This window comes from Gorilla gorilla, chromosome 12 (genome assembly GCF_029281585.2).
Source record: "Gorilla gorilla gorilla isolate KB3781 chromosome 12, NHGRI_mGorGor1-v2.1_pri, whole genome shotgun sequence".
NCBI classification, from domain to species: Eukaryota; Metazoa; Chordata; class Mammalia; order Primates; family Hominidae; genus Gorilla; species Gorilla gorilla.
The window spans coordinates 94,697,256-95,767,937 of NC_073236.2; the positions used below are offsets into that span (position 1 = coordinate 94,697,256).

General features: G+C 41.6%; 6 protein-coding genes, 2 long non-coding RNA genes, 1 other non-coding gene and 4 pseudogenes across 26 annotated transcripts; 5 read left to right on the top strand and 8 right to left on the bottom strand.

Moving 5' to 3' along the window:
- The first annotated feature begins 45,602 nt into the window (after positions 1–45,602).
- Positions 45,603–49,888, top strand: SIX2 (SIX homeobox 2). The gene is made up of 2 exons (XM_004029169.5): positions 45,603–46,504; positions 48,584–49,888. The coding sequence occupies exons 1-2, from the start codon at positions 45,945–45,947 to the stop codon at positions 48,897–48,899; spliced, it is 876 nt and encodes a 291-aa protein (XP_004029218.1). The 5' UTR covers positions 45,603–45,944; the 3' UTR covers positions 48,900–49,888.
- A 698-nt stretch (positions 49,889–50,586) lies between these two features.
- Positions 50,587–79,078, bottom strand: LOC129531573 (uncharacterized). Its single transcript, XR_008676840.2, has 3 exons — positions 78,981–79,078; positions 52,432–52,499; positions 50,587–50,662 (listed from the first exon to the last, which is right to left on the bottom strand). It is a non-coding gene; the product is annotated as an uncharacterized lncRNA (long non-coding RNA).
- Positions 58,137–58,597, bottom strand: LOC129531572 (keratinocyte-associated protein 2-like; annotated as a pseudogene).
- A 29,540-nt stretch (positions 79,079–108,618) lies between the features above and the next one.
- Positions 108,619–113,047, bottom strand: SIX3 (SIX homeobox 3). 3 transcript variants are annotated; one of them, XM_063695906.1, is made up of 4 exons: positions 112,915–113,047; positions 111,909–112,719; positions 110,067–110,253; positions 108,619–109,716 (listed from the first exon to the last, which is right to left on the bottom strand). In XM_063695906.1, exons 2-4 carry the CDS (start codon positions 112,709–112,711, stop codon positions 109,627–109,629), a joined length of 1,080 nt encoding a protein of 359 aa, XP_063551976.1. In that variant the 5' UTR covers positions 112,712–112,719; positions 112,915–113,047; the 3' UTR covers positions 108,619–109,626. The 3 variants fall into 3 exon arrangements, with proteins under 3 accessions (XP_063551976.1, XP_063551977.1, XP_055233792.2); XM_063695907.1 differs by having other exon boundaries at positions 108,620–109,716; positions 110,094–110,253; positions 111,909–113,047; XM_055377817.2 differs by having other exon boundaries at positions 108,624–110,253; positions 111,909–113,047.
- Positions 113,048–115,901: 2,854 nt separating this feature from the next.
- LOC115933551 (uncharacterized) lies at positions 115,902–133,568 on the top strand (annotated as a pseudogene).
- Positions 133,569–284,552: 150,984 nt separating this feature from the next.
- CAMKMT (calmodulin-lysine N-methyltransferase) lies at positions 284,553–696,661 on the bottom strand. Of its 4 annotated transcripts, XM_019021122.4 has the most exons (11): positions 696,428–696,661; positions 685,673–685,845; positions 668,225–668,289; positions 352,759–352,819; positions 350,763–350,817; positions 349,644–349,707; positions 341,763–341,829; positions 313,461–313,535; positions 303,041–303,104; positions 290,607–290,738; positions 284,553–285,091 (listed from the first exon to the last, which is right to left on the bottom strand). In XM_019021122.4, exons 1-11 carry the CDS (start codon positions 696,563–696,565, stop codon positions 285,014–285,016), a joined length of 972 nt encoding a protein of 323 aa, XP_018876667.2. In that variant the 5' UTR covers positions 696,566–696,661; the 3' UTR covers positions 284,553–285,013. The 4 variants fall into 4 exon arrangements, with proteins under 4 accessions (XP_018876667.2, XP_018876668.2, XP_055233790.1 ...); XM_019021123.4 differs by lacking the exon at positions 313,461–313,535; XM_055377815.2 differs by lacking the exon at positions 290,607–290,738.
- On the bottom strand, positions 615,054–657,516 carry LOC129531568 (uncharacterized). The gene is made up of 5 exons (XR_010129986.1): positions 657,443–657,516; positions 650,079–650,160; positions 649,524–649,616; positions 617,286–617,359; positions 615,054–617,054 (listed from the first exon to the last, which is right to left on the bottom strand). It is a non-coding gene; the product is annotated as an uncharacterized lncRNA (long non-coding RNA).
- A 98-nt stretch (positions 696,662–696,759) lies between the features above and the next one.
- On the top strand, positions 696,760–740,082 carry PREPL (prolyl endopeptidase like). Of its 9 annotated transcripts, none has more exons than XM_004029164.5 (15): positions 696,760–697,047; positions 698,825–699,078; positions 712,459–712,581; positions 714,273–714,339; positions 714,894–715,100; positions 716,290–716,425; positions 719,473–719,689; positions 720,297–720,482; positions 726,175–726,372; positions 729,722–729,897; positions 731,913–732,129; positions 735,440–735,589; positions 735,996–736,119; positions 736,947–737,020; positions 737,402–740,082. In XM_004029164.5, exons 2-15 carry the CDS (start codon positions 698,860–698,862, stop codon positions 737,489–737,491), a joined length of 2,184 nt encoding a protein of 727 aa, XP_004029213.1. In that variant the 5' UTR covers positions 696,760–697,047; positions 698,825–698,859; the 3' UTR covers positions 737,492–740,082. The 9 variants fall into 9 exon arrangements, with proteins under 9 accessions (XP_004029213.1, XP_055233789.1, XP_018876669.1 ...); XM_019021124.4 differs by having other exon boundaries at positions 696,995–697,191; XM_055377811.2 differs by having other exon boundaries at positions 697,000–697,154.
- Positions 738,023–783,157, bottom strand: SLC3A1 (solute carrier family 3 member 1). Its single transcript, XM_004029165.4, has 10 exons — positions 782,632–783,157; positions 777,710–777,889; positions 777,056–777,210; positions 772,432–772,557; positions 758,645–758,764; positions 757,602–757,726; positions 754,416–754,611; positions 746,089–746,256; positions 744,892–745,008; positions 738,023–738,648 (listed from the first exon to the last, which is right to left on the bottom strand). The coding sequence occupies exons 1-10, from the start codon at positions 783,059–783,061 to the stop codon at positions 738,208–738,210; spliced, it is 2,058 nt and encodes a 685-aa protein (XP_004029214.4). The 5' UTR covers positions 783,062–783,157; the 3' UTR covers positions 738,023–738,207.
- Positions 783,158–787,490: 4,333 nt separating this feature from the next.
- On the bottom strand, positions 787,491–788,018 carry LOC101129841 (large ribosomal subunit protein uL11-like; annotated as a pseudogene).
- Positions 788,019–822,303: 34,285 nt separating this feature from the next.
- On the bottom strand, positions 822,304–902,094 carry PPM1B (protein phosphatase, Mg2+/Mn2+ dependent 1B). Of its 5 annotated transcripts, XM_055377810.2 has the most exons (7): positions 901,524–901,979; positions 864,639–865,498; positions 857,360–857,477; positions 848,574–848,685; positions 848,117–848,174; positions 823,262–823,308; positions 822,342–822,501 (listed from the first exon to the last, which is right to left on the bottom strand). In XM_055377810.2, exons 2-7 carry the CDS (start codon positions 865,482–865,484, stop codon positions 822,366–822,368), a joined length of 1,317 nt encoding a protein of 438 aa, XP_055233785.1. In that variant the 5' UTR covers positions 865,485–865,498; positions 901,524–901,979; the 3' UTR covers positions 822,342–822,365. The 5 variants fall into 5 exon arrangements, with proteins under 5 accessions (XP_055233784.1, XP_055233785.1, XP_004029205.1 ...); XM_055377809.2 differs by lacking the exon at positions 823,262–823,308 and having other exon boundaries at positions 822,304–822,501; positions 901,524–901,955; XM_004029156.4 differs by lacking the exons at positions 822,342–822,501; positions 823,262–823,308 and adding an exon at positions 832,643–836,296 and having other exon boundaries at positions 901,524–902,094.
- On the top strand, positions 827,071–827,166 carry LOC115933660 (uncharacterized; annotated as a pseudogene).
- Positions 902,095–915,934: 13,840 nt separating the features above from the next.
- On the top strand, positions 915,935–916,041 carry LOC115933604 (U6 spliceosomal RNA). Its single transcript, XR_004069474.1, has one exon. It is a non-coding gene; the product is annotated as a U6 spliceosomal RNA (small nuclear RNA).
- Positions 916,042–1,070,682: the final 154,641 nt, after the last annotated feature.

The following is a 1,070,682-nucleotide window of genomic DNA, read 5'->3' on the forward strand; positions in this document are numbered from 1 at the left end:
CCCTAAAGACAAGGGCTTTCTGTGGCTTCTCACAGGACCAACTCTGTAGTGGGAAGGAACGCAGGGGAGTTACCTATTCCATGTGTCATTTTAAAATGAGGCCCAGGGAGGGGAACTGATTGGCCCAATAACACATCTTTAGTTAATGCCTTATTCAGGATCACAGAGGAAGTCTCCAGCTCAACAACTAGTTATACAGCTCAACAACTGTTGTACTGAACGAAAACAGGCAATAATCTCCGCCCTCATGTGGCTCACATCTAGTGGCATGATGCAGGCAATCAGCAAATTAAGTAAGCAAAAATATATAGCACATCACATGCTGAAAAGTGCTACAGAGAAAACTAAAGCAGGGAAGGGGGTGTTAGAAGGAAGGAAGTGGGTGTTAGAAGAAAAGGGGTTTTGGGGGAGACCTTTTGACAACAGTGGCTGGGAAGGTCTTCTAGGAAGGCGGCATATGAGCAAAGGCCTTGAGGAGGTGAAAGGATGAGTGATGTGGCTCAGGTGCAAAGGCCCTTAGGCAGGGGAGTGCCTGGCAAGTTGCAGAAACACTGAGAAGGCCAGAGTGGCCTGAGCAGAGTGAGGAGACACTGTGGGGAGGTCGGGGAGGCTATGCAGGACAGGAGTGATCACAGAGTGCAAAGCTTTGCAGGCGCCTAAGGACTCTGGCTTTTGCTCTGCATGAGATGATTGCAGGGGTGGGGGAATTTGGGAGTAGGGGGGTGCGGAATGGCTTGATCTGACTCAAGTTTTAAAGCAATCACTCTGGCTGTTCTTCCCCCTGTGTCACACGAGGGTGCCCACACGACATGCCTGCCTGATGGAACACAGCAGACATGCTCAATAAATCCCAAATAAATGAGCAAAGAGACAGGAATTCTATGCAGAGTGAACACAAAGCAACCTTCAGAGTGGCTAGACCTGCAGGCATGTCTACCTGGAGAGCGCTGGCCAGCAAGGAGGGCCTGGACACAGGAATAACGGGAAAGGCATGGGTGGGTGGGGTGGGAAAGAGAAATGGACCCGAGGTCTGCCACATCTCCAAGTCAAGAGGGACTTGGGGCTGAGGTCCTTCGAGAGGCCTGAAATCTACCTGGAAAAAAAAAAGTCCATGCTTGTGTTCTACTCAAGGGATGGGGGCGTGCAGCCCCTCAGAAACTCGAGCCAGGGTGGGGAGTCCTCAGGGAACAAGGCTTCTCACCCTCAGGATACCTCTCAAATCTCTTTCACTGGAACATAAGCCATTTATCCTCATCTTCCCCAGAGGAGGGTACCAGCCATCATCTCAGACAACCACTGGCCAGTCATCCACACTGGTCAGCCATTCATGAGCCATTTTCTGACTCTGCCCCTCATGCAGAAGACCCTAAAATGCTCTTAGCGACATGTTTGGAAGCAGCCTCCAATTTCTTTACCCTCTGCTCATGGGACCACTCACCCCTGCCCCCCCCACCCCTGTCCCCTCAGGCATTTGGAAGAGAACACTATGGGGTCGTCCTGCTCAGTCATTTCCCAGTGGAATTTCACACTCTCCTTTATCCCTCAGCCCCTGCCCACAATGTTCAGAGTTGCCTCAGGAAATTACTTTGCAGAACAGGCTCTACCTCCCACTAACTTGGCTCAGCCTGACCTGGTCACACCAACTCACCTCTTAGTAGCTGGACTTTATGGGGCCATTGAATGAGACACCCCTCTCAGCTTCTGACCTGGAGAGATCAGAGAATGACATTACTAAAGCTAGCACATCCCTGGTTCCATCAGGACACCACCAACCTCTCTGCATTCTATTCTCTACTCTGACCACAAAGAGGCAAGACCCTTCTTTGCATCCTGAAATGGTGGGCCTTTTTTCCATCCTGGAACCTGCCCATCTGGACATTGCTGGTCCTCAAACCCATCTAGCAGAGGCAACACACGAGTCCTGCATTGAGGCCTGCCCCCTTCTGTAGCAAGAATGCAGAAGTTGAGGCACTGGGCTTCCAGTCTACGGAAGTTTCCTTGTGGATTCCTTGCTTCTTCTTCATGGCCTAGGTGAGTACTCAATGACCTTAGGTGGCTCTCTCTGCTCTGGGATACACACGTCTACTTTCAAATGGGCCAGTTATCCTGTGTGCTCATCTCATTGTGCATGGACCAATGGCATATTAATTACAGTATGTTTTAAACAGTTACCTAGTTCTACCAAAAGACACATTCACTTGCAAAAGTATTCACAATAGCAAAGACATGGAATCAACCCAGATGCCCATCAGTGATGTACTGGATAAAGATAGTGTGTGTGTGTGTGTGTGATTTAAAAAAAAAAAAATCATGTCCCTTGCAGGAACATGAATATAGCTAGAGGCCATTATCCTAAGTGAATTAACACATGACCAGAAAACCAAATGCCGCATGTTCTCACTTACCAGTGGGAGCTAAACACTGAGCACACATGGACATAAGGATGGAAGCAATAGACGCTGGGAACTCCCAGAGAGGAGAGGATGGGAGGGGGCAAGGGTTGAAAAACTACCTATCGGGAGCTATGCTCACTCCCTGGGTGATAGGATCATTCATACATCAAGCCTCAGTGGCACACAATATAGCCATATAACAAACCTGCACATGTACCCGCTGAACCTAAAATAAAAATTGAAAGAGAAATAAATTAACAGTTAAATACTTTCCTTTTTTATGTCCTCTTCTGCTCTTCCCTCTACTTCTACGTTGAAAATCCACCATGGGCTTCAAAGATGGGTCCCAGCTCTGACGCTCACATGCTGTGTGACCCTGAGCAAGTGATTTTTTTTTTGAGATGGAGTCTCGCTTCTGTCACCCAGGCTGGAGTGCAGTGGCATGATCTCAGTTCACTGCAACCTCTGCCTTCCGGGTTCAAGCAGTTCTCCTAGCTCAGCCTCCCAAATAGCTGGGACTACAGGCACATACCACCACGCCTGGCTAATTTTTGTATTTTTAGTAGAGACGGAGTTTCACCATATTGGTCAGGCTGGTCTCGAACTCTTAATCTCTGGTGATCCTCTGCCTTGGCCTCCCAAAGTGCTGGGATTACAGGCATGAGCCACTGTGCCTGGCCTGTGCAAGTGATTTAACTCCTCCGAGTCTCAGCTTCTTTATCTGTAAGATAGAAAAAATTACAAGTACTGTACCTGAAAGTGTTGTTGTCAGCCTTGGTAAGTTCAAGGGCAGACTCAATACCTGGCATGGGGCAGGCCCTCTGCTACATGGAAGTGGTTATTAATATTGTTTAAATAATCATATTTCAAGAGCCACCTTTTCCATAATGCCATTCCTCATTCTTCATCCAAAAATATTTTTATCCACTGAACTTTGTATTTTTCTTATGGAACTTCCCTCAGGGTAATGGTCATGGGGAAACTAAGGAAATAGGGGAGACGGAAAAATGAATTGTTTAAAGAAGAAAAAATGAAGGTTATTAAACAAAAGCTTGATGACTGAATGAGTAAACCCGGGTGGCAAATGGGCTTCATCTCATATGGTAATATGATTTGGGAAGGGATTGTTTGAAGCAGAGGAGAACAGTACCGTGGTTAATTAGTGGAGTCCAGGGCCTGTCGGGAGGTGGGAGGCAAAGGGAGGGAGAGCATTAGGACAAATACCTAATGCACGTGGGGCTTAAAACCTAGATGACGGGTTGATAGGTGCAGCAAACCACCATGGCCCATGTATTCCTATGTAACAAACCTGCACGTTCTGCACATGTATCCCAGAATTAAAGTACAATAAAAAAACTTAATGGTGTCTGCTACAGATAGTGGACCCTATATAACATATTTGCCTATGATAGAATACACTACAGATCTATAGAATATTATCCTGTCAGAGTCATTTGGTCAAAACTTCTCATTTCATAGGTGAAGAAATTGCTGTGTATGCTAAGGTGGACAGTTGTGTAATCTTTATTTACTTGTTTATTTTTCATTTAACTATTTCTTTAAATAGCCACAGCCCATAGTAATTAGGATGTAGTAGGTTTTCTAACTGTCAGTGTACAGTTCTTACTGCACTTCATTATTTCTTCCTCCAGTGAGACCTCAGAATATTCTAGAAACTTGGAGCCTAAAAAGAAGTGTTTCTCCAAGACATAATGAGTGTTTTCAGTGCACTCAAGAAAGACAAATTAAGGTATGAAACCACGAAATAAATAAAACGTGCGCTACTTCTACATTTTATTGGAAGAGGGGTGGAAGGAGAGGTTACAAAGGAGGAGAGAACCCTGGCCCATAAAGAATCTAAGGTCCCCCTGCATTGTAGCTGGGAGAAGTCCAGTGTCAGGACTCAGTCAGTCCCCATGATGACCGTGGGTTCAGGGGCGAGGGATGCAGGGTAGCAGTAGGGGACTTCGTTGTCTTGAATTTGGGTTTCCTTGGGAGTTCAGGAGCTTCCAGAGGTGAGATTGTGTTACAAGGAGGTCATTCACACTTGCCTCCCTAGGCTGAAGCTACCGTCTGTCTATGCAGCACTCAGAGATGACCAACACTTTACTACATTGTTATCTGGACATCCCAACAACCTTCTGCAGTAGATAATTTTATTTTCATTTTACCCATAAGGACTGAGGTTTAGTGGAGTGAGTTGCACAGGACAAGACAGTGGCAAAATCAAGACTTGCACCCAGGACTCCTGACTCCAAATCCTTACACTATTCCACAGCGCTTCTTGCTCTAGGGTCCTCTTTTCAGGTGTGGAATAGTTTGAACAAAGACCTGCTTCAACTGTGAACCTGGAGTCATCCTCTTGAAGTTTGACCCTCTTTGATCCCGCCGGGGGTTGGTTTCCAAGAGTTGCCCTGGCCAGGTCTCTGTGAAGAACGCCGCCACTGCGACTGCTGCTCATTATCACACGGGAGAGCTCCCTGCTCCCTGAGGGAGATGAGAAGAAAACCCCTGCTTCTGGTGGGCCCGCCACAGCCCTGGGCAGCAGGCTGTCTACAAGGCGGGAGTGCTGTGGTGCCCCCAGCAAGCCAGCTCTCACTTGTTGAGTTTCTGTCGGTATGCATCCTCTGTGGGATCGAACCATATTAAATTGCTTCAAGCAGCCTATAAAATAAAGACAATTGCAATGCCATAAGGAATAGCGTATCCCCAACCATAAATAAATTAGGGCTCTAATTCCATCAAAGCATGTGGATGACATCACACACCGTGAGAGCCGGGCTTGGAAGGGCTGTTCACATCACCGCAAATCTGAGACGGAATTACCACCTTAATTTATTTACATCTTCTGGTGGCCGGGGTGCTGTGACAGATGATTTCTGAAACATCTGATTCCTCCAGATTATGACCTCGGGTTCTGTTCTTGTCCTCCCCTTCCCTACCCCCCTTCCTTTTTTCCCCCCCTTTCTCACACCCCTGGGCCCACATTTCCCTCATCATATTTTGTTTTCTTTGTGTTCCTGGTAAAGAACGCAAGGAGGGAAGGCCTGGTACTGAGAAGAAATGGCGAATTCCAGATGCCGAGGACAGAGCTAGGAGAAGTGGGGGAGGCACGGGGAAGGAGGAGCCCCTCCTGCACCATGATGTGTTGCCTTGCCCAGGGCCATTCATCCCGGGCCTCTCTGGAGACATATAGCTTTTCCTTGCTGGAAATTTCAACTTAATTAAATCTACTAGGTGTGTTCTTGAATGTCAACCATGTCCTAGGCAACGTGTAGCAGTCAGAACCATATGGAACCAAGGAATTTTAGAGGCAGACAGACCTTCAGAGGTCTCAAGTTAGTTTGACTCATTTTACAAATGAAGGACCCAAGAGAAGGGAAGTGATTTTTCTAAGATCATGTGGCAAATAAATGGCAGGGCCACATCTAGACTGCAGAAAAAGTGGGAAACATTAACACTGTCCACCAGGGCCTCACACCTTAGTCAGAGAAATAAGACAGATATCTTCAAAAAGGTTATCTAAAACCAGGACGGAGTATATAATCAGAGCCAAACTGAGGGTTACAAATACTGAATTCAGGGAAGGACGGGAGCAATACCGGCTGCAAGTTTGGGGCAAATTTCATAGAGGAAGCAGTAGAGTTGGATACTGAAGGGTAGATGGGATCTCACTTGGCAGAGATTAGAAGGGAGAGGCATTCATTACAGGCAGAGAAATGGCCGGAGCAAAGGCCTGGGAGCTGGAATAAGCATGCTGACACAGAAGGTCAGTGAGACCCCAGTGGAAAGAGGGGTCAGTATCTAAGTGCCATTATCTAATGGGGCCAGAGGACTCTGCTTAACCATCAGGTCAGCTGAAAGTACTGACATTCTTGAATAAAAGCAGTAAATGAAAGCATGTTTTTGAACTTGGCTAAACAAACTGTGGTCTGGACACTACCAGTATCAGCTTTACCTTACCTGATACTTACTGAATCCAAATCTGCATTTTAAGTTGACCCCCAGGTGGTGACTCATGGGCACGTATTAGTATTTGAGAAGCCCTGCTTTAAGAAACCTGGCATAGTTTGAATATCATTTCTTCATTATTCCAGAAGTTGTTCCCTGGTGCTGCTTTTCTTTTTTCCTGACCAAGAATGACCCCTTAGCCAACATTATTATACTCAGAAATTCTTGCAAAGTGAGATAAACCAGCTAATTGTTTTCAAATAGAATGATGTTTTCAAGAATATTAAGTTTAACAATTAATGAAGATGAAAGTATTAGATTTCGTAAACACAATTAAGCATGTGTTTATTTCCATTTTGCAGTTCTCTTTTTAAATTTTGAAGCCCATGGACTTTCTTCCAATGATCAGACATTTTCTAAGCTGTTGCAAAGCTCTTGGGCTTTAGTATCTAATGGATAAAACAGGCCATGGTGCGTCTTGCAGGAGCAGGGTCTCCCACATAGCTCAGGGCAGCTTCCTAGGGAGGTGGTAAGCCCTCAGCAGGGAAAACTGAGAGAGTCCCTGCCCCATCCAAGACCCCTGCCCCATGCCGTGAGATTTCAAGGGAACACTCATGCCTGGAGTTTGATTCACTAAGGGTTGGAGGCACTTCCTTTTCTCCAGACACCACATAAACTTCCTAGATCCTAGTGCTGCCCAAGGCCAGGTGGTAGGTGGAGCCCATAATGGATTTCCCACCAGCCCACAGGATGAGGGTTTAGAGTTGGAATTAAGCTGATTTAAAGAAAATATATAAAGTGATTTCCGTGTGTGTGTGTACCTGAGTTCGCAGATCAAGATGAATACTTGCTATATTTTCTTTAAAAAGAAATGCAAAAATTATCCTCCCAAGACCTCCACTAAAGGGAGGAGAGGGTGTGCATGTGCTGGAGGTAAAGCCACAAGCAAAGCTGCAAAGCATCCAGGCAGCCTTTCAAGACCTCCATGCTAGACTGGGGTTGACACGAGCACAGTGCCCTTCCTCCCACCAAACCACAAGCTATGTGCCCAGTCTGGGTCATGGTTTCCTCTTCCAATGACCATCTTAAAGTGCTTGGGGTGGACTTTCAGAGGCAGGAATTCCCCCCACCCTGTGCGCCCTCTGCCACGCTGACATCACTTTGGTCTTCTGGGGACTGTTGCTCAGGGAGGACCTGACCTCAGGCCTATCTGCCTCTCTTCCCACAGGCCATCTGTGCCAGGGACCTGTCTGTGAATCCCCCTCAGAGTTGCCCCCATCATACCCTGCAGAGGGTTACCTTCTTTGAAGCTCTGGGACCCTGCGGTGTCCCCTCCACTCAGAGGGACATCCACAATAAGGAAATCTCCCACAACAATAGGAACCTTGCTGGGGGCCTCCTCTCTTAACTTTTATAAAATTGTGATTTAATTTATATACCATAAAATTCATCTTTTTACAGACCCTATGTTCAATCCTTTTTAGTATATTCACAAGGTTGTGCAACCATCACCACAATCTCATTCCAGAATATTTTCATCACTCCACAAAGAAACCCCATACCCACAGCAATCACTCCCTCTCTCCCCCAGCTTCTGGTAACCACAAATTAGTTTTCTGTCTCTATGGATTTGCCTATTCTGTGTAAATGGAATTATAGAACATGTGGTCCTTTGTGACTGTCTTCCCTTCTCTTTTATCTTGCCACAAGCAGGCTTGCCTCACTAATTTCTTAAGAAGGCCTAGAAGTCACTAGTCTGGGAAAAATGGTAACGGTCCTGGAGCAAATTCTCCTGAGGAAGCCCATTGGCTTCTCTCTTCCTGAGTGTTCCTCCAGTGGCTGGTTCAGGCCCCATGACCTATGGGGACTCAGCTTTATCAAAGGGAACAGGTCGACACAAGTAGACACAGTTTGGTTGAGGACTGTGGTCCAGGCCTGTGCTTACAGTGCAGACCAAGAAGAGCCGGCCACTGCTACAGACATCAGTTTTGCTCAAATCATGTCTCACCTGGCTATGGCCATTTCAAATGAAATATCCAAATGGCTTTTCACAGTATACAAGATGCCTCCTCAAATGGTCTACACAACTGTGGAAAGACAGGATAAAAGACTTGCCCAAGGATATTCAGGTGGGAAGTAGTAAAGGCAGGACTCAAGTTCAGGGCTTGAACCTAACAGCCTCCACATTCCTTAATGGCCTGTGCTTGTGTAGACTATTCTCCCGGGTAGACTATTCTCCCATACCCTCCTCCTGAAACTTCTCCCTCCAGAAAGCCATTCTGGGTCAGCTGTGAGCAGACATGCAGGCTCTTCCTCCTCTTTCTCCTTCCCCCTGAGCTCCTCTCCTTCTACATCCCACAGTGGCCTGAGTGGTCCACTCACACTGCTTATGGTTCTACTAACATTGAAGCTGATTACTTTTTTTCCACTTTTCTGACTGTATGATTGTTAGAGACTTAATGTTGGTGTCCTCCCTCCCAAATTTATATGCTGAAGTCCTAACCTCCATTGTGACAGCATTGAAGATGAGGCCTTTGGGAGGTAACTAGGATTAAATTAAGTCATGAGGGTGGGGCGGTCAATATGGGATTAGTTGCCTTGTAAGTAGAGAGAGAGAGAGATCACTCGCTGAGGAAAGTTCATGTAAACATGGCGTTAGAAGGCAGCTGTCTGCAAACCAGGAAGGGAGCCCTTACCAGGAACCGAATCAGCTACACTTGATCTTGGACTCCTCAGCTTCCAGAACTGTCAGAAATAAATGCCTGTGGTTTAAGCCACATAGTCTATGGTATTTTGTTATGGTAGCTCTATCAGATTAAGACAATGATCTTGAGAAAGTCATTGATCCACTTACTCCTTTTTCTTTTCTTTTTCTTTTTTTTTTTTTTTTACAAGAGAGGATAATATTAGTACCCACATTTAAGGCCATTGAGAGGATTAACTGATATATGTAAGGAGCTTAGAATAGCACCTAGGACACAGAAAGCCTTTAATAAATGTTGGATTTGTTGTACTACCGTATATATTTGTATTTCTTATGCTGTTGAATAAAAATTCTATTTATGCATACTATGACTTACACAAAAAGCATGTTCACAAATATTGGAGGAAGGAAAGAAGTAATGAAGGAAAAAGAATAAGAGAGGAGAGGAAGAAGGAAGGAAGAATGGAAGGAAGGACTTTGCAGTCGCTTCTAAATACAGAATAAAGGTTGATCTATAACTGTTGGCTTTTTTCTTTTAAAGTATCTCCGTATACATATCCAGAGAAAATTCAGGCATTGCAAAAAGGAGAAATTCATTGGTAATTTATGAAATTCACTTGAAGCTGCAAATGGAAAGGCTAGGATGGTGTCCCTTCTGTTGGTCAACACTGTACTAGTGTTGGAAAATCAGTACTCAGCCTTTTAAAATTCATTCTCACATCTAAAGTTGCAGTTACTCTTGATTACATCAATTGCCATTTTATTAGATTCTCCTGTCAGCATCCTCAGGGCCTGGCTTCTCTCACCCTCTGAATTGGCTGGGTATTAAGTTCATTGCTCAGTCTGTCTTCTTTTTCTCTCCTTGCGATCTTCCTAGTAGAGACTGACGTTCTCACTTGTAAAATTCACAGCGCTTCCTCACATTAATATTAAGACTGCTTGGTTTGCTGATTTTCTTCCATCTTGCCCCTCTTTACACACCTCAAGTCAGGAAACACTCTGGTGAGGGCGTGTATTGGGGAAAGGAAGATGTGACATAGTGAGATGATGGAGATTCCGGACAACTAGAAGATTGTTTCTCTTGACCATTCCTGCATTTACTTGTGCTCTGGTTCCCAACGTAGCAGCAAAAGACAACCCTGGAGGATATCCCCAAACTGGACAGACTCAGCCTCAGAATACCTGCCACAACTTCAATGCTGTTCTGACAGAAGTTACTTGTGTTATGCATAATCTTTAAGGAGCTATGGTTTTGCAATGAATGACCTGCCCTTTCCACATCTTGAGCCCTGGAATTGCTGATTGGACCAGGGGCAGACACCTAGATCAAGGGCAGTCAATCCCAAAGATGAGCTGTGCCCATCCTAGTCTCTTTCCAAGGCATTTGAACCAAGGTATGCCAAGTGAAGGATGTAATCAGCAATGAGGCTAAAACAGAACATTTGTAATGGATGAAGAAACCAGAGAAGCCATGATAATCTAGTAAAAGCCAAAGTTACATGGGAACAGAAATTATAAGTAAACAGAAGCTAGACTCAAAGAGTTACCAGAAGGAGAATGGAAAAAACACACAAAAAGCAGCAGAAACATGGGGATACAAATAGACCAGGCCACCTATGGGAGAAAACTCTATGCCAGCTTCCTTGGTTCTACATCACATTCTGATCTGGGCCATCCTCCCTTCTTCCGTAGTTACTTGAGTGAGTCTCTGTTTCTTACAACCAACAGAACCTAAGGTTCATCTTCCTGTTCCTCAGGCCTCTCCAGAGATTGGGAGCCAGGTCTAATGGGGACCCCCAAACCAGAAGCAGTGGCAGGGACCAGTTCAGCTCATGTCAATGCATCGCAATTGGAGTCTGGTATCCAAGTTAATCCAACAAGTGTGCAATTTGAGCACTTATCACTGTGAGACCCTGTGCAAGATTTGCAGAGGTAAAAAGTAAAGAAAGAGTAAGAAAGCCCTTGACTTCAAGGAGCGTATTATCTAAATAGGATGTAAGAAACACAACTAAGTCAGTATGAAGCTGAACAGATGTGTGTGTCAAAGAGGAGCAAACACAATGCTTTGAAGTTTCAGGGAAGTTGTGGTCGTGTTGGGATATGAGGTTCAGAAAAGACTGGTCAGCTTTGCTGTGGATGCAAAGGAAAAATGTAGGAAATACCGAGGTTGAAGCTGGGTGTGGTGGTGCATGCCTATAGTCCCAGCTACTAGCAGGCTGAAGCAGGAGAAGCATGTGAGCCCAGCCTCAGCAAATGGAAAGGAAAGGAAAGAGAAAGGAAAGGAAGAAGAGAGAGTAAGGAAGGAAGAAAGAAGAGAGAGTTAGGAAGGAAGAAAGCAGAGAGGGAGGGACGGAGGGAGAGAGGGAGGGAGAGAGGGAGGGAGGAAGGAAGGAAGGAAGGGAGGGAGGAAGGAAGGAAGGAAGGAAGGAAGGAAGGAAGGAAGGAAGGAAGGAAGGAAGATGCACAATTGCTTCTTTTCCTCCTACAGGTTTTATGAGACCAGAGGTAATTCCCTGCTGCTGTTCAGCGTTGCTGTGGCTAACAGTTCCATCCTTCTGAAGTGCCGGCTGGTTGGGGCTGTCTCTCTGGCAACTGATTAGCCCATAAGCCCTGCCTTGCTGGTCCTGCAGCGTTCTCCAGTGCAAGTGACTGAAAGCATGCCTTTCCCAAAAAGGAAAATATGTAAGATTTAGTTCCCAAGTTATGTTTCATGTTTACAACGGTCTTCTCATCATCGTTAGTTGGATTAAATTTAGTGATTACAAAGATTTTTGTTTTTATCAATAATACCCTTGATCTTGAAAAACAAGAGCAATTTAAACAGACCCAGATGCTCTAAACTCCACCACATGTTTGCTGTATTTCTTTTAATCGCATTGTATTTGAGGCTGACATTTAAATCAATTAAATATGAATGTTATTCCTATGGCCATGATTCCCTGGCTTCTCATACTAAAGCTTTGCTGGTTTTTGTTACTCAATTGCAGAACCTTCAAAGAAAAATGTTTAATATTAATTATTATGTTATCCTCCACTCTTGTGAAATAGGTATGTCCCCTTACCAAAAGCACTGTGGAAGCCAGAATGTAACGCCATGAAAAATTACCCTGGGACCACAGAGTCATCAGATTTTAAATCACTGCTGTCTATTCCTTTTCAGAAAGACTTTTTCCCCTTTAAAATGGATCATTTAGTTGCATTATTATCTCTACGATTATTAACAACTCTTTCTGTCAATGTCATTCAACCGAGACTTATTGAGTGTCCACTGAGTTTCTGTAAATGTTTCCTTCATCTGTAAATCAAAATAGCTCCAAGGACTTTGGTCATGGGACAGTGAATTCTGGGGGAGGAGAGGAGAGAGAAGTGGGGAAGGCAGGCATGAAACAATACAATCTCAGGGTGTGTGTATAAGGTAAAGAGAAGAAGGCTTGCCATCAGGGGACATGAATTGAACCGTAATTTCAGCATCAATCAGTGACCTTGGGCATGTCATTTAACCACATTTGAATTTTAGTTTTCCAATGAAAGAAACATGTACCTAAAACCTCTGTGAGAAAACAGCCCTCTGGACTTGGTGGTAACACTTAGATAGTTGCTGCCTCAACAGCAGACCTGCATGAAGCCGGCATTGCTTCCAGTCTGTGGGAGACAAAGCCTCCTCTGAAGAGCTGAGGTTTTTCCTGGGGTCCTTCCAGCCTTGCCTATTAAGGGAGAACTAAGGAGGGCTAAGCTGTGTAGGAGAGGCTGCCTGGGTAGGGATGGTGATTTAGCGCCCACTCCCTGGAGAAAGCCCAGAGGAAGCTAAGAAGGAAAGCCAGCAAGTGCCTGCAGAGGTGGCCCAACCCTTTGGGACAAGAAGGGAGAAATAAATCGCTTCTTGGGACCCTCTGGGAATAAAACAGGTGGGCAGGAGGTCTCTGTTCTCTTGAAGCCAGCCTGGTTTTTACTCTTCTTCTACTCTTATTTTCTGGGTCCTCCCTTAAGATTTCCAGATTTTGAGAAATTCCAGCTGCCACATCTGAGCTAAAGGGAGTTAAGACAAAGGGTTTGTGCCCAGTTGGACTGGGGCATTGAAAGCGCAGCCACAGGCTGGGTGCGGTGGGGCATGCCTGTAATCCCAGCACATTGGGAGGCCAAGGCGGGAGGATTGCTTGAGCCCAGGAGTTTGAGATCAGCCTGAGCAGCATAGTAAGATCCTGTCTCTACTAAAAAAAAAAAAAAAAAAAAAAGCCAGGCACGGTAGCACACACCTGTAGTCCCAGCTACTCAGGAGGCTGCCATGGGAACATCATTTGAGGCCCAGAGTTCCAAGCTGCAATGAGCCATGATCGTGTCACTGCACTCCAGCCTGAGCAACAGAGCAAGACCCTGTCCCAGAAAAAGAGGAAAAAAAAGAATAAAATAGCAACCTCAGCTACTGGGCCTAAGAAGGTAGTGGGAGCCAAGGGGTGGCAGCGGGGTGGGTAGTGGCGAGCCCCAAGAATGACTAGCATTGACACACAAGGGCCATTTGGTCCCAATTGTTTTTCCCACATCAAGAAAGCCCTTCCAGAGCTAAATCTACTTGGAGTTTTATTTTATTACCAGCAGCAAAATTCTCTGACACTATCTCCAAGTCTCATACCCCAGACACCTCAGTACCTGAAACCCCAGTGGACTAACAACCCCTGCCAAACACTCAGCTAGGAGCAAACATTCTGGACTCTTTCCAGCAGTGGCAAGGGGTTCCATGGAGCCAACCACACTCTCCCCCAGGTGAGAAATACTTTTCCAGGCCATTGACTGCATCCTCACTGCACATACTGGATGGCTAAAAAGGGGATGCAGTCTATGGCCTGGAAAGTACTTCTTCAGCTTGTATGCTCAAACGTTGACCTCATCAGTTCAGACTCTGCTCCAATCCACAGAGCTGGCCAGCCCACATGACTCCCCTTTGTGATGTAAATAGCTGGATAATCCAGAATGGACACCAAGCCTGGGACTCTGTTCTAGAAATTAATCTGCTGTCAGAGGTCAAGTGCCTTCCACTGCATGTCAAAAGGCCACTTAAAAAATCAGTCTAGCCCCCTTTATCGTCTGTGTTTGTTATCAATGTGCCACACCAAGCATGGTAAATGGGAGCTCCCAGTTCCAGGGAGCCTGCTTGCAACCCTTTAAACTCAAATAATAATATAACAGCAGCGAATAGTTTTGTTTTGTTTTGTTTTTTTCAGAATGTAATGCATGCCAAGCATAGATTATCTCAGAAAATCCACACAATTAATCTATGCATTGGGGCTTATTTTCCTCATTTTGATAAGGAGACTGGGACTCAGAGAAAAAGTGATGTGCCCAAAGTCACACAGCTGGTGAGTGTGATGGCAAGATTCAAGTGCAGGCTTGGCCTCTTCAGCACTAAGCCATGCTTCAATTGTGGCTGGTATTGGTTAAGGTGATTGTAGTCACTAGTACTGGACACCAACAGCTGCTGGCTAAATAAATAAGAAACAATCCAGAAGGCAAGGAGAATGTTTTATATTTACTAGAAGATTTCTAGAAGAACTATCAGAATGCAATAAAAAGCTGCACCCCAGGTGAAAAGGAAGCAGGGCAGTGAGGCCTGAGCAGCAGGATTTGTGGACTTTCCAGGGCACCTGGCGCCAACTTATGGCTTCAGTGAATCAAAGTTACAAAACTCCTGGGGAAAAAAAGACTATTCCAGCTTGATTTGGTGTACTCCCAAGGTCAGTGAGCTTGGCCAGCAGGTCAGGGGCACAGGGGGAGACAAAGATTGTCAGGCCTCTGAGCCCAAGCCAAGCCATCGCATCCCCTGTGACTTGCACGTATACATCCAGATGGCCTGAAGTAACTGAAGATCCACAAAAGAAATAAAAACAGCCTTAACTGATGACACTCCACCATTGTGATTTGTTCCTGCCCCACCCTAACTGATTAATGAACTTTGTAATCTCCCCCACCCTTGAGAATGTACTGAGATCCACCCCTGCCCGCAAAACATTGCTCTTAACTTCACCACCTATCCCAAAACCTATAAGAACTAATGATAATCCACCACCCTTTGCTAACTCTCTTTTCGGACTCAGCCCACCTGCACCCAGGTGAAATAAACAGCTATGTTGCTCACACAAAGCCTGTTTGGTGGTCTCTTCACACGGACGTGCATGAAATTTGGTGCCGTGACTCGGATCGGGGGACCTCCCTTAGGAGATCAATCCCCTGTCCTCCTGCTCTTTGCTCCGTGAGAAAGATCCACCTACGACCTCAGGTCCTCAGACCGACCAGCCCAAGAAACATCTCACCAATTTCAAATCCGGTAAGCGGCCTCTTTTTAGTCTCTTCTCCAACTTCCCTCACTATCCCTCAACCTCTTCCTCCTTTCAATCTTGGCACCACCCTTCAATCTCTCCCTTCTCTTAATTTCAATTCCTTTCATTTTCTGGTAGAGACAAAGGAGACACGTTTTATCCTTGGACCCAAAACTCCGGCGCCGGTCACGGACTGGGAAGGTAGCCTTCCCTTGTGTTTAATCATTGCAAGGACACCTCTCTGATTATTCAACCACGTTTCAAAGGTGTCAGACCATGCAGGGACACCTGCCTTGGTCCTTCACCCTTAGCAGCAAGTCCTGCTTTTCTGGAGGAGGGGCAAGTACCCCAACCCCTTCTCTCCGTGTCTCTACCCCTTCTCTGCTTTTCTGGGGGAGGAGCAAATACCCCTCAACCCCTTCTCCTTCACCCTTAGCGACAAGTCCCACTTTTCTAGGGGGCAAGAACCCCCAATCCCTTGTTTCCACACCCCGACCTCTTATCTCTCTGCCCCAATCCCTTATTTCTGCACCCTAACCTCTTATCTCTGTGTCTCAATCCCTTATTTCTGTGCCCCAAACCCCCTTCCCGCTTTTCTGGAGGGTAAGAACCCTGAACCCCTTCCCTCCGTGTCTCTACGCTCTTTTTTCTCTGGGTTTGCCTCCTTCACTATAGGCAACCTTCTACCCTCCATTCCTCCTTCTTCTCCCTTAGCCTGTGTCCTCAAGAACTTAAAACCTCTTCAACTCACAGCTGACCTAAAACCTAAACACCTTATTTTCTTCTGCAACACCGCTTGGCCCCAATACAAACCTGACAATGGCTCTAAATGGCCAGAAAACAGCACTTTCGATTTCTCCATCCTACAAGACCTAAATAATTTTTGTCGAAAAATGGGCAAATGCTCTGAGGTGCCTTACGTCCAGGCATTTTTCACACTTCATTCCCTCCCTAGCCTTGTTCCCAATGCGATTCCTCCCAGATCCTCCTTCTTTCCCTCCCGCCTGTCCCCTCAGTCCCAACCCCAAGCGTTGCTGAGTCTTTCCAGTCTTCCTTTTCTACAGACCCATCTGACCTTTCCCCTCCTCCCCAGGCTGCTCGTCGCCAGGCCGAGCTAAGTCCCAATTCTTCCTCAGCCTCCACTCCTCCACCCTATAATCATTCTATCACCTCCCCTCCTCACACCCGGTCCAGCTTACAGTTTAGTTCCACGACTAGCTCTTCCCCACCTGCCCAGCAATTTACTCTTAAAAAGGTGGCTAGAGCTAAAGGCATAGTCAAGGTTAATGCTCCTTTTTCTTTATCCCAAGTCAGATAGCATTTAGGCTCTTTTTCATCAAATATAAAAATCCAGCCCAGTTCATGGCCCGTTTGGCAGCAACCCTGAGACGCTTTACAGCCCTAAACCCTAAAAGGTCAAAAGGCCATCTTATTCTCAATATACATTTTATTACCCAATCTGCTCCTGACATTAAATAAAACTCCAAAAATTAGAATCTGGCCCTCTAACCCCACAACAGGACTTAATTAACCTCACCTTCAAGGTGTACAATAATAGAAAAAAGTTGCAATTCCTTGCCTCCACTGTGAGACAAACCCCAGCCACATCTCCAGCACACAAGAACTTCCAAACGCCTGAACCGCAGCAGCCAGGCGTTCCTCTAGAACCTCCTCCCCCAGGAGCTTGCTACAAGTGCCAAAAATCTGGCCACCAAGCCAAGGAATGCCCGCAGCCCAGGATTCCTCCTAAGCCGTGTCCCATCTGTGCGGGACCCCACTGAAAATCGGATTGTTCAACTCACCTGGTAGCCACTTCCAGAGCCCCTGGAACTCTGGCCCAAGGCTCTCTGACTCCTTCCCAGATCTTCTCGGCTTAGTGGCTGAAGACTGACGCCGCCCAATTGCCTCGGAAGCCCCCTAGACCATCATGGATGCCGAGCTTCGGGTAACTCTCACAGTGGAAGGTAAGTCCGTCCTCTTCTTAATCAATATGGAGGCTACCCATCCACATTACCTTCTTTTCAAGGGCCTGTTTCCCTTGCCTCCATAACTGTTGTGGGTATTGACGGCCAGGCTTCTAAACCTCTCAAAACTCCCCAACTCTGGTGCCAACTCGGACAACACTATTTTATGCACTCTTTTTTAGTTATCCTCACCTGCCCAGTTCCCTTATTACGCCGAGATATTTTAACCAAATTATCTGCTTCCTTGACTATTCCTGGACTATAGCCACATCTCATTGCCGCCCTTCTCCCCAACCCAAAGCCTCCTTCGCGTCTTCCTCTCATATCCCCCCACCTTAACCCACAAGTATGGGACATCTCTACTCCTTCCCTGGCAACCGATCACATGCCCGTTACCATCCCATTAAAACCTAATCACCCTTACCCCTCTCAATGCCAATATCCCATCCCACAGCATGCTTTAAAAGGATTAAAGCCTGTTATCACTCGCCTGCTACAGCATAGGCTTCTAAAACCTATAAACTCTCCTTACCATTCCCCCTTTTCACCTGTCCTAAAACCAGACAAGGCTTACAAGTTAGTTCAGAATCTGCGCCTTATCAACCAAATTGTTTTGCCTATCCACCCCATGGTGCCAAACCCATATACTCTCCTATCCTCAATACCTCTCTCTACTACCCATTATTCTGTTCTGGATCTCAAACATGCTTTCTTTACTATTCCTTTGCACCCTTCATCCCAGTCTCTCTTTGCTTTCACTTAGACTGACCCTGACACCCATTAGGCTCAGCAAATCACCTGGGCTGTGCTGCCGCAAGGCTTCACAGACAGCCCCCATTACTTCAGTCAAGCCCAAATTTCAACCTCATCTGTTACCTATCTTGGCATAATTCTCATAAAAACACACGTGCTCTCCCTGCTGATTGTGTCCGATTAATCTCCCAAACCTCAATCCCTTACAAAACAACAACTCCTTTCCTTCCTAGGCATGGTTAGTTCGGTCAGAATTCTTACACAAGAGCCAGGACCGCACCCTGCAGGCTTTCTGTCCAAACAACTTGACCTTACTGTTTTAGCCTAGCCCTCAAGTGTGCGTGCAGTGGCTGCCGCTGCTTTAATACTTTTAGAGGCCCTCAAAATCACAAACTATGCTCAACTCACTCTCTACATTTCTCATAACTTCCAAAATCTATTTTCTTCCTCATACCTGACGCATATACTTTCTGCTCCCTGGCTCCTTCAGCTGTACTCACTCTTTGTTAAGTCCCACAATTACCATTGTTCCTGGCCCGGACTTCAATCCAGCCTCCCACATTATTCCTGATACCACACCTGACCCCCATGACTGTATCTCTCTGATCCACCTGATATTCACCCCATTTCCCCATATTTCCTTCTTTCCTGTTCCTCACCTGATCACGCTTGATTTATTGATGGCAGTTCCACCAGGCCTAATCGCCACACACCAGCAAAGGCAAGTTATGCTATAGTACAAGCCACTAGCCTGCCTTTCAGAACCTCTCATTTCCTTTCCATCGTGGAAATCTATCCTCAAGGAAATAACTACTCAGTGTTCCATCTGCTATTCTACTACTCCTCAGGGATTATTCAGGCCCCTCCCTTCCCTACACATCAAGCTCGAGGATTTGCCCCCACCCAGGACTGGCAAATTAGCTTTACTCAACATGCCCTGAGTCAGATAACTAAAATACCTCTTAGTCTAAATAGACACTTTCACTGAATAAGCAAAGGGCTTTCCTACAGGGTCTGAGAAGGCCACTGCAGTCATTTCTTCCCTTCTGTCAGACATAATTCCTCAGTTTAGCCTTCCCACCTCTATACAGTCTGATAACAGACCAGCCTTTATTAATCAAATCAGCCAAGCAGTTTTTCAGGCTCTTAGTATTCAGTGAAACCTTTATATCCCTTACTGTCCTCCATCTTCAAGAAAAGTAGAATGGACTAAAGGTCTTTTAAAAACACACCTCACCAAGCTCAGCCACCAACTTAAAAAGGACTGGACAATACTTTTACCACTTTCGCTTCTCAGAATTCAGGCCTGTCCTCAGACTGCTACAAGGTACAGCCCATTTGAGCTCCTTTTTATTAGGCCCCAGTCTCATTCCAGACACCGGACCAACTTAGACTGTGCCCCAAAAAAACTTGTCATCCCTACTATCTTCTGTCTAGTCCTACTCCTATTCACTGTTCTCAACTACTCATACATGCCCTGCTCTTGTTTACACTGCCAGTTTACACTGTTTCTCCAAGCCATCACAGCTGATATCTCCTCGTGCTATCCCCAAACTGCCACTCTTAACTCTTGAAGTAAATAATCTTTGCTGGCAGGACTATGCTGAATCTCCTTAGGCACTCTCTAATCAGACGTCCTAGGTCCTCCCAATTCTTAGACCTTTTATACCTGTTTTTCTCCTTATTCCATTTAGTTTTTCAATTCATACAAAACCGTATCCAGGCCATCACCAATAATTCTACACAACAAATGTTTCTTCTAACAACCCCACAATATCATCCCTTACCACAAAATCTTCCTTCGGCTTAGTCTCTCCCACTTTAGGTTCCCACGCCACCCCTAATCCTGCTTGAAGCAGCCCTGAGAAACATCGCCCATTCTCCCTCCATACCACCCCCCAAAAATTTTCACCGCCCCAAGACTTCAACACTATTTTGTTTTATTTTTCTTATTAATATAAGAAGGCAGGAATGTCAGGCCTCTGAGCTCAAGCCAAGCCATCGCATCCCCTGTGACTTGTACATATACATCCAGATGGCCTGAAGTAACTGAAGGTCCACAAAAGAAGTAAAAATAGCCTTAACTAATGACACCCCACCATTGTGATTTGTTCCTGCCCCACCCTAACTGATCAATGTACTTTGTAATCTCCCCCACCCTTGAGAAGGTTCTTTGTAATTCTCCCCACCCTTGAGAATGTACTTTGTGAGATCCACCCCTGCCCGCAAAACATTGCTCTTAACTTCACCACCTGTCCCAAAATCTATAAGAACTAATGATAATCCACCACCCTTTGCTGACTCTCTTTTCGGACTCGGCCCACCTGCACCCAGGTGAAATAAACAGCCATGTTGCTCACACAAAGCCTGTTTGGTGGTCTCTTCACACGGACGCGCATGAAAAAGATACCAAGAAGGGGCAAGGGAATAAGTTTCTAGAGAAGGGGATCATTGAGCCGGGAGGCTGCTTCCCTGCCTCTGAGAAAAGGTCCACAGTGATACCAGGAAGGGCCAGCCAGAGGAGCCGTGAAATCCTCCCCACGCGGATTCAGAAAACACATGGAAAGCTTCCCTGACTCCCGGCTGGCATTGGGGACCTCATCCAGGCTTAACAGGTAGATTCCCTCAGCCTGCCGCCTTCTCTTCACCTTGACAAGCCTGCCTTGTCTGTGCCTTTACTCAACTGGTTTCCCAAGACCTCTCCCTCTTCCCAACTTCCTCTCAAGCAACCTAAATCTTCCCCATCCTTCAAGGTGCACACATCCTCCAAGGAGCGTTTCTTGGTCCATCCCTTTTTTCCTCCTACTAACAACTAGAGCACTTAATCTGCACCTCACACCTGGTCCTTTTAGCCATATTCTGTACTATCTGCTGTAATTTTCTGTTTTTTGGTCTTCTCTTTTCCAACTAGAATAGATTCTTTGAGAGCAAAGACCTTATCTCCTCTGTTTTTTATATTCTTCTTATATAACCTAATGCAGGACTAAACCTGATTATAAAAATAGCCACAAAAATAATAATTATCTTTATATCACCTTTTCAAAGGCTTTTTTGTATATAGTTGCCTTGGTACCTCACAGCAACCCAGCACATTTGGAAATGAAGTTATTATACTCCTGAGTCTGCTGCATGACATCTAGGTCCTCAGCTAAAAGATGGAGTCCTCTACCGGTTGGTGCCCACTGTCAGCTGAGAACTTGGTTGGGCACATTGGCCAGAACACCTACACATGGCCTCTTCCTGTGGTTTGGGCTTCCCCACAGCATGCCGGCCTCAGGGTATTTGAACTTCTTCTCTGGTGAAGCTCCAAAGGTGAATGCCCCAGAAGAACCCCGGAAAAGCTCTGTGGCCTTTTCTAATTTTAGTCTCTGAGGTCATGCAGTGTCACTTTCAACTGCCCTCTCTTGGCTTCAAGTGAGTCGCTAAGGTTGGCCCACATTCAAGGATGAGGGACATTAACTTTCACCTCTCAATGACAAGAGTGCCCAAGAATTTACACAACATATTTTAAAATTGCCACGATTCCCCATTGGACAGATAGAAAAATTAAGGCTTAGAAAGGGTAAGCGGACTTGCCCAAGGTCACGCAGTTGCCAAGAAAACAGCAAGTCAGAAGTAATCCCAATTCCCTGTACAGGATTTACTCTCCTATGTGGCAACTGCAGGGTGATACCTTGATGATTGCCTACAGAAAGGTGGCAGCAGGGCCAAGAAGGAGGGAGGTGAGAAGGAGAAGGGACCCTTCCTGGTCCATGTCATCTCTGCTCTGGTGGGCTCCTTGGACCCCTCTGACCATTTTGGGCTCTAAAGATAGTTTGAGAGGTACCTACCTTCTCAGCACTGAGAAATAACTCTCTGTGATAGCTAGGAAGTGAATAAAATGAGGAGATCAGTGTCAGATATGTGTGTTGTGTATTAATCAAAACATAGAGAGCAGGTCTATCTGTGGCCTATTTCAAGGGGCCAGCCATCCAATCATACAAAGGGGCTAGGGGCTGGAGCTGATGCTGGGGCCTAGGACTGGGGGCTGGAGGCAGGGGCCCAGGAGTGGAAGTCTCTGCCCCACTTTCCACTATGATCTGTACTCAACCCAAAGCCTGCACGCCTATTCACACATCTGTTCAGCACTTGCCTGCAATCATTTAGGTTTTATTATTGGACTTGTCACCATATTAATGTAGCTGTACATTTAAATTGATTGTAATTGTACATTTCCTGAAAAACCTTGGGTTTTTTGCAAGTATTAATTAACTGATGCATTTAAATTCAAAACAATTATGTAGCCACAGTCGTGCCTTCTTTGCTCTGCATGCCAAAAATGAAGGTTTCATGTAATGCATAAAATAAGTGGATTAATATTTCACAATTAAGGTCAATTTCCATTTGGAAAGGAAAGATAATGAACCAACTCTCACCTGTAATCCCCTGACATGTTTCCATAAGAATTCTAGTCTTCATGAATTTTGTAATCTGGATGTTCAGAGAATATGTTAATAAAGCTGCTGATAAATGGAATCATTAACAGAATAAATCAGGACCCCTGGCTGCAAAGCTCAGGTGGCATCTGTTTTCATGTTAAGCTAATGAGGCTAGAATTTAGGAAAGCTCTTGCAAAGTCACAGCAGAGTCATTCAGTAGCAAAGAAAAAGAAAAGTGGAATTCTTGTCCTGCCCTGAGATGAGGCCCTCCCACAAGAGTAGAGTCAGGTGCAAGGGCTTTTCTGTGTGAGTCTGGGTAAGGGACTTGATCTCTCTAAGTCTCTGTTTCCTTGTTTATTAGGTGGGAATAGGAAGTAGTATCAGCCTCACAATACTGTTGGAATTATACATAAACTAATATGTGTAATGCACTTAGCACTATAGCTGGTGTCTGCCAGGACTCAGTAAAAGGGAGATGCTGATTTTTTTCATTTGTGTTGGTTTTGGGGTTTTGTTTGTTTGTTTTGTTTTGAGACAGGATGTTGTCCCAGCCTGCAGTGCAGTGGCACAATCATGGCTCACTGCAGCCTCGACCTCCTGGGCTCAAGCAATCCTCCCACCTCAGCCTCCTGAGTAGCTGGGACTACAGGCATGTGCCATCATACCTGGCTAATTTTTTTTTTAATTTTTTGCAGGGACAAGGTCTCATTATTTTGCCCAGGCTGGCCTCAAACTCCTGGCATCAAGCGATCCTCTAGCTCTGGCCTCCCAAAATGCCAGGATTACGGATGTGAGCCACCACACCAGGCCTTGTTGTTATTTTTATTGAGTCCAAGAGAGGAGGCTAAGAGAAGGGAATGGGAAACCTCCTCGGACTGAGAAGCAATAGGCCCCACACGCTGGTTCCCCACCCTGTGAGGTGTGCTCTCATAAAGGTTCACCTCGCAGTGAGTTCAATGGGGTAGGCGGCAAGGCAGTACCGGGAACTATGTCCGGTCCCACTGGAGGCTGGTGAGGATGGCAGAAGGGGTTCAGCCCTCCCCATGTGAGATTTCCAGGCCAGCAGTGACTCCCAAGCATGAGAAGTAAGAGAAAATTCCCCATCAACTCTTTCCAGCTCTAGTCCAGACCTTTTTCCAAGACACATTTGCCTCTCTACTCTCAGTAGACAGCAGCGCTGTGAGGAGAAGCAACTGCAGTTGGCTGAGTTCTCATTGCCACAGAGAGAGCTCCTCCTCCACACACTCCTCCCATCTTTCTGCCCTCCTGGGAGTCATCTACTCACTCTCCTGCCTGCCCCAGAGCAGCTGGGGCACCAAGAAGGACGGCAGGAGGGGTTGGGATTTAAGGGCAAACTCCAAGGGTGGCCCTTCCTCACTCCACCCCAAAACTCATCTTCACACAGTCCCCAAGGAAGCTGTTGCAAACAATTCCCTCTACGCAAGGCAGATTTGGGCAGTGAAGAGATGATGGGGAAAACCGAGGGCTGCAAGGAGAAGAGCTCCTGCGGTGAGCTGAGCCCCGGATTCTTTCATTCCTCCTTCAACAAATATGTACTTCGAGCCAACACAGGGCCAGGCCCTTTTCTTGGCATTATGGACACAGATGTGAACAAGTAAGATGACTCCCATCATAGAGATTATACTCTAGAGAGGGAGAGAGAGAGAGAGGAAGAAGGAGATGGAGAAGGAGAAGAGAGGAAAGAAACAAGAAAGAGAAAGAAAGAAGGAAAGAAAGAGAAGGAAGGAAGGAAAGAGAGAGAGAAAGAAGAAAAACAAAGAAAGAAAGAAAAAGAAAAAGAAAGAAAGAGAAGGAAGGAAAGAGAGAGAAAGAAAAAGAAAGAAAGAGAAAGAAAGAAAGAAAATATGGAGAAAATAAAACAGGGAAGGTCCTCAGGGATGGGAGATATGCAATTTTAAATTGAGGAGATCAGAGGTACCCTGATTGAGAAGGTGACATTGGAGCAAAGACTAGAAACAGAGCAGCTTCCAGCTCCAACTTACACTGGCTCCCTGGGTAAGCTTGGGAAAGTCACTTCCCTTCTCTGAGTTTTCCTGGAAAATAATAAAGTAACTGGGTTGACCTTGATTTAGGTTACTGATTTGTAACTTTCAACTGTCTTTTCACTCTGCACGATCCCTTTAGTCAAATGAAGAGTTATGCAGAACCCTATAGGTTAGACTTCCCAGATAAAATGAAGATACCCAATTCAATTTGAATTTCAAGTAAACCAATGAATAATTTTTTTGAACATAGTTATATCCCAAACATTGCATGGGACATACTTATACTAAAAATATTTGTTTATCTGAATTCAAGTTGAACTGGGTGACCTGTGTTTTTATTTGCCAAATCTGCCACCCTCCTATAGGTGACAAAGGAACGGGAGCAGGGGAAGCAGCCCTCAGAGCTCAGGAGCTCTACAACTAGCCTGTCTGAGCCTTGGTGTCCCCAGGGGCAGGGCTGGAAGGCATCTCCGAGAGACTGTGATGGATCCTGTTGGGAGAATGAGTGATCGCAGCATTCCAAAGTTCAGCCTGAGGTCAATCCAGGGCCAGGTGCCCCCTGATCTCAGGGAGCCTTCAATTAAATACCTAAGGAGAAGGCATTCAGTTCAGCACCTGGCAGTAATGGGTGCCCAGAAACTGTTTGTTGTCTCTCACTGTCCACGCTTTTCAGAGGTAAACTCCTGTTCCATTTAGCTCAGATGGTCCCTCCACCCTGTAGGGCCAGGAAGAGGTTGACAGAGCATGGTACTGTTCCATTTAGCTCAGATGGTCCCTCCACCCTGTAGGGCCAGGAAGAGGTTGACAGAGCATGGTACTGAGTCTGGGCAAAGGGCCCAGGAGGTTTGGTGGTTTTCTCTCCGCAGGTTCATTCATTCCTGGGTTGGAAGCTGAGCTTGGCTCAAAAGCTCTTTCACCCTCATTTGTCTCAGAAGTGCTGGCCCTAGGCTCTCCCACCCAGTAAGAGTTTAATTGGAGAAAACGGTGACTTTTTTAAATGAAAAGAAAAAACAACCTTCAAAACTACATAAAGAGCAGAAATGCAAATGGCAAAATATCTGAAAGCTCCTGGCAGGTGGTGGAAGAAGTCTCTTACTAGCATGAAGTAGAAGCAAAGCCGCCAGCCTCTCCGGAGCCCACAGTTTCAGAGCATGCTGTGAGCAGCTGGGACTTCTCAGCTGGCCACAAGCACTTGTATTCTCCCTGGGGTAAAATCAGTAGCCAAGGCAGTCTGCTCTCAATTTTCTGTCTTGTGGCCTATCTGAGCTGGGATAACTCCGGGATGAGGGAGAGGGGGACTGGGTACAGAAGGAAAGGGAAAAGGGCGTCCTGACTAGAGGCAGGACAGAGCAGAGAAACCATGGCATGCGTTCGTGCCAGTTCCAGTGTCTGTTGCTGTGTCACAATCACCCCCCAAACAGTAGCTTAAAGCAATTTATTTAAATTTCTTAGCCTGGTGCAGTGGCTCATGCGTCTAAACCCAACACTTTGGGAGGCTGAGGCGGGAGGATAGCTTGAGGCCAGGAGTTCAAGACCAGCCTGGGCAACATAGCAAGATCTTGTCTCTACAAAAAAAAAATTTTTTTTTAATTAGCTGGGTGTGGTGACACATGCCTTTGGTCCTAGCTACTCAGGAGGCTGAGGCAAGAGGATTGCTTGAGCCCAGGAGTTTGAGTGATGCAGTGAGCTATGATTGTGCCACTGCCCTCCAACCTGGGTAGCAGAATTTTAAGAGACCCTGTCTCTTAAAATTTTTTTTTAATTTTTTAATTTAAAAATAAAATTAAATAAATAAATTTCACATCGTTCTGGGGGTTGACTAGGATCAGCTGGGCAGTTCTCACTTTGGGTCTCTTCTGATGTCAGTAGGAGCTAAAGACATCTGAAGCCTCAACTAGTCTGTGTCCCAAAAGGCTTCTTTACACACATGTCTGGCACCTGGGCAGGGATAGTGGGAACACTGGATGATGGCCCTCACACATCCCACACATTCTTGCCACATGGCTAGTTTGAGCTCCTTCACAATATGGCAGTCTGGAGTATCAGACTTCTTACACAGTAGTGGCTTTTCCCTGAACTTGTGTTTCCAGAGTCCAAGGAAGAAGCTGCAAGGCTTTCTATGACTCAGCCTCAGAAGTCACAAAGTGTTACTTACCTCTGCTGCATTCTGGTGATTAAAAGGGCCAGCCCAGATTTAGTGTAGGAGGGACTGGTGTGAATTCTGGGAGGGTTGACCCATAGTGGGAGGCTTTTGGGGAGACTAGCTACTACAGTGCCTTTGCTGTGTGGCTGGGGCTGTGCCCATCAGCCCAGTTGCCAGGCAAAGCAAAAGCTGAAGTGACAAGGACAGTCACTTTGCTGACTGGTGCAAATGATGCCCTCTAAACCTTGGTGGGTAGGGAATGTGGTATAAAGAACCAAAAAACCTGGGGCCTGGCACTGGCTCTGGCTTTCTCGGGCTATGCACTAGTGGGCACTGGTGTCTTCATCTTAAAATTGAGGCAATTGGATTAAATCACTTAAGTTTCTTCTCCCCTCCGAGTTAAGAAATATATGGCTGGGTGCGGTGGCTCATGCCTGTAATCCCAGCACTTTGGGAGGCCAAGGAGGGTGGATCACTTGAGGTCAGGACTTCGAGACCAGCCTGGCCAACATGGTGAAACCCTGTCTCTACTAAAAATACAAAAATTAGCCAGGCGTGGTGGCGCATGCCTGTAATCCCAGCTACTCAGGAAGCTGAGGTAGGAGAGTTGCTTGAACCCAGGAAGCAGAGGTTGCAGTGAGCCAAGATCGCGCCACTGCCCTCCATCCTGGGCGACAGAGTGAGACTCAGTCTCAAAAAATCATAAAAATAAAAATAAGAAATATAACATGCTATATGAGTTCATCACAGAACCCAAGTCTCTCAAGAGGCAAGGGAACCAAGTCCCAGCGCCATTCTCAGAAGCAAGCATGAAAATTAGAAGTGCCAAGTTATCAGTCACCAATCTTTGCCTCTTCTGAGCAACAAAATCCATATGGCCAAATGGATATGTCCAATTCAGGGGATCCTGCACTTCCCTTCCTGACTGTGCGTGTGCACTTGTGCATGCGTATGCATGTGGGGAGGTGTAAACGTCAGGCAAGTGTCCCACTGCACACTGTGTTTCTGCTCCAGAAAAAACTGCCAAATGAGTAGCTTATACTGGAGGAAACAGCCCAAAATACCTCAATTTATGTAACTATGTGTCGTACGGCCTTTTAATTTAGCCCTCGTTCCAAATGCATGACACATCCTTTTGACACCTTGAAGAAATGCTTCTCAGATGGCAGGCTGGGCACTGCAGCTCGAGGCTGCAAAAGGAAAGCACACAGCCCTGAAAATTAAAAGGGATTTAGGTCCTCCTTGGAAATGTCCAGCCTCAGGCTACTTGATGTGGTCATTTATTAAGTGACTTAATCAGGAAAAGGAACTCAGTCTCAGAGCAATTAAGTTGCTTTCTGGGCACTGCTGGATTCTCCTAATTATGAGTGGGGTATTGCATTCATACTGGGACTACCAGAAGATAATTCTATTCCAGGGCTGAAAAACACTTAGCTACTCAGCTATGGAGACTCCATGTTGCTGAGAAACCTATTAAATTGCTGAATTTGGGGAAACTTTCCTTTGATTGAATCCAAGCAGGTTTGCTGCTTTTTGCTTTGTTTTGTTTCTTGTTTCTGAGACAGAGTCCTGCTCTGTCACCCAGGCTGGAGTGCAGTGGCATGACCATGGCTCACTGCAGCCTCAACCTCCCTGGCTCAAGTGATCCTCCTGCCTCTTCCTCCTGTCTAGCTGGGACCACGGGTGTGCGCCATCACACCCAGATAACTTTTTATTTTTGGTAGAGACAGGGTCTCACTTTGTTGCCGAGGCTGGTCTGGAACTTCTGACCTCAAACAATCCTCCTGCCTCAGCCTCCCAAAGTGCTGAGATTACAGGTGTGAGCCACCTTGCCTGATTTCCAACAGTTTTTTAACATAGTTTTATTTGCCCTATAATGAGAAGGATTAGGGTTATAGAATTATAACCTGTCAGAGTCTGATGACTCTCAAAGCTCTCTTATCCCAAGCTTATTCATTTCTCTGCCAAAGAAACAAAGGGAAAATATTAGTGTTCAAGGCCACATACTTTGTCTTTGCAAAACTGGGACTAGCCTTCAGGTCTCCTCTCAAAGCTCAAGGCTCTTGTCTAAACTAGTGGGGAAAGGATCTCTCTAGGACTTTGTTGGGATACTGAAGAACCATTCTAGGACCCCCTCAAATAACCAGCTATGGCTACCCCAAAGAGTAGAGCAGAATGGACTCAATATCCTGTGCAAAGTGTACGTGTGTGAGTGAATGCTCAGCGAGAGAATTTGCTCAAAAATATTTATTGAGGGCCTACTATGTACCAGGAACGATGCTAGAAACCAGGAGTATGGCAGAGAACACAGTGTCTCTGGCCTAGAGAAGGATCTTACACTAGAGGCCAGTGAGGAGGAAAATAAGGGAATGAGTGGATGAATAAATAGATAGATGGATAATTAATAGATGGATAGATAGATCGATAATAAATGAATGGATAGATGGATGGTTGCTACATTTAGAAAGCCAGGAGAGCAATAACTCAGGATTAAGTTAGGGCTTAGACTCAGAAACCTGGGGACCTGCACCATCCTGCATGCCTGCTATGCAGCCAAAATCAACTCTATTCAGATATTCTCCTGCTCAAAAGTCTTCGGTGGATAGCCAGTCCTCCATAATCCATACCCTACACTGCTCCAATGTTTGCCATTTACTTCAATTCTGGTTAATCTCATCACAGTGTCCTTAATACCACTACTAATCAAAACCATTCCTACTCATTTGCTCAGACTGACAGCTTTTCCTGGAATGCCCTCCGCTGTGCCCTCTGCCTCTTCTCCAAGTCCCTTTCCCTTCATCCAGCTCTCCCCACCTTCTCCGGGCCTGCCTGTAACACACACCAGGCACTGAGCACATACTCTTCGGGAGATGCGCTGTATCTGGTGAGCTACACTTGTCTCCCCCACCCTCAGCTAAATGGTCAGGTCATCTAGGTTAGGAACTGTATTCCCTTTCAGGGTCCCCAAAGACAAGCACATGGCTGGGCACACAATAGATGATCAATAAAGACTTTAAGAATAACATAGAATCTGAAGAAAGTAAGTATACGTCGTCCCCCAGGGCACATGCCTGGCTAGGGTTCACCCCTAGGAAACTCTGAAAGCCTGGTTTTCCTCCCAGAATCTACTTCATCCAGCCCCGCCCTCTCCATCTGCTGTCATGCTTTCCTGGAGGCATCCCCTCAGAATTAACATTGGGGCGAGGCCTAGAGTGCTGGGCAAGGATGCGGGGAGGGGCCTTTTGGATTGTTTTACAACAAAATCTCCTCTTCTGAGCTGGTGAATGACTCAGCATCTTGGATTCCAAATGAAAAAAAAAAAAAAGCCACTTTCATTCTGTCATGCAGGAAGCACAGAGGGTCCAGCTGACTTTGTGATGTCACTGTGCCAGGCTCGGAGCCCAGCCATGTCAAATCTGGGCACCTGAAGTGTGAGCTGCTCTGCCAACCTTCTAATCAGTCAGGGATGGAGAAAGAGCACCTCCTGTTGATGGACTTGGCAACCCCATTTTATAGATGAGAAAGTTGAGACCAGATAAATCAAAACCTCTTAGGGTTCCCCAAATTGTCACTCTTTCTCCCTGATGTCTGCCCAGGACCTCTCTGAGCTGGTGAAAGATGAAAATTAATCCTTCCTCAAAACAGCTGCAGCCCTGTATTAAAGGAAGAATCTGTAAATACACAGCGTCTCTCGAGCACCCACACCACGGGTGTGGCTGGTGGGGAGCCACTGTGCCTGCTCCCACTCTTGCATCCCACTGGTTCCTGACAGCCAGGGGCTCTTCAGAGAGGGGACTTCTTCTTCTCATTTGAATATGCTGGGAAGCAAAGGGAGGTGTAGATAACAGGCCCTGTGGCTGCTGGAGGGAGACCTGGGCCAGCAGCTGCAGGAAACATTCAAGAACAGTTCATCCTTACAAAAATATCCTCCCTCTGACACCAACCAGCTCCGGAGATGCAGGAGGGGACACTGGGAAATGAATCTCCATTCCAGAATGAGCCAGCTCTGCCAGTGAGGCGGTTTCCCTCCTGCCCTGGCTACCACTGATATAGAATACCAGCAAGCGTCAGAGCATCCACCTGTCACTGCATCCCAGATCAGGTGGCCCGGGCTCCAGGACCATGCCAGGAGGAGGGGAGAAGCATCCTGGCCTGGCAGCCTGGCTTGGTCATGTGGGCATCGACTAGCCCACCTGGCCACCAAGCAGCACCTGGATTCTCCCTTCCTCCCTTCTGCTCCTGCCGAATCCAAAGCATGGTCAGTGCATTCAACATGAATTCAACAGTCCTGCTGCTCAGGGTAGCAATACAGGACAGTGGCCACATGCCCAGACTCTGCAAGCAGACCTTGCTTCAACTCCCTTCTCTGTCCCTAGTTTAACCTCCCTGCACCCCAAGTACCCACTTTCCATTATGTAAAATGGGCCTAATGGCAGTCTCCACCTTAGAGAGTTGTCGGGGGAGTCAAAAATCCTTCTTCTCAAGCCCCTTGTTCAGTGTCATAGTGAGCACTCAATAAAAGACAGCTACTATTTATAAATTAACAAAAAGACTTTTTAAAAAGCTTCTGCGGGGTACAAGTTGCCATGCTAGATGCTGGACCATTTCTGTGTTCATTATGGCTGGGCAAGGGAAGGGAGGGAGAAATTATTTAATCCAGTAAATTATGAACAGTTATGAGAAAGGAAAAGTATTTGATGTCTGAGGAAACCGACAGTATTGACTAAAGGCTAAGAATGACCTCTGCCCTAGATGAGATGGGAGACCCCTAGTGCAGTAGGATGGGGTGAGGGAGTGTGAAGATTATTTCCCATTCTCATGCCTGTCATACTAGTGGCTATGAAGGGACACAAACGCCCTGTTCTAGACCCAAAGGGGTGCTAGGACTCCCGAGGAAGAAGCAGGAGGCCTTCTACTGGTGGATCTAGAAGCTCTGTCAGGCTGCCCCCACCATGGATCCAAGGATGAGCTCAGGGCTGGTGGAGGGATGCTGGGGTCTGTGAGTCCCTGCATTGAAGGCTGCCTTTCATGTCTATGTGCATGTGAGAATTTTCTTGGGAAGACACATTTTCTTCATGTTTTCAATGGGGTCCCCGACCTCAAAAGGTTTAGAACCACTGCTCTATGGATTAACTTCATCCTGTCCAGCATGATTCTCAGATGATATTGTTAGCACCAGTCCTCTCTCTTCAACCAGACTGTATTTGCCATCCATCACCATCATCTGATATGGCCAGAGTAAATGTGTATTGGTTGACTCTGTATATTTCTATGTATTTCAGCTTTTCCCAGAAATCTCTCACTTTGGACACCTGGAGGGAGATAGGTGACAAACACAAAGCCTAGCAGGCTTTCTCAGGTACGGCTAAGGTAGGTCAGGAAGGCAGCAGTCCCTCCTCACCTGACCCAGTTAGGGACTGGAACTGAAGCCTGCAGTCATTTACAAGTCGTTGTGCACCATAATACTGCTAGTCATTCCTTTCTTCAACAAACATTTATTGAGGACCTACTGTGTGCCATGCACTGTTCCAGATGTTGGAGATATAGCCATGAGTCCATCAGGCAAAGTCCCTTTTGCCATGCAGTTTATACTCTAAGAATGAAACAGTCAACGATAATCAGACAAGCATGATACTTTCAGATGGTGGTAAGTGTGAAGATAAAACATAATTATATAGTGGAGAGAGCAGGAGACACTCAAGGTAAAAGCCTAGAGGTGGGAACAAGTTTGGCACGTTTGAAGAACAGGAAGGAAGCTAGGGCGGCAGAAGCATAATGAGCAGAGCCAGAGAAAGAGCATCAGAAGCAGTGAGAGAGAGAAGCAGGGGCTGGATCACCTTCGCCCTTGGAGATCTCCGTAGGGAGTTTGTGCTGGGGGCAGTGGGGAACTATCAGATAATTTTAAACATCAAAGTAATGTGACACATTTTGAAAGTCACTAGGACTGCGGTGGAGAATTGTTGGGAAGAGAAGAAGCAAGGAAGCCACATACCAGGTGCCAAGCCAGACCCAGGGGACCCCATGACGAACAAGACAGCCACACACCCTGACCTCACGGAGCTTATAGTCTTAAATAGGAGACTCTGGGGTTCCCTGCTTCCTTTGATCCAAAGTCAGAAGCAAACACAAGGCCAAGATGTGGCTGGTCTCTGAGCCAAGAAAGGAAATAGCATGGTTTCCTCCTGTTCGCCCAGGCCCGTTCAGCCTCAGGGGCACACCTCCCCTATCCTAATTCTCCTTGTTCAAACCCCAGACCAAGACCACCTTCCCCATCCGAGAAGCCTTCCTTGCCCACCTAGGCACACCTGTGTCCCAATCATGGTGGTGAGGAGTGGTGGGTGGTCTTGCTGTCTTCTGCTTCACACAGGTGAGTTTTGTTGACCAGCTAGCCTTCCCCCCCGACAGCCTAACACAGAGCTGGGTATAGAGTAAAGGCAGCGTAAATACTCCTCAGATTTATACTGTGGGAAAAGAAGTATATATTTGTCCATTGACTGGAATGGAATGAGATTAGATTGGATTGAATTGCTGGTGGGCATTGTAAGTACTGATGTAGGTGACATATGACCTCCTAGAAACTTCTCAGATTAAATATAGGCTAGAAAAAAGGTAGTAGAAATTACAGATTCCTTGTGAATGACCACAGCCCCAGCCATGTGCTACATGACCACAGTCCCAGCTACAAAGATTATAACAGATTGAGCTTACAAATTTTCCCAGTGAAGAACACTAGCTATTGAGAAGGGGGAAAGTTCAGTAACTGAGTTTGTTTACTTTTTTTTTTTTTTTTTTTTTTGAGATGGAGTCTCGCTCTGTCACTAGGCTGGAGTGCAATGGCGTGATCTCGGCTCACTGCAGCCTCCACTTCCTGGGTTCAAGCGATTCTCGTCCCTCAGCCTCTTGAGTAGCTGGGATTACAGGCACGTGCCACCACACCCAGCTAATTTTTGTATTTTTAGTAGAGACGGGATTTCACCATGTTGGCCAGGATGGTCTCGATCTCCTGACCTCGCGATCCACCCGCCTCAACCTCCCAAAGTGCTGGGATTACAGGTGTGAGCCACAGTGCCTGGCCGTTTGTTTACATTTTCTAGTTTCAGGTTCTACTGTTCTTACCAACCAAGTCTCCCTCCCCCAAAACCATCACTAGAAACTGTGACTAAAGTCCCTTATAAAGAACTGGTTTGGGAGTGACCCAGAAACATGTGGCACATTGAAGGCAAACCAGTCCCCATGGCTTCAGAAATTATATCTGCATGTGACTATGAATATGCATATCCATCATTCCTACTAATTATAAGTATAATGTATTTTTATATGTATGTGTTGAGACAGATACTTGCCTATATGTATGTTTACTTACATGTGTGCATGTACATTCGTATTTGATTCTGTGTGCGTTTATGTGTGTGAGTCCCTTTTTATATCCTTTCAGCAAGAACTCTAAATTAGCCCCAGCTGTTTAGGAGGCTGAAGCAGGAGGATTGCTTGAACCCAGGAGTTTGAGGCTGCAATGAGCTATGATCGCATTACTGCACTCCAGCCTGGGCAACAGGGTGAGACCCTGTCTCAAAAAAAAGGAAGAAAAGTTTAAAAAGAATTCTAAATAGTCTTGCTAGGGCTGCAAAAGACATCACTTAATAACCTTGTAGGCTTAATGTAAGCCTTTCCCGTGAGGAAATCTCACCCTACGAAGGGCTCATGGCCTTCCCAGTCTGAATCTGTTCTCTGCCTATGCTCGTTTCCCTGTGATACCTTTGCACTGGGCCTGCCCCTAGTGTAGGGAACAGACACTGGGGAACGTGTTACCTGAAGCCAGATAGGGGGCAGCCACAGAGTTCCAGAGGCTAAGATCCATCCGAGAGTTATCCCAGCTAGTGGCTAGGGATGTGAGCATAATATGTGATCCCCAAGGGAAACAGTTCTTAAGGCCCAAGGCAGGGGTCTGGAGTTCAGGACAGGTATTCAGATCCACGAGAAAATTGGATTACTAAGAGGAAAGCCAAAAGTTCTGATTATGTATTGCTGTGTAGCAATCACGCCAAAACCTAGTGGCTTAAAACAAGGCAATTGTTTATTTTATTTATGAATAAAATGTGGCCAGGGCTTGACAGGAATGGCTTCTCTATGTTCCTTGTGGCATCAGCTGGGACACCGTGACTGGAGGTGGAGGATCCTCTTTCAAGGTGGCTCACTGACATGCCTGGCAAATTGGTGCTGGTGCTTGCTTGAGAGTTCAAGCCTAAGGGGCCTTAATTCTTTTGCACATGGGCCCCTTCACATGCTATTTGGGCTTCCTTACAGCATGGTGGCTGGTTCCAAGAACAAGTGTCCCAAGAGAACTAGGCGGACACGGTACTGCCTTTCATGACCTAGCCTCAGAAGTCACATTGTGTTACTTCTGCCATATTTACAAGCCCACCCAGATTTAAGAGAAACACACACACACACACCCCTCAACTAGAGCAATGTCAAAGTCACATTAAAAGAAAAGCATGTGGAGCCAGGTGCGGTGGCTCACACCTGTAATCCCAGCACTTTGGGAGGCCGAGGCAGGCCAATCACTTGAGGCTAGGAGTTTGAGATCTGCCTGGCCAACATGGTAAAACACCATCTCTACTAAAAAGATATAAAAATTAGACTGGTGTAGTGGTGTGTGCCTATAATCCCAGCTACTCGGGAAGCTGAGGCATGAGAATTGCTTGAACCCAGGAAGTGAAGGTTGTAGTAAGCCAAGATTGCACCACTGCACTCCAACTTGGGTGACAGAGCTAGACTGTGTCTCAAAAAAAAAAAAAGAACGAAAGAAAAGAAAAGAAAAGCACATGGGATGGGAGATGTTGTAGTCATCTTTAGAAAATAAAATCTACCACACAGGTAGAGGATTACTCATACAACTAAATTCATTCCTTTTTCAAGAAATCTTTTTTGAGGACTTAAAAGGCGAGGAGTGGGGAACCAGAAGGATATAGTCCCTGCCTTCAAGGAGCTCCCAGTCATGGTGCCATCAGGTGTGAAATCAAGGGGTGAGAGCACTGTGACATAAGTGCAATGCTGGGGGTGAGGACAGGAAGGTCATATGGGAACTGGAGTAGGGCCATGGCCTGACCTGGGGAAGAAGAACGTCAGGAAAGTTTTCCAGGGAAAGTAACGTCTAATCTGAGTCCTGAAAGATTAAGAGATTGGGAAAGGAGGGAGACATTTCTAGGGAGATTTGAGGTAAGAGAGGGAAATACATTACTCAGCTTTGCCATAGTAACCAACAACCACCAAACCTCAGAGGTTTACAATCACACACATTATTCCTCGCTCATATTGAATGTAGGCTGCAGGGCATCTGTGACTTTGCTAAAGGATGGAGCTCTGTGCCACCTTCCTTTTCATTCTGTGACACAGGCTGGAGCAGCACCTATCTGGGGTATGCAGGACAAAGAAGGAAGCATCATGGTGGCAACTTGCAATGTCTCTAAAAGCTTCTGCTCATCCACTCACATTTCATTGATCAAAGCCTGTCACACAACTGAACCCAGAGTCAATGAGGCTGGGGCTTCTGCTTCTCTACAGGAGCATAGGTCGTGGTGATGCACAGCTGCAGAAGGGGTGGAAGAGTCCAAGAGCTGCAAATTATTCAGGCTGGCTGAAGCCTTGAGGAAGAAGTGGGCAGTGGGGAGAGGTAGGCTGCTCATATGTGCAAAGTCCAATAGCAAAGGGCCCCATTAGCCATGGTAAGGAGGCTAAATACCATCCTGAGGTTAATAGGTGCCATTAGAGGAATGTAAAGACAGAGTGGCACAATCTTATCTCTGTTCTAAATTGGTTGTTCTGGCTGATTTGTGATGGGCAACTTGGAAAAGGACTGACATTGGGGAGCGAGGAGGAAGGGGAAAGAAAGGAAATCAATATTTATTTAATACGTCTTATGTACCAAGCACTAGACTCTCACATTGATAGCAGACATGAATCGCAGTGGTACAGTCACTTCATTCTTCCAAGTCTGGGCTCACAGTCCCTGTTGATTGGGCAGTGGGCCATAGAATCCCTCCCACCCACCAACCTGAATATCACTGATCAGAGTGGGAATCACTGACCCAAGAGGAGCCTATAAGATTCTCTCTCTCTCCACCCCCATCCCCTCCCTCAGGAATTTGGAACAGGGGCAGAGATTTCTGAGTGCCTCTGGAGTGCCTGAACTAGGAGGACACACAAAGACTAGGGAAGCACCCAGGGCAAGTTGCTCTTCAGAGAGAGAAGAACAAAGATGCTTGGAAGGGAACACAGAAAAGAGACCATTCTCCCATCCAGAGTGGGGGAAAGTGTGCCTGCCTTGATTTCCAACTATTTCCCAGGTTCTGTTCTACTTCTCTTAAGGACAATGGTGTTCCTTACCCTTGAATATATGTGCTACCCCTGAATCCTTAAAATAAATTTATTTTTGTGTCTTCTGTTTGTCTCAGTGGATTTCTATGACTTGTGCTTCAAAGTACCTTGACTAAGACATTCAAATTCTCTGAGTCCCCCAGGCTCACCCCAGGCATAATGGATACCAACTCAATGGGGCCATGAGCATGTCCAGACTTTCCCAGCTGTGGGGCTGAGGATGCTGCGGGATTGTTTGCCCTGGTCACAGTGGGCTCCTTCTCACCAGGCGAAAACAGGGACTGAAGGTCACCAATCTCAGAAAATCTCAGGGCCTGGGGGGCTGAGACTTGAGGAGGACAAGGGATGGCTTTTCCTAGAACCTAGACCTATCTTCCTGATACCTGGAAGGAACTCTCAACCATTGGAAGCTGTAAGTGTCTGGGAACCCAAGCTCAGAGAGAGGAATGGCTTTGTGGGTGAAGGAGGAGAGCTTGTAGAAAACCAGGCCCCAGTGTGGTGGGTCAGAGCATGCACTCTGCAGCCAAATGGCCTGGGTTCGAGAACCCAGCTCTAGCATAGCTGCCAGACTTACACCTTACCTCTACGAGCCCCAGCGTCATCACCTGTAAGATGGAGATGCTAATCACATCCAGTTCATACCGGTATTTGAGATTATGTGAAATAGCACAATGCCTAGCACATACTAAGAATTCAGTAACTTCTTCCTATCATTACTTTTGCTATTACAGAGGAACTAAGGGCAGCAAGGCTTATGGTTTATACTACGGGTTCTGGCATCAAAGACTGAAATTCCAGAGGCTCCTTACGAGCTGTATGACTTTGGGCAAGTTGCTTAACCTCTCTGAACCTGTCTCCTCACCTGTAAATGCTGATAATACCCACATTACAGGATTATTGTACCCACTCTACCTTAGTATACCATTTTGTGCATAGAAGATACTCTATTAGTGGAAGCTATTTTTTATTTCAACAGATACACCTGGCTCTCTCTCAAGGCTCAGAGGGCTCAGGGGCTGATGAGGATGGAGTTAGGGAAGGGAAGAGGAGTCACTTTATTTTATCTTGGTCACAATCACAGTCCACACACACCTACAGAGCCTTCAGTATGAGTTCTGCTTTGTATTCAGTCCTGAGAACAAACACAATAGAAACAGAAAACTTCATCTCAACCCCATCGAAATACGCAATGTTACATTTGTATGCAGCTGCCTTTTGCTTTCTGAGAATTATTCTAATGTGACCAAAATCCTGGAAATACTATCAGATAATGTAAAACATGATGGCAGCTGAAGTTCTCCAGTTTGTCTCCACACAGGGAATCCAGCCTTGTCATATACATTAGCTTATTTCCTCTTCTCAAACCCCTGGAAGCAAGGTGTTGGTTACACCTTAATTTTTTTTTTTTTTTTTTGAGACAGAATCTCGCTTTGTCACCCAGGCTGGAGTGTAGTGGCGTGATCTCAGCTCACTGCAACCTCCAACTCCTGGGTTTGAGCAGTTCTCAGCCCCCTGAGTAGCTGGGATTACAGGCTTGTGCCACCACACCCAGCTAATTTTTGTATTTTTACCAGAGATGGGGTTTCTCCATATTAGCCAGGCTGGTCTTGAACTCCTGGCCTCAAGTGATCCGCCTGCTTCTGCCTCCGAAAGTGCTGGGATTACAGGGGTGAGCCACTGCACCCAGCCAGTTACACCTACTTTTATTCCCTCTGCCATCTACCAAGACCAGGAAACTGACTCCATAAGATAAAGTTGCTTACCTTTGGTCACACTGTTATTAAGTGGCAGGGGCAGTATTTAACCCAGATAGCCTGACTCCAAAGCCCACACTCTTTCCACGGTTGCTGTGGATAGTGAACCGCAGATGCCAAGGTGGTCTCCTGTTGTACCCATTCCTGTCTTTCCAACTGCCCCCGAGGACCTCCAGTCACGTATCTCAGCATTTCCCAGGGTGCTTAGTCCAGGTCTGGGCATATAATAGAGTCTTGATAATAATTGTCACCTGGAAAGTCAATCCATTTTTTGATATTGAAGTCAGGTGCTTTCTGAAATAACATTAATTGTATGCAACTCTAAACACTATCATGATCACAGCCCTAGTGACAATAGTGTCAATTACTAAGCATCTACTATGTACCAGATGTTTCATAAACTTTCTCTCTAATCCCCAAAGTGGTTGTATTCAATTCAACAATTTATTTGTTGAATGCTTACTGCGTGCCAAACACTGGGCTCTAAAATCCCCATTTTACGAATGCACAAAATAAGGCTCCAAGATTGAGTAACTTACTAAAGGGGTGGGTCTGGGTCAAGAACCCAGGCCTGTCTGACACCAAAGCCCACATTCTCCACTCTACTCACCGTACCTTTCTCTGTGTGTGTGAGCATTTATAATAGTGTGACTACATTACAAGAGTTGGAACAAAGAGCTGACCCTACCTGTCACCACAAACCAGAATACCACAGCGCTACCGGAAAGACACCTCTCTGCAGCTAACTCTGACCAGGTCCCACTGCTGCAGGCTCATGCACAGGTTTCCCTGAGCGATCTGCCCTACCCAGCAGGGCTGTATCTTGTTTCTACCTGCTTCATTAGAGTGTTCTCACAGCACTGTGCATAAATTAATTAGCACATATTCTTCTACAAGAAACAGCCCCTGGGTTTTAGCCTTAATTCAGAGACAACAAAGTAAAGTATTGGATTTCCAAGTTAAGAACAATGCTGGCTTTTTCTAGGTTCCCTTTAAAAATGTAGAACTCGGTAGAAACCCTCATGTGGCTGCCTCCAATGGCCGGGTGGGAGTTGCCTCTTGCCCAGGCGCTACCCAAATGGGTAAAGCCAACAGTAGTCACCAGCCAGGCAGGAGGGGGTATCACTGATGAGTCGGGCTGATGCATTGTAATTAATGGTAATAAAAATAGATACCACATGAGAGAGAAGTGCCAAGCCAGGAATCTCTACGACAGGATAGAGTTTCTTTCAGGTAATGGAAAGAAGAAGAAAAAAAGTCACTTCTAACAGGAAACCTGATCTACTCGTTGCCTACAGAGGATTTTTGTAAAGTAAGGAAATGCAACTGAAGACGGCAGCCCCAGAAAAATTGGAGTAACTCTACTTAGAAAACTTTCTTTCCTGCAGAAAGTGGTTGGTCTGGGCCAAGAACCATGGGAACCTGGTGATGCTATAGGCAGTTAGACCCGGAATTTCTAAGGGCAGTGAGTTCAGTCTGTAGCTCCTCGGGCCCTGGGGAGACTCCAGCACCCAGGGCTCCTGGTTGAAGGAAAGCGTCCACTCTCTGAGACTTCCCCTCCAAGGAACAGGAGAGTAAGAGGGGGGCTGGGAGAGAAGAGCGCGAGGAAAGAGGAGGAAGAGGGCCATTCTTCTATTGGCCTGGTCACTTCCCAGCTGTTGCTGTCAGTCAAACCCGATTGGTCATTCAGGCATCCATTCAAACATTTCCTGGGCACCCAGACGTTGCAGGGGAAACGTGTGATGGAGAAAAGCCAGCGTCTATCCCCCCAAGAATCCTGTGATCAGACCGTCTGGCAACCTAGTGCACCTCTGGGTTGTGTGTCTGTCTCCGAGGTCTCGCTCTTCGCCGACGCGCCCCGATTTTCGAGCCCTCCGTGCCAGCGCACAGGCGGGTCAGTGCTGGGGTGAGGAGGGAAGAACCAGCGGGCCCTCTCCGCGTCCTCTCCCTCCTCTCTCTCCTGGGCTACAGGCCTGCGGGGAGCCGAGCGCGCAGCCCCGCCGGCCTGAACTCTGGGCCCGCCGCGTGGGGGCGCTGGCGTGCAGACCCGGCGGAGCCATGGGGCCAGGGACGCGCAGCCCCTCCAAAGCCCCACTGCAAAACAACCCGGCGGTGGAGCTCCGCGGCTCCCTGAACCCAAAGCCGCGAGCCCGTCCCCTCGCCCCCTGGCCCTGCCCGCCGCACCCGCGCCCCTCCGCACCCAGGCGAAGGGGCCCAGGAAGGGACTCCAGGACTAAGGCGGGACCGCGGGCGGGGACGCAGGGCCAGGGGTCGCAGGGAGGCTGCCAGCGCCCAGGCCCGGATACCCGCCCCAAATCCCGCCTGGTCCCGGCGCCACCCGGGCCGACTCGCCTCTTTGCCGGCCTCCAGGCTGGCCCCGGGCCCCTGTGCTCGTTCTTTTCGTTTGAACAAGATCCCCCGTGAGCCCGCGGCCTCTAAACCGTTTGCTCTTGTGGGCCCTGCAGGCTGCCGCGTGGGTCTCAAGGTAAAGGCCCGGAGGGCAGAGGGGTGGCACTGACCCCGGGGACCCCGTTGCTCCAGCTCTCGGGGCCTGTGACTGCCCCAGCCACGTGCGGCGCGGGCGACGCCGCGGTTCGCGCGGTTCCAGGAGTGCGGCCGCCCGGAGCCCAGCGCCTCTCAACCTTGCCCGGGCTCGGAACGTCGCGGGGCGCGTTCTCCGACACGGAGAATTCGTGTGAGCCGACTGGACTCGCCCTGACCTGCCCCTCTTAGGACAACACGGAAAACCGCTGGTGCAGGGTTTGCGAGTAGCTGGTTGCGTCCGCCGGGACCCGACAGACCCGGCAGGTACGAGGGGCAGGTGGGGAGGCAGCGGAGCCTCAGGGCAGCCCCGCCCGGCACCACCTGCCCGCTTTCAACGAAACACGTCGCCCAGGCCCAGAGAACTCCGGGACTATCTGGGGAACGCGCCCGGCCCATCTCGGCTGGGGCGCTCGGAGCTGGGAGAAGGCGGAGAGCCTCCACCCAGGCCGGAGCATCCCAGAGCCCGAGGTGCGGAGCAGCATGGAGCGCCCGAGGCGGGCGGCGCCAGGGCCAGAGTCTACCCAGGGGATTTCTGCCGCCTTTATAGGTTGGAAAAATAAAGATCAAAAACAAACCGAAAAAAAAAAAAGCTCTGGTCCCCTGACTTGGCACCGGGCACCCGCCCCCTTCTCGTTTTCCCTCTGTCACAAACAAGGTTTCTGATTTGCCTAGAACAAAGGCCTACCCATCCGCTGGCCTTGGAAATAGCCGGAGAGCAGCTCCTTCTTCCTAGATTACCCTATTCTTTCTGAAACGGCCCCATCCCAAAACCAGGGAAGCCCTCAGGAGGCCAGTGGGCTGACTTCTTCCTTTTCCCAGAAGTGCACCCGGTGGGCGCGGTGTGCCAGCCCTGGGCTGCCCAATGGGCGCCGGACAGTAGGTGCCTTCTGGCTCTGTCCTGGGCGCTTCCTGCCCAACTCCAGGCACAAAGACCCCAAACTGTCCCTGACAATTCGTCTGGGACAAAGCTATTCCATCAGCCTGAGATCACTGGGGAGCACCCACCCACCCCTGCTGCTGCTTTCCAGAAAGTCTCATCCTCCCAGGGACTTCAGGGAAGCTTGGAAGTGAAAGGAGGTGTTTCAGTAAAGCTCAAATTTCCATGGTTCCGAAAAGGTTTCTTCCCCTAGCCATGGAGTTTCTCCCGTTTTTGCTGGATAAAAAGCAAGCCCAAGCCTCTTGGGAATGGGTCTTTGGACAGGAAGGAGGACAGGGATTCCGGAGATTGGAGTGAGGTAGACCCAAAAGTTTCGGCACCCCGTAGGCCTCTCAGCAATTGCTCTGGGCACTGCAACTAGGGGGCTGAGATTGTCATTGGCTCAGGCTGGCTATTAAATCCTCATCCAGACACCTCGCAAGTATTCTGTTCTGTGGCAAAGACTATCGGGGAATGGGCCAGGCAGGGAAGGGGCTGAGGAGTGTGAGGAGACCCTCATTCAGCATGTAACCCAGCTACTGCTGCTACCAAGAGGTTCTGGCCCAGACCTGCTGGAACCAGTTTTCTACATACATGGGGGAGGAGGAGAATGAGGGGCATATTGACACACACCCATACATCGGGTAATGGTGCTCCAGGTTTTCAGTGCTTCCTCTGTAATGACTTTTCATATGGCACACACTATGTTATCCACGGTGGCAGGCCCCATGTCTGTTCTGTTCTCTCTGTGCCGCTTAGTGTTGCCTGGAGGCTCCTGGCAGGTCTGACTCATGGGCTTAGGGCCCAGGGGCTGCAAAGAGGGCAGCACTTGGAGGAACAGTGAGTCTGAAGCTCCAGAAAAATCTGCTTTCACTGAACATAGGTGGGACCCAGTCCTGGGGGAAGTTTAATCTTAAAGCTTCATGGGTCAGAGGAGTGGCACATTCATGGTGAAGGCTGTGGCTGAGGCTGCAGAGATTGTATGCTTTTTCAAGGTTAGTGTTCTTAGACCCACCCCATCCCAGAACCAGCAGGAACTTGAGAGATTACCCAGGCTTCAATCTAATAGTGGAAGAGAATGAAGAGCAGACTGGGTACTGGCCCAGGGTCTCATACCAGGAAGTGACTGCCTGGTCTCACTCACCCACACCAGGCCAGGGTGCTCCTCTACAGCCCCAGCCTAAGCACGCTAAGATGTAAGATGGCCATTGCCAGGGCTGGGACCAGCCAGCCCGCTGAATCCTTTTAACCACGTAGCTGAAGGAGACGTGCTGAAAAGAGTACGTTGCACTTTTGCTGGAGGTCAGCAAATTGGGCTTTGAACCTCATCACAGTCTGTGGTAAATTCTTCTCCATGTCTCCCAGGGTCCTTAGATCCAACTCTGGGGCAGCCCCTGTGCAGCAGTGCATAGGACTCTGGATAGGGTGGCCTGGACACAGCAGGCCTCCCCCCAGCCCACAGATACAGACTCTAAAGATGCCACCTGGATTTCTGCAGAAAGCTTCCCCTTTCTGCACCCGCACTGGCTTGGAACCTACTTTGTCAGCCCTGTGGCCTCATTCAACATGCCAGGGTAGGCCCCTGGAAGCTAAAGTCTTAAGAGGAGTCCCAGGGTTCCACTCTCTCATGCCTACAACACTCCCAAAGGACTTCCGGAATGCTGCAGCAGAGGGAAAATTTTTGAAATCTTGCAGAGAAGGAAATAAACACAAAGGAATAAATATATGCCTTACCATAGACACCAAGCAAAGCCAAAAGCTGAACCCAGGGCTCTAGACTCCCATTCCGTGCTCCTAGCACAAACTCCATAGAAAGCATAAAAGCGTGGGAAAGAAGAAACTGGCCTAGACTCGGGTTCCATAGCCCTAGACTGGGTGAGGGCAGAGCCCAGGATTTGTGCTGGCTTGGGTCAGGCACTGAGAATGGCCCTAGGAGCTCCTGGCCTGCAGCAGCTGAGGGGGGAAGAGGAGGAAACTGAAGGAAGTGGAAAGGACATGTCCGGGAAGGAGCTAAGCCCGGGGCTTTTCAAAACGTAGAGCAAGAACACACCCATCCTCAGTTCTCCCACCTTTGTGCGAGCCCTTCTCCCACAGGACCAGCACCACATGTTTCCACTGGCACCCTGACAAAGAAGCAAAAAACAGGACCCCCTTTTAAAGCACCTCATCCCGGAGCTCGGCGAGCCGGTTCCCAGGCTGGAGTGGCCAGGAGCCGAGCCGATCCCCAGCGGAGAAGCGGGAGGACTGGGAATCTTGCCTCCGTTCTCCTCCCCGACCACCCACCGGGGAAGCCCCACCACCGTCCTAGAGTCCCTGCCGTCGCCCCTCTCCCCCGCCCCGGTGGGCAGACTGCGGGTCTGCGCCGTCCGGGGTTCTGCGTCGCAGCTGCCGGCCGGAGTCACCTTCCATAGAGGCCACACGGAACTGCCTGGCGCTCCTCGGGCTGTGGGACCCGTGGGGTTAAGTCTGAGTCCCCGCCCGGCGAGGAGCAGAGAGCGCAGAGTTGGGGCGGTACAGGCCGCCAGGCAGCCGGCGGGGCTAGGAGAGGGAGGAAAGGCGGGATCCTCCGGGAAGTCGATTCTCCGGCGTCCGCCTGCGGCCACTGCCAAATCTTCCCCATTACTTTCGTCTACTCCCTCCCCTTTTCCCTCGAGGACCGCTGGGTCCAGAGTTTCTAGGATGGGGGTGGGGCGCTGTCAGCAGAAAAAGCCAAGTCTTTGGGCGGCACCCGAGCACGTCCAAACTCTCCCATCCCACTGGCCTGCGCCGGGGTAGAATGTGACCGGTGAACAGAGAGCCTGGGAGGGACGCGGTGACCTGGGGAGAAGGGGAACCCGGTAGGGCCTGGGCGAGGCTGCAGAGCCCTCTCCTAGCCAAAGCTGCCCAAACTTTCTTCCCCTGGAGGCTCCTTCCACCCCTCTCCCTCCCCTTCCTCCTGGACACCCCCTTAAACGGTCTCCGCCTTCCCTTCTCTCCTCTTCCCTCCCCACCTCGATCCACCCCTCTTCGTCTTCGCCCGCTCCCCCCGCTCTCCTGTCCTCCTCCTCCCTCCCTCTTTGGGCATCCGCCCCGTCAATCTCCGCCGCCGCCGGCCCCAACCCGGCCCCTCTCCGCTTCCCAGGCTCTCAGAGCGCCCCAGGCTCCAGTCGAGCCGCCCTCCGTTCTGCGCGGAGCGGGGCGATCTGTCAGCGGAGCCGGCCGGGGGGAGCCGCCCGGCCCGCCGAGGCTCGGGTTACCAGTGACTGACAGCGTCTCCATGGCGAATAATTTGACTCCGACTATTGTCTGGCGCTGGCAGGCCCCGGGTCAGATAACCGGACCAATCAGGGCGCGGGCCGCCGCGCCTCATGCCCGCTTAGAATAATATTATTAAGAAAGCTGAGAGCTAGCTAGACGGGAGGGAGAACGAGTGAGAAGCGAGCGAGGGAACGGCGGGCGGGCGCGGAGCATGCGGAGCGGCGCCCCGGGCGGCCCCCGGGCTTGGGCGAGGGCTTGGGCCAGGCGCGTGGGCCGTTGGAGTTCGGAGCTTCGTGGGACCCGCGGCCGGCGCGGGGACGTACGGCAGTGACTCGGGGCTCACCGGGGGCCAGTGCCGGGCCAGGGGGCCAGCCCCGCCCGCGTCTCGGCCCGGACGGCCCGGCGGGGAAGCTCCCATGCGGGACCGCGCGGCCCGGTGAGGGCGCGCGCGGGCGGGCGGGGACGCAGCCGGCACCATGTCCATGCTGCCCACCTTCGGCTTCACGCAGGAGCAAGTGGCGTGCGTGTGCGAGGTGCTGCAGCAGGGCGGCAACATCGAGCGGCTGGGCCGCTTCCTGTGGTCGCTGCCCGCCTGCGAGCACCTTCACAAGAATGAAAGCGTGCTCAAGGCCAAGGCCGTGGTGGCCTTCCACCGCGGCAACTTCCGCGAGCTCTACAAGATCCTGGAGAGCCACCAGTTCTCGCCGCACAACCACGCCAAGCTGCAGCAGCTGTGGCTCAAGGCACACTACATCGAGGCGGAGAAGCTGCGCGGCCGACCCCTGGGCGCCGTGGGCAAATACCGCGTGCGCCGCAAATTCCCGCTGCCGCGGTCCATCTGGGACGGCGAGGAGACCAGCTACTGCTTCAAGGAAAAGAGTCGCAGCGTGCTGCGCGAGTGGTACGCGCACAACCCCTACCCTTCACCCCGCGAGAAGCGTGAGCTGGCGGAGGCCACGGGCCTCACCACCACACAGGTCAGCAACTGGTTCAAGAACCGGCGGCAGCGCGACCGGGCGGCCGAGGCCAAGGAAAGGTACGAGTAAGTAGACCTTCTTCGGCGCCAGCTCCCCGGGGCCCAAGGGAGGGGTTCGCAGGGCTTCTGCGGGTCCCCCGGAGAGGCCTAAACTGGGCCCCCAGGCCCGGCCACAGCCCAGCTGCAGCCCGGCCTGACTTGGACGATGCTTAGGCCGGAGACCCGGCGAGCAGGGATTTGTCTAAAGCGGGCAGAGCAATTCAGGAAGTTGTCAACTAACTACTCGGTCGCTAGAGGAAAAGGGTGGAGAAGCAGAGAGCTTCGGGGCAGCGCAGGACTGTGGGCCTGTATCCCCTGTGAGGCAGGCACAGTAGGTCTTGTCATCCTCAGGACAGAGGGGTTTGGGCCCAGATGAAAGGGGATTTGCAGATTTCTTGCTGGTGGTGCTTGCAGATTTCTTGCTGGTGGTGCTTCCCGGCATTTCCCCCCAGCCTTAGCTCCAGGCCAAAGTGTGATGGGGTCGGGACTGGGGCTGGAACTTCCCTAGAATGACCTGGATGGGGAAAAGCCAGGCCATGAATTTTCGTTGTCACATGGAGTTGAGAGAGGGTCCTTTATCTCCTTAGAAAAGATCCAGAGGTGAAAGGGAGGAAGTGTCAGTTCTGGGAGAGAAGAGACACATGCCTTGTTTTCTGCCTTGCTAGAGATAGCCGCCCTTCCCTGGCACTCCAGGCCCTTGATGCCTCTCTCCTTGGGCCCTACCTCTGATGGGTAGGTCGGAATGTCTGCAATGAGCTGAGAGGCACAGAGGGGCTGGGAGTTGGATGTCCTCAGGTAAACCAGGACTTCCTGAACCAGCCTAAAGGTTGATCATTAGACCCTTGCCACTGCCTGCCCTATAACCCCTCAGGACCTCAAACCTGGAGAGAAACTTATTATGGGAACAGAATCCAGCCCGGGGTAAGAGCAAAACAGGACACCTGGGGTTGGTGATATGGGGCGTGTTCCACCCTGAGTTTGAATGATCAGGGTCAGAGGTGGGGGTGCTGAACCAGAAACATCTTAGGGGGAGTGCTGCAGGCTCAGATACTTCCAGGTATCTGAGACCCTGAGGTTGGAGTTTCCACAGTGGTGAGGTCTCAGCTGCCAGCCCTGTGGGAAGCTCCCTCCCAGGAAAGCAGAAAGAAAAACCCTCCCGAAGCTGGTGACAAGAGATCCTACCCAGGATTTTAAATATCCAAATCTGGGGAGGAGCTGTCAGTCAAAGGCATAGAAGGAGGTGGGTTCTCTCTGCTGGGTCCCCCTCCACCCAAACCGGCATGTGATCAGACTCCTGAAAACCTGGGTTCTCAGACCAGGCCCCAGATGAGAGCTGCAGATTCCCGGAGTGGCTGGTTACAATGGAAAAGCCTCGGCCTTCTCCCAGGGGCTGCCCTTTATCCCCCAAGCTTCTGGTCTCCCAGCTGACGTTTTCACTGTACCACCACGGAAAGGGAGTCCTCCATCCTTGGACCCTTGTCTCTAGGCCCAGCAAGGAGAGCCCTCACAGGGCTGCCCAGTTTGGAGCTACAGGGAAAGGACGCTTAGCCCCAGGAGCCTGTCTCCCAGCCAGGGGTCTCCCTCGGGCAGAAAAAGCAAAGGGAAATGAAGGCTTGTGAGAGGCCCTAAATCCCTTGACCTGGGATCCAGGGTTCCTTAACCTCCTAGCCTCACATCTACCCAGCAAACCTGGCTTGTGGAGCCTAGAGTGATCTGAAAATCCAGGCATCGTCTCTTCCTCCCTGCTCACCCCACAACTTCAGGGAACCCTGTTCTCCTGCCCCTCTGTTCCTGAAAAGAAATATTGGGGAAGGGGGGAAAGAGGAAATATAGAAAAGATATTGATGAGATTGACAGCATGAGAGGTGGGGACGATAAGGGCAGAGGGGCAAGAGAAATTGGGTGTTGAGAGATGGAGAGAACGGGCAGAAAGGAGAACCCAGACCAGGTCGAGGAAATGGTAGAAACCGAAAACACCCGCAGGCCACAAGCCCGGGATCTGTCTCCCGAGGCTGGTGGCTGGCTCTGACTGTGACTGAGATGGCGCTGGGTGGTCTCGATGTCCCTGCTGACCCCGCTGCTTTGCTCCCGCACTTGCAGGGAGAACAACGAGAACTCCAATTCTAACAACCACAACCCGCTGAATGGCAGCGGCAAGTCGGTGTTAGGCAGCTCGGAGGATGAGAAGACTCCATCGGGGACGCCAGACCACTCATCATCCAGCCCCGCACTGCTCCTCAGCCCGCCGCCCCCTGGGCTGCCGTCCCTGCACAGCCTGGGCCACCCCCCGGGCCCCAGCGCAGTGCCAGTGCCGGTGCCAGGCGGAGGTGGAGCGGACCCACTGCAACACCACCATGGCCTGCAGGACTCCATCCTCAACCCCATGTCAGCCAACCTCGTGGACCTGGGCTCCTAGAACCCGTTTGCCTTGACGAGCTTGCCTTTTGTGACTTGACACTGGGGACCTGAGAGTGGCGGTGTCCAGGGGCGCCCCGCCCCTGCGGCCCCACCAGGTACTGAAAGACCCGCAGGCTGAGCGGGTAGAACAGCCGGGTAGGGCAGATCGCTGTCTATGTTGGATCTTGTTTGCGACTTATTTTCAACAAGTTACTTTTAGGATCCTTTTGGGGCTGGAGACTGAGTCTTGAACCACAGAAGGGAATAAATTATACACCACTGTCATTCTCTCTCTCCCTCTCTCTCTTCCTTTTACCCTCTCTTGCCTTGCCTTTTCCCCCTTTCCTCTTCCTTTCCCTTCCTTCTCTTTTCTTTTTTCTGCTTTCTGTCTTTCTCCCTCTCCTCGTATTGCTTTCCTTCTAGATTTCTAGCTTGCCAGCGTTCACTCTCTCCTTCTGTCTTTCCCTTTCTCTCTCCTTCTCTGTTTCTCCTCTCTTCTCTCCTGCCAGTCTCTTGTACTCTGTGTCCTGGTCCCTCCGTATGTACCCCTGTCTTTCTCCTCCTGTCTGGTGGTCTATCTGCCCCTACCTCTGGCCCTCGTTTTACCGGAGTAGGGGGTGGGAGAGGGAAGAGGAGAGAAAAGACAGGGACTTTGAACCTAGGCCATCTCCTGAGGCCCTTTCCCTCGCCCCTGTGGGTCAGTGGGAGCTGCAGGTGTCAGCTTTTCGTCTAGTAACTTAAGTGAGACAGAAAGGGCAGCGCCACAGAAGCCCCTAAACGCCGCCTCGTCATACGCCCCTCCTCCTTCTCTCTTGGCGAGGCCCCACCACACCGCGCTCTTCCTCCCGGGACTGTGACTACAGCGCTCCCGGCTGAGCGCGCCCCCCGAGCCGCCGACTTGCCGTCTCCCCGTAATGCCCTCATGTGAATGTTCTTCGGGAAATATTTCTCCTTTTATTTTATAATAAAATTAGAAATCATAAATATATAAATGGTTATATGCCACAAGGCCCGCGGGCCGGGAGTGCAGCCGTGTCTGATTTCCCTACCAAGACACCCCGGGTGGGCCGTTCTGGTTGGCGATGCTCTCTGGTGAGTCCCGAAACAGCGAGACGCCTTCCTATACACACGACGTGTGTCAGTCGCTAGGTGAAGGCACTGAAATTCCTGAAACACCCCCCTCCCTTTTCCTGGCTGGGAAAACTCGCTGCAGAAGCGGGGAGGGGCAGCCTGCTGCCCTCCCCACACCAGCGACGCGCACAGCCCTTGCCAGCCTCTTTCTTCACCTCGAGGTCGAAGTGGAAGACGAGAGAGCTTGTGCCAAGGGCGGGTACGTGCCTTCGGAGATGCCAAAGCTGGGGAAGAAATTGGGCCGCAGAAGTTTCCTGCCGCGCGTACTCTTTGGCGGTGGTTGCAGTCTCCGAGACTGGGCGCGATGCGCTGAGCGGATTTGCCGGTCCCAGGCTCAGACCCCCAGACTTAAGCTCCAGACGCGCAGTCCCGGTGCTGCGTGTGGCAGTGGAGCAAAGGTATTCGAGCTCGCAAACCTGCTTCTGTGGATTTGCAGTGAAACTGAAGGGTCAGGGAAGGAGGGAAATCGGACTCAGGGCGGCCGGGCCGGCGGCCGCCTCTGCTCTCCTGTTTCTCCCTTTCTCTCTCCCTCTCTGTTTCTCCCTGCTTCTCACCTGCCAGTCTTTTGCATTCTGTGTCCTGGTCCCTCCATCTGTACTCCTGTCCTTCTCCTCCTGTCTGGTGGTCTATCTGCCCCTACCTCGGCCCTCGCTTTCCCGGAGTGAGGGGTGGGAGAGGGAAGAGGAGAGAAAACACAGGGGTCAGACTGAGCTGGCGGCTCCGGCTCCGCGCATGGGGAGCCTAGGTGCTTCCGTGGCTATCAACCTGCAGCGCCCCCTCCTCTCTGGAGTGCCAGCCCCCTCTTTAAACGACGCATCTGAACCAGTCCAGGCAGATCCGTAGCGGGCAGGACTCCGAGAGGAAGAAGTTGAGGCTTTCCCTTCTCGGGTCGCAGTGGCGGTAGGTACTGACCGCGTCCCTCAGCGACCAGGGCACCGCGGCTGGGCGGAAGGGAGGGGATGAGGCGCTCGTGGCGCCCCGAGTTCCTAGAGCACTGTGTCCTCTCGGGGCTTTTCCTTTCAGCGTTTTCTGGTAAAACCGGGATAAAATCAGAATACCCTTTCGCTTGGACTTTCTAAGCAGCAAGGATTCCTTCCTAGTTGAGATTAGAGCGGCTGCAGGCTGCTAGGCCAGCTAATTTGGCGCTGGAGCCTGGACCTCGGCCTTGGATCTGTGCAGGCCTGGAGGTCAAGGGGCTACCCCAGAGGCTGGGATTGCACGGAGTGGCTGCAGTCCTCTGCCTGGGGTCGCACCATGCGTCCCTCCACCTTTGCACCCCAAGAGGAATTCCGGTCAAGGCAGTTCCTGCGGCCTCTCCTGGAATCTCTGCTCTCAGGGACAGCTCAGGTCCTCCCGGGAACTGGTCTGTGTTTCTATGGCCTGTGTGGGCCCAACTTCTGCTGACTGACAGGGTGAATGGCAGGCTACTGCCTGAAGGTCTCAAAAGACTCAAGTGATGCCTGAAGCCACCTTGGGACAGCCTAGCCAGCCACACAGGACTTGGTGATGTCCCGTCAGGTGCCAGAGCCCACTCTTCTATGTACTTACTTCTAGGGAGGAAGAAAACAGTAGCCTCTGTATCCTGTCTCGCCCCTGCCCGTCCCCCATTTTCCAGTCTCACAATCACAGGAAAACAGGCTCTATACCAACTTCCACAAGGATGGGAACATACACATTTAACATTAATTAAATTCAAGATTATTAAGAGCCTGCTATGTGCCAGGCATGGTAGACAACACCAAATCCCCTCACCCTCTCACGCAGCCACCACTCAGGGAAACACACAGACTCACACACATGTTCACCCCTGCACACATTAGCACAACAGACCCTCCGCCCATTTTCAGACACACAAACACATCCTCAGGCACTCTCCCACACTGATATACATGGGAGATACCTGCACAAATGAACCCTTCCTCATGCCTGTGCCCACACACACACATACACATCATGCTTCTCCACAGAAGCACACAAACCCACAGCCACACACTGGTGCCCTGGCTAAGCAACCAGTCCCTGCCCATCGACCTGCTAGAACAAGACCCAGCCATGCAGCATGGATTGCTGGGAAGGCCTTGACACCTGGCTGCTTGATGCCAGAGAAAGAGATGGCCCCAGGGCCCAGGTGGCAGCTGCTGAGGGATGCACCCCAGGCACTCTCTCAGCCAGCCCAGGTGGGATCTCAGGAGTTTGCCTGGAGTTTTCACCTGCCGGTAGGGGTCAGGGTGCCAGTCCCAGGCTTTACTCTGGAAAATGAATCCCAGCATAGGGGCACTACTTGTTGCAACTCCCCTCTTTTCCTCCCTCTTGGAAAGCCAACCAAGAAAATATTTAAATAAATAAAATTTTAAAAAATATTTAAACGGAGAGGCGGGTACTACGTGGAAGTTCTGAAAATAAATTTGGAAGCTACTCACCTACTGCACAAATCTGTACAGGCCAGTCCTCAGTTCCTCACCTGGGAAGACCAAGCTGCTGTCCTGACCTGCGAGTAACATTCACACAGATGTTGCTCAGTTGATTACAGCCACTCCCTGTCGGCGTCCCCACTGAATAGGATTCCCAGTGGCTTGTCACCTCTCTGCCACCCTCCACCCCCTCACCCTGTAGCAGTCGTGAAAGTCACCAGTTTTGCTCCAGCCACCTAAAGTGACCAAGTGACTGGAAGTGCCCAATCTTCTTTTCTGCTCCCCTGAAAGCATTTGCTACAAGACACCCTTCATTTGTTCCCAACCAGGTCCCATGACCAGGGGGCCCTTTAGGGTGAAACCCCCATGAAGAAATAAAATCCAGCCCTCGGGGCAGCTGGCTAGACCAGAGACAGGAAATCTGCTTGGGGTCATTAAAGCCCCGGGCTACAGGGGGCAGAGGAGAGTATGCGGAGCTCGCGGTGTGTCCCTGTCAGTCTCCTTCCCACCCCCACCCCGGCGCCCCGCTGACCCTCTCCAGGACTCAAATCCCTACCCCAAATGGTATCTTGAGGGAGTGGTGCCTGCCTGGGGAGCTGGTGGTGCCATCGCATTGCACCAGGAAAAGTTAAACAGAGCCAGGGAGATCTGGTGAGAGAACAGGGTCTACTCAGTTCTTGGTTATCTTTAGTCGTTGTAGGAAATACAGTTTTGGCCAATGAAAAAGGCAAGACCAGCATCCTGGGAATTTGGCCTCCACAACCCCCTAGGGCCCATCTACCGAAATCCGCCAGGGCGCTGGGACAGAAGTAAATGTTTTTGTGAGGGAGAGTTGAAGAAAAACCGAAGAGGAGAGGACTTTTGACTGGGCCCCTTCCTTTTTCATCGTGTTCCCATCCTAGCAGTAAGACTTCAGTCGTCTGGGCCCTCAAAGCTGCCTAGGAAAGGCTGGAGGGGCAGGGAGACCCAGTGGCTGTGTACTGAAAGATGTGAGCTGACGTGAGAGAAAAAGCGTGCACCGCGAGAGGGTGAAAAAACACCCCGATGAGCGCCGAGGGGGCGGACGTACGCCTCGGGAGAGTAGCAGCCCTTTAGTACACAGGTGTAAGGGTGAGCCCAGAAGCCCAGGAGCCCACCAAGCGCCCGGCGGAGTCGGGAAAGTCAGGCTGAACCTCAGGGCTCCCGCACCTAAGTGAATGCGCCGGGGCTAGAGGAGGATCAGCCTCTCCATTCCTGCCACCTGAACCCCCCCCCAGCGCGGGTTGGTGCTCCTTCCTGGAGCCGCTGCCGGCGGCCGGCTGGTGAGCAGGAAGGGAAGAAAGAACTCCTGGTCGCGGCGGTCAGGGACCAGGCTACCGAGCCGAGACTGGTCCTGAAAGACCTCGCGTCCAGGTGTCAGGGTCAAGGTTCCGAGCGACCTCGCGGGAGTCTCTTTTGGAAACTCCGCGGGTGCCTCTGCGGCTGGAACTCGGAAATGGTTTCTCCTGGGTTGCAGGATGGAATCGGAGTGCAGAGGCAGATTGGATGCCCTCCGATGGGGTGTCTTCCACGCCGTTTCCCCACAATCTCGGCGGCAGGGCAGCTCCTTCGCTTGGCAGATGCCCGCCCCAGGCCGCCCTGCAGTGGAGAAAATCTCCGTTACAGCTCTGGGGATAGGTCCGAAGAAGGCCTGCCGCCTCGCCAGACCCAAGAGACGACCCTAGCTGCCCTAGAGGACTCTTTCTTGGAAGGACCCACAAATCGGAGAGGCCGGCACAAAGGCGGACATGAGACTAAATCAAGAGCTAGCAGCGGCCCAGCCTACCCTGAGCACCAAGCGCGTCCTCCCTCCCTAAGTACCGGGTACCGACCTCACCGCAGGCCGGCTCCAGGAGGGATACAGGGCTCCGCCTACTCTGGGCGACCTAGGCCTCCAAAGACCGCAGTGCAGCAACTCCCACTTGCCCCGGCGGGGGCGGCTTTCCAGGGAGAGTAACCAACGCACTGCTCGGGGTAATGCGAGGCTCTGGGCCCTGAGGTCAGGGGAGCGTGGGACCTTAGGACTGGTCAGCCCGATTCCCTTCGGCCCTTTGAGCCGGCGGCCTGGCCGTAGGACAGAGGCCTGGGACCCAGGACGCTTGAGCCGCCCCGCGGGCGACAAAGCCATCTGCAGCTCTGTCATTCCTAGTAGCTGTTAGGCTCAGAAGACTCCACCACTGCCAATCCAGGGCCCCCAGGCCGACACCCAGGATTCTGTAGTCCCGCGGGGGAGCGCTGTCTCGGCTGCTCCAGCCCGAGAGTCAGACTTAAGCTACCTGAGATCGTCTAAAGAGTAACCGGTCTGTGGGGCAGGAGGGTAAGAGCAGCCGCAGGGTGCAGGCGCAGTGGTGCGATCATAGCTCACTCGAACTTCTAGGCTCAAATGATCCTCCCTGCCTCAGTCTCCCCAGTAGCTAGGACTACTGGCGCGTGACCATGCTTGGCTAATTTTTTTAGTTTTTTGTAGAGATGGGGTCTCCTTACATTGCCTACCCTGGTCTTGAACTCCTGGGCTCAAATAATCCTCCCACCTCAGCCTCCCAAAGTGCTGGGATTATGAGGGTGAGCCACTGCACCTGGCGTATAACTACCATTTATTGAACATATACTATGTGCATAGAGCACTTTAGACACTTGGTATCTGTTTAATTCTCACAGAGCCCATACCAAGAAATTATTATTACCAGTATAAGAAACGAAGGTGCCAGGATCAGGAACTTGCTGGAGTTACACATTAATTACAGCAGCAGGACGAGCATTTGAACTCAGTCTCAGAGTTTGCAGCCACTTTCTTCCCAGGATGCCGACTGCCTGTGAGTGAGCTCAGTGCTTGAGATTGGAGCCCCACATGGTCCAGGAGCTCTGGATAGCAGGGGCGGGTGTGGTGACTCCCACGGTGCGGGGTCGGTGGGGGATCTGGACAGCTCTTAGATGTGGGGAGAGAACACCGTGCTACTCAATCCTCAGTTAGCCCTTGTAGGAAATACAATTTTGGCCATGAAAAAGGCAGGGATCAGCAGATCTGGGGCTATGTGAAACGTAGACCGAGGGGTGGTAACAGAACTCACAGCCTCAGTGATCACCTTAAATAGCTTAAATCCTGTGAAAGAGTTTATATCCTCAACAGTTCACAAAATTACTCTTTCCTCACTTGCTCTCTACTGTGTAGACATGACTCACAGTCCAGCAGCCCAGAAGGGGTTTCTACCAGTGCTGGCTCTTCCAGAGTAAAGATGGAACCGTGGAACCCCAAGGTCAGCCTGCTGCTATCTCCCTCTTTCCCCTCCTTCTGCAACCTCCACCTGGTCTCAGCCACTCAGCTCAGGAAGATGAGACTGAGGATGATAGAAGGACCCTGAGGGCTGAGACATTAGTCCTTGTGGGATGTCCTCCTCTCCCCACCCCACCCTACCCCATTAATCCCACACTGGTGGGTTGGGGGCAAAGTTCTCTGTCTGGGAGCCAGTATATTAAAGCATCATTCCAGTCACTCTGGTTTACCACTGCAGAGCAAGGAGGCCAGGGAGGGAGGGGGAACACAGACCCTGCTCTCTAAAGACCAGAACAGAGCTGGCCATCTCTGCTCCCCCAGCCTCACACAGGCCCCACTGGAAGCCCTCATCCCCTTCTCCACCTGCGGAGATATTGGTGGTACAAGCTCTCTGATTTCACCAGAGCTAGATGATTCTATCAGTTTTAAGATAAAGTGCATGAAATAGGCTATTGTCCTGAGGCAAAGCTTTTGGTGACACTGGAAAGCTACGATGAACTGATGAAGGAGGTCACCCATCCAAGCCTAGCGAAGTGAGCTATACTTAAGGGTGATGCTAAACTTAAGGAGATAAACCCAGAAGTGTGAGTACTCCTCCCATTTCCTTCCCAGGGAAGAGCCCTGGCACTCATGGGGTGGGGATGGTGGCCAGAGGGAATTAGAAAAGCAGAGAAGGTGAAGCTGAATCGTTTCAAAAAGCAAAGTAATATGAATAGTTCCTAGCATTCTTTATGTGGTACTTTGCAGAATTTCAATGGTTTCACAAAATTCTTATTGCTTAATATTCACAATTATATAGGTAGGCAGGAAAGTAATTCTGGTCCATGTTTGGCAGATGAGAAACTGAGGCTCAAGATGTTATGTGTGGCTCTCCTGAGGTCCCAGAGCTAATGGAGGCTCTTTCTTCTACACTCTACTTTTGAGGTGACTTGTTAAGTTTTGGGGAAAGAGCAGATACCAAACCAGCCCAAAGAATAAAGATTGCTCTCCTGGGATTGGGGGAAGGATGTGGAGAGATGGCAGCCATCATGGAGGTCTAGATGATGCCACAGAGACTTAAAGTAAAAGTATCTCAAAATCAGAACAATCTGCCTCTGAAATAACTAAAAGGAATGCCTGAGGCCACTTCCATACAAGAGAAGCCTGGGGAAGTGGATAGAACTGAGAACCAGAGCTTTCAGCCAATGAGCTTGGAGCCAGAGATTTTCTTAGAAGGTCAAAGTTTTGTAGGTGATGCCCAAAGAGCTGCAGATTTTGTAACTGGAGAAAATGAGAAGGGACTCAAGGCTTTTGTTTAATCTGAAAGCCTAGACCCTGGTTAGACCCTGATGTTGGTCTGGAGCCTTAAGTGTAGACGTCAAGAATCACTTTTTTTTTTTTTTTTAAGACGGAGTCTCACTCTGTCGCCCAGGCTGGAGTGCAGTGGTGTGATCTCGGCTCACTGCAACCTCCACCACCTCCCGGGTTCAAACGATTCTCCTGCCTCAGCCCTCTGAGTAGCTGGGATTACAGGCATGCACCACGATGCTCAACTAATTTTTATGTTTTTAGTAGAGACGGGATTTCACCATGTTGGCCAGGCTGGTCTCGAACTCGTGACCTCAGGTGATCTGCCCATCTCCACCTCCCAAAGTGCTGGGATTACAGGCGTGAGCCACAGTGCCCGGCTGAGAATCACTTTATAATTTATTTATTATACCTTAAAGGAGTAGGTAAATCAAGTGCCCTGAAGGCGAATAATATTCAATGGCAAGAAATGGGAAGGGAATTAGGGGCAAGGAATGAGTGAAGACAAGAGTGATGACAAAGGGTGATGGAGGTGAGAGTCCAGGATATCTGGAGCCAAGACACAAACTTGGAGTCAGGCAGGCGTCAGCCAGCAGCACCTTCCTCCCTAGAGACCAGGAAGGAGCCAAGGAAGGCAGAAACGTGTAGCACCACATCACCTAGAGACAACTAAGATGTGTTGGGCACCAAACCAGAGACCAGGAAAGACTAAAATCCCACCATACCTGGTAGCATGTCAACAAAAACCTACCTCAAACTCAAAATCTGCCCAACACAGGTCAGCTTCCAACCCAGATGGAGTTGAGGTAAAGAACAGGAAAAAAGACTACATAAGGTGTCACTGTAACAAATAAATTCCAAAACATAAGCTTATTTTTCACCCACCCAAAAGTTCAATAGGAGTGCTTCCGGTCAGCAGGTGGTTTCCCACAGGGAGATTCAAGGACCCAGGCTCTTTTATCAAATGGTTCCATCCTCACCTAGGACCTTAGAATCCTTTGCACTTACTTGCTGGATAAGTAACGAGTGTGGAGGACAGGCATGGGAGATGTGAGGTGGGGGCCGGTTTAGAAGTGGTACACTTTTACTCTTTTTTTTTTTTTTTAAACAAAGAATCAACTTTATTGAACATTCAAGGTCAATTTCTCTTCTTGCTCTTGCCTGTGACCTTGGCAAGAGCCAAGGTCCTGTGAGGACTGCAGCTGCTGCCTGATACAGAGTGGAGATCTTGTTGATGTAGCACAGACCAACCACGGAGAAGATGAAGCAGGTGGTGACACAGACTCGGTGGATGAGGCCAGATGCAAAGAGAGCCAACAGGAGGCACAGGAGAATCTCAGGGAAGGTCTTTGCTTGGGATCCTTTGCCAAACACAAGATTCTCCAGAATCCTGAAGGCAGTGAGGGAGAGCACGAAGAGACCTGAGCCACGCAGGCCACCCTAGATGGTAAGCCACTCGGTGGAGGCCAGCTGATGGATCTACATCTGCATCCCAGTGAAGAGCAGCAGGGACAGGAGGGAGGAGATCGCCAGTGAGGTGTCTGTAATCACCACCATCATGCCCTGCCTGTGAGTCAAATTGGCGCCTCTGACCAAGAAAACGGCACTTTTACTCTTATTCAATTGGCTGGAGCTTTGTCACATGACCAACCAACTGCAAGGGAAGCTGGAAAATGCAGCTACCTGTGTGGCCAGGGGGAAAAAATCCCAAGAAAAGGATTTACTGAGTGTGTATGAAATGTTAGTCAGTTCTCAGTGATTTTAGAACAGAAGCAACAGTGCTCTGTAAATTTCCTTTTTCTATGCATGTGTAGTTATTAGTGTTGCTGTTTTTACTATCATGGTGTTTGCATAGTGTTTTGGGGATTGTATTTTGTTTGTTTTGTTTTGGGGTGGGTTTTTTTTTTCTTATCTTGTTTTTTCTGTAGTGAAGAATGCACGTAGAGGTACTGCATGAGATCCAATTCCTACAAGTGACCACAAGTCATTTCATTTCCTCATTGTTGCATAGAGTAATAATTTGGGCAAGTTGCAGCTGGAAGTAATTTTTTTAAAAAGCCAAATGAGAAGTATTAAGCAAAATAGAAGATTATTTCTCCCACACATTAAAGTCTAAGTAGGCAGTCTAGGTTTGGTGCAAAGTCAAGCTCCTCCTACTTAGTTGCTCCACTGTATATAATCTCAATCTCATGTCCCAAGATGACACCAGGAAGACTGAAGAAAAAGGTAAAGTCACATGCATTCTGTCTCTTAAGTAAGATTCCTAGAAGCTGCTACACAACATCCCATTGTCCAGAACCTAGCCTCAGGATCACACTGCACTTATAGGAAGACTGTGAAATATGGGCTTTATTTGGGACAACCATGTATTAATACAACTAAAATCCTATTGCTGAAGAAGGAAAGAACATTGTATCTGAACTCATTGGGAATTGAACTTGTTTATCTCCAAGGACCTTTATTGTTGTTCTGAGTTTCTATAAAACCAATAACACAAACACAAAAACAATAGCAAATTGTATATTTTTAAAAGTTGCTTAAAAAACAGCACTACATCAATTTGTTAACAATAACCCGTGGCTAATTTATTTGTAAAGTTTAAAATCACATCAATAAGAGTATCTCCAAATATATATAATGTAGTTTCAGAATTCTATCCACTGAATTTCCTTAGAGTGGGACAATTGTTATTTTCCCATGCGTTCATGTGACAATGTTTTCTGCAAATGCGGAGAAATATTGGGGGATCTGTAACCTCTTTCATTGCTAATAAAAATAGTAAAGTCTGCAGAAAAATTTCTGTAACTAGCTGTACAACCAAGGAAGAATCACCCCACTCCTTCATTCATTTATTCAACATTTCCCTTGTTCATCTATCCCATAACTTAATATTTTCCAAGTACCTGTCTGCTCAGTACCAGATATGAGGATATAAACATCATTTTTCCATCTTCATTGGAAACAACTATAGCCTGGCATATGGCTGACCAACTACATGACCTTTCCCAGCCTATTTTGCTGTTAAGTGTGGCCCTAAGACCATGTTTTTTCTAAAGAAATGTGAGTGGACACATTGTGAGCCACTTCAAGACCCAGCCCATAAGATCTCCCACCTGTGCTTCCCCATACTGTTTTTCCCTTTCCATTTCCTTGTTGAATGGCAAAAACCAGAGTCACCTTGGAAGTCATGCTTTGAAAATGGCAGCGCTATCGTGAGCCTGAGTCCCTAAATTACTACATGGAGTGGAGCACTGAGTAACCTCCCTCCTGCAACCTGGGATAGCTGTCCCAGAAAAAGGAAGAGATAAACTGCTTTTGTGTTTGAGCCAACATGTTTTGGGATCTATTTCCTACAGTAATTTAGTCTAATTCAATTCCAGAGTATCACCAACCCCAATAGGCACCATTCACACTGTGCTTCATCTGCCCCTGGAGCACAACAGCCAAATTAATAAACTAGATAAATGTGATGTGCATTCTAGGCAGAGAATCTCCAATGTAGATAGATGACTGGATCTGTGTCCTCATTTATAAAGTGGAAAGGCATCCTTTCCAACTCTAACATGTGTGATTCTCTGGGATAGACCACAGCAGGCAGCAGAGAACTCTAAAAGAGTAAACTCTTCTGGAATCAATGCTTTCAATAAGAATGTTCTTTCCCTGAAAGCCAGAGAGGGTAGCAGCCTGTCAAAGAGTCCAAGGAATTCTTTTCTTCATGATCGATGGAAATGCGGGGGTGGGGTAAAGAGGAAGTGGGTATAGGGAGAGATCAACTGAGGCCAACACTTAAGGCTAATGGAAAAGATGAAATTCTGATTTACTCACACAGAGCAACCTGCACACATCTCCCATCTTTATCTCACGGAGAGAGCACTAGATGGGGAATCAGGAGGTCTGGAATTTTACCTCCATCTTCACCTTCCTGTGCAACCTTGAGCAAGTCAGCAAACTCTGTGAACTTCAGTTCCGTGATAATAATGGGAAAGAGGACGGTCCATAGCCTCTTATTTCATAGATGTGACAGAGGAAATATGATCAGCATGGAAAGCAACCTAAAATCTTTGGAAGAAAGACCTTCAGAATGATCACATGGATAAAAGCATTGGTCCTTTAGAAGTCACATAAAGTAGAGCAGTATTCACACTAACACACTAAGTACTGGGTTGGAAGATAATTAGTTAAACCTACTGTCTTTGAACTGCTGTGCTGGGATTTTAAAATGAGTTTCTTGGGGAAAACCCTCCAGTTTAATGGCAGTGAAAATGGCAGAATAAGGAATTCCAAAAGCCCACACTTCCATAAAGGCAATTTTTTTAATTAGCAAAAACTGTCAGAATCAACCTTTCTAAAACTCTGGAAACTAGATAAAAGCTTGCAGCAACCCACGGAGCACTTATTAAAGAAGCCAGCTGAATCTCAGTAAGAACAAAGAGCTTTGTGACATTTTGACTTACCCCTAGTTCCATGCCACGCTCACCATCTCAGCAGTAGTCTTCAAAATAATAGCCCACATCAGAACTAATACAGGAGGGAGCAGATGGACCTCATTTACAAATTGTCCTTAGTTGATGGTGGTGGCTCCCAGAAGTCCTGTTGAAAAGATTTGACTTTATCTTGCCAGCCTGACTAAAAGTTGTCTTATGCCAAAGTCACTACCAAAAGGCATTTATCAATAACAGTTATAGGCAAATGTTTTAGCTTCTGCTGCCTAAGGCAATGGATAATGGTTGGGCACACAATAGGCTAACCCAAAAGCTTGGGAGGAAAGGCTGGGGAGTGAGATGCTTTGGGAAATAAGAGCTTTGTAAAGATTCAATATGTTCTTGGGAATCTAGAAGGCCATGTGCATACCCAAGGTTGTGTGTGTGCCCAGGTAAGACCTGAGGAGGCTCTAATAGGGTTCTTATCTCTGGTTGACCTTGAGGCTGTGCACAAGCAGAATGTAAAGCAGTGTTGTAAAATTCCTAACTGAGTGTTGAAGACATGCCCAACATACACACTTAGTCCTTCTGCAAAGACCGGGTGTTTTTGTTGTTGCCATTGTTCCAAGTGTTTAAGGAAATCTCTGTCTAATTAGCTGACTACTAAGCTAATGGAACAGAGATTTCAGTGGCCACATATGAAAAAGAATACAGAATTTACTAAATTAGTTTAGAAAAGTCACTAAGCAAACAGCAACAGTAGCAAATGCTACAGACAGGGTAATATCTGATTTCCAGAGTTGCCACATAATATTGAAAATATACAGCTTTAATAAAAGATTACGAGGCATGCAAAGAAATAAGAAAAATTTCCCACATGCAGAAAAAAATGGAATCAATAGAAACTGACCCTGAAGAAGCCCATACATTGGACTTACTAGATAAGGACTTTGAGATCAGTTCAAAGAACTATAGGAAACTCTGTTTAAAGAACTAAAGGAGGCCACGGACAGTGGCTCATGCCTGTAATCCCAGCACTTTGGAAGCATTGCTTGAACCCAGGAGTTTGAGACCAGTCTGGGCAACATAGTGAGGCCTCATCTCTATAAAAATAAACAAATGAATAAATAAAAAATGTTTAAAAGAAGAACTAAAGGAAAGCATGAGAATGATGTATCACCAAAATAGAAAATAGCAATAAAGAAATAGAAACTACAAAAAGGAACCAAATCGAAATTCTGGAGTTGAAAAGTACAGTAACTGAAAAATTTTACTAGAGGAATACAGCAGAAGATTTTATCTGGCAGACAAAGGAATGAGCAAACTTGAAGATAGGTCAGTTGAGATTATTTAGTCTAAGCAACAGAAAGAAAAAAGAATGAAGAAAAATGAACAGAACTTATGAGACCTGTGGGACATCATCAAGCATACCAACATAAGCATAATGATAGTCCCAGAAGGAGAGAAGAGAAAGAAAGGGACAGACAGAAAAGAACATTTGATAAAATAATGAACAAAAACTTCCCAAATTTGATGAAAAGCATAAATGTACATATCCAAGAAACTCAATGAATTCCAAGCAGGAAAACCTCAAAGAGATCCATGATGATACACATTATAATCAAAGTGTTGCAAGATAAAGAGAGAATCTTGAAAACATCAACAAAGAAGCAACTCATCATGTACAAGTGACCCTCAATAAGATTAACAGCTGATTTCTGATCAGAAACCGTGGAAGCCAAAAGACAGTAGGATGACATATTCAAAGTGCTGAAAAAAAGAAAAATAAACACTTCTCAACTGAGATTCTACATCTGACAAAACCATCCTTCAGAAATGAAGGAGAAATTAGACATTCCCAGATAAAGTGAGTTTTGTTGTCTGACAACATTCTCAAGTGCTACGAAATGAGCCTCCAGTTTACACTGAATACTATTTGACAAAACCATGACTCTCCTACCAGGATGGGAAAAGGCCATGGTCCTCAGTTTGGTCATTGTCCTGAACTGCCAATTAGCAGTCACTACTCTTCACCCCCACCATTAGAGATGCCACTTTTGCCCCCACTCACCCCAAATAAAAACAAACCCAGGGCTAGATTCAGAGGGACTGGCCCCTAGCCTCCTTTTCCAGATGTCCTAAAGGGCAGTACAAGGGCCCTGGGGAAAAAAAAAACCATATAATCCACCTCTCAATTTTTCAGTTGAGAAAGCTAAGGTTCAGAGAGATGAAGTGACTTTCCTGAACCTACCCAGGTGGCTGGTTGTCCTGGCTCCACAGGCATTGTTGACTCCTCCTTCCTCCACCCTCTATAATCATTTTTTAAATCAAGCTCAAATCTATATAGAAGAGATAATTTAGTCAGACATCTGTGAAATATCAGAAGAAAGAAAAAAGGAGATGGAGAGAAGAGAACATGAAGACAGAGAAGGAAAAAACAGAATGAAGAGAAATGAAGAGACTGGACAAAAAAAGGAAAAGAGAAAAGAAAAAGCTTACAGGAAAAAGAAGACAGAAGAGGAATCAAGAGGAATATAAGGTAAGAAGGAAAGGAAGATATAGGAGGAGCCAAAGTGAGGAGTCAGGAAGCTCAGGGATACCTGGATTTATCCATAATCAACTAAGAGTTTTCCTAGAATGGGAGGTGCCACATTCCCATACCTCAGAGAAGTTGCAAAGCAATGTCATCTTCTTTTGCACCATGAAATATAGAAGTCAACATGAGAGGTAGAATCTCTTGGTGGCGTAGGGTCTTGGCCCACAGAACCCTGGCCACATCCCTCTATACTTTCTTTTGCTGATTAACACTATCATGGTAGCTCCAAGGGCCAGTTCAGGGCGTGACACTGGCCCAGCAATAAACGCTATCTTTGTTTTGTTTTTTGTTTTTGTTTCTGTTTTATTGAGACAGAGTCTTGCCTGGGCTGGAGTGCAGTGGCACCAGCACAGATCACTGCAGCTTCCACCTCCAGGGCTTGAACGGTCCTGCCATCTCAGCCTTCTAAGTAGCCACGACTACAGGCACACATCACCATGCCCAGCTAATTTTTTGGTATGTTTTTGTAGAGATGAAGTTTTGCCATGTTGCCCAGGCTGGTTTCAAACTCAAGGCAATCCACCTGCCTTGGCCTCCCAAAGTGCTGGGATTACAGACATTGAGTCACCATGCCCAGCCTTACCCTTGTTCTTATAACACAGCTAAAATTTTGCCAGAACTTCAAAAAGGATTTTACTAAAAGTGGTTCCTTCCAATATTTCCTGCTACCTTCTTGGTTCTGTGCCCACCTGGCTTCATCCTCCAATCTAGAGCCCTACAGCTGCCTCAGGCCACTAACCTGGTTTAGTTGCTCATCTGGACTTCTTCCCTTCCCTCTTGACAGTCCTTTGATTTCGGTAGAACCCAGAAATAAGATACCCTGGTAGGGTCACTTATACCAGATACCATTCCTTGACTCCTATCTCTTCCTAACAGCCCATAGATTTTCCTTTGGCTACTCATCTCTCCCCCTTGCATAGCAGCCATGTAGGTTTCGCTCATACTGACCCCAGCCCCAGCTTCAGGGGAGGATCCTGACTGTCTTAATACCAACAATATAACTCCACCCCTCTTGCCACAGTAATTGCTTAAAAGAATGGTCATGTAACCCAGGCCTAGATCAACATGGCAGTCTGCATGCAGTCATCATTGGTTTAGATTTGTTAAATCACAGAGAAGTGCAGAACTTAAGGACCTAAGTCCATTAAAGGAAGAGAAGATTGCTTTCTCTCTCTGTTTTGACTGAGTGATATGAGGTTTGTGATCTGGAACTGCTGCAGTCATTTTGCTACCAAGAGGGAAGATAGCCTGAGGGCAAGGCCACCACACTGAGGATGGCTGACTTTTGAGAATTCTGGAGAAAGTAAGCCAGAGCCTTGATCCAATTATACTCGAAGGTTGCCCTACCTCTAGATATTTCATTTATGTGAACCAAAAACATTTTCCAATCATTGGATATTCTGTTTTGTGGGACCAAAAGCATCTTACTGACACCACATTCCACTGGCTTCAATCCTGTCAGAAATCACAGGCCCTTATCCCATATTTCCTTTCATCAAGGAAACCCAGGCTGACCTTCTGCAGAGTGCTAGGGGTGACGCTTCAAACAAATACCAATGGCAAACAGGGAATTTTATCCTAGAACAAGATCACTTGAATTCTTAGCTCTAATGCCTCCCAGCCAGTTTCCTAAGACTGGAATCCTCCTAGGCAATGCTTCTGCCCCCATACCCATTATTTATAAATATCCTACCCACTTCTGGAATGTGCTATAGTCAGATAACATATGATGTGTAATGAGGGCACTGCTTACCAATGAGAACTTGGAAAATTCACAGGTGGGATATTTAGTTTCTCAATAATTGAGCAGGGAGAATTACTTTATCTCCAAATCAGGAAAACAGGAGATCTTTGATGAGATAGAAGAAAAGTGACAGAAGCTGGGCACGGTGGTTCATGCCTGTAATCCCAGCACTTTGGGAGGCCGAGGAGAGTAGATCACTGGAGGTCAGGAGTTTGAGCCCAGCCTAGCCAACATGGTGAAACCCCATCTCTACTAAAAATACAAAAATCAGCTTGTGTGGTGGTGGGCACATGTAATCCCAGCTACTCGTGAGGCTGAGACAGGAGAATTGCTTGAACCCAGGAGGTGGAGGTTGCAGTGAGCCAAGATCATGCCAATGGACTCCAGCCTGGGTGACAAGAGCGAAAGTCCATTTCAAAAAAACAAAAAAGAAAAGAAAAAATAAAAAAATGATAGAGGCTCAGTTATCATAGTGTGCTCTAAGAAGCAATCAGTATTAGCAACATAGGGGTCTGTTTTGCTGCTGTATTCTGTGAAGCTGACCTGGGAAGGGCTATCTTCCTGCATTTTCTATGCCAGAGTGATGACTGACAGCTGGAGCTAGAGGCTAAGAGGAGGAAGAATTAAGACTTTGAGGGAAAATCAGAGTGTGAAAAGATGGGGGGGAGTGGCAATGAGGAGGGAAGAAAATAAAAGATCAGAGAGAAGAAACTTCCTGATGCTCCTCTAAGGTGAATCCAGTATAGACCCATTAGGTGACCAAAGGTGATAGGGTTTGGATCTGTGGCTCTGCCCAAATCTCATGTTGAATTGTAATCCCCAGTGTTGGAGGTGGGGTCTGGTGGGAGGTGACTGGATCATGGGGGTGGATTTCTCATGAATGCTTTAGCACCATCTCCTTGGTGGTGTTCTCATGATACTGAATGAATGAGTTCTTATGAAATCTTGTTGTTTAAAAGTGTGTAGAACCCCCACCCCTCACTCCTGATCCGGCCATGTGAGACACCTTACTCCCACTTTGCCTTCTGCCGTGATTAGAAGCTTCCTGGGGCCTCTTCAGAAGTAGAAGCCACTATACTTCCTGTGTAGCCTGCAGAACCGTGAGCCAATGAAACCTCTTGTCTCTATACATTACCCAGTCTCAGGTATTTCCTTATAGCACTGCAAAAGTGGATTAATACACAAGGAGGGGGGAAGCAATAATTTTTATATTTCTTAGTACTTTGTGTATGTGCTTGATAGGCTATTAGTATAATTTTCTTTCTGGCAATGATCTGCACCTTCCTACTTCATACACTGCTATTAGTCTCCTTTATTTAGTCTCCACTTCTTTCCTGATAATAAAACTTGCAATTTGTAGCTGAGTACATGCTGCTCAAAATAAAACTACATTGTCCAGCCTCCCTTGCAGCTAGATGTACTATGTAACTAAGTTTCAGCTAATAAATATAATTGGAAGTGTTGTATGCAAATTTCTAGAAGTGTTCTTCAAGGAAGAAGATTTCTTTCTTCTCCATTCCTCCTTCCTGATGACAGGAATACGGATATGATGACTGGAGCTTGTACAAGCACCTTGGACCAAGAGGCAGTATGCTAAAGTTGGTGGAGCAGCCAGACAGGAGCCTGAAACTTACATGATTTTGAGTAGCTATCTAGCCCTAGACTTCTGACTCCAGACTTCATTTAAGTAAAAGAGAGATAAACTCTGATCTTATTTTAGTTATCAATTTATTGGGTTTTCTGGCACATGTGCTTGCATCTAATTCTAACTTCAAAACTACCTTTCCATATTCAAAAAGCATAATCTTTCTCCTGGAACCCTACAGTCCTTTTATTTGTGTAATTTGCATTTATTCTCTTAATATTTCCTTGGGGTATAGTATTAAGTCTGACCATTCTTACTTCAAAAACGGACAGAAAAATTATATGACTCAGTTGAAAGTACAGCCTTAAGGCAATGAATGGGCTTAGCCAAGAAGGTGCAGCACCTCATTTCCCATTGCATGCTGTTCCCACCAGAGGGTATTATGGACAGGTAAGTTGCAATACAGCTAGGCACTGGATGCAGGAAGTGTTCAGCCACATAGATCCCTAGATGAATTTGTGTGGACTCAGGAGACTTCCAGAGATGTTCTCACTTTTAGTTCAGATTTTTGTCAGGCTGCCTCTCTCAGGAAAAGCCCAGAAGTAGAAGAGGTCTGTTTAAAACCCACAGCTGTTTTTTTTTTTCATAGCTAAGGAGGAGATAAGCTATTGAAAAACAGAGAGAGTTTAATTTTTCCACTTTCCAGCCTATTGAATCAGTACCAGAAATATTTTTACCTAATTTTTATGAATAATCTGGAAGAATATGATAAAATCTCCAGATTTTCAGAAGACACTATGCTTTTGAGGGAGTGAAGGACCAAGAGGATGTGAACAAATTCAGGAAGATCTCATGAAGTCTCCTGAGAAAAAGACCAGTAAACTGAGGTAAGTGATGGCCAGACTGGAGATGGATAATAACCCACCTAAATGTGTGAGTTGGGAGCTGAAGGTGAAGGCACACAGATTATTCTTAGCTACTCTCCAAAGACATTAACTAATGAACTGGTGTAGTCAAGAAGTCCAATGCAATTCAATTGCACAACATTAATCAAGAGTCTATGATGTGCCAGGCATCATACCCAGTGCCAGTTTGCAAATATGTGCATAACGTGGACCCTGACATCATGGAGTACGTAGCCTATTTCCAAATGTCGACAGGAAGAGGTTTGGAAATACTCTTCGCTGTTCTTTGGAATACTGTGTGCAAAATGGATCACTATGCTCAAAGGAAGCCATAGCAGAGCTGGAGAAGATCCAAAGAAGAGGAAGAACAAGAAGGCAAGTGTCTGCCACCATGCACTTGTTACATATGTCACCTCCTCTGTGAAGTCCTCCATGGTTGATTCCCCTAGGTAGAATTGACTTACTTTTTTTTTTTTTTTTTTTGAGATGGAGTCTTGCTCTGTTGCCCAGGCTGGAGTGCAGTGGTGTGGTCTCGGCTCATTGCAAGCTCCACCTCCTGGGTTCATGCCATTCTCCTGCCTCAGCCTCTTGAGTAGCTGGGACTACAGGCGCCCGCCACCGTGCCTGGCTAATTTTTTGTATTGTTAGTAGAGACGGGGTTCAATCGTGTTCGCCAGGATGGTCTCAATCTCCTGACCTTGTGATCCACCCGCCTCAGCCTCCCAAAGTGCTGGGATTACAGGCGTGAGCCACCGCGCCCATCCTGAATTGACTTACTTTTACTTGAGTGTTTCACAGTACTTTGTGAACAATTCTATCATGACACTTTATTTCAAATAATTTTATTATTTTATTTTATTTTATTATTTTTGAGACAGAGTCTCACTCTATTGCCCAAGCTGGAGTGCAGTGGCGCGGTCTCAGCTCACTGAAGCCTCTGACTCCTGGGTTCCAGCGATTCTCCTGCCTCAGTCTCCAGGGTAGCTGGGATTACAGGTGCGTGCCACCATGTCCGGCTAATTTTTGTATTTTTAGTAGAAACGGGTTTCACCATGTTGGCCAGGCTGGTCTCGAACTCCTGACCTCAGGTGATCCACCCGCCTTGGCCTCCCAAAGTGCTGGGATTACAGGTGTGAACCACCACATCCAGCTGTAATTTTGAAAAAAACATATCTTCCAAAATACCTGAAGGCAAAGACCTTACTTATTTTTGTATATTTAATATTTAGTGCATTATGTACATTTGTATAGTACATGCTTAATAAATATTTGCTAAATTAATGGAAAGATGGAAATAGATTCCATTGGTCTCCAAAGTTTTTGTTCATATGCTGAATCAGAAAAAAATATTTGAGCATGACCCATATGTGTATTTTAAATATATAGTATACGATATTATGTACATCATAAACCACATAAAAATTATTAAAATTGAATAAGGTATAAAATTAGCTCTAACATTTTAATATCTTATTTTTAACAGCAATACCAATAGTAGATGCAAATTTAACAGCAATACCAATAGTAGATGCAAATTCATATTTCAAATAACCTCCATAATTTTTATTTTTTTTTGGTCTGGCCTTATCTGATCTGATCAGGGTATTATTGTTTTCACCTCATAACGTGACAGATGAAGTGTCCAAGCCAGAAGCTGAAATGCCTACTCTGTCATTTTTTTTTCCCATTGTTTGCTTGTATTAATTGTCTAGTTTTTCAATCTAAAGATTGTTTACAAAAATCTTTGAAAGTTTCTTAACCATTTGGGGATGGGTAATTTTACTAAAGCTAGATCCCATTGTCTTGGCACCCATAAACTCAAGCATTTCTGTAACACAAGGCACACAAATGGCTCAAGTCCCCACTTGCAATCCTGTTGGGGAACACCCCCTCTTCCCTTGGCATAGCTTGTATATAGCAGGTAAAAAATACCCACCTGAAACACAGCCTGAAGGTGGGTGCCAGTGTCAAATCTTATATAAAATATTAGTAAAGGCTTACTTTACATTCTATAGGTAAAATTAAAATATGAATGAGAGTTCTGTTATTTTGGTGTCTCACCCCAAGGCATCATTTTGTGGACCGAGTCATCGACCTTAGGTATCTAGAGAGGCTGCCTTGAACCTTGACAAAAAGGTTTTAAATAGAGAAGAAAGACTAGATTTAGAAAGTGTACAGCTAGAGGCAGATACAGAAAAGCTAACTTCAATTAAATAACGTGGTTTCAAAGCATAGTGGCAAAAGTTTTTATACTTGTCCTATCAAGAGGCAGAATTTATCTCCCTTCTCTTCCAACCTGGGCAGGCCTCTGACAATAAGGATGTGGTGGAAGTGGTGTTATGTAACTTCCAAGTCTAGGTCATAAAAGGGTCTGCAGGTTCCACCTCATTTACTGGAACTCTCACTCGCTCACATGGGGAGCTCTGAGCCTCCCTGAGAGAAGCCCAACTGCCCTGAGGCCCATGATGCGCTCTAGTTGATAGGTCCAGACCAGCCCAGCCTTCCAGCCCTCCCTGCCAAGGCACCAGATGTGCAAGAGAAGCTGTCTTGGACCCTCCAGACCAGCTCACTGGCAACTAAATGCCCCACGGAATGGAAGAGTCATCCATGCGAGTGCTCTCTGAATTCCTCGTGCACAAAATCATGAGATATAAGAACATGGTTGTTGTTTTGGTTTGGTTTTGGTTTTTTGGGGTTTTTGGTTGTGGTTGGTTTTGTTTTGAGACAGGGTCTCACTCTGTTGCCCAAGCTGGAGTGCAGTGGCACAAACACGGCTCACCGAACCTTCAGCCTCCTGGACTCAAGCCATTCTCCTACCTTGGCTTTCCAAGTAACTACAGGTGTGTGCCACCACACCTGGCTATTTTTTTTACTTTTTGTGGAGATAGAGTCTCGCCATGTTGGCCAGGCTGGTCTCAAACTCCTGGACTCAAGTGATCCTCCCACGTCAGCCTTCCAAAGCACTGGGATTACAGGTGTAAGACACTATGCCCAGCCTGTTGTTTTAAATCACTAAGTTTTGGGGTAAAGTGGTTATGCAGCAGAGGATTACCAGACAATAAGGAAAGTGTTTTTCAAAACCCGAGGTCTCAAACAGCGGGACTCACCACCTTAGGAGGGAGTAATTGTGGCCATTGTATCAGTATTCACTAAGAATTGGATGGGCCGGGCGCGGTGGCTCATGCCTGTAATCCCAGCACTTTGGGAGGCTGAGGCAGGCAGATCACCTGAGGTCAGGAGTTCATGACCAGCCTGGCCAACATGGCGAAACTTCATCTCTACTAAAAATACAAAAATTAGCCGGGGTTGATGGCGCATGCCTGTAATCCCAGCTACTCAAGAGGCTGAGGCAGGAAAATCGCTTGAACCCAGGAGGTGGAGGTTGCAGTGAGCCAAGATGGCACCACTGCACTCCAGCCTGAGCGACAGAGTGAGACTCTGTCTCAAAAAAAAAAAAAAAAAAGAAAAGAAAAGAAGTGGAGAAACATTTACCAAGCATGATGGGGAGGTAGCTGTGTTGCACAGAGTGCTGACCTTGAAGTCAGATGACACTAGTAAATCCTGCCACTTAGTAGCTAGGAGTCCTTGGGTGAGTCACTTCACCAGTGTTCCTCACAGGGTTGCAGTGAGCATTAAAGAGCTATGAACATCATCTGCAAACTGGAAGGGACCCTGCTGCTATCAAGTTGTCAAATTGCAGGAAGGATGCCTGCATTGGGTGAGCAATTGAATTAGGTAAGTGAACTCTGAGATTCTGTAAAACCAGGATCAGTCCTAACTCATGTAGTAAGGTGTAAACATGTGTAAAAATATATGCTCTCGGTCCGGCGCAGTGGCCCATGCCTGTAATCCTGGCACTTCGGGAGGCCGAGGCAGGCAGATCACTTGAGGTCAGGAGTTCGAGACCAGCCTGGCCAACATGGTCAAACCCCATCTCTACTAAAAATACAAAAATCAGGCAGTTATGGTGGCCTGTACCTGTAATCCCAGGTACTCGGGAGGCTGAGGCAGGAGAATTGCTTGAACCTGGGAGGTGGAGGTTGCAGTGAGCTGAGATGGTACCACTGCACTCCAGCCTGGGTGACTGAGAGAGACTCTTTCTCAAAAAAAAAAAAAAAAAAAAAAAAATATATATATATATATACACACACACACACACACACACACACACACACACATATGTATGTATGCTCCAACCTTATCGGTCCAGAGTCCATCTTTCCAAACACTGTTCAGAGTGAAATCCAGATGATCATCTGCCTTGTGGCTTTACCTAACCCCTGAGAGATGTTTAAAAACCCTATTAATCTCTTGGTGAAGGGAAGGGGGTGTCTGTGGACTCCAAGTTAAAAGGATTTATTTTAGAACAGTATTTCTCGCAGTGTGGTTCCAGCACCAGCAATATTAGCATTATCTGGGAAACTATCAGAAATGTAAATTCTTGCCCCCCATCCCAGCAGATTTACTGAATCAGAAACTCTGGGGTGGGGCCCAGCAATCTGTGCTTGAATAAGCCTCCAGGTGAGTCTGCTATGAGCTCAAGTTACCTTATGATTAGGCTGACAAAGTAAGCAAATCATAGACGCTGCAGATCCTGATGGCAGACCTCTGAGAAGAGGCGGAGGGTCTGGGGACAGTCGCAGAATGTGGTGATGGAGAGCATCATTTATGACTTGCCCAAACTCTTCCACAGTGTTCCAGGTCTGGAAGGACCGTCAGTATTTCTGACATGTTTATGAAGGGTTGTTCACGATGCTCAGATAAAGAATCAGAAATATCGAGGGTTTGGGGATGAGAGTGGCTTGGAGAAGGTCAGTTGGAGAGAAGATGATGTGGGTTTCTGTGAGATATTAAAGCCCTAAATACAGAGGAGAGGATTCCCAGACAGCTGCCTCACATCACTGCCTGCAAATTCAGCTTCCATCGCAGGCCACGGAGACGCGGAAGGTAAAGTTATGGCGCCACCTGCTGGAGAAACGTAGGCTCGGATTCCCTCCACTTGGAGATTCCGTTCCTCCCTAACACTCAGCCCTAAAGCTCAATCCTCCAGAGACCCCAAACCTGCAAGGGTGTCATGTACCAACCAGGTGGAAAACCACTGTCCTGCTTACCAATACGACTTCAGTTTTTCAAAGCTTGTGCTTTGGGGTCTGAGAATTTCAATGTTACAAGCCTAGCAATCTTTCCCAGAGGAGACTGGGATAGAATAAACATGCTCCAAGTTCCTTAAAAAGATAGGACCAGAGGAGGTTCACCTATCCATAAATAATCAGCCCCCCTTGTCAGCCCACCATAGTGAGGGTCCTCTTCCCAGACCAGGGACAGATGCTGCCAAGGCTCCGGAAAGAGTCATGGGCCCATGAGAGATGAACGCCTTTCCTGGCACGTGAGCCATCAGAGATCCAAAGCCAGTACCGGGCACTGATGAATGTGCAAGCACTCCACTCTGTGTAGACCAGGTCTGAAGGGCTCCATAACGACCCAATCATGGCAGCAGATGCCCTGAAAATGGCTCCCTCCTCTAGGGATCATTAGAAAGCTATTAAGGATGTCTAATTATTTCCTAGTGCTAATAAAGATGCCAATAAGCCAGGCAAGTTTTCTCACTTTTATGGAGATAATTAGAAGGCCAATTATTTTTTATGTCCATAAAAGAGTGAAACTTTAACCGCTGTCCCTGCAGCTGTATTTTATACCACCCTTGTGACAGAAGCTGCTTTGTAGCACTTCATTACGCATTAACAAGGATCTCGGGTTTTTAAACTCCAAACCACAGTCTACCCTAGATTCAGAGTTAGTCTGAAGGAAGTGGAGCAGGAAAATAGGCAATAGATCATTCTCTAAGACTTTGGGGGGAAGGAGTCATCTTGGCCATGCATTCTGCTTCGGAGATTGTATCCTACCCAACTCTAAGGCAGTGGTTCTCAAACTTGAGCTCATAGCAGACTCACCTGGAGGCTTATTCAAGCACAGATTGCTGGGCCCCACCCCAGAGGTTCTGATTCAGTAAATCTGCTGGGGTGGGGGGAAAGAATTTACATTTCTGATAGTTTCCCAGATAATGCTAATATTGCTGGTGCTGGAACCACACTGCAAGAAACACTGTTCTAAAACAAATCCTTTTAACTTGGAGTCCACAGACACCCCCTTCCCTTCACCAAGAGATTAATAGGTAGAATTCAAAGGGGTCCATGACTTTGGTTGGGAAAAGGCTTACATCTTTATCTTCACTAACTTCCAACTGAAATTTAGCTTTTTAAAAAATGATGAATGTGGGTAACAGACCACAGTAGTATTAGCAGTGATAAGAGATATTTTCCAATCCCATTACAGTAGTGGCAGGTTTCTGCAAATATCATCTATGCTTATCCGTGTTTTAAAACTCCAGTGGTTACTAGTCCTGCCAGTAGATTTTATTCTTTAATCCATTAATGGAGAAGCACATATTACTATATCACTGCTTTAAAAATATTGTGATAACTGTATTTCAAAATGATTGGTTTCCTTTGATGTCCTATGTATTATCTTTTGTGCGTTTGAAAGTGTTATTCAGACTGCCCAGGGAGGAGGGGGGAAGGGAGGAGGGGCTCTAGCACACAAAAAAGTGTAAAAATCTTGCTCTAAAGCTATGAAATTAATCCTCAAGAATAACTCAGAACTTCCTTCAAGAAAAAGTTTAAAAGAAGTGATAATGCTTGGATACATGAGGAGAGGAGGGACAGGGAGGTAGCTGAGAGGCAGGGGGATGGATGAGATGGCCAGGTTGTTTTACCTCAGTGATGAATGGAAAGCAAGAAAAGTCCACTTGGTCTTCCCTGTGCTCTTCACAAGAGGTTAGGTCAGGCCTCTTAAAACACTATCCCTCGGCCAGGCGTGGCGGCTCATGCCTGTAATCCCAGCACTTTGAGAGGCTGAGCGGGGTGGATCACCTGAGGTCAAGAGTTCGAGACCAGTCTGACTAACATGGTGAAGCCCGTCTCTACTAAAAATACAAAAATTAGGGCAGGGCATGGTGGCTCACGACTATAAACCCAGCACTTTGGGAGGCTGAGGCGAGTGGATCACCTGAGGTCAGGAGTTCGAGACCAGCCTGGCCAACACAGTGAAACCCCGTCTGTACTAAAAATACAAAAAATTAGCTGGGTGTGGTGGTGAGCACCTGTAATCCCAGCTACTCCGTAGGGAGGCTGAGGCAGGAGAAACACTTGAACCCAGGAGGCAGAGGTTGCAGTGAGCCAAGATCACACCATTGCACTCCAGCCTGGGCAACGAGAACAAAACTCCGTCTAAAAAAAAAAAAAAAAGCCAGGTGTGGTGGCAAATGCCTGTAATCCCAGCTACTCAGGAGGCTGAGGCAGGAGAATCACTTGAACCCAGGAGGCAGAGGTTGCCGTGAGCTAAGATCGCACCATTGCGCTCCAGCCTGGGCCAGAGTGAGACTCTGTCTCAAGAAAAAAAAAAAAAAAACACCCCTCAATTCTCAACGTGGCGTGAGCAGTGGCAATAGCAACTATATAGCATTAATATTTTAAATATTATGAACTTCTATCAGGAACCATATGGTTATTAAGGACTTAGGTGTATCATATATTCTCTGGGAGAGCCGATGTTTTTTTGTTGTTTGTTTGTTTGTTTGTTTTGTGAAACAAGGCATCACTCTGTCACCCGGGCTGGAGTGAAGTGGTGCTATCACAGCTCACTGCAGCCTTGACCTCCTGTGCTCAAGCGATCCTCCCACCGCAGCCCCCAGAGTAGCTAGGACTACAGGCGCATGCCACCATACCAGGCCAATTTCTGTATTTTTTGTAAAGTTAGGATTTCGCTATGTTGCCCATGCTGGTACCAAACTCCTGGGCTGAAGCGATCCACTTGCCTCAGCCTCCCACGGTGCTGAGATTACAGGCATAAGCCACTGCACCTGGCCTACAGTGGTCATGATTTTATGAAGTGCAGAGATAGAAAGGCTATCCACTCAATAATTCAGAGATGAACCTGATCTCTAACTCCAAATCCTGCACTTTCCAGCCAGTTGAAGGAATGGGCGTGTGTGTGTGTGTGTGTGTGTGTGTGTGTGTGTGTGTGTGTGTGTGTCTGGAGGAGAGAGTTGGGAGAGATGGCCCCTGTCATGAAGTCCTTCTTTACCCCTTCAGGCAAACAAGCCCTGGCCCTGTGGTCCCTAGACCCAACCCCAAAGTTCTCCTTCATGTGAACAAAGGAAAGAGCCTGGGATCTGGAGTCAGAGATTTGAGTTCCAATGCTGATTCTGCCATTGTAATTCCAGGTGATTTACTCAACCTCCCCTAACCTTAGTCTCTACCTCCGTAAAATGAGTTTACCATCCCCCTGGCATGGCTGTGGTGCCCAGTGGATGCTTAGTAAATGCCAGTGGCCATCACTCTTACACCTTCCCCTGCTCCAGTGGCCCCATACCAGCACTGTCTCTCTACTTCCCTGTCAATCTCTGTCATTTTGGCCTGGCCACACTTCTCCTCCCTCCTTTTCCAACTCACCCCAATCTTGCTTACACCTAAATCTCCTAACTCTCCCAGTTCTGGGCATCTGAAAATAGCTCACTCAGTATCTCCAGCTATGCAAAAGAGGGCCTGATTATGTCTTCCTTAAAGATTGCTACTGGCTGTTGCCTGAACAGAGGAGTGGGTGCCTAGTCAGAGGAGAGAGATGGTTTCTTCCAGCAAGCCTTCCCTAGAACAGTTCAAATCTTTCTGGCATATTTCTTTGCCACAAAAAGTCTGGAACTTGTTTTGACTTTGTCCTTCCCCTCTCCTGTGTGTGTTGAGACAAGTCCCCCAAACCTGTGGCTTTGAGTGCAACCCCCATACTTCTACATCTTCCCGCTTCTCAACCCATCCACCCTTTGTGGATGGTGCCAGGGAAGCACACTAATGCTTTGTTTAAGAAGTGGGAGGAACTGGCAGTGTCAACTCCTCAATGTCTTGCATTCAGATGTGTTAATCCTTTTATTTGCTCTGTGTCCTTAGGCAAGTCGCCTAACCTTTCTGGGCTTAGGATCAACATATCCTGGTGGAGGGAGGAAATGGTTGCTTCATTTTCCTGAGTGTCTAGAAGGAGCGAGAGCAGATTCAGTTTAATCACCGCAAAGAGGGGTCATTAAAGTTTAGAGAGAATGATAGCGATGTCACTAGACCCAAGGTTCACAATGCTTCCCTGCACCCTCTTTCCTATCCAGCCATCCTTGATACCTGCCTCATAAAAGAAACAGAAGACGTAACCCTTAGGCATTCTGTACAGGGAAGATAGGCTTAAAAACAAAAATGACAGCATATGTGACAAGCACTACTCTGGCCTTATGGAAAAGCACTCCAGGTGCACGTGAGTGAGTGACCAACTCCTCCTGGAGTGGGGTAGCTGGGCCCAGATGTGATTTGCACACTGGCTGAGCACAGCGGGCTGAGGGAAGGGAAGGATACGGAAGGGACGCCAGGCATTAAGGGATAGTGTGCCATTCACCAAACTGGGGCATTCAGGAGGAGAAGCAGGTTTCCCACAAAGGATGAGGAAAAAAATAGTGTGAATGTAGACATGCTAGGTCATAGAAATGGGAGGCTACAGCTGGAAGACCACAGCCCAAGAGCATCTGAACCCAATGAACCCAGTGCATTCTTTTTTTTTTTTTTTTTTTTTTTTTGAGACGGAGTCTCACTCTGTCACCCAGGCTGGAGTTCAGCAGCGCTATCTCAGCTCACTGCGACCTCCACCTCCTGGGTTCAAGCAATTCTCCTGCCTCAGCCTCCCATGTGGCTGGGACTACAGGTATGTGCCACCACACCTGGCTAATTAGTTTTGTATTTTTAGCAGAGATGGAGTTTTGCCATGTTGGCCAGGCTGGTCTCAAACTCCTGACCTCAGGAGATCTGCCTGCCTCAGCCTCCCAAAGTGCTAGGATTACAGGCGTGAGCCACCGCACCCAGCTTCCAATGCATTCTTGAGAGAAGTATGCGCCCAAAGGACAAGCAAGAATAATAACCATAATCTTTGTAATAATGATGATGATAACCACAATAGTAACCTGCATTGACTGAGCACTTACTAAGTGCCAGGCAGTTGCTTCGTGTCTTGATTTGTTGTTTAATCTTCATAACAAACTCATAAGGTGGATATTGTTGCCTTCATTTTACAGATAGGAAAACTGAAGTACCAAGGGAATGTGTAACAAAGCTCATTATCACATACCACTATGTGCCCAAACCCTGACATGGTGCCCTCGTGGGCCAGGTGGGACAGACTCCGTTTACTCCCGGCTAATGACCACAGCACCACGAGCCACCATGGGCCAAACAGTCACTAGGTCTGTCCCCTCCCAAATTGGTTGTGAGCTTCAGTAGCTCCAGTGGTGAGAAACACGTCATCTAGTAAGAAACAATCAAGGTCCACAGCTGAGCAGGCCCAGGCTGCAGGCCCACGCCCGCCTCACCTGGCCAAGGGTGTGTGAGCCGCCAACAAGCAGGGAGGCTGAGGAGGCAGCCGAGGGAGCAGGAGACGGCCTCTCCCCCACCAGAACTGGCCCGGCTCCTCCCACCCCAATTCCGCTTATTCAGACCCCTCTTCCTACTTGATTAGGGAATTCCATGTCTAGGCCAGGAGCCTGACCCACTACTGAAGGGGATTGGAGAAGGGGTAGAGAGGCGGGAACAGAGAGGAGCCTCAACATCCTCCCGCCCCCGGCTTCTGCTCTTTCTCCTGTTAACTCACCGGGTTGAATAGACAAGTCCAGGAGCCTGACATCACCGCTACTTCCACCTCCAGGGAGGAGTCTTGCTGCGCATGTGTGTGCGTGTGTGTGCGTAGGGGTTGGGGAGGTCCCCACCACACCTTACCTCTGATTTTCCCTGAGCTCTGGCCCTAGATCAGTTCACAGATATGCTGGACACACGGCTGAAAGTTAGGCAGCAACCAGGACAGCTGGATCCAGAATCCCGGAGGGGCCAGGCTGAGGAGCTTTCTGCCTCCAGGGCCTGAGAGGCGGGGCTTAGCCAGGGCTGGGGGCTGCATAGTTCCACACCAGCCAGGGTCTTGCCCGCAGCCCAGCAGCTCCTCTCTGAAGCACTGGAATCCCGCTCACCCCCTCCCAGCTCAGGAAGTCCCTTAGGTAACTCTAAATATAAAGACCATCTTCTCCCTCTGCTTTTACCTCCCAGTTTGAGCAAATAGGAAGCTGCTGCTGCTGCTGCTATTAGAAAAGTGATTTTGTAGCGACTCTTGTTTACACAAAACTTTTGTCAAGAGTCCTAGAATCTTAACTTCTTTCAGCCTCAGTTTCCTCACCTGTAAAGTGGGACTAATCGCTTAAATGGGACAATACATGCAAAAAGTTATCTTAGTCCCCTCAGGCTGCTATAACAAAATGCCAACCTTACGAACAACAGAAATTTATTTCTCAGGGAGCTGAAACTGGCAAGTCCAAGATCAAGGCACTGGCAGATTCGACGTCTTGTGAAGGATCCCTTTCTGGTTCATCACATGGTGGAAAGGGCAGGAGATCTCTCTGGGGTCTCTTTTATAAAAGCACTAATCCCATTTATGAGGATTCTGTCCTTGTGACCTAATCACCTCCCAGAGGCCCCACTTCTTAGTACAATCACACTGGTGATTAGGTTTCAACAGATGAAATTGGGAAGGTCAGCCGGGCACCGAGGCTCAAGCCTGTAATCCCAGCAATTTGGGAGGCCAAGGTGGGTGGATCACCTGACGTCAGGAGTTCAAGTACAGCCTGGCCAACATGGTGAAACCCTATCTCTACTAAAAATACAAAAAAATAGCTAGGTGTGGTGGCACGCGCCTGTAGTCCCAGCTACTCAGGAGGCTGAGGGAGGAGAATCTTTTGAACTGGGAGGCAGAGGTTACAGTGAGCCAAGATCGCACTACTGCACTCCAGCCTGGGTGACAGAGCAAGTCTCCATCTCAAAAAAAAAAAAAAAAAAAAGAAAGAAAGAAAGAAAAAGAAAAAGAAACTGGGGAGGTCACAAACATTGAGACCATAGCAAAAGCCTAGCACAGAACATAACTCCACAACTGCCGGCACTCAACAGAGGCTGGTGTTTCTCCCTTCCTCCTCCACACCCTTCTCAGCACTGGGTCTCAGCACTGGGACTAGGAGAGGAGAAGGACCAAGCCACCTCCGGCAAAACAGGCCCCTGTGGCTGTGGCTGGACTGAGATTCTGTGGTCAGCTCTAGGCAAGGGACACCTTAGACCAAAACGGGGTTCTAGAACGAAGAGTTTCCAAAGCTCAGGATGTTACACGAAAACAGAATGCCTCAGAGTGACTGAATGCTGGTCTTCAATTCAAGGGGTACCTCACTACTTCTAGGAATGGGATGGGATTCATCCTGAGGAAGCCCCAGGGGTAGATAAGGGACCCATAGAGGGCGCTATAGGAACAGACTTTGAGTCAGGAAGAAAGAACTCTTCAGAGGTGAGTCCAGAGATGGCTGGGCTGGTTTGGAAGTGACGAGTTCTCAGTCACTGGAGGTGATCAGGCAGAGGCTGGGTGAGCTCAAGAGGATTTGGGACTGGAAGAGGTACTAGAGTAAATTACTTTCACCTTCCCTAATCTGGGGCTTCTGAGTCTATCAAAATAGGTAACTGCCAAGAGGTATGATTTGAGGACCCTTCACCCCAAATCTCTCTTTTGTCCATTACCGACGCCTGACATTCCCCGATTATAGATGCATTGCTTTGGGTTAAGACACTGTCTCTTGCAAAATACCAGTCTTCCTGGTTGGTGTCACCCTGGTTTATCAGAGACCTGATCTTGGACTTTCCAGCTACCAGAACTGTGAGTGAGCCAAATATACTACTTTTCTTTATTTATCACCCAGGCTCAAGTATTCTGATATGGCAGCAGAAAATGGACTAAGATAGATGTCAAATTTTTTGTTATATATATTTCACAATAAAAAATTACACCCTCCAGCGTTGGGGATTCAGAGAGGATCAGTGAGGGAGGCTACAGATTCTGTTTCCACAGATGCAGCCCGCTGGCCCTTTGCCGTGGATACCTGTGCACTGCCCACCCCCTTCCCCCATGCCTGCAGTGGTGGCTGGGCCCCGGGACCTATATGCATGGGGGAAGGGTGCTAGTAGGGCTTAAGGGAAGGAGCTCCAAGGCTTGCTGAGTGAGAGGCTCAAATATCCAGTAGCTCCACTTAGGACTGAACACAGGGGCATGGAGATATAGAAAGCTAGTTGGAGTGATGGCTGAGTGAAGCAGTGGAGTTGCCAGGAGCCTGAGGGCACACCAGGGGCAACTGCAAGGGGAGTAGTAGGAAGCCCACTAGGGGCAACAATCCTGAAAGTATCCTCCCATTAGAAAGGGGCTTCATTGTCCAAACGAGCATCCTGTGGTCAGTGGCAGCTGCAGAGTTCTTGAGGAGAAGGAGCTTAGAGCAAGCACTCTTTGGGTATGTAAACAATAGGACATTTCGTGCCCCCACTGCTCCTGGAAAAAGCAGCAGGCTTTGCTCCGTGATGCAAGGAGGAAACAGCAGGGAGACTGCTTCTGAGTCGGTAGAAGGAAGAACTTTCTAGCACAGATGCAGATGGACTGGGCTTCCTTGAAAGGTGATCAGTTTCCTATCCCAAAGGTGTTCCAAGATAAGCTGTCCTCTGCAGATTCAGAGCTCCCTGTATGGGATAGTGGGAGGAGATCCCCTGAAGAGGAGGTATTGTGTAAAGGAGTGGCCGCTGCTTTTCAAAGATGCCACTAATCCTCACAGGAGACTATCTGGCCCAGGGCACTAGATAATCCCAAACTGTCATTCTGGAGTTTCCTTTCATCCTGAAGCCTGGTGTGAGGGGCCAGGCAGCAGAGCCCACTCCCTGACACTTCCTGGAGAGAGTGTCAGGTGGGGGCACAGACTGGCTTTCTGTTCCTTTGCCTGAAATGCTAGGGTGGAGAGAAGACTGGCAGGAGGATGGGCACAGAGAGACATGGCATGTCACCCTCACCCTCTCAAAGGGCTACTTCGGAACCTAAGAGCTGGTGGCCCTGGACTGGGCTGGGCTGGGCTGGAGTGGGAGGACTCTGGGCTCCCAGTATGTGGCAGGTATGAGGTCAGCCCACCCCACAGGCAGGATGCGTCCTGGGCCAGATGACGTGGGCAGTTTTTGCAGCCTCTATCCTTGGGGCAGAAGAATGGACTCTCACGAGAGAGCTGCATTTTTTTTTTTTTTTTTTTTTGAGACAGAGTCTAGCTCGGTCCCCAGACCAGGCTGGAGTGCAGTGCAGTGGCACCATCTTGGCTCACTGCAACCTCTGCCTTCCGGGTTCAAGTGATTCTCCTGCCTCAGCCTCCCAAGTAGCTGGGACTACAGGTGTGTACCACCACACCCAGATAATTTCTGTATTTTTAGTAGAGACGGGGTTTCACCATGTTGACCAGGATGGTCTTGATCTCTTTTCTATTTTTTTTGACACGGAGTCTGGCTCTGTCAACCCAGGCTGGAGTGCAGTGGCACGATCTCAGCTTACTGAAAGCTCCGCCTCCTGGGTTCATGCCATTCTCCTGCCTCAGCCTCCCAAGTAGCTGGGACTATGAGCAGCTGGGACCACAGGCGCCTGCCAACACGCCTGGCTAATTTTTTTTTTTTTGTATTTTTAGTAGAGACGGGGTTTCACTGTGTTAGCCAGGATGGTCTCGATCTCCTGACCTCGTGATCCGCCTGCCTTGGCCTCCCAAAGTGCTGGGATTACAGGCATGAGCCACTGTGCCCAGCCGGTCTTGATCTCTTGACTTCGTGATCTCCCCACCTCAGCCTCCCAAAGTGCTGGGATTACAGATGTGAGCCACCACGCCCGGCCGAGAGCTGCATTTCTAAGAGGTTCTAGAGAGGACAGCACTCAGCCCCACAGGCTTGAGTGATCCCCCATGGTGGGATTGAAGGTGGGATTGGCAGGTTAGATGAGGGCATCTTTGGGGACAGAGGGGTTTTCTGGCACTTTTTCACCCCATCTCGCTCCCTGTCCCACCTGGGGACTCATTTAGCCTGCAGAACAATCACTGGTACTGCCAGTCAGCACTTCCCCAGGCAGGAAGGTCTGGGTATACTTGAAGGTCCCAAATCGGCTGCACATGAGAATCACCTCCAACGCATGTTAAAAACACAGACTCTTAACTGTGAAGCTCCCTTGCTTCAAGGAGCATCTCAGTAAAAGCACAGACTCCTATAGCAAGTGAATACATCCAGGAACAAGAGCTGAGGTGGGAGAGTGCCATCCCTGCTGGAGATCTTGCCTGGGAGGGTTAAGGATCGGGTGGCAGTGAGAGGGTCGTGCATTCCAGGCTTCTTGGGCATCCCACATTGAGCACTTACGGGCATGTGCAAGCTGCCGAGGACACACGGACGGATGGCAGAGCTACACGTGCAGCCTCATGAGACAGCCAGCAAACCATCTGATGATCTCTCCAGTTGTCTGGGCTCCAAAAATGGCCCATGAGTCACCACTGCAGGGCCCCCAGAGCCTGGCAGACAACCACACTCAAGCCAAGCTCCAGAGATGGCCTTGGGGAGAATCTGACTTTCTGGGGGCCCTTCCCCAGGCTCTGCTGGAACCTTCGCCTCACCTTGCTTCAGCCGCTCCTCAGTGTCTATGCCCATCTGGGTATCTGTGGCTGGGTCACCGCCCAAGCTGATGCATGTTTAGAAAACCCAACAAGGGGTGTTTTCTCCTGGTGACAGGCAGAGACAAGGGGGAGCTCAAGTGAGCTGTCACCTCAGAGGATGTGCAGACCTGCCTCCAGTCACACGTCACCAGATCCCCAGGTCAAAGGCAGAGGTCAAAAGGGGTCCAGGGAATCATCTGACAGCTCAAGCCGGGGGACAATACCGAGCACCAGCAGAACTGTGTCCTGCCTGCAGATTCCCCACCGTGGGGAATGCAGGGGCCGGAAGGAGCAGAAAGGCCCTGTCTCTAAACCTGGGACCTTTTCCTCAGGGCAGAATTGCTTTAATCTGCGAGTAGCTAAGCAAGGATGCCCCTCCATCAGACTCTGGTTGACTGTAGATTCTTAGCCATGATAATCTGATTAGCAAAGAGCTCGTTTCTCTGCCAGGCCTTCCACCTTCCTCCACTCACGCAGTGCTCACGTAACACTACTCATACAGTAATTCAAATAACAATGATGGCTGGGCACAGTGGCTCACACCTGTAATCCCAGCACGCTGGGAGGCCGAAGTGGGAGGATTGAGACCAGCCTGGGCAGCAAAAAAAATTTAAAAATTTAATTTTTTTGTACAACTGCAAAAAAACTAAAAAATTAGCTGGGTGTGTTGGCACATGCCTGTGGTCTCAGCTACTTGGGAGGCTGAAGCAGGAGGATTGCTTGAGCCCAGGAGGTAAAGACTGCAGTGAATCGTGATTGCACCACTGCACTCCAGCTTGGGTGACAGAGCAAGACACTGTCTCAAAAAAAAAAAAAAAATAGCTATCACTTGCTGAGTTGTTCATATGTCCAAGCCCTGTTCAGACCTGCACTTGCATTCCTGTATGTTCATCATGGCAGCCCTCTGCCTTCCTGTGCTGTTTTGACTTCCTGGACAACACTCTTTTGGTTTTCCTCCTGTGTCCCCGGTCACGCATCAGCTTGTTTTGCTGGTTCTTCCTCGTCTCTCTTCTCCCCAGCCCATAACAGTCGGAGTGCCCAGGGTTCTGGCCTTTTTCCTTTTCTTTTCTCCTTCTCCACTCTCCCTTAGTGAGGTCATCCCACTCTGTGGCCTTAAACATCATCTCTATAAAATCTGCCGAAAACTCAAACCTGTACACCTCTACTGAGCTCCTACTCATAGGCCCAACTGCCCACTTAACCTCTCTATCTGAATGTTTCACAGATGCTCAGACTCAACATGTCCAACCTGAAATCCTGATTGCTCCTGTTCCTACCCCAAACATGCCTCACTCTCACCCTCAACTCTCCCAGTTCCTGCCAATGGCAGCTCCCACCTTCCACTTGCTCAGAACTTCCTAGGGTCCCCAATTTCCTTGAGTGTGAAGCAATTCCCTGTGATGACCTGTAGGGCCTGGCGGACCTGCACCCTGACCCAACATTGTTTCTGTGCCTCCCACTTCAACTTACACTGGCCCCCTTGCTGTTCCTCAAGCACAGCAGGCATATCTTAGGCCTTTACTGTAGCTGTTCACCCTTCTTGGAACACATTCCTTCCAGATATTTCCTTGGCTCACCTTCTTCAAGTCTTTCTCACATCTCACTTTTTAACAGAGGCCTAAACTGACAACTCCATTTCTTGCCACTGCTTTCTCCCACTCCACCCCACCCCACCCCACCCCACCCCACCCCACCCCTCCTGGTCCCCTTACCTGGCCTCACTTTTTATTATTCCTTGTTACCTTCAAACACACTACATGTTTTACTTATTGATTTTGCTTCCTTTTCACTGTTTCTCTTTAGAGATGAGGACACATCTTTTTTGGGTCCATCGATGTCACTCAAGTTTCTGGAACAATGCCTAGTACATAGTAGGTGCTTAATAAACAATGTTGAATTGACTCACATAAGGTGCTGAATCTCCTCCAGGCCAATTTGAAAAGCTTCAGAGGCTGCACATCAAACACACTAAAATGTTACCTTGCTCATATTAAGTTTCCTGCTTACAATTCCCTGTCTATAGAATCTTGACACATTTCATTTAGGATTGGCTTTGATGTCTCAATCATTGGGCATATTTGGGAAATATGAGATCCTAACTTACAATTTGATTTCAAATATTTTACAAATATTAAATATTTATTTATTTATTAGTGACAGTGTTTTGCTCTGTTGCCCAGGCTGTAGGGCAGTGAAGGGATCATGGCTCATTGCACTTGAAACTCCTGGGCTCAAGCGATCCTCCCACTTCCGCCTCCCGAGTAGGTGGGACAACAGGCAAACACAACTGCGCCCAGCTAATTTTTATCTTTATTTTTTGTAGAGATGTGGGGTCTCCCTGTGTCGCCCAGGCAGGTCTCAAACTCCTGGCTTCAAGCAGTCCTCCAACCTTGGCCTCCCAAAGCACTGAGATTAAAGGTGTAAAGCCACCACACCCAGCACAAATATTAAATTAATGAACTATGGGTATACTAATAAAATGTGTATCAATGGGATTTTTATAGTTCTTGTTTCATATTTTGGACTCATAATGTATTTTCAAGATCTGAAACATTGTCATAGGCCCCGTGACTCTGGTGCCTACAGGAAAAAGTCTGATAATGTCAGCGGTGGAGCTGAAGAGTGGACAAAACCCACCTGCTAAGAGGACAGCCTTAAAACCTGGTTCCGGAGATGTCCTCAGTCTTGAATGACCTTCTGATTTTTAAACATTCACTCTCCATGAGGCATGGCTGGGCAGCTTTCCTCAGGTTCCTGGAGGCCCAGCCTTATGATCCAGACTCTTCTTGTGTTCATGTCCATATGCATGTGTCCTGTGAACCTTGCTTTCTGGGAAACCATGTGACTCTGTACTCTGAGAAGTCAGAAGAACCCCACCTACCCTCTCTCCAAACTCTAGGTCCTGTTTTCTTTGTCATTTCTGCACATATGGTTGCTAGATGGAGCCTAGTCTCCCTCATTACCTTCCTACCTGGGATCCCTACAGTCGTGAGTGTCTACAGTGGGCAAAGCATACAAGAAAAAGGGGTCCTGTATATAGCTGGTATAAGCCTCTGCAGAGTCACAGTTCAGTCTCCTGATTGTAAATAGCTGGGGCATGCAAACAACATTAGCCTGTCTTATGAAGCCAGGACATGGCCTGCCCCCACCCTCACTGTATGTTGTCACCCCCTGTCCATGCTGCCTGCACTCACACTGAGCCCCAGGAATGCTGGTGGCCCACCAGTCCCCCATCTGTATGGTGGCCTTTGGGTTTGGGCTCTGAGCTAGCACCTTCACACCTTCAGTTTCAGGGTAACCTGGACTTGCTCTGCAGCTGTCTTGGTCCTCTTAGGGATCCCTCTGGTTTCTGGCACCTGTTTAAAAAAACAAAACAAAACAAAAAAAAGCCATTTCTTCAACACTTCCAGATTCACCAGGCTGTGTACAGACATATCTCAGCAACCTTGCAGGCACAATATTCCTACACCAGGATGTTCCTTCCCTCAGACCTCCAGGAAGTCTCATCCTGCCTTCTGTCTGCTCTTTTTCCCCACCCCTAGCCCTTGACATTGGGGCTACACATGGCATGTGGCATAAAAGGAACATGAGCCTGGGAGGTGTTACAGATTTAGTTTCCGATTCTGAATATGCCACTCTCTATCTCGGTGACCTCGAGTATGTCATTTAGTGCATTATTTAACCTCTCTGACCCTCAGGTTTCCATTAGTCAAATGGGTTTTATAATAATATTTATATCTCGGAAGCTCTTTAAGAATTCATGTAAAGTACCTTGGATAGCGCCCGGTGCAGGGTACGTACTCACTTAACCTTAGGCTTCCTCTGACTTTGCCTTTCTGCCCCCTAACATCTATAAGTGCTATTTTTGAGGGAGGGGGTCTTGGCTTCAGTCTTAATTCATGCCATCTTCCAACTCAGGCTCACATATGTCAGCACAGCCAATGTGCTGAGTCCCCATGTCTTCTCTCTTTCACCAGCCCTTCTTAGAGTTCTGCCTAGTTCCTTAGTGCGATAATGTGTATGAGGACACCAGGGTGGGGGTGGACCTCTGCTATACCAGGGCTCTCCGTGACCCTGTCTGTGCTTGCTTCACAATTCTTCTAAAGTGCCCCCTTTGCTCTCCGCCTACTAGACCCGCATTCTATGGTCAAGAGAAAGAAAGGTGAAAGGCTGGGTCTTTTCATACAGTTTGACATGAATCCTGAGTCTTTCAGAAATGGTGAATTTAAAAAGCACTCCGCCTTGATAGTAATGAACACATTACATTTTTCTATTGATGTAATAGGTCTGCATTCGTACATCACCCAGGCAGCCCCCTAGATTTCTGCAGAGCCCAGCACTTTGCTGGCTCCCCACCACCCTCACTGAGGCACAAATGCTTGCAAAGAATGTTCATCCCCGTGAGCGTCAGCAATGGCTCTGGCCTCTAAGTCGTCGGATGTCAGATTTCTTTTCGGAGATGATTATTTGCGTTGTCGTTTATCCCGTGTATGTGGCTCAAATTTTACAATATATGTTACAATATATCCCTCTGTCCTCTGTCCTGACTACCAAGGCCAACCTGAAGAAGAGGGGCCCATCTCTGAAGACTGGAAGCTGCTCCTCCAGCTGGCTTGGGATGTAGGTGGCCTTGTCTGCAAAAAGAGAGAGGGATGAAATCAGTGGGTTCTCGGGCTTTTGCAGCCCTCGATCTCCTGTGACAGACGAGAGCCTCTCTGCTGCTGCTACAGTTGTCACAGTGGAAACCCCTTCCCCAAAAGGCAAGTTGTCACCAGCCTAGCTGCCTGCATGGGGGCCTGGGTGACGAATGTCTTGCAATTATTCTTCAGTTGATACCAGAAACAAAAAGTATACACCCCACACCAGTCCCCAGGACCCCTCTTAGCAGGGTGAGACTTGGGGAATGCAGGCTCTGGGCCCATCTCTTACCACATGCCCTTCACCCACCCCACCCCTATTTCCCTGCAGATGAACCAAATCAAACTGAACAGCCTCAAAGGGAGAGGTTGCCAAAAGACAGTCTGAGGGGAAATGGGAAGAACCAATCCCCCATTCTGCTTTAGCGCTGGGGACAAAAGGGTTCCTTCTTCCTTGAATACTGTTAATCACAGGCCTTTTGGGGGCCCTGATGGAGGAGAGATCCCATGGGCTCTCCCCTAAATCACTTGAGATGACTCATCTCCACCCACATCAGCCACCCTGCTTTCCACACTATAGAAACTTCTCTGTTCTTCTCAGACAACTGAATGCCAATATTTCTTAAGTTTCTTTCCTGCCAATAAATTCTGTTTTGTTCCAGGGGAAACAGGGGTCTACCATAAATGCTTTATTTGTATGTGGTATTTACAGTGCTCGTCCACCTGTATGTGGTCAGTGCTTTCCTTTTCACATCCAGCCAGCCATCCTGGGTCTTCCTGCAGGACGGACGGTCCAGAGACACTGAAACAGGCCCGTGCAGGGGATGGAGAGGATGTCCCCTGGCACTAAGACAGACCGCATTTGACCCCACTGTTCTCTGTCAGTCAATGGGGAAGGCACGTTTTAACAAGAGCGGGGGTCCCTCTCAGGTTCTTTGAGGTACCACCACTCCTGCTCTACCCACAAACCTAACACCTGCTCAATATCATGCCCATAAGCTATGATCACTGGGGACTAATCGAGAAGAGAAGTGAAGGGGAAACTGAGGCAAGGGCCAAGGCCAGGCCAGTGGGTATTGCTGCTTCCAAGGCAGCTGGGGAGGAGAGATTCCATTTCCTGAGCTAAGCTTGTTCCATTTCAGTTTGAACAGATGGAAATATAGTTCAATGTTTCAACATCATTTGCCTTTCTCGTGCTAAAATATTGATAAGTGCTGCCCGGGCTGATGCCCCCGCAGTTCCGAGCAGTAACTGGAGCATGATGTGTACTGAAGTGAGACATGGCAAAGCCTTTAACGAGTGTTTAAAATTCCTGGAATAATGCTCAACACTGGCTCAGCTCATTCGGCTCCTGAAAACTGCCCCCCCACCGCCCCCCTGTCGCCCCCTAATCGGCAGGAGGAGTGCGAGCACAGCCCGGCCCCCCTGCTGGTGGCAATTAGTGCGGCAGCTGCTCGTCTTCAGGACAGGAAACAATGCAGGGGGTGCCTGCATCTGCCGAGGCGGCTGAGCCAGGCAGGGAGGCTGGCGCACCAGGGAGGCAAGGACACGGGGAGCTGGCTCCTCCACCTGCAGGGGGCTGTCACACGGAACACAGACCCCAGGGAGAGGGAACACTGGGTGGGGCTGTCCAGAAAGGCAGATGAGGGAAGGGCAAGAAAAGAGGGAAGAACACCAGGTTTGGTGGTTCATGCCTGTAATCCCAACACTTTGGGAGGCCGACGTGGGTGGATCACCTGAGGTCAGGAGTTTGATACCAGCCTGGCCAACATGGTGAAATCCCATCTCTACTAAAAAAAAAAAAAAAAAAAAAAAAAAAATTAACTGGGCATGGTGGTGTGTGCCCGTAATCCCAGCTACTCAGGAGACTGAGGCAGGAAAATCATTCAAACCCAGGAGGTGGAGGTTGCAGTGAGCCGAGATCATGCCACTGCACTCCAGCCTGGGCGACAGAGCGAGACTCCATCTCAAAAAAAGAAAGACAGAAAAGAAAAGGGAGAAGAAGGGAAAAGAGGAAGATGAAGAGGGTGGGGACTTAAGAAGGAAGGGGAGAGGAGGAAGAGAGGAAGTAGCCAGGAACAGCAAATCCCCTGGGAAGAGCTTGCCAAGCTCCGATAAGAGAATCCAATATGTGGCTGTAGAAAGGGAAAAAGGACCTCAAGAGGGCCTCAGCCAGCGGCATCCCAGTCCTAAGACACCTCTCTGCAAGTTGCAGCCATGACAAAGGCCCCCAGACCCAGAGCTGAGAGGAAACCTACAGTGTGGACCTGGGATGTCACTTCCAAGCTTTAGAACAATCCAGGCTTCCCGGGCAAGGCTCTCCCGGGATCACAGTATCCCCCGTGTGGAGATCAGGTGGTCTAATTGTGGAATTTTAAACTTCTCACATACTTTAAGGTGCTGGGTGTTTGGTTCACAATTTTTGAAAACTCTTGGCTGGGTGCGGTGGCTCATGCCTGTAATTCCAGCACTTTGAGAGGCTGAAGCGGGTGAATTACTTGAGGCCAGGAGTTCAAGACTAGTCTGGCCAACATGATGAAACCCCATCTCTACTAAAAATACAGAAATTAGCCAGGCATGGTGGTGGGCACACTAGTCCCAGCTACTTGGGAGGCTGAGGCAGGAGGATCACTTTAACCCAGGAAGTGGAGGTTGCAGTAAGCCAAGATCGTGCCACTGCACTCCAGCCTGAGTGACAGAAAGATAATCCAACTCAGAAAAAGAAAGAAAGAAAGAAAGAGAGAGAGAGAGAGAGAAAGAAAGAAGGAAAGAAAAAGAAAGAAAGACAACTCTTTATAGATCTTTGTGAGATTGTTCAGAATAATGTTTTCCAGAAGGCCTATTTGAATCAAGAAGACAATGTCGGCTTTTTTCAACAGTGATAAGACTGTGAGAGAAAGCAAGGCTGTGCCCCAGAAAGCTGTGGGGTAGCCCCACTGGAAGGAATTCCAGGCTGGTGGGTGTATGGGACTTAAGTCAGTAGAACTCAGAGCCACTAACCGAAAGTATAAGTGTTATTATTATACATGATTGTAGATTGATTGATTAACATTTACAACAGGAAAGAAAAAAATAGGAAATCTACAATGGGTTGGAAAGCAAGACACAACAAACTCATTACTTACGCTCTCCCTCTGCCTTCCACAAAATAAAACTCAATGAAGTAATGTAAATATAACAATCTTATTTTCTGAGACAAAAAAAGGGGGACATGTGATCTGACACACAGGACGACATTTATGGAAGCAAACAAGATGCAGTATAAAATTGAGGGTGTCAGGCCAGGAAGGTCCAGGATGTGAATACAGAGAGGCTGGGGCAGCCTGTGGCTGCTCTGATTGGACAAATTTTCATAGAGGAGGAACTGTCTGAGGCCAGGAAGTGCTGCGTGGTCTGGGGGTCTGGGTAAGCTGGCAGCAGCCGCATCTTGTCCTCCATCCATAAGTCAGGTCAGCTGGGTGGGGAATGCCTGGCCCGGTGGCACAATGATACTCCTATCTATACACATTAGCTCCAGGCACCTTTCCTCACCACCGCAATGTTTTACCAGCTGGCCCCCGTCCAGCCACGCTTACAAGGCCAGCCAATCGTCCAAACCATTTCTATGTGGGCTGTTTCTGGGACCAGCACAGTCCCTCTGGGCTGAGGCCTTGGCAATGGGTCTGTCCCTCTGGGAAGGGGGCTCTGTCTGTGATTATTCTCCAAGTTCTTCAGCATCTGTCCATTGAGTGACTGGGGCGTCTGGTTTCCATGACTAGAGGTGGGGGTAGGAAGGAGGGGCTGTGGTTGTGGCCAAGGTGGAGACCCCCCCAGAGGCTGGCCACCTTCTCAAGAGTTTATCTGCAAGAGTCGAAGAGCCCCACTGAGGCCGGGGCTGGCAGGGAGGGCAGCACCTGTGAGAAGACAGACGGGATAGGGAGTCCTGGGGTGGCCACAGTGAAATGAGCAGCTGCCAAGGACAAGGGCCAGACACCAGGGGCAGACCACATTTCTAAATTTGGTGAAATGTTTCCAGCCCCACATCCAATCTGGTCATCACAACCAGTGCCCAGCTGTTATTACCACCAGTTCACAGAGGAGCAAGACCAGAGCTCAGATTGCTGAAATGACAGGACCAAGGTTACAAGGCCTGCATTTCTCCCTGACACAAAGTGTCACCTTGAAGAATTTCCAACCCAGAGACACCCCTGTGCCTACAAATCTCCTGGGATCTTGTTAAAATGCATTTTTCTTTTTCTTTTTCTTTTTTCTTTTTCTTTTTCTTTTTTTTGAGATGGAGTCATCACCCAGGCTGCAGTGCAGTGGCACAATCTTGGCTCACTGCAGCCTCTGCTTCCCAGGTTCAAGCAATTCTCCTGCCTCAATCTCCCAAGTAGCTGGGACTACAGGCCAGCACCACCATGCTGGTAATTTTTGTATTTTTAGTAGAGACAGAGTTTCACCACGTTGGCCAGGCTGGTCTCAAACTCTAAAACGCGTTTCTAACGAGTCCCCAAGAGATACTAGCGCTGCCAGGACCCCTCCCTCAGCCTTGCACTGAGGAACAAGGCCATCAGGCAGTATTTTCCCATCATGCCTATTCATAAGAATCACTTCCAGCATCTGGGGATTCCAATGCAATAAGGACTCAGAACTGTGACCATTTGACAAGAGCCTCAGGTGCCCCTCATGGTCAGGTAAGTTTGGATAACACTGCCCTAGAAGTGTGGGAGACATGTGGCCCCCACTGGGAAGCTTTAGCAGGGCCCCAGGGATGGGAACCTTCTTCATGGGCATCCTGGGTCACCCAGGGGCCCTTCGCTCCAGCAGAAGAATGCCTGCCTTGGCCCTGAGGGTGCTTCAGTGTTCAGCCTTGGCTGGCTTCTTCCCCTCTCTCTGCCTCCACCTTCTCATCTGCATTATGGGAACCAACATCCAAAGGCCAGGACATGACGGAAAGGGCCACCTAGAGAAGGGGGCATTTGGAGAAGGGGGCTGCTGGAGCTGCTAGGGACAAGGCAGTGTCCATCCTGTGAGCAGGAGGGAGATGGGTAAAAAGGCAAGGCAGCGGGAAGGAGGAAGGAGGGGAAGCCAGGGTCGTGCTGAGATGTAAAAAAGCGAAGATATCATACGTTGCCCCTACCCCTTGGCATTAGGAAAAATGCAACCAAACAACCAAGGAGGAGACTAATGAGCAGGGATGAAAGGGGGACTCCAAGGTGAAGTCTGCAAAGCCCATCACTGTAGTCTTCTATGCCACAGAGCAGCAGAGAATCAATGTCTGGGAGGCTTGGTGCTGGGCTGGCAACCAGAGAGAGTGGCCAGGAATCCTGAAATGAAATGGAGGCAAGGAGGGCAGAACTGGCCAGAAGCAGGGGCTCATCTACCATGTGGCCAGATAGGAAAGCCCATGGGCAGGAGATAGACCCCCGGCTTCCCACTCCCTAGCTCCACCCCCATCCCAGCCACCGTCACCCCACTCCACAGCTGCCACCACCAGGCCTGCTTCCTCTCTAGAGGTAGTTGTTGAGCACGTGTCTATGTGGAGAGAATTGGAAGGTCAACGTGATCCCATCAGTTATTCCTATTTTTTTTTTTTTTGAGATGGAGTCTCACTCTGTTGCCCAGGCTATAGTGCAGTGGCCCCATCTTGGCTCACTACAACCTCCGCCTCCCAGGTTCAAGCAATTCTCCTGCCTCAGCCTCCTAAGTAGCTGGGATTACAGGTGCCGGCCACTAAACCTGGCTAATTTTTTGTATTTTTATTGGAGATGGGGTTTCACCATACTGGCCAGGCTGGTCTCGAATTCCTGACCTCAAGTGATCCACCCACCTCGGCCTCCCAAAGTGCTGGGATTACAGGTGTAAGGCACTGCGCCCAGCCTGTTTTTTAATTAAATGCTAGTTCCCTCCACAAAGTTTCCACTCAGAAAAACACCAGCTGCTTCCACAGAGAAATCTTCCTGGCAACTGTCACAACTCCCTTTTCTTTCTACCCAGGGTAGGCCTGGGTTTGCAGTCAGGCAACTGACTATACCAAGTACCAAGAGAGGGCATGAGCCACCACGCCCAGCCCAGTTGTTCCTCTTTACACTGAGATAAATGGACACGAAGACTTCAAATGCTTGATGTTTAAATTCAAAAAGAAGCAGGGAGAGATGGAAGGGTTACTCTAAAGTTTGTCAAAATATGATGAGTACAGACAGCACCAGGGAATAACTTTCAGTACGAGGGTACAAACTGACCCCAAGTGAGGATGTTCTGTCTCAATTCCAAGTGCTTCATGGTGACATCATCGCCAAGGCCGCCCTCCTTCCTCAGCAGCATGCAGTGTTCCTCCAGAGCACTGCCTGTTATTCTCCTGCCCTTGCCCGAGTGGTACTCCCCCCTTGCAAGTTCCCTGACTGCTTCCCTTTCAGCTGACCCCAGAGAGTCCTCCTGTTGCTCGAGGCAACAGACAGTCTGCTCAGATGCTCTCCTGTCCCCTCCTTTTAGGTGGTCCCCTCCTTTTAGGTGATTTCCACAGCTCTGGGTTCTGCATGCCCCATCAGGGTCACCTGTAGATTTCTCTAGGCATATTCTGTGGCAGGCTGGTAATGCCTGTTTTTTTGTTTTGTTTTGTTTCGTTTTTGAGATGGAGTCTCACTCTGTCGCCCAGGCTGGAGTGCAGTGGCACGATCTTGGCTCACTGCAACCTCCAACTCCTGAGTTCAAGCGATTCTCCTGCCTCAACTTCCCAAGTAGCTGGGACTATAGGCACATGCCACCACGCCCGGCTAATTTTTTTGTATTTTTAGGAGAGACAGGGTTTCACCATTTTAGCCAGGATGGTCTCCATCTCCTGACCTCGTGATCCGCCCACCTCGGCCTCCCAAAGTGCTGGGATTACAGACGTGAGCCACCGCACCCGGCACTGCCTGGTTTTTAAGCCTATGGTACTTATTCATTCACTCACCCATCCAATCAACAGAGTCTGGCTTTGTGTTAGGTGCTGTGGGCAATACAAAAGGTGCATTTAACACAGCCCCACCCCCAGTCTAGCAGGAGAAATAAGCCATGCACTGCAACCACAGTAAAGCCAGGCAGAATGTGGTCTGGAGCTCTCTGCTGGCCAGGATAGCTCCATGAGGGCACCATTTTCTGCACTGTCACTTCCCCCACCACCTGAGGTGCATCCTTTCTCCTGCTACTTGAAAAATCCCAGCTCCTTCTGGCCCATCTGCAGGGTTGCTGTTTCCTCTGCTTCTGGACAGGTCATGATGACTCTGGTATCTCTGAGTCACTCTTCCCAGCTTAGCTTACTGTCCCCACCCTGTCTCTAAGCTGTTCTCCAGTGACTCAGGAGCCCAGATGTTCCTGGGGCATGCAGTTCCAAACTCGCATCATTGCAAGTTTTTAGTTTTAAATAAACATAGAAAACAATACAGCCGGCCGGGCACGGTGGCTCATGCCTGTAATCCCAGCACTTTGGGAGGCCAAGGCAGGCAGATCACTTGAGGTCAGGAGTTCAAGACCAGCCTGGCCAATATGCTGAAACCCTGTTTCTACTAAAAATAAAAATAAAAAATAAGCTGGGAGTGGTGGTGTGCACCTGTAGTCCCAGCTATTGAAGAGGCTGAGGAAGGAGAATCACTTGAACCCAGGAGGCAGAGGTTGCAGTGAGCTGAGATGGAGCCACTGCACTCCAGCCTGGGTGATGGAGGGAGACTCCATCTCAAAAACAACAACAAGAACAACAACAATACAACCGAAGTTCTCACAAAGAGACAAGGGGGGAGTGTTGACACAGAAGGAAGAGCTAAGCAGCTGCAGACGGAGGTGACACCCACTGAGGAGGGAGCAGCCTTCCCTGGAGGGACAAGGGGATATGTCACAATTCTATTTGTCTCTGATGGAGCTTTGGGAAAGGAGCACCACAGGGTTGGCCTGGATTATCCCCCAGAGCTCAGGGCCCCCAGCCACTCCCTTCCAAGGGACCCACATTCTCCCCTCCAACACACACTACCAGGGCTCCAGTCTCTCCGCTTTCCTGGAAGATGGAAGAGAGGAAAGCTTGGACTAGAACTTCTTACCCTATTGCAGGGAGACTTCAGGGGGAGAAGGAGGACTAGCAAGAATCCTACAACCTCAGGCCCTCAATTCCCTCAACTATAAAAATGAGGATGAAAATACTGATCTCCCAGGATGCTGCAAGGATGAAAAAAAAAATAAGCTGGTGTAAGAACCTAGGACATGGCTGGATGCCTAGAAAGCATTCAATCATAAATTTTCACTTTCTTCCTCCTTCGCAGCTGTCTCTCTCATGTAAAGTTTTCACATTTTAGGCACTTACCTATGGCTTTATGATAGAGACGGATTTTCCCCCCAGGACATCCAGGGGATAGGGTGAGCATCTGGCTGCCCCTACCTGACTGACCCAGAGATGTGGAGTTAGGTGTTCCCTGGGTCTGGAGAAAGGGAGAATTCTGGCATCAAGGGGAGAGTCTGACTCTGGGAGAGAATGGCCATGAAAAAAATGCCTGGAGCCAGGATCTTATCTACCTTCTCCAGCTTGTGTAGAAATCTAAGGGCTGGGTGCGGTGGCTTACGTCTGTAATCCCAGCACTTTGGAAGGCCGAGGTGGGAGGACTACTTGAGCCCAGGAGTTTGAGACCAGCTTGGGCAACATAGTGAAACCCTGTCTCTTAAAAAAATACAAAAATTAGCTGGGCATGGTGGTGTGCACCTTTTGTCCCAGCTACTCAGGAGGCTGAGGTGGGAGGACTGCTTGAGCCCTGAAGGGTGAGGCTGCAGTGAGCCATGATAATGCAACTGCACTGCAGCCTGGGTGACAGAGCGAGGCCCTGTCTCAAAGGAAAAAAGGAAATTTAAGACCCTAGCCCCTGAGGCCCTCCAGGATGCCAGCAGCTTTGCTGGGCTGGCCCTGTGACCCTGTCCCACAGCCAACTTGACCTACTCTTCCTGCAAACTACCAATCATGGTTTATCTCATTACGTTGTTTAAATTCCCAGTCTCTCCTGACTTCCTCTCCCACCATGAACCTCCTTATCATAAGACAATCCAGGCTCAATCCCAAAGGACCACAAACCCTTTCCAAAAACCTTGGGAAATTCATAGTTTTGGAGATTTCAGAAAGGTACATATAATGGTCCGTATATTCTGTATTACATAATGCCACCCAAGTGGGTCCAGAGCAGTACCTGTAATCCAACACATCAGCATTTCTGCAGTGAAACATCTGATATCTATGCCAAGCAGGATAAATAAAGACTATAAATAGCTTCATACTGTTTAGGTCAGGTTTGGCTGCCAAATAGTTTTGGCAGCGAACATACCAAACAAACAAAAAAACCCAAAGCTTTTAGAATGATTGCATCTGTAGAGAAGAGAGTAAGGGTTAGTATTTATGCTGCCTAAGAGAGAAGCAGGCAAGCAAAACTGTAGCTGAGAAAAGGAAAAGAGCCTGTGATGGCTCCTCTTAACCACTCCCCACCACCACCACCACCCTCCTCTTTCCAGACCACCTGGCATTGGAACGCAGCCTCCCTTAGGCACCATGGTGGACTCTATAGAGCAATCGGCCACCTAACTAGCTTTGTACTTAAGGACAGAGACTTAGCCAGAATCTCGGTTTCCTTGTCTATTTAAATGGAAAAAGAAGCAATTCCAAATATTCCTTTCACTGCTGACACTTGATACTCTTATCAATACATTTGCCCAAGCTCGCTGGCTATGCTGTCCAGAGCAAAGCAATGTCTTCACCATCAGACTGTGGAGCACCCCAGGAAACAGCTGTCCCTCTCAGCACCCAATGCTCTTTTGTACCCAGATGTCTTTGGACACACACTTCCCAGTCCCTTGACTGTCCTTCCCTCCTCACTGGCCTGGAAAACTCATGCTTATCCATCAAGATCTGTTTCAAAGGCCCTCCTCGGGCTCCCACTTTGTCCATGCCTCCATATGGCAGCTTCAATGATAATTTGTGTATTGTGTTTCTCTGCTTGCACTAAACTATAATCGCAGGGCCAGGGTCTAGGCTGCCATTGGCTGTCTCCAAGGTGTGGCAGCGTCAGGCATATGGAAGGCCTTCAGCAAGCCCTTGTGGAGAGGAGGAGAGGGTACTAGCTCGGCATGGCTTCCCACCAGACAGCCTATCACCGTGGAAGACAGCCCCACACTCCCGCTGTAGGAGACCTAGAGGCATCTATCTGCAAGACAAGAAGTTAATAGTGCCGAAGAAGGGAAATATTAGCATGAGACCTATTGCAAGTCCAGCTGGGCAGCCACGGGATCAAGTAGTAAAGCAAGAGAAAGGAGCTAGAAAGGTGACTCCAAATCCCACAGGCCAGGATGGAGGGTCCTACCCACGCAAAATGGTGGACTTTGGTATAAGACAGCGCGCAGTCCCTCAAGAGGAGAAGCAGGCTATCCAGGTGGAAGAGGTGTTGCGAAAACTCGAGCAGAAAAGGACAGCGCGGCAGGGCAAGGCCCCCCACACCACCAACGTGCACTACCAAGGCCCGCGGTGCGGAGGGTTCGCATGCTACGCACCATCGCCGCGAGGTGGCAGCAAAAACCCGCCAGTGGCCCCAGAGCGCGCTGCTTTCCGCCTCCAACCTGTAGTGTTTTGCGCCAGGGTGCGCACAGCCAGCGCCGAGGGGCGTCCGGCCGCGGAACCGCGGGGTCCAAGGCTGAGCACTGCTGCCAGGCTTCGGGGTCCTCAGAGGCCAAATAGGGGACTTCCCTGGGTCTCTGGCTCTTGAGAGCTCCCAGACTGGAGTCTGGCAACTTCCTGAGGGCATCATGGAATCTAGCTATCCGACCTGCAGCCTTCCTCAGTTCTCCCATCCCCGGGGGAACGGGTCCATACTCCTGCCTCCCCGCTGGCCCGGCGTGAGGGGTTGCGTCCTGGACTCTTCTGCGGGCACAGAGCCCTAGTCCGCCTGCATCCTTCACCACATACCTCCTGCTCCTGCCCACCGCTCCCGCCAGCACGCGAGAGCGGGTCTGGAAGCTGAGGCTTCCCTCCCTGTCCTGCTCCTGGGTACCTGCCACACACGCGCCCACACACTCGGAGACAGTTGCGGGCGTGGAGTCACCCAAAGGCCACGCACGCAGACACGCACTGGCACAGATGCGCCCTGGTCGCACCTACACTCCAAGCTCGCTAGGAGCAGATGTGAAAGGCCCAGGGGTGCAATGTGCAATGGAAGAATCGCAGGACTAGGGGCCGAGAAACTTGAGTTTGACTTTGACTCACTCCATTTCTCTGGGTCTCTAAACTCTCGCGTGTCCAATAACAAGATCGCCAAGCTGCCTGGAAGCCGACGCCTCCTCTGCGTGGAAGCGCCGCGGCAGCCCGGAAAAGCCTCCCTGAATGTCCCAAAAGGGCAAATGGAACATTCCCGCGCTGGGTTGGCTTGACCCCTGGAGACCGAGGCAAGGAGTTCGCGCGAAAACGGTGTGCAGGAGGCTGCGCGCACTGAAGTTTCGCAGAGCCTGCGAAGACTCAGGGGTTCGGAGGCGCGCGCGTCCTGGGTCCCTTGCGACACTTCTGACCCTCGGTACCCTTCTCACGGGCCACGCTTCCACTCACCCAGTGCGCTGCTCTCCTCGGGTCACCCCAGTTACTCCTGGAGGATTTGGAGCCTGGGACTCGAGCTTTCACCGTCCTCCCGCACCCCAGTGCCAGCTGTTATTGTGCAGTAGAACAAAGGCCGAAATGGGTAGGTATGGGAGGAGACCTGGCCCTACAGGACTCCCATTCTGGTAGGGAATGGGTTTTGGAACAAAGTGCAAGGGTATGATTGGTTCGCGGCGTCCACCGACAGACCCCTCTAAGGAGCACGTGTGAGCACGTGAATTGTGAGCGCACATGAAGCTGAAGGTCGGAGGGCAGCCTATAAGGTCTGCAGCTGGTCATCAAGTCCTCACCATTCCTCCTTGGAAATGCCTTTAACCCATTCTGGCGTCTTAGCTCAGTCCTGCCTATTGGAATAGTTTCCTAGGGGCCTTCCTGTCTACAGCCTCACTTCCCCCCGACTACAGTCCTTAAGCAGGACACTGGATATTACCACTTAAGCTTTCATACAGTTTTTTTGTTTGTCTGTTTGTTTGTTTGACTGTTTTGAGACGGAGTCTCCCTCTGTCTCCAGGCTGGAGTGCAGTGGGGCAATCTCAGCTCACTGCAACCTCCGCCTCCTGGGTTCAAGTGCTTCTTGTGCCTCAGCCTCCCGAGTGGCTGGGATTACAGGCATGTGCCACCACACCCAGCTAATTTTTGTATTTTCAGTAGAGACGGGGTTTCACCATGTTGGCCAGGATGGGCTCGATCTCCTGGCCACGTAATCCGCCCGCCTCGGCCTCCCAAAGTCCTGGGATTACAGGCGTGAGCCACCGCGCCCAGCCACTTTCATACAGTTTTATTTGGCTCCCCAGTACCCATGGGATCAAGGCCACACAACTTGCCTGATCTTGTAATTAATCCCTACTCCCTCTTCCCTCAGAATCAATTACCAACCTCTCAAAAACCCATGGGCCCCACACTACAGTACTCCCGGCGGGCCAGCCACACTGCACTGCTCCCCACTGGACCTGACACCTCCTCCATGCCTTCCCGCCTGCCATTCCTGCCTAGAATCTCCTCCACTCAATCCGATTCATCCTTCTGGGTCAGTGCCATCTGCTCAGAGAACTCAGAGAAGCCCTCTCTATCCCCACCGCCAAAGTTGTAGTAATTAATTGCGAAGTTGACACTCCGGGAAACACTGTGTGCAACTCCACGGGGTTGGTTTGTTTTTAAGTGGTGACCTCAACTGTCCCTCCGACTGGATCGTGAGAAACTTGAGGACAGGGTTCAATTGTGCTTGTCCCTCTCCCCTCCATTCTTCGAGAACTTAGTTGATATTTCTGCATCATGCTCACAAGCACTGGACTAGCCCCCGGGCTCATCTGCAGGTAGACTTGTCACCCGCACAAGGTAAATATTTCTCTTGCAATTCATGAGAATCTGCACAACAGTCTCACTGCACACTCAACAACGTTCACATATATCCACACACTTCACATCCTCGATTCCCAGCCCACTGGGAAGTGCTGGTGGTTTAAGCAGAGGCCGGTCCGCTGTGGGAGCGGAGGCCCCTGAAATCCCCGCTCTTTCTCCGGGCTTGGTAGGGCTGCCTGCACGTAGCTGCTTGCTGAGCGCTTGTCTCGGGTCTGGTCCTCCTAGGCAGCGCGTAGGAGGCGCGTTCCTGCAAAGTCCTAGTGCAGGTGGCGGGAGCGATGGCACGCCCAGAAGGGCAGAGCCTAGGGCCGCCCGCTCCCGGTCCTATCCCACTCCCTTCTCCCGCTTTTGCCTCATCTTGCGTGCCCAGAGAGGCGTCTCAGAAAAGTATTTCCCCCGCTATCGGGAGCGCACAGCGAGGAAGACAGAGAGGGTCATCGAGTGTGTTGGTGTAGCCGGGTGAAGGTGGAGGTTGGCTGTGTGACAGTGGCCAAATTATGGCCCTCTCTGAGCTTCCGTTTCACCTCCCGGTATAAGCGTAGCCGCTTCAGCTCAGACACACAGGGGAAAGGCAGCGGTGGCCGGGGCCTGGGTTCCGTGCGCCCGCACATGTACACGTGTCCGTCGGTCCTCTGTCCTTCCTCCCAGTCCGGCCTGGCCAGGCGGCGCCAGTGTGTCCCGGGCGAGGTAGGGGCAGGCATAAGGCGGCTGCGCCTGTCCCGGGCTGCAGAGGGAGAGGCGCACACGCAGGGAATTAGCAGCGCTTCCAGTCGTTAAGGGGCCTTGCTAAGATATTCTGTTGAAAGGCGGCAAATTAATTATTATGGTAAATATCGCAAAATCCAACAAACCAAAGCCAGTGCGGGCCTGGAAGGGCTCCAGGCCGCCCCCAGCCACAGTCCGGGCCATCGCCTGAGGCAGCCCAGCCCCGCGGGAACCGGGTTCGGAGAAAGAGGGCGCGGCTGGAGGACCAGGGCATCAGGCTGGGAGAGGCCGGGGCTTCGGCCACAGCGCCTCCCAGCGGCCTGAAAGAAGAAAGACGGAGTCCGCGCCTGAGAGGTGGGGACAAAGGCCCAGCGAGAGAGCGCCGCGAAGGCCGGAGGGCGGAGCGGGGACCAAGGGGCGCGCGCCCCACCGGGCCACGTCCGCAGATCCGGGACCCCTGCCCCGGGGGCCGCGTCCCCCACACCCCGCCGCGCTCCCCCTCACGTCTGGACCCTGCCTCGGTCCCTCGGACCTCCTGTTTCGGTTCCTGGGCCCCGCACACTCTTCCTGCCTTCAGGGATCCGAGAAGTCCCCAAGGAACTCGCCCCTCCTGCCAAGCCTCATCTTTTCAGAAAAAAATAAAAATAAAAAATAAAAGATAGAGAACAGCCAGTGCCTGGCTGGTCTGTAGCCCTCCAGCCACACAGCCATTTCCATCCTCAGGCAGAGAGGGGCTCCACCCTGACTGAGCCTGCCGTCAGCAGCCTGGCGGGGCTGGCGTGCAGGCAGAGCCTGGCACATGCATGTGTGTGTGACTTGCCTGTGCTCTCCTTTCTTGCCAGCACATTCTGTAAAGTCCTCGACGTCTTGACGGGTTAGACTCCTGCAGGTTAAAGCCCTTTTCTTTTCCAAAAAGAGTGTGTGTAGAAACCAGTTACAGTCGTGGTTTTATTTGTAAAAAGTGGGGAGTCGTTGCTAGGAGTGGAGATATGCTTCTGTCCCTTGCTGCATCCCTGAGCAGAAGTGGGTGGTTGCCTATGCCCACTGTAGAAGGCAGAGGGGTGTGTGTGTGTGTGTGTGTGTGTGCATGCAGAGCAGTGACTATGTGTGTCTTACGAATGGAATCATATTGGGGGCATCTCTAAGAGTGTGTAGTGTGAGGGGAGAAGCTGCCCCTGCGTCCAGGGAAGGGAGGCATGGGAAGGTGGGTGCTTTCTTGGGTGGGCCTCTTCTGGGCAGAGGAAGCTGCATGACCTCCCCAGCCCACAAGGGGAATGGGTGCTGTTGGGCCCCAAGCTGCTGTGCACCCCCAGTATTCATCTCACTTCCCAAGTCCAGCCGGCCACAAGTCAACATGCTCCCCTAGGCGCTTTCTTGGAGAAGGAATTGCTCTCCTGCTGCAGTGGCACCCTCTCCCCAACCAGCCTTGGCCCTCCCCCTGCTTAAGCCTGGGAAGCTGCTCCCCATCTTCCCTCAGACCCTTCCAGCTCCCGCCCCTTCCCTGTTCTCTCCTCTCCTCACTTTTTGTTTGAACTCCCTCTCCTTTCTCTCCCTTTTCCTTTTGCCTTTATCCTCACTCTATAATTTATCTCCCTCTTCTTCACTCTCCCTTGTTGCTCTGCAGAACAGCATACCATGGGCGTTTAGGGGTGGATTGTAACACAGAGGCCTCTGTTTACCTGCTCACTCCCAACAGCAGGCATGCTTCTCTCAAGGTGCTTATCTAGTTCCCTACCTATCTTCTTTGGGCCCTAGCCTAGTGTGTGTGTGTGTGTGTGTGTGCGCGCGTGTGTGCAATGAATGGGTGGTCTGTGAGTCCCTAGAGTCAAGCTCTGTGGTTTGGAGGTTGGCATGCCTCTGGGTGGCATGTCTTATGTCTTTGGGTTGGCTCACAGGTATGTGTGTGTGCCCGAAGGTTTCCTCTGTGTGTTTGTCATGGTGACTGTGTAGTGGCTGTGTTCTCTGACTGGATTTATTGGTCATTTTCTCCCTTTCTTGTGTTTAAACTTTTGGTTAGCCCCAGCACACTGTGTACTTACAACAGGCTGTGCACTAAATGTCTATTGGTGCTAATGCCATTTTATGCAGATGTGTATTTCTATTGTGTGAATCTGGGTAGCTCTGTAGGAGGGTGCGATTGTGAGCCTGGGCATTTTGTGCGTGCGTCTGTACAGATTTGGAGTGCATGCATCCTGGAGAGTGTGCCTGCAGGAAAGGCAGATGAAGGATTCTTGTGTTTGTATCTGAGGACCGGTGTAGAATCCATAAGGGGAAAATCAGAAAGGCAGGCCTTATGTTGTGTAGAGAAGCAGGTCTATGGGTGCTGGGAAACTGCTCTGAGGGCAGGTAGGTGCCTGAGGGAAGGGGCTCGGCTGTGTTTATGATGGCACGGCTGGAGGAGAGGTGTGATATAACATAGAGGGCATGTTTATGTAGATGAGATGAATTGCACATACGTGTGTGTGTGTGTGTGTGTGTGTGTAGCCTCTGTCAGCCTGGCTGTGCCTGCCCGCTCCCGCCGAGCCCCGCCCGGCACAGTGGAGCTCAATCAGCCGCTGCATGAATACACTCGAATGGAAAGTTGTGCTCAGCTGACCGGAGAAATTGGAGCCGGGCTAGTACTGCTCCCCTCCTCCATGGCTCCCTCTCGCCTGCCCCCGCCCGCCCTCGGGCCAGACGGCCACCGGGGCCCGCACACTGGGGCCAGGGAGCTTCAGCTCAGCTGGGGCCGGAAAGGACCGGAGCGGTGGGAAGCCGTGGGGGCCTCAGCGCGCGTACCAGGGGGTCGAGCGTCCCGCGGGCCGGGCATCTCAGCTCCAGCGCTGGGGGACAGAGAGGACAAGGGGAAGGCCCGGGAAAGTCCCTGAGGCACAGCCGGTGCTCCAGGTGACGGCCACACAAAGGCTTAGGCGGGACTGACAGGGCCACAGAGGCAGAGGAAGAAGAGAGGGAGAAGAGACTGCTCCAAGACGCCGAGTGCATCCAGTGCGCCACAGGCCTGGGAATGGACTTCGAGCTCCGGGGTCCCGGGTGATGCGCTGGGTCAAGAATGTACCAGGCTGTCCTATTCTCCTTGCAGAAGAACCTGGGGGCCACTCCACCATCACAGCCCCCTCGGCAAGCCCAGGCACGGGCCTTCCCGCTGCCTCACTGAACCGTCTCCCCGCCCAAAGTCTCAGGCACCCCCAGGCTGGGCCCTTCGTCTTCAACCCCATTCCCAGCCGGGACTGGCCAGACTCATGTGCCTCCAGCCCCACTATTGATCGGCATCTCCGCCCCGCGCCGTGGCAGCTTCCGGGTCATTTCATTTTAATCAGTTGTGTGTCTCGCCGGGGATAATCAACTCCACTGGCACTGGGCAGTCGATTCCGCAGGATTCAAGGAGGGCAAGAAGAGAGGCCAGGTGGGGGGCTCAGGGCCAGGGCTAGGAGCAGGGACGGAAGAGGGCTGGGTGCAGACAGAGTGAGCAGGCCAGAAGGGGTAGACGGGCCTCTTCCCTCAGGCAGGCACATCTAGGGGTCAAAGACTTTGATACAGATTTGCCCAGTTTCACACCCCATTCTGCCTGTTCAGGTTTCCAATGCAAATCTTGGATTGTCATTATTTTCATTTGAGAAAATAGCCAAGTTGGCTATTATTCCTCAAGCCTCTGGAAACTTACGGTAAGTGACTGAGGTACACAGGTGGTCTAAGCACACAGGGAAGGCTCCGAGCCAGAACCCTCCGCTGGGATGCCAGGCGGAAGTGTGCTGCGAGCAGGGTAGTGGGTGCGGACTCACTGGAACGCCAGAAGCAGAGGAGCCAGCCTACTGGCTGCTGCGTGGCCCAGACATAGGGGACAGATGGTTAGCACTTAGGCCTGCATATTGGGCCTGACCCAGGCTCACAAGACCCACGAGAGAGCACACACCAATGCACACATTCTCCTGGCCGAGGCACAACCTGCAGCATTCCCAGGAGGTGGGGGCTGTGCAGTGACTGAGATGGCTTTCTGCAGGTGGAACTTCAGCCTGGCCTTGCCCTCAAGCTCTGTCTGAGTGGCCCGTAGGGTGTTGACCGCTTCGGCCAGGGCTTTGAGGGGCCCAGAAAGAGACTAGGCCAGCAGCTGGTAAAAGGCAAGATCTGGCCAGAAAGGGGCCTCTATTCTCTCACTCCGATGTTTAAAGGGGCAAAGGCCAAATCAACCATAATATCCCCAGTAAATCAAACAGAATAAAGGATAGACTGGGATAGCCAAAGAGCCCAATCCCCCTCTGCCCTCCAGCCAATGAATACCCATTGAGATCCCTTAAGTCTTAAAGGGACAGGAAGACCTGTTAGAGGTGGGCAGCCTGGCAGTCATATCTAGGGAGTGCCTAGAACAAGGGAACTCACACATGTCTACACTAGACCCAAGACCCACAAGACACATGCCCAAGTACCTTGTAGGTGTATTGGAGCCCCCCAATATGCGCTCCTTGCAGAACTAAGGACAGAGAAACTGCCTAAGCCATACACAAATACCTGTGCTATGCAGTATACATGAAAACATACTGGACACACACCAATGCACTGTACACACATTTATACCAAACATCACACACACACATCCTTTTGTATGCCCTCAGACCTTGACTGAGGGTTGAAAGCCCAGCATCCAGAATTGCACACATCTACACACCCACAACAAACACACATGTCCTTCCTGCAGGGAACCTATATGTAAGGTCAGAAAGTACAAAGCATAGAGTATTGGTATTCGTGCAGACCTGGATGGAAACACAGGAGATGAGAGAGTGATACATGATAGATAGCAGACAACAGGCTGCTGACACCCAGTAAGGCCCAGGCCCTCCAAAGCTAAAGGCTGCTGTGGAGTCTGATGGACAGTTTTCTGCAATACAGAAGGAGTGGGCACTGGATGCCCCAAATCTGCTTTCTCTGAACCGTGTGTTGAGATAGGAAATCATTTTAACTTCCAGGTTTGTCTCCTGTCCCCTAGACAAAAAGACACCTGCTCCTTGATGTCCTCTATCTGGGCAGGCCCTTCCAGGAGTCACCCTCCAGCAGAGCAACTTCTTGCCTTTCATCCGTCAATTCTGGTCAGTTGGCTGAGCAGTGTCCATCCAGACTCTCCACACTGAGGCAGGCACTTCTTTGGGTTTCCAGGCCCAAGCTCTGTGTCAAGTATGTGACTGATTATCTAAAAGCAAAGGTGGGTGACAGAGCTCCTCACCCCAGAACAGAGGCTCAAGTTGGGTAGAATCCAGGCAGTCCTTTTCCCAAATTCCTACCACCTGGTCAATATTGCCTGAAATGTGGCAGGACAAGGAATATTTTCCCGAGCAGTGAACACACACAGAGATTCTGACACCATGTGCCAGGCCACAGAACTTGGGAGCTCTGGAGGTCAGCTGGATGCTCTGGTTCTAAGTAGAGGCGCACTCAGGAACCTTCCCTGCCTGGCAAATGCACGCCCTGGACATGCAAGGTCCCACTGGAACACTCAGGGCACCTCTGGGCCAGACAGCCTCTCTGCCCAGCCTGGCCCTCCTAAACCCCCTGGTGCTGCTGGGGATGGGGACAAAAGGAAATCGGAAGTCAAAATTAGTTTGGAAACGGATGCAAAATTCCAGGCACGTTTCCCCCAATCCTTCTTGGTTTGGAAATTGGACTTTCAAGTAAAAGCAAGTTTTCTGAAATTACCCCTTTTGCTCCTCCTTGGGTGCAGGCCACCCTGGCCCAGAGCGGCAGATGCACGGCCAGCCAAGCCATCCCAGGGAATTGTGGGGGCCCCGGCCAGGGCATGGAGGCCTTGGGGCCAGTGGGAACATGGTTAGTAAGAGGTGGTGACTTTTTTGTTTTCATTTTAAAGTGTAAACCAACTCTGAAATGTCTTAGGGGCTCGAGAGACTCCAGCTGAACCCCAAAGATGGGAAGAAATTTCAGGGAGAGAGATCGAGAGCCATAAGGCAAATCACACTGTCACATAGACACACACTCAGGAGGTGAGGAGGGGAGTCCACCCTGATTCTAGACCCTAAACTCTGCAAGCGACCTCCTCCCTCACTCCTCCTGCCTTCCCCACTCAGGCCACTGTCCCCCCCACCACCCCACCCCCCAAAAAGAAGACAAAACCTGTCAGTTCTACTCGGGATGGATGCTGGGGTTTGGCGGCCTTGTATGTTTTTCCTTTTAAAAAACAAAGCAACAACAACTGAAAGACGCCCAGCACACCCCCAAGGACCCACAGGGTCTTGGCAGGCTACAATTCCGGCTGAATGCATACTGTGGTGAAGTGGGCCTACCTTCTGACTCTGAAGAAACTGGCTGTAGCCTCCCGCTCCCAACCCTTGAACCCTCTTTGCCTTTTTGCTCAGGATCCAGCTTTGGCTCTTTTCCGGAGGACCTGTTCTGGTCTTCCCAATGCCCTCAGGGGGGGAAAAAAGTGCTGAGTTCCAGCCTTGAAATTCTGCCCCGGCTCAGGTAAGCAGGAGTGGAAGTGAAGGCCGAGCACCCCGCGGCTGCGGGCCAGGGGCAGACAAAAACACCAGTCTCTGGGAGTGATAAGAAAATGGAGAATACTGTATTTGCTTTAGAAAGTTTTTACATATAGATAAACACGCAGTTTAAGATAACAGTAAAAGCGCCCTACAGGGAGTGAGAGATACCTCTGAAGCTGCTAAGAAATACTGGAAATAGCTTTTGCATAAGAATACTACAATCTCACTCTCCGCTTTTGCTAGCGACGGGGTCCCTCTTCCTAACCCAGGCCACCATGCCTCTCCTTGACTGCCAAGTCGACACCAGGAGCACCGAGTGGGAGGAGAACCCCAAAAAGAAAAGAGACAGGTGAGTGGGGAGGAAGACAGAGAGAGGGAGAGGAGAGAAAGAGAAAGGGATAGGAGAAAAAGCAATATCATATACAGGCAATTTCTACACATATATTACAAACTGGGAAAATGACCGATCATTAAGATATACATAATTCATATAAAATTTTGAAATAAAAATAAAAATCTGTTACAGTCATAACTATTCTTTTTCCACATTTATAACCAGTACCCACACAGGCAGTGACAGAGTGGAGAGAAAAAGGTGCTTACGAAGAAAATGATTGTCTGCTGAACAAAAAACAGAAGATTGCATTTTTTTGACCAATACTTGACTTAAAAACAGAGAGAAGAGAAAGAAAGAGAGCGAGAGAAAAAAAAGTGAGAGAGAGCAACAAAAGGCAAGACACATTTGCTATTTCCCTCCCCAGGAGTTCTTTTTTTTTTTTCCCCCTGTCTTTTTTTTTTTTTTTTTTTTTTTAACAAATTCGGAACGGAGACGGCGATTTTTTTTTCTTTTTGTCTGTTTTGCTTTTGTCCTCTTGTCCTCGTGGTGGTGATTGGTTTTTGTATAGTCGACTCTTTAAATCATTTCTAACTAGAGAGAATATTTTCCCAGATACAAATAAATCGTCATGCAGGTGGGGTGCCGGGTCCATGGGAACCGAAAGGAGAAGCCGTGCTTGTCCTAGAAAGTATACAATTGTCACCTCTTTTATGTTTTCTGCCCGCAACATCAGCATTTGACTGTCTGTTGGCGTCGGGGTCCTTTGGGGTGGCCGTAGTGGTAGATGGTGGTTGGGGGTTGTTGATAGTTTGCGGTTAATTTGTTATTTTCTTGTTTTTTATATATTTTTGGCTGGGGTGGGAGTGTGTGTGGACTTGTATGTGTGTATGGTCGGGTATCCTGATTTCGGTTTGTTCTGGGGATGGAGGAGGAGAAGGAAGAGGAGGAAGAGGAGGAGGGCTAGGAGGCGGAGGGGAAGGAGTGGGGGAGGAGGGGAAGGAGGGGGAGGAGGGCGGCCTTGGCTATCATACATCACATTCCGAGTCGCTGGAGGTTACCGAGAGGATGGAGGTGCCGGTGTCCGCGCGCTCCGTCAGGCTGGACACGCTGGTGGTCGGGCTGGCCGCCGTGGACGGCGACTCTGCCGAGCCGTGCGTGGGGCAGCCGGGCTCGGCCAGCGAGCGCATGCCGCTCGGTCCAATGGCCTGGTGCTGGAGCCTGCGGGAGAAAGAGAGCCGCGCCCGCCCTGACACAGAGGCCCGCCACCCGGCTCCCCCGCACCGCCGCTCCCCACTCCGCTTTCGGGAGCGTCCCAAGTCTTCTCAGATAGAGGCTGGCCTCGGAGGAGAGGCAGAACCCGAGCCCGGCCGCTTGGGGAGGCCTGGGTGCAAGCGACAAAGTACGCCAAGCCCTGGAGAAGCAGAAGTCGGAGAGGAGCCGGGCGCTTCTTCCCTCCGCAGTCCCTGGGGCTTTTCAAACTGAGCCGGCTGCCCCGCGACCGGTCGAGTTCCCCTAGTAACCCCGTCCCTGCTCCCTCAAACACACACCGGGAGCTGCGGGTTCCTCACCGCCCGGCCAGTCTCCGGGTAGAACCGCATACTTTGCTCTCTGGATGCCAGCGCAGAGCGCAGGACCGAGGGTAGAGAAAATAGGAAAGCTGGCGGTGGAAAAGTGGGGAAAGAGCAGGGAGACAGAAAAGGGGCAAAGGAGAAGGCAAGAGAGGCGCACAGAGCAGTCTCCAGCTGCCCTTTCCCCCACCGGGAACCTTCTGCCTGGACCTGGTGTCTGGAATTCTCTCCACAAGGAGGCCTTGGCTTGACCCTGGGCGCTCCCCTCATCAGACGAAAAGTGGGCTCCACGGCAGGGGTGAGAGGGCCATGGGCTCAGGTCCCGGCCGCCTAAATTCGAACACACCTCAAGAAACTCACACCCAGCCCCCACCCACGGGCAGCTGTCAGCAGCTGGGGGTCCTGCTCCCTGAGGTACACCAGGCCCTGGGCCTTTCTGGCTGGATAGAGAGAGACACAGGCTCCACATCAGGGCTTTCACCCAACTTCCTCTCTTCTTTCTCCCTTCTCTCCCCACTCCTTTCGCCTATCCACTTCTTTCCCTCTGGTTCTTTTTCTCCTTCCTCCAGGCCCAGCTCCTGTGATGTTGGTCAAGCCCTATACAATTTTGTGACTTTGTGGCCAACTTGCCGGCAACGAGGCTGCTCGTGCCCGCTTCCCAGCTTAGAGGACCAAAGGGATTCTCCTCGGCTGAAACAGGAGGGCGAGTACATGCACACGCGCGTGCACACACACACACACACGCACACGCTAGGCCTCTCCACTCCCAGCCCGGCTCTCCTGCTCCCGGTTAGGCAACGTGCAGCGTTGCGGGAAACAGGCCCGCTGCGCAGTGGCCTCCGGCCTTTTCCCCTTGTGATAGGGACCCAGGTTCACTTTCCTCTCTCTGACGCTAGTGGATTTCTCTCGGGGTTTTGCAATGCACAGAAATAAGAACCAGATGGCTAACAGTGCTTTCCTTCCCTCCCTGTCTCTAGGCTCCAGAGGATCGCCGAGCAGGCGGCAGGGCTGAGGAGGCAGGCACGGGTGCAGCGCAGGGCTAAGTCTCCCAGGGGCTGCGGGTACTCGGGTCGCAAGCACACACTCTCTGCCCTGACGAAAGCCCCTCTTGGTCAAAGCAATCAATACACCCACAGCCAGCCCGCCCCCTCTTCCGCGCGCCCCGGACAAGCGGAAACTTTCTCCGACTGGCCAGGAGTCACGGCTTCCCTGGCTCTCAGCGGCCGCTCCGCTAGCCCCATCTCAACCCCTCTCCCCTTCCCAGGCCTCTGAGGCTGTAGCCAGGCCGCGGGCCCCGCCACTAACCTGTTCTTGGCCGCCGCGGCGCGGTCGCGCTGCCGCCGGTTCTTAAACCAGTTGCCTACTTGTGTGGGAGTGAGGCCGGTGGCCTGCGCCAGTTCGCGTTTCTTGCTGGGGTTGGGGTAGGGGTCCTGCAGGTACCACTCCCGCAACAGGCTCCGAGTCCGCTCCTTGAAGCAATGCGTCTTCTGCTCGCCGTCCCAGATGGTGCGTGGCAGCGGGAACTTCTTGCGCACGCGGTACTTGTCCACCGGGCCGAGTGGGCGGCCGCGCAGCTTCTCGGCCTCCTGGTAGTGCGCCTCGAGCCACATGGCCTGCAGCTTGCCGTGAGACTCCTTGGTGAACTTGTGGTTCTCAAGGATGTGGTAGAGGTCGCGGAAGTTGCCCGTGTGGAAGGCGACCACGGCGCGCGCGCGCAGGATCGACTCGTGTTTGTTGATGGCCTCGCACGCCCCGGGGGCCACGGGCAGCGACCAGAGGAAGCGGCCCAGCCGCTCGATGTCGCCCGTCTCCTCCAGCGTCTCACAGACGCTGGCCACCTGCTCCGGCGAGAAGTTGAGGGTGGGCAGCTGGAACATGGACAACTCTTCCGGGGGGGCCCTGGAGCCGCCGCCGCCGCCGCCTGCTCCGCCAGCACCGCCGCCTCCCGCACCGTTCCCACCGCCGCTGCCGCCTCCCGCGCCGCCGCCGCCTCCCGCACCGTTCCCGCCGCCGCTACTCGCCAGAAGTATGGAGCGGTGGTGAGAATCGGCGAAGTTTGGCAACAAGAAGTGGGAGGAATAGAGGTCTAGGGGGGAGCGGAATACCATGGACTGACCTGAGAGGAGAGGAGAAAATTCAGGGAGAGGAAGAGAGAGGGGAGGAAGAGGAGGAGAGGGGCGATGAGGACCAGGAGGAGGGAGAGGAGAGGGGGGAGGAGGAGAAGGAAAGGAGGGGGGAGCAGGAGGAGGAGGGGGAGGAGGAAGGGCGTAAGGGACACCCACACCCCACACACATCCACACACACACACACCCGCGCAGCCACATAGAGAGGGAGGTAGGAGAGCGGCCCGGTGCGCGCGCGCAGAGAGAGAACCCGAGACAGAGAGGGAGAGGGAGAGAGGAGAGGGAGAGCCAACCACCGCCGAGTCAAGATTCAGCGATTCCACCGCAATCGCCCTAATGACAACAGCCTCATAATATCTCCCCTAAATCCACAGTGAGTGCAGCATTGAAACATTTTGTTTCGCTTTTCTATTGGTCTGTGGCGTGTCGTTGTGGCGTTGCCACGGCAACCACTGCCAATCACTGTCAGCCCTGCCAATCAATACCGAGAACGTAAGGACGGTTTTACCACTTAGCCAGAGGGCGGGGGGAGGGGGAGAGCAGGGAAGGAGGGAGAAGTGGGGGGATAAAGAGAATTTTTTTTATCTTTGCAACTCTTAATCTCGCTACTTCCCCCTCCTCTCTTCTCTCGTCTCCCTCTCTCTCCTCTTTTCTCTACCGCTGTCTCTGAGCCTTCTTCTTCCCTTTTTCCTAAAGAAGTTGATCCAGAATTTCGAAAAGCCCTGGGCAGAGTTGTTGAATGGGATGTGCAATTAGAGCGGGGATTTTGTTGGGAGGCAAGAGGGTCCCCCAGGCTCCACATAGTCCAGGTCGGCAGGCAAGGAAAGACGGCTGACCAGCCCAGCGGGCGCGGTTTGCACATGGTTTGCACGTCGGGCCGCCTCTTTCTGCCTATGTGAGCACTAATAGTGGCAAGGAAGAAAGGAGAGATGAGATCATGGGGCCCACCAAGCACCGACCTTGGCCCAGCGGGCCGTGGCGCCAGCCAGGGATCCCGGATTCCGAGGGTATCTGGCGCCAGGGAGCCTGAGCCCAATTCCCAGGGTGCTGGAGGCCGCTCTTGCCTCCCCCATCGGTGCCCACGGACCACATTCACCTCAACTCCCTCTTCATCAATTAGGCTTCTCTTTACTCCCTCCCCGGCCAAGGAGCCTCGATTTCCCCCACCACCCTGTATTTTAAAATAACAGTCCAAACAGTACACTTCTTTCTATCTTAAGAAGCAACTCAACTCTTTGTTTCTTCCCAGAATTCAGCTGCCTCTCTGAGGAGTGGTGGAGGAGCTGCGGGAGCCGAGAAGCCCAAGAGCCCTCTGGACCCAGAAAAGTCCCACAGATGCCCACTCCTCACCACACAACAGAAGGAGCTCTGGTCCTGCCTGCCAGCCCCAGAGGGCACTCAAACTTTGGAGGCCAGCCACCCGGATGAAGTGAATAAGACTGAAAATTGCTTGTTTGCTCGTATTGTAAAATAATAATAATTACCATTATTATTTTTAAACTGTCTAATTTCTCTAGGGAAAGTAACATCGAAAGCCTAAAACAGACGCCAAAAGGCCCATAGAACACAGAGGGCCCTCTCTGCCTCTGGCCACCACAGCCCCTAGGCCAGGCATGGGTATTTATTCTTAGGTATGTTGCTTTTAAGAAGATGTAATCAGCATCTTGAGCCGGGCCTCCCTTTGTGAGGCTTCTGTAACTATGGAAGTGTGATTTACGCAGATTTGTCGGGGTCAGAGACGTCTTTCCCTGAGCACTGTGTATATTTAGACAGGACTCGGTTTGGTGTTAAAAAGTGTATATGTTGAATGGATTCACACACAGTAGCCAACAATGACCACATTGTCGGCCCGTGTACAACGCGTATTGAAACGCAGCGCCCAGACTTCAACTAATCTGCCCTCAATAAAGCTGAAATAATTATCCTAAGCTGCCTTTCCAGAAGAAAAATCATTGAGGAATTCAAAACTTTTTTTTTTTTTTAAAGATCTTTTCTGCATTCCGATGCAGATCTGGGGGCAAGGCGCCGTGTCCACACCACTTTGGTGATCTCAATGAGGGAAGAGAGAAAGAGAGGTTGAGAGAGAATTTAAATGGGAAACCTAACGTGACTGGGGCTGTGAGTGTCCCAGCCCCTAAACCCCGAGCTGGATCCCTGCTTAGGCCTTGACTCCCGCAGTGCCAGGCCTCTGAGGGCCGGGGAGAAGAGCAAGCAGACAAGTGCAAGCCTCCTTGGAGGATTCCGGGCGGCAGGGAGGCCCTGGGTCCGGCGAGGGGCCAATACTGGCTCACTTAGCCAGAGGCAGCCGTAGGGTAGCAGGTCTTAAACACGACGACTGGGGCAGAAAAATATTCCTCCAAAGGGAAGACCTGCCAAGCCCCATTTCAGTGCTCTCTCCACTCCATATATATTTCCTCTCCTCCTGGCCATGAGTCCTTCTCCACGCAGCTGAGAAGCTCTGGGCGGTCATTCACTGAGGGCCCAGAAAGAGCCCAAAGGTTGGGACACAAAAACAGACACTTCATGTTTTCTTCCCGATCCCTTTCTCTCGTAGGGGAAGGATTATAGGCTGAAGGGTGGGAGGGGGAAGGGGCAGGAGGAGGAAGCGGGGGAGGAAGGAATGAAAAAGGGGAGGGGAGTGGGTATTGTGCCGCGTGTGGGGGGAGAATTCCTACGGGTGGGTTTCCGAATATTGTGTTCAACTTTTTGAAAGCAGCTCGTGACCCCGAAACTGCATCCCCCGGAGCCGGGGACCCAGGCGCCGGGCGGGCGGGTGAACCCGGTCAGTCCCCTCCCCGTCCCCGAAACCCCCGCCTCCCGGTGGGGGCGACCTGGCCTCTCCCTGCCACTGCCGGGCCAGCCCCGGAGGGAGGCTGGGCAGGTGCTGCGGGCTCTGCCGAAAGCGCTGAAATAAAAAACCATCGCCACTCAGGGAGAACTGAGGCAAGTGGGGCTGAGACTCTGGCGACACCCCCGCCCCCCAGCCTCTGCCCCAGCGCCTGCCGCCCTGCCGCCCTGCCGCACCCCGCCTGCTTGGGTGGCGACCGCGGCTCCGGAACGCGAAGCAGGGCAGAGGGCTGCAGAGAGGCGTGTAGCTTTGTGCGCCGGGACCCGGTGGGGCAGGTGGCAGCCCCGGGCTGTCCGCGCCTCCTAGCAGAGCCGAGCTCGGCGCCGCCCACCGAGCCCACCTCGCGGTCCAGCCGCCGCCAGCGCCTCTCGGCTCTGGCCTGAAGCCGTACTCCCGCCGCCTGGAGCGGGTAAGTTGAGAGTCCGGAGAGCAGGGCAGGGAGGCGGGGCAGCTGGTCCCAGAGCGGAGGGCCGGACTGGCTCCCCGCCGGGCTGGGGGCGCAGGCTCCATAGGATCTCAGTCGAGGGGTTCTGAGTGTGTGTTTGGGTGGGAAGCAGGGCTGTGGAGCGCCAGAGCTTCCCCTCCCAAATTCCCAGGCGCTGGGCACTGGGGAGTGGAGCAGAAGCAGAGGGACCTTGGGTTCCGGGGCCCAGCGGCCTTCCACGCTGGTCTGGGAACCAAGCAAGCCCTAGGGCAGTGCGAGGACTGGGAAGGGACCCTGGGGGACCGCTAGAGGAGGTGGCGCGTGGAGGGCGCCTGCACTCTGGGGTCGCTCAGAGCGGAGAGTCTCGGGTGGATAGGTCAGCTTGCAGATCCTCTAGGTCTCTTCTCTGCTCTCTGGCCGCTCTGATTGCGGGATCTGGGACTTGGCGCCCGTACAGGCCGGGTCACCTGTGCAGAACAAATTTGCTGCCATCATCCCCGCTTCAATCCTGGCCCCCGCGATCGAAAATATCGCCTTCAGGTGGGGCAGGGAGAAAAGATGTCTTTGGGGTTTAAATAGTGTTCTCCTTGTACCCGGACCAACTGGCATTTATTTACAAATGTCACCCGCAACCCCAGCACTGGGAAAGTCTCAACCACATCTGGAGAACGCCCGAGAGACCTCCCACTCTCTCCTTGTTTTGGGTTACAGGGAAAGCCAACGGGTCTGCAGGCCTACGGGAGACGAGGACCCGGAGGGTTGGGGCAGCTGCACCCACTTGGCCTTGCTCAGCTCTAAACAGCCGACCAGGAGGCCGGGGGAAGGTTTGCCCTGTGGGGGCAACGCCCCTTCCGGCTCCCAGGATGTCGGGAGGCGGAGGCTGGCCGGGTGGCCCGTAGTCTGGGCCTCCCCGCAAGCTGCAAACTGAGGCGCTTGGCGCGGGCGGCCAGGGAGGGCGCAGGGGAGCGCAGCACGCAGGCGGGGAGGCCGCGAAGCCCTTCAAGGACCCCGATTACTTTCCTTTGAAAAACAACAACAACAACTGCTCCCTGCCCGCACCCCCGCCCCCCGCCTTAGCCTCCGGGGACTGGCGCTCCAAGCAATTGTCGCCCAGGACAGTAAACACAGCTCAGTTGCCTCAACTTTCTCCATGCATAAAAGTTCCTGGCGTGCGGGGAAATTTGAATATTTGATCAGCCCCTTTGAGTGACCCTCATTAGTCCGGCGCCCTGCTAAGGCCGGGCATTGCAAGAAAGCTGCTGGGCTCGGCATTTGTACGCCTTGTTAGCGCAGTTTAATGAAGCCGCCCCGACGGCTCAAAGGCGGCCTCAGGGGCCGGCGACGCGCACCTCTCGGCACCCTGCTCTGCCTAATGAGCCCCGCCGCCCTCTAAAGGACCCTCCACCCCCCACATTCTGAAACAGGGGAAGTTTGGCTCTGTCTTGAACCACGGCACCTCCCACTGCCAGGCCCAGGAGGGTGGGCACAAACCCAGCCTAGCTGCCTGCAGTTACCCATTCCCAAGAGAGAGGGGCTGGAGAGTTGGGAGGTGTGAGCCGTACTGGTTGGGGGCAGTGCAGGGAAGGGGGCGGGTGGCGGGAGAGGCTTTTGCTGTCTCAGGATCCAGCCCAGGGAGTGCACTGCCAGCCTCTCCCAAGTGGACCAATTGCAAATCAATTAGTCACTCCAGTTCCTTAAAGGTGCATCTGGACTAATGCTGGGGTGGCTGAGGGTCAGCCTTCCATCCTCCTATCACCTTAGGTTCCCTTGGCTTCCACTGCCCAGAGGCCACACACTTCTTCCCAAGGTTCCCCTTCTGAACAGCCAGACCCAGTGTGCCAGGACTTGGATTTGAGAAAGGGTGGGCAGCTCCCCTCCCTAACCCATCATTGCCTCCACCATTCACAGAGCCCAGTCACATGTTATGACAAGTGGCAGTAGGGAAGGCAGGGGACCACAGCCCGTCCTGCACTCCCCCTCAACAGAGGTATCCCTTCTTTGGCTTCTAGTCCCAGGGAGGCCTGGCAAAAAAAGTGCTATAGGCAAGACCACCCTGCAAGACTGGCCTGGCAGCCTGGCAGAGAGGCAGAGAGCCAGAGCTCTGGAAGGAAGGGAAACCAAAGCAGTCATCTACTTCACCTTTTTCTTAGTGGGGCAGCTGACATGGCTGGCCAGTAAATATAAGACACCCTCTTAGAAATTGTGCTTCAGTCCTCAGGAAGAGTAGCCTTCCTTCCCTTTCTGTCTCCCCTCTCCTCTGATGCCCTTTTCCCTGGACAGTTGGAGCTCAAGGTCCTTCACTCCCTCCTTGCATACACAGCTCTTGGGCCCTTAAGGGTTACTTTTGGGGGGAATTAATGCTCTGGGCTTGGGGAGCAGGCTGCTCCAAATCCACACTCAGGACTTTCTGGACCCCACCCCCAACACACAAACACAAACATGCCCAGGATCCCTCAGACACACAGTGGACCTGGTCAGGTTGGTAACCTCAGGACCCCGTGCCCGCGTGAGCGTCTCTGGGAGGTCGTGGGAAGGAACCAAAAGGCCAGGTAGGCCCTGGGATACAGACAGCCCTCCAAGTCCATCTGGCTTGCTTCTCTTCCTTTCTGTCTCCCTAGCTCCACTAGCATGCCCTGCCCCATTTCCCATCACATAACCCCCTAACTTAACCCTAAACTGGCAATCTTTAGGCATCACCTCTGAGCTGGGCAAAGGCGGTGCCCGGGCCTTGATCGACCCAGAGGGCTAAAGTAGGGGCGGGGAAGGGAGGGGTGGGCGCTGCTGGTGAGAAAGGGGACCTGAGGCGAGGGTAGAACTCAGCCCTGTGGCCTCGAGGCCAGGCCCACCGGCTGCTCAGGGGAGGAGGCGAGGGGAGGGGGCTGGGAGTCCGCAGGCATCGGTCGGGGCAGCAGGGACCTCAGGCGTCGGCGTGGGGGGCTAGATCCGGAGGAGAGGGGAGGGGAGGCGGGGGTCGGGGGATCGCGCAGGGCGGAGGAGGGGTGCAGCTCTTTAAGAGCCACACGGCTGGCAGGAGAGGCGCGCGGCCCGGTGCTGGTAGAGCACTGACCCCGAAGGGGATTTAGCGGGAAGAGAGTGGCCGGGCTCCGGGGGTTTTGTCCGAGGGGGCCGGGAGAGGCCGAGACACAAGAATAAGGAGCGGCCGCGGCATGAAAGGCGGCGAGGAGAGGCAGCACTGCTGCTCTTGACTTCTGAGCAGGGCTTAGAGAGCCTGCCCCGGCTTAAGCCGAGCTGCTGGTGCTGACCCTGAGCGCCGAGTCCGCGAGCTCTGAGTCCGGAGCCTCCCAGCCGTGGAGCCGTGGGATGAGGGGGGCGCTGGGGGACAGGGCAAAGTCGATCTTGGTTGTACAGCCGCCCGATCCTAGCGCGGAGCTGCGAGCCTGACCGGCCGCGTCTGGCATGGTCAGAGAAAGAATTTTCTTTTCCCAACTCCGGCTTTTGGTTTTGTGTGTCCACCTTGCGCAACTCCGGAGCCAGCCGACCCCACATGGATTCTCAACAGGTGGCCGGGTAAGTCCGTTTAAAGAATTCTGGTTATATGGTCAGCCCCTCCCCGACCTTCTTCCTTTTCCCCTCCCTCTTTCCCCTTTGGCTGGGCCGGGTTCCCCGTGCTCCTCCCGCAGGCGACCGCTGGGGTGGTGGTGGGGGAAGAGGCGCCCTTCCCCTGGGGGTCTCTGGGCTCCGAGTTGCAGCCCAGGAAGCCTGGCGGGCGGCCCCCAAGGAGTTCCACCCGGTACCCCCAAGTCCCGATCACTCTTAGCTCCTTGGTCTGGGCCCTGGCGCCCTGAGAGGGGGAGGGAGAAAGAACGCGCCGCAGCACCTCAAAAGCCGAAGTCCCCGGGAAGGGGGACAGGGGACCCGGTGGCCGGGCAGCCTTTGTGTGGGGGTTTACGGCGGAAACAGAACTATTCTTCTTGTATGAGAGGCCCGGGATGTGGCCAGGGGGAGCCCGCGCCAGCCGTACAATAGCCGGCAGAAGAGCGCCTCAGCAGCCTGGGTAGGAGTGGGGTAGGGTGGGGTAGACCGGGGTGGGGGAGGGGAGGGCGAGAGAAGAGGGAGGGGAAGCAGAGAAAGGCAAAGGCGAGAAATCCAGGGCGTCCGAGTGAAAAGTCGGAAAATGTTTCCAGAGCGCGCCACAAACAGGCGCGCGCGCGCGCTTGCGGGCGCATAGTCTCTCTGTCTCTCTCTCGCACACACACAAACACACTCTTACATGCTCACACTCATTCCACACATGGAGCCCACGCACGCGGTTCCTAGTCGTGCAGGGTCGCATGCCCGGGCACCCAAAGTGAACGCAGAGTACAGCCGCCCTCCCACCCCCACCAACGGAGAGCCCTCCCGCCCAGCCACAGGCTCCCCGACTGGGGAGCTAGGAGGGCCCCCGGGGCTGGGGCACAGGGAGGATCTTACCTGCCGAAAGGTAAGGGAAGCCGGGAGCACGGAGCAGCGGCGGATAAATATTCATTAGTAAGTCTCTCCTTTTAAGCCGCGCGGTGCGCTCTCTGGCTCCTATCTCTCTTTCCCTCCCTCCCTCTGTCCTCTTGTGAGGCTCTCTCCCCCTCTCGCTCTGTCTTCCCCCCACCCCTTCCTGCGAAATGCCGGGTGGATCCCAGTATAGCTAACCTGTTGGGAAGCCTGAGCCGCGGGCAGCGCCTCCACAGCTGTTTGCTTTTGCTCTTGGGGCGCGCGTTTCCCCATCCTCTCCCCTCTCTCCTTTTGCCCAGCCCCTCTCCCCCTCCTAAATTACTACATCATTAGCTTTATTTGGTGGGGGGACAGCTCAGCCAAACGCACCTCCCCGTAGCAGGGTGAAAAGCCGCTGCTCCCCGAGGCAGCCCCAACTCCACCCCTACCCCAGCCTCACCCATCTCCATGTCCCTACCCAGTTTTGTTTATTTTTCTTCTCTCTTTCCATCTTCACTTCCGTCCTGTACCGACCCAACTCCCTTACCATTCCTCCCTTCCTCGCCGCTGCCAATACGGATCCCAGACGGGGTCGGGGCAGGGAGATGCCAACTGAGTAGGTCCAATATGCCAAGGTCGGGACTCCACCCTGCCATGGGCGTGGGGGTAGTTCTCCAGGTCCCCCTTTCCCACGTAGGCTTTCCACCCTGACCCTAAGTGGGTACCGGGGCAGCTTGGGCCTTGGGATCAGAGCACCAGGGCGCACAGCAAGGGCCTCAGCCCTCCAGGCCTCAGCGACCTGGAGCCTGGGTGCTTTGACCCGGTCTGGGAGACTGCATGGGGGAGGGGAGGTGGCTTCACTTTGTACGAATGCTCAGGAGAGACACAACCACCGACCATCGGACTGACGTTCTCCCTTTTCAAACAAACTGACCTTAAGTCAGCAGTAAGTCTGCATCATTCTCACGAGAAAACACATCTACAAGATTCTAGAAATGCACAAGGAACCGCTTCTAGTCGCGCGTGAACACGTGCACACACACCACACCCCTCACCCCCACACACCCGAGGCCACCGTTCCCGCTGGCCTCTGAAACCTGTAGGCGCGCAGGCCCGAAAGGCTAATTCTAGCGGAGGAATACATCGCAAAACCGCCCCAGGAGAGCCCTGGCCACTCTTGTTGGCCCCCATTCTTCCAGATCCAGGCCTCTAGGATGCCCCAGGGACCCTGAAGGATGGTGAGGCCCCAGGGTGCTTGGGGGTGGTCCGGGAAGCTCACTCTGGCAGCCCGCTGAGCGCTGCGTGTTGAGGTAGGAGCTGGAGGAGGGGCCAAGGGAGGCGGGCCCAGGCCAATTCCAAGTTACAAATACAGCTGCTCCTGCGAGGCCTAGGAGAGTTTTGCCCCAAAACGTGCATATCATTCGCCCCGAGACGCCATGACCTCCCCAGACATAGCCCCAGGGCGCACTCGACCTCGAGGTGGCTTGGGTGATGGGAGCAATCGAGAGCCAGGAGACGACCTCGAGACCTCCGCCCGCCCATTCAGCCCGGCCCAGCCACAGTCCACCGAGAGACGTCCTAGATGATGGTCCTATCCTTCCCAAAGGGTGGCAAGGCGCAGGATCGCGGAGGGTCTCCCTCCTTGTCCTGAAAGGTTAAGAAATTGGGCAGATGAAGGTATTTAAAAGAGGCCTAGAGGGCCCCGGGGCCGAAAGCCGTATCAACCTCACACTCCACCCAAAGTCCCGCGTTTGCACGTGCACACCTCCTTCTCCCCATGCAGACCCAGGGGGTCGCGCACGTTTGAGCTCAGACTCAAGCTGAGTCACCTGACTATGCCTGGAACGTACAGGCAATCGTACCGAATACACATGGGAGAATTAAAGGAACACTACGGGAGAATTAAAGGAACACTAACAGGAATTTGAGGAATAAAGAAGTGCCCACAGGCATAATTATTTGAATAAACGGGTGCACACCCTGTTGTCCAGATGCAGACAAAAGCCACAGTGCCTGCGAGGAGTGACCCCAACCACAAGGGCAGATGTACAGGAAGCCGTGAACGGGAGAGTTCGCCGAAAGAGGACGCAGGCCGCAAGGCCAAGGGGGCTTCCTGCTAGAGGGACGTTGGTTCGCAGGGAGAAACTTTGTTGAGCCGACTGGGTGAAAGGTTTCAGGTCAAGTCCTGGCCACTAGAAAGAACCAAGGCCTCATCCACTCAGAGCCAACCTTTTAGCCTTCCTCTCAGCTCTGTTGGAGATACCCAGAAAAGGACAATCCAGGAAAGATTCATTTTGACCGAGATTGTTTTTATTGTTTATTTCTTATTATTTTTGACCTAGGGGTTTGCATTCTGAAAAAGGATTTGGGTGGAGCGTATGCAAGTTCTCACTCACTGCTGGGAGATTCATAATTCTTAATATGAACATTTAGCTCTAACCATGGCCTGAGAAGCTGGAGGGCCCTTACTTTGCCCCTTTCACCCTTCTTATCCTAAACTTGATCATTCAAAAGGATCCACACCCTCCTGCCCCCATCTCCACCCCAATACCCTGTATGTCAAATAGGTTTGCAGAAGAACACACTTCAAAGTAAACCAAATTACATAGTTTATTTAAAAAAAATTTTTGTGATATATTGGGAAGTCCTCACCCCCTGCTCCCCTGTCTCTGGCTGAGCACGGTGTCCGGGCGGAGTTGGGGGGTTGCAGAGAGGAGTTTCCAGAGTGGCTCTTGGGCAAGGCCTGAGAAACTACTCTACATAGGCTCGTTTTTAGTGTGAGCTCCCTTTGCCTAACCAGTTCTAGTGGCTACCTCCGGGTTTCCTGCAGAAGAGGCAGGCTCCCTGGGAGCAGGGGCACCCTCGCTTCCACTTCACCTCCCTTCCCAACTTTCTCTCTTTTGAGCACATCTTCTGAGCCTCGCTCTCTCATCTGAAAGTGGAGTGTAAGTCCAAGAAGATTCATTTAGACAAAGAAGGTGGAAAAAAAGGACTTTCTGGGCCAGCAAGTCGGATGACCACCCTCCAAGGGGCAGCGGAGGGCCCATTTTGTGAAGAAGAAATCAACTACCCGGAAAACGCCACAGGAGGACATGTTTCTGCAGATGTAGTTGCCCTAGAAACAGAAGAGTATGGGGGTGTGAATGTCTTCTCTTTTGGGGGCAAACACTATGTCCTTTTCTTTTCCTAGATACAGTTAATTCCTGGAAATTTTAGCGAGTTTGTTCTTGTGGATGTTTTGAACAATAAAGAGTGAAAATCACTTTGGAGTCACTTAATCTTCGTTGGAAGGGCAGTTTCTTCCAGGGCCATTTTCTTTCATCAGATTTGTTTTTCCTCGTTCCCAAATGAGATAGTTTTAAAAATCAAAGTCCACTTGCTAACTCACCTGGGAAAGAGACTGCGACAGAAGGAAGAGAAATAAATAGACATCACTCTCAAACTAAAAGTGTAACTTTCATTCCTGGCAGCTGAGATTCAGAACACAAAGAAACAAACTCGTTTACCTTTGAGTATTTCCCCCGTTTGGGTAATTTATCTAGAGCTTTCCCAACAATTAATCACAGCATCTTGAAGTTGGAAATGTATGCTATTATTTTCAGCCTTACAAGGTTCGTCAAACTCTGCTTCTCTGGTTTTAAAAACTGTTTGCTTCTACATAGCCATGCCCGTTGCAACATTTATCACTCAAGCAGGAAAGCAACTCGTTTTCCCATAGCCCCAAATGCCCCGTGTACAGTCACTGGAGCGAATTTATTTTTCTCTGTCTTTCCCAAATGCCCTTCTCACCTCTGCCAGGGCCACAAGACTCGGGGCAAAACTTCGGAGGTTTGAGACCTCTTGAGTGTGTGGATCGCTATTATTGTTAGTTTTTTTGCTGGGAGAAATCGTGCTCGGTGATTGCGTGCGGTTCTCTCTCTCTAAGCCGACTAGGGTTGCCTGCGCCTTCCTCAGCAGAAACTCCTAGATGAAGCTAACCATTTCCGCTGCCCGGAGCAAAGGGGTGAACGGTGTTGTCGGGTCTAGGGTTGGGGTGGGAAAGTGAGGACGGTATGCGGGTGGGGGAGGGGGCAGTCATCATCTTCAACAATAAATTAAAATAATCTGATACCCCTTTAATCCCTTCCATCAACAGTGTCAACGCGCTAGAGAGGCCGTCTCACCTCCAAAGGTATCTTCATTCCCGGAGGGCCCGGGCTCCCAGCCGCAGTCCCACACTGGGCCCGCGCGCCGGATAGGAGGTGCTCCGACGGCAAAAATCCCATACATTTTTAACTACAGTGATTACTAAATTAATAGCAGGCACTAAGACAGATGTCAAAACGTCTTGAAAATGTTTATCTGTGAATAATTGAGAAGGTGGTGGGACGCATTATCTGATTGTGTAATGAAATATGTATGAGGAACAGCTGTTTGCAACAGTCCCCTCCCGCCGCCTCCTCAGCCAAGGCCCTTCTCTAGGAAGCAGGAGTCGCGGCGAAGTTAGTCGCCTACTTCCGTCCACTTGGGAGCCCTCGCGGCCCCTCCCCGGCTGCTGGCAGAATGGTGGCTCCAGCGCGCCCCAGAGTAGTCCGGTTTCCCGACGGACAACAGCATGGAGTCCTCCTCAGCCTCGCTCTGTGGGCTCCGTGGCTGAGTGAGGCTCCACCGCCGGCCGCGCTGTCCCTCGCGCCTTCGGGGCCGGCCGCGGGCTCGGCCTGCGGGGACCGAGGGGAGCACTGGCCCGGGCGGCCGCGGAGGCCTAACGTGCGCCCACCGAGCGGTGCGGCCTGCTCGGAGGCGAGGCCCGGGAGCCCCGCGGCTCAGCGGGGCGGGCCTGGGGTCACCGAGGGGTGACGGGGCTCCCGAGAGGGCTTTGTTCGCGCTCTCGCCACACTGCGCACTTCCTTCCAGCCCCCTGCGGCCCCCACCCCAAGCCTCCGCGCCCCCGCCCTGTTTGTTTTTCCAGCCCCGCGCCCTCCACCCCAGCACGCAAACAGCCCTCGGGGCTGCGTCAGCGGCCTGAGGCCGTGGCCCAGGTCAGGCCTGAGTCCAAATGGGGCCAGCACGGCGAGCCCTGGCCCCGCAGGAAGCGGTGTGAGGGGGAGCTCCAGGGCCTTCCTGGCGCGAGAGGGGCAGGCGAAGGCCGGCGGGAAGGTGGTCCAATAGGGCGCACGGCCTGGGCGGGCGGCGAAGGCCCGAGGCCTGGGCTCGGAAGGGTGCGGGCGGCCTGCGCGGCTGCCCAGCCCCTGCCGCTGTCCCCAGCCCCAGTTGGACAGGGGAGGCGCGGCGGAGTGGCGGTGAGGAGGACGCCAGGAAGGGCCCCATCGGGCCTGGGCCTTGAAGGCAGTGTCAGCCACATGGACAAACCCGGTGCCCCGTGCGGGTGTGGGGACCCCCTCGCCGCCTTCCCTGCGCTTCGCCCCGCCCGGAGACCGCGTCCCGGGCGCGGCGCGTCCCGGGCGCGGCGCTTCCCGAAGCTCCCAGCCGGGCCGTGGCTTGCCCGCGTCCTCCGCCTCCACGGCCTCTCGGCCCCTCATCTTCCCCAGCTCCGGGGACCCGTCCCTAGCCCCTGACGCCCGGGAAGCCTGGCTCCGAAACCTTCGGCCGCGTTGGCCCTTCCGGCGCCGCCGTCCCGACCGCTCTGGGGCCAGGGCCAGGGCAGGGAGCGGAGGAACCGAGTCCGGCTTTGCGGCCCCGTGGCGCCCCGACACCCTGCGCCTTCGCAGTCTCCCTAGGCTGACTCAGTCGAGATGCGCTCGGGCGTTGTGTCTGGAGCGTCGCCCTTTTACCTAATCCCTTATGCTTTTATTCTAATCCTACACATTACAGTTAATCTGTAATGATACCGCTTTGGAGGAACCTGTTGCATACGAGGCTCGGCAATTTGTAACCTTGGAAACAGTTTTAAATAAAGATTATAAGAGTGATGTCAACTGTGTTTATTCTCCACGCGGGGGGTGGGTTGGGGGCAAGGCAGCCCCTCGGCGGAGAGGACGGAGTTTCGGGAGAAGGGGTCGAGGCGCGAGGGGCAGGGCCGAGCGGCGGCCGGGGGTCGGGGAGGCGGAGGAGCAGCCAGAGCTGGCTCTAAGTGACTCCAGCCCGGCGCCTGGCATCTTTTTGAGTTTTTCTTTTTGGGAAATCGCGTGGTCTTAAACCGCGAGGCATGGGGAGAGGGAAAAGGATTTGCAAACCTGCGGAAAACTCGGTGAACTTGCGCTCCTGTGTATCCCAAATTAGCATTCAGCCGGGCCCTGCGCGCCTGGATCGCTGAAGCTGCGGAGAGAGAAAGGGCGGCTTGCAGGACCCTTGGGCTGCAAGAAGGCAGAGCTGCCTCGGTCCGGTTGCTTTGCGCTTCGAGCTTCCTACTCTGCTAAGCGCACTGGCAACAGCAGCAACAACCAAAAATTGCCGGCACACCAAAAGCAAAATTAAACATAATTGCTTTTATTTATCTATTGCTTTTATATCATTAAAATATTTTTAGTTACATTGTGTAAAATGGCATCCACTCTGATTATTACCTGCCATATCTGTTGATCTGCTCCTTGTGTATGCAGCATAGCAATATTAACAATTAAGAAAAAAGCACATCTTATATATTGTATCTGTCAAGATATGTTACAATTTCCATTAACAAAAAAACATTATTCTTGTTGAAGAAGCTATGAAGCATATCTTTCACAAGCACTTTATTAATAATCATAGTTGTCAAAAAGAATTAGATATGCATAGATTGTAGATGCAAAGGAAATATTAGATGCACAGAATAAAATATACAGTGGGATTGAGGCATAACTATTTTTCTTTTTTAAAGTAAATTTTACCGAGGTGAAAAAAACCTGTGCTATTAAGCTTACTTAAAAGATGGCTTTGTTGGTTTAATTATACTGTAGTTATTTTATAAATATGTTTCAAAGGAAGCTTGCCATATTGCATGTCAATGAGGACTGTAAAGAAAAGCTCACAAAAGCTAATGCATACCAAATACCAAATTTTAGTCATTAGCATTCCTATTTATTACAAACTAAAGGAACCTATTAACAGACAAGAATTTCTATTTAGCTAGCATTACAATGTTTGGCTATTAAAATAAAAAGGGCAAAGTATATATGTATCTTTCCCCCCTTGGAACTATATGTTCTTTTTTTCCCCCCTAAAAGCTTACGGAAAGATTGGGAGATGTTTCTGATTGGGGAAACTCGATTCTATTGTGGGAATGGGCCAGAGGGCCCAGAACACCTCGCTTTAGTGGTGCAGCTTAACGCTATTCATTCGGAAGCTAGAACCGTTCGGCGCTGGGACTCTGCAGCCTGCGGAGGGCTATGTAGTGCCCACAGCCTGTGAGTGGCCCTTTGTCTTTAATTTGTGTCATGAGCATATGCAAATTATTAATTGTTTTTCCTCGAAGGGAGGGAGTGGGTAGTGATGGTAATACTGCTTTTGTTTGGATATTAAAATTTCCTTAAATGCTCCCAAGGCGGGGATACTTCTCCCAATGCGGATTCCCCTAGTAGAAAATCCCACCGCTACAGTGGGATTAATTCTAGAAACATGCACATGTAGATTTGTGTCATTTCAAAAACTTTCTTTGAACAAAGGTGGCATTTCTGCTCTCACAACAGAAGTAAATGAATATAGAAATTTATTTTTTCTGAATGTCAATTTAAGAGGGGAAAAAACTTTTCAGCTATCCTTACTTTTAGAAACTTTATATTTTTCTTCTTAAAATTGAAGCAGATTTTCCCCCCTAATTGGGCAGGGAAACAAATACATTTTAAGGAACTGAAATGAAATATTTGAAATAAGAAAGTGTTACTATGAATTATGTTAAGTGAGTTTTGTGTATTTTTAAGGGAAAAAATAGAGCTTGTTAAACTGCGCATTTGCCAAGTGACTCGAAGCACAGGTTCTTCTGGCCTGACATTTGGCTCTGACAGGATGTATTCTGCCTGCTTGGGGGACTCTGCTTTAAAAGATTGAAAATTTTAAAGATTCTTCCCTGAAAGGCCCACATGAAAATAATAGGCATCACGAGGAAGGAAGGGAATTTCTGAATCCCTGATTTAAAAAAGAAAATCTCTTCACTAAAAGTCATTAACATGTGCGGATCTCATGCAAAATCTTAGATTTCAATAGGAAAATTGGCTGTGTGGGGTTGGTGGGGCTAGGTATTCTCTCCCCTGTGACCACCTGGGAAAAACAAGAGAGGGAAGATAGAATGATTCCTACACCAAACTCTTCCCACTGGGAAATAGTATAAGTTATTGTAGTAGGAAAGAAGCTTGGATGCCTCAAGTCTGGCAACTGTAGAGCAAAATGTGAATGTTCTCCATTTCTCTCCCACTATGTCTGGATGCGGTGTCAACTCCCAAATCTCTAAAGCATATTTGATACAGAGGTGGGGAAAATGGCTCTACCAGCAGAGGCTGCATCTACACAATTGTTTGGATAATTCAGCTCCTATTCCTCCAAATTAACCAGTCTGATGTTGCCTGCATGGCACCCAGATTATCCGGATGGACTCATCCACTTCCTCCCCAACCTACATCGTTGGTACAACCTTCATTGAATGCTGAATCCAGACACTATCAGTAGCCAAGGAGGAGAAGGCTGCTTCCCATGTATTCACACCAAAGTGGTTTAGATCTCGATGTGAGTGAGAGATAACCCAGTTTTCAGTGCCTTAAATCTCATTTTAAAGAGCAGACTAGGAAAGACTATCTCAGTGATGCAGAGATAAGATAGAGACCCTTTTTTCAAGGAACTAACACTTGTTGGGGAGAAAGATGTACCCAGTTCAGGACAGCACAGAACAATGCTGCTTTATGGGTGTCTTGGTTGGAAGCACACAGGGAAGCATGGCAGAAACCTCAGAAGGAAGAGATGGGGTTTGAGCTGAGCCATAAAGAGTGTGATTCTAGATGGCAAAGAGTGTGACTTCTAAGCAAACTTGCTATCCAGGTAAGATATTATGTCAGGTCTGACATAAGGTAGGCATTTAAAAGTGCCCACTTGAATGAATGAATACGTGAGTGAAGTTATGTGGAAGTCTGATAATAAATTCCTCTAAACATTTCTCCTTAGGATGGCCTGCCTGCAGTGGTAACCTGAAATTTGCTTATTTATCTCCCACTTTAATGTATCTTTCCACTCCTTCAAGGACAGGGGAGCTCAGTTTGAAATTGGGAATGTCTAGAGCCGATTAAATGATGCCCATTGCTCCCATGCAGTGGGTGAAGTTTCTTGCTCAGAGGAGACTTTTCCATGGGCAAATGTTCCCTAAACTGATGTCCTGTTTACATTCTTGCAAGAATGAGGGGATTACTGCAATTCTAAGCAGTTTTGTATTTTAAACAAATCTTCTTCTTGTGGTAGCAATTTAACATTTTGTTTGAAACATCCCAGAATGCAAAATGGTTAAAGGGGCCTTGTTAGGTTTTTAAATAGAGCAGAGAAGAATCCACTGTAAACAGCTTCTGGATTAAAAACAAGGAAACCTGCTACTGCCACTAATTAGTGGGTAAAGTAGCTCACCCAAATCAGCTTTGCTTTTTCTCACTGAAAGAGACAATATTGGCTACCCTTGTCTATACGACACAGTTTTTGTTTTTGTTCTTTAAAGACAAAACAATGGGAAGGTAGGTTTTTACATGGCTCTAGCCTCAAGCAATTACAGGATTCGTGTGATATTAATCAATTATGAACAGTTTCTTTTCACACCAGGGAACAGATGCTTATTAGCTTGAGCTTTAAGATACAAATTTTAAAATTACAGCAACTAAGAAAATAAAGAATACTGGCACAATGAGAAATCTGCACCCATATCGTCTTTTCTTTAGAACGTGTTTTTATGCTTTAGTAGCTTTTTGGGTCTGGGACATACATTCCACACTGGGACACAGCAGAGATTTGCTCTTCAGAAAGTGCCTTAACTGAGTAAAGTGCTGCCAGGCTGTATTATGGGTCCTGCCTCAAGCGGAACATTTCACATCTCATTCTCTCTGGAGGATCTCTTCCACTTTTCCCTCACCTCCACCTCTGATCCAGAGATCTGGCTTTCATCTTCTCCTTTTCTCTCTCCTAAACATGCCACTGTTTCTTCCTAAACTAAACTTGTTGACATGAAAGTCAACAAGTTGAGGGCAATTCAATTTCAATAATAAGCAGATGGCTTGTGAGTTCCCGAGACCCAAGTAAAGGCCCTTCCATGGGAAGCACCTAATTCAAAAGGAGGAAACACCAAGAATTAAGAACTCTGCAAGGAGTGTGGCTGAAGAGGAGCTAGCTTCCAACCCCTCCTTGCTGCACCATCCCTCCGAGTTCATCTGAGGGAAGCTCACTTTCCCAAGAGCCCATCTTTTCCTGGTTGTAAAATGTGTTCATTTCCAATGTACACAGGCTAAACATACGGCAGAACAGTGTGAAGAGGGAAGTGTGTCCATTAGCACATTCAGGGACAGAGTCTGAGATGTACATTCAACAAAGGGCTTCTTGTATCTGAGCCCTATACCACAGCATTGCACCAATGAAAGCCTAACTGACCTCAGTTTGTATGGGCAATGTGCGTGCGTGCGTGCGTGCGTGCGTGTGTGTGTGGTATATTTCACAAGGCCAGACAAATTCAGGCTACTCTGTTAAAGTCTCTTGGTATAAAGGAGGAAAAAAGTATTGGATGACCTCGTATGTGTGAAAGAGGAGGAGGAGCCCCCAGAGATTAGAAAATGAAGAGGGGCTGGAATTTTATTTTAATTAATCTCACATTCCATGGAGAGCTTTTCTGAGAATATGATCTGCTTTCCCATTTACTTCTCTGCAGGAAAGTCTGGAGACTCACCAAGCTGAGGAGGAAGAAGGGAACATCTCAACCCAAGCTGAATTCTGAAGAACACTTGGCCCCACCTTCCAGAAATCCTAAATCACATAGAGGGAAAGTTTTGGCCAGGGCACCAAGAATGAACCAGAAGCTGAGTCCATTACTCCAATTTTCACATTAACCAGGAGACACATTGAAAATTCTTTTCTTGAGTGAAAGACTAAAATTTTGGCTCAAGGGTGTTTCTGTTGGGTCTTCTCTTTATCTGGCATGTGAGGACTGCATCCCACGTCACATCTGCAGCCACTCCCAGATTACACTGCAAGGGAGGGTAGATTAGGAGTGGGTAGGGAGTAGAGGGGTCTGTAGACACAGCAAAAGCAGCAAGCTGGTGTAGGAAAACCCAGAAAATATGTCTCAGAGACAGCCAGTGGCTGCACATACAAAAGGAAGGCACCTACCTGGAAGAGAAGGGGTTGTGAAGTTCTGCCCAGAGTCACAGCGTTGACATCCTCAGAAGGTCTCCAGCCCTCTGTAGCAATCTATAGTATGCATCAGTATGGTTGGAAAAGCTTCTTCTATCAAGTTTAACAACTTTCTGGTGTAACTTCTGAGAGTGCTGATTGCTTATTCATGTGGAAGCAAGACGCCCAGTTCATTTTGCCCGTTTTTGCTACCCTTTGTTGGGTTTGGGAGGCTGTTATGGTAGCTGCAAATGGCTTCTCAAGTGACATTTGCTGACATTCAGTGAAGTACGTTTATCAGTATTCGCCAGCTCACCTCTACACATGCAATCCATTTTGTTTTGTTCTTCATAGCAAACTCCTTTCCGACACCCGTGCCCTGAAAATGATAAATGGCAAGGTGGCATATTTCTGAAGCTGCACTCAAATGTCACTGTGAAAAATCTTTAATGGACTAAGTGTAGCTTTTCACGTTACAACTTGTCAGGTACTGCGAAATTCTAGAGTTTGTCTTTAATCCACAAGTCTTTGGAACCACAATTCTGCAAGCAGAGACTAATTATCAGCTGCACCACTCAGACCTGGGCAAGCAGAAACCAAGGAGAAAACATTTGATATCAGCAAATTCTTTATTATTATTATTATTATTATTATTCTCATTCCATTTTTGCTCCTTCCTTTCCTACTCAGGATATTTGAGGTATGAGCAATCTGTGACTCTAATTAAGGGGGTGACAGCCCCAACCAGGCCACCATGGAGGCTTATAATCCACTCATACACCCAGCTTTCTCCATAATGGCTTTATTCTTTTCCTCCAAGGTTCAAAATCACCATGACTTCTCCCCCGCAAAAAAAAAAAAAAAAGAAAAGAAAAAGAAAACTGACTCTGAATCATAAATCCTGGCTCTCAAATATTGGCCATAATTGGGTAGGTGAGATGTATCTTGTATGTCTGGGTGGAAGAGGCTCCTTTCTCCCTGGTGATTTGTTTTCAGAACACATGGCCATCCTTCCAATGGCTTTGAGTTTCACGTCACCACCGGAAAGACCTGCCAGTTTCTTCCTGTTTGTGTGCCTGTCCACTGCCATCATGCTACTCCCAGGATTGTGGCTTCTGGGCACTCACTCACCCTTCAGCATGGCTTGTTCACTCCAGTTCTCCCTTTCCAAATGTTCTCAATCCCCTGGGCTGTGCGCCAAGGGGGATTCAGCCCTTGCCCACCGGCTATGGTCTGAATGTTTGTGTCTTCCCCAAATTAATATGTTGAAATTTAATCACAAATGTGATGGTGTAATAAGGTGGGGACTTTGGGACTTTATTAGGTCATGGAGGGGGAGCCTCATAAAAAAGGCTGCCCTGCCCCCTCCATCATGTAAATCACCATCTGTGAACCAGAAAATGGGCCCTCACCAGAACCAAATCTGCCGGTTCCTTGATCTCGGACTTCCCGGTCTCCAGAACTGTGGGAAACACATTTCTGTTGTTTATGAGCCACCCAGTTTAAGGTATTTTGTTATAGCAGCCCAGATGGACTAGGCCACCACCATAGTCAGGGAAGAGCTGGCTGATTTGTGCGTGTCTGCGCTGTGTCCCAATGAAAGCACAATAATCAATGAACATTGATTCTGCAATCGATGTTTGAAGGTCAAAGGAGTTGGGAAAGGGGGTCTCCTGAAGCCAAGGAAAAGCATTGTACTCCCCAAAACTGTGCCAGCCAGGTTAACCTTTTGCGAGATGCTACAGATTGAGATGCTTTAGTTTTACTTCTGGCTCTTTAAGCCCCACTCAAGCTCTAATTTTGATATCTCGTTCTAGACGCCTTAGTTTGGGCCCCTCCCAGGCTCCCTTCTGTTTTTGTTCTTTTTTTCTAACATCATCCTTGGCTTTTCTTCTCCTTTAGGTTTGACCTCCTGTCTCTTGGGTTGAGAAACCATCCCCTCTGACTTCTGGCCCCCTGTGACCCCTCCAAAGCCCCCTGTACAGGTCTTTGGCCACACAGAGATTCAACAGTCTAATAATCTAAAATTGTAAATGCCACAATTTGTTTGTGTGTTTATTGTGTCTCAGTTTTGAGTTCTTTTTGAAATCTTTTAGTTATTCCAGAAGGGATAGGATAAAGAAAAGAAATCAGTTATACTCCCAGTGGCCAGGCATGGTAGGGCAGAAAGAGTGTTGACACTCACTACCCCTGCAGGGGGAGAGGGCAGAGGACCCAGGTTAACTACCCAGAGATGAGATGGATCCTGGTCTAACTCAGGCCCTGGGATACCTGCACCAATTGCTCTCAGCAGGTCGAGACATCACAGAAGAAGAGAAGACATGTCAACTCTCTACAATAGTGTCTTAGCCCTGGAGATACTATTGGAGAGTGACAACAGGCAGCAAACAGGGTTCTATTCATAGTGGCCATGGTTTCCCCAAGCAGAGAACATATCCAACCAAAGGGACTTCAGCAAAGCTTTTCCTAATCTGTGCTCTGAAATGGCTAAGTAGAAGAGAGCTATCTAGAGTGTATGAGGATGTCTTTAAAGGCAACCTTGCAATAACCATTGCATGCAGACTGTAATTGCGGGCTAAAAGTGAAGGCTGTTTTGTTAGGTGAGACCCTTCCAGAGCACCTCCTGCATAGGTACACACATTCTCTCTCTGTCTCACACACACACACACACACCTCCCCCCACGACACACACACACACACCTCCCCCCACAACACACACACACACACACACACACCTCCCCCCACAACCCACACACACAAAACCAACCCCATCCCAGGGAACCCAACAGTCATAGATCTCATCTGGAGTCCAACTACTAATCCAGGTGTCGTGATCATCACGTGAGAGATAGCAGAATCTCCACCAATTTTGGAAAGAACTACTCAAGTGTTTTCTAAAAGAAATAATGGAAAAAATTAAACAGCCAATTGAATTGCCAATAATAAAAATAGGATGTGGCTATCTCCTATATTTTGCCGTTTATATCCAAAATAACTTATGGACATGCACAAAACATCCATGAAAATAAAAACATAACCATTACCTTCAAAAATCACCCTGGACCCTGTACATTCTCACCTCTCTCCCTGCCAGCTATCTGGCTCACTGAAGTCTTGACCTCCGGGGCTCAAGTGATCCTCCCACCTCAGTCTCCTGACTAGCTGGGACCACAGGCACATGCCATCATGACTGGCTAATTTTTTTTATTGTCTGTGGAGGCATGGTCTCACTATGTTGCCCAGGTTGGTCTCAAAGTCCTGGGCTCAAGCAATCTGCCACCTTGGCCTCCCAAAGTGCTGGGATTACAGGCGTGAGCCACCGCACCTAGCCTCTATCATAATTTTATTGACAGAGCACATGGTTGTTTAACCCAGTAAGAGTCTATATACTATTCTTGATTAGGCACACTTTGGCTCATGGAACAAATTCATTCTCATGCTACCTGTTTTGTGAATAAAATCTTATTGGATCAGAGCCATGGCCATTCATTTATACACATTATACGTAGCTGCTTTCCTGCTACAACCACAAGGCCAATCGACAGAGACCATGTGGTCCATCAAGCCTGAAATGTTTACTATCTGGCCTTTCACAGAGTTTGCTAATCCCTATTTTAGATTATAGAGGATGTTTGAATGGTCAAGTAGAGATGACAAACTGATGATTCTAGCACTAGAGGGGCGAGGCGAGGACTGCAGAAACAAAAGCCACAGGGAGGAAGCAGGCAACAGGTTCCAGAACACAAGTGAAGGAATGGGTCTTCATGAGTGAGGACACTTCATCCACTGTAACAAGCAGCAAAGCAGAAAATAAGAACAAATGCAGACAGGAAAAGGATGGCATTTCTACCTCCTACCCGTTTTTGTTTTTGTTTTTGTTTTTTAAGACTAAGTCTCACTCTGTCACCCAGGCTGGAGTGCAATGACACCATCTCAGCTCACTGCAACCTCTGCTTCCCAGGTTCAAGCGATTCTTCTGCCTCAGCCCCCCGAGTAGCTGGGATTCAGGCATATGCCACCACACCCAGCTAATTTTTGTATTTTTAGTAGAGATGGGGCTTCACCATGTTGGCCAGGCTGGTCTCGAACTCCTGACCTCAGGTGATACACCCGCCTCGGCCTCCCAAAGTGCTGGGATTACAGACGTGAGCCACTGCGCCTGGCCTCCTACCCATTGTTTCTATTAGCTCTGTCTTAATGAAGTGTGAAACAAGCTAAAAGTTTGGGCAGGGATTAACGGAGGTTTAAGGACCAAGGGGAAATTGTAGAGAGTGGGGAAATGAGCAAATGAGGACATTTTGTTAGGGTGCTTAGGCAGTGCTGTGGTCATGAATTTAACCTGCGCGCAGTGAGCAGCACCATGGTGTGATATTCTTCATCAATGTTTGTGGGCTCTGGTGCAAGCATAGAGTGAGTCAGAGGTTGGGTTTAATCATTGTTGGGGTTTTGCCAGGCAAGTACAATAAAGGGAGAGAGGGGCAGTGGACTTAAGAGGGCAAGGGGTGACTCATTGTAAAGGTGAGTCAGGGAATCTAAGCTGGTGAAAAGGGTAATAACGAAAGAGGAAGGTGAAGGACAGTGGAGAATGTGGTGGGGTCAATGAATGGATTGGAGGTCTCCCTGAGAACAAAGCATTTTTGGAGAATAAGAGAGCTCGAAAGATAGGAGCTCAGAGAGTGAGGTGCCTGCCATCCAGATTCCAGAGGTGGGGCAGTTTCTGGTAATGGCAGGGTCTGGGGGTAAGACTGTGGGAGAGGAAGGCTGAGATAAGTGAGGGAGTCAAGGGAGCTAAGACACTGGGAGGCCACCCAGATTGTGACAGTCTATATTGTGGAGAGGAAGTGAGTCAGGTCTAGGTCCTCAGTAGCTAAGGACTCTGAAGGAGAGAGGAGATTGGTCTGGAAGTAGTAATGGGAACAAGACAGCCCCATTTCACCTCCAGACCCACTGGTTTAGGAGATGTGGGAGATAAAATAACCTCCACATGACAGGGTGGCAAGTCCTCAGAGAGAATGGGCTTCAGTTATGTGAGAAGAGGAGAAAAGCATGCAGGAAAGTTACTGAAGCAATAGGAGCTGTGCTGATTTCCAGTGTGCCTAGTGGAAGGGTTTGGAGGATTGGAAGACATGGGTAGAACCTAAGCCAGCTTAGGATGTACATAGCTGTGTTGGGTGAGATCTGGCAAAGGGACTGGGTGGCTTGAGCTCCTGGGATTGACCAGGTTGATAAGGACATGTAGACATAATAAGATTCAGCTGGGAAAGTCTCTGCAAGGACTGGGGCTCCAAGGTGACCCCAATATCTACTGCAGCTCAAGATGGTGTGCAGTCAGCACAAATAGGGGGTTGAGAGTCTTCTCTGAGTGTCTGCCGGTGTAGGCAGCATGCAGGGATGAAGGAGCAGTAGGTGGGGGTCTTTGTCGGTTGCCTGGCCGTTCTGCAGAGGGTAGGAGGGTCAGAGTTGGGAGTTCTCACATAGGAACGTGTGTTGATCATCCCTATCAACATCCAACCCTCTTCCATAAAAACACACAAACCTGGCCAGCTGCGGTGGCTCATGCCTGTAATCCCAGCACTTTGGGAGGCTGAGGCGGGTGGATCACCTGAGGTCGGGAGTTCGAGACCAGCCTGACCAACATGGTGAAACCCATCTCAACTAAAAATACAAAATTAGCTGGGTGTGGTGATGCATACCTGTAATCCCAGCTACTCGGGAGGCTGAGGCAGAAGAATCACTTGAACCTGGGAGGCGGTAATTGTGGTGAGCTGAGATCGTGCCTTTGCACTCCAGCCTGGGCAATAAGAGCAAAACTCTGTCTCAAAAACAAAAAACGAAAAACAAAGCACACACACAGACACACAAACCAGATCACCATAACAGATTCCTCCCTTGAACTTGATTACCTCCTCCAGTTTCCAGCCCATTTACCTGCTTCTCTTCATCATAAAACAATTCCAAAGAACTAAGGATGTTGTCACAGTCTGCCACCTGCCCCCAACCCTCCCCTAAGATTGTTCTTCTCAAGGACATGCACATCTAGCCACACAGGCCTCTGTTTCTGAACACACTAAGTTCACCCCCGACTCCAGACCTTTATCCAGGCCCTTCTCTCGGATGGAATGCTCTTCCCTCACATTCCAGAGCTGGCTCCTTCCTGTTCAGTTAGCTCAAATGGCACCTCCTTAGAGAGGCTTTCCCCGAGGAACACATCTAACTTGGCTCCTAAAGTCACTCTACTTCATCCCGCTTTATTGTTTTCACAGCACTTCTTGCCTTTGGAAGTTATGTTCCTCACTTATTTGTTAACTTGTTTATTTTCCATTTCCTTGACCTAGAATGTAAACCCATGGATGCAGGAACCTCATCTGTCTTTTTTCACCATCAGCATCTAGAACATCGCCTTGCCCCAGTAGGTGCCCAATAATTATCTGTTAGTAAAGTTACCCTTTACAATAGAGCTCTTTAACTCAAGAACACATAAAGTTAAGAATCTGTCTGCAACTAGGAATCTCTTTATCCCTCTACTGGGAGCCCCAAAGAGCATGAAAAAATACAAATTATGCAGGGCCCAGAGAAGAAGTTGTGGGTTAGTCAACCACAAGTTAGGAATTAATAGCTAGCACTAAGGTATGAAATCATCAGCTTAAATCTGCCATGGGGATGGAAATGGCAGCTCTTACTGGTTGCTACCACCTGTAAGTGAATGAGTTTATCAAGTTCTTTCCTAAGGATAGGTCTCAGGGAAGTGTGGCAATAACTATGAAGGCATTGAGTATCCAAAGAGTTTTCTATCAGCATTGGAAAGATCACTCTGCTCTTCTGTGGGGACTATAGGCATGTAGACAATCAAAGATAAGGGACTTGGGTAGCTGTATGGCATGAGAGCCATTTGAACTTGAGGTTCGAAGAACATAAGCTCCTTGAGTGGTTGCATCCATGTGGATTGATACTTTCAGTTGCTTAGTTAGTTCATAGAATGTAACAGGATCAGGGACCCAGGAACCTTCTCAGAAGCCTGTCACTCATGCCCTGGGAGATCTCCATTTTTGTTTAAAAACTCCTGAATCCTGTTTGCCTTCCCCTTCTTCTCATTTCAGAGAGGGTCAGCAGGCCAGGGCTGGGGGACCAAGGCAGCCAGGGGTACATCACCCAGACCCAGGCAACATGGCTCTACATGTCTGCAACTAAAAACTTTGAGGACCGACTCTCTCTCTTTCTCTCTCTCTCTCTCTCTGTCTCTCTCTCCTCTCTTCCTCTCCCTCTCTCCCTCCCTCTCCCCACCCCCTCCTCCTTGGCTTCACAGGACCCAGTAACTGAACCTGAAGACCCACCTTCCTAGGACCCTTGCCTTAGAAATCCCTTTTTTCATGAACTGGATCTCACTTTAATTCTCCCCATTCACTCTCTGAGCTGAGCTTATTGGTCAGGGAATCTAAGACCTAGGCAGGGGGCCTGATTATGCCTCAGACAGTGACAGGATCTATGAAAGCAACAGACACAATTCCTAGTGGGGCATGGGCTTGGTCAAACTACTGGTGCAGGGACAGTGAACAAGACTGGCCCATGGCTGGGGAGCAAGACCTTGGGGGTAGAGCTGCCATCCTCCTACAGGACAGGCCACAGATACAATGCTTCAAGCCTCTCACAAAGCAAGAACCAAGATGCAGTTCTTCCCCCATGCCTCCATCCTTCCCTGGGGCAAGAGAAAGCTCTGGTGGAGTGAGTTAGGACTCAGAGATGTTGTTTCTAGTTCTGGCTTATTCATTCCCTTATTCATTTATTCAGCAAAGATTTACTGAGTGCTTACCACAAGCCAGGCCCTGTGTGTTGGGGGATGCACAATGAGTGAAACAGGCACAGTCCCTGCTGTGACCAGAAGCATAGACTCTTTCCAGGCCCCAGTTTCCTCATTTGTAAAATGAAATGCTTGAACTAGATCAGTGGTTCTCAAGTTCAGCCTCTATCAGAACCACCTGGAGGGTTTGTTAAAACACAGCTTGCTGGGCCCTACCCCCAGAGCTTCTGATTCAGTAGGCCTGAGAATATGCATTTCTAACAAGTTCCCAGGTGTGGCCAGTGCTTCCGGCCCAGGAATACACTTGGAGAACTACTGAACTAGATGATCTCTCAGGCCTGTTTCGGCTGTGACAATTTGTGATGCAGACTGATGCGCAGTTGCTGGAGTAGCCCACGCAGAAAGGGATTGTGGGGAGCCAGGCTGGACGCGTAAAAGTCCCGTGAGTTTCCCAAGCTTAGGGGCAAATGGATCAGAGATAAAACCCAACAGAGTCACTAAAGCATTTGTCTCATTATTTTTTTAAAAAATGATTAAAAAGTAATTCCCCAACATGAAAGTTCAATCAGATACTGGAGAAATTACTTCAACTTTCCATAGGGGAAAAAAAGGCTCCACTAAAAAGCTACAAGGGTATTGATGTCTATTAAATATTTGCTTTTCTCCCTAGCCCACACTAGACTGAGTAATTTGTATTTGGCAGAAACCAGCTGCAATTACATTAGTCAATCCAAAAGCCCAACTTGCTCATACAAAATGCAAACAAATTAGTTAAAATGGCCTAATTAGTGGACTGTAAAAATACAAACTGAGGCTGGCAGCCTGATGTGTATTAGACAAGGGGACTGTCTCCCCACACAGGGAGGCCTGGAGCTGAGCAGGCCATGGGACCCAGCTCACACCTGACTGTGGGGCTTCGGACTTTTAATAGCCAGCGACGCAGTTGAACCCAATGGTTTTGCCTTAGGTAACGCTGTCTTCTCCTGGCCCAAGTCATGGCCCTAGCTTTGGCCAAGTGGGTATAATGGAAAGAACGTGGGGTTTGGATCCAGAACCTGAGATTGAATCTCAGCCTTAGTTCACCAGCTACTGCTTTATTAAAGTTGCTCAACCCTCCTGAGCCCCTTGTTTCCTTTGTAGAATGAAAATAATATAACCTGTCTTGGAAGGTGGTTGTAAGGATTAGCAATTATAGAAGTATGTGCCTGGTACATAGCAGTTGTTCAGTTATTAGTTTAGGTTTGGTTTTCCTGTGCCTTAAAACACCAGAGTGGCCTTATAAGTCAGGATTCTGACTCTGACTAGGGGCACCAGAGGGCAATTTTGTAGAGATTGAGGGTGTCTGGGATAATGACTCTCAGAATGTTGACCAAGGTGAGTGCATTGTGTTCAGGGCATATGCGGTATGACTCACACAACTCATCTGTGCTGCATCCCAAAGGGCTACAGGCTGCAGCCTTCTAGATAGGTGGGTCACAGAATCAGAGAACTGGAAAGGACTGCAGACATCCCCCAGGCTGGGGCTTTGAGCCCTCGCCATGCATCAGAATCCACTGGGGAGCTTATAAAAAATACCAGAGCCAGGGCCCCTCACCCAGAGATTCTGATTCCACCAGCCTGGAATGGGCCCAGGCGACAGCGCATTTGAATGTCTCTCAGGTGATTGTAAATGAAGTGGAATTTAAGAATTATTCCTCTGATCCAAACGCTTTATTTTTATGGAGAAAGGGGACAAAAATAAACAACAACAAAACAAATAAGCAAAACAACTGCAACTGAGAGATTCAGAGGGATGTGAATTCTTTCAGGGCACAAAGAATTACATTTTCCTAACTTCACTCCTTATTCAAATTGTTGGATCAGACCATTGGGTCTGACAGGAAGGAATGTTTGCAGGATGCCAGGAGAGAGCTGGGGCTTTCTGCCAGGCTCCCAAAGGAGGCTAGGCTTTGGTGACAAACAGCATCTTGGTTTTTGTTTGTTTTTTGTTTTCTGTCTTTTGGTTTTCTTTTGAGATAGAGTCTCTCTTTGTTGCCCAGGCTGGAGTGCAGTGGTGTGATCTCGGCTCACTGCAACCTCTGCCACCTCCCGGGTTCAATTGATTCTCATGTCTCAGCCTCCCAAGTAGCAGGGACTACAGGTGCACACCACCACGTCCAGCTACTTTTTTTGAATTTTTAGTACGGACAGGGTTTTGCATGTTGCTCAGGCTGGTCTCGAACTCCTGAACTCAGGCAATGTGCCTGCCTTGGCCTACCAAAGTGCTAAGATTACAGGCATGAGCCACGGAGCCTGGCCAGCATCCTGTATTTCATAAACCTTCCCAGCAAAGCACATTTCCAGCTCAATTACAGTTACAACATCAGCCAGATTGAGACTGGGAGTCCCAGGGAAGTGTTGCAATTTGTTTCAAGATCACATAGCCAATCAGTGTCAGACACAAGACTTAGGTGCCCAGGGAATGGGTGTTAAACAAATAGCCTCCATCAACTCTGGCCACCAGACGCTGTGAATCACGTCAAGATGATTCCCACCCACTTGTGGATTCCCTCCAAAGGCAGGCAGTAAAGTCACATCCTTCTTTAGAAAGGACCAGAGACAGATGTTTTCGTGAGTGTAGTGAAGAGATGTTTAGTTTCCTTACGTGCAATCCTTACCTCAAAAAGGGAATCTCACCCTTTAAGGACTGTGCCTCATTTATATTTGTACTCTGCATTTAGTGAGTGTTCTGAATCATTCTGCCTCCACTCTCATGGGCCTCTGCTGGCTCCTGCAGAGCAGGATACCTGGGCTCAGAGAGGCCAGGACACAAGAAGAATATAAGAGCCCCTCACCCTGAGGGAAGAGCAAGAGGGTTCTACTTCTGCCCCCATTTTTCAAGTTCAGGTTCTCCTTATGTCCATCCTTGCCACTCCAATTCCCAGAACCAAAATCTTTGGGAACATGAAAATACAGTGTCATCTCTTACTGTGTGGGCTTCCATCAGTTCATCGCTACTTATGCTCCAACCCCTCTAAGTGCTCTTAGATGCAATTCACTCTCAGACATAATTATCTCAGAGTGTGGCAAAGACTCAGGCTGAGGTCAGATCCCTGGCTTTGCCCACCTCCTTGAGTCAGATGCTTAGCTCATTTCTAATATGATCATTTCAGGTTAGAATTTTCCTCCTAAGAACTGCCTTGGCTGTGTCCCACAATTTTTGAGATGTAGAAGTTTATCTTTCAGGATTTTCTAATTTTCCTTAGTGAGAGTCTGTTGAAATAAAAATTTGTTCGTCTGGAAATGCATTGAAATGTACTTTTTCTAAGTATAGACTTTCAGGTTGCCAAGCGTTTTCTTTCAGCACATTGAAGATACTATTTTTTCCATTATCTTCTGGCTTCCATTGTTGCTGCTGGGAAGGCAGTCACTACTCTAATTATCATTCCTTTGAAAATAATATTTTTTTCTCTCTGGCTGCTTTTTTTTTTTGAGACAGAGTCTTGCTTTGTTGCCCATGCTGGAGTACAGTGATGCAATCTCGGCTCACTGCAACCTCCGCCTCCTGGGTTCAAGCAATTCTCCTGTCTCAGCCTACCAAGTAGCTGGGATTACAGGTGTGCACCACCACGGCCAGCTAATTTTTGTATTTTTAGTAGAGATAGGGTTTCACCATTTTGGCCAGGCTGCTCTCAAACTCTTGACCGGAGGTGATCTGCCCTCCTTGGCCTCCCAAAGTGCCGGGATTACAGGCATTAGCCACTGCACCAAGCCTTCTCTGGCTGTCTTTGAGATTTTCTCTTTGTCTTTTGTGTTCTGCAATTGCACTGTGATGTGTATGGGCATGTGCATGGCCCCTATATTGAAAACATCAGCAGTAGGTTCAAATTGGTAGAAAAACCAGACACGTACATCACACAGATAATTCAGATGAGGTTTGCTTATCTATATGATACAGATAGGAGTCAGCATAGTGAGTACACAGCAGAGAAAGACAGAGGTGTAAGCTTCTGTGATGTGGTTGGGCTCTGTGTCCCCACCCAAATCTCAGGTTGAATTGTAATTCCCTGTGTTGGGGGAGGGACCTGGTAGGAGGTGATTGGATCATGTGGGCAGATTTCCCCCATGCTGTTCTTATGATAGGGAGTGAGTTCTCACAAGATCTGATGATTTAAAAGTGTGTGGCACTTCCCCTGCCCCTCCTGCCACCATGTGAAGACACTGCTTGCTTCCCCTTTGCCCTTCCACCATGATTGTAAGTTTCCTGAGGCCTCCCAGTCATGCTTCCTGTTAAACCTGTGGAACTGTGCGTCAATTAAACCTCTTTTCTTCATAAATTAGGCAGTCTCAGGTAGTTCTTTATAGCAGTGTGAGAATGGACTAATACATTCTGGAACCAAATTTTCACAAAGGAGTACACTGTTGTAGATGACAATTTCTAAGTGAGCAAAGGTCATATCAGACTTTCTAGAAAAACACCTTCCCCTTCTAAGACCAATTTTGTGTACAATCTTGGTGCTATACAATATGTAATATGACCACAAAGTTCAGTACAGTATAATATAGTCTTCTTGTGCATGAACACAATTCTTATTCATCACTCTCGGTTTGGTCTTAAACTTGTGATGTAAGACTAGAACAAGGTCAGAACCCAAATATCTCTGTAAGTCATACTAACTTGTAGGGCCTACTCTGCCATCTAATTTTATCTTTCATTTATCCCTCTTGGCATTCTGGAGGCTTTCAGGATCTGTGAAAAATTCTTATTTTTAAAACATTACCTCTGCCCTATTCTTCCTCTCCTCTCCTCTGTAATCTTCTTGAGATGCATGTAAGATATGTTCACTCTATCCTACATGCTTCTTAACATTTCTTTCACATTTTCCCTCTCTTTGTCTTTCTGAGAGCTGCATTCTGGATTTTCTTTTTCAGATCTATATTCTAGTTCATTCTCCTTTCAGTTATGTCCAATCTCCTGTTGAAGCCATGTATTGAATTTTTAATTTCAATGATTATATATTTTTTAATAATGAAAGCTCCGTTTGAATCATTTTCCAATCTCCTTGGGCATTTCTATAGACTCTTCTTACACTTATCACTATTTTTTTTGTCTTTTTTTCCCCCCTTTTTGTGGAGAACAGGGTCTCGCTATATTGCCCAGGCAGGTCTCGAACTCCTGGGCTCAAGCTATCCTCCCACCTCTGCCTCCCTAACAGCCGGGATTACAGGCATGAGCCACCGTGCCCAGCTCAATAGACTTTTCTTAGTCATAGTTTTAATCCTTTTATTTCTTTAAATTTATTTTAAACATATTATTTTATATTTATACCTGATACTTTCAATATCTAACATTATTGTGGATCCAACTCTGCTGTCTGCTGGCTCTTGCTCATGGTGCTTTGCTTCCTTGAGTCCTTTAGGATATTTGACTATGAGTTTATATCTTTGAAATTTTATCTGTGGGAACTCTTTGAGGTTTGGATTAAAGTTCCTTCAGAGAGATAGCACCTTATCCCCTAGATGCCTGGGGCTACTATTAACTTAGAGATTCTTTCTCAAATTCTTAATTTGAGGCCTCTTAGACCCAGGGAGTATGAATTGGGTGCAAACCCAAGGAAGGCCTGGTTTATGGTTATAAATTCTCAGAATAATTATCTTCCTCTATTTAGGGTCAAAGTCAGAGAGGCATGATTTTTTTTATAGTCCCTGTTGTGAGAGTACAGTCTGGTTTATTTCTCCTCCATCTTTACACTGATGGTGCAATAACTTTGGATATCAGCTTTATTTTTATTATTTATTTTTATTTTATTTATTTATTTTTTTGAGACAGGGATTTGTTTTGTTTTTTTTTTTGTTTTTTTTTTTTTTATTTTTTATTGATCATTCTTAGGTGTTTCTTGCAGAGGGGGATTTGGCAGGGTCACAGGACAACAGTGGAGGGAAGGTCAGCAGATAAACAAGTGAACAAAGTTCTCTGGTTTTCCTAGGCAGAGGACCCTGCGGCCTTCCGCAGTGTTTGTGTCCCTGGGTACCTGAGATTAGGGAGTGGTGATGACTCTTAACGAGCATGCTGCCTTCAAGCATCTGTTTAACAAAGCACATCTTGCACCGGCCCTTAATCCATTCAACCCTGAGTGGATACAGCACATGTTTCAGAGAGCACAGGGTTGGGGGTAGGGTCACAGATCAACAGGATCCCAAGGCAGAAGAATTTTTCTTAGTACAGAACAAAATGAAGTCTCCCATGTCTACCTCTTTCTACACAGACACGGCAACCATCCGATTTCCCAATCCTTTCCCCACCTTTCTCCCCTTTCCATTCCACAAAACTGCCATTGTCTTCATGGCCCGTTCTCAATGAGCTGTTGGGTACACCTCCCAGACGGGGTGGTGGCCGGGCAGAGGGGCTCCTCCCTTCCCAGTAGGGGCGGCCGGGCAGAGGCGCCCCTCACCTCCCGGACGGGGCGGCTGGCCGGGCGGGGGGCTGACCCCCCACCTCCCTCCCGGACGGGGCGGCTGGCCGGGCAGAGGGGCTCCTCACTTCCCAGTAGGGGTGGCCGGGCAGAGGCGCCCCTCACCTCCCGAACGGGGGCGGCTGGCCAGGCGGGGGGCTGACCCCCCCACCTCCCTCCCAGACGGGGCAGCTGGCCGGGCAGAGGGGCTCCTCACTTCCCAGTAGGGGCGGCCGGGCAGAGGCGCCCCTCACCTCCCGGACGGGGTGGCTGGCCGGGCGGGGGGCTGACCCCCCCCACCTCCCTCCCGGACAGGGCGGCTGGCCAGGCGGGGGGCTGACCCCCCACCTCCCTCCCGGACGGGGCGGCTGGCCGGGCGGGGGGCTGACACCCCCACCTCCCTCCCGGACGGGGCGGCTGGCCGGGTGGGGGGCTGACCCCCCCACCTCCCTCCCGGACGGGGCGGCTGGCCGGGCAGAGTGGCTCCTCACTTCCCATTAGGGGCGGCCAGGCAGAGGCGCCCCTCACCTCCCGAACGGGGGCGGCTGGCCAGGCGGGGGGGTAACCCCCCCACCTCCCTCCCGGACGGGGCGGCTGGCCGGGCAGGGGGCTGACCCCCCCACCTCCCTCCCGGACGGGGCGGCTGGCCGGGCGGGGGGCTGACCCCCCCACCTCCCTCCCGGACGGAGCGGCTGGCCGGGCAGAGGGGCTCCTCACTTCCCAGTAGGGGTGGCCGGGCAGAGGCGCCCCTCACCTCCCGGACAGGGCGGCTGGCCGGGCGGGGGGCTGATCCCCCCACCTCCCTCCCGGACGGGGTGGCTGCCGGGCGGAGACGCTCCTCACTTCCCAGACGGGGTGGCTGCTGGGCGGAGGGGCTCCTCTCTTCTCAGACGGGGCGGCTGCGGGGCGGAGGGGCTGCTCACTTCTCAGACGGGGCGGTTGCCAGGCAGAGGGTCTCCTCACATCTCAGACGATGGGCGGCCGGGCAGAGACGTTCCTCACTTCCTAGATGGGATGGCGGCCGGGAAGAGGCACTCCTCACTTCCTAGATGGGATGGCGGCCGGGCAGAGACGCTCCTCACTTTCCAGACTGGGCAGCCAGGCAGAGGGGCTCCTCACATCCCAGACAATGGGCGGCCAGGCGGAGACGCTCCACGCTTCCCAGACGGGGGGTCGGCCGGGCAGAGGCTGCAATCTCGGCTCTTTGGGAGGCCAAGGCAGGCGGCTGGGAGGTGGTTGTAGCGAGCCGAGATCACGCCACTGCACTCCAGCATGGGCGCCATTGAGCACCGAGTTAATGAGACTCCGTCTGCAATCCCGGCACCTCGGGAGGCCGAGGCTGGCAGATCACTCGTGGTTAGGAGCTGGAGACCAGCCCGGCCGACACAGCGAAGCCCCGTCTCCACCAAAAAAATACGAAAACCAGTCAGGCGTGGCGGCGCGCGCCTGCAATCGCAGGCACTCGGCAGGCTGAGGCAGGAGAATCAGGCAGGGAGGTTGCAGTGAGCTGAGATGGCAGCAGTACCGTCCAGCTTCGGCTCGGCATCAGAGGGAGACCGTGGAAAGAGAGGGAGAGGGAGACCGTGGGGAGAGGGAGAGGGAGAGGGAGAGGGAGAGGGAGAGGGAGAGGGAGAGGGAGAGGGAGAGGGAGAGGGAGAGGGAGAGGGAGAGGGAGAGGGAGAGGGAGAGGGAGAGGGAGAGGGAGAGGGAGAGGGAGAGGGAGAGGGAGAGGGAGAGGGAGAGGGAGAGGGAGAGGGAGAGGGAGAGGGAGAGCGAGAGCGAGAGCTTGTTTTGTTTTTTGAGACAGAGTTTTGCTCTTGTTGTCCAGGCTGGCATGCAATGGCGCAATCTCGGCTCACTGCAACCTCCGCCTCCTGGGTTCAAGCAATTCTCCTGCCTCAGCCTCCCTAGTAGCTGGGATTATAGGTGACTGCCACCACACCCAGGTAATTGTTTGCATTTTAAGTAGAGATGGGGTTTCACTATGTTGGCCAGGCTGGTCTTGAACTCCTGACCTCAGGTGATCCACCTGCCTCAGCCTCCCAAAGTGCTAGGATTACAGGCATGAGCCACTGCGCCTGGCCAACAGGGTCTTGCCTTATCCCTCACGCTGGAGTGCAGTGACACTAACATGGCTCACTGCAGCCTCAACCTCCCAGGCTCAAGTGATCCTCCCACTTCAGCCTCCCAAGTAGCTGGAACTACAGGTGCATGCCACCAAGTCTGTCTACTTTTTGTATTTTTTGTAGAGAGAGTAGTCTCCCTATATTTCCCAGGCTGGTCTCAAACTCCTGAGCTCAAGCTATCCTCCCACCTCTGCCTCCCAAAGTGCTGGGATTATAGGTATGAGCCACCATGCCCGGCCAGCATCAGCTTTATGCATAGGGAATATCAGCTATACTCCCCACCTTGGGTACATAGTAGGCTTTTTCTTCTTTCCCTCTGGCCTTGTGAACTTGTGAAAACTAAAAACTAAAGTTTACCTGATTTGGCAAATATCCTCAAGACCAAAGCAAACTTTAGTGCTCCACTTATTTCTGTGGATTTTCACTTTCATCTGGTTTCTGGATTCTGAGTATTTCTTAGTTTCTTTCCAATTTATTAGTACATTTAAAAATGTTCATTTGCCTACTATGTTTCTGACCCTGGGCAAACAATTGAACTCTCCAAACCTCAGTCTTCTCACCTATAAAATTGACTATTTTGGAGGGTCATTTGAGGATCAACTGAGATGCTCCACATGAAAGATTTTTTTTTTTTTTTTTTTTGAGACGGAGTGTTTCTCGTCTCCCAGGCTGGAGTGCAGTGGCGTGATCTTGGCTCACTACAACCTCCGACTCCCAGGTTCGAGTGATTCTTCTGCCTCAGCCTCCTGAGTAGCTGGGATTACAAGTGCCCGCCACCACGTCTGGCTAATTTTTGTATTTTTAGTAGAGATGGGGTTTCACCATGTTGGTCAGTCTGGTCTTGAACTCCTGACCTCATGATCTGCCCACCTCAGCCTCCCAAAGGAAAGATCTCTTAAACTAAAAAGTATAGCAGTATACCAATATTAGAGCATTTTGTGAAACTGTATCACATTAAAATATATTTTCTTCTTCATTAAGATGAGTGAAAAAACCGGCAAAGGCGATTTATAATTCAGGTCAATATTCAGTCATTCTCTCAACAAGGATTTGCCAAGCACGTTCTGCGTGGCACTTCCCTAGCCTGGGGTTACTTGGTTCAATTGTTTCCAGAGGTGTTGAATTCAATACAAAATTATGGTTTATTTAAACTTATAAAAATAAATCTTGTGCTGTTTGCTTATACAGCCTTTTTCTTTCTTCTAAAGGACTGACATAAAACTAACATATATTTTCTAGCACATCCTCATTTCCCTCGCTGGTTAAAAAAGTCTTAGTTCCTTTAGCATTTTTAAACAGTGTAGACTGAGAGGAAACCTGCATTCTAATTCCCCTCTCCACTTGGATATTTGAACTTGGGAAAGTCACACCCTTCAGCTCCAAAGACCACACATCCCATTCCTACAAAGCGGGAATATTAATCACAGGAGTATTGTGAGGGTCAGGTGAGGTAATGCAGATGAGAATACCGTGGAAATTTGGAAACTTTCTACAATTTGAGGGCAGGGAATTATTATTGCCCAGTATTAGAAATGATTTATTCTCGGCCGGACATGGTGGCTCACACCTGTAATCCAGGCACTTTGAGAGGCCAAAGCAGGCAGCTCACCTGAGGTCAGGAGTTCAAGACCAGCCTGGCCAACATAATGAAACCCCATCTCTACTAAAAATACAAAAAAAAAAAAAAAAAAAATTATCCAGGCGTGGTGGTGCACACCTGTAATCCCAGCTACTTGGGAGGTTGAGGCAGGAGAATCAATTGAATCCAGGAGGCGGAGGCTGCAGTGAGCCGAGATCACGCCCCTGCACTCCAGCCTAGGCAAAAGAGCGAAACTCCGTCTCAAAAAGAAAGGAAAAAGAAATGACTTATTCTCAACCTCTCCCCCATTCATGATATCCCAGGCCAGAAAAAAATGTGCAGGGGTTATTATCTTGGAAGCCACGGTCTGAGAATGCTCAAAACCGTGTGTCATCACAGGACACATCCCTGTCTGGCCGCAGGCTCTGGCCCCAGGGAAGAATCGCATTCCTGCCGTCTCTGGCTGCAGCAGCACCTGTGTCCTTGCATCTCCTTAGCTGGGCTGTCCGCCTTTCTGGGGCTTCAGCTCCCTGGAGAGGAGAGCAGCCCTCCCACGGCGCCGAGGAGATCTGCCCCTTTGTGCTGGGTGCAAAGTGCCAGGGCTGGCTGCTCTGCAAAGGGCTGAGGCATCAGGGGTCAGTGTCAGGACGTGCTGACTGCAGAGGACACAGTGACAGGCTGAGCTGGGGCAGTAATTAGACAGTGAGAGCTTCCTTCAGCAAGCTACAGTCAATAGGTCCGCTTACAGAGGAAAAAAGATTAAAGTGAAGCAGATAGCGGAAGATAATAACATCTCCCACTTAACTTGCATTTTCACTTGTCAAAGTACTTTCACCACCATTTTCTCATTTGGTCCTCAGAACCTCTTTTCTCAGATCCTCTGCTGGGTCCGATTTTACAGGCAAGAAAGCTGAGGCACAGACTGGCTGCAGGCTTCCTCGCTGTAGCAGCTGGGACACACACTTCCCTTCTCTTTTCGCTGACCTTCCTGTCATTGGCATCTCAGAGAGTATGAACATACTAAATAATTTAACAAATTTTTAATGGGCATCTACTATGTACCAGCCATTTGTGGATACAGCAGTAAATGAGACAAAGTCCTAATCTTGTAGTGGTTCCCTTTTCTTTTTTTCCTTTTCTTTTCTCTTCTTTCCTTCTTTCTTTCATTGTTGTTGTTTGTTTGTTTGTTTGTTTGTTTTTGAGACAGGGTCTCACTCTGTCGCCCAGGTTGGAGTGCAGTGGTGTAGTCTCAGCTCAGTGCAGCCTTTACCTCCTGGGCTCAAGCAATCCTCTCACCTCAGCCTCCTGAGTAGCTGGAACTACAGGCATGCACCACCACATCCGATTAATCTTTGCATTTTTTTTAAAGATGGGATTTCACTATGTTGCACAGGCTGGTCTCAAACTCCTGAGCTCAAGTGATCCACCAGCCTCTGCCTCCCAAAATGCTGGGATTATGGATGTGAGCCACCATGCCCAGCCATGAGGTTCCATTTTCTTAGGAGAAGAAGACAATACACAAGTAAATGGACAAGATAACTTCAGACAATAGTGTGTGCTCTGGAAACAATAAAACAGAATGATTTGATAGAGAGAAACCAGGAAGGCTACTTGAGCCTGGAAACAGGTGAGCAGGTGATATCTGAGCTAAGCTAAGACCTGAATATCAAGAAATTGCTTGAATGTCAAGAAGAGGCAGAAAAATGAAGGAAGAGTGAGGTGCAAATGTAAAACGACAGCAAGTTAATAGTGCTATGGGTCTTTCTGGTCTCTGGGGATTGAAAAAGAGGAGCTAAGGAAGAAGATGTTTTCTTGTGAAGCACGGAGATATTGGCCTGAAAAGCTAGAACTTATTTCTGGAGCTCTTTTCCCAGGCTACCACCTTTTCTTTACTCCTGGTTCAGTGTGCCCATCTATGAAATTGACACAATGGTTGTCAGTCACTGTTACAGCCACTTTTTTTTTTTTTTTGAGATGGAGTCTTGCTCTGTTGCCCAGGCTGTAGTGCAGCAGTGCAATCTCGGCTCACTGTGACCTCCGCCTCCTGGGTTCAAGCGATTCTCCTGCCTCAGCCTCCCAAGTAGCTGGGACTACAGGCACCCACCACCATGCCTGGGTAATTTTTGTATTTTTAGTAGAGATGGGGTTTCACCCATGTTGGTTAGGCTGGTATCGAACTCTTGACCTCAGGTGATCCACCCGCCTCGGCCTCCCAAAGTGCTTGGATTACAGGTGTGAACCACCTCACCCGGCCTATAGACACTTTTGACTGTGGGCCCCCTGAAGAGTTGCAAAGTGCTAGAGATATGCTATCCAACCATATCAGCAAGGGGTTACAGGTTCTTTAGGCACTTAGTGAATATTAAATATTTCCTATTTTAAACGATACTACCAAGATAGCAAAAGGGTAAGCCAATCTAATCTATTCACCTGGATTAAACTCAGTTGTTCTAGTTGCTACATCAGCTTCCTAAGGTCTCCTTTCAAGGACACCACTATCTCAACTTAATATGGCACATTCCACTGTGCCGAGTACTTTTATAGCTCTTACTAGACATTTACTAGATTGTAAGACTCTTGAAGACAGGGACAATTTCTCACTCATGTTTATTTACATACTAAAGGTGCAATGCATGTTTGTGGAATTAACATGTGAAAGACAGCTTTATCTCCATCACAACCCTTCTCCTCAAACTCTACTTCCAAGTGGGCACATTCATTACTAGCATCCTAACATATATCAGGTGAGAAAACTGAGGCACAGAGAATTTAACAGACTTACAGTCTCTACCCAGACTCATTTGATTTAATTGGGAACGTCTCTTGGTACCTATATCCACAGCAGGAGCAGAAGCATCAATCAAATTTTCAGAAACAGACACAAAAGTAGACATTTCTCTCTGCTTAAAAAGTCTTAGTCAGGGATTTCCAGTCTTAGGATCTAAGTAGGATTTCCTAAAGAGAATTTACAGACCCCAGACCTCAGAAGTTCTGCACAGGAAGAGACTGACAAGACTTTGGCCTTGGTTTGAGAGCTACCTGGGCTTGTCAAGGTCATCCAGGTAGCTAGGTAATTATTTTTAGGGCGGCCATCACCTATCTCCCCTTACAAAAGGTCCCCTGTGGCAGGGCCTCAGGGTTTCATGTCATTTGCATTTGGGTTGCCTAAGATGTCAATCAGTTCTAGCCACCTGCCAAGAAAGTTAGAAGCCGAAGACTTTTTTTTTTTCTTTAAGGAGGTGGAAAGGGAGCAATAAAACGAGTCTAGTTATCTTAATGAGGCTTAAAAATGCAGTCAGTAGATTCAGTTAGAAACACAGCACATTTTTGGCCGGGCACGGTGGCTCACGCTTGTAATCCCAGCACTTTGGGAGGCCGAGGTGGGCGGATCACGAGGTCGAGAGTGAGATCATCCTGGCTAACATGGTGAAACCCCGTGTCTACTAAAAATACAATAAAAAATTAGCCAGGCGTGGTGGCAAGTGCCTGTAGTCCCAGCTACTGGGGAGGCTGAAGCAGAAGAATGGCGTGAACCCGGGAGGTGGAGCTTGCGGTGAGCTGAGATCATGCCACTGCACTCCAGCCTGGGCGACAGAGAGACTCCATCTCAAAAAGAAAAAAGAAAAAAGAAACAGCACATTTTTACATCATTCATTTTACCAAAACGCAGACTTCTTTTGAAGCATCCAAGATAGCTCAGGCTGCTGAACAGACACACCCAAAAGGAGCCCAACCTTAAGAGCTCCTTGAAATCCCTTCTCCAATGTATTGGTCCTCAACCCCGGGAACACATTGGAATCACCCTGAGAAATTTATAAAGCACTGCTGCTTAGTTCCTGCCTCCACAGAGCCTGATTCAATTGTTCCAGGATGAGTACTGGACATTGAGATGATTTAAATCTTCACAGATGATTCTAAGGTGCAGCTAAGGTTGAGAGCAATGATTTCTAAAGGACTCTCCCAGGTGAGCAAGGGAGGAAGACACTGATATTACATGGGGGAAACAACATCATCTCTTTGATAACTTGCACTATCTGTGCTGGGATAGTCACCTCTCAGGTGACCCCGATCCAGTTTGTTGTCCCAGTTTTAGCATGGAAAATCCTATGCCGCAGGAAACTTCTCAGTCCCAGCCAAATAAGGAAGGTTGGTCACCCTATTATTGCCCACCCACATTGGTTCAGTTCTTCTGCATAATGGAAGAAGGGATGAGCTTCCAGGCATTTCAGGAAAGAGAACAGGAAGGAGCTAAGGGAGTGAAGAGACAAAACAGTAGAGGATGGGGCCTGTGGTCCCGCCATAGAAGTGTACAATTTAATGACCCTCCTAATTTCACGGAAGTTCATTAATTCAAAAATACTTGATACGAATAACTTTTTTCCTTTGGAAAACTGGACAGGTGAGTTTCATTCCAGGGTTGAAATAGTGTGGGATACTAGCAAATCTCTTGAGGCTGAAGGCTCCTTGAGATGATAAGCTCCCCACGAATTTGCAGATATCTTGTAAGAGGGCTTTGGAGTTGGTGGAACTGGTGTGGTTTGATGCCATGATTATCTTAGACCTTGGAGCAAGGCAGCTCCAGGTGACAGCTGAGCCCTACTGAGGAAGGAGAAAAAGGTCTGGAGGAAGGGAACCTAAGGCTGATTCATGCTGACTAGATATCAGAGGCTCCCCACTTTTCAGCACCTTCTTTTTCTGCAGGGCTGTTGATGCTGGCCGTTTCAACCCCTCCTTTTTCTGTGTGGTAGTTGAAAAATGAAAGTACCTCTGATTGGTCCCCTCCCACAACCAATAAAACTGGTCGTGGGCCAATGGGAAACCTCTAGAAGGTATTTAAATCCCAGAAAATTCTGTAACCAAGGCTCTTGAGTGGCTTGCTCCAGCCTGCTCCCACCCTGTGAAGTGCACTTTCCTTTAAAATAAATGTCTGCTTTCACTGTCTTGTTTTGTTTTGTGTGTTTTGTCCAATTCTTTGTTTAAAACGCCAAGAATCTGCACAACTACCCTCAATCGGTAACACTACTGACATCCATCACACACTCAGCCTTTTATTGGACACCCGCTATTTGTCAGACTTTGTGCCCATCCTCATTTCCTATGGGGATGAAGATTGTGGGGTGGTGGAGAGTACAAAGTTACTGCAGAGAAGGTACTCTTAAGTGCTTCACTGGGGTAGGGGCAGGAGTGGTGGTGGCTAGGCTTGCACAGATGGGGCCTCCGGAGAAGGGAAACAGGCTTAGCTAGCTTCACAGAGGGCAGGACCCCATTTTATAATCACACTATAAATCATAAATCACGCCAGCTTGAAAAGTGGCTATTGGCCAGGAATCTGACATAATTAAATGTGCAGAAATCACTTACAAAATGAACTCAAAGGCCCCCAAGCATCCCCAAAGTTGACAAGATTTGTGGTTGGAAGCAGTTTCATTTTCTTTTATTTTTTACATAAGCCTCCATTTCCACATTGCCCTTGCCTTCCCCAAGGAACCAAATTTGAAAAGTTCCTGATTGGCCTTTGGTGCTCTGATTTTTGAGAGGGAAGGAAAACACCTATTAAAAATGTTTGTTCCGGGCAGATGGTTGCTTCCAGCAGCCTCTGGTGCCAGAGTAATGAATCTAGAATCCCCATTCCTTGCCCAAATCTCAATGGCTAGTAATTAAATTTCCACTAACAGTTTGTTTTATCACCTCAGTTAGCTTGTTGACATATAATAGGTGCTGCTGAGAGGTACATCCAGTTAATGATTTTCTTTTACATATTGATATTAGTACCTGGAGTGGGAACATCTCCTCTTCAGAATATGATTACTATTTTGAAATCTTAAGCACAGGAGGAAAATCCGTTTCTATAAATTAAACAAGAAGTTCTGAGAACTTCTATCTTCAGCTCCCATCCAGACACTAATGCATCTCATTTACTTTGTGCTGTTCCCCTGAGTTATCTATGTCACGCAGACGACTCTTCCATGTCACGTTAACTATCTATTGAAAAAAGCTCGAAGTGTGCTTGTAACAGTGCCCTGAGCCAGGATGCAAGGTAGGGAGCAGAACATGAAAAATTCATCACTGTTACATTTCAAGTTGCTTGGATATTTTAATTTGAAGAGGAAAGAACCCATGTCAGCTAAAGATGGAGCTATAATTAAACTGATATGGCATTCACAATTGCCTCCAAACCCGTTCCAGTTGTCATTTGTTTCTTTTCCCCATCTTTAAACTACATGAAATCAATTATCTCCACAAACCAGTGGCAAGGATTGTATGCCAACCACTTACCCCTGACGTGAATAAATTATTCAAAATTCATTATTGATGTGAATAACTCTTCAGAGAGAAAGCCCGTCCTACTATCTGGGTGTGTGGACTCAGGAAGGTACAACCCCTGGTCTCTGTCTTGGATGCCCAGGGCAAGGTCTTTCTGTCACAAATGCCTGGGCAGTGGGGAGGGCAGTACAAAGCAGGCTTCACCTACAGAGTGGCCACCCGTTAATGTGTGTGGCTTTACACATAGTGACAAACAGGTTCCCAGCATACCGGTGAGTGACAGCTATAGGGTAATGGGGGACAGACATCCTGGTCTGAAAATACCTCTTGTGCATCAAAGATGCCAGCCACCTGGAGCGGTGATAGGCACTGGTGTGTACAGGATCTGAAATGGAGTTGATGCGATGTCATTTTGGCTCTCTTATAATCTGGTTATCTCTTGCCAAGACTTCACGTCTGATTAGTCTACTTGGTTGGGACAGCAGACTTTATCAGCCTCACTTCCCGACACTCCCGTCAACTTCAGAAATGTGGTGAAGAAATTTAAGATGAGGTGTCACATCTTCCTATCAAATTCCTCTGTGAGCCACCCCTGAGTCAGGAGCCTTCTTTGGAAAACGTTAATAAAGGGGGAAATGAAGTTTTAGCTGGCTTCACTCAGGCAGTGTTGTCTGCAGTTACATCTTCCTGAGGCAGCATCTACCGGTTGGCAGTGGGCTGGCCCCCGTGAGTTCTCTTTGTCAGCCAGGATAATAGGAGGTGACCACAGGCACTGCTGCTTTGCAGGTTGCCAGAAAGGAGAGGCCTGCTGGAGATGGACGAGGCTGCTCCCAAGGACACCTGGTCTGAGGAAGGGGAAATCTTCCAACAAACTGCTGACAAGTCGATCTTCCCCAGCCGTTGCCTCTTTACCTAGTCTGGTAATTTTGCTGTTTCTAGCTCCAGGGTCCCTGGCAAGTCCTTGACCACACAGGGTTTTCTAGGGGCCTAATTCTGCCAAGCTTCCTGGCAAAGGAAGGTGCCAGGCTCCTGTGCCAGTTCACACTCTCACATCCACCCCTGAGTCCTCTACCCCAGCTGCCATAACTGTCCCTCCAGCAGATCCATGACATGCTTCATCCTGAAGAAGGGAGATGAATGACAGCAGGATTTGCCCTTAGAAAAGTTATGAAGAGTGTCCAAGAAATATGGCATAGAAATTTCTCAGAAAGAGTCTTCTCAAACTCACCCCACCCCTACTCTGTAGACATTGAGTGCTTCTGTGATGCCACATCCCTTTTATCAAGGACAAGATCATAAACTCATTTATAGTGGCCTATTAGGAACTCAATGTATGGCCCTTGAACCTAGAAAATTGGTTTTAGAAGAACCTGTAGAGATCCGTGCTTAAGCCAGAGGAATGAGCCTCTAATGGTGGAATTGATAGACACTGAAAGAGCTGACGTTTTGGACTCTGGTGAGATATTTGTCAGGTTCCCTTGGATCATACTGTCTGAAGACTGGTGTCTTAATTGGTAAAATGGGGATTGTAACAACAGGCTTGTGTCTTAACTTCTGTCAGAGTTACAGAATATGATTGACTGAGGACATGCAGATGAAATGCCACACAAATGGTAAAGTGCATAAAATCATGTCACTATTGTCTGTAAGGGGATGCTGATTTTAGTAAACAAAGTCCAGACCTTCCATGGATGTGGTCTAGGAAGGAAAATCTGCCAGCTGATCTCACAACACTAATTCTCTCCCGCTGAATTCGTTGTAGGCTCTGAGGAATGCTTTTGTCCTTTGATGCTGTCTTCAGCAGAAACATTATGTTCACCTTTACTTCCTCTATCATGCAGAGCTGAGTTACCCAAGAAATAAGACATTTTATATATTTTAAGCAGAGTACTTGACACAAAGCATTTGTGAAACCATAAGAAGGGCTACAGGAGCTGGCACTGCCCTGGACTCCAGGATCAATTCCCAGAACACCATCACAGAACTGATCCACCAAGGAGCTGCTGCTTCTGCATGTCAGGAAGGGGGAGGATCTGGCAGCCAGCACCAGAATCAGCACAGAACATGTCACCAAGGTGTGATCCAGGAATCAGGGAGCACCCTCCGACCCAGCTGCCTCTCACTCTCCTGCTAGTGCCAGGAGGAGGGAAGATGCCCCTCTGCCACTTCATCTTCTGTGTCTCACGACAGTGCACATAACTGGCAGAAACAAATTGACACCCAGAACCCCAAGTGCAAAGAAATCTGTTGTTTTTGGTTTTCCAGCCTCTCCAGTTTGTGAAGAAAGAAATAGGAATGGATGCTGTGCAATTCACGATATATCTTCATGTTCTATGCCTCAGCATATCTGAGTCAGGGAAGCACCCTAAAGACTTTAGTAAATTTGAAGAGGACAAAATGAAAATTAACATAGAAAGTGTAAGGAACTAAAACAGCCAACATAGCTTTCTTTTTTTCTTTCTTTTATTTATTTATTTATTTATTTTGAGATGGAGTCTCTCTCTGTCGCCAGGCTGGAGTGCAGTGGCGCAATCTTGGCTCACTGCAACCTCCACCTCCCAGGTTCAAGGGACTCTCCTGCCTCAGCCTCCCGAGTAGCTGGGACTATAGGTGCATGTCACCATGCCCAGATAATTTTTATATTTTTAGTAGAGATGGGGTTTCGCCATGTTGGCCGGGCTGGCCTCAAACTCCTGACCTCAGGTGATCCACCCGCCTCAGCCTCCCAAAGTGCTAAACGTCTAACATAGCTTTCTCATTCACATTTCCAAGTAGGGCCCATCTCTTCATTTTTTCCATAGGATAGCTATGTTTCTTCCTCAGGTGTTGTCCACCAGAAATGACCCATCCTTCAGATGAAACCCAGAAGTAAGTGCATAGGAAGCTGGGGTATATCAGCTAGGATGCTTTTGGTTGCAAGTGGAAAAAATAAGCCAATAGAACTAGCTTAAAAATGACTTGGATTTATTGTCTAATGTAAAGCTTAGAGCGGGTGAGCTTTAGATGTTCTTTGATTTCTATGTTTGTTTGTTTTTTGGGTTTTTTTGGTTTGTTTGTTTGTTTTGAGACGGAGTCTATCTCTGTCACCTAGGCTGGAGTGCAGTGGTGTGATCTCGGCTCACTGCAACGTCTGCCTCCCAGGTTCAAGTGATTCTCCTGCCTCAGCCTCCCAAGAAGCTGGGATTACAGGCACCTGCCACCAAGTCTGGCTAATTCTTTTTGTATTTTTAGTAGAGATGGGGTTCCTCCATGTTGGCCAGGCTGGTCTCAAACTCCTAACCTCAGGTGATCCGCCACCTTGGTCTCCCAAAGTGCTGGGATTACAGGTGTGAGGCACTGCACCCGGCCTAGATATTCTTTGATTAGGGCTTCAATCCCATTTCTCTGCATTTCTCCGGGCTTTATCCTTCTCTGTGTGTGGGTGTGGTATACAGGCTGGCTACCCTGATAGCCACAAGATGTCTGCAGAAACAAAGAAGGCAATATACTCTTCATTCACTCCAGGGAAAGGAAAGGGTAGCTTTTACCACTCAAAGGTTCTGAATTTCTCTCTGATTGAATCACTTCCTAACCAACTGTTGAGGTCTGACCTAGGCCTGCTGTCCTCTGAACTCCTTGTGCTGCGGATGCAGTCAACTTCACCCAATCTGTTTGTTTGCTACCCATTGGGGAGGGGTGGAATTTGGATGTGAATGCAACTCAGTGCATTGCACTTGCAGGGACAATGGCTGGGTTTAACCTTGCAGGCCTGGGAACCAAGCTGCACATTAACCGCACATTGAGCCTAACATGAACAACTACAGACGTGTGCACGGGCATCAGGGGCAGGACTGCCATCTACTGTTCATGGATAAAGCTGGTTTTGGGAGGCAGAGTCAAAAGTTAAGTTCATGGGGTTCCTAGACAGTTTGTCTCCTGGCCACCATCTGCCAGAAACACATACGACATCAGGGCACAGGAGCCCAGGCTTCGATTTATGTGCAGCACCCCAATGTTAAACTTGAGATTCCTTCCCTTTTCACCCAGGATCACCTGCAAGAAACAGCATAGAGAAGGTATGTGGTTGTAGCAAGGTAGACTGAGGTTAAATCTTCAATCTCTTAAGTGACACAGCCACTTAAGGCTTGAATCCTTGTTGATGTATCTACCCTCATAGCTTAATTACAAAATAACAAGTTTCCTAAGCCTCAGTTTCCTTATCTACAAAGGGGGATCATGGTACCTAGCTCATAAGATTGCTGTGAGAAATAAACAAATAATGATCACAGATGACCTGGAACAGTGTTTGGCATATCGGTTGTTTCTTAACCATCTCTCCTCCTCAACTCTCCAAGGGATCAAGATGGGTGCCAACCTAGCTGACATTATTTGGCTGCCTTTAATGCACCAGTTACCCTCCCTTAGAAATACAGGACACCTGCTCTTATTTGGAGGAATATGGTAAATATTGGACACTATTATATCTATTTAAGGTGCTGTAGGGATAGCAGAAGAATGAGAAATCAACGGTCTTTGCTTTGAAGGAACTCAGCTTGGTTGGCATAATAAGATTTATGTCAGCGAGGCTCCAGGGAATCCTGTCTTTGGGTCTCCCTGGCCTCTATAATCTTCTGGGTCAATGTCAAGGTTAGAATTGTACTGTCCTTGTAACTCTGCAGAGGATAGTGATATGTGAAGTTGATAACAGTATATCCTTTGAATACTTCCTTCACACTGGACAGAACTGTAAAGCTGGCCAAGTTTGACCGCATAGCTTTTGTTTGAGATCCCCTGCCCTCAGATCTCTGCCTCCTGGGGGCTTCTCTTTCATCTGTTTTCCTCCAGCCTAGTTCCCAGTGAGCTGCTACCTAGGAAAATTATTTGAGCATCAAATTCTTGGACTGAAGTATCAGAAGTTGCCGGGCACAGTGGCTCACGCCTGTAATCCCAGCACTTTGGGAGGCCGAGGCGGGTGGATCACGAGGTCAGGAGATCGAGACCATCCCGGCTAACACGGCGCAACCCGGTCTCTACTAAAAATATAAAAGTTAGTCGGGCATGGTTGTGGGCGCCTGTAGTCCCAGCTACTCAGGAGGCTGAGGTAGGAGAATGGCGTGAACCCAGGAGGCAGAGCTTGCAGTGAGCTGAGATCGCACCACTGCACTCCAGCCTGGGTGACAGAGTGAGACTCCATCTCAGAAAAAAATAAAATAAAGTATCAGAAGTCAAATACTTAAGGTGTTCTTTGCCTGTGATTTTTGGTTGAAAGATTTGAATCCTTGTTGATATATCTACCCTCATAGCCTCTGAATTGAGAGACACTCTTGTACCTACAACCCAGATCTAGCCAATAAAATGAGAATGGTGACAATGTTACTAAAAATAATAGCTGACATGTATTGTATATGTGCTATATACCAGGCACTGTTCTAAGACCCTTATGTATATTGACCCTTTAATTCTCATGGCAACCTTAGAAATAGGCACTATTATTATGACATTTTTTTGGGTGCAGAGAACTTGCTCAGGTTCACACAGGTGATAAGTGTAAGAACCTGGATATGAGTCTGACCTCAGAACTTCTGTCCTCTCCCCTGTCTCTAGATGTGGAGGAAAATCTACGGGGGCTTCTGGGAAAATATTTCCTCCCTGGCAAAAGAACAGCACAAGGAAGAAACCTTTTTGCCCCCTTCTTTCCTTTCCTTGCGCGTCTTAAGAAGCAGTGGCAGCCATCTTGTAACGATGAGGCAATAACTTGAGGACAAAAACCAAGATATTCAAGACAATGAAATAAAGGATGCCAAAAGCCTGGTCCCTGATGACAGTACTGGGTTGTTAAACCAACCCCTAGACCACCAACCTCTGGACTTATTTTAAATAAACAATAAACATTGTTATCATTAAACTACTGCTAGATCTTCTGTTACTTGAAGTTGAAAGCTTACTAATGGATATGAAGGTCTCCCATGTTACACCTTAAAAACTCTCCGTATGGGCCTCCACATACCCTGTACGTTGCCAATAAAACCTGCCAACCGTGTTTGGTCATTAGGTTACTAATGCCAGTAAAGGTCCATTACTTTAGCAAGCTTGGCAACAATAATATTATCTTCAGGAGTAAGATAACTTTCTTGCTAATGTTTTCTCTAAGCTTCTGAGTCATTACCCAAGAGAGCAAGGCCAGAAAGAATTCTAAAGAACCCTGGCAAACTGGCTCTTCTTCAAATTTCAAGATTCTTATCTAAAGATTCACACTCTTTGGTTGAAAATGAGAATATTCACCTGCTTTACACCCACATAGAGTACAATCTCAAATTCAGCACAGTTCAATGAAATCCAACCAAACCCACACAATTCAATGCAACACAGTGTAACACAATACAACGGACCCAACAATAAAAACTAGAGCAGGTGAGCGTGTATGTGTGTGTGTGTGCACAAATAAACCTTGTCATGGCTGCATGCTCCTTATTACCTGGGTGATTTTTTTTTCTTTTTGATGAAGTTTAGCTCTTGTCACCCAGGCTGGAGTGCAATAGCGTGATCTCAGCTCACTGCAACCTCCACCTCCCAGGTTCAAGCAATTCTCCTGCTTCAGCCTCCTGAGTATCTGGGATTACAGGTGCCTGCCACCATGCCCGGCTAATTCTTTTTTTTTTTTTTTTTTTTAAGTAGTGATGGGGTTTCACCGTGTTGGCCAGGCTGGCCTCAAACTCCTGACCTCAGGTGATCCACCCACCTTGGCCTCCCAAAGTGCAAGGATTACACATGTGAGCCACTGAGCCCGGGCCCTAGGTGATTTTTATTATCAGAAGATGACCACCTTCCCCATGGTTTTCTTCCCCCAAGGTACTAGAAAGAAGTTGCAGCTAACAGAAGAAGGGCAAGTTCTCTCCCAGTGGGCCCTTCCCAGGCTGGATTCCAGGACCTTCTCAGCCTGGATGTCACTCTGTTATAAGCTGATCACTCATCTTTCTATATAGACATTTTTAAAACATTTGACTTTTTACAATATAACACATCATTCAACCCCCTTTTTTTCCCATTAAGACTTTATTCTGGGAACGTCTCTTTGCTATTTTTAGGACCATTGATTTCTTTTTGATTCATTCTGCCTGCGTTATTCGTGATGTCCTCAGACAATACTTTCAGTCTGACTCTTCTATCGACACCTAGCAGAGGCATCCTGCCGATCAGTCAGCAGACGCGGCAGGAGGGAGGGCTCTGGGGAAAGAACCTCAGCTCCCCTGGCTCCTCCTCTTCTTCCCCTGCAGAAATAATCACGATAACAATAAAGACACCACTGCCCTGCATTTATGTGGAACATTGTACTTTTCAAAGAGCAAGCACCTTTCAATGAGCAACACATAATATCTTTCAAAGAATGAGAACAGAACAGTGTGTCAGAGGAATAATTTTTGATTGGGGTAAGGAGACTGGGTAGCAATACGTGCATCCTGGGCTTTCTTTCTTACCAGTTCAACATCTCTCTTGAGGAAGGGAAATCTATTCTGTTGATCACCTCATTTACTTCCAGGCCTGGTCCTTTTGATTATGCCAGTACTCTGTTTTCCTTGACCTCAGTGAAGATATTTACCCACCAACCCTCAACACAGCTGCGAGCCTAAAATTTTCTTAAGGCGCCATACTCTTAAAGCAAGAAATTTCTGTCCTTACTTTCTAGGTAACTTGGATTGTCATCAAATGCAGTGTGTTGAAACGATACTTGTTTTAGGAACTTTGGAAGAAGGTTTTTTTGGGAAGGTAGTTGTGGTATAGTAGAAAAGGAGTGGGATTTGGTGCCAGGCAACCTGGGTTCAAATCTTGACTCTGCCACCTACCAGCTGTGTGACACTATTAAGTGTTTGTAATGAAAATTAAATGACACAATATCTTTTATAATGAAAATTAAATGACACAAATGTCTAAAAAAGTGCTTGGCAAATTGGAAAGTAACACATAAATGCAGCTTGAGGTAGAGAGAGCTTGGGTTTTCTAGGAGGCACTTTGGGCCTGAATCCCGGGGTGACAGATTACTAACTGATATGGTTTGGTTGTGTCCCCACCCAAATTTCATCTTGAATTGTAGTTCCCATACTCTCCACATGTTGTGGCAGGGACCCAGTGGGAGGTAATTGAATCATGGGAGTGGTTACCCCCATGCTTTTCTCATGATAGTGAGTGAGTCCTCATGAGAGCTGATGGTTTTATAAGGGGCTTTCCCCCTTTGCTTGGCACTTCTCTCTCCTGCTGCCATGTGAAGAAGGACATGTTTGCTTCCCCTTCTCTCATGATTGTAAGTTTCCTGAGGCCTCCCCAGCCATGCAGAACTGTGAGTCAATTAAACCTCTTTCCTTCATAAATTACCCAGTCTCGGTTATGTCCTTATGGCAGCATAAGAATGGACTAATACAGTAAATTAGTACCACAGAGAGTGGGGTGTAGCTATAAAAATACCCAAAAATGTGGAAGCAACTTTGTAACTAGGTAGCAGGCAGAGGTTGGAATAGTTTGGAGTGCTCAGAAGAAGAGAAGATGTGGGACAGTTTGGAACTTCCTAGAGACTCGTTGAATGGCTTTGACCAAAATGCTGATGGTAATATGGACAATGAAGTCCAGACTGAAGTGGTCTCAGGTAGAGATGAGGAACTTCTTGGGAACTGGAATAAAGGTGATGCTTGCTATGCTTTAGCAAAAAGATGCAACATTTTGCCCCTGCCCTAGAGATCTGTGGAACTTTGAACTTGAGAAAGATGATATAGGGTATCTGGCAGAAGAAAGTTCTAAGCAGCAAAGCATTCTGCCCTTAGAAAACTGCTTAGGACAGTGATCATAATGACTTGAGTGCTATTAAAGGCTTTCAGCTTTATGCATTCACAAAATATAGTTTGGAATTGGAACTTAGTTTAAAAGGAAAGCAGAGCATAAAAGCTGGAAAAATTTGCAGCCTGACAATGTGACAGAAAATAAAAACCCATTTTCTGAGGAGAAATTCAAGCCAGCTACAGAAATTTGCATAAGTAATGAGGAGTCAAATGTTAATCACAAAGACTATGTGAAAAATGTCTCCAGGGCATGTCATAGACCTTCACGGCAGCCCCTCCCATCATAGGCATGGAGGCCTAGAAGGAAAAAATGGTTTTGTGGGCCAGGCCCAGGGCCTTGCTGCTTTGTGCAGTCTTGGGACTTGGTGCCCTGTGTCCCAGCCACGACTAAAAGGAGCAACATACAGCTCAGGGTCAATGTACGGCTCAGGCCATGGCTTCAGAGGGTGCAAGCCCCAAGCCTTGGTGGTTTACACATGGTATTGGGCCTGAGGATGCATAGAAGTCAAGAATTGAGGTTGGGGAACCTCAACCTAGATTTTCAGAGGATGTACGGAAATGCCTGGATGTCCAGGCAGAAGTTTACTGCAGGGCAGAGCCCTCATGGAGAACCTCTGCTAGGGCAGTACAGAAGGGAAATGTGGTGTTGGAGCCTCAACACAGTGGAGCTGTGAGAAGAGGGCCACTATCCTCCAGACCCCAGAATGGTAGATCCATTGACAGCTTGCACTGTGTTCCTGGAAAAGCCACAGACACTCAACGCCACCTCATGAAAGCAGCTGGGGCAGGGAGGGGGCTGTACCCTGCAAAGCCACAGGGGTGGAGGCTGCTCAAGGCCATGGGAGCCCACCTCTTGCATCAGTGTGACCTGGATGTGAGACATGGAGTCAAAGGAGATCATTTTGTAACTTTAAGGTTTAATGGCTGCCGTATTGGATTTTGGACTTGCATGGGCCCTGTACACCCCTTTGTTGTGGCCAATTTCTCCCATTTGGAATGGATGTATTTACCCAATGCCTGTACCTCCATTATATCTAGGAAGTAATTAACTTGCTTTTGATTTTACAGGCTCATAGGTGGAAGGGACTTGCCTTATCTCAGATGAGACTTTGGACTTGGACTTTTGGGTTAATGCTGGAATTAGTTAAGACTTTTGGGGACTGTTGGGAAGACATGATTGTGTTTTGAAACGTGAGGACATGAGATTTGGGAGAGGCCAGGGACAGAATTATATGGTTTGGCTGTGTCCCCACCCAAATCTCATCTCAAACTGTAGTTCCCATAACCCTCATGTGTCATGGGAGGGACCTGGTGGAAGGTAATTGAATCATGGGGGCAGTTATCCCATGCTCTTCTCATGATAGTGAGTGAGCTCTCATGAGATCTGATCTCTCCTCAGCCATGTGGAACTGTGAGTCAGTTAAACCCTCTTTCCTTTATAAATTACCCAGTCTCAAGTAAGTGCTTATAGCAGTGTCAGAACAGACTAACACACTAACAGTTTGGCCCTTGGCAAGTTACTTAGCCTTTCTGAGCCTGAGTTTCCACATTTGTGAGAATGGAGCTACAAGACTGCAGGTAAGCAATGTGAGATGCTTTACATAGTGACCATGCTTAGTAAAAGACGGTGCTTTCATACTACTGTTACTCATCTCTCAAACTCTGGTCCAAATTCCCTCTTCTCACTAGCAGAGAAGAAAAATGACAATGACATGTCTATAATTAATAATTAAAGATTTTTCATATCAACTAATGTTAGGTACTACAGACCAGATAATACAGGAGCATTAGGCTGTTCATGAGGCATCTGCCCTTGGATACTACAGACCAGAAAAATACAGGGGCATTAGGCTGTTCATGAGGCCTCTGCTTAGGAAAATTGCTTAGGACAGTGACCACAATGAGTTCACTAATAATGATAAAACATAAAAGAGGGCCTTGCTCCAGGGGGTAGAAGGTCGACCAACACTTTCACCTCGCTCTCCACCTACATCAGCTTAGTGAGGGTTTGTTCAGCTTTGACCTCCTTTTATCCACTCAGGATTTTGTGGGTCACATTCAAAAGTTGGTTTTAGCAGGCCAGTTAAATCTCAGCGTGAAAAATGACTTTCTGCCCTGATTTTTAAATGGCTCTGAGTCTGATACAGCACAGAGACTCAGAATTCTGAATGTGACTGTGTGAGGCAGACTATACATTTCCTGAGTATATGCTGGGCACTATTATGCCTAAGAAAAATTGGTTGTGGTTTCAGATATATGGAATAGAATAGAAGAAACATGGGAAGTCTTTGAGCAGAACGGCTGCTCAGGTACTAGATTGTAAAACTTGTGGAATCCAAAGGTATTTGCCTTCACCTGGGAATATAGGCATTGCTTGAATTAAGTGGCCATAAAGGCCCATCTCAGATTGATAAAGTTAACGTTGAGTGAGTATACACTTGACATAAATGAGTTATTATGCGAACAAGAAGACATGCATGAGAATATTTATAGCAACTGTATTCATAGTGGTCTCAAACTGGAGACAACCCACATGTCCATCAACAGTAGAAAGGGTAAATAAAAGGTGATGTATTCACACAATGGAGTATTACACAGCAATAAAAAGAACTACTGATATATCCAATGACAAACTGTTAAGTGAAAGTAAGCAGACACAAAAAGAGTACCTACTGTGCAATTCTATTTATGTGAATCTCAAGAACAGAAAAAATGAATTCTTGGTGATAGAGGTCACCTTTTTGTGGTGAGGGGCAGTATCGATTGGAAGGGTACATGAGGGAAGCTTTCGTGGGACTGAATTATAAATATGATTGCCTTTCTGAAAAGTAATTTGGAAATGGAATAAATTTAAAGTAGCCAAACAGTCCCTCTAGTTCTGTGATTCCATATTTAAAGAAAGATTTCACTGTAGCCACATGAGCATAGGCTGTGAGAGAAGTCCAGTATTCTTATTAATATCCATTCAATCATTAGCCTCTAAAATTCTATGACCTTTATTGGCAGATAGTTGTTGAAAGAACAAATGAATGAATGCTTTTTAATTATTCATATAACTTTATAGTGAGACAAGTCATTTGCTGACCAGCCACTACTTTGATTGACACTTGAGTCAATCAAAATATTAGTGGTTCAGATTAAACAGTGAGATCCAGTCAGTCTTCTCAGAAGCTAAGGTGTCTGGGAAGACCCAGAGGCCTAGGGCTAGACTATTCAAGCATTCCAGGCCTTGGCTCCTGACTCCAGCTGAACTTACTCTGCTCTTTGGACTTGAGGCCTTTGAACTAAAGCGTGCCCTTGCAAGATTTCCCAGCTTCCTTGTTTGGACTGGAGAGGAATGAGAAACACCATTCTTATGGTATTTCAGGATCTTGTCTTCCTGTCCAGTCCCTAAAGGAGGAAGTTCAGAGAGGGGCAAAGGTTCAATCCAGTCTCAACATTTACAGACCATCCGGCCACCCCCTTGTGCCCCAAGCACGTCTCCCCTGAGAGTTCATTCCCTCCACCCACCTGAGCCCCCTTTGTAGTGTTTTTCCATGACAGTCAAGGCCTCTATCCCCCATCTACCCACCCCCAAAAAAAGCTCTTCAAAAAGATTGTTCTATCCTGGCTCGAAATTTTAGCATCTTTTTGAGAACAGATCATTATTACAATAATAAAAATCTTGGGCATTGAGTGAATCCTGCTATTTTCAAAATCTTTGTGATCCTATGAAGTAGGCTACAGCAGGCATTATTTCCTCCATTTACAAAAGTGCAAACCAAGTGAGGCTCAGAGAGGTTAACAGATTCTCTCAAGGTCTCATGGTAGTATCAGGGAGGTTCTGGGGCTGGAATCGGGGCGTTCTGATTGTGAGCCTCTTTCCCTCCTTCTCCTGGGCTCTCCTCTGTCTGACGGTCAGTTCACAGCTTCTGACCCTCACCTTCCACTTTGGAGGTGAAGGCTTATCCTGAGAATGAGAAGGCCCAATGTCACCAGGGAGATGGAAGCTAAGAATGGGCTTCAGGACCTGCCAAGGGTCCAAAGTGGTCCCTGGTGCCTTTCCTGTATCCCCAGGGCCCATGATGGAACTTGACACCAAAGGGTCCTCAATGAAAGGTGCTGATATGAGCTAGCCTCTGGTGCTGCAAGCTTAGTGCTCCAGGGATCCTAGCCAAAGCATGGCTAGGAGGTCAAACCATAAAGCAGGGAGGATTGACTAGAGGCACTCCTGCCCACCTGGCATTTTCCAATAATAGCAATTATTATTATTCATTGTGAGCTTACTGTGTGCCAATAACTTTAGAATTTTGACATGGATTATCTCAATAATACAATGATTTTATAAAATAGGCAATTTTCATCAGAGTTTGATCGGAGGGAAAACCAAGGCTCAGATAAGTGGCTTGACCAACATTACTCAGGCAGTATGTGGGGGTGTCAGGATTCAAACTCAGGTATCTAAGTACAGACCCTCTAAGCAGGTCCCTCCAGAGAGAACTGGTTCCAAGGCCAAGGAGATTCTCAGTCTGCTGGAAGCTTCTGGTTGCCTGTTCCCTGGGCTGGTATGTCACCTTCATCAACAGATTTGCCTGCCTTAGGCATTTGGTAATTTTCCTTCTATTCCTTTCCCCTCTTCTCATTTATTTAATTTTCTCATCCTTCTTGTTTCCCGTATTTTAAAAGGTGGTCCCCTCTTTTTCCTCCTTTCCTTCCTCTCTGTCTCTAGCTTTCTTTTCTCACTTCTACAGATTGTTCCCCCTCTTCCTCCTCCTACTCCCCACTACCTCATTTCTTTCCCTACCATCTTGTGGGGAAAGATCTTGAGATCTTTCTCTTGCAGCAATGTTGGCACAATCTTAAGTTAGAATAGAGAATCATCTTGAGGAAGGCTTAGGGTACCCCCAGAAGCCATCAGTTCTTTCTCCCTTGCTGGATGAGTCAACCAGCCCAGGAGACCATCCATTCATTCAACACATATTTACTGGACACTGCTTGGTGCCAGGCACTGGTCATACACTGATGACTAGAAGCAGACATTAACCAACTCACACTACAAATGTAAAAATACCATTGGGTTAGTACAATCAAGGAGAGAGAACTCTGCCAACAGGACAACAGTGGCCCCTGGGCTAGCCTGGAAGTAATACTAGCTAGGTACATCTTAAGGAGGGCTTACCTCTGTGTCTGACTATTGTAGGTGACATTAATCAATGTCTCGACGTGTTTAATATTCACAATAGTCCCATGAAGTGGTGCTATTTTTGGTCCCATTTTGCAGATAAGGAAACTGCTGCACAAAGAAGTGAAATGTTTTCCTCAAGGTCAGAAAGCCAGTGAGTAGCAGGGTCAAAATTCAAGCCTTGATGGTGGACCCCGATCCTGTGCTCTCAAAACCCAGGCTATGGTGCTGAGAAGTCAGGGAAGGCCTTCCCGAGCAGGTGACCATTGAGGTGAGATTTAAGGATAAGCAGAGCTGCATTCTCAATATATTGCTGTTCCCTCATGCCCATTTCCATAGCAGAAATCCCTAACTGATTATGGCACCCCTTTTCTCCAATCGGGACTCAACTTCAGATTCCTCAAGAAGAGTACTCCAAGAAGTCCCTCCTGATGGATCCAAACTGGTCCAAGATTTAAAACCTACTTGCCACCCTGCGATTTGCTCATCTGAAATCAGCAGGCAACCTAAAACCACTTTGATGTAGCTTTGAAGTCCCTTCCCTGTGACAATGAGGCAGCAACCACTGATCAGGCACTTACTATATGGAGCAGTGTGGCTTTCCCAACATGGTAGTGACTTATCCAGACTGGGGCTTCATTTTCTGGGAACAGAGTGACAGAGAAGGGCAGGAGAACTGGACATTGTGTGACCTTCGATGGGGATTGTTTGGGGAATGAAAATCAGCTGTGGACCATGCATCAAGCGGACGACTCACAGCCAAATAGAAATGATGCCAAGAACGGCACTCATGGCCAGTCCTAAACATCAGCTTCCAGGCAGAGAATTCAAAACATCTGCTCAAGTGCTGACCTCCACACTGCATTCCTCATATTCCCGCCCTACCCAGCTGTCTGTCGGCAGGCAGAGACCAGCTCCCTGCGAAAACCTAGAACAGAGGGCAAAGTGAGATGGGGCGAGGGTTGGGGAAAAGGAGGGCACTGTCGCTGAAACAAGGCTCCTAAAATCACTTACACCTTAGACTAGTTCCTCCATTTTACTTAGGTCCCACCATTGTTTCAAGCACTCACATTACATATTGTCTTTTCAAAAAATATACATTTAATGTGGTTATACTTGTATGAATAGATCAGTGTGATATAAGTGATATTTAGTAACCGATAATTACTACATGTTAGCCATCTGCTATTCCTGAGGGCTTCACCAGACCCTTTCATAAAAGCAAAATGATACTCCACAGCCAAATTATATAACATTAACAGAATATTTTATATGTGAAATGCTGTATTTCTTTACTTTTCATTCAACCAAAAATGTACACGGTTAGTAACAAGCCATTTCAGCTGCATATTTATCCAAAACATTTCATAGGCAAAAAAAGTCAAGTGAGAAAAATAACCGTTCAGCCACATGAGGGCTAGGAAAACACATTAGAAAAGGGATCCTCATTACAATAATAAACGAGGGTCCAATTAAGGCTGCCACATGCAGGGCGGGTCCGTACTTGGCAGGGAAAGCCACGCTGAGAAGGTTTTGCCCTTGACTTGGAGAGTGTCCCCAGCACCCTCACCAGCATTCCCAGGCTGGGGCTGCTACAGCTGCTTTTGCCACCGAGACAACAGCCACAACTCCAGCCATTTTTCAGTCTCACATTTTGGAAACTGCTTCTTCCGTGTGAGCAGACATCACTTTCCAGGCATGTTTGGGCTGCCACTTTATCGTACAATAAGCCTAACTACCCCAGAACTTGCAGCAGGCAAGTAAGCAAGGAGTAGGGGGGAGGGATGCCCAGGTGCCGAGTTCCCCAACACGGCCATGAAAGACACATCTCAATATTCATGAAATTGGGCTTGGAGGCCCCAGGACTGGAAGCCGGGGATGGGGACCCTGACTCCCAGTTGGTGGCACTTGCAAAATGAGTGTGATGTGCACAGTCCAGGGTCAAAGGCAAGTGAAGAAAGCTGGGACAAAGGTGTAGTGTCAGGCTCAGACATTTATTTACCTTCTCTAAACTTCCGTTTCCTCATCTGTAAAATGAGAGCATCATCTTTACCTTCTGAATTGTCTGAGAATTAAATAATATTATATTTGCCAAGTGCTAAGCACAGTGGATGGTTCGTAAGAGTCATTTAATAAATGTTTGTTCTTCTTATTCTTAAGCTCATAGTCTAGTTGGGTAAGTAAATGACATATAACCACATGAAAGAGGAGGGAATAATCACAGAACAACATGGCAGCAAATGCAAAACAGTCAGGTGCGGATTAAATGCAAGGCATGAAAACATTCGTATGCGAGGAGGTTCACAGAGAGAAGGTGGGGCTGAGCAACAAACGCTGCCTGGAAGAGGCAGGTTTCACATAAGAATTTCTGTTTCAGATCCTAAAGGGTGCTGGTCATTTCCAGGCACTGGCAAAGGTTGGGGGTCCTCTGGGGCAGATTTATTCCCTGTGGCTCCAACAATCAGGTCAACAGTGGGGACTACTTATGGTAACTTCGGCCCAATAGAATAGGCTTTCTCCCCAGGTGGATGATTGAGAAGGGTAGGAAATTCACAGAGGCACTGAATATCCCTGTGTCAGCAGTTTACTTCTAATTAATCTTCTCAGAATTGCCCTATCTGTGCTTGCAAGAGCTTCCATTATTTACCTACTGACTTCTTAAAGGAGCCAGGGCCTTTAAAATACATATATGAACATTTAAAAACCGCCCAACTAATAGAAAATCTATGTTAAACACTGTTGCATGGTTATTTCCCATCTCCCATACATAGTCACAGAGAAAGGGTGATGGAGAGGAGGGTACAAGGGAGAGGGAAAAGAAAAGAGAACAGAGCCTGGGAATAGAGAGAGGAGGACACCAGGAAAGACCAGGATAGGCAAGAGACAGGCAAGGAAAGAAGAGGGGAGCGTGTTCAGCCGGAGCCTCCCTTGAGGAGGCAATCATGTTGCTGCAATGCTTGAGCAAGTGTGTGAGCAGTACCCCAGCTGAGTAGGGCCCCATTCTGACCCAGCTGCCTCCCACCTTTTTATCTGGAGACCCAGCTCCCCAGCGTTCGGGTCCACATCCCTGCCTCTAGCTGCCCATGGTTTTGGCCAGCCTGGGTTTGATGATGACTCTTCAAGTACAGTTCAGATTCAGAGACAAATCTGTTGGCCTCTGAGCTCCTAAAAGGATCCATTTTGTTTGCAAGGCAAGTGAGGTACAAGAGCACCCTATTCTCTACAGTTTCATAATGTGGCCGAAAAGTTCAATTTACATTCAAAGTGTTCAAATCCAATCTTATCATAACTATAGGAGCTATTTAAAGGAGCTCAGCTTTTAAAATGAATAATTCATGTTAGTTCATCTGGTTTAGGAAGCTAGCATATTAGAGTTTCTTAAAGTGGAATTTCTCTTATGTTGTGTTTATTGTTAATACGGTCAATTAAAATGAGTTCTTGACAAAAGCTTGTATCACAGATTTCATAGTAAATTATGGAGCAGGGCTGGATCCAAACAGATGGGCTCGGTATTTATTGAGCATTTACTAAGTACCCATCCTATGCAGGAAGTCACAGGGGCTACAAAAGAAAACATATTCCACCTGGACTGCCTTTGGTGTCCTCATCTACAAAATGAGGTGTTGGATGAATCATGCCTGACAAGACTGCTAGCCCTAGTGGTCTATGATTCCACAGTTGATCTGTGCTCAACGGGGCCTCAAAATCTTGCAGGAACAAAAGCACAACACACACCTCTCAATGAAATAACAATGTCACAGTGACCTGAGGTCAGGGAGGGAGACACCATGGTGATTGAAGAAGGTCTAAAATGCTTTTCTCCAGTCCATGGGACATGGTGGGGTCTTCAAAGATGGAGAAAAATCTCCGGAGAGGACCAGTGGAAGGCTGAGTTAAGATGGACATGCTCGATGAGGGTTGGGGGCATGGTGAGCACAGCGGGGCAGTGAGGCCAGCAGGTATTGGGGGAGGAGTGAGATGTCACATAGAGAGGCACCAAGCCAGGCTGAGGAGTGAGACTTTTAAAGGACAGCGAAGGAACCATGTAGGTTCCCATCGAAGGGGGAGACAAGATGATTCCCAGCCTGGCAGCAGCATGGAGACAGGGCTGCCATGAGGAGGGCGGCTTCCCCCTTGACAGAGGGCACCCCTAAGAGGTTCCCACAATGCTGCTAAGGTCTTCCTTGTGGGACTTTCTCATGGCCTGGGTGACCTGAGGACATTTTCCTTGAAAATTAATTCGTTAAGCAAGCTTTTGCATCTTTGAGTGCACTGTTCTGGTAAGATGTCACCTTGAAAGTATATAATGTTATCTCTTTAAGTTTTCCTGTTTGTTTGCTTTAATCTTTTTCCTTTTTTACCCCTCACATAGAGGCTCCGTCTTTGCTGCAGTAAACTGGTTTTGAACTTGCTTGTCAATACTAGCCCCGTAACCTTGGGCAAATTACTTAATCTTCCTAAGTCTCAGTTTTCTTATCAGTAAAATGGGATAATATAACGGTACCTGCCTAACAGGGTTGTTGGATGATTGAATGAGGTGAACAGTCTAGCATATGTGAAGAGTCTAGCATAGTGCCTGGGATAGAGAGAGCACTTATTACACATCCCAACAGGACTGCTAGTGAGTGACTGACACATTGGATTATCTCCCGCTTAAGCCTTGTTGGTGCAAGGAGAGGAGGAAGGAATCTCAGAGGAGCAGCTAGAAAGGGCTTTGGAAGTGGAAACACAAGAGCAACTGGTTTGAAGCATGAGTGTCCCAGGAAGATGAGGAAGGGGGCAGGTCTGGCACTATGATTCATCTCTATTTAGTTGTTTTTGCACAACAACTGCTTGAGAGGTGCGTGTAAGCAGCAGCTTCAAGACTCTGGAGAGTTTTGTAGATAAGCTTTGGGTTAAACTGACTTCCTGGAACGCTTAGGAAGAACTTCATTTCAAAAAACAAATTTTGCACCTTTTTTGTCTTTATTATTATCAGCTGAGGCACAAAGTTGTTTATTGAACTGTCTGTGTTCTTCATGCTGTTCCCGAGAGGTGAGTGGGTCCAGAAAACACCAAGCTTCTGAAGATGTTTCCAAACCAAAATGCCAAGAGGCCTCTTTAAAGAACTAGCCTAGTCTTCTATGATCAGCTGTCACAGATGCTCTTTCACTACGGATAGATTCCCAACCAAGGATATTCACACTGATATCTCTCTTCTCTGAGTTTCAATTAACAGCTTTGTTAACATACCTATCATTTATTGAGCCTTTACTATGATCAGGTATATAGACAGATTATTAAATCATCTCATAAAATACATTGGTCCAATGAAATAGATCCCATTATTATGTCCATTTTTGCAGATAAGGAAACAGACTCAGAGAGGTTAAGTAACTTGATCAAAGTCACACAGCAGTCAAGTGGCAGAGTTAGGACTAAAATTCAGGTTTGTCTGATTCTGATTCTTAATAACTACACCCTCCTGCCCCCTAGATAATGAGGCAATTGGGTACTGGGAATAAAAAAGGCATATAAGTCAGATGGATAAGGAAAGAATGGAAGGGTTTTTACTGGTACCTTGGGAAAGATAAAGGAAGATAAGGGGAATAAACACAGCTGCAGAAACACACATCCTTAGCTTGTAAGGCAAGGGCAGGGGGCACACGCGTCAAAGGAGCTGGTGCCATGTGCTTTGGCAAGATGATACCACGAAGAGTCCACATTTGATAGTTCTGAGTATTTAGGAGCCAAGTGGAGTTAAGAAATGCTTAAACACAGGGTACACCCCCCCCCCCCCCCCCACTCCCTGCCTTTCCTGTTTCAAGCATCTGGATCCACTGGGGTCTTGGGGGAGGGAGAAGAACTCCTGCCTCAGGGGAGTCAAGGCCCCGGAGATAGGAGGCAGCTGCCAAGGACTGGAGAGTCCTCAAATAGGAAAGCGCTGGACATTTGGAAGGAGGACAGATGCAGAAAATAAAACCCCTCCTAGGTGTGCATTATCTGCAACAAAGTCAAGTAAATTTACAAGCATATTATGGAAACTGCAGGAGAGGGAAATCATAGAAAGTTTCTAGTGAACAAGAAAATTGGAAATGGAAATTGGAATCTCCCGGTACAGTGCTGATGATTATTAATTTGAACTGTGTAAAATGTTATTGATAGTGTCTTTGTTACTGTCTTCTTTCTGCTTTGTCTTAGTGATTACACAAATATTCAAAAGGCTTCCAAGGGTTCATTGTCAATCTCCTTGTCCCGATCCTATTCTTCCTATAGCATCTTAAATTCCTTAAACCTCAGTCCTCCTCCATTGGAAGTTCTCTTCACGCCTGGAGCGAACCTATATGTGATGTGGTCCTGGCCAGCCACAACTGTGCTTTCCATCTCTGGAATCCCTACCAGGCTAAGGCTGGTCAAATAAATACGTGCTGTGTGCTGAACACTTCTCAGCTTTCCCTGCCCTGGTTGTGTGACAATTCTGCAATTCACATTGAAAGGCGGCAGGAGAAGGCAGTTGCTCCTGGTTTCTGCCAAGATGGGGCGCCGAGCAAAAGCCTGTCTCTGTGTGTGTGGGGGTCTACAGTGAGCAAAAGCCTGTCCCAGTGTGTGTGTGGGGGTCTACAGGGTGGGGGAAGAGCCTGCCAGGATTTGCCTTAAATCTCTGCATTTTCCCTGCGCGGCAAGAGTTGGAGGTGGATGTAGGTGGGGGTTATAGGAAGCCCACCATGTCCAGGACAATGAAAATAAAGAGAAGCATGCACATCCTGGACCAAGATGACCCCCTGCAAGATACAAAGATGGCTCAGGGCCTGCCTGGGAACAATTCCCCTGGTGTGGACCCCAAACTTGGGAGGAAAATTGAAGAGCAGAACAATTTCCATTCATGAAGAAAATGAGGAGGCTGAGTATCTTTTCAATGAGTCAGCTGTAGGCAAAGGGATTTATTTATAATATTATTATTTGGTAGAAAAGAACTTACTATGGCCAAATGTAAAAAGTATTTTTTTTGATAAGTTAAAGAGATTAAGAAAAATCGGGCCGATTTTGACAGAGAATGGTGTGTAAACGAGAGGTGTTATCAGTGAGAATCTGGCACCAGCTCCATTTTGTTATGGTGAAAAATATCAGTATTATTTACTAAGAAGATTAGGGTTGAATTGGAAGAGAGGCTGGTTGTTGTGTGCAGATGGAGATAAGATAAGGATTTTACCTTCTCTGCAAAGCCAAATGCAGCACACACAGCGCTGTTATCTCGGGGCTGGCAAGCAGGGGGATATTAAGATGTACGTTGTAATTACCAATGGCAGGAGCAAATTTCATAGTGACTATTTTAAACCCTAATAAAATGCCGGCCTTTAATTATACAGCTTTGAAATATTTTTTTCAGTTAATTGCAACCGGGGAAAATAAAATCAACCTCATATTTGAAACTGATTCTCACAGGGAAAGCCCTCGGCCTGGCGCTCCAGCTGCCTCTGAGCGCGGCGCTGCTGAGCGAGGGCCTGCCTTGGCTCTGAGTATGCAGGTTGTTTCATCGATCCTCTCCCTCCCTGCCCACCCCTAGTCTCGAGTGGGGAGAAGGAGTTAGAAAGGGTGAAGCCTTTCCGGGTAGAATTCGATTTCCCCAGGAAGACACATGCTCATCCCACAGGGAATGAAGCCTGATTTCTAAAAGCAGGAGGCAGGCGGGATGTGGGAGGGAGGAAAGGAGGGCTTGAGACCAGGGAGGGGCTTCTGCTCTGCAGAGGAGCCCCCAAGGGCTCTGGTCTGGGGAATATTCAACCCCACCACACCTCCCAACAGGGCACACTGAAGCTGTCCATCTCTGCCCCAGCCACCATCCTGTCTATGAATCTCCTATTTCTCAGGCTCACAGATCCTTAGTCTCATGTCATTAACCTCTGTCTGTCCTCACATTAACAAAAATAATAACAATAGCAGTGGTACTGGCAATAGTCATAATAGCTGCAACAGGCCAGGCACTGTCCTAAGCATTCAGTATGCTTTATCCCACGTAAGTGTCACAGCAGCCCTCTGAGGCAGGTGTGTACCTGGTTCAGGGTGTAACTTGCCTGGGATCACGCCTGGGGTAAAGTAACTTGCCCAGGATCACACCTGGGGTTGCCACTCGGGTCTATCTCTTGATTAACAAGCATAAACTCACCTCTCCTTTACTTCCACTGTACCACGGCTCCTGCTTGGCCAGGGCCTCGTCAACTCCTTCCTCTGACATCATTTCACACCTGGCCTCTGTGCTGCCATCACCTTCTGAGTCCTCCTCCTACTCCACTCTCATGTTGGCAAACATTAAGACCCTCTCTATTACTTCCATAGTCTGGCCCCAACTACCTTTCCTCACTCATCATCCACTTCTTCCTCACAGGACCCTTCTGGTCCCAGAAGGTGGACCCGTGGCTCACCACACCCGCTTATCTTCTTCCCGTCTGGAACCCCAGAAGGCCTCTTTCCACTCAGCTGTTAGTCCAAGCCCAGTACAAACTGTGCTGTCTCCTGACTCCCCCAGCCCCTGCAAGCCCTGTCTGTGCCCTGTCCTGTCCACCATCTAACCCTTTTTTCACACTTGCCTGCGGTGCCTTCTTTGGATAATTTAGAACATAAGCTCCCGAGGGCAGAGGAGTGGCACCTTGTTGTATCCCCAGCGACACATCATTCATGTGAGACTCCAATAATTTACTGAGTAATAATTGGTCAGCTACCTTTTAACATTTGTGTGCTTTATTTCACCTGGGGACTGCAAACTGCCTGATAGCAGGAACTACATGTGAATTCATTTTACAATCCCAGCCCAGACTGCCTGTGATGGGAAAGGGTCTGGATGCATATCTTGGTCCAAGTGGTGGGAAAACCCCTAGCCAAGAAGCTGAGAGATTGCATAACCTTAACTAGTTTGTGTCACCGTATATCCCGTAACCCTAACCTCCTATGTAAAATGAGGCCAATAACCCCTACCTGCAAAGTGTGGGATGTAGAGATTCAGTGGTAACAAAGGATGAGAAAGACTTCCGGCTTGATGGTAAATCACTACCTCCTCCCAGGGGCTGCTGGATTCTAAAGTCTGTTTCGTTGGCTGGCACAATAAAGAAAATCTCTCACCCTACACCACTGGCCCCTGAGCTCTGGTCACACAGTGAGCTGCAGGCAGGCAAGAGAGCACTACCTCAGGGAACCATGGTTGGGCTCTGAATGAATTGGGAGGGTTCTTCCAGAATCTTCCCTGGGGCTAGAAGGAGGCAGGGAGAGTGGAACACTGAAGATTTCCGCCATGGAAATGAAACAACTCAATCAGATATTCCTCTACTTGAATCACTTTTATTCAGGGCATCAGGTCTTCATTTAATCTTTACAAGACCCTCAGAGGTGAGCAGTATTATTATCCCTATTTTACTGATGAGAAAACGGGCTTCGAGAAGTTAAGGAACTGTCAGCTGACTGTTGAAACCACTCTCACCCTAAAGCTGCGCTCTTAACCACTATGCCTTACAGCTTCACGTGAGGCCAGCCTGCACAAAGTGTGTATCCACAAAAGAGATATTCGATTATGCAGATTTAGTGCACACTGGTATGGTATATGGGTATCTTTGCAGCAATCCCACGTGTCTGTCCCACTCCATTTCCAGCCTTCCTGACAGTTAGCAATGACCAGGGCTTTGTGAGTCTCCAGCTTTGAGGAGTTGGGTCCCACTCAGCCGCAGTGCCTGGCAGTAGCCTTTTAGTCAAATATCAGGAGTCAGTCAGCACGTGCTCATGGTCACAGAGCTCTGAGATTGTCATGGATGGCTGCAGCTGGCCCTGGGGTTGCAGTCTTTGTGGGTGCTGGCTGGTGTTGGGGCTCTCACTGTCCCAGAAATGATGAATACCCTGATACTATCTTGATGGCTTTAGGAGACACCCCTCCGTGGACGGGGATGCTACTGGTTGATAAAAAATGATATATTTTTTTCAATCTATTTCACGGTGGCAGTAATTCAGACAAGGAAACATCTTTGCCTTCTACTGGAGCTTTATGCTGCATTTTAAAAATCGCAGAAAATGATGAAGGGAATTTTTCAGAGAATTTAATACATTAGTAACGAGGAGCTCAGAAAATGAAACACTTTCTAAATCTCTGATATTGAACAAATAGCTTTCCCTCCCTCCTGAACAACAATGATTATCTCCCCCTCTTCCCAAAGCCACCCCATCCAAGGGAACTACAGAAAGATAGAACACAGCTAGAGGAAGGTTTGACAATATGACACAGTTTTCCTGATTTTTCACCCAGGAGCAGCTATTTATTGGTTTCCTTGAGCAATTACCCATTATTTTTGCAGCCTGTTTTGAAGGGATAGGATGCATAATTTTATGCCACGGACTAAAATTAATTTATAGAATGTGTTATATCTTTGTTCCTCCCACATTTACAATGTTTTTAAGATGCTTTGTCCCCAGCTAAGGTATATAATGACCCAAGCGGCTCTTTAAAAGAAAAACATCTGTTACTACTGTGGGCTTGCTTTCTTCATGCCATTTTTTGTCGTCCCTTGGCTGCACACAACAAGCTAAGGTCACTGGTAATAGTCATGTTTTAAGAGATTCCTGAAGCTTCTGATTTTGCAGCAAATACAGAATTCAACAAAGTTTGAGCTACCCATTTGCCAGTGGGAGGCTGTGATTTGATAGAAATGGCCAGCAAGTAGCTGGTAGCTAGTAGACAGACAGGTCTAGGGACTCGCAGGGATTGGTGACAGGAAAACTGTGATTGGAGAATTAAGCTTGAGCATTTACTGTAAACCTTTGCAAAACATTATTTTTTATCAAAGTTAAACAGTACATAGTTTAAAAAGTTTTTTAAAAATGTGATTCTAGAAGGATTTACCCAACTCCCTTTTCACATTTTCCAGAGGCCACCATTTCACATTTTTAGCAGCTTCTTCTATTATTTACTTCCATATTGCTAAATGACATGCTTGTGCTGTTATTTCTAGAATTTCCTATTTTAGACACTGTCTACTAGCTTCCTACACAGGAAGATGAGGAGCTGGCTTTCTTACATCCCCTTACCACCCCATTCACCTCTGCTCCCTCTCTACCAACACCCTCTCTGGCCTGGTGCTTACAACATAGTTGTATCCTAATTTCCCATAGAGTCAATATTTATCATTTATATTGCTATGATTATGAAAATATCATTTCCTGTGGAGCTGTGTGTAGTCTATGATTATATTTCCTTTCTCGTATTTCCTTTCTTTGTTTCCAGTAGAGTTAATAATTCTCTCCCTTTTGCTCAGTTTTCTGACATACTTAACACTAATTCAACCCTAAATGTTGTAAATCTTCTCTCAGTATGTTCAAAATATTTTATCCATTTTATTTTTTTTTTCCTAGAGACTTGCATCTCATAGCTCTCTCTGCTCCTGCTTCAATCTGGGCAGGTTATTTCCTAACCTATTGTAGAGTTATTGTCCTGGAATTGTTCCTGGGATTATTCTGGTGATTCTATCAGCTTTTCTCTTGTATTAGATTCCCTGTTTTTGGCAACCAATGTCTTCTTTTTTCTTGGTTTATTTTTTCAGAAGCATCATGGTAAAAATATATGTAAGATAAGGGGGAGGTGAATTTTTTTTTGAGCTCTCATATGAATGAAAATGTCATTATTCTGCCTATATACTTGATTGATAGTTTGGCTAGGTATAGAATTCTAGGGTAGAAATCATTATCCTCTAGCTTTTTCAAGCATTTCTCTATTTCTCAGGATTGCATACTAATTCTAAATATATTACACCAGTAAACTCAATATATTCACCCAGGAAACTCATATCAGTGATTATCATAGTAGTAACTTACTGATAGATTTAAAGAACTAGAGAAAAGTTGAACGGTAGAGATCACCACTTAATAGGTATAGACTGATTAAGATAATAGGAATGGTAGCATTAATTTACAGTCTTCAAACACCCATGCTTAATGAACTTCAATGTCTCCTCCACTCCCCTGCCTAGAAGATCAAGTTCAGTCTCCCCTAAAGAGTCCTCTCGGTTCCCAACCACCTCATGCCTTCCCAGCACGCCCACTCCAGTCCAGTTCAGCTAAGCTATTCTTATCTCTATCTAATTTTCCTCTCTACCCACCAGGAATTCTCTTCCCTAAAAGAGTCCCTCTTAAAACAAATCGTACACATTTTGGAGGCCTATTTCAAAGCCCATCTTCTTCATATGACTGGGGTACACTAATGTGCCATAAACTCTGGAATGGCTCACTCAGCCTTCCCTCCAGCCTCCTTGTAGCTTGAGAGACTCAAAACCTAAAAATTGATTTCTGAATTTTCTTGCTAGTAGAGTTCTGGATTTGTTATTGTTTTTGTTTTGAGACAGGGTCTTACTCTGTTGCCCAAGCTGGAATGCAGTGGTACCATCATGGCTCACTGCAGCCTTCGAATTCCTGGGTTCAGGTAATCCTCCCACCTCAGCCTCCCCAGTAGCTGGGACTATAGGTGTGTGCCTTCACGCCTAATGTTTTGTATTTTTTTTTTTGTAGGGATGGGGTTTCACTATGTTGCCCAGGCTAGTCTCAAATTCCTGGGCTCAAGTAATCTGCCCACCTTGGCCTCCCAAAATGTTGGGATTACAGGATGAGCCACTGTGCCTGGCCCAGTTCTGGATGTGAATTAGGTTCTGCCTAACTAGATACACTCACACAAGATTTGGAATTGAATTGGACCGACTTGGAATTTGGAACTGATGTATTCACCATAGTACCTGAAGAAAAAAAAAGTCGATAAGGTTAAAAGTAGAAGAAAAGAGTTTCCCTGCAACCCATCAGGGAATCAGTTTGTCACCCTCAAGGCTGACTACTTGGGTGAACCAGGATCTCTCTATTTCATACAGTTACTCAATACATGTTTGCTGAATGAAGAATTATTGATCCCTAGAAAGCTATTAGAGATCTCAAGGACTGAGGTACTTATGACTCCCACCCCTAAATTAAACCAAAAAAGAGAGAAAAAAAGAAGTAAAAAAGACAAGGAAAAGAAAATAAGTTCCCAGTAAACTAACCTTGCCCTCAGGAGTTCAGAGTAATCATCTACAGTGGTGGCCAAGGTGGCAGTGGCAGAAGTTGGGGGTGGATGGTTAATTAACTTGCACACCCCATCTATAGAATTCTCTGCCCAGTTCTGCCTAGCTGCAGGCCTTTTCATTTTATTCACTTTGGAGGAAAGTTTCTCTCCCCCCAAATTCCCTCACTTCATCTGGTATCCAGTTCATTTTCTACTTGCAAGTGTGATGAGACTATCACTCTATGACAACACTTGTGTATTCTCCCAAATTGAGCTCTGTGAAGTCCCTCTTTGTTCTCCAGAGAACTCATGCATATCTGCCATTATGTTACTTCTGACACAGAGAAGAAAGGGAGGACTCCGTTGAGAGCAATTGACAAGGCAAACACAACATGTTCCCAAGTCAGACAAGTTAATTTTACAGCTTGTTCATAAGGAGTTCTTTGGAAGATGGCATAAATCTAAATACCACCTCTAATTCTATCACTAAAGAGGCAACAAATATATAAATAAATATTTCAAAACTATGTGCAGCAGTTAATGAAATGACCAGGGACTACCAGCGTGTTCAGCAAGAATCATGCGGAACCAGAAGGGACCGACGAAAGCAGAAGAACAAGAAACAGAAGCAATAACTAAGTTGCATTAAGAGATACAACCATGGGCCGGGCGCGGTGGCTCACACCTGTAATCCCAGCACTTTGGGAGGCCGAGGCGGGTGGGTCATCTGAGGTCGGGAGTTCGAGACCAGCCTGACCAACATGGAGAAACCCTGTCTCTACTAAACACACAAAATTAGCCGGGCATGGTGGCGCATGCCCGTAATCCCAGCTATTCAGGAAGGCTGAGGCAGGAGAATCACTTGAACCCAGGAGGCAGAGGTTGCGGTGAGCTGAGATCACACCATTGCACTCCAGCCTGGGCAACAAGAGTGAAACTCCATCTCAAAAAAAAAAGAAATACAACCATGATTGAGCATCTACTGTGTGCCAAGTGATTTCAAGTACATTATCTCACTTAATCCATAAGTTGTGAGTTATATTACCAATCCCAGGTGGCAAAGGAGGAAACTGAAGGTCAGAGAAGTTAAGTAACTTGTCCAAGGTCACACAGCTAGTGCCTGAGCTAGAATTTTGACTCTAGGTACTTGATGCTGAGTCATGAGTTCAGTTCAGTCTTTGTCTGTGCATTTATGCAGGTCCCAGAATGTAAACAGATGGTGAGAACCAGGGAAGGAGTTAGGAGAGGGACAATGTCTATTAATGGTTTTAAGATGAACATCAAGGGGAAAGGTAAATGAATGGGAATTACTTGTCCTAGGAAAGGGAGTGTCTTATGATTTGTGGTCATCTCTTTACTATAGGGACATAGATGGAAGTTAGACATGCAGAAGTTCCCGGTAGCCAGGGAGAGTCCTGTGAATTTCTTAGGTGGGTTTGGACCCTAGAAGACATGCTCCAGTCTGGAATGATTTAGGGAGGCTTCCAGAAACTTAGAGACACAGGTGGTATCAGTTTCTCCATCCTGGATCAACCTGGTTCAGAGCTTCTCCATTGTAATCAGTTAGATACATTGGCTTTTCCCTTACGAAACAGAGTTTGAAAACCAGTGGGGCACCGCACACCCTTGAATCAAGTGTGTCATCAAATTTCTGTCATTTATTCACATATTCATTCACTCAGTTGGTATTTTTTGAATTCCATTTAAGTACTCAGTTCTGTTCTTAACCCTATAACTCATGAAAGAAAGAAGCCACTTACTCTATCTTGAAAAGCTTACCATCTTAGAGGAAAGACTAGAAACACCCGTTACAGAACAACCTAGAACAGGAATGATCAAATGCCCAAAAGAATGATACAGGCAACATAAATACTATTTTTTATTTATTTAAAAAGTAAATGAAATGGCTAAAATTACACATTTTATCTTACATATGTTTTACACACACACACACACACACACACACACACACACACAAAGTAAATGGAAACATTAAGTCTTTCATTGGAACCAAGACAGCAATTTTTCATAGAGACCAAGCTGGCACCATCAGTCACCCTAAAACCATCATAGACAAAAGACAATTTTAATTTGGAGTCCCACCACACATCATATCCAGCATATTAAAATTCAGTTTTACTCACATTACACATGTGTTTTGTGTATGAAACATTTTTCAAAAATCTTTTTTTATACTTTTAAACTTTTGCCTTTAAAATTATCTGGCTAAGAATAACTCAATTAAGTCATAAATGACAATTAATATGTCAATTATGTCTGGCAATATGGTGTCTACTCAGGAATTCTGGAAAGGGGCAAATCTATTTTATGAATTATTTTCAAATATAATATTTTATGAATAGCAAATTTAACAATGACAAATAAGAAATATGAAATAGATATTTAATCTAGCAAATATTTATTTTGATTTTGTGGGTTTTTTTTCTTTCTCTCTCTTTTTTTTTTTTTTTTTTTTTTGAGACACGGTCTTATTCTGTCACCCAGGCTGGAGTGCAGTGGCACAATCACAGCTCACTGCAGACTCAACTTCCTGGGCTCAAGGGATCCTCAGCCTCAGCCTCCCAAGTAGCTGGGACAAAAGGTGGGTGCCCCCATGCCCAGCTAATTTTTAAAAATATTTTGTAGAGATGGGGTTTCACTGTATTGCCAAGGCTGGTCTTGAACTCCTGGGCTCAAATAATCCTCCCACCTCAGCTTCCGAAAGTGCTGGGATTACAGGCATGAGCCCACCACACGTGGCTTTGGCGTTCTTTTAGAATCAAGAGCTAATAAGTATGTTTTGCATTTGATTGTTGAAAAGAAAACATGTAGACCTATCCAGATGCGCACGGATAAAAATGAACTGGATTTAGTATAGAGAACAAAAATAAGAGGAATTCTCTCATATACTCATACACACACACACACACACACAGAGAGAGAGAGAGAGAGACAGAGAGAGACACACACATATAATACATATGCAATATGAAATGAAAGCTTCCTCTACTCGTTTTTTATTCCTCCACTGAGAATCACACAAAAGTTAGAAGCACAGAAAGTGAGATGGGTACTGATTTGCTCCACCTCATGTTCTTGGAACTAAATTTAGGTGTAGCATCAGGGGGATGGATTTTGTGGCCACTGAGGAGATTGGGTGGTGCCCATACGAGTAAGGATACTAATAAAAATGGACACGCTGTGCATTGCTTGGTCATTACCAAAGAGCCTCTAGTTTCCAACAAGAAGATTGGGCTCTCTTCTCCTCACACTTGTCCATCGACTCTCCAACAGTTTTGATCCCCACTGTAATCAAACTAGTATCTTCTAAACACAAAATCTTCACTGTACCTCAGTAGCGCTTGGCAGCTGAAATCTTTTCTATTTAGAATATCCCACCTTTCTATCTTGGAATTTTGTCCAAGCTAAATGCCTCCTACTAATCTCTGCGTACCTGCGGGAAGACAATGTGGCTACCACATTGGCTACCAGGGCTGTAGGGAGGATTGTCTCAAAATCCTCTCCATTTATCACAGAAAGGGAGGCGGGAAGAGGAAGAAAGTAGGTTATGCCCTGAGGCTCAAGGCTACTGGATGGCCAATCTGTGCTAGGTTTGCTGGTCGGAAAGTAGGATGATATGAGCTGATATAGGAGAGAAATATAGGGTACAGTTTCTACCCTGAGGGGCTGTATTTTAGTTGGGGAGATACATGCAATGACTGGACACCACCACCAAGGATAAGGAAATCCTGGATTGTGTGAAAGCCACAGCAGTTCAGAGAGGAGAAGGAAAAAGACTCCGTGGAAATGATGGGAATTGAACCAGGCCAGGGTTTTCCCCCTCTCAGGCACACTGGAGGCTGTTTGCCCACCCTGTTGCATCTCTTGGCTTTTCCAAGTTTCTGTCTTGTTACAGACTCTTTCCTCTCTTCCTCCTCCTAGAAATATTGGCAAGCTTCTTTAGTCATTTGTGTTTCTTTACATTATAGGCCAGAGGTATATCTTCTCTGATAGATAATGGCCCTCAGTTAAGACTAGCGAAAGCTATTTTGCTTGCTGTATTAGCGCCCTATTTTAGAATAATCCTATTCCCTTGATTCTTTAGTATTTACAATTTTTCTAAGTACCGATTATATTTTCTAAGTCAAAGTGGGGTAAAATTGGTGCATTGTATCCTGTTGTTGCCGCTTTCTGGAGTAGTCAGTCTTACATATTTGAACAATACCACCCTGGTGTAATTTTAAAAAGTAAGAGCTTGATTCTTTAAAAAACACTTAGCCGGGCAGTGTGAGCTCTGTCTGAGGATCCTCACATTAGGAGTGTTTTACATACATCACACAAAAGGAAAATGCGTTCTGAGGGGATCGGGGCTCCTCCGAGCTGAGAGCTGGACCTGATGAATTGTGACAAATGGGCCTGTTTCTGCCAGCTGCACGTTCTCAGCCAGGTGACGTCTGAGGCTGCCTGCCAGTAATGGTTTGTGGTTTGGGGAGCAAGAGGGAGGCCCTGGACATACTCACCGGTGGGGAACAGGAAAAAGTCAGGCCCAATCAGAAATAGTAACTCTCCTCAGTGTTCCCCAGCTAAGTAAGACTATGCATTTACCATGCAGTCCCCATCCTAAAACTCATGAAATGAAGAATTAGTGACACACTAGGGGAGTGGTGGCTCGAGGGGTTCTGATAGTTCAGTAGAGGGAGAGGTGACTGTGAGCTGGAATAGTCCGGGTAGGCTTCCTTGAGGAGTGGGACTTCAGCAGGGCCTGAAAAGATAACAAGGATTTAGATAGGCAGAGCAGAGGGCACAACTTCTTGGCTGCCAGCTGCTTGCTTGTTGTGCCAGACTAATCACTTTGCTGAATTTTTTCCCATGGGTCATAGACTCTGTCCAACTTGCCCATAAAATACACAGCAAAGCATAGAGGATAATATAACAAATGCTCTGTCATTCATTGCAATGATGGTACATGTCACCCCAAACAGTAAAATATTTTGTATTTTTTCCATATTAGATCTTTTTTAATAAGATGAATTTTTTACAGATAGCACTGATTCTCCTATGTCCTTCTCCAGTTTCGTCCTCCCCATAGGCAACTACTATAATGAATTTGGTTTGTATCCAGTTAATGTTTTTATAATTTGTGTGTGTGTATGTGTGTGTGTTTTATTGGCCTATGCCAAAATAATTTCCCTTTTTTTTTTAATTAGGAAGTGGGTGCTGCAAGTATCAGACTCTAAAACATGGAATTGGCTGAGTGGAGGTGGTAGGAAAGAGGAGGCTGGGAAGTTGGGGACCCTTGATTCGTAACAAGTGTCCCTCCCTGTTCCTTGGGATTTAGGCCACATACGTATAGGGGCTGTAGTATTAGGAAAAAATTCAGAATCGTGGTATGTGTGTTGCTACTGCTTACTGCTTTTGGTAAAGTCCTCCAGGATATAGATGGCCACAGGCATCCCTATAGCAGAGAAAAGAGGAAGACTCAGCAAGTGTCAGAGAGCTCCCAGTCCTCTCCTGACACACTGGCTCTTGGCACTCAGGACTGTTTAGAATTGCCTTAAGACAGTTAAGACAGAGGCGAATAGATCGAAGGGCAGGGGTTGGACATGGCTAGGAGAAGGTATTATCAGGACCAAAGATTGTATCCAGACAAGATTTTGGCTTAAGATTATTAGCCCATATAACTCCCTGAAGCAAAAACATGAGAAACCTGCTAAAAGAACTGTATTGCCAAAGAAATGCCAAGACTACTCACAGCAACCCATGACAGTTCAGCCTCTAAGGCAATCTCTCAGCTCCTGATCTGGCACCGAAAGTAACGTGTTCTTAAAACTGTGCGGCCCCAATAAAGAGATACTCTCCCTAACGCCCATCTCAGATGTGGCCATAAGGATGAAGAACAAGAGACATTCTCGAAGGGAGCAGAACTGAGGTCTGCCAGACTAGCTGACAAAGGATCTTACAACATTTACAGGACGTAGAGCCCAGCAGACCATGATGATATATGCTGTGGACCATGGATCAGGGACTACTGTGTGTGTGCACCTGTGTCTACCTTTCCCCCTCCTTTTCTGATTGGGAGTTTTTATTCTATTTTGGGTATTTTGAACATGGCTATCACTGGACCATAGTCACAACTGTTTGGAAGGTAGATACAATTCAGATGCAACCTATTTTGCAAATGTTTTCCAATCTCCTCTCCCCCAGTACCATCTGGTCCCACCATACTGGGACTTGATGGACAAGAATTTACCCCACTCAGAGATCCTGGACCTGGATCTGGATGCCGTAACTGAAGGAGATTTTGAGTCATCTCTTTCTTGTGAGGGGGATGAATGTATTTTATGTAGGTATGAGCATTTTTTATGCTGAATGTGAGGGTAGGCAAAGGGATGGACTGTAGTAGACATTATTTCTTGCCGTGAAGGACTAATCAATTGACACACAGCATCCATCCTCACCTCTTCCCACATGCCATCCTCTACTGCAAAGGCTGGAAAGTTAAAACTAAATCTCCAGGACTGTTTTGCAGTTAGGGTTCTGCATGAAAATTAAGTTCTACCAATTACATGCACTTAACGTGATATTTAGAAAATAATCCTGCAACAGCACCCATTTTCCAAGCTGTTTTGGCTCTTTTCTCATGGCAAGCAAGGTTGTAGAGATCCCAAGGTCCAATATCCAATGTGTGTGTGTGTGTGTGTGTGTGTGTGCGTGTGTGTGTGTGTGTGTGGTGGTGGGGGGCAGTACTGAAAGATATTTGCAAAGTTGGTGACAGCTGGCAGTTGTGACTATGGCAGTGTTTCTGGATACAAGCTTCCCAAATCCTGGATCATAGCTATGGCTGTGTATTCTTGAATCAAGAGCTCCCCGGTGGCTGCCTGATGCCCTGCTTTTCTTTTTATGCCAGAGGTAGTAGCAACTGGACTATGATGTTCTAGAAGTCATTAGAGGCTCAACCCATAGCCTGCTGCCTCAACCCTCCAGAGATTTCATAAGCACCTATTTCTCTACAATAGATTTTGTTTCCTAATCTTTGGCCGATATCATTGCCTATGCATCCAAATTTCCCCCTTCTTCTATGAGGAGCCCCAATTTTGTTCTGCTGACCTTTCCCCAGTGTAACCCAATGATCTAAGCCAGTCCTGGTGATCCTATTTCCCTTGTAATTGGTTTGGGAGACACAGTTCTGGTCAATGGAGATGTCTGGAGGGGAAATCTACTGGGTGGTCTTGTTAAGAGATCTTTGCTTTATGATAGAGATGTACAGCAAAGACGTGCTCTTTTCTCTTTCATTGGATGTTGTTGTTTCCACATGTGGTGCCTGGGATTATGGTAGCCATATGGTGTCCAAAAGAAGGGTTAGGCTGAGGAGAACACATTTTAAATTGCTGAATGAAAATATGGACAATCCTAAGTCCTTGGTAAGATGTTTAAACTGCTGGATTAAATACCTTGGAACTGTCCTACTTCTGGATCTCTTGTTATGTCAAGATAATAAATCTCTTGATTATTGAAGCCATCTTGAGCTGGGGATTCTTTTACTCGTATTTAAAAGATCCTAACTGACAGGATATCCACAATAATTGTATGTTTTATTACACACATGTAGAGTCATAACCAGTATCATATTGATTTATATTTTTAAAAATTTACTTAAATGAAAGCATATGGTTTGTAGTGTTCTGCAAGATTCTTTTCTCCTCTATATTTTTTTCTATCCATGTTGATACCTTTAAATACAGTCAATGAATTTTGGCCCCATCATACATAGTAGTTTAAACATAGTACAATTTATTTATTCCTTTTTCTATTAATGGACATTTGGATTGTTTCTGGTTTTTTGCTATTACAAACAATGCTGAAATGAACATTCTTATAACATCTTGAACACCTGTGCTTCTGACATCTTCTTGAATGCATGTGCGAGTGTTTTTCTAGGGTTTTTGACTAGAGATAGATCTGCTGGGGCATAGGATATGCATATTATGCATTTTGCTAGATATTGCCTAGTTGATCTCCAAAGTGGTTATGCCAATTTGCATTCCCACCAGCATTGTGCAAGACTTCTGTTTCCCAATATCCTTTTCAACAATCAGAATTTATTTTCTGCTAATCTTATGTGTGTGAAATGATCTCTCATTGTGAATTTAATTAGTGCTGCCTTGAGTCTAGGGAAACCAAGCTTTTTAAAATGTGTTTTTAGGCTATCCAAGTTTCTTCTTACATGAATCACACATTTTCCTGTTTGGTTGTTAGTAATGCTTCATTCTGAACAGTAATCTTTTGATTGTTACATATGATGTAAATACCTTCTCCCAGTCTACCGCTTGGCTATTAATTTTGTTTATGGTGTCTTTAATTCCACAGAGCTTTCAATTTTGATGGGTCTTTTTTGCAATCTCTCTTTTATGATTTCTTTTATGATTTCTCCATTCATGGTGTGTGTGTGTGTGTGTCTTTGAAAATAATCACTCCTGCCTACCTTCATACCACCCTGAACGCACCAGATCTTGTCTGAAAATAATCAATCCTTATTTGGGAATAATAAATATATTTTTCTATATTTTCTTTAAATAATTAAAAATGTGTTTTATGTTATTTTTTATTAATAAACTATTTTTTAGATCAGCTTTAGGTCTATGGCAAAATTGAACAAAATGTACGAAGTTCTCATAACTCCCTTGTCCCCACACACCCACGACCTCATTTAGGATTAACATCCTGCACCAGAATGGTACATATATCGCAATCAAACTATATTGACACATTATTATCACCCAGTGTCCATAGACTACATTAGGGTTCACTGTTGTTGTTGTGCATTCTATGCATTATGACAAATGTGTGGCACGTACCCACCACTGTAGTTTCATATAGAATAATTTCACTGCTTTAAAAATCCTCTATGCTATGTCTATTCATCCCTCCCTCCTCCTAACTCTTGGAAACCACTGATCTTTTTTACAGTCTCCATAGTTCTGCCTTTTATGGAATGTCATGTTATCGGAATCATACAGTGTGTAGCCTTTTCAAGCTGGCTTATTTCACTTAGGAATATGCATTTAGTTTCTTCGATGTCTTTTCATGGCTTGATAGCTCATTTCTTTTTAGTGCTGAGTAATATTTCATAGCCTGGACATACTACAATTTATCCATTCACCTGCTGAAGGACATCTTGATTGCTTCCGAGTTTTGACAATTATGAATAAAGCTGCTATAAACATCTACATGCAGGTTTTTGTGTGGACATAAGTTTTCAGTTCATTTGGGTAAACACCAAAAAGTATGATTGCTGGATTATATGCTAAGAGTATGTTAGTTATGTAAGACAGCCAAGCTGTCTTCCAAAATGGCTATACCATCTGGCATTCCCATCAGCAATGAATGAGAGTTCCCATTGCTCCACATCCTCACCTGCATTTGGTATTGTCAGTGTTTTGGATTTTGGCCATTCTAATAGCTGTGTAGTGGTATCTTTTTGCTGTTTGAATTTTTAATTCCCTAATGACAAATAATGCTGAATATCTTTTAATATACTTAACATCTGTATATCTTCTTTGCGGAGGTATCTGTTTAGGTGTCTGTTCATTTTTTAATTGGGTTATTTATTTTCCTATTTTTGAGTTTTAATAGTTCTTGGTACATTTTGAATAACAGTTCTATATCAGATATTTTTTACAAAATATTTTCTCCCATTCTGTGGCTTGTCTTATTCTCTTGACATTGCCATTCACAGAGCAGAAGGTTTTAATTTTAATGAAGTTCAGCTTATTTAATGAAGTTCAGGATTATTTCTTTCATGGATTGTGCTTTTGGTGTTATATCCAAAAAGTCACCACCATACCCAAGGTCACCTAGATTTTCTCTTATATTATCTTCTAAAAGTTTTATAGTTTTGTATTTTACATTTAGGTCTGTGATTCATTTTGAGATCAATTTTGTAAGGTCTGTGTCTACATTCCTTATTATTATTATTATTATTATTATTAATTTTGCCTGTGGATGTTCAGTTATTCCAGTATCATTGGTTGAAAAAGACAGTCTTTTTTCCATTGTATTTCCTTTGCTCTTTTGTCAAAGATCAGTAGACTATGTTCACATGGGTCTATTTCTGGGCTATTAGGCCCCATTAATCTATTAGTCTATTTTTTTTCACCACACTGTCTTGATTACTGTAGCTTTATAGTAAGTCCTGAAGTCAAGTAGTGTCAGTCCTCCAACTTCGTTCTTTTCCTTCAATATTGTGTTGGCTGTTCTGGGTCTTTTCCCTCTCTATATAAACTTCAGAATCAGTTCATCAATATCTACAAAATAACTTGCTGGGATTTTGATTGGGGTTGTGCTGAATCTACAGATCAAATTGGGAAAAACTGAAATTTTAACAATATTGGGTCTTCCGATCCATGATCATGGAATATCTCTCCCATGTATTCTGTTGTTCTTTGATATCTTTAATTAGAGTTTTGTAGTTTTCCTCATATAGATCTTGTTCATATTTTATTAGATTTATATGTAAGTATGTCATTTTGAGGGATGCTAATATAAATCGTAATGCATTTTTAATTTCAAATTCCACTTGTTTATTGCTGGTATATAGGAAAGTGATTGACTTTCATATATTAATTTTGCACCCTGAAGCCTTGCTATCATCTCTTGTTAGTTGTAGGAGTTTTAAAAATTGATTCTTTCAGATTTTCTACAATCAATCACACCATCTGTTCCCAATCTGTATACCTTCTATTTCCTTCTTTTTTGTCTTGTCGCATTAGCTAGAACTTCTAGTATAATGTTGAAAAGTAGTGGTGAGAGGGAACATCCTTTTCTTGTTCCTGATCTTAGCAGGAAAGCTTCAAGTTTCTCACTATTAAGTATGATTTTAACTGTAGGGTTTTTGTACATGTTCTTCATAAAATTGAGAAAGTTCTCCTCTATTCTTAGTTTTCTGAGAGTTTTAAAAATCACCTATGGGTGTTGGATTTTTGTCAAATGCTTTTTATGTATCTATTGATGAGACCATGAGACTTTTCTTCTTTTATCTGCTAATGTACATTAATTGATTTTTGAATGTTGAACCAGCCCTGCACACCTGGGATAAATCCCAATTGGTTTTGGTATATAATTCTTTTTATATGTCACTGGATTCAGTTTGCTAATATTTTATTCAGGATTTTTACATTTATGTTCATGAGAGATATTGATCTGTAGTTTTCCCTTCTTATAATGTCTTGGCTCACAGAATGAGTTAGGGAGTACTCCCTCTGATTCTATCTTCTGGAAGTGATTGTAGAGAACTGGTATAATTTCTCCTTTAAATTTTTGGTAGAATACACCACTGAACACATGTAGGCATGATGCTTTCTGTTTTACAAAGTTATTAGTTATTGATTCAATTTATTTAATAGAAATAGGCCTATTCAGATTGTCTATGTCCTCTTGTGTGCATTTTTGGCAGACTGTGTGTTTTAAGGAATTGTTCCGTTTTATTAAGTTATGAAATTTGTGAGTATAGAGTTGTTCATAATATTCCTTTATTATCCTTTTAATGTCCATGGGATCTATAGTGATGTCTCCTCTTTCATTTCTGATAGGAATAATTCATGTCTTTTTTTTCTATATTTTTGGAGACAGGATCTCACTCTGTTATCCAGGCTGGTGTGCAATGGCATCCTTCAATTTTTTTTCTTATGCTGGTATAGTCTTACCAGTTTCATTGATGTTTTTGAAGAAACACCTTTTGGATTTGTTGATTTTCTCTACTGATTTCCTGTTTCCAATTGTATAAATTTCTAATCTAATTATTATTTTTCTTCTGCTCACTTTGCATTTAATTCTTTTTCTAGTTTCCTATGGTAGAAGTTTAGATCATTGATTTTAGATATTTCTTCTTTTCTAATACATGTTTTCAATGCCATAAATTTCCCTCTATGCACTGCTTTCACTGCATCTCACAAACTTTGATAAGTTTTATTTTCATTTCTATTTAGTTCAAATATTTTAAAATTTCTCTTGGGATTTCTTCTTTGACCCATATGTTGATTAGCAGTGTGCTATTTTATCTCCAAGTATATGGTGATTTTCCAGCTTTCTTTCTGTTATTGATTTCTAGTTGAATTCCATTGTGTTCTAAGAGCAGACATTGTATGATTTCTATTATTTCAAATGTGTTAAGATGTTTTATCACGCAAAATGTGGTTTATCTGGGTAAATGTTCCAGGTGAACTTAAGAAGAATGTGTGTTCTGCTATTATTGGATAAAGTAATCAATAGATGTCAATTATATCCAGTTGATTGGCGGTGGTGTTGAGTTCAATTATGTCCTTACTGACGATCTGTCGGCTAGATCTGTCTATTTCTGATAGAGGAATGTTTTAAGTCTCCAGTTATAATAGTGAATTCATTTACTTCTTGCAATTCTGTCAAGTTTTTGCCTCATGTATTTTGATGCTCTGTTGTTAGATGTATACACATTAAGGATTATTATGTCTTCATGGAGTACTGACTCCTTTATTATTACATATTGTTCCTCTTTATCCCTGATAAATTTCCTTGCTCTGAAATCCTCTCTGTCTGAAATTAATATACCTACACCTACTTTCTTTTCATTGATGTTAGCGTGGTATATCTTTCTCCATTCATTTATTTTTAATGTATATGTGTCTTTATATTTAAAGTGGATTTCTTGTAGACAACATACAGTTGGGTCTTGATTTTGATCCACTGACAGTCTCTGCCTTTCAATTGGTATATTTAGACCCTCGACATTTAAGGGGATTATTAATATAGTTGAATTAATATCTACCAGATTTGTTACTGTTTTGTATTGGTTCTCCTTGTTCTTATTTTTGTCTTTTACACTTTTTCTGCCTTTTGTGGTTTTAATTGAGCATTTTATATGATTCTTTTTTATCTCCTTTCTTAGCATATCAGTTGTATTTCCTATTTCACTTTCTAATTCATTGTCCTAGAATTTGCAACATACATTTACAACTAAGTTCACTTTCAAATAACACTACACTGTTTTCAGGTAGTGCAAGTACCTTATAATAACAAAATAACTCTAATTCTTTCCTCCCCTCTTTTGTTATCATTGCCATCAATCATTTCACTTATACATAAGCATAAATAAGTATATATATATACATGAGTATAATCAAAGACACTGTTATCATCATTTTGAACAAACTGTTATTTGTTAGATTAAGAATGACAAAATATTTGTATTATACCTTCACTTATTCATTCTCTGATGCTCTTCCTTTCTTTATGTAGATCTGAGTTTCTGACCTCTATCATGTTCCTTCTCTCTGAAGAACTTACTTTAACATTTCTTGCAAGGCAGGTCTACTGGCAATAAATTTCCTCAACTTTTGCTTGTATGAGAGTCTTTTATTTTTCCTTCACTTTTAAAGGATGATTTTGCTGGGTACAGAATTCTAGGTGGTGGTTTTTTAATCTCAATACTTTATTTCACCCTGCTCTATTCTTGTTTACCTGGTTTCTGAGGAGAAGTTGGATTTAATTATTTTCTCTTCTATAAGTAAGGTGCTTTTTTACTTCTTTCAAGATTGTTTATCTTTGATTTTCTTAAGTTTGAATATTGTCTTGCATTGCTATAAAGAAATACCTGAGACTGGGTAATTTATAAAGAAAAGAGGTTTAATTGGCTTATGGTTCTGCAGGCTTTACAGGAAGTATGGTACTGGCATCTGCTTGTCTTCTGGGGAGGCTTCAGGAAGCTTATAATCATGGTAGAAGGCAAAGGGAGAGCAGGCATCTCACATGGTAAGAATGGGAGCAAGAAAGAGAGTGGGAAAGGAGGTGCCACACTTCACAACAACCAGATCTCACAAGAACTCACTCACTATCATGAGGACAGCACCAAGGGGATCGTGGTAAATCATTCATGAGAAATCCACCCCTTGATCTAATTACCTCCCACCAGGCCCCACCTCCAACATTGGGGATTACAATTCAACCTGAGATTTAGAGGGAACACATATCCAAACCATATGAAATATGATATGCCTATGTGTAGTTTTTGGTTTTGTTTGTTGGTTTCTTTGCATTTACTCTACTTGGTGTTCTCTGAGCTTCCTGAATTTGTGGTTTGATGTCTGACAGTAGTTGGAGAAACTCTCAATCATTATTGCTTGGAATATTACTTTTGTTCCTTTCTCTCTTTCTCCTTCTTCTGAGATTCTCATCATGCATACATTACACCTTTTGTAGTTTTCCCGCAGTTCTTGGATAGCCTTTACTGTTTTCATTCAGTCATCGTTCTCTTAGCTTTTCAGTTTTGGGAGTTTCTATTGTCATATCATCAACTCTATCCAATCGACTAATAAGCCCATCAAAGGCTTTCTTCATTTCTGTTACAGTGTTTGGGATTTCTAGCATTTCTCTTTAATCTTTCTTAGAGTTTCCATTTCTCTGCTTACATTATCCATCTCTTTGCATGTTGCCTATTTTTTCCAGTAGAGCCCTTGACATAGTAATCATAAATTGCTATAATTCCTGGTCTGAAAAATCCAACATTGCTGCCATATCTGACTCTGATGCTTGTTAAGTCTCTTCAAGCTGTGTTTTTTGCCTTTTAATATGCCTCGTAATCTTTTCTTGAAAGGCAGACAGGATGTACTAGGAAAAAAAATTAGTAAGCAGGCTTTTAGTAATGAAATGGTAAGGTGTTAGGGAAGAAAAAGTGTTTTATATGCATATAATTGGGTCCCAGTCTTTTGGTGAGCCTATGCCCCCGGACTGCCAACTTCACTAGTGCTCCTCAGTACTCCCTACATAGCTGAGACAGATAGCAGAAGGGGACTAGAGTTGTGTACTCTCCTCCCCTACATGGAAGCCTAGAGGGAGCTGGAGTTGGGGCTTTCTCTTGCACCATGTGGAAGGTTAGAGTCACCTGGATTTGAATATCTTCCTTTCCCAGCAGGTTAGGCTCTGTTAAAATAATTTCTCCTGAGGGCAGGTCTTGTTACAAAGAACAGAATGTGCTGGCATATTTCAAAATGATTCCTTTTCCTCTCCCCGCTGCCAGAAGCACAAAGAGATTTTTCTCTATTTACTGTAAGGAGCTGGGAGAGTTCTTGCAAGCAAAACTCAATAGTGCGCAGCTCCCCCCGTGACTGGGTCCACCTGGAGTTTTTCTCTCTTAAGCTTGTCCACACTGAGCCTCCAGCAATTTGTCAATTACAATTAATGTGTTTCTATCCCAGTACTGGTTCCCACAGAAGTTCCCACTCATAAATTTTGGCTCAAGTAAGTTGTGATTTTCTGTGTCCACCTGTCTGTCTTTCCAATTTTGGGAGCAGTGGTTGCCCTGTGACCTCACTTCTCTGACAGATCTAAAAAGAGCTGTTGATATTTCATTAAGTTTTTACTTTATGTTAGGATAAAGTAAAGACTTCTAGCCTCTTTATATACTAGGCTATAAACTGGAAGTCTAGTTTTATTTTTAACATTTAGCTTTTTAATAAATCTAGAGCTTAATTTTGTCTCTAATGAAATAAAGACATAAAATTTTATTTTATTTTTATATGGTTAGCCAAGTGGTACAATACCAATTATTGAATAGTCTATTCTTTCCCCACTTATTGTTTAATGCTATCTCGTTAATAGATCAAGATCCTACACACACTTGAGTCTGTTTCTGAGCTTTCTATTCTACCCTATTGTTCTTTTCATCTACTCCTGTACAAACATCACACTGTCTTAATTACTATATTTTTGTAATAATAGTCCTGGGTTAATATGCTGGCAATCAATTTACTGAAAGCCAATTTTTCCCTTCTTAACAGCTTTATTGAGTTATAATTTACACACCATAAAATTCATCCATGGCACATGTGCAATTCAATGATTTTAGTAAATTTATAGAGTTTTGCAATTGCTACAATTCAGTTTTAGAGCATTTCCATCACCCCGTAAAGTTCCTCCATGCCCTTTTGCAGTTAATCTCCACTCCTCTCACCCCTCCCCCAGCCCTAAGCAACAACTGATCTGCTTTTCCTCTCTATAAACTGGCCTTTTTTAGACAAATCGTATAAATGGAATCGCACACTATGTGGTCTTTTGCGTCTGTAAAAGCCAGTTTTAAGTCACTCTATCTAATGTTCAATTTGCTAAAGTTATTAAATTTATTAACATATCAAAAATTTTAAGACACAGCCTTCTCAAATATGTTAGAAGTATGACAATATTCTTAAGCCTATATTCACAAATAGGTTATATATATTCTAACTTGCATTTTTCTTAGCAGCACTGAACAAATAATTTATCAAAGGTTGAGTTATGAAGAGTATGTTTCAAAATATATTTAATGTAGTCTCAAATATATTCATGTATATATTTGATCTTTTCTCACGTATATTGCTTATAAGAATATGTTAATAAAGACTGTCTTATTATGAAGTCATTGGTTATACAGTCATGTGTTGCTTAATGATGAGGATAAGTTCTGAGAAATGAATCATTAGTCAATTTCATCCTTGTGCAAACCCATAGAGTGCACGTACCCAAACCTAGGTGGTATAGCCTACTACATACCTGGGCTATGGGCAATAGCAAACTGTTCCTAGGCTACAAACCAGTACAGCATGCTACTGCTCTGCATACTGTAAGCAATTATAACACAATGCTAAGTATTTCTGTATCTAACATATATAAACAATAAAAGGTACAGTAAAAATATGGTATTGTGATTTTATGTGGTCCATCATTGACTGAAACTCATTATATGGCACATTACTATATTCATGAAGAATATATTTTGAAGTATATAGTCTTGAATAGATCCTTGACTATCTATTATGTTGAATATATTCTTTCTTAGAATTTTGACTAAAGAATAACTAGAAGTCAATATTTCTTAAAACACATTTGTAGCTATTCAGTACATCTTGTAAATTCTGTGAATCAGTCATTTGTGAAGTTAATTCATCAGCAAACTGACTTTTGGGAAATTGGCCTTTGTCAAACTGGCCATTCATTGAATTGGCCATTTGACAAATTGGTGTTTGGTGAATTGGTCAACTTCATGATATGTCTTGATAGTTTATAGAGTAAATTGTTTATCTTTCCTCTTTTTCAGATTTATCTTGGTTACTTATGCCCTTATACTTTTATGTTTCAATCAGATTAAGTTCTGTAAAAAAATCCTCTTGAACTTTGTCTGAAATTACATTGAATATCAAGTATTGGCTAATAGGTTATTATTTGTGTCTAGAATTTTTGTATATTGGTGCTGTACCCAGCAGCCTTGCCAAATGCTCTGATTAGTTTTAAGAGTTTGGTTTTTGGATTTTCTTTCTTTCTTTTTTTTTTTTTTTGTGGGGAAAGGGGTCTTTATTCACACGGAAGGCTGTATGTGATGCCTGGGAAAAGCTCTCAGTGTGGTGTGTGCTTCTGGGCGTCTTGGGCTCCAAACTCTGCTTTCCAGTTTGTCATGGGTTCTCAGCTGTATACACCCTGTGCCCTGCTGGATGCCACCTTCTTTTTTTTTTTGAGATGGAGTCTCACTCTATCACCCAGGTTGGAGTACAGTGGCACCATCTTGGCTCACTGCAACCTCTGCCGCCGAGGTTCAAGCGATTCTCCTGCCTCAGCCTCCTGAGTAGCTGGTATTACAGGCACATGCCACCATGCCCGGCTATGTTTTTGGATTTTCTATGTAGATAATTATGTTTTCTGCAAATAATATTTTTTTCTTTCCTTCCTTCTATCTACTTTTTCCTTGTGTTATTGCATACTCTAGGACCTCCAGTATAATCTTGTGTAAAAGGAGTAATAATGGGCATTCATATCTTGTTCTTGACTTCAAAGGAAATCTTGTTAAAATTTAAACATTAACGGCCAGGCACGGTGGCTCACGCTTGTAATCTCAGCACTTTGGGAGGCCGAGGTGGGCAGATCACTTGAGGCCAGGAGGCCAACATGGTGAAACCCCGTTTCTACTAAAAATACAAAAAATCAGCTGGGTATGCGTGGTGGTGGGCGCCTGTAATCCAAGCTGCTCGGGAGGCTGAAACAGGAGAATTGCTTGAACTTGGGAGGCGGAGGGTGCAATGAGCGGAGATCGCACCACTATACTCCAGCCTGGGTGACAGAGTAAGACTCTGTTTCAAAAAAAAAAAAAAATTAAGAAAGACATTATTGTAGATTTTTAGATCCTACTCTTTATCAAATCAAAAAGTCCCTTCTACTTCTAGTTAAATAAGCATTTTTCTTTCTTTTCTTTTAGTTATGAAAGAGTAGTGTATTTTATCAAATATTTTCTGCATCTACTGAGATGAGCATATGTTTTTTCTCCTTTAATCTGATAAGTGGTCAATTACATTGATTTATTTTCTGCTAATGAGTGATACTTAGATTCCTGGGAAGAATTCTACTTGGTCAGGACATATTATTAGCTTTAAACAACTCTGAGCTTAATTTAATTTAGTGTTTTACATCTATGTTCATAAGTAACATTATCATATAATTTTTCTATTAACCTACTATCCTTGTCCAGGTTTAGCACCAAGGTGAAACTAACTTTCTTCAATGAGTTAGCTTTTCCTAATTTTCTGTTTTCTCGTACAGTTTGTTTTGATAATGGACTTAGGTACTGCTTTAATTTATTTAACAATGGTTATGATTACAGGGCCCTGAAAATGATCAATTTTTCCTAAGTCAGTTTTGATTTTTTTTTTTTTTTTAAGACGGAGTCTTTCTCTGTCACCCAGGCCGCAGTGCAAGTGGCGCATTCTCGGCTCACTGCAACCTCCACCTCCTGGGTTCAAGCAATTCTCCTACCTCAGCTCCTGAGTAGCTGGGACTACAGGCAACTGCCACCATGCCCGGCTAATTTTTTTGTGTTTTTAGTAGAGACGGGGTTTTACCATGCTGGCCAGGCTGGTCTCGAACTCCTGACCTCAGATGACCCACCCACCTCAGCCTCCCAAAGTGCTGGGATTACAGGCGTGAGCCACCATGCTTAGTCCAGTTTCGATAATTTTTTATTTATCTAAGTTTTCTAATTTAATGGCATAAATTGCCAATAGATTATGATTTTAACATTTCCACTGCATCTGTAGTTACGTCCTCTTTTACCACCCTATATTATTATTTAAATACTCTATTTTCTGCTTAATCTATTCATCTGATAGAGGCGTACTAAAATTTCCCACTGCAATTTTGGATTTATTTTTCGTTGTAATTATGTCTGACTTTTTTTACTTTATATATTTTGAGGCTTTTTTCTCTTTTATTGATATATAATAATTTACATATTTATATGAGGCTATCTTATTATGCACATACAATTCTATGATAATCGTTATCTTATTTGTGAATTGTTCTTTCCATTATGCAATGTCCCACTTCATCATATTTATGCTTCTTGCCTTAAATTAATATTTTGTCTGATATGGTTATTTTGATTAGTATTTGTCTTGTATACCTTTTGCCGTCCATTTGGTTTCAATATTTCTATCATTTTGGTTTGGGTTGTACTTGTAGGGGGCACATATTTGGATTTTTAAAATGTAACAGTCTCATGTTTTTTATAATTCGAGTTTAGACTGCTTATATTTATGATTATTACTGATGTGGAATTATTTCTATGTTCTTTTTATTTTCCTTTTTTCCATGTTTTCCCTTGGGTTATTTTTCTATTCCTTTTCTGTCCAGTCTTTGATTGATGACATTTCCTTCATCCCAACTATTTTTGTTTTCTCTGCTAATTTGGAAATGACATGTTTTCAGTATTGTAATGATTACTCATAAATTTAAATTTTTTATTATGAAATATTTAAAATATTTAAAATGCATGGACAGTTGTACATATACTCAATAATACACTCATCCATGTAATTATTTAGCTTTATTGAATGTAACATTTGGCCATGTTTGCCTCAGATATTTTATAATGAAATAAAGTATTACTGAGTGGCTAAAAACTCTATGTACCCAACTCTGGTCCCACATCTCTCTTTCTCTCCAGAGGCAACCACTAATCTGAATCTGGCATTTATCATTTCTATCCATGTGACATATGTATGTCGCCATGACTCATACATATATAATGTTGCTTTGTGGTTTTAGAACTTTTATATAAATGATATATGTGTAATTCTACAACATTGTTTTCAATATCATTATGTTGAGATTTATTTATTTTAGCCTGTATGGCTCTAGATCCTATCTTTAATTGCTGTATAGTATCCATTGAGTAAATGTGCCACAATCCATTCTCTTGTTGATGGATATTTGGTTGTTTCCAATGTTTTACTGTCACAAATACCATTGGAATACATTTTCTTATATGTAGATCCTTGGGCAAATGTGTGTGAGTTTCTTTAGAATATTTACTTTGGCTGGGCACAGTGGCTCACACCAGTGATCCTAGCACTTTGGGAGGTCAAGGCGGGCAGATTGCTTGAGCTCAGGAGTTTGAGACCAGCCTGGCCAACGTGGTGAAACCTCATCTCTACAAGAAATACAAAAAGTTAGTCAGGTGTGGTGGCATGCACCTGTAGTCCCAGCTACTCAGGAGGCTAAGGAAGGAGAATCGCTTGAGACTGGGAGGTGGAGGTTGCAGTGAACCAAGATTGTGCCATTGTTCCCCAACCTGGCTGATGGGAGTGAAACCCTATCTCAAAAAAAGAAAAAAAAAAAATATTTATTTTGAAGTAGTATTTCTTTGTCTTAAGGTAGGCACAATTTCAACTTTATTAGATATTACAAAATTGGTATACCTAGTGGTGGTACAACTTACATATATTTGGTGTATTTTTCAGCTTTTCTTGCATCTAGGGTTCCAGATATGATCTGATTCTGCCAATAAGATGCACTTATGTGAAATCTGGAAGGGGAAGTAAGGCAGAGGCCATGGGTCTGTTGCACCTGTTAGCTAGCACAGTTTTGGATGCATTTGTTTTCTGCAGCAGCATTATCAGGGGTCCCAGGGTCTGGTCCCTTGTCTTCAGGGTACAGGGCATCCATTTGGCTGGTGTAAACCAAAGGGGCAGCTTCCTGATCACGGTGGCTTCAGATCATGTAAGAGGCAGCAGCTATCTTCGTGGCCCAATTTAGGGTGACTTTGGGGACTGTTTCTGAAAGCTCAACCTCGAGTCTGTTTCTTTAGTGCAATGATTCTGTGAGCTATTTAATACCCTCCAAGAAACTCCTTTCTATTGAACTTGCTACAGTGAATTCCGTTCCCTACAATGCCCTAACCAATAGACAAAATTGTTTTTATGGCTGTTTCCCTAGAATCAGGGTACATTATGTTTTTAGTTTCCTTTCTGTAAAAGCCCACTTAAAAATGTTTACCTATCTTTAGTATGGATCATCTTAAAGTTGATTCAGTGCTTTTAAAACTGTTTTTGAAAAGGTAATAGATGCACCTGTCAAGCATTCAAAAGGCACTAACAGGTACACAATGGAAAGTAGATTTCCCTGCTTTCTATAGAAAGATCTCTGTCCTCAAGTAGCTCAGTTCCCCAGAAGCAAATTCTGCTATCAGTTGTGTGTCTGTCTTTCGGGGTTATTTTATGCATAGGCAAGCAAATATGTATATCTTATTTTAGAAAATGAATGATATAATACAATATATATAGTTCTGCACCTACTTTTTGTGACAAAAGTTATTGGGAAAAATAATGCACATATAAAATGCAAAAAAAACAAGTATGTAGAGTTTAGTTAATAACTAAAAAGTGTACACCTATGTAGCTAGCACCCAGATCAAGAAGCAGAACATTGTCAGCACTCCACAAGCTTCCTGTTTGCTCTTCCTTCATCATTGGTTCCTTCCTTGCAGAGACAGACTTATCTTGACTTTTGTGATATTAATTTCCTTGCTTTTCCCTACAGCTTTGCCTCCTCTAAATGTATCTCTAAACAATAAAGTTTAGCCGTATCTGGTTTAGAAGCTTATATTAATGGAATCATATTTGTGTATTCTTTTTGGTCTTACTTTTTAAATTTTTGCAGAATATTATAGTTTTAGGATTCATTTACGTTGAATAGAATGCACTTCACTCTTTTTCACTTACAAATATAGTTTGGAGATTGTTTCATAGCACTGCATGAAAGAACAATAATTTATTCAATCAATATCAGGGATGAGCATTTAGGTTATTTCCCATTTTGGCTATTACAAATATGCTTCAATAAATATTCTTATATGTACTTGTGCAAAGAAATCAATAGAATAAATTCCTAGATACTAAATTCCTCAGTCAAAGAGAATGTTCAATTTTTACTCTTTATAGACATTTCCAACTTGCTCTTCATAAGGATTATATTAATTTTTACTCCCATCAGCAGAGTTTCTATTTCCTTAAACTTTTTCCAATACATTTTCAACTTTTTCCCTATTTGATAAGTGAAAAATGGTAATTTGTGGTCGTTTTATTTCATATCTCTTCTATTATGAGAGCCATTAGGCCTCTTTTCACTTTAAAAAATTATTTATGTTTTATTTTTTGTTAGTTGGTCTTCTGCTCTCTGACTTATGGAAACTTTTCATATTAAGGTAATTAGTTGGTGGAACCTGGTGGCACATGCCTGTTATCCCAGCACTTTGAAAGGCCAAGGTGGGAGGATCACTTGAAGCCAGGAGTTCAAGACCAGACTGGGCAACATAGCAAGACCCCATCTCTAAAAGCAAATAACAGTAAGAACAAAAAAGGTAATTTGTCCTTTGTTTAGAAGATACGAATTGCAAATCTTTTTTTCCAGCTTTCTGTTTGTTTTTGACATTGTTTTTGGTGTTTCTTCCCATGCATAAACTTCAATTTTTATACAATTACATTTATCAATTTTTTTCTTTTTATAGTGTCTGGGTCTTATGGCATACCTAGAGATGCTTTTCTCACTCCAGGGTCATTAAAAAACTTTTCTTGTTTCCTTCTTGCTCCTTTAAATTTCATTTGTAAGATCTTTGACCTATCTGGGTATCTGGATCTTTAAGCATAAGATACAAGACAGGAGTACAAATTAATTTTTATACATAGTTTCATTGGTCTATGTGCCAGTACTTGACTGCTTTAATTTTGCAGCTTTATATTTTAATATCTGGCTGGGCCAGTTCCCCTCATCACTTTTATAATTTTTTCTGGCTATTTTTACTTGATTATTTTTCCATGTGAAATTTAGTGTCTGCTTCTCTGATACTCTCCTCGCCCTAGCCAAAAAAAAAAAAAAAAGTCATTGGGATTTACAGATTAATTTAGGGAATATTAACATCTTTATGATGTTGAATCTTTCCTTACAAGAATATGGGGTTTGTCTGTTCACATCTTTTTTGATTTATGTTGCCATTCATTAGCATTTTAAATGACCCATCTCTTGAACCTTCCTTCATTTGTTCATAGTATCATTTCTTGCATTATCTCTAACTTTTATTTAGAAATGCCATAAATTTATTTACATGAACTTTATACCTGGCCATGTTACTGAATTGTAGCAGTTTTTTAGTTGATTCTCTTATTCCCTCTTGTAAAAAAAAATAACATCATAAGTAAAACAAATCATAATTTCATTTATTTCTTGTCTCATTGTGCTGGACAGTTCTTCCAGGACAGTATTAACTAATAGCAATCAAAAAGACCATCCCTGACTAGTGTTTGTTTGTTTGTTTGTGACAGAGTTCTCATACTGTTGCCCAGGCTGGAGTGCAGCGGCACCAGCTTGGCTCACTGCAACCTCCACCTCCCAGGTTCAAGCGATTCTCCTGCCTCAGCCTTGCAAGTAGCTAGGACTACAGGTGCGCACCACCATGCCCAGTTAATTTTTGTATTTTTAGTAGAGACGGGATTTCACCACGTTGACCAGGCTGGTCTCAAACTCCTGACCTCAAGTGATCCACCCTCCTTGGCCTCCCAAAGTGCTGGGATTATAGGCATGAGATGTCACACCCGGCCCCTGATTCGTTTTTGACTTTAATGAGGTTGCTCCTACTGCTTCATCCAACCACTTGAGGTTTTGCTCCAATAAGTTGGAAGAAACTGAGGCTAAGAGGAAAAGATGGTGGCAAAGTCTATGACCCTCATTAACACTCCATAACTTTGTCCCATTGGCCAGGCTGGGTTGCAGGCATGCCTCTGCTTTGCTCTGTTGCCCATCTTAGCCCTTCCTCCAGACAGAAGAAGAGAGAATCCTGGGACAGATGGAGACCAGGTGAGAGGAGCAGTGGATGGAGGACTTCAGAGAATCTGATGACTTCCTCTTAATGGCCAAAGCTGCCCATGGACAGTTCCAGCTTCAGAGGCACTGGCTATTACTCTTTCTTTAGTATCTCATTGGCTGTGTGTCTCCTTTCCACTCGAAGGGTTGGCTGGGAAGCTGCTTAGCTAATGGAGACAGGGAAGAATAAGAGGGGAAGGAACATTCACTTGCCTTTCCTCATAGTGCACTGTAAGTTGAATATTTTTGTTTCTTTGCTGTTAATAACATAACAACCTATTTATATTTATCATCACTTCTCCCACATTACAGAATCTCCAGCCCCTCCCCCAGGTCATCAGGAGAACATTAGAGTAATACTCTTTCCTCTGTTAACCTTTCCTTCCAGGATAGTTTATTTTCGAGAGGAAACATTTGATAAAGCTCAGAGTAATTTTAAATACATGATTTGCCATGTTAACACTTGTCACTTATCATATGCACTTCAGTCTGACCTCCCTGCCATTCTGTTAACCTTCCGAGGCACCGTTAAAGCAAGCCATTTGCAGCTGCCCTGTGAAAACTCGGCATTTAAATTGCTTTTCCTCCCTTCCCCAAAGTTTCCATAACTATAAATAAATTTAATTACCATTCCAACAAGTGTAAGCAAATCTTCTATTACATTTTTTAATCTTTTATCTCCTTCTTGTCCCTCCACCAAATATACAGTTTATCAAGCAGCCACCCTGCATCTAGCGGCACTTGCCCCTCTTGGCTTCCCTCCTACTAATAAAATCTGAGTTTGTTTTCCCTTCTGTACAACTGAGTTTCCCAAGAGTTACAGCCCAACCCGGTACTCCAGAGCCTACCCTGCAGACAAGAGTGTTTCTGTAGAGGAGATAGTGAAAAATCAGCATGTAGGTCTCCTAAGATGCCTTTTTGTGCCTCTCTCCACTGGCAGCTAAATGTGGCACAAACAAGGTGGTGTCCTCACCACATCAAAGTGCAGATTTCCTTCTATCACCGTGAGGTTAGGTCCAAATGATGTCTTTTAAATGTTGTTCTTTGCAAAGCACCTTTTTTCTTTCTGATACAGGGCCTTGCTCTGTCACCCAGGCTGGAGTGCAGTGGTGCAATCTTGGCTCACTGCAGCCTCGACCTCCTGGGCTCAAGCAATCCTCCTGCCTCAGCCTCCCGAGTAGCTGGGACCACAGTCATGCATCACCATACCGGAATAATTTTTTTTATTTTTAGTAGAGATGAGATCTCATTATATTGCCCAGGCTGGTCTCAAATTTCTAGATTCAAGTGATCCTCCCACCTCAGCCTCCCAAAGTGCTGGAATTATAGGTGTGAGCCACTGCACCTGGCCTGCAACGCACTTTCTAATGCATTAATTTGTTCTTGGAAAAATCTTCCTAATATAAGAAAGGCAGCCATTTTTTTAATCCCCTTGATGCAGATGGGGAAATTGAGACACATTTCTCTCTCTCTCTCTCTCCGCCCCCCCCACACACACACCCCTATCTCTACCTCTAGAGTTGCTTCTTTGACTCCTACCCTCTACTCTTTAAGGCAATTTCCTTATTCTCTCCTCCTTCCTTAGTCACATCTCTAGCGCCACTGTGACAACAGTGGGCTGTTTAGACCCTTTACCAGAGCTGCTGGAGGCAAAGCAAGTGTGTCTGGGTCTACACCCCAGTCTGTGGAGCTTTCTGTGCCACTGATCCTCCCTCAGTTCACCCACCAGATTCTTGCTGCATCTCATCTCCTCAGATTCCCAGACAGAGGGGCAAGGAGCCAGGCTCACTCTGCTCTTTCCCATCCATGCGCCCAGGTCCAACACCATGACTCCAGTACCTCCCTCCTTGAGCCCACCCAGCTTTCTGTCTCCAGCACCAGCCACCTCTAGGCTTCTGGGACCTGAGACCTTTGGGTTGGTCCTTCCAGAATTGAATGGGGAACAGGAGGAAGCTGGACATGTTGCTCAGATGGGAGCAGAAAGACTCAAGTAAGAGAAAGACTGAGAAGGCCCAGAATCTTCATTCCAGGCAGAGGAACAATGGATGGCAGGGGAGGTGAGCCATTCCAGACTCTCCGTCTGCTAAAGGTAGGCTGGGTGTAGGACAAACTCATGCAGGACATTCAGGGAAAGCTGCTAAAGTGGCTGCCTGCTCATAGCAAAGAAGAAAAGAGAAGACAAAGGAGAAGAAGGGGGAAAAGGAGAAGGGGAAGAAGAAGGAGAACAGGAAGGAGAAGGAAGAAGAAGACGGAGGAGGAGGGGAAGAAGAAGCCAAAGAAGAAGGGGAAGGGGAAGAAGAAGAAAGAGGAGGAAGAAGGAAGAGGGCGAGGAAAAAGAGGAGGAGAAAAAAAAGGAGAGGAGGAACTGTGTGCCAGCAACCACCCCCTTGGTTCTTTATATGTAATAACTCAGTTCTCCAGCAACCCTATGCCAGAATAAATCTTATTTTTCACATTTTGCAGTTAGGAAAGCTGAAGCACAGATAGGTAAGCAAATCATCTGAGTTCACACCGCTAGTAAGTGGTAGAGTGAGGATGTAAGCCTAGGGTCTTGGGCTCCAGCGTCCATGCTCTTAACCATTACACTTGAGAGTCAGTGATGGCAAGACCAAATTTAAACCTTGATTTGATGGGTTTATGACTTGTGATGCCTTCAACTGCAAGTATCAGAAAATCCATCTCAAAGTGACTTACACATCCTACAATATAGATGAAGCTGGAAGACATGATGCTAAATGAAATAAGCCAGTCAGAGGAACAAATACTGTAAGATTCCTTTTATCTGGGGGACCTAGAGTAGTCAAATTCACTGTGTGAGAAAGTAGAATGGTGGTTGCCAGGAGCTGGGGCGAGGGGGAATAGGAAGTTAGTGTTTAATGGGTACAGAATTACAGTTTTCGAAGGTGGAGGTTCTGAAGATGGATGGTGGTAATGGTTGTACAGCAATGTGAATGTACTTACTAAAGTACTGAACTATACACTTAAAATGGTTTAAATAGTAAAATTTATGTTATGTATATTTTACCACAATTTTTTAAAAACATGACTTACCAAGGAAATTTAAAATAATCACACTTCACACAAGGTCCACAGGTAGGCCAACTGCATAGTTTATGCTTGGTGGCTACATCATCGACAGCTCAGGTCATTTCATCTTTCTGCTCTGCCTTTGCTGAGTGTGTATCTTGCTCTTCTTGTGATCATAGGATGGACACTGCATTTGTAGACACCACACCCAAACGTGACACATTATAGAGGTAAAAGAGACCCTTTTTTCCTGGGGAAAGAGGATGCTATGGTCTGAATTTTATTCCCCCACTCCCCACATTCTTATGATGAAACCTAACCCCCTAGGCCATGGCTCACACCTGTAATCCCAACACTTTGAGAGGATCACTTAAGCCCATGAGTTCGAGACCAGCCTAGGCAACAGAGTGAGACCCTATCTCTAAAAAAAAATTTTTTTTTTAGATGGAGTCTCGCTCTATTGCCCATGTTGGAGTGCAGTTGGCCTGACCTCGGCTCATTGCAACCTCTGCCTCCCAGGTTCAAGTGACTCTCCTGCCTCAGCCGCCTGAGTAGCTGGGACTACAGGTACACACCACCACGCCCGGCTAATTTTTTTGTATTTTTAGTAGAGACGTGGCATCGGCATGTTGGCCAGGCTACTCTCGAACTCCTGACCTCAGATGATCTGCCGGCCTTGGCCTCCGAAAGTGCTGAGATTACAGGCGTGGGCCACTGCACCCGGCTAAAAATTTTTTTTTAATTTAGCCAGGCATGGTGGCATGCATCTGTATTTCCAGCTCTCAGAAAGCTGAGGCAGGAGGATTGCTTGAGCCTAGGCGTTTGAGGCTTCAGCGAGCTGTGATTGCACCACTGCACTCCAGACTCCATCTCCAAATAAAGAAGGAAAGAAAGAAAGAAACCTAACCCCCAATGTGATGTATTAGGGGAGGCCTTGGGGAGGTGATTAGGTCATGGGGCCTCCTCATGAATAGAATTAGTGCCCTTTTGCCCTTCTACGTGAGGACACATAGAAGGCACCATCTATGAGGAATGGGCTGAATCTGCTGGTAACTTGGTCTTCAACTTCCCAGCCTCCAGAACTGTGAGGCATACATTTCTATTGTTTATAAGTTACCCAGTCTAAGGTACTTTTTAATAGCTGCTCAAACTGACTGAGACAGAGGGATTTCCTCAGGAGACAGGGAACATTTCCCAGAAGGCTTCCAGCATATCTATCCATATTTCGTTGACCATTTCATTACATCACCCACCCAGGCCCAGGGGACTATATGACTAGCTTGAACCAATCAAGATTTGCCCTTTGAGGCTAAGACCAGAGCCAGCTTCCCCAGAAGCAGAAGGCCACACTGAGTCAGGTGGACATCTGAACCAAATCATCTCTGTTAGGAAGATGGAAGGTAGTAGAGAGGATGCTGAAATGACCTCCTAGCATGTCTGCTATGACTTTGTAAAAACAAATTCAATAGGGTCATTTACAAGTCAAGCTCACCGTGGCAGGGGCACATTCAGCTATCTTAAGTTTCTTTTCTAATATGTTACAACACAATCTCTTCGGTAGCCCATTGGGCAATATCACCCTCTCATAACAGCTTTTAAATATAAAAGTAGCTGGGGTTGCCACTGCAGTTTTGATAACATGCCACCAAACTTCTTTTTCAGTGGTGAAAGTTTAGGGAAAGGGAAGAAAGAAGGAGGCACATGAAAGGGCAGGAGGTCACGGATTAAAGGAGTAATTTGCTGCCCCCCACCCAGCCCCCAAACACACACACACACACACACACACACACACACACACGGACAGAAGAGCATAGTGGGCAAGAACTAGCCTTAGCTGCAAAGCCAGAGGCTTCGTTACAAACCTGACTTGGAGAAAAGACAAGTTACTTGACTTTGAGCAATTGACTCAACATTTTTGAACCTTGATTTCTTTATCACAAAAAAAGAGGTAAAAGTAGCATCCACTGAATGACACATAAGGGGTTGAGTCATCCTGGACTCCTCCCTTTCCCTCCCCACCACATCCCGTCAGCTGCCAAGCCCTCCTGGCCCCTCTCTAACACATGGGGCCTCCATCGCTGCCTCTCCATCATCATCCTGCTCACAACCTGCAGTGGGACTAGCTGCAATTGCTCCCCAACTGGCTTCTGGTCTCCAATCTTCAGCCCCTTCAATTCGTTTGCCCTGCAACTCTCAACCCTTTTAGAAACATGCTTCTGACCATGCTGTCCTTCTGTTGCTGACAGAATGAAGCCAATGGCCCCACGACTGGCTCTGACTACCTCGCTGGATTGCTGGTCACACAACTGCCTATTCAAACCCTCAGCGGTTCCTGCACTTCCTAGGACATGCCTCCAACTCTTACCTACACTCCTCCCTTCACCTCAAATGCTGTCCCTCTTGCACAACAGGCAAACACATTGTCCTTTTTAGTGGAGTTTGGATCCAACTGGATCCAATTCTAATCTTAGCTCCACTGCTCACTAGCTTTGACACCTGGAGCAAGTAGCTTTACCCGCCCTGGAGCCTCAGCTTCCTGATTGGTCCAATGCTGCTTGCAGGGTTGTTGTGAGAACCAGGGCCGGGCACGGTGGCTCATGCCTGTAATCCCAGCACTTTGGGAGGCTGAGGCGGGCGAATCACAAGGTCAGGAGATCGAGACCATCCCGGCTAACACGGTGAAACCCCGTCTCTACTAAAAATACAAAAAAAAATTAGCCGGGTGTGGGGGCAGGTGGCTGTAGTCCCAGCTACACGGGAGGCTGAGGGAGGAGAATGGCGTGAACCTGGGAGGCAGAGCTTGCAGTGAGCCGAGATCGCGCCGTGCCTAGGACAGTCCCCTGCTCCTAGCAAGTTCTCCAGAAAGATGGTTATTATTATCAACTCAGGCATCCCAGCTCAAGTATCATCTCCTCTAGGTAAATTTTCCAAGCCCCTTGGCTGGAACAATCCTTTCTTCTTTTCTACATGGACCCTTTGGGCAGGCCTCTTCAACCATCTGAAACACGTCTTTTACACTAATTTATGTTCAAGGCTTTCCTCCATCCTCCCCCCTGTAGAATCTAAGCTCCTGGGGCACTGGAAGCAGGTTTATTTATTTTTGAGTCCTCAGTACCTGCTCCAGGGTGTTTAAGAGGGCAAACATTTACCTAAATGTGTGCATCTGGGGCCAGTCGCCAAACCAGCAACAGCGTTCAAGGAACATCCCCTTGTGCCCAGCCCCGTGCCAGGCTCTAGCATGAACTTCTTTGGAAAGACCACAGACTCAGGGTTAGATATGGGGTAAAAGCCCATTAGGCACAACAACGCTGACTTCCAAGAGTCCGTGTCCCCTGGGCGGCCTTGCTGGGTCCCCCCAACATGCCTGGGTGACCCCATTGTCCTCCCTCACCACCCACATCCACAACTGGAGGGGAACTTATTTAAACACACACACAAACACCCAAATTGCTTTCCTCTCTCCCCTTTTCTCTGGTGAACAGAAAGTGGCATTCCAGGGCCATTGTGTGTCCAAGATATCTCCCAAGTCAATTTGTCAGTCTCATTTTCAGATGAGGCAAGTCCTTAAGCACATGACTAGGCCTACAGAAAGGTCTCCAGCAAGGTGGGGTGAGAGGATCCGGCCACAGTGAGCCAGGGTCAGTTTGTTGGATGGGTTTCTGAAAATAGTCTTCGTGTCCAGAACTTGTTTTTCTGAGCCTGTGAACCAGGCTAGCCTGAAACTCTGGCCTACCTCCACACCTCCCCCCAAGCCCACTCCATTTTTATATTGCTCCGAGGTTAATAGCCATGTCGTGTGGGGTCATAGAAGACATCTGTGTCTCAGATAATATGCTTACGGTGATTACCACACATAATTGACTGACCTCCCCTCATTCTTTCCCTGCTGCAGGCCGCGGCTGATAGGATGAAGCAAGCCACAAGAGTTTATTTTCCATCACACACCATTGTGCTGCTGAGCAAATATTTTAGCAAGCTTTGAATGAACCACCTTTTCAAGCTCTAGGTTTTCAGAGTTAAAGTAGGAAGCCATGACCAACCTGAGAGTATTAGATTTTAAATCAGCTTTGGGCCACCCTACTTAGAGCACTATTGTGGGCATCCCAGGGAACCAGGCTTGGGACATGAACATCGTGGGATGTTCCCTTCAACTTCATCTTTCACTTTATCTTGCAGGGGGTTGGGGGGGATTCTTGATACTACTCATTGCAGCATCTGGGTGTTTATAGGGAGGGAATAATTAGCCCTTGGTGTCCAGGCAATACCCCAAAGGGTAACTGGAGTCCAGGCTTTTGCAATCAGCTCATCCCGTCACATCGCTGGCCACAGGAGATCCAGCTCCTAGCTCCTATATCCACCTGCCCTCACAGGGCCACCTGACCTTCACAAAGGACATACTAAGCTCCCAACAAATGGACCCCTCCTTCTGCAAAGACAACTAAGACTCCTGATCCCAGAGAGAATGGAAAGTAGGAGACTGAGTTGAAAAATAATCCCCAAAGCAAACTTCAAAATGTTACATTAAGATTTTAAAACTTTTTAATAATGTTTTACCTTAGCTCTATTCCATCTATCTAGCAATTAATCCATCAGTCTTCACATAATACACACCTACAGGAAACGCAATTACACATCTCTGGGCTGGATTCCACTGTGAATTACTAATGTGTTAACACTAGGGAATTCCAAGCTCCCTTGACTTTCAGCATCCCCTCTCCCCATCCCATTCCTCCCAAATAAGCTCTTGAGTGTCACAGAGGACAAGCTGGGGTTCAGTGACTCCACCGGGGTTTTGGCCTAGCTGCAGAGAACCAACTAGATTCCAACTCAGTGAGATCACCTCACCCAGGTCTAAAATCTCAATGTTTGCACTCTAAAACTCACATCAACTCCCCAAGCTTCTATAGTGCTACATCTCAGGAAGATTAATGACAAGGCAAGTGTCAAGGAGAAAGTTTTCTGCTACAGTTTATCACATGAGTGCTCCTTCAGAATCATTTTAGTTTGTGCAATAACCTAAATTGGGTTCTATTTGTCACTTAGAGAGATCCACCTAGAATTGTCAATTCACCAACATTTCACTTAAGTCATCCATGTCTTCCATTGCCGGGGGAGGGACCAAGGAAAAAGGGGTGGAGGGGAGGTTGCCACTGCTTAACAGAAAAATTATACATATTCTAAACATATGGGTGATCTTTAGAAAATCTCAGCATCACTTCATAATTATATACTACAAGTTTTAATTAACTAAAGCTCTGCAAATCATAATGCCTTATTAAAATGCAATTAATCCTTTGATTAAAAAACAAAAAGCACAAGTATTTACAACAAAAACACAAGTAGAATAATTACAAATATCATGTACCCATTTCTTTTATTTAGGTGTCACTTATGATGTTGCCTGCTCCCTTCATTAATTCAAACACACACATTATCTCGCATCCACAGCAGCGTGAGTGACAGTGGCCACCAAACACACAGCACTATATCCTATTGATTTCGGCAAATCCTGAACAATGCCATTTGCATGCTTGTTTCTGTAATAATAAAGATATGCCATTCAGAATTAAAGCCCGGCCAGGCTAGTGGCAACTAATTGTGTTGTATGTAATGAGTGCAATTTCAATTTGATATCACCCTCAGCTTTTCTTGCCGCACTCGCTAAGTACTTTCAAGTCTTTGTGGGGAAATAATTGATTTTTTTGTGCTGTGGGCACAAGAAAATTATTATGATCTTTTGAATAATGCCAAAGAAAAGACCATGAATGATTTAAATTGGTATATGAAGAAGGCTTTGCCGTGGACTACAGCTTGACTGACATCCTGCTAATGCAGTATCTAGATTAGCAGTTCTTAAGGAGGTAGCTAATATGAAACTGGTAAAACAGAAAAGGTCGCTACCAGCATTGGGTGGTGGTGGGGTACTGGTGGTGAGGATTGCTGCTCCATTTTATTTGTTATCCAGGGAGGACCAACAATCTGGGGGTTTAAGGCATGACACCATTACATAATTGCCTGGCCCTCACCACTGAGGGTATGTTTCAACTGATAAATTACACATTTGAAATGGGCAGATAGGAGAGGGCTGAACCGGGATTGTTAGCATGGCTGCAGCTCAACTGGGTAGACCCACCTGCAGTGGGCATATCCCTATGTCTGGAACATGAAAGTTAGTTAGCGCCTCTTTTCCTGACATTCAACTCCAGGAAGAAATTGGGAGTAAGGGAGCTACTTTATTTATTCCTTAATCTCCCCATTAGCAACAACTGCTCAGTCCCACTGTGAGCATGGTTTGGGTCTTGCAGAAGAGCTAACGTCCCCTTTTCACCTGGGATGATAACAAGGAAGGAAATCTGAACCCAACGTGGGTTTCTTTTGTGCCCATAAAACCTTGTGTCTACAAATCCAGCCAGGACAACTGGTCTCCCTCTCGTTCTACTTACCTCCCCACTCCCCAGCTGAGCCTTCCATGCCTAGTGTGGCAGCCTGAACTTTAAGGACGAGGAAATAAACACCTTAGAAGGATGGACCACCAATTCAAAACACAATTCCACCTTAAAATGCATCCACCTTCCAAATCTCATTCTTCAGAGAAGGGAGTGTTGTTAATTTAGTTGGTCATAACTAAATAGTTTCTAATCTGGAGCAGGAGGCTGCTGGGAATATTGGACAGTTTAAAGGTTAATCACCATCGCCTGGTTACACAAGTGAGGCAGAACTAATTCCTCCAAAGGCAAATGGCTTGCAGTTTTATCAGCAGTGCAGATTAGAAGTGTTAATATACAGAACAGAATGGACGCTTAAGGGCCGGTTTTCCCCTTATCGGCAAACTTTGCAACAGAACTCAGCTCCTGCACAACCTCTGCACTTCTATAATAAGGCCCCTTATTTTGCCTCTCGAGCAGAACTATCAAACAATCCTGTCCAAACCACTGCCACCAAAATCAGGGTATTACAGACCACGGCTAATTGGAAGATCACTATAATGAAGGAAAAGATAAAATACTCTGGCTGTTGGCCTAAAATGTGGATCAACACAACATAGGAAGCTATCTTGCTATGTCACATTCTGAGAGATTTACATAAACAATAAACTCAATCCAACTGCCCCCCCCAAATACATCTTTGTTTACAGTAAATGCAACCTAAAGCCAGACTCGTGGAGGCGGGAGAGGTTCTTTACATAGGCAATATGATTAGGCCAGCAGTTTTGCAACTGTGCAGGAGAGCAGGACTGTGTGTATTTCCTCTCTTGCAATCAGCAGGGAGAAAATGGTTTTTAATGTTCTCCACGCTTCCTATATCATAGATATTTAAATATTTGGACCACTCAATATGCTAAAACGCTTGCACCAGCCGCACAAATTGACTTCCACATTTCTGCTAGGGCTGCAGGTGCCTTTCCAGGGGAGGAGAAAATGGAAGGCATGGAAGAGAAGAGCTAAAAGGCTTCCAGAGGCTGGTACCCAAGCGCCTCAGTGGGTATTCCTTTGGAGACTGGGGGGAGGAGGGCAGTCGCAGGTGGAGAGGGTAGCGTTTTAAGAGAGGAAATTAGAGACAACCAACCTCATCCGGCAAGGACTGAAATGTTTCTTTGGTGGGAAATCTGCTGTTATAACCACAACCAAACATTCCAATCACAAGAGGAAAAGACATTTTAGGGGAATGTGCTAAAAGCAGGCCCATCCAGGTTATGTATTCTGGGGTCAGATTTATTATATTTCCAAGATATACCAGGAAGCCTGATGAGCCCATCTCCCAAGCATTGTTCAGTGATTTTTCTCTGCAGGCTGCTGGCTCTCCCCAGAGCCCCAAATATCTGTTTTTCCTGAGCCCTGGGATAGGTCAAAAGGTGGGCTCCTCACCATCCTCAGCAAACTACCACAGGAACAGAAAACCAAATACTGCATGTTCTCGCTCATAAGTGGGAGCTGAACAATAAGAACACATGGACACAGGGAGGGGAACATCACACACCGGGACCTGTCAGGTCAGGGGAAGGAGAGGGAGAGCATCAGGACAAATAGCTAATGCATGTGAGGCTTAAAACCTAGAAGACGAGTTGATAGGTGCAGCAAACCACCATGGCACACGTATACCTATGTAACAAACCTGCACGTTCTGCATGTGTATCCCAGAACTTCAAGTAAAATTAAAAAAAAAAAAAGGTGGGCTCCTATGTGGCAACAATAGGCCTCTGTCATTCTTTATCCAACCTCTCATTCTTTTATTGTGCAAACTCCTACAAGAAATAGCCATGTCTTTTGTTGGAATGGCCCATAGTACCTGGAAGAGTGTACCAATTAGAATATTTCACAATTTATATCAGTGGACGGATGCATTCCGCCATTCCACATATATTTATTGACTGCTGTCGATGCCGTGGAAGGCACAGGCTGCCTACAAGGCACTAGTGAGCTTTATGCAGGAAGGCTAAGCCTGGCGCCTGCGAGTTAGTACACCATTGGAGATAAACAGCCACATAGGAATAGGAAAAATGTGACACGGAAGTGTGGCTAAGTGTCACCTACCTAGCCAGGGCAAGAAGTGCTCCAGAAGTTCAGAGGAGGGCAAGGCCTATGTGGCCGAAGTGGTCAGACACTTTGAACTGGGCCTGAAATTCATCTATGTGTTTGGTCATTACTCAGCAGATACTGATTGTGCTCCTACTATGTCTCTGGCAATGTCCTAGATAATGGGCATGCAGAGATGAGCAGAGCAAGGCCCCAGGCAAGGAGTTCATAGCCGGAGGTGAAAAGGACTGACACATAACCAAATGACCCCAATTCATCAGGCCCCTGGCACCCCTAGCTGTAATATGGGAAGCACTGGCTCACATTATGAGTCAGTGTTAAGGCCCATGACACCCAGCTCGCAGTGCTAACCCTGAAGGCCCAGAAGCCAGTATGTGGAGAAAGTAGGACCTGGCTAACTGCTAGTTTAGCTCTAAAGGCAAGCAGAGAGATGGAGCAGGAGCTGAGGGGAAAGTGGGGCCTAGGAAGGATTTTTATTTTTGTTTTTGAGAGTGGCACCTCACTCTGTTGCCCAGGCTGGAGTCCAGTGGCCTCATCATGGCTCACTGCAACCTCGACCTCCCAGGCTCAGGCAATCCTCCCACCTCATCCTCCTGAGTAGCTGGGACTACAGGTGCACACCACCATGCCCAACTAACTTTTGTACTTTTTGTAGAGTCAGGGTCTCCCTTTGTTGCCCAGGCTGGTCTCGAACTCCTGGACTCAAGTGATTCTCCCAAGATTTCCAAAGATGGGCAAATTCACGGCATGTCTATGTGCTAATGAGACTCATTCAGACAAGAAAGAAAAAATGGTAGTGCAGGAAAGAGAAGACACAATTACAGGAGCAGAGCCCCTGATTACATGATGAGGTAGAATCTAGTGTACAGGGGAAGGTAGGGTGACCAACTCATCCCCATTTGTCCAGGACTTGCCCATTCTTTGTACTGAAAGTCCCACCTCCCAGACAGCCTCTCAGACCCAAGGAAACTGAGATGATTGGTCACCCTAGTGGAGGCTCAGCCTTAGAGACCTGGGCTGCAGGGACAGGGGAGGCCGAGCAGATGACGCAGATGTGGGTGGGTTGGCCGATCAGTGACAGGATGAAAGGTGGTTCCCTTTTGATGCTTCTACTTTTTTCAGTGAAATAAACCATATCATATTAGCTGAGACTAATGAGCAAGGGGAAACGATCCAAGGTTTGAGAAGAGCAGAGAAGGTAGGGGGCACTTGTTTGGAAGAAGGGAGAGGAACTCCTGTGGAGAAATGTGTGAGGACTTCTAGACAGTGCTGAGCGCCCACCTGAGACTCATGGTGAGGAGTTGAAAGTGAGGCCAGTCAGCATGGCTATGTGCTTTGCTCCAACCAGATTCACAGGACCATGGAAGAGAGGACTGCATTTCTCCAGAGCAGACAACCCTTGGTGGAGAAACTGAGGCCCCACAGATAAGTAAATTTCAGAGCTAAAGCAGAGCCTGGGGCCTTGCCTCCCAATTCAGTGCTTTCTGTCTGTCTAGAATCAGCACCCAGGCCTCACTGGCACCTCAGCCAAAGGTGTTTCCATGATCTTCAGAGGCCCAGCCTGGGTGAGCTGACAGGCTACTCTGGGCAGCAGTGAGGAGGTGACAGAGAAGGAGTTCAGGGAACAGGAATGTCCAACTAGCAAGTGTCAACCACAAAGCAGAAGGACCTCAGGAACTTCTCCCTGTGGATAGGAACAGTGGTCTGCCAAGGAATTTCATCTTATGTGCCTATGAAAGCTTCCAAACACATAATTATGTAATTTACTTCTTCAAACTGGTGCAGTGACGATGAGATGGCAGCCTGCTCCATCTCCGCTGTGCCCCACAGCTTTCCTGGAATTCTTTTTCTGAACTCTCTAGCACAGGGTTGGCCATTTCTTGTACATCTTCTCGGCAAAAAGGGCCCAAAGACCCTAGGAACATCACAAGAGGGACCTTAGACAAGAGAATTTTACACTTTACCACAGGGAGCTGTGGGCCACCATTGAAGATGTGATCATTCAATCAACATTGATTGCCACTGTGCAGGGGGCTGTGGAAAATACAGGAAAAACCAAAGTTCACAGCCCACCATGCCAAGGGTAGGGACAGCTGAGGAGGATCGTCTGGATCTATTGAGAACAAAGCACTGGAGAGAGGCTGAAAGTCACCTTACCCGGGCTGGGTGAGTCATGGGCAAAAACCTAAGTCGCATCTTCACTTATCTACACTGCTGTCATGAGCCACTGGCGAATTCAGACGTTGATTTCAGTTTTCCTCAACCTGGGCTGGGTGAGTCATGGGCAAAAACCCAAGTAGCGTCTTCACATATCTCCGCCACCATCATGAACCACTGGTGAATTCAGACATCGATTTCAGTTTTTCTCAACCCAAGGTTTCTGAAGAGGTCCATGACACTCTTAGTAATGAGTAACAGGGAAGTTATTTCAATTTTTTTTTTTGAGACAGGGTCTCACTCTGTTGCCCAGGCTGGAGTGCAGTGGTGCCATCTCAGCTCACTGCAGCCTCTATCACCTGGGCTCAAGCAATCCTCCCACCTCAGCCTCCCGAGTAGCTGAAACTACAGGTGCATGCTGCCACTCCAGAGTAAATTTTTTTTTTTTTTTTTTTGTAGAGATGAGGTTTCACCACATTACTCAGGCTGGTCTCAAACTCCTGGGCTCAAGCGATCTGCCAGCCTCGACCTCCCAAACTGTATTTCAATATTTTAAAAGCCAGGTAGAAATAATATATTTAACCACCTTAAGGAGAGTAAATAGCAAGCTTCTTTACTTTTGGCTGGAATAGAGCAAATCCAAGTGGTATTTCTTGGTGGTCAGAAGCTTGATTGGCAGTTCTGTATCTCTAATAATAATGGAAAAACAGTTACTAAAAATGCCACTTCTCTGGTGGATGACAGTGTCTTTTAAAATATAGAGGTCAGGGGGTAAACTAATAAAAGGAGGGAGACAAAAAGTTAGGAAAGCAATGATCTGTACATATGGCTTTTTGTATAACTTATTTATTTGACCCAACATTACAACTAGCAGTTTTAGTAGCACGGTAATGAAGCAAATTATTTCTCAGTAGTTTTATGTAAGTAAGTGCAATTGCATAATACATGTATCTCTTTTTATTTCCAGCTGCAACATCTCCTTGATCCCTCCACCAATTCAGCCTGATCCTCCGAGGCCTAGAACTTGGCTGCCCATATTGTGAGTGCACATGAGCGCTCCTCCAACTGAAAGTTAATGGTGACCTGTACTCACCTGTCTGCAATGATGAATGCTCCCAGGCCCTACCTGGTGTTGACCCCTCTCTTCTCAGCTGGATCCCTTCCTGCAAGCTCAGCATCTGATAGGACCAAGTCTGATCAGCAGGTAAGCTCGCTGAGAATTAGATACAGTCCCCATTGCTATTAGCCCAGCACAGACTCTGGGCTTCCTTCCTGACTGGATGATTCTTTCATCAGATATTTATTGCGTGACTCTTAGGAGCCAGGTACTGTGCTACGCACTATGGCTACAAGAATTAATAATTCATAATGCTCTCTTCCCCAAAAGAATCAGAGTTCTTTACACATTTGTAAAGAATTATACCACTAGCATGGTAAGGGTTCTAGTGCTAATACAGAAACAGATCGTGAGGGAGAACCTCTGACACTCTAGATTTTCAGCAAAAGTTTCACTGAGGAGGTAGTGCTGGACCCAAGGCTGAAAAATGAGTAGATGTTCACCAGCTGTCAGGGTATTAGGGGGCAGGGCAAGTTGTAGAAAGAGTCTGTTGGGAGGGAGGATTGGAAAAGATACTTAGAGAAGCAGCAATAACATGTAGCAAGGCCCAGAAGCATAGAAAAGTACAAGAAATTGGCAGGGGTCCTCAATGTTCAGTTGGGCTGTCTAGTGGGGTCTTCTAAAGAAAATACATTTATTAGATGAACTGTTCAGGTATGAGTTATTGCACTGTTGGCTGTGAATTCACTGTTAATGAGGCAACAGTATATACTAAATATGACATCTTGAAGCAAAACACACACAAAATAAGGTTATGTATTGATCTGTTGGTGAAAATGTGACCAGAGGCTTGCAGGAACCTAACCTTATATTTCCCCTGGGAGCAATGGCTTAGTGTTTGCTAATTCAGCATTGGAGGCAACTTTATAGAACATAACTACTGCAAATAACAACAATAAACTAGAAGAGGATAAAGTACTTGTGGAGTGAGATAGAGGCCCCAGGCACTTTGGAGTTAGAGTTCAAGTCCTCGAAAGCTTGCAGGAAATGACTTGGCATTAGCTACCACTTTAAATAAAGACACCAACTCTGTGGTGCCTTTGGAGACACTTACAAAAATGGTATTTATTGTTTTTTTAAGAGTTTTTTTTCCTATAAAGGTCTTTAAAAGATAACGCCCAAGCTCTTGGTCCCTGGTTCTGGTTATGGGATCCATTTGGGTGAATCCCTACCCAGTATGTCCAGAACTAGAACCCAGCTTTCACTTGACCAGTTCCCTTCTCCCTTCCTGCCCTTTCTTGTCTCTCAGCCCAGGACCCAGTTCTCTGCCAATCTCTTTGCAGATGCCAATTGCTCATCTGCCCAGAATTCCATGTGGAAACTGCCCCTGATTTTGTTTAGTCCCCGCAACTGGCTGTGTCGCTCCAGTGCCTGTTCCACTTGGTGGAGCATGTCCAGTGGCAGATTGCAACTCTCTCAAGTTGCCCCATCCTGCTACAATGGCCAAGATCACAGTTTGAGTCAGAGCTCAATGGTTGTGAGAAACAGAAACTTAAAGAAACAGATGATGACTAAAAGGACATGGAATCAGGTTACAGAAATAGAAATAAAGATGTGCCTTTCAGAAACTAAAGCTGGTAATGGAGAAGCCACAAGAAGCCAAGAGATTTCTTTCCCTCCTCCACCACCTCCCATATCTCTGTCTCTTTGCATTTCTCTTTCCTTCTTTCCATCCTCTTTCCCGCTTCTCCCCGCTTCCCATTTTTCCTCAACCTTGGCTTTTCTCGCCTGGTCTGCTTTATTCTCTTTGCAAACCATCTTGTTCCACTTCCTCTGGCCACCCTCTCCCCTCCAATTTTGTCTTGCATGTGGCTTGGGTTTTCCCTGGCATTAACTCTAACTCCCATTCTGTGAGGCCTTTCTCAAATGCCCACTACCAAATACTCTCATTTTGCATATGCAAGGGAGAATCTGATTGGCTGAACTCACCAACTTATATAAGCTTCTCTGAAATCAGGTGACCACCCCTGGTCCAATCAACTGCAGCTGGAGGGGAGGGGAAAATAACCTAAGACAAGTCATGGCCATCTAAACCTGCCCCTGCAGAGGGACTGTGGGCAGAATTTAGTTCCCAGAAAAGGGGCCGGCCCTCCAAATATGTTATCTATGGCTATTTCATAACTAAGGCCATTTTCTGAAATAGGAGGGAGTCCTCTGGTTGGTTATTAGGGATCCTTATTAAATCATCTATATTGCTTATTGTCTAAAGGAGAGAGTGGGCAGGTCATTTATGAAACTTGATTTTGGGATTAGTTCTGTGTCCTGGGAACAAAATTTCATCCCTCTGGTCCAACCCCTCCTCTCCTCTCCTGTCTGATCTTCTCTTTCTCTCTCTCTCCTTTTTTTTTTTTTTTTTTTGAGATGGAGTTTGGCTCTGTTGCCCAGGCTAGAGTGCAGTGATGTGATCTTGGCTCACTGCAACCTCTGCCTCCTAGGTTCAAGCAATTCTTGTGCCTCAGCCTCCTGAGTAGCTGGGATTACAGACACGTGCCAGCAAGCCTGACTAATTTTATTATTATTATTATTATTGTTATTATTGACAAGGTTTTGCCACGTTGGCCAGGCTGGTCGTGAGCTCCTGGTCTCAAGTTGCCCGCCTGCCTTGGCCTCCCAAAGTGCTGGGATTACAAGCATGAGCCACCACGCCTAGGCCCTCACTGTCTTTCATCAGCACTTCAGGAAGTGTGACAAGATTGGCAACCAAGGACGATTGTCTCCTTGAGCAAGTTGAGGGTTTCCCAGGGAGTGGCTACAGAGTCCCTGCTGCACAGACAGGTCAACTAGGGAGATGGAGAGACAAGGCTGAGCAGATCTACAGGCAGGAAGAAGATGTTGGGAAGTTCTCTCCAAGTCAAGGCAGGTCAATCAGAAAAGCAGAGATTAGGGCTGGTCTGGACACAAGGTGGGATGAATGAGGGTGTCTCAAGGCTGACCTTCAGTCCTTTTCTTTCCATCAGCTGTGGCATTGCTGTTGAGAGAGGAAACTTGTCCCTCTCCTCCCATTGTTTCTGCCTCTGTCTGTATGGGGGACAGAACTTCCCTCAGCCCTCTTCCCCCCTGGGGTGAGTGTCGGGAAACCATTCATGCTCCCATGCCCGGGCTCTCTCCCTACAGGGGGAGGAAAGACTGCCAGAGATGAACTGTCACTCTACATGAGAGATTCATGACCACTTTGCTCCTTCCTGTTTCACTCCCTGCCTTGCCTCTGCCTGACCATGGGGTTTGGGTAGCCCAGCTGGCTTATCTGCTCCACTTTGGAGGCATAGACAGGTTTACTGTCTTGGCTTGCACTTTTTTTCTCTAGCAAATGTGCTTCAAATTGGCCTTTCCTAGAACCATATCCTTGGGTTCTGCGGAAAGAATAGGCAGAGATTTGGGGAAAAGGAGTAGCAGCTGCCACTTTGATGGGAAGTCTAAGGCCATGTTCTCCAGCCCTGCTTTTATCAGAGCCCTGTTTTGGGGGAAGCCAGTATTGGCCCAGAGTCTCTTCTTCTCTTATTTTTTATTTTTTTGAGATGGAGTCTCACTCTGTTGCCCAGGCTGACAATCTTGGCTCACTGCAACCTCCACCTCCTGGGTTCAAGCGATCCTTCTGCACAGGCCACCATGCCTGGCTAACTTTTGTATTTTTTGTAGAGATGGGGTTTCACCATGTTGGCCAGGCTTGTCTCGAACTCCTGATGTCGTGATCTTCCCGCCTCGGCCTCCCAAAGTTCTGAGACTACAGGCATGAGCCATCGCACCCGGCCCAGGCCAGTGACTCTTAAAGCCACACTTTGTTTCACAATTGGTCACTGGTCCTTGGGCTGCTCTTTAGTCCATCAGAACCTCAGAAAGGAGGCATTTATTCTAATATGCTTGGGAGGCTTAGAATCTAAAGATGCAATATATGTGGAAAGGAACTATATATTTGTTCACCAATGATTTTATCCTGCACGTCCCCTAAATTATCACAAGTGAAAAGGTGAGATGCCTTAAAGACTTCTGTCTTGGTTATTCCTTGGTGGATGAAAGAAAAGGTTAACAGGCACTGGGATCGAAATGTTTTGTTGTTGTATGCAAAAAATTTTTTTAATGCTTGTCGGCTTCATCACAAGATTTTCTCTGCTGGAACATCAGACAAAGTTAGTTTATGCCATTTATTCTCTATTTCCCTCCTGCTGTTCCCACATTTCCCCTACCCATGACCTGGGCAGCATGGTGAGAGCCTGGGAGGGCTTCCGGGCTTCCTCTGAAGGCAGGGGGACAAGTGATTCAGGGTCCCTGCCCTGGTGGACTTTTTCCATCTCTAGAGGAAAGGGGAGGATGGTTCTGAGTCCCTGAGGATTTTCTGGAATTGGGTTGGTCCCTCTACCAGAGCTGCCTGCACTGTGTAATGAGACTGTGTCCCCTGGTGGTCTTTCGGGAAGGTGGATTAAGCCTTGCCTTCCTGTGCTCAACAATGAGGAACAGCAGAGCTAGGAGCTGACCAGCAATAGACCCAGGTTTTCCCCACCTTACCCTTTAAACACTGCACAAGTAAATATATCCTTATTATATAGAATGGGCATGCAAAAAGAAAAACAACCATCTGAAACCCTAGCATGTTGAATGGCCACTGTCAACATGTCATATGTATCCTTCAGACTGTTTTCATGCATATGTGTGATATTTACTTGTTTAAAACAAGAGGAATTACATCATGCAATGCTGTTTTGTAATTGGCCTTTTAAAATCCAACATGTGGTAAATATGCGTCTGTGTTGACACATATGGCACCACAGCATCATTCTGAATGGTTATCTACTACTCCAAGGCATGCTTATACCCTCAGTTACTAGCCAACACTATTCGTGGATGTCGAGAGCTTTCCCAGTGTTCTGATGCTGTTCTAATCAACAATACAAAAGCACCCTTGTACATTCACTTTCAAATGCTGTTTGATTATTTCCTGTGAATATATTTTTGGAAATGCAGTTGTTGGGGGAAAGCATTGCCTGTTTAAGGCTTTTGTCATGTATTGCCAAATTAACCCCCACCAGAGTTTACCAATTCATACTTTTGCAGCAGTGTAAGAAGGCCTGTATTCTCATACCAGAGGCAATGTTTCATCTCTGCTTCCATGTAACAGTGGCTGAAGAATCACACACATATAAGAGGAGGTGGGTGTGGACGGGGAATTGACTCCAGCCCTAGCAAGTTATGGCTCTCCTCTGGACACGAATCTCCCTTGCAGAAGAATCAGATGTGTCCTATAACAAGTGAGTCCTCGTGCAACTTGGGCCCATGACCGTGGGCCTACCCCAGAGGCCTGGCCCCACTCTGAGGGCTCGGGATCCTGCATTGAACAAGGTTGGTCTCACCCAGTTTGCACCCCTGTCTCCTTCCCTGACTCTTCTGGCCAAAGTCCCTGTTGCCCTCTGGGGTAAGCCAAGGCTGGCCAGCCTGCAGCAAGAAGCAGTCGGAGAGAGAATTACTAACACCTACATCTCAGCAGCTTCCCCAGAGAGCCAGGCGCTTTTAAAACACCCTTGTGGCTCTCTCCTTGGGTCCCAGCTGGCTTCCATGGCAGGTTTATTGGAAGTTTGGAGCTTCCTTGTCAGTAAGTCAGAAAAAAAAATCTGTTAAATCACCCAGCAAGACACAGAGCTAATCAGAGACCCCAGAACCTAGAGCAGACGGAACGATGTGGAAAAGCAAATGGCCCCTACTGTTCCGTTGATCTGTTTCTCTCTTCATGCCGCTCTTTCTTATCTAGTGCCACAAAAAAACACTGTCTCTCTCCAGCTTGCAAGGAGGATAGCTTTCCCGCCAATCTACATATTATTGTCCACACAGCCTTGAGCCTCTGCAGAGAAGGCAGTTGATTTATGGGAAATGGATTTTCAATCAGCCTCATTCCAGCCTTCTGAGGCTCTCCATCCACTCTCATTTGGTTCCTAATTCATTAATCTCCCCCCTCCACTTGCTTGATCCGATTATTCTTGGATATAATGTATTATTTTGCTCCTTTATGTACCACTGACTACTCATTTGATCATAGGTGCTCCCGTACCTTGTACCAGGAGATGTGAAGGGGCCGTTATGGAGCCTTCTCCTCTCCTGGGGTCTTGCCTGACTCTTGCGGATGCAGGTATGAAGCAGCAGAAAGAGAAACAACAATGGTGGAGAGGCATACGGTCTCACCGGGGTAAGGAAGTATCTCGTTTTCTAGCTCTTTTTTCATTACAGAGAAGTTTTCAAGCTTCCCCCAGCCATATCTTCGGAAAGTGCTGTAACTGTTAGCAGTATCTGTGGGGTCTCTGTTCTTCTGTTAGGATCATGCAGTGAAAAATCCGCAGAGGGAAGCTGCTTTGTCTACAGAACATGCAGCACACACTTCACTTAGGACACGATGACCAAGAACTTTTCCAGAAAACTGGGCCAGCATTCAGCACAAGTTAAATGAGATTTGCTAAACTCCAGAGCTGGAAAGGACTTGAAGATTATTCTTGTCCAACTGTCTCATTTTATATTCCCTCCCTCCCTCCGTTCCTCCTTTTCTTTCTTCCCTTTTTTTTTTTTTTTCTTTGAGACAGAGTCTCACTCGGTCACCCAGGCTGAAGTGCAGTGATGTGATCTCCGCTCACTGCAACCTCTGCCTCCCAGACTCAAGCGATCCTTCCACCTCAGCCTTCTGACCACAGACATGTGCCACCATGCCCAGCTAATTTTTGTATATTTTGTAGACATAGGGTTTCACTATGTTGCCCAGGCTTGTCTCCAACTGCTGAGCTCAAGCGACCTGCCCACCTCAGCCACCCAAAGTGCTGGGATTACAGGCATGAGCCAGGCAGTGAAAAAAATACTGGCCTTAAGGTCAGGCACATTGGTTCACGCCTGTAATCCTAGCACTTTGGGAGGCTGGGGCCGACGGATCCTTTGAGGTCGGGAGTCCAAGACCAGCCTGGCCAACATGGTGAAACCCTGTCTCTACTAAAAATACAAAAACCTAGCTGGGTGTGGTGGCACACATCTGTAATCCCAGCTACTCAGGAGGCTGAGGCAGGAGAATCGCTTAAACCCAGGAGGCGGAGGTTGCGGTGAGCCAAGCTTGTGCCACTACTGCACTCCAGCCTGGGCGAAAAAGCAAGACTCCATCTCAAAAAAAAAAAAAAAAAAAAAAAAAAAAATTGGCCTTAGTGCAGAAACCAGGAGCTTGAGTACTGGCCATGTGAGTTTAGATGGGTCACTTGATCTCTGGTCTCAATTTCAGTATCTATAAAATAATGGTATTGAAACAGATGATCAATGACCCAGGCAAAAAAAGGGCAAAATCAAATTCTAGGAATGGACAGCACAATCATCTCCATTTTATACGTGGGGAAACTGAGTAATGCGGGTTGGCGAATAAGGTGCTAGGACCAGCCAATGTCAGTTTTCATATTGGTCCTGCTACCGATTGGCCCAGGAACTCAGGCAAAACACACATCTTCCATTCTGGTGCTGTCCTGAGTCTTCTCCCATCATAGTATACGGGGAGGGTCCCAACAAGGCCATCTCTGTGCTTCACTGGAGGTGCTACAGAATCCCAGCCACCACTGGTACTTCTCGGGCTACACGGAGCTGGCACCTGGACAGTGGTTCAAATCTCCTGTTTCTCAGCCTTCAGCCTCCCCGTCTGAGATTCTCCAGTGGCCCAGTGGTCTAGGATGCAGACCAGGGTTAGAGAAAGAATAAAACGGAAGGAAGCTACAAAATTAGAAGAAACTTTTGGAATCTTAGAAGGGTGGAAGAGTTATTTCCAGAGTTCACTAGAACAGCAGTTCCCAAAGTGTGGTTTGGAGACCCCTGGGTGGGGGTGGGGGCCTGAGATCAAAATTATTTTCATAGTAATACTAAGATATTATTTGTTTTTTTCACTTTCATTCTCTCAGGAGTATACACTGGTGTTTTCCAGAAGCTACGCAATGTGCAATATGACAAAAGACCGACTACAGAAGCAGGTAGAAGAATCCAGCTGTCTTCTATTAAGCCAGAAACTGAAGAGATTTACAAAAGTGCAAAACAATGCCACTCTTCTCACTGATTTTTTCTTTTTTTTTTTTTTTTTTGCTGTGGAAAATATAGTCATTTTTCATAAATACATGCTATTTGTACTAACACGTAATGGGCTTATTTGGCTATTCTTAGTGTAAGTAAATACATATTTTAAATATTCTTAGTTTTACTTTCTAATGCAGTAAATATCAACAGATACAGCCCATAAAAACAAAGTTCTTTATTTTATTTTATTGAGTTCTCAATAATTTTTAAGAGTGAAAACGTGTTCTGAAACCTAAAAGTTTGAGGAACTTTTCACGGGAACATAATATTATTTGCTTGCCAGGAGTCAGTGCCCCTTCACCCTACCCACTCAATTTTCATCTCTCTGTTATTCCTGGGGCCTGTGTTTGTGAATTTTGGGATTACTCTTAGCTCCAGATAATCCATAAAGTGTGGCTCCCAGCGGCCCTCAGCACTGGCATGCTAATGCGGACAGACCAGCTGTGTGCAGAAGGGAGCTTAGCGAGGGTCCCTGGGCATCCTCCCCACAACATCCAGCAGGCCTTTCCTATTTCTTCTTTGTAGAGGCCCGTGAGTCTCTCTTATCACCTCAGAAATTACTTGTTTCATTCCACACAACTTGGCCAATCCAGCAACCAGGACTTCTCAACTCACAGACCCTTTTTCCAAAGAAAGAGTTGAGGGAAGTTTTCTTCAGGATTAATTGAATCCCAATTTTCACTCTCCCTTGGAGGTGGTGGGGAGAGTGGGAGAGAAGGAGTGAGGGAAAAGGGGATGCCCTTCTCAGAAAGCCGCCACTAGGGTGAGGGGCCTGGCGCTGCCAACCCTCACTCCACCTCCGCTCAATGACACAAACCCCAGAACACCAGAAACCATCTGACCCAGGAAACTGTCTTAAGGCCCAGACTGAAGCATGGTTTGTCTGAGCTGGTGTTGCCATGAAGAGGTGGAATGACTTGCTGCCAGTATCAAATCAAGGAAAGCATTTCAAGGCCTGGAGGGTCGAGTCACAGAGGAATTGAGATCTGTCTGGAGGGCAGAAGGTAGAAGGAAGAACTCGATGGTAGAAATGCTACCACCCACATAAATAATAATAACAGTAAATGTTTATGATTAGCACAAGCCCACTCACGCACTTCCCACAAGAACCTAGGGAAGCAAGTACATGATTATCTCCCCTTTACAGATAAGGATGCTGAAACTCAGCAAGCTGAAGTAATTTGCCACCTAGGAAGTGGTGGGGCTGGATTCTGGCTCCAGAACCCTCGCTCTGCAGAGCAGCTGTTTAGAGAATAAGTGTTCTGGGCGAGGCCTCAATAGGCAGTTGGTTCTCTTTGTTAATTATTGCCACAGGGAAAGGAAATAGAGCAACTCTTCTGAAAGCCACATAAACCGATTGTCAAACGTCAGCTTCACACCTCATGCTGTCACAGTGGAGTTCATTTCCCAAGCAGTGCACCCAGGGGACACACCAGGAAGAGTGGGGCGTCTGGGCAAACATTCTCAAATTCTTTTTTGGCAGAATTGGTGGGGGTGGGGGTGGATATCTGGTTACGTCTGCGTTAAACATTTTTCAGGCTAGACTGCCTTGGAGTAGACCCCAGATGCCTCCATCACCGTATATTTGTGGGATAGAGCCAACTCCACACGCTTCCCAAAGACAAACCTGGTGGAGCCGTGAGACCCCCTGGGCTCCTCTTGAGAGGGGGTGGGATGGCAGTCTAGAGAAGCAAGTCCCCAATCTCCTGAGCTTCCACAAGGGTGCAGCCATGCCTGTTCCCAACTTGACTGTCTTATCTTACAAGGGGAAGAAGATATTGGTGACCTCCCAGGTGCCTGCCAGGCAGCACACCCTTCAGCTTACCACTCCTCTGCCTTTGTGGCAAGCTCAGCCAAAAGGAGGGATATATTGTTTGTACTTGCTTTAAGGATGCATGTCCTCTTTACTCTTTCAGGGGTTCAAAAGTCCACCCCTGGGCCAGGCTAGCTCAGCAGAGAGCTGGGGGTCTGCCCTACAGGAGTCGGGCTTTAGGGATTAAACCTTGCTGGATACCATTCAAATAAACTGGTCACTGGTCGGTGGCAAGGCTGTCAAGGAGAGGCTGTTCATGACATCACACAGCAGCAGAACCAAAGGTGGTCCCCACCTGAGCCTTTCTTACAAACAAGTTTAGGTGAAGAGATATACAAATGCAGATTCCTAACAAACAGCCCCGTCCTCCATGCACACATACTCCTGAACACCCAGTGGTTGGCTTATACACCCTCCTGTGTGGACATTCTAGAGCTGCCACTGCTTCTAGGGTTCTTAGTACTAGGGTAGCTGGGTTCCCAAAGCCTGGATCTGTTTCCACACCGAAGACACTCATGACCAGACCTTGGGAATTACACAACTGACCTGGTTCCTTCCTTTATATTGGCTGTTAGAAAGCTTAGAGACACGGCCAGGCACAGTGGCTCATGCCTGTAATCCTAGCACTTTGGGAGGCTGAAGCAGGCAGATCACTTGAGCCCAGGAGTTCAAGACTAGCCTGGGCAGCATGGCAAAACCCTGTCTCTACCAAAAATACAAAAAATTAGCCAGGCATGGTGGCGTGTGACTGTAGTTCCAGGTACTCAGGAGGCCGAGGCAGGAGGATAGCTTGAGCCCAGAAGATGGAGATTGAAGTGAGGTGACATTGCACCATGGCACTCCAGCCTGGGCGACAGAGTGAGACTCTGTCTCAAAAAAGCAAAACAAACAAACAAAAAAACAGCTTAGAGACAAATGAGTGGCTCCCTAGAGCAAAGAAACACAGCTTTGAGATACTTGTTCAAATCTTTTTCTATTTCTTTCCCCTTTTTTTTTCAAACTGGAGAAACTTTTCAAATTCCAATATACAAAATAATACTATACTTGATCCCTGCCATACAAAATGGACAACTGTTACTATTTTATTTGCTTCAAACCCATAAAACATTACATGAAGTTGAACGCCATCTGTCTCCCTCTAAAACTGTTCCACCACACCCCTACCACCCCAGCAGCAACCACTATTGAGTTTGCTTCTAATATTTCTTTTTAAAATAACAAATATTTATATGTGCTTATAGAAATCTGTGGTTAGATTTTTTCTATGAGTTGTATACATAATCACAGTATGCATTATTTTGCAATGTGCCTTTTATTAATAATGTAACAATATGTTTTGTTTTGTTTCTTTCCCACTCTTTATATGTATTCTCTGTTGTACTTTGTGGTTTCTTTTTTTTTTTTTTTTTTTTTTTCGAGACAGAGTGACACTCTTGTTGCCCAGGCTGGAGTGCAATGGCACAATCTTGGCTCACTGCAACCTCCACCTCTCCACCTCCCAAGTTCAAGCAATTCTCCTGCCTCAGCCTTCCAAGTAGCTGGGATTACAGGCAAGTGCCCCCACACCTGGCTAATTTTTGCATTTTTAGTAGAGATGGGGGTTTTACCATGTTGGCCAGGCTGGTCTCAAACCCCTGACCTCAGGTGATCCACCCGCCTCAGCCTCCCAAACTGCTGGGATTACAGGCACGAGCCACCATGCCCGGCCTATGGTTTCTTATTAGCCACCCTATATCCTTTTTGGAACAAGGCAGAGTTCAAAAGGAATTAATAAAATAATAGTTTTTGGGTGTGATAGTTGTCATAGGAAAGATCTATTAATCTGCTATCCATCTTCATGAAAGCCTAAAACAAACAAACAAAAACAAGTCAATGTTGCAGCAGTAGAGACTTGAGCTAGATTTCAGGAAGCTTCCCCTATAATGGATGGCTTTGCCTCTATTTTACCTGGAGTCAAGGGAATGCATGAAGTCAACTGATTCATTAGATTTTAAATCAAAGAACAAATACTGGCCTGGTGCTGATAGACCAGCTATGAGACTAAATGCTGGGGAAGATACAAGTGGTCTAGAAGGGGCCTTCTGGGGTTCTACCATCTTGTTGGGGAGATAAGGCTGATCATGGGTAAGACAGTGCAGAAGCAGGTGGGCAATATGCTCGAGAGGTTAAGGGCACAGAGTCCAACTGCCCAGGTTTGAATCTTTAGTCTGCACCTCCCAGCTTTATGAGTTTACTTTGGGCCTCTATTTCTTCATCCATAAAATGGGAATACAAGGTTATGTGAAAATTAAAAGTACTAAAATATATAAAGCTCTGAATAGAATGTCTCTCACTTGGTAAGCACTACATGATGTGTCTTTTAAGTAAAAATAAGTGTTATTTGAATGGCAGATATCATAAGCTGGAATGATCTAGAAATAGCTTTGAGATGGAGATGATTAGAAATGGTTTTACAGAGCAGGTGTCAGAGAGAGCATGATCAAAGGCCTGCACAATTTGGATCTCTTGGCAGAGGAGAACTTCACCAACACTTGCCCAAAAAGTTATGTGTGGGGCACAGTGAGGAAACAAGTCAATCAAGACACAAAGAGAACTGCAGAATCTAAGATGAATGGGTGCAGGGAGTAGGGCTTGATATCAAGACCAAGAGTTCAGGATTTATCCTGTAAGAAATAGGGAGCCAATGAAGGTTCTGTGTGGCAGTGACATGTCACAAGGAAATGTATTAATCAGGATAGGTTGTGGAACAAACACTCCTCCCCCATTTCTCAGTACTAAGCCAACAAAATTTATTTCTTGCTCAAGTTACAGGTCCTCTGCCTGTCGGCTGAGCCTTTGCCCCATTTAGTTTCAGTCTGGGGAATCTATCTCGAACAGCATTGTCCAATCTTTTGGCTTCCCTGGGTCACATTGGAAGAAGAAGAATTGTCTTGGGCCACACAAAATATGCTAACACTAACGAGAGCTGATGAGCGAAAAGAAAAAAAAAAATCGCAAACAAAAAAAAAATCTCATAATGTGTTAAGAAAGTTTATGAATTTGTGTTGGGCTGCATTCAAAGCTGGTCACAGGTGGCCAGCCAGCCGCAGGTTGGACAAGTTGGATCTAGAATATTGCTGTGCTATTATTGCAAAGGGACAAAAAGCATATGGCAAACCATGTGCCCCTGGCTCTTAAAGCTTCCACCTGGAAGGGACACGTACTGCATTGGCCAAAGCAAGTCAGAGAGCCAAGCGGGCTGTCAGTGGGGCTGGGATGTATGTCTTCCCCAGGCAGGGGCAGCAAATATGTGTGAACAATAATGTAACCTACCCTAGGGCATTTTAGGACCCTGCCTAAGATTATCGCACAGCTTTCTGCTATGATATCCCCTCAGCCCACTAACATTGTTTATCACTCATTATTACAAATTTTTCTTTAGACCTTGACGCTTTAGAATTTGCCTTGAAATCAACATGGATCTCACCCCCACCTCAGGAAGTCTCCATTAGCTGATTAAAAGGAAAGGGTTCTTCTAAGACCTGTTTTTTTTCCCCCAAGCTTGAGAAATGCATATAATGTTTCTGTTTTTGAGTTACTCAGGCATCTTGGTTGAGGTGAGCCTCTGTGGTTCTCCAGTTTGCCTAGTTTTATAATTTTGTAGCCTGCTGCGATTTCTGGCCTATTGATTAATGGGTCTCTCTCTCTCTCCACCACCAGCGACCTTAATCTTTTCTTAATTGCTTTAATGGCTGTTCGGCTTCCCTCTTGTGCCTTCCCCCACAATGTTGTTGTTGCTAAGCTTTTGTGTCTTAACTTCATTCTCCAACCGAGGACTTTGCAGGCGAGTGAAAGGTGAATTCTCTCTTTGTTTACCCTCTTTCCCTTGTTTTTCTCTTTTGCTTTATTTCTTCTTCAGCTGTTTTCACATTTCTTAGCCAGTATGGGGGCATTGTCTGAGGTAATTGGGCAAAAACAGAAAAATAAACAAAAATATAATGAGGGGAGGTCAAGGCCAAGGTCTCCCCTCAACCCCCCCAAGTGACCCCTGCACCTACTACATCCGCATCCAGTCTGGTCACTGCGCCTCCCTCTCTCTCTCTCCTGCCCCTCCAAGGCCAGCAGCTCCTCCCCCAGGCAGAGGGTGTCCAAGGTCTTCCTGGAAGCCAGACTGGGATGGGCTGACTTTCACCTGACCTGGTTTGGGGCTGTCTCCTTCATTAGGAATAACTTCTCAGAGCTTCTTCAAATATGCTTTATTCGTTTCTTCCTTCATCGGTTTATTTGCAAAGACTTATTGAATGCTTACAGTGTGCCCGGCATGCCAAGTACCATGGGAAAGAACAAATGAAGCTCAGGCCTTGAGCTGCAGTCACGCACAGGTCAAACTAGCAGAGGGGAAAGAGTACGGAACCCAGCAATGCATCAGGAGCTTTCGAGAGCTCCGAATAACAAATACTGTGGGAGTTCTGAGGTGAGAGGCCACTGTGGGCTAAGAATCGGGGCAGGCTTCCTAGAGGAGGTGGGCTTTTAAATAGGCCTTAAAAGATGGATAGAACAAAGGAGACAAAAGAGAAGGCATTTCTGGAAGTGAGAGGCACATGGGTGCCGGGGAGAGTAAGGGCTTAGGGGCAGGAGCACTGACTCCCATCTGCCCTGGGCCTGGCCATCATGGCCTTCGAGGTGGGGTGTGGTGGGAGGAGGGCTTTGTATGCACACCATGCCCAGAGTCTGTGTGCACTGGCAGGAGCCCCCTTTCCCATTTGGTTCCCCACTCTTCTGAGAGGACAAGGATGATAGGAACGGTTGGTGGGTGCTATTTTGAGGGGAAGACAAGGAGGAGGAAATACTCTTTCAATGAGGACTCAGAAAACAATATTTCTGGAAGCTTCCTGGGTGGCTCCACAAAGTCTAAAAGGACCCATATGGAGCCCATGCCTCTGCATGACCCTAGGCCATTGTCTTCACACCAGGCCTGTTGAGATGTCAAGGTTACGTTTAGGCATCTTGTCATATTCTGTTTGCCAGCATCTTATGTTGCCTTTTTTTTTTTTTTTTTTCAAGACAGAGTTTCACTCTTGTCACCCAGACTGTAATACAGTGGCACAATCTCAGCTCACTGCAACCTCCACCTCCTGGATTCAAGCAATTCTCCTGCTTCAGCCTCCCAAGTAGCTGGGATTACAGGGGCCCACCACCATGCCCAGCTAATTTTTGTATTTTCAGTAGAGATGGGTTTTCACCATGTTGGCCAGGCTGGTCTCGAACTCCTGACCTCAGGTGATCCACTTGCCTCGGCCTCTGAAAGTGCTGGAATTACAGGCATGAGCCACCGCACCTGGCTGTTGCATTGTCTTCTGATGGACCCTATGGTGTCAGTGAACCCTGGGGGCAGGCCTGAGTCTTCTTCTGTACATGAATGGACAGAACCCAGGAAACTGCTGAGGACTGGCTGAGCAAAACTGCTTGACACCAGCAGGGCCTGTGGGGAACACTGGGTCCCAGGGACTCACTTCTACTCTTGTTTATAAACTCTCAGATGAGACACAAAGAGAAAGACCATTAATTGAATACTTATGTCAATAAATTAAGGGAGACATAAGGTGTGTGGTTATGAGTTTATCTCTGGGGTCTGATGGACTTGAGTTCAAATCTAACCCTTGAAATCTGCCTCTTCCCAGCTGGGTGATCTTAAGAGGTTATTTAATCTCTTTTTTCTTAAAATGTCTCAGTTTATTAACAAAATATTTCAGAGAACTATGTAACAAGTATTTATATATAATCTTCACATTTATATATGAGGTACTCATGTATTTTCCACTAGCATTAAAGACATAAATATTGCATTATAGTTACTTCCTATCACCCTTTTTTGAAAGAAGAAATGAAAGGTTAACAATTAGCTAAAACAATCCTCTTCTCTTCCCCTTCCTTCCTCTCCAAAGGTAACCAGTTTCTTGAAGTTGGTGTTTATTATTCCAGTGCATTTTGAAAAACATTTACTGCATATGTGAGTATCTATAATAAAACCAGGGGTCCCCAACTCCCAGGCCACAGACCAGTACCAGTCCATGGCCTATTAGGAACTGGAGTGCACAGTTCATACATGAGTATCATACATGCAAGAGGTAAGTGGCGGGTGAGTAAGTGAGGCTTCATCTGTATTTATAGCCACTCCCTATTGCCCACATTACCACCTGAGCTCTGCCTCCTGTCAAATCAGTGTCGGCGTTAAATTCTCATAGGAGCTCAAACTCTATTGTGAACTGTGCATTCAAGGGATCTAGGTTGCACACTCCTTATGAGAATCTAATCCCTGATAATCTGTCACTGTCTCCCACCACCCCCAGATGGGACCATCTAGTTGCAGGAAAACAAGCTCAGGGCTCCCACTGATTCTACATCATGGTGAGTTGTATAGTTATTTCATTATATTTTACAATGTCATAATAATAGAAATAAAGTGCAAAATAAATGTAATGTGCTTGAATCATCCCCCCACCCCCTAGTCCATGGAAAAATTGTCTTCCATAAAACCAGTCCCTGGTACCAAAAAGGTTGGGGGAACCTCTGTATAAAAATACATGCTGCTTTCACAGGCTTAAAGTTTTATATGATGGGTACCATATTTTATAGATCCTTTTAAAAATTCCTTTTCTATTGGATTGTAGATCATTTCCTTGTGGATTTGTAGGGGTTCTTTTAAGCCCCAGTTTCCTCATCTATGAATGGGAGTACTAACAATCCCTGCATCACAGAGTTGCTGTAAGGATTAATGTAAATGAGTATCCTACATGCAAGTGTTTTGGGCCCTATCACACAGAGTAAGGATAAGCAGAAAATCAAGTTCCACAGAATTCCTCTTGGTGAGAGCCTTGTGCCTGCTTGGAGGAAATCTGCTAGATGACATCAAAAGGCTAGATGACATCAAAAGGCTAGATGACATCAAAAGGCTAGATGACATCAAGAGGAGGGTGAGGCAGGAAAGGAAAACTCAAGAGCAAAAGCTGGCTGCTAACTGGCTGCAGAGTGTGAAGTGCCAGATTTGCATCACCACTGCGAGGGAGCAGGAGAGAGAGGCTGCCCACCGCATGCAGAAGGGGGAAGAGTTAATAAAGAGAGAAAAAGCAATAAAGAAACCTCAGAGTGACAATGGAGGAGACATAGGTCTCCTAGAGTTTTGAGGTTGGTTGCAAAGTAAGTGGTATCACTGTTTCTCGTAATGCAGTCTCCACTACTCACAAATGGTGCTAGGAAAAGCCTCTTTGGGGACCGTGAGAGGTGCCAGGGTGTGCACTTGGGTTGGGATGAAAACAGACAACACCTGTGCACATAAATCCCTGAGTTGGGGAGGAGAGCTGTCAGCTCAAAAGCTGTTTGCTAGTTTAATGACATCAACCCCATAATTGGCCTTTTCTTTTTCTATTACTTCACTTAATCCTAGCAGTGGCCTCATGAGGCCTTACTATCATTTCCATATTACTTAAGGGACATGAAGCTCAAATAAGTAAAGTTATTTTCTAGGATCATGCAGGCAGTAAATAGGGAGGCAAAGATTGTGTCTGGGTGTGTCAGACTCTAAAACTTCTGTTCTTGGAGAGAGAGATTGGGGGAAGGGAAAGAAAGGAAGAAAAAGACAGGAGGCAGGGAAAGGAGCAGGAGATGATGGGGGTGAAGGGCAAGGATAGAAACTATTGCTTATCTTCACGGAAGCCTCATGTTGAAGGAAAGGAAGGCCAAGCAGGGCCCTGGAATTCCAAGTTACTCACAGCTAGAGTTGCCAAATTCAGCAAATGACAATACAGGATACCCACTTAAATGCAAATTTTTGATAAACAGTAATAATTATGTTCTATGCAATATGTGGGACATACTTATACTAGAAATTCACTTGCTGATCTGAGATTCAAGTTTAATGGCGCCTCCTGCATTTAATCTGGCAAATCTACTCACAGGGCATCCCAGGCCAATCGCAGGAAGAGACGAGCAGCAGCATCTGGAATAAGGCACCAGAGCAGATCCTTCCTAATGCTTGGATGTCACAGCTCACAGCTCACACATCCTGGGTAGCGACTGCCTCCTTTCAGAGCAGCCTCCCCTCAACCTCCTGAGCGAACTAGCCAAGCATGGCAGAAAAGAGAAGTGTCCGGAAACTGTAGGCAATGCCGTGCACACAGCATCTCTGCTACCCACCAGGGCCTTGAGGGACAGATGGACAAATTGGGAGAATGGAAAAGTTTACCTCTGGAAAGTTTCACTTCCTATTTCTTCATCCTTCTCCCTTCTTCCAGCACGCACTCTCCAAGCCAGGTTCCCTGAGAGTCCAGGCTGCTCTGGTCCTGCCAAAGTATTTGATAAAATAGTCCACAAGAGGTTGCAGTGATTCAATGTGGGGCTCCTCCTGGAGAGCCTGCAATGGAGAGGAAGAGCCCCAGGAGGGAAATGTTTCAGCCAAAGGCATAAAACTCAGATGGTAACATTGATGAGTGCTGGAGGGAAATTGGGAACAGAAGGGCTCTTTTGGTACCCCCCTCCCCTCAAATATCAACTATGAACCACCTACAGTCCATCTGCCCTATAATGCCAGCCCTGCCTGAATGAATCAATAAACCAACACAATGATGTAGCATCAACTCAACACGCTATTCCAGGCTGATTCAAACCTTCTGGGGTTGTCCTGCTTCAGGCTGCTTCCTCCTGCCCTGGGGGGCTCTTGAAGGGCTGAAAAGCTCTCTTTGTACAGACATCACCAGCACTCAACACCTGAGAGGGTCCCTAGCCCCTCTGGTTCTCACTTCTGTTCTCCTCCTGTCCTTAAGTGGTTTCCCACACTAAGAGCAGACTCAGAGGCCAGCTCCCAGAGAAGGGGGCTCCAGACCAGCGTCTCCACATTTACCCCGTCCTTGGCTTGCTGTGGCTACCCCAGAGTGTCAGGCCGGCCATCCAACTGTCCCACATCTCAACAACCTCCGTGTGCTGTTTCCATGACAACCGAAGGCATCGCTGTCCTTCTACATCTATAACACAAATCCCCACACACAATGTTTTATCCCCACGCCCAGGATTCTCACTAAGACCCTCTTATGGTCCCGTAGAGCATATGCACGCTCTGTCTAACAGACCCCCTTCCTGTCAGCTTCTAACAATTTTATTGCCAGGAGTGGTGGCTCACACCCGTGATCCCATCACTTAGGGAGGCTGAGGTGGGTGGATCACCTGAGGTCAGGAGTTTGAGACCAGCCTGGCCAACATGGTGAAACCCCATCTCTAGTAATAATAAAAAATTAGCTGGGCATGGTGGCGCACACCTGTAATCCCAGCTACTCAGGAGGCTGAAGCAGGAGAATCACTGGAACCCGGGAGGCAGAGGTTGCAGTGAGCCAAGATCATGCCACTGCACTCCAGCCTGGGTGACAGAACGCGACTCCATCTCAAAAAAAAAAAAAAAAAAGAATTTTATTAATACTCCCATATTTACTCAAAGACATCCATGGAAGGCCTTCTCTTTAAAGATTATTTCTTTAAAAATGTGTGGTAAAAGTTAAAAATGAACAAGGTGTGGGCAATTACAAAAATCCTGGGTAGCACTGAAGCTGTGATAGGAGCTTCAGAGATGTGAGGGAGAACTTGGCCCAAAGGCCTGTATGTGGAGATGTGATTATTCTTCAAGCAGGAGTTAATGGGGAGGCAAATCTCCAAATATTTCGTACACAGATTATGGCCAATTATCAGATTATACAAGAGGGCAGCACACTGGCTCCCCTCTGGCCATCCTCACATCATCAACGCACAAGTGGCAAGGAATAAGGGGACCCGGGAGAGAGGCCCGGGCTGAGGGGAATGAGGAGTGGAGACCTCAGAGAGTGATCTGCTCCCTTCCTCAGCCCCCTGCCTCCTCTCCAGTTCCACTCACAGCAGCATCCTGAGGGGCCACACTCCACCTCACCCAGGTGTCCCCCCAGTCACAGACGTGGCTTGCTCACAGCCCCCCTCCATACCAGCCAGACCTTCTGTCCCATAGGCCACCAGCAAAGCCACTCCTGATACTAATTTGGAATGAACATAACATTCCACAAAGGGAAGAGGATGGAGAAGTTGGGATTATAAAACCTCATCATCTGATTTCTTAGACCTTTGCAAAATAATCACATTTTGTTGATCTGGTCAGAGAGGGTCCTGGCTGGGAAGGGACCCTGAAGTCCAGGAAGAGGACAGGGGTTGTCTTTGGATTCAGGCTTCTGGAAGACTGAGACCTGGTCCATTATTTGGCCCTTCCTGAGGGTTCAGAAGTTTCTCGATGATTCCTGTGTGTCTACCAGGAGGCCCCTCCTAATGCGGCAAGGGCTGTGGGGCTTAACAGTCCCCACAGAATCTACCCTGCCTTCTCCCCTCTTAGTGATCTTCCCTCTTCCTCTCTGCCCCTTCCTTGTTGACTGGGTAACCAGGGGGCAGCTCACATGTCAGGTCTTCTATATAATCCGATAAGTGGTTGTAATCAGGGGGTGAAATCTCCATGGATGTCCTTTTTGGGTCTCTCGTGATAGCAAAATTAGTTTTTTCGGTCACAGATTCTAAAACCCAACCTAGGGCTACTTTACCCCAGATGACTCTCCCCTCCAGAGATGGGATGGAATGGGATATCGGGTGATGAGTTCCCCATTGAGTGCTCTGTTTCAGCCTCAGCCCTGGTGTTTGGGACATTTAGGGATTTTGTGACAAGTCCCACAGGGCAGGCTGATTTCTCTGGACTGCCTTGCCCCACATCAGTCAGGTCCCACCAGGTCCCCTCAAATGAGTGACAGCCCAAGTATAGCTGGGATTTTAAGTTATAAGGCAAATTCCATTTCCTGGTTCCAGAGGGGAGCAGAGCTCTCACAGAATAACTCAACCTTCACGGCACCACTGTACATCCTGGCCTTCCCCCACCCCATGCATGGCTCTGGAAGGGCATTCTCCACCTTGTTCACTTTGGACCTATTCCAACTCTACTTTGGATGATACCTGTCTTCCTAAATATGCAAAATGCCAGACCCTCTTGCAGTTCCTGCCGTGCCCCCTCACCCTGGCCAGATGACAGTGGGAGATTGTCCTCTACACTTGGAGCGCAAGGGAAACTGAGGCCCTGGAAGAATGCAGACTTCTCAATCCCTTAGCCCAGGAACTTCCTAAGATCAAGATACCAAGTTTGGATGTTAAATAACAGGGACATCCCCAGGTTGTGTGATCTCTCTGCCCTTTCCCCACCCCACCACTCTCTGGGTGGAACCCCAAACTTCTGAAAGTGCTCTGAGTTGCAGAGCAGCTGCAGTATCTGCTGGATCCATGCTCTTGGCCACTCCATTCGCCTGGCTGCTGTTCACAAGGCCCTGGGTGAGCCACCGCCACCTTCTTTCCACCACTCCCTGACCCCAAATGTGTGACTTTTCACTAGCCCAGCTGCTTCTAAGTCTGAAAAGCTAATGTTTAAAAAATAAAGTCCCCAAATCAGCAGACGCATAAGTAATTGCATCCTGGCAATATTAAATTAGACGAGTTAGAAAAGCAGCAGGGAAGGGTGATCATTCACTACTTAGGAGGATACTCCCTGAGTAAACACCAATGCAAGAGTCTTATTTCCTCCCTTGGGTCATCCTGACAACCCTTTCTGCCACCACGCTGAGTCTCAAACCCCCTAGATCCCCAGCCCCCAAAGACACCAACCTGGTCAAAGCAACAGTGACTGTACACCTCACCTAGATTCCTTCACCTCCTTCCTTCCCAGATGTCTGAGACATATCCGGTGAGAAGAACTGATCCCAGGGGTCTCGGGTGAACTTGAGAGGACCCTCAGGGAGATTAGGCAGCGTCTCTAGCCAGTGCCACAATTTAAAACAGGCTTATGGGGGAACCGAGTCAGGATTCTAATTAAGTCTTGGTCAGGAAGTTCTGGGTTATAGAACAGACAAGCCCAAAAGATCTTGCAGAAATTGGAGTGTAATAAATTCCACATGTCAGAATAGTAGTGAGTGGAGGGGGATCCCTGTGTGTCAGCCTTCAGGGAATGTCCCAAATAGCCACAAGCAGGCACCTTCCCAGCGTGAATGGCTTGGGTGCCAGAATTAGCCAAAGGCATGGCAGACACTATTTTGACACCAGAGCAGAGCTATCTGGGAGGCAGCAGAAACTGCAATTTCAAATGGGAATTAAATCACTGCAGGTGAAGGATTATTTCCCACTTAGGAGAAAATGCCCCCCCATTTGCATTTTGTAAGTTAAAAAGTAGTTAGCAATTCAGCTTTGGAAAGCCAGTTTCCTATTCCTCCTCAGCAGTTCTGAGGATTTTGGTGACGTGACAGTAAGTAATACGTACCTAGTGATTAGGGCTGCCAGTTTAGCAAATAAAAATACAGGATGCCCAGTTAAATTTGAATTTCAGATAAACAATGAATAAGTTTTTCATATAAGCTATTATACTAAAGAAAATTATTCATCAGTTATCTGAAATTCAAGTTTAACTGGGAGTCCTGTATTCTCTCTGATAACCTTCCCACTGATGGTGGAGGTCACTGCCAATGCAAAGACATCAGCTCCACCTCTGTGTCTGGGGCAGAACAGAAAGGTGCCATGAAGCCCTCTGGGGCATTCCTCCCTCTTTTCACCTCCCTCTCCATCAAGAACCCACTCATTCACTTATTCATTCAACTGACATTTATTGCGAGCCTATTATGTATCAGCCCTTGCACAGTATGGGAGAGACAATCATGACACAGCCCCTGTCCTTGAGGTTGGCAGCCTGGCGAGGGAGTCAAGACCCATTCATAATTATGGTGACTTTAGGGTTACTCTAGCATTGGGATAAAGCAATGAGGGAACACTATACGGTAGCATGCAGCCTTGGAAAACTTATGGTAGCACAGTCACACAATTTTACTTTGAGGTAAAGTCCCCATCAATGTGTTCTGTGACTCATAAAGTCACTGAACCTCTCTGAGCCTCACTTGCTTCACCTGAGTAAAGGTGATGTTAATGACAGTACTTGTCAAACAGGCTTGTTCTGAGAAGCCATTGGACCAGCCAGCACTTGGTAAACCATAAGGTGCCATGTGAATGTGAACTATCGTTCACTCTCAAAATGATTATTGTTTGGAAGCTCCTCAAAAAGTTAAATATAGAATTACCATATGATGGAGCAATTCCACTCCTAGGTATATACACAAAAGAACAGAAAACAGGGATTCAAATTTGTATACCAATGTTAATAGTAGCATTACTCACAACAGCCAAAAGGTGGAAACAACCCAAATGTCCAGCACATATGAATGAATATACAATATGTAGTACATACACACAAAGGAATATTATTCAGCCTTAAAAAAGAATGAAACTCTGACATATGCTACATGATAAACCTTGAAGACATTATGCTAAGTGAAATACATGGCCAGATGTTGTGGCTTACATCTGTAATTCCAGCACTTAGGGATGCCAAGGTGGAAGGACTGCTTGAGCCCAGGAGTTTGAGACAAGCCCAGGCAACACAGTGAGGCCCCATCTCTACAAAATATTTAAAAATTAGCTGGGCATGATGGTGCGAGCCTGCAGTCTCAGCCACTCAGGAGGCTGAGGTGGGAGGATCACTTGAGCCTGGAAGGTCGAGGCTGCAGTGAGCCATTAGCACACCACTATACTCCAGCCTGTGCAACAGAGTGAGACCCTATCTCAATTTTTTAAAAAAGAATATGCTAGACACAAAAGGACAAATATTGTGATTCCACTTATATAAGATCCCTAGAATAGGCAAATTTATAGAGACAGAGAGCAGATTAGAGGGGACTAGGGGCTTGGGGGAGTGGACGTAAGTGTTTAATGGGAACAAGGTTTCTGAAAGGTAAATTTTGTGTTATGTATTTTTACCGCAATGTCGGAAAAATGATTGTTATCCAGAGAAGGCTGGAAAGGTCAAGTAAGGCATCACGGTGGAGGTATGACTTGAGTAGGATTTGGCTGGGGGAGATGGAGGAAGAACTTTAAGCAGAACAGGCTAACAGCGGGAAGGGCAGGGCTCCAGGAGCCTCACAGTCACAGTAGCTCCGCAGGGGACGCAGGGGACGTGTCGGCCTGAGGCTGACCGTCTGCACCGCCACCTGCTGTGGAGCTGTCCTGCAGGCCAGGAAGAAAGTGCCCACGCTGCACAGAGTAGCATGGGACAAAGGCTTGAGTGGGAAGTGGGTGGCGGGTGTCCTATCACGGAGCCACCACCCCGAGAAGCAATGGGCTGGGAGGGGAACTGCAAATCACAGGAGGAAGTGAGTCCAGTGAAGTCAGAGGAGCAGCCCACCTGGGGGCGGGAGGGGGCGCTGCAGCAACCAAGGTGTGGAGGGAGTGTGGCCAACTGGAGAGGGAGGGAAGGCGCAGTGTAGTGGAGACATCCTCCAAGTTCTGGAAGAGTCACACGGGAAGGGTACTTGTACAGAGTAACCCAGGCAGAACGGACTACATCCAATCTAAGATGGCGGCCACACCAAGCAGGGACCCTTGTAATTATTCCAAATCTCTTCCCACATCTCTTTCCGGATCTCTTCTTGTACCTCAAGGGAGACTGCTCTTGTACACAGCCATCCCCTGGGCCAGAACGTAGACATAATATCAGTTCCCTAAGGGCAAAATTTCGGCTGGGTGCGGTGGCTCACGCCTATAATCCCAGCACTTTGGGAGGCCGAGGCGGGTGGATAACCTGAGGTCGGGAGTTCAAGACCAGCCTGACCAACATGGAGAAACCACGTCTCTACTAAAAATACAAAATTAGCTGGGCGTGGTGGTGCATGCCTGTAATCCCAGCTACTCGGGTGGCTGAGGCAGGAGAATCGCTTGAACCTGGAAGGCGAAGGTTGCAGTGAGGCAAGATCTCACCATTGCATTCCAGCCTGAGCAACAAGAGCGAAACTCCGTCTCAAAAAAAAAAAAAAAAAAGGGCACAAAGTTTCAGTGCCCCTTGCTCCTCACTCACCCACCTTCCCACCAACACACACAGAGGAAATCTAGTTTTCCTCGGATTCAGGTCAATTTCAGCCAATTATAAATTCTGCAGATAGACTTCTTCCCATTTTGTAACCCTCAAACCTCTCAACCTCATTCCCAGAAAAGGGGTTGGCATTGGGCATCTTACATCCTTTTGCAAATTTAAACTTTGGTGTTCCTTTTTCCAAAAATATTTGCATTTCAGTCAACTCTACTATTAAAAGATCTTGAACATAAGGGAGCAGAGGCTGTGGAGGATTTGAGAGCCAGGGTGGTCTTTCTGGCTCCCACGCAGCAGTCACTCCTCCTCCAACCTATAAGAGACACTCTCCTGATGAAGGGGTCACCTCTCCCCACTCCTGGAAGATTGTCACCTCTTCCACTGCTGGAAGATTGTCACCTCTTCCTTAAGTTAGTGTCAGGCATTGGCTAAACAGCAAGGTTTACGTTTAATAATAAAACATCTTAACAGCAAACAGAAAATTCTCTGTAAATAGAGATCATTTAAGATGACAGTGGATTAACATTTTAATTAAACATGGCAATTCCAATCATTTTTATCATCATAGAAATACCCAACATTTTGACACATTTCAGGTATAAATTGATGGTTCCAGTCTGATGGCAAATTGATGTAATTTTTCAGGTAGTATTTGTAAGCTTTCAGTGGCAGCAAGAGATGGTATTCAACAGATGTATAGATTCTAACATTCCCATTCAAAATACTAATTCTGAAGCCTCCATGCCTCCATTCATAGTCATACACACTATGAGAAATTAATTTGATGTTTTATGATTTGCAAAACTCACACCAAAAGGTGCTTTGCTTGTCCCGGTGGAATGTCCTACTTTGTTCTGTCATTGAAAGGCATGGCAAGCAGACCTGGTATGTGTGTTTGTCTCAGCAATTACTGATTTATTGAGAATGGAGGATGTACTTAGCATCATACTAGTGCTGATCCTTACAGGGGACCATGCAAGGCAGCTATTACTGTCCCTCCAGATGAAGAAATTGAGGTTCAGAGCAGACAAGTAATTTGCCAAAAAGTACCCAACTAGAAAGTGGCAGAACTAGGACTGGAACTCCCAACCATCGAGCTCTTTTCACTACTGCGCTTATTCCCCCAAATGAAGCTACGCAAAGCCTTTCCTGAAAGGCGACTCAATTAATATTTGTCCATTTGTTATTTTCTTCCTATATTGGAGGCCAAAGAAGACCCTTCACTAACTGATCACACAAAGTTGTATCAAGTAGCCTTAATGAGACAAGGTCTTTGTCATGTTTCCTTTGTGCCAACTCCCTTACCTCAGGACCAGCACCACCACCATCATCAACATCATCATCATCATCAAAATTCAGATTCTACTTGAAGGACAGATACCTTCAAGGAAAAGACAAATGCTTTAACAGAGCATTCTTTTTAACATTAAACAATTTCAATCTTTAAAAACTAGTTGCGGCTAAAAATATTCTTGGGTTCATTACCTATATTGCTACTCTTCTAGTGTGCTGAACCATTTGCCTTAGAGTCCCTTGAGAAACATGCATGGCTTTTCCAGCAAAGTTAAGTGACTTCTATCCTCTTGGAGCCTCCTGCTACCCTCTTTCAGCCATATAAGCTGGAGTTTGACAAAAAAACTACACAGAAATTTTCACTTTGAAATAATAGACCTACCCAAACAAAGTCAATGCCCATCAAAGCAAACATACTGAACCAAGTCCAACTTACGTATTATAAGTTTTGAAAACTCTGGAATGTGTCAGAGAAAATAAAATCACTCTGAGAAATATAGTACAGTAAATATTCTCAACTCTTTGTAGGTAGTTTAATTATATTGGCTATTGTTGCTGAGAAATGTTTAGCAATATTGTGATGTTTTAGAATGATAAGACTCTGTGGGGCCAAATAATGTTTATTAATAAATTCAATAAATATTTCCAGACTAAAGTTGTTGATGCCTTTAGCACAACCTCTCGTAGATTAAAAAAAAATTGAGGATATGATAGTCCTTTTTCATTTTTATAAACCCCGTAGGGCTTAGCCTAGTGCCATTCTTGTAACAATTTGCTCAATAAATGTTTGTTGAATATTAATATTTAATAACAATTCTACAAATACTTGTTGGTGATTCTGTAACTAAAATTATAACTAGAAAGTAAACTACAGATAAACATTGTGAATGTACTAAATAACACTGAATTGTACATTTTAAAATGTTTAATTTGATGTTATGTAAATTTCACCTCCATTTTTAAAAGAACTGCACAGACTAGGAAATAGCAACCTTTCATTAAATTCAACAAGGTATATTCTCATTTTTTCATATCCACTGTAAAGTACAAAAGAGCCCATAAACATTTTTATGTTTTTTATTTTAAAATTTTTAAAAACATAAAGTAGGAAGTTTTTTATTTAAAAACAAAAATCAGTATTTAATAGACAAAATTTAAAAGTTACAACGGAATTTCCAGAAATTGTGATGCAAATAATAGCCTGAAATATGTAAAGCACTGATGGCTTAGTGAGAGGTGTTTACAGGGCTTTGCAGACTGCTGCTCCCTGGCTGCTCCAGTTTGCGCCCCCCACCATGCCCCCATCACACTGTAAAGGGAAGGAAGAGAAAGAAGTCTCCGGGTTTCTTGCCCATCCGAGAAATGTTCCAAGCGCCAGAAGACAGACGTGCAGTCTCTCCACTCCCATCCTTTCACCAACTTTAATCACAGTTCCAGATTCAAGGTGGTATTTCTAAGGACATCAAACTTGTAAATAATTTCCAAAACGAGACTTCCCTCCTTTTATGACAATGTGATGACAGGCTATTTTTTTTAATGCAGTAAAGAAAAAGCCTCTTAACAATCTCAATTCAATAGTTCAGTAGGGTTGAAAATATAAATGTCGTTTCTTCCAGTTTAGAGAGCAATCTTTTCGTTTCTGATTATTGGCAAAACAGTTTTTCTTTTCCGTTAAAGGGCTGTTTATGGAGATAAATGTTTCCTTGCACACAAACATTCTGAGGACATTGTACAAGGTTTTCAAACTTCATTTTTAGTCGTTAAAGGCCAGTGATTACAAACTTGTTCTCAAAAAGTTAATACATTCCGAGTAACCTGCAGCCTGGAATCTGGTGTGTATGAAATTTTCCTTTCTGCTTTCTGATAAATCACAATGTGACAGCCGAGGAGCCTGCCTCCCTCCTTAGGTCTTTAAAAGAAAATGCAAATCCTCATCTCTCCATTAACCCATCTTAGAAAATAACTCAGATGTTCCTAATTTCTCGTCTGATTTATCAGACTGGCCTCTGATAACTTTTGTAAGAAGTCTATTCAACATTCTCAAGGACAAAGGATGCTTTATAGAAATAAATAAAAAGAACTCCTGACATCAACACAAGACGAGAAAAACATTGGTAAATGTTGCTTGCTTGCTTGAGAATTACTTCAAGTTCTCAAACCCACAGATACATAATACTGAAACTGCTTCATTCAAAAAATTCTCTGATATAATCTATGAAAATAACCAAAGGACTCTCCGCATCACTCTACAATATGGATGCTTGGTGAGCTACAGAAATCAACAATCTTTCTGTTCAGAGAAAATAACAGCAGCAACAAGTAGGGAGAGATCATAGAATCTGAATGAATCAAAATACGTTTATTCTTAACTCCTGAAACTCTTCTCACCATGTGATTGTATCTACATATATTTTTACAAAAACTCTCTGAAATTAAGTTTTTTTTTACACATCAGCACTGACTAAATCCTAGGGTCTTCTCAGAATGTCTCCCCGTGATCAGATGGCTTTAAAAAGAATTCTATTTACCAAAATCATTATGCCACTGTTCATTTTCCTCACTGGGGGACTGGAGGGAGGGCAGGAGGGGAAAGAGAGGACGGCAGGTGAGTTTTTGTGTAAGAGGTGACCCTATCACGCAAATAAACAAGTGAATTTCTTTCGGGATATCTATTATCAAAGACATCTCCAACCCTTAACTGTGTTTCTCAGTTCCTCACCAGAAATAGAAAAAATAAGTGCAGGCACCAGAGATGATGAACTAGTGACCCCAACAAAAGTAAATGCGGATCTTTCTCCTCCTGCCCAAGACACAGCAAAAATAAGGGTGCTTGTGAAGAAATAATTTTCTTGAACACTGCACCGGGCACATTCTCAGACACTTGGGCACAGTCTGGGCACCTCTCTCTCCACCTTCTCCCTCCCTTCGGACAGATCGCAAGGACGGACCCCCATGCTCCCCAAAATTCCACCATCCATCCCATACTTTTTTTTGTTTGTTTTTCTAAAGTTCTCAGTATTTATAGGTCTCCAAGTTGGGAAGGGGGCAGGGTGGAGCTCTTCCCAACAAAGCCAAACTCCAGTTTTCAATAACAAAGCAGGGTGGATCTGTGCGTGTGGGACAGATAGGGCAGGGACAGGGAATGATGTTTGGTTTGTTTTTCTTAGAAGAAAGAAATGGAAGGTAGGCAGCCCAGATTCCCGAAGTCAGATTCTGAGGAGGTCAGTAACACTGGGGAAGGAAGTGTTTGAGAAGCTCCCTGATGGAAAATCAGGGTATCTCCCTCCTGTCAGAGGGAGAAAAGAGAGCGTGAGGTCTTCTTTAAGAAGGGCATCCAAAGGGCGCTTCTGCACAAATGTTTCCTGTCAGCATCCAGAAAGATTTAAAGACATCCCTCAGGTGGGAGAGCACTGTCTCCTCTCCTTAGCTGGAGGGGCGTTGGTCCTCTCGGGTAGCAGGGTAACAGGACATTGGAGGGAGGAGAAAGGCCAGTCTTCCCCAAGGGCCCACAGGACTGTATCTTTGCTCGCTGGAGACTGTTTTGCCTTCACTTCCACCTGGTTCCCGGCAGGGAGTCCTGGCCCTCCTTTGGGGGGGGCCGTTGACTAATGCAACAGTGAAAGCATAGGTCAGCCATGAGGCAAATAATAAACATATTTGCCTCGCACGTCTGTTAAGCCTGTTTAATGGGTCGTCCCTACATGTAAATGGGCTTCCTACCCCAGCCCCCATCACTCCACCTGTATCAACAACAATGCCTCCGCACAATTATCTTACCTTAATGAACTTAATCTTTAATTTCCCAGCTTGGCCCTGGTACTCAGCCTCCTAACAAAGGAAGTGGAACTGTTTGAGTCCCAGTGAGCCGCCTTCCTCCAACAGCTAGGGAAACTTTAGCCACGACAAGGATTTTTGCCCCTTGTGGAACTGTCAAAAGCAATAAATATTTTTCTTTTTATTCCATCATTAGACCCTCCTAAGAATGCCTCCCCATTGTCCACTGTAATTCCCAGAGCTCTCTGGGCAGGGGCGTTATTGTGGAAAATGAATCCTGAAGTGTTAACAATCCTGCCAAAGCAGCTACACTTTTTTTTCTCCCCCCCGAGGGCGTAACCGTTAGGAATGTGTCGCCTCACCATAGCCTGCTCGGCGAAAAGAGCACTTGTGTTTTTTAACACTGGTCTTTGAGAAGGATGCTCAAGTTAAAGCATTGTGGCCACTGTAAATAGATGCACTCAGCAGAATAGAGCTTCTTCATTCCTAATTAGGGAAGTAACTCTAGAAAGACAGAATGTCACTTGCTGGGCTGTGCATATTGTTGAGTTTGTGCTCGCCTCCACAATGTGAGGTAATTGGAGTTGTACCTTTTAGAAAGCTGCTAATTTCACATAGGAAGTGCTAACAAGACCTTTCTGGGCCATGTTTTCCTTCTTCCTTTTTAAGGAAGTTACAGACCTTCAGTAGTGGGAATGGCTGAGCCCTGGCCTGGCGGAGGAAACAGCAGTAATGAACCACTTCAGCCCACAGTTAGAAAAAGGAGGCCTCATTTTGGAGTCCTGAGAATACTAGGCACAACAAAAGGTTCTGTTTAAGCTTGTTATCCAGGACATTCTTACAGGCTACACAGCTCTCCCTGCAATGACCCTCTTCAAACAAGTGCATCAAGTTTGAGCAAATAGAAACACGCAACTTTCAAGGTTTGGAGTTATAGTTTTCTTTACAAAGCCATTTATATAATGTAAGCTGCAATTAGCATGGGACAGAGCGAGGAGATTTAGGCTGGAAAGTTCTTTTAACAAAAGATAGAAATTAGTGGAATAAGTAACAGTTAAATATCAGCTTCAGATAACTAGCTGAAAAGACCTTTTAAATCATTTACTAATAAAAAAATGATTTTGCCTCAGACCTTGTTCCAACCAAAGTGTGGTCTTTTAAATCACTGAACTGATTAATCTTTCTAATTTTAAATTATCCAGCAAGAATGGACCGGAGCAAAAAAAAAAAAAGTCTACATATCCCCAAATGAAAAGCACTACAGCTTTTAAGCCTGACAATTTCATCAGAATGTCCATAGGAATTACATAAAAAATTCAGACCATAATGAAATAAATTGCTACTTACATTATGAAAAGTCTGCAAAAGCTTTTTATAGACTTGAAATGCAGAAGTTATATAAACTGCACAGTAAAAAGAATTAGAAATTGACCTTTACAGATCAAGGGCTAAAATTAACAGTCTTCAGGGGAAAAAAATTCCCAGTTCACAATGGCTTTTAATGCCATTTTTTCCCCTACACTCATTTATCTAATAACCATGGCAAGGTTAGGATAAACAATGAACAGTATGTTTTCACATTTTCCACCTTTTGTGTCCTCCCTATGAATTTCTAAAACACTTAAGAGAATAGATACATAAACCTGTGACCTTCAAATGAGCTTTCTGATACTCTCAACATTTTGAATAAAAAGATCAGAAAATGGAGCCACTTTTACACAGTAATGAATTCCATTCTGTTGGGTAAACAAAGCTAAATTTTAAAACAGAGACCTGACATTTGTATAGCTCAAGAAGCTATTCTGTTCTTTTGGGGGTGGGCAGACGGAGGGAGGGGACATTGTCAGTACTTTATGTAGGCTAGATAATGACCAAATCTACAATCCACGTCAGGAAGAGACAATCCATTTGGCTGCGTTCAACAGAGAGCCACCGTTTCCACGACAAGGACAACAAAAATGCCCAATTTTTACAACAATTTCCCCCCACCCCATGAACAATTGGTCCATCTCACAAAAAAAAAAAAAAAAAGCGTTGGGGGGGAATTGGTGGCTGAGGCGCAGCCGCCATTATGGGGTTGACGCTTATTGACGGCAGCTACAAGGGCCTCCAAAAGTTACTCCAATTTCCGTCGAGCTTTTGTGCATCCGTTGTCCTGTCTGAAAGGCTCAGTTAGGTATTGTTGCAAAAAAAGTCTGCATCCACATTTGTTCCCCTCTAATTCATACTCGGCATTGTGAAGTTTTCCTATTCAGGGGCTGATTGGACAACAGCCCTGACAATGGCCCAGCGATTAGTCTCTCAGCATGGGCTGAGGTTGCGGGTATAAACCTAGGGATGGGGCTGGAATGCACTGGGGCATTCAGCTTCCTCTCGGGGCCTTCCTGAGAGGCCGCGCCTCCTTTGCTGCAGGTAATGCATTCCTTCAGAGCGGGGAAACCGAATCCCTGTAATTAGCGGGTCCCGGACGGGGCAGCCGCCCCCTCCCCGCAAGGCGGCCCTCGGGGGCCCCCGAAGCTTTCTAAGGAGCTCAGCCCCTGAGACGCTGCAGCCCCATCGAATTGAAAACTTTCTCGGGCGGCTCGGTGGGCCTGAAAATCAGCACGCAGGGGAGGGGAGCCGGGAGGGCCGCGAGCCGCGCCGCTTAACCCTTGGTACGCCGCGGCGCCGCAGCGCCGCAGCAGGGCCTCCCCCGGCCCCGGCCCGCGAGTCTGCGGAGGGACCGCGCGGGCCCCGCCACCGCGGCTGAGCGAGTAGCTAAGTGTACAGATGTCAGTCTGGCGTTTTACATGTCAGTAACTTGAATTCATTTACATTTATTTTCCTATTGTTTTATATCACTTTATGACAATGTGCTGCATAATATAATTTAAATCTTTAATGTACAACTAATTCTCTACCATTAATTTGTCAACATGATTACTGGATACGCCACCCGGAAAAGCAGGCTGACTTGAAGTCTATGTAAGACGTTCCTGTGTTGTTTCCTGAAGGTTTACAGAGGAAATGACAAAGACGTACCGAGCTGTTTTTCTTGGACTGTCTGTAATCTTAGGAAAACTACAATTTCAGTGGGAGTCCCACTTACACTGTGAAATTCCAGACATCAATTGGGAAGGAGACGCACGCACAGCCCCCTTAGAGGAGAAATCAGTTAGGCAGCGCCTGTCCTCGCAGCAGTGGCCGGAGACCGGCGGTGGCCCAGCCCTTGGGCCCCGAGGGATCTATCCCCCAGGACTGGGCCCGGGCGGCGCGGGCCCTCGCAGGGAGAAGAGGAGGAGAGTCGGCGCCGGGTCGCACCGACGGCTTTGGGGAAACTCACAAAGGAAAGGGCGGTGGCTGTGGGCAAAGCGTTTCTGGGCCGTCCCGACTTCGGGGTCCCCCTAAACTGCCCCCAGACCTTGGCCTCGCTCTCGCGCCGGCGGCCAGAGCCCGGCTTGGAAACGCTGGTCCTTCCCTCCGCGCCCCTGGAGGACGTGCCCCCTGCAGCCCCAGCCAAGGGATCACGCCCAAGCGGCCGCACCGTCACAATTAAAAGGAAGCTGCTGCACCCCAAACCTTATTAAACATTCAAATAGAAAAATTAAGATATTCTGGGCAAAAGAAGTGTTTAGACAAAGGCTGTCTGCTTCAATTTCCCCGTTAAGCGGGGAGCTGGCTGCTCGGAGAGAGTGTGACGGTGGATTCCATAAATTAACTGAAAATCCCTCTTCTCCGGAGCCTAAGTTATCTCTCCTTTGCCTGCAGCTCTGATTTAGAATGGGAGCCGGCTTGTTTACCGGTTTAATTAATGCTCCTTTTCAAGCAAGGAGGAGGGGAAGAGAAATGAAGCGACTTGGTGATAAACAGGTGTAATCGGGCCTAGAGCGGGCTCACGAGGGCCGCGGCCGCCTCCTCAGGCTTGACTGGGCCTGACCCGGCGGAAAAGGTAGATGGCCCAGTTGGAAGCGCAGTAGGTGAGCATTATTTTAACTGCGAGACTGTGATTGAAATGGCTTAAAGGGACAATCAGCGCTTGTTTTTTGTTTTTTTTTTTTTTTCCTTCTTCCTCCAGAATGCATTCTCATTCTTTCACGTTGCTGAGCGGAGAAGAAACAGATCTTGGCGATATAGGGCACAGGCCTTTTTCCTTCTCTGTCGCCTCTTCTTCCTCAGCCTTCACCTCCAAATGTAAGGGAAGAGTCACTTGAGGAGGGAACCTGGCTTCCGCGTCACGCTGGGGACCGGCTTTCTGCTCTGAAAAAATCCCTGGGCGTTCTCTCTTTATTTACTTATTTCAGCTTTTAATTCCGGGAGCCTAATATCTGGGATTGGACTGTCCGCGGCCTATGTGTTTCTGTGACCTTACAGATAACAGGGAAGCTTGGATGGAAAATGAAATTCAAGCGCCAGCTAATTTTAAAAACATAACGAAAAACTCATTCCCGAGGGGGGAAATGGCAGTTTCTGTAAGCACAGGCTGAAGATGTTTTTAAATTAATAACTAGCCCTGGTATTTGCTAAATGATGGCTGTATCAGGGGGAAAAAATTAGTCATTAAAAACAGCAGGTACCCAAGGTGAGAATATATGTTTCAGGACTGAAAGTCACCTGTCTGCGTTGCCTGCTGCCTTTCTGGGCGCCAGCATCTCCAAGGGCAGAAGTGAGGCCAGAGGCTGGTCTGTCAGCCATACTGGCCTTCTGGAGAAAGGAGTCTTGTTGTTCTTTTGTTTTGTTTTTAAACTACCATTTATTGAACGCCTCCTTGATGCCTACGACTTGTCATTGCTAATGCTTTCAGCTTCCCGACAAAGTGGTTGTGCCCGTCCACATTTCTCAGAGAGTTTAGACAGCTCTCATGATTTGCACAAAGCTTATCAAGGGCCAGCGCAAGGATGAGAACAGGGGTGTCTCTGAGCCCAGGGCCTTTTCCCCTCTTTTTTCCACCCTTTGTGAGGTAACAGTGACCCTAGGTACCTACAATCTCTAGAAAAGGGGATTCCATTCTAGATAAAGACTGGTTAAGTCCGTGGTTACAAGAGAGGAGCTCTTTTTGCCACGGGTGAATTCTACCCACATTCTGGTTCAGGTCTGTGGGGACCCAACACACATATAAGCACAAAGTACCTTGCAGAACAGAGAGAGATTTCTTTCTGGAGAGATTTCTAGACTGGAAATTAGGATCTTTCGGCATCAAGGCTGGTTCAGTTGCCCATTAATGTGTGACCTCAAGCAAGTCACCTACTACATCTGACTGAAGGCTTCCTTGTCCCTGAGTGGGCACATTGCCTATCCTGCCTGCCTCATAGTGTGGGGTGGGGCCAAAGTGAATGGAAGTGGGTTCAAATGCATCAGTCACTGTGAAGAGCTGCACAAATGTACAGTTTTATTGCTGACTTACCAGAATTATGAGGTCCTAATGTAAGATTATATGTGCATGTGTTTTGAAGGGAGTGACTTACTGTATAAGTGTGAGGATTTTTCTTATTAAAGACGAGGCTTTAACTCCTGATTTCTAAACATGAAAACTCTGGCTACATTAAGAATGGTGCTAAAAGTTTGAATGCAGGCCGGGTGTGGTGGCTCATGCTTGTAATCCCAGCACTTTGGGAGGTCGAGGCGGGCGGATCACCGAGGTCAGGAGTTCGAGACCAGCCTGGCCAACACAGTGAAACCCCATCTCTATTAAAAATACAAAAATTAGCTGGGCATGGTGGCAGGCATCTGTAATCCCAGCTACTTGGGAGGCTGAGGCAGGAGAATTGCTTGAACCCAGGAGGAGGAGTTTGCAGTGAGCTGAGATCACACCACTGCACTCCAGCCTGGGTGACACAGCAGGACTCCGTCTCAAAAAAAAAAATTTGAATGCATCCTAAAATAATAGAATTTTGATGGAAGAGACCATTCGTTATAATAATAATAATGATATTAATGGTGGCTATATGCCAGGCACTGCTCTACCAGATATGCACCAATTAGTTCTCACCATAATGCTATGCCATAGGTACTGTTATCATCATACCCATTTCACAGATGAGGAAACTGAGACACAAGGCAATTTGGTCACATAATTCATGAATAGAACTACCATTTGAACCCAGATAACCTAGCACTGGAATCCACATGCTTAATCATTGTGTTACACTGCATCCCACGAGAGAGTGTCTGTTAGCCCTGCTTCTCCAATGCACATTTTGAAGATGAAAAAAGTGACGCTCAGAATGATTAAATGATTTGCCTACATCTGTTTCATGGCAGAGGTGAGAGTAGAGTTTGGATCTCCTTGTGTCCATGGGTGGTTCTATTTATCATGTAATTGCTACTCACTTTATTCAGCCTTCAAGCCCTCTCTGGAGATGAACCGCCTGGGTTTAAACCTTGGTTCTGCAAGCTCCTTACCCTCTCTAAGCCTAAGATAATAGTATCTTCAGATGTCTTAGAGGAAATTTAATTTAAAAACCTCATTGTTTGGCAGATTACACGAAATAATGTACAAGAGTATTTAGCACATTTCCTAGCATATAGTAAATGCCCAATAAATCCACCTCAAATTTAAAATCCTGGCTCCAGGAAAAGAAACATGAACAGTGGGAAGGTCTTGAATTGGATGTGACTGTCCCTACTCAGTGAGCTGGCTCAAGCTAAGTTGAAGGAAGAGACAAAGGACAGGCCAACAAGCTGGTACATGGCGTGAAGAAGGCCAGAGCCCATCACTTGTGGAGAACTCAGAGGCCAGCCCCCTCAGCTATGAGAGGGTCTTCCAGAGTGAGCCCTGAGGAGATGGGACAGTGAAGTCATTGGCCAGCCTGTGGGACAGAAGGTAGGTACTGACTGAGGAAGACAGAGGGAAGGGAAGGGGAACAGTATGCGGGGCTGGAGGAAAGCAGGCTAGGGAAGCCAGAGGAGGAACAATGGCTGTCTAAGCACCACCCATCATGGGGTCTCTTCATGAGATGCTCCCTGGAGACGTCAGCCATGGCTGTTTCAGCCCCATGGGGAGGAGGAGGACGGTGGCACAGTGCTGAGTGCTGAGGAGGAACCACAAAATGCCTGGCTGACAGGAGGCTGTCCAAGGAAGAGAGACAGCTGGAGTCTCTCTTTTACGGGGTGTTTACGGGGTGGAGGAGGGGCAACCTAGCTGAGGTAAGAAACCCTCCAGCAACCCAGGGAAGTGGGAACTGGGGCCATTGCAGTGGCGAGGTGGCTGCCTGTCAGGTGCCTAGGGGCCAGGTCCTAGAGTGCTTGTTGCCCTTGGGCAATTGGTTATCGCCACATGGAAGACAGCGGCAGACCAAGGGGGTGCTCAAGTTCTGCTTTGGGGGCCTCCAGTGAAGGTCATGGGGAAGATGTTCTTGTCCCAAGCATAGGTTCCCTGCCCTGCTGAGTCTTTCCCCAGAGGGAAGGACAGGAACTGTAGGAGTCAGAATCAATGGGGCCTGCCCTGTGATTTGGTATCTAGGAATGAGCTAAGGCTCTTGGGTATGGGCAGGGGCTAGGGCTGTGGTTTCTTCCTCTCTAGGGAGTTTCTAGTTAAAGGGTCTTCAGATCTGGGGCAAAATATCCCATCTGATTTTGGAAAAATATCTGAAGAACTGGAAGTAGGAAAAATGTCTGGTATCTCTATCTCTGCCACCCTGGAAAGTATGACAAACAGCAGATGCTCAACAGCTATATGTTGAATAAAGAAACAAAGTGGTGCCAGGAGTACTTATTATTGAGCACTCAGAAAGGTAAAATATTTTGTAAGCCATGAAGGTATTTCCTGCCACCTTTAGGTGTCCTGAGAGAGGAGGGAGAACCTCTCTCCAAGTCAGCCCTTCGTGTGCCTTTGTCTTTCTGTTTCCTCATCAGTAAAAATTTCCTAACTGCCCAACTGGGATATTCCAGGGATCACGAGGGTAATTTGATATAAATGTAAACCATACATGCTAAGCAAGTCTAAGGGACTGTTATCTATAGAGAGAGCAAGGAATATTAAGTGAGGAATTTTATTATTGACAATTTTAAACACATACTAAAGTATAAGAATTTATAGCCAATAGTTTTAACACACAACCCCCTGCAGCAAGACCACATTGGATTATACTAAATTAATTCTCAAATATGTAGATATAAGTATTTCTGAATATTTAAAGTCTCCTTTAAAAGCACAACCATAGTTCATTACTTTAAAAAACTGACGGTAGTTTCTCAATCCCACCAATATTGAGGCAATGTTCAAATTTCCTCATTTGGCTTAGAAATGAACTTTGGTAGATGGTGTTTCAAATCAGGATTCAAACAAGGTTAACACCTCGCATTGAGTTGATCAGGGAAGGGACTTTTCCCTAGGGGTTAGGCTCATCCTCTTGGCCCGCCAGGCCCGGGAGACCTCTAGCCAGGGTTTGCTTAGACCCAGCCAAAGCAGTGGCTCCCCATCACCTCTTGACCATTGATTCATCACTTTGGAAGGGCTCTTGGACATTTATCCACTGGTTGAGTAGCCTTTTGAAGGTTTGGAGACCCACAAAAAATGGGTGCTCGTTGGGGTGCATTTGAGAGAGGTTGGGGGCAGGCAGACAGCTAATCCTTTGCTAAGGTGTGGTTTTTTTTTTATTTTTTGAGATGGAGTCTCACTCTGTCACCCAGTCTGGAGTGCAGTGACATGATCTTGACTCACTGCAACCTCCGCCTCCTGGCCTCAAGCGATTCTCCTACCTTAGCCTCCCAGGTAGCTGGGATTACAGGCGAGCGTCACCATGTCTGGCTAATTTTTTATATTTTAGTAGAGACAGGGTTTCACCATGTTGCCCAAGGTGGTCTTGAACTCCTGAGCTCAGGCAATCCACCTGCCTCGACCTCCCAGAGTGCTGGGATTACCGTCGTGAGCCACCACGCCCAGCCCTAAGGTATGGTTTAAATCAGGGTCTTTAAAAGCAGGCGCTAGAATCGCTGCCTCTTCCTTTTCCAAACCCTCCTCCTCTTCCTCTAAGCCTCATCTTCATCACCAACCCTGTTCTGCTTTTCACCTGCTCCCTCAGCTCAGCCCCTGTAGCACTTAGCAGTCACCACCTTTACCACCATTTTCCCGCAGTCATCTGACTTCAATAGAAGCCAACCTCCCTTAAAGAGTTAGCTGTTCTATACACAATATATATCTTGTCTCTTCGTCAGTTCCTAGACTCAGCAACCTCCCACAGCATCTGGCACATACTTGACCAAAGCACCTAAGTCCTGGTGGTGCCTGACAGGCTTACAAATGGAATCCTTGCAAACTAATATTCTTTAAATACTTGCTTAAAATGTATTAAGTGGGACAGGGCAAGGCTAATTTAATAAATATGCCTCTTCCTATATACTCAAAATAAGGGATTGATTTCCTAAATGCACTGAACACATCTGAAATTTTTTCTTCTTATCAAAATAATGCAAACCTACAGTTACAGATCAAGTAGTATATACTTTTTTTTTTTTTTTGAGACGGAGTTTCTCTCTTGTTGCCCAGGCTGGAGTACAATGGTACGATCTTGGCTCACCACAGCCTCCACCTCCCAGGTTCAAGTGATTCTTCTGCCTCAGCCTCCCTAGTAGCTGGGATTACAGGCATGTGCCACCATGCCCAGCTAATTTTGTATTTTTAGTAGAGACGGGGTTTCTCCATGTTGGTCAGTCTGGTCTCGAACTCCCGACCTCAGGTGATCCACCCTCCTTGGCCTGCCAAAGTGCTGGGATTACAGGCATGAGCCACCGTGCCCAGCCTGCATACTTTTGATTTTTAGTTCCTCTAGTGGATCTAGGGTTGCCAGACTTAGGAGAAAAAAAAAATACAGGATGCTCTGTCAAATTCAAATGTCAGATAAACAATGAATAGATACGTCCCAAATACTGCATAATATTATATTTTATCTGGCCCTAGGTGGATTTCCCCATATAACATGTAGTTATATGCATTATACTTGTAATATACTTTTATCTCTACTTCTTCATTTACCAATTTTTTAGGTATCTGTGGAATTCTGAGTGTGAATTTCAATGTTCAATATTTAGATATTCCTGTCTTCTATGGTTTGCCTTTGTAACTTTAATAAAATGTTTAAACCTATATTTATGGATCCGTCAACTTTCCCCAGTGCCTCTTGACTATCTGCTTTGCAAGTTGAGGATATTATTACAAATATCCTCTCCTCTAACCTTTCTTTTCCTTTCTACATCCCACCTTCTGCCACTATAGTTGTACTTTTACATTATTAAGGTTAAAGTTTCTATTCTGTCCTGCCACACACCCTAGTTTTAAATTTTTTTGTTATACTTTAAGTTCTATGGTACATGTGCACAACATGCAGGTTTGTTACATATGTATACATGGGCCATGTTGGTGTGCTGCACCTGTTAACTCATCATTTACATTAGCTATATCTCCTAATGCTATCCCTCCCCCATGCCCCCACCCCACGACAGGCCCCGGTGTGTGATGTTCCCCTTCCTGTGTCCAAGTGTTCTCATTGTTCAATTCCAACCTATGAGTGAGAACATGTGGTGTTTGGTTTTCTGTCCTTGTGATAGTTTGCTCAGAATGATGGATTCCGGCTTCATCCATGTCCCTACAAAGGACATGAACTCATCCTTTTTTATGGCTGCATAGTATTCCATGGTGTATATGTGCCACAATTTCTTAATCCAGTCTATCATTGATGGACATTTGGGTTGGTTCCAAGTCTCTGCTATTGTGAATAGTGCTGCAGTAAATATACGTGTGCATGTGTCTTTATAGCAGCATGATTTATAATCCTTTGGGTATATACCCAATAATGGGATGGCTGGGTCAAACGGTATTTCTAGTTCTAGATCCTTGAGGAGTTGCCACACTGTCTTCCACAATGGTTGAACTAGTTTATAGTCCCACCAACAGTGTAAAAGCGTTCCTATTTCTCCACATCCTCTCCAGCACCTGTTGTTTCCTGACTTTTTAATGATCGTCATTCTAACTGGTGTGAGATAGTATCTCATTGTGGTTTTGATTTGCATTTCTCTGATGGCCAGTGATGATGAGCATTTTTTCATGTGTCTATTGGCTGCATAAGTGTCTTCTTTTGAGAAGTGTCTGTTCATATCCTTTGCCCACTTTTTGATGGGGTTAATTTTTTCTTGTAAATTTGTTTAAGTTCTTTGTAGATTCTAGATATTAGCCCTTTGTCAGATGCACACACCCTAGTTTTCTAAGCTTTGTTTAAAGGTTGAGTCTTAAAATGGGAAACTGATCACATTGGCTTCATTGTATTATTATGTAATTCTTATTTACTAATAGTAATGTTAGGATTATACTTCCTGCTCTTCAAGTTCAGTGTCATGATCACTGGACCTCTAAAAAGAGTGTATTTCCAGCACCAAGTCAAAAGGATTCTCATTCCTTATACTTCGTCAGTTGCTTCATATCATGTCTCCTAGTTTGCTTCATATTCAAAGCTTGACTTTTTTTTTACCCAATTTTTCTCCATAGGGTTTCCAGATGCCTTTATTCTTGCTTGCATTATTTGCTATTATGTTAATTTTCTTTTCATTTTTGTTTTTTTTTGTGTGTGTGTTTTTTTTAGAGACAGGGTCTTGCTATGTTGCCCAGGCTGAGCTTGAACTCCTGGGCTCAAACTATCATCCCACCTTAGCCTCCTGAGTAGCTGAGACTACAGGCACATGCCACCATGCTCGGCTCTGTGTTATTTTAAATCTGAATTTTAAATGAATTATGTTCTCTAATCTACTGATAATTGCCTTTCCCCTGTTCCTCTTAAGTCTTCTGTGATCCCACAGCAGTATGGCTGCCTGCTCTCCAAGGTGCTGCACAGCTGTCCCCTTGAGACTTTTTATGGCTTTCCTAAATTCAATCTCAGATTTTCTTCTCTCTCCCATCTTATGTCCTGCTTTTGCAGGAGTAACTTGCTCCAGCAACTTCCTAAGAAAGGGCCTGTTGGAGGTAAACTTTCTGTACCTGTTTGTTTGAAAACTCCCCTGTTGTCCTCTACTTGGTGGATAGTTTGTGTATAGGATTCTAGACTGAAAACCGTTTTCCCTCAGCACCCATTATTTTCCAGCATCTAGTGTTGCTGAGAAGTCTGATGCCATTCTGACTGCTGCTTATTTGTAGGTGTCCTGCTCTTTTGCTTTGGAGACTTTTACAATCTATTCTTTTTACTTCATGTTTTGAAATTTTACCTGGATTATGTCTAGTTGTGGATCTTTTTCATAGGACTATTCTTATTCAGCCCTAGAAAATGTTCTTCTGTGCTTTGAGAATTCTCTCCCCTTTACTTCTTTTTTTTTTTCTAGGATGCCTTTTAGATCTTGGATTATTCCATATGTCTTTTATTATTTTCCCCCTCATATTTTCTCATTTTTTCTTTCTGCTCTATGCTTTGTGATATTTCAACTTTTTAGTCCTTCTACTATTTTATTTCACCAATTGCATTTTTAATTTCCAAGAGCTCATTTTGTTCTCAAGATCCCATTTTTAGAATGTATTATCTTCCCAATTCTGTTTGAGAATTCTAAAAAAATTTGAGTAATCTGTTCTTTAAGTTCTGTTTCCCCAGAAGTGATATTTTTCTGTTTTTTTTTTTTAAGAGATAGGGTCTTGCTACATTGTCCAAACTGTCCTCACACTTCCAGGCTCAAGTGATTCTCCTGCCTCAGCCTCCAGAATAGCTAGGACTACAGGTACATGCCACTGCACTGGGTAACTGCTTGTTTATTTTCATATATTTCATTCATGCAAATGGTTCTCCTCATTTCTCCATTTATGCCTCCTCAATCATCACAGTAAACCCAAATTTTGGAATATAAAAGCACTATAGATGGTGTGGATTTACTGTGCAATTGTGTACATACCTTTCCTGAATCTTTCTGAGGTTTCCTGGGTGAACTGGCTTCCATCTTCTCTGTTGCCCCTCCACAGAGCATTTTATGTGGCCGTCATCAGCTGTTTCCTCTAATAATGTCTCCCATACACTTCACATATTCCAGAAATCTGCTTACATCTCTTATCTGTGGGTGACCTCCTCCTCCTCTCCTTAGTATTATGGGTTTATGTCTTTTTGGAATTCTAAAACTATTTCAGCAAGATTTCTGGAAAGATGGGAGGCAAATGTGTGTACTGGGTTTCCATCTTGAACAATAAGGAGATTCAGAAAACTATCTTTTTGAACATTGTTTTTTCGTTTTTAATTGCTTCATCTTTCAGCAGCTTGGTGCCCAGGTCCAGGAGGTTCACCTGAGGTTTAGGGTTTCCCCAGGAATTGTTTACAGATTCTCGGCATCCCGTGGCCCTCTTACAAATGATACACATAAACTAGGAACACTTCCCGGGTTCAAGCGATTCTCCTGCCTCAGCCTCCTGAATAGATGGGATTACAGGCACAAGCCACCATGCCCACCTAATTTTTGTATTTTTAGTTTTTCCCAGATTCCCTGCTTTTCCCACATTTCTTCTTGTGCAGGCTTGTGATCCCCAGGAGTCAGAATGAAGGAGGCCAGCTTCCTTGTATACCACTTGTACACATCTTGTTGAGACACTCTACCACACTGGTGGGCTTCCCTTCACCCTGCATTCCCTTCTGCTCCCATCATCAGCCTGGCTTAGCCCTTTGGTACCCTTCAGATCTCTGCTGTGGCTCATTTCCTTAGAAAAGTCCTCCCTGTTCCCCTTGACTCAGTGAAGTCCCTGTATTGTATGGGCTCATGGGACAATTATTCTCTTCTTTGCAGCACTTAGCTCAGTTTGTGGTCCTTGTGAAGCAAGATCATGTCTATTTTCTGTTTCACCTTAATGTCCTGAGCATTTGAACACAGTGCCTGGCACATAGCAGGTAGTTGATAAATAGCTGCTCAATGAAGAATGATCATTGATATGGTTTGGCTGTGTCCCCACCCAAATCTCATCTTGAATTGTAGCTCCCATAATTCCCATGTGTTGTGGAAGGGACCCAGTGGGAGACAATTGAATCATGGTGGCGGTTTCCCCCATGCTGTTCTCGTGGTAGTTAATAAGTCTCATGAGATCTGATGGTTTTATAAGGGGTTTCACCTTTGCTTGGCTCCCATTCTCTCTTGCCACCGCCATGTAAGAAGTGCCTTTTGCCTTCCACCGTGATTGTGAGGCCTCCTCAGCCACATGGGATTGTGAGTCCATTAAACCTCTTTTTCTTTATAAATTACCCAGTCTTGGGTATGTTTTCATCAGCAGTGTGAAAATGGACTAATACAATCAGGAAGATGGCCACAGAGAAACATTCCTTCAGCTCATTGTAATTTCAGAAATAACTCACACCTACCCCACATGCCCCCCACCTTAGAGGCCTGAAATTCAATAGGGCACAAACATCTGGGCCCTCAGCAGCTTTGACCAAGACTGGATCACAGACTTCCCAGGACTCTTTCGTGAAGCCTCAGCTCCATCCATGACGAGCCCACAGGTCAGGGAGGCGGATTCTGGTGCAGCCCACAGGGCTGGAAGCTCATATGGCCTTCTGACCACCCAAGCCTTCTGCAGGGACTTTGTTCAGGCAAAGTTGTGACTTGACTCTGGACAAGGCCGGTGAAGCCTGGCAGGAAGGAAAACAACAGACTCCCCCCAAAGGGCCAGGAGGAATTTTCTTAGCTGAGGCCACAGACCCCCAGGGGGGTGGGCCCAGAGGCTGCTCAGACAACCAATGGCGACATCCCTGGCTGGGAACAATAGAGCCCCACACCTCAGCTACCTTTTGGGCTCTGGCTTCCCAGTGGTGAAGCCTTATTAAATTTGGGATTACCATGTGTAAAGCACAGTCTGAATTTTGTTTGCTCTGCCATGTAACTTGCCTTTCTAAACACTCAGTCAGAGCTGCAGTTAATCTACTGACCATGGGCTTAACCGGCAGGTGGCCAGGAGGCCCCCACCAAATTCCTCCTGACCCTTTGTTACCTGGCCTGGAAGGGAGAGACTTCTTGTTTGGGAAGTGTTTCTCCTCCCCCCGAACATTTTCAGTATTAAGAGTCTTTTGTCACCATAAATCTGGAGCGGGGATTATGACGGGCAGGCTGTCACCCAGATTGTTTCCTCCAGAGGATAATGGGAAAAGTTTGCGGGCTGGCCTAATGAAACCTTTCTTCCAGGGACAATGCCATTTCCATTAAATTAAAGCTCAAGCCTTAACAATGCCCCAGAACAAACCCAATTTGAATATTTAATTTGGGATGGAAGGAGCTGGGTAAACACCTCACTCCCATCAGCCCCTCTCTGGAGACCCCTTGCAGCAAACTCAAGGGAAGAGTCCTGGGTTGTTGATGTCAGGTTAGCACCTGTCGCTGCCAGTATCAAAGGTGGAAAATTCCAAATCATTAATATTCAATTGACAATAAAGAATGTTAGTCCTAACTGAAAAAAAAAAATCTAGGAAGTGAATACTGATCAGATAAGCAATGACCTAAAATCTGTTTGTTCTGAGCCTTGCAAGCTACAAAGCCTTTAGGATGGGAGTTCTCTCCCCCAGCCCACTGCTCACGACGCACGGGCAGCCCAGAGGTCCTCTGAGAATTGTATGCTGCCTCACACCGCACCCAAATTCCTCCCTCTTTGATTCTTCAAAGAGAATGTCTAAAAGGAAGAAATGTCTAAATGTGCTTGATTTAAAAAAAAATTACTGTAGTGACGTCAAGTGCACTGTAAGGGAACAGAATTTTTTGTATCTTCCTTCTCTACTTGGCAACCAGGCAGCCAGGCAACCAGCACCTGTGAGACAGAGTTCTGTGTGGGCTCCTCTGCATCAAGAGTCAGAATTACCCAGGAATAATTTATCCGCAGATTCTCTATGCAGTTTTCTCGTCCCTACTCACAGCACATCAGCTGATTGTTGGGCTTCTTTTTGTCCCTTGCTTCCTGGTGAAGACCCATCTTTTGTTCTGTCCTCCCGAAGATGGAAATCAGTCCTAACATGTTGATGTGCTGGCTCTATTTCCTTAACACTTCTATTTTCCTGAATTTTCGTAGTCTTTACATCTAGTGCAGATGATCAAAAGCAGCTTAATCACACTGTAAGGGGGTGAATCACTGACACATCTAATTTCTCTGTCAAAAATTTGGTTTCTACCTTGCCAATGAAGAATGGAAGGGAATATGGGAAAGAAATATCTTTTGGCATTGCTGTCCTGGAGATTCTAGAGCCTCACTTTGGTCCTACTGTGCAGGCCGCAAGTGACCCCACGACGTGGGTGGGTGCAGCTGCTGGAGCAGTGCTGATGACACAGGAGAAATTCTAATCACGCTCCCAACACCTGTTTCAGGGGTTGGCAATCAAGTCCCAAGGCAAAGGTGACATCTAAGGTGATTTTAGAGATGGCCACCAGGATCACCCAACCATTGGCTACTGCTTGAGGTCTTGGGAGGCCAGAGCCTAAAGCCCAGGGAAAGCTCCTTTTCAGGCAGGGTGTGGGTGTGGGTGTGGGTGTGGATGTGTGCATGAGCACCATGTGTGAGGCAGGGAATGAAGGCTTGGCACGCCACTTTAGATGGTGGCTGAGAATCAGATGTGCCTGCATCTGGTGGGATAGACTGTCTCACATCTGCCCAACTCATACACATCACAGCCCCAGCTCTAAGGGCTCATTGCTCAGAAACAGTTTTCAACTCTTTGTTTGCTTTAACAGCGCTACCAGGCTGAGAACCAAGCATGGGTGATGCCACCCTTCTTTTCCTTTGCATTTGAATTCACCTGGAAGCCTTCTTTTTAGGTGGGCCTTTCCTCTGGGCAAGAAGGTCACAGGCAGAGTGGCCAGGATTCATCTGGGCAGAGGTGGCCAGGCAGCCAACTGGCCTCTCCTTGGGTAGGTTGCCTCACCTCTCTGAGCCTCATTTTCCTGATTTAATACAGTTAGGTGCCCAATGAATCTGAGCTCCTATTTCCCTTGGGGTCCTTCCAGTCCTCAGCCAGTGTTTTCTGTCCTTTAAATAGTTCCATGATTATAAAAAATGTGACCTCCGAAGACAATTTTTAGAGTTGCTCTTAGGAGGCTTGTGACATTTCACCAACTCCAGAATGCAGCTCAGAAAAGAGAGTAGAGATGGAGCCAGAGATATGTCTTGAGTGGGCACTTGTCCAGCCTCCTCCCTCTGGCCTTCCCATCAATCAGCCATGCTGTACCGACTGCTCACCAGGCGCCAGTTGCTGCCACACCTCAGCGAGTGAGGCATTGACCCCACCTCTGGGCAGCACATCGGCCCTGGGCTCCAAGGTCCAACAGAGAGCCCTAGGAAAGTCCTGCACTCCTGCACTCGGCACACACACCAAAGACAGACCTAGGACTGTGCTTCCACATCTGCACCCACCAGTGCAGGAGCATCATCACTCCAGGTCCTTGGATGGGTGACATCAGGTTAGCAGCCCCCAGGGCCCCCACTGCTCCCAAATAAATTCCAGCGTTCTCACTCTCCTTTCTCACTCCCCGGCCCTCAGCTGGCTCTGTGTGTCCTCCTGTCCCCGCCACTACCTGCCAGAATGGCTGGAACAGCCTCTCACTGGGCCTTCTTCCTCACCCATTCTCCTCACAGGAGCCAGAGTGAGGTTCTAAGAATCAGGCCGGGCGTGGTGGCTCAGGCCTATAATCCCAGCACTTTGGGAGGTCGAGGTGGGTGGATTGCCTGAGCTCAGGAGTTAGAGACCAGCCTGGGCAATATGGTGAAATCCCATCTCTTCTAAAAATACAAAATTAGCCGGGCGTGGTGGCATGTGCCTGTAATCTCAGCTGCTCAGGAGGCTGAGGCAGGAGAACCACTTGAACCAAGAGGTGGGGGGTGCAATGAGCCAAGATTGCACCACTGCACTCTAGCCTGGGCAACAGAGTGAGACTCTGTCTCAAAAAAATAAAAAATAGTCCAGGCACGGTGGCTCATGCCTGTAATCCTAGCACTTTGGGAGGCCAAGGTGGGTGGATCACGAGGTCAGGAGTTCGAGACCAGCCTGGCCAAGATGGCGAAACCCTCTACTAAAAATACAAAATTAGCCAGGTACAGTGGCGGGCGCCTGTAATCCCAGCTACTCAGAAGGCTGACGCAGGAGAATCACTTGAACCCAGGAGGCGGAGGTTGCAGTGTGCCGAGATCATGCCACTGCACTCTAGCCTGGGTGACAGAGCAAGACTCCATCTCAAAATATAAAATAAAATAAAACATAAACATAAGAATCAGACCATGCCACTCCCCTTCTTAGGATCCTCCAGTGGCTTCCCATTGAAATGAAGTCCAGCTTCCCCTCCATGGCCTACAAGGTCCTGCACTGCACAACTGGGCCTGCACACTCCCTGGCGGATGCCACTCCCTGGCGTATGCCTTGCTCTGCTCCCTGCGCGTCTGCAGGTTTGCTCCTGCCTCAGGGCCTTTGCACTTGCCACTGCCTCTGCCTGGAATGGCCTTCCCCTCAATCTTGAAAGGTTGACTTCATTGTCATTTAGGTTTCAACTAAAATGCTGCTGCCTTAGAGACAGCTTCCTTGACCTCGGATCCAAAGGAAGCCCAGTCACTTTCTAAAACATCACCTCGTTTTATTGTCCTCACTGCCTCTATCCCAATTTGAACCAGTCTTATTTGTCTACATTTCTGTTGCCTTTCTCCCCCTACTGAAGTGTTGGCTCCTTGAGATCAGGGACTTTGTCCATCTTGTTCGCTGCTCTCCCCTGACTGTCTGACACCTCTTAGGCATTCAGGGAGTATCTATGAGATGAGTGAATGGATAATCTTTACCCCATTGAACTCCACATTCCTGCCAAGTCAAACATTTCCTGAAATCTTCCTGTGGGCCTCAGCTCATGAGCTTCATGCCCCTGGTACGCCCTTTCTTTCCACTTCCACAACTTTCGAAGGCTAATACCAATTCTGCCTCCTCTCCCATAAGGTAGTTGCTCCTTCTTCTGATCTCTAACAACCCTCAGCCAGTCCCCTCCTCTTCCATTGATCTGGCATATTTGAGGACATGCTCTGTCTCCCCTACTAGATTATAAGCACCACATGGGCAGGGCCTTCCACCTGCTTTGTTCTCACATTCCTGTGTGCAGGAAGGACTTGCAGAAGGTGTGTGCCAGGTTGAATGAGGACAGCCCTCCTGGCCCCAGATCACTCTGTGAAGCTGATGAATGTTTGTTTTGTTTTGTTTTGCTTTTGAGATAGAGTTTCACTTTTGTTGCCCAGGCTGGAGTGCAGTGGCACAATCTCGGGTCACCGCAACCTCAGCCTTCTGGGTTCAAGCACTTCTCCTGCCTCAGCCCTCCCGAGTAGCTGAGATTACAGGCATGCACCAGCATGCCCGGCTAATTTTGTATTTTTAGTAGAGACAGGGTTTCTCCATGTTGGTCAGGCTGGTCTTGAACTCCTAACCTTAGGTGATCCACCTGCCTCAGCCTCCCAAAGTGCTGGGATTACAGGTATGAGTCACATGCTCGGCCAGGAGTGGTTTCTTCACACTAAAATTCTCCCATTTCTGTTCCTTTGCCAGTTCTTGGGGTCCCTTTACTTCATCTGGGTTCCCAGTGTCCTCTGCTCCCCTCCCCCACAGTGAGGCCTATTCTCAGCTCGTGTACACCAAGGACCATGAGAGTATTACCTCTCCTGAGGACAGCCTAGCTCACAGCAACCCCTCACTAGAGCTAAGGGGCAGATGTTCTCTTGGTGGAATTTTCACATCAATGACACATTTTTCCCACCCAAGAGCTTTCCTGTGCTCCTGAAATCTTGCCACATCAGCAAGTACTTGCTTTGCATCTCTCCAGCAATGTGGGGTGCCACGACCTGGACAGAGGCCAGCTCTGACCTCCGTGGGTCTTTCCTTGAGAAACCCCAAGAGCAGACATTTCCACTGCAGTGTTGGATGCCCAGAAAAACAATGTGAATCAAAGCCTAGGGTTTCTATCTATGGAAAGAGCAGAAATGGACTTCTTATCCTGTGGCCCCAACCTATTTAGCCACTGCCACCTCCCTCTCCGAGAGTATAAGAGGATGTTAGACAGGGCCCATCTCGGGGGCCAAGAAGGCAATGGGATACAAAGACCCCCCACCCTCCATGTTCCCAAGTGCTATGAACTTGTAGCCTGTGCAGCAGAAAGTGGAAGCATGTGGAGGGTCCATCCCCTCTCCAGGGCCCGTCCTCTCACGTCTCTGCCTATCCCAGGCCTTAAGGTGGGGTGGGGTCCGCTGAGGCAGATCACAGGCAAAGGGACTTGAATTCCTACAGCATTAGGTGCAGATAAGGCTGACCAACCTTATCTTCACCTGAAACTTTGAGGAACCGCCAGCAACTCCTCTTTCTTTGGGGTCAAGCACACTTAGAAGTGGTTTGCTCCCCTTTCCCCATTGTCACTCACGTCGCCAGTCCAAGCTGCTATTTTCTCTCACCAAGACTACGTTATAGAAGCCTCCTAACTGGACTCTCCACTTCTAGCTCACTTTCCATCCAGCATTCAGAGTGACCTCTAAAAAATGTGCACCTCGTTATGTCATTCTCATGACTATGAACCCTTCAATGGCTGCTCGGCCTCCAAATAAAATCCAAACTCACTAAATCCTGCACATTCTGGCCCTTGCCCAGCTCAAGTCCCTCTGCATGGGGCCCCCACCACCCTGGCCAGCTTCCCATGCCTCAGAGGCAGTAGACTCAGCTCCCCCAGGGCCTCCACCACCCACTCCCTCTGTCTGGGCTCCTTGACCCACCACCATCTCTTCACGGGACTGGCTCCTTCTCACCAGTTGAGACCCTCCTCAGGGAGGCTTTCTCTGACCATCCTGTCTGAAGTAGGGCCCCACTATTATTCTCTACCAATAGGACCTTATCTGTTTTTCATAGAATTTATCATATAATTTACTAATAATTATTATTTTTTGAGATAGAGTCTCACTCTGTCACTCAGGCTGGAGTACAGTGGCTCAATCTCGGCTCACTGCAATCTCTGCCTCCTGGGTTCAAGTGATTCTCCCAGTTCAGTCTCTGGAGTAGCTAGGACTACAGGCACACACCACCACAACCAGAAAATTTTTTTACTTTTCATAAATACAGGGTTTTGCCATGTTGCGCAGGCTGGTCTCAAACGCCTGGGCTCAAGTGATCCACCTGTCTTGGCCTCCTAAAGTGCTGGGATTATAGGCGTGAGCCACCACACCTGGCTGGTAATTTATAATTATTTTATAAATGCACTGGCACATTTCAAATGCAAGCTATGTGTGGGCGGTCATTTTGTCTTTCTCACTTGGCTCCAACATGTAATAGGGTTTTTCGTGTTCAGTATTAGATTCCCCAGGGTGCCTGGCACACAACAGATAGAGGCATACCTCAGAGATATTGTGAGCTTGATACAGTAAAGCCAATGTCACAATAAAGTGAGTCACATGAATGTTTTGGTTTCGCAGCACACAGAAAACTTATGTTTACACTATACTGTAGTCTATTAAGTTTACACTAGTATTGTCTTCAAAATGTACATCTGTAATTAAAAATAGTTTATTGCTCAAAAATGCTAACATTCATCTGAGCCTTCAGTGAGTCACAGTCTTTGCTGGTGGAGGGTCTTGCCTCGATGTCAATGGCTGCTGACAGATCAGGGTGGTGGTTGCTGAAGGTTGGGGAGGTTGTGGCAACTTCTTAAAATAAGACAATAAAGTTTGCTGTATCAGTTGGCTCTTACTTTCAGGAAAGATTTCTCTGTAGCATGCAATGCTGACTGATAGCATTTTACCCATGGTAAAATTTCTTTCAAAATTGGAGACAATCCTTTGAAACCCTGCCCCTGCTTTATCAACTCAGTTTATGTAATATTCTTCATTCTTTGTCATTATTTTAACAGCATCTTCACCCCGAAGTAGATTCCATCTCAAGAAATGACTTTTGTTCATCTCTAAGAAGCAACTCCTCATCCACTCAAGTTTCATCATGTGATTGTAGCAATTCAGTCACATCTTCAGGCTCCACTTTTTATTTATTTATTTATTTATTTATTTATTTATTTTTTGAGACAGAGTCTCGCTCTGTCGCCCACGCTGGAGTGCAGTGGCACAATCTCGGCTCACTGCAAGCTCCGCCTCCCGGGTTCATGCCATTCTCCTGCCTTAGCCTCTGGAGTAGCTGGGACTACAGGCGCCCACCACAACACCAGGCTAATTTTTATATTTTTTAGTAGAGATGGGGTTTCACCATGTTAGCCAGGATGGTTTCAATCTCCTGACCTCATGATCTGCCCGCCTCGGCCTCCCAAAGTGCTGGGATTACAGGCGTGAGCCACCGCACCTGGCCCAGGCTCCACTTCTAATTCTAGTTTTCTTGCTATTTCCACTACATCTGCAGTGACTTCCTCCATTGAAGTCTTGCACCCCTCAAAATCATCCATAAATGCTAAGATCAATTTGTTCCAAATTCCTGTTAACATTTATATTTTTACCTCCTCTCATGACTCAAAAACGTTCTTAATGGCATCTAGAATAATGAATCCTTTCCAAAAAGTTATCAATTGACTTTGCCCAGATCCATAAGAGGAATCACTATCTATGGCAGCTATAGTCTTGCTTAAGGTATTTCTGAAATAAGACTTGAAAGTCAGAATTACTCCTTGATCCATGGGCTACCAAATGGATGTTGTGTTAGCAGGCATGAAAACAACATCAATCTCCCTCAGAGCCCTCAGGTGACCAGGTGCATTGTCAATGAATATTTTGTCAATGAGTATTTTGAAAGGGATGTTTATTTTGAGCAGTAGGTCTCAACAGTGGGCTTAAAATATTTAGTAAACCATGCTGTAAACAGATGTGCTGTCATCCAGGCTTTATTGTTCCATTGACAGAACACAGGTGGAGTAGATATAGCATAATTCCTAAGGGCCATAGGGTTTGCAGAATGGTAAATGAGCACTAGCTTTGGCTTAAAGTCACCAAAAGCTGCATTAGCCCCTAAAAAAAGAGTCAGCTTGTCCTCTGAAGCCAGGCATTGGCTTCTTCTCTCTAGCTATGAAAATCCTAGATGGTATTTTCTTTCAATAGAAGGCTGTTTCATCTACATGGAAAGTCTGTTGTTTAGTGTAGCCACCTTCATCAGTGATCTTAGCTAGATCTTCTGGATAACTTGCTGCTTTGCCTTGCACTTTTATGTTCTGGAAATGACTTCTTTCCTTAAACCTCATGAATCAACCTCCACTAGCTTCAAACATTTCTTCTGAAGATTCCACACCTCTCAGCCTTCATAGAACTGAAAAGAGTTGGGGCCTTGCTCTGGATTAGGCTTTGGCTTAAGGGAATGTTGTGGCTGGTTTGATATTCTATCCAGACCACTCAAACTTTCTCCCTATCAGCAATAAGGCTGTTTTGTTTTTTTATCATTCCTGTGTTCACTGGAGTATCACTTTTAATTTCCTTCAAGAACTTTTCCTTTGCATTCACACCTTGGCTAACTGGTACAAGAGGCCTAGCTTTCAGCCTGTCTCAACATTTGACACGTCTTCCTCATGAAGCTTAACCATTTCCAGCTTTTGATTTAAAGTGAGAGACATGCAACTCTTCCTTTCACTTGAACAGTTAAATGCCATTGCAGGGTTATTAACTGGGCTAATTTCAATATTGTTGTGTCTCAGAGAATAGGGAGGCCCAGAAGAGGGAGGAAGTCAGGGAACAGCCTTTCACTGGAGCAGTTAGAGCACCCAGAACATTTATTAAGTTCGCCATCTTATCTGGCTACAGTTTGTGGTGCCCCAAAACAATTACAATAGTATCATCAAAGATTACTGATCACAGATCACCATAACAATTTAATAGTGAAAAAGTAAATATTGTGAGAATTACAAAAATGTGACAGAGACATGAAGTGAGCACATGCTGTTGGAAAAATGGAGCCAATAGACTTGCTCAAAGAATTGTCAAAGACCTTCAATTTGGAAAAAAAAAAAATGCAATTATCTCCTAAGTGTGATAAAAGTATGTCTGTATTGATTAGATCAGTGAATAAAAATGGAGGAGTTTGGGCCCCCACTGCTCCTCCCTTCCCCCCGCAGTGGTACCTGAGGTAGCCCCGCAATGTTCAGCCTGGGGCAGAGGAAGGTGAAACATTGGGATCCACCCCAGAACCTCATGGGAGAAAGTCCCCTGCAATGTATTACATATTCTCTAGGGCCAAGCTAATGTCTGACAACTCTCTGACAGTACCAGAGAATTCTAACTCCCTGAGGTGGCCAATATCTCTGGTCCTCATAATAGAATGTTTTTTATCTCAAATACTTCAGAAGTTAGCATAAACTGGGAAATCAAATTATGTCGTTCAGCTCTCCTATGTTACAGAAGACGAAACTGATGTCCACAGAGATTAAGCAGCTTGCCTACAATCACCAGCTTGGTACTGGTAGAGTCCAGGCTGGACTAGGCATTCTGATTCAAGGTTCATTGTTCTTTCTCCTGTAGCCCACTTTCTCTGGTGTCCTCTCTTAGTAGCCTGAGAGTGATGTGCCTCTGTAATAGGTTGAATTTCTGAAGGGTAAATGAGGCCTGTGGTACTTGCATCCTATTTTTGTGTTTTTGAAATGTTAGTCACTATGTAACTCACCACATTTTAGGCAAAACATTGTATCAAAAGTTACACGTAAGGACGCAGAAAAGTACCCCCAGAGAATAGATCTAGAACTGCATGAGTTATCGGTTGCTCATCACTTAGTTAACAGACTGCCCCAAATGTAGTTGCTTTAAAACACCACCATTTTTAGCTCATGTTCTGTGAGCAGGCAATTTGGGTTGAGCTCAGCTGGGCAGTTCTTCTGCTGGCTCACCTGGCCCACTCACACAGCTGCAGCCAGAGCTGCATCTCCCAGGGGCTGTTTGGTCCTGGTTTTCTGTTCACTCCCAGGAAAAAAGAGTTGAGCCTGCAATACTTTATCTGGTAAGACAAGTCTGTGACTGAGACTACCAAGCAGGCCAACCCTCGCTGTTCCTGGGAGAGCCACTGACATTCAGTGGCTCATGGCTGAATAATGGGGGTGACTAGGCCACATGTCTCCACTGTCTAGCAGCACAGCCTGGGTTTTTTTCACATGGTAGCTGGGTTCCAAAAACATCAAGATTGGACAAACCTCAATGCACAAGTGATTTCCAAACCTCCGCTTGTACTCATGTTCACTAATGTCTCCTTGGCCAAAGCAAGCCAAGCCAAGTTCAGAATCAAGCAGTGAAGAAAGATTCCATTTCTTGATGGAAGGAGCTGGAAAGCACTGTTGCTATTCCCCCACCCCACCAATCTACCACAAGGGTAGAGCTGGATAAATACCTACAGTATCATATTCATATTGAGATTATTGTAACCATTGATGGTTTATCTAGCCTCTTGGGGGTGAGGGTGTGTGTGAGAGGACCCAGAAGCAGCACCTGGCTGTGAGGTGAGGGAAAACCACTAACAGCTGGCAGAAATGCAAGCTGGAGACTCAAAACCTCTGTCACCCAGCCCAGAGCCGAGGTTCTCATCTTATGGGGCAGAAGGTGGGCCAACCAGGAGTATCCCTGGAGAGAGGAAAGATCTCTGGACACTCAGAAGCTGTGAGCGGCTTCATTCTCCTCCAAGCTGCTTCATACTTGCTCTCCCTTGGCATCATGAGATGCTGCTTGAGAGAGAGACAGAGGGAAAGTGAGAGATCCACTCAAAATGTAGGCTGGATCAGGGATGTGGCCTCTGCTCCTAAAAATAAAGACTGTGGAGGAAAATGAAGGCTAATGTACCTGGAGGTGGAACCATAGGTCAGGTGGGCAAAGCTTTTAAATGTACTGCCTTCTGGGTTGGGAATAGCATGGCGACATTCCCTCAAGCTCAAGGAGAGCTCGGCCATCAGAAGGCAGACTGCAGATCAAGACAGTGATGGCCTGAGCTCACTTTCCGACCTAGTCTGACAGTCACATCGTGTTCAGCTTCCACCTTTCTCACATTGGTAGGCTGCAAACCATCAAAAAGTAGAATTTCATATACAAAGCCGAGTCCTTATTCTAGATTGCACAGGTGATGCCCAGACAACAAGCCAACATTTTCAGATCCCACCGCCCAGCTTTCACCATGGACCTGGCCTGGGATGGTGCGGCCTCGGTGCCCACTGGGAAGGCAGAGTGGCCCAGCGTGGGCGGCAGAGGTGAGGGAGGGAACGCTGCTCTGAGGCCTTTTTCTTGTAGCTCCAGACAAATTAAAAACCTCCTTACCAGCCATTCATTCTGAGGAGGCCTCTTCCTTCCTCCACAGGGGGGCTGCTGTGTTGGAAGCCGATCGGATTCAGGGAGGCTGGGCCTCCCGGAGCTCTCAAGGAGGGGGAGCGGCAAGAATGGAAAGAGAGAGGCCCTAACCCTGAAGAGATTGGCAGGCAGGGAGTGGGGGCAAAGTGCAGCCCAGGTCACTGGGAAAAAAGAAATCTCAAAGTAAGGGAGTGGGGGAAAGTTCCACTTTCAGCCTAATTATGAAAGAGGCCTCGGTAGAGAGGGGCGGGGGAGCCCAAAGAAGAGAGAAAAGGGAAGTGAGATGTTGCAGAGAGCAGAAAGAGATTCTCAGGGGGCACAGGCTATTGAAGGAACGCAGAAAGGTGCCGCCTCTTCAAACGTGGGGCTGTTATAACTGATTTTGAGAGACCTGGAAGCACGTTCGCCTGGGACTCCCAAAGAGGGAGGGCAAAATGCCCTATTAAGGGTGGGACGAATTGATTTCCCAAAGAAGCACAGCACCATTTCCTCCAAATGCCCTCTGCAGTCCTCCTTAATCTGCCCTGGAGGCAGCAGGTGACCTCTGCACAGGCCCCTGGAGGCGCCTTTGTTCGGGGGCATTCTGCGGCCCGCCCCGCCCCCTCCCCTTGCACCTGGGCAGCAGCCTCAAAATGCACTTGTCCACCCTTGGCCGGCTCCCGTGGTGGGATGGCGGATGCCTTTGTATGTGAAAAGCCACGAGCCCTCCAACTCCTGTTTTCCCTTCGGCTTGACACATTCACTAATGTATTTCCTGTTCACTCCCAGGAAAAAAAAAAAGAGTGCCTGCAATACTTTATCTGGTAAGACAAGTCTGTGACTGAGACTACCAAGCGGGCCAACCCTTGCTGTTCCTGGGAGAGCCACTGCCAGTCAGAAAGCTTGGCTCTGCCCTCGAATCCCCAAGTGTTCCCTGCCGGGTTCTAATCCAAGCCCTCTGAGGTTTGCTAATTTAATTGTGTAATGGTCCACACCTGAGACATTCCCTGAACTATCTTTAGGACACTACTTAGCCTAAAAGAAAGACAAATAAGAGTATTAAGACAGGGACTTAGACATTGAAAGCTTTTACCATCTCCAAAACATCTGAGTCAAGCAGAAGAAAACGGGGTGGGAGGATGAGGGGTGGCCTCAAAGTCAGAACAAGCAACCAGAAGTAATTAAAGTTCTTGCTAAGTGAGTCTGAAATATGTATTTAGCCCTTGTAAATTAAATAACCCTGGGTTTTTAAAGAGTGATTCTCCGAACATCTATTATTCACATCAGTAGGACAGACGGTAAGCCACTGTAAGATTTATAGAAACTAAAAGACTTCCCATGCTAAAGGTTAATGAAAGTGTAATTTGAATCATGAAATCTTTATGTGTCGGCTCAATTTACACCGAGGGCTCATTAAGGATGCGTTTGGTACAGCGGGCGGCAGGTGACGTCACATTAGTATTTAAATGGGCGGGGCCAGGCTGCTCTGCATGTAATCCTTTAAAAATATAACAGCCTCTCTCTTTCCTTCTCTGTCTCTCCAGCTGTAACAACTTCACCAACTGTCTGGGTTCCACCCCGAGGATTTCACTGAGAGAACACGTTAGAGGGAATCAGGAAGCAGAAAAAAGGTCACAAATAAGCACCTCAGGAACAATGAAAGCTTTTCTCTACGCAGCAGTGGGAGAGTTGCTAGAAAAACTGGAAAGGTATTAATCAGAAGTGGCTATAAATCCTCTGGAGTTTTGCTCTTATAAAACTCCTCAGAGAAAGTCTTGAAGGAAATGCAGGTCAAAGCCCAAAAAAGCTCTTGATCAGAGATTGCTGGAGGAAAATCTTCCCAGACGCCGTTTAATAGGCAGCAATCACCCCAGGAGTGGGGAAGCCAAGTACGCTTGAAACATGGTTGCAATTCCTAATAGGTCTTGTCACACTTAAGGCACTGCAAGCTCCATCCAACGAACAGCTGAAGCTAGCTGGCGATTCATAAAGCCAACAGTTTAAAGTTTATTATGATGAAAGCACTTAATGACAGCCATCGCTAGGGGCCCATCATTTATAAAGCTGTGCTGAGTATTAGACATGTAGCATGACCACCAATTTTATGTCACAATTGCTACCATAAAATGACCTTTGGTGATTTTTGCTGCATGTGGTGGACAGCTCTTCCTTCACATTAGTGCTCTGTGGCTTTCTTTGCAGACTATTATGCTGTCTAAAGCTTATTTGGCACTGTCGTGAGCCTCAACCCTTGTTATTACCCCGAAGGCCTGTCTAAAAAAAAAAATCTCATGCTCTATTACGCCACTCCAATAATTTACAGTTCTTACCAGCCTTGGTTAGCATAATATTTTAATGCAAATATGCTTTACCATTGGATTTTATTTTAAGCACACACACACACACAATTTCCCATGCTTCTGGCTAGTAGAATATCCATTTTATGGGAGTTCACTGAAATCAGCCTCTTATTCTCTGGTCAGGACTCACTGATTGAGCACTGTTTCCTCTGGGTCAGTTAAAACATCACCAGAAAAAAAAAAAAAAGGGTTACTTAAACTTCTGTTGAGATTTTTTTTTAAAGATCCTATACATGATAAACCCACTTAAGGCAGAAACACCAATTAATTCTTATTTCCCTGCATCCAGTCGCAATGCAAATTTACATTTGAGTAACATTATTTAATTAGGCTTACATTTTTCCACCTTCTTTGTGTAGTTAGGAAATGTCTGAATACATGCCACTTTACTGCTCCAATGTAAACTGCTGCTAAGAAAGTGGTCTGTCCACACTACACCACCTTTAAATTGTGTATGTAATTTTATAAATGATATAAAATCTGCTTCTAGCCCTAAGGAAAAAAAAAACCATAAGCATGGCACACTGCAATTTTGGAAGGATTTAAAATATGTGATTTCTGCTGGTACCTACTGTATTGGGTTTTATATAAAGCTTTTTTCAATAAGGTAAATTGTTACATGACAAACTCATCTTCCACCATTATCATCTGCTGTTTGTGTTTAACAACAGGAGTCCCGCTCTAACAAAACTGTTGTAATGGCTGTACAAATTACTCAGCTGAAAGCTTTTCACCAAACAAAACAGTATTAATCAGCAGTTCTTATGAAGGTGCTAATTAAAAACAATTTTCTTCCTCAGTTTGCAATACTAAAGCCATCTTCACTTGCACAGTTTCCAATATACAGCTACTGTATTTGCTCACACTTCAGGCCCTCTATTAACTATTGAATCTCCTATTAGCCATTTTATTACATTTCTGTTTACAAGCTTGTTGACATTTTAAAAGTCACGGTATGATCTGTTTTATCTGTTAAAAAATGTATTAATTGAAAAGTCAGGGGGACAAAAAAGGCAAAATACAGACTCCAAATGCACAGACTTCCAGGGCAGACAACATTGTGAGCATTTAGCCACAGCCTGGAAGGTAAGCTCTCTGGGTAAAATGAAATGTGAGAATTAAAAGTGGCATTTCAGGCTTAATGGTTTGATAAACACTAACAGGATACTTCCTAATTTGGAAATAGTCCACTCAGGAAAACATATTTACCCTGCCTAAAATCAGCCTGACTTTCAAATCCATTTTTTCTTTATGGTATACAATCAACATAATTATGTTTCATACAGCCTGAACTCAGGGGATTTTGATCTAGGGTGGGGATGTACCTGGAATCTGGGGGCTGGAGCCCAGATCTCGGGTCTAAATAGCTTAATCTTTCCTGTGAGTGTGTGTGTGTATATGCTTGTACATATACTTTGACTCTCTCCCCTATGTGGGCATTCTGCCCCACCCCCAGAGTCCAGTGAGAGGTTCTTGCCAGACAATGCTAATGAATTGTCTGGCATAGATTGGAAACAAGTCAAATGCTGACTAAGCACAAAGAAAATCCATGGAAGCTGGGTTCCTATTAAAAAACAAAAACCTCCTAACCCTCATGAGAAGGTTGCCCCACTTTGGTAGCAGAGAGATGGAAAAAAACACCACTACCTCCTGCCTCTGGTATTAAAACCAGGTTCTTCAGCTGTCAAAAGCAGTTAACTAGTTTAGGACAGACACCTGGCTGTTGAAATAGGGCTCCGGAGGGCAACTAATCCTTCCATTCACTCAGTTAACTGCTGGATCCCCCAAATTGATTCAACAGGTATGCAGTGGTAAATTCAGCCCATACTGAAGCCAAAGGGAAAATCAGCAAGGGGCGGGCAGCTCTTCTCTGAAAACACCCGAGGAACTAGCCAGAAAAGCTTTTATGGCCCTGACAAGTTTTCTGCTGAATACTGAGCACCTAAATTACCCTTCCCTAATGGAAGTTACATTTTCATGCTCAGTCAAAAAGCCAACAAAATACACAATTTATACAAAATAGCATCAACCTCTTAGGTAGTCTTTTCTAGCACTTTTATCCCAATTCACGGCATATGTCTTGCTATAAAGTAAAATATATTTCTTATAACCAACTTGTATGTAGCTATTCATCTCACAGCATTAGAACTGACCACGGGCAATATTAGAAACATTCTTTCATCCAACCAAATCTACTTAGTATGACAAAGGAAAATCATGAGTTTTATCAGAAGATAAAGGTACACAAAGAAAAGAAATATTATTCTTAGGATTTCCTAAGCAGAGAGGCTTCCTTTCTGAAACAAACACATGCATAATTACATAGGCAATTATGGAATGGGCCATTTCAATTGCAATTGACGCATAGAAATAATCATAAAGTTCAAAAGAAATGTAAATGGACAAACTTTCAAAGCTGCTCTATTTCACTTTTCAGTATCAGCACTCCATTAAACTTTGGGAAAATAAAAACTGTAAAATTATTCAATAATATAGAACATTTCTTACAAACTTTCAAAGAACCTGGACTAGAGAGATTTCCAGGTGAGGATCCCATGAAGAGCAGATCTAGGAAACCCTTAACGTTGTATAGGAGATTCTCTAGGTTTTAATTACATAATAAGCGAATTTCCTTACTACATATCTCTTGGTAGCAACAGTTCAATTCTGAAACACTGTTCTCAGATATTTAAAAAAATACATTCCTAGTTTACTTTTTAAAATATAGTATCTCCCAGAGACATAAACACTGGATTTCTCCACCAACAACACACAAATGCAAATTGAATTCTTGCCAATTCACGTATTTTCTTGAGAGAAAAAAGAAAATATTCTCATAGTCCTGCTGTTCCATATTTAAAAAGAAAAAAGAATAGACCATCTTAGGTGCTACTACAGGGATGCGTTTTCTTTGTCTGGCAGAGTTAGTTGCAGGTTTTACAGAGGAAATAATTTTGCTGTATTTTCACCCGTATAAATGGAATGGCTTGTGTTGCCTTTTAAAACATGCCAAATTCTAATTTTTAAACAAGAAAATATCAAGCCAGTGTGCAACCTATACAGTCACCAAAGGAGAGCTGCCACTAGCTGAACTACTCAGCTAAATGGCTGGTTTGCATTGCCCTGGTCTTTATCTAGCACTGAGAATAGACTGCTGTTTTATCCAAAGAGGAATAAATTGCTGTTATTGTGATGTTAGCCCATCACTTGGCATTGCAATTCAAGTTTTTGTGAGAAAGAAATGTATGATCTAACTGCGACTTGACCTATGCCTTCTGAGATCCATCTAGGTGCTCTAATGGAGCAGAAAAAGTGGTGAATACAAGGACATGCAAACTGATGGTGAAAAATTTGTTTGATGATAGAAGTGAGCAGAGAAGACATTTGAGAGTCGCTGCTTTTATGACAGCTAAGTTTGTTTAACATGCAAAAGGATGGACCCCCAGTCTCTCACCTATCACTTTAATTGTATCACACTGAATATATGTTTTTGCCTCTACTAAAGACATGAGGATATATAGCTAACCTACTAATGACATTACTGCTAAAGTGGGCACAGATGATTCCTTACAGATAAACATCTGAATTTCCACAAAAGGCATTAGAGCATCTCATGGATGCACTAGGCAAGGATAAGCTTGGGTTCCCTGCAGAAAAGTCATTCTCTCTTAATCCTAGGTAGCACCTATTAAATGTTTACCATACACTTGAATCACAGCATATAACAATATATACTTATTTTAAATAAGATAATTGTGTGCTTGAGTTTTTAAAAAACTCCCCCTGGTTGCAATCTGGTTTATCAGCCATTTACTCAAAATTTCTCTGGGAAGGACCTATTTTGAAAGAGGCCTGGAGAACAGCAGCAGTTAGATTTAAGCCCTGATACAGGCTCACTTTTCATTCATAGTCAGAGCCTAAATGTGCTCTTCTTGTACCTAAACAGATAATAAGCACTCAGCACACTCCCCCTCCTTGACACAGCACACTGAGACTAATCACACATAATTGGGGAGGAGGAGCAGAGGGCTGGCCACGCTATTGTGTCCAGAGGACAAACGGTCAGTTTATGAGGCTTTGGGCTGATGTAGTCATTTCTTATACATCTATAGGGAAAAAAACATACTGTTTAAAAGGAAAAAAAGAAGGAGAGAGAGGGACAGAGAAAGGGATGGCGGATTTAATACAATTAATTGGAGAGAGATAAAAAGATACGCTTTATTTATTTTTTTAACCAGGAAAGAATCATGATATTTGCTGGGTTTACTGATTAAAAACTACCACCACCAAAACAGAACAAAGACCAAAAAAAAAAAAAGGAGGGATGGGTATCATCAAAAGAAATTCTGTCTCAATTACAGGGAAAAATATTTCGTTTGTTCACCAGTCAAATTCAAGTCACAGACAGGCAGCTTATACATATTTAAAGACAAACAAAGGTTTAGGGCAGGAAGAGCAACAAGCAGAGTGTAAAAAGAGGTGGGGAGGGAGCTGGAGAGGGCAGCTGGGGAATAACGTGGGTGAGGACAGGTGGAGACCATAGCCCACACGTGAAATGCTGCAAAGGGCACAGGCAGGCGATTATACCCCTTACAGATTTCTGTTTTTGTAAAAATATTCCCTGTGCACTTGATATTTTTCTTCGTCTTTGAGAAGCTTAATCTTCTATCCATGTTTGGTTAAAATAAGCAGAAGCGGGTAATGAAGGTTTTCTTCATATATGTCCGGGTTTTCCTTTTTCAACTGAAAACAATAGAAAGAAAAAGGTAAGGGGACTCCAATTAGGGATCTTTACCAGTCAATATTAATGTTGAGTATCATGATGACTTTTACACCAAAATATATAGTTCTGGAAAAATAAATCACAGAAAAGCAACTCAAAGTAGTTCTCAGTGGCACTAATGTGACAATTCTATACATTAACATGGGGATTGTTTTTGGTGGGGGTGGGTAGGGTTTTTTTCATAAATACCCAAACTGCACTTTGACCTCTATAAACTGTGAGGCACTTGACAGAAGGCAGAGCTGGGGCTCATTCATCATCACCTGACTGGGCATTTGACATAGAAGTTTCTGCTCTCTGTACCCTCTGCCTCTGACCAATGCCACACTATTCAGGCAGGCGGGCATTTCAGATCACTGCTTGGAGTCCGTGGCAACATCTGGGCACAGGGAAAGGCTTGTGGAGCCCAAGACACTGCAAAGGCTCTCCAGGTGCTTCTTAGGGGTTTTAACATTAATAATAAGTCACTCAAAACTTCTTTTCTCTGAGGAGGGGAACATACTCCAACAATTAGACTAGCAACATTCCTGTTCATACTGTGCAGGGAAGTTCTGAGGATCTTTCTGTGATAAGATTTTAAAATCCAGTTAGGTTTCTCACATATGAAGTACACTTTTTCTTCATTCGGCTGGAATAGTTTTAAAGTTATATTTATATTTATTCTAGCAAATAAAAATTTGCTATTTATAAAGACAAAATTAATATTTTTGAAGTTGGAATTTATGAGCCAATTGTTAATTTCTTTTTAGATTATAAGAATAAAAAAATAAATATTTCTTTAAATTATACATGGAGTCAATTCCTTTATTGTTTAAATTAGTCAAACACCACCCACCCCACCCACCCTAAAGCAAAGTGAATGGCCTCAACATCACACTCTCCCAGGTTGGTCCCTCTGGGGCATGTTAACTTGAATCTTTTCGAAGTGCATGTTCCTTCTAAATCATATTCCCAAACCATGACATGGACATGCTGTCACTAGTAAGGACAGGAGTCATGAGCCCACTTCCCCTTTTCCGCTGGGGAACATAAAGCTAATTCAGCCTTTAATTTCTAATCCACTTTCCAATCCACTTTCCCAAGAACTGATGGTGGTACAGTCACTGAGGTGACTTCATTCTGTTTTCTTAGACAGAGTTTGTTCTGTGTACAGATGATTTGTTGTCTATTTAGGAAGATCCTTGTGGATTTTTGCTGCTACCAAAGTAGCGAGAGTGTTAAGCCTAAACACAGGTCCTCCAACCTTACTATTTAGTCTAATTTTAGAAAATGCTGAGAAAATGGCTTCACCAACTTCCCAGTCCATACCCACTGACCGGGACTTACCACTGTAAATACTTTTGTTGCCAGTTGCCCTAGTGATAGAGGGAGCTCACTGAAGTATTTTATAGAGGGAAGAGAGGACCAAGCTAGCTCAATTCTTTCCTTGGGGATTGGGGATAAGGGAAAGTTGATTACTCAGTGGCAGTCAGCTGACCTACTCACTCACAATGCACTAATATACAGAGACTCAAATGAGCTCTTTATAAAGTCCCTGAGGTAATATGTGGGATAAATAATTCTTCTGTAAATATGGGTTAGAAATCACTTTTAACTTGGATTCTATGCTGACCTCTGGAGGCCAAAGTGGAGGCTTCGTTGCTGAAAGGGGCCAGAGGCCAGCCCCGTCTTGCCTGTGAGACCTTTCCACAATGGGGAAGAGCTGACAACCCTCAAAGGCAACACTATAACCCAGCCCTGGATCATTTCTGAATCAAGCAAGTCTGTTATGTGAGGGTACTTGAACACACACAAAGCTCTTAGCCAATACTTGCTTCGATGGGGGAATGTTATGAGTTTTAAGAATAATTCCATTTACCCAGGCTGTACTTCCTTGCCCAATTAATAATTACAATTTTAACAAATATCAAAAGGTACCTTGAAAGAAAATGAAGAAAAAGCAAATCATGAATAAAACAATTTTCCAATTTCATAGGTGAAAACAGGGTCTTTGAGGACTAAACTAAATTATATAGCTGCTATTAGTAGCATTATGCTTTACTTCATAATCGGATGTAACACGCTCAGCCTTACTACGGCGTGAACAGCAGCAGCAGGAGTGGAGTTCAGACTGTTTACCCTTTACAGTATCCACAATTATCAACAGCACACCACACAGATTATAAGCACCAGCCACTTGTAATGTGGCATTTTGAATAGATAAGCAGAAGTGCAATATGGCCGTGTTTTTAACACAATGTACTGACTTCACAGTCCAGCCCAAGCCTATTTTCAGAGCTATGTACAAAAATACAGAAAAATAAACACTTCAGGGTGGTTTTGCGAAAGTTTATAAAAAAAAAACCCACGGCATGTAAAATTATATTTCAAAGAACATTTGCATGAATGAGAGTATTTTTACCAACTAGCATCAAGCCAGCTGTAATCTCGAAGTCACATCTCTCTACCTTACAAAACGATTTGCTATCTTACTATCCGAAAGGTTTTGAACCACACTACGAGGGCAATGAATTTGATTCTCAGCCTTGAGGAGACCAAAAGGCTGGGGAGGAGAGGGAAGTGTTTTATTTTTCTCCCCTTGCAAGGATGGACTGAAAAGCAATATTTTTAAAACATACTACACCTTTGGCTGCCTGGTTCCTGAGCACATTGGCTGCATGGTGTGGGCACAGTTTAACAAAAGCACTGGCAGAAAAGTGCGGAATGGCACCGTTTTGATTACAGGCTTGCTTTTTAACGGAAATAAAATTTCACAGTTAACAATGAGAGGTGAAAAGTTTAAGAGGCAAAGCTGTTCCTCCTGATCACTGACTGTTAATCAGCTTCATGGGTGGTTGCCTAAATCTGTAGATTTTTTTTTTTTTTACCTTGCACTACTGCCAAGTAACTAATTTTTTCGCCTGTTGTAAGAGGAGGGGTGAAAAACTCGGCTTCGAAGGCAGCTGTGTATGAGTGACGCGAGGCACTAATGCAGAGGGCAAAATTAAAATTCATGAATCTCTTCACGACCATTTGTGTAACAAGATTAAGACGGGACAGCGGAAAAGAGCGGCATTATCAGGCGTCTTACAGTCCTCCAGCTGGTTACGCTCTATTCCAACACAGTAGGGCTAAGAGGATAACACGCAGCCTGAAGGAAAACGCCGCTCCTCCATTGGGGAGCAGCGCGTCCCAGGGACGAGGGGGCTTTGGCCAGAGATGGAGAGGAAGAAAGCTGATTGCCGCTCAAGATGGAAAACTTTTAAGCCCTGGCTATTAGCACGCGGCCAACAAAAGCCGCCAGGGTGGAGGCTCCCGGCGGCCGCGTCCCAGAGCCCCGGGCGGGCGGGCTAGGGCTGGAGGGGGCAGGGGTGCTGCCTTGGGCCTCCGCCTTCGCGCCCTGCTGCAGGGCATGGGGATGGGCGAGGAGCAGCGGCGCTGCCCGCTCCCTCCAGCGTGGCCCCCGGCTCACTGCTCCGGCCTCTGGGCGAGCTCCTTCTCCTGCAAAGGAGCACAACTGCACGTGCCAGCCCGGTCAGCACACAGTACCCCGCTGCTGGGGCAGGTACAGGAGGGACCAGAGGCATTCTTTTGCTAGAAGCAGAACCCCACACCAGCTGAAATAGCTCTCATTATTAAAAAAAAAAAAAAAAAAAAAAAAAAAAAAATATATATATATATATATATATATATATATATATATATATATATATATCATGGGCGCCCGTTTATACCTTTTATCCAGGTTGTGCCAACTCTGCAGAATATTCTCCTAGGGTTCTACACTCTCCCCACCCCCAACAATGAAGAGAACTATTTCTTAGTCCAATGTACCAATGTCAGAAAACTGTGAATTTGACTTTTCAGCAATTATGACCAGAGAAAAAATAAGGCCACTTATTTATGTGCTTCACTTAGCAGGGTAGTGTACAACGTTGGAAATAAAAAGAGGAGGTGTGCTGGCCACCAGGCGCTAACACTCTAAAGTTCCAGATAAAGGAGAGGTGGGCGTGCCTGGCATGTCCCAACACTCCTCAGATCTTTCAGGGAGGAGACAGAGGGTATCAGGCACAATGCTGAACATCTTTGCTGGTGGAGAAACCCAAGCCTTTGCTCTCCTGAGCTGTCACTGGGAAACTAAAAGCATTTGTTGTTCTAGGGGGAAAGTGAATGGCACGACATTGAAGCAGCTGTCAGCTGATCCTTGTAGTTCCAGCCCGACCCTGGAGAGAAAGCCACATTATTCCTTTGGGTGGAGGAGTCCAGGGAGCCAGGAGGGACCCTTTTCCTACCAGGTAAAGACCCGCTTTTTTTTAGGGGGAGGGATTGAAAAGGGGAAAACATCATTCTAGAGAGGCTGGTAAGATCTGAATCACATACCATCCTGTTTTTATTTTCTGATTGTGAGCAATGGGCCTGACTCCACCAGTGAGAGGATGTAATTTAACTCTTTCAGTTCACAGAGCACCATTTTCCCCCCAGAGGCTAAATGGAACCTTAAAGATTCAAATAAATAAATTCATTTTCAGAAAGTGAGAATTTCTTTCTCTTGCTTGGAAGATCAGATTAATTTTGCATATATTTTTCCAAAAGCCAACACACTTCTACAGTATATTATAGTCCTGGGTAATAAAGGATGCTGTTCACATTGTCCCAGGAGAAAATTAAGCTCGGGCCTTTATTTTTCTGCAGTTACAACTTGTGAAATCATGACAAGTTAAAGTCTCTTGCCAAGGTCAGACTAGCTCAGTGAAGGGAGATTTCTGTAAGGCACAAAATTACTGAAATAATACATGTTATACTAGTCACTGTGACATGTACTACTAGCAAACGTGAGAATCCTAAAAAGTTTTCAGTGAAACACTCGCCTCTCAGTGTCCTATATTGGTCTATACCTATAAATAATAAAAAGGCTGATAACATTGCTTTATGTAAGCAGGCTTAGAAATCACTCTCAGATAAGTGCTTTTGACCTAAATCTTGTAGTGCCTCCATCTGACATATAACCCCACAACTGTGAAATTCTGTATGAGATTTAACAGTCTCAAACTGCCAACTGACCCAGCTATAAACCAAGCAGAGATAAAGATTTACAGTCCAACATGATACAATTAGACATTCACCTTTTATTTATTTCAGTGTGGCTAAGCATTTAACCTACTTAAAAGCTGAAGGTTTTTCATTAAAATATAAATGCATGTTATTCATTCTATGCCACCTCCCCTTACATCCTACAAATTAGTCTATTATGAATGAAAAGATTAGTTTGTTTCAGAGAAAAGAGTAAACAGGAATGGTTTCTGTAAAATCCTTCTAGACATGCAAAGATAAAAGATGGCTTTACCACACAAAATAATCAGATACAAATAGCTGTTCAGAAGCAACACACCTAAGGAGTACTTTAATCAAATATTTAGGTTACCTGCCAAAAAGACCATGATCTCTTCAAAATGCAATGCGGATTAAAGTGTTATCTAACACAAGCAGAAAACTAACCTTGGAGTGGAAGTATGAAATGTGTTCATCATAATTTTCATGTCTTTGGATACAGAAACCAGCTTTTTCAGCTAGATTGCAAAATTGGTTTAAAGTATTCCCTCGGCGTGGGGCAAATACCATTGCTTTCCCCTAGAACAGTAAAAAGGAAATTCACACATTTTAAAACTGGAAGGTAACCAAACATAACAGACATTGGTCAAAGCATGTAATGTATTGCTCTCAAGCAGAAAAACTCAATTGTTCTTGAGATGTCTATGCAGGATGGACATTCACAGTGAGAATAATTTCCAGGAGAGATGTATACCATATAAGAATCGATTTCACATCCAAATGGCCAGTTGCTGTGTTTTATCTTTTTCAAATAATACTTATAAAAAACAAAATGTGGTTGAAAGCTGGTGTTCTGAACAATATGCATTGTCTCAGGTCCAGTGGGTTAAGCCATTGACTAGATTTTAGAGTAACTGGTCCAGGGAAGTGCCATTCACCTTGTGACTCCTTAGCACCTGCCAACACTTCCCCAACACAGTCCTGGGGCATGTGACAACAGATGCTTACATCTGTTAGTTTTTTGCGCCCTGAAAATTCAGTACCAAGAAATCCTTCATAGAGACAAGTAACCACAATTCCTCTTGGAGAGTTTTCATATTTCAGTCCTGCCCTAGCCTTTTCTGTGACCACGCTGTCAGATACAGGCTCCAGGATCTTGGTTTCCAACTTTATTGAATCCCTCATGATGGTCATCACTATAGCAAAGCAGTTCCTCATAGTATTCACATGATTGCTTTTCAAAGAAAGTGGTATAATGAGGGTAAACAGGCTTTTCTAAATAATCCACACAATCTTATGTGATCGTTGCAGTGGGGAGAATGGGAGGAACTGAATAAAGTATGTACTGGATTTCAGAAGACCATCTGACATGAAACTTCACAATGACCATTTGCTAACTATTGGATGCATGCGGATTTTTCCTCCCTCTCAGATGTGTACAGAATGGCCAAAGTTCAGAATCTTCTTTTTTTTTTTTTTTTTTTTAAATAAAGACGGTTATATGCTTCTGTTACTCTCAAGGTTACACTTCACCTCTGTGAAATGCCTCTTTAGGTTTTGAGGGAATCATGAAAATATATCTGAGTTTCTTATGAAGGGTGGTTTATCATTCACACCAGCCAGCCAGTTCTTGAGCACCTGGTAGTCAGACACTGTGCTAGGCATTCATATGAATATCCTCTCCTTTAGTCTTTAAGCCACTCTATGTTGTAGGTATAGTGTAGTCAGACACTGGGCTAGGCATTCATATAAACATCATCTCCTTTAGACATTTTTTTTTGAGACAGAGTCCCACTCTGTCACCCAGGCTGGAGTGCAGTGGTGCGATCTCGGTTCACTGGAACCTCTGCCTCCTGGGTTCAAGCGATTCTCTTGCCTCAGCCTCCTGAGTAGGTGGCACAGTCCACCACGCCTGGCTAATTTTTTTTTTGTATTTTTAGTCGAGATGGGGTTTCGCCATGTTGACCAGGTTGGTCTCAAACTCCTGACCTCAGGTGGTCCTCCCACCTTGGCCTCCCAAAGTGCTGGGATTACAGGCATGAGCCACCGTGCCCAACCCTCCTTTAGTCTTTAAACCACCCTATGTTGTAGGTATTATCAACCCTGTCAGTGAATGATCAGAAGCCCCAGCACTGATGCTCTCTCCACTACTCTACATGTCTCCTTATTAGTAACAGTGATGACAATGATAATGATAGCTACCACTGTGCTAGGTGCTTCACGAATCCTCCTTTAATCTCCTCAGCGATCTTCTCAACAACCTGTACAGTAGACATTGCATTTTACAGATGGTTAAACATACAGTGAAGGATTTGAAGAACATAAGGAGGAACTGTGGCAGAAAGGACTCTGGACTTAAGGGGAGTCTCCACCATTAAACAGCTGTGTCACCTCAGGACAATCAGAAAATAATCATAGAACTTTTGAGTTAGAGGGAAGCTTGGAAATAATGTAGTCCAATATCTCCATTTTGTCGATAAGAACCTTAACCCATCCTCACTGATCCACTGAGTTTTCTCATCCATTAAATGGGAAGAACAAAGCCTGCCCTGCCTTTCCCCCCCCCCACAAATTGTGAGGATCAAATGCAGAATGTGAAAATAATTAGAAAGATTATACTGATGTAAGATTAGAAAGATCTACACCACCTAACAGTGCTCTAAAAATGCTATCAATTCTCTCTCTCTCCCTCTCCCCTTCGCCCTCACTTACCTGTAAGAAAATACGTGGCTACACTGTCCTGAGCATCAAGTGTGTTTTCATACTGTGTTTACATCAGCCTGTACACACTCAGGCACATAATTATAGCAGCACCAATCATGCCACTACACTTAAGGTTCTGTCAGCTTTTTCAATATTAATTGCTATTTTCAGGCAGTTTTCAAACTTAGCAGCAAAAATTCATTTTTATGTGAAACTAGATACAATACATGGTCTCAGCAGGACAGCAAAAGTCTCCATTAGAAAAAAAAAAAACAACAGGGAATGCTGGTAGGTCATTTTAGTCATTTCTAAGAGCTGGTTGCCATTCTGGATTTTTGAATAATGGAAGCTGTTTTATTTAAAAGTCACCTGCAAAAAATTGTCTCACAGTAACACTTGAAGAGTTGGTTTTTAACAGCTATTATCTAAGCTGCATATCATCATGTTCACAAGGCTACAGGTTTCTAGGTTGGGCTGATCCTTGCATTGACAAAGCAATGCATCTCCACATGCCCTGGTTGGGGTAAGCTGTAAGGGACAGCAGCTAAGCATGTGACAGCACTCTCTGCCTAAACATCCCTTTCCTCCTTCAGCTCTCAGTTTACCTGTCCTTCCTTAGCCACCCTGTTCAGAACGCAGCCCCTGCCCCATCACTCTCCAGTCCCTCGCCGGGCTTATTTTTGTTCTTAGCACTTACCACCAGGGACACACATTGTATCCTTGTTTGTTATTGCCCTGTCTTCTCTGGCTGGAATGCATACTCCATGACAACAGGATCTTGTAATGTTTTATTCACTACGTTTTCTCAGTGCCTAGCACATAGTAAGCACTCAGTCAATATTTGATGAGACAATAAACTAAATCCAGAAGTTGAGTAATCTAAAGAATTTGAGTCTTTGGGGATTCAAAAGCCATGTTCTATTGCTTATTCCTTTGAAAAGATTTTCCCAAGAAGCTTTTACAGAGTCAGCTGCTATGATGGGGTTTTAGAGAGCAGCATTCTGTGCACAACACTGTACCCACGAGAAAGAGAAAGACTGGGCAGTAGTTTTAATCTCTAACTACTTAGGAGTTTTGTTTTCTTTTTCAGTTCATTGAATACAGACACCTTTGAGATGTGGATTAATAGTTAGGATGGAAAACAGCCCACCAACCATTCATTCACTGAGCCCTACTGAGTGCCAGCATCTCCCCCTCCCCATAATGAATGGGTTTAGAAGACCCCAGTATCCCCAGGGGAGAGAACACGTCACAGGTGGAACAGTACAATCAGAGGAATATGCTTTACAGTTTCAGCTGCACAAATCAAAACAAGAAAAGGAATATGGATTTCAAATTAGCGCATCACTTTAGAAAAATTATTTTCAATTTGCCAAAGCACAACTTTCTAAGCATTCCGTTGCAGAATTATTTTAAACTCAGAATGAATACTCAATTGAATGTAACACTTTGACTGATGAGCAGAAATTTAAGAGAATTCATTTACTCCCGGAGAGGAGAGGGAGAAGTTCCACTAAACCACAGAGATACTGTTTACCTTGTGAGCTCAGTTGTTGTTATTTTGCTAGACTAATCTATACTCACACACTAAAGGGAGTGTACTTCTGGAAAAAATTGGTATGCTTCAGATTTATTTTATTATTTTATTTTTTATTATACTTTTAAGTTTTAGAGTACATGTGCACAACGTGCAGGTTTGTTACATATGTATACATGTGCCATGTTGGTGTGCTGCACCCATTAACTTGTCATTTAACATTAGGTATATCTCCTAATGCTATCCCTTCCCCCTCCCCCCAGCTTCAGATTTATTTTAAAAGGAATATGCTATGCCAATAAAATGCATTAGGGGAGGAAGACCAAGACAGAGGAAGCACTATTCTCACATTTAGTTTGTTCCTTTTTCACTTCCTAGCAACCAAACTATTAAATACCAATTCTATGTTTAAGCTTATGCTGATTTTCTATTTCTTTGTTGTCATTTATAAAGATGAGGTCTTGTTATGCTGCCCAGGCTGCTCTTGAACTCTTGGCCTCAAGCGATCCTCCCACCTTGGTCTCCCAAAGTGTTGGGATTACAGATGTGAGCCACTGTGTCCAGCCTATTTTCTTTACCTGGTTTCTGAAATGCAGCTTTCACTTGCTTCCTCTCCTGGCATCTCTCTCAGTCTCTCTGTCTCCTTTTGTAGCTTCTCTTCTCTGACCTGTCTTTTAATTGTCAGTGGTCCTCAGGGCTCTGCCTACTTTTTCATCACGTTCCATCTAATTCTTGGCAATTGTACTGATGTCCATGGCTTCAGCTATCACTTATAGACCAATAACTCCCAAGTCTATAACTATAGCTTTCACCATTGCCCAGGGCTCACACCTACATTTTCAAGTGCCTACTACATCTCTGCATGTGGGTATTCTCAAAATACCTTTAATCCATTTTGTCCAAAATAAAACTCAATATTCTTGACTGCTAACCCCTACCCTTCCCAGGGAAGGATCCATCAAATGCAGCACACACACACGCATACACTCAGATATGCAAGCTGAGTACCTCTTAGGTACCAAGCACTTCCGTATCTGTCACTTTCAAAATAAAGCTGGAAACTTGGGAACCATGGCATTGCCCTTCAAGACCTCTCAGTGCCACACCCCCCTACCTGCATCACTGTCACTTACTGCAGGTGGTTCTCAAACTGTGTTCTGAATTGCTTCAGGGGTGGCCTGGAGGGATAAGAGGAAGACCAAGACAGAGGAAGTACCAGTCTCACATTTAGTTTAACTAAAGCTGCATCACTTTTATCTGTTTTGTAATTGGGGTGCTGGCTAAAAAATTTTGACCAAAGCATTCTGCCATTTAAACAGGGTTTGAAAACCTTGACTTAGGTCCCACCTTCTTGGGATGGCAGGCAAAGCCCCGCGTGACCGGCCCCATGCCTTTATCGCAGCCTGGTCTCCTGCCACTCCCTCATACACATCTTGGGCTCTAGTCAGGCCAACCTCATCACATCCCATCCCCCATCTGTTCTTTTATGTATCCTGTGTGTTCAAACATGCACATGCTCCCCTTGAGTGGAATGCCTCTCTCACCTCCAGTTCTCTGTCTGCCTGGTTACTCTTACTCATCCCTCAGCACCCAGGTTAGACTCCCTGCCCTTGTGATGCCTTTGCTGACTTCTCTGGCCTCCCTACTGTGCCTCCTCCCCAGTTGGCCACCTCCACTCCCTGCCCCCAAGGGTTGCCCACACCTCTGTTGTGCCAATCACACACCACCAGGTGATTGTCCCTTGCTTGTCTCTAGACTGTAAGCCCCTCCAGGGTAGGGTTAGGTCATATCTAACTGTATCCCTGGGGCCTGGCACAGTGACTGGCATCTGAGAGGCACTCAATAAATGTTTGCTGAGTGGAACGCTCAGTGAATATCCATTCATTGTCCTCTTCTCCATTTTCAGGTCTTCACTAGCTCCTAAATGGATGATTCCAGGTGGATATCGGTCCACATTGGACCTCTGAGGAGCTTCATTGCTTTCAAGCTCTCCCTTACTCCAATCTACCCTTTATGCTATGGGCAGAGTGATCTTTCTAGAAGGTACACCTGACCACACCACTGCTCAAAAACTTTCAGTGGCTCTCCGTTACCCACACAGTAGAGCCTGGTCTCTTCATCACAATGTTCTTGGCCATTCATAACTCTTTTTTTTGAGATGGAATCTCGCTCTGTTGCCCAGTCTGGAGTGCAGTGGTGCAATCTCCTCCGCTCACTGCAAGCTCCACCTCCCGGGTTCACACCATTCTCCTGCCTCAGCCTCCTGAGTAGCTGAGACTACAGGCACCCGCCATAACGCCCGGCTAATGTTTTGTATTTTTTAGTAGAGACGGGGTTTCACTGTGTTAGCCAGGATGGTCTCGATGGCCATTCATAACTCTTTAACTTCATCTTCCTGCCCTTCCCCAACCCTAACCTCAAAACCACAGACACTCTCACACTCCAGCCAGAGCAAACTTCTTGTTGATCCCAAAACACATCATGATTTTTCTTACTCCACACACTCAAAGTGCCCTTCTTACTATTTAAGACCAAAGTCAGACACCACTGCCTCTAGGGAAAACTTCCTCAGGCAGCCACTCTTGGTGCTTTCTCCTGGTACCTCTTTCCTGGCACCCACCATATTGCACTGTAATTCCTGGGAGTTCATGTGTTCATCTGTCCTGCTAAACTATGAGATTCCCACAGTGCTCCTAGTGCATATTCATTCTCCTAGCCCACATTCCTCAGCGCATAGGAATGGCGTCAGTGCCAAGCAGATAGCAGTTGCTCAACAAATGTTTGTTGAATCAGGACAGAGTCCAATACTAAGGCGTAAATTCAAAAGATTCACAAAACAAATAAAAATAGCACTGGGCTGTATTTTACAGTCTGCTATAGTTCTACCTGTGTGTATGTTATATCTCCACAACCAGACTGCAACGTCTTTGGGGGCAGAGATTCTACCTCATGTCTTGGTATTCTCTGCTAAGCACACATTACTGTATGTGCTGAACAGCATCTGGGTAGATATTAGAAAAGGACTTCTCAGGGCTGGGCCCCTGCACTGAGGGTCTTAAAACCATCTGAGGACTCTCTATAAGCTACAACCCTTGTGTCAAGGGCAATCCTACAACTGTAGGAGCTAACTTCTCACCAAGCACTGGTGAGGAGTCGCTGGGTCTCTGACTCAGTAAGCAGATAAGAACCCAAGTGTCTCAGCACCATTTCAGTTCACGGTACTGATCCCACATACACAAGGCAATTTCTCTGAAACAAGCAAACAAAAAGGTTTGTACGGAAGTGGGCAGAGATGTTAGACTTTTTAAAAAAAAAAGATGAGAAAGTATCTGAGCAAAAAGAACTTGGCTGGGCATAGTGGCTCATGCCTGTCATCCCAGCACTTTGGGAGGCCAAGGAGGAGGATCGCTTGAGCCCAGGAGTTCAAGACCAGCCTGGGCAACATGGTAAAAGCCCATCTCTAAAAATACAAAAATTAGCCAGGCATGGTGGTGCATGCCTGTAGTCCTAGCTATTTGAGAGGCTGAGGCAGGAGGATCACCTGAGTCCAGGAGTTTGTGGCTTCAGTGAGCAGTGATGGTGCCACTGTACTTCAGCCTGGTGACCAAGTGAGACCCTGTCCTCCCCCCACAAAAAATTGCTTTTATAATATGAGAGTTTATGACTTACATTTATAGCACACCTTGGAGATAGGCAAGACTCTGGGAATCTGGTGATTGGGTAGGGCCAATTTCTGAAGAAGGTAAAGTGAATTCCACAGTGATATTTCTGAATTCTTGACAGTTGGTTAGCAGTGGTAACAAGCTGGATTACTGTCAATATTCTATCCTCTGGTCCTGAGTAAACTCATGCTGTCTGGTTGGCTTGGCTCCCCTCCCTGTACCCAAAGTCATTTCAGAGGAATATTAGTAGATACCATTTGTTGGTTGTCATTTCTGGATGAAAGTTCAACTTGCAGGCTGCTGCGCCTGTATTTTAAATTACATTTGGGTCCTCTGATACTGGACACTGCTGTTGTCATGGACTTTTAAGGAATACAATGACAGTGAGTCACCCTATCAATCATCAGCAACAAGAAGCCACTCACCAGAGGGAAAAGTGAGTGGGGGGTTGAGGGGGACATTGCTTCTTGGAATGGGTAAAATGTGCTGATTTCATTCCTTTTTCATGCCTATTCTATTGTTTTCATCTATTAAGTTTGCTGGAGAGTCCCTTGTAGTGTTATGACAGGAGTTAACTATCTTTACAGTTTCTTTAGACCAGCAGGTTGAGGAAAGCCTGCATTTCAGGTGGTAACAAATATTCCCTGCTAAAATTTGGGGCCTCCTGTAAAGACTTTTCAGGCACAGGTGCCTGTTTGGTTGAGAATCTAAACTCAGCCTGGGATCTGACATCACCCCTGGGCCAAGCAAGGAGCCCACCCTGGTGGCTGAGGTCTCTCTGGGGACCTCTCTTCATTCATAGCTCCAGTATAGAAAATGAAAGGCAGGGAAACTCCCCCTCTCCATCTACTTTCTTTGCTTCTGGACCCTCTGACTCCAGACAACTGATTTGCTCAAGGTAGAAATCAACCATACTCCCCTAAATGGCAGAATTCATTTGTTCCCACAGCTTGACACTTGAACCTTCATTTTGCAGTTACTTCTGTCTTGCCAATGTAGAGTACTCTCCCCCACTCCGTGGGGACCGTCTATAGTAAAGTGTCATCTTCGTCCAGGTAGGCAATCCTCCCAGAACCAGTACAGGGCCTGCTACAGGTGTTCAGGATACATGTGCGGGGGAGATGCAGTGTGCCAATTATGTGCAGAAATTCTCAAAGTCCAGGTCAAGAAAATCATATCTTCCCCTCCCACCAGCATTTCTCCAGGAAAATGCTTGGAAAAAGGCCCCCATAAGGCCAGGCATGGTGGCTCATGCCTGTAATCCCAGCACTTTGGGAGGCCAAGGGCGGGGGGGTGGATCACGAGGTCAGGAGTTTAAGACCAGCCTGATCAACATAGGTGAAACCCCATCTCTACCAAAAATAGAAAAATTAGCTAGCATGGTGGTGCGTGTCTGTAATCCCAGCTACTCAGGAGGCCCAGGCAGGAGAATTGCTTGAACCTGGGAGGCAGAAGTTGCAATAAGCTGAGATTGCACCACTGCACTCCAGCCTGGGTGACAGAGCGAGACTCCATCTCAAAAAAAAAAAAAAGCCCCCATAGTCTGTATTTACCAAAGTAACCAGAGCTAGCCTCGAATAGATACTCAGGGCCAATCATGTGCATTACAGTGCATCAGCTTTTTCACTCCCCATTTTACAGATGAGAAACTGAGGCTTCCAGACATTAATTCAGTCAATGGCAGAGACCAGATTTGGGCCTAAGCTTTCTGCCTCCACAGCCCATGTATACCTTCTCTCTGCAAGGAGAATGCAGGATTTCAGAGCTGATAGAACTCTATGAGAGCACAGGTGAACTCCCTCATTTTCCCTCTTTGGGGAGAACGGAGCAAGAGGCGGTTCCAGAGCCTGTTAGGGCCACACTGGGCCTGGAACTCAGGCATCCCATCAGCCAAGCCAGCATCCCCCTGGATAAACATCTCATGTGGATTAACCTTGATAAGTTCTACAGCAATAAAAGAGAAGCAGCTCCCCTTAAGGAGCACCTCCTGTAAGCCAGGCACAGATCAAGGATTTATACATATGTAAATATTTCACACCAATCCACAAGGTGGGCACTAGCCTTGCCTTTTGACACGTGAGGAAATGCAGGCTCAGAGAGACAAGGTAGTTAATGTAGACTTGGGGTTTGTATGCAGATTTTTCTGACTCTTTCCACCCACTACACTAGACCTTCAGAAACCGGGGCCACACTATGAACTTGAAGCATTTGCTGGAAGTGCAGTGTTTGCATTTGCTGGAAGTGCACGGAGAACTTGCTATATCTTGCACTGAATCATCAAGAACTCAGGATCCTCCATGTAGCCCCTGTGTTGTTTCTTTGTGGGTTTCTTTTTTTTTTTTTTTTTTTTTTTTTGAGACAGAGTCTTGCTCTGTCGCCCAGGCCAGAATGCAGTGATGCGATCTCGGCTCACTGCAAGCTCCGCCTCCCGGGTTCACGCCATTCTCCTGCCTCAGCCTCCCGAGTAGCTGGGACTACAGGCGCCTGCCACCACGCCCGCCTAATTTTTTTGTATTTTTAGTAGAGACGGGGTTTCACCATATTAGCCAGGATGGTCTCGATCTCCTGACCTTGTGATCCACCCGCCTCGGCCTCCCAAAGTGCTGGGATTACAAGTGTGAGCCACCATGCCCAGCCATCTTTGTGGGCTTCTTGTGACACCTTCAGCCTCTGGGCCACAAAACCATGGAGTTGTTGTCTGGGCTCAAGAGAACACTAAAACCAGCTCTAATTGTAATGAAATAAAACCTTGACCATTTTCTTAGTCTTGGACTGTATACTCAGAGAGGGAGGTCCTCCAGAAGCCAAACAGCTAGCCCTGAGAGCTAAGAAGAAAAGTCCAGTTTTCTACTGGTTGCTCCCATGCTCTGGACAGCCTCCTAGCCCATCAATACAGGATGTGCGACTGGGCTCTTCACTGGCAAGCCCCCATGGTCCTTCGGTGGTCCATTTGGGTGGAGGCTCAGGGAGGACAAGTGCCCACTTCCCCAGACCTGTTGATGGGGATGAGGTTCCTGGGTGGTAATTTCAGTAAGTCCATGTGCCATCCACAACTGGGATTTCCCCTCTGATGGTGGGCTCCTTACACTTTAGGCTAGAATACCTGGCAGGCTTCAGTATCAGCCATTCCAAGAGGGGCCTAGGTGAGGCCCCCCCACTGCCATTCTAATGCTACAGGTTAGTGTGAGCCCCTCTGACTTGGCCTCCCTGTTCCTCTCATAGCAGGAGTAAGTGCCACCTCCCCTAGGGCCCTGCCTCACCCTTCTCTAGGCTAAGGGTGAGTATCAGCTGTTAGCAGGAGGACTACTGTCCTTGCTCAGAGGGGGCTGCTCCGTGTGGCCACGATTCAGATGGAGGGAGTGTGTTCAGGGTTTATTAGAGGGTACAGAAGAGCTGCTGGATTCCAGTCTAATCTGCGTTTAGGTCTATTCATAGCTTGGGCACTTTTCTATTGTAAATCATGCGAATGATTTACAATAGATCCTAGGTAAATCATGCAAATCTGCTGCAAAATGGAGTATTTGCCACAAATGGGCTTTGAAGGGGTATTGGTGATGAGTGAAATACTATTTGTGCAGTGTGAGATTCAGGAGTCCTTGAAAGCATTATATTTATGTATGATACATTTTCATAGAGGCCTTCATATTCAAGAATCTTGAGCCGCCCCTGAAAATCCTAGTCTTGCAAATGCCCACAAGAATCACCCAAGGCCGACAGGGGTGGGGGGATGCCGACACCCAAAATTCCTTCTTCTGTCCTCAACTTGGGTGGCCTATTCAACCATGCAGTGGCCGTCAATAGCTTGGAACATGCCCCTTCCTTGCCTCAAGATCTGGTGCCCATTTCACAGGGGAACTGAGGAGGCCAATTGAATTGGACTGACTACCACTTACGAAGCTATGGCTACTCCTCCAAGACACCTGTTTTAAGTTTCTGAGCTACATAGAGATAGCAAAATAAAAAGCAACAGTGTATAGCAAAGGATGATTATCAGATTGCTCTGGGAACCACTGAAGGTTATGAAAAAGATATAAAAGAAAGGTTGAAAGGTATTGGTCTGTAAGTCTCACTGAGTCAGAAGACTAGAGTGGACCTTTTTAAAAAAATACTTTAGAAACACACACACACTTCAGTGTTCTCAGATAAATATGCGTTCCTATCTTCGACTGTATTAATACTGTTAACCTATTTTAAACTCCTATGGCACAGCAAGAGTCTTACATAGTTATAAGGTTTTTTTTTTTTTTAATGCATGAGCTTTAAACTCATTTTCTTACTTTAAATAGATGTATATTAACTCTCCGTTTAGGCTGCAGGACCTCCTAGCTTAGTTTAACAGTCCAACAAAATAAGAGTGGATACAAACTCTGTAATTTACTCACAGGCATAAATGGATATATAAATGTAAAAATGTGCACAATATTTTATGCCATGCTTGGCTTCATTGTGACCTAATGTTTATAATATGTAAATAATGGCTTCCTTTTAAAGCAAAGAACTATTAATATACAGATTCATCTGAAGTCCTTTTTCTTTAATATAAACAGAAATAAAAAGAAAAAAGTATTCTTTTGCAATAAATAAATAACCAATGAGAAAGGTTGCCATTGAAGGAATTAAAAATGACAGAAGTCAACAGAAAACTTTCAATATCATACTTCAACTTTAATATGAAGATATTGTTATCAAAGGAAAAGACTCAAGAAATTCTTTGATAAAAATAATCTCACACTATCTTTGAAGCGGCTGCATTTATTTTACTACCCACTGTGTTTCTTATCAGAAGGCCAACGGTAAGAAGTTTCCTAGTTATGATTAGGAAAGAATCTAATAGATCAGAAGACCCAATTGAAGTTGGACATAATAAGTATTAAAGTATTACATGACATTAATCCTGCCATTCCATTACTCTCTCCATCTTTGTGCACAGACTAATTATTCTGTAGCCAGTGTTCAGGAGAAAATAGAAACATACTTACCCTGGGCTGGAGTAATCTCTTTATTGCATCAACAAGGCTGGCTCTGTACTGGTCCAGAAACAGGCTGACATTGAGAAGAGAGCAGAATCCAGATTAAACTGGGTTTTCAAGTCTAATGATACTAATGGAGATAAGTACAAGGCTAATTACACATGTTTACCCAACGCTAAAAAAGAGAAATTGTTTCCTACCATTCAAGTGTCTCACTGGAGGGGGTGGGAGGGGAGAAGATATTGTGGTCAGTGTTATCCAACTAAAGCCAAGTTGTCAACATGCAATGGGCCAGGATTCACACGTGACTGGGCCACGTGTTAATGTTACAGGGACAATTTCCAAACTGCTGTTTGGGGTAGCCATCTGGTTGAGATGAAGCACTCTGGCAACTTCCTGTCATTAGAGCCTAGTCTCCTTTAGACCTGGGCCCTCTGCCCACCAAGGGTGCTGTGTGGCTGCCCTCAGACAACAAACCACCAGCCCTATGACACCCAAACCATGAAATATATCTCAGGAGATAATAGAGTTTAGTGACTAGAAACAGCACTGAGGTTAGATTCAACGTTTGACTTAGGAGTGAACAGTTACAAAAACAAAGAACAAGCTCAGACAATATATCACAGAGACCACGGCAACTTTGGATTTTCCTCTCTGGGCCTCTACATTGATTTTTTGTTTTTTTTCTTTTCTTTCTTTTCTTTTCTTTTTTTTTTTTTTCTTTCTGAGACAGGATTTTGCACTGTCATCCAGTTACTGCAGCCTCGAATGCCAGGGCTCAAGCAATCCTCCCACCCCGGCCTCCCAAGTAGCTGGGACTAAGGTTGTGCACCACCATGCCCAGCTAGTTCTTTTTTTTTTTTTTTGTAGAGACAGGGTCTTACTCTGTTGCCAGGGCTGGTCTTGAACTACTGGGCTCAAGCAGTCTTCCTGCCTCAACCTCCCAAAGTGTGGGATTACAGGCACATGCCACTGTACCCAACCCAGGTTCATGTTTTTATAGTTCATTTTGATTTTTCATTTTCCATCCCTGATCTTTAGAGAATTTCTGTTCATGCAGCTCTGTCACCCCTTTGCTTGGGTCAGTCTGACTCTGTCTTCACCAGTTATTATCTTGGAAGCTTGAGACAGTTTCCTTATCTGAACTTGCAGGTCCCAGACCTTTGAGTTTGGGTTGCTTGGCAGTAGGTGGCAAGTTACTTAACTTGGCCATGCCTGATGCTATGGTCTGAATGTTTCCCCCAAATTCATGTGTTGGAGACTTAATCCCCAATGCAACAGTATTGAGAGGTGGGGAGTTTGGCTCCTTTTTGCCCTCCTGCCTTCTGCCATGTGAGGACACGTGTTCTTCTTCTCCAGAGGATGCAGCATTCTAGGTGTCATCTTGGCAGAAGAGACCAGATGCTCACCAGACACCAAACCTGCCAGTGCCTTGATCTTGGATTTGCCAGCCTCCGGAACTGTGAGAAGTACATTTCTGTTCTTTATCAATGACCCAATCTGTGGTATTCTGTTATAGCAGCAGAAAATGGACGAAGACAGCTGGATGTTTATTAAAACCAAGGAAAGGATTCTATGGGTGGGGTTAGGGTGGGGACAGGTGAAAGCATATTGTGCCGAAGGCACGCAGAACAGAGCTAGCTGCCAAACACCAGGGGAGTTGTCCAGCCTCTGCAGAAGGGCTCCTGGGCATTGCTAGAGCACTCTGCCAAGAGAAAGCAAAGCTGCTAGAGGCTGCCAACGATACCTATTGATAGGGACTTTTTTTCTGAACCCCATATTGGGATATGTGATGTGATATTATGTTGGTGCAAAAGTAATTGCGGTTTTTGCCATACCTTTAATGGCAAAAACCGCAATTACTTTTGCACCAACATAGTAACTATGAACTGAGGTCATAATAACCGAGCTTAGAAAGTACAGCTGAATCTTTGAAATCTGAACAGTACTGGAATATCCAGGGTGCCAAAACCATGGGGCCCAAAGTGTATATACAGCACCAAAAAGCAGTGATACTGTTTGGATGTTTCTCCCCTCCAAATCTTGTGTTGAAATGTGATCCCCAATGTTGGAGGTGGGGCCTAGTGGGAGGTATTGGGTCATAGGGGCGGATCCTTCATCCTTGTCTTGGTGAACTCCCCGTGGTAATGAGCTCACGTGAGATCTGGTTGGTTGAAAGAACCTCCTGTTTCTCTCTATTGCTCCTTCTCTCTCACCATGTGACTGCCTGCTTCCCCTGTGCCTTCTGCCATAAGGCAACTTCCTGAGGTCTTCACCAGAAGCAGATGCCAGCAATCTGCTTCCTGCACAGCCTGCAGAACCATAAGCCAATTAAATCTCATGTCTTTATAAATTACCTAGCTTCAGATGTACCTTTGTAGCAGCGCAAGATGGACTAACACAAGCAGTAAAGAGATAAGGAAGAAGGGGGCACTATGCCTGTCCTTACGGAGGTTACAGTATAATAGGGAGGTAAGCCAGGCACAAGGACACATGTTAAATACAAATGGCAGAGACACACACGTTTTAATAACAAAACAGTTAATACTCACTGAGCTGAGTACTAGGTAACAGGTACCTTCTAAGAGCTTTTCATAGCTCATTTAATCCTCACATCAATCCTATGAGGTAGTTTTTACTGTTAGCATTATTATTATTGTCCACATTTTACAGCTAAGGAAACGGAGGCATAGAGAGGTTTGGAGTCACACAGCTACTAATTGGCAGGGCTGGGATTCACCTCTGTACCATATTGGCTTCAGAGTCTGTGCTCTGAGCCACTGCTCGGTACTGCCTCTCACATCTAATTGTAATTACTCCTGAGCATGAAATAATGTACGGAGAGAGCACTGACTGTTTTAGGCAAAAGAGGGAGGTCATCAGATGACTAGAGTTAGGCGGGGTTGGTCGAGAAAGCCATCCCTGTTTACTTGCATCCATAGTGATCTCTCCCTTTTCCAAGCTCAGTACAAGAAGTAGAGAATTTGGAGGTTCTCCCAGGTCCCTGCATTTCATTGTTGTCCTCTCATTCAGCTGTCCTCTCATTCAGCTGTCCTCTCATTCAGCTGCTATGCTTCTTGAAGGCAGAGAGCATCAGCATTTCCTTTTTTTTTTTTTGAGACCGAGTCTCACTCTGTTGCCCAGGCTGGAGTGCAGTGGCACAATCTTGACTCACTGCAACCTCCACCTCCTGGGTTCAAGCGATTCTCCTGCCTCAGCCTCCCAAGTAGCTGGGATTACAGACATGCGCCATCATGCCCAGCTAATTTTTGTATTTTAGTAGAGGCAGGGTTTCACCATGTTGGCCAGGTTGGTCTCAAACTCCTGACCTCAGGTGATCTGCCCACCTCAGTCTCCCAAATTGTTGGGATTATAGGCGTGAGCCACTGTGCCCGGCCTCATCTTTGCATTTCTTTGCCTCTCTCATAACATTTGGAAAAGAGCTGAAGACATAGTAGACGAAAACGTTGATTCCTGGGGAAGAACAGCCATGCTGTAGAGGTAGTCACTATAGTGATAGTGTATGGCTTGAGGAGTGTATGAGACATACATCTTCAGCTTTAGAGCCATCAGTTCTAGGCTGTGTCTTTTGCAAAGCAATAAATAAATAACAGGACTGTCTTCTACTTAATAAAAATTGACAACGATGTCTTTTTAAAAAGCAGGGACAGCAGACCGGGCACAGTGGCTCAAACCTGTAATCCCAGCACTTTGGGAGACCAAGGTGGGTGGATCATCTGAGGTCAGGAGTTCAAGGCCAGCCTGACCAACATAGTGAAATCTCAACTCTACTAAAAATACAAAAATTAGCCAGGCGTGGTGGTGTGTGCCTGTAATCCCAGCTACTTGGGAGGCTGAGGCAGGAGGGTCGCTTGAACCTTGGAGGCGGAGGCGGAGGCTGCAGTGGGCCGAGATCGTGACATTGCATTCTGGCCTGGGTGACAGAGTGACACTTTGTCTCGAGAGAGAGAGAAAAAAAAAGCAGTGACAGCAAAACTACTTTTGAAACCTCTTAACCCATAATAGCATTTCAAATGCATTTGTTTGGAAAGTAATATGGAAAACTGTTCCATTCACAACTTGAATTTCTTCTCTGACGGTGAGTCCCTTACCTTAAGCTAGAACACTCAGCAACCTTGTGCATCAGCCATCTCCATGAGGGGCCTAAGTAAGGCCCCCTACTCCCATTTCTAATGCTGCAGGTCAGACCCCTCTGATTTGGCCTCCTGTCTCTTCACACAGCAAGAGTAAGCACCACCTACTCTAGGGCCCTGCATCATTCTTTTTAGCTAAGGGTGAGTATCAACTGTCAGTGGGAGGGCTGCTGTCCTCGCTCAGAGGGGGCTGTTGCGTGGAGCTATACTTCAGACAAGGGAGGAACTTGGTTCAGGGTTTTAAAGAGCTCTGGCTTTGATGTTGCTGCTGTGTGACTTTGGGCAGGTCACTTCATGTGAAGCCTCAGTTTCCTTGTCAATAAACACCCACCTATATGACTATGTGGACATCAAATTAATAAGATATGTTAGTTGATAAATGTTTGTTGAGCATCTACTATATACTAAGGGCAAATTTAGGCACTGGGGATGAGCTACGAATAAGACAAGTTCCCATTCTCAAGGAGCTTCCATTCTGTCTTCATTTTGCTTTACTATTAATAGTTCCAGCACAGCATACACAGACTGGCAGTTACTTGTGGACAGACTGGCAGATCATCACAGTCCTTGGAATCGAGGAGCTTATGTAGGGTGTTAGTTTCAATGTCCCTAAAGTGGGTAGTACACACTCCTTTACTGATACTGTCAAGGATGAATCAACTTTCAGGTAGGATGTTTCAACAGACTAGGTTCTCTTCCAATCTGATGATTTTCTCCTCTGAGGAGAGCAGCTTATAAGAAGTTTCCAAAAAGTCATTGCTTGAGTGTCTTTGGTCACCACAGGTTCCATGGAAGGTTCTTCTATGGAGGGTCACTTTGAGCAATGGAAAAAGAATCCTCAGATGAGCTAGAAACCACGTCCAGAATGGAACCTCATCCCATTCCATCCATCACTCATGATGACCTGATTATTACCCCTGGAAAGATTTTATCTTTCCTAAAACTATATTCTCAAATCTTGGAGCACAGAATGTATGTAAATTAAGTGCTACACAAATTTGCCATTAAGTCATATTAAACAGTAATTAATAACCATTAAGAATTAATGAGAAAGGAATCAAACTATAAGTATGTCTTTAAAATATTCGCTCTTCAGGACTCTCTATTTTATTCCTTAGTGAGGTAATAATATCTTCAGCGATCTCGGCTCACTGCAAGCTCCACCTCCTGGGTTCATGCCATTCTCCTGCCTCAGTCTCCCAAGTAGCTGGGACTACAGGTGCCCGCCACCATGCCCATCTAATTTTTTTAAAATTATTTTTAGTAGAGACGGGGTTTCACCGTGTTAGCCAGGATGGTCTCGATCTCCTGACCTCATGATCTGCCCGCCTCGGCCTCCCAAAGTGCTGGGACTACAGGCATGAGCCACCGCGTCTGACCCAATATCTTGAGTTTTAATAATTCAGCATTCTGGATTTTTAAAAGAAGATTATGATTGTAGGAAAATATCTCTGTCAGTTACCCAGGCCTACGGGAAACCTGGCTGGTTGGGACATGCGGCATTTAAGCAAAGGACCACACTCGGTTTATATCTGTGCATCCTAAAACTGGTAAGATTGTTAGAAAAAAAAAATGAACAGCACCTTAAGAACTGAGCTTCAAACATGCCCTTATAAAGTGCTATTTCTCCTTAAAGTTGGTCAGGGTGACAAAGATGTTAACATCACAGCTTAACACATGGCACACATTCCAAACACACTTATTTGAAAGGTAATGCTGTCTACTCCATCTCTCCAAATCAAATTTCCCAAAATTAATTCTTTGTAGTTCTCTAATAGATTTTTATTCCAAGTAAGCTCACTTGCTACTTAGCTCTGATGCAGAATTTATAACACTTTGTAGAGTATGTCATCTGAGCAATTTCAATGTGTTTTAGAGGGAATGATATATAATCTCCTGAAAATTCACCCCTTAAATAAGTCTTAATGGGCTGAGAGAACAGCAGTAGCTTAAGTGGATCTATTAAAAAAGGCTGAGTGGGTCAGTGATGGGGACAGAGATACCACTTTAACTCTCCCTTCAGTTACTGATCAAAATACATTGGCAGTCTAGTTTGACCATTAAAGGGCACCCACGCACACACACACACAGACACACAGACCTCTATATAATTCACTTGTGGATCAACACTTGCTTTCTTCCATTGATCTGAATCACAGATTTTCCAACAAAGGAAAGGTGCCAGACCATTTTCATCACCTCCCTTAGAATCAGAGTTTCATGCAGACTGCAGAGCATCTGTAATTCCTCTCATAGGGAAGTTAATTAGTGCAGAGAACAAGGAGACATTTTTCTCTGTCAATAGCCACAGAAAGGAAGACCCCTATGTAATTTTCAATGTGAAATGTGCTGAGTTAAAGACACTGTTTTAGATTTAACTTCAGCAAAGGAATGACCTCTTTCAGTATTTACCAACTGATTTTTATGAGAGCTCAGAATAATGCCGTATTCTAATTTTACTCGGCTCTACCCCTTTAGTTGAGCAATCTTGGGTGATTCATGTATTTTCTCTGGGACTGAGTCTTCTCAGGTGTCAGGTGAAAGGGCTGACTATATTTGGGCGAAAGATATTTTCAGGTGTAAACTTCCGTGAGTTGTGATTTGGAGCTGTCCATGATCACAGCATCTGAAAGAAAACAAATTCTAGAGCCTACAGCATTTCCATTTTGAGGGAAAAAAATTTTCACAAAATCAGCTTAAAAATCAAACATTTTTCATCATTTAGAGTAAGTAAAAAGGACTAAAAAAAAAAAAGAAACAATTTAGAGTATATAGCAAATGCAAAAACACTGAGAGAGCAATCGGGGTGGGTTGCTACAGGCCAATGTACTTTCCCCTATTTCTTTCCAAAGTCTCGGGCTGCAGGCGCACAGATGTGCTGATTGTCCTGCATACCCAGCTCAATGGGCCGGTCAGGGTATGGGTGGCATTTCAGATATGCTTTCTAAGCCTTTTAAGAATTCAAATGCACAGAGTCATTTCTATTTTTGCAGAGCTACAATAAACTGGGGGGCCATCAAACACTGAATGAAAGCGTTCATTGGATAAAAAACATCTTACTTCCAGACCCTTAGATTATATTGTGATTGAACAGGAGTCTGGAAAGGCAGGCTTAAAATTAACAATCACTCACTATTCTAACTCAGCAAGGACCAGGCTGGACTGCATTCCAGCAGAAAGGAATCCTTATATTAAACTCAACATTAAACAAGTCAACTGAGGAACTTAATAGGCAGGTTTTTTTCTACACCTGTGGTTAAATATTCTAATATTTTGATGTTTGTCAATAGCATCCTTTTGCAGGTATGGCTGCACCTCAATTTTTCCTTCTGTTTATTTCAAAGTTGACATTTTACAAGTTACTTAGGAACTGTTGAACCATGAAACTATTTTTCATTGTCAAAAATGCTGAATGGTGAAATAATGACTAGCTTTCACAGTTTGCCTCTTTATTTTATAATCTAGTTGAGCTACTAAATTTAGTTGTGAACTAACAGACTGTCTCTTCTGGGAAATAAGTTATTTCCCCCACTGCCTACAGGTTTTTGAATGTTTGAATGTAAATATCTGAATATATGAATGATTTAAGAACATAAACATATCACCGTTTGTTGTAATCATGTGCATTTTACTTGAACCACAATGTGGGTTTGGAATAGGTTTGTGAATAGAGCTTGTTTTCATGTAAATGGGATCAAGCAGTACCACTGGTTAGCTATTCAGGGAATCAGACAATGCCATCCTTGCTGGAAATGCTTCAATAAGATTTTAATCCATGTACCTAATATTTGAACTCCGACTTTTGCTTCATATTCCTGTGGCCTAATCCAGATCTCATTGCTGACAATGACTAAAGGATGGTGTGAGACTTAATGTGATCTATTTATGTGTGGCACCTCTTCCTGACACTGAGGATTTCAGGTTTCGTCTTGGAGGTAGTGTCTAAAGAGAGCTTTCTTTTCCTTCCCAGGGACATTCTTAAAAATATGTAGCACAGTTTGCCTGCCTGCCTGCCTGCCCCTAGAAGCAGCATCCATGCAATAACTCTTACAGAGAAACACCACACCAACAGGACATAAAGAACTCGTGGAATCCTGTGCTTCACTGCTACATGTACAATGTGCATATTAGAAATATTACTGTACTTTCTAAGTTTCTAAGCAGCTTACCCATCCCCGCGAATATGAACAGAGACCATTACCAAAGCATTTCTTTTGGAAATACTATCAGCATCGCAGTGAGAGTAGCTTAATGTTTCACATTTACAAATGGGAAAGTATAAACAGGCTGACAGTCTGGCATTTACAACACCCAGGGGAAAAAAAAAAACAATTCATGCATGGAAAAGCCATTTATAAAATGAAGCTTGGTGTATTTAGTTCATTTGAAGCCATAAATTCTCACACAGCTACCAGATGTGTATCTATGTGTGTGTGTATACATATAATATTATGTTATGTGTGTGTAATGTAAGTCTTAAATTGAATATGCATTATGTATATCAGTGTATGTGACCCTGTTGTCGGCTAGGGAAAAAAGAATGTTTTCCAAACATGTTGTGTGGCTATTTTTAACCTGAGAACATTAATCAGAAAAGAGCTTAAATCTTACTTCCTCTGCTTTTCCCTCTGGTACAAATAGGATGACATGGTGAGAGTGTCCATAACACAAGGTATGACAAAGCCAGGCTGTTTTGATATTTGTGTAAGGGACAAATTTAACTCTAAATCTCTTGGCCAGACCTGCCTTCCCCATATAATCAGAGCCCATCCACGTGTGACCCTTGTCTAAAGCTTCAGGAAGATGCTGCCCCTTCCCTCTTGCCGCTGCTCTCTGATCTGACTTTCATGCTTAATCTGATCTAATCCTGCCAGCATTATCTTCATCTGTGCGATGAAACCTGGAGGATTCTTTCTCATATTTGGTGAGGAAAGGCATTTACTAAATTACTTGCTCGAATCACACAGTGAGGTTTTAGCTCCTTATTTTTGATTAGATGAGGGCTGCAGCATTGAGGCACATTATCATTGATTAGTCAGAAATCCAGGTTTCTCCCATTTTTGGAACAAGATTTTCTGAAATTGGGTGCAAAAAGACTAAAAGGGCTATGAAAAACTAGAAACTCTCAGCTAAGAATAGACAAAATATTTATTTTTCATGGAGAAGTATTTTTTTTTCCGAAGAAAAAAAGCAAACCTAATTCCAATGACTTTTGTAGAAAAGTTATCCATTGAAAATCTTATTAAAATAATAATAATAACAAAACCCACTTCCTGAAAATTTCATTCAACTCTCCTCTAGGGAAAGTCTTCCCTGAGTTCTGGATCTTATGATTGGCCTTATCAATATAACAGAACTTCTTCAGAATCTGAACTTAATGTGTTTTCAAATCTAAAGTGTCCTAATAAACATCATGATAAAACCCCAAACAAGATCTTACTCTTAACAGGGAAAATACTTGTGAATTGTCAATGTTTCCCATAAGCTGAAATAATTATTATTCAAATTGCATGAAGAAATACATAAGATTAGTTGAAATAATTATTAAGGTCTGATGCATATTTATCCTGTAACTTACGATCAGACTTTCATTAACAAATAAGTAGATTGGGCTAAAATAGAGGGCAAAATACCGAATGTAAATTATTTTTAAAAGGCAGGCACCTGACAGAGATTGTCATGTTATTATTTGCATAAGAATAAAATGTAATTTTATAATTTTTGTTTTAGGTATAATTAAATATTATAATTGAATACACTGAAAACATTAGATAGCAAACATATATTTTAAGAAAAGCTATTTCCCCAAAGATATTCCACAGATATGTTTATTTGCTAGAGAGTATGTGTGTGTACACACACACATATATTTTCCCTTATATCAATAGTCAGATCTCTCCTAAGAAGTAAGCTAATTGAGCTGTTTGTGTTGATAAACTCCTTTTTCTCCAGACTATTCCTCTCCGAGCCATAATTATTTGCAATTTGCCTAAGTCGTCCATTTACTGATACGTCAAGCATGAAACAGAGGCAATTCCAGAAAATGGAAATGCTTCTCAAAATCAATCTTTGGGAAATAATGTGGTAGAAGTTACTGTGTGATAGAAGACTACCTTATAACTGTCACATGGAGATGAATATTAATTTGTTGAGGTTAAGGTGGCTTTGTGCTTCATTTGTTGACTTTGCTTAGCCGTCAGCGAAGCAACACAGCCCAATTACTCCAGCAAAGCTATTTTTTTCTAACAGGAGTTTTGTGATTTTTATGTACTTACCAGTCAGCACACATAACAATGTCAAAATGTCCTTCCAGTTGAGAGACATCTGTCTCATTATCCCATCGTAAAACGCTTGAGGAGAAAAAGATTTTAAAAATTATACATAGGGGTTTTTTTTAATTTTGATTTTGAGCTATTAACATTATTTTTTGTGGCACTTGAAATTATTTAAAAGGTATATACAAATTATTTCAAAAGGTATAATAAAAAATAGGATGTAACTGTCTTCTGTGTTTTATTTAGTATTCAAATCTAGAAGAAGAATTCTCTACTTAAATAAAATAGTTAACCTTTTTTGCTAGTTTTTATAGGTTTTTGTAGACAAACTAGAGAAAAATATCTTATCTTTACCGCAGTCATTATAATGATTCTAGACCCTTAACATCAATAAGGTACATACTGAAACCAAAGTATTCCACATTTGACTGGAATACAAATTTATAAAAATAAATGATGTGAGACAGCTTATATCTATACTGCCTGGCATATCAGTTGCTTTTCATATTGATGAAATGAGCAATTTGGTAAGATGGAAGAAAAGAAGAGTCAAATTTCATTTGGTAGTTCTTGGTTTTTAGGCATAGTGAAAAATTCACCCACACTGACACTTAGTCTCCCAAAGGGGATCAGGTTTAAAACTTCACATTAATAACAATAATTAGTAACATGCATTTGAAAACTTTAGTAATGCTTATGAGGCCAACCAGAGGTTTTTAGTTACTCTCAATTAATAACTGTGATGATTAGCATTTTACCATATTCAAGTATTTTAATGATTCGTCTTACCACAGCACCAAAACTGTGATTTACAGTACTATTTTTCAAAGTAAAATTCTGTTCCTATTTTCTATTTTGATTCTTTAGACCTAACCGGATTGAACATGTCCTACCCTGCCCAGTTATATTTGCTTATTTTGGTGGATTCATTTCTTCTATATCTTCCCTAGGTGAAAAGTCATGTGTCTGAATATAATAATAAGTCTTATACTAGTCAGCCCAAAAGTTCTTTTCATATACAATACATTAATATATATTAATGCCAGTAAATTTCTCAAGGTAGAAAAGATTAAAGACATCACCACAAAAATACCTACACAGGCTGGGCAGCAGTTGTTCATTGACTTGCCCAACTCGTTCCTACTGAGCCACTCCTCACTGTGTGTCAGGTCCTGTGCTGTGCCATAGACCATGCCTTCACAGGGGCAGCTTGATGGGCCATATGGACACAGAAACCCCCAATTCCTATGCTGTATCCTACGCATTGGGTGAATATACAGACTTGGAGCATGGGAGGGCTTTCCAGAAGCAGTGGGTTACCTCAGGGTTCACAAGTCCAGTAACACCCAGATAAGCTTTACAAATTAACTTTAGTGTTGCTGTACTTGCTGAGGCCTACTGGATAGGCAAGAAATGAAGGAAATTAGGAAATCCTAAGAAATCAATGCTTACTTTGTTTATGGATTTCTCAGAAACTCCATGCACCTGGGGAGAGCAGGAAGCAACAAACACCAACTTTTCTGGAAATGCTGAGGCTCCCAGTGTATCTGGGACTCAGGCTCAGTGAGAGATGGGGCCTGCCCAGCCCTCATCACAGCCCTGAGTTTTAGAGTCTAAGACTTGAACAATGAGCAAGATGGTTTAAAGTATATATCTATACTAGATATTCTCTGATCAGAAAAGTAATGTATCTATCCATCATATGAATTTTGAAAAAAAAGATTAAAGTATTAAAATTACTCATAATCTTACCATTCCATAAATGTCTCTTTAGAATTTGCTTTTAATACATATGCAATTACTAAAGCACAAGAACAGACTGCAGGAAATCCTGTGGTGATAGTGGATGCTGTATTCCTGAGGTGCTTCAGCCCCTTGGCTCAACAAAGACAAACTGGAGAGATAGGGGTCTAAGCAGCGACTGGGTATGGATTCCCACAGCAGCTGTAATGAGTCGTGACTCTAAAATAAATTGAAATGCCTGGCTTGGTCACATGGACCATAACACATTCCCAAAAGGTATTTTTCCCCAGTTCTCATGAGGCTTATGGCTGTGCTACATGCATGTGACAGAGAGAGAGAGTGGTATTGTGGACAGAGTTCAGCTTTAGCACAGCAGACAGACCTAGGTTCAAATCTTGGCTCCTCCCCTTAGTAGCTGTATGAGTTTGGGCAATTACTTAACCTTACTGAGCTTGTTTTCTGATCTGTAAGATGGGGATAACACTAGCTATCTCCTTAAACATTCTAAGAGCACCATTCATACAGTACCTGGAGTTGTACTGTTCATGTAACATACAATGAGAATGGTGCTTCCTGGAGCTGTGCAGTCAGGCAGCCTGCTATCTTGGAAGACTAGAGATGATGGTGAATTCACTGTTCACTCCTCTCTTCCAGTGACCTTGTCCTCCACCTTTGGAGATACACTCCCATGCATGCTCGTGAGAGCATGTGCTTCCACTGTGGGGGAGGACCAGACTTTGTGTGTATCTAATCTGTTGCAGACCAATACTTTTGTAAAATATAGTCAGAAAAATGAGATTAAAAACACAAAGGCATTCCAAATACAAGTCCACTGATCATATGCTTGGATGTCGCAGCAGTGTTTCTAAACATTTATTTTCAATTTCTGAACTTATCTCCTTGCAGATCAGTAACACACAGTTCACAGACTGGCACCAGTCCATGGCCTACTCATTGAGTGGCACTCCTCCAAACCTATCTTTACCAGTTACTGCAACTCTAGCCAATCTCTGACCAACCCCTCCTATCTTTCACAGCTCATTCTTTCTAGAAGGTACTCTTCAGTCCCACTGGCCCACACTGATCTTATCACCATGTCACTATCCCACTTCCCTAATATTTATCTTTCTTTCTTGCTTAGCTTAAATTTCATGACTTTTCATTGTAATTACTCCCTTGCATACACCCTCAACTTCCTTGTCCCTCTCTTACTTCCTCGTATTTGTTAAATCCAGCTCTCTGCCTGGTCCATGACTGCACCTGTGCACCTGAATGTGGCTAGAGACAGCACACAAGCATCCTCACTGGCTTTGCTTTAAATTCGTGACTATGAACCTCCGGTGGACTCTTAATGACATCTGGCAGTTATACTTACATTTCCTTTGTCCATTTAGTTTCCCACTATCCTAGGTCATTATTTTGCACTTTCTACTCTCTCTTCAAAATTCTGACACTATTCCCCTCCTCCTCACTTTCAGCTGATGACCCTGCTTCTTGCTTTACTGTCAAAATTGCAGCAATCAAGCCGGGCACGGTGGCTCATGCCTGTAATCCTAGCACTTTGGGAGACCGAAGCGGGTGGATTGCTTAAGCCCAGGAGCTCGAGACTAGCCTGGGCAACATGGCGATACCCCCTCGCTGCTAAAAATACAAAAAATTAGCTGGGTGTGGTGGCACACACCTGTGGTCTCAGCCACTCCGGAGGCTAAGGTGGGAGGATCATCTGAGCCCAGGAAGTCAAGGCTGCAGTGAGCCATGATCTAGCCACTGCACTCCAGCCTGGGTGACAAAAATGAGACCCTTTCTCAAAAAAAAAAAAAATGCAGCAATCAGTTAAGAACTTCCATAAACTCCTACCACCACACTTATGCTCCTAATAGCATCTGCATCTACACATTCTGCCTTCCTGCCCATTACCATAGATGAACTATCTATACTCCTATCTACAGCCAGTACCTTCTCTTATGGCACCTAGATCCATCCCCTTTGATCTATTCTAGGACGTGCTCTAGCAATTTCCCTTCTCTTTCCTATATCAGCTCTTTTCTCTCTCTGGATTATTTCCATCAGTATTCAAACATGGAGTTATTTCCCCCTTTGTAAAATATCCTCTCCTGACAGTTATTGCACCATTTCTCTATTCCTCCTTTGCAGCAAAACTCTTTGAGAAAATTGTTTGACACTCTGTTGCCAATTCCTCTCCTCTCATTCTCTTAAAATTCACTCCAGCCAGGCTTTTGTCCCCACCGTTCCACCAAAAATGCTGCTGTCAAACTCACCAAAGATCTCCACATTGCTAAATTTAGGTCAGTTCTTAGTCTTTATCTTACTTGACCTATCAGCCTGAACCTCTCCCATGAACTCTAGATTCATATATCCAACTTCCTATTTTAATATTTCCACTTGGGTATCTACTAGACATCTCAAACCTAACATGTCCAAATTTGAATTCCCAATCATTTTCCCTAAAACTCACTTCATTCAGTCTTTTTAAAATCTCGTTATTGGTAATTCCATCTTTCCAGTTGCTCAGGCCAAAGACCTTGAATATATCTTTGACTCTTTCTTTTACAGTCCACATTGAATATGCCACAAGTGCAGGTCATTCTACCTTTGAAATATATCAAAATCTAACCACTTCTCTCTATCTCTACTGCTCTCCCCAGTCTAAACTACTATCATCTCTCATCTGAATTATTTCATAGCCCCCTAATTGGTCTCCCTGCTTCCATCTGTCATCCAACAATCTCTGCTCAAGAGAGCAGCCAGAGTGATTCTTTTAAAACATGTGTCAGATCATGAGCCTTTTCTCTCTTCACTCAGAGCAAAAGCCAAAGTCTTTACAATGACCTGAAAACCCTTACACAATTGGGCCTGGTTACCACTCTGTCCTCATCTACTATTACTCTCCTCCTTGGCCTCTTTGCTCTAGTAACACTGGCCTCCTTATGCTTTCCTGAATACACTAGCATGGTTCTGTTCTAGGGTCTTAATGTCTTAATACTGGCTGCTGGAGCAGCCAAAATGCTCTTCCTCCAGATATCTCTATAGCTACAGCTCACTCTGTCACCTCCTTCAGGTCTTTGTGTATATGTCTTACCTTCTCAGGGAGGCCTCCCCTGACCATCCTCTTTAAAACTGCAATCATTTATTTTCAGTCCAGCACTTCTAAAACCCCCTTATCTTGCTCTTTATTTTTCTGTAGCAGCTATTACCCTTTAATGTGCTATATAACTAAATTATTTATTTTGTTTCTTCTCTCTTTCCCCACTAGAATATAAGCACCACAGGGATATAGATTTTTAAAATCTGTTTTGTACAGTGATGTATTTCCAATGTCTAGAATAGTCCCTAGCACCTAATAGCTGTTCAATAAATATGCCATATGGATGAATTGTGTGTGAATGTACCTAGCACAGTGCCGGCACGCAGAAGGCCCTCAAGAAATAGAGGTTTCTATTGTTAAATTGCTCTTTGAATAGAATGTGTGGATTAGCTAGATGTGAAGTCCACTTAAAATGCTTTCTAAAGATTTCTGCTTCCAGCAAAGATGGCGTAACAAGGCCCTCATTTAGCTTTTTGTCTAAAACAACAACAAAAAACCTACACAAAACATATAAAACAATAGTTTTCAAGACACTGAACATCAGCAACACAGGATAGTAATCCTTAAGAAGACAGAAATAAATGAAATGAGCCCTACCTTTACCCCAGCTTACTGCCTTGAGAGTTTCCAGGCCATAGCATAGACGGAGGAAATGAGAAAGAAGCAGGTGGACTGCCTGAGTTAAGAAGATGGGGCCAGGCATGGTGGCTCATGCCTGTAATCCCAGCACTTTGGGAGGCTGAGGCGGGTGGATCATGAGGTCAGGAGTTTGAGACTGGGATAGCCAAGATGGTGAAACCCCGTCTCTACTAAAAATACAAAAATTAGCTGGGCACGATGGTGGGCACCTGTAATCCCAGCTACTTGGGAGGCTGAGGCAGGAGAATCGCTGGAACCTGGGAGGCAGAGGTTGTAGCGAGCTTAGATCACACCACTGCACTCCAGCCTGGGTAACAGAGCGAGACTCCACCTCAAGAAAAAAAAAAAAAGAAAAAAAAAAGAAGATGGAACTGAGAGTCTAAGAAACTTCAGAGTTCCCAGGATAAAATACTGAATAGGAGAGCACTGGAGAGAGAGAGAGAGAGAGAAAGAGAGAGAGAGAGAACTCTGGAGATCTGTGGATGGTCCCCCTAGAATATTCTGTGGATGACTGATCACGCATGTATGTGAGAAAACTATTTGAAGTTGGGGAAAGATCATGTCAAAAAATTGAAGGGGAGTAGGTCAGTGCTCACACAGGGCCAGGAATAGTGCATGTTCCACCAGCCAGATTAGAAAACCTCATAATTTACAAGCATTGTATAGAGTCCTCAGAAGGCTCTTGTCTCAATAGTAGGGAATAATTAGCCCTAGACTAAATGCTGCTCTGGTTCTGCCTAACAAATCTTAAAAGCAAGACCCAAACATATCAAACTATTTCGAAGTAATTTAACTGTATCCCAGAACAAAACTCAAAAACACACTTTGGGCGGTCAAGGTGGGAGGACTGCTTGAGGTCAGGCGTTCAAAAACAGCATGGGCAACATGGCAAGATCCCATCTCTACAAAAAATACAAAAATTAGATGAGCATGGTGGTGCATGCTTGTGGTCCCAGCTACCTGGGGGGCTGAGAAGGGAGGACCACTTGAGCTCGGGAAGTTGAAGCTGTAGTAAGCTGTGATTGTGCCACTCCACTCCAGCCTGCATGACTGAGTGAGACTCTGTCTCTAAAACAAACAAACACAAAATCTCAAAAACATTTACAGAAATATAAAAACATTCAGATCCCAACAAAGTAAAATTCAAAATACCTGGTATACAATCCAAGATGGCCAGACATATAAAAAATTGAAAAAATAGAAACCATAATGACAAGACAAATCAAACAACTGAACTCAATCGAAAACTGACAGAGATGTCAGAATTAGCAGACACGGGCATTACAATAGTTATCATAATGGTCTTTAATATATTCTAAGAATCAAGTAGAGACATGGGAGATACCTTTTAAAGCCCCAAATCAAACTTCTAGAGATGAAAACTACAATGCCTGAGAAGAACAATACATTGGATAAGATTAACAGCAGATTAGACACCGCAAAAGAGAAGACTAGTGAACTTGAAAACATAGTGATAGAAACTATCCAAAATGAAATATATGGAGAAAAAAAGGAATAAAATAAAGAGTGAGCTGTGGGACAATTTTAAGTGGTCAATACATGTGAAACTGGACTTCTCAAAAAATAGGAGAAAGGAGATAACAGAAAAAATATTTGAAGAAATAATGGCTGAAAAATGTCCTAATTTAATGAAAACTGTTAACTCAGCAAGAAATTTCAACAAGCCCAAACACAAGAAACATGAAGAAAACTAGCAGGCACATAATAATAATCGAATTGCCTAAAAGTAGTGATAAAGAGAAAATCTGAAAGGCACCCAGAGGAAAAAGATGTTTTATATAAAAACAAAGATAAGGATGACAGCATATTTTTTTTGTGAAGAATATGCAAGTTAGAAGACAGTGGAGCAGCATCTTTAAAGTACTGAAAGGAATAAAAAACAACTGTCAACCTAGAATTGTATAGCCAGTGAAAATATATTTCAAAACAAGGTGAAACAGATGTTTTCAGACATACAAAAAACTGAAGGAATTAATCACCAGCAGACCTATGCTGCAAGAAATGTTAAAGGAAATCCTTAAGGCAGAAGAAAAATGATATCAGATGGAAATGTACATGAAGGAATCAGAAATACTAACTATATAGGTAAATATATATATGACTGTTTCTTATTACTTAAACCTCTTTAAATATAATTGGTTAAACAAGCAAGTATTGTGGGGTGATAATATATGTATAGATAAAAAGTAGGACAATAGTAGCATAAAGACTGGCAGGGGACAAATGGCAGTATACTACTGTAAGGTTTTGTTTTGTTTTGTTTTGTTTGAGACAGAGCAGGCTCGAGTACAGTAGCATGATCTCAGCTCACTGCAGCCTCCGCCTCCCAGGTTGAAGCTATTCTCCTGTCTCAGCCTCCCCAGTAGCTGGAATTACAGGCACCAACCACCACGCCTAGCTAATTTTTGTTTTTGTTTTTTTTTTTCAGTAGAGATGGGGTTTCATCATGATGGCCAGGCTGGTTTCAAACTCTTGGCCTTAAGTGATCCGCCCACTTTGGCCTCCCAAAATGCTGGGATTATAGGCATGAGCCACCATGCCCAGCCATAGATTTTAATAATATACATGAAATGGTATATCATTTGAGGATAGTCTGTGATAAGTTAAAGATACATACTATAAAATCTAAAGCAACCACTAAAATAAAAAACAAAGAGTAACAGCTAATAAGCCAACAAAGGAGATGAAATAGAATAAGAAAATAAACTCATTTAATCCAAAAGCAAGCAGAACAAGATGAAAGGGGGAAGAAAGAATAGATGAAACACAAAACAAATAGTAAAATGACAGATTTAAATCTAACCCCATCAGTAATTGTACTAAACAAAAATGGTCTGAACACTCCAATTAAAAGGCAGAGTGTGTCAGACTGGACAAAACAGCTAGACCGAAGTACATGTGGCTTACAATAAATGCATTTTAAATATACAGACACAACTAGGTTAAAAGTAAAAAGATGGACAAAGATATACCAAGCAACACTAGTCAAAAGAAAGCTGGAGTGTCTATATTCATATCAGACATAGTAGATTTCAGAGCAAAGAATGTACTAGGAATAAGGAAGATCACTTTACAATGTTAAAGGGTCAAGAAGCAGACATAACAATTCTAAATATTCACGCACTGAATAACAGAGCTTCAAATTTATGAAGCTGAAATGGATAGAAGTAAAACTACAAAAAAACACAGACGAAACCAAATTATTGTCAGAGATTTCAATACTCCCCTCTCAGTAATTGATGGAACAAGTAGACAGAAAATAAGCAAAGCTACAGATGACTTAAACAACACTATCAATAACTTGACTTAATTGATATTTATAGAATACACTCAACAATAGCAGAACAGATGTTCTTTTCAAATAGACCATTTACCAATATATACCTATTCTGGGTCATAGTGTAAGTCTCAATAAATTTAAAATGATTCTAGTCATACAAAAAATACGTTCCCTGGCTGGGCATGGTGGCTCATGCCTGTAATCCAGCACTTTGGGAGGCTGAGGGGGGTGGATCACTTGAGGTCAGAAGTTGAGACCAGCCTGGCCAATATGGTGAAACACCATCTATACTAAAAATACAAAAATTAGCCTGGCATGGTGGTGCATGCCTGTACTCCCAGCCACTCAGGAGGCTGGAGCAGGAGAATAGCTTGAACCCAGGAGGCGGAGGTTGCAGTGAGCTGAGATTGCACCATTGCACTCCAGCCTGGGCGTCACAGTGAGACCCTGTCTCAAAAAAAAAATAAAAAAAAAGAATGTTTCCTGACCACTATTGAATTAAATTAGAAATCAATAATCTCTGTAAAATTCTCAAATATTTGGAAAATAAATAATATACTTCTAAATAACCTGGGGTCCAAAGAATAAATAAAAACATAAACTGACAATTATGTTGCACTGAATGAAAATACAACACATCAAAATTTATGGGATGCCACAAATGAAGTACTTAGAGGAAATTAATAGCACTAAATGCCTATATTAGGAAAGAAAGGTCTCAATTAGTGAACTCAGTTTCTAGCTAAATATTCAAGAAAAAGAAGAGTAAGTTAAACTTAACCAGAAAAAAAAGAAGTAATAAAGATTAGAGCAGAAGTGAATAAAAAGGAAAACAGAAAAATAATAGAGAAAAATCAATGAAACCAAACACTGATTCTTTGAGATCAATAAAATTGATAAACCTCTAGCCTGACTTATCAGGAAAAAAGGGAGAAGATATAAATCACCAATATCATGAATATGAGAGGTGCCATCAATACAGAGTCCATAAATATTAAGAGGATAATATTTATGCAATATTAATACAACATATCCAAAGTTGTCCATAATATACATATGAACATACATACGGCAATGCATCATGATCAAGTGGGGCTTATCTTAAGAATATAAGAAGGTTGGTTTAACATTTGAAAATTGATCAATATAATCTACTATATTAGCAAGCCAAAAAAGAAAAAACATATGATCATCTCAATAAAGGCAGAAAATGTTCTGACAAAGATTAATGTCTGTTCCTGCTAAAAACTTTCAGCAACCTAAAAATAGAAAGGAAATTCTTTGGCCTGAAAAAGGTCAACTATGAAAAACCTACAGTTAACATCATACTTAATGGTGAAAGACCTGATGCTTTCTTCCTAACATCAGGCATAAGAAAAGTATGTTTTCTTTCATTCTTCAACACTGCACTGGAGATTACAGTCCCTTTCTGTATAAAGAGATATACAAAAATAAGCTTCTAGAACTAATAAGTGACTTTAGTAGGATTGTGGGATACAAGATCAATGTACAAGAATCAGTTGTATTTCTTCATAAAATCGACAAATAATTGGAAGTTGGAATTTCCAATTTTATACTGTTTACAACAGCATTAAAAAACCATTCTGTTTATAATAGCATAAAAATATGAAACACTTAAAGATAATTCTGACAATGGATGAGAGAAATTAAATAAGACCTAAGTAAATGGAGGCAATCTGGTGAGCAAAGGATGAAATGATGTTTTAACAATTGAGTCTCCATTTTTTAAAAACAGAACTTCAATCTATATCTCACACCATACGCAAATATTGATGCAAAATGAATCATAAATCTAAATGTAAAACCCAAAACTATAAAACTTGTAGATGAAAATGCAGGAGAAAATCTTTGTAACCTTGAGTTAGGTAAAGATTTCTTAGACACACACAAGAGTCTTGATCCTTAAAAGAACAAATTGGTAAATCAGACTTTATTAAAATTAAAAACATTTGCACTTTGAAAGATCCTGTGAGGAGAATGAAGACGAGCTACAGGCTGGAAGAAAATGGCAAATCATATATAGTATCTGATATGCAGCTTATATCCAGAATATATAAAGAACTCCCAGAGTATGTCAATGATAAGAAAAACAAGCAACCCAATTTTTTAAAAAACGGGCAAAGCATTTGAACAGACACTTGACCAGAGAAGATACGTGAATGGCAAGTAAGTACATGAAAATATATTCAACATCATTAGTCCCTAGGGAAATTCAAATTAGAACTCCAAGCTGGGCATGGTGACATGTGCCTATAGTCCCAGCTACAAAACTGTTTTTTAAACAAACTGAACAGAAAATGCTTTCTGAAAAAGAGCAAGACACATATAAGTAAGACCCTTACCTAGATAAGTTTTACCATCTAAAGCATAACATTCATGTGTGAAGACATGTAAAGGATGGTTCTACCAGACATCAAATCATGTCAACATGTTGCTTATAATTACACTGACACCAAAGTAAAATCTATATTCTCTCCATTTTATTTCATCACAATATTAAAATCTTATTTCCATTCAAAATTCATTACAAAGTGAAATACAATTTTGTAAGCAGAAATATTACAAAATCAATAATCATTATAGAATTCTCCATGTTTTAGAAAAATCTTGGCTGGGCACTATGGCTCATGCCTGTAATCCCAGCACTTTGAAAGGCCAAGGTGGGAGGATTGCTTGAGGCCAAGAGTTTGAGACCAGCCTAAGCAACATAGTGAGACCCCTGTCTCTACAAAAAAAATAAAAAATTAGCCAGTTGTGGTGGTATGTACCTGTTGTCCTAGCTACTCAGGAGTCTGAGACAGGAGGATCACTTGAGTCCAGGAATTTGAGGTTACAGTGAGCTATGATCTTGCCACTGTACTCCAGCCTGGATGACAAGGTAAGATCCTGTCTCTAATTTTAAAAATAAAGAAAAATCATAACAGCTATGGACATGCCAAACCTATGAAGTTTAACAGGTATAGTATAGCAGAAAGAATGCATGGGCTTTGTAGCTAGATAGCTCTGAGTTCAAACGCAAGCCAGTGAAGATGAGAGATGCTGAGTATCATTGCCCTCATCTGTAAAAAAGAGACAGTAAGAGTTGCATCACAGGACTCATTAAGAATTGAAAGAGATGGAGTAAATGAAACCACATTATAGGTGCTCAAGAAATATTAGTTTCCCTTCCCTTATTCTTGTACTAACTTATGTCCTTTCATTCTGGCTTTGAGTTTGGGGTTTCAATCTGAAAAACAAAACCAAGTCAATTTCTGATAGGATTTTTACCTTGTGATGCAAAACTCACACTGAAAGAATTTTTCAAACAGAGAGTCTCTGTTTCAAGTTTGTAATAAAACCTAATGTCAAATGGGTTCACCCTAATTTGTATTTCATTGCAGTGATCACAGATAACTCTCCCTATAGAGATTTAAAGAATTTATTTTCTCATATTCTCATGTTTAGTATTTCTTTGTTTACCTTTATATTTTCAGACTCCTGGCTGTAGGGGAGTGAGTCCTATTTTTTGTTTGTTTGTTTGTTTGTTTGTTTTCTGAGACAGAGTCTTGATCTGTCACCCAGGGTGGAGTGCAGTGGCGCAATCTCAGCTCACTGCAACCTCTGCCCCTGGGTTCAAGCAATTCTCCTGCCTCAGCCTCCCTAGTAGCTGGAATTACAGGCATGTGCTACCATGCCCAGCTAATTTTTGTACTTTTAGTAGAGACGGGGTTTCGCCATGTTGGCCAGGCTGGTCTCAAACTTCTGGCCTCAAGTGATCCACCCGCTTCAGCCTCCCAAAGTGCTGGGATTACAGGCGTGGGCCACTGTGCCCGGCTGCGTCTTGGTTTTAAACTCTGCTGTTAAAAAGGTAGTTTCTTGTGTATTTGTGAAAGTAGTGCACTGATAGAATTCTTGATCATGCTTGCTAAATGTAACGAACTTCGAAAACAAGCTATCTTACCAGCAGTAGGGAAGGCAGCCATGTTCTTTGTATGGCGATTATAGGCATTCTTTACAGAGGATTCCAGTATCCTTTCCCACAGTTTCTTTTACGTCACTTCTCAAAGTCTATGTTGGCACAGCTCACTCTTGTAGAGGGCCATTTACAGTGTTTACAGTGTTCAAGTCATTTACAGTGTTTACCCAAACCAGTGAATCACTTCTGTTCTTTCAAATGATTTCCTATTTGCCACTTTCTCCTCCACTTTTCCTTATCTTTTATAGAGTTTTAAACTTCCATATCATAGAAGCCTCTCTAAGAAAGTGTTTTAAACACTTAGAGAAAAGGACACCATCTAAATCTGGAATTGAAAACTCAGAATGAAAGGGGATATTGATCTGTTGACTTCCTAATTTGGGAGTCGTCTGTCTATAAATGTTATTGAGACCTCAGTGGATGCTGTGAGCAGCAGTGCAATGAGGACATGTTCCTCAAGTAGCAAAATCATAATCGTCAAAAGGAACATACAGTCATAGTCGGAAGACAAGACATTCAAATGAAACAAAAGAATTACAGATGGCCCTATGTAAGTAAGGTACTACCAAGGGAGTAATCACTGTGGACTGGACAAGTTGGGGAAGGTATCCTGAAGAAGGTGGAACTGCATGTGATCTTACACACAGGATCTGGATGGGGAATGAAGAAGCAAGAGGACATATCAGACAAAGCCTAAAGAAGAGGCCAGGGTTTGGAGGCTGGAATGAACACACTCACGCTTTAAGCTCCCCAAATATCCCAAGTCTTTGTTCTCAGCAGGTGACCTTACAGAAAGCCTGAGGCTATCTATCTGATACCGTCTTTCTCCTCTTCTTCTTTTTCTCCTTTCCTCTTGTCTAAAAGGAAGTAGGGTCACTCTTCTCATTAAGGAGAACTTCTCCATCTGTGTGCTGGATAAAGCCACCCCTTCCTCTTCCCTAGTGGTTTTCAAACTTCGGCATACATCATAATTCTTAAACAGTCTGTTGAAATACAGATTCCTGAGCTTCAACTCCAGAGTTTCCGATTCAGTAGGTCTGAGGTGGGGCCTTGGAATATGTATTTCCAACAAGTATACAACTGATGCTGATGGTGCTGGCCAGGGGGCCACACTTTGAGAAGCCCTGATCTAGATCTTTGCCTCATCAAATATCTGCCTTTCTTGTCTCCACTTCTTTCTTCTTTCTTCTTTCTTGGCTGTAGTGGCTTGCCTGATCACATGCTCAACTCTTCCACCTCAGCTTCCCCTTAGCACACACACAATTTCTCTCCCTTTGCCACCAACATTCTTATGGGAGTGGACACTCCCATTGCTTCACCTGCCCTGATGATATGACTTTTCTTCCAACAGTCACTGAACTACTTTGCAATCTGCCTGACCTACCTTCAGTAATCTGCAGCAGCCAACCACACTCTCCTTGAAATGCTTTCTTGGACTTCTTCCATTAAGAAGTGGTATTATACCGTACCACCCTGAGCCATCAGCCTTGCTCTCCAGTCCCTTCTTAGTATCTCTTTCTGGCTCTTTTTACTACTCCTGACACGCAGACATTTTCTAAGATTCTGTCCTTGGCCATCTTCTCTTCTGACTTTCCAATTCCCGTAGTTATGTTCTGATCACTTGATTTTGATCTCCAAATCTTTTAGCACAATATTTTTCTGAGATCTGAACTTTTATTTCTAACCTCTTGTAGTTACTGTCACATATCTGTTCTACTGCCACCTCAAATGTAAATTTCCAAATGGCTCTTACTCTGCCTCTATTTTACATTCTGCATACAGTCACTTCTCTGGAATGACCCCGTATTTGCTCACCATTTTCCACTCTCATTCAGGCTGGGGCTCCCTCTTTTTCTCTCTCTGGTACTACTGAAATGGCTTTTAAAAAAAAAAAAAAAAAAAAGACATATTGTATTGTGAAATAAGACACAGTAAACCACACGGAATAAATACATGCCTTAACTATGATCAGGCAAACACCCTTCTAACCACCACCCAGATTAAGAAATAGAAAATCCATACAAAAGATCAATGAAACCAAGAGTTTGTTCTCAAAAAAAAAAAAAAAGGATAGACCCCCTAGCTATCTTAACAAAGAAAAAGAAATAAAAGATACAAATAAGCACAATCAGAAACAACAAAGGTGACATTACAACTGATGCCACAGAAATATAAAAGATCCTCAGAGACTACTATGAACAACTCTATGCATACAAATTAGAAAATCTAAGGAAATGGATACATTCCTGGAAGCACACAGTCTCCCAAGATCGAATCAGGAAGAGATGGAAACCTTCCATAGACCAACATCAACTTCTGAAATTAAGTCAGTAATAACCTACAACAAAAAAAAGCCCTGGACCAGATGGATTCACAGCTGAATTCTGCCAGACATATGAAGAAGAACTGACACCAATCCTACTGAAACTATTCCAAAAAATTGAGGAGGAGGGGCTCCTCCCTAACTCATTCTATGAAGCCAGCATCAGCCTGATACCAATCTCTGGCAAAGACACAATGATAAAAGGAAACTTCAGACCAATATCCCTCATGACCACAGATACAGAAATCCTCAACAAAATACTAGCAAATTGAATCTAGCAGCAGATCAAAAAGTTAATACCCCATGATCAAGTAGGCTTTATTCCTGGGATGCAAGGCTGGCGCAACATACACAAAACTGCCAGGTGCACTGGATCACGCCTGTAATCCCAGCACTTTGGGAGGCCGAGGCAGGAGGATTTCTTGAGTCCATGAGTTCAAGACCAGGCTGGGCAGCAAAATTAGACCCTGTCTCTACAAAAAATAAAAATAAAAATACCCTGGTGTGGTGGCACACACCTATAGTCCCATCTACTTGGGAGGCTGAGGAAGGAGGATTGCTTGACCCCGGGAGGTTGAGGCTGCTGTGAGCCATGGTCACACCACTGCACTCCAGCTTGGGTGAAAGAGTAAAACCCTGTCTCTAAAAACAAACAAGCATATGTAAATCAATAAATGTGGTTCACCACATAAACAGAATCAAAAGCAAAAACCATATGACCATCTCAATAGATGCAGAAAAAGTTTCTGATAAACTCCAACATCCCTTCATGATAAAAAACCTCAACAGACTAAGCATAGAAGGAACATACCTCAAAATAATAAGAGCCATCTATGACAAACCCACAGCCAACATCATCCTGAATGGGCAAAGGCTCAAACCATTTCCCTTGAGAACTGGAACAAGACGAGGATTCCCAGTCTCACCACTCCTATTCAATATAGTACTAGAAGTCCTAGGCAGAACAATTAGCAAAGAGAAAGAAATAAAAGGTATCCAAATAAAAAGTCAAACTATCTCTCTTTGCTGTTGATATGATTCTATACTTAGAAAATCCTAAAGACTCTGCCAAAAGGCTCCTAGAATTGATAAATGACTTTAGTAAAGTTTCAGGATACAAAATCAATGTGCAACAATCAGTAGCATTTCTTTACACAATGTCCAGGCTGAGAGTGAAATCAGGAACACAATCCCACTTATATTAGCCACAAAGAAAATGAAATACCTAGGAATACAGCTAACCAAGGAGGTAAAAGATCTCTGCAAGGAGAACTATAAAACACTGCTGAAAGAAATCAAAGACAACACAAATAAATGGAAAAACATTCCAGGCTCATGGATTAGAAGAATCAATGTTGTAAAAATGGCCATACTGCCCAAAGCAATTTACAGGTTCAAGGCCATTCCTATCAAACTACCAATGTCATTCTTCGCAGAATTAGAAAAAGGTTATTTTAAAATTCATATGGAACCAAAAAAGAGTCCAAATAGCCAAAACAATCCTGAGCAAAAAAGAACAAAGCCAGAGGCACCACACTATTGACTTCAAGCTATACTATAAAGCCACAGTCACCAAAACAGCTTGGTACTGGTATAAAAATAGACACATAGACCAATGGAACAGAATAGAAAGCTCAGAAATAAAGCCGCACACTTACAACCATCTGATCTTCAACAAAGCTGACAAAAACAAGCAAGGGGGAAAGGACACCCTGTTCAATAAATGGTGCTGAGATAACTGGCTAACCATATGCAGAGGAATAAAATTGGACCCCTACCTATCGCCATATACAAAAATTAAATCAAAATGGATTACGGTTTTAAAAGTAAGACCTCAAACTACAAAAATCCTGGAAGACAACCTAGGAAATACTCTCTTGACATTGGCCTTGGCAAATAATTTTTGGCTAAGTCTCCAACAGCAACTGCAACAAAAACAAAAATAGACACGTGTGACCTGATTACACGAAAGAGCTTCTGTATATCAAAAGAAACTACCAACAGGGTAAATGGACAATACACAGAATGGGAGAACATATTTGTAAACTATGCATCCAACAAAGGCATAATATCTAGAATCTCTAGGGAACTTAATAAGCAAAAAACAATAACCTCATTTAAAAAGGGCAAAGGACGTGAACAGACACTTCTCAAAAGAAGATACACCAAGTGGCCAACAAACATATAAAAAATGCCAGCATCACTAATTACCAGAGAATGCAAATCAAAACCACAATGAGATACCACCTCACACCAGTCAGAATGGCTATAAAAGGTCAAGATACAATAGATGCCGGCGAGGCTGTGGAGAAAAGGGAACGCTTACACACTGTTGATAGGAATGTAAATTAGTCCAACCACCATGGAAAGCTGTCTGAAAATTTCTCAAAGAACTTAAAACAGAGCAACCATTTGACCCAGCAATCCCATTACTGGGTGTATACCCCAAAGAAAACAAATCATTCTACCAAAAAGGCACAGGAAACCAAATACCACGTATTCTCACTTATAAGCGGGAGCTAAACATTGAGCACACATGGATATAAATATGTGTGAACAATAGACACAGCGGACTACTAGAAGGTGGGGGGCAGGTTTAAAAAACTACCTATCAGATACTATGCTCACTACCTGGGTGATGGGATCTGTACTCCAAATCTCAGCATCATGCAATATTCCCATCTAACAAATCTGCACATGTACTCCTTGTATCTTAAATAAAAGTTGAAAAAAAAAAAAAGAAATAGAACTTCTCTTGGAACCTTAGAAGTCCCTTCATGTGCTCTGTCTCATTCATCTCCCCTTTCACCCCAGTGTGATGATTTCTTAACTGGTCTTTCTGCCTCTAGCCTCTCTCTATTTATCACAAATAGCTACATCTGCCTGGACACATCTTTTCTACTTCTACGTCTTATTTCCTCCCTGCCTTTTATACCAGGAATGCCCACTTCAACTTCTTTCCTTTCGTTATCTTTAATTTGCTAGATCACAGCTCAAGGTCCACCTCCTTCATGAAGCTTTCTCAGATCCTTCCACCTTGAATTGGCAGATCTCTTTATACTCACATAGCATGGTTAACTCAATTAGAGCAGACTCTGTCTTGTAACTTGGTAGCTGGGGAAATGTCCATCTCTTGTCTGGACATCTTGAGCTTACTAAAGGCAGAAACCTCACCTTAATCTTTATAACCCATAAAAAGCCCATCATAGTACCTTACACATAGCAGACACTAAATTATATTTCATTGCACTGAACTGAATAATACAAGTTGGACTAGAATAGCAACTTAGTAAAATATTTTAGGCAAAAAACTTTTATTCATTAGAAAAATCAATTCCATGCCCTTATTTAAAGAAGAATGTATGTAAGACCGATATAGCACTCACATGCATACAGGTACACACACACACACACACACACACACACACACACACACACGTCCAGAAAGCAAGACAATGCTATAAAAGAGATCCAGGCAATATTTTTGGATCTCCATTTCTCATCTAGTCTGGAACTAATATTTCTCAGCTGGGACAGTCTTGAGGAACAGGACAATTCTTCATTGTGGTGAACTGTCCCTTGCATTGCAGAATATTTACAGTTGCTGCTCTTCCCAGTACTATAATAGCACTTAGCTGTTGTGACAATAAAACAAAAATGTCCCATATGATTACAAACAGTGCAGAGGTGGACACACAGTCCACTTCTGGTTGAGAACTGTGGTTGGACTATCCCCTCAGGCCTGTCCACCTCCGATATGTGCTTCTTGTTGAATCCCAACAACTAAAAGCTGTGATGTAGACAAGAAACGAATCAGAATTACTTTCTTATCTATACAACTTTCCCCTTTCCACTGAGGTCACATCTTCACTAAGATGATACCATAGAAATTCAGAGTCCAACGTGGGGAGTAAAGCTCTCACATGAGAGTAAAAAAATGCCTCTTCTAATGACAAACAGAGGCTATCCATGGATTCACTCTCACGCTTTCAGTTTACTCATCTGAGCAACAATCCAGGGATATAAAATGGGCTTCTCGAAGCACGCTCTGTGCTTCAGATATATTAGAATCACCTGAGAAGGTGATTCAACTGTCAGATTGTTCAAATGTCGGGTTGTTCAAATGAACCTCAACTCTATGGAGTTTGCTTCAGCAAGGTTTATGTGATGTCTGGAAACCTGTTTTTAAAATTAGCACTACAGGTGATGATGGGTCATGAACCACTTTGAAAAGCTTGTTTCAGAAGATCTCTACCTGTATGAATTTACATTTAGAATATTCTTTTCAAAAAATTTTTAAGAGAGGGGATCTTGCCGTGTTGCCCAGGCTGGAGTACTGTGGCTATTCACAGGCAGGATGATGACACACTACAGCTTTGAATTCCTGGCCTCAAGCAATCCTCCTGCCTCAGTGTCCCTAGTAGCTGGGACTACAGGCACACGCCACTGCACCTGGCTAGAACATTCTTTAGCCACAGGCCTAGGCTTTTTAGTCCCAAGCATTTAAAGAAAGTGCCATTCCAGAGAAGTGACAGTTCCCCTAAAGACAGACTTGATTAAGAACACTTCCCTTATCTCAGAGAAGGAAGCAACATCACAGATTAACCAAAACAGGATTTCACATATGTAAATTCCTTGAAACAGATTATCTGATCAACTTGATTGATTTTATCATGAAACAAAATTATTTTACATTTCTGGACTAGGAATAAGGCTGGGAGAAAGGCGAGGGGGAAGTAAAATTAGGTCTCAATGAAATGTTTACCTCAGAAGACCTACAAGATTAATTAATTCCAGACAAATGAGAGCTGACTGTAAGTCAGGTCCTTTCCTTTCTTGTAAGTGCATAACATCTACAAAATAAGCAAGAAAATACAGTGGATGGAAGTGGCTTCAATGAATGGAAATCTGAACAACTTTATTTTATTTATTTATTTATTTATTTATTTATTTATTTATTTATTTATTTATTTTGAGACGGAGTCTTGCTCTGTCTCCTGGGCTAGAGTGCAGTGGTGTGATCTCCGCTCACTGCAACCTCTGCCTCCCAGGTTCAAGCAATTCTCCTGCCTCAGCCTCCCAAGTAGCTGGGATTACAGGTGCCTGCCGACACGCCTGGCTAATTTTTCTGTTTTTAGTAGAGGTGGGGTTTCACCATGTTGGCCACGCAGGTCTCGAACTCCCAACTTCGTGATCCACCCACCCTGGCCTCCCAAAGTGCTGGGACTACAGGCATGAGCTACAACTCCCGGCAAGAAAATTTGAACAATTTTAAAGCAATGGAACACTGCAGAATTGAATGAGAAGCTCTCAGCGAGAACTCTAGTTTGGTGGTCCCCACATGAGGGCTCCAGACCAGGCGTCAGAGTTACCTGTTAGAATGCAAAACCCCAGGCCCGCCTCAGTCTCTCAGGGTGTGGGGATCAAGAATGTGTCATAACAAGCTCTACAAATGATTCTGAGAACAAAGGTTGAGAACTGTTGTTCCAGCTTATCACTTACATTTTTCTGGACTGACTTTAAAACTGATCCCAGCTCTGTGTTTTTGTTTGGAATTTAGCAGAAATGAACTTCTTTCAGAGTCCAAAAGAGGAATATTTTCCTAACATTCAGACCCCCCTCATGCTGGGGACCAGTATATTCTGCACTGGTTAAAGAGGACTACAAAGGGTTTCAAGACCTTGAAATGAAAGGTACTAATTATTTTACTAATTATATTTTCCGTTTCAAGTATCTCTGATCCTATGACAGCTGATTAACTTACATAGTAACAAAACAAAGTGACAACAAAATATTAGAATGAACGGACTAGAAAGTACAATTATATACCATCTCAGATGAAATCACAAAATTATTTATTGCTTTTTGGTGTTTTCATTTATTTTTCTTCCTTTTTTTAATGTTTCAAACTTACATACTTTCAAGTGCAGTGCATTTTTTAATGTAATTTTGTTCTTTCTTGCCACTGTATCTCCAAATATCACATACAAAATAATGGGGTAAAAATTGTTCTGATCTAGAATTATGGTAGCAGTGTAGGGCAACCCACTAAGAGGTGGTTCAAAAGATAAGAAAAACTTCCAAATTCTTTTAAATAGCTATTATATCAGTGCTATTTAAAATCAGACAAAGATTGCACAATAAAGAAAATTCTGGACCAATTTTACTGATGAATATCTATGCAAGCAGCTCAGAAAACATCATATACTTTTTGGTAGAAAATTTAAAGTGGTTCAGCCACTTTGAAAAACAGTCTGGCAGGTCCTCAAAAGGTTAAATATAGTTACCATGTGACCATATAAACCCAAGAGAAATGAAACTTGTCACAAAAATGTGTACACAGATGTTCATAGCAGCATTATCCAGAACAGAAAAAAAAAAAGAAAAAAGAAAAAGGAAACATCTCAAATGTCCATCAGCTGATGAGTGGATAAAGTGTGGTCTATCCATACAATGGAATAGTACCAAAAATGACAAATGCCCTGATATATGCTACACATGAATAACCTTAAAAACGCTATTTTAAGCAATAGATTCCAGATGTGAAAGACCACATATTATACACTTCCATTTATGTGAAATGTCCAGAATAAGCAAAGGCATAGCAACAGAACATAGATTAGTGGTTGCCTAGCCCTGGAAGGGAGGAGGGAGGAGTGAGGAAAGGGCATGAGTATGAGGGCCTCCCCTTCCCTCCCCTCCCCTCCCCTCTCCTCTCCTCTTCTTTTCTTTTCAATAGATGGGGTTTCACTATGTTGCCCAGGCTGATTTCAAACTCCCAGGCTGATTTCAAACTCCCAGGCTGATTTCAAACTCCTGGGCTCAAGCAACTCTCCCACCTCGGCACCCCAAAGTGCTGGGATTATAGGTGTGAACCAGCACATCTGGCCAAGTATGAGCTTTCTTTTGGGGGTGATGAAAATACTCTAAAATGATTGTGATGCTCGCACAACTCTGTGAATACACTAAAAGCCATTTAATTATATATGCTTTCAGTGGGTGACTTGTATAGTAAGTGAATTATATCTCAATAAAGTTGTAATTTTCAAAAATCTCAGATAATTTGTTATTAGAACACAGAAGCATATTAAAAGAAAAATTAAGACACTGTGAACAAGTAACTACTAGAAATGCAGGGATGTTTCAATATTAGGAAACCTTTTGATATGATTTGTCATAGTTACAAATAAAATAGGGAAAGCAATTTGAACATCTCCATAGATGCTGAAAAGATATCTGCTAAAGTTCCATATTTACTTGTGATAACATCTCTTAAGAAATTTTAAGAAGATAAAAAATATCATATATATCTCAACTCAAAAGCTAATGCATACTTAATGGTGAAAAATTAGTAGATTCCCAACAAAGTCAGACTCAAAGATGCCTATTATTTAATAATCATGGTGGAAATTTTTATCCAATAAAATTATACAAGAGAGAAAAAGGAGGTATGAGAATTAGAAAGAAGTTACAATTGTCATCATCTGTAGATGATGTGATTGTTTGTTTGGAAAACTCAAGAGGATAAACCTGCAAAATATTCAAAACAATAACCCACTGAGGTGACTAAACGTTTACTATATCAAACCCCATAGTAAAACATAGTGGAAGTAGAAAATATAATCGAAGAAAAAACCCTATTTGTAAGACCAACAAAAAATTTCTAAAAATAAACTTAAGAGAAATAAAAATGCTAGTGAAACACCTTTAAAAACTTAAAAAGAGAACACCTGTTTTTGCATAGAAAGACTCCCAGTTTTTAAAACGTCAAGTCTTAGTAAATATGAAATATGAAAATATATTACAAAGTTATAGTGACAAAAATTATGCAGTTTGGTAGGGTTGTACAAATAGACACAATCCACTTCTGAAAATTTGTTGTGTAGACACACTTGCAAATGTATAATTTATGTAAAGATGTGTCTCACTGCAGCAGTTTATAATAACAAAATATTGAAAACAAACTAATGTCCATTATTAAGGTAAAAAATAAATGATTGTTTAACAATGATTTATCATGTGGCCATTCTCTAAAAAAATTTTTTAAGATGGCTCTATTTTTAAGTGAAGAACTCCTTTGAAAATAAAAATATTTTTATTGATATGTAACTTCTGCGATATAAAATTCTGTGAAGGGAGAAGGATTTCTCTCTTAAAACCCGAAGACATTTTCACAGAGAATACAGTAGTCTGACTTGCATACCTAGCTATCAATACAGCACCTGGCCTATTTTTGGTAGTGAGATTTTGACCTTGGTAAAAAGTAGAAGTGGGCAAATCCAAAGAATCAATACAATGTTATTCTAAAATAAAAGGCCTTAATTTTTAATTGACTGTAGTTTAAGAGGGTCCCTAAAAATACAGCATCCTCCTATTTTAAAGTCTGGCTCATTTTAATACAAAAAGGATAACTCTATCAAAAATAGCTGAACCGGCTAACGTTCTTATGGGAGTTGGTGTCTTCAGTGCAAAACACTAAATAGTAGGGATATGAGCCCATCTATAAACCTGTTAAGCAAATCAACAGTGTTATGTTAGTAACAGAAAGTACACATGATAATTTCATTTTGTCATAGCCAAGATAGCAACAGAAGGAAACAGGAGTGTGGCATCTCTAGAATTCTCAGCGGTCTTCAGGATTCTGTTACTATAATTCTAGCAAAACTCACTAACAGGTATATTTTATCAGAAAATTTCTTAAAGAGAGCCTTCAGCTTCCTTATCTCAGTTACCTTCTACTAACCTTCCTCTTCAACCTGACAAAGAACAGATAAATGCCTACTCACACTGTCAGTTTGTCTACAGACACTACATGCGCATGCCTGAGAAGAGGCCAACACTGAAATGAAAGTCAGCTATCTGATGTAGAAACGGATGTCTGATTCTCTAGAGCTTGACTTTCCTCTACTAAAAATGGTTTGGTTCCATAAGTCTTATGGATTCATGTCTTTCAAAATGTTCTCTAAATACCAATTTTAAAAGCTTTCATATACCAAGGATAAAGTGTACTAATTGCTTCAGGGAGTACAAAAACATATTAAGCAGAATTCTTGCCTTCAAGAAAATGATTTGTTTCCCTCCCTAGGACATAAACTCCAGGAAGGCACGGCCTTTTCCATCTTGTTTACCACTCCATCTCTAGCATCTAGAATAGGACTTGGCAAACAAAAGGTGGTCAAAATATTTGTCAACAAGTAGATAAACCAGTGAACATGCAAACAAAGCCAATATGCTTTGAACAAAAAGAGACTATGCCATGTTGAACTGTGGTACTATTCTAAGGGCAGCAGAAATTAAAAAGATTAGGGTAGGCTGAGAAGGCAAGGGGAAAATGGCAGTGGAGCCATCCTAGAAGGAAGGATTTAGATGGAGAAGAGGAGAGAAACAAGAATGGCAAAGACTAGAGATGGAGAGATCATATCTGTCGGAGGCAAGTGAGGGGGCCTGGGTAACCAAAAGAGGAGGCAGCAGCTAGATGAGATGTGGATATAAGGGCAGACTGCAGAAGGCCCAGGAAAATCAGCCACTGGATTCCACTTGGTTGGAACGTACCTTTCAAAAATCATTTTCCACATCCCCATTTTAACCTCTAAAGGAAACTGAGTCTCAGAGGAGGCATAAATCTTTAAAAAGCAATAGGGCAATGGGACCAATAACCAATCTTGGGGGCCCACATAAAGGTAAAGTTTGGGTTATAAAAAAAGTCTTAACACAAGTTCCATAGTTTACTAAAATTCATGGTTTATCAAAGAATAATAAAGGTCATAAGCCTGAATTCACTAGCAACTTTCACACAAAGATACATACACTGTTAAGTGAAACTTACTTACATCATCACAGCAGGGTAAATTTAATAGATTTTTTAGTAACTCTCAACTAATATTAACCAGAGAATGACGCTATTCACTAATTCTGGAAGACCTAGAAATACGTAGACGTCAAAAGCTCCAAATGGTTCTTTGTTAAACAGTCACAATTTTGAAGACAGCTTTAGATAAACCCAACAATTGAGATACTGTAAATATCCTTGCTCTTTCATCAATCTCTAGCTATATTTAGTAGCATGGTTTCCTTTGTTCAAGAATTATTTTTGATAACTGCATATTTATATTCTCAAAAGCAGAGTACTTTGGACATACTTGTTAAGCGAATGGATGGCTGCATGGATGGACAACAAATAAACCAAATGACTGCATTAAGCTGAGATGTAATGAATATAATGCTTCATATATGTGGATCTTAGATTCAGCCAGGGCTAAGGCTTCCAGACTTTCACCAGCATGTCTTTCACATTTAGCTACAATCAGACTATGATTAAAATGGATAGAGGGAGCAGGAAAGTTTGGTAGCTAAGAGAAGAGTTACTCTAGGCAAGGATGGTGGTGCTTATGACAGCAGAGGTGGATTTACTGTGAAGCTAATGAAGGTTCAGCGTCAGAGCCTCTTGCAAGGCCCCTTCCAAGGCCCTTGGACAAGCCCTAGTAATGTGTTCACATGGTCATATATTTCTGTAAAATTTATCAAAGTAAGGTATAATAGAATTCATTCTTCCTAAGTGGGCCCTCAAAATAAGTTTCAGGCCCCACACAACCTGGGTCTGCCCCTGTGTAAGAGGTAGGAAGAGGTTGGTAGCAGGAGAAATGCTGATAGTTACTGAGAATATCATCGGAGTAGTGGGAATAGGAGCTTGGGTGCCAGTCAAATTTCTGGGCAGCTTGTTTTTTTTTTTTTTTTAAATACCATTTCTTAGGCTTATAGTTCTCATACCACGACTTTCCTTTCAGCTTATACATCTTCTTTGCAAATGAAGTCACAAGAGACATTCAGCTGTTACAAACTTCATGTCAAGCTTTGAAGTGCTATTTAATAGCAGAAATATTTGGCTCACGTGTGGGCTTTATAGCTATGGTAAACACCTCTTAGTTATCTGTCGCTACTCTTATTCCACACCTCCAATTTGGAGGAGAAATTCTGCATATGCATTGAGCCACTAAAAAAGAATACTGAACTCTATCTTAGCTCTTTTGTGAATGGCTTCCTTTTATTTCTTCTCTCATGGAACTAATACTTTCATCACATTGTACTGGTTATGGGTGGGAAAGCAGTGGATGGAGGCAGAATACTGATTATTACATCAGTGGTTGGCCATTTCTCTTAGCTTCTTGACAGTTAAGTGATCAAGTCACTCCTTAATATAAGATCAAGGCATTTCAAGGACTAACTCATCTACCTGTTCACTAGAAAGTGCTTTAGTAGACTTTGAACAAAATGCTTGCAGGGGTCAAAAGAAAAGAAACTGACCACAATTAGTATGAGATAAAGATGACAAAAAAAGCCCACCCTTATCTTGGAGGTTTCTATATGACTATTATTGACATATAGTCTATATGTCCAGGTACATATCAGAGCAATATATTTAGAAATAGCATTTTTGAGAACAGAAAAATAGAAACAAAGGCCATGTATTAAGCATTTGGTATATGTCCTTTGTTGAATAATGCCATTTTGCTTGTTTATGTAACTTATTTTATGAAGAGATGACAGAAAATACCATTGCACTCCATAAGTTAAACACTTGACATTTTCATTCCTCAAAATGCAACATTTTAGAAGTCTAGATATGTTTATTAATTAGTGATTATTAACACCCAGTAAACAACATTATGTCTTGTAAAAACACAATCTCTCTTCACAGCATGAAGCTGAAATCTATTATTCCCTGATTCCATATGCTGAAATACACTCAAATGGTCACAAATGACCTTAAACATTAAATAAATGTAAATGAGGACAACATAGAAAATGCACTTTTGATTGATAACTAAAAGACCAGGTTGAAAATCACGTCCAAAAATGAAGTCCTCTCCAGAAGGGTAAGGCCGTCTGCACTGTGAAGGAAAGGCTGTCCTAACAATGAGGACCCCACAGGTAACGGCAGACCCTTTCTCTTTCTCTCAACCTACCCCAGGTTTTCTGGGAAACAGAAGTGGTTTGTTCATTTATATGAGAAACACAGAATATGCTGTCCCCTGTGCCACCAGCCTACTCCCAACATTTTAAGCAGGATTTAAAAATACACATATGGACACTTCATTACATTCACCAATTAATATAAGAGAAAAAAATTATTGCTATTCCATAGCCTCACACCAATATGTGTCATCACTTTGGTTTTTAAGCATTGTAGCTATTTTCATGTCCGAAGCCAGCACACCAAGATCACTGGCCGCTGGGGCTGTATCGTGGGTGTGTCCAAGAGAAATCAGTCTGTAGGCTTTGTCTGTTAATGAGTAGTTTATATAACTAATAAAAAAAATCAAACTGGGAAGTTGGGGTGGGAAAGTGTCTTCACCATAGGGAAAATTCAAAATACCAAATGATGACAGCTTCACAGTAATAAAGAAAACAATTAATTTAACAGAGAGTTATTCTAATAAAGTCTGTGGTTAAATGAATGACAAAAAATGCACAAATACAGCTATTTCATGTGAAAACTATGAAATGATTACTCACTTCTCTAGATCCATTACCAACAGGGCAAAAATAAAATGTAGCATCACAGAACACACCATTGTTGTGGCTAAGAGCAAGCATTCCTCCTAGTTTGTATAAGAATTAACAGAATCTAAAAGCGAATGGACACCTAGACTATTTTAAAATCATGAAATAGAGCAGGGTTTCTCAGTGTTGGCACTATTGACATTCTGGGCCAGATGTTTCTCTGTTGTATGGGGGTGTCCTAAGCAACATAGGATGTTCAGTGGAATCCCTGGTCTCTACCACTAGATGCCAGTAGCAACATTCCCCGCTCTCCTACCAAGTCATGACAACAAAAAAAATGTCTCCAGGGAATGCCAAAAGTCCCCTTGGGGGCAAAACTGCTCCTAGGCTGAGACTCACTGGAAGAGAGCCATTTAAGGAGTTCCCAGGCCTGGCTTCTCCCAACCTCATACTGTATAATCATAAATCATCCCCAACCCAGTGTTTAATATACTTGTTTTCTCATCTATTAATTGGAGCTAATGAGAGTGTCTGTCTGCCTCATAGTATTCCAATGAGCATTAAATGAGATAATACTTGTAAAGTGCTTAAAACAGTGCCTGACACACAGCAGGTGCTCAATAAATGTTAGCTATTATTATTTTTAATAACCATCCATAGTATCAAGAAAAGCAATTTCAATGGGAATTTTTTAACGCAGAAAGGTATCTTACCAGCTTGATATTTTCTGGGTCTTAAACACACCAGCCTTCTGATTCCTTGTGATGATGTCTTGCACATCTACAGGACACAGTTAAGAAAATATCTGCAGTGATTGTGAACTGACCAAAAAAAAAAGGTCCAGAAACAGTTATCTTTTTTTTTTTTTTTTTTTTTGAGACAGGGTCTCGCTCTGTTGCCCAGGCTGGAGTGCAGTGGCGTGATCTCAGCTCACTGCACCCTCTACCTCCTGGGTTCAAGTGATCCTCCCACCTCAGCCTCCCTAGTAGCTGGGACTAAAGGCATGAACCACCACACCCAGCTAATTTTTGTATCTTTAGTAGAGATGGGCTTCACCATGTTGGCCAGGCTGGTCTCGAACTCCTGACCTCAGGTAATCCACCTGTCTCAGTTTCCCAAAATACTGGGATTACAGGCGTGAGCCACCGCGCCTGGCCGATCTTTTTATCATACATGGGATGAGCACAGTGAAAGGAGAAGAGCTGTATGTGAGGTGTGAAGCAGGATGCTGACTTGCCACAGGCAAGCTCTTTTACTTCCCTGGGCTGCATTTTATCACCTGAGATGGATCATCATGGCAAGCCCCAGAGTTATGAGTGCTGGTGGGAAATGACTGTCCCATAGGTGCCATGTCCTACTTGCTTAAAAGGGCAAGGAGTCCAAAGGCAAGCCTCTCTGTCAGCAGGGAGAGCAATGTCAGTCTCCTGAGACTTTCCAGTGTGAAGTATTTCCAATCTCCTAAATGCTGCTAGGGAGGGGTGGAGAGGAGCAGCAGGATGAGACTTGGGAGGAAGTGAGAAGAAAAAGATGAAGAAAATCTTGGAGAATCTTTGAGAGAAAATGAATTACTGAAGAAAGTCAGCTGAGTGAAAAGTCCCCTGAAGAACTGTCTTTACAGACTTATGCTATAGCCTTTGGCATGGAAGGACTTGTGCAAAAGAGCCACATTTATGGAAGACATGTTTTCAGGAGCTGGTTCATTACATCACCCAGTGCCATATTTACAAGGGCCCGTTGGAAAAAATTGTCGGGTTTCGGCACCAGGAAAGGCTGGTCTGCAGATCAAGGGATGTTGCTTCCTCTTCCCGGCACTATAACTCTTAGAGTTGATCCTCTTTTTCTTTGCTCCAGCACCTGTGCAACTCAGAGCCAAATGTGTGGCCTAACTCTAACAACCACAAAAGACCCTGTTGCATATGTTTTCTCTACTGACCTCTATTCCTGGCTTCATCATATTTTCCTGGCTTTCCAATTTCCAACTGCCCTCACTTTCCCATTCATTTTATATGGTATATTCTATGTGTCACGGTAACAAGCCTCAAAATCCCTCTTTTGGAATAAGGCAGGTTTAAATAAACAAGAAATAAAATAATTCCAGTGAAGGCTGCAAGTTGAACTAAATTGGGCCCATGGGGAGGACACCAAGCAGACAAGCGATGTTCTCCTATTGCTCAGAAAAACAAATTTCCTGAATGCTCAAAGCAATCATTGACCAAGATCTCCCTGCAAAAACAGAGCCACAGGACTTTTTAACCCAAATCTCTGCTTGAACCACCAGGCACACCCATTTCTTCTCTGAGTGAATAAGCAGGTACTGTGATAGCTTTCTTCCCCCAGGGGTGGGTAGGAAAAATCAATTAGGTCTGCTAATGAAGGGCTTTGTTGAGGTTTACAAAAGTGCTATAATGCAGACTTTTTTTTTCCTGGGTGAACTTTCCTGTATGCAAATTAAATACCATTAAATTACATTCATTAAAAAAATAAAAGAGACTAATTTGCCTACTTGTTTTGATTAACTAAAATGACACATCGGCCCACAGTTCTGTCTATTTCAGGAAGAAATTATTTCAGGAAAGTCTTCTAAATGAAATGTCTTGCAGAAAAGGACAGCTGACATCTTTATTCTGAGAAGAACAAAATTAGTAAAGAGTCAACTGACAACTGTTTTTGATTAAGTTCCCCCACACTCTGGCCACACCCTCCTTAGAGTTTCCATGGCATCCAACCGCATGCCATAATGTGCCCAGTACACCTGTAGAGTCGTATGAGTACATGACTAATCTATCAAGCAAAACATATTATTTTGTTAGTGGAGGTAATACTTCTTATAAAATAGTCTCAGGGAAGTTAAATTATATAACTCAGAAAACCTATTAATAATTTTTAGTAAACATCTTAACACTATATACTTTTTTACAATTTATAAACCTGTGACTCCAGGTGGTCAGGCTGAAGCAAACATATGTATTTATATTCTAGAAGCAATTTTTTAAATAAAAAAATTCGACAGCAGTATTTAGGCTGCTTTATTTTTAGAACTGGACAGGAAATAAGTTTTGTGGTTTAAGAGGTTTTTTAAATATTAAAATGAGCATGAGAAGAAAAAATGTCAACAGTATATTAAAATATTACCTTAAGAGATAAATTCAGATATCCTGCTCCCCACCCTTTACTTTAGGTCAGATTTTGATGGTTCTTCTGGATGGCACTGTGTTGTCCAATAATAGATTTTATCATTCTTCTGTGTCACCTCAGGGTAATAAAGGAAATCCAATCACATTGAGTCAATATGTCCAGGATAGTGTTCAACACAACGGGCCAAATTGTGTTCTCTGAACCGCACCCACCTTCTGGAGGACTTCAGTGGGAGGGACTGGGTGCAAAGAAAGCCTTAATGTGATTTCTGATTAAATGAATACAGAGTAATTGCCTCCAATCCCCTTGTCTAGGCAACTGGACTTCCAGAGCTACAGGATATATGTTTGTGGCTAAAAAGAAACCGGAATTCTATCTCTAGGTTTTCTTCTCAAATAAAGCCCTGTTCAGAGGTAGGGCTCCATTTCAATTTTGTTTCAGTTGATTTTTATTCTTAAAAAATATTTTTATATAATAGTAATTTAAACAAATTATATACATGTTATATGTATGCATCATATTGTTAAAAATATCAGCCTCCTCCTGCAATTAGCAATTACTTATCAGTAGTTATATATACATTTTGAGAGTTGGCATGTTGTTTAAGCAAGAAAATATTTCAAAAATAATAACACTGTGATTCACAAAGCACCACTTTCTTGGTTTATGTTATCTTTATTTTCGCTGGAATACCAAAAATGAGGGTAGGAAACTATGAGATTATAATATAAACCCTATTCATTTTGATCTCTCAAGGTGTTTTTTTTAATGCTTAATGTGGCAATATTTGCTAATTTAAGGCTGCAAAATATTCTTAAATGTGCTTATTACTCATATGAATTGAGAAGATACCATAGAGGTACTATAAACTCTGTTAGCAATGCCAATTGTTATGTTCATGGATGAGAGGCCTTTATTTCCAGAGCATGTAAGGAAATGCAAGATGACGTTCACCAAATCATTTTAGTTTTTGGTGACCCAGAATGGTTTAAGTCGAAAAAACATAAGCTTTGAAGTCAAATGAACCTGGCTTCTAGTGCTGGTTCTAATATTTGGGGGCTGTGTGTCCTGGGGTAAATTAATCTCTCTGAGCTCCATCTCTGAAACAGAAATAATGATACCTATTTGTTAGGCTTAATGGAGTATCACGTGTGATGGGCCTGGCACACAGTAGGTGCCCAATTCATGTCAATTCATTATCTTAGTGCATAATTCAGGCAAAAGCTTTGGTAGGGTGAAGAGGTGGGTAAAGTAACTAACATGAGGTTTGGCAGTTACACTTTATTTTCTTTTCCTGCTGCTTAGAATTAATTACCTGAACTGGGCACAGTGGCTCACGCCTGTAATCCCAACACTTAGGGAGGTGGAGGCAGGAGGATTGCTTGAGCCCAGAAGTTCAAGCCTGCCTGGGCAACATAGCAAGACCTCATTCTCCACAAAAAGGAGAAGAAAAAAAGTTAGAATTAATTATGTGAACATTTATACTGTAGAATTTAAATAACCAAAGTTATCAAAGAACTTCTGCCCTTCATGTGTATAAATGTATTCTAGCCAAGGCAAAATCTGTGTCCCACAAGGATAGGTACTAGACCTATCTTGTTCACTATTGTATCTTTAGCACCTGTAATGACATGCCATTAATATTGGTTGAATTAATTTTAATTTAATTCCAAAAAATACATATTTGTTGTGCTGCTACCCAATGTGAGGCACATATAGTTTACTTATGACTCATCAGTAGATGGAAGTACAGCCGGCATTGGAAGAAGAAGCCTGGACACAGGAAGATGGCCCGGGATTTCCGTGTTGTTAACCATCTATGGTACAGGCTGCACAGCCCACACGAAGCTTCACTTAGTAGTTACTCAAGTCAGGGATTGTATTAAATAAAAATAATGTTAAACCAGGGGTGTCTCCTTTAAAAAGCACAGGGGATTTACCCGTTTTTGGAGAATCCTAAGTTCAAGATCATGACCCACACTGTGCATACTATGGGGATAAGATGCTTACAGAGAAATGGGTCACCAAACATTGGAATTTTCTGCATAGAACTGCTAGATGTTTACTAAGGCAGGGTGCTTGTGCTGGGCACATTAGTGATTGTAGGCAGAGAGGGTTGCTCACCTTCAGGAGTTCTACTTTTATTCATTATAATTTAGAAGAGGCTTAGCATCAATAGTAACTCAGTATACCATGTCTCTCTCCTATTCCTAGGTCATTGTTATCACAAGTTACAAACCTTATGGAGTAATTATTATATGTGGGCAGCTGAAGATTTCTTTCTTGACACTAAAGGGGCATTGCCAAAAAAAAAAAAGAAAAGGAACATGTTTCACACTATTTTAGAATAAATTTGAGAACTGGACAAACCAAATGATCCCATTTCTAATTTATCCTTTGTTCTCTTGGGGTACAGATAAAATGGCATCTGTAGGGAAGAGCAGCTCTCAGGTGTGGGGGCTTTGAGTTCGTACACCCAGCAATGCAGTTTAAGGATCAAGGAGACCTTAGGGAAAACTACCCATGAATCTAAGAAAATATTTGTGACTTAAAAATTTTTACCTCAGGTCTTAATATCTTTCCAGACATCTCTGTTTAATAAATCTCAGATCAACATCTAGCTTTTCAGAGTCAAGTTGGAAAACTCAAGAAGACATAGGCAATCCATCTGATACATTTTAGGGAGATAATAAATAAACTCAAAACTGGTTGACATGCTTCTGTGATATAAAGATTCAGAACCAATCCATTCATTGCCTCACATACTAAAACAAATAGAAATAATATAAAATTAAAAGGAAATATCAGGAAATGCTGGTTTTTTTTTAAAAAAAAAGGTAAAAATCAGAATCTTAGCTTAAGAGACTAAGAAGATTCAGTTGGATTCATTAAATTCAGAAGCCAAGAACAACAAAAATAATTTTTAAAATGATAAGAATAATACACAGGCCAATACTCAGATGCGATATGCCATTGCCAGGCCAATTTTCAATTACATTTCACTGATGTATTCATTTGTTTCTTAATGTGCTCATCTTGCCCATTAAGAATAATTAGCAGCTTTACTAACAGATTTTCTGGCTTTTGGCAATGTTTCTCCCCCTTTTTTTGTTGACATCCACTTTTACTTTTTAGAAAGTAATTTTTGAATAATATCCTACAACTGCTATATAATTTAGACTTCCTAAAATTTTAAAGGAAAGATGTAAACAGTAATTTTTAAATAAGTTTGTTTCAATCTATATGCATCAATAGTATGTGATTCAGTGAATTAGTTATTCTTACAGAAAGTGGGCATGCAAATAGAAAAAAAATCATTCATATTAACCTCAGTCAGTAAAACAGATGACAACGAATGCCAATTGTAAGCTCTGTTAGCAAATCAAGAATAACATTAGTATTAAAAGCAGGAAAAACACATTGCCAATGTTAAGGCTTTATGCATGCTTTTTCTCTTAATTAAAAAAAATTAGATCTGGTTACAACAGAAAAAGGCATACAAACATAGAACAACTGCATGGTAAAAACTGAACTCCATCAGGGAAGTCCTAAGAGATGAAATAAAACACACTACCAGTTTTGGTCTGCATCCTGAAAAGACCTACTTTATCTACTTTGTAAAGTTCTTCCCCTCCTGCCCTTTGGCACCCCGCTATATTAAACCCATTGTAAAACCCAGCACAATAAAGCACTCTCAGGGCTGAGCTGCTGAGGACCAAATGTTAAAAATCCATTTTCTTGGGAGGGGGCTGTACCAATCATTTCTTTGAAAGGCCGGCAGAATGAATACAGAATCTGAGATTTCCTCTCTGATTTCAAAAGCTGGCATGGCATCTTTGTTGTTTAAAGCAAAGGTGTGTTAATTAATGACATTAGCATTGCTTCCCTTCTTTGGAAGCTCTGTAGTTTAGCTCAATAATAATTTTAGAACAATTAGATTTACATACTGACTACAGATGTTTCCCATAGTTTGATAAAAGTTCTAATTGGTTTCTGATGCTATTAAATAAGACACCTGCTGACTTGAAAAAAACCTTAGGTTACCGGGCCCAAGCTGAAAGTTTCTGTGGCTAAAATAATCTTCTCTTGTCCAATAATCCTGCTCCCCCCACCCTCTAAAAATCCTCTGGGGTTGAGCTGGCATACCTGAGCTTCCTCTTGCTCTGTATTCCCTGACATAAGGAGGAGGAGCACAGTGAAATGATACATGGATACATGCACGAAATAACTCAGAATAAAGCAGAGTGAATGAAACAACATCCGCTCATCTTCAGGAATATTTTGAAAAACTTGAGACAGTCTCAAGAACGTGATTAAAATCCTGCATTTTAAAAAAGGAAGCACCTTTTGTGATCTCCTTCCCTTGTGTGAAAGGCCAAGATTGTGATTGGCTGTTTTTCCTTCCCGAATTTTTTTTAAGTCTGTCAGGCAATTAGCTGGGTGGGGCTCTGTAGAGCATACAAGTGTTACTGAACAATATTCGCTACTGTGCTTCTCATTCCTCCTTTCTCCTGTTTGAGCAGCTTGATGAAGCTGCTGCATATTTTGAAAAAATCATATGGCAGAAGTCGAAAAAGAAAATCAGAAATAGATTGTATGTAAGATGCCACAGAAATCAAAACTGCTTTGGCAGTTTAGGAGCTTAAAATTCAAATAAGTAGATTGTCTCCCTCATAATGTAAATGTAAGGCACACCAAAAAAAAAAAAAAAAAATCCAAAGCAAACATATCTTCCACTTTTCCTCTCAGTTTCTAACAGCTGTTAACTGCCCCTGAACAAATCAGCTCGACTGCTAAAGTAGCTACATTTATGCTTGCTTTCTTAAAGTACAGTTCAATTTTCATGAACTCTGTGTACATATTAGTAAAGCATAATCTAATGGAGTTTGAACTGTAATAGCATAGCAGAAAAATAGAGATAGCTTGTATAATCCTAAATAAAATCCTAAATAAAAGGAAATAATGAAGAACTGACAGCTGTTCCAGTGGGGGATATAGGTACCCTCAGCAATTAGAGCAGGCACAATATTACACAGTACATACAATATCAAGTGCATAAATGTAATAACAAACATGAAGCTGGAAGTTAATATTTGCCAGCAATATCCAAATACAATAAATACCAAATAATTTATTTTACACTGGCAAATTCCAATGGAAATAAAAGAACAAGAATGCTTGAAAATTATTATGAAACAAATTTTCTTATTGCCTCGGGAGGTCCACAAAAATAGGCTCCTTTCATGAGAGATGTCTATAAAAATCTATGGAAAGAAAAAAACCCACGGAGTTGTATGCAAGGAATTCATATATTTCTACTTTTTCTTAATTACTTATCATGTATGTAGGGGGGAAACTCTCTTTTAATACCCCATGCTGTCTTTCTTTATATCAATTGTTACTCAGCCGGGAAAAAGGAATGAGCACAACAAACCCGTTTTCTATCTGAATAAGGATACTTCTGATGGCCTTTTCATTCCCATCAGTTAACAGAACTTCTTTGACATCTGCAGAAATAGCAACCTGAAAAAAAAAGGGAGCACAGCAAACAATGAGCAAATATGCTTGTCTGTGTGGAAGTGAAGACAGGAGTGACAAGCCTTCAGTATCATGCTTCCTCACCTATTTCTCTGTAACAATCTTCAATCTTTTTTCATTTTATGTCTGCATTATTTTAATCATTCAATCAAATCAGTCAATACTTTTATCATTCCATTTGCGGGAGCCTCTATCTTGCTATCATTCTGTTCGGTAATTGCATTGTGACAGCGGATGATGGTATTCTGAGAGGCTTTCATTTGTGGGCTTCTGTTTATCTAGTAGAGCCATCATACAAGGCTGTCACTCTGCCTTTCAGCTTGCTTCTGTCTGACTGCCTGATGCCCTTCATATAACTTTGCATTGCAGGCAGATGGCTTTGTGAGGGTAATTTTTTTGTGAGCTTTGACATGCTCGCACATTGGGCTGTAACCTCGACACATTGTATAAGAGCGACAGGTTTGTCAAATGCCAATCAGTGTAACAATATGCTTTTATTTGTAGAGACATAAAAACTTGTCTAATGCACTGTGCTGCTACATAATATCTCCTGAATACATGACTCAGAACCCAGAGAATGGGGAACGACGTTCCTGAATGGCCAATCTAATTCAAAAGAATCTAATTACTGAGCGCTCTGGATCATGTTTGTTGGTGTAATAATGCAGGCAAAACATTAGCAGCTATATCATGGTGCTCCAACTGTGATTCGCCGGGCTATTCCTGTATCTTAGCAAATGGGACTATAATCTGAAAAAAAAAAAAAAAATGCTTTCGCATGGCAAAGAAAGACTGTGCGAGGCCTGGAATGTCACAACAAGCAATATTGACTACACTGAGGTAAAATGTTTCTGCTCATCGAGGCAACCATAAAATCAATATGATCCGAAAGTAAGTCAATCTAGAAGGTCTCTCAAGACCCGGCAGCTTGACCGCAGCTGATGCTGTTGACGGTTCTCTGACCCAGCAGTTGGAGGCCCTGGAACATTTTTCCTTTTGTTCCTCCCTCTGAATGGGATTGGAATGGAGAAAAGACCTACCATGAGCCCAGCCAAGCATGTCATGCCACCCCCTAGCTCACACACAGCAAGGGCCCTGAAAGAGAGAAAAGAAATGGTAGAACCCATACAAATTAGATGAAAATGGTCAGAGAGAGATATATGTTACAAGAACAAATTGCCATCTGCAGTAAGAACGGCGCTACCAGGAAGTTGTAGAGACATGACTAGGCTACCTCATGTCGTTTTGCGTTTTAAAAATAATTATGAAATAGAAAAGTCACAAAGCAGGCAAATCAGTGGGGGTTCCCTCATTAGTGTTCACTGCAACATTACCACCGCTGAGCTGAAAAATCTGAGAAGGTTCCCTTTTTTTCCCTTGTCAATGGCGCCGTCTTTTAGAACTAAACTAGCTAGAGTAGCGAAAGAGAATTGTTAGGAAAGGATAACACTGTTAATCCACATTCATTCCTTCAAAAACAGTTAGACAAGTAAATGAAGAATATATATGAGTGTGTATATACCTATATTATAGTTACATACAAACAACACACACAAAATTAATAGATGCAATCCTGAATTTAATAAAAAAATTCTTAAACAAACTGAAACATTTTGGAAAGCTGAACAGTCCCCATAAAGAACAATTACACAAAGAGCATTTAGCAATTAACACTTAAATCACAATTGACCCCAACACAACACAGTGAATAAACAATGCAGGGACATAATATGGTTAAGCCAGCAAACCCAGGCTAAAGTAATGACTGGGCTCTGACTTCACAGCTCAAAAGTAAAGCGGCTCAGAGTTAAAGCTGACAGTCTAGGGTGGCACTCTGCACTTACCTTCCCCTTTGTGCCTAAATATCAGCCCTTAACGTGTGACATTCTCGCCCTGGCCCACTGCTCGCTGATTGGAGCTCCAGTCAAGCTTAAGCACAGCGAGATGAGCAAATGCCAGACTTCCAGGGCAGCTCTGCAGCCCACATTCAAAATTGCCCTGCTCTTATTTATATGCTTAGACTCTTAGGATTGTTTCCTCTTCCCAGTTTGGGAAGTTTATTACTTCAAGAGGAGAAAAAAAGCAAAATTAAAAGGGAGGGAGAGGTGGGAAGAGGGGGAAAGGGAGGAGAAGAAGCCAAGCAAGGACATTAATATTTCAAAACACACTTAATGAGTGTTTGGTTGTTCAAAGCAATTATAGACTGGTTGGTAAATATGGACCCATAGAGCTTAAAAAAATACATATTATTGACCCAATCTTGTAAGTACATACGGTTAAAACACACGCTATGATCACTAGTGGCTTATCTGCTATCATAATGAGCTATTCAGGAAGTATATATTGAATGACTTTTATAAAAAGAGAATTAAAATGAAAAACCTATATTTTCTGGGTCTACCAAACATCTTTAGAATTTTCAAATAAAGTTTTTTTTTTTTTCCCTAAATTCCGTCCATGGGTTCGATCTGTAATGCACACTAACAGTTGAAAACACTTATTTCCGTAGCATGAATCCGTAATGGTAATTTATAGTTCACAAATACATATTGTTAGATATATAAAAATACCTTTAAAACCAGGGGTGGGATGGCATCTTTAAATAATAGCTGTGAGGTATTTATTTATCAGACATTCTGTAGTGACTTCCCCAGCAGAAGTTTAAAGAATGTCTTTATTGGTTTTTTTTTTTTTTTTTTGACCTTCACAATCAGTAAGGATTGATTGGAGCTTCACTTTTGTTTCCCCCAAATCAAAGTGAAATAAAATGCCTTGAGTGGAAATCAAAAGCCTTTGACATATAGCAAAAATCTTGCTGTGCAATATTAGTACCCAAGGCAATTCAGATTTCACTTGAGAAGCAACATGTGTTCACCGTGAACTCTTTCCCCTCTTTCTGTTTTCCTTTTCTTCCTGTTTTTCTTTTTTTATATTTTTTCTAACAATTTAATTTGAAGAATATAATCATGGCAATTTTTAATATGTTGATTCAATATCCATGATGGGCTAAAAAATATCTTAAGTGCAGCTCTGTACCTGAATATATTATTGTGCTTGAGGCAGTAGTAAGCCAAAACCTCTTCAGATGGCCAGATGCCTAGAAAACACAAGAGGATAAACCTTTTGATTATAGAAGTCATCCTTTTAAGAAATGGCTTTTAAAAATAATGTTCAGTACAAGCTATTTCAACTTCAATCAAACAACATTGTTATTACTTATAATATGTCATGTCATGAGTGTCTTTTATTGTTGTTATTTTTATAGTGGTGAGATTTATAACTCTTTCCCAAGGATAATAGAAAAATATCCTAAATAAATTACACTAAATTTTGATCACAAGATAGCCAAAACAGTAACAACCAAAATCACAAATATCAAGTTAAATTTTGATGGTACTTCACATAGATATTCATCTTGTGCACATAAAATTAATTAGTATCAGTTGAAGACTTACTTATATATGCAGCCCATATTAGGCAAAAATAAATGGGACGATCACACACAGGAGCAAACAAAACCACTGACATCACTACACTTTTTTGTTTGATTCCATGCTAATATTTTTAAACCTGCACAATTCTGTCTTTTTTTTTTTTTTTTTAGAGTCTTGCTCTGTCGCCAGGCTGGAGTGCAGTGGCGAGATCTCAGCTCACTGTAAAGTCTGCCTCCTGGATTCAAGTGATTCTCCTGCCTCAGCCTCCTGAGTAGCTGAGATTACAGGTGCACACCACCACGCCCAGCTAATTTCTGTATTTTCAGTGGAGACTGGGTTTCGCCATGTTGGTCAAGCTGGTCTCGAACTCCTGACCTCGTGATCTGCCTGCCTCGGCCTCCCAAAGTGCTGGGATTACAGGTGTGAGCTACTGTGCCTGGCCACAATTATGTCTTTCTTCAGTTAAATAAAATCAAACTGCTGTGTAAGATTAAGAAATTTTAATTTCACCAACTTTGGTACATCTTTAAATTTAACAATAATTCTACCTGCTAAATTGCATGGATGGACATTTTCTAAAATTGTCATCCATAAATCACTGATTTCAAATACTTAGTCTTCATGAATGGATATGAATTGCTTAAAGAGAAGACAAACATGCTTGGAAATTGTAGTTTCTAGTTGTTATCACAGAATGGTAGGATTATAAGTGTTTTTAATTTTTTTCTTTATGCTTTTTTGTATTTTCCAAAATTTTTACAATAAGCATATATTACCCTTATAATTAGAATAAACTATAACCTTATAAAAATTATGTTTTCCCCCAATTAATCAAACTCAAAGATCAGGCAGAGCACCAGGCATCTTGCACTTCCTAAGGCTGAGAGCACCATGCAGTCCTGGGAACGGGTGGCAAATGTTCTCTGACTCAACACCAAGCACTCTGCTGATGGTCTTAATGCAAGGTTGAAACATCTACAAAAGGCTTATTTTTTTCCCCTAGATGAACCTCCAACTTTGAGGAGTAAGAAATCCAAACATTTCAGAGAAGAGGGTGTCAAAGAAATGTTAAGTAAACTCCTAAGAAATTCGGGGGTAAATATATAAACAGCAAAGAGGTGTCTCCATAGAGCATTTGTTGCAGGGAAGCCCAGTCAGGTGTACACACTACCTCAGCCTCTCTGGCATTTCTGGTAGGAATGACAGCTTGAGGGAGAAACAAGGAAAACCAGCAAGAAGTGTTTGGAGTCATATTTAGGAGGAAAGTAAGAGAGGCAGTGGAATGTGGCAGTTAAGATCACAGATATTTTGGAACCAGACTTATTGGGCTCCAGTGCCAGCTCTGCCATTCCCTTGTGGAGTGACCTTGGACAGGTTACTTAACCTGCCTATCCCTCATGCTCCTCATTTGTAAAATATCATTGCAGTATTGTCAACCTCACAGGACTGGCCTGAGAGATGAGTAAAATACATGCCTATGTTTAGAATGGTTCCTAACACATAATAAGATCAAAGAAAAAGAAAGCATTGTTAATGTTATTCTCCAGCAAACAGGGATGGAAGAGTGGAAGAGAGACTATGTGAATCCAAAATTAGTATCCCAATAACCAGAAAAGTGGAAAACCATTTTGACCTGTTACCGCAAATCCTAATACCTGTCATATCTCCACATAAAAATAACTCTATTAAGACCAAAGTATAAATAAAAGTCTCTGAGGGAAGAGCATAAGACAATGCTCTACACCAAGTGAATATAATCACCACTATAATGAATTTCTTTATGCCTTTAGCTTGAGGTTTCAAAAAAATGATAGACAAAGAGTATCTAACTAAAATTTAAGCCTTGATTAAGTACAAAAATGCGACTTCTAAAATGCAGTATTTTGTAATAGTTTTATAATTGTCTCAAAAAATTATAGAGGCTGATTTTTAACAAAATTACATACAAAGAACAAAGTAAAAAAAAAATTACGTAAAATGTGACCACTAGGATATAATCACTGTTAACATTTTGGACATCATCTCAAAAGATCTTTCTAGGCAAACAGATATTTTATACCAATGGGATCTTTTCATGAAGATATTCAATAACCTGATTTTCCCTCATTCAATATGTGGTAGATAGCTTTACTAGAAAATAAAAATGTACTTTACCTGCATCATTATTTATAATGATTGCTTAGACATTCTATGTGTGCATCAGAATTCATTTAACCAGTTTCCTCTTGATAGACATTTAAGTTAGTTTCAAAGTTGTTGATATGATGAGATTATTGTGTTGATGCAAAAGTAATTGCGGTTTTTGCCATTAACATCAACAGTAGTACAATATGACAACCCATCTTTTCCCAACCTATGGTTTTCTCCTTAGGTCAAATACTAGGAAATGGGATATCTGGTCAGAGGTTACATATATTTTGCATTTAAATATATCAAACTGACCTCCATAAAATGTGTACCAAGTTACACTCCTAATCAGAGTGTTTGTTTCCTCAAAGCCTTGCCCAGATAGGATTTTTTCAACATAACTAATTTTTGCTAATCTAAGTTTTTAAAAGTTATCTCAGTGAAAATCAAAACCTAAATGAGATACCACTTCACACCCACTAGGATGGCTACAATCAAATAGTCAGGTTATAACGAATGTTGGGCTGGTGAGGATGTGGAGAAACTGGAACCCTGATGCACTGCTGGTGGGAATGTAAAATCATGTAGCCACTTTGGAAAATTGTGTAGCAGTTCCTTAAAAGGTTAAATGTAGATTATAATATGACCCAGCAATTCCACTGCTACCCAAGATAAATCAAAATATGTCCAACAAAAACTTGTACACGAATGCTCATAGGAGCATTGTTCTTAGTAGCCCAAAAGTGGAAACAACCCCAATGTCCATCAACTGACTAACGGATAAATAAAATGTGGTACGTCCATACAATGGATTATTATTTGACAATAAAAGAAGAACTGATACATGCTACAACATAGATGGGACTTGAAAACGTTATACAGGCAATACTACATTTTATTGCAGCTTTCTTTATTGTGCTTCGTAGATGCTGCATATCTACAGTTTTACAAATTGAAGGTTTGTGGCAACCCTGCACTGAGCAAGTCCATTGGTGCCATTTTTCCAATGGCATGTGCTCAACTTGTGTCTCTGTGACAGATTTTGGTCATTCTCACAATATTTCAAAATTTTTCATTATTATTATATCTGATATGGTGATCTGTGATCAATGACCTTTGATGTTACTATGGTAATTGTTTTGGGGCGGCATGAATTGCGTCCATATAAGATAGCTAGCAAACTTAATCAATAAATCTTGTGTGTGTTCTGACTTCTCCACCAGTCGGCATTCCCCCATCTCTCTCCCTCTCCCCAGGCCTCCCTATTATTAGGCTAATTAATAAACTTACAGTGGTCTCTAAGTGTTCAAGTGAAAGGAATAGTTGCATGTCTCTCACTTTAAATCAAAAGCTAGAAATGATTCCACTTATGGAGAAGGCATGTTGAAAGCTGAGATAGGCTGAAAGCTAGGCCTCTTGCACTAAACAGACAAGTTGTGAATGTAAAAGAAAAGTTCTTGAAGGAACTTAAAAGTGTTACTCCAGTGAACACACGAATGATAAGAAGACGAATGATATTTCAGGCGAATGATAAGAAGACTACAGTATAGTGCAAACTTTTATATGCACCAGGAAAGCAAAGAATTTGTGTGACTTACTTTATTGTGATATTCACTTAATTGCAGTGGTCTGGAACCAAACCCTCAATATCTCCAAGGTATGCCTGTACTGAGTGAAAGAAACCAGTTACAAAGGACCACATGTTGTATGTTTTTATTTATATGAAATATCCAGAATAGGTATATTCATAAAGATGGAGTGTGGCATGGTAACTGCCCAGGGCAACAATGGTTAGGTGTAAATGGAGCATGACTGCCAATGAGTATAAGGTTTCTTTTGGAGGTGACAAAATATTCTAAAATTGTGGTGACAGTTGCACAAGTGTGTGAATACACTAAATACCACTGGATGAATTGTATGGTATGTGAATTATGTCTCATTAAAGCTGCTACTTTTTAAAGTTTTCTCATTCTTATTTGTGGGAATAAAATGGCCTTTCAAAAAGATTTTCTTTTCAAATTAGTTATAGAGACACATAGTTTAAAGAGCCATTGGGATCTATTAGAATGGCTAAGACAAACAGTAGCACCAAGCCCCTTTCCCCAGTATTTCTGCTTCCCCAGAAACTATTACTTTCAACTCTTTTAGCTAACTCTTCTGGTAATTGTGTCTATATTTCTACATAATAAGTTTGTATTGTTGCTTCTTGATTGTTCAGTTTCAAGCAAAATCTACTGACCCCTCACTGTGCAAAATTAGCTTTTTTTGCTTTTATCTCTATTCCTCTTCCCACATCACATATGTGTGCCCCTTATCCACCCCACGCCATCTGCTTAATATTATATTTTAATATTACAATAATAGTTATAATGTTAAAATTTTGGTAAGATCACTCCCCAGTTGATTTTATTATGACTAGGAAATAAAACAGCTATGTAGTAAACTATGATTGTTTTTTCTTTCATGCATACATTTTTGTTTTCTCTGGAGTTTATAAAGGTCTTTTCCCCCCTCATTTGCTAAGATTTTTAGGCAACCTCAAACTTCAGTTGTCAATTTCTCCTCTCAATACATTCATTCACAATGGGTGTTCTATCAACCTTATGAGGAAATCTCTCCTGGTATCTTCTAACCTGCCTTAGTCTGGACTGAATGCCCTCTATGCTTGGTACACAGCTGACAGCCTAATCTTCACTATCATCCCAGGCTCCTTTTGCCTTTCTCCTGGGTTCCATCTCTTGTTTCCTCTACACATTGTCTTCCTCTTTCTTGGTTTATTCCCTCATTTTAGTGTAACACATCCTCCAGTAGTTTCTTGAAAAAGGGGGTATGAGAGGTAAATGTTTAAGAACTTGCATGATTCAGTGGGTAATTTCAATCCAGAAACTCCGTGTTCTTCAGTTCTTGGAAAGTTTCTTACAAAGTATCATCGATTATTTCCTTATCTCCATATTTCTCTGTTCTCTTCTTCTGCAACTGTTATTATTTGGATGTTGAATCTCCTGAACTCATCCTTTTATTTTAAAAAATCTTTTCTTTCTTGCTTTGCATCTCTTATTGTTCTCTACTTTCTTGGAAATGTCCTCAACTTTATCTTCTAAACTTTTTATTGTTCTTTTAACATATGCTACTGTTATTGATGGTCATTCTCTGAATGTTTCTTTTATAAGCATCCTATTCCTGTTTCATGAATGCAATGTCTTAATTATTTGAAAGTATTAATTACAGTTTCTTTTAAGTTTTCTCATCTTTATAAAGTCTGTTTTCTTCAAGTTGTTTTTTTCTGTTTCTTGGTTTTGTTATCTGTCACATTAAAAGCTTCCCTCAGGTATCTGGTAATTCTGGAAGTAAAGAAGGCTGAATGTAGGTGAGTGGGGTGAGGGTGTGGGGCTCAGCATTCAGTCTGCATATGTTCACTTAGTCACTCCACCTGGCTTTTTGTATTCTTTGCTTTCAACTGTACCTGGTGTCTCCCAAGCCCCAAATCCCCAGTTTAACCCTCTCCAAAGAATAAACCTCCAGTTTTTTTGTTGGAATAGAGGGAGAATAGTTGCCCAGTCACCTGAAATGGGGATATAACTACTTCTTAAACAACTTTCAATCAATTCTCCTTAGTTTCATCCCCTTCAACTCCTTCTTTTAGAAGTACAACTGCCCCTCAATATTTGTGGGGGATTAGTTCTAGGACTCCTCCACTCCATACCAAAATTTGCAGATATTAAAGTCCCTTATATAACATGATGTAGTATTTGCATGCATATCCAATATAAGTGCTATGTAAATATTTGCTATAATGTTTTAAAACATTTTTGGCCGGGCACAGTGGCTCACGCCTGTAATCCCAGCACTTTGGGAGGCTGAGGCGGGCAGATTACTTAAGGTCAGGAGTTCAAGACCACCCTGGCCAACATAGTGAAACCCCGTTTCTACTAAAAATACAAAAATTAGCCAGGCATGGTGGTGTACGCCTATAATTCCAGTTACTCGGGAGGCTGAGGCAGGAAAATCGCCTGAAACTGGGAGTTGGAGGTTGCAGTGAGCCGAGATCATGCCACTCCATTCCAGCCTGGGTGACAGAGTGAGACCCTGTCTCAAAAAATAAAATAAAATAAAAATGTTTGTGTTATTTTTAGTCTTTTTTTTTTTTTGAATATTTTGGAACAGAGGTTGGCTGAATCCTCAGATGCAGAATCCATGGATACGGAGAACCAGCTACATCTGATGCCACCAATTTTCGAGCCTTTCAAGGCTCCAGAAGTTTAAATTGGGTTGATTCTCAGCTTTGCCAACTGCTGGCTTTCTCATATCTGCTAAGTCAATGCATTTGCCTTCCAGCTTCCGAAATTTTATTGCTATTGCATGCTGCCCCTTAAAATGGCCATTGTGTCATTCACGTGGGTTTATGCCTTAAAAAACATCCCTATGTAGAGGTTTAGTGAGGTTTCTTAAAGGAGTGCATTGTTCAGTCTCCAAGTTTACCTGAAACCTAGAAATGCATGGTCTTTTGAATATACCTTTGTAGGACAGTTCTGGAATCCAAGACATATTCTTATCTCTTCCAGAGTACATTTTAGCATCAATGATTTAAGCTCAGAATGGTGGGGTTTCATTAACTCATTCTGGAAGAATAGTGAGTAGGGGGACTTCATAGACTGGAGAGAAATTCATTGGAAAGGTGGTGAGAATAATTTTTAGGAGAAGGACGTACAAGACAAGAACACTAATGATGAGATCCCAAGGTTCTTATGTTCCCTTAATAATATTATAGTACTATGGTTATTAACTGGGTGATGAAATAATCTGTACACCAGACCCCCGTGACATGCAATTTATCTGTATAACAAACCTGCACATGTACCCCTGAACTTAAAAGTTTAAAAAAATAGATTATAATGCTTATCTGAAAATTATAGCACTTCTGCTACATTATTGACGTCACTCAATGAAGTGTTGCAGAATGCCCAAAGTGGCATTTATAGCAGCTAAAGTGTTAATCTAAAAAAGCATCCCCAAACTTTAAATTAATAGTTTGTTCTAGATAAAGTATTCTCTAAACACGTTATAAACGTTATTAAGAAGCATATCATTTCCTATTCTTTAGTGCTTTCTGTATAAATCAAATGAGTTTATTTCATAGGAGGAAAGGCCTCCTTCATCCTTTGGGCCTCCATAAAAGCAGTGGCTAAACAAGAGTTCTGTCTGGAAAAGGAAGAGTACTACACTATACTTGCATATCTATGGTCATTTTGTTTTATCACATTTCTTTTGAACAAAGGCTTGGTTCCCTGCAGTTGCTTCTGTCAGAACTGGGCCTGTTGAATTTGTCAGACTTTAGAAAGCCTATAGCCAGCCAACACTAAAACAGCTGTCTGTGTAGCAAGAGTGAGGTGGAAAACTGGCAATGTGATCCACTTAATATAAGCAACCACTTTGTTATTGTTATTGTTAGTGAAGTAGCTAGTTTCGAATTATTTTATTTTATTTTTGGAGACAGGATCTCACTCTGTCAGCCAGGCTGGAGGGCAGTGGCACCGTCATGGTTCACTGCAGCCTTGACTTCCTAGGCTTAGGTGATTCTCTCCCAAGTAGCTGGGACTACAGGTGTGCACCACCACACCCAGCTAATTTTTCTATTTTTGGTAGAGATAGGGTTTCACCATGTTACTCAGGCTGGTCTCGAACTCCTGAGCTCAAGTGATCCTCCTGCCTCAGCCTCCCAAAGTGCTGGGATTACAGGCATGAGCCACCGCACCTGGCCTAGAATTATTTTAAATGTCAAGTTTCATAGTTAATCTGGAAACAAACAGCACAACTATGATTAACCTGAAGACTGAGCAAATCCTAAAATTCAGTAACCTGAGGATCCAGCTAAGCTTGGGGCCTTCTAGATCAGTTCCATTTGTGAGCTTTTCACTTCTCATAGTTCGTCTTGGAGGACAGTCCTAAGGCTTTGATCGACAGCATCCAACAAGCAGCACTGCTGGCTCCCTCCTCCCCACCAACTGCTTGTACTTGCTCCATGATGACAACACATCTAGCTCTCACAGCAGACATACAGCTTTTCTGTGATCAGCTGATGTCCATCAAAGCAGCACCTTTCTCTAGCTCCCTCAAGGGAAGTGATCAAGCCTATCACACAGGAGTCAGTAAAAAAAGGCCTCTCTCAAATCTGAGACTCAAGTGGAGAGGCCAACACACACTTAGCTAAGCCATCAAACCTTCTGGAAGAATAAATGCACTGGTAGATGTTACTAAAAAGAAAAGCTCATGTTGGAATGAGTATGGAAGCTTCCTGGGCTCATTTCAGTGTTTGTACTCTGTCTCCTTTTCTTTTAATCCAACTCACATTTCTGCTTTGTCACTGATGTGTCAACCCAGTGCAGAAATCCACAAGAGGACTACAGAATGCTTCTCAAATATTTATTGGGCATCTACAATGTTTCGGGCCCTGTGGATCAACAGGGATGGAGATAGCATGGTCACTGGGGCTTCAGTCTAGTTTGAGACCCAGAGGGGGAAGAACCCAATAAAGAAGGAAGAGGAGGACAAAGTGGAAGAAGTGGTCCACAGAAGGGGAGCTCCATGAAACAGAGTCTTAAGAAGAGGGCTTAATGTTGTAGGAATGGAAATAAGGTCAGTGGAGCTCTAGAATAAATGAGAAAGGAAGAGAGTAATACAAGATAAGACTGGAGGAGGGGTGGTTAGGGGCCAGACCCCTCAGGCCCAGAGGCCATGTTAAGAATTTTAAGTCACACCTTAGAATAAATGATATGTTTTAGGCAGCATCGTGGTATGACCAGATTTATAATATTGTTTTAGAAGATAATTCTGGCTACTCTAAGAAATCAGATGAAAGCGGGCAAGAGGAGGCAGGGAGAAACTAGGCAGGAGGCTACTACTAATATCCAGATGAGAGCTGGTGGTGGCTTGGGTGATGGTTAGCAGAGATGAAGAAAAGTGGAAAGATTTGAGATATATTTAGAAGGTACACTGACAAGACTTACTAGTTAATTAGATGAAGGGGGTGGTAACGGAGAGGGAAGTGTCAAGTATGACTTAGGTTTATGGCATGAATAAGTGGGCGGATGATGTACAGCAGACGCATATAGGATTTTCCTTCAATTTTATATGAAATGAGGAGGCTGAATTCATGGTGCAAAAAAACACTACCTAGGGATCTGGGGTCTGATTCTGGCTCTGCCACTAACAAACTGTGAGATATTAGAAAGTAATTTATCCTTTCTGAGCTTCAGTAACCTCATCTGCAAAATGATAGCCTTGGGTTCGATTATGTCTGGGGGGTCTTCAACTATAAAAAGCTACAGTAGAAAGCCAGCTCTCATCTTCCTGAGTTACAGTGCAGCTTGAATACTGGCTCTTATGGTTCTGTGATCTTGGGCAAGGTATTTAAACTTTTTAAGCCTCATTTATTCATGCAACATACAATTATCAAGGCAGCCAGGCCTGTTCTAGAAGCTGAGGATACAGCAGTGATTAAAACAAGGCCTTTGCCTAAATAACTTTCATAGGGAAAACAGACACAAGTAAGATCATTTCAGACAGTGAATAGTGCTGTGAAGGAAATAAAACATGTTAACGAAATAGAGAATAATTATGGGAGCGGGACAGGTGGCTACTTTGGCCAGATTGTTGGGTAATGCCTCACTTCTCTCATTTGTTAAGTACAAGCAATAAAAGTACCTTCTCATGGGGTGCTGAGGGGATTACATGAGATAATGCATGTAAGACATTTAGAAGTGTGCCTAACATAGAGTAATTTTTTTTTTTTACTATTAAAAACAGAAATGATGCTGCTGCTATTACTGTTGTGACAAGTTTCTGTTCAGGGAATTTTATCAACCTGAATTACATTTTTATGGTACTTTCAGGGATATTATTATTCCTCATTGATAACCCACAAAATCAAAACAAAATGAACTTTGGATAAATGTGCCCTTGTTATGGGAGCTTTGAAAATGGATCCAAAACAATCATTACATGTATATGGACAATATATGTTCTATACTTGTCCTCCCGCTTTGACCCACTAGCAGACTCACTCTGTACAATATATGATTAAGTGCAGGCCTCCCTATACTTGTGGAGCCAGGTCACAAAGAACATCTGAATAGGAGAGAATGTCTGAATATTCCAGAATGGTGGGTAGGTGGGCAGGTGGAGGCCTGCCCTGTGACACTCTACAATTTATGGAACGTTGATGCTGCCCAGGGACTATGAGGCAGAGGAGGAAATCAAGGCACAGGGAGGTTTGGAAACCTTCTCCCCAGTCATACAGATACTGGGTCACAGAGCTGGAATTTGAGCCCAGGCAATCTGATTATAGACCTCCGGGATCTGCTGCCTCTCACTAGATTACAAAAACAAGGGTCCAATCTGATTGCCAACTGACCTGAGCTGAGAGAAGGGCAGATAAGGAGCATGTGGAAGCAGGAGAAATGAAGGGGCATAAAAATTACTCAAGTATTTCAACAATAAATTCTTCTAGGACTATAGGATGGCCTGTTTATTATGGGTGTGATTTGATTAAAAATGCGTTAAAATTTAAAATGTCCATTTTAACTCAGACTATTAATGTGACGATTAGGAGGTAAAGAAAAGATGGACAAGGTCCCAGCCATGTCCTGACACTGAAGCAGGGAGGGGAAGTCAGCCTTCAGGCAACATTCCCCAAGGCCCTGGTCGTAGGGCTGATAGTCAGTTTTCCAGCAGATGCTGAGAAAGCAGCTGAGTGACAGATGAGAAATGGAGACAGGACCAGAGGATACGGAAGCACTGCTGAGAAAAAGAAATGCACGGCAGCCACAGCCATGGCCGCAGTGGCTTAGAGCGTGAAGACATGAACTTGAAAGGCACCTCTCACACTTAATATCTTTGTGACCTCAGCAAGTCATTTAACTTCTCCTTCCCCGATTCCTTATCTGAAAGTAATAATACTACCTACTCCATACTATAGACTGGGGATTAATCAGAATAGGAGCTAGTAAGTGCTCAGTTAGTGTTTGCTAGTATTATTATTATTATTGTTGTTGTTTTTTTTGAGATGGAGTCTCACTTTGTTGCCCAGGCTGGAGTGCAGTGGGGCGATCTCGGCTCGCTGCAACCTCTGCCTTCTGGGTTCAAGTGATTCTCGTGCCCCAGCCTCCTGAACAGCTGGGATTACAGGCACACACCACTACACCCAGCTGATTTTTATATTTTTAGTAAAGACAGGTTTCGCCATGTTAGTCAGTCTGGTCTCGAACTCCTGACCTCAGGCGATCCACCCACCTCAGCCTCCCAAAGTGCTGGTATTACAGGCGTGAGCCACCACACCCAGCTATTATTATTGGCAGTGGCAGCATCACTTGTTGAACACTTACTACTTGGCAAACACTGGGCTGTGTACTTTACATCGATGATCACATTTAATCCTTAAAACAACCCCTATAAGATATGCATTATCCTTATGACCAGCTAAAGGGCACAGTGAAATACAGCATAAACAGAACAGCAAGCTGAAGCGGCACAGCCAGGGTTTAGGCCCACATACTCTAACTCTAGAGCCCAGTCTCTCGTCACTGCATTCTGTGCCCCAACCCTGATGGCTGGTCCTAGAATCAAGAGAACTAGTTGCTAGTTCTTATAGCTCTGTCAATAACTAATTTGGGGACTTTGGACAAATCATATTTGGGCTCTCACTTCAAGAATAAAAATGGAAGAGCTGAATTGATTTCTGAGGCCTTCTCCAACTCTAAATCCAATGACTAGAGATCATTATACGTGTACACTTCCAAATGAAAACTATAAAATTACCAGTGGGCTCTAGCCTGTGACATTTTAAAGAAATTAGATTGGTTAAAATATTTTATTTTCACTATAATCTCAAATTTAAACCTCTACCAAGAAATATTTTAGATGGGTTTCGAAATGGTCCTAGAAGTTAAATCTTCATTACATGTCTATTTCAATGGAATTAGAACTATCTTTGTTAATTAAATCTCAGAGCTTCAGAAAATAACTGCCCTACACCTATATACACTAGATGTGAATGCTTATTTAATCAAGCATATTAATAACAGAAAACATCTTCAAGTATGATTTTCCCTCTCCAATACTGAGCACAGCTCTCTGCTGTATTTCTTTCCTCAGAAGAATTTCCTTCTCCTCAGTGTAACAAAACTACCTAAGGGCGGAAGAGATTTTCCTGAGGTCTCAAAGCACAGGTAGAAGAACGTCTCCTGATGTGAGCTATCTCGGCCTATGTGAGTAAATGCTCCATCTCCATTGGTCAGAGAGGATGTCAGAAAGTGAGAAGAAGCATGTCTAGGACAGGTGGACCCAGAAAATCAGACCACAGAGTTCCTAGCAGGAGGGAAAACATGACATGGATTTCCCCAGAAACACCACATGTCCTTCCCACAGTGGAAAAACAAAAAAGAGAAGAAGAAAAAGGAAGACTTTCATTGTCAGTTTTATTCCTTTACGTGGGGGAAGTAATGCCTTCCCCCAAGGCCCTGCTGTGCTTGAGTGTCCTCAGGGTGGGATGAACAGGCCATCATTCTGATGAGATCACCCTTTTCCCTTTTAAAACTGTGCCGTGTTACAGGGAGGCTGAGGCAGGAGAATCGCTTGAACTGGGGAGGCGGAGGTTCCAGTGAGCCAAGATCATGCCACTGCACTCCAGCCTGGGCAACAGAGCGAGACTCTCCCTGTCTCAAAATAAATAAATAAATAAATAAATAAATAAATAAATAAATAAATAGTGCTGGGTCATGTCTTGAAAACTCATGTAAGAGCAGCAATGTGCCAATGGAGTGGAGGAAATAAGGTATTAGGAATAATTGTTATTGTTCCCTGTCTTAGGTGTTCAGCCACGTCCCGAACACAGACACATACTTGTTACAGGGCATACCAAAATAGCAAAAGTGAGCTTCTTCCCTGGAGTTACCTGTGATTCATGAATTTGATTTCTAAAGCATTTTCCTGCCTCGGAGTCCAGATTTATCTCATTTGCAGGTAAACACTATGGCTAAATTCCAAACAAATTGAAAGCCATGTGTTCCATGTGGAATGCATGCTCTACACATTTATGCAAGCTTTCCTGGAGAGTAAATAGTATTTAGGAGGTGCATGTTCCAGATGCAAGAACAGAACACATTCATTAAACAGTCCTGGTATCAGGCTGTTAGGCAGCATAACTTATTTTAGCAATGTTGTTTGGAAGGTGCACGTCCCAGCATATCACACTGCATTTATTCCAAGTTTCCTCTCTTAGGTCTTGAGGAAAGAATCATTTCTGTGTGGGGAAGGGGGAAGGAGGAGAACTGCCTCCCCTTCTAACAGCAGGAATTGCCATTAGCAAGTTCCAAAAGGTAAAACACTACTCAGCATATTAACATGGTAAGTAGGGCAACATCTCATTGAGGTTCAGTCTAAACCTACTTTAAACAAACCTCACTTTGCCATGCCATTTGAAATTAAATATATGACATTCAGATTGCTAAAATATATATATATATATGTATATATATGTATGTGTATATATACACATATATATGTATGAGAGCTGGCTGAAAATCTCAGCTGTGCAAAATGGCCAGGACTCTGTCCTTCCTGTATCTCCACTCATCATTATTCATTGATATGAAGGAGATGTGACAGTCTGCTCTCCAAAAATTTCTGCTGCTGCACTAACTTGGGCAGCTCACTGCAACTAATGTGGAAATGTAGTGCTAAGCACGTCCTGGCTGTAAACACAGCGGTCTTGCTCTGTTGGGGCCATCTACAAATGTCTCCAACCAACTTGTATGATTGTCTTTAACACCTTTTTTTTTTGTTAAAGAAATGAATTTGATTTCATTTTCCTTCCCCAGTTTTCAAATAGTCATTAAAAATTAAACAACACTGGGAAAAGCCTTTTGTGATTATAGCCTTCATTCTCCTGCAACAAACTGGATCTATAAATTTACGTACCATTGTAGATGTAAATTACAAAATTTATATTCAACTATATTAAAACATCTATTCCAAAAATGATTACCAGTTGTGAAAAGCAGACAGGCTTATCACTTGCTGTCAGTTGTTCATGTCTAGTTAAGCAATAATGTGCTAAAACTGCTCTTTTGTTTTGTGTAAGAATTTTGGCAATAGAAGAAATGAACACTCGGTTAATAAAAACTCAGGCTGCTTTTTGCTTTGATGGAGGAAGCAGCTGCCTGTTTCCATTTGCTGCAGAGCAGCAAAACCCATCAATATAATAAGCAGCTTAGATGCATCCATCCACAGCATCTGTAAGGATATAGGGCTATTCGCTCAAAACCAATCCCTGGTTTAATTTTAACAAAGATGTGTCTGACATATTTGAAGATGCATTATAATAGGTTTTGAAACATGAACAGTTTCTCTTTCTTTTAAATACTTTTTGCAGATTTGAAAGGTTAGTATATGTAGCTGAATGATAGCAATGATAAAAACCAGTCCAAACTGTGAGGCCACCCTAAAACAAGGGCAGTGAAGGGAGCAAATTGACTGGCAGCTATTTGGTTCCCTTCAAAGGAGAAATAATGCATTTGAATGTGATTTCATTCATTTATTCATCCAAACAAATATTTACTGAATCCTTACTATATGTTGTACTGGGCGAGATACTAAGACCACAGCCCCTTCTCTCAAGGAGTTCACTCTTTAAGGGAAAAGATGAACATAAAAACATCAGTAAAACAATATGGTAAGCACAGTGATACAGATACACATTTTTATATTTGTCTTTTATTGTAAAAACTCAAATGGGCATACAACAGTGGAAACCATTTAACATAAAAATTAAAAATCAAATACTGTCTCCTCTATTATACAGTCACACACTTCATTAGACATACCTTTAAGAAAAGACGATCTGATAAAAAAATTGAATTATGTTTAAACACATGTCAAACTGTTTACTAGTGTAGCCAAGAATTATCATACATTGGAGAGAAAGTTTCAGGATTTTAAGTTTTGTTTGGACAGCCTCTAATTTTACAGTAACCATTAGACACTTTTACATGATCACCATGCAGCAAGCTTAATAGAAAATACAAACTTTAAAGCAACTTACAATGTGATACAGTACGTTTTGGCTAGTAAACATGCTAAGGGATTATTTTATTTTAGTGCTAGGTGCCAGTCCAAGAAGTCAGCTAATTTTAAATTCTCCTCTCTTTCTGACTCAACATTGGATAAGTCAGCATTTCAGCCTGATCAGCTAGGGACCTGTCTGGTGGTATACACGAGCATAGGGTTAGTCATCAGCTTCTCAGGATATCAAACTCCAATGAGCGTTCATTTCCAGAAAGATTAAGAAAATGCTCCCATAAATGTAGCACTGAGGGCTTTCTTATTCAAACGTGTTCATGGCAAAGCCCATATACATGGTTGCATTTTTTTTCTTTAAATAAGGTTTTTATTCTGGAATAATTTTAGATTTACAGAAAAGTTGCAAAGATAGTAGAGAGTTCCTAGCATTCGCTCAGTTTCTCCCATTGTTAACATCTTATACTTCTCGAAATTAAGAAACTGACATTGGTTCATTACTATGAACTAAACGAGGGTTTTTTTGTTTGTTTGTTTGTTTTTTGTTTGTTTGTTTGTTTGTTTGTTTTTGAGGCAGAGTCTCGCTCTGTTGCCCAGGCTGGAGTGCAGTGGCATGATCTCAGCTCACTGCAAGCTTTGCCTCCCAGGGTCACGCCATTCTCCTGACTCAGCCTCCTGAGTAGCTGGGACTACAGGCGCCCGCCACGATGCCTGGCTAATTTTTTGTATTTTTAGTAGATACGGTGTTTCATCGTGTTAGCCAGGATGGTCTCGATCTCCTGACCTCATGATCCGCCCACCTCAGCCTCCCAAAGTGCTGGGATTACAGGCGTGAGCCACTGGGCCTGGCCAAGGGTTTGCTTTTAATAGAAGAGTCACTATTCAGATGAGAGCTGATGAAGGTGTCTGTCAGAAAGTCATAATTTGAACTTAAAGGACAATACTATCATCTATCATATATTGCCTTCCCTTAATTTTATTCCATCTTCTTAAGTTACTCTAAAGAAATGCGTATCAGATTGAAGTGTTAAAACAGGACACAAAATATATATACCTCAGAGTTAAAAAAAAAATCTGACCTCATCAAAAAGAACTGTGTAGCCAGGTGAAGCCTTGGTTTCCTGTTCCATTGTTGAACTGGGCAGAATATTATTTCTAAGTCATTATTCACATAGAAATGCTGATTGCTCCTATTCAATTAATACTTTCATATCACAGTGTGATATGGACCTTATAACCAATCTTGTGGCAGCATGAGTTGAGAACCACAAAGAAGTCAGAGGTCATTATTTCCCCCCATTTAGAGTGTTTATAAAGCATTCACTAAGTTCCCTCTCCTCTCTGTGCCTGCTTTCTTCCCTTGTCTGCTGCACTGTTTTAATGGCTGAGCATAATGCTTCTAGAATGCTGCAGAGATTCATAGGCTTTGTACTGGTTAATGGTGGTCTCTCCAAGAGCAAGTTGGAAAGGACACCTTTGGGGAGATTCTCTCTAGCTATAACTGGTGGTCAAACCTTGGTGCCTGATGTTTGGGTGCATACTCCCTCTCCAGCCCCAGTGTATTCTAAGCTGAAAGAACTCCCTCCCTTCACTTCGCCCATTGCTTTCTCCCTCCCTTGATTCCCTCAGTTTTCCCTCTGTCCATCTCATTCTCTCTCCTTCTTTTCACTTTCATCCTCACGTCTGTTTTAGTGCCCACTTTTTCTATTTGAGAGAATTCATAACATAAGAGCAAACCTTTCTTTTAAGAAGCAAAAATCAATCATACTTTGATAAAGAAAATTTGCTGATCCCATCTTCAAGGTTTCATTAAAATACTTTGATCTCTTTCTTTATGTTGTCTTTGAACATAAACTGTTTGAGGACAGGGACCTCATTGTTTTCTTCTCGGGGGCATGTTTACACGATGCACATGAAGTTATGCTGTATTCATGGAGAATAGCAACAAATTGTTCTAAACCTAGAACTCAGCAATAAAAAATGAATCCCTCTTCTTTTGCAAGATCTATTTGCTGAGCTTTAAATGCTGTCTCTCTACTCCAGACCTGATTCTACCTATAAATGCAATCACAGGTCAATTCTTGTGTGGGTAAGTTTCTAATTGCACTCAATCCACTTTCACTGACTTTCTTATCTATATCCACAATCTGTAGACCTGGCAGGACAATTATCACCAGTAGACAGGATAGATCCTCTGGGGAGGAGGACTGCCCTGGGCCTGAAAGGTGCATGCTTACCAGTTTCCAGGCCAGCAACATGGAAGAATCCACATTCAATAGGCCATCTTTCTCTAAATCAATCCTTTTGCTTCGTACAGCAGAGCCCATGTCATGGGTGCTCATATCTGGGGCTTATCTGGGGATATCTACAAACATGCAGGTCTCTAATCATAGGAGCCTGGAATTAGTCCTAGAATGGGCCCTTTAAGTGACTTGAGAGAGAGAAAATGATTCTGTCTGGGTTTTTTTTTTTTTTTTGTCCCCTTCTCTTTGCTATGATAAAATTCGTAACCTTAACCCATATAGAAAATTGTTTTCTCTTAGAATCACAACTCCTCGAGAAAGGTTTTCAAAATACACTATTTAAACCGAACTCTTGCTCTGAACTTGACACCACAATTATCTTTCTGTTGGGAAAAATACAAAAATTCTAGAGCTGTTATATTGTTATCAGCCCTTTCACACCAGGACACACGAGTGTTCTTAAGTTGAGATCAAAGTGCACAGGCTGAGTTCTTGAGAACGGAGAAGTCATCACGGTCTCTATGGACTCATGCTGGACTTCTCAGGACAGAAAACAGATTTCCTTCTCTCTCCAGCAGTAAAGAGTTCATGTTATTGTGAACTCCATCATTTCTCCTCCTTGGCCCCACCCTCAACAAATGATTGAAACAATGGCTTCAAACCCAGAACATTGTATTTAGGCTAGAATATGTTTCTCATTTGTTTATGCTGCCCAACAGCATTGAAGAGATTTTGGCTGAGCAAATACTATGGTGGAAGTCTACATTCATACCATTAGTGACATGAAAAACAATAACCTTTTGGAAGAATATGAAATCGTGTTTACTTATCAGGAGAGTAATTCATTACTATTTTTCTTTTCTTTTTCTTTTTTCTTTTTCTTTCTTTTTTTTTTTTTTTTGAGACAGAGTCTCGCTCTGTCGCCCAGGCTGGTGTGCAGTGGCGCGATCTCGGCTCACTGCAAGCTCTGCCTCCCGGGTTCACGCCCTTCTCCTGCCTCAGCCTCCCGAGTAGCAGGGACTACAGGCGCCCGCCACCACGCCTGCCTAATTTTTTTGTATTTTTTTAGTAGAGAGAGGGTTTCACTGTGTTAGCCAGGATGGTCTCGATCTCTTGACCTTGTGATCCGCCCACCTAGGCCTCCCAAAGTGCTGGGATTATAGGCGTGAGCCACCGCGCCCTGCCTTGTTACTGTTTTTCATAGGTGCTTTAGAGACATTGCAATTTATGAAGTAAGGTCTAAAGGATCCAGGGGCTTGCTTAGCACACAGAGGCTAGCTAGTTAATGACCGAGTTTGGGCTAGAACCTCAGTCCCCTAATACCTCACTATGGTTCTCTTTTCAGAGTATGAGACTTTAACTATAGTGTGGGAAAGACATGATTTGAGTTTGCATCTTGTGGAGAGATTTTACCTTCCAGGTGGATATCAGTGTTTGAAGAAATGAATCGTACTCATCCCAATTTCAACATATTCACAGATGCTTAGCAATTAAATTTAAATCATTTTTTTTTTTGGTTTCTATTTCTCAATAAACAGTTTTATAGAAACCCTGCCTCCTTTCCATGCTCCAATACACTGGCTGGTGGAAGAGGCTACAGATACATTCAGCTGCAGCTTACCTAATATCAGAATCTCTGAATAGAAGCCAGGAAGCAACATAAAATCTTTAGAAATAGTGACCCCCTTCTCCAGAATTATAATGATTGTGTGCCTTGCTTTATATAATTGGGCTTCTGTTTGTTTTCAGGAAATTTATCATCTACACGGTCATTAGTCTTACTTATTCAGATGTCTACATGTAATTTGTCTTGCAATTAAGAGTTTGTAGCAGATTCCAACAATTCTTTTGATTACCAGCATTCCAATCATAATAAAAGAGTAATTTTATTTTACATTGTTGTGTCTAGGGAGGGAGAATCATGTAATATATACAATTTTCACATACAACAGTGTTGAGAAATGTAATTTTCTGTGTATTCTCTTCTAAGAATATTTTCAACGTTTCTCGATTGTCTCTGCACTCAGGAACAGGATTGAAATCTCCACTTTGGTATTTATCTGAGGCTGTGATAGCTCGGTCGTCTGCCGCCAAATGCCAAGATAGGGGGAATCTCATCATCCAGAGACCAGCTGCATGATGGGCAGTTAATAGATATATCAAACCTTAGGATATATGCTAAGCTGAAGAGATGATTGGTTGGTTGATACACTGATTGATTAGCATAGGGAGAATGGGTTTCTTCTTGACAACCTAAGATTATGCTTCAGCTAAGCTCAAATTGCTTACACCTCTTCTATTGGGTTTAAAATTACAGTCCTGTCATCTAAAATCTCTCTTCAATGAAATTTTTACCATATATAAAAATTAAAGGGAAAAAGAAAGTAGGAGCACTGGATAAGAGTAAATGGAGTAGATACATTTCATGCTACTGTTGTTGATTCCACTAGGAAAAGCTGATATGTAAATCCCCTTGAAAAATGTTACACATTTCATAAACGATTACTGAATATTATACAATAATTCAGGGGAAAAAGTTCAGTGTATTTGTCAGTGAACACATATTTTCAAACACATTACAGTTAGATCTCCTCTATGTAAAAAAGGGAATTAAAGGAAAGCCCTCTATTAATCAGGTTTACACTCTAAGGCACATCGACCCCATCTTTGGACTTTTAATATTTTTAACTGCTGGCATGCCTTTCAGGGGCAGAGAAAAAAAGGGCAGACTTATCGAGACCGAGGATTAGCTTTGTATTTGAAGCTGCTTAACACAAGTAGTAACTTCTTTAATTAGCAGTAACGATTCTAAAGACAGTCACATGTATATCTTGAAATATTTTAACATTGTGTCCATTTCCCACGCATGCAGAATCAGATATGCTTTAAAATGAAACAAAAACCAGACGAATGAAGGAAACATAACCCTGTTCTATCAAACTCTAAACTGATATTTAAGTGGTATTAAATAAAATCATCAAGACTTTGCACAAAGGGCCAACATTTAGGGCTCTGCAAACATCTGATCATCTTAGTTTACAACAAATTCATTAAACATAAGCTTGGTTTATGATGTCCTGTTTAAAGATTCAATCTCATTGTACTCCAAATTATCAGAGACTGGCTAAAGAAAGGACCTTGCTCTTGCTTCTTCTTCCCCATTCCCCTCCCCCTCCAAAAAAAAAAAAGCTGGTAAGAGCTTTAATTCAGCACTTTAAGAACACCCCCTCCTCTGCCTGAGCAAATAAGGATTTGGTTGCCGAATCACACTGGATAAGTGGTTCATTGAGAATGTTAAAATCTGCATTAATAAATAGGACTGGGCTTCTCGGATTTTCCCCCTTCCTATCAGCTATGAGCGGTAGGGGATCAGCTGCGACTAAAATCCCCAGCTGAACAACCCACATACAACTCAGTGAGCAGACTTAAAACAAGGCCATTTATTGGTGACTGTTATGCAAACAAAGCGTCCAAGTCTTAGAAACAGATGTCAACTGAAGCATATGCTTACTGTAAACTGGAATTTGATTCTCTTTATAAAAATAGACATAAATGGGCCTTCAGAAAGTAGACTGCCTCTTGTTGTCTACCACTGCCTAACTTGATTCAGCCTAAAGCTTTTAAAGAGATGAATAGACTGATATGTGAGGGCAAAAGAATAAGAGTTTAAAAAAAATTAAATTGGAAATAAATGATAACATGTTGGAGCAGTTCCCAGAAGCAATTTTACAGATTTTTCTCTAAAAACACAAGACAGGAAGTTAAAAGCTTAGCACAGGTCACCCATGGCATGTCGAGTTATCATTTCCTACCACTTAGGGTGGAAAAGAAACTGCACATTCGGGTGGCAAGTTTAGTCGCGCATACTTTTTACCCTCCTCTCTCTTTCTTTCTCTCTCCCTTACCTCTTCTCACATCTTGATGTCTTTTAAATGTCACTTATTTTACATGAGGCAGTTGGTGGAGACATGAGTCAACAGCAATCAGAACCATTATCCCCTGCAGCGAGTCCTGGTCTTAATGCATTGTGACACCTTTGCTGGCCAGCCACCGATTTACCTTTCTGCTTCTTAGGGAATTAAGTGGCATCATGTGAAAATGGTTGTGATATGAACAGCATGGGCATAACTGGTATTAAATTTACCTCTCAGCCTAAGTGAATTTTCCTCACATGTGACTAATCAAAATGAAAGCCTGTGGACCCAGGCTGCGCTGGCCGGCACTTCCCCACCCCTGGGACCAGGGCTATTTTGTTTTATCTCTTTGTACAAGCTGGCAGAAGTTTAAAGTGAAGGGGATAATCCAGTGCTGGTGTCCTTATGAAATAACATCCTTACATGAAGAGGCTTTTAACTGTCTGTCGCTGTCCTCTCAAAAAAAGAGTGTGACAATCTCATTTTGCTGAGCACACTCCCATGAAAAGGGAAAATAATAGCCATGGCCGCCATGGCTAGCATTGACCTTACATGATCTATTATCCACTAAACACTTTAAAAGTCAGTTTTGCATACACTGCAGGGGGAAATGAGGGAACTATCACAATCATTTTCACTTTAGTGAATTTGCCATCTATTTGAAGTCCGTCACTTGATATCCCAACACATCCAGCCAGTGTCACAGTATCATGAAAAAGAAAACACCGCTGATTAAAAGATGCCAAGCACAGACACACTGGCACCCTGCTATTTCAGACGTTTGCTAGGAGTAATGGCAGCCGTGGAATGGCTTGGTGTGAACTTTCTTCAAACTTAAACATAAGAAAAAGAACAATCAAAGATGAAGTCCTTCAAATTTTTAGAAGTGCTTGACATTCCTTCAAAAATATGTTTTACTAACCACTTAGCGGAGATCAGTAGGTGCCAAAGGAAGTGCAGGCAGAGCAATTATCATCCTGCACAGTCAGCCTGATGCTTATTCACAGACAAGAGTGGTTTGCATTCTGCCATGAACCAACTGTGCATGTTGCTGATAATAGAGCAGAGGTATTGCTAAATTGGTACTGAAATAGCACACCTCGTTTACTTCCAGCAACTTATTTGTGGAAGGCAATGAAGGCTGGAATATTTTCTCATAACTATAAGAATACTCAACTCATTGTTAACATTAAAATTAGTTTTCTGACATGGTGCAGGCTATGCATTTACTTTTCCTTAAATAGGAACTTCCGTGCCAAGGGTATAACATTAATGGCATTTCTTTCCCCTCGTGGAGAATGCACTGCTTCATTAATAAACCATCTAGAAGCCTGACTAGTAATCACATTCTTGGTCACTTTACAGTTCTCCACTCAGAAGTTCAAAGACTGTTTCCCTTCATTTTGGTAATGCATTTATTCTTGAACCCTTCACTCGGAGGCAAGTACTCAGAGTGGAAAAAAATGAGGGCAGAGATCCCTGAGAGGATGGCTGCAGTCCAATATCAAATATAATAGTTGTCAAGTTTTGAGCCACATTTATAAAATTTAATATCACTATGTTGAGGTGCTGGTCAGGGACAAAAGAGAATAGGCAAATAAATGGTCACACTATTCTTCAAGCATTGATTCACCCACAGGCCCCAAAACACTGGAGTTTGACTTTCTGAGTTAATACTTCCACCCTGAACTCCACGACCCAACTCTAACCGTCAGCTTAGAGGAAACCAGGATGGTTTATTCAAAAGAGTTTGGGGAATTCGATTCATAAGAGTAGAAAGAGGATTTTGTTAAGGTTCTTTTGGGACCAAATCAACTTAACAACCAGTCTGCTATTGGGTTCCTGGGGATTTTCAACTCAATGTAGAGAGAAGAGAACCAAATTTCTCAATTAGAATGGGAGAAAAATAGGATTTGGGCCAAGATAGTTAATTATGAATAAAGGAAAGTGAGTACCAGAGTCTGCCATTTTCATGAAACATGTACATGGAATACCAGGGGCTCCTATTTTCAGGACTCATAAGAGACAGACTGAGAAAAGATGAGAAGGAAGGCTATCAGGAGAAAAGAACACTCAGAAGACAATATACAAACATTCACAATTACAGTCTTACTCATGAGATAAAAATACAAGCACAAAACATAACATGGCTTCTGAACTGCTAAGTTATCCATTGAGTAGTATTGTCCATTTTTTGCTGAGTAAAACCTGCTGTAGGAAAAAAAATATGAGTATCAAGCAATCGGTCTTTAGAATTTGATTATGCACTTCAGGAATGAGGCAGGAGTAATGAATTCAGCCCAAGTGTTTGGAGAGATTGGCCATTTTAGATATGCCTGAACCATTAGCTTGAAGCTGGAGTGTGTACCAAGGGTGGTCATGCTGTTCACTGATGAGTAAGCAGCCTCATGATCTCAGGTAGGCTCAGCAGCAATCTCAGTGAATACACAGTCACGTTTAGAGAAGTACAGACATGGCTAGACCTGGATGTCTAACACAAGATGAAGAACTAGCACCATCCCCATTTCACTACCTATTTACTTAACATTTCAAAATGTTAACGGAAAGAATTAATCTGAAGTGCACCATCACAAGTCTACTTTTTTCACGCATTTAAAAAATTTTTTTCCAAGCTACTCATAAAGATTGTTTGGGGTTTTGTTGGTGTTTTTGTTGCTAATGGGATTTTCGGAAACGCAGCAACCCAGCTAGGTAAGGAACACAGTTAGTTTAGGATCCATACATGGAATTCCTTTTTTTTTTTTCTTATTGAAAAAACTGTATTGTAAAGAGTTATTTCCCATTGTAAAATTTTCATAGTACAGAAAAGTTTGTCAGTTCTCTCTTCTTTATACATCCTCTAATTGTACTCCTTAGTGACACCATTAACTGGGAGTTATGCATGAGTCCAGCTGTGAAATACACATACACATTGACTCTCACACACACTTGTGTTTTATGCCAGACGTTTTACACACACACACACACACACACACATACACACACACCCCAAGAGCAAGGAGATTGGAATGGAGTACGCCAGGTGCAGGCAATAAGGAGGTGCATTGTTATAAGAGAATTGTAAAAAATAACACAACCTTCTAAAAGTAAATATGCTTTTTTTTTTTTTAGACGGAGTCTCAATTCTGTTGCCCAGTCTGGAGTGCAGTGGTGTGATCTCGGCTCACTGCAACATCCACCTCCCTAGTTCAAGTGATTCTCCTGCCTCAGCCTCCTGAGTAGCTGGGATTACAGGTGCCCGCCACCATGCCCAGCTAATTTTTGTATTTTTAGTAGAGATAGGGTTTCGCCATATACATGGAATTCCTATCTCCAGTGTGGCTGGATGTGGCCTGGCTACTCTGGACAGCCCTCCTGAGTACAGATTGCTGATGAGGAAGTTGGGATTTAATTGCTTGCATGCCCTTACTCCACAAACTGAATGCAATCTTCTACCCAGATATCCCTTCTGCTGAAAAATGCACAAGTTTGCCTATGTTCTTGCAAAATAATACAAGGGACAGGGAAGAGATGTTTGGTGACTCCTCTTATCCCTGTTAAAACTCCTGGCACACTCAAAGTTAGGAATAAGCTCATGCTGCCTCTCCATTAATCCCTCCGACTGCTCTTAATCATGAAAATGCTATTCCACTGACTTTATAGCAGTCCTTTAAAAAATGAGGTGGGGCTCAATAAATTTTGTAGGTCACAATTGTTTATAAAACAATATTGATAAAGCAGTTCAGGAGATGAAAATTCCCTTCAGGATTGTTGAAACACAAATGTAAAGGGTCAACATAGTCACTGTCCTCTGATTGGTATAAAGAATCAAGGGCATTGTAATATAAAACATAATGCTAAAATACAGCGGTTTGTTTCCTGCAGAGAATTCTGAGAGACAGAAAAAAAATCCTTATGAGGGAAGAAGGCTAGTGAATTAGAAGCAGGAAGACAGAATTTTTTAAAAAGAAGAAAAAATAACCATTTACTTAGCATCTACTAAATGCTGGGCATTGTGCTGAACTATTCATAAATACTATTTCATTTAATGATCAACATACCTTGCTCATTAGGTTATCTCTCTGATGAGGAAGCTGAGGCTCAGTGAGGTCAGGTGACTAGCCAAACACCTTCCGTCCTCTCCATGCCAGTGAGTGGCTGGGCTGGGACTTAAGCCCAACCCAAGCTCTTAGACCCACCAGACTGTAGGACCCCTTCTGCAGGCACAGCAAGGCTGGAATGGGCATGAAGATCATTAGGGAGACCCAACTGACAAGACTGACTTTAGGATTTACGGAATTTGGGAGATGTGGAGAAAGAGGCTTAAGGATGACTCAGAGGTTTAGGGTCCAGATGACTGAGAAATTTGTGGTGCCATTAACAACAATAGGAGTGTGAGAAAGTCAAGCCTGTTTTGAGGATCAGATGATAACGCACTTGGGTTTTATATATAGTGAATTGAAAGCAATATGGGAATATTCTGGTTGGATCTACTGGAAATACGGAACTAGATTCAGTACCAAGGATAAATTTGGGATATACATTTAAGAAACACCCACATGGATGGAGATTAAAATTAAAAATATGGGAGTAGATCAGCAAAGAGAGGGAAGAGAGAGAGAGCGAGAGAGGGAAAGAGGAAATAAGACTAAGGATAGAATTTAGAAGAATGCTTCCCCAGAGGGAAAAGCTGTGCAACCTCAATGAGTTTACTGCAGTAGTCTGAGCCACAGTTTCACCATTTATATGCGGATGATTGAAAGTTGGGTGGATAAACAAAATATGGTATGTATATGCAATGGAATATTATTTGGCCTTAAAAAGGAAAGAAATTCTGGCACATGTTACAACATGGATGAACCTTGGGGGACATCATGCTAAGTAAAACAAGCTAGCCACAAAAAGACAAATACTGTACAATTTTACTTATCTGCGGTACTCAGAGTGGTCAAATTCACAAAGAAAGAAAGTAGAATGATGGTTGCCAAGAGCTGGGGGAGGGGAGAATGGAGAGCTATTGTTTAATGGTGACAGAGTTTCAGTTTGGGAAAATGAAAAGAGCTCTGGAAATTGATGGTGGTAATGTTTGCACAATGATGTGAATATAATTAATACCATTGAACTGTACACTTAAAATGATGCAAATGGTAAATTTTACATTATGTGTATTTTACCACAATTAAAAATAAATAATTTTTAAAATGGAGATAAGAATATCTATATCCTAGGGTTGATGTGACAATAAAAGACGTTTGAAAACTTGGCACAACATCTGACATATACTTTGTCTTGTATGTCAATAAATATTAGTTTCTTTTCCTCTCTTACCAGAAAGGAAGAAGGAAAAGAAAGAAGGAGAACAGGGAGGGTGAGGAGAGTAATAAGAGAAGGAAGAAGAAAACCAGAAAGGTAAAAATGTCATGGAAGTCATAAAAGCCCCTTTAATAGTTCTACCAAAGGGGCAGGTCAACCACGTGAAAGATTGCAGAGATGAAGAAAATAAAGATTCCGGAATCTGACAATTAAGAATTATTTATAGCTTTTGAAAGAGCCTCATTAGAGTGCTGAAACCAGGAGAAGTGTTTAAGGGAATAAAAAGCAATCAGCCGTCAAGTTGAGGAGGCAAGGAACACAGATTCCTTTTCCAAGAGGTTAGGGGATACAGAGGAGAAAGATGGGAGAGAATTAAGGGAATGTAGAGTAAGGGAAGATTCTCCTACTATCATTTGCTGGCTTGCCTTTTTTTTTTTTTTTCCCCTTAAGATTGGTAAATCCCGAGCATGTTTGCAAACAGAAAAGAAGGAATTCGTGGAGAGTGAGAGGTAAAAGATGCAATAGAGAGAAGGATCAAGACCACAAGGAGAGGATTTAGCTTAAGAAAGGAGGGAGTCACACCTTTTTCAGGATGGGAGACAGGAGGAGAAGATTGATAGTTTTGTGTGTTTTTTTTTCCTTGTGGGGAAGAAATCATTACATGCCAAGAATGAGAGGCTATTAGCAGGGTAGAGAAACAACAAAGCTGTATAATCAACTCTTAATTATCAGCATTTTGGTTTATCAGCTTCAAATCTTGCTTGCAAGCAAGTTAGCACTTACTCAGCTTAATTACTTGCTTTGTTAGCATTTCAAACTCAATGTAATATAACTTTGTATGTGGCCTGCAGCCCAGCAGGGTAGCATTTTGACACCTGAACACTTAACCACTTCCGTTATTCTGGGAAAAGATTTACAGTAGGGCACTTTGGTTGAGGTTGGGGGCTTCGCAGCAGTCTGAGAGACAAGCAGTTAAGCTTTCCAGGTGTTACTAAGTGTTTTCATTGTGTGGAGGCATTACTTTGTTTGCAGTGATTTCTCAGATCAGATACGTCTTTTTCTTCATTTATTTAACATTTTTCGAACCCCAGCTATGTGCCAGAGACTGTGCTCTAGGTTTTGGATACTAAGATGGCCCCTGCAGTCAAGATGCTGATAGTCTAGTGGAGGAGACAGATGGGTTAACAGATTGTTACAATACAAAGGGGCAAGTTTATAATATCAAAATACAAATGCAAATAACCAAGTATAAATCACATGGGGTTGCATACCCTTTTGGATTATCAACCTTTCCTTCTTACATCATTCAAACAATAACGAGTTGACTATATTCTAGTTGACTCTTACATATAGCATGATGAAGTAATGAGGTATCCTGATAAATCCAGGACAGGAACGTCAAATTTAGTGAGCCCTGTCAGACAATAGGTGATTCCACACAGACTTTCATTACAGGGGAAATTAAGCAAACTTCTTTTTTTCTTTAGGTAATTTTGAAGGTTTTGGTGCATGAAAATAGCAAACATGATTCAAACTTTTCTTCAGCAAGAAGGAGATTTGCTATGAAGAGCAGTTACTGGGCTAAACTGGTATGAAGTGAGGTGTCTGGAGCTCTGAGGGCTGGGTGTCCTAAAAGACTGTTCCATTATGCTCGGCTGTTTGTTCCCACTCTGAAGAAGTATTTAATCTTTCCCAAATTCTTTGTAACTTATGCTGTCACTTTCTCACATCAGTGTTGAAATCTTCACTTCTCTTTCCAATCATCTCCCTTCTTTGTCCTGCAGTCTTCATATTTTCTTCTTCCCCCTTTCCTTAATGCTTATTTTGCTTGGCTCCTTTATTTGTCATTTTCCCATGTTTCTAGGTTTTGCAGCAAGTGCCTTGGTTTAGATAGCTACCGCCACCAAATGAGAACCCCTCTTTGCCTTTTGATAAGCAAGCTGGTCACACTCGTCAGGGATGATGTTTAGGTTTTTGGGTGTATAGATTTCTTCCTTCCTCCCTTCCTTCATTCCTCTCTCTCTTTCTTTCTCTTTCTCTCTCTCTTTCTTTTTTTTTTTTTTTTTTAAACAGGGTCTCATTCTGTCCCCCAGGCTGGAGTGCAGTGGCGTGCAATCATGGCTTACTGCAGCCTTGACCTCTGAAGCTCAAATGATCCTCCCACCTCAGCCTCCCAAGTAGCTGGACCCACAGGTACATGCCACCATACCCTGCTGACTTTTTGAAATTTTTGTAGAGATGGGGTCTCCTTGTATTGACCAGGGTGATTGCAAACTCCTGGCCTCCAGCAATCCTCCCATCTCAGCTTCCCAAAATGCTGGGATTACAGGCATGAGCCACGTCGCCCAGCCTATGTTTTTAAAACCATTCATTGCCCCAAAGTTTCTTCCTTTGCCCGTAGTGCCAATTAAAAAAATCAAACAAAATCATATATATGGAGGAATTCTGTCATTTACCAAGAAATACACAATTAAGATCATTACTCCCTATTTCAGTGCTATTCCAGTGTCTAAAGTTGTTGTAAGAGAAAATTACAGATAACCAAGGCATTGACTTATTTTGATTAGTGGTTATGAAATGTCTGTTTATTAGAACTGCTACCTAGAAAAATATAGCTAAAAATAGAATTCATCTAACCCTCAAACTAATATACAACATTGTTATTGCTTAGGCTTTTTTTTTTTTTTGGCTGATTAATAAGGTACTTGTACATCTTACAGTACTTCAGGGTAGTTGGTATTTATCTCAGCTAAGACAAAACTAGAAATGTACAAAAGTGCCTGGTACCCAGAGCTTGGTTGATATCTGGTAAATAAGCAACTCTGAGTTTCTGAAACTGGGAAGCAGACACAAAGCTCTTTACACTCCCGAGGCATAGTCTCTGGCTGTGTCATGGTGTTCCCTTTGAATGACTAGGTGCTCTGCTCATGTAGAAAGAGACTGAATTGGAGAAGGTCCCTAAATGCAACTAAAAAGGAGCAGTGGCCTAATGGTACAAATAGTTGGGGTACAAATGGTCTTGTTCTGCAAAAGTAAATTCAAGAGGGGCTCAGCAAATGTCAAATGAAGAGCAGCTGAAAAAAAAACCCACAAAATTATTTACTATTTTAGCCATGAAAACTAGAAAAGTGGCATTTCAAATTGAAATTGTAAAAAGCTCTGCCCACTCCACTTGTGAGCCGCATTCAGTTTGGGCAGGTTGTTCTGAGAGTGGAATGCACTCTTCCCGAGTAAGTATGTATTGCTGCCATTCACCAGACCTCCTTGCTAGTCTGCAAGCAGCTATCTCCCCATTATACATCCAAAGAGTAATCAGGGTGAAAAGGACAGTCAGTGTAAGAGGAAATAATTGCAGCTTAAACTACTCTTACTCATTAAGAAGCAAGACTATTTGGGGAGTGAGGCGGGTGGGGAGGGTCAGGGAGAATGGTATTGAGTTTTCATCATCCTGTCAGGGCAGGTCAAGTTTTAGCTCTAGCAATTTTGGCATGATTTTCTATAATCGCATTACAGTTAAAAGTATATTAATCACAGTAACTACCACCATCCTATGGTGAGAGTAATACTTGCAGGAAGGGCAGGAAAAGAATCTGAAGTGTGTCCTAGGGTCTGCTTCTGTGTGTTTGGTGGGAACTGCCCTTTGTCTTGGAGAAATGTGGTTGAGAATCGGTTTTTAAAAAATCATGAAAATACAATGCCCTCTTTTAGCCAGAAACAAAGAGAAATATATGATAAAAAAGAAATGGAGAAGATTAAAAGGGCCTGGGGAGTTGAAATTTTAAAAGGCCCAAACCAGCTGACAATATTTCACACCAAAAAAATCCCTGAAAATTCAAATAAGGCATGAGATGTCTCTAAATCAGTGGTTCTCAACCAGAGGAGGTTTTTGCCCTCAAAGGACATTTGGGGTGGCCACACGGGGTGAGGGTGGAGTGCCACTGGCATGGTGAGTGGAGGCCACTGCTGCTGCTGAACACCCTCAGTGCACCGGGCAGGCCCAGACGACAAAGAGTCATCCGCCCAGAAGGCGAACAGTGTCACTGCTGGGAAACCTGGCTCTAAATAAAATACAAGGAAGGCTTAAATATTGTAATTTAATTTTTACAGTGTATTCCTGTTACCCGTCTGAGGCTTTATTATTAAGATGTTTGAGGTTGTTATTCATGTCCCAGAAAAATACACGGCTATCACAAATAGGACCGGGGATTTAGGGGACTAACTGATGACAGGAAAGGATGCAGATCTGAAATGCAATTTTGAAGGAAAAAAGAGGGTAGGATTTTGGGGAAGGAGACTAGGTACTGGAGCATGGAAGGACAATGAGTTTGATTCATGACTTAACGTTGTATCAGAATAACTTCAGCACACTTATACTCCTAAAGGAGACTACAAAGTCAGCTAATCAATAATACTAGGCCATTCTAAAAGCTACCTGTTAACTTTGAACAAAAAGGCAGCATTTATTAATATTGCAAGCATTCCTTAGGCAACTAGCTATCTGTACCCAGGATTGAGAAGGCCTGGTAAAAAGTCAATTAAGGTGACCCAGGGCCCAAAAACTGATAGGTCAAGAGCAGAACAGGTGGATTATATTTTAGGCAATAGAGTGTAATCTCTAAGGAACCATGGAGAGAGGATTGGAGAAAGATGTTCAGAAGACAGACCTGGCTGAGGCAGGGTTTCTTAAAGTGTGGTTCCTGGATCAGCAGCATAACCTAGGGACTTTCTAGAAATGCAAATTTTAAGGCTCCATCCCAGACCTACCGAATCAGAAACTCTGGAGGTGGGGTCCAGCAATCTGTGTTTTTAAATTTTTATTATTTATTTATTTATTTTTTAGAGACAGGGTCTCACTGACACCCAGGCTGCAGTGCAGTGGCATTATCGTAGCATGATCATAGCTCTCCGCAGCCTTGAACACTGGGGCTCAACTGATCCTCCCACCTCAGCCTCCTGAGTGGCTAGGACCATAGGTATGCACCAGCATGCCCAACTAATTTTTATCATTATTTTAGAGAGAAGGTCTCGCTCTGCTGCCCAGTCTGGAGTGCAGTGGTGCAATCACTGCACTCCAGTGATTTTTGTAGAGATGGGGTCTCCCTATGTTGACCAGGCTGGTCTTGAACTCCTGGTGTCAAGTGATCCTCCTGCCTCAGCCTCCAAAAGTATTGAGATTATAGGTGGAGCCACCACACCCAGCCCAGTCTGTGTTTTAATGAGCTCTCCAGGAACCACATGGAATAGTTTGTGTAAGTGAAAATCATCACATATAAGCAATTTCTTATAGTTCAAGAAATTTCTGTTCATTAAGGCACCATAACAACAGTAAACAGACAAGCTAAAAACTGGGAGAAGATAATTGTAACACATAACTGATCAAGGATTAGTATTCAGAATATATAAGACATTCTTACAAATCAATAAGGGAAAGACAATTAACCCAGTAGAAAAATGGGCCAAAAATACAATTAGGCATTTCACAAGAGAGAAAACATGAAAGCCTATAATCACTGAAAAGTAGCTGATTAGTAAATAGGGAAATACAGATTAAAACCATAATGAGCCAGGCACAGGGACTGACACCTGTAATCCTGGCACTTTGGGAGGCTGAGGTGAGCAGATCACTTGAGCCCAGGAGTTCGAGACCAGCCTGGGCAACATGGTGAAACTTCGTCTCTACAAAAAATACAAAAATTAGCCAGATGTGGTGGCACACACCTGTAGTACCAGCTACTTGGAAGGCTGAGGTGGGAGGATCACCTAAGCCCAGGAGGCTGAGGCTGCAATGAGCTGGGATTGTGCCACTGCACTCCAGCCTGGGTGACAGAGCGAGACCCTGTCTGAAGAAAAAGAAAGAAAAAAAAAACCATAATGAGATGCCATTACTTAACGAATAGACTAGCAAAATTTTTAAAAGTCAGATAGCACCAAGTTTTGACAAACATATGGTGGAATGGGAACTTTCATCCAGTGCTTACATTAGTATAAATTGATACAACACTTCAGAGGATAATTAGGTAACGTCAAGTAAAGGCAACCCACTAATTCCACTCCTCAGTATACGCCCTACAGAAATTTTTGCACACATGTGCTAGGAGCCAAGTACGAGGATGTCCATAGTAGCTTCGTCTGTAATGGCAAAAAATCCAGAAGTGACCCAAGTGTCCATCAACAATACACTGGAAAAATAAACTAATATCATAGAGTAGAATATTATATTGCAATGAAAATGAACTATACACCATATGAATTTTTTAAAAATCTAAAGGTGAGCAACATAAGCAATTCATAGAAGAATATATAATAAGATTCCATATACATAAGTCCAAAACATGCAAAACAAAAATGTATTATTTAGGGATACATACGTATATTGTAAAATTATTAAAAACAAAAACAAACAAACAAAAAACAAGTGGGGGTCAGGTGCAGTGGCTCACGCCTGTAATTCTAGCACTGTGGGAGGCCGAAGTGGGTGGATTGCCTGAGCTCTGGAGTTCAAGACCAGCCTGGCCAACATGGTGAAACCCTAAACTAAACTAAAATACTAAAAAATTAGCCAGGCGTTGTGGCAGGCACCTGTAGTTCCAGCTACTTGGGAGGCTGAGGCATAAGAATTGCTTCAACCTGGGAGGCAGAGGTTGTAGTGAGCGAAGATTGCACCACTGTACTCCAGCCTGGGCATCAGAGTGAGACTCTGTCTCAAAAAAAAAAAAAAAAAAAAAAGAAAAAAGAAAAAAGAAAAGAAAAGCAAGTAAATCATGGCAAAAATTCGAGATAGTGGTTACTTAAGCAGTGGAGGTAAGGGCACACTATTGGGAAAGGATGCACAAAGTGTTAAAAACATTGGTAATATTCTACGAATTACATATGCTGTCTTGTATGTGTATTTCAAAAAAAGTAAAGAAAAATAAGAGTGAACTGGAGGTGAGGCAATAGAACACTATAGACAACTCAAGGTACTTTGCTGTGAAAAAGAGCAGAGAAACAAGATAGCTAGAGGGCACTGTGGAGTCAAGAGGGGTCTTGTCTTTCCTTTTCTGAAGATGAGTGATACTGCCACATGATTTTATGGTGATAGGAGTCAATCAGCAGAGAGAGGAATGTGGTAATGAAGGAAACAGAATAATTTTAGGAGCAAAATACTTACGCTGGCGAGGAGAGCTGGGGTCTGAAGCATAAGAAGAATGCCTAGCCTTAGAGAGGAGCAAGGGTGGTCCATTCATTCACTGTTACCAAAGGAAAAGGAGGAGACACGACACAGACACAGGTGGACAGGTGGCTCTAGTGATGGGAAATGAAGTAGTTCTGGTGTAGTTCCTTCTGTTTCCTCAATGCAATATCAGCCAGGTCATCAGCTGAGAATAATAGAAGAGGAGATATCGGAGGGGTTTGAAGAACAAATTTACCAGGGAAATGTAGCAGGATTTCTCAAATGCTGATTTGAGATCTGTGGTCATTATTCAAACCAAAGCCACTCAGCATGGTTGATTGCCACAGTCAGCTGCTCAGGGACAGGCTCAGAGTTTAATTAGAGCTGGACTGTTGAAGTGAGAGAGGAAGGGGCATAGAGGCTGAGTGTCCAGGATGAAATACCTAGTCATGGGCATGGAACCTAAATAGGGAAGAAGAGAAATGAGAACCTGAGGCAGGCAGGGAGGAGGGAGTGATGGGCAATGAAAAACGTAAAGGGTGTTGGAGTGGAGGTCCAAAATTAAACACTGTTGGAGTGGAGCTATCACAGTACCTGAGCTGTAGAAAAAGAAGTTGGGGATCAGAGAATGGGATGCTTGACCTGGAGATTTCAGAGGTGGTGTGGTTATTGGTGATGACAAGGTCTGGGGTATGACTGTGGGGGTAGGTAGCTAAGAGGGTGTGCAGGGAAAGAACTATGGAGATAAAGGGGAGGAATAACAAACTACAGATAGATGATCTATCTATGTGGATGTTGAAGACTTTGAGAATAATGACAAAGAGGAAGATAGTGAGCCAAGTTCTAAAATCTTCAGCAAATAAGCAGGAGTGTCTTAAACATTAGCGGATAATAGCAACTTGTGCTTTAAAGGGTCTACAGTTCTTGAGACAGGAGAAACGTGTGAAGGTGGCAATGTGGAGCCACAGTAGGAAGGATGAAAGAAACCTCTTCAGCTGCTGAGAGGGCTGCAAGGGAAGCAGGGTCCTCAGGAGAGAGCTGGATGGGGATATCATCTGCTGGTGATAGAGGTAAATAGGGGGTGGATGTAATGAGTCAACATAGTCCCTTATGGGAAGATAGGAAATCAATCCATTTAGTCAGGAGACTTTAGCTAGAAGCTAAGGCCCTTAGGGAACTGTCGGATCCTAAAGCTCCCAGCGATGGGTGGTCTGAATTGGAGGCTCTCTTTCCAAGAACACAAGCTGATACAAAGGTCTCTCAGGTTTTGCCTCCCTGCAGCTAAAATGTCCATTTCAGAACATTTTATCAAATCCCTAGATGAGTATGGCTATATCTTTAGATTCAATATATGACCAGACTGCTGTACAAAGATTTAGGGTTTGTAAGTGCAGAAGGTTTAGGGGTAGGCAAATTGGTTACTTCTTCTGTATGGATTCTTAACAAATTAAGAACATGGCTGGGCGTGGTAGCTCACACCTGTAATCCCAGCACTTTGGGAGGCCAAGGCGGGCAGATCACGAGGTCAGGAGATCAAGACCATCCTGGCCAACATGGAGAAATCCCATCTTTACTAAAACTACAAAAATTAGCCGGGCATGGCGGCTCGTGCCTGTACTCCCAGCTACTCAGAGGCTGAGGCAGGAGAATCCGTTGAACCCAGGAGGCGGAGGCTCAGTGAGCCAAGACTGTGCCACTGCATTCCAGCTTGGGTGACAGAGCCAGACTCTGTCTCCCAAAAAAAAAAAAAAAAAAGATTCCAGGAGCCAAAAGGAGATCAAAATACAAGTTCAGTTTTATTACTAATAAAGTTGGACTGGAGAACGTGGTGGCTTCTCCTTCCTGAACTTAGATCTTGGTGTCTATCTGTTCACCCTGTTTGCAGGAGGGGAAGTTAAGGACACCAGGCCGGGCTTAGGCTGCTTATCGCATTCTGGGGGCCAAAGGGCTCGGGGGGGTCCTGGACTTTTTCATCAAGCTGTGAATAGATAGTGCAGTGGGAAAATGTTGGTAAAGAAAAAGCAGAATTTAGTTATGTTTCAGGTAAAGAACAGAAAGCTCCAAATTATAACAGTATTTATTTTTTAGAAAATCAATGACTTGATGAAACTGTCTGAAATTTTGCTCAGAACCACTACTTTCCATCTGCCTATTCAGGTCGAACAATTTTTTCCCTCACATTTCATTTTTTCCTTATCTATGCTTAAGTTATAAATGTAAATCTCTTAACCTCTTTCCAAAGATCAAACCTACATTTCCATCTGCCTGAGAAACAGCTCAATCTGGATGTATCTCTGAAGTTTCAATGCAAACGATTTAAAATCTATCTTCTCCTAAATTCACATGGCTTGCCTATTTCTTTCATTATCTCCATGTTTTTCCTAGTCCGCCTTAACTCTGAGTCAGTTTGACAGGTGAGTGATTTGGCCACCTTTAAAGGACAAAATAGAACCACTTCTTCTGCAGCAGGTATTATGGGTGTCTTCTCTCCATCCCTGCTGCCAGTGTTCTTACCCAGGTGCTCATATTGCAGCAGTCTACTGATTTGATGTATGGACCCCAAATCGAATTGCAGCTCTGATCCTTGACTAATTCATTCACTCATTCAACAAACACTTACAGGGAATATAAATGTAAGACAATATTAGGTACTGAAGAAGATGGAAAGATGAGTACAACCCCCTTTTCACCTTTGGTATGCTTATAGGGCATATAAGAAATGTACCCAAATCACAGTAATACAATGAAGACAGGAGCATTGAGGGACAAATGCCTTAAAAATCTGATCAACCAGCCAGGAAGTTCAGAAGTGGTCCAGCTATCATTGCCTGGTTCAAGGGCAATGATTTCCTAAATTAAAATCAAACTCCTTAATCTGAAACAAGGCCTCTACAATATGGCCTCAATATATGGTTCTTGGTTGATCTTAAACCTTTCCCCTATAGTATACTCTGGGCTGAGGTCTCAGCCCATGGCTGCACGTTAAAACCTCTCTGAGGCCGGGCATGGTGGCTCACGCCTGTAATCCCAGCACTTTGGGAGGCAGAGGCGGGAGGATCACCTGAGGTCAGGAGTTCAAGACCAACATGGCCAACATGGTGAAACCCCGTCTCTACCAAAAATACAAAAATTAGCCGGGCATGATGGCGGGTGCCTGTAATCCCAGCTACTCAGGGGGCTGAGGCAGGAGAATTGCTTGAACCCGGGAGGCAGAGGTTGCAGTGAGCCAAGATCGCACCACTGCACTCCAGCCTGGGCAACAAAGCAAGACTCAGTCTCAAAAACAAAAAACAAGCAAACAAAAACACCTCTTTGAGAACTTCTTCTTTTTTTAAAATTGACAGTGTTTAAGTCCCATCCTAGACCAACTATATCAGAATTCCTGGGGGGGTAGTAATGAATAGCAGTATCTTTTATAGGGCCCTTCCAGTATCTACTCTACAGCCAGAGCTGAGAATCACTGTGACCCACACTGAACCACCTGCCAATTTCTTGCATTCTGAAGGCTATTTTCCATCCACTAGTTTCTGCTCATTTTCTGTCTGCTCTTTTTTTTTGAAATCTCCTTTAAAACCCTTTCAGAAATTTAGGACACAGTTCCAATGTCACCTCTTCTTAAAACTTTCTCTCCACTGAGGAGGCAATCTCATGTGAATACCAGTATCAATTTGTGCCTGCCTGTCTTATGGTATTTGTCTTTATTTTTATCTTTACATTCTAGCTTAATTTATGTATTTGTTTTATTTCCTCTATTAAATTATAAACACCTTAGGATTGTATTAATATTCATAGCACCTTATATACAGAAAGTTCTAGTAAATGTCATGTGACTACATTAATGAAATAAAAGCTGAGCCAATAATAGGACACTGATTACCGAACATGTCTATTACACATCTATTCTATACCCAGCACTGAGCTTAGCTCCTGTGGGTGACACCAAGAGGAGACATACGATTCCACATAGAGGAGACAATAGGATTTCTAACATTTGTTAAATTTAACATTTATTAAATTTCTAACATTTGTTCCAAGCAATGTTAGATGCTACATCTTTGCTATTTAATTTAATCCTCTTAACAAACCTATAAGGCATCATTAGCCTCATTTTATAGATCATAAAAGTATAGTCTTAGAGAGGTTACATATTTTATCCAAGTTTACATGGCAGCTAAATGTATATTCAAACTTATGTCTAATTTCAGAACCCAAGTGCTTTCCACTCTGCTGCTTTTAATAAACAGATTATCATGAAACAATTATAACCCAGTTGTTTAATTGAGATTAACTACTTACAGACTGAAGAATTCAGAGAAAGCAGAGTTCAGAGGCTTTGCTGCTGTAATGACTTAGCAACCTTCCCTGGCCACCCTACTTAAACTGTACCTCCCCCATCACTCCTTATCTCCTTTGATTATTTTTTTTCTCCTTAGACTTATTACCATCTCACTTACCATAAATTTTATTTATCTTATTTATCTTCCCCCACAAGAATGTAAGTGTTAAAAGACAAGACTATTTGTGGTTTGCTCACTGCTGTACTCCCAGCACCTAAGAACAATGTTACCACATAGAAGGTGACCATTTGTTACATGAATGAATGGAAAGATTCATGAACAAGATGGTACCTTGAGAAATAAATAGAGTTTAGGAGGCTGAAGAGGGTGAACAATAAAATGTTATAGGCAATTGAAACCCCTTGAGAATAGGCATCAGGGCATAACTGACATGGGAGCCTCAGGGCAAAAGGACAATCTAACAGCCATGCCACATCTGCAGGAAGGAGAAGAAAGGCTCACTGAATGCAAAGCTTCTGAAAATGAACTTGAGTGGAGAATAATGAACCTTTTAAAAGTTATTGCTCTCTGATGTCCACATTGAAATGTCCATAGTCAAGATACTAAACAAGATTTCACAGAAGGGGAAGCTCAAAGATGAACAGACTGATTTATTTGTTTTGGTTTTGCTTGAAGATGGTAGTGGAATGTTTGCGAATCAATGATGTAGAAGCTATGGACAAAGGAGTGGGTAATCCACACAGCTACTATCCAATTTTTGAAGGATAAGAACATCTCTTCTCAGGTGGAGAAATTAGCAGGTATATGAATGAAATGCATGATCCTAGATTGGATTCTGGACCTGGAAACCCTCCCACTTCCAAAATCACTATAAAGGACCTTAGTGGGATAATTGGTGAGACTTGAGTGTGGATCATGGATTAGATAATGGTATTATACCAATGTTAAATTTCCTGATTTTATAATTATACCATGGCTGTTTAAGAAAATATTCTTATTCTTGGTAAAAATAAACTGAAATATTTAAAGAGGCATGATAATCTGCAATTTACTCTCAAATTGTCCAGAAAAACCTTATATGTAATTATTTATATGTGTATCTAATCTATATTTATTCATTTAGAGAATGATAAAGCAAATGACATATAGGAATCTTTTGAACTATTCTTGAAACCTTCCTGTAAATTTAAAATTACAGCAAAATAAAAAGTTAGGCCAGGAACAATAGATCACACCTGTAATCCCAGCACTTTGGGAGGCTGAGGTAGGAAAGTCGCTTGAGCCCAGGAGTTCAAGACCAGCCTGGGCAATATGGCAAAATCCCATCTCTACAAAAAAATTAAAATTTAACCTGGCATGGTGATGCATACCTGTAGTCCCAGCTACTCAGGATGCTGAGGTGAGACGATTACCTGAGCAGTGAGCTATGATGGCACCACTGCACTCCATCTTGGGTGACAAAGTGAGACCCCCATATCTAAAAAAATTAAATAAAATGTTATTTCCACTGACAAAAACAGAAAACAAAAAAGAACACTTTCTGGTGAAACTTCAATGGATTCAGTTCTGAATGTGCACGTACAATTGCACAAATGCAGGATGAGGAAAATATAGCTTAATAGTTTGATGTGACTAAGACACAATTTCCATTGACAGTAAACACAGTACAAGTTCCTGTGATACAAATGCCAAAGAAGCCAGATCTTCAGCTTCATTAGCAGACAATGGCAGTAAGAAAGCAGTTGGCCCCACTCTCCTCTATTATAGTCGTTCAATATCAGAAGCACTGATTGTCATTTTAGGCATCATACTTTTAAGACGGACACTGAAAACTGGAACAGGACAACAGGAGAGAGAACAAGGGTAGGAAAGGGACTGGCAACATTTTCATATGAAGAACAGAGCTGAGGCTGGAGATGAGAAGGCTCATGCAGATCCAAGAGTAAAACATGGGAACTGTCTTCAAACACTTGAGGTACTATAGTGTGGACAACAGTATCTGTCAGTCTCTGATTAAGTTGGGAAAAAAGCTTTCCCAATAATTACAGCTGTCCCAAATCATGAGGGTTGCATACAGTGATAGATATAGACTCACATGGGCAAGCTATTTTTTAGGTGAAGGCATAATCTAATCTTCCATGAAAAGTCTGATGTGATATAAAGGAGATTCACAGGGCCCAGCAAGGACTCATGTAGTCACTAGAGATAGTAGTTGACACTTCTTGACCTTGTCTATTTTACCACCACCTGTCTGAAACCCAAAGAAATTTAGTTGGGTTGTGTCTACTAAGACTACTTAATACCTCTGCCACTTCAAAATATCCTAAACCTAACTCTAATGCCACTGTTAGGCAAGTGATCCATTTTCTCCTGGGGAAGTGCTTGATAGTTTAAGATTGTTCTTTCATGGAAAGAGAAACAAAACACAAGTAATTAATGAAACTAGCAAAATCACACTGTAATGGAGATTCTATCACACTGAAAGTGCAGCTGCCATCCTTAGTCTTATAGCAATACCAAGGCTTAAAGTCTGCTCACCTGAGGTCAGGAGTTCAAGACCAGCCTGGCCAACATGGTGAAACCCTTTCTCTACTAAAAATACAGAAATTAGCTGGGCATAATGACGAGTGCCTGTAATCCCAGCTGCTAAGGAGGCTGAGATGGGAGAATCGCTTGAACCCAGGAAACAGTGGTAGCAGTGAGCTGAGATCATGCCACTGCACTCCAGCCTGGACAGCTGAGCGAGACTCCGTCTCAAAAAAAAAAAAAAAAAAAAAAAAAGGCTGCTCACAACCATTATTGTTATTACCTAAATAAAGAAAAATAAAATAGAGCAAAATAAAATGTGTTATTCTTCTGTACTAACTCATTCTGAACCTAATGCCACTCTGTAAATTAGGCAAGCCATCTACCTTTCATTATGAACCATCTCACAGCAGGAATAAGAGAAATCAATTTGTTCTACTCTCATTATTGAATGGTATAAAGATGATATAACAAGCAACACACACAAATAAAAATAATGTTTTAATAAAGCTAGCTTTACCACTATAGATTGGAAGGGTAAAAAAGCTAAGTTTTCTTATATACCACAAGTAAAAGGATCATCCCTGTTCAATACATACATTTAAAAAAAAACTATTCCCAAAAACATAACATTGATGCCATATATTGCTAGTACCTTTCAAAATACACTGGCCTGGCCAGGTGTGGTGGCCAGGTGTGGGAGGCCAAGATGGGAGGATCGCTTGAACCCAGGAGTTCAAGACCAGCCTGGGCAACATAGTGAGACCCTGTCTCTACAAAATACACAAAACATTTGCCAGGCATGGTAGTGTGTGCCCATAGTCCCAGCTACTCAGGAAGCTGAGGTGAGAGGATCACCTGAGCTGAGGCTGCAGTGAGCCATGATTGTGCCACTGTACTCCAGCCTAGGCATCAGCGTGAGACCCTGTCTCAAAACAAACAAAAAAACAAAATATATTGGCCAGATCTTCAAGGAAAAAATCTAAACTTTCCTGTCAACCATAGTTTGACCTTAATGTTTCTGTAGACTTTGGAAGAAGGATTAAGAGGCATATTTTTTAAAACTTAGTAGCTCTTTGAAACCACTAAAAATTCAAATGTGAGCAAAATATTATTTCCATTTCTTATGTTGCAATATGCATTGGCTATCTTCTATACAGCAGCAGTTTTCAAAGTGTAATCCAGACCCTGGAGCATCCCCTTGACACTTCCAGGAGATCTATAAGGTCCAAGCTATTTTAACGATAATAATAGTAATGATACATATTTGCCCTTTTCACTCTCATTCTCACATGAGGCCACATAACATACGTTATGGCAACAGACTAAATGCCGAAGCAGATAAGACAGTCCAGCTGTCTTCCACTAAGACAGACATTAAAGAGGTTTGTAAAAATAATGACACTCTTCTATAAGAATGTTTTGCCCATTATTGTTGTTTTGGAAAATATAATTACTTTTCATAAAAATATGTTATTTATGTTAAGATATAATGAGTTTAATGTTATTTTGAATGAGTTTGTAAATATTTTTAAAATTTCTCAGTTTTAATTTCTAATACAATAAATATTGATAGATATAACTCATATAAACAAAAGTTCTTTGGGTCTTCAATAATTTTTAAAAGTGCAAAGAGGTGTCCAGGGATCAAAAATCTTAAGAATTACTGTTCTATAATAATATGATGAGAGACAGCAATGTGTGCTATTCTTCAGATTTTTGCTAAGAAAATAGAAATAAATAGTTTATGTTGAAATAACTCTATAGATGAGTATTTTAGGTAAAATATCATCTTAGTGTTATTGTCATATTTCCCCAAGTAAGTGATACAGTAAAGATCTAATACTACCATGAATAGACAGTATAAATTAAGGAAAAAAAGTAACTTTGCCACCTACAGAAATAAATACTATAAAGTACCATAAAGAGAATGGAGCTTTATTATTTCGTTCTTATTTTACTTATTTAATTTCCATCTAATTTTTCTTTTTTTTTTTTTTTTTTTTTGTAGAGATGAGGTTTCCCTATGTTGCCCAGGCTGGTCTAGAACTCCTGAGCTCAGAGGATCCTCCCACCTCAGCCTCCCAAAGGGCTGGGATTATAGGCATGACCCACTGAACTCCGCCCTCTGCCACTTTTTCTTTCTTGAAACTGGGTCTTGTTCTGTTGCCCAGGCTGGAGTGCAGTGTTATAATCACAGCTCACTGCAGCCTCAACCTCCTGGGCTCAAGCTGTCCTTCCACTTCAGCCTCCCAAGTAGCTGGGCCTACAGGCATGTAGCCACCAAACCTGGCTAATTTTTTTATTTTTTATTTTGTAGAGATAAGGTCTCACTATGTTGCCTAAGCTGATCTTGAACTCCTGGGCTCAAGCAATCCTCCTGCCTTGGCCTTGAAAATGTTGGGGTTACAGGTGTGAGCCACTGTGCCCAGCCTCACCTACTTTTTCTAAATGATTTAAGATAATCATTTTACCAAAAAAAAAAAAAAAAACCACACACACACACAAAAGTGGTTTTATAATAAAAACCACAGGATCACTAGGACCAACAGCTAACAACATGGGATGAAAGACCAAAATTTAGCAGTAAGGGGGAATTGGAGGAGGGAATGGAGTGAGGGCAAACTACAGTATTGAAACCCTATTTGAGGAAAGCCACAGCAATTAAGCATGAGTACTTAGCTCCATGTTTGCTAGCAGTCCAAGTAAAGAGTAGAGCGGCATGAATGAAATGGCTCCCACTGGAAGGAAACAGACTAGTTTTAGAAGGCATAATCTTTCTTGGGGACCTGAACTCTGAAGACAATTAGAGTTATCTGTTACAAGACTCTCTTCATTAAGAGTGGTGAGGAGAATAAATGCAATAGTAACCTTGAGGAAAGCATTTCACAAGTTATCCTATCTTATAATTGAGGAAATGGAGTCGGCCAGAGGGTAAATAGATTGTCTACGGTCATACAGCTGTAAGTATAAAAGCCAAGATGTGAACTGGAGTCTGTCTGACTCCAAAGTATGCATCTCAACCGCTTTGCTAATTCTGTCAAGGTCTTCACGTGACGTCACGTTTTTGTAAAAAAATTCTTCAGAGGGTCAGCATGCAACTGTGCAGAGTCAGCTCTACTCTCCAGCCAATTAGCCCACTGTGTAGGGTGGTGGTGAGCCACTCTAGCACACCCGGTGCCCCCTTTTCATAACAACTATCTTGTATTTTCCTTTGCTCTCCTGAAATAAAATTCATAAGTAATATCAACTACCTACAAAGATATTTTTAGTGCTCTAAATGGACATTGAAACAGGAAAGTAATTGATAATAAATAATGTGTATCTTAATATGTAAATTCTCAGCCGCACTAGAAGACATGGAAGCAGTCAAATGCTCACTCCTACGTGTAGAATCACCCTGAATACAGTGATGACAACTACAGAATGACGTCAGTGCTTTACACAGGAGGCTCAATGACCACAAGTGGCTTTGCTGTCAATTGACATGATTTTCTGGAATAGAAAAGTTCTGAACAAAACAAAATACAACCTTCCTTTGATTTAAAAGTATCTACATTTCTGGAAAATTCAGGAGAGTAAATCTGTGTGAACAATAATTTGAGGAGATACCATTATTTTACATAAAAACAGAGTATGGAGGAAAATGAGACATTTATATGAATTTTGAAACGAACACCTAAGATGTTAGATAAACGTTAAGTATGCCATACTATTTTGGACTCCAGCTCTAAAGGGGTACAATCTCATTTTCCTTCTTTGGTTAGCAGAAATGTTTGAGAATCCATCATTGTCAGTTATTCGGTTACCAAAATAAGCTTTTTTTGGTCCTAAAAATCGTAAGCATGTACCTGGCAAAGATGTATTTTGAACAACAGAATGCCTTGCTTTTGCTCTATTAGTGAAGTGATAAGCTGCTTTCAGAAGTGGCCCCAGGAACACTTGTAGTCAGGGACATGAATTGTTCAGAAAAAAGTTCTATGTCCATCTATTCATGAAATTAAAGACTTAGTTTAATTCCAAACTTACATACCATAAAGCATGGAAGGCATGACCTTGGCCAGAAACATCTTGATGGCACATGTAACCAAATTTCTGATCTGCCAGTCTTTTCATAGGGAGGGTGGAAGAGTCATTCTGAACTTCAGGTTCACAATATTCATGGGGATCCTCAATGCTAAGACTTTTAAAGCCCTCTCCAAATGAGTCAGGTTAGACATTGATATGTTATATGTAACCACTGAAAATCAATTAACTTGTGCAACACTCTTCTGGCATTTCTTTAGTTCTTTAATGTACCAGGAACCTCAAATTGAAGAAGTTATCTGAATCTTCTAAAATTCAACTCTGAGAGGTCCTGACCTCTCCACGGGATGGCCTTCATATAGCTCTCATACAAATTGGATTTCAGGCGGGGCTGCACTCTGACCAGCACATTAGAACAAATTAGCAACTGCCTGTATCCTCAGATATCTGAAACAACCTGTTAAACACATTATTGTGACCCAGTCTGGATTCAGAATGTCCCTGTCAAAAATCAATCATTTTAGTTTTGTGGTTCTTTCTGATAGTAGGTGCTTCTTGAGAGCACTTGTGGCCCTGGTGTATAAGGAGATGCTTATCTTCCTGCTTGCAGTGTCAGAAAAATATTTATCCAGTGTATTTGAGAGGGATCACATTGTTCGAATATAAGTTTAAGTGTGCTACCTCATTTAAAATAGGAACTTTTTTTCTGTCAGAAGGTCATCTCTGCCCACTTTGACTCTTGCCATAAGTTTTTTTTCTTAATTTGGGAGTAATAATGAGGGATTTGTTAGTGACCAATAAAAAAAAGGTGAGATGGGGGGGACCTTTTCCAGAGGCCTTTAGCATCATAATTAGAGGGCACAATGGGTTTCAGCGTGCTCAGTGAAACAGAGCGACTGTCATAGTGGAATGGAGAAGGGAGAAATAACTCACCTAGAATGTCAACAGCTATTTGTATTTCTATAATGTGTTTCATTACAGTCATGTAGCCATGGCCCAGAATTTACATTTATTATCCACACTCTTATAATTAAATTCTTTTTGAGAAAAGCTGTAATGTACCTGAGTTTACATTCCTTATCCACTCTTATTGAGAAGCCAGGGCCTTCTAAACATACTTTCAGAAGCAGCATTATTTTTGTTCTTTTTTTTAAAAAAAAAGAAAAAAAAATTCCTTTTGAGAAAAGTTTCTCATAGGATTTAAATGTACTGTCTTATGAATGAAGAAATGATTTGGTAAAACACACATTCACCTCTTCCATCACAGCCTTACATAAAGACAATTAAAATATTTCCAATAAATAACATTCCCTTACTTTCTTCAAGCCAAAACTACGTGTAGATAACTTGAAATCATTTTGGGAATTATGCTTCTCTGATGCTTCAGAAAGAGCTCTTTTCACAAAACATAATCTTTACTTTTCTCATAGTGCTATAATCTCTTTTCACTCATTAATAGATTATTTTCTCCATAATATCACTTAAAAGAAACTAATGTTTTGCCTACCCTCCCCACTGCCCCACTTAAATCAACAAAACTGGAACGGAAAGCCTTCTGACCTATTTTTAATTTCATGTCTCTTTTAGTTAGCACAAAATATTGTACCAGAAGAGGCTGATGTTTGCCACATGGTAAATGAGGTCCTACTGGCTTCTCCAGATTCCAAGGCCATTAAATTGAATGCAAAAAGATAAAGGTTATTGCAGACTTTATCATGAAAACCATAATGTCATCAAGTTGAACAAGCTCAGTAAGCATGGCCTCATTCCCCGCCTCCCCTGTCTCCTCTTCTAATTGGATAGCTCTGCTCTTACATCCCATCGCGTGCAAAACTGGAGAAGACTCTCTGCTCCTTGCTTTAAATGCTTTTCTAGAGTGGCCTTGCCTGGATAATCATATTCTCATTTCCGTATAGATAATGCAAGGCCTATTTAGGAGATAAGTTCAGATGGCTGAAAAGCACCTGTAATGAGTCACTTTCACTTAATTAAAAAGACAACACATTATTGTTTATATAATCAGCCTAGAAGTGGGTAAAATGGGGAGGGGGAAGGGAGATTAGTTCATGGTCCAATGACATTTTGCCTCCAGCAAGAAACTGCCTCATGTCAACTAGCCAAACAAAGCATCCAGGCTTTGAAAATAATGAGGAAACTGATAGGCATAATGTATCATTATTATTACTAGAAGAATACCAGCATTTAAAGCATTTAAATGTTTGAAAACCATCTAAAACAATGCATTTGGGAGCTTATCATTTATCAAATACAATTGTATTAATACATAATAAAAATGTGTTTATTATTGCCATGAAGAGCCAAAATTAAGTACTAAGTTCCTAAAAGCCAGCATTTCAAAGTCTACTTGAAAGTGATCTCTGACACCTAAAAATTCCTATTTTCCACTCTTAAAACTGGATATATTTTAAATTCAGCAGTTGTACTCTTCAGAATGCATTCTAAGAATATCACTGAACACGTGAGTCAAGATATATAAATAAGAAAGTTCATCACAGCATCATTTATAATGGCAAAAAAATGGAAAATAACCTAAATATCCAAACGCAAGGGGTTAGTTAGACAAATTATGGTACATGTACATAACAGGATACTCTGCAACCATTAAGAATGGTTCCTAGAAATATTTATTGACACTGAGAAATATTCCTAAGACATGAAAAAAGTTGTTTTAAAATGGCGTGTAGGCCGGGCGCAGTGGCTCACGCCTGTAATCCCAGCACTTTGGGAGGCCGAAGCAGGTGGATCACTCGAGGCCAGGAGTTTGAGACCAATCTGGCCAACATGGCGAAACCCTGTCTCTACCAAAAAATACAAAAAATTCGCCAGGCATGGTGGCACACATCTGTAGTCCCAGCTACTCGGGAGGCCAAGACACAAGAACTGCTTGAACCCAGGAGGTGGAGGTTGCAGTGAGCCAAGATCATGCCATTGTACTCCAGCCTGGGTGACAGAGTGAGACTCTGTTTCACAAAAAAACAAAAACGAAAAATGGTTTGTAGCATATGACCCCATGAATATGTGTAAAAAGGTCTAAAGGGTATACAACTAATTGTTAACAGTTAATCTTTGGCTTCTAGGATTAAGAGTAGTTTTTTCCTTCTACATGATTACCTATATTTTCTAATTTTTCTCTACCATGAATATGTATTATTTGAGCAATGTAAAAAACTTAAAGAAAACAATAGAATTCAATTTTGCCTTCACGTAAAGGTTCATGAATTATATAAGTCTAAACCTAAATTCTATGTAAATTACATAGAATTACATTCCCCCACAACTGGATTTGGAAATGTTATCTGATGTTTGAGATTCACCTTGGAAATTTACAGGAATCCTATTTGAAATGTTTAGGCTAAGATCATAAAATGTTCAATGGACATTTCATTGGTAAGTGACAGGGCACTAGCTTTCTCTGGTAATTTACAGCATCCAAAAACAGGTATTTATAAGTTCATTGTAATTCATGGCTGAATTATTTGTCCAGAGTCAATTAAAATACACGGCAAACTAAGAAAATTTTAATTCAAAGAAAGACTCTAACAATTTTCATAAATGGGTTTGATTATACTGGAACTGAAAAATACTCCTAGTCCTTAGGCTAAAATGTGACAGTTTTGGTTTCATTCTTTCACTCAACAAATATTAATTGATGTCTACTCTGTGTCAGTTTTGCTCTAGGCACTCGATGAGATCTTTTCAATTCTTGTTTTAGATCAGTCATTAAAATGAATAAAAATAACTCCAAATTATTGCTATTATATCTATGATCCCAAAAGATTAATTTACTTAAAAGGGGGATAAAATTTTTCATTAATCTTGGTTAGTCACCTGTCACTAATATAGACTCCTCCTCCTGGGAACCTAACCTAAGCCACTCTTTTTCTGCATACCTTCTGCATAACTCCATTCCTTTATAATCCTTGGATGACTGGAATATAAGAGAAATGGGCCCTAAAGAGGTGAAGTCTAGTCCTAGCTCTGCTACAAATGCTCTGGGTGACCAAGGACAAGTTACTTCACTCCTAAGGGCCCATGTTTCTCTATCAATGAGATAAAACTATATCTAATGTTCCTTCCAATTCTAAAAGTCTGCAATTCTCTTTTGGTTGATTTTTACAGCAAATGGCACTTCAGCTTACTTCTCCTCTCTGTTGTGACTTTCTTATTACTTATCTGGTTGAAATGACAATGAATAGTACTTAGCCAACAACACTTGTCCCACACCTGCCTTGTGAAGAGGAGGAGCTCTCTGGGCCAGTTGAAGAGGATATTAAAAGCAGAGGAGATGTCCCTTGCTTTAAAGGAGCTCACGAGCTAGTGAAGTGAGAAATAATAAAAAAAAAGACTCTTATGAAGCCAGGATCAACAAGCACAAGACTGTACGTTAGAAACTAGCCAATGTGTCCTGGGAGGAATCAGAATATGCCAAGTGACAAGATTTGACCAGGATGTGCACAGAATAAGCTTAAAGGGAGGGTTGATAGAGGTAATAGAAAAGGTTTGGCAGAAATGGACTGAGGTATTTTGACTATTTTCCATGTGAATAAGAAGGGAAGCAGGCAACTGGCCAGATGGCAAAGGAGGAGAAGCATATGGCCTGGATAATCCACACTTTAGATGCTCGGTCTCTGAATAACTGAGGGCAGGCTGCATTTCACTAGGGAGTCAGTGGATGTCAATTGTCCAGCACTGCTTTGCAGGGCTCCTCATTGTCTAGTCTTTATTTCGGAGACACGGATTAACTCCTTTCCATCATCACTCCCACTCCCACACTCCTCCCACTAGACCCCGCCTTTTCTCTTAAAGGATATGTTGATTGTTTCACATTAAACCAGTGTGCAAGAGTGCGTGTCTGTACGCACGTGTGCGCATGCGCTTGTTACTTTGGAGAGGGGGAGGCAGTGGTGGTGAGATGCACTACCACCCAACCTTAATATTCAGGTAGTAAATTCAGACCAGTGAATTCAAAGCCTAGTCAACCACAGAGGCATAATCAAGCTTTACCTGTGGAGACCCCAGAGGGGTTGTCATCCCTGGTTACTTCTCACACCCCCAAAGAGAGTCAGCACCTGTGTTCCCTTGGGGACGCTGAGCAGTTCAGCAAGCCTAGGAAACATGCTAGGGGTGCCCCACCAGGAACAAGGAACAGGGCTAATGATCATGTTTTTACAGTTCTCATAAACTCTGACTCTGAGAAGCGAGGGGCAAGTCCTCTTTATAAGAACACAAGTAAAAGGGATTGCTAAAATAGTATCAACTACATTGATCACCTGCCATTAAATCCACACTATTAAGTCATAACTAGAAAGTCAGAAGAGATCATTTGTCATGGTGAAAGTAAAACTATTTCTCTCCAGCCTGTGGGTAGATTTATTTTATTTATAAACATAGCTTTAAAATCTCAGCCACAAAACAAAACTACAGTGAATGATGAGACAGGATTAAAACAATTACTTCACCAGTCAAAAACATCACCATTAATCATATAATGCACATATACTGTATTAAAAAGCTTTCTTCAAATGTCACTTTTTCACATTAGTATAATCCCACTACTTAGTACAGACTTTTTTATGACAGAAAAACATCTGGTGTGATTTACAATACTACTGTGAGCAAAATTATTTTTTTTTCCCAGAAAGCTCATTAAATTCTTCTTTCCTTCTAATGGTTTCATTAACATGCAAAAAGTACAGGAGGATTTTAAACTCATTGTAAGTTGAATACATTTAAATATTTTTTAAATTATACGAAAGTTGGGAAAAGGATTCGTAATCATTCACCTTAACACAACTCCAGGCTCCCTAATACCTTCTACACACTTCACTATCTCACTGTTGCTGACTTTTTCCACATGCATACTTTTAAATTTACCATAACTGCAATCGTAGATGCCACTTTCTAAAAACATGCAACTTTACTTATTTATTTAAGACAAAGTTTTACTCTGTCACCCAGGCTAGAGTGCCTTTTTTTGTATCTTTAGTAAGAGACAGGGTTTCACCACGTTGGCCAGGCTGGTCTTAAACTCCTGACCTCAGGTGATCCACCCGCCTCGGCCTAGCAAAGTGCTGGGATTACAGGCATATGCCACGGCGTCTGGCTAAAAAACATGCAACTTTAAAACACAGGTATTTCTTCATGTTGCCACAGGTCATTACAAGACCTTTTGATGTCTGCATATTCCAAAAAAAGGATGAGTAAGTCAGTTGACTATTCTACTTTCAGATAACTAGATTGCTCCCAAGTTTTCACTTTATTACAAATGGTTCTGCAATTAACAGCTTCATAAACACAGCTTTTTTCTTCTTTAGCCTATTTAGTTAGGGTAAGTTCCCAGAAACATCAATTGGCTCTGGATGTATTTGCCAAATGCTTTTCAGAAGGATTATATCAATTTATATCACCATCAGCAATAGGGTAATTTATCAGTCACACTTCACTTTAAACTGCACTTTTAAACTATTACTGAACATTTTCCCATATGCTTGCTTAACAAACATGGTGTTTTTAGATCGGCCACATCCTTTGACCAGCTAGCTATTGGGGTCTTAATAGTTGTATGAATTGTTCATGTCTATTGTCTGAATTATTCGTTGTAATGTTTCCAGTCTGTCATTTCCCACTGGTTTTTTTTTCTTGTGCAATAAGTTTTACAACTTTATACAGTTAGGACTTATGAATCTTTTATAATCTTTACTGATTCTTATAACCACACAAATATTCAAAAGACCAGTTCCTGCAATTCTATAAAATATTTAACTCTTTAACACATGTGTACATTTTTTTCGCATACAGTATAGTCTGGATTTTTAAACTTTCTTCTAAATTTGTAACCAGTTATTTGAAAATGGTTTATCAAGTAATCTTTCATATTGCCACAGTTTTGTAGTTAAAGTAATTGTTTCTCAAAGTAGGAATAAAAATAAGGCTGTTAAAAGTTCATTACTAATCCTGGGTATAAAGAAACGTCACTTGGAAATAGAGCATTTCTTATTTATATACTAAGCACAAAGCAATGATATTATGGATTGATCTCCTTCCCTCCACCTAACCCACAATACCTCAAAATATGACCTTATTTGGAAACAGGGTCACTGCAGATATTGTTAGTTAGGTTAAGATGAGGTGACACTGGAGTACAGTGGGCCCCTCGTCCAATATGACTGGCCATGTGAAGACAGAGAGACACCCAGGGAGAGCACCAGGTGACGACAAAGGTGGAGACTGGAGTGATGCAGCTGCAAGCCCAGGGACGCCAAAGATTGACAGCAGAAGCTACAAGGAGGCAGTGACGGACTCCCCTAGGGGTTTCAGATGGAGCATGGCTCTGCACCTTGATTTTGGACTTCTAGCCTCCAGAACTGTGAAAGAATAGTTTTGTTGTTTTAGGTAACTTAGTGTGTGGTACTTTGTTACAGAAACCCCAGAGAACTAAAACAAATGGCTACAACCATAAAAATAAGACCAAACCAGCTAGGAATGATGGAGAAGTTGTATTTCTTGCTCTGGCAGGCACTGTAGTTTGCTAGATTAATTTTCAGCCTCCCTCACAACTTATGGTGGCTGTGTGACACCATTCTGTCTAATGAGACATAAGTGGAAGATTTAGGGGAAAGACTTTCTTTCCTGATAAAATTACAAAGCTTCACAGGGAGAAGGCCTTGGCTAAAGGTACAGTGACCCGCTTGATACTAAGAATGAAAGCCACAGGGTAAGGACAGGAGAGCAGGAATGGGTGAGTTTGTTCTATCACATCTCTAACATATTTGAATAATTACTTGTTCGGTTTTCCATCACTACAGCCAAATGTTGGGAGAAAGAGAAGCCAAAATTTACTGTCATTTCAGCTTTATGAACAGTCACGGAAATTTCACAACCCACATCAAGCAGCGTCTGCATACATCCTATGAAGAGGATTTCTACCCAGCAGATGCCTGTCTTCCCTTCAAGCTCCAGTTCAGACGTTTCTCCCTTTAGGATGCTTTCTCTGGCTCCCTCAGACTGACCTCAGTATGTTTTTCTGCTTGCTCCATTAATGTCATTTACAGACCTTTATTTTTAATCCAGATCACATCATATTGCAATTATCCAACTTCCTTCTCTTTCTGACTAGAGCCGTCTGAGCACAGAGTCCCTGTTTTTTCATCTTAGTATGGCCAGCACCTAGGACTGAACCTGGAACTCAGTAGGTACTCAATAAATGGTGGCCGAATTAACAAAAGAATGAGAAAAGTCACTGAGCCTCAAGGGCAGGAAAACTGAAAGGAAACAGGATCCAAGAGCAACAGGAGTGTGCTAGGCTTTTAATTATCAAACCATTTTCCCCCCCTCACTGAAGGGAAAACCTGTTCAATGTACCCCCAGTTAAAATGTCATCTCACTTATAACATGATTTAGTGGGATATGTGTATGTGTGATTTTTGTTTCATTAGTATTTACTATGTGCTAGGCATCACGCTAGAAGTCTTATATTAAATATCTCATTTAATCCCTTCAACACCTTCTGAGGCAGTGGCAGCTCTAGATGACTTTTTATAAAGGAAGGGTTTATAGTAGTAATTTGGTTAGAAGTGGATGACTATAGTACTTGTCTGGAAGCTGTGTTCACCTAGCTGGCTCATGTTTTTGTTTTTACTTAGATTGTATATTTATTTGGGGTAGTCTAGGGGAGAAAGCTGATGGAGATTATAGAAGGGTTATGAAGCAACGCTAACTTCACCTTGAAGATATCACTGCTCTCAAAGGTAGCATTAGCCTGATTACTCATTTCACAGATATAAAAGCTGAGACCTAGAAAGGTTAAGAAATACACCCAAAGTTAGTAAGTGATGGTGAAGGAGTTAAGACTCAGGCATTCTGACTGAAAGCCCTGTGTATGGTCTTTATAAGGATTTTACATTTCTTATAGTTTAAGAAATGATTTTATTGCATCCATTGGTCCCATATCAGCTGTTCAATATCTTTCAGAACAAATGTAATCTTTCTTCCAATGACGGCCCTTCAAATGTTTGAAGAATGCCATCATGTTCTCCATGACAGGCAAAATATCTTAAATGGTTCCTCATATGAGATTTTAAATTTTTGTACTTTTTTTGAAAATTTCACAAATAATCATGCATTTATTGGGGAAAAAATTATTAAAAAGTGTGAGAATACAATTTGAAAGTCTGCCCACCACCAAACTCCAGTCCTCAATTTCTACTCTGCAGGAATAATTGTTGCTGACAATTAGGTGGGCCTTCCAGAGCTTTTTCTATCAAACCTAAATATAAAAATTAACAAATATACATAAATATTTCTTTTTTATATACATGGCATTATACTATACATAATGTTCTACAACAAGCTTTCTTTCATGACATGTCATTGGACACCCTTCCCTGTCAATACATATAAGATTGACCTCATTCTTTTTAACAATTGCATAGTGTAGATGTGCTAACTTTTACTTAACTGTTTCTTCATTCAGGTTTTTAATCGCCACTTTTTCCTAATACAGATAATGGTGTAGTGAACATCCTTATACAGGCAATCGTTGCTGTTCGTAGTTTCTTTTTCTTTTTTTTTTTTTTTGAGACGGAGTCTCACTCTGTTGCCCAGGCTGGAGTGTAGTGGTGGGATCTCGGCTCACTGCAAGCTCCACCTCCTGGGTTCACACCATTCTGCCTCAGCCTCCCGAGTAGCTGGGACTACAGGTGCCCACTACCACGCCTGGCTAATTTTTTTGTATTTTTTTAGTAGAGACGGGGTTTCACCGTGTTAGCCAGGATAGTCTTGATCTCCTGACCTCGCGATCCACCCGCCTCGGCCTCTCGAAGTGCTAGGATTACAGGTGTGAGCCACTGCGCCCGGCCCATAGTTTCAATATTCACAAATTTCAGTTATCACAGTTGTCCCCCGAGCAACACAGTTTAAGTTTCAGTTAACACAGTATGTTAACTATGAGTAACTGCATGAAGTACAAACTTCACTGCTTGGTCTCCACAAATTGCTATGTAAATAACACATGCGCATCATGATCAGTGACCAATCACATCACTTCTTTTAAAGTCTGTTGGTGATTGTTCACTGCACTTCATTATTCAGTCCATGCACAGACAGCAAAGAATGTAGTTGTGCTTTTCCGTGTCTTCCAGTGATAAACCAACGTGACACTTTACAAAAAGGGGTAACTGAAATAGGAAAACTGACCAACAAAAAGGAAGGTACAACAAAGAAACTAAAAGTGATAACAGTAGAATTAAAATTTGAATTGAATGTCAATGGAGTTATTGTAGTTGACCACAGGAATGTTGACAATTGCTGCCACTGGGGAGACTCTAGCTAGCTACGTAGCTAGAGGAACTTAGTAAAGGCAAACTTATTAATATAAATGAGGAAAGTGGTGGTGATAGAGAGGATGAAGAGGTCCCAGAGGAATTAACACCAGCAAAAAACTTCACATTAAAAGAATTCTTGAAGATTCAACATCAAAAGTGCAAAGGGTAAAATGTTAGAAACTGATAGAAATTTAGACAGGAGTATGACAATTCATTAAGGCACAGAAAAGATGCTTCCTTTATATGGTAAGCTATATGATGAGACTATAAAGGCAAGCATTGCTCAAACTACTCTTTTCTAATTTTTAGATTTTTTTGTATTCTTTATTGATCTATCATAGTTTTAAATATTTTGGGGGTACATGTGATATTTTGATATATGTATACAATATATAATGATCAAAACGGGGTAATTGGGATATTATCACCTCAAACATTCATCTTTGTGTTAGGATCATTACCATTCTTCTCTTCTGGCTATTTTGAAACATATAATAAATTATTGTCAACTGTAATTTCCCTACTGTACTCTCAAATACTAGAATTTATTCCATCTAATTATTTTTGTACCCATTAGCCAACTTGTCTTCACCCTTCTGCTTTCCCTTTCCCTTGCTGTTCAAACTGCTCTTGATAACTTTTTTGCAAAGAGATAAAATACTTTAATTTTCAATGTTTCTAACATTTTAAATTTCAGTGAACTAAATATTAGTTTTACTATTTTCCCCACTTTCCTATACATTTATAACCAACAGTAAGAAAGTTTTTAAGTGTTTTTGACAAAAATTTTTAAAGATCATAAAACAATCATAATTTTTTCCACTGATTATTAAGATTGCTTTGCACAGTTTCAATTGGCAGTGTCGTTTTTACAGTCCCATACTACTGTGGAAAATGAGGATGGCCTGTACTTACATTCATGGACATCTAATGTGAACATTTCTGTTGGATAGATTCTTAGAAGTGGAATGTTAAGTGAAAGGGTGTGTGCATTTTTAATTTTGATAGGTACTGTCAGATTGTCCTCTAAGTGGTATTCTCATCCAGGGGTGTATTAGTCCATTCTCACACTGCTATAGAGTAATACCTGAGACTGGGTAATTTATAAAGAAAAGAGGCTTGGCTGGGTGTGGTGGCTCACACCTGTAATCCTAGCACTTTGGGAGGCTGAGGTGGGTGGATCACTTGAGGTCAGGAGTTCAAGCCTGGACAACATGGTGAAACCCTGTCTCTACTAAAAATACAAAAATTAGCCAAGAGTGGTGGCATGTGCCTGTAGTCCCAGCTACTCAGGGGGCTGAGGCAGGAGAATCACTTGAACTCAGGAGGCAGAGGCTATAGTGAGCCAAGATAACGCCACTGCACTCCAGCCTGGGTGACAGAGTGAGACTCCATCTCAAAACCAAAAAAAAAAAAAAAAAAAAGAAAAAAGAAAAGAGGCTTAATTGGCTCACAGTTCTGCAGGCTGTACAGGAAGTATAGTGGCTTCTGCTTCTAGGGAGGCCTCAGGAAGCTTCCAATCATAGTGGAAGGCAGAGGGGAAGCAAGGGACTTCACATGGCTGGAACAGGAGGAAGAGCGAGAGTCAGGAGGTGCCACAGACTTTTAAACAACCAGATCTCATGAGAACTCACTGTTGCAATGACAACACCAAAGAAGACGGTGTTAAACCATGAGAAACCACTTCCATGATCCAATCATCTCCTATCAGGCCCCACCTCCAACACTAGGGATTACAATTCTCCATGAGATTTGGGAAGGCACACAGATCCAAACTATATAAAGGGGGTATCATAGTCTCCTTTTGTCCATATCATTAAAAACTGTAGCTCAAGGAATTTAATATTGCTTGCCAAATGACATGGAATTGGGTCCTTTTACTGCCCTAGTCAAGAAACTTTGAAAGTGGTTATCTATATCTCTTGTAAGGTGTGGCCCTCGGAACTGAAGACGATACCCTTAAGTATGAGCTAACCAGGACAAAATAGCAAAGAAATATTCTGAGGTTAATACTTTGATTAATATAGCTACAATGGTGTTATCTTTTGACATGTTACCTCAAACCCTTCAATATTTTACCCATGCTGTTATAAAACACATATTTGTCATGTACTAAGTCAGCTCTAGGGGCCCTAGTTTCAGGCCTCACATTTATGGCTTTTAAAATTTAATCTTATTATGTTTAGTCCTTTGCTCCACTGTCTAATCTAGGATTCAGGTTCTGCCCACCACTGCGTTTTCTCATTACCTGTATATTAGATGAGAAGACCTATATATTTTCAAATCATCATTAATAAAATTTTAAATTAGAACAGGATGGAAGATATAGTAAAACATAATGCAAGAATCCTCTCTTCAGCACCCCCAGGTACAGTAATTACTTGATAATACAAAAATAACTAATAATGTAATATTCATGTGGGTACCATTTCCCAACACTTAAAATGTATGCCAAGTATTGTGCTAATGGTTTTCAGGTTATGTATGATTTAATCTTTACAACAATTCTATGAAACAGATACTTTTACTATTTCTGTTTTACAAATGAGAAAACTAAAGCTCACAGAGATTAAGTGACTTTCATTAAAATCCTACAACAGCCAGGCCCAGTGGCTCACACCTGTAATATCAGCACTTTGGGAAGCTGAAGTGGGGGAATTGCTTGAGGCCAGGAGTTCAAGACCAACTGGGCAACACAGCGAGACCCGGTCTCTTAAAAAAAAAAAAAATTTAGCCGAACATGATGGTAAGTGCCTATAGCCCTAGTTACCAGGGAGGTTGAGGCAGAAAGATTGTTTGAGCCCAGGAGTTAGAAGTTACATTGAGCCACTGCACTCCAGCCTGGATGATAGAATGAGACCCCGTCTCAATCAATCAATCAAATAAAAATCCTAGAGCAAGAAAGAGGTTGAATTTAGATTTGAACCGAGGTCTACTTTTGGGACTGCATCTTTGAGCCACAGTACTAAGCAGTTATGGATCTAATTCTCTCAGATAGAGACTAGACTCTTCGTGAAGCTCTTGAAGCTTAAGCTTCATGGACCTTCACATGCATGGGCCCCTTCTAAGAGCCTGGGAGAGGCGATGAAGCTTAAGCTTTCCATTAGCTGTCAAAAACTGAGAAGACATTTGCTCATTTTTAGTGTTGGGGCACCTCTTCCATTCTCAGTGATTTCGTAAAGATTTTGTAAAAGACGAGTCACGTGGGCTCAGTTATCACATTGCTGCCTGCACTTCCTAGTTCACTCAAAGGAATGCTTTCTACCTTCACCTCTGCATTAAACACTAAGATCATCAATGATGTCCCAAAGAGCAAATCTAATGGCCATTTTTCAGTCTTCTTTCTACTTTGAATTATTTGCAGCACCTGATGTTGTTCTATACACTTTGTAGCTTAAAATTCTCTCCCTATTTCTGAGAGAATTTTCCTGCTTCTCCTCTTCACATGGTTGTTACCATGTTCAGTCTTCTTATTCTCTCTTCTCTCTATCTCTCTTTTCTGTCTTGGCCAGGTAGTCTTTTTGTGCTCTACTGGCTTCCAGCTGGGAAGTGTGCTTCCCAGGACCCCATCTTTCTCACTCTGTAGGTGTTCTCTGAATAAAGACATCCTTTCCAAATATTTCACTATGATTTCTTTTTTTTTTAATTTTTATGGGCATATAGGTGTACATATTTATGGAGTACATGAAATATTTTGATATAGCCATGTAGTGTGTAATAAGCACATCTGACTATGATTTATTTACCAGTGAGGGCCAAAGCTTTATCTCTAGTCCAGAACAAAAGCTTCCAAGTGCTTACAAGACATCTCCACCAAAGTATCCTAAACTCCTCAAATTTAACTAGTCCAGAACGAATGCATCTTACCTTCATAGTCTCCCATATCCTCTTTATAAACAAATGGCATCACTATCCAGCAAGCTGCTGTCATCTGTTACTGCCATCCCCTTCTAACCAGCCACCAAACTCTAGAAGCTCTGCCTCTGAGACCCTCTCATCTCATTCCCTTTGCCCTGCCTCAGGTCAGGCCTCAGCCTCTGCTCTCGGCTGGGGAGAGAGCCTCCTCACCAGACTCCTTCCTGCTAGGCTTCCTTGTCATTTGTCCTCCATATGTCCAATGGAAGGAGATTTCCAAGTCCGAATTTGATGAAGTCCTTTCACTGTTTGAAAATCCATGGCATCCCAGGACCAAACATCACTTCTCAGACTTCTCTTCTGCTACTCCTCTACCCAAACTGTATGCTTTAACTCCCACTGAACTGGCCCTTTCTAAGTCTATGTCTTTGCCTGGAATGCCTTTCTAACTTTTCCCACCTACCCACCCCTTTAAACCCACAGCTTGAGTGTCACCTCTTTATAGTATCTCCCAGTTTTCCCAGGCCAAGGAAACTGCGTCCTCCTTTGTGCTCACATGGCCTTTTGGATACCACTCACTTGTAGCACTTTTCACACTTTGAGTTCCTAAGGGGCTGGATTATGTGCTCCTTCCCATGTGTGGTATCCAGTACAGTGTCCAGTGCTAAGTAGATGCTTAATAATATCCGTGAAATTAATGAAAAAAAAAAAGAAAAAATAATACTATCGAGTCAGGCACTGTGTTAGGTGTATACATATGTATCATTTAGTTTTAAACTCTAAACATTTTAAGTTAGTATTACTTTCTCCTTTTGATGGATAAGGAATGTAAGGCTCTAAGGGATTAGGTGCTCAAGGTCAGATTTTGCTTACAAAATGCACTCTAAGACTCAAACTCAGGTCTATCTGACCCTAATGCTCAGGTTCGTTCTATCAAGGCAAAAGCTCTGATAATCCTTCTGAACCAAAATCCAATGGTGGATATCATTTACTTTCACAGTAAGAGGCATGAAGCAGTAATATGATATGTATAGATGAACTATTCATTGCAATTAAGTATAAGATAACTTGAGGAATACTTTTTTTGTTTTGTTTTTTTGTTTTTTTGTTTTGAGACGGAGTCTCGCTGTCTCCCAGGATGGAGTTCAGTGGTGCAATCTCGGCTCACTGCAAGCTCTGCCTCCCGGGTTCACACCATTCCCCTGCCTCAGCCTCCCAAGTAGCTGGGACTACAGGTGCCCGCCACCTCGCCCAGCTAGTTTTTTGTATTTTTAGTAGAGACGGGGTTTCACCATGTTAGTCACGATGGTCTCGATCTCCTGACCTCGTGTTCTGCCCGCCTCGGCCTCCCAAAGTGCTGGAATTACAGGCGTGAGCCACTGCGCCCGGCCAAGGAATACTTTTAAAATATACCATTCATAAGAAAAGTAAGCAGAAAAATATACTTTCCCTAATAGCCTTTTCATATCACTTTCACCTTCCAACTGGAGAAGAGCACAGACCCAATGGCTCTCATCCTTCTTTCATCTAAGACATGAACCATCGTTTACTAACCAGAGACAACATGCAGCTCTTTAAAAAGCACTAATATACCTTCCTGGAGAATCTAGTGTCTCTAAAGTCTTTGGCTTCTCACTAAGGAAACTTGGGGGCCTGGTGGTGGTTTTCTTTGAAGCAATTTGAATAAAGTGTTTCCAAATTATAATCAATGTAAGATTATTGAGATTCATGGTTTTGGGGAAAAAGGGTAGAAAGTTTCTTGTGGGAAGATTTTCTAGGCTAGCTTAAAGAACAGGCTGGGCAAATGTTCACCTTAGTATAAAGTGCACAGATTTGGTGAAGAGATTCTGACAGGACTTCGCACATCTAGGCAGTGAAGATTTGAAATAATCTACTAGGTTTTATTGCAGTCAGTACTAATTCAGCTTCAGAATCACTGGATGGAATTGTAAGAAGTTTGTTGAACTTTCTCTTTCCCTCAGGCTCATATTTTTCTGTAATGTTATGAGACAGGTAAACTAGCCCTCCTATTAAGGTGACCTTCAGAACCAGTATAGAATTCAATATTGTTTTTGAAAAACAAACAAACAAACAAAAAAACAAAAACAAAACAAGATTTCTAGCAATGCCTAACAGCCAATCTGAGTTGAAGTATTCTTCTGGTAGCTGGAATCCATATTCTCACACAAACTAGAAATGCTAAACTGTTAATAGCTTCCCCTTGATTTGTTTTTTTGCCTTGATGCATCCAGTGATTTCATCATAATTTTGGCAGACTATTATAGCTCTATTAATGTTCACCAGCACGAAGCTCTCTGACTGTTCTACAATCAGTTTTCTTCTCGATCTAGTTCTCAATTTTTTTAAAGTAGAGAAATTATTAAACATGCAATGGGAACACATGTAGGGTTATAATGGTCATAAGTGTTGCTATAATGTTTACAATGCTTTATGACAGAATAGTTCAACACTGAGCAAAGATAATTTCTTTTTCTGGCCCTTCAGTAGGACACTGTCAGTCTTCCTACCCTTTGGAAGAGAGTATTTGGGAATGATTATCTTAGACTTAGATTTTGACTCCTCTTAGATTCCTTTTGAGATGGAGTCTTGCTCTGTTGCCCAGGCTGGAGTGCAGTGGCATGATCTCAGCTCACTGCAGCCTCCACCTCCTGGGTTTAAGTGACTCTCCTGCCTCAGCCTCCCGAGTAGCTTGGATTACAGGCACCTGCCACCATGACTGGCTAATATTTGTATTTTTAGTAGAGATGGGGTTTCACCATGTTGGCCAGGCTGGTCTTGAACTCCTGATCTCAAGTGATCTGCCTGCCTCGGCCTCCCAAAGTGCTGGGATTATAGGTGTGAGCCATTGTGCCCGGTCTAGATTCTTTTTGCTAATTGATTTTAATAAGGACCTTTTGGTTTTGTTTGACACTACCTTTCATCCTGCCATTCTAAAACCTCTCCAAAACTTCCTAGAGCCCAGGGCTGTGCTACTTTCCCCTTCTCCTCGGGCTCACCCTCACACTAATCCTTGCCCTAGCCTCTCCGCTGTGGTTTGTATGTGGCCTGAATGTGCTGCTGGGTGGCATTCTGAGAAAAGATGAAGCTAGAACAAATATGCCATCTTAAAACTCTCCATGTTATGTGATGCCACGAAGGCAGGAGCAGGGGTAAAACTTCATGTTTAGCTAATGGTTACATTATTCTTGTTTCCTTCTGCTTTTACCCCTGGCCTCCTACTCATCACAACCTTCCATCTACTTTTCCCAGCCTTCTAGTTTCTCCCAAATCAAATCTGGACTAAGCTTGGGTTATCTGTTTGTACTCCTACTAGAACAATGTGATGCTGGGATTGTACAAGATGTAAAAATAACATAGACATGAACCACTTTTATCGATGGGGAAATAATGTTAGAATAAAGCAAGCTTTTTTATATCTTTCAATACAAGTCTGTTTGAGAGAACGACAGAACTCTTGCTTCTCCAACTCAGGGTGAGTTGGTAATTATATATTTCAGAAGAATACCACATACAATTAAAAAAATCATAAGAAACCACTAGCATAAAAATGTGACATGACATGAAGCTCAATATAAAGTTGTTCAGTGCACATACAGTAATTGCACCAATTACATTTAAAATATTTATTTGCTTACCAAAAACCCCAAGCTATAAAAGGCTAATTATAAAAAATGACACCAGTGAACAGTTTTTACCCAAGCTAACCAAAAACAGAATAATATTAACAGTGCAAAGAAATGAAAAGAAACTTCAGTTTACATTTTGAATTAAGATGTCAACGAAATAAAACAGCAAATTCATCAGCCTTGTTGTTCACATACATGGCTTTAACATTTGAAGAAAATACAAAAAGCCTTTCAAGCTTTGATAATCACTTTTGACTCTTTGGAGTTGATTGAGAAAGGAAACTACATCAAAACTTCCACATGTCAATACAGGTTAAATGCATAACTTGAAAACGTGATAATCTTTTAAAGAACACACAAGCCAAGTTGTTACCATTCCATCTGAGTGCTTTGATAAAACGACTTACAGACTTACTTGTTGTAGGGTCCATTTTCATTTCCAAGCATGGCATAAAATGTTTTAAATGGGACAGTTCTTTTGGTACATTTTACACAAAATTCCTTTCATAGTTTTTTGGGCCTAAAATTAAAGAATTATACAGGATGACCCTAAGGGGGCAATTTACTGAAATGACTGACATTCTCCACTGACAGCTCAAGACTGGATTCAGATTCCTCGGCACTTGTACAATTTGATTTCTGTGAGCAATTAGATAATGGCACATAGATGATCATAGTCATGTTAGTTAAAAACATCTCTGCCTACATTTATGCTTTGACTTAAAATGAAGAAATATGAAGATATTGTCTTTTGTCACAAGGTGTAATCACTATATGAGTGGATTGCTGCAACTCTCCTGCAATGGACAGAGATATTTCATCAATACCACCATCTCAACAGTTTGTCGCTAACTCTAATTAGTCTGTTTTATTATAATGTATTAATATCAATCATATCGACACACTATAAAAATGTTAATTGATCTCAGGTATGATACCAGCATCTTGTCTTTCCAGGCTCACAGGGAAAAGATATAACTAAAGTTGCAATGATATTTATATACAGAAACATTTCTGAGTCACATCAGAAAGGCTAATGGTCACTTTTAAATACAATATTTAATTTTTTTCTGAGAAAAATACAGAATATCTCTACAATTTTTTCAAACACCCAAATTCTTTTGGAAATATTTTATTCTTTCCCAACAAGTAATAAGTAAGAATGAGTATGGCTTTTACTATTAAAATTTTAAAAACAATTTTATAGGTTAGTTATTTCCTTTAGCTAGAAAACTCATCTCATCTTTACCGATCTAGCTCCTACCTGTCTTTTAAGAACTGTTCAAGCTCTTTTTCCTCCATCTAGACCTCTCTCACTTTTCCAACCTATCACAATATTCCATTCATTTGGATAACTTCAATATAGTCCATTCATTATACTTGCAAAGAATTATGTATCTTTTCATGTTATTTGTTAGTAGTTCCATACAGTTTCTTTAATGTTTCAATAAATTAATTTGAGTTCCCTCATCTCTCACCCTCTCCATGCCTTACACAGTGTTCCTGAATTTACTTGACTAATTGGAAAATCTTATTTTCATTAATGTTTCTGAAGGAATATTAAATAGCCAAACTTTTACAAATAAAATAGAAGAGCTTTCAATATACTCATAGACAATAATTTAATTGGGAGTTTTTTAAAAAGTATAATGAATGCTAAAGAGACATGTCACTGACTGATAAAATAATACTGATTTATAGGGTTCTATGTATGTGTTTCCTGTCAGTCTGCCTACCCCCTCCCCTATTTTACTGTCTTTGCCTTTAGAGTGAGGATTAGGTGTTCTTAATTTTCCATTAGGCTTACAACCATGCCATAAACACAGCGGACACTCAATATAAGCCTTTACCTGAGAATCATCCATGGGTAATTGTATGTTCTATCTTTATTCAGACAAAGAAAAATTAACCATTTCATACCTTGGATGAAGTCATTTACCAAGCCCTCCCTGAGCCTCAGAGTGGCTGGGTCCCAGGGTGTCACTTCTTTTTATACTCTGGGAAGGCTGGACCCAAGGGCACCCCCTCCCCACCCTCACAATTCTCTCCCCCAGAGTAGTTTAGACATGTTCACCGGGCTTGCCAACACCCCAGCCAGGGCCCACCTTATCTCGCAAGCAGGAGGATTTGTGTAGAGAGAAGGTCAGATACTTCTCATGAAGTCACACACATAATCACAGACACACAATGCAGAGAAGCAGAAGGAACGCTTCCTGACAACCAGTCTGCTTTTCAAATACCTGGACCATGTTCACTCCCTAAATTACAATAAATGTGTATGAAAGACCTGTGCCCCGTTCAGCCGCAGGAAGCAGTGGAGATCAGGAAGATACTCAGCTTAGACTCAACACAGCTGCCTTATGGCACCAGTGCCACTAGGAAGCACTTGAGACACTTTCAGAGGGCACTTTATTTCTTTCTACCAGATGAGCCTCTGTTTTCTCTGCACCCTTATCTTCTCTCCACCCATTCTTTGCTTATCTTTTAGGTTTGTTCCCATCTATGCCCCAGGCCTGCCTATACCATCCATGGCACTATTCAGACTGGCAATCAAGATAACTTTTAGCCAACAAAGGTAAATGTATCTTCCTTTACAAATAGTTTCCACTAATTATTTTTATATAGGAGGCAGAAAAAATATAAAATAGCATATTCATTACCATTTTACTATGTCTGTATGATAAAATACAAACAAATAAGGTAAGAGGTCTGGAAACAACACAAGCCTTTCAGAATAGTAAGCCAGAGAAGACTTTCACCCAAATTTCAGGACGTCAGGTGGCAAGATGGGTGAAGACAGCTCAGTAGATGCTGGGAAATGTGATAGTTAATATTGGCGCAAGGATGGCATTTCTCTTCTAAAGTCCTGGTTCATGTTAAGGATCAGATAAAAATACATCAGAGCTGGGTGCGGTGGCTCACGCCTATAATCCCAGCACTTTGGGAGGCTAAGCCGGGCAGATCACTTGAGCCTTGGAGTTCAAGACCAGCCTGGGCAACAAGGCAAAACCCCATCTCTACAAAAAATACAAAAGTTATTTTGGTTTGGTGACATGCACCTGTAGTCCCAGCTACTCAGAAGGCTGAGGTGGGAGGATTGCTTGAGGCCAAGAGATGGAGGTTACAGTGAGCCAAGTTTATACCACTGCACTCCAGCCTGGGTGACAGAGTGAGACCCTATCTCAAAATTATATATATATAAAATATCATAAAAATTCTGAACAATGGAACTTGGCTCTATAACAGCAACAACAAATGATTGTCACATGCATGTGTTTGAATCTACTGCCTTAGGTCTGGGGTTGGGTTTTTGCAAGACTAGGACTGTTATCATCTCAGCTGGGAAAACTGCTGTTCCTAATACATAGAAGGGATGTTTGCCCAAGTCAGGGGCAGACTGAATGGGTGCATAAGACCGTCTTTCTCTATAATTCTTTGAAAGGAGCTTAAAAAGATGTACATTAGAAAAAGAATAGGCAACCGTAGGTCATCTACGCTAGAATCTAGAAAAATTAGAAATGATGATAGAGAAACAACCACTGCCTTACTCTTGAATGTCATTTTACTGGGGGAAAAGCTGCCATTTAAGAAGATATTTATATATCTATACCATTACTTGAAAGATTCTTTAGGCTTAGAAGATAATGTGTGAGATAAAAGGGGGGGGCAACAGGGATTTATAAAAAATCACTCTCAGTGTGTTTGAAAGAGATCAAAAGTGATATGTTCACCAAGTCTGTAACATAAAAAGGAGGGAGGCACCACTTCATGACGCTGGAACCAAGTGGCCTTGGTCACTCTATGTCAGTTTCTATATAGCCCAGGAAGATCATGGAACTCATGATTTCAAGAGGCAGCACTAGCTGGACATGTTTAGATGTTCGAAAAGGCCCAGGAAGATCATGGAACTCATGATTTCAAGAGGCAGCACTAGCTGGACATGTTTAGATGTTCGAAAATTCATGGCTGGTGGATTAACATTGAGATATTAAAGAAGCTTGAGAATATCTCTAATCTTTTCGATAGCAAAATTACAGAGGGCATGCTCTCCACACAGTACTTTTTGGTGATTATGTTTGTTAGGGAAAGAAACTTGGTTGAATAATGACATTATTATTAGTAGTACTAATAATAGCAAAGCACCAATAATAGTAATAGTAAGTAGCAGTAGCAGCAACTAACTTTTACTAACAATTGGGCAGTGTGTGGTGTGCTTCATTTATATTGTTAATTCATTTCATTCTCACAACACTGTTATGTATGAGGAAACTGAGGACTACAGAGGTTAGGTAACTTAGACAAACCATACAGCCAGAGAGTGGCAAAGCCAGGATATGAGGACAGGCAGCATAATTCCAAAGCCCATGTGGTTAAATTATGTGCAACCCAGTGTGTATTCACAGACATTCCAATGTTTTGCACCTGGAGATTAACCAGGCAGAGGAGCTCAGTCTCTCAAATACTCAAAATGAGACCTTTCAAAATAAAACTCTACGTAAAAGGGGAACAAAATCATAGGTGATATTTCTTTGTATTGTATTGTTAAAACCAGTGTTTTTTAAGTATTAAGAACCAGTGTTCATTCTTCTAATGATGCCTCTATTTAAAGTACTCCTTCTATTCCATTTTACCAAAAGTCATATTATTGATAGTCATCTTTCTGTTTGATGACACATCAATAGTAAAATAACTCGGTGCTGGGAAAACTGGCTAGCCATATGTAGAAAGCTGAAACTGGATCCCTTCTTTACACCTTATACAAAAATCAATTCAAGATGGGTTGAAGATTTAAACGTTAGACCTAAAACCATAAAAACCCTAGAAGAAAACCTAGGCATTACCATTCAGGACATAGGCACGGGGAAGGACTTCATGTCCAAAACACCAAAAGCAATGGCAACAGAAGACAAAATTGACAAATGGGATCTAATTAAACTAAAGAGCTTCTGCACAGCAAAAGAAACTACCATCAGAGTGAACAGGCAACCTACAAAATGGGAGAAAATTTTCGCAACCTACTCATCTGACAAAAGGCTAATATCCAGAATCTACAATGAACTCAAACAAATTTACAAGAAAAAAACAAACAACCCCATCAAAAAGTGGACAAAGGACATGAACAGACACTTCTCAAAAGAAGACATTTATTCAGCCAAAAAACACATGAAAAAATGCTCATCATCACTAGCCATCAGAGAAATGCAAATCAAAACCACTATGAGATACCATCTCACACCAGTTAGAATGGCAATCATTAAAAAGTCAGGAAACAACAGGTGATGGAGAGGATGTGGAGAAATAGGAACACTTTTACACTGTTGGTGGGACTGTAAACTAGTTCAACCATTGTGGAAGTCAGTGTGGCGATTCCTCAGGGATCTAGAACTAGAAATACCATTTGACCCAGCCATCCCATTACTGGGTATATACCCAAAGGACTATAAATCATGCTGCTATAAAGACACATGCACATGTATGTTTATTGCGGCATTATTCACAATAGCAAAGACTTGGAACCAACCCAAATGTCCAACAACGATAGACTGGATTAAGAAAATGTGGCACATATACACCATGGAATACTATGCAGCCATAAAAAATGATGAGTTCATGTCCTTTGTAGGAACATGGATGAAATTGGAAATCATCATTCTCAGTAAACTATCACAAGAACAAAAAACCAAACACCGCATATTCTCACTCATAGGTGGGAATTGAACAATGAGATCACATGGACACAGGAAGGGGAATATCACACTCTGGGGACTGTGGTGGGGTGGGGGGAGGGGGGAGGGATAGCATTGGGAGATATACCTAATGCTAGATGACGAGTTAGTGGGTGCAGCGCACCAGCATGTCACATGTATACATATGTAACTAACCTGCACAATGTGCACATGTACCCTAAAACTTAAAGTATAATAAAAAAAACAAAAAACAACAACAACAAAAAAATAGTAAAATAACTCAAATTGTCTGTTGTTTAATGTGAATATTCAGAAACCAGGTATTAAGTGCAAGGATATGTGTTCCACAAGAAAAGCTCAGTTTTCAAGCAGGAGGGAAATGGGTATTTGCTGGGTACTTGATAGATGCTTCCTGCCGGGCAAAAACCCAAGACTGCTATAAATTCACATGCATTCACTGGGTCAACCAAGTTGGGGTCAAGGGTAGCTGTTCTGACAATCCAAAACATAAACCAATCCCAAATATTTACAAATGCATTATGTGCTTTTAAGTTACCCTGATGTCCTTATATAATTCATAAAATTAGCTTGTATTTCCAAAGCAACAAATCAACTTTTATTAAATAAGGCACCCTGAAAAATAGGTTGAATAGAATAAAAGAAACCAGGCTTGACATACTCCCCAAATGTCCTCAAAATATCCAGTATCCAACCACAAAAGATGGGAGCTGGTGCTGAAAGTTGTTCCAATGACATGTATGTCATATATAAACCACCCACTGCTACTGCTACACTTGTATAGTGCTTTCCCAATATCAGGCACTAAGCTAAAGTGCTTTCATACCTAGCAAGTCACTGATTATAACTCATTACAACCTTATGAAGTAGGTACCATAATTATCCCCATTTTAAAGATAAGGAAACTGAAGCGCATAGATTAATTTGCCCAAATTTACTAGAAAGTGGCAGAGTTGCGACTGAATCCCATGCAGTCTGACTCCAGCATCTGTGCTCTTAACTGCTATGCTAAGCTGTCCATAAGAACTGAATATAACCCCCCAGGAAATCTGAAAGATGGCATTTGCTGTTTGTGCAACAGGCAAACCATAATCTGGTCATATTCATTACCTTGATATAAGCTCATTGGAAGTTCAGATGAACACAATAAATTAATTCCTTGCCCACTGACTAGTCATTTCTGTCAGATATCCTGACCTGAATTAACTTTGTTAATATTCCAAGCTAGCTTTGTCAATATACCCAGACTATTTCGTTTTGACTGGAATAGTTCTTAAATACTAAAGAACTGGTCTTGGTTCATTTTCTTATGTCTTGTTTTCTCCATGTCAAAAAGCCAAAGGAAATCGATGTAACTCAGGATGCAATGAAAAGATCAAACCTGCTGTGGCACAAACCATTTGGGGAGCTAACTTGGCAGTTCAGACAACCCAGAAATAATCTTTTTCCCCACTTGAAGGCTTAGTCTTGCCAGTGGCTACAAAAGTGTCGGTTCTGCCCCTCTGCCAGCAAAGATAGCAAAACTGGCAGTCCAAGGCCTCTGTCACTGACCACACGTGCTGGAGCAGACAAAGGTCAGGGAATGTCAGAGGCAATTAATCAGATGGTATCTGAAAGAATGGTGCATGCCTCCTACTTGTCTATTTTTCTTCTGGACCCAACAATATTCCTCATGGGAGGACCTACACAGTTATAAACAGGTGGCCAAAATACCATGTAATTTTACTCATAAAAGAAAACAAATCACAAATTATGTTGCACCCTACAATTTTATTTTAGAGTATTTCCTTTCCCTTGAGAGGCCTTGGCCCCATTTGAAAGACAATAGATACTCTGAGGAAGTATTATAGAAGAAACACACAGTTTTTGCCTTGGGTTCTCACTAGGAGAGTTTTCACGTAAAGCAGATGGCAGGATTTTAGACTTCTTCGTAATTTTTTATGACACTCTAAGGTAACTTCAGTTTCTCTCCTTTTGTTTTTAACCTGCAATAATGCCTGCAATAAAGGGAAGGTTGCTTTTAGATTTTACGAGGGGGAATCTCTGTGTATTCTCTTCAGATCTTGGGAAAAAAACACCCTATTTCAAATAGAAACTGAGAAATATTAACTGATAGTCTAACTTTCTTAACACTCCCCTGAATGTTGAAAGAAACAAGAGAAATAGTTGCCAAAGATACAGTTTCTCCCTTCCAGAAGATGAAACCATAGTTGAAAAGAAAGTATATATAGTTTCATAGGCAAAACATAAATATTCATGTAAATTTAAGAACACTTTAATTTGGTGGCTTTTCTTTTTTCTTTTTCTTTTTTTTTTTGAGATGGAGTCTCGCTCGGTCGCCCAGGCTGGCATGATCTCGGCTCACTGCAACCTCTGCCTCCCGGGTTCAAGCGATTCTCCTGCCTCAGCCTCCCAAGTAGCTGGGACTACAGGCACGTGCCACCATGCCCAGCTAATTTTTGTATTTGTAGTGGAGATGGGGTTTCACCATGTTGGCCAGGATGGTCTCAATCATTTGACCTCGTGATCTGCCCGCCTCAACCTCCCAAAGTGTTGGGATTACAGGCGTGAGCCACCGTGCCTGGCTGGTGGCTTTTCAAATACCTAGGAAACTCTGCAAACACATGGGAAACTTACTATTATTTTAAACGACCACTGTCATACTGGGTTTAGGATTACTAATAGGCTTCTTAACAATGCAATCACACCTGATATAGGAAGAGGTTCACCTTTTCTAATACAGCTTGTAGTAGAGAAGCCATTGGGTAGCCCAGAAAAAAAAAATTAAAATTATACATATTTTTAAAATTTTGAAGGGAAATTTGCTATTTTAGGCTGAAGTTAATGGTGGCAGGGACGTGAAGTAAAGATTAGTTTCCTAGTAAAAATGTAGACTGATTAATTTATTTAAAACTAAACTAACATTGGGGAAAAGTCTGACTTTAAAAAATGGATAATAAAAAAACTAAAAAGCATTCAGTGCAAAAAATTCTTCTGACAGACTAATAAGAACTTTAATATGATAATCTGGTGTTTATCTGCACTTTGCTTGTGCAATTGCAGTTTTCTCAGCTATTATTCAAGAGCTGTAAAATGAAGAATACCTAATTGCCTCCTGTAGAAAAGCATTACTACTGAAATGACTTAAGCAAACATGTTCTGAACTAACAAAGTATTCTAAAATAATTTGAACTGAAAAATGAATGAAAGCTAAATGACTGTCATTAACTATTCTACAGGTGCCTCTAGCCATGGCCCATTTTGGTTTTAGCAAACACCCACTAGCCTTAGGACAGCTTTCAACAGCAGTATGTCAAATCAGTAAACCATTTTTTTTTCCCCTCTTACCTGCTATAATGCTTGTCAAGTTGGAGTACTGTTCTATCTACTGCCAAGGGAACTCAGAATGAGAATGTTCTTGGCTTGTGATGTGATGTTACCTCAGTTGTTTGAGAGAGGTGAGGTAAAGTGGGGCAAGAGAAAGGTGCATTTGCTACAAAGCAATTACAGTATTTAGACAGGGAACAAAATCAAAGTTGGGGGGAAACCGACAAAAACAAACCGAACCGTCTCCTACCTAAGTTTTCTTGTCATAGTTTTCCAATTGGTAAAATGAGTTTATGTATTGTTGCTCTTAAACTGCATAGGAAATGTATACATAAAGACACAGTTAATACATTCTCATATAATTTAGGAAGAACACTTCTCTTTATTCTATGAGAGAATATTTTTAAAACCATAAAAGAACCGTTGGAAGTTCAGAAATAAGTAATATAAATGTTTCATTAGGAAGATGAATTTGGGGCACACTGACTTCTTGCAAACCATCTTTCTTTCAGCCTTTTTGTGTCCCATTCCAGTCAGGTTCTCAGCTGCACCTAAGTTACCCTGGTAACCGCCTTAGTGTTTGCACAGAGACCTGCTGAGCTGAAGCAAGCCGCCTCTTCAGTCATTGAGGTTTTCCTCGGGACTGGTTCTTTACATGCATTCTCCAAATTCTTGCACATCTGGGTCCTAACTCTGGTAATTGTGTCTTCCTGATTTGGAATAACTGGTCCTAATTCTGTCTTCCCAGTTACTAGCCTTCTAAACAACCTGGCATCTCATCCGCCTTATGTCTCTGCTACCCTGTACCACTGATTTCTGGGACCTCTAAAACTGCCGAGTTCTGCTCCCTTAGTCCAGCTTTTTGGATAGTGTGCCCCACCTTTATTTCTCCACTTCCAGGTATAATATGGATGAATCAAAAAGTAATTTGCCAAAGTTTATTTAGGAAAAAAATATTCCTGTCAGATTTATTACTCCCATTTAAGAAGCACTGCCTTATACAAATCAACTTCTTTGGTTTTGTGTTTTTCTAATATAAAAAAGCATGGCCTATCTATGAAAACTGACACCTAGCCCACTGAAATATCTATATAGGAAACCAGTTGGATTGTTTGCTGTGACTCATTTATTTATAAAGTGGTGACTTGCAAGTAACAAAGTCAGTTTCACTGCAGGGAATACCAACTCCATATTGGATAGTCTATTTTAAGTCACTTGGTTAGTCTTGTGTATTGTATCTTAATAACACAACTAATCAACAACACTAGGTTAGATTGCTAACCTCTTCTAAGGAGCACCCCCAGCTATAAAACCCTGGAACTGGAAGGAATCATATGAGCCCAGCTTCTCCTATGCTTTTAAAAACATTATTCAGCACAACTAAAATAAAAGTCATATTCAGAATCTTTATGAATCAGAATTCTGATCAAATCTTTTTGCTGCAAAAGAAGCTTGAATGCTTCCCATTTCCTGCTAGTTTACAAAGTAAGGTGCGTGAACCCAAGATACGCAAGATGGAGCATGGAATGCAGGAAGAGAATACTAGCTTGTCTATTTATATTTAAATTATCCCATTTATATTTTTTGGTGTATTTTACAGTGTATATATCAGTGCAGTAATATACATTATAGAGTTTATTAATAAATGTATACATATGTTGGGGTAAATATGTGAAATTTTTATAGGCTGGATATATAGTCAGAAAACTTTGGAGGCCAGTAGCTTTCATAACAATGACTAGCCCCTTAGGGTACCATTTAAGGTAGCTTACCATCTGCCTTCTACTGGCCATTCCTGCTACCTTGTCCATAAATACTATCCTTATCTAGACACCTTATGCTCCATTCACACTAAACAGTAGACTGTATGCTCTATGAAGGCAGAAGTCATGAACATCTTACTCACCCTTTGGATGCTCAACACTTAACACATTGCACAGCATGTAATATTTCTTCTTTTATTTATTGTTTTTGAAACAGTGTCCCACTCTGTCATCCAAACTGGAATGCAATGGTGCAAGTATAGTTCATTGTAACCTCAAACTCCCAGGCTCAAGCGATCCTCCACCTTGGCCTCCCAAAGCACTGCGATTACAGGCATGAGCCACTGCACCCAGCCCTATAGACACATTTATTAAATGAATGATTAGTTAATGAAACTAGCTTTATAAACACACTGTGCTATTTTATAACTCTGTACCTTTCCATTTATTGCTCTGTCTGACTAGAATGCTTTTTTTTTTTTTTTTTTTTTTTTTTTTGGCTAGCCCTCAACCTGGAGAATACCTATAAAACCAGACTAGTTGCTTCATAAATACTTCTACCCCACACCATATAGTTACTTATGACCTCATTTGAGCTCCCAAACACCTTTCTAACTATTTATATTACATGTTTGTCCTCTCTAATAGACTGTGAGCTTCCTTGAAGATAGAAAGAGTTATTCCTTTGTATCCCCAAATCCTGGCATGGTACCTAGCACATCGTAGGTACTCAATAAATCACTGTGGTATGATGTATAAGTAAATTTCTAAACAATAAACTATTATATTTAAAAGGCATTAAAATGCTTCTGCTTCTCGTGATGACTGAAAGCTGGTTCTAGAGTTGACCTCCAATTATAAACAATTGGAAAACTGGACAAAATATATGGAACCATTGTTTTCAGCTAGCTATTGGACAACAGGCAGCAAAGGACTGTGATCTCTGAGAAAAGGGAAACAAGTGAAGTGAGCCTTAAGATCACTACAAGCAGAAAGTGGATGACTCATTAAGTTGAGGAGGTAGAGATGAAATTAGGGGAGGCTGAGGTGGCTGGAATTTTCAGGGCACAATACCAGAGAAGAGGGAGCTATGCATAAGTAGAGTTTCAGAAACCAATGCAGAGTCCTCCTTGAATCTTTGCCTGAGCACTAAGCTGTGTGTTGCAGTGTGAGACTCCACGAGGCTAGGCAAAAAAACAATAGTCTGTAAGATGTTCCAGTTACTTCTAGCCATAGTAGAGAGATATTATTAAATAACAGAGGCATTCAGTGAAAACACCAAAAGGTAAGGCTTTAATAGTAGGGTTAAACTAGCATAAAGTAAAGGTCACACTAGACATGTCCTCCAAAAGCTTAAAAAAACCCCAAAAACCAAAACCAAAAATAAGTGTTGAAAGAATCAAACTGATCCACAAGTAGCTTACCTGACTACCAAAACAAAAAATAAATTCAGACCCTCAACAATGTAATGTTCACAGTATCCTGCATCCTCAAAAACTTACTAGATGTTTAAAGAAGAAAAAAAGTATGATAAAAGAAACTCAAGAAAATTTAACCATAGAGGTGGACTCAGAAGTGACAAAGATGATGGATTTAGCAAAACAACAAGTATATAAAAGGATAATACAAACATATTCAAAGATTAAAGGAAAATAGAAACATAATGAAAAGAGAAATAGAAACCAAAAAGAAAGAAAACAAACGAACTCTTAGAGTAAAAAATATATAATATCTGAAATTAAAATTTTGTCGGATAGGCTTAACATCAGATTAGTCAGTGCAGATGTAAACATTGGTAAGAGTGATAGAAACTAACCAAACTGAAAGAGAAAGAGAAAGGGGTAAAAAATGAAAAACAACAGAGCCTCAGTGACATATTGAATAACATCTGCCTAACATATACATAATTGATGCCCCACAGGAATGGGGAAAGAAATGGCACAGAAATATATTCAAAGGAATAAGCCCAAAACTTGATGAAAATAATAAAACCAAAGATACATAAGGCCAGCAAACCCAAAGCAGAGTAAATACAAAGAAAATAACATTAAGGCACATCATAATCAAATTACTGAAAACCAGTGATAAAGAGAAAATTTTATAATCACCACTCCCCAAAGACAGTACATACAAAATAACAAAAATGAGTGTACTTTTGACTTCTTGTCAGAAATAATAGAAGCCAGGGGACAATGGAACGAAAATTTTCAAGTATTAAAGAAAACAATCAAAGTAAATTCTTTACGCAGTTAATAAAATTGTACTTGTGTTGGTCAGGGTTCTCTAGAGGGAAAGAGCTAATAGGATAGATATATATATAGAAAGGGGAGTTTATTAAGTATTAACTCACATGATCACAAGGTTCCACAATAGGCCATCTGCAAGATGAGGAGCAAGGAGAGCCAGCCTGAGACCCAAAACTAAAGAACTTGGAGTCTGATGTTCGAGGGCAGGAAGCATTCAGCATAGGAGAAAGATGTAGGCTGGGAGGCTAGGACAGTCTAGTCTTTCTATGTTTTTCTGCCTGCCTTATATTCTAGCCACACTGGGAGCTGATTAGATGGTGCCGACCCAGATTAAAGGGAGTCTGCCCTTCCCAGCCCACTGACTCAAATGTTAATCTCCTTTGGCAACACCCTTACAGATGCACCCAGGATCAATACTTTGCATCTTTCAATCCAACCAAGTTGATACTCAGTATTAACCATCACTGTACTGTATTAGGGATTTTTGTTAGATATGTAGGATTTTAGTTGCTCTTGTCACACAAAAAAAGTGACTATGTGAAATTATAGACATGTTAATCTGTTTCACTGTTGTCACAACTTTACTATCTATGTGTATCTATAACATCATGTTGTAAACCTCAAATACATACGATGAAATTTATTTTGAAAAATAAACTAATGCCTCAAAAAATAAAAAATAATTTATCCAGAGAAAAGTGTTTAAAAAATGACATCAACTCAGTATTCTATGTTCATTGAAAAGTTACTACAATGATAAAGGAAAAAATAAAAATTTTCCTGACAAACAAAAGATGATATTACTAGCAGACTTGCACAGTGAGAAATAACTAAAGAAGGTCTTCAAGTGAAAGGAAAATGATATTAATACTACATAGATACTCAGGTATATATAAAAATCAGTGAAGAGTGCTAAAAATGGTAAGTATATGGGTAAATACGAACATTTTTCTTTTTTTAAGTTGCTTTCAAGGAAAACTAACCATTTAAAGAAAAAATAATGCCAGTGTATTGTGAGGTTTATGACATCTGTAGAAGTAAAATGTATGATAACAGCATAAAGGAGAGGGTGGGGAAGTGGAAGTATATTCTTAAAGCTTCTAACATTATATGTGAAATAGTATAATATTATGTGAAGGTGAATATAAATTAAAGTTATATAGTTTAAACCTTAGGGAACACCTAAATTCTAAACAAAGAGGTATAGCCACTAAACCAAGAGTAGAAAAAACTGAAATAATAAAAAATAATACAAAAGAAGACAGGAAAGAGGTAAAAAGAATAATGAACAAATAAGACAAACAGAAAACAAATAGCAAGATAGTAAACTTAAACATAACCATATCAATAATTAAATTCAGTTCAATTAAACAGTACAATTAAAAAGAAAAACTTGTCAGATGGGCTCAAAATCCAAGACCCAACTATACAACTGTCCGCAAGAAATGCATACACAGCTGGGAGCAGTGGCTCATGCTACTAGTCACACTTTGGGAGGCTGAGGCAGGAGGATTGCTTGAGTCCAGGAGGTCAAGACCAACCTGGGCAATAAAGTGAGACATCATCTGTACAAAAAAAATAAAAAATTGTTTTTTTTTTCTTATTTAAACTCTTTGATTTGTATTTCCTTTCTTTTTTATTATTATTATACTTTAAGTTTTAGGGTACATGTGCACAATGTGCAGGTTAGTTACATATGTATACATGTGACATGCTGGTGCGCTGCACCCACTAACTCGTCATCTAGCATTAGGTATATCTCCCAATGCTATCCCTCCCCCCTACCCCCACCCCACAACAGTCCCCAGAGTGTGATGTTCCCCTTCCTGTGGCCATGTGGTCTCACTGTTCAGTTCCCACCTATGAGTGAGAATATACAGTGTTTGGTTTTTTGTTCTTGCGATAGTTTACTGAGAATGATGATTTCCAACTTCATCCATGTTCCTACAAAGGACATGAACTCATCATTTTTTATGGCTGCATGGTATTCCATGGTGTATATGTGCCACATTTTCTTAATCCAGTCTATCATTGTTGGACATTTGTGTTGGTTCTCAGTCTTTGCTATTGTGAATAGTGCCGCAATAAACATACATGTGCATGTGTCTTTATAGCAGCATGATTTATAGTCCTTTGGGTATATACCCAGTAATGGGATGGCTGGGTCAAATAGTATTTCTAGTTCTAGATCCCTGAGGAATCGCCACACTGACTTCCACAATGGTTGAACTAGTTTACAGTCCCACCAACAGTGTAAAAGTGTTCCTATTTCTCCACATCCTCTCCAGCACCTGTTGTTTCCTGACTTTTTAATGATTGCCATTCTAACTGGTGTGAGATATCTCATTGTGGTTTTGATTTGCATTTCTCTGATAGCCAGTGATGGTGAGCATTTTTTCATGTGTTTTTTGGCTGCATAAATGTCTTCTTTTGAGAAGTGTCTGTTCATGTCCTTCGCCCACTTTTTGATGGGGTTGTTTGTTTTTTCCTTGTAAATTTGTTTGAGTTCATTGTAGATTCTGGATATTAGCCCTTTGTCAGATGAGTAGGTTGCGAAAATTTTCTCCCATTTTGTGGGTTGCCTGTTCACTCTGATGGTAGTTTCTTTTGCTGTGCAGAAGCTCTTTAGTTTAATTAGATCCCATTTGTCAATTTTGGCTTTTGTTGCCATTGCTTTTGGTGTTTTAGACATGAAGTCCTTCCCCGTGCCTATGTCCTGAATGGTAATGCCTAGGTTTTCTTCTAGGGTTTTTATGGTTTTAGGTCTAACATGTAAGTCTTTAATCCATCTTGAATTAATTTTTGTATAAGGTGTAAGGAAGGGATCCAGTTTCAGCTTTCTACATATGGCTAGCCAGTTTTCCCAGCACCATTTATTAAATAGGGAATCCTTTCCCCATTGCTTGTTTTTCTCAGGTTTGTGAAAGATCAGATAGTTGTAGATATGCGGCATTATTTCTGAGGGCTCTGTTCTATTCCATTGATCTATATCTCTGTTTTGGTACCAGTACCATGCTGTTTTGGTTACTGTAGCCTTGTAGTATGGTTTGAAGTCAGGTAGCGTGATGCCTCTGGCTTTGTTCTTTTGGCTTAGGATTGACTTGGCGATGCGGGCTCTTTTTTGGTTCCATATGAACTTTAAAGTAGTTTTTTCCAATTCTGTGAAGAAAGTCATTGGTAGCTTGACGGGGATGGCATTGAATCTATAAATTACCTTGGGCAGTATGGCCATTTTCACGATATTGATTCTTCCTACCCATGAGCATAGAATGTTCTTCCATTTGTTTGTATCCTCTTTTATTTCATTGAGAAGTGTTTTGTAGTTCTCCTTGAAGAGGTCCTTCATGTCCTTTGTAAGGTGGATTCCTAGGCATTTTATTCTCTTTGAAGCAATTGTGAATGGGAGTTCACTCATGATTTGGCTCTCTGTTAATTAGCCAGGCATGGTGGTGTGCACCTGTAGTCCCCACTACCTGGGAGGTCAAGGTGGGAGGATTGCTTGAGCCATTGTGTAGGTGGAGGTTGCAGTGAGCCAAGATTAGGCCACTGCACTACAATCTGGGTGACAGAGTGAGAACCTGTCTCAAAAAAAAAAAAAAAGAAAGAAAGAAAGAAAGAAAGAAATGCATACACAATGAGATAGGTAGGTAAAACATAAATGAACGGTAAGAGATATGCCATGTGCACACTAATCATGAGGTTAGTGTAGCTGTATTGATATCAGACACAGTGGACTTCAAAGAACGAATATTACCGAGGATAAAGAAAGACATTTCATAAAGACGTAGGAGTCAAATCATCAAAAAGACAACATAACAACCATAAATATGTATGCAACAAATATGAGCTTCAGAATACATGAAGCAGAAGCTGACAGAAATAAACAGAAATATAGACACATACATATATATTATATAGGAGATTTCACTACTCTTCTCTCAGTAACTGGCAGAGCAAGTAGACATAAAATGAGTAAGGATGTAGAATATGACAATAACACTATTAACCAACTTGTTTTAACTGATATTTACAAAACAGGACCTCAAACAAGGGCAGAATATATGTTTTTTCAAGTGTACATGAAACATTTACCCAGATAAACCATATGATAGGCTATATAACAATTCTCCAATAACTTAAAGATTGAAATTATCCAGACTCTATTCTCTGACCAAACTAAAATTAAGTTGAAAATCAATAACAAAAAAGATGTCTTGAAAACTCTCAAATATTTGGCAATTAAACAATATACTGTTTAAAAAATGTATAGGTCAAAGAATAAATCATAAGAAACATTAAAAATATGTTGAACCAAATTAAAATATAGCATATCAAAATTTGTTGGAAGAGTAGGGCTTACAGGGTCAATTTGCAGCTTTGAATGCTTACATAAGAAAAAAGATTGGACTGAGGCAGGTGGATCACTTGAACCTAGGAGCTCAAGACCAGCCTGGACAACATAGTGAGACCTCGTATCTAAAAAAATAAAAACTTAGAAAAAAAGGTTTGAAATCAATGACCTAAGCTTTCATTTTCAGAAGCTAGAAAAATTTACGTTAAGCCCCAAATAATTAGCTTTTGGAAGCTAGAAAAGTCTACATTAAACCCCAAGTGATTAGAAATAAGGAATTGAAAAGATAAAAGGAGAAAGAAAAGATATAGAAAACAGACAAACAATAGAGAAAAACAACGAAACAAAAAGCCAGTTCTCTGAAGAAATTAATAAAATTGATAAACCTTAAGCTAGAAGCTAGACTGCTCAAGAAGAAAAAGAGAGATGAAATACAAATTAATGATGGGCACGGTGGCTCATGCCTGTAATCTCAGCACTTTGGGACCCCAAGGTGGGAGGATTGCTCGAGCTCAAGAGTTTGAGACTAGCCTGGGTGACATAGTGAGATGCCATCTCTACAAAAAAATTTAAAAATTAGCCATGCACGGTGGAATGTGTCTGTAGTCCCAGCTACTTGCACTGTTGGGACTGAAATAGGGAACACTGATTGCTACAGTTCCTACAGACATTAAAAGAATAAAAAGGGGCTAGGCATGGTGGCTCATGCCTATAATCCCAGCACTCTGGGAGGCCGAGAAGGTGGGTGGATCACGTGAGGTCAGGAGTTAGAGACCAGCCTGGCCAACATGGTGAAATTCTGTCTCTACTAAAAATACAAAAATTAGCCAGGTGTGGTGGCATGCATCTGTAGTCCCAGCTACTCGGGAGGCTGAGGAATGAGAATTGCTTGAATCCGGGAGGCAGAGTCTGAGATTGCACTACTGCACTCCAGCCTAGGTGACAAGAGTGAGACTCCATCTCAAAAAAAAAAAAAAAAAAGGATAAAACGGGACCATTATAAATAAGTTTATGCTAATAAGTTTGGAAAATTACAAGAAATAGACAAATTCGTTGAAAGATATAAATTGTCAAAACTGACACAAGAAGAAGTAAAAAATCTGAAGAGGCCTATGTCTATTTAATTGAATCTGTCAATGAAACTTTTTTCCCAAACACACTCGAGGTTCAGATGGATTCACTGATTAATTCTATCAAGCATTAAGGGAAGAATTACTAGCAATCTTCTGTAAATTTTTTCAGAAAACATAAGAAGGAAGAACATTTGCCAGTGTATTTTACGAGTCCAGCAATACCCTGATACCAAAACCAGACAAAAAGAAACTATAATAAAACTTATTTAAAAAGACTGTAACTAGTATGAACATAGATGACATCATCCTTAATAAAATCATATAATCCTAAACAAAATAGCAAATCAAATCCAGTAATATCTATAAAGGATAATACCTTATGATAAAACAGTATTTAATCCCTATTCTGTAAGGTTGAATTAACATTAGAAAATCATGTAATTTACCACATTAACAAAGTAAAGGAGAAAAGCTATACAATCATCTCAAAAGAGGCAGGAAAATAATTTCACAAAATTTAACATACATTTATGAAAAAATTTCTCAACAAACTAGAAATAGAAGGACTTTCTCTCATAAAGGACATTTACCAAAAAAATCTATACTTAACATCTTAATTAATGGTGAAACACTAAATCCCTATCCTAAGATCAGAAACGAGGCAAGGATATCCACTGTAAACACTTCTATTCAGTGCTGCACTGGATCTCCCAGCCAGTGCACTAGAGCAAGAAAAGGAAATCAAGACATACAGACTAGAAAGGGTGAAGTAAAATTGTCTTTATTCATACAAGACATGGTCTCGTGCAATGTTCTGAATGTTGTGTCCCCCCAAAATTCATATGTTGAAATCCTAACCCCCAAAATGATGAGTTTAGGAGGTATGGCCTTTAGGAGGTGATTAAGTCATGAGGGTGAAGCTCTCATGAATGGAATTAGTGCACTTATAAAGAAGACCCCAAAGAGCTAGCTAGCCCCTTCTACCGTGTGAGGATACAGTCGAGAAGGAATGGGCCCTCATCAGACACCTAATCTGCTGGTGCCTTGAGGACTTCCCAGCTTCCAAAACTAAGAAATAAATTTCTGTTGTTTATAAGCTACCCAGTTTATGGTATTTTGCATTATAGCCCAAATGGACTAAATCACTGTTATACATAAAATATTCTATAAAATCCTTTAAAAAGCTATCAGAATTAATAAGTGAATTTAGCAATGTCACAGCATTAAAGGTCAGTATAAAAATCAACTGTATTTCTATATGCTAGCACTAAACAATTGGAAAATGAAATAAAAATACAATACCATTAACAATAGCATTTAAAAAGAAAACAAAATAATAGGAATAATTATGCACATCGGAGTGGGTGTACAAGATCTGTTCACTGAAAACTACAAAACACTACTAATAGAAATTAAAGAAGACCTAAATAAATGGAGTGAGATATCATTATTATGGATCAAAAGACTCAATATTATTAAGATGTGAATTATCTTATCTTTAAATTCATCTATGAATTCAATGCAATCCCAATTAAAATCACAACAGCCTTCTTCTTTTGATTTTTTAGAGATTGCCAACCTGATTCTAACATTTATATGAAATACAAAGCACCTAAAATATCCAAAACCAATGTAGAAAAAGTAGAACAAAATTAGATGACTTACAGTACCTGATTTAAAGACTTGTAAATCTACAGTAATCAAAACAGTATGGTATTGGCATAATGGTAGACATACAGATTAAGGGAATAGAAAAGACAGTCCAGTAAGAGATCTGGACATTTACATCAATTAATTTTCAACAATATGTAAAAGTAATTCAATGGGGGGAAAGATGATCTTTTCACCAAGTAATGCTAGAACAACTGGATATCGGTATGGAAAAAAATGAACCTCGACCCTTACCTCACACTGTATTAAAAATAATATTCATATATATCACATTCCTAAACATAAATGCTAAAGCTTTAAAATATCCAAATTAAAACATAGGAGAAAAATCTTCATGATGTTTGTGTGAGCAAAAATTTTTAGAACACAAAATGCACTAGCAATAAAAGAAAAAAAGATAACTTAGATTTTATAAAAACTAAAATCTTCTGCTCTTAAAAAGACAGTATTAATAAAATAAAAAGGCAAGCCAAAGACTGGGAAAAAATCTGCAATACATACATTTAACAACTGATTTGTTAAATATATGTATTTATTAAATGTATTTGTATAGGTTATATACAGAATTATTGCAATTTAATAAAAAGAAGGCATCCAATTCAACTAAAAACTGTACAAAAGATTTGAACATGTCCCAAAAAATATATACAAATGGTCAATAAACACATGAAGAAAATTCAACATCAGCAATCATTAGGGAAATGCAAATTAAAATCACAATAAGATACTATTACATAGCCATTGGAATGGCTAAATTTAAAAAGACTACCCATACCAAGCGTTAGTAAGGATGTGAAGCAACTGAAACTCTCATACACTGCTGGGGGATGTAAAATGGTACAATCACTTTAGAGAACAGTCTGGCAGTTTCTTACAAAGTTAAACATATACCATACATACCATAAAACCCAGCCATTCCGGCGATCATTAAAAAGTCAGGAAACAACAGGTGATGGAGAGGATGTGGAGAAATAGGAATGCTTTTACACTGTTGGTGGGACTGTAAACTAGTTCAGCCATTGTGGAAGTCAGTGTGGTGATTCCTCAGGGATCTAGAACTAGAAATACTATTTGACCCAGCCATCCCATTATTGGGTATATACCCAAAGGATTATAAATCATGCTGCTATAAAGACACAAGCACACGTATGTTTATTGCGGCACTATTCACAATAGCAAAGACTTGGAACCAACACAAATGTCCAACAATGATAGACTGGATTAAGAAAATGTGGCACATATACACCATGGAATACCATGCAGCCATAAAAAATGATGAGTTCATGTCCTTTGTAGGGACATGGATGAAATTGGAAACCATCATTCTCAGCAAACTACTGCAAGGACAAAAAACCAAACACCGCATGTTCTCACTCATAGGTGGGAACTGAACAATGAGAACACATGGACACAGGAAGGGGAACATCACACTCTGCAGACTGTTGTGGGGTGGGGGCACAGGGGAGGGACAGCATTAGGAGATATACCTAATGCTAAATGATGAGTTAATAGGTGCAGCACACCAACATGGCACATGTATACATATGTAACAAACCTGCACGTTGTGCACATGTACCCTAAAACTTAAAGTATAATAATAATAAAAAAGACAAATAAAATTTTAAATAGAAAACAGAAAAAAAACCCAGCCATTCCATTCCTAGATATTTACCCAAGAATAATGAAAATTTATATTCACAAAAAACCTTGTGCACAAATGTCCCTAACAGCTTGATTCACAATAGCTTCCAGCTGGAAACAACCCAACTCTTTGTCAACAGTATTCATTTTTCTCCCATTCTGTAGGCTGCTTACTCTGCTGATGGTGTTTACTTAGCTCTTCAGTTTACTTAGGTCCCACTTGCCAATTTTTGTTTTATCAACAGTTGGGTGGAATGGATGAACAAATCTGTGGTAGTAAATTCATACAGTGGAATACTACTCCAAAATTCAAAAAGACTAAACTACTAATAGAAAACAAACAACATGAATGAATCTCAAAAAATAATGATTTGAGGGAAAAAAGGCATCCATAAAATATTACATACTGTATAATTCCATTTTTATATAATTCTACAACAGTCTAAACTATAGTGACAATACATGGATCTGTAGCTTCCTGGGGGTGGAGTAGGGGATTGCCTGAAAAGGGACATGAGGTAATTTTCAGAGTAATACAGCAGAAACAATAACTTGATTGGAGTAGTGTTTACACTGGTATATACATTCATTAAAACTCATTAAAATGCACACTTAAGACTAATGGAACAGAATAAAGAACACAGAGATAAAGCCACACATCTACAACCATCTGATTTTCAACAAAGTTGACAAAAACAAGCAAGGAGGAAAAGACTCCCTATTCAATAAATGGTGCTGGGGTAACAGGCTAATCATATGCTGAAGAACGAAACTGGCCCCCTAGCTATCACCATATAAAAAAATTAACTCAAGATGGATTAAAGACTTAAACAGAAGACCTCAACCTATAAAAATCTCAGAAGAAAAGCTAGGAAATACCCTCCTCTGTATCAGCCTTGGCAAATAATTTATGGCTAAGTCCTCAAAAGTAATTGCACCAAAACCAAAAATTGGCAAATGGGACCTAAGTAAACTAAAGAGCTTCTGCACAGCAAGAGAAACACCATCAACAGAGTAAACAGACAGCCTACAGAATGGAGAAAAATATCTGTAAACTATACCAACAAAGGCCTAATATCTAGAATCTATAAGGAGCTTAATTCAACAAGCAAAAAACAAATAACCCCATTAAGAAGTAGGCAAAGGACATGAACAGACACTTCTCAAAAGAAGACATACAAATGGCCAATAAACACATGAAAAAATGCTCATCACCACAAATCATCAGAGAAATGCAAATCACCGACATACCATCTCATACTGGTCAGAACAGCTTTTGTTAAAAAGTCAAGAAATAACAGATGTTGGTGAGGGCTGCAGAGAAAAGGCAATGCTTATACACTGTTGGTGGGAATGCATATTAGTTCAACCATCATGGACAGCAGTTTGGAGATTTCTGAAAAGAACTGAAAGTTGAACTACCATTTGACCCAGCAATCCCATTACTGGATATATACTCAAAGGAATATAATCATTCTACCAAAAAGACACATGTACTTCTACGTTCATCGCAGCACTATTCACAGTGGCAAAGACATAGAATCAAACCAGCCCATCAACTGTGGACTGGATAAAGAAAATATGTTACATATATACCACGGAATACTATGCAACCATAAAAAATAAATAATATCCTTTGCAGCAATTAGGATGCGGCTGGAGGCCATTATACTAAGCAAATTAATGCAGGAACAGACAACCAAATACTGCATGTTCTCACTTATAAGTGGGAGCCAAACATTAAGTACACACAGATTCAAAGATGGGAACAGACATTGGGGAATATAAGAGGAAGGAGGGAAGGAGGATGACAGGGGTTGAAAAACTGCCTATTAGGTACTATGCTCACTTTCTGGGTGATGGGTTCAAGTGTACTTCAAACCTCAGCATCATGCAATATATCTTTGTAACAAACCTGCACATACACTCCCCAGAATCTAAAATAAATGTTTTTAAAAAGAAAAAGTAAATAAAAAATAAAATGGGTGCATTGATTATATGCAAATTTTACCTCTATGGAGTTGATTTTTTAAAAGCTAAAAAGACACCAGACATAAATAAGTGGAAGTTTTCCTCAAGATTTACCAATCTATGAGGAATGAGAAGCCAAGGCCATTTTTGAAACCAAAATGAGTAACTTTGTAGTTGACCTTGTATTATTCCTTACCACTACCTTTGGGTGCCTGGAGATTGTTGACTCTCCTAGAGAATGATTTATGTAAATTAAACCACTATCTGCCTTATTGTTCAAGCCAATAATTTAGAAGTTATACTTGATTCTTATCTTTCCTTCAACATCCCTCACTTCTAATCCATCACCTTTTACCTCCAAATTACATCTTGAATTCATGTATTTCAATCCATTACTATTGCCACCACCACAATCCAAATCACTATCATCTCTAACTTAGAATAATGCAATAGTCTTTTATCAACTTTACCCCATTTTACTCTTGTCCTAAAAATCTATTCTCCATGGAGCAAAAGGAATAATCTTCACAAGATACCAATTAGATCATGCTATTCCTTTGGTTAAAACCCCCAATAGCTTTCCACCGAACTAAGAATATAATCCACACACTTTACCTCTGCCCTACAAGGCCATATATGATCTGGACCCAGCTTATTTCCCCAACTTCATCTTGAACCATTCTTACCCTTCCTGCTACACTTCAGCCATAATTAGTTTTCTTTCATTTCCTCAAACATACTAAACACATTCCTTCTTTCAGGTCCTTTGTATTTGTTTCCTCTGCCTAGAATATGTTCTCCCAGCTTTCCCCTTGACTGGTCTATTCTCATCCTTTAGATCTCAGTTCAAATGTCGCTTCCTCAGAGAAGCCTGCCAGGCCATCCAATGTAAAGCAGCCTCCCCCATCCCTTTCTTGTATCCTACTTTTCACAATCAGGAACACAGGTAGAGCCTTGGAAAGACCCTGAGTCAGGAACATGAGTAGAGTTTTGGAAATATAACTGTAACAACAACTGTTACATGGGTTGTGCTTTCTTATGCTTTTTTTTTTTTTTTGAGACGGAGTCTTGCTCTGTCGCCCAGGCTGGAGTGCAGTGGTGCGATCTCGTCTCGCTGCAAGCTCCGCCTCCCGGGTTCGCGCCATTCTCCTGCCTCAGCTTCCCGAATAGCTGGGACTACAGGCGCCCATCACCACGCCCAGCTAATTTTTTGTATTTTTAGTAGAGACGGGGTTTCACCGTTTTAGCCAGGATGGTCTCGATCTCCTGACCTCGTGATCCGCCCGCCTCTGCCTCCCAAAGTGCTGGGATTATAGGCGTGAGCCACCGCGCCCGGCCTGCTCCAGGCTCTGTTCTAAGAATTTAACATATATTGTCACTTAATTTTCTTAGCAATCCTAAAGACAAGAACTGTAATAACTATAATTTTACAGATGAGAAAACTGAAGCACAAAGGAGTTGAATAACTTGCCCAATGACACATAGCTAAGAAGGGGTGGAGCCTGAATTCTAAACAGGCAATCTGACACCAGAATCCATGGTATTAAACATTAACTTTTTTGGAAGAAAGAATCTGTTTGTTTTGAAACAGAGGGTAGGAATTAAAGATAAATAAATATAGAGTAAGGAAGAAGTTTGAAATAACTCACAACTATTGTCCTTTCTCACCGAATAGATGTTCAAGTCATCTATGATGCCTGATGAAATTGGCTAGAGGCCAGGTTGAGGAATTAAAGAAAGAGGTATGGATTTGAAATAGTTTCTGTGGGGAATGGGTAAAACGACCACCAGGTGGTACAAAGGGGCCACCTGAGGCTGAAAATCATAAATGTGTAATGGTGCCATCAACAGTTATGCATTTTTCTTCAATAGCTTTTGACAGCCCAGGCACAGAGAAAACCAATTTTAGCTTTATGTAGGGTTAATGATAGGATGAGTAAGCATAAAAGAGGGTCAAGGGGTGAAAGAATTAAAGGTAGTGATAAGAGTGTGGTTGAAATGTCCAACAGTAGGGTCCTGGCTGGGCAAGACGAAAAGGAGTTTTAAAAAAAAAAAGTATCAAAGGAGAATAGGATAACAGATTTGGGAAGAAAAATAGGTGTGTTTTGAAAAAATCTATCACAATCTTAATCACTGGTAATTCTGAATAACAATAAATGACATCTGAATACTAATTCTATCTTAATTATATTAAGAAATTATTGCTAAGTCTTTTTAGATGTGTTAATGGTATTGTGGTTATGTTATCTTTTAGAGATAGACACTGAAATATTTATGGAAAAAATTATATGATTATCTTGGGTTTGCTTCAAAATAATATAAAAGAAGTACTGAATGGGATTTTCAGCGGGCAAGATTGGGCATGGGTTGTCACTTATTGGGACTGGGTGATGATTACATGGGGTTCTGGCCAAATGTGGCTATCTTAAAAAGCATCTAGAAGAATCCACTTTGAAAACATGAGTCTAATGTTGAAATATTTATTTCCTACATATCATAATTGCTATCCACAGCATTGTATAGGTATGAAACCATAGGGTCAGAATTCTAAATCCAATGTTAAGTGCATACACCAAGAATGCCCTGTTTATAAATCAAGCTCTTCAAAAAGGACGTAACCACTGTAGGTTGCCAAGGAGCTAGCTATAAAATTTCAAGTCTAGTTTAGCAAAAAGTACTCTCTAGTAGCCTGAAAGAATTTATACTGTAAAATATTTTCATTTTCATGCCTTTTGGAGGGTCAGCAATTGCCAAGTGATAGCACCAGCATGTAACTGTAGAAAATGTAGAACTTTGTTACAAAACATGAGTTATTTATATATACCCACACATATGTGTTTGCAGATGCATATATATATATATACACACATAATCAGCTAAAATTATTCTCACTTACAAAAATGTACAAGAGTAGGTACAATGAATTACAAATTATTATATTTAAGTTATTTGCCAGGTAACCCTACTAAATACCAAAAACTTTAAATTTGAGAATTTAAAATCTCAATTATCTATATAACACAGAAGTACACTCACAACAATTTTCTGATATTAGTAGATGTTAAGACTATTTAGTAATCTTTAAGTTCAAATGCAGACTTGAGTAATGGTGTTTTCAATACCTCAAATAAGTATCCTGTAGAACTTTTTCAAGGTCAAAAATGAAGCTTCTCAAAGATATCCTGTTTCCATCATTTAAGACAATCTTACGTGTATTAGTACTACATCTATGTTTCCATCCTTCTGTTTATATCCCTTCCATGAAAATCTGCCTCAGTCTTCTTGGACCAAAGGTCACAGAATAAAAACAATAGTGCCCTTCCTAATCCCCAGTGATTTCCAAACTATTTATGAGTAGATCTGAATTTACAGTAGTCTGGGAGAAATGCATGATGTCAGAAAGGCTTTTTAAGTTTATCATGAATGAAGTTATCAATAATTACATGAAACATTGTCATCAATTATACATGAAATAGAATAAAAGGTAGTTGTACGAAATAACTGCTTAGAGAAGCAAAAAATAAAAAATAAAAAGTAGGTAGAAGCACTGAGAGCCTTACGGCTGAACTCTGCAGAAGGCGCCTTCAAATAAATATTTCAAACCTTCATATGAATATTTTAAGCATGACAACTACACATAAACACACAGCCAAAGTGCTCAAATCCACTCAAGAAAGACTATTAAGTCATCAACTTGCTCCTGACAGGATCCACTGAATATGGCAACAGTGAGAAGTCAGGAGACAGTTGGAATCATTTCAAGACTGCTAATTTAACTTGTCTTAAAACCAACCAATGCTCAACGTGTCATCATCAATGTCATCTCATCGCAGTCTGAAAAGCCTTCGACCTAAAGCAAAAAGGTCCCCAAGTGCCACCCTTCTTGTCTACTGGTTGAAAATCTAATTGGTTCTGCTGACAGGCTTGGGAATTGGTAGGAAGGCTGTTCAGTTAATCTCCAAGGGCCAGCAAAGAGCTCAGTATCCATCTCTGAGCTTTGCTCCCTGGCTGTCGTAAAATGACTCTGATGGCAGTGCAAGCTCTTATGCTTCAGCTGTCTTCTGACTTCTGTTAAGTCAAATTCAATAAAGTTTGTCACTCAATAATCTGAGAGCTACCCAACAAAACCTCTTTGATCAATAACAGCTTGCCTGCTTGCACTTGGGAAGGTGACCTATTAAAGATTAAAAACACACCTGCTGCTTGAAGCAGAGAACATCATTTTTTACTTTTAAATGAAAATTCATCCATTAAAATCAGTTTAACTACTAGAAGTGTATACAAAGAAACAGGAAGGAGATGAAAAGAATAGCTCAGATATGATGCTTTCTTGATGTCTGAATAAAGTTTGATAGTTGTATGCTTCTGCTGTATTTGGCTCTTACATAAGCCATCTATATCCTATTTTTTTCATTTCAGTATCACACACTCATTTATTTGTTGCCTGTGAACAGACAAAGCATTGGTATTGTAATATTAATTCAATCTTCAATCAAAACAAAGTAATCTGTTGTCCAATATCATCTACCTTCCTGCAGAAGTCATGAATGCTCATTCAGAGAAAATGCACTATATTCTTTAAAGCCACACTCTTCATTTAAGTGTTTTCCTTCCTCAGTCACATACATCAGGCAAGCCTGTGACCAGGTAGAACTCCAGGTAACTTCAAAGTGAGGAAATATGGCTCAGTGAGCCCATCGTGCAGTATAAACTATTGGATAAAATTAGATAAACATCTGTGCTTACATTCCCACATTCAAGCCTCCCATCTTGAAGATTAGAGCTTTTATAGTTTGAATTATTCCAAAATAATTTACAATTGAATCAGTATCATCAAGATGTTGTGACTGTTTTTAAGAAAAAGATTACTGGATAACTCTTTTTTAACTTGTTTCCAATAGCAGAGGACAGCATACATGGGGTCTCTTCCCTTACCTAAGGAGTGTGTGTTTAGGATGCATTTTGTTGGCAATTCAACAACAATAATTTTGAAATGTGTTATCATATTACAAAAGACACTACATAAATACAATGAGATTAAAAACTCCTGCAGAGCCACAGTTATGGGTCAATATTAATAAAAGTTTCTGCTAGAATGCGACTTTGAGTTTCCTGATTATCAGCTGCTCTCACCACATAGCAGATGAATTTCCCTGTAGAGACAAATGTGTCCACCTCTGAATGTATGTATATCAGTCTCTTGTGTGGGTATTTTTCACAAAGTTTAAACATGTTTATTTTGTAAGGCACTAATTTTCTCCCATGACATTCACGGCACTATCACATAGGACACATGTGACAAGGAGATATGGATTACATCTCCAACAGCCCCTAATAATTTCATCATAGTCTCTTTGAACTCTGCAGCTTTTTTTCCTGATCTGAATTAATCACTTCTCCCCTTCATTGGCTATTATCTCCTCAGTTTTGTGCTTTTGGTTTTCTGGTTTCTATTTGAAATGTCTTCACCAAAGCAGCTGCATATAGAAACATGAGTTCATTTCTGCTTTCGTTTTCTCCTGATTTGTGTGATATGTGTAGATCAAGGTTTTTAACTCCTGTATGTAGCAACACATAAAGTTCAGAAAGGCCAACCTAATCTAATTAAGGCTTTCTGACTAAAATAAGGTAATTCCCCATGTCAGTTGAACCCTGGGATGAGGTGACTCAGTTCAGAGGATATCTTACTTTGTTCAAATATATAGTTATAATGAGGTTGAGCTGAGGACAAGAAACCTTACTGCTTGTGATCAAGAAATGATCACCTTTTCTGGTGAATCAAAAAAAATATATTGTTAAACGTTGTTCTATTAGTATATATATGGCTTGTAATAAAAAGCTTTTAAGTCGTCTAAATCAAATGACAATTATAAAAAAAATGTGGGTTTTGGAATATTAAAATTAGAGACAACAAAGGAACAAAGTAGTCACTAGAGCTCTTCTTCCATGGGGAACAATTGCTTGGCAGATAAATGCAATTTTTAAAGGTCTAAAAGTTGGTACGTGACTAACTATCTTAGGATGTGTTTGTAAAAATACATTGCAACAGGGAATGACAGGAGCAAACTTGTGTTTTTCAAAGATCACTCAGCTGAATATGGAGATTGGGTTGGAAGAGCACAAGAATGAAAGCAGGGCACCAGCAGGGGGCTGCTGCACAATTCAAGAGACAGAAGATGGCAGCTAGGACAGAAGGGAGGCAGAGTGACAGTCAGATTTCAAGGACAATCCACCGGACTTATGACTAGAGGTCGGGGGAGAAGAGGTGTCCAGGCTGACCTCTGGGTTTTTGAAGTGCACGGTTGGCTGGATGGAGAGTTTCCACCCTGATCTAGGGAAACTAGAGGGAGAGCAAGGGACAGAGAATAGGCTGTAATTCAGTTTTCAGCATTTGCTGAAAACATACTGGATGTTTTGGTGACATGGGATGAATGCCTGCATGTCTGCTGTGCCTCTGCCTGGAGTCTTCCCTAACTGCACAGTTGGCATCTCTCATCTTTCAGATCCCACTAAAAGGCTACTGCCTTTGAGAGGCCATCTCTCTATGGGTCCCCCCTATTATTCTCATTCTGGAGATCCTATTGTTACTTAAATTATAGGGTGTGGTTAAAAAAACACATTACAATACTTTAAAAATATTGACAAGAAATTAATCTGTATGGTATACCAACTCAAATCATGCCCAATGCCCCTCAAATGTAATATTCCCCAAACCACATCCATCATCTCACCTAAATGCCTCCAAAACTGTACCCTTCTCAGTGAACTGCATCATCATCCTGCCAGCTACCGAAGGCAGAAACCTGGGAATTACCTTGCATCTCCATTCTCCTTTGGTTACCATATCCAAGCAGTCACCAAGTTCTAGTAATTTTTTTCCTTCTAAATCTCTCTCAGTCTGTCTACTTTTCTTGATTCCCTTGGCCATAGCCGTAATTCAGTTGCTAATCATCTTTAACCTTGATTATTGCTCTTCCCCGACCCCAAATGGTTTCTCTGACTTTGGACTTACATCTTTCTAATTCATTCTCTATATACCAGCCAAATGCAAACCCCCTGATGTGAAAGTCATCTGGCATGTTAATGGAATAGCAAGGAAACCAGGCAGGGCATAGTAATTCAACCTGTAATCCCAATGCTTTGGGAGGCTGAGGTCAGGGGATCACTTGAGGCCAGAAGTTTGCCACCAGCCTGGGCAACATAGCAAGACCCTATCTCTAAAATAATTTTTAAAAATTAGCCGGGTGTGGTGGTGCACCTGTAGTCCCAACTACTCAGGTGGCTGAGATGGCAGGATTGCTTGAGCCCAGGTGAGCTATGATCTCACCACTGCATTCTAGCCTGGGCAACAGAGCAAGATCCTGTCTCAAAAAAAAAAAAAAAAAAAAAAAAAGGCAAGGAGACCAAAGAGCTGGTTAGAGTGAATAAGGGTCAGTAGTAGCAGACTGGGTGGTGCACGGGACAGTAGTAGCAGACTGATGATGCAAAAGAAAAAGAAGCAAATTGCTGGTGTGTGTGAAGCATACTGAGACAAGACTCTGGAGGGGACACAGCTTTCTGCTTGGAACATCTTTCACCCTAGAGTCACAGGACTTGCTACCTCTTTGTGGCTTTCAGCATTTTATTCAAATGTCTCCTCAATGAGGCTTTTCTTGACCTCTGTATTTAAAATTGCAACTCATTTCTCTCAACTCCAGCAGATTTCATCCCCTTCCTTGCCTTGTTTTTCTCCAATGCACTTATCACCATCTGTTATACTCTATATTTTATTTATTTATGTTCTGCTTATCTTGCTCATAAGAGTATAGCCTTCATGAAGGCAGAGATTTTGGTCTGTTTTGCTCTCTGGTGTATCTCCAGCATCTTCCATGGGCCTGGAAAACAGGCACATTCAATAAATATGTGCCTTCGACAAATATGAAGAATGCAATGCAACTGTTCCCCAGTCACAGTATCATTACTGTTGGTTTACTTCTCCGTCATTCTCACCAGACAGGAACTGTATTTCAGTCAGTTTTGTGTTCCTTGCACTTAACACAGTCCCTGGCACAGGGAAGACACTCAAGTTTCCATAAACCCATCTCTCTCTTCCCCTGTGAAACACTTACTGGTTCATGCTATCCTCTGCCCAAAATGCCCTCTCTTCTGTTTTTCACTTTCAATATCTAGTCCAAATACAACCTTTTAAAAGAAACTATATGTGATTTTTTTTCTAAGAATTATTTTAATTGAAAAGGAGAAATGGGAGAAAGAAAAGCATTATAGGTTTTCTGGAAACAAATTATGTATAGCCCCTTCTACATTTGTATTTATCTATTTTATAGGGCTTTTCATATTCTGCCTTGAGTTATGCTTATGATTTCTGCCTTTAATTAATATTTGTCTTATCACTGTTATGGAATAACAGGTTTTTAAGACTGTTAGACATCATGTAATTGAACCTCTTCATTCCATAGAGACGGACGTGAAAACCAAGGGGATCACATGACTAGTGACAAATTAGAACTCCACGTGCTTCCTCCAATACTCTTTAAGGAGTCAGACTGGCTGATATGGACTTAATCTCCCTATACCTAAGATTTCTCCTCTGTAAAAGAGAAAATAAACTCCTAAGGATATCATGAGGGTTAATGAGATGATATATGAGAAGTGCTTAGAACAATGCTGCTAGTAAGTGCTCAGTAAATGTCAGCCGTTGGTATAATTATTACTACTGATTCATCTGTGAGCTCCTTGAGAGCAGGGGATGTGACTTATTCACCTTTTTACTTCCTGATGAGTTAAACACAGTGCTTTGCATATAGCCAAAGGTAATATTAAATGTTAAATATTTTAACAACTGGCACAGCATACAGTCCTGACCAATCAGAATGATGTTGCCCTGGCACTAGATGAGGGTCCTGAAGTCCTGCTGCTGTGCTATTCATTTTCCTTTTATTTTCTGGGTCACAGGGAGATCTGGAGGTTTCTGGAGGAGGATCTAGGACTTCCAGAGCCTGAGAGGTGGGGTATGGCTTTCAAGAAAGTGCCATTTCTCTACCAGTATAGAAATATTTCAGTATTTTAACAACTGGTATCCTTGTTCTGCTGTATACCAGCTGACTGCTGCATATAGTAGACACGCAAATGCTAATTACATAAATAAAAAACAAACATAAGAGTTAAAATTTTCTGTCAGTGACATTTCCATGTTACCAAAATAATGTCAAATACAGAAATCTTTTACTGCTCCCCAAAAGACTCATTGAAATCTCATGTAAATTTAAGAGAATACCATAGATTCTTATGTTCTTATACCCATTCATCTTTTCCTTTCACCATTACCCATATTGCCAGACAATGTATCTGGAAGAAATATGTATGCAGACAACAGAAATTGTAGACTGGCAAAGACCTATTCAAGTCTAGAGAAAATCTTGACTTAGGCTTTAAAAGTCAATGACGTTAATGAGTGAGAGAGAAAAAGAGGAAGGGAAGGAGGCGCATTGAAAAGTAAGCTTAACAATAATTAAAATAGTCTTACTAGTTATCAGTTCAATGAGTTTTTATATCACTTTTGAGTCCCTGTTATAATTTAATAAACATGTTACTTAATAAACTCTGCATTTAAACTCCAGAATCAACCTTTCATCTGCATTTGGCCAATGTTGATTTTTTGGGGGGCTGGTCCAAATGCAAGTAAGCCATTTTCTATTCATGGACCTTTTAATGATAGGAACTAATAAAGTACTGTGCTGTATTTCCAAAGTTATATAACTACTAAATAAGTATTTAGTCCTAAGAATAGGGAAATATCCATAACTGTAATATTATTCAGAGTGAGAGGAAATTACTACTACTGAAATTCCGTAATCACTACTTCCTCAAAGTTAACTCTCCTTTTTGCCTTTTCAAAGTGCTGCATTTAGTCAATAAATACACCATTTCTGACAACTAAAGCTATGGTGATGAGTGTGATGCTATCTTTATTGATTGGCAGGGAGATACTGAAAATTTTCTGGAAACCTTTAACTATTGGTAACACATGTTGACAGCTACTCCCCTTTAAGACAGCAATATATGCTGGTTATTCTATTGCCTGAGTGATTATTCCCATAAATTAACTTTCTCTTTTGTTTAATATTATCAGGTTTTGATCATTCTAATGATAACCGCTTCCTGTTAGGTTTAAAACACAATTCCAGTGCATAAAAGTTAAGTAAAAGGCTTTTAAAATTTAAAATTACATATGGTAATTACATTTGACATCACATACATAGTTTATTATAAAGTTACCCAGATGATATAGTTTGGATGTTTCCCCACTGAAATCTCATGTTGAGATCCACAATACTGGAGGTGGGGCCTGGTGGGAGGTGTTTGAGTCATGGGGGCAGATCCCTCACAAATGGCGTGGACCATCTCTTTGGTGATAAGTGAGCTCTTGCTCTGAGTTCACACAAGAGCTGGTCATTTAAAAGTGTGTGGCACCTCCCCCAACCTCATTTGCTCCTGCTTTCACCATGTGATGTGCCTGCTCCCCTTCACCTTCCACCATGATTGGAAGCTTCCTGAGGCCTCTCTAGAAGCCAAGCAGATGCCGGCACCATGCTTCCTGTAAAGCCTGCACAACCATGAGCCAATTAAACCTCTTTTCTTTATAAATTACCCACTCTTAGGTATTTCTTTATAGAAGTGCAAAAATGGCCTAATACACCATGCTTAAAGGGCTGAAGAAAATATTATTTAAACTCCCTTTTGTGGGTGTTCCAGAACACGAGTTCTTAAATTAAAACTGCTAGGAATCGTGTGCCTTACTTTGTAATTTCTTCATTTTTTCACTATTAATTGTAGTCAAAATTGTTCTGTATTCTCCTAAAAGTATCTGGGTAGATACTTTTTTTTTTTTTTTTTTTTTTTTTTGAGACAAAGTCTTGCTCTTGTCCCCCAGTCTGGAGTGCAATGGCACGATCTCAGCTCACTGCCACCTCCGCCTCCCAGGTTCAAGTGATTCTCCTGCCTCACCCTCCAGAGTAGCTGGGATTACAGGTGTGTACCACCACACCCAGCTAATTTTTTGTATTTTAAGTAGAGATGGGGTTTCACCATGTTGGCCAGGCTGGTCTCGAACTCCTGACCTCGGGTGATCCACCCACCTCGGCCTCCCAAAGTGCTGGGATTACAGGCATGAGCCACCATGCCCAGCCCTGAGTAGATACTCTTTAAATGGACTCAGCCTAACCATAGAATATGCCTTCAGGAACATATTGGGAATAAGAAAACACAATCTCAGATACTATCTTGAGACTATTATCCTCCCTGGACCACTCCTGCTTTTGCTCTGATAAGCCCTTCTCTATCTACTTCTCTTTATTCTGCCCACTAACACTGTTTCTTGGGCCCAATTTGTTAAATGTCTATAGCTTTAAGCCCTTCCATTCTCATGACTTGAGGGAGATTAGAAAGTTTGATTCTGTTTTATTCTTATATGTCAAAATTCTCAAAAATTGAGTCAATGGATCCGTTTTAAAGGGTCCATGAATCCCTGAAATATGTACAATATTCTGTATGTAAATATAAGTATTTTTCAGGAGAAGAGTTCTATATCTTTCATCAATTCTCTACAGACTCAACACAAAAAGTTTAAGAACTCTTATATATTTTTAACTTCATTTAAACAATGACACAATTGGGGCTTACTGCTGATACTTATTTTTACTTTGAGATATTTCATTTATTTTTGGCAAATATGTTGCAAATGTAGCTTGTCAGTTTAATTGAAAGGGTTACATTATTTTGGTCATACTGACAGTTTTTGTCCGTTGAAACTTTAGATTTTGATAATATTCTAGTATGAATCACAAATATGGAGGAAACTTAGAGGTTTTGGAGAGGGTCATCCATTCCACTTCACATGATAAAAGTGCCACCTCCCAAATAGGAGAGACCCCAGACTTCTTCAGAAATCCTATTTTGTCCTTATTCTTCCCTTTATTCTGCTTCCTTAAGACTTTATCATCCCAAATTCTAATGCTTAATCTAATAGTATCTTTCATTTTTATTTAACTCTTTTAACCCTATATGCCTTTCTCTTCAACTATTAATAGACCATAAGCTCTCATGGAACCAAGAGACACTTTACACTTTTATTTCCTTTTTTCCTCAGAGACTTACACAATGCAATTAAATAGATACTCAATAAATCTCTTCTCAATGAACACATTTCTATATTCAGAAATGTAGCCTCTTCACTAATAATCAAGGTATATAATATAAACCTGCTTCCTTAGTGGGGAAAAAGAGGTCATTATGTTCTGTTACCTTTTTATTTTCTTGACAGTCAATGCCTTAGGCTAAGATGCCTTTGAAAGTCAACTAGGTATATTACAACTTTATACAGCAACTTTCTCATGAAAGTCTTACATAGACTCTTGACAACGGTTTTCAACTGTTTTTCCACCCCAGCACATCTGAAAGATGTTTTGTAATTCCATCAGTAGCAGTGGGTCACTGCAACAGTAATCATCAATTCAGCAGAAGGCGTTAAGAGCCCTATGAGTGATTCCAATCCACCCTTCTGGAAATGAGCCATTTCTCCTCCATCCCTCCATAGCAAGCAGAAAAACACTAAATTAGAACAGTTATGAAGAGGAGAGAATGAGTTCATCAGAACAAAGTTTGTAATTTCAGAAATCAAATCCTATAAAATTGCAATGGTCAAGAAGCACTTAGTAATGAAGAATTTATGACCACATTAGGAGTCACTTTTGAAGACTTTTACCCACAGGGATTAAAATGGCCTTTATATTCCTTGTAGCAGTCTATGCCACTCACATGTGGCATAACTTAATAAACTAAATTTTTTATTGATTAAGCTCCTATTTTTTCTGTTAAAAAGTGTTTTTTTAAAAAATTGACAGAAAATTGTGTATATACACCTATGGAATAGTTAGCTAATTAACAAATGGATTACCTCACATGGTTATCATTTTTGTGATAACAGCACTTAACATCCACTCTGCATTTTTCAAGAATACAATATATCACCATTAACTATGGTAACCACACTGTACAGTATGTCTCTTGAACTTATTCCTCCTATTTAACTGTAATTATGTGTTCTTTGACCAACATCTTCCCATTCTCCCTCCACATTAACCACCCCAGTCTCTGGCAATCCCCATTCTACCCTCTACTTCGGTGAGATCAACTTTCTTAGGATACGAGGTATAGTATATGTCTTTCAATTAATCTCTCTTTGAGGTCTAGGAACAAGTGGAAAAGCAATCTTTTCATGTGCAATCTTCTTTTAAAATACTGCAAATGTGATTGACTGGTATGGCAAGAAAAAGGTAGATTTTGGATTGGACTTGAATAGAGATTTATATTACTTGAATAGAAAAATGAAGACATGTTGAGATTTACATTCAAAGTAAAAACTGGAAAATAATCTTAAAATACTGAAACTAACAGCTTAGAGGCACCTATTAGCAATACCCACAAGGGAATATAATCAGCAAAATCCAGAATATCGGAATTTTACAGGACAAATGACCCTGTTTTCTTCAAAAATGACTGGTAAGAAAATAAAAGAGGGGGGAGGAGGAAACCCAAGTTTAAGGATTCAGGAGAAATATCAGCCAAATACAGTGGATTCTGATTGGATCCAGATTCAAACAAATTGTCAAAAAGAGAAAGAGAGAGAGATAATCAAGAGGGAGGAAAACTTAACTCTTTGAATATTTGATGTATGAAGAAAATATATTTTATAATACATTATATAGTTTCAAATAGCTAGAAAGGGATACTGAATGTTCCCAACACAAGAAAACGATAAATGTTTGAGATGATGGATATGCTAATACCTGATCTGATTACTATACATTACATGTATTGAAATGTCAATAGGTACCCCATAAATAAGTACAATTATTATTTGTCAATTTTTAAAAAATAAAACTTGAAAGTACAAAAAAGGAAAATAGGCCGGGTGCGGTGGCTCATGCCTGTAATCCCAGCACTTTGGGAGGCCGAGGTGGGCGGATCACGAGGTCAGGAGATCGAGACCATCTTGGCTAACATGGTGAAACCCCGTCTCTACTAAAAATACAAAAAATTAGCCAGGCGCGGTGGTGGGCGCCTGTAGTCCCAGCTACTTGGGAGGCTGAGGCAGGAGAATGGCGTGAACCCGGGAGGCGGAGCTTGCAGCCGAGATGCTGCCACTGCACTCCAGCCTGGGCGACGGAGCGAGACTCCGTCTCAAAAAAAAAAAAAAAAAAAAAAAGGAAAATATATTTTAAATATCTATTGGTATACAGTTTACATATGAAAGTATTTAAGGATAAAATGATACCTGGTATGTGATTTTACATAATCTAGTGGTGGGAGAAGGGTGGTGAATGGAGATATAAGTGGAATAAGATCAGTCATGCTAATGGGTATATTGGGTAACGGGTATATTGCTCTCACTATACTATTTTCTTTACTTTTTTGAATCGTTTACATTTCATAATAAAAAGTTTTTTAAAAAATAAAGTACTGAGCATATATAACACTATAACTTGGAAAAAAGTAGAGGACAAAAAATCAGAATATATTCAAATTATAATTACATATGCAGAAATACAGACTTCATTTAAAACGCCAATGAAGCACCTAATTGCATCAATTACACATTTCTGCACTTAAATCACTGTAACCAAGTGTTTACCTATTTTGGTTTTCATTATGGTACATAAAACATCATATTTCACTAAAAAACATATCAATAATTCATGGTATTTCCTAGTCTTTCAATATAGTATAGGTAGAATTGAAAATAAACAGAAAATATCTTCTTTTGAGTAAATCACTGGTGCTTTTATGTTCACTACTAGAAACCATAGTATATGCAAATGCGATACATGCAAGAGCAATTTAGTGTTCAGTTAAATAATAAACACTGGTACTGATAATTTAAAAAATACTTTTTAGACATTCATATACCAACCTTCCTTCCCCAAATTAGCTTCCTAAAGAGAAAAACCGAGATTTCTCTACCATTTCCACTGTGATAAACATTTTAATGTTATTGGAGATGATAGAAAACATGAGGAAAATGTTCTTAAGAGTTAGAATGATCTCATCAGCATTACTGGGGCATTCTGAATGTAATCAAAGAGGTAAATGGGAATAAAAAATATTCTTTGACAGATGAGCCTGCCCTGTCATGGGAATTTGCAGCCTGTCTGCACAGAATGCATTTCCTACTGTAGCAAAATGTTCCTTCTGATCATAAAGGAACTGCTACCAAAATAACTTCTTGAAACCACAGAATAGTGCAGTTAGAGGTGCTATGTGACAAATTACAATGTTAATTATGAGCTACTAATACTGACAAAACAATTCAGACTCTACCTAAGCAGCCTGAGTTTCAATGAAAGGTTCAAGACGGTTATGAAAATGGAAGGGGGGGTAGGGAATCACTGCTTAGAACCAGCTGCAGTAAACTTTTAATGATAAACTATAGATAAACTGAACTCTCACAGTAATCTTGGTGGGGGGGGTCACATTAAGAAATTTCTAAGTCATTTATTCTACTTTTATAAAATAACTCAAATTCTATAGCAGGCACTTTGTTTATATTCTGAAAGGGTAGAACATTGAATTGGATGACTTTTTAAGTTTGGGGATTCACCTTTGCTAAGGTAAGAACATGATAAAAACAAACAACAAAAAATATCTATTATCACTACCATTTCAAAAATGATATTTAAATAATAAAAAGCTGGATATATTTAGTTTTCTAATAAGCTCACCATATCATCTTCTTTTTCCTCATTTCACTACTGATAGGCTAAAATGCTGTCACAGACTCCTTGTCATAGGCTAGTACCAGTCTGTGGATCTGGTGTTTGAATGCCATCACTCCAGCCTCTTCCAACATTGAGTGGGAATCATAAGGTCTAAAAGACCTTTGACTCTCTAAATGTTAGATTGACTAGGTTATTTAAATGGAAAAAGATATTTGTCATTTTGAGAGGTAATCGTTTCAGCCAATCCATTTCTCTGAATGATCATATATTATCACTGAATTTCCTCACGAGCTGTTTTCTTTTCCAAACAAAATAGGTATTTCAGATACATAATTTATGACAGCAATGGGGATCACTTTTGGCTAATACTTTAGTGGCTATTTTAGAAGTCCAGATTGGGGAAAGTAGTAGACAGCTGATTTTGTAAAAGAAGCATGCTTGAAAACATAGCCACAAACACTCACAAAACACAAAAACATTTAACTGACGTTCCTGGAGTAGTTCATTTTGAACAATACTCGGGAATTATTAGGTGCAGGCTCAAATTATTCACATGGTTCATGAACTATATAGAATTCTTACTTTCTTTAGTATTTTTCTGATTGAAAGGAAATTTTACCTATAGATTATTATAATTCTATCAATAGAATTTGGAGCTTTTAAAATATTTTAAAGAAGCTCTATGTATGAGTGGTTTTTTTCCTTCTATGCCAACATAATAATTTCTTAGGAATCTCTACATGCAAGACTCTAATCTGTATTCCCTCAGCACTCACTCTCAAAGGAATTAGGACAAGCAAGATATGTGATCATCAACAAAGAAACTGAAATCTAAGGAGTTCTCAATCACTGCCCATGAGACTTTGACAAGTCATTTTCCTGTTCTGTGTCTTAGTTTCCTTGAGGTATTGAAATAAATGACCTCCAAGGCTCTTTCAGTTCTTTTTGATTCTTAAAAATAAAAAATGTTGTCCCCAAACACTTAGGAAACTACACTTTTTCAATGATATACAAACTCTGAGTTATTCTCATTACTTTATGTATGTGTGATGATATACCTGTGTGTATATGAACGTGTATATGTGTAGACATATTATGCAGCGTGATTCCATCTGCCAAAATCACCAATTTTGATTGTAGATAACTTGTTTACAAAACAAAACTCACCCTCAAGAAAGACATGCCACCACCAAGTATGTTCCAAAAAATGTGCTACAGTTTGTAAAGGCCATAACAAAAACATACTTTGAGCAACAGCAGCACAGTTGAGCTAAGATAAAAAATGTGAAGAGGGCAACACTCATCTGTATGGATAAGCGCCACTATATAATAATAATTTCTCAACCTTGATTTCCCCTTAAGTGAAATTCACTTTTATTTACGGCTTCTTCATCCTCAAGAGTTTTTGTCTCCCTATTACACAAATAATTAAGAAAAAGAGCAGGGAAATAAAGGAGACGAGAACAGAATTATTTCCATGAATTTTTGGAAGACAGACAGAAGGTGAGAAAAAGTATATGAGGGCCTTGTAATTGCATGTCCTCAACTTTTTAGCTCAGTTCATCAGGGACTGATGGCACTCCATTTGGAACTAAGGGAAAATAACACATTGAAATAGGGAGAAAGAAATACTTGTTCAGGTTGGTTAAAGAAAGTGAGCCACAAACAGCTTATTTGTTCGGTTTTCTTTGACTCTGAGACCATAGTGGGAATCAGATAATGGAAGTCAACAACTCTGTGTCATAAAATTTCCTGGAGGACTGACAATTACATTCAGGAAAAAAGCAAAAACCTTTAGTATAAGCACCCCCAGCAACAAAGCAATCTGAACTTCCAAGCATAGAGTGGAAATCAAGGAAGACGGAGATCCTGAAAGTTTACAGTGAAAAAATAGTAAATGTATATTAATGGTTCAGAATCTCATTGTAACTATTTTACTATGTGTATTTAGGGTGCCCAAATTGATATATTACTTTAAAAATGTAAAAAAAAAAAAAAACAAAAAAAAAAAACACCAGATTGGCTTTCATAGGTTTGCTTATACCCACAACCCTCCCTTAACTATTTCCTCCAATATGTTGAAAATCTTCCTACTCTGAATTACCCTACTACATGGGGTTTTCAGATAAGGGTTTCTGAATTTGTTTGAGAAAATTGGTTGTTTCCCTTCTAGTCACACCTTGTATGATAAAGGATGGTCAGAAATTAAAATATGGTGTGAAACAAGCACTTTGGCAATCTTAGTTATGAACTCAGTAGGGAAATATTTAGCAGATAGTCTTGTGTTTATAGTAAACAAACAAGAAAAGTAATTTCTAGCCATACATACAAAATAAAACGGATTTTAAGAAAATGATTACTAAATCTGTATTCCTTTCCTTGTTCTAATTCTAAATTGTACCTCTAATTCAAGGGCCGTATCAAGGCCCACCTCTTTAACAAAACCCCTCATCTAGAGGACTTTAACTCAGAGCTTCTCTTAAATTCAGTGATAAACACTAAACAATTATTTACTGAATACTTATTAGATGTCAAGTAATTAACATAGCCTGTCCTGTGAGAAGAGGAGAAAGAGGTAAGCAATTTGACAACTGTACCAGGTCTTATAATTCAGTTTGACCATCTTATTAGTGTTGGTGTTATCTACACAACTAGATTATAAATTCCTGAAGAACAGACAATATCTTGTACTTCTTTCTCTTGTATCCTTCTCAATACCTAGCCAAGAGATACTCAATATATTCATTAAAATGAATCCAGCCAGCATCTCAAAAAATTACTGACTTTGAATTGAAAGAATGCAAATAGAATCTGGGGCAGGGGAATACATTTTAAATAATTAAAGAGGGCAATTTGACTATGTGTATGTATACCTTTTTATTAAGTAACTCCAGTTCCAGGAATTTATCAAGTGAGACCATCTTTCTCCATCCAGCCTTGGTGGAATGGCCAGATGACTATTATTGCATGAAAAACTCTAGTGAAGTAAGCAGAAAAATCACTCAGCTGACCTTAGCCTATGTTGCTGACCCACAGAATCAAAAGCAAATAAAGTATTTGTTTGTTTTCAGCCACTAAATTTTGGGGTATTTTGTTGTGTGGCCATATATATAGAGCTGATCTAGTTATATTAATAAATACATATAATTAATAAATGTAAAAGAATCCTTGAAAATATAGGTTGGGTGTCCAGTTGGTGGCTCATGCCTGTAATCTCAGCACTTTGGGAGGCCAAGGTGGGTGGATCACTTGAGGCCAGGAGTTCAAGACCAGCCTGGCCAACATGGTGAAACCCTGTCTCTACTAAAAAAATACAAAATATTAGCCAGATGTGGTGGCACATGTCGTAATCCCAGCTACTCAGGAGGCTGAGGCACGAGAATTGCTTGAAGCCAGGATGCAGAGGCTGCAGTGAGCCAAGATCATGCTGCTGCACTCCAGCCTGGGTGACAAAGCAAGTCTCTGTCTCAAAAAACAAAGATATATATAAACACATATATATGTGTGTGTGTGTGTATATATATATATGTGTGTGTGTGTGTATATATAGGTTGGGTACATAAGCACATACTGAACTCTGGTTAATGATGCTTAAATACTTGGGTGAGGGGAATATACTAATGACTACAACTTACTTGGCAATACACAAAAAATAATGGAGAGATAGCTAGTTTGACTGGTATGTGATAAAACAGGTGATATGATTTGTCTATGTGTCCCCACCCAAATCTCATGTCGAATTGTAATCCCCAGGTGTCAGGGGAGGGACCTGGCGGGAGGTCACTGGATCGTGGAGGCGAATTTCCCTCATGCTATTCTCATGTTAGTGAGGGGGTTCTCACGAGATCTGATAGTTTAAAGTGTGGCACTTCCTCCCTTGTTCTCTCTCTCTCCAGCTCTGCCGTAGTCAGACGTGCTTGCTTCCCCTTCACTTTCCGCCATGATTGTAAGTTTCCTGAAGCCTCCCAGTCATACTTCCTGTTAAGCCTGTGGAACTGCGAGTCAATTAAACCTCTTTGCTTCATAAATTACCCAGTCTCAGGTAGTTCTTTAGAGCAGTGTGAGAATAGACTAATAGCAAGTATAATAAGGTGTTAGTTGTAAAATCTAAATGGTGGATATATGTGTGTTTACTATAAAATTATTTTAACATTTTTGTTGTTCTCTTAATAAAAATGTTGGAAAACAGGTTGAGTAAATTATGGTGCATTCACACTATAGAATACTAGGTAGTCATTAAAAATAATAGGTGGAGGAATGTTTATTATCAAAATTGGCTAATAAATTTTCTAAACGCAGGGCCAGGCATGGTGGCTCATGCTTGTAATACCAGCACTTTGGGAGGCTGAGGCAGGCAGATCACTAGAGCTCAGGAGTTCTAGACTGGGCAACATGGTGAAACCCCATCTCTACAAAAAACACAAAAATCAGCCAGGTGTGGGGGTGTGCACCTGTAGTCCCAGCTACTGGAGAGGCTGAGGTGGGAGGATCGCTTGAGCCTGAAAGGTGGAGGTTGCAGTGAACTGAGATGGCACCCTACACTCCAGCCTGGGTGACAGAGTGAGACCCTGTCTCAAATAAATAAATAAATAAATAAATTTTTAAAAAGCAAACTACAATATAGTATATGCAATATGGTATCATTTTTGTAAAACAACTTAAAAAGTACAGATATAGAGAAAAAAGAATCAAAGGACATATGCTAAGCTATTACCTCTAGACATGGAATCATGATTACTTTTCCTTTTAGCTTTGTGTTTTCCAAACTGTCCTTCTTAATAGGAAAAATTAAAAAGTAATGAAAAGAATTGAGAGGAAATGTTTAATATTAAGTTTAAATCTTCTGGTTTTAAAAATAACTTAAAAAAACAAAGGTATTCAATGTCTTAGAGCAAGAAAAAAATAAAATAATGAGTGGAATTTAGAGAATAGTAAGAAAGAGTTTATTTACCTATATAGAATTATTTGATAACAAAAGTCACTACATGTTAGAACAGAGGCTATAGCTTTCCTCTTTCCAGAAGCATAGTATCTCCAAGAAAATAAATTATACTAGCGACCTCTTTAGGTTTCTTCCAATTTTATGATTTTTTAAAATTTTGTTATTTATTATTTATTTATTAATTATTTTTTTTTTTTTAGACAGAGTTTCACTCTTGTTGCCCAGGCTGGAGTGCAATGGCGTGATCTTGGCTCACCGCAACCTCCGCCTCCAGGGTTCAAGCGATTCTCCTGCCTCAGCCTCCCGAGTAGCTGGAGTTAGAGGCATGTACCACCATGCCTGGCTAATTTTGTATTTTTAGTAGAGATGGGGTTTTTCCATGTTGGTCAGGCTGGTCTCAAACTCCTCACCTCAGGTGATCTGCCCATCTTGGCCTCCCAAAGTGCTGGGATTACAGGCGTGAGCCACCATATGACTTTTTCTAAAAGAGTAATGGCATACCTTTATATATATTAAGTAAAACATCTGGCTATATTTTGGTACTTTTTAACTGATATTGGTTATATTATATGTATCAACTAAAAAGTATCAAAATATAGCTAGATGTTATACTTAATTTGGAGATGAATATTATTCCCTCCCTAAATTTAGGATATGACAGAAACCTGGTAATTAGAAGAAGAAAAGACAATATCAAAGAAGCCTCATTGTCTTGACACATTCTAATGTACAGTTATCAAAATTGTTAGCCACATCTTACATAAATTCCCGAGTCTACTCAACATTGTACTATAATTGTAGTAGTTTTAATCTCCATCTGATAGAAAAGAAAGGGAAAACATTTTCTAAAAGTCACCATAAAACTCTCTAAAGAAATTTGAAACATTAATTTTGATACCAGAAAAACTATGGGAATAACAAACCAATTTCACCTAACAACCTAGGAACAGTTTGTGTGCACAGACACATATGTGTGTGTGTCTGTATCTGTATATGTTAACTGAACAACCTTGCCCAAGTTGAGGTACCTAAATATGAAAGTGCAAAACATTTACAGAGAAAAGGTTTCTGTCAAAAACTTGATCTTGGCCAGGCACCATGGCTTACATCTGTAATCCCAGTGCTTGGGAGGCTGAGGTCGAAGGATGGCTTGAGCCCAGGAGTTTGAGACCAGCCTTAGCAACATGGCAAAACCCTGTCTCTCTACCAAAAATACAAAAATTAGCTGGGTGTGCTGGTGTGCACCTGTAGTCCCAGCTACTCGGAAGGCTGAGGTGGGAGGATCACCTGAGCCTAGGAGTCTGAGGGCGTAGTGAGCTATGATGGTGCCACTGGACTCCAGACTGGGCAACAGAGCGACACTCTGTCTCAAAAATCAAAAATAAAAAAAATCTTGGTCTCATGATAGTGGTGGTGTGTAATGGAATGGTGAAGCTGAGGAGAATCTCTTTTATCATCTGTTATTATGAGCAGAGTTTTAAACTCCGAATCTGAAAAAAAGATCAATATCTTTTCCCATTTCAATTCAATGATAAATGTAAATTTCAGAATACAGAAATAACTAACAGCCTTTCTAAGAAAATTATTCAACCAACATGGGTTTTTATGAAGTAAAGATAGGTTAGAATGAGAACATTGGAAAGTTTCCACAACTTTTATTCATAAACTGCAAAATAAAGTACTTTAAAATCATTAGTTATTCAAAGTCCATAGAGTACCAAATAGTTTTGAAGAAAAATTCATAAAAATTCCCACATTGGAATGAATTGCTTCCTAGTTTCTTAAAGCAAACAACAAGAGAAACATACACTTTTTTTTTTTTTTTTTAAACCTTGCCAAGGTGTCAACTCCACTGTTAACATAAAATCCTCTCAGAAATAGCCCAATCCAGGCTTGGTTATTAGACTAAACATGTTAGAACCCAGATTAGAAAATAATACCTAAAAATGTTTGTAGAATCTAAGCCCTAAGTTCCCATTTCTGAGACTCTTAATGATTATGTTTGAGGTTCTTTTTTTAAAAAGCTGTGGTTTCTTTTATGTAAGAAAAATTTACATAGATTGATCTTTAAATTTAAAAAAATGCTTCTGACAAATTACTTTTCATTCTCACAGAAGATAATGGCCCTATTAAACAAAATAATAACAGGGCATGTATTAAATGGGCTCTAAAGGAATACGATATTGATGTATCTACATTTTTTCCAGCTCATTCATTGAAAGGATTAGCTGTAACCAGTGCAGTAGCTATAAAATGTTGACAGAGGTTGGTTCCTAAGAACTGCCAGATGGTCAGAAGAAAATATTGTACAATAGTGTTACTGGAGCCCTTCAGGCAAAGACAGATATAATCTAGTTTTGAAAGCTGCCAGGTATTATGAAGTGTCACTTTCCATTTATAAATAAACTATGAGTTATGGTCACAGTATTTGAGAAATGGAAAACAGAAATTTCTAACAAAGTTCTAAGGCTTCTCATACCTAGGCAATTCACATTAGGTTTAAATGTTTTTCCCATTCCATCTTACATGTTAAAGCTAATTGTTTAGTAAATAATGATCAGGAACTTACATGTGTCAAGATCCACAGAAAATATAGGATTTTACTCTCTACCTTACTAACAGATTTATAATTGGTCAAAGTTTTAAAGACATACGAAATGGGTGAGCCCTGCACAGACAAAAATGCTACGCTTTTCTTAGGTAATTACAGCTTTTTACCAACACGTGTGATTACTCAATCTAATCATGCAATTCCAGTTAGCAACTTGTAAATATGAGGTTTGGTATATGTACTGAACACCTGTGATGGTATATAGCCTTTTTGAACTTCACATTGTGAAACCATGACTTTATTTATTCCTTCTTTTCATTTTCTTATATCTCCTCACAACCACCTCTCCACCCAGAGCCTTTAACAAGTAAGTTGCTAAGACAAGACCTAAAGGACTTCTGATTTTAAAGGTCCTAAGCTTGCTGCAAATTAGGTTCTTCTGAGCTAAGATTTCATTATAGTATATAAGTTTCTCCTTTAGTCATTGTATTTCTACTTTGTGCTAACATTCTAAGTAGGTTTCATAGATTAAAAGTGCTGTATGATTAAGTCATACTTGTCAGGCTGTTCATTAGGGACTCATTGAAGAGGACAATGCTAATTCCAGCAGGAAGTAATGGAAAGTAAAAAAAATGCACAGTGTATATATCTTAATGTTGAACAAAGCCTTTCAACCAATTCCACGAGAAAACTGGAACTTCATTTCTTTTCTCCCATATTCCTTCATAATCTATTTTTGCATAACTTGGTTTTTGTGACTAAAATCTAAATTTTCATTAAAAATTAACAGAAGGAAGGCAGAGGTTCTTAGGATTCATAGAAAGAATTCAGGGGGTCCATGAACTTGCAAGGAAAAAATATTCTTATTTTTACTAAACTAACCAAATTTAGCATTTCCTTATATTACAAGTGTAGGCTATGAACAGTAATATTTTCATCTAACATTATAATTTTTGTCATTGTTTGTTTGGAAATGATATTTAGTAGCTCATTCTTAATGAAAAATTATAATCATTATTAGAGCTACAACTAGATCTTATTATTTTATGGCATTAATAAGGAAGCATAGGCTGGGTGCGGTGGCTCACACCTGTAATCCCAGCAATTTGGGAGGCTGAGGCAGGCGGATCAAAAGGTCAGGAGTTCGAGACAGCCTGACCAACATGGTGAAACCCCGTCTCTACTAAAAACACAAAAATTAGCCCAGCGTGGTGGTGCATGCCTGTAATCCCAGCTACTCAGGAGGCTGAGGCAGGAGAATCGCTTGAATCAGGGAGGTGAAGGTTGCAGTGAGCTGAGATCGCACCACTGCACTCCAGCCCAGGTGAAGAGCAAGACTCCATCTCAAAACAAACAAACAAACAAACAAAAAATAATAAGGAAGCATATATGTTACTATACCACAATTGTATTTTAAACATATTTTGATAACTGTATTTCAATGTAATTGCTTTTTGGATTTTATTTAATACACTTGTAACATTATTTTGAGAAGGGATCCATAAGCAGAATCACAAGATACCAAAGGGGCTCATGACACAGCAAGGGTTAAGAACCTCTAAGCTAAAGGGATTATAATATGCATACTTACACACCATCTACCACATTTTTACTGGAATGTAAATTAGGATTAACAAAGAGTTCAGAATGTGACATGCTCCCTATGTAAGTTGGTATATCACTGGCTGATGTTATTATTAATTGTGGATTCACCGCAAATAATTATGGACAGATTTCTTAAATGATTCTATATTTAGTAAACCAAAATGGAGGTATGGAGGTAGCTAAGGGAAATTCATTATTCACAAATTAATCCATCTGCCAAGGACGGAACTTAGTTATATAGAGAGTTAACTAGTCTATGTGGAAGTTGGACCTGTATAAAAGCAGTCATATCACAGTTTATCAAATCTTTTGTGGCTACATCAACCCAACAACCAACATGCACTTAGAGGATTGCCACTACTGACACCCCCAGACAGAAAGCTGTCCCCAAGAAGACAACATGACGAACTTGAAACTACGCTGCATAATCAACTTCTAGGGTGACTTTATCAAAGCAAATTTTGCAATTACTGAAAAGGATTTTAATCATTCCAAAATTTAACAGCAAAGATCTAATTAGTAACATGGAATAACTCATTTTCCTTATAAAAAGATCGTTTTTCTCTAAGTTTTGATTTCATGAAGGTTGAAGCAAATGTTAAATTTTCTGTTGGCAATGAAAATAGAAAGGAATCTATTATATATGCATAATTTTAATGACTGAGTAAACCTTAGAATTTTTACAACCAGTAGTCTCCTGACAGAGTTTTTTGCCTGGGATTTTCTCGGGGTGAGATTTCCACGGTTCACTGGTGTAGGTCTGTGATGATGCAAGCACAATTCAAAGTTGAAACTGAGAAACTGATCATGACCTCATTGTCTCTTGAGAGATGCCACTGCCTTGGCTGCTTGATGAATTGGACTGGACTTTAAGAGATTACATTTGATCAAATCAGTGGTTCTAAAATGCGTGTACTACAGAATCAGATGGGGGGCTTGTTAGAGATTTCTGGATTCATCCACAGACTGGGTTTCAGTAGGTCTGTGATGGATGTAAGAATTTGTCTTTTTCTTTCTTTTCTTTATTTTCTTTTTTCTTTTTTTGAGACAGAGTCTCGCTCTGTTACCCAGCCTGGAGTGCAGTGGCACATGTTTAGTTCATTGCAACCTCCGCCTCCAGGGTTTAAGCAATTCTCCCATCTCAGCCTCCCAAGTAGCTGGGACTATAGGCACATACCACCATGCCAGCTAATTTTTGTATTTTTTGGTAGAGACAGGGTTTCACCATGTTGGCCAGGCTGGTCTCGAACTCCTGACCTGAAGTGATCCATCTACCTCGTCCTCCCAAAGTGCTGGGATTACAGGTGTGAGCCACTGTGTCCAGCCAAGAATTCGTCTTTTTCTTTCTTTTTTTTTTTTTAAATTATAAGTTCTGGGGTACATGTGCAGAACATGCAGGTTTGTTACACAGGTATATATGTGCCATGGTGGTTTGCTGCACCCATCAACCCATCATCTACATTAGGTATTTCTCCTAATGCTACCCCTCCCCCAGTCCCCCACCTCCCATCAGGCCCCAGTGTGTGATGCCACCCAAGCCCCATGTCCATGTGTTCTCATTGTTCAGCTCCCACTTATGAGTGAGAACATGCAGTGTTTGGTTTTCTCTTCTTGTGTTAGTTTGCTGAGAATGATGGTTTCCAGCTTCATCCATGTCCCTGCAAAGGACATGAATTCATCCTTTTTTACAGCTGCATAGTATTCCATGGTGTATATGTGCCACATTTTCTTTATCCAGTCTATCACTCATGGGCATTTAGGTTGGTTCCAAGTCTTTGCTATTGTGAACAGTGCCGCAATAAACATACATGTGCATGTGTCTTTATAGTAGTTTTTTAAACTTTAAAGTAGCTTTTTCCAATTCTGTGAAGAAAGTAAATCGTAGCTTCATGGGGATAGCACTGAATCTATAAATTACTTTGGGCAGTATGGTCATTTTCACAATATTGATTCTTCCTATCCATGAGCATGCAATGTTTTTCCATTTGTTTGTGTCCTCTTTTATTTCCTTGAGCAGTGGTTTGTAGCTCTCCTTGAAGAGGTCCTTATAAGTTGTATTCCTAGGTATTTTATTCTCTTTGTAGCAATTACCAGGCATGGTGGCTCACGCCTGTAATCCCAGCACTTTGGACGCTGAGGCGGGCAGATCACCTGCGGTCGGGAGTTCATTTATAATCCTTTGGGTATATACCCAGTAACGGGATTGCTGGGTCAAATGGTATTTCTAGTTCCAGATCCTTGGTGAATTGCCACACTGTCTTCCGCAATGGTTGAACTAATTTACCCTCCCACCAACAGTGTAAAAGTGTTCCTATTTCTCCACATCTTCTCCAGCATCTGTTGTTTCCTGAATTTTTAATGATCACCATTCTAACTGGCATGAGATGGTATCTCATTGTGGTTTTGATTTGCATTTCTCTAATGAACCGTGATGATGAGCTTTTTTCATGTTTGCCGGCTGCATAAATGTCTTCTTTTGACAAGCGTCCATTCATATCCTTTACTCACTTTTTGATGGGGTTGTTTTTTTCTTGTAAATTTAAGTTCTTTGTAGATTCTGGATATCACCCCTTTGTCAGATGGATAGATTGTAAAAGTTTTCTCCCATTTTGTAGGATGCCTGTTCACTCTGATGATAGTTTCTTTTGCTGTGCAGAAGCTCTTTCATTTAATTAGATCCCACTTGTCAATTTTGGATTTTGTTGCCATTGCTTTTGGTGTTTTAGTCATAAAGTCTTTGCCCATGCCTATGTACTGAATGGTATTGCCTAGGTTTTCTTCTAGGGTTTTTAAGGTTTTAGGTCTTACGTTTAAGTCTTTAATCCATCTTGAGTTAATTTTTGTATAAGGTGTAAGTAAGGGATCCAGTTTCAGCTTCCTGCATATGGCTAGCCAGTTTTCCCAGCACCATTTATTAAATAGGGAATCCTTTCCCCATTGCTTGTTTCTGTCAGGTTTGTCAAAGATCAGATGGTTTTAGATGTGTGGTGTTATTTCTGAGGCCTCTGTTTTGTTCCATTGGTCTATATATCTGTTTTGGTACCAGTACCATGCTGTTTTGGTTACTGCAGCCTTGTAGCGTAGTTTGAAGTCAGGTAGCGTGATGCTGCCAGCTTTGTTCTTTTTGCTTAGGATTGTCTTGGCTATACGGGCTCTTTTTTGGTTCCATATGAAATTTAAAGTAGTTTTTTCCAATTCTGTGAAGAAAGTCAATGGTAGCTTGATGGGGATAGCATTGAATTTATAAATTACTTTGGGCAGTATGGCCATTTTCACAATATTGACTCTTCCTATCCATGAGCATGGAATGTTTTTCCATTTGTTTGTGTCCTCTCATTTCCTTGAGCAGTGATTTGTAGTTCCCCTTGCAGAGGTCCTTCACAACCCTTGTAAGTTGTATTCCTAGGTATTTTATTCTCTTTGTAGCAATTGCCAGGCATGGTGGCTCACGCCTGTAATCCCAGCACTTTCGGAGGCTGAGGCGGGCAGATCACCTGAGGTCGGGAGTTCGAGACCAGCCTGACCAACACAGAGAAACCTCATCTCTACTAAAAATACCAAATTAGCCAGGCGTGGTGGTACATGCCTGTAATCCCAGCTACTTGGGAGGCTGAGGCAGGAGAATCGCTTGAACCCGGGAGGCAGAGGTTGTGGTGAGCTGAGATCACGCCATTGCACTCCAGCCTGGGCAACAAGATCAAAATTCCGCCTCAAAAAAAAAAAAAAAAAAAAAAGGAAGTTGTCTTTTTCAAAAGTTCCCCAGGGAGACTTCTGCTTTTATTCAAGTTGGAGCAACAGTGACCAGATTTACTCCCTCACCTAAAACAACTACAAATCAAATATAATAAATGAAACTATGGTATTCAAGACAGTGGGCAGCAGGCATGAAGGGCAGTTATCCCTGGGAGACAGAATACAAATGAGGTGAGTGAGTCCAACAATTATCTCAAGTTTAAGAGAGATTCCGGGCTGTGGCATTGGGACAGGGAACCCAAGTGGAGCCCTGCAGAGTACCAGAGTTGAAAGTCTGGAAAAAACAATGTGGCTAGAGTTCAAAGGACAGAGTATCAGAGAGTAGAGAGCTGCAAAGAGATAGAACCCAGCATATCTGAAAAATGCCTCCCTTTGAGTATTCATCAGAGTATTGATAAGGACATGTATCTGAGAAAACTACAGGAGGCCAGGGAAAGACCTATCAGAAAGGATTAAAGGAAATAGTATCCAGTGTTCACAAAGAACTGGAAATTGTGCTGTTTCTGCCAGTCTGACAAGAAAAACTTCTTAATGCATTGAACATTGAGTTGAGTACACAAAAGAGTTTTGCCTCAGTGGTGTGGAAAAATTTGCCCTACATAAATATTGCTGGTCCCACCTAACAAATCTTAAAAGCAAGATCTGAAAGGATCAAGCTGTTTCCCAGTAACACATCTGCTTCACAAAACAAAACTCAAGAATATTTATTATAAATACTTATCATTATAGTCAGAGATTTTAACATGTTATAATTGATATAACAAGTATACAGAAACCAGTAAGGACATAGAAGGCTTGAATAACATTACCAACCAACTTAACTGACATTTATAGAACACACCACCCAATAGAGCTGAATACAGTATTCTGAAATGCCAGTGGAAGCTTTACCAAGCTAGACCATATTCTAGGCCACAAAACAATACACTTAAAAAGATTTAAGCCATGCAAAATATGTTCTCTGATCACAAAGTACAGTAGTCCTCCCTTATCCTTGGGGGATACATGCCAAGGTCCTAGTGGATGCCTGAAATCGCAGATAGGACCGAACCCTATATATACTATGTTTTTTCCTATACTTACATACCTATGATAAAGTTTATTTTAAAAATTAGGTATAGTAAGAGATTAACAATAATAACATAATAAAACAGAACAATTATAACAATATGCCTGCATCGTTGGTCTTGCACTTTGGGGCCATTATTAAGTAAAATAAGGGTTACTTGAACCCAAGAACTGAGGACCATTAATCTGATAACCAAGACAGCTATAGAAAAGACAAAAATGACCAATATAAGGAATAAGAAAGATGGCATCACTATAGATTCTATAGATGGTAAAAAGATAATAAAGGAAAATTATAAATAACATTATGCCAGTAAGTTTGACAACTTAGATGAAATGGAAGGCACAAGTTCTTTGAAAGACACCAACTATCAAAGATTATTCAAGAAGAAATAACCTGAATATTGCAGTACCCATAAAAAAATGAATTTGTAGTTTATTTATTTATTTATTATTATTATACTTTAAGTTTTAGGGTACATGTGCACAATGTGCAGGTTAGTTACATATGTATACATGTGCCATGCTGGTGTGCTGCACCCATTAACTCGTCATTTAGCATTAGGTGTATCTCCTAATGCTATCCCTCCCCCTTCCCCCGACCCCACAACAGTCCCCAGAGTGTGATGTTCCCCTTCCTGTGTCCATGTGTTCTCATTGCTCAATTCCCACCTATGAGTGAGAATATTCGGTGTTTGGTTTTTTGTTCTTGCGATAGTTTACTGAGAATGATGATTTCCAATTTCATCCATGTTCCTACAAAGGACATGAACTCATCATTTTTTATGGCTGCGTAGTATTCCATGGTGTATATGTGCCACATTTTCTTAATCTAGTCTATCATTGTTGGACATTTGGGTTGGTTCCAAGTCTTTACTATTGTGAATAGTGCCGCAATAAACATACGTGTGCATGTGTCTTTATAGCAGCATGATTTATAGTCCTTTGGGTATATACCCAGTAATGGGATGGCTGGGTCAAATGGTATTTCTAGTTCTAGATCCCTAGGAATCGCCACACTGACTTCCACAATGGTTGAACTAGTTTACAGTCCCACCAACAGTGTAAAAGTGTTCCTATTTCTCCACATCCTCTCCAGCACCAATAACAGACAAACAGAGAGCCAAATCATGAGTGAACTCCCATTCACAATTGCTTCAAAGAGAATAAAATACCTAGGAATCCAACTTACAAGGGATGTGAAGGACCTCTTCAAGAAGAACTACAAACCACTGCTCAATGAAATAAAAGAGGATACAAACAAATGGAAGAACATTCCATGCTCATGGGTAGGAAGAATCAATATCGTGAAAATGGTCATACTGCCCAAGGTAATTTATAGATTCAATGCCATTCCCATCAAGCTACCAATGACTTTCTTCACAGAATTGGAAAAAACTACTTTAAAGTTCATATGGAACCAAAAAAGAGCCCACATTGCCAAGTCAATCCTAAGCCAAAAGAACAAAGCTGGAGGCATCACACTACCTGACTTCAAACTATACTACAAGGTTACAGTAACCAAAACAGCATGGTACTGGTACCAAAACAGAGATATAGATCAATGGAACAGAACAGAGCCCTCAGAAATAACGCCACATATCTACAACTATCTGATCTTTGACAAACCTGAGAAAAATAAGCAATGCGGAAAGGATTCCCTATTTAATAAATGGTGCTGGGAAAACTGGCTAGCCATACGTAGAAAGCTGAAACTGGATCCCTTACTTACACCTTATACAAAAATTAATTCAAGATGGATTAAAGACTTAAACGTAAGACCCAAAACCATAAAAACCCTAGAAGAAAACCTAGGCATTACCATTCAGGACATAGGCATGGGCAAGGACTTCATGTCTAAAACACCAAAAGCAATGGCAACAAAAGCCAAAATTGACAAATGGGATCTCATTAAACTAAAGAGCTTCTGCACAGCAAAAGAAACTACCATCAGAGTGAACAGGCAACCTACAAAATGGGAGAAAATTTTCGCAACCTACTCATCTGACAAAGGGCTAATATCCAGAATCTACAATGAACTCAAATTTACAAGAAAAAAACAAACAACCCCATCAAAAAGTGGGTGAAGGACATGAACAGACACTTCTCAAAAGAAGACATTTATGCAGCCAAAAAACACATGAAAACATGCTCACCATCACTGGCCATCAGAGAAATGCAAATCAAAACCACAACGAGATACCATCTCACGCCAGTTAGAATGGCAATCATTAAAAAGTCAGAAATTTGTAGTTTAAAAACTTTCCCACAAAGAAAATTCTAGGCCTAGCTGGCTTCACTGGTGAATTCTACCAAATATTGAAGGAGAAATAACACCAATTCTTTCTCAAACTCTTTGAGAAAATTGAAAAGGAAGAATATTTTCTGACTTACTTAATGAAGAAAGCATTACTCCAATACAAAAGCCAGACAAAGACAAAGAGAAAACTACAGACCAATATCCCCCATAGACATAGATATTCTCTGTTACTGCTTCTATTAAACACTATACTAGAGGTTCTAGCCAATGCAGTATGGGAAGAAAAGAAATAAAAGGCATCTAGATGGGAAAGGAATGTCAATATTAGCAGACAACATGACCGTCCATGTGGAAAATTTGATGGAATGTACAGAAAACCGACTAGAACTAACAAGTATGTTGAGTGAGGTTGCAGGACACAAGGTCAATACACAAATAACAGTTGTATTTCTATATACCAGCAACAAACTATTGGAAATTAAAAATTTTTTAAATAAAATTTACAGTAGCATTAAAAAATATACAATTCTTAGGAGTAAATCTGACAAAAGATATGTAAAACCTGTACTTTGAAAATTGCAAAATATTGCTGAAAGAAGTTTAAAATTTAAAATAACAGCAAAATCTGCCATGTACATTGATTAGAAGACTCAGTATTGTTAAGAAGTCACTTCTTCCCAAATTAAGCTATTGATTCAATGCAGTTCTCATCAGAATCTGCTAAAGGACTTGTATTCAGAATAAAGAATTCTCAAAATTCAATAACAAGAAAACAAATTATCAAATTTAACAGTGGGCAAAAAAAATCCTGAATACACACTCAACCAAAGAAGATACATAGATGACAAATAAGCAATGAAAAGATGATCATTTGAGAAGTTTAAATTAAAACCACAATGAGATTCTAATACATCTACTAGAATGACTAAAATGGAAAGGACTCACCAACCAAGTGTTGACAGACCTTTCCCATGCTGCTGCTGGCAATGTAAAATAGAACCACCCCTCTGGAAAACAGTTTGGCAGTTTCTTTAAAAGTTAAACATATACCTACCACATGATCTAAGCATTTCTACTCCTATGTATTTACTCTAGAAAAATAAGAGCATATGTCTAAATAAAAGATTCTACATAAATGTCACACAGCTTTATATATAATAACCCAAAGCTGGAAACAACCCAAATGTCCATCAATGGATAAATGGATAAATATACTGCATATAACTGCACACAACAGAATACTACTCAGCAATAAAAAAGGAATGGAAGACTCAAACACACTACAATATGCATGAATTAAATATAAATAATTATGCTGAGTGAAAGCATGCTCAAAATAGTTATGCTGAGTGAAAGAAGCCTGATGAAAAAGAATACAATTTGTTTGCTTCTATTTACATAAATGCTAGAAAATGAAAATGAATCTCTAGTGAGAGAAAGCAGATAATATTTGCCTAGGGAAGGGTAGGAAGGACTACAAAAAAGCAGGGGAAAACTTTTGGGGGTGATAAATATGTTCATTATTTTGATTGTGGTAATAGTTTCATTAAATAGGGAATCCTTTTAACATATATATATACATATGTTAAAACTTATCAAATTGTACACTTGAGATATGTGCAATGTATAGTAAATCAATTATACTTCAATAAAGCTGTGTTTCAAAAAATTATATCCAAGTGATCCTGAAACCCTATCAGATTTTGGAACCCTTAAACTAAACCAAGACTTTAACACCTATGCCACCTTGGGCAGAAGGCTGCCTATTCTGTTTCCAAACAGCTTTCAAGAAAAAGCATTTCAGGGCTGGGTACAGTGTCTCACACCTGTAATCTCAGCACTTTGGGAGGCTGAGGCTGGTGAATCACCTAAGGTCAGGAGTTCAACACCAGCCTGGCCAACATGGTGAAACCCTGTCTCTACTAAAACAAAAAAGAAAAGAAAAGAAAAAGCATTTCAGAAACTCTTTGATGACATGTTTTGGTGCTTAATGACTTCAAAAGTAAGAGTTCCTCCTTTACCTAACTAAAGTCTTGCTACATTTAAGCTTGTTTGCTCTACATTCTTTGCTATGAAAATTAAAACAACAAAAAACAATTGCTCCATAAACTTATCATGACAAGCTGAGATACAGCTGGCTGCACAATAAATGACTATGAAATGAAATGATACCTCTGTACGATTTGAAGAGTGGTCTCTCTTCTCTAGTCTGAACTTTAAAGAAACATTTATTTATCTTCTTGTATATTTAGAATGTTTTTCTCTGGACCCTCTAGCTTCCCTGTAGTGTAAAATTAGAACAGTCTGAGAGTTGTGATTAAAATTGACTGTTGCAGAGTAACGACCTTTGGGCTCCATATGCTTGCAAATCATATTCCTCTTTACACACTCTAAAATTATGCATTGTTTATAAATAATAACACAGAATTGATCAGCAATATATGGATTGAATTCCACTATGACTCCTAAGTCTCTTGTCTTATTTATGGCCTAGCTGTTCCCATCTTGCATCTATCTTTGGTAAAGCGCAGGATCACCACAGCATGTTACTTGAACTTGATCTTACAGCCCTTCATAAAGTATACAATTGTCACTTTTATGGTTTAAGATCATTTCATTTAATCTATAACAATCTTCCAGAGTACTCATATCAAGGTTTTCCTTTGCCAACATATGAGTTTATTTTCAATTATTTATGCATGACACAGAAATTCAGAATAACTCCAGCATTTGCATATGTATTTATAAAACAAGATTCATGGTTGACACTAAGCCCTTCATAACACTTTTCAAATATAACCCCTCAGAGAAGCAGGCCACTTCCTACAGGAATGTGATCTGGCCTACACCACATCCTTTGAGTTAGTGCTAAAATGTCATGTGTGGCTGAATCAAAATCCTTTCTGAAGTTCAGCTGAATTACATATCCTGCTTCCTAAATGTATGTATAAACTGTCAATCTCTTCATGAAGGAAATTAAATCGATCTGGTACAATTTGCTCTTTGCAAAGCCAAGACAGTGACTACCCAGTGCTTCATGCTCTATGTGGTGACTAATTGATTGTGCAATGATTTCATCTAGTGCAGAATCTTTAAAGGTATCAAAATTAACTTGACTGGCTTATAGGAGGTATAATTTACTCCCCTTTTAAAAAGTTGGGCACTAAAACTACGTTGGTTTAATCAACAAGCCTTTTTACATTTTTTTTTTTTTTCAGACAGAGTCTCACTCTGTCACCCAGGCTGGAGTGCAGTGGTGCGATCTCAGCTCACTGCAACCTCCGCCTCGTGGGTTCATGTCATTCTCCTGCCTCGGCCTCCCAAGTAGCTGGGACTACAGGCGCCCACCACCACGCCCGGCTAATTTTTTTGTATTTTTAGTAGAGACAGGGTTTCACCATGTTAGCCAGGATGGTCTTGATCTCCTGACCTCGTGATCCACCCGCTTCAGCCTCCCAAAGTGCTGGGATTACAGGTGTGAGCCACCGCACCCGGCCTACTATTTTTTTTAATTATTTCATGCAGACACCCAATTTCCCACTTTAGGCCACTAGACCTCCAAGGAAGGAACTCCATCTTGCTTATCTTCTATTGCCTTATAGAACTGAATACCATGCTTTATGTATAGCAGACATTCATAAATATTTTTTGACTTGAATTTGAATTCCAAAAATAATTGTTGCATTCTGTAAGTAGCCCACAATACACAGAATCAGATTAATTTTAGTGTTTTACCTGTTAGTTCAGCATTCTACTCAACAACTTAGGAAGCATTAATATTACCCATAAATTATCAATGAAACTGTTCTTTCAGGTGGGACATGTCTTTATAACGGGCTCATTTGGGGATAAAAATTACTTCAATGTGGGCCAACACTATTCATATGTGGTGAATATAAGGTAATATCCCAGGTCCTCTAGTACATTTTCACAGCTCATAAATAAAAATGTACCACTTCTTTCATCTTACCTTATAAGCAATAAATTAAGGTTTATTTTTGTCAATCAGTGGATAAATGAATAAACAAATTGTGGTGTACCTATAAAATAAAATGCTAATCAGTAATAATAAGGAAAACACCAGTGATACACATAAGAACATGGATGGATCTCAGAAACATCAGGCTGAGCGAAAGAAGTCAGACACAGAGTACATACTATGTGATTTCATTTATCTGAAACTCGAAAAAGAATCTAGGAGCCTGGGGAAAATGATGAGTTGTACTCAAGGAAAGAGCACAAAGGAAGCTTTTTGGGGTCATGTAAATATCCTGTATGTTGAATGAGGGGATGTGTGGGTATGTATACAGTTATATATGTATATGCTTATACATACATATATACTCATCTCTACCTATATAATATATTCACTCACATATGGATATTTGTATACACTTGTCTAAATTCATTGAAATGTACCCTTGCAATGTGTGCATTTTATTTTTTGTCTCCTTCCTTCCTTCTTTTTTCTTTCTTTCTTCTTTTCAGAGACAGGGTCTTAATCTGTTGCCCAGGATGCGGTGCTGTGGCTCAGACATAGCTCACTGCAGCCTTGAACTTCTGGGCTCAAGCCATCCTTCCCCCTCACCCTCCCAAGTAGCTAGGACTACAGGCGTGTGCCACCATGCCCAGCTAACTTTTTATTTTTTGTAGATACAGAATCTCCCTATGTTGCCTAAGCTGGTCTCAAACTCCTGGTCTTAAGAAACCTTCTTGTCTCAGCCTCCCAAAGTGCTGGGATTATAGGGTGAGCCATGGTCCTCAGCCCCATTTTATTTTTAAGTGCAAAAAATTGAGTTTTAAGTGTTGATTTTTAAAGGTCCCTGTCCTGGAGAAGCATAAACTTGATCTGATTTCTTATTGAAGAATCCTCTAACATCCTGAATTTTATTTAAGCATATAATATTAAGGTAAAACTTGCATTAAAAATTATGTAATTGGTCACTTAATGCCTGTCTTACATCTTTCTCATCATGAGCTCTTTGAGAGCAGGGACTGTGTGTGTGTCTTGCTCATTGATTACTGTATCTGATGGCTCCCACTGTGCCTCATATCTAGTAGGCATCCAATAGATACTTGTTGAATGAATATCCAGTCCATTTTAATCAATAAAGCTCCTTCTATACACAAAGCATAGTAGTGAGCAATGCAGGAAATACTAAAATAGGTCAGATGTGAAGAGCTAACAGTATAATAGGATCAGTACCCAAATAATGAGTATTATGTATTATATGTATTTTAAGGGTTTTTTGTGGGGAGTATCAGAACAATTCGAATTTCCAAAAAAGATCATCATTTTTGTTGAAATACTATGCTGATAGTATGTATTTCAGCAGCCAAAAGATAAAGGGAAGGAATATACACACAAATTTAGGCTTCTCTCGAAAAGCTTACAATGCTAGAAACTGGGAGTCACTTTCTTAGTTATTTGCCCTGCTTAGGTAAGCAATGTTAAGGGAGTACTCAAACAGCTGTGTTTTTTGGTATTCACAGAGAGGGAAACTACTAAATATCTCAACTCTAAGCCACCTCTGCATGTAACTTTCATGTACTCCACCCATTATCTCCTCCAACATTTTGGGTAAGAGATCAGTCACTTAGTCTTTTAAAAGTAAGAACATAAAGTAGTTAATTAGGAGGAAAAAAAATCATTGCTCAGTCACGATTCAACAGCTGCAGAATTTAAGACCAAAGAGGAATGCGGTATTGCTGGACTTGCTTATTGGACTATGTGCTGTGAGTGTGCCTTTAAAATACAATGAGCAGGTAACCACTGACCTTTATAAAACAATGGCTCAGAAGGTGGCAGAAAGAATGAGACAGCTTACCAGGCACAAATGAGTGCATTTAGAAATGGAGAATTATGTTTAAGTATCGCTTCATCTATTTTACTATTTGGGAATTTGAATGATCAGCACCAAAACATTAATATTTTTATGGCATTGCACTGTTATGAGGTACATCCTTTTTATGCTCTTTTCTTTTCAGAGAGAAAGAGCAAAAATGCCACTGTGAACACTGTCAAGTTCACATATATGTATTTGTGAAGCAATCTAAATGTCAAAACAGACTAAACACATTCTTTCTGTTCTTCCATGTAGTTTCAGAAAGGCCCGGTTTAGGTATTAGGATGTGATGCCATCCTGTACTTACCTACGATGGATAGAATGATCCTAAAGTACAAGGAAAATAGGACATGGTAACATAAATAACGTTTGAGAATTTTTTCATATAAACAAAACATTCTGTTAAAACCATCTAGTTTTTGTTTTTGTTTTTGAGATGGAGTCTCGCTTTGTTGCCCAGCCTGGAGTGCAGTGGCACAATCTTGGCTCACTGCAACCTCTGCCTCCATGGTTCAAGCGATTCATCTGCCTCAGCCTCCCGAATAGCTGGGACTACAGGCGCGCAGCACCACACCTGGCTAATTTGTGTACTTTTAGTAGAGATGGGGTTTCACCATATTGGCCAGGCTGGTCTCGAACTCCTGACCTTGTGATCCACCCGCCTCGGCCTCCCAAAGTGCTGGGATTACAGGCGTGAGCCACCACGCCCGGCCAAAACCATCTAGATTTTTTAAAAACAGCCACCAGCTATAAAATTTACAGTGCTCTTTATATAAAATGATTTTGTCTATAAAAGTAATCCCACGTTAGACCTTGGGCTTTGGAATGTTATAATTATTTAATAGCTCAAATAGTCTCAAAAATTACCCAATGCAATAATTTATTTAAGTAACATTGAGGTCTTTATTTTTTAATCCAGTTGGATGAAACCTTAGATCTGTCAGTACACACATATTTAATGGTCAGCCTGGATAACCTAATAAGACAGAGCAGTAGAATATAACAAACTTGACTTGTATTCAGAAGAAACAGATTTAATTCCAAGCTCTACTGCTCATTGACATGTGATCTTAGCCCATTTGCTTAGCTTAATGTAGGCTTCAGTGTTCTTACCGGTAAAACAAAATATTAAGTGATTTGTCATAATCCTTAGCACATGATAAAGAGCTATATACATAAAGGTTTCATTATTATCATCAGCTAGATACACACAGGCTTTTTGTTATTACATTCTTACAAAGAGACAAATTCAGAAAAGGTAGTCTTTGAAAATTTCTCCTTTTGATCTCATCGGAAACATACTTGCACTGCCTAGTTTGCAGACTAGCTATATTCTGACATTTGTGTAGTCAACCACAACCACAGCAAGCAGGATGGCATTTATCTTTTATAATAATACAGAGTGCTCTGTCATAAAGTAGGGTCACTGAAATGAGTAATAATCCCACCAGCATCTAAGGTACAACCAGCAGGGTCCAGGTCAACAGGCAAGCAGCCGATAATTTGCCCAACAACACTGAATTTCATCTGCCCACAGCCTCTATCTACTGATTATACAATCAATACACCTCAGATGAGAAGAGCTAACAACTGACCGGGGCAGATCAATGCTAGCAAATAAGCGCTTCATGACAAAAAGTTTGATAATTACCATTCTGAAGCCGTGTAAATGTTGTTTCTATTGTAACAACATTCATGATGATACTGCTATGATTGCACTGTTATTATAGGTTTAATGTTAGGCAATCAAGCTACAGTGGTCTAGATATCAACAAACAGCATCAAAAGAAAACATCAAATTGTCCCTATTCTTTTGACACTGTAGCTGAGAAATTTTTCTATGTTAGTGGCCCTAAATGAACAATAATAAGTGACAATTTAGTGAAAAACACTATTTTCACATCTTACAAAAGTCATGCAATATAGATTGATACAAGTATGATTATTTCTAGGACCACTTGAACCAGGGGATTAAAATAAATTCAGTCCTGTGACCATGGTTTTTCCTTCTTTCTTTTTTTTCACATACATCATTTAAAGAGGATTTATGTAAATTTTCTCTGTACTCATAATTTTTCAAGCATTAGGGCAGTCATAAGTATAGGGCACCTTGGCTTGATTTAATTATTATCGTTTCTAATTCAGCACACTTTATTTTATTTTATTTTATTTTTGAGCCCTGATTGCTAGTTCATTCTCAATCATTAGCATTTAGAAGAACTAGTCATTACTGGTTTTCAATAGCTGCTTGGGTTCCTATAAGCACTTACAGTCTTAAAACACAGAAATGGAAAACAGACATTTCAAAGGTAGAACAAATCATGACTCCTAGAGGTAGGGTACAAGAATCCCTGGGTGCGTGGGCACTGAAGCACACAAATTCTTAACTTTCCCATTTGCTTTTTAAAAACCACAGGAATTGGGTCTAAAAAAAACTAGGACACCTCATTTCTGTAAGATGCTTGCTCATATAGAAAACTGGGAACTGATTCCAAATGAAAGGCTTTCCAAAAGAATGGCAGTCACTTTGGACCACAATAATCACTTCTACAAGGGTATGTCTGACTTTCGATTTGTGCAACACACACTTTTAATTGTCACGTCCATAAATACATCCCCCAGCTGCACCCAGACAGCAATAAAGTTACCTGTCTAAAACTTGGTCTCCACATCCCTGAGTGGCCAAATCTCTCACTGTCTGGAGTAAATCAGCTGCCTTTCCATGTAGATAAGAGACACAGAGCCGGGGAGGGCAGCAATGCTCAAGAGTTTGTCAATAGCTCAGGAGAGAAAGGGCAAACCAAAAACCTTTTGTGGGCAGTAGTGCGAGTGAGATTTTCAGCATGCTCAGAGGTTGCTGTTAAATGTCTTTTTCAACAGCATTCTCTTTCTTTCCATGCAGCTTCTACCTCGCAATAGAGTCAAAGAATGTGATGTATATTAAAATGCTTTGCCTCTCAGATGGGGTTCATTTTTATTCAGGGACAATTTTGCTGACTGACAGGTAAGCGTTTGGTGCTGAAATTGGACCTGTACAAGAGCTTTGCATTTCATTTGCTCCATTACACCAGCGCATGAATTACTGGGCTTCCACGTTGGCATCTTTCCATTACTTTTAAATACCTGACATGAGCAAAATGACTCATCTGACATTTCATGTAACAAATTTGTTCCAAAAAAAAAAATAGAACATTATTATACTATTTTATATATGTGGGTACCACAACCTTCTGCCCTAATCTGACCAGAAATTGTTAAGTGTATAAATGGTAGCTGATATCAGTTTAAGAAAACACACTGCCAATGGCAGCTATAAAATCTCATGGCAAAGAAATATGTCTGCTTTTCCTATTACCCACTGTCACTTCAACCTACTTCTTGAAATGTTAGCAAACTTCAGTCACAAATGGAGCTTTGTATTTTGGTTTCACTTCCACCACTGCGTAAACTTTGAGACATTATTTATTCCAATACACAATGAATCAACTTTTTCACTTTTAATCAGTGCTAACAGAGCTGAGGAGTTAAGATGCCTGTACCAAATAGTCATTTGTAGTCATAATACTACTATTTACTGACTAGTACAAAATTATTTAGTCTTCAACTTCTTCTAACTCTCACTTTCCCTTTGATTGCTTTTTGTTGCTTTTTTATTTTTAAGCAACAACTTAAAAATTATACGGACCATGACTCACAACCCTAAGATATCTCCTCATTCCAAACTTAACACCACATCCCATTACCCAATACCACATCCCATTACCCAATTTGCCTTGTAGAACTAGGAAAGTGTTTCAGTTCTTTGCTAAAGGCCAGTGTTAGCCTAGACAGCTTTGCTCCAGGCAGATTAGGAAAGAAAGAATCCTCAGCTTTATGACTCAGCCAGGAGTTTTTCCCACCTCTTCACTTAAAAATACCTCAGTAACACATTACAACCTGCCATCTGAGGCTGAAGATCGCAGATCTACACTCAAATAAGGGTTTTTCTAGGTGACAGTATAACATTTCATAAAGCAGCAGCATAATTATGTGACAGCAAAATTTAAAATATCATGTTCACTGTTAGTATGAATACATCGAATTAATACAGTATTATTTCCATATGAAATTATTAGCCTCATTATTATATAATGGTATTTTCTTTAATAAATGGTCTCATATTATAAATGTTAAAGTACTTTATGTTACGGTGTATTCTTTTTAACAATGTTAATTTACCCTCAAGCATTATTCCTATGCTGAATTTATATAACGTGTAGGTAATGAGAGATCACCTCCAAGCCGCCTGAGCTCTTATGTGGGCCCTTCAGCTGGATCTAGAAACCAAATTGACACAAGGCAGATTTACAAAAGAAAAGCATACACATTTTATTAGTTTTACATGTACATGGGGATCTTCAGAAGAGAGTGAAGTCTGAAGAGGTGGCCAAAGCAAGATGCTTTTATACTTTTTGGATGAAGAATAATAAACTTAAGAAGAAATGATAGGACAAAGGCGATCTGTCTACGGGCAATAAATTCCTAGGGGAGTCACTAGGAGATAAAAGCGGGGTGTAAAACTAGTAGAAGATAAGGGTTACTTTGGAAAATATATTTAATTGGGTCCACTGCAGCCGCCAGTTCCCAGCCTCTGGTTGATAAGAGCTATTTCCTGGCTCTAGTAAAGGGAGGAACTCGTCCAAAGGAATATTCTCCCTCTCCGTCTCCCTCTCCCTCTCCCTGTCTCCCTCTCCCTCTCCCTCTCTCTCCCCCTCCCCCTCCTTTCTTTCTTTCATTTTTTTTTTGAGACAGGGTCTCACTCTGTCTCTCAGGCTGGAGTGCAGTGGTGTGATCATAGATCACTGCAGCCTGGACCTCTCAGACTCAGATGATCCTCCCATCTCAGCCTCCCAGGTAGCTGCCACTATAGGCATGTACTACCACACCTGGCTAATTTCCATATTTTTTGTGGAATTATTTTGTGATGAGAGATGGGGTCTCATCATGTTGCCTAGGCTGGTCTCTAATGCCTAAACTTAAACGATCTTCCTGCCTTGGCCTCCTGAAGTGCTGAGATTACAGGCGTGAGCCACAGAAGAAGCTTTATGGCTTGCTGCATGCAGGTCAGCTACCCCTTTCTGAAACTACAATTTCTCCAATGTTTTCAAAATAATTAATATGCCAGTTTGACATATTTTGGGATGGCAAGTCCTTCACTCCTTTGAAAGTTATAATTTAAAAATGAGACATTCAAAAAGTTGCATCACCTTTGTCTTTATAACCCACCTGTATTTTAAAAGCATCTGGGAATTCATGGCATTTCCCTTGTACAACCAGCATCAAAGTGACTTTCCTATCCTGGGGAATTATTTAACCAGAATACTTACAGAAGATAGTGCAGATTTGAAAAACACACATCTTTGAAGAAACGGCATTTCTTCTTTGGATAAATGGTCCAAGAAAGTAAATTTTTTAGAAATGAGCTCCTTGAAAACAGTTCCAGCATCTAACACAGGTATTCTTTCCATAAAAATGGAATGAATGAACGTTCCTTGCAGTATTTTTGTTTTGTTATGATTAGTGTTGAAGCCATGGGGCTATTTAATTGTCAATAATTATCTTTTGAGTTGCATTTTTAAAACCGTGCAAGTGAGGCTATTTCTGAGCAAATGGTAGCACTCTAGCCTCCACAGTGCACTTACTTTTATTTTTGACCTTTCTCTCACTAATCCTAACATGCCACTCCTCAGACCTGAATAATCTCACCAACCACACTGTCCTCACCTACTCCTGTGGTTGCTGAATGCTATCAGTGTAAGTCACAAAATCACATTGACTTTGACCACTGATCACATTCACGCTGGACCCTCATGTAATCTAACAAGCTGCTTTTATTACAACAAGTTATTCTCCACCAGGAAGACTTGTCCCTGCCCTCTCATTTTTAGCAGATGACTGCTTCCCAAGTTATTGAAATATATTGAGGCTACTGAAAACTATGTCTCACAACTTCTATACTCTACTTCAGATTCCCTGTGTCTTCCTTTGCTTCTGTTTCTCCTTTCTCCCACCTGTGTTCTTTCTTTTTCTTTTCTTTAAGACAGAGTTTCGCTCTTGTTGCCCAAGCTGGAGTGCAATGACGCAATCTCGGCTCACTGCAACCTCTGCTTCCTGGGTTCAAGCAATTCTCCTGCCTCAGCCTCCTGAGTAGCTGGGATTACAGGCACGTGCCACCACGCCTGGCTAATTTATTGTATTTTTAATAGAAATGGGGTTTCACCATGTTAGCCAGGCTAGTCTCGAACTCCTGACCTCAGGTGATCTGCCCACCTCGGCCTCCCAAAGTGCTGGGATTGCAGGCGTGAGCCACCGCACCCAGCCTCCCACCTGCGTTCTTGAACCCATGTTTTCTCAACTTCTCTGAGACCAGTTTCACCACCTGTGCCCTCTCTATGTTCAACATTTCCCAGATCAGGATATAATAAGTCACTAGGAAGGGGACTGCCTAGTGGCTACCTTAGAGTCTCACTCATACTTTACAAGCACTTAACAATTTTTTTATTTTTTTGAGACAGGGTCTCACCGTCACCAAGACTGGAGTGTAGTGGTGCAGTTACATGGCTGACTGCAGTCTTGACCTCCGAAGCTCAAGCAATCCTCCCACCTCAGCCTCCTGAATAGCTGGTACTAATGCCAAGCTAATTTTTGCATTATTAGTAGAGAGATGGGGTTTCGCCATGTTGCCAAGGCTGGTATCGAACTCCTGAGCTCAAGAGATCCACCTACCTCAGTCTCCCATAGTGCTGAGATTACAGGCGTGAGCCAATGCACCTGGCAACAAATATTTTCTGGGAAAATAAATGAATGATTGAATATTGAACAAGATCTGTAAGGGTGTCATGTTTGGTAAAGCCATACAGAAAAAAAGAATAGCAATAAAAATCTTAGGAATATTTATAAGAATAACAACAATGGGCAAGACCTATGTGAAGAAAAATATGCAATGTTACTGAAAATATAAAAGAATATCTAAATAAATGGAGAAGGGCTGGGCGTGGTGGCTCATGCCTGTAATCTCAGCATTTTGGGGATACCGAGGGTGGTGGTATGTGCCTGTAATTCCAGCTACTCAGGAGACCGAGGCAGGAGAATCACTTGAAACCTGGAGATGGAGGTTGCAGTGAGCCGAGATTGCGCCACTGCACCCCAGCCTGGGTGACAGAGTGAGACTCTGTCTCAAAAAATAAAATAAAATAAAAAATAAATAAAAGGAGAAACATGGCCAGGCGTGGTGGCTCACAATGTAATCCCAGCACTTTGGGAGGCTAAGGTGGGTGGATCATTTCAGGTCAGGAGTTCGAGACCAGTGTGGCCAACAGGGTAAAACCTGGTCTCTACTAAAAATACAAAAACGAAAAAATAGCCAGTTAGCTGGGCGTGGTGGCTCATGCCTGTAGTCCCAGCTACTTGGAAGGCTGAGGCAGGAGAATTGCTTGAACCTGGGAGATGGAGGTTGCTGTGAGCCGAGACCGCGCCACTGCACTCTAGCCTGGCAGACAGAGCTAGACTCCATCTAAATTAATTAATTAATTAATAAGACATATCATTTTCCTAGATGGGAGCACTCTGTAGTAATGATGTCATTTCATTATCAAATTACTCTATAAGTCAATGCAACCTCGGTCAAAAAAAAAAAAATCATAGCTTGTTTTGACTTTTTTTTCCCCTGTATTCTTGATACTCTGGCATTTTGGAGTCTTCATCTTAGATTGCCCCTCTCAGGGCTAGCTAATTCCTAGAGAAGACAAAGGATTTCTCTGCAAGTGCACCTTTGATATTTAAGTCAACCAATCCAGAGCACACATCCCCAACCATCTCCTGTATCTAACTCTCACACACCAAGCCAATATTCCTGCCAGCCTAAATCTGCCTAGGGCTAGATATCAGATAATTAGGGGCCGCAGCTATAACCCAGAGCCCACCAAAATTACTCAAACTCTCCAATCCTAAACTTATTCAACATACCTACCCTACCTCACCCATTCGATCCTGTGAAAACCCCAATAAAGGCACTGGGCCATGCTCCCTGGTTCTGCCTCTTGCCCAATCTTGGTCTTCCCCATGTGGCTCTGAGTGGCATTGTATAATAGCCGTTTCTAGGGATATATAAGTCTAAACGTTTCCTTCATGATAATTATGTCCACGTCTGCATGTCTTACCAAACCTGATTGAAACAAATCCTGGGTAAACTGTAATATACTACTGTATTTCTAAAAATCCAATATGTAGATTCAAATGTTCATCTGGAAGAATAAATAAAAACACTCAAGAAAAAATTTACGGAGAATAATCAGAAGGGACCTGCCCTATCAGAAATCAAAACATAACTATAAAATAATTAAAGCAGAAACTGACAAATTAGTGAGATATAATAGAGTATTCAGAAATAGACATACTTACATATGTGGATACAGTATATGGTAAAGGTTGTATTTCAGAACAGTGAAGAAAAAATAAACTAATACATTTGGTTTAAACAAATGAATATCCATATAGAAAAAATAAATTTGGAATTTTACCTCACATCATACACAAAACTAAATTCCAGATGAGATTATAGAACCAAATGTTTAAAAAAATTACAATAGTATTGAAGAAAATTTCAGAGAATATTTTTATAATCTTATGATGTAGATGGCCTCCCTAACAAAACACAAAAGCCAGAAGACTTAAAGGAAAGTACAAAATGAAAAATATATATGACACCAAAAGCACAGGCAGTAAGAAAATTAAAAAATCAAACTTCATCAAAATTAAAAACTTTTGTCCATCAGAAGACATTATCAACAGAATGAATGGAATCCACACAAAGAAATAATGAGCACTGATTAAAGTCATTACATAGGTAAATAAAAGATAATATACACTAAAAAAAAACAGAGTGAAAAAGCAACCTATAGGAAGGGAGAAAATATTTGCAAATCATATATCTAACAAGACATTACTACTCATAATATTATAAAGAACTCCTACAACTCAACAACAAAAAACCTGATTGAAAACTGGACAAAGAACTTGGATAGACATTTCTCCGAAGAAAATATACAGATGGCCAAACAGCACATGAAAAGATTACTATTACTAATAGCAGCATATGAAAAGATTACTATTACTAACAGTAATAGCAGCACATGAAAAGATTACTATTACTAAGATATAGACGGCCAAACAGCACATGAAAAGATTACTTTTACTAATAGCAGCACATGAAAAGATTACTAACAGTAATAGCAGCACACAAAAAGATTACTATTACTAAGATATAGATGGCCAAACAGCACATGAAAAGATTAACATTCCTAATCATTAGGGAAATGCAAATCAAAAACCACAAGAGATACAATTGGAACCCTTGTGCTCTGCTGGTGGGAATGTAAAACGATGTAGCCACTGTGGAAAACACTATGGCGGTTCCTAAAAATAATGAAACATAAAATTACCATATGATCCAGCAATTCCACTTCCAGAGATAGACCCCAAAAAATTAAAGCAGGGACTCCAGTAGACATGTGTACACCTGTGTCCATAGCAGCGTTACTCATAACAGCCAACGTAGCAGCATTACTCATAAGAGCCAACATAGCAGCGTTACTCATAACAGCCAACATAGCAGCATTACTCATAAGAGCCAACATAGCAGCATTACTCATAACAGCCAATTCCACTTCCAGAGATAGACCCCAAAAAATTAAAGCAGGGACTCCAACAGACATGTGTACACCTGTGTCCACAGCAGCATTACCTGTAACAGCCAACAGATGGAAATAACCTAAATGTCCATCAATGAATAAATGGACTGACAAAATATAGTATTAATATATACATGCAATAGAATAATATTCGGCCTCAAAAAGGAATGAAATTCTGACACGTTACAACACAGATGAATCTTGATGCCATTATCTTAAGTGAATTAAGTCATTCACTAAAGGACAAACCCTGTATGATTCGTCTTATATGAAATTCATAGAGCCTAGGCATGGCAGCTCACGCCTGTAATCCCAGCACTTTGGGAGGCCATGATGGGAAGATTGCTTGAGCCCAGGTGTTTAAGACCAGCCTGGGCAACACAGGGAGAACCTGTCTCTACAAAAGAATTAAATTTTTAAAAAAAGAAATTCACAGAGACAAAAGTAGAATGGTGGTTGCCAGGGACTGGGAGAAGGGGAGATTGTAGAATTACTGCTTAATGGGTACAGTCTCAGTCTGGGGAGATGAAAATGTTCTAGAGATGGATGGTGGTGATGGTTGCACAACAATATAAATATACTTAGTGCCACTGAATTGTATACTTAAGATACGTAAAAGATTATACATGTTTTACCATGATAAAAAATATTTTAAAATAGTCAGGATTTTTGGTAATAATTCATGAAGGTAGTTCACAAACGAGTGATGTGTCAGTGTTCGAATTTGTTATTTCATATGTTAATATCATCTGAAGTATAAGCTCTGCAAGTAATAACTGTTATTTGTTTTGTCTCTTTTTTAGTTTTTAATTTTTATTTTTTAGAGACAGGGTCTCACTATGTTGCCACCAGGCTGGTCTCGAACTCCCTAGTTCATGCAATCCTCCTGCCTCAGTCTCCAGGGCACCCGGGACTACAAACATAGGCCACCTCACCCGGCTTGTTTTTGTTTCTTTATACCCAAGATCAGATCAAAGAAGGCCTTAGAACAATGCTATGTACATAATATTGGTCACGAATAACGTGCAAACAACTGAAACCCACTACATATGTGGATTTATAAAGTCTTTGTTATTAAGTCTGAGAAATAAGAGAATATACAGGATTGCTATTTATCAATATTACATTAATTTAAAAAAGTATGATGTCCAGCTACTAACACTGTAAATAGCAGACTAGATTTAAACTAAGAAGTTTCTAGTTCAATTTGCATAATTATTTACTTCAACACATATTAAAACCTTAATAAAACTTGTTTTCAAATATTGCTACAGTGGGACAAATTCTTTCCTTCTCTCAAGTTTTAAGGAGACCCCTTCTGTTTTACCTCACCCTCACAAATTCTTCATTCTTTTATGTGGAAAACAAACACAACAAAACCCTCTGTTAAAGGTCACATCTTTGTAATCACTATACAAATCTTACCTTTTTATTCAAATTTTATCTCTTAAATTCCCTTACATTGGTAAAAACGACTAGATTTAAAATATCAGCTCTAGTTCCCCCAAAACAAAAAGACTGCATTAAACATGGTTTGTGTCTTGATCCTAATAAAATTTCTTTTAACCTTGCCATGCTCTGAATCTAAGTTCTCATGAATTCAGACTATCTAACCTTTAAATCAAAATGTTTCTTGTGGTTTGGGTTTTCCTTTTTACTTTTTGTGGTGTTTTTTGGTATCAATAAGTGCCTGTCTAAAAGAACGACAGCACTAAAATACAGTCGACTGTCTTTTGAAGCTAAAATATGTAACAATACCCTGAAATACTACCAATCCCCAATGATCTTCTTAAAACATGGTCCCCAAATTTGTGCCTTCATAACCTACATGTAACCACATTATGAAGTAACACAGATTGCTTTCAAAATAGCCTATAACCTGTTTTTTATTCCTTTGCTTTTCATCTTTTAAAAAGTAAAATTATTCAAACAAAAAAACTGTCTAAAAATTAGGCAATTTTGATCAAGTTTGAAGAAACAGAAGCAGATAAGAATAGCTAACCACATTAGTAGTTTCTGTCCTATATTGTTTCTGTTTTGGTTAGCATCAAAAATAATAAACACTAATTTAGCTCTGATGGCACAGAAGGAATTCTTCCCCATGTAAATGAACAGATATCTCTGTTATGATAAGATTCAGATAATAGTATTTTTGTAAAATTCCTGGAATGTAATTGTTTGAAAGAAGATGATAAATCTATTCCTCTAACAGATTTAGTATTGTCACTGGGATTTCATCATAGTTCAGTCATAAATTAATTGCACAGTAGATTTATTCATCTATCATTCTCCCATAACAAGTCTGATCATGATTGCTTTGTATGTCTCCATTTGGCACACTGGGGTTTTATTCATTTAACAGGATTATTTATTAATCAGGCATTTATTGAATAGAGTTTAAAGAAACTCAATGGGTCTGATACAAAGTGCATTAGATCTATCATTAGGATTATTTTTATTTCAGACATTCATTTAAATGGACCTCATTGTATTTGGGGGAAACATTACTTATAAGATGGATATTTTCTGTTAAATACATTTATCCTGGCTTTATGAAATACCTGATATGGGGATAATCTAGTTAAAAAGAAAAAAATTAACTATGTAGCATCTCTATGAATTTGGTATTTAGAGAAAAAAGGCTAAGTTAATATCCGATAAAGGAATAATCCTAGTTAAGAAATAAAATCCTCCTTGATCCAAATGGCAACTTAAAAAAAAGGTAACCAACAACTATAAAAACTCCTTACACAAATAAAATCTGCCGGTTGCTATAAAATCCACATCATCAGACTGATATGCCATTTTGCCTTATACTAGAAAAAAATTGTCATTGCAACAAAGAGCATTTTATTTGAGGACTAAATGAGTAATGACTGCACTTGAAGCTAATGCACAGAGGAAATTGAGGAAAGAGGATTGGCGATGACTAGGGCCCAAGCTTCCCTTGATAACTACCCTTCCTCAGCATTCTAACTTCCATCTATCATGCCAGCTACTACCTCCACAAAGAGAGAAAGACAGGACACTGAGAGAAGAGATGCAATGAAAGATAATAAGAGAGGCAGGGACAAAGGAAAATCATGGAATCTGAGAGTTGGAAGAGATTTCACAGCATTACTGAAGGAGAATGACAATAGTAACAGTACACAGATTGGGAATGTAAGGTTATTAAACAAAAACTCATTTTTAAAATAAAAAAAGAAAACGATTTTCAGAATCATTTGCAATGAATATATTCCATTGGATTACATATGCAAATTTAGTGAAATAACTCCTAGAAAATCGCCATTCGTATAATACCCTGTAAGAAGCTGATGATATTTGCATCTTGATTTATAGACCTTTACCGTGTAAGCAGAAATATTGCAAGTAACTGAACTTAGAACTTTTGAAAATGAAAAACATTTATTTTGAAGAAGTGAGATGATATTATCACCAGTTATTAATAGTTTTCCTATTGAGTTGTCTCTAGGTACAATTGTTCCATGAATAAAAATCACAGGACAGCATGATTTTTATTCATGAGGCAGAGTCTCTCAGAGCACACATACTTAGTTTGGGGCTCTACCTGTCTAGCATTAACCCAAACAATCCAGAAACTGAGATGTGATGGCCAGAGCCATCAGGTGGAATTCTGACACTGCCCTAGAGACTGACATTTCAACCACCACCATTGCTTCTAAGCCAAGACTTGACCCTTGTAACTTGGAAATGTAGCTTGCATGCTTCCACTTCTCTTCCACTGCCATCTCCCTCGTTCCTGTTCTGTGGTCTGGGCTTCTGCACTAGCCTCCACAAGGCCTCTCAGAACCCACACCCTATTCTAACCTTAGTCTTTTGTGCCCTCTGTAAGCAGGGGCTGCACATGTCACTTCCCCAGCTTTGTACTTTCAATGTCTTTCTATTGGTTTTAGGATAAAGGCAAAAACCCCTGCCATGTCCATGAGGTGCTGCACAGTCTGGCCCCTTCTCCTTCCTCGCCTGTTATGCTGACCTGCTTCAGCCAGGGTGGCCTTTTTAGACCTTCAGTTCCTCTAAAACCAATCTCCTTGCTACCTGTCAGGCTTATGTGACATATCCAATCCAGCCATCAGTCAGTGGCATATTAAAATGCTTTCCACAGGACCACAGAGCTGTGGGTGACCTCTGCATGGACATGATGTTTGCTGAGCAGGAATACTCATATTTCTGCCCTAAGCTCAGAGCAACAGCTACCAACTGTGATTGAAAAATTATGTTCATTCAGGAGGGTCTGGAAACATCTTGCTTCTCTCCTATGTAAGTTCTTGTAATAGACTAAGGGAAAAGACACAACACACATATACTTTTGAGTAACAGTTTCCAAGCAAATGCACTGATGAAAGTAGGGTCCCATTTGGAGGAAGCTCAATTCAGGCTCAGCTTGTTTTGCTCGTTTTGCTCATTTCAGGACTTTGCCTATGCTCTTCCCATTGTTTAGAACACTTTGCCCTACTCCTTCATCTCGCTCTCCAGTGCATCCTTCAGATTTATGCTCAACTGTTACTTCCTCAAGGTTGCATGCTTTGATCACCCACCCCCACCCTGGCCCCTGGCAAAGTTAGAGCTCCTTATTATAAGCTCTAAGAGCGACCCTTATCATAACTGCAAGTAAACAATTAACCTTGGTCCCCAGTACTTACTTGTAAATAAGAACAGGAATAGCATTTTACCTCATTCACCAGTTTCCCCAGTGCTAAGTAAGCACTCGATAAATACCTGCTGAATGAATGAATGACTCTCGATCCAAAGAGAGCAGTTACTGTTAACTTTGAAATCAGCTTCTATGGCTGAGCTGTTGAAGAAACATTGTTAATGCCTAGTTTGGCTCCCAAATTTTGGATTCTGCCAAAAGTTGTGCTAGCAGGACGTGACAGGACAAGACATAATTGCAGAAGAAACCTGACAAGGAAAATCCTCTCTTTTTATCTTATTTCAATTCTCATCCTTCCCATGTCTGTCTCTGTCTAATAGCAGTCTTTTGCTTCCAGAAAACAAGCTGAGCCCTGAACTGAGCTTCCTCCAAACGGGACCCTACTTTCATCAGTGCATTTGTATGGAAACTGTTACTCAAAAGTGTATGTGCTTTTCCCTTACTCTATTACAAAGGATTGACATGGGAGAGAAGCAAGATGTTTCAGGAGTCTCCTGACTGAACATAATTTTTCTATCCCAGTCGATAGCTGGTTGCTCTGTGCTCAGGGCAGAAATATGAGTATTCCTGCTCAGCAAAGATCATGTCCATGCAGAGGTCACCCACTGCTCCGTGGTCCTGTGGAGAGCATTTTAATACGCCACTGACTGATGGTCGGGTTGCATATGTCACATAAGCCCGACAGAGGGGATGAATTAATGTTAATTAGGACAATCTGAGCATTATTTGGATAACCCAACGCCGAACCAATACTACTGAAAGAGCTGCAGAAAAATTCCTGTTCCTCCATTGCATCATGCCAGTAATTCCATACTGAGAATGCTAGATCTGACACTCTTTACAAACCTACACAGGAATCCCTCGGTCAACTGATAACTCTCATAAGCAGAACTTGCTTCTGAAATACTGGTTCCTATGGTAGCTATTCTTTTCCCCCAAGCTTCTGAATTTGGCTATACAATGACACCCGAATTCTGCTACTACTACTACGACTGTTTAACCATAGACTCTTATCTCCCTGAGAAATATTTACAGATCAGAGCCCAACTCCTCAAAAACACATTAACAGTAATCCTTGTTATAAGCATAAGAGACTGTGTCAACTGAAATGTTTTTACAGGTATGTTTTCAGGTTATCTTAGTTTTTTAAATTAAAAGCATCCTTCAACTTACTATTCTTACATAATTCCTCAAACGCATCCACTCATAAATGTCAAGCAGGGTTCTCAGCTTGTCAGTTGAGAGGCCTAGATTTGTTTCAATTCTGCCACAACTTCTTAACCTCCTTCCTATGGCTAATTTTTTTTTTTAAATGATGTCAACATCATGTTTTGCTGCTGTGGCAAAGAGGGCTGCTTGATCCTTCCACCATCAACTAGAAGCCTCCACGGTGGCCTTATGGCTCATAGGCCTTTAGGACAGCCCCTGTGTGAGTCAAACAATAGTTCACATATGATCCAGCAGCCTGACTGAAAAGAAATTCCAAATTCTGCCCCAAAGGACTAATTGAACTTAGCAATTTATTCTTTTTCATAAAAAAATACTTGTAGTACCTTTTTGTAATACAACAATAAGCTACCATGTGGATTTCTGCAGAATTCTGGAACAAAGCCAAAGCAACAATAGCTCTTTTTCTTTAGGAATAAGACTCATATGTCAAAATTTATCTAGAAACTCAATTTGGCTTGCTGCTTCATCATGCTAGGAGAATAACTACAAAATTATATTACTGTTCATTATGTCCAGGGGGATCCCAATTTATTATGATTCATGCCAGAGTAGTACAGTAGCCTTAGCAATGGCTCTTGCTGTATGGAGATGTGCCAGTCTTGTAATAATTATGAGTAGATCATAATACTATACTTGGTTTTTACAAATGTTTAATTGACATAAAATATTCAACAGCCGGTAGAGATAATTTGTAATCCTCAATTACTTTTTAGCGCCATCTAATTTACCCCACAGATTTACAAGCCACATACACATGCATGTGCAGTTACACAAACACATGTTGTGGCATGACAGAACAATATTGTAGGGCAAGTGACATCTGTGTGAAAAGATCTGAAATAGCATCATCAACTTTAGAGCAGTCAGCCTTCCTATTTATTTTTAGGGTCAAAATAGTAATACCTGTGCCAAGACCAGTAATTGATCACTTGTGAATAAGACAATGGGGAAAACTTTTAAAACAGTGGTTTTGGCTCCACATAAAATCACCTGGGGAGTTTTGTTTTTTTTTTGTTTTTTTAATTCCAGACTCAGACCACTCTCCAGGTTACTTAGATCCGATTCTCTGAGTAGGATCCAGGCATCGTTTTTTTGTTTTGTTTTGTTTTGTAGCTCACTATGTGCTTCCAATGTGTAGCCAAATTTTAGAAGAACTGCTTTAGAATCTGTATTCCTGAAGTTTTTTCTTGCTTTTTGTAAAGTAAGCACAAACTCTGGCAATATTAAATTACGTAATCCTCACACATCACTAATGGGAAGGATCTAAAAAAGTATCTCATCTCTCCTTCATTTTTCAAAAGGAGAGATGGAGAACCAGAGAAGTCAAGTGACTTTACCAAGTTCTCTCCAGAAGTTAGTGCCAAAGCTTTACAGCTACATCTTCTTGCTGCAATTCAGTGTTCTTTCTAGGACACCACATTGCCTACTTTATTATTTTTTTAATGTTTATTTCTTTTTCTGAGCATTCTTGATCCAATTTATAGATCAAATGTATATGGATAAAAATGTTTGAAGGTGTTGCCATCAAGCCACCCTTGCCATAGTTAAGTGAATATAAAGTTAAACCACTTGGGGGGTCCCCTTGGCCAGCACTATGCTAGGAAATGTGAGAGACAAAGATGAGAAAGATGCCTTCTCCGAAGAACCCTCAACCCAGTAGAAAAAAATTAAGACACGAATACACATGACAGCAACGCCAGGCAGACCAAGTGAGGAAACAGTGGATAGCCCTGGAAATCTCTTTGGACTATGGTTTCATCTTGCACAACCCTAACAGGGTGGCTTAGTTCATGAAATTCACTTACAGACAAGAGTGGATACCTGCATATATGTAATGACACTACCAAGTCCAACCAAGATTTAAAGTGTTATCAGCTTGGGACGGGTATGGTAGCTCATGCCTGTAATCCCAGTTCTTTGGGGGGCCAAAGCAGGTGGATCACCTGAGGTCAGAAGTTCAAGACCAGCCTGGCCAACATGGTAAAACCCCATCTCTATTAAAAATATAAAATTAGCTGGGCATGGTGGCACATGCCTGTAATCTCAGCTACTCGGGAAGCTGAGGCAGGAGAGAATCGCTTGAACCTGGGAGACTGAGCTGAGATCGTGCCACACCGCACTCCAGCTTCCTGGGTGACAAGAGTGAAACTCTGCCTAAAAACAAACAAACAAACAAACAAAATGTGTTATCAGCTTGGTAAATAATAGCAATGCAGGCCTTTATTCACTCTGAGAAAAGTTCTAGGCCATGTGTGGTGGCTCACGCCTGTAATAACAGCACTTTGGGAGGCCAAGGCAGGTGGATCAGTTGAGGTCAGGAGTTTGAGACTAACCTGGCCAAGGGGGTGAAACCCCGTTTCTATTAAAAATACAAAAATTAGCCGGGCATAGTGGCACGCTTCTGTAATCCAGCTACTTGGGAGGCTGAGGCAGGAGAATCGCTTGAACCTGGGAGGTGGAGGTTGCAGTGAACTGAAATTGAGCCACTGCACTCCAGCCTGGGCAAGAGAGTGAGATTCCATCTCAAAAAAAAAAAAAAAAAAAGTTCTGATCAACTAGTATGCTTTGAACCCCAACTGCATAAATAATATGAAACTAATGACTCTAAATAGGAACACTTTTACACTATTGGTGGGACTGTAAACTAGTTCAATCATTGTGGAAGACAGTGTGGCGATTCCTCAAGGATCTAGAACTAGAAATACCATTTGACCCAGCCATCCCATTACTGGGTATATACCCAAAGGATTATAAATCATGCGGCTATAAGACATATGCACATGTATGTTTATTGCGGCACTATTGACAATAGCAAAGACTTGGAACCAACCCAAATGTCCATCAATGACAGACTGGATTAAGAAAATGTGGCACATATACACCATGGAATACTATGCAGCCATAAAAAATGATGAGTTCATGTCCTTTGTAGGGACATGGATGAAGCTGGAAACCATCATTCTGAGCAAACTATCGCCAAAGACAGAAAACCAAACACCGCATGGTCTCACTCATAGGTGGGAACTGAACAATGAGAACACTTGGACACAGGGTGGGGAACATCACACACCGGGGCCTGTCATGGGGTGGGGGGAAGGGGGAGGGATAGCATTAGGAGATATACCTAACGTAAATGATGAGTTAATGGGTGCAGCAAACCAACATGGCACATGTATACATATGTAACAAACCTGCACGTTGTGCACATGTACCCTAGAACTTAAAGTATAGGGGATAATAATAAAAAAAAAGAAACTAATGACTATACTCTCCCTTGATATTATCATCTTTACTGTTTTACTGTGTCAGGAGCACAAATGGTAATATCTACATAATGCAAAACAATAATACTATTAAAATAATATTGTAGAAGAAAATTTAATCACACTGAAAATATTCATAGTACATTTTGAAGTAAAAAAAGTCAGGTTATAAAACAGTACAGGTAGTATAATCCTTTTTTTAAGAAAGAAACAAAAATTTGTTTATACACCTATGGGAAATACATCCCGAAGAGATAAGAGTAGATACCTTTAAGTTGTGGGATTGTAGGATTATTTTTATAACAATAATTTAAAAATTAATTCAATAAAAGTAAACCTTGTAAGTTTTCATTTAATCTCTCGGCTTTATTTTTCTCTTCCATAAAATAGGAATAACCCTAGTTATGGCATAGGAGTTGGTTAGATCAAATAATGTAATGTCTGTTAAAAAAGAAAAAACCTTTACATATTGTGAAATACATACTTAGTTATCATTTTCTCCATATCTTACCACAAATACCACCAGTACTGAGAGAGTAAGGTCCTCTTGAGCAGGGGAGGCAGATGGGAATATGATATTAAGAGCACTGCTTTGGGCCGGGCACTGTGGCTCATGCCTGTAATCCCAGCACCTTGGAAGACCCAGGCGGGCAGATTACTTGAGGTCAGGAGTTTGAGACCAGCCTGGCCAACATGTTGAAACCCCGTCTCTACTAAAAATACAAGAATTAGCTGGGTGTGGTGGCGGGCATCTGTAATCCTAGCTACTCGGGAGGCTGAGGCAGAAGAATTGCTTGAACCCAGGAGATGGATGTCGCAGTGAACTGAGATTGTGTCACTGCACTCCAGCCTAGGTGACAGAGTGAGATTCCGTCTCAAAAAAAAGAGAGCATGGCTTTGAAGACACGGCTTACTAGCTGTGTGACCTTAGGCAAGTTACCCAACCTCTCTAAGCCTTGGTTTCATCATTTGTGAAATAGAAATAATAATACTCACCTCCCAGGGATGTTGTGTGAATTAAATGAGTTAATACTTATATTCGGCATATAATGAAAGCTCATAAAGTGCTAGCTATTATTGTTGTTAATGGTTATGCTTCTGTTGTAATAAAAATTATAATAAGCAAATGGATTAGAAAAGAAAGAAGGGTAAACAGAGACTGTGGATAGTGCCAAGAAAAATAGAATTCGTTTGTTGTAAAAACTGCTCTGGACCTGAAATTCTGATGTAGAACACAGAGTGGAATGGGAAGGGGGGCATGGCTCTTAGCCCCTCTCACTGGCTCACCACTAGAGGACTTTCTACTCAAAGACAGCAGCTGGGTGGCAAGTTACAAAGCCCTTGGCAGAATACCCCAATAAACCTCCTACCCAGTTTCCAAGCATCAGCTTGATCTTCTATTTTCATTTTATACAAGTTCACCACCTGTCACAAGCAAGTCCACCACCACAACTGCTTCACACCATCACCATCACTTGGAATGGAGGCTCACTTTTTTCTCCCTCTTATATTCTCCAGCCCTGTCCATGGCTCACTTCCCTACCTGGCCATTGCCTAGTGATTTCCTTGACTTTTTCTGACCCATCCATGTCCTCAAAGACTCTTACAGATAATTCCACTTCCTTGTCCATTTAGCAGTATCAGATCTACTTTATTTTCTTTATCAGAAATGAGTGAGGGGATCCAATGTGACCAGATCTTAAGGTCCCTCATCAATGTCTTAAGTGCCACTTGCTCTAAACCCCATAATATTGTTGTCTATCTATAGCTTAAGCTGGCAGATTGAAAAACTCCTAATAAGAGATATCATTCACCTCCTGAAAAGGGAGCAGAACATGTTTGACGAAAAACTAGCTAAATTGATTGAGAGTAAATGGGAATATTAATAAAAAGGCCTACAGGTATGACTTAGAAGAATTATATTGGGAAATGTCACCAGGTTATCCCAAGTGAAAGCAACGAGGAAAAGAAAGTCACATGCTTATATATCAATTCATAGTGATGAATAATAAGTAAACTGTATGTTAAGAATATATTTATCTATGTAAAAATCAAACACAAAGAAGGAAAGAAAAAGTGGAGATTAATAAAGGAAAACAGTAATGGTAGTCATGTGGAAGTATGCATACTATAAACCACCAGCTAGATGGAGAATTCAGATAATCTATTTCTAAGTCTAGATACAAAACCATGATTTTGGTAAGATGTAGTAATGTTGAGGAGCTTCACCTCACCAGGCGTATGCTGCCAAGTTGGTAGGAACTTACAAAACACAGTATCAGAAAGGCTAAATTCCAGAATGCTGAGGCACGCAAGAAGAAAGAAAAAAAATGATAAAGATTATAAGAAGGTTGTTTGGAATAAGAAGACAAACAAGAATGTTACAAAACCAGTGGTCAGGCCATATGACATAATAATAAAGGGTGACAGGAAGGCAACTGTACTTATCAATTCCTGTTTTGCTTAGATTTAATTTTCTCTCTGAAAATGGTAGAACAAGAATCAAAAAGACTCAAAGCCCCCATCTAAGGTGTAAGATAGTAGGAAAACAGCATGAAGTCACTTCAAGTGAATTCAAGTTTTCAAGCTTAGACAAATTACACTCCAGGGTACTGAAAGAACCTGAGGGCAAGTGTGCAAAATCAATATTAGTAACTTTGAGACATCCCAAAGAATGGGGGAGCTGCCAGGGAAATGGAGATGGGCATAGGTAGGCTTTGTTCAGATGATTTTGAAGGATAAAATTAGATTAGGTTAACTATTGTCCAAAGAGCTTCAATATACCACCTCAAACTATATAATATTAGATATTAATAAATGAGAGCATGCTTTTTTCTTTTTAGACTGGTCAATCAGTCTATCATTAGAAGGATGCCACCTGCTGGGCACCATGGCTCATGCCTATAATCCCAGCACTTTGGAAGGCCAAGGCAGGAAGATTGTTTGAGGCCAGAAGTTCGAGACCTGCCTGGGCAATATAGCAAGACACTGTCTCCAGAAAAAAAAAATTAAAAAATTAGCTGGGCATAGTGGTATGCTCCTGTAGTCCTAGCTACTTAGGTGGCTGAGTGGGAGGATCGCTTGAGCCCAGGAGTGAGCTATGATCATGCCACTGCACTCCAGCCTGAGCAACAGAGTGAGACCTTATCTCTAAAAGAAAATAAATTTTAAAAAACAAGTATGTTAGAGTATCTCTTAGTTCCAAGAAGACGTTTAACTAAGCCTCAGATAGATTCTTATGGACAGGACTAAGAAAAACTGGCCAAGTCAGTTGATGGATGTCAATTTTTCCTAACAGAAACTCCCAGTGTGTTGTGTTTAGCTCTAGCCTATTCAAATATTTTATTGACAACTTGAAAAGCGACTTCAAAGGCAAACTTACACATTTCCCAATAGCCAAAGCAAGAGGGCTAGTTAATAATACAGATGATGAATAAAAATTTGAATTGACTTTGATTGGCATAAAATGAGTTTAAAAACCATTATTATTCAAAGTCAATATAAAAATGAGTTTAAAAACCAATATTATTCAAAGTCAAATGAAATTTTGCAGGTAAAAACATAGAGAAGCTTTTTTATCTTCAACAAAAAATTAGGTCCCATGTACAAATTGGACAAGACCTAGTTTGCTAGCAGTTCAAATAAAAAACTTGATTTTGAATAGTCATAAAATGCTTTATCATGAACCATTTATGTAAATTTAAATCAATAACTGTTTCAGGCATTGAGCTAGACTCTTTCCCCTCCTCCATAATTATCCTCCAGTAAGTAGATAGAGGGTTCAGCTCTACAGACATACTAGTCTGCTCAACTAGACCCTGTGTAAGACACATCTTTCAAAGGGATAACAGATTTGGTAGAGAAGAGGGTGAAAAATCTGAAGACCACATTAAAAAAAAAGTGGTTATGTAAAATAGAAATTCTTAGTTTGAAGAAATAAAGGTTTACAAAAGCCATGAGAGTTGTCATGAAATACTTGAAGGACTGTCATGAAAATAAGGTGGTGCTCTAGAGAGCAGAGCAAAGAATGTACATTATCACAGAGAGGAACACATAGGCTCTTGATGAAGAACATTTCTTCACACCTGCAACAGTTTAACTGTGTACCACCTCAAAAGGAATGCACTTCCTATTAGTGAAGATGCTCACAAGTCTGTGACAGATGCTCTCGGAGGAGTTCCTCAACTGAAGGGGAAGCTGCAATAGAGGACTATACAGTCCCTTCCAACACCATCATTTCATGATTCTGCAAATAGTGTGTCCTAATTAAAACAGCACCACCACTAAGTTGCATCCCTAATCCAATAGTGTTCAAGTTGGATAGCTTTAGTGGATCTAAGCCTTTGAAGAACCATCTGTTGTAGAAACTGAGAATTAATTTTATTTTGGATTCTAGATAGATGATAGATAGTTAGATAGACAGATAATGTCTGTCTGTTTATCTATCTATCTATCTATCTATCTATCTATCTATCTATCTATCTATCCATACATACACACACACACACACACACACAGACACATTTTCCAGACTTTTATTTTAGGTTCAGGGGGTATGTATTCAAGTTTGTTACATGAGTAATTCAAGTGTCACTAAGGTTTGGTGTATGAATAATCCCATCACCAAGGTAGTGAACATAATACCCAATAGTTAGTTTTTGAACCCTCACCTCTCTTCCACATCCCACCCCAGGAGTCCCAAGTGTCTATTGTTCTCATCTTTGAGTCTGTGTGTACTCAACGTTTAGCTCCCAGTTATACGTGAGAACATGTGACATTTGATTTTCTGTTCTGGCATTAATTTGCTTAGGATAATGGCCTCCCACTGCATCCACGTTGCTGTAAAGGACACGATTTCCTTCTTTTTTATACTTGTGTAGTAGTCCATGGGGCATATGTACCACAATTTCCTTATCCAATCCACCTCTGAGAATTAATTAATTTGTCTCTCTGAACTCTAACTATTGAAGATAGACTTCTGCCTTAGGAACTATCTTTTGAGGCTACAACAGATGATAAAAGCATTTCCTGCATATTCCCATATATGTAAATTGGTCCACCCGAGGTCTAAACTTAGCAAGTACCAAGGAAACTGGGGCAATGCAATAGAGCTCTTAGAAAACCGACAATTATCCAGGCACAATGGCTCACTCTCGTACTCTTAGAACTTTGGGAGGCCAAGGCGGGAGGCTCACTTGAGCTCAGGAGTTCAAGATCAGCCTGGGCAACATAGCAAGATGCCATCTCTACAAAAAATTTAAAAAATTAGCTGAGTGTGGTGGTGGGTACTCAGGAGGCTGAGGCAGAAGGATCGCTTGAGCCCAGGAGTTCGAGGCTGCAGTGAGCTATATTGACATCACTGCACTCCAGCCTGGATGACAGAGCAAGATCTCATCAAATGAACGAATGAATGAATGAATGAATGAATGAATGAATGAATGAATAAATAAAACTCACAATAGTACTGCAGTTGATCATCCCTGGGTGAAACTCATTATGTAAGTTTTCCTTTAATGCCAATCAGGGTCCTGATAACAGATATTTTAAACTGACTGACATGTGCAGTGGGGAGTGGAGACCAACCTAAATTGATACAGAGCAGAGAGCAATGGTTAATCTTAAACTTCCTTCTTTGTCTATTCCTTATATTTTAAAAACAGCAACATGAAATTAGAAAAATGTAGAAAATAATAAAAAGTGCCTTAAAAATACTTTCTCCACAAAAAGTGATCACCTCCCGGTAACAAGAAAATGCACAAGGACTCAGAAATATGGTGCTAACCATTCTTCTATTTATTTAGAAACCTTTTTTTCTCAAGCTTCTCTAAAGAGATTATTACTGCTGTTACTGTTTCTATTTTACACATAGAAGAAGGGAGGAAGGAAAGAAGGGAAGGAGGGAGGAAAGAAGGAAGAAATAAGTTAATTGACTTGTTCAAGACATTCCCTCAGGTCAAGATGAGGAGCAACATCACCAGACCATTCCACTAATATTCCCCTTCCTCAAAAAAGGACTGCCCTCTAAACAAAGAAACCAACCAATGGCCTGCCCTTATTGTACCATAAAATTAACTACCTTCTTAAGCACTGTTTATTTTTGCTTCCTATTTGTTTCATGTGTTAGTTTTATTTCCTCAAATAAGAGAATGTACTAACATTTTTAAATGGGGAAAAAAAAAGCCAGAAACAAAACTAGAAAATGTACCAAAGGTTTATCTTTCAGCTCCATCCTCCCACAGAGATATGAGTAAGATTAAAGTGATGGCAGAAAGAGGACACAGTTAGTACCATTATCATTTCTAGTGGACATTTCTCTGACAAATAATACTTGGAAACCACATTATCATTAATTATGAATGAATCCTATGTCTAGAAAAGTTAATAAACAAGGCATTTCCTCAGTGAAAAGAGTTAAAGCAAACCACATAGGTGAAAGTAAAAAAGATAAAACTTTTGCATGCTGTTGCATTCCAGCAGGGAGTGGGTAGTTCCTGTGCATTTTCTCCCTGAAATAAACTTACATCATCCTCACTTGTATCATTTTGTAAATTTTTTTTGTAGAGATGGGGTCTCATTATCTTGCCAGGCTGGTCTCAAATTTCTGGGTTCAAGGGATCCTCCTGCTTCGGCCTCCCAAAGTGCTAGGATTACAGGCGTGAGCCACTGTGCCTAGCGGATTAGTCCTTTAAAAAAAAGAAAAAGAAAAATTGGCTGGGCACAGTGGCTCATGCCTGTAATCCCAGCACTTTGAGAGGCCGAGGCAGGTGGATCACCAGAGGTCAGGAGTTCAAGAACAGCCTGGACAACATGGTAAAACCCTGTCTCTACTAAAAATACAAAAATTAGCCAGGCATGGTGGCAGCCACCTGTAATCCCAGCTACTTGGGAGGCTGAGGCAGGAGAATCACTTGAACCTGGGAGGCGGAGGTTGCAGTGAGCTGAAATGGCGCCACTGCACTCCAGCCTGGGTGACAGGGCAAGACTCCATCTCAAAATAAGTAAATAAATAAAAATAAAAAATAAAAAAAAATTGTAGGTATTTTTAAATAGCCTTTCACTTTGCAATGAAGATGCTACCTATAACACAGACAGGTATAACCCTGCATTTCCCTTTCTGCTGCCCCATGTCTTGATTTTCCTTTAGACAAGCTATACTTCCGCTCCTCCCATTCACTTACCCCTTAGCCCACTGCAATCTGGCTGCCACTCCTTCTTCCCTGCTGGAAGCCTCTCTGGCCAAAATCAATAATGACCTCTTTGTTGCTAAATTCAATGGACACTTTTCTGTCCCCATCCTAACCAAAAGCTCTGCAGGATTTGACATGGTTGGCCACTCTCTTGCCCTTGAAAGTTTCTCCTCCCTTGGTTTCTATGACAACTTCTGGTTTTCCTCCTCTCTGGGCATTACCTTTCAGTCTGTTTCAGTCTATATACCCAGTCCTCAAATTAGTGATCACCAGGAATCTATCCTAAATTCTATTATATTCTTTCTTTATTCCTTGTCTTAATCTCACCCACTCTCATGGCTTCAACCCACATTCATTTGAAGACGACTCCCAAATCAATTTCTACAGATGAGACCACTCTCCTGATGCCTAGACCTTCTCAACAGCCAAAGGCCTATTGGGAAAGCTCTTCTAACTGTCCCACAGGCTCCACTCACTCAAAAATATCTAACATGGAACCCATCCTCCCTCCCCATCCTCACCCTAATCTGTTCTTCCTGTAGTCCCTGCTTCAGCAATATGTCAAACAAGCCAGAAACCGTGAGTCACATCTGACTCCCACCTGTCCCTTGTCCCTTATCCCACACTTTCAACAGCTTTCTAATCAATTCACTTCTTCTCCATCCCTACCACCAATACCCCTAGTTTAAGGTCTCAATCGGTTTTTACCTGAACCATGTCAACAGCCTCTGACTGGTTTCCCTGCTCCAATCTATCCTCCATGAAAATATGGTAAAAATATGAACCTGAATGAATAATGTAAATTATTGCCATGTTTTCAGACAAGACTGTGTAATATGGTTTCTGCTTACTTCTCCAGTTTATTCTTTTGCTGCTGCCCCCTTTCCACCTTTTTCAACAGTTCCGAGATCCCTCTTGCCACACCCTTCCATACATGCAGTTTCCTGAAAAACATCCTATCTTCCCTACTCCCACCTCAACCAAAACGCCCTTCATTTGGTTAATTCCTATTCATCCATTCTGCTTTAAATATCTTATTTAACAGATCCTAATGCAGTATTTATTGTGTTTTCATTTCATTTTATTTTGAGACAGTCTCACTCTGTCACTCGGGCCGGAGTGCAGGGTATGATCATGGTTCACTGCAGCCTTGACCTCCTGGGCTCAAGCGATTCTCCCACCTCAGCCTCCCAAATAGCTGGGCCTACAGGCATATGCCACCATGCCTGGGTACTTTTTTTATTTTTTATTTTATAGAGACAAGGTCTAACTATGTTGCCAAGGCTGATCTTGACTTCTTGGGCTCAAGTGATCCTCCCACCTCAGACTCCCAAGTAACTGGGACTATAGGCATGTACCACTATGCTCAACTAATTTTTTAAATTTTTGTACAACAGGGTCTCACTATGCTGCCCAGGCTGGTCTTGAACTCCTGGTTTCACACAATCCTTCTGTCTTGGCCTCCTGAACTGTCAGGATTACAGGCATGAGCCACTGTGCTCGGCGAATATTTAATGTGTATCAAGTACTGTTCTAAGGGCTGTATGAAAAATGAGGCACAGAAAGGTCAAGTAACTTGTCCAAGACCCATAGTCAACAAGTGGCAAAGCCAGGATTTGAACCTAGGCAATCTGGGTTACTAGGAAGATTTTTGTGCTCACACACCATCCAGTGCATACCTCTATCATAATGTTTAACTAACTACTGGATTTTCCTCCTCCCTTGTCTATCTCCCTCACAAAACAGTCAGCTTCTCAAAGGTATAAACTCTATCTTAGTTGTCTTTGAATGTCTAATTCTTACCCCAGGAACTCCAACTGAACATACAGACACTAAACGTCTACTGAATGAATGAATGAGTTAGCAAAAGGTCATAATGGATAAAGCAAACATTTCTAAAACTGTGTTCTTTAAAGAGATAAACAGGCACCCACCTCCTAAGATTCTCCATACTTCTTTATTTGCAAGTCACTTAATATTAATGCCTACAACCTCTTTTTTAAATGTTGTGTTTTATAGAACCAGAATACTCAACAAAACAATAAAAGTAACCAAGCAAAGCTACCTTATGAGAGGGATGTCATACATTTTAAATTCACTAAAATAGCTTCATTTGATAAATTATTCTTTTTATTTTAGTGTAAAATTATAGTTAGAAATTCTACCAGAGCCATGACAATAATTAGAATAGAAAAAGAATGCAACAGTTGACTATCTTCCCATCTAATGTTGATTAGCCACAGAGAGGAAATGCCAGTCTCAGAGCACATTTCTAACAACAACAACAAAAACGTGGCCAAGTACGGTGTCTCACAACTGCAATTCTAGCACTTTGGGAGGCTGAGTTGGGTAGATGGCTTGAGGCCAGGAATTCGAGATCAGCCTGGCCAATATGGCAAAACCCCATCTCTATTAAAAGCACAAAAATTAGTGGGGCGTGGTGGCCCATGCCTATAGTCGCAGCTACTCAGGAGTCTTAGACACAAGAATCACCTGAACCCAGGAGGTGGAGGTTACAGTAAGCCAAGATTGCGCTACTGCACTCCAGCCTGGGTGACAGAGCGAGACTGTCCCCCCAAAAAAAAAAAAAGTGTCTCACTCTGAATGAAAAGATGTCATATCCTCTTAATGGATCAAACTATATATAACAGAGATTAAAAGTCAATTTAGAGCACTTGTATGAGAGAACAGAGTATAAAATGAAGACGGTTCATATGCTATCTACACATGTGGCCTTCTGGGTCAACAGTGAACAGAACACCAGTAGTATAGTATCGTATTGGTCAATTACAGGTACTTAAATAGTGTCTACTACTTGCTGAAGATGTTACAGGTTTTTCAACAAAAGACTTTAATGTGCCATGAAAATTTAAATCATAGCACACATCTAGTACTTAATTTCTGTGACAAGGGAGCATTCTGACTTTGAACTCTTTGGCTAAGCCTCCTTTCGCCTTATGTATACTTTCACAGCACCCTCTTACTTTCTTTCCAATTATCCTATTCCCTTCCTCTAAAATATTTGTCTCTTTCTGTTAAAATTACTGCTGATTTGTCCAATGATTATCAGGGGAAAGGGTCCTGACTAAATGACATAAACTTATCCTGTCCCTAAGGCTGAATAAATAAATAAAGTAAATAGCCCAATGGTAAGAGGCTAGCTTGATGGTCAAACAGGCTGGTTTTCACATCTCAGCTCTACCATCACATACCATATGACTTTGGACAAACTACTTAAGCCTCTCTGTATCTCAGTTTCCTCATATGTAAAATGGAAATAATATTAGCAGAACAGCTGTAAGAATTAAATGAGATGATGTATGTAAATCGCTTAGCATGGTTTCTGAAACGTAAGTGCTCAATAAATGGAAAATATGGAGGTGAGTGGTTGCCTCAGACCTCACACCAGATTCTGAGCACTGCCACAGTATTTTGTATGAAAGGACTCTATCTGCATAAGATTCCAGGATTTTGGAGTTGTTATTGACTGTAAAGATCACCAAGTAAAATCTTCCATTTTAGAAATCTTTTCTAGGATTTCTTAAATCCTCCATGTCAAGCACTAGATAGGTAAGTGAATTGGTTCAGTTTGCCTGTCTTGTTAATGAGAAAGCCACAGTCTTTTAAATAAAATTCTCTTCTGAATTTTATTTAAAAGATTCAAAAGTAATAATGAGTACAATCGAAATATCATTGTGTATCACTGTGAACATACATTCAAACTGTAGGTTAGTGTTCTCACTCACAAACGGGAGCTAAATAATGCATACCTATGGGCATACAGTGGAATAATAGACACTGGAGACTCGGAGGGGAGGATGAGAGATGAGAAATCACCTAATGGGTAAAACAATGTACACTATTCAAGTGATGCTTACATTCAACGCCCAGACTTCACTACTACACAATATGTCCATGTAACAAAACTGCACTTGTCCCCCTCTAAATCTATTAAAAAATGAAAAGTAAAAAAAAATCCATATGTTAGAAACCCATATTACACTTCGCCCTGAGTAAGCTAAACTGTTTCTGGTATAATATTGCCAACAAAGGAAAGCTCTCCATAGGTACACAAGGTACGTCATATATAGGCCTCAGTTTTCTCTTGTGTAAAATGAGAATAATAATTATGTGATTCTCAGGACTATTATGAAGATGAAGTGAAGTGACATGTACAAAAGCACTTAGTACAGTGCTTCACTCTGATGTCTCAAAATTTACTGGGCTGATAATGATCTCTATTCTTCAGAGCAAATTCATCTATAGTGACATGAGTTTTCGACAAATCTTTTCCACTGCTGCCATTTAAAAAGCATACTTTGGTTTAGAGCCCAGGATGTTTTGAAGAAAGCATGGCCTCAATGCTAATGGACTGGCTGTGTTCCAGCATCTTTTTGTTGGGAACACTCCCTTGCAACCAAATGTTAAATACAGATCATAGGTGACCTTGATAAAACTACTCAAGAAGGCAAATTTGACATCTTTCTTTCTTATGCATAAAACTCCAGGGAGTTTCAAGGCCCGGTGGTAATGGCCTATGGAACACAAAGGGCAACACGCACAATTCCCTTTAGAACTTCCAATCCTTCCAATCTTATGCATAAGCCATCTGCTTAGAGTCACCTGAACAATGAGAATTTAGAGTCTTCATGCTCAGGTTTCTGGAGTAAATTTATAAATACAATTAATGTGACATATAAGGCATGCCCACCCACTGCATGACACTGTGTAAAGCCCCGTATCCAGTTCTTTGTCTCAGCAATCTGAGAGAATAAAGATCTTGCAGATGTGGGTTTCTGCCCCATTAAACAGGACTACATAATCTTGTGACTACATTACTGCCACGTACTCTACCCTGAACCCTAGAACACCACCTGGAATTATGTGGCTAGGTAGAATAGATGTGACTTTTTACAATAAAACACTGAAGAAAACGATTTTAAAAACATCTGGTTTTCAGGTCTTGCAAGTTGTCATATATTGTGTACAGAAGTTTAGGTAGATGGACATTCATGAATGAGTTGTTTAAAACTTTAGTCTCAAGCCCCATTCTTGGCAGTCTCTATGAAGATATACAGAGAATATACAGAACACCCACAGTTCCTTTGATAACTTGCAACAGTTCTCACTTTAAGTATTAAATGCCTCCTCAGTCAATGTATGATACAATGTATCACTGGTTTAATCATTACAAAACAACTTGTAAAGAGGAAGTGACAGAATTTGACTCATCCAGTCACTGCAAGCTTTTAGAATATGCCTTTGGTTCAGAAAAGAGTGGATAGATGGTCAATAGATCTTGGTAACTGACTTCTCTCATACCACATGGAATAGAAAAAAGATAGAAGGAGCCTATAAATTCCCTGCGTTCAGTGTCTCCCTAAGAGCTCAGCTTAGTGATAACTTTATAGTAGACATTTAATTCTATACTAGTAGAAATTAAATTGATTTAATTCCTTTACTATTCATCTTCATATAAGAAATATTGCATATATGCATTTTATATGTAAATGTGATCTTACATGACTGTCAGTCTTTTTTCTTTCTTTTTTTTTTCTTTTTTTGAGACAGAGTCTCACTCTGTCACCCAGGCTGGAGTGCAGTGGCACTACCATAGGTCACTGAATCCTCAACCTCTCAGGCTTAAGCCTCAGCCTCTAGAGTAGCTGGGACTACAATCATGTGTCACCAGACCTGCCTAATTTTTTTAATGATTTGTAGAAACGGGGTCTCCCTATGTTGCCCTGGTTGGTCTCAAACTCCTGGGCTCAAGCAATCCACCCACCTCAGCCTCCCAGAGTGATGGGATTATAAATGTGAATCACCACGCCCAGCGGCTGTCAGTCTTAAAAACATATATGCTGATGTTCTTTGTGCTGGTATTGGCTCTTTATCAAGGTATTTTTGTGAATATGACTACACACACATTCCCTTTCTCCACATTTCCCTTCCCCATTCCCTGCCCACATTTTAATATGACTTTCAATTCAGGCAGGTCAGAATGAATCTATCCTATTTCAAAAATCCTAGAACTCTACACTGAATGACGGAAGGATGGATAAAGACACTCTTCACATAACACCATGACTTTTAACACAATGAAGCTGGGTCTGGGACAAAAATGTATGGCCACAGTTGAAGAAGCCCCCTATGTCCTTGTTCTAGGATGTAAGTCTAAGAGGGAGTGGAGTTTACAGACATCATGTAGGACGTAGGCTTACTTACTGAAGTCTGAGGCTTTGGGGATCCTTAAGCCAATAAATAAGCAAGAGTATCATAATCTTCTGCCAAGAAGTGTTTCTAAAATATATGAGCAGTTCGGGAGTTTGAGGCTGCACTGAGTTACGATCACCACTGCACTCCAGCCTGGGCAACAGAGTGAGACCCTGTGTCTAAGAAAAAAAGAAAAAAAACTATATATACATTTTAGGTTGGTGCAAAAGTAATTGTGGTTTTTAGTTCAAGAGATTGTGGCAAGTGACTGGACAGGAAAAACTGAGTCTTCCTGCTGTGTGAGAGAGGTTCTTCTCTTCCCTTGGGGTGAATTATGTTTGTCACTCTGTACATTTTCAGGTCTTTTTTTTTAGGATTATAAAACTATAATCATAGTAATCTGGCAGAGAATTCCCATACGGGTTGGGAAGGAGGATGCTTGAGTGATTAGTCACCAAAGAGAGCCCAAAGAAGTGGACAGAGCTGGTAAACTGGTGAGAGAGCCTCAGGCATTCACCAGATTCAGAAGATTGCAATCATCTCTTTTGGCAAATGAATATAGAACATTTTTCTCCAACAGAAAGAAGAGCTTAGCCGATGTACCAGAAAGAGACATAAGATTTGAAAACAGAAAAAGGGGATCATGTTTCCATCTGATCTCGGAGGAAACAAATGTGGAACAGGCAAGATGTAAACAAGATGTATTAGTTTTCTATCGGTGCATAACAAATCACCAGAAATTTAGCAGCTTAAACCATCACTCATTTATCAGTTCACAGCTCTTTAGGTCAGAAGTCTGGTATGGCATGGTTGAGTTTTCTGCTCAGGGAATCACAAGGCTGAAATAACAGTGGCAACCAGATTGAGTTCTCACCTGGAGGCTCTAAAAAAATTCTGCTTCCAACCTCATTCTTCCTGGCAAAATTCAGCTCCTTGTAGCTGTAGAATTGAGGTCCCCATTTCCTCTCTGGCTGGCAACCAAGGGCCACTCTCAGCTAAAAAAATTCCTTGCTACGTAGCTGCCTCCATCTTCAAGCCAGCAAATCCTTCTCCTGCTTTGTCTCTGACTTCCTGTCTCTGACCTCTAGACCCAGATTTAAAGGGGTTATGTCATTAGGTCAGATCCACTCAGATAATGTCACTGCTTTATGGTCAACTGATTTGGGACCTTAACTACATCTGCAAAATCTTTCCACAGCAGTATCTAGATAACGTATGGCTAAATACCTGGGAGAGGGTGTGTGTACAGCAGGGCCGGGAATCTTGGGGGCCATTTTAGAATTCTGCCTACCACAGGAGACACCTGTTATCAGGGCTTGTGGTTTCATGTGAGACCATGGCTTTCTAGCTTAGAAAGATAAAGAACCAGTACAAACCAAAGCACTTAGAGATAAGTGGGTCTTGGACAATGCCAGAGCTTTTAAGGCTCTGGATTCACAGAGAAATATAGAAGGGGTATGTCTTTGTCTAATGTTCATCCTATGATACCCAACAGAGTCAGGAATGAGGCAGGAGGGGACTTCAAGCTGGTTGTTCCCATAAATTTTGCCAGCACATAGAAAGCACATAGTAGGATGCTAAGTAAATACTTGTTGAATAAAAGAACTAAGCCCATTTGAAGGCAAGCATTAATTAACATTAGAATCACAAATCTGAACTCAGCATATTCTGTGCTTTTTTCTTTCTTCTGTCTCCCTAAATCTGCAGGAAGATGTCCAGGGCCAAGTTTTTCCCCACTCTCTACCAGGATATTTAGAGTGATTAGTGTGCCTCTGATGGGCAAGCAGCCAATGAGAGACAGTACTGCAGGAGGGACAGTCAAGGACAGCTGTCTTGATGATCCCTTTCCACTGCAGCTTCAGCTCAAAACTTGCCCTCCCTTTTGCATTATAATTAACCAAATTTAGGCCGCTAGAGATAAGGAAAGAGAGAAGTAATATTATTTGGACTTCTCCTATGTGTCAGATACATTACATAAGCTTGTATTTAATTCTCATAGTAGCCCTATGAAATGGGTATTATTTCAAATGAGGAAATGATAGTACAGAGATGGCATTTGAACCTGGGTATTCCAGACCCCAAGACCTAAACATTGTCTTAATCTTGTTCCATGCATTGCTAACTTTTACACCTGTGATGATTTTTTTCACTGCCTTTTAAGTTCAGGGTCATCTTTCACCTATCATATCTTTCTTGTTTTTTAGAGATGAGGTCTTGCTATGTTGCCCAGGCTGGAGTGCAGTGACTATTCACAGGCATGATCATGGTGCACTACAGCCTGAAGTTCCCGGTCTCAGGTGATCCTCCTGCTTCGGCCTTCGGAGTAGCCCCACAGGCATGCACCACCACGTCAGCATCATCTAACATTTTTTAGAGCCACTCCTCTTACTTGAACCCTGAATTCCCAGCTTGACCAATCCCTGCTGAGGTACTGTCTTTCCAACTATCAGCATAGAACAGTTTTTACTCTTACTTCTGCTGAGCTTATTTCCAAGTGACTGCTAGAGGACCCAATAAGACTACTGATATTGTTCTACTAGGTTTGTGTACCTGGAAAATGTCCTCTGAATCCTAGCCCATTAACATTTTCTTTGAGGATACAGAAAACAACAATAACAAAAAACCTAAGCTTGACATTTTTCTGCTCAATCAAGTTCTTCCCCACCCTCAAGACCCCTCAACACATTTTGGACACATTTTGCAGAGCCAAGCAAGCCAACCCAAGGGATTTATACTCACTTACCCTTAGGATTTGTGGTCTATGTTATGAAGTAAAAACCCCCACTAAAAAGGCAACTTTACTGAGGGAGAAATGAAACCAACACCAACTCATATGTCATTTTGTTGTATGGTCAGTCTCTCAGTGTGCACTACACTGTATCAGCATTAGGGAAAATTAAGTGAGAAAAACATTACAACAGCCCAGGGACACTTCTACCTAAATTTTGTGATTACATTTTAAGTGCTCTCTGTCACAGATATCATAAACTGATTAAATCATTTCATGCCTGACCCCTACTGACTATGCTAAGTGAAAAGAGAGGGCTATTAATAACTACCCATTTCTGACAGCTGCCCAGGGGCAATGCAGCCTTTTGCAGCAGTGAAACGACTCCCCAGCTCACTTACTGAATGCTGAATATTGATTCATATTATGAGTGTTGTCAAACACAGAGTGCAGTGCTGCAGATCCGTAGTGGCAGGTCATCACGAATAGCATTAGCAAATGTCAGGTCAGGAATCAAAGGCCTGCTGGACTCTTTAGGGATGAGATTTATCGATTCCATAAAACGTGAAACAGATCAAGTACTTGTGATGATGGAAATGGTCGTGGCAGAATGAGGCTGAGCCTGCTCTGATGTAGACCTCAGGAGAGATGCATCACACAAGTGACCACTGAAGAAAATGCTAAAAGTTGGAATTTCCAGGACAAGGCCAACAGCGGCTTTGGGCTAAGAAGGAGATTTTAGGGCTAAATGTCACAACTTAGATGTGAAATTGGTCTTAGGTATAGGGTGTGTGTGTGGGTGTGTGTGTGTGTGTGTGTGTGTGTGTGTGTGTGTGTGTGTGTGTGTGTCCTAGCAGTCTAAGATAGCCAGATCCAAAAGAATATGATCAGATACTGATGAATGTTATAGACAAAAGATAACTCTCTATATAAAAGATGCAATTTGCTAATCTTACCTCTTACATAAAATTTTTAAGAGAAATTTACTTATAGTTTATTTTTTCTATTCTTTAGTCTTACTTAAAGTCTAAATTTTCCTCTGATAAGAGAAGGCAAAAAATATTAGAATCTTATAGCCTGTTCATCAAAGGATCACTCTAGACTTGTTTTAAATGAGTTGAGGATCCCTCCTTTTGAAGATACTTAAATTATATCTGGCTTCTAGATTTTCACCATTAGAATTAATTTTTTAATCAAAGGCTCCCACACTGTCACTCCACTCTTGTATTATTCTACAAGGTGTCCATTAAAACTGTGCCTTCATAATCCCCTTCTCCCCTCCGGTATCTTCATCTTGATACAGTTAAAAAAAAAACAAAAAAACCGAGTCTAGAAGTTAGAACACTGGATTCTTCTAATCCTTACTCTGCCACTTATCTTGTGACCATAGACAAGTCACAACCTCCCTGTATCTCAACTTCCTCACCAGCAAAAAAAAAATGAAAACAAAAACAAAACAAAACAAAACAAAAACTGCATGTGTACTAGCTCTGAGAAAGGTTTTATACAGAGGATCAATAATAGACCCGAAGTTCCAGAGGAAGAGCAGGGTACATGTATTATGACTCATTTTGATGTTCTCAATGCCTAGTAAAGAGACAGGCTCAGAGTAGTAACTGACTTTTTAATTTAAATAAAAGATGGACATACTTGGGGACTGTAAAGGTTTACTAAGTTTTATGTTTCTCTTATTATATGTTTATTTGCTAAGTGTAGTACTTGGTCTAGCATCACTGGGAATGTTTTGGAACTCGCATTGCTAATGGTGGTTTGCAGAAGCAATCCTTACACCTCTCCTAAGAGCAGGACACAATGTTTTCTTTAATTTTGCCCCATACCGTGACAGAGCCTTGAGGTCTATGTAAGGGAAAGCTAGCAGCTGCTAAGTTCTAATTCTGTTTATTATATCTGAATAGGTAAATGTAAGTTGGTTGTCATCTAAAGCTTGAAAGAGTTTCTGCTCTCTACGGAAAATCTGCTTTTTGGACCAGTGTAGTATGTCTTCATTTATTAGCTTTTATCTAAAAAGTAAATTTCAGAAAATTCAACAAAATTATTCTTTAAAAAATTATTTATAATAACCTAGTCATCATTGGATTACATCAGATAATTCTACCTCTTAAATAAAATTTTTAAAATAAATGTACTTACAGTTTATTTTTTCTATTCTTTAAAGTCTAAGTTTTCCTCTGATAAGAAAAGGCAAAAAATATTAGAATCTTATAGCCTGCCCATCAAAGAATCACTCTAGTCTTGTTTTAAATGGGTTGATGAGAGAAAATGAACAGGTGCTACAGATTACTTAGCTGATCTAAAATTAAAGATTGATATTTTTCCTCTTGTTCTATTAGCAGACCTTTAGTGACATGTTAGCACTGGATAATGGTTGCAGCAGTTTAAGCCTCATGCTGTGATTTTTAACAGAAAGCCTAGCTACAGCAGCAAACAATGACATCTCCCCAAAGCTAGTAACCTAATAAGGAAGCAGTTGCAGCCTTAGGCAGTTTGACTAAACAGCAAGAGAAATCTGACTTCCAATGTACTGACTCCACTTTAAAGACAATGGCCTGGCTTAATTAACACTGTATTCATTTGTAACTCAATCAATTGTAGAATTTTTGTCCTTTAACCATTGACTCTACCAGCTCAAAAAGAAAAAGAAGGCTCAAGCTGCTGGAAGTCTTGATTTGTATAAACAGGCATTTCTGAACCAGTGACAAAATAAATAACCCTTGGCATTAATTGCTAACTTTCCCAAATGTCCAGGTAATCGCTGAAATAATCATTGACACAGGAAAAGAATTTCATTGACTATTTTAGGTATAAACATGGGATGTATTTAACATAATACCAAAATTTAAATGTTTTTCTCATACTCCTCTTTTGGGGAGCACTAAATTAAGAACATTAAGCCTACCCAAAAACGTCTTTTTCAAATTATTTTTCCAAGAGTAGTATAGTAGATTTTTGTCCAGAAAGTGTATGGAATCTCATAAACTTCATTTGACCTATCTTAGCCCCTAAGCTTTGGTTAAACCAATATTTGCTACCTTCTGAACAGAAACTAAAATAAATGCTAACTCGACCAGGTTATCCTACGTTAACTTTGATTTTCTAAATACATCTGTCAACAGACAATGAAAGTTAAATAGATAAATGCTACTAAAATAGTATTCTGGCTTTCATAAGTGAGGATACAATTTTCAGAGAAATAAAATACATGATTACTACATTACATCAACTATGTTGTGTAAAAATTTGGTATTTTCTAATTTTATATCTTGTAAAACCAATCACCTAGCTTTCCTGAAAATCCTTGCATTCTCAAAAATTATGCACCAAAAAATAATAATATGGCTTATAAGAAAAATAGGGTTGGACCACTCAAAACTCTTTACCCAGAATATAAAGAAAAATAATAACTATACTAATAAAAATACTAGCATAGTTAATCTCAGCTGTTGTTTACATTGAGCACCACAGTCAGTTCTTTGTAGCCTTAATCCTGGGGGCTCATTCTTCCTCCTTCTAGATATAGGTCCCACAGGGCATTTGATTCTAAAGAGACTATTTTATATTAAAATTAAAAGCATAACTAATCCAGAACAGAGCTCTCTTTATTAATTCATTGTTTTAATACAGGGAAATGTCTTTGCATCCTTTTCATTTGTGCTGGTGGCTACACTTACACGGCAGAAATCATACTGGAAGAAATAGAGGCTCTGAAAGGCACTAAATGAGCCACTATTTACACTAAAAGAAGGCACTTCTGTAGATTCTCAGCTTTTCTCTTAAGGTCTTCATTAAGTAATGAGATTTCTCTTTAATTGGGAGAAAGTCTGCCACAGTCGCTTCAAAGCATTAATTTAAAAAGCAGGAAAATCACATATAAATGAACATAATTTCCAGGTTATTCCTACTTTATTCCCCTAGTTAAAGATACTAGTGAAAGATAATTTGCATCTAAGAAGCTATATGATACTTAAACTCGGTTCTCTATTTTAATAAGTAAGTATAACTGTTAAAAGCTTAATAATAGTGAGGAATGGAGGATGAAGGGAAGTAAACTCTAAGCTCTCTAACCTGACACCCAGGATCTCCCGCCATCTGACCTAAATTAGTCTAGGTTTCCAGTTTTATCTCCCACACACAGCTCACCAGATGAAGCCATGCTGGGATGATCTTTTATCTGGTCCCTGTCTTAAGTACCCCATAACTGCTATCCTGAGACCCCAGTTTCTCGGAATACTGTCCCTGCTTCTAGGCCTGACAGTGGTTCTGCCTCTTCCAGGAAACCTCCCCTCTCCCTCTTCCTTCTTCCTCTGACCTCTTCTTATCTTGCAACTAACTCATTTAGATCTTTCTATATAATGCCTTGAGTTGCCAGCCAAGTTTCTTTACACATGTATAGAAATATATACATATATGGAGAGAGAGAGAGAGAGAGAGAGAGAGAGAGAGAGAGAGAGTGTGTGTGTGTGTGTGTGTGTGTGTGTGTGTGTATGTGTATGTGTCTTACCTCCTGAGTTAGACTCTAAGCAACTTGAGTGGAGGTCTCTGCTGTCAGCATCTTCTATTTTTTTTGTTGCAACACCCAAATGCCTAGCAGTGTTTATGCATGGAAATATCTCAGTAAGTATTGGTTGGAGAATTTTCCAGTTGATTTTTGGGGGCCCTATATGGAAAACATATATTTGTACAATGACAACTCTATGCTTGCTGAATAAACTCCAAATGACTTGAAAGAAATTATGTGCCTCCTTAAGCACCAAACAGTATCTGAAAATTATTTATGTTCACAGGGGAAGACTTAGATTTGAGCTGACTGTACTGTTAGAGACAAAGATATGGCTTTTTGTTTTTGTTTTTGTTTTTGTTTTTGAGACAGAGTTTCACTCTTGTTGCCCAGGCTGGAGTGCAATGGCACGATCTCGGCTCACCGCAACCTCCGCCTCCCGGGTTCAAGCGATTCTCCTGCCTCAGCCTCCCAAGTAGCTGGGATTTACAGGCGCGCGCCACCATGCCCGGTTTATTTTGTATTTTTAGTAGAGACAGGGTTTCTCCATATTGGTCAGGTTGGTCTCAAACTCCTGACCGCAGGTGATCTGCCCACCTCAGCCTCCCAAATGCTGAGATTATAGGCGTGAGCCATCGTGCCCGGCCGACATGGCTGTTTTTATAGCTTTTCTGAAGTAACAGTCTTAGTAAAAATATATATGTATCCTTTTTTTTTTTTTTTTTTTGAGACAGAGTTTCACTCTGCCACCCAAGCTGGTGTTCAGTGGCACACTCATGGCTCACTGCAGCCTCAACCTCCTGGGATCCAGTGATCCTCTTACCTCAGCCTCCCAAGCAGCTGGGACTACAAGGATGCACCACTATGCCCAGCTAATTTTTGTATTTTTTGTCAAGATGGGATTTCACCATGTTACCCAGGCATATATATATATATGTATCCTTCAACAGTAAAAATTCAGTGAGGTAGCAGGATATAAAATTATATTCAGAAACTGATAGCCTTCAAATACTGTACACACATAATAACCAGAAAACTTCCTTTTAATAGCAACAAAGATAATAAAATATAGATAAACATAAAAAGAAATGGCAAAACCTAAGTGAGGAAAATTTTTAAAGACTTCTGAAAGCCCCAAGAGTAGACTTGAACAAATGGAAAGACATCTCCTACTATAAGACAGAATGACTCAACAGCATAAAGATGTCTATTCTCTCTAAGCTAACTTATAAATTCAATGCAATCTCAATAAAAATATCACTTTTTTTAAAATGGAACTAAGTTGGTACTAAAGTTCATATGAAACAACAACATGCAAGGTTAGTCAGGAAAATACTGATAATGAAAACCTATGAGATGGGACTAGCCATACTGTCATTAAAACATTAAGCTTCTATAACTAAAACATTGTGATACTGGCACACAAATAGACGACTGACCAGTAGAATAGAACAAAAGGTACAGAAATATACCCATGTACATATAGAAATTAGTATATAATAAAATGACATGTCAAATCATTGAGACAAAGATGAACTTTTTAGTAAATGATGCTAGGATAATTGCTGAGCCATTTGGAAAAAATGTAATTAGACACATATCTTACATCATGCATAAGAATAAACTTCAAATGGATCACAGATCCACATATATAAATATAAATTTTTTTAGCTTTGTCCCCTGTGGGGGCCTAAAAGCAATTACATCTCAGTAACAATGAGTATATCTAGAACCCATATCTGAGTTTCTTTTTTGAGATAGGGTCTTGCTGTGTTGCCCAGGCTGGAGTGCAGTGGCACAATGATAGCTCACTGCAGGCTTGCCCTTCCAGGGTCCAGCGTTCCTCCCACCTCAGCCTCCCAAGTAGCTGGGACTACAGGCATGTACCACCATGTCCGGCTGATTTTTGTGTTTTGTTTAGAGATGAGGTTTTGCCATGTTGCCCAGGCTGGTCTTGAATGCCTGAACTCAAGGGATCCGCACACCTCGGCTTCCCAAAGTGCTGGGATTACAGGCATGAGCCACTGGCCTGGCCTTGTATCTGAGTTTTTAAATAACACTTTCCACTAAAAAGAATCAATGTTCCCTGGAGGACTCACTGGTTCCATGGCTATGTCAGAGAAAGTACAAGATGATCCTGGAACACACTGTTGTATTAGAAAGTTAAAAAGTATACAAAGAATGGTAAGATAAAAGGACAAAGGGACCAGCTTGAAGGGGTTCTCACAGAGAAAATCTGGGACAATTTGAACATCAGAATAAATAATGAAAGCAAAGATTTTAATCCACTGAATAACACAGGAATCAATTAATCCATACTAAAACATATGTACATATATGTATATATGTATATACATATATAAGAGAGGGAAAATGGGAAGCTTCTCCTTATAACAGAATGCCAATTAATGAATGCAGAAGGGACAATTTGGCAACAATTATATTAATAATTGATTCGGGCATGATTATTTGTCAATGTATGCTAAAACTGAAAGTTTAATGAGGAACAATATGTTTCAATAGTTTCAAAGTATCGCCTCATGATTGCTTACTAGTTATAAAAAGAAAAACAGTAACTTTACACTGGAAAACCTGGAAGTCATCACCTTTGTCATCACCAACTGATCACAGTCAAGATCACCAATAATGAGACACATCAATGTCATTCCCTGATATGACATGCCAATAAAGTGCATCATCATTTCTGGTAATATGCTTGCCAAAAGTGCCTAACCCGTATATGGTCATGAGAAAACAGAAGACCAACCCAGAATTAAGGACATTCAACAAAATAACTGGCCTCCTCAAAACTGTCAATGGCAAAAGAAACCAAAGAAAGGCTGAGGAACTGTTCAAGGTTAAAAGAGAGTAAATAGACACAACAAGCAAAGGAAAGGCATGATTGTGAACTGGACACTAGCGTAAGAAAAATAACTATAAAGACTATCATTGAGGCAATTGATGAAATCTGAATATGGTTTAAGGATTAGATCACAGTTTTGCACCAACATCAAATTTCCTGATTTTGATAATTGTACTGTGGTTACATAAGAGGATATTCTTGTTCTTAGAAAATTCACACTGAAATACTTTTAAGTAAAGGGATATCATGTCTGCAACTTACTTGCAAATGGTTCAGAAAAACAATATAGACAGATTAAAATAGATTTAAAAGATATAAAGAGATATAGAGAAGTTTTTTGGGTTTTTTTTTTTTTTTTGAGACTTCTGGAGTACAGTGGCACAATCTTGGCTCACTGCAAACTCCACCTCCTGGGTTCAAGTGATTCTCCGGCCTCAGCCTCCTGAGTAGCTGGGATTACAGGCATCCGCCACCATGCCAGGCTAAGTTTTTGTATTTTTAGTAGAGATGGGGTTTCACTATGTTGCCCAGGCTGGTTTCGAACTCCTGAGCTCAGGCAATCCACCCACCTTGGCCTCCCAAAGTGCTAGGATTACAGGCGTGAGAAGTATTATACACACACACACACACACACACACACACACAGAGAGAGAGAGAGAGAGAGAGAGAGAAAAGGGTAGATGCAAATAATTGGTATACCAATTATTTGGTATATAATAAATGGGACAGATGTAATAATTGGTATTATTATAAAGGGCATACAAGTATAAGTAAATGGTATGCAACTTTTCGTTAGGTTTGAAGCTAAAAAAACTTTTTTTAAAATGATTATTTGAATAGCTTTGGGGGTACAAGTGGTTTTTGGTTACATGGTTGAATTCTACAGTGGTGAACTCTGAGATTTTAGCACACCCATCACCCAAGCAGAATATATTGTGGCCAATACGCAGTCTTTTATCTATCAACCCCACCCCAACCTCTCCTCCTGAGTCCCTGAAGTCCATTATATCACTCTGTATCTTTGCATTCTCATAGTTTAGTTCCCACTTATAAGTGAGAATAAACCATATTTGGTTTTCCATTCCTGAGTTAGTTCACTTAAAAAATGGCCTCCAACTCGATCCAAGTTGCTGCAAAAAACATTATTTCATTCCTTTTTATGGCTGAGTAGTATGCCATGGTGTATATATACTACATTTTCTTTTTTCTTTTCTTTTCTTTTTTTTTTTGTTTTTGAGATGGAGTCTCGCTCTGTTGCCCAGGCTGGAGTGCAGTGGCACAATCTCGGCTCACTGCAACCTCCACCTCCCGGGTTCAAGCAATTCTCTGCCTCAGCTTCCCGAGTAGCTGGGATTACAGGTGCCCACAACCACAGCTGGCTAAATTTTTGTATTTTTAGTAGAGACGGGGTTTCACCATCTTGGCCCGGGTGGTCTTGAACACCTGACCTTGTGGTCCACCCACCTCGGTCTCCCAAAGTGCTGGGACTACAGGTGTGAGCGACCACGCCCGGCCACATTTTCTTTATCTGCTCATTGATTGGTGGGCACTTAGATTGGTTCCATATCTTTGCAATTTGGAACTGTGCTGCTATAAACACATGTGTGCATGTGCCTTTTTCATATGATTTCTTTTCCCTTGGGTAGATACCCAGTAGTGGGACTGCTGGATTGAATGGTAGATCTACTTTTAGTTCTTTAAGGAACCTCCATACTGTTTTCTATAGAGGTTGTACTAATTTACACAGCACAGTGGTTCACGCCTGTGATCCCAACACTTTGGGAGGCCAAGGCAGGAGAATCGCTGGAGTCCAGTAGTTCAAGAACAGCCAGGACAACATTGCAAGACTCTGTTTCTACAAAATATAAAAAATTAGCTGACCGTGTTGGCACATGCCTGTAGTACCAGCTACTTGGGAGGCTGAGGTGGGAGGATCACTTGAGCCCTGGGGTCGAGGCTGCAGTGAGCCATAATTGCACCATTGCACTCAGCCTGAGTGACAGAATGAGATCCTGTCTCAGAAAGAAAGAAAGAAAAAAAAAGAGTTCCCTTTTCTCTCCATCCTCACCAGCATCTGTTATTTTTTGTCTTTTTAATAACAGCCATTCTAACTGACGTAAGATACAACAATACCTCATTGTGGTTTTCATTTGCATTTCCCTGATGATTAGTGATGCTAAACATTTGTTCATATACCTACTGGCCATTTGTATGTCTTCTATTGATAAATGCATATTCATGTCCCTTCTCACTTTTTAATGGAACTGTTTGTTTGTTTGTCTTACTGTTGAGTTGTTTGAGTTCCTTGTATATTCTGGATATTAGTCCCTTGTCAAATAAATAGTTTGCAAATATTTTCTCCTATTCAGAAGGTTATGCCTTTATTCTGTTGATTGTTTCCTTTGCTGTGCAGAGGCTTTTTAGTTTAATATTGTCCCATTTGTACATTTTTGTTTTTGTTGTCTATGCTTTGGAGGTCTTAACTATAAAATATTTGCCTAGACCAGTGTCCTAAACTGTTTCCCCTATGTTTTCATCTAATAGTTCCATAGTTTGGGATCTGATATTTAAGTCCTTAATCCATCTGGTGTTGGCTTTTTGGTACGTGGAGAGAGATATGGGTCCAGTTTCATTCTTCTGCATATAAATATCCAGCTTTCCCAGTACCATTTATTGAGGAGACTGTCCTACTAATGTATATTCTTGTTGCCTTTGTCAAAAATCGGTTGGCTGTAAATATGTGTATTTACTTCTGGGTTCTCTATTCTGTTCCATTGGTCTATACATCAATTTTTATACTGATACCGTGCTGTTTGGGTTACTATATCCTTGTAATATACTTTAAAGTCAGGTAGTATGATGCCTCCAGCTTTGTTCTTTTTGCTCAGGATTGGTTTGCCTATTCAGGCTCTTTTTTGGTTCCATACAAATGTGGGGATTATTTTTTCTATTTCTATGAAAAATAATGTTGGAGGCCAGGTATGGTGGCTCACACCTGTAATCCTAGCACTTTGGGAGGCTGAGGCGGGTGGATCACTTGAGGTCAGGAGTATAAAACCAGCCTGGCCAACATGGTGAAACCCCATCTCTACTAAAAATACAAAAAAATTGGCTGGGCATGGTGGCGGCCACCTATAATCCCAGCTACTTGGGAGGCTGAGGTAGGAGAATCGCTGGAACCCAGGAGGCAGAAGTTGCAATGAGCCAAGATCACACCACTGCACTCCAGCCAGGGCAACAGAGTGAGACTCCACCTTAAAAAAAAAAAAAGTTGGTATTTTAATAGGGACTGCATTGAATCTACAGATTTCTTTGGGTAGTATGGTCATTTTAACAATATTAATTCTTCTGACCCACAAACATGGAATATCTTTCCATTTGTTTGTGTTCTGTTCAATTTCTTTCACCAGTATTTTATACTTTTTCTAATAGAGGTCTTTCACTTCCTTTGTTAAATTTATGTCTAGATATTTTCTTTGCAGCTATTGCAAATGAGATTACTTATTTGATTTCTCTTTCAGCTAGTTCATTATTGGTGTATAGAAATGCTACTGATTTTGTAAGTTGATTTTGTATCCTGCAACTTTACTGAATTTAACAGTTTAATGAGTTTTTTGGTGGAGTCTTTTGGTTTTTCTAAATATAAAATTATTTTTGTCTGCAAAGAACAATGTAACTTTCTCTTTTCCAATCCGGATGCTTTTAATTCTTCCTCTTGCCTGATTGTTCCTATGTTGAATAGGAGTGGTGAAAGTAGGCAACCTTGTCTTATTCTAGTTCTTACAGAAAAGGATTTCAGCTTTGCCCCCACTCAGTATGATGTTACATGGGCTTGTCATATATGGCCTTTATTATGTTGATGCATGTTGCTTCTAGAGCAAGTTTGCTGAGAGTTTTTATTATGAATGGGTGTTGAATTTTATCTAATGCTTTTTCTGTGCCTATTGAAATGGTCATATGATTTTTGTCCTTCATTCTGTCGGTGTGATGAATCACGTTTGTTGATTTGCATATATTGAGCAATCTTTGCATCCCTGTTTTAAATCCCACTTGATCATGGTGTATTATCATTCTGATGTGCTGTAGAATTCAGTTTGTTAGAATTTTGTTGAGAACCTTTGCACCTATGTTCATCAGGAATATTGGCCTGTAGTTTTTGTTGCTGTTGTTTTGTTCTTGACTGGTTTTGTTATCAGGGTAATGCTGGCCTCATAGAATAAGTCAGGGAGAATTCCCTCCTCTTGCATTTTTTGGAATGGTTTGAGGAGTGAGTCCTTCTTTATACATTTGGTAGAATTAGGCAGTGAAGCCATTAATCCTGGGCTTTTCTTTGTTGGGAGACTTTTTATTACTGATTCAATCTCATTACTTGTTATTGGTCTATTCAGGTTTTCTATTTCTTCCTGATTCAATCTTGGTAGGTTGTATGCCCCAGAATTTATGCATTTCCTTAAGGTTTTAAAGTTTGTTCGAATACAGTTGTTTATAATAGCCTCTGATATCTTTTGTATTTCTGTGGTATCAGTTGTAATATCTCCTTTCTCATTTCTGATTTTATTTGGGTCTCTCTCTCTCTCTCTCTCCCCCTCTCCCCTTTGGTTATAGTAATTTTTGGTTATAGCCATTTATCAACTTTATATGTTAAAAAAGCCAACTTTTCATTTCACTGATCCTTTTTATTGTTTTTTTTGATAATCTCTATATTATTTAGTTCTGATTTGATCTTTATTGTTTCTTTCCTTTTAGTAATTTTAGGTTTGGTTTGTTCTTGCTTTTCAAGTTCCTTGAGGTGCATTGCCAGATTATTTATTTGAAATCTTTCTACTTTTTTGATGTAGGCATTGAATGCTATAAACTTCTCTTAGCACTGCTTTTGCTGTATCCTGAGGATTTTGTTATGTTGTGTTTCCATTTTCATTTAAGATATTTCATGTTAATTTCTTCATTTAGTCAATGGTCATTCAGGAGCACTTTGTTTAATTTCCATATATTTGTATAGTTTTCAAATTATTATTGATTTCTAGTTTAATTGTGATCTGAGAAGATACTGATATGATTGCTATTCTTAAAAATTTATTGAGATTTGTTTTCTGGCCTAACATACGTTCTATCCTGCAGAATGTTCGATATAATGATGAGAAGAATGTGCACTCTGGATCTGCTGGGTAAAATGTTGTATAAACGTCTATAAAGCCCATTTGGTATAAAGTCCAGTTTAAACCCAATGTCTCGTTGTTGATTTTCTGTTGGGATGATCTGTCTAATGCTAGTTGCATTAGACTATGAGTGGAATACTGAATTCCCAACTATTATTGTATAGGAAGTCTATCTCTTTATTTAGGTCTAGTAATATCTGCTTAATAATCTGGGTGCTCCAGTGTTGGGTGCATATATATTTAGAATTGTTATATCCTCTTGTTGAAGTGATTCCTTTGTCATTATATAACTTTTCTTTGTGTCTTTTTACTGTTATGACTTAAAGTCTGTTTTATATAAGTATAGCTACTCTTGCTTGCTTTTGGTTTCTGTTTGCATGGAATATATTTTTCTATCCCTTTACTTACAGTCTATACATGTCTTTACAGGTAAAGTGAGTTTCTTGTAGGCAGCATATAGTTAGGTAATGTTTTGTAATTCATTCAGCCAGCCTCTATGTTTTAAGTGGAAAATTTAAGCCACTTTCATTTGAGGGTATTATTGATATGCTCCTGTTATATTGTTAATTGTGTTCTGAATGTTTTATATATTCTTTGTTCCTTTCTTCATCTCTTATTGTTTATCATTGTGGTTTGGTGTTTTTCTTTAGCAGTAACATTTGAGTCCTTCCTCTTCCTCATTTGTGTGTTTGCTTTACCAGTGGGCTTTATACTTCCACATGTTTTCACAATGGTAGATATCCTTTCACTTCCAGGTTTAGGACTCCCTTAAGTATTTCTTCTAGGGCCTAGTGGTAATGAATTCCGTCAGCTTTTGCATGCCTGGGAAAGAATTTATTTCTCCTTCATTTATGAAGAATAATTTTGCTAGATATAATATTCTTGGCTGGATGCAGTGGCTCATGCCTGTAATCCCAACACTTTGGGAGGCCAAGGCAGATGGATCATTTGAGGTCAGGAGTTCAAGACCAGCCTGGCCAACATGGTGAAACCGTGTCTCTACTAAAAATACAAAAATCAGCTGGGTGTGGTGGTGGGCACCTGTAATCCCAGCTACTTGGGAGGCTGAGGCAGGAGAATTGCTTGAACCAAGGAGGCAGAGGTTGCAGTGAGCCGAGATCACACCATTGCACTCCAGCCTGGGCGACAAAAGCGAAACTCTGTCTCAAAAAAAAAAAAAATCTGTCATTAATTATTTTTTAATGAGATTACTGAATTTGCCCCTCAGAAAAAAGATGCAGTTATCTGCCATCTTAAAGTTGTATTTCTAACACAAATATGTGATCTATTACTCCGTTTAAAAATCTTTAGGTCAGGAGAGGTGGCTCATGCCTGTAATCCCAGCACTTTGGGAGGTGGAAGCGGGTGAATCACCTGAAGTCAGGAGTTCGAGGCCAGCCTGGCCAACATGGTGAAACCCCGTCTCTACTAAAAAATACAAAAATTAGCCGGGTGTGGTGGTGCATGCCTGTAATCCCAGCTACTCAAGAGGCTGAGGCAGGAGAATCGCTTGAACCTGGGAGACGGAGGTTGCAGTGAGCTGTGATCACACCACTGTACTCCAGCCTGGGTGACAGCGAGACTCTGTCTCAAAAAAAAAAAAAAAAAAAATCTTTAATGGCATACAATTACCTTCATGATAAAAGGAAAATTGTTTAACATGACCTTATGAAGTCCTCATAAATTTTTTCAGCTTCATTATTTCCATTTTGTGCCTTCCTTACAAATGTGCCTTACTGGTGAAGTCTTTTCTGGCTTCCACATAAAAATAAATTTGCCCCCTTTTGCTTTCCCATTGGAAAGTATGCATCCTATTACAGCTATTATGCATTGTCATTGTTTATTTCCATGCCAGGTTTCCCCAGTATGGTTTAAGCTGTTTGAGGGGAGGCAAATTGTCATACTTATCTAATACACCAAATACAGAAGCTGACTATAGTAGGAACTCAATGTCTGTGACACAGGTCTAAATGTATTTCAAGTGCTATAGCATGCAAGCAGATATTCAAACTTTCCTTAACTTTTGAATTCACTCCAACTGCACAGTTCTTATAATAATTTTCTGTTTGCAAATTAACAGATCATCAGATTTATTCCCTTTTGAATTCACACGCCCATGTATTTTGTCAACATAATCCATATATGGTAATAGTGATTGTGATCTCCTAGACATTTGTACATTCTTTGATCAACAAAAACATGTGATTGTTCCAGCATTTTTGTTGACACTTTAAAAGCAAACAGCCAGCCTCTCTCTACATTGTAAGTAGCATTTTAATAACGACTAAAATGTTGATTAAAATGACACTTATACCAGCAAGTAGCCATATTCAGAAAATACATGTACATACCTACATATACACATTCTGTACAGAGGTCTATAGGAGAGCACTACAAGGAAGGGAATCAAGAGTCCTAATCCTCAATTACTAGGATATAATATTTGTTTTAACTTAGTTGTACAGTTCCTAAAATTGTCCTTTCCTGCCTTTTATTTTGTAATGCTTAACCTCCTCTAGAAGAAGCCTCAGAATTATAGCACTTTAAAACTGTGATAAGACAAAACATGCAAAAATTATGTTCTTTTTAAATGTATTTTAAAATATTTGCCTTAGTTTTCTTAAAAGGAATCTGTATATAACCAAGGAAATACAAGTGTAATATCATGAGATTCAAAGGTTTATCAAAATTGCAATAACATAGACAATCCTCAAGTAAAACAGATGCAGATTTGTACCACAGAGATTTGCAGTATCACTGTTTATTTACTTAAAAGATAAGATGTTAACAAAGAATAATCATAAAGTGGAAAGCCCTATGAAAAAAGGGATACATGACCAGAACAAAGTATTGGCTCCTATGACTAATAACCCTATGGCCTCTGATAAAACTATGAATATAATGTCAGCTGTCCTTCTCATTCAAATGAAATTTCTTGTATCCACATCAGCACAGCAGTGTCAGTTGTGGTTGTCAGCCAGGATATTTAAAGAACCTTAAAACAGCTGGATTTTAGGAAGAAGTCCTTAAAATGGGATTGTACAGACTCAAATTATTCCACAGTATATTAAAGAGGACAATTTTTAAAAGAAAAACCACATAAAACATTGTGTAAGTAGAGCCATATATTTCCAGGATTTGAACTCTATGTGACCCTGGTGTATTAGACCCATTATTTAAAAGGCAACCTCTTAAGAATTGGGCTTAATTTTTAATCTTAAAAACCGCGCGGAACAAAAACTATTAAAATTCCTTGAAATAATCTTTAAAAGAATAGGTTTATTAACTACATAACAGTATAATCCAGGAAGGGAAGAATTATCCTCAGTTTGTCTTGTGACTAGAAAATGAGATTTTCATAAGCCATATATTTAAAAAATCAGCCTGTGTTCCTCATATTAATACATATATATATATCAGGCTCCCAGCAAGTTCATATGCACAATGGGGAAGATCTTTGTCATCATATCTTGTTCCTTCTAAGGCTACCACACTATGAAATTATTAATAACAATTGTTTCTAAACCTCTAGATTTAAAAATATTATGAAATTTTCACAGGTTCATAAATAGTGGACATTTTTAATACCTTCTAAAATTAAAATTTCACAATGATATTTTTAAAAATCAGAACATTAATAATTTCTTAAAATGCATTAGATATCCTCTCTTTTCTTCCCCCTAATATATAAGATAGGGGCAGGGTGGAGGCACATCACCCAAAACCATCAAAAAATACTAAATAATTCATCAAATAAAATGTCTCTCATTTTAGTAATAGTGATATTGCACATGCTTTGGCCCTATAAGAACCTTAAAAGTACCCGATTGGGGAAAATGCATTGACTGAACATTGACAAAGTACAGTGCTGTTAGGATCATTCATATCAAACACATCAGTGATTTTCTAGATAAAATGCCAACAATGTAGCTAATCTTTTCAGTTAAACAATGCTTTTAGAAGTGCCTTAAGAGCTAAATGAATATCTAAAAATTGTTTCAAATGCTATAAGGCCATTAGTAGACTAACACATTTGTCAACAATTTAATCAAATATTTTTAAGTCATCTCAAAGTCACATAGTGGTAGAGTTTTTTGTTTTCAAAGCATCACACTTGTTATTGATATGCTATATAACAGATAATACATTCAGAATTTTTCTTTGTTTATTAACAAGCCCTTGTAATTAACTTGCTTTTAAATCATAAGTATGATACTATTTTAATTTCCCTCACATTCACTACCCTATCATTTGAAATCACATTAAGCTGACTCTTGGAAGGCCACCTGGTGTAATACTATGACATTGAAGTGAGCTGTTCTAGTATGCAGGAAATACTGACAGTCTTCCATGCTAAAATCCATTTCTCTAACTGATGACAGAACTAGGGGAAATTAATTTTTGCTATTCATAAATACCTGACAGGTTTAATGTAAATGTTTTGAAAAAGACCTCAGCATATGCTGCACATACATTATATATGCGGCACTGCACTGGAACATTGTATTTGAAACCCATTTAATTTCTAGATCACTAATGCTGAAAGTGTTGAAATTTCTCAAATTACTCACAGATTGCAATTTTCTCCATATACATGTAAATAACAACAGAAGTCCGCATGAAACCTTTTAGTTACTGGAAAAATCAGCAATTTGACACTTAGGACAAATTTCTCTGATAGAAATACTATGAAAATGCAGGTAATCTGACAAATCACTGAGCGTTAGCCCAGCTGGTCTCCCGTGGTCAGAGCTGAAGAATGTGTTCCAAGGAGATTGTGCTGGTTTTTAAGGTACAGAAGGACTGCTGCAGAATGACTGCCACCTCAGAAGCAGCCCTAGCCCAAAGTACATGACTCCAGATTTCTTGTATAAAGGTGAACATGTATTCATTCCTTAGAGTATCATAGACTGTCTTAGATAACCACACTAACACATTTATTTCAGTGTATATGCATAAATAAACACCTGTGAAAGTTCAACCCACTTTACATGGTAGGTATACTCTTGAACATTCATGTGTAACTACACAGGGAAGCTTTTCATTTTCATAAATTCTATGGGGAAATAATTTATAATAAAACCACCTTTAAGTGATACAATTTTTAAATTTTATGTTGATTTTCAAATTTGAGTATCAGTAGAATAATAACTGTATTTGATTGAAACACATGAAATACGTTTAAAAATCTATGAGTTCATAATGATATTAAAGAAACAAACCAAACAAAACCTGATTGGTCTCCTTTGGAGGATGCTAGTGAACCAATTCATTATTCTGAAAACTAGCAGTTAAAGGGAAAGAAATGAAGCATTTAATCTGCCTTTTCTATACAAACTATACCTCAGGTTATTGATAAGTTTCTCTTTATAGAAATAGTCCAACTAATAAATGAAGAAAGATAAACACATTAGAATATCACCACTTTGCAAACCCCTAACGAAATAATGGCCACTAACATCATAAAATAGACAAACAGAAACTTAGTAGAAATTAAAATGCAGTGTACCATCAATGAAGTATTCTTACCAAAACAAAACAGAACAAAAAAACACCCTCGAATCAGATCAAACTTCTTAAGTAAACTGCCAGTTCACAGGAGAAAAATGCATTAAATACCACAGAGATGCAATAAGCAAATCCTGTGTGCAAGAAACAAGATGAATAGTCCAGTTTCTTCAACAAAGAAGAAGCAAGGGAGAAGAAGCAAACAAGGGAGGGAAGCTATAGATTGAAAGAGACAAATGCAATGTGTGGATATTGTTTGGATGTGATTCAAACAAACTGACAATAAAGAAAAAGCTATGAAGTATTGCGGGAATTTAAATAATGATTACCTATCTGGTGGTATTAAGGAATTAGCAGTATTACAGTATGATAATGGTTGTGATAATTTTTTTCTCTTAAAGTGTATCTTTTAAAATACATACAAATAAAATGATATATCTATAAATCATTTTGAAATAATGCAGTTAAGGGGGTGGCAATGAGTGGAAGGACAAATGAAAAGAGATTGGCCAAGTGTTGGTAACTGGGGAATGGATAACTATTTTTGTGCTCTCTACTATTTGTATATTTTTAAATTTTTCTAATATAAATAACTTATTTTTCATAAAACAAGAACTAAGGAAATAACTGTTTTCTTGTTAAATTCTAAAATTTGTTGCCTGGCTCATTCTAAGTTAGGAAATGACCCTTTGTGATAAGAAAGGGGAAACTACAAAAAAAGAAAAAAAATGCTTATATTTATGACAATCAGCAAAAGAAAGAAAGGGACAAATTCAGCTGAAGAGACTGAGAATTTTGACTACATCCTTCCCAACTGGTTTGCTGCACCAAATAATCTCTCAATACCTTCCCACGACGAATTTCTGTAATTCTGTAGTTGTTAAAAGAACTACAAGGAACGAATAGGTGAAGCACAGAAGATTTTTAGGACACTGAAACTATTCTCTATGATACAGTCATGGCAAATACATGTCATTTATACATTTGTCAAAACTCAGAATGTCAAAAAAGGAAGAGTAATCCCTAATGTAAACTATAGACTTTGGGTGATAATGTGTCAAGGTAGGTTCATCAATTGTAACAAATGTAACAAACATTGACTATATTGATAATGGGGGGGGCTGTACACATGTGGGAGGAGGGGGTCATGAGGATGCTCTGTATTTTGTGTTTAATTTTCCTGTGAACCTAACACTGTTCTAAAAAATGAAGTATTTTAAAAAGAAAAAAAGGAACTGTAAAACACTCATGAACATGTCGCACAAAATCAGAACACTACTGCTTCTTAAAGCTCTATTATTGTCTCAGTGAGTAAATCTTTAAAATATTGTAGGATATTAAAGATTTGACATTAAACAAGAGTGGTAGCTTGTGTCTATAGTCCCACTGGGAAGCCAAAGCTGGATGGCTTGAGCCCGGGAGTTCAAGACCAGCCTGGGCAACAGAGAGAGACCTCATCTCTACCAAAAAAAATATATATATATATAAAATATACATATGTATATTATATATTATATATTATATATATGTATATACTATATATTATATATTATATGTATGTATATATATTATATATGTATATATGTATTATATATGTATATATGTATATAATATATGTATAATATATAATAATATATGTATATTATATATAATACATATATAATATATATATATTGCCAGATATGGTGGCGTTCACCTGTAGTCCCAGCTACTACTAGGGAGGCTGAGATGGGAGGATCACTGGAGCCTGGGAGGTCAAGGCTGCAGTCAGCTGTGATCATACCACTGCACTCCAGCTTGGGTGACAGAGCAAGACCCTGTCTTAGAAAGAAAAAAAAAAAAAAACTGGGGGTGGTTGTCAAGGAATAAGGGGGCTGGAGGAAATGGGCAGTGACTGCTAATGGGTATAGGGGTTTTTTTTGGGTGATGAAAATGCTCTATAATTGGTTGTAAAATTGTTTTAAAACTGGTTGCACAACCTTAGGAACATACTAAAAACCACTAAATTATACACCCTAAAGGGATTGATTGTATGGTATGTGTATGAACTATATCTTACTAAAGTCCTTATAAAAAAGAAAATATTGGGGGGCTTTTGTAATGGTTAATTTTATGCATCAACTAAGGGATTCCCAGATAGCTGATAAAATACTATTTTGGGGTGTGCCTGGGAACCCTCCAGAAAAGGTTAGCATTTGAATCTGTAGACTGTAAAAAAAATCGCCCTTGCCAGTGTAGGTGGGCATTGTCCAATCAGTTGAGGGCCCAAACAGAGGGAAAAGACAAAGGATGGGTGAATTTGCTCTCTCTCTACCTGAGCTGGGGCATCCGTCCTCTTGCCCTCAAACAGGACTCCTGGTTCTTGGACCTTCGGACTCAGACCAGGACTTACAGACTTGCACTGCTGGCCCCCTGGTTCTTGGTCCCTAGGGCCTGGACTGGAACTATATGACCAGCTTTTCTGGGCCTCCAGCTTGCAGACAACCGATTGTGCCTTCTCTGACTGCATAACTGCCTAAGCCAAGCCTTCATAATAAATCTCTTTCTGTATATCTATCTATATATACTCTACTGGTTCTATTTCTCTGGAGAACCCTAATAGAAATTTTATATCTACATGTATAAAAATAGGAAATTACTAGTGAATGCTCTTAGCATTATACATTTTCTAGGCAGACAATATTAATTTCATAAAATTATTCAGATTATATTCAATTTATTGGGAGAAAATTTCACTTTGAAATCTTGGGAAAGAGGCATATTGCTTAAGAAATCTTGGGAAAGAGGTTTTTTGTCCTTGTGATAGTTTACCGAGAATGATGATTTCCAGTTTCATCCATGTCCCTACAAAGGACATGAACTCATCATTTTTTATGGCTGCCTAGTATTCCATGGTGTATATGTGCCACATTTTCTTAATCCAGAGAGGGGAGGGATAGCATTAGGAGATATACCTAATGCTAAATGACGAGTTAATGGGTGCAGCACACCAGCATGGCACATGTATACATATGTAACTAACCTGCACATTGTGTACATGTACCCTAAAACTTAAAGTATAATAATAATAAAAGAAAAGAAAAGAAATCTTGGGAAAGAGGTATATTGCTTAAGAGGCTTTTGGGTCTGATAGATCCAGATTTGAATCTTAGCTCAGCTACTTATTAGCTGTTGACCTCAGACAAATGAATTACCCTCTTCCAGCCTCAGTTTCTCATCTATAAAATAAGTACACTAATTCCCACCTAATAAGATGATGATAAGAACTGCATGACATACGATGGTATAAACCAGCTTATATTCAAAAAACTAGAAACAATTAAAATTTATTCTGTGAAAATGTATAGTAATATTTTCAAAAGAAAAGAATATCTCAGCCCAGCACAGTGGCTCACGGCTGTAATCCCAGCACTTTGGGAGGCCAAGGAGGGTGGATCACGAGGTCAGGAGATCGAGACCAACCTGGCTAACATGGTGAAACTCTGTCTCTACTAAAAATACAAAAAATTATCTGGGTATGGTGGCATGCACCTGTAGTCCCAGCTACTCGGGAGGCTGAGGCAGGAGAATCGCTTGAATCTGGGAGGCAGAGGTTGCAGTGAGCTGAGATCACACCACTGCACTCCAGCCTGGGCAACAGAGCAAGACTCCATCTCAAAAAAAAATATCTCTTTAGTAATTTTAGGACAATTTTATAATAGTTACTGTTGGATTTCAGTCATCAACAAGCTAAACATGAACAGTTCTAAGATAATAATCTAATTTACTATATATTTTGTGTCATCTAACCTATAAAATTTACATAAATGCCTGAAAAATTTCCAGTATTGCTACTACTATAACTACTAACGTGTGCTATCTTAATCTCACTTATCCTCATATAAAATAAAAGGCTTTAAATGAATATTTAATGAAAATAATACAAAAGGGATGATTAACAAGCTAAATTGGTTTTTTTTTTTTATGAAATTTGCACTTATGGAGAGGCTCTTAAACTGCTCAAAGTAAAAACATAAGATCTTAGGAGGCATAATATCTATTGTATAGAAGGTAGGCAGAAAAAAATCATTCAATGATTTAACCATTCCAAAAACATTTGCTGGATTCCAAGTACTGTGCCAAGGCCTGGTGGATTAATGATGAACAGGACATGGCCTTTGCCCATCAGGAGTCCCAGTTATTGTGACATACAGGTAAATACACAAATAATTCCAACAGAATGAGATAAAGGCTAACAGAGGGATATAAAAAGTATTTCTGGAGCATGAAGTAAGGCATAGCTAACTGCAAAACTAAATGAAAACAGATGCTAAGGGATGTCCAGTGTATACTGCTTGATGATGAAGATGAGGGAAGAGGAAGGAAGAAGAATGGTAAAGGAAAGAAGAGGAGGAAGAAAAAAGAAAGGAGGAGGAGAAGGAAAAAAGAAGAAAGAGGAAGAGGAGAAGAAAAATAAAAAGGAGAAGACCATTAGCAAAATGGAAAACGATAATAATAATGCACCTTTGGGTAGAAATGTTCCCATTCTTAATAAAATAATTATCTCCAAGCATCCAAGGTTAGTCCTGGAAAAAAGCAACTCCTGGTTATGGGATGGGGGGATTGGGGAGTAATGTTACTGGCTACGAAGATGGACTGTATTATCCTTGAATTTTACCACCCTTGTGGTGGTTTTAAAACATAAGCCCCCAATTTTTTTATATTCTATGTCCCCATCCCTTACATCTAGGCAGACTTGTGACTGCTTTGACCAGTAGAGTTCAGTGGAAGTGATGCTCTGTGACTTCTGAGGCTAGGTCAGAAAAGGTTACACAACTTGTACTTGATCTTCTTAGAATACTTGCTCTCTGGGCTGGGCACGGTGGCTCACGCCTGTAATCCCAGCACTTTGGGAGGCCGAGGCGAGCAGATCACCTGAGGTCAGGAGTTTGAGACCAGCCTGGCCAACATGATGAAACCCCATCTCTACGAAAAATACAAAATTAGCTGGGCATGGTGGTGCATGCCTGTAATTCCAGCTACTCAACAGGCTGAGGCAGGAGAATCACTTGAACCTGGGAGGCAAAGGTTGCAGTGAGCCGAGATCACGCCACTGCACTCCAGCCTGGGTGACAGAGTGAGACTCCATCTCAAAAAAAAAAAAAAAAAAAAAAATGCTCGCTCTCTGGAGGCTCTTCTCTGAACCCAGCACAATCATGCAAGAAGTCCAAGCCACAAAGAGGTCATATACAGGTACTCTAGTCTATGGTCCCAATTAAGCCTTTAGGTCATCCTAGCTCAGTTACCAGACATGTGAGCAAAGAAATCATCTTATAAGTGGGTCCCCTTGGACAGGTGCAGTGACTCATGCCTGTAATCCCAACACTTTGGGAGGCCGAGGCGGGCCGATCACCTGAGGTCAGGAGTTCAAGACCAGCCTGGCCAACATGGTGAAACTCTTTCTCTACAAAAAAAATGCAAAAAATTAGCTGGGTGTGGTGGCAGGCACCTGTAATCCCAGCTACTCAGGAGGCTGAGTCAGGAGAATTGCTTGAACCCGGGAGGTGGAGATTGCAGTGAGCCAGGACCCCAGCAGAAGCCCAAGACATCGTGTAGCAGAGAAGAGACATGCCTGCTGTGACTATCCCAAATTCTTGACCTACAGAATCTATGAGCAAAGTTAAAAAGTTGTGACTTTACACAATTAATATTGGTAGGCTTTTTCTTTTATGCAGCAAAGCTAACCAGAACAAATTTCATTACTAAAAGTTCGGTGCTGTTGTAACAAAATCTAAAACACATGGCATTAGTTTTGGAACAGTACTCTAGAGGCTAACACTGAAGCATAAATAAAAAATGTAACAAAGATGTTACTGGAACTTAGGAGAAAGAAGATCCTTGTGTAACAGCTTGAAATTTGGTAGTATGAAAAAACGAAATGTACTTAATAAATTTGTGATCTAGCTAAGGAATTCTGCAGGTGGAACACTGGAAGTGCTACCTGGCTTATTCTTGCTCCCCATAATAAAATGTCAGAGGAGAAAGATGAACTGAAGAATGAACTATTCCATTCTCAAACAAAATTTAGAGGTAATGTAAAGGATCCAGGACTTGCTGCGTTAAAAAACTAAATTGTTTCTCATTCCCAGACTCTTCAGACAGGAAATACTTCTCAAATTAAGAAATGCCTTCAAGGTAAAAATGAAATCCCAGGTCCTATCAAGAAAGCATCTCAGAGTGTGGCTGTAAAACCCTCAAAGACCCCAGAATGATTTAAGGTAATGCATTATAAACCCTTTCAGACAGACAAAAGAACTTCTGAAGATCTTAAGGCTATGTGTAGACGACCTCCTGTGATAACAATAGGGGTTCTAAGTATCTTAAGGGGATTGCCCCACAGCAGCTTTACAAGGAGCCCAAGAGAGAGAAGTGCATATTAGTGAGTGTGGCTTTTGTCTAATGTGATAGATTGTAACATACACAGTAAACCTACAAAATTTTTAAAGGAATTGTATCAGTTTAGACAGAAAGGGACAGATAGAATATGAAATGAAAAGAGGGGCCGGGCTCGGTGGCTCAAGCCTGTAATCCCAGCAATTTGGGAGGCCGAGGCGGGCAGATCACGAGGTCAGGAGATTGAGGCCATCCCGGCTAATACAGTGAAACCCCATCTCTACTAAAAAAATACAGAAAATTAGCCAGGAGTGGTGGCATGTGCCTGTAGTTCCAGCTACTCGGGAGGCTGAGGCAGGAGAATTGCTTGAACCTGGGAGGCGCAGGCTGCAGTGAGCTGAGATTGTGCCACTGCACTCCAGCCTGGTGACAGAGTGAGAGTCTGTCAAAAAAAAAGAAAGAAAAGAAAAGAAAACAGAGGTTGCATAACTGTGAATGTACTTAATAATACTACCAAACTGTACACTTAAAAATGGTTACATTAGTAAATTTTATGTTACATGTATTTTACCACAATTCTATATTATTTTATTTTTATTTTTAGAGACAGAATCTTGCTCTATTGCCCAGGCTGGAGAGCAATGGTACAACCCTCAAATTCTGCAGCCTCAAATTCCTGAGCTCAAGGGATACTCCCATCTCAGTCAGCCCAGTAGCTGACATTATAACCTGTCTTTATGGAAGGCTGAGAGCATGGGATCTGGAGGGAGATTACTACATTCAAACTGAGTGGCTCTGCCACTTATTAGCTACATAATTCTAGGCAAGTTGCCTAACCTCGTTATGCCTCAGTGTTCTCAACTATAAAATTGGGATACTAGACGGGCGTGATGGCTCAGGCCTGTAATCCCAGCACTTTGGGAGGCCAAGGCAGGTGAATCACGAGGTCAGGGGATTGAGACCATCCTGGCCAACATGGTGAAACCCCATCTCTACTAAAAAATACAAAACATTGGCCAGGTGTGGTGGTGCACACCTGTAGTCCCAGCTACTCGGGAGGCTGAGGCACAGGAATCACTTGAACCCGGGAGGCGGAGGTTGCAGTGAGTGGAGATTGTGCCACTGCACTCCAGCCTGGCAACAGAGCAAGACTCTGTCTATTAAAAAAAAAATTGGGATAACAGTGCCTACAATATAAAGTCATTCAAAATAAAAGAGTTAAAGTGTAAAATGCTGTTGAAAACAGTATTACCATGAGCAGAGCATCTAATAAACGTAAATCCATACCATTTACCACAAGCCATATTCACCTACATTATGTCACTTTCAACTTCAGTATCAACTTTGTGGAGATAGGTTGTGCTGATATTATTCCCATGGTACATGCTGAAGATACCAAGTTTACAGAGTGTATTAGTCTGTTCTCACTCTGCTATGAAGAAATGCCCAAGACTGGGTAATTTATAAAGAAAAGAGGTTTAATTGGCTCACAGTTCCACATGGCTAGGGAAGCCTCAGGAAACTTACAGTCATGGCAGAAGCCACCTCTTCACAGAGCGGCAGGAGAAAGAATGAATGCAAGCAAGGGAAATGCCAGACATGTATAAACCCATCAGATCTCATGAGACTCACTCATTATCACGAGAATAGCATGGGGGAACTGCCCCCATGATCCAATTACCTCCACCTGTCCCTACCTTGACACTTGGGGATTATGGGGATTACAATTCAAGGTGAGATTTGAGTGGGGACACAAAGCCAAACCACATCAGAGAGATTAGGTGCATAATTCAGGATAATACAACTAATAACTAATAGAGTCAGTCTTTGAATTCATATTCTCTGACTCTAAGTCCATTGCCTTTTCCATTGTATCATGTTGCATTTGAAATAAGAGGAGCAGGTACCATGACCATCACTTAATAGGGAAAGAAATTACCTCTCTCAAAGCCTAAGTAATTCACTCATGATGATATAACCACTTAATGATAGAGGGTTGATGAGTAGAAGTATTGCATAGTAATTTAAAATGCTTTGAGGGCTGGATGCAGTGGCTCACTCCTGTAATCCTAGCAACTTGGGAGTCCACGGCAGGCGGATCGGGAGGCTGAGATAGATAAGAAGATCTCCCGCGAGGGTAGTAGTTCTAGACTAGTCTAGAACTGGGCAACATAGTCTGGGCAACATAGCAAGACCCCATCTCAACTAAAATAAATTTATTTATTTATTTATTTTTTGAGATGGAGTCTCGCTCTGTCGCCCAGGCTGGAGTGCAGTGGCGTGATCTTGGCTCACTGCAAGCTCCGCCTCCCAGGTTCACGCCATTCTCCTGCCTCAGCCTCCTGAATAGCTGGGACCACAGGTGCCCACCACCACGCCTGGCTAATTTTTTTTTTTTTTGTATTTTTAGTTGAGACAGGGTTTCACCGTGTTAGCCAGGATGGTTTCGATCTCCTGACCTCGTGATCCGCCCGCCTCAGCCTCCCAAAGTGCTGGGATTACAGGCATGAGCCACCGCGCCCGGCCATCTCAACTAAAATTTAAAAACTAGCTGGGAATGATGCTGTGCACCTGTAGTCCCAGCTACTCAGGAGGCTGAGGCAGAAGGATCACTTGAGCCCAGGAATTCTCAGCTATGATCATGCCACCATGTACAAAATTAAGATAATACAACTACCTCACTGGGTTGTTGGGACCAAATGAAATAGTGCATGTTGAGTTTGAAGCACAGTGCCTGGCACATAGTAAAACTTTTTAGTAACGTACATCTCCTGTGTCCTATGTCACACTTTTTTGTTTTGTTTCGTTTTTAAACATACCATGCTAATTCAACTCTTTCCTTTCTGAAGTCTTTCTGATAGAAAGAAGTCACTCAAGGCTTATGTTTAATTATCTTTATGAAATTATCCTTAATCCTTCCTTGCTATGCCTTGTACTAAGGCAGAGAGGGAGAGGTACTTAACAAAAATAAACACAAAATATTTTCACTTATTGCATGGCCTTCAGTTCAGACAGGAAAATCACAATGAAAATTATACAGGTTCAAAATTATGACCTGGAAACTTGTTTTGGAAAAAAAAATACATTTAAATGATACATATAATGCTCTCTACAAACACATATCTCTGCTTCAAAATATGTTCCAATGGAAAATTTTATGTCACTGTTTGTTTATAAACACATGTATAGAGGGAAAAAGTTCAATTTCCACCAGTAGAAGAAAGCAATCTATTTCACCATGAGTCTGGAACAGCTTTAACAAGTCTGAGATACACAATAGCAGCAATTTCAACTTTGCTAGCACTCTATTATGCTGAAGTATCTCATGGTGCTTTGTGATAGCATTAAGAGTTCATCTATCCTGGAGGTTCAGTAGTTAAAAATCAGTTCGTATCACTTTCATTATATTTGGTCCAAAAGCAGGTTAGTAAAGTAGTGGTACCTGTTTATTTTTTAGACACCATTATAAAATAAGAACAGACAACACGGAAAGAAGTATCATATGGTAGGTATATACTGGACTACCTTTCCTCCAAAAGCTGGAGCCTATCTTCCCCTTTTAATATTCAACCTTCAACACTTCAGCATTGTCTCTTCAGCATGACATGTTCTAAGACATTCTTCCCACTCACATGTGTCATGAATATGCACTCACTTGATTTCATCTGGGTACGTCTACCTAGCTAAGCCCCATCCATCAGAAATATACATCATCATCAGGTAGTTAAGGACACTTGCACTCTGGCGAATACAGAATATCATTTACCTTCATGACCTACAGTTTAGAGTGGGAGAGAAATAGCTTTTCCACATATCTTCAGTTTTTAAAAAACTCTGCAAAGGGAAGCAGCTTAAGGTAGGTATTTAGGGGTTTGTACAGAGGTAATTAGAGTAAATAATTTAATTGAGTTGACTAATTTTTCAAAAGTCTATTTTTATCTGTAAGAATACACAGTAGATTCATGCGTTCTATTGTTACATTGGATTATTCCTCCTACTTTCACAGCAGCTGTTTTAGAAGTGACCTTTAGCAAACATTATGTTTTTTATTTTCAAAAATAGCATTACAGAAATCACATTAATATACAACATATCTTGAAGGTGTACAGAAACCAATAAAGTCAGTAATATATAAAGAATAATGCAAATAGTTATGCCTCATGGCAGGCAATGACTACCCATAACAGCTCCTTCCTTGATGATTCTCGATGACTAGAATAACCAGAGAGACAAGACTTGTATTTTTGTCTAACAATAATGCCAAAAAGTACTAAATTTTCTTGAAAAAAAAAGTGTTTTTGTTTTCCTTTTCCATACTCCTACATTATCTCTCCTCCAAAATCGAATAGTAGAGGAAGATCTGCAGCACTTCCTCAATTTCCCCACACTATCCCCGCCCCCTAAGCCCCACAAAACACTGGCTGGCACCAGAGCCAAGATGGGTAGGTAGTGTGTTAAGTGAAAAGGAAAACTAACTGGTTTCCCCAAGAAAAGCAAAATTAAAAAATTCAAGTGTATGGAGATGGCGTATTGAAAAATCACAGTGTAAAACATCATTCACTTTAGGAAACAAATTAATTAAACTGCTAAATATCAAACAAGACCCCTTATTATTCATGTCAGTGAAATTTCAACTCAGTAATAGGTGTGATAGAGATGTCAACTAATTGTTGATGATCTTTCTAACTAAATTGTTCTCACACAGTAGCATCAGGGCCTTGAGAGATGAAATATTTATGTCTGTCAAAATCTTTCTCTTAGGGTTACCAATTTGGCCTGTAACTTGAGGATACTGCCGTTTTCCACTTTGTTCCTATTACACCTTTCAATACTTTCCGATTACTTGGAGATTGCAGAAAGGCTGGACAGTCCTCACTATACTCTTCAAGTTAAAATAAGAAGCACCATTCCCTGTTGAGATAGTGACAGAGGTATTAGAGAGTTCTGTGCAAAAAGGAAACCATCTTTTTGACTTTGGTTTTTGTTCCTTCAGAATAAAATCCCATACTCACAACAGCACACCCCTTGAAAATTACAAGAGTCTGCTGAACAATTTAGCAATGAAAAATTATTGCTGTATTTTACCTAACATATTGCATTAATTCTTAAGTTGCTCATAAAACATATTAATCAAAATTGAAGACTTCTTTCTAGACACAGATAGTTTCCAGACACAGTGTATCTTCTCTGATACATTTTTGCATTGTCTTCATTCAAAAAAAAAATTTTTGAAACAATTATTTTTGGTCACTTTAACAAATGCTTTTAGTTATTAAAAGAATGTGGTTATAGTTCCTGTTTTTTTAAAAGGAAATATTAATCAGAAATTTCATTAACAAACACTTATCCACATTGGTAATATAATAATCATTTAATTCTCAAAATGATGATTCAAGCTCTTCAAAACCACAAGGCCGGGCAGGGTGGCTCATGCCTGTAATCCCAGCACTTTGGGAGGCTGAGACAGGTGGATCATTTGAGATCAGGAGTTTGAATCCAGCCTGACCAACATGGTGAAACCCCATCTCCACTAAAAGTACAAAAATTAGCTGGGCGTGGTGGCACACGCCTGTAATCCCAGCTACTCGGGAGGCTGAGGCAGGAGAATCGCTTGAACCCAGGAGGCGGGTGTTGCAATGAGCTGAGATTGTGCCATTGTACTCCAACCTGGGTGACAGAGTGAGACTCCGTCTCAAAAAAAAAAAAAAAAAAAAAAAAATCTCAAGAAGCGTCCTTAATTAGAAAGATTAAACTATATTTAAAATAATCTTATGTTTTTAAGTATTTTAAAAATAGCATATATAATACTTTTATTGAAAGGCCATATAATTAAAATTAAACATATAGAGCTTTTCTAAATATTCAAGGGTAATGAGTTAATAGTATATCTCTTTGTAGCTATCCCAAATAGAATTATTTTGATATTTAGAGAGGCAATCCTAAATATATTTAGAGAGGGACAAAATTTTTTAACATTTGGGAAAAAAAAGAAGCTTCCCTTAGTTATATTCACTAGGCAGTAAAGACAAACCTCTCCTTCATCCATGTCCTCTGTCCCCTGAATCACACTATCTGGCTAAGACTCAAGCCCAGATCAAAAGAAAGCAACAAAAATTAAACTAGAAAATGCATGCTAAAAATAATTTAACTGCATGGCTTCCCCCTGGCCTAACACTGTGGCATTTACTTCATTAAGTGTTTCTAAAAAACTCGCAGTGGGAAAGGTACTTAATTTATTTACTGCATGAGTCTAACGAGAACTGTGAAAGAAATTTTAAGTAAACTGGCATGGTTTGGAGCAGGATTACTGGAACATTTGGTGTTTCATATGAGGCGCTCTTTTTCGCCCATCAGCACCCCTGGTACATTTCACCGTAAGCAATGAAATAATTTTGTTTGGCTTCCAGTATATATTTCCTGACAGAAGCTTGGTAATAATGAGAAGTTCTCAAAAAATAAAAATAAAAATAAAATGCAAAGAAAATTGCTTCTCCGTGACTCTCATTCTTTAGACTTGTTCTTTCTCATAAATAGATGCAACTGCTTGTGCTCTCCCCATTTCATGTATCCCAGCAATGTCTTAGACTAAAAATAGGTAAACGGCCTAAAAACTAAGTAGCCACAGACTAAAGCTGGCATCTTTACTTTCTGCTTTCTCAGAGGAGTTGGACAAAGAAGAAAACAGAGCTAACAACCCCTAACTTGTCTTCTCACCTAAGCTTCCATTAGTTCCTCCCAGCTGTCTACTACAAATTTCAACATGTGCTGTAGCTTTAAACTCAGAATTTCTAAAACCGAAATGATAATCCTTCTTCCCAAACCAGTTTCCCCTCCCAAATCACTGACTCACTCACTGGTGCCATGGTTACTCCCATTTTTCAAGGTCATATCTTTGATTCATGTAACAGAGTAAGTCCTCCAATTTCAGATTTTCCCTAGAAGTAAGATCTCTGTGACTGACAGGTGAATGAATTGCCTATTCCATTGATCATTTACCTCCCCTAATCCCATGTGTTCTAAGATATTCCATAGAGGTTATAGATATCCCTCACCAGAGCCTGAAGAGCTACCTTTGCCAGATTGTAAGCATTTTGACTGAGTTTTACAAGTCCCTTTATACCCAAATCCAAAGTTCTACCTAACTCCTCCCAGTCCCACCGAAAAGCCTCTACTAGTGACCAGAGCCACTCTCCCAAAAAGCTTTCAGACACCAAAGCCAGTACTGATCTGGCAGTATATCAGACCCTCCCTTATGGAAATTCAAAACACAAATGAGACTCCAGTTACTTCTAGGTAAAATCTCTGTAGCTAATATTGTGATGTTAATCCTAAAACCTCTGTCTTTCCCTAGCCACTGGCTTCTCCCACCCATTAGAGTTAAAACATAGAGATTAAGACACAAAAGTATATCAGGTCAGCTTTATTTGCCTCTTGGCCTGGTTCAAGTAAGTGAGTGGTCTACACAGGACTACCCAACTTCTCAGAGGCTATGCAGTTCCCCTCCTCGTAAATATACCAAGTTCTCATTTGTCCCATCCCATAAGTCATAGCAGCCATATCCTATGATTTATGAGTATCCATCATATTCCTTTTATATATACTTATCTTAAAATATTCAGGAAGGATATGGGGAAGAATCTAGGCACAAATATCATTGCTATAGCAACAACCGTTGCATATAATTGACCTTGCATTTTATCTTTCAAAAGTTTCTCCTATTAATGTAGTCATTCAAACTTACTTACTCTATCTGCCATGTGTCAGGCCCTAGTCTAGGAGCTGGAAACAGAGCAGTGAACAAGACAGAAAAGGTCCCTGCTCTCATGGCATTTACAATCTCAATAGTTCTTCCTTGGCCTTTCTTGTCATCTCAGCATCCTTTGTTTTAGAATTGGACATCCTTGATTAATCCATGTAGCATTCCCTCTTTTGCCTTTCTACCTAGTACAAACTAGCCACCATAAACCAATGTCCACCTGCTCTCAGAGCAAAGAAGCACTAGGCTTGGTTAGTTCTTAGAGAGGAAAAAGCTTGGGCAAACTCGAGACACTCTGGGCCACCTATATCATGCCATACTAAAATTGCTTCATTCAATAGGCTCACCTCTTTATCAGCCTCTCTATCTAGTCAGTCACCAAGGTCTGGCAGAAGGTATTTTTCCTACATTATCTGGCATAAACATTAAGTTTTATCTTACTCCTAAACACATTTGCCCTTCTTGGATATAGGTCCTAGCCCCGGACAATTAATTCAGATTCTTCACCTCCTCTAATGATGCTTTTCCTGCTAGCCTCTATATAACCATTCACCCTCTGACTTCTCTAAGCACTGAAGGATTTTCTTTTTCTTTTTTTTTTTTTTTTTTTTTTTTGAGACAGGGTCTCGCTCTGTCACCCAGGCTAGAGTGTAGTGGCGCAATCTCAACTCATTACAAACTCCACCTCCCGAACCCAGGTGATTGTCCCACCTCAGACTCCCAAATAGCTGAAACTACAGGCATGCACTACCATGCCTGGCTAAGTTTTACATTTTTTTGTAGAGATGGGGCTTCATCATGTTGCCCAGGCTGGTCTTGAACTCCTGGGCTCAAGCGATCTGCCCACCTCAGCCTTCCAAAGTGCTGTGATTACAGGTGTGAGCCACCATTCCTGGCCAGGATTTTCTTAGTAATTTTTTTCTCTTCTATATTGGAAGTTGGGGGAAATGTCTGCCCCAGATTTTACGGCACACTGCTCTACACTGTCAGAATAAGTCAACATCCATAGTGATTGAAGATGTCCTTTCCAGTGCTCCTACCCAAGAAGGGAAAGAGAAGTAAGCTCTGTGGGCTATGATTAGAAGAAGGCACATTTGGAACTGGCCTATGGTCCCGAGAGGAGCTCTCCTTTCTTGTGTACCAAGAACTTGAAACATCTTTCTTAAGTTTCATAGTCCAAACATGGGAAGGAGCTTATGATATTAAAGCATCCATAAGCAGGATAATAAAAATTTAAAAACAACTAGGAATAGAGATAAGGTATATCAGACACTATCCTAGTTGATGCAATGGAATAGCAAATGTAGCTCTGACCTTACTAGCAGTCATAGAGTACTAGAAACATAATTTGTTCATTTGTTAATTCATTAATTCAACAACAGTTATCGAGCTACTACTATGTACTAGTCACACTCCTATGTTCCAGTCCCCCTCTCCTTTGGCCCTTGTCGCATTCTGTGTGAAGAATAAGGTATTGGGTGGGTGGGGGTGGGTGCAGGAAGGGGCCTGTCAGTGGGGTAATTTGGCTGTCTGCAGTAGGCCACACAGAAGAGCGGCCTGAGGGCATTTCTCCCTCTCAATGGCTTGGAAATTGTGATCAATAGCTAGCATAGATGTGAAAATAAACACATACAGCAAATTACCAAAGCTCTCATCAGAATGTTTTATTACCGAAGCTCTCATCAGAATGTTTTTTAATTCCATGAAAATGCAGGACTGCTTGTGAAAAGATTAACACCAAATGTAATTAAATAGATATTTTGTTTTTGTTTTCCTGAACTGGCTTCATCCATACAGATGGGGGACAGCATACATCATATCATTCCAAGCTCTTCAGGAGATCCTAGGAATACTGACATTTATTTTATTTGCTTTGAGAATGGAAGTTGGTTTGCATTTATCTTAAGAAAAAAACATTGAAAATATAAATCAAATAAAAATTTAATTTTAAGCAAGTATAATGAAGCCCATTGTAAGTTGACTACACATCATGCCTTTCAAAATTTCATACAGATTTAGGTATAGATATGTTGATGTTGTCTTTAACCAGCTGGCCTTCCAATAGAGAAGAAATACTAGCTTTAATTTATTGTAGTTTAGAAACATCATACAGGAATTGAGAAAGCACAAAAAAAGTAGGAGACTCTTGAAAGGCTAGCAATAATGAAAGGGTAGGAAAAACTGTTCTTTAAATTTAGGTACATATAGGTCAGAAGAAGAGGTATACTGTCAAAATGAGATAAATGAAAGTACAATTTTGTGCCATGTGTAAAATACATCCATAAAAGCTAGATAATAATAATAATGGCTGCCACTCATTTAATGCTTACAACATGCCAGGTGCTATGCTAAGTGCTTTATGTGTTTTCTTATTTCATCCCTACAGCAAACCTATGATTTATTAGCCTCAGTTTATAAAGAAAATGAGAAACAAAAAGGTGAACTTATTTGTTCAAAGTCAAAATGTTGGCTAAGGGGAGGAGCTAGTAACTTTTTGCCCCTTTTTTGTCTTGTGTACAAAATTACATAGACATGGTCAAGCATCAGCTAATATTGTCCTGCAAGGTAGTGGCAGCCTGGAGTCTGAGTTTCTTGGGAAGTGGTAGCAGCAGTGACTACAAGTGTCATGGCTGACGTAAGGAAGACGCAATGGGAAGAACAATTTCACTGTGCACTCCTTCCTCCACCCACAAGCAGAGAAAGTTCTCAGAACGTTTTCATTCACACCTGTTCTAAAGTCTGAAATTACAAGGAGCTACAAGAGGGACAGCCTAGGTAAGCACAAAGTACAGTACTATTAGAAGATGGGGGTGGGCAGAGTAAGCAGGTTGGACAGATTGGTTTGCAGTATTATTAAATAGGGTGGTCAAGGAGGTCTCACTAACAAGGTCAAATTGGTGTAAACACTTGAAGTGAGGGACCCAACCAAAAGATAAAATCTGAGGGAAGAACAGTCCATGAGGAGGGAACAGCTGGAGGGAGCAATAGCCCCAGATGGTTTCAGGAGGCAGATCTCTCAGCCCTCAGTTGAAGTACCTTTTTACTTTCAGATAATTTACAAAAGTCCAATGTAACGATTAAGAATGTAGGACATGAAATACTAGTCAGCCATAAAAAGGAATGAAATAGGCCAGGCATGGTGGCTCATATCTGTAATCCCAACACTTCGGGAGGCTGAGGCAGGCGGATTGCCTGAGGTCAGGAGTTTGAGACCAGCCCGGCTAACATGGTGATACCCTGTCTCTACTAAAAATACAAAAATTAGCCAGGTGTGTTGGTGCACACCTGTAGTCCCAGCTACTCAGGTGGCTGAGGCATGAGAAGTGCTTGAACCTAGTAGGCAGAGGTTGCAGTGAGCCGAGATGGCGCCATTGTACCCCAGCCTGCATGACAGAGCGAGACTCCGTCTTAAAAAATAAAAGGAATGAAATAATGTCCTTTGCAGCAACTTGGATGGAGCTACAGGCCATTATTCTAAGTGAAGTAACTCAGGAATGGAAAACTAAATATCGTATGTTGTCACTTAAAAGTGGGAGCTAAGCTATGGGGATGAAAAGGCATAAGATTGATATAATGGGCCAGGCACAGTGGCTCACGCCTGTAATCCCAGCACTTTGGGAGGCTGAGGCGGGCAGATCACTTGAGGTCAGGAGCCCAAGACCAACCTGGCCAATATGGTGAAACCCCATCTCTACTAAAAATACAAAAATTAGCTGAGCACGGTGGCACATTCCTGTAATCCCAGCTACTTGGGAGGCTGAGGCAGGAGAATCACTTGAACCCAAGAGGTGGAGCATGCAGTGAGCCAAGATCGTGCCACTAAACTCCAGCCTGGGCAACACAGCAAGACTCCATCTCAAAAAAAAAAAGTGATATAATGGACTTTGGGGACTCGAGGAGGAAGGTTGACAGGGAGGTGAGGGATAAAAGACTACATACTGGGTACAGTGTATACCGTTCAGGTGATGGGTGCACTAAAATCTCAGAAATCACCACTGAAGAACTTATCCATGTGACCAAAAACCATCTGTACCCCAAAACCTATTGAAATGAAGTTTTTTAAAAAGAATGTAGGTGATAGAATCAGTGGAATGTAAAATCTGAGAGGGAACGTATAATGAGAAATGGGATATTTGTATAGTCTCAAAGTATGTCTCAACAAGATATTTATTAATATTAATTACAAAGGGGAAAATAGTAGTGTTGTAATGGAGGATCCTAGGATCCACCACTTCAGCCAAGTGATCAAGGTGAACATTACCAGTAATTGAGTCATGTTAGAATCATGTAGCCCCAGTATGATTCACTGAGAAGGAGCACATCACTTCTGTAATATTCTAGTTTAAACTTTAAAATCTCAATGTAATCATGAGAAGACATCAGATGAACTCAAATTAACAGACATTCTACAAAATAATTGACTAGTACTCTTTAAAGTATCAAGGCCGTGAAAGACAGAGAAAGACTAAGGAATTACCACAGATTTAAAGAGACTAAAATAAAATGACAGCTAAATGCAGTATGTGCTCTTGGATTGGATCATGGACCAGAAAAAGGATATTAATAGAAAAACTAAAATTCTGGTGAAATTTGAATAAGCTCTGTAGAGCAGTTAACAGTATCAATGTCAATTTTGAGATTTCAATAATTATTCTATGGTAATGTAAGATGTTAACATTCAGGGAAGCCAGGGGAAAAGTATTTGAGAACTGTTGTAGTCCATTTTTTATTGCTATAACAGAATACCTGAGCCTGGGTAATTTACAAAGAAAAAAGGTTTATTCTGATTCACAGTTCTGGAGACCGGGAAGCCCAAGATTGGGCAGCCACAACTGGTTGGTTTCTGGTGAAAGTCTTGTCCCACGTTGTAACATAGCACAGAAGTCAAAAAGGAAGTGGGCAAAACACAAAGGGTAGCCTCACTTTATAACAACTTGCTCTCACGGTACCAATTCAATTCTACAATAGTGACAACTCACTCCCATGAGAATTAACCGAGTCCTGCAAGAGCAGCATTAATCCCTCTTAACCACCTTAAGGCCCCACCTCCCAACACTGCCATACCAGGGACCATATTTCCAACACATGAATTCTGGTGACATACTCAAACCACAGCAGGAATTACACTTATTTTAAAACTTTTATTCAGGAGGCCGAGGTGGGAAGATTGCTTGAGCTCAAGAGATCAAGACCAGCCTGGGCAACATGGTGAAACCCCATCTCTACAAAAAACACAAAAAATTGACCAGGCATGGTGGCATGTGCTTGTAGTCCCAGCTACTTAGAAGGCTGAGGTGGGAAGATCACTTGAGTCCAGGAGGTGGAGGTTGCAATGAGCCAAGATGACTGCACTCCAGCCTGGGTGACAAAGAGAGACCCTGACTCAAAACAAAACAAAACAAAAAACAAAAACAAAAAACTTTTTTTTGTAATAGTCTAAAATAACTAAAAGTTAAAAACAAAGAAAAATAATTAGGCTATTGGAGACAGTTCCCTGAGCTCAAACCCTGGCTGAGCTGAAACCCTGGCTCAGTCCCTCATTAGCTCTTGTCACCTTTCTGTGCTTCAGTGTTCTCACATTAAAGCTACAGGAATTTAAGACATATAATTTTTTTTTTTTTTTGAGATGGGGTCTGGGTCTGTCATCCAGCCTGGAGTGTAGTGGCATGATCTCGGCTCACTGCAACCTCCACCTCCCAGGTTCAAGCAATTCTCCTGTCTCAGCCTCCCGAGTAGCTGGGACTACAGGCGCATGCCACCACACCCGGCTAATTTTTGTATTTTTAGTAGAGACAGGGTTTCACCACATTGGTCAGGCTTGTCTCGAACTCATGACCTCAGGTGATCCACCTGCCTTGGCCTCCCAGAGTGCTGGGATTACAGGCGTGAGCCACCACACCCAGCCAAGACATACAATTTAAGACATACAAGTTACATCATATTTTTTCCACTGCCTTTAACATAATAATATAGAAACTGATAAGGATATCCTACCCAGATTACTTATATTTATCATAGGATTATTTACCTAAAGGAAAAAAAATCCCATAGAAAGTTATTCAATCTATCCAGGCCAAACTTTCCTTTTACTACACATCCTACATGTACACATACATATTCCTTTGGCATAAGGTAAACAGCCACAGTACTGGAACCTCTATGTGGATGTCTACAATGGTCTCTTGTAGGATGTTCACAACCTTTGAGTGTGAGGGAAGGAAAGAAACATGCCTTCATTGTGCATGAAAGCTCAGAATTTTTAAACACTGTAGTGGGGAACTCCCTTCCTGTAACTGGTTCTATACCTATAGGTATACTGCCTACTGACTCCCTTGCTGTGACTGGCTATATGCAAACCAGATAAACCTAAGGTGCTGATGCCACAGGATTAATACCTAGATATTTGCTCTGCTATTCCCCACCAATGTGGCTATAGGTTTACATTTATGCAAATTAGGCAACTCTCATGTGTTGATGCTGAATAAGACACTGTGATTCTCCCTAGGATCTAGAATCAATCACAATTGATACACTAATTCAGTCTATACCAGTGCTACTCAAAACAGGGTCTACCTATGCCCGTCCTTAAAGTCACTGTTACTTGTTCAAGACAAGGTCATTACATTAAAGTACTTAGAAACTTTTCACATTACCACAACGTTTTTACTTTATGAAAGTCTCAGCCCATAAGTGCTAAACATTTAAACACATGCATAAAAGTCCTTCACCACAGATAGTTTGAAAAACACTATTCTGGAACAGTGCTACCCGAAGTTTGATGTCCAGGCTGATAATGAAGTGTCTGTTGCCAGTTTGTGCCGAGGTAAGTTTCTTGCATCAGAATGCAGATCATTAAGCACATTGTTTAGTTCGGCTGACACTTTTTTCACAGCATGACTTTCTTGATGAAGGAAGCAGTAAGTTGATTTAATTCTGGTACAAGCTGCTAAACTCCTCTCAGTCTAGTGCTTTGAGTAGCACTACTCTACTTCATCAGTAAAATGGGGATAATGAGAGTAACTATCACAAAGGGATGTTAAACATTAAACTTAATGTAACATGTAGAGTGCTTATAAACAGAACTAAATAAATATGAATAATTATTACTTTTACTATTATCACAACAGGACTTCTAAAATGATGAGGAGATCACTGCAAACAGAAAATAGACAAGAAAAAAATGAGATGAAATCAGGGTCATTACAAAAAAAGGCCTACTACATGGTACAGTACACCAATTAGAAGTAGGCCACCATGAATTTGGTTCAGTGATTTTCTGCAGTCAATAAAAAGGAGAAAATGTGATGTGTTCCATGATGCATACTATCCATAAGGTTTTTTTTATAAGTGCTCCAAAGAAGTACAACCAATCCTGGTTCTGAGTGAAGGTCACTAAAGATTTAAGGTCTGAGTTTCAAAATTGAAATTAAACCTACTTTGCCTTTTGCCTCCAATTTGTAATGACAAAAAGAATTTACTGAAGCAAGGTAGAAGTTCTAACAGACTTGCTATAGAAGAAAATTTAGCCATTAATCTGTCATTTCAGTCAAAGTTAAGCTCATTAATAACTTCTATTCAGCTCCAAACTGCCTTCAATTTTTCTATTCCTTTCTGATAAGGACACACATATTCAAAAAAAAAAAAGATTGCACAAATTTTATGAATTCCAAAATGAACAGGTAAATAATATTGAAGATAAGAATTTTCTTGTAGGCACTACCTTTCTAAATGCCTTGTGAGCTTTTCGAATTAAAACGTTTTAAAGAGTATGTTTGCCATTCTGTCACACAGTCATTTTTATAAACATTTCAGATTTGAAGATTTTATCATCAGCATAAATTTGCAAGATAAAAATGATACCTTGATTATTTAAAGTAATATTAGCTAACACATTTTGAAATATGACAAAAAGCAAGAACGGTTTAAACAGAGTTAATTTTGAAAGAAAATTAGTCAGTAAAGCACAGTTATTACAGAAATCCAATTTGGTATAAGGAGATGGATTTCTTGAACTATATTTATACCATGTGAAATGTCTCATGTTATTATTCATTATTAGCACTAAAAATCTGGGTTTACCAGTATCTGTATTTATAGAGTCCCCCTACATTGAGAAATGGCATTTATTTCTGTCCGACCAGAACATAACTAGGATTTTAGCATAATATCTATCCCAAAATATAAACAAAGAATAAATTATACAGATATTGACTAAAACCAACCACTATTATCCCGAGATGTTTAAAACAGTATAATCAGAAAGAAACATGAAAAGTAACTCACATATTTAAATGAAAATCGCTGAAAACTGTCTCACATGCAAGGAAGAGAATCATCCCTTTATTTACAAAATCCTTAAGGCATGAGAAAAATTCTCGAATAGAAATAAATATATTGTGTAGAAGAGATGACGTATACAAGTAGTCTTCAACTCATTCTCCTTGAATTTCAACTTTCCTTATTTCATTTTCTCACTTTTATACCCCTACCACTTAGCTTAGGAACATTTACCATTTGCTCCTTCTTTCCTTGAAACAAGCACAGATTTAAACTTTTAGTTTCACAGGATGCGGTGGCTCATGCCTGTAATGCTAGCACTTTGGGAGGCCAAGGTGGAATGAACTGCTTGAGCCCAGGAGTTCGAGACCAGCCTGAGCAACATGGTGAAATCCTGTCTCTATAAAAAAATACAAAAATTAGCCAGGCATGGTGATGCACAGCTACTTGGGAGGCTGAGCTGGGAGGATGCTTGAACCCGAGAGGAGGAGGTTGCAGAAAGCCAAGATCGCGCCACTGCACTTCAGCCTGGGCAACAGAGCCAGACTCTGTCTCAAATAAATAAATAAATAAGTAAAGTAAATAAACTCCTTGTTTCTCCTTAATGTAACAGGAACAAGCTGACATTTTATAAAGGAAGTACAGTTGACTCTTGGACAACACGGATTTGAACTGCACCGGTCCACTTACACATAGATTTTCTTCCGCCTCTGACACCCCTGAGACAGCAAGACAAACTCCTCCTTTTCCGCCTCCTTCACCTCAGCCTATTCAATGGTAAGATGATGAGGATGAAGACCTTTATGATAAAGAATAGAGCAACTGGACATCAGCAAAAAAGTGAATCTTCACCAAAAACTCGCACCTTATACAAAAAATTAACTCAAACTGGACCACAGACTTAATGTAAAACATAAGACTATAAAACTTTCAGATAAAAACAGAAGAAAAGTTTTCAGGACCTAGAGCTACAAAACTAGTTCTTAGAATTGATGCCAAAAGCACAACCCACAAAGAAAAATAAACTGGACTTCATCAAAACTAAAAGCCTTTGCTCAGCAAAAGACCCTATTAAGCAGATGAAAAGAGTAGCTGCAGACTGAGAGAAAACATTTGCAAACTACTGCATATCCAACAAAGAGTAGCATGTAGAATATATTTACAAATTCTCAAAACTCAATTATTAAAAAAAAATAATTAGAAAGTGGGTGCTCTAGTTTCAATATGGTTTGTTTGACCCCTCCAAATCTCATGTTGAAATCTGATCCCCAATGTTGGAGGTGGGGCCTAATGTGAGGTGTTTGGTTCACAGGGATGGGATCATTCACAAATGGCTTGGTGTCATCCTTGCAGTAATAAGTGAGTTATTGGTCTATTAGATCCAGTGAGAGCTAGTTGTGAAAAAGAGCCTGGCATCTCTCCTCCCACCCCTTACCACATGACCTCTGTGCACACTGGCTCCCCTTTGCCTTCTGTCATGAGTGGAAGCAGCTGGAGGCCATCGCCAGAAGCAGATGCTGGTGCCACACTTCTTGTACAAGCTGTAGAACCATGAGCCAAATAAACCTCTTTTCTTTATAAATTACCCAGCTTCAGATATTCCTTCATAGCAACAAAAAACCAGACTAACACAATGGGCAAAACACTGAACAGGTATTTCACAAAAAAGGATATACAGATGGAAAATAAGCACATTAAGAGATCTTTGACACCATCAGCCATTAAGGAAATGCAAATTAAAGCCATAATGAGATATTACCATACATCTATTAAAATGGCTAAAATAAAAATAACAGCAACACCAAAGGCTGGCAAGGACGCAGAGAAACTAAAAGGCCCCACCTCAATTCTGCCCTTGTAAGAGGTATAGGAAATTGAACAAACCCCTGGGCCAAAAATCAGAAAGAAGCACATCATAGGCATCCATTAAATGGTTGTTAAATAAACAAACTACATTTGTCTAAAGCCAAATATTCACTTTTATGGAATCATAAGGTAAGCCCATTATGAGCTCTCAAAAAGCTCATTTTGAATAAAGAATTAAACATAAATTCAAAAATATCTATAAATACTTGAAATCTGAACTAATACAACATATGACCCTAAAGGGAGTGCCCTAAACTAAGTCCTAAGTCATTTGAGCAGTGTGTCTTATCTTCTAGGATTCTGGGGGAAGATAGGGAATTAAGGCAAGGGTGGGACTCACCATAACACAGATGAGTTCTGGGTTGTGTTATGGTCTGAATGTTTGTGTCCCTCAAAACTGATATGTTGAAACCCTAATCCCTAATGTGATGGTATTTGAAGATAGGGCCTTTGGGAAGTAATAAGGCTTAGATGAGGTCATGAAGATGGGGCCTTCATAACAGCATCTGGGCCCTTACAAAAAGAGGAGACAACTCTCTCTCCCCCTTCCCCTTTCATTCTCTCTCTCTCTCTCTCTCTCTCCACCCACCCCCTCTTCCCCTCTCTCCTTTCCTCTTTCTCTCTCTCTCTCCACAAGTAAATTCATCAAGGAAAAGCCATGTAAGAACATAAGGATAAGACAGCCCTTCTAAGACAAGCCAGGAGACGAACTCAGCAAGAACAGAATCTGGAGGCACCTTGATCTTAGATTTCCTAGCCTCCAGAAGTGTGAGAAACAGATTTCTGTTGTTTAAGCCAACCAGTCTAGGGTATTTTGTCATAGCAGTCTAAGATCTAAGAACAGGGTGCTTGAAACTACAAGTCTGTCACACTAGGTTTGGACAGACTTCGTGTGGACAAATGAAGAAGCCTAGAAGCGAATCTTTTTTCCTCTTTTTCTCAGTTTGCTGCATGTATCATCTTTGCGTTGAGAATTCTGATAGGAATATTTGAAAATTTTCATCTCAAAGGTCCTCTTCCCTTTTATCACCAAAGTTTAGTCTAAAACTTCTATGACATCTCAAGCCTGCTATAATTTCTCTTTTCTGAAGAGAAAAGACTGATACTATTAACTTTTTCACATATCTTAGAACTTAAAATTAATCTGGCTTGCTGATAGAGTGTGTCATATGTGGTTATCTGATTTCCCAATAGACCATCAATATCTTAGGACAAAGCAATCTCTTATATTCTATCCTCTTTACTCTTACTTTCCCTCACACTCTTGCAAGCAATGATTTAGATATGCAAAGTTTCTAACAAAGGTAGGTCAGAAGTACTTCCATTGTTTGCTTTTGGGCCAAACCTGAATGACACAAGCGGGGGAGAGGTTAAATTTCTGGAAAAAAAAAATTGGTTATTACACTAACAAAAGAAATATGGAATATGGGAAAGAATTTTTTTAAATAATGAAATAAGCTTTTTTTGAATAGATTTTAGTTTTTTGTTGCATTTTTTGGTAAGAAAAATAACATGGAACAGAATAAAAATGCCCTCTTCATAGCCAAGCAAGCACTTGGCTACAATATATGCTAATAAAACTGTGACAAAGAATTATATGTAGCACAGGACAAATCAGTAGTCATCATCACAAAAACTAAAAATAATTAGATGAGTTAAAAAAATGTTTTCTATATCCCCAAATTACATATCCTATTAATACATAGTATTTTCCTTTAATTGGCTAAGAAAAAGGAACTATAATATATTTTATTATGGATCATAATTATTGAATAGTTTTACCTTCTCTCTTCTAAAATCAGCTTTCCTTAAGGGACAGTTGAAATCTCAAATTATTAAATCTTGAAGGTGGATATGCATGCTGGGCTCTCAGTGTTCTTTTTCCTTTAAAATAAATACCTTTATGAACCACCTTGAAATATTATCTAAACCCAGGTTCAACAATCAAGGTGGTATGTCTTGAAATGTTCTTCTCTAAAAAGCTAAGTTAAAATTCTAATTAAGATGGCAAACCAGATCAAGGCAAGACATTATCAAGCATTATCAATTTAATGGTGATTAGTGCATCAGATTAATTTCTAGAGAATGGACACAGTGAAACTGAAATAAAGCACTGGCCATTTTTAAAGAAAGTTAAAAGGGTACAAGGGCATGGGAGGTAAGGAAGGCTTGAAGTGCAGAAAGGGAAAAGGAAAAAGAGAGCAGACCTGGAGTGACAGAGACAAGGATACTAATCAGTCACAGGGCACACAAGAGCACAGGGCAGGGTTTAGGGGAGAGATACAACAATTCAAATCTAAGTTGGGAAACACCAAAGATAAATGTATATTTATTCGGTAATTTTTTTTTTTTAAAGACAGAGTTTCAACTCTGTTGTCCAGGCTGGAGTATAGTGGTGCGATCTCGGCTCACTGCAACCTCTGCCTCCTGGGTTCAAGCAATTCTCCTGCCTCAGCCTCCTGAGTAGTTGGCATTACAGGTACCTGCCACCATACCCAGCTAATATTTTGTATTTTTTGTAGAGACAAGTTTCACCATGTTGGCCAGGCTGACATTACATGTGTGAGGCACTGCGCCTGGCCTATTTGATAATTTTTGCCTGAGGCAAGCCTTACATAGCCTTTACATTTTCTCTTTTTGTTGTTTTGCTTTTTTGTTTTTGTTGTATCATTTTATTCTTGTTTCGCCTCCAACCCACCCCCCTACTCTATTGCCCAAGTTGGAATGCAGTGATGTAATTATAGCTCACTGCGACCTTCAATTCCAACTCCAACTCCTGGGCTCAAGCGAAACTCCTGCCTCAGCCTCCTGCTGGGACTACAAGCACGAGCCACCATGCCCAGCTCCTTTACATTTTCTAATGTTACATCCTAATTCAAACATTCGAACTGCACCTATAAAAATATTTCCTGAGTAGACCCAGTGTTTCAATTTGTCCGAGCCCTTTATTAATTAATTTTTTAATAGGACAAAAGGCATACAAATTCATTTAACAGGTATACATGAGAGACTTCACAATGAAGACCCAGCCTCCCAATGAGTTAGGAGATAGGAGATAGGCAACTTAAATTCTACAAGTCTCTTTCTTCACTCCTGTTCCAAATTACAGCTCTATATTCTAGTAGAAACATGTAGCATTTAAAATAGATCCTTTCAAAATTGTGATGGGACATTTCTCCATTGTTCCTTTATATTCTCTGGCACACACATAATGTACAGTCAACAACAGTTCTATCTCACCCAGTGAAAGTGTTTAATAGCAATAGAGTGTCAATGCTTTCTCAAAAGAAAGATACCACACATGGTTATAAATAAAGGTAAATAAAATACTGAATTAGTCTTGAATTGAAGAAAAAACCTACCATTGCAGAAAGAAAAAGAACACTGCCATATATTTGTATATAAAAATTAAGATTTGTCATAGGTATGTATATAAAATATTCACATTGAATATATAAATATATATTATGCAAACTGAAGTTAGTACTAAGTACAAGTCTCCAGGAAAAAAAAAAAAACAAAATATATAAGGTTAAAAAAAAAGCTAAGAAACTGCTAACAAAATATTCTCTCTACATCTTTGATCTTCAATTAATCTGAGGCTGGGCATGATGACTCATGCCTGTAATCACAGCACTTTGGGAGGCCAAAGTGGGAGGATCATTTGAGGTCAGGAGTTCAAGACCAGTCTGGTCAACATGGTGAAACCCCATCTCTACTAAAAATACAAAAATTAGCTGGGTGTGATGGTGCGTGCCTATAATCCCAGCTACTCGGGAGGCTGAGGCAGGAGAATCGTTTGAATCCAGGAGGCAAAGGTTACAGTGAGCTGAGATTGTGCCACTGCACTCCAGCCTGGGCAACAGAGCAAGACTCCAGAAAAAAAAAAAAAAAAGTATCTGCGAAAAGGGCAAAATGCTGGAAATGTTGGAAAATTGAGTCAACTAATATGTGACAAAACAAAGTAATAAATTCATAGAATTTAACATATATAATAACTTGGGTCAAATTTTTATGATCTAATCAACATAAATGTATAAATTCTCTTTACATTATCTTATTTAAAAACTTGTTTTTTTCCTACAATAATCCAGGAAAAAATTAATCTTATAAACTAGATGACTACAACAAAAATCTTTTAAATAATTATAAATATCAAGGAATTTAAAAATACAGCACAAAAATGTTTTTCAAAGAACAATGTTTTTGAAGTCTGATAGTTCATACTTCAACATATTTTAAATAAGACAAGCTCAAAAGAGTCCTAAAAAGGGAGGCTAATTCAAAATGTATCACAGATTTAACTGTATGCTTATATTTATAGTCTGATATGGAAGAACTTCAGTAGATAGTGTAAAACCTACTTAGATACTGTAAAACCCTAGTGAGAACTAGATTAATGATACTCTAGAGACATGTAGGGACAGCTTTGAACTTATATTCTGTGGTTCTGTGCTTATATTTTAGTCAACAGTTTTGCAGGATATTGTCCTTTTCATGTATTTTGATATTTTCATCAAGTGAATCTTGTATTTACTTCTTGAAGCTATTTAAAATGAAGAGTGAAATTTCATAAATCTAGGATAGATAATAAATATGTACATGAAATCCAACTCAAGTATTCTTCCAATACATAGTACAAAGCTTTTTATATTCAATTCAACCCAAGGTATAAACCCAATGTCATCTCTATGAATGAAACATGGAAAGACTACTCCTAAGTAAGAACTATAACCATTCAGAAGTATCACAAAACAGATTTTACTCAGTGCTATTGTGCCAAAAGCCTTTCATGTGAGACTCCTACAAAATTTTCATGGTTCTACAACACAGAAATCATAAACAGTCACACTTCAGAACCTCATGTTCACTCAACTTGAAGATCTGGGATACCCCAAGTAATATTAGAAGAATTTCATCAATGCTCACCAGGCTTGTCACAGGACAAGTACCAAAGAACAGTGAATTCCTGTTTTGTTGTAAGGATATGAGATAATAATGTGTGATCTCTATGATTCACTATAAGAATTTAAAAGACATACAATAAAATTATAAAGACAAATTCCCATTTTGTAAGAACTGTACTGATGTTTTAGTATGTCCTTCACACTAGAGAGCAATTACAAAGTATGATATGAATACACTAGAACTTGAGCCTGACTATATTCAAAGCTTCAATTAATTTTAAATGATCAAACAACTGTACTGCCAAGAGACAAGAAACCATAGGTCTTTTACATGATCCTACAAAGTAATAGACAGAAAAGAGGTCACTCTCCAAGGTCAGCATATGCAGTGCTAGAAACATTCAAGTAAAGAACCTCACATAAATGGCTGCAGACACTTCTGAAGACAGTCCTTGTTAGCATCATTCAAATAATACTTACAAGTTTCTCCGTATATCTGCCTATTCTTGAGGATAAATGATTAGACGTATTATATTTTCTTACAGAAATCAAATAATTCATTTTTTTAAAAAAGATTAAACATAGGTCACTCATCTCAGAACTGCAACTCGTCTTAAGTAATAAGATCTCTTACAATAAAAGAGGTTTTGCAAATATCATCTATATTTTTACTGTCATAAACACAGTGCCCACACTATGCCAACCCAAATGGGAGATATCTGTTTATATACTTGAGAGAAATCCCTCCCCCAACCCCCGCCATTACCACAAAATTCAAGACTTGAAAGTGCTCAGGATAATTTGGTTATTTCCAACAAAAGAGACCAATCTCATTTGGGAATATTGGCCAATAATTAAGGAGATATCAGTTGCCTTAGCAACAGATTCCTTCCCAAACAGGCACTGTTTTCATTCAGCAGCCTTTAGCCAAAAGGGGAATTAAATCACTGAAATCAACAATTCCTTTGTTTAGCAAACAGAACAGCTTTCCAGGTCTCAAGAAAACAGTCCCCTCGCAGTTGGTCCAGTATTGCCCAAGGTAGCAGTTGTTTAGTTGAATAAGCCAACCTCTTGAATTACAGGATTTTATCATCAAAACCACTGCTAACAGAACTGCTAGCTTTTGCCAAAGAAACATGACAAAAGAAAGAGCATCTCCTAAGTGATACTAATGAATATATTTAGCTACATACATCTTAACCTTACGTAGAGAATGTATATGTGTGTTGATGTAGCTCCTCATATTTACTCTAGCAAAGGATTAGTCCACCTACTCTGTTAATAAATAGCTTGTTTTACTTTAATTTCTAAGTGTAAGAGCCTAATCTCATATTAGACAATTTAAAAAATATTTGACATGGGTCATCACCAAAACTGAGAAACTGAATAGCTACATTTCTGCATGTTCATATAACCTGTCCAACTCTACAACATGAAGTCATGTCACTGTATTAAAGCTATCTAGAGAGGTTAAGCATTGCTCATTTTCTAATAAATAGTAATAATAAATAAATAAAGGTGCTATGATGGATCTCTCTCAATAGACACATACTTGAACTCCCAAGGGCTCCACAGGGTAAAAATATAAATGAAACAAGCATCAAACTTTTGTACAAAATGCTTATATCCTAACTACACTCCATGATCCCTGATGTCTTTATTTCAGACTATCTCCATAATGAATGACCTTACCTTTCCAGTCTTACTCTACCACAACATTCCAATTTACAAACCTACTCCCTACCCCACACAGGTCCCCCCACTTCCCCGCTCCAGATTTCTCTTCTGGTAAGAAGACTTCACCCTGCCCCGATGCCCGGCAGGTGTCTGAATTGCTAGCTATGTCAGGATCCAGCTCTGATGCCTGCTTGGTCTTTGCCTTTCTTGCTCTTCTGGGGCTGCCTATAGCCCTTCATATACTATCCCTCTCTCTCTCCCTCTCTCTCTCTCTCTCTCTCTCTCTCTCTCTCTCTCTCTTTGCCTGCTTAATTTTTTTAAATTACAGGTATAATACATGCTCCTCAAAATAAAATCAAATAATATGGAGGTATAAAAATTCTTAAAAAGAAAAGGTCCCTGGTTAGAGGTTTATTCCCCCAAAAGAACAGTTAATAATTTGGTATGTAACTTTCAGGTATATCTTTACTACATCTATACAAATATGTTTTTTTTTTACTAAATGGGATTTTTTTTACTCTCTCTTATCTGTCATCCCTACATAAAAAATGTTTAGAAAAATTAAATATGAAAGAATGAATTTCCTGAATCCATTCCACTACACATACTGAAATGTACACATTCATTTTTATTTCTTATCCCAAGTACTTTCTTCCAACTCTGGCTAGTAAAAGAACAGTGTTCTTTTCCATTTATGAAAAGTGAACACTGTCCAATCTACACTATTTATTTTTCTGATCATAAAGAATAAACATACACAAAATATTTCTTGTGAAACAGCGATGTGTAGTTATCTGTCAACATTCCCAATATTAATTGAGGTAAAATAATCAGCTAATAAAATTTTTGGAGATGTATGAAATCAGTTTTCTAATTTACTCTGGAGCCTTTAAAACTACATTTGCCTTTAATTTTGTCACATTTTTAACAAAAGAATAATAACTAACATACTGTAGCTATGAATAATAAATGAGGATAACCTCCCACTTCCAATTTAAAAACCCCTAAATGTCCAAGGTCTTTGACTAGCAGATTATTTCGGACAAAGGTTGACATTTAACTTCTAAGTCCACTGTTTCACTAAAAATGCAACAAATGATCCCAACAAAAAACACTGCCAGCAGCTCTAAAGGTTTTTACCTACAAGTAAATCAGTGTATCAGAGTCCCCAGATGCCTACACATTAGACTTAAACACCCAGTAGAACTAAGCATTTCTATTACCATGGATTACCATTATTCATTTAAACTTCATTTCCCAAGACCAAAACTGGAACACCACATTTGTGACTACACATTTATCTATGATGAAGAGAGAGAATTCAAAGTCATATTCCCTTAGGAACGTAGAAGACCACCAGATATTAATTAACTCTACCTAAAAGGCTTGGTTATCTCATGTTCAGAACTGAAAAGCAAGGATATTCATCTCTCATCATCAGCTAATATTTATTGTGTGCCTGTAAGGCATACGTACAAGTCACCTACAAGGATGAGCTCTAAAAACTGTATTAGTCAAAAGTGGAAAATGCTTTTGTTACTCTATGAAATATACATTAAATGTGGCAATACTCTGCTGAGCTCTACTTACAAATACATAATAAATAGGGTGCCCGTGTTTCTTTGAATCAGTAGGGAGTGTTTACCTTTAACCTTCACTCCCTAGACAACAGCTGTTCTTCTATTCAAGTATTGACAATATTGTGCAATAGTATCGGAAAAATATGACTGCTGAATATGCTTTATTGTTATAAGACAGTAAGGGATCAATTCATTTAAAAAGCCCTGATTTATTCCAGAGGAAAACTACAATAATGCTGGTTAAATTAATAGTCAAATCTTTAGATTGGTCAATATAAAGGATAGTGTAAAATTGTACTGAGGACTTTTACAATAGAAATCTGAAAAGCTTCAAATGCTTTGGCATTTTACAAATTATTAACTTGGGTATGGCCTAGTGCAACCATGGCCTTACTCTGAATGCAGGAGGGAAAAAAACTAAATACTCTGTATTTAAGGATTATTCACTGTTCTTTACTTTGAGTTACTAGGTATTAGATTTCATAAGAAAGTAAGAGATTCTGCCAAAGACGTGTGATTATACATGGAAGAAACTGAATCACTAATAAAAATGAAATTGGATCTACTCAAAAGCAACCCAATAGAAGGAGAATAAAACTTTTAGCTGGTCCTGTTCACTGGTGGCTTTCTTTGTGGGCTCATAATGTGGAACGAGAAAGGTACACACCACTGCTGGAACTACACTGTGACAGCTGCTAAAGAATGGAGCTGACTAGAGATTTCAGGCTGGGTCCAAATCTGCCTTGCTCATGCAACTTGCCAACAATCAGTAGTAAGAATTGCTTCCAATTGACATCCTTGGCCTACAATAAAGGGCAGTATTAACATTAACACTACAAAAGCTTTTAGAAACCCAAAGTTAGATTACCAGAATTGTGATGACATTTTTAACAATGTACTTTCATGATTTTTTTCACATATCACAAAACTGCAATGAATTTTATTTTTAATTTTAAAACTTCTAGTCAGTCCTCAAAATAAATATCAATTCTTGGCTGTGCACGGTGGCTCACATCTTTAATCCCAGCACTTTGGTAGACCAAGGCAGGAGGATTGCTCGAGGCCAGGAGTTCAAGACCAGCCTGGGCAACATAGCAAGATCCTGACCGCTACCAAAAAAATTTAAAAAATTAGCTGGGCAGGTGGTATGCACCTGTAGTCCAGGCTACTCAGGAGGCTGAGGCAGCAGGATTGCTTAAGCTCAGGAGTTCAAGGCTGCAGTGACCTATGATCACACTATTACCATTCTAGCCTGGGTGACAGACCAAGAACCTGGCTAAAAATAAAAATCAATTATTTTTAGAAAGATTGCAGAGGCATTTATTTCTTTAAACAAGTAGTGAGATTATTCTCAAACCTAAATATACTGCTTAATTTATTACATGGATGTGGACATAATTAGGGTCTATCCATGCTCACTCTACATCTCACGTTCATTCAACAGATACTTCCTGAGCAACTACTGTGTGAGATGGATGAGAAAACTAAGCCAAATAAGATACACTACCTGCCTTGAAAGAGCTCACAGACTAGTGAGGATGTGCTAAGCACAGTGCTCTGATTACTTGAGCTTCACAGAGCGGCAGGCACCTAACCCAACAAGGGCAGGAGGTGAGAGGTCAGAGAAAGCTTCCTGGGGATGTTTTTAAATTTTCTAATTTACTAATAATAATTCTATCTAAACCTTATCTGTCATAATGGAGTCTCTCTTTCCTATACTAATTGGTAGGTTTTAACTAACTCTAACCTGTGTTCTTTAAAAGAATCCATGTTCTCTTGGTACAATTTAAGATCCTAAAGAAAACGGGCTTTAAAAATACTTTCTCATTAATTTAAAAACAATCCAATACTTTGAATTGCATGTTAGCACAGAAAATGTTTCCATTTTATGTCCTAGTGTTTTATGTTATTAACATTTCACATTCTGTATGACCATTATCCCTTAGCAACAGTTTTAAAATTTGGATGAAATTCTAGAGAATGAGAGTATCTCATTTTTGTACGTAAACAGAGGAAGAGGGGGGAAAAAAAGTGAGGTGGTCTCTCTCTTTTGCCCACCTCAAACATAAAAGAAATATATTAAAATACTACTCACAAAATCTCAACAGGACACAATTCAGAGGATAATAATAAATGCAAGTCAACAAGAGTTGACATTTCCATGACCTAAGCTTGTTGTATACAGTACCTCCCGTTCATGTCTACTGACATCCAAGAGTAAACCCTAAGGGAGTTGTTTTGAGTGAGGGTTTCTGTATGTCTCTTTGAATAGGAATACAAAGTGACAGAAAAATAACTCAAAATTGCTATAAAATGAATGGTATTTCCAAATGCGCAGGCAAACAACATGCACTTTAATGTAACACATTTCTTCTTATTTGGCAGTAAGTTAAAACATATGTTGTTTGAAGTTTATATAAAATGGATGAAAAGGTGTTATTTGTGTTAAAAATGAAACCAAATTACTAAGTGGTTTAAAATCCATGGCTTTTATTATCCAAATGTAGCCAGTTAAAAGTAATGTCACTTGAAGAGTAAAAATAAATTAGGGTTAACAGTTACTGGTTTGCTTATTTTTTTGATGAAGGAAATAAACAAAGTAAAACCCTTCAAAAATATGCACTTAGTCATTACAATTTCATAATTTTCTTTAACACAATTCCAAAAAACAAACAACAAAGAAATTTTGTTACCCCTTAAAATCAAGTACAAATATTTTTTCCAAGGCTTTTTCTTCTATAAATTACCAAAGAAGGAGCTCTCAAAGCTTAGTCACACTTCAAAAAGGAAAAGTCAATGGCAACAGGCAAAAATCAGGTGGCCAAAAATGTCTTTATCAACTTGCCCCGGGAAAAACACATCTCATGAAGAAGAATAAAAACAAAAAGCAAAATCATTATTATCAAATAATTTTTTAAACCATCAATAGTTTGATTAGCACTTTATAAAACAAATAAAAACAACAGTACATCCTCTGGGGTTATTTAGACTTGAGAGAGACAGAGAAAGACAGAATGATTTCTAACGGGCTGCAGGAGTAGAAGTCCAGAACTAAAACTTAAAAACAAAAAGTTTTGCTACTTTGTTTTCAAATATACAGTATATAGGCAGATATTTGTTTCTGAGGCTTCAGGTACCTGGCACAGGTGACTTTAGTTCTAAAGTCATAACTTATTTAGGATTCAAAGTAAATTCATGTTCTTTTCCTGTTGACCAGTGCTTAATAGAGCAAAATATTAAGGCCAGGTGCAGTGGCTCATGCCTGTAATCACAGCACTTTGAAAGCCTGAGGTGGGCGGATCATGAGGTCAGGAGCTCGAGACCGGCCTGGCCAGCATGGTGAAACCCCGTCTCTACTAAAAAAATTACAAAAATTAGCTGGGCATGGTGGTACATGCCTGTAATCCCAGCTACTCAGGAGGCTGAGGCAGGAGAATCGCTTGAACCCAGGAGATGGAGGTTGCAGTGAGCTAAGATCATGCCATTGCACTCTAGCCTGGGCGACAGGGCAAGATTTTGTCTCAAAAAAAGAAAAAAAAATAAGATACAATATGTCCCCAAAAGATCAGATAACTTAGCTCTAATAAATAAAATCCAAGAAGCATATTCTGCTACAGTAAATCCTTAAAGTAGGAACAAATGCCTTAGGAGAAAGCCTTTATCTTTAGAAAGAACTGTATCCCATTTTGAGTGATGATAAATATTCAACAAAAAATATTTTGTCATGGATTGTATCATTACCACTGATTGACACCAAAGATAAACCAAGCAGTGAAGAAGGCCCAACCCACAAACCAACATCATCGGTGACATTGGGTCCAAGAAAGATTCGTCAAAGATGTCATCACAATAGTGCTTTTGCTCTATTAGTTAAGTTGGGCAAACGCACTATCAGATGCAAAACACCTTACCTACATTGCTTACTTACAATATTATTTTTTTAACTTTTAAAATATTTTTTACATTTTTTATTCTTACCTGGAAATAAGAGTATTTGAGAAACCTGGAGTACTTCAGAAACTTTACAGTTTAATATTGTCCATGTTGGAAACAAGTATTGACTATCAAAAAATATGAAAATAAAAATATATCATTTACATTTATGGAAGTTGATAACAATTTTAAGAGGAAATAAACTATTAACCATAGACTAAATTTCATTTTCAAATATGATCTGCTTCTCCTAACATTTTAAATGTTAGAAGACACTGGTGAATATCCTCCTTTATTCTCACATACTGGCATTCTACCAAAAAAAAACTCAAATGTTTTATAAGGGACATAATTTCATTAATCCTCATACAGTCTCTGAGATTTATGTTTAACCCCTGCCTTTTTTTCTCTGTCCTTCAAATGAAGTGAACAATAAAATCATAACTAAGATCTAGATGAGTCTCACATCTGCAGTTCTCAAATTCCTAACCAGTGCTTCACATTTCAAAAAGTTCATCAGCTGGATTCAGGATTTAAGGTAAATCAGTAATATTAGTAGAACTAAATCTAATTACTTAATTGATTAAAAAAGAAAGAAAGAAAACATTTCCTGAATTTCATGCTCTACAAACTTTTCTTATAAATTTGTTGATACCTTCAAAGAATGCTATATTCTCAACATACCTTTAAGGCAATTAGTTACCGATTAAAAAGGGCCCATTCTGGTTAAGGGGGTACAATAGGTAAAAGAACAGCAACAAGAAAAGTGTATGGTCTGCCCTCATAGCCATAAAGAAAATCAAAAAAAGGTCAGATGTATAGTCACAAGAGATAACCTGACAGGGCTGAAAGTCAGGCATTCATCATAGTGCAGTGTAAGTTACATATTTCTATATTATACAACTATCCTATGAATAGCTCAATTAAATTGCCTTTGTACAAAGAGTTACTTTATTAAATTAAAACATTTAAAATATTCCAAAATTTTTGTAACCCTGTTTTTGGTATTTTCTTCAGTTTTTAAATATCCTGGAAGCCAATGGCGTACCAAAAGGTACGGCATGGTAGGAGTGGTCTACATGAATAAGGATAGGGAGAGGTATTTTACCACTGGCATTTAAAAAAATTTTAGGCACATGGTGATAATTAAAAGCAGAACAACTTTCAATTTTATTATTTTTTTTTTTAAATTATCTAACTCACTTCATTGCCCTAGAATGGACCACCTCTTCTATCCCCTCCAGCCATTGGCACAACCTTGCTGGAAATCTCAAAAACATAGAAATAGCTAAGAGTTTGTCACAATCTCTGGAATACTCTGCATTTACCTTTTTTTTTTTTTTTTTTTTTTTCCTGAGACAAGGTCTGGCTCTACTGCTCAGGCTGGAGTGCAGTGGCGTGATCTCAGCTCACTGCAACCTCTGTCTCCTGGGCTCGAGCCATCCTCCCACCTCCGCCTCCCAAGTAGCTGAGACTACAGGCATGCCACCATGCCCAGCTAATTTTTTTTGTATTTTTTGTAGAGACAAGGTTTCACCATTTTGCCCAAGCTGGTCTCAAATTCTTGAGCTCAACTGATTCACCCACCTCGGACTCCCAAAGTGTTGTAATTACAGGTGTGAGCCACCTCACCTGGCCACATTTGCTTATCATTCCTAAATGACTTCATTGCTGTTTTCTTCTCTTCCTTTTTCTCCTCCTGTTTGTTCAATTTTAAGCACTTTATAAAGAAAATAGTAAAGCTGAATTTAGATCTTATTGAATTATTAGGCTGGAATGGAGAGAAATACATACTGTTCATCTAGTAAAATACTGCTCTCAGAACATAAGTTATAATACATATAACTTTCAAGTACATGAGTACTTGAAATCCAGAATACTTCAAAATGAAGACAAATATGTGGAGATTTTAGTTTCTAGAAAAATGATAAGGCTGAGTGCAGTGGCTCATGCCTGTAATCCCAGCACTTTGGGAGGCCGAGGCAGGTGGATCACCTGAGGTCGGGAGTTCGAGACCAGCCTGACCAACATGATGAAACCCCATCTCTACTAAAAATACAAAATTAGCCGAGTGTGGTGGCGCATGCCTGTAATCCCAGCTACTCAGGAGGCTGAGGCAGGAGAATCACTTGAACCCAGGAGGCGGAGGTTGTGGTGAGCCAAGATCGCGCCATTGCACTCCAGTCTGGGCAATGAGAGCAAAACTCCATTTCAAAAAAAAAGAAAGAAAGAAAGAAAAAGAAAAGAAAAAGAAAAATGACAAATGAGCTATTATTGAAAATTATATAATTAAACACTTTGGAATGGTGTGATTCAAGAGTACCTAACTATTGTAAAAGTCTATATATTTTTCCTTTTATTTCTAACATATCTGTGTGGAAAAGGATTTTTGCATTTGTCTGCATTAAAAATATATATAATACTATAACTGGATGTTGCATCTGGTATGCAGATCCAACAGTGAAACATTGTCCATATATTTGTGTGTGTGTGTGTGTGAGTGTGTGTGTGTGTGTATTAATCTAATATATATATTAGATTCAGGAAGTATATGTGCAGGTTTATTACATGGGTATATTGCATAATACTGAGGTTTGGGCTTCAAGTGAACCCTTCACCCAAATAGTGAACATGGAACCCAATAAGTAGTTCTCCTTATATTAGATGGGTATGGATAAGACATAAAAACACTGTTCTCATTGAAAATGTTTTTTAATTTCATTTTAAATTAGGTTTTTCTTGTTCTTTTTACAATAATCCAATTTTTCTAATATGTTACCATTATTTTTTCCATTCTGTTAAAGTTTTCAAAGCATAAGAATCACAATTGCTACTTCTCACGGCAATTAGTTTGCAAGGTTTTATTTTCCTGTCAATTGTAATCCAAGTATTGCAATATACTATTATTCCTCATTACTTCATTTTGGAGTTCTTCCACAACATCAGAATATAAAAAGTATTCCGGCCAGGCGCGGTGGCTCACACATGTAATCCCAGCACTTTGGGAGGCCAAGGCAGGTGGATCATCTGAGTTCAGGAGTTCGAGACCAGCCTGACCAACATGGTGAAACCCCGTCTTTAGTAAAAATACAAAAATTAGCTGGGCATGGTGGCGAGTGCCTGTAATCCCAAATACTCGAGAGGCTGAGGCAGGAGAATTGCTTGAACCTGGGAGGCAGAGACTGCAGTGAGCCAAGATTACGCCATTGCACTCCAGCCTGGGCGACAGAGCAAGACTCCATCTCAAAAAAAAAAAAAAAGTATTCCATGAACAAATAAATATGAAAACCATTAGAATAGAGGAAGAATTTTAAAAATGTCAAAAATTAAAAGTCCAGCGTTGGTGGGTCATGCCTGTAATCCCAGAACTTTGGGAGGTTGAGGCAGGAGAAGGATTGCTTGAGACCAGAAGTTTGAAACCAGCCTGGACAACACAGCTAGACTCCAATCCTAAAACAATGTTTAAAACTTAGCCGGGCATGGTGATATATACCTGCAGTCCCAGCTCCTCAGGACGGGGGGACAGGAGGATCCCTTGAGCTCACGAGTTCAAGGCTGCAGTGAGCTATGACTGTGCCACTGTACTCCAGTCTGGGCAATGGAAAGGGACTCCATTTCTTAAAACACACACACACAAATGCCCTAAGGCTTTTCTAATTTTTAATAAGTATCCTTGTGCTTAGAAAAATTATGACTCCATATTTCATAACAATGCAACTGAACATCACTTTACAAATAAGTTTGGGTTTTTTGGGGTGAGGTTTTTTTTGTTTGATTTGAGAGAGGATCTCGCTTGTCACCCAGGCTGGAGTGCAGTGGAGCAATCATGGCTCACTGCAACCTTCACTTCCTGGGCTCAAGTGATCCTCCCACCTCAGCCTCCTGTGTAGCTGGGATCACAGGTGCACACCACCATGCCCGGCTAATTTCTGTATACAAATAAGTTATTAATAACATACTCAAATTTTTTTTAAAAGACAGAGTTTTGCTCTTGTTACTCAGGCTGGAGTGCAATGGCACAATCTTGGCTTACTACAACCTCTGCCTCCTGGGTTCAAGCGATTCTCCTGCCTCAGCCTCCCAAGTAGCTGGGATTACAGGCATGCGCCACCACACTCAGCTAATTTTTTTTGTATTTTTAGTAGAGATGGGGTTTCACCATGTTGGTCAGGCTGGTGTCTCGAACTCCTGACCTCAGGTGATCCACCCGCCTTGGCCTCCCAAAAGGCTGGGATTACAGGTGTGAGCCACCGCACCCGGCCAACACACTCAAATATTACTGAATTATATACTGGCAAACTTAACATATTTCATATCCCTAAAGATAGATAACTGATACATATGGAGACTTTAATGTCATTGATATTGGTATGAGACACATACTTCATGCTGTTCTTTCATAAGTCTAAAATATATCTCATTTAATTACATAAGCCTCAATTTTAGAGTTGTCTTACATACTACAGAAATCTTTAGAAAGCTAGTATGAAAATGAGGCAGAAACTACCCAAAAGCCAAGTGTGCTATGACATAAAGAAAATACTACAGAGCATTTGAAATCTGGCCTGTAGGCCATGAATATGAAAATCTACCTGCTTGAAGCAGAATTACTTCATTGAGGAAGATGTGGTGTCAAGTCTTTGGAAAAGGTGACAACTCAAACTAGTGGAAAGCCACTTTATTGAGAACTGTGGGAATTTCTAAATTAGGGGCCTTATGGGTCTTCTGACTAACCATTTGAATGCATAAAATGATAACATTTGAGGACTTGCATCCATTTCACATATCTCATCCCAGGACACAGGTTGTGTCTATGATTGCCTTCACACAATGACCAGTACAAAAGGAAGAATTTCATTTGTCTTCACTCCGGTTACCTGGTTTAGGCATTGTCATTAAATTAAACAGTTTATATTTATAGTATGATACAGACATCAGTCCTTATGAATCCAATGTCAAAACTTTATTTAAAAAAAACCTGTTAATTTGACAGAAAGCATGTCAGTGGTAGAAATATAAAATTCAAGTCTGACCTCTCTATTTGATTATAATTATCATGATAGTACATATTTCAACTTTATATAATAAACAAATACTAAAAACTCAAACAAAACATTTGAGAAATCATTACCTATAATGACTTTGCTAGAAAGTTCTTTTTAAGCTGTAGATGATTTAAGAGCAACTTCAAAATATCACTAAGCTCTATGTTATCAGAAAAAAATAAAAGCTGATTTCACATTTTTATAAAGTAACTTAAAGATGAGCACACTGTTACTCTGAGAAAAGTAGTTTGTTCTAAAAGCGAATACCAGGCCGTTTTAAGTTTCTACTTTATCATAAACTTTTTTTTATTTTGACCACTTATCCTCAAGTTTTAGTTTATCGTAAAATTTAACTACAATAACAAAAGGCTAGTGCCTACAAAAGTGTCCCAAATTCCTCATCCTAATATTCAGTGCTGATAAGAATTACATGTTACAAAATGATCAAATCTATCTATAAAATAGTTAAACACATAGTTAAGCATATTTCATGTTATGAACGACTGACAAACATTCATTCATGTACTTATTTTATTCAGTACTGGGCACAATGTTAGGCACTGGAATCTAAATTATAAACAACACAGACAATGTCTCTCAGGACAGACAACACAGACAACTTCACTCAGGAAGCTTACAGTTTCTTGGGGGGTACACCAAGGATTTGTGGGAACATACAAGGAAAGCATTTGGCCCAAACTGATGGGCCTGGGAAGGCTTTCCGGAAGAAGCGGTATCTGTGCTGAGCAACATATATGCTCAATGGCTTTCAGCTCTCTGACTAAAGTTCCTTTAACAACATTCAGGTTCATAAACACTATCCTGTGTAGGTAAAGAACCACAGCCCAAGAACCTTGCAACATTGAGGCATTCTATGACCAACATCAGTACACACTATGAGTTTGTGGCTAAGTTAAAAATATTTGTCTCGTGAACCACCTCTTTCAAAGCAGAAAAAGCTTCCAGAGCTTCTTATCCACATTCTAGACTGCTTTTCCTCTGCTCTGTATTGTAAAAGCTAAAAAACAAACAAACAAACAACAAACAAAACACAACTTCTGTTACCTCTCTTTTTTATTAAACTTGTTTACTGAAGTACAATGTACATACAGAAAAGTAAAAAAATAAGATCATGGCTGAAAGAATTATCACAAAGTGAACACACCCAGGCCAGACATGGTGGCTCACACCTGTAATCCCAGCACTTTGGGAGGCCAAGGTGGGTGGATCACTTGAGGCCAGGAGTTCAAGACCAGCCTGGCCAACATGGTGAAACTCCGTCTCTACTAAAAAATTACAAAGATTAGCCAGGCATGGTGGCACGGGCCTGTAATCCCAGCTACTCAGGAGGCTGAGGCATGAGAATTGCTTGAACCCAGGGGACAGAGGTTGCAGTGGGCTGAGACCGCACCACTGCACTCAAGCCTGGGTGACAGAGTGAGGCTCCATCTCAAAAAATAAAAATAAAAAAAGTGAACACACCCACATAATCATCACCCAGTTTAAGAAATGGAATATTACTAGCACTCCTGAAGCTTCCCTTGTTCCCTTTCTCTCTTCCCCAGAGGTAAGCATTATCCTGATTTCTAACACCACAGATTGGTTTTGCCATCCTTTGGACTTTATACAAATGGAATCATATAGTATAGTCATCTGCTGCATAAGGATGTTTTGGTAAGAGAAGGACCACATATATGGTGGTCCCTTCAGATTATAATATCAGTTTTTTATTGTACCCTTCCTATGTTTAGATACATAAATACTTACCATTGTGTTACAGTTGCCCACAGTATCCAGTACAGTAACATGCTGGAGAGGTTTGTAGCCTCAGAGCGGTAGGCTATACCACATAGCCTATGTGTGCAGCAGGTTATACCATCTAGGTTTGTGTAAGTACACTCTATGACGTTCGCACAACAAAATTGCCTAAGGACACATTTCTCAGAACGTATCGCCATTGTTAAGTGATGCATGACTGTATGTATGGCAATTTCATTTAAAAATATTCCATTATATGAATAAACCACAATTTATTTGTCTTTTCTAATGTTGATGGGCATTTGAGTTATTTCCAGTGTTTAGCTATTATGAAAAATACTATGAACATTCTTGCATACGTCTTTTGGTGCACACATTTCTGTAGGGTCTACTATACCTGAGAACGAAATTGCCAGGAAACGGGATGCATATACTTTCAGCTTTAACAGACACTGTCAAACAGTTTTCCAAAATGGTTTTTCCATTAGTAGTGTATATGAGTTTCAATTGCTCAACGTTATTATCAATACTCGGTTTTGCCAGTCTTAGTTTTCACCATTCTGTTGGAAATATGTTGGTATCTTATTTTGGTTTCAATTTGTATTTACCTGGTGACTATTTCGGTTTAGTATCTTTTTCTGTTTATCGGCCATTTGGATATACTGTTTGTGAAGTGCCTGTTCATGTTTTTCACATTTGTGAAATTAGGTTCTTTTTTTCCCTGTTGATTTGTAAGAATTTGTTATATATTCTGAAAATAAGTCCTTAGTTATATGCATTTCAAATACTGCCTCCTACTCTGTAACTTACATTTCTACTTTCTAAATAGTGTCCTTCAATAACAGAAATTCCTAATTATAACATAGACCAATTTATCAATCTTTTCTGTATGGTTTTTTTTTTTTGTCCTATTTAAGATATCCTTACCTAACTCAGGGTCATGAAGATATTCTTATGCATTAATGTTAGAAGCTTTACTGCTTTACCCTCTATATTTAGACTTATAGTCTAAATAGAAATCTGAAATTGATATTTGTATATGGTATGAGGTAGAGGACCATGATTTTTTTCCATGAGGTTATCCAGTTGGATCAGAATATTTTATTAAAAATGCCATCCATCTTCATTGTTTTGCAGTGCTACTTATGTTATAAAATCAAGTTTCCACATATATGTGGGTATATTTTTGGACTCCTTATCATTTTATTTGACTTTTATCAATCCTTATACCAATACCACGCTATCTTAATTACTGTAGCTTTATAACAAGCCTTGATATCTTGTAGTGTAAATCTTCCAACTTTCTTCCTTTTCTTCCAGATGATTTTGACTATTATTGGTTCTTTACATTTTCATATAAACATTAAAATCGATTGTCAGTTTCTACCAAAAAAAAAAACCCATTGGCTCTATCCACCTATTTTTGTTTCTGCTCTGCTAATAGTATCTCTTCTGTCTCCCTGCCAATGGCTTCAGATCATTTTGGCGTACATTTCTCCCCATTAGGACTTAGACACTCATTTCTGCAAAGAAGGTATGAGGTACCAATATGAGGTATTTCAGAGTAAAGGCTCATGGTAATGCTTTAAGAGCATGCCTGTGATTCTTAGAAACTTCTTGAGTTCCTTAGAGATTTTGCAAGAAAACATAATCTTTAAAGAGTCAATTATTCAGACTTCTCTAGAAATATATTTTTGTGATAATTGCCAGTATCATATACTTCTAAAATCTCAGGGGATATTCAGAAGCTCCATTCTTATCACTCTTTAAAATCAACGGGAATCACAACTTTGCTAGAATTTTACAATGCAAAAGGTCTTCAGGGCTTACTCCTTTTTTGATTAAGCCCAGTTTTACTTGAAGATCAGTTTTCAAAATGAATAATTACTCATATAATTATTTTTGTTTTATATTGAGAACTGAAACAGCATTATTTTCCCTTAGACTTTGAGCTACATGATGGCCTTCATATGTTCTTGTCCTTTAATTTCTTAATACTCAAATTACAAGCAAACTTTAGAAGTACAATGGTCTAAAATTAGAAGTCAAGGATTTAGGATACCAGTTTGGGTTATGCCATCAAGAATTTATGACTACTCATATACACTCTCTAAACAGAGGAGAGCAATTACACTGCCTATGTGTAATATATTGCATTAACTAGATAACATCTTTAAGGCTAATAAAGTCCATTAGACTAAAATGAACTTCAGAACAGGTACTGTTGGATCCCTATACCTCAAAAATAGTAAAGTTTAATAACTGTGGTTGAATTCATGAGTAACTAATTTTTATCTCATCATTGTTTTTCTGAAAGCACAGAAGAAAAAAATGAGTTAAATGAAAAGTTGACTTTAAATGTTAAGGAAGCTAAATTTCACATTCAGCTTTATTCTCCCCACACTGACTGAGGGTGACATATCTATTCAGGTAAGAGAGTAGAGAGGGCTGAAGAGTCAGGCCTGAATGGGAAAATGTCAGTTGTAGGAGCCTTTACTGTATTTTTATATAGTGCTAAGCACATGTCTTGCCCACAACATGCATGCTATATGTACTTGTTGATTCGATTGGAGAGCACTCAAAGCTACAGCATTGGCATCATGATTCTTTGTAATACAGATGGTGCCTTTATAAGAAATGTTGACTTTAAGCAGAACCTGATTGTACATGCCCATGGCTCAGAAGTCCTCTTTTGTAGGTCACGAAACCAGATGCACATGAAGACAATGGATTCCATGAAGAGAGAGAATAATTTCCCCCATATGCTGAAATGTCTGGAGTGTTTATGATACTAATTTACCTTTCTAATCATCATTCTCACCTCTACAAAAAGAAACATGTTCATTAATAATATCCAACATGGATTCTACAGAGTTTCAGGCCTGTGAAAAAAAGGGCCCTCCTAGGGTGAAGTATAAGGCCATTTCTAGGGTCCAGAAGTCTGAAGAAGACCACTCAGAGAAAATGGTCCCAGCATTTTAAATTATTTACTCAAAATAGAACTATGTTTAATAATAATATTTTTGTTAAATGTTTATAAGTAAATATATTTACCTAAATGTACAGAAATTAGTGTTAACAAACTCTTATTTATGTAGTACCCAGGTAATCAGAAAGCTCAATCATTACCAAATTATTTTTTCCCATAAGCAAGACTCTAAAACAGCAATAGATGCTCACAATGATAATCACTCACACTAAAGATTCCAATAGACCTCCTGAAGAATTTTTGGAAGTAATTGTTTTGGGTGTATGTTTAAGATTAAGTTTATTATATTCTAATGCTTACAAAACTAGTCATATGTACAATACATACATATGGACACTAGGTTAAACAGAAAAATTCAATTAGGGAAAAATTCCATTTACTTCTTGTTACATAGAATCAGACATTTATTGTATCTGCTGCTTTCTCAAATTCAGGCATATCAGTCACTGTGCTCCCTCTCCTGAAAGTCTTTCCCTATCAGTCTATTATGCAATTCTCTAAGCCCTAAAATTCCCCTCAAAATGCATGAGTTAATTATATTCTATCCTTTCAAACATGTCAACAGTTTCTGTGAACATCTTTTAGGTAATATTTTACTAATATTAAAGTTTACTATTGTTAAATATGGGAAAGTTAAATATATATTCATTTTTAAATAGATCAACAGAATTTTTAATTACAAGGAATTGAAATTTCTAAAACCCGGGTTTAAATGAGTCTAAGCTGTTCAAACTTAACTATATATCTCATTTTTCCCCATATGTATGACACCTAAAAATGTTTTAGCTTATTTTTTAAACCAGCATACATTCAATTTCTGAAAACAACTCCAAGCTTTGATAGTATCTGATTCATCAAAAGCTTTGTCATTCATCGAAATGATTTTACTTACAAAACATAAATATCAACTTTATCATTAGGGAATATTTTGATGAATAGCAATATGAATTCACTGAAGGACATATATCATTTTACTAAAACACTTTGTAAAAATTTACAAATTAGAACAAAGTGATCATCCTTACGTGTTCATAATTTACATAAGAAAATAATATAAACCGAAATTAATTTTAACATAAGCTTCTGAAAGAGAATTGCAAAAATAAAAATGGAATTTATCTTGTCATATCTTGGTGTTCAAAATATTTTTAAAGAAAGGATAGACAGAATGTTCACAGATGACCTGAAGAGCCTTGCCTTAAGTGATGATTTTTTCCTATTCAGCTAGCTATTATATGCTAAAAACAACAGCAAGGACAAAAAAATGCACATAATTAAACTGTCATTATGCCATCAAAAATAGATTTTATACGAACATATAATATTAGAAGTGTTCAATAATAAGTTGATTTATACTTTGCTCCTAGTAGTTTCTTTAAAAACAAATAATTTGTTCAGTAGCTGACAATGCACGAAATAATTACTAAGAGCATGTAAGGTTCCTAGCAAACTTTTTTGCTTATATAATTCTGTTTCCTTTCATATCCACCAAATGGGAAATGGAATCATATGTGACACTAATAATTCTTCATGAAAAACATCATTCTGAACATACTATTGAATAAATGTACTCATATATACATACACACACACACACAAAATATGGATGATAGAAGGTATAGGCATGTATCTCCTATTTATATGATCCGAATGTTCTACAACCCTAAAACCTACATTTTCTTTATCTTCAATAAATATATATATGCATCTCTATGTATGATATGTATAATACATATAAATATGTATGTTTTAATTTGAAATAATGTATTCATTTCACAGCTTTAGATTAGTTCCAAAAATATGGTTCAAAAATAGAGTTTACAAATGTACCTAATTGATACAAAGAGATCAGCTCCAAAAGAGTAACAGTTTAACCTATTCCCTTCAAAATACGTTAAGATACTCATACATTGCCATTAGTTTACTTTGTTATCTCAAATGATAAATAAAAAGAATCTAGTCTTTCCTGAATTTAAAACAAAGATAGAATTCTCAGATTTTCATATTAATTTGAGTAAACGATCATAATACAGTTTCTGGATAATTAATTTGAGCAATAAGACAAGGGTTGCTGAATTTCTGAATAAACATTTCTAGAGACAGGCTTAGCTCTATTTTGACTTGAACCAAAAAACTGGTTTTATTTAGCATTTTGCAACTCTCTGAACTAAACACAATAATTAGCAGGGAAAATTTTTTTAATGGTCACTTGACCGTTAAAACTGAATGAATTACAATTGTTATACCTAATATGGAGTTTATTCTGGATGGGTGGAGGGTGTGTATATGTGTGTGCAAGTGACCCACTGAAGTAACAAGGACTCTGCTGCTTGTGAGAGGCAAAAGGTGAGTTGCTCTAAGAGTACAGTACTTATATCCTCAGTTCTGTGTCACCTAACAGAAACTACAGTATGATTCAAATCTTTTTTCTTAAAGAGAGTTATAAAATCACTCTTTGATAGGTGCTACAATTTGGTTCAAAGCCTCCTAAAAGTTGAATGGCAATGTTAAAACCATTAACCACTCAGTTCCTGAACATGGAGAAAATTATGCTTGTATAGCAACTAGGACAACTAGGATTTCCTTCTCAAGATTGCAGCAGCAGTCAACATTAACAATGGATTATTCTTGTAATTGAGGTGGAAAGCTAGGGTGGGAGAGGAAAAGAAAAAAAGTTTACATCATATCTTTCCCTGAGATTACCTAAAAATTTATACTTCATAATTTAACACCATAAAATTATGGCTGTCAATACTTGTTTGGGGACACAATTTCAAATACAAAATGGAACTTAAAAGAAAGATAAGCTACTTAAATCTTAAAAGGGAAACTAAACATTAATGGTAATTTTCTCGTGTATCACATTTCAAAGAAGAGCCCTTACAGTATAAAGATACCATGAGTTCGTGACAGCTTTATTCTTAGACCCACAAAATCGAGCCATTGTTATGCTCTGAAACTGTAGGAACTGCTGCCACCTATAGGATCTGAACAATAATGGCAGTGTTTTACTCAGCAGTACCCTCTACTGGGGACAGAAATGTGATGAATGTGTAGGCACTTTTCTTAACAGCAGGTGGCCTCACTTTTGCTACAGATTTACCTCAAAAATGTTGGTTTAAAAGCTTTTTCATGTTTTGTAAAATAAACTCCAACTTCCGCCTGAATCTAAAGTTGCTAGGTGATCTGAGATAGGAAAAAAAACCCACAACCTTGAACTCTGAAAATTCACTTCCATAAACACAGTTTCACAAAGTTGTTCCCCAGTTGCTAATTTAATGTCACTTAGTGCCATGCCATACCAACCAAGACACAAAAGAGAGGTACTCTGCTGAGACTCCCTGCATAAGGGTGAAATTAAGGAAAGTTTTTACTGAGTATAAAATGTCTGTTACCATAATTAGTCCCATCTTTCTAGAATTTATTACACTCTGTAATATAAAGTAACTATAAAGATGCCAGTTTCTTGTGGCATTCTTAGGTAATTAATATTAAGCAAGGTTATACATTTTTAAAGATATTTACTGTTGAGGATTAGTAAACTCAAACCTTTAAGAATAGCAATATGTACCAAAGATGTCAGCAAAATTTTCTTAGAAAAGAAAAGCAATTGCCGGGCGCGGTGGCTCACGCCTGTAATCCCAGCACCTTGGGAGGCCGAGGCGGGCCGATCACGAGGTCAGGAGATCGAGACCATCCTGGCTAACATGATGAAACCCCATCTCTAGTAAAAATACAAAAAATTAGCCGGCGTGGTGGCGGGCGCCTGTAGTCCCGGCTACTCGGGAGGCTGAGGCAGGAGAATGGGGTGGACCCAGGAGGCGGAGCTTGCAGTGAGCCGAGATCGTGCCACTGCACTCCAGCCTGGGTGACAGAGCGAGACTCCTCTCAAAAAAAAAAAAAGAAAGAAAGAAAAGAAAAGCAATTAACTTTTATATCTTTTTATTGTAACCAGAAAATGACACCTTCCCTTTGGTTTTATTCCATCCATACAAATTAATTAAAATAACTAATGCCTTTATTATTGTTAAAGATTTGAAAGCATTTTAAATGTTAACAAATAAAAGGTGTTATAACCAAGGGCAGAAAGATTTCAGCATATTCAGAAGCCAAGGTAAAGTAGGTCTATAAACCAAAGAAAATCTTGTAACAGAAAATCATTCAGTCAGAGTCAAGTAGCACTCATACTATGAAAATAAAAAATATTATCCACCATACTGCTGTAGACATGCCATCAACTGATGATATTGCAAAGGCTAAACTCTAAACCTATATCTGTAATCACAGCAAATGGTGGCAAGAAAAAAATATATAGACTTAGGACAAAACAAAGAAACAAAATAATACCCAATTCAAAGCCATGAAAAAGCAAATAAAATTATTATTGAAATGCTGACTATTGCAGAAATATTGGGTGAATATTTCAAAATGTAGCCAGCTATCCAGATATTTATCATGTTTCTTTATAAAAAAATTAGGATTTGTTTTTAAGTATATTCAGATCTTTGGTCACAAAATCACAGATTCCTAGAAAACATTTAATATACATTGCTTTTAATTTTACACATTAAATCTATGGTACATATAGGTATTTCTTAGGGCCACTGAAACAAATTGTCACTGCAGCCTTACATAGGCTGTTTGCCACTGAAATCTTAGAAAGGAATGTACATGGAGGAAGTACCATCCGTCCCTTTGTGTGAAGTAGCTTTGTTAATTCCATGAGTTCTCACACTACTGCCTTTCACCTGAGACCAAGCTTAGCCTATACCTGTACCATTGTGAATATGCTAATAGTCCTGAATTTAGGCCTATCACCTTCCTTCTTTTCTTTAAATATCTTTACATGTCTGGCCTGGCCCCATTTTCTTCAAATGACTATTCTTTAGTGCGAACAAAAGCTCTGATGGACTTTTCAATTCCTTTCATAGTTAAGAAATGGCAGCTAGGCAAAATGGAGGAATAGAAAAAGCTAAATGTGCTCAACCAAAAATGTACTATAACCTTATAATTCTAGATAACTGGGCTTTATCTTAAATCTATACTTTTGAGATTTATAATTTTTTCCAGCTACCTACACAACTTATTTTTAAATTGTTTATTGAGTCATCGTAGTTTATGTTTTTCAGCTTTAAACTGTTTTATCAATTTCCAAACCAGGGTGGGGAAATATGGTTTAAAAATAGTTTTAACTTATAATAGGGCTTAGCAAACTTATTTGATACAAAGTTGTATATAAATATCATTGTACTGAAACCAATACACCAGACTTATATAGATCCACTGGTTCTCAGGGTGGGTACACCTGTACACCCCAATCCTGGACTTCTCCAAAATTTCTGATAACATCATGGGTTTGCTCTACTATGAAGTGCATTTTATTAGATCAAATCTCCAAGCTCCTATTAACTCTATAATGAACTATAGCAAACTGAACTTTTGTTGTGTGTTTTCTAAAAGATAGTGATTAAATACATAGGTAGGCAGATATAATTGTATGTGGTAATACATTCCTATGTTTTTCAAATTTTTTTAAATAATTTTTAAAATTTTCCTAAATTCTCTATATCCTCATAGTAATGATGTCTCTGAGACTATAACCCAGAACTACCATTGATATGACTGTATAAAAGCTTTCTTTCATTACTTCAGTAATAAGCCATTTGGATAATAATAATAGCTGGGATATAGCACCCACCATGTGTCATGTACTAGGTGCTTTTTATTCATAAGCATTGATCCTTAGACCAATCCTTTGAGTTATTATCCCCATTTTACAGATGACGAAATTGAAAGACAAGGAAATTACATGGCTTGCCTAAGACCACGAGGTCTGTGGATTACAAATTAAGTGCTCTTTCTGTTAAGCAACTGTAGATATAATTTAATTCAATTCCAGAAAACAATATTGAGCTACATGGAACATATGATTCTAAGCTTTTTTTTTTCACAAAGTAATTTAGTTTATAAAATTAGGTAACTCAAAATCTCACAAACATATAAAGTTTTTTTTACACAGTGTAAAAAAACCTTTACACATTTTTAAGAACCCTAAAACCCTGAACGTGACAAGATTTAATATTTCACTTATATTCTTGATATATGTTAATATCATCACACAATAAAATGAACACATTTCACAGCAAGAAAAGGACTCAGGAGCTAGAAAATTTAAATAGTTGATGCTACAAAGTCACTATGTATCCCATTTTAAGAATATGTTATACTATGCAAAACTGTAGAAGGACCCCATATTGATAATGAGTGGGATCTTTTGAATTTGCAATAATCTTTACCTTTAAGAAATTAATAATCTCCTACTACTTTTTTTTTCCAACTACACGCTTTCACCACTTTAGTAGTGTCTTCATTTTGAAAGCACTTGGAATAAACAGTTTAAAAACTGTAATTTTCTTTGTAGGTACAGTATTAAATTGCAGTATCAACTCAAGCACCGAAGAACTACAGTGCTACCCTGAGGACAAAAGGCATTTTAGATGTCGTAAATATATTATGAAGAAGTCTTTTCTTTAAATTGTCAGCAAGATAACCTCATTCTTTCCTTTTTAGTAGTGATTTAGTGTTGTTTCACACAAAAATCAAATGCAATGGTATTTATGGTACCATACATTATATGATAAGAAACAAAAAGATTTCAAAGGATATCCTAAAGCTTCAGTTTTAAGGGACATAAGTAGGTGAGCAGATGGTTCTCAGAGAATGCAGTCACAGACTTTCCCCTTCAGAATATTCCTAAACGATGCATTTTGATTTGAAGGGTCCTGTTCGTAGGTCCATCATATGCTTCTAGTAAATCAAAACTGAAATGAGATCATGCATAAGATTTCTTTTTTAAATAAAATTTCTCTTTAAAATAGTGAGGTATCCAACAGTCCTCTGCCTTTTGAAGGCCATCCTGGTAATATACACAATGTTGCCAGCTCTACTTGCCACACCAGTTATTCCTTTCAAAAATTTCTACCTATAGGCCAGGTGCGGTGGCTCATGCCTGTAATCCCAGCACTTTGGGAGCCAAGATGGGCGGATCACAAGGTGAAGAGATCAAGACCATCCTGGCCAACATGGTGAAACCCCATCTCTACTAAAACTACAAAAATTAGCTGGGTGTGGTGGCACGCACCTGTAATCCTAGCTACTCAGGAAGCTGAGGCAGGAGAATCACTTGAACCCAGGAGGCGGAGGTTGCAATGAGCCAAGATGACGCCACTGCACTCCAGCCTGGGTGACAGAGCAAGACTCCATCTCAAAAAAAAAAAAAATTTCAACCTATATTCTTACTATTTAAAAACTTCAACTTTTCAAATAAGGTCCATTCTATATTCCTTTATTCAGAACAAGTCCAACCACTTACTAAAAGTTTCCATTTGTTTTTATTAAAGCCTAATTTATCTACTTTAAAATTTAAATCAGATATTAATAAAATTTATTAAATACTCAAGAGGATACAAAAGAAATAATGGAACATGGATATTAAACTAAGCCACATGCTATAGAAGGATTACATTTTGACTCTTTTCAACTGTATCATTTTGGTAAATATTAGAATCAAGTTTGTTCAAATAATAATACATTCTCGAGTTTCATCTATCACTATGTCTCAGGTCTTTTCTTGTCATTCTTATGTCTGGCCAGTCTTTCATGCTGAATGTCATAAATATTACTCAGTTCTACATACCAGGCACTGAATAAAGAAAAGTTATTAGTATGAGGAGCTTACATTTTAGCAGAATAGAGAGCAAAAACGGAAATAGAGAATTTCAGCATAGAGGGTTTCAATGTATTTACAGTGCTGTTAGTGCAATTAATAGAGATATCACGCAATGTTATTTGGAGTACAGGGAGGAGCATTTGGTCTGGCATAGTGAGGAAGGTCAGGAATAACATTTAACACAGTTGTTTGCTGAATTTGAATCTGAAAGGAAGCAGTCACTGCCTTAGAGATTATAGGTCTAGTTGGGTTGATAGACATATAGGAATTAAATAGTAACAGAATAATTTTCATGTTGACTTGGTTATATTTCCTTTGAAAAAAATTAGCATTTCGCTCTCCCTCTTTATCTCTCTCTTACTCACTACTTACCTCTCAATACTTACTACATTTCTTTTTTCTTTTCTTTTTTTTTTTTTTTTTGAGACGGAGTCTCGCTCTGTCACCCAGGCTGGAGTGCAATGGCACAATCTCAGCCCACTGCAACCTCCGTCTCCTGGGTTCAAGCAATTCTCCTGCCTCAGCCTCCCGAGTAGCTGGGATTATAGGCACCTGCCACCACACCCGGCTAATTTTTTGTATTTTTAGTAGAGATGGGGTTTCACTATGTTTGCCAGGCTAGTCATGAACTCCTAACCTCAGGTGATCCGCCTGCCTCGGCCTCCCAAAGTGCTGGGATTACAGGTGTGAGCCACGACGCCCGGCCCAATGCTTACTAAATTTCTATTAAGTTCGGAGGATATTTCACAATTCCAAAGAAGAACTGTGATGTTTATTATGATGCACATATACCATGTATATGCATACAGGTATATGTGAATGGAGATTATATTCCTTCTTCTTTGCCTTGTGCTGCAAATAGCCAAATAATCTCTGCTATAAATCATGTAATTGCTGCTTAGTAGTATTCAATTTGGATGGTGCCTCATGGGTAATCTCTAAATAGAACAACTGGTCCCAGTTTACTGATTGAAAGGTTTGTAAAAGAAGGGCAGAGATAAATGACGGGTATCCCAGTAATAACCAAAGATCAGGCACAGAAGACAATGATTCTAGAAAGTCCACAAGTCTCTAGGTAGTTGAATTCTCACTGCATAAACTATTTTAACTTTTGTCAATTGGGTTTCTACCATACTTATTCTACATTAAATGTGGAGTTTACTTATTACACATTAAACTGTAAATTCCCCAAGGAGAGAGGATTGTTCTTATATTTTGTAACTTCAGGTATCTACTAAAAAATTCCACACAGAGTAAAGTCATGGATGGAAAGGTTTCATTGTCCAGAGTTGGTTATTACATATTAAACAGAATTTGTCTTCGTTAACTTACCTTCCCAAGATAATTTATCTCTAAATCCACGCTTATAAAACATACCATTTTATGGAATTATTTCTAAAATGTACTAAACATAGCACAGTTTTTAAAAAAAATTCTGGCACTCAATCTACCACAATGATCCTTCTTCAATAATGGGATTATTTCTTTAGCTCTGATTTGTTAGTGGTTCGAGGTTTAATTTTTAAAACATAGATTGTTAAAATTTTGGTACATAAAATGTAAAATCTACTAATGAGGTTCCAATTATTATAAACTATTTGATTTTTTAATGTGATACCTATCATTTTTCATAAAATGAAACACAAAGGAAATGCCCACAAAAAAACATATGTTGGCCAATAATAATCCATGTCTCTGATTTTCTTTTTAGTAGTGTTGATAGCAGGTCATACCATTTGGCAGTTCAGCTACCATTCCACCAATGGAAACATTCCTTCCACCCCTCTCACCCAAACCCAGAAGGAATTGAAAGAAACATCATGGTAGAACTATCCATTTAGACATGTTGTAATGGAAGACAGCTGCTTCACTATCTTTCCTCTCTCCCGGTTTATTCCTCATGCTGGTAACTGAAATGGGCTGGCTGCATATCAATCTCAGGAGAAGTAGGAAGGAAATGCACATAGATTTAAATGCAGCTAGAAAAAATGCAACTTGATAACTTATATAAGAAGACATTAAATGTATCTAAATAAATATATTTCATTATTTGATTTGAACATTTAATCTCATCAACATGTAACTTATGTTTTGCTATCTGCAGAATAGAATTCTATTCAAAACCACACTCCAGAATGCTATTTTCTGGGATGCATAATTTAGGAAAAGCAATTTCTTCTTTCCTATATCTGCCCGTCCTCTCTACCAACTGTGGGCTCCTAGGTGACAGGCACCAAGTCTTACTTTTTTGTATCCTCAGGTTCTTGCTTACATTGTATCATCCATAAATATTTGTTAAAATGAAAGAGGATATATGGAATATTTGTATTATGAATGTTTTTAGATAGTATATTTTAGTACAAACAGGATTTTGGGGGCTGATGCAAAAGTTCGAACCTTAGACAAGTTATTAGATTGAGCCTCACAGCAACAGTAGTAATAGATACCATTTATTAGCTGACTACTATGGTATGTACTTTATATACATTATCTCATTTATTCTTCACAATAAAAAATAATCATTTAAATGAAATTCCAAAGCAAATTTCATACACTGATTAAAAAAGAATTGCCCATTTAATATCCTGGCTAACAGAGTGAAACCCCATCTCTACTAAAAACACACAAAAAAAATTAGCCAGGTGTGGTGGCGGGCACCTGTAGTCCCAGCTACTTGGGATGCTGAGGCAGAAGAATGGCGTGAACCCAGGGAGCAGAGCTTGCAGTTAGCCGAGATTGTGCCATTGCACTCCAGCCGGGGTAACAGAGCGAGACTCCATCTCAAAGAAAAAAAGAATTGCCCATTTAATTCTTTTAGGAAGAATCATAAATAGTTCTTTTGAAAATCTTTATACCAACCCCTTAAAGTACTATTTGAAAATAGTACTTTAGGCCAGGCATGGTGGCTCACATCTGTAATCCCAGCACTTTGGGAGCCCCAGGCAGGTGGATCACTTGAGGTCAGTAGTTTGAGACCAGCCTTCTCAACATGGAGAAACCCCATTTCTACTAAAAATACAAAAATTACCCAGGCGTGGTGATGCACACCTATAATCTCAGCTACACAGGAGGCTGAGGCACAAGAATACTTGAACCGGGAGGTGGAGGCTGCAGACAGTCTGGGCAACAGAGTGAGACTCCATACTTTACATCAAGAATCAGAGAAGAGTGATTTGACTCAACTCACATAGCTAGTAAATGCTTAAGCTATACCATCTAACTACTTGACTCCAAGGTCATGTTCTTTCTTTTGTTAGTTTATTTTTTTTCTGAGACAGGGTCTTGCTCTGTTACTCAGGCTAGAGTGCATTGGCACAATCATGGCTCTCTGCAGCCTCCACCTCCTTGACTCAAGCGATCCACCTACCTCAACCTCCCTAGTAACTGGGATGACAGGCACCCACCACCACCACCAGCTAAATTTTGTATATATTTTTCAGAGACGGGGTTTTGCTATGTTGCCTTGGCTGGTCTCAAACTCCTAGACTCAAGTGATCCACTGTGCCTGGCTATTCCATAAAATTTTATAAAAAAAGTTTTTAAAGCATTAAAAGCAAACAGCTAGAGAAGAAACATTAGAGCCGGGTGCGGTGGCTCACCCCTGTAATGCCAGCACTTTGGGAGGCCAAGGCAGGCAGACCACCTGAGGTCAGGAGTTTGAGACCAGCCTGGCCAACATGGTGAAACCCCGTCTCTACTAAAAATACAAAACTTAGTTAGGTGTGATGGTGGGCACCTGTAATCCCAGCTACTTGGGAGGCTGAGGCAGGAGAATCGCTTGAAATCGGAAGGCGGAGGTTGCAGTGAGCCAAGATCGCACCACTGCACTCCAGCCTGGGTAAGAGAGCGAAACTGTCTCAAAAAAAAAAAGAGAGAGAGAAGAAACATGAACAATACGTGAAAAACAAAACATTAATATTCCTAATATTCAAAGAGCTCTCAAAATCCAATAAGAAAAAGATAAACATAGCAGATAAACTGAGAAAAGAACAATTAATTTACAATAGAAAAAAATGCAAGTGGACCACAAATACATGAAAAGTGGTTAATCTCATAAGTAATCAATAAATGTAAATAAGAACTCAATAAGGTATTACTTTTTGCCAACTGACAATTTCAAAAGAGAGATAATACTCAAGGTTGTTGGAGAAGGAAAAAACAGACATGCATATACATTAGCAATGACTTTGTCTGGATATCATTTTATTAATGTATAGCAAAATTCAATAATCAGCTTCTTAAATAAAGACAGTAAACATACTTTTTAAGTAGAAAAACCAAAACCCCCTTGACAATCTACAACAAAGCTATAACAAGGTATCTCCATGAATGACAAAATACAAACAGGTGGGAAGAAACCACTGACACCTCCAAATTGCAAACTCCTTCCAAGGTATTCCTTGAGAAGCATGGAGGGCCAATTTGAGAACAGCAACTGAAAATGAGAGACACTACTGCCCATTCCAACTCACAGGTGAGAGTACAAAGGGTCTGAAGCTGCCCTCACAAAGGACAAGTGGCTGGTAGTGGAATGCAAATTGGGCAGGATGGGGCAATAGAATTAAAGCAAAGAAGTGACCCAGGTAAAAATGGGAGAGGAGAAAACCCAGGAAACTTCACAGTATGAGGCCATAGTTTTAAAAACAGAATTGAGAATTTTAGAACTGGAAAGCTACAAAAGCTATATTGACACAACCCTCCTACCTAAATATTTAGAATAACTACTTTTACATTAAAATGAGCCACAGGAAATATTACAGTTGAATCTCATGGAAAGTTCTTATTAGAGAGAAAAAACAGATAAAGAGAAAAATAATATCTACGGATAGATACAGAAAATATCTACATAGAAAATCTAACTTATTATGTCCAAACAAGCTAGAAGAAATTAAGAAAGCAATAGAAGATATTTAAATATATAAATCAGAATTAGAAAACCCAGAAATAAGGTGATAAAATGCAAAAAAAAATTAGAAATGAAAGAAATTTTTTTTCAAAAATGAAAACAAAACCAGAAGGAACATGAGAGCAAACAAACGTAACTGATAATACCTTAAAAGTAATAGAAGATGAAAAGGATACAATTAAAGACAAAATTAAAACTGAAAATGTGAGGAGACAGATGCATGGTGATGATAAGCGTACAACATTATGTATGTATTTAATACCACTGAATACTAAAAATGGTTACGATGGTAAATTTTGTGATAGATGCATTTTAACACAATAAAAAATTTGGAAAGAAAACAAATTAAGAAAGCAATTATAAACATGAGATAAAGTAACATATACAGAAACACAAAGAAGAAGATTTAACATACATGTAAGAGGAGCTCCTGAAAAAGAAAAGTAATCGATTACAACAAATGTGGAATTATCATCCAAGAAAATGTTTCTAAAATTTATAAACAAAGAAATATACTTAAAGCTACGCATTGAAAGGGCACACACCAAATACACAATCTTTGCATTTTCAGACAACATGACCAAATTATTTATAACAACAAAAAAATCAGGTTTAATAAGATTCAACAGCCAAATAGATTAAGACACTCAATGAAAAAATAAGCTAATTTTTAAAAAATTATTATTATATTTAACTAACACATAGTAATTGAACACATTTATGGATACAGTATGATACGTTGATATATATGTACAATGTGTAATGATCAAATCAGGGTAATTAGCATATCTTACCTCAAACATATATCATTTCTTTGTTAACGATAGTCACTCTACAGTGCTATAGAACACTAGAACTGATTCCTCTCATCTAGCTTTAATATTGTATACATTAACCAATCTCTCCCAATACCTTCCTTCACCCTACTCTTCCTAGCCTTCCATTCCCTACTTCCATGAGATCAACATGTTCAGCTTCCACACGAGTGAGAACACACATTTTTCTTTCTTTTCCTTTGTTTTTTTGTTGTTGTTTTTGAGACAGGGTCTCACTCTGTCATCCAGGCTGTAGTGCAATGGAGCAATCATGGCTCACCACAGCCTCAACCTCCCAGCTCAAGCAATCCTCCCACCTCAGCCTCCTGAGTACCTAGGATTATAGGCATGTACCACCATACCCAAATAATTTTTGTAATTTTTGTAGAGACTGGGTCTTGCTTTGTTGCTCAGGCTGGTCTCAAACTTCTAGGTTCAAACAATCCTCTCTCCTCAGCCTCCCAAAGTGCTGGGATTACAGGCAGAAGCCACCACACCTGGCCTTATATTTTCTTTATCTATCCATCTCTAGATGAACACAGATTGATTCCATATCTTGGCTATTATGAACAGTGCTGCAATAAACATGGGAGTGCAGATAGCTCTTCAACATACTGATTTCAATTACTTTGGATATATACCCAGCAGTGATACTGGTGAATCATATGATAGTTCCATTTTTAGTTTTCTGAGGAAACTCCATACTGTTTTCCATAATGGCTGTATTAATCTACATTCCCACCAGCAGTGTATGAGCTCCCCCTTCTCTGTATCCTCACCAGCATTTGTTATTTTTTGTCTTTTTGTTGACAGCCATTGTACCTGGAGTGAGAGATGATATATCATCATGGTTTTGATTTATACTTTCCTGATGACCAGTGATGTGGAACATTGTTTCATATACTTGTTGGCCTTTAATATGACTTCGCTGAAAAATATCTATTCAGATTATAGCCTCATTTTTAAGTTAGATTATTTGCTTTTTTGCTGTTGAATTGTTGAGTTCCTTGTATATTCTGGATATTAAACTCTTGTTGGATAGTTTGCAAATATTTTCTCCCATTCTTCCAGTTGTCTTTTCACTCTGTTGATTGTTTATTCTGTTGTACAAAAGCTTTTTAGTTTTATATAATACTATTTGTCTATTTTTGCTTTTGTTGCCTATGTTTTTGAGGTCTTAGCCATAAAATCTTTGCCCAGACCAATGCCCTGAAGCATTTCTCCCATGCTTTCTTCTGGTAGTTTCATAGTTTTGGGTCTTATATTTGAGTCCGTAATCCATCTTGAGATGATTTTTGTGCATGGTGAGAACTAGGAGTCTAGTTTCATTCTTCTACATATGGATATCCAGTTTTCCCACCACTATTTACTGAAGAGACTGTCCTGCCCCTCAACATATTTTTGGAATACCTTTCTCAAAAATCAGTTGGCTATAGATACACAAACTTATTTCTTGGTTCTGTATTCTATTGGTCTACATGTTAGTTTTCATGCCAGTACCATATTGTTTTGCTGACTGTCGCTTTGTAGCATATTTTGGTGGTGGTGGTGGTGAGTTTTTGTTTGTTGGTTTGGCTTTTTTTTTTTTTTTTTTTTTTTCTGAGACAGAGTTTTGCTCTTGTCACCCAGGCTGGAGTGCAGTGGTGCAATCACAGCTCACAGCTCACTACCACCTCTGCCTCCCATGTTCAAGGGATTCTCCTGTCTCATCCTCCCTAGTAGCTGGGATTACAGGCACCCACCACCATGCCTGGCTAATTTTTGTATTTTTAGTAGAGACAGGGTTTCACCATGTTGGCCAGGCTGGTCTCGAACTCCTGATCTCAGGTGGTCTGCCTGCCTTGGCCTCCCAAAGTGCTGGGATTACAGGCATGAGCCACCTGTTTGTTTTTGTTTTTGGAGACAGGGTCTTGCTGAGTACAGTGTCATGATCACAGCTCACTGCTGCAGCCTTGACCTCCCAGGCTCAAGCAATCCTCCCACCTCAGCCTCCTGAGTAGCTGAGACTGCAGGTATGTGCCACCATGCCTGGCTAATTTTGCTTTTATTTTTTGTACAGACAGGGTCTCACTATGTTGCCCAGGCTGATCTCAAACTCCTGGACTCAAGCAATCCTCCTGTATTGGCCTCCCAAGGTGCTGGGATTACAGGTGTGAGCCACCGTGACTGGCCTATTTTTATTTCTTAGTGATTCAGTCTTGGTAGGTTGTATGTTTCTGGAAATTTATCCATTTCTAGGTTATCAAATGTGTTGCTGGGTAATTGTTCATAGTAGTCTCTCATAGTCCTTTTCACTTCTGTGGCATCCGTTGTTTTGTCTGCTCTTTCGTTTCTGATTTTTGTTATTGGAGTCTTGTCTTTTTTTATTTAAGTCTAGCTAATGGCTAGTCAATTTTGTTGATATTTTCTAAAAGCCATCTTAGTTTTGTTAATTTTTTAAAATCATTTTTATTCTCTTTTTATTTATTTCTGTTCAAATCTTTATTATATCCTTCCTTCTACTAGCTTTGGGATTAGTTTGTTCTTTTTCTGGTTCCTTGAGTGTAAAGTTATTTTGTTGATATGAGAGCCTTCTTTTTTAATGTCTACCACTATAAACTTTCCTCTGAGTACTGCTTTTGCTGCATTCCATAAGTTTTAATATGTTGTGTATTAGTTTTCATTTGCCTTCAGATGTTTTCTAATTTCTCTGGTGATTTTTTTGACACAGTGGTTGTTCAAGAGTGTGTTGATTAATCACCACATATTTATGAATTTTCCAGTTTCCCTTTTGATGTTGATTTCTAGTTTCATTTCAGTGTGGTCAGAAAAAATACATAAAGTGATTTCAATCTACTTAAATTTGTTAAGACCGCTTTTGATGGCCTAACGTGATTTATACTGGAAAATGTTCTATATGTGCTTGAGAAAAATGTGTGTTATGCTGTTGTTGAGTGGAGTGTTCTGTATATCTGTTAGGTCCAATTGGACTATAATGTTATTGAAGTCCTTTGTTTCCTTATGATCTTCTGTCTAGTTGATCTATCCCTTATGAAAAGTGAAATATTTAAATATCCTACTGTTATTGTGTTACTATTTCTTCCTTCAATTCTGCTAGTGTTTGCTTTACATATTTGGGTGCTCTACTGTTAGATGCATATATATTTAGACTTGTTTTGAGTTCCTGGAGAACTGATCCTTTTATCATTATATAATGTCCTTCTTTGTCTCTTGTGACAGTTTTTGACTTAAAGTTTATTTTGTCTAAGTAGGGCTAACCTCCTTTTTCCTTTGGTTGCTATTTGCATGGAGTATCTTTTTCCATCCTTTCACTTTCAGCCTAAGTCTTCATATCTACAGTGAGTGCCTTATAAATAGGATTTATTGTTTGAAGTTTTTATAATTAAATCAGCTACTCTCTGTTCTTTGATTAAGGAGTTTAAACATTTACATTTGAAGTAACTTCTGATAGAGAAGCTCTCACTGTTCCCATAGAACTTACTATTTCCATGTTTTCCAGTTATTTTGTCTCTCCTTTTCTCTCTTGCTGTCTCCCTTTATGTTTCATTGATTTTTTTTTTTTTTTGACAGAGTACAGTGGCACAAACTTGGCTCACTGCAGCCTCTGCCTCCCAGATTCCAGCAATTCTCGTGCCTCAGCCTCCCGAGTAGCTGGGAGTACAGGCATGCGCCACCACCCAGCTAATTTTTGTATTTTTAGTAGAGACGGGGTTTCACCATATTGGTCAGGCTGGTCTTGAACTCCTAATCTCAAGCGATCTACCTGCCTTGGCCTACCAAAGTGCTGGGATTACAGGAGTGATCTACTGCGTCCAGCCTGTTTCATTGATTTTTTTAGTGATGTGTTTTTATTCTGTTCTCATTTTTTTTGTGCAGCTTCTGTAGGTATTTTCTTTGTGGTTACTATGAGGATTACATAAAACATAGTTATAATGATCTCTTTTAAACTGATAACTTAAATCACATATAAATATTTCATTCCTTTACATCTCTTCCCTCCATGTTACCAGTGTCACAAATTACGTATCTTTTTATATTTTATATTCATTAACATAGTTTTATAGTTAGCTATTTTCAGTGCTTTTATCTTTTAAATTGGAATTTAAAAGATAATCCAATTTAAAAGATAAACAACCAATTTTAAATTGGAATCACTTTGGAATTAAGTGATTTATGCACTTCATAACAGATTATAGGATTCTGTATTTATCTATATATTTTCCTTCACTAGAGAGCTTTATATTTTCATATGTTTTTGTGTTGCTGTCTAGCATCCTTTTGTTTCAACTTGAAGGATTCCTTTTAGCATTTCTTGTAAAGAAGGTCTAGTGATGACAAATGATGAATTCCCTCAGCTTTTGTTTATCCAAGAAGGTCTTTATTTCTCCTTCATCTTTAAATGATAATTTTGCCAGATACAGTATTATTGGCAGTTTTTTTTCTTTCAGCACTTTTAGTATATCTTCCAACTCTTTCTGACCTGTAACATTTCTGATAGAAATCCACTGATAACTTATGGGAGCTCCCTTGTATGTGTCAAGTTGCTTTTCTCTTGCTGCTTTGCAGATTCTGTCTTTGACATTCGACAGTTTATAATGTGTCTCAGTGTGGACCTCTTCTGATTCATCATATCTACAGTCTGTTGAGTTTTGTGAATTTGAATGTCCATTTTCTTCCTCAGATTTTGGAAGTTTTTGACCATTATTTCTTCAAATAAGCTCTCTGTCCTATTCTCTCTTCTCCTTCTAGAACTCCCATAATGTATATATTGGTCAGCCAGATGGTACACCGTAAGTCCTTCAGGCTTTCTTTACTTTTCTTCATTCTTGTGTTGTTGTTGTTACTCTGACTCAATAATTTCAAATGACTTGTCTTTGAGTTAGCTGATTCTTTCCTGTTTGATCAAGTCTCTTGTTGGTCTTCCACAGCGAATTTTCCTAACCAGTTGTTTTCTTCAGCTCCAGAATTTCTAGTTTGTTCTTTTTTAAAGTTTCTATATCTTTGTTCATATCCTCATTCTGTTCATGCTTTGTTTGCCTGATTTCATTTAGCTGTCTATCTGTATTCTCTTGTAACACATTGAGCTTCTTTAAGATTATCATAAATTCTTTTTCAGGTAACTAATAGATCTCTATTTCTTCGGAGTCAGTTAATGGAGATTTATTTTGTTTCTTTGACTGATTTCCCTGTTTCTTTGTGTGCCTTGTTATTTTTTGTTGTGATATTTGAATTTGAAAAACAGCCACCTCTCCCAATCTTTACATACTGGCTTTGTATAGGGGAAGACCTTCACCAAACAGCACAGCCAGAGAATCTGACAGCCTCTCAATCCTTTTATGGGGAGATGTATCTTCTCTCACTCTCTGCATGTAAATTCCCAATTAGAGAAGTTTGTCAGTTTCTTTTTCAGTTTATAGTTTCTTCCTCCCTCTTGCGCCTGTCTGTGGTACTGGCAGGGTTCTTGGTGCTGCAAAAAGCTACTAAGCTCTCTTTTGTTCACTGTAGACCCCAGGTATCCAAGGTATGCTGGTTCAGCTAGCACTCTGAGTCAGGCAAGACTGAAATCAACATTCTGGGCAGCCCAACTCCCACCCAACCCCTTACTTTTTCACCCCCTAAAAAGCCAGTATATTGCATGTACATTTCACTTTTCTATTTTCCTCTCAAGGCACAAGCCATGAGTTGGGGTTTTCCTCCCTATTATGAGCTATGCTGGCTTAAAAGAGGGGCTGACATCATTCAAATGGAACTACTTTTCTTATCTCTTTCAATAGAACTATTCATGGCTTTGATCCTGCCTAGGGTGCTGTGAATTCACAACTGGCTTCTGGAGCTATCCTAAATGTTTCTGGGTCTTATATTGTTAAGTCAGTGTCTTTGTGGGAAAACAAGGTCTAGGGCTTCCTATTCTTGCTGACATTACTGTAAGCCATTAAGTTTTGAAGTGGTTTGTTATGCAAATCCAAACTGGAACAACTTAAAGGACTGCAAAGACATTAACATAGGTATCCATCGCATTGATCAAGAATGGCTGTAAGTACTACAATACTACAATAAGATTGATACTGTGGCCTTCTGGCAGAGAAGAAAAGCTCTCCCTATGAAGTAGCTTTGAATAAATAAGTAAATAAAATCAAACTTGAATTGGCTCAAGCCTCTAGATTTAACTATCAATGTATAGGAAATACAGAAGGTAGCAGTTCATGTTAAATGACAATATGGGGATGCAATCAGCAAAACTCAGACTCTACAGGAAAACCTACAGAACAATAGTTTCTTTAACAAAGTGCAAGGAGAAAAAGCAAAAGGAGATAAAGAAGAAATCTTTAGATTAAGAGACTTAAGAAGCATTTTTTTTCTAAATAGCTGAGACCTAAGTTATATTTCTATTCATTCATATAATGTTCCTCTTGCACACAGATACTCCCTAAGCAATGAACACAAGGACTTCAGCACATTTTTGTATAATTTTAAACTGTCAGATTACACATGACCCAAAAAATAAAACCTTTGACCCAGCAACAATTCATATAGATATATGAATACATATTCACTACAGTTTTGTTTGGAACATCAAAAATAAAAGCAAAAAAAGGAATTTAGGTCTATTATTATAAGGCCAATTAAATAATCATAAATCCAAACAACAGAGTAGGTCATTAAAAACTATAATAATGTTCATTGACATGAAAAAAAATTTCCAAGTTTCATTATTGAGTGAAAAAATGCAGGTTATCCAATCATATGCACATTATAAACTCATTTATTTAAAATCATGTGTAAGTGTCTATGTATACATAGAGTTATCTGAAAGGATGATTACCAAAATGTTAACTGAGAATTAATACATTTAAGTGATAACATAAATTATTTTGAGTAATGAGAATATGCTTTATTTTTACTTTATTGCCCTTTTCTTTATTATTTGAATTTTCTACATGAGTTTTCCTGTGTATCATATTTAGAAAAATTATTTTTCATTTTTATATTCTAAAAACAAACCATGTACAGGAGAAACCCCCATTCATTCAATCATTTAATATCAGTTTGATACTTACAGAATAATGTTATTGTCTTCTCCAAAGATATAAGGAGAAAGGAAACATAATTGGAAGTAGAAATATGTAAGCATTTGCTACTTGACATCACACAAAACATTCTGTGAGTCAAGGGTAGCAGGTATTATACAAGAACACAGTATGAGCTCGATGTGATGTGATCCAGAGAAATCCCATATACCTAGGGTAGATAGGCTATAGAACTGATGTAGATCAAGGAATTCTGGCCCTACCCTTACCCCATCCATAGGAATTGATCATATTATCATTCTAATTAGCACTGGAGTGTACATATAAGGCATATACTAATTTAGGGCACCAGAAAAACATATGTAGCAAAATAAATTTTGAAAAGAATTTGTATGAAATGTTACTTTCAATTTAAAATATAATAGTAATCATTTACACTCACTTATTCAAGAAATACTTATTGGCCACCCTCTATAGCCCAGGTTCACTGCTAAGTGCAGAGTTAGAGGTGAACAAGACAGATGCATTCCCTGTCCTCTCAAACCTTGCATTCTAAAGTAGCAATACATTTTCAGCTAAACAAATTTCTTCAGGTTGCCATAGAGTAACAGTGATTAAGAACACTTACTCTGGAGCCAAACTGCCTAGGTTTTAATCCCACCTCACCCACTTACTAGCTATATAACTTTGAACAAGTTATTTAACATTTATTGTCTCAATTTCCTCATCTGGGAATAATAGTACCTTCTTTAGAGGTTTTTTTAATGAGATATTTAATGAGTAAACTGCTTAGAAGAGAGCCAGCACATATTAAACACTCAGAAAGTCATGCATATAGACTTTTATTAGGGTTTTCACAGAGACGTCAGTCTGGATTACAACGAGGTATACACAAAAGCCCTTAATTTTTCTTCAACACAAATTTATTTACTATTTTCCTTACATTTAGAAATTTTTTAGACCATCTGGAAACCTGTGATCGAAAACAGCATATTTAATGTTTGAGTCTATTTGGCAAAAACTTGGTCAGAGTAGAATCTCTCAGATGGAGAAGGCTCTACTTAAGAATCTATCACTCAGGGCAGGCATGGTGGCTCATGCCTATAATCCCAGCACTTTGGGAGGCTGAGGCAGGTGGATCACTTGAGGCCAGGAGTTCGAGACCAGCCTGGCCAACATGGCAAAAAGCCATCTTTACCAAAAGTACAAAAATTAGCCAGGTGTGGTGGTATGCGCCTGTAATCTCAGCTACTCGGGAGGCTGAGGCTGGAGAATCGTGTGAACCTGGGAAGTGGAGGTTGCAGTAAGTGGAGATCATGCCACTGCACACTCCAGCCTGGGTGACAGAGCAAGACTCTGTCTCAAAAAAAAAAAAAAAAAAGAATCTATCACTCACTGAAACTGTATTATGTCTTTGTTTACTAGTTTATTACCTCCCCTGTAAAGAAAAAAAAGTAAGCTCCAAGAGGACAACCACATCACCAGTGTCCAATGCAGTGCCTGAAATAAATGGGTGCTCAACAAATGTTTTTAAATGAACAGAAAGTCCTCACAACACAAAATGAATTCAACAGAATTTGAACTGTTTTTGATAAGTTTGCAAAGCCAATATCCTCAAGTAAAAGTATAGAACTTTATAAATTATATATGAAAATACTCAATCACTAAAAAGACTCACAATTTTTTAAAACTTTGTTACTTTTCATATCCCCAAGACACTTACTACCCAACCCGTGTAACTGTGCCTACAGTTTAATTCCAAAGAAATAACACAGAGAATCTTTCAAATATACTCTTTTATTTTGAAACAAGTTATTTACATTTTTATGAAAATTATTTGCTATGATTCAAGATTAACAACAAAATGAAGGTAGTGGCTTTCTTTCCCTCTTCTGTTAACTATAGGTGGGAAAATGAGAAGCTTTGATTATGCAAATTAAAGCAGAATCTATTATCTCCTTTCTGATCTATGTCCTGAACATGGAGGGTTTTTAAGCCATGTTAGTTTCGCATATTAGGAATCACAGTCAGTTAACTATTGCTGCTAACTGATGGGCTGTATTTGCCAACTCTATCAGTTTGACTCAGCTTCCAGAGCTTAATGGTCCTCCAGGCTAAAAGAGAAAGCTGATCCATCAGGCTTGCATTAGCATAGAATCACACTCCAAGCTTATTGATGTGTGCTCAGGATAACTACCATCTCCAGCACCCAGCTCAGTCCATTATTTTCATTTTATCTCAAGTCATTTGTATGGCTGTCTGCCCCAGTTAAAGCTCCAGCAAGACTTAAATGAATTTTTGAGAAAGGAGACAAATGCCCCCTGAACTTTTGGCACTTTGCTATCAAGGCTTGCTAACATAAAATATACTAGTACTATTCTTAGGGCCACTTAGTGAGCATATCGAGAATAGCCTATTGCGGGGGATATGGGGGAGTCACTTACTACTCTATTAGCCATCAAGGAGTGTGATGATTAAATGATTTTTTAACTGTAATTTTAAAGCACTGTTCTGATTTCTGCTGAAAGCTATTTATAAAAATAAATTTCATAACAGTTACATCTTTGCTGCTTAAATACCTTTCTCTTTTAAAATACAGAACACACACTAAAATAAATGTTCTAAATAATAATACATTTCATCACCTAGGGAAATGTTACATTTAATGGTAACAAGAAAAACAACAATCTATAACAACCAGGCATTTAATGTGCACAAAACCCCATAATAAGAAGGGATTTAATGTGTGTATAAACCCTGTAATGGGTTTGTATATAATCAGGCATTTGAGGTATACATAAAATGACTTTAATTGTAAATCTTTAAAATGAAAATAAAATGCTTGTGTAGCTGTTTTGAATATACAATAACTATTGAAATTCTAAAGCTGGTCTTCAAAACTATGTTCTATGAATTTACATAGTGCTTACAACTATAATTCTGAGAGAACCTGAAAAGGGTACTATTCCTAAATCTTTTTTTTTTTTTCCCACTTAGAAATGTCTACAGAGGAAGAGCAGCTGGCCCAGATCCCACAATAAGTAAGTACACCTAAAACTCAAAAAGTTGGTGGTGCATGTTGAATTTGTTTATCTGTCACTTAAAACTTCAGAATGTGATATTTTTGCCTACTTGTCTTATTTTTATACTTGAGAAGTTAAAACCCAATCTGAGAGTCCTTCCATCCCAAGTAACTTTCCTCTTTATGTACACAGTTACGTACAGCCTTTAGAAACCTCGTATTACTGCAACTGGAAGAGGAAGAAGAAAAAAAACACTTTTAAACAATTTAATCTATCAAGTATTGCTATAGGAGTATTCATTTGTAATCGCCTTTCATCGATTTCTCTCATCTCCCTAGAGAGAATGGAAAGTTAACATTTGTAAACTGTTAAAACACTACAGAAAAGCTGGTTGTTAGATTAAAAATAGATTCTGACACTTGCATCCTTACAAGATGAATAATTATATAAAAACGTCTTTCTAAATGCTGTTTTCAATTCTGAGAAGCACAGTAAGACTGAACAGCACAAACCCCTAAAAGTAGACCTTTTCATCTTAAATGTACTGGCAGAATGGTGAATAAAGAAGCTGACATTTATTGAGCACCTACTTTGTGTCCAGACAGTATTCACTTACATGATCTCATTTAACCATGTGAAATATACCACAGGTTTGGTTTGATTACTCTCTATTTACAGAGTTTTCACGAGGTGACCCAGTCATTTGCTAAAAGTCAAAGCTGGCAGGGCGCAGTGGCTCACACCTGTTATCCCAGCACTCTGGGAGGCCGAGGCGGGCGGATCACTTGAGATCAGGAGTTTGAGACTAGCCTAGCCAACATGGTGAAACCCTGTCTCTACTAAAAATACAAAAATTAGCCGGGCATGATGGCACATGCCTGTAATTCCAGCTATGTGGGAGGCTGAGGTGGGAAGATCGTTTGAACTGGGGAGGCAGAGGTTGCAGTGAGCCGAGAATGCACCACTGCACTCAAGCCTGAGCAACAGAGCGAGACTCTGGCAAAAAAAAAAAAAAAAAAAAAAAAGTCACAAAGCTACAAAGTCCTAATGCTAGATCTGTGTGTCCAAACCCAGATTAATCTGACTCCAAAATGGGGGATGTTCTTTACACTAATGTGCAGGCTGTTCCATGCTTCCAAGAGAATCTGAGGGTTCACTATTCATTTGCAGGGGAATGGCTTATCCATCAGCAAGCAGCCATGGAGGAACTAGCTAATTCAACTTTGTAACATCTGGAATTTCTGTTGAGAATTTCCAAAAGAAGAAAACAAATATTGAGGGTTTCTAATCTATCTTTGCTTTCTCTTCTTACTTATTTCTAGTTTCAAAGACTCTTGTACACTAGGCACTTTTAAGAAATATGACTTAAGGGCCGGGCACAGTGGCTCATGCCTGTAATCCCAGCACTTTTGGGAGGCCGAGGCGGGTGGATCACGAGGTCAGGAGTTTGAGACCAGCCTGGCCAACATGGTGAAACCCCATCTCTACTAAAAATACAAAAATTAGCCGGGCGTGGTGACACGCACCTGTAGTCCCAGCTACTTGGGAGGCTGAGGTGGGAGAATCGCTTGAACCCGGGGGGTGGAGGTTGCAGTGAGCCAAGATCATGCCACTGCACTCCAGCCTGGGTGACAGAGCGAGATTCTGTCTCAAAAAAAAAAAAAAAAAAAGAGAAAGAAAATAAAAAGAAAGAAATATGACTTAAGGCAAGTTGGCAAGTTGGTACTCTCAGAAGGAATTTATGATCATCTTTTGCCTTCCAGAAAGTGATGTTAACCAAAAAACAAAAGAGTCATCTCCATTTTTTAAGTATACAGAAATATATGCAACCATACATGTTTTTATTTGTATGCAGAAAATAACTCTGGAAGAATACAAAAGAAATTAGTCATTGTGGTTATTTCCAGAGAGGGAAACTGGGTTGATGAAGGACAGATGGAAAGGAGACTTTTCACAGTTTGTACTCTTGAGGCCATTTTGAACTTTGAATCATATGAGCATAGTACATATTCAAAATATATATACTTACATACAAATATAAATAAATCATATTCAACTATCTTTACGATGAATGCTAATCAGTGTCACTGCAGCTACACCTAATGCAATAACTGGCTTATGAATACTGTACTTCACTAAGTATTTTAAATAGAATTTATTGTAATGATATAGCTGAGAAGCTTGCTTGAATGAGTTAAGAGTTAGTATCCCAGACACTAGCTTTGTAGAAAACATAATTGGGCTGGAGAAGGAGAAATCGTAAAATAGGAAAATAGGATAGCTGATTAATGATCTCCCAGAGAAGAAGGAAAAGAAAAACATTTAGCATGAGGATTTCTGCTATGATTGTAATGAAGATCACGAAGACAAGCAGAGGTAGGCTGCCTTGGCCAAAACATCTTTTCTTATAAGTCCCATCTCCCCAGGCATATTTACCATTTAAACAAAAAAGGAAGAGTTACTACTGATGGTGATATCTTCATTTTCCCCTGGTTGCTTCCCCTAAAAGAGAAAGAATGACATGTATAGAAAAGGTAAACTTGGCTGTAGTCAAAGCTTTTCATTCCAAGGTCTTTTTGTTTCTTCTTTCACAAGAATGTACATATTTATATAATAATTCTGAGAAATAGAGGGTAAGAGGGCTAAAAGACCTAAATATTCTTCTACAACAAATAAAGACAGTTAAATGTCACCTGATAACCTATTCTTTACAATATATAGATTCTGTTATTTCTCTTAGGAAAGAACTAGGATGTTTACCAACCCTATAGTCAGATTACTTCTATTTATAACCTATAACTCTTTTGTTGTAATTCAAGTCCTTCATCACTAGTGAAAATGAACACTTGTTTTCATACGCACATAAATAAATCCTTTCACTTAAGTTACACATATTAAGTATCTAATATGTACTAGCAATATATTTGGATTCATGTTGACCTGACTTTTACTGAACAAATATTTGAGTTACACAAGGCACCATTTAGGTTACAAGACTGGTAGCATACAGCACGTTCCCTATCCTCAAAGAGTTTACTAGTAGGGTAGAAGCTATGATTTCAATATTTTATAAATCCCATCCCATGCTACTTAATATTTATGAATGATAAATATTAACCAAATGGAACTGAATTCTCATTTAGACTTTCCTTTTTCAAAGTTAGGATTCCTGATAACTTTAATCTTCAATTAAGGACCAACGTTTTTGACACACAGCATTCCAACTACAATGAATTCTGAAACAACAATAGACTACACAAATTAAGCTCTTTTTGCATTAAAAAAATAGCTTTTTAAGAATTTTAAATGTTTAACCCATGTGATCCTTATACTAACCCTGGGAGTTGTGATTTTTGTTGCAAATAAAGAAACAATGACACAAAGTGGTTAAATAACTTGGTCAAAGTTACACAGCTAGTGATAGGGCTTAAGCCCAGGCAGTCAAGCTCCAGACAGAATGTGTCTTAACCAGCAAACAATTTTGACTCTCAAGACACTAGTTTAAGAACTTTTCAATGGGTATGCTTCATTAGACCATATCCCATTAAATTCTTACAGCTGCAATGAATGACAATTGGGTTGGAAACCTTCTCAATATCTTTCAAACCACTGCCATATCCCATTTTCCTGAAGCCCTTACAGTGTATCATGGCAACGCAATTTCTTCTCTTCTTCCTGCACTGCTCAGACCTCAAAGTTCAAAGGGCAAGCAGAAAGAAAAATGAAGTCACATAACACAGAAAGCATCCACTGGAATCGCTGGTGACTTCTTTCATCTTGCCCATCTTCAGAGATAAGCCTCCTTCTAAAAAAAATCTATCTCTAGGCTTCGTTCTGGAATCCCCAGTCCTACTTTCACGTTTCACAGTTTCCTCCTCACAAATAACGAAATGCGACTAATTATTTTGTTAACCCAGTATGTGGGTACCATGAATTTCTTCTCAAGTTATTCTGAGATCAAGAAAGTTAAAATACCTTTCAAGTGCTTATCTTAGCATCTCATGATGCCATAGAGAAGCAGGGCTAATGTGATGATGCCCTTCTGCCTCATACAACGTCCTCTATCCATGGGTAAATTAAGATTTCAAGAGGGTCACTTCACAACAAAATCAAGAGTTCAAAGACCAGGCTACAAACTGATGGTACTGTTGCTAGAAATAAGCTGGATTCTGTTAGATAAATAATATCCTCTCTAGGTTTAAATAAAATGTTTATAGATGTGTACCAATTCTTTCACGTCAAGAAATTCTTTTGATTCACTGATACAATACAATTCTAAAGAGTACAGTAGTGACCTAACATGAAAGCCTCTCCAAAAATGCTTGACTTCTACACAGATTCATTGCTATATTAGGTTTGGGGCCATTATGCCTTCCAAGAGATAAGTAAAATAGAGAAACAGATCAGAAATGGAAAAAAATCTACTGGCTATTAAAAATGATTTGTTTTATTATCCTACTTCAAGGCATAGTTACTAAGCAAAGCTAACTCTTAAGTTCCCAGTGCCTTGGGAACCCAGAGGAGGTGCCCTGGAAGCATGAAGGGGTAATGAAGACCCATGAACAAAGCTTTCTGGCAATGCATTTAGAGGGGGATTTCTGACAATTTTAAAATTTTCACCACTGCTATATATTTAGTTTATTTTACTGGTAGGGTCAGAAACATTATTGGATATTGGGTAAAGTACTCAGTTTACTTACTTTGTTCACCCAGATTTCGTTGAGTAATGTATTTTTCAAGCCACATTTAACACAATGCATAACGTTGAACCTGGAGTCTCTATTTTAAAAGCTCTGGCAATTAGCTCAACTTAGAAAAAATAGCAATTAGAATTCTCAAACAATTTCTGCTGTAAACAGAAGAGAATGAAATAACTCACTCTGACTTACCCTATTATTTTTCATAGTATGAGTTAAAAATATATGTTTTATTTAAGAATTGCAGACGAAGCTTCTCCAACTTATTTTTTAAGAGTTGTCAAAATCAGATGTTACCGTCTCCTTATTCTTAGTAAAAGAATTTCTCTAAAATATAGTCAGGCAGACATTTTCCTTCTCTCTCTCAATGGTATTTTGTCTAATTCTTACTTTCATTAAGACAACACTGCCTCAAGCTTTATATCCATTTCCAAAGGCTATCTTATTTCTTAAAACTACTTGTTTTAAACTCTGAAAGACTAAAAAGCAGCATTGAAAAACACCTCTTAATCTTATAGTTGTTTTATTAGACTATTTCACCCATGGCAGGAAAGAAAAATGAGAAATTTCATTTTAAACCTAGGTTCTAGAAATGATGTTTCAGTAATTCATTAAAGTATTCATTAAAAGCTGATTACATATTCTTAACAGTAACATCTGCCCCTCTCCACAAAATGGACAATAAAATTATCTTTTAATAAAAATGTTTGCGCTATAAACTACATGATACAAATTTGCTTAAACCAAACTGAATCCATTCTCTATACTAAAGATGACAAAAATTATCCCACTAGCTGAATTTCATCGCCAAGCTGTCAACTTGAATTTCTTCTGTTTAAAAATAGCTGTTCATTACATTCAGTAATGGGCTGTCAAAGCACTACAGCACTGAACCTGTATCATACACAGAAGCAATTGGGCAATGTGCATTATTATGTTTGGATTACTTGCATTCTTTACAAGACCCCTGGGCTAATTTTAAATGAGATGGTTCACTTGAACTAAATCAAAACGTATTTTATTTTACCTTAGAGCTAATAGATATTTTCCATTTATGACTCACTAGTACAAACATTAATAGCAGGTAAAACAAAAACCTTATTGAACATATATGTGAGTATAAGTAAATATGCACATATGTATGTTTATGGATTTGTATGTGGTTTTGCTCCCTACAGCCACATCTACTTTTAATAATAGATGATTGAATTACAACACAAGACACACCAAATTAGACAATAGTGCCAATATGTGAGCAAGCATTGTCGTCTCCATGAATACATGATAAGTTGTTAACTGGAAGCATCACTCCTGCAGCATATAGTCTTTGATATTTTAGCATAGTAAATCAATTAGACATCTTTTAAACTAGCTAATGTATAATAATTCACCATATAATTTAGCATGGGATATTGTGAACTAGTATAAAAAGACACATAAAACCTGCAGCCGAACCATTCTTGCCCAGCATGATATCATAACCCCAAAGGCATCCAATAATGGCTGCAGGATATCAAAGGGATGGTAACTAAACTGATCACAGATGACTTGTAAATATATCTAATGAATGCAAGAACTAGGTTAATCATTTGTAAAATTTTTTCACTAGTCTTTATTTTCATTAATAAAGAGAGGCTACTTGCAAAGTCATGTAAAAACAGATTATAATACAAAGGTTAAAGATAAATTTTAGTTAAAAATTATCTCTAGGTTTCCAACTTTGGAATATCAAAGGTAAAATGACTTATAAACTCTTATTTCAGCAAAATTAAACTCTGTAAGCCAAGTGTGCCATGAAAGATTTCAGGGAAGAAACAATAGTAATATTTTTTGTGTGTTTAATATCAATTTCTTTAAAAAGGAGGTAGGTGGGGAGCCCACATATATTTAAACATTATTTCTATGATTCAATAATATATCAGGCACACATGTGGCAAACAGTTGAATGAAAACAGTAAGAAAAGCACCCCCAAAATGCAATGGTTGCATTTATTTAAGGAAAAAATTCTCTCTCAATATGAGATAACTGGCACTATGCCTAGTTAGAAGCTTAATAAGCAATATTTATTGATACTTTTCCCATTCCAAAGTCCACTGGAAAGCATATTCATTCTATGTTAAAGAATACACACCCACATTTTATTCCTAAAACTCTCCAAACACTTCATTTCATCATGGCTCCTTTAACAAAATGGAAAATTATTCTGGCTAAGAATCTACTTTTGATGTAATTACCCTAATTTAGTTTAAATAACGCCTAAGTTAGCTTTTTAAACCACCAGCTAAAATATGAATGGTATATAGTATATATATTTAACAATTAAAAGCCAGTTTTATATTTTCTAACTCACTAAATGTGTGATATTATCAATATATATTATATGGTATTTGCATTGTTATGCTTAGATAAGTAAAAGAAACTTAAAATATCTAGGTTTTTTTTCAAAAATGGAATAAGGTTTTTGGCTATTGACTATTACAATCAAAATAGAAAGCTTTTTTTCTCTAAAATTGTCTCATGAAAATTTCAAACATACAGCAAATGTGAAAGAGAAGCAAATTTTACAGAGAAGACCATATACCTACCACCTAGATTCTATCCTTAACATTTAACCATGCTTGTTTTATCACATATCTAGCCATGTAAAATAGAAAGTTTTGATAAAAAGGTAAACATATTTCACAAGAATAAATGAAATAAAGAATAGCAAAAAGAGGATAATTCTTTACTGAATAAAGAACTTCTAAGGATAGTAGTTACTGCTTTTGATTACAGCCAGATTCTCATAAATGATCATCTGCATTTTTTAAAACTATATCACTTTCTGTTAATAGAGACAACTGAATCTAAATTAATTCTATAGTAGATTCTAACTATTATATCTTAATTTGAAAGGCAAGGTTAGGACAGTAAAGGTAGAAGAACACCAGCCTCTTGGAAAGAACAGATCCTCCAAAAAACAAAAACCTTTTTAGTTTGTTTTTGAGTTATAAAAAAAGGATTAGGGTAATGATTTTTCTAATCATTAATGTATCAGAAATGAAAACTATTCAACACTTTGTCTACTGTAATACATGTACATGAGAAACAACTATTCTACTTCAAACCTCTAATACAACAAAAGAATACCACCCATGGTATTTTCTTTAGGAACTAAATGTGTTTCTTTTGCTATGATAAAATTATTTTTTAATTAACACACAAGATTCTGGCAGATTTAGGAAGTTTACATCCTTTGTGCTTTTCACTTATTTTATTTACATGGGAAACTAGATTTAAAATTTGAGTTGCAAACAAGAAAACTAGTTTAGCCTCTAACTTTCATTTTCTCAGATGAACACTTCCAAAGAATGTTGAGTACTGCTTCCTCAAATCCTTTGATTGGGCACTTCCTGCAAAACTTCAACAAGTCAGAGAGCACAGACAGTTGGAAAACAAGAGGCAAAGCACATTTTTAATGCTCAAATAATCTTTGATAAATTAAAGATTTAAGTGGGAGAAAATTTCTAAATCTCAAAGCCCACTATTAAATCAATTTTTAAATAGCATTACTAGAGCTATGACATTGTGATTTTTGTTTTATTGAAATATTTTTCACACCCAAAATTACTCTGGACTCCACAGAGAAATAGTGAATTGTACTTTTTTATTCCTCTTTTTTCAAATACGAAAGAAATGCTAATTAAAGTGAATAAGCATTTCAAAATTTATTAACCAAAATTGAAATTAGCTTTAATTTGAATATTTGGTTTTGAAACTGTATATGAAAATATATGGGTGAAAGTGTATCTAAAAATATATTAGTGTATACAAGATTCTCTTAATCACCATAAACTATGTTTAAGCAAGTTTAGAATGCTTCATAACCCCTTTTAAGGTTTGTATTTGTTGATGAACCAACAATGTTTGGCATAATTAACGCTAAGATCTTCAAAACTCAATGACTGAAAATAATTGCTTCTCTCTTTTCTTTCCTGAGTACTCTGAAGCTGAACCTAAAGATTTAGAGCTGACTGGACAAATATAAAGGATGTCAAAAACAGTGACCACTGACATGCCATTCAAGGCACATGGAAGAGAGCTCAGGCTTGAATGCCTCTAAACTGCTCATTGGTAAGATCAGCTATCAGTGAGACGCAGTGTAAATCAGCATTATTCACTGAGCCTGCTATGACCTTAAAATCATTGCTCCTGGGGTATGTTCACCCACCAATTAGTTTATATGCTCACTGGAAATCCACTGCTCAGTAAAAGCATCGGTCCCTCATTCCACAGTGTTGATGAAGTGTGTGTGATGGCTTTCTCTTCACAACTTCACCCCTAAAGCTGACCCATCTCAAGTTGAAGCATTCAAGTCACTTGAGCATCTCTGGATTATCATGGATTTCGCTACTTAACTTAAAAACTACTATACTTTAACTTATTTGATAAACACAAATGTTATAGTGATCATAAAAGGACATATGTAACACAATGTAAAAATTAGAACTGAATTTACCAGTCCTCCAAAGGAAAAAAATTTCTAGTACTAACCCCCTCCAAAGATTTACTAAGGAACGTAAAATATCAGAATCCCTTTTACTTGTGAAAGTGTTATTTCATGTCAGATACTTGTTAATAGTGTTGAAAGAAGAAATTTCCTTGCTGTTTTTAAGCAAGTATTAATTAGCATACATCTGCCAATGCTATTGTTTCTAAAACATTGAAGAAAGATATTATTTTCTCCTTTTGGGCAGTGTAAAGTCTAAAGAATAAAAAGAAGCATATGTGAAAAATAATTTTAAGATAATATGATATGACATGATAAAAGGTTGATCTAGAAATGAGAAAAAAGAAAGAGATCACCAAGATTTATTGAGATATAAACTACTGAGATATAAAAACCGAAAGGACAGCAGAAATTGGATAACTGGGAAGAAAATTAGTGGTGGGTTATACAAGTAAAAATATCCTGAAGATAACTAAACAGTTAAACAAATTATCAGGGCTGAGGGTATATCAGCACAGAGATGGTCAGTTGAAATCACATGCATGGGTTTATTTTCAAATAACTTGAGGATAGAGTTTGGGAATAAAACTGTCCCAATTTTTCCCCTTCAGGTTCTCACAAGGGGAGAAAATCTTCCCCCTACATGAAGGGGTCAACATTTAACTCATTTCTAACCTGCTTCTTGGAAAATGATCTGATTGAAGTTTTGTTTTGTCTTTAACAGGTTTATTAAGACATAATTTACATGCCACAAAGTTCACCCAGTTAAATGGTACAACTCAATAGTTTTTTGTGTATTTACACAGGTGTGCAAACATTGTCGCAATCAATTTTTCAACATTTTCATCACCCCCAAAAGAAACCCCATTCCGTCCATACTCCCTAGTTTCCTGCACGAGGCAACTACTAATCTACTGTCTCTACAGATTTGCCTGTTCTAGACCGTTCATATAAATGCTATCTTAAAATAGTCTTTTGTGACTGGATTCTTATACTTAGCACAATGTTTCTGAGGTTCATCCAGGTTGTATCATTAATTCATTCATTTTTATTGCTGAAAAATATTCCATTGAATAAATATACCACATTTTGTTTATCCACTCACTGATTTACAGCGATACAAAATAATGCCTCAGAATAACAGTTTATAACATATGCATATACATAATCATTAGTGAAAAATCTGTTTACAGAGGTGAATTACATGTCACATTAGTTACACGTGTGTTCTTAGTTGGGTGGACTTTATATACAGAATTAGTAAGGTTAACTTACAAGATAGAATACATAATTACTAAACTCTCATAATACCAAGCCTTAATAGCTGTGAAGACTTAGTAAAAATAATAAGAAAGCAATACTTAAATAGTTAAATATATGTATGTCCAAAGACCCAGCAATCTTATACCTGGGTGTACAGCCCAAAGAAATTCTCACGCAGCACCATTTATTGTAGTACAGAATTGAAGACCCTCTAGGGAAGTGGACAGGTAAAGTGTAGTGGATATTTATCATGCAATACTATAGATAGCTGACCCTTGAACAACACAGGTTTGAAATGTGCAGATACACTTACATGTGGATTTTTTTTCAACTAAAGGCAGATGGAAAATACAACATTCCCCAGATGCAAACCCGTGCGTAAGGAGCAGTGGGTGGTGGGGTGCTTTTCATATATGCAGTTTCTGCAGGGTCAACTTTCAGATGTGACTGTGTGTGGATTTTGGTATAGAACTGGTTAGTTCCCCACATGTACCAAGGGACAATTATATTCACCAGATGCAACAAACTGGATGAATGTGCAGCAATGTGAATAAATCTTGTAATAAATGTTAAGTGAAAAAAAATTAAGAAACAGAATACAATCTCTAGCATTATACCACTTATAAATTTAAAATACATATCCCAAACAATAGAACGCATTTTATAAGAATACATTAAAACAGACAGACAAATGAATTAAAAAATAAAGTGGCCAGACAGGGACCAATGATGATAGTGTGCCATAAACTGAAAAATACAAGTTGCTCAATGCTCTGTATGTAAGGTCACAGATTTTTTGGGGGGAGTATTATTTTTCAAAAATATTTGCTGCCCCTACCTACAGAAGGATTATACTTTTATGCCCTACTGACAACAGGCTTCGCCATGTAAATTGCTCTGGCCAATAAGATGTGAAAACATTACTGTTTGAGAAGTAGTACATGGGTTATTGTGCCCTTTTTCTATCCACTACAAGTGTTCAAGAAGTTGCTTATTGATCCCAGGTTGCAGATTGCAGACAACATGAAACATGGCCACAATAAACCCAAGATAAACATGCAACATGAAAGAAATGTTAGTGTTGTAAGCCACTGAGGTTGGGGGGGATGGGCTGTTTATTATTGCAACATAACCTATCCCACTATGACTGATACATTCACATATATCAACACGGCAATTAAATCTCTTTATCCAAAACTACTGTAGGCACTAACGTTATGAATATTTGGAGGAGGGATGTGATACAAAATACAGCTCTTACCTTTAGGAATATTATAACAGAATTACATAAAATGAGGAGAATAAAAGGAATCAACTATTCCAGTGAAAAGCATACTCGACAATGAGTTATAAAATGTGAGTTTTAATCCTACTCTCTCTATTTACTAGCCAAATGTCCTATGCCAATCTCTTAACCACCAGGAATCTCAGTTTCCTTATCTGAACATTAACAAAGCACAAAGCAATATACAGATGCATCATATCTCCACTCAATAAAACTCCAACTTTAAACAAAGATAAATTAAAATTGATTATTTACTCTTGTCTTAAATGGTCCAATGTACCAAAGTTTTGTGCACATAAGCTTGTCAGGAATACGAGTTACATTAAATAAAGAACACCTGGATAATCAAGTATAGACTACCTTCATAAATGCTAACGTGGAAAAGGAATAAGGAAAAGCCCAAATGTAAATCATAACATGTGTATGTATAACAACAACAAAGGTAATGACACAGGTATGGCCAAATCTTGTGGGTATGATGAGGAATGACAGAAGATAAACTTTAGATAGAAAGACTGTGATGATGAAAGGCCTCAATGCTGGACTGAGATGCCTGCTTTGACACCACAAACCCTGTGGCAGCACAACAAGGTATACAGTGTGGTGGAAGACTGAGATGGAGGCCTCTGGGTCGGAACTTAAGTTGTTGAAGTGAATGAGAATATAAGGGAAAAGGCTGGGCATAGTGGCGCATGCCTGTAATCCCAGCACTTTGGGAGGCAGAGGTGGGTGGATCACTTGAGGCCAGGAGTTCAAGACCAGCCTGGCCAACATGGCAAAACCCCGTCTCTACTAAAAATACAAAAATTAGCTGGACATGGTGGCACACACCTGTAATCCAAGCTACTCGGTGGCTGAGGCATGAGAATTGCTTGAACCCAGGAGGCAGAGGTTGCAGTGAGCTGAGATCACAACACTACATTCCAGCCTGGGCGACACAGCGAGACTCTGTTTCAAATAAATAAATAAATAAATAAATAAATAAATAAAGAATATAAGGGAAAGACCAAATCTGGGAGGCTCTGAGAGTGAATAATCAACGCAACTGAACCTGACACATAAGTGGCATTCAGTAAATATCTGTTGCCAGGCGCAGTGGCTCACACCTGTAATCCCAGCACTTTGGGAGGCCAAGGTGAGCCGATCACCTGAGGTCAAGAATTTGAGACCAGCCTGGCGAACATGGTGAAACTCCATCTCTACTAAAAATACAAAAAATTAGCCGGGTGTGGTAGCACACACCTGTAGTCCCAGAGGTTCTCCAGCGACCCCTTTATACTTGGCTGTCACATTCCCCCCTCTAAAGAAGTATGTCTAACTGACATTAGAATAAGGATAAAGATAAGGATGAAGACAGATCTTAACTGCTTCCTGCTGACAGAGGGTCTTGTTTTGGGGAAAATGGCAGTCAGAGGCCTATCTAAGAGTTCCTGGCAGAAGGGGTCATTGTCCCAGACTTCAAGACTTTGGTTGCATGACCATTTGGAGTTTGATGGTCTGAAAGTAAGAAGAGACAAACTGGGTTATTAGAAAACATGTATTAAAATGAAACAAGAGGAGGGGGCTGAGGACAACTCAAAAATCCTGAGGCCTTTTACCAGTTTGCATGGGGAGAGGAAGACCAAAAGCCCAACCGGTAAAAAAAAAAAAAAAAAAAAAAAAAAAAACTACCCTTTTGCCGACATGTTGGACTTCCCCTGAGCCCAATCCTAAGCCAACCAGTTTAAGGTTTGGGAAATTAACTTTTCCCAGTTTGGAGGGTGCATCTTAGGGGAATGTCCCGTAGTATGGAGACACAATTACCTATCTGTGAAGAGAGAACCAAGGAGGAGAAAAGAAAAAAGAGGGCATTTTTCAAGGGAATCCCAGGGGTTCAGGATGCATTTGAAAGGGATACAAACTGAAGATGAATGGCTACTCATCTAGAAAGAGGGGAGCAGGCATCCCTGGTTCCCTTCTCTTCCTAGCAAATACCTGGGGTATGTGAGGGAAAGAAGGAAGTGAGTCCTCTTTCCCTCTTCCATCCTTGCATCACTGAGTCCTAGAAACCATAACAGGTGCCACTCATGCATGCCAAAGCAGTTTGTACCCATGAAGCAGGGAGGGCCTAGAGAATAGGAATTATCTGCTCTCACCTATGTCTCTATCCCTGCTACTGTCAGTAGCCTTGGAGTTCCCAGGACCTCATTTATGCCATGAATATTAGCTTGACCTTTATCCATGAAATGGGAGGCTTGGCTTAATTGGCAGAAACTAGCCATGCTCACCTGCACTGTGCCTTTTAACCTCTATTATCATCTGCCTCTAGATCCCTTAGATCCAGTTTTCTTTCCTAGGGCTTTGACCCGAAGCTTGGAATTGAATTTGGGACAAAAATGTGTCTTGGGGGGTTGCATGGACTCCTTTTCATAAGCCGAATGCTAAGGTCAAACTGTGGAATTGAGTCCTCCTTGGATGTCTTGTGACATGCCCAGATAACTGGTAGCTATAGTTATGCTTGCTAAGATTTGGGTACATGGTGCTTGGCGTTGGTTAGCTCCCATGCTCTTACTTTCCCAAAAAGGAAACCTCTGGGTGATGGGCACCCTATTTATTCCCATCACCTGGCAGGATTTGCAGGATAATTGCTCTGAAAGAACTAGAATATTAATCCAGATTTTTACACACACATGTATGTGTGTATAACTTGAACAGTAGCTTAACATCCACAATAAAATTTTGTAACAGATTACTAATTTGTGGCTTATACACATTTAGAAAATAACGCAGGTTCAAAAGTAGACAAAAAGCATGTGTGAAGAACAAGTATGGGAAGTGTCAGAAGGCTCTTTCTTGCCCCTAACCTAACCATGGCCTTGACTTTTTAACATTTTTATCAGAGACTTAAAAACATAAAAGGTATGCCTATCAAAAGCTCATGTGACACATCTGGGAATGATACATATAATAACAGAATCAAAATTTTACATGATCTTGACAGCTTATAATACTGTCATTCACATATCCGACAATTCTAAGAAATTATTTCATGGATTTCATTTCTGTCGCCTCAAAAAATACTAAATTCCTCAAGGCAGGACTGAATTTAATGCTCTTTCAAAATCTCCTATGGTATCCAACACGGTGCTGGGAACATAGTAGGTATTTTATCAATATTTAAAGAATTGAGTTGTATGTATCAAGTACACGTGTAGAAAAGTTTAGAATAAATCACTCACCTATGCAACATATCTTCTTACTTTTCCTTCAGGCCGTAACACTTATCTCCTTCAAAGACCTCTTCCAAATGGAATTTTTCCAGCATACCCTTCTTGTGTTCTGCCTTAGACCCTTAAAAGACTACTATAAATAAAATTTTACAAGACATTTAAAAGCCTTTGCACTTTTTCTTTATTTTTGTTTCATTATTATGCCCAATTCTGTGCCATTAGACTTTAAGCCCACTAGGCAGCTTCAGTAGTATTTTAAAGCTTTTGCCATACATATTAGGTGAGAACAGATGCACTCCCTTCGCAGAGCTGCACAACATAACATTTTCATGTTACAATTCAGTATCATTGCAGCAAGATAAGCACACCCCATAGTCTAATTTAACAGACATGAAGAAGTCAAGCTCTATTGTTCAATGTCACAGCCAGCCAGCCCTGCATGATCAACCTTTATTCTTCTCTGGCTTCATTATGAGGATGATGCCTTTCAACTGTGGTGACTAAACCTGTTAAACTACAAAGCAAGAAATTTATAGAACCTTTAGAAGAGTAATACTGAACAGCTTAAATGTAAAACCTACAATTAAATTCCAAAACTAAGCACTTCACCCCCAAGAAAATGCTAAGTAGTTCTTCAGCAACATTCCTGATTTACATACCCCAAAGATGACAGGACTTATATACATACATGCTGCAGTGATATTAATAGTAATTTTTTTAAGTAATATTCAATATAAAAAATGGTAATATTAACCCATGCATTACAAAACTAATAAATTTCCCCATAGCATACCAGGGACAGGAGCTGTGATTTTTCATTTTCAAAAAGCCTCCTTTGTCAGAAGAAAAGCCCTGAGAGTAAAATATTTCAGTATAGTTCAGCGTTAACAATGGATATGCCATTAGATTACCATACAAGTGAATAAAGCACCAAATGATACGAACATTTTTTCACACTTTAGATTTTGATGTGAAATGAGTCTAATTATTTATTCATAGACTTTTCCTCTAAGGAGTTCAAAGAACTATATTTTAAATCTTCAAACACATATTTCCTAAGCTCTAAAATCTACCAGGTAGGACAGAAGAACGTGCTGCCGGGAAGAAGATAAAGAAAAGCGGCACAAAAGAAAAGGCTGGTTGGAAGAATTCAAGTACATTTCAAACATGAGGTGGTATATTTTATTCATTCATTTATTCTTGCAGTCACTCATTTATTGAGCACCTATTATGAAGTCTAGGTCTGTGCTAGATGTTAAGGATATGAAAACAATCCCTGCTCCAGCAGCTCATCAGAGAGAGGGATGACAGACAAATAAAGTGATAATTACGGTAGGTGCCTAGTGCTGCAACAGCAGGATGAACTAAGTACTTTGGGAGCACAAGGGATAGAACCAGTGGCCTGAAGGAATTTGGAAAGGCTTTAACAAGAAGGTACCATTTCAATTGTATTTAGAAACATCAGTAGAAGTCGGTCACAGAATTAAGAGGAGACCTTGAAGACAGAGGTAACATTATATTGAAATGCAAGGAGTCATCAAAAGGTTTGGCCTGAGAATGTGAGGAATACAATATGGCTTAGTAGCAAGAGATAACGTTTAGTGCCTAGAAACCATAGGTTTCAAGTCTGTTCTGTGAAGGACTACAAGGGTGCCATACTCATAGAAACCTTGGCATTAGACTAACAAAGCAAAATGAGCAGATGTAAAATATGTATACGTACATGTATGTATAGAGAGATATATATCATTTTTATGTATATAATTTTGCTTTATATATGTGTGTATATATATACACACAACTCTATGGGAAATGATAACCATTGCTCTTGGGCTTCTGACCTGCTCTCCACTAGAGCCACAGATGGGTTTGCAAGGCAAATGAAAGAACTGAGTCATACATACTTCTCTTTCATTCACCTTATCTAAGCAGTTCTTTTTCTCTCAGACTGGAGTCTTGCTTGGGTAAAAATGAGTATTTGGGCCAGACTCTGCTGCTGCTCTTTATTCCCAAGCTGCTACCAGCACATCTGTTTAGCAGCAAGGGAGCTACCTGCTTCTCAAGGGCCAATTTGAAGACCAGCCTAATAACTTTTCTTTAAAGTGCTATAGGGCAGCCTCTTTTGCTCTCCATCAGCCTTGTATATAGCTGCATACCGCAGGTGCTGAAAGAAAATGAAAAAACAAAAAACAAAGCTTAAGCCTTAGAGTTCTAGATGAAAGAGGGTATTTTCCTTGCCATTATATTATTTCAAGTATAAAAGCTACCATGTCAAAATGCACAGAAAACTGTGGTTCCTTATAAAATAAATATTAAAAAGGCAAGAATGATTTAAAGCTGTAAGGCTCCAAATCACCTTCTACAGTACAACTAGTTATATAAGAAGAATACATACCTACAGAGTGATATGGCAGAAGACGAAGCACTTTCTAAATTTCAAATTATATCTACAAATCTCAATGCACCAATCTGAAAGATATTCGAAGGCACTATATTAGTCAGTCTGTGTTGGGTTAAAAAAAAAAAAAAAAGAAGTATCAAGAGATAGTTAACCCTACCCTAAGATAGTGCAGTCTTTTTATACAGTTAATCATCTACATCTATTGAGTGCACAAGATGAAATGCTTGGTACTATGCCGTGTGCCATGAGAGAAAGCAGATAGAGTCTTAGTTCTAAAGACTCCTCAATTTGCAAGCTTGATGACACAGGCTAAGGATTAATTCCAACTCATCACTGTGAACCTGTAACTCACTTGTTATCCTAGATGTTATCACCCAGCAACACTGATTTAGGCAAATTATTAGTTACAATTTAAAGGTCAAAAAATCTTTTAATCCTGAAAACTCATGATGTAGGGAAGGAATAACTATTTTCCAGCAAGTCAAATGAAAAGGCACGAACTTCAAGTATCCAGACACCTCAAACTGAAAAAAAGACTTGGCATATAAACATATATTGAGTCACAGGAAAAGTGTTTTGATATTTAACAGACACCAAACAAGTGAGAAAAAAAATTGTTAAGGAAGAGGAACCAAAGGAATATATTAAGGGGAAGAATATGATTTAATAGGTGAATTCCCCCAGGTACTGGCCAGGTAAGCACAAGGTATGAACTTTCATTTCATGATGTGGAATTCAAATTAGTAGGGGTGGCAAGGCTAATTCCAAACAGGCCATTTTAAGAAAAGAGAAAATGTAAGTTAAGAGGATGAATGGAGAATTCTGACTACATCAAGTAAAACAGGGATTCTGTGAAAAATAATGCCATGATATTAAAAATGGATAATAAAAAAAATAAGGGATAAAAGGTTCTACAATTACGATCAATACCAATAGCACAGAATTCTAAGAGCATGTGATACTACTGTGGAAAATTAATGTCTTGGAAAGGAAGCAGCACTGTCTTAATACATCTTTCTGATAGAAATACTCTATAACATTCCTGTCCAATATAGTAGCCACATGTGGCTACTGAGCCCTTGAAATGTGCATTGAAATGTGAAATGGGGAGCTGAAATTTTGATTTAATTTATTAAATTAAATTTTATCATAATTCATTAAATTTAGAATTTAAAAAGCCACAGAGTTAGTGGCTACCATATTGGATAGTGCAGCTTAAGACTTAAAGTGTTTGTGTATCTTTTATAGGTGAAAGAGTGGGAAGAGCACATGCTATGAAGTAGGATCTGGTTTTCAAATGCCAGCATTGACATTTACTAGTATTTACTAGCATGGTGCCCTGGGGACAATCTGAATGTTGGGTTCTTCATCCAAAAAATAAAATAATACCGTATTTTCTATTACTGCTATCAAGACCCACTCTTTGTGTGATTTCCCTGAGGTCCCGAGGTTACATCAAGAGCCCAAGTTGGCTTTTAGAACCTCAGGAAACTCAAGGAAATCATGGGCTGCACTAGAATCATGGGATTAGAGGATGCAGCATCCCAAGTCCAGCTCAAATGAGTACATTTTTATAAGACCTGTGTAAGTAAAAACAAACAACAACAAACAAAACCCTTTCTAATTCAACACTCTTTACCTCTAAGCACTCTCCTTTCTCATTCTGACCTGCGCCATAAGAAGCCATATCCCATGACATGGAGGCACTGTCAGAAAAGATGAGAGGCTTGAGCCTGCCAATGAGACCTTTGTCTCCAAGTAGAAAATATTTATCTTCAGGGGTTTCATTCAGTAACTCTGTTGTTGGCTCCTGACATTTCCTGACTTATAGCATTCATAAGCCCTGGAAACGTTTTCAGATGGATGTAAGTCCTCCCAGCATATTGGCATTTCTTATTTATTTATTTATTTATTTTATGAGATGGAGTCTTGCTCTCCCGGGTTCACGCCATTCTCCTACCTCAGCCTCCTGAGTAGCTGGGACTACAGGCGCCCGCCACGATGCCTGGCTGATTTTTTGTATTTTTAGTAGAGACGGGGTTTCACCGTGTTAGCCAGGATGGTCTCGATCTCCTGACCTCGTAATCCACCTGCCTCGGCCTCCCAAAGTGCTGGGATTACAGGTGTGAGCCACTGCGCCTGGCCCATATTGGCAATTCTTGAATCCAGTATCAGCAGAAAGAATGTGAGGGGAAGCAACTAGAACCAACTCTACCAAAAAAGTTTTTCTATAAAAAGGAATCAAAAGAGGAGGTGGGTGGCAGGGAAGTGGAACAACAACTAGATTGGAAATGGGGTCAAGAGATAATTAGTTTTAAGAAGCGAAGTACTACATGTTTGTTTGCTGATGGAAATGACTCTACAAAGAAGGAGGAATTAAGGATGTAAGAGAGAGAGAGGATTAATTGTAGGATAAAGTCATTGGGGTGGTAAGAGAAGGATCTAGTTATACGAGAAAGAATGTAGTATAATAAACTATGTCCCAATGAGAGTTCTTAATGTTTTAATAACAAGTGATGGTGGTTTCAATTTGGGTTCCAAAAGACAGTGAGAAAAAAAAGCTGGTGGCTTCAAGAAAATGAAACTAACTGGCCAGGAAAGTATGGTTACTTTTCACTATAGCTGTTTCTTCTGTACCTGTCCCTTTGCTCAAGTCATCAGTTTAATTAAAACAGGTACAAAAATTATGAAACAATGTGGTGAGTAAAATGAGAGAAGGGTGCACAGGACACTATGCGGTTACCAAAAAAGGGCACCAACCAAGCTCAGGCAAGGGGTTAAGGGGATGCCGTGTCCATTTTCCCAGTAGGAGGGGCAGATAAGAGGAGATAGTCCTATGCAAGGGTGAGTTGAAACAAACAAAAAGCACACCTGGTACTCAAGAGGCTGAGGCAGGAGAATCACTTGAACCTGGGAGGCAAAGGCTGCAGCCAGCCGTGATTGTGCCACTGCACTCCAACCTGCACGACAGAGTGAGACTCCATCTCAAAAAAAACAAAACAAACAAAAAAAACCACACACCTGAGTAGTTCAGTGTCAAAAAGTATAAAGGTGGAAATGGTGAGAAATCAAACTGAAGACAGGTAGGGATCATATCTTTAAGGAACTCTATACTGCATTAAGAGCCTAACTTTCTGTCACAGACTAGTGTTTCCTAAACTTAAGCAATGTTATGTAAATGAATAGGAAAAAATTTATAGTTGTTGAGGACTACTCTGTTAACTCTTATTATTTTTGCAATTATAATTATTATGCACAAACACAAGTAAAACTTCCTCAAAGTTATAGCTTTTATATAACCATGAAACCAAAACAAGTTTATAAACTAAACACAAATGAAATTTCAAAACCAATTAAATTCAAACTTAACTCATCAATTTAATGTAATGAATAATGTTGTTTTACTGAAACAAATTCACTCATATTGAATTTAATAGTAGGAAGATGCAAGTCTAGTATTATATTTGAGAGAGAGTTTAGAGGAATGGTTAAGAGCATGAACACTGGAGCTAGACTGCCTGAGTTCAAATCCCAGCTCCCCATTTTACTAGCTGAGTGACCTTGATCTAGTTAAGAAATTACTTAACCTCTTGGTGCCTTAGTTTTCTCATGTGGCTATAAGTACCTTTCTCAAAGAGTTACTGCCAAGATAATGTAAATTAATACATATAAAGAGCTTAGAACATGGAATAAGAAGCTGTCTGTATTTTTTACTTTATTAAAAAATCAGTAGAGGTGGCAGGAAAAGAAAACACACATTACTTGGTGGATCTCTGGAGGAGCTAACATAGAAAAGAAGACTCAGAGAAGGTAGTAGTTCTCTGAATCTGAATCCTGTTTGATCATACTTTTCTTTTTTTTTTTGTAGCAGGGTCTTGCTCTGTTGCCTGAGCCAGAGTACAGTGGCTGAATCACTGCAGCTTCAAACTCCTGGGCTCAAGCAATCCTCCTACCTCAACCTCCCGAGTAGCTGGGTCTACAAGTATGCACCACGCCCAAATGATTTTTGTAATTTTTGTAGAGATGGGGGTTTCACCATGTTGCCCAGGCTGGACTTGAACTCCTGAGTGCAAAGGATCCAACCGCTTCGGCCTCCCAAAGTGCTGGGATTACAGGCGTGAGCCACTGTCATCAGCCAATACTGACTTTTTCAAAAGAACACTACTAACAGCTTATGGCTTGAAGAAAAACAAAGAAATCAGAAAAACATGGACATAAAGGAATTAAATAAAAAACATTTTCAACTACTGGTTTGACGGCCCCAGGTCCCTTGCCATCCCCTATTCCGCAACAGAACAACTATCCCCCCAGTAACCCTGCTTGGGGCCTCTTTAAGCAAAGGGATTGAAGCAGAAGTCTGATTCACTTTAGCCTGTCAAAAATAGATGGTTAATGAATTAAGGAGTTGGAGAAAGAAACATTCATATGTATATAAACATTAATCTATCAGCAAAAATCTCAGATAACTGATACCTATTGTTATAAAATGCTTTTTTCTTAAGAAGGATAAAGAACCATTTTCTCAGCTACTCCTTTGTATTCTTCAATAAAATGTATACTGTTGGGGGGTGGGTAAGGAAGTAACAGTCTGCAATATGAAAAATCTGGACAGAATAGTAAGCACTCAAATATCAAGGAGGTAAGATTTTTAAAAATAAAATTAAACGCTCAGGTATGAAACTAAAATGGTATGTTATAAATTCTGTAACTGTCAAAATCCACTTGTAATAATACCTTTCATTTTATCTGTTATGAAATGAAGTGTTTCAAAAAGTTGAATCTTTCAGGTACCTAAAATATCATTATAAACACCAAAACCTTATTTTTATTTTTTTGATGAAAATCTGAGATGTAATACTTGCAAGCCTTCTTAAATAGGGCATAGAGAACCATAATTTACCCATTTTCTTAGTGTTTAAAAGTCACTATTATGGATATAAGTTATTTTATTGTTGACTGTAATCACACAGTCCTGAGAGAATAGATACCTATAGGGCTTACTGACACTGTCCTAAATCTGAGGTTGGCAAACTAAGGACTTTTGGTCAAATCTGGCCCTCAGAATGTTTTTGTATGGCCCTGGAGTTAAGAGTGGTTTTATATTTTTTAAAGTTTGTAAAAAAAAAAAAAAATTAAAAATAAGAATATTTGACAAAGACCCTGTGTGGCCCTCAAAACCTAAAATATTTACTATCTGACCTTTTACAGAAAAAGTTTCCCAATCCCTGTCTGAAATGATCCCAGCCTAGCACGCCTTGGAAATTGGTGTCCCCTTTCTTTATCTGCCCTATCTGAGGAGGCAGAGGCTCTGAAGTGAGAATTGAGTTTGGCCGGACCAGGGGCTCATACCTATAATCCCAGCACTTTGGGAGGCTGAGGCGGGCAGATCATTTGAGGTCAGGAGTTCGAGACCAGCCTGGCCAACATGGTGAAACCCTGTCTCTACTAAAAATACAAAAAAATTTGCCGGGCATGGTGGCGCACATCTGTAGTCCCAGTTACTCAGGAGGCTGAGGCACGAGAATCGCTTGAACCTGGGAGGTGGAGGTTGCAGTGAGCTGAGATTGCGCCACTGCACTCCAGCCTGGGTGACAGAGGGAGACTCTGTCTCAAAAAACAAGAAAAAAGAAAAAAAGAATTGAGTTTGATTCCTAGATTAAGCACATGCTATCTATAATGACCTTGGGTATCTGCTTAACCTCATAGAGCCTTTGTTTAATCATTTGTAAAATGGGTATAAACATAACCAACTTCACAGGATTTCTAGGCAAAATGAATGAAGTACTATGGGAGACATTCAGTAAATGAAAACCATTATTATGTCGTGCTCCATTAGACAAAGACTACCTCCAAAAGGAAGATATACAACTTGGTAAACTATGAACTAAAAAGGCAGAATTCAAATAATTTTAAGTTTTCTTTAAAAGATCCTTCTGCTATGTGAATGAGAACATCATGAACTTTCCTTAACCTTAAAATTAAACATTCTCACTTCTTAAGTAGTAAATTTGACTAAAAGCTAAAGACATACCAAATAATAGCCATGACAGTCAAGCAAGTTGTGAATTCAGAAACATAGTGATTAAGTCACTACTGGAAAGCCAGAATCTATTTTTGATTCACTCGGATCACCTTTATTTCATTATACATTTTATAACATCAAAGCAAAACATGGCATAATTTCAGGCACTGAATCATCATCAAACTGAGTTGTAATTAAGGATAAGAACATCATTAAGTTTTAGGTAATGCTTGCAATTGTAAGTAAGCAGTGCCTTTCTATTCTTCTGGAAAATGTCATTTAGGGGGTTTCAACAATTCTCCTAAATCTAGACTGTAAGTGCCATGCTTGAATTTTTTTTTGGATGCGTGCCCAACAATAAATAATCCACAATGATCTGAGGACAGCACTCCCACCCAAGAACTTAATCAGATTAATGATGTATTTGTTTTATAAAAATGAAGTACATTAAGCCTGAGAATACCTAATTTACATACTAAATGGTTGCTAGGGACCAAAAATACTAGTGGTTTTTATAAAATCGAGGTTTCAAAATTGTCCATTGTCTTGAAATCTGTTAGTAAATAGCAGTGAAATGCAAAATAATAAACCAATGTTAATTAGTAGTATTTACGTATGTAAATTCATTAGATGGTGTACCGTTGTTCAAAAGAACCTAACGATGCTCATATTTGAAAACATATGTGCCCCAGAGACAATGATGCCATTATATGAAGTTGGAAATAACAGCAAACTTACTTATAATGTTTTCTAATTGACTTGACCTCAAATTGTGATTAACATGCTACTCTGATATTTTCATTTAGGGTCCTAGTTTAATATATGCAAACATAAACAGTAAATTAGCAGTCTAGGTTTCTGCCATTTTTTGTTGGAAACCTATTAGCAACCTTTATCTAAAAATGGGAGGAGACCTTTCACAAAATAGCTGAATTTCACCAATCCCTAAATCAGAGGAATTTACAGCATCTCTGGATGTTTCTTCTGGATTGTCACAGACACATACACACACACACAAAGCTGCTTCATTCATTCAACATACTTGTGTTAATTGATCTTGGGGAGACAATATTGAATAAGACAAAGTCACTACCTTCTTTGCTAAGGACATTGCCAAGTAAGCAGATAATTACCATACAATAGGACAATATTACAATTAGGGCATAAATGGAGAGCTTAGGTCAGATTGTCAATGAAAGCTTTATTTTAGAATGAAATCAAACATCAGTCCAAATGTCCTAAATGAGTTAATATTGAAAGACAAAAATTTGTTACTTTTAGAAGCAACAAATTCCTACAGAAGAGCAAACCTAATACTAAACCATCTGTTATTTGCAATACACTTAATGAAGTCAAAAGACGGATGCACTTCCTGTGCTTCCAATAAACAGATGGTTTTTTAAAAGTCTAAAATATTCTATCAATGGAAACCTCAACCAACACCAAAAAAAAAAAAAAAAATCCCTCACAACCGTACAGCAGCCCACAGTTGAATACTTGGTTTCTTTTCATTCGGCATACACATAATGAAGATGGCACTGCAAACCCTAGACTACCATCCTTCTGTTACCATGAAAGCAGCATCTTTTCTTTGTGAAATACGTGTGGAGACAAAGGAGGACTATTCAGTTGAACTGGTTAAACATCTTTTGTACCTGGAATGTTGATGATACATCTAGTTGGCAGGCAGAAGCAGCACAGCTTACAAACAACTCACCTACAGTTTTGTTTACAAAACACACATTTATTTACAAACCACGGCACACAGACACACCACCAGACAGATGAATGTATTTGGTATGTAAAAGGGCATGGTGAGATCCCACTATAGCAAGATCTTTGATTCTAAAAGATTTCTCTTAAATTGAGGAAAAATAATACTTTGAATAAATATTGATAACTGAATTTTTAAAAAATTCTACTCAAAAGCACTTACTTGCATAAGCTATATGTAAGCATGTTTTCAAAAGTTAATCAAATATTAGTGGTTCATGCTATAACAAGTCATTCATATGACATTATAATGCTCAGTATAATTATTTTTTAATGAACAGTTTAGGGTCAGCATATAGAACTTATTTTGCATGAAACAAAGGCAAAAATAAAACTTAAGACTTTTTTTAATTTAGACTAAGCACAAAGAGTTACAAATTCTCATAATGTCAGACACTTCCATTTTTCTTATAAGAAACATTCTGGCTACAAAACATCTTTTCGTATACAAACTTATGAAAACCCTAAGATCACAAAACGCTTATATCATTGACAACTTGGATTTGAAAAAAAAATACACTTAAAGCTTACAAACTCAGTAAAAGTTCCACGATATGTATTACTTACTATGTTAATTAATCTTTCTTCACTTCTATTCCATCAGTCATGAATGTCCAGATCTTGGCTTACCTGAATCAATTACTTGCTTGGAATCAAATAATATTAGACATTCATATATAAAATACACCCTGGAAAAGGATATATATATGTATTTCAAGTCCACTGTATTTAAATACTCCCAACTATTTTAACTTGAACTAAAATTTGTAAAAAGATATAAACCAATAGATAGACCAACTCTAATGTAACATAACTACACAAGAAAATGAGCTGGGTGTTCAAATTCCTCTCTGCCAAAAGGACCACATTTGAGAGAGAATATAAGGAAATACCTTTCTGAGTTTAATGATTACTATGTCACGTTTTATTATAGCTGATATTTACTGAGCATTTACCATGTGCCAACTATTAAGCTCTTTTCATTATTTAACTCATTTAATTCTCACAATAGCCACAGAAAATTAACAGTAACGTCTTAGTAAAAGAATGAAACACTACTTGGAAAGCATATGTTTTTTTTTTTAATTTACATGAAAAGTTAGCTCAAACACAGTCTCTATTAGCAACCAGAAGACCAGTTAGTTTAGGAAATCATCTATTACAAAGAAAGAGTTAACATCTTAAAATTTAAGGCAACTTTGTTATGTTAGTCTAAGTGAAGACTTAGCTCTGCCTCTATCTAAAGTATCAAACAAAGTTTCAGAGAGCCATAAAATAATACGCATCAATTAATCATCATCTGCTGAGTCAAACATTGGAAAATAATGTCAAGAAGTTACCCTGTAATTACTTCGTGGCTCCTTGAAAACCCATTTGACATAATCACTCTTTGACAGCTGCAAGAGGGAAAATGTTCTATTTCTTCTCCCACCAGTATTCTCTTCTGAGACCCAGGGGCATTGCTTTTCAGCACTTCCTGATCTGCCAAATGTTTATGAAGGAAGTGTGTGGGGTGCCTTCGTAATCAGTGCTCCCAAGGCTGGTCAGGAGTTGAGAGTTTCCAATCAAAGCTGTGGATTCAGGAGAGTCACAGGAGAGTCAGGGGATGGGCAATGGGCTTATTATTACCCGTGTGCAGGGAGGAAAATTACTCAAGTACAGGAGTATCTGGTTTTATCTAAAAGACCACTGGAACATTTCTCTCCCTTTTGTCTATGACATTACATTCATTTACAAAGGAAACCCTCAGTAACCACTACATTATAATATTTTAAACATTCTTATTTCTCTGTATGTGGGGCAAGAGTTATTTTAAGATGCGACTAAACCAGCCAAGAAGTTAAATCATCCTGGCCTTGCTGTCAAGAAAGCCTGTAATTTCCATCCAAGATTTTTGGACCCAGGACCACAGTTGGGTTTTCTGCCTATACCTGAGCTGGTAAGAGCTAAACAAAGCTTGCTCTGAAAGTGAAGCACAGCCTTTTTAACAGCTCATTTCCAGGAAGTAAATTGGGTACTTGATTTCTTCTCTGAACACTTACAATTGAGCTAACATCTTAGACTAGTTCCCCATTTCTCAATGGGAGTGTTTTCTAGTTGTCTATTACCACTTGGTTTTCATCAGGGGCATCCACCAGAAGAAAGGCCTAACCCGACAGCACAAGATGATAAGCCTAAAACCCCAGTATCTCAACCATAGAATGTGAGAGGAGCCTAGAAAAAAATTTCTGCAAAACAATCCTATTGTGGGAAACTGAAGCTTTATATTGCACTGGGAATACCTAGGTTCTTATCATGGATTTTTCATTTTCTCCATCAGAAGAGATATGAGTTAGGCCTGTGACACAGCAAGATTTAGAAAGTCTATTGCACTAATGAAAATGTCACTGATGTTACCTCTACAGTAAAAAAGGGAAAAATAAAGACCAGGGAAAGAAGAAAGCAACAAAGGAACTAACCAGGTAGCACTATAATAAATGGCAGCTTCTGGAGGCCATTTTATCCCATTGACAGTAACAAAAAGGGAAAAAAGTCATTTATACAATTTGGTACTTAAAATTGAATTGGGAAGTGCTAATAATATTTTCTCAATTTTCCTAAGTTTCTGAGTTATTCTTCAGAAGTTAATACAAAGTTAATTTACCCCACTTCTCAAATTAAGATTAAAACTTGAAAGGGAAAAAAAGTATCAGTTTACCAAAAAATGTTATTTATAATATCTTCAGGTAGAAAAAATATATATACTTAATTCAGAGGGAAAATATCTCTCATTAAAAAGAACAGGTTAATTGTGCTGACCTAATTTAAATCAATATTATTCTCACTTTTATCCTGAACCAATGCCACCTGCATATTTGTAAGAGAATTATGTATGATTACAAAATAGAGTATTTCATAACTGAAATTTTAAAGTAACTTTTTAATAACGTGCTACAAAAATGATAATCTCACTTATTAAAGCTTTGTTTACAGTGTTGATAGCTCTTATAGTACTTTTGCAAATCTTTACTAATTTAACATTACAACTTCCTATCTTTTCCTAATCTCATGTAATTTACCCTACTTAATTCCTTGCTTCTGGATATGCTACATTTGCCACCCAATGAGTTTATTTCACTGGTCATTTACTTTTAACAGTAAAGCCAAACTATTTGAAAGAAATAATCTCCCAACAAATCCAACACAGGAAAAAAAGACTCTTATTTATCTAGCATTTTGTGCCATGAATTGAAGCTTTATTGCAAAGAGTAAGCAATAAACAAAAACACCTCGGGGGCCTGGGAGGAGCAATGTAACCAATTACATTTAATTAAATCAAAGGATGGGAGCCCCAGGGTTGAATGAGCTGAAGAACAAATTTGCATTAACACCTAGCAGCCAAACAAGTAGCTCTGGGTCTAGTATGCAAGTACAATTGTTACCATCTATTCTCTGCACTGAAGGGGGGCCATTAGCTAAATTCTTAGGCATTGTTTGTCCACTGATGAGAGGCTGCCTTCTCAACATTTCACTTCATCACACATGAAAATTGCCTACTAAAATAAACAGCTTCCTCTGAAAGCTCAGAAACAAACATTATTACCTGACTCCAGTTTGCAATTTGGTGAAAACTCTTCAAGGCTGCTAAAGGAGACAAAAAGAAAATGAAAGGTGTGATTCCAGGCCCTAACTTTACATTTGATGGAGATCATATGTTTGGGCAGATTCTTCTGAAACATCAGAGACTACAAGGCAGGTTATTCTTTAGCTTCCACCAAGAGTACCACTGTTTTAGATGGAATACTTTGACTTAATCCAGCACCATGAGAATCTCAAACATTCATAGCCGAAAGCCCATTGAAAATATCAAGAAGTCATAATTTCCCCCCAAAATTCTCTCATCTTTATAGACAGCTTCTCTATAAACAGTCCTGGATGACTAATTATTTTTATCATTTAGAGATTTTTGTCTCAATACATATATATACACATATATATAATCACTATCACAAACTTTAACAAGATCATATAATGAGACCCTACATAATTATGGGTAAATTAGCACCTGACTCTGATAGGTTTTATTCTTTTGTCTTATACGTTCTTCTTTTGGTCCCATTAAAGTAACACTCTCAAACAACAACAACAAAAACCTTGGAAGAGTCATTAGTAGCTCCATTATGTTAAATGATGATGAAGTAAGTATGATAACATAGAGACCAGGAAAGAAGCAAAGAGATACAGGTCCAGCTAGGGCTATTTCAAATTGAACAAACCGAAACAGTAGTAGGAATATAATATGTATTATCCAGAAATATTAGTTTGAATTAACAGTATAATTCACCATAAGACACACACACACACATATATATATATATATAAATATATATATATATATATAACCTCCTGAGTCACCAAAGCAAACACATTCCACATTGCTTCAAAGTCAGCTTCATAGCTTGTAGGGTAGGGATGTCAGTTTGAGTCTAAGTGAGATTCTGGTATGTCTAGGCTGGTCAGATAAGAAACAATTTCACTGGTGGGGCTCAAGGAGCCCTGTAAGAAGAGTTGGGCTCTTTGACTTTAGCCTTAAGTTCAACATGACTGGAACAAAGATGATTACAACCTATATTTCAAATATATTTCTTAGACTCAAAGCACTCTTAAAGCCCCCAAATGGATGGAGAAATGGCAGGAAAAGGCAAAATAACTTCTTGCTCTGTTTAGCTGGGTCACTCCAACAAGCAGAGCACATTGCCCAGAAACAAATGCCTTCTGCCCGTGCTTTGAGATCCCTGAAAGTCTGTAACAGTTTTACAAACTCATGGAGTCATCATAAACTTGCATTTGGAGTTGTATCTGGTGGAATTTGAGTTATTATGGTTAATGTGACTGCATAACTCTAAGCTGTGGTATGAAGTCTGAGAAAATTGAAGATATATATACATACATACAGACATACATACATATAAAATATACATATACACAAACATACAAAAATTCAAGAAAAACCTTGGACTATGTTAACTAAAAGAACTGCCAACATCTATTGATATGGACAGGAGGCAGGGAAATACTGAGTAGAAAAGGGTGGAGTCCCTGGCGAGGGTTCCACCCTCGAGCCTGGACCTGAGGCCCTAAATGAGAACTTCACATCTCCGTTTTCCTACCCTAGTGCTGCCTTTTTGCCCCCCACACTTCCTATCATGTGCCCATAAAAGTCACAACCTCCATTGGCAGAGGAGCAGGGCAGCACAACAGAGAAGGAAAGAAGAGAAGATGTGTCTGAACGTCGAGAAGAGAAGAGGCAGCTGAACATCAGAGACTATGGTCAAAGAGGAGTTGGGCTGGGAAGGACCGAACTCTAGGTGGGGAAGATTATCTTCTCACTCCATCCCATTTCCAACTCTCCATCCTGCTGAGAGCCACTTCCACCACTCAATGAAATCTCCGCATTCACCATCCTTCAAGTCCGTGTGATCTGATTCTTCCTGGACACCGGACAAGAACCTAGGTACCAAGAGGGCAGGGTGTAAAAAGCTGTCACCCTGACCCTCCACTGAGCTGGTTAACGCTTAGCCAACTGTAGAAGGCAAATGCTAAAACAGCATTGGTTGTAACACACACCGTTAGGGGTTCCAGAGGTTGTGGGCAACCCCTAGAGGCTGCCGCAGGTTTGTTCCTGCCAGTGCCCAAAGGCATTCACCCCAGAGACTGAACCCCCTCACCTGTATGCTCCCTTTCCCACAAGGAGTTTGGGCACGGCAGCTGAGCAAACGAGCCACCCCTGTCGCAAGTCCCATGAGGGCGTCAAAGGAACTCTCCCATTTCACTATCACATTTTTACCAAGCAGGAAAATATATGGTCTGGTTTGGGCCACAAATTCAATATAATACAAATCTAGTATATTTTGTAGCATCTGTTTTTTGGCCTCTTGGGCTCCATGCTAATTTACATTTGAAGGCTAAAAAAAAATACATATACATATTTTAAGATTCAGAGGATACTTGTGCTGGTTTGTGACATGAGTATATTGCATGGTGCTAAGGTTTGGTATCTCATTGTGTTTTCGATGTGCATCCCTCTAGATTCATGAAGTTGAGAATTTTTTCATGTTTGTCGGCCACTTGGATGTCTTCTTTTGAGAAGTATCTGTTCGTGTCCTTTGCCCACTTTTCAATGGCATTTTTTTCTTGTTGATTTGTTTACATTCCTTATAGATTCTGGATACTAGTCTTTTGTCAAATGTGTAGCTTTCAAATATTTTCTCCCATTCTGTATGTTGTCTGTTTAATCTGTTGATAGTTTATTTTGCTGTGCAGAAGTTCTTTTGTCTAATTAGGACCAATTGTCAATTTTTTTATTGCATTTGTTTTTGAGGACTTGGTTGTACATTATTTGCCTAGGCCAATGTCCAGAAGAGTATTTCCTAGGTTTTCTACTAGAATTTTTATAGTTCGAGGTCTTATATTTAAATCTTTAATCCATCTTAAGTTAGTTTTTGTATATGGTCAGAGGTAGATGTCATTTCATTCTTCTGCATATGGTTAACCAGTTTTCCCAGCACCATTTATTGAATAGGGTATCCTTCCCCCATTGTTGACATTGTAGAACACCAGTTGGTTGTAGGTATGTGGCTTTATTTCAGGATTCTCTATTCTGTTCCATTGGTCTATGTGTCTATTTTTGTACCAGTTCCATGCTGTTTTGGTTACTGTAGCCCTGTAGTTTAAAGTTGTGTAATGTGATGCCTCTGGTTTTGTTCTTTTTGCTTAGCCTTGCTTTTGCTACTTGGGCTCTTTTTTGGTTCCATATGAATTTTAGATAGTTTTTCTAATACTGTGAAAAGTGACATTGGTAATTTCATAGAAATAGCATTGAATCTGTAAATTGCTTTGGGCAGTATGGGCATTTTAATGATATTGATTCTTCCAGTACATGAGCATGGAATGTTTTTCCATTTGTTTGTGTCATCTATAATTTCTTTCAGCAGTGTTTTAAGTTCTCCTCATAGAGATTTTTCACCTCCTTGGTTAGAAGTATTCCTAGGTATGTGTATTGTAAATGGGACTGCATTCTTGTTTTGGTTCTCAGCTTGAATGTTATTGGTACATAGAAATGCTACAGATTTTTGTACATTGCTTTTGTATCCTGAGACCTTACTGAAGTCATTTATCAGGTCGAGGAGTCTTTGAGCAGAATCTTCAGGGTTTTCTAGGTACAGAACCACATGGTCAATGAAGAGAGACAATTTAACTTCACTTTTTCCCATCTATATGCCTTTTATTTCTTTCTCTTGCCTGATTGCTCTGGTTAAGACTTCCAGTACTACATTGAATAGGAGTGGTAAGAATGGGCATCCTTGTCTTGCTCCAGTTCTTAGGCAGAATGCTTGAAACTTTTGCCAGTTACCAATTATGTTGATTTACCCGCCTTTTCCAATTCTATTTTATAACAACACTAAGTTATTTTCAAAAATATTTAAACTATGTTTTAGTGATAGCATAATTTCTAATTATTTGTATAAAGTAAATTACTTGGTAAAATTATTCTCATGGTATTTTTTTTAAGTCATGAACAAAGCTATTAAGTTTTCTGCTTAAAAGATACAATCCTGGCTGGGCACAGTGGCTGACGCCTGTAATCCCAGCACTTTGGGAGGCCAAGGCGGGTGGATCACCTGAGGTCAGGAGCTCGAGACCAGCCTGACCAACATGGTGAAATCACCTCTCTACTAAAAATACAAAAATTAGCCAGGTATGGTGGCACATGCATGTAATCCCAGCTACTTGGGAGGCTGAGGCAGGAGAATGGCTTAAACTCGGGAGGTGGAGGTTGCAGTGAGCCAAGATCATGCTATTGCACTCCAGCCTGGGCAACAAGAGTGAAACTCTGTCTCGGAAAAAAAAAAAAAAAGATAGAATCCTACATAGAACCAGAGAGATAATACACTGGTCTCCCTGAAATACTCTCTACCTTATACATATGGCTTTTGATTTAACAATTCTTTTGCCCTTTGAAAAATGTAACATCAATTACTCATTGTATGTTACAAAAAAGAAAAAAATAATTGAAGGATCAATCTTATAAACCTGGAATTTTCTTATAAATATATGAATGTAAAAATGAGTCACAGCCTTTTCTGTAATCAAAACAGTTCATATCAAATGTCATTTTTTTATTGCTCTATTAACTATCAGTCTATAATGACCTTGTCTTTATACTTCTATGATAACTTGCAATTGCTATTTCTCTTCTTTTAGTCATGATATTCTTCTAACAATGTAGTAAATCTCCACCAAAATGGTTGTTATAATAATGGTTAGTAGACACTAGATAGTCATATCATTAATGCCTTCATAAGTAGATTTGAAATATTGTTGTCTTTTGGTAAGATAATGATGATAATGTTTTATTCATTTAAAAACCCAGTCATTAACTATTGTTAGATAGCTTTATTTTTCATTATTCTTTATGTTTATTTTTAATTATTTTATTATTCTGATTCAGAATCTGTAAAGGAGTCCATGCAATTTGAAAATATGCAACATTTTATTCTTTAACTTTGAGTCACAATATTGAATGTGTTCTAATTGTGAATATTACAGGAGGATATGAAATCTACTTATCAAAACGGGTACTTTTCTGTTTCATGTTCTAGATCATGTATATCCCAAAAACTTTACAGTTTTGTCCCCATTCCACTCTGTGTTCTTTTTCTTTTTAATTTTTTTATTTCTATAAGTTATTGGGGAACAGGTGGTGTTTGGTTACATGAGTAAGTTCTTTAGTGGTGGTTTGTGAGATTTTGGCACACCCATCACCCGAGCAATATACACTGCACCCAATTTGTAGTCTTTTATCCCTTACTCCCTTCTCACCCTTTCCCCCTAAGTCCCCAAAGTGCACTGTGTCATTCTCTGCATCCTCATAGCTTAGCTCCCACTTATGAGTGAGAACATATGATGTTTGGTTTTCCATTCCTGAGTTGCTTCACTTAGAATAATAGTCTCCAGTCTCATCCAGGTTGCTGTGAATGCCATTAATTCGTTCCTTTTTATGGCTGAGTAGTATTCCATCAGGCCTGGTAGTTAAAGATCAACTCCTGACCTAACTGCTTGTGTTATCTATAGATTCCAGATATTGTATGAGGAAACATTGTGAAACCTTCTGTTCTGCTCTGCTAGCCCCCATCACTGATGCATGTAGCCCTCAGTCACATAGCCCCCACTTGCGCAATGTATCACAGCCCTTTCACATGGACCCCTTAGAGTTGTAAGCCCATAAAAGGGACAGGAATCTTTACTTTGGGGAGCTTGGACCTTGAGATGAGAGTCTACAGATACTCCCAGCTGACTAAAGCCCATTCCTTCCTAAAACCGGTGTCCAGGAGGTTTTGTCTGCGACCGCTCCCACTACAGGAGGGCTTGAAAAAAATTAAGAAATACATACGGTACAGAAACATTAGATAATATATAAGGTATAGAAGTGGTATAAGAAAGGAAATATAATAGCAAATAGTATAAGAGGACGAGAAAAGAAAGCTGTGTAAGACAGAAAATATAATTACAAAACACTACTTGGCTCTGTAATGAATGTAATTTGCATAGTTCAAATAATATACATGCTAATTATTCATAAAAACAAAAACAGCTATATATACACCCACATACATACATACATATCTCAGGAATGTTGGCGGGTGGTCAATAAATTTTCTAAAATTGCTGAATCAAGAAATACCATGATAAACATATTTTTAAAGAAATATGGAAATAACTGCCAGAAGACTACTTAGAAAAGTTAAAAATGTTGGCCTCTAAGAAGCAGGGCAGGTTAGAAAAGGAGACTGTTGATTTTCATTATAAAGCCTTCAATATATTTTATTTTAACTGTATGTATATGTTACTTTGATTTTAAAAACTGAGCCATTACTGTGTCCCAAATGTAATGTTAAGTGCAGAAAACACAAAGACAAATTAAAACTTCCTGCTCTCCAGCAGTTCATAGTCCATGGGGAAGATGATGTACAAAACAAAATTACAATTCATTGTGATAACTAGGCTCACAGAATTATTTATAAGATGGCATCTCTGCAGCACAGGGAAACAGAAAGGGAGGAGACAGAGAACTGATGCTTGAAGTGCTATTTGAGTTAAGGGTTTTGGCCCAGCGCGATGGCTCATGCCTGTAATCCCAGCATTTCGGGAGGCCAAGGCAGGCAGGTGGATCACTGGAGGTCAGGAGTTCGAGACCCATGTGGCCAACATGGTAAAACCCCGTCTCTACTACAAATACAAAAATTAGCCAGGAGTGGTGGTGCATGACTGTAATCCCAGCTACTCAGGAGGCTGAGGCAGGAGAATCACTTGAACCCAGGAGGTAGAGGTTGCAGTGAGCCGAGATCGCACCATTGCATTCCAGCCTGGGTGACAGAGGGAGACTCTGTCTCAAAATAAATAAATAAAATAAAATAAAATAGAGTCCTGATGTCTGAATCTGTGCATATGATTACTGCTCACTCCTAGGATAATTCTATTGAAACCAGGATGATTAGCAGAATAAATATTATTCCTCTTGAGGAATTCTAAAAAATAATTGTTTGTGATACCTTTATTGCTGCTGCAGGTGGAAGATATAGAGTAAAGATGAGAAAGAAAATCTGAGACTAAAGGTGTAATGGACATTTGGTATACCATACCACGTTGATTCTCAACAAGGAGCTCACCTTACAGCGATAAAAATAAAGCCATGGGCTGATAACCCAGGGAATTCACTGGTTCTATGTATCTCTTCATCAAAAAGCAGCTCACCTCTTAGAGAAGCTGAACTGGAAACTCCAATAGAGTGTCAACTGGGAGACAAAACTTTGTGAGAGTAAAACACTGATCTACAAGATAAAATTTATGCTCCACCTGGCTGTTGAGATGTTTGAAAATTTAAAAAAAAAGAAATTTATGTTCCAACTAATGACCAATATATTTGGATAGTCCAATTCTGGACTTTGAATCTTGAGGGAGTAAGGCAAAATACAGATGCAGGTGATAAAGTATTTGCAGCAGCAACAGCAGAAGTAGCATTAAGAATCCAGTAGTGCTAGCACTGATGTGTGTCTGAGAGGAGCATCCATACAACAAGATTGATCCTGCACGTTGATCTGTGTAGAGGTTCCTGGCTGGGTCCCTCTTTATTTCCCAAGCCCCATTTTCTAGCCTTCCCCAGGTTCTGAGAATTGCCCAATATTCAGCAAATTTATTTCTACATAAGTTAGTCAACATTAACATGCTAGTCCATTCTTGCATTGCTATAAAGAAATATGAGACTGGGTAATTTATAAAGAAAAGAGGTTTAATTGGCTCACAGTTCTACAGGCTGTATAAGTATTGCACCAGCATCTGCTCAGCTTCTGGTGAGGCCTCAGGGAGCTTTTACTCATGAGACAGTGCAAGCGAGGAGCTACACACTTTTAAACAACCAGATTCTGTAAGTACTCACTATTACAAGGACGGCACCAAGCCATGAGGACTCCACCTCCATGACCCAAACACCTCCCACCAGGCCCCACCTCCGACACTGGGGATTACATTTCAATGTGAGATTTGACAGGGACATATATCCAAACTATATCATGCAGGTTGATCTGTGTAAAGGTTCCTGGGCCTAGCCTGCCTTGGTTCCTCTTTATTTCCCAAGTCCCATTTTCCAGCCTTCAAAATAGACTCTGAGAATTGCTTGATATCCAATGAATTTATTTCTACTCAAGTTATTCAACATCAGTTTCTATTACTTTGAAACCGAAAACTCGACACAGAATGGAAATGATGAAACGTCAGAGAGATTAAAAGATTCCTAAATCTTTAAAACATTCTTATCCATTGTTGTTCTAAAAACCATAATTGATTCGTGTACTCTAAGTTTTCTCTGTTTTTGATTTAGTAAGAAAAAGAGAATGCTTTCAAAACAAAGAAAATTAGGTATTTTACCTGGAACAATTAAGAATTCTATAAGCCTGTTATGAATATTAAACAAACTTTAGTTATAAAAAGCAAGATAATTTTTTTCACCCATCTTTAACATCCTTGATCTATGTTTCAATTATTTTCTTCATCTTGTACTGTTATTGTGAGTAGCGATGTCATCTTTTAATGTGTTTCAGTGACACATTACTGAGAAAATTTGAAGATATGTTTATTTGTTAAAGGATAATTGTATTTATACATTTCTAAAAAGGAATTCTTAGCTGAGAGAGGATCTTTAGTTTATAACTTCAATTTTCATATTGAAGTTTTTTATCTTTAAAAGAGATGTCTGTGGATGTTCTTATCAAACATGTAAATAAAATTTCTTCACATTGCCAAAAAAATTCCAAAGTATTTAACAAAAGACAAAAGTCTTTCTTCAAAACTTTCAAGATCACTGCTCATGAAGAAAGTAAATGAATAGCAGAATATTGTAAACCATTCTGAGGAGACATTAGTCAAGTCTCTTAATGATTTTTTTCTATTTTCCATGGTTTTGAGATTCAATATTTTTCTGACATAAAATCTTTTCCCACAACATTAAAAATCACTTCTCAATAAATATTTAATTTTAACCATTGCTACCCTAACAAATATTCAAAGGAAATATATAGCAGATATAAGCAAAGCTGAGAATCAATTTTCTTTGTAAATAAGGATTTAGCACTTTCTTTGTGATCCTCTTGACTACTGTGATGAACAATAGCGAAAAGCTCTGGAAGTGATTAACAAAGATAATGAGGTGATAGTTAATCCCTTAGACAATTACAAAAATTACCCAAGGGGGAAAAAAAAAGTAAGCTTCTGCTAGTGGAATATAGGCTATGAAATAAATGATACTCTATCTTGAATGACAGCCCTGGTACAAACCTATCAACAAATATTTTTAAAAATATAATTAAATTATTTTAGCTCCAAATTATCCACACTATCTTCTAGGGTTTAGTAATAATGCAGATATTGTCTGGGAGGTGCCTCACTGCTCCCAGGTTTTATACACAGTTGACTCCTGGGCAGTTTTCACAAAAAGAAGAGAAAAATATATATATATATATAGTTGACTCTTGAACAACACATGTTTGAACTGCACAGGTCCACATATACATGGATTTTCATCAATAAAAGTCAACTGTAGGTTTATTAATAGTCAAAAGTTATATGCAAATTTTTGATTAGGGAGGAGTCAGCACTCCTAACCCCTGCATTGTTCAAGAGTCAACTTTATTATTTATCTCTACATATATATTCCCCCTCTAGCAATGTAGAGAAAAGTATTGGTTGGATTCTAAGATTAAAGAAAGATAAAAACAATATGAAAGCAACAGTAAATATTAATTAGAAAACAGTCTGAGACTTGACCATATAATTATGCAGAAATATACAAATTATACACAGATTAACATGTCACATTTTATTTCATATGCCTGGATGTGATCCTTAGAAATTTTTCAAATAGAAGCCAGAGATTTAAGCTATATCCTATTATTAAATTCACATTACATTTACACAATTAATAAATCTTTACATATAATTATCTAAAATAATTGTGTAATTTCCTCTCCTGAGTATTCACCTAAACTTGGGCGATCAGCAATCTTGTATGAGTATTTTTCAGATGGCAAAAAGCTCTAAATACTAAAAAAAGAAACAATGGCATTACATCAACTATTGTGTCTAATGACTGTGAGACGACTCTTTGCACTTTAAAAAAGATATTAGCAACCACAGAAGAAAAAAAAATTTTTTTTAAAGAGGGGAGGTCTCACCGTATTGCCCAGGCTAGAGTGCAGTGGCTATTCACAGGTGTGATCATAGTGCACAACAGCTTTGAATTCTTGGGCTCAAGTGATCCTCCTACCTCAGCCTCTGCCTCTTGGAAAAATAATATTTTTAGCATGCGCCTGTGTCCTAGCTACCTGGGAGGTTGAGGCAGAAAGGTTACTTGAACCCAGAAGTTCAGGGTTACGGTGATGACTGTGCCACTGCACTCCAGGCTGGGTGACAGAGCCAGACTGTCTTTTAACAACAACAGTGGGTTAAAATCAAGATGTATGCAAATTACTATCTGTTCTGGAGGCCTAGAGGAGAATCTATTTCCTTGCCATTACAAGCTTCTAGAAGCTGCGAACATCCTTTGGCTCACTGCTGCCTTCTTTCCTCTTCCAGATGGGGGAATAGGAGGCCACCACTAGAACTGCTGAGTTCAAGAATACATACCTGAGATTTAGGGATCAGGAAGCTGCCATCGTACCTTCCACTTTCACCCATGAAGCTAATGACCAAACACTGGAATGCTTTTGTAGAAACATTCAACATGTCCATCACTGTGCTTTCCAGCAGAAAGAGCTGGCCAAGGCATCATCTTAGGTCCACATTTCAAATCTCATCTAAGTGCATCTAAGTGGTACAACCTAATTCATATTTAGCACCTTAGCTGCGACGGAATCTGGAAAAGTAGTTTTAGTTTGCCTGCTTCTTCAGATCTCATAAATAACACATACTTTAAATCAAAAGGGCTTTTTCTAATAATTTAGCTTGAAATATATTTCCTTGTTTCAATAACTGATTTCTAGCAACAAAAACCAGGAAATTAAAATGTTTAAAAGATTATTTAAAATATTATTTTTAAAATGCAATATTTAGGAATAAATTTAACAAAATATATGCAAGACCTGTAAAATGAAAAATACAAAATTTTACTAAGAGAAATTAAGGAATACCTACATAAAGAGAGAACCATATCAGGTTTATAGATTGCATGACCAAATATTGTTAAAATGTCAATTCTCCCCAAATTCAGCTACAAATTTAGTGCTATCCAATCAAAATTGTAGTAGACTTCTTAGTAGACATTGATAAGTTTAGCCCAAAATTTGTATGGAAGTGCAAGAACCTAGAATGGACAAAACAATTTTGAAAAAAAAAAATTCAGAGGACTTACATTATCCCATTTCCAGACTCACTATGAAGCTATAATAATCATGACAATGTAGTGCCATTGGCATAAAAGATGGACCAATGAAACAGAATACAGACTCTAGAAAAGACTAATACATATTTGGGTAAATGATTTTCAAAAAGGATGTGCAACAGTAAGTTAATGGAGAAATGACAGTGTTTTCAATCAATGATACCAAAACAACCAAATACCCACGTGAAAAACAACAACAACAAAAACAACAACAAAAGAACCTTAATTTCTACCTCATGCTATATGTATATATTAACTCAAAATGGACCATAGACTAAAAATATAAAAGCCAGAACTATAAATCTTCTAGAAGAACACATAAAAAAAATTTCATAGATTTTTTTTAGACAGGATACACAAAGGAGGAAATACTCTTAGTACATGCCTGACAAAAGACTTGTCTTCAGAGTATATAATGAGCTCTTACAAGTCTTTTTTTTTTTTTTTTTTTTGAGACAGAGTTCCGCTCTTGTCGCCCAGGCTAGAGTGCAATGGCGCGATCTTGGCTCAATGCAACCTCTGCCTCCCAGGTTCAATCGATTCTCCTGCCTCAGCCTCCAGAGTATTTGGGATTATAGGCACGTGCCACCATGCCTGACTACTTTTTGTATTTTTAGTAGAGATGGGGTTTCACCATGTTGGTCAGGCTGGTCTCGAATTCCTGACCTCAGGTATCTACCCGCCTCGGCTTCCCAAAGTGCTGGGATTACAGGCATGAGCCACAGGGCCCGGCCTACAACTCATTAAGAAGACAATCTGATTTTTAAAATGGGCAAAACATTTGACGTACACTTCACAGATGAAGATATATGAATGGCCAATAAGCACATGAAAAGATGTTCAACGTCATCGTCATCAGGAATCTGCAAAGAACCGCAATGAGATACACTACACACCTAGCAGAATGGTTAAAGATAATTGACAGTACCAAGCATTAGCAAAAATGTGAAGCAACTGGAACTCTCATACATTATTAGTGGCAATGTAAAATAGTACAACCACTTGGGAAAACAGTTTGGTAATATCTTACAAAGTTAAATGTACACTTATACAATCTAGCAATTCTACTCCTAGGTATTTACCCAAGAGAAAGAAAAACACATGTCCACACACACAAAGACTTGTATATGAATGTTCACACTAGTTTTATGCAAAACAGCCAAAAACCGGAAACAACCCGAATGTCTATCAATAGATGAATACATAAATGAATTGTGGGCATATTTATTTTTTATTTTTATTTTTTATTTTTTGAGACAGAGTCTTCCTCTTTCACCCAGGCTGGAGTGCAGTGGCGCAATCTCAGCTCACTGCAACCTCTGCCTCCCGGATTCAAGCAATTCTCCTGCGTCAGCCTCCTGAGTAGCTGGGATTACAGGTGTGCACTACCATGCCCAGCTAATTTTTTTTGTATTTTTAGTAGTGACAGGGTTTCACCATGTTGGTCAGGCTGGTCTTGAACTCCTGACCTCGTAATCCGCGCCTCAGCCTCCCAAAGTGTGGCCATATTTATACAACACAATACTACTCGGGAATAAAAAGGAAACAAAGCCAGGCATGATGATACATGTCTGTAATCCCAGCAACCCAGGAGGCTAAGGTAGGAGGATCACTTAACCCCAGGATTTTCAGGTTTCAGTGAGCCATGATCAGGCCACTACACTCCAGCCTGGGCAACAGAGGGAGACCCTGTCTCTAAAAAAAGTGAAAAAAATAAAGAAACGAACAACAGATACACACCACAACATGGATGAATCTCAAAAACATCATGCTGGCTAGGCACGGTGGCTCACACCTGTAATACCAACACTTTGGGAGGCCGAGGCGGGTGGATCACCTGAGGTTAGGAGTTAGAGACCAGCCTGGCCAACATAGTGAAACCCTGTCCCTACTAAAAATACAAAAATTAGCCGGGTGTGGTGGTGGGCACCTGTAATCACAGCTACTTAGGAGGCTGAGGCAGGGAGAATCACTTGAACCCAGGAGGCAGAGGTTGCAGTGAGCCAAGATCACACCATTGCACTCCAGCCTAGGCGACAGAGCAAGACTCCATCTCAAAAAAAAAAAAAAAAAAACATGCTAAGTGAAACATGTTAGCAAAAAAAAGGAGAACATATAAGAATGCATTTATATGAAACACTAGAAGAGTTTAATCTAATCAATAGTGACAGAGAGTAGATGAGTTGTTACCCGAGAAGTAGTATTTGACTGGAAGAAAAACAGAAGAAAACATTCTGGGGTGATAGAAATGTTCCATAGGTTACATGAATGTATAAAACTTTCAAAACTCATCAAAATGTACATCAAAATTGGTGCATTTCTGTAAATTATATCTCATTAAAGCTGATATTTTAACAAATTAGAGTAAACTAAATCATACATTACTTTTAAATTTTTTCAATGATCTATACTTATTCTGTTAAGATATGAAAATCCCTCTTTCTTCAAACACATGGCACCCAAAAGATATCCATTAACATTGTTATGTAGGTATGTACCTATTGCTTTTTTCTTTAAATAATAAATGCCCTAAACCCAACCATACTTCATAAATTGATATTACTTGATGAAGCATTTAGTTAACTGAAACAATTATTCAGTATCTTAAAAGGATTTTGAATAATGTTAGTTCACATTTAGATTGACATGAGAAGAATCAAACCTACAACCATTTACTAAACTATTATGTGCAGCTTAGCCAACATTAGTAGCAATTTCCCTTTAAAAACAATATTTGAATTTAAAACATAACAGAGTATTATGAATCACAGCATGATTTAGTGTGTAGGGGTTAGAATTGAAGTACTGAATATATGTATAAGGGGATGCAAAATACTTTGAAAAGGAATACTATGATTTCTAGCACACTTCCCACCCAGGGATTTCAATTTCCATTCTATGGCAGCCACTTGAAGAAATGTGGAATCATTGTTTTCATAAAATTGAAGACTTTAAACGTATAATTCCTTCTCTAAACTGTGATTTCATTATAGATTTCACTCATGTGCATACACACACACACAATTTGCTCTCTGTTTACATTAGAAATTTATACAAGTAATGCAAAGTGACCAACTTAAAGGCCAAGAAAAAGACTCAAAGAAATTATTGCCACTAATTTATTCATGTGATTATCTTAATTTGTATCACTATCACCAGAGTCGGGAGACAGTGGAAATAACTAATTAACATAGCACTGGCAAGACTGATTTGTAACCACATACTGTCAAAAAAAACATTTAACCTCTGGTCTGGCTGTCTTGCAAAGCAAACAAAATTATCCTCTGTAGTGAATTAAACTTGGACCTATAAAGAAGGAAAATTAAAAACAAGTCATTTTCTTTAAGTACTCTTCCTAAATATCTGCTACCTACTTGATGAAATCTTTTAGTAACTCAGTTGTAGATACCAGGCCTAACACCAAGTGATCTGATAATCTGACACATATCTAATAAGAATAATACCCAGAATTTTTTTTCTTTTTTTTGAGACGGAGTCTCACTCTATCACCAGGCTGGAGTGCAGTGGCGCCATCTCAGCTCACTGCAATCTCTGCCTCCCGGGTTCAAGTGATTTCCTGCCTCAGCCTCCTGAGTAGCTAGGACTACAGGCGCACCACCATGCCCAGATAATGTTTGTATTTTTAGTAGAGACGGGGTTTTACCATGTTGGCCAGGATGGTCTCGATCTCTTGACCTAGTGATCCGCCCGCCTCGGCCTCCCAGAGTGCTGGGATTACAGGCATAAGCCACCACGCCTGGCCGATTTTTTAAAAATTCAAACTTAGCTCCTCTAGCTGTATTAATCTAAATGCTAGACAGTTCAAGTGTAGCTTTGGAGACTTACAGATAGCCAGCTAGAGAACTACCAATGATGATATCCATCACGAGGAGTTTGGTGGCCAGCCTCCAAGATGGTCCTCAATGATCTTTGCATCTTCATATTTCCACCCTGTGTAGTCCCCTCTCTCAGAGGATTAGGGTTGGTCTGTATGATCACCACATGGTTGCAGTAATGGTATGTCACTTCTGAAATTAGGTTATAAAAGACTATGACTCTCATCTTGGGTGTCCACTCTCTGTCTCTCTGATCTTACACTCTAGTGGAAGCTGCCATATTGTGAACCTCATGGAAGGCCCACAGGGTGAAAAACTGAAGCATCTAATCAACAGTTAGCAAGAAACTAAGGCCCGCCAACAACCATGTGAGTGACCCTGGAAAGATTTTCCAGTCCCAGTCAAGCACTGACATAACAGCAACCTCAGCTGACAGCTTAACTGCAACCTGGTAAAGACACCCTAGGCCAGAACCATAGGAACCATTCATACCCAAATTCCTGATCTTCAGGAACTTTGTTAGATAATAAATATTTGTTCTAAGCTGCTAAATTTGGGGCAATGTGCTATATAGCAATAAATAATACATGGAGATAATATTTTCTTTCCTTTGGAACAACCAGAAAATAACCATTATATTCCCCTACAAGCAATCACCTCTGGCTAACTACTCTACAATAGAGCTGCCAGAGATATGAGGATGTGGAACAGGTTTGGGAGAGGGTATCATTCAAGTTATCCTGCCAATGTATAGTCAAAAGGCCTACCAACTGGCATACCAATACAATGCCACCCTGAGCCTGGCTACTAAATATCCTGTCTAGAAAGCTAAAATATTACTATGAATCTTGTATTGAGTTCTCAATCAGGGATAAATCAGGCATGAAAATATATTTAATGAGGTCTAAAATTTATTAATTGTGCAACTCATGACCAAATATTAAATCAAGTCTTCTGGAACAGTATGGTAGTTCCAAATTTCTAACTATAACTCCTTTTAAAGCATCATCTTCATTTTGCCTGCTTTTTAAGTGAACAACACAGTAGATATAAGCCAAGTGTTGAAAAATAATTTTCAATTCAACAAATGTATATATTTCCCATGGATCCATTTCTTAAATTTCTTTTTCTTTTCTTTTTTTTTTTTTTTTTTGAGACAGAGTCTCACTCTGTCACCCTGACTGAAGTGCAGTGGCGCAATCTCGGCTCACTGCGACCTCTACCGCCCCAGTTCAACCGACTCTCCTGCCTCAGCCTCCCAAGAAGCTATAGGATTATAGGTGCACACCACCCTGCCCAGCTAATTTTTGTATTTTTAGTAGACACAGGGTTTCACTATGTTGTCCAGGCTGGTCTTGAACTCCTGACCTCATGATCCACCCGCCTTGGCCTCCCAAAGCGCTGGGATTACAGGCATGAGCCACCATGCCCGGCCACTTAATTTCTTTACTAATAGTACGTGATGGTTTTATTTAGATTAAAATGCTCTTCTCTAAATATCTACCTACCTCTTTCATTTGACCCTACATTTTGAGATGAGGAGAAATCAAGCAGAGAAACAATGTACACTGTGACTTTAATGTATAGGATCACTCAAGTGAAAAACAACAGAGATTAATATTGCCATTCAGCACTTGTAATCAGCCCCCAGAGAACTGTACAGAATGGATAACACCATTAGTTTATTATTTATTTATTTATTTAATTAATTTATTTTATTTTATTTTTTTTGAGATGGAGTCCTGCTCTGTTGCCCAGGCTGGAGTGTGGTGGCACAATCTCAGCTCCCTGCAACCTCTGCTTCCCGGGTTCAAGCCATTCTCCTGCCTCCGCCACCCTAATAGCTGGGATTACAGGCGCACGCCACCACACCTGGCTAATTTTTGTATTTTTAGTGGAGACGGGGTTTCACCATGTTGGTCAAGCTGGTCTCAAACTCCTGACCTCAGGTAATCTGCCCACCTCCGCCTCCCAAAGTGCTGGGATTACAGGCGTGAGCCACTGTGCCCAGCCTCTTTATTTTTAAACTACATTCCAAATTGAATTTTTAGGATATTTTGAGGATGTTTCCTATTGCTTAAGTTACTGCTTATTTACTTATTCAGTGTCAAAATAGTTTTAGAAGGCTTGTAAGTAATTCAATGAAATGTATTGATTCAAAAGACTCACCTGGCTGGGCCCAGTGGCTCACACCTGTAATCACAGCACTTTGGGAGGCCAAGATGGGTGGATCACCTGAGGTCAGGAATTTAAGACCAGCCTGGCCAATATGGCAAAACCCGTCTCTACTAAAAATACAAAAAATTAGCTGGGCGTGGTGGCAGGCACCTGTAATCCCAGCCACTCGGGAAGCCGAGGCAGGAGAATTGCTTGAACCTGGGAGGCAGAGGTTGCAGTGAGCCAAGATTGTGCCATTGTACGTCAGCCTAGACGACAGAGCCAGACTCTGTCTCAAAAACAAAAACAAACAAACAAAAAAAACTTAAACAAACATTATAATGGCCCAAAAACAATTTGTGTCAAAGATATGCTAGCCATTATTTTGGTTATTCACTCATTCATTTAACAAATATTTGAACCCCCATTGTATGTACGGGAGTAGAACAGGCATTGCAGGGGGTGTACAGAATAAATGGACAGACTCTTTGTGGGTTATCACTAGCTATTGGAGTCAATACATTGAAACATAATGTGCATGACAAGCAGTTCCATCTCCTTGTGGTTACTTTTATATGCTGTGTTTTCTCTGATAATGTCTTTATCCTCGAAGAGTCCTGGCAGAAGAATTACGGAGGATTCAGTGCAAATCTACACTGTCTGCTAAAAAAAAAAAAAAAAAATTGAAGAGAATGTTCATGTTAAATATTAATTGGTTATGTATCCAAAGCCAAAGTTTCTTAATAATGTTAATGATACTTTGGGCAATGAATCAACAATGAAAGACAGGTTAAAGATTTAGCTGAAATTGAAGCCCCTAGGATGCCAATTTAAAAAAAATTAAAAAGACTACCTTGAATGATGACTTTAAAAAAACTAAGGCAACTGGTGGAAACCATTTAAAAAATAGTTTGATGAATGGAATTTTACAAAAATACTTGAGACAAAACTTGGGGAAAGGATACAATATATAAGAGAAAGACAATAATGTTACATTGTCCAAGGCAGTATTTATTTGCATATTCAATATACTAATGAATAAAATATGAAAAACAGTCTGGTACTCAGGATTTTTTTCTAAATTTTAACCCTTATTCAGAATCATGAGACACCGACAGACTATTAAAATCTCTCTGAGAATCTGTAGGTTACCTAATCCAGATGCATTCACTTCACAAATGAGGGAGCTAAAATCTAGAGATACCATATGACCAAGGTCAAATTTTCTAATACATGCAATTGAGTATAAAGTATACATTTCCTTGGAGTCTAAATCTTCAGAAACTTTATAAACCAAATGTCACTTTTCTATAAGACAATGTCTTTTTTTTACCTTTGTATCCCCAGTGCTTAGCCTAGTACTTGCCACGCAATAGTCACTCAAATATGTAATGAGTAAACGAATGAATGCTCAGCTAGCCAGAATATTACTCACAAAAATACCTACCCTAACAAATCTGGATGCCCGGAATATAATGTACAAGGTTTTGTCTATAAAGACTGCAAAGTACATTTGTTCAAACAAGAGAAGTATTTTAAAAAACTAAATCAAATTTTCAACTTTTAGAAATTCTACAAGTAGGAACTAATGGGTATGACAGTAAAGGCCATTTCTGATAACAGTCAAGATGGGTATTCAAAAGATTACATTTCCTTTATTAAGGTATATAATCCCAATAGGAACATCTTAACCAAAAGTTATTTATTACTTTAGAACTATCAATTACTTTTAAAAATTAATTTTATACATAATGATACATTTCATTTTAAAAAGTAATTGCTTCATTTTTAGATGGGGGGTGGGGAGCTAAAATTCACCAATCCTTAAACAGGATTTGTTTGTTTTTAACCTCTTAAAACTCTTTAATCTCTGGGTATATTGCTATCCCATTAGTAACAGACAATAACTCTTTGCCTCAGCAATCCTTCACTTGTTAATGAAGTTATTTCTCCAAATTACTATATCTGTCTTTTAGCATATTAAAGAACAGGCAACTGACATATTGCTTTGAATTAATTAGAATATGTTCCCTTTAGGTGAAATGACAGTCATCAGAGTCTATGTTGGGCTTTCAATAGATTTGCAATTTCAGGGTTGATTGTAGCTCTCAATTTTAAGATCTCCCACATTTTACACTGGCATGAAAGTATGCTGATAAATCACAAAAAGAGTCTTGTAAAATATACTTCCTGGCTAACATGGTGAAACCCCATCTTTACCAAAAATACAAAAAAATTAGCTGGGCGAGGTGGCGGGCACCTGTAGTCCCAGCTACTTGGGAGGCTGAGGCAGGAGAAGGGGGTGAACCCCTGGGGGCAGAGCCTGCAGTGAGCCAAGATCGCGCCACTGCACTCCAGCCTGGGCGACAGAGCAAGACTCCGTCTCAAAAAAAAAAAGAAAAAAAAAAAAATATATATATATATAGTCTATAGACTATATATATATATATATACTGATACCTGACTCGTATTTACTAATCTACTGATGACATTTCAATTTATGGTTTATGCTAAGCTAATTACTTAAGTTTGTCAGGATACACATATTACTACTGGATTACTGGTCTCTTACATTCTGCTTCTTTGGTAGTACATGGTAAGAAACTGCTGAAAAATACCCCCTACCAGTTTCAGACTTTTCTACAGAAATATAAAAACCATGCTACATAAAGAAAACGTACTAAAAACTATACACAGCTCTCAGCTCTTCTCTATAATTCCACAGCAGTTATTTCCTACTTTTATTAAAACATATTATAGTTCATCAAATTATTTGTCTATTTCATTAAACTCTAAACCACTTGAGAACAAGGACCAGATATTATTTCTCTTTATACCCCAGGACCTAACAGATTGTCTAGCGTGGTAAATATTGGTTAACTGAATTACTGAATGAACAAACGACACAGTCCTTACATACATCTCCATCATATTGCTTCTCTGCATTTTGACAACAATTTAACAAACAGTGATTTTCCATATGAATTATTTTATTAAAATCTCTATAAATTACAGAGTATTCCACAATTAAAGATAAAATGTTTTCTATTACCATCTTAAGACATAATGTATGATCTCACATTTTTACAACAATGTCAAGTCTTCTATGTGTTTTAATATTTAGCCATCCAAATCTGCCACTGTAATAGTTGCTAGTCTTACTATAAAATGGCTTTAAGATATGCTTTGAGGCCAAAGAAGTATATAAAAACTTGACAAAATTCCAAATTTACTCATTTGTGATAACACAATAACATCTACTTTTAGAATCAAACCAAGATTCATGTGAAATTTCAAGAGGAGATAAAAAACCAGCCAATACCTAATTTGTAAATCATATAACCCCACGTGATATGAAAGTGTAAATGTTTCTGAGTCTGAAAAATATAACAAATGTCACAGTAGATATCACCAGTAAGTCATGATTGTCTCTAGGAGTCCAAATGTCAACTAACTATTAAGATAATACATACCTGCAAGAATGCTGGATTCATAACAAAGCACTGGCTGGATACTTCGTTGATTGGCTAGTTGTCTTTATGTAGCTATATATATATATATATCGGCTGAAATAAAAACTAAAAATTAAAAATATAGAAGCAGGCTGGGTGCAGTGGCTCATGCCTGTAATCTTGACTCTTTGGGAGGCCGAGGCAGGCAAATCGCTTGAGCTCAGGAGTTCAAGACCAGCCTGGGCAACGTGGCAAAACCCTGTCTCTATAAAAAATAAAAATATTAGCCAGGTGTGGTGGTGTGCACCTGTAGTCCCAGCTACCCAGGAGGCTGGGGTGGGAGAATTGCTTGGGCCCAGAAAGTTGAGGCTGCAGTGAGCCATGATCATGCCACTATACTCTGGCCTGGGTGACAGAGAAAGACCCTGTCTCAAAAAAATTAATTAATTAATTAAATTTAATATAGGAGCTTCTTGATTGGATGTTTCTGAATACTAGCTTTCCTTACTAGATATCTGAGTCTTGGGAGGCAGAGCAATAAAACAAAATGAGTTCAGACTTTGAAGTTATACTAACCTTATTCAAAGTCATGCTCTAATTTAAACTAGCTGAGTGGCCTTGAGCAACTCACTTAACTCTTCTGAGATAGTTTCTTCATCTGTAGATGTAAAGAAATAAATAGGAAATAATAATTTATGTATTGCAGGGCTTTAATAAAAGAGGTCAATGCCTAGACAAAAACAAACAATAAAAAACAAGAAACCTTTCTATAAACTAGAGCTACTATTATCATTTTACTGTTATTGTCATTATCTTTACTTTACTTACAAGTAACTCTTTATAGCAATCTATAAAGAGTAAAAGACGGCCAGGCGTGGTGGCTCACGCCTGTAATCCCAGAACTTTGGGAGGCCGAGGCGGGTGGATCACAAGGTTAGGAGATCGAGACCAGCCTAGCCAATATGGTGAAACCCCATCACTATTAAAAATACAAAAATTAGCTGGACGTGGTGGTGTACACCTGTAGTCCCAGCTACTCGGGAGGCTGAGGCAGGAAAATCGCTTGAACCTGGGAGGTGGAGGTTGCAGTAAGCCGAGATCACGTCACTGCACTCCAGCCTGGGGACAGATGAGACTCCACCTCAAAAAAAAAAAAAAAAAAAGACATGCTCTACTGCTGTCCTCTGCGTCTAAACCAATCCAGGCCTTAAGTAAGTTTCCCTGATCATTCCCAGTATACTGGGAAATCTATTAGTACAACTTACTATTACAGTTGAGCCATATGCTTCTGAAGCCCCAACTTTTAGTAAATTGCAGCAAGAGACAATGACTGACTAACTGAATGAATGAATGACATTTTGAGGTATAGAATAACTGATTTAAGAAAAAATACTTTCACATCAAATTGCAGCTGCCTATCATTATTTTATCTTAACCTACCCAAGATGCCCTCTTGCCTTCAGTCTGTCCATATAAGTCCTAATCCTTTTAGCCATGGCTCAACCTATATCTTCTGCATTAAATATTACCTAATTAACAAACATCTGTATAGTACCAAATAAAGTAAACTAAATGTTTCACTGCTACATCTGATAGTAGTATCCTTTCCATTTTACTGCAGAGGTTCATAAGGTTAACTTGGCCAAGGCAATCTCCACCTCATTCTTACCTTGCCCTGACACTAGGCAAAAGACACCTGCTGCTGTGAAAGGGGAGAAAACCCACTCATGCCAAGGATCCTGCACTAATGCAAAGCAAAAGTGTATTGCCATCTGGGGAGAAGCACAAACATTGAAAACATCTAACCCCTGAGACTCAGGTGCACAGGGTATAGCCAAGAATGAGCCCTCCAGGCTCTACTTCTAGAGAGGCTCAGGAGCACAGAGATCTGTCATACAGGGGTGCAAAGTCTGCTGAAAGCTGTGAAGGGAGCAAAATTATCGAGAAAAACTCTCTAAGACCCCAGGCTCTAAACTAAGTACAAGGTAATGATAGCACACCAGAACAACTGAAGATAACTACAGCAACAACAAAACCAAACTCAGTTTCACTACTGCCTAAATTGACTTAATCTCCTACACTAATGACCTAACAGAAGAGGCATGACCACTTTTGGGCATGAATCTTATTACCTTAGTCCCTGCTGTCCTTTTACACACAATGTCTGGAATCCAATTAAAAAGCACAAGAGACTGTTCCAGTTAAGTAGACAGAAATTATAAAGAATAGCATAGGTATAAAAAAATAATTTGGCTGGGCGCAGTGGCTCACGCCTGTAATCCCAGCACTTTGGGAAGATGTGGTGTGGTGGGCGGATTGCTTGAGCCCAGGAGTTCTAGACCAGCCTGGCTGGGCAACATGGAGAAACCTCGTTTCTACAAAACCATACAAAAAACAAGCAGGGCCTGGTAGTGCGCTTCCATAGTCCCAGCTACTTGGGAGGCTGAGGTGGGAAGATCACCTGGGTCCAGGAAGTTGCGGATGCAGTAGGCCATGATAGTGCCACTGCATTCCAGCCTGGGCAACAGAGTGAGACCTTGTCTCAAAAATAATAATAATTTAATGTTAATAAACATTTTACAATTAATCTCCCCAGAAAACTTACCAATAAAACAACAACAACAAAAAAGACAAACAAAACAAATGTGCTAAACACACACACACACAAAGACACTGGGGTGGTATTAAAGAGAAACTCAAGGGTGACAATTCTAAAATAAAATATGTAGGTTGAAACTATCTGTAAGTATCTGAATAGGAATATCTCTTATAATAAATCAAACTTATTCTAACTCCAAACTCAACATTTACTAGGGCACAATTTGAACAACAGATGTTACATAAATTCCCCTTTTAAAAAATGGTAATTAAAAAAAAAAAGACAAGGCAAAATGACAAAGGCGCTTGGTTAGGAACTTTTGGAGCAATGCTATAATTGAAAGCAGAGAATATAATTAGAGGCATATTAAAACACAAAATGAAATGCCCAACTGTCAGGTGAAACATGAATTCTATTACCTGCTTAGTATCTTTCCAATACATTTCTTTTTGTCTAAGTTGGCCAGACTCAGTTTCTGCTGCTCACAACCGAAGAACCCTAACTGATATAACTAGATACCCCTGGTTCCAAGTTAAATATGGTCTGTTGAAAATGGGACATCTTTAACTATGAAATTGATTGGTTCAGTTACCATAACAAAAAGGCTTAAAGTTTAGGCACAGATTTTAGGAGAATACTGAATTAATATATAAAAGGCCAAAGTCTCCTTTCTAATTATTACCCAGCAATTTCTGTTAGAAGTTTGGGAATAGAATCAGAGTTGAATATACATTTCATAGGCATGAGCTATCAATCCATTTATGTTTCTTTCCAAAGGCAAAGTATGATCTAATTCATCATTTAGTTTCTTATGCATATCACTTTCTGTGTCTCTTTACAGCTTTAAAAATGAGTTATTATTATCTTGGATGAGTTGACATTCATTTTTAAAATATTTAATTTTTAAATTTTTTTCAAATCTTCATTACATTTTCCCCAAAAGTAACACATACTTGAAACAAATTAAGTACAAAGATTAATAAAGTTAATTTTTCTTCTACCCCATTCCTTCAAGTTCCAATTTCCTAAAATAAGTAACTTTGATAAATTGGTATATATGCCTTCACAGCTTTTTGCAATATTCATAGTTTCTTTTTATTAAAATGAAATTACATTTTATGCATTACTCAACACCTAAAAATACATCTTGGACATCCCTCCAGAATATAGCATATAACTCAATCCATTCTTTTTGATTGCTATATAATAATCTATTATATGGACACACTATAATTTATCCAACAATTCCATTAGTAATGGAAGTACAGCTGTCAGACTGTTTTCAAGTTATGTTCCTTTCCAATCCAAATAGTGCTATATTTAACATCCTTGCTCATCTGTCTTTATGAGCTAGAGGACTGACAGCCAAAAGTGGGATTATTGGGTCAAAAGAAATGAAAAATGATACTTAACCTCTTTTAAACCTTGTATTTAGATAGATTTTAATATACACAAAAACATAGAGATAGAAAATAATGGACTCCCATTTATCTATCATTCATTTTTTACAATTGCCCAATTTCAATGCTCCCTTTTCCCCTTGTCTAAGAAATTTAAACACAATGCATTTTAGTATTTTTGCCTCCATGAAAGACTCTAAAAGTTTATCAAAATCCTTTTTGGAGCACTAGTTATATAGTAACCACCAGCATTTATATTCTCTTTAATATTATACATAACAACTTTTTTTAAAAAGACACTCTTAATATTTACTTCCTCCTTCCACTAAGCTCTTTGCAATGGAGAAACAGCAAAATCAAAGCATCTAAGACAGTAGAAAAAGAAACTAGGAAAGATGATCCTAAAAGCATAAAAAGACCTTGAGAAGGAACAATATCAGACAGGCACACAGGTATATTAAGTGACAGAGGCAACAAAGAGAAAGAAAAGAGAAACATTAAGTAGATTTTTAAAAGCTAGCATTAGCTGGTAGGAAAAGTACTTAAGGGATTGCTGGTGGTCTGAGTGGGAAATTTAAGCAAAGAAATAGCAATTCATGAGGAATAGGGCATGCTATTTGAATGTATTTTTGAACTAGTTGCTTAAAATATATTCCACTGATCAAAAAACTAGATGAATAGCAACTTAGTGCTCTCCTAGCAAAAGATATCTGGAGGGGAAAATATCGCCAATATCTAACAAAATAACACGTATGTATTTTAAAAGACGAGTAACACCCCTTCTAAAGAAGAACAATGCAAAATGCATACATATGTACACACATATGCAAAAATGACACTAATATGAACATGTTCCTGGAGGGGAAAACAAGCCATGTAATGAAATTTTAAATGCATTGTAAATTATTTTGTATAGTGAATATTTTCTAAAATAATCATATCCTAATTTATTTACTTAAAGTGTGGTTTCCTTTTTTAAATAATAAGTTCACTAATCCACAAAGCATATATTGAATATTCATTATATGCCAGGCACTGTACAAACAAAACATCACTCCTGCCTTCTGGAAGCTTACAGTCTAGTAAGTGATTTAGACATAGTTATAACACAATGTGATATGTTTTAATGGTATATTAAATTAAAAAGTCTATAGGTAAACATAGAAAGGACCAATAAACTATAGCTTAGGAGAGTCAGGAAAAGCTTTATAGGTGACATCTGAGTTGAATCTTGAAGGCTGAAGAATTCAGAAATTAGGGAAGAAAGAATTTCTAAAATTTATGCAAAGCCTTGGTGATTTATCTCAATACATGTAAACTGGAAATGCTGTTCTAGTGTAGATTTGACAAGAACCATATGTAGTCTAATTAAATGAAGCATTAAAAATTTTATTACCTTATTTTTAAGTGATTATAGCATTTATGTGAAATTAATGTATATGAGTGCATATATGTGTGTATGTGTTAAAGATGGCAGCTAAAGATGTTAGAGTGAATCTACCTATTAGCTTCCCTCTCTTCCTGACACCCCACCCAAAATAAAAGTAAGTACCTTTAAAAACAAAATGAAGGTTCATAAAGGCACAAAAAGCTGAATCTTAAATCAGCAGTAGTGAGAAGCTAAGAAGCAACCGGAGTTACATGTCTATGAGTAGAGACAAGGATGGACTAAACACAGAAGAATTTGTTGAAAATCTACCTACAAAACAATTAGATCTTGAAATCTCATCTCTTACTCCAAAGATTTGTGCAACTACCCCTGCTCCATCCTGTCAGATGTCTTCGGGTCTAGTCTCTCCAGACTGGAGGGCATTCGTGCAGCTCAAGGAGGGTAGTGGTAGGGAAGGTAAAATACTTTTTAATTGGGGGTGGAGTAACTGAATCAGGGAGTTGAGTAACTGAGGACTCTTCTTATCCATCTTCCAAAATGCTAGCTGCTAAGGTATACATACTGCCCAAAGCAGCAAACTCAAAAGTGTTTTCTCTGATAAACTGGCCAGCTCAAGGGAAACACCATATGGACATCCAGAGTTCCCTAAGAAACAACCCAACCAGATCATCCCACAGAGGAAACTGTAATATCAGTGTCTCTTCCAATCAGTTTTGTAGTACACAACTCTTACTGATCATCAGAAATGTAATGAAAGCCTCTACTGTAACAGACAGAGACCAAAGAAAAGAAACAGAAAAAGCGATTTAAAGGAAACAAAGACTATAAAGACAGAAAAAAAAAAAAACTTTCAGTAATATCTTCAAAAAAAGCAAGAAAGGCAATTAAGAAATATGAAAAGAATGCTATGGGGGAAAAATCTAAGAAAAGAGAAAAAGAACTTTTGGACATTAAAAAGCATAAAAATAGAAATAAACTCAACAGAAAGGTTAAAAGTAAAGAAAAAGTAAAAAAAAAAAAAAAAAAGAGCAAAACAAAAGATGAAAAGATAATTAGAGATCTGTCCAGGATGCACAACATTCAAAAAATGGAAGTTTCCGAAAGAAACAGAGAAAACAGATGGAAGAAAGTCATTAAAAGAGTAATTCAAAAAAATTTTCCAGACTGAAAAATATGACTTTCTAAACTGAAAAGTGCCCAAGAAATGTCCAACACAATGTTTGAAAATACAGCCAAAGATATTTTATCATAAAATATTGGAATAATGGGAATAATAGAAGATTCAATCAACAGAGAATTAACAAGTTTCATAAAAATGATAAGTTAGAATAGCATTGGACTACTCAAATGCAACTCTAGAAGCTATGACACATTACTGTAAAACTTTGAAGGGGAAATTGTTTTAAATTCTATCTTTTTTTTTTTTTTTAGAGAGTCTCGCTCTGTCACCCAAGCTGGGGTGCAATGGTGCGATCTTGGCTCACTGCAAGCTCTGCCTCCCGGGTTCAACCAATTCTTCTGCCTCAGCCTCCCAAGTAGCTATGATTACAGGCACCCGCCACCAGGCCTGGCTAATTTTTTTGTATTTTTAGTGGAGACGGGGTTTCACCATGTTGGCCAGGCTGGTCTCGAATGCCCAACCTCAGGTGATCCACCCGCCTTGGCCTCCCAAAGTGCTGGGACTATAGGCGTGAGCCACCACGCCCGGCCAATTCTATCATTTTATATCCAACCAAAGTATCACAAGTTCTCAAAAAATTACTTCGCCTTACTTTCTCAGCAAGCTATTGGAGTTTATAATCCTCCAAAACAACAGAGTAAACAAAAAGGAAGCCATGGAATTTAGAACGAGATACAAAACAAAAGAAATGAAATGAATCCTCAAGATGATAGTGAAGGAAGATGTCAAGATGCTTGTTGCCGGTGTAGAGGTCAAACTGGAAGATATCAGGAGGCTTCAGAAAAGACTCCAAAAGCAAGAAATTGATCTACATATAGATAATTTTAACTGAAAATATATTAAACCTTAAAAATGTACAAATAAAATCATGTCCTGAGACAATATGTTCAAGCCATTAAATTCATATTTAATGTAGTTATTCAAGCCATTTTTTTGCCAAAATTCTAAAAATTGTTAGCAGGGTAAATTCTTCATTGGTGAAGCAATGTAGCTATTTTAAATTTTATTTATTTTTTTTTTTGCGACAGAGTCTCTCTCTGTCACCCAGTCTGGAGTGCAGTGATGCAATCTCAGCTTACTGCAACCTCCGCCTCCCAGGTTCAATAGATTCTCCTGCCTCAGCCTCTTGAATAGCTAAGACTACAGGCGTCCGCCACCATGCCTGGCTAATTTTTCTATTTTTAGTAGAGATGGAGTTTCACCATGTTGGCCAGGCTGGTCTCAAACTCCTGACCTCAGGTGATCCACCCGCCTCGCCTCCCAAAGTGCTAAGATTACAGGCGTGAGCCACTGCGCCCGGTCTTTGTATTATTTTTAAAACATGTTTGCTGGTGAGAAGTCAGATATAGTTCACAGAAATCATCCAAGTACCTGGATGCATCAGATACTGAGATATTTATCCAAATTTAACTTGCAGTAGTTTCTTCAACATGTGTAGAAAGAATGTTTTACTACTTTGTACTTCAAAGTTGATAAATCACTTGAGAATTGAAAATGCAGGACAGCACATAATAGGGACTTAATAAACACTTGTGGAGATTGCTCTTTCTGTTCCAATCTATAAATAAACAAGAACCAAATGAAGATCAAGTTAACTATGTATTTTATGTACATACATATATATATATACACATAAGTATACATGCACATACACACATACATGTACTCACAAATATTTAAAACTTCTCCAGTAGTTCTACTTTCAATTTCAATTTTTAAATGCATTTCACAATTTTAACTCAAATAAGTATGTTTCAAAAATACGCTTTCTCGAAGACACTGGCTGTTGAAAAATATTTAAAATAGTGTTAGCTTATTTTTTATTAAATAAAATAATATAAATATTTGTTAATAGCTGTTGCCATTCATGGACGGTATGGGAAAAAAATATTTCCCAAAGATTAATGATTAACTTGTTGAATTTTTTTTAAAAGGCTTATCACCAAAAGAATTTTTAAGTATTTCATTTAAATAGCTTTGATAAACAACATGACTAATGAGAATTGGCTCATCTTAAGTAGATAACTAAATATACAAAGTTTAACATCTTAAATGCTTCCAAATATACAATATGCATCAGGGATTGCAAATCTGAATGTCCATGGGTAGAGTGGTGAGTGCCAAGGCAAAATAAAGACCCTGCTCATTCCATATAATAATTACCATGTGAGCTCAGACTCAGGCCATTAGATCATTTTTTTTTTCTCTAAAAGAAACTGAAAAATCGACGTTTTTATGTGAATATTTCTGATTTTTAAATCCTGGTTGTAATTTTTTAAAAATTATTGTATTACCTAAATAAAAAATGTATGTGTTCTGAACTCAGTTTCTATTAGTTTATAGGGCTTGTGGTATATGTCCTCTAAAATTGAAACTTAGATTTACCTCTCCATTATATAGAACATATTAACATATCAAATATAAATACACTTGTGTAGAATGAACAGATTTGTTTGGGTGTGACTTGGGATTCAAATGAATCAATGCATACTTACTGAATACCACTTGGGTCAGGCTTTGTGAAAGGTACTATGCTGGGATAAAGAGTTATAAATGACTATAAATAATTAAGCTTCCAATCTTTCTCTTTCCTTGTCTTCTAAACATACACATATAGTTTATCATCTACTGCGACCACCGGAGGCAAACGAGGCTGTACATTCACCCTAACTAAAAGAACCTGGTCTGTTTCTGTCTCTTCTTCTTCCAGTCTACCTACCCCAGGCTCACCTCCTGCAAGAAAAATCCTACATTGACAGCCGTCTTCCTCAGTTCTATCATGATGAAATCAGAAGGAAAGGGGGTAAAATGGAAGACAAGAGTTTTCTTATGATGGATACAAGAGTTAGAATTTTTTCTTAACTTTTTTTTTTCTTGATTATTTTGTATTTAAGAGGTGTAGAACCAGCGGCAATGTGAGATGGCGGTAGATGAGAGAGGGAAAAAACGAAAATGGTAACAAATCTGTGGGAAATAAGAGAAAGATCAAAGAGGGCAATAAGAATCAATGCCCCCTCCCCCAACAAATTTCTTGTTACATTAATTTCTCTTTTAAAGAAATTCAGAGGATAGGCACAAGCAGAGGAGAACTTATGGTTTTCATCCCACACATATCATTTCTTACTTGTATCTAATGGCAGTGCAGTCAATCCCCACTAAATTCTGATTAAGTCGCCAAGTATTAAAATAAAAACAAAGTCCAGGATTAACCAAAATATTATTTGTCTGTGTTTGACTATCACACAATTAAAAACAATACTTTTTTTGTAGAAAATCAATCAGAAATTAAGTGATACAGAAGTCTGATCTTCAAAACCCTGGAAGGGCAAAGGCTTAAGACCAACTATGAATTTACCATGTGCAGCAAAGACTACACCTGATCCAGCATACCAGGACAAGCAGATTGTGAGCATGTGGCGTATCTATAATTACACAAAACATGCACCTTTTCAATCTCATACACACAGAATGATTGGAAACTTTTCCTTATTCCTTCCTGCAAACTGTTCCCACCTCCCAGAAAATAATGAAAATATTCAGACTCAGGGCTGAGTGGAGAGTAAAAGTTCAGAGAAGAGAAAATTTTTTTTAACATGGAGTATGTACACACAAACACTAAATTCATTCAATCATCAAATATTTTGTTCTTATCAAGCATTAACAAGAGTAGTGCAATATATGCAGTTCACATAAATGTCAAATATAACAATTCTCTGTGGAAAGGCTAACCACAATCCAAACAACTTTGTTAAAATCAAGAACATCCTTTTAGTTGAGCTCTTTGCGTGATTTACGTTTATGTAAGCACTTTTAAAATATATAGCCGTAAGCTTGAGAAGTACCTTAGAGAAGGGGCTATGTTAAAACATAACTTGTTATTACTATTGTATTACCGTTACAAAAATCAGCACTTCTCAAAAAAAAAAAAAAAGAAAAGAAAAAAGAAAGAAACTGAAGTAAAACAAAGCCCGCATTTGGTTTAAGACTATTAAAAGAAAACGCATTCTTTGTCCCTTATCCACACTCCCCAAATCCCCATTCCATTAGATTGTCAACTACCTTGCAGAAACCCTGGAGAGCCCATTTTTCTTGACCTTTAATCAGTCTCCTCTGAGACACAATCTGCTGCACAGAATTCCATTTGCCAAAGTTATTTTCTAGCCCTTCAAGTTACCACTTTCAGTTTCAATTCCCATCACAAACTTTTAAAATTCATTTCTCGCCATTTTGGAGAAATGTAGCCTTTAAGAAATAAAGTAGAATAGTTAAATTCCTGTGCCACCACCTACTAAATCTTTAAGCAAATTACCTTGTTCTGGACATCAGTTTCCTCACCCCTTGTAAAGACGTTAAGATTATTAAACGGGACAGTACTTACAAAGCTCCTGACAAATACTGTAAAGGATGCAAAAGTAATGGTAGCTATTTAAAAGACAGACAAAGGAAAACTACTCAGTATTTGCTCAGGGGAAAAATAAAAAGACTTTCTTGGCATATCTTGTGCTAAAACTTGGAAGTACCTAAATTAGAAACATCCCTTTAGATATTTAAAAGAGGGAGAAACTAGCAGGTTTATGACAAAGACATGAGCTACCTCTCTATATTATTGCACTGATTAAGGCATATGAATCTACAAAGGATTATAGGGTTTATTTCAGTCAGTTCCCATGATAGCACCAAGTTCTACTGTCAAAGAATCATTCCAATTCTGTGGTTTCTTATTTCAAATAGAAATTTTTAAAATACATTAAAAAGAGACTTCTTTTTCCTTCTCTGGTAATTGATAACAAATGTGTCTTTTTCCTTCTCTGGTAATTGATAACAAATGTGTAGGGCTCTGTTTATGAATTAGGGGCACGCTTACCCAATTTTGAGCCAAAAGAAAAAACTGTCCTGACAACTGTGGAGCTAAGAAGTTGGAGACACATGGCTAGGGAAACTGCCATCTAGCAACCGAAGCCAACCTTCAAAAATTCTAACACAGACTAAGAATCAAAGACTACATGTACATTACGATGTTAAAGAGGGACTAAGAATCCAGTGCCATGCTGCATACCATCACTGCTCCACTGGCTTTCAGGTCCCCTATACTCTCAGGGCTGCTGATCATTACCCATGCGTTCTAACCACATAATGCATTGATGACCTTAAATATTTATTTTGTAACACAACTTATACATTTTCTATGCCCAAAGCTCAATATTCTGCCACTGACTGACTTTAACCTCTTTGTACTTTCCCAACCTAAGAAAGGGTTAAAATGATTTGATCTCTGATTCCTTATCTCATACGTGTAATGGGGGACTAATACATTAACATCTAACATGCTATGAGCTCCTTCAAGAAAAGTATTATTTTAAAACAAAATATTGTATACTTTTTCTTTTTTTTTTTTTTGAGATGGAGTCTCACTCTGTCGCCCGGGCTGAAGGGCAGTGGCGCAATCTCGGCTCACTGCAACCTTCGCCTCCTGGGTTCAAGCGATTCTACTGCCTCAGCCTCCTGAGTAGCTGAGACTACAGCCGCACGCCACTACACCCAGCTAATTTTTGTATTTTTAGTAGAGACAGGGTTTCACCATGTTGGCCAGCATGGTCTCGATCTCCTGACCTTGTGATCCGCCCACCTTGGCTTCCCAAAGTGCTGGGATTACAGGTGTGAGCCACAGTTCCCATCCTGGTTTCTTTCTTTCTTTCTTTCTTTTTTTTTTTTTTAGAAAGGTAATCATTAGTTGAAAGATATGGATATTTAAAATTATGAAAGATACAGACTGCCTCTGGAAAAGTAGAATTAATTTACCTCCCCGCCTCCACCAACAGTGTATGAGAATACCCAGTTCCCTACAATTTACTGATTACTGCTTAACTTCTTTCATCTTTGCCAACCTGATAAGCAAAAATTATCTCACTTTTAAAAATCATTCCCTCAATTCCTAATAAAATAACCATTTGATGTACATACAGAACATTGCTATTTCTCTTGTGAAATACCTCTTCTTAAATTTTTGGCTACGTTTTTCTCTATCTTACAGGTTTTCAGATTGTCTTTTTATTATGGATTTGTAAAAGCTCTTTATAAAGAAAATACATCTTCATCTGAATATATGTCATAAATAATAATTGCCAGTGTGTAATTTGTATTTCAATTTTTTTGATGCTGCTTTTTGAATAAAGGGTCTTTAAATCTTAAATTAGTCAATCTATTAACCTTTAAATTCATGGTGTTTGACTCACACTTAGAAGGACCTTCTTGATTTCAATATATTAAAATTATTCATCTGAAATATCTAAGAGTGTTATGTTTTTAATTAAATACTTAACCCATATTAAATTTATTTTGGCATATAGTATATAGGAGGGAGTCAGCTTTATTAGTTTCCTAAATTCCTAGGCAATGGTCCCAATACTATTTATTGAAGAATCCATCCTTTCCTCTCTTACTAAAATTGTATCTTCATCATATGTTAAGTCACATATATTTAGGTCTTTGTGAACCCTTTATTCTAAAAATATTGATTTATATGTGTATTTCTGCAATAATGCCACACTATTTTAATTGTGTAGCTTTACACTGTTTTCACATAACAAAATAATGTATGATATTAAAACAGAATGGCACATACCAAAAATATCTTCTATCTTGTATTATTTTGAATAACAAAGGTACTGAAAAAATTCAAGAATGAGGCAGATGATATTACTAACCATAAAAAATACAAATACTATTTACAGTTTACTTTGTACTTTCACATTATCTAATATTATGTTCACCTCACTATAAAGTACTTATTGTTTCCTATTCAATTTTACATAAGGAGTTAAGACTTGTACAAAGACTTGTCTACAATTACACAGCTAATAACCCGCAGAGCTAAAACCTGAACTTCATATCCCATGTACCTTCCATAACCACTCTAAATTAAAAACAGAGCAATCACCCATAAAAGCCCAACTTTTTCATTTTTTAATCAAACCACTGTACTGTGTATATGTATATATCTGTATATAAATATAGATATACAATGCATATATGTATATATAATGCATATGTATACACATACACTACATAGATGCATTATATATCTGCATATGTACATGTATACACATATACTACATATATGTATATATGCATATGTATACACACATGCTATATATATGCATTATATAGCTACATATACATATATACATACATATGCATTACATATATAGACATCTTTATTTGAATAAGAATAGCATTCTAAAATCCAAGCTGACATTCTTGAAGCTTTGATAATTTCACCAACATTCCAAACCCTAACTTTATAACATAACAACAATGAAACAGAAAAACTAAAAATTTAGACCATATTTCCAAAGAAACTATTACCTTTGGTTTCCTAAATACAAGTAAAAAGTGAAAACATTTAATTTTTTTTCCTCTAGAAAAACCAGGAAGATAAATATTTGATTGTCTTTTTTTTACAGGAAAAGTCTTGCTATATTGCCCAGGCTTGCCTCAAATTCTTGGGCTCAAGCAATCATCCAGCCTTAGCCTTCTGAGTAGCTGGGTCTACAGGAACATACCACCACACCTGACTTTTATTTTAATGAGTCTTTCTTTCAATAATAACTGATTACCACCCCAAAAGAGATCAGTTTTAGATACATCACAAACAGACAAACAGATTCTGCTATCAGACCACTAGGAAGCAAAGTCTATAGCTGTGTGCATTAAAAATCCTGGTCAGGTCAGGCACAGTGGCTCTTGCCTATAATCCCAGCACCTTGGGAGGCTGTGGCGGGTAAATCACCTGAGGTCAGCAGTTCGAGACCAGCCTGGCAAACATGGTGAAACTCCGTCTCTACTAAAAAGACAAAAATTAGCTGGACATAGTGGCAGGCGCCTGTAATCCCAGCTACTCGGGAGGCTGAGGCAGGAGAATCACTTGAACCTGGGAGGCAGAGGTTGCAGTGAGCCAAGATTGCACCATTGCACTCTAGCCTAGGGGACAAGAGTGAAACTCCATTAAAAAAAAAAAAATCCTGGTCAGTCTTAGAATTCACTGCGGAAAAAAAAAATCACCATTGTCACATGTACAAGTATATATGGCAGAGGGTCTACAAATTCCTCCAGGAGATAATGCGACACCAACTACCACAGGGTCCTGTCATGGAGCTCAACCAAGAAAAAAGAAAATTTTTCAAAGAATAGTAGAGAAGTTTTACCAATACATCCCCCAGACTTAAGCTGCAACATTTGCCAGGAATCCTGCTTCACAATGATATTACTGAAATGATATAACTGCTGACCTCCTATCCTTTAAAGTATTATATACATTATATTGTACATAGTTTATAATAAATTATACGAAGTACTAACACTTCTGTTCATACTACTCAACAACGGATGATGTGCTAAAAATGTTCCAATGAATCTATTACAGACCCAAGCATAAGATGAGATGTTATAAACAACAAATAGTTAAATTAGATACTATGGTATCCAAATTTGGATCAAGTAAGCACTGAGAATTACATTTTCAAAAATTCCTTTCAGTAGTGGAACGAAATGACTTTGGAGAAAAGGAAAATGATTTTGGAAGAGACAGCATGGTGCAGCTTCTTTGACCAGAGGTCAGAGGACAAGCTAGAAAGGAGTCCCTGCCCACAGAAAAAGCAGAAGCAAGAAATCTGCTACAATGCTTATAGAGCACTCCCTTGTTACCCAAGGTATCTGAGTGACATATCAAAGGAAACACAGAAGCAGCCAGTACCTCATCTGAGGTGAAAGATGTCATCCCATACTTTTCCCTAGGTAGCTTGTCAGCATGTCTTTCTAGGCACAATGAATCAATAGTAGACACAACCTCCTGACCAAGAAGCTTTGATATCTCAAAAGAAAGTAGGTTCTCAAGTAGTAGAAACCAAATAATGAAATATACATACCTATTCCTAGTTAAAGGTAAGCACTTTCAAAATGGTTTGTTTTCCACCATAGTAAATATAAATATATAAAAAGAAGGTTAGGTCGTATATCACACAGCAATAAATCAATACGCAGACGTGATTCATTCTGTATGAGATTCCTCTTAATTTCTTCCCACAACATTCGAAGAAATTCAAGCAATGAAAAGTTACCTCAAAAATATAAAACACTTTGCAGTTCATACATTTAAAATCACAAAACTTCTATATGAAAAAAGTAAATACAAAAAAATTATCTTTTCTAATAGTAAATAAGTTATCTAGAGGTTTCATTTATTTTCCAAAATTAAAGAGATTTTTCCACGTCTTTTCACTTAGAGCATAAACCAATTCAGAAGGTAAGACTGATCCTTTCATCTCTGAAAATTTGCAATGAATATAGTCATTCCCTGATATTCAAAATGAACTTGAAATTAATGGTTCTACTAAACCACGACCATACCTTTTTTTTTACTGTATCTACACATATCAGGTTTTTTTGACTAGAAAATGTTTCAGTTAAGCTGTTTTTTCTATTACTAGGAAGCATTATTAACCTAGAAACAAATTCTTAAAATAAATAGATAATTCCATCTATTGGTTCTCTCATCTATTAGAAACTTTTTTCCTCATTCTAATTGTCCTTTAACGTACTACCATGGTGGTGATTTATGAACTGGTACTCTTGTATGGAATTTTCGCTCTCTATCAAAAGTACTTCTTTATTTAAAGCTAGAAGTAGAAAAATTAAACTGATATTTTAAAAAATTAAACTAAAAAATCAGCCAGGAAAAATCTATTTTTTTGTATTTTTGAATTACTGAATATATTAAATATATTATAAATGAATCAAATAGAAATGTTTAGACACATCTTTATATGTCTACATGGTAAAAGCTTAGGGTTATTATTTGAGCTATTTATCCTAATTATATTGGGCTATGACAAAGAATTATGATTGTGGCGCCCTCTGCTGGGTTTTCTAGTCACAAACTCAATATCACTATTGGCATAATAAAATCAAATTTTTGAGGCACCAAGTGAAAAATCACTTTTTCAGTCCATGGTTACTTTACGTCCAAGATTATATAAAAGTCATAATCAATATTTACTTTATTGGAACAGGACTTTACCAATTTATCATTAAATGAAACATCTATATAGATTTTTCTGTTAAAATAAAAAGAGTAAACATAAAAGGTACACAAAACAACATATTTTAAGAGGTCTTATTTTTGTCACCACTTCTATCACTCAGCAATATATCCAGGTTTTTAAGACAATATTTATAATGAGGCATTTTAATAAACAGCTATTTTGCTAATTTTATCTAATCTTTCTGCCCTGTTAGTTCAATTAAAATAGTATAAGACAGAATAATCCTAATAATATTATCTTCTTTATTAAGAAAAAACCAAAAGAGGTTATATAGGTACTCATCGGCAGTAATAATTAATAACTTCCATTTATTGAATGTCAACTCTCAGCCATGCAGTATGTATGTACTTTCTTTATAACACAGCCAGTCCTAAGAGATGAAAACAGTTGAGGTTCATAGAGATGATACAAATTGCTCAAGATGAATTTCAGAGCCAGAAGTCAAACGCAGGTGAGCATCATTCCAAAGTCTTAAACCTTTCTACCAAACAACAGACAACAGTGAAAAAACACCCTGAATATGCAATATTTCCGTTTGTTCATGCAACAACACGGGGTATGGAACAAGTTGATGGGAAAAAATGTTAGAGAAGGATAAGACAGTTATTCATGCCTAAAATAATAATTGATGCCTTTAGGAAATTATTTTTATTTTACATAATGCTGCCAGCTAGTGGCCCTATTTCATATTGAGCCAACTGGGAACAATACTTGACTTTTACATTACTGAATCAAAAATTCCACATTTGACATTCTAGAATCATTTTCTGAAATTACATATGTTTAAGCCTGACTTAATGATATTTAACATTACCCCAGAACTAAAAGAGTATGTATCCTCAACCATCATTGGTATGCTTTGCCCAGTCCTTGCCTAGACCTAATAAAAATATGAGATACGCCTAAGTGGGAAAGAATTCACTAAATGCCAACATGGAGAAACTAAAAGGCATTCGGGTTCACGTTGGTGTTTGGAAAATTTTAAAAAAAAAAAAAAAAGAAAGAAAGAAACTAAAAGGCACATCTGTCACTATCCATAAAAAAGAAACCTATATTATTTTAGGTATTCAGGATAATTTAAGGACATTTATAGATTCCTTAGTGAAGCACAAATATTTTTCTATAAAATCAAAAGCTTATCATAATGTGGACATAAGAACAAAAGTGTTGTCTGAGTATTACTGAACATAATTCTATGCAAATCTATTCATTTGATAAAGCTGCATTGTTAACCACTACCTAAATTCAGACAATAGTTAACAGTTCCGAAATTTTCTTTGAGAAAAAGAGTATGAGTACTATTTTTACATTTAAAATGCTCGTATTTCATTGACAATTCACTATCTTAAGAGAAATGTCCTATACAAAAAACATAAAAAGTCCATAGCTCCTATGATGGTATGCTGTTTAACTCAGTGACATAAAGGTATTCTTGGCTGATTTCTTTCATCACATGAAATTAATTACAAGAACTATAAGAAATATTTAAGTGATTTTCTCAGTGGAGAAATCTATCACCACTTAATCAGAAGCTTTGATGAAAAGGCAATATATTATATAATATTGTAATACTGCATCAAACAAAAACACTCTTGTATTAATGTATAGTAGCATCAAGAAAAACATGTTCTGGGTTTATTCTACAGTGAAAGTAAAGAAGCAGGGAATGGCAAAGAAAGCACCCAAAACAAAGCAAAGAAGGAAGAAACAGCCCCACTACTGAGGTCAAAATGGAAACAAAAACAAAAGGGACAGTACTTCAGTGTCCAGTGTTCTTTCTGACCTACTGTCTCCCGCTCCCTCTGTCTCTCCCTCCCCCACCTCCCCCCCACACACACACACCTGCAAAGTGTAGAAACTGCAGTATCCCATTTTGTCGGTGTACCTTATACAAGGCTTATTTTGCAGCTAAAGACAGTAAAACTTTCTATTATATATACATATATGCATACATTTAGTGAGTATAATAAATATTAGTGAGAAGAAAACATCAACTATAAATTCACTTTGTAAAACACTAAATATATTTCTATAGAGTGAATGTATAACTTACAAACATTTCCTGTATTGTCAAAGCTGGTAAGGACATCTTCAACATTCAAGGATCCACTATTATGCCTAGAAAGGAGTAAAGCATTTGCTTTAATGATTCTGAAATGTTAACATTTTTAGTTTTCAAAAAAGCTGAGACTGAGACTGTATATTATGGTATACCCAATAGCAATAAATTATTCCATGCTATATTTTAAGAATATTTTCTGCCCACTAGAGGGAGAAGGAAAGAAATAACAGTATGGTCCTCATGACTTTTTAAATGATTAATCTACATCTTAAAGTACTAACAAATAATATTTACTTGTTGGGTTTTCATTTCATTTCATTTCATTTCATGTAAAGGGAAGTTCTTAACCTTTTTAAAGCCAAAAACCCACACAGTATACTTAGAGAATCAAGTTGAAAAATCATCACCTTCCAGAACCACACTCAACAATACATAAATTTACTCTATAACAGCACAAAAAATTCAGAACTTCAGCCACAAAGAAATAGCCAATCTTCAGGTCTGCTATTCCATCTACAGACAGTTATGAATGTCAGGGAGCAAAGTTTTTGTATCTTTTGCCCACTAATCTTAATTCTAACGCCTTTAATTCTAATCCCTCTTCAGTTAACAACTCTTTTAAATATTTGACTTGACACTGATATGTTATTAATACCTATGAAAAATACTATTTATTATATACAAATAGACTCAATTATGCAATAGGTCATAGAGTTTGAGTTTCTCAGGGAAAAAAAAAATTAGTGCTAATCCATCTATAATCCTCTACATTCTCTCCCATATAATTTACAGCTGAAGTTCTTTAGAATGTTATAGAAGTTTATAATAACCATTGATAATTCATAAAAATTTACTTCAACATTCACTTTGTCATTTAAAACTTGTCATAAGTGATATATAGAATTATGGACTGAAGTGTGCCTCCCACTTTCCCCAAATTCTTATGCTGAAGCCCTAACCCTGGTACCTCGAAAGGTGACTATATTTAGCAATAGGGCTTTTAAAGGTAATTTAGTTAAAATAGGGTCATTAGGGTGGGCCCTAATGCAATGTGACTGGTTTCTTTATAAGAGGAGGTATTGGGAATCTCACCCCCATCCCCCACAGCAGCTACAGCAAGACCCACCCAAGGAGATTCTGAGCTCAGACAGGCCTAGCCCTGCCCCTACATGATGGTCCTTCCCTACCCACCCTGGTAGCTGAAGGCAAAGGGCATATACTCTTGGGAGGTCTAGGGCCCCACCCACCACCAGTTCCTCTCCATATTACTACAGTTGATGCTCTCTGGAAAGCACCACCTCCCAGCAGGAGGCGAACCAGCACAAAAATAGAGCATTAAACCACCAAAGCTAAGAACCCTCACGGACTCCATCGTACCCCCCGCCCCGCCACCTCCACGAGAACAGGCACTGGTATCCACAGCTAAGATACCCATAGACAGTTCACATCACAGGACTCTGTGCAGACAACCTCCAGTACCAGCCCAGGGCCAGGTAGACTCACTGGGTAGCTAGAACTCAGGAGAGACATCACAGCAGTTCTGCTCATAGGAAGCCACATCCATAGGAAAACGGGGAGAGTATACATCAAGGGAACACCCAGTGGGACAAAAGAATCTGAACAACAGCCTTCAGCCCTAGACCTTCCCTCTGACGGAGCCCACCCAAATGAGAAGGAACCAGAAAAACAACCCTGTTAATGTGACTAAACAAGGCTCTTTAGCACCCCCAAAAAAATCACACTAGTTAACTAGCAACGGATCCGGACCAAGAAGAAATCCCTGATTTACCTGAAAAAGAATTCAGGAGGTTAGTTATTAAGCTAATCAGGGAGGCACCAGAGAAAGGCAAAGCCCAATGCAAGCAAATCCAAAAGAACAATATAAGAAGTGAAGGGAGAAACATTCAAGGAAATAGACAGCATAAAGAAAAAACAGTCAAAACGTCAGAAAACTTCAGACACACTTTTAGAAATGTGAAATGCTCTGGAAAGTCTCAACAATAGAATTGAATAAGTAGAAGAAAAAAATTCCGAGCTCAAAAACAAGATCTTCGAATTAACCCAATCCAACAAAGAGAAAAAGAATAAGAAAATATAAACAAAGCCTCCAAGAAGTCTGGGATTATGTTAAATGACCAAACTGAAGAATAATCGGTATTCCTGAGGAAGAAGCTTGGAAAACATATTTGGGGGAATAATCAAGGAAAATTTTCCCGGCCTTGCTAGAGACCTAGACATCCAACTACAAGAAGCTCTGGGAAATCATCGCAAAAGGATCATCACCTAGGCACACTGCCATCGATTATCAAAAGTTAAGATGAAGGAAAGAATCTTAAGAGCTGTGAGGCAAAAGCACCAGGTAACCTATGAAGAAAATCCTATCAGATCAACAGCAGATTTCTCAGCAGAAACCCTACAATGCGGAAGGGACTGGGGCCTCTCAAACAAACAAAACAATTGTCAGCCAAGAATTTTGTATCCAGTGAAACAAGGCATCATATAAGTAGGCATCATATATGAAGGAAATTACAGTCTTTTTCAGACAAATACTGAGAGAATTCGCCATTACCAAGCCACCACCACAAGAACTGCTAAAAAGAGCTCTAAATATTGAAGCAAATCCTGGAAACACATCAAAGTAGAACCTCTTTAAAGCACAAATCACACAGGACCTATAAAACAAAAATACAAGTTAAAAAGCAAAAACAAAAAAAAACAAAGTACTCAGGCAACAAAGAGTACAATTAATGCAAGGGTACCTCACATTTCAATACTAACAATGAATGTAAATAGCCTAAATGCTCCACTTAAAAGACACAGAACTGTAAAATAGATAAGAACTCACCAACCAACTACCTGCTGCCTTCAGGAGACTCATCTAACACATAAGGACTCACACTTAACTTAAAGGGGTGGAAAAAGGCATTTCATGCAAATGGATACCAAAAACTAGCAGGGGTAGCTATTCTTATATCAGACAAAACAAACCTTAAAGCAACAGCAGTTAAAAGAGACAAAGAGGGACATTATATAATGGTAAAAGGCCTTGTCCAACAGGAAAACATCATGATCCTAAACATATATGTACCTAACACTGGAGCTCCCAAATTTATAAAACAATTACTAATGCCTAAGAAATGAGATAGACAGCAACACAGTAATGGTAGAGGACTTCAATACTCCACTGATAGCACTAGACAGGTCATCAAGACAGAAAGTCAACAAAGAAACAATAGATTTAAACTATACCTTGGAACAAATGGACTTAACAGATACATACAGAACATTTTGTCCAACAACTGCAGAATAAACATTTTATTCAACAGCACATGGAACTTTCTCCAAGACAGACCATATGATAGGCCATAAAAAGAGCCTCAATACATTTAAGAAAACTGGAATTATATCAAGCACCCTCTCAGACCACGGTGGAATAAAAGTGGAAATCAACTCCAAAAGGAACCTTCAAAACCATGCAAATATATGAAAATTAAATAACCTGCTACTAAATGAGCACTGGGCCAAAAAAGAAATCAAGGTGGAAATTAAAAAATTCTTCGAACTGAATGACAATAATGACACAACCTATCAAAATCGATGGGATATAGCAAAGGTGATGCTAAGAGGAAAGTTCATAGCCCTAAATGCCTACATCAAAATGACTGAAAGAGCACAAACTGACAGTCTAAGGTCACACCTCAAGGAACTAGAGAAACAAGAACAAACCAAACCTAAACACAGCAGAAGAAAGAAAAGAACCAAGATCAGAGCAGAACTAAATGAAATTGAAACAACAACAACAAAATACAAAAGACAAGTGAAAGAAAAAGCTGGTTCTTTGAAAAGATAAATAAAATTGATAGACCATTAGCAAGATTAACCAAGAAAAGAAGAGAGAAAATCCAAATAACCTCACTAGGAAACAGGAGATACTGCAACTGTCACCACTGAAACACAAAAGATCGTTCAAGGCTACTACATTTACACACATAAACTAGAAAACCTAGAAGAGATGGATAAATTCCTGGAAAAATATAACCCTGCTAGCTTAAATCAGGAAAAATTAGATACCCTGAGGCACCCAGCTAGCCCAGTCAGTAGGGCATGAGAATTAGATACCCTGAACAGAACAATAACAAGCAGCGAGACTGAAATGGTAATTTTAAAATTACCAACAAAAAAAAGTCCAGGACCAGATGGATTCACAGCAGAATTCTACCAGGCATTGAAAGAAGAATTGGTACCAATCCTTTTAACACTATTCCACAAGCTAAAGAAATAAGAAACCCTCCCTAATTCATTCTATGAAGCCAGCATCACTCTAATACCAAAACCAGGGACGGACATAACCAAAAAAGAAAACTACAGACTGATATCCTTGATGAACACAGATGTTAAAATCTTTAACAAAATACCAGTTAACTGAATCCAACAACATATCAAAAAGATAATCCACCATGATCAAGTGGGTTTCATATCAGGGATGCAGGGATGCCTTAACATATGCAAATCAATAAATGTGATACACCACTTAAACAGAATTAAAAACAAAAATCACATGATCATCTCAATAGATGCAGAAAAAGCATTCGACAAAATCCAGCATTGCTTTATGATTAAAACTCTCAGCAAAACTGGCATACAAGGGACATTCCTTAATGTAATAAAAGCCATCTATGATAAACCCACAGCCAACATAATACTGAATGGGGAAAAGCTGAAAGCAGTCCCTCTAGAACAGGAACAAGACAAGGATGCCCACTCTCACCACTGCTCTTCAACATAGTACTGGAAGTCCTAGCCAGAGCAATCACAAGAGAAAGAAAGAAAGGGCATCCAAATCAGTAAGGAGGAAGTCAAACTGTCACTGTTTGCTGATGATATGATCATTTACCTCGACAACCCTAAAGACTCCTCCAGAAAGCTCCTAGAACTGATAAAAGAATTCAGCAAAATTTCCAAATACAAGGTTAATGTACACAAATCAATAGTTTTTCTATACACCAACAGCAACCAAGTAGAGAATCAAATCAAGAACTCAACCCTTTTTGCAATAGCTGCAAAAAAAAAAAAAAAAAAAAAAGAATACTTAGGAATATACCTAACCAAGAAGTCAAAAGACCTCTACAAGGAAAACTACAAAACACAGCTGAAAGAAATCACAGACGACACAAACAATTGGAAACACATCCCATGCTCATGGACAGGTAGAATCAATATGGTGAAAATGACCATACTGCCAAAAGCAATCTACAAATTCAATTCAATCCCCATCAAAATACCACCATCATTCTTCACCGAATTAGAAAAAACAATTCTAAAATTTATATGGAATCAAAAAAGAACCTGCATAGCCAAAGCAAGACCAAGCAAAAAGAACAAATCTGGAGGCATCACACTACCTGATTTCAACTATACTATAAAGCCACAGTCACTAAAACAGCGTGGTACTGATATAAAAATAAGCACAGAGACCATTGGAACAGAATAGAGAACCCAGAAGTAAATCCAAATACTTACAGCCAACTGATCTTTGACAAAGTAAACAAAACAAAAAGTGGCGGAAAGGACACCCTTTTCAACAAATGGTGCTGGAATAATTGGCTAGCTATATGCAGAGAATGAAACTGGATCCTCATATCACCTTATAAAAAATCAACTTAGGATGGATTGAGGACTTAAATCTAAGACCTGAAACTATCAAAATTCTAGAAGATAACATTGGAAAAACTCTTCTAGACATTGTCTTAGGCAAGGATTTCATGACCAAGAACCCAAAAGCAAATGCAAAAAAAAAAAAAAAAAAGATAAATAGCTGAGATCTAATTAAACTAAGGAACTTTTGTACAGCAAAAGGAACAGTCAGCAGAGTAAACAGACAACCCAGAGAGTGGGAGAAAATCTTCACAATCTAAACATCTGACAAAGGCCTAATATTCAGAATCCACAACGAACTCAAATGAATCAGTAAGAAAAAAACAAACAATCCCATCAAAAAGTGGACTAAGGACATGAATAGACAATTCTCAAAAGAAGATATACAAATGGCCAACAAATATATGAAAAAAATGCTCAACATCACTAGTGATCAGGGAAAAGCAAATCAAAAGCACAATGCAATACCACCTTACTCCTGCAAGAATGGCTATAATCAAAAAGTCAAAAAACAATAGATACTGGCGTGGATGCTGTGATCAGGGAACACCTCTACACTGCTGGCGGGAATGAAAACTAGTACAACCACTATGGAAACAGTGTGGAGATTCCTTAAAGAACTAAAAGTAGAACTACCATTTGATCCAGCAATCCCACTACTTGGTATCTACCCAGAGGAAAATAAGTCATTATTCGAAAAAGACACTTGCACACTCATGTTTATAGCAGCACAATTCACAATTGCAAAATCATGGAACCAACCCAAATGCCCATCAATCAACGAGTGGATAAAGAAACTGTGGTATATATATATATATATATATATATATATATATATATATATATATATATATATATATATATATATACAATGGAATACTACAAAAAGGAATGAATTAAGGGCATTTGCAGTGACCTGGATGGGATTGGAGACTATTATGCTAAATGAAGTAACTCGGGAATGGAAAACCAAACATCATATATTCTCACTGATATGTAGGAGCTAAGCTATGAGGATGCAAAGGCATAAGAATGATACAATGGACTTTGGGGACTTGCGGGGAAGAGTGGGAGGGGTACAAGGGATAAACAAATATGGTACACTGTATACTGCTCAGCTGATGGGTGAACCAAAATCTCACAAAACACCACAAAAGAACTTACTTATGCAACCAAATACCACCTATACCCCAATAACTTATGGAAAAAAATGAAAATTAAAATTACAAATTAAAAAAAGGGGTCAGGTGCAGTGGCTCATGCCTGTAATCCCAGCACTTTGGGAGGCCGAGGCAGGCAGATCACAAGGTCAGGAGTTTGAGACCAGCTTGGCCAGTATGGTGAAACCTCATCTCTAATAAAAATACAAAAATGAGCCGGGTGTGGTGGCATGCGCCTGTAGTCCCAGCCTCTCGGGAGGCTGAGGCAGGAGAATTGCTTGAACCTGGGAGGTGAAGGATGCAGTGAGCTGAGATCACGCCACTGCACTCCAGCCTGGGTGACAGAGCGAGATTCTGCCTCAAAAAATAAAACTAAAATAAAATAAAATAAATTATCAACTGAAAAAAAAAAAAAGAGGAGGTAGGACACAGAGAGACATCAGGGTCATGCATGCACAGAGGAATGGCCTCCGAAAAGGCAGTGTGAGGGCTGCCATCTGCAAGCCAAAGGGAAGAGGCCTCAGAAGAAACCAAACCTGCAAACACCTTGATCTCAGATTTCTAGCTCCCAGAGCTGCAAGAAACTAAATTTCTCTTAAGCCCCCCAGTATGTGGTGTTTTGTTTTGGCAGCCAAGCAAACTAAAACATAGTAAGAGAATACGTGTAAACTGTATTACCCTTTCCATAAAAATAGAGCTTTTCTTTATTTCTGCCACAGAGGCCCAGTTCTTTGACAGGGTAATTAAATGAGATGAAAAAAGTTGGCCGGGTCTGGTGGCTCACGCCTGTAATCCCAGCACTTTGGGAGGCCAAGGCGGGTGGATCACCAGGTCAGGAGATCGAGACCATCCAGGCTAACACAGTGAAACCCCGTCTCTACTAAAAATACAAAAAAATTAGCTGGGCGTGGTGGCAGGCACCTGTAGTCCCAGCTACTCAGGAAGCTGATGCAGAAGATTGGCATGAACCCGGGAGGCAGAGCTTGCAGTGAGTGGAGATCGCGCCACTGTACTCCAGCCTGGGTGACAGAGCGAGACTCTGTCTCAAAAAAAAAAAAAAGAAAAAGAAAAAGAAAAAAGTTATTTGCAATATGACTGACCAAATAAGCACTAGGCCCCAAAGTACCATAATCTGAAAAAACAAAGTCACCAATCACAAATAAAACAATCATAATAACATAATGATTCTTTGTCTTCTCTGGGCCTATAAGATTCCAGGTAGAGATGAGGTTATTTACACTAATATGGAAAACTACAGTAAATACTAAGAAAAGATGAAAAGGAGCAAAATATTTAACCTCCAAAATGCAAGATGACTCACGCCTATAATCCCAGCACTTTAGGAGGTTGAGGCAGGTAGAATCACCTAAGGTCAGGAGTTCAAGACCAGCCTGGCCAACATGGTGAAACCCTGTCTCTACTAAAAATACAAAAATTAGCCAGGTGTAGTGGCAGGCGTCTGTAATCCCAACTACTCAGGAGGCTGAGGCAGGAGAATCGCTTGAACCCGGGAGGCAGAGGCTGCTGTGAGCCGAGATCGTGCCATTGCATTCCAGCCTGGGTGACAAGAGCGAAACTCCATCTCAAAAAAAAAAAAAAAGTGTAAGATAAAACTATTAAAATTATCAACAATACAGTATTGAAATCCAAAAAAAGTTTTAATATAAAAGCAATATACGGTTCCTTCAAGAAAAAACTGCTCATAATCCTAACATGGAGAGATAACATGAGAATTCTGGTACGCAGCCTTCAAATCTTATTCTATGTTCACATATTCCTTTTATTAAAGAACTGAAAGCACTTGTCCATATTGTTTTGCAATTTGTTATTCACCAATTATAACAAATTATGTATTATAAACAGTTTCCCACATCATTAAGTAATATCCCATAACATGATTTTAATGGCTGCCAAGTTCAATGGATGTCTGCACCATAATTTACTGAACCAGAACTTTATGTTGGATTTTAAGATTGTGCCCAATTTTGTGCTATTGTGCACACTGCTGCAGTGAACATTCTTGTGGAAAACATCAAATCTATTTCTGATTGTTTACTTAAGATACATTGCTAAAAGTGGAATTGTTTTATGGCCTAATTTTAATAAGAATATTCTCTTCTTCTTGCATCTGTCTCTCTCTCTCTGTCTCTCATATATCAGGATGAAATAAATACTTGTAATTAAATCTGAAACAACTAGAAATAACATGCACACATTTTGTAATAATGGTAATTTTTTTTAATTTCTAAAAAACAAACAGATAATAGAAGTTAAGTACATGTTTTAAAAGTTAAAAACACTATTCAAAATAAAAAATTTGATTTCAACTTATCACTGAAGCAAAACTTGTCATTCTTGAAAGCATTATTTCTTTTTTGAGATGGAGTCTTGCACTGTTGCCCAGGGTGGAATGCAATGGTGCGATCTTAGCTCACTGCAACCTCTGCCTCCCGGGTTCAAGCGATTCTCCTGCCTCAGCCTCCCGAGTAGCTGGGATTACAGGTGTCCGCCACCACACCTGGCTAATTTTTGTATTTTTAGTAGAGATGGGGTTTCACTATGTTGGCCAGGCTGGTCTCAAACTCCTGACCTTGTGACCCGCCCATCTCAGCCTCCCAAAGTGCTGGGATTACAGGCGTGAGCCACCATGCCCGGCCGAAAGCATTATTTCTTAAAGAAACAGAATGCTTACCCTATGACCTTTTTAAGGGGGTAGGCAGTAGAGAAACAGTAAACCTCATCCTATACCTCTAAGATACTTATAAAAATGAAATCAATTATCCATGAAATTATCAGGGTTTAAAAACCCTAAAAGATGGCATCTTATGAAAGAATAATGTTAATAATCACTACTTTCAAAACTATAAGAAGTTAGTTCTAATTATAGGAAAACTGCTATCAATATAGTATGACAAAGATTCAGTTTGGTTACTTCAAGTTCCATTTCATTTGTTCCAAACTTAAGGACTGTTCTTTTTCACTGAGTCATCTACTTTATTCAAGCGTCAACTCTACAAGCTCTTGTCTAGTCTTAGTTTTTCAACTATTTACCTAGGTTCTGTCTGATCTCTGTAGTTCGCTAGTAATGCCTATAACAAAAAAAAACTGCTCAAACTTAAATTCTTAAAAACTTGAGTCTTAGCATTATACTTGTAATTAATGTTATGTGACAACTACGATTTTTTGCCAACATATTCAGAGTATAAAAAGTTCACTCCATCTTTGTCCTAAACTTCAAAGCTTTATCCCAAACCATTAACAATGGCCAGATACTTCTCCCCAGGGCCAAACCGTTTTTTTCACAAGCACCTAAAGCTATCCTAGAACTGAGGAACTTTGAGTTTCTTCCTAAAAATGGCCTGCTGAGTAAGGACTGAGGAACGAGTCATTGGGGCAGATAATTATTTGAAGAGGGAAAAAGAAAAGCTGCTAGAGGAAAAATCTGAAGCCTAAACATGCGAAGAGGTTGAAACTAGAGGTGAAAAGCAAGCCATGGATAAATATGACATTAAAATTATAGATAACAAATGAAAAAATAGACATGTCGCACCTCATCAAAATTAAAAATTTTGTGCATCAAAAGATACTACATATCAAGAAAGTTAAAAGAAAATGCACAGGCTAGGAGAAAATATTTGCAAATATCACATGTATGATAGGGTCTAATATCCAGAATATATAAAAATAATTCTGACAATAAAAAGAGACAGCTCAATTAAAAACACAAAGACAGGAGTGCAAAAGTCCCATTGGAAAGAAAATAAAACATTAAAAAAAAAGCAGGCAAAGAACTTGAATAGGCATTTCTCAAAAAAAAGAAAAAAAATACAAATGGCCAATAAGCACATGAAAAGATACTCAACATCATCAGACAATAGAGAAATGCATATCAAAGCCACAGTGAGATATCACTTCATATCCACTATAAGGGTTATAATATTTTTTAAAAAAGAAGAAAAATTAACAAGTGCTTCACTGATAAGCATGGGGAGAAACTAAAACACTCATACATTCCTAGAATATAAAATGGTACAGCGCTATGAAAAATAGTTGGCTATTCCTCAAAAAGTTAAACATAGAGTTACCACATGACCCAGCAATTCCACTCCTGGGTACATACCCAAGAGAATTAAAAGCATATGTTCACACAAAAACTTGTACATGCATATTCATAGTGGCATTACTCATAATAGCCCAAAATTAGAAACAATCCAAATGTTCATCAACTGATGAAAAAAACAAAATACATTAGCCATACAGTGGGATGCCATAAAAAAGGTATGAGGTACTGTTATGTGGTACAATATGGCTGAATCTTAAATTTAAAAAGATTATGCTCAGTGAAAGAAGACAGACATACAGGGCCACATATTGTAGGATTCCATTTACATAAAGTGTCCAGAACAGACAACACATAGAGACAGAAAGTCAAGTACTGGTTGCCAGGGACTAGAGGAAGGAGGAGAATGGGGAGTTACAGCCAATGTATATGGGGTTTCTTTTCAGGGTAATGAAAAAGTTCTGGAATAGTGGTGAAGGCTGTACAACATTGTAAATATACTTAAAACCACCGAATTGCATACTTTAAAGTGATTAAAATAGCAAATTTTGTTATGTAAATTGTATTGTGAGTAAAAGAAAATTGATCCAAAAATACAAAGTAAGCCAGAGAGTGGAGTGGGTCCTAAAAGGCTGCAGAAGAACAAAGAGGAGAGGTTTTCAGAAGGTTTTAAAAACTTAATTCTAGGCCAGGCGCGGTGGCTCACGCCTGTAATACCAGCACTTTGGGAGGCCAAGGTGGGTGGATCATGAGGTCAAGAGATCGAGACCATCCTGGCCAACATGGTGAAACCCCGTCTCTACTAAAAATACAAAAATTAGCTGGGCGTGGTGGCACATGCCTGTAGTCCCAGCTAATCAGGAGGCTGAGGCAGGAGAATCGCTTGAACCAGGGAGGCGGAGGTTGCAGTGAGCCAAGATCGCGCCACTGCACTCCAGCCTGGTGACAGAGCAAGACTCTGTCTCAAAACAAGCAAACAAACAAACAAACAAACTTAATTCTAGATGCTTTGGAGTTCTTTCAAAAATAAGTGGTTAAAAATTAAAAATTTTAAAAACAGCTAAAGAGATGTTTTCCAGTCTTATGAGTTTTAGGAAATTAGTAGATGGTTTCTACATGTACTATATTGGGATTTGGAAAATGTTTAAGGGAACATTTCAATTTACTGAAACAGTATATTTATATGTAAGCACGTTACATAAAAAATTGCAATGAAATTTAAAACAAATTAGAAAACTAAGTTATACTAGCCCATATCTATGATTTAAGATCCATAAAAATGTGACACAATGGAATTCACAGTTTTCTGGAAACTACGGATCATATTTTAAAGGTCCTAAAAAACGTTGTTTTATTGCTATAATCGCCTCTGTTGTTAATATCACTACTAACAATAAAACTATGCTTTTAAATATAGATGCAGTATTCGTATTTGTCTTAGATGCCAGCCTTGCCAAGCTCTATATACGTACCTAGGTTATACCACACATACAAAAATAATCTGCCATACATCTAATTTCATAAGCAAACCATCTAATCACTAGTTTTTATTTACTGAACATTCACAAGCTATATAACTAAAATAATGACGTGAGGGTTTGGTTTGTCTTTTTCTTTCCCTAGAAATGGAAGGTATGATCTCGGTGTAGTGCATTTGTTATAATAGAAAGATGCAACACAGTCAAAGACAAAGTCATTCTTGACTTTTTGCCCATTCTAAGTTCCCAGGACAAGGCAAAAGTCAAGAGTTCTAGCCTTCTAATTCAGCAATTACCATAGAAACAGTAGTTTTATTCAAACAAAGAAGGACAGTTCAGGCCTCTCAGCTTTTTCTATACCTAAGACACATATACACTTATAAATGAATAACTCAGGCACTTCTATGGTTCCATATATAATGGAAGCAATTTAAAGCTTCCAGAATATGCAAATTCCTGCTGTGCTGAAATTAAGTTGAAATATGGGAGATAGGAACAATTTCTTGTATCTACACAGCAAGCTTTATACAACAGATTACAGTTTATGAGATAGGGAAAAGGAAATTTTAATTAAAGAATTTTAGTATAAACATCTCCTGGTGTCTCTTAGCTTATATACTTGCATCTATCTAATAACAAGAGCCTCTTCTACAAAGTTCTAAGAAACAAAGTACCAAAGTCCAGGCATAGTGGCTTACGCCTGTAATCCCAGCACTTTGGGAGGTCAAGGCAGGCAGATCCCTTGACCCCAGCAGTTTGAGACCAGCCTGGGCAACACAGCAAAACCCCATCTCTACAAAATATACAAAGATTAGCTGGGCATGGTGGCATGTAACTGTAGTCCTAGCCACTTGGGAGACTAAGGCGGGAGGATTGCTTAAGCCTGGGAGGTCAAGGCTTCAGTGAGCTATGATCATGCCACTGCATACCAGCCTGGGCAACAGAGTGAGACCGTCTCAAAAAAGAGAAAGAAAGAAAGTACCAGAAAGGCAAGAATAGTTTGTCAAGGAACAAAATCCAGGAGTCATACCCTGGATTTTCATTTCATAACCCTCAACACGTAATTTGAAACAAAGAGTCAACCATCCACAGGTAGACAAAGACGACAACAAACCTTGGGAATTTTGTAACCTAACTTTTACATTGTTTAAACTTTAGCTTCAGATGAAAAGTCACTAAGGGAAAATTATTCCTTCATTTTAATTATTATCATGTAAGGCTGACAGAAAATAATGGTCAAAGTTTTTAAGGTCACTGCTTATATAAACAAGATACAACTAGGTATTTTGAATTCACAAATACCTAGGCATTAACCCTCTTGGGGGTATTCATTTCAACTCTAATAAAACTTTAAGGAGACAGAAACGAATGGGTAACAAAAGTTTAAGATAGACAAAACTAATAAGTATTGATAACAAGTGCTGATCACCCTGTGTGTGTTATCTCTGTTAAGCTGTGGCAGGTGATCTTAGGCGATAAGAACTGAGAAAGTGAAAATGGGGTTTACGATTATGATTTGTGAGGAACTTGTAACATCCCCAGTGTCTATTTTTTTTTTTTTTTTTTGATACAGAGTCTCACTTTGTCACCAGGCTGGAGTTCAGTGGCACAATCTCATCTGACTGCAACCTCCACCTCCCATGTTCAAGCAATTCTCATGTGTTAGCCACCGAGTAACTGGGATACTGGGATTACAGGCATGAACCACCATGTCCGGCTAATTTTTTTTGTATTTTTAGTAGAGACAGGGTTTCAGCATGTTGGCCAGGCTGGTCTCAAACTCCTAGGCTCAAGTGATCCACCCTTCTCAGCCTCCCAAAGTGCTGAAACTACAGGCATGAGCCACTGTGCCCAGCCCAAAATCTCCAATGCTTAGCCCCTTAATAGAACCTGGAGCAGGCTGGGCGTGGTGGCTCACACCTGTAATCCCAGCACTTTGGGAGGCCAAGGCAGGTGGGTCACTTGATTTCAGGAGTTCAAAACCAGCCTGCCCAACATGGTGAAACCCTGTCTCTATTAAATATACAAAAAAATTAGCCAGGTGTGATGGCACACACCTGTAATCCCAGCTACTCAGGAGGCTGAGGCAGGAGAGTCACTTGAACCCTGGAGGTAAAGGTTGCAGTAAGCTGAGAATGGGCTACTGCACTCCAGCCTGGGTGACAGATTGAGACTCCTTCTCTAAAAAGAAAAAAAAAAACCAAGAACCTGGAGCAGATCCACAATATATATTGATAATCATTCCTCCAGCTAAAGACTGCAATGGCCTCTTCTCAGTAGCCTCTGATGATTCTGTCTTGCTCTTTCTTACCCTGTGTATTTTCTAGTACCTTTGCCATCATCTGGGCATCCCCTTCTCCCAGAACTTTCAAGTACTTCCAGATCCAGTTTTCTTAAAAATCATTTCCAAAAATCACTCCTACCTCTAAACTTCTATTAAGTGTGAGTATTCCACTCATTTTGAAAGTACTTATGCACAGCCTGGTGAGAGTTCTTACACTGAATAGTTAACTTTCCTTATTTAATTATTTTTATTATTTAACTTTTATCTATTTCAGCTCCTTAAGCATAGTATTGTATATTTATATTTATTTCTGTTTATATATATATAGAAGGTGCTATTAAATATTTATTGGTTTGAATTTAACACTATTCATCCCTTTTTTTTCAATCGTCATTACTGCTGATCAAACAAACTTAAAAAATATAGAGGAAGATGAGAGTACTCCACTTCATTTCAAAACTACTTCTAAACCACTGCTTTGGGCTATTCCAAGTAATATTAAAAAACAAAACAAAAAAAAAACAGAAACCCTGGCCAGGCATGGTGGCTCAAGCCTGTAATCCCTAAAGGGGTCTCGCTCTATCACCCGAACTGGAGTGCAGTGGCATGATCATGGCTCACTGCAGCCTTGAAATCCTGGGCTGTAAGGATTCTCCTGCCTCAGCCTCCTGAGTACCTGGGACTACAAGCACATACCACCACCCCTGGCTAATGTTTAAAATTTTTTGTAGAGACAGGGTTTCCCTATGTTGCCAAGGCTAGTCTTGAACTCCTGGCCTCAAGTGATCCTCTTGCTTCGGCCTCCCAAAGTACTGTTATTTTTGCACTAATGTGGACAGATACTAACTAGTTTGAAAAAAAAAATCTTGGCAGCCAATGAAGCCAAAATTTTAGCTCAGTCACGTGTCTTTTTTCCAACTCAATGTCATATTTGTATAGATATACATTTATTCTTTCATATGTCACAAGAAGATATATCACAAAGAACAATGCTGTTAGAAAGGAGTCCCAGTTTACTCTATAGCGTGGGCTCTGGATAGTACTACATGAGGATCATCTCCACAAGTGGATAACCATGACTTGCTTTGAAAGATCTCAAGAAGAGACTATTTCACATTCTCACTGGCTAACCCTTACCAGGGCCTTGAAGATGTCAGGAAATTATTCTTGCTATAATTTATACTTATTGTCTCTTTTCACCAGTGGATGCAGAATATAAGTTTTAGAACTTTATACCTAAAGACCCCTACTGGATCACTCTGTCCTTTCTTGTCTTTCATTTCCTTCTAAATGTTTAATCATTTCCATTCCTGCTTCACAAAGTTATTGTAAGGATCACTTGAAATGGAATACATCAAAACACCTAGCTCTATACCGACACAGAGTAAGCATATACCTTTCTTTCCTTTCTAACCAAGGACAAAACTGATTATCTCCATCAAAAGGCAAAGCAGTTGGGGTATCCTAATTAGAATCTCATAATTAATGTACAGGTACACCCCAAAATCTGTAAGTTTATATGTTTTATTTGGCATTTTCTTTACTTTGATTTTTTTTTTTTTTTTTTTGAAGCAGAGTCTTACTCTGTCACCCAGGCTAGAATGCAATGGCACAATCACACCTCACAGCAGCCTCAACCTCCCGGGCTCAATCAATCTTTCCACCTCAGCCTCTGGAGTAGCTAAGACCATAGGCACATGCCACCATGCCCAATTAATTTTTGTATTTTTTGTAAAGGTGGGGTTTTGCCATGTTGCCCAGGCTGGTCTTGAACTCCTAGGTTCAAGTGATCCACCCACCTTGGCCTCCTGAAGTGCTAGGATTACAGGCATGAGCCACTGCGCCCAGCCGGCATTTTCAGTAAAATAATATTATAAAACCAGATTCCAATTGTTCTTTCCTGCCCAACCTAGTCAATTTTTATCCAAATCCCAAATTTTTAGCTATTATGATATATTTTAAAGCTTAGATATTCTAAACTAAAATAGCTCGAGAAACATATACTATAAAAAGATACCCTTTGTGAAAATTTTTTTCTTAAAATTATTCCTAGCCTCACCTAAACCTTATTCAGTCACATTTACACTTAAAATGTTTTTTGCTCTTCTTACAGTTACTGTAAATGTGCTCCTCCGTCCCTTTCAAAATGTGAAATACTGTCAGAAAAGGCAGATTTTATAAAATCAAACACCTACAGTAATATTGCAACATGCTAGAACATAACTGTGAGAGAAAATTAATTCAGTAAAATGGTATCTTGTTATTGCAGTCTGTAACTCTCTTGTCTCTTTTCTAATGATTTTTAAAGTCAGAACAGTCCATATGCTTCTTACAATATCAGTGTTTTCAGTTGAATTTTCTCCTTTAGTCTTAAGATTGATTCTATTCTGAAAGTAATAAAAAAAAATAAATGGAAAAAATACCAAAGCTTGATTTTTCAGATTACTACTTGAAGGGTAGTTTGGAAAAATTCTGTTTTCACTTTCAGCCCCTTCTTTGCCTCAGAACAAACATGGCTTTTTGTCATAAACAAATGCTATGACAGAATGTTTAAATGAACCCTTCGATTTGCAACCACCTTATCTTCAAATGCCACTATATTTGTGAGAATTTGTTTCCTTTAGTCTGATAATACAGCAAGACCCAGTTAAAATAGCAGGATTTCCTAAAACAAGTTGTAAAACCTAAGTTCTGAAAAAGATTGCCCGTAAACTCAATAGAATAATGATGATTCTTATTAGATTGTTTTTCTTATCCAAGAGAAATCTAGTGTTTACAAATCTTAACTAGAATAATGGTTACCTTAAGGAGATACTGTATTCAGGACAGAAGATGCTTGTATATTGGACCCATGCACCAACCTCCTCTTCAGTTTCCCTTTCTTTGCCTTCTGTTACTGAAAACAGATTAAATGATTCAAATCTTCTTACAGATACATGTCGCAGGCAATCATCCAGGTGTTTTTGCTTCAGAACCTTTGAAATAAAGCCAAATATTGCAGTCATGTTATCTAAACATATAGTAAGTTTAGTGTTCAAAATGTTCAAAATTTAAGTGGTAAGGGGACTTTCCCTTCTAATAATGACAGATTAGATAATTCAGATATATCTCCTACTCAAGATAACTATAAAAGATGAACAAAATATTTTAAAGCATTACTTGAAGACATCAGAGAGCAAAGACAGTGAAGATTTACAAGTCTGATATCTTTTTTTTTTTTTTTGAGACAGGATCTTACTTTGTCACGCAGCCTCACTGTCACCCAGCCTGTCACCCAGCTGGGTTCAGGCGATCCTCCTACCTCAGGCTCCCTAGCAGCTGGAACTAAAAGTATGCACCACCACACCTGGTTAATTTTTTAAATTTTTTGTAGAGATGGGGTCTCCCTATATTACCCAGGCTGGATTCAAACTCCTGGGCTCAAGTGATCTTCAACCCTGGCCTCCCAAAGTGCTGGGATTACAGATGTGAGCCACAGCACTTGGCTTGCAGTCTTATATCTTTAAAAGGAGAAAACCTACAAAGGTTACTCTGACTTTTGCAACCACTTTTCTCCTGGGGATATTGGTCAATTCCAAAAGAAAGAACCAAGAAGATAAGCTGCTTCTTTAACAGCCTATGGAGCTAGGAGAGAAAAGTTGAATTTCAAAGCTTACCTAGGAATGGGGAGGTATATTGAGTATGCAAGGTATGTATGTTTTAGCATAATGAATAATTTTGCTGGTGTTGCTGAAAGCCAGGTTTTTAAGTGTGGGACATATCAACCAATAATAATGCTTGGATTTTATTTGGATCCTCTTCCAAAATAATCAAATTATAAAGAAAAATTATGACAAAATGGGGAAAATTTGAAAACTGATCAGATATTTCATGACAACAATTAATTATTCTGGGTTGATGTGGTATTGTGATTTTTAATGTCATTTTTATAAGTTCATAATGAAATATTTAAAGAAAAAATGCCATCTGAGATTTGCTTCAAAATAATGGTGGTGGGGCAATGGGAGAAGTGAGAATAAACACAGCTGTTCATGAGTTAAAATTGTTGAAGCTTATCAGTACCTGAATGATTATTGTATTCTTCTCTCTAGCTTTATGTATGTTTTATATTTCCCATGATAGAAAAATCTTAGATATAAAATAACTTCGGACTCATAAGCAAACAAAAATAAAGAAAAAGATATTTGAAAAGCCAAATATATTTGGAAACTAGGCAATGTACTTATAAATAACCTGTGAAACAGAAAAAGAACACATAATAAAAACTATAGGCCAGGTGCAGTGGCTCATGTCTGTAATCCTAACACTTTGGAAGGCTGAGGCAGGAGGACTGCTTGAGGCCAGGAATTCCAGACCAGCCTGAGCAACATGGCAAGACCCCATATCTACAAAAAATAAAAATAGGCTGGGCACAGTGGCTCACGCCTGTAATCCCAGCACTTTGGGGAGGCTGAGGCGGGTAGATCACCAGAGGTCAGGAGTTTGAGACCAGCCTGGCCAACATGGTGAAACCCCATCCTTACTAAAAATACAAAAATTAGCCAGGTGTGGTGGCAGGGGCCTGTAATCCCAGCTAATGGGGAGGCTGAGGCAGGAGAATCGCTTGAACCCAGGAGGCAGAGGTTGCAGTAAGCCGAGATTGTGCCATTGCACTCCAGCCTGGTTGACAACAGCGAGACTCTGCCTCAAAAAAATTTTAAAATAAAAATAATTAGTAGGATGTGGTGGTGTCTGCCTGTAGTCCTAGCTACTCAGGAAGCTGAGGCAAGAGGATTGCTTGAGCATAGGAGTTTGAGGCTGTAGTGAGCAATGATCAAGCCATGGCACTCCAAACTGGGCAACAGAGTGAGGCTCTATCTCTGAAAAAACAAAGAAAATTATAAAGTATTTTGAATTGAATGACAATAGAAATACATTTCAAAACATATGACATGCAGCTAAATCCAGGCTTACAGAAAAAAATATAGCAAGGCCAAAAGTTAATAAGCATTCATTGCAAAAATTTGAAAAATAAGCAAAATAGATCCCTAAAAGAGTACAGGTTAATGAAGTAGAAAACAAACACAGGAGAGAGGATCAATAATACTAAACGTTGTTTCTTTGAAAAGATTGATAAAACTGATAAATCCTTAATAAGACTAATAAGAAAAAAGGAAGAAGTATCAATGTGATACAGGGAGATTACTATAAATCCTGTAGACATTAAAAAATAATAATAAAAGGATATTTATGAAAACTAACTTTAAAAATTTAGATGAAATGGACAAACTCCTAGAAAAACACAACTACTAAAACTGACACAAGAAGAAATGGAAAATCCAAATAGTCTATACTATTTCAAAAACTGAATTCATAAATATAAAACTTACCACAAAGAAAACTCCAGGCCCAGATTGCTTCCCAGAAAATTACATTAAATGTCTGAGTAAGAATTAATGCAAGTCTTACCACATTCTTCATTAAATACTCAAACAACACTATGGGATAGATACCTACTGCGTGAGAGGAAAAACTAGAACACAGGGCAGTTAAGCAATTTGCCCAACGTCAGAGAGCTCACAAGAGGCAAACCCAAAGTTAAAATCCAGGCTGCCTGACTACAGACCCTAAACTCTTAACACCTCTGCTTGTAGAGAATATGATAAACTGGCATCACCTATCCATTCCAGCTTCCAAGATACCTTTCTATTTTATAGAGTTGGAAAGCTAGAAGCTGTATTGCCTGGAATCCTTAGCAGCCAAAGTTTCAGATGTGATTTTGGTTTAACTAATCAGATGCACTAACATGAGATTTGAAACAAGGAAAGATGGTGTTAACTATAATTCACAACCAACTTGTGCTGCTTAGAATAGATGTAAAGATACTTGGTTTTTCTGAAGCAGCTTTAACAGAGGTTCCAGTGTTGACTCCCTAATTTAATGGAGAGTGAGAGGGAGCACAAGTGGCATCACTTCTCCTGGTTGCTTCTAGAATCTATAGTTATGGCATACTTTGCTTCTAGAATCTATAGTTATGGCACAGCAGCTTCCTGTTCACCAAAGATCACAGCTAAAATGATGTAATCCTGGAGACAGCTTCAGGTTCTTTATTGTAGTAGAGGTAGTATTTCACTTGGCTGGCCAGTTTCAGCTTTATACTGTTCTGGCACTCTGTTGTTCTGGGATTCTCTCTTAGACTGTTTCTCCAGTGATTTTGTAAGCACTTAATTCACTATGCTAAACCCCCTTCTGCTTAAAGTAGCTAGAGTGGTTTCTATTTTCAAAAAAGGAACCCTTATTCCAAAGATGCATAATTCTTATGTGTAGAAGGGCAAACTGAGATCAAAACAATCAAGAAAATATATCAGTATGAATATATTTCATAGGAAAAATGTTTAAATTTTATATACTATGTAGAAGTTTTAGAAGGTTAGTTTTTTAAATGGAGGATGGGAAAAGGTAGTCTCTCTTTGAAGGTTTTATTTATTTTTAATTGTTTAAAAGACTTAATCAAAAGCAGGGTCTTGTTCAGGCATGGTGGCTCATGCCTGTAATCCCAGCACTTTCAGAGGCAAAGGTGGGTAGATCACTGGAGGCCAGGAGTTCGATACCAGCCTGGCCAACATGATGAAACCCCATCTCTACTAAAAATACAAAAATTAGGTGGTTCATGGCATGCACCTGTAATCCCAGGTTCTTGAGAGGCTGATGCACTAGAACTGCTTGAGCCTGGGAGGCAGAAGGCACAGAAGGCATAAGAATTGTTTGAGCCAGATTGCACTACTGCACTCCAGCCCACGCAACAGAGCAAGATTCTGTTTAAAAATAATAATAATAATACAGGGTCTTATTATAGTCTGTCAACTATGGGCAACAGGAAGAAAAACAAACTACTCAACAGAGCTTACTCTTAGGAAAAAACAAAGTATTAAATTTTTAAAAATATAAAATGTAGATATTATAAATTATCTTCAATCTTGCCCAATTAAACTCCAAACAGTAAATATCTTTTAATAGTCTAAATTACTCTGATGTCAAGGTAATGGCACCAAGGTACTCTGATGTCAAGGTAATGGTACCATAAACCGCTAATGTAAAAAATAATTTAAGTCACCACATGTATAATACTGGAAGGGGCTTACATAGTTTAGTATGATCTGCATGATCTACAGTATGACAACGTGATCTACATGATCGACAATATGACAACAAGCTAATACTCAATGAAAGTAACAGGCAACATATTTAGAACAAATAAGACATTTATATAATCCATGTTAGGTAAAAGTAATTGCAATAGGAGATCAAGTCAAATTACTTTTGACATTTCTTTAAAAAGAAGATTCAGTTATTTTAAGGCCATCAATAATATTTGTGGTTTAATGAACTGAGAGGATACTCAAATCTCCCATCAAGTTATAACCTTATCATCTACCACTTTTAGAAGACCTCCTTTAAATACCCATGTTATATAATTAAATAATATTCAAATGAAATTATCTGGGGTGAAGGAATAGTCAAGGCATTTTCTCATTCTCCTAAGTAAGTCAATGAGCTATTTAGTCAAATATCAATGCTATACCAAATAAGTTCATGTCAAAAGATTAAGTATCAGAAGAAGAAAAAAAAGACATCAAGTCCTAAGGTCCCTAAACCCATTAGGTAAACAATGTATGCAACTGAACACAATGGAAGTCAAAGACCCATTTATTAACCTGAAATGTTTGTTTACTCCAGAACTAACTAAACTGATCATAACTATACAGAAACACTTATGAAGACCAGATGGGTAGAGGAGTAAGGCTAAATACAAAAGTATTGGTTGAAAATCTTTTAGAAGAGTAGCTAGATGCCCTGATTACATCATCAACACCAGGCAACTACACTTCCCCACAATGGTACTTTGATAGACACATTTCTAGAGAAGATGAGTAACAGTTCTGATCTTAAACATCAAGTACAGCTTAAAGTAGTATAACAGGCTCTTCATTCTGATCAATATCCCTTTCCTTCACTTAGCTTCCAGATAATAGGCAGCTAGTCTTATATCTGCCAGAGAGGAGAGTGCAATATAGAATGAGTACCCCTTATCCAAAATGGAACCAGAATTGTTTTGGATTTTGAATTTGTTCAGATTTTGGATTTGTTTGGATTTGGGAATATTTGCAAAACATAAAGAGAAGGCTTGGGATGGGACCCAAGTCTAAACATGAAATTCATTTGTTTTTCATATATACCTTATACACATAGCCTGAAGGCAATTTATATAATTTTTAAAATAATTTTATGCATAAAACAAAGTTTTGACTGTATTTTAATTGCGACTTGTCACATGAGGTCAAGCATGGAATTTTCCATTCGTGGCAACATGTCGGCTCTCAAAAAGTTTCGGATATTGAAGCATTTAAGATCTTTAATTTTTGTATTAGGGATGCTTAACCTGGTTTCCTTTCTCGGATATTGGAACAAGAAAAAAAGACCTGTAGATACTGACATTTGGGATCCACTCAACAAAAATGGCCAATTCCAGTTACCCTACAGTTAAGAGGACAGTTAACAGAATTCTGAATCCCTATATTTATATATGAATCTATGCTCAAGGATGCAAGTAAAAACCAGAAAACCTTATCCTTTACATGCGGAAGCTATAGTGTTTCCCGTTTTTAAGACACAGCAACAGGCCGGGCATGGTGGCTCACACCTGTAATCCCAGCACTTTGGGAGGCTGAGGTGGGCAGATTGCTTGAGCTCAGGAGTTCGAGACCAGCCTGGGCAACATGGCAAAACCCCATCCCTGCCAAAAAAAATACAAAAATTAGCCAGGCGTGGTGGTGTGCACCTGTAGTCCCAGCTACTCGGAAGACTAAGGCACAAGAATCGTTTGAACCCAGGACATGGAGGTTGCAGTGAGCCGAGATCACACTGCTGCACTTCAGCCTGGGTGATGGAGTGAGACTTTGTCTCAAATAATAATAATAATAATAATAATAACAATAGCTGCTATTTATTTTGAGTCTATGACGTGGCAGATTCCAAGCTAAACATTTTACAAATATTATCTCAAATACTCAAAACAACCCTCCAAAGTATGTGTTATCACTCCCATTAAGTGAAGAGAAAACTGAGATTAGAAAGTAAAAAGTTGTCCAAATTCCAACAACTTACGGAAGACTTATATGACAACTATTACCAAAAGGATTCAAGATGGCTTAAAAAGATGAACAATACAACAAGATAACATTTATGAAGAAAAAGAGAAAGCAAAAGTAAGGATATAAAACTAAGTCAAGAATAAAGGTGAAACAAAAATACATTCCAAAACAATCTAAATACTTAATACTTGATATAGATCAGTGAAGAGCATCCAGTACGTGGTAGTAGACCTAGGACTGGATCAAGACTTAGATGCATCTGACGCCAGTGTCAAGTTGTATGCTTGCCAAGTTAACTGTGCTTCTTCACAAACCTTTTTATTCTACTTATTCTTCAAAATAACAAATTAAATTTGTCATCAATTAAATATTTAACTTGTCATCAATTAAATATCACAAAACTAATAACATAGAGCTGAAAGGGAGTTATCGTTACCCTAAAAGCCAAGTTGAATGTTTGAGAAAGATAAAGGTAAGTTGCTTAAAAGTTTACTATCAATTTAGGTGTTGGAAGCCAACTATAAACATTTGAAGAATTACAAATATCTAGAAAGATTTGACACTCAGAAAATAACTTCACTTGGAATATGTATCATTATTACAATTCACGTCTTAACCAACTTTTTCAATTAGCCAATCCAGGAAAAAGCATCCTGCTTTGATATATATAAACTGAACTGTGAAATATTCCATAATCAGATTCTTCAGCCAAGTATTCACACCTCTAGGCAAGATTTTTCATTCGGTAGGTGGTTTGTAAATACGTGTGTAACAGTCATTGCTACTTTTTCATCTGCCCTACATTGCCTCCTTTTAGGAACTGCCCCTCCCTCACTCTATGTAATTCTAGTGAGGTTGTTACCTCACCTGCCACAGGGTGGGCTGATAACCCAGGTTAGCCAAAGTGCCCCATTCTGGACACAGCAATTGGTCTAACCTTGGCCTATCAGAGTCCTTTGGAAGAAATTATTTGGATGTTGGGGAAAAGAGTTATTTCTTCTGGATTACTAGCTGGATGGATATGAAAGCCTGGAGTTGCCAGTGGCCCTCTTCGTCAACATGTAATGAGACTCAACAAAGAGGAAAACAGAACAACATCCATAACCTCTACTGATATTGATTCATCAACTTCCAGACCTCATCTAATTTAAGTACTCGCTTGACTCAAATGTTGGCAACTTACCATGTAACCTGGAACCAAATGATGCACTAGGTCAACCAGGTTTTCTCTGAAAACCTGTGTTTTGTTAATTACAAAACACAGAAAATACTGAATAGTTAACATAAAGTAAAAGGCCATGAGACAGCCTTGGAGCTCTATAGGGTAATGGAAAGACAGAATTTTAAAGGAAAAAACAAGTAGACAGAGCAGATGTTCTTCAGATGTCCCACGAGAGAGAAAAGGAGTCACATATCTCTAGCACTGCTTAGATTCCTTATAGTTTTCCAGTACTAGATGCATATAAGATAGGAATGGTTCATTCATTTGAAATACATTTACTAAGAGCTTGTAAATGTTTAATATATGTGATCGATTAAATTGTAATAGAAAAATATTCACTTCCTCTTTGTCACCTCCAAGGAAGGAGTTGTATTTCCCTGCCCCTTGAATTTGGCCTTTGCCAAATATCTTACTTTGGCCAATAGGAAATAAACACATGATGTGAGCAGGGGTTTAAAATGTGTTTCTGTGGTTGGGCTTGCTCTTATACCTCTGCTATCACCATGAGGACTTTAGCCCACTAGTCCAAAGATTAGAGACATATGGACCACATGTGCATCATAGAGATACCCACATGACTACAGCCTATGTCGGTCAGCTCCCAGGTGGCCCCCAGATGCACCAACAAAATAAATACTAACTGTTGTATGCCACTGTGATGTTGCAGTTCTTACTTAGCAATAATAGCTTACTGATAAAATACACTAAGGACTAGGTGCTATGCGCCACTTAAAGACTGTCCTTACTCTCAGGCTTTCCACAGACACTGAACAACATCTACTAAAAATCAATTAACCAGGCCCTGTGCTAGGTGCAGAGGATGTAAATTAATAAAACATCACCTTTTCCCAAGGAGAATGCCCATTCTAGTAAGAAAAAGAGACCCTGATCACATGATCATAAAATAATATCAAGTGCTCACTGGTAGAGTGGGCTGAGGGTCTAACTTAGCCCAGAGGCATTAGGGGTGGCTTCACAGAAGAGTAGTTTGAAATGGAAGTGTGAAGAATGAACAATCATTCACCAAGTAGAGAAGATAAAAAGACTCTAAGCAGGCAGATATATACCAAAAGTTTCGATGTCAGAACGTGTGGGGACTTCATGTAACAGCCACAGCTGAAACTTGTCACTGTTTTCATTTAGACCGCAATTTAGAATGAACATAAGTGTTGTAGTTTTTACTATACTGAGAATCACTGAAAGCCAGGTATCATGGCATACCCCTGTAATCCCAACTACTCAGGAGGCTGAGGTGGGAGGATTGCTTGAGCCCAGGAGTTACCTGCCTGGGCAACAAGCAAGACTCTATCTTATTTAAAAAAAAAAAAAAAAAAAGGAAGGGTGGGGGCAGTGGGCGTGGCAGGCATGGTGGCTGATACCTGTAATCCCAGCACTTTGGGAGGCGAGGCAAGTGAATCACCTGAGGTCAGGAGTTTGAGACCAGCCTGGCCAACATGGCGAAACTCCGTCTCTACTAAAAACACAAAAATAAGCTGGGCGTAATGGCCAGCACCTGTAATCCCAGCTATTCGGAAGGCTGAGTACGGGAGAATTGCTTGAACCAGGGAGGCGGAGGCTGCAGTGAGCCGAGATTGCACCATTGCACTCACGTCTGGGCAACACAGTAAGACTCTGTATCGAAAAAAAAAAAAAAGGGGGGGGGGGGTTGCCGGGCACGGCGGCTCATGCCTGTAATCCCAGTACTTTGGGAAGCCGATGTGGGTGGATCACCTGAGGTGGGGAGTTCGAGACCAGCTTGACCAACATGGAGAAACCCCGTCTCTACTTAAAAAAAAAAAAAAAAATTAGCCAGGCGTGGTGGTGCATGCCTGTAATCCCAGCTACTGGGGAGACTGAGGAAGGAGAATCATTTGAACCCTGGAGGCGGAGGTTGTGGTGAGCGGAGATGGCAGCCATTGCACTCCAGCCTGGGCAACAAGAGGGAAACTCCATTTCAAAAAAAAGGAGGGGGGAAGGGGGGTTGAGTCCACTCTCCCCAGCTCACGCAAGATCTCATTTCAGTGGTCACTATTAAAAAAAAAATAGATATTTACTTTATTATAGATACTTCCTATGATGATCTGTGAGGACATGCATTTTCTTATCCTGTAATACCATTTGTAACAATAGCAAAACCAGATCATTACTGGTCTGGAAAGACTGTCAATGTATCAGCAAATAAATCTTAATTAACTCTGATGATCTACTTAACTCATAACTCTAAAAGCACTAAAAGACCACTGTATGAAAAGGTGACTCAAGGCAACTGCAAACAAAGTGATCCCCAAAATACTAAAAGCACAATCTCAAGTAAAGTGGCAATAGCTGGGAAACTCTTTTCCAAACACAACTGTCAGAAATGTTAAAATATCCTCCTGAGTAACGTTTTAGGCAGAAAACTTCAGGCAGAGGCATAACACTGGTATGCAAAAACAATAACCAGACTTCACTTCAAGAAGTGAGTGAAGAATGTGAGTGATCATAAATCAGAACTGCCGTCAAGCTTGCACGAGTGAAGTTGTAAGTAACAGCAGAAACTTTGAAGTACCAGAAGATACCATCATTCAAAAACGAACACACTTTGACTAGCCCACCTTGGACACGGAGAATCTCGCTGATCACTACAAACTACAAGATAATCATTTAACTTTGAGACCTCAGTGAGAGAGGGTATCAGCTCTTCCTACTCCTTGCACGCTCCGCTGTACGGAAGATGCCGAGGGAACGCGTGCCGTGTCTCAGTCCCGGCATAGTCAACCACGCTGGGCAAAAGACGGGGCCAGAGGGTGCAGACGAATATCGGTAACTCGAACCAGGCTGGGAGTTAAGCTAGAAGAAACCTGGGGAAGGAGGCAAAACACAAGCAGGAAAAGAGCAGTGGGGAGCGGCGGGCGCACCAGAGACTGGCGAGAAGGGGAAAAGTCCCCCAGACGCACAAAAATGTCTAGAAGGGGTTCTTCTACTTCGATCTGAGTTTCCCAGGAGCTCAGCCTTGGCTGTCCCGCTCCCCACCCAACCCCACATGATTCCTCCTCTTGGATGGGACGCTTAGGTGAAGCGAGGGGGAGCTTCGCAGGTGCTCCCGGCAAACTGAGAAGGGTCTCCCAGAGCTGCCAAGAGGAAAGAGCTGCGAACAGTCGCTCCCCCGGTACGTGAGAGAGGAGTGACCAGAGGCAAAAGTGAGGCGAGCAGGTTCTCCCTTACCTGCCGCAGGAGCTTCCACCGGGCGGCTCCCAGGGGCGCCGAGACTACGGGCCCCCGAGTGGTGCAGCCAACTGCCGGACCCCCGCCCGCTGCTCGCGCGGTCTCGCCGGTCCCAGCGTCCGCGACTCGCGACTCCATCTCACTGGAGCCTTCCACACCCGGAGGTGCCACCGCCGCAGCTCGTCCCCTGCCAGGACCTGCCAACTTCTTCCCTGTCAGGACCTGTGACGCCCAGCACCCCCCTCCACCGGACCAGGCTTGCGCGCTCTCCCCGAATTCCGCATTTCCGGTACTCGCATCTCCTTGGCAACCAGGGCCGCGCTGTCACGTCATTGCACCATTTTGCTGGTAACCATCTTGAGTGAGGGCGGACCAGAGGATGAGAGAGCTGTGGCAGGGCTACTGGAACGCTGTCCCTCATTGTTTTAGCCTTCTGTGCTTCATCTCGAGCTCAGAAGACGAGCGAAGAACGAAAAGTCTTATATATTTCGAGACTAAAGAACCCAGGAACCCAAGAAGACTCCTTGACCACAACAAAGATGGCGAAATCTGCCTGTTGCTCGTGCTAGATTGAGGTCACGTAGATCGGCGTGCTGCAAACCAGCTCTAGGCGGCTCTGGGTAGGTTGTCGTTCTGTGGGCTGCGGAAAGCAGACTTCGGCTGGACTTGCCTGCGGTGACAGCTGCTCCCCTCTGAGAGCTTCAGGTTCTCCGGCCTGCCTTCACTGGTTTGTGTCCAGAGCCGGACTGATTCTCTCAATTTGCGTATGTATGGGGGGTGTGCTAGTCTCTTTCCTTCTCCCCTTTCTCCCCCCGCCCAGCCACCCACCCCTCAGTCCCCAGGTCCTCGCTTTTTGACTGATGTCCCGGCACTGCGTGCGTGTCACCTGGTCCCTCTCCCTGTTGCATTCAGATCGCCTCATTCCTGGGGTGGAGAGTTGCACGGGGAAAACGAATAGGTTCTCCTGAGAACACCCGTTTATCTACCCCACCCCCATCCTAGCCTTGCATACTGTCTTCTTGAGGATGAAAGATGGATGGATAAAGGCTGTGGGAACGTGGTGATGTAGGACCTTTGCAGGCCCTTGTTATTCGGGTCTTTTTTCCCCCTTTTTTTTTTACTAGTGTCGGCTAGTAAACTAGTGTTGCTCCCCTACCCCCAATCGCCCATTATTTTGCTGCGACATGGAAAGGGATTAAGGGGGGCGGGGGCGTCGTAGCGCATCTGATCTATGGTAAATTTGACGCAGCATTCTACCTTTGATACCAGGGGGCATTTTGTGGAAGACTTCCATAATGACATTCAGCGGTGTGCAACATACCTAGATTATTCCTGTCGTAAATAATAGCAACTGCCATTTATTGAGTGGTCACTATGTGCCAGGCACTGTATGGCCTTAACGTTAAGCTGTCTCATTTTGTCTTTACAACAACAACCCTATAAGGTAAATGGTGTCATTTCGTTTTTGCAGATGAAGAAACTGAGGCCCGGAGACACAGTTAAGTGTAGGAGCTAAGACCTCAACCCAGGTCTCTCTGACTCTTAACTACTTATTAGCAATCAAGGTTAATAAAAGCTACCTCCTGACAAACCAGAGATGGCCTTACATTTTATTTGTGCATCTTGCAGGGGTTTTTTGTTGTTTTTAATTAAAGCGCTAAATACCTTTTTAACATTAAAAATCCGAAGTTGAGTATGTCCAGTATTTGGAACCAAACCAAATTGGATTTTTGACTATACAGCTTACTGTCCAAGTGACCTGGAACAGTTGCTTAGAACCTCCCACAGCCACAGTTTGGCAACCTGTAAAATGTGCATTGTAATATCTACTTTATTAAGTCCATATAAAATTTAAATTAGACAAACAAGATAAAAGCACCTGGCACTTAGTTAACACTCAACAATAATTAATCTTCCCTCCCCCACCTTTATTAAATAATTAGGCTTTTCCAGTTTATCTTTCACATATATACCAAAGATATGTTCATAATTATGTAAGACCAAAGGGCTTTTTACCTTTTACAGCCCTGAGTTCCTGAGATACCCCATTAAGTCTGTGTACTTATTTGCAAATTTTTATTTTGTTTCTTGTTTTGTTTTTTGTTTTAGTTTAACCCCTATGTGTGCCAGAGTCAGTGCTGCATAGTTTGAGCCTGATAGGATTAACTTTACAAATGAGACATTTAAGTCACATCTGCCAAGAATTATGATTTGAATGAAACTTTAACTTACACAGGTTTTTAGATTTAGTTAGCCTAAGTTATCAGCTGTCTGAAGTTATTCATAACCTAAGTGGGGCATGACCCTGAAAAGGAGGGATGAGAACTGCTGATCTTAGATACTCTGAGAACCCACTACTCTGTAATCATACCTATAAAATCATTCGTGTGCTGGCAGCCCCAAAAGGAGCATAAACCAGGGACTTTGATATCATGCAGCAGAAGACCAAATTATTTCTCCAAGCTTTGAAGTATAGTATTCCTCACCTTGGAAAATGCATGCAGAAACAGCATTTGAATCACTATAACTTCGCTGATCATTATTACAATAGAATAAAATTGAAAAAATATCACCTAACCAAGTGTCTTCAGAATAAACCCAAGATATCAGAGTTAGCAAGAAACATCCCAAGTCGGAGCTTCTCATGTAAGGTATGGACTGTTTAAGTTAACCTATTTGTAGGTCATTAAGATTAATTTTAATTTAAAAATAAAGAATGGGTAGAATATCAGAGCTACTAATTTTCTCAGTAATTCTAACTTGATTTTTCTAATTTTCAAGTCTCAATTGTCTCTAGTCAAAAGTAAGTATAAAAGAGTATATACATCGAGGCAGGCAGATCACCTGAGGTCAGGAGTTCGAGACCAGCCTGGCCAACATGGTAAAACCCTGTCTCTACTAAAAATACAAAAGTTAGCTAGGCGTCATGGCACCCACCTGTAATCCCAGCTACTTGGGAGGCTGAGGCAGAGAATCTCTTGAACCCAGGAGGCAGAGGTTGCGGTGAGCTGAGATCGCACCACAGCACTCCAGCCTGGGTGACAGGGAGACTCTGTCTCAAAAAAAAAAAAAAGTGTATACATATATTTATAGGGCTCTAATGTAATATATAAAAATGTAGGTTTATAAAAAATGATTCACCTCAGGACTTCCTTAGTATGCCTGCCAGTGCATTTCAAAGTATAATTCGGCCTTCTAAAATTCCTAGAACACTAAATTATAGCTCTTAATAAAATCTAATGATACGCTAATTGTTTTATGAATCACGAATCAGTAAACTTCAGTAAAGGCCATGAATTGTATTTTATTTCTCTGTAAAAAAATGAAAAATAATCTTGCGTTTTTGACCACTTGAGTCATTCAGGAAGACACTGTCAGAGTATTGTACTTCTGCCAGACCCCAAGCTGTGGGCGTGAACTCAACCTTAAGGACCTGATTGCCCTTATATAGAGAGTAACCACATAACCACTTTTGCCTGGGACAGCTCCAGCCTACACCTGTTGTCCCTGTGTAATTATTAATAGTGTCCCCTTTCCTCTCAAAAGTGTCCTGGTTAGAATGGTAAATTATATGGTCATCCTACAGTAAGTAGGATTAAATGATCTATTTGTGCTGCTGCTGCTTTGACATCCCTCTCCTACCTTTTACTTCTTATGTTCCTTAGGTTCCTTAATGATATTTGGGGGTGGTATTCTTGCAATAGTTTCACAAATGTATGATTTTAATATTTTTTTATTTTAATTTCTGGTTTTGTCGCATACTGATTTTTCTTTTAGTCTGTTTTGGCTTCCTCCTTTCTTCGGGTAAAATATATGTATAACAAAGTTTTCCACTTGATCCATTTTAAAGTATGCAATTCAGTGGCTTTCAAAGTTCATCTGTGTTGTATGCATGTATCATAACTTCATTTCTTTTTATAGTAGAATAATATTCCTTTGTATGTATAAACCACATTTTGTTTATCCATTCCTCTAATTGATGGACACTTGGGCAGATTCTTCTCATTTTAGAAACTATCTTTTCAATCTAATTTTACTCAGTTTTTCTAGTTTTTGTTCAATTTTTGCCGCTATCTTAGCTGGTACCTATTTAGGTGTTGTGTGTATCTCTTTTGCTTTTAACATTTTGTATGTTAGCCCCCTAGTCTTCCTAGACTTTTACTGTTTATGTTTTAGTCTTTGAAATTCTTTTCCTTTTTGTAGTGTCTTGCCTTAGTTTAGTACTTTCTTTACTCATTTAGAAATTCTTTATAACTTCTTTTTATTTCATTTTTGTGTTTTTTGTACATCTTTCCTACTTCAGAAAGATAAAATTTTTAATTTCACCTATTGAACTAAATTTTGGACCTTTAGGTTATTTTATTTTGCATTGTGTTTAGAACATTTTGTCATGTCGTACTTTGTCTTAACACTTAGTTTATAAATAGTAGGCAGGAATTACCATCAGAGTAACAGCTGTGATATTAGCTCACATTCTAAACAGAAGGTTGACTATTTTTTCCCTCCATTTGTTCCTGAAGCAACTTTTCCGTTCTCTTTTATAGATTCCCACTACCTGGAAACTTTAACCTGACTCAATAACTCCAAGTATTAATAGTTCATTTAGTAATTCCTTTACCTGATAAAGTAATCCTGCTGTCACATGTCATGTATCAACCATTCCCTCTATGAGAAATGATGTAATATAAAAGCCATGGTCTCTATCACTGAGACCTGGGGAAGCTTTATAAAGATGCCCCTGCAGCTGTGAAAACACCTGTAGAGAAGAATGCACATTTCCTTCTTTCAGCAAGCATCCACTGAGTTCCAACTCTGTCCACTTTTATAGGGTGCAATAAAGTAGAAAAAGTAGTTACTGCTTTTAGGTAAATTAAAATATGTCTGCTTAAAGAGCTATTACCTATATAAGTTAACTAAGGAACAGAAAAGTAGCATGTGTAGTGGGAATGTTAGAAGGCAAAAGATCTAGCCACGATTGGTGTGACTGAACTAATCAGGACTCCTAATTTTCCTGACTGAAAAAAATAGGGAGTTCTGATCAGGCATACTGGCTCACGCCAGTAATCCCAGAACATTGGGAGGCCAAGGCAAGCAGATTGTCCGAGCTCAGGAATTCGAGACCAGCCTTGGCAACATGGCAAAACCCCAACTCTACCAAAAAGACTAAAAATTAGCTGGGTGTGGTGGCGCACACCTGTAATCCCAGCTGCTTGGAAGGCTGAGGTGGGATGATTGATTGAGCCTGGGAGGTCGAGGCTGCAGTGAGGCTGCAGTGAGGTTGAGGCACAGTGAGATCTTCAGCCTGGGTGACAGAAGGATACCCTGTCTCAAAAAAAAAAAAAAAAAAAATAGGGAGTTTCAACTTGTCATTCTGTAGAAAGTCTTACAGGTGCTAAAATTTCATGATTCTATACCTCTTGTTACCTTAGCAATGAATTACTGCCTATAAGTTTGGGGACTCTTCAGTATCAACTTCTGCAGTCTAACTGTATATCAGAAATCCTGGAGAGCTTTTTAGAAATGCGGATTCCTGGATCTCACCCCACATCTGCGTAATGAAAATCTCTATGGTTGAGGCCTACACATCTGTTTTTTGTTTGTTTGTTTGTTTGAGATGGAGTCTTGCTTTGTTGCCCAGGCCGGAGTACAATGGCATGATCTTGGCTCACTGCAACCTCCACCTCCCAGGTTCAGGCAATTCTCCTGCCTCAGCTGCCAAGTAGCTGGGATTACAGGCGTCCACCACCATGCCCAGCTAAATTTTTTTGTATTTTTTAGTAGAGACAGGGTTTCACCATGTTGGTCAGGCTGGTCTCGAACTCCTGACTTCAGGTGATCCACCTGCCTCGGCCTCCCAAAGTGCTGGGATTACAGGAGTGAGCCACCATGCCCGGCCCCAGATCTGTTTTTTGAAGTTCACATCAGGTAATTCTGGAACTCACAACTTGACTGACAGTGGACCTGTATTTAGAAACTGGAAATGTTTGATGATCAAGTGTTGCCGATCTAAACCTTATTGAATTCATTCAGTTCTGCAGTTCTTATTGGCAAGTACCTCAGCTTTCCATTTTACATTAGCCAGATGGCAAGATGAACTTACTCTATTATACTTACAAGCCAGCCAGTGATATTCAAAGACTAGCATCCATCCAGATATCACATTTCTTTATCTTCCACATCATCCTGCTCTGCTCTGCCTAAAAAATAATTCCCAAAATCTTTAATAGTGATAATTTGAACAAGATACAAAAATGAAATTGTATAATTAAAGAGAGAAGACTAGGCTGGGCGCGGTGGCTCACGCCTGTAATCCCAGCACTTTGGGAGGCCGAGGCGGGCGGATCACGAGGTCAGGAGATCGAGACCATCCTGGCTAACACAGTGAAACCCCGTCTCTACTAAAAAATACAAAAAATTAGCCGGGCGTGGTGGCGGGCGCCTGTAGTCCCAGCTACGCGGGAGGCTGAGGCAGGAGAATGGCGTGAACCCGGGAGGCGGAGCTTGCAGTGAGCCGAGATCGCGCCACTGCACTCCAGCCTGGGCGACAGAGCGAGACTCCGTCTCAAAAAAAAAAAAAAAAAAAAAAAAAAAAAAAGAGAGAGAAGACTAAATCCTTTGGTTAAACATGTCATTTGCCTATTTCTACAATACAGGTTAGCAGCTCCTGCAATAGTCTCATATTCATATATGTGTGTGTGTGTGTGTATATATATATATATATGTAGTTTTGTATATCTCGCAAAAAGTTTGAGCTACATCCTTTTAAGCAATAGAATGTTATTGAAAAATGTAGTCGCAATCAGATTTGCATTTTAGAAGAATCACTCTGACAGAATAGAGAATAAATTGGAAGTAGGAAGCCTTTGTCAGTAACTCAGATGAGTGAAGATGAGAGTCTTTACAGGGTGATTGCTTTTCTTTTTTTTTTTTTTTTTTGAGACAGTGTCTCACTCTGTCACCCAGTCTGTAGTGCAGAGGCACAGTCTCTGCTCACTGCAACCTCCACCTCCCAGGCTCAAGTGATTCTCGTGCCTTAGCCTCCTGAGTAACTGGAATTACAGGCATGTGCCACCACACCCAGCTAATTTTTTTATATTTTAAGTAGAGACAGGGTTTCGCCATGTTGGCTAGGCTGGTCTGGAAGCCCAGCCTCAAGCAATCCACCTGCCTTGCCCTCTCAAGGTGCTGGGATTACAGGCATGAGCCACCGCAGCTGGCCCTGATTACATTTTATTTGAGACATCTTAATGGAAGACTAGAGAGCTTGAGTGATAATTCCTCATCTCTTTGGATTCTAAAATCCAAAAGCCTGTTAGAAAACAAACGATTTTTTTTTAACTGATTGGAGGGTATTGAGAATGGGCAAAACCTGACCTAAACTGACACAAAGCTATTATGATCTTTATCCCAATTAGTAGATGTTTAGCTCTAAAATGTTACTGCATTTGATTAGAGTGTTGTTCCCCTGTAAACTGAGATAAGGTACCCAGTTAACATTCCAAAATCTCAAAATTCTAAAACGTACCTGGTTTATCTTTATGTTTCAGATGGACTTATTTCACAGTCATGTATGTAACCTTACTGATATTCAGATCTTAAGGGTGAAGAAGGCCGGGCGTGGCGCCTCACGCCTATAATCCTAGCACTTTGGGAGGCTGAGGCGGGTGGATTGCCTGAGGTCAGAAGTTCAAGACCAGCCTGACCAACATGGCAGAACCCCATTGCTACTGAAAATCCAAAAATTTTAGCCGGGCCTGGTGGCGCATGCCTGTAATCCCAGCTACTCGGGAGGCTGAGGAAGGAGAATCACTTGAACCTGGGAGGTGGAGATTGCAGTGATCTGAGATCGTGCCACTGCACTCCAGCCTGGTGTGATGGGAGCGAGGCTCCATCTCAAAAAAAAAAAAAAAAAAGAAGAGGAAAGGATAAATATAATTCACTAGTAAAGTGGAGATTTCAGTAGCCGTTGGATATATGAGTCTGGAATTTGGGAAGAGTTGTTACATGTAGATAGCAGTTGAAGCCATAGGAGTCAAATCACTATATTTACCTCTCTGCTATTACTACATCATTTTAAACTTTTCCTGTCTCCCCATTATATTGGGAGGTCCTTAAAGACAAGAATTTTATAATACACATCTTGCCAGCACATAGCATAATGACTGCCACATTGTAGATAAGCAACGTGTTTATAGAATGAATTAATAGTTAAATTAATGCATTTTTTCTTTTCATATAACCATAAATTTTATTGCTAGAAAACATACCCCAGAAATCATCCAATCTGAGCTCTTTCTTTAGGTCTTTGATACTTTTTTTTTTTTTTTTTTTTTTTTTGAGAGAGGGCCTCACTCTGTTGCTCAGGCTGGAGTGCAGAGGCACAAACATGGCTTACTGCAGCCTCAACCTCCTGGGCTCATGCTATCTTCCTGCCTTACCTTGCAAGTAGCTGGGCCCACAACTATGCCCAGCTAATTTTTTTATTTTTTGTGTGTGTGGAGACAAGGTCTCACTTTGTTGTGCGGGCTTGTCTCAAACTCCTAAGCTCAAGTAATCCTCCTGCCTCAGCCTCCCAGAGTGCTGGGATTACATGTGTGACCCACCATGCCCAGCCCTATGACCCATTTTGAGTTCATTTTGTTTATAGTGCAAGGGATTGGGGTACAACTTTATTATTTTGCTTGTGGATATCCATTGTCTGAGCAACATTTGTTGAAAAGAGTGTTCTTTTTCCATTGAATTGTCTTGGTGTCCTTTCTGAAAATCAACTGACCATAAATTCAATGGTTTATTCTTGACTCTCACTTTCATCTCATTTTTCTATATGTCTGTCGTTATGCCAGTACTACACATTTAATTACTATAGCTTTGTAATAAGTTTTATTTATTTATTTATTTATTTATTTTTGAGATGGAGTCTCGCTCTGTCGCCCAGGTTGGAGTGCAGTGGTGCCATCTCAGCTCACTGCAACCTCTGCCTCCCAGATTCAAACAATTCTGCCAAGGCCCCCCGAGTAGCTGGGATTACAGGTGCCTGCCACCATGCCCAGCTAATTTTTTTTTTATTTTTAGTAGAGACGGGGTTTCACCATGTTGGCCAGGCTGGTCTCAAACTCCTGACCTCAGGGTGATGTGCCCAACTTGGCCTCCCAAAGTGCTGGGATTACAGGCATGAGCCACTGCGCCTGGCCCGTAATAAGTCTTAAAATCAGGAAGCGTGTGAATTCTTTCTAAACAAATGAAGAAACTAAAGCCACAGAGCCTAAAGTTAAGTAAGAAAACTAGTAGAGTCAGAAGTAGACCTAAGTTAGCCTAATTCACAGTACCTTTCTTTTTTAATATCTTGTAGTACAGGTAGACCATCCCTAATCCAAAATCTGAAATGCTCCAAAATCCAAAACTTTTTTAAATAGAGACAGAGTCTTGCTATGTTGCCCAGGCTGGTCTGAAGCTCTTGGGCTCAAGCAATCCTCCTGCCTCAGCTTCCCAAAGTGCTGGGATTACAGGCATGAGCTGCCACTCATGGCCAGTGAGCATCTTTTCTTACATTTATTGATCCTATGGTTTTTCTTCTTGAATGCCTATTCTTGTCTTTTGACCTTCTTTTAATTGTCTGTCCTTTTCTTACTGATTCATAAGATTCCTTTACGTGTCCTTTGTCTTTTACATGTGCTGTAGATATCTTCTCCATATTTGTCCTATTAGTATTTCTTTTCACTTTATGATATCTTTTGTTAAATATGTTTTTTTCATTTTATGTTTTATGCTGTCTGAATTTTATTCAACTCAGCAAATATTTGTTGAACACCTGCTATGCACCATTCTAGGCACTGGAGATATAACACTGAACAAAATAAACAAAAATCCCTGCCTTTGTGAAGCTTACCATCCTACTTGAGAAAGGAAAAGAGAAAGAATAAAGAATTACATGAACAAGGCTAGGTGCAATGGGTCATGCCTGTAATATACTTTGGGAGGCTGAGGTGGGCTCATTGCTTGAGCCCAGAAGTTCAAGAACAGCCTGGGCAACATGGCAAAACCCTGTCTCTACAAACAATGCAAAAATTAGCTGGGCATGGTGGCGCCTGTAGTCTCAGCTACTTGAGAGCTGAGATCAAGGATCAATTGCTTGAGCCCAGGAGGCAGAGGTTGCAATGAGCCAAGATCATGCCACTGCACTCCAACTGAGGTGGACACAAGCAAGTCCTCATCTCTCAAAAAAATAAAAAGAATTACATGAATGTGGGTCAAAAGCGATAGTTATGGCGAAGAAGAAAAGAAAAAAAAGACAGGGAAGATGTGAATAGGCAGTGTGGGGATAGGGAGGGGTGTTATTTTAGTAAAATGGTTAGGAAAGGCCTAACTTAGAAGATGACATTTGAGCAATAGCTTTAAGGAGGTATTTGGGCATAGGGCCCAAGTTCTAAGAAACTGATATGGGAGCAAGCTTGATATGTTCAAGAAACATCAAGTATGGATTAACTGGAATAAGTGGGCTTGGCGTGTAGCAGTAGATTAGGTCAGCAATGTAATGGGACAAGATTCTTTAGGACTTTGTAGACCATTGTAAGAATTTTTGCTTTTCCTCTTGAGCAAGATGGGAAACCACTGGAGGGTTTTGAGTGGAGTAACATAATCTGACTTCAGACTCACACAAGCTCCTTTGTTGAAAATAGACCGGGAGGCAAGCACAGAAGCAGAGAAAGCTTTTGGGCTTTTGCAGTAATCCAAGGGAGAAATGATGATACTAGCCAAGTAGTCCAGTCCAAGTGTGAGAAGTGGTCAGATTCTAAATATATGTTGAAAGTAGAATTGACAGGATTTAGCAGACCAGTTGTTTGTGGCAAGAGAAAAAGACAAAGCCAACTGTAATGTTTTTAAGCCTGAGTAGCTGGGAGGACAGATTTGTCATTTATGTAAATTGGAAAGATTGCCTGGAGAACAGGGTTTTGTTTTTTTTTTTTAATAGGGCAAGGGATATATGGGGAGATTTAAAGTTCAGATTCGGACATTTTTTGGCATATTAGACATCTAAGTAAAAATGTTGGGTAGTCAGTTGGATATACAAGTTCATCTTGTTCAGGGTTGTTCAGGCTACAGCTGTAAATTTGGGAGTCCTCAGCATATAAATAGTATTTAAGGTCATGACTGGATGAGATCACCAAGGTAATTAGTGCCGACTGCAAAGAAGAGAAGTACTTAGTGCAGGAATTGAGCTCTGCCAGTGTTAAAAAGCCAGGGAGATGCCAGGCCCAGTGGCTCATGCCTGTAATCCCAGCACTTCAGGAGGCTGAGGCGGGTGGTTCACCTGAGGTCAGGAGTTTCAGACCAGCCTAGCCAATATGGTGAAACCCCATCTCTACTAAAAATACAAAAAAAAAAAATTAGCCAGCGTGGTGGGCAAGTGCCTGTAATCCCAGCTACTCAGGAGGCGGAGGCAGGAGAATCGCTTGAACCCAGGAGGCAGAGGTTGCAGGGAGCCGAAATCCCATCTCAAACAAAAAAAAGCCAGGGAGTTGAGAAGGAACTAGCTAAAGATACTGAGAAGGAAGGGCCAGTGAAGTAAGAGGAAAACAAGGAGAATGAGGTGTCCTGGAAGCCAAGTAAAGAAAAGTGTTTTTAGGAGGAGGAAGTGATCAATTGTATCATGATCCTGTCAGGTCAAGTAATATGAATACTGAACATTAACTTTTGCACTTTGCAATGTGGTAGCCATTGAGTGACCTTGACAGGAGCAGTCAGTGGCATAAGAAGAGCAAAAGTCTGGGCTCTAGAGAAGGGGTAAGGAGAAGAATTGGAGGCAGAAGATGAAAGGAACAAGTTTCCTTCATTTAACAGTTGCTTTTAAAAAATAAAATGAGTTAACAGCAAATACAATTAGTTATTTTACATGAACATTATTAAAATTTTGGAAATCTCATTGGTGTTTCATGGTTGCTAAATACCATGTATATGCTAATATGAATTAATTTCAGGTATTTTGATTACAGATTTAGTATATTTCTGTGTAAGATAACTGACAGAAACTATTAAGGAAGTTCTTCTCTATTCCTAATTTAAGGTTTTATCATTTTTTTAAAGCGTGATTATTTTTTATTTTTTCCCTGCATTTATCAAAAATGGCTCTAAGATTTATCTCCTTTATTTGTGTTAGATTACATTGATAGATTTTTTTCTGATGTTGGACCATCCTTTCATTCTTAGGAAAAAATCCTTCTTGGTCACATTAAGTTTAATTGATATTACTATTACTGTTCTTATTTTGTGCTTTTTAAAATTAAAAATTTGATTTTATCAAGTTTTATTTTAGAATAAGATTGATTTTTTTAATTGTCTCATATCATCGTCTTAATTTTGATGTCAAGGTTATATTAGCCTAATAAAATGAGTAGTTTTACCTCTTTTACTATTTTTTTAAATAGTTGACATATGAAAAGATTAGCTGTTTCTTGAAGATCCAAGAAAGCTACCTTTGAAAGCATCTGGGCTTGGTGTTTCTTTCAAGAAGGGGACATTTAGTTACCAATTTAATTTCTTTAAGAGTTAGTGACTTATATAGCTTTTCTATTTCTTGAGTCAATTTTGGTAATTTTTCTTTCTGGAAAATTACCCATTTCATTTATTTTCAAATAGATTCACATAAAGCTTATTGTAATTTTTAAAAATCTCTGTTGTATCTGTAATTATGCCTTTTTCTCTCCTCGTATTCTTTTTTCTTGACCTCGTGATCCACCCGCCTTGGCCTCCCAAAGTGCCGAGATTACAGGCGTGAGCCACCACGCCTGGCCTCGTATTCTTTTTTCTATCAGTTTTGTGATGTTTGTTTTTTAATAGGTTTCTAAAAGAACCAACTTTTAATTTGATTCTCTTTAGTTTCTTTGTTATCAATTTAATTTCAAAAATTAATTTTCTTACCTTTCTTCTACTTCCTTAAGACTTACTCTTTTTCTGTTTTCCTAAATTGAAATGCTTCATATTGCATTCTGTTTTTCAATTGCTGTGGATTTATGTTTTTTCAATGTATTATTTATTATTTATTATTCTTTTTGATGCTCCAATTGTCCAAAATGTGGCCTGTAGAAACCCCTTCAGTTGACACTTGTATTCTTTTGACATGTCTCCATTAAACTTTGAGCACTTCCTTATTTTCTGGCATAAGATTTCCCAAACCTACCATGTATTTTCTCCCTGCCCTAGCCTTAGAATTAGCCATTTACTAATGGCTAATTAGTCTTGACTGAAGGGCTGTCCGGTGTCTTTCTACTTCACCATTTTTTCTATCTTTAGAGTTCAGCATCTTTGCCATGATAAAGTTAACACATATCATTCTCCTTCTATTTTATAACAGCTTTCATTGTTAAAATGATTTAGTGGTGGGTCACTTGGGGAGTGGGAAGGAGTGCTTCTTTTTACCACTAATGGAGTGATACTGTACCAGTAACCTTCTCAAAATCTGAAGATAAAGCCATCCTTACCTCAGCTCCATTGGGTAGTATATGCCTTTGAAACAACTGGACTAAGATACCTGGCTAAAATGGATGGCTTTAGCTGTGTACCCTGATGATATTGCTAGCTGAAATTGAAATGAAAGCTTAAAACACTTAGCAGGTATCCTTGGGACGCAACAAAAACCAAAAGTAACTTGGAGTACTTAATGAATATTATATAAAATCTCAGTTTCCATGGGAGTAATTCCTTTAGAAGAGTTACTGAGAAAGCTGTTGAGTTCTGCTTGAATTTCGTTAAGGGAGTCAAAAATCCTATTGCTTTCAGAGTTATTTTGGTTCAGATAAGCTCAGTTTATTTGGATATATGACAGAAAAAATGTTAATCAGGAAGGAATGTAAAGTTAAGAAGATGAGTTTTGGAGCCCGCTGTGTTGCTTTTGGCTCTGTGTTGGCTATGACTCTCAGTAAGAATGAGTATTTAAAAGTGACAGAACCCAGCTCCATGACCTAGAATGTGCTAGAAGCTACAGGGTAGTAGAGAGATAATCCTGACTCTACTTCAGAAGTTTTAATGGAAATTACAGAACAGACAATCCGGAATCTAGAAATGCAAAGGCAGCTCCTATTGCTATTTTACAGTTTCAGAATAGATTTTTAGTCATCTTCTGACTTATGATGGTGATATGAGGGGATTATTGATACAGATATCATGTCTCACCACTTTAAAGATCAACCATAGATTTTGTAGAAATGCTTTAAAAATGAATAATTACTCAAAAAATTAACTGTATGGAATGAGGAGGCACACACCTATCTATAGTCCCATCTACTTGGGAGGCTGAGGCAGGAAGATTGCTTGAGCCCAGGAGTTTGAGTCCAGCCTGGGCAACATAGTGAGACCCTGTCTCTTAAAAAAAATTCAGAAAATTATATGATAGTAAGTAGAGGCTAAATGATTGAGACTATCATAACAACCATTATTGCTAATTTTAATCTAATTCAAATAATAATGTGTCCCAAAAAAATCTAAAAGGAAAACCTTTGTGAAAATGATTATTTTCCATTTAATTTGTTTTGGTGATTTTTCCGTTATATTCTTGTGTTTAATTTTAGATTGTAAACTCTTTGTAATATAAACTGTATTTATAGCTTACATTCTCTACAATGTTGGTAAAGTATCATGGACATATTTTATGCAATAAATACTTACCAGCTGTTGGCGATCCTTACCAAAGACTTAAGTCCCCCCTCTGGTACAAATCACTGTACAATTGTCATCTTTGGCAGAGAGCTGAAGTAAAACATCTTGGCCAGAATCCTTTTGCTTAAACAAGGCAAACCATTGGAGTGTTGAATTATTAAACAGTTTTTAAATTTGTTAACAGGTTTTGCTTTATCCAAATTGTAATGATTTATATGATATTAATTTGCTTACCAGAACTCAAATAAAGCTCTCAGCTTATTAGTCACTCTTGATAAGACACAGTGAATGCTTATTTAGCTTTCATCTATATCTCCACTCATGTTCATTATTTTCTATTATTTTTCCTGGTTCTTCCTTTCATAAAGTGAACATGTTATTTTTCCTCAAAGAAACTGAAAAAGAAGCTCTGTTTCATTAGGCATTAATTCCCTTTTTGTTGTTGTTGAGACAGGGTCTCACTCTGCATGCTGGAGTGCAATGGCATGATCATGCCTCACTGCAGCCTCAACCTCCTGGGCTCAGGTGATCCCTCCCACCTCAGCTTCCCAAGTAGCTGGGACTACAGGTGTGTGCCACCACACCTGGCTAAATTTTTTTGTATTTTTTTATAGAGACGGGGTCTCGCTATGTTGCCCAGGCTGGTCTTGAGCTCCTGGGCTCAAGTGATCCATTCTCCTTGGCCTCCCAAAATGCTGGGGTTACAGGCATGAGCCACTGCGCCTCGCCAGTTTACTTTTTGATTTGATAAACAGTTCTGTTTTGGGGCTTAGTTATTCCCACAAGAAAAGAAAATTATATCCCTTGGTTCTCAGACCCATTTAAATTTAAAAAATTTAAAAAGTAAAAAATTATAGTTAATGAAGTAGGGAAATATTTCTTATCACTCTGGCTGTGAATAAAATAATAGTGAACATTTATTAGTAGTGATAATGTCTTCCACTTCTTTGATATTTCCCTTCTTTTAGGAAGTACTTCAGTACTTATAAAACGCGAAAGATTTTTTTCTCTACCTGATTTTCCTATTAAATATGTAAAAGTTCATGGAATTTTATTTTCTCCTTAATTGTGTATAAATTTTCCCCATAGTATTTCTGAACATTCTTCTGAGCTTCTTAGTATTCCTGCTTCTTAAGGACTTATTCATCTAAAATAATAGTATAACCATCAAATGTCTATCTTACTTTGTTTACTTTTTTAACGAAAAAGATCATTTTATTGATGAGCCTAGGAAAGAACATTTAAAATCTGTGAAATGCCTACTAATCTTATTTCTTTTTTGTACAATGTTAAGTCTACGGTATAGACCTACTTATCTTTAAAAAGCAAAAGTTTTTTTTCCCTAGTTTGAAATATTTTGATCATAACAAAACTTTTTCCAGGATCTTCAGCCTGTTAAACAAGAAAACAAAAAACCCCTTCCAGAAAACATGGATGCATTTGAAAAAGTGAGAACAAAATTAGAAACACAGCCACAAGAAGAATATGAAATCATCAATGTGGAAGTAAGATATCTCATGTCTTTAAAAAAAATTTTTTGATATTACCAATCAAGATGCAAATGAGATACTTGGTGATTTAGAGACATAGTCCACATCAAGATTATACTGCTTTTGGCCTTTAAAATATGCTGAAAAACTTAAAAAGCAAAGATTTCAGAGATTGTGATCACAGAATGTGATCCTTTACATCTTTCAATAAATGTAAAGATCGAAAGTAAGATGAATTTTCAACTGTAATATATTAATTCTGGTTTTTGCAAACAATCAGTTCCGATTTAAAAAAAAAAAAATTTCAAGAGACAGGGTCTCACTGTGTTGCCCTGGCTGATCTTGAACTCCTGGGCTCAAGCAACCCTCCCACCTCAGCCTCCCAAAGTGCTGAGGTTATAGGTGTGAGCCACCATGCCCAGCACTGATTTAAAAATTTTTTAATGATTCTAAGGAGAAGTTCAAATGAAAGTAGTTCATACTTTGTTATTATTTGAAAATTACTTGATTGTTTTGTCTAAATTTTTTAATAAAAGGAATTCACTTTAAGTAGTATAATACCATGAAAGCCAAGTATCTGTTTAACCATTTTATGGTTATCACAGTCATAAATAGTCAGTCGAAATGAATTGAGGGCTGTGCGTGCAGTGGCTCACGCCTGTAATCCCAGCACTTTGGGAGGTCAAGGTGGGCAGATCACCTGAGGTCAAGAGTTCAAGACCAGCCTAGCCAACATGGTGAAACCCCATCTCTACTAAAAATACAAAAATTAGGCGTGGTGGCAGGCGCCTGTAGTCCCAGCCACTCGGGAGACTGAGGCAGGAGAATCACTTGAACTCAGGATGCAGAGGTTGCCCTGAGCCAAGATTGCACCACTGCACTCCAGCCTGGGTGACAGAGCAAGACTCTGTCTCAAAAAAAAAAAAAAAAAAAGAAAAAATGAATTGAATTTTTCAATAAGATTGGAAAATTGAACCGCAATAGGTGAAAATCACATACATAGTAGAGTGGAAATAGTAGGTTAAGAATAAGGATCTCCAGATTCAAATTACGCCACCAACTAACAGATAATAAATGTAAGCCACTGAAATCATATCAACCAATCAATTACATTTAATCTGTAGGCATTAGACAAGAACACTATTTATATTTGGGTAATATTAATTCTCTCAATTTCAAATCGTATTTGTCACCCTACAGCAGGTGAAATAGTTTGTGTTAAGTCAAGACTGTGTATAGTTGTTGGTGACAGCATATTTTAAAGGAAAGAGTCTCAGAAAGTTATTGACTGGGTTTTCAGGCTAGTCTGAGCCACAGTTTCCTCATCTGCATCATTTTGGATTGTCTTAAAGATGCCACTTGATTTCTGTTAATTGACTCCCACTGTACAGGTATCAGATGTTTCTAAAATGTAGCAGAAGTGGTTTGTACAGTTGTGAGAACTGACAGATTTTGTTATACCTTTTCTTTATTGCCTCTTGTATTTATGTATTAAAAACCCCTCTAGTGGTTATGAACATATGAAAACCATATCTTATCAACTATATTGTAAAAATGGTCAATTTTATATTTCATATGTGTTCATTCATATACTTCAACAGGTCTGTTTTTTATAAGAGTCTTCATTTCATCTTCATCTTGAATAGTCAGACTATGAAAAGGTTAATTAAATTATTATTAAGTAAACTGCATGTTTCTTTTATCAGGTTAAACATGGTGGTTTTGTTTATTACCAAGAAGGTTGTTGCTTGGTTCGTTCCAAAGATGAAGAAGGTACACCACAATTTTTCTTTTTACATGCTCTAATTTTCAGATTTCATATTTTTTATAGGAAATTTATTAATTTCTCATAGAGAAAAGATTTTTTTAAAGATTATTTCTGAATTTTTTTTTAATGACTAGTTTTTAATATCTGGGTTTGTGTAAGATATAGTTAGACTCAGAAGCTTTGGCAGGGAGAATGGAGACGGCATCCAGCATTTTTTGAGCATCTGCTGTGTCTTGGGTACTATGCTAGGCACCTGGCATATATTGTTGATTGTCATTTATATTCACTTACTTTCTAGGTTCTGTATGGTCTGTAAATACTAAACTAGACTATAACAATATCAAATAATGTCTCATAGGTTGATGCACAGAATAGTATAAGGTAATATTAAATAACTTATTGTCAGTTGATGTGCAAGTTTAGCTGCCGTCATTGTTGAAAGAAGCTAGGATATGGCCTCTTACAGAATGGGAATTCTAATTTAAAACATTAAAATACAGTTTTAATTTTTTAAAGTACATCCTGTGAAGTTATCACTTTCGTATTTTTCTTTATACAGCAGACAATGATAATTATGAAGTTTTATTCAATTTGGAGGAACTTAAGTTAGACCAGCCCTTCATTGATTGTATCAGAGTTGCTCCAGATGAAAAATATGTGGCTGCCAAGATAAGAACTGAAGATTCTGAAGCATCTACCTGTGTAATTATAAAGCTCAGCGATCAGCCCGTAATGGAAGCTTCTTTCCCGAATGTGTCCAGTTTTGGTAAGCCACCAACCAAAATAGTCCTCTCTGTTGAAAGGCAACGGTAACACTTTTGGAACATTTTTTTGTCACATGTGAGTGAGGGAGAAGGTGAATGCCTGATTCATATATCCCTATGGACTATACATCTTCCTATGTACCTCTTATTCAGGAGACCTTCCCTTATTTAATTATATATCTAGATGGGTAATTTTAAAATACTCATGTTTTTAAAAGTGTTATAATTAGAGTCCATGTCATACGATGTGTTTTGATTTATCAGAATTATTTGCCAAATTATTATCTAGAATAAATTTTTACACGTAAGTTGCATCTTAATATTTTATTCAACTTTAAGCTTGAATGTATTTTTTTAATCTCATGTTGTCTTATAGAGCTGTTACAGCATAAAGTCACTACCAAAGAACTTGGTATGTGTTGAACTAACCTGTTTATCAATGGAAGCTGTGACATTTTTAGTAATAGAACTAACTTTAAATTTATCATTGAGTGGTACATATGTTACATTTTGTCCTCTCTTTTCATTTTCTGCCATCATTTTCTCCATTGTTTAACTAAACGTTGTTGCAGTGAATTGAAATTATACCCTAACTATTGAATTCTAAGACATATATTTTGTACATTTTATAACCTTTAAAATCATGGTGCGTATTATACAATGATGACTTACAATCACTGTCAGCCAGGTGGCAGTCATGGTGTAATTGTGTGCAAACTTCTGTTGACAGCTTCTGGTGGGATCAAGAATCAGCATTAAGTTGTGTTTGGTAGTTGGAGATATCCTGTGGCTTGAAAGCAGACAGAGAAGGTTTACACATGAGAGAAAGATGCAATATTTCTTCAGACTTACAGTTTCAAGTTGTAGATTGAGACGGAATTCACCTCCTAAAAGCAAATGTGACTTTACCAATGTCTTTGCTAAATATTGAGCATTTAGCTCTTATTTAGAAACTTGAGTACCCTGAGACTGATAACTACTTGAAACCTTGGAATGGTGTAGTAGTGGTTTATTCTCAGGAAAGCTCTCTGGCTTATATACAGCACAGATTAGATACAGTCAAATATTTAGATTTCCAGGGATAAACTTGCACATGTTCTCACTGGCATTCAAAATTAGAATGTGCTGTGCTTTTTTTTTTTTAATGGAATATAGGTGATTATGTATAATTATCTCATTATTTTCTTTCAGAGTGGGTAAAGGACGAGGAAGATGAAGATGTTTTATTCTACACCTTCCAGAGGAACCTTCGCTGTCATGACGTATATCGAGCCACTTTTGGTGATAACAAACGTAATGAACGCTTTTACACAGAAAAAGACCCAAGGTACTAGAATAATATAATTAAATCTTTCTCTCCAGAACCTTCCTCCAGTTATTTAAAGTACTGACTTTGGTTGACTTAAAATGTTTATTTTGGTTGGAACCAGGAATAATAAGGCTAAAACGATCATTCTTTTATTAGTTGTTTGTATTCAAAATTGGAGTCTGGTAATATTCAAAATCAGAGTAAATACAGATATATCACTAATATTTTATTAAAAACTGAAATTGATTTTGTGAATTACAACATAGTTCATTCATGTAAATTCATAAAGATGACCTAGAACTGCTAGATTGTGAACAGACCGAGTCTGTTTCACCTTTGCATCTTAATTGATAAGCAGGGTGCCAGGTTTGTATAGTGCTATTTAGTCAGTATCTGTTGCTTAAATAAATGGTATATACTTAGATAGGTATGTCTCTTTCAAACTAAAACCCCTTGTTCCTGATGATTGTTGAGTACCTTTTAACCATTAAATTCTTAGTAATATATAGAAGAATTTAAAGTATGTGTTGCTACTAAATTATAAATTAAAACTAACTCAAAAATGTGTTATTGTGCTAGGTGAAAAAATTAAATATATGCTATGGTTTCAATTGGGTATCAAGGAAAAAAGATGCATTTTTAAAAGATTGAAAGGAAATATACCCAAAGTACTAACAATGGTTTTTTTTTTACTTTTCTTTTTTCTTTTTGTAATAAGCATTATTATTTTTATAATACATTTTAAATTTAAAAATAATTGTCAATAGAAATAATTGGAAGAAAAGATTAACCTCTAGTTCTTTATATTTCTTATATTCTCTTAGACACATTTTACCCTAGAGCCACTTGTGTTCTCACTTCCTGTAACCACATATCTACCAACTATTTGGTCAAGTAGTTTAATTTGTCATCACCAAACCAAGCAAACAAAAATATATAAAAACAGCGAAGAAAGTGTTGAAAATAAAGAGCAAAGTAGGGTAGGGGACTTGCCCTACAATTATATATTAAAGCATATAAAGCAATAACAGTAAAAATAATACAAATTGATAGACAAATAATAGAGCCTAGAATAACTCTAAAACAGATCCTAGTCTATGTGAAAATTTATATGATAAAAGGCATCACAAACTAATGAAAAATGAATCGGTGTTATTTTATAATGCAATGGGAAATACTATTTGGGAAAAAATAATTTTCATCATTGTATATGTCAGCATACATTCCTAAGAGATTTAAAGAATCCATTGAGAAAAATAATTTTTTAATAAGATGAAAATATAAGCTTTTTAGTCAACTTGGTTGGAATATTTTTGAAACATAAAATCAATATAAGAAATTACAAAGGGTAGTAGCAGTCTCAATTACCTAAAATATTAAACTCAAGTCAAAAACCACAAAAACTATTGTAAATAGTTAAAATCTAGATAACAAAATGGAGGAAAGTGTTTTCAACAAAAAGACAAGTTAAGATTCTTAATTTTTTTTTTTTTTTTTTTTGAAACAGAGTCTCACTCTGTCACCCAGACTGGAGTGCAGTGGCGCAATCTCAGCTCACTGCAACCTCTGTCTCCCAGGTTCAAGTGATTCTTCTGCCTCAGCCTCCCAAGTAGCTGGGATTACAGGCACCTGCCACCATGCCTGGCTAATTTTTGTATTTTTTGTGGAGATGGGGTTTCACCATGTTGGCCAGGGTGGTCTTGAACTCCTGATCTCAGGTGATCTGCCCGCTTTGGCCTCCCAGAGTGCTGGGATTACAGTTGTGAGCCACTGTGCCCAGCCAATATTCTTAATTTTTAAAGAGCTATTTACATACTAATAATTTAAGCTACATTCCAAGTTTAAAATAGACACAGACATTTCACAAAAGAAATAACGATTGACAAATAAACATGGTAATGTGATCCAATACAGAAGAAATGTTACCAAACTATAAGCGGTTGTTATTTGGGGGCATTGGGATTCTTTACGTTTTTCAGTAGTTTCAGTATAAATTACTTTTATAATAAGGAAAAATATAAATATAACATTTAAAGCCACTCATTATGTTAGTATAGTGCTTCTAGGATATTATTTGATTATATTCATCAAGTCATAAAAATACACTTATTAAATTAGTATTTCCATTTCTAAAAATTTGTCTTGGGAAAATAATTGTGAAGATCATGGAAGGGGAAAATATCTTCATGAATATGTTTCTTGTTATATTGTTTATTATAATGAAACATTAAAATCTAAATTTTTAAGAATTATGATATATTAGGTAGCCATTAAACCTGTTATAATATTAGGTAGCCATTAAAAATAATAATCACAAAGACTTTCAACTCATGTAGGGAGAAAATTGATATATGAAGTAAGAAATACAGAATCAAAAATTGTATCTATAATTACATCTATTTAAAGACACGCATGAAATATAAATATAACTTAGAAGGAAAAATTTAAAAAGTAAAATAGCTATGTTAATGTTTTAAATGTGTTACATTAGTAAGATTGTGAGGGGTTTTCTTCCTATTCTATTTTGTTGTAAAAACTGGGAGAAAGGAAAAAAAATCCAAGATGCATGCAGAGAAAGAAGAAAATAAAAATAACTCCGTGTCCCTTTTATTCCCTATTTGTGTCTCCTATAGAAAGTTTATTTCCTCTTCTCAGCAAAAAGCTATGTTATCTACTCATGTGATTGAGAAATGACGTTTGTAGTTTACCTTGAAATGCATCCAAATAAAGATGGATTAATAGGTGCATAGATATGTAATAAAGTAAATATAGCAAAATGTTAGCAATGATGGAATCAAGATGGTTTTTTCAACTTTTCTTTATTTTTGAAAAACATTTATGATAAAATGTTAGAAGTAAATTATTTTGAATGCCCTTTAGGAGAAAATGAGAAAAATAATAGCTAATTGTTAAAGTTACAAGTGATATTCACTAAGGAATTATTTTAATTTCCTATCTGCATTATAAATCAACATGTATACTGACCACCTCTGAGATACTGTCCTTAACAAGGTAGCATGCATCTGAAATAAACTGTGATCTCATGTCTGTCTCTCTCTCTCTAGCTACTTTGTTTTCCTTTATCTTACAAAAGACAGTCGTTTCCTCACCATAAATATTATGAACAAGACTACTTCTGAAGTGTGGTTGATAGATGGCCTGAGCCCTTGGGACCCACCAGTACTTATCCAGAAGCGAATACATGGGGTCCTTTACTATGTTGAACACAGAGATGATGAATTATACATTCTCACTAATGTTGGAGAACCTACAGAATTTAAGGTAATCCTGGATGCTCGTTACTATTTGGGCTGTTAAGAAGTGTCACACTTCGATCAACAACATTTCTTGCTCCAAGAGCTCATTGTTTTATAAATTGATGCCACCTTCCTATGTATAACCAATCCCATTTCTTTTCCCTTAGAGCTAATGCCTCTACATATTTTAATTGTGCCTAAAAAGTTAGTAAATAAAACATATTCTGTCCTGAGTTTATGTTAACAAAATCAAACTTAGTAGCTTAAAAGAGCAAACTTATAAACTCGTGATTTTATGAGTTGGCAATTTGGATTGATCTCAGCTAGGCAGTTCTTCTGCTGGTATCAGCTAAGCTCACTGATGTATCTGTAGTCAGCTAGCTGTCAGTGCCCTCACTCAAATGTCCAGTGGTTGGCTAAGCACTGGACGTACTGTCTCGCCACCCAGCAGGCTAGTCAGGACTCATTCATATGGTTGATGGTCACACTTTATCCCTGATGCAGCGTTAGTTCCTTCAGCTCTTCATAAAACAGTGAGGACTAGTATGGTCTAGTTCTCAGTGATTGCATCTCTGGATGCTGCAGCCTTCTTGTTTTCTTACCTATATGTCTTCTAACTTTGTTCCACGTAGCTAATGAGAACAGCGGCTGATACCCCTGCAATTATGAATTGGGATTTATTTTTTACAATGAAGAGAAATACAAAAGTGATAGACTTGGACATGTTTAAGGATCACTGTGTTCTATTTCTGAAGCACAGCAATCTCCTTTATGTTAATGTGATTGGTCTGGCTGATGATTCAGTTCGGTCTCTAAAGGTATGTTTAATTTTCAGAAGTTAATACTGTTAATCAAAATATATATGCAGTTTAGCTTAACAGAACATCACATTTTGAATAGTGGCAGCAGTGTTCTTTTTCTTGAAAGGAATGTAACTTAAATGGAATTTAGCAAACTCACTCTTGGGTTTAGGAGGGTTATCTTAGAATTACTTAGAGGATCTTGCTTTTTATGCAGTTTTACTTAAGATAGTGTCTTATGGCATGGACTTCACAAGTAGAGTTAAGTGCTAATATTTCTCTTTCTGTATATCTCTCTACCTCACATATCTCTACAACTTTAGATATAGTAAAAACTCAGGCCAAACTTGGTAGCTAGTGCCTAAACACTGACTGCTGTTCCCCCATCCCACATCCCCAACAGGGACAGTAGTGGTATCCATTGTGTTTTAGCCACTACATGCTTTTGTCTGCATCATCTTCTCTCTGCCAGTTTTCTTATCCGCAGGGGATGCAGGGAGCAAACTTTGGTTTCTTTCAGTGTAGGAGTAGCAGTGGTCTCCACAGCAGCACAGAAGGGTAATAGTGGCAAGACTGCTTGGCAAGCTGACTAGTTGATACTGCTTGTGGCTACCAGGAAAGATAACCTGCCTTCACAAGTGAACTTCCTAAAATTGGTGAATGACAACCTTATTGCCTAGTTTTAAAGCAGCATTAACATGTGAGTTGAGGTAGTAGGCACTGAAGGGAAGAGGATGGCTTCCATTTTGTTTGATATGAAAAGAGTTATTGAGCCAGTTGATGAGCAAACAGCATAGACCATTTATACCTCCCTAACTCCAATATTCTTAAAACTCCTGTAAAAATGCAATTTCAGTCAATTCAGTGGCTTTTTATTGAACTTTTATGTGCACAATACTGTATCGGGCATTATAGAATCGAAAGCTGTTAAAGCAGAATATCCTAGCCTTAAGGAAGATATAGTTAATCATAAGATTAAACTAGTACACAAAGGTTAAGTATATCATGGATTTAAATAAGTAGTATCAAAAACATAAAATGTGCTGTGGGGCTCAAACTAGAGAAGAAGGCCCAGGAAAGCTTTTGGTAAAGTTGGTTGAATGTGAAATAAACCAGAGAGGAGAGATAGGATTTTGACAGGTGCAGAGGGGATGGTATTCCAAGATGAGAAAGCCATCAAATGAAGCTGTATGCTCTGACATTCAGAAAATGTTCAGGAAACTGTTAATTGTTCTGTTTTATTAAAGCGCTATACATTTCTGGGGGATGAAGCCATGATTTGACTTTTTGTGAGTGTCAATATGAGAAATTTATTAATTATGAAAGGTAACATTTGAAGTTTTTGAGCAGGGGAATGGTTTGAGGAGTGGCAGCCATATTAGGATACACTAAACCAAAAAGAAGTAAGGGGCAGGAAGCTAGTTTTGAGATTGTTTTATTGGTATAAATAAGAAACAACAAGGGCCTGAAATAACTGAAATTCTCCAGCTACTCCCTAAAATCAAAAGATCAAATGTAATGTCCAGTCTCTTAGAACACTATGTAAGTGTCCTAAAACCAAAATGGTGACTGACTGGAGGGATGTCCTTATTGTCTTCATCTGCTGGAGTGCAAAGTATTTCTTTTCACTTGCTAATTTTAAAAATTTTAATATTATTATTTTAGATAGCATTTCTTTTTTTTTAACTTTTACTTTCAGGGGTACATGTGCAGGTTGGTTTAATAGATAAATTGTCTGCCACAGGGGTTTGATATACCTATTATTTTGTCACCCAGGTAATAAGTATAGTACCCAATAGGTAGTTTTTCAATCCTCACCCTCCCTCGACCCTCAGGTAGGCCCCAGTGTCTGTTATTCTCTTCCTTGTGTCCATATGGACACAATGTTTAGCTCCCACTTATAAGTGAGAACATGTGGTGTTTGATTTTCTGTTCCTCTGTTGGCTTGCTTAAGATAATGGCCTCCAGCTTCATCCATGTTGCTGCAAAGAACATTATCTCTTTTTTATGGCTGTGTAGTATTCTATGGTATATATGTACCACATTTTCTGTATCCAGTCTGTCATTGATGGACATTTAGGTTGATTCCATGTCTTTGCTATTGTGATGAACATAATGTGTGCATGTGTCTTTATGGTAGAGCGATTTGTATTCCTTTGGTTATATATCCAATAATGGGATTGCTGAGTCAAATAGTAGTTCTGTTTTACATTCTTTGAGAAATTCCCAAACTGCTTTCCACAGTGGCTGAACTTACATTTCCACTAGCAGTGTATAAGCTTTCCCTTTTTTCTACAGCCTCACCAGCATCTGTTATATTTTGACTTTTTAACTACAGTCATTCTAACTGATGTGAGATGGTATCTCATTGCGGTTTCAATTTGCATTCCTCTAATGGTTAGTGATGTTGAGCATTTTTTTCGTATGCTTGTTGGCTGCATGTATGTCTTTTAAAAATATCTGTTCATGTCCTTTGCCCACTTTTTTATGGTGTTGGGGTTTTTTTCTGTTTTTGTTTGTTTTGCTTGTTAATATAAGTTCCTTATAAATTCTGGATACTAGATCTTTGTCAGATGCATAGTTTGTAAATATTTTCTCCCATTCTGTAGGTTGTCTATTTACTCTGTTGATAGTTTATTTTGCTGTGCAGGAACTCTTTAGTTTCCAGTTGCTGATTTTTGTTTTTGTTGCAATTGCTTTTGGCATCTTTGTCATAAAATCTTTGCCTTTCTGTAGAATTATATTTCCTAGGTTTTCTTCAAGGGTTTTTATAGTCTTAGGTTTTACATTTAAGTCTTTAATTCATCTTGAGTTGATTTGTATATATGGTGTAAGGAAGGGGTCCAGTTTTCAATCTTCTGCCTATGGCTAACCATTTACATGTTAACTGGTGCCAAATTTAGACATCTTCAGTTGGGAAAACTGGTGGAGCATCTATTATTATTTCAGTCTGTATGAATAAGAATGGGAGAGAATATGTAATTTCTAGCAATGCACTTGTTAGAACAAAATTCTATGTCAGGAAAGTTAGAAATGTCATGTGGAGTTTACTCTGCTATATGATTTGACTTCTAAGTAAATATGACCTTTTATATTTTTTGTAAGTATTCTTATTTTAAAGATATGCCCCAGTTTCCATGGTTTTAAATTCCACTGGAACAAACATTATGTCTTTAATTTATTCTGTATCTTCTATCTCTTCATTTTCTGACCCTTCCCAAATGATAGTACCTATTACGACTTTTATAATGTTCTAGTCATCATCAAGTGGAATTAAATACTTCTTGATCTTTCTGGTTAGTACCTGGTATATAATAAAGAGAATTTTATAGATCAGACCCTTTTTATGAACCTGAATAATATTAATTAATATACATAGACAGTGCCATCCATACACAAAAGACAAAATCTTTAACCATAGCGTGAGTGCATTATAAAATATTTCTTTATGCAGTATCTCTGCCTGGTGGGCACTTGATTAAAAGATCTTTTTAAATTCAATCTCAGCCTGTAATCCCAGCACTTTGGGAGACCAAGGCAGGCGGATCACCTGAGGTGAGGAGTTCAAGACCACCCTGGCCAACATGGCAAAACCCTGTCTCTACTAAAAATACAAAAAATATAAAATACAAAGAATACTAAAAATACAAAAACTAGCCAGGCGTGGTGGCAGGCGCCTATAGTCCCAGCTATTCTGGAGGCTGAGGCAGGAGAGTCACTTGAAGCCGAGAGCTGGAGGCTGCAGTGAGCCGAGATCACGCCACTGCGTTCCAGCCTGGGTGCAAGAGCAAGACTCCGTCTCTAAATAAATAAATAAATTCTATCTTAGCAACAGAAATGTAAAACCCTTCACATATTTGCCTTGTATCCTTGGTCATCATGCCATCAGTATTTTCTGGAAGTATTTTTTTTTTGTCACAAAAAGAAGTTATGATATTTAATTTAGGCCAGTTGGGACGTTTTTTGCTGTATGCTAACATCAGTTTTATTTAGAGGAGGAGTCTGCATATTCAGGCCAATTTTCTTTCGGCATGCATGTCTTATTCTTTTGATGAAATAACTATAGTTTGCTGGTAGAGTGCTAAAACTGAACCTGTTTCTGTCAGGTATCTAAGGAATGTCTCCCTATCTCCTGGCCTACTTACTCTCTGGTGCTGTCCATTAATATACACAGATACACTGCAGGCTTATCTGAATAGGAAATGTGGCTTAAGATATCCTTGAGTTAGTTAATACTTATATCTGCATTAGCTGGATGAACTTTTAAAAGTCCATAGCCTTGAAACAGTTTTTATTATGATTAAAACATTAATGTTGGTCCCATTAGTTTTAGAAAAACACCAAAAATACTTTTTGATTTATTGGAACCACTTGGTCTAAAGCTAAGACAGCTTACTGCATGGGTCACATAGAGACTGTCCTGAAGTCTCATCAAAGGGCAGAAAAACTTGAGCTTCCATGGGCTAAGGAACCTTGTACCCTCGCTCTGAGGCCTGGTTATGAGGTTTGTAGCAGTGCTTCCTTTTTTTCCCTCTCAAGTCTCAGTTTGCTTGCTTATAACTATGCTACCAGATTTCTCAATTTTTGTTTACATTTTACTCTCCAGTTATGGCTTAAATTTAAATAGACAAGTTATCCTTTAAAACAACCCTCAATGTGAGAAGCATACATTAGGAGCTTTTAGAGATTGCAGATGTGTGTCCTTATTAGTGTTTCATGAAAATAGATTTTTTTTTTTTTATTAATAAGAGATTTGCTCAGAGAACGTAAACTCTGGCTGTAGTTGCTGCAGATGGAATGGTATCCTCTTTACGCACAAATCCCCGGCTGCCCTTTTTCAATAGTGCCCTCCAGTGATGTTTCTGTGCCTCTGATTTTCTAAGGAATTTGCTCTTTCTACAATTACTCAGGAAAAGAAAGGCAATTTTCTTTTAATGTTCTGCCTCTCGGTACCATTTCTAACACTCTGTCAACCTGCTTACCAGAGTTCTTTAAAAGGTGTAAGAGGGATGTTAGTGCAAGGCTTGAAGCTGGACCCTGCTGCTCTGAGAGAATAAATTTTGATTCCTTTCCTTTTTTCTTAAAGTTAAGAACCTTGAGTATAATAGCTGTGAGTCTCTCAGAGTAGATGTGCCAGAAGAGGTTTTGTTCTGCACAATGGTTAGCCTAGGAGCTAAAAGTTAGAAACAAATTGCAAATGCCTTAATGCTGCTGAGCCCGTTTATAGCCCTGAAATAATAACTGTCATCACTGTGGCTGTCCAGGCAGCAGGGTAAGGACTAGTGGGTAAATTATGAAAAACACACGCATGTGAGGAATTTCATGTTCTTTGAGAACAGAGATCTTGGCAGTGTCGGTGGGTTCTGGAATTACTATTTGATTTGCTCTTATTCTTCCATTTTACTATTTTATTATCCAAGATTATACTCCAAAATAAACTTTTATGTTAAAGGCAATTTCATGTAAAGCTAGAATCATGATAAATCATTTTCCTATAGTTTGTCTTATTTTATTGGTCATTAATGTACAGTTTTGTTTTTTATTTGAAATGTATGTTGTTGTGATAAAGTAATCCTTGAATGAGGCATCATGTGGTAACAAAAAGTAAACGAGATATCCACATCATCTTGTTTGGAGAAGACTTAGAAATTTAATTAATGATACTTGGTGGCCTAAATAAAGAATAAAAATAGCTGTTTTATTTCTTTAGCTCCCTCCTTGGGCCTGTGGATTCATAATGGATACAAATTCTGACCCAAAGAACTGCCCCTTTCAACTTTGCTCTCCAATACGTCCCCCAAAATATTACACATACAAGTTTGCAGAAGGCAAACTGTTTGAGGAAACTGGGCATGAAGACCCAATCACAAAGACTAGTCGCGTTTTACGTCTAGAAGCCAAAAGCAAGGTAGGTCTTATAATCTTCACTTTCAGCTCCCATTTACTGAAAGCATACCGTTTGCCAGATGCCATGCAGTTGTTGGAGTTACATTAGCACGGTTTCCTAATGTTGATTTCTTAGACCACAGTAATACCCAAATGACTTTAGGGATACGTGAATTTTTTTTAACCTTAATATTCATGTTTGTTTTAACATGGATTAGAAAATTTATAGCATGTCGGCCGGGCGCGGTGGCTCACGCCTGTAATCCCAGCACTTTGGGAGGCCGAGGAGGGTGGATCACGAGGTCAGGAGATTGAGACCATCCTGGCTAACACGGTGAAACCCCATCTCTACTAAAAATACAAAAAATTAGCTGGGCATGGTGGCGGGCGCCTGTAGTCCCAGCTACTTGGGAGGCTGAGGCAGGAGAATGGCGTGAACCCAGGAGGCGGAGCATGCAGTGAGCCTAGATCGTGCCACTGCACTCCAGTCTGGGCTACAGAGCAAGACTCCGTCTCAAAAAAAAAAAAAAAAAAGAAAATTTATAGCATGTCAAACTTTTTATTTTACATGTTGTTTATGTCTGATTTTTTAAAGTTGATTTTAAGAAAAAATTAATAGAGTTGGTATGTAGTTATGGCAAAAATAGTGAAGGTGGTAGTTGACTAGAGTAAACTAGACTGATACAGTCCCTGCCTTCATGGAGCTTACATCTAGCAGGAAAGATGACATGTTTAAAAAGTCATTAATAATGTACTGACTGCTGCAAAGGAGGACATACTGAGTACAGTGGGAGCATAGAGCAAAGGGATTTTACCTAGTCTAGAGAGATCAGGGAAGTTTTCTCCAAGGAAGTTATGTCTCAGGTAAGACCACTAGGATGATTAAGAGTAAACTAGAAAGGAGATAGGGGATTCCATTTTGTATAGAGGCCCTGAATTTGGGGAGAAATTATACAATTCAAGAAGTGTAGGGCTGGCCGGGCGCAGTGGCACACGCCTATAATCCCAGCACTTTGGGAGGCTGAGGCGGGCAGATCATGAGGTCACGAGGTCAAGACCAGCCTGGCCAATATGGTGAAACCCCATCTCTACTAAAAATACAAAAAATTAGCCGGGCGTGGTGGCAGGTGCCTGTAATGTCAGCTACTCAGGAGGCTGAGGCAGGAGAATCCTTTGAACCCAGGAGGCAGAGGTTGCAGTGAGCCAAGACCTCACCACTGCTCTCCAGCCTACAGAAGAAGTGTAGGGCTAGGCACAGTGGCTCAAACTTGTAATCCCAACACTTTGGGAGGCCAAGCTGGGAGGATCACTTGAGCCCAGAAGTTAGAAACCAACCTGGGCAATATAGTGAGACCTCATCTCTACAAAAACCAAAAATATTAGCCAGGCATGGTGGCATATGCTTGTAGTCCCTGCTTCTTGGGAAGCTGATGTGGGAGGATTGCTTGAGCCCAGGAGGTTGAGGCTGCAGTGAGTTGTGATTGCGCCATTGCATTCCAGCCTGTGTGACAGAGTAAGATCCTGTCTCAGAAAAAGAACAAATATAAAGGAGGCCATTATGGCCAAAATCAAGTAAAAGAGGGAAGATTGGCAGGGTGAGGAGTAGAGAGAGATGAGACACAGAAAAGGAAATAACAAATATCCATATTCCAGGTATACTCAATATACAGAATTTACAAATTTATGCAAGTAGGGAACAAATTAACATATAAACTATAGCCTTGAATTTAAGGAAACTTCAGACTTTAGCATATCATATATCAGATAATTTCACATGTGCTGACACAATGAATTACAACACAAACCTTTTATTCTTAGGAATTTTTTTCTTTAATTCGTTTATTTTTCTCTGACAATCTTTAAGTAAATATTAATATTTTTATATTACAAAAGCAATACATGCCTGTTGAACAGATGCAACAATACGGAACAAATCTTAAATGACTACTTCTCAGTACCATTTGCTTGCTGCACCTCTTAGAAATAATCATTGTTACCCACTTAGTGTATTATCTTTTAGATAGGTTTTGTTTGGTTTTACAAACATGGAATTAGACTAGTCTATCAAAATGTTGCAATTATTGGACCCGAGATGGAAAGAACAGTTAAGCACCATGTTCTTGGAGAGCCAAGAGGGGAGAAGGGAAGCAGCTGCTGAATGGAAGCGCTATACCTTTCCACAGGCATTTTAGTACTGCTGGCAAACCCAGATCCAGCCCATCACAGGAGTAGCTACTGTTTTACCTCTTCCTTTCAAAACTTTTCAACAAGCAAGTTTTTCTGATTGTATAATTGAAGTTGGGGAAGAGTTGGGAAGTGAAAAGACCAAGAGTGTTTTATAGAAATTAATCTACATCAAGTTTTATAAAAGTGAATCTTACTAAAAGTGAAAGTTAACAATGTCATAACAACTTGGGTATTTTTAAGAAGAATGAGAGGAGAATTTCCTCCTTATTTGATTACATTTTGCTGTCTCCAGTTATTGCCCCAAAGTGAAGTTTTCAAAATGAGAATGAAAATATGAAGAGTGACTTGGATATATTATTTATTTTCTTTATGTAAACGGTGCTATTTCATTAGTTTAAGCAGGGTGAAAACCAATTTCTTTATCTTTTTTCTATGAAAGGTAGATCAGAATTAGTTCTTCTGTCTGTTCAGAGACTGCCTAGTTTCAATCAACTGGAATTGATGAGTTTGAGCTACATTGGGGGATGGTTACATAACCTACAAGTAACTTAGTAACCTTACAAATAATTTAACTTTAACCCTACAAAGAATTTTACCTAAAAATTTTAAAACCACTTTAAATTTTTTTTTAATAAAGTTAAATGGGCCTTTGAAGAGGATTGTGGTAGTTATCAGTAACATCAGTAAGATTTCAGGTCTTAATGGTTGAGAATTCTGACTACAGAGGATAGAAAATTGAGCTGGTAAGACTTTAGTCAGCATATTCGTAGATACTCAAAAGTGAAAAATGCCAATATCTAGCTCTTAGGCATAGGAAGAGTGCTATACTAGGACTTCTAACCTTGGTAAGTATTTTGGTTTCATCTGAAAATTTAAAATTATAGTAGGTATTGAAGAACTCTTTAAAATTACATTATTGTCATGAAAAGCTGCATTTAATAAAATGTTTTCAGGCCAATCTTGCTGCTCTTTTCTAGTTAATACTGTAGGACAGCAAGGTAGCTGAAACCAAAAGCCGTGATTTATTTTTAGAGACCATAATTCTTTTTCTTAAACAAATTTGTGCTCAACATCAGTAGGTGGCACACAAGTGGGGACAGTGCACCTCAATGTATTTTAAAATGGGATAAAACAGTTATTATAAAAGACTCTTCTTTACATACATAGTAATTCTTCATTTCTAGGATGGAAAATTAGTGCCAATGACTGTTTTCCACAAAACTGACTCTGAGGACTTGCAGAAGAAACCTCTCTTGGTACATGTATATGGAGCTTATGGAATGGATTTGAAAATGAATTTCAGGCCTGAGAGGCGGGTCCTGGTGGATGATGGATGGATATTAGCATACTGCCATGTTCGGTGAGTCAGTATATTTTACCTGGCATGTAAGTGCTGGACCATTGCGAGAGATGTCAAGAATAACAATATATATTAGGGAACAAAAGCTTATTTTTTTCATTCTTATTATTCAATTTATGTATTCTAAACCAGCACTGGTGAAACTTGATTCTGTAACAGATTAGTTGATCCAAAAAGCAAAAGGATAGGTTTTTAGGATTTTTGCATAGAGGTACCAGACTCTGTACTTATTTAGTAATATTATTATTTCCTTTCAGTTCTCCTGAATTTAGGTTTAAGTAGCCTCTCAGTCTGAATTGTTTTCCATTTAACTTCCATTTTATTTCAGCTGTTTTCAAGACACAAATATTATTTTGTATTTCTGCTTAAAATTCTTCTCCACCTCCCCATCTCTAGAACAAAGTCCAGATTCCCCAGTATAATACTCCTAATGGTCTGATTGATCTCTGTAGTGGCATTTATCATCAGACCCTTTTTCTTTTTTTTTTTTTTTTTTTGAGACAGTTTTGCTTTGTCGCCCAGGCTGGAGTGCAGTGGCACAATCTCGGCTCACTGCAACCTCTGCCTCCCAGGTTCAAGTGATTCTCATGCTTCAGGCTCCTGAGTAGCTGGGACCACAGGCGCACACCACCACACTGTCTGAATTTTTTTTTTTTTTGAGATAGAATCTTGCACTGTCGCCCAGGCTGGAGTGTGCAGTGGCATGATCTTGGCTCACTGCAGCCTCTGCCTCCAGTGTTCAAGCGATTCTCCTGCCTCAGCCTCCTGAGTAGCTGGGATTACAGGTGCCTGCCATAACTCCTGACTAATTTTTGAAATTTTTGTAGAGATGGGGTTTCGCCATGTTGGCCAGGCTGGTCTCGAACTCCTGACCTCAAGTGATCCGCCTGCCTCAGCCTTCCAAAGTGCTGGGATTACAGGCATGAGCCACCGCACCAGCCTGATTTTTTTGTATTTTAGTAGAGACAGGTTTTCCAATGTTGCTCAGGCTGGTCTCGAACTCCTGAGCTCAAGCAGTCTGCCCGCCTCAGCCTTCCAAAGTCATGTCCTTTTATTTTTTTTATTTTGTTTTGTATTTTTTTGAGATGGAGTCTCACTCTGTCTCCCAGGCTAGAGTGCAGTGGCGCAATCTCCGCTCACTGCAACCTCTGCCTCCCAGGTTCAAGTAATTCTCTTGCCTCAGCCTCCTGAGTAGCTGGGCTTATAGGCACGCACCACCACACCTGGCTAATTTTTTCTATTTTTAGGAGAGACGGGGGTTTCACCATGTTGGCCAGTCTGGTCTCAAACTCCTGACCTCAAGTGATCTGCTCACCTCAGCCTACCAAAGTGCTGAGATGACAGGCTTGAGGCACTGTGCCCAGCCCCCAAAGTCATGTCTTTTAAATGACATGCTCTGTCACCTCCTTGCCCTTATACATGCTGTGTCGTATCTGTGTCTTAATGCCTTTTCTTTGCCCTCTGGAAACTCAAATTTTTCCTTCACAACTCAGTTTAGGCATCATCTCCTTAAAAGCATTTGTGTTCCTGACTCGTGTATATACCCCTCACCTGGCAGATGGATGTTCTTTCCTCTGCTCCTGTAATACCTTAAATACACTTGTGTTGTAGCAATGACACCACATTGCTGGGTAAGTCATTGTTTTCTTACCCCACAAAATTACTGTCTTCTCCAGGGTAGGGGATTTTCATTTGTTTCTACTTTTAAGGTCTGTACTTAATCCCTGATAAATGGGCAGGCACTCAAAATATATTCGTTGAATCAATTCTGGATTGTCTATATCAGGAGTTGGCAAACCTTTTTCTCTAAAGAGCTACATAGTCACATTTTAAGCTTTGCAGGCAGCATACAGTTTCTGTTGCACATTCCTTGTTTTCACTCAACCTTTAAAAAGCAAAAACCAGTCTTAGCTCCAGGGCCACACAAAAACAGGCCTCCAGGTGTAGTTTGCTGACCCCAGCCTACATTATTAACTTTTTTTTTCCACTAAAACTTTTTTGCCCTTCAATTTCAGAGGTGGTGGTGAGTTAGGCCTCCAGTGGCACGCTGATGGCCGCCTAACTAAAAAACTCAATGGCCTTGCTGATTTAGAGGCTTGCATTAAGACGCTTCATGGCCAAGGCTTTTCTCAGCCAAGTCTAACAACCCTGACTGCTTTCAGTGCTGGAGGGGTGCTTGCAGGAGCATTGTGTAATTCTAATCCAGAGCTGGTGAGAGCGGTGACTTTGGAGGTGAGTACGCTCTGTCTCTACTGTTTATGGAATGGGGGAGGTGTGAAGCCATAGGCTACTCTAAGAAAAATGTTTTTGGGCTGGCGCAGCAGCTCATGCCTGTAATCCCAGCACTTTGGGAAACTGAGGTGGGCAGATTGCTTACCAGGAGCTCGAGACCAGCCTGGGCAACATGGCGAGACCCTGTCTCTGCAAGATATTTAAAAAAAAAACAACTACCCAGGCTTGTTGGTAAGAGGATCTCTTAAGAGGTTGAGGCTGCAGTGGACCACTGTGCTCCAGCCTGGGCAACAGAGTGAGATGTTGTCAAAAAAAAAAAAAAAAAAAAAGGAAAGAAAAACATTTCTGTTACAGTTTTACCATAGCATAGGAGTATAACAAAGCTTTTAAGTTTTAAACTCAGAATTATAGCTTGAGGAAAACTTCTAAAGTTATTTTAATCCAACTATTAACCCTTATTCTTCTCTGATACAGTGTTCTTTATTATCTTTAAGGCTTTCCACTGAAAGATATTAATGGCTATTTCCATTGCTCATTTGTATTTGTAAGGACATTTAGAGTTGGTGAAAAAGCACTGAAGCATATATGAGTCCCAGTTGAGAAAGCCAGGCAAAGCACGCTGTGACTCTGGAATGCACTGAGTCCTTTGGCTCCTGGTCACCTTGACAGGCTACTGCCCATCAACATTTCAGTCCTAGATTTATAGGCTCTTTATTTTTAGATAGTCCATTCTTAATGGTCGTTTGAGCATAGTTTTTCCGTATTTTAATTGAAATATCTTACCCTGTTCTGAAAATGATTATCTTTTCCCAGTGTCAGAAATTATGAAGTTACATTATAGCCGTTGGTTTCACTGCTATCATTCTCCTACTTCCTGGTTACTCCGAAAAATAATGACTGAGATGGGAGAGAGTAAATTATTTTCAGGATTTTTTATTCTGAGGTTGGGGAGTTTATATTGTGGGCTTGTAAATAAGTGTTAAATAGTAGTCACCTGTAAGTCTATTTTTTAAAAACAGAAAAATGTGGAGAATAGCCTATGCACAAAGATAATGGCAGAATTATTTACAGTTTAAAGAAAAAGCAACTAGCTTTTGACTTTTAGAAATTTAAAAGGAAATAAGGATATTTATGCTAGGTTGTTTATTATAGTGAAGACTAGGAGACAACCTTTTATACATGTATAAGTCAAATTCTTCCTATAAGCACCAAAAATCAACCCTAATTTAAGCAGAAAAGGGATTAAAGGGCATTAGGAAAATGTAGGTATCTTCAGACCAGTGTTAGAGGCTTCAGAGCCAAAGGCATAGAATTGGGCCAATGAAACTATTACTGCCGCCACTGCCAAGCACAAATCACCTCACACTGCCAGTGCAACTTCTAGTAGAAAGCCGGATATAGCTGTGGCACTTTTGCCAGAATAAATTATCTGTGATCACTGCTTCTTTGAATCACTAACTTCCCATGCAGAGTGTAAAGCACATGTGTCTGGTTGATAGACCCAAGTCACACATGGGTCACACAGCTACTCCCAAGCTGCAGGGAAAAATGGGAAAGAGAAGTCTAGCACTTAGTATCTCCACAGTGAGAGGCAGGCTCTATCTGATAAGGTTGGAGGTTTTTCAAATGCAAAAAAGTTCATATGGTAGGCAGCCAAAAAGAATTACAGATGACTGACTATACTTGGTTAATATTAATATGAGGGAAAGCTAAAAAGTATGTTAACAGAAGAAAATAAAGCTAAGTGAAAAATACAGCCTTCGTTTTTGTTTTGTTGTTTTTGTGGGGTTTTTGGTTTTTTGTTTTGTTTTGTTTTGTTTTTTGAGTCAGAGTTTTGCTCTTTCACCCAGGCTGGAATGCAATGGCACACGAACACAGCTCACTACAGCCTCGACCTCTGGGGCTCAGGTGATCCTCCCACCTCAGCCTCCTGAGTATCTGGGACTACAGGCATGTGCCACCATGCCCTGCTAATTTTTGTGGTTTGTTGTTGTTGTTGTTTTGTAGAGATGGGGTTTTACCATGCTACCCAGGCTAGTTTCAAACTCCTGGGCTCAAGTGATTTGCCCACCTCAGCCTCCCAACGTGCTGGGATTACAGGCATGAGCCACCATGTGCGACCCAGCCTTCGTTTTATTAAATTTTGTAACACTAATTATAAGCCAGTGGGTTGTTTTCTCTTCTTTCACCTTGGGTATTTTCCAGAGTTTCTTTACTTAGCGTTTTTTGCTTTTGATATAAAATGTCCAAGTGGTCAAAAAGACTTTATTCCTTGTGTATTTTTTTCATTTAAAAATTTTTAATTATGGTAAAATACCATAAAATTTACCATCTCAACCATTTGTAAATGAATAGTTCAGTAGTGGTAAGTGCACTCATAGGCTTATGCAGTCACTCTCCAGAACTCGCTTTTCATCTTAACAAAACTGAAACCCTGTATCGATTAAACAGCTCTCCATTTGCTGCTTCCCACAGCCTCTGTCTCTGTGAATTTGACAACTCAAACACCTCACATAGGTGGAGTCATACAAAATAATCTTTTTGTGACTGGCTTATTTCACTTAGATTATATCCTTGAGTTTCATCCATATTGTAGCATGGATCAGAATTTTATTCCTTTTTAAGGCTGAATAATATTCCACGTAATATTGCATGTGTATACCACATTTTGCTTATTCATTCTTTGGTTAATGGACACTTGAGTTGCTTCCACCTTTTGGCTGTTGTGAATATGCTGCTGTGAACATAGGTATGCAGATCTCTTTAAGACCCTGCTTTCAGTTTTGGGGATTATATGCCAGGAGTGGAATTGCTGGATCATATGGTAATCTTAAGCTTAACTCTTTGATGAACCACCATACTGTTTTCCATAGCAGCTGCCCCATTTTACATTCCAACCACCAGTGTATCAGGATTCCGGTTTCTCCACATTACTGCCAATACTTGTTGTTGTTGTTGTTGTTTTAATATAATAACTAACTGTCCTAATTGGTATGAGACAGTAGCATTTATTGCTTTGATATAAGAAAAAATATAAATGAATAAAAGGTACTAAGCTAAAAATAAATATTGTGAAATTAGAAGAGAAACCATTTCTTGTTATATGTCATTTAAGGAGTCTGAAGACTTTAAAAGTAGGTTATAAATTACAGGCCCTGGTTAAGGACTGAGTATTCTAGCTCCTAGGAATCTACATGGCTTGAGTTATTTTCTCTCATATTAGTATGTATATTCATAAAATAGAATGTTTTTCTGAAACTCACTTACCAACCTCTTACTTGAAGTATAAGTTTCTTTGCCTTTTTTTTAGGCACCTTTCTTGGATGTTCTCAACACCATGATGGACACTACACTTCCTCTGACATTAGAAGAATTAGAAGAATGGGGGAATCCTTCATCTGATGAAAAACACAAGAACTACATAAAACGTTACTGTCCCTATCAAAATATTAAACCTCAGGTATTGAAAGACAATTGTGTTAGACTATCCTGAATTTACATAGAAGATAATAAAAAAAAACTTATCCAAGCTGAAGCAAAAATAGGAGCTTTAGAGATGCTTCTACTTATGATGCCCAAATATCTTCAGCACCATCTCTGCTCATGCTCCATGTTTAATACCTCAGGGGAATAGACTTATCATGCCTTAATTACTAAATTAGCTAAGGTCCTTTAGTCAAGAAAAGGCTATTCCAGATAACAAGTAGTCTACTACTGTAATACTGAGGCTCTCTCAAGATAGCAAGTGAGAAAAAGCATAGAGCACTTACAGGGAAAAATTGGAGGTAATTATTTTTCATAGTCTCTATAGTGGCAAGGGACCATAAGAAATAATGTAAACTCTTTGTGCATGTATTTTCTTTCAGCATTATCCTTCAGTTCACATAACGGCATATGAAAACGATGAACGAGTACCTCTGAAAGGAATTGTAAGTTATACTGAGAAACTCAAGGAAGCCATCGCGGAGCATGCTAAGGACACAGGTGAAGGTAGGAGACCCCCTAGAAGCAGGGAACATGGCCAAACAGACTACTACCCACAGCACACTGCTCAGAGGAATATATTTCAGGCTGTAGCCAAATCATCTGCCCAGGATTTAGGGCAAACAATTATTTTGCTATGTTGACTCCCCAGTTAAAGTGTACGTAACTACATATCTATACATACACTGCCTCACCTCTTTTTCAAAGGACAGTATTAAAATAGGTAGGCAGGACACAAAGGAAACAGGAAATTTAAGAATCAGATATAACTTGGAGATGCACTGCCATACAATTATTAATTCATTTAACAATATTTATTGAGCCGTTATTCTTGGGAATCTCTAAAAGACAGATTCTGAGATTTTTGTTTTGGGCCATCAGTGCCCAAACTGTTTAGCTGCATGAATTTCCTCTAGCTAGCTGTTTCAGCTTTGTGAGATAAGAATCCCTCCCTTTTGCCTTGAAACTACATGCCATATCAGTCTCCCTGTATTCATCTCCATTTGTCACCCCCATCCATTGCTGTAGCTGGTGTTTTCAGGGCATAAGACTCTCAGATTCCACAGGGTAGGTTGATCTCCTGGGTTTCAACCTTGTCCGTGTGGCACCATATAGTCTTTTCCATACGGCCTCTTCCTGCTTTTGCTGTGTCAGAAGTTTGTCTTCTGCTGCTTGTCCCCTCCCATCTTTTTGTTGATGATGGTGGTTTTTGCTTTTTATTCCTTTACTATTATTTGAACTGAGTACTCAAAGAAGAGGGGAGGAATGGGTCTCGATCTTCCAAAGAAGATCCCATACAATCTTCTAATTGTTCTATATGTTAACTCTTCCAGGCTATCAGACCCCTAATATTATTCTAGATATTCAGCCTGGAGGCAATCATGTAATTGAGGATTCTCACAAAAAGGTATGTTGTCAAGGCCCTCTCAGTGGACAGATTCCCGAACTAGATACATGTTGTTTTCACATTTTCAGTGGTTGCAGCAGGTTTATGACAAAGCCACTTCACAAATGTCATATCTATGGGTGAGACCCAGGAGGGGAGGGAGGGACACTGTGTCAATCAAGAGAAATGTCTCTCTCTTGTACTTGATACGTGAGCTCTGTTAAAGAAAATAATTTAATCTTAATTGTTGGAAGCCTTCTGCCTCTGTCTCGAATGAAAGTACTCTTGCCATAAATTGCTGACTTCACGGTTAGGTAAAGATGGATAGATAAAGAGAAGCTTAAACAGTGGCATTTTACTACAAAGGCCTTCTATTTAATTTTTTTAATGTGTTTCTTTTAGATTACAGCCCAAATTAAATTCCTGTACGAGGAACTTGGACTTGACAGCACCAGTGTTTTCGAGGATCTTAAGAAATACCTGAAATTCTGAAACACTACATTCAACTGGGAATTGGAAACACACTGAAATATTTCATAGTCTTACTTCCAATTGAGTTAGCAAAAAAAAAATTAATAACTTGAGACTTTTAAGTTATTAATTTTTTAAAATGTGCTTCTCCATCTAAATTTTGCTTAGTCTACATCTCACTTGCTTATACTATTCTCTCCATTGATGCACATGCCCATTAACCTAGGAAAGTAGTTTTCAAATCATGCTCCTTAGAAGGATGTGGAGTAGAGGGAAGGGAAGGATTGGTGATAGCAGAGCTCCAGGCCTCCCTTCCAGTCAGAACAGTTGAGCAGTTTACAAATTAGTGTCCTGCCTCTTTGCTAGCAAATGCTTTTAGACACTGTGGCAGTGAGTCATCCTCTAATTTCTATGACTGCATTTTAAGGGAAAAGATAAAATTCTTCCCCTTAAAATTCGTTAAAGTTTTTGAATAATCTGGGGTCCTAATGTGTTCTGGTCATCCCTGATTGATGCTATCTGAATAAAGTTATAAGCTCCTATAAGCCATAATTTACTTTTAAACATTTTATTTTTTTCAAAACATTTGAGAACCTTTCTTAAAGCAGTTACATTCAAGCTACAGAAATATCGAAGAATTAATGATTGTTCACCAAGCAGCATGCTGTACATGAAGCTATTACAAATGCTTACAGTCCCAGTGAAATGCCAGTGTCTTCATCTCTTCATAAAGGTGCCTAACACGAGGTATACAGTATGTTCAGTACACTGGAATAGCATGCTCGATTGGAAACAAAGCATCTATCTCTGAAAGCTGTTTGGCGATGAAGGAGATTCTTCGTGTTGTGTTCAAAGATGAGTCCCTCTCCCTTGTCCAGAAAAATGCCACTTGTATCAACTTTACTGCCTTTGTTGGCAGAATTGGTACTTAACCTTATTCTCATTGTAGCGGGAAGGCCCGAAATCATATTATGTAGATTTAACAGTGTTGATTCTCCAAAATTCAGAACCACGATAAAGATTCTGTCGATGCCATCCAGCTCTCTTGTGTACACAACATAGTGGCTGTCATTCCTCAAATGGCAAAACCAGCCCCTGTTGAGGAGTAGCTCATTGGCATGAAGTAGACTTAAATCTTGATATAACTTCAAAGCCGATCTGGGCTGAGTCTTTTGGACCTATTTTTAAAAAAAAGTATTTACATAAGTGTTTGATTCTAAGAATTGTTTGTAAGTATTTTTAATATATTGTAAGGAGTTATTTACCCAAAACACTTGCTCCAATTTTGCCCCTTATAATTGCCAAATTGTAAGCATCAATAAGTAGGTAAGAACAATTTATATAAAAACTGATAGAAATGACAAATTCGGGGTTTCAGCTTGTCTGGGAGTCAATAAGTATGCACAGTGCTCTGCTACATTGTAGAGTTTCTGTAGAGATCAAATTTGACTCCACTTTAGGAGTCCCAAAGCAAATGTCCATGGCTAAGATGAATATTTAACTTGCATAGTCATTCTGTGCTATATTGTAACTGCCAGATGGCCAGAAGGAAGGCAACAGTGGACTCAGACTTCTGAGGAATTTGGGTTTGTTCCCCTTTGTAGACTAATGTGTAGGTTGCTGTTGTGCAAAGATCGTGTAACTTTAGCAGACATGTATTTCTTGCACAGCTAATAGAAGACAAAGTTGAAAAAAAGGATGCAAAATAAAAAGCTGCCTAAGGTGAAAGTTAGAAATTGTAGACTTTTTTTACCATAATAGTATGTGTTCATTAAAGATGATTTGGGTTTATTTTACAGCTATATAAAACATAATTTGATGATGTACTTCTAACCTTTCAAGCATTTTCTGTTATTGACTATATAATATAGCCTCCATAAATGTTTTTAATGACAATATTCTGTTGAATGGTTGTACCATACTCAACCATGCCCTTTCATTTTGACGATAGTGTTTCTAATATTTTCTATTTTTATTCCCCTCCCCCCATTTTTGTATTACTTAAGATAGATTATCAGAAAGACAGTTACTTTGTCAAAGACTATGGGCACTTGATACATAATGCCAAATTATTCTTCATAAGAGCTGTTGCCAAATCAGTGATAATGTTCATTTAATTGTACTCTTGCCAGCCATGTTTACTGGGGTGATAGTTGTTATTGTGGTTGTTATTGTTCTTTAGGGGTAGGTTCCCAATATGTGGTCTTTAAATAATTATCTAATGGTGTTTAAAAAGATGTTTATTCTGTTTGTCAGGTACAAAGATATTTATGATACATGTATGACTTGTCAAAGTTATTAACATTTTCTCTAGCCTTAGGTAATGCATGAAAGCACATGTTTCAGTGCCACTCACATAAGAAGTTCCCGGTAAGTGTTAGCTATTATTGTCTACTTGAGTTACTACTTTCTAAAAGTATGTTGAAGTCTTTTTCTGTAATTGCAGATTTGTTGATTTTGCATTTGAGTATTTTCTATATTTTGAAGCTGTTAGATGCATAGTCATGATTTTTGGTGGAATGTTTATCAATTTTTGAAAATTGCCTTTGTCTCATATAATGCTTTTCATATTGAACTATATTTTGTCTGCTATTAAATATTTCCAAGCCTGATTTTTGTAATTTTATTTTTTATTCAATTACAAGAATACATACTATAAAAAGGTTTTCTTCAACACCTTTCCATAGCTTCGCAGTTCCCCTCAGAGACAGGCACTATAACTATATGTTCTTTTGTTTTTATGTATCATATGAAATGATACATTCTGTGCCTATGCAAACATATGTTTATATATTTTTCTTTACACAGTTGGTGATATGTTACCATTCTATACTTTATTGAATACATGTTTGAAATGGTCTCATATCAATGTATATAGAACTCTCATTTTTAAAAGCTGCATACTGGGCCCATAGTTGATAGAACTGGTTTTCTATTGATAAAATATTTAAATCATTTATTGTGTCTTCTATTAAAAACAAATATTGCAGGCCAGGCAGGGTGGCTCAGGCCCGTAATCCTAGCACTTTGGGAGGCAAGGCAGGCAGATCACCAGAGGTCAGGAGTTCAAGACCAGCCTGGCCAACATGGTGAAACACCATCTCTACTAAAAAATACAGAAATGACCTGGGCATAATGACATGCACCTGTAATCCCAGCTACTTGGGAGGCTGCAGCAGGAGAATCACTTGAACCCAGGAGGCAGAGGCTGCAGTGTGCCGAGATCACGCCACTGCACTCGAGCATGGGTGACAGAGCAAGACTGTCTCAAAAAAAAAAAAAGTGTTGAGATCCTTTAAGTATTATTGCACATGTGCAAATATTTCTAAGTATTAGGAATGGAATTATTAGGTCAAAAGATAACTTCATTTTTTGTGTTTATAGCTATAGCTGGGTTGCAAGCTTTCTATTATTTGCTTGCTATATCTTCATTTTAATTCTTTGTGTTTTATGTTAGTGTTTCTTATGTCTGTTTTTGTTATCTGAGTGGTTTTATCTTTTAATAGGCTAATTTAACCCATTCATATTTGTAATTATTGTATTATTTAGACATAATTCGGAAGCCCTATTTTATTTGTAGTTATACTGTTGTTTGGGTTTTTTTTCTATTAAGCTTTTTATTGGATTGACTGTATAATTTTTTTCTTCTAGTATTCTTTGAAAATTTGAAAATTGTTATTTTGTCTAGTGTTCTTTGAAAATAATTCTTTGAAAATTATTATGTCCTAATTTTACCATTAAAATTATGACCACTTGAAAATAATGTTTCTCAATGTCTAGAACAATGCTGGTCAATAGAACTTTCTGTAATGCTGAAAATGTTCTATATCAGAGCCATCCAATATGGCAGCTAATGAGCACTTGAAGTGTTACTATGACATGGGAACTGAATTTTTTTTTTTTTTTTTTCTTGACACAATCTCCCTCTGTTGCCCAAGCTGGAGTGCAGTGGCATGATCATGGCTCACTGCAGCCTCAACATCCTGGGCTCAAGTGATCCTCCCACCTCAGCCTCCTGAGTAGTTGGGACTACAGGTGTGTGCCACTATGCCCAGCTAATTTTTTTCTTAAGAGATAGGGTCTTACTATGTTGCCTAGGCTGGTCTCAAACTCCTAGGATCAAGTGATCCTCCAGTCTTGGCCTCCCAAAGTGCTGGGATTATAGGCGTGAGCCACCATACCCAGCAGGAACTAAATGTTTAATTCTATTTAATGTAATAGTCACAGTGGTTAATGGCTACTGAACAGCTCAAATCTAGAGTTACTCTTTTTCCTGTGCAAAACAAACACTGCTCTCTCATTTGCTTGCTCCTGTGTGCCCCCTCCCACCCACACACCCTCCCTGCTAACATTTCCCATATAGAATCAAATCACTAAGATTTTTGTTCCAGAATACCTTGTTTTACATTGTGTATCAAAGATTATTTAAATCAAGTTATTTCCTTTTCCTTCTTTAATACATTGTATCTCTTAGAATTGTTATGTTTTGTTTTGTTGGATAGTCCCTTGACTATTCTTTCAGAAAGTGGTCACGCGTGGTAAAATGTGGGTCCTTGCTTTTCCATCTCTGTTTTGCTCTTACATGCTAGTTTGAATGGATATAGAATTCAGTTTCCATTACAACTTTGAAGATAGAGTTCTAATATGGTGTAGTATCCAATTGAGAAGTCTGATGCTAGTCCAATTCTCAACCCTTTTCTCAGGCAATCTATTTTCAGGTTTGGTTTCTTTCTGAGTAGTTTTGGAGTTCTTTTTATCCTACCTGTTCTGAAAGAAGACAAAGTCTTCCTTTATCTCTGGGTTATGTATTTTATTTCTTTGTATGTTTCCTCCAGTCTGTTCTCCTGTGCAATTGTTACTGCATGTACGGAATTCTGTATCTATCTTCCATGTATCCCGATTTTTTCTTATGCTCTTAATTCTTTGTCTTTTTCAGTACGTTCTGGACAAGCCCCTGGATCAATTTTTCAGCACACTAATTAGCACTTATGTTCTATTTTATTTCATTGTTTGACAGTCTTTTATACTTCTGAGAGATCTAATCACTTCTTGAAAGAATGTCAAGGAGCTCCATTAAACAGCAATCTACTGGGGGTATTTATACTTATATTTAAGTCTTATGTTTGCTGTAATTTTCTCTGCTTTCTACAGTGTTCTGTTAGGAATGGTGTCTCCCTTTCATGGCCCTGGTTTTTCTCAGATACTGTGTGATTCTTGATCTGTTTGCTTTTGTGTTTTGACCTTCCTTGTTTGCCTGTCTTTGGTTGCCTGCCTCTCATAATGGGAAGCCAAGTTGGATGTGGGTCTGACTTGTCTTTGGGACATTGGGATGTAGGGTTCTTTTCCTACTTGAAGGTGATAAGCTTTCTAGATTCCCACCTTTTTTCTCCTGGTCTCTGTGACTCTGAGCTGAGTAGTAAAAGCTCTCCTTTCTGAGAGCATTCCACAGTGAATTCTCGCCAGGGGACAGTGCTAGAGTTAGGTCTTGTTTTCCTTCTTTTCTTTCTTCTGATGCACTTGTAGAAGCTTCAGGCTTTGTTCTACTAATTCTGCCATGCATGTGATCACCAAACAGTTCTGGATTTTTTTTTTCCTTAGGGAAATTATGCCATGGCAAATTGCAGGAGTTCAGGAAATTCCTACAGTGCTGTCTCTGTTAGAACTGTTTTTCTCCTGTATGTTTTAGACTCCCACTTCTATTCTCTGCTTTTTTTTTTTTTTTTTTTTGAGACGGTCTTACTCTGGCACCCAGGCTGGAGTGCACTGGGGTAATCACAACTCACTGCAACCTTGATCTCTTGGGCTCAGCCTCCTGAGTAGCTGGGATGACAGGCACATGTCACCAGGCCCAGCTAATTTCCCTTTTTTTTTTTTTGGAGGGGGTAGGGGGAAGGTAGAAACAAGGTCTCACTATATTGCCTAGGCTGGTCTCAAACTCCTGTGCTCAAGCATTCCTCTGGCTTTTGCCTCCCAAAATGCTGGGATTACAGGTGTGAGCCATGGTGCCCAGCCCTAATTTTACTTTATATATTTTAGAAATTACTTAAATTTTCTGTTCCTTTCCAGGGTCATTTGGATGTATTTTATTAAAATGGCATTGTCTGGGATTTATGACTTAGAAAAAAGTGTCATTGTTGGCTGGGCATGGTGGCTCACGCCTGTAATCCCAACACTTTGGGAGGCCGAGGTGGGCAGATCACTTGAGGTCAGGAGTTTGAAACCAGCCTGCCCAACATGGTGAAACCCTGTCTCCACTAAAAATACAAAAATTAGCCATACATGGTGGCAGGCGCCCGGCGGGCACCTGTAATCCCAGATACTTGGGAGGCCAAGGTAGGAGAATCGCTTGAACCCAGGAGATGGAGGTTGCGGTGAGCCAAGACCACACCATTGCACTCTAGCCCGGGCAACAAGAGCAAAACTCCATCTCAAAAAAAAAAAAAAAAAAAAATCACTGTTTTAATTTGCATTTTCTCCATCTTTGCTGGTATGCATTTTTATGTAGGACTTCCTACATACTGTATTCAGATTGGCCTTGGCCTATGGGAATATTTTAGACATAATGAGAATCAAGAGGCATTCAACCCATATATGTTTTGTGTCTTCAAGACTTACAACTATATAAAACAAAGCTTATACTATCCAAGAATTCCCAGTGGTGCTTGTAGCAGGGAGCTGTGGGAGCAGGAGAGTTTGTGTGGCTTTCTATATCTGAATATCCTGGGGAGTTTCCTCAGATTACTCAGTAGACTGGGATGGGCATGGTGTGTGTGTGTGTGTGGCGGAGGGTGCTATGCATTTCTTAAGTGTCTCCATGTGGCATCTATAATTTCATTTCCCCTAAATTGGTTTAGTTTGTTTTCCAGTGAAGTTTTCACTAGTGAATGACATTAGTGCTTGATCACTATGGGAACAGAAAGAAGGGTAAAAGCCAAAGTTGTATTAGTATGCCAGAGCAACCACTTTAAGGATCATGTATGGCTTCTGTTTCTTCAGAACAGTAGTGTGGATTTGAGCCTTGCTCTGGGTTGATTGATTGATCTCCTTCCTGCCTGCATGGCTGCCTATCCACTCGCCTCTCTCCCTGCCTTTTGAGGGGAAGAGAGGAGGAAAGGCAGCTGGGCTAGCTAAAAGACTTCATAAAATTTCCTTCATAGCTCAAAGGCCTTAGTAAAGGTCATTGCAATGAAGACTTATATAATCTATATGATACTTCACTTCACTTGGTAGATTTGTACCAGTTTGTATTTTCACAAAGGCATGATTTACAAACTCCTTACAAATTGAAAACTGCAAGGAAGTCTGTGATTGATTTAAAGAGTATCCGTTAAGGTTTAGACACATTCAGGGTGAGTGTGTACTTTCAGTAGAAACCCATTTCTTGTTTCTAGAATCAACATAAAATTTTCACTGATACTTACATCAACATTCACAGTGTGGTAATCTGAATTGGTAGGTAACCAGGTGTGACTAGCTTCAGAAAAACCAGCATTTGAACTATTGTCCCACTGCATTGGTGACTTTGAGCGAAGGGTATTCTATGTCAAAAGACCAGAAAGGGAAAACAGTGGTTTGGTTATTAAAAGAAATGTGCTTTGGTCCTGATTTACTTCATAATAATTTAATTCCCTATAGTTCTTAGCTAGTGTTTGTACTCATTAGCATTTGTGATGAAAAGGCCTCAATTTTCGGTACATAAACCAGTTTCACCCTTTTAACTAGAAAGTACCTAATAACATTTTGAGTTTGAATAGACAATACTAATCGAACTTTAATACATGCTTGAAATCTCTGCTGCTTTTTCCTAAACATCAATAATACAGGATTTCAAAATGTGCTATTGCCAGTTTACACGACTTCTACTATGGTACAGTGTTGGTGAATTTAAGAACACTGCCAGGTACAAGTGAGTATGAATTCTGTCCTACTCGTTTATTCAGCCTGATTATTGCTCATGAGTGCACACACACAAATGTAGGAGCTGATAGAGGAAAAAAAAGCTTCACCTTAATCAAATATTAGGGAAATTGGATCTCATACAGTTGAAAGCTAACTAGGCAATTAAAGTTGCAAGATAGTCGTCTACCCAGTAACACAATTCTGAAATCTGTAGCTACAAAATAAAAACTGCTTAACTCTGAGGCTGTGCACTGCACCTGATAACAGAAAAGAAAAGAGTCCTTGTGCTGTGGTCACCCAAGACCAAACAGGACAAATGAGAACTTAAGAAATAAGTGTTCCTAACTCCACATTTCAAGTAGAGGGAAATGAATCATATTCTAAACTAAACCACTGGTTCTCCAATTTTAGTGTGCCTCTCAACACAGTATTCCTGGCAAAATAAATAAATAAATTTTAATGTGCCTATCAGGTAGAAAACATCTTTAAAATGCCCTACCCAAGAAACTTAGTTGTATGGCTCCAAAGCATTTTTAAAATAAGCTCTCAGACCACCAAGGAAGCTGAGAATTCTTACTAACAGTAAGAAAGAAAAGCAAAGTAACCATGATTTTCAGCAATGGAATAGAGAGATAGTAAGTTCTCTGATTTGGCAAAAAATAAAAAATGAGTACTTGGTTTTATAGCTGTGATGAATAGTCAAATTGTATTCAACTTACAATATCATAGCTTTCATTGAGATTTGTGGCTACAATATTTCCCATTCCAATTTCTTCTCCATAGTAAGTTATAGGAGTTCCAGGGAGTGTGAAAAGAAGCATGTTCATCACGTTGACATACTCATTCCCCAAACGCGAAGTCAGCCGTGAACTGTCTGGTCCACCAATCTGAAAGGCAGATATTTTTAAGAACACAGCTGTATACACAGTTTTCTGAAAGATTTACCCTATTTCACAGAAAAGTTCACAACGTAGCAAAACAAAGTAGATGTGGTACCTTGGTACTAGCAAGCCTGGACTTGAGTCCTAGGCCTGCTATTTGCTGTGTAACTGACCAATTTATTATCTTGGCCACTGATGAGCAAGAAAAGGGTGAGGGTGATAAGAATTTATTGTACAATGATATTGCAAATAAAACTCAGAGGGTACATAGTCATATTTTCTCATATCTGGATAAGAGAATATTGACAGGAAAGGAAGCAAAACTGTGGCAGAGAGCAAGACAAGGGAACCCAGGTGAAAGGGACAGGCATGAGAGACTTCTGATGTGTCCTCTTTTAAAAAATTGTTTTGACTTATGAACTATTCAGACAAAATTTTTAAAGTAAATCAACTTTTAGTAAGAATTTACATAGTCCAAGATGAAATTTTATAAAGTGTTTTCTATTTGTAAATATATTTCCATGTTAAATGTTCTAGGTATATTCTAGCCCTTATTTAAATAAGTTTGTTTAAATAAGAATTTATTTAAATCACCTGACAACTCTCTCCATAACCCACAACTCAAACTCTCATGTGCGTATGCTGAGCATGGCACTTTACTTTTTAAAAAGTACTTTCACACCTATATTTCCCTCCTTCACACAACAGTGCTAGCAAGTACTATCTCCATTTTACAAATGAGGAAACAAGCTCTGAGAAATTACATCATTTATTCAAGTAGTAGTGTAAGACAGAACTAGCGTTTGAACTTGAGTCTTAGGACAAGACTTAATTGCTACAATTCAAGAAATAGGAGGTTGGTTTTTTTTTTTTAACTTCCTTAGCTGTATGAAAATGATCTTTGTAATTACGTTTTTATAGACCATTGTGAAGTATTTTTCTATGTTTATGGCCAGAAAATTAGGTCAATTTTTGCCTCCATCCTTTTATTCTTTTCACTGTCATGAGATCTTCTGACAAGAAACCCTTTGATTTCTCAAGACTTCTGGTCATAGAGCACAACAAACACTGGGAAAGGAAGAATGTGATTTCCAGAATTGTCATACTACTTAAAATATCCGGTTTTTAACAACAACAACAAATACACAAAACAGTCAAAGAAAACAGGAAAATATGGCTCATATAATGGTGGGGGGAGTCAATAGCAAATATTGCTTAGGAAGAACAAACATTGGACTTACTAGACAAAGACTTTAAACCAGCTAATATTTTGATATTCAAAGAAAAAACCTGTGCCTAAAGAATTTAAAGTATATGAACAGTTATCAAATAGATAAGAGAAATTATGAAAAAAGTGTTAGAGTTAAGAAGTACAATAGCTAAAGTGAGACGTTTACTAGAGGGACTTGACAAATTTGAACTAGCAAAGTAATCAGAAAACTTGAAGACTCAATTGAGAGTATCTGGCCTGAGAACCAGAAAGAAAAAATAAAGAAGAATGAGGCCAGGGGCTGTGGCTCCCACCTGTAATCCCAGTGCTTAAGGATGCCAAGGCAGGAAGATGCTTGAGCTCAGGAGTTCTAAACCAGCCTGGGCAACATGGTGAGACCCCATGTCTACAAAAAAATTAAAAATTGAGCACAGGACATCAAGGTTGCAGTGAGCCATGTTTACACCACTGCACTCCAGCCTGGGCAACAGAGCAAAACCCTGTCTCAAAAATAAAAACCAGACTCTCAGAGACCTGTGGGATACTATCATGCATACCAACATATGCATAATGGGAGTCTCAAAAGGAGAGAAGGAAGAGAAATTGTCAGAAACAATATTTAAAAAAACAATAGCCAACAACTTCCCAAATTTGATTTTTTTAAAAATTGTGTATCTAAGAACCTCAATGAACTCCAAGTAGGACCAAATTTTTAAAAACCCACACTTGGACGTATCAGTCAAACCGTTAAAAGACACAGAATCTTTAAAGGAGCAAAGAAAATTGGTACATCACATGTAAGGAGTCTCAATAAGATTAGCAACTGACTTCTTATCAGAAACCATGAAGGCCAGAGGGCAATGGGATGACATATTCAAAGTGGTGAAAGAACTGTAAACCAAGATTTCTATATCCAGCAAAACTGTTATTCAATAATGAAAAAATGAGATACCACTTCATATGTACTATGATGAGTATAATTTTTTTAAATCAAGACAGAAAAGTGTTGGTGAGGATGAAAAGAAATTGGAACCTTCGTACATGGCTGATGGGAATGTAAAACGGAGAAGTCACTATGGAAAACAGTTTGGTAGTTCCTCAAAATCACAGAAGTACTATATGATCCAAGGCTGGGCACAGTGGCTCACACCTGTAATCCTAACACTTTAAGGGCCAAGGTGGGAGGATCACTTGAGCTCAGGAGTTCAAGACCAGCCTGGACAACATGGCGAAACCCCATCTCCACAAAAAATACAAAAATTATCCAGGTATGGTGGTATGCATCTATAGTCCCAGCTACTTGGTGGGAGCTAAGGCAGGAGGATTGCTTGAGCCCAGGAGGTCAAGGCTGCAGTGAGCCATGTTCACACCACAGTGCTCCAGCCTAGGTGACAAAGTGAGACCCTGTCTCAAAAAAGGCTGAGCACAGTGGCTTATGCCTGTAATCCCAGCACTTTGGGAAGCCAAGGCAGCAAATCACTTGAGGCCAGGAGTTCCAGACCAGCCTGGCCAACATGGTAAAACCCCATTTCTACTAAAAATACAAAAATTAGCCAGTCATGTTGGCACATGCCTGTAATCCAAGCTACACAGGAGGCTAAGGCATAAGAATTGCTTGAACCCAGAGGCAGAGGTTGCAGTGAGCCGAGATCATACCACTGCACTCCAGCCTGGGTGATACAGTGAGACTCCATCTCAAAAAACAAAACAAAAACAAGAAGTATTATGTGATCCAGCAATTCCACTCCATGGTATAGATCCAAAAGAATTGAAATCTGGGGCTTAAACAGATACTTGTACACCATTGGTTTGTAACATTATTCCAACAGCCAAAAGGAGGCAGAACCACAAATGTCACCAACAGATGAATAGATAACGTGTTACATAGGTACCATGGAATGTTATTCAGTCATAAGAAGGAGTAAGATCTGATACATGCTATTGTATGTATGAAGAAAAGTTGAAAACATTAAGCTAAGTGAAATGAGGCAGACACAAAAGGACAAATATTGTTATGATTCCACTTATATGAGGTACCTAGAATAGGCAAATTTATAGAGGCTGAAAATAGAATGGAGGATATCAGGGGTTAGTGGTGGAAGTGAGGAATTATTGTTTAGTGGGTACAGATTTTCTGTTTGGGATGATAAAAGTTCTAGAAACTGATAATGGTGATGGTTGTACAACATTTTGAATGTATTTAATGCATTGAATTACACACTTTTGAATGTTTAAAATTGTTTTATGTATATTTTGCAAAATTTCAAAACAAAAAATTCCTGAGGAGGCCAGGCCCAGTAGCTCACGCCTGTAATCCCAGCACTTTGGGAGGCTGAGGCAGACGGATCATGAGGTCAGGAGACCGAGGCCATCCTGGCTAACACAGTGAAACCCCGTCTCTACTGAAAATACAAGAAGTTAGCCAGGCATGGTGGCAGGCACCTGTAGTCCCAGCTATTTGGGAGGCTGAGACAGGAGAATGGCGTGAACCCAGGAGACGGAGCTTGCAATGAGCTGAGATCACACCACTGCACTCCAGCCTGGGCAACAGAGCAAGACTCCGCCTCAAATTAAAAAAAAAAATTCTTCAGGAATTCACAATAAACTATTAGAAACGAAAAACAAGTTCAGCAATGTTTTAGGATACAAGATCAATATACACAAATCTATTGTATTTCTATACACTAATAATGAAGAATCCAATAATGAAATTAAGAAAACACTTCAGTTTACAATAATATCAAAAGAACAAAATACTTAGGAATTGAACAAAAAGTGTAAGACTTGTACAATGAAAAATACAAAACATCATCAAAAGAAATTAAAGACCTAAATAAGATACATCTGTCTTCATGGATTAGAAGACAAGATGGCATGATTGCCAAAAATGATAAACAGATTCAATGCAATCCCTATCAAAATCCCAGTTGGCTATTCTAAAATTTATATGGAAATCCTAAAGTTCACATGGAAATATAAGGTACCCAGAACAGCTAAAACAATCTTGAAAAATAACAAAGTTGGAGGACCCATACTTCTCTATTTCAAAACTTACTAAGCTACACTAATCAACTCAGGGTGTTGGCATAGAGACAGACATATAGATGAACAGAACTGAGAGTCTGGAAATCTAATCAACTGATTTTCTTTTTTTTGTTTTGTTTTATATTTAGAGACGGGGTCTCACTCTGTCACCCAGGCTGGAGTTCACCCTGGAGTGTAATCATGGCTCAAGGCAAACTTGAACTCCTGGGCTCAACTCCCACCTCAGCCTCCCAAAGTGCTGGGATTTCAGATGTGAGCCACCACGCCCAGCCTACAATCAGTTGATTTTTCAACAAAGATTCCATGATAATCCAATGAAGCAAAGAATAGTCTTTTTAGCATGTGGTGCTGGAATAAATGGACCACGCAATGGTTTCTAATATAACACTAAAAGTACAAGCAACAACAACAACAAAACAATTGGACTTCATAAAAATTAAAAACTTTTATGCTTTTCAAGGGACACTATCAAGAAAGTGACATGAAAGCCCACAGGATGGGAGAAAATACTTGCAAATCACCTATCCAGTATATATCAGGAATTCTTACAACTAAACCATAAAAAGACAACCAAATTTAATTATAGGCAAAGAATTTGAACAGACATTACTCCAAATAAGACATGCAGATGTCCAATAAGCACATGAAAATACCCTCAACAAAATTAGCCATCAGGGAAATGCAAAAAAAAAAAAAATGCAATGAGATAACAACTTGACACTCAGTAGGAAGGCCATCATCAGAAAGGCAGACCATCACAAGGCTTGATGAGATGTGGAAAAATCGGAACCCTCGTAACATTGCTGGTGGGAACGTAAAATGGCGTAACTACTTTGGAAAACACTTTGGCAGTTCCTCAAATAGTTAAATGTAGACTTACCATATGCCCAGTGGAGCAATTCCACTTCCTGGATATATATCAGAGAGAATTGAAAACATGTTTTTATAAAAACTTGTACACAAATGTCCATAGCATCACTATTCATAATAGTCCAAAAGTGAAAACAAATCTCTGTCAATTCATGAACAGATAAACAAAATGTGCTTTATGGAAGTTACTATTCAGCCATAAAAAGGAACGATGTACTGATACATACTACAACATGGATAAACCTTGAAAACACTATGTTAAGTGAAAGAAGCTAGACACAAAAGGCCCATATCATATAGCTCCATTTATATGAAATGCCCTGAATAGGCAAATCCATAGACACGGAAAGTAGGTGAGTGGTTGCCAGAGACTGAGGACAGAGAGGGAGGGGCCATGCGCAGTTATTGCTAGTGGAGATGTGGTTTATTTTGGGGGTGATGAAAATGCTCTGGAATGAGACATTGGTGATGGTTGCAAAATTCTGTGAATATACCAAAAATCCACTTAATTATATACTTTACAAACGGTAAATTTTGGCTGGGCTCAGTGGCTCACACCTGTAATCCCAGCACTTTGGGAGGCCAAGATAGGTGGATCACCTGAGGTCAGGAGTTGGAGACCAGCCTGGCCAACATGATGAAACCCCGTGTCCCTACTAAAAATACAAAAAATTAGCTGGGTGTGGTGGTGGGCACCTGTAATCCCAGCTACTCTAAAGGCTGAGGCAGGAGAATTACTTGAACCCAGGAGGCAGAGGTTGCAGTGAGCCGGGATCACACCACTGCACCCCAGCCTGGGTAACGAGCAAAACTCCGTCTCAAAAAAAAAAAAAAAAAAAAGTTTTATGGTATGTGAATTATATCTTGACAAAGCTGTTATTTAAAAATTGTAGTATAGTTTTATTACTTACATTTAACAAATTAAAGCTTTTACCATGCCTAAAAATTTGAGCCTCTTTCCCCTCACCAGACGGAGAAAGGCTCTGGCAATGGAAACACACAGTCCTGCCTATTAAAGCATCAGAAAAGATTGAAATAAGCTTAATTGTGGTTCACAGATTCTGCCAGTGTTTTTCTGCCTAGGCTGCATTTTCTCCTTTATCCTTTCAGGTTTTCATCAGGCTGTGTAAGATAGCTGGCAGGATCTGTGCGAAAAGTATCAAAATCATACCACTTTTCAGGGCCGAGATCAAACCTACAGGTATTGTGGGGGTACAACAGAAGATATTGACTAGTGTAAGGCAACTCTCTCTATATATAAAATACACCTTTGGTAAGTCGCTGAACTGCATACGAATAACAACAGCACTAGTAACAAACAAACCCTGAGCCTGAGCACCTCGGTGTGAGGTGGGCACCGTGCAGGGATGCTGGGAACCTGCCTCTGCCCTTAACCAGTGAACTGTCTAGTGGGGAAAGCAGACATCGTGGAATTGTGTGGACTTTAAGGAAAGGGAATGAACAGGTGCTAGAGTATACGATAGGTAGACCTGACACCTCATTTGGGGGCTCCAGAAGGCTTCCTGTGGTGACACCTACCTGAGACCTAAACGATGAGACCACAGAAACAGCCTAAGGTGGTAGAGATACAGAGAGATGGAGGATTATCGAGACTAAAGAGGCGTTTTAGAGTTTACATTTATAATATATTAAAGAAACGAAGGGCCAGGAGTGGTGGCTCATGCCCATAATCCCAGCACTTTTGGGAGGCTGAGGTGGGGGTGGATCACGAGGTCAGGAGTTCAAGACCAGCCTGACAAACATGGTAAAACCCCGTCTGTACTAAAAATAAAAAAATTAGCCAGGCATGGTGGCGTGCACCTGTAATCCCAGCTACTCAGGAGGCTGAGGCAGAAAAATTGCTTGAACCCAGGAGGTGGAGGTTGCAGTAAGCCAAGATCACACCATTGCACTCCAGCCTGGGCAACAGAGGGAGGCTCCGTCTCAAAAAAAAAAAAAAAAAAAAAAAAGCAAGAAAAGAAAGGTTGTCTTTTATATGAGAGAAAGAAACTTGCATTTTGTTTAAACCACTATTACCGTGGGACTTTGAAGCAGCAGGGCTTACATCTATAATACTACAGACATCTTATGAAGGAGCCTAATATTGACCTCTAACTCAAACCCAAAGACAGAAAAATCAGATCAGGGAAAGCAACCCTGATGGGTGCGGAAGTGAGAATACTGGTCTGTTACCACAGGTATGTATTGCTATATCTTCTGTTCTTCACTGAAGTAATGTATTGCCAGTCTTGAAAAATGTTAGTGCTGGGCGTGGTAGCTCATGCCTGTATTCCCAGCACTTTGGGAGACCAAGGTGGGCAGGCAGATCACTTGAGGTCAGGAGTTTAAGACAAGCCTGGCCAACATGGTGAAACCCCGTCCCTACTAAAAATACAAAAACAAAAATAGCCAGGCATGGTGGCATGCACCTGTAGTCCCAGCTACCCAGGAGGCTGAGGTGGGAGGATTGCTTGAGCCTCAGAGGTCGAGGCTGCAGTGAGCCATGATTGCACCATTGCACTCCAGGCTGGGTGCAGAGTGAGCCCCTGTATCAAAAAAAAAAAACTGTTTTGAAGAGTGTAGTACAGAAGGGGGAGAAATTCTTTCTCCAAGAATCTCTGTAGTTTAAATGCTTTTTGCAGTGCATCCTGCCCCACAAATTGGTGTTTTGTCACAGTTTTATGTTGCCCTGAATTGCTGTGTACCTCTTCCACACCCGAAATCCTCTTTCTTCCCATTGACATCATAAACTCTGAGATATGTGGGGAGAAATTATGGTTTGATATCCATCCCCAAAAAGCCTAGCAGTGTTCTGAGCATAGACAAGCACTCATTCAATATTCATTCCATTCAGTGGGCAGTCTCTCTCCCTTAACGAAAAGAACCTGGCAGAGGCTGTGACAGGCCTGACCACTGAACAATCACCAAATAAGGCAGAGGTGATGGTCACTTAGAGACAAAGGTCCATTGTATTTTAGAGGCAACTGGACAGCAAAGGCAACAGCAGCACATTATGTACTGTGCTGTCATGAGGACTTACCATCCAGTTAGGCCATTTTCCTTCTGGCATGTTTTCCATCCAGGATGTGATAACCTCATACACGCTGTTCCCAGAAACAGTGTCTAGCATGGTAAGGTAATTGTTGAAGGGAAAATCGGCTTCTTGGATAAATGGCAATCCATAGTACATCACGGTCCTGTCAATACTCTCTGCATAGGCTTCAGTCCCCATGAACCTGTAAGAGTTGACAAGGTTCAATGTCATCGGGGCCTGTCAGAAGACTGGGAAGGCACTCCACAGCTGCTTATCTTGCATGTACAAGATGTAGGGGCTGAATGCACACTATTAACCATATAGGACTAGCACCTTCTAGAAAGCATAATCAAGCTGTCACCAAATGTTAGACTGGATTAAGAAAATGTGGCACATATACACCATGGAATACTATGCAGCCATAAAAAACGATGAGTCCATGTCCTTTGCAGGGACATGGATGAAGCTGGAAACCATCATTCTAAGCAAACTATCACAAGGACAGAAAACCAAACACCGCATGTTCTCACTCATAGGTGGGAGTTGAATAACGAGAACACATGGACACAGGGCAGGGAACATCACACACCAGGGCCTGTCAGTGGGTGGGGGGCTGAGGGAAGGATAGCATTAGGAGAAATACCTAATGTAAATGACAAGTTGATGGGTGCAGCAAACCAGCATGGCACATGTATACCTATGTAACAAACCTGCATGTTGTACACATGTACCCCAGAACTAAAAGTATAATAATAAAAAATTAGGCAGAAAAATCCACCCCCCCCCCAAAAAAAAAATGAAAACACATTTGGGTGCCAGGTGCAGTGGCTCACGCCTGTAATCCCAACACTTTGGGAGGCCGAGGCAGGTGGATAACTTGAGGTCAGGAGTTTGAGACCAGCCTGGCCAACGTGGAGAAACATCTCTACCAAAAATACAAAAATTAGGTGTGGTGATATGCGCCTGTAATCCCAGCTACTCGGAAGGCCAAGGCAGGAGAATCACTTGAATTTGGGAGGTGAAGGTTGCAGTGAGACGAGATCATGCCACCACACTCCAGCCTGGGCAACAAACTGAGAATCTGTCTTAAAAAAAAAAAAAAAAAAAAAAAATTGGATCTCAGTCTATATTGGTTGTTTTCTTGTTTTTGTTTCTTGAGACAGAGTTTCACTCTTACTGCCCAGGCTGGAGTACAATGGTGTGATCTTGGCTTACTGCAACCTCCACCTCCCAGGTTCAAGCGATTCTCCTGCCTCAGCCTCCCGAGTAGCTGGGATTACAGGCACCCGCCACCACGCCCAGCTAATTTTTTTGTGTTTTTAGTAGACACAGGGTTTCACCATGTTGGCCAGGCTGGTCTCAAACTCCTGACCTCAGATGATCTGCCCGCCTCAGCCTCCCAAAGTGTTGGGATTACAGGCATGAGCCACCGCACCCAGCCTGTTCTTTTCTTTCTAAACCTAGAATCCTAGGAGAAATAATCTCCTAGAATCAAAATTCAGTAACATCCTGACACTAAAACTCATTGACATCCATGAAGACTTTCTTTAGCAATTCTCATCACTCCATTTAGAATCTAAAGTTTATGTCTGCAAATAAGGTGGGGTATTTTCTTCAAAAGAACTTCCCCCTTTTATTTGAGTCCCTATAACATCTTGCCTTATTATTGGTGTGCACTCTCAACTGCTGAAAGCAAAACCCTGGGGGAAGACACATTCACCTGAAATGACTCCGATCAATGCTGGCTTTAGCTATTTGAGGCAGCATATTTATGGATAAGTGCATGGTCTCTGGAGCCCAACTGCTTCAGTTCAAATCCCATAGCTGCCACTCCTACCTGTGGACATTGCCTACATGCTCAGAGCCTCAGTTTCCTTGTCTATAAAATGGAGACAGAGTAATCGGAGTACCTACTTTAATGAGATTCTGTTGAGTGATCTATGTAAACTTAATGATGGGTAATTTTATTGAGTGTTTACTATGATCCAGGCACTACTTTATATACATTATCTAATTTAATCTCATAACAGCCTTATAGAGGTTATTGCTATCACTTTTTTATTCATGAGAAAACTGAGACTTATGTTAATTAACCGGCCCTAGGTCACACAGCTACAGAGCAGGACTCCTTCAGACCTGATTCCAAAGCTGTGTTCGTGATACTTTAGCTGAAACATATGGATTTATATACTGTACAAGGAAACTATAGATCCAATAACAATGATAAAAATAATACTGCAGAGAAGGAACTGGTATTTTTATTTTTTTCTTGAGATGGAGTCTTGCTCTGTTGCCCAAACTGGAGCACAATGGCATGATCTCAGCTCACTGCAACCTCCACCTCCCCAGTTCAAGCAATTCTCCTGCCTCAGCCTCCCGAGTAGCTGGTATTACAGGCATGTGCCACCTTGCCCATTTTTGTAGTTCGAGTAGAGGAGGGGTTTCACCATGTTGCCCAGGCTGGTCTCGAACACCGTCAGGTGATCCACCAGCCTCGACCTCACACAGTGCTGGGATTACAGGCATGAGCTACCGCACCCAGCTGGAGCTGGTTTTGTTTTTTTGGTTCTTCTTTTTTTTTTTTGTGATGGAGTCTCACTCTGTCACCCAGGCTGGAGTGCAGTGGTGCAATCTTGACTCGCTGCAACCTCTGCTTCCCGGGTTCAAGTGATTCTCCTGCCTCAGCCTCCCAAATAGCTGGGATTACAGGCACCCACCACCACACCCAGCTAATTTTTGTATTTTTAGTACAGATGGGGTTTCACCACATTGGCCAGGCTGGTCTCAAACTCCTGACCTCGTGATCTGCCTGCCTTGGCCTCCTACAGTGCTGGGTTTACAGGCGTGAGCCACTGTGCCCAGCCTGGAACTGGTTTTTGAAAAAGAAAAAATAATAGCTCATGGCTAACATTTAGCTAATATAATCTCTTTTTAATTAACCCAATTTTCACAAAACTCCTGTGAAGTACGTAGTGTGATCTGCATCATTTTACAAAAGAGGAAACAAAGTCAGCAAAGTAAGCAAACAGGAAAGGAATATGGCAGGCCCTGGTACAACCAAACTGTAATCAATTAGAGTTATGCGGGCTTGTTACATTATTACTTGAACCTCCAAATACACTTGGTTGTGAGGGATACACTGCAGATCACACACTAAGCCTGGGAAGAAATGAGAGCATATGCCGTGGTCACCTGTATCTGCCGGGCTCCGTGCTGTATTGGTCCATGGTCTGCCGGAAGCTGCGGACAATGTCGTGCATTCCCACCTGCGTGGTGGTGAAGTCATGGTACAGCTCCGAGTATTGTGTGACCGTGTCCTTTGAAAACCAGGACGACATGGTTACCCTCATTTCATCCATCGCATGCCCACAGCTGGCTCTATGTGAATGTAGACAACCTCTTCAAAGGGCTCAAGCCAAGCGAGACACACACTCAAACATGGTTTTGTGGATGGAGAAGAATGCTTCATTTGATGCTCAAGTTGTTAACTTTATAAATCTACTAAGCAATATTTCTCTAATAAACTGTCACCCATTTTAGCAAATAAATTTTACCAAGCAAAACACTGATTACAAAGTTCTCCTCAACACGTAATTGTCAAAATGTTTCAGACCCTTTTAAAAACAAACAAAAAAAGATCTTAGTGGTTATAGAGCTCATTATTACACGTATACTTTATCTGCTCACAAAACTATTAACATCATGCACTTAAATTTGTTTCTTTACCATCACTATCCTTTCTCCTTACTGTTATACTTTCTCGGGGTTTCAGTAAATTTTTCCTAATTTCTGTATCTTTGTAGGATTTCTTTGTCAGTGTCTCATTTCTATGTCTTTCTAGGATGAAAATAATCTCCTAGAATCAAAACAAAAAATTACATCTCATACAAGCCAAGGCCTCCTCACTTGAGCCTATGTCAGATGACAAAATTGCAGGAGTAAATGTCCTCTATTTTGTGGCCCTTGGTAGAGCCCACACTGTCCATGTCTTCAGAACCCTTGTCACTGAAGGACTCCTCAAGGGATCCCTCGCTCTGGAGGGAACCAGTGGAAAAAAAACATCTAGTGCATATGCATTTGAAACTCTTGCGCATTTCCTAAAGAAATAAATCAAGGTACTTGCTAGACACAGGACAAAACTCATCTCTGTAACTGGTATCTCAGGCTGAGAAAGAAAACACTCTGATGACATTTTCAGAAAAGGCAAAAGAAAAACGTTTAAAATAAAACTTTACCGGGATTTGGGTCTTATTTACTTGGATCTCATCTCTCAGATGCTTTGCTTCTAGGAGGAATTTAACAGCATCAAAACTAAAACCATCAACACCCTTTGTGAGCCAGAACCGTAAAATTTCCTAAAGATGAAGAAGCAAAATGCTTGGTTACATTAACTACGTTATTATCACAACGTTTAATAAAAGTTTTGACTGTTAATGACTTGGCATCATAAAATAGATATCTACATACAGAACAAGCACAGTATTCACAGTCTCTTTTTATCTATTTAGCATAACTGTCTTACTGAAATGCACTCTCAAGTAACTGCATTTAGCGACTCCCACACCTCCTTCATATTTGAATTCAGAATTACAATTAGTTACATTTATAATGGATGTTATAAGGATGTTTTCAAAGTTTAGAGAATCTACTAAAAATGAAAGAATGAAACCATAAAAAAAAGATAGGACTCAGAATAAACTAGGAAAGTTTCTCATCTCCCTCATGCCCAACTCCTTAACTGTCACTGCAAACTCAAAGAAAATAACACATTGTTCAATAGTTAAATATTTCACTCCTTACTAGGAAGGCAAATGAGAGGTGAAGTGCTTAGATATTAAAGGATCTCCTGCTAGGAGTAATATGGAAGGAACACACAGAAAAAAAATAGAATCAACCATCAACCAAGTAAATAACTAAGAATAGTGATGATCCTATGGTAAAACTCAGATACAAGTGTTGTCTTGAATACACTCAGATAATCAAAGATGAAATGGGCTGGGCACGGTGGCTCATGCCTGTAATCCCAGCACTCTGGGAAGTCGAGGCAGGCGGATCACCTGAGGTCAGGAGTTTGACACCAGCCTGGCCAACGTGATGAAACTCTGTCTGTACTAAAAATACAAAAAGTAGCCAGGCATGGTGGCGGGTGCCCATAATCCCAGCTACTCGGGAGGCCGAGGCAGGAGAATTGCTTGAACCCGGGAGGCGGAAGTTGTGGTGAGCCGAGATTGGGCCATTGCACTCCAGCCTGGGCAACAAGAGCAAAACTCTGTCTTTAAAAAAAAAAAAAAAAAAAAAAAAGGAATGTACATTATTCCACTGGCTTTAATTTCACAGATAAATTGATCCCAAACACAAATGGTTAAGCTAAAAATCCAGGTTCTCATACATTTAATTTTATTCTTTGGTGGCAGACTTTCTTCCAGAGGTGTGTGCTGGAAACCCAATTATTTTATGAATGCCCCTGGCTCACTCTCCTCTCCTGCCCTACTGTTCCAACACACCTTGCTAGAGAGAAGGTAGTCATTGCCTGCTCAGCCTCTCCCCTGCCGCACCTGCTCCTGAGAGCATCATCGTGGGCTGCCTTGTTCCCAGGCATTTTTAATGCTGAAGCCAAAGATTAGAGAGATGAAGACTGGTGCAAATAAGTGGTTAGTCCGGGCGCGGCGGCTCACGCCTATAATCCCAGCACTTTGGGAGGCCGAGGCGAGTGGATCACTTGAGGCCAGGAGTTTGTGACCAGCCTGGCCAACATGGTAAAACCCCGCCTCTACTAAACATACAAAAATTAGTTGGGCATGGAGGCATGCACCTGTAGTCCCAGCTACTTGGGAGGCTGAGCATGAGAATTGCTTGAACCTAAAAATCGGAGGTTGCAGTGAGCCAAGATCATGCCACTGCACTCCAGCCTGGGTGGCAGAAGGAGATCCTGTTTCAAAAAAAAAAAAAAAAGGCAGTGGCAGGGATAGGGGGGTGGCCAGTGTGGCCAGAGGAGCACAAGAAAGAGTAGAAGGAGGTAAAGAGAACTAACTCATCATGCTCAGCTTTGTAGTTAACAGGAAAGATCTGGGATTTGTTTGAGGGTGATGGGAAACCCCTGGAGGGATTTTTAATCAGAAAAGGCTGTGGGCTGACTTAACATTTTTTTAAAGATCTGATGTGTGAAGAATCAACTGTATAGTATGGCATTTCCTCAAAAGGTTAAACATCAAGTTACCATAAGACCCAGCAATTTCACGCATAGGTATATACCCAAGAGAAATGAAAACTTATGTCCATGCAAAAACTTGTTCACAAATATTCATAGCAGCGTTATTCATAATAGCCAGAAAGTGGAAACAACCCAATGATCTATCCATACGATGAATATTTGGCCATGGAAAGGAACAATGTGCTGACACATGCTACATGGATGAACCTTGAAAAGATTTTTCTAGCCAGGTGTGATGGCTCACACCTGTAATCTCAGCAATTTAGGAGGCTGAGGTGGGAGGATCGCTTGAGCCCAGGAGTTCTAGACCAGCCGGGCAACATGACAAAACCCTGTCTCTACAAAAAACGAAAAATTAGCTGCGTGTGGTGGTACATGTCTGTAGGCCTCTGCAACAGCACCTGGTACTTAGTGAACCAATTGTAGCAAGAAAGAATGACATATTGAGCCTGAATGACCAAACATTACAGAAGTACAGTATGTTCCCTGGCTTCAGGTCTACAGAACAGTTGGGGACATGTGGGACAAGGGATGGTCACCTAATAATGCAGGTCCTCATGAGAGGAGACACCTCTGCCTACAGGGCTGCAAGAGCTTCAAGACATTTCAAAATAATGCGGGTGGGCACAGCAGAAGAAGGAAGAGCTAGAGCTTGAACTTGACCTAGATGACCTGGTGGGATTTCAATGGAAGGTGGGAATGGGACAACATGAGCCAAGTGTGGAGGCAGAGGCTGGCCTGTACTGGGACAGGTGGGAGGACCAGGTGACCTTGAAAAGCAGAGGTCCTGAGCCTCAGCTACCTGCCTCAATCCCCCAGCCAGCCTCTCCCAGCAAGGCCTGCTCCGGCTCTGGCACCTGCTCACAAGCTCTGCAAAGGAACAGTGGCTCTCCCTACTTTTCTCATCCCTTGCTGTATGGAAGGTTTCACAGGAATGTATATTATCATTTTAGAGCAGAACCATCTGTAAAGTACTAGAGTTAAACAGCCAATTTTCACCTATGGAGGGAAACAGAGCCACAGATCCCAAATGACAGCTATCCCACAGTTCACTTGTATATCAGAGTTTGTTCTCATGCTGCTAATAGAGACATATCTAAGACTGGGTAATTTGTAAAGCTGTTTAATTGACTCACAGTTTCACAGGGCTGGGGAGGCCTCACAATCATGGCAAAAGGCGAAAGAGGAGCAAAGTCACATCTTACATGACAGCAGGCGAGAGAGTTTGTGTAGAAGAACTCCCACTTATAAAACCATCAGAACTCACTATCACGAGAACAGGATGGAGGAAACCACACCCATGATTCAATTATCTCCACCTGCTCTGCCCCACAACACATGGGGATTATGGGAATTACAATTCAAGATGAGACTGGGGTGAGGACACAGCCAAACCATATCAACTTGTTTGACTCGAAGTGTGTTTCTATCTGCACGTGAATATGGAGGTTTCAAGTCAAGTCAAGGGTCTCAACAGCTAAATGCAAGGGTTAACACTGCTCCTGTCAATTCACTTTAAGCTGAGATTTTGAATGGTGAAGCTTGAATCAATTTTTTATGCCTAAGAGCAGGTTCTGGGGCGAATAACTCTTATCATGGGCACAGGTGACCCAAATAACCTCCAGTAATCTCTACCCAGTGGAATTTTTCTCTGGGGCATAAAAAACAAATGTGTTCTTACTAGTGCCTTTATCTTTTACCAAATTCATTCATTCAATAAGTATTTGAACTCCTAGTGTATACCAGGCACTTAGGCAAGCCCTGGAACTACAACCACAAGCAAAATACAACAGACACAGTCCTAGGTCTCCCGGATTATTTTAGAATCTCCAGCTAGACAAATAGCAACACAAAAATATTTAAATCACAGCTGAGACAAAGGAGAGAAACATGGTAATACAAGAGGGTAAAACAGCAATTCGCCCTGGGGAGGGTTTGCAGCTGGCAAACAGGAAGTGACAGCCATTCATCAGGGAATGGGCTAGAGAAGTCTGGTGGGGCAAAGAAAGGCACCTCATTTCTAGAACAGGTTTTCAGTGGCTTCAGGAGTGACCTTACTATGAAGCTAACCAACTTAAGCTTCAAGACCTCTCACTTGCACCCATCTAACTCCCCTTCTTTGCTCATTCTAAATAAATACCAACTTTTCTGTACTTAATTTTGTGCTCTATTTTAAGAAGGCCCTAAATTACTATCAGCTTCAGACCCCGCGCAACCTGGGTCCACCCCCAGGTGGTGCTGTTCTTTAAAAGTGTGAACATTGGTTGGGGCAGAGCACGAATAGCTGAAGGCATCCAAGCAGCCTCTGACAAAAATGTGGGAAAACATTAAGCACCATTCTGTGTAAACATCAAGCTTTTGGGCACTGATTTCCTAAAATAAAGCCAGTCCTTTTCTTTACGGAGTCCGGATCTCAGCATTGTGAAATGTTGACCTGACATTAAACATGAGAAACTTGTACCGCACGGAAGGTTTATGGCCCTGGCATAATCAGAAATATTATCATTGTTTAATGAGACAAAACAGTAAAAGCTTGATGGACATTTTCTGAAAGTCATTTTAAATGCTGATAATTCAGATTATCACCAAGATAATCCAAAGTTTGCTCTTGAAAAATATGTGCTTCATGCTATTTATTCTCTCAACCAGGAGGGAAAAGAGAGCTTCAGATTTTAATTGTTAACCCTCTTTACTCCCGTGAAGGTCTCCCAGGGTTCCAGATGCAAAAATGGGCACAGAGCCTGGGTCAGCTAGGTCTAGTGACCCACGTAGGTGCCGTGGACTCTGGGAACTGGACTATACACTACGTCCTTGACTCCTGTCTGACTCCCATGACATCACGCACTCCTGGTTTTTCCACTGGGCACCTTTTAACTCCTTTCTCTTTAAATAACTCGCCGCTCTGAGTGAAAAGAAAGCAAGTCAACATTAAGGAAGCAAGTTAACATATCCAAATACATGGAACCTCGAGCCAAGCCTTTCCTTTTCAGATGGCTGACATTTGGGGGCCCGTTTACCTAAAAACCCATGTTTGGGAAAAGCTCTGTCTACTCTTACATGGGATGATAGAGAAGACATCCTCTTCAGCCAGGTGTGGTGGCTCATGCCTGTAATCCTAGCACTTTCAGAGACCGAGGTGGGAGGATCACTTAGGCTCAGGAGTTCAAGACCAGCCTGGGCAACAAAGTGAGACCCTGTCTCTATTAAAAAAAAAAAACAAAAACAAACCAAAAAAAAACAAACAGAAGACATCCTCTTGAAAATGTCATCAATCCCAGGTTGTCCATCTCAAGAAGGAATGAGAAAGGATGTTTCAGAGTACAGAGGAAACTGTTTCTCTACTTAGAGGCAAGAGAAAGAAAACTGACCCTACTCATGTTCAGAAATCTTGGAAAAATTCTTTGCTAACTCCTCCAGAAGCAGGAAGTAGAGGAAAGATCAAGGACTTCAGAATCTGACCCTCTGGGTACAACCCAGCTCTCTCGCTGTCCAGCTGCATGACATAGGGCATCTGCAAGACCAGCTAAGCCTCAGTGTCTCCATCAATAACATAGTATGGAGGGTTTCTGTATGGAGTAAATAAGGTATTGCTGCCAGAGTCAATTGACTTTTCAATTTTTTTTTTTTTTTTTTTGAGATGGAGTCTCACTCTGTCACCCAGGCTGGCATACAGTGGTGTGATCTCAGCTCTGCAACCTTTGCCTCCCGGGTTCAAGCAATTCTCCTGCCTTGGCCTCCTGAGTAGCTGGGATTACAGGTGCCCGTCACCACGTCTGGCTAATTTTTGTATTTTTAGTAGAGATGGAGTTTCACCATGTTGACCAGGCTCATCTCGAACTCCTGACCTCAAGTGATCCACCCACCTCAGCCTCCCAAAGTGCTGAGATTACAGGCATGAGCCACCACGCCCGGACCCCTTTCAGTCTTTATATTACCCAGTCTCTCTGCATCATTCGACACTGTTGACCAATCTCGTCTTCTAGAAACACTCAGATACCTTAGCTCCGTTATACCCTGCCCCTTGGTTTGCCTCCCTTCTCTGTCTCTTCTGCAGCTCTTTGATGTCAGTGCTCCTTGGGGCTCCATCTTACACCCTCTGGACATTTCACTTCACAATAGTATTTATTTACTTACCAATTTACTGACTATTTAACAAGTACTGTATACAGTAAAAAACATAGCATCCTAAGTGCTTTACAAAGGTTAAACCATTTAATCTTCAAGTAACCCCATTAGCTATGTACCATTATTGTTCCCCCTTTACCAATGAGGAAACTGTGGCTCAGGAAGATGATGTGCCTTTGACAAGGTCATGGTTGGTAAGTGGTGGCGGCAGAATTGCAACTGTACGGCGCCCTGACTTATTTGCTAGCCTGGCTCCCTTGGTTTTTTCTTTTAATTGGAAGGTCTACCAACACCAGGCCCTCATTCACATGTGAGCAATTCGCTCCAGCTACGTTGCAGTTGGCCCTCTTGCTCACCTTACCCAGCCTGCTTCTCTCACCAAACACCTGCCTGAGCTCTGTAGACATCAGCCACGTCAACAAGTCCCAAAGTTTTATCTCCAGACCAGACTTTTCCCTGAGCTCCGTGTCCTTATATCTTTTTTTTTTTTTCCTAAGACGGTGTCTTGCTCTGTTGCCCAGGCTGGAGTGCAGTGGCATGATCTCGGCTCACTGCAACCTCTGCCTCATGGGCTCAAGCAATTCTCCTGCCTCAGCGTCCCAAGTAGTTGGGATTACAGGTGCCCACCACCATGCCTGGCTAATTTTTGTATTTTTAGGAGAGATGGGGTTTCACCATGTTGGCCAGGCTGGTCTTGAACTCCTGACCATGTGATCCACCTGCCTCAGCCTCCCAAAGTGCTGGGATTACAGGCGTGAGCCACCGTGCCCAGCCCAGTGTCCTTATATCTAACTGTCCACTGAACACTTGGATGTGTCACAGGCAGCTCAAACTCTACATACCTAAGATATTTCCCTCTCTCTTCTTGTGTCTCCCATCTCAGACAATGGTTCTGCCACCCACCCCATATTCAAATCTGAAACCTGGGATTCACAGGGGACTCCTCTCAGAGCCCTGATGATTTCTCTGCACCTCTATGCCTCCATCACTGGCCTAAAGCCACCAGAATTTCTTTCCCGATTACTGCACCATCCTCCTCCCTGGCCCCAAAGCCTCCAAACCTGCCCTACTCAAACCCCTTCTCCAAAACCAGACTGATTTCTCAAATTGAAAAAAAAATATAAATAAAAAATAAATACCTAAGACCTTTTAAGCCCAAATCCTTACCAGGGCCTTCAGTGGTGCTCCTGACCTCACCCCCAGTGACCTCTCTAGTCTCATCGGGTCACCCTGCTCTATATATCACATCCCAGTGATACTGGACAACTCCCAGCACCTCTAATGTGTCATGATCCATGCTTTCCTCTGCTGGAAACACTCCCACCCATGCCTCTTCACTTAGCTCATGCCTGTTCCTCAGGTATCTCACCTCCTCTGCAAATGTGTCCAGGTTAGGCGCTTGCCCTGTGTATTCCTACCTCCTACTGTCATGACCGCTTGGCACATTTTATTGTAATTGCCTGTTTAATTGTCCACCTCCCACTCCAGAATATAAGCCCCAGGATGGTCACAAGAGTTATCTATCTTACCAGCCCCCACACCCTTAGCACATGGTCAAGACACACAATACCCATCATTAAATGAGTGAATGATTATAATAAAGTGCCTGGCATAGAGGAGGTGCAATAAATGGCACAATTATTATTATCAGGCATAGAGATGGCTAATCAAGCAGGTAGTGAGCGAACTGTGTTTTGAATTGAGCTGCTGCCTCCAGCAGTATCATGCTTAGTAGGGACAGAACGGAGCCTACGCCTGTGCTCTGGGTTCCCTCTCAGCTGGGTCTCCCCAGCAGTCCCTACCCTGGGGCTCAGCATTCCCATATGGCAGGTCTAGGATCACTCCAAATCCCAGATACGAGGCCAGGCCATCTGGAGTCTCTTCCTTGCCATGCTGCTAACCCGCTGGGTTACTTCACCTCTCTGTGTCTCAGTTTCCTCATTTGTCAAATAAGAAATTTGGAGGACCAGTAAAAACCAAAGTGATTGGGAAAGTATAAAATATTATACAAATATATACCCCTGATACCTCAGAGAAGGTTTTCTGACTTCTTCAGCTGAAAGTACTCAAGCCCCAAGAGGTTCGGAGCAGAGCCAAGTCCCCTGATGGCCAGTACAAAGAGGAGGAGAAAGAGAAGGAGAGCAGAGGGTGCTCTCCGCTGGATTTCCCCAGCATGCCAGCTTCCCACTGTGCAGATAAAGCAAAATCTGATAGGAGCGGGGAGGAAGTGGGCTCAGGCTCCAGGAGTACAAGTTGGTATGCAAGCAAGTCATGCCAAACGCCGCCTCCACACAAACCCTCTGAGCTGCAAATTATTAACCTGCTTAACTCTATTGCAGAAACAAGCGCTGCTGGGGGTAAGGTGGGGAGGAGGGTGACAGAAGTCTCCTTCATGCCAAAGGTCCCTTTCCAGGAGCAAAGAGGCTTTCCTCTCAGCTTCTCAGCATTTCTTATTTACTTCTAATAGTAAATCTTCTAAACCAGTCTTGCAAATAAAGTCTAATCTCTCAACCGGAGGCATTAATGATTCATCATATGAGGGATTTCAGCCAGAAGACCAGTGAATAAGGATCCTATCCACACACTCCACGGCTTGGGTATCTGGAAGAGCACAGCTGGGTTAGTCAAAAAAATAATTAATGTATTGGCTGGCACATTTTTGCAGAATTTATCATACTTGTCTAAACATCCCCAGACAATTCATCACTATTGCCACAAGGAGCCTGGAAAAATCCACGGCCTGATAAACCAACTGTAAACCAGCTGGTTTATACTCACATTTATCAATTTATAACTGAAAACCTCCTTGAAAAATCTGTGCAGAAAAAGTGAAGCATGGAGAGGGAAACACATACATTGCCTCAAAGCAGGTGTAGGATTGTGGTTAAGAGCATGAACTCAAGTCCTAGTGTCTGGATTTCAGTCCTGCTCCATGACTCCCAAGGATGGTGACTTTACCTATCTAAGCCTCGATTTCCTTCTCTGTAAAATGATCACAAAACCTCGTAAATTAGGCTTATTCTGAGCATTAAAGTATCCAGGAACAGCACTTAGCACATAGAATGTGTGGGGAGAGCATGAGGCGTGGGTGTGCTAAGGAGTTTTGGTGATGAAGAAGAGGAGAGTCCACAGGCTACCAGAGAAGTTTAAAACTAACCCCTAGTTAGTCTGCTGACCTTGTCTACAACTACCCACCCCACAACCCCACAACCCCATGGAGGCAAGGTGCCCTCACTCATGGTGCTTACTTCCAGAACCAATTCCAAAACAATTCATACAAATTCTGGAAACACCAAACATATATAGTAAAAAAAAAAAAAGTCTTAAAAATAAGTAGTCTATAGGAATACATTTAACAAAAGAAGTACAAGACATGTACTCTGAGAACTGCAAAACATTGTTGAAAGAAATGAAAGAACACATAAATAAATGGAAAGACATCTCATGTTCATGAATTGGAAGACTTAACATAAGATGGCTATATTCCCCAGAGTGAACCACAGATTCAGTGCAATCCCTATCAAAACCCCAGCAGGCTTCTTTGCAAACATTGTCAAGCTGACTCAGAAATTCACATGGAAATCCAAAGGACTTGGAATAGTGAAACAATACTGAAAAAGAACAAAGTTGTAGGATTCTCACTTCCCAATTTCAAAACTTACTACAAAGTGCTAGTAATTCAGACAGTGTGTGGTACTGACATAAGGACAGACATATAGATGAATGGAACAGAATTGAGAGTCCAGAAATAAACCCATGCATTTATGGTCAATTGATTTTCAACACAAGTTGCCAGACAATTCAGTAGGGAAAGAATAGTATTTTTAAACATATGTGGCTGGAATAACTGAATAGCCACATGCAAAAAAAAAAAAAAAAAAGAAGTTGGACTCCTTACCTTCACACCCTATATAAAAATTAACAAAAAATGGATCACAGACAATCTAAAATGTAAGACTAAAACTATGAAACTGAGAAGAAAACATAGGTGTAAATCTTCATGACCTTGGATTAAGCAACAGCTCTTAGATACGACACTAAAGGCACAAGCAACAAAAGAAAAAAATAAATAAATTGGGCCAGGCGCAGTGGCTCATGCCTGTAATCCCTGCACTTTGGGAGGCCGAGGCGGGTGGATCACCTGAGATCAGGAGTTCGAGACCAGCCTAGCCAACATGATAAAAGCCCTGTCTCTACTAAAAATACAAAAAATTAGCTGGGCATGGTGGTGTGCACCTATAATCCCAGCTACTCAGGAGGCTGCAGCAGGAAAATCACTTGAACCCAGGAGGCGGAGGTTGCAGTGAGCTGAGATTGTGCCACTGCCCTCCAGCGTGGGTAACAAGAGCATAACTCTGTCTCAAAAAAACAAATAAATAAATAGTACATCATCAAAATTAAAAACTCTTGTGCTTCAAAAGGCACCATCAAGAAAGTAAAAAGACAACCAACAGAATAGGAAAAATTATTTGTAAATCATGTATCAAGAATATGAAAAGAGGCCAGGTGTGGTGGCTCATGCCTATAATCCCAGCACTTTGGGAGGCTGAGGCAGGAGGATTGCTTGAGACCACGAGTTCGAGACCAGCCTGGCCAACATGGTGAAACCCCGTCTCTACTAAAAATACAAAAATTTGCCAGGTACGGTGATGAGCACCTGTAATCTCAGCTACTTGGGTGGCTGAGGCAGGAGAGTCACTTGAACCCAGGAGTTGGAGGTTGCAGTGAGCCGAGATCACGCCACTGCACTCCAGCCTGGGTAACAGAGTGAGAACCTGTCTCAAAAAAAAAAAGAAAAAAGAAAAAGAATATGTAAAGAACTTTTACAACCCAATAATAAAAAGACAACCCTATTTAACAATGGGCAAAGGGCCAGGTGTGGTGGCTCACACCTGTAATCCCAGCACTGTGGGAGGCCAAGGAGGGAGGATTGCTTCAGACCAGGAGCTCAAGACCAGCCTGGCCTACATGGAGAAACCCCATCTCTACAAAAAATACAAAAATTAGTTGGGCATGGTGGCACGTGCCTATAGTCCCAGGTACTCAGGAAGCTGAGGCGCAAGAATCACTTGAGCCTGGGAGACTGGGGTTGCAGTGAGCCAAGACTGCACCACTGCACTCCAGCCTGGGTGACAGAGTGAAACTCTATCTCAAAAAAAATAAATAAATAAAAATGAAATAAAAATGGGCAAAGGATTTAAATAGACATTTCTACAATGCAGATATACAAATGAACTCTAAGCACATAAAAAGATGTTCAACGTCTTTAGCCATTTGGCAAATACAACAAGTGAGATGCCACTTCATACCCACTAGGGTGACTGTAATAAAAAATATATGCAATAACAAGTGTTGGTGAGAATGTGGAGAAATTAGAACCCTTACGCATTGTTAATGGAAATGTAAAATTGTGCAGCTGCTTTGAAAAACAACTTGGCAGTTTCTCAGATAAACACAGATACAGATACCTACCAGGGATATACAGATACAGCACGATTCTGTTGTACAAAGTGTCCAGAATAGGCAAAACCTATCTAACTGAGGCTTAGGTGGGTAAAAAGATAGAAAGTAGATTTGTGGTTTCCCAGGGGGTGGGGGAAGAAAGGGAGGGGGCCATAAGGAGTGACTGTTGATGGATATGGGGTTTCTTTTTGAGAAGATAAAAGTGTTCTGAAATTAGGCCAGGTGCAGTGGCTCATACCTGTAATCCCAGCACTTTGGGAAGCTGAGACGGGTGGATCATTTGAGGCCAGGAGTTTGAGACCAGCCTGGCCAACATGGCAAAACCCTGTCTCTATAAAAATACAAAAATTAGCCGGGCATGGTGGTACATGCCTGTAGTCCCAGCTACTCGGAGGCTGAGGCAGGAGAATCGCTTGAACCTGGGAGGCACAAGTTGCAGTGAGCCAAGATCATGCCACTACACTCCAGCCTGGGCGACAGAGCAAGACTGTCTCAAAAAAAAAACTTCTGAAATTAGTAGTGATTGCGCAACTCTGTGAAGATACTAAAACCACTGAATTACACACTCAAAAGGGGTGAATTTTATGGTATGTGAATTATATGTCAATTAAACTGTTATTTCAAAATTAAACTAAACCAAGGGTTCTAGGTGCCCCTAGTGACTCCAGCATGACAGCTTGCATCCACTCTATCTGGCTGACGTGGTGAGCTGTGGAAAGGCACCCAATGCTCCCTGTTCTGTTAGGGTCTCCTCCCCACCTACTTAGCTCAGAGGACTCCCCTACTCCCCTAAGTTTCTGCCCACTGCAGCCATAGGAGCAGCAAGAACAAGAACAAGAACATAGCTGATATGTTTTGTGAATTATATTGTGAGAACTCATCAGCCCCCACCTCTTACTTCAGCGCCCTAACCCATTTCACTCCAGCATACTGGTAGGGTTGCCAGATAAAATACAAGACACTCAATTACATTTCAATTTCAGGTAATCAATGAACAATTTTTTGGTAGCAGTATGTCTCAAATGTTGCATCATTCATTTAAAATTTAACTGGACATCCTGTATTTTTATTTGCTAAATTTGGCAACCCTACACTCTGGCCTCCATGCCATCCCTGAAACACATGAACCACACTCTCACCTCGGGACCCTTCCATTTGTTCTTCTTTCTGCCCGAAATTCTCTCCCCCCAGATAGTCACATGGTTCCTTTCTCACTTCAGGTTTTTGTCCAAACAGCATCTCATCATAAGAAGGTGTCTCCTACACACTTTATACAGAAGAGCCACTTTTACCTGACACTCCGATGCCCCTTCCCCTTGGCATTCACCACCACCTAACATATATATATATATTTAGTGGCTAATTGCCTGCTTTCCCCTCAGTATATTGGAGACTGCTTGAGAGTAAGGCTTCTTTTATTCACTGCTGCATTCCCAGTGCTTAGAACAGGGCCTGGCACGGAGTAGGCAATATGTTAATATTTACTGAATGAGTACAGAAGTGTCGTGCATGGGTTATCTCATCTAATCTTCCAAACAGCCCTATGAGACAAATATTGCCACCAACTGTGTTTCATAGATGAGACAGCTAAGACATGAAAGCCAAATAACCATCAAGAAGCCCATTTTAGATGCAGGAGCCAGACCCCAAATGGCCCACCTCCCTGCACCAGCTCACTGTCACAGGCACCGCACAGCTCACTGTCACAGGCACCGCACAGCTCACTGTCGCAGGCACCGCACAGCTCACTGTCGCAGGCACCGCACAGCTCACTGTCGCAGGCACCGCACAGCTCACTGTCGCAGGCACCGCACAGCTCACTGTCGCAGGCACCGCACAGCTCACTGTCGCAGGCACCGCACAGCTCACTGTCGCAGGCACCGTACAGCTCACTGTCACAGGTGGCAGGGCAACTTGGAGCTAGGGTGGCAGGTGTTTCTGACTCCTTCCATTTAGGGTACTCTGGGTTAGATGAAGGAAGGAGTCACAGACATGTCTGAGAGTCTACATTTGCACCAGAGAGCTTAATCCTGGGATTTAATTCAGGCTTGATTATTGCCTACACAATTATTGTACAATATAAAATGTTTCAAATAACTATAGAGTATTTCAAATAATTAAAGACTTGATTTTGCCTACACAATTACTGTGCAATATAAAGTGTTTTAAATAAATACCTAAACCTCCATTAATGGAGAAGTCTGTGTGGGTATCTATACTCACTTTTATTTCTTCTTGAACATCAGGATTGCGGAAATTTAAATCAGGTTGCTCTTTCATAAACTGATGAAAATAACATTGGTTTCGCACTTCGTCAAAGTGCCAACTGGAGTTTCCATACACACTTAACTGGCAAACAAAGAAAACAGCACATCAGTGACCTATAATGGTATTGCCCACAAATAAAGATCATTGCCCTCCCTGATCCTTTGCAGGCAGAGTATGTAAATCCTGAGAGTTTTCCTTCTACAGAGAGCAGCAGGTTAAAGTAACCCCTTCCAAATACCCCCCACCCCATTGGCCTAATGCCTCACAAACATGGTTGCAATGTATTTTTACAGTAGATGTTGTTTGTAACAACTGCAACAGCAAACCAATGTTCTCAAACCCAAGACAAGGTCAACTTAAGGAACTGATATTACTAATGTATTTTCTTGAATCTTCCGTCCAGGATCCAAACTCTTGTTTGTGAAGAGAAGCAAAATGGTAGTCAATTTGGAAGAAAGACACATTCCGTTCATCTTGGAGCTTGAGTCCAGATAGACTGAATATTTAAATTGTATCCCCAGAAAATTATTAGAATCCTTCCCTTAAAATCTCTACCAGTCTCCAAGAATAAAAAGCAACTTCAAGTGTTGGTACTCAGCAATAGTTGCCACTGTCGCTGGTCTCCTCTGTCTGGAAATGCTCACATTTATGGCCCCATGGTATGACTCTCCCGGCTGCCCTCCCACATCTCTGGCCACTCCTTAAGTCAACGCTGTAGGCCCTTGAATGTGAGAGTTTCATGGGGCTCTGTCCTAGGCCTTTTGTTCATTTCATGTTAAAGAGAACATCTGGAAAACATTTAACAACTGGGAGGTTTTACATAAATCTTTTTGAGTTGGAAGACGTAGTTACACTGAGTCCACATGTCCATGGCAACACCAGGCAGATGCTGAGTAGTAGCTGCTGCCTTTCAAGGACATGCACCCTTTCCAATTCAACACACAGCCCACCTGGACACAACCAGGGCAAGAGATTTTTAGTGTACATAAACAATAAAAAATCAGTATCCAGAATACAAAAGGAACTGAAGAAAGCAATTTCAAAGGGATAAATAATTCAAAAGAAAGTAGGGGAAAGAAACCATAAAGAGGTGTTTCACAGAAATGGACACTCAAATGAATAAATGTAAGAAAAGATGTTCAACATCATTAGGAATTAGATAATTACTGTATTAGGAATTAGACACATCATCATTAGTAATTAAATAAATATAAAATTAAGATCTCAATGCAATATTGTTTTAAGTCTGGGCTGGGCATGGTAGCTCATGCCAGTAATCACAGCACTTTGAGAGCTGAAGCGGGAGGACTGCTTGAGGCCAGAAGTTCAAGACCAGCTTGGGCAACATAGTGAGAGCCCATATTTACAAAAAAAATAAAAAAACTCAGCCACGCATAATGGTGCATGCCTGTGGTCCCAGCTACTAAGGAGGCTGAGGTGGCGAGGACTGCTTGAGCCTAGGAGCTCGAGGCTGCAGTAAGCTATGATTGAGCCACTATGCTTCAGCCTGGGTGACAGAATGAGACCCTGACACAAAATAATAATAATTTTTAAATAAAAATTACAAAGTTGGGCAATACCAGGAATTAATGAGAATGTGTATTTTTTATACTTCTGTGGGGGATATAAATTGGTACAACCATTTTGATAATGAATTTGACACTATCCTGTAGAGCTGAGCATGCAACATCCTGCACAGCAATTTTACTCCTAGTTATTTACCTTAAAGAAGCCCTTGGTTGGGCGTGGTGGCTCACGCCTGTAATCCTAGCACTTTGGGAAGCCGACGTGGGCCGATCACAAGGTCAGGAGTTCAAGACCAGCCTGGCCAATATGGTGAAACCCTGTCTCTACTAAAGATACAAAAATTAGGTGGGCGTGGTGATGGGTGCCTGTCGTTCCAGCTACTTGAGAGGCTGAGGCAGGAGAATCGCTTGAACTGGGGAGGCAGAGGTTGCAGTGAGCCAAGATCGCGCCACTGCAGTCCAGCCTGGGCAACAGAGCAAGACCATCTCAAAAATAAAAAAAAGAAGCCCTTGCACATGTACCCCAAGATAGATTAATGACAGTGTTTATAGTAACATTGTTCATAATAAAAAAAAAAAGGAAGTAGCCCAACTTCCCATCAACTGAAGAGTGGATAAGTAAACCATGGATTGTTCACACTGTGAAATATACAACAATGAAAATGTATGAACCATAGCTACCTGAAGCTACATGAATAAATCGTGAAAAAGTTAGTTAAGAAGACTATACCTAGCATGACACTTTTCATAAAGTTCAAAATAGATGAAACTAAAAAATAATTTTTTTAGAGTCGAAGTCTTGCAATATATGGTTATATGTATGATATACTACAAGGTGTTTATCCATCATATACATATACATATTTTTGAACATATTAACTATTACATTAGAAAATGCAACCTTGACTATAGTGGAGAACTAAAAAAGCAATAGAAAAGCTGGATGACAAAAAAGGCAGCTGTGATCATTCTATAAGCAAGAAATGATATAGTTTGAGTATGGCAGCAATTTTTAAAAGCAGACTATGGAGCTGAAATGACTACATCCCATCTTTAGCCCTGTCATTTATTAGCTGAGTAACCTCAGTCTGCCTATCTGAAAAACAGGAATTACACCTGACTCATAGGATTATAGAGTGGATTAACTAAATTAATGAATATAAAACACTTAGCACAGAGCCTGGCACAGAGTAAGTATTTTGTAAATGTTTGCTAATGTCATTGCAATTTTAACAAGTCAGTGAACTGGAGGAAAAAAAGAGGTGAAACTGCCAGGACTTGCTGACAGCCTGTTCCTCAGGCTGCGTGGTAGTACCATTCACTGAACCTGGGAGACGGAAGGTTATAGGGAGAAAATCACACATCACAAAGCTGACCTGCAAATATATCAATTCTGAGTGTCCTTGGATCACCTAAAAGTTGATGTTTAAATATTTATGGAGAAGGTCCAGAAGAGAGAAGGAGGGACTGGAGGAGGGAGGGATGATCCAGAATAAAGGCAGGAGAGAACACAAACCCGGGCAAGGGGAAGCTCTGGCCTGAGACAGAAGCAGAGCTGCCAGATGAAGTGCAGGATGCCCAGTTACATCTGAATTCAGATCAACACGCATATTGTTGAGTATAAGTATTACTCATGTGGCCAGGCACAGTGGCTTACACCTGTAATCCCAGCACTTTGCAAGGCCGAAGCGGGAGGATCACTTGAGCCCAGGAGTTCAAGACCAGCCTGGACAACAGAGTGAGGCCCTGTCTTTACAAAAAAATAAAATATTAGCTGGGCATGGTGGCACACATTTGTGGTCCCAGCTACTTGGAAGGAATAGCTGGGAGGATTGCTTGAGCCCAGGAGGCAAAGACTGCAGTGAGCCATGATCAAGCCACTGCAGTAAGCCATGATCAAGCCACTGCACTCCAGCCTGGGAGACAGAGCAAGACCCTGTCTCTGAAAAATTAAAATAAAAAAGAAAGTATGGTCCACACTAAAAAATTATTTATGCACTGCTTATCCAAAATTCAGATTTAACTGGGCATTCTGAATTTTTATTTGCTAAATCTGGTCACCCCAGAAAGGACGGATCTGGCTTCTGTTGTAAAAGGAGTGAGTAGGAAGAGGGTGAGAATGGGGCAGGCAGGCTTGATGGCTTCTGTTTTCTCTGTGAAGTCGAGTTTGCTGCTGAGAGTGATAAGATGGGGTAGAGGCAGATACGATGTTTGAAATGAGGGAGGGAGGGAAAGTTGATCGGTTGAAATTAGCAAAATCCCCAAGAAGATTGGATGGCTCAGTTCAGGTGGGGACAATGAAGGTGTGATGTCTCCAGAGACTCAACTACTAAGGTTTAGGCAAAAAGAAAGTAGATAATTGGGTTCATTCATGGCTAGGGTTTTGTCAGACAGAGGAGACAAAAAGTCAGAAAGGCAAAGGGGGCCAGGAACGGTGGCTTACACCTGTAATCCCAGCGCTTTGGGAGGCCGAGGCAGGTGGATCACCTGAAGTCAGAAGTTCAAGACCAGAGTGGCCAACATGGTGAAACCCCACCTCTACTAAAAATACAAAAATTAGCCGAGTATGATGACGCACGCCTGTAATCATAGCTACTGGTAAGGCTGAGGCAGGAGAACTGCTTGAACCCAGGTGGAGGTTGCAGTGAGCCGAGATTGTGCTATTGCACTCCAGCCTGGGAGACAAGAGCAAAACTCCATCTCAAGAAAAAAAAATGCAAAGGGGTATGGATAGTAGAAAAATGGTTATCGAACTAATGGGACATGGAATCCAAGTTGGACCGGGTAGGAAGTGAAGGAAGGGTGGAAGGAGAGAAAATAGGTTTGAATTTGCTAGAACACATCATCTCTATGATGAAATCAGAAATCTAAATAATAATTGGAAGCCTGAGTAAATAATAACCGGAAACCTTATTTCTATTTCTTTCAGAAACTTGCCCCCTTCCGATAAACTATATTCATTCATTTTTCCCTCAAAAGGGTTTTACTAAATCAGTTCAATCACCACATATCTGCCTTTTACCCCTTTGTAAATCAGACAGGTTGATACTTACCCAGTTGTTGGGTGGAATGGTTTTGCCATTTTCATGGGTACAGTCATGCCAGATATAATAATCAGTATATTTTCCTGTCCGTGTCCGACTCAATTGAAACCAAGTATGTTTATCACTCGTGTGGTTTGGTATGAAATCGATGATTAATTTTAAACCTAACGAGTAAGAGACATTTCAAATGCTAGGGAAAGATTGTATTAGAATAACATATGACAGGCCAGGAACAGTAATGGCTAACGCCTGTAACCCCAATAAATTGGGAGGCTAAGGTAGGAGGATTGCTTGAGCCCAGGAGGTGGAGGCTGAAGTGAGCCATGATTGCACCACTGCACTCCAGCCTGGGAGACAGAGCAAGACCCTGCCTGGAAAAAAAAAAAAAAAAAAAAGCAGGGAAAGGAGAGGGGAGGGGAGGGGAGGGGAAGAAAGGAGATAGGGAAGGAAAAAGGAAAGGAGAAAGAAAAAAAGGAAAGGGAAGGGAAGGGAAGGAAAGGAAGAAAGAGAAACCGGGAAGGAAAGAAAGAAGGAAGGAAGGGAGGGAGGGAGGGAAAGAAATAGTATATGACAGTTAAGGAGAAGAAATGCTTTAAGTAAACATTTGAATAAGTGCTTCTCTCAACCCTCATCCCCATCTTGCCCACTTTCCATTCAACTTACCTTTATCATGTATGGCTGCAACCAGATTCTCAAAATCTTCCATCGTTCCAAAAATGGGATCAACTTCCCGGAAATCTTCAACACCATATCTGAAATCTTTAAGGGACGATTTATAAAATGAAGTAATCCAAACAGTTTTTATATTTAAAGCTGTGATGTAGTCCAGTTTATCTTGAATACCTGAAGAAAAAAGTCAAAGTCATGAATAAATCCTACTTTGTTTTAGTTAAAGGACAAAAAATATAACAAATATGCCTAAGATAGAAATATTTACATGAAGGCAAAAATACTTAGAATTTTGTTGAATTTGAGTATAATTCAAATAGGAAGATCTAGCTCTACAAAAAATATCAAATTAGGCCGGGTGTAGTGGTTCACGTCTGTAATCCCAGCACTTTGGGAGGCCAAGGTGGGACGATACCTAAGGTCAAGAGTTCGAGACCATCCTGGCCAACATGACAAAACCCCATCTCTATTAAAAATACAAAAATTAGCTGGGTACAGTAGCACATGCCTATGATCCCAGCTACCTGGGAGGCTGAGGCAGGAGAATCTCTTGAACCTGGGAAGCGGAGGCTACAGTGACTCAAGATCACACCACTGCACTCTAGCCTGGGCGACAGAGCAAGACCCTTTCTCAAAAAAAAAAAAGAAAGAGAAAATCAAATTAGTCATCTATCAGTAATCGATGACTTTTAACATAGCATTAAAAAAAATCTCTGTGACTTACTCATATTTTATATTTAAAACCAAGACTGTGGTATTGTTCATTTATTCTACACATGGTTTTTGAGCAGCTAATCTATGCCAGCTGCTGGGCTAAGTGTCAAGGAACAGAGCAGAGTAACGCATGGCCCCTGGCGGTCACATGGTCTACACTGCACTGTTCTGTCTAAGAGCCACATGTGGCTACTGAGCACTTGCAGGGTGGCTGGTTGGAATTGAGATGTGCTGTAAGGGGACAACATGTATTGGATTTTGAAGACCCTGTACAAAAAGAAAGAATGTAAAAATCTCATTAATATTTTTATACCGGGCTGGGCATGGTGGCACATGCCTGTAATCCCAGCACTTTGGGAGGCCATGGTGGGCAGATTGTTTGGACTCAGGTGTTCGAGACCGGTCTGGGTAACATGATAAAACCCTGTCTTAAAATACAAAAAAAAATAACAATATGTATATATTTTTATACTGATTATGTGTTGAAATGATACATTGGATTAAACAGAACATATGAAAATTAATTTCACCTGCTTCTTTTTTCCTTTTTTAATGTGGCTACTACAAAATTTACAATTTCTTATGTGGCTCCCATTGTCTTTCTTTTGGGCGGTGTTGGTCTCGGAAGTGTCTGCAGGCAGGGGTGGGATGATGATCAGACTGAAGAGCTAAGGAAGGGCTGCAGAAAGTGCTTTAAGGGCATCAGGGCATTGGCCCTTGACCCCCAGGGGCAGAGGAAGCTGATGACCCCTGAGGGTAAGGACAGAGAAGGTCCAGGATGGTGTGGGCAAAAGGGATCAGAGTGAAGGGCTTCCAGGCACAGCAAAGGAAAGGAGGGAACAAGAATAGAAAGGGCATGTCTAAAAAAGGGTGAGAAGACAGGACACAGTGGCTCACGCCTGTAATCCCAACACTTAGGGAGGCTGAGACAGGTGGATCACTTGAGGTCAGGAGGTCAAGACCAGCCTGGCCAACATGGTGAAACCCCATTTCTACTAAAAAATACAAAAATTAGCTGGGGACGGTGGTGCATGCCTGTAATCCCAGCTACTCGGGAGGCTGAGGCAGGAGAATTGCTTGAACCTGGGAGGCGGAGGTTGTAGTGAGGTGAGATTGTGCCACTGCACTCCAGCCTAGGCGACAGAGTGAGACTCCATCTCAAAAATAATAATAATAATAAATATAAATAAATAAGTAAATGCATCAATTAATTTAAAAAGGTGATAAATGTTGTCGGTGCACAGGGTCTGAGAAGGAGTGAAACCGCAACACAGAAGGTAAGTTTGTGCCAATATTTGAGGAGTCTTTGTTTCCACTCTCAGACTGCCTTTGAACTTGCTAAATTTGAACTATTTCCCTTGTTCACTTATATAGGAACCCAGGAATTTATACAGAAGAGAATTCTAGGCTTGGCTGAGAAGACATGTGGAAATGAAACTTTGTATTTAGAACTTTGTAGGATAATGAGCAGATAATGTGTTTTCTCCTTCTAGTTCAGAGTCCCAAATGCATATTCAGCAACTTGAGTCTAGAATTCAATCTCCAGTAACTTTCTGTGTAATCCTGATGTGGCTTCCTACAATTAGACTGTCAGAGGCCACACCGCAGGCTGAAGGTCACTAATTCCAAAGCACAGAGTCATTCGACACCTGGGATCTGGGCTCTTCCCCTATAACATGCTGCTTATTTATTTTATTTTATTTATTTATTTATTTATTTATTTTTGAGATGGAGTCTCGCTCTGTCGCCCAGGCTGGAGTGCAGTGGTGCCATCTCAGCTCACTGCAACCTCCGCCTCCTGGGTTCATGCCATTCTCCTGCCTCAGCCACCCAAATAGCTGGGACTACAGGCGCCCGCCACCATGCCCAGCTAATTTTTTGTATTTTTTTAGTAGAGATGGGGTTTCACCGTGTTAGCCAGGATGGTCTCAATCTCCTGACCTCGTGATCCACCCGCCTCGGCCTCCCAAAGTGCTGGGATTACAGGCGTGAGCCACCACGCCTGGCCTGACAGGCTGCTTATTTCTGTCTCTGTACCCCAGTTCCCCCATATGGGTAGCTGCAAGATCTCACACAGTATCAACAGGCAGCAAGAGGGTTTTGATCTAAGCCAGCACAGCAACACAATATATCTTATGATGAGGCACAAAGGAACATGAGGATGAAAACAAAGTGGCTGGAGAAAGTAAACAAGGGATCCCACCCCACATTTTAGGAGGAGAGAGGGCAATCACCAAAACCAGACTCAAAGCTGGAATGGGATCTTCATAATAACAACAATGAAATCCCTTCAACCTCAAAGACAAATGCCTATGGACTGCAGGAAGTAAAACATTCCTCCAAGAACAGGTATTGGAAATGACAAACATCAGAGCTGATTAGAAACCACCATGTTTATAGGAATGTTGGACCTATCCAGAAGGAGATTATTAGGAAGGCAGGGCCAGGAAGTGGTAAACGTATCTCTGGATTTAGGGCTTTAGGTCTATGCAGTCAGAGCATTCCTTTTGCTAAGCACTCAATGTGCAAAAGGCAGCAGGTCATAGGTCATGAGTCAGGGGAAAGGGAGTCACTCAAGGCAGGATTAAAGGATGCTAGAAACACATCCAAAGCCGAAGATCTGGGGTGGGGAGCCCATGGTCTGATTACGGAGGCTAAAGAAAGAGTAATGAAGGCAATGGGTTTGAGCTGCACCATGAAGGACAGATACAGTCTTCTTCAATGAGTGACAATGCAGGACGATTTTTAAAACCAGAATGATACAGCCGGATGCGGTGGCTCACGCCCGTAATCCCAGAGTTTTGGGAGGCTGAGGGGGGCAAATCACCTGAGGTCAGGAGTTCGAGACTAGCCTGACCAACATGGAGAACCCTCGTCTCTATTAAAAATACAAAATTAGCTAGGCATGATGGTGCATGCCTGTAATCCCAGCTACTCGGGAGGCTGAGCCAGGAGAATTGCTTGAACCCAGGTGACGGAGGTTGCAGTGAGCTGAGATTATGCCATTGCACTCCAGCCTGGGCAACAAGAGTGAAACTCCATCTCAAAAAAAAAAAAAAAAAAAGAGAGAGAGAGAATGATAGGAGCGTGAAAAAGAAAAGCCTTCTACTAGTGATTAAGGAAAGCTGCAGGTTTCAAGAATTCATTTGTAGCATTTTAAAGATACATTAAGCCCATTCCTACTTTCCACATTCATATCATCCTGTTTTGTTTTCTTCAAACCAATTATCATTGTAAAACATTAGTTTGTTAGTTTCCTTATTTGTTTCCTATTGTTGCCTTGAACTAGAGTGACCATACCAACCAATTTGCTCAGAAGTTCCCAGTGTATGCCTGCCATCTGGCATAATTTTACTCTGAAGTATGTTCTGGTTTGAGCAATATATTGTAAGGATGTTTTACACATAACCCCCCAAGAAATTAACTTAGCTTTTAAAAAATAATTTTTCACTTTTTTTTTTTCTTTTTGGAGACGGGGTCTCCCTGTGTTGCCTAAGCTGGCTGGCTGAGAGCTCCTGGGCTCAAGCGATCCTCCCACCTCAGCCTCCCAAGTAGCTGCAACTACAGTCATGCGCCACTACCCCTGGTTAATTCTTTACTTGTTTTATACTAATATGGACATGGTTTTAAACAATCCTTAATTCAAGTAATGACGAATGCATACTGCTACACCTTTTCTACTTCCCTTCCTTTTTTAGAATTTAAACTTTAAGACTCAGCCTATACTTTTTACAGATATCACTTGATTTTTTAAAAAATATTATTTATGCTTTATTCACTAATACACTCCCAGCCACACAGCCAAACTAGCTGCTTCGTATACTGGGAAAGCAATTCCCAACTGCCACCCTGACATATTCAACTATAAAGTCCCCAGAAACAGGACATAGATTTTAGAAGGAAGGCTGCTCTAAGAAGTTAGAATTGATGACTGAACAACTCTATGTACTTAGTGGGCAATAAATTAAACAACTCTTTTGGCTCAAAGGCCTTCAGCATATAGCCCTTCAGCTAGTAAAATAACTGCTGGGTTCTGCTGAGTGATTTTCTAAGAATATCATAAACAAGGAGCAACTTGGCATGACCAGTCATAATGGAATGTGCTTACTGAACAACCCAGGCATAATTTGGTTCTGAAGAACAAGAGAACCATAAACCAATCTCATCCTGGCACCCACCCTGAACAATCTCTGGGCATGTACCTTTCAGATCTCCGTTCCCATCCTTGTTACTGTCCTTGAAAGACCTTGGGTAGATCTGGTACATGGGCCCCTCCTGCCACCAGTCTAGGCACTTTGGAGAGAGAGCAATGATGGCTATGGTGGCTGCGATGAGCACCAGCACAGAAGCCACTGTGAGCCAGAAGAGGATCTCCCGAGGTATGCGGTAGCGGGCCTGGCCAGAGAACTGGAACAGCACCTCCTTGGGCATCCCCGCATAGGGCTGGACGCCCTTGAAGTCGGGCTCCTGGGAGCCAAGGATGCTCCTGGTGCTGTGCTTCAGGTTGTCTGTTGAGCTGCCTGGATCCGGGGTCTGCTCCAGAATGTCTTCATTATGGACAAACCCGTTGTTTGTCTGGCATCCCTTCATACTCATCTCGATGGAGTCTCTCTTGCTTTTATCTTCAGCCATGTCTCACCGACTTATGTCTTCGGAGTGCCTTCCTGCAGTAAGGGAGGTGGAAGAGCGGCTTGCTGAATGCTTGGTCTTGTTAATGAACTTTGTGTGGTTTATAAATAAACCTAGCTGGACAAAGTCCAGCCAAGGAAGAAAGGGTAAAAGTACAGAGGTTTAAAAAAAAAAATCTCGGGACTGGCGCGGTGGTTCATGCCTGTAATCCCAGCACTTTAGGAGGCCGAGGCGGGCAGATCACCAAGGGCAGGAGTTTGAGACTAGCCTGGCCAACGTGGCCAAACCCCGTCTCTACTAAAGGTACAAAAATTAGCCGGGCGTGGTTGTGTGCACCTGTAATCCCAGCTGCTCGGGAGGCTGAGGCAGGAGAATCGCTTGACCCCGGAAGACACACGTTGCAGTGAGCCGAGATCGTGCCACAGCACTCCAGCCTGGGCGACAAGAGCGAGACTCCATCCCACAAAAAAAAAAAAAAAATCTCCACTCGGTACCTTGGCTCACACCTGTAATCCCAGCAGTTTGGGAGGCTGAGGCAGGCAGGTCATCTGAGGTCAAAAGTTTAAGACCAGCCTGGCCAACATGGTGAAACCCCGTCTCTACTAAAAATACAAAAATTAGCTGGGCGTGGTGGTGCACGCCTGTAATCCCAGCTACTCAGGAGGCTGAGGCAGGAGAATCACTTGAACCCAGGAGGCAGAGGTTGCAGTGAGCTGACATGAAGCCACGGCACTCCACCCTGGGTGACAGAGGGAGACTCTGTCTCAAAAAATAAAATAAATAAATAAGAAAGAAAATAAAAATAAAATGAAACTAAAAATAAATTAAAAAATTAAAAATTGGAAACAATCCAGGTAGCTATCATCAGATGGATAGATAAACAATGTGGTTATACGTATAGTGAAATATTATTCAGCTTTAAAAAGGAATGAAGGCTGGGCATGGTGGACCACGCCTGTAATCCCAACACTTTGGGAGGACAAGGCAGGTGGATCACGTGAGGTCAGGAATTGGAGACCAGCCTGGCCAACATGGCAAAACCCATCTCTATTAAAAATACAAAAATTAGGCCAGGCGCGGTGGCTCACGCCTGTAATCTCAATAATTTAGGAGGCCGAGGCCAGTGAATCACCTGAGGTTGGGAGTTCAAGACCAGCCGGACCAACATAGAGAAACCCCCTCTCTACTAAAAATACAAAATTAGCCAGGTGTGGTGGCGCATGCCTGTAGTCCCAGCTACTCGGGAGGCTGAGGCAGGGGAATCGGTTGAACCTGGGAGGCGGAGGTTGCAGTGAATGGAGATCGCGCCATTGCAGTCCAGCCTGGGCAACAAGAGTGAAACTCCATCTCAAAAAAAAAAAAAAAAAAATAGCTGGGCATGGGGGCACATGCTGTAATTCCAGCTACTTGGGAGGCTGAGGCAGGAGAATTGCTTGAACCCAGGAGGCAGAGGTTGCAATGAGCTGAGATAGCACCACTGCATTCCAGCTTGGGTGATGGAGTGAGACTGTCTCCAATACATAAATAAAGGACTGAAATTCTGACACATGCTGCAACATAGATAAACCTGGAGGACATTATGCTAAGTGCAATAAGCCAGACCCAAAAGGGCAAGTGTGATTTCACTTAGATGAGGTATCTGGAGTAGTAGGATTCATAGGAACAGAAAATAGAAAGGTGGTTACTGGAGGTTGGAGGAAGGGAATAATGGGGAGTTATTGTTCATTAGGCAGAGAATTTCAGTTTGGGATGATGAAAAGTATTCCTGAGATGGATGGATAGTGGTGATGGTTGCATAACAGTATAAACATACGTAATGCCACTGAAATGTTATATATGTTTTACCACAACTTTTTTTAAAGCTTAAAGCTTTCTCTATTTAGCCAGGTATAAGAAAAATGACTTTGGGGGGAAATTATTTTTCTTATACATGGTTAAATAGAGAAAGTGGGAAGATAGCTTAAGCCCAGGAGTTGGAGACCAGCCTGGACAATATAGTAAGACCTCATCTCTACAAAAGAAATTTAAAATTAGCTGAACATGGTGGTGCACGCATGTAGTCCCAATTACTCAGGAGGCAGGCTGATGTAGGAGGATCACTTGAGCCCAGGAGGCAGAGGTTGCAGTGAGCTGAGATGAGCCGAGGAGGCAGAGGTTGCAGTGATCTGAGATCACGCCACTGCACTCCAGCCTGGGTGACAGAGCAAGATTCTGTCTCAACAACAACAAAAAGGAATGTAATGATTGATGATGTCCCTTTCATCAGGAGCACATACAGTCCTATGAATCATTTGATCTGATAATGAGACTTTTTTTCTTTTAAATGATGATAGTTATCTGGGGCCCTAATCTTAGTGTCTCTTTGTGGAGTGGCTTAGAAGCATTGTATAGTATAGAGGTATGGAGGAATGAGCTACTTGATCTTGGACAAATTATATTTAAAACTGAGTAAATCCCATACTTGTCTCATTGAATGCACCCAGTGATACCTCTCATTATTATTAATTATGCCCATTGAATATTTTTTATTTTTATTTTTTGAGGTGGAGTTTCACTCTTATTGCCCAGGCTGGAGTGCAATGGCGTGATCTCAGCTCACCCACAACCTCCACCTCCCGGGTTCAACCGATTCTCCTGTCTCAGCCTGCTGTGCAGCTGGGATTACAGGTGCCCGCCAACACGCCCAGCTAATTTTTTGTATTTTTAGTAGAGACAGGGTTTCACTAAGTTGGCCAGACTGCTCTCCGACTCCTGACCTCAGGTGATCCACCTGACTTGGCCTCCCAAAGTGCTGGGATTATAGGCGTGAGCCACCGCGCCAGGCCCCAAATCATTTTCTAACAAAGAGCAGCCAGTAAAGTCAAGCTGCAGACATAGACAAGCAAGCTGGGAGCTTGCACAGGTGGATGCGACAGGAAAGAAGTACCTGGGACTAGACATGTTCAAAATGGCGGCTGCATCTCCTCTTCTCTGCCAGCCACGTGTACAGTAAGGAGCAGACAAGATGGCACCGGCCAAGGGGAGAGTTCATTTGCATAATAAGATTAGGGTGGGGCCACCAGCCTTCCCTGTGTGCTATGTAAACGTCACACCTGACCCAAAAAACCTGTGAGCCCTACCTAAATCAGACACGGCCTCCTCAAGCTGGACTATAAAATCTGGCGTATCCACCAGCTGACCTTTTCCTCTTGGAAGTCCCTTCTTTCTCACTAGAGAGAGAGCTATTTTCCTTTGTCTTTCTCCTTCTTCCGCCTATTAAACCTCTGCTCCTGGCCAGGCGCCGTGGCTCAGGCCTGTAATCCCAGCACTTTAGGAGGCCAAGGCGGGCAGATCACCTGAGGTCAGGAGTTGAGGACAAGCCTGACAAACATGAGGAAACCCTGTCTCTACTCAAAAATACAAAATTAGCTGGGCGGGGTGGCGTGCACCTGTAATCCCAGCTACTTAGGAGGCTAAGGCAGGATTGCTTGAGCCCAGGAGGCCAAGACTGCAGTGAGCTGTGATCACCCCACTGCACTCCAGCCTAGGTGACAGAGTGAGGTTCAAAACAAAAAAAGAATATACACCACAGTTTATAAGTGGGCATGTGGGATTTTTTTCGTTTGTTTTTGGCTATTATAAATAAAATTGCTACGAGCAATCATGTACAACTCTTTCTAAGGATATAGCTTCCTTCTCTCTTAGGAACCAACTAGCAGTGAAATAGCTGGATAATATGGTAAGCGTATAATTAATGTTTAAGAAACTGCCAAACTGTTTTGGAAAGTAGTTGTATTGAGGCAGGAGAATATAGGGTTTGGAGGCAGGGAACCTAAGGCTGTTTCACGCAGCGTTCCTAGAACTAAACTGAAAGGAAAACCCTAACTTTACATGCCTAAATCACAAAAGGACCAGAGGCTACTCCCTTTGCAAACCCCCCACCTTTTCTGCCAGGCATGGGAAATTGGCAACCAATCAGACTGATTGCTGGTTGAGTCTTCCTTTGCAACTTTGTAACTTCACTCCACCCTCCGAATGGTTGGTTGCTGTCCACAACCAATCAAACTGATTGCGGGCGGAGTCTTCGTTTGCATAGAAGTATAAATTTGTAACTTCACCCTAGCCTCTGATTGGTTGCTTTCTGCAACCAATCATACGTTTGCACAGGAGTGTAACTTTTGTAACCACGTCATCCTCTGGTTGGCTGCTTTCTGCAACCAGTCAGACTGATTGTGGGCTACCACTTCATTTACCTGAGGTGGGCATGAAGTAGTCAATGGGAAACTTCTAGAGGGTATTTGGACCCAAGAAGATTCTGTATCCAGGGCCCTTGAGCCACTGCTCGGCACGCTCTCACACTGTGGAGTGTACTTTCGTTTTCAATAAATCCCTGCTTTCGTTCTTTTTTAACCAGTTGTCAAATGATCCTTTATTGAAATATTTTCCTTTGTGCTTAACTGGCTGGTCATTCCACAGCACCACTGTTGATGTCATCTATGATGTCCTGAGGGTGGCGGCCATCAACATTACGGCCCACAGACTGGGCAGTCCCCAGGATCTCTTTAATGGTTCCAGAGAGTTCTCTGGCTAAGGATTGGTGCCGCATCTGTCGAGCAATGTTGACGATCTCATAAAAAGTGACATTCCCCCTGTGTTTAATGTTTTTCCGTTTCTTTCTGTCTCTTGGTGGTTCCTTTTGATGATCAGGGCGGAGGCAGAAGGTACCTCTTCAATCTGGGCCTGTCTGTTCTGAATGGTCAGTTTCACTGTAATCCTCAGGCCCTTCCAGTCACCCGTTACCTTGGCAATGTCATCACCAACCTCTTTTGGAGACAGACCCGCGGGGCCAATCTTGCGGGCCAGGGCAGAAGTGGCACCGACTTCAACTCCAGTGCACGTGAAGTATACGACTTTGATCTCATTGAAGTGGAACTTCGGCGGCATGGTGGAGGCGGCTGGTGTCGGATGAACCCGGATTCGAGACCACCGAAGAAAGTTGCACCTTGGCCTCCTCCGAGCCGAAAGCCGAGAGAGCTGCTTTCGTTCTTTTGTTGCTTCATTCTTTCTTTGCTGGGCGTTTTGTCCAATTCTTTGTTCAAAACGCCAAGAACCTGGACAATTTGCAGTCACGTCCCTCTACCGGTGACAGTACCATTTTGCGTTGCCTTCACTGGTGTATGAGAGTGTGAATTCTTCCACATTCTTGCCAGCACTTGCTCTGTTGTCTGTTTAATTTCAGTGATTCTAGTAGGTAAGTTGCAGAGTCTCATTGTGGTTTTAATTTGTACTTCTGTAAAGACTAATGGTTTTGAGTATCTTTTCGTGTGCTTATTTGCCATCCATACATCTTCCCTGGTGCAGCTGATGCTGGCAGCCAGCTGGGTGGGGAGTGGGGCTGGGGGCATCTCTGTTCTCAATACCTGTACTGCTTCAATGTAGTCTCCATGTTGGCTACTGTGGGCGTCTTCATAGCATGCTGGCTTGGTACCAAATGTTAGTGTCCCAGTTGAGAAAGCACGCAAGGCAGAAACAATATCCTTTTTGTGACCTAGCCTCAGAAGTTACATAGCTTGTTTTTGACTGTACTTCATGTGCCAAGCCCAGAGACAGTGTGTGAAGGGACTAAGATGTTATAAGGCAAAGGACATAAATACAGGAGGCTACAAACTGGGCTATTAATGCAATTATCTATTGTGCAATTTTTATTGTAGTAGAAACATATAAAATTTATCATCTTAATCATTTTTAATTAAATGGTTCAGTGTGTTAAGTATATTCACATTGCTGTGAAACCAATCTCCAGAAGTTTTTCATCCTGCAAATCTGAAACTGTATATATCCTTTAAACAACTCCCCCTTGCCTCCCCTCAGCCCAGGGTAACCAACATTCTACTTTGTTTCTATGAATTGACCACTGTAAATATATAAGTGCAATCCTATAGCATTTGTCTTTTTGTGATTGGCTTATTTCACTTAGCACAATGTCTTCAAGGTTCATACATGTTGTAGCATGTGACAGGATTTCTTTCCTTTTTATTTTTTTTTTTAAAAACAAGATCTTGCTCTGTTGCCTAGGCTGGAGTGCAGTGGCACAATCATAGCTCACTGTAGCCTTGAACTCCTGGGCTCAAGCGATCCCCCTGCCTCAGCCTCCTAAGTAGCTGGGACTACAGGCATGCACCACCACATCCAGCTAATTTTTTTTTTGTAGAGATGGGGGGGTCTCACTATGTTGCCCAGGCTGGTCTCAAACTCCTGGCCTCAGGCAGTCCTCCTGCCTTGGCCTCCCAAAGTGCTAGGATGATAGTCATGAGCCACTGTGTCTGGCCTTTCCTTTTTAAGGCTGGATAATATTCCATTGTATGTATATACTACATTTTGTTTATCCGTTTATCAGTCAAACACTTGGTTTGCTTCCATCTTTTGGCTATTGTGAATAACACTGCTATGAACATGAGTGTGCAAATATTTCTTTGAGACGCTGCTTTCAATTCTTTTGGATATATATTCAAAAGTGAGATTGCTGTGCCATATGGTAGTTCTATTTTTAATTTTTTGAGGACTGTTCATACTGTTTTCTATAGAAGTTACCCCATTTTACAATCCCACTAACAGTGCACGGGGGCTTCAATTTTGCAACATCCTCATCAACACTTGTTATTTTCCGTTTTTTGTTTTGTTTTGTTTTGTATTTTGATAGTAGCCATCCCAATGAGTGTGAGGTGATAGCTCAGTGTGGTTTTGATTTGCATTTCTCTAATGAAATTGGTGAAGTTGAGCATCTTTTCATGTGTCCTCATTGGCTATTAGGATATCATCTTTGGAGAAATGTCTGTTCGAGTCTTTTGCCCATCTTTTTATTAGGCTATTGGATATTTTGTTGCTGAGTTGTAAAAATGCTTTCATTTATATTTCCAACAGGCACTGGTACAGCCTGAGCTGAAAGCTTCAGCCTGATGACAGGCAAGTGTTTCTGTGTATCTCAGACCCAAGTTTGTGACAATCACAGCCAGGGGATTTCAGTGGCCATTTCAACTTCTTCCTGGTGGCCAACCCTCCAGGCTTGACAAATCAACACAAAACACACCCAAACAGAAAAGCATAATCTGATCCTTACATGACGTCATTGACCAACAATGTAAGTGAATTCATGGTGTAATGGGCTGATTTATAAAGGATCTTACCCATAGGGTGTCTCAGCTCTTTACTGCTTAAACATTTAGTTCTCAAAAAGAATCCAGAATCACAAAAGAAACAATGACACATTATATCTGGTCTTTAACAAAGTTCTATTGAAAAAATCACCCAACAGCTAAATACCACATTTAATGCCCCGTGACAAATATTTCTAATTCAGACACATGAGCTGTTCTGGAAAACTTCTAATTAGGAGCATGGATAGACATTGTACTGCCACAAATAGTCTCACTGCAAATTCAAAGAGCATAAATTACACAGTCACATGTTACTTTCAAAATGCTGCCAGTCATCTGAGAACACTGTGTGTTAGAACTTCATTGGGACACAAACATTATTCTCTGCCATCTTACAGCTGGGGAAATGTGGTTCTTGGATGCAGAGTGAATTCCTCAATTCCCAGGCCAGCCCAGTATCCCTGGGAGAGGCCGTATGACTCTCTGACCTTTAATGGTCACTCTCATGGCAAGGCCTGATAAAAAGCCAGGAAAGAGTCATCATGACTTTGGGTGCTGGGTCAGGGACTCTGAGTACACATATCAGAGAAACGCATGCCAATATAGGTGGGAAAGATACAAAATGTATCATACCTTAAGGAATTTGCTTTATTCACGTCTAGGCTTGTGTATAAAACCATTCTGAATGTGTCACTTTAACATAAAACCCATTGACCCTGCACAATCTGTCAGACTATTAACCTCAAAACACTCATTTCACACCTCTAAAGCTATCAATGGCTTCTCATTATAAAGAGAACAAATGCCAATATCTTAGTATAGAAGTCTAAGCTACAGTTTATGCTCAAAATATATTTCCAATCTTTTTGCTATCTTAGTATTTCCAAATCAGGCTCTGTGCTCCAGCTGATCAGCACTGCCGAGGGTTCCCTCACTACAGACCATGAGCACCTCATTCTGGACAGTTTCTCCCTCCTGTCTTTCAGGCCCAGCTCCAGCCTCCATCCCCCTACCACCACCCTCATACCAGGAGACACTGATCCAGCCCAGTCTGCGTCATATATTTGTACATTCATCCTTATAACGGTAGCTTTCTTTTTTCTTTCTTTTCTTTTCTTTCTTTTTTTTTTTTTTTTTGTGACAGGGTCTCACTCTGACACCCAGGCTGGAGTGCAGTGGCATGATCTTGGCTCACTGCAACCTCTGCCTCCAGGTTCAAACAATTCTCCTGCCTCAGCTTCCGAGTAGCTGGGACTATAGGCGCACATCACCGTGCCCAGCTAATTTTTTTGTATTTTTAGTAGAGACGGGGTTTCACCATGTTGCCCAGGCTGGTGTCAAACTCCTGACCTCAGGTGATCTGCCTGCCTTAGCCTCCTGAAGTCCTGGGATTACAGGCGTGAGCCACTGCGCCTGGCATGGTAGCTTCTTTTTTTTTTTTTTTTTTGAGATACAGTCTCACTCTGTCACCCAGGCTGGAGTGCAGTGGCGCAATCTCGGCTCACTGCAACCTCTGCCTCCCAGGTTCAAGCAATTCTTCTGCCTCAGCCTCCTGAGTAGCTGGGACTACAGGCGCCTGCCACCATGCCCGGCTAATTTTTGTATTTTCAGTAGAGACAGGGTTTCACCATATTGGCCAGGCTGGTCTCGAACTCCTGACCTCGTGATCTGCCCACCTCGGCCTCCCTAAGTGCTGGGATTACAGGTGTGAGCCACCACGCCCAACGGTAGCTATTTTAATATATGATTTTGTTCTGTCTTCCCACCCTAGGCACTGTGAGTTGTACCTGTAGCCACAGTGAATAGTTCAGAGTTTTGCCCATGGTCACAGAATCTGGTTGAGGAAAGGATCTTGAAGTTCCAGGTTCTTCTCAAAGGACTTCTCAAACTGTAATGTGCATATGATTTTCCTGGAGATTTTGTTAAAACGCAGGTTTTGATTCAGTAGATTTTGGGTGGAGCCTGAGATTCTGCATTTCTGACCACCTCCCAGGTGACATCAGTGCTGTGGTCCCTAGACTGCACTTGCATGAGGTTGCAAACATAAAAACCTGCAGGATTGGGATGGCACACTCACATGAATGAAGCAGACAGGGTGACATGCAGTAGAAAATGGTGGGGATGATGGCAAACCAGAGGCTCATGCCATGCCTGCAGGGCCACAGCCACTGTGCTCCAGCAACATGTGGGCTCATGATGGCCAGATCTAATTTTTCTAGGGAAGCTGGAAATCTGTATTAACAAGTAAAATTCTGCACATTTTAAGTGTTGCCAATACACTCAAATTCATGTTTGATTTAAAGGACCTTTTGAGTGATGGAATAATACTCCAAGTCCTTGCTCTTCTGAGGTTATAACTGTCTCTCTATACCAGGGTTTATTTATACAACAGCATTCTTTAAACTGAAAAAAGAAATTAACTAAAAAAAAAAATCTGTCCCTTAATCAACAAATAGTCAACCTCTGCTAGTTTGTGTGTGTGTGTGTGTGTGTGTGTGTGGTTTTTTTGTTTGTTTGTTTTGTTTTGTTTGTTTTGTTTTGAGACAGAGTCTCACTCTGTTGGAGTGCAATGGCACGATCTTGGCTGACTGCAACCCCTGCCTCCCGGGTTCAAGCGATTCTCCTGCCTTAGCCTCCTGAGTAGTTGGGATTACAGGCGCCTACCAGCACGCCTGGCTAATTTTTGTATTTTTAGTAGAGATGGGATTTCACCATGTTGGTCAGGCTGGTCTCGAACTCCTGATCTCAGGTGACCCACCCGCCTCGGCCTCCCAAAGTGCTGGGATTACAGGCATGAACCACTACACCTGGCCAGTTTGTGTGTTCAATTAGAACAATGGTTCCCAAATTTTGGGATTTCATAGGCAAGGAAAATTCCCAAAAAAGTCCAACAATATTTTAGAAGCCAAAGTAGGGTGTCAACATCTTATTTTGCTCAATAAAGATATTTAAAAATAATCTGGCTGGGTGTGATGGCTCACGCCTGTAATCCCAGCACTTTGGGAGCCTGAGGCGGTGGATCAGTTGAGGTCAGGAGTTTGAGACCAGCCTGGCCAACATGGTGACACCCTGTCTCTAACAAAAAATACAAAAATTGGCTGGGCGTGGTGACTTACACCTGTAATCCCAGCACTTTGGGAGGCCAAGGCAGGCAGATCACTTGAGGTCGGGAGTTCGAGACCAGTCTAACCAACATGGAGAAACCCCATCTCTACTAAAAACACAAGATTAGCCAGGCATGGTGGTGCATGCTTGTAATCCCAGCTACTCGGGAGGCTGAGGCAGGACAATCGCTTGAACCTAGGAGATGGAGATCGTGGTGAGCTGAAATCGCGCCATTGCACTCTCCAGCCTGGGCAACAAGAGCGAAACTCTATCTCAAAAAAAAAAATAATTATTATTATTATATACACATACACACACATATACACACAAAAATTAGCTGGGTATGGTGGCTCACGCTTGTAATCCCAGCACTTTGGGAGGCCGAGGCGGGTGGATCACCTGAGGTCAGGAGTTCAAGACCAGCCTGGTCAACATGGTGAAACGCCATTTCTACTAAAAATATGAAAACTAGCCAGGCATGGTAGCAGGCGCTTGTGGTCCCAGATACTTGGGAGGCTGAGGCAGGAGAATCGCTTGAGCCCGGGAGGCAGAGGTTGCAGTGAGCCGAGATTGCGCCATTGCACTTGAGCCTGGGTGACAAGAGTGAAACTCTGTCTCCAAAAAAAAAAAAAAAAAAAAGCCAGGTGTGTTGGCACACATCTGTAATCTCAGCTACTTGGGAGTCTGAGGCAGGAGAATCACTTGAACCTGGGAGATGGAGGTTGCAGTGAGCTGAGATGGTGCCACTGCACTCCAGCCTGGGCAACAGAGCAAGACTCCGTTTCAAAAACAACAATGACAAAAAGGCCGGGCATGGTGGGTCATGCCTATAATCCCAGCACTTTGGGAGGCCGAGGCGGGAGGATCACAAGGCCAGGAGTTTGAGACCAGCCTGGCCAACATGGAGAAACCCCGTCTCTACTAAAAATACAAAAATGACCTGGGTGTGGTGGCACGTGCCTGTAGTCCCAGCTACTTGGGAGGCTGAGGCAGGAGAATCGCTTGAACCCAGGAGGCAGAGGTGCAGTGAGCCAAGATTGTGCCAATGCACTCCAGCCTGGGCAACAAGAGCAAGACTCCATCTCAAAACTAACTAACTAACTAACTAAATAAATAAATAAATAAGGTGAGAAATGTCGGCACACGGGGTCTGAGAAGGAGTGCAACTGCAACACAGAAGGTAAGTTTGTGCCAATATTTGAGGAGTCTTTGTTTCCACTCTCAGACTGCCTTTGAACTTGCTAGATTTGGACTTTTTCGCTTATTCTCTTATATAGGAATCCAGGAATTTATAGGGAAGAGAATTCTAGGCTTGGCTTCGAAGATACATGAAACTGAAATTTTGTATTTGGAGCCCTGTAGGCTAATAAGCAGCCTGGATGACAGAGCGAGACTCAGTCTCAAAAAAAAATAATAATACAAAATAAAAATAATCTATCATCTCCTCCCAATATCTTATTTTGTGAAGGACATTGTAAAACATGCAGAAAAAAACATAATCTTACATCAAAGGATAGCTCTTTTAAATAGAATAAATGGTAGCTTTATGGAAAATCTACATTGTTCTTCTTTTTCCTTTTTTTAAGACAGACTCTGTCACCCAGGCTGGAATGCAGTGGCTCAATCTTGGCTCACTGCAACCTCTACCTCCTGGGCTCAACCCATCAGTCTCCCCAGTAGCTGGGACTACAGGAGCACACCACCATGCCTGGCTAATTTTTGTATTTTTGTAGAGATGGGGTTTTGCCATGTTGGCCAGGCTGGTCTTGAACTCTTGAGGTCAAGGAATCCACCCACCTCCCAGATTGCTGGGATTACAGGCGTGAGCCACCACACCTGGCAGTCCTTATTTTTGTAATTGTATGATGGACATGTGCAAACTTTGACCCAAGTTCTGGTTTTGGGGAACCATTGATTATCGGAGTCATCCTATTGACAGTTAAGAGAAGTGGGACACAGAAAGACTCCATGACCTGCTCGGAGTCTCATGCTTTAAGGGCATAGCCTAGTGCTCCCTCTGCTCTCTCTGATGGAGTTATAGTTTCATGGTAATTCGTCTTCACTCAGCATGTTGAAATGGGAAAGTACAGGTTTTGAGCCAGATCGACATGAGTGTGAATCTCAGATCAGCAACTTCCGAGCTTTGTGGTCTTGGATAAGTTACTCAGTCTCTTTACTTTTTCATCTGTTACACTTACTTTATTTTTATTTATTTTTATTTTTTGAGACGGATTTTTGCTCTTGTTGCCCAGGCTGGAGTGCAATGGCCTGCTCTCAGCTCACTGCAACCTCTGCCTCCCGGGTTCAAGCAATTCCCCTACCTCAGCCTCTCAAGTAGCTGGGATTACAGGTGCACACCACCACGCCTGGCTAATTTTTGTATTTTTAGTAGAGGTGGGGTTTCACAGTGTTGGCCAGGCTGGTCTCAAAGTCCTGACCTCAGGTGATTCACCTGCCTTGGTCTCCCAAAGTGCTGGGATTACAGGCGTGAGCCACCACACCTGGCCTGTTACACTTATTTTATAACGTTGTTATAAAGATTAAATAAAATGGCATATAAAACTACCTACCAGTGGTAATGGGCTCCTCTTGTAAAAATTGGTCAGCTCCCTCGCCAGCAAAGAGCTTTGCATAGCAAGGCCTATATCATGGATAAAAGTTGTCATTGTTAAAATAAGTATGATAATAAAAGTACAGTCAGTATTAAGGTCTATCTCTCAGGACAATGGGGTCTACTCACTACATTTACATAGCTAAAGGGAACATCTCAAATTATTCTTCACAAGATAAGAATGATCTCCTTGGAAGTAATTTCCCTTTCCCTTTTACTTTCCCTTTCCTCCTTTCCTTTCCTTTTACCTTTCCTTCCCTCCTCTCCTTTCCTTTCTTTTTTTAACAGGGTCTTGCTCTGTCGCCCAGGCTGGAGTGCAGTGGTGTGATCTTGGCTCACTGCAACCTCTGCCTCCTAGACTCAAGTGATTGTCCCACCAGGGTACTCCACCATGTTTGACTAATTGTTTTTAAGTTGTTTTTTGTGGTTGTTATTGCTGCTTGTTTGTTTGTTTTGTAGAGATGGGTCTCCCTATATTGCCCAGGCTGGTCTTGAACTCCTGGGCTCAAGCGATCCTCCCGCCTCAGGCTTCCAAAGTGTTGGGATTACGGATGTGAGCGCCTGGTGGAAGTAATTTTTCTATCCTCAGTTATCCCAAAAAGCAGCTAGAAAATTCTCTCACTAAATAAGAAATAAATACTAGCTCTACTTGATAGTAAACACCGAGTAGGAAGAGACTAGAACAACAAAACAATATATATTCACCATAATATCTTTTTTGTTTCTCTTTCCTCCTTTCCATCCTTTAAAATATATTTGTTTAATAGAAATGATATGACCATGAGGACAAAGACTCTTAGCTCTTCTAAGTTCTATTTATTTTATTTTATTTTTTGAGATGGAGTCTTGCTTTATCACCCAGGCTGGAGTGCAGTGGCACAATCTCAGCTCACTGCAACCTCTGCCTCCATGGTTCAAGTGATTCTCCTGCCTCAACCTCCCAAGTAGCTGGGATTACAGGAGTGCACTACCATGCCCAGCTAACTTTTTTTATTTTTTATTATTATTATTTTTTGAGATGGAGTCTCGCTCTGTCTCCCAGGCTGGAGTGCAGTGGCATGAGCTTGGCTCACTGGAACCTCCGTCTTCTGGGTTCAAATGATTCTCCTGCCTCAGCCTCCCGAGTAGCTGTGGCTACAGGTGTGTGCCACCACGCCCAGCTAATTTTTTTGTATTTCTAGTAGAGACAGGGTTTCACTGTGTTAGCCAGGATGGTCTCGATCTCCTGACCTCGTGATCCACCTGTCTCAGCCACCCAAAGTACTGGGATTACAGGCATAAGCCACTGCGCCCGGCCCTAAATTCTATTTAATAATAGTACCTTTGCGTAAATCATGATTGTTCAGAAGTTCTTAAGTAATAATTCTGTTTTAAGTCAAGGGAAATGATCCTAGTACAAGGGAACACTGCAAATTGCATAAATTATAGTCATAGATGGTAGCTGTGTCCTTATCTACTCCTTATAGCCAACAATAAAAAATTGTAGAGCTAAATCTTCAATAGGAGTCAATCTGATTTGTTGGAATGTTTTAACAAGGATAGTGGTCACCTTATATTACTTGCTAAATATAAAAAAGTATAATCTTTTAGAAAGACAAAGTAAAAGTAAAACCTACTCTGAATTTTACATTTGCAGCTAAAGTATACTTCGATTAGCAACCAAAGTGGTTAACCTGTGAAACATTTCTAAACTATCTTGGATAAATATCTTTATATTTTCTATAAATCAGAGATTTTTGCATACCAATTAATCATGCAGAGTCCTAGAAGATGCACACCCTAATTTTCAGATATGGGGAATTCCTGATGGATATTTCACTATTCAGTATTAGTTCCCTTCATAGAAGCACCTATGTTATTTGATTGTACTAACGGTCTATCGTAACAGGTTGCACATTTGTTTTCAGTGATGTTTACAATCTACAGCTGGGGTCAACAAACTTCAGCACAAGTCAAATCCAGCTCCAAGCCTGTTTTTGTATATGAAGTTTTATTGGAACACAAGCACTTTAATTTGTTGATGTGTTGTCTATGGCTGTTTGTCATAACAGCAGAGTTGAGAGACAGAGACCACATGACTTTCAAAGTCTAAAATATTCACTCTCTGGCCCTTTACAAAGTCTGTTGACTCTGATCTATAGAATAAAGAACAATAACCATATATGTTAAGGGATCATTACTAACAATGTTACCACTTCCAGAGCCTTAAAGGATGCCGTCCTAAGCCTATAGCATACCTTTTTACCAGAAAGGCAATCATCTTCGCTTAAAAGGTAGAAGCCTGCTTTCCTAAAGCTTGAAGAGGCATCAAAATAGAAGTCGAAATTAAAATGGAGGCACCCTACACCTTATAAGTAGCAAATGAAAGTGTGCATGGCTTTGGCAACATTTACTGTATTATTCTGTTTTCACGCTGCTGATAAAGACATATCCGAGACTGGGAAGAAAAACAGGTTTAATTGGACTTACAGTTCCACATGGCTGGGGAGGCCTCAGAATCATGGCAGGAGGCGAAAAGCACTTCTTCCATGGTGGCAGCAAGAGAAAAATGAACAAGAAGCAAAAGTGGAAACCCCTGCTAAACCCATCAGATTTCGTGAGACTTATTCACTATCACGAGAATAGCACGGGAAAGACCGGCCCCCATGATTCAATTACCTCCCCCTGGGTCCCTCCCAGAACACCTGGGATTTCAGGGAGATACAATTCAAGTTGAGATTTGGTGGGGACACAGCCAAACCATATCAGTTGCATTAGTGAGAATGCCATGCAAAAGGGACTGTTCTAAAAGGTTACAAAACTGTGATCTTGAAAAGCAAAAAAAAAAAAAAAAAAAAAAAAACTATGAGCATCTTCTATAGTTGGATTTCAATAAAGCTTTAGTAACTTTTACAACATTCCAAAGTTAGATTCTATTAATAGGTCTTCCTGATTGTTGGGTGAGGGTAGTAGATGGGATTATAAAATAAAGAAGCTGGCCGGGCGCAGTGGCTCACGCCTGCAATCTCAGCACTTTGGGAGGCCGAGGTGGCAGACTATTTAAGGTCAGGAGTTGGAGATCAGCCTGACCAACATGGTGAAACCCCATCTCTACTAAAAACACAAAAAAATTAGCCGGGCTTGGTGGCAGATGCCTGGAGTCCCAGCTACTTGGATGGCTGAGGCAGGAGAATTGCTTGAACCCGGGAGGTGGAGGTTGCAGTGAGCCAAGATTGTGCCACTGCACTCCAGCCTGGGTGACAGAGCGAGACTCTGTCTCAAAAAATAACATAAAATAAAATAAAATAAAATAAAAGAAGGCTTGATCAATTTCATATGATATAATTCAACCTATATAAATGGATTACTTGGCAAAGTATTTTATACTAGCTTTCCTCCTTACTCCATCACCACCATCACCCAGCAGTTGTTCAGGAAAATCATTAAATGATTAAATAACTCAGATAATAAATACATTCATATATATATATATATACACACACACACATACACACATATATATATAATATATATACACATATATATATATATAATATATATACCTCTGCCTCCTAGGTTCAAGCCATTCTCCTGCCTCAGCCTCCCGAGTAGCTGGGACTCCAGGCACTCACCACTACGCCTGGCTAATTTTTGTATTTTTTTAAGTAGAGACAGGGTTTCTCCATGTTAGTCAGGCTGGTCTCCAACTCCTGACCTCAGATGATCTGCCCGCCGTGGCCTCCCAAAGCGCTAGGATTACAGGTGTCAGCCACCACACCCAGCAGGAAATTCAGCTTTGTCAGAAGTGAGACTTGAACCCATAACTCCAGGGGAGGCTGCGACCTGAATGCAGCGCCTTAGACAGCTCGGCCATCCTGACTGCTTTGGAGTATTTTAAAATAAAAATTACCAAGTATAAAGTAGATTTGAAAAAATTTTACAATAAATACCAACAAACCCAACATCTACATTAACATCTTCCTCCTCCTCCTCCTCTTCCTCTTCTTCGCTAATGAGGCATAAAATGCATACTCACCATTTTTCGGCATATAATTTGATGAGTTTTGATAAATGTAACCACCACCACAATCATGACACAGAATGGTGCCATCACCCCCAACCAAAGATTCCTCACGTCCTTCCCCTAAATCCAGCCCCTGCCAACAATTGACCTGCTTTCTGTCACTCTAATTTTGCCTCTTCTAGAATTTCAGATCATTGGATTCAAATAGTATGTAGGCTTTTTTGTCTGTCTTCTTTCATTTAGTATGATGCTTTTGAGATTCACCCATGTTGTTGAATTAATTATTATAGTAATTGATTCCATTTTGTTGCTAAATAGCATTCCTTGTTATAGATATGGTTTATTCATTCACCAGTTGATGGTGTTTTGGGGTGTTTCCAATTTTGGACTATTATGAATAATGGGTCTCATGAACATTTATGTACAGATAGGTTTTTGTGTGGACAGACGTTTTTATTATTTATTTTTATTTTTTATTTTTTTTTGAGACAGAGTCTCACTCTGTCACCCAGGCTCACCCATTGCAGTGATGCGATCTTGGCTCGCTGCAACCTCCACCTCCCGGGTTCAGGCGATTCTCCTGCCTCAGCCTCTGGAGTAGCTGGGATTACAGGCACATGCCACCACACCCAGCTAGTTTTTGTATTTTTATAGAGACCAGGTTTCATCCATGTTGGTCAGGCTCGTCTTGAACTCCTGACCTTGTGATCTGCCCTCCTCAGCCTCTCAAAGTGCTGGAATTACAGGCGTGAGCCACCGCGCCCAGCTATTTATTTATTTTTTGAGACAGAGTCTCTCACTCTGTCACCCAGGCTGGAGTGCAGTGGCACAGTCTCAGCTCACCACAACCTCCGCCTCCCGGGTTCAAGCCATTCTTCTGCCTCAGCCTCCCAAGTAGCTGGGATTACAAGCACCCACCACCACACCTGGCTAATTTTTGTAGTTTTAGTAGAGACAGGGTTTCACCATGTTGGCCAGGCTGGTCTCAAACTCCTGACCTCAAATGATCTGCCCGCCTTGGCCTCCCAAAGTGCTGGGATTACCGGCATGAGCCACCGTGCCTGGCTATGTTTTTATTTATTTTGGGTAAATGCTGAGGAATACAATTACTGGATCATAAGACCAGTATATAGTATAATGTTCAACTTTACAAGAAACTGCCATACTGTTTCCTAAAAGGTTTGGACCTTTTTACATTCCCATGAGCAATGTGTGAAAGATCCATTGCTCCACGTTCTCGCTGACAACAGGCAATGCCAGTTTTTGTAACTTAAGGCATTCTAGTGAGCAAAATTATAATTTGTGCTTCCTTAAAGGCCAATAACTTTGAACATTAGCGTTTATTTGCCATTTGTATATCTTCCTTAGTGAAATGCTCATTCAATTTTGCAATATTTTACCTATTTCTGCTTTTTGTTACTGAGTTGTAAAAGTTGTTTCTTGTAAGTATGAGTTATTTATCAGAGATGTGTTGCCTAAGGCTTGCCTTTTAATTTTCTTGACAGTTTCTCTTGAAGAGTAGAAGTTTCTAATTTTTATTAAATCGAATTCACCAGTAATTTCTTTTATGGTACTTATTCTTATGTTTTCTGTATCTTATCTGAGTGTTGCCTAACTCAAGGTCACAAAGATTTCCTCCACTGTTATCATCTAGAAATTTTAGTTTTAGCTCTTATCATTAAGTCTGTGATTAATTGCTAGTTAATTCTTGTGTGGCATGAGATAAGGTCAAGGTTGATTTTGCTGTTACTATTGTAGTTGCATATGGCTATGCATTTGTTCCAAAACCATTTGTTAAAAAGACTTTTCAGCTGGGCGTGGTAGCTCACACCTGTAATCCCAGCACTCCGGGAGGCCGAGGTGGGCAGATCACTTGAGCCCAGGAGTTTGAGAACAGCCTGGGCAACACAGGGAAAATGCATCTCTACAAAAAATAAGAAAGTTAGCCAGTGTGGTGGTGCATGCCTGTAGTCCCAGCTACTTGGGAGACTAAAGTGGGAAGATCGCTTGAACCCCAGAGGTCCAGCCTGCAGTGAGCCAATATCGCATCACTACACTCCAGCCTGGGCAGTAGAGCAAGACTCCACCTCAAAAATTAAAAAATAAAGAACTTTCCTTTCTGCTATTGAATTCCCATGTCATTTTTGTTAAAACTCAAGTGACCATATATGTATAGGTCTATTTCAAGATTCTCTATTGTGTTCCCTTGATATATAGATCCTGACACCAAAACCACATTATCTTAATTGCCGCAACTTTGTAGGAATTCTTGTAATCCAGTAATATGAATCCACCAATTTAATCCCTTTATCAAAATTGTTCTGGCTATTCAATGTCACTTGCATTATTTAAGATTTAAAATAAATTTTACAATCAGCTTGTCAAACTCTACCCCAAAAAAATGGCTAGTAGAATTTTCATTAGATTTTATTTAATCTATAAATTGGCCAGGCGCAGTGGCTCACGTAATCCCAGCACTTTGGGAGAACAAGGCAGGTGAATCACTTGAGGTCAGGAGTTCAAGACCAGCCTGGCCATCGTGGTGAAACCCTGTCTCTACTAAAAATACAACAAATTAGCCGGGGGTGATAGCAGGTGACTGTAACCCCAGCTACTTGGGAGGCTGAGGCAGGAGAATTGCTTGAACCCAGGAGGCAGAACTTGCAGTGAGCTGAGATCATGCCTTTGCACTCCAGCCTGGGCGACAGAGTGAGACTCTGTCAAGAATTTTATTTTATCTATAAATCAATTTGTGGATAATTGACATCTTAACAATATTAATCTTACATCCAAGAACATGGTATCTCTTTTCGTTTATCTAGGTCTTCTTTAATTTCTCTCAAAAAGGTTTGTAGTTTCCCAGGTTCAGGTCTTGCACATATTTTGTTAAATTTATCTTTAATATTTCATAGGTTTTTTTGTTTTTTTTTGAGATGGGGTCTTGCTCTGTCACCCAGGCTGGAGTGCAGTGGTGTGATCTTGGCTCACTGCAACCTCTGCCTCACAGGTTCAAGTGATTCTCTTGCCTCAGCTTCCCGAGTAGCTGGGACTACAGGTGACCGCCACCACACCCAGCTAATTTTTGTATTTTTAGTAGACATGGGGTTTTGCCTTGTTGGCCAGGCTGGTCTTGAACTCCTGACCTCAGGTGACCCACCTGCCTCGGCCTCCTAAAGTGCTGACTTTACAGGCGTGAGCCACTGCACCTGGCCGTATTTCATCGTTTTGAATGCTATCGTAAATGGTATTGATTTTTTAATTTCAATTTTTAACTGTTTGATCCTAATATATAGAAATGCATACTGGTGCATTGAGCTTGAATCCTGTGACCTTGCTAAGCTTATTAATACCTTATTTATAGATTCTTTATGAATTTCTGTTTACATAATCATGTCATCTGCAAATAAAGACCATTTCGTTTCTTTCCAATATTTATGCCTTTTATTTCCTTTTATTTATTTGTTTTGCCTTACTGTACTGGCAATTGATCTCCAGTCAATACTGAATACAAGTGGTGAGAGCAGACAGACATTCTTGCCTTGTTCCCTGTGTTAGAGGGAACATTCAGTCTTTTACCATTAAGTATTGTTACAGTAGGTAGCTGGTCAGGCATGAGCAGGGCAGGAGAGGGCCCCTTGCCCTCCCCCAGGAATATCAGGCAACCAGCAGGTGATGGTCAGGTGGTTGTTAACTGTCACTCTAAAATAATAATTGGTTGCAACTGGCACCAGGAAGGGGCAGCCTCCCAACAGACAGAAAAAACCTGAAATGCGATCAGCAGCTTCCCAATAAAATGTCAGGAGTAGGGCGAGTGGGCTCACATATGTGCACTGAAGGCAAAAATGGCGGCATTTAACTGGCCTATGACCTAGGAACCTTTGGTAAGGGAAGAATGCCTCAAGTGAGCATGCATACAACTCCAGTAAACACACTGCACCTGTGACCCCTTCAAAGCGCTGACAGGCCACTGCGCACTTGGACAGCCCACCTCAAGGGAAGAATCAGAGAAGGGATGCAAGACCCCAGAAGCACACAAATGTATAAAATCCCAAGTCAAAGGTGAAACTGCACTTGATCTCTCAAGTCACCCACTTGACCCTCTTCCAAGTGTACTTTACTTCCTTGCATTCCTGCTCTAAAGCTTTTTAATAAGCTTTCACTCCTGCTCTAAAACTTGCCTCAGTCTCACACTCTGCCTTCTGTCACTTAGTCGAATTATTTCATCTGAGGAGGCAAGAACTGAGGTTGCTGCAGACCCTTATGGATTCACCACCCAGCATGATGTTAGGTTTAGTTGTAACATAGTTATCCTTTATCAAGTTGAGCAGTTTCTCTCTTTTTTTTTTTTGACACCTTCTAAACTTATTTATGTTCTCTTATTCATTTTTTGTTAACAATCCTGATACAAACTTTTTTTAGAAATTCAAATGATACAGAAGTGTATAAAATAAAAAGTGACAACCCCTTCCCCCACCCCACCTAAATACCTTTTACGGTTTCTTTTGTTTGTTTGTTTGTTTGTTTTCCTGTGTTTTTCTTTTTTTTTTAATTTTATTATTATTACAATTTAAGTTTTAGGGTACATGTGCACAATGTGCAGGTTAGTTACATATGTATACATGTGCCATGTTGGTGTGCTGCACCCATTAACTCGTCATTTAATATTAGGTATATCTCCTAATGCTATCCCTCCCCGCTCCCCCAACCCCACAACAGTCCCCGGAGTGTGATGTTCCCCTACCTGTGTCCACGTGTTCTCATTGTTCAATTCCCACCTATGAGTGAGAACATGCGGTGTTTGGTTTTTTGTCCTTGCGATAGTTTGCTAAGAATGATGGTTTCCAGTTTCATCCATGTCCCTACAAAGGACATGAACTCATCATTTTTTATGGCTGCATGGTATTCCATGGTGTATATGTGCCACATTTTCTTAATCCAGTCTATCGTTGTTGGACATTTGGGTTGGTTCCAAGTCTTTGCTATTGTGAATAGTGCTGCAATAAACATACGTGTGCATGTGTCTTTATAGCAGCATGATTTACAATCCTTTGGGTATATACCCAGTAATGGGATGGCTGGGTCAAATGGTATTTCTAGTTCTAGATCCCTGAGGAATCACCGCACTGACTTCCACAATGGGTGACCTAGTTTACAGTCCCACCAACAGTGTAAAAGTGTTCCTATTTCTCCACATCCTCTCCAGCACCTGTTGTTTCCTGACTTTTTAATGATCACCATTCTAACTGGTGTGAGATGGTATCTCATTGTGGTTTTGATTTGCATTTCTCTGATGGCCAGTGATGATGAGCATTTTTTCATGTGTTTTCTGGCTACATAAATGTCTTCTTTTGAGAAGTGTCTGTTCATATCCTTCTCCCACTTTTTGATGGGGTTGTTTGTTTTTTTCTTGTAAATTTGTTTGAGTTCATTGTAGATTCTGGATATTAGCCCTTTGTCAGATGAGTAGGTTGAGATAATTTTCTCCCATTTTGTAAGTTGCCTGTTCACTCTGATGGTAGTTTCTTTTGCTGTGCAGAAGCTCTTTAGTTTAATTAGATCCTGTTTGTCAATTTTGGCTTCTGTTGCCATTGCTTTTTGTGTTTTAGACATGAAGTCCTTGCCCATGCCTATGTCCTGAATGGTATTGCCTAGGTTTTCTTCTAGGGTTTTTATGGTTTTAGGTCTAACATGTAAGTCTTTAATCCATCTTGAATTAATTTTTGTATAAGGTGTAAGGAAGGGATCCAGTTTCAGCTTTCTACATATGGCTGGCCAGTTTTCCCAGCACCATTTATTAAATAGGGAATCCTTTCCCCATTGCTTGTTTTTGTCAGGTTTGTCAAAGATCAGATGGTCATAGATATGTGGCATTATTTCTGAGGGCTCTGTTCTGTTCCATTGATCTATATCTCTGTTTTGGTACCAGTACCATGCTGTTTTGGTTACTGTAGCCTTGTAGTATAGTTTGAAGTCAGGTAGCGTGATGCCTCCGGCTTTGTTCTTTTGGCTTAGGATTGACTTGGTGATGCGGGCTCTTTTTTGGTTCCATATGAACTTTAAAGTAGTTTTTTCCAATTCTGTGAAGAAAGTCATTGGTAGCTTGAGGGGGATGGCATTGAATCTATAAATTACCTTGGGCAGTATGGCCATTTTCACGATATTGATTCTTCCTACCCATGAGCATGGAATGTTCTTCCATTTGTTTGTATCCTCTTTTATTTCCTTGAGCAGTGGTTTGTAGTTCTCCTTGAAGAGGTCCTTCACATCCCTTGCAAGTTGGATTCCTAGGTATTTTATTCTCTTTGAAGCAATTGTGAACGGGAGTTCACTCATGATTTGGCTCTCTGTTTGTCTCTTATTGGTGTATAAGAATGCTTTTTGTACATTGATTTTGTATCCTGAGACTTTGCTGAAGTTGCTTATCAGCTTAAGGAGATTTTGGGCTGAGACAATGGGGTTTTCTAGATATACAATCATGTCATCTGCAAACAGGGACAATTTGACTTCCTCTTTTCCTAATTGAATACCCTTTATTTCCTTCTCCTGCCTAATTGCCCTGGCCAGAACGTCCAACACTATGTTGAATAGGAGTGGTGAGAGAGGGCATCCCTGTCTTGTGCCAGTTTTCAAAGGGAATGCTTCCAGTTTTTCTTTTATTGGTAGTTTGCTGAGAATTTCTGTCTTGACTGGGTCCCATATTTGTCAAATGCTGTTTCTGAATCTAACGAGGCAATGAAATGGTTTTGTTTTTTGATTTTTTTCAACTTCACATGTCGAATTGCATTGATTGACTTCCAAATGTTAAACCTATCTTGCATTCTTGGGATGCATCCCACTTGGTCATAAGCTGTTATTCTTGTTGTATTGTGCTAGATTCAGTTTGCTGAAATTTTGTTAAAAATTATTGCAACAATATTTATTAGAGATATTGGTCTGTAGTTTTTTCTCCTTGTAATAGATTTGTCTGGTTTCATATCAAAGTAATGGTAATTTTATAAAATGGTTTTGGAGGGACTCCCTCCTCTTCAATTCTCTGGGAGACTTTATGTATATTTAGCATTATATCTAGGCAATTATTTCGGTAATAGATATAGGGCTATCCAATTATGAATTCAATTTCTTCAAAAAACACAGGGCTATTCAAGTTACCTGTTTTTTCTTGAGTGAACTTTGGTAGTTTATGCCTTTCAAGGGATTTGTTCATTTCCTTTAAGGTGTCAAATTTATTAGTATAAACATTTTCATGGTATTCCTTTAACTTTAAAAAAATGTCTAGCCCAGGCATGGTGGCTCATGCCTGTAATCCCAGCACTTTGAGAGGCCAAGGCAGGAGGATCCCTTGAGCCCAGGAGTTCGAGATAGCCTAGGCAACACAGTGAAACCCTGTTTATATTAAAAATACAAAAATTAGCTAGAAATGGGTGCACACTTCTGTAGACCCAGCTACTCAGGAGGCTGAGGTGGGAGGATCACTCAAGACTGGGAGGTCAAGGCTGCAGGAAGCTATACTGGGCACAGTGGCTCACACCTGTAATCCCAACACTTTGGGAGGCTGAGACGGGCAGATCACTTGAAGTCAGGAGTTTGAGACCAGCCTGGCCAACATGGTAAAACCCCATCTCTACTAAAAATACAAAAAGTTAGCCGGGTGTGGTGGTGCGTGCCTGTAATCCCAACTACTCGGGAGGCTGAGGCAGGAGAATAGCTTGAACCTGGGAGGTGGAGGTTGCAGTGAGCTGAGATTGCGCCACTGCACTCCAGCCTGTGCAACAAGAGTGGAAACTCCGTTTCAAAAGAGAAAAAAAAAAAACTGCAGGAAGCTATGATGGTGCCACTGCACTCTAGCCTGGACAACAGAGTGAGACCCTGTCTCAAGAAAAAAAATGTCTGTCAGGTTTGTCGTGATATCTTCCCTTTCATTCCTGATATTAATAATGTGTGTCTTTCTTTTTTCCTGATTTGGTCTGGTTAGAGAGGTTTATTAATGCTATTCATATTTTTCAAGAGCCAGCTTTTGATTTTCCTCTATTTTCCATATTCCATGCCATCCATTTCTACTCTTATTGTTTCCTTCCTTTCTTGCACTTGTACTTAATTCTTAAGTTGGTAAATCATTAATCTGTGATCTTACATTTTTTCTAATATGTGTTTTTTCTTTTACTTTTTTCTTTTTGGAGACAGAGTCTGTCACCCAGGCTGGAGTGCAGTGGCATGATTTCGGCTCACTGTAACCTCCACCTCCCAGATTCAAGCTATTCTCGTGACTCAGCCTCCCGAGTAGCTGGGATTACAGGCCCGTGCCACCCTGCCCGGCTAATTTTTTGTATTTTTAGTAGAGACGGGGTTTCGCCATGTTGCCCTAGCTGGTCTCTAACTCCTGAGTTCAAGTAATCCGCCTGCCTCGGCCTCGCAAAGTGTTAGGATTATAGGCATGAGGCACCACAACTGGACTACTATGTGTTTCAAGTTATAAATTTCCCTGTAAACACTGCCTTAGCTGCAGCCCACAGATTTTGATAAATTGTTTTCATTTTCATGCTAGTCAAGGTATTTTCTAATTTCACTTGTAATATATTCTTTGCACATGAATTATTTAGCAGTGTGTTGTTTTTATCCTTCAGTTATTACTAGGTTAATTCTAACATGGAAATCACACCTAAAAGAAGGGCTACATTTGAAGTAGGGAAAGTGTTGGAGGATGTCTTAGTCCATTTGTGTTGCCATACAGGAATACTTGAGGCTGGGTAATTTATAAAGAAAAGAGGCTTATTTGTCTCATGTTTCTGCAGGCTGTACAAGAAGCATGGTGCCAGTATCTGCTTCTGGTGAGGGCTTCAGACTGCTTCTGCTCATGGTGGAAGGTAAAGCTGAACTGACATGTGCAGGGATTACATGGAAGCAAGAGAAAGGGGGGATATGCCTAGTTTTTTTCATTTGTTTTTGTTTTTGAGACAAAGGACAAGGTCTTGCTCTGTCACTCAGGCTGGAGCACTGTGGCATGATCACAGCTCACTGCAGCCTTGACCTCCTGGGCTCAAGTGATCCTCCTGCCTCAGCCTCCTAAGTAGCTGGGACCACAGGTGCACACCACCACGCCCAACTAAGTAAAAAACAATTTTTTTTTTTGTAGAGATGGGGTCTCCCGATGTTGCTCAGGCTGGTCTCAAACTCCTGGGCTCAAGTGATCCTCCCACCTTGGCCTCCCAAAGTGCTGGGATTACAGGCATGAGTCACCACACCTGGCCCCAAGTTTTTTTTAACAACCAGTTCTTGTGGGAACTAATAGAGCAAGAGCTCATTCATTACTGCAAGAAAGGCACAAGACAGTCATGAGGGATCCTCCCCATGACCAGAAACATGCCTTGTATAATTTCAACCTTCCTTACATTTAGTGAGACTCCCTGTATAGCCCAGAACATAGTCCATCTTTGTGGATGTTTTGTGGGCATTTAAAAAGAATATGTAGTCTGGTGTTGTTGGGTGGAGTATTGTATAAATGTCATTTTAGGCAAGTTGATTGGTGGTGTTGTGTTTTTTCTTCTGAGACAGAGTCTCACTGTTACCCAGGCTGGAGTGCAGTGCCACGATCTTGGCTCACTGCAACCTCTGCCTCCTGGATTCAAGCAATTCTCCTGCCTCAGCCTCCCGAATAGCTGGGATTACAGGTCCACAACCACGTCCGGCTAATTTTTGTATTTTTCGTAGAGACGGGGATTTATCATGTTGGCCAGGTTGGTCTTGAACTCCTGACCTCATGATCCACCTGCCTTGGCCTCCCCAAGTGCTGGTATTACAGGCGTGAGCCACCGTGCCTGGCCAAGTCTTCTATATCCTTATCCATTTTTTGTCTACTTGTTCTATCAATTATTGACAGAGAAGTGTTGAGACCTCCAACTATAAAGGTGAATTTGTCCAGTTCTCTTCTTAGTTCTATCAGCTTTTGCCTTGTGTATTTTGAAACTGTTATTAGATACATACATGTTTATATTTATAATCCTTTTGATTAATTGAGCCTTTTTTTTTTTTGAGATGGAGTCTCACTCTGTCGCCCAGGCTGGAGTGCGGTAGTGCAATCTTGTTTCACTGCAGCCTCTGCCTCCCGGGTTCAAGCGATTCTCCTGCCTCAGCCTCCTGGGTAGCTAGGACTACAGATGTGCACCACCATGCCCAGCTAACTTTTTGTATTTTTAGTAGAGATGGGGTTTCACCATGTTGGCCAGGCTGGTCTTGAACTCCTGACCTCATGTGAACTGCCAGCCTCAGCCTCCCAAAGGGCTGGGGTTACAGGTGTTAGCCACTGTGCCCGGCCAATTAATTGAGCCTTTTATTGTTATGATATGTCTCTCTTTCTCCCTGGTATCAGTCATTGTCCTAATATCTACTTCACCTGATATTAATATAGCTACCTAGCTTTCTTTTATTTTTCCTTGTGATATATGTAATATTTACAATTAGTAACATTTAGTACTTTAACAGTGTTGTGTACCCATCACCACTATCTAGTTCCAGAATCTTTTCATAACACCAAAAAGAAACCCACAACCCTTTAAACAGCCACTCCCCTTCCCCACTCCCCTCTTACCCTGGCAAGCACTAATTCGCTTTCTATCTTTATGGATTTGCCTCTTCTGGACACTGCATAAAAATGGAATCATGCAGCATTCTGCCTTTTGTGTCTGACTTATTTCACTTATAATGTTTTCAAGGTTTATCCATGTTGTAGCACATATTGGTACTTTATTCCTTTTTATGTATGAATAATATTCCATTGTATATATATGCTGCATTTTGTTTACCCCTTCATCAGTAAATGAAAATTTGTATTATTTCCACTTTTTGGTTATTGTGAATAGCCAAAATGTTTTCTACAATTTTGGGTAAGTGTGCAGGGCTGCAACTGCTGGGTCATATGGTAATTCTACGATTAACTTATTGAGAACCATCACATTGTTTTCTGCTGTGGCCGCACAATTTTCCATCCCTATCAGCAATGTACAAGGGTTCCAATTTTTCAACATCCTCCTGCTGCAGTTTGGATGTTAAGTCCCCTCAAGCTTCAGGTTGAAATTTCATTCCCAATGCTGGAGGTGGGGCCTAATGGGAGGTGTTTCTGGTTATAGGGGCGGATCCCTCATGAATGTCTTGCTGCCTGTCTTGCAGTAATGAATGAGCTCTTGCTCTATTAGTTCCCGCAAGAGCTGGTTGTTAAAAAAAATTTGGGGCCAGTTGTGGTGACTCATGCCTGTAATCCCAGCATTTTGGGAGGCCAAGGCGGGAGATCACTTGAGCCCAGGAGTTTGAGACCAGCCTGAGCAACATCGGGAGACCCCATCTCTACAAAAAAAATTGTTTTTTACTTAGTTGGGCGTGGTGGTGTGCACCTGTGGTCCCAGCTACTTAGGAGGCTGAGGCAGGAGGATCACTTGAGCCCAGGAGGTCAAGGCTGCAGTGAGCTGTGATCATGCCACAGTGCTCCAGCCTGAGTGACAGAGCAAGACCTTGCCCTTTGTCTCAAAAACAAACATAAATGAAAAAAACTAGGCATATCCCCCCTCTCTCTTTCTTCCATGTGATCCCTGCACATGTCAGCTCAGCTTTACCTTCCACCATGAGCAGAAGCAGTCTGAAGCCCTCACCAGAAGCAGATACTGGCACCATGCTTCTTGTACAGCCTGCAGAAACATGAGACAAATAAGCCTCTTTTCTTTATAAATTACCCAGCCTCAAGTATTCCTGTATGGCAACACAAATGGACTAAGACATCCTCCAACACTTTCCCCACTTCAACTGTAGCCATTCTTGTAGGTGTGAAGTGATATCTCAATGTGGTTTTGATCTGCATTTTCCTAATGACTAGTGATGTTGAGCATCCCTACGTATGCATGTTGGCCATTTAATATCTTCTTTGGAGAGATGTCTATTCAAATTTTTAACTGGGTTTTGCCTATTTTTAAATGGTGCTGTTTTGTCTTTTTGGTGAGTTGTAAGTATTTATATATATATTCTGATGTTAGACCCTTATCAGATATATGATTTGCAAATATTTTCTCTCATTATGTAGATTCTTTTCACTTTCTTCATGGTGTCCTTTGTTGCACTAAAGTATTTAATTTTGATGAAGTTCAATTTATCTATATTTCTTTAGTTTCATGTGTTTTGATGTCCTATCTTTCACTGCCAAATCCATGATCATAAAGATTTGCCCCTATGTTTTTTTTTGTAAGAATTTTATGGTTTTAGCTCTTATATTTAAGTTGATCCATTTTGAGTTAATTTTTGTATATGGTGTGAATAGGAATCCAACTTCATTCTTCTGCATGTGTATATCCAGTTGTCCCAGCACCATTTATTGAACAGAGTATTCTTTCCCCATTGGATGGCCTTTTCACCCTGGGTGAAAATCAATTGACCATAGATGTATGGGTTTATTTATGGACTCTGAATTCTATTCCATTGATCTATAAGCCTTTTTTTTTTTTTTTTTTTGAGACGGAGTCTTGCTCTGTCACCCAGGCTTGAGTGCAGCGGCACGATCTCGGCTTACTGCAACCTCTGCCTCCCGGGTTCAAGTGATTCTTCTGCCTCAGCCTCCTGAGTAGCTGGGACTACAGCTGTGCACCACAAAGGCTGGCTAATTTTCGTATTTTTAGTAGAGACGGGGTTTCACCATGTTGGCCAGGCTGGTCTCGAACTCCTGACTTTGTGATACCCCACCTTCACCTCCCAAAGTGGTGGGATTACAGGCGTGAGCCATCGCGCCCAGCCTATATGCCTATTTTTATATCAGTATCACATTGTTTTGATTACTGTTAGCTTTGTTTGTAAGGTTTTGAAATTAGAAAGCATCAGTCCTTCAATTTTGTTCTTCTCTAGCTTTCCTTTGATTAGTATTTTTTATGGTACATTTTCTCCTATCCTTTTACTTTATCTGTGTCTTTATTTTTAAAGAAGTTTTCTTGTAGGTAACATATAGTTGAACTTTCCATAAATGATTATATTATCTAACTAGATAACCTCTGCCCTTTTTTTTTTCTTTAAGAGATTGGGTCTTGCTATGTCAGTCAGGTTGGAATGCAGTGGTTATTCACTGGCACAGTCATAGCACACTGTAGCCTTGAACTGCCAACCTCAAGCAATCCTCCCGCCTCAGCCTTTGAGTAGCTGGGACTGCAGGACATGCCACTGCGTCGGGTGATAATCTCTGCCTTTTACAGAAGTGTTTAGACCATTTACATTTGGTCTAATCATGGATATGGTTGGGTTTATGCCCACTATGAATCTATTTGTTTTTCATTTGTTGTACCTGCTCTTTATTTTTTCCTTTTTCTGCTTTCTTTTGAATTGATTTGTATGATTTAATTTTATCTTCATTAAATGCCATTATAGCCATATCTCTTTATTTTTTAATCAATTGCTCTGAATTTTACAATATACACTTTTGTCTTATCACATTCCACCTTTAAATATTATACAGCTTCATGTATTATGTAAGAATCTCATACCTCCATTTCCTCTTTCCTATCTTTTGTCATTTTTGTCATACATTTTACTTATAAATATGCTACACAACCTACATTATATTTGTTTGAACAGAGAATTTTCTTTTTCTTTTTTTTTTTTTTTTTGAGACGGAGTCTCACTCTGTTGCTCAGGCTGGAGTGCAGTGGTGCGATCTTGGCTCACTGCAACCTCTGCTTCCCGGGTGCAAGCAATTCCCCTGCCTCAGCCTCCTGAGTAGCTGGGATTACAGGTGTGTGCCACCACACCTGGCTAATTTTTGTATTTTTAGTAGAGACAGGGTTTCACCATATTGGTCATGGCTGGTCTCGAACCCCTGACCTCGTGATCCACCCACCTTGGCCTCCCAAAGTGCTAGAATTACAGGTGTGAGCCACTGCGCCTGGCCAAGAATTTTCTTTTAAATAATCAAAAATGAGAAAAATTATAAAGTTTTTGAATTTTCTAAGCTTTTGTTTATCTGAAAGAGTTGTTGTCCAAATAACACTGGAAAGTTATTTTTGGTAGGTAAGGAATTCTACACTGGCAGATTATTCAGGGCTTTAAAGATGTCTCTTCAGTGTCTTCAGGTTTGTGAAGCTTCCGATGAGAAATATACTGTCATTCTTTCCTTTGTTCTCTATACATAATTTGTCTTTCACTGTCTTTTAAGGGATTTTCTTTATCACTGGTTTTTAGCAATTTGATTATGATGTGATGTGGTGTTGTTTTCTTCCTATTTATCCAGCTATGGTTCTTTGGACTTCTTGTATCTGAGGGTTTATAGTTCTCAGCTTTGACAAAATTTTAGGCCTTATTTTTTCACCGTCCTTTCTTCTGATGCTCCAACTGCATATATGTTAGATCACTTGATATTTTCTCACTGGTTGCTAATGTTTTCTTCTTTTGTTTTGTTTTTCCTATCATTTTTCTCTGTGCTTCATTTTGGATAATTCCTATTGCTATTTCTTCAAGCTCACCAATCTTTTGTTCTGCAGTATCTAATCTAATGTTAATCCATTCCAATGGATTTTTATTTCAGATATTATATTTTTCTTCTCTAGAATTTCTAATACTGTATTTTAAATTTTTTTCTGCAACTCTCCTCATCATGCTTATATTTTCCTCTGTCTTCTTGAATAAATGGACCATATTTAATAGTAGCCGTGTTAACTTACCTGTTGATAGTTCCATCATCTTTGCCATTTCTCAGTCTCTATGGACTGGCTTGTCTCTTGCCTATCAGTTATATTTTTTCTGCTTCTCTGCATGCCTGGTAGTTTGTTATTGGATGCTGGAAATGGAGACTTTTACATTGGTAGTTGCTGGGTTTTGTTGTATTCCTTTAAATAGTGTTAGATTTGGTTCTGGTTCACAGTGGTTTGAACTTTTTGAGACTTGACTTTAAGAATTGTTAGGATGGATCTGCCGGGCGCGGTGGCTCACACCTGTAATCCCAGCACTTTGGAAGGCCGAGGCAGGTGGATTACCTGAGGTCAGGAGTTCGAGACCAGCCTGGCCAACATGATGAAACCCTGTCTCTACTAAAAATACAAAAATAAGCCAGGCGTGGTGGCACATGCCTGTAATTCCAGCTACTTGGGAGGCTGAGTCAGGAGAATCACTTGGACCCAGGAGGCAGAGGTTGCAGTGAGCCGAGATCGCACCGCTACAGACACAGCGAGACTCCGTCTCAAAAAAAGAAAAAAAAAAGGAAAAAAAAAAAAAGAATTGTTAGGATGTATCCAGAGATACACTTTCTCTAGGGCTAACTTAGTCCCATTATTAAGTCCACACTCTTCTAAGGATTCTTCTCGATGCCCCTTGTCTTATGAAGTTGTTTCACTCTGGCTTATGGGGACACAAACTCCTCCTAGACCTGTGTATATTTTATTCATTGTTCTGCCTACTCCTTTCAAGTACAGACACACCTTGGAGACGTTGTGGGCTCAGTTCCAGACCATCACAATAAAGTGAATATCACAATAAAGGGAGCCACACAAACATTTTTGTTTCCCAGTGCATATAAAAGTTATGTTTGCACTATACTGTAGTCTATTATGTGTGCAATAGCATTATGTCTAAAAAAGTACATATCTTATTTAAAAATGCTTTTTACTAATGTATTTTAATAATTGATCTGAGCCCTCAGTGAATCCTAAGCTTTTTGCTGGTGGAGGGTCTTGCCTTGATGTTGATGGCTGCTGGGTGATCAGGGTGGGAGTTGCTGAAGGTTAGGGTAGCTGTGGCAACTTCTTAAACTAAGACAACAATGAAGTTTGCTATATCATTGGACTCTTCCTTTCATGAAAGAGTTCTCTGTAGCATTCAATGCTGTTTGGTAGCATTTTACCCAAAGTAAAATGTTCAAAATTGAAATTGGTCCTCTCAAACCCTGCCACTGCTTTATCAACTAAGTTTATGGAATATTCTAAATTCTTTGCTGTAATTTCAACAGTGTTCACAGCTTCTTCACCAGGAGTAGATTCCATCTCAAGAAACCACTTTCTTTGCTCATTCATAAGACTTGCTTGATGCAGGGTCTGTGGAGTGCAATAAAGTGAAGCACAAGGAAACAAGGTCTGCCTGTAGTTGTTTCAGACCTCAGGTGGGGTTTCCTCTCACCTGTATAGGAGGATCTCAGTACTCAGCCAAACTTTAAGGAAGCTAGGTATGGTGGCTCATGCCTATAATCCCAGCACTTTGGGAGGCCAAGGCAGAAGAACTGCTTGAGCTCAGGAGTTCGAGACCAGCCTGGCCAACATGGTGAAACCCAAATACAAAAAAATTAGCCAGGCGTGGTGGCTGTAATCCCAGCTACTCAGGAGGCTGAGGCAGGAGAATCGCTTGAACCCGAGAGGCAGAGGTTGCAGTGAGCTGAGATTGTGCCATTGCACTTGAGCCTGGGCGACAAGAATAAACTCCATCTCAAAAAAAAAAAAAAAAAAAAAGTAAAAACTTGAAGGAAACCTCTGCAGGTTTCTAGGGTCCTTTCTCTCCATGCAGCTCAGTGCTCTCTGGCTGAAATATAGCACTGTGGGCTCTCTATATTCGGATTTCTCTTTGCTAACTCAGTAAGACTACCCAGTTCTGTCTGGGTTCCCATACTCTGTGCCATGGCCTGGAAACTGCTTCTAGACAGGAAGCTGGTGAAACCAAAGGACACACTTCATTTTTTAACCTTCAATCAGCAATCTCATTTTCATATTGCCTATAGCCTAGTGTCTATAAGCCTTTGTTTCGGGTATTTTGCCTGGTTTTCTATTTGCATAATGTGAAAGACTCAGTCCAGTTCCTGTTTCTCCATTTTGAGCAGTCTGGATGTCTCATAACGTTTTATCACAGACCTATCCATCTATACATCCCTCTATCCACCCAGCCCTCTTATTTCTTTATGCATTTCAAGATAAACTTCAGGTAACACTGCATTCCCCCCTAAATACTTCAACAAGCATATGATTAAAATTCATTTATAAGTTTTATCCTTTGATAAATTTATCATTGATAAATTTTATCTTTCTTTCTTTTTTTTTTTTTTTTTTTTTGAGACAGAGTCTTGCTCTGTTACCCAGGCTGGAGTTCAATGGTGCAATCTCGGCTCACTGCAACCTCCGCCTGCCGGGTTCGAGCAATTCTTCTGCCTCTGCCTCCCAAGTAGCTGGGATTACAGGCACCCACCACCACACCTGGGTGATTTTTGTATTTTTAGTAGAGATGGGGTTGGTTTCGCCATGTTGGCCGGGCTGGTCTCGAACTCCTAACCTCAGGTGATCCACCACCTTGGCCTCCCAAAGTGCTGGGATTACAGCCGTGAGCCACCGCGCCTGGCCTATTTACTTTGTTGAGACAGGGTCACACTCCATTGCCCAGGCCGGAATGCAGTAATGTAATCATGGCTCACTGCAGGTTTGACCTCCTGGGCTCAGGTGATCCTCCTACCTCAGCCTCCTGAGTAGCTGGGACCACAGGCACGTGTCACCACGCTTGGCTCATTTTTGGTATTTTTAGTAGAGATGGGGTTTTTTCATGTTGCCCAGGCTGGTCTCAAACTCCAGGGTTCAAGCAATCTGCCTGCCTTGGCCTTCCAAAATGCTGGGATTACAGGTGTGAGCTACTGCACTAGGCAGGACATATGTTTTATTTCTCTTAGGTAAATACCTGGCATGGAAATGACAGGACATAATGTAGGTGTATGTTTTGTTTTATAAGAAATACCATTTGACCCAGCAATCCCATTACTGGGCATATACCCAAAGGATTATAAGTCATTCTATGATAAAGACACATGCACACGTATGTTTACTGTGGCACTATTCACAATAGCAAAGACTTGGAACCCACCCAAATGTCCATCAATGAAAGACTGGATTAAGAAAATGTGGCACATATACACCATGGAATACTCTGCAGCCATAAAAAGGATGAGTTCATGTCCTTTGCAGAGACATGGATGAAGCTGGAAACTATCATTCTAAGCAAACTATCACAAGGACAGAAAACCAAACACAGCATGTTCTCACTCATAGGTGGGAGCTGAACAACAAGAACACATGGACACAGGGAGGGGAACATCACACACTGGGGCATGTCGGGGGGTGGGGGGGCTGAGGGAAGGATAGCATTAGGAGAAATGCCTAATGTAAATGATGAGTTGATGGGTGCAGCAAACCAACATGGCACATATATACCTATGTAACAAAGCTGCACGTTGTGCACATGTACCTAGAACTTAAAGTGTAATTAAAAAAAAGAAAAAAAGAAACCCCAAAACTTTTCCCAACATGATTATGTCATTATGCTTCCGCCAGTAATGCCAACAGTTCTGGTTGTTACAAACCTTCGCCAACATATGGTATTATCAGTCTTTTTAATCTTAGTAATTCTGGTGGGTGCGTGGAGTATCTCATTTTTGAAGTTTGTGTTTGAATCATTCGTTTTCTCTGTCCACAGTGCCTTAATATGTATGCCTCATCTCTCCGAAGTGGTGGACCCTGTTTACCTGCTCTGGAGAATGGCTGCCTGTGGCAGACACAGGAGTTGCTCTCACACTGTGCTTCCTATCTTCCATAGTAACCGAGTTGTAGCTGCGATGCAGCTACTAACCAGGAATAGTTTCTCAGCCCCACACCTTGCACCTACAGCTAAGTGTGGCCATGTTCTCATCAACGAAGTGCGAATAGCAACAAAGTGCACCACCTTCAGGTTGAGGCTTTGAAGAAGCAGGGGTACCCTTCCCTTGCTCTCTTTCACCTTGTGCTGGTGGGATATATATAACAATAAGGCCCTGGGTGATAGTAGCCACCAGATGCAAAATGCCTCAAACCTGAATCACCACATGGAAGAGAAGAAGCCTCTGACCTGGAACACCTAGCCTGGTCTATAGATGAACAAGAAATAAACTTCTGTTATGTTTGAACATTACAGATTTGGTTCTGTTATAGCAATTTAGCTTACCCTGACTAAACTGTTGCCTGTCTCTTGGAAGGTGTGCCTTCCTTCCCTGAAAGTGACTTTTTCATACATGTAATTTATATTTTAATCCATATTCTCCGAAGCATATCCACATCTATTCAACTGTTTCCATGTTTTCCACTAACAGAAACCTCATATAAATAAATACATATGAAGGTTTATTGCATTATTCAAGGTTCTTTAAAACTTTACTGAAGTATAGCATATATACCGAAATGTGCACAAAAATATACACTATCTATACACACATTATAAATAATACATATATCTGCAGAAATTTACAATGCTATCTACATCTGGGGCATTCCCTTCCTTTCCACTATTACTCATTTTCTATTTTTTCAGCCTGGTGACTGAGGAAGTCAAGAGAATAAGAGTTGTAGAAGGACATACTGAGTGTGTCACAGGCCCTTCCAAAAAGGCTGAACTCCAGCCTAGGAAACCAAAGCTGGTCCTTTAAGATTGCTCAGATGCTGCTTAATTCCTGTGCCACAGTCCTACAGTGTCACCTTTTTCCATTTTTTTTTTTTAAGAAAGAGGATATATATCAGGTAGGGGAGAATGTAGGGTGCAGAGCTACCTCGTCTCCTCTCCCAGAGGAATTCAAGGCTCCAGGGCTGCTGCTGGCCCATGTGGCAGATTTGGTAAATTGGAAAAACCACTTCCAAAAAAAGCACTTTTTTTGCAAGTCATGTTACTTCCACCTGTCAGGTATTTGTTGCAATATAACTATACTAGTTTCATTAGAATTAGAACACTTTCCTGCCACTTGCTGGAGAGTGGTTGCAACATCTAAGTCCACGTGTCTGTGATGCGACTGGTGTCTGTGGATGAGGCACTGTTCTACCTTAACCAACCTACACTGCTACAGTTGGCCTTCAGGTTGCAGAGCAACTTGTAGTTTTGATTTTTTTCAATGCATCAGGGATATTTTAAAAAATATTTTAATTGAAGTATAACATACATACAGAATAAAAAGGCAGAGGTACCTAAAAATAATAAAACAACAATAAAAACAAAACCAAGAAATCAGCAGTTACACAGGAAGAATTGTAACAAGCTCAGGATTTTTAAAATGCATAAATGATGCAAGCAATACCACAAGCAAAAACCAACACCAAAAATTTGCAAGGACCTAGAGGAATAGGTCAAAGTGAAGCCTCCGCATAAGCTGGGTTATATGCAAGTGACTTATGTAAAGAATGTAAAATCCTACGATATCCTTGTAGATAAACTGGAGAAATATGAGCAGATAAGTGGATCAGTACATTGCTGAAATTCTTACCTAATGGGTGTTGAGTAAAAGATTGGTCCATTTGCATCCTACTGAAGAGAAGTTTCTGAGGCCTCCCACAGGGCGTCAGTGCTTGGACCTGTTTCATTCAGTATGGGAGGTTTATGTATGAAATTTTGGAGTTACTGGAAAGAAGAAGATAGCTAACATATCTTAGACAAATCCACAACCAACTCAAAAGGTTAATAAATTTTACCCAAGAAAACTTAATAGGAACAAATAAAGGTCTTGCAAAATAGGTTAACCAAAACACCAACCAAAAATAAGCTCGAAGGACTCAAACAGTATCATGCAGTTGCCAGAAAATCTAGTTCAATATTTGGGTGTTAAATAGAAGAACAGAAAAGTATTAATGAGAATAAAGGATGAGACGGTTCTGCTACCCATAAATGTTCAGTTCTGGGTTGCATACTTTAAGAATGATCAAGAAAATGAGAGCACATTGGGAGAAAAGGGTCCTGGATGGTGAATACAGTTGGCGTTAGGATATATAATGGTAATCAATGAAATAATGGGGGACAGAAGAGAATATGCTGGAAGTCATCCTAATAGCTGGGGTTAAATTTTGGCCCTATCAACCTCAAATAATCAAAAAGGTCAGAATCTAATTTAAACAGATTATTCAAGCGCAGAGTTTGAGGACAGCCCACCCAGGAGCACCAGCTCCAAAGGAATGGAGTCAGCGTGCTGAAGGAAGGAAGCTCAAGGTTTCATTTCCATAGGCAGAGACAGGAGTTTTTGGCAGGATTGCAACATTTTTCTTACAAGGTTGGCAAATAGTTACAGCAATTTGGTTACAGGCAGTGTTTCTCTTGGGAAAGGTACACTGAACACCTTTTACAGAGGGTGTAATCATGGGTTTTCTGTCATCTGATCTAAGTGAAGCAGGACAACAAAGGAGAAGTTAATCTATAACAAAGGTCATTAATTAAGAAGGCAGGTGGTTTTTGTACCTGATGTAGTTTTATTCTCTCTAGTCATTGTACAGAACAGGAAGAATAATCAGGGAAATAAAAAGTTGTTACCATATGTGACTCAGATGAACTACATCTCTCTCAAGGCTTAGTGTTTTTTTGAGGGTTCCAGGAGCTTTTAAATACTTATTTTCATAGCCCCGAGGGTTAATAAGACAACTGAGGAGAAGAAGCAGAGATGCAACAGGACAGGCAGAGCTGATCAAAGATGGAAATGAACTCATTCCTGACACTCACACTAGAGGCTGCTGAAAGATCATCTGGCATTCAGGGTTTTCTCAGCTTTGAGATTTTATAACTATATAGTTAGAGATCTGGCCAGCTATAAAATGTATTACTCTATCTTTGAAGCACACACAAATGACAAGTCTTCAGAACTACTATGTTAAACCTTCTGGGGACACAAAACCACAAATCATTCAAAGAGTTTGCTTTATTGGCTGTTCTCAAATGGGCAAGCAGCTGTGTGTGTGTGTTTTTGGTGTGAAAGCGTCTAGAAAATGTAGTTTATTTTGGCACATTTTTTCTAGTGTTAAAGCAATCAGCATGGATACGTAAATTGTTGATAGTGAAAGACATTTCATTAGTTTAGTATTGTACACTGTTACACCGCTATAGGAAAAATTCTGTCTCAACTGCCAGATTCACGTGTCCCGCCCTAAAAAAGCCAAAAGCCCTAAAAATACATGTGTATATGTATATATATACACATAGATACACACACACACACACTATATATGTGTATATATATATATATATATCAAGTAATTCACTATACACTTCTAAATATAGATATTGGAAGTCACTAAAGTAAAAAAAAAAAGGTCTAATATAGAAGAGTTATTCAGATTTGTATTCGCGTAGAACAAGCCAGTTCCTTTCATATTAACTATGCACACCACCTCCTTTCAGAAGAGATCTGGGAATGATAAAAACCAGTCAGAAGACGGTCTTAACCGTTTAGAAATCCAGGAACTTCCGATTTAAATGGTGCTTTTAGGAGAAGGAAAACAACGCCAGATTAAAGCCTGCCTTTAACCATAAGAGTCCCTGGAATCAAACCAAAAGTGCTGCCAAGAAGCCACAGGTGTTTATCACATGGACAGGAAAAAATATGATTTTGAAGGGCACAGTGACAGTTCTTCTTTGTCTCCACTAATGGGTTATAAGATTAAAGGTTAACAGCAGTACAAATACTATAATTATATAATGCTGGGTTTATTTTTCGTTCGGGTTTACAAAAAAACCTTTTTGTCCGCGTGCTTCTGAGTGCTTGGAAGGTCTGCCAGCCACTGCCTTTCTTGTCACCAGAGCTCCCAGCAGGTTTACAAATGGACGTGCCCAAGACTGCCATCTGGTGGATACGATAGAAATTGAAATATACATATATATGGTTTTTTTTTTTTCTTGCAGGATTGGGGGTGGTAAGTAAATAAAACTAGTTGTCTAAGAAGGTATACATTTAAAATATACTGAGGAGGGGCGTTCACTCATCACAGCAATAAGAAATATAAAATAACAAGGAATTAATTTAAGAAAGGTGTAGATCATATGGAGAAAATTACAAAACTGTACTGGGGACATTAAAAACACTTGTATAAATAGAAAGATGTAGCATCTTCCTGGTGGAACTCACCTTGGCTAAAGATACCAATGACCCCTACATTAATCTACACATATAACAACTCAATCAACACATTAATGAGATTTTTATTTGGCAGGGAAATCTTGGCCAAATTATTGAAAAATTCATCTGGAAAAATAAACACATTCAATTTTTGTAAAAGTAGAATAATAAGGGACATTTTCCCTATCAGATAATAAAATGTATAATAAAACTATGATAATTAAGATGACATGGTACTGACACACAACACAAAACGATAAAATAGAATGCTTATAAAAATACAAGCATATACATGAATATGTCATAAAGGACAACTTCAAATAATGAGAAAAGATTGGCTTATGTAATAGCTGGTATAAGGGAATAATGGAAAAATCTACAGGAAAATGTTATATTAGATTTTTACCTCAGAAATAAGTTCCAGTTGTATTAAAGTACAAATATTCAAAAGGCCAATGTCTTAAAATATATGTAGATATTTACTTACTCAGGATATAAAAAATTGTCTTTGTATGCAACTGAGGGTTGATGAAACTGTTAAAGAAAATAAAATTCTGAAAATTTTGAATGTAAAAGTATGACACTTGTTGAAACATCAAATTTAACACAAAAGGTCTTTGTAGTTTACTGTATGTAAATTTTCAATTCTTTTAAAGTAAAATAAAACAAAATAAACCCTATTTGATTTAAAAGGGTATATGAAGGGTAAAAGGGAATATTTTTGACCAAGGAGAGCTCTCTTATACTCTTTAGCTCTGAGCATCTTAGCCCTCTCTCTAGTACCGCTCCAATCATAGTGAGTAGAAAGCCCTTATTCTGCCTGTAGAAAAAGCTGGCATCGAAACAAAAAGTTATTGTGTAAGAAAAAGCTCAGAAGTTGCATGATGTGATTTTTTTGGGGGGGAAATCCCTATGAGGTTGAGATTGTGTTTTTTTCAAAAATTAGGTCATTTCAGTATGGCTAGATGTCCTTTGGTCTTAGTCCAATCTGTGAGTATCTTTCTTTAAAAACAACAACAACAAACCATAAACAGTATTACAGTATTGAAAGGCAAATGGTGAACTCAGGAAAATAATTCATGACATAAGTAACCGAATAATGGTTAAAATCCTACATATATAAAGAGCTCTCACAAATCAAGAAAAATTATAAATATGTAAACAGAATATCCTTTATATGTTAAGAAAAAATGCTGCCAATTAACATGTGTGAGCAGGCTTATAATAAAAGAATAAGCAAATATGAGAAAAACATTTTCACTCACGAGTAATCAAATAATTGGGAATTAAATCAAGAAAATGTAGGTTACAATATTTTACCCAGCAGCTTGGCAATGTGCAACACTGGTAAGAAAGTGAAAAACATGGCTACTCTTGTATACTATTAAGATTGTAAATGTGTACCCTCTTCCTGAAAGGCAATTTAGGACACTGAATTTTGTTTGTGTATTTTATTTAACTCAAGATTTTATGAAAAATTCAAACATATGGAAAATTAGAGAAAATACAACAATTTTACCTATTGCCCAGATTTAACATTTTGACATCTTTACCTTTTTTAAGGAGAAAATAAAAAGCTCCTTTTCCCAATATCTTTAAAAAAGCAACCACTGTTCTAAAGTTAATGTGTATTATTTTCACGTGTGTTTTATATGTACATACTACTATCCATAAATTGTACGTATCATATTTCATCAACTCTAAGATTCCATTATTTTATGTACCATTCTTTTATATGTTAAGAAAAAATGCTGCCAATTAAACTACGAAATAATGTTTTGTTAACATTTAAGATTATTTTCTGGCCAGGCGTGGTGGCTCACGCCTGTAATCCCAGCACTTTGGGAGGCCGAGGCGGGTGGATCACAAGGTCAGGAGATCGAGACCATCTTGGCTAACACGGTGAAACCCCGTCTCTACTAAAAATACAAAAAATTAGCCGGGCGTGGTGGCAGGTGCCTGTAGTCCCAGCTACTCGGAAGGCTGGGGCAGGAGAATGGCGTGAAGCTGGGAGGCGGAGCTCGCAGTGAGCTGAGATCGCGCCACTGCTCTCCAGCCTGGACGAGAGTGCGAGACTCCGTCTCAAAAAAAAAAAAAAAAAAAAAAAAAAGATTATTTTCTAATACTTATTATAACAGGTTTTTAGGACAGATCTTTTTTTAATCTTACATATGCTATTATTTCTGTGTTATATGCCAAATCATAATATAATCCTTTTGAAGACATTTTATGTTTTGAGACAGGGTCTTGCTCTGTCACCCAAGCTGGAGTGCAGTGACATGATCTCAGCTCACTGAAGCCTCTGCCTCCTGGATTCAAGCGATTCTCCTGCCTCAGCCTCCCAGGTAGCTGGGATTGCAGGTGCACACCACCACGCCTGGCTAATTTTTGTATTTTTAGTAGAGATGGGGTTTCACCATGCTGGCCAGGCTGGTCTCGAACTCCTGACCTCAAGTGATCTGTCCAGGTCGCCCTCCCATAGTGCTGGGATTACAGGTGTGAGCCACCGAGCCTGGCCTTGAAGACATTTTAAACAGCACTTAAATATTAACACATGTATTCCCGACACAGTACAAAACCCAATTGTGAATTGAGATATGACCAAGCTGGTGCAACTATGCCATGATGGCTGCCTTAGTCAAAGACAATTGTTAAGATGCTTCCTGGCCGGGCACGGTGGCTCACACCTGTAATCCCAGCACTTTGGGAGGCCAAGGGGGGCGGATCACCCGAGGTCGGGAGTTCGAGACCAGCCTGGCCAACATGGAGAAACCCCCACTCTACTGAAAATACAAAATCAGCCGGGCGTGGTGACGCATTCCTGTAATCCCAGCTACTTGGGACGCTGAGGCAGGAGAATCGCTTGAACCCGGGAGGCAGAAGTTGCAGTGAGCCAAGATCGCGCCATTGCACTGCAGCCTGGGCGACAAGAGTGAAACTCCGTCTCAAAAAAAATAAATAAATAAAAATAAAGATGCTTCCCAATTTCAAAGAAATTAAAATAAGAAGTGTTTTGGAACTAATTTTGGAGACAAATTTACATACAAGACATCCCCTTATAACTTGCTTTCTCTCAGCATCATGTTTTCAAAGTATTAAAAGACAGCTCACTACGTAAGGAAGCCAACAGCACCTGGCTGCTGCTGGAGCTCGGGACTCTCTTAGCTTAGCGCTCCCTCCATTTTACTGAGCCACCCCAGAAAACGCTGTTTCATGCTAATGGGTACTAGTAGGCTAAGGAGTTATTCCTTCTTGGGAACATCTGCCTTAAATCGGGAAAATGGTCTTTTCAAAGGCCTAGGAATTCACATATCATCTGGGACCAGGGTGAAGCACTTGCTTTGGGGACAAAATTTAAGGAATGGCAAGTAATCAAGATAAATTTTTTTAAAAATTTTAGATATTTTAATGCAACATTAAAAAAGTCAAAACTAATGCAAAATGACGAACATAATATAAAAATTTTAAATAAGACAGAATCTACTCTCTGCTGAAAAAAAGAAAAAGGGAAAAAAATAATCATTACAGAGTTTTCCATTTGCCTTAGGCTCCCACATGGCTTGGCATGGTATAGTTACTAATCCTGTTTTACAGGGGGAGGAAAGGGAGTGATAGATTAAAATGAGTGAGCAACATGGTCCCAGAGTACAATTAAAAATGTAAATGTACAACAGAAACACACAAAATAATTATAGGAAGGGCGAACAATTTTCAATATTATATCCCCAAATGGATGCAAGCTCTTTATATTATAATGTGGATTATTAGTTGTATTTTATTAGAAGGAACTAGATTTAGGCCATGTGCGGTGGCTCATGTCTGTACTCCCAGTACTTTGGGAGGCTGAGGCAGGAGGATTGCTTGAGGACAGGAGTTCGATGCTGCAGTGCGCTATGGTGCCACTACACTCCAGCCTGGGCAACAGTGAGACCTTGTCTTGAAAATAAAAAATAAAACGAACTAAATTTAAATATGGTGAAGACAATGTATACCTGCCAGATGTCAGCACTTAAGAGGCTATAGTAATCAAAATGATGTGATATTTCCACAGGGTTAGACAAAAAAAAAAAAAAAAAAAAAACAATAGAGCAGAAGAAACTAGAAATGGACCACACATATTTGGGGAATGGGAATCTGACAGGGGTGGCATGGTGTTGGCACAATTAGCTAGCTGGATGGAAAATAAAGATTCCTTAGTTCACATACTATGTAACAAGAAATTCAAGAATGATTAAAAACCTAAATATATGTGCTTGGGAGGTAGACTTCTAAAATGGCTGGAAGGTAACATTAGAGATCCTTCTGTAGTTCACAAGCACGATGATTGGGTTTTCACTCTTACGTGTGAGGTGTGCCTCCCCTCAGCCTTGTTACTACATTATCCATCTGATATGAAAATGAAAATATATAAATTTAAAAAATTAGAGACTATATGAACTTGGGATGAGGATGATTTCCTAAACAAGAAAAACATACAGCAAAAAAATGACAAATAGCAAGACTGCATAAACAAAGAAAAAAAGAAAAACAGTCTGAGAGGTTTTGCAGCTCGCATAACAAAGGATTGGTATCTAGACTACATAGAAAAAGACAAATCAATTAGAAAAAGACAAACCCAGTGGAAAAATGGACAAGTGGTGTGAGCATTCAATTCAGAAAAGAGGAAACTCAAATGGCCAATATATATAGGAAAGATGTTTTTCTCACATGTAATCAGAAATGCAAATTATATACTATTTCATGCTTATCCAACTGGATTTTTTTTTTTTTTTTTTTTTGTATTAGAGACAGGGTCTCATTCTGTTACCCAGGCTGGCATGCAGTGATCCATTTGTAGCTCACTGCAGACATGAACTCCTGGGCTTAAGGGATGCTCCTGCTTCAGCCTCCAAGTAGCTAGGACTACAGGTACACGCCATCATGTCCAGCCAATTTTCTGTTTTGTTTGTTTTCCTCCTCTCTCTCTCTCTCTCTCCCTCTCCCTCCTCTCCCCTCCTTTTTTCAGTTAGGATTTTTAGTGAAATAATTTCAGTTTACATTAAGGCTTTTGATCGCACATGTAAAATATATTATTACAACCATTTAAAATACGTTTTAAAGTTATTGGATTTAATTAACTCTTGGAGTATAGGATCTTTAGGAGCCTACAGAACTTTCATGAAGACTTCACATTTTAAAACTAGTTACAGTCAGAAGTAAACTAGACTTAAGAATGTTTATGTAGTTCAAGCTCCCCCTAAAATGTTCTTTTTTTTTTTTCTTTTTTTGAGACAGAGTCTCGCTCCGTCGCCCAGGCTGGAGTGCAGTGGTACGATTTTGGCTCACTGCAACCTCCGCCTCCCAGGTTCAAGAGATTTTCCTGTCTCAGCCTCCTGAGTAGCTAGGCCTATAGGCACCCGCCACCAGGCTCAACTAATTTTTCTATTTTCAGTAGAGACGGGGTTTCACCAGGTTGGCCAGTCCGGTCTCTAACTCCTGACCTCAGGTGATCCACCCACCTCGGCCTCCCAAACTGCTGGGATTACGGGCGTGAGGCACTGTGTCCAGCAGAACCCAGTAACTTTCAAGAGTATACTTCAGTAGAACCAAAGTGCTATATCAATTATAAGCAGTATTAAGTACAATTTTCATAGCAAATATTAAATATTTAAAATAAGCTTTATACTATATAGATTTATTATGATTATTCATAGGCAAAATCTCATGAAAATAAACCCCATGGTACTCTATATCATGTCACTGTGGAATTTTGTTAAGATAAATTGCATTTCATCCTGGGCGCGGTGGCTCACGCCTGGAATCCCAGCACTTCAGGAGGCCAAGGTGGGCGGATCACCCAAGGTCAGGAGTTCAAGACTAGCCTGGCCAACATGGTGAAACCCCATCTCTACTAAAAATACAAAAAAAAGTTAGCTGGGCATGGTGGTGGACACTTGTAATCCCAGCTACTCATGAGGCTGAGGCAGAAGAATCGCTTGAACCCGGGAGGTGGAGGTTGCAGTGAGCCGAAATCGTGCCATTGCACTCCAGCCTGGGCAACAAACATGAAACTCCACCTCAAATAATAATAAATAACAAATTGCATTTCATAAGTTCAAGACTTAGGAATGAAGCAAAACCACCTCTTCATAATCAGCGCCCAAAAAAGTAAGTGTAAATGACTCAGGAGAGGGAAAGAAGGTATCAGACCCACTATTAGAGTAACTCCTGGGTGGTACTGGTCCTCTTCATCTTAAATGCATTATAGATGAATGTTATATGGAAAGAATACATTTGTTGTACAGATTTAATCATTAAAAAAATCACTGTTGCCAATATTATAGACTAGGTTTACTAGTTAAAAGAAGTAAAGCCCAATCTTTCATTCTACCCTTCCATAAAAGGTATGGCTCTTTTTTGTCCCACTGGAGTTGTGGATACTTACAAGACAGCAGAAATACTGACTTCCTAAGTGTCCCTCACCTCTGAATTAGAAGAGCATATCTACCAGTTACATCTGAGCACAAAACAGTGTACTAGTAAGTGGTGTTTGCAGGTAAAATAAAACTGAAACAGGAAATAAGGGGGAGAAAATACCACAGCCAGAAAAGCCAGCAGGAAGTGAGAAATGGCGGTGATGCTGCCTGAAAAGCAATGTATTCTCTATTAGTAGCTACACCTATTTACTTCTAGACCATAATGTAACATACACGAATCATCAAAACAGGCAAAAACAAACACTTGTTTAGCATTTTCTTTAGGGTTTACAAAATAACTCCCAAAGTTGAATAGAAAAAAACTTAAAAGCAATTTAGCATAAAAATGACAGTGCAAATTGTTATAATGCCCATTATGAACTAAAAGCAAGTAACTTCATTTCAGTGCATTTTCTAGTACAGAATTTAAAAAGTAACTTCAGAATTGCTTTGAAATTAAATCATTGCTTGAATTCATCTTAACAATTATGTTAGCATTTGACTATTTTACATATACAATGGATTTTTTGCACAACTAGGAATTGTCTAATATGTGAAAAACATCACACTTTGCTATTTTTCACTAAATACTATTTAGCTTCTCAAAACAAAATGTGTTCCACAAGAAATCTTATCACGTTTTCCCTTAATACTTAAACCAGATGAACTTCAAAACACAAATGAAGGCAATTTGGAAGAGGAAATGTCAGTGTGAGATGTCATTTAAAAAATATAACCTTAAATTCAAGACAAGGAAGAATAATATTTGGTCAGCAAAAGATATTTGATGGACATGTTCCAGTTAATTTCAAGTATTGAAGCTGGATAAAGACTTGGGCACCATATATTGCTCTGGTTTGCGTATTTTCCAAGGTTTCAGAAAATATATCAGGCAGTTTGAAAAGTAAACTAATGAGGTTGTCAATTCCTGGCTCAAATATAAGGCTAATATGATTATAGAAACATTTTTTCCCCAACTAATATTATTTCTCCTGTTATTAAAAAACATTTTAAAGCCTGGGTAGAAAGAAGAATCACAACTAGCAAGGCAGCGCCATTATTTTCATATAGGAAGACCAGTTCATTACAACTTTTTTTTTTTTTTTTTGAGACGGAGTCTCCCAGGCTGTAGTGCAGTGGCGCGATCTCGGCTCACTGCAATCTCCACCTCCCAGGTTCAAGCGATTCTCCTGCCTCAAACTCCCGAGTAGCTAGGACTACAGGCACGCAGCACCACACCAAGTTAATTTTTTTATTTTTATTTTTTAAGTAGAGACAGGTTTCACCATTTCAGCCAGGCTGGTCTCAAACTGTTGACCTCAAGTGATCTGCCCGCCTTGGCCTGCCAAAGTGCTGGGATTACAGGCGTGAGCCACCGCGCCTGAACTTCATTATAATTTTTTTTCAATGACACTGCAACTCCCAGTGGATTTCTACTTTTAGCATTAAGAAATTATGACTCCTGGTGGTAAATTCTACTCAGGTTAATAAACTAACGGTGAAGCAGCTTGGAAGCATTTGTTGCTTAGACTGTTTATTCCTTCACAATGTTATTTTAAAATTTGAGTTTTTTTAATATAAAAGAGACATATATTTAAAATTTGAGATGGAGTCTTGCTGTTGCCCAGGCTGCTGTGCAGTGGCTGGATCATAGCTCACTGCAGCCTTGAACTCCTGAACTCAAGCAATCCTCCTGCCTCAGTTTCCCAACTAGCTGGGACTATAGGCATGTGACACCATGCTAGAGTACTTAAAATTTTTTGTGTGTAGAAACCAGGTCTTGCTATGTTGCCCAGGTGGGTCTTGAACTCCTGGCCTCAAGCAATCCTCCTGCTTTATTACAGGCATAAGCTACCACATTCAGCTAAGCAGTCTTTTTTTTTTTTTTTTTCTTGAGATGGAATTTTGCTTTTGTTGCCCAGGCTGGAGTGCAATGGCACGATCTCAGCTCACTGCAACCTCCGTCACCTGGGTTCAAGCAATTCTCCTGGCTCAGCCTCCCGTGTAGCTGGGATTACGGGCATGCGCCACCATGCCTGGCTAATTTTGTATTTTTAGTAAAGACAGGGTTTCTCCATGTTGGTCAGGCTGGTCTCAAACTCCCGATCTCAGGTGATCTGCCTGCCTCGGCCTCCCAAAGTGCTGGGATTACAGGCATGAATCACTGTGCCTACCCTTAACAAAAAACTTTAATCATTGCAGAATAATGGATCAATATTTAGAAGAACTGCATAATTCAGTGAACCAGTATTTTCCAAATGACTAATTCATGATGTGACAAAATCATGCATAGCCAGAAGGTCCATTCAAAATGCAAGACAGACCCAGTGGATTTTAACATAACAATCTAAGAAAAGTCCTCTAATAAACTTTCCGATTTCACATTGCAACCAATCTTCAAGAAACTATCAGTTGTCAAGTTTTGACATCTACAGTTATCTGAAGTGACTAAAATATTCCTGTTTTCCAACTACCTATCTGTGTGAGGCCAGGTTTCTTCATATACTTCAACCATCGGGCCATACCACACTTCAACAGACTGAACACAGAAGCACAAACAAGAATTCAGTTCAACATTAAAGGACTCACAAAAATGAAAAATGGTCCTTTTTACACTGAATTTTTGTATCCTAACTTATAAGACAATTATTTTTCATAAAATGGTTTATATATTAACATGTAATTGCTTTGTTAACAAATTAAAACAGTATGCATAATTTCTCAGCTTTAATTTCTAATATAGTAAATATCGATAGTATCCACAAAAGCAAAAGTTCACTGGAGTATACAATTTGTAAGAGTATAAGTGGGTCCTCAGACCAAGATACTTGAGAATAGCCAGGCTAGGGAATTCAGATGAGTCAACACTGAATATGGGTTTTTCTTTTACTAACTCATACGTTATTTCTATTTCAAGCACCAGTAACCCCCACCCTGCCCCTGCCAGAAAAGTTTTTTTTTTTTTTTTTGAGACGGAGTCTCGCTCTGTCGCCAGGCTGGAGTGCAGTGGCGCGATCTTAGCTCACCGCAACCTCCGCCTCCTGGGTTCAAGCAATTCTTCTGCCTCAGCCTCCCAAGCAGCTGGGATTACAGGCAAACACCACCATACCCAGCTAATCTTTGTATTTTTAGTAGAGGCAGGGTTTCGCCGTGTTGGCCAGGATGGTCACGATCTCTTGACCTCGTGATCCACCCGCCTTGGCTTCCCAAAGTGCTGGGATTACAGGCGTGAGCCAATGCACCCGGCCAAAGGCAGGTTTTTTTAAAAGGAGTATAAATATTTCTGGAGTACAGAAGGGGTTAATATTGTCCTGTACAGTTTGGTTAATTCCTCTTTGGAATTAAATTTTCAGAAATATGCCAACCATATAAGAAGTTTAAAATAACATTAAAAACTGAATCATACCAAATAGTAATATGTCACACTGTTTTTATCAATTCTTTATTTAGGTAACAAGTTGGTTATGTTCACTGCATTGTATGAAACATCACAATATCATACTGGGAAGTACTATCAGTACAGGGTTGGATCAGAGTGGACAGTTTGAACGACAAACCATTTTGCATTCTTCATTCCCTATCTTTTAACAACCCCCCAAACCCAGTAAAGGGACAAACAGCTTTTCACATCATCATGTAAAGCACTTTAACTTACATGGCTAAAATCTAAAGAATAAATAAAATATATTGTGGCAATAATTCCTTTTAGACCAAAAATCAGGTGCACAATAAATCAAATGATCAGGAAAGCTGTCTGTATTTAAATGTGTGGCTCTCCAGAAACAGCTTCAGGAAAACGTTACAGAAAATACCATGAATTCCATTTCACATAGGACCAGATGATGACTCATTTTAACTACACACAAGGGCAATTACATCCTGCTGAAACACAATTTAAACATACAGGAAAATGTTTACAAAGCATCCACAACATGTAAACCATGTACAAATGGATACATTCATTACTTCTCCTAACCCAGAAACTTCTTTCAGATAAATACTTTACTCTTCATGTTCAGCATTAATTGAATTTAATACATGCAAAACTCAGAAGAATTCAAGGTTACTGTAAAAATAGAATTAAACTAATAAATCTTCAAGTACCTTATGTGACAACCACTCTGTACCGTGCCCAATGTTATAAAATGAAAGGTTACTGAACCCATGAAAATATCTCTGTAGTATTTCCTTAGATCTAAAATAGATAATTTAAAATGTATTTATAGTAATTTCAATGTGATATTCTGAGCTTTTAAAATAACATAAATGATTAAAAATACCAAATTACACAAAACTCGTATCTTAAAAGCTGAAAAAATTAAAACTATAGAAACCCACATGTAAAACAAAATCACAATTTACATTATAAAGGCAAATCTCATCTTTAAAAAATTTCCAACAGTGAGATGTCAAAGCAAATTATAAATAGCCATAAATTAATCCATTTGGTTTCAAAAGATTTTCTAGTGAGAGTTGAAGGATGCAGTAGATACATGCATAAAATTTGTAAGGGTTTATAATATTATTCCCAAATACACTTTATCTTGAAGCAAGGCAACATTACAATTTGGACATTATTGGAGAACCGAGTTTGGTAATACAGGTAAAATTGGAAAAAAATTAAATAACAATCAATAATAAATACATATCCTATAGAAATTGCTCAAATGAAATTCCAAGCCACAGAGCTGCAAAAGGCTTCCAACTTGGTGAACTGAAAAAAGGAACATATCATACAATTCTTTACTCTTACATGCTTACATGTTGTGTGTTTTGTTTAAAGAAAAAAAACATAATGTATTTTCAGAGTATAGCTAACTATATTTCCCATGCACCTCAGGCACATTGTTGATTTGTGGTGAAATAACTCCACTGGTTTCTAGGGCCAAAAGTTCAATACAGATGTAACGAGTATGCCTGAGGTTGGCAAAAAGTACTGTAGTACAGGCAATGCTACAAGTGGCAACTGTCAGAAAACACAAATATGAACAAATGATGGGAAATGCTAATGATTTTCTGCTCATATCACAAAACGTTGGGAATCCGCAAGAATATTTTCCCCTTGTATTGAAGAAAATTGTGATTAAAAGCTTTTTCCCCCAATTTTCAGAATCAAAAGCATTTTAGGAGGTTTTTAAGGCTACCATGGGTCTTCTAGATCTCCAGCACCCTACAGGAAGAGAAAAGGAAGAATATTATTATTTACCTATGCCACTTCCAGATTGGATTGAATTTCAAAAGAAAACAAAATTGATGAACAAATTACCTTCCTTTCTTTGTCTGAAAAGGGTACTTTTACAGAGAGATGTCGTGTATTGCATATTGTGTGTGTACACGTGTATCTAATATAGATAGATAACTGGGTTGGGTTATTTTCCTCCCCTCTCCATCAAATGCCTTCCTTTCTCAAAGCACTTAAAAATATTCTGGCATTGGAAAAATACATCAAAACATCAGCTATAACATCCAAAGATTCCGAAGTTTCAATTTATGGTAACTTAAAGCAACTTTAGACACATGATATAAATATAAACGTAAAGAAGAAAAGTTAATGTTCTACAGTCATAATTTTTTAAAAATATTTTTCCCTATGTGACAAATCTATAATTTAAAAATCCCTTTAAACAAAAACTCTCATCTGCCACTATTTTAAAAATAGCCCATAATTATTCAATTTATTAATAACTAATAAAAATTTGTAACAAAATGGACAATTCTGCAATCTTTAAAATGCTCACTGTGGCAATTTTCTCACATGTCTATGTGTGCCCATAATGTCCAAAGATTAATATTTTGTACCACAAAAGATGGATAAGAAAAAGAATAGATTTAAGTATGCAACACATATATTTTAATATTAAACTTTTCCTTTTTGTTAATGAAAAAAGGTAAGCCAAAAGTGTTCTAAATGTTATATAAATACAAATGAATTTCTAATGGGTATTCTTCCAATATACCAAACTTGGTTGTTTTTAAAAAATTAATTCAAAAATAAGTACAACATGCATAGATTATTCCACATCACATGCTTTATTTGGACTTCAACACTTATAATTTCATTCTAAACACTTGGTTGACATACATTTTGATGTGTGTAGTTAGGCTATACAGAATATACAAACCAAAGCTGTATGAATAATACATAGGTTTTTCAAAAGTTATGTTTCATAAAGAATACAGAGAAAGGAAAAATAGCCACACATCCAGTATCTCACAACTTCTAAAAATAAAACTACAGAGATGTAAAATATAAACAAATCAAACAACACACAAATTATCATCCTTGAAAGAAAAATTACAGGCCAGCATCAGCCATTCTTTGAAGAACTAAAATTATTAAAGAAAACATAAATTTATTACAAAGCTAACTATGAGTGTACTAATAGGTAAAATAATATGAAGCAGTATAATTCTACATTAACAAGTTTTTCCATAATATAGCATAATCTCTCTAATCAAAATTTCTAATTCTATCTAGTATTAATTTAACTACTGACTTTAATTCATAATTGGTAGCCTAATTTCTGGCATACAATGTGAAATGACATATAATTTCATTAAATCCATAGTACTATAAATAGTCAATTTTACACTATCTCATAAAGGTGTATGCAAAGGCCTTTTTAAAAAACAAGGCTATCTGAATATAATAAAACTAGTTTTCCAAGATTCAAATAACAAAACGGTTATATAAATGCATACATTACACTTCCTAGGTTAAAAACCATCAAAGATCACAAAAATATTACCAAAAAGGAAAGTCATATTTTTTCACCACTCATCTTTGTCCCTGCATCTTCATTAGAGCTGTCTAATTCAGCAAGACCACTTTCTGATTCAGTATGGCTTTCCTGCATTGTCACTGGGTTTCCAGCATCACTGTTCGAAGAAGTAGCTGTGGCAGCTGGTTCAGCAGGGCTTTCTTCTCCCTCTACTTTAGCTAGCCTGTAACTAGTCAGCATCTCCTCCAGAAGTTGTCGGTAGTTTCCCCTATGATTAATTCTCATTTGCCTGAGAGCTTCCACCAATTTTCCCTGTGATCCACTTTCCTCTGCTTCATCGGAGGCCTTTTTTTAAGATTCAAGACCCCAGTGTCAGTAGACAAACTAGGATATCACATGTATTTCATAACACATTACAGCAAAATACTAATTTCTCTACCGAAAAGTAATATAGTCTAAGCATGAGAACATTTTATTAAATATCGATTCTTACCTGTATCAATTAATAAAAACTTCCAATTATAATCTCAAGTCATTTTAAGTAAATTACCATTAACTAGTTTATGTCTTATTTCACAGTCATTTAAAGTTTAATCTGAAATTTACTCAGCTTTTATAATTCAACAGCAACACAAGCATTTCCTAAAACTGACTTACTTAAACAATATTTGGCTATATGATTTAGTACAAAAGAAAATCAATGTTTAAAGCAGTAGGAAAAGGACAGAAAAGCAGGCCATCAGAACAGTTTCTTCATCATTTCTGCTAAATAAGTAGGAAATACAAAACATAAAACTATATAGATTTAAACAGATTTTTGAAAGATTTTAGAGTTTTCATGGATAAAAATTGTATTTACTTTTTGCTCTTATTCTGATAAAAACATCTCTAGATAAAAATAAATTAAGTATTCTCAGTATGAATAATAAACTACTCAATCCTTTCATATTTTAGTGAATTTTGGAAAATCTACAGGTTTCTACAATAGTAACTACTTAATACTGTACAGAACAAGCTCTAATCATCCAAGCTGATCACAGTTAAGCCAACAGACTAAAATAAAGATATCTTTACATTATGTGCCTCTTGATATGATGCATTATAAAGTACAGTCATGTCCTGTATTCGTGCCAAAAAATGTTTAGAATGAATCTAATAATGCTAATTCCCAGTTTACAGGAAAAAAGGGAATAGAGGATCAAGTTAGAGCACACATGAGAAAACAATCATATGAATTCAGAATGCAGGACGTATTGTAAAAAACTGGCTCAGATTCTTCAAAGTCAGTTTCAAGGGGAAAAAAACAGGTGAGGGGCTTGACTGATTAAAGACTTGTTTAATGTGCTTGATTGATAAACTTGATTAGACTGGGATTCAAAATAACAATTATAATAGTCATTCTAGTGACAACTAGGGAAATTTAAACTTGATATTCGATATTATACAATTTATTATTTTATACACCTACAGTGTACCCACAAAAATTAAAAATAAATTTTAAAAAATGAATTTTCTTAGGTATAATAATGGTATTATGGTTATATAGAAAAATGTCTTCATTCTTTTTTTTTTTTGGGGATGGAGTTTCACTCTTGTTGCCCAGGCTGGAGGGCAATGGCATGATCTCGGCTCCCCACAACCTCCACCTCGAGTATTTAAGCCATTCTCCTGCCTCAGCCTCCCAAGTAGCTGGGATTACAGGCATGTGCCACCACGCCCGGCTAATTTTGTATTTTTAGTAGAGACAGGGTTTCTCCATGTTGGTCAGGCTGGTCTCGAACTCCCAACCTCAGGTGATCTGCCTGCTTCGGCCTCCCAAAGTGCTGGGATTACAGGTGTGAGCTACCGTGCCTGACTGAAAAATATCTTCATTCTTAAGAGCTGCATGCTTAAATGTTTACAGGTAAAATATGATGTCTGCAATTTTCTCTCAAAGGGTTCAAAGAAAGAAAAAAAACAGTAGATATAGAAAGAAAAATAAAGCAACTATGGCAAAATGTTAACAGTTGTTGAATCTAGACAGACAATATACAGCTGTTCTAACATATCATATCCCCTTTTTAAATACATTTGGAAGTTTTCATCTTAAAATACTGGGAAAATAAAATACAAAATAGGTTATTGATACAGTTGATGTGGCACAAACTCTTAACCATCTTTGGAGACTATTACATATACTTTTGCAACAAAGATAACACTAATAAAGCCATATAATAAATGGCAATGTTTTATTAGAAAAATGAGAGCAGATGAATGTTATTTTTTAAAAAGTTGCCCTCATTGGCCAGGAGCAGTGACTCATGTCTGCAATTTCACCACTTTGGGAGACAGGGGTAGGAGGATTGCTTGAGGTCAGGAGTTCTAGGCCAGCCTGGGAAACACAATGAGACCCTATCTCTACAAAAAATGTTTAAAAGGAACACGCCCATAGTCCCAACTACTTGGGGAACTGAGGCGAGAGGTTGAGCTAAGTCGAGGAGGTTGAGGCTTCAGTGACTCATGACCGTACCAATGAACTCCAGTCTGAACGACAGAGTGAGACCCTCTTAAAAAAAAAAAAAAAAAAGTGCTTGTTAGGCTGAGGCGGGTGGATCACGAGGTCAGGAATTCAAGACCAGCCTGGCCAAGATGGTGAAACCCTATCTCTACTAAAAATACAAAAAATTAGCAGCACGCAGTGGCAGGTGCCTGCAATCCCAGCTACTCGGGAGGCTGAGGCAGGAGAATCGCTTGAACTCGGAGGGTGGAGGTTGCAGTGACCCGAGATGGCACCACTGCACTCCAGCCTGGGTGACAAAGTGAGACTCTATCTCAAAAAACAAAAAAAAAAAAAAAGAAAAAGAAAAAAAAAAAAAAGTGCTTGTTTTCCTGCCTCAGACGGGGTGGTGGTGGGGATGGGGCGGGGAAGTATCCTCATGGCAAAAAATGGATGATACTAGGCCAGGCACGGTAGCTCATGCCTGTAATCGCAGCACTTTGGGAGGCTGAGATGGGTGGATCACCTGAGGTCAGGAGTTCGAGATCAGCCTGGCCAACATGGTGAAACCCCATCTCTACTAAAAATACAAAAATTAGCCAGGCATGGTGTGTGTGCACCAGTAATCTCAGCTACTCGGGAGGCTGAGGCAGGAGAATTGCTTGAACTCGGGAGGTGGAGGTTGCAGTGAGCCAAGATCACACCCACTGCACTCCAGCCTAGGCGACAGAGCAAGACTCCATCTCCAAAAAAAAAAAAAAAAAAGATGATACTGTGTATGGCCCATGCTTTTTGGGTACATATACGTCTGTGTATCTGTTCATGTTAGCATATGTAAAAATACCTGGAAAGAAAGGAAATACAGCAATATAATGATAATAGGTAGGGAGTTCTAGATACTTTATTTTCTTTGAATTTTCCAATTTTCCACAACAAGCATATTAGCTGTCATTTAATTGCAAAATTTATTATGTGGACTTAAAACATGTTTCCCTAAATAAAGTTTCTCATCCAGGGCTGGTGGCTCATGCCTGTAATCCCAGCACTTTGGGAGGCCAAGGTGAAAGGATCACTTGAGCCCAGGAGTTTGAGACCAGCCTGAGCAACACGGGGAGACCCTGTCTCTACAAAACAAAAATTTAAAAAATTAGGTGTGGCAGCACACACTTCTGGTCCCAGCTACTTGGGAAGCTAAGGTGGGAGGATCACTTGAGCCCAGGAGGTTGAGATTACAGTAAGCCATGTTCATGCCTCTACACTCCAGCCTGGGCAATGGAGGAAGACCCTGTCATTCATTCATTCATTCATTCATAAATAAATAAATAAATAAATAAATAGTTTCCCTTTTAATCTATTCAGGAAGGGTTGAGATGGAACAACATGTGATAAGTATACTCTAATGATAAACCTTGTCAGTCTTTAAGAGGAAATTTTCTACTTTATGGTATATCACAAAGACCTTTTAATGCAGGGCCTACAACCCTCTCCCCCAGAAAACCCCCAAACCAAAAAAAAAACAAGATAAAAACCTACCATTTTATTAAAAAAAAATTACAGGACATTAAAACAAAATCTGCTTCAAAGATTTACACATAAAGTGATTATCAACCCTTGCTCCACACTGGAATTACCTGTGGAGCTTTTAAAATTGCACACATGCCAAAGTTCCATTTCAAAATACACAGATTCAGTGGATTTGGGTTGTTCTTTTAAAGCCTGACAGGTAATTCTGATATACAGCCAGGGCTGAGAATCACTGATATAGACTAAATGGCATAACTCTATTTGGACGTGGACTTATTAATAAGGTTGGATGAAAGGTTGTTCCATTTGTCGTATTTGGGTCAATTTTGGCAAGTTCAACAGATAAAGTACCTCTCGCTTTCCAACTGACACTTACATTATTAATCACCTGTATTTCTGTGAATTGCTATAGTAGTGACAGTTGGGGAAGAGAAGTTGCTTTTTAAAAGATACGCTAGGTCGGGCGCAGTGGCTCAGGTCTGTAATCCCAGCACTTTGGGAAGCTGAGGCAGGCAGATGACGAGGTCAAGAGATCGAGACCATCCTGGCTAACACAGTGAAACCCTGTCTCTACTAAAAATACAAAAAATTAGCTGGGCATGGTGGCGGGCACCTGTCGTCCCAGCTACTTGGGAGGCTGAGGCAGGAGAATGGCGTGAACCTGGGAGACGGAGCTTGCAGTGAGCTGAGATGGCACCACTGCACTCCAGCCTGGGCGACAGAGCAAGACTCTGTCTCAAAAAAAAAAAAGACATACTAAAACCAAACCATAGCCAGGCACGGTGGCTCATGCCTGTAATCCCAGTACTTTTGGAGGCCGAGGTAGGTGGATCACTTTAGTTCAGGAGTTCGAGACTAGCCTGATCAACATGGTGAAACCCATCTCAACTAAAAATACAAAAATTAACCAGGCGTGGTGGTGCATGCCTGTAATCCCAGCTACTTGGGAGGGTGAGGCAGGAGAATCGCTTGAACCTGGAAGGCAGAGGTTACAGTGAGCCGAGATTGCACCACTGCATTCCAGCCTCGGTGACAGGGTGAGACTCCGTCTCAAAAAATGAAAAATAAAAAAATAAAAAGCAAAAGAAAACCAAACCAATAAATCAAGTAGACATGGATTTGCAATGGTTGACATTACAGAATCACTAAATTGAGAAGAACTTTAGCTAATGACCACACTTAAAAGTCATTTTATCTTATGGCAAATTACATTTTCTCATCACTCTGGATAGACAATAGAGGACTGAAACCTCTTCCCCAGCCATTACATTTGATTTTTCCAAACACTGTTATGTAACTCTCTCATGGGCTTTCATTAATATTAGAAGAGAAACCTATTATCTAGGTTCCTGCACTTTCTTTATCTGAACTCGTACAGTTGATATAGCACACCTATTTTTACACATCTATTATAGCAATTAACTCTACCTTGCAACGGTTCACAAGACTCTCCACTTAGACTGCAAACTCTTTTAGAGTAAAGACAATTTCATATTCCATTCTATGTCCTCCTACCATCTAGGGAAGGAAAAATAATATTTGTGCTAAGAACTTTATATACATAATCTTACTGAATCCTCACAGGTACCCTACAAAGTAAGGACTCCAGTTATCATTTTTATAAGTGATGAAACTAAAGCTCAGAGAGGTTTCAGTTATTTGTCATGGTGACAATCTGAGTAAATGGCAGAGCTCTGATTTGTGCACAGGTATAATTAACATCAATGTCTATCTTTGCGCTCTGTTGAATACATTATGGCGAGTGACCTTTTTTGCATAGGAAGTACCTCATACAGGTAAGACTCTTACTAAAGAAATATTGGTGAAATTATTATAGAACACCACAGGTTATTTCATATTGAAGTTTATATTTCCTTAATATAGTAAAATTAATAAAACTATAGAACACTACTTATGTTGATTAAACTATCATATCAGCTGGGATGTTTACAATTATTCTGTAAAGTAAATGGAAGGCAATTACTGAGATGAGAATTCAGGACATCTCCCATCCACCCTAGTTTTTAAGCTTTTACTATCAGCTAGACTAACATAGCTTAAAAATCGAATCTCTCATGATGAAAATACTAACTTACACCAAATAAGACATAGAAATTAGATAAATCAAGCAGAGAGTAGTAATAGGAGGGGGAAGGAAGGGAACTAAGCACATTTAAAAAAATAAAATTTAACCAGCTAATATTTATTTGCAGCAATATTTATCTTTTGAAACACAGCTCTCATAACCAAAATTCTTTTTTTTTTTTTTTTTTTTTTTGGAGACGGAGTCTTGCTCTGTCACCCAGGCTGGAGTGCAGTGGCGCGATTTCAGCTCACTGAAAGCTCTGCCTCCTGGGTTCACGCCATTCTCCTGCCTCAGCCTCCCGAGTAGCTGGGACTACAGGCGCCTGCCACCACGCCCGGCTAATTTTTTGTATTTTTAGTAGAGGCAGGGTATCACCATGTTAGCCAGGATGGTCTCAATCTCCTGACCTTGTGATCCGCCCACCTTGGCCTCCCAAAGTGTTGGGATTACAGGCGTGAGCTGCTGTGCCCAGCCCATAACCAAAATTCTTAAAATGACTACTTATAACAGTAGAGAAAAAGTAAACACTAGTAAAAATGTTTCTTGTGAAGTCCTATGCGTTGCTTGTCAGACAAAAAAATTTTTAAACTAAAAATTCTCGAATATGACAAAATGTGATACAATTGATGACTAATGAAGACTCTAATAAATTACATGTTACTTGAAGAATCATGTCAAATTTAATGAATAATTTTAGACAGTGTCATTTGAATGGTCAAGACCACATAGCAAAGGTAAGTGTTATGTCAATCATACCTTAAAAACATAGTGACTAATGTTAGTGCATTTTCTCTTTTTTTTTTTTAGACAGAGTCCCACTCTGTTGCCCAGGCTGGAGTGCAGTGGTGCAATCTCGGCTCACCGCAAGCTCCACCTCCCAGGTTCACACCATTCTCCTGCCCCAGCCTCCCGAGTAGCTGAGACTACAGGCGCCCACCACCACGCTTGGCTAATTTTGTTTTTTTTTTTTGTATTTTTAGTAGAGACGGGGTTTCACCGTGTTAGCCAGGATGGTCTTGATCTCCTGACCTCGTGATCCTCCTGCCTCGCCCTCCCAAAGTGCTGGGATTACAGGCATGAGCCACCGCGCCCAGCCTGCATTTTCAAACAGTATAGGTCTTCTCCATAGCAATGCTTTGACAAGTGAATAAAAAGTAAATATGAAAAAACTAATATTCACATAGTTCTAAAAACTGTGATATAAAAATGTAAAAGCAGCTATGGGTATTGCATTTATCTGTTTGAAGTAAAACAGAAAAATGCATGCAAAATTTAATAATGTGAAAACAATACAGAGATTCTTTTGGGCTCAAAAAGAGACTAATCTGTCCTGTTTTTCCTTCCCTTCTCTAAGATCAAAATGCCTTAAACCGTTTTTGGATTAAGATAAATATGTGTATTTAAGTGAAAAATAACTGACAAGGAATTGGGCTTAACTCATTCCTTTCAACAACTTTATAAAATATTTACCATTAAAAACAGATTATCTTGTGGTTGGATGCAGTGGCTCAAGTCTGTAATCCCAGAACTTTGGGAGGCTGAGGTAGGAAGATAACTTGAGCCCAGGAGTTCAAGACTAGCCCTGGCAATGAAGCAAGACCCTATCCCTACAAAAAATACAAAAAATTAGCCGAGTGTGGTGCTGTGTGCCTGTAATCCCAGCTACTCAGGAGGCTGAGCTGGGAGGATCGTTTGAGCCTGGGAGGTTGAGGCTACAGAGAGCCATGATGGTGCCATAGCACTCCAGCCTGGGACAAAGAATGAGACCCTGTCTCAATCAATAAAATAGAGTATCTTAAGACTAATAAACATGATATTTACAAAAGAATGGGAAATGATTTTTCCTGCATGGTAGACAGAGGTGGGGTACAGACATACATAATCTCTACCTTAAAGAGGCCACATGGAATAATGTAAAGAGAATAGGAGTCAGACTAATTCAAATTCTGGCTGCATGATTTATTTAGCTTTGTGACCTGTGCAAACTACCTCATCTCTCTAAGTCTCATGTGTAAAAGAAGGGTGCTGAGAAGATTACCTATGACTCTGTGTGTGTATAAATAAGGAGCCTGGCACAAGTAGGAGCTGGGTAAATACAGGTCACCCCCCTGCTCAACTTTACCCTTGGAAAATTACCAACTTATGCAACTACTTGATCAGTGGCATATTAATTCAAAAGCATTATGAGTCTTTTTCAAGGGAAGAACTTTTTGCATGAAAGTATAAAACTATAAATACAGACTTTCATACCAATTAGTAACCTCAAATTAATTTTTAAATATATGACTTAAGGACAGCCTTAAGCAAATTACTAGAAATGAATAAATACAAATATTTCCTATTCAAAAAATATTTACTAAGCTTTCACCGTATGCCAGGATTGTGCTTGGACTATAGACATAAATGAATCAGATGAAGTCCCAGATCTCACAGAATTTATATTCTAATTATAAAACACAAACTAGCATTTTAGAAAAAGGGAAGGAGTGTGATCCCAGAGCCCTGTCTAATATAAAGACAACTTACAGCAAAATGTAGTTTTGCTTTTTCTGGAAATTTTCCAAAAGATTTCTGGGGATTCGTGAATCCCTAGACTAAGAATCCCTGCTAAACTCTTTGTTACAAATTTGTATTTTAAAAGTTGGGAAAATATCAATATTGTTTGTGGTAAGAAGATGGAACACATTCTAAAAAGTCAGTTTAGTATGGAACACATATTAAAAAACAAATTTAGTAAAGAACTTAAGAAGTTTCCCCTAAATAGTAACCTTTCTGAATATATATTAAAATTACTTAATTTATGACTTATACTCAACTCTACTTTCTGAAAAATATTTATTTAAAAGATTTGTCTTAATTATAAGAAAAATGAATGAATCCCTATTTCTAGTGGTACTACTTATAATCATTTACAACAGAACAATTCTCTCCGACATAAAGCAGACAGACATTCAGGAGTCTAAAAAAACCCTCTGATTTAACTCTGGCTAGAATTCTTTGTTTAAATATCTAAACAAAAATAATTTTTGTTATTTAAAAAAAACTTAATTTTTATAATACCTTCCAACTTTCTCCTCTTCTGTAGTTCTACCATACTTTCATCTTTCCCACCCCGCAAGTTAACATCCAGCTCCTGGCGACATCATCCACACTGTTAAGAAGCATTTATGGAGCACCTTTGCGGCTAGCTTTTTGCTACAATGGGTCAAGTTAAGAGCTCAGAATTTAATCACGTCTGTATTTTCTTCATTCTTTCTCCTTCTGCGGTATTTTTCAGCACATTTCTGCTACTTGCAATTATAGTTTAACATTTTTCTAAGTCAGTGATTATTGTGAAAGGCATATAATATTTCCCCATTTAAAATTCTAGGCTGTAAAGTCAGTTTTCACAGTAAACAAGTAAAGTTCCTTTAATCCACATATCTATGTAATGATAATAAGTTTACAGTTACCATTTGGTCTCTGTAATTATTTCACAACTACCTGACTGCCTGCATCTCTTTAATCTAATACGGTAAATGTTTCTAACAGATTAAAATACCACAGATTTTTTTTGAATCTATCATTCTTATGCTCTAAACATAAGGTGGTCCATTACCCTAAAATGATGTTCAAAAGGCTGGTCTCTTAGCAAGTACCTCTGCAACCTAAATTCTTATTTTTCACCACAACAGTTCTCTGCTTTAGCCAAAAAAGATGTCCTTTCTTTTGAAGATATCTTATACTTTGTCCTTGCCTCTCTAGTCCACTTGAAAGGTCATCATCCTCATGTCATTTCTACCATTCAAATCATTCTTCAAATACTATCTTTTCTCTAAGAAGCTGACTTTCCCCCTGCTTAAGTAGCTGAACTTTTACAGCAATCACTGTCCAAGTCACATGGCAATGGTCACATTCTGGATTTTGTCATTTATTTGTTACCAAGCTATACGAAATATTTTGATCATTTAAGGTGTGTTTATAACTACAGTGTAAGCTGCACTAGACACACAGGTGGGGTCATGTCTTAAGTTTTCTAGTCTTCTCCCTCTGTGAATCCACTATACGACACACTGTCAGTGTTTGATCTGCTGATGTTGATAGAACATTTATGTATAAAGGTAATTAAGTACATATATCCCATTTCTATAGCCAAATAATAATCTATTTAAGGTAAGGTTTATATATTGAGCATTTCCCCCCAGGTTCATAGTTCCGTTGCCTATTTATTCCCTGTTTATGTAGCTACTATGTGTAATCATTTTTTCTTTTTAAAAAATTTAAAAGTTATCCTTGGTACATGTTAAACAGAAAACCTTGTTTGGAGTAAAAATAGACTACGAAGGACCCCAAAATCCAGCAAGGTATATATATATGTATTTTTAAAGATTACACATGAGGGTTGGCACTTTGAAACACCTGAGGAAATGGGAGTACTTCTATGGCTAATAATGAATCAATAACTGTCTTCTGAGGGCTTATTTCCTCTAATCAAGGTAGTGGATGCCCTGAAGAATCTATAATCTAGCTGAAGAGGTAAGATTCTCTTCTCTCAACCTTCCAAATTACCACCATCCTTTTAGTCATGTCAACATCCTATACTCATTTCTTTGAGGGTTCTCTGATGGATCACATAAAATATTTGGATTTTTAAATTAATTTTCTCAGCTTTGGGTCTTTTTTTTTTTTTTGAGACAGAGTTTCGCTCTTGTTGCCCAGGGTGGAGTGCAATGGCATGATCTCGGCTCACCGCAACCTCCGCCTCCCGGGTTCAAGCGATTCTCCTGCCTCAGCCTCCCGAGTAGCTGGGATTACAGACATGCGCCACCATGCCCAGTTAATTTTGTATGTTTAGTAGAGACGGGGTTTCTCCATGTTGGTCAGGCTGGTCTTGAACTCCCAACCTCAGGTGATCCGCCCGCCTCGGCCTCCCAAACTGCTGGGATTACAGGCATGAGCCACCGTGCCCGGCCTTGGGTACGATTCTTAATATTTTGAGGAACCTGCCACAAAAAAAGACTCAGAATCACTGCTCTAGACCAAGATATAAATTATAATTAGCAATATATAGCATCACTTTTATATGACTCACTAAAATTATATTAATTGTTAAATTTTCCTTTTTGCCAGGATAACTTTTACTGTTAAGGAAAAGAAATTATATTATATTGCTGTGCAACAATGAATCCTAGCAAATAATGCAACTGAGATGACATATGATTTCTAGCCAATGGATACTCTCTCTCTCAACCTGCCAAGAGGAGCTGGAGACTGGAGGTGGGCTCTTCCTCCCAATCAGTTTCATTTCTAAGTTTGGTTCCCTTAAAGCTTTGAAGCATATATATTAAAAATTAAATAATTTATTTTTAGACATAAAAACTTGAAAACCCAAGAGAAAAATACTTATTTGAACTAACTTGGATTAAAAAAAAAAAAAAAGGACACTTCTGTCTCCTGGTAATAGTACTAAAACAAAACAAAACAATATAGAGGGGCAGCTGGCAGCTCACTGACATTTCGAAGAAAAGCAAAACAAAAGGTAAAGGCATAGAGTCTTGCTCTGATGAAGTACAGCAAGGTACAACAGAAATGGTTATCTCAGCTCAACACTCATATACCCATAATACAACAATAATATTAGAAAAAAACTATTCTCGGGTATTCCAAGTGGGCATACAGGGGTACTGAAAGGTCTAGTTATTAAAATAACAACTCACTCACTATCACTAACTTCTGGTGATGGCAGCAGCCTGCTGGAGGAGAAATTGAGATATTTAAAAGAGCATTCTTGCCTCAAAATGAAGGTTTAAAGGAGAAGAAGGAAAAGCAGACATATAGAGAAGAAATAAAGACAGCCCAAACAAAAAAGGTCATTTGATGCCCAGAAAGTGACAACAAAACTATCTACAAAACAAAATTTTATCTCTACCTTCATTTCAATACATTTTCTTAAACTTTAACTGACACTTTAAAATGAAAAGCAGTAGTAATTTACTACAGACTATAATTTATTATAGACTTCGTTAATGTGAATGTATTCATATTTAGTATTTATATTGTGAAATTACTTCAAATGCTTATGAAATAAAATAAAACTTACCCCATCACTTTCTCTATGTGGATTCAGTCTACTATAAACAGCTTCAATAACATTACGCCTAAAAAAAAAAAATGCTTTAGTTTTATTAAATTACACAGAATTTTAAGCTTGTGAATATCTCAATATTTCATCCTGACCACACTAAAAAAGTAACTGCTACACTCTATACTTGTCAAGAACATACCTTCTACACTTTACTCTCAGAATCTGATTTTGCACAATCCATTTGTACTCCTTAGCAAGGAAAGAAGGACCTTCATACTCAAAGAGTATGATAGATAATTCCTTTTAAAAAATCGTTTTTGGATGAAGTTTTAAGAGTTCTTCTCTAATATAAGAAACACTAACCCATTTCACCTCTAGATAATTGATGTACTTCTGATTTAAGTTTTCTTACCCCAAATTATTTAATTACTAATTACGAACGAACTCAAAATTAGCTTTTTGTTCTACTTACTTGCCAGCAAGACCTCCCCCAGGAGGCAAATTTGGGATATTTTCTGCAGACAAGATGCGCATGACATGGGCAAGATCAGGCATTCCTTCCTCGCCAGACTTCTCCATAATCTCTGTAGGTTTTTTAAAAAAAGTTCCTAAATTAATGTGATAAGCCAGTACTCACCAAGAAGTGAAACAAGAGATACTATTTGGTAGTACCTATTTTAAAATATATTTAAAAAAATTACCATCAACACACAAAAAATTTTTAAAAAGTAATACAAAAAGCTACTTATTGACTGAAACATTGTTATGCAGGGGGAAAAAAGAAAAAACAGTTATTTGCATATGTATGTTCATTCCAGCATTATTCATAAAAGCAAAAACTGGAACAAACTAAATGTTCAGCAACAAGAGGACAGTTAAAAACTTTGGTGTAGCCATTGAGTGAAATGGTTTATAATCACTAAAAATTACGAAATAGGTGTCTTGATGAATACAGTAACAGCTATATGGAAAAATACTTCTGATCTAATATTAAGTAAAAACAATATAAAAGTTATGAATGCCATTACTAAAGGATAATAAAAGTTTAGCTAGATAAGAATTATAAGAAAAAGGGGAGAAATTAAAAATCATTTTTACAAGTTGATACTTACCTGAAATAGTTACATTCTATAGCTTTTTTTTTTTTTTTTTGAGATGGAGTTTCACTCTTGTTGCCCAGGCTGGAGTGCAATGGCGTGATCTTGGCTCACTGCAAACTCTGCCTCCTGGGTTCAAGCAATTCTCCTGCCTCAGCCTCCCGAGTAGCTGGGATTACAGGCATGTGCTACCATGCCTGGCTAATTTTGTATTTTTAGTAGAGACGGGGTTTCTCCATGTTGGTCAGGCTGATCTCAAACTCCCAACCTCAGGTGATCCACCCACCTCGGCCTCCCAAAGTACTGGGATTACAGGCATGAGCCACCACACCCAGCCCAGGCCTTACTTTCGAAACAACTGTTTACCATGCCTCACAAGACCCTTACGTTGACTTTCACTACTCTTTCAACTCTGCCCCTGCCTCCCTCATCTCCAAAGGATCCATTCAAAGACTTCTACTTCTAGATCTTCACATACTCTTTTTGTTGGTTTGGGAACACTTTTCACTCTAATCCAACACCTCTGTATGGTGAATGTCCTTTTTTTTTTTTTTTTTTTGAGACACTGGAGTGCAGTGGCGCTATCTCAGCTCACTGCAACCTCTGACTCCCTGGTTCAAGTGATTCTCCTGCCTCAGCCTCCCAAGTAGCTGGGATTACAGGCATGTGCCACCACTCCCAGCTAATTTTTGTATTTTAGTAGAGATGGGGTTTTACCATGTTGGCCAGGCTGGTCTTGAATTCCTGACCTCGTGATCCACCCACCTCAGCCTCTCAAAATGCTGGGATTACAGGCCTGAGCCACCACGCCCAGCTATGAATGCCTATTTTCATCCTTGAGGTTTCAATTTTATATGTCACATTCTCAAATCCTTCTCTGACCTAAGTCTGAGTAGGTACACTGCAATACACTCCCATATGCATGACATGTACTGTATACCATAATGCTATATACTCCCATATACACGATGTTTATTGGGTCATAGACTGCAAGCTTCATGAAAGCAGGACGGTAAGTTTTCTACCTTAAATCTGTGTCTTATAGTATAAGGCTTCTCAACATCAACAACACCGACATTTTACACCAGACAATTTTTTTGTTGTGGGGGCTGTCCTGTGTGCTGTGGAATATTAAGCAGCATCCCTGGCCTCCATTCACTAGATGCCAGTGGCACCCCCTCAGCTATGACACCAAAAATGTCTCCAGACATTTTTACACCCCTCTACTCTAGTCCAATTTGCCACTACCATGCATTAATGCATAATTTCTAATCGGTATTTTGGCTTCTCTTGTCCCTTTTATACAATCTCTTCTCCAAACAGCAACTAAGAGAGATCCTTTGGAAAAAAGAACAAATCACTCTTGTACTCAAAATCTTCCAATGAATTCCCACAAGTCAAAGTCCAAAGTCCTCACTTGGGTCTACAGGACGCTACATGATACGCCTCCTACAAACCTCTTAATTTTCCTCTAGTTTTCTACTGGCTTATTCTAACCCAGCTGCACTCACTAAGAACATTCCCTCCTAGTCTTTGCTGTTCTCAATGCCTGGAATGTTCTTCCCTCAGATATTCTCTCTCCATGCAGGGCTGCTCAAACGTCCTTCCTCACAGAGACATTTCTAACCAATATTCCTTGTTGCTCTCTACTTACTCTATTTTATTTCTCTATTTAAAAAAAATAGGTTTTTACTAGAATACAAATTCCATGAGATTTCTTTTTCTGCTATATCCTCAGTGACACATGTTCAATAAACACTGAGTAAACCAGTATGTAGAAAGCAATCATTAAATATATAATTCATCAATTTAGGTGAACTACTATTCCCTGTTTATTTTAATATTATTCCTTTCCCACCTGACCAGCCATCATTAACAGCATACACACAGATTTATCAAGTACACCAGAATGTATTTACCACAAAATTTAATGTTATATTACATGATTTAAAACCCCAGAAGAAACACAATGCTCCTGAAGAACACTGCTTTACAAATAAAAAGTTACTTTTTTTTTTTCTTAAAGACACGTTCTGACTCTGTGTCCCAGGCTGGAGTGCGGTGGTGCCATCATAGCTCACTGTAACACCAAACTCCTAGACTCAAGTGATCCTCCTGCTTCAGTCTTCAAGTAGCTGGAACTACAGGTGTGCACCACCATGCTCAGCTAATCTTTAAACCTTTTTTGTAGCTCTATGATGCCCAGGCTGGTCTTGAACTCCTAGTCTCAAGCAATCCTTCTGCCTCGGCATCCCAAGGATTATAGGTGTAAGCTACTGTGAAGTTACATTTTAAGTACCAACTTAAATTGATCTGTAGTGGCTGCCTAGCTAACAATTTTGTCTCCTGATTAATAACTATTCGCTACAGGCCCTAGAGATCATATTACATATTTGTTATCTCTCCTATATAATACATACTTTAGAAAGTTACTAACTATGCAGAAGAAAATTAATATTAAATTATTAACTCATGTTAAACTGAATTGACCACATCTTTAAGAAATTAAAATGTGGCTATTACAGAAGTTAAGAGTTCATATAAAGTTACAATTTGCTGAGGACTTACGTGCTACGCACCATAATAGGTGCTTAACAAACATAATTCTCATTTATTTTGACAAAAACTCTTTGCTTGGACCAAACCTTCAGCAAGACTCTTGAGTTCTTTCTGACTAGGAGACCTTTAGGCTCCCTCTCTGTCCTTGCAGAAACCAGGCTGAATGAGAATCCTGCTCAGTCAGTTTACTGAAAACCCCCACACACTTGATATAGGACCACTCTGGATATTTTAGCCTGGCCTGCCATGCTATCAAGTCAGTTTAGCCAGAAACCCCTTATGTTGATGCTTCCTCTTAGTAATAATTTTCCATCCACTGACACTCCCTTCAAGCACTCAGCTCCCTAGTTATAAATTCCACTTATCTTTATGGGACCCCAAGTTGAGTTTAATTTCTTTCTGCCACTGCAAGATTCTATCATAGTGGTCCCTATATCTACTGCCATGCCCCCCGCCACCCGCGAAAAAATATCTGCCTTACCATCTTTAACAAGTGTCATCAATAAGCTTTTTTTGTAACAATTTATTTAAGAAAAAAAAAAAAACTCTATGGGGCCGGGCGCAGTGGCTCACGCCTGTAATCCCAGCACTTTGGGAGGCCGAGGCGGGCAGATCACGAGGTCAAGAGATTGAGCTAATACAGTGAAACCCCATCTCTACTAAAAATACAAAAAATTAGCCAGGCGTGGTGGCGGGCACCTGTAGTCCCAGCTACTTGGGAGGCTGAGGCAGAGAATGGTGTGAACCCGGGCAGCTAAGCTTGCAGTGAGCCGAGATCGCGCCACTGCATTCCAGCCTGGGTGACAGTGCGAGACTCTGTCTCAAAAAACAAAAAACTCTATGGTTGGTGTTTTTATCTTTAGTTTCCAATAAAGAAACTGGTGCCTTGAGGGGTTAAGCAAGTTGGATAAGTTCACATAACAGCCAGCCGACCAAACTAGAGAGCTCTTCCTAAAATAAAAACTACCCAGTTTCTTCATGAATGAGGAAGAAGGAAACTAAGAGAATTCCTCCCACCTTCTGATAAACTATAGTCAGCAATCTGCAACCCCAATATACTACAATTTATCATTAAATATTAACTCCTATAAAAACAGCTCCTCTTAATGATATTATCAGTAGGAATATGACCGCATCTGACATAATCTTCAATGTGTTCTTACATGTTTCTCACGTTTTCATCACCCTCAAAGCAGGACTCATTGAGACTCAAAAGCATTGAGACCTAAAAACAAGATTAATTTAGGGCTGAGGAAATTGTAGGTGCACAAAAAACTTTAAGCACATTGTTTAGGGTGCATAGCTAGATAGTTGTAGAGACAGAAAAGATAAATCCCCATTCTCCAAATTTGCAAAAGACTCTCTTCTTGGTTTTATACTTTTAATTGTAATTACGTATTAGAAATCACACATCTTCACACTTCAAAACTCTCACCAATTACTGTGGCCTACTATATACAAAATGACCAAATTCAACAAAGCCATTATACTATATACAAAATGGCCAAATTCAACAAACTACTATACCATCATCATAAGTTATATCATTCAAATGTATTTTATCCAAAAAAAAAAAAAAAAGAATCAAAACATAAAAGTGTTAGGAGAAAATACAGGTAACTATGTAACCTTGAGTGGAAGAGCTTGGTATGATATCAAAGTCCTCCCACAAAGAAAAGAAAAAAGATTGACAATCTAACTTTACAAAAAGTAATTTCATATCTTAAAAACAGCATATACAAAACCAAAAGGTTATATTAAGATTATGATACTTAGCTTCTCAGGGTTGAAAGTGGAAAAGAAAAAAAAAAAAAAGAAAAGGGCCTTAAGACTGAAAAATTTTCATTTTCTCAGGGTAACCACTAAATTTTTTCCTTTTTACTAAATGGAATTTTTTTTTTTTTTTTTTTTTTGGAAACGGAGTCTTGCTCTGTCGCCCAGCCTGAAGTGCAGTGGCAGGATCTTGGCTCACTGCAAGCTCCACCTCCCAGGTTCACGCCATTCTCCTGCCTCAGCCTCCTGAGTAGCTGGGACTACAGGCGCCCACCAGCACGCCCGGCTAATTTCTTTTTGTATTTTTAGTAGATACGGGTTTTCACCGTGTTAGCCAGGATGGTCTCAATCTCCTGACCTCGTGATCTGCCCGCCTCGGCCTCCCAAAGTGCTGGGATTACAGGTGTGAGCCACCATGACTGGCCTACTAAATGGAATTTTTTAAAGAATGTGTAACTAATAAGCAAATCCTAGGATGAACTGGAATACATCTAAAAGAAGGCAAGAATGGAGGATAAAAAAAAATAGATGAAACACAGAAGACAGCAGATTTAAACTCAAACATATCAGCAATTATGTTAAAGATAAACAGACTAGCTTCTCCCTTCTCTTGTTCCTGAGTAATTTTGTCCAACACGATTGGATTTGCTTAGCTAAGCAAAACAAATCTTTCAGGGAGTGGAGGGGGAAATAGTGGCCACAAATTGGTCCAGAATGGGATATTCATGCCTAACCACAGTAAGCATAGCTTTAGGATGGCTATAGGGTGAACTGGGATGGGCAATTTGGAGTGAGGAAGGCATATGCATGAGAGTTAGCTGTGACAGATTTGTTGGGTTGACAGTAGAGGACAGGTTTCTTTCTGTAGAAGAGAGTTATAAATATGAAAAGGGAGAAAACTATAATAAATCCTGTAGTACTGTATAGTTGCAGGCAGGACAAAAAGACGCTACAAGTTTTAAGAGGCTCTCATTGGCTGAAACAGTTGATAATACAATGAGTAGAACAGGAATCCGTGAGTCTGTGCTCATATAAACAAACAGGCAGAAAAGAACATTTTTCCTTGCAGTAAAATGCTAATACATATAAAAAGAATGACTAAGCCAGGCGCGGTGATTCACGCCTGTAATCCCAGCACTTTGGGAGGCCAAGGCGGGCGGATCACCTGAGGTCAGGAAGTTCGAGATCAGCCTGATCAACATGGAGAAACCCCCTCTCTACTAAGCATACAAAATTGGCCGGGTGTGGTGGCACATGCCTGTAATCCCAGCTACTCAGAAGGGTGAGGCAGGAGAATCACTTGAACCCCGGAGGCGGAGGTTGCGGTAAGCCAAGATCACGCCATTGCACTCTAGCCTGGGCAACAACAGCAAAACTCCAATCACAAAAAAAAAAAAAAAAAAAAGACAGAATCAGAAAATCACCAGTTGGCTATCATTCTTCAGGCAAAAATCGCAAATGGATGCTAAAACTATCTGCTAAAATCTTAATGAGCAATAGGTTATTAACAATCTCAAAGTGCCTCCCCATAGAATACTTATGAATAAGTATAACATATTTATTAAATACTTATTAGGTATAACATATTAATTAAGTAACCTGAAAGACAACAACCCAAGCAAGTCACAAACGATGTTAACATTATAAATCAACATCACATGCCTCCCTGATTGTGATGCACTGAGAAGAATCTAGAATCACTTCCACAGTATTCCTGCCAATGTATAACCTAAATCTTATCAAGAGGAAACATCAGCCAACCCAAGCTGCACATTCCACAAACCTGTACTCTTGAAAAATGTCAAGGTCAACAGAAATAAAAAAGACTATGGAACTTTTTCCATTGAGGGAGACTAAAGAGGCATGACAGCTAAATGCAGCACACATGCTCTAATCTAGACTGTATCCTGGACCTACATATGACATTACTGGGATAATTAGGGAAATTTAAATGGGATCTGTGGATTACACAGTAATATTGTATCAACGTTAATTTCTTAATTTTTTTTTTTCCCCAAGATGGAGTCTTGCTCTCTCATCCAGGCTAGAGTACAGTGGCATGATCTCGGCTCACTGCAATCTCCACCTTCACGTTCAAGCAGTTCTCCCGCCTCAGCCTCCGGAGTAGCTGGGATTACAGGCACCTGCCACCACGCCTGACTAATTTTTGTATTTTTAGTACAGATGGGATTTCACCATGTTGGCCAGGCTGGTCTCGAACTCCTGGCCTCGTGAGCCGTGCACCTAAGCCTCCCAAAGTGCTGGGATTATAGGTGTGAGCCACCGTGCTGGGTCAATTTCCTAATTTTTATGGATATACTACAGTTATGTAGTGTCACGTAATCTTCGTTTTATTAAGTAGTACTGATATATCATATTTGCAACTTTCAATTGATTTGCTCAGGAAAAAGTTTAGTAATATGGGCGGCAGGGGAATAAGAGGAGAGAGAGGTGGAGAGGGAAGGAAAGAAGGAGGGAGAGAGAAAATGAGAATGTTACAGAAAGTATATATAGAGATAAGCCAAACGTGGTATTACATAAACAAATAAGGAATCTAGGTAAAGGATACTACATGTACATGGGAGCTCCTGCAATACTTCTGCAACTTTTCTGTATGTTTAAAATTATTAGGCTGGGTGTGCTGGCTCATGCCTGTAATCCCAGCACTTTGGTAGGCCAATGTGGGAGGACTGCTTGAGTCCAGGAGTTTGAGACCACCCTGGGCAACACAGTGAGACCTCATCTTTACAAAAAATAAAGAAAACTAGCCAGCTGTGGTGGCACGTGCCTGTAGTTCCAGCTACTTGGGAGAGGCTGAGGTGAGAGGATCACTTGAGCCCAGGGAGTTGAGGCTGTAGTGAGCCGAGATCATGCCACTGTACTCCAGCCTAGGCAACAGAGCAAGACCCTATCTCAAAAAAAAAAAAAAAAAAATTTATTGCCAAATGAAGTTTAAAAAAATATGTAAAATAATCTTTTGAAACACTAATGTTAACTCTATCAATAAAAGGGAAAGGATACCGTAATGAATTCCAACGATAATTAACCCGAGAAGGGAGAATTAGCATTAGTGGAATTAAGAGTACTTGCTTTTCATGACACTGTTAGGGGAAATTTCACTGGATTCTCCACTTACTACTAGGAATGTACGCAGGAAAAGAAAAAGAAAGAAAAAAATAAACCAGCAAGCTCTAACCAACTACCTTCAAATTATGTTTCTCTTTGGTGGTGAAACAGACATATTTGTCTTCTCCCTGTCAATAAATCCCCAAACATTGGTCCAAGATAGTAAATTTTAGACAGATAGATGTGTTTTTTCAAGGACTTGTTTTGAAATACTTGTTTGTCCTATGGAATTTTTTTCTTTTTTTGGAGACGGAGTCTCACTCTGTTGCCCAGGCTGGAGTGCAGTGGTGCAATCTCGGCTCACTGCAACCTCCACCTCCCAGATTCAAGCAATGCTCCTGCCTCAGCCTCCCGAGTAGCTGGGACTACAGGTGTGTGCCACCATGCCCGGCTCATTTTTTGTATTTTTAGCAGAGACGGGGTTTCACCGTGTAGCCAGGATGGTGTCGATCTGACCTCATGATCTGCCCGCCTCAGCCTCCCAAAGTGCTGGGATTACAGGTGTGAGCCACTGCGCCTGACCAGGAAATTTTAAAATACTCATTTGATAAAGAAAAAGAATACTTTCCCTCTCTAAATTTTTTTTTTTTTTTTTTTTTGAGACAGAGCCTTGGTGTGTCGCCCAGGCGACAAAAGTGCTAGGATTACAGGCATGAGCTACTGCGCCTGGCCTGTCTATATTTTTAAAAAGCATTTGTCTTACCTTCAACCCGTGATTCCAAGTGCTTATCCAACTCTGAATCTTTTTTCACTGCTTCATCTGAGACCTTGGGAGCATTTGAAAAGCAAACTAGTACAATACTCATGTTATCTCGACTTCCCTGTGTATTAAAGAAAAAAAAGAAAAAAAATTGTATTTCTACAGTCAACTATTATTTACTTCAAAATACTTTAAGCAATTATAGTTTATTTAATCATCCAGAACGTTTATGTTTAACACATTCATTTTTATTCCAATGAACTACTAAAAACACAACTTGAAGAAACAAGGTGTCTAGGTATGGGTAGATCTGTAAGCATTTCTGTATTTTTAATTCTGGTGAACTATTATTACCCACAGCCATTCCAGTCTGAGAAATGAAGATATCTTCAATACATATTAAATCTTCTAAACTATTTCCCACTCAAGATTGTCTATTCCCAAGCTGGCTTAAGTCCACAATGGATCCTCCCAAACACATATGCAAATGTTTTCCAGCTTAGCTTTCCAGCGTAGCCTCAGAGCAATGCTACGACTCCATGAATTTAACATAGCTGAAAATTGTTATTCGGCAGAATACCCAAAATGCTAACCTAAACAATTATTATTATTATTACTATTTGAGACAAAGTTTCGCTCTTGTTGCCCAGGCTGGAGCACAATGGCGCGATCTCGGCTCACTGCAACCTCCGCCTCCCAGGTTCAAGCAATTCTCCTGCCTCAGCCTCCTGAGTAGCTGGCATTACAGGTGACGGCCACCAGGCCCGGCTAATTTTTTTATATTTAGTAGAGATAGGGTTTCACCATGTTGACCAGGCTGGTCTTGAACTTCTGGCCTCAGGTGATCCACCCACCTCAGGCTCCCAAAGTGCTGGGATTATAGGCATGAGCCACCGCGCCCAGCCCCACAACTATTAATACAAGAAACTATTCAGAGGGCACAGCAACAGGGTGGACTGTAACTGGACAACTGAGATCCAACTGCAGTCATGTGATAACTTTTAAAAGAAAAGACATCAGATTGCAAGTAGTTTCAGAATCTTTATAAAGTGGCTAAAATAGCTAATTTAAGGACATATTTTATTTCTCCCTTTTAACCACACCATGACAAATTACCTATGTTAAAAAGGAAGCATACGCCGGGCACGGTGGCTCACGCCTGTAATCCCAGCACTTTGGGAGGCTGAGCAGGGCAGATCACAAGGTGAGGGGTTCAAGACCAGCCTGACTAACATGGTGAAACCCCATCTCTAAACAAATATACAAAAATTATCCAGGCATGGTGGCGCACACCTGTAATACCAGCTACTCAGGAGGCTGAGGCAGGAGAATCACTTGAACCCGGGAGGTGGAGGTTGCAGTGAGCTGAGATTGCACCACTGTACTCCAGCCTGGGCAACAGAGACTCTGTCTCCAAAAAAAAAAAAAAAGCATAAAGCCAGGCACTGTGGCTCATGGCTGTAATCCCAGCACTTCAGGAGGCCTCGGCGAGCAGACTATTTTAGCCCAAGAGTTCCAGACCAGCCTGGGCATCATGGCAAAACCTTGTCTCTTCAAAAAACACAAAAATTAACTGGGCTTAGTGGCACACACCTGTAGTCCCAGGTCCCAGCTACTCGGGAGGCTAAGGTGGAAGGATCGCTTAAGCCTGGGAGGTGGAGATTGCAGTGAGCCGTGATGACACCACTGCACTCTAGCCTGGGCAACAGAGCAACACTCTCTCAAAAAAAAAAAAAAAAAAAAAGCATATAATATATACTACTCTAGTACCATGAGATTATGTGCAATCAATTAAAAATACGTTCTCATTATTTTTTCTAAAGGTATATTACTTTAACTGAGTTTCTAAGAGCAGGAGCAGATGAAACTGTTCTTGGAATAATGATTTTTTTCAAACTTTCTTTTTCTGTTCACTCTAAAAAACAAAGTCAATGGAGGTGGTAGGCTATTTTGTCTGATAGTGTTTGCCAAATTTGCCAACTCAAGTGAAAGAATCCGAGACCACACCCTTTCTAGTCTTTTCAGTTATTATGGTTAGAATCTAGGCAGGCATGGCTCGGTTCAGACTTGTGCCTTTCAGAACCTACATGACACAGCCCAAAAGACAGGTGGCCTTGAATAACTTCTGCCTTCACCTCCTAATTCAATGGGAGTAAAGTTTGAAGGCAGTGAAGGTTGGGTCTTCAGAAGACTTCAAAATAAATTAACTTGTCACAGATTGTTGTGCTTTGGAACAAGGAACCAACATGAGTATTTCATTAGATTCCCGGTTATCTGGAAAAACAAGAATTTCCAAATTGGCCAAATTAATTCATTCCTTAATGAAACCCACCAAAACTTTTATATTAGAAATACTGTATGTGTTTGGTTATATGAATATACTTGTATAAATGTCATAAGGGCAGTTCAAGCAAAAATTTTTAATTAAAAATAATTTTAAAGTACACCATGGATATTCAAGAATCAAACAGCTGGGCATGGTGGCTGCCTGTAATCCCCGCAGTTTGGGAGGCTGAGGCAGGAGGATCATTTAAGGCCAGGAGTTTGAGACTAGCCCGGGCAACATAGTGAGACACCGTTTCTAAAACACAACAACAACAAAAAAAGAATCAAGCATAATTACACTTTATAAAGCAATTTTACGCATAAACGGAATTAACACCTTACACTTTTAGAAATCTAATTTCTTTTAACCCTTTTTAGTTTTGGTAACAACAACATGAGCATTGTGGAACATTTCCTTATCTAATTTCCATTCGATTTTTGTAAGTTATAAAATATAAATACTTTTGGAAAATTAATTGAAAGAGAGTTCCAATAAATTTATGGTTCTCCAAAGACATTTAAGGGAAATAATTTATATTTACATCTCAGGCATGTGTGATTTCAGTGATGTTGCTTCTTAGCCACCTAGCCTGGCTGGCTTCTATTTCTATGTAAAGATGGCTTTCCCCTAAACACCAAGTATGAATATGTTTCAGTAGCTGTTATACAGCAACAGAAAAGGTCCTTTCCTTTCTGCCATTGTTTTTTAGAGACAAATCATCCTTGTATAATCAGTATAAAGTTTTCACTAAGTCCATAAATAAAACATTTTTTTTCTAAATCCAGTTTGGATAACTAAAGAAATTAGCTCTGCATATAAAAATTGATTACATGTTCTTTTTACTTTTTACAACAGCACAGCAGTTAACACTCTTAATAATCATAGTACTAGATCAAAGAAGCCAGTGCCCCTGCCATAAATAGGGGCACCTAAACTTAAACAGAAAACAATCTGATACAGTTTTTTGTTTGTTTTTGTTTTTTTGACACGGAGTCTCACTCTGTCGCCCAGGCTGGAGTGCAAAGGCGCGATCTCAGCTCACTGCAACCTCTGCCTCCCAGGTTCAAGCAATTCTCCTGAGTTTAGAGCTAAACAATTATTGAGGGGGTTACATTTTCTATGTTATATAAATTAATATAGAATGATGTTGCCTTTGGAAAATGATAATTTCCCTCAATTTTATCCAACTATGAGGTACTATCTCATGTTTTAAAATAAATAGGCTTCTGGTAGATGGTATATAAATGAAATTTTGGAAAATCAAATAATGTTTTAAAAGAACAATTTAAAAGAATACCGACTTTTATAATTTAAGAAAAACAAAACAGGTGACAAAGTAACAAACATAGCATGATCTTTTTCTATAAAATAGAAAAAAAGAAAAAATCCTATTTTATGTTTATACATTTCTATCAATAATTACAGAGAACCATTTGGAAAGATATTCAGCAAACCATGAGCAGTGGTTCCCTAAGTGAGATGAGACTGGAAAGCAGAAACATCAAGGGGAATCACTTTACTTCAAACATCTCTGTATTTGTTACAAAAAAAATTTAGTCTTAATGTTTCCCTTGGGGAAAAATTTCTCAGACCATGAAAACCGAAACAGACAGACACACACACACACCCCCCCCCAACACACACCCACACCCACACCCACACCCACACCCACTCTTCTTTATTTTATCAGACCCTTCTGGGAAATATTGTTAACAGAAATACTAAACTTGAGTCAGAAAACTAGTCTCAGCCTCAATACTCACCAAGTATATGACTTATGGATATCTTTTAATATCAAACAACCTCCATTTCCGTACTTGCAAATTAAAATAACTTTTATTTTGTTCACCTCAGAAAGTTACTATGAGGATTAATAAGTATGTATCATTTACAAGTTATGAAAAGCTATGCACGTGGAAGTTACACATTTTAAACAACCCGAAATTAGTTGGCAGTAAACACCATAAATGCCAGCATTGGAAATAAAATGGGAGGGTTGCTTTCTTAGCTCCCATTCTCCCCTCGAGTTAAATACCTAATTTAAATAGGATAATACCTGACCACAGTCATCCAACACTTACAGATTAATATTAACTGGCAACCCTGAAAAATGCTTATCTTTTTTTTTTTTTTTTTTTTTTTTGAGACGGAGTCTCGCTCTGTCACCCAGACTGGAGTGCAGTGGCGTGATCTCGGCTCACTGCAAGCTCCGCCTCCCGGGTTCAAGTCATTCTCCTGCCTCAGCCTCCTGAGTAACTGGGACTACAAGCGCCCACCACAACGCCAGGCCGATTTTTTCTATTTTTTAGTAGAGACGGGGTTTCACTGTGTTAGCCAGGATGGTCTCGATCTCCTGACCTCGTCATCCTAACTACCTCATATGGTTGTGAAAATTACATAAGTTAAAATATGTAAAGTATTTAGAATAGCGTTTGGCTTACAGAAAGCAATAATTTACTAATACTACCACGATTATGATTATGATAACCTCCCAAGATTTAATGAGTTAAGATAAAAGTGCTTATAAATTATGAAAGTATGACAAGTGATGGAGGTGTTAGAAAAAACTAGGACTTCATTTAAATCTCTTATCAGGGAAACATCTCCTTATTAATGTTTCCTCTCCTCTTAAAGCAGGTAACTACTGAGCAATCGCTAAGTGCTTTCCATGAATTTTTAACTTACAATTTTTCTGAGTAAATTCAAAGTAATTATATTTGATCTTATTGCTAACCCTTGCTTTTACAATACAAATAAATGGAAAGACAAAATTACGAAGTTAAACAGAAATGAAGGTTTCCATAAGTAACTTTCAAAGGTTCAAAAATAATTTTAAGTCTGTTTTGTTTCAATTCAAACCTCCAAACTGATTTCAATTTGAATGCAGCTCCATTAGAAGGAACTATGATGGTCAGCTTCCATTAACATTGAATGAATCATGGGCCCCAACTTCTTGTCTATTATCATTCCTCATTTCTGAGATTCTAGGATGCCATCTAGAATCTTTTAACACCATCAACATGAACATTTAATCACTCTAAATTGATAAAAGCTAGCAAGTGAAGATATACCACCAGAAATATTTAAACCTCATTCAGAAGGGTCGAGTCAAAATTCTCAAAAACTAGCATCCTTTCAATGGATAAGTGAGTTAATCTACTAACACAAACTTCTTTCCTTAGTCCAAATTACAGACCTAATAGATTTTTTGGCTATTCCCTCACAACCTCATTCTTTCAATAAAATACTACGCAGCCAAGAAAAATGATACAGATCAATACTTATAGGCATGGAGATCTCTCTACAATATATTCTTGGAAAAGGCAGGCTGTAGAATAACAAGTATAATCATCTCGGTTTTATAAAAATACACACACTCGCAGGCAGGCAGAAAAGACTGGAACAATATACACCACAACAATGAAAGTAGCTGACTTAGGGTGGATGGCAAAATTTTGGGTGTTTCTTTATATTTTCTTCATCATCTGGATTTTTTTTCCAATAATAAGTATATACCTTTTTTTTTATAATTGGGGAAAATGCTGTTTTTATTAGCTAGTCAGGCAACAAACATATGCGTATGCTTGTCTCAAAAATCTACAGGTCAGAATTGCTTCATTTAGAGTTCAAAGACAAATACATTAATTTTAGACCCACTTACTATTTGATCACTGACAACCATCAATACTTCTTTACTTAACTCATCCAGAAGTAAAAAGATACAGTGTGTTAAAAATAAAAATCAGAGGAACTAAAGGTACCATCATTAAAATCCTTTCAGAAAAAGGCTGTCCACTGACAAGAACGGCCTTTAAATCTTCTGTTTTTAAAACTGCCTCTTTCCATTCTATTAAAAATAAATCGGTATTTAACCAAAATCTGGGCATTTCCAGAGACCCAGAGATCCTTTCTGAAAAACTTTCTGGTTATGCCCATACCTTCCACAGTACATTGTGGAGTAGGGAGATACAATGGTTCTAATCTAGACAGAATAAGTAAGTCAAACCCTTTATTTATTTCATATAACTAAAGGTCAGTTTTACCTTGGTATCTTTTCAGTCAAATACTTACACACTCCAGACATTGGCCAGATAACTCAAATTTTAATTGAATTATATATAGATGCTGTCAAAAACCCACTTGAAACAACTGAGTATTTTAAAGACATTCAAAGGATTGCCAATTATCTATTACTCTGGACTTTTTTTCTATTACTGTATCAAGCAATGATTCATACAAAATTACAAATCTAAATAAACTTTAGTGTTCCACAGGAATTTTTCACAAGATTATGTTTTATATAAGCCTTTGGTTTTCAATCAGAAATAAAAACATCTGTATGAAAAGAATTTTATCTTCTACAAAAGATACTATCCAAGTCATGTATTACTTACATAGAGAGCCACATGTAAATCCTTTTTAGATTGTATTGCCAGATAAGAGCTGCTTTTAGAAGACAATGAGAAATATACAATCCATATTTTTATTTCAGTTTTTGTCTTCACTGCTAGGAGGCTCAGGACTAAATTTTATACACGCTAGGCATCTAGTACATCTTCCAATAATTCACATGGCTCTTGATCTTTTAGTAATATCTAGTACAGAATTCTACTATATACATATTTGATCAAGCTGCTTCATAATCAGGCATAAGATGGTTACTGCCAATGTCAAGAAAAAGTCACTCTGTGTAAATGCTTTTGCTACAGCAACAAGCTATGAAGTACTTAAATGACAACAAATGCCTCAAATTTATCAAGCTTAATTTTCAAATTAGAAGGCTGGGACAAACAGGGATGGCAAAGAAAACAATGGTTTCATTTCTGGTAAAGTATTTCAAAATATACAGCTTCTGTGAAAATATTAAAAGTTTTAAAATTTTAAGTTAGCTTAACTTTACCTACCATAACTTTTCAAAATTAACATGTTATTTTAATGACAAAAAAGTTTACATACCTTGTGTAAACAAGTGTCCACTACCCAATTGCACACATTTTCCAGGTCATCAGATACCTCAAGCCTAGATTTAACAAATTCACAGAGCTCCTCATTACTCATAACATCCCAGATCCCATCACAAGCCAAGATGATAAATTCATCCTCTTCTGCTCTTAAAATTTCATAAACCTCAGGCTCTGGAGAAACAAGTTGTTCTGTTGGGCCCTTGCCATCAACACACTTGTAATCATAGTCCCCCAGAGCACGAGATACTGCTAATGAACCATTAACACGTTGTATCATCACGCTGCCTCCTGCATTTTGGATTCGCTCCTTTTCCCTTGGATTGCAAGGTTTGTGATCCTGGGTAGAAAAGCAGACTTGTCCATTTCTATACAGAACAGCACGTGAATCACCACAGTTGATAAAGTAGATATGCTTAGGTGAAATCATAACTCCCACTGCAGTTGAACCACTCCTGTCCATCCCGTTTCTGAGGTCTGAAAAGTTACGCATGTATTCATCAATTTTCAAAAATCCAGTTCTGATACCATTCTTAACATTTTCCACTGAAAGCTCAAGAGCAGATCCTGATTTTCCAGCTGCCCTAAAGTCTTCGTTAGTAGTGATGTGTTCTAACAAATGTGTTGAGCAGTAATTTGCCACTCGGGATCCAGCATGACCATCATAAACTGCAAAAAATGACCAGTCTTCCAAGCCGTGAGGAATACCTACAACAGCTGTGTGTGCATCTTCCATTTCCACTCTCCATCCTTGCATGCTGCTCAGGCCATAACGTAAACCATTCCCAGCACCATGAGCATTATGTTTTTCAGTTTTGGGTTTATCCAAAAATGCACCCATGTTTAGCAATAAATCTGAAATAAAAAATGCAGGTGTTAAATGTTTAAATTTGACAGAAAATGTATCTACAATATTCCCTCTATAGTCTAGTAACTCCTACCTCAAGTATTTTTTTTAGTATTATCCTGATTTACGAGAGCAACAACAAAAGCCCAAGAAATTTCCTCCCCTACATCCTACAGAACAGTGGTTTCTCAGCCCTAGCGCAAAAGTATAATCAGACCAATTAAATCAGAATCCCTAGGGATGGGACACAGATATCATCTTTTAAAAGCCTCTCTGGTGACTTGTATGTGCAGCCACGTTGAGATCACTGTTCTATGAGAAAGGAAAAAACAAGAAATAAAACTTCATTAATAATTTTATTCTGATTTAATTTACAAGGTGAGTCTAGGGTTCGACATGTAAGTTTACAGAAGACTAGACAATGAGAATATTCAAAACAGTGAGTCATCTTGTTCAATAAATCAAGGTAGGAAGGTATACTAATATATTTTAGAAGACTTTCAAAAGCAAGTATTGAAATCAAGATTTCTCCTCCCAGTGAACCTAAAGACAACCCCAAAATTCAATTAAAACATAAAAATCTCCATTCTACACACATTTGGTTTTATCACTTTTACTATATATCTGTAAAACTGAAAACCTTATCATTACTTTGATTCTGTTAAAAACATACCTTTAACATGGTGCTAAAAAATGGACTTCACTTTGCTGAACTGAAAATCCATGAAGTAGCTACCCAGTGTTGACTGACAAAGACTTAAAATCCTTAGAACTGGAAAGTACTACTATGCATCACCCTCTCCCCGCCTACCCAACTTTACTATTTTATAGAATAAAGCTTTCCCAATTTCAAATGACTTAGACTAGACTTAGAGTAATGGTTCCCAACAGTATGCAAAAGAATTCTCTGGTATGTTTTCTACATACAATGCTAACCCTACACTCTAACTAGGTGACCTTGGGCAAATTTCTTAGTCACCTGTACCTATACCTCATAGGGCTGCTGTGAAGAATGAGTCAATGTAAAGTGCTTAAAACAGCACTTAAAACACAATAAACACCATAAAATGTTTGCTGTTATATCTGCTCAAAATGCAGACTCCATAGCCCTATTCCCACACCTAAGGATTTTTTTCAATAGATCTTAGATGGAATCATCAAAAAAGCATGCTGGTGATTTAAAGTTTTGAGAGACACTGCTCTAGATCAATTTACCTCCATTTGGGTCTACGTATCTTTGTGAGATTTTTTCCAGGTATGATCATTATTGAACTTTACAATAAAATTACATATCCCCATTTTAAAAAATCTGATGAACCACTCGATATATATATGTAAATATTTATGTTACATACCAGTTTTATAATTTTCCTGGGTTATATGTGATACTGTATTAATAAATTAAAAATTTATTTATAGAAAAAGAGTCTTGAAAGGATAAGATTAAAATCATGTAAAAATTATTTTTCATTCTATCAGTAGAATGTCATATTTTGTACTGAGAGTAATGTAACAGAATATGCTTGATTACTTTTGAACATGCTGGTTTAATTCTCTGTGATACAATGATTTTAAAGCCTAGTTCTAAGTACATTTTTATATGCTTGCTTGTATAGGCTATTTCATCTGAAAGGCAACTTTAAAAGATACTTAAATGCAAATGAAACAGAATTGTTGGCTGTATTTACTAAATCACTTTTCTTTCTTTTTTGGGGGGTGAGGGGATGCAGTCTCACTCTGTTGAGTGGTGCCATCTCACTGCAACCTCCGCCTCCCAGGTTCACAAGCCATTCTCCTGCTTCAGCCACCCAAGTAGCTGGGACTACAGGCACGTGCCACCATACCTGGCTCAATTTTTTTTTTTTTTTTTTTTTTTTGAGATCTACAGGCACGTGCCACCACACCAGGCTCTTTTTTTTTTTTTTTTTTTTTTTTTTTGAGATGGAATCTCGCTTTATCGCCCAGGCTGGAGTGCAACGGCACAATCTCGGCTCACTGCAACCTCGGCCTCCCAGGTTCACACCATTCTCCTGCCTCAGCCTCCCGGGTAGCTGGGATTACAGGCACGCGCCACCACACCCAGCTAATTTTTTGTATTTTTAGTAGAGATGGGGTTTCACTATGTTGGCCAGATTGGTCTTGAACTCCTGACCTTGTGATCTGCCCACCTCGGCCTCCCAAAGTGCTAGGATCACAGGCATGAGCCACCACGCCTGGCCAGGACCATTTCTTCCTAGTAGCCATATATGGGATACTTGTGATTGTAATGAAATTTTCAACTGCAAAATACGTAGTGAAAAAACTGCTTAAACTAATTCATTCTCCCTTTATTCCCTAGTAATTACAAATGCCAGACACTACCTGCACTTTTACCAGCCCTATGACCAAAAGTAAGAATCTTCAACAGTCTTAAGAGCATGATGGGGCAGACTGCACATAGGTCTGGTCCGAAACCAAGCCCCTGCAGAGACAACCAGGGAAGTAATCTGAGAGAGTTAATGGCCCTCGTACCTCTTATTATTTCGTTTCATTTTTGTACCAGAGGCACATTATGTTATGCTTTTATCTTATTTGAGGGACCAAGGAATAAGCAAATACTTCTGTAGTGCTTGTTCTGTGGTAGGCTCTGTCTTAAATGCTTCACAAACATTAACTTATTTAAATTCTACTGTTTAGAAAAACAAATATCAAAAAAGCAAACAATTATCAGGGAAACCTTTAATAAAAAATCTTCAGGCTGGGTGCGGTGGCTCATGCCTGTAATCCCAGCACTTTGGGAGGCTGAGGTGGGCGGATCACTTGAGGCAAAGAGTTTGAGACCAGCCTGGTCAACATGGTGAAACCCCGTCTCTAATAAAAATACAAAAATTGGCCGGGCATGGTGGTGGGTGCCTGTGATCCCAGCTACTCGGGGGTCTGAGACAGGAGAATTGCTTGAACCTGGGAGGCAGAGGTTGTGGTGAGCCGGGATCGTGCCACTGTACTCTAGCCTGGGCAACAGAGTGAGACTCCATCTCAAAAACAAACAAACAAAAAATCATAAAACTTCAAGAAAAGACGACCAAATACTTCAAAATTCTCCTCCTTACTGCACTTGGCACACTTTTTTAGAGGGGGCACATGGACACTGGCAAGCCTTGCTTAAGAACAGCACAATCTGTCAATCCCATCTGCTTCCTATCAAAGAAAATGCGGTGGTGTTAGGGATGCTTCAGGCTCATGGACAAAATTTTTCCCAAAGGTTTCTGAAGGCTAGTAAGTTGCTCTTTCGACTAGAAAAGTAACATAAATAGCGATAACAATGCCTCATTTTTTAATGAGTTCTATATGTCAGGCACTACACTAAGATACTGATATACACTATATCATTTAATTCTAATAACAACTTAGTAAGGTTAGCACTATTTATATTCTCATTTTACCTTGAGAAAACTGGGATACCTAGGGTATCCAGACAACACAACTAAGTGGCTAATCAGAAATCGAACCTATTAAGACTAGCCTAAATCTTGCATTCTCAAACTCTGGGCTTCAGTGGCTAATGTATTGCAAGCTTTTTTCTTCCTTTTAAAAAATAAATAATAGTTATATAAATGTTCAGAGGCTCAAAAGGCAACTCAATGTCATATCCCTGACTGGATACTGACACAGATAAACAGAATTACTAGAAAAACTGGTTAAATCCAAAGACTAGAGTTTAGTTAACAGAAGACTAATGTTAGTTTTTTTTAGTTTTTGATAAATGCACTACAGTAAATGCAAAAAGTTAACATTAGTGGCCAAGTGTGGTAGCTCATGCCTGTAATCTCAACACTTTGGGAGGCCAAGGTAGGAGAATCACTTGGGCCCAGGAGTTCGAGATCAGCCTGGACAATATAATGAGACTCCATTTCTACAAAAAATTAAAAATTAGCCAGACATGGTGGCGCACGGCTGTAGCCTGGGTTACTCAGGAGGCTGGGGTGTGAGATCTCCTGAGCCTGGGAGGTTGAGGCTGCAGTGAGACCTGATTATACCACTGCACTCCAGTGGTATGACAGGTGACACAGCAAGACCCTGTCTCAAAAAAAAAGTTAACGTTAGTGGAAACTGGGTAGGGGGTAGATGGGGAAGACTCTGTACTACCTTTGCAAACTTTTCTGTAAATCTGAAATTATTTCAACATTAAAAGTTTATTTAAAAAATGAAAACTAAAAGGTAAGCCTCAGTTAAGTGATTCCAAGTACAATGTTGGATGAAGCAAGGTAGACTGGCTATGGAAAATCTCTCCACCTGTGATTTTGCCAAACATGCTAAGGTGGCTTAGAAATGTATCCTAAAAATACCAAGATTATATAATAATTGGAAACTCCGATCCAGTGATTCTATTTCTGAGATGTTATAACCACTCTTGGTCTATGAGAGATCATTTTCTTTTTTAATGGATAAACAATCTGAGCAACAAAATAACGTAATATTGGATTATAACCCATAGAACAAACATTCATGGGTCTTTGCTGATAAAAATAAAGGACTGAATACGTAAATGAATGGGGATACCAGACAAACCTTTAATGCAGAAGAATGCCAAACAGTTTATGTAGATCTTCCACCTTCAAATAGGTCAAGCACAACTTCCCACCCCATAACGGTGGATTGGGCAGTTATTTTCTTTTCAAAAAGGACAAAATGAAAACAAGGGAGAGAATAACTCTACAGTGGAGAAATCTGACAAACACTACCTCAGCCAGGTAATCAAACTTGACATCAACGGTTTATATTCTTGGCATAATCTAATGAGAAAGGCACTTTACCTCAGTGGTCTTCCTCCAAAACAAAATCCATAATAACCCCAGTCTAATCATAAGAAAAGCATTAGAGAAACTCCAATAGAAGGATATCCTACAAAATATCTGACCAGTACTCCTCAAAATTGTCAAGGCAATAAAAAACAAGGAAAGCCTGAGAAACTGCCACAGCCAACAGGGGCCTAACGAGACATGATGACTAAATGTAACGTGGTACATCCTTAACGGGATCTTGGATAGAAAAAGGACATTAGGTTAAAACTAAGAAAATGCAAATAAAGAATGGGCTTTAGTTAACAATGTATCAGTATTGGCTCATTAATTGTAAGGGTTCAAGTGGACAGTTCTCACTTGGGTTTTCTCATATTACTGCATACAAATACTGGCTGGGGAGGTCACCTGAAAGCTCACTTAACATGATAGGCAGCTGATGAGGGATGTTGGCTAGGAATTTAGCTGAGACTGTCCCAAGGAGTATCTTCTGTATGTGGCCTCTCCAGTTTGAGGATTTCAACACGGTCAGGCTTCTTACATGTCACCTGGTTTCCCAGGCGGAGCTACATGGTATTTTCTGACCCACCCTCAGAAGTCACTTCTGCTGCATTATTGGTTACAAGAAAGTCACTAAGTCTTGTTCAGATTGAAGTCAAAGGAACGTAGACCCCACCACTCAAAGGAGAAGAATACTAAATAGGTTGCAGACATGTATTTTTTATTTTTAGAGACAGGATCTTGCTCTGTCACCCATGTTGGAGTGCGGTGGTACAATCATAGCCCACTGCAGCCTTGAACTCCTGGCCTCCAGCAATCCTCCCACCTCAAAAGTGCTGGAATTACAGGTGTGAGCCACCACACCTGGCCTTTTTGGTAGTTTTAATACATGTCTGGGCTGGGCATGGTGGCTCATGCCTGGAATCCAAGCACTTTGGGACGCCTAGCTGGGAGGATCACTGGAGGCCAGGAGTTCGAGACCACCTGGGCAACATAGCAAGACCCTATCTCTACCAAAAAAAATTGGGGAAAAATATTAGCCTAGCATGGTGGCGTATGCCTGCAGCACCAGCTACTTGGGAGGCTGAGGCAGGAGGATCACTTGAGCCCAAGAGATTGAGGCTGTAGTGAACTATGATCATGCCACTATACTCTAGCCTGAGCGACAGAGTGAGACCCCGTCTCTTGAAAAAAAAAAAAAAGAAAGAAAAAAAAGGCCAGGTGGGGTGGCTCACGCCTGTAATCCCAGCACTTTGGGAGGCTGAGGCGGGCAGATCACCTGAGGTCAGGAGTTTGAGATCAGCCTGGCCAATATGGTGAAACCCTGTCTCTACTAAAAATATAAAAATTAGCCCTGGTGTGGTGGCAAGCGCCTGTCATCCCAGCTACTTAGGAGGCTGAGGCAGGAAGATCACTTGAACCTGAGAGGTGGAGGTTGCAGTGATTGCGCCACCGCACTCCAGCCTGGGTGACAGAGTAAGACCCCGTCTCAAAAAAAAAAAAAAAAAAGCAAAAGACTGGAGGTTTATCTCGCAAAGAGTGAACTATAGAGGATCTGGGTTTAGAGACAGCAGATTTAGCTGAGGACCAGAGTAAGAAGCCTTACAGAAAACCAGTGATATAAACTATAAATTTGCATAATGAATGCTGATATGCTCAGCCTGCTCAGCCTTCTTTTTTTTTTTTGAGATGGAGTCTTCCTCTGTCGCCCAGGCTGGAGTGCAGTAGCGCGATCTCGGCTCACTGCAAGCTCCGCCTCCCAGGTTCACGCCATTCTCCTGCCTCAGCCTCCCAAGTAGCTGGGACTACAGGCACCCGCCACCACGCCAGGCTAATTTTTTCTACTTTTAGTAGAGACGGGGTTTCACCATGTTAGCTAGGAAGGTCTCGATCTCCTGACCTCGTGATCCGCCTGCCTCGGCCTCCCAAAGTGCTGGGATTACAGGCATGAGCCAACACGCCCGGCCTGCTCAGCCTTCTTTACCAACTCCCAGAAATCAAGGAAACCACAAGCAGGCAACAGCTCTATTGCTCTCTGAGGAAATTCACTAGTCCCAGAGAAAGTACCCACAGATCACTTACACACAGGAATACTCCATAAAATGCTTGGTCTCCACAATCATCCCACAGTGAGGCCTATCAAATGACATCCCTGTCAAGGCTGTCAGGGCTACACTTAAATATGAGGAGCTATCCAAAGATTACCAGATACTGAAAGGAAACATACAACATGAAAAGCAAAATAAATTAAACAAAGAAAAAGGAATCAGAAGGAAAAAACCATGCAAGGACTAGGGAAAAAAAAATCCTTAAGAGAAATAAAAAAGTATTCTATTCGTGAACCAAAAAGATATTAAAAACAAACAAACAAACAAACAAATAAACAAAACCAGGCTGGGTGATGCAGTAGTTCATGCCTGCAACCCCAGGGCTTTGGGAGTTCAAGGTAGGAGCACTGCTTGAGGCCAGTAGCTCGAGACCAGCCTGGACAACAAAGTGAGACTCTGTCTCTATAAAAAAAAATTTTTTATGCCGGGCACAGTGGCTCACGCCTGTAATCCCAGCACTTTGGGAGGCCGAGGCGGGTGGATCACCTTACGTCAGGAGTTCGAGACCAGCCTGGCCAACACGGTAAAACCCCATCTCTACTAAAATTACAAAAATTAGCCGGGCATGGTGGCACGTGCCTGTAATCCCAGCTACTGGGGGGCTGAAGCAGGAGGATCACTTGAACCTGAGAGGCGGAGGTTACAGTGAGCTGAGATCGTACCACTGCACTCCAGCCTGGGCAATGGAGCGAGACTCTGTCTCTCAAAAAAAAAAAAAAAAAAAAAATTTTTTTTAATTAGCTGGGTACAGTAGCAAGCACATGTAGTCCTAGCTACTAGGGAAGCTGCGGCGGGAGGACTGCCTTAGCCCAGGAGTTCAAGACTGTAGTGATGGGCCACTGTACTTCAGCCTGGGTAACAGAGTGACAACATGTCTCTAAAAAATTTTTTTTCAAAATAAAAAAATTCAGAGGAAAGAAAAGTGCTTTTTGAAATTAAAATGGCATACAAATGGCCAAAAGATATGTGAAAAATGCTCCACCTCACTAATCATAAGGGAAACGCAAATTAAAGGCACAATGACATATCATCTCACACCTGTCAGAATGGCTATTAGGAAAAGATAACAGGTATTGGTAAGGATATGGAGAAAAGTGAACCTTTGTACACTGATGGTGGTTATGTAAATTATTACAGTAATTCTGGACAACTATCTATTCCTCAAAAAACTAAAACCAGAATTACCATATGATCCAGCAATCCCACTTCTGGGTATATAACCCTAAGGAACTGAATTCAGTATGTGGAAGAAGTATCGGCACTCCCATGTTCACTGTGGCATTATTTACCAAAACCAAGTTATGCAATCAACCTAAGTGTCCATCAATGAATGAATGGATAAAGAAAATGTGGTGTATATATACACAAAGGAATACTGTTCAGCCTTAAAAAAGAAGGAAATTCTGTCATTTACAACAACATGGATGAACCTGGAGGATATTATGCTAAGTAAAATAAGCCAGGAATAGAAAGACAAATATTGTATATTCTCACTTGCATGTAACATCTAAAACAATCAAACTCATAGAAGCAGAGAGTAGAATGGTAGTTACCAGAGGCTGGGAGGGTGGTGCAAAATGGGGAGATGTTGGTCAAAGGACAGAAAGTTGTGGTTAGACAGGTGGAATAAATAATAATTATTTAAGGTGATAGATATGTTCATTAGCTTGATTCAATCATTTTACACTGCATACATATGTTATAACATCATTTTATACCTAATACATATGTAAGATTATAATGTCAAGTTAAAGAAAACATTTTAAAAATAAAAATGACAGGCCAGGCACAGTGACTCACGCCTGTAATCCCAGTACTTTGGGAGGCCGAGGCAGGCGAATCACCTGAGGTCAGGAGTTCGAGACCACCCTGGCCAACATGGCGAAACCCCGTCTCTACTGAAAATACAAAAATTAGCTGGGCATGGTTGTGGGCTCTAATCCCAGCTACTCGGGAGGCTGAGGCAGGAAAATCGCTTGAATCCAGGAGATGGAGGTTGCAGTGAGCCAAGATCGTGCCACTGCACTCCAGCCTGGGCGACAGAGCGAGACTCCATCTCAATACAATACAATACAATACAATAACATAACATAAAATAACATGAAATAAAAATAATTAAAATGACAGAAAATTGTCAATAAAAGTTTAGAAAATCAAACTGAAAAAAAAAAAATCCAAAGTAAAATCCCCCAGACCCCTCCCCTTCACAAAAACCAAACAGACTCAAAGTAGTAAAGAATAAAACTAAGAAAGCTGCAGGATCAGTCCTGAAACTAACAGCTATTACAGAAAGAACAAGAAAAGGAAAGAGAACTAAACACCCTAAGTGTCAGGACTGAAAGTAGAACCAACCACACACACATACAGAGACACAAAAAGCAACTGAAATTTCAAAACACTGGTGATAAAGATAAAACCTAAAATTTCCCAGAGGGAAAAAAGGGGAAAAAATAAGTCACACATAAAGAATTAGGAACCCAAACAGCATGAGAAATCTCCAGAGTGATATTTGGTAGAATAAAAATGCATATAATTTCCTGGAGAACTATTGGTTATAGAGTATCCACCCAGTGAAATTTTCACATATATACAAGCAGAAGCATACAATAATGCTGATACAATGTAAATCTCTACAGAATTTAAAAGTATAGATTACATTAACTTGTATCACCATGAGTAAATCAAAACAAAGTAGCTGGAAAATGACACATACAGTGTGATGCCATTATGCAAAGTTATAAAACTTACAAAGCAGAAGCTGGGAGCGTTGGCTCACGCCTGTAATCCCAGCACTTTGGGAGGCTGAGGCAGGCGAATCACAAGGTCAGGAGTTCGAGACCAGCCTGGCCAACATGGTGAAACCCCACCTCTACTAAAAATAGAAAAAAATTAGCCAGGCATAGTGGCGGGCACCTGTAATCTCAGCTGTTCGGCAGGCTGAGGCAGGAGAATAGCTTGAACCTGGGATGCAGAGGTTGCAGTGAGCCGCGATCACTCCACTGCACTCCAGCCTGGGCAACAGAACGAGACTCCGTCTCAAAAAAACAAAAACACAAACAAAATTTACAAAGCAATAGATTAGTTTACATACATGAATATGTGGCAAAAGTATTTAAAAACATGCTTGAGTTGTATAAACACTAAAACTACTAAGACCAACTTGATAGTACTTACTTCTAGGGAAATAGTGAAGTGGTAATATTTAAAGTTGGTTAACATGTCTCTGAGATCAATTTGAAGCAAAAGCAAAATGTTAATGTCTGTTAAATCTTAGTGATGAGAACATGGATCCTTATGTTAAGAAGCAAAAATGTTCATGCTGCAAGACTATTCAAATAAGCTGCACACACTGATATAACAACAGTTCATGTCTCAGTAAAATCTTATTTCAACACAATAATTGTACAATTTATTTTATTATTAAATGGTCATTAAATACCCATTTCCTTGACAAATATTACAGTAAAACTTAGTCAACAAAAATATGGGTACTTGCTCTGTTCAATTTATGGAGTGTGAAAATGCTATGTAAACACATATGTAGAACAGAAACTGTTTAGCCAAAATAAATGTCACTTCTGTTTTAACAGACGCCTGGTCTAACGCTTACAAATAAAAGATCAACTCATTTAAATGTATCTGCCTACTAAATTTTTTTGAGAGTTCTTTAAAATTACTTTCAAAAGAAATGGAAAAAAATGCCTTAAAAAGTAAGAACAAGCAAAGGGGAGAAAAGCTTCAAAAAGTGATACAGGAAAAAAAGACATGAGAGTAAGTTTCAATATTTTCTCAAAATCAAATATACTTGGCCAGGCACAGTGGCTCACGCCTGTAATCCCAACACTTTGGGAGGCTGAGACGGGCAGATCACCTGACTTCAAGAGTTTGAGACCAGCCTGGCCAACATGGTGAAACTCCATCTCTACTAAAAATACACAAAAAAATTAGCTGGATGTGGTGGCGGGCACCTATAGTCCCAGCTACTCGAGAGGCTGAGGCAGGAGACTTGCTTGAACCTGGGGGCAGAGGTTGCAGTGAGCTGAGATTGGGCCATTGCACTCCAGCCTGGGCAACAGGGCAAGACGGTCTCAAAAAAAAAAAAAATCAAATAAACTCAAATTTCTCTACTAGTATCAAATAATGATCTGTCCACAATGCCCAATGGTAGCTTAATCTTTTGTGAAATATTTTTGTAATGAGAACATTCACATTCACACGATATAATCCACATGATAAAAGTGTTTCTAGTTCAAAACAGGTGGAACAAAGCCATTTATCTCTAATCCCTCCCAACATGCCATCAAAATGTTAGTAAAGAAAAAATTTTAAAAAGGTGTAAAACACGAAGCAATGAAAAATTAAGAGCAGGAAATGGGGGCGAGAGGTATGCCATCAATGGGTAGAGATATCAAAAGCCTTTGGAAGCCATAAAGCAGATAGAAGCAGTGATTAATAAAAAACAATCAGCAGGCTACAGTGGCTCACGCCTGTAATCCCAGCACTTTGGGAGGCCAAGGCAGGTGGATAAACTGAGGTCAGGAGTTCGAGACCAGCCTGGCCAACATGGCGAAACCCCATCTCTACTAAAAATACAAAAAATTAGCCGGGCGTGGTGGCAGGCACCTGTAATCCCAGCTACTTGGGAGGCCGAGGCAGGAGAATTGCTTGAACCTGGCAGGCAGAGGTTGTAGTGAGCTGAGATCGCGCCACTGCACTCCAGCCTGGCGACAGAGGCTCTCGAAAATAAATACATAAATAAAAATAAAAAAGAATGGAAGGACCAGCAGCTTAGCAAGTTAGAACTGCAGAGGGAATCCTAGACAGTTTGAGAACTCAGACATAGTACATTCACAGATGTAGTAAAATAGGATCATGCCTGCAAGTAAGAATGAGGGTGAAACTAAGTTATAGAGAACCATCAACCCCAGTCTCCTCTCATACAGACAAAAAGCAGAAGTGTTCTGTCTTTTCTCAAGAAACTTAAGATGAATTCTCTATTCATATTTAAGAATAAGTATAAACAGCTAAGGATAATGAGGCATGTGAAGAAACAAAGGCAGCATGGCTGGGCATGGTGGCTCACACCTGTAATCCCACCACTTTGGGAGGCTGAAGTAGGTGGACTGCTTGAGCCCAGGAGTTCAAGACCAGCCTGGGCAATATGGTGAAACTTCATCTCCGTAAAAAATACAAAAAGATTAGCCAGGTGTGGTGGCGGCATGCCTGTAGTCCCAGCTACCCGGGAGACTGAAGTGGGAAGATTACCTTAGCCCAGGAGATCAAGGCTGAAGTGCTTGGGGGAAAAACAACAACAACAAAAAACCCAAATTGGCACCTCCCCTCTCTATCTTGCTTCCTCTGTTGCTATGTGATCCCAGTAAAAGAAAGAAAAGAGCGGGAGGGGGAGGAGGTGGGGGGAGGGGGAGGAGGTGAGGGGAGGGGGAGGGGAGCGGGAAGGGGAGGGAAGGAGGAAGGAAGGAAGGAAGGAAGGAAGGAAGGAAGGAAGGAAGGAAGGAAGGAAGGAAAGCAGGCAGGCAGGCAGGCAGGCAGGCAGGCAGGCAAACTGGGCATTGTGGCTCATGCCTGTAATCCTAGCACTTTGGAAGGCTGAGGCAGGAGGATCGCTTGAGGCCAGGAGTTGAAGACCAGCCCAGGGAACACAGCAAAGTCCCATCTCTACGACATATTAAAAAATTAACCAGTCATGCTGGCACGTGCCTGTGATCCCAGCCAATTCAGGAGGCTGAGATGGGTGGACTGCTTAAGCCTGGGAGGTTGAGGCTGCAGTGAGCCATGATCGTACTGTTGTACTCCAGCCTGAGCAACAAAGCAAGACCCTGTCTCAAAAAAAAAAAGAAAGAAAGAAACGCAGCAGCACTAAAGCCATGATAAACACTGGGAGAAGAGAAGGAAAAAACTAAATCAAAGAAGATTTCTTCTTTTAAATCAGAAATCAGAATCCTCAGATTCAAAAAGATACTTCATCTGGCTTCCATAGAATAACAGGATGTTAACAAATGGAACATAGTACAAAAAACCTGCTTTTCAGATTTAAACATGACTGCCTCAATCCATCCCCCTTCTTAAAAACAAACAAACAAAACCCAAAAATTCTTGATGGTTTTTGAAAGTTAAAGTAAGCCAAAGCAATCTCCTGGACTGTGTATCAAATTAAAAAATTTAAAGGTGAAGGCTGGGCGTGGTGTCTCACGCCTGTAATCCTAGCACCTTGGGAGGCCGAGGTGGGCAGATGGCGAGGTCAGGAGATTGAGAACATCCTGGCTAACATGGTGAAACCCCGTCTCTAATAAAAATACAAAAAGTTAGCCGGGCATGGTGGCGGGCACCTGCAGTCCCAGCTACTCGGGATGATGAGGCAGGAGAATGGCGTGAACCCGGGAGGCGGAGCTTGCAGTCAGCCAAGATCGCACCACTGCACTCCAGCCTGGGCGACAGAGCAAGACTCCATTTCAAAAAAAAAAAAAAAAAAAAGTAAAGGTGAACATCACAGAGGTTCAATCCAGGAAATGCAATGCTGGACCAAATATTCCAGAAATAGAGAAGAAATGAAATTATCAAAGAAACAATAAAACAAAAATAATTTTTCAGAGCTGAGGGAAGATACAAATACTCAGACTCAAAGCCTACTGCTTGGCGGAGAGGCAGAGTAGGGGAGAGATCCCATGTTTAGACAGATCATTACGGACTTTCAGATGGCCAAGAATTAAAAGAAACTTAAAAGCCTTTGGAAGCACTATGGCGCTTCTTCAAAAAATTATAAATAAAACAACCATATGATCCAGCAATGCCACTTCTGTGTATGTATCCAAAAAAATTGACAGTGGGATCTCAAAGAGACATTTCTATTTGTACACCCATGATCGTAGTACCCATATTATGCACAACAGCCAAGAGGTAGAAGCAACCCAAATGTCCAATGACAAACGAATGGATAAACAAAATGTAGTATATACACAGAATGAATTATTCTTCAGCCTTAAAAAAAGTGAAGGAAATCCCGTCACATGCTACAACATGGACAACATGTCAGTCACAAAAAGACAAATACTACATGATTCCACTTACATGGGGTATCTAAAACAGTCAAATTCATAGAAACAGAAAGCACAGTGATAGTTACCACGGACTGGAGGTAGAAGGGGAAAGGGGAAGCTGTTGTTTAATGGGCATAGAGTTTCAGTTTTGCAAGATGAAAAAGTTCTGGAGATTTGTTGCACAATAATGTGAATATACTTAACACTATTGAACTGTATGCTTATTTTTCTCTTTTGCAGCAACCATGGCCTGATATGAACTGTACACTTAAAAATGGTTAAGATGGTTATGTTGTATTATGTGCTTTTTGTACTACAATTAAATTTTACTTAAGCTTTTGGGGGTAAGAGTAGAGCTAGAAAGTCATCTACACAAAAAGAAGAATCCAAACAGCACGAGACTTCTCATCAACAAAACTAGACCACAGAAAATTCCTTTGACATTCCATAGCAGAAAATCAAATGATAATGTCTAAATGAAAAATCATTAAATAGTTGTATAAACCTTTTAGTTAAAAATCAGGCCAGGCACAATGGCTCACGCCTATAATCCCAGCACTTTGGGAGGCTCAGGCGGGTGGATTGCCTGAGTCCAGCAGTTTGAGACCAGCCTGGGCAACATAGTGAGACCCTGTCTCTATAAAAAAAAAAACTTCAAAAATTAACTGGGCATGGTGGTCTGCGCCTGTAGCCCCAGCTACCTGGGAGGCTGAGGCGGGAGGACTGCTTGAGCCCAGGAGGTGGAGGGTGCAATGAGCTGAGATGATATGACTGCGTTCCTGCCTCGATGACAGAGCAAGACCCTGTCTCAAAAGAAAAAAAGCTTGTACACATGAAATACTTAAAATAATGTGCTTCTATCTTCAAAATTTAACTGATGCCACATATACTCCAAAGTGTTACCAAGAAATATTTCTATGATATAGCCAAGTACTCTTCACTTCCAACCTGTTCCTAGACAATGTGTAGATTAATGGCTTTCGTTATTATAAAACATTGCTAAAATAAATGATAGTAGTAATAAAATCTAATAACCAGCTTATGTTCAAACAGATGCTTGAAAAGTCACATACTAATAACCTTACAGAACATACAGGACCTTACAGAACATACTCATTCACAAACACCTGCATCAAATCCTAAACTGCTTGAATGAGAAGCAAAAGAAAAACAACTCCACCCATCAGTAAACTCACAGAAACAGAACATGTAGCTCACATCCTTTCTTCCAATTCTTAGTATCATCAGAATTAAATTATTTAAGTCCTCCCCTCTTCCAAATCAATTCTGATGAACTGTAGTATCAATGGCATTCACTTAAGATTTTCAAAATCATAACTGACATTCAAAAGGGCTTGAATAATTGTTTAAGAGATATTTTACAGTTTTCATTATAATTGGTGAATAACATTGGCATTGACCACACCCAGGTCCAATGGCAAGGAGATGTTACTGATAAAAATAGGCTAGTCACTTTTAATAATTCTCCAAAAGCTGGAAACTAAAGCTCTACATTAGAGCAAGATTATGAAAACAAATTTATTCAGTAAATCAGATTCTTTGAAATCATAAGTGAGAGACCCCAGATACAAGAATAATTTAGATTTTCTTGTCCTAAATCAAAAGCTCAGCTAGAAATTTCAAACTCAGGACAACAGTGTAACTTATCCCTCTCCAAGCCTTTCAACAAGAAAAATATAGTTCATAAAACGGAAATAGCTTTGTTGACAGTGGTATTTTGCTTTAGCTGCAAATTTAATCTGAGAAAAAAAATCTATCACACTGAATACATACAGTGTGCTCTAAAAACCAAACTACATGCAGACCTATGAAAAGTATATATTCAGGCTATATCAAAAACAGAAAATTACCACTTAATCAACTTTAAAGTAGCAGTTCTCAATATAGGGCAAGGTATCATACAAGAGGAATTAATTTAACGTCACTTGTCATGCTTTTTCAAATTCTACAAGACACAACTATAGGCAGGAACTTAGATGAATCTCATTAACAATGCTGAAAGAAACTAGAAATCAAAGAGTATACAATGTATGATTCCATTTAAATGAAATGTAAAAACAGGCAAAACAGTTTAGAAGCCAGGTAAGCATAAAATGTATACAGTAATTAGGATTACTATAAAACCCAATAATATTAAAGTCATTATCAAAATATTTTTTAAAACTTGGCATAGTAATACATGTCTTCTTCACTAACACAATAGTATCTAGTGGCAGGTCTAATAAGTGTCATAATTCTGAAGTAGTGGTGAGTTTAATAATATTTTAAGATACCTGCAACAACTATAAAGTGATATAGAAATATCCGACTTCTAAAGAAGACAAGTAAAAAAGTATTGCTATACTAAATTGATAATTGAAGAAAACGTTAAAATTCAGTTAGAGATTAGTGAAAATAAAAACATGATCCTCCTGAATTTTACTGATAGATCCCTATGTGGGTCTGTGGGCTCCAGCTTAAGAATCCCTGATTTAGTCTGTGCCAACAGCAACTTAAGTGAGAAGAAGGGAGGCATAATCTATCAAGTAGTCAGTTTTGAACATGTTCAGTTAGAGATGTCTATTACATGTCCAGTGGAGATACTGCAGGAAGGTGGATCTAGAAATAAAGCATTCAGGAGTGGGATCAAGAATGAAGACATAAATTTGGGGGCATTTATATGATAATTAAATCTCCACTTAAACCCCTTGAAAACAGAGTAAATATAATTTAAAAAGAGAAGACACTAAAGAACTAAGTTCTTGAGCACTCCAACATTTAAAGGTCAAGAGATGAAAAAAAATGCAGTAAAAAGTTACTGAGAATCAGCAACCAGAGTTGTGGGAGGAAAACCAACAGTGTGGTACCCCTGACAACAAAGAAAAATGTGCTTACAGAGGAGGAAGTGATGAACTGCGTCAAATACTGCTAACAAGTCAACGTCCTATCAAAAAGAACAACCACTGGATACCTATTAGAGCAGCAGACATTTTCTATGTGCTAAGAATTGTTTCAACATATTTACAGGCATGAACTCATTTAAGTTTCACAATAATCCTATGAGGAAGGTACTATTATAATCACTACATTACAAATAAGGAAACATACAATGAGGTTAAGAACTTGCCAAAGACACACAACTATCAAGTGGTAAAACTAAGAACTAGGCCGGGCACAGCGGCTCACGCCTGTAATCCCAGCACTTTGGGAGGCCGAGGCGGGCGGATCACAAGGTCAGGAGATCGAGACCATACTGGCTAACACGGTGAAACCCCATCTCTAATAAAGATACAAAAAATTAGCCAGGCACGGTGGCGGATGCCTGTAGTCCCAGCTACTCTGGAGGCTGAGGCAGGAGAATGGTGTGAACCCGGAAGGCGGAGCTTGCAGTGAGCTGAGATCGCGCCACTGCACTCCAGCCTGGGCGACTGAGCGAGACTCTGTCTTGAAAAAAAGAAGAAAAAAAAACTAAGATACTAAACCATGCAGTCCAATTCCAAAGCCAAATCTCATCCTCAGGCTCAAAGTTGGGTCAAAAAGCTCTCTGGCTAATTCTCTCCCTTCCTCCTGGGGCTCACTGGTATGCCCTTCAATGTACTTAAGTAATAAAGAAGCTGAAGCTTTAGGCTCTACGGGGTGGTGATGAGGAGGCAGGCCTTTTGGCTTCCTCTGGTTTTAGGTCATTCAGGCCTACCTAACAACTTATGTAAACCTTATCCCAGTATCCAGCTGTACTTGATTCTGGAGACTGACTCTCCAACCAGTTAAATACCTATTATTCTGTCTTACTTATCCTACTCTGTGCAGATATTTGTTTCCAAAACCACACGGGAAGAATGTTCAAGGCAAAATGTGGATATTCCTCATCTAAATGGTCTGATTTCATCGAATATCACTTGGCAAGTAATACAACACAGTAGTTAAGAACATGCACGTGGGACAGTCTAAGATGGCAGTGGTGGTCACAGCAGAGGTTTTTAATATCCTCCCCCAGAAAAAGCAATCCAACAACAAAGGTATTATTCCCCCATAAACTACAAACTGTTATAAGACCCAAGTGGTATTAGCATTTGTGCAAAAGGAAGCAAAAGGAAAACAGGCTTCTGAAGATCCTGAGATGAGAGAAACTCCAACATCACCAATAGCTACTCACTGAAAAGTGTGACACGATAATCTAGTAACAGCTAAAACTGAAATGGAATTCTGCAAGACCCAACTGCTGAGGTCATGCAAAGGGACCAATATACAACAAGATCTGATAGTGCTGGAGCAATCTAGATCCTATAAACTCTGAAATAAATGCTTCCTTGTTAGACGAAGCTCTACACTAAAGAAAAACTGCTAAGAAGAAAATCTAAATTACAAAAAAATCCACACATACCCATACCTTCCTAAAAGTTCAGGAAAACATCACGGTCCAATTCCACACAAAGTAATTATAAGAAAGAAAAAAAGTATGAAAAATAAAGCCCCTAGAGTCAAAGAAAGCATACTAGGAAAAAAGTGCCTACTAAACAGAGGAAACCTGTAACCTATTATTTCAAAACAAACTAAAGAGAAAAGTAAAAAAAGAAAAGCAAATCACAAGTAGAAAACTTAAATATTAGGTAATCAAGAACAAAGTAATTATAAATTACTAGTATTGGCCAGGCACTGTGGTTCACTCCTGTAATCCCAGTACTTTGGGAGGCCGAGGCGGGTGGATCACCTGAGGTGGGGAGTTTGAGACCAGCCTGACCAACATGGAGAAACCCCATCTCTACTAAAAATACAAAAAATTAGCCAGGCGTGGTGGTGCATGCCTGTAATCCCAGCTACTCAGGAGGCTGAGGCAGGAGAATCACTTGAACCCGGGAGGCGGAGGTGGCGATGAGCCAAGATCATGCCATTGCACTCCAGCCTGGGCAACAAGAGCAAAACGTAACAGAGGAAAACGTAATTAACAGAGCAAAACTCTGTCTCAAAAAAATAAATAAATAAATAAATAATAAGAAAAAATTTTTGAGACACCATCTCAAAAAAAAAAACAAAAGTAATTTAAAAAGATCCTTCTTCAAGAAAGAATGTCCTAGTTAAATTTTTCAACATTCCCAGAAATATTAAATTGGCAGAGACCTAAAAATCTATTGGAATGCTGATTAACCTCTATTATCCACTGCAACATTCATTAAGTACAAGCAGTCCTTGATTTCCAGCAATTTTATTTGTGCTGATTCATTTAAATCACCTAGCCAATTACACCTACTTACTGTGGACAGAGGACACACTAATGAATTTATATTACTTGGTTTGTTTCCTGATGATGGGCATAGAGTATCCCCAACTCCCAAAGTCAGTCTATCCCTGTAGCCCTTTTTGAGAACATCTTTGGCTCTAGATCAGATCCATTCAGCCAACTCTTCCTAAGTGAGGAAAGAAAGATCAAGATTAAGCAAAACAAAGGGAGAAATATATGAAGGAAAAGAAATACATACAAAGGATTGTTTCCCTTAAGTATTAAGCAATTGCCTTGTTCCTACCCCTATTATTGCCATTCAAGTACTGTCCTTCCAAGCATTCATTTCAATCCAAATACACATTTTGGGGAATATTTTAGAGTTGACTTGAGGTTAAAGTCTTTTTTTTTTTTTTTTGGAACGAAGTTTCACTCTTGTTGCCCAGGCTGGGGTGCAATGGTAGGATCTCGGCTCACTGCAACCTCTGCCTCCCGGGTTCAAGCCATTCTCCTGCCTCAGCCTCCTGAGTAGCTGGGATTACAGGCACCCACCACCACACCTGGCTAATTTTTGTATATTTAGTAGAGACGGAGTTTCACCATGTTGACCAGGCTGGCCTTGAACTTCTGACCTCAGGTGATCCACCCGCCTCGGCCTCCCAAAGTGCTGGGATTACAGGCATGAGCCACCATGCCCGGTCAGGTTAAAGTCTTTAATTAGCACCATCATTTTATAGACACACTAACATCTAAATCTAATATCTAATATCTAAAAACTCTTAAACACAATTAACAAAATAAACACCTGCATTCCAATGGCAAAGTAATTCCATATTTATGCCTGTAAGATTTTGTCATTAAGAAAACTAATAGGAAGATGCAAAATTAAAGTCAAAATAAAACACCATTTCTCTCTCCTTAGATTAAAAAAAAAAGAGAGAGAGAGACTCTCAATATCAAACACAGACAAGAATACAGAGCTTTGCTGTTTGGTATAGTAGCCACTAACCACTTGGGGCTAGTAGGAATGTTAAATGAGGCTAATGCTAATAGAGATTTGCTGTAAGTGTAAAATACACAATGGATTTTAAATATTTAATTTATTAGTACTTTTTCACACTGCTGATAAAGACATACCCAAGACTGGGCAATTTACAAAAGAAAGAGAGGTTTAATGGACTTTCAGTTCCACGTGGCAAGGGAGGCCTCACGATCACTGCTGAAGGCAAGGAGGAGCAGGTCACATCTTACATAGATGGCAGCAGGCAAAGAGAGAGCTTGTGTAGGGAAGCTCTCCATTATAAAACCATCAGATCTCATGAGACTTACTCATTATCATGAGAACAGCACAGGAAAGACCTGTCCCCATGATTCAATTACCTCCCATGGGGTCCCTCTCAGAACACCTGGGAATTCAAGATGAGACTTGGGTGGGGACACAGCCCAATCACACCATTTAATATTTTTTAAAAGAATGCAAAATATCTAATTAACTTCCATTGTTTATATATTGAATCATTTTGGAAATACTGGATTAAATAAAATACATTACTAAAATTAACTTTGCCTATTTCTTTTTTATTAATGTGGCTACTAGAAAAATTTAAATTACCTTACATTTATATAGGACAGCACTGAATTAAAACAACAGAAACTTTTGGCTGGGCATGGTGGCTCATGCCTGTAATCCCAGCACTTTGGGAGGCCATGGCGGGAGGATCACCTGACGTCAGGAGTTCAGACCACCCTGGCCAACATGGTGAAACCCCATCTCTACTAAAAATACAAAAAAATTAGCTGGGTGTGGTGGCAGGTGCCTGTAATCCAGCTACTTCAGGAGGCTGAAACAGGAGTATCGCTTGAACCCAGGAAGTGGAGGTTGCAATGAGCCAAGATTGCATCACTGCACTCCAGCCTGGGTGACAAGAGCGAAACTCTGTCTAAAAAAAAAAAAAAAAAAAATATATATATATATATAAAATACACCACTGGTAGGAGTATAAATTGGTATAGCAACATTGGAGAGAATTTTGCAAATATCTAGTTAGGGCTATAAGATAAGGATGGCCTACAGTTCAGCCACTTTACTCCCCAGAGAAATTCTCGCATATATATATGGCATGTAAATGGTTTTAGACCATTGATTAAAATTACAAAAATAATCCAAATGTCCTTCCAAAAAAGACTAGACAAAATGTGTTCTAGCTGCGTGTGGTGGCTCACGCCTGTAATCACAACACTTTAGGAGGCCAAAGGAGGTGGATCACTTGAGCTCAGGGATTAGAGGCCAGCCTGGGCAGCATGGTGAAACCTCATCTCTACAAAAAAAAAAAAGCAAAAATTAGCCAGATGTGTTGGTGCACGCCTGTAGTTCCAGGTATTTGGGATGCTGAGGTGGGAGGATCACTGGAGCCTGGGAGGGCAAGGCTGCAGTGAGCCAAGATTGAGCCACTGCACTCTTGCCTGAGCAACAGAGCCAGACTGTCTTATTAAAAAACAAACAAAAAAAAGAACTGTTCTAATCATACAATGGAATACTATGCAATATATATGCAATACTATGGAAAAAAAGGACTAGAACAAAAGAAGAACTGCAAAAATATTAAGTGACAAGAACAAATGGTAAAAAAAAAAAAATTCTGTATATGGTCATGTACATACGCCTCTTAAAACAGTACTATATGCTATTTAGAAATAGATACATGTAGGCCGGGCGCGGTGGCTCATGCCTGTAATCCCAGCACTTTGGGAGGCCGAGGCGGGCAGATCTTGAGGTCAGGAGCTCGAGACCAGCCTGGCCAACATGGTGAGACCCCTGTCTCTACTAAAAATACAAAAATTAGCTGAGCGTGGTGGCACGTGCCTGTAATCTCAGCTACTCACGAGGCTGAGACAGGAGAATTACTTAAAACCTGAAGGCGGAGGTTGCAGTGAGCCGAGATCATGCCACTACACTCCAGCCTGGGCAACAAGAGGAAACTCTGTCTCAAAAAAAAAAAAAAAAAAGAGAGAAAAAGAAAAAGAAACAGATACATGTATGAAGATCGTATCTATAAGGCAGGCATGAAATTTAAGATCATGGCAGAGAAAGGAGATGGAATTCAGGAAGATTACAGAAGAACTTCAACTACCTAAACTAAGCTGGTTGGTGGGTACCTCATTGTTCAATATTTATAACTCTATGTCTCAAATATTTCCAAACTTTTAACAGAAGATTTTACATACCATGTGTAGCACTAACTGGGTATACTTTATGGTTTGGGGGACATAATGAAGCAGTAACTGCACAATTTTAACAATGTTAAAAGCAGTTATCCCTTGAATAACACCAGGGTACAGGAGATGCAGTAAACACCAAAAATATAAACACCAAAGATATAAATACCAATTGTATACCACTACAACGAGAAAAAGGGAACAAAACATACACCCTAGATTGGGGTCAACAAACTTTCTCTTTTAAGGTCAAAAGGGTAAATATTTTCGGGTTTGCAAGGCCATATGGTTCCTCTCTCAAGTACTCAACTCTGCTTTAGTAATGGGAAAGCTGCCATAGACAAGTGAGCATGGCTATCTTCAAATAAAACTTTACAAAAAGCAGCAGCAGGCCAAATTTGGCTGAGAGGTTATAGTTTAATGACACCTGTCTAGATCCACCTTTAAAAAAGGTATCAGTAGATCTATTAAGTGAAAGTCTGAAGGGGAAATAGATTTGCACAGTAACAATATATGCCATGATCATCTGATAATTACAAAAGAGAAAATGTTCCTTCTCCATAGAGACATCTAGCAGTTACCACCACCCTTAACCCAGTGATCAAACTTAGCACCACTACTAATGTTAAAGTCAGGCATTGGCCAGGCATGGTGGCTCATGCCTGTAATCCCCACACTTTGGCAGGCCGAGGCAAGTGAATCACGACGTCAAGAGTTCAAGACCAGCCTGGCCAAGATGGTGAAACCCCATCTCTACTAAAAAACTACAAAAATTATCCAGGTGCGGTGGCAGGCGCCTGTAATCCCAGCTACTCGGGAGGCTGAGTCAGGACAATAGATTGAAGACGGGCGGCAGAGGTTGCAGTGAGCTGAGATTGCGCCACTACACTCCAACCTGGGCAACAGAATGAGACTCTGTCTCAAAAACAAACAAACAAACAAAAAGCCAGGCAGTTTGTGCTTCTGATGAAATATAACATAAAGTAGCATCACCTATAACCTATCCTGGCCAAAATGGTTAACCTAAATTTAACAGTCATTAGATCTAACTTAATAGTTTGAGAAGACAAAGAAATAAGTTTTAAACAAAATCTCAAAGAAATAATCAGACGAATTCTGAATACAGGACATTTTACAAGATAACTGGTACCCTCAAAAAGAGAAAATCATTTGAGTGTTTAAATTTGTAAGAGAACAAGGCCGGGCCCAGTGGCTCACGCCTATAATCCCAGCACGTTGGGAGACCGAGGCAGGTGGATCACCTGAGGTCATCAGTTCAAGACCACCATGACCAACATGGAGAAACCCCGTCTCTACTAAAAATACAAAATTAGCCAGGCGTGGTGGTGCATGCCTGTAATCTCAGCTACTTGGGAGGCTGAGTCCTGAGAACTGCTTGAACCCGGGAGGCGGAGGTTGTGGTGAGCCGAGATTGTGCCATTGCACTCCAGCCTGGGCAACAAGAGTGAAACTCAATCTCAAAAAAAAAAAAAAAAATTGTAAGAGAATGGAAGCACAATAACAAACATGATGTAATGCACAATTTTCAAAGACCTTGGTTTGCAGGGGGAAAGCTACATAAGACTTTTTTTTTTTTTACCCAACTGGGGAAGTCTGAATATGGATTGTGGACCAGATGAATTGGAGAATTAATTTTGTCAGGTAAGATAATTTTGCAGGTATACAGGAAAATCATTTTTTTGAGATTCATACTTAGGCGTTTAGGAGTAAAGTGACATGACATTTCTGTAATTTCTAAATGGCTCATATGGCAATGTTATGGATTGAATCTGTGTCCACTCCTCCCCCACAATTTATATGTTAAAATCCTAACCCCCAATGTGATATGAGGTGGGGCCTTTGGAAGGTTAATTCGGTCATCACGTTGGAGCCTTCATGAATGCCATTAGTGCCCTTATAAAAAGGACCCCAAAGAGCTCTCTAGCTCTGTCTACCATGTAAGCACACAAGATAGCCATGTGCAAACCAGAAAGACAGCCCTCATCAGACACCAGATCTGCCAACACCTTCATCCTAGAACTTGCCAGCTTTCAGAACTGTAAGAAATACATTTCTGTTTTTTATAGGCCACCCAGTCTATGGTATTCTTTTGCAGCAGCCTGAACTAAGACAGGCAAAAATACAAAATACTGTTGAATTTAGGTGACTGGTATACAGGCACTCAGTGTACTACTATAATATTTTGCAGCATTAAAATTTTCCATATTAAGCAAAAAATCCAGTATGAGATGATTTATAATTTATTAAATTTGTTACTCTCCCCCCAAATATTAAAGTAGTCCTAAGTCTCCCCTAGAGTCCTCAAGGTTAAATATCAAAATCTACCCAAAATAAATTCTCCAAAAGGTCATGACCCTGATGTTTTTCCTTTTAAGCATGTGATTTCTAAAAGTGAGGACAAGGCAAAAATCACAAGATACTTTGAATTATCATTGTTCTCCAAAGCGACTAATGCCCATAGACAATATTTATTGATTAAACAAAAATGAATAGAAGGAAATTTGTGTTTATTTATTTATTTTATTTTGACACAGAGTGTCACTCTGTCGTCCAGGCTGGAGTGCAGTGGCATGATCTCGGCTCACCACAACCTCCGCTTGTTCATACTTCCAACAACCATCCTTTTCCCTCTTCCTACCCACGAATCCAGGAATCCCCAACCCCCAAGCCATAGACCAGCACCCTCTGTGGACTTCAGGAACCAGGCTGCACAGCAGGAGGTGAGCAGTAGGCAAGCAAGTGAAGCTACTGCTGCTCCCCATGGCTGGCATTTTTGCCTGAGCTCCACCTCCTGTCACATCAGCAGCGGCATTAGATTCTTACAGGAGTGCAAACCTTACTGTGAAATGCACATGCAAGGGGTCTAGGTTGTGCACTCCTTATAAGAATCTAATGCCTGATGATCAGTCATTGTCTCCTATTACCCTCAGATGGGACCATCTAGTTGCAGGAAAACAAGGTCAGGGCTTCCACTGATTCTACATTATGGTAAATTGTGTTAATTATTTCATTATATATTACAATGTAATAATAGAAATAAAGGGCACAATAAATGTAACGTGCTTGAATCATCCTGAAACCCCCACACCATCCATGGAAAAAACTGTCTTCCATGAAACCGGTCCCCGGTGCCAAAAAGGTTGGAGACCTCTGCACCACTCCTTTCCTCTCCTTAGAAGATGCTATTTAGCTCATTTACTCATTTATTCAGCTAATATTTGTAGAACACAATACAGATACGTGGATAAATCAGCATACAAAACTAACAGTTACTGCCCTTATGTGGCTCATGCTCTGGTAGAAAATGAGAATCTTAGAACAGGACTCCTGATTTTAGAGTCAAAAGAACCTCAAGATATTACACAGTCCAGGCCTCTCCCTTAACTCTGATAAAAATGTTAAGATTGAAGGTTAAGGCTACTAAATCCTAGAAAGAGTAAGTACACATGCCACAGAACCATTAAAAGGTTGAGTGGGAACCACAAACAGGGTCTTCTGTTCCCAAGTTTCAGTACTCTTTCAACTTACCATATATCATTTAGTAGTATAATAGTAGCAGTATTAATACTAGTAACAGCAATAGAAAGCACTGAATAAAGGTTACCCATTACAATGTGCCAATCTCTATGCTAAAAGCTTTACATAGATTATCCCAACCCAACAATCTTATGAACTCTCTCACTTTACAAATGAGAAAACTGAAGTTTAGAAACATTAAGTAACCTACCCTAGGGTAGGTAAACTGTCTATGTGGTGAAGCAGGGATTCAAATCCAAGACTATGACTTTGGAGTCAATGTTCCCAATCACTGTCGTCCTTTTTCCAGAAATATAACCCACTCTAAGTATAAAGGCTTCTTACACTTTATACACTTATAAACAGTGATAAGCATCCTACAACAGCATTACCTGCAAGCACAGAGTAGCAACAATTCAGAAATATTTATCTAAATCTGTTGAGAAGATACCTCATCCACATTTGAGAAACAATAATACCAATATCATTACCATATGGACAACCTTTCTAACCATCTTTCAAATACACCACTGAAACAACTGCTGTCTAGCATCTCCCGAACTTTTTTTAGCCAAAGTATCTGACAACCAACTGAATATCAAACTCATTTTTACCTTGAGATTGCTTTCAGTCCTCCTAAAAACATAGGTTCAATGTGATTCCAGACGGTTCTCTATAATTATCACTACTCCTTTATATTCAAATATGCCTTATACTTTACTCCATAATTTGGCAATATAAACCTGAACAAAAAGACTCAGCTACATGAACTGCCCTCTGTAGGGTGGTCATAAGGTCTGAAAACACAGATTTTTTTTTTTTTTTTTTTTTTTTTGAGATGGAGTCTCGCTCTGTTGCCAGGCTGGAGTGCAGTGGTGCAATCTTGGCTCACTGCAACCTCCGCCTCCTGGGTTCAAGCAATTCTGCCTCAGCCTCCCGAGTAGCTGGGATTACAGGTGCAAACCACCATGCCCAGCTAATTTTTGTATTTTTAGTAGAAACGGGGTTTCACCATGCTGGCCAGGATGGTCTCGAACTCCTGACTCCGTGATCTGCCCACCTCAGCCTCTCAAAGTGCTGGGATTACAGGGGTGAGCCACTGCCCCTGGCCAACATAGATATTATTTTCATGTTCTGTAATACAACACCAATATACAATTACTGCATATCCACCTGTGTATACAAACTTGGTGGCCACCCTGTACTTAAAAATCAATTAAGCAAAGACATAGGCAGAAAAAGCAACTCAAAGCAAAAGCACACTGAAGTGTAACCTAAACTTAAATATAAACCTATGTCACTGGGAAGAAGATCCAAGATGTAGAGTAAGAACAATAATGCAAGTCAATATCATCACTAATCTTTCCAAACCTGCCCTTACAAACTACAGTTAGAGTTTATAAAAAAGGAGGGTGGGAGGGGCATAACTGAAAACGACTACATATATTTTACATATTAAGCTAAAAGTTATTTCATGGCCAGGCACGGAGGCTCACTCCTGTAATTCCAGCACTTTGGGAGGCTGAGGAGGGCGGATCACCTAAGGTCGGGAGTTAGAGACCAGCCTGATCAACATGGAGAAACCCTGCCTCTACTAAAAATACAAAAAATTAGCCGGGCATGGTGGCACATGCCTATGATCCCAGCTACTCAGGAGGCTGAGGTAAGAGAATTGCTTGAACCTGGGAGGTGGAGGTTGTGGTGCGCCAAGATTGCGCCATTGCACTCCAGCCTGGGCAACAAGAGCAAAACTCCGTCTCAAAAAAAAAAAAAAAAGTTATTTCACTTTCACATTGCAATTCCAAACACTCCAGAACAGCTGAATAGAAACAAACTCAATTTCCTTAAGTTTAGGACTAGCAACCACCAAAGATTTAATAAAATGTTAGATTATATAAACAAAACCAGTTACAAGAGATAATTTTTTTAAATTCAAGTAAGGTTGTTTTTGGTTATTTTTAAATCTAAGATAGATGGCCAAATGTTGAACAACTTAATGAATCTGGTCTGAATTACAGTACTAAATTTAATATATTCCAAAAATTCAAGTTCTCTTGCATATCAGCATTTTGATAAAGTAACAGAATTACAAAAATACATTAAAAATGAAACTAGGCCGGGCACGGTGGCTCATGCCTGTAATCCCAGCACTTTGGAAGGCTGAGGCGGGCAGATCACCTGAGGTCAGGAGTTTGAGACCAGCTTGGCCAACATGGTGAAACCCCGTCTCTACGAAAAATACAAAATTAGCTGGGCGTGGTGCCGCAGGCCTGTAATCCCAGCTACTTGGGAGGCTGAGGCAGGAGAATCGCTTGAACTGGGAGGTGGAGGCTGCAATGAGCCGAGATTGCACCACTGCATCACAGCCTGGGTGACAGAACAAGACTTCGTCTCAAAAAATAAATAAATACATAATAAAAATACACATACACCCCCACACACAAATATACTAGTAATCTGAAGGCATATTTGGGCATAATAAATGAGGAATCTTAAGTCATAAATAGAACATTCATTTTTATATTGAGGCACTGAAATAAATGCAAGTTGGTTGATTTGCTTTAAAATTTAAAAAATCAATCTTGATTCACTTTAGCAATGAAGATCAAATGAAACTGACTCATAAATGAAAGCACAAGACCACCAAGCATTAAAATAAGAACAAAAAGATGAAAGATCTTTTATGCTTAAGTTTGCAATGTTTGTATAAACTGAAGAAGAGGCCTCTTTACCAAACTGGTTCAATAGGAAAGCAACAGAAAGAACAGAAAGCAAAAATTAAGCACCTGCTTCACACATCTAACTGCAATATGCCAATCTCATATGCAGAAAAAACAAAGGCACGACGTTAAGTAATACAGCAAAGCTATGGAAGGAGAAGCAGTGATAAATATATAGACCCAGTTGTGCACAATAAACCAAGAGACAAATTGGCTCCATTAGCCATCTTTGCTAAGAGCACAAAAGTAGCCATTACAAATCAGTACCAGGCACTACTGGTCAACCACTAATCCTTCAGCTATACTCACGTAAGAACAGAAAACTTTTTAAACATAAATAACAACACATATTTTATAGGTATATCCCAACTATTTAAATCCCAGACTTAAAAAATCCTCTTCACCCTTCTCCTATTGTTCCACCTTTACTCCCATCCTCCTTTCCAGGAACTCATCTATCCAAGGTTGTACAGTAAATGGAAACACCTGAAGGCCCCAAATTTCCCTCATGTCCGTCTAATGCAGGGATCTCTTTTTCTCTCTTTGGGTCATCTTTTAATCTTAAACCAGGCAGGGCATGGTGACTCACGCCTGTAATCCCAGCACTTGGGGAGGCCGAGGCAGGTGGATCACGAGGTCAGGAGTTCGAGACCAGCATGACCAACATAGTGAAACCCCATCTCTACTAAAAGTACAAAAATTAGCCAGGTATGGTGGTGCATGCCTGTGATCCCAGCTACTCGGGAGGCTGAGGCAGGAGAATTGCCTGAACCTGGGAGGCGGAGGTTGCAGTGAGCCGAGATCATGCCACTGCACTCCAGCCTGGGTGACAGAGTGAGACTCCGTCTCAAAAAAAAAAAAAAAAAAAAAAATCTTAAACCAATGTCTTTCTCTAAGGCACAACAATATTTCCTCTTTCCTCTTTTCAGTCTAGTTTTTATCCAATTACAGAAAACCTCTTCCTTTCCTTTTGTTAAAAATAGTAAAGCTCTAATCACAGCTTTTAAGTTTAGTGTACAAAACACACACACCACAAATTTTCCACTCAAGTTTTTAAGCCAGCCACATAAGGAGTTCAGCTGTAATGTAAACTGGGAGTTGCTGGTTAACAGAAAGCAAGATCGTCAACGACAAGGATTTGGGATTTTGTCTGTTTTGTTCAGATACTGGCATGAAATGGGGGCCTTTGCACACAGAAGGCACTCAGTGAACATAAGAATTGGCTGGAGGGTTACAGACTAAATACTATTAGACTGTTCTGAATTCTTTACTTCTCAGTGGGTTGGTAGCTCAGAGTAAATAAAAGCAGAAAGCCTCCCAAAGCTCAACGAAATCTCCTATATAATCTTAACATTTGGAGTGCTTTGAATTAATTATGTTCCCCCACCCCCACTTTTTTTTTTTGAGATGGAGTCTCACTTTTGCCCAGGCTGGAATGCAGTGGCGCAATTTCAGCTAGGTTGAACCTCCACCTCCTGGGTTCAAGCGATTCTCCTGTCTCAGCCTCCTGAGTAGCTAGGATTACAGGCACATGCCGCCACACCCAGCTAATTTTCTGTATTTTAGTAGAGATGGGGTTTCACCGTGTTGCCAGGCTGGTCTCGAACTCCTGAGCTCAGACAATCCGCCCACCTTGGCCTCCCAAAGTGCTAGGATTATAGGCGTGAGCCACCAGGCCCAGTCATGTCCTCTTTTTAAGGGACTAAGAAGGGCCACCTGTGTTCAACAGATAATGCCATTTCCCCACCTCAGAGATAAATGCTTTAGTCAGAACAAGGAAAAAGAAAAACACTGCCCAAATAGGTTAAACACCCATACTGACACTTCTAGATTCTCCTACTCATAAGAACATCTAGTAACCAGCCCTTTTCAATGAGGGGAGTGCTCTTGATACCTACAATCAAGAAAATAAAATGCGATTAGATTTAAAAATGAGTTGACATTACTCTCAAGCTTAAAAGCGCTTCGCAAGCCTTCAAACTCTTACAAATACAAATTACTCTACATATTGTTTATCAAAACTGCTTCTTCTCAGGCAAACAACACTTATTCATTTGTTTTATTTTCTTGTATATTATACGTTTGAATCTACCTGATAACATAACTGCATTTTAAAAGTTTTCTATAAAAGACAAGGTTTTTTCCTATTTCTAGCACACAAATGTACTTTTCATTCACAACTGATTCTGAAGTGAAGGCCATTCTACGTAGACAATAATCACAGCAATCCTAGAGACAGGTCTTATCCTCCCTATATCACTACCAGTAATTGGCACCATCTCTAAGAGAAAGACAAGTTCCTTAATAGTCAATACATGGCTTCCAAAGTTTGTCTGTCTCCTCTAAGTAGGAGATCGGATTTAACTGGATCTTCTTTTGTTCAAGAGGATGCAAAACAATTTTCCAAGAAGTGTTACGTTTCTAAACTTTAAGATTTTTAATTTTCAAGAAATGAATCAATTTAAAGCTAAAAAATAGAATACTGATGATACTTAAACATTCTCCAAGAGAAAACTTTGAATCCATTTTATATTTAGCAAGTTAATATTAAACTGTGTGATAAATCAAAAGTTTTAAATTAGTAAAGCGTGTTTTAAATGTTATAAACCATGTCAAACGTATAATATATGAACTAACAAAGTAAAATACTACAATTGATTAAGCTACAAGGTTCTTGAGGTTAAACAAGTTATTACAAAGAGTATTATATTATTTTTGTTTCAAGACAGGGTCTCACTCTGTCGCCCAGGCTGGAGTGCAGTGGCGTGATCTTGGCTTACTACAACCTTCACCTCTCGGGTACAAGCAATTCTCCACCACAGCCTCCGGGGTAGCTGGGACTACAGGCATGTGCCACCACACCCAGCTAATTTTTGTATTTTTTGGTAAAGACAGGGTTTCATCATGTTGGCCAGGCTAGTCTCGAACTCCTGACCTCAAGTGATTCACCAACCTCGGGCTCCCAAAGTACTGGGATTACAGGCATGAGCCACTGTGCCCGGCCATGAAGAGTATTATTATAAAAGGTATATGCTATGCCAAGCAATGACAAGATATTGTAGATGTGATTAGTTATAGTAAAACAAAAAGAAAAAAATGTATTTAAGCACTCTTCTGTGTCATGGTTTTACCATTAACTCAGAAGTAAAGTGTTTATGGTTGTTATTAAAGTTAAACCAAAGGGGAGAAATAAAGCACCCTGTAATTTGAAGGAAAACTACGAAGTATGAGATCTCGAGGGGCAAAAAAGAAATGAAAAAAGAAAACTAAAAAGAAAAAAAGTATATAAGTTATAGTACAGTATTTATGTTTCCTAGGATGTTATATGTTACTAAAAACTAAATCTCAAAATCTTTAAATACTCTGAGAAATAAATACACTATATAGATTACACTTTTGGAAAATTTTGTAACATCATCAAGAATTTAGTAAAGGGTTCTTTTCACCATAACGCTGATTCAAGTATCTGGTCTGTTAGTCTTTTTTGGCCGGCCAGTACACCTGGCTAATTTCTGTATTTTTAGTAGGGACTGGGTTTTACCACGTTGGCCAGGCCAGGCCAGGCTGTTCTCAAGTGATCTGCCTGCCTTGGCTTCCCAAAGTGCTGGGATTATGGGTGTGAGCCACCGCGCCTGGCCACACTTGTTAGTCTTCTAGGTAGTCTTTAAGAAAAGGAATATGGATGGAAATGTTCAAAAGTGTCAATCATCTTAAATCAAACGGACACAAAGAGATTAAGTCACATCAGAATTTTTTAAAAAATAGAGGCGTGGTTTCACTCTGTCATCCAGGCTGGAGCAAACTGGTGCAATCACAGCTCGCTGCAGCTTTGACCTCCCTGGCTCAAGCGATCCTCCCACCTCAGCCTCCCAAGCAGCTAACTACAGGTGCACACACCACCACGCCCAGCTAACTTTATTTTTTGTAGAGACAGGGTCTTGCTATGTTGCCCAGGCTGGTCTCAAACAATCCATCTGCCTCAGCCTCCCAAAATGTTGGGACAGGAGTGAGCCACTGTGCCCGGTCTAGAAACATTTTACTTGTAAAGATTCTAAAATGGCTTTAGCATACTTAAATTAGTCCAAAAGATGAAAACCCATTTTTCAACTCAATGTATTGATGTAAGTAAACACCAACAAAAACAAAGAAAAAATACACATTATGAAGCTCATGTACCTTTTTCTTCACCTGTTCTTGTTAGATCAGCCACTGGAAGCTGATGATAAGTTCTGTCATTCTGCAAATTTTATGACAGCCAACTACAAACTACAAAAATTAAATAGTTCCCAAAACTCTATTTTACCATCAATGTTTGAGTATAGGATAGTGAAATGTCAGTACACTTAACCATCAATTCTGCTAATATAAGATACATTTTACAATAAAACTTTAAAGCTGCTAATATAATAGCAGTATTCCATTTCATTCCAATTCTGAAATTAATTCAGCAAGGGAAAAACAAAAAGAAATCAGGTACAATGTGAAGAATAACTGAAAATCCAGGAATATCATACTCCCAAAAATTATCTTACCATAATCATGATTTCACATTTTATGCTATTACTTGAATAAATTTTGCTATTATAATTTTGGATTAAACAAACTTTTATTATTCTGATGCCACCAGTTATTTGTTTGCTAATTTTTACTAAAATCAGTGAATTGTGAAAGGCATATTTCACAGAAAATATAAAATACTGTATGTTGCATTTTTAAAAGCGAGAGTTAGAATTATACTACTTAACTACTTTCTATGCTAGGTAATGTCACAAAATACTTTAAAATAGTTACATATAAAAATATTCATGAAATACAGCTTTTTTTTTTTTTTTTTTTTTTTTTTTGCGACAGAGTCTTACTCTGGCACCCAAGCTAGAGTGCAGTGGCACAATCTCGGCTCACTGCAACCTCCACCTCCTGGATTCAAGTGATTCTCCTGCCTCAGCCTCCTGAGTAGCTGGGATTACAAGCACGCGCCACCACACCTGGCTAATTTTTGTATTTTCAGTAGAGATGGTGTTTCACCATGTTGGCCAGGCTGGTCATGAACTCCTAACTTCAAGCGATCCACACGCCTCAGCCTCCCAAAGTGCTGGGATTACAGGCATGAGCCACCGCACCTGGCCTATATAGCCTCTTTTTAATGAATCACCACAATCACTAAGTGATACCATGGCCAATTCTACGCTTCCAAGACTGCCAAGACATAATCAGCATCATATTTTAATTCAAAAGATTCCATAAAAAATGTTTGTTATAGAAAAGATAACTTTCAACAAGAGCCACTTTTTCTGACCCTGTCAACCTGTCAATCAGCTGTTCTTAGAAGCACAGTTACTTGGACACTACACTATTCCTTCAGATGATGTAATCTTAAGGAATTTAGTAATTAGGTGAATTACTAACATAAAACAGTATTTACTGACATGACTAAATTGAAAGGCCTTTCACCTATTCCTAGAGTCTTCACAGAAATCAGACACCCAGGGTAAGAAAACGGTGTTGAAAGCTCTGCTGGTCACTTCAAAGAGAACAATCACTTCGACAAATCCAGAGGATAATGTACTAGAAACTGGGGAAATCTTAGAGTATGAAAGCTCAAATAAAAATACTACTGCGTGCTAATATACAGCAACAAAAAGAACCACTGCAGAAACTGTTATAAGACTTCATGAGAGCAAAAACAAATGAAGAGACGAAAACACAACAACCATTAAGACAAAAAAAAGACAAAGAAGGCATTGAGAGAAGAAGCACAAAATAAAGATTATCCCTGAAAATGTGTGGACTAAAATATTCTGTTCTAAATACTTAATTTTAAAATTTCGATTAGAACAACACACTGTCCATTTGGCAGACCTACAAAAACATTTCCTTAAAAAATTACCATTACTTCAACTATATTTTTAAAAGGCCTGTACACTTGGAAAAGACTATCATAATAATTAGAATAACTTGTCTCACTATTTACTTAGAAATGCTCCATTTAAAAGTAGGCCAACAATAGGAACTTTGCTATTGCACAACAGAGAAAGTAAATGAAATAACATCTATTAACATTCAGTGTCCATGGCATGTTTCTCCATCTCCTAGAACATACTGTGACTTAACACTGTCTACTCTGAACAATTTACCACTTCTTCATCCATGCAGTAGCTCAAATAAAGACAGTTCCTGTGTTAATCCCACAATAAGCCTCAGTAATTCTCACATCACCGTAGTTGTAAACGTTTGTTAACAGAAAAAGAATGTTTTTCCTAAAATAGCTACATAACACTAAGACTACTCAAATTCCTAAATAATCCTTTTACAACATGCCTGCCAACTTTATTTTGATACATTAAACATGTGGAGCCTATTTTAAAAGCTCTTTAACTGTGACTATCAAAACAACTTCCCAGTTATTAATGTCTCTTTTTAAAAAAGTTTTCAAGTTGTTCTTAGAAGAAACTGAATATTGATGAATTTGGGCTGCTATCAAACGCCTAAGAAGCACTTTTTTTTGCCGAATAAGATGGGCAAACGTCCCAGATCTGCTAAATCTAACATGAGAGGTCATGCAATTCTAAAAAATTAAGAAATAACTATTTCCAACACTCACTGAGTCCTTCATTTAAAAAATTATTTTCGGTGTTATTTTCACACTTTACGTTTAATAATACAATTTTTCTAAGGTTGTTAGGCTTAAACTATAAAAAACTGATTTACCACATATGGCTAGTCAGTCTATACTCTTAATGGGGCTCCGGTAGATTTGGGGTACTGACAATAAGTGGCAGTTTCAATTAAGAACTTCACTGTTAGGAATGACATCCGAAAAGGATGGTGCTAGGGAAGACAGGCAAGAGATGCCGGGGTACGAAAAAAAGAGAAACACACAATTTAAAGCCACTAAGGAGGGAAGGCGAGGGTAGAACGCACAGACAGCAGAGAAAGACGATTTAACAAGGAAGTGAAGTGGAGCGCAGAGTAGGGCAGAAGCTGATGAGGAAACGAATGGGAAAAGATAGTGTTTTCAAACAGGGCATGCACCAGGAAGAGAAGCGCCCAAGGCTTGGGGTAGCCCCAGTGCTTTCGTGTGAAAGAGATGCTTGCAGACTGAAGCGGAGGGAAAAGAGAATCAGTCGGCTTCCAGGCGTTCCAGCAAACTCCCATTCTCTCCCTGCGCCTCCCCAGACCTCAGCCCAGCGGAGGCGGCGGCCGGGGAAGGGGCCTATACCCGAGAGCCAGGCCCGGCGTTCCCCTGCCTAGGCTCCGCAGCAGCAGGGAAAGCAGCGAGGATTCGGAAGGACAGAGGCCCCGGCCGCGGCTCGGCAGCACCGCGAAAACCGGCCCAGGGCCCGGGGCCTCGGCGGCGCGGCCGGTCAGCCGCCTCCCCTCCGGCGGGGCGCCGGGCGGCCTTACCTGAGGCAAGGGAGGGAGAAGATGTCTAGGGCGCCTCGCTCGCGCCCGCCGCGGTACTCAGCTCAAGTTTCCAACGGAGGCGCGACCCTGACTCAGCCGCCGCTTCCCGCTCGGGGTCTCGACCGCCGCCTCCGCCGCCTCCGGGGCTGTTTACACCGCCCGGCCCCTCACGCCGCCGCCGCCGCCGCTGCCGCCTTCTCTCCACCCTAGCGCCGTTGCCGATTCGGCCGCCGCCACCTCCTCCGCCGCAGCCTGGTCTCTCTGGAGCATCTTCCAACCACCGAACCCTGAGAACCAGAGACTCCAGCCGCGCGGGCAGGAAACTCCCCCGCAACTGCTAGGGGAACGAGGCCGTCAGAGCACCGGCGGCTTTTCCGCCATTGAGCAGAAGCCGCTCGGCTCCTTCTGCAACCCCCTCCCCGCACCCTAGTCCTTCCCCGCCCCTCAGGGAGCCCCGCCTCCAGCTGCCACCCACTGGGATGCCGCGCGCCCTCTCACGGCCCCCGGTTTGCTGGGAGTCTTGTCAATCACCGCTCCCCCTCCCCGTGCTGCTCCCTCGGCACCTCCGTACTAAGTTTACCCCGCCCACCCGGCCCCGCCTCTGGGTTTCTAATTTCCCATTGGGCATCAGTGGCTACTTTCAATTGGCAAGGTCAGCTGTCCATCAAACACCGCCCACTAAGTGAGACCCAACCCTTTATTACCATTTACTTTATTCGGCCCCGCCTCCGCTAGGTCCTACCTCCCGAACGCCAGGGACCAGCCCCCGCTACCAACCATAAGTAGAGCCCTCCGTCAATCAAATAACGCCCACCTGCGCTCCTCCTAGCAAAGCCCCGGCCCCAGCGATTGTCTTTTCTTATTGGTCCAAATCGTGGTCCGAACCCCCAGTCACTGGCTTTCTTGCGGGTCAGTCACTGAGCCAATTTCCAAGTCCGTCACACCGGCTTTTTTCAAATGAACGCGCAAAAGGCGGGGAAGTATCTGGAAAGCGATTGGTTCGTCCTACAAAACGGTCAAACCCGGAGAGTCTGTACGGATCCTTTCCGTTCTGTGAGGACCGTGCCCCCTTGTATTTGACCTCTAAGCCTTGCGTAAAAGAAGCGCCATAAGGGACCAACGAGCAGTCCAGCTATAGGTGTGGACGCCTGGTCCCACCCGGAATTGCAGGGGCTTGGCTACTGATTGGCTAAGAAAGTCCTCCTAGGCCCTCATTGGAGGATCTAAACGCCTCTCTTCGGCGTGGAGACGGGAAGGGATGGCTCAGACGAGGACAAGAAGTGGGCAGGGGAGAGGCGGTTGTTTTGCTTCAGTCGCGGGTGGGGCGCACGCGAGAGTGGGAAACTGGGAAGGCCGGGCTCTGGGGAGGTGTTGCGGGGAGGGGAAAGGCCCGGATGTTCCCTAACAATGAAATCATCGCCGACCTATCAGAGCCGCCGAGCTGGGATACCTGCCTGACCTGTACCCCGGAGGGAGAAGAGTGGGCGGGAAATTGGGGTGTCGGAAGAACCTGGAAAGCAACGTGAGAAAGTGGGACAGGTCTTCCCTTCAGGAGGATTTTGTGCTATTAGAGATTATTTTTATACCAGCCCTTGACATTTCCGTATTTTGTTTCTCAGTCGGCATTGATATTAAAACTCCCAGCCTAGTCTCTTGACATGGACTTGTTCATTTCGCAGTTATTGAGCGCCTGCTGTTTGCCAGGTACTGTATGTAGAACTGGAGATACAAAAATAAGTTAGGCAATCGCAGTACAAGATGATAGGTACTACAAGTGAAACATGCACAAGGGCTGGTGACGACATAAAGGTTCTTCCTTGTGGATAGGTTTACCAAGAAAGGCTTCACAAAGACACAGGATGAGTCAAGAATGAATGATAGGGGTTTAACAGGCCGATGGGGAAAGTGGACACGACTCCTCCAGCTATCAAATTAGACGATGCTGCCATGTTAATTCTCCAAACGAGAAACAAAAGTGTAATAGAGGTATTCTAATACTTACCTTAGGATATATATATATATATATTTTTTTAATCCGAATGTCCTAAAAGAACTTAAACCTATTTCCTTCTTTGGTGTAAATTGGTTTGGGCAGACAATTTAAGCTTAGACCCAACAGAGTGCTATTCAGGTTAGGGGCTGTCAATGTTTTATTGAAAAGGGCAAATTTAGTAACAGGACAATTGTCCAGGCCATCATAAGGACGGCAGAAACAAAGACTTAATTGCAATTCGGGTTTTTTTGTTTTTTGAGCGAGCATATTTCACTTTTTAATAAGACAAATCTGAAAAGCAAACGCGGTCCAAAAAGCATGTGATTCGGTAAGAGAGATTTCAAAAAACCAAAAAACCGTATCTTCTTTTCACCCCAGATCTTATTAACTGTGTGTTTTCCTCTTCGAGAACTTGTATCGTCAATAACGTCATCGTGAACCAGACTAGCAATGTGGATCATTCTGCAATTAAGGCTATGGCGCGCTAGCTGGCTTGCACATGTCAAATTAACAGATAGCAATGCTTTTTAACAGACGCCGCCTAGAACCTTCTCAGCAATCAGCTTGTGAAAATTGGACATCGGATCGGGAGTTGTTATGATGGATATTACATGCTCGGGCCATTAGCACCCCAATAATTGGTCGAAAGGCTTTTCCTTTTCCATCAAAGCAGTACTCAGACATTTCCTGAAGTTCTGTTGTTGATATGAGCAGTTCCTTTCTAATGTCCTCATACAGACCTTTCAAGTCTCTGCAACCGAATTTGAAAGGATCGGTGATCTGTATATTTCTCACCACTGTGTGTTTTACTGTCCGGGGTTGTGTGATAAAACCGTGATATACTGTATACATTTGGACAGGCAGATGTTAAGCGCTTCACAAGACTAAAATAGGGTATCTGAGACAAGCCAAATCCCTTCCGCCTATGAGCCTGAGCGCGGGCGCCGGCAGCGGCGCGCGGCCCTGGAGGCCCTGCAAGGCCGGGGGAGCCGAGCCCACCGCCACCAGCGTGAGGCCATGGTCGGAGTCTGAAAGTCGCGGCAGGGTGGCGGCTCCGCCTCTGCAATTCAGATTTTTAAAACCTACTCATCAAGTTTGTGTGAGAATGGTGTTTCTTACAGCATGGTGAATAGACCACCAGCATCTGAATCATCTGGGATTCTGGGATAGAGATTCCCAGGTCCACTCATGCCTACAAATCAGGGACTCTGGGGACAAGGCTCAGAAAAGTGAATTTTAAAATAGCTCCCCAGATGATTTTTTTTTTTTTTTTTTTGAGACGGAGTCTCACTCTGACGCCCAGGCTGGAGTGCAGTGGTGCAATCTCGGTTCACTGCAACCTCCGCCTCCCAGGTTCAAGTGATTGTCCTGCCTCAGCCTCCCGAGTAGCTGGGATTGCAGGCACCCACCACCACGCCTGGCTAATTTTTGTATTTTTAGTAGAGACGGGGTTTCACCATGTTGGTCAGGCTGGTCACAAACTCCTGACCTCAAGTGATCCTCCCGCCTCAGCCTCCCAAAGTGCTGGGATTACAGGCGTGAGCCACCCGGCCTGCAGATGATTTTTATGCGCATCAATGTTTGAGACCCTCTGGCACAGGATAATGGAGGCAGATGTAAAGTAAATTAATTTCCTCACTTTTGCATGTTGGGAGAACATATGTATATCTCACATTTCCACTGTCCCCTTTATTATCAGCGTGAGATCATACAGTCTGCAGGAAGTATTATTGAAGTGACTTATAAAAAAATTAAATTTTCTTTAATCACACTCCATTGCCTGACACCCCTTATGTAAGCAGAAGGGAGTCTGAGACCTCAGCTTCTAAAATGGGAACCATGCTAAGGATAAAAAACTGAAGACACTTAACGGACCCTTGTCCTGTGAATACAAGCAACCACAGAAAGGCATGAGAACAGTTTCTTGGCTTGCTTGACTTCCTTCTCACCTTCCCTTGGTTGACCCAAAAACAAATACAAAGCTCAGTCATTTAGGTGGGCTGATAATTCCATATCATTCATACTTTCAATCACCAAGAGCAAAAAAAAAAAAAAAGTATGGAGACACCCCAGAACAGATTTGAAGGTTAACTTTGTTGTATGCTTTATTTGCTTAAAATACTAAACCATTAAAGAAAGCCCAACAAGATTCACAACTTTGAAAACTGGTGTTTACCATCATAAACATAATGTGTTATAAACCCTGAGTACCATCATAACATGCTCTGCTACAAACTAGCTGTGTGACTTGAGCTAGTAACTAAGCTATCTGAGCCTTGGTTTGTTCCGCAAAATAGGAATTGTAACATCTTTCTCCAGAGCCACATGAAGAGCTTTAGAGTCTCTTAGTAATGCAAATCATTCCCCAATATATAGTTTTAAATAAAACCAATATTAAATGTAATGTACAAAAAGTTGGGTGAGGAAATCACATGATCACCCTAGCTGCAAGGGAGGCCAAACAATTAGGGAACTGCGAGGTCACAAGTTGCTTAGAGCAGAGATTCCCAGTCTTTACCAAGCATCACAATCTCCTTAGATGTCATTTATACTCACCACTCTTTTGAAATTATTATAATTATTATACTCATCACTAGATCTTGTTATTTCATGCATTAATAAAGAAGCATAGGCTGGGCGTGGTGGCTCATGCCTGTAATCCCAGCACTTTGGGAGGCTGAGGCGGGTGGATCACGAGGTCAGGAGTTTGAGACCAGCCTGGCCAACCTAGTGAAACCCTGTCTCTACTAAATACAAAAATTAGCCAGGTGTGGAGGCATGTGCCTGTAGTCCCAGCTACTCGGGAGGCTGAGGCAGGAGAATCACCTGAACCTGGGAGTCGGAGGTTGCAGTGAGCCGAGACCATGCCATTGCACTCCGGCCTGGGTGACAGAGTGAGACTCTGTCTCAAAAAAAAAAAAGAAGCATATCACAAATGTACTTCTTTGATAACTGTCTTTAATTATAATTGGTTTTCCTTTATAATCTTAATGAGCTTTATGTATTTTTAAATGTTATTCTGAGAAGAAATCCACAGGATTCACCAAAGGGACCCTTTGCCCAAAAAAAGGCATGGAGGAGGTCGTACCCCTGCTGTGGACTGTAACCTCCAATTCAGCAAGGACATCGTTTCTTTTGTTGTAAATCATACACAATAGATGCTTAATAAGTATTTCTTGAATTGCATTTGGAGGATCTCAAGTAGTTTGCTGGACATTTTTCCTTTTCTCAGTGCTACGACCTAAAGCCTGGGCCTGTCCCCCAACCCTGCTTCCTCCTTAGAGAGGAAGTTGATCAAGCTATCACCATCTTACATGCAATCCCCACAGCCTAGGAGGCCAAAACTGGCTTCCTCAGAACCAGATCCTCCTTTGTGTTTTAAAGTGAGTGTCATACACATAAGATGATTGAGATCATGATTATAACACAGTGGGTGGTATCAGGAAAACTATTCACATGGAGCCCAACTATAAATGGTGCAGCATTACTAAATGTTTAAATATGCTTGGCTGTGGAAAACTCTAATAACAGCCATTTGTGTAAGCAGTTTAGCATTTATGCCCAAATTCATTTATATTATTCATTCATTTGGTTATTTTTTTCTTTTTACAATAAAGTATACATTTCTGCCAACTCTTCATCTTTTGCCTTATCATAGCATTGCCATTTGCTCATGCAATATGGTGGTTTGCTCATGCTTCAAAAACCTAAAGGCAACATTGTGCTACTTTTCCCTTATGTTCGTTCCACATCTGCAGCAACTCTTCCTGTTTACTTGTCTGAAAGCTCTTTTTCTCCTGCTAGTGAAACTGTGCACGGCCGGGCGCGGTGGCTCACGCCTATAATCCCAGCCCTTTGGTAGGCCGAGGCTGGCGGATCACAAGGTCAGGAGATCAAGACCATCCTGGCTAACATGGTGAAACCCCGTCTCTACTAAAAACACAAAAAATTACCCGGGTGTGGTGGTGGGCGCCTGTAGTTCCAGCTACTCAGGAGGCTGAGGCAGGAGAATGGCGTGAACCCAGGAGGAGCTTGCAGTGAGCCGAGATTGCGCCGCTGCATTCCAGCCTGGACGACAGAGCGAGACTCCATCTCAAAAAAACAAAAAAGGAATCTCAGCGGACTCACACTGGAGCAGACGTCAAGGAGATGAACATAGGAGTAAAATCACAAGTCTATTATTCGACAAGTATGCAGGGATATAGTTGTAGGAAACCTGCAAATCGAAAATTCTTGGTGAAAGAGTCATGCAGGACTTCAGTGCAATTAGTTTAAAAGGTTTCATATTGGGCCGGGTGGCTCACGCCTGTAATCCCAGCACTTTGGGAGGCTGAGGCGGGTGGATCACCTGAGGCCAGGAGTTTGAGACCAGCCTGGCCAACATAGTGAAACCCCATCTCTACTAAAAATACAAAAAATTAGCTGGGCGTGGTGGCAGGTGCCTATAACCCCAGCTACTCAGGAGGCTGAGGTAGGAGAATCGCTTGAACCTGGGAGGCAGAGGATGCAGTGAGCCGAGACTGCGCCATTGCACTCCAGCCTGGGCAACAAGAGCGAAACTCCGCCTCAAAAAAAAAAAGAAAAGAAAAGAAAAAGGTTTTGTATTAAGGCCCATATTTAATGTCCTTTACATAGAAGCCTAATTCTGGCAAGTAAGCAGAGATCCTCGCAATTAGGTAACTGGTCTGGAGGCAGGTAACTTATCAGGACCTGGGCATAGGAAGATTGGAGATCAGGGTTGAAAAGTTCAGGCTCTGAGGCCAGATAGAAATGGTTACAGGAGAGGATGCAAGAGACTCCCAGCTGAGTTACCAGAACCAACCAGCAGCAAAAACGGCTGGAAAATAAGCCAGTAAGAGGGCACACTAGGGCTTCTTATTGTCTTCCCGCCTGGGACCAGAACTTGTCCCAAAATATGGGGGTAGATATAAACCTTCTACAAGGGTTGAATTACAAGTCTACCGAGAGGTTGGGGACCAAGGACGGGGGCTCCTTCATATTGAGAGAGAGTTTGCAAAGGCTCTGGGATTGAATTTGTTTTTTTCAAACCATTTTATTCCAAATTTCAGACACACACAAAACTAGAGAGAGTAGTATTATATAATATACCCTGTGTACCTATCACATAGCTTAAACAATTCTGAACATTTTGTTTTATTGCTTCAAACATCCCTCCCACCAATTTTTTTAAGGTTCAGTTTTTAGTCTGCTGATTTTGATATCTTCCTTGGAAATGTGTCCCATTCTCATGACTTCAACTACTGCCTCAATGCATCTGAGCTCCAAGTGTGGAGCACCAGCTCCATCCTCTTGATGTGTCCTCAGCTACCTACTGGATTTATCCATTTCAACATCCCTTGGCACTTCTCTCCTATTGGTTGCCTTCTTGGCAGCCCCCCTAAATCGATCTTGTATCCTGCTATAGAGCCTCACTTAATTGAGGTATGCTCTGGGGGAGACTGAGCTGCTCCCCAGCCCCAGAGATTAATCTTAATCAGTCTAAGCTATCTATGATAATATCATTCCCCCTTTCGGGTAATTGGTTTAGGAATGTGCATGTGAGGCAAGTCAGGCTAATGACACTTGATAGGAAATATGCTGGAGGTGGAGGATCCTGAATAGTTCCTCATAATCCTCGTAAGAATAGTTCCTCATAGTCCTCATAAGAATGAGGACTATGAGAAAAGATACCTACTCTTCCTTTCTTGGACCCAGATTCCTGCAGTGTATCTCAGTTATGCCAATCACTACCTAGTGACTCTGGGCAAATTATTTAATATCCCTGTACCTCGGTTTCCTCATCTGTAAAATAGGATAATAGAACCAACTCATAGGGTTGCTGTGAGGACCAAAAGAATTAATATATGTAAAGTACTTAGAGCAGTCTTTTGCTTATCAAAAGTACTGTGCAAATTTTAGCTATATTATTATTATTATTTTGTAAGGATGTGATGCTTGGAGCTATGACAGCCATTTGTGACCATGAAGGGACCAAACTAGAGGACAAAGAGCAAGTCACTATGCATGAAAGAGTGAAAATGTGGAAAGGACCTTAACCATTGATGACATTGTGAAGCTATTGAATTAAACAACCTTGGAACCACTCTACTCTTGAATTTCTCATTAAGTGTGATAGTAATTTTCCTTATTTTATGTGCCTCTTTTGGTTGAACTTTCTTTTCTTTTTGTTTTTTAAACAGGGTCTCCCTCTGTCGCCCAGGCTGGAATGCAGTGGTGCAATCTCCACTCACTGCAACCTCTGTCTCCCGGGTTCAAGCAATTCTTCTATCTCAGCCTCCTGAGTAGCTGGGACCATGCCTAGCTAATTTTTGTATTTTCAGTAGAGATGGGTTTCACCATGTTGGCCAGGCTGGTCTTGAACTCTTGACCTCAAGTGATCAGCCTACCTCAGCCTCCCAAAGTGCTGGGATTACAGGTGTGAGCCACTGTGCCCAGCATTTTTGGTTGAATTTTCTGTTACTTGCAACCAAAAGCATCCTGACTGATACATACACCCTAAACCAAAATTTCTCTTCCCAAAGCTCACTCTAGTTTATTACCTCTGTCAAGACATAACAGTTTCCCCATTCAGCCTCCTATATAATTCCCCATATCTAGCCAGTTTTATCAATGTTTCCTTCCAACTTTTTCATTCTCTCCACTAACAGAATTACTGTTAGTGGCAAAACCAAAATAAAGTCGTCCAGCTAGGGTGGGCACAGTGGCTCACACTTATAATCCCAGCACTTTGGGAGGCCAAGGTGGGCAGATCACAAGGTCAACAGATCAAGACCATCCTGGCCAACATGGTGAAACCCCATCCCTACTAAAAATACAAAAATTAGCTGGGCATGGTGACACACTGCTATAGTCCCAGCTACTCAGGAGGCTGAGGCAGGAGAATTGCTTGAACCTGGGAGGCGGAGGTTGCAGTGAGCCGAGATCATGCCACTGCACTCCAGCCTGGCGACAGAGTGAGACTCCGTCTCAAAAAAAAAAAAAAAATTGTCCGGCTAATGCCTTGAAATTGCCCTCATTATCTTTGAAGTGGAAAGATAAAATAAGACATTAAAGATTAAAAGAATAATTCTTGGCCAGGTGCAGTGGCTCATGCCTATAATCCCAGCACTTTGGGAAGCCAAGGTGGGTGGATCACCTGAAGTCAGGAGTTCAAGACTAGCCTGGCCAACATGGTGAAACCTCATCTTTACTAAAAAATACAAAAATTAGCCAGGCATGGTAGCGGGTGCCTGTAATCCCCGCTACTGGGGAGGCAGAGGCAGGAGAATCGCTTGAATCTGGAAGGCTGAGGTTGCAGTGAGCTGAGATCGTGCCATTGCACCCCAGCCTGGGCGACAAGAGTGAAACTCCATCTCAAAAAAAGAAAAAAAGAATAATTCTTTTCAGGCTGGGCATAGTGGCTCATGCCTGTAATCCTAGTCCTTTGGGAGGCCAAGGATGGGGGATCACTTGAGCCCAGGAGTTTGAGACCAGCCTGGGCCACACAACGAGACCCAGTCTCTACAAAAAACTTAAAAATTAGCCAAGTATGATGATGCGCACCTGTAGTCACAGCCACTCTGGGGGCTGAGGCAGGAGGATTGCTTGAGTCTGGGAGTTTGAGGTTACAGTGAGCTATGCTTGCACCACTGCACTCTAGTCTAAATCTCAAAGCGTAATCCTGACTCAAAAAAAAAGAAAAATTCTGGCTGGGCATGGTGGCCATGTCTATAATCCCAGCACTTTGGAAGGCCAAGGCAGGCGGATTACCTGAGGTCAGGGGTTTGAAACCAGCCTGGCCAACGTGGCGAAACCCCGTCTCTACTAAAAATACAAAATTAGCCAGGCATGGTGGCGCACACCTGTAATCCCAGCTACTTGGGAGGCTGAGGCAGGAGAATCACTTGAACGTGGGAGGCAGAGGTTGCGGTGAGCCGAGATCATGGCATTGCACTCCAGCCTGGGCAACAAGAGCGAGACTCTGCCTAAAAACAGACAAAAAAAAAAAAAAATTCTTCAGAAAAGATAACTATTGAGTACTGGGCTTCATACTTGGGTGATGTAATAATATGTACAACAAACCCCCTTGACATGTTTAGCTATGTAACAAACCTTCACATGTATCCCAAACTTAAAATCAAAATTAAAAAATGATTATTTTCAGAGTACTATTTAGAAAAGGATGCAAAATGGATACACTAGGTGAGAAAATTCTCTACGTAGATTTATATTTATCACTATATCTTAAGGTTAAATTTGACCCAGTAAATAGCTAGAGGGAGAAAGCCATATGCCAAAGCTTGTTTTTCATTGTATTATTTTGGAACTCAATTGTCTATCAATAAACTGGGATGGGCGCAGTGGCTCATGCATGTAATCCCAGTACTTTGGGAGGGAGGCTGAGGCGGGCAGATTGCCTGAGGTCAGGAGGCCGAGACCGGCCTAGCCAACATGGTGAAACCCTGTTTCCACTAAAACTACAAAAAATTAGCTGGGCATGGTGGTGCACACCTGTAATCCCAGCTACTTGTGAGGCTGAGGCATGAGAATCGCTTGAACCTGGGAGGCGGAGGTTGCAGTGAGCCAATATCGTGCCACTGCACTCCAGCCTGGGTGACAGAGCAAGAGTCTGTCTCGAAAAAAAAAAAAAAACAATAAATTTAGTATAATTTTCAAACTCTATCATAGTTATGTCTATCCACGAAGGACAACTATTTTGGTGATTTTGTAATACCAAATTCATACAATTTATAGCAAGGATATACACCAAAAAAGGTCATTGTTCATAATTTTATAGGTCAATTTTATAAGTATAATAATTTCATAAGTCATAAAAGCATGTATTTATATTTTTGTTACTTTCTCCTGGACATGTTTCTTTGTGTGCTTTAGAAGATTACATACAACCACTGAAACAATTTTCTTTTACAATAACTTTGCAGTGTTACTTTTATTTACTTACTGTGGGGTGATTATATTATAAAGTTAAGCACTTTTGTGAATTTCAGTTGCTACATGAATATGCACATTTGTTCATATTTGGGCAACTGTATTATGGTTTGTTTGCTATTAATCACCATCATTCAGGACAATATAGAATAACCAACATAAAGTATTAGACATGATTGCTAGATTTTTTGCAAAATACTTTCTCAATAGGGACAAACAGCTGAATGGCCCCGGGAAACCTAATCTCTGTATCTCAAGCTGAAGTGAGTGAAAGTATATTGGATAGAAAATGCTATAAGATTATAGAAAAGAACAACTTAAATTAAAGCAATGTGTCCTATAATTTCCCAACACTTCAACAGAACTCAACACCAACTAGAAGCTAGTAATCAGACATAAGAGAAATATTTTTAAGCAAATTTCCTACCAATTAACAACCTGAACCACCTTCTGCAATCCTGCTAGTTTGCTCACTATAGCCCCCCTCTCCCTCCTCTATCATCTCTGCTGATCACAACAGATTACAGGATCTCCTCTCTCTTTCCTGAGCTAAAGTAGTAATGTTTTTGTGCTGTGCAATTTTATACTTAAGTATATACTGTTTTGTGCTAGTCTCTAATTGTATTAGGTATGTTATGTAGTCTATTCTCAACTAGACTGTAGTCCCAGAGGCTAGGACCATGTATCATATTTCTGTTATGGCTTTTTATGCTAAACATGGTAGGCACCCATTCATATCTTGTTGATTATTTATGGGAAAATCCAGAAAGTGCAATTGCTTTTGTACAACTATGGCTAGAGCTCAAAGCAAATGACTTCATTTCTGTGTGGGGTAGAAAGGACTCTCACTAGTCCAGACACGGTGGCTCATGCCTGTAATCCCAGCACTTTGGGAGGCTAAGGCGGGCGGGCGGATTGCCTGAGGTCAGGAGTTCGAGACCAGTCTGGCCAACATGGTGAAACCCCGTCTCTGCTAAAAATACAAAAAAATTAGCCAGGCATGGTGACGTGCACCTGTAATCCCAGCTACTCGGGAGGCTGAGGCAGGGGAATTGCTTGAACCAGGGAGGTGGAGGTTGCAGTGAGCTGAGATTGCACCACTGTACACCAGCCTGGGCGACAGAGCAAGGCTCCATCTAAAAAAAAAAAAAGAAAGGACTCTTACTAGGCATTAATGTTTTCAAATTCATTCAGATCCTCTGGTTACAGTGAGCATAAATCTAATTAAGTTGGTTTAGCTACATAGGCATCTATAATAAACAGACAGGAGGATTTCATAGAACCCAACTACAGGTTGGTGATTAAGACTGCATGTCTCTGCAACTGGGAATTGGGAGGTCAGAAACCAGTCTCTTTTTCTAAAAGCTGACATAGTCTCTCTTCTCTCCATTTCTCTGTCCAGCTGCTTCTGCCTCACGCATAGATGGAGGCTGGTTTCTCTCCTCTGTATGTGTATCAGCATGGCTACTCCAGCATCCACTTTCTACCTTACCCAAGACCCATGGGTAACTGACCCAGCCTTCACATCCCATTTCCAAATTTCTGGCAGAAAAAATATAATTGGCCTATAATGGGTTACATATTAATCCCTGGCCCAATCAGCTATCACCTGGATAGCAAGGCCTTTGCCATCTGATAGGCTTTAAGGGTTGTGGAAACAACCCTCAAAGTACAGAAAAGACACAGAATGCAGGCAACTTGATCGATGCAACTACTACAGTTAAAGTCTAGAGAAAAAACTTTTGTGGGTGTATTCCCAGATCATAACCCCCTTCCTCTGAGAATTTTACCCACTGACCAGTGGGATAGGTCTCCAACAGACACATTGGTACTAAATGACACTGGAGGTCTGGTCATTTGACCAGACCACAGTGGTCACTCTTCGTAAGTCAGGCCAAACTGTTTTTTTTTTTTCCTGGGAAACTTGATTTGAGACCAAGAAAATGTCCATCAGGCTAAGCTTGTCTTTTGAGAGGAAATGCTGTCAACTCAGAGAGCTTTCAGGCCACCTTTCCCCATTCTGTGCCCAGGGAAGGAGAGAGAGCCAGTTAGTTGTGAGAGAAGAATGAAGCAGAGAGACTTAAAGGGGTAGGGCTGAGAAAAAGGAGCCAGCTCTGCCTGGATTCTTCAAGGCTGAGAGTTTCTGATTCCAGAAGCCCTTGAGTTTTGTGAGATATCTCCACATTCTTTTTTTGCTTAAATTAGCTCGAGTTGATTTCCGTTATTTGCAACCAAAATAGTTGTAACTGAGACATCCAGATTAAAAGTAAGAAAAAGGCTTCCTACACTTGTCCACTGAGACAAGTCAGTTGTATCAAGATGCCACTATTTCATGGCCATGAAAAGCTTCTAAATTTATCTGTAGACGCACATATCTGCATGGCTATACAGTACATCTGTTGGTGACTCATGAGGATTAAATAGTATGGGAGGCCTTTGTTACCTGATTCTTAATTGGATGTTAGATTATTTCTTTTCTTTTTAAAAATGCAGGTGTGAGGGCTGAGTGTGGTGGCTCATGCCTGTAATCCCGGCCCTTTGGAAAGCCAATGCGAGAGGATAGCTTGAGCCCAGAAGTTCGAGACCAGCCTAGGCAAGATTGGGAGATCCTACCTCTAAAAAAATAAAAAATTAGCCAGATGTGGTGGTGCACACTTACAGTCCCAGCTACTCAGAAGGCTGAGGTGGGAGGATCACTTGAGCTCGGGAGGTGGAAGTTGCAGTAAGCTGTGATAGTGCCACCACACTCCAGCCTAGGTGACACAGAGAGATCCTGTCTCAAAACAAAAAAAAAAGCAAAAAAAAAAAAAAAAAGCAGCTGTGCTTGGGATAGATGATTTCTTGAGAGAACAAATTGTGAAGGAAAAATGGCCTTGAATTTTTTGTCATTTAATATATGTATTATTATATGTGATGTTTGTTTTAGATTTTTTTGTCATGACTACTCATAAACAAATATTTTAGTTTTCAAAGCGCATTTGTACACATTCTCTCATTTGACCTTCACAATAGTCCTCTAAGAAAGTATTGTGATATCATTCCTATTTCATAAATGAAGAAACTGAGGCTCAGCGACATCAAGTATGATCAAGTGATCAGTGACACTGATCAAGTTTAATGTCATTAATCTAGCAAGGATACAACACTGACTCAAAACCAGTGTTGTTTCTGTACTCATATTTCATCTTTGTCTTCTTATAGCAGGGGTTTTAAGATGGTTCTGGTTTTTGTTTTCCCTTTAGAAACTATTTTTTTCTATTGAAGTATAAAATGGATACCAAAAAGTGCACAAATCATAAGTGTATAAAGCTCAATGAATTATCACAAAGTGTACACACCATGTAACCACCAACGAGGCATGAAATTGGTCATGACTGGCACCCCAGAACTCCCCTTCTGCCCCCTCCCAATAGCTATTCTCTCCTTCTTCCCCAAAGGAAATCACCTTCTTGATTTTTAATATCATAGATTTGCCTGTTTACAAACTTTATATAAATGGAATCATGTATACAGAGAAGAGTAGCATGGCCCCTGTGCAAGAATGACATGCAAATTTATGAAGCATTCATTAAAAAATAAATAAATATATATATAAATAAATAAATGGAATCATGCATTATGGATACTTTTGTGTTCAACTTCTTTTATTCATGTGAGATTTGCTTGCATTTAAGTGGGTAACAGTACATTAATTTCTATTCCTACATTGTATTCCATTTTATGAATACAGTATGATATATGCATCCATTCTATTATCTATAAATACTTGGACTGTTTCCAGTTTGGGGCTATAATGAATGATACTGCTATGGTCATTCATGAATATATCTTTTAGTACACCATATATATGCCCTATTAAGTAAATACCTAGGAATGAAATTGCTAAGTCAAAAGTTCAGACTTAATAGCTACTCATGGCAGTTTTCCAATGTGGTTACATCAATTTATGCTTCCACTCCTCTGATATAGAAAAATTTCAGCTGCTCCATATTCTCATCAACACTTGGTGTTTTCTGCTTTTAACTTTAGCCATCCTAGTGAGTGTATAATGGTATATCTCAGTATAATTTAAACTTGCTTTTCCTTGATTTCTCTTTTTTTTTTTTTTTTTTTTGAGATGGAGTCTTGCTCTGTCACCTAGGCTGGAGTGCAATGGCTCAAACTAGGCTCACTGCAAGCTCCACCTCCCAGGTTCACGCCATTCTCCTGTCTCAGACTCCCGAGTAGCCGGGACTACAGGCGCCCACCGCCACACCCAGCTAATTTTTGTATTTTTAGTAGAGACGGGGTTTCAGCATGTTAGCCAGGATGGTCTCGATCTGCTAACCTCATGATGTGCCCACCTCAGCCTCCCAAAGTGCTGGGATTACAGGCGTGAGCCACCGCGCCCGGCGGCTTCAGTGTTTATTTTATTTTATTTTATTTTATTTTATTTTATTTTATTTTTATTTATTTATTTTTTTGAGATGGAGTCTTGCTCTGTCACCCAGGCTGGAGTGCAGTGGCGCAATCTCGGCTCACTGCCAGCTCCGCCTCCCAGGTTCATGCCATTCTCCTGCCTCAGCCTCCTGAGTAACTGGGATTACAGGCGCCCACCACCACGCCTGGCTAATTTTTTGTATTTTTAGTAGAGATGGGGTTTCACTGTGTTAGCCAGGATAGTCTCGATCTCCTGACCTCGTGATCCACCCGCCTGGGCCTCCCAAAGTGTTAGGATTACAGGCATGAGCCACCGCGCCCGGCTTTTCCCTGATTTCTAATGAGTTTGAGTACATTTTTATGTTCATTGGTCATTTGACTACCCTCTTTTGTGAAGAGCCTATTCAAGATTTTGCCCATTTTTCTACTGGTTTATAGGAATTCTTTATGTATTCTGAACATAAGCTCTTTGTAATATGCATTGTAAATATCTTCTCTTCCTCTGTGGTTTGCATTTTTAGCTTTGAATTTTTGACTTCAAAGAAATGGAGACATCTTATTTGCATTTTTCTACTTCTTTTAAAAACATAATGATTTTGATTATTTGGGATAAAATCCAATGGAACCATATGCTCAAATGGCATTTCTCTCTCTCTCTGTTTTAGTCAGGCCCCAAAAGCTGAGACCAATCCATTGGGGACTAGTACTCCCACAGTCACTCTGGACCTGTTAAGATCATAAACACACTTCTGGCTTTCATGAACCCATCATTGACCTTCAAAGTATGAGAAGGTTGAGGTAGAAAGAGCGAGAGTGAGGATTTCTTTAGAAAGTGCTTTCTCCTCCCCTGACTTTCACATGCGGGCAGGGAGAAAGGTGCCTCCTCTCCTCACCTCAAGCCAAAGGAAAGGTGCCTCAAGGAGACCTCCCAGAATTTGTCCCCTGGAGTTTCAGGAAGAAAGACTTGGGTCTGACCCTTGCCAAGTATGAAGGTAGAAAAAATGGCCAAAGGTTCACCTGTTCGCAAGGTCACATTGGGTGTAAAATGGACTTTCTTTTCTTTTTTTGTTTTTTGAGACAGAGTCTCACTGTCACCCAGCCTGTAGTGCAGTGGTATGATCTCAGCTCACTGCAACCTCTGCCTCCAAGGTTCAAGCGATTCTCCCGCCTCAGCCTCCTGAGTAATGGAGACTACAGGCACCTGCCACCACGCCCAACTAATTTTTGTATTTTTAGTACAGACAGGGTTTCACCATGTTGGCCAGGCTGGTGGACTTTCATTTACAGTGGGTAAAGGAAAATATTCCCAGGGAACAAAGTGGAATCCACAAAAAGTGCTGGATGTCTCTGTTTTGTTGTTGTTGTTGTTTTTGAGACAGTCTTACTCTTCGCCCAGGCTGGAGTACAGTGGTCCAATCTCTGCTCACTGCAAACTCCACCTCCCAGATCAAGCGATTCTCCTGTCTCAGCCTCCCGAGTAGCTGGGATTACAGGCATGTGCCACCATGCCTGGCTAATTTTTGTATTTTCAGTAGAGATGGGGTTTCACCATGTTGGCCAGGCTGGTCTCAAACTACTTATCTCAAGTGATTCGCCTGCCTCGGCCTCCTAAAGTACTGGGATTACAGGCGTGAGCCACCACACCCAGCCTCAGTTTGTTGTCTGTTGCTATAATATAATACAACATTGAGTGATTTATAAAGAAAAAAGATTTATTTGGCTCATGGTTCTGGAGGCTGCGAAGTCTGAAGTGGAGAGGCCACATCTGGGGAGGGTCTTGCCATTTTATCCCCTGGCAGAAGGTGAAAGGGCAAGAGAGTTCATGAGACAGAGAAACGGAGCCAGACTCCTGTGATAACGAGCCCACTCCTGTCATCTGCATTAATCAACTCATGAGGACTAACGCCTGTTGAAGTTCCCACCTTTCAACACTGTTACACTGGCAACTAAATTTCAACATGAGTACCCAAAACCGGGTAATTGGAAAAAAATGTTTCAACATGAGTTTTGGAGGAGACATGTAAACCATAGTACTCCCCCGGCCCCTCAAACTTCGTGTCCTTCTTATAAACAAAACACTTTCATTCTATCACCAAAGTCCCAAAAGTCTTAACTAATTTCAGCATCGACTCAAAATTCCAAAGTACAGAGTCTCATCTAAATTAGATATGAATGAAAGCCAGGTGTGGTGGCTTACACCTGTAATCCCAGAACTTTGGGAGGCTGAGGCAAGTGCATCACTTGAGCTCAGGAGTGTGAGACCAACCTGGGCAACATGGTGAAACCCTGTCTCTACGAAAAATACAAAAATTAGCTGGGTGTGGTGGCGTGCGCCTGTAGTCCCAGGTATGCAGGAGCTGAGGCAGGACAATTGCTTGAGCACGGGAGGTAGAGGTTGCAATGAGCTGAGATGGCACCATTGCACTGCAACCTGGGTGACAAGAGTGAAACCCTGTCTCAATAAATAAATAAATAAAATGAAATAAATTAGATATGAATGAGACTCAAGGCACAATTCATTCTGAGGCAAATTCCCTCCAGCTGTGAGCCTGCGAAATCACAACATTATCTTTTTCCAAAATACAATGGTGCGACACGCATAAAATACACATTCCCGTTCTAGAGGGAAGAAATAGACAAAAAAGGAGGGTTAACTGGTCCTAAGCAAGTACAAAACCCATCAGAAAAAAACAACCTTAAGTCTTAAAGAATAATCTCCTTTGACTTCATGTCCCACATTATGGACACACTGATGTGTGGGTTGGCCCTCAAGACCTCAGGCAGCCCCACCCCTGCAGCTTTCGTGGGCTCAGTCCACTCAGCAGGTCTCACAGGTTGAAGTCTTGTGCTCGTGACTCTCTCAGGCTGGCATTGTACATTTGTAGCTCTACCGTTCTGGGGCCTCAGTGGTGGTCCTGCTCCCACAGCTCTACTAGGCATTACTCTAGTGGGGACTCTGCGGTGGCTCAGCCCTATGACAAGTCTCTGCCTGGACCCACAGACTGTCCATGACATCCTTTGGAATCTAGGTGGAGGAAGCTATGCCCTTATAACTCTTGCATTCTATGCATCTGTTGAATTAGCAGCATGTGGATGCTGTCAAGGCTTACCAGTTATAGACTCTGAAGCAGTGGGTGGAGCCACACCTGGGCCCGCTTGAGCCGTAGCTGGGGCAGCTGAGGAAGGCTATTGGGATCAGAGACCTGTGGCAGCGCTGGGAAGGAGCTTGCGGAAGGTGTCCCAGGCCTATCCCCTGAAACTTCCTACAGCTCTGGGCCTGTGCTGTAAGGAGCAGCCTTGTAACTCTCTGAGATGCCTTCAGGGTATTTTTCCCACTGTTTTGGTAACTAGCACCTGGCTCCCTTCTATCTACGGTAAGCTCTTTAGCAAATGGTTGCTTGGCCACAGCATTGGTTTGCTCTCCTAAAAAATGCCTTTTCACTCTCTACATGACCAGCCTGCAAATTTTCCAAATTTTTCTATTCTGCTTCACTTTTAAATATAAATTCCTGGCTGGATGCAGTGGCTCACACCTGTAATTCCAGCACTTTGGGAGGCCGAGGCGAACGGATCACTTGAGGTCAGGAGTTTGAGAACAGCCTGGCCAACATGACGAAACCCCATCTCTACTAAAAATACAAAAATTAGCTGGACTTGGTGGCATGCGCCTTTAATCCCAGCTGCTTGGGAGGCTGAGGCAGGAGAATCACCTGAACTTGGGAGGCAGAGGTTGCAGTAAGCTGAGATTGTGCCGCTGCACTCCAGCCTGGGTGACAGAGAGACTCCATCTCCAAAAAAAAATTTATAAATTTAAGTTCATGTCTTTCCTCTTGCATCTCACTGTATGTGACTAAAAGTAGACACATAGCAGCCCAGATGCTTTGCTGTTCAGATATTTTTTCCTGCCAGATATCCTAGTTGATTGCTCTTAAGATCTGCGTTCCATAAAGTTCTTGGACACTGACACAATTTTGCCAAATTTTTGCAACTGCATAACAAGAATGGCCTTTACTTCACTTTCGATTACCTTCTTCCTCATTTCCGCCTGAGACCTCATCAAAATGGGCTTTACCATTCATATTTCTACCAACGTTCTGATCACAGCCATCGATTAATCTCTAAGAGGTTTCCCTACAGCTCTTCTCCTGAGTCCTCATCAGAATCTCCCTTTATGCTCCATTCACAGCAATCCAGGCTTTTTCTAGCCTGTTCCTCCAAATTCTTCAAGCCTCTACCCATCATCCAGTTCCAAAGACACTTCCAAATTTTCAAGCATTTGTTATAGCAACAGCTCCACTTCTTAGTAGCAATTTTTGTAGTCTGTTTTCCACAGCTATAACAGAATACCACAGACTGGGTAATGTATCAGGGAAAGAGATTTATTTGGCTCATGGTTCTAGAGGCTGGGAAGTCCAAGACTGAGGGGCTGCATCTGGTCAAGGTCTTCTTGCTGCATTATCGCTTGTCAGAAGGTGGAAGAGCAAGAGAGTGCAAGAGACAGAGAGAAAAGGGAGCCTGCAAGCCCATAATAACTAATCCACTCCTGTGATAATGGCATTAGTCCATGACCTAATCTGGATTAATGGCAATTACATTTCAACATGAATGTTGGAAGAGACATTCAAACCATTGCACCTGGGATGAACTGAAGAGAAATCTTGCCTCCTCACTCCTCAAGGAGTGAAGGAACCACCAGAAGCCCAAATTGAGGAAGTCATCAAAAGCTGACAGCCAGAGAAGTGTTGTCTGCATCAGGGAACTGCAGTCAGGGTAGGTGGGGAGAGAGGGGTGACCTGGGAGAGAGAGTCAGCTTTGGGCATTTTCCATTCCCAGAGGGCACTGATGCCAGAGGACAGTGTACTAGGTATAAAAGACTGTTTGCCTTTTCCCCTAATCCCCTTTCCCCACTGGTACAGGGTGGAGAGGTCAGAAACAGCAGTTAGCAAGTTCAGGAGGTGGTATGGGAGGAGAGGAGTGGCTGACAAGGCTGCCTCTCCTACCTCTGGCTCTGATGCTTGAGGCAGCCCTGAGCTGGAGAATCAGAGAAAATTTAGCTTTGAACACATTTGGAATTTTGAAACTGCCCTGGACAAAACTGGAATTATGTAACTATAAGCCTGGACTGGACTCTTCTACAAATTCTCTTCTCAGCTGTTTGTATTCTGAGGCTTAATCCATCTCTTGAGTTTTCAATTTCAATGATTAAAATTTTCATCTCCAGAAATTCTCTTTGGCTCTTTATCATATTGGCTTAACAATTTTTATAGTCTTTTGTTCCTTGCTCATATTTTGAAACCACCCTTTTATTTCTTTAAATATACAAAACAGTAATTTGATGTCGGATCTGACAATTTCAACATCTGAAGTCTTTGCAGATTTGATTTTGCTGTTTAGTGTTTTTTTGTTCGTTTTTTGTTTTTTTTGTTTTTTTGTTTTTTTTTTTGTTTCTTTGAGACGGAGTTTCGCTCTCTTGTTGCCCAGCCTGGAGTGCAATGGCTCACTGCAATCTCCGCCCCCCAGGTTCAGGAGATTCTCCTGCCTCAGTCTCCCAAGTAGCTGGGATTACAGGCACCTGCCACTACGCCCGGCTAATTTTTGTACTTTTAGTAGAGATGGGGTTTCACCATGTTGGCCAGGCTGGTCTCGAACCCTAGACCTCAGGTGATCCACCCGCCTTGGCCTCCCAAAGTGCTGGGATTACAAGCATGAGCCACCTAGCCCAGCCGATTTTGCTCTTTAGTTTTGGCTATTTCTTGGCTTTGAGTGCCTTATTTCCTTGTGTCATTACATCTTTCACTGTGAGCTGAATCACTGGCCTTAGCTTTTTTTTTTTTTTTTTTTTGAGACAGAGTCTCGCTCTGTCACCCACACTGGAGTGCAGTGGCGCAATCTCGGCTCACTGCAAGCTCTATCTCCTGGGCTCACACCATTCTCCTGCCTCAGCCTCCCAAGTAGCTGGGACTACAGGTGCCCGCCACCACTCCCTGGCTAATTTTTTTTGTATTTTTATTAGAGACGGGGTTTCACCATGTTAGCCAGGATGGTCTCAATCTCCTGACCTCATGATCCGCCCGCCTTGGCCTCGCAAAGTGCTGGGATTACAGGCATGAGCCACTGCGACTGGCCAGCCTTAGCATTTTATTGGCAGGATTTCTTTGAGGTCCAGGTTGAAATTGCAATCCTCTTGCCTATTTACTGAAGGAACTACCAGCCTGGGACCACTTCAAGTTATATGACCCTATTAGTCTGTTTTCACATTGCTATACAGCTGTGAGTCAATTAAACCTCTTTTCTTTATAAATTACCCAGTCTCAGACCTGAGAATATGGCAGACCTGAGACTGGGTAATTTATAAAGACAAGAGGTTTAGTTGACTTGCAGTTCCACATGGCTGGGGAGGCCTCAGGAAACTTACAGTCATGGCAGGAGGGGAAGCAAGGCACATCTTACATGGTGGCAGGAGGTGGTGGGGGCAGGGGTGGGGAGTGCCACACTTTTAAACCATCAGATCTCATGAGAACTTACTATCATAAGAACAGCATGGGGGAAATCTGCCACCATGATCCAATTACTTCCCACCAGCTGCCTCCTCTGACACATAGGGATTATAATTTGAGATGAGATTTGGGTAGGGACACAGAGCCAAACCATATAAATGATCATTTTAGGTTTTCAGACCTCATAGGGAGCATGCTATTGGACTAAAAATCCACTTGGAGGCCAGTCTGTGGTAGCAAATGCCCAGGGGGGAATTTTTCTATCTTGTTCTCCTTACCCAGAGTCATGTTCAAGATAGGCAAATTGTTTGCTGTTCACCATTTTTTTTTTTTTTTGAGACGGAGTTTTGTCTTGTTGCCCAGACTGGAGTGCAATGGCATGATCTCAGTTCACTGTGACCTCTGCCTCCTGGGTTCAAGCGATTATCCTGCCTCAGCCTCCCAAGTAGCTGAGATTACAGGCACCCACCACAATGCCTGGCTAATTTTTGTATTTTAGTAGAGACAGGGTTTCACTATGTTGGTCAGGCTGGTCTTGAACTCCTGACCTCAGGTGATCCACCCACCTCGGCCACCCAAAGTGCTGGGATTACAGGCATGAGCCACTGCGCCCAGCCTGCTGTTCACTTCTAAGTGGTAAGTCTGTTTCTCTCTGGGATTTGGGGCAGGGAGGTCTCAGCTTTATGGGGATCCTGTAGTAGACTCTCTACTTGGGTAGGCCCTAGGTATTACGCTGTGCAGCCTTCAGAGTAGAAGTTCAAGGTCTCCAGAGTTCTTCAGAAACCTTAGGACTAAGCCATCTTTGGTACTCGCTTTACCTCTTAAGATTCCTGCTTTCACTTCAGTTTAGGCCTCAGTAGGTTTCCTTGTAACACAGCAGTCAGGAAGACCTTTTAAATATTTAAATATTGCTTTTTGTTCATTTGTTCCAGGAAAAACCCCAAGTGGGGATTTATCAAACCTTCTACAGCCCTTTGACTACTCACCAAATCTGTGTCACTTTTCTCCTGGGCACACATACTTCTGGAAATCTGAAGTAGACCCCTTCATGTTTGAAAGAGACCCAATGACTTTTGTTATCTTGGAGTAACTGGGTAAAATGGCTTAGTTTTCACATGGACAGGGTCTGTAAAATATGATAACAAGGCTGGGCGCGGTGGCTCACGCCTGTAATCCCATCACTTTGGGAAGCCGAGGTGGGTGAATTACCTGAAGTAAGGAGTTTGCCACCAGCCTGGCCAACACGGTGAAACCCCATCTCTACTAAAAATACAAAAATTAGCTGGGCATGGTGGTGGGTGCCTGTAATCCCAGCTACTTGGGAGGCTGAGGCAGGAGAATCACTTGAACCCAGGAGGAGGAAGTTGCAGTGAGCTGAGACCGCACCATTGCACTCCATCCTGGGCAACAAAAGCAAAACTCCATCTCGAAAAAAACACATATATATATATATGATGATGAATAGGATTACTTTCATAATGACACATGCTGACCAGCTTCATCTAAATATTGATCTCATACTCTTCACAATTCAGTGCCTACCTATAGATGCCTTTAACATTTCTAAAGAAACATTACAAAACTAGTGATAGTGCTTCTAAATTACTGAAGTTATCTTGCAGAGGAGTGAATTGAGGCCACAGTGAAATGTAGCATTCATCAACATATATTCAAGTAAAAGGTTGTAGCACTCCTCAACATATATTCAATAAATATGTTCAATACAAGTGGAAGTTTGCAGCAGTGAGGTCAAAGAAGTCAAAGAGAGTAGAGAACATCTGCCTGGGAATGTGGGGTGACTGCAACTCCTCTAGCATCTGCAGTCCCTTAACAGCACTGCAGATAACTCCAAGTGCGGATTTATTTTTATTTTTGTAGAGACGGGGTCTTGCTATGTTGCCCAGGCTGGAATTGAACTCCTGGGCTCAAGCAATCCTCCTCCCTTGGTCTCCCTAAGTGCTGAGATTACAAGAATGAGCCACCATGTCTGGCCTACCATAGCTATTACATTAACAAACACACTCAAGTGTCTTAGTCCATTTCTGCTGCTATAATAAAATACCTTAGACTGGGTAGTTTATAAACAACAGAAATTTGTTGCTCACAGTTCTAGAGGCTGGGAAGTCCAAGATCAAGGTGCCAGCAAATTTAGTGTCTAATAAGGGCTGCTCTCTGCTTCAAAGATGGTGCCTTCATGGCAGGGCACAGTGGCTCACATCTGTAATTCCAGCACTTTGGGAAGCCAAGGCAGGCAGATCACTTGAGATCAGGAGGTCAAGACCAGCCTGGCAAACATGGCAGAAACCCTGTCTCTACTAAAAATACATAAATTAGCTGGACGTGGTGGCACGCATCCTGTAATCCCAGCTACTCAGGAGGCTGAGGCAGGAGAATCACTTGAACCCAGGAGGCTAAGGTTGCAGTGAGCAAAGATCACACCACTGCACTCCAGCCTGGGCAACAGTGTGAGACTCTGTCTCAAAAAATAAAAATAAATAAATAAATAAAAGGTATCTGGGGAACAATTTAAAATTTTTGAATACATATTAGATAATACTACTTTATTAATGCACAATTCTTTGTGTGAGATAATAATATTGTGGTTATATAGTAAAATGTTCTAATTCTTAGGAGATATATACTCGGTACTTAGGGGTAAAGTTTCATGATATCTTTAACTTACTTTCAAGTGATTTAACAAAAAAATACAGATAGTTAGAGGCAGATAGATAAGAAAATGCTATAAAAGTTAATGATAGGTGAGTCTAGGTGAATGGTAGGTATATCAGTACTCGTTGTATTATTGTTTTCAACTTTTTATAGATTTGGCATTTTTCAAAATAAAAAATTTGGAAGGCCAGGCGCAGTGGTTTATACCTGTAATCCCAGCGCTTTGGGATGCCAAGGTGGGAGGATCACTTGAGACCAGGAGTTCAAGAGTTTGAGACAAGTCTGAACAACATAGCAAGATCCTGTCTCTACAAAAGTGAAAAAATAAGGCAGGGCGTGATGGCTCACACCTGTAATCCCAGCACTTTGAGAGGCCAAGGAGGGCAGATCACAAGGTCAGGAGATCGAGACCATCCTGGCTAACACAGTGAAACCCTGTTTCTGCTAAAAATACAAAAAAATAGCCTGGCGTGGTGGCAGGCGCCTGTAGTTCCAGCTACTGAGGAGGCTGAGGCAGGAGAATGGTGTGAACCCAGGAGGCGGTACTGGCAGTGAGCCGAGATTGCGCCACTGCACTCCAGCCTGGGGGACAGAGCAAGACTCGTCTCAAAAAAAAAAAAAAGTGAAAAAATAAAGTTATCTGGGTGTGGTGGTGCACGCCTGTAGTCCCAGCTGCTAGGTAGGCTGAGGCAGGAGAGTCCCTTGAGGCCAGAAGTTCATGATTACAGTGAGCTGTGATTGTACCACTGCACTCCAGCCTGGGAGACCTAAAAAAGGAAAAGAGAAAACAAAACAAAAAATACTTTGGAAAGTTTGTGAAAATCTGTCATGCTTCTGAATTGCGCCTTGGAATTTACACTGAAGAGACAAGCAATGAATTACACAGTGATGGGAAACTACCACATTAAATGTTTACGTCATTCTCTTACAAAGCTTGTGATTTTTTTTGTAGGTGTGGTATTATTCAATTAAAAGCTGTAAAAAACAGAGAGAGAGAGAGAAAAAATTACCAAAGTCACAGAGCTTACTGGTGGCAGAGCTGAGATAGAAACTCTCATGCTCACACTCCCTTCCTTTATGGAGAGGAAATAAGCCTCAGGCTTGTTATGCTCTGAAATCAAATAACCTACTTCCCAATTTTGCAGAGGGTCGACCTTAAAAATAATTTTGAAACAATTCTTAAATACTAAAGATAGTCACAGAAAAAAAAGGAAAAGAATGCTTTAAAAACACTGTTCCATTGAGCCAAGCTTGAAAATATGTTTGAGATTTATAAGAGGATTTGAGGATTTAATAAAACCATGATTTAAAAACAAGAGAACAAGAGGCTCTTTGATATGGATTTAACAAGAGCTTAGGAATAGTTAGGAAAGACTCACTTCCAGGTAGTCTAATTAGTATGAAAAATTTGTGGGGAAAAATTAATCACTGAAGCAAATAATTATTCTGAAAAACAATATGATTTTATAAACGTCACTGCCTTACACCGACTGACAGATCTTTGCATTTCTTCCCCAGCGTTTCACAAGTCTCTTCTCAGACCTCTTCTCCTCTTTGCTCTTTCTCAGCCTCTCATATGCTCCCCTTTCCTTATCCAATATAACTCAATGCCAATGTCTCCTAAAATCTGTATCTCTGGTGTTAAGCTCTTGCTAGGCTTTGCAAGTACATTTTCAACTGCCTCTGGATCTGCGCTAGGGTATCCAGCTGCCATCTTAAACTCAAAACAAATTCGTCATCCTCCCTTAAGATTTTTTTTTTTTTAAGATGGACTCTCACCCTGTCACCCAGGGTGGAGTGCAGTGGCACCATCTCAGCTTACTGCAACCTCTGCCTTCTGAGTAGCTAGGAGAATGGGCACGTGCCACCACACCAGGATAATTTTTGTATATTTAGTAGAGATATGGTTTTGCCATGTTGGCCAGGCTGGTCTTGAACTCCTGACCTCAAGTGATCTGCCTGCCTTGGCCTCCCAATGTTCTGGGATTACAGGCATGAGCCATCACACCTGGCCCCCCTTAAGATTTGATTCTCCTTCTAATTTCTCTGTTTCTGTTCGTGACACCATCATCTTCTCAGTTATCAGCTCTAACCCTTAGAATTTTCTTTTTAATCCTGCCTTCTCTCTGCCCTATATGTTTTCAAAATTCTGTGTGTTCTACTTCCATGGTGCCATGCAGGTTTGCTCCATTCTTTCACTTCCTGTTATCTACTCTAATTACCTCTAACCCAGGGTTTTCCCAAGTAGAGTGCAATAGATATTTTGGACAAGATCATTCTTTATTGTGAGAAGCTGTTCCATGCATTGTAGGATGTTTAACAGCATCTTTGACCTCTACCCACTGATAATTGCACCCCCCTCAGTTGTGAAAATCAAATATATCCCCAGACATTGCCAAATATCCCCTGAGGAAAAAAATCTTAATCCCCAGTTGAGAGCTACTGCTCTAACCAAATAATTGCCATAGCCTTCTATTAGAAAGATCTTCCTATTTGTTGGGATCCTACCACCAATTCATTCCAGACCTTTCTACTGGTTTAGTCTTCTTAATGTTTAGCTCTGATCCTATTATTTCCCTTTAGTGGTTCCCTCCCGTCTACATAGTAATCCACAAATTCCTTTTAAGCATTCCTACTATACGGCCTTAACCTATACCTCAGTCATATTTCCCGCTGCTACTCTCTACATTACTTGTTCCAACTTTGTGACCTCTGAAACTTTGCCTATGATATTTATTTATTCCTTATGTATTCATTCAGCAAATATTTATTGAACACTTATTAAATATTAGGTACTATTTTTGGCATTGAAGCTATTAAGTGAGACATGGCTCCTGCCTTCAAGGAGCTTAACATTGAGTGGTAGAAGATTAACAGTGGTCTTGCCAACAGTTGCTATGGCCTGTCTAGCATCCTCATCTACTTTTCTATTTTGGAAAATAATCTCCATAAGATTCATCTAGGACTGACCTTCCCAAACTTCCTCTTCCTACCATTAAAGGGCTGAACACATAATCCAGGCCTGATCAGTCAAGGACACCATCTTTCTCTGGCTACACTGATTGGTTCAGGGGTGGGAATGTGATCCAAGCCAGGCCAATCAGAATGCGAACCTTGAACTTTTCTGCTGTGCACTAGGGTTACCAAGCTGTTAGAACATATCTTAGTTGGGTGCAGTGGCTCACACCTGTAATCCCAATACTTTAGGAGGCCATGGCAGAAGGATCACTTGAGGTCAGGAGTTCAAGATCAGCCTGGGCAGTATAGTAAGACCTCAACCCTACAGAAAAAAAAAAAAAAAAAAAAGCGAGAGAGAACATGTCTTGGACATTTGGTGGCAATAGTCTCTGCCACATGGAGAGAGAGCCTGTCCTAGGGACAGACAGATATAGTGTATTCTACTGTAATTTTTTGAGCCCTTGGAGCCAGTTATTCCTGAGGTAAATCCCAAAATTACCCCCCGGAATTATTAGTTATTTAAGCCCCAAATTCCTTTCTAAGCAACCCTGCGCTCTCCAAGTGTTTTCTGTCTCAGTGAATGTCACTGCTCTCCATACAACTGGCAAACTAGACCCCGAGGAGTTATCCTGAACACTTGCTTCTTTCTCACCCCCATCTCCAGTCCATCAACAAGCCTCTTTTTTTTTTGAGATGGAGTCTCACTCTGTCGCCCAGGCTGGAGTGCAATGGCAAAATCTTGGCTCACTGCAACCTCTGCCTCCTGGGCTCAAGCGATTCTCCTGCTTCAACCTCCTGAGTAGCTGAGATTACAGGCACGTGCCACTGGGCCCAGCTAATTTTTGTATTTTTAGTAGAGATGGGGTTTCACCACGTTGCCCAGGCTGGTCTTGAACTCCTGACCTCAGGTGATCCACCCGCCTCGGCCTCCCAAAGTGCTGGAATTATAGGTGTGAGCCAACGTGCCTGGCCCCATCGCCAAGTCTTATCAAAATCCCTCAACCATCCACTTCTTTCATCACCTGCTAGTGAGCTGCTAATCCAAAATCTTCTCATGTATCTTTTGGGAGGCTCCGACACACTGATGTGTCTTCATCATCTCTGGACCCTATCCAATCTCCTTTTCCACCAAAGCTAGAGTAATATTTTCAAAATGCAAATCTGATCAAATTATTACCTCCTCCCTTATTACTTTCCCATTCTTCCTATTGTCCATCCTCATTTGGTGCCTCCCTCCCTTTCATTCTCTATGCTCCAGCCACATAGGCTTCTTACAGCCATTTTTTCTCTCTCCAAGTTCCCTCCTAAACAACAGCGTCTTTGCATACACTAAGTCCTCTGCCAGGAATATTCTCCCCCTTTCATTTCACTAATTAACATATATACATCTTTTAGAAATCAGCTCAAGCATTGCTTCCTCAGAGAAGCTTCCATCCTTTCACTAAATAAAATCCAAAATTCTTACTATGTTCTATTCGGGATGAATTAATCAGGACTTACTTTGCAGATAATTGAGGTGACTTTACTAGTAAATGGTAATACATGAAATGGAACATAATCTAAGGAATTAAGTGCTTGCAAAAATATTGGAAGGGATTGTATGCAGATTCTAGGCTGTGCCTCCAGGAAGGAGTCTGCTACAGTCTAAATGTTGGTGTCCCCTCAATATTCATATGTTGGAACCTAATACCCAATGTGATAGTAATAGGATATGGGCCTTTTGGGAGGTGATTAAGTCATGAGGGTTTCCCCTCATAAACTAGATTTAGTGCCCTTATAAAAGAGGCTTGAGAAAGCTTTCTTGCCCATTCCATCATATGAGGGCACAGTGTTCATCTCTTCTGCCATGTGAGGACACCACAACAAAGTGCCATCTTTGAAGCACATAAAAAAAGGAAGTCACACGAGCAATGGTATAGATATTACAAATCTCTACCTTCACCACCTTCCTGGTACTTTCATCTCTACCTTCTATAATCCCACTCTTTCCCTCTTCTTCACAGTTCTCAGTGAGAAAAATACAAGGGTAAGATCAAGAGTGGGAATTCACAAGGAGTGCCCCAAATAGGTCCAAGAGGGGAGAGTTGGGAAACCTGAGTTGAGGGCAAGGAAAAGTGAAGACCAGAAGTAGGTTGCAAAGTTATAGGGGTGAGCACTGATCCAAAGTCAGGGAAACAGCAGTTCCAGAAACAGAGCTAAAGGGCAGATAACACATTAATGATGTTCTATACAAAGAATCCTACAGGCCAGGCACCATGGCTCACACCTGTAATCCCAACACTTTGGGAGGCGAAGGCGGGCGGATCACCTGAGGTCAGGATTTCGAGACAAGCCTGGCCAACATGGTGAAACCTCGTCTCTACTAAAAATACAAAAAAAAAAAAAAAAAAAAAAAGCCAGGCCTGGTAGCGGGCACCTGTAATCCCAGCTACTCAGGAGGCTGAGGCATGAGAATCGCTTGAACCCAGGAAGTGGAGGTTGCAGTGAGCCGAGATAGAGACACTGCACTCTAGCCTGGGCAACAGAATGAGACTCTGTCTCAAAAAAAAAAAAAAGAGAATCCTACAAATCATTAAGAAATAGACAAATCATAAGCGAGAGAAAGCAGATGATACAAATGGGCATTTCACAGAATAAGAACAAGTGACCAAAAAATACAAAAAATTCTAAATCATGAATAATCAAACAAATGAAAATTTAAAAAATTAGGAGATACTATTGGTTTTTCCAATTGGCAACAATGAAAATAAATAAGATCGAGCAATGGCGATAAGGGAAACTACTCTTTTCGTACACAATTTGTGGGTGTGTAATTTGACAGATGGTTTCTTTTTTTTTTTTTTTTTTTAGACAGAATCTCTCTCTGTCGCCCAGGCTGCAGTGCTGTGGTGCGATCTCGGCTCACCGCAAGCTTTTAGTAGAGACGGGGTTTCACCGTGGTCTCGATCTCCTGACCTCGTGATCCGCCTGCCTCGGCCTCCCAAAGTGCTGGGATTACAGGCGTGAGCCACCGCGCCCGGCGACAGATGGTTTCAAATGCTCGGCCTTGGAAACTAAAATAAGGAAATGCTCCTCCAAGGACATACAGTAGCATGGTTTAAAATAGCTGAAGATTGGAAATAACCTTAATATCTGTTAATATTGAATGGTTAAGTAAATCAAAGTACATTTGTCTTATTGGATACCACATAGCCATAAAGAATGAATTTTATCTATATTGAAGCTGTCCTCACAGGGTTAACAAGAATTCTGGGCAGAAATATAGTTATAATTAAGTATTAATGGGCTGCAAGTTGGCCCACTTCTTTGTAAAATCATGTAGCACTAGATACTGATGATTTGGATCCCCATTGCTCCTATAGATAAGATGTCTGATGTTGGAATCATAAGGTTTTTGTTTGAAAACTGCTTAGGGCCGGGTACAGTGGCTCATGCCTGTAATCCTAGCACTTTGGAAGGCCAAGGCGGGTGGATCAGTTGAGACCAGGAGTTCAAGACCAGCCTGGGCAACATGGCAAAACCCCATCTCTACTAAAAATACACACACAGTAGCCAGGCGTGGTGGCATATGCCTGTAGTCCCATCTACTCAGGAGGCTGAGGCATGAGAATCACTTGAACCTGCAAGACAGAGATTGCAGTGAGCTGAGATTGCATCACTGCACCCCAGCCTAAGTGACAGAGAGAGACTCTCAAAAAAAAAAAAAGAGAGAAAGAAAGAAGGAAAAAAAAAACTACTTGGAATGTGTTTCAGATTCTGAAATCCACTGGAACAGCTGATACCAACCAGTTTGAAGACCCCCACAGAGAAATTAAATCAGCATGAGAATACAGTTTCTTCATTTCCCTGTTCCATGACTTTACCCTGCATTCTTCAACCAATTAATGATCTCCACAGTTTGGCCCATTCCAAAACCCTTAAGATCCCTAGCTCCAAACTCCTTGGGGAGATGGATTTGAGGTTTCCTCCTATCTCCTTGTTCGGTGGCCCTGTGAGTAAACCATTTCCTCTGCTGCAACCTGGTGTCTCAGCGTATTTACTTGCCATGCATTGGGCAATGAACCTATTACAGTTACAATATCATCTCACATGGAACTATATCAATGATATATTGCTAGGTCTTTAAAGCAAATTGCTATGTGTAGTATGATCCAGGTGGAGTGGTGAATTGGACTTATATGTCTAGAAGGATGCACATCAAACTGTTAATAGTTACCCCTAGAACCTGGGGTTTAAAAAAGACCTGTTTTAAGAATAAAGTACAAAGGAAGGGGAAAAACTATAAAAACTTGTTTCTATTTTTAATTAGATCTCTGTGAGAGATTTGTTCTTAGATGAAACAATTACTCCTTTTTATAACACTAGCGCTCAGTGTTAAAAATTAAAATTTAAAAATAATAAAATGAATTTTAAACACTTTCTTAAGAATAAAAATGTCATTTTGAGAATAATCTAGTTATACAGCAATAATTAATATGAATTCCTTTGTCAGAATTTAAATAACAGCTAACATGTTTTTGAGTGCTTACTGTATGCCAGGCACTGTACCAAGCATATGCTGTTTCACCCAATTTTTACAACCCTATAGAGTGAGCACTATTCATAATTCACCATTTTAGAGATGAGAAAACTGCGGCTAAGAAAAGCTGATGAGAAAATTTAGACTGGGGACAGTTCAGCGTAACATCTAATTGATTGGCACACAGTTACATTGTTGGTGAATCACAGCGAGAATTTGAAGGCAAGGGTTTTAATTCCAGAGTCCACATTCTTGACCACCATGCTGCAATTATTCTCTATTACTTAAAGAAAACAGAGAGGATTAATGTCATGATTGAAACTACCTGGCATCAGTATCACAGCTGCCAGAAAAGCTCAGCTCATCCTGTGTTGAGATAAATATAATTAAAAACAAAATCTTCTCCCAACCCAGAAAACTTCCCCGTAAAGGTAGAAGAGAAAGAAAATGATTTTATTATTGAATAAGCATTAAACCAGAATGTGATGCACAATATAGGAAACCTGCTAAAGGGTTTGCATAGTTAGAAAGGAATTTGACTCTTTTTATAGCTAAGTGGATACAAACTCTCTTAGTCTGTTCTCTGCTGCAGTAATACAATATCAGAGACTGGATAACTGGAAAGTAAAGACATTTCTTTCTCACAGTTCTGGAGGCCAGAAAACCCAAGAACATGGTACTGGGATCTGGCAAGGGCCTTTGTGCTGCGTTATCTCACCAGGGAAGGTAGAAGGGCAAGCAAGCACGAGAGACAGAGAGGGAATGGGAGCCAAACTTTATCCTTTCATTAGGAACACACTCCTGCAATAATGCATCAATCCACTAACGAAGGAAGGCAGAGCCCACATGATCCAACCACCTCTTAAAGGTCTCTCTTCTTAATACTGTCACAATGGCTATAAAGTTTCAACATGAGTTTTGGAGGAAACATTCGAACCATAGCCCAATCCATGCAAACTGTTAGATAGGTTTTGCAATTTGGAATCAGGTGACAATGTAGGCAGGTCCATCATTTCCCACAAAACTGAAAGATGGGAGTGGCATCAGGTGGTGCGTTATCTTCTTAAATGATAACATTTCAAAGCGATGACTCCCAACTCCTTGAGGAAACATTCCTGAGTTGTGAGACTGGCCAGTGGCTTATTTAGCCATTAAAATAATTTACATACTTTTGACAAGGACAGAGAAATAAACTCCAAAAGAAAAGGAAGAAGTGAGAGAAAATACTCTTCCCTTATTTTTCTACCGAAGGAAATTTTGCATTTGCCCTTACATTTCATCTAGCATTAAAGATCAGTCAATATTCTCAGACTTACATCATACACTATTTTTTCCCTGTATTTATTTATATCTAATTTTATGTTGCTTTGTAAATTTTTGCAAGTCATTCTCTTGGACTGATATAAACTCTATTTATATAAACTTGTAATTCGTTTGCCAAGAAGAAGGACGTAGAAAATCTTATGAAATGATTACAGCTTTCAGCTCCAAGAACTTAGGAGCAAAATGTGAAGTTGTTGGAGTTCAATCCATTGACAACCAGACCAGAGTCAGGCAAGAGAAAGGGTCTGGGGCCCAAAGACAACACATGAGTCTGCCTTTTGGAAGTTATGAGCAATTCTGTCCCAAAGAATTTGTGAGCACAGAATATATTTAAGTCTACCTTAGTAGTAATTCCCAGGCAAGTTAGATAGATAAACCTTTAAATACAGTTTAGAAAACTACCTACTCAACTTTTTTTTTATACTCAACTCATGGGGCTCAGGGACACAACAGCCCAACAAATGTAGAAGACCAGAATATGCCACCCCAAAATATGTCTCTTTAGCATACTGATTATTTTGAGAAACTATAGACATAGTTATCCTTTTGTAAGAGAAATTTACATCTGTAAAGGAAATCTCCATTTGTAAGACTGTCTCCTCTGCACCAGGAAGAAAAGGGTGACTAAATCATGAGAGACTCTTGAACAATGGAGAAGGCATGGATTTAAATCTGCATAATAAATACTACCTTTGTTTAATGTACTTTTCCTGGCCATCTCATTTTTCCCTTCTTTCTTTGTTTCAGAAAAAGGTAATATTTAAGCCTGAAGTTTAAACTTTCTTTGAGATCCACTCTGAAGATTTATTAATTTCTTGGGGTTTGTGCTGCATTCTGCCCCTGGCTCCCACCATGTATCCATGAGGCATGCATGTTAATAAACTTCTGTTTGATTTTCTCTTGGTAATCTGTCTTTTGTTATAGGGACTCCCTGTTAATAATTATGAAAGGTAGAAAGAAAATTATTTTTTCTCCCCTACACAGCTGTGGCTCACACCTGTAATCCCAGCACTTTGGGAGGCTGAGGCAGGAGGATTGCTTGAGGCCAGAAGTTCAAGACTAGCTTGGAACAGAGTGAGATACCACCTCTACAAACAATAAAAACAAAAAAAATTAGCCAAGCATGGTGGTGCTTGCCTGTATTTGCGGGGCTGAGAGAGGAGGATCATTTGAGTTCAGGAGTTCGAGGCTGCAGTGAGGTATGATCACACCACTGCACTCCAGCCTAGGTGACAGAGCAACGTCCTGTCTGTTTGTTTTGTTTTGTTTGTTTGTTTGTTTAAGTCATTTACAAAGCTAACTGATATATAATGAAAGAAGTAAAATTAGGAGGCTGAAGGAAATAAAAATATTTTCCCCCCAAATATATTTTGAAATGGCTGCTGCCAAGCCATCCAACTAAGGTAGCCCTCTGAAACTATTTTTCACTGGGAAAATTTGCATCTCTAGAGAGTCTCCATTATTCACCCAGGCCCTCCTTTCTAGGCCTTTCCCAGATCTAGGAGAGATTAACTGAGAATCTGACACCTTTCAAAATCTGAAAAAAAAAAAAAAAAAAGATTTACCATCTATTGTCTCTGAGGGCTTCTACCTAGGAGGCTTCATGTTTATAACAAGATCAACTTGCTGGGCATGGTGGCTCACGCCTGTAATCCCAGCACTGCGAGGCAGGCAGATCACGAGATCAGGAGATTGAGACCATCCTGGCTAACACGGTGAAACCCCGTCTCTACTAAAAACACAAAAAAATTAGCCAGGTGTGGTCGCGGGCACCCGTAGTCCCAGCTACTCGGGAGGCTGAGGCAGGAGAACGGTGTGAGCCCGGGAGGCGGAGCTTGCAGTGAGCCAAGATCCTGCCACTGCACTCCAGCCTGGGTGACAGAGCGAAACTCTGTCTCAAAAAAAAAAAAAAAAACCAAACAACAAAAAAAAAATAAGACCAACTTTACTAGCCAAGCCTCTTCCTTTCACCCTCCCATTACCTATCTTGCCACTAAAATCTGTTTTTGGCCACACTCTGAGTCCACATTCTTTCTGTAACTTGAAGATGGTATATGAGCTTCTGTACCTCATTAGCAGGTTGGGTCTTCACTGGGAAGGTTTCTATGTATGTATGTACATGTTAAATAAATTTGTGTGCTTTTTCTCCTGTTAATCAGTCTGCCTCATGTTGTTGGCAGTGGCAAATCCATACAGGTCTGCAGCAACCTCAATTCTTGCCTCCTCAGAAGAAATAATTCGTCCAAGGGGCATAAGGCAAAGTGAGAGACTGAGGCAAGTTTTAGAGCAGGAGTGAAAGTTTATTAAAAAGTTTTAGAGCAGGAACAAAAGGAGTTAAGTACACTTGGAAGAGGGCCAAGCAGGTGACTTGAGAGATTCAGCTGAGCTGTTTGATTTTTTTTTTTTTTTTTGAGATGGAGTCTTGCTCTGTTGCCCAGGCTGGACTGCAGGGGCACCATCTCGGCTCACTGCAACCTCTAGCTCCTGGGTTCAAGTGATTCTCCTGCCTTAGCTTCCTGAGCAGCTGGGATTACAGGTGCCTGCCACCACGTGTGGTTAATTTTTGTATTTTTAGTAGAGATAGGGTTTCACCATGTTGGCCAGGCTGGTCTCAAACTCCTGACCTCAAGTGATCCACTTGCCTTGGCCTCCCAAAGTGCTGGGATTACAGGCATGAACCACTGCACCTGGCCACTTTTTGACCTCTGACTTGGGTTTTATACATTGGCATGCTTCCGAGGTCTTACATCTCTTTGCCCCTTATTCGTCCCTTGGGGCGGGCTGTCTGCATGTGCAGTGTGTTTACTGAAATTGTGTGCATGCTCATTTGAGGCATTTTTCCCTTACCGGTCAAGTGTTCCTAGAGGAATGTCATACAGTAGTTAAACTCCACCATTTTGCCTCAGTGCGCATGCTTGAGCCCATTTGCCCAGCTCCTGAGATCTTATCGGAAAGTTGCTGATCACCAGTTTCAGGTATTTTCTATCTATTGGGAGACTGCCTTTCCCTGGGACTGGCTGCAACCAATTATTATTTCAGAGATACAGCTTAACAACCACCTGACCATCACCTGATGGTCACCTGACATTCCTGGGTAGGGGGTCAGGGAGGCTCTCTACTGCCCTACTCCTCTCTGCCTAACTACCTACTTAACATGTCTGTTATTTTTCAATGAAACTTTAGGGGGCTATGACCTAGGACAGAGACTTGAGATAGTGAATAAGAATAACCTTATAAGTTAACCTTAGAGTCTGATTTTAGATTGCAGTTTTAGGGGTCTCCTTTGAAGAGTTAAAATGCAAATATTACTAGCAAGGAACTCACTTTAAGTCCTTATCAATTAAGTGTTCCACAACTTCTTGCTATCAATTAATAATATTAGCAGAGAAGAAAGGTCTCCACGTGACAGGGAGGGGGAGGAAATTACAGTAAATTCAATTCTGGAGGAAAAATAGCCATATTAAAGGAATATAGACTGCCTGCCAAAGGTAGGTTTCAGTTACCTCTGTTTTGTTGAAGGCCTAACCTAAGAGAGGATGGACTAAACCAGATGATATTTCCAAAGTTAGCTCAAGGCCAAATTTTGTGAGAATGAAGCTCATTTTCTGCCCCTCTCAGAACCCCATGTTGATTTTATGCCTCTCTTCAAAGCCTCTAGAGCCCTCAAACTGCTCCTTCTAGGCCTGCTATCCTGGCTGACTCAAGATGATGCTCCACTTTAGGGCTATGCAAGACCTGCATTCTACTACTTCTCATCTTCATACTTTTTTTTTTCCCCTCACATCACAACTTACCTGTCTATTTACTCAGGGATCTGATAAATCAGGAGCTCAAGGAAGCGTCATTTTTTTGTCTTTGGCATGTAACATAGGATGGCTGTACAAAGGTGATTTTTTTTTTTTTTGAGATGGAGTTTTGCTCTGTTGCCCAGGCTGTAGTGCAAGGGCACAATCTTGGCTCACTGCAAACTCTGCCTCCTCTGTTCAAGCGATTCTCCTGCCTCAGTCTCCCAAGTAGTTGGGATTACAGGCGCATGCCACCATGCCTGCCTAATTTTTGTATTTTTAGTAGAGATGGGGTTTCACCATGTTGGCCAAGCTGATCTTGAACTCCTGACCTCAAGTGATCCCCCTACCTCAGCCTCCCAAAGTGCTGGGGTTACAGGTGTGAGCCACAGTACCCCGCCCAAAGGTGATTTTTAAGTGAATGCTGGTCTCGAACTCCTGGCTTCAAGCAATCCTCTTGCCTTGGCTTCCTGAAGTGCTGGGATTACAGGCATGAGCCACCATGCCTGGCCCAGTGTTTCTCTATTGATAGCCAATAATTTGGAGGGAGATATTTTGGAGGGAGGATGGGTTTTCTATTCCTCCTGTCTCCTTTTAGGAGAACTTCCATTTGTGCATAAGATTATCTGATTGGGACTAGAGATAACTTTTCCTGGTCACTGCCTGAATGTGGATATAGAAGTAGAAAAAACTTTTCCTCTGAACTCTTGGGTTCCTTACTTGGAATATGCAAATTAAACTGACAAAAGCAGATTAACAGTAGAAAAGGCCTACAAATTTTATTTTATGTGCAAGGGGATTCACAGCAAAGAAGTGAAAACCCAAACAGGTGATTAGACCTGGGGGCTTATATACCATTTTAACAAAGGGCAATAAATTGTGGACAAGTGACTAGACAAAGAAAAAGGGCATTTGGGTTATAGAGAGGTAAACTGTGGGAAGGTGACTAGGAAATGTGTGGTAGATAAGGGTTGTTTAGTAAGGTTTGTTATGCAGATTCAAGTTGTCCCTGGTGATAAGAGTTGTCTCTGGAGTCATTCTCCTCTCCCTTATATGGGAGAGTGGGACACTTTTACAAATGAAAATTTAATGCCCTGCTTTTAGGCAGATAGGGGAAGGGCAAAGAGCTTCTCCTGTTTCTGCTATTTCTCAATTGTGTTGAGCTCAAGTAGTCCTTATGCCAAAGTGGCATATTGAGGTGGCATATTCTGATTCCCTTCAGTGGTATTTAAAACAAAAGAGAGGTATTAAAGCCTCCTTCCCCTACCAAAGTTTCCCACACAGCAGCAGAATCAGGTAGGAAGTTTCATGAAATAGTAAAGCAGGCATTGCTCTAGAAATCAGAGCACAGTCAAGTTCTCTCTGTAACCTGATTCCACCTTTCACTTTTAATTTAGCCATAATATTACTGTAAATTTATTAAAAGAAACTTAAATTATTACTTTGACTATGTGCTTGTTTATATTTAACCAGAATGTTACCCATAACACTCTTAGTAAAAGGAATTTAAATAGATAGGTTGAATATACGCCTATGTATACTTAACCAGAATTTGACCCATAATACTCAGTGTCGTGTCTCACAAAATGTCCTAGATATACTGCGATCTTATTTCTAATAGCTAAATAAGCTAATCCCCATAAAGCCACATGAGTACTCCACTGTAATGTAGTACAAGGAAGAATTAGGATGTTCTCAGTAGGCAACTGCAATAAGCTACATGCTGAGTCACTGAGCTGATCTATTTTTAATCCAATGAGCAAAACTTCTATTTGGTCTGACCTTATCTGAATGATACCTTGTAAAAACTATACCATTCCAAAAAATTAAGAAGATGTTCATTTTCATGACTCTCTGACAAAATAATTATGCTGCTTATTCAGTTAGACATAAATCTTTTATTTTAACTAGATATTGAATAAGTATTACCTTAATAAAGGCAGACAGGCAGCCAAGTTGTAAAAACAAAACAAAATGAACAAAAGCTTAGTAAAAAGAAATTTCTATTTTTCTTTGCGAATTTATCTATATAGTAATAATAATGGTAATATATTGCTCATGGCACAAATGGCATGCTTGTTTTACATATAGCTCTCTATCTGTACAGAAAAACAAAACTAAGGTCATCACATGATACTGCTTTTGATAGTGTCAAATTAGGTGAACCAATACTTTTGTTGCTGATGGAAAATATTCCATCAAAATTGTCAGACTCCTGATGGTATAGCCAGGAAAAACAACAACAACAACAACAACAAAAACCCACTAGTATTTGTAAGCCCACTATCAAATAGGAAAAACAAAAGCTTGTAATTGGTAATTGGGTAGCATTTGTTAGTGATTTCCTTTTTAATTTCCACAAGAAAAGAAATAATTTGATGCTAATTGTTTAAAGAGGTTGAGAGAGTTGCTGGTGTCTGGTGTTAGTTAATTGTCTCTTGATAAGAAAATCATACACATGATACTTTTAGATCAGGGACAAAGTCTCATCGTAAAATTGTGCAGGATAAGAGGACTTCAGTTTATCAAGTCTAAGAATTTTTGACCGTGGAGTTGGAATCATTAATCGATATTTTTTAGATGAATTTCCTTTAAAGACTTCAGCAAAGTAACATAGTTATTATGGATCTTCCAGGCAACAGACACATCTTCCTAGCAATAGCCTTTGAAGTATGGTTCTAGAGACCCCATTTCCACTTTCAGGTCATGCCTACCAGCAAAATCTTTTTTCCACTAATTTTCTTTCTTTCTTTCTTTTCTTTACTTTTTTTTTTTTTTTTTTTTTTTTTGAGATGGAGTTCCGCTCTTTTGCTCAGGCTGGAGTGCAGTGGCGCGATTTCAGCTCACTGCAACCTCTGCCTCCTGGGTTCAAGCAATTCTCCTGCCTCAGCCTCCCAAGTAGCTGGAATTACAGGCGTGCCACCACGCCAGGATAATTTTTGTGTCTTTAGTAGAGACGGGGTTTCACCATGTTGGCCATGCTGGTCTTAAACTCCTGACCTCAAGTGACCCACCTGCCTCGGCCTCCCAAAGTGCTGGGATTATAGGCATGAGCCACCATGCCCAGCCCTCCCACAAATTAGAGTCAAGACTATCCTTAAAACTGTGGGCAATAGTTTCTTAGAAAGTTAGAGGGTCCTAAGGTAGTTAAGACTAAAAATGGGAAATTCTACCTTTGGGGTGTCTTTCATCTTCCAAAATTCACAATGCATATATGTGTATATAAACTGCAAAATATAAGAATACAACATTAGAAACTGGACATTGAAAATGACATTCATCTTTCATTGTAGATATTGGAAGTTGCCTACCCCCATCTACTCTTCTCTTCCTTCTTCTTAATGAAAACTCAATTTGTTCAGATTGGCAGAGTACCCAGTTAAAAATATTTACCTCCCTGGTCGCCTTTGCAGCTAGTAGTGGCCATGCAATCCAGTTCCAGCAGATAAAATCTAAGTGGATGTCTATTGCATGGAGTTTCCAGAGAAGCTACTGTTTTCCTGATTCAAAGAGAGTTCCAGAGAATCTATTATTTTCTGGGGTCAGAAAACCTGGCTTACTTCTATTGTCCTTCCCATTTTTCTTTTGCCATTCATCCCACCTAAAACACAAATTTGGTATGTGGAGGTAGAGCATCCATCTTGCAACCATGAGGGTAAAATCACAAACAAAGGACAGTAGGATAGAATGAAAGAAGTCTGCAGACATCCTTGAACAACTGCACCAGCCGTGCCTGCTCCTAGGATTGCCAGATAAAATGCATGTTGCCCAGTTAAACTTGTATGTGCAACATACTTACACTAAAAAATTATTTGTTGTTTATCTGAAATTCAAATTTAACTGGGTTCACTGCTTTCTATTTCCTAAAGCTGGCTACCCTGTCTGCCTCTAGACATCTTGTAATTTGAAAACACTAAAACCTTATTTGGTTAGGATTACCAGTGTCGTCAAATTTATAATAGATGCAGCTAAAGTCAACCTCTCACTGATATATTTTTTGTTTTGTTTTTCTATTTGGTTTTTTTTTTTTGAGACAGAGTCTTGCTCTGTCGCCCAGGCGGGAGTGGAGTGGCACGATCTCAGCTCACTGCAACCTCCACCTCCCGGGTTCAAGCAATTCTCTGCCTCAGCCTCCCAAGTAGCTGGGATTACAGGCACCCACCACCATGCCCGGCTAATTTTTTTTTTTTTTTTTTTTTTTTTTTTGTATTTTTAGTAGAGACGGGGTTTCACCATCCTGGCCAGGCTGGCCTTGAACTCCTGACCTCAAGTGATCTGCCCACCTTGGCCTCCCAAAGTGCTGGGATTACAGGCGTGAGCCACCGCACCCGGACTCTCTTTGTTTTTTTAGATGGGGTCTCACTCTGTCGCCCAGGCTGGAGTGCAGTGGCATGATCATGGCTCATTGCGGCCTTGACCTCTTGGACTCAAGCAATCCTCCCACTTCAGCCTCCTGAGTAGCTGTTACTACAGGCATGTGCCATGGCACCAGGCTAATTTTTTGTAGACAGGTCTTCACCATGTTGCCCAGGTTGGTCTTGAACTCTGGACTCAAGCTAACCGCCTGCCTTGGCCTCCCAAAATGCCTGGATTACAGGCATGAGCTACTGTGCCCAGCTGATACATTTTTCTAGTTGTTTTTTGAGACGGAATCTCCAGTTCCCGGGTTCAAGCAATTCTCCTGTCTCAGCCTCCCAAGGAGTAGCTGAGACTACAGGCACCCACTACCACGCCCAGCTAATTTTGTATTTAATAAAGATAGGGTTTCACCATGTTGGTCAGGCTGGTCTCAAACTCCTGACCTCAGGTGGTCACAGCACCCGGCCGCTGATACACTTTTTAAAAAGAGTTATTTGTTTTAAATTAATTTAGACTTTTCCTTAAAGTCATGGCTTTTAGATAAGCTATTTGGAATTATAAGCTATGTACATCTCCTTACTTAGAAAATGCAATCCAGATATATCTTTGAATGACTGGATAATTGTTCTACCAGCAGTTGGCTCTTGAAACTTAATAGCATTAGTAAATAGAACTCAAATTTGTTTGTCCATATGGTTCACCAATAAGGGCACAAAGATTTAAGGCAGTAATCTAAACACCAGAAAGCTATACAAATGAAGTATAAATAAATCAGTAAATTCAAAGGCAAATATTATTCATGGAATAATTGACATATTTCTAGATTTACTTATATTCTTTTACTGTACTTATGATATAAAATGACTAAATTGTTGAGGGCAAATTGATGAATTCAACTGAATTACTGACTACTGTACTTATCGTTATGCAGAAGAAAGTTTGAAGCATAAAGAAATGGAAAATAGCATGGTTTTTGCCCTCAAAGAGTTAGAATCTTTTGAAGAAGATAAAACTTGTACTACAAGTCGAATAAAGATGAAACATTAAGGAATAACATAAAAGATAAATTTTAGTTAAAATGGAATATACTTGAATACCAAAATATATGATGCATACAATGGACTCTGTTAGGACAGGAAAAGTTATCAGAAATTTCATGGAGGAGGTGCAGTTTGTGAGGGGTCTTGAGATTTTCCTGATTCGTGTCTGAGACATCTATATAGCATCTCTGATTTAGGGTCAAGGCTCCACTTGAGTAACAAATGCTCCGGGGATGGCATCACCTCATCTGAATGCTGTCCCCTGAAGTTGTGCAAGGCAGAGCCCTATCAATCATTCTCTATCATACCAGGGCTTGGAAGTGCAGGTTCTGATCTGCCTAAAAGCAGTTTATGGAATGCAATAAATAAAAAGCAGCAATAAACCTGTCATTTTCGAGAGTATCCCAGCTGCATACTCTGTTCTCTTGGTCTCCAGTTTTAAATAGTTCCCCAAATTTCATGTACCGGCTACAGGTTTAAGCTCTCTCCTGTTGCTATTTATAGCACGTTGCTCATGTAAAATAAGTCTCCTCATTCATAAAATGAGGATGGTAATAAACCTTGTCCTACTTTCCTAAAAATAGTTTCCTATCTGCAAAATGGGGCTAATAATACCTGCCCTATTGATTTCACAAGGCTGTTTTGAGCGTCAGATGTGATTGTGTAAAAGTAAGTTGAAACTCAAAGTATGATACATCAGAGGTATTACTGTAATTCTGACTAGCATTGCAACCCAAGCATTTGTGAGAAAAGCGCTATTGCTGTCCTTTATATCTTTGAACATGAATGGGTATGATACTTACTAGCCCAGTGGACATACCAAAATATTTGTGCTGTATTTTGTCTACTATTTTTATGGACAGCTATTTTAAGATGAGTTGACAAAAGCCTATGCCACTGGTATGACAACATTTATAAGACAACCCACAAGTGGTTTGGTGTTGAAAGTGAGAAGGTGATGTTCATTTTTCCTCTCTTATTCTGCTCAGCTTTTCTGCAGTTTCCTATTTCTTTCCACAAAGGGTGACATTGTTCAGAGCAGAATTGTAGACAGAGTACTTGTAGATACTTTCTTTTCACCTCTTAGGCTGACTCCAGTTTGAATGCATTTGGTAAGATCATTGTCATTTTCACCGCAGGAGTGAAAGAAAGGGCATTGTATTACTATTCTGGGGGAGGAAATGTACTCTACTACAGGAATCAGAAACCTGCGTTCTCCTCGTTCTCCTCGGAACACAGTGGCTCACACCTGTAATCCCAGCACTTTGGGAGGCCGAGGTGGGTGGGTCACCTGAGGTCAGGAGTTCAAGACCGGCCTGGCCAACATGGCAAAACCTTGTCTCTACTAAAAATTCAAAAATTATCTGGACGTGGTGACACATGCCTGTAGTCCCAGCTACTCAGTTACTCAGTAGGCTAAGTCAGGAGAATCACTTGAACGCAGGAGGTGGTGGTTGCAGTGAGCCAAGATCGCACCACTGCACTCCAGCTTGGGCGACAGAGTGAGACTATGTCTCAAAAAAAAAAAAAAAAAAAAAAAAGAGAAACCTGGGTTCTTTTCCCAGGTTTTTGTGACTATGGGTCAGTCCCCTCATCTCTCTGGGGATCAGTCTTCCCATCTATAAAATGATTTCTCGCTAGGCGCGGTGACTTACTCCTGTAATCCCAGCACTTTGGGAGGCCGAGGCGGGTGGATCATGAGGTCAGGAGCTTGAGACCAGCCTGGCCAACATGGTGAAACCCCATCTCTACTAAAAATACAAAAATTAGCTGGGCATGGTGGCGTGCGCATGTAGTCCCAGCTACTTGGGAGGCTGAGGCAGAAGAATTGCTTGAACCTGGGAGGCGGAGGTTGCAGTGAGCCGAGATAGCGCCACTGCACTCCAGCCTGGCAGTAGAGCGAGACTCCGTCTCAAAAAGAAAAAGAAAAGAAAATAGTTTCTCTAAAAAAAAACTTATCGCTAATTTTTTCTATACTGTAATTAGTTTTAACAGCTTTATTGAGATGAGTCACATTCCATACAATTAACCAATTTAAAGTGTACAACGCAATGTTTTTTTTTTATGTGTGCAACCATCTTTTAGATGGTTTAGAACATTTTAATCACCTCAAGAAGAAATCACATATCCCTTTGGCCAGCACATTCTCCCACATGCCCCACGCCACCCTACTCCGAAGTAATCACCAATCGACTTTTTGTCTCTACAGATTTCCCTATTTTGGGCTTTTATATGAGTCAAACTGTATTAGTATGTGGTCTGTGACTGACTTCTTTCAGGCAACGTAATGTTTTCAAGGTTCATCCATGTTGTAGCATATATTAGTACTTCATTCCTTTTTGTGGCTAAATAATAGGTCATTGAATGGATATACCAAATTTTGTTCATTCGTCTGTTGATGAACATTTTGGTTATTTTCACATTTTTATTATTATGAATAATGCTACCATAAACATTTGTATACAAGTTTTTGTGCGGACATATGTTTTCCTTTCTTTTGGGTACATACCTGGGTATGGAATTGCTGGATCATACGGTAACTCTATTTTTTTTTTTTTTTTTTTTTTGAGATGGAGTCTTGGTCTGTTGCCCAGGCTGGAATGCAGTGGCATGACTCGGCTCACTGCAACCTCTGCCTCAGCTTCAAGTGATTCTCCTGCCTCAGCCTCCTGAGTAGCTGGGATTACAAGCGTGTGCCACCATGTCTGGCTAATTTTTGTGTTTTTAGTAGAGATGGGCTTTTACCATATTGGCCAGGCTGGTCTCAAACTCCTGGTCTCAAGCAATCCTCCCACCTCGACCTCCCAAAATGCTGGGATTACAGGCGTGAGCCACTGCAACCAGCCAGTAACTATGTTTAATTGTTTACAGAACTGCCAAATTGTTTTCCAAAGTAGCTGGACTATTATGTATTCTCACCAGCAGTGTATGAGGATTATAATTTCACCACATCCTCACCAATACTTATTGTTGTCTGACTTCATAATTTCTAGCCACCCTAGTGGGTAGGAAGTGGTATCTCATTGTGATTTTGATTTGCATTTCCCTCGTGATTAGTGATGTTGAGCATCTTTTCATGTTTATTGGCCATTCATATGTCTTCTTTGGAGAAATGTCCATTCGGATCCTTTCTCATTAATATAATTATTTTTTAGAGAACAAGTAACAAGAGAGAGAAAACCATCTCACTAATAGATCTTCTAATGCTTAAAAACAAAAAGAACTAACTAATCTAAATTTAAAGTCTGTAAACTTTTACAATTCTCCTGCCTCAGCTCCCAGGTAGCTGGGATTATAGGCACCGCCACCACACCCGGCTAATTTTTGTATTTTTAGTAGAGACATGGTTTTGCCATGTTGGCCAGGCTGGTCTAGAACTCCTGACCTCAGGTGATCCACCTGCCTCAGCCTCCCAAAGTACCGGGATGACAGGCGTGAGACACCGTGCCTGGCCTAAAGTCTCTAAACTTTTGAATCTAAGTTTGCTTTCTAAGCACATCCACTAGAAAAGCTAAATGAGTACTAAATCCTTTTGTTTTCTTATGTCTGTGATTTTATAGTGTTTATCTTATTAAAAGGGCATGTATAATAATCAGTGATCTACCCCAGTGTTCTATTTCAGATATTAAAGTCTTCGTGAGGAAATACAGTTATTTTCTAGCATGACAGTTCTAAAAATATGGTCTGCAACCCCCTCAAGGCCACCAAAACACTTTCAGGAAATCCATGAAGTCAAAACTATTCTTTATACTAAAACAGTGTTTGCCTTTTTCATTGTGTCGATATTAACATTGATGGTACCAAACCAATGGTGGGTAAAACTGCTGGTGCCTTAACACCAATGAAGGCAGTTGCACCAAACTGTAATAACAGTCATTACATTGTTTATTGCCAAGCACTAGTAGCAAATAAATACAATTAATTAAATTTAAAATACAAGTTTCACTTAAGAATGTACTTGGGGGGGCCGAATGCGATGGCTCATGCCAGTAATCCCAGCACTTTGGGAGGCCGACGTGGGTGGATCACCTGAAGTCAGGAGTTTGAGACCAGCCTGGCCAACATGGCGAAACCCTGTCTCTACTAAAAATACAAAACTTAGCCGTGCATGGTGGTGGGCGCCTGTAATCCCAGCTACTCAGGAGGCTGAGGCAGGAGAATGACTTGAACCCGGGAGGCGGAGGTTGCAGTGAGCCGAGATCTCGCCACTGTACTCCAGCCTGGGTGACAGACCGAGGCTCTGTCTCAACAACAACAACAACAACAACAAAAGTACTTGGGGAAGCAGTAAAATTCTCAATTTTATTAAACCTTGGTCCTAAAGTACATGTCTTTTCAATGTGTTGTGTGACAAAATGGGAAGCACACATCAAGTCCTCATGCTGCATACTGAGCTAGGGAGCTATCTTGAGGAAAAGCACCTGTGGTTTGAGGCGCAAGGTGAACTAACTGTTTTTTAATGGAACACCATTTTGATTTAAAACAATGACTGATGGACAAATTCATCATGCTTGGGTATTTGGCAGATATTTTTTCAAAAATGAACAAAGTGGGCCTGTCACTTCAAGGAAAACAATTGACAGTATTTCCAAATTTACCAGTGATCGAATTGGAGTTTTCAAGTAAAAAATCTGAACTTTAGAAAACCTGTGTTTGCTACTGTGAACTTGACAGCTTCACAGTATTTAAAGTCCTTTCCAATGAGATTGGTGGTGATATTAATGAATATGATTTTTCTGGGTTTTGTATAGTGAGATGTGTCAACATTGGGAAGATCTGTATAACTCAACAGACCAATATTTTCTGAATGAACAATGTGTGATATTGTACAATCATGCAGTGGTGAAATACTTATTCAAAGCATGATAGATAAATTGGTTTTTTTTTTTTTTTTTGAGATGGAGTCTCACTTTGTCACTTAGGCTGTAGTGCAGTGGCGTGATCTCGGCTGACTGCAACCTCTGCCTCCTGAGTTCAAGTGATTCTCCTGCCTCAGCCTTCCAAGTAGCCAGGACTAGAGGCATGCACAACCACGCCCAGATAATTTTTGTATTTTTAGTGGAGATGGGGTTTCACCATGTTGGCCAGGCTGGCCTCAAACTCCTGATCTCAGGTGATCTACCCTCCTTGGCCTCCCAAAGCCCTGGGATTACAGGCGTGAGCCACTGCACTCGGCCAGATAAGTTGATTTTAGTATAACAGCATGTGAAGGTCAGACCTCAAATTGCTACTAACCTTTAGGAAACTACAACTTGTCAAGTTTTGGTGTAATATCAAATAAGAATATCCACACTTATCTGAATCTGAAATGACTACTAAAATGTCCCTCCTTTTCCAACTACCTGTGTGAGGCCAGATGTTCTTCATATATTTCAACTAAAACAACATATTGCAATAGATCGAATGCAGAAGTGGATATGAGAAACTACCTGTCTTCTATTAAGTAAGATATTATGGAGACTAACCAAAAGAAGAGAAAACCAATGCCACTCTTTTCACCATTGTTTTTTTGTTTTGGAAATAATTGTTTTCATCAAACATTATTATTGTCAACCTGTTTATATAATGGGTTTATTAGTATTTTATTTATTTAGTGTTTTGAGACAGAGTCTCCCTCCATTGCCCAGGCTGGAGTGCAGTGGCACAATCTTGGCTTACTGCAACCCCCGCCTCCCAGGTTCAAGCAATTGTCCTGCCTCAGCCTCCCGAGTAGCTAGGACTATAGGCATATGCCACCACGACCGGCTACTTTTTGCATTTTTAGTAGAGATGGGGTTTCACCGTATTGGACAAGCTGGTCTCAAACTCCTGACCTCAGGTGATCCACTTGCCTCGGCCTCCAAAAGTGCTGGAACTACAGGCATGAGCCACCGCAACTGGCTGATTTATTAGTATTTTAAACGAGTAAATAAACATTATTAAATTCTGAGTTTTAATTTCTAAGTTCCTCCTTAGTAGCTTAGTATAGATAGAAAACACCATGGTCCTGATTTTTTTCCTCACTAACACACGTGAGGAAAATACCATAAACCCCTCAGTAATGGTGGCTTGGTCCTATGAGGCAAGGATAGCGTCTCTATTGTATCCCCAGTACACAATACAGAGCTTGGCATATAGTAGTTACTCGACAAATACTTTGCTGAATTGAATTGGTTGCAATTAAAGCACTGATCCTCAGCTCATACTATGTTTACTCATGTTTTGAAATATACCATTTCTTAGGGCAAGAATTTTAACTGGTTTCCAAACCAAAGAGTCACTTTTCAAAGGCATCAAAGAGGAAACGTGACTCAAGCACTGCATGCAAGGCATGGGGAAAAAAGCAAACCACAAAATCTAACCACAGAATTCATAGATTCAAAACGTTGTTGCTTGGAATTAGCAAAGGCTGTACATGCAGCTCCAGAAAGACTGCCTAGGTTCAAATTCTGGCTTCATCATTCACCATCTGTGTACTCTTGGGCAGGTCTAACCCATCTGTGCCTACTGTCCTCATCTGTAAAACGGATAATAATAGCATCCATTTTGTAGGGTTATTTTAAGGCTATAATGAGTTAATGTTAATACATATAATTCACTTAGAATTTAATGTACTATATTAGAATGGTATATTTTTAACAGGGCTTGGCACTGAATTAAGTTCTCAATAAATTTTCCCTGTACTCTATAAAATGGAGGAAGTTCATTATATATATATGATAAAGTATTCATAGTGAATAAAAGTCTTTCATATCCCCCTTTTTTTTTTAAAAAAAAAGAGATGGTGTCTTGCTATGTTGCCCAGGCTTAAGTGTAGTGGCCCAAACATAATCACTTCTGCTCACAGTCTACCAGGAAGGACTGGTCATATGGCCCTAAACTGACAAGGAGGCTGGGAAGTATTGGGAAACATGAAATACTGGGTGAACAACTACTAATTTATCTTAGCATCTGGTTAAATAAGTATAGCTCTCCAATCATCCAGATTGTCTCTTAATAAAAATAGTAACAGATTTATTTATCCCTTTATGGAAAGCAAGACTTTATTAGTATTTAATTTAAAATGAATAGGAATTCTTTCTATTGTTTCAAAAGAATACATGCTGATTTCTTTCCTTGTTTTACTTTTAACCCTCCTGATGTTTCTTTTATGATTTTTCTTTTATAATTGAGCATGTGTTACTTTGTACTTCTGTTACAATATAATTTCCAATAAAAATAAACCCTTGACCACCCTGAGGGGAACATTAGAAAAAACAAAAGCTTACTAGTTGAATTCATATTTATTCCAGAACACTTCTGCTGTTATTGTTGTTAGAGACTCAGTCTCATTATGTTGCCCAGGCTGGTCTCAAACTCCTAGCCTTAAGCAATCTTCCTGCCTTGACCCCCCAAAATCCTGGGATTATAGGCATGAGCCACCACACTTGGCCCAGAACTCTTTTTGTATCTAATTCAAACTCTTCAGACTACCCCTCAAGATCCTTCCTCGATAATCATGCCACCACACACACACACACACACACACACACACACTTCTCTAGCCTATTATCTTACTTCTCTGAAAATAAGGCTTTTTTTGCTCTCACTGAAACAATTTTTATTTAAAACAAATTAATACATATTTATTGGAACACCATGCCATTTGTTTTTTAACCACTTGCTAAATTGTTATCAGTAATAATATTCCAGGATTTCTGAAACAGTCCTGATTTTAAATGCTATAGTTTTCTTATTAGCAGATCATGGACAGTCACCTTAGCTTTCACCCATGACTCTCTGGCCAGGGAGAGCCTCTTCTCTTGAATAATTCAAGTCTATTTCATCTACTAATGAAAAATTGAAAACAACATCCATTTCTAGTAGTAAGGACATAGCTAAGCAAGCTATAAAATACTGACATTATGTGGCTGGTGAAAATGCCAGTAAGTAGACTCTATTGATACATAGAAATAGATATAATAACTATATTATGCAGAATGTATTGACTGCTTACTGTGCACATGGTACTAAGCAGTTTTTATACCCATTACCTTATTTAATTCAGGCCATAATCTTATGAAATAGGTAAAATTATCATGCCTAGTTTACAGATAAAGAAACTGGGGTTCAGATAAGTAACTTACCTGAGTTCTTTTTTTTTTTTTTTGAGACAGAGTCCCACTGTGTTGCCCAGGCTGGAGTGCAGTTGCACAATCTCGGCTCACTGCACCCTCTGCCTCCCGGGTTCAAGCAATTCTCCTGCCTCAGCCTCCTGAGTAGCTGGTATTACAGGGGCCCGCCATCACACTTGGCTAACTTTTGTATTTTTAGTAGAGATGGGGTTTCACCATTTGGCCAGGCTAGTCTCGAACTCCTGGCCTCAAGCAATCCACCCGCTTCGGCCTCCCAAAGTGCTGAGATTACAGGCGTGAGCCACCGCGACCAGCCCAGATAAGTAACTTGCCAGAGGTCAAACAGTCAGAATGCAATACTGAACCCAGGACTGGCTGACTCAAGAGTCATGCTCTCAACCACTTTGCTGTGATCAACTCCAGATATAGGAAATGACGTCAAGTTTTTAGAACTACAGGATAACAAAAGCACTGAGACGTGTACAATGACTACTACTAATTGAACTGAAATGTATATCCACTAAAAAAATGGAAAATAGGCCGGGTACGGTGGCTCACGCTTGTAATCCCAGCACTTTGGGAGGCCGAAGAGGGCGGATCACGAGGTCAGGAGATCGAGACCACGGTGAAACCCCGTCTCTACTAAAAATACAAAAAATTAGCCGGGCGTGGTGGTGGGCGCCTGTAGTCCCAGCTACTCGGAGAGGCTGAGGCAGGAGAATGGCGTGAACCCGGGAGGCGGAGCTTGCAGTGAGCCGAGGTCGCGCCACTGCACTCCAGCCTGGGCGACAGAGTGAGACTGTCTCAAAAAAAAAAAAAAAAAAAAAAAGGAAAATATAATTTTTAATTAAAAACTGGGGGGAAATACAGAAATATGAAACTGGAAAAAAAACCTACCCATTTTTCTATTATCTTAAGCCAACAAATTAATACTTTGGTATATTTTCTTCCTATATGTCTTCTGTGTATTTTTGCACACACAACGTTGTCTCCTGCATTGTTTTAACTCACCATTACGACATAACCCTTTCTGCATTAAAAACTCAAAAAAAGGGCCAGGCACAGTGGCTCATGCCTGTAATCTCAACACTCTGGGAGGCCAAGGTGGGAGGACTGCTTGAGGCCAGGAGTTCGAGACCAGACTGGAAAGGCAGCTTGAAGTTTTGTAAATACCTATTAGTTTGCATTAGGATTAACTTCAGCTGTGAGTGATAGAAAGCCCTCCCCCCAAACAGTGGGTTAAAGTTTATTTGTCTCTCAGATAAACACAGGCAATATATGTCTAATATGATGGCATCTTGAGACCATCAGGGACCAAGCTCCTTGAGTTTTGCTGCTTCTCCATCCTCAACACATAGCTTCTACATTATGGCCCCAGTGACTTTTCTTACTCCAATTATCAAGTCCACCATCTATCAGCAAAAAGAAGAAAATGGGGCCAGGAGAGGTGGCTCACGCCTGTAATCCCAGCACCTTGGGAGGCTGAGGCAGGCTGATCACTTGAGGTCAGGAGTTCGTGACCAGCCTGGACAACATGGTGAAACCCTGCCTCTACTAAAAACACAAAAATTAGCTGGGCGTGGTGGCATGTGCCTGTAATCCCAGCTACCCGGGAGGCTGAGGCATGAGAATCACTTGAACCGGGAGGCAGAGTTTGCAGCGAGCTGAGATTGAGCCACTGCACTTCAGCCTGGGCAACAGAGTGAGACTCAGTCTCAAACAAACAAACAAACAAACAAATAAATAAATAAGAAAATGGAGGAAGAGCATTCTTCTCTTTAAGGATGCTTCCTGGAATTTCCTTACATTATATTCATACTACATTAGCCAAAGTAAGACATATGGTCACATGTAACTGTAACCTTTTTATTCCAGGTGGCCATGTACTTGGCTTAAAGTTAAGGATTCTACTACTGTAGAAGAAGGAGAGAAAGGATTCTAGAGGACAACTGGCAGTCTCCTTGTAGCTGAGACTTTTTTGTGTATAAAAATTAATAAAATTGGTTTATTAATTTGTTTATAATGCTCAATACCTTACAAGCTCTCTCAAAAATACTATCTCTTGAATTAGAAAGTATATAATCTCTCTATTTTTATCCATTACTCTTCCATCTCCAATATCTAACAAAACACTTAACAAACAACAGAAATGCAGTAACAATTTAAGTTCCTTTTTTTACTATAAAGAAAAGAGATTTTTTTTCACTACCTGCTATTGTCTTACACACTGTATTTTGTTCCATACCATTTTCCCTCTATGACTGCATATTATCATTCCTTCTGTTCATGTGTAGAAAGTCTTCTCTGACTCACACAATGAGGAAACAGACTCAGAGAAATTTAAAAACTTGCTAAAAGTCACACAGCTAGCGCTTGGCGGAGCTGAGATTGAAATCCAGGACTGTCCAACTCCCAGATCCATCTGTCTTTCCTATAGCACAGTACATCAGAGCTCAGGGCATCCTCGGGAAAAAATGAAAAATTCAGAGAAACAAGTGTTTTTATCTACAAAACTGTTGTCTACCAGTGATTGGAATTATTGATGCTATGAGTTACAATCAATGACTGTCTACTAGAAAAAAGCAAAATTCCCTGAGTTTAAGAAACTCTTAATTTTTTCCTCTTGTATCAAATTATGTGAAGATACTGAAGATACTAAGATCTGAAAATTGTACGTTTATTTATTCATAAATGTGCAAATACTTACTAGGAACCACAGCATCCGCAGAACTCTGCCAAACTCTGTGGACAGAGATGAAAGAAACAGTCCCCATTTATAAGCATCTAATCTGGTGGTAAAAGAATCATCACCAACAATAACAAATATTGTTATTTTTTGATAATATTGATAAGGGCAATGCAGAAGCTAGTTCCTTAGACAGCCTAGCAGGGTCAGGGAAGGCTTCCCGAGGTGACTCTTTTTTTTTTTTTTAAATGGAGTTTAGCTCTTGTTGCCCAGGCTGGAGTGTAATGGCGTGATCTTGGCTTACCACAACCTCCACCTCCTGGGTTCAAGCAATTCTCCTGCCTCAGCCTCCCGAGTAGCTGGGATTACAGGCATGTGCCACCACATCCGGCGAATTTTTTGTATTTTTAGTAGAGATGGAGTTTCTCCATGTTGGTCAGGCTGGTCTCGAACTCCTGACCTCAGGTGATCCGCCTGCCTCAGCCTCCCAAAGTGCTGGGATTACAGGCATGAGCCACAGTGCCCGGCCTCCCGAGGTGACTCTTAGGGAGGATTTAAACTATTCTAGAAAGGCAGTCCAAATTCAGCCAGGCAAAGAAGCATGTGTTGTGTGTGGGGCACACAGCACAAAGAAAGGTGTTGGGGACCAGTGATAGCTTTTCCTCACCCATCACAAAATTCATGGCTGAGGCCCCTATAACAAGACAGATTAACAAGAGAAAAGCATACACATTTATTTAATATAAATTTATGTGACACAGAAGCCTTCAGAAATGAAGACCCAAAGAGGAAAAATTATATTTTTATGGACAGTGGTGCAGAAATATGATCAGAGGACAGAAGGTATGAGCCAATGGCAATGCACTGTGGGGAGGTAAGCAAGGCCTGTTTGCTTAGAGTCTTCTTGGCATCTCTGTGTGTCTTCCAGAGTAAGGATAGTCTTCTCCTCTGGGTATAGGAAAGGGTCTATCCGCAGAATATCTGGAATGAGGTTTTATGACCTATTTTCAGGGAAGGTCAGCTGGGTTTTATGGCCCACATCAGGCAAGAAGGGGCAGAGAGAATTCTTTCTAGTTTCTATGGCTTGCTTCTGCTGTTTCGTTAAATGTCAAGGTGCCATATTTTGGGGAAGCATATTTTCAATCCTATCAAAGGCAAGAAGAAGAGAGAATGTGAGGCACTGAAGAAGTAGCTACTAGCAGCTATTCTGTTTTCATGTTGCCTAAGAATCAACTCAGAGGTGATGCTTGTTAACCAGAAAGATTTCTGGATCCTACCTTCATGGTTTCAGATTCTACAGGCCTCAGACAGGGCCCAGTGATCTGTAATTTTATTTATTTACTTAATGTTTTTGGAGACAGGGCCTTCGTCTGTCACCCAGGCTGGAGTGCAATGGTGCAATCACGGCTCACTCCAGTCTTGACCTCCTGGGCTTAAGTGATCTTCTGCCTCAGCCTCCTGAGTAGCTAGGACCACAGGTGCATGCCACCCCACCTGAGTAATTTTTTAATTTTTTTGTAGGGATGAGGTCTCACTATGTTGCTCAGGTTGGTCTTGAATTCCTGAGCTCAAGAGATCCACCGGCCTCCCCCTCCCAAAGTGCTGGGAGTACAGGCATGAGCCACTGCTCCTGGCCAAATCTGTAATTTTAATAAGTGGCAATTCTTTTGGGGATGGTCCAAAGACTATACTTTGAGAAATACTGAAGCAAAAGAAGTGGGAGAAGACAGGAGTTAAAGTTGGCAAAGCAGGCAAAGGCATGGTCTGTCTAGCTCATGAGTTTAAAGTATACCCTGATGGAAATGATATGGAGGATTTTAAGCAAAACAGTGAGAGGTGTGACTAGGTTGATGTTTTAGAAAAATCATTTCAGCTCAGGTTTGCAGGGAAGAAAGGCCAGGAGACTGGAGATCTTAACCAAAGGAGGGGGATGAAGATGGAGACATGAGAATGATTTTGAAAGATATTTTGAGAGGCTGGGCACAGTGGCTCACGCTTGTAATCCCAACAGTTTGGGAGGCTGAGGCGGGCGGATCACCTGAGGTGGGGAGTTTGACACCAGCCTGACCAACATGGAGAAACCCTGTCTCTACTAAAAACACAAAATTAGCTGGGCATGGTGGCGGCGCGTGCCTACAATCCCAGCTACTCGGGAGGCTGAGGCAGGAGAATTGCTTGAACACGGGAGGTGGAGATGGAGGCTGTGGTGAGCCGAGTTTGTGCCATTGCACTTCAGCCTGGGCAACAAGAGCAAAACTCCATCTCAAAAAAATAAATAAATAAATAAATAAAAAAGAAAGAAAGAAAGATATTTTGGAGGTAGAATATCCTGGATTTGTTCAATACGTACTTGAATATGGCAGTGGTGGAAGGGACTGAGTAGGACTTTAAGATACTTTCTGAATTACTACAAAACGGGAAAAGGGGTGAATAGATTAGTCTAAAAGTAGAGGAACAATTGTAGGGTACTTGAGGCTGAGGATCCAGTAAAAATATTGCTGGCCAATTTTAAAATCTTTTTTTAACTGAAAAAAGAAAAAGAAAACCACATTTGATTTTGTTCCTAAACTTACGAGGTCCAGTCACCATTGAATGCCATGACAGTTTCCTAAAATCAGGCTTTTTTTTTTTTTTTTGAGATGGAGTCTCGCTCTGTTGCTCAGGCGGGAGTGCAGTGGCACGGTCTCGGCTCACTGCAGCCTCCACTTCCCAGTTTCTAGCGATTCTTCTGCCTCAGCCTCCTGGGTAGCTGGGATTACAGGCACACGCCACCAAGCCCAGCTAATTTTTGTGTATTAGTAGAGACGGGGTTTCGCCATGTTAGCCAGGCTGGTCTCAAACTCCTGACCTTAGGTTATCTGCCCACCTGGGCCTCCCACAGTGCTAGGATTACAGGCGTGAGCCACCACACCTGGCCAGGCATTCTAACCTCAGGTTAAACACTGGTCCCTGGCCAGGTGCAGTGGCTTACACCCGTAATCCCAGCACTTTGGGAGGCCGAGGCGGGCAGATCACCTGAGGTCAGGAGCTCTAGACCAGCCTGCCCAACATGGCCAAACCGAATCTCTACTAAAAATACAAAAATTAGCCAGGTGTGGTGGCACACACCTGTAATTCCAGCTACTTGGGGGGCTGAGGCAGAAGAATCGCTTGAACCTGGGAGTTGGAGGTTGCAGTGAACTGAGATTGCACCACTGCGCTCCAGCCTAGGTGACAGTGAGACCCTGTCTCAAAAAAAAAAAAAAAAAAAAAGACAAAAAGCAAACACACACTCACAAACCCACTGATCCCAAGCAAAATATTCTGTTTCAGGGATTGTCTGATCACTCCCTCACTCGCTCTATCACTGCAGGTTGCCTCAAAAGGGATAATTTTTCCTTTGCTACCCATGGGGGAAGGAAGAAGAAATGAATTATCTGTCCCAAGCAGGCCCTCACACTCCTTCCAGAACTATGTGAGTGCATTGCCAATCCTTTACAGAATCAGTCTACCAGTTTATAACATGTGGGCATTAAAAAATTTTTAATTATTTGCATTAGTGGCTTATGCATAAAAGTACATGGATGAAATCCACTTATAATAGATGTGCATCAAAAAGATGTGAATTAAGGAGCTTCTTGGAAATAAATGATATTGCATCTAGAGGCTGCTAGGACTGTTTTCACATGATTACCTAAGAAAAAAACATTAGAATTTGTAAGCCAGGCTTTAATGCCCTGCCACGATCACAGTTTCAGCAGCAAACAGGAACAGGGTGAAACCATGGTTATGGAGTAATAACTGGCACTAAGAATAAAACAGACTCATAAGTGGAGGAGGGTCTCAATTATACCTTTATGAGTCAAACCAGTCGTTCTGGTTTGCCCATTATGTAGCAATAGTACCCTGGTCAGGCTAGCACTCACAAATCTTTAACATTGATCTTAGCAACTGAATATTGTCTCAGGTTCTTATTTATTGAGAGAAATCAATGGCCATTTGCTCATCCTCAAGAACATTTCATTTGTGTTTTTTGATAGAAAATTCTTGAAAATCTGGCTTGCATACCACCTCCTCCTATAATCTCGAACTCTTAGAAGCAGAAATTGCAAAGACTTGATTCTTGCCATCAAGGAGCTCATCATCTGGGGGGATAAAACAAGTTAGGTACACAAAGTACCAGGTAATTTGTGATATCTGATTCCAGAATGATAAAAAACTAAGTCCTGTAAAAGTAGAGAGGAAAAAAGGATCACTCTGGGGTGATCAGGAAGAATTTCATGGAAGATTAAAACTGGGTCTTGAATTGTATATATATATATATATATAATAAGCAGAGATTGTACTATATATATATATATATTTTAACAGGGTCTGGCTCTGTCACCAGGCTGGAGTGCAGTGGCATGATCTTGACTCACTGTAACCTTCACCTCCTGGACTCAAGTGATTCTCCCGCCTCAGCCTCCTGAGCAGCTGGGATTACAGGCATGTGCCACCACACCTGGCTAACTTTTGTATTTTTTGTACAGAATGGAGTTTCGCCATGTTGCCCATGCTGGTCTCAAGTGATCAGCTGACCTCAGCTTCCCAAAGTGCTGGGATTACAGGCGTGAGCCACGACACTGTGCTTAAATTTGTTTTTTTGTTTGTTTTTTGAGACAGAGTCTTGCTCTGTCGCCCAGGCTGGAGTGCACTGGTGCAATCTCAGCTCACTGTAGCCTCTGCCTCTTGGGTTCAAGTGATTTTCTTTCCTCAGGCTCCCCAGTAGCTGGGATTACAAGCTCCCACCACCACACCTGGCTAATTTTTGTATTTTTAGTAGAGACAGGGTTTCACCATGTTGGCCAGGCTGGTCTCGAACTCCTGGCCTCAAGTGATGCCCCTGCCTTGACCTTCCAAAGTGCTGGGATTACAGGTGTGAGCTACCACATCTGGCCATCTGCTTGAATCTCATTCAGATATCTATGTGTATTAGCTTTCTATTGCTATATAACGAATCGCCACATGCTTAGCAGCTCAAAGCAATATTTATTTATTAGCTCATAGTTCTGAGGGTCAGAAGTCTGGAGGGGCTCAACTGGGCTCTCTGCTTAGAGTCTCACAAGGCTGAAATCAAAGTGTTGGCCAGACTGGGCTCTTATGTGGAAGCTTTCAGAAAGAATCTTCCAACTCCATTCAGGTTGTTGGTAGCATCTAGTTACTTGCAACTGAGGTTTTGTTTCCTTGGTGGCTGTCACTCAGAGGCCACTTGCTACTTCTAAAGGCCATCCACATTCTTTTTCATGTGGTCTGCTCTATCTTCAAAGTCAGGAATAGCCCAATAAGTTCTTCTCATGCCTTGTCGATCTCTCTGACATCATCTTTTGCTCTCAGCCAGAGATAACTCCCTGCCTCCATATCTTAAAGTCAACTAACTTGGGACTGTAATTATCCCTGCAAAATTACTTCATAGCATTGCCTAGATTTGTGTTTGGTTGAAGAGCCAGGGGATAGGAATCTTAGTGGCTACTTTTAAAATTCTGCCTACTACATAGATTCTATGAATCTATCTTAAGGTGCTTGTCAATGTTTATCAATTAAATAACAATTATTTATTGGCCTTTTACTAAGTACATCACATCAGTCACAGTTATACTAAATGGAATCTTCTTTTTTTTTGAGATGGAGTCTCGCCCTGTCACCCAGGCTGGAGTGCAGTGGTATGATCTTCGCTCACTGCAACCTCCGCCTCCCAGGTTCAAGCGATTCTCCTGCCCCAGCCTCCCAAGTAGCTGGGATTATAGGTGCGTGCTTCCACGCCTGACTAATTTTTGTATTTTTAGTAGAGACAGGGTTTCATCATGTTGGTCAGACTGGTCTCGAACTCCTGGCCTTGCGATCGGTCCTCCTCTGTCTCCCAAAATGCTGAGATTACAGGCGTGAGCCACCTTGCCCGGCCAGAATCTTATTTTTCATCTGAAAATTGTTTCAGGTGCTTCAAACCTGAAATCTACCCCAGGCTAAAAATTTTTTTTAAGTCAAACTTTTTTTTCTTCTTTTCTTTTCCTTTCTTTCTTTCTTTCTTCTTTCCTCCTTCCTTCCTTCCTTTCTTTTTTTTTTTTTTTTATGGAGTCTCGCTCTGTTGCCCAGGCTGGAGTGCAGTGGTGTGATCTTAGCTCACTGCAACCTCCGCCTCCCGAGTTCAAGCTATTCTCCTGCCTCAGCCTCCTGAGTAGCTGGGACTACAGGCATGTGCCACCCTGCCTGGCTAGTTTTTGTTATTTCAGTAGAGACAGAGTTACACCATGTTGGCCAGGCTGGTCTGGAATGCCTGACTTCAAGTAATCTGCCCACCTTGGCCTCCCAAAGTGCTGGGATAACAGGCATGAGCCACCATGCCCAGCAAACATTTTCAATAAACGATTAAATATAACATATTTAAACTGATGTTTCATAATGTTTCAATGAAGACAGTAACAGAATGTCATCGGTCTGTTTTTAAGCTACACATACTACTTTTTGCCTGATCTTCACCTAGGGAATAGAAGGTTAACTCCTGTTCTCCCACCCTCGTCTCATTCATGGAAAATCTCCATCATAATGAGTCACTGTTATCAACTTCTGCATTCATGATGATGATCTCCCCTCTGCCCTGCATATGTTTTGTTCTCATCTGCTTCTGAAACTCTGATACATGTAATGACTTCCCATTCATGTTAGGCCATTCTTGTGTTACCATAAAGGAATACTGAGACTGGATAATTAATAAAGAAAAGTGGTTTAATTGGCTCACAATTCTGCAGGCTGTACAAGCATGGCACCAACATCTGCTTGGCTTCTGGTGACGGTCTCAGGAAGATTCTGATCATGGCGGAAGGTGAAGGGGGGAAGTGATGTCTCACATGGTGAGAGTGGTAGCAACAGAGAGTTGAGGGGGATGGTGCCACACCCTTTTTAAACAACCACGTATCTCATTAACTCAGAGTAAGAACTCACTTATCACCAAAGGGATGGCGCTAAACCATTCATGAGGGATCCGCCCCTGTGATCCAATCACCTCCCACCAGGCCCCACCTCCAATATTGGGGATCACATCTCAACATGAGATTTGAAGGGGGGACAAACATCCAATCTATATCCCCATCCGTTATACCTATCAACATTTTACCCGTAGCTCAGGCTTTGCACTAATCTTCCTTTCACCATGCCTTCTGACCTACATTTTTTTCTGAACAACCCCTTTAGCAATCAGTAATATTACTGAGTTATACCACTTGTATTTTAGTCTTAATTGTGTGTGTATGTATATAAATATATATATTTATGACAGTGTTTTTTAAAACTATTACCCCAAAATATTTAGTGTAGAAAAGACATTGAAAAATATTTGTTTATGTTTTTAAACTGCTCTGATTAGAAAAATCTGACAGCTTCCCATGACTTCCTGCTGTGAATACTATCTCATTATCAGATTCTTGGAATTAAAAAAAAAAGAACCAGGGTTTTAACTAATGAACAATATATAATCACCTGGTTGTTGCTCATGTATGGATGGGCTTGTATCTGAAGCTTTTAAGAAGGGTATTTCTGGTCGGGTATTGATATTACCAAGCAAATAATAATAAAACATTCTGGAGCAGAGAGGCATTTTCATTAGTGACTTAACTTAGATTTTCTGCGGCTATCCATTTTATCCATTTTCTTTCTCTCAGTTTTTGTGAGTAAGACAATAGCTGCTCACCAAGATCTTCCTCTTCCATAGAAATAGAGTTATGACTGGAAGCAGTTGCGCAACCTGGAACTAACTTTCCCAGCAGCTCTTGCAGCTGTCTGTGGCCATGTGATTAATTTTTGCCAACAAAATACAAGGAGAAATATGGTGTACCAGTCCCTAGCGTAGCCCTTTAAGAAAGTGTCCACACCTTCCTTCCCCACCCCACTTCCTTTAACTGGACAAAAGAGACATCAAGACCTTAGGAAAGCTGAATCTCAGATGGAGGAGCTTGCAGTCCTGATTTACCATGCGGAAGACCGTTGCTGCTGACTTGGAATATTCACCCTGCTTTATGTGTGATAATCTTCTATTGGGTTTGAACCACTGTACTTTAGAGTCCATTGGCTTCAGCAATGTAGTCTCTCATAACTAGTAAAGTTCATTTTCGTATTCTTGCAAGCATCCCATAGATACGTAGTGTAACAACCACAGCATACACTTATTTAGAAGCCTTCCAAAGGGGCTAAAATCTAAGTGATCACTGAGGAAGATACTCCCCAGCTCTGACCCTGAGGAATAGCTGTTTTCATCTCTGTGAGAAAAAATTATTAGAAGAAACTATTTTTAGTAATTGAAAGCAGAAATTCTAGTTAGCAATTGCCCTGAGACAATGTGGTTTGGGTTTATCAGTTTGTGACTTACAGTCAAGAAGACTTGCCATCTTGCCCGTCTCTGCCTCATCAGAGAAAGTAGAAACTAAATTCTGTTCTACCTAAGGCCAAAACAAGGCTACTCACCCACGTGGATCTCCTCTCATTTTGAATTCTCTCAGGTGTTCTGTCTTCCAGGAAGTGTTTCCTGACCACCACCTCTCCCCACTAATGGCTGGATGAGAGAGAACGAACATCTGTTCCTTCTCTAAGTACCTCTAAGATTCTTTGTAGATCCCTATCATTGGTTTTACTGCACAACCCCTCAGCCTCATGGCCAACCCTACACCCATTTGTGAGCTCAGGGACACTGTTTTGTTTTTTGTTTTTTTGTTTGTTTGTTTCAGACAGAGTTTCCGCTCTTGTTGCCTAGGCAACAGAGTGTAATGGCGCGACCTCGGCTCACTGCAACCTCTGCCTCCTGGATTCAAGCGATTCTCCTGTCTCAGCCTCCTGAGTAGCTGAGATTACAGGTGCCTGCCACTATCCCCGGCTAATTTTTGGTATTTTTAGTAGAGACAGGGTTTCACCGTGTTGGCCAGGCTGGTCTCGAGCTCCTGACCTTAGGTGATCCGCCCACCTCAGCCTCCCAAAGTGCTGGGATTACAGGTGTGAGCCACCGTGCCCGGCCAGGGACACTGTTTTATTCACCTTTTGGTCCCTCTGCCTACGACAGTGCCTGGCATACAGCAGACAGTTTATAAATGATGGTGGAATGAATGGATGAACCTAAAGCCCTCATGAAATTGTCAGGGGCGTTTGAACCAGAGCAACTGCATCTTGAATAGGGGCTGAGTGAAACGAGGCTGAGACCAATTGGCTGTGTTCCCAGATGGTTAAAGCATTCTAAGTCACAGGACTTAGTCAGCACAAGATACAGGTCATAAAGACCTTGCTGATAGGCCGGGCGTGGTGGCTCACGCCTGTAATCTTAGCACTTTGGGAGGCCGAGGTGGGTGGATCACCTGAGGCCAGGAGTTTGAGACCAGCCTGACCAACATGATGAAACCCCATCTCTACTAAAAATACAAAAAGTTAGCAGGGCTTGGTGGCCGGTGCCTGTAATCCCAGCTAGTCGGGAGGCTGAGGCAGGAGAATGGCTTGAACCCTGGAGGCAGAGGTTGCAGTGAGCCGAGATTGCGCCACTGCACTCCAGCCTGGGCAACAAGAGGGAGACTCCTTCTCAACAACAACAACAAAAAGGCCTTGTTGATAAAACAGGTTACAGTAAAGAAGCTGGCTAAAACCCACCAAAACCAAGATGGCCACAGAGTAACCTCTGGTCATCTTCACTGCTACACTCCTACCAGTGCCATTACGGTTTACAAATGCCATGGCAACATCAGGAAATTACCTTGTATTGTCTGAAAAGGGGAGGCATAAATAATCCACCCCTTGTTTAGCATAAAATCAAGAAATAACCGTAAAAATGGGCAACCAGCAGCCCTCTGCCTTTGGAGTAGCCATTCTTTTATTCCTCTACTTTCTTAATAAACTTGCTTTCACTTTACTCTGTGGACTCGCCCTGAATTCTTTCTTGGGTGAGATCCAAGGACCCTCTCTTGGGGTCTGGACCTGGACCCCTTTCCTGTAATAAAATGGTATTTTTCTGTTTATTCTCATAGGACACAACTTCCATAATAGTCGTTGCTGCCATCATTTCCAAGCCTCCTCAGAATCTTTTTTTCTTATTCCCATTACCATGCCTCGTTTTCTTGTGGTTGAGACTTACATTGCCTTTACTTAGATCAGCCAGACCTATTTGCTCTCTTAAGATATTTCTTTCCAGGCCAGGCGCGGTGGCTCATGCCTGTAATGTCAGCACTTTGGGAGGCCGAAGCAGGTGGATCACGAGGTCAGGAGTCCGAGACCAGCCTGGCCAACATGGTGAAACCCCGTCTCTACTAAAAATACAAAAATTAGCTGGGCATGGTGTCGCGTGCCTGTAATCCCAGCTACTCAGGAGGCTGAGGCGGAGAACTGCTTCAACCAGGACCAGGGAGGCAGAGGTTGCGATGAGCCGAGATCACGCCACTGCACTCTAGCCTGGGCAACAAGAGTGAAACTCTGTCTCAAAAAATAAAAATAAAAAAAAGAGAGAGAGAGAGATTTCTTTCCAAAAGTCCTTCTTGATTATTAATTTTTAATATTCTCAATGCTTTACTGCATTGGACACAGTGTGTCAAGAGATAGGGCTGAGGAATGGAGAGAATCCTGGATCAGAAGTCAGGAAAACTTGGGCCTCTTTTTGTCTTTAAAGACTTCAGTAAAATGCCACAAAAAAGGCCACTGTATAACAATAGTGTGGATTAGAAAAGAATAAGCTATAGAACCATTCTTCAGACAAAATGCTGCTTGCAAATAACACTGCATTCTAAAACAGATCAAAGCCGGGCTTGATATGTGGCCTCTGAGAAGCAGAATTTGAAAACCACAAGCCTAGATCATCTCAAAGGTCCCTTTCACCTGTAAAAGCCTGTGGTTGTGTGTAAATTAATTGCCCTGCATTTAAAAAAATCTGTAAATGATGTGATCTTTGGTACATTCAAATTTGTCTACAAAGGAATGGTACTATGCCTTAGCTGTGATTCTAGTAAAAATTATCTTCTGTTGACATAACATTTTACAGGGTCATTTACAGAGGCAGTGTGGTATTGTGGTTACTAGCATGGACTTTGGAGTAAGACACAAACTGATTCAATCCTGACACTTCCACAAACTGGCTGTGTGACTTGAGAAAGTTACTGAGTCTCAGCCTCAGTTTCCTCCCTGTAAATGAGGAAGAGAATGCCTGCATTACTGACTGTTGGGAGGATGACACGGGATATTGTACACCGAGCATTCAGCATGATGTCTGCATGTGCCACATCTTCTGTAAAGATTAACTATCATGGCCTGGTGCAGTGGTTCATGCCTGTAATCCCAGCACTTTGGGAGGCCAAGGTGGGAGGATCACTTGAGCTCAGAAGTTGGAGACCAGCCTGGCCAACATGGTGAGTCTCTCTTCTCTCTCTCTCAGTCTCTCTCTATATATATATAATTTTTTTTTTTTTTTGAGACAGAGTCTTACTCTGTCACCCAGGCTGGAGTGCAGTGGCATTTGGCTCACCACAGACTCCGCCTCCCAGGTTCAAACGATTCTCGTGCCTCAGCCTCCCAAGTAGCTGGGCTCACAGGTTCATACCACCATGCCCGGCTAATTTTTGTATTTTTAGTAGAGACTGGGTTTCACCATGTTGACCAGGCTGGTCTCAAACTCCTGACCTCAAGTGATCTACCCACCTCAGCCTCTCAAAGCTCTGGGATTACAGGCGTGAGCCACTGCGCCCAGCCTAATTTTTTAAAAGTGAAAAAAAGGTTAGCTATAATGAATTTCACAATCATTATTTCATGTAATCCTCACAAGTGTTGCTATTGTTATTTACAGGAAATATTGAACCTCAAAGAAATGAAACGACTTATCAAAGTTTAGCCAGCAAGGGCAGACCGATGTTCTTTCCACTGCCCCATGCAGCATTTAAGTGAGAGAAAGAATGATGGTGCACTCAGGGAGGGGAAAATGAAAGGGGAGGGTCCAGGTTGGGAGGCAATGGGACAAAACCTGAAGACCACACAGGGATGACCCCAGACAAGGTAAGCGTGGGGAGGAGGATTGCGGAAGCCAATTTTACTGACTTGTAATAGTGTGTGAGACTGAAACACTGTCCAAACATGGTACAAGCCAGGATGTCATGGTGACCTCTCCACCCACACGATTCCCCGTTCCACAGCAGAGACAGGGCTTCTCCTGCATTGCCAGCTCAGGCTTCCGCACATAGAAGATGCTCATTGAACATTTGCTAAGTAGTCAGGGTAATGAGGCTTCTCTTTTTATTTTCTCCCCTCTCACAATTTGGAAGACTTTTCCTTGTTCTAAAACTCATGAGGAATAAAGGACTTTGCTTCTTCCTTCCTCAAAACAAAGGGAAGAATCATCCCTGAAGATTCAATCTGGTACAAAGTAACAGATCGATCCTGACAGTTACTCCATTTAGTGTACTTTAAACAGCAGGTCTGGCCTCCTCTCCTTCCTCCTCTTTATCCCAACACTGAAGTCATGGTGCCTAATTTAGGCCACCGTCATAATTTCTACCCACAGCAAGTTGATATCATCCCCAGCAAACACAGCCTCAGAGTACTCTGAAACAAAGAGTCAGAGACCCAGGAAAGAAAATCAAGGAGTATATTCATTCCTCCCTCTATTTCCTTCCCAGGCACTTGCTTATTGTCCTAATGTATTGCAGAGCCTGCTCTTTCACAAGAATATCTGTGGTTCAGAAGCACAATGCAATGACACAGACTGAAATCTCCTTATTTCTACAGTATGTTTCAATCTATATCTTCAAAATACAAGAGGACATGCGGATGTTGGTCTCGTTCCCTTTAGTAGATTATTCCATGTATTGGAGTTGTTATCATGTAGAGAACATTACAAAACAAAGAACAAGAAGGATTCAATAATCACAGAACGGCCTGTCCTCATTACTTGTGTGAACCCCCCACTGTATCACAGGGACAGCATGTTAAATCAATAGAGACTCGAGCTGTTAATTTCCAGAAAGGAAGAGATGATTGAACTATAAAATAGTCTACGTCACTTCTCTGCCCATAGGGAACAGAAGTCCTTTTATTTTCGGGTCTTTTTACAATTAGGTAAGTTCCAGGAAGATTACGAACCACATGACAACTTTCTAAGGTTTTTTGTTTGTTTGTTTGTTTTTGGCATAGGGGTGCAATGCTTTGTTGACACAAAGCTACAGTTCTTGTATAGAAGAGATTTTAGTGTAAGGTGGTAAGAGGAATAGGTGTTTATATAGGTGCACATCGGTGAAGGCTGTTGAGGGTAGGGGGCTGGGGAGATAGAAACACACATAGAAGTTAGAAACAAGTAGACCTCATGCCTTGTGTTACTTTTTATTTCATGTGCTCTCCCGCTCAGGGCTTTGCCTCTGCGCTGACAGCTGATGGGAGGGGATGCCACTTGCACTTCTTCTTCTTCTTTTTTTCTTTGATACAGGGTCTCACTCTGTTGCCCAGGCAGAGTGCAGTGGCACAATTGCAGCCTCGACCCCTCGGGCCCAAGCAATCCGCACACCCCAGCCTCCCAAGTAGCTGGGACCACAGGTGTGCGCCATCACATCTGGCTAATTTAAAAAAATTTTTTTGTAGAGATGGGGTCTCGCTATGTTACCCAGGCTGGTCTTGAACTCCTGGGCTCAGGTGATCCTCCTGCCTTGGCCTTCCAAAGTGCTAAGATTGCAGGTGTGAGCCACCATGTCCAGCCCACTTGTACTTCTTATTTATTTATTTATTTTTGAGATGGAGTCTTGCTCTGTCGCCTAGGCTGGAGTGCAGTGGTGTGGTCTCTGCTCACTACAACTTCCGCCTCCTGGGTTCAAGCACTTCTCTGCCTCAGCCTCCTGAGTAGCCAGGATTACAGGCGCCCACCACCACACCTGGCTAATTTTTGTATTTTTAGTAGAGATGGGGTTTCACCATCTTGGCCACACTGTTCTTGAACTCCTGACCTTGTGATCCACCCGCTCAGCCTCCCAAAGTGCTGAGATTACTGGCGTCAGCCACCGTGCCGGGCCCACTTGTACTTCTTACTGATTCATGGCTAACCTTTTCATCTTTTCTATGCTGGGATTGAGAAAGAGACTGCTTGAATTGCATAGACCCATGATCAAACATTTGCAGGGTCTAGTGAGAACCAAGGTGGTCGACTAAAGGATAGTTTTAGTGAAAGTCGCTTTGCGATGCCGCTTCTTCGTGGGTCTGTTCCTTGTGAACTATAATATATGTATCTTCTGGATTACTTTTGAAAAGAGCAGATACACAGATCGTAGAAATCCACAGAGCAGAGAAGGAGGCATTTTTCAAATAAATGTCAGTTGATTCTAATTTTCTAATAAGACTTTGTTCTCATTCTGTTTTATGACCTCTTCAAACTAAGAGTCCACTGCATCTGGCTGGGGATTCATTTCTTATCTTAAAAAATTCTTTAGATTCTCAGAATGGCCTTGAGTTCTAAACTGCTATCTCTGAGCTATTCCCCAGGAGAAGTAAAAGCAACTTCCCGTTGGCCTCCCCCTCTACCACTGGAATAAATACAAAGGAAGAGAAGGTGTTTCTCCATCCCATCACCTCCCAAAGGAGTTCCTACCTCTCAAAGAGCAACTGATCTCCTCTGGGGAGGGGCTGGGCAGGCAGGCTGGGATTCTGAGATAAGGAAGCATGTGCATTCATCCCAGCCTCGTTGTTTCTTCTCTGTCTTCCTCTGCTCCCTCACACTTTATCTAGCTAAGCTAGTCCTCACCAGCGTAGGTGAGCGAGTAGCAGCCACCTTCCACCCTTGATCCCCTCAGTTATCATCAGTGAAAACAGCCTAGAGGCCCAGGGGCAAACCCAGTGACCATGTAGCCTTTGAGATGTGGTGCTTCCTTCCCCAATCTGTACAGGGCTGCCTTCACTCTAGAGTGATGATTCTTAGCCTTCAATGCACGTGAATTCTCTGAAGAGCTTCTAAAAATGCCCAATCCTGGGCCTATCTTAGAGCACCTGAAGCCAAACCTCTGGAGATGCGGATCAGGCAGGAGTGTTGACCAAAGCTTCAAGACTGAGGGTGAGAATGTGCTTCCTAATGCCCAGTGCTGGCTTAAAGCATTTGGCAAGCCTGCCCTTTTGAGCTGGGCCATGAACCTTCAGTAAGGGCCCAGCCAGATGCTGCCATGCAATCTCACTGAGGCCTCCTGCATTAACTTTCTGTCTTCCCTGTCTTGCTCTTCATCAGTCTTGGTTGCTGCCTGGCTCCTGCTCAGTTAGCATTTCCTCCCTAGACAAAGGCTCTGACCTCAACTCCACCCAGCTCTGCTGTCTCTCTGCCTTGCTGGCCAAGGCCACGGTGACTCACATAAGCCTCTCTCATGACTGACCACAAGCCCATAAGCCTATTTGGAGCTTCTCCTCCTGCACTTTTTCATCCAACGATATTGAGCATCTACGATGTGTCAGGCTCAATGCCAAGTGCTTTGTGCTATTACCACATTTAATCCTGACAACTGCTTAGGAGGAAGCGCTATTATTTCATAGTTAATGAGACAGAGATCCTGAGATGATACTCATGCCCAGGGTGTGTTAACCTACATTTGGTTTTCAAACACAGATCTGGTTGATTCCGAAGGCCATCATCTCCCCATTGCAGAACTGCTCCTCAGCAAAAAAAAAAAAAACAAAAAAAAAAAACCCGGTTTCTACCTCAAAGTGTTCCCGGTCTAGTCAGGGAGATAGACACAGGCATGAGGTCAAAGGGAGACTGAGCAGGTACGGGAGCATGTAGGAGGTGCCCTATCCAGAGAAGGGTTCCTGGGGAAGATAATCCTTTGCATGGAATCCCACAAGATGAGTAAAAGTTGCCCAGATGAAGACAGTGAGAACCCCAGGTGCACAGCTGTGGAGACTTCAAGGCTCTTCAGAGACCTACTAGACAATGACATGGCTGGACAATGACGTGGAGGGTGTAGGAAGGGACAAGAGGTGAAGATGGACAGGCAAGAGGGGCAGGTCATGAGCATTTAAGTTATACTAATATGTTTTGCACTTTATCCTGGGGACAATGGGTAGCAGTGAAGGAGTATGAGCAAAAGAGACATCAAATTGGAATTGCATTGAGGAGGAAGGACTGGCAAACGGCATGCATCACTAGAGGCAGGGAGAATAGTTAAGAGGTTGTAGTGCAAATTCTGGTGAGAGGTAATGGTGACTGGAATGAAGACATTAGTACTGAAATAGCAGAGAGGGAACAGAAGTAGGAGCAATTTAGGAGGCCAACACAACTGAAATTGACCAAAGGCTAAATATAGTGGGTGTGAAGAAGGAAGAGACAAGAATGACTGCTTCTCTTAAGAGTAGCCGGGTGCGGTGGCTCACGCCTGTAATCCTAGCGCTTCGTGAGGCCGAAGCAGGTGGATCATCTGAGGTCAGGAGTTTGAGACCAGCCTGACCAACTTGGTGAAACCCCATCTCCACTAAAAATACAAAATTGGCCGGGCATGGTGGTGCATGCCTGTAATCCCAGCTACTCGGGAGGCTGAGGCAGGAGAATTGCTTGAACCTGGGAGGCGGAGGCTGCAGTGAGCTGAGATCGCACCACTGCACTCCAGCGTGGGTGACAGAGCGAGACTCCATCTCAAAAAAAAAAAAAAAAGATAAAGAGTATAGGAAGAGGAGCAGGTTGGAAAAAACGAGTGAGTTTCTTTGGACATGTAAGTGAAAGGTCCCAGTGGGCAGCTGGATATGAAGGGCTGAAGTCCAGGAAAGGGCCTAGACTGGAGATCTAAAAAAAGGCAGTTATCCTGGAGGTCACTGACTTCAATGATGTAATGAGGCACTCAGGCAGAGTAGGCAGGATGAGCAGCGCTGCATCTATAATGACTGCTCCAAGGGGCCCCACTTTCCCTCCAGAGCTTGAAGGCTATTTTGATCCCCTGCTTACTTATTCATGGCCCTGATACCCTGCCTTGTTCTTGCCAGTTTCTTTTCCTTAAAGAACACATATTTCGGCCAGGCGTGGTGACTCACGCCTGTAATCCTAGCACTTTGGGAGGCCAAGGCAGGTGGATCACTTGAAGTCAGGAGTTCAAGAGCAGCCTGGCCAACATGGCGAAACCTCGTCTCTACTAAAAATACAAAAATTAGCTCGGTGTGGTGGCCGGCACCTGTAATCCCAGCTACTTGGGAAGTTGAGGCAGGAGAATAGCTTGAACCTGGGAAGCAGAGGTTGCAGTGAGCCGAGATCGCACCATTGTACTCCAGCCTGGGCAACAGAATGAGACTGTCTCAAAAACTAAAAACAAAAAACATATTTCTCTCTGTGCCCTCATCTACTTGCCAATATACTCCATGAGTGTTCAGCTCTTCCAGAACCACAACTCTGCTGCATTTAATTCGTGCCTTATTGCTGCTGCCTGGAATCCCTCCCTGCTATACACCACCATCCAAATAGGACCCCCTAATATCACTGTTTGTCCAAAGCTTTCTTTGCCCTTTGGGTACCACATCTTGAATAGGCCAAGTTCTGTTGGAGGCCAGTCTCTGGGATTGGGTTCGTTCCTTCCAGCCCAAGTCCTATACCCTAAGTTGGCAGGATTCTCCCTGTTTACTCTCCCTCCCTTTTGTTGCAGGGTTGTGGCCTGATTCAGCATGCCTGACTTCACAGCCCACAGAACAGGATGTCAGGCCCCATGCGACGTTAAGGCTGAGGCTGAAACTGATGAAGCCTTGGGGTGGGTGGAAGCCTTCTCTGTCTACCCAGCTTCATGGAGCAGGGGAAGAGAGAACATAGCAGAGGCTGACAGAATAGAAATGCAGAACACCAGAATTTGCTCCTAAGAGAGACTGGCTGTGGAATACCTTAAATTAGAAGGCACAGAAGATGTGTTAGGGATCCCTGTTGCCTTGGTTGGCTTTGGGTGTGGTTCTTTCAAACAGAGGATGATTGGTGGAGTTTTTCCAGCCCTATAATTCTGCTTGTGATGAGGTAGAATTAAAGCTGAAATGTGAGTTCATAAATTGCCTAGCTGGTGAATAATAGAGTTTAAATCTCCTCAAAAAAAAGTTAAACATGAAATCACATTAAAATTCTTAGCCATCTGTCTACAATGATCTGATTTGAAAATCGAGCACAATTAATTTTTAATCCTAGGTCAGCTTTCCCCATGCCACCTGTCCCTCTCCTCATCGCCTCCCCCATCAGACAGTCAGTGTGTGCTCAGAGAATGCAAGACCATTTTAAATATTAACCTGAGCCACACAGCCCTAGGAAGATAAATCCACACATACGCCTTCTCTTCTTCCTCTCCTTATTACTAGTAGAGTTGCTCATATATTTCTAAATGCAGCTCTGGCCAAAAATAAATTCTGTAAACTAGGAATGTGGGGTGTGTCTGCCCCCACAAAAATCCCTTTGTTCTGTGTTGAAAAGTGAGCAGAGATACAGAAGTAGAAACCCAGGGTCGTCGCTGAGGAAGAGATACTGTTACTGAGCCTCAGCGTGCGTGTGTGTGACTGTGGTTCTGTTAGAAGCAAGCGTTATTGAGTTTGGGGGAAGACCTGGATGCTTTAAAATTGTTTAAGGTAGACTGCTTGACTTCCTCCCTCAACTACTTGATTTTGGATGGGAAGAAATTTTATAAGAAGGGGTACAGGAATAGACACAGGCTTGGCAGACTAAGGCCAGTTATCACCAAGAAGCTGCCATGATCCATGATCAAGCATTCTCCAAGAGTGGGCAGATCAGAGCTAAATCAGCTAAGTCAGGAAGCCGCCATCAGCACCATGAGACGCCAGCATACTTCAGGAGAGGAGCTGTTCTGATGGAGATGCTCTGCTGAGTGAGGACTTTTCTCCGGAGGAATTGAAACATGCCTATTTTTAGTGAGGTTCCATCTCCTCAATATCGGAGTTCTCATCTTCTATGACAGATCCTCTCGCACTTGGGGCCAGGAATACCAGCTTGGGGGTTCAGATATTGGCAACAGCATAGATCCTAATAGAGCAGACTATAGGAATAGGGCAATAAATCCTGAGGATGTGATAGACCATTCTCAATGAAGCCAGAAGCCAGAAGAGGGTTGCTACTTCTTTAACGTCATTATTATTATTTTTTTCGAGACAGGCTCTCCTGCTGTCATCCAGGCTGGAGCGCGGTGTCTCAGTCATGGCTCACCACAGCCTCAACCTCCTGGACTCAAGTGATCCTCCCATCTCAGCCTCCTGAGTAGCTGGGACTACAGGCATGCATCACCACACCCAGCTAAGTTTTGTATTTTTTGTAGAGATGGGGTTTTGCCATGTTGCCCAGGCTGGTCTCAAACTCCTGGCCTCAAGCAATCCATCTGCCTCAGCCTCCCAAAGTGCAGGGATTATAGGCATCAGCCACATTGCCTGGCAGAGGTAGGTTTTTAAATGGCAATGAAAACCTCTGATTGAAGAATGACCCATTTCGGGAAAATAAAGCTAATATGGCAAATGGGCTGTGTCTCTAGGTTAGTCTCTTTTTAGTGATTCATGAGAGAGATGACATCCAGGGGCCAAAGCTTTAAAATGTTAGCTAAATGTCAGCTAGGTAAAGAGAAATTAGGTGACAAGTACAATGCTTTTTTTTTTGGAGACAGCATTTTACTCTGTCACCCAGGCTAGAGTGCGGTGGCAAGATCGCAGCTCACTGCAGCCTCAACCTCCCAGGCTCAGGCAATCCTCCTGACCTCCTAAGTACCTGGAACCACAGGAATGTGCCACTATGTCCGGCTAATTTTTAAAATTATTTGTAGAGACAGGGTCTCCCTGTGTTGCCCAGGTTGGTCTTGAACTCCTGACCTCAAGTGATCCTCCTGCCTCAGCCTCCCAAAGTGCTGGGATTACAGGCATGAGCCACTGCACCCAGTCAGTATAATACATTTGATCAAAGTGACTGCAAAGGAAGAAATTTAAAGTATTCACCAATGAAAACACAAGGCAATTATTCACTTCAGGAAAAACAAAATGCAACAAAGAAATTTAATCATAATACACTACAATGCTCCACTTTTTTTACATGTATATGATAATGTAAACACACAGTGAATTAACCAAAAATTATAACATAATTATGTAGGGAGAATTAGGGAGAGAAAACAGAAGAGATGGCTGAAAAGAGTGCTAAATTCTCATTTACCATAATAGGAAAATCATATATATAAATTATCTAATCAAAAGAGAATAGTACATGCATATTTTTTAACATATGGCAAAGTGTAAATGCCTGAAGAAACAAGACTGGGGAGAGGGAGAAAGAATAAAAAAGGAAACAGCTGAATTTCACTGGTCTTTTAATACTATTGAACTTTTAAAATTATATTTATGTATTTATTAAAACAATTTTTAAGTAACCTTTCTCCAAAAGGATAAGACAAAACAGAAAGTCTTTACAGTTAAGAATGTGTAGAAAGATAAATTAACTTCAAGTTCTAAATACAATGGATAACATAGGAAGGGATTAGAGTCAGGAATAAGGTAAAAATTTCTTGGTTGATGTAGGCACTGTTCGATAACAGCTGATTACAAGGGTATTTATTTGTACCTAGGCCTTGTGTTATTTTAAACCTTCTTGTTGCTTATATATTATATTTATAATAGAGATTAATAAAAACTTCCTTAATAAAGAGGTATTTTGGGGACAGAAATATACTGGGTGGATCATGTTCTATATACCTACTTTTAAAATTGTCCAGACAGGAAGAATGCCTAATCAGTGGGCCTGTGCATCCATAAACAGACATCATTGTCATTCATCAAGTACAGGCTACCTGAGGAGCAAGCATATTGAGTAGGAAGAATTAATCATCTGCCATAAGACTCAAGGCTATGATAGTCATGTATTCAACCCACTTCTTTATTCTTAGCTCTCTTTTAGAAATGCTAAATGTAAAGAAGTCTGCCCAAATATATCTTCTGGTGGCATGTAACACCATTTAAGCAAAGATGCTGTCACCTTAATGTATGACTAATGTTGAGTAGAAAACTTTCACCCTGTAACACAGTGTTTTTCAACCTTGGCATTATCAACATTTTGGGTCCGACCGTTCTTTATTGTGAGGGCCTAAACTGTGCATTGGGGGGATATTTAGCACCATCCCTGTCCTTTAGATGCCAATAGTATTCTGCCACCTCCCCAGTTGTGACAACCCAAACTGTCTTCAGACATTGACAAATGTCCCTGGCAAGGGGTAAAGGGAGGAGGGGTCCAAAAATTTTCCCCAGTTGAGAACCACTCCTTAACACATCATTTTTTCTGGTACCCAACTGATGCTTAAAATTAGTGAATTCTCTCTTGGAAGAGCTACCTTATAGCTGGAATTCTCCTATTCTAGCTCATCAAAGATTTAGGCTTAGTCTATATTATTAACTCTGCAGCAAAGAACATCTAAACAGTGATTAAAATTTATTATACCACTCTGCATCTGATAACTGAGACATGTTGAGAAGGTTCTCCCTAAAGTATAATTAGGTGATGTAAATTACCTAAGTATTTTAAAATCTGGAATAAAATTGAAAATGAAAAGAATCCTTTCATGACATCCTGACACACTGGTTAGATGTTTCTCCAGGCAGGGCAGTCTTGCTCCCAACATCTTCGTAATCTCCACCTCAACTGTGTTTGCCTTAGCTTTTAAGAAACCTGGGGCCAAACTCATAAAGGGATTGAGTTGACCAAAGGCACTTCAGTGAAGATCCCCTGGCCAGAGTGAGGAGAACTAGGTCTGGGATGTAAATAGCTGCTTCATCATGAAAGCCTCCTGCCCAAGAGAAGGCTTTCATGAGAACTCAGCTCATTGTGTGAAAATTCAGATGACTGAACTATAATTAGCTCTATTAGTCAACATTTTAATTCATAGGATTCTGGCTTTGATGTGTTCCTTTCTCACAGAATCAAAGCTAATAATTCTGGAATCGTAATTGGGAGCTGAGTGCCAGCTTGAAACATTGGGAGCTCCTCACCTCCTTAGCAAGCCATGCCTTCAAAACTGCAGCTGCCTGGCCATAAATACTTATGAACTTGGCCCAGGTACCTCAGCCTTGCCCTTTAGCTCCTTGCTTCATAGGAAATTTCTGGGAGTCCCCTTTCTGTGAGTTAAAATCCATTATTTAGATTCTAAATTTGCAGTGGTTGACATTAAACTATTGTGTCTGTACCTCCAAAGCCTGAGAACATAATAGGTGCTCAATAAATTTGGAGGTGGTGATATTGTAGACAAACAATGGAGCAGATCATTGGTTAAATGATGTCTTAGTCCATTTTCTGTTGCTATAATGGAATACCACAGACTGTATAATTTATAAAGAAAGAGGTTTGTTTGGGTTCATGTTTCTGGAGGCTGGAAAGTCCAAGATAGGGTGACCACATGTGATCAGCTTCTGGTAAGGGCCTCGTGCTGCATCATAACATGACAGAGAAGCAGCAGAAGTGGGCACAGGCAACACTGGCAAAACACAAGGGGCAGCCTCACTTTATGACAACACACTCTCATAGTAACGAACCCGGTCCTGTAATAATGAGAACTCACTCACTCCTTCAAGAATGAACTCAGTCCTGTGAGAATGGCATCAATCCCTCTTTACAACCTAATCATCTCTTAAGGCCCCACATCCCAACACTTCCCCATCAGGGACCAAATTTCCAGCACTTGAATTCCGGAGGACACACTCAAACCTGGCATTTGGTATCTAATAATCACCCTCCCTGTTTCAGCAACAAAACTTGATTGAAACAATCAGTTGCAGTAATCATATTCTTCTTGATCAAACATAAGTAAATGAGATAATTCTGACTAATGAGATAAGATTAAAAGTTTGCTGGGGAGATTCCGGAAGGATTTCCTTGCTTTAAAAGGTAGACATAGAAAGAGACAGTCCTGGGTGGGGTGTGGTGGCTCATGCCTGTAATCCCAGCACTTTGGGAGGCCGAGGTGGGCGGATCACCTGAGGTCAGGAGTTCGAGACCAGCCTGACCAACATGGAGAAACCCCATCTCTACCAAAAACACAAAATTAGCCGGGCGGGCATGGTGGCGCAAGCCTGTAATCCCAGCTACTCAGAAGGCTGAGGCCAGAGAATTGCTTGAACTGCGGAGGCAGAGGTTGCGGTGAGCCGAGATCACATCATTGCACTCTAGCCTGGGCAACAAGAGTGAAACTCTATCAAGAAAGAAAGAAAGAAAGGAAAGAAAGAAAGGAAAGAAAGGAAAGAGAGAAAGGAAAGAAAGGAAAGAGAAAGGAAAGAAAGACGTCTTCTGCTTTTCAGTGTTGTGTTTCCATGTGACTCCTAGAACTGTGCCCATTATCTTGAAACCACAAGAAGACTACCTGGGGACAATGTAGACAGGTTGAGGATGTAGAGCAGAGAGATGAAAGAATGTGTGGGATCCATGATATTGTTAAGCCATGGATCAGCCAACCCTGAGGCTACCTCTGGATTTCTTACTAAATAAATACTGTGTTCCTTATTGTTAAGCTATTCTCAGTTGGATTTTTTGTTATTATAGCTGAAAGCATCCTAATTGACAAAATTAGTTAACCAGATCTTTTTGTATAGGAGGGATTTAGGTGAAAGGCCAGCTTAGTGGGAACCTTATTATAACAGATACTGTTTACTGAGCACCAACCATGCACCAGGACCATACAAACATTGACTTTAATCCTCACAATAACTCCCTGAGGTGATTTTTATTATTTGCTTTTTACAGATGAGGAAACTGAGACTCTAAAGCCATAGGTAAATTTATATAAGTTGCCCAGTTATTATGTCCTGCAACACAGATTCAAACTCAGATCTAGTCTGCCTCCATGTTTTTCTCTACATTCCACCTCTTCTTAGCTTCCACACAATGGAAGAAATGAGGACAAGCATACTGAGGAAGACTAGTTGGTTTGATGGTATGGCATAGAAGAAACAAAAAGGAGAAATCCCATCTCCTGGAACTGCCTGGATGGGTAATGAAGCCATTGTCCTCATCCAAAGCAGCCATTATGAGAGGTCCCGGATGCTGCTTCTAAGCAAGAAGGAGGAATGGGAAACACCTTTGGACATTTTGATACTGGGGCTCTGGATTGGTCCTGCAAACCTTGCCATGGCATTTGGAATTGGGAAAGGCTAAAACTCTGACACTGGCTTCTCTCATGCATTTCTCACTGAGGGAAATCCTATCCCTCATATTCATAATACAGTCTCTGCAGACAAGCTCAAAAAGAGCTGTTTCCTGTGTTTGCCTCTCCCTTCCCCATCACCTCCCCAGATACTTTCCCCAAACACACAAGCACATGGTGTCCAGTAAAGACAGAGAATAGTGGTACTAAGCTCTTGGGACTGAGCTCTGGCCCTATTCTGATCCTGGCTTGCTCAAGAGAGGACTGCTTCTGGTAAAAGCTTGGAAGGTGTTATAGACTGAATGTTATTTTCTGGAGACCCTGCAGGACACGGGTAGGAAAGTGTGGGGCTTTCTTCAGTTCCTATCAAGCACTGCCTCTCCTTGTTGACCTTGCCCAAGGAAATGAATAAATCCCATACCCTCCAGCTTCCATTTTCTTCCCTTGTAAAACGAGGATGGCAGTTGACCATAAAAACCCAGAGACAACTGCCATAAACCCCCAGAGCTGCTAGTTGAGACAGATTAGAGACCATTCCGGCACCATCTGCAGTGTTTATCCTTGGCTTACCACCTCTTCCTTCTCCAATTCCTATTAGTCTCATGCATCTAACGGTCACCCAAAGATGGAATTTTCTTCACATTTCCTGAAACACTGTGAAGGCCTGATCAATGAGCGAATCTCTGAATCAATGAACAGACACTACAAGAGCTCCTTGGCATAACATTGAGAAACCTGAAACAGTGGGAGGATGTCTAGGCTTACATGGAAGCCAAAGATGTATACACACACACACACACACACACACACACACACAGAGCGAGAGAGAGAGAGAGAGAGAGAGAGAGAGAGAGAGAGAGAGGGAGAGAGAGACAGAGCGCGTCCTGAAGCCCTTCACATGAGAGGGTGTCTTGATTCACCTGTGACTGGTCATGTACCCTTGAGGAATGCTGCCCACTTAGCAGGGAGGCCTCTGGGCTGCTGCTTTCCTGACTTTCTATTTATATCAGGCCAGACCTGGGCAGGAAACAGATGGCACACTCAAATTGAGTAATTTGAGAAGAGTTGAATAAAGGGGCTATTTACAAAGGGGCAGGCAGGATGTAGGGAAACCACAGGGGTAGTGCAATAAGTAACAGCAACTTGGCCATCCTAGGCCTCAAGGGGTCAGGGGTGGTGCAGTCACCAGAACCTGTAGAGTATGCCCTGCATGTTTAGCAGCACCTGAGAAGAGCTGCGACCATGTGTCAAAGGATACAGCCAGCCCAGAGGTGATCCCCCAGGGCTCCCACACCTTTTCCTCCCTCTGATCTCCTACCTAGGATACCCACTGGCTAAACCCAACTAGAAGCCAAAGAGTAACCAAGCCCATTGATACCGTTAGTGGCATAGGGCGGAGTAGAAAAGAATCACGAGTCGATTTAGAAAGGCAAACTGAAGCATCCAGCATACTAACCTAACTAAGACTAACTAACATAACTAACACTAGCTAATAGTGTTAATACATAACACTATTTAGAGTGGGGAGGAAGACTGGAGCTCTGGAGTGACTCTGCCCCATTTTTGCCATGTGACTCTGCACAAGTTACTTAACCTCTCTGTGCATCAGTGTCCTCATCTGTAAAGTAGGCCTAACAACACCAACCTCAGAACTGCAGTGAGGATTAATGTTTCATGTATCTCCTTCAGAGATAACATACAGGCCGAGCGCAGTGGCTCATGCCTATAATCCCAGCACTTTGGGAAGCTGAGGCAGGTGGATCACTGGATGTCAGAAGTTTGAGACCAGCTTGGCCAACGTGGTGAAATCCCGTCTCTACTGAAAATACAAAAATTAGCCAGGCATGGTGGCCCACGCCTGTATTCCCAGCTACTGGGTAGGCTGAGGCAGGAGACTCACTTGAACCCCGGAGGTGGAGGTTGCAGTGAGCCAAGATCATGCCATTGTACTCCAGCCTGGAATACAGAGCAAGACTCTGTCCCCCCAAAATAAAATAAAATAAAATAAAAAATTAAAAGGGAGAGATAACGCAGGTGAAGCACTTAGCATATAGCAGGCACTCCATGAATACTGAATCCTTTCTTGTCTTCCTTGTCTCCTTCCTTTCCTTTCTCTCTTCTTTCGTCCTCTTCCTTCCTTACCTCTCTCAGGTAAATGTGTGGGGATAGGGTCCTACACTTTGTATGTGACACTATTATATGCACTTGATCATATTGCTTGATTGACAGTTGAAAGGTCCTTTCCTTCCTTGGAGGCTTCATGACATCCTGGAAGTAATCCGCCCAGTCTTGGAGCCTACAGCAGTTACTATGGTTTAAAAAGTTCTTGCTGGGGTGGTTGACATGGTCCTATCTCTTCTCATGGGTGGTTACAAGGTTACTAGAGTGTTTGCTTTATGCATTTTGAAGCTGTATATTTGTTTTATGCTGTTGTCTGTATTTGTTTTAAATTTAACAATTTAAGAGCTTTAGAAATATTTTCAAAATTTCATATAACCATGAAAAATAAAAACTTTTTATTGTCTGCTTTCTCCCTGTTTTTAAAGTGCGTGCTCCTTCCTGTCTACCTCCCTGTGGTTAGGATGGATCTGAATTATCACCAGGTTCTCAACAAAAGGCCTTTGAAAAGATAATATTATTGGTGACGAGGGGACCTGGGAGCACTTATTTCTTCCTGGTCACATATTTCTTCCTATTTACAGATGCAAGAAACTCAGGCTGGGTCTAAATGCTTTTCCTGAACGTACACCTGGGACAGCTATAGGGGATGCTCCACACCCCTGTACTTTCCTTGCATGGTTCTGTGATGCTTCTTAAATTTTGCCAAAATCGCTGCCCTTCAATGTCCAGTTTGATCTCTGAGCAAGTGGCTTCTTCTCTTCTCTTTCAGCCTCTCTCAGCCTCCTTAGAGGTCCGAGTGCCTGTAGTGTGGGACTCCTGTTCTCTGCCAAGCAGCTCTCCCACTGTTTCCAGGTTCTGTCCTCAACACTACTTTTAAGCAGATGCCACAGCAGAGTGGAGAAATGCTTTTCAAAGCCATTCACTTGGCGTTCTCCCTTTCTATTGCAATGTAATGTCTCTCTCCATCCTTCTTTCATCCTGTGCTTTACCAAGGGAACAAAAACTCCCCATGTCTATACACTCATCAAGACTCAAAGTTCCACAGTGGCAGGAATGGTATCTTTCCATGTTTTCGTAAGCTATATTGCCTGTCTGAGTAGTTGACGCAGAATAGGAGCTCAAGAAATGGTTGTTGAATTGAACTGAATCGAATTTTCCTTCTCTTCTTGCCTGCATGAAAACCATCTATCTCTTCAGCCTAGCCTGATCACTCCAGGGGACTGCAAACTAGGAAGAGCGCTTTTGCCCTTTCTGGGAGTTGGTATTCATATGGCAGCTGCAGCAGCATGGAAAAAGGTGGAACGGGAGGTAGAGAGGAAGGAGCAGGCACTTTAAAAACTTCTAAGGCTCATTTGTTTTTACCATTAAAGCTTTTCTCTTTCTTCTCCTTCGCATAAGACGCTTCTGCTGTCTTGTAAAGGATCTCATAGCTGATCCTTTTTGCTTGTATTTGCTTATTTTGCCTCTGGAACAGTCAGAGACAAACTCCCAGCTCCCTCCATTCCCCATCCACCAAACCTGGCGCTGGAAGAGCAGGCGTCCCGGTGCTTTTGATGTTTTTACTTTTGCTAAAACTAGGCAGGGCCTGGAGATGAGAGAGTGAGCTCGGTCATTCAGCTGCTGTGTGCCTCACCTTTTCTCATCCGCAGCTGGGTAGCTGGGAGTGACCCGTAAGAAATAGTGTGTGCTTGCTACTGTTGGGATGAAAAGTTCCAGTGTGTGAAACGTGTGATTTATGGCTCTGAGGCATTCAGACCCAATTCCTGGGTGAGAGCATCCAAAGCAGGGGCCTCTTGGCCCCTAAGTTACAAGGTGTCTTCCCACGACTAATCAGGACACAATTAGGCCAAATCAGCTGCTTTCCTTCTCCCTCCAAGTTCCAAAGTCCAAAGGCTTTCCTGCTGACTACAGTGGTTACTTTACAAGGGAAAGGGAAGGGGAAGTAAAAAGGCAGATTCCCTCTGGAGGCTCTCTGCTGGCTCTAAGGATGCCTCCCCAAACACCACTGTAATATCTACCCTTTCTTCTCTCCCCAGTTAATGCCACCCTCATTCAGGCTCCAAAACTCAAGTGACCATAAAAAGCCCATAGCATGGAGCCACTGGTAGCACCCTTATCTCCTGAAGATGAAACTACAAGTGTTTGCAAATAAATACTCCCCGCAGCAATATGTATCAAGAAGGACATCATACTTGTCCGAACGCCCAGTAGGAGGGCCTTTTGCCCAAATGAATGGGAAATCATTGGCCCAATTAACATCCTGTGATCTTAGATCTAAAAATGACCCGGAGCCGGGTAAACAAGGTGACGTCAGCGGACTGGGCAGGGGACGGCTCTCTACTGCCACCTCGAGGAGAGTGTCCTCAATGGCGCGGCGGCTCCGGGCCCAGGGGAAGCGGACCTGGGACGGCTGGAAGGGAACTGGGGGAGAACTGGCCGGCGCTGGAAAGGCGCGGGGAAGGGAAGAAACCCAGAGGGGCAAGAAGCTCCTCCGTGACCTCAGCTAGAGGAAAACGAGGGCTGCGTAATCCGGACCATTGGGCGTTACTGCGCTGTCCCGTCTGGCTTCTGATTCCTGGGAGCATTCTTTTTATAAAAGGAGTCAGACACCGTGAACTCTCGCCAGAATAACTTCTAGCTAAAACTGGATGGGGACACAATCCCCAAGGCTGGGCACCCTTAATGAAAGCAGTTCCCAGATTTCCAGTCCTGGAGGGAGAAGCAGTGGCATGGCCAGGCTAATCGCAGAGGGCTACCGGATTTGGGGTTTTGCTTCGGGCTTCGCTGGGACTGGGGCCGGGGAGGGAGTGCAGGGGTGGAATAGCCCTAATTTACTTTCCCGTCAGGCTAATGCGAGAAGGAGGCTGCCGAGCTTTCTGCAGGACACAAGCAGCATGCTGGGAGATGCCCCAGAAATGCGCTGGGCCCGGGGTCGGGGAAGGTCAACTGCGCATTATTGCTTTTCCCCTGCAGATGATCCACAAAAGGAAAATGAGTTGGTTTTTAACTTGATGAAAACAAACACAAACTCACTTTACTTTTGGATCAGTTTTGCTGCGTTACAAACCACCTCAAAGTGCTGAGAACCAGGTAGGGGAATGGAGGAGGAAGGGTTCTCCTGGCAGAGAGAGCCGCGGGTATGAAAGGTTTTTTCTTGCAGGGGAGAGGGAGGTGAAAGAAGGCGAGTGGTGCTAGAGCGCGGGGGAAAACAGAAGAGCACACTTCCCAGGGGTCAAGTAGGGCCTTGGGAGTCACAAGAGAATTCCTTCTTCATTCTAAAAATAATGGGTTTGGGAAGCCAAAGGTGGGAGGATTGCTTGAGCCCAGGAGTTCAAGACGAGCCTGGGCCACATATTGAGACCCCGTGTCTACTAAAATAAATAAATACATACATACATAATTTAAAGCTTTTTTTTTTTTTTTTTTTTGAGACAGAGTTTCACTCTGTCGCCCAGGCTGGAGTGCAGTGGCAGGATCTCTGCTCACTGCAACCTCTGCCACTGGGGTTCAAGTGATTCTCCTGCCTCAGCCTCCGGAGTAACTGGGATTACAGGCGTCCGCCAGCATGTCCGGCTAATTTTTGTATGTTTGGTAGAGACGGGGTTTTGCCATCTTGGCCAGGCTGGTCTCAAACTCCTGACCTCAAGTGATCTGCCCACCTCGGCCTCCCAAAGTGCTGGGATTGCAGGCGTGAGCCACCACGCCTGGCCTAATTTTTGTATTTTTAGTAGAGATGGGGTTTCACTATATTGTCCAGGTTGGTCTTGAACTCCTGACCTCAGGTGATCTACCTGCCTCGGCCTCCTAAATTGCTGGGATTACAGGCGTGAGCCACTGCGCCCAGCCAACTATTTAAGGGCTGTATTGGTGAGAAGGTTTTTTAGCTACATATAACAGAAGACCCAACTAGAAGTGACTTAAACATAAGGATATTTATTATCTCATATAACAAAAAGCAAAAGACAAGTGCTTCCAGAGTAGTTTGGGGTGGTCAATATTGTCATGAAGGATCCTTTTATCTTCACTATCCTTAGCCTATTGGACTTGTCCTTAGGTTTGTTACCTTATGGCCACAAAGTAGCTGCCTCAGTTCCAGGCATCGTATAGACATGACTCCATCTAGCCAAAGAAAGTTAAACTTTTTTCCTTGCAACTTTTTACAAAGGAGGAAAACCTTTCCCAGAAACCCCCAAACAGACTTGCCCTCAGGCCCTGTTAACAAAAAAAAAATTATTGAATGATACTTGTTAAAGCACAGTAAGGGAGACTTTATTCAGGACCATTGTCATAGGTGTAGGGACTACTGAAATGGGATTTTCCAGTGCAAGTGAGATTGAGCTCAACTCTGACAGCAAGGGCCACTGGGAATTTAAGCTAAGAAGCAGGGTTGTGGTTGGGGGGGCAGTGGATGGAAAATTACTAAGAGAAAACATAAGCTGGACACAGTGGCTATCACCTGTAATCCCAGCACTTTGAGAGCCTGAGGTGGGAGGCTTGACGCCAGGAGTTCAAGACTGGCCTGGGCAAGGTAGCAAGACTTCATCTCTACATAAACTAAAAAAGTTAGCTGGGCATGGTGGTGCATGCCTGTAGTCCCAGCTGCTCAGGAGGCTGATGTGGGATGATCGCTTGAGCCCAGAAGTTCGAGGTTACAGTAAACTACAATCGTGTCACTGCGCTCCTACCTGGGCAACAGAGTGAGACCCTGAGAATAGAAAGGAAGGGAAGGAAGGGAGGAAGAAAGGAAGGAAAGGAAGAAAGGAAGGAAGAAAGGAAGGAAGAAAGGAGGAAAGAAAGAACAAAAAAAGGAAAAGAAAAGAAAGAGAAATAAGGAAAGAAAGAAAGGAGAGAGAGAAAGAAGGAAAGAAAGAAAAGAGAGAGAGAAAGGAAGGAAGGAAGGGAGGGAGGGAGGGAGGGAGGGAGGGAGAGAGAAAGGCATCCGAGTGGGTTAGGGGAAATTCTGGCTAAACTGACCCGACAGGATTCTGGTTGAAGGCAGCCCATGGTTATCAGTTATCATCTGGAAGATGATGGAGAATGAGGAACTCAGTCAGATATTAAAGGCGATCAGACATTGAGAGTGGGATATTCTTGCCAAATTGACTTAGCGGGGTTTTTGCTAAAACTGGATTTTACAAGGAAGTATACAGATGGGCCTAGGAGAAAGTTCAGAAGCCTGACTAGAGTTTGGCCAAGCAGAGAATTTATGTCAGCCTCACTGGCCACAATTAGGTTATGTGCCCAAGGCCTAGTTGAAGGAACTAGGGAGCCTGTCTCATGGAAGGAGGTTTCTGCCAGCAAGGAGGGAGGGAGAGGGAAATGGTCTTTTGGAGAGGCAGCAGAAAGTGTGCACTATGAGGGTGTGGGTTGATATAATCAGATATGCAGTCTGAAATTGTTTCTCTGGCTGCTAATTTCTGCACATTGCACATGCTAGCACCTCTACTGGCTATAGCTGCCGCTATCCTTTTCTGACTAGTTCCTACACACCATCCTTGAGGTCTCAGGTTAAGAATCATTTCTTCCTGGAAGCCACCTCTTACTCCTTCCACACTTGGTTAACTATTCTTTTATTATATTTTTTCCTATTTTTTTTTTCCACTCTTGAGACAGAGTATAGCTCTGTCGCCCAGGCTGTAGTGCAGTGGCGCGATCTTGGCTCAGTGCGATCATGGCTTACTGCAATCTCTGCCTCTTTGGTTCAAGTGATTCTCCTGCCTCAGCCTCCCAAGTAGCTGGGATTACAGGCACGTGTATTTTTAGTAGAGACCAGCCTGTATGTTAGCCAGACTAGTCTCGAACTCCTGACCTCAAGTGATCTGCCCGCCTCGGCCTCCCAAAATGCTAGAATTACAAGAGTGAGCTACCGTGCCCGGCCCTAACTTTTTTTCAAAGAGTCTCTCTATGTTGCCCAGGTTAAAGTATAGTGGCTATTCATATGGGTGATCACAGCACACTGCAGTCTCAAATTCCTGGCCTCAGTGTTCCTGCCACAGCCCCCTGGCTTTGGCTGTTCTTGCACTGTGTTTCCATTCCATTCTATATGTCCCTTATCAAAGCTGGAATCATGATTTATGAAAATCACTTGTTTAAACCCTAAGCTAACTAGAAGCATCAAGAGTACCAAAGCCAGACCCCACCTGTCTTGCTCACCATTATCTCTTCGCACGTAGTCTAGTGCCTGACATGTAGTATATGCTGGATAAATATTTTTTGGATAAATATTTTTTAGATAAATGAATAAGCAAACATTTAATAGAAGCTGTTGAAGGCCTTTCAATCTCACAGGTTTCTGGCACTCTTACCCTTTGTACCAGAAATGCCTAAGGCCGCTGGGACAGCAGTGGGCCAAAAGTCTCAGGACTCACATTGCTGTCCTTGGCAAGGGGGCACACCAAACCCCACAGAAGACCGCTGGAAGTGACAGCTCAGTTGTGAACTAATCCAGACTGAAATGTAAGTGGTGGGTCATTGTCTGCTCCCTGGAGACATTGGCTTCTTGTGGGAGAATTGCAAAGTGGGGCTGGCACAGATCATTGTGCAGTATTGGCGGGCTCCAGTGTGAGTGCAGTGTTGCCTAATAAACACTTCTAATTTCCCTTTTTTTTTTCTTTTTGAGATGGACTCTGGCTGTGTCACCCAGGCTGGAGTGTAGCGGCAGGATCTTGGCTCACTGCAATATCTACCTCCCGGGTTCAAGCAATTCTGCCTTAGCCTCCCAAGTAGCTGAGATTACAGGCGCTGGCCACCACGCCTGGCTAATTTTTGTATTTTTAGTAGAGACGGGGTTTCACCATGTTGTCCAGGCTGGTCTCAAACTTCTGACCTCAGGTAATCCACCCGCTTCAGCCTCCCAAAGTGCTGGGATTACAGATGTGAGCCACTGCGCCCGGTCCACTTTTAATTTCCTTTTGATTCACTTTGATCACTAGTTCATTCTGTGACCTCCACTGATTATATTATGTGTTCAAAGACACAATACCCTCCATGTCCAACCTACTTTGTGACATTCTGTTTATTTCAGAACAGGGTTTACTCAAAATGCCCTGTGCCAGAGAGGCAGGAGTCACCTCTGCAGGTATCACATGTGGAATGAGAACAACCAGGAGAGCGTCTTTGAGGAGGAAGTATGATGTGTTGAGAAAAGCACTAGATTCGAGAATCTAGAAGGGTTTCAAGTCGTGATGTGCCAGCATTTGAGTCTGGGAAGGTCAGCAGGCACCAGCAACCAAATTCCTTTAAAGTCTTACTGAGTAGCTTGGACTTTCTCCTGTGCCCTGGGGCATGACAGGGCCAAATCAGAGTTTGTGTTTTTTTACTGAGACAGGGTCTCGCTCTGTTGCCTAGGATGTAGTGCAGTGGCATGATCTCAGTGGCCTCAAACTCCTGTGCTCAAGCGATCCTCCCACCTCAGCCTCCCGGGTAGCTGGGATTACAGATATGTGCCACCATGCCTGGCTAATTTTTTTTATTTTTTATAGAGACAGGGTTTCACCATGTTGCCTAGGCTGGTCTTGAACTCTTGTGTTCAAGCCATCTGCCTGCCTCGGCCTTCCAAAGTGCTAGGATAACAAGCGTGAGCCACCACGCCCACCAAATCAGAGTTTTTGAAAGACCTTTTTGGCAATAGTGTGGAGGGTTTATTGAAGGGTAAAAATTGGATTGGAAGTGACAAGATGAGTTAAGATATAGTCCAAGTGAAAGGTGATGGGGCATAGACCAGGACTGAAGCACTGGAGATGAGAAAGAGAATGAATAAAGACCTTTTAGAAGGAGAACTGGCCTGGGTATAGTGGCACGTGCCTGTAATCCCAGTGCTTTAGGAGACAGAGGTGGGAGGATTGCTTGAGCACAGGAGGTCGAGGCTGCAGTGAGCCATAACTGTGCCACTGCATTTCAGCCTGGGTGACAGAGTGAGAACTTGTTTCTGAAAAGAAAAAAAGCCAAGCGGGGTGGCGTGCACCTGTAATCCCAGCTACTTGGTAAGCTGAGGCAGGAGAATCGCTTGAACCACGGAGGTAGAGGTTGCAGTGAGCTGAGATGGCACCACTGCACTCCAGCCTGGGCGACAGAGCAAGACTCTTTTTCGGGGGAAAAAAAAAAAGCAGCAGCGGCAGAACTGACAGAAAGGATTTAGAGATATGAGGAGAAGGGGAAAGAAAGGGAAAGTGAAAGTCAAATGCATCTAGGGTCCAGAGTGCATCACACAAATAGGAATAATGTTGTTTCACAAAAGCTTTGTACTCCTGCATAAATGTATGTATGTATGGGTTGGCAGGCATTATAAAATGTATCTCTTGACCAGGCGCAGTGGCTCACACCTGTAATCCCAGCACTTTGGGAGGCTTAGGCGGGCGGATCACGAGGTCAGGAATTCGACACCAGCCTGGCCAATATGGTGAAACTCTGTCTGTACTAAAAATACAAAAATTAACCGGGCATGGTGGTGCGTACGTGTAGTCCCAGCTACTCGGGAGGCTGAGGTAGAAGAATCGCTTGAACCCGGGAGGCAGAGGTTGCAGTGAGCCAAGATCGCACCACTGCACTCCACTCTGGGCAACAGAGCAAGACTCTGTCTCAAAAAAAAATAATAATAATAATAATAACTGCATTTCTTTCCAGGGTGGTAAAAGAAAAATTATACAACATGGACTATATCAGTGTTTCCCAAACTTCAGTCATTTGCATACCTCATTCACAATTGTGACCGTATTCAAATAACACCTGCACCATTAATTGCTTAGTATTGTGCTTTATTTTGTTGTTTGTTTGTTTGTTTGAGGCAGGGTATTGCTGTGTTGCTCAGGATGGAGTGTAGTGATGTGATCTGAACTCACTACAGCCTCGACGTCCTGGGCTCAAATGATCCTCCCACCTCAGCCTCCAGAGTAGTTGGGACTAGAGGTGCATGCCACCACACAAAGCTAATTTTTTTTTTTTTAATTTTGTAGAGATGGGGTCTCCCTATGTTGCCCAGGCTGGTCTCAAACTCCTGGGCTTAAGTCATCCTCCTGCTTTGGCGTCCCAAGGTGCTGGAGTTACAGGCATGAGCCACCTTGCCTGGCCTAGTATTGTTCTTTAAATGAAGTCAATTTTTTTGTTTTTTTTGAGACAAAGTCTCTATTTGTTGCCCAGGATGGAGTGCAGTGGCGCCATCTCGGCTCACTGCAACCTCCACCTCCAGGGTTCAAGTGATTCTCCTGCCTCAGCCTCTAGAGCAGCTGGGATTACAGGCATGCACCACTGCACCCGGCTAATTTTTGTATTTTTAATAGAGAGAGGGGTTTCACGATGTTGGCCAGGCTGGTCTCGAACTCCTGACCTCAAGTGATCTGCCCACCTCAGTCTCCCAAAGTGCTGGGATTACAGGCGTGAGCCACCATGCCCAGCCTAAGTAAAGTCACCTTTTAACCTAAATACCTACTGCAGCCTCATCCTAAAAAAAAAGAAAACAAAACAAAACAAAAAAACAAAAAACACCACCACAAAAACCCCATATATATGAAATCATGATTTTGATGTTCCAGTTATGTTTTTACACGCATTAAAACAAATACAAGGCCATTAAATATACAGTATCTGGGTGCTACCTAAAATAATTATTTCCCATGCCCTCAGTTGTGTGCAGTCCAGACTTGGGGAACCCCTGACCTGGGTGATAGTGGCAGCCACTAGGATGACACATCCTTTGCTTTCTTTGCCTCCCTCTTGACTTCTATTCAGATTGTATCAGTGTCCAGCCCTGGACTGCTGGCCAGGTCTTTGCATCCATTGTCAGCAAAGCCTTGCCCTGCAGGTAGTGACCTTTAGCAGAGCTGGACTAGAGGCTGTCATCCAAACAAATGGTGGCTGACCTGGAATGTCTTTTTAACTCAGTGTCCCACATCCCAGCCTCTGAAGCTGCTACATGACTGGCCCAGGCCAAATGAGCTCACATCTCACGTGTTCTGCAACCAAGAGTGCAAGTGGGGCCTTGGGAATCTCCATTTTCTTTCCTGGTGTTGTCCCTGATGCTTTCCAAGGGCGACATGTGGAAGTCTGAATGTGGGGGCTGCAACTAGATCTGCTTTTCCTCACATTCGATGTGTAAAGATCCTGTAGACTGTTTCAATGTGAAGTTGAATTAAATCTGCACCAACTGGTGAGGTGACATGAGGCACATCACCAAACATCTCCGAGCCTCTGTTTCCTCCTGTGTAAAGCAGTGGGTTAGGCTGGTCATCTCCAAAGTGTTTCTGGCTCTCACATCTTACTGTGCTGAATAGTTTGGGGACCATTGTACTTCTGTGAACTCCTTATTCAAGCCCCTTGCCCATTTATTTTTAGGATTGTTTGTCATTTTTTTTACACCCGCCACCACCTATTTTTAGGATTGTTTGTTCTTTATTTTATTTTATTTTTTTGAGACAAAGTCTTGCTCTATCGCCTGGGCTGGGGTGCAGTGGCTCCATCTCAGCTAACTACAATCTCCACCTCCTGGGTTCAAGCAATTCTCTTGCCTCAGCCTCCCGAGTAGCTGAGACTACAGGCACCCGCCACCACATCTGGCTAATTTTTTGTATTTTTTGTAGAGACGGGGTTTCACTATGTTAGCCAGGCTGGTCTTGAACTCCTGACCTCAAGTGATCTGCCCACCTCGGCCTCCCAAAGTGCTGGGATTACAGGCATGTGCTACCACGCCCAGGCAGGATTGTTTGTTCTTACATGTAAAAGTTATTGTGGTCATTATATGTAAATTTATGTACGTCGTATCATATCCCTCTGTCACAAATATTGCAATATTTTCCCCAGCATTGATGCAACCTTGTTTCTTATGTATTTTGTTTTGAAGACATTTCCACTTAAAAAAAAAAAAAGCCCCAATTGACAATCTTCCTTGAGGATTTCAGCTAAAAAAGAATGTCGTTACTCCAAGACTATAAAAATATTTACTCAGTTTACCTTCTAGAATTGATTCATTTATTTTATTTTTAAATCATACGTTGTTTGAAATGTATTTTATGAGGATCAAGATAGAGATTCACTTTCATTTTCTTTTTCAGATGGGTACCCCATTTAATGAATAATCTATTTTTTACACAGATTTGGAATACATCATCTTTACAGAACATTCTTGAAAAAGTACCCTATTATGCAGTTATAGCAGTAAAAGCTATTGATAATTATACTGTGGCACATTTTAGACTGTTGTACTAGTGGAATTATTATTTTTATGTATTTATATCTTAAAAACATAGTAACAGTATTTACCCCCAGCCTCACTATAACCAATTAAAGCATTCAAAAATTTACCGTAAGTGGTGACTATAATGACTGTCAATGTATAAAAGCTTCAGAAAGAGCAGACTTTCCTTTTCTATCATGGTAATTAGTAGCGATAATCATAGCAATTAGCGGCAGTAAAATATAAACCACAATTTTAAAGAACTCAGTTGCTGTGATTTTGAGGCCAGTAGGACAAGGACATAGGGAAGTTACTCCTGAGACAAGGTCCCTGTGCAAAATTAGGAAGTTAGAGACATTTTGTCCCCAGATTGTCCACTCCCTACTCCAAGGACCCACTGTTTTCTGTGCCTCATTCCACCTCTTACAATCTACTCTCAGATCCTCATTCACACTGAGGTGTTGATGACTGGTTGCTGTCCAACACAGCCATTCTCATTAGAGCGTGAGGTATGTGGAAATTAACTTGTTACTAATAATAAAGTGCCGAAGTTTGAAATAATTTACTTTTTAATAAATCTGAGTTAACTCACTGTTTCTCCTGAAATGAATTCACCTGACTCTTATTTGCTTGCTTCCTTTGTAAGAGAAAACAGGTGAGCTGGTAATTGTCTATAACCTCTTTGTTACAGCCCATAGGGATATAATGATACAGCATTAAAGCCAGGGCCCTCTTCAAATTGCCTTGTGAGTGAGTTGAGCTTATGTGGTTGTTTTTGTTTTCTTTTTAATGTTACCCAAGGATACATTTTTAATAAGCTTACCAAATCTATAGTGGAAGTGAAGAAGAATGAGACTGGAAACAAGTTTTTTAGTAAAACTATAAACATTATAATTAATTCAAAATTAAGACAGTAAATTTCAAATGTTCTAACGACAAAAAATGATAAATATTTGAGGTGATGGATGTGGTAATTAGCTTGGCTTATGTATTCCACATTGTATTCATAAATCATAACATCACTTTTTACCCTATAGATATATACAATTATAAATTGTTAATTTGTAATAAAAATATATAAATAATTATGATTAATAAAAACAGATAAAGTAATGACACAAGTGAAATGTAACTAGTATTATTCACACTGAGTACTCAATAAATATTTGTTGAATTAATGACTAAATGACTATTTAAAACTTATTGGCTGGGCACACTGGCTTACATCTGCAGTCCCAACACTTTGGGAGGCTGAGGCGGGAGGATCACTTGAGCCCAAGAGGTCGAGGCTGCAGTGAGCTATGATGGAACCACTGTACTCCAGCCTGCGTGACAGAGCGAGACCCTGTCTCAAAAATATATGTAATAGTGTTTGCCTTATTTATTTGCCCACTCCCTTGAAGCTATTTTGTTTGTTAAACAAAACTGTATTCTCTGATAGTAAGTCTCTTCTACAATTTTCACCCAAAGTGAGAGACAAAAAATTGAGAATTGAGATGCTAAGCTGAGGTTCCCAATGTTTACCTGCCTACACACACACACACACACACACACACACACACGTTCAGAGCCTCAAGCTAGAGCAAGGAGACACTGAGAGTAAAATCTAAGTAGCAGCCAACAGATTGAACCTCTGAAACCACACCTTGTGGGCAGCCCCTCCATCTCTTGTCCTCTTGTAACATCAGCCTTGTTGAGCTGCTATGTGTCTGCATTCTGTGTGTCATTTCTTTTTTTTTTTTTTTTTTAGACGGAGTCTTAATCTGTTGCCCAGACTGCAACCTCCACCTCCCAGGTTGAAGCAATTCAAGCAATTCTCCTGCCTTAGCTTCCTGAGCAGCTGAGATTACAGGTGTGCACCACCATGCCCCACTAATTTTTATATTTTTAGTAGAGACAGGGTTACAGCATATTGGCCAGGCTGGTCTCAAACTCCTGACCTCAAGTGATCCACCCGTCTTGGCCTCCCAAAGTGCTGGGATTATAGGCATGAGCCACTGCGCCCAGCCCTTATTTTTTTGTATTTTTATTTTTTCCTGAAACAGGGTCTCTCTCTGTCACCCAGGCTGGAGAGCAATGGTGCGATCTCAGCTCACTGCAGCCTCTGCCTTCCAGGTTCAAGTGATTCTTGTGCTTCAGCCTCCTGAGTAGCTGGAATTAAAAGCATGCACCACCACACCCAGCTAATTTTTTTGTTTTAGTAGAGACAGGGTTTAGCCAACTTGGCCAAGCTGGTCTCGAACTCCTGGCCTCAAGTGATCCACCTGCCTCAGCCTCCCAAAGGGCTGGGATTACAGGCATGAGCCACTGTGCCCGGCCTCCATGTGTCGTTTCTAATTGCTGGAAGGAGAGTAGAGTTGGCATTGTTACTGGGAGCCGCTGAATGGACGTGCTGCTTTTACCATTTGAGTGGAATATAGACAATTCCTCCCTGCCCAGCCTGCTCACCCTGGTCCTTCTCCTTCTGTCAAAGAAGAGGATAATTGAGGTCTCCCTGGCTTGCGAGAAACATCAGGTATTCATCTCAGGGACCCTTCCAAGGATCTCACTGATTTGGTATTTCAGTTTCGACTCCCCAAACACAGTTTTTCCACCAACAAAAGGTTTTCAGTCCTTTAAATTCATCTAAGGACATAAACTATGCAGAGCAGTCAGGATAGAAGCCATGTGAGCCACAAACAACAAAGCACAAATTGCCTCCAGTGGGCATAGAGTTTCAGTGACTTCATGTTGGCTAAATATAGGCGAACACATGGTGTGTTGTGAGTGCCAGGGAGAACCATGATGCAATTATCCCCTCCCCTTGATGGAATAGAGAGGACCAGGGTCAGAGGGAAGAATGGGATTACCTAATAAATGGTCACGTCACGGTCCTCAACTCCACTCCCATCCAAGGGTTGCACACACACACACGCACACACCCAACACATGACAAAGCAAACATTATTATACAGCTTTAGAACAACATATTTATCTTCCGATTGTGGTTAAGAATAAATTGCTTTAATATTAAATTTAATTGTTTTGATTTTCTTTTTACTCTTTATTACATAAAAAATTCATATTCACCATAGAAAATTTAGAAACCAGAATAACTATTAATTTTTATTGAGCAGTTAATATATGGCAGGTATTCCCTGTAGTAGGGCCTTTACATGAGTGACTCATTTAATCCTCACAGAACTATCTGAGTTAGGTTCAGCCATTACCCCTGTTTGACAACTGAAAAAAAAACAAGGGTTGGGGGTTAAGTAACCAGCTCAAGGTCACCTAGTTAGAAAAGTGAAGACTGGGAATTAAACTCCAGTTTGTCTGATTTCAAATTTCATGCACTTAAACTCTAGACCATGTGATATGATCAGCTGACTAAAAGAAAAAACAACAACAAAAAACACTCTAGGCCGGGTGCGGTAATTCATGCCTGTAATCCCAGTGCTTTGGGAGGCCGAGGTGGGTGGATCATTTGAGGTCAGGAGTTCAAGATCAGCCTGGCCAACATGGCGAAACACTATCTCTACTAAAAATACAAAAGTTAGCCGGGCGTAGTGGCATGCGCCTGTAATCCTAGCTGTTCAGGAGGCTGAGGCAGGAGAATCACTTGAGCCTGGGAGGCGGAGGTTGTGGTGAGCCGAGATCATGCCACTGCACTCCAGTCTGGGCGACAGAGTAAGACCCTGTCTCAAAAAAAAAAAAAAAAAAGAAAGCACTCTAGACCAGTGCTGTTCAATAGAAATATACTGTGTGAGCCACATATATCATTTAAAATTTTCTAATAGCCACATTAAAAGAAGAAAAAAGAAATAAATAAGATTAATTTTGACACTGGTTCATTTAGCCCAATATATCCAAAATATTATTATTTCAACATTTAACCAATATAAAAAATAACTAATTAGATATTTCACATTTTGCTTTTCAGACCAAGTCTTAAAAACCCAGTGTGTACTTCACAGATATAGCACATCATCAAGGGCCCAATAAACCCATGTCACTAGTAGCTAGTCATATCGGACAACACAGACGTTTCCATCATGGCAGACAGCTCTATTGGACATTGCTGCTCTAGGTTATACTGAGAATCAAAAAGAACAAGTCACCAATATACCCATCTATTTCAATGTGTTGTGCCCTCCTGTTTTCTGTGCAGGTATATATACATATAAATAGGTTTTCATACAGATGAAGGTCACACTATTAGCATAGTGGGTTTTTTTGTTTTCTCAGGCCCCACGTAATCATCGTGCCCAGTTATAAATATAGTTTTGTATGTGTGTGCGTGTGTGTGTGTGCATGTGTGTTTTGAGACACAGTCTCACCCTGTTGCAAAGGCTGGAGTGCAGTGGCAAAATCTAGGCTCACTGCAACTTCTGCCTCCCAAGTTCAAGCGATTCTCCTGCCTCAGCCTCCTGAGTATCTAGGATTACAGGCACATGCCACCACATCTGGCTTTTTGTATTTTTAGTAGAGATGGGGTTTCACCATGTAAACCAGGCTGGTCTCCAACTCCTGACCTCAGGTGATCCACCCGCCTTGGCCTCCCAAAGTGTTGGGATTACAGGCATGAGCCACTACACCCGGCCTAGCATATTGTTTTTTAAGTTAAAAAAACTTTTTTAGAGTTGGGGTCTTGCTATGTTGCCCAGGATAGAGTGTAGTGGCTATTCTTAGGCACAATCATAGTGCACTACAGCCTCAAACTTCTGGGCTCAAATGATCCTCTTGTCTCAGGCCCCACATAATTATCATGCCTAGCTATAAATATTGTTTTTTGTTTGTTTGTTTTTGTTTTTGTTTTTTCGAGACAGAGTCTTGCTCTGTTGCCCAGGTTGGAGTGCAGCAGTGTGATCTCGGCTCACTGAAAACTCCGTCACCTAGGTTCAATTGATTCTCCTGCCTCAGACTCCCGAGTAGCTGGGATTACAGGTACACGCCACCATGTCCTGCTAATTTTTGTATTTTTAGTAGAGATGAGGTTCCACCATGTTGGCCAGGCTGGTCTCAGACTCCTGACCTCAGGAGATCTACCTCCCTCAGTCTCTCAAAGTGCTGGGATTACAGGCATAAGCCACCGTGCCCAGCCATATAAATATAGTTTTAATATTTTTTTCCTCTAACAAACCCTCCAGTGGCTTTGGCTCCCTGTGTGTGTGTGAGGCACTTTTGAGGTGCTGAAATAGCATGGGTTTTGGAGTAAAAAGACTCCAGCACTTGACATCTATGTGACATTGGACAAGCTATTTTCTGACCCTCAGTTATCTCATGTGAGGATGAAACAAGATAATGTTTGCAAAAAGTGCCTTATAAATGAAAGCTCTTCCCTGCTCCCTTTGTTTTTAATTGGCATGCAATAATTGTACATAGTAATGGATACAGAGTGATATTTTGATACATGTATTCAATGTATAATGATCAAATCAGGGTAATTCGCATACCCATCATCTCAAATATTTATCATTTTTTGTGTTGTGAACATTCAGAATCCTCTCTTCTAGCTTTTTGAAGATACACAATAAATTATATTCACTGTACAGTGCTGAAGAACATTAGAACTCATTCCTCCTAACTAGCCGTAATTTTGTTATCTTTTAACCAACCTCTCTGCATCCTTACTTTCTCCCTACCCTTCCTAACTTCTAATACCACGATCTCCTCTCTACTTTCATGAGCTCAAAAAAGTTTTTTTAGCTTCCACATGTGAGTGGGAACATGCAGTATTTATCTTTCTGTGCCTGCCTTGTTTCATTTAACATAATGTCCCCCAGGCTCATCCATGTTGCTGTGAACGCTAGGATTTCATTAATTTTTTAAGGCTGAATAGTATTCCATTGTGTATATACCACATTTTCTTTATCCATTCATCTGTTGATGGTCATTTGAATTGATCCCATATCATAGCTATTGTGAGGTTTTTTTTTTGTTTTTTTTTTGTCTCGCTCTGTCACCCAGGCTGGGGTGCAATAGCGCGATCTCGGCTCACTGCAACCTCACGTCCCAGGTTCAAGTTCTTGTACCTCAGCCTCCCCAGTAGCTGGGATTATAGGCATGCACCACCACACCGGGCTAATTTTTGTATTTTTAGAAGAGACAGGGTTTTACCATGTTGACCAGGCTGACCTCAAGTGAGCCACCCACCTCGGCCTCCCAAAGTGTTGGTATTACAGGTGTAAGCCACTTTGCCCAAACTATCATAGCTATTGTGAATAGTTCTGCAATAGACATGAGGTTTCAGGTATCCCTTTGATATACTGATTTTCTTTCCTTTGCATAAATACCCAGTAGTAGGACTGACGGATCATATGGTAGCTCTATTTTTAGTTGTTTTTTTTTTTTTTTAAGAAACCACCGTATTCTTTTCCATATGGCTATACTGATTTACATTCCCACCAACAGTATATAAGAGTTCCCTTTTCTCCATATCCTTGCCAGTATCTGTTGCTGTTTGTTTGATAACAGCCATTCTATTAGAAGAAAACATAGGGGATATGCTTCAGGAGATTGGTCTAGGCAAAGATTTGAGCTAAGACTTCAAAAACACAAGCAACAAAAACAAAAGCAGCCAAATGGGACTGTATTAAATGGCAAAGCTTCTGCATAGCAAAGGAAGCAATCAACAAAGTACAGAGACAACCTGGAGAGTGGGTGAAAATGATTCATCTGACAAGTGGCTAATATCTGGAATACACAAGGAACTCAAACAACTCAACAGCAAAAATCCCCAAATAATCTGATTTACAAATAGGCAAAGAAACTGAAATGAACATTTCTTAAAAGACACATAAATGGGCAACAAATATATGAAAAAATGCTCAATATTACTAATCATTAAGGAAATGCAAATTGAAGGCTCTTATAAGAAGTACAACTGGTTCTTCTTATAACACGGGCGATATACTCTTTTTTTGAGACAAAGTCTCACTCTGTCACCCAGGCTGGAATATAGTGGTGCGATCTCGGCTCAGTGCAACCTTCGCCTCCCAGGTTCAAGTGATTCTCCTGCCTCAGCCTCCTGAGTAGCTGGGACTATAGGCGTGTGCCACCATGCCAGCCTAAGTTTTGTATTTTTAGTAGAGACAGGTTTTTGCCGTGTTGGCCAGGCTAGTCTCAAACTCCTGGCCTCAAGTGATCCACCTGCCTCGGCCTCCCAAAGTGCTGGGATTATAGGCATGAGCTACCACACCTGGCCCTGTTTTCGTTCCTTTTGGGTATACAACTAGGACTGGAATTGCTGGACCAAATGCAAAGTCTATGTTTAAATTTTTGATGAGCTGTTAGACTTTTCCAAAGTGATGGCACCATTTTATATTTCTATCAGCAGTATATGAAGGTTTCAATATTTTCACATCCTCACCAACACTTTTTATTATTTGACTGGTTAAGTTTTGTATTTTTAGTAGAGACAGGGTTTTGCCATGTCGGCTAGGCTGGTTTTGAACTCCTGACCTCAGGTGATCCACCCATCTCAGCCAAAGTGCTGGAATTACAGGTGTGAGCCACTGCAACTGGCCAATATACTCTTATGTATCTAGTACGAGTTCGTGTGTGTGTGTGTGTGTGTGTGTGTATTAAGAGATCAGACTAAAAAGATTTCAGTCAATGGTCAGGCCAAAGTATCTAGGTCTGCACTCCTAATCCAGGAAGAGCTTTTGTTGGTCATTGCTAACCATGGCATTTTTCCAGTGTAAGTAAACTTGTTCTTACTCTTTCTCTCCCTTTTTTGCAGGTAAATTTTGAGAGGTTTTTCTCTTCTAGGCCTGGCAAGAGTTGCTGTATGAGGACAAATTCTGATTTCAGGAAGCGTCAACCTCTCCTCTGCCTCTGACGTCTTGCTGCCCTAGATGAAGAAAGCTCCACAGCTGGTCAGGGGAAGTATAGGGTTGACCCAGAATTAGAAGGTTTTGTTTTATTATTATTATTATTTTTAATAGAGATGGGGGTCTCACTATGTTGCCCAGGCTGTTCTCGAACTCCTGGGCTCAAGCCATTGCCTGCCTCTGCCTCCCAAAGTGCTGGGATTATAGGTGTGAGCCCCCACACCCAGATAAGAAGTCTTTAGGAGCAGCTGCAAGACACTGTGGCTTCTTGCCCTTCCTAAGCCAGGAGCATGCTTTAACTGTGGGGGCAAAAAAAAAAAAATACAACAATCACAATTCTCCATCTCTACAGATAGACAGCAGCACACATCCCCCAATCAAGAAGGAATCTGTCAAAATCTGGCTTTTCATTTGGTCGAGTGAAACAGGTTATTAGAACAACAAGGCACTGCTGATTTTATATAGATATACTTAAGTGGACAAACTATTACCGTAGAGGCAGATTCCCAGCCAAATTACCAAAAAGAAGTTAAACATGCGCTTAGCAATAAGAAAATCTTGAGATGACGGTTTGGCATCACCAGGTGTTTCAATTACGTCTCTCTTCCCTGAGCTCTGTTCTGCACAAGGCACCATTCTCCACATTCTCTCATTTCCATGGAAAAGGGCATAATTCCTCCACCCCCACACACATACCCCTCTGCCCATGTATTCTATTAATCTTGAATGAAAAAAGTCTATGTCCTGAAGCATATCTCCTATGTTTTCTTCTAATAGAATGGCTAGTATCAAAAAATCAAACAATGAACAATAGAAACAGCTGGAACTTATCCTCAGATTCACCCTCTACTCAAAGTGTATTCCATCTTCCTTCTGAAACAACCTCTCCGGGAAATTCCTTGTGTTAACAAATATCCACTTGACACTTACCATTGAGAAGCATGAGCCCTCGGGTACTGTGCTCCGAGCTGTAGACACAAGGATAAGACTCAGTTGCTGTCTATTCAATTCAGTGTATTTCATTTTGAATTTAATTCCAAAAATAGCCCTTGATATCTAGTCTACAATGCTGCCAATAATGTCCTAGGCTTTGACTACACCAAAAAAAAGTTTTTAAAAAAGGAAGACAGGCTGAGCATGGTGGCTTATGCCTATAATCCCCAAACTTTGGGAGGCCAAGGCAGGCAGATCACCTGAGGTCAGGAGTTCGAGACCAGCCTGGCCAACATGGTGAAATCCTGTCTCTACAAAAAAAAATAAATAAATACAAAAATTAGCCAGGCATGGTGGAGCGCTCCTGTAATCCCAGCTACTCAGGAGGCTAAGGCACAAGAATCACTTGAACCCAGGAGGTGGAGGTTGCAGTGAGCCGAGATTGTGCTACTGCACTCCAGCCTGGGCAATAGAGCAAGACTCAGTCTCGAAAAAAAAAAAAAAAAAAGTAGGTGAATTCTTGCTCACACTGGGGAGTTCTCAGCCTTGTTGAGGGGCAGACAGATAGAAATAAATGATGGCTATAATACAGTGTCATGGTTGTTTGTGCTGTGTCAAGTTGGCTAAACTGGTGTTCCCAGGGTCTCCTTCTCTGTATGGTTCTGGGTTAAAGTTGGGCAAAAGAACTTGCATGAGATTTGGAAGAGGAGTCATTTCTCTGAGAGTCATTTGATGGTAAGATGAGATGACCAACAGACACAGAGTTGCCCAGCAGTTTCCAGCTTGTTCCCACTCTCCCTCTCTGTGACCAGCCTGGCCCCACTGACCTACAGTGGCCCCTCCCCAACACCAAATTATTGGTTGTGAATTGACAAAGAGGGTAGCTACCTAGAGGCAACAGCTTCCCATGGATGCCTCTGCCTCAGTGACTAGATAGAGTTGGCTCTTTGGATGGACAGGTGGGTGACTCTTTCTCTGATTCTCTAACTTCCTGTTCTGGATCTTCAGTTCCCCAGCTCTTTTGCAAATTCTAACTCTTTAATCTATGGAATTAAATCTCTTATCCCATAGCAGTTACAGTGACTCTGTTGCTCCCCTGCCTAAGTGTGCCAAGGTTAGGACAAGGTACGTAAGAACAGCAGAGTCATTCAGGAGACAAACAACAAAGCTATAAAAAGGAGGTAAAGATTTGAAGGATGCGTAGGATTCATAATCTAAGGGTGAGTACAGATACAGGCATCTTCACAGCAAATGATATTACAGTGTGTCAGGATTTGTAACAGATCTTTACAAAGTGTTATAGAATCATGGTAGAGGGAGCAGTGAATCCTAAAGGCACTTTGGGGAAGTTAAAAAAAAGAGGGAGGTTAAAAAAAAACAAAACTGTGCTTCAAGTTACAATGCAACAGCCTGCTGCTGTTCATGTACAAGGTCAGGAACCTTTGCTTCCATGTTGGCATCTGCCCCTCCTCAAGAGCAAAAGCGAATATTGGGTAAACGGCTGTTTCCTCTTATTCAAGCCATGCACCCTACTCTTGCCGGTAAAATCACTGGCATGTGGTTGGAGACTGATAATTCAGAACTTCTTCATATGCTCGAGTCTCCGGAGTCACTCCGTTCTAAGGCTGTTGAAGCTGTAACTGTACTACAAGCCCACCAAGCTAAAGAGGCTGCCCATAAAGCAGTTAACAGTGCCACTGCTGTTCAACTGTTTAAAATTGATCAGGAACCATGAAAAGAAACTTGTGCTGCACCGAAGAAAAATATCTAAACATCGGAAAACTTAAATATTATGGAAAAAAATTGCAAACTATAAAACAAATAAAAAAAGGAAAGGAAACTTTGAACCTTATGTACTGAGCAAATGCCAGGTCTAGCAAACATAATGCTAGTCCTAGATTACTTATTGATTTAAAAACAAACAAAAAAACCACAAAAAGTAGTAAAATATAAAAACAAATTAATGTTTTATAGACCCCGGGAAAAAGAATTTTCAGCAAAGTACAAAAATTTAAAGCATTCCTTTCTTTAATTTTATAATTATTTACTGTGAAATAGCTCAAAATGTCAGTTCTGTTTTAAGTAACAGAATTGATAACTGAGCAAGGAAACGTAATTTGGATTATAAAATTCTTGCTTTAATAAAAATTCCTTACACAGTGAAAAAAAAACCCAAAAAACTGTGCTAGGGCCAGGCGTGGTGTCTCATGCCTGTAATCCTAGTGTTTTGGGGGGCCAGCCCTAGAGGGTTTCTTGAGTCCAGGAGTTTGATACCAGCCTGGGCAACATAGCAAGACTTCATCTCTACAAAAACTTTAAAGAAAAAGTAGCCAAGCCTGGCCACAGTAGATCATGCCTGTAATTCCAGCACTTTGGGAGGCTGAGATGGGCGGATCACCTGAGGTCAGGAGTTCGAGACCAGCCTGGCCAACATGGCAAAACCCTGTCTTGAGACAGGGCTGATATCTCTGGAAATGGTAGGTGGGAATAGACAGGGTATGAAAAGCTTAGCAGTTTTAAGTTTATTTTATAGGCAATTGCTTCTCAGCCTTTTGGCTAAGATCAAGTGTAGTGTTCTACATGCAACTGGAGTGCCATCAATGGTTTGAACAGGGAAGCATCATGATCAAACCTGTGTTTCCTAAAGATAACTTTGGAAGTAGTTGTTTAGGATAAGGCTTGAGGGAAAGAGAGAACTGGGAGGGATGAAATTTACATATCAGAATTCAGCTGGGGGAAAAAATTAGCTTCTTCGCTTTTTTTTTTTAAACAGGGTCTTGCTCTGTTGCCCAGGCTGGAGTGCATAAATAAGCACTGCAGCCTTGAACTCCTGAGCTCAAGGAATCCTCTCCCCCTCAGCCTCTCTAGTAGCTAGGATTACAGGCACACACCACCACATCTGGCTAATTCTTTAGTTTCTTTTAGAGACAGAGTCTCTCTGCATTGCCAAGGCTAGTCTGAAACTCCTGGCCTCAAGGGATCCTCCCACCTCAGTCTCCCAAAATGCTGGGATTACAGGTGTGGGACACTGCACAGGCCTGCTTCTTTATTCCTTGTAACTTACTTTTTCTTTCTCTCTTGACCCCATTCCTCAGGCCAGGTGCAGTGGCTCACGCCTGTAATCCCAACACTTTGCGAGGCCGAGGCAGGCGGATCACCTGAGGTCGGAAGTTTGAGACCAGCCTGACCAACATGGAGAAACCCCAGCTCTACTAAAAACACAAAAAAATTAGCTGGGCATGGTGGTGCATGCCTGTAATCCCAGCTACTTGGAGGCTGAGGCAGGAGAATCGCTTGAACCCGGGGGGCAGAGGTTGCGTTGAGCTGAGATTGCGCCATTGTACTCCAGCCTGAGCAACAAGAGCAAAAACTCTGTCTCAAAAAACAAAAAATAAAAAAAGACCCCAATTCCTCTAATGGTTACGGTGAGGTGACGACTTAAACTTCCCAATTGAAGCTAATTCTGGCCAGGTGCAGTGGCTCACGCCTGTAATCCCAGAACTTTGGGAGGCTGAGGCAAGTGGATCGCCTGAGGTCAGGAGTTCAAGACCAGCCTGGCCAACATGGTGAAACCCCGTCTCTACTAAAAATATAAAAATCAGCCGGGTGTGGGCCGGGTATGGTGGCTCACACCTGTAATCCCTGCACTTTGAGAGGCTGAGGCGTGTGGATCACAAGGTCAGGAGATTGAGACGATCCTGGCTAACATGGTGAAACCCCGTTTCTACTAAAAATATAAAAAATTAGCCAGGTGTGGTGGCGGGCGCCTGTAGTCCCAGCTACTCGGGAGGCTGAGGCAGGAGAATGGCATGAACCCGGGAGGCGGAGCTTACAGTGAGCCGAGATCACGCCACTGCATTCTAGCCTGGGTGACAGAGTGAGACTCCATCTCAAAAAAAAAAAAAAAAAAATCATCTGGGTGTGGTGGCACACGCCTGTAATCCCAGCTACTCGGGAGGCTGAGGCAGGAGAATCACTTGAATCCAGGAGGTGGAGGTTGCAGTGAGACGATATTGCACCACTGCACTCCAGCCTTGGTGAAAGAGAGACTCTGTCTCAAAAATAAATAAATAAATAGGCGAATTCTATTACATCTAGCTTTAAAAAAATGGCGGGATTGAGAGTTGTTAACTCAGTTTTTGCTGAGAAATTACAGTCTTTCAAATGTAAATTGCTCAGTCTTCCAAATACCCCCTAAAATCTCTCCTCCAGAGAAGGCTTCCCTTCCTCCCTCCCAAGATAGTAGCTGAGAACAGTAAAGCCCTACAGAACCTCATGGCCTTGTGGGAGGGGCTGCTGCTGCACATGTGCTCTCCAGCTGAGCTGCCTTCTCCTACTTATCTCCAGGCATTGGCTTTGGTTCTCTGCCTCTGCTGCTGAGGCATCATGGGTGGCATGAAGCACAATGTGTTCCCTTCGCTTGGGAAATGCACAGCCCTGTTCCCCCCGGAGTGCTGCCACCTCCTCCATAGTGACTTGGCTCCACCTCTGCTCATACTGGTTCTGCAGATCTTCTGAGGTCAGGCTGCAACTCCCAACCAGTCACCAGCCTGGACTCCTCTACAGATGACTCTGTACCTCTCTCTCCATGATGACCCTCAGAGTAGAGACTGCAGTGCACCATCTAGATTTGCCCTTTAGATCTGCCAGGAATGTTGGGCACAGAAGTCGTACGGCTGAGTTCTTTCTCAGGTATACCCCTCCTGGAGGGGGGAAGGGGAATGCATCTAATGAGTGGTCAAAATAGGGATACAAGGATTCAGCTCCCTTGCCTCAATTCGGAACTATTTATTTATTTATTTGAGATGGAGTCTCACTCTGTCACCCAGGCTGGAGTACAGTGCTGCAATCTCAGTTCACTGCAACCTCTGCCTCCTGGGTTCAAGCGATTATCCTGCCTCAGCCTCCCAAGTAGCTGGGATTACAGGCGCATGCCACCATGCTGAGCTAATTTTTTGTATTTTTTAGTGGAGATGGGGTTTCGCCCTGTTGGTCAGGTTGGTCTTGAACTCTTGACCTCAAGTGATCCATCTCCCTTGGCTTTTCAAAGTGCTGGGATTACAGGCATGAGCCGCTGCACGCAGCCATTTGAGAGCAATTCTAAAAGACTATCCCAGCTTCAGAGCTCCCCACGGGATCAATGGAGGCCTTTATTAACAGTGCCAGAGCTCAATTTCTCTCTCTGCTTAGTCCTTACTCCCTTACAGTTATAGTTGCCAAGAGCAGCTCCCTGTAACCTCCCTAGGTTGCCACCTAAAGCCCTCATGTCTCCTCCAGGGAAGTGTCTGAAAATTCACCGAAAACCAACTGACTAAAGGCAGATTCATTGAAGAAAAGGCATAAAAACATTAACATGCATGGGAGGAAATTACAGACTGATCACCCAAAAAACAGTGCGGTCCAGAAGCTCCCCTTTTTTCATAAGGGAGGGGGGAGATGGGAATTGTAGACAATTCTTTGAAGGGGTAGTAAATCATTAGGGAGAACGAATGGCTTTGGGAGGCCACCAGTACAGAAATGTAAGGAACAGAGGTTGCTTCACAGGAACAAATGTTGTCTTATTATGCAACTAAAGTTCCCCGCTGCAGGTAATCTCTTGGAGCTACCCGCATAACAGAGGAAAAGTCAGCCTCGGCATGGTGATGACTTGAGTCTCTTCTCTCATGGTTGATCATTCCTGGTTAGTTGATGAGCTCCCCAGGGAGGGAGTCTTAAGACAATTGCATTTAAGCGTTCTTAGAAGTCAGATAAGCAAATTCCAGAGAGGGTCCCTTCTATTGCTTCTTCGGGGAAAAGGGCCAGAGCGATAGGGAGGTTGGGGCAAAGAACAGAGAGAGACATTGGTTCCAGGGCTTATTTCTGAAGTGAGGAGCGCCTCTGCCCGGCCGCCGCACCGTCTGGCAAGTGAGGAGAGCCTCTGCCTGGCCGCCGCACCGTCTAGGAAGTGAGGAGCGCCTCTGCCCGGCCGCCCCACCGTCTGGCAAGTGAGGAGCGCCTCACCCGGCTGGCCCACTGTCTGTGAAGAGATGAGCGCCTCTGCCTGGCTGCCGCACAGTTTGGAAAGTGAAGAGCGCCTCGCCCGGCCGCCCCACTGTCTGGGAAGTGAGGAGCGCCTCTGCCCGGTCGCCACACCGTCTGTGAAGAGATGAGCGCCTCTGCCTGGCTGCCGCACTGTGCGGGGAGTGAAGAGCGCCTCGCCCGGCCGCCCCACTGTCTGGGAAGTGAAGAGCGCCTCGCCCGGCCGCCCCACCGTCTGGCAAGTGAGAATCGCCTCTGCCCAGTCGCCGCTCCGTCTGGGAAGAGAGGAGCGCCTCGCCCAACCGCCACACCGTCGGGTAAGAGAGGAGCACCTCGCCCGGCCGCCACGCCGTCTGGGAAGTGGCACCTCTGCCCGGCTGCTGTGCAACCCTCCAAGTGTGAAGTGGCTGCCCTGTGTGTGATCTTTCTGCCCTCCCCAAGTTTTCATTTTTGACATTAAAGTTTACTTTAAAATTTTTTTTAAAAAAAGAAGAAAAAGGGAGCCAGAATGGGGACTTTACGGAGCAGTGCAGAGCAACGGGTAGGAAGACGCAGGATTGGTTACCTGTGTTTTCCTTTTTTGCATGACAGACCCTCACTGACACAGCCAGACCTGAGGCAACCCTTTCAACCCATCTAGGGAAAAGAACATGTTTCTGCCTTCAAATGTACTTGTTATAAACTTTGCCCCAGGAGGCAAAATGAAATTATAGCCAAGCCAACACATCAGTGAGCTGTATTGTGATAGAAAACATCAAACAACTCTTTCGTACTTTGGATTTTGATTCACAGTAAAACTTTCCACTAGAAATCAATATTGACTTCTCATCACCTGCAGGTCAATATACCTTAATGAACCTTGGTGTCACCTCCCCTTTCTCTACTCTTTTTACTCCTAGACACTTAGAGAGCTCAGAAGACAGGAAGATGTGGGAAAGTTTGGAACTTCCTAAAGACTTGATGAATGGCTTTGATCAAAGTGCTGATAGTGATAAGGATGATGAAGTCCAGGCTGAGGTGGTCTCAGATGGAGATGAGGAACTTCTTGGGAACTGGAGTAAAGGTGACTCTTGCTATGCAATGAGACTGCTGGAATTTTACCTCTGCCCTAGAGATCTTTGGAACTTTGAACTTGAGAGAGATGTTTTAGGGTATCTGGTGGAAGAAATTCCTAAGCGGCAAAGTACTCAAGAGGAGGCAGAGCATAAAAGTTTGGAAAATTTGCAGCCTGCTGATGCAATAGAAACAAAAACCCCATTTTCTGGGGAGAAATTCAAGCCAGCTGCAGAAATTTGCATAAGTAATGGGGTGCCAAATGTTAATCACCAAGACAATGGGAAAATGTCTCCAGGGCCTGCTAGAGACCTTCACAGCAGCCTCTCCCATCTCTGGCCCAGAGACCTAGGAGGAAGGAAATGGTTTCTTAGGCCAGGCCCAGGGACCCCCTGCTGTGTGTTAGCCTAGGGACTTGGTGCCCTGCAACTCAGCCACTCCAGCTGTGCCTAAAAGGGGCCAAGGTACAGCTCAGGCCATGGCTTCAGAGAGTGGAAGCCTCAAGCCTTAGCAACTTCCATGTGGTGTTGAGTCTGTTGGTGCACAGAAGTCAAGAACTGAGGTTTGGGAACCTTTGCCTAGATTTCAGAGGATGTATGAAAATGCCTGGATGTCCAGGCAGAAGTTTGCTGCAGGGGCAGAACCCTCATGGAGAACCTCTGCTAGGGCAGTGAGGAAGGGAAATGTAGAGTTGGAGTCCCCACACAAAGTCCCCACTGGGGCACTGCCTAATGGAGCTGTGAGAAAAGGTCCACCATCCTCCAGACCCCAGAATGGTAGATCTACCAACAGCTTGCACCATGTGCCTGGAAGAGCCGCAGACACTCAACACCAGCCTGTGAAAGCAGCCAGGAGGGGGGATGTAACCTGCAAAGCCACAGGGGTGGAACTGCCCAAGGCTGTGGGAGCCCACCTCTTGCATCAGCACGGCCTGGATGTGAGACATGGAGTCAAAGGAGATTATTTTGCATCTTTAAGGTTTAATGCCTGCCCTATGGATTTTGGACTTTCATGGGGCCAGTATCCCCTTTGTTTTGGCCAATTTCTCCCGTTTGGAGTGGGTGTGTTTATCCAATGCCTGGACCCCCATTGTATCTAGGAAGTAACTAATTTGATTTTGATTTTACAGGCTCATAGGCAGAATGGACTTGCCTTGTCTCAGATGAGACTTTGGACTTGGACTTTTGGGTTAATGCTGGAATGAACTAAGACTTTTTTTTTTTTTTTTTTTTTTTTTTTTTTGAGACAGAGTCCCACTCTGTCACCCAGGCTGGAGTGCAGTGGTGCAATCTCGGCTCACTGCAACCTCCACCTCCTGGATTCAAGCCATTCCCCTACCTCAGCCTCCCAAGTAGCTGAGATTACAGGCACCTGCCACCATACCTGGCTAATTTTTGTATTTTTAGTAGAGACAGGTTTCACCATGTTGGCCAGGCTGGTCTCAAACTCCTGACCTCAGGTGAGCTGCCTGCCTCAGCCTCCCAAAGTTCTGGGATTACAGGTGTGAGCCACTGTGCCCTGAAATGAGTTAAGACTTTGTGGGACTGTTGGGAAGGCATGATTGTGTTTTGAAATACGAGGACAGGAAATTTGGGAGGGGCCAGGGGCAGAATGATATGGTTTGGATGTGTCCCTACTCAAATCTCATCTCGAATTGTAGTTCCCATAATCCCCATGTGTCGTGGGAGGGACCCCGTGGGAGGTAATTGAATCATGGGGGTGGTTACTTCCATGCTGTTCTTGTGATAGTGAATGAGTTCTCATGAGATCTGATGGTTTTATAAGCGTCTGGCATTTCCCCTACTTGCACTCATTCTCTCTCCTGCCGCCCTGTGAAAAGGTGCCTTCCACCATGATTGTAAGTTTCTTGAGGCCTCCCCAGCCATGCAGGACTGTGAGTCAATTAAATTTCTTTCCTTTATAAATTACCCAGTCTTGGGTATTTCTTCACAGCAGCATGAGAACAGACTAATATACCTCCTCAAGTCCTGTCTTCTCCAGGAAACTTTCCAGAAGACAGCACCCAAAGCCCTGCTTGTCTCAGCCATCCATTTGTTGGGCCTCAATACTGCCATGTGGTGCCATGTGCATTTAAAGTGGAGATGTCTGAACTCCTGAACTGGACCACACACTCCTGGGTCTTGATTTGTCTTTGTACTTCTTAGCACCACTTACTGCACACTATGCCTGGTGCTCAGGAGGGGCCAGTGAGCATCTGAGGATGGCTAGTCAAAAGGGTGTCAAGTTCAGCAAGTGTTTATTTAGTGTCTACTCTGTGCTGTCTGCTGTGAGAGGCCCTGTGACACATGTCCCCTTGCTTTCAGTCTATTTAAACTGCTCCTGTGTGCTTGCTGGCTACTGCCTGGGCACAATGCACAAAATTAAGGCTTCTGTGTTCTTACGAGGCAAAAATTAGTCCACTTGACTCTTAGGAAAAACGAAAACAAAGAACTCAGTCTCCTGAGTCTCAGCAGCAGCCAGTTACTTAAAAAGTGCTGCTTGAAGAGGATTTCAGTCAAATTCCCCACTTTCAGAATGTCCATCCCACTGCCTGTCATTACACCATTATAGTCTCATTGTCTTGGGCAAAATGTTTTACTCCTCCTCTGTGGTCCTTTCTAAAATGCAGCACCTCCCCACCTTCCCAGTGAGTATTAGGCCTTATCAGCTGACAGTAACTGGGAATCAGGAAGAATGGGACACAGGACAATATTTATGGGGTGGAGAGAACAGTCCAGTTCCTTACCTGGCTCACAATACCCGTCATGCTCTGGCCCTTGCCTGCCTTCCCAGCTTTATCTCTCATCACCCTTGCCTTTGTAACACTAGAATCCTGCAACACCCAACATCTTTCATGCCCTTCCCCATTCCCTGCTCTCATTTGCTTTCTGACCTTTGCTTTAAACATGTTGCACCCACTCCTTTGACTGCCTAACTCCTATTCATTCTTCAGATTTCATTTCAGACATCAGTCCTCCAGGAACACTTCCCCACTCATCTCAGTCAGAGTTTGATGCCCCAGCCTCATATCCCCATAGTTCCTTGTACTTCCTTCATTGGAGCATATTATGCACTGTACTACATGTATTATCTGTATCCTCCGGTTAACTGTGAGCCCCCAGGGCACAAGTTCCATGTCTGACTTTTGGCTATGACACTGCCCAGCATAGTAGTCACTCAACAAATACAGCATGAATCAGTAAACAGGGCTTGAATGAACAGATGAATGTACTGGGGACAGAGTTTACCTCCTCCACATGTTGTGAAAGACTTGCCTTGCTTGAGACCCACACGGTTTTTCTAATTCCAGAAAAGTCCATTTTTAAATTTTATTTTTTATTTTTTTATTGAGATGGGGTCTTACTCTGTCACCCAGGCTGGAGTGCAGTGACACGATCTTGGCTCACTGCAACCTCTGCCTCCGGGATTCAAGTCATTCTCTTGCCTCAGCCTCCTGAGTAACTGGGATTACAGGTGCCTGCCACCATGCCTGACTAATTTGTTGTACTTTTCATAGATACGTTTCACCATATTGGCCAGATTGGTCTCAGACTCCTGACCTCAAGTGATCCACCCACCTCGGCCTCCCAAGGTGCTGGGATTACATACATGAGGCACCATGCTCGGCCCCAGAAAAGCTCTTTTTAAGAAATGTAATGTACTAGATATTACAAAGGACTCTGAGAATGTGAACAATTCCACGAGCCCATACCCAAGCCTCCATGTACAATTTAGAGCATGTGTCATTTTCTTCTGATGAAAGCCAATGTGCCAATGAGTCACTGTGTCTACCTCAAACACTCTTGGTGTCACTATAGGCCACCAACACCCTACTGGCATGAATGGGGCTTCCAGGGTCCTGGGAAGAAATTACAAAGGTGAGTTTGGAACCAAGCATCAGATTTTGATTGTGTAAGGTCAGGGGACAAAGATTATCCTTTAATCCCTGAAACATGTGCTTGAGAGAGACCCACCTCTGGGCCGGGTGCCGTGGCTCACACCTATAATCTGAGAACTTTGGGAGACCAAGGTGTGTGGATCACTTGAGCCCAGGAGTTTGATACCAGCCTGGGCAACATGGTGAAACCTCATCTCTACAAAAGCACCTGTAATCCCAGTTACTCAGGAGGCTGAGATGGGAGAATCACTTAAGCCCAGAAAGTCGAGGGTTCAGTGAGCTGTGATCGCACCACTGCATTCCAGCCTGGGCAACAGGAGTGAGACCCTGTCTCAAAAAAAAAAAAAAAAAAAACAACAAACCTCTGATGCAGTAGAGTAATAAAGTCCAGGTACTCTTCATTGGATAAACATGGACAGCACAGGTCATGCTATGCTTAATGGCTTCCAGAGAGCCATGGTTTAGGCCCCTAGAGAGAGGAAGAGAGAAACTTGAAAGAGCAGAGCTACTTTTAAACAGTCAGAAGAGATATAATCACAAGAAGCCAAGTCTTCCAAGGTTGGCTATAAGGCTCACTCAAGGAACACTTCTTTTCTTTTGAAAGAATGGCCACAGCTAGCCATGACTGAGAACTTCCCGTGTCCCCACTACTGCTCTTAGTGCTTTACACACACTAGCCAAATAATCTTCACCCTGCCTAATAATGAGGTAGGTCCTATTGTTACCTCTATTTGACAGATGAGGACACTGAAGCACAGCTATGTTAGGTGAGTAACCCAAGATCATACTAGTAAGTGGAAAAGAGATCTGAACCCACATGCCCTGGCTTCAGAGTCTACAGGCTTACTTAGCTGAGATCGTCCGCAGGAGCAGAGGGGACTGGTCATCGGGGGTTGGCTGGAATGATGATGCAGTGGAACTGGGGTGGGTTCATGCTGCTATGTACCCTTCTATGCAGCAGTCATTAAGCATTGTGCCATGTGTACAACACTAGGCCAGGTGTTGCGTGCAAGCAGGTAAGTAGAATCTAGTCCCTGGCTTTGAGAGGCTCTCAGTCTCAGGTGCAGACAGTCCTGTAGTAAGAGCAGTACAGGCTGAGATGTGGGAGCCAAGACGGAGAAGTCCTGCCCCCTGCCTGGGAGGATTTATGGAGACATGAAGCGTTCACCTGGGTCTGGAAGAGTGAGAGCTGTGGTATCTCTTAATCTCTGCTTCCTCCTTCTGTTCAGAAAATACTTGAAGGCCAAAGCAGGCAAAACAAATTTCAGGAGATCCAGGTAGAAATAGCAACCAGACTGATTCAGAACAGGAAAAACACCCTCTATATGAAACTCTTTGCCGAGATTGAGCAAGTCTGCTGAAGTCTCTGCTCTGTGCCCTGGCCTTCTCTGCTGTCTGCAAGGGCTGAAGGCAGAGAGTGGTTCTTCTCCATAGGGTTCTCAGTGATGCTGCCATTGTGCATGGAACCAGAACAAGAAGGCTGCTTCCTAGAGAAAGTTAGCAGTGTCTACAATCAGATAAGATCCATCACTCTGAAACCCTCCAAACACTGCAGATTGCATGGCAGCTGGTGGCTTCCTGCAACTGCAGCTTCAAGCTAGTGGTATGGGACCTGCGTGATCTTATCATCATCCCAGGTCACCTTCAGACCTCCTTAGATTATTCTCAAGGTGAGGAGGGGGTGATAAAACCCCAGAGTCAAACATTCTGCTTCGAATGTCACCTTTGCCACCAGTACCACCTAGGGGACTATAAAAGAACTATTGTTTTAAATTATGGATTATCATTATTCACAAGTTTTAAAATCCAGACCAAAAAAAAAGAAAAAACCATAAATATCTAACAAATGAAGATCTGTTAAATAAATTATAATGTGCCCATGCAATGAGATATTTAGCAGCCATTTAAAATGACAGTGTATAAGGCTGGGCGCAGTGGCTCACACCTGTAATCTCAGCACTTTGGGAGGCCGAGGCAGGTGGAACACTTGAGGTCAGAAGTTTCAGACCAGCCTGGGCAACATGGTGAAACCCCATTTCTACTACAAATACAAAAAATTAGCTGAGTATGGTGGCAGGCACCTGTAATCCCAGCTACTTGGGAGGCCGAGGCAGGAGAACCGTTTGAAGCCAGAAGGTGGAGGTTGCAGTGAGCCAAGATCGCACCACTGCACTCTAGCCTGGGCAACAGAAGGAGACTCCATCTCAAAAATAAACAAACAAACAAACAAACAAATAAAATAAACTGACAGTGTATGGTTCACCCCTATAATCCTAGCACTTTGAGAGGCCAAGGTAGGAGGATCGCTTGGGCCCAGGAGTTCAGGATCAGCCTGTTTCTACAAAAACTAAAAATTAAAAAAAAAGCTGGGCATGGTGGTGCATGCCTGTAGCTCAAGCTACTCAGGAGGCTGAGCTGGGAGGATCGCTTGAGCCTGGGAAGTTAAGGCTGCGGCGAGCTGTGATGGGGCCACTGCACTTCAGGCTCGGCAGCAGAGCGAGACCCTGTCTTAAAATAATAAAATAAAATAAAATAAATATAATGTATATTTGTATTGATATGAAAAGATATTTGACGTATTAATAAGTGAAGAAAATAAGTTATAGCTTATAGATATATATGTACATGTGAATAGCTATATACACAGAAAACAAAGGAAGGTGGGAAAAAGCCTGGGAAGCTATCTGTCAGAATGTTAAATGTTGGTTATTTCCAGGTTATATCCTCATGGATAATTTTTTTTTTTTTTTTTGAGACAGAGTCTTGCTCTGTTGCCCAGGCTGGAGTGCAGTGATGCAACCTCAGCTCACTGCAACCTCCACCTCAGCCTCCCAAGTAGCTGGGATTACAGGCACCTGCCACCATGCCCAGCTAATTTTTATACTTTTGGTAGAGACGGGGTTTCACCATGTTGGCCAGGCTAGCCTTGAACTCCTAACCTCACATGATTCACCCACCTCAGCTTCCCAAAGTGCTGGGATTACAGGCACACATGGATAATTTTTATTTTATATCTCCATTCTTAATGTGCATACAATTAATGAGTAATCATAAAAGGCCTGTCTGAATGAGCCTCTTGGATGATTTTTAAAGTGAATGGCCTGACCCTGGGGTTTCATCACTCCCTTCTTACTTTGAGAATAACCTGAGTGGCCCAAAGGTGATCTGTAATAGGTGGTAAGATCATGCCAGGTCACACATGGCTGGAAGTTGGTATGGCAGAAAGCTGCCAATTGCAGTAAAATCTGCTGTGCTTGGGAGGTTTTTTGTTGTTTTTGTTTTTGTTTTGAGACAAGGTCTTGCTCTGTCAGGCTGGAGTGCAGTGATGCAATCACAGCTCACTGCAGCCTCGGCCTCGTGGGCTTAATTCATCCTCCCACTCAGCCTCCCTAGTAGCTGGGTCCACAGGCATGCACCACTATGCCCGGCTAATTTTTGTATTTTTATAGAGATGGAGTTTTGTCATGTTGCCAATGCTGGTCTTGAACTCCTAGGCTCAAGCGATCTACCCACAGCAGCCTCCCAGAGTTCTTGGCCAAGGAAGTTTTTTGGGTAACAAGGCACAATTCTGACTGTAGACATTGCTAATTTTCTCCTTTCTGCCCTAGTTTCCAGAGTCAATGGTGACTCCATCAGGTGACTTTACCTGGGACCAACTGCTGTGTCCTCAGCTCTTTCAAACAGCAGTGCTGGTCTAGGTCAGCTCAGATAACTCCCTACCAAGCACCGTTTTATTTACTCTCCTTCTGCAGCCAAGTCCCAACTCAATCAGGAGTGAGCCTCAGCTGAGAGCAGATCACTTTACTCACTATTATTTCTGCATTTACCTCTTGCCCAAGAGTCCAGCTCACTTTCCCATGGTAAATTATTTATATTCAAAAGCTCAGAAAAAATCCTTGATCTTCCCCCAATTCCTCCAGAGTCTGGCCTCCAGCATTTTAACTCTCTCCCTCTGTTGTCTTGCTCGATATCTTCCTTAGCTCTGGGATCTTCCCCCTACTTTTTAGGCCTGGAGTTTGGGGGAAGTGGGGAACTGAGTAAACCATACCAGTTCCTGAAGATGCAGACCCTCAGCCTATTTAGCAAGATCAGGGCTCCTCTCTCTGGACAGGATTGGAGTGGCCTCTGTAGTCATGCTGAACTGCTCCAGCAAGAGGATACGGGAGCTCTTTCCCACTCAGTCCTTTTCTAGTACTTCATTCCAGCATGCACACCCACGCACACATATACATAAAGGAATTCAACACATCTGGAAATGACATGCACACAGTCATGCATGCATTCATGCGCCATATACACACCCTAACGCATATGTAGACACACACCGACATGAGCTCTCTGAGGCACCCATACATATAAGTAATAGACATAGGCATCATATACATATAAGTATATAGACATAGTACATAAATATATAACACACAGGCATTATACAGACATTCAAACATTGTTATCAACATAAGATACGCAAAGACATAACTGTACATTCTATCATACACAGACGTCAATCTTCGTATTTAATCACACAGACGTAAGCATACACGAGTCTACTTAGTACAGGCAAAGAAGACAGTGACAAGTGATCTGTCCCCAGCAGAGACCACTACTACCCACCCTGACACTGGGATTGCTTTGTTTCCTAGGAAGTTTTTGCAGGAAGTTGTCTGTGCCTTTGACAAAGAGTTCATCCCTCCTCTGTCTCCCGCTCCCTGGCCAGCTTCCTCCTCCCTGTCCCCCTTGTGGCCCCATTCTTTCATCCATAGCTGTGCCTGGCCAAGAAGAATGCTAATCACCATGACAGGAACTGTTTCCACCTGTTTACATCCCTGCTTGCCTCCCCCTGATGCCATTTTAGACTCTGCCAAGCAGCCGAGGAGGCCTGCTGTGCGGGCCAGCTTGAGAGAGGGAAAGGAATGAGCGAGAGGACAGTTGGAGTGTGAAAAGGACCCGTCACTAAGTGACTCCCCATTCCAACAGCCACACACAAGATGCACATAATTGCTTTTAGCACAGTGGGATGGATAGAGATACAAAAGGTCAAATCAAGGATTTGTCCCATAATATCTTTGCTAAGCAGCAGCGTCAGACATTGGAAAAGCATATTCATGAATTGAGTTGCTGAAGTATGGGGCCGGCTTTTCAGAGGCTGCTGTGTGTTCCCTCTTTGAGGTGTGCCTGCCGTGGTGATTGGATTCATATGGAGCAAGTGACTTCTCAATGCTCAACAAAGCTCTGCCTGTGAATTGGACTAAATAGACTACTTGGCAGGCAGCTGAGATAACTATGCTAAGTGAATTTCATAGTTGCTCCCACTCCCGTTAAGCTGAAGCCTACTGGAAAATGCAGGATCAAGGCCAAACTCCTGAGACAGGCATTCAAGGGCCTCCACCGTCTGACCCAAATCTATCTTGCTAGGCATTTCCCAACACGAAGGTCAGATGTCCACCCCACTGGGCACTGTACTGGTCTCTGAGCACTTTGGGAGGCTGAGGTAGGCCTGGCCAACATGGTGAAACCACATCTCTACTAAAAATACAAAAATTAGCTGGGCGTGATGGCGCACACCTGTAATCCCAGCTACTTAGGAGGCTGAGGCAGGAGAATCGCTTGAACCTGGGAGGCAGAGGTTGTAATGAGCCAAGATGGTACCACTGCACTCCAGCCTGGGTGACACAGTGAGACTCCCTCTCAAAAAAAAAAAAAAAAAAGACAGGAAAAGGAAGAGAGGGACTAAGAACTATCACATTCCATTACACATTCCATTACGTGGTGACCATTGGTGACCTTAGGCAGCATGGTTTTTGTGAAGTCGTAGAGGCAAAAGCTTGCATTGAAGTGGTTTCAATAGGAATAGTGAACTTTTAAGAAACTTTGCAATACAGGGAAACAGATCAATGAGATAAAGTAGTAGGATTAAAAAAGGATTTTTTAAAAATGGGGTGTAAAAACTGTCTTCAAAACACATTTGCTCACAATTTGTCAAGATTGTACCAAAATTAAGTCTACTCTAGAGCTTTCAGTGGTTGAAGGAATCTCCACCCCAAGTTTCTCTGAAAACCAGGCCAGCTTATGCCTTATTTTAATCCCAGTCTTGTGACTTTGTCCACATCAAACTTTCTCCTTCCCCAACATCCTGGCCAATTTATCATTCTTCCTTCCAGATTTCTCTTATTAACCTATGAAGGAAGGTGGACGTTTTTTCAGGAGAACTGTATATTCTCTAGGAAACAGAACTGGCGAATCAGTTCTTCCTGCAAGTTAAAAAGATATAACAAGTAATTTTTAGAAATTTAATGTTCTCCATAGGAAAAAAATACCCAGCATATGAACTGCAGAGATGCATTTTCAGTTTTCAGAAAATACTCTGTGTGTCGGGCACATAATTTCATTAGCCTATTGCGTGGGGTGAGCTATTGCAAGGGATCTGTCATGTCTCCATCATTTCCAACCCCCTTGGGGTTTAATCACATTCAGGGCTATTTGCAACTATGGTTTCCCATTTCAAATCACATTAGGCCAAAATTAGGCCTATAACTTATACTTTGGGGTCCAAGTCTGCAACATTTTCCATCCACATATCATTCTGGTTAAGTTGCTTCTGAGTGTTGTAAATAAAAAATAAAATAGAAATATCAAGAGTTAGAACTTGAGGCCGGGGGTGGTGGCTCACGCCTGTAATCCCAGCACTTTGGGAGGCTGAGGCAGGCAGATCACTTGAGGTCAGGAGTTCAAGACCAGCCTGGCCAACATGGCGAAACCCTGTCTCTACTAAAAATACAAAAATTAGCCGGGCGTGGTGGTGCGTGCCTGTATTCCCACCTACTCGGGAGGCTGAAGCATGAGAATTGCTTAAGCCTGGGAGGCAGAGGTAAGCCGAGATTGTGCTACTGCACTCCAGCCTGGGCGACAGAGTGAGGCTCCATCTCAAAAAAATAAAAAAGTTAGAACTCGAGAACAACTGACATTGTGATTTTCCTGAGGGTCGTCTCCAGTGGGAAAATAACTGGAAGGGCTACTCCTCTTTCATCAGAGGTGTGGGTGGAATCTTGTTAATCTCATCCCAATGTCTGTGAAAAGGCTAGTTGTCCCCCTCAAGGCAGTGAGTCTTTTTGAATGGCAATTTGGGACTGGCTATTGGCTTTTACATAGTCCCTGCCAGTTAGAGTTGCACAGGTTGTAAATAATGCCTCCTGGAGTGGTGCAGTGCACAACCTACACAACTACATGCCGCAGCCAGGCTTCAAGGCAAAAGAGAACGTACGTAAAACGACGGTGCAAGTACTTTGTGTTTCTTCCCCTACAGTGGCCTTGCCTTTACTGCCACTGAGTCCCTCTCCACTCTCCTCCACTGAAAAGGGCTGAGGGCACTCAACGTGCAACCCCCATCAACCCATTCAAAAATATTGTGTGCGTGATATCGACTGCTGCATTTGCAACCGTGATGCACAAAGGAAACCCCAATCCAACCTTGAGATCTATGTGCCCAGCAAAATGGCTCCCATGTCCCTGAACAGAGAGCACTGGAACGTCATTGTACTTAGAGCACTCACATACTGCACACCTCCAGCTGAGACTGAACTGCACCACCAGCTCCCGCTGCTTCAGCAGTACCACAGCACTCATGGATTCTGGAGCCCCTCTTTCTCCACTCCTCTCCTCCTCTGCCATCTTCTTATCTGCCCTCTGCACAGAATGCTGGTTCCACCATGGAAAGACTGCAGTTCCTTGAGGTCTCTGAGGTGGCTCTGGGTCCCTCAGAGGGAATCATCTACAAGGTCACAGCCTTTCTCTTGTGAATTTCAGTTACATCTTACCAAAGACCCTTTCCTTTCCAGAGAGGAGTGAGGAGGAAAGAAAATCTCATTCTATCACACTCTAACCTGGAAAGTTCTTTACTCTTGATCCGAATCTGACTTCTAGTTTTGCCACGGCTCTCCTACATTCACCCTTCACCTGCTATAGCTCATCATCATGGTTCTCTTCAGTATTTTCTTCTACAGGCTGGATTTCCCTAGTTTCTCTTCTGTGCTCTCGTATGACCTAGTTTCTGAACTTCTCACCACCATAGTCAGGCCACCCCTCATCTACGATGTTGATGTCCCTTATAAAACCCAAGGCCAGAAGTGAACATTCACCCAGATGCAGTTACATGGGAGCAGATTCCATCTATTTTCTTGGGCATGTTACAATTTTATTTGGCATAAAGTAGTTATGGGGATTATAATGTGCTTCAAGAACTGGCCTTTTGAAAATAGACTGGATTTAAGCTATTGCTCTATGGGACATGGTGTTAGGTTTTTGTTGTCATTGTTGTTTCTTTTGGGACAGGGTCTCACTCCATCACCCAGGCTGGAGAGCAGTGGCACGATCATGGCTCACTGCAGTCTGGCCCTCCCTGGCTTAGTTGATTCTCCCACCTCAGCCTTCCAAGTAGCTGGAACTACAGGCAAGCACCACCACACCTGGCTAATTTTTTGTACTTTTTTTTTAGAGATGGGGTTTCGCCATGTTGCCAGGCTGGTCTCAAACTCCTAGGCTCAAGCAATCCTCCCACCTTGGCTTCCCAAAGTGCTGGGATTACAAGTGTGAGCCACAGTGCCTGGCCTCTATGGGACATGTTTTTAAATGACCTACATGGCTTTGATATATTCGGGAAAACCTATTGGACAATATGACGGTCCTGTGTGACCTTCAGTAGGTCCTTTCCCCATTGTGGGTCTCAACAACTGATATGGTTCGGCTTCATCCCCACCCAAGTCTCATCTTGAATTGTAGCTCCCATAATTCCCACGTGTTGTGGGCGGGACTCAGTGGGAGATAATAGAATCATGGGGCTGGTTTCCCCCATACTGTTCTCATGGTAGTAAACAAGTCTCACAAGATCTGATGATTTTATAAGGAATTTTCCCCTTTTGCTTGGCTCTCATTCTCTCGTCTGCCGCCATATAAGATGTGCCTTTCACCTTCCACCATGATTGTGAGGCCTCCCCACCCACGTGGAACTGTGAGTACATTAAACTTCTTTTTCTCTATAAATTACCCAGTCTTGGGTATGTCTTTCTCAGCAGCATGAAAATGGACTAATGCAACAACTTTATCAAGAAAGTGGGGGAGTTATTTTGATGATCTCTAAGCTTTTCGAGATTTGTTCTTTTTCCTTAGGGACCCAAGTATTACTAAAACTAAAGTGCAACCTCCCAACTCTGCTACCCATGCACACATGGTTGGAGCTGCAAGACCAGGTTTTCCTCCATCCCTTACCCTGAGTGAGGAATATGGTGAGAAGGAGGGAAAGGGCATTGGGGGTGGGAGTGTGGTCACTTCTCTAAATCCAGGACCAAGAGACCAAGGGCACTGAGAGGCAGAGCCAAGGTCCATTCTTTGTTTCCTCATCTGAGCCAGGCTAAGTTGGTGGAAATTGGGGGCAGAGGAGAGAGGATGGACAAAGGAGACATCTAAATTTTATCCCCCTTTCCCTGATTTCCTTCTTGAAGGTCTGTGCCAGGCAGGAGACAGTCTGTGGATGATGGTCTCACCTCTACATGTGCTCCTGTTGGGGAATTTCTCTCTTTTTCCCAATGATATCTTACTGTGACATTTACGGGAGGAGAGAAATGGTCTCTGGAAGCATAAAGAAAGGGAGGGTCTGACTGTGCCCCAGAAATGTCCTGTGACTATGTGTCCAGGAGAGCAGATTCTCAGTTTTAGCTTTCTCCATCCATCCTCCCCCTTCACTCTCAGTGTGCTCCAGAAGTTCCACCTTAGGCCAGGTACGGTGGCTCATGCCTGTAATCCCAGCACTTTGGGAGGCCGAGGTGGGTAGATTAACTGAGGTCAGGAGTTCAAGACCAGCCTGACCAACATGGTGAAACTCTGTCTCTACTAAAAAAAATACAAAAATTAGCTGGGCATGGTGGTGGGTGCCTGTAATCCCAGATACTTGGGAGGCTGAGGCAGGAGAATCGCTTGAATCTGGGAGGCGGAGGTTGCAGTGAGCCGAGATTGCGCCTTTACACTCCAGCCTGGGCAACAGAGTGAGACTCTGTCTCAAAAAAAAAGAAAAAGAATTTCCACTTTAAAGAGAGTCAATTACTTTTAGTCAGTTCTCAAAAGACCAAATCCTACCACTTAAATGTGACCCAGGTAGGAGAGAGACATTGCCTTGATTTTCACAGCTTTCCGCTGGCTCATCTCTGACCCCAAGGTGCTCTGTGTTCATGCGCTGATTTTGCTTCAAAGTTTCAGCTTCTCTTTGTCGTTTCCTCAGCCAGCCCTGTGCCCTCCCTCTTTTCGTCCCATCTCCTCAATCCCCCCGTTGTGTAGCCTTTACACAGTCTTCTCTGGTCTAATCTAATCTCCAACAAGCAGCCTCTTTTGCTCCTTTCTCTCTCTGACAAACCTAATTTATCTTGATGTGTCAACCTTTGGGCCACTGAGGCTGTGCTGACCTCTTCAGGGAGCTTGGCTTTTGTCCGACTAGGTAACCCCCTCTCCTGGGAGCTGTACCAACCTATTTTTCATCACATTTGAGCCTGGTTTTCTAAAAAAAAAAAAAACCTAGACAGGCAGGCAGCCCACGCTGACTAAAGCTGTGAACATCTCTCCTTTCTTAAGGGGTCTTTCTCCCTCCTCTCTGCCTGTCTGGCAAAAGCCAGCAGCCAGAGGTGGGGGTGGATACCTCAGTTACCATCACATCAGCTGGATAATAGTTCTATAGATGCTGGACATGCTGACAAAGGGGCAAAGTATTCTGTATCGTAGCATTTTTATTATATTCTATTATAATCATGTATCTTTCTATCATAATCAGGTATCATGCATAATCATGTAGCTGTCATATTTGTCTTAGTTTGCTAGAATTGCCCTAACAACACACTACAGTCTTGGGGGAGGGGGAATGCTTAAGCAACAGATACTTATTTGCTCACAGTTCTGGAGGCTGGAAGTCCAACGTTGAGGTGTCAGCAGGTTTGGTTTCTTCCGAGACCTCCACTCGTGGCTTGCAAATGTCAACCCGATTGCTGTCTCCTCACTTGGTCTTTCCTCTGTGTGTGATTCTGTGGTATTTTTTAGTCCAAATTTCCTCTTACAAGGACATCAGTCAGACTGGATTAGGCCACCTTCTAATGGCCCCACTTTAACTAAAGGCCCTGTCTCCAAATACAATCACATTCTGAGATACTGGGAGTACCTCAAATTTCCCAGTAGAAAATGTATAGGGAACAGAGTTCAGCCCATAACAATATTATTCCCCAATTCCATCATTGACTTACACTGAAGTCAGAGCAAAAAAGATCAGTCTCAAACTGCAGTGTGTGGGATTCCAGCTGGATGTAAGAAAGGTTCAGGCACTCCCAAATGGAGACCCTGGGAGTGGGATCTCAAATGGGAGAGGGGAAGGAGGGTAAAGATGAAAGCAGGCATCCTAGAAAACATAATACATTTCCAATTAGTTGATACCCTTTCTAAAAGGAGGAGGCTAAGCCAGATGATTTCTGGATCCCAACATTAATTTATTCAATCAATCACTCGTTTAGCAGACATTCACTGAGCCTCACCACGCAGCAGGCACAGGAATCCAGAAGCAAGTCCTTGAAGGTTCTTGCCCTTTAAGAGAACTTGTACTTATTGGTAAACCCTGGGTAGGATGGGAGGAGGGCAGGGGCAGACAAAAGAAGAAGGGTGAAGAATGCTCTGAGGCGTGAACATTAATGAAACCACAGACCCCAAGCCCAGTGGTCAGCCCAGGCTTGTACATTTCTTTCCTGGCACTCAGCAGTGCCTACACCCAGAGTAGAACCCTCTGTTTTTTTTTGTTTTTTTGTTTTTTTTTTTTTGAGACTGTCTCACTCTGTCATCCAGGCTGGAGTGCAGTGGCGTGATCTTGGCTCACTGCAACCTCCGCCTCCCAGGTTCAAGCGATTCTCCTGCCTCAGCCTCCTGAGTAGCTGGGACTACAGGTGCGCACCACTACACCCCGCTATTTTTTTTTCTTTTTTTTTTTTTATTTTTACTAGAGACAGGGTTACGCCATGTTGGCCAGGCTGGTCTAGAACTCCTGACCTCAGGTGATCTGCCCGCCTCGGCCTCCCAAAGTGCTGGGATTACAGGCATGAGCCACCACACCCCACCAGACCCTCTATTTGATAATAGGTTGCATAAAGCGTAACCTCAAGTTTCAGACATCCTGAAAGACCTTGAACCTTGGGCCAGCCCAAGAAAGCTGGAGACATTTCTCAGCCCCATACGGGGACAGGCAGGTGGGAGGAGGGTGTGGCTGGCAGCCCAGTGGAGTCACCATAGCCACAAACCATGAGGTTTGGGATCAAGTGGGCCCTAACCCTGATCCCACTGCAGCTGCAGGAGACAGGCAGGCGTTCCCTGTTCTCACATCAGACACTTCTGGGGCCTCCCACTGAGGGTCAGTCACACCCTCCCTGGGGAGCCCACTGGAGGCCCCTGGGAACTGCTCAGGAGTGTGTGGCTACTGCCAGCAGAGGCCGGGCTGCCAGGGCTGGCTGCTTCCCTCTAGAAGGAGCCGGAAGCTTCCATCTAGAAGGTGAGCCTGCCATCTAGCGTCCCAGTCTGGGCCGCGCAGGGACAAAGGCGCTTTCCTTGCACTGTCGTGTTGGTCACATTCAGCCCCACAGCATATTTAACTGCTGCCCACCTCCTCCCCACCATCGTGAAGTGAGAGCAAACCACCCTCATTTCAGGGTGAATTTGATTTTTAGAAACAGCTGAAAGTCGTTCTAAGCCAAATGGTTATTGGTGGGAATTCAAAGAGTTTCCCCTGTGGCTTATAACTGTCTAAAGGCAGGTGACTATTTTCAAGTATTTATTTATATATATATATATAAAATATATTACATATAATAACATCTATTATATTATATATTAATTATTAACTCTAATATATATATTAGAGTTTCGGGAGGAATTAAAAGTCTCATTATTTTCATGCCAACAGTGTATACCATGGAACTCAATGTTTTCATACAGAATTTAAAATACATCTTCCTCTTAGAAATGAGTGTAAGTGCTATCTTTTCCATGCAGACCTAACTTCTACAGGAGAGGAAGAATGGTCTGATTTATTCGGCTGCTGAGGGGAGAGTTATCCACACTGAGCCTGGGATGGAGCCTGGGATAGAGTTAATAATCGAGATATATATAAATAAAATATATCCTGGACCTTCGGAGTTAAGCATTTAATCCAGCAATTGGGCCCTGCCTTTGGGACTGTTTGTACCAGGGCTTTTTGGGGAAGAGTCAGATCTAGGAAAGGGCTAATGGAGGGACATGGAACAGGAGATCAGCTCTGTCTCTGCTCCTCAAAGAAGGGCAACTGCAGGAGGTATGCAGCCCAGTGCCCAAGCCAAGGGTGGCAAAGGACGTGGAGCTCATCTGAGGATACAGGGAAAAGCACCAGAAAGTCAAAGCCACAGTCCCAGACATTTGTTTCTGGTGTGAGTGGCTGAATGCTGCTGCTTCCCTGGAGAAGAGCAGAAATCCAGGGCCCCAGAATGAGCCTGACCGGGGTAGGGTAAGGGGGTGGAGCAAAGGGAGCCCTCCCCAAACTAATGATGATCTCTGGGGATCAGGCCTCAGTTCCTGAGCAGCCTTGAGTTCCCTGTGTCCTGGGAAGGCCTTGCTGCTACTCCTAGAGCCCCTTTTTCCTGGAGCAAAGGGTAGACCCATCTACTAGGATCCTTGCTGACTTCCACCTTATCTGAGCACAAAGAGTTGCCTTCGGTTAGAGACTAGGATTTAGGTGTGGCCACTTTGGGGAGGGTGGATTAATCTTTTTAACATGGAAAGAGGCCAAGAAAACAGGGCCCTCATTTGGCCTTGAGAGCCTGGCAACTCCACTATTCCCTTTGATTAGCAAAATTCTGGAGCTCGAAGAATACCAGATAATATATGCAGAAGGAAGAAAAAAAATTTTTTTTTTTTTTGAGACAGAGTCTCACTCTGTCGCCAGGCTGGAGTGCAGTGGCACGATCTTGGCTCACTGCAACCTCTGCCTCCTGAGTTCAAGTGATTTTCCTGCCTCAGCCTCCCAAGTAGCTGGGACTATAGGCGCGTGCCAACACACCCAGCTAATTTTTGTATTTTTAGTAGAGATGGGGTTTCACCATGTTGGCCAGGATGGTCTCGATCTCTTGACCTCGTGATCCGCCTGCCTCAGCCTCCCAAAATGCTGGGTTTACAGGCATGAGCCACCGTGCCCGGCCTGAAAAAAATTTTTTTAAATCACTAAGACTTGAAATGACATAATGGACTTAGGTCACAATCAACAAATACTAAAATCATCAGGTGAAAGGTTAATGGAGAACTTTATGGGATGATGCTACCTAAACCCATTGATCAATCCTATTAGCATTAAAAGTGAAAAAAAGATATTAATATTATATGTCTCACAGTAATGCCACCCTAGAAAGTATAGGTGCCTAAAAACATTGACGTTGAATCTAATCAAGGCCCCAGATATAACTATCAGTTTACAGGAAATATGGAGGATGGAAAAATATGTTAACCACTCCACAGTGAAGCAGACAGATACGGAACTTAAGACATTATACAGAACAAATTACCTGATTCCCTGTCAAATCAGTGACAAGGGTGAACTGCTTCAGAATAAAAGAAACGAAAAAGACACGACCATATGCAATATGTGGAGTTTTAAAAAACAACTGAAAAAAGATGTCTTTGAGATAATCAGGTAATTTGAATATGGATTGAGTTTAGATGATATTGAGGAATTGTTCTTTTTTTTAAGTAAACAATGACATTGTGAAATGTATTAAAAAGTCTTATCAATTACAGATTAAAACTTAAGTGTTCCAAACGAAATGACAAACTACCTAATATTTGCTTTAATATACACTAGAAGGAAAAAAGAGTTGGGGGAGAGGAAGCAAGATTGGCCAAATGTTGATAATGATTGAGGCTGGGTGATGGATACATGGAGATTCTTTTTATTCTAATTTTTTGAGTATATTTAGAAATTTCCATAACTCTCTCTCACACACACACACACACACACACACTCTTCATGGTGCCCTTGACCCTCACACAGATCATGGTTATTTCATATTATGTAAAATTCAGCCTCAGTCTGGTGTCTGAGAATAGGGAGACTTATAGAGAAGAGGCAAGAAATATCTTTGGGGAAGTTTGGGAGATTCCTTCCTTCAAACACTTTAGATTTGAAAAGACAACTGCCAGAACAGAGAAACAAAGGCACATGTGGCACTGACACACCCACAGAGGCACATGCAAAATCACACACACATAACCTGATCCTCACACAGACCCTAGCACACCCACCAGGACCTGTGAGAGTGTCCAAATGCCCACAGGGCATGAGAACACATTCTCTTCCCAGCCGGTGCTGAAATATAAATCCAAATAAAATCAAATGAGGGCCTGGCGTGATGGCTCACACCTGTAATTCCACTTTGGCAGGAATGCCACTCCACTTTGGGAGGCTGAGGTGGGCGGATCACTTGAGGTCAGGAGTTCGAGACCAGCCTGGGCAACCCTGTCTCTACTAGATATACAAAAGTTAGCCGGGCATGGTGGTAGGTGCCTGTAATCCCCACTACTTGGGAGGCTGAGGCAGGAGAATCACTTGAACCTGGGAGGCAGAGGTTTCAGTGAGCTGAGATCGCACCACTGCACTCCAGCCTGGGTGACAGAGGGAGACTCTGTCTCAAAAACAAACAAACAAATAAACAAACAAATGAATTCAGTAGCACTGAATATTAATGCATGTCTATATAGAGGAAATGAAAACAAAATGCTCAAAAATCATCCTAGTATTCCTGGAACATCTGTATTTACTTGAGGATAAAGTTTAAGGTTATCTCATAAAAAACCATCAAAAGAAAAAAAGATGATAGTATTTGGCTTTCTTGTCCTTCATTCATCTCACACCTCACATTTCTCCTAGAAGTGCTCATCTAAACTAAAGCCTCACTCAGTGCCTACATACTAAATCACCCCCAATTCTTTCTCTCTAGCTCACGCCCTCTCCTAAGCTGCAGACTGGTATATCCAACTGCCTACTGGACATTTCTTCTTGGATGTTTTATCGTAGTTAGGGTATAGGCTAAGCTTATTTCTAAAATTCAGAGATAGGCGGCCCAGGGCAAGTTAGATGACACTGCTGTCCTCAACTTGTGCTTCTCCTCTCTAGGCCCAAGGTGGCTGCATTAGTTCTGATTTATCTTTCAACCAGTGGAAAGGAAAAAAAGGTCAAGGGAGCTTGTGCCTACTTCTTCTAAGGGCAAAGCGTACATTGCTTTTTCTTACATCCCATTGGCCAGAGTTTGGTCACATGGCCACACTTTCTGTAAGGGAGGCTGGGAAGTAAAGTCTTTAGCTGACTGGCCATATGCAGTTAAAACCATTGTTATAGAAAAAGGGCAGGAAGGTATTGAGGGATAATGGGATGTCTACTATATCCCTCAGATACCACAAACTCAATAGAAATAAAAGTAAAATGAGCTTTTTGGCCCCCTCTCCCACAACTGTGCCTTTTGCCATCCCCAGATTGACAAATGACCCACCATTTACCAGTCACCAAAGTAGGGTTGCCAGAGTAAATACAGGATTCCTAGTTAAATTTAAATTTCAGATAAACAAGGAATAATGTCATAGTATCGTTATGTCTCAAATATTGCATGTATTTTCATGTGCTAAATCTAGCAATCCTAGAGGCAAGCCAGGGACCTTGGAGCCATCTGGATTCCTCCTTCTTTTCCCCTTTTCAATTGCCTTCCAAGTTCTACTGACTCTTTTCTGTAATATTTCTCAATTTGTCCCCTCCCCTCCATCACTGGTTCAGGCCATCATCCTTTCTCTCAGACTCCTGGAGCTGCCTCCTGCCTGGCCTTCCCGTTTCCAGCCTTGCCTCTTTAACAAAATGCTTCACAAAGCAGGTAAATGGGCCTTCCTAACAGGCAAATCTGACCATGTCACTCCCCTGCTTTACCTCCTTCCATTGCTCCGCATGGCTTTCAGAATAAACCTCAAATGTATTAGCCAGGTTGCTAAAACCTTTGATCATTTGACCTCTCTCTGTCCCCCATTCTAGCCTCATCTCCCTGAAGCTGTATTCCATTCCCATCACCTATGCCCCTGCCATGTCAAGCCTCTGAGAGTCCTGTGAGGGCACCATATTCTATCCTTTTTATTTTATTTTATTTGTTTTTAGAAACAGGGTCTCACTATGTTCCCCAGGCTGGCCTTGAACTCCTGGGCTCAAATGATCCTCCTGCCTCAGCCTCCTGAGTAGCTGGGATTATAGCTGTAAGCCATCACACCTGGTTTCTATCCCTTTTGATATTATGTCTTTCCTATACAGTAAGGGCTTCTCATTCCTATTGCCATCCCCACACCCACCCTACCCTTCTCCTTTGCCCAGCAAAATCCTACCCATTCTGAAAAACTCAGCTTAGATGTCACCTCCTCAGGTGGCTCATGCCTGTAATCCCAGCACTTTGGGAGGCTAAGGAAGGCGGATCACTTGAGGTCAGGAGTTCGAGACCAGTCTGGCCTACACGGTGAAACCCCGTCTCTACTAAAAATACGAAAATTAGCTGGGCATGGTGGTGTGTGCCTGTAATCTCAGCTACTCAGGAGGCTGAGGCAGGAGAATTACCTGAACCCAGGAGGCGGAGGTTGCAGTGAGCCAAGATTGTGCCACTATACTCCAGCCTGGGAGAGAGAGACTCCATCTCAAAAAAAAAACCAAAAAACAAAAAACACAAAAACATAAAAGATATCATCTCCTCCAAGAGGCCTTCCTAACTTACCAACTTGAGCGCATAGTTTTGTTCCCACAGCTATTGACACTTTATTGTTAAATTGACTTACCTGCATGTTTTCCCCAACTACATTTTAAGTTCTTTCAGGGCAAGGACTATGTCTTATTTATCTTGATACACTCAGCAACTGATACAGTAATCTGCACTAGTAAACAATTAATAAATGTTTATTGGGTGAATGATGGTTCTTCAGCTTAAAATGTTCATACGCTCGAGCTGAACGTTGCTGACCCAGCATGTCTTCATCTGGGGCTTCTCTCCCTTTCCAGATGTGGACCTTTCTGCACGAGTCTTAAGCCTGCTGTATCTTTATCCCCCTTGAAATTCTGGACTTTGATTTCCATGGCTCAATCATGATTAAAAAAAAAAAAAAAGCTTCTTGTCCACTCTATTACGCTCCCACATAATGGATGTTGAAATAAAGAAATGACACCTTACCAAAAAAGGCCCTAGCCTGTCCCCCTCCCAAGCTGAGTTTCAGATCATGATTGCAGCTGACATTGGGCAGCTGTTAGATGAGAGTTTTTCGCCTGCCCTCCCAACCCCCATGGCTTGCCCCCCAGCCCTCCTTCACCCCCTGGGGAATGACGTCTCTTTTTTTTGTTTTGGGCCACAGCGGTATTTAGCAGGAGCAGGCAGCCATGCCTTGTTTGAGCTGTGATCTAACACCAGCTGACAGGTGGGTTTCGGGGGTGTCTCTGGGGCTGTGGCCTGTTTAGTGGATTTACCACTCTAAACTCAATTACAGGAGACTTTCACGCTCCACAGGCAACTCCGGTCCCTTTTTGATAAAAACTCCAGTGAGTAAATAAGTCATGATGGTGATAGGGGCCTGCCATTTAATATTCATTGAAGTACACATGTTTGGAAATTGGAAGCAGAGTTTAATCCATTTTCATATTTATATCAACATACAGCTTTAAAAAGGATCTCTCGTTTTCTCCAGCAATCTCATCAATTTCTCATTTGGAAAGATAAAGGTAAAATGGGCACATATATTATTTTTTTAAAATTAGAAAGATCTGAAGTTTTAATTATTAAAGTTTGAGTTTTAGATCTGTTGATTTTCAATGAAGAACTAATTCCCTCATTTTATCTGAACTAGGAGAAGTAGGTAACAAGTAAATCAAAGTCACTGCTGTTTCTTGCAGCTGCATTTTTGTGTTTCATTTTGCAACAGGAGCTCAGCAAAAAGGAGAAATCAAAGATGATGGGGACCTCACCTCCAAGATCTCAGAATTTCGGGGAATGTTTCATAGCCATCCAAAGTAATGCAAAAGCACTCCTTTTGAATAAAGGTAACATTCACAATATTACAAATGTTCATGCTCACTAGTAAAAGTTCCAGGACTGTTCATTGAGGGAGGCAGGAAACCTGGAGGGAAAGAGTTAACACAGTGAAGGGTTTAGGGCATTGTTGTGTTGTCTCTCCCCAACTCTACTTTTTTTTTTTTAATATGGATGAATGTTTAAGTATGGTCCTGTGGTTGAAGGCATCTCTTTTAATAATGCAACACACAGCTTCCTGAGGGGACAGCAGTTGATTTGGAAGCGGAATATGGTGCACTCTAAATTCCTGTCCCTGCGGAAGGCTGACTAACTGATAAGTGCCATGAGCTAGCATGGGGACTCATTCTGTCAAATCAACTTGCTGGAAAGGCCCCATGCGGAATCTTCTCCAGTCTCCAGGAGCTAATGTGAGCAGACACTTGTGACATTAGACAGTACAGCAGGCCTGGCATGAAGAAAAAGTTCACCATCCACAGACAAGGTGGTCTTTTAGATGACAAGGATAAAGAAACCAGTGCAAATTTGTTAATGTAACAACTTGGAAAAGTATGCTTAAAAAAAAAAGCCACTCTGTGGGGAGAAAGGATCAAAAGAAAAAGGCAACAATAGTACTTGAAAACTTTCTTGGGGTGTTCTGTCCCTTTTGGAGGTCTGTCTTTCGTCCTGGTCCTCCTTCTAGGCTGGGGTACCTTCTGTTAAATGAGTGAGTCCCAAACTCTGTCATCCCTCAAGGCGTTATTCCACCTGAAACTGAATAAAGTAAAAGAAAAGGAAGAAAAGGAAAAGCAGTGAAGAGAAAAGAAAGGAAAATTCTAGTGCCTTTTGCCTTCCTGGAGAAAATTATATCTTTCCTAATTCTGATGGGTGATCACCTGATTGTTTCTAAGTAAGAATTTTTATCTGTCTGATCTTGGTCCATTTGGCCTGGAGGAAAATTGAAGTGATTATTACCCAGGAAAAGATACAGTGATAAGAGGGTGTTACCTCTGCTTCAAAATACATCTACAAAAATATAAGTAGACCTCTATAGCTGGAACAAATGAAAAGTATTTAAGAATTAAACAACACTATAGGGGAGAATGTTGTTATTAATATCAAACAGACAAATCGGATGGTTTTGAGTGTCCGACTCAGAGAAGTGGCTTTGCCTGTTGTTTTTCCCCTTTAGTTGTGTCCATGTGATCAGATGGTAATTTGGTGTTGCATATTTATCCTAGATTTAAAGTAGGAAAAAACACAGCATACCTTTGCGTATGACTGACTATTTCTTAGCTCTTCCATGGAAGCTGAGGAAGCATAGGCTTTAGAGAGCGGCAACCTCAGTTCAGGTCCTGGCTCTGCCACTTACTAGTTGGTGATCTTGGGAAAGCTGCTTAATAAAAATACCTACCTGAAAAGATTATTTTTAAAATACCTGCCTCATTAAGAATATTATAACGTGAGTTAATACATATGAAGTTCTGAGAGCAGTCTGGGGTATACTGGGTGCTAAATAAATTTCACAATGCTTTTTATTTAAATGAATCTAAATGAGTTCCCATAGGTTCTTAATTGTTATAACTAAAAAGAAGGGTTTTGTGTTCAAATAAGTTGAGGAATCAGGTTTAACACTTTTTTTTTTTATTTTTTTGAGACACAGTCTTGCTCTGTTGCCAGGCTGGAGTGCAGTGGCAGGATCTTGGCTCACTGCAACTTCCGTCTCCTGGGTTCAAGCGATTCTCCTGCCTCAGCCTCCTAAGTAGCTGGGACTACAGGCCCCCGCCACCATGTCTGGCTAATTTTTGTGTTTTAGTAGAGACAGGGTTTCACCATGTTGGCCAGGATGGTCTCGATCTCTTGACCTCATGATCCGCCAGCCTCGGCCTCCCAGAGTGCTGGGATTACAGGCGTGAGCCACCGCACCCGGCTGACACAATTTGTTTTAATAATAGTATTTCTCAGAGCCTTTACTATGCAAATTTGTGTTACAAATATCTAAGGAAGAATTGACCTTCTAATGTTTGACCATGTAATCCTTTTTCACAGACAGTGCTGATGCCCAAGTGAGGGAACAATGGGTTTCCCAAACTGTGGCCCTGAAAAGAAGGAAAATGTTAGGCCTGGCATGGTGGCTCACGCCTCTAATCCCAGTACTTTGGGAGGCCAAGGCAGGAGGATTATTTGAGTCCAGGAGCTCAAGACCAGCCTGGGCAACATAGGGAGACCTCATCTCTACAAAAAATTTAAAAATTAGCCAGGCATGGTGGTGCACACCTGTAATCCCAGCTACTTGGGAGACTGGGGTGAGGGGATCTTTTGAACCTGGGAGAAGGAGGCTACAGTGAGCTGCGATTGTGCCACTACAGTTCAGGCTAGGCAACAGAGCAAGACTCTGTTTCAACAAAAAAAAAAGAAAAGAAAATTTGGAGTCATGGTATATGAAGCACTAGCACAATAATTCAAAAAATGGTCATTGGTTACTATATAGACCTCATAGGTCTCAGTTAGACCCTGTTTAAAACTGCATTTTGCTAAGTGGGACTGGCAGGAGGCAAAATACTGTATGGTTAAAACAGGCCCTGGAATCAGACAGATCTGGGTTTGAATCCGTCAAAGCACATTACTAAACATCTCTAAGCCTCAGTATCCTCAGCTGTCAAATTTGGGGAAGAGTGATACTTACCTCCTTGGCTTGACATGAGTTAAGTGAAGTTATGCCTGGTTTTGTTGGTCTGATCCCAAATCTCTTAGAACCACTGTGCTTTAAAAAATTACTACATTTATGTAATCACAACAGCAGGGCTAAAGTCTGTCAACGAATAATGAATTACTTCTGTTCTCAACCACTCTGCTCATTCAGAGCCCTTGGTGCCTCCAAGGATGCAGTTGAAAAAGCAGGAATGGAAGTCAGCCTCTGTGGGTTGTAGAGCACGCTTTGTGCTTGATCAAATAGTTTACTGATGAACATACATGACCAATTTACAAAGATTACCACATCTCTTTGTGCCCAGTTTTCCTGTCTGAAAACAACAAACAAAAACAATAACAGCACACCTTTCCTACTGATCTCAGGGTAATTGTTATCGTCTGAAATGCTCATGTACATATGATTGTCTTGCACTATGAAGGCCTATCGCTTTTTCAAAAACAATTTATTGGGATGCCGAGCCGAAGCTGGATGGTACTACTGCCATCTCAGCTCGCTGCAACCTCCCTGCCTGATTCTCCTGCCTCAGCCTGCCGAGTGCCTGCGATTGCAGGCGCGCGCCGCCACGCCTGACTGGTTTTCGTATTTTTTTGGTGGAGACGGGGTTTCACTGTGTCGGCCGGGCTGGTCTCCAGCTCCTAACCGCGAGTGATCTGCCAGCCTCGGCCTCCCGAGGTGCGGGGATTGCAGACAGAGTCTCGTTAACTCAGTGCTCAATGGCGCCCAGGCTGGAGTGCAGTGGCGTGATCTCGGCCCGCTACAACCACCTCCCAGCCGCCTGCCTTGGCCTCCCAAAGTGCCGAGATTGCAGCCTCTGCCCGGCCGCCACCCCGTCTGGGAAGTGAGGAGCGTCTCTGCCTGGCCGCCCATCATCTGGGATGTGAGGAGCCCCTCTGCCTGGCTGCCCAGTCTGGAAAGTGAGGAGCGTCTCTGCCCGGCCGCCATCCCATCTAGGAAGTGAGGAGCGCCTCTTCCCGGCCGCCATCACATCTGGGAAGTGAGGAGCGTCTCTGCCCGGCCGCCCATCGTCTGAGATGTGGGGAGCACCTCTGCCCTGCCGCCCCGTCTGGGAGGTGAGGAGCGTCTCTGCCCGGCCGCCCCGTCTGAGAAGTGAGGAGACCCTCTGCCTGGCAACCGCCCCGTCTGAGAAGTGAGGAGCCCCTCCGCCCGGCAGCCGCCCCGTCTGAGAAGTGAGGAGCGTCTCCGCCCGGCAGCCGCCTCGTCCGGGAGGGAGGTGGGGGGGTCAGCCCCCCGCCCGGCCAGCCGACCCGTCTGGGAGGTGAGGGGCGCCTCTGCCTGGCCGCCCCTACTGGGAAGTGAGGAGCCCCTCTGCCCAGCCAGCCGCTCCGTCCGGGAGGGAGGTGGGGGGGTCAGCCCCCCGCCCGGCCAGCCACCCCGTCCGGGAGGGAGGTGGGGGGGTCAGCCCCCCGCCTGGCCAGCCGCCCCGTCCGGGAGGTGGGGGGCGCCTCCGCCCGGCCGCCCCTACTGGGAAGTGAGGAGCCCCTCTGCCTGGCCAGCCGCCCCGTCCAGGAGGGAGGTGGGGGGGGTCAGCCCCCCGCCCGGCCAGCCGCCCCGTCCGGGAGGCGAGGGGCGCCTCTGCCCGGCCGCCCCTGCTGGGAAGTGAGGAGCCCCTCTGCCCGGCCACCACCCCGTCTGGGAGGTGTACCCAACAGCTCATTGAGAACGGGCCATGATGACAATGGCGGTTTTGTGGAATAGAAAGGGGGGAAAGGTGGGGAAGAGATTGAGAAATCGGATGGTTGCCGTGTCTGTGTAGAGGGAAGTAGACATGGGAGACTTTTCATTTTGTTCTGTACTAAGAAAAATTCTTCTGCCTTGGGATCCTGTTGATCTGTGACCTTACCCCCAACCCTGTGCTCTCTGAAACATGTGCTGTATCCACTCAGGGTTGAATGGATTAAGGGCGGTGCAAGATGTGCTTTGTTAAACAGATGCTTGAAGGCAGCATGCTCGTTAAGAGTCATCACCACTCCCTAATCTCAAGTACCCAGGGACACAAACACTGCGGAAGGCCGCAGGGTCCTCTGCCTAGGAAAACCAGAGAACTTTGTTCACTTGTTTATCTGCTGACCTTCCCTCCACTATTGTCCTGTGACCCTGCCAAATCCCCCTCTGCAAGAAACACCCAAAAATGATCAATAAAAAATAAAAAATTAAAATTAAAATTAAAAAAAAAATTTATTGAATGCTTACTGTAGTCCAGGAAGTATACTAAGTCTTACATGTAACACTTCATTTTAATTCTCACTATGAGGTGGATATTATTATACCTATTTTAGAGATGAGGAAACCAAGGCTCAGGGAGGCTAGGTCCTGCTAATTTCCAGCAAGCTCTCATAATTAATAAGTAGTAGTACCAAGAATAAAATTCAGATCTGATCCCAAAGCTCTTAGAACCACTGTGCTTTAAAAAAATAAGAATATTAAAACACATTTTAAGTTTGAAATTAGTATTGGCCGCATATAATTCATCTCTCTATCAGGTTCTCCAAACCTTTTTGCTGTTCTAAAAACCCTTAACTTGGACAGCAGCCACCAGTTAAATGAATGAGGATGAAGCATTAGGTAGAAAATAAAATGGTCAACACAGGATCCAGTCTCTTAGTTGGATGATTATTTATGGACACTGGCTAGTTGACTAACTTTCCCTGTGACCTAGATGTATTTGCTCTTGAGTATTACTATGACTAGCATATATTTGAAGACACCAACTGGAAACAGTTTAGTCAGCTGTATTAATTGATCTATGATGTCCCTGAATGGCAAACTGACTGAACAGGAGGCAGCTTCATGGACTGAAGCTGGTGGAGCAAGGTCTCTGTCAGAGAGGAAGAAAATCCATATTAATGATACGCTATAAAACACTTTTTGTTAGTTACATATATTCCTTTACTTTCATTTCCCAAGAATAGCTCAGCTGTCAAAGCATTTCCAAGATTTCCATAGATTCGGCAAATACTGTGCGATCGAATTATTGCTCTGAGAGAAGATACAATTAAAACACATTAATCATTGTAACAAAAGATCCTTATTGAGGCTGACAATGATGGTGAAATCTGATGAATAATTAGTCTGGTTAATCTTTTAAAAGTGAATTAAACTGCTAGCAAGTTAAATTGCTGTGATTTTCAAAATAACCCTCCAGGGTGAGCAGAGATTGGGGATTATTATGATCATTGTAAAAAGATATTTTATTCCTCTCTCTCATCTCCGGGCTTGCACTGGAGACCCTGTGGTTAGAAAAGTGGGACTCTGACAACCAAGTGGGAGAATGGTCATGGTGTGAGGGTGTGTTCTTTGCTTTTCCCCCCAATGATTTCTCAATATTTTGAAGAGAGTCGTACAGTGGCTGGAAAAGGAAGTAGGCATGACCTTTCAATCTGACCCAAAACTGACATGGCACCCGCTTACCAGCCATTCTCAAAAACCCATCCATTAAGTGCACCCATCATGTGGTTCTGATGTCTTGCCACTGTAAACCAATCAACTGTAACAATGGGGTCAGTCTTGTATAATTTTCCCTTATTTTTACCCTTCTCTTCAGTGAGATGGTTTATTCTTCTGGACAACACCTCTCCTCTTAGCATAGGAATGAAAATCAGCTTTGATTTGCCATATTCTGAAATAAAATGAGATGGACAAATATGAACTGATAAATCATGGGAAATGGGAAATGGATGGAAAGCGGCAACAGTCATTTGGGCTAAAGTCTTAACTCTGGCCGATCCTCTACAATTTTTGCAAGTTGTAGTGAACGCTGTGATGCATGGTCCAGATTCCCCTCTAGGAATGAAGGTCTTTTTCCCCTAGCCACTGGCAGTGCTACTGGAACTTGGCCGTAGGCTGTTAGTCCCCTAGGAAGATTGCGCTTGCGTGAACAAAATTGCCTCTCCTGAGGTCACACTTCCTGCCAGGATTTTTTTTATCAGTGTGGGGTATTAAGATCAGCCTAAGTTGGGACAACTCTGAGAGGTCATCCTAGTGCTTAAAGAGTTCCCCATGGCATCAACTGAGGCCTTTGTTGGGATGGCATTACAACTCGACTTCTACCCAATCCCAGTTTCTTCTCCTTCTTTCTGTAAATACTGATCATGAGAGCGCTCCTTAATCAATCAACTCACTGCTAAACTTCATCTCAAAATCTGACTCCTGGCATCCTTACCCTATGACAGGAGAAGTCACGCTTTTGAAGTGGAGGTCTCTGACGGCTACTGGTCCCACAAAAACAAGTGGGAAAATTGTGTCCACCAGGCTGTCAACTCAGCTGGCGGAGAAACTGTCTGCTGCATGTCCTAGCTCCGAATTGCTCCCACAGCAAGGGCATGCCTGTCAACAGACACTATAGGAGTGTCAAGAATATTTAAAAGATACTGGGCATGGTGATTCACGCCTATAATCCCAGCACTTCGGGAGGCCAAGGCAGGCTGATCGCTTGAGGTCAGGAGTTTGAGACCAGTCTGGCCAACAGGAAGAAATCCCGTCTTTACTAAAAATACAAAAATTAGCCGGGCGTGGTGGTGCACACCTGTAGTCCCAGCTACTCAGGAGTCTGGGGCATGAGAATCCTTTGAAGCCGGGAGGTGGAGGTTGCAGTGAACCAAGAATGTGCCACTGCACTCCAGTCTGGGCGACAGAACAAGACTCTGTCTCAAAAATAAATAAATAAATAAATAAATATGCCGGGTGCAGTGGCTCATGCCTGTAATCCCAGCACTTTGGGAGGCTGAGGCAGGCAGATCATGAGGTCAGGAGATCAAGACCATCCTGGCTAACACGGTGAAACCCCGTCTCTACTAAAAATACAAAAATCAGCCGGGTGTGGTGGCGGGCGCCTGTAATCCCAGCTATTTGGGAGGCTGAGGCAGGAGAATCGCTTGAACCTGGGGGGTAGAGTTGCAGTGAGCCGAGATCACCACTGCACTCTAGCCTGGGCGAAAGAGCAAGACTCTGTCTCTAAATAAATAAATAAATAAATAAATAAATAATAAAAATATTTAAAAGAGTCTGAGGGTGGGAGGAGAGAAAGAGAGAAACTATCATAGACAAAAAGCTTGTAGCTTTAAAAATTTGTCTTTGACCCTCTCCCTCTCCCTCTCCCTCTCCCTCTCCCTCTCCCTCTCCCTCTCCCTCTCCCTCTCCCTCTCCCTCTCCCTCTCCCTCTCCCTCTCCCTCTCCCTCTCCCTCTCCCTCTCCCTCTCCCTCTCCCTCTCCCTCTCCCTCTCCCTCTCCCTCTCCCTCTCCCTCTCCCTCTCCCTCTCCCTCTCCCTCTCCCTCTCCCTCTCCCTCTCCCTCTCCCTCTCCCTCTCCCTCTCCCTCTCCCTCTCCCTCTCCCTCTCCCTCTCCCTCTCCCTCTCCCTCTCCCCTCTTTCCACGGTCTCCCTCTGATGCCGAGCCGAAGCTGGACGGTACTGCTGCCATCTCAGCTCACTGCAACCTCCCTGCCTGATTCTCCTGCCTCAGCCTGCCGAGTGCCTGCGATTGCAGGCGCGCACCGCCCCGCCTGACTGGTTTTCGTATTTTTTTGGTGGAGACGGGGTTTCGCTGTGTTGGCCGGGCTGGTCTCCAGCTCCTAACCGCGAGTGATCTGCCAGCCTCGGCCTCCTGAGGTGCCGGGATTGCAGACAGAGTCTGGTTAACTCAGTGCTCAATGGTGCCCAGGCTGGAGTGCAGTGGCGTGATCTTGGCCCGCTACAACCGCCTCCCAGCCGCCTGCCTTGGCCTCCCAAAGTGCCGAGATTGCAGCCTCTGCCCGGCTGCCGCCCCGTCTGGGAAGTGAGGAGCGTCTCCGCCTGGCCGCCCATCGTCCGGGATGTGGGGAGCCCCTCTGCCTGGCTGCCCAGTCTGGAAAGTGAGGAGCGTCTCTGCCCGGCCGCCATTCCATCTAGGAAACAAGGAGCGCCTCTTCCCAGCCGCCATCACATCTGGGAAGTGAGGAGCCTCTCTGCCCGGCCGCCCATCGTCTGAGATGTGGGGAGCACCTCTGCCCTGCCGCCCAGTCCGGGATGTGAGGAGCGTCTCTGCCCGGCCGCCCCGTCTGAGAAGTGAGGAGACCCTCTGCCTGGCAACCGCCCCGTCTGAGAAGTGAGGAGCCCCTCCGCCCGGCAGCCGCCCCGCCCGAGAAGTGAGGAGCCCCTCCGCCCAGCGGCCACCCCGTCTGGGAAGTGAGGAGCGTCTCCGCCCGGCAGCCACCTCGTCCGGGAGGGAGGTGGGGGGGTCAGCCCCCCACCCGGCCAGCCACCCCGTCCGGGAGGGAGGTGGAGGGATCAGCCCCCCGCCCGGCCAGCCACCCTGTCCGGGAGGTGAGGGGCGCCTCTGCCCGGCCACCCCTACTGGGAAGTGAGGAGCCCCTCTGCCCGGCCAGCCGCTCCGTCCGGGAGGGAGGTGGGGGGGTCAGCCCCCCGCCCGGCCAGCCAACCCGTCCAGGAGGGAGGTGGGGGGGGTCAGTCCCCCGCCCGGCCAGCCGCCCCGTCCAGGAGGGAGGTGGGGGGGCCAGCCCCCCGCCCGGCGAGCCGCCCCGTCCGGAAGGGAGGTGGGGGGGTTAGCCCACCGCCCAGCCTGCCCCCCTGTCCAGGAGGGAGGTGGGGGTTCGGCCCCCCGCCTGGCCGGCCACCCGGTCCGAGAGGTGAGGGGCGCCTCTGCCCGGCCGCCCCTACTGGGAAGTGAGGAGCCCCTCTGCCCGGCCAGCTGCTCTGTCCGGGAGGGAGGTGGGGGGGTCAGCCCCCCGCCCGGCCAGCCACCCCGTCCGGAAGGGAGGTGGGGGGGGTCAACCCCCCGCCTGGCCAGCCGCCCCGTCCGGGAGGTGAGGGGCACCTCTGCCCGGCCGCCCCTACTGGGAAGTGAGGAGCCCCCCCCAGCCCGGCCAGCCGCCCCGTCCGGGAGGGAGGTGGGGGGGTCAGCCCCCCGCCAAGCAAGCCGCCCCGTCCGGGAGGTGAGGGGCGCCTCTGCCCGGCCGCCCCTACTGGGAAGTGAGGAGCCCCTCAGCCCGGCCAGCCGCCCCGTCCGGGAGGGAGGTGGAGGGGTCAGCCCACCGCCCAGCCTGCCACCCTGTCCGGGAGGGAGGTGGGGGGGTCAGCCCCCCGCCCGGCCAGCCAACCCGTCCAGGAGGGAGGTGGGGGGGGGTCAGTCCCCCGCCCGGCCAGCCGCCCCGTCCGGGAGGGAGGTGGGGGGGCCAGCCCCCCGCCCGGCGAGCCGCCCCGTCCGGAAGGGAGGTGGGGGGGTTAGCCCACCGCCCAGCCTGCCGCCCTGTCCGGGAGGGAGGTGGGGGTTCGGCCCCCCGCCTGGCCGGCCACCCGGTCCGAGAGGTGAGGGGCGCCTCTGCCCGGCCGCCCCTACTGGGAAGTGAGGAGCCCCTCTGCCCGGCCAGCCGCTCTGTCCGGGAGGGAGGTGGGGGGGTCAGCCCCCCGCCCGGCCAGCCACCCCGTCCGGAAGGGAGGTGGGGGGGTCAACCCCCCGCCTGGCCAGCCGCCCCGTCCGGGAGGTGAGGGGCACCTCTGCCCGGCCGCCCCTACTGGGAAGTGAGGAGCCCCCCCCGCCCGGCCAGCCGCCCCATCCGGGAGGGAGGTGGGGGGGTCAGCCCACTGCCCAGCCTGCCGCCCTGTCCGGGAGGGAGGTGGGGGTTCGGCCCCCCGCCTGGCCAGCCGCCCCGTCCGGGAGGTGAGGGGCGCCTCTGCCCGGCCGCCCCTACTGGGAAGTGAGGAGCCCCTCTGCCCGGCCACCACCCTGGCTTGGAGGTGTACCCAACAGCTCATTGAGAGCGGGTCATGATGACAATGGCGGTTTCGTGGAATGGAAAGGGGGGAAAGGTGGGGAAAAGATTGAGAAATCGGATGGTTGCCGTGTCTGTGTAGAAAGAGGTAGACATGGGAGACTTTTCATTTTGTTCTGTACTGAGAGAAAATTCTTCTGCCTTGGGATCCTGTTGATCTGTGACCCTACCCCCAACCCTGTGCTCTCTGAAACATGTGCTGTATCCACTCAGGGTTGAATGGATTAAGGGCGGTGCAAGATGTGCTTTGTTAAACAGGTGCTTGAAGGCAGCATGCTCGTTGGGAGCCATCACCACTCCCTAATCTCAAGTACCCAGGGACACAAACACTGCGGAAGGCCGCAGGGTCCTCTGCCTAGGGAAACCAGAGAACTTTGTTCACTTGCTTATCTGCTGACCTTCCCTCCACTATTGTCCTGTAACCCTACCAAATCCCCCTCTGCGAGAAACACCCAAGAATGATCAATAAAAAAAAAAAAAAAAAAAAAAAAAAAAAAAAAAATTTGTCTTTGAGTTAATCTTACCTAGTTATGCTTGGCATTTGAAGTCAAATAGACTTTAAGCAAGTTCTTTATTTTGGGTTAGCTACTTAATTTTTCTGAGGTGGCTTCCTCATCTATAAAGCAGAAAGGCACAATCAGCCTCACAAGCTTGTCGTGGGTTGAAACATCAGTTGCCTAGTAGTCCCAAACCTGGCCTTTGCTAGACACTTGGTAAGAATTTATTTATCTTGTATATCCTCCATTCTCCTAATGCCATTTTCCAGATTCCAGGAAAATCACTGCTTTTCTTTTTGTTGTTGTTTTCTGATTGGCTCCATCCATCCCAATGTTTTTCTGGGGATTCTGTTTCAGGCTGAGGGTATCTGAGGGTGTTTGGCCACCCATCTTCAGACTAAAGGGTCTCTCTCTAGATGGCTGGTCTCATCAAATCAGTCCTACACTTTTTAGTTCTGGAGCGGGTGCACTTCATTGTAATCCCCCTGGGAACTGAGACAACCCAGCAATGTCCAAGTGTGATTATTTTCATTTTAAATCTAGGCTCTGCTCTTGGTTTCATGTGCAGAAGTCATTTCTCCCAACTAAACTGTAAGTTCTGTGAGGGCAGTTAGCATATCATCTCTTGCAACCTATAGGATCTAGCCTGGAGGAAGAATTTTTTGCCAAATTACTTGGGGTTGTGACAAAGAAACTAAGAGAATAAGCCATGTTCTTAAAAATTAATATTTCCTGGAATCTTCCCAATCACTATGTGGCAATTTCCAAGCCACTTTAGGTTTTTTTGTTATTGTTGTTTGTTTATTTTTTGAGACAGAATCTGGCTGTGTTGCCCAGGCTGGAGTGCAGTTAGGCAATCTCAGCTCACTGCAACCTCTGCCTCCTGGGTGATTCTTATGATCTGGGAAGTTTGGCGAATAGCAGAGTGGACCCTGTTATGGATCTAAATAGAAAGCACCATGCCACTGGAGACTGGATCCTGACATTTCTTGAAGGTCATCAGAATTTGTATTTATCACAAATTCTTGAAGCCAAGGAACTAATTCTAAACTTATATCTCAGACCTATATCCTACTAATTCTCCCTATCCCCTCTCTCTGCTTTGTTTTTCTATCACCATCTGACATACTATTTGCTTATTTGTCAATAAAGATAGGAATTTTGTTTTGTTAACTGCTTTGTCTTTATCAAGACTGTGGGAGGTATGGTGTATAGTATAGCAAATGCAAAAAAAAATAGTTGTCATATTAATTAATGTTTCTCCAGTTGGGAAATGGCCTCTGATATCCTGACTCTGTTACCCACTACCTACTTCCACTGAAATGCCTCATGGGAACTTTAAACTTACGTCCAAGATTGAGCTCACGATTTCTCCCATCTCAGCCAAAACCGTGTCTTCTTCCAGTGTTCCATGGCTTGGAAAATAGACTCGCCAACCACCCTGCTGCTCAGGTTGGAGTCATCCTTGACTCCCCCAAATCTATATACTGCCAGCCACTAAGGCTTTTTCATTCTACCCATCATCCAGCTCTCAAATCTGTCCTCATTTCTCCAGCATCTTAGTTCAACTCATCATTATCTCTTGCCTGGATTATTATTATTATTTGAGATGAAGTCTCACTGTGTTGCCCAGGCTGGAGTGCAATGGCGTGATCTTGGCTCACTGTAACCTCCACCTCCCGGGTTCAAGCAGTTCTCCTGTCTCAGCCTCCTGAGTAGCTGGGATTACAGGCATGCACCATGACACCCAACTAATTTTTTTGTATTTTTAGTAAAGACAGGGTTTCACCATGTTGGCCAGGCTGGTCTCGAACTCCTGACCTCAGGTGATCTGCCCACCTCAGCCTCCCAAAGTGCTGAGATTACAGGCGTGAGCCACCACACCTGGCTGCCTGGATTATTGCAGAAAAGATTCCTCTAGTCTTAACCTCCTCCCCAGTCCATTTTCCTTACGGAGGGATTTTTTTAAAATATTAATCTAATAATCTTTACATAAACCTTCTGATGGTTCCATATTATTTTTAGATGTAGTTTAATTGACTTAATTTGACAGAGTAGGCCCTTCATGACCAATTTCTGTCATCTACTTCCCCATCTCCTTGACCTCTTGATCCGACAAAAGAAACTATTCATTTTTCAAACAGATCAGCAGTGGTGAACCAAGAGTGGAATGGTGGGAGCAATCTGCCTGGGTGAGGGCAGGAATGGGATGCACTGTTTCACAGAACATCCACTTCAGACATGGTCACTGTGCAACACAGAGCAGCATATATCCCACTCTCCAGCTTCTTTATCAATTACAGTTTTGGTCTTTGGTCTCTCCCACTATAAGACTTATTAAAATGTCAAATCATAGAATTGTGTCCACTTTCTAATGGCACCCAATCCAGAGTAAACCCCTGCTTCTTTAGACCCTCCTGCAAATTACCCAACTAAAGCCCAGATCCAAACCAAATAGGTTTTTTCTAATATCCTATTTCTGAGACATCCCATGGGTCCTCATGGTGTGTGTCCTCCCTCTATGCAAACAAATAATAAACCCAACTTGTTCAATTACAGATTAGCTGATGATGTGTGCCTGTAGTCTCAGCCTCTCAAGTAGCTGGAACTTCAGGTGTGCACCATCACGCCCAGCTAATTTGTGTCCCTTGTCATTTTTGGCTGAAGGGAATTCATAAAATACAAACAACAAATCTTTCGTAAGTCTTAAGTACTAAACAATTGCTGCAGTTACTGTTAATTTTAATTATATGTATATAATTAATATATATAACTTTCAAATTAGCCCAATTTTATTACTTATCTCTTAATAATCATTGCAGTCTTTGTAAAAGGTACTTTGGAACACTCAAGTATACAGTCAAGTCCCATGCATATGAGCTCAGCTATATGTATTTGTCTCAAGAGTAAGTTTACAATCATTTGGAATCATTCTTGCTCTCAAGTCTTCAGCTCCCGGCATACTACATATTTCTGTGAATATGTATCTTACTACATATTCTAGTGAAAGGAGAAATTGTCCGCATGTACAAAGTACCAACCTCTCTTGTCAGTAGACTTGAAATAACAATAACAGTACAGTGATTGTCAAGTCTAAGAAACACAATTTTGAACACAAAAGCTCCAAATGGAAACATTCAGAAGTGTCTAGAGTCAGAGGGGAAAAGACATGAAAAGTATTGCACCTTGTGGAATTTATTATGAAGTGGAATTTTTATGAATCTTTACCCTATTTGCATTTTTGTTGCTTCATGTGAAAGAAACTTTTCAATAAAATGAATAAAAATGTTCTTTGATCAACTGTAAGTGAAGATGGGTTGAAAAATCTAGCTATACTGATTGTTGGATGGGAACATGCAAATAAAACCAGTTTTGATGTAGTCATTGATAAATCTGCAGAAGTTAAATCTCAAAAACAGAAATTATAATGTTATTATTATTCAGCTACAGAACAATACATAGGTATTAGTTTTTCCCCTTTAAAAAATACATTATGAATTTTAAACATCATTTTATTACTCTTTTCCTTTTTCTGTCATAGTATCTATTTAATTTTATTTATTTACATTTTACAGGCCAGGTGCGGTGGCTCACGCTTGTAATACCAGCACTTTGGGAGGCCAGGGCGAGTGGATCACTTGAATCCAGGAGTTTGAGACCAGCCTGGGCAACACGGCAAAACCCCATCTCTATACATAAATAAATAAATAAATAAATAAATAAATAAATAAATAAATAAATAAAATTTACAGGCATCATTATATATATATATGATATTATAAAAAAGAAATTTTTCACTATTTTCATTTTTCTAGCCATTATTTTCTTTCTTTTATCTTATGATTCTTACCAAATAATTTTGTTGAATAGAGAAGGGGGCATTTAAAAAGAATCTGCTCTGAATACCCAACTCATTAAATATACTCCACAGAACAGACTTTCTCAGCCTCAGGACCTCAGCCTCGATTTTTCCCCCCATTTCTTGCCAAGTAACCTCCACTCATCCTCAGGCCTTAGCTAAAATGATATTTCTTCTGGGAAAACACCTTTAAGCCTTTTCCAGTCAGAGCCCGTGTTACATTTTCCTCTGGGCCTATACTTCCTTTTTGTATTGTCAATGTTTGTTCAACTGTTTATTACCATGGCTAGCTTGTGAGTGGCATAAGGAAAGGGTCTGTATCTTGTTTACTCAATAAATGTTTGTTGAGTGCACTAAATTATGAATCCCCTCCCATGACATTTGAGGAAACAAAGCAAGTAAGTAATTGGCGTTAGCTACACAGTGAGTCTTTGGATAAAATTCCCAAAGCAAGAAGCCTCTAAATATAGAAATTCCCACAGCAGGCTTGTGTTGTAACAATCAATAGAGCCAACTGTTTTTTTTTTTTTTGAGACCAAGTTTCCCTCTGTCACCCAGGCTGGAGAATAGTGGCACAATCTCAGCTCACTGCAGCCTCCACCTCCCAGTTCAAGTGATTCTCCTGACTCAGGCTCCTGGGTTGTTGGGATTACAGGCACCTGCCACCACGCCCAGCTAGTTTCTATATTTTTAGTAGAGACGGGGTTTCACCATGTTGGCCAGCCTGATCTTAAACTCTTGACCTCAAGTGATCCACCTGCCTTGGTCTTCCAAAGTGCTGGGATTACAGACATGAGCCACCACACCTGGCCAATAGAGCCAATGTTACCTTCCCTCTATTCTTTCCCTTTCCTTTCTTCCTTTCCTTCCTTCCTTTCTTTCTTCCTTCCTTCCTTCCTCCCTCCCTCCCTCCCTCTCTCTCTTTCTTTCTTTTTTCTTTTTCTTTCTTTCTTCTTTTTTCTTTTCTTTTCTTTCTTTCTTTCTTCTTTCTTTCTTTCTTTCTTTCTTTCTTTCTTTCCTTCCTTCCTTCCTCCCTCCCTCCCTCTCTCTTTCTTTCTTTCTTTTTTCTTTTTCTTTCTTTCTTCTTTTTTTCTTTTCTTTTCTTTCTTTCTTTCTTTCTTTCCTTCCTTCCTTCCTTCCTTCCTTCCTTCCTTCCTTCCTTCCTTCCTTCCTTCCTTCCTTCCTTCCTTCCTTCTTTCTTCTGTCACCCAGGCTGGAGTGCTGAGAGGTGCTCATGGCTCACTGCAGCCTCAACCTCCTAGGCTCAAGCAATCCTCCCACCTCAGCCTCCCTAATAGCTGGGTGTACAGGTGCACACCATCACACCTGGCTAATTTTTGTATTTTTTGTAGAGAGAAGGTTTCACCATGTTGCCCAGGCTGGCCTTGTGCTCCTGAGCTCAAGCAATCTGCTGCTTTGGCCTCCCACAGTGCTGGGATTACAGGTCGGAGCCATCGCACCTGGTCCTTCTATTCTTTCAATCCTTGCCTCTCTCTACCCTCTGATACCACAGAGGTACCCCAGGAAAATCAATGTAAAGATAAAGAAGGTGAAAATCCACTAGAGATGCCTAAAAACAAATTGAATACCAGAAGGGAATAGGTATTGCGGAAAAAGAGAAGATGAGGTATAGGAAATGTCCTTGACCCTAAAGTAGACCTATGAGAAGCAAGCACTTCCCTTCTTACTCCCTGACCCTGCTGGGGACAAAGTTCTCAGAATTAGGAGGAGCGAAGGGATAATAAACTTGGGTCTTCAAAGGCCACCCCAAAAAAAACCTAGAGGAAAGAAAAGACAAGACTGACTCCTAGAGTGAGGATCAGAGAGTGTCCAGTTTTCCTGAGGGTCCACTGCTAGCCCAGGTCAGCATGTATCAAAAGAGAAGAGCTCAGGCCTCCTGTCCAGGAAATGTCTGGAGGTCTCTTGTCTTTAGCACTTTAACATGCGAATTCAGCTGGGCGTGGTGGCTTACACCTGTAATCCCAGCACTTTGGAAGGCCGAGGTGGAAGGATTGCTTGGGCCCAGGAGTTCAAGACCAGCCTGGGCAACATAGTGAGACCCTTGTGTCTACAAAATAAAAATTAAAAAAAAAAAACTAGCCAAGCAAAGTGGCATGCACCTGTAGTCCTACCTACTTGGGAGACTGAGGTGGGAGGATTGCTTAAGCCTAGGAGTTTGAGACCAGCCCGGACAACTTTGTGAGACCCCCAACTCTACCAAAAAAAAAAAAAAAATTAAAAAATTAACCCAGCATGGTGGCATGTACCTGTAGTCCCAGCCACTCAGGAGGCTGAGGTCGGAGGAGGCTTGAACCCAGGAGGTAAAGGCTGCAATGAGCTGTGATAGTACCACTGCACTCTGGCCTGGGTGACAGAGTGAGACCCTGTTTCAAAAAACAATACAAAACAAACCCAAAAATAAACAAAAACAAAGCAAAACAAAAAATAAACCAATGAGGACTCAGGGTGAGGAAACACACGTGGCTTACGTTGCTGAGAACCCTTGAGTCACTTGGGTTCAAGGATGACATCCAACCCATAGGATGCCTCACAGGGGATCCTGAGCAGTCCCACAGCCTTGACCATCAAAGTTGCCCCCAGAAGGTGTGGGTGATTGAATTGGCTTCCCCGGCAGAGAAACACAGCATTCCACGTTGAATTGCTGTAGTGATTAAAATATACATTTTGAGGCAGAAAAGGATTCTTACATTATAGCAGGACTGAGAACTCGCATGTCAGGCTGGAGCCTGATACAAATTAAAAAATGAGTAACAAATCTTTCCGGAGAGGAGCTTAGAATGGAAACACTGACGGGATATACCTATGATCTGGATTTTGATCGCTACATTCTATTGAAGACACCTCCAGTATACAGTAGTTATGTAAAATACCTGTACACTGTTGTCAAGTGGCATTTTAGAAAAGCATTAGGGTAAAGTTAATTTTAAGAGCCTCAAAAACCATAGTAATGATTAAATGAGGAAACCAACACTGCATTCTTTTTGCTGCAAAGAAATTCAAGAGAGACGGAAAGAAGAGGGTGACTGATGGCAATCCACTCAGGTCCTGTCTTTTTTTCCTTCACTTCTAAGAAGTTCTCAGCTTTCACAGTCTATGTTGAAGGTCTAATCGGACAACTGGTATGCATGTGTAGCTTGATACACAGAACTTTCCCAACAGACATACAACATAAGTCACAATTACTGCTCTCAAAGAGTTAAAAATCTAGCGCTAGAGTAATGCAAATGCACAGAGTACCAATATACAAAGCTATGCATTATTGATTGGTGCCTTAAAACTCCTGATTTAGTGGAAGGATTAGTAGAAGTAAATGAAAACAAAAGGCTTAAAAGATGAGTAAAACCCTTATGAAGAGAAAAAGATGTGTTGTATTTAGACCATGCCAGTCAAAGGGGCCAAAGAGCAAGAACTATGGTCAGGCAAGGTGGCTCATGCCTGTAATCCCAGCATTTTGGGAGGCCGAGGTGGGTGGATCACCTGAGGTCAGGAGTTCAAGACCAGTCTGGCCAACATGGTGAAACCCCATCTTTACTAAAACTACAAAAAATGACTGACTCTCTTTTCGGACTCAGCCCACCTGCGCCCAGGTGAAATAAACAGCCATGTTTCTCAAACAAAGCCTGTTTGGTGGTCTTTTCACACGGACACGTGAGACATTTGGCGCTGAAGACCCAGGTCAGTGGGACTCCTTCAGGAGACCAGTCCCCTGTCCTCACCCTTACTCCATGAAGAGATCCACCTACGACCTCGGGTCCTCAGACCAACCAGCCCAAGGAACATCTCACCGATTTTAATTCGGGTAAGTGGCCTCATTTTACTCTCTTCTCCAGCCTCTCTCACTATCCCTCAACTTCTTTCTCCTTTCAATCTTGGCACCACCCTTCAATCTCTCCCTTCTCTTTTTTTTTTTTTTTTTTTTTTTGAGACGGAGTCTTGCTCTGTCACCCAGGCTGGAGTGCAGTGGCGCGATCTGGGCTCACTGCAACCTCTGCCTCCCGGATTCAAGCAATTCTCCTGCCTCAGCCTCCAGAGTAGCTGGGATTACAGGCATGTGCCACCAAACCTGGCTAATTTTTTTGTATTTTTAGTAGAGACAGGGTTTCACCATATTGGCCAGGCTGGTCTCAAACTCCTGACCTTGTGATCCACCCACCTCGACCTCCCAAAGTGCTGGGATTACAGGTGTGAGCCACTGCACCCGGCCTCTCCCTTCTCTTAATTTCAATTCTTTTCATTTTCTGGTAGAGACAAAAGACACACATTTTATCTGTGGACCCAAAACTCCGGTACCGGTCACAGACTTGTGAAGGCAGCCTTCCCATGGTGTTTAATCATTGCAGAGACGCCTCTCTGATTATTCACCCACGTTCCATTGGTGTCTGATCTCCACGGGGATGCCTGCCTTGGTCATTCACCCACATTCCCTTGGTGGCAAGTCAATTGCGGGGACGCCTGCTTTGGCTGCTCACCCACGTTGAAGCCCAGAGCTGCTCCCCACCCCCCTTCTCCGTGTCTCTACCCTTCTCTTTAAACTTGCCTCCTTCACTATGGGCATCCTTCCACCCTCCATTCCTCCTTCTTCTCCCTTAGCCTGTGTTCTCAAGAACTTAAAACATCTTCAACTCTCACCTGACCTAAAATCTGAGCGTCTTATTTTCTTCTGCAATACCGCTTGGCCCCAATACAAACTTGACAGTAGTTCCAAGTGGCCAGAGAATGGCACTTTCGATTTGTCTATCCTACAAGATCTAGATAATTTTTGTCAAAAAAATGGGCAAATGGTCTGAGGTGCCTGACGTCCAGGCATTCTTTTACACATTGGTCCCGCCCGAGTCTCTGCTCCCAGTGAGACTCGTCCCAAATCTTTCTTCTTTCTCTCCTGTCTGTTCCTTCAGTCTCCACCCCAAGCTCTGAGTCCTTTGAATCCTTTTCTATGGACTCATCTGACCTCTCCCCTTCTCCCCAGGCTGCTCCTGGCCAGGCCAAGCCAGGTCCCAATTCTTCCTCAGCCTCTGCTCCCCCAACCCTAAAATCCTTCTATCACCTTCCCTCCTCACACCTGGTCTGGCTTACAGTTTCGTTCCGCGACTAGCCCTCCCCGACCTGTCCAAAAATTTCCCCTTAAAGAGGTGGCTGGAGCTAAAGGTGTAGTCAAGGTTAATGCTCCTTTTTCTTTATCCGACCTCTCCCAAATCAGTTAGCATTTAGGCTCTTTTTTATCAAATATAAGAACTCAAACCAGTTCATGGACCATTAGCAGCAACCCTTAGACGCTTTACCACCCTAGACCCAGAAGTTCCTGAAGGCTGCCTTACTCTTAATATGCATTTTATCACGCAATCCCCTCCCAGCATTAGAAAAAGCTCTAAAAATTAGATTCCGGCCCTCAAACCCCACAACAGGACTTAATTAACCTCGCCTTCAAGGTGTACAATAATAGAGTAGAGGCAATGTATTTCTGAGTTGCAATTACTTGCCTCCACTGTGAGAGAAACCCCAGCCACATCTCCAGCACACAAGAACTTCAAAACGCCTGAACCGCAGCGGCCAGGTGTTCCTCCAGGACCGCCTCCCCCAGGATCTTGCTTCCAGTGCCGGAAATCTGGCCACTGGGCCAAGGAATGCCCGCAGCCTGGGATTCCTCCTAAGCCGTGTCCCATCTGTGTGGGACCCCGCTGGAAATCAGACTGTCCAACTTGCCCGGCAGCCACTCCCAGAGCCCCTGGAACTCTGGCCCAAGGCTCTCTGACTGACTCCTTCCCAGATCTTCTCGGCTTAGCGGCTGAAGACTGACGCTGCCCAATCGCCTTGGAAGCCTCCTGGACAATCACAGACACTTTGGGTAACTCTTACAGTGGAGGGTAAGTCGGACCCCTTCTTAATCAACACGGAGGCTACCAACTCCCCATTACCTTCTTTTCAAAGGCCTGTTTCTTTTGCCTCCGTAACTGTTGTGGGTATTGACGGCCAGGCTTCTAAACCCCTTAAAACTCCCCAACTCTGGTGCCAACTTGAACAATATTCTTTTGTGCACTCCTTTTTAGTTATCCCCACCTGCCCAGTTCCCTTATTAGGTGGAGACATTTTAACTAAATTATCTGCTTCCCTGACTATTCCTGGGTTACAGCCACACCTCATTGCTGCCTTTTGCCCCGGTTCACAGCCTCCTTCACATCCTCTCCTTGTATCTCCCCACCTTAAACCACAAGTATAGGATGCCTCTACTCCCTCCTTGGCAACCGATCATGCACCCCTTACCATCCCACTAAAACCTAATCACCCTTACCCGGCTCAATGACAATATCCCATCCCACAGCACGCTTTAAAAGGATTAAAGCCTGTTATCACTCACCTGTTACAGCATGGCCTTTTAAAGCCTATAAACTCTCCTTAGAATTCCATTTTACCTGTTCAAAAACCGGACAAGTCTTACAATTAGTTCAGGATCTGCAACTTATCAACCAAGTTGTTTTGCCTATCCACCCTGTGGTGCCAAACCCATATACTCTCCTATCCTCAATACATCCCTCCACAACCCCTCCATAACCCATTATTCTGTTCTGGATCTCAAACATGCTTTCTTTACTATTCCTTTGCACCCTTCATCCCAGCCTCTCTTCACTTTCACTTGAACTGACCCTGACACCCATCAGGCTCAGCAAATTACCTGGGCTATACTACCGCAAGGCTTCACAGACAGCCCCCATTATTTCAGTCAAGCCCAAATTTCTTCCTCATCCATTACCTATCTCGACATAATTCTTCATGAAAACACACATGCTCTCTCTGCTGATCGTGTCCGGCTAATCTCCCAAACCCTTCTACAAAGCAACAACTCCTTTCCTTCCTGGGTGTGGTAGAATACTTTCGCCTTTAGATACCTGGTTTTGCCATCCTAACAAAACCATTATATCAACTCACAAAACCAAACCTAGCTGACCCCATAGATCCTAAATCCTTTCACCACTCCTCTTTCTGTTCCTTAAAAACAGCCCTAGACGCTGCCCCCACACTAGATCTCCCTAACTCATCCCAACCCTTTTCATTACATACAGCCGAAGTGCAGGGCTGTGCAGAGTTCTTACACAAGAGCCGGGACCATGCCCTGTAGCCTTTCTGTCCAAACAACTTGACCTGTTTTAGCCTAGCCCTCATGTTTGCATGTGGTGGCCGCCGCCACCCTAATACTTTTAGAGGCCCTCAAAATCACAAAATATGCTCAACTCACTCTCTACAGCTCTCATAACTTCCAAAATCTATTTTCCTCCTCACACCTGACGCATATACTTTCTGCTCCCTGGCTTCTTCAGCTATACTCACTCTTTGTTGAGTCTCCCACATTACCATTGTTCCTGGCCCGATCTTCAATCCAGCCTCCTACATTATTCCGGATACCACACCTGACCCCCATGACTGTATCTCTCTGATCCACCTGACACTCACCCCATTTCCACATATTTGCTTCTTTCCTGTTCCTCACCCTGATCACATTTGGCTTATTGATGGCAGTTCCACCAGGCCTAATCGCCACTCACTAGCAAAGGCAGGCTGTGCTATATAGTATCTTCCACATCTATCATTGAGGCTACCACTCTGCCCCCCTCCACTATCTCTCAGCAAGCTGAACTCATTGTCTTAACTCGGAGCCTCACCCTTGCAAAGGGACTATGTGTCAATATTTATACTGACTCTAAATATGCCTTCCATATCTTGCACCACCATGCTATTATATGGGCTGAAAGAGGTTTCCTCACTACACAAGGGTCCTCCATCATTAATGCCTCTTTAATAAAAACTCTTCTCAAGGCCACTTTACTTCCAAAGGAAGCTGGAGTCATACACTGCAAGGGCCACCAAAAGGCATCAGATCCCATCGCTCAGGGCAACGCTTATGCTGATAAGGTAGCTAAAGAAGCAGCTAGAATTCCCACTTCTGTCCCTCACGGCCAGTTTTTCTCCTCATCATCGGTCACTCCCACCTACTCCCCCACTGAAACTTCCACCTATCAATCTCTTCCCACACAAGGCAAATGGTTCTTAGACCAAGGAAAATATCTCCTTCCAGCCTCACAGGACCATTCTATTCTGTCGTCATTTCATAACCTCTTCCATGTAGGTTACAAGCTGCTAGCCCATCTCTTAGAACCTCTCATTTCCTTTCCATCATGGAAATCTATCATCAAGGAAATCACTTCTCAGTGTTCCATCTGCTATTCTACTACCCCTCAGGTATTGTTCAGGACCCCTCCCTTTCCTACACATCAAGCTCGGGGATTTGCCCCTGCCCAGGACTGGCAAATTGACTTTATTCACATGCCCCGAGTCAGAAAACTAAAATACCTCTCGGTCTGGGTAGACACTTTCACTGGATGGGTAGAGGCCTTTTCCACAGGGTCTGAGAAGGCCACCGCCGTCATTTCTTCCCTTCTGTCAGACATAATTCCTTGGTTTGGCCTTCCCACCTCGATACAATCTGATAACAGACTGGCCTTTATTAGTGAAATCACCGAAGCAGTTTATCAGTCTCTTGGTATTCAGTGGCGCCTGGTTTTACCTCAAACTGCCACCCTTAAGTCTCTCTTTAAGTGGATAGAAGATCTTCAGTGACAAAGTACACTCCAATACTTTCACCCTGACGAAGTCCTATTCTTTACTTTTATACTTACTCTAATTCTCATTCCCGTTCTTATGACACCCTCTACCTCTCCCCAACTATCTCCACCACATTATCAAACTCACTCTTTCCTAGCCATTTCTAATCCTTTAACAAACAATTGCTGGCTTTGCATTTCTCTTTCCTCCAAAATTGCCAAGGCCTCGACTTAGTCACTGCTAAAAAAAGAAGACTGTATATTTTTAAATGAAGAATGCTGTTTTTACCTAAATCAATCTGGCATGGTATATGACAACATAAAAAAACTCAAGGATAGAGCCTAAACTTGTGCCAACCAAGCAAGTAATTATACTGAACCCCCTTGGACACTTTGTAATTGGATGTCCTGGGTACTCCCAATTCTTTGTCCTTTAATACCTGTTTTTCTCCTTCTCTTATTTGGACCTTGTGTCTTTCGTTTAGTTTCTCAATTCATACGAAATCGCATCCAGACCATCACCAATAATTCTATAGGATAAATGCTCCTTCTAACAGCCCCACAATATCACCCCTTGCCCCAAAATCTTTCTTCAGTTTAATCTCTCCCACTCTAGGTTCCCACACCGCCCATAATCCCGCTTGAAGCAGCCCTGAGAAACATCGCCCATTATCTTTCCATACCTCCCCCCAAAATTTTCGCCACCTCAACACTTCACAACCATTTTGTTTTGTTTTTCATATCAATATAAGAAGACAGGAATATCAGGCCTCTGAGCCCAAGCTAAGCCATCATATCCCCTGTGACTAGCACATATACATCCAGATGGCCTGAAGCAACTGAAGGTCCACAAAAGAAGTGAAAATAGCCTTAACTGATGACATTCCATGATTGTAATTTATTTCTGCCCCAACCTAACTGATCAGTGTACTTTGTAATCTCCCCCACCCTTAAGAAGGTTCTTTGTAATTCTCCCCACCCTTGAGAATGTACTTTGTGAGATCCACCCCCACCCGCAAAACATTGCTCTTAACTCCACCGCCTATGATAATCCACCACACACACACACACACAAATTAGTTGGGCAAGGTGGTGGGCACCTGTAATCCCAGATACTCAGGAGGCTAAGGCAGGAGAATTGCTTGAACCCAAGAGGCAGAGGTTGCAGTGAGCTGAGATCTCGCCATTGCACTCCAGCCTGGGCAACAAGAGCAAAACTGTCTGAAAAAAAAAAAAAGAAAGAAAAAGAAGGAAAGAACTATGGCATGGAGGCCCATAAGGTCTGATTGGGGCAAAGCTCTAGAGGAAAGTAGTAGAAACTTGTGATGAGTATGAGGCTGGCCTGGAGACAAAGACTGGAACAATAGCCCATGAATGCCATGCTAAAGACTTAAAACAATAAGACTGCATTATCCACTGAGGGTTTATTATCAGAAAGTGGTCCTATCGTAGTTGTGTTAATGTCTTCAACAACAGCAGAACTGATAATGCCCTCAGTGACAGAATTGTCCACCCTGCCCTGATTTTTTTTCTTTGATGGAGTCTCACTCTTTCGCCCAGGCTGGAGTGCAGTGGCGTGATCTCGGCTCACTGCAAGCTCCGCCTCCCGGGTTCACGCCATTCTCCTGCCTCAGCCTCTCCGAGTAGCTGGGACTACAGGCGCCCACCACCACGCCTGGCTAATTTTTTGTATACCCCGCCTTGATTTTTAATGAGATGTGCTGCAGATGCCTTTTTGTAGACTGTAAATCACTTTACACTCCTCTTTCAAATCCTTTTTATTTTTTTCTGATATAATATCTCACTTTGTCACCCAGGCTGGAGTGCAGTGGCATGATCTTGGCTCACTGCAACTTCTACCTCCTGGGCTCAGGCTATCCTCCCGCCTCAGCCCCTCAAGTAGCTGGGTCTACAGGTGTGCACCACCATGCTCAGCTAATTTTTGTATTTTTTGTAGAGACAGAGTTTTGTCATGTTGCCCAGACTGGTCTCGATCTCCTGAGCTCAAGTAATCTGCCTGCCTCAGCCTCCTAAAGTGCTGGAATTACAGGAGTGAGCCACTGCACCTGGCCTCAAATCCTTTTATTTTACACACTTCAAGGAAGAATACTATTCTACCCCAGCTCCAGCCCTGAGATGTTCTTTAGGCTCAACCTCAAGCTAGGCCTGGTCAAGAAGTTTGCAAATGAGACTTAAGAAACCAAAACAAAAAAGAAAAAAGTTGGGCCCGGTGGGTCACGCCTGTAATCCCAACACTTTGGGAGGCATAGGTGGGTGGATCATGAGGTCAGGAGTTTGAGACCAGCCTGGCCAATTATGGTGAAACCCCATCTCTACTAAAAATACAAAAATTATCCAGGCATGATGTGGGACAGCTGTAATCCCAGCTACTCAGGAGGCTGAGGCAGGAGAATCATTTGAACCCAGGAGGCGAAGGTTGCAGTGAGCCAAGATTTCGCCACTGCACTCCAGCCTGGGTGACAAAGTGAGACTCCATCTCAAAAAAAAAAAAAAAAAAAAAAAAAGAATTAGGCCACCTAACCTCTGCAGTTTTGTTTTGTTTTGTTTTTGTCCTTTTCCATCTTGGGCCTCAGCCAAAGGCAAGCTGAGGGCTTCAGACCAGGGAGAATTGTCTGATCTCAGGATGCTCAACATCATGGCCAATTTGGTTCCATGCATAGGTACTCAGGGAAGGCTGTGTTCGGGAGGGCAAAAGTGCCAATTTAAAATCTCCCCATTTTCTTCCTCCAGGGTCCTTAGTCTTTGTAAAATGAATTTGTTTTAATTTTCTGAAAGCTTTCAGTTGAATGTGTGCACACACTAGCATGTTCACATGTGTGCATCTGTACACCAAATCCTCAGAATCAGCACACGTGAGGTTCTCCTTTCCCTGGTGGGAATCCAAAGAAAAGGAAGCCTGGGAAAAAGATTAGTCTTTGAAATTCACTGAAAGATTCCATTCCACTGCTTTTATGCGAAAGACCTACTACCTTACAGAAGTCTAAATTCCTCTGCCTGTGGATGCAGTTTGTCGCTACTGCATCGCTGTCCATGGTGCTGACACACCACCATCGGCTAAGTAGACACAGTTATTTCTCTTAACTCTGGGACCCTGGTGCTGATGGATTGAAGGTCCTGTTGAGCGCTTATGTCAAAATGGTCATAGTTGTGTATATTTTATATTCTATCTGAAGAATAACTTTACTATACTGCAGAACAAAACAAAATTATGATATATGTATTCCGGTGTATGTAAAAGATTCACATACACTGAGAATTCTATCATGTTCAGTTAATTATAAAACTTTCCCCTCTGAAAGTCATATGTTCTATCCACCCTAGCGAGTTTGGGAAGCTATAACAAAGTACCATAGACTGGGTGGCTTATAAACAACATGAATGTATTTTTCACAGTTCTAAGATAAGGGTGACAGCATGGTTGGGTTCTGGTGAGGACCTTCTTCTGGGTTGTGTACTGCCAACTTCCCATAATAACCTCACATGATGGAGATGGGCAAGCTAGCTCTCTGGACTCTCTTTTTTTTTTTTTTTTTTGAGATAGGGCTCCCCTCTGTCATCCAGGCTGGAGTGCAGTGGCGTGATCTCAGCTCACTGCAACTTCTGCCTCCTGGGCTCAAGAGATCCTCCCACCTCAGCCTCTGGAGTAGCTGGGAAAATAGGTGCATGCCACCACACCTGGCTAATTTTTTATATTTTTAGTAGGGATGAAGTCTTGCCATGTTGGCCAGGCTGGTCTTGAACTCCTGAGCTCAAGCGATCCACCTGCCTCAGCCTCCCAAAGTGCTGGGATTACAGGCGTAAGCCACCATGCCCAGCCCTCGGGCATCTGCTCATAAGAGTATGGATCTCATTCTTTTGGGCTCCACCCTCATGACCTAGTCACCTCACAAAGGCCCCACCTCTAAGTACCATCATATTGGGAATTAAAGTTCAACACAGGAATTGGCAAGTTACACAATCATTCAGTTGATTGCACTACCTTCCACCATATCTCTACTTAAAACTCTGCCTGGCTTTGAAAGTCCTCTGCAATCTGGTCCTAATACCTGCATATCCTTATCTGCTACTGCTTTCAGCACACACCCTCAGCAGCAGTGACAGCAATGACCTCTTCACTCTTCACATGCCACTGTAATTCCCCTCTACTTCTTGGCAACTTCTGATTCCCAGCCTGTAATTCCCCTCCTTTGCTATGACTTTCCTCCCTCATCATACAAGCCCCGCCAGGTTTTGAGACCCAACCCCTACCCTGCCTCCTCCATGAAACCTTCCTTGGAAATCCAGACATGTTTGCATCTTCCTCTTTTCCAATTTCTTCAGACTTTATCAATGGCATTCGGCAAATTCGGCAAAATTTTGTTGGAGCGTAGCACATTTGGAAGGGAATCTCAACTTAGATTTTGTACTAATGTAGTATAATGGAAAGGGTGGGGTGTTTTTGTATCAGGCAATTCTAGACTTCAGTCCTAGCTCCTCCATTCCTCCTCACTCTAGCTTGCCTATGAGTGAGTTAATTTGTCACAGCTTCCTTTCTTCTCTAACCACGAAGAATAATGTTTACCCAATATGTTATAAAATTATATATCGTATAAATTATTTGGCACACAACAGACTCTTCATAAACGTGTTTTTGCTATCTTCCTCTTCTGCACTGTAGTGTTTATACCACCTAGCACAATGTTGAACACATACACAGTCAATGTGGCTTTACTGAAATACAAAATTCAGCTTGTCTGCTCAACCTTGCTGTGCGATTCACCTGCAGGAAAAACATCTCTGATCAAACACATTTATGACAGAGAAGTGTCCATGAAGCCTGAGAGAGCAAACATAAGAGAGACCAGTTGGAGAAGATGCTGAAATACTTGGCTCTCATAATGGTTTCATTCTTAGTCAACATCTGGTGAGTGAAAAATACTGTGAGGCCATTCATGGGCATGGTCACTGACAAAGGATACATGTGGCTGTGGAAACCTGACCCCTGCATAATCTGTGCTCAAAACGCTTTAAAATTCAAAATGTAATGTTGGAAGAAATTTCCACTCTTCATAGCATGCCAAATTTTGACATTTTTCTCCCGGACATTTCTTATTTTCTATTATCAAAAAGGACAGAATTTCTTCTGAAAAAGAGAAGAGAAAGAAGATACACAGAATATCAGTTTTAAAGTGTTATTTTTGTTCTTTAAAAAGCTTCTCATTGACTTTAAAAGAAAGCTTTTTTCCTTCAGAGATTTATTTTGATAGAATTAGCTGAGCCTTGTCAGGGAGAACAAAATTTTTGTGAGCCTACCATACCAGTAAATTGCCAAATTATATGCTGTAAGGTTTTTGTTTTATTATTTCTGGGTCCAGTCAAAGAGAGAAAAGATTTTGAATCCAGAACTATTAGCATTTAGAGACAAAAGAGAGCCTTCAATGCAGCCATTCCCCAGGAGCTTGTTTTCCCCAGTCCTGCAGGCCCCATCACTCAGGTGGGAAGATGCTCTACTTCCCTCCACATCCTCTCCTGGAGATCCAAGGAGTTTACATACAGGATCAATTACCTCAGCAAACTCTTTCAAGAGCTTGTAGGTCAGCCTTATGGTGAGCACCCAGACATAAACCCAGCCCCCAATCCTGAAAGAAAAAAGTGAAATTTTCCTGAGAGGATTAAGTCAGTATCCTGGTCACAAACAAGTAGTATAATGCAATGGAAAGGGTTTAGACTTTAAAATCACGAACACAAGGCTGGGCGCAGTGGCTCATGCCTGTAATCCCAGCACTTTGGGAGGCTGAGGTGGGCGGATTGCTTGAGTCCTGGAGTTGAAAACCAGGCTGAGCAACATGGCGAGATTCCTGTCTCTACAAAAAAAGACTGAAAAATTAGCTGGGTACAGTGGTGCATGCATGTAGTCCCAGCTACTAGGAGGCTGAGGTGGGAGGATCACTTAAGCCTAAGAGGCAGAGGTTGCAGTGAGCCAAGATCGTGCCATTGTACTCCAGCCTGGGTGACAGAGTGAGACCCTGTCTCTAAAATAAAATAAAATAAAATAAAATAAAATAAAATAAAATAAAATAAAATAAAAAAATTGCAAACACGTAGATGTGAATTCCAGCTCTGCTACTTTGGACAAATTACCTAATCTGTCTGAGCCTCAGTTTGCTCATTTGCAAAGAGGAGATAGTAATGTCTACACTGAAAACTCATGGTTAGGATTAAAAATTATGTATGTAAAATGCCTAGTATAGTGGCTTGCACATAGTTGAAGCTCAACATGCTGTTATTATAAATGAAAACTGATACTATGTCATCTGACAGACAAACTTTAAGTGTTGGAGACACCACAGGAAGGCTACAGCGAGTAGGAAGAGGTGGCAACAGCTAGCAAGTTGGTGAGAATGGAGAAATGAACAGGAAGCACATGACATGGCATCTCATGCAACCTTGGGGGACTTTTTGTTCCAAGTGTGATAGAAAAGCCATAAGGAGTTTTGACCAGAGGAATAAAATTATTAAATTTATGTAATTAAAATATTACTTTCGGCCAGGCACAGTGGCTCACGCCTGTAATCCCAGCACTTTGGGAGGTCGAGGGGCGTGGATCACCTGAGGCCAGGAGTTTGAGACCAGCCTGGCCAACATGATGAAACCCCATCTCTACTAAAAATACAAAAAAATTAGTCAGGCATGGTGGTGGGCCCCTGTAATCCCAGCTGCTCCGGAGGCTGAGGCAAGAGAATCACTTGAACCCGGGAGGAGGAGGTTGCAGTGAGCCAAGATCATGCTCTTGCACTCTAGCCTGGGCAACAAGAGCAAAACCCCTTCTCAAAGCAAACAAACAAAACACAAGGCTGGTTGCCATACGGAAAATAGACTGCAGGTGAGCAGTTAGGAGGCTATTCCAGTAGTCCAGGTGAGAGCTGACAGTGGTGGGAGATGATGATCAGATGGTCAGAAGTGTTTTGGAATGGAATGGTGTCTTCATGGTAGAGCTGATAGACTGAAAAATAGGATGCACTGGGTGTGAGAGAGGGGAGGAAAGAGATGATTTTTAGGTTTTTGCCTGTGGCAAGTGGGAGAAGGAAAGAGCCCTGAATGTGGCCGGGCACGGTGGCTCACACCTGTAATCCCAGCACTTTGGGAGGCCAAGGCAGGTGGATCACTTGAGGTCAGGAGTTCGAGACCAGCCTGGCCAACATGGTGAAACCCCCGTCTCTACTAAAAATATAAAAAATTAGCTGGGCATGGTGGCAGGTGCCTGTAATCCCAGCTACTCGGGAGGCTGAGGTAGGAGAATCACTTGAACCCAGGAGGCAGAGGTTGCAGTGAGCTGAGATTGTGACAGAGTGAGCCTGGGTGACAGAGTGAGACTCCATCTCAAAAAACAAACAAACAAAACAAACAAACAAACAAAACAAAACAAAGGAAGAGCCATGAATGAGAAAGAGAAAATTGTGGGAGAAGAAGTTTGAGTCAGGGAGAGTAGGGAATGAAGAGTTCTGCTTTGAACATGAGGCTTAATATATCTATTAACCATTCCAGTGGGGATTGCGGACAGGACCTCAGAGGAGAAGTGGGATAGGAATTTTGATGGCATCATCATAAAGATGGTCTAAAAAGCCACAGCATTAGAGGAAATTGTCAAGGGAAAGAAACCCAAAGATCCCAGGGCACTGAAATTTTTAGAGGTTGAAAAAAGGAAGAAATCCAGTAAACAGACGTAGGAAAAGTATTCACTCCTGGAGTTGGCTACATGAAGGTTATTTGTGGAATGGCGGGGACAAAAGTCTGCTTGGAATAAGTTCAAGAGTGAATGGAGGGCAGGGTGCGGTAGCTCACGCCTGTAATCCCAGCTCTTTGGGAGGCTGGGGTGGGTGTATCACTTGAGGTCAGGAGATCAAAAACAGCCTGGCCAACAGGGTGAAACCCCGTTTCTACTAAAAATACAAAAATTAGCCAGGTGTGGTGGTGTGTGCCTGTAATCCCAGCTACTTGGGAGGCTGAGGCAGGAGAATTGGTTGAAACCAGTAGGCAGAGTTTGCAGTGAGCCGAGATGGTGCCATCACACTACAGCCTGGGCGACAAAGAGAGACTCTGTCCCCCACCACCCACCCCCCAAAAAAGAGTGAATGGAAGCAGAGGATAAACCAGTAGAGAAAACTCTTTTCAGGTCTTTCACTGTAAAGAGGGAAAAAGAAGCAGTTTCTAGAGGAAGAAATAGAGTCTAAAGAGTTTTAAATTTTTCTTTTTTTAGAGGTGGGGTCTTGCTGTGTTGTCCAGGCTAAAGTGTGGTGTGTGACCATAGCACACTACAGCCTTGAACTCATGGGCTCAAGTGATCCTTCTGCCTCAACCTCTCTCCTGAGTAGCTAGTACCACAGGTGTGCAACTGCACCTAGCTAAAGAGGTTTTTTTAAAGATAGAAATTGAGAATGCACGCTCATGGAGATCACTTAACAAAGAGGAGGAATGAATTGTGCAGGAGAAAGAGAATTTCAGAAGCAAAGTATGTCCTTCAGTAGGCAAGAGGAGGAGGTGAGATCTGAATGTAAATGAGAGGGGCGCTGGCCTTAAACACAATGCATTATAAGAGGAAAGAAGGCCAAGTTTATGGGCACAGATGCAAGGGGCTGGCAGAATAATTGTCTTGCCTCTTCCAGAACAGGGTCTGGGCCAAGGCATATTACTGGAGAGCACCCTATATTTGGGGGCAGGGGAATATTCTAATAGTGTGAGATTTCACAGTACAAGAAAGAGAAAGTTTTATTTTTCTTCTGGTTCCCTTCCCATCGACCCCTCCTGTAGTCTCTGTGGCTTTTCTAACCATACTCCAGCATGGACACTGCATGCTAATGAGACAATATTTGGCCCAATCTCAGTCACTCGTTTCTGAATAATTAATCTGGCACTTTACCAGCACTTACGAGCCTTGGTTTTTCTGATGATTAAATAAAAGGCCAAGGCTCTTCACAATTGCCAGCTAGCTCTTCGGCTTGGTTTGGCTTCATGTCATATTAACACACTGGGGAGTCTGGAAAGATCTGACAGGAGGAGAGCACTCTCCCCGCTTTCAGTCCCCCACCAAACCACAGCTCAGACAGCAGGAGGTTTAGCTCAGTCATGCCAGGAAGATGGAGGAAGAAAGGATGTCCTGACAATTCCTGCCCCTCACACCCATTTTCAGTGTCACCTGGACCCTCTGGCTTTCCTGAGTCCCATCCAACTATTCAAGTGCCTTGTTTTTGTTTGCCTTCTGGCAATCCCACATCTTTCTCCTCTAGTATTATATTTTTCCTGAATGTTATCAACATCAGCTTAACTTCCCCAGACTACGTGACTCAAGCCCTAAATACAAAACAAAAAAGTCTTCTTTCCCCTGAGAATTTAAAAACAACAACAGGCTAGGCGCTATGGCTCATGCCTATAATCCCAGCATTTTGGGAGGCCGAGGCAGGCAGATCACTTGAGGTAAGGAGTTCGAGACCAGCCTGGCCAATGTGGTGAAACTCTATCTCTACTATTAATAAGAATACAAAAATTAGCCAGGCGTGGTGGTGCATGCCTGTAATCCCAGCTACTTGGGAGGCTGAGGCATGAGAATCGCTTGAACCTAGGAGGCAGAGGTTGCAGTGAGCAGAGATCACATCACTGCACTCCAGCCTGGGCGACAGAATGAAACTGTCTGAAAACAACAGGTTTCTCTCAGCTTATATTTTTAAATGCCCAACAAAAGCACCACCTTTTAAGCAAGCATCAAGGCTTCTTTAAGGATGACTTTGAATGATGGAAGAGAAAGATCAGTGAGCAACTAGTTTTTGTGAAGTCCTGCTAGCACTGTGGAACTTACTGAATTCACAAGGGGCATCAAAAGCACTGAGATGGCAGAGATTGCTGTGGCAGAAGCAACTGGAAAATATCCTGAGACTGAAACACAGACAGATTAACATCACCCTGGTGGACACTAATGACTTGCACTTTGAAATGCCAGAGGCTCATACTGCCAGTTAAGACAAGGAAAAAAACACATTTCTAGTCTCCAAAGACCTTAGATCTTTCCAAATTCTGCAGGCAAATGCAGCCATGATGAATTTCTGCAGCAGGGCTGGGCAGCCCCTTCATACCACTAGGGGAATCATTGCCAGAGTTGCTGTGGGCAGCATAGTCAGTAAAGATGAATAAAACAATCACTGAAAACCTCCCAGAGGTTAAGTTAGTAATGATTCAATTTATAATTCAATGCAATCAAGCCTACAGCAGTTACAAATACCAGACTTATTTTAGAGGTACTAGGTAGACCATTCCTCCCTCTGAACATTCACAAGCTCAACAAATGGGTTTCCAAACAACTTTTACGATTTACCATCAACAGATAATTAGAATGTCTTTTCAATCACTGGCATTTGGATAAAGTAATTTTGTCCAAGCATGTGCATTTCTACGAAGCAAACAAAAGTCAAAAAGCAAAGAGCTTGTTGGAACCTTCCTCAAAAGAAAAATCTTTCAAGAACTGCTTTCAGCTGCAGGAAGGGAACGTTCTTGCACCAATTTGGTAAAATTAATGTGAATTTTGAGTAATGCAGATCAACAAAAGGATATCTGATGTGACTAAGGGAAGAAAGTATCTAGCTAAACATCTAAAATTGCAAAAACGTAGGAACTGATCACATGTAATATAAATCTCATTATTTTAGGCCCCAATGAATCTAAAATTTACAGATTTCTTTTTTTCTTTTCTTTTCTTTTTTTTTTTTCTTGAGACAGAGTTTTGCTCTTATTGCCCAGGCTGGAGTGCAATGGCACTATCTCGGCTCACTGCAACCTCCGCCTCCCGGGTTCAAGCGATTCTCCTGCCTCAGCCTCCCAAGCAGCTGGGATTACAAGCATGTGCCACCACGCCTGGCTGATTTTGTATTTTTAGTAGAGATGGGGTTTCTCCATGTTGGTCAGGCTGGTCTCGAACTCCCTCCACCTGGGGTCATTACCTCAGGTGATCCGCCCGCCTCGGCCTCCCAAAGTGTTGGGATTACAGGTGTGAGCCACCATGCCCGGACAATTTACAGATTTCTAAAGCCAATTTAGCACTTCCAAATCTGGCCAACACCTACCAGTCTACTGCGCCGGGTGTTATAAGCAAGGAGAGAAGTAAAACTGGACCTGTGTTCTCAGGAACTCTGATATAGCTGAGAAGGCAGGACTAACTGAATAAAAGGGGGACTAATAAAATGTTAAATGAATGACCCCAAACGAACCCAAATATGTCTTCTACTGGCCTACCTGCAGTTGTCACCATTAGTGCTGTGCCTTTGCATTAAGGCCATTATTTCCAAACGGTACTTGGTAGTGGTTAAACTCGTTGGCTTTGGAACCGGCCTGCCAAGGTTTCAAACTTGGCTCAGCCACTTAAGCTGTGTGATCTTGAGCAACCTATCCTTTCTGTACCTAAGTTTCCTCATCTGTAAAAAGTGGTTAGTAATAGAATTCTATTAACTCTTATGAGTTAATTTTCATAATATGCTCAATCAATTTGTAATTCAGTGTGCAACAGAATCACCTGGGGAGTTCATATAATACATATGTTATATATGTTATGGGATCTGTGGAAATTGAAGAAACTAAGGCCTCTAGAGCATCTAATTTTATCTGGGGAGACAGTGGTAGTGTGTAGTGTAGAATTTAATTGAGATTTATTTATTTATTTATTTATTTATTGAGATAGAGTCTTGCTCCGTCACCCGGGCTAGAGTTCAGTGTCGCAATCTCGGCTCAACTGCAACCTTTGCCTCCTGAGTTCGAGGAATCCTCTCACCTCAGCCTCCCAAGTGGCTGGAATTTCAAGCCTGTACCACCACACCCGGCTAATTTTTGTATTTTTAGTAGACAAGGGGTCTCACTATGTTGGCCAGGCTGGTCTTGAACTCCTGTGATCTGCCTCAAGTGATCTGCCAGCCTCGGCCTCCCAAAGTGCTGAGATTATGGGTGTGAGCCACTGTGCCCGGCTTATAGACTTTTATTTTTGAAAGTCTTATTTCCAAGCCCCTTGGTCGGCAGGCCGTTTCAACTTTGCCCTATGGTGTCCTTCCTTAACCTTTGCACTATTTTGCTGTGGAATATCTTTGATATGTTAGTTTCAATTTAGAATATATCTGATTTTGTCATTTGAATTTAAAATGAAAAAACAAAAAAAAAATCTGATTTTTTTTTAAAGTTCACTTATCCTTGACTTGCTCCCTCTTTTTTTTGTTTTTTTTTTTTAGATGGAGTCTTGCTCTGTTGCCCAGGCTGGAGTGCAGTGGCATGATCTCTGCTCACTGCAACCTCTGCCTCCTGGGTTCAAGCGATTCTCCTGCTTCAGCCTACTGAGTAGATGGGATTATAGGCGCACGTCACCACGCCCAACTAGTTTTTGTATTTTTAGTAGAGTTGGGGTTTCACCATGTTGGTCAGGCTGACCTCCTGACCTCAAGTGATCTGCCCAACTCAGCCTCCCAAAGTGCTAGGATTACAGATATGGGCCAACGCACCCGGCCCTTTTGTTGAAACTCTGGAATACTAATTGGTTGTTTTAATCTTTCAGCATTTTTAATGCATCATTTTAAAAAAAGTAATGAAGTTGGCCAGGCGCGGTGGCTCATGCCTGAAATCCCAGCACTTTGGGAGGCCGAGGCGGGCGGATCATCTGAGGTCAGGAGTTCGAGACCAGCCTGACCAATATGGAGAAACCCCGTCTCTACTAAAAATACAAAATTAGCCAGGCGTGGTGGTGCATGCCTGTAACCCTAGCTACTTGGGAGGCTGAAGCAGGAGAATCGCTTGAACCCGGGAGGCAGAGGTTGCAGTGAGCTGGGATAGTGCCACTGCACTCCAGCCTGGGCAACGAGAGTGAAACTCCATCTCAAAAAAAAGGGTAATGAAGTTATAATCAACAAAATGATAAGAAGAAATGATAACACAGAGAATTAATTAAAACATTTAAATAATGATAAGAATAAAGAATACACATTTACTCATGTTTAGAGGAAACATGCTGTTAAAGAATTAAACCTATTCAGTCCATCCTGGGATCTAAGAAAAAAAAAAAATTAAACCTAATACTAGGGAGAATGGTGGTCCTATCCAAAACCCAACCCAGGCCTTTTCCTAGTGCAAGCAGTAAAAACCTCTCTCAAACTAGCTTAAGTACAAAGGTGATGTATAGGCTCATGTAACTGGAAAGTCCAGGGGTAACTTTGGCTTTGGACACAGTTGAATGTAGAAACCCCGGTAAAGTCATCATCAGGCCTCTTTCTAGTCCTTGGCTCCGTTTCTCTCATTCTCTTACTACACACAGCCCTCATTCTCTTACTATACACAGGTTTCTTCAGAGGGTAGGGAGGAGGCAGGGAGAGTGGCCACCAGCATTTACTGATTCACATTTTCATGGCTTATGACTCAAAGATCAGACATCTTTCCTACTAGCTGCAGTTAGTAAAATCAAATGAATTATTCAGATTGCCTAGTTTGGGTCCCCAAAATGAATGACTTTAGCCAAAAAGATGTGATTCTGTCATATAATAGTCCAGCATCACGTGCTGATCCCTGTGGCCAGAGGTGGGGGCTGAAACTGGAAATCAGAAGAAGTATGCATGCAGGAGAAACAGTGTGGAATGACAGCTACATGACACGGTCTTCTCCTTGACCTCTAACATGCAGACATAAACACATACCTTCTTTCTATAATTAATTCAAAAAGCGCTTTAATCTAACAACTCAACTGAACCACACTCAAGTGAAAACATGCCACTCACTCTTTAGTGGGAGACAACCCCAAGACAGACATCGTTTATACATCCTGCTTTGTGTACCACATTTCCTGAATGTGGCTCATTGTGATCTAATAATCTATGGATAAATTATAAATTTATCTATCCCAGCAGGCTCAATACATAGTGGTGGGAAGAAAACCAGGCAGATTGCAATAAAAATTCACATTTAAAAATGAGAAAAGGGGGAAATAACCAACAGTAGTCACAGTCAGTGCACAGCAAATACCATTTCCTGTTGGGCAGGGCTTATAAAGACTTCTTTCCCTGGCAGCAGAGGTGATTTTTCTTGGTCTGCAATCTGACTGTAACAATTCTACGTGATGGAATAATGTTCATGTCCATTACCACCATGGCCATATCTTAAATCAATATTGAAGAGAATTCTTATTGGTGTGTTCAGAGGGCATAGGGATTGCATAAGAGATGGCCTAAGGCTTTGAGCCAACTACAAGTCCTTATTTACAAGAGTCATAGTTTCTCTGCTAATACATTTCCCTTAAAACACTAGTCAACTGACTATCTAATTCCTACGGTTTACATTAGGTAGTAACCAATGCCAAAATTTTATCAAGTCATAGTCCCTGTATCTGGACCCTGTCCTTGTAATTTCTGGCTCTTGGCTGTATCTTAACAACTTTAATACGATCTTTTCCTCTGAGTGATATGATACAATAGAGTGGCATAGCAGATGATGTGGCTCACCACCTGGGTTTCCTCCTTTATGACTGAGGTACTCTTCCTCAGCTGCTGCAAATGTTGGCAGCTGATGGCTCTCAGCTTGAGTTTCTTTGGGAACCCCCCTGCCTTCACTTAACTCAAGGCCATGCTTCTTCCCTGAATAGAGTCTACAGCCAATGACTGTTCAGTAATGGAGTATAAAGGCCCAGTTGCCTTGGCTGAAGGCAGAATAACTTTGAAGAGTCTTCTGAGATCCAAAGTTCTCTGTAGGATCTGAGGGAGGCCTCAGTTGCAACTGCATCATAATTTGATCTCTCTTTCTGCCCAATCCGGTTTCCCTCATACCTCAAATATGATTCCCTGCAGCACTCTCCAATAGACCTCCTGGGCTCAAATGTGAGTCTTAGAATCTGTTTCCCTGGGAACCCAACCTATAAACTGGTAATATAATAATGGACGTGTCACTTGATTCCAAGATGAACCTTAGAGGATGGTGCTTTACAAATGGAGAAATTGTTGCTTTTACCAGGTAAGGGGTACAGAAAAGGAGGGTTTGGGAGCAATCTGAATTTTAAGGCTTCTCCCTGTTTTTCTGACCCCTCTTGGAACCCAGTAATCTCCTCTTGTGATGTCCACTTCCTTGACTTTGTTCACACTAAATGCAAGCTCAGGCACAGAATTCAGCCTTGGTAATTCTCCAAGACCTAGCTTATCTGACTGTCAGTGGTCTGAGATTGAGGCAACTGGAGAGAGGACTGCTCAACAAAGCTGTTGCCATTCTCCTGCTTTCAGATGATTTAGAGTGGAGTGAAGTTTGTTCCCTTCATCCAGAATGCTAATGAAGGCCAAAAACAAACAAACAAACAAACTCTACTATCCTGATATTTTTCTCTAAAAAAATTTCCTGAAACTCTAGCTTTAGTAAGCACATTGTGCCACTCTATTTCTTCCTACCAATTTTTACATTAGTCAGGGCTCTTTCAGGTGCAAATAGCAGAAACCCTACTCAAGTTAGGTGAAATCAACAGAAAATTATTAACTCATTTTACTGGGGAATCCAAGAATGGAATTCAGTTCCTGCTATATCTAGGGGAACAAAATAGGTCATCAGAATGTCCTCTCTTTTTTTTCTCTCTCCCTCTCTCATCTGTATCCTTCTGTATGTTGACCTTTTTATCTTCCATTGAAAATGGGCTCTTGGCTGGGTGTGAAGGCTCACACCTGTAATCTCAGCACTTTGGGAAGGGAAGCCAACTTGGGCATATCACTTGATCCCAGGAGTTCAAGACCAGCTTGGGCAGCATGGCGAGACCCTGTTTCTACAAAAAAATACAAAAAATAGGCGGGGTGCAGTGGCTCATGCCTGTAATCCCTGCACTTTGGGAGGCCGAAGTGGGTGGATCACCTGAGGTCAGGAGTTTGAGACCAGCCTGGCCAACATGGTGAAACCCCATCTCTACTAAAAATACAAACATTAGCCAAGCGTGATGGTGCATGCCTGTAATTCCAGCTACTCTGGAGGCTGAGGCAGAGGTTGCAATGAGACGAGATCGCACCATTGCACTCCAGTCTGGGAGACAAGAGTGAAACTCCATCTAAAAAAAAAAAAAATTAGGTACTTGGAAGGCTGAGGTAGGAGGATTGCTTGAACCTGGGAGGTTAAGGCTGCGTTGAGCCATGAAAGTGCCACTGTACTCAGCCTGGGCAACAGAGTGA

Bases quoted from the DNA above. Each gene is read 5' to 3' on its own strand.
- SIX2 (XM_004029169.5), top strand. From the start codon at position 45,945: ATGTCCATGCTGCCCACCTTCGGCTTCACGCAGGAGCAAGTGGCGTGC. The intron at 46,505-48,583 runs GTACGAGTAAGT...CCGCACTTGCAG, and splicing joins GCGGCCGAGGCCAAGGAAAG to GGAGAACAACGAGAACTCCA.
- SIX3 (XM_063695906.1), bottom strand. From the start codon at position 112,711: ATGGTATTCCGCTCCCCCCTAGACCTCTATTCCTCCCACTTCTTGTTG. The intron at 110,254-111,908 runs GTTAGTGGCGGG...TTTCTCCCGCAG, and splicing joins GCCGCGGCGGCCAAGAACAG to GCTCCAGCACCAGGCCATTG. The intron at 109,717-110,066 runs GTATGATAGCCA...TATACTTTCTAG, and splicing joins CCAGCGACTCGGAATGTGAT to GACAAGCACGGCTTCTCCTT.
- CAMKMT (XM_019021122.4), bottom strand. From the start codon at position 696,565: ATGGAGTCGCGAGTCGCGGACGCTGGGACCGGCGAGACCGCGCGAGCA. The intron at 668,290-685,672 runs GTAACCATTATT...ACTCCTTTCTAG, and splicing joins GAATACAGTATCTCCTTAAG to GCATAATAGTGGATCCTTGA. The intron at 352,820-668,224 runs GTAAGTTATACA...TGTGTTTTCTAG, and splicing joins TGACAATACAGGAAATGTTT to GCATCTGGCCATCTGAAGAG.
- PREPL (XM_004029164.5), top strand. From the start codon at position 698,860: ATGCAGCAGAAGACCAAATTATTTCTCCAAGCTTTGAAGTATAGTATT. The intron at 714,340-714,893 runs GTACACCACAAT...TTCTTTATACAG, and splicing joins TCGTTCCAAAGATGAAGAAG to CAGACAATGATAATTATGAA. The intron at 732,130-735,439 runs GTGAGTACGCTC...CCTTTTTTTTAG, and splicing joins TGAGAGCGGTGACTTTGGAG to GCACCTTTCTTGGATGTTCT.
- SLC3A1 (XM_004029165.4), bottom strand. From the start codon at position 783,061: ATGGCTGAAGATAAAAGCAAGAGAGACTCCATCGAGATGAGTATGAAG. The intron at 772,558-777,055 runs GTAAGTATCAAC...TTTGTTTGCCAG, and splicing joins CCATTCCACCCAACAACTGG to TTAAGTGTGTATGGAAACTC. The intron at 758,765-772,431 runs GTGAGTATAGAT...CTTCATCTTTAG, and splicing joins ATGTTCAAGAAGAAATAAAA to GAAATTTTACGGTTCTGGCT.
- PPM1B (XM_004029156.4), bottom strand. From the start codon at position 865,484: ATGGGTGCATTTTTGGATAAACCCAAAACTGAAAAACATAATGCTCAT. The intron at 848,686-857,359 runs GTAAGACAAATG...AAAAACCTACAG, and splicing joins CTTGGAATCACGGGTTGAAG to AGATTATGGAGAAGTCTGGC. The intron at 848,175-848,573 runs GTAAGTAGAACA...TTTTTTTTTTAG, and splicing joins GGGGGAGGTCTTGCTGGCAA to GCGTAATGTTATTGAAGCTG.